We start from the raw sequence: 1,153,433 nt of genomic DNA, 5'->3' as shown, positions 1-1,153,433 counted from the left end.
AAAAGTAAACGGGAGAGGGAAGAGCCCTGTGGAACCGCTCAAGTAATGTAAGTACGGTCTGGGAGGAAACCCCCTCATTTTCACCTGCTGATACCGATTTGACAAGAAAGAGACAAACCATTTCAAAGCATGGTCTGAGACTGCCAATTTCTTTCAGGCCACTAAGTAATATGGAGTGATCAACAGTGTTGAAGGCCGTGTAGAGATCCAACATTATCAATAAGGAAAGGCCTCCATTATCCATAGCCTCCAAGCAGGTCATCCTGCACTGCCAGGAGCGCTATCTCAGTCCCAAACCTTGGTCTGAATCCCGACTGGAAAGGGTCCAACAAAAACTCCCTTTCAACAAAGCCCTGCAGTTGGTTGACAACCTTCTCATGTAGTTGGCCATGGAATACCAGCAATCGGGCGGTAGTGCAGATGTATATGGATTAGATTTTTTCAAAAGCAGCGTGATAATGATTTTCTTCAAATCCAAGGGCACACAACCTTGCTGTAATGATTTATTAATAACATGTGTCATAAGGGGGGGGATATCCAATGCTAAATATTTTGCTGCATAGGCTGGCAGTGGAAATAGAAGATCATTGGCGGGTTTAAGCTGAGCGATCAGTGCCAATAGTTTTGTTACTAGTTTAAAATCAAAAGGCACTGAGCACTCCGAAGTCGCAACACATCCCAAAGAATCCTTTCCACTGGATCTGGGCCCTTATCAGAAGGTTGAAGATTCGCAAGGATGTTACTTTTAATCTTTTCTATCTTCTACTTAAAGAATACATTTAATATATTAGCCTGCCTCCGCGATGGTTCCATAGAGGAGGAGCTGCACCTAGGGTGACAAAGATTTGAGATGGTTGAGAAGAGCTCTCTAGGATGGTTCTTCGCAGCATCACTTTTTGCATGAATGTGGGCAGATTTAGCTAGAAAGATTGCCTGCTTATACAACTTTAATGCAATTATCACCCTGGGATGGCTATCTCGCCATTTCCGCTCTGCAGCTCTGTGGCAGCACAGAGAGACAAAACTGAGCTCCAGGAGGTACAGTAATGCCGGGATACAGCATTCTCTAGTCTAGGCCACAAAGGAAAGCCAACGAGTGAACGCAGAGCCACAGGAAATGCTGGGGAGATGTCCGCAGCTTGTCAGAAGCCAACCCATGGAGGTAGCTTCACCGCAGAGGCACGCCATAAGTCAGAGAGGTTGTGAACAACCGGTGAGTCTGCCCAGAGCCATTGGGGACCATGAGGCATACCGACACCCATGTAATCAAGTGAATGACATATGTGAGATTGAAATTATGGACAATGCGCGAATGCAATTTAAACACAGACAAAACTTATTGTTAAATCGATGCTTGAAAGAGAAAAATTGTGAATACCAACAAGAGAAAGTGCAACAACAAACATTTAACAAATACCTATGCATGAGATGTCAATGTGAAGGAGAGCTGAAACAAGTGTTACCCTAAGTAAATACAGATCAAAGTAGATGCTGTTGTGATATATTGAAAAGGACTGTGAAATCAATGTGAAGCCCTGCTTAAAAGAAGACACCAGGCAGCTGACATTTTGGTGGGGAGATACCGAGCAGGGAAGTATACCAGAGGATCTGTAACACCCCAGAGCAGGCAGGGGAGTATACCAGGGAATCTGAAGAGCCCCATGAAAGGATTCCTGACAAAGGAATATATCAGGAATCCACCAAAGAAGAAGTTTATAAAGGAAGTCATGGCAGCTACATCTACTAGGGTGTTTTTGCAAACTGTGTAACGATACCTGGCACGGAAGTATACTAGGGGATTTGAAGAACACTGAGAGGATTCCTGGCAGGGAAGCATACCAGGCGATCCACCAGAGCTGTAAAAGAAAGTTTAACAGTGATTCAAAATACCTGACAGGGAAGTTCTGACATGTAAATGCACCAGGCTTTTGAAGTTGTATCAAGACTCTACATTTCGGAAGAATACCTGGCCTGGGAGTATATCAGGAAGTTGAAAAAGCCCATAAGAGTATCTCTGGTAGAGAAGTACAGCAGCCAATCCTTCAAGTTTACAGAACAAGAACCTTGTGAATCCAATATAAAGAAATTGCTGTTCAAGAGAAACACTTTGCTACGAAGACATTGTTTGATTTTATGGAATGTATTGGTTGTACAAGAACTTTCCGAATCCAGTGCAAAAACCTCAATGAATTGTTGGATAAAGAGACACTCTTGTGATACAGAGAAACTATTGTTTAAAAAAGACCCTTTGTTATCCTACCTAACAATCCAGAGGAAGGGAACCATCCTCTGGATCCAAGTGTTTCTCCTTGGAAAATACTTTTTGGATTTATCCTTATGTTTTGATTATGAACACTTTACACTGAACATGAGTCAGAGACATTTCCTTGTACCCTTAATTGTTTCCTTGTACCCTTAATTGTTTCTAGTTTGAGGATCAGTTTTGGATGTTTGGGACACAAAGACGGTTTCTAAGTTACTAACTACTTGTGTAGGTGGTGGGGATGAGGCTGCCAGAGCTGGTAAACTCAGGACTGACTGCGAAGCCGCCGACACCATTGAATGCTTAGCGGGTGTACCCGCTGCGGCGCCCCATGAACAGAAGCACTGGTGCCTGAGGGGAGTGGAGCATCTACGAGGGGGTGTTCGGGCAAACTCCCAACCAGCGAGATTTAGGGTCTCCAGTGGAGCTGGTGAAGTGAGGAAAGAGAAGAGGAGCCGGAGCAGGTTAGCAACAGCCTGGCCCCGCCTTCCTGCAGGAGGGTACCTCCAGTCCAAACCGGGAGGTAGAGGAACAATGCCAAAGGGCCTGGGCGGGTCACACAGCAGAGAGCGCATAGGCACTGCGGACGGCTACACACGGGAGATTGAGCGGCACGCCACTCCAGGAAGATAATAGGGCAAACGTGGGGGACAAAGTACGGCATGACAAGGTGAGGAAGGTGGCATGCCCCGCCAGGGAGAAGGGAGTCTGACGGGCAGCTGCTGGAGAGGGAGTAGGGCTGCATATTACAAGGAACTGCCTGGTGACAGTGGGAACGCTTTGAGAGCTAGAGGGTGGAGCAGAAGGCCCGGGCCACCCACTAGGGAAGACTGAAGCGATTGGTGCAGGAGCCAGCCCAACTCTGAGAAAAAACGAAAGGGGCCAAAACACATTTAAAAAAAAGACAATGTTCGAACCCAGTAGCAAGGGAAAGGAGAGGGAGCACAACAGATTGAAGCTATTTTAGGAAGGCTAGTGTTGGGGTTAACAAAGTGCCGGCTGGCCACATCCTCCCAAGGCGCCCACGCAGTGAATGAGATTGAGACTGAACTGAGCTTGCAGTGGGAGGTTGTGAACCCAGGAAGTGCCAAGGAAGCGGTGGAGGTCAGACAGAGCTGTGCTGCGAATAAAGAGCCCAAGGAGGGGGTAGTCGGGGCAAGGCGAAAAGATACGGCCTGCCCAGGAAGAGTCAGCTCCACAGGGGTGACACATAGTGATGGCCTCCCAGATGCCAGGACAGAAAGAAAAGTGCACACCGGCCCGCCATAAGCAGAACCCCCATCGCCATGGAGGGCAGTTGAACGACTACTGGAGCCAGCAGGAGGAGGCGGTAGCGACCACAGCCAAGGGGAGCCAAGGAATGAGGTCCAGGGAAGAAATCTCAAACAAGTGCCTAGGGGCCTTGGAGAATAGGATGCCGACAAACTTTCAGTACCAATTTACCTCTCTGAGAGAAGAGTTGTGCAGTTCCCTGAAGAAGATCTATCTGAGGCAAAGTTAAAGAACTGGGGGACAGGGTGGATACTGTGGAGCAAGGACTGACTGAGATGTTGGAGGAAACACGACAAAACAGCAAATTCCTGGAACAGATGGCAAGGGTGTCCCACAATCTGGAACTACAACATCTGAATAAAAGGACTCAGTGAGGCAATTGGTGACGCGGACTTGGGAGGGACAGTACAACAATGTTTTGGGGCCCTACTGATGGATGAGATACCTGAGGTGGTGGGGATAGACTGTATGCATAGAGTTGGTCCAAAATGAGTTGAAACGGGGGACAGACCAAGAGGTGTATCCTCTTTGTCCTCCCCTCACATGGCCAGAAGGAGAACATATTGCGAGCAGCAAGTGCCCAGGCGAGTGTTAAAATTAATGGGTACCAGGTTCAGCTGTATCAGGACCTGGCCCTATCAACTCTCCAGAAATGCAGAGAAATGGGTAAAGTTACAAGGGCACTTAAAGCCAGACAGATTGCCTACAAAATGACTTTCCCTTTTGGACTGCTGTTCACTCTAGATGGAACTCAGCATCGCATCACCACGAGCACAAGAGGGGCAGTCGCTGCTGAACTTGGAGGAGGAGGGAATTGAAGCGGAGCGGCAGCCTTGCCCCTCCCCGGCCCCCGTGGGGCGGGAGACAATGGGACTGGTATAAAGTCTAGGGGAAATCGGGGGTAGAGGGGCATGCCTTAGAGGGCCATTAGCACATGTGGCAGAGGGTCTGGTTAAGATTTGGTCTACCCGAGGGTTCCAGTGTGGAGTCTGGAAGGTGTGAATGTGGGCAAGTAGCTAGGGTGGAAGAAGTGGGGCTGAGAAGGGATAAGAACAACGAAGGCCCGGATGGAGACAGGGAGTGGGAGAGATCTTGGAACGTGAGGGGGGTAAGGTATACCCCAAGAAGGGCGATATCCCAGGTAGAAACTCGGATCGGGATGCAGGGTACGCCCCTGGGAGTGGCGTAGGAAGACTGAGGTGAGGTTTGGGGAGGGTGCGTTGAGGGGCAGTTCTGTTGGGGACGAGGGCCCAATTTTAGTTGGGGAAGAGAAGGGTGGGGTTGCCAGGGGGGGTGGGTGGGACTCAGTGATGGCCGAGGCAGACGGGTGATTCCCTGCAAAGAAAATTCAAGGTAATGACGCATAATTTACGGCGGCTAAATATCCTGATTAAACACAAAAAGGTTGAGGCACAAATAAGGCAAGAGAATGCGGATATTATCCTATTGAAAGAAACACACATTATAAGGGTGGATAAGCACAAGGTCAGGCTGAGACAGTTCTCTCGGATATACCAGGCCAATGCCGAGGGAAGACAGTGGAAGTGCTGATAGAGCTTAAAGACTTTTGCAATATGTAAGTGGCACAATTTCAAGCAGACGCGGAAGGGAGATATGTACTTGTTCAGGGGCAATGGGAGCATAAGAAGATCACTTTGGCGATGGTATGCGTGTCCACTACAGGGCAAGATGGGTTATATTGAGGGTTAGCGAATATACGTGAGTGATTTGCAGGAGAAATAATACTTGCTGGAGATTTTAACTTGGCATGGAATCCTATCACTGATAGGAGCCCGGGGGCGGGGCAGGGGAGCGCGGGTCTCTTTCGCTTCCTTAAGGATACATTAGACAATTTAACCCTACAAGATGTATGGCGGAAACTGAGGAAGGACGAGACTGGGAAATGCATGTTTCTTGCATGCGCATCAGTCCCTGTCCAGAATAGATTATCCATGAGTTGACGTAAGGATGATGGGGGATATGAGGGAGATATCGCTCAGGCCAATCATACTTTCTGAACACTCCCTGATGATGTTGTCGTTGATGGAGAGAGGAGAGCAGGGGAGACTATGGGGATAGAAGTTTCTTGGGAAGACAGCCATTACATTAAGGCCATTGGGGTATCTGGTCATTGCATCGGAAGCCATACCAGCGAATGCATTTGCGTTGAATTTTTTACATCTAAAAAATGTGCATCGAATGCATGTTTTTGGGGGGAGTAAAGGGTTAATTTTTGTTCTGGTGGATTTTTAAGGGTAAAAAACAGGAGTTTGGGAGTACGGGGGGTATGGGGGAGACACCCTCCCCCCCCAAAAAAATGATTTTGATGCTAATTATTTTGATGGAAAAAATTTGATGCAAGGGATTCGATGCAATGATCATAAAGCCGGCCATAGGGTATAAAATAGATTAATACTTTGCCATTAACGATATGCCAGAGGCCACCCGGGGGGGGATTTGGGATGCGTTTAAAGCAGTATTCAGGAGGTAGCTGATTGCGCTTAAAACACAAAAGGAAAAACAGTGGAGGGTAGTAGAGGAAGGACTTGAGACTCAAATGCGGGAGGTTATGGAAGCCCTTGCGGTAAAGCGGACAAAATCTTTGCTTTTGAAACATATTCGGGCCCAGCTGGAATTGATACGCCCACGCAAAGCAGAATGGGCACTGCTGAGAACCAAACAAAGATATTACATAAGTGCCAATAAGGTGGATAGACTTATGGCAAGGCAGCTAAAGGTGGCAGAGGTGGCCTGGACCATCCTAAAAATAGTACAACCAGGAGGGGGGTAAAGACAGAGATGAAGGACATAGTGGATACGTTTTCTAATTATTATGAGGCCCTCTATACTACAGAGAACCCCCGAACATGGCTCAGCAGAAGAATATATAACCGCGTTACCACTCCCACAGGTCACAACCCAACAGCGAGAAATCTTAGATAGAGATATAACGTAAGGAGAGTTGGAGGCAATAATTTAATCGCTCCCAACTAATAAAGTGCCAGTGCCGGACTGCTACCCGGCGGTATTCTACAAGAAATACAGCAAAAAATGAGTGCCCAGACTCACCAAATTGTATAATGCAATAGCAGCTGAGGGGAACATAACGCAGACAATGACAGAGGCAATCGAGTTTAAGAAGCCAAATAAGCAAGGGACGCAATGTGGGTCATACAGGCCCATAGCGCTAATGAACATAGATGCAAAGGTGTGTGCACAAATTTTGGTAGCTAGACTGTCCCCGTTATTGCCGGCACTGATTGACACAGACCAATCAGTGTTCATACGGGGTAGGCAAACATGGGACCGTACGAGACAAATTGTACACTTAATAGAGAGGTCACGAATGTTCGGGCTACGTTGGTACTAATACTAAATAAGTGCTAGAGAGGATGGGGTTGGGGGACAAATATATATGAATGGTGAGAGCAGACTATAGCCATCCTGTAATGAGGCTCTCGATCAACGACCATCTGTCCCATCAATTCGAATCACATGGGTCACGAGATAAGGATGCCCGCTATCACCGTTGTTGCACGCAATGTATCTTGAACCCCTACTCCTGAAGTTAAAACGGAATCCGGCAGTGAAGAGTATACCATTCGGAAAGGAAGAATACAAGGTAATTGCATTTGCTAATGACATGCTGGTGGCGCTAACAGAACCGGAGTCATCCATGGTGTGATGTTCGTGTTATGGCCTGGCCCCGACTGGTAGGCGCGGGCGGGCCGGTTCAGTGGCGCTGAGCGGGAACAGCCGCAGCGCAATTAAACACGACTCGTTGTTGCGATGCCTAAACCCGGACTGGCGTTGTCACGCCAGTTTCTGTGATTCCTTTAATCCTTCCGCGTCACGTGACCCTCTGCGTAAGGGCACGTGACACCACATTCCTCCCCAACTTGGAGATATGTATGCACAGCAATTAACAACAACAGCAATTAACAACAACTATTGTAAACTGATACGACCTACGAAGTAATACACAATCATAATGCACCTGCTTTCATTCGCTGCTTTCAGGGTTCATCTTGGCGTGGGTGTCTGACGATAGACTCCGTCTACTACATACCCCTGGAGGCGGCATGATGGTTTGGGTTTTTCTCTCAGACGGTAGCGGGTGCTTCTTTCCTTGGGCATGTCTTTCTTGGTGGCTTCCGCTTCGGTTTTCTCATCAGGCGGGTGCGGTCTGTCTAGATCTCCTGGTGTGGCCAGACTACCCAGTGATGTCGGTCCTTGAGGTGTCCACGGCGTTTCTCCTTCGTCTTCTCTCGGGGGCGTTGACGGTTCTTCCCACATTTCCGGAGGTACTTTCCTGAAGTGCGACACATTTCTTGTCACGGTTTCTCCCCCTCGGGTGGCGGTGACCATGCTATGGTTGGTCGTACTGACTGTCCATGGTCGCACTTCGAAGTTTAGGGACATCTTCTTGGGCGGTGCGCGGTTCTTGACGATGACGGTGTCTCCTGGGGTCAGTTCTCGGTGGCAGGCTCGCCTGGCGATGCTCTCTTGTTCGTTCCGCCTTAGCCGTCTGACGTCTATTGCTGGGATGTCAGGTTCTGGGGCTGTCCAGTGGGGGTGTACGGGGAGTTCCGCTTGTATGGGTACCCCGAACATGACGGCGGCGGGGCTGATCCCGGTGGCTGAGTGCGGGGTTTGTCTGTGTGTCCTCAAAAACCAATATACAGTCTTCAGCCACGGGTGCCCTTGTTCCTTGGCAATTCTGATGACTTTGTTGAGCGACCCCATGAATCGCTCAGCATCTCCATTTGCTTGGGGCCATCTCGGGGTGATCGCTGGTGTTTGACGTTCACTTCTTTAAAGTATTCGCGTAGTTCCTGACTGGTGAAGGAGGGCCTGTTGTCGCTTTTTACTTTCCTCGGAATTCCATGAGTAGCGAATATCTTCTCCAGTGCGAGGATGGTGGTTTCGGCGCTAGTAGAGACTACGTGCTCTACTTCCGGATATCTGCTAAACTCGTCGATTATCACGAACAGGTAGCCTTCTCTGGCAATGGTGCAGTGGTCCATGCTGACTGCGTCCCAGCGTGTGCAGCTCCTCGGGACACTGCTGATTGGTTCAGGGTTTTCGGGCCTCCTGGATGCTTGGCAGGCTGCGCAGGATTCTACTAACTCCACTACTCTTTGCTGCATGTTCGGCATCCACATCCTAGACTTGAGGTATGCTGTTGACTTTACGATCCCTTGGTGCCCGCTGTGGGCTAACTTGAGAGCTCTTTCCTCCAGGGACTCTGGTAGTATGATTCGGTGCCCCTTTAACAGCACCCCTTCTGGGGCTATTGAGAGTTCGTGTCTGATCCCGAACAGCGCTCTGAGTTTGGTCTGTGCCGATGTTGTGCGTTGGGCTATTGACATGAGATAGTTTTTCCAATTGCCGGAATGGATGGCTGCGGCTGTGTGCTGTAGGACGGTATCCTCCTCTGTCTCGCGCACCACTTCCTGCAGTGTCAGGGCTCTCGGTCTTGCCCAGGCAACTACGTGACAGACATGCTCATCGGTCTCCTTCGCATGGTGTTGTTCACTGTCGGTAGCTGGCCTCGGGTGACGGGACAGGTAATCTGCCGGGTTGTCCGATCCTGGGCGATACTCCACCTCGATGTTGTACGGTTGTAGCTGCAGCATCCATTTTTCTATGCGTGCAGGTGGGTGGGGGGCAGAGCCTCGGAATATCGGGATCAAGGGTTTATGATCTGTGAACACTTTCGCCTGCTTGCCTAGCAGGTACACTTTGAAATGGCAGCATCCCCACAAGATGGCTAGAGCTTCCTTCTCTATGTGTGCATAGTTCTGTTCGGGTTTTGTGAGTGCTCTGCTGGCAAATGCGACGGGGAACACTTTGCCTTCGTTATCCGTTTGGGTCAACACTGCCCCTAGGCCAACTGGGCTGGCATCAACGAGGAGTTCAGTCTGCCTTTCTATGTTGAAGAAGGCCATGGTGGTGGAGGCAGATAGAGTGTCCTTGATTTGTTGAAACGCTTGTTGATGAGCTGCGGTCCACTCCCACTTCTGGTCTTTCTTTGTTAGCTCTCTGAGCGGCTCGCAATGCTTGCGAGGTCGGGGATAAAGCATGCGCAGTAGGTTGCCATCCCCATGAAACTTCTCACTTCGGAGGCTGATTGTGGTGCTTTGGAGTCTTTTATATCTCGCACTTTCGACGGGTCGGGGGATACTCCTTCCGCGCTGAATATGTAGCCAAAGAAGCATAGTTCACTTCTGCAGAATTCGCACTTCTCTGCGTTGAGTGTCAGGCCTGCTTCTTCGAGCCTTTTCAGGACTGCCGCTAGGCGTCGACAGTGCTCACTTTTGTTTGGGGCGTATACAAGGATGTCATCGCTGATGTTGGTGGTTCCTTCTAATCCCGTGATGACTTTGCGGATTTCATGTTGGAACACTTCTGCGGCAGAAGATATTCCAAAATTGAGCCGTTTGTACCTCATCAGGCCGAGGTGAGACGAAAAGGTGGTAATATATCTTGACTCTTTGGATAGTCTTAGCTGGTGATAGCCTGATCTGAGGTCAAGTTTACTGAAGACTGTTGCTCCGGTGAGGTCTACGATGAGTTCATCGATCGTGGGGGTTACGTGGCGTTCCCTCCCAATCGCCACGTTGGGAAGCCTCATATCTATGCATATTCTTACTGCGTTCGGCTGTTTGGGTTTTTGTGCTACAACCATGGGTGAGACCCACGGAGTTGGTCCGTATGTTTTCTCAATGATCCCTTCTTCTTCGAGCTTGGCCAGTTCTTTTTCTACTGCGCCTCTCAGGTGGAATGGGATCCGTCTGTGTCGAACTGCTTTTGGTTCAATGGTGGGGTCTATGTGAAGCTTGATGGTTCTCCCCTTGAGGCACCCGATGCCCAGGAATAGCTTTCTGTGTCGTCTTAGTAGGTTGCTGAGTTCGACGTGTTGGAGGCTGAAGGCGAAATGTATTAGCTTCAGCTTCTCTGCCATTCTGCAGCTCAGTAGCGTCTCGCAGCCGGCGTCCACTACATATATGCGTGCACGGCAGTTGGTGTCCTCGTGGGCGAAGTTTGACTTGAACGACCCTCGCACGGGGAGGGGTTTCTTACATCAGTAGGCATATAGCCTGACTTTCTTATGTTGGAGGTTGGGTTTCGGGTGAAGTCTGTTGAATGCTGCCACTGGCATAACGTTCACTGTTGCGCCAGTGTCGATGACCACTTTCAGTGGTTCTCCATTGGAGAGAACGGTGCACAACAGTCTTTTCCTCTGTCGTGACCGATGTGGTTCTACTGCAGATATGAGGTGTATGCGGTGTACTCGTCTGCTTCCCTTTTTCCGTCTTCCATTGTCTCTCCTTTCAGGGGACGTGCTGCTGTCGCTGTTGTCGCTGTCGCTCGAGTCTGGGGACCTTTGCGATTCGTCGACGGCCCCGGCTTTTCCTTTGCGTGCTTGTTGGTGGGAGGATTCTCTGGGCGCAAACTTTTTCCGGCGTTCTTGCGTCTGGCGCGGTGCAGAGTCTTTGTCAGGCGGGTTCAGGCAGACCGCGGCAAAGTGGTTGAGGCGATTGCATTTCCTGCACGTGGACCCCCATGTGGGGCAGGAATCGCCTTTGTGCCACGGGCCTCCGCACCATTTGCAGCTCTTGTCCCGCCCCTGTGATGGGTGGGGCTTCAAATCTTGCCTGGTGCGAATGTTCTGGCGTCTGGAGATAGCTGCTACGTCCTCTGCGGGTCCAGGGCTGTCTAATGGTAGTTTCTGGATTGCTGCTTCCATTACCGCTACCTGGTCCTCCGTCTGCTCGCGGAGACGCGTCATTTCGAGGATACGCGACAGGCGTATGTTTCGTTCCGATAGTATGGCCCTTCTCAGTTTTTCAGAGGATATTCCGTTGATGATCTGGAGACGGATGGCGAATTCTTCGTCCAGGAACTCACAGCCTACTGCCATTTCGCGAAGGCGAGCGTGAAATTTGTCTACTGTCTCTTTCTCCCGCTGCCTCGCCATGCAAAAGTGGAAACATTCGTAGTCTGGGTTGAGATCGGGTTTGAACATGTTTGTGAGGGCAGATCTCGCTGCGTCATAGTTGTCTGCGTTGCCGCGGTTAGGTGTGGCATTGAAGAGGCGCAGGGCCGCTGCTCCGATGTTGAGTAGGAGGAAAGTGCGCATCTTCTTTGGCATGGTAATGTCTCTGGCTTCGAGGTGCACCTCAAATTGTTGGAGCCAGATTTCCCATCTAATGGCAGCGCCCGTGGTGAATGGGTCAAACGGCGGCATGAATGATGTCTGTGTTGGGTCGGGGTGTTCATTGGAGAGGCTCCTCCTGGAGGATGGACTCATGCTGGTCCTCCCGGGGCTGGTGCTTGGGCTGGACATGTCAGTCTTCTGCATGTTCTTCCTAGCGTTGGGGCGTAGGCCTTGGGTGGCGGTGCAGAGAGTGTCACTTTAATATCGCAGGGGCCAGCGCGGCTGGCCTGTATACAGCTACGCAGTACCTGCTTTGATCCGCCAGACTTCTCCAGGAGGTGCAGGCGGAGCGTTAAACGGCCTTATCGTTGCTGCGTGTGGGAGCCCCTGTCTTGAGCATTTGCGGGGCTTCAAACAACTTGTGCACAGCGTTATGTTCAGCTGCGTGACATCCGCAGCTCATGGCTGTGTCCGGGGTGTTGCGCCGGTGCGGGCGTTATGCGCGGCTCCGCGTGAGGAGGAGGCGCGGGTCCGCGTCGGGTTCGTGAATTACCTTCGTCGCCAGTGTGATGTTCGTGTTATGGCCTGGCCCCGACTGGTAGGCGCGGGCGGGCCGGTTCAGGGGCGCTGCGCGGGAACAGCCGCAGCGCAATAAAACATGACTCGTTGTTGCGATGCCTAAACCCGGACCGGCGTTGTCACACCAGTTCCGGTGATTCCTTTAATCCTTCCGCGTCACGTGACCCTCTGCGTAAGGGCACGTGACACCACACATGGGGGCATTAGTGACGGAGTTGGGTAACATAGCGCAGTTGGCGGGGCTCAAAGTCAACAAACCAAAATCAGAAGTGCTGGACTTGGCATCAAATGCAGAGCAACGCTCAGCTCTAAAACGATACTCCCCATTCATAGTGCGGAGGGTAATGTACGGTACTTGGGAGTGAAACTAGCAGAAACCCTAGAGAAAGTTTATGGCAAGAAATACCCGGCTCTACTGTGACAGGTGGGAAGGGATTAGGAGAGGCAGACCCCACGTAAACTGGCATGGTTGGGTCACGTAGCGACTGTAAACATGGTCATGCTACCCAGAGTCCTGTACTACTTTCAGACTTTACCAATAGCGGTGCCGCGGTCCTTTTTCGTAGCATTGAACAAATTAATCTCAACATTTGTTTGGCTGGTGATCCAAGATGGCTGCCGGTGAGTAGGGGTGTGTGATCCCTCGCTCCGACCCTGGCTGTTAATTAAGCAGGCCCATCTATAATTGTAGCCGACCCGACCAGACTGAAGGCAGTAAGCAGTGTTCTTTACAGTATGGGACGGGAACCACATTGCAGTCAAGTGGAGGCCGCATGTTAAGTGGTGCTCTAGGAGTGCTGCCGACCAGAGTGAGAGCGCAAGAAGAGTTTGTCACTGAGAGGTACGGGGACCGACATAACATGGGGAAATTCCGCACAGGCAACGTTGGAGGGAGGAGGATGGGAGTGAGTAACAGCGCGACTAGCTCAATGTGGGTTGGTAGAATAATATGGCAGCTTGATAGCCGGTGCCAACGCAGAGATTGTGAGTGAAGTGGGACCTGGATTGAAGGTTTTCCAGCGGCTGCTTGCGGGGGAATTACAGAGGGAGAGGAAAAGACGCTGTGGGATACAGCTGAAGGCTGGCTACTTTGAACATTCCACACAGGCTGGGTATCCAGGTGGAAGCACCAAGGGGAAGGTACCCCCCATTATGGACTAATAGGGCGCTTGGTGGCAGAGTGGTGAAGGGTGCCCCTCGGTCATATGGAGGGTGGCTACCCAGCTGAGTGTTAACAGGGTGAAAAGCAGATTGAAACGTGGGAAGGAGCACAGCCATCACATGAGGAAAGACTGACGTGCAGCAGAGAAGGCAGCACCGACAGCAATCTCTAACGTTGCTAGATAGTGACGGCACCATAATCAGCTGGTAATGTTTAAAGGATTGCACTTTAATAGAATTTGAATGCAGTGGGTGGACTTTTGTGGGCAAGAGGAAGATACTGCAAGGGGTTACTGCTGGTAGGTTGGAAGTGGGGTTGACTTTCCGTGCTTCCTTTTCTGACTAACGGGTCACTGGTACACAATAGGTGCCCTCCAGTGCATCTGGGATTTTTGGAATTGGTAAAGATGCTGGATTGGGGATAGCTGCATATGGATAAGTTGGTTAGCTGGACATCCAGCTGAATGAAGTATGGGATTGAGCTCATGGCAAGGATTGGCGACTCTAGATTACTGAAACGTCAGTATTTAGTCTGGACAGACAACGGTATAGACCTCTTGGGAAGGTGTTACATGAAACAGTGGCTGAAGCTTTACACTGAATATAAGGTATGAATTGTTAATGAAACGGCTTGATATTCTGCCACTGGAAGGGAAACAAGGGATGACAAGCTTGGCGATGGATCGGGGGCGGTGGAATCTCAGAACAATTATAAGTGGGAATTATTGATTGCGGATGGCTACCCAGGTGGAGTAGGAGTGAAATAGTAACTGAATAACAACAGTACCACTGTAAGTGAATTTATAAAGGCGCCTGGGCTCTAATTCCAAAACCAAAAGATAAGGGTGCCAATGCTAAACAGTGGCAGCCACAAGCAGAGCAGGAAGGATTGCTAGAGCGGTGTTGGAAACTGGGTGGAAAAACACAGCTAAGCTCCACCCAAGAACGAATTGGGAGAGAACAGAAAGGAGACGAAACAGAACTTGTTGAAATGGCGTTTAGTAAAGCAGACCTCAAAGGATGTTTGAAGGAGATGGAAGGGAGGCTTACTGATAATTTTCAACAGCAATTTACATCACTGCGGGAAGAACTGAGATCCTCCTTGGCGGACGTGAAAGAGCTGGGTGGGAGAATTGATACTACGGAACAAGGCCTGGCAGAGACTTCGGAAGAGGTCCGACAAAATAGTGAACTTTTGCAATACTTGGCAAGAGTTTCTCATAATCTAGAATTACAAGCTGAAGATTTAGAGAATCGATCGAGAATAACTAACATTTGCATCAAAGGTTTAAGTGAAACAATCACGGACATAGACTTGAAAACTACAATTCAACAAGGCTTTGGGGTTTGCTAACAGAAATGCAACCGAAAGACGTAGGGATTGATCGGATCCATAGTGTCACGACTCGCTCCCTTCGCTCCCGTTCCCGCCACTTGGGGGCATGTTTTGGGGTTTATTCCCTACTGGACATTTCCTCCGAACCTAATGCTTCAGTGCTGTAATGAATTGGGAGCGCTAAAACCTTATTTTCCAAGTTACTTCCCTTCCGGATCCATTCCAGGTTTTTGGCAGCCAGTATGCTACTTTAATCAAATGACTATGCTTCCCAGAATGCCTGGCTCACTGCTTCACCTCCTCCCTTGCAGGACAAGGTTGGGTGGAGGATAGGCAACACCTGTGGCTGCAGGTGCAGCAGGCGGCACACCTGAGGGGTGTGCTCGTTAAGCAGCTTTAAAAGCCTCAGTTTGCTTCAGTCCAGTGCTGGTCATTGTTGCAGTGTTCCTGTTGTGACTTGTTCCTTGTTCCTTGTTCCTTGTTCCTTGTTCCTTGTTCCTTGCTTTTGTGCCTAGTTCCTAGTTCCTGTTTCTTGTTCCTTCGCCCTGGATTTCAGATTCATGTGCTTAATTGATTTCTGCTTTCTGGATTTCCCCTTCTGTCTTCCTCTGTCTGCAGGCAGCCTTTCTCTGTGCTTTACCCTTTGATGCACCCCAATTTGCCTGTGTTTTCTGTTTCTTTGATGCTGTCCTTTTGCTACTGAAAAACTTGATGCATTAGTCTTTCCTTTTTTTAGATTTAGCATCCTGCCTTTTCTCCTTGGATGGGTGGGAAAGATTTCCTTTTGTGATATCATTTTCCCAGGTCCTGATCCTTACTTTCTATTGGGATCCATTCCATGTTTTCCATGTCACTTCTGCATTTATTTCCATTTGATTATTTAGGTGTGGGGTGCTGTTGTAACTAGTCCCTGTGTGAATGCCTATTGTTTCCTCACTATTTCTTTAATCACAATTCCTACTTGCTCCTTGACTTAGGTCTTAGGTATTTAGTTATCCTCCACCCATTGATGTTATAGCCTTCTGGGTCCCCGTTTTTTCAACTGGGTTCGTGGGTTTACTGACATTCAAGTGGTCTTTCCGGTTCTCGTGAGTACTGTTTCTAAGTTCCTTATTCAGTATCATCCAGAGTGTCAGCACACAGATCCTGTCCTTGCTTGCCCTCTACGTGGGCTTAGCGCTGTCAGTATCTGTAATAGCATAGTGGGTAAGGAGTTTGCCGACTTTCCTTTCAGTCATAAGGAGGTTCTAAGTGCTTACCCCACATCCCTTTTCATATATTGGTATTTTTGTTTCACTCTATCTGCACTCCTGGGTTTTAATATATATGAGTCGTGGTTCTTGTGTGCACGTTGTTTGATTCAAGGTTATTCACTGTGCGATTTTGTGCACATTTCCCTTGCCATATTCGCTGCCTTTGTACTCACCTGATTAATCCTGACAGAATGACCAGCCCTAAATTCCCATTGAATATGGCAAGTTTAAGAAAGAAAGGCAGCAAGGCCTCTAACAAGTTTGTACAGAAAGCTTCCCCTACATTTACCTGTGACAATCAAGTCACTAGTCCTGACTTAAATGAACTCCTTGTCAAGAATGGGCATTTACGTGCAGAGTATTTTTCCCACAGGATGGCACATCTTACATTGCCTGATCCTAGTTCTGTCTTTTATTCTGATCCAGATTCTATGTTAGCACAAGCCTTAGCAGCAGAAAACAACACACTGTTAGACTTATTATACAAGAGTACCACTGTTGTTGAACCCCATGATTCCAGTTGTGCTTCACCTCAGATTGAACAGTTTCATGGTACAAACATAAAGAATGGAGGGGTTCCTTGCATAACTTCTGTTTTCTACCCTCAGTCTAAAGCATGCTCCTTTGCACAAGTACATAGTGTAGTCCCTAATGCCAAGAGGTCTAATGTCAATAGTTTGCTTAAGGGAAACACAGACCAAGTTGGTAAGAGAAAGTATAAATCACAGAACCTGCAAGCAGTAGATGACAATGTACAATCGGTGCACATCCAGATTGCTAGTGCAGGATCCAGCCCTGATGCCACTATGCCTCCCCCTGTGCCTACTGATAGTGATGTACAGTTAATGCAGGGCATGCTAAGAGCTAAGCTTGAGGAGTTAAGACAAGAATTCATTTCTTTACAAGAGGAGAATAAGACCTTGCACTCTTTACTGAATACACCTCAGACTTTATCCGTTGATGTTGATGAAGTGAACACTGTTCAGCCCCTGAGTGCAGAGACTTTGGTAAACCATGATATCTGTCAATATGTTAGATCTATTGGGAGTGAAAGTCTTTCTTCTAGCCCAGCGCTTAATCTGGGCACAGTTTCTGACAATTGATCTGCTGTTTGTCAGGGATTGCAGTTAGCTGAAGATTTACAAGCCACTCCTTTACCTAAAATTTCCTGTGTAGCAGTTTGTCATAATTCTGAGCTTGAACACATACATGCTTCTGATTTCCAAACACAATCCACAATGGTGACATACACAGAATCAGTCACTACTGTAGGCTTAGGTTCTGCCCTTGATCTTGCTGCTGAGACTGAAGTAGACGTTCAAGTTGATGTTGAAAACGATGCTACCTCTGTGTTCGCTCTTCCTTCTGCCAATTTTGGTCTCAATGAACAGTCAGAGACAGTACAGATTTCAGATTTTGACTGACTCATTCCACAGTATACTGAACCAAAATCCTGGCAGACGATTCCTGAACTGTTGATTGTTAATCTGCTACTTTCAGAAGCTAAGACAGAGGAATGGACAATTGACGAAATCCTGATTAACAGAGACTTTACTATGGTGATTCCTCTGGTTGATATTGACTTCTACAAAGGGAGAGACTCTGTGCCATCCACTAAGGAGAGGGACTGCAGGGGTACATCTCAGTCTTTGGTTACTGGTGCCAAGGAGTCAACTGCCCTAAAGGTGTTTTCCATTCCTGAGCCACAAATGTGTCTGTCGACTTCTGGGACTTCAGTCTGTCCTCCTACAACCATTGACTCTTCTATTATCCAGTCCACAGCTCTGCAGTCATCTTTGACACACGTGTCTTCAATCAATGAACAAATGCCATGTCTGCCATTCACTCAAGAGCCTTCACCATGTACGTGGTCAGTGCCAAGGACCTTGACAAGTTTGTCTTCAGCTAACGAGATGGCTCCAGATTGCATGCCTTCAGCCTCAGAATTTCCTCTGGCATGCCTGTCTTCGGCTACAGTGACTCATCCAGCAGATTATCCTTCAGCCATGGAGCCTCCGGTAGTACATTCTAAGTGCATGTCTTCGGTCCCAGAGCCTACTGCTAGTTTGGCTCCAGTTCATGAGAGACCTGTATCCTGCTCAGCCTCGCGGCCAATATCGGAGGTGTACCTGTCTACACTGTCAGATCCTGCTGCATATTCTTCTGCTCCAGATATTCCTCCTGAATCCCAACCATTTATTACTGATGAAGGTCCAGCCTGCCCTTTGTATGCTTCAGGGGGATCACCAGATTTCCTGCCTTTTTCACAAGACCATTCTCCCAACTGCTTGACTGTAGCATCAGAGCCTCCCGAAGATGCAACATCTGAGTCTGAAACTTCTGCTAGCTCTCACTTCAGAAACATCAAGCTGGATCATGACTCGGGAGAGCCTTACATGCGAGGCCATTGGACTTGCCTGGAGTACTACGAGAGGGAGACGGATACCATCCGCCACGGCCCAGTCACCGAACAAGTAGCCGACCAGGAAAGCGGGCAGGGTGGTTTGCATCTGGGGTCCGGTTCGGATCAGCCGCTTGACAGCTTTTTTGTTGCCGGATCACGCATGAGCCCGAGGGAAGGGACGGGCACGGCCCCCCAGCAGCAGCACCAGTTGGGTGCTAGTAGCCAAAGGAAGGGAGTGGCTGCTGCAGTTCAAGATGTGCCTGTTATTGCTCCTGCTGCGAGTGTGCCTGATGTACTAAGTACTATGTCTATCACTCCTATCAGTATGCCAAACGTCCCTGCGGTTGTATCCCACGTGCAACAAGGTGGCTACACGTCTATCACCGGGAGTGCCAGCCTCGAACAACCCATAGGACTTCCAGGCCTCCAAGGCATGGAACATATGCAGTCAAACCTTAGTCACTTTCAACCACAAGCCTTTTCCCAGATGGATGACAGAAAAGGATCCGAACCTCTACCTCGGCCGCCACCTTCTTTTTCTGAACATAAACATTTCCTGAAACCTGCAGTTTCCTCACCTCCTGCGTGTCCACTCTCGGCAGAAAGGCTAACAGGGCGTCTACCATTGTCTAAGGCATGTTGCACCAGCCGGCCTCCCTCCTCAAAGACTTATAAGTGTCCACTCCCAGTGACTGAGCTTACTGGACCTTCCAACTCTGCTTCAGGTCCTGCAAGTCCTTCATGCCTTTCTTCGAACCATGAGTCTCTTCCTCACCAGAAGCCTGCCTATGGCTCTTCTAGACTGCAGCTTGATTCTATTCATTCCAGTCCATCCGCTTTTGCCCACAGGCCACCGTTTCCATCAGTGCCACCTCCAAAGACAAAGCGCTCCTATCATAGAAGGAAGATGTTTTGTGCGGGTGACGGTCGCTTGGAGACGGCCGTGGAAGGGGGTATACTGTCACGACTCGCTCCCTTCGCTCCCGTTCCCGCCACTTGGGGGCATGTTTTGGGGTTTATTCCCTACTGGACATTTCCTCCGAACCTAATGCTACAGTGCTGTGATGAATTGGGAGCGCTAAAACCTTATTTTCCAAGTTACTTCCCTTCCGGATCCATTCCAGGTTTTTGGCAGCCAGCATGCTACTTTAATCAAATGGCTATGCTTCCCAGAATGCCTGGCTCACTGCTTCACCTCCTCCCTTGCAGGACAAGGTTGGGTGCAGGATAGGCAACACCTGTGGCTGCAGGTGCAGCAGGCGGCACACCTGAGGGGTGTGCTCGTTAAGCAGCATTAAAAGCCTCAGTTTGCTTCAGTCCAGCGCTGGTCATCGTTGCAGTGTTCCTGTTGTGACTAGTCCCTTGTTCCTTGTTCCTAGCTTTTGTGCGTTCCTGTTTCTTGTTCCTCCGCCCTGGATTTCTGATTTATGTGCTTAATTGATTTCTGCTTTCTGGATTTCCCCTTCTGTCTTCCTCTGTCTGCAGGCAGCCTTTCTCTGTGCTTTACCCTTTGATGCAGCCCAATTTGCCTGTGTTTTCTGTTTCTTTGATGCTGTCCTTTTGCTACTGGAAAACTTGATGCATTAGTCTTTCCTTTTTTTAGATTTAGCTTCCTGCCTTTTCTCCTTGGATGGGTGGGAAAGGTTTCCTTTTGTGATATCATTTTCCCAGGTCCTGATCCTTACTTTCTATTGGGATCCATTCCATGTTTTCCATTTCACTTCTGCATTTATTTCCATTTGATTATTTAGGTGTGGGGTGCTGTTGTAACTAGTCCCTGTGTGAATGCCTATTGTTTTCCTCACTATTTCTTTAATCACAATTCCTACTCGCTCCTTGACTTACGTCTTAGGTATTTAGTTATCCTCCACCCATTGCTGTTATAGCCTTCTGGGTCCCTGTTTAATCAACTGGGTTCGTTGGTTTACTGACATTCAAGTGGTCTTTCCGGTTCTCGTGAGTACTGTTTCTAAGTTCCTTATTCAGTATCATCCAGAGTGTCAGCACACAGATCCTGTCCTTGCTTGCCCTCTACGTGGGCTTAGCGCTGTCAGTATCTGTAATAGCATAGTGGGTAAGGAGTTTGCCGACTTTCCTTTCAGTCATAAGGAGGTTCTAAGTGCTTACCCCACATCCCTTTTCATATATTGGTATTTTTGTTTCACTCTATCGGCACTCCTGGGTTTTAATATATATGAGTCGTGGTTCTTGTGTGCACGTTGTTTGATTCAAGGTTATTCACTGTGCGATTTTGTGCACATTTCCCTTGCCATATTTGCTGCCTTTGTACTCACCTGATTAATCCTGACACATAGGGTGGGCCTGAGAAGGAGAGAGGCCAGAGTTAGACCCACGGATGTTGTGGTTGCCATGTTGGTCTATGCTGTGAAGGAGAACATTTTACGGGCAGCAAGAGCAGCAGGAGAAGTAGCAATCAATTGCGTGCAGATTCAGCTATATGAGGACTTCGCGCTAGTGACACTCCAAAAGAGGAGGGATATAGGCGAAGTAACGAGGGCTTTGAAGGTGAAGCAAATTTTGTATAAATGGACTTTTCCATTTGGGCTGTTGTTTATTCTGGATGGGGTACAGCACCATATAACTACGTGCTCTGAAGGCATGGCGCTACTTAATATAGAGGAGGAGGGGGGCATGAGGACAGTCGGGAAGGGTTTTCAGCACAGCAAGGAATGCGATAATTGTATTGGGCATTGGTTAGAGGGAAGAAAATGGGCTGTGGTACCCATTTGAAAGGTCCCTGGGGTGTGGGCCCAGGGGGTGGGCAGGAAGGGAGGGGTGCAGGAGGTGTCTCACAGAGGTTGACAATCTCACTTCAAGAATGTTTTTTTTTTTTTAATAGCAATTGCAGATTTTATTATTAGCAGTTGAAAGTAGGTCAGGGTGGAGGGCTGGCGGGGGAAGTCTTGGAACTCAAGGGAGGTAGTAGAAAACTTCCCGCTGGGAATATCCCCAGGATCTATATCGGGCCTTAGCTTGGGGTATTATCCCGAGGATGTCATTGGCTCATGGGACTGGGCCTGGGAATGGGGGGTGAGGGAGGAAAGGAGGAGGGTCGAGGGGGGGCACTGGACAGAAGGTAAGGGTAGTGATATTTGTAGGGGACAAGTTCATAGCAGCAAAATTATTTGTGTAAGAGACGTTCAAGGTGTTATCATACAATTTTAGGGGACAGAACTCCCCGATTAAATGGAGAAAGGTAGAGATGATAATTAAAAGAGAAAATATGGACATTATTATGTTGCAAAAGATGCATATTAGAAAAAGGGATAAGGCGCTGGGGAGGTTTTGCATGTTTGATAGGGTGTACCAGTCCAATGCGGGGGGGAAGACTTTGGGTGTTCTGATAGGTGTCAAAAATTCATTGAAGGCAACGGTGATGTGGCAGAAAGTGGACCCTGAGGGCAGGTATTTGTTTGTATAACTACAGGTGGAACATAAATGGTTTACTCTAGCTACTGTATATGCGCCAAATACGGGGCAGGTAGCGTATGTGTGGGATCTTTTAAAGAAATTGGTAGAATCTGCTAGGGGTGATATCATATTTACGGGGGATTTTAATATGGCTTGGGATCCTACAGTAGATGGGATCGGAGAGGGGCGCAGGGGCACAATACAAACTTAGTGAGCATTGAAGAGAAGCTTTGAGAACCTGACATTGCGGGATGTGTGGAGGACGAGAAAGGGAAATGACAAGGGATACACGTGTTTTTCACATGTTTATCATTCTTTGTCAAGAATCGATTATGTGTGGGTAACCGCCGCTTTGCTAGGTGAGGTGAAAGAAAGTGAAGTGGGATCAATAGCATTATCGGATCATGCCCCCTTGATCGTTCAGTTTGGGGATATTGGCCCGCGCAGAGGGTTGTGGGCGTGGACGTTCCATAGAGATCTATTGTATGATGAGGTAATAGTCGAGTAAATGCGGACTAAAATTGAGGAATACTTTGCCATACATACCTCTCAGGAGGTGTCATTGGAGGCTACATGGGATGCTTTCAAAGCAGTTATCCGGGGAGATTTTATAGCACTCAAAGTATGGAGGGAGAATATGAGGGCCAAGATGGAAATAAATCTAGAATCTCAAGTGCTAGAGACCCAAATGGAAATTGCCAGTCGGAGAACGAGGACATTAACTAATAAACTGAAAATGTTGAACAGTCAGCTACATTTATTGAGAACTGGAAAGGCCGAGAGGTCTCTGCTGATAACAAAGTAGAGATACTATATCTGGGGCAATAAGGTGGACAAATTGCTAGCTCAGCAGATGAGGGGTGCAGAGGCTTCAAAACTGGTACAACAAATAGCTCTGCCTGATGGGACAGTGGTTTCGGGAACAGTGGAGATAACTGAAGCATTTGCTCAATTTTATGAAACATTATATGCCTCAGATTATCCAGGGAAATGGGAGATTCAAACATATTTGGGTGGGATAAACCTACCCAAAATAATTCCTAGTGAGCGGGAAGACCTGGATAAGGCAATAATGGAGGAAGAAGTGATGTCAGCCATAAAGGCTTTGCCAATGAATAAGGCTCTGCGACCAGATGGATTTCCGGCAATGTTCTATAAGACCTACGCTAAACAGTTGGACCTGGTGCTGAAAGAACTGTTTAATGTCATAGGGCTTAAAGGGGCAGTGACGCTGACGATGGCGGAAGCTAAGGTTGTGGTATTTGGTAAACCTGGAAAAAGATCTGACAAGGTGTGGGTCCTACAGACCTATTGCTTTATTGAACGTCGATGCAAAGTTGTATAAAAGTATCCTGCAAGATTAGCACTCTTTTTACCTACATTAATACACATGGACCAATTAGGATTTATAATGGGGAGACAAACATCGGATAACATTAGAAGAGTCGCTCATATACTGGAAAAGGTCAAAATTAAACAGATTCCTGCAGTTATAGTTTCCTTAGACACCGAAAAGTCGTTCAATCGTGTAGAATGGCCTTTTTTATTTAAAGTGATGGGACAAATGGGTATGGGTACTAAATGTTTTCAAATGGTACGTGCTAATTACCAGTCTCCCATATTACGATTGGCGATTAATAAACAGATTTCACGATACATCAGAATAAGTAGGGGTACCCGCCAATGGTGCCCACTATCACCTCTCTTAAATGCTATATATTCGGAACCATTTCTTAGCAAAGTTAGAGAGAGAGATGAAATACAGGGTAATGGGTTTGGGAATGTGATACATAAGATTGCGGCTTTCGCAGATGATATGTTGTTGATGCTACAGGATCCTAGACAATCTATTCTGGCGATTCTGGAGGAACTGGAGAGGATAGAACTGGTTGCAGGATTAAAGGTTAACATGGGGAAGTCAGAACTTTTGGAATTGGGTCTACCCCCAAGTCAGAAGGAGGTGCTATCTTCCTATTCACCATTTATGGAGGCGGGTACCCACATTAAATACCTGGGGGTTAATATCACAAGGACGGTTTCCCAATTGTATGACAGTAATTACCCCCCAATGTTACAACAGATACAAAAAGATCTTGGGAGATGGAACCCGCTGCAAATTTCGTGACTGGGTCGGATAGCTATGATTAAGATGGTGACTCTTCCAAGATTTCTATATAAATTTCAAACTCTTCCGGTAAAGAACCCAAGGTCCTATTTTAAAGAACTTAATAAAGAAATTAGGAGATATATTTGGCAAAATAAAGTTCTGAGAGTGGCCTTTCATATTTTAACGGCTTCTAAAGAAAATGGGGATTGGGCTTACTGCATTTTGGAAAATATTTAGAGGTTGCACAATTACGGGTACTCAGAGAATGGTTTAAGGGTGATACTAGGAAACTCACAGTGGTAGGATACTCGTTAGAAGGTGTATTATGGTTGGAACAACAAGATAGACCCCCAAATATAAGGGCTACTCGAGTATTATCTGTAGTGATAGAGTTGAACGCCTGATAGATAAAGGTGCCTTATCTACATGTCCATCACCATTTACTCCTTTATTTGAGAATCCACAATTCAGCCCAGGAATGGTGAAGGGATCACTACCTCCAAACTCAGGTCCGGGTTCCCTGAATGGGGAAATACCGGGCCATTCCGACCTTGGAGGGCCCGGTATTTCCACATTCAGGGAACCCAGACCATCCCCATTCCCATTCGAGCCCCCATAGGGCTGAATGGAGAGGGAGCTAACAACGGGCCCGTTAATAACGGGCCCGTTGTTAGCTCCCTGGTCTCCTCGTGGGACCCGCAAAGGACGTCTGGTCTGACCAGAAGTCCAGAGCGGGTCCCGCAAGGGAACCTCGTAACAGGGCGGAATGGGTTTAACGGCACCGCCGCTGTTAAACTCATTCCGCATGGGTCGTAATGAGGCCCATGGTGTCAATGCTGTATTTGATCCTTCTAGAAGAGAAGAAGGCACAGATCTGGGGATTCATGCTCAAATGGGCAAAAACCTGGAGGATAGTATTGTCGAAGGAATATTGGGAACTATTGTGGAAAAATATCCCTAAGCCAACGAGATCTATACAGATAAGGGAGGCATGGTATAGAGTTATGTACCAATGGCACTACACGCCGGAGAAACTCCAAATAATGTTTCCGGCCACTTTGGAGGAATGTTGGCGAGGTTATGGAAGACGGGGGCATTGCCCAAGACTGCAAAACTACTGGGGGGAGATTAGGGAACAGATAACCAAGTTGTTCCACAATGTAGATAAATGGCCTCCTGAAGTTTGTTATGTGGTTTATTCGATCCTGAGAATAATTTACTTTCTAAAGTGCAGAGTAAGGCTTTTATGTTGATGGTGGTAGCTGCATGGTTAGTTACAGCCACCGCCTGGAAGCAGAAGAAGCCACCGGGGGTTTGGGATTGGTTGATTAAGCTGTGGGGGTTTGTTGCCATGGAATGGATGACTTATAACGTGCAAGGGGACCAAAGGAAATTCCGGCAGGACTGGGCTGTAGTGTTGGATTATCTCAATGGAGACTTTGTACAACAATGGTGTCCACATAATTTGAGGATTTTGAACATTATGTAAATGAAGCTGATGATCATCTAATTATATGTGTAAATCTTATGAACTTCTGTCCGGAATGGGGAGGTGATATAGTAGGAGGAGGTGGGGGTTGGGGGATATTGTTGCTTGTTTGAAAAATGCCAATAAAAATATATTTTTTAAAAATGTGTTTGGCAGAACAAACGCCCGAGAATAGCTCTGCGCACACTAATGGCTCCCAGAGAGAGAGGGGGACTAGGCCTCCCAAACTTCACCAAGTATTATGAAGCGGCGCAGCTAAGGGTGGTGCGGCAGTTGTTCACGGGAGACAATTTGAATCCTTGGGTGAGGATGGATAGGGCGTGGGTGGGGGAACCTTTAGAGGCTGAATAGACAAGATAGACCCCAGAATACAAGAGCAAACCGGGTCATCTTGGTGGTATGCAACATATGGGATAGGCTGCTGGAGCAGGGAGCCCTCTCAACGAGTCCGTTCCCCTTTACACCACTCTTTGGCAACCCACAGTTTACACCTGGGATAGTGCAAGGGGAATTTCAATCATGGCGTGCAGTGGGCTGTAGGAAACTGGGAGATACGATGCTGGTCGGGTCAGTGTGCTCGTTCAAAGACTGTAAGCAGCACATAGGACTCACTGAAAAAGATAGGATGGGGTATTACAAGATGAGGCACTGCATTATGGGACCGGGAGTCAAATAGGCGATGGGAAGAGAATTGACTAAGTTCAAATAGTTCACAACCACACACTCGGACAGCAAGCAGATGGTCTAGATGCTGTATAAAATATTGCTGAAGGAGGAAAAATTGAGATACATGTCCAAATGGGAGGACGCTCTGGGCGAATATATCTTGATGGAGGCTTGGGGGGAACTTATGGAGAAACATTCCAAAATTCACTAGAGCAATACAGGTCAGAGAAACCTGGTACAAGATCATGATGCAATGGCACTATACCCCAGTGAAACTGCATACTATATATAAGGGTAGCTCACAGAAATGAAGGAGGGGATACTCGGTGAGGGGCGACTGGAAGCACATATGGTGGGAGTGTCCATGGTTAAAGGTATATTGGGCAGAAGTGACTACCCAGAGAGGTTCAATGGTGCACTATGTAATGCTCAGTCAAATGGGGAATGGATATGTGGGCTCATAGATTCTGGGGGTGGGGACCGCTGGGTAAGACCAAGAAGAAGGTGTACATGTTGATGGTGATAGCAGCATGGCAGACTATAGCTAGGCACGGGAAACAGAGACAACTACCACCAGGCAAAGACAGTCTACAGAGAGTGGGGGCTTCTGGCAATGGAATGGGTAACATACCGGGTACGAGGGAATGGGACAGAATTTCGCCAAGACTGGGAAATGGTAATGGATTACCTGCAAGGGGACTATGTGAAGCAATCATGCCCGCACAACTTCAGAATATCGGACTTGGTATGAACATTGGAAACACTAGAGCAGGCTGGAGAGGGAGGGAACAGAAGTGGGGATTAAGGCCATCACTGTGGATCAGGGGGTGGGGTGGAATGTTTTTTTTTCCTTTTTACGTTGTATTAATAACAAAAATGTCAATTTTCTTTTTTTTTAATGTTATGTTTGGTGGATACCGGAGCATCTCGCTCCACTTTAAGAGTGTGCAGATTTTCCTCAGACACCTCACTCAGAAGAGATAGATGCTGTAGACATCTGAGGTACGCTGATACCTTACTCTGTGCCCACCCCTATTATGGTCACGCTTGGCACCATTTCAGAACAGCATGCATCTTTACTAAGCCTATGGTCTCCCATGAATCTGTTTTGGTTAGATTTGTTGTGTAAACTCAGTTGCACCATTCACTGTTCCCCCGATGGTGTGTATTTGGATATCCCCACTCAAAGAGAGCATGAAGTACTAGCAGTGTTACAGGAAGTGGCCGCCTGAGGTCTGACCACCAGGCCGGCAACCACGGCCCATTGCAGAAGCTGCTGGTCCAGGCCCCAGCCTGCTTGTGGTCAACTCATACAAACGAAAACAGGGTATATGTTCAATGCTGAATCAGTCAAGATCACACTAAATCCCGCCAAACCCTTGCTATGTGTGCCCCAGTATCCTATTTCCTGACAGACTGAAGAAGGTTATCACCTTGTGATAGAATCCCTGCTTTACAAGGTATTATTGTGCTGATCCGCATTCCATGGAATATTCTAAAACTGCCTACAACAGAGCCATGGAAAGAAGTGTACCATTTTATTCAGGACCTGCACATAGTGAATGCCGCTGTACTGCCGTCTTTTCCTGTGGTACCCAATAGTGCCACGATTTGTCATGCATCCCAAACACTGCCAAGTATTTTGCTGTTGTAGATTTGTGTTCAGCATTTTTCTCTATGGCAATACACCAGAGAGTCGGTATCTCTTTGCATTCACGCACAAAAGATGCAATATACGTTCACTCGTCTCCCAATGGGGCATGTAGAAAGTCCCACAATGTTCTCCCAAATTTTGAAGAGAGACCTAGATTTGGTGCAATTGCAGGGAGGGTCGATGCTGGTGCACTACATAGACGATCTGCTCATAAGCCTCCCCCACCTTGGAAGTGTGCGAGGCAGGCACCCTGGTTCTTTTGAAGGCGATTGGTGAAAAAGATCACTAGGCATCTAGGGATAAGTTACAGTTATGTCTGCCCTGAGTGCGATATCTGGGCCATGAGATTTCTGCTGGGCAATGACACCTGTCCCAGGATCGAATTTCCATGATCCTGAAAGTCCCTAAACACTGGACCAAGAAAGGAGGTTAATTGGGATGATTAGTTACTGTAGGCAATGGGTCCCCGGGTTTGTATCTATCATGAAGCCCCTCCAGAAACTCACCCATGATTCGAACCCCTGTCATGGTCCCAGGTAGCCGATTATGCCTTTGTCACCATCAAGCAGGCTCTCACAACAGCTCCGGCTTTAAGGTCTGCCAGAGTATAGCAAGCCCTTTGTCATATTTTGCGATGATCGCAACGTGTTTGCTCAGGGTGTGTTCACCCAGTTGCATGGTAATAAACATCTACCTGTACACTATCACAGCATAGCCCTGCACCCAGTAGCATCAGAGCTCACAGCATGCCAGCGGGCTGTCGCCACTGCTGCCCTGTTGATTGAGAAAATCAACACCCTGGCCAAGGGCATCCCGTCACTATTTCTGTCCCCCACTCCATATTGTCACTATTATTGAGGTAAAACCTAGCATGCATATAATTCCCGCCCTACGAGGTATGAATAGCTGCTAATTTCAGATGCCAATGTGACCCTAAGTCTCTTTCCTGTCCTCAACCCTGCCTCATTGTACCAACCCCTGAAGATGGGGAGCAACATGACTGACAGTTGGTCGTAGAAACACTGCTGTGCCCGCACACCGATTTGGTTGATGTACCTCTGTTGAACACAAAGCTCATTCTCTTCACAGATGGTTCATGCACCCATATTCCAGAGTCCGGAGAATTGGGTTCTGGGCATGCTGTATGTACACCTCATTCAGTCTTAGAAGCCTGCAGATTGTCCACCGCTAAGTCGACCCAAGTAGCCAAGCTCATAGCCCTCACACGTGCGTGTGCATTGGCTCAGGGTAGAACAGTAATGATCTACACCGACTCCATGTATGCCCACAGTGTTGTCCACGACTTCTGTGTCCTCTGGAAACAGCATGGATACTTGACATCCACTGGCACCCCTATCCAGCATGGAAAATATGTGGCAGCTCTGTTAGATGCATTGCTCCTCCCTGCTGCAGTAGCAATAGTGAAATGCTGAGGGCATGATCCCTCGCAGTCCTTTACCGCTCTAGGAAATTATTTAGTGGACGGTGCAGCCTGTTCAGCATCCCTGAAAGAGCCCCTGCCTCCTAATGAGTGTCTTGTTTGTATTGCAGTTCCATAGTCAACCATCCCGTCTCTTGCCAGTCTGGCGATCCTCCAAGATCCATCTCCGGAAACTGACCTGGGCTCAGCATAGGTATATCCTGGGAGCAGACACCGTGTGGCGCTCCCCAGACTGCCACCTAGTGGCACCCAAGGTAATGCTGAAAGAGGAGAATAAGAGGTTCAAAATTGGGAGCCCTCCCGTCCCCTGCACACTATATTATGCTGTCAAAAAGACATTCAATAGTTCAAACAAGATTCAACATACACACACGTTCAATTATATTCAATGACAATCTCAATTAGAGAAATTAAAAGTGTTTTAGTCAAGCAAAACTTTTTTTTTCGATTGTGGGTATATTGTCGAAAATGCAAAAGAACACATCCATGGGTTCAATATACTTGGCTGACGCGTTTCGAAGTATTTTCCTCTTCTTCTTGAGCCTAATTGAACTGAGGAACAATAAAAGCTATTGTAGAATCAAGCAGGAAAATAAGAAAAAGAAGGGGGGAAAAAATAAATAGTTCCCATAAGTATGTTTTTCACAATTATAAAGTTCAGTATGAGAATAGTATAAAGCAGATGGTAGGATCTATTACATAGCGTTATAAGTGACTGCAGAGAATATAAGGTGCTCAAATCATCATAATTTTTCATACTGTACGTTTAAGGGGTATTTCCATTGTCCAGTGTCATACTGGATGAGACACTAAGTGTCTTAAGGGCACCCGGTGAGCAACAATTTACCAAGCATTAGTTTACTTGGTTTGAGATATAGTGAAATACTATCTCGTTATATGTTCAGGCCTGGATATGGCTTGTATCATTATGACAATAAGGACTGGGTAGTATTACGCCTGGTGAAGCCCGTAACTAATCGGGTAGCCTCTGGGTCTTCTTGACTGAAGGAAAGGTGACCTGTATGAAGAGGTAAGTATCGGATCTAAGTCCCCAATAAAATGCAACCAATTGTTACAAGATCACTCCTTAGTAATAAGATAAGTGAGAAAAAATGTCTTGCCGTGGAGACCGGATGATAACATAGAGAGTCTGTCTTTAGGGTCTACAGCCTGTGTGGTGTTGGAAGGAGAGGACCTACAGGTTGGACAAGGAGAGTGTCTCTTCTCCATGGGGATTAGGAGACGACACACATTGCGGGACTTAGATCTGATACCTCTTCATGCAGGTAACCTTTCCTTCAGTCAAGAAGACCCAGAGGCTACCCGATTCGTACCGGCTTCACCTCTAAAAGTTCTTCCCGAACACGTGCAGAATCCATTGTGGTCTAAGCACGGTAAAATAATCATTCATTGACATTGAAATCATTTATTTATGCTTTTCCAGTCCTGCACCGGAATGCCCCAGTACTGACACTGACCTATTTATGTTTTCCCTATAGGTAGAATACACATACAAAACAGTCTGTTTGTCCTCTCGTCCAGTCCTGATGAAGGCACGTTCCAGATTGGCTGTCACAACAGTCATTGAGGGCCAAAACATAATTGTGTAGACAAGTCTTTAACCACCATCACACTGTCCTACTGTTAACACAGTTCTTTTTTTAAGTCTCGTGCTATGTTTTTCTCAACTGAAATGTTCCAATCACTGCATTTACCCTTGTTGTGACTTCACGAAATAATAGGTTGTTTTCACCTCCATTGAATGACATTGAACTTCTGTTTTGAATTCATCCAAACTATTTGTTTTCAGATAATACCACTTATTTGTATGTATACAGATATGGTCTACTTCTGTTTTAATGTGTGAATAGACCATTGGTCTTCACGTGTAAATATATATACCTTGCATGTAACGCAACATGGTGAGTCTCAAACTTGATACAGAACCATTAATCTGGGCAAAGGTGTAAGATTGGTAGACCCATTCTTTTGTCTTATTTATATTTAGCCCTCTTGGGCGAATGGGCTGTTAACAAGGAGCCACCATATACTCCATATATAGCACAGCCCGCGGCTGTGGGCACACAACTGACCCTCAACAGGATCAGTCTCTTCTGAAAACTCAGAACAACGTATACAGGATACATAATGGATAAGGTTAATATTGTATCCTACACTGATGATTATTTCAAAAAGTTCCTGGGAACAACATCAACCCTGAGCAACGATGAAGGAATAATCAATAGAGGCATTTCCAAAGATGACTTGGAAATGCTCAAACAAAAAAAGAAAAAATTGATTCGAACCGAGATGCATGGAAAATTCATGCTCGAATATTTGAAGGCCGGTATCATCCATGAGGAGCTACAAGTTAGGAATATACCCAGGGTCTTCACAGGCAACCCCAAGTTTATCACCAACTTTCGCGGGCTCGGAAACAAATGTAGCAGAGACTGGCTCATCCTTGACACTGCGGATGAAGAGTGTAAGAAGCAAGGGACAGAGCTACAAGAACGAAAAAAGAAATTCCTAGAGGATGCAACAATACAGGAATCCAAGGAAAAACTCAACAAACTTGCGATTGAGATTGAGAAATTTAAAAATATCACCATAGACCGGAAAGTACAAAAATTCAGAACAGACCTTCAGAACTATGCAGAAGAACGAACCTATCCCTATCTGCGACCTACATACTACACCGATCTACAGCAAAATCAAGGCACCAACAGGAGAAATAGGGGCATGACTTTCTCAGGCTCCTCATCCAGCAGTGGGAGTGGGAATACTCCAAACCCACCCAGCACTTCAGGACCCCCACAAAAACACCCTTTTTTTCAACGGGGCGGCCAGCGAGTACGGCCGAGAAGGAGACCTACCCCTTCAGGCGCTCAGATGAGAACACGTCAATGGTAATAACAACAAAAACAGGGACAGATGAGCGGATACCAATCTTTAACCTTTCCCAACACCCAATTACCACCGCAGAACAGAAACTACTAGAGACAGGCCTCTCTTTTGTTCCAGCAACAAAAGCAAGACAATTTGACACAGAACTTGAGCTAATGAGGTTCTACAGGAAATTTCGACTAAAGTATTTTTTCAAAATACACCAGCCTGAATTACAAAAAATCGATCAAAGACAGAAAACACTACTGGCCTTAGAGTCAAATCCACATTCTATCCACCTCCTCACACAATACTGTGTGAAATAGAGGCCTTTGAAAAAGTAGTGACCAGGACTGTTTTGGCTGGATTCAAGACTAGTAATCACTACCAAGACAACCTAGAGTGAGAAGAAAGACACGCTCTTAAAACCTTACAAGACGATTTTACCATCATCATAAAACCCGCTGGTAAAGGTGGGGGAATCGTAGTGATGGACACCAACAAATATGACATTGAATGTCTACTTTACTCAGCGATCCTGGCGCAAAGCTCACCTACGATCCGACCAAAGTCATACAAGATGAGATTAAGAGCCTCACTGCACATGCCCTCTGTCAGGGCTGGATCTGCGAGGATGAATTGGCATTCTTGAATAGGACACATCCACGCACACCAGCATTTTACATTCTACCTAAGGTGCACAAGAACAGTACCAACCCGCATCGAAGACCCATTGTCTCGGCATGTGAATCCCTACTGGAACCTCTGTCGCTTTTCAGTGACATTTTTTTAAAACCATTTGTCAATCAGATGCCGTCGTACTTAAAGGACACAACTAGTACCATCCTACTATTGAACAACATTGTGATGGAAGATGACCAGATTCTGGTGACAATGGACGTCGAGGCCCTTTATACCTCTATACCACAGCAGGAAGGCCTCGAAGCGATGCAAATATTTCTCAACTTGAGAGACGACCCCCGATGTTGCCAATTTATACATGGCTAAATATGAGATAGACAACATCTATTCATCTGACAATCCCTTCTTGGAGATTCATATGGAAAAGCTACATAGACGATATCCTCCTCATCTGGAAAGGCACTTCAACACGACTCATGCAATTTCACGAATGTCCCAATCAACGCAATCAACACATCAACCTGACTATAAAATGGAATCAACATAATATCAATTTCCTCGACCTACACATCTACAGATCTGGCAACACTCTGGCAACTGAACTCTATAGAAAACCATCAGACCGAAACAGCCTGTTACATTTCCAGAGTTACCATCCAGAAGGTTTGAAATATAACCTACCCTACGGACAATTCTTGCGGCTGAGACGCAATTGCACAGAACTTGAGAAATTCCACAAACATGCTTCAGAACTAAGAAATAGGTTGGCTCACAGAGGCTACGCAAAAAAAGCCATCAAAGAAGCAAAGAAAAGAGCAGCTAACACCTCTCGTGAGATATATCTAGAAACCAGGAAGAAGGATGAGATGAATTGTCTGGTATGTGTGACCACCTAGAGTCATCTAGGTAGCTTGATACAGAAGACAATAAAGAAACACTGGCATCTGGTAAAACACCCTGGAACGCTAAACAAAATACCCTGTTTTGCCTTTAAGAAAAACAAGAACTTGAAACAATCTCTAGTTCACACCTTCCAAGAACCTTCAGTGTCCACCAACACACTCTGGGACCTCCCTCAAGTACAGGGACACTACAAATGTGGTCACTGTGTAGCCTGTTAGCTCACAGTGCAGACAAAAGTTTTTCAATACAGAAACATCAAATGGAAATTATTAGACCACACCAACTGCAATTCCAAACTGGTCATTTACTTGATTGAGTGCCCATGTGGCTTACTCCACGTGGGAAAAATCATCAGAGCTGTTAAGATGAGAATCTCTGAACATCGCTCCTGTATCCGCAACCATGTACCAGACAAACCCTTAGTCGAACACTAAACACAGAAAAAACACAATGGCACAGATCTCAAATGGCTCGTTTTGCAAAAATTAAAACCCACAGTCAGGGTGGTGATATCAACAAAACCCTCATAGAGCTTGAGCAGAGATGGGTCCATAGGCTCAACACTGTGAAAGAGGGCCTCAATGTGTCAGTTGAGTGGAAGAGTTTCATGTAATAGAGATATCAATGAGACACTACAACATGCAGGTTTTGTTGTTAGACCTTTCCGCTAACTATGTCTCGCAAGTGTTTCTGCCACAAAAGGTGCTTTGTGTTTTGCAATCTTGTTACAATGCTATGGACATAGGACCACACTATCCCGACCCGCTCCACCCACTCGCTATCCTTTTGATCAATCTGACTAGACAACCTCTAGACATGCGCCACGTTCCCCGGATGTGGACACATAGATACCCTCCAGGGACCCTTCCATAATACTGTTAAACACAATGGAACACATGTATAGGATCCAATTCAACACTCCATGGAGAAGAGACACTCTCCTTTGTCCAACCTGTAGGTCCTCTCCTTCCAACACCACACAGGCCGTAGACCCTAAAGACAGACTCTCTATGTTATCATCCGGTCCCCACGGCAGCCATGACAAGACATTTTTTCTCACTCATCTTATTACTAAGGAGTGATCTTGTAACAATTGGTTGCATTTTTTTGCCACCACATATGACATTTAACAATACAGGCCATAAACCTAGATGACAGACTCCAGTTGTTGTCATTCGGTCACCATGGTAACCGCAGCATTTCATGCCTTCTTACTCATCTTACTATTAAAGATCGAGCTCCAGTAACTGATTGCATATTTTTACAACAAAATATGACATTGACCTATGGGCCGCTACCATTGCACCATGCAGACCGGTAACCTATGTCGCCCTTTAAGCAAGATGGCCACCGTCTATATAAACAGACGTTCCCATGGTGACGCCTCGATGCCAAAGCACACCATGGCAGTCTTCCAGAATCCTGTGCAGGTAGGCGGCTGCTCCATGCAACCATCACTCACTTAAGCTTTGCCACATGTGGCGCCAGCCTTTCCTGTACTTTACAGCACTACACTTTGTCCTCTGCAGACACGTTAGGAGACACAGCGCAGACGCTTACAAGGTTACGAGTGAATTCATATTTCCTTTGGATTTCCGCGCACAACGGCACTAACGCCACGCCGCCTCCCTCGTTTCCTACAACATGCAGGTAACCAGCTGTTTGCCACATATATTGTTAATTCGAACGACATGGGGGTGATCTAACAGACTCCTCCTTTCTTGGCACTTACTAGGAAACTGGCACATAAGGTGACCACCCTACCACTGAATAATTCAGCCACTACAAGCGCTGTATCTGATGTCTGCGGCACCAACATCTTTTAAGAGACTGCCTCGATTTTGAACAAACCTGTATACGCTACAGGTAAGCCACCTTCTACAATAATTGTCTGGCCATATGTAGAAATTGAATGCCGCCCCCTATCTGTGATTAGGGGACCACACGCATTGCGGGACTTAGATCCGATACTTACCTCTTCTTACAGGTCACCTTTCCTTCAGTCAAGAAGACCCAGAGGCTACGCGATTCGTTACGGGCTTCACCTCTAAAAGTTCTTCCCAAACACGTGCAGAATCCATTGTGGTCTAAGCACGGTAAGATAATCAATCATTCATTGACTTTGAAGTCATTTATTTATGCTTTTCCAGTCCTACACCAGAATGCCCCAGTACTGACACCAACCTATTTATGTTTTCCCTATAGGTAGAATACACATACAAAACAGTCTGTTTGTCCTCTCGTCCAGTCCTGATGAAGGCACGTTCCAGATTGGCTGGCACAACAGTCATTGAGGGCCGAAACACAATTCTGTAGACAAGTCTTTAACCACCATCACAGTGTCCTACTGTTAACACTGTTTTTTCTTTAAGTCTCGTGCTATGTTTTCCTCACCTGAAATGTTCCAATCACTGCATTTACCCTTGTTGTGACTTCACAAAATAATAGGTTGTTTTCACCTCCATTGAATGACATTGAACTTCTGTTTTGAATTCATCCAAACTGTTTGTTTTCTGATAATACCACTTATTTGTATATATACAGATATGGACTACTTCTGTTTTTATGTGTGAACAGACCATTGATCTTTACGTGTAAAAATATATACCTGCATGTAACGCAACATGGTGTGTCTCAAACTTGATATAGAACCGATAATCTGGGCAAAGGTGTAAGATTGGTAGACCCGTTCTTTTGTCTTATTTATGCTCAATCATCCTGCCATATCACGTGCTGAAAACGTGGGGAAGGGAAACCAACTGCTCAACTATCCTGACATACCATGTCTTGAACACTTTTAATTTTGTATACATTGTTGTCCCACAGCATTTGCATTTAGAAGTAAGGATTAGCAATAGATTTATTAGTCTAGGCCATTTTATTTTGACAGAGACTCCACTAGGACTGCATTATTATTATTTGATGGTCGTAGCTTGCGCCCATCCTTAGATTTAGGGTTAGATAGGCATTCAACCAGCCCATTGAAATTCAATGAACACCCTTGAACTCTGATAACTTTTGTCTGTCTTCACTGTTTGATACCATGCCTTCCTTACATAACCATCTGTAAAAATAGAATAGCATATGATTAAATGGCTAGTGAAACACAGGTAAGTACTCGTATGCTTTAAAAATAGAAAGAACACTTCAGGATAATCGTAGAACAGCTTCCTTAGCTCTAAGATGGTGTGGGTCCTTGTACCCAAAGGTCACCAGTTCTAAAGTAGACACTTTTCAGGTAGGTTTATCAAAAGATTGGCAGTACCAGGGTTGTGATTAATAAGAGTCAAAAAGTTAAAGTTCAGAAAAGTAGAATCACTCAATCCCAGTTCTTCGGATAGTCCTAGGAAGGTATCCTAGACCAGGTCTCCACCGACCAAAGTCAGGAAAGAGTGATTTAGGGACAGGACTTTACACGCACGTAACCCTATGGAGAGCAGTGGTGGGGAGAAACAAATGTGTACATTTACCCTGCTGACTCAGATTTCTTCAGAGACCACCGCAGGTCTTCTGGAATCAGTTGGGGACACAATCTTCTGTGCTTGATCCTGTCGAGTAAGGCCCACGAGTTGCAGGTGGAAATGTCACTTTTGGACGTGGGATTTAGTTTTGGTCAGTTGCAGTGCTTAGAAATTGGTTGCAGGCAGCTTCCAGAAGAACACACAAATGAAGAAAGATGAAGACTTCTGCAGGGAAGACCACCCAGGACACCACCAGGGACTGATGAAGTGTTGCAACTGGAGTGTTCCGGAATCCGTTGGGGGTACAATTCTATACATGGTCCTGTGTGAGAGGAGCCTTTGTTATGGAGGAGAAAGAGAAAGGCTGTGGAGTGGTGAACTGGCAGCTCAAGATTGGTGCCATCCTGAGAAAAGTTGATTGTACAGATCAGTTTGTGGTGCAGGTCAGTGACAAGTGGATTAGAGGGGTACAAAGACTAAAAAGGAATTAATATTGATCAGAGAAAGAGCACAGGCAAACAGAAAGAGTTGTAGAAACACGGTGGGGAATGGGAGTTCCAGAGATGCCCACACCATTAACAATCCTGCAGAATTTAGGAGTGTCAACACAATCTGAGGCTTTGAGTGTATAACATGATGCATCAGTGTTAACAAGAGGTTCAACATTTTTCCTAGCAATACAACAGCATAAGGACCAGATGGGTCAAGAGGAATTAAACAAGTCCCTCTGGCTGCCCTATGTAAGGGATTGAGGAGGTACAGGTTGGATGGTAGAAGGCTGGTAAAATTGTTCTTGGTATCTTTGGGGATGGCAGGACATTCATTGATACACTGTCCAACTTGTTTGCGGTATCTGCCAGATGGGTCACCTTGGAGCCGTGGTACTGAAGAGGCTCTAACCCTATAAACTTTGAGAAGGGCAGCTCTGTGACTGGTTATGCGAAGATGCCCCTTCGTTTGCATTGTTTTTAACCTTGAGCACATAGTGTTGTATTTGAAAAGTCCTTAATTTGCCTTCAGTGTCCTCTTTTTACAATTCATGCTTGTCAAGACCTCACCCAGTGCATCCTATCAGCACAGTCATAATGTTGTCCTGAGTTGGTCCAGGAAGGCCCTGAACAAAAGTATTCACTAGAGCCTCTGGCGCAATAACATCAGAGTTGGAAATACCATAATGTATGTTAAAACACTCTTTAAAATGTTGACGTTAATCTGCGGGGATTCTCCTTTGTTTTGCTTGAATATGTTTCCTTGCTTGAATGTAGGGCAAATAGTTGGCCATGGGTAGGGCTTTGCATTTAGCAGTGGGCTTTTGTGGATTTGCAAACATATCCGGACAATTCACTGCATCAAGTCACTTGTAAATGTCCGCTGGTGCGAACCACAAAGATTAATTGCCTCAAGTTGGTAAGGATAGGGTTGTAACAGCTGATTATTATTTTTAAATGATCTCAAATTCTTCAGGATCTTCTCTAATTTTGGGAAATATCTGTGCCATAAGGTAGAGATCTTCAGACTTCCAAAATGAACTGTAGTAGTGTGGGCTTGGTCATTGGCCACAGGCAGTGGGCAAAATATGTGTCATAAACTGAGTTGAACATTCAGGTGCAAGGAGATCTTACGGTACTGGTGATGTCAAGGGTGCAGTGTAGCCCATGGCATGTTACACGGTGCATGCCAGTGATAGTGTGAGAGGGGCATCAGAGTAAGAAGGAGCATATGTTGGTGGTCTATTGTGCTGAAAGAATATTGAATGTTGGTAATGCATGTTGCTGGAACTGTTGGTGTAATGAGGTTCAGTAGGAAGGATGGGCCTTAATAAAGGGGGAAAGGCATTATTATAAAGGAACGGGGGTGCAGTGGCAACAAGGGAACGGTTGTCTACGATGTCCTCAAGGCCTTGCTGAGTCGACAGAAAATAGTTGTGGGGGCAGAGGAGTTGGGGATATGGTGTGTAATTTCCCCCTAGTGGCCTTCAGTTCTTCGTTGAGTTTTTCGTTGCCATCTGTAAAATACCACGTATGGGATTCCTGGTTGCATTTTTCTATCTCCTAATACCAATTGAAGGACTGTTCCCACTGATCCTGATACATTTTGGATTTTAAGTTTTCTAACGCACCGCTCAAATATACCAATTTGTTCAAATTGAACAAGCCCATCGAAGGGTAACTGCAGTTGTGGGTTATCACGCTTGTATTGGTACCTGCATGTCTCAGTGCTGTAATTCAGATACATATCAAATGTGGGGGGTACCCTTTTCATTAGGGGGCTGTCTGGAATTCCCTGAACCCATTATTCACAAAGGGAACAGACACACATGGGAAAAAGACAAGGAAGGGAGGACACTGCCCATGCCCCCTTGTGGAGGGACACAGAACTAGGAGGCTCAAGAATGAGAACTGAATGACATGGGCCCCTCTCCTAGGAAAGCTTAGGGACTGATGCACCATGATATCCCTCATTAACCCTCCTTAGCTCTTGATAGTCAGCTACATGCTCTGCAACATCAGGCTTTCTTCTGGCATTATATGATGATCCGTGGCAAGTGGAGGGCCTCTAGGGAATACCCTGTCCACCTCCTCCAAGCAGCAACACACTTGATGGGTGGTCCTCCCTGATCTCCATACCCCTCTGGTTGCAAAAAGAGGGTCAGACCATGTGACTTTATTATATCACCAACCTCGCCGGGTACGCAGAGGTGCCATCTACTGGGAAGACCGAGACCAAGGATTCCAAGTTTGGGTTTTTGAACTCATAATTTTTATAATGTAGTATGAGATTCTGGTCTTTCAGTCACTGGAGAACATCTCCTAGGAGGTGAGGAAGTCCTGCCTTGTGGTTATACATCAAGATATCATCACTGGCAATTGATGCTAAAAGACCATGTATCAGGGTTTGAAACACCTCTGCCGCAGAGATAACGACAAAATGGAGCTCTTTTTTGCAGTAAAACCCCACATGCTTTTAAACTATGGCGATTGTTCTTAATCAGGATGCAGTGGGATTTGATGATATCCTGCATTTGTCTACTTGGGTAAATATTTGCACACCCTCTGCAGATCAATAATGATGTAGGGAACAGTTGTCACGGAGTGACGTACGTTCTCCAGCAGGTGTAGGTCCACACAAATCTGAACTTCGTGGGGTTGCTTGGGCTTTTGGGCCATTGCCACAGGAAAGACCCACAGAGTGAGGTCCACAGCCCATTTGATGAAGTTAGAATGCCTCAAACATGTTCTGCTCCGCTTAAACCTTGGCTCTCAGGTGAAAGGGAATGCACCAGGGTGGCAACGCCACTGGCTGTCTCATCAGTATGAAAAGAAACATCTTTAATTTTCAGACAACCAACTCCTTGAGACAGGGCATGATACTCGGTGATGATATCCCTTAAGTCTTCGTTATATACTTTGAAAGCAACGTTTAAGAGCCTCAGGACTGCCAAAATGGCACAGCAGAGCAGGGTGTCTCTGCCTGCGAATAACACAAAGAATGTGGTTGTCTCTATGTAGTTGCCATGGTTAACTGTGCGTTGGTATACACTTTTCAATGGCAACAAGACTGAACCTCCAAAAGGAAACATCCTTACCTTCATCGGTGCCATCTGCCATCCTGTGGCTGGGCATAGGTGTCAGAATTGCTCCAGACAACGCATTCACTGCAACTGCAATGTCAATTAGGACTATGGCATCACGTCCCTGAATGGCAGCTCTGCATTTGGTAAATAAAACCCACTGTGGCTCTCAGTCTGGATCGTTGAGAAGCGAATTACTTCTTAGCCAAGTGGTGAGTCACCTTCTAAAGAGCAGGCATGTCATATGTTATGAACAGACAACCGACTAGGCTTGAGGAAAGCTGCATTCTATGTTGATTATTGGCCCACCACCATGCTTAGGGCATACCAGTGAAATGGTTCTTCGAGGACATTGTGAAACGAAGGAAGCATATGTATGTCCGGATGTACTGACAACCAGAGGCAAAGACACATGTTGCAAGGTACAACCCTGGAAGAGGTGGGTGAGAAGCAGAGTCAGATGCAGTGGAACAGAACCTTAAGCATCCAATGATCCTGTTAGAGGAATAGGCAGATGCTGCCAGACCTAATCTTCTGAGATCCTAGTACAAAGTTCAGAGGGACGACGATGTAAGGCAGATAAGAGTATGAGGCTGCAAGGTAGAAGTGACAATATGCCAGCGAAGTGCCGAGAGCCTGACATGCTGCTGGTATTATAGCGAGACACTTTGAGTCACATGCCCCTAACAGGCCAGGAAGAGGCCAGGAGCCTTCCAGCAAGCCAGAGCTGGAAGGAGATACTGAAAACTGCAAAGTAAGAAAGTGTGAAAAAAGGGTGAGAATTCAGTGAGGGCTACACATACATACCACTAGGAATCCTAGGGAGTTGAAATATTGACAGAGGTATACTATCAAATGTATTGAGAACCGATCAAACAAAGTAAGACACCACTGCTTTCTGGAAGGTGGAGGAAATGTCCCAATGTATCCTGGAAAGAAGAGACAATTGCAAACAATAAGACAACACTGCATTCTAGTATTTGGAGTCAAGTCCCAAAGTGTTCTGCTAAGGAGAGAAGATGGCATGCAACAAGCCAATGATGCATTCTGGGAAATAGAATTAAAAAATCCCAAAATGCAATAGGAATAATAATGACAATAAGGGGAGAATCTGACTTTAGGATTATTATTATATTTTTGTTGCATTTTTAGTTTATTAAAAACCTTTCGCAAAGACATCAATTTCAATCCATCAGTCAGTTAACAGAAAAACGGCATCAACCCTAAGTGCCGCTGATTCTTCTTGAGTCCAAAACTCCTAGGCAGTCTTTTACAAATGTGACTATTGCAATAGTCAGTGACGTTTTCTCCACTCTCAGTAGTAGAGACCACCTTTCGTCTCCTGATGATAAGGTGAGAAGTCCTTACAAGGAGTGAGAAAAGTATCTTGTGCTCTGCGAGGTTAAGGTCAGGCATAAAGTAAATATAAATGGCACAGGTTTTCCAATGAGCCTTCTTCCTTGCAAAATCTACATGACACGTATTTCGTGCCCGACCCGCCACTAGCCGATCGGAACTCCATTCTGTTAAAGAGGTTGACTCTAATCCTCATAAATTGAGACCTGTAATGAGGGTCTGGAAATCTCCTTAAGTACTCTGGGATACAACCCAGTGCTCTCGTCTGTATTACCCGAATTGACCTTTTACAATTGACCTTTTGTCCTAATTGACCTAATTATAGTGGTCCTAATTGACCTTCTGCACAATTGACCTTTATATTGTTTTAGTTATTTTATATATGTATTGGGTTGGTTTTGGATTATAAATGATATAAGGGGTTTGGGTGTTTTTTTTTGATTGGGTGGGGAGTTGCTGGGGTTTCCCCCCACATATATGTCCTAATTGATCTTTTAAATTAGGTCAATTCTCCCGAGGTCAGTTCTCCCGAGGTCAATTGTGAAAAGGTCAATTAGTATACATCCGCTCTCATCTCGTTCACTAAACTACGGAACAATTCATAATTATTTGCCTAATCACAAATTGCGATCCAATCTGTTTCCCACAGCTTCTTTATAAATTTACACGGGTTGGACAGCAATTCTTCAGGTGAGGAGCCCAAGTGTTCCAACAATTGCTTTAATTTGCCACTACACTTCCAGATCTACTTTTATGAGGGCTAAAATCGGAGCAGAAGTCTCTTTTGAGCATTTTCCCAAAAAAGTCAGTGATTTCCACATTACGGATGCTTTAAAAGAGGTTAGGCCCAATTACTTCTAATAATCTGAATCGAGGCAGCTTTTGGAAGGCCCAGCACCCTTTTCCAGAAGACACCCTCGAGGCTTGCACAATGTTTTTTTGGAAGCCCGAGCAAGGCATCCGCACCATATGTCAAAGTGGGTACCACCATGGCTCTATAAAAGACTCATATTGGCTGCATTGAATATCTACAAAACCTTTGTTTCAGGATTAAGGCTTGATTAGCTGTTGATTTCCCTTTTAAGGTTTGTAGGTTATGAGTGTCCACTGAGGGTTTCGGAGATTTGTACCCTGAGGTACTTAAAAGAGTCAACAGATTCGATTGCCAGAGGGCCCAAACGCCATTTAAATTCCTTTTTCGAGAGTTAGGATTTTCGTTTTTTATATATTCACTTTGAAGAGTATTCTCCTCGAAGTCTTTTCAGTTGTCTTTTGAGGCCTATAGCAGTATTGTTTAGTAATACTGGAATTATTTGTTCATGGGAATACAGACCCCGACGAATCGAAAGAACATATTTAAAAGAAATCGTTTTTTTCAATTCCATTTTTAGGTGTTTTTGTTGAATGTCACTCCACCACAGTCATCTTCCATGTTCTACTTTGCACCTTGCATGTCGACTTGGTACACTTACCCACCATTGGCTTTCTGAGACAATTTTGTATTGCTATGCCCATGATTAAACTTACACGACTCCACATATCGGATGCTGGACACCCTGGGAACTGGGAAATCCTGTGCAGTGCTTGCTGACACAGGCGTGGGGCAAATGCAGACATGTGGGCCTCCCCATGGGGGAACGGAGCGGGAAAGCTGGATCAGCCGTCCAGACGGGCTGGCAGAGAAAGGGGAGTGGGAAGAGAAGGTGGAGGCCCCACTCAATCTCCTCCCGTTGCTCATTACCTTCATAATGGAGGTCACCCTATCCAGTGAAAAGCTCTATGTGCAGTGGATGAGAAGACTGGGCCTGTCTAAATTCTAGGATATATTCTCAAATGGTCAATTTGTATCCATGGACAAGTTTAAGGAGCTGGGTGGTGTTTCAGCGCTGGATCCATTCCTATACTTTCTTTCCCAAAATATGGTAAAGGTGCTCTTTGACATGTTACTGTATCAGCCTGGTTGCACACAGTTGCTGCATCAGACCATAAGTGTAAAGGCAGAGGGCTGGTTAACGTCGCACTTGTATGCAAAAATATTGGACAGGACAGTGGGGTACTCGGAGGAGGCACACTTAGGTGGGAGGAGACACTACATCAGACGATACCAGACGAAGTGTCGAGTTTTGCTGCTTGCAGACCAGACAGGTCTCTTTCAATAGGCGTTTTAAGCTACTACAGTTTAAATATCTGCACCAGGCATACTATACACTGTGACCCTTCCTAAATTCTACCCTGACGTCTCAGACATATGCGCGCGATGTGCGCACGTGCCGGCCACCTTTCTTCATCCGACATGGGAGTGCGTCTCGATAGCAGCTTTCTGGTCAGGGGTCTTTCAGACAATCCAAGAAATAGTGGGTGAGCCCATGGAGGAACCTCCCCTGGTTGCACTCTTGGGTTACCCGAAAGAGGTCCCAAAGAATTCAAGATGTTTGACTGGAGTGTTGCTTGTGCTGGCCAAGCGCTGTGTCGCGATGGCGTGGGGAAGTCGGGATGGGAGGCCATGGGGTTTAAAGAAGCTGAAAGATCCTGACGCCTGACCCCAGTCTGCACGACCCAAGACACCAGGGATAATGGTGAACAGTAGTCTTCATGTCCTGGCGGACAAATGCGACATTCTGACCAGTCTCGAAGCTGTCAAGAAACAAACAAGGACGCTGTAAATCCCATATACTGTAAGTGACTGTGTGACATAATGTGGGTGAAATAGCATGAGCTTGTTTTATTTTTTCCTAAGCTATTTGTTTTATTTGATAATAACCATATGGACAATAAACGCATATAATGGTTCTTCCTCTGCTAACAAACCAAAACTACTACAAAGATTGGATAATGCCTTTAGCAGCTTAGGATAACTCAAGAGAGAGGGAGGAAAAGAAATAGATACAAATGGAAACAACCCATTGACTGGGGGTCCTGGCTTGCAGCTATGTGAACAAGACGTGCAGCGGCTGAGCTCCTACAAGATCCTTGAAAAATGATACAATTCCCATAAACAAAATACTGGATCTGCACCCCCAAGGATACAGCGGGGCATGCAGACCCTCATAGGCATACCCTAGACCAAAAGAAATGCGATAATCGGGTGACCGGAGGTCCGAAACACAGTGCAAGAAGCAGCACACTCCTGAAACAAAATGACCTCACCCGGGTTAGACCACCCCCCTTTTCATGAACTTTTACAAAAAATGATCTGTTAGATCCGGTTTGATGAAACATTTTTGATGTTAGTTCCAGTACAGAACAGGAGTTATAAGGCATTCTTTAGTGGCAGGGCTAATGCGTACCTAGCCCCCCTCAATCAAACAATTGAGCAAAATGTATGTAATTTGTTAGATCTTCATTAGATCCGGTACGATCAACCATTTTCAATGTTAGATCTGCTACAAAACAGGAATTATTAGCAATTATTTAGAGGTGGAGGCTAACCTGTAGTGAGCTAGTTGGCCTCCCTCAACCACAAAATGCCCCCCTCAACAAACTTTTGGGGAAAAAGTCATTAATTTCAATACATATTTGTTAGATCCGGTAAGATAAACCATTTTCTATGTTAGATCCGCTACAGAACAGGAGTTATAAGCAATTCTTTAGTGGCGGGCAAACCCGTAGCCAGCTCCCTTCAATCAAAAAATTGACCAAAATTTATGTAATTTGTTAGATATTCGTTAGATCCGGTAAGGTCATCCATTTTCAATGTTAGATCTGCTACAGAACAAGAGTTATAGGCAATCATTTAGAGGGGGGGCTAACCTGTAGTAAGCTAGCCTCAATCAAATATAGTACAAAAGCGTGTCATTTGTTAGATCTTCGTTAGATCCGGTACGATCAACCATTTTCAACGTTAGATCTGCTACAGAACAGGAGTTACAATCAATTATTTAGAGGTGGGGCCTAAGCCGTAATGAGCTAGTTAGCCCCCCCTCAACCACAAAATGCACAAAAATCAATGTCATTGGTTAGATATACATTAGATCTGGTATGATCAGGCATTTTTTCTGTTAGTTCACACGCAGGTGCTGAAATATTTGGCTGCAAAGGAGGGTGGGCTGGCCCCCCTCAACATAATTTTGGGGGAAAAGTCATTCATTTCAATACATATTCGTTAGATCTGGTAAAATAAAAAAAATGTAACGTTAGATCTGCTACAGAACAGGAGTTATAAGCAATTATTTAGATGGGGCTAACGAGTAGTAAGCCCCCCCAAGCAATAATTGCACAGACATCAATGTCATTGGTTAGATATACCTTAGATCTGGTATGATCAGGCATTTTGTTTGTTAGATTACACGCAGATGCTGAAATATTTGGCTGCAAAGGAGGGGGGCAATTATTTAGAGAGGGGGCTAACCCATAGTAAGCTAGTCACCTCACCTCAATCAGAAATAGTACAAAAACGTACGTAATTTGTTAGATCTTCGTTAGATCATGTATGATCTACCATTTTCACTGTTATATCAGCTACAGAACAGAAGTTATAAGCAATTATTTAAAGGGGGATAACCTGTAGTTAGCCCCCCCAACCAAAAAATGCACAGAAATTGATGTCATTGGTTAGATATACATTAGATCTGGTATGATCAGGCATTTTTTTGTTGGATCACACGCCGGTGCTGAAATATTTAGATGCAAAGGAGGGGGGCATGCTCCCCTCGACAAAATTCTGTGGGAAAGTAATTAATTTCAATACATATTCGTTAGATCTGGTAAGATCAACCATTTCTAACATTATATGCACTACAGAACAGGAGTTATAAGCAATTATTTAGCATGGGGGGCTAACCCATAGTAAGATAGTCACCCCCCAATCAGAAATAGTACAAAAACGTATGTCATTTGTTAGATCTTTGTTAGATCTGTATGATCAACCATTTTCAACGTTAGATCTGCTACAGAACAGGAGTTATAAGCAATTATTTACCCCCTAGTGAGCTACCTAGCCCCCTCAACCAAAACATTCACAAAAATCGATGTCATTGGTTAGATATATGTTAGATCTGGTATGATCAGGCATTTTTTTGTTAGATCACACACAGTGTCATGATGCCTACCCCCGGGCATCAGGACCAAGGCCCTCAGCTCCGGTAGCAGGCATCCAGACATTTGTTTAAACCTCAGCAGCCCTGGCTAGGGGCTGTTTGGGTTCAGTCCTGGCACCTTAGGTGCCAGGCTCTTCATAGAAATCAGTCCTGGCGCCATAGGCGCCAGGCTCATAGACTTTACTTACCTGATGCAGACCATGCTGCAAAAGAGTCCAAGCCTACATGAGGCCTGGATGGGACTATTTTGTTACAGGGACTATTTTTTACTCGGCCGTGGCTCTAGGGAACTTCTTACCTGGAACTACTTTGGAGGCTATTTAAACCACACCCGAACAGCAGCACATGCTTTGCGTTATTCTGCATCCAGCAGCGTGACGCTCACCGTGCCTGCAGCCAGCATCCAGTCTTCTGCCACGCCCGTGTGCCTGCAGCCAGCATCCAGTCTTCTGCCACGCCCGCCTCGAATCCGGAGCTCCTAGAATAAAGAAGAAGAAAAGGACAAGGTTAGAAAACGAACTTATTTCAAATTCCTCACCTAATTCCGGAACCATTTAATCTCAGGACCTGGAAAGTACATCAGTCCTGCACGCGTCGCTTCGCCAGCTCCAGCACGGCGCCATACTCACCAGTTCTCACAGCATCTTTCGATCTGGCACTGTCTCCATCATTTCTTCGCCGTAATCCGGCACCTAGGGGACACAAGAAAAAAACAAGGTGAGCCAAGGGAATCAACAAATACAACCTCTTACCACCATAGACTTACCACCGGCGGTATTATTCCATAACTCTCCACATTTTCATATGCCGCATCTGTAAAAAGGGAGAAAAACAACACGTTAACGCATGCAATAGTTACCGGACAGCGTTGGGTAACACAGACTCTTACCTGAACGCCAGCAGCAGCTACGAGACCTTCTTCTCACGAACTCAGTTGCAACTTAAGGAAGGAAGGGGACAAGAGTGAACATCGGGCACATTGAACTCTTTGAACTTGATACTTACCAATCCCGCCAGGGACTTCAGAGTCAATACTTACCGGAACTCTCCCAACGCCTTCAAACCAGTGAAGTAACTGGTATCTATGCGCCCCTGCAAGACACGCAGGATGGAGAGCTCATCTTTTACGAACATAAGGAAAATACTTCTTCGGGTCCAGCAGACATGACTAGGCGGGCCAGTCCAGACAGTCATCTCTGCACTATGCATCACGTTGAAGGAGACCGCAGCTGTCCGGGTCCGATCGACACCCCTGTGGGGTCCAGGTGAGCATAACAGAACGCAAAGCCTCTCTACAAATACCCACCCGGGTGTTATGGAAACCTCGGAAACCGACCAACTGGCCCAATTATTGGGGGAACTTAGTGTAGAAGTACATGCCGCTCGCCAAGAGACTAATGCCCTCAGGAGAGAACTGATTGTCTCAAAGGAGCGCACGGATGATCTGGCTAGGCAACTACTGCAAAACCAAGCTGGGCAAACGCCCCTACCTGGATATGGGGGAAACCCAACCCCCTTTCATCAAGCAATCCAGTGGAAGTTGTTTTACCAGGAAATATTCCGTTAGCTCCACCCGAACGCTTTTCTGGGGACCCCAAAAGGTTCGCCGTGTTTATGACCCAATGCCGCTTGCACTTTTTATGCAGACCGGGAGCATTTCCAAATGACCAAGCCAAAGTAGCCTTTGTATTGTCATATCTTAGTGGCAGCGCAGCGGATTGGTCCATTCCATTAGTCAACCAGGATGATCCTCTTCTCCGGGATTTTCAGGGTTTTCAAAGGAGCATGGAAAAACTATTCGCCAGACACTCACAGGGTCAAGCCCTGGACAACAAACTTTTATCCTTACAACAAGGTAACCAGGATCTGCTAACCTATATTGCAACCTTCAATAGATTGGTGGTGGAAACCGGGTGGCCGGATGAAAAACGAATTACATTGTTTCATCGTGGACTTCGGGGAGAACTCAAAGATGTCTTGGCTCAAGTTGTGAACCCACCTCAGGATTGCACAGAATTTATAGACTTAGTGGTCCAGCTAGATCACCGACATCAGAACCGAAAGACTGATCGAGCTAAGTTCGAGAAGCGGGTATTGGTTAAACCCAACGTTGCCCCCGAAGGAACAGATGCATCTGAACCTATGCAGATCGGGGGGGCTAAAGGACCCTTAACTCAAAAGGAAAGAGAAAGAAGACGACAGATGCAGTTGTGTCTGTACTGTGGAACCTCAGGACATTTTCTACGGGATTGCCCTACAAAACCTCCCAAGAAGGTGGTAGGAGTTGCTGATTAAAGCCACATAGAGCCTGATTCGGGAAACGACCACGCCCGACAAGCGTAGAGGTCTGCTTGGCGAGCTTAAAGAAGGACACTCAGACCTCGCATCTGATCATCCCAATGGTCCTACTTGATCCCAAGCAGCCATCATGTATGCACGCAGTAAGGGCATACATAGATAGCGGGGCCGTAGGAAACTATATGGACCACGAATTGGTGTCAAGGATGAATCTACCTCTTTGCAAAAAGACTGCTTCGGATGTCATCACCACAGTTGATGGAACTGAGATTGCCTCGGGCCTGTAACTCCACTACAGAGATTACACTGTTGAGTCAAGATGGGCATCGAGAGACTATTGTGTTTGATCTAATCAAAGCCCCACAGTTCCAGATAATACTGGGGATGCCATGGTTGGAAACACATAATCCTTCTATAGATTGGCGAGAGAAGAGAATAACCTTCCCGGATTGTGCACCTGTTACCCGGAGAAAACTTTGAACAAAGGCCTGGCTGCAGTCGTTAACCCAATCGTGCAGTTACCTCAGGAATACCAAGAATTTCAGGATGTTTTTCAAAAATAACAGGCCAATACACTACCTCCTCACAGATCATACGATTGTCAAATCGACCTCCTACCCGGTGCACAACCCCCTTGCAGTAGAATCTATGCCCTCAAGGAACCTGAAAATCGTCACCTACGGCAATACTTGGACCAATACCTTGCTAATGGCTTTATTTGTCCTTCCAAGTCTCCTGCATCCTCAGCTTTATTCTTCGTGCCAAAAAAGGAAGGTGACCTTAGAACGTGCATAGATTACCACGCATTAAATCAGATTACGGTAAAAAACCGATACCCATTGCCTCTGATCTCCGAATTACTATACCAAGTAAAGGATGCTTGTATCTACACTAAGTTAGATCTCCGAGGGGCATATCATCTGGTACGTTGGTACATGTCAAGAAAGGCGACGAATGGAAGACTGCCTTTCGCACCAAGTACGGATTATTCGAATAATAGGTGATGCCCTTCGGGTTGTTCAATGCACCAGCAGCCTTCCAGTATTTTATGAACGATGTCCTTCGTGAACTCATTGACGTCTGTGTCGTTGTATACATAGATGATATTCTATTGTACTCCTCCTCATAATCAGACCATGTTAAGCACGTGCGTGCAGTCCTTGAGAAACTACGCCAGCACAAGTTATATGCAAAATTGGAAAAATGGGTTTTTCATGCCACGGAAGTTGAATTTCTTGGATTTATCCTGACTCCAAAAGGAGTCTGAATGGACTCTCGAAAGGTGGACGCAATTCTCAAGTGGACATCACCCAGTTCAGTCAAAGGGGTACAAAGCATGCTCGGATTTGCTAATTTATACCGCAGATTCATTCTGGACTTCTCCCATGTTGTACACCCCATCACAGCACTTTTGCGAAAAAAAACTAACGCTTCTTGTGGACCGAAGAGGTTGAAAAGGCCTTCCAAGGGCTCAAAGCGAAATTCACATCAGCACCTGTCTTAAATCATCCACGCCCTGAGCTTCCATACATAGTAGAAACTGATGCATCCAGTTTAGCCATTGGAGCTGTCCTGTCCCAGAAGGATCCTGAAACCGGTCAACTTCACCCAGTAGCGTTTTGGTCCAGAGTTAAACTATGCGGTTACCAATAAAGAGCTATTAGCCATCAAATCCACCTTTAAGGCTTGGCGGCACTTTCTTCTTGGTGCCAGGCATACTATTACCGTAATCACCGATCACCGGAACCTGCAGTATTTAAAAACAGCCAAAGCCCAATCATCGCGATAACTTCGATGGGCATTGTTCTTTGCCGAATTCGATTTCGTGATCACTTATCGACCAGGCTGCAAAAATGGCAAAGCAGATGCCTTATCCCGAATAGGGATGGGAGAAGCATATGCAAACCCGGAACCGGTGCCAATAATTCCCGAGCAAAGAATTCTTGGCATAACTACTCTACAGACACTAGAAGATATTCATTCAAAAATCCAACAACTCTTCGATCCAGCAACCCTGCAGGACTGGGTAAAGAAAGGCCCGGACTACTCAGTCGTCAATGACCTACCTTACTATCAAGGACGACTATTTCTACCACACAAGGAAATACAAGAACTAGTCATCTCCAATTACCATGACACCCTGATGGAAGGGCACCCAGGTATTGCAAAACCTGAAGCGAAAATTAAGAGACAGTCCTGGTGGCCCACTTGGCGAAAAGATGTAAAGTCATTTGTGATGTCTTGTGGCATTTGCGCCCAAAACAAAAGCCAGAAGAAAAAACCTGCTGGCCTTTTACAACCTTTGGATATTCCACCTACACCATGGCACACCTTGTCTTTAGACTTTATTACAGATCTACCTCCATGCAATGGATTTAACACCATCCTAGTTATTGTGGATCTTTTTTCCAAGATGGCCCACTTTATTCCTTTAAAGGGGTTACCTTCTGCTTTGATTCTGGCCTGTACAAATGCTTTCATATTGCATATAAATGTATTTATATCTTGCCTAAATCAACTGGCGGACTTCTATAAAATGCACTTAGACTTTGTTTAAATTATAATTGTATGTCTTTGTTTAAAGCAATGAATTTTATGTACTTGTTAAACACACTCACTTTTTGTGAAATAAATAAGTCAGAAATAAAATATGTTTTTCTTTGTGTAAAATGATATTGTTCTATGCTTCTCATGGTGACCTTGGGTTGTTCTAAGTTAGAATAATCAGGATATCCTGTTGGATACCATTTGAATAGCACTTCATAAATTTTCAAATTTAGTTTTTACGGCTTTTGAAATCCTTGTTATGTGAAGGAGTTCCTCGAAAACATTGTTCGATTACACGGATTCCCTTCCGTATTGGTTTCTGACCGAGGTCGTCAATTTATCTCGCATTTTTGGAAGAAATGTTGTCAACTGGCACAAATCGACGTGAGGCTATAAACAAGTCACCATCCCCAGACCGATGGTCAGACGGAAAGGACCAACCAGACCCTTGAACAGTACCTACGCTGCATGCTACACCAGACCAAAAGCAATTGGAAAGATATTTTATGGATTTCCAAGTACGCATACAATAACTCTGTACATTCAGGAACTGGACAAAGCCCTTTTTATACCATATATGGACATCACCCTCGAACCTCAGAACTCGATTCGCCTCAGCACTTAGAAATGCCCACAGTTAGTCATTTGCACTCTACTATTACACAAGCCTTTAAGGAAGCCACAGAACATTTGAAACAAGCAAAAGAGAAATACAAGAAAAATGCTGATCAACATAGAAGTGAAACTCCACAATACCAGATTGAGGATCAGGTTTGGCTGGCTACAAAACATATACCTCTGAAGGGAACTCAGACTTTTAATCCTAGATATTTGGGACCTTACACCATTAAGGGCTCACGCAATACTCCTGTGGGAGTCTGCGATGTTCATACCTGTTGTTTCCTAATGTGAATGCTGTCAGGTACTGTGATCCTGGGTCAAGTGGTATAGAGAAGAAAGCATTCTTCAAATCAATCACAGTAAAACATGTTGATTCTTAGGGTATGCTGCATGGTATTGATGCCGGGTTAGGCACTAACGGGAACTCTTTTTAAATCACATAATTGAGTGGGCGGAGGACTTGGATCATCCTCCACGCCCCTCCTTTTGCTTTTTTGATCGGAAAGATAGCTATATTACACAGAGAGTTTGATGGCACTATGATACCTTGTTTTAGGAGTGCATTTATTGTTTCCCTAATCCCTTCCTCTGCTTCTCTGGATATGGGATATTGCTTCACTCGTGGTGGTATGGTAACTGGTTTGAGCTTTATCTTTATTGGTGTCACCTCATGCAGTAACCCTACATCGTGGGGGCCTGTAGTCCAAATTTCAGGCACCACCCTTGCCATGTCTTCCTCGAATATTGTTGGTGGGGCATTAACACTAGCCATTAGTGGGTTGTGTACCTCTCTGTACTGGATCATAATGTCACATGGTATACTTATTTCCATTATTATTTCTCCATCATCTTCGTTGTCAGTGAATAATTCTTCATCCATTATGTCTCTGAGCATTATGTTTGGGTCTATGCATAACACAGTTCTCCACTCGCACCCATGCGCGTCCAATCCTATGACCACAATACGTTTCCTTGATAGCTGAACTGCCTTAATGTCTATGGGCATTATCGTGCCTGGCACGACGTCTGTGTGTGCAATTGGGCGGAATATCAAATCTGGTGGTGTCTGGTGCTACTCGGGCTAATACTTGGATGCCATAAATAAATATATCTATGTCAATGGGTATTCCTCGCACTACAACTTCATTCATCATTGTGCTAATCATCAACATTGCGCATACTGGGCATACTCCTGGGGTGGAACACACTATTCCCCGTTCAGTAAATTAAATGGTCATGTTCAATTTACTCAGCAAATCTCTCCCCAACAAATTGATCGGCGCGTCCTCATGGTACAGTAAGGGTGCGCGCACGGTTTTCCCCCACCGTTATATCAAGATCTTTAGTGTAAGGAACTTTTAAAATAGCCCCAGAGAACCCCTGCGTTTCCAAATTCCTGCCTGAGAGCGGAAACCGCCCTTCCATAAGACATGATTTTTCTGCTCCTGAGTCTACCATAAAGATAAACTGCTTGTTTCCTATCCCTGCCCCCTCTAGTGGTTCCTCTTCTGCACATAGGGTGGTGGATAGGACTGGACACGCAAGTGTTCCCTGTGGGCTGTCCTAATCTGCATACATTTCTTGCCCTGGTACTGAAAAGACATTATCTCCAACCACTGTCGCGCCACGGAATGGTGCAGGTGCGCCATTTGCAGCCGTTGCGAAACAGTTATTGTTTGCGTTTCCTACAGCGTTTTGCCTTGCCATGGGTTGCGATGCACTGTGATGGGGTTGTGGGGGTGGCTGTCTTTGCTGCATTTGGGGTTCGTTATAGCACTGGTCTTGTTGTCTTCCCCCTCCCATTGGTAATCCATAGGGGCTACCTGGGTGTGGGCATCCCCATCCTTGTTCGTTTTCCATGGGCTGCTGTCCTTTGAAATACCCTGAAGGCCGCATTCTGCAATCTCTTGAATAGTGTCCCCATCTCCCACAGTTCCAACAAGACCCTTGCGGTCCTCCTCTCATCCCTTGCCCACCAAATCCTCTATTCCCCATACCTCCGAACCCCCCTCTCTGACCACAGTACCCACCTCTTCCTCTTGCCAGTCTTTCTTGCCACAGAGGTCCTCTGTATGGCTCCTCTCCGTTCCACGGTCCTTGTTCTCCTGCTGGTCGCAGCGCTGCTATTGTAACTGGTCGGTTTCCCGCTCCTTCATCCCCCTCGTTTTCTCTATCTACGGCTATGCTGGCGTTTATGGCGGCAACCTTCACTAATTTGTTCTGCACCAGCTTTGCCTCCTCTGCCAACCTTTTTTGTGCTATCTCCTTTTCCCTCTCTTTGATCCTCCTGCAGTGGTGCACAATTATACTCTGAATATCAGGCCAACCCTTGGCTTCTATCCCAGCTATTTTATCCAAGGCCTTCTGTACCTCCTTCGGGAGCCCTTTCTTGATGATAAAATAGAACAAGGCGGTGGATTGGTGCCACGCCGTACCAGTTTCGCTTCTTCACAAATCCTGCACCCGCAGTATGAATTGCGTAGGATCCTCGTTCTCCTCCATTGTACACTGCATCACTAAATGTAAATCTGGAATGTCTGGAAATGAGCGCCGCAATGCATCCCATACTTGTGCTCGAACGTTGTTAAACAGTGACCCATCGTGGCGGTCACAACTCATTGTTACTCTGGGAAATCCTGCCTTTTCCCACACTGCGTCTGCCTGGTCACCAATTACTGACACTAGCAAGCTTTTCACATCCCATATTGCTAGTGGCACTCCTGCCATGTTCTTTTCGAACGCATCTATCCATTTCCCAGCCCCTCCCGCTAGTGAGGGGAGCACTTTCAGCAGGTTGTTTTTGTCCATTTGGCCCACGGAATGTAGTGCGGCCTACCTGCTCCCTTATGTATCAACGGCATCTGTAACTTATGTCTCCTTCCTGTTTTACTTACCGTCCCCTTTTTTACCTTACTTACCAACATATTCCTTGCTCGCTGTCTTAACCTACCCTGCCATCGTGGGGGTGACTGTGGGTCTGAGTCATCGAAATTATGTGGCAATGGGGATCCTACAGCGGCCACTCCTTCCTCGTATTCGTCTAGATCACTCCACACCTCTTCTATCTCTGTTTCTTGCTCACCATTCTCCTCCTGTCCTTCTCCTTGCTGACTTTCTGGGGTGGCTGGACGTATAATCCGCACTGGCTTGTCATTCAGATGGAACAGGAACTCTCCTGATTGCCATTCTTTTTCTCGCCCTTTTGGTATGTGTGTCCCCTGTGATGATATGGATCGTGCTGGCTCTGAAATTGCTGGCGCCACCTCTCCTGCTGTACTTAGTGAGGGTGTGAGATCTGTCATGGACAATGGTGGTACCTCCCCTCCCCCTGCAGGATTTGGCCCGTATCGCACAGTGCTCTTAGCCGTGTTATCTCCATCTGTGCATGTGCTAGCTGGCGGTCTAACTCTCCTGTTAAGTGTGCTAAATTAACAAGGGTGCACTCGTTGGGCCATACAAACCTCCTTTGTCATAGGGTGGTGGTGCTGTGGCTACCGCTCCATTTGAGGGAGTGGGGGTGGGGCACGCCGGTACAAACAGAGGCTCGCTGTACCCCACTGCTGGTCTTGTAATTAAAGGATATATTTTGGTTGTATCACCCTCAGCTGGGGTTGTTGTGCACTCGCCCTTTGGCGTTCTGCTTACCTCTTCCTGTGGTTTCTGTTTTTCAGTTGTTCTTTTGTTCTTTCTTTACCTACCTCTGCTGTGGGGGTAACTTCCTCGAACATTCGCCATAGATCCAGCACTTCCCTTCTATTTTGTAACTGCTTCCCTTATATCTTGCTAGCAAGTGCGTAGACACTAAATCTAACACCCTCTTATCAAATGACCCTCCTTCTGGCCAAATCGGCGTTACACTGTCTCCTTTTATCTCCGTCAACCATTCATCATGGTACTTTCGTATCTTTTCACTGTATAATGGAAGGTGTTGACAAATATGAGCTAGTGGTGTTATTCCCCCCATTACGATGTTTCTCCCTTTACCTGTTTGTGTGCTTGGATCTCAATCTCCCTCTAATCACCTTTCCACCCACTCGTCCTTTCTTTTAGACCAACAATATCCCACGGGCTTCTCAATTACTGGTAGTATATATATATATATATATATATATATATATATATATATATATATATATATATATATATATATATATATATATATCAGATTCAGTGTTACTCTTGTGATTATTGCATCTTCAAATTCAACAGTTCACTTTTGCATGTATACCACTTTACCAACAAATCAATTACAATGCTTTGATATTCTTGACAAAAAATAGACATAACACGAAAAGACATGTAACACATAACATGCACATGCACTACCTGCGCGCTTTTATTTCCCCCTTTGTTTTCCATTACCAACCCTTCCCCGTTTCACCTACTCTACTCATTCACTCCCCACCTCTTACACCCTCTTACTCTTTCCCAAGACCTCTTACTTACACGGAAAAAGAATATTCTAAATAACTACTCCGAGTCTACTTAATATACGAGACTCCTACTATTTTCTCTTTATCTTCACTTATTTATCTGCACTGGGTGAGATAATGCTACGCGGCACCGCCTTCTACGCCGTTCGGGCTAGGATACCTCTTCTCTTCTTCTTCTCACTTTTCACAAAACCTAATGGCCATATAAAGGACGGATCAGAAAAGCCTCATCATCACTCACTCAAACCCTACTCTTCGCTATAACCCGCTGTAACTTGTTCCCCTCTTCCCTTATATTCCCCCTTACCTTTCCTTGGTGACCTTCGCAACCGGCACTCACATGTTCAGTCAGGTAATCCGGGGGTCACCGTTCGCGGTCCGACCTCAGTCAGGTCCGCACCCCAACCAAGCCGTGGCCCGCCTCGGCGAGCAGCTTTTCAGTCGGGTATTCGTCAACCGGGAACCCTTGACCCTTTCTCGTATTGCGTGCAGGCTGGTCAACCGCGGAGGCAATGGTTTTGTCTCGCCGCACGGTGCAGGCCTCGAGGCACCTCTCCAAATCACGTCGCAGGGGGTCACCAAATGTTTGTGCCCTCCCCGACTTATACGTGCAAGAAAATAAAACAGACACACCCCGGGTGGGAATAAGGCAAGGAGAGCAGGCTGCTAGAGTCCAAGGAAAAGTTTATCTAGGTCTCTGAGAGCGCTCTGCCAAAATTAATGTTACATTCCATTATATAGGTACAATGACACGTCTAACATATAATGCTACGTTGGACCCGGATTGGTCAGCCAGGGTGGTGTCTTAGGTGTGGGCATCATCTCGTCCTCCTTGGTTGGCGGGAGGATAGACGTCAGACATCTGTGCTCCGGATGGGTGAATGTCAGGTCGTTGTGAAACAGGGTGGTCACTATCTAAGCTAACATAACACATTCTCTACAATGCATGCACTAAATAATAGTTGTTTTAAAGACTCTCAGTAGTTTATCATGTCTCTATACAAATCACTCAGGTATCTATGTCATCAATAACATTTGGATTATACAAGTCATAGGTTAGGGGTCTTGACCACTATACTACAATGACCGGAGTGTAGGTTTATGCTTACAAGAATCTCAGGTATGTGACATTTGTTAGTACTGGGCACGATATACTGCAGCAGGGGTCTAGTGTTAGTTGGGAGTCTGCTGGGTGGGCATCATGGCGTGGTCAGTGGTCTGGCACATCAAAGGAATATCTTGCAGGGACACAGGGTCAGAATGGCAGTAAGTTTCCACTGGCGAGGGTGCGGCGGCAAGGACAAGTTTGTGGAGATGGACGAGCTATGGGCTTAGTTCATGCCGGTTCACATGCAGGACAGTGATCTCAGAGGAAGAGTGATGTGTTACATTTATTAGTTGTTGCCAATACCTCCGGCTTCAGCGTGAGAATTGAGCCACAGAGTTTTCCAGTCAGAGTGGGAACAAAGGTGGGGTCCATGTGCTCTGTGTGCCTGACCGCAGTGAGGAGAGGGAGAGAAGCGTTTCGTACTATCGCAGTGAGGTCTGGTCACCAAGATGGAGTCGAAAAGGGGTACAAAAAATGGATGTCCTGTGTCCTGCTCAGTGGTCCCATCTACACGAAAGTCAACGAAAGTTAACATTGCATAAGGGCAAGGGGCGAACCCACTACTGGAGGCACTGGGTCCAAGTTTTGTACTGAGAAGTGAAGGCAGAGAGGGGCCTGCTGGCCCCTCGCTCCCACACAGATTGTAGACGCTTGCAACCCTAGCAATGTGCCCAACTCCTCCACTATAGAAAGCAGTGTAATTACTTCTGTTGTTGCCCCAAGCACCCGCCTGTTCCAGATGTATGATATTGGTATGCTCCCAGCGCAGTGGTGTCATATAAGAGGGCAACAGATGCTGCTGGAACCATTTATGAAGGTCTGCCATGAGGGGGGCTGGGGGACATGCAACCTGAGAGAATCATGCATGAGAAGATCTTGACACATATGTCTTCTACCATGACCACCAGAGCCGCCGTTGCCACCGAACCAGCAATTACCACCACTACCACTGGCAAGTAATTGTCATGAAGGAACTTTAACCTTCTTCCTGGAATTTTCTGGATTAAGTTGCTGGTGTTATATTTAAAACCAATATGTTTCACTACTCTCACCCAACAGCCCATTCCTACCATCACCACTCAGTGCCAACCACGCCCCTCACCAGTAACATCATGGAAACTGCATCACAGCAACCTCACCCATGTCACCATACAAACCATCACCACTCCCTCATCCACCATTACACGAACATTGAAGCTCACCAGTGTTCACTAAGCAATCAGCCATGCTGCTGGCATCGCCGACCTCATCATCACTACACATGACTTGGATGCCATCTTCATTACTGAGACCTGGATGACATCCACTCCACCCACACCCTAGATGTCCTCACCCCCAGCAGCTACAGAATTCTACAAGACCATCAAAACAAAATTAGTGGAGGCCTCAACGTCATCCACAAGGCATTATGGCCATGCACCCAACTGGACTGTCGCCACCATTGGCTCTTTTGAAAACCTATCCTGCCCCTTCCTGCTCTCCCCAATGGACACAGTCACTTTTCATCTCATCTATAGACCAACCAACCCCATCACCTCCTTCATCGAAGACTTCATGGACTTGGTCACCACCATGTCACTCACACATGCCAACATCTTCCTCAGTGACTTCAACATCCCTGGCCACTCAGCAACCAAATTAATGAAGAAAGCTCTCCACTGTCGACTGAACACACTGAACCTCACACAGCATATGAAAGAACCAACTCACAGGAAATATAATATCCTCAACCTCATCATCACCACAGTGCCCACTCTTCGTCACAGCTCTTATATTCTGCTCGAATGGTCGGACCACCTGGCAATCCCCTTTGAGATTAGTCACACCACACCTCTCAAGCAAACCCATTTGTAACCAAGCAATCAAGCCTTCAGATCCTTCAAGAACTTCCCAGTGGAGGCCTCCACAGAAGACCTCACCAAACTGCACCTCACATGGGCTGGTGTACCTCGGATGAACCAGGACTGCAACTCGCTTCTCCAAGAACTAAACACCACCCTCGCAAACAACATCAACCACCAAGCACGAGTGAAATGGCGCACCCTCAAGCCTATTAGAAACAAACGGGTGGCGTCCTGCCACATATATTTGGCTATTCACAAGTATTTTCTGTGAATAGTGCCAATTTTTTCATGCTTTATTTTATCACAAAAAAGTTTGCTCTGGACTAACTTTAAACATAAGATAGAGGAGCAAGGACAGTCATTGAGTTCGCATAGCTTTTTATTATTTTAGCTATTGGGAAAATGCAGGTTTAAGCCCAAAACGTTTTCTATTTATAGGGCGTTTTTGTCCATTCAGTTCTGCATTCTTCTTATACTCTTTAATTTTTTTATAAATTATGAAACAAAAGATATTCAATACATAGCATAGTGTATAAACAATGTGGAAAGACATACATACACACAATTGTACATAAGTGATGTAACCAGTTTCAACGTGCCTTCTGTGCTTATGCACAAAGTTGTACATACATTGTTGCATACATTATGGCAAGCGAGAGTTCAGTGCAAAACATAGAGGAACTGTTTACAGAGATTTGCAATAGTGTATCGTGTTTACTCTTTTTCTTTCTTTCTCACCCTCAAGCCTAAACATTCAGCACCCTGGTACACTCAAGAACACGACTGTGATGCTGGAAATGCATCAGAGGGACAGGGCCTCCGTATCCTTGTCCTTTACTGGTTTTTATCATGTGTTCTGTCGTGTTTTCCACGCAGGAGTTCATGTGGAACTCCTGGCGGTGCAGCTCTCTTTTGGTTTGGTGTACAGACCCATGGGATACTCTTATGGCACCCATGGGTGGGGGTACAACTCTGTGCCCCTAGTGTTTGTTTTTGGGCACCTGTGTGTGGCCCGCAGAGCAGGGTATGGGCTGGTGGCAGCTCCATGCTGAATTTGACAGGTGCTCTGAGTATCCTCCATTTTGGGATACCCAGGCCCTTGCATTGGAATCAGCTGATTCCTGATAGGAAACAAGATGGCCCCTGTGGCCTCTTGCTTTCTATCACCTGTTACCTTGTTTTCCCAAAGTTCTGGGAAGCCCTGACTCTGTCCCTTCCCCCTGACTGGCTGTTGGGTGGAAGTTCCATATATGGTGTTGTTGTGAAGTCCAGGCCAGACTGGCTGGAGCCTTCCCAGTGACTGTATGTTGTGGGTATGCCCTGTGGGTGGGACCTGGGTGAATAGAGTGTGTGACGAATATGCACTTCTTGTTGTGGATGTCTAGTTTCTGGTGTTTGACACAATGACTGAGACAGCCCTGCCCCTTGGAGTTGGGGTTGATCTTGGATGGTCTCACCATGGCTGCTGCTGCAGTCACTAGGTCATATGTGACACAGGTTCTGGCTGTGAGTCAGGTACCTGAGCCAAAGGCAAGGCCTAAGGCAAGAAGACGGAAGAACAAGAAGGCCACCTCTGTGAAGGGGGCTCCTTCTCTTCCTGCTGTTCCTACAGCACCCATTCGGATCCATGCTCCAGATGTGCTTGGTCCAGTGGAAAACCCAAACTCAACTCCTGAGGGAGAAGAGGCAGAAGGCTCTCCTGCGGGAGAGGTTCTCAACCTGGAGGATCATCCTGACCTTCAATGCTTGTTAGATGAAGGGGGACCCTCCCAGGCGGACTTCTGTAAGGGACAGAGAGAGTGCCACTCTCTCGAGGGTCTGAGGAAGCAGGCCCTGTCCAAGCACAAGGAGAAGTGCTAAGGACCTTCCGAATCTTTTGCGAGGGTGAGCTCCTTGTTAGTGAGCCCAGTAAGTCTGGAGAGAAGTGAATGGCCTGAATGCACTATGCACCTGATTGGCTGCCTGCCTGCATGAATGCCCTTCTGACCGATTGGTTGCCTGAGTGTGACCCAGCAGAATGAATGGGAGATCAACTAGTATATCTGGGGGCCTCTCACTGCTAGAATTCGTGTTCCGAAGCTGAAGAGAAACTGGAGTTGAAACTGAAGCTTAACCTTGAAGCCCTACTGCAAGAGAAGTCTTGCTGCTGCTCTACTTCACCAATCTGAAAGCTGCTGTGTCTCCAAGGATGGACCCAGAGAGGACCTAGTTAGGCGCCCTCTTCCCGAGCTACGAGGGACCATCGTGCACCAGCTGATCTTTGCCAAAGCACCCTGGTAGACAGACCTACGACAGGCTGCCGACCGGAAATGGGGACTGCCTCGGAATCCCAAAGAGAAGCGCCCGGACTGTTGTTCATCACCGCCGATGACCGCTGTCACCGACCAGAGCCGCCGTGCTCCCTTGGCCTAAAAACATTTGATCCAAGGACGCTCTGGTCTGCACCGCCGCCTGCTTTATCTCACCGGAGAAGGCCAGGCCGTCGACACACCGAGGAGTATCCGCCTGGTGGGTTTCCCGCCCCCCAAAGACCACAGAGACGCCGACAACTCGACATCCTTGCTGGGCCACAGTTCTTCAAACTCTTTGCGGTCCAGAACTATCGTCATCGAGGTGCCCCACATGCCTCTTCCTTGCAGGATGTTTACGCTTCCCCGTCGACCAGCACCGCTGGGAAAGAAGCTGCCACTTCACCGCCATAGTTCACCCTGTTCTCTGTCGGACGTTCGACGACCCGTGACTCCTGCCTTAAAGGGAGGGCACTCAAGAAGGGCCGTTGATTCCCCGACGAGGAACGCTACAACGTCAGATACTTTGGGGTTGCAAAACTATTGGAAAGACTCGTGTGAACAATATATGGACTGGGCTTGTGATATATCTTTATTCTACAGGTTGCCCCGGTGGTGGGATCTCCACACAGAACTGTGTCTAGGTAACAGGGCCAGTATTCTGCCAATTATTCTAACCAACTGCTTTCCTCTTATATCTATTGTTGGTTTCCTTTACAAACTGATTTGTGTGACATTTAACCGAACAGTTGATGCACTTTAAAGAGATCTAATAGTAATTGTGGTACCACGTAGAACTGTATGTTTGCCATTATAGGTAGCCGAGTACAAAGTGAGTTATCGTGATCGTGTACATACCCTTGAATATTAATTATATAAAGTCTGTGTTTTAACTGATACAGTGTGCGGACATTCCTTTGTGGGTGCGTGGGGACTACACTGTACTTAAGAACCAGCCCACATCACCTCCTGAGAAGCTAGGCCTTGATTGCTTGTCCATTACTACCACAATAGAGAATCTTGGCTGGGGTCCTCTGTGCCTCTCCTCTACCATATAGAGAGCAGAACTACAGACCCCCCCTCCAGTCTTTACAATGACCACAACAAACAAATGATCGGAAAACAAGAAAAGAATTGGCAAAATGCTTGCAGCGCATCCGACCTCACCCTGGTCATGGGACTCTGTGTTATATGCAGGCGAATGATCAACACTGCCAAGGTCAACTACTATCAAAACACCATAGACAAGGCCAACAATTAAACCAGAGCCCTCTTCAAATCCAACAAGCATTGCGTCAACCCTCTGCCCAATCACCTGTAGCACCTTCCATCAAAAACTCCCACCCCGGTCTCGCGGCTTTACCCGAGGTCAGTCCCAGTATGGCCCTTATGACATCCTCATCCTCCATTGGAACATTTAAGAGATCAAGTTAGCTGGGGGGGTGTTGGGAGATGAATGTCGCTAAGGAACGCAGTGATTCGTCCTGTGTCTTTGTGCGGCGAGGCAGCGTAGAGATCTCTATAGTACTCGGCAAATTGTTTGTTAATGTCTCGGCCCCAGTGAGCAGCCCACTGTCGGCAACCCTGATGGATGTAATAAGCGGACTCTGCTGTTTCCCCTTAATGGCTAGAACGAGCATGAAAAGGGGCCTGCCCCCTGCCGCGTTCAGATCCACTGTCGATTTGGAGTCCTTCTGGGCCTTAGCCGTAGTGATGTCCGTGATTTCCGATTGGAATTTTACTTTCTTGCCGTATGTCTCGGTGTCCCTATTGGCTTTTTGCATGCGTTCGGCCACCGTAAGCTCCGCCATCAGTTGAAATTCCCTTGCGGCGCCCAACGCAAGATGAATTTCCCTCTAGTGCAAGCCTTAAAGGGTCCAAACACCTGAAATTATTGAATCCTTCTAGGTTACCCTGCCAAAACCTTGCCCAGGTCTTGTGCCAGCGACTCTACCAGATCAGGGTAATGCAGTGCCATTAGGTTCAGCCTCCAGGTGGGGGCTTTGAATGCAGCGTCCGGGATGGTAAAAAGCATAAGAACTGGGGTTGGATCACACAGTGTCATGGAAAAAATTTAGCAAGACTCTACCATGTATAGCATAGTGCTGGGGATTAGCCAATAATCCAGTCTAGAGTAGCTCTATTGGTGGTTACAGTAGAATTTGCAGTCCTTAGTGTGTGCATGCAGGTGTCTCCACACGTCCACCAGTTGTAGGTCTGACATCATGGTCCGGAGGGTCCGCTTTTTTTCAGGGTAGGTCCGTTACCTAAGTGCGAGGCGTTATGTCGGTCGATCTTGGGCTGTATCGCTATGTTCAAGTCACTACCCCATCGGTGTCAGGGGGCCCATTAGAGGTGCGCACGTAGCCAACACATGGACGAAAAACTCTGGTGTGTCGGTTGTGGGGCCGTAAATGTTTATGAGGGTGATAAGCTGACTATGGAGTAGACGGTGTAAAAGAACAATTCACACCTCCTTGTCAGTTTCTGCAGGGACCCTGTGGTGCACCAGGATCGATACACCACTCTTCCCGTGCAAGGGAGAATCGACCACCTCCCCCACCTAACCGCTGCACAGTTTTGCTGATTCATGAGCATCTAAGTGGGTTTCTTGCAGGAATATGATGTGCCCATGTAGATCGCGCAGCAGGTTTAGTTTAGCAGTCGTCACCGCTTGATGGGGTGTCCTAGACCCTGTACATTGAGCATGATACATGTGAGTGTGGTCATACAAAACCCCTAGATATTCAGCCATATCCCAGGCACCAGTAGGGGACACGCAATTCCAACATGTGTAATTCCCCACCCCAGGGCATTGTATATCATGTAGCACAGGCATATCCTGGCAAATGTTTTCCTCCCACTACCCAACCAAACAGTAAAACATTGGAATCCATAAGCATGACTCCAATACAACTCTGAAAGCAAAATAAAGCCAATGCAAGGTAGCAGAAAGGGCAACCTCATGGTAGCCGCCGTATCCCTGCATGCTTGCACTCCCAGGTCTAGAATGCCAGCCCTGGTGCCTGAGCAGTGTCATAGCCCCGTGACAGACAAGTAGGGACCAGAAGTTACCCCCGGGTGACAAGCCCCAATGTAGTGGCCCTTCCCAGCAGATCAGTTAAATTAATTTCAGTGATTCAGCCTGCAGATCGGTGTGAGATTGTCAATCACTAGCGGCCAAGGGGTGGTATTATGTGGTTTTTGTGTTTTTGCCGGGCCAAAGTGTTCAGCAGTCGCAGGAAGACAACATTTTCAAGTGAGGGGACACTTGGAATCCCAGTAAAGGAGCACGTACTGCTATCGAGCAGCCCACTAGCATTATCGCACCAAATCCTCTTGCCGTTGACACAATCCTCAGAGCTTCCTGGCTACCTTCTTCCATCCTTCCCAAGATCGTGTTTGCCGCTGTGCGCAGGGCTGTGTATGTGCCCTATCTGGTTGTGGTGGCTGCTCCAGCACAGGGTTATATTCTGTGGTGACCACATCTCTCCGTTTTAAGAAGCGACATGCTTCTGCTAGGTCTTAGAATGAGTACCATTTGCGGTTCAATTGAATGGGCCATACTGATGGGAATTTGAGATTGTGTTTATGTTCGGATCCTTTCAATGCCTCAAATAGCAGGTGGAAGGCCTTCCTTCCTGCGTTTGGACACTTCAAGGTATTAGTAATTGGATATTCGTATTGTGTTGATCACCACTGAAATGGTCCCAGCATCCCAGTAGGCCTTGAGTAGAAGAAGCTTATGCTGGAAGTTCAACAAGTGCATCGTTTTGGTATGTGGGCGATCGCAGGGTGGAGGGTTAAGGATGGGGGCCCTGTGAACTCTCGATGATGTAAGTTAGGGGGTTCTCCAGATGTCATTTTTCCTGTAGAAGACCGTAGATAAAGCTCTCCAGGTCACTCCCCTCAGCATTTTCCGGCAGGCTGACTAGACGAAGGTTGTTGCGTCTGGATCTGTTCTCCTGATCCTCCATCTTGGCCCCAGATGTTGCACCTCTCTGATAAGCCCATCCAGATGCGTATTTGCCATTTCATAGTTATCTTCCAGCGTGCTAATCCATTGTTCATTGTTCGCAATTCCATCGTCCTGGGCATTCATTTGTGTGTTAACGTCCTGAATCTCCCTCTTGATATCCTGGACTGTAGCGTTGGTCTGCAGCATCTGCGGGCAATTAGCTTAATTTCCCCCAGGATAGGTTGCAATTGCATCTGAATATCAATTTTTATGGGGCATCTGGCAGATCTACAAAGCAAAGTATTGATGGGGTTGCTGTCTTCTCCGCTATCAGAATCAGGGACCCCCGTGTGGGTTGCATGCCACTGCGTCCACAGTGCCAGTAGTGGATTAGAGCTCTGGTTTGTGACCCACTGGATCGGTGGTGCAATGGGCCAGTCCAACCCCTGACAGCATGCTCAGCGTATGTGTTGTCTTGCCTTCACTGCACCCTGTTAATATTGTGCTGTCAGCATAGTGTAGTTGGGGTGTTAGTGTGCAGCTAATGATGTCTCCAAGGAGGCGATAGAAGCGCCATATACTTGGCATCAGATATTGCGATATACTGACCAGATTCTAAGGATTATGCTGGAGTGGTATGCAGAAAGCACATGGTGCATAGTCCCCCTGGGTGCCTCCTCCAGGTCCAGACCATTTATGCACACTAATTACAGTCTCAGAGGCCGAATGCCGTCGCTACCGTGGCGGAAGCCCAATCTCTGTAATGCAATCTACTGCACCTCTATTTGGTGCCGTAGAAGTCATGGGGCTGCATATCAGGTGTGCATAGTATCGTCACAATCAGGCACTGGGCACACCTGGGCACAGAAGGCAGTGGATTTTTACAAGCATCTTGATTCCCTCCTAGGAAGCGTGTGCAGAGCATGTTGGGGGCTGGTGCGCACATACTGTGGCTCCTGCTCCAAAGTTGTCACTGCAGCACCACTCCGCCGATCTCACTGTGTGTTTTGTGGGATGTGCCCGGTATGTGACAGGAGCAGCAAGAGTAATTGTATAAAATGGGTAGCTTCAGCAAACTCTTACACTGCGCCTTGCCACATGCCACAGGTCCCCATCCATGCCGCCTTGGAGCCTCTAAAAGGGCCCGCACTTAGTCCCACGTCAAACTCTTCTCCACTGTTGATGTGCGTTCTCCCGCGGTCACTGGTCGTCCGGTGCTGGTCTCATTGGATTGGCCCCCGTTTGATGCAACGCTCGGTTTCCTCGCTATGTTGTGTGCTCACCCAGTTAAAAGCTCCCAGGCACTGGCTGCGACATGGAGTTCTCAACCCTGTGTTCAGCCTCCAGAAGCAACATTTGCTCCTGCATTTGCAGATTCTTGACACGCATGCAGGCGATGGCTGGGTCAAGCAGGCCCCCTCATGTCCCGCGCGGCTTCCCCGCTGAGGCGCGTCATCAAACTGTCAGTTGGCCAGTGGGTTAGAAGCAAAGGGACCTTACCGCCTCACTGGCAGTTTGTGTTACAGTTCATTCAATCGCTTTATTTTTCAGTCCGCTCCTTGGAGTCACGGTCACTCCTATCCACCTCCAGGAATCTGGTGCGGCTAACTGAGCAGCGACGAGAGGCGGCTCCAGTCATCCCCCATGGCTCTGCAGGCCAGCTCCAGCCACCATGCTGCCCAGGCATAGCGGGCTAGTCCCTCCACAGTGCCGCTGCCACAGCAAGATTCCCCCAACAGCGAGCTCTATGCCGCGTGTGGATAATCTGGCCTCTGGCAACTTCAGCACCAGAGCGCGGGAAGCCATCCAGCCTCCGTGCTCAGTGTAACGGCTACAGCAGCATCAGCTCGGCAATCAGGGGCAGGCAGTCAGTAGGAGCTGTAGGGGAGACATGGTATCACAAGTATGACACTGACACAATAGGTACAATTTGTAAAAACCTTTATTGACATTTCTCGAGTTGGAAAAACTCCTATGTTGCCCTGTAACTAAGATGGGAGTAGTCTCGACCATCAAATGATAAACAAAATAGTCCAAGTGGAGTCTGTCAAATGAAAATGGCCTATGCTAACAAAAACTTAATGACTGCCCTATCTCTTGTACAAAAAGTGTATAAAGGAGAAATGGATGTAAAGGAAAAATCAGTGTTCAAAAGAATAAATGTAGCTGAATCAGCTCTCCTCCCCACGTTAGATCACACAGAGTAAGGCGGTCCCTGTAGGCAGGATGACACTCTCTGGCTCGGGTTTTCAACACAATAAACACTTCCAAAACGTTAACTGAGGCCCTTTGGCCTTCCACGTTAAAGCCTCTCTTTACAGACTTGCAAATAATGTTTCAACAAAAAGTTCACGTAGGTCCCCCTCTGTCGGGCTCAGACCTCTTCTAAACACAGTTCACGTGGGTCCCCCTCAGTCGGGCTCAGACCTTTCACAACAAAGTCCACATAGGTCCCCCTCTGTCAAGCTTAGACCTCTTCAGAATAAAGTTCAACAAAACTTGCAAGGGTGCTCCCTTCGCCAAGCTTATTACACTTCGAGTCTCCCTCAGTCGGGTTCAGATGGATTTCGGATGTCAAAGACTTTCGAATGTGCATGGCTTTCTTTACAGACCTCCACAGGACCACATTTACTAAAAGTTTAAGGTTCAACTTTCACTCTCCTCCTCTCTAGGAGTTACTTTTGCTTACTTCACTTTTGCGTTCATTCGCTTTATCACTACAAACAATGCACATCTTACAGAGACTTTCGAGTGAGCTACTTTCTTTCGCCGGACCACTCTGTTACTCGGTATCGCTGATTTCACAGCTCTCCTTACTTCAAAGTTCATTCACAGGTCTGCCTTTCTTTGCATCTCATCCACACGCATGCAGCCTTCACTTGCGATATAATGTTGCCACTACAAACTTTCTTTAACACACACCGTTCTCTCAGGTCGCTGGCCAAATCACTGGCTGTGTGCGTTTCTTTCTTGGTTTTACAATTTCTAATTCACGAGTCAAGGTTAGTACCACAGGTTTGGCCTCAGCCCTCCAAATAAGGTGCATATTGTGGCTTTTTACGCATGTAATTATAGCCAATACGGATGATTTCATTTTCTACAGCGTACCCTGTACGCTGTATTTATTCATGAAAAAAACATACTTTCCACCACTATATGGCACTATAGCCAAGCAAGCTCCTGCCCAGAGGTGGATTTAATGTGTTGCCATCCCTCTCAGAGACAAGTATCCCGGGCCCCCTCAGCCCTGGGAGACATTTCCAGAAATGCACGTGTCCTTCACTCCACTGCTACTTTCGGTTTCCATTTAGCGCTTCTCTGAAGAGGAAGAGGAAGCTGAGAGAGGAGGCCACAAACGCCCCAGGAGTGGTGACACCAGGAGACACCAGCCAGGTGAGCATCCCGCCCTTCTTCTGCTGGCACTTTTAAATTGCGTTTTTGTTTTCTCTCGGACAGCCCAGACCATGCAAAATTAGATCAGATAGGAAGCATCTACGGTGATTCAGCTGGATTTCCCCTTATCAGAAAGGCGTTCTGAACGTCAGAGACATTGTGGGTTTCCTGTCATGGCCGAGCCTGGTACATCCTCCCCCACTCCTACCTGTGTGAATAAAGAAGAACCTATGCAGATTGGGACTAATCGAGGGCCACTTACCTCAGATGAAAGAAAACGACGCAGGGACAACAACCTGTGCATGTATTGCGGATCCAACCAACACATTTTGAGGGACTGTCCTGATGTGCCACCACGACGATCGTGAAACGCCACTCCTCGGAACTAATAGGGACGAGTTACCGAGGGGGATTTCCTAATCCCTTTGTGTCATTATCCGTTATTCCAATGAACTCCACCGAGGACAACTGTCTCACGGTAGTCGGAGTCCAATTGTGTCTTTCCCAGCAGACATTTGAGGTTCTGGCATTGCTGGACTGTGTGGCTGCAGGATGCTTTATGGATGTCATTTGGGCTGACAAGGCCGGCATTGGCCGTTTGGAGAAAGAGGAGGATCAAAAGGTGGAAGGTGTGGATGGCAAACCCCTTAGCTCGGGTCTCATCACACATACCACTGCTCCGATGATGATGAAGGTACTCCATCACATTGAGACCATCCAATTTGACCTGATCAGAGCCGCACAATTTCCTGTGATCTTGGGGGTCTCTTGGCTTCGGAAACACAATCCTACCATTGATTGGACAAAGAATCAACTCTCCTTCACTTCAAAATGTTGTCGTCAGTCCTGTTCTACACAGACACTGCATACCACTGTCCACACCCTTCTCGATCTATCCCTTGGGTCGGAGGTCTTGAAGGTTAACAGTATCCCCAAGGAATATCTTCACCATCAAGAGGTGTTTAAGGACGATGGTCCGCAAAAGTTGCCTCCCCATCAACCGGAAGACTGCGAAATCAATCTTCTGCCCAATGAAGTTGTTCCTTTTGGGCGTATGTTTTCTCTATCTCTCAAGGAGAAGGAAGCGCTCAAAGAGTATCTTGACTCGAACTTACAACACAGTCTGATACAACACCCACACTCTCCCGCTGGGGCTTCACTGTTCTTTGTCCCGAAGAAAGGATCTAGTGAACTTCGACCTTGCATCGATTATAGGGGTCTCAACCAAGTGACATTAAGGGATCGTTATCCCATGCCACTTATTAGAGACATTCTAGAGGCAGTCCAAGGAGCCAAGGTCTTCTCCAAGATCATTCATAGAAGAGCCTACCACCTTCTACGGATTCGCTCAAGTGATGAATGGAAGACTGCTTTCCGCACTCCTTTTGGGCATTATGAGTATTGCGTCATGCCATTTGGCCTGGTCAATGCCCCATCCGTTTTTCAGCGGTTCATGGACCGCACTTTTTCTGACCTTCTGTTTCATTGTGCCATTATCTACCTGTACGACATCCTGGTATTTTCTAAGGACACTCAGCTTCACAATAAGCATTTTCACCAGGTCCTCCAAAGGTTACAAGAAAACCGCCTCAAAGCCAATGCGGAGAAGTGCGTCTTCAGAGCGTCTGAGGTTAATTATCTTGGTTTCATTCTTTCCTCTGAGGGTATTCGGATGGATCCCGTAAAGATAGAAGCTATTCTGCATTGGCCCACGCCCAATTCCGTCAAGGAAATTCAAAGGTTCCTAGGGCTTGCTAATTTTTATCCTAGGTTTTTCCGACAGAGTACTCCCCATAACAAGGATGGTCAAGAAGTCCTCGATGCCTTTTGTTTGGACTCCAGAGGCCAACCAAGCCTTTCAACGATTGAAAGAGGATTTTTGCTCGGCTCCGGTCCTTCATCAACCAGATCAAGGGTTAAGGTTCATCGTTGAGACGGATGCCTGCGCGGCAGCCCTGGGTGCCGCTCTTCTACAGGAGCATAAGGGTCTGGAATATCCTGTTGCCTACATGTCTAAGACTTTGAACGACAGTCAGACACACTATTCTGTTATAGAGAAAGAACTCTTGGCCATGAAATCTGCCTGCAAAGAATGGCGGCATCTCTTGCAGGGGGCTAACCTGCCCTTCGAGATCAGAACGGACCATAAGAATCTCAAGATCTTACAGAAGATGGAATGTGTCAACTCACGCCAGGCTCGCTGGGCCCACTTCTTTACCCAATTTGACTTTACTTTGACCTACTTGCCAGGGTCCAAAAACATTCTGGCTGATGCTCTCTCAAGAAGGCCTTATCCGGGCTTTTCCCAGAAGGAATCCCCCAGTCTCATGCTCCCTGATGTCAAGATCATCTGTTCAGTTGAGTCTTTTTTAGAGGAAGTTCGCAAGGCCACGCAGTCTGCTGGCATTCCTCCTGCTAGTCCACCCGCCGAGGACATCCTCATTCAAGATGGTTTGTGCTTCAAGCAACAAGGTTTATTCTTGCCGGACATTCCGACCCGTCAGACGGCTTTAAGATGGTGCCATGATGACTCGGTGGCAGGCCACCGAGGAGTAAAGAACACTCTGGATCTGCTACGTCGCAGGTTTTGGTGGCCCTGCATGGCCAAAGAGGTTTCTTCCTATGTCTATCCTTGTCCGGTATGCTGTCGGTCAAAACACTACACCCAGAAGTCGATTGGTTTTCTTCAACAAAAAGAAGTACCTAAGAGACCTTGGAGCCTGATTTCGACTGATTTCATCGTTGATCTGCCACCCTCAGAAGGATGCTCGTGTATAATGGTTACAGTCGATTGTTTTACCAAGATGGCCCATTTCCTCTAGCTGGCCTACCTACCGCCGCCAAGATGGCGACAGTGTTTGCTAGAGAAGTTTTTCGTTTGCATGGCACTCCGGACAAGGTTATTTCTGACAGAGGCCCTCAATATACTTCACGATTCTGGAAAGAGCTGTGTGATAGATTGGGCATTGAACACGCCTTGTCGTCAGGTTTTCATCCGCACACCAATGGGCAGACGGAAAGGACCAACGCCACTCTTGAACAATATTTCTGGTGCTTCACTAATGCCCAACAGGACAATTGGGTTAGTCTGCTGTCCACCGCAGAATTTGCCTACAACAACTCCAGGCACAGTGCCACCGGCCTCAGTCCTTTTTTTTGTTCCTATGGTTTTCATCCCAGCTTTACTCCTTCTCTGTCATTCCCTCCATTATTACTCTGTCTGTGGATGTTCTACTTACCAGTATCTCGGAAGCTCACAAGTCTGCTACGGAGAGTTTACAGGCAAGCAGTCTTCGGTACCGTTCCCACAGCAATCTCAAGTGCTTACCCGGACCTACTTGGCAGAAAGGTACCAAGGTGTGGTTGTCCACGAAGTATCGACCTCGCTGGCTCCATCCCTCTAAGCTGTCACCCCGTTTCCTGGATCCCTTTCCCATCCTTCGCAGGATCAATCCGGTGGCCTTCTGCCTTTTACTGCCCAGGCACATGCACCGCCTTCACCCTGTTTTTCACTCTTCTCTTCTTAAAGAATGCAAGGCTGATCCTTATCATCGCCCTTTGCCCCGGGATCATGTGCATGCCCCGGCATTGGTTCAAAGGTTTCACCCTTTGTTCCTGGGTAAACCGGGGGGTCCCTTGGGAGGGGGCATACTGTCACGCCGTCGCCTTCGGGTGGTCGCTGGCGGCTATGGAACGCTTGGCGTTGGCGGCGCCATTAGGTGGTGCTGGGGGTTTCCTTCCCACTTCCTGGTTTGGCGATCTAGTCTTTTTGTTTTGGTTCCCCATTTCTGTATTTAGCCTCGCCCCTTCCTGGGTGGGCTCTGTGCGTTGCAACTTTGTTTATTACGCTCTGTTGCCGTGCTCCTTCGTACTTTCACTCCGCTGCCTTTAGTGTTGTTGCTTTTCGCTTCCCCCGTGCGCGTGTATCACTTTTCCCATGGCGGTTCTGCCCTGCCTTTTCTCCCCCTCTCTCTCTCCCTCCTCTCGCGGTTTACGTACCTGCTTGTGGCTTCCCTTCCTTGTCTGTTTTCTCTCTCTCGCTCTGGCATCTATCCCTTACCTTTTCTTCCCGATCCTGCCTGCTGCCATCCGGACTGCTTTCTTCATTTCTGCTCCTGGTACCCTTGCAATCCGGTACCCGGACCCGGTGTACTTACTACGTAGTGGAACTCGCTCTCCTGTCCTGAGCGCTGCCATCCGCTCCTTCTCCTATTATGCTTCGGATCCGGACCTTGTTTTCCTGCTGCATTGTGGAACTTGAGGCTGTCTTCCGCTCCTCTGCCTCGGAGCTATTGCCATCTAGTCCGGACTACCTTGACATCCATCATGATCTGGACGAGTCCATCTGCTGCCACATCCATCACGTTCTGGACGAGTTCAGTTGCTGCTACATCCATCACGTTCTGGACGAGTTCAGTTGCTGCTACATCCACAGAGAGGTTTTTTTAAGCGGCTGCTTTTTTCCTTTCCAATTGGTCCCTGTGGGAAGGGGGTTGGCTGCTTCCCTCTTTAGCAGGGAATCAGGGTGGCTTCTTACCGCGGATGACCATATCTCTTCTCAAAGAAGATAAAATCAAAGAAGAAGCTTTCCAGGCGAGAAGTTTCCTCAGAAGATACAGGTGAGGAGGAAGGGGAGGTGGACATTGATATTGCTGATAACCCACGTATCACGTCTGAGCCTAACATTTACTCTGGGAAACGCGTTTTGTTAGTCATCAGCAGCATAGCCTTTCTTATGCATGATGGTGACTTTCCAACTGAAAGACCACGAGTCCCCTTGCAAATCTGTGACAGTTAAAGTGAGCAACAAAATAAAGCACCCTTTCAAAATGTGTTCATATGCATAACGTCTAATAGCTTGATATGCTAAAAAGTAACGTTTGCTTTGATGTCCGTAGTTGAATGTTCTTTAACCATACATAGCAACACGCTGGAGGTTTGTGACAAATCTCCAAACCTAAGTGAGTTTATGGCACAACATATTTTTTTGTGTGTTTTTAAAGTGCTGAAAATAAAGTGGGTATATTAGGATGTTTTGCCTTTTGAATCTTATAGTTTTCCATTCAAGATGTGGAAAATAAAGGTAGATTGATATTGTTCTGACCCAACATACTGCTATAAGTATATACATGTTGTCATGATGCTTTACTATTCAATTTGTGTATTTTGCAAGTAAACTCTATAGGACAGTATTATTGCAGGTCTTGACACCCAAAACTTAAATGTTTGTTCCAAGTAAAGCATAGAAGAAGGTGGCCTGGCCCAGATTGAAAGAGTGGGTTAAAATTCCTGCTTTGCTGTTTTCGCGTAAGTTTGTGATCCTGGCCAAATAATGTAATCTCACCCTGACTTCAATTTCCATAATTGAAGTGCTTATAAATGATTACGTTTACACCCTTACAATAGGACAGTTTTAATAAGTGTAGGGACACATTGGTGTAACCTGGTGCTCCTCTACTTGTGGCTCCAATTCTGCCGCATAGAATTGCATTATTGGTGCAATGGCCATCCCCACAGTCTCGTAACACTGGATTTGACAGGCAGACACAGGCCCTCATTACGGGTCCGGCGGAAACTGTGCCAGTAAAACCGGCAGGTAGCCAGCAGACCTGTAATGATTTACCACCGCCTGACTTGCCGGAATCCCCAGGGGATTACAACCCTGGCGTTCTGGGAAGTCAGGCAGCGGTAAACGTTAATCCCCATTCCCATTGAGTCTGATAGGACTCAATGGGAATGGGGATAATGGAAGCACCGGCGACGTGTGCAACAGTGCCGCTGCTTCCGTGTATGTCTGCGGCCAGGTGCCTTTCTGCCCGCCAGGTCTGCCCTGGCACGCAGTACTGCACCCGGCTGCAGACTCGTAGTTTGTAGGTCCGGTAACAGCGGTGCCAGTAAGATTACCGGCACCGTTATTTCCAGACCGGCAAGCTTGTAATGAGGGATAGTCTCACCAGCCAGTCAGTGCACCAGAGATTCTAGTATAGCGAACTGTGGTAGAACCATTTTCTCTCCTGTTGCTCCCAGCCACTGAAGCTTCTTGGGCTGTCCAGAGTACTGCACCACACTCTGAAATGTCCTGTTATGCTATGATATTGAGTATTTCATTGCACACCATCTGCCATTTTCACAATTTCTAGGACCTTCAGGATCTGCAAGAAGTGGGTGTTTCAGACTTAAAGGAGGGAGCAGTTAACTGATTGTAACATTGAAGCTGCACTAGAATAGTCTTATTACAATTAGTAATGAAGTTAGATGCCCCTACACAATTAAGTTTGCCACTCCTCCACCGTCTCTGAAGTTAGTGCCTGTCCCAACATTTGAAGAGTTAGTCCCTGCCTACATTTTTGCCTAGGTGCACCCCTGGATGTGCGCACTTGCATTTTGTTAGGCAGAGAGGTGAGAGAAGCCTTTCCCCGAAACTGGCGGTGTTAAAGTTTTACTGTGTTCAGAAAAATTTACTTGAACAAACGCAGTACAACTTTAAAGCTGTTACTTTCAAGAAAGACTTCCATCACCTCTCTGCGTATTGCGCTTTAAAATATACTATTCGATAGTTGGTCCCCTCACCAGACCATGGGGTCGAGAGGGGTAGAACAGTGGGGGCAGAGCCTCCAAGTTTGCCCTGCCTATTTTCTGAAGTGGCCCCTCCCATCACAGCTTAGACCACCCCTCCTACCCACCGAAATGTAGGTTTTGTTGTGTCCCTGCATGGGAGGGAGGTACCTCACTCTCACAAGCCACCAGCCACCCCAGCTCTCCCCTCAGTGCTGAAAAAAAGAGGCAGGAGCCAACACATCTGTGATTATCCCTTTACTTGCTGAACCATGGCCCGTTGCAAACCTGCTCTGCAATGTATAATGTATAAAGTTATGCTGGCTGTAGTAAGAGGTGCACTTGCTGTTGGGCTATACCACGAGGGATGGCTTGTTACCCCATGCAGGGATGAACGGTTCCATTTGCCTGCACGAGAGATGCAGAGCAGCCCGGGAACTGAATATTTTTGCCATTAGCACATGCAGGGAGGCCATGTGCCACTGGCAGAGGCAGAAAAGAGATGCTCAGTTAGCATGTGCAGAGAGGAGATGTGCAGCTGCATGTGTATGGAGGCTATGCCAATAGCATGTGAAAAGGGATTATGTGTTCTTTTTTTTTAAATATATTTATTTTAAACCAAGGCAGAGTGACAACAGTATAGAAAAAACAAGACATTTAAGACAGGACCATAAATCCCCTCTACTCCTGCCATCACCTCCCCCCACAACCAACAGTCTGAGGGCGCTACGCCCTACTGTGTTTCCCCCTTTCAGGAAGCGTCTTGGTCTCTCAAGGCCCGCCGGATATTGGTGGGTTTGTAGGTCAGAGCGGGGAATCTTTGGTCATACTCCAACACGGGGGCCCAAATGTTCTGGAAGCAATGGAGTATTCCGGTCCTTGCCGCTGTGACCTTCTCCGCAATCAGTATGTACCATATCTTTCCCTACCACTGGGCTATAACGGGGCCCTCTGAGGCTTTCCAGAAGCGAGCAACCACTATTTTTCCAGCCAGAAGGCATTGAGTCAGCAGTTTAGCTCTGTTTCCAGAGCGTGGGTAAATCCTGGGGACCGGAGCCCCCAAGAGGACAGGCTCAGGCTCCAAGGGGAGAGCCGTCTGGGTGATTTCTTCAATAGTGGCTAAACATAGTTTCCAAAACTGTTGAATCTTTGGGCATGCCCACCACGTGTGGAAGAAGGAGCCCGGCTGGCCGCACCCTCTCTAGCAGGCATGGTCGAGGGAATGGTTCATGTGGTGGAGCCTGAGAGGGGAGTAGTACCACCGTAGCAACATTTTATACGCGCATTCTCTGTTAGTGGCACAGGCGGATGACGTGTGTGTTCGAGACCAGATGTCCACCCAGGTCTGGTCCTCAATCGGGTGTCCCAAGTCAGCCTCCCACTGAGCCATGCAGCGGGTTTTTGAAGCCAGAAAATCTCCCAGGAATCTCCTGTATAGGGTGGAAATCTTTCCTCGACCCGGGAGGTCTTTAAGGGTTAGTTCGAGGGCAATGGGAGGGTACATAGCTGCTTGAAGAGTTTGGGGGTGGGAGCACCAGTGGAGTAGTTGAATGTATGATATGATATGATGTGGCATTTATACCGCGCCTATGCACAAGTGTTTCAAAGCGCGACGAGGCAAGGGAGGGGGAACAGAGGGAAGACAGACAACGATCTTACTAGGCCAAGTGTCATTCAGATCGCGCAAGTGCAAAGGAAGGGACAGGGGGGAAAGTGCAGTGCATGGGATAATAGAATAACAAGATAAAGAAACGGCCAGCAGGTGGCAAGTGCAGGGTGAGTGCAGAAAATAAGTGCTAGTGGGGGGACTATCGGGATACAGAAAACAGTCCACAGGTGCAAGGGTTGCCAGGGTGGCAGTGCAGGCGTGCAACTGGCAAGGCTAGGGCCCAAGATAAGATGGGTGGCCAGGTAACCAGTGCAGTTTCAGTAACAGCCAGGACTTTAGCAGGGGAGAGGGGGACAGAAAGCAGAAGCAAAGAGGAGGGTTTTCAGGTGCTTCCGGAGCTGCAGGTGGTTCTCCTCAAGTTTCAGGGAGGCAGGGAGGCTGTTCCAGAGGGAGGCCCCAGCCGAAGAGAGAGATCTGCCACCAACTCGTTGCTTGGAGAAGCGACTGACCCTGAGGGAGTTGGAGGCGGATGAGCGAAGAGCTCGGGAGGGAAGGTATCTAGGAAGAGAGAGTTGAAGGTATCGAGGCCCCAGACCCCAGAAGGCCTTGTGGACGATGCAGAGGGTTTTGAACTTAATCCTCGCAGCCACCGGGAGCCAGTGCAGAGATTTCAGTCCTGTAGAGGTACGATCCCTTGGCTTGAGGCCAAGGACAAGTCTTGCAGTCCTGTTCTGGATGAGTTGCAGAGGGCGTAGAGTGGAAGCAGGCAGATCTAGAAAGAGGCTGTTGCAGTAGTCCAGCTTAGAGAGAACCAGTGCTCTAGAGACAGTGACCTTCTGGGGGAAGGAGAGGAAAGGAAGAATACCTCTGAGGAGGTGCAGCTGGTAGTGTGACTTCTTAGAGACGTCAGAGATATGAGGCGAGAAAGAGAGTGTGGAGTCGAAGATGACCCCAAGGTGTATGCAAATCTGTCTCTTTCTTGGAGTCGAAACCTTTCCTTACATTTTTCAAAGGTGCAGGGTTGGTCTCCCTCGTATAGCTGATCCAAAGTTTCGAGGCCTCCCGCTATCCAGTTCTGAAAGTTCTGGGGGTTTGCCCCAGGCAAGAAGGTCAGGTTGTGAAAGATAGAAGATAGGGGGCTCAGTCCTCTCGGGATTCCCTTCTGTTTCAGCGCCCAGTCCCAGGAGTTCATAGTGTGATTAGTTGCCAACAGGAGACCCTGCCACCCTTCTCTGAGAGAGGGCGGGATGTGTGGGAGAAACCGCAGGGGAAGGGGGAGCCGCGATTGTTCCAGTTCCACCCATCTGGGGCAGTCGGTGGTTATTTGCCACGCGCGGATGAGCGCTAGTTGCCCTGCCACCCTGTATGCTTGCAGGTCGGGGACCCCCAGACCACCTAATCTTGCGTCACCTAGCATTGTCTTCTGATGGATCCTGGCCTTCTTACCCCTCCAAATAAACGTAAGCATTCTTCTCTGCAGATCGCGAAGGGCAGGTGCCGGGATTGCCACTGGAAGGGACGAGGGATTATGTGTTCTTGCATAGCGCTTTTAGCCAAATTCCCTCAGCTTTTAAGCACTGTGGTAACAGTTATTATCCCATTTTGAATGGTACTTGATTTATCACAGCAAATCCGAGCAGCATGCCAGGGGAGCACTGTTGGGCGTTGTGGTGGGGGCTGGCAAGGACGTGTTCGAGTCAGGCTGAATAAGGAAAGGAGGAGGGGGAAAATTGGGTGCATTTGTCCACAGTACATTTTGTCAATTTCCAGGACTGATAGTAACTCGTGTGAACGGTCATTCTTCATTATTGCATTTCTTGTAAGAAAGAAGCGACTCCTGTGCGGTCTTCCCTCTGCGCCACACCCATCAAGGCTGAATCAGCCCCCCATGTAATTGGAACTTGGGAAGTGCAGGCCGCCCTCCTGCCCAGTAGCTTTCCACCCTTTCTTTGGATGCAATGTTAGCATGTGCTTTGCCAGCATTAGCCTGTGTAGAAGGGAGCCCTGCCGTTAAGACTGGCAGGGAGGAGATGTGCCATTATAGCATGGGCAGAGGAGAAGCTACGTTAGCAGTTGCAGAGAAGAAATGTCCCCATACGTACTTAGTAAAGATGTGTCATTTGCACATGCCAAGAAGAGATGTGCCGTTAGTATGGAACAGATGTGCAACTAGCACGCAGAGCCGAGATGGGACATTAGCATGTGCAGAGACAGGATGTGCAGTTTGCACATGCTAACTGCACATCCAGTCGCTGTACAGGATGTGCAGTCAGTACGTGCAGGGATGGGATGTGCAGTTAGCATGTGCAGAGAGTATGTCCCAGTAGCATGTGCGTAGAGAAGGCATGTTGTTAGCATGCACATCTCCTCTGTGCACATGCACACAGTTAGCACGCATGTACAGAGAGCTGTCCCACTAGTATGTGTGCAGAGAAGATGCACCATGAGCAGACAAGAAGAGATGTGCCAATAGCATGCACTGAGAAGAGATTTGAGGTCACTATAGATAGAGATATGTCCTGTCAAAGTGTGCAAATATCAGGTTTGCTAAACAGAACATGTCCTATCAACACATGAAAACAGAATGTCTGCCAGTAGCATATGCATAGAGATGTGCTGTTAGCATGCACATGGTGTAAAGGTGGAATTTTCACATGCAAATGACACAAATTTGCTCTGCAAATGCTTACAGCACATCTCTGAAAATGCTGAAAGATGTGCCTTTACCATGTGCACAGAGTATGTGTCGTACTCGCTAGTATGTGTCAAGAGGAGATGTGTAGCTAGCATGTTTAGGGACGATATATGCCATTATAAAGTGGAGTGGCGTGCTGTTAGTATGTGCTAAGACGGGATGTGCCATTTGCATGTGCAGAGTAGGGCTCCGCGCAAACCAGACAACTTTGATCTACAACTCTTTTGGTCTACTGGTGTGATTTTACGTATGCATTGGGTGTATTTGTTGGATATGTTTTACTCTCTTGCAGAGGAGAAAACTGATTTTTACTCTCTTGAAATTGCATTTACTCTCTAATTTGAAAAATCATGTGCAAAATACTCAAAATCTGATCTGGAGCACTGATTGGCTTCGCCTCCCCAACTCTGCTGTTGACCCAGGAGGGTTGCTGGTGTCCTTCAAACACAATGCCGCCTTCTGATGTGGGATCTGGCCTTCATCACGTGTCTTTCATTGCCTGTCAGAGGCAATGGCCTACAGTATGGAACTTTTGGGGTTTTGACCCGCTGCTCTCGTCCGTTGGTCCGTCGCTCTGCTCAGGTAGGTTTGCCGTCGCCCTGGAAGCTCTGCTCATACTCGTGTTCTGCCTTGCGCAGAGTGTGTCTTTAGGTTCTGCCTTTTGTCGTGTGAGTAGAGCCAATTGGTATCAGGTGTATGCACTTAAAGTCAAGTGCCTGACTTTGCCTGACCCGATTAACAGGACATGTCCAGTATGATGTATGAGAGTTAGTCTTGTTACTCTCAGTCTCCCTCTTCCTCGGCCCAGTGTTTGTATAAAAAGGGCGGGGGGAGTTGGGACCTCGGAGAATCCTAAAAAATAGGATGGGTTAGGTGAATAAAAAAGGGGGGAATTCCGCGTATCGTCATCGGCTGCCTCACCCCCACTCCCCAAAGACCCCTCACCCAGGAGACCCTCCCGCACTGTTCAACCCCAGGGTCTGGATTCATAGGCGATAGCCATGCCCTGGCCACAACCTCTGGTTTATCACAGAGCCCCCAATTTATTACCAGTGTTGCCCCACACACTTAGTCACACCCTGAGGCCACTCAAACAATACAGCAGCATGGAAATTATTCAAAGATTATCACTTGTCACATTCAGAGCTTGTTCACCCAGCAGCCAACTTGCTTGGGCTCTTGAGCGCCCCCCTCATGGTTCAGTTTTAAAAGTAGTCACCCTCTGTACACTTGCTGTCAACAAACATGCCCTTTTGTCTGTCACTATCCCCCAGCATCTGTTAAACACACTCATCTGATGCTTGCTGGGTAGCTGCTGAGAATTTCAACAACTTATGCTAGCTTGTGCCAGACAGCTATGTTTTCTGTCTGTGCTGGAGGGGTTCACTTAGGGTATTTATCCTGCATATGAGGTGCTACAGGCTATGAGACTGTAGACAGACCATACACGTCTTGAATATGAGACAACAGCAAAGAGTCCAAAACCTGAAAGATGGCAATCACACTAGAGATTGCTACATTTAGTCGTCTAGGGAGGCTTTCCATTCCCGTTGGGATGAATCGCTGTATTCTGTCATGTCTCCCCAAGGGGCAGCCTTTCCCTCTGAGGTTAGGGATGGAAGCCTGCTACGCAATACCCTTCCTAGCGGTAGAGGCAAGCAGGACCTCAGAGGGGGAGACTCTCCGTCTCGGAACAAGGACTCTGGTTCTTGTGAGGAACTTGCTGAGCTACATATCGCTAGCATTATCACTAACACATCTTTAAGGACATCACCTGAAGAAAGACATGAAAAAACAAATCAGAATTTGTTATTGTAGTCCAAATACTTTAAGGAAAACTTGTGATATACTGAAACAAAGAAAACCATGCAAAGAATACAGAATACAAGTCAAACAGACAGGACAGACTTTGATGCTCGTCTGGGGATGTTTTCACTCAGAACAAAGAAAGAGAAAGAGACAACGCCCCAGTGGGCAGGTGACTATTGTAAGGGTGCAGAAGTATAAGGGCCTCATTACACGGAAGGCGGTAATGGTTAACGGTCACCGTTAATGGTAACGGTGACCGTTAACCATTACCGCCTTACTACGAGGTCCCTTAGGCGGTTGGTGCTTTAACGCCTGCTTTTTGCATACGTTAAAAACCAACCCTCTAAGGGACCTTGGTGCTAATTACGGCACCGCAAAATTGCGGTGCCGTAATTAGCACCTTGCCCATTCCCATTATGCCCTATGGGGCAAAAATGGGAATGGGGAAGGGCAGTGGTGGAAGGGGGAATTACCGCCCCGCCAACCTTGGAATGGGGCGGTAATTCCCCTTTCCACCAAGGCGGTGCCGGTATTTTACCAGCATGGGCCAAGGTGCTAATAGCACCTTGGTCCTCCGCCTTCCGTGTAATGAGGCCATAAGTCTGACACAGTGGTGGCATGCTTGTTGGCAAAGACTTTTATTATAAAAGTAAAGAAAAGTATATACCTATCTTTCCCTATTTCTATGAGGCGTTGCCAAACCTCAACAAAAACACTAAGGAGTTGGTCAGGATGTCTTTTAACATAAAATGTCCACCATTCTGTGTCCAAACCTATTTCCGTCCCTTACACTAAACTAACTAAGGAAAACTGGGCGTCTTCTTGATCCAGAGGGAGGCTTCCCTCATTCTAGACATAGGACCAGTACATTTCAGTTTGTGGTGTGAAAACGCGAGTGTGACTCTAAGTTTAGTTCCTCAGTATCAAATGGAGGAGTCTCTTCACCTTGTCTTCAATTTAAAACTGCAGCGCCAAATCTGGTACACTATAATGCCGGACTTGACTATCGAATTCAGAATTCCAGCAAATGTCTCTTCCTTTAGAAGTGGCTCCTCATCCCCTTGTTTCAACTTCTTGTACTCTTTCACATGCATCCCAGATCCCTCTGAGTTGTCTCAGGTTCTCCCTGACTCTTTCTTTCTCTTCTTTGTTGGGTCCCCAACACCTTTATATTGTCTCTGGCTCCCCCCGACTTGCTCTGGGCATTAGCCCCTTGTATAAATCTCTTCCTCTTGTATGGTTCCCTGACCCATGTGCTTTGCTCTTGTGGGCCTTGCCCAACCTCATATAAGTTTCAGACCGTGGTGTGTTCCTCTCGTGGTTTCTTTACCCCTACTTCACTCTCATTTGATGTCCAACTGAAAAGACCTGGTGTACTCTCCGGCCAGGTACTGTTCCACATAGGATATTCTATAAAGTTCCTTTCTGCTTTTCTTTGCCCTTGTTATTTCTTTCAGGTCTTCGGCCTGTTTGTTTTGGGTTTGCCTCTGTGGTTCACTTGGGACCCAGACCCCTTTATAGGGGCCCTTAAGGACGCTTGGTTTACTCTCTTGCCAAGTGTCCACTGATGAGGCATATGACTGTGTACTTATATTTCTCTTAGGCTCCTTGACCCATGTATTATCGGCTTCAGATTGTATTGGGTCCTTGACCCTACTTAGGTTCCCCTTTTTCAGTTCCAAGCCCCTCTCATGCATTACGGTATAAGTAACATATCATATCATATTATATCACCCAGGTAGCACCCGTAGCTTGTTTTGGGGTTCCCGCTGCATGGCGTCATGCTCGGGGTCCTTCGACTCTCTGGACAACCTTGAGATCTTCCTCTCTCAGCTGCCGCTGTCTTCTGTGTCTCTTCTTTGCCTCCAGCAATACGGGTTGCGTGGCTTCCCTTCAGGAGATGTCCCAAGTCTTCCACGTACTTGGTCTTTTCTGCTTTCTTGTTGTCTGCTGGTTCTTGGCAGCACTTTAGAGACGGAGGCTCCCCTCCACCATCAGCCCGGTCTGCAGCTTCTTCCTGTGTTAACCAATAGGCAGTCTCCTGCAACTAGACTGCATATTCTGGCTCCTATAGTTATTCCACATTGCTCCACCGTTCCAACTCGGCACAGTACTAAACTGGTGATCATTATAGATTTCAGTATCACTCTTGTTTGTCCCAGTAGTCTCTTGGGACTTTGTTTCCTCATCCCAACATAGACAGAAAGAGGTGTGGGGCACCATAGGGTAATGAGTGGGGTGAAAGAAAGGAGTGGACAGAAATGAAGGAGTGAATACTGAGTTCTCCCAAGGTGATCGCCACTAGTCCCAGGGAGGGCTTCCCCCCATGAGATCCATCAGCTGAATACTACCCCCTGCAGGACTAACAGGTAGCAACCTCACCTCCCTGGCCTCATGGAAAGGGGCTTCCTCCATGGAAGCAGTGACAATACTCTGGGATTCATCACACTATATACTCTGGTGAAGAGTGTCACTGACCTGTGGTTCCAGTTTCAACATGTACACATGGCCATGGGTGACTGACCACCAACGCGCACTCCCCCGGTAACCATTCCAATATCTTGTAAGGGTCACCAGAGCAGAGACATGGGAAAGAGACCCCTGGTCCCAGTGCGACTGTCAACTGGGGTGGCCTGTCTTCAGTGTACATGGACCACATAGCATTGCTATGCGGGGAAGCCCACAAAGGGTGGCAGCAAAGGGTGGCAGGGTTCTGCAGTGATGTTGGTTACCCACACAACGCATCTTATGACACAGGCCAACGTGTACAGATTGGAGAGCCAAACCAAAAGCCTGGATGTGAGGGCTGGCATACACCAGCTGAAGTGTGATCCCATTGCACCGTGCATGCCACCAGCACCTCTCATCCACTCTATTGTGGAGGTGTTGCATGAGCGTGCGTGATAGGACTTGAGACATGGTGTGAAGACTTGGTAGTATGAGACTGACCTGTGATCTCATGGTTTATGTCACATTATTCCAATCCGTTGAGATGCTGTGACTAAGTCCAAAAAAAGTCCACTTGGCCCTAACTGTACAGGACGACAGTGTGTGCTTTATGGGCAGAGCCCAAGGGGAAAAAATCCTGATAGGGAAACCCCTGATTGCAGAATAAAGAGGCCACGGTGCAGGATTCCAATCCCTCTCCTAACGTGTTGGGAATTTCAAAAGGTGCTCTGGAGGTGGCAAAACCAGGTGGAGATAACACACAGGGTTGATCGAAGGACAGACTGCGATAGCGCTCTATAGAAGAACGAGAGGTAAGCGGGACAGGGAGCAGCAAGGGAATCAGGCTTGAAAAAAGGCATAGAAGGGGAAGCGAGAATAGGGCAACTGGCAGAGCGGAGAAGGCAAGCCTCAGGAAGAATGCGAGACAGCAGGAACTCGTAAGGAAGAGCAATGAGGGAAGAGCGAGACTCAAAGTGTGTTTTAGCTTGAAAAGGATTTGAAGCAACGTAAATCGCTTACCTTTTCATGGCCCTTTATGCTGCCTTCTGATGTGGTTAGCTTTGTTGCGTGACGAATTCCGGGGGCCATTTTGAAAAGAGTTGAAAGGCTGTTAAAGCTTCTACGAAGTGAACCAAGTCCCCGCCATCTAAGAGGGCTAAAAACATCATGAGGATGTTGCCTTCGCAAACGCTGCCAAAGAGACCATGAAGTACTGCCATTCCTAACAGTATGCCCCCTGCCCCCAGGGAGGCAATGGCCTAGGCTTCCAGGGATGTAATCTGTGGGATCTTCTCAGGAGTTCGGTCTGCAGGACTGTATCCTTTCCAGTCGAGTAGGTATTTCAGCTGTCCTCGATGCTATCTGGAATTGCATATAGCCTGTACCTCATATTCAGGTCCTGAATTGGCATCCACTGGGGCTAGAGGTCTGTGGTACCCTCTGTGAAAGCGGTCTGGTACATGCAGCTTCAGCTGGGATATGTGAAAAACACAATGTATTTGAGACCAAGAAACGGCTAGCTGAAGTTTGAAAGCCACTGGACCCCCAAGTTGGAGGATTTTACAAGGACCAAACAAATGTGGAGCCAGTATAGAGGGGACCAGATGTTTTCGTAGATAGCAAGAAGAAAGCCAAACAAGATCTCTGACTGTCAAGTTTGGTGTTTGTAAAAGTCTCTGATCTTCTTGTCTTTTGCTGGAGGATTTAGAATCAGTCAACATTTCTATGTTATTGATAAGTTCATTCAATGATGGTACTTTGGTTTGAGAAGGAGTTATAATGGGCACACATGAAGGGTGAAACCCATAGGTACAGAAGAAGAGACTGCGGCCGGTGGAGGTATGAACTGAATTGTTGTAGGCATATTCAGCAAATGGAAGCAGGCCTGCCCAGTTATCGTACGATGCGGAAGTGAAACAGGATAAATATACTGTGGATGGTAGCCAGAAGTTAATGCTCTTTGTATGCCAAGCTTATTGCATAGGAGTCTCCAGTACATGGAGCTATATTGGGGTCCCCTATCCGATGAGATGGTAGCTGGTTAGCCATGGAGATGAAAAATGGTTTGAATAAAGACTTCGGCCATGTATTGGGCAGTAGGAGCCCGAGGGAGAGCGATGAAATGAGCCATCTTAGTAAGGGAATGCACTGTTACCATAATCGTAATTTGATTGTTCGAGAGAGGCAGGTCGACAATAAAGTCTGTGCTAATGTGCTGCCAGGGACGGGATGGCAATGGAGGTTGTGCCAATTTTCCAAGAGGGAGTCTGCACAGGGTTTTGCTTTGTTGGCATATTACACAAGCCGTAACGTAGTCGCGGACTTCATCACGTAAATTAGGCCACCAGAAATGTCTGTTAATGTTCTCCAAGGTAACGCAGATTCCTAGATGCCCTTCAGTCTTGGTATCATGACACATGTGAAGGAGTTCTTTTTGTTAGGAAGAAGTGGATGTAGATAGTTTGTCCACGAAATATTAGACCTTGTTCTTCGCATAACCCATATTGATTTATGATAGCTACCATGGAAGTGTTTTGAGGTTTTGTGGCTTGTTTCACTCACTGTAGAAAGGTGGAGAACGCAAAGAGAAAAGATGCATTGGGAAGCAGTCTTTCTCTGGGTGGTTGGACTCCAGTGTCGGAATCAGTTTGGGACAACGCATCCGCCAGCTGATTGTCTACTGTAAGGAAGGTATGGTATCAAAGTAAGACTGACACAAGTGATCACAGTTCAAGGGTGTTTATTAAACTGTAACATGGGTGAGATAAACGCCTAATCTAAACCTAAATCTAAGATGAGAGCAAGCTACGACCATCAAATAATAAGAATACTGTCCAAGTGGAGTCTAGTCAAATAAAAAGGGCCTATACTAAGAAAACCTATTGCCAATCCTTACTGCTATGCTACAAAATAGTGTGGGATAATGGCAACAAGAAAAGAAAGAATGGTTCACAAAATGATAAGTCAGGATGTTATGGCCGGGGTCTCCCTGCCCCCGGTTTATAGAATGGGACAAGGTGGGACTCTTGAGCACAGCACACTCCTGGTCTTCTCCAGCATGAGGTTAGTTCCTTTTCTCAATATCAGGACCTTCTGTGTCCAAGTGTCTTTCATGCAAAGTCTCTTGCTTTAGAGGGCCTGATTTGCCATAACAAAACAAAAGTTCCTTCTATTAATCTTCACGTCAGACAATTACTCTTCACCCTTGGATCCCCCTCAGCCAGGCTCCGATCCTTCTCTCAATGTTAGCCTCCCTCAGTCTGGCTCAGACCAACAACTCACTGTGGACATCTCTCAGTAGGGTTCACGTTTGTCGTCAGAATGTTCATAGGTGCATTACTCTTCACCCTAATTCACAGGCATCCCTGAGCCGGGTTCACATTTGCCAAGATTCTGTGTACACTTAGTTTTCTCACAATGCGGGATTCACTTCCCTTAGATTTTTGCTTGACGACCCTCAGTCGGGTTTACTACTATCTTTCAATCACACTCTCTTCATTTGTAATATTCAAAAGTCTCCATGTCTTTTTAAACAACGATCTAGTTTGGTTAGATCTCCCTCATCCGGGCTCAGACCTTCCTTCATCGGCTTCCTAAAGCACTTGCTAGTTCAAACAAAGGGTGATCACATCTCACAGGGTCACTCGGTTATTCCCTGGAAAGTGAGTACTTCACAATATCACAGTTCACACAGCGTTCCCCTCATCCGGGCTCAAATGCCAGTTTCATCACTTCCCTTATTCGGGTTCACACTTTCATATTTCTCAAAGAATACTGCAACGTGTCAAGGACTTTCGATTGTACAAGGGTTTTGGCTTGACCCTTGTATGACCTCCTCAACACCTCATGCCGGCCTACCGTAGGGCCTCTTGATACTTGTAGTTTCAATAATCAGTTCAACACATTCTCCTTGTTCAAGAGCGGGCCATCAGCCAGAGTCCTTCAATTGAACACCCACGTGGCGCCGGACCACTGTAATTGATACCCATTCTGCTTATAAAAGACCTTTCTTGGTTAGTCTTCTTTCTTCATACAATGTTGCTCTTCACAACCTTGAGCCCAACACAGTCGGTCTATTATCAGCGCTTTCCGACTCACCAGCTGTGCCGGACTCTGTTGGTGTCTCCTGCTTCTGGAGTCAAGGACCGTACCACGATGGCAACCGCTTCTCCCCGTCCTGGCTATCAGTGCGGGATGGTTCCATGTACCGCTGACATCCCTTGCACCATTCGCCAGCTGCAATTCTCGGTCTCATGTTTCCCTTCTCGGAGGCTCTGCAGGTCTAGGTTGAAATGGGCAAGGGCAATTCCCTCCTCATCGTCCTTACTTCTCCTTATGAACTGCCGTCCTGGAATAGCTGGTTCCTCATGCGTTTGGCCTTGCTCAGAATGTGCTCTCGGCAATTGCCTGACTCTGCCTGACCCTTGTGTTGGGATATATCAGGTATACGGCTCTGGTGTTAGTCTGTCATCTTTCGTGGTAATCGGTCTGTAAGAAAGTGTTTGTGTCAAGAAAGGGCGGGGGTTGAGTTTCTAGATATCATGCGGGGTAAAGGTGTCATAAGGCATGGGGTACCACGTCTCACCCTTCAGCGTCCCACTTTCACTCCTCGAAGACCCCTCACTCAGGTGATCCTCCTGCACTGGTCCACCCCCAGGAACTGGATCCAATAGCAATGGCTGTGTCCTGGCCACATGGATGACAGATCCCCGGGGACTAGTAAGTGAGACACCTTCAGGTTTCTACACTACCCCGGGCTAAAAGGTGAAAAGAAGGTCATAGAGGGAAAGAAATATGCCCAACAGGCATTTCTGCTATTTTGATATTCATATTGGTGCAACACTTTCAGATTGCGATTGTCTGTCCTCACTGTGACTTGATGTTTGGCTCCCAAAAGTAAATGTAGCCACTCAGTGCAAGCCCTCTTTATAGACAGGGGCTCTTTTTTCCAGGACTGTATAATATTGCTCTGAAATGGACAAGGTCTTGGACAGATAGGCAATAGGATGTTCACAGTTGTCCTCAAATAGCTGTTTCAAACCCACTCTGTTAGCTGCATTTGATGCATCTGTTTCTAGGATGAATGGTCTGTCTTGATCAGAGAGACGTAAAATGGGAGCTCTTGTGAAGTAGGCTTTTAGTTCCTGGAAGGCTGTTCTTGCTGTGTCGTTCCACAGAAAACCTGCTCCCTTCTTCAAAAGAGCCATAAGAGGTAATATTAGCATTACAAAATAGGAAATAAACTTCATGTAGCAGTTTGCAAAGCATAGAAACCTCTGTATGTTCTTCAGTGATCCAGTTCCTTTCCATTATTATTGCTTGGACCTTTGAGGAATCCATCAATGCCCCCTCAGGGGAGAGAATAAAACCCAAATAGCTAATAGGTGACTGATGAAAGCGGCATTTCTCTTGTTGTTTAGCAGTCACGTGAGGATTTTGGATACATGGATCTGGTGTTCTTTTGGGTTGTTGGAAAAAATCATTGTGTCATCTAAGTACACAACTACAGAATGCAACATTAGATCTGCAAAGAGGTAATCCATAAACCTCTGAAAAACAGCAGGGGTGTTGGCCAATCCAAAAGGCATTACATGTTATTCGTAGTGGCCAAAAGGAGTGCGAAAAGCTGTTTTCCACTCTATGCCACCACAAATCCAGAGGAGATGGTAGGCGCCTATAAAGTCCAACTTTGTAAAAATGGATGCACCTCAGACACAGGCCACTGCCTGCCCTTCACACACTCAATGTCTGAGGTGGTCCCCAGACCACATCAGATACTTGGGGATCCTGGTATCTAGGGACAACCGTCACTATACATAGACAACTATGAATCCACACTGCAGACGATCCACCCTAAACTCCAAATCTGGACTAGACTTCCCATATCACTCGCTGGCTGTATAGCGGTACTCAAAATGGTTGTCCTTCCCAAGCTCCTATACATTTTCAACAACGTCCCCATCTGGCCAGGTAAGCCCTTCTTTGAAAACCTATGTTCCATGGCAACCACCTTCATATGGAACGGGGGGGCAACAGGCTTAAATGGGAAAAACTGGTGGAACCCTACAAAATGGGGGGCTTCCCTGCACCTGATTTTGAGCTATATTACCAAGTGTCACAGGCACAATACGCGAAATACTGGCAGAACCCCACAGAAGAAACACTGCATGTCCCCATAGAACGATACTCAGTCCGCCCAACGGAATTAAGATCCATAATTCTTACGAAATCTCATAAAGATGACTGCAAATATGACCCAGCATCCTGTACAATTGCAGCATGGGCGAAGTAAGCGACTCCACATCGAAACTCCCTATGACTCACAAACTGCACTGTGGAATTTCTCGGGCATCGCACCTACTTACGACACCGGTATGTAGAAAACCTGGATCCCGAGCTATGACATCACTATGAAGGCCATGTTCCCAAACGGCAGATTTGTCACCCCGGAAGACTTCGCAGACACAGTGGGGCGGGGCCAATGTATCACTTTACAATACCACCGCATGAAGGCAGCATTCAAGAAACGATGGCCATCATTCCCGACAGAACCGCCCGAACATCCCTGTTATCAAGCACTACACACACAAACAGATATAGGCGTCTCCACGTTATACAACATAGTCCAAACCCACACGAATCAACCAACAACATAAAGGCCTCTTGGGAAGAGGACATGGGCACAACAATAGAGGAGGGGAAATGGACCAGATACTGTGTTCTCACAAAGAAGGTTTCCTTGAATGCAGGGCTCAGACTCATACAGTTCAAAATACTGAATAAGCTCCATTACACTCCAGTTAAAATGGCAAAATTCCATGAGTCCATAACCACAAACTGTTCCAAATGTAATAACCCTCACGCGGACGCATACCATATGTATTGGGCCTGCCCTATGATAACTAGATTCTGCCATGATGTAGCGAATATTTTGGGAGACATTACACAAATTCCCGCACAACTCAACCCCCATAAATACCTATTTGGCGACATTGGAAAAGTCCAGGAAAAAACCAAGAGACTGTTCAATATAGCATGTATAGTGGCCAAGAAATGTCAACGAATTGGAAGAAAATTACATAGGGCTAGTTCCCTCACCATGCAGACCTAAAGACATCTGGGCACCATTTAGATCTTACCTTGAAACTACTTCATCAAACTCAGACGAGTTAGAGAACGATTGAACCACATGCTGAAACTCTTACCACGAATGCCCAATGTGTTAAAATTGCACTATTGTTAAAATTGCACTGCCATTTTACAAAATGGGAACGGATGGGAGAAAACCATTGTTTTTGCTATGTATAATTTGCACTAGTGGGAAGTTGAAGCGATTGTGATGTGACTTGCAAACCAAAAATAAAGTTTAAAAAAAAAAAAAAGAAATGGATGCACCTCAGACTGCCTCCAGAATGTGTGGGATCAAGGGTAGAGGACATTTATCCTTCACAGTTATCTTTTTGAGGTCCCTGTGATCGATACAGGGATGTAATTCCGAGGTATCCTTCTTGGGAATAAAGAACATGGAGGCGCGTGCTGGTGACTACGATTCAGTTATTAATCTGTTTTGTAGATTGGTCTGAAGGTAGGACTTTAAGGCCTCTTTTTCAGGCTCAGATAAGGTGTACATCCTTCCGAAAGGAACTTGAATGTTAGTTAGAAGCTCAATAGAACAGTCTTCTGGTCTATGAGGAGGTAATACCATGTACTCTTCTTTGGTGAAAACCTGCTGATAAGCCAGGTATTTTTTGTGTAGCATTTGCAAATGCGACATAGATCTATGCTCCTTTGACTCAAAAATCTGATGGCTCCGTTGTAGAGACAGTGTGAAATGCAGTATTCAGAGCATAGAAACATAGTTCCTGCAGTCAAGTTCACAAAGGGGTGATGTTGTCGCAGCCATGGAAGGCCTAAGGTAATCGAATATAGTGCTGCTTTTATCAAATCAAACCTGATATCGTAACATCCTGGGTATGGTGACATTCTGTTTGGCACAGGTGGAGAGGAATCCGGACCGTCTGCTTGCCTTCTTTCAATATGGCGCCTGCTGTGCTGTGTGCAGGTCTAGTTTCCTCTGCAGCTGACTTCCTGGTTTCTCCTTGTTCCAGCGTCAGAACAAGTAATGTGCAACCTTCTCCAGCTACCCGGCGCGTTGCTACTATTTTCTCGGGACGCTCCGTAAGTTCACCCTTCTTGTATCCTTGACTCTATACTTATCTGTTCTCTGCTGATCCTTACATCTACTGCTCCCTTCTTTTCCTTCATTCCAGGACGCGAACCGAGTCTTAGAGACCGCCTTCTTTATCACGCACAAAAGCTGACCGTATTGTTTCACCCTGTGTCTTCTGTCCCTCACTCTGTCCCTCACTTTAATGCTGTTTCTTCCTAGCGCAACACAGCTAGCCTTTGCCCAGGAACCCAAGCGATGCATGAAGAACAGGACACTTAGGCAGGATGATCCTACAGCCTTCCCACTTGAAATCTTCACTCTGCGGCTCCACAAGAGGCTGGTGCAATTCTGACGGCCTGAAGCTCCTGATACCAGGGTTTTCTAACCCAGAGGGTTTCCCTGAGGCCTGTGTATCTCCTACTTCATTCTTATACAGAGAAGTGTCCTACTTCATTCTTATACAGAGACGTGGGGTGCAGGGATTTTAGGGGATCCTTTACTACTCACCGTTCTGCACCTGATCAGGTTAGTTGCATGCTGTATAATTCTAACATATCTGGCTAAAGGGACTATCTGTGGATCCATACACAGTGAGCATAACAGTTAGCAACATCTATCCCCTGACTGCTGACAGATGTAGGAGACAGCTGTGCCAGGTGCGACTCAGGCTATCCGGTCTATCATGGGAGCTGGACAGGCTCCTACATGCTGGGATGTATCCCCAGAGCAGGGGGGGACCAACAGGTCGGGCCACAGAGGTAGAGGGTAAGGAAGCCCAGCAGCTGGAGACCCAGGTGGGTGCCACGGCCCAGGGAAGTGCTACTGGGTGAAGAGATCCTGCATTGGACAGGGGGACTTTACAGATATGGTCTACTCAGTGCCGCCCCCAGCTGACCGGTGCTCTGCCCTCAACAACTTGAAGATTGACCCTCCTGAGAGGGCCGGGGCTCCCGCCAGTTTCTCTGGGATAATTTGCGTTTCGGCACTGTACAGCACAAGGGCACCCATCTCTGCCACTCCTGGTTTGGAGATCCAAACCCAACTCCCTTTCAATTGGCTGAGATCAACGGAGGCCATCGCCCATCTCTTGGGACCGAATTACCCATGTTCAACTGCTGTTCACATGAAACCCTCCTCCACTTCAGCCTTTAAAGTTCTCTTTTGAAATTTTGCCACCAAGATTTGCACCTGTGGCAGCTCCACTCAGACCTTTGCACCAGGCATCATTGCGTACCACAGCAGCCCTCCTACTCCTCTGGGCTTTGCCACGTGGCTCTCACCACCGACAATGAGCACGGACGATGGCCTAGTATGTGACCAACATGCCAGTTCCATCCATTTCAGGGCCAGTTGCTTAAGCAGGTGAGTTGTTACTCACTCCTTAACAGATTCCATCTCCCATGGCCACCCTCCTACTTTCTGTATCAACCAACACCTTTTCTGGGGTCTAAGGAGCGTTGGGATGGGTCGCCTTAACCCAGCATTAGGTTCATCCCTCAGTGCCAGTTATGCTACCCAAAGAGCGGGCCACCGTGCACTCAACGCCTGGCTCCACACCAGTGAGCCGGGCTTCTTACCCATTTTAAGTTTGAGAATAGGTTGAGATACTATCGCCTCCAAGACCTCTGATCATTTGCTTTACTAGGTGAAAGTGGGGTTCACGAACACCAGCTCTTCTGAGGGTAACTTCAGAGGGAACCAGATACTAGATGGTTCAATTCGTTTTTTACCTATATGCAGGTTGGATGACCGATTTGCACGTCAGGAACACTATGGACCTACACCAGTGTTTCCTCTGGTTTTCCCCTGCCCAGGCATTGTTTACCATCTTTCAGGTCCTATCATACATGCTCATGCTTCACTTCCCGACAGAGCGGGGTAGAGGGGCCGGTGGTGCACCCGCCACAACGGGATTCCACCTCAGCCAGTGTGCGCCAGCCTTCGCCTTCATTGCACCAAGGGTTTGGTACTGGCCTCTGACTCACACATGTGTTTGACTCCTTGGTCTGTGTTTGAAGATGGGTTGGGTGGGTAACTGCTATTACTGCAGACCCTTGGCGTCCTTTGAGGCCCACCCTGCCCAGCGGGAACAAAATAGTCGTGGTGCACTAAGAAAGTCCACCACAGTCGACAGCCGCACTTGGATCAGGGGGTCCCATCCACCATCACTGACCAGGTGACCCCCGAGAGGGGCCGTGATGGTTGGTGGAGGAGGACGCGGTTTAGCCTCACTCTCTAAATAATTGCTTATAACTCCTGTTCTGTAGCAGATCTAACGTTTAAAATGGTTGATCATACCAGATCTAATAAAGATCTAACAAATGACATACTTTAAAAAAATATATTTTTATCGGGGGAAGACGGGATAAGGAATGCATGGTATCAAACCGTAAAACAGACACAAGTGACCACAGTTCAAGGGTGTTTATTGAACTTCAATTGGGTTTGAAAAATGCGTATCTAATCCTAAATCTAAAGATGGGAGCAAGCTACAACCATCAAATAATAATAACGCAGACATGGTGGTTTCTTGTCAAAATACAAGGGCCTATGCTAATAAACCTATTGCCAATCTTTACTTCTAAATACAAATGGTGTGGGAAACAATGTTATACAAAAGAAAAGTGTTCAAGAAATGATATGTCAGGATACTTGAGCCATTAGCTTCCCTTCCGTTTTCAGCACGGGACAAGGCGGCACACTCAAGCTTTTCTAGCACGAGGATGCAGCTCAAAATCTCAGTATCAGGAACTTCTGTGCCAAAGTCTCTTTTCCATTCAAAGTCTCTTATTTCAGAGGGCCTGATGCGACAAACAAACATTCAAAGTTAATTTCTCTTCAGGGTTCTTATATGCACAAATTCTCTGGCGATTCACTATTAACCGAGGGATTCCATCCGCTGGGTTCAGACCCGCTTTAACACAAAACTTTCAATTGGTCTCCCTCTATCGGGCTCAGACCAAATTTATCTCATTTTCCAAACTTTCTTTACTGTATTAAAATCAAAGACATTGACTGAGCGCAAGGTTTAGCTTGACCCGTCGCAGGACCACTTCGATTCACAATTCTTTGTTCTCTTCTTAATACAACTCTTTAACTTTCACTTCTGCCACTTCTCAGCTTGATACCTTACAGAGACCTTCAATTGAGCACCCACGGGGTGCCGGACCACTCTGTCAAAGCTATTGTATCTGGCTTTTCAAAGTAAAAAAACTCATCAGCGGTTTAACTTTACTCGCGTCTTTTATCACACGTGTTTGAACAATGTTCATTCCAGCACTCGCTATACAATGTTGGTGCTTGCAATCTTGGCTTCAACACAGACCTGTATAGGTCTCCCCAACTCACCAGCTGTGTTGATTTCACGGATGCTGCTTTGTTCTTGGAGCCAAGGATGGTACCACTGTCGCTGCTGCTTCTTCCTGTCTTGATTAGAGACATGGCAGGGGCTCGGGTAGTTCTGACACACAATACAGGATTCTTTAGCCTGGTTTCCTGGTCTTATGCTTTCTAACCTCGAAGGCTCTTGAAAGTAATGGTTTCTTGTTGGATAGGCCAAGGGAACTTCCCACCTTGCGATATCGTCCTGTTTTGCCACCTTTTTTCTCTCATTCAGCCGCTGTCTCGAAACTGCTGTTTCCTCGTGTGTTTTGCCTCTCTCCGAGTGTGCTTTTCTGGTGCACCTTTCATCTGTGTGGGGAGGCTATATGGAAGTCATGTGTGAGTGCTAGTCAGTAATTGCCTTACCTCGCCTGACCATTGTATTGGGATATGTCAGGTATACTGCTCGGTTGTGTAAGGAACTCATGGTGACAACAGTAAAGACAGACACAAGTGATCACAGTTCAAGGGTGTTTATTAAACTGTATAGGTAGGTTGGATAAGGTTACCATTCAATTGGTCGAAAACATTTTGTCGACGGGACAACTGGTCGACACCATTTGGTCGAATGCGAAATGGTCGACATCCCATTAAGACAATGTGGACGGGTCATTACGTCGATTCAAACTGATCGAAAGTCAAATGGTCGACACTCCCTTAAATAATGTACACGGGGCGAGAGTACGATTGACATAAAAGAAGGTCGCAGGAGATAACATAAAGTGAAGAGTAAAGCACCTTGTACGATACCTATGATTACATATGACAGTTATAAACAAACTGTCATTCCGTCAGAAAAGTGACAGACAGAGCAGCTGAACAAAACACACAAGTGAAAGAGATATACGTGACTAGAAATAAACGGTGAGTGAAAACCAGTAAATACGCAAATTACAGCGTGATTCTCACAATTGTGTACTTTCCATGTGAGGAGATAATCCGTGAACCGCCCATTTTTTTTTTTTTTAGAATATTTTTCTATATAGAAATGCGCACCGTCCCGCAAATAGAATTAGAAAACGATTATTTTTTAACGATTTATATATTCCATTGGGCATTTTTGAGAAACAGACATTGAATTACACGCTGATTTAAGCAACCATAATAACGAAACGGGTAGATTAATTTCATAAATTTGCCTTTTCAGATACGGCTTCATACAAAAAAATGGAATTCATAACATCACAAAGAGGCGCAGCACAATTGACGTATGAGGGATATATATACAATAAGGAGTGCACAAGACAGGAAAAAAGCTATTGGAAGTGTAAGGAGTACAAGGCAAATACGTGCAAAGGACGAGCAATAACGGAAGGCGAAAATATACGTTTGACTAGCGAACATAACCATATGCCGGACACTACGGCAGTCATCATAAAGAAAACGCTTAACGAATTGAAGGAAAATGTAGAGAAGAATATAAGTGAAGCATCAACTTCACAAGTAGCATAAACATATGGGAGTTTACCGCTTCATATAACGGCACAGATGCCAAATACGAAAACAGTAACACGGAATGTAAATAGACAGAAACAACAAAAGGAAAACTTTCCCATAGCACCACAAAATTATGACAATATGTATATACCCGATGTATTACAACTAACAGAAAAGGGAGATCAGTTTCTATGGAAAACTATAGACATAAAAAAGGAGAAAATGTTAATTTTCAGCACTTGTCAGAACATACAGCACTTGGGAAATTCAACCACTTGGCATGGGGACGCAACGTTTAAGACATGTCCAACACCTTTTCATCAATTTTATAGCATTCATGGAACAATAAATGACACTGTTATACCTCTGATTTTCGTGTTAATGCCTGGAAAAACAGAAGAACAATACAGCTGTATATACAAATTAATTCACGAATCACTGCCAGATAAAAACCCAGAAAGAATAATCATGGACTATGAACAGGGACAAATGAACGCTTTTTCAAAAATGTATCCGGACACTCGTATTCAAGGTTGTTTTTTTCATTTTACCCAATCATTGTGGCGACGAATTCAAAAATTAGGATTACGGACATTGTACATAGAAGATACGGAATTTCAGCACCAAATAAAGAGATTATACGCTTTGGCATTTATAAAAGAGGACATGGTTACTAAATATTATGATACTTTAATTGGATCCAATTACTATACTAATCATGAAGAACAATTGTGTAACTTACTTGACTACATGGAAAACACATGGATTGGCCAACTTACGAGACAAGGAACGAGACGAAAGGGAAAATATAGTATTAACATATGGAATTGCTATACATCTGTAATACAAAAAAACCCCAAAACAAACAACGTACAAGAAGGTTGGCACAGCAAGATAAATAAGGAATTTAATTCTAATAACCCGACACTATGGCACTTCCTCAAAAGTCTTAAAACTGAACAAAATAGACAAGAAATAAAACTATCCCAGACACTTTCATTAGAAAACCAACCAGTAATCAAAAAAAATACAGAGACCATGAGGATAGAATTGCAAGCATAGTACACAATTTTACAAATACAGAACCTTTACAGTTCCTGGAGGCAGTGGCGTACAATTTGAAATGTTAAAAATAAAAAAATAACACTCACCAGACTGCATAAAACCAGCTCCAGGCACGAAAACGATCCACAGACTACAGGAAACCGACTCCAAACATGGGCTCGCAACTAAATCCATCACTGGCAAAAAAACCCGAAGTGCACAAAAAAAAACACGAACCCGTGAAAAACCATAAAAAGCAGAACTCCTCACGTTGCAAAGTGTAAACATAAGCAAAATCCATGAAAAAAAAACACGTCTTGAACAGAATCCAGTGAAATAAAGGTCCAGACAATTAAAATCCATAAGAAAAACCGTCGATAAATCCAAGAAAGAATAATCCATAAGAAATTCCATTAAAATCCATGAGAAAGAGGAAGCTGGTCTTTGCGAAAAAAATACATCCGTTGCGGTGAACATCTCCGAATCCTTGAAAAACTCGTTCCAAAACACGATCCATGTGAAGAGAAACATCTGATGGCGATAAATCCAGTAACAAACGCATCCAAAAAAATCCCAAAAATAAAATCAATCCATCAGAAAATCCAGGAGCGCGCGCAACAGGTCTGGAACCACGAACACGGAACTTCCAAAATGGCATCTACGTCGTAAACGTAACACGTCACACGTGTTATTATTTACAAAGTATATTGTACATATGCTATGCACATCTAATACAATAGCGCCACCAAGTGTTAGAAAAGAAATAGACATTTACATGTAGTTTTTAAAAAAGCTGTTGGTATATTTAATTATTTATAGCATATATATATATATTTAAAAAGTTACATTAGACAGTTTAATACGTTTAAAATGCATTATAAAGAGTGTATTACAAATAAAATACAGTAAATATTTAATTATAAAGTGTGTATGTTTCATTTCATTTCGACCATTTCATTTCATTTCGACCAAAATTAAATAATTTCGACCAAATTGAATGTAGACCAAAATGAAATTCGACCAAATTCAGTCGACCAAATCACTGTCGACCATTTGACTCTCTCCGAGTGTGCTTTTCTGGTGCACCTTTCATCTGTGTGGGGAGGCTATATGGAAGTCATGTGTGAGTGCTAGTCAGTAATTGCCTTACCTCGCCTGACCATTGTATTGGGATATGTCAGGTATACTGCTCGGTTGTGTAAGGAACTCATGGTGACAACAGTAAAGACAGACACAAGTGATCACAGTTCAAGGGTGTTTATTAAACTGTATAGGTAGGTTGGATAAATGCCTAATCTAAACCTAAATCTAAGATGGGGGCAAGCTAAGTCCATCAAATAATAATAAGGCAGTCCTAGTGGAGTCTTGCCAAATAAAAGGGCCTATGCTAAAAAGAAACAATTGCCAATCCTTACAACTAAATACAAAAAGTGTGTGGGATAGGGTTCATAAGAAAGAAAGAAGTGTTCACAAAATGATAAGTCAGGATGTGGTAGCCGGGGTCTCCCTTCCCCACGTTTTGAGCACGGGATAAGGCGGGACACTCTCGAGCTTTCCCAGCACAAGACTACAGTTCCGTTCTTAGGTATCAGGTTCTTCGGTGGTTAAGTCTCTTTTATACAAAGAAAAAAAGTATCTTGCCTTCGAGGACCTGACGTGTTTAAAATAACCAAACAAAAAGTCTTAATGTCCTTTTAGACAATCTACTGTGGACAACCCTCTGTCAGGTTCACTCTCGTCAACACAATGTTAATTGGGGCACCATGCATCGCCCCGTTCTGCAGGCATCCCTCCGTCTGGTTCATGTTTGCCAGCCCCACAGTTCCTTCTACTTTCGCACTATGTGGGATTCACTTCTCTTAGTTTTCTAATTACTTGTCAGTCAAGGACTTTCGACTGTACAGGGGGTTTTGATAGATCCCTGCATGACCACTTTGACCTTTTCCTTGAGGCCCTCTCCTAAGGCCTTCTGGCATTGGTAGTTTCAACAATAGGTGAATCGACCAGAGTCTCTCGAGTGAGCACCCATGTGGTGCCGGACCCCTCTGCAGCTTGTTTACCCCTGAGGTGTTAACAGTTTTGTGATTTTCCCTTAATTTGCCATTTGCAACTTTCGTTTAACACAATTCGGTTTCTTATTGGTTATCCTTTTGACTCATCGGCTGTGATGAACCGCTTGGCTTTTCTTGCCTTTGGAGTGAAGGACCGTACCACGGTAGCAAGCGTCTCTCCCTAGCATGGTTATCAGTGTAGGAGAGCTCTGTGTAGCATTGACATCTGCTGCAACACAGGCTCGCTATTTTTCGCGGTCTTTTCATTCCTTTCTTGGAGGCTTTGTGGGTCTGGCTCGAAAAGCGCAAGGTTGCTTCTCTCCTTTTCACCCCTTCGATTCTCAACTTCTTTCTCCTCCTCTTGAATTGCTGCCCTTGGATAGCTATCTCGTCATGTGGTCTGCCTTGCTCGTAGTGTGCTCTCATGCTCCACCTTTTATGCCTGTGGGGAAGGGAAAAGGCCATCTGTGGTTCTGGTCAATTGCCCGACTTTAGTTCCATTAAACCTGTTGTTGTCAACAGGTAACCCAATTGCACTCTCTGTGGACTAACGTCCTACTGTGTTATTCACATACTCAGGTGTATGTTAAGACAGAACCAAATTCAATGATTATCAAATATGCATATCAACGACACTCAATATTTCTACATAAAGTAAACTGAAATGTATTGTTGGGTGGGTAAATCCATACCCACAACATGAATCTTAAATACAAAATTATAGTTGTGTGTTCACTTTGGAACTCTTTACACATCCAGAGAGTGGCAACTATTTCTCCACAACATGAAAAAATGATTAATTATATAGTCACAATGTTCTTTTTTCTATAACCAATCAACTCCAATTTGTTTAACATAATTGCTGACTTGTTTCGTAGAGCTGTTGCTCATCTCAGTTCAGTGAAACAACATTAGCAAGTTCATCTGTAAACCTATAATATATAACAGGTAAGAATTCTTAAACTTTATGGCTAGTCGTATTTAAAACTTTTACTACGTAGAGATTATCTTGAAAATAATGTACTCATTTGCAAAGAAATTCACTCAATATCAACCTCAAATGTGTATGGTGTGGATTTGCAATATTTATAACCTGTGTGATGAATAAATAACAATTGTTAGCCCCACAGGTTTATGTAATTTGGATCTCATTGTGTAACCTCGTCTATTATGCAGAACAGGGTGTCATACTCAACCATCATCAGCCATACTTCGCTTAGCCGGGAGGATATTTCAAATAGCCAGATTGTTGCTCAGAGAGATTTCTCATCACTCTGTGAAAAGGTAGACATGGAAAAGCCATGTTACAGGTGATGTAGCATGGAAAACTCATGCATCTGGGTAATATAGATGTCACGGCTCCCAACCTCCATAAAATCATCATGGTCTAAGGGGTGGGAGTTGCTGTGTCCTGGTAAGCAACGTGCCTCTTGGAGAGTTATGGGTGTTACATCAAATAGCGCCTGTCGTAGCAGGATGTTGAGCATAACGCGCATGTCATGGACCTTCAATCATAACCCCTATATGAAAGGAAGATAAAAGGAAAATAACTTTAATTGCACGTGCATCTCAGTGGCAAAGTACTATTCCTGCCTCTATCATACCCACTCAGACTTACTCTTCTTTGGAATGCATTGTCTGCAGGTTCTCGCTCTCTCCTAACCACTCTCTTACTGTTGCTACTCTCTACAAGCCCCCTGGTCAAATCGCCTCTTTTCTCTCTGAGGGGGCAGACCTCTCCTCCTCCCTCCTGGTCTCAACCACTCAACTCCTCCTCCTTGGTGACCTCAACATCCATCTTGATTCTCCCTGTTCTTCATCTGCCCTCTTTCGCGACCTCTGCGATTCACTCTCCCTATCTATCCTCCCCTCTGGGCTGACTCACTCTGCTGGTCACACACATGACATCTTGATCTCCTCTGGCCTCCCCTCTCTATTCCCCTTACCACTCCTCTCTCCTGGAGTGATCACTGCCTCCTCTCCTCTCATCTTTCCATCTCCTCCCCTCAAGCTAAGCCTACCTCAAGACTGCCACCCACCTTCTCGGACATCCGGCCCATTAAGTGCGTGGCAGTCGAGGCTTTCGCTGTGACCTTCTCCCCCCCCACCACCCCGGGCTGACTAACATCCTGACACAGCCCTGTCCCTGCTCTACTCCTCTATTTCTGCTACTCTCAATGCTCTTGCCCCTGTCATGAGAATCCGTTTGAAGTCCAAAGCCAAGTGCAATTCTTGGTATGACTCTCACCTAGCTACACTTAAACCTAAGTGTAGGGCGGCTGAGAAGAAATGGAGGGCTTCTTGTTCATCCTCTGACAAACTGGCCTGCCGCCTGCTCCAAAGGCAATACCGATTCTCTGTCCACACCAAGAATAGAGTCCACATTCAAGCCTGTGTCACTGCGGCATCTAACAACTCGGCCAAACTCTTTAAAATCTGTAACAAGCTGGCTATCCCTGTTGCAGTCTCCCCCCCTCCTCTCGCCTCCCAGGCACTTTGAAATGCCCTTGCTTCTCACTTTATCTCTAAAACCCATGACATCTTGTCCACCCTCTCCTCCGCTCCCTCTCCTCTCCTCCCTCCTTCTCTACTGGCTGACCCTCCTTCAGCTACCCCCACCCTCTTTCTCCTCCTTTCTTCTTTTCTCCCCTGATCAGGTTGCTAGACAAGTCTGATCTATGAAAGCCTCATCTAAACAGGTCCATCCCTGTTCCTCTAAAACCATTAAGGACCACATTGATACCCTTGCTGCGGCCCTTGCTGATTTCGGCAACCTCTCCTTTGCCTCTGAATTTTCCTCTCCCTTCTGAAGCACTCCCTTGTGCATCCTCTCCTTAAGAAACCCACAGCTGATCCTTCTTGTCTGGCTAAATATCGCCCAATTTCCATTACTCCCTTTTGGGGTAAGCTCCTGGAAAAGCTGGCCATCTCTCAGCTTAACCTTCCTTCCGATTCTGTTGGTTCTCTCCATGATCACCAGTCTTGCCTCAGAGCTGGCAGAAGCACGGAAACTGCTCTACTGAACATCCGGGAAGATCTGCTCTCCAACCTTGACTCTAACATTCCCTCGTTCCTCATCCTACTTGATCTCTCCTCTGCTATCGACATGGTCAACCATACCACCCTGCTCAACCATCTCCATGACAACCTTGGTATCACTGATCAGGCTCTTGCCTGGCTGACCTCGTTCCTCTCGGATCGACCCTGCCAGGTACAACTTGGATCCTTCCTATCTTCTATCACCCGCTATACCTCTGGTGTTCCCCAGGGGTCTAAGCTCTCGCCCTGGCTTTTCAACCAATACCTGGCAACTCTCACTTACTGCATTTCTATTTTCTGCTCTAATTTCCAGTGCTATGCTGATGACACCCAACTCATTTTCAGGCTTCTTTCAGCCACCTCCTCTCCTTCCCTCATCTCTGATTGCCTAATCGCCATTCAAAATTGGTGTGCTGCCAATGATCTTTGTCTAAATGCCAACAAGACTGAGATCCTCCTCATTGGTACACCTTCACCATCCTTTACCCTCACTCTCTGTATGGCCTCCCTTGGCCCTCCTCCTACCCCTACCTACAAGGCCAAGAACCTTGGGGTCATCTTTGACTCAACACTTTCCTTCTCCGCACACATCTCTGACATCTCTAAAAAGTCAAACTTCTTACTGCACCTCCTCAGAGGTACTCTGCCTTTCCTCTCCTTCCCTCAGAAGCTCACCGTCTCCCAAGCTCTGGTCCTCTCTAGGTTGGACTACTGTAACAGCCTCTTTCTAAATCTACCTGCCGCCACTCTCTGCCCTTTACAACTAATCCAGAACAGGACTGCGAGACTTGTCCTTGGACTCAAGCCATGGGATCATATCTCTCCAGCTCTGAAATCCCTTTGTTGGTTCCGAGTGGATGTAAGGATTACATTTAAAACCCTCTGCATTGTCCACAAGGCTTTCTGGGGCCTGGGTCCAAAATACCTTCAACTATCCCTCTGAAAATACCTCCCATCTCGAGACCTTCGCTCCTCTAATTCTAACTCCCTCAGGGTCAATCGTTTTTCAAAGAAACAAGCTGGGGTTAGATCTCTGTCTTCGGCTAGGGCCTCCCTTTGGAACAGCCTCCCTACCACCTTGAAACTTGAGGAGAACCATCTCCAGTACTGAAAGCACTTCAAGACCTTCCTCTTCGCTTCTGCCTTTGCCCCTCTTCTCCCCTGCTGATCTTTTTTCTCTCTCAGCACTTTGCACCTGGCCACCCTCTGTCCTTCGGGCCCAGGTACCTGCTCACCCTGCCATCCTCCTGCACTGCTTCCGGGCCACCCCTTGCACTTGTGTCTGTATCTGGACCCATACAGCCCCCCACCCTCTTCTCTTCTGCACTTATCAGATATACCCTATCTGCTTAACCCAGCACTTGCCACTTGCTGGCTGCACTACCACTGTTTTTTGCCTTTATTTATTTATTTATTTTACTTATTTATTTATTATGTTATCTCCTCGTTTCTCCACTTTCCACCTCTCCCCCTTCCATGCACTTAACCACTTGTTCCCTCTCCCATGCACTTGCGCGTTCTCAATGTCACTGGGCCTAGTAAGATCGCTGTTTTTGTTTTCCCCTGTTGCCCTCCCTTTGCCTGGTCGTGCTCGGAACCACTTGTGTACGAGCACGATATAAATAAAACATCATTTCATTTAATTTCATACGCAGTAGCTTGTGCACGTTTTTTCGAAATGCTGCGTGCCGGGTTCTATGTTCCCCTAATCCCACTGCTCTTATCTGCAGCCTGGCAGTGCATAATGACAGGGTCATCTGCCCTTCACGGACCACACAATCCCAAGTTCCTTATGTGATATATAACATCAGTGCCTACCTTAGAGAGTTCAGCGACCGACTTCGCAATGGCAGGTAGCTGATCTAAAAGACGATTGCTCGTCTTCCTCCTGTGTATACACTCATGGTTTTCCATAACGACCTTGTGCATGCATGAACCCATGCAGTTGGCGGCCATCTTGGTGTGGGTTGTGCTGGTAACCTTGAAGCTAATAGCTCAATTCTGCTTCACATTCCTATTTAGATAAGTACTCTTCATGCAGTTAAAGTGTGTGCAAGACTGCGTGGCAGAGAGAACAGCACTTTCATGTATGCATGCAGTCTGCGCCTGTAAAATTACATTTCCCAAGATCCTTTGAGTATTTATCCTTCGTTCAGGTGCTTCAGCGCCGGCGATCTGCATTGTGCCGGTCTTCGCCGGTCCCGCCGCTAAGCATATTTATTGACTGCTTCCATCCAGCAATTCATCTTTCCTTACAGGTACTTTGCTTGAATTGTTGTGATCGTCACATTTATTTTGCAAATTTGCCATTCCACGGCTTTCTGGTTTCACTTTCCTGCTACTTTCAATCCTAAGCAAGTGTTAGTGCCTTATATATATTTTGCATATCTTGTGTATTATTATATCTTGAACACGTGTGATTTGGTGCAACATTGTGTGTGCAAGGTTTGTTGAGGTTGTTGTGGTGCCAAATTTACTTATACACATGCGCCAAGTAGCTATTTGTGATTCAAAAAATTTGTCGCAGTTGTGTGGGGCATGAAGGGGCAAGACCCCAACCCCTTGGTAGAACAGTGAAAAAATATTTGCCACACACTTGAAAAAATGCGCTACATTTGTATTAGGTAATTGATTATTAAATTTATGTAGTTAGAGTCACTAGCATAAATTAACAAAAAGTGCCCTTTTAGGATGACACGTGTTTCGACACATCAGTGTCCTTTTCAAATCAGGGCTGATGGCTAAATCCTATTTCCATCATTCAATACAAAAGATGTGTACAGACAGTTAAATGCAGGTCATAATAAAATAGAATATCATGCAGGTTGTACATTGGTGAATTAAAGATTGAAAAATATTTGTATCACACACAGAATCAAAACAATCAAAAGGACGGGTTAAAGGAGAGGAGGTTTTAAGGATGTGAGAAAAGAAAATAATTCAAAAGAAAGGTAAGCAAAAGGTATCATAAATATTATAAATTATTATAGCACTCTAAGTCAGTGTATATTATTTGCTCTAGTCATCCCCATAGGGGCCTTACCTAAGTTCCAAATAGAAAGATGCCGTCTGAAAAGATCATAAAATTCATGGGATAAATCCCCCTAAGAAAATCGGTCGAAAATATTGTGTTTTTTTAGAACTAGACAACATTTACATAATGTCAATATAAAGTCTCAGTTTTTGTCCTATTTATGTGTACTTATGTGCTGAGATAAGGAGCATTGTGGTGTGACCCATTCAGAGAATAAATGCTCTTGAGTATCCGTTAATCAATAGGTTTTAAAGGTTTCTTATTAAAAAGGAAAAAAGAGAAAAATAATAATCCTGGGGCAGTATAATGGCACATGCATTAACGAGACAGTATAACAAATGTGGACTGTAGTACATCATATGATAATATGATTGAAAACAAACATATAGTTTCAAAAACACTCGAAACTAATTTTTAAAGCATGCGTCTGTTTAACGTTAATACTTCTGCATATAATTGTGCATGGCCATATGACCCCAAAATGGACTCAAATACTGGTTGTAGTCTGTGAATCCGACAGCTTAAAGTATTGTTGTGGCAAGTAATGAACAGAATCGTGCACTCATGAATTACGATTATACACGCGAATTGTTAAAGCAATTAGAAAACATGTTCACAACACGCGGTTATGCGTTATTAGCTCGGGGTATGGGAACCGCTCGATCATGCGGTCCCATCCCTAAGGGCTTACCTCGAAAGTTACATTGTGTCCTCAAGCCGTCCGTTACGGCGTCTTGGGAAGGCTGACTGTTATGAACAAAGGTTGCCATGGTACCCTTTGTCGTTTTTTAGTTTCTGTTCTCAAGGTTTGTTTCTCTGAGAACAGCCGCCATGTTTTGGGCTGGTGAAACACAGAATGCTAGGAAATGAATGGGAGAATACCAACAATGCTCTCGTGATAGAAATAAAAGTGAAAGAGAACGATGCAAAGATAATATTCCTCATAATTGTTATAACATGTAAGTTCATACCAATATTATAATTGTGAGAAGCATGACATAACCCACCTCTTGTAAAATATAATTAGGTGAAGAACAATGTAGATGAATACATTCTCATTACAGATAGCAGTCAGGCTATGTTCGAGTGTGGGTAACTGATTAGGTAGTACATATTGTGGGGAATAGCTAAATCGATGTCCAAGGGCATTTAGGCATTTTAATTGGTAAGTAAGTTGTGAAGTATGTGTGTTTGCAAATGCAATGTTGTTACATGTAGTCTTAGTGTTGACATTTATATTAGATGTGTATGTGCACAATGGTTTAAATAGCTTATGTATGAGATACCAACTGGGGTCCAAACCCGGTATGATATATAAACTGCATTTTGATTCCAAATGACTACTCTGAGACAAGTACATGATAAAGAGACCTGGTGAGATAAAATAGAAGGAAAAACAAAGTGAATCAAGTTTTTTGGAATTAGCTTGTTACAGGAATTGAGACATCTCGTGGTCTTGATTTAGGCCAAATTCTGTGGCCCGGAATTTACAAATGAGGCGAGCTTCAGTCTGGCGAAGGAAAACTTCTCGTTTTCCTCCTCTATCGCCCAGGGTCACCTGTTTAAGTCCAATAAACCTCAGGTTTGTCTTATTTTCCAATTGGTGATTCCTTTGCCAGTGGTGCGCCAATGGTAAGGATGCATCTGGTTCACTCATACCATAAATGTTTTCACGTATTCTAAAATGTAGTTCCCTTTTGGTACTCCAATGTAAATTCGACCACATATAGAGATAATAGCATATACAATGTACTTGCTGTGACAGTTGATAATGTCAGTAATTTTGAAGGACATTCCTCTTGAGTTAGTGAAGGTTTGTGTATTAGGGTGTACTAATTTACACATGCTGCAGGATCCACATTTCCTGAATCCTTTGGGTATGGTTGGTAACCATGATTCCAATCCTGAGGATGGTGTTTTTGGGAGTAGGGATGGGCTGAGACAGGTCCTCAGAGTTCTTGCCTTTTTTTAAATTAAATTTCGTTTTTCATCTATGAACTTGTTGAGTTGTTCATCCAGTCTTAGAAGGTGCCAGTTTTTATTGAGGATTTTCCTTATTTCAAAGTTGTTGTGACAAGAAGTTGTTATATATCTCACTTTATCCTGTTCATCCTTTGGTTTTAGCTGTTTGGGAGTCAGAGTAACATCCCTATTCATCATTTTGACTTTTTCATATGCTTGATTTATGCATTTTTTGTTGTAGCCTCTTCGGCGAAATATTTGTTTGAGCAAGTCACATTCCTCATTGAAGTCCGTATTGGTTGTGCAGTTCCTTCTTGCCCTCACAAATTCACCCTTTGGTATGTTATTAATCACTGATTTTTGATGGCAGCTTCTCGCAAATAGGGTTGAATTAGCTTCTGTAGGTTTTTGGAAGGTTTTGGTCATAAGGCGATTTTCCATCACATAAATTGTAAGGTCCAAAAAGTCTATACTAGTAGCACTTGATGGTCCTGTGAGGTGGATCCCTTGGTCATTGTTATTCAGATGTTCTTGAAATTCAGGGAGTTCTTGGTCGTTCCCATTCCAGATTAGTAGAATATCATCAATAAATCTGGTCCAAATCACAATCTTGTCTTGTGCAATCTTATCTGTGTACACAAGTTTGTCCTCAAACATACTCATAAAGAGATTTGCAAGAGCTGGCGCATACTTGACGCCCATGGCTACTCCCTTTTTTTGCCTGAAATATCTTTTGTCAAACAGAAAAATGTTGTTTTGTAGAGTTATCGTCAGCATTTCCTTTAGCATGTTTACATAATGGTAGTGCGACGCTGTATCCCCACGAAATATGTACTCTAAAGTTTCAATGGCTGATTCATGTTTAATTGATGTATACAAGGATCAGACATCCCAGGTGACAAGTTTATACGTGGACTTCCAAACTACATTTTGCATTTTTTTGATAACATCAGTAGAATCCCTAATATAAGCTCTATCTTAGGTACTCGTGGTCGTAATACATTGTCTATGAATTCACTGTTTTTTTCTGTGGCCAGCCTATGCCACTGACAATCAGTCTGCCTTCAGGTATTTTGTTGAATGATTCATGTATTTTAGGTAAAAAGTAAATGGTCGGAACCACAGGATGTTGGATGGACATGTATGCTCTTTCATCTTCAGTAATGAATGTAATGGATGGACATGTATGCTCTTTCATCTTCATTACTGAAGATGAAAGAGCATACATGTCCATCCAGCATCCTGTGGTTCGGACTATTTACTTTTTACCTAAAATACATAAATCATTCAACAAAATACCTGAAGACAGACCGATTGTCAGTGGCATAGGCTGGGCCACAGAAAAAAATCAGTGAATTCACGAGTGCACAATTCTGTTCATTACTTGCCACACCAATACTTTAAGCTGTCGGATTCACAGACTACAACCAGTATTTGAGTCCATTTTTCGGGTAATATTGCCATGCACAATTATATGCAGAAGTATTAACGTTAAACAGACGCATGCTTTAAAAATTAGTTTCGAGTGTTTTTGAAACTATATGTTTGTTTTCAATCATATTATCATATGATGTACTACAGTCCACATTTGTTATACTGTCTCGTTAATGCATGTGCCATTATACTGCCCCGGGATTATTATTTTTCTCTTTTTTCCTTTTTAATAAGAAACCATTAAAACCGATTGATTAACAGATACTCAAGAGCATTTATTCTCTGAATGGGTCACACCACAATGCTCCTTATCTCAGCACATAAGTACACATAAATAGGACAAAAACTGAGACTTTATATTGACATTATGGAAATGTTGTCTAGTTCTAAAAAACACAATATTTTCGACAAATTTTCTTAGGGGGATTTATCCCATGAATTTTATGATCTTTTCAGACGGCATCTTTCTATTTGGAACTTAGGTAAGGCCCCTTTGGGGATGACTAGAGCAAATAATATACACTGACTTAGAGTGCTATAATAATTTATAATATTTATGATACCTTTTGCTTACCTTTCTTTTGAATTATTTTCTTTTCTCGCACCCCTAAAACCTCCTCTCTTTTAACCCGTGCTTGCTGTCTGTGATGCAACAACTTTTGATTGTTTTGATTCTGTGTGTGATACAAATATTTTTCAATCTTTAATTCACCAATGTACAACCTGCATGATATTGTATTTTATTATGACCTGCATTTAACTGTCTGTACACATCTTTTCATACTGTATTGAATGATGGAAATATGATTTAGCCATCAGCCCTGATTTGAAAAGGACACTGATGTGTCGAAACACGTGTCATCCTAAAAGGGCACTTTTTGTTAATTTATCCTAGTGACTCTAACTACATAAATTCAATAATCAATTACCTAATACAAGTGTGGTGCATTTTTTCAAGTGTGTGGCGAATATTTTTTCATTGTGTGTGCAAGACTGCGTGGCAGAGAGAAAAGCACTCTCTTGTATGCGTGCTGTCGGCACCGGTAAAACTACATTTCCCAAGATCCTTTGGGTATTTATCCTTCGTTCTGGGGCTCCAGCGCCGGGGCTTCTGTGTCGTGCCGGTCTTTGCCGGTTCTCGCCGCAGCCCGCCGGATCACTGTCTCGCTAAGACTTTCTCCTGCTGCTTCTTATCTGAAAACTTGTGTTCTCTGTGCTTAGGGTTTCCCTGATTGCACCAGGTACGTTCTGTGGTGTTTGCGTGTCACCATCCTTACACCTTGGCTACCTAGTTTCATCAACCTTTCAGCCATTATGTGTTTTAAAAGTGAATTGCAGTTACAGAGCGCAAAGCTCAAAAACATTGCTCCCTTACTGGTTCTTTCTCTCTCCCTATTAAATAACACGCTCCCTGACTAAACATGGTGTGGAATTAGCTGACTATGTTGCTGAACACAACCCAGATGTATTGGGCCTTACAGAGACTTGGCTTAACCCGAATCTACCAACAAACGTCACGCTCTCCACTACTGAAAATTATGTGTTTTTTGAGCGGTCCGAACACTTGGTAAAGGAGGGGGGGGTGCCGCTGATGTGCAAGAAAAACCTGGATTGTCACATTATTCCCCACACTTCACCTGAAGAGTGTGAATCCCTTTGGGTCAAAATAAAAACCTTGCCCAACACCTCCTTTAACTTGCTTACCCTCTATAGACCCCCAAGACAATGCTCCTATTCGAAGAACAATTATTTGATCTCATTGCTCATATATCTAAATCTAAGAACCCACTGATTATACTGGGTGGACTTTAACTTTTGGCCAAATGACCCCCTTGACAAGCATGGTATTGCATTCATGGATTCTCTCACATCTACAGGACTCAAACAATGGATCGAAACACCAACTCAAAAAGTGGTCACATTATGGATTGACTCATTTCCCAGAATCTTGAAATCTCTCAATTGAATGCGGTCCTTTGTGTATAATTTGTGGGAGCAGGGGTCGCGGGGGTGTCCCCCGCAGGGTCCATGGCTCAATATCGCTGCAAAAATGTGGTGATATTTTTGTATCGCAAAATGTTTGCAGGGATATTAACACAAGGAACCTATCATCTCAGCCAAAGCTACCTATTACAATAAAAGAATTATAAATGCCCAGTCGAATGTAGGGGAATTCTTTAAAATCCTGGCTGAATTCCAGGATTCACCTTCCACAAACAGCGATCTTGTCAAAAACTCTGCTTGGTGTCAAGAGATTCACAATGGCTTTATGTCAAATATAGCATCCCGTAAAGAAACCATTAGGAACACTCAAAACTCCCTTGATCATGTCTCTTTGGAAAACACCCCCAATGTACCCACTAACAAGGCCAATAATATTCCATCTTTCTCCTTTTGTTATTACTCGGAAGAACAAGTGCGTAAGATCATTCAGGATCTTAAAGCTACTTCTTGCCCAGGAGACAATTGTCCTACCAACATCTTTAAAGATTCTCTTGACTTATTGGTTCCCTGGCTTACGAAACGTATCAACTTATCATTTGACGAGGGTGTTGTCCCATCTTCTCTCAAGATCGCTTGGGTAACACCTTTTCTGAAAAAAGCCAACTTAGATCCTTTGATTGCTGACAATTACAGGCCCATAACTAACGTGCCATTTATCATTAAAATCTTAGATAAACTAGTTTATCTTCAACTCCAAACACATATTAGGGAACATAACATCTTGGGTATGCGACAGTCCGGCTAGAGAGCACAGTACGGGACAGAAACCGCCATGCTGGACCTCAAGTTCACCCTCGGTGGCATGGCGGATAAAGGTCATCCGGCCCTGCCGATGCTCTTGGACCTCTCTGCAGCCTTCAATCTAGTTGATCATGCATTGCTAGTGACTAGGCTCAGAGAGGTCGCCCAATGTTCCACTTTAGCATCTAAATGGTTAACCTCCTTCTTGGCACCTCGGACTGTACGGGTTTGTGCACGGAATGATAACTCCTCTCCTGTCATTCAAACATGTGGTGTCTCCCAGGGTTCTTGTTTGTACCCGCTCTTGTTTAATATTTACATCCGGCCTTTGCTTGACCTGTTGAACACCCTTGGTGTCTGATATACCAACTACGCTGACGACACCCAGGTTGTTCTTCAGCTTAGCGGGCTATACAAACAGGACCTTTGCGCCCTTAATACCATCTACAAGGCCATCCAGGACTGGATGTCCTGTAACTCCCTGGCTCTCAATTGCAAAAAGACCAAACTTATGATTGTTGCCACCAAAGCAGGTCTGAGCAAGCTAACGCCTGAGTACTCTAGCTTTAAAATTGCGGGTCACACTATTCTCCTCTCCAAGAAGGTCAAAACCTTAGAAGTAGTTTTGGATGAAGAATTATCAATGAAGCCTCATGTGTCATATATCTGCTCCACATGCGGTCTTATTACTAAATGCATACACTACATTCGCCCTTTCATCACCACCGAAAATTGTGTCTTGCTGTCTACTGCTTTAATCAATTCCAGGCTCGATTATTGTAACAGACTGTTGGCTGGTACTACTACTCTTAACATTCGTGCTCTGCACGTTACTCAGAATAAGGCAGTACGAGCGACCTTTGGTCACTCTCGTTGTGCACATGTTTCTATGTCAAGAAAAGCTCTACATTGGCTTCGCATTAAACAAAGGATTTCACATAAAATCCTGACACTGGCCCACAAATGCCTGTCTCATTCATGACCAGCGTACCTATCTGATCGTGCCAAGCTTAATATCCATACCAGAAACCTTCGGTCATCCTTGACACCCACATTTGTTCAACCAAGATTCAAATTGGCTCCTTTTGGCAGAAACCATCTTTAACGCTCAGGCACCCCTCCTCTGGAATTCTCTTCCTGCCCTCATTCATGCATGATTTTCTGGCTTGCAGAGGTTGGAGTAGGAACTCCCTCTCCCACCCAGGTGCTGGAGCAGCCCCATGCAGCACAAGCACTGCCTGGCCAAAGGTAAGCCTGGAGGCTCCACCTTTGTTATTAGGCACTGCTCTAACATCATACTGAAAATCGCTATTTTTACTTCTTAATTAAGGCCCTGATTTAGTGCTGCCTTAGAATTTATTCTAGCCCTTTGCGCATCTTGGATTTAAAAAACTAAGTCTACTACACCTAAATTCGAAATGGTAAAACACAAGGTTTTTGCCATTCAAAGATTGCCACCGCCGCTTTTTGCTATTGAAATCACACTCTTCCAAAGCCCCAGAAGCCTGCATGCCCCGTGATTGGCTGCCTGTAGCCTCTTAGCCTATTGGGGAGCACCGGCAGGTGAAACCAAGCCCCCGACGAAGGAAACCGAAAAAGGCTCCTCCTGACTGAGCCTGACCGAGCTTGGATGTGCTTGAGTGCTCAGTGACTCTGTTGCTTGAAGTCACAAAGGTGAGACTCTTTGCCCCTTCAAGTTATATGTGGACCGCTACATCTGCCCCCTTGTCCCCAATTCGCAACCCATTGTGCGCCCCTATGGTCCGCCGGACACCCGCCACCCTCCATTCGCTGATTGCCGCCTGCGTCCGCTTAGTCCGCCTAGCCACCCGAAGCCTGGATACGGCTGCCTTGATCTTCCATTGAGCTGCACGCAAGACTTTATAACACGATACTGGCATCCTGGTCCTGTTACGGCTCCTCCTACCTTGCGGCGCCCTAACTACAAACTCTTGCAGAATATGTGACACAAGGGATCATTGAGCACTCTTTCAGTTATAATTACCTCTAACTCGGTAAGCGAGTGTATCCCCATGCCAATCCAATTCGAACTGCATCCAACAGCACCCGCTACACTGCATGTGTCAGTCTGCCTAATGTCTGCAGTGTAAGCACCTATGACTGCACTACCCTGCCTAATCAACGGTGAGCGACCGTGTGCGCATATAGCCAGTGTCTCTTTGGGTTCGCTTGCACGCAACTGCCTATGCTCGGTCCGCCGTGATGTTGAACTACTGATAGTGCATAGGTAATATGTGATTAGTGCTTTTGCCTTATTGACTTGCAACTGCTTGTATCCATCTAATCCGGGGCATTAACTTGTCCGCTCTACATTACTAGCGTAACGCCAATGCCCCTACTGGCAAGCCTGCTTGATTTCTCTTGCTCTTGCATGAAGCTAGCATCTTATATGATTTTGGGATTGTACCTTTACTCCATGCTCGACTTGGATGAGGTTACTGCTTCCTCTTGCTTGATCTTGCTTGATTGCCTCGCTTCCCCATATTGACTGCCTTGCAAATGCCCGTGTCCAAATTGCCTTGTTGTTTAATAGCTAGCACTGCATTTTAATACGTGGCCAGTGCCTCTTTGTGCCTTCTCTTCATTGGCCTGCAACTATTTGAGCCTACATTGTTCCGCTGTAATGACTCTGTATGTATTACATTGCTAGCACGAGGCCAGTGTCTCCTCATGTCTGCTCGCCCTATCTCATTTGCTCCTGTACAAGGCTTACACCTTTTATGATTTTGGGTCTGTATATTTACTCCTTGCACACTTGAACGAGGTTAGTGCCTCCCCATGCCTGATTGTCTTTAAACTGCCTGATGCTTAACTGCCAGCACTGTATACTAGTATGTGACTATTGCCTCTTTGCGCCTTCACCTCACCGCCTACTATTGCCCGAAACCATACTGATCTGCTGTACTTTATAGCTAGCCTGAGTCAACTGCCCCCATTGGCCTGCCTGTCCTAACCTGTCCTGCAATTGCCCCCCCTCCCAACCCTCCCCCCGGTACTAACTGTATGTCTTGGCATGAGACCCAGGACCTGAATGACTCGCTGGCCCGAACTGATCTTTGTTGACCTGTGCCCGCAGAAACGGCTCTCCCAGATACTAATTGACCGGATGTTTGAGCCTGTGGTTAGCCTCCACTAAGCTTGTTGCTTCTACTGACCTGCATCTGCTAGATGTCCTGTACTCCCTGCATGTCTCAACCCTCAGAGATTTGCTTGACCTAGTCTTCTCTGGGCAGCCCAGGCCTGTATCGATTGATCTCCTTCCTTAAGTGATAGGGCTAACCAATTAGCCACCCAACAAATATTTGCTACCAACTAACTAGCATGCTCCCCCTGGCCACCAGCCAAACTGCCTGTCTCTTGCTTTTTATAAGTAGTTTCATGCTCTACAGCATGCTACCTCACTCACCCACCCCTATGTACTCACACAATTCCCACAACACGTCATCCACCAGTTCACCGTCAAATATGAATGACACCCAACCTCTACTAATAAGTAATCCTTGCCCAACTTTATCTAGGAACTTAAGTCTCAGAGCCAGATTAGCCAAAATGTATGAGCCTCCCATCCGCTCAGTGCCCACCACATCCAGACTAAAGACCATGCCAGCTTGGCCCAGCCAAACAAACCTAAACTCAAACCCACCTCATAACTCTGACCCCGGACTTCCAAATAGTCCACCTAAGCATAGCAAACTTAAAATGATACAAGTCCACCACCCTAACACAACTACTGTGAGTCCTCAAATCAAAGGAGCATTAATTAACGTCAGATGTTTAGTAGCTCACGCAACGGAAATTGCAGACCTGATCCTCAGAGAATATTTTGACTTCCTCGCCATCACAGAGACCTGGCTACATCCGGCAGCAGACCCTATGCTCATGCTAGCTAGTCCCGGATAGTTACTCCGAGAGTACTACAAATACTGAATGTACCCGCTTCAACTTTACCAAAGTCTCCATACTCGAAGTAGAAAGAATCATCTTGTCACTGAAACCCTCCAACTGTCAGGGTGATCTATGCCCTGCACAGCTCATCAAGGATGCTGCCCGAGACCTTTCCCCTTTCATCACAAAACTAATCAACACATCCTTTTCCACTGGCACCATCCCCACCAATCACAAACAATCCTGGGTACTTACACTCCTAAAAAAAACCACCCTTGACCCATCCACGCCAACAAACTACAGACCTATTACGACTGTACCCTTTCTCCTAAAAATCTTGGACAAGGTTGCCTATGTACAAATACAGAAGCACCTGGAAGCACACCACCTATTAGGAGCTAGACAATCAGGCTTCCGTCCCCAACATGTGAATGAGGCTGCCCTCATTGACCTTAAAACCCTAGTCGATGAACTTAGAGATAACGGTAAAGCCACCCTACTCCTCCTCCTAGACCTCTTGGCTGCATTTGACCTGGTCGACCATACCATCCTATGTACCCACCTTAACACAGCTGCTCACTTCTCCAATGATGCTATAACCTGGATTAGATCATTCCTCAATGGCAGGACCATGAGGGTCTTCTCGCCCATAGCAGCGGCAGACCCCATACCCCTTTTCAATGATTTGGATCATCTCGGTATCACGTACACTAATTATGCAGATGATACCCAGATCCTCCTTCCGCTTTCTGGAGATTATGAAAAGGATTTGGCCTTGGTGAACAGAGTGTACATCATCATCCAGGCATGGATGGCCACACACAGACTATGTCTGAATGATGACAAAACTGAACTCATCATCCTGGGCACCTCCTCCAGCTTAAAGAAACTAGGCCATGTCTATTCATCATTAATAATCGATGGCAACAGTATCAAAGTAGGACAAGAGGTCAAAACGTTGGGTGTTTACTTAGACTCAAAGCTCTCATTTAATAAACAGGTGAACTCCTTAGCATCCTCTACTGCCTATACGTGTAAACTGATCCGTGCAGCCAAGCCATTTCTCTCCGATATCAGTTGCATGACCCTTGCCAGAGCCCTTATTTTGTCTCGCCTGGACTATTGCAACGCCCTTTATCTAGGGTCTACCAAAGCCATTACCAAAAAAATACAAACTTTACCAAATAACGCCCTTAGAGCGGCACTAGGCATCTCCAGAAGAGACCATATCTCTGCATATAGCCAACTGAATAACTGGCTCCCTATCATTGACAAAATTCTGCTAAAAACCCTGTCACTCACTCATAAATCTCTTAACAACGCTGCTCCCACCTACTTGGTCGACAGATTCCACAGACAGACCTCCTTGAGACCCACAAGAACAGCCTACAAAGATTGCTTCTCCATTCCTAACTTCAATCGCTCCACAATAGGGGGCAACAGCTTCCCAGTGAAAGCTGCTAAACTGTGGAATTCCCTTCCCCTGACTTTGAGAATGGACCTCCCCTACCATAACTTCCGAACTAACGTTGTCCTATGGTTGAAAACGTAGGATCATTAAACGCAACATGTTGCCAGGTTTCACCGCGAGGAGCACCGCCCCTCCACCCCACTATTTACTTGTATATACTTTATCTAACTTTCACTTGTTCATATTCCCTATGCCAGTAAGTGGTCCGCTTGCTCCAGTGGTCCATATCTACATATAGTGTACCTATATTTGTATCTATGTATATAACCTCGCTGTACCTGTATGTATGTATATATATATTCTCGCTGTTGTAACTAAGTTTTTCATATACATGTAACTGCTGCGCCCTGATACCTGAAGGTATGATCGTGCATTATAAATAATAAAACAAAACAACCAACAAACATGCGTCTAATTAACAATCTCACTTCTTTCAAAAAAGCCATTAAAACACACCTCTTCAACCATAGTCCGGACTTTGCTCTCCCATCTTTGCTTTCCAGTGACCTCTGGAATTACTTTTCTTTAATGTCTTTGTTGTTTCGTCTTGTTTTGTTTTTTGTGCGCCCTGAGGCCCACAGGCATGTGGCGCTTTATACAAATTAAAATAAATAAATAAAATAAATAAATAGTTATACGGAGTGAGAGGGAAAGTGAACCGAAAAACGGCTTGGTGCCCCACCTCTGTATTGAAGTGCTTGATGGCCTATATAGCCCTGCTGGAGCTGAGTAATGCCCCAGGCGGACAGCAGCCATCCCCTTAATGGGATTCTAATTTTCAAGTCAGGAAACCTAATTAATAGGGGATTCTGTAGAGTAATTAAGGCAATGTGGCCAACAAGTATGGCAAGGAACTAACGTAGAATAGACTAGGCAATTCCTATTGTGAATTGATTGTTGGATGCAACCTATCTGTCTGACAAAATGTCAAGTTCCCTTTCGTCTTCCCCTGATTCACTGAGCTCTCCCTCCTCACCTGAGTCTGATGAGTCGGTGTCAGGTTCCTTCTTTAAAAATCTCCTCCGACTGTGGAAGTCTCTTTTTTTATGAGGAGTAGTCTAACCCGGTAAGAAGCCACTGTTACCGTTGCCCTTACACAGCAGCAATGGGGACCCTTTTCCGGGATTGCCGCAATGGGGATAAAGCCTCCAAAGGCACAAAAAACCCCAGAGAGATGAAATGTAGAGAGGTTGCAATAGACGTAACAATAGATCCCAATCGAGTCTGTAGTCACATATAGGGACTGGTAAGAAGCTGAACACAGAGCGATGTGACAGCACAGCCCTTCTTGGAATAGGCAGTGAAGCAGTAATGCAGTAGAGGGAAAGGGAGGAACCCTCAGTAGGGAGTGACAGGAGCTCTCGGAATTTGGTAAGCGTAGACCCTAGAAAAGGGTAGGGCAACGCAGAGGGAATAATGAGCGCTGCACAGAAAGGAGGAATCAAGAAAAGGAACCAGGTAGAGAGAAATAAAGGAAGAGGAGAGCGCTAAAGCAAGACTACCGGCATGGCAGAGCTGGGCAGTTAAGAAAGGAGCCGCGGAGCGACCAAGAGAAAAACAGAGATGCGCAAGAGAGATAGAGGGCGCAGAGAAAAAAAATAGTGTTCTGGTGTGGAACAAAGCGTGGAAAAAACAAACAGCACTAGCATTGGTGTGGCAGTGAAAGAGAACAATACTGCAGTTGCAAAGTGCCGGACTGACGGGAGGAAAATGTTTGCAAAAACAACTAGACCGCAGAATGGGACACGCGAATTAACGCAGCAGCACCATTCAATGGTGGACCAGCTTCCACTGATGCCAAAGGCGCCAGGCACCAGGGTGCATGGCACGAAAGGCCAGCTCACATTCTTGCACAACTTCTCTGAGGACAAAAAAATATAACATGGGTATTGCTCCCTTGAGACCCCTACAACCCTGTTTGTAGAAATCATGATATACATTCGTCGAAGTAGGTATAAGCAAATTACGCTACTTAGAAGATAGACAATTTATTGGATTAGATCTTTAGACTCTAAAGGAAATCAGACTCCTGGTAGTGTGTGATATTCTAAATTCACCTCATTAACTACAAGCACTGCCGCTTTTCTCTTCACATTATGAATGCTATCAAGCATTCAGGTATCAACCCCGCTCACATTCTTAACACAACATAGTCTAGCAATGGTTAGCCTCTTTGTACGGTGTGTTTACAAAAAACACATTAGATCATAGTCACAATTCATCCCCCGTGGATTCAATGAGTCTAGCATGCCAATCCATGCAATCTCTCTTTCAAGGAGCTTCTTGTGTAGATCACTTCCCCTGCTGGCCACTGTCACTTGATCTAAAATAACACATTTAAGTTGGGCAACATTGGGCCTGGCTTCAACAAAATGTGTGGCTACCGGGGATTTCAAACTTTGTGTTCGAATGTTAGACTTATGTTCCGTCCATCTGATTTTTTCCTTACGCATCGCCATGCCTACATAGTAGAGGCCGCACTGGCATTTGAGGGCATACACCACATTAGTGGAATCACACATGCTTGAATGTTTTAGCTCTATGGCTTTTCTAGAATGTGGGTGCGTGATACTGCTGCCCTTAATAATATTACTACAATGTTGGCAGTTGTAACAAGGTAAAGTCCCTTTATATGGTACTTTCTGTATTTGTTTCGAGGGCAGTTCAGCTCTTACCAAGGTGTTACAGAGGGCTTAACTGTTTCTATATGCGAAGGTAGGTTGTTCTGGGAACAGTTTGTGTAGTATCTGGCCATTTGCATAATGGCCCAACTTCGCCTGATGATCTTCTTGATCCTGTTGCTCTGTGTAGAGTGAATCCCAACATATACCAGGGACTGAGCCTGTTTCGGGGGTTTGGGTTTCAGAAGACACTCCCATGAAATTCTCTCCACTTTCACAGCTATGTCATTAATAACCTTGGTGTTATATGTCCTCTCCAGGAATTTGTTTTGTGGTGACAGAGCTTGTTTTTTGTACTCGTCTTTTTTTTTAGATGTTCCTCCTGTATCTCAGAAACAGGCTTAATGGAACGCCGTCAATTGTGCGTTTAGGGTGAAAGCTGGTTGCGAGTAACAGGTTGTTGGTGTCTGTGGGTTTCTTAAATATTCTGGTGTTGAGACCATCACCTTCATGGTAAATATCTACATCCAAGAAATGGATTGTCGTATCACTCATTGTGAACTGTAACCGGGGGTGCATCCTGTTCATCATACCAGAAAATTCATGTAACTCCTCCACCGGTCCTGTCCATACCCCAAATACATCGTCAATGTATCTGACAAAGACAGAGAGATGTTGCATCCATCTCGTTGAGTTCAGAACATGCTCTGTTTCTAGCTATAACATGTAGGTATTGGCATAGCTAGGTGCCATGGCTGCCCCCTTGCTGGTTCCTGACAGTTATAGGTAGAATCTATTGTAGAACTTAAAACAATTGTTCATCAGCACTAGTTTAAGTAGTGTGACTACAAACACTCTATCACCCAAGCAGGTTTCTGATTGTAGTAGGAGCCATTCCATCGCCTCCAAACCAGCTTCATGCACTATGTTCATGTAAAGCGACTTCACATCCATTGTGAAGAGCATATCACGTCCCTTTACGGACTGAATCTCATTGAGCTTTGATAAAAAAGTGCATTGTATCCTTTATGCATGTAGGGCTACCTTGTATCAGTGGCTGTATTACCTTATCCAAATACTTAGCCAAGGGTTCCAACAGGCTGCCAGTGGCTACAATGATTGGTCGCCCTGGGGGCTTCTCCAACCTCTTGTGGATCTTAGGCAGAATATAGATAACTGGCATCACAGGGTGTGGAATTTCTAAGAACTTCCGGGTGCGCTCAGAAATAACTTCCCTACTTTCCGCTTCATCAAGAACCTCTTTGATCAATGCCTGTACTTTTTCCGTAGGATCAAATCGGATCTCCTTATAGGTTTCATGGCCCATCAGCTGTCTTTTGACTTCCTCCAAATAATCACATTTATTAATTAGGACCAGAGCCCCTTCTTTATTCGCTGGCTTGAAAATAATATCTTGATTGTCAAGTAACCCTTTAAGCGTCTGGTGCTCCCTGTTCGTAAAATTGCTGTGTTTCTTCGGATAGAAAGAGATTTGTTTGAACTTATGGAGTACCTTCCTCTCAAATACTGTCAAGATATGGTTTTGAACAGGTGGATAGAATGTGCTTTTGGGTGACAATTCTAGATATTCTGAAGATCCATCAGTATCTGGTTCTTCTTCTATTGAATCGAAGAAAACATTTAATTTTATTTCCTCATTAGTCAAGAATAAATCAATTTTTGATTTTATAAGAGTGCTGCTGTATTGTGGTACAAATGACAAACCTTTCTGTAAGACAGTTAATTCAGATTTAGAGAGCTGGTAGGATGAAATGTTGACCACTAGGTCTTTTTTTTACCACCGCCATCTTTCTCTGTGGGTTTTTTCTTCTGTCCCCTTCTAGTAGTTTTTTTCTAAAAAAATGAGTTGCTCCAGTGATGTTAGTATCAGATGTAGAAGCCTCTACCTCTAAACCCGTTTCCGGTGTTGTCTCTAACTCAGCGCTTGACGCATCAGAAGATGTTGTGTCAGTGCTCGGTGTTTAACTATTGCTAGACTGTGTTGTGTTAAGAATGTGAGCAGGGTTGATACGCGAGAGCTTGATAGCATTCATAATCTGAAGAGAAAAGCTGCAGTGCTTGTAGTTAATGAGCGAGATTTTGAATATCACACACTACCAGGAGTCTGATTTCCTTTAGAGTCTAACGATCAAATCCAATAAATTGTCTATCTTCTAATTAGCGTAATTTGCTTATACCTACGTCGACGAATGTATATCATGATTTCTGCAAACAGGTTTCTAGGGGTCTCAAGGGAGCAATACCCATGTTATATTTTTTTTATCCTGAGAGAATTTGTGCAAGAATGTAAGCTGGCTTTTTGTCAGACAGATAGGTTGCATCCAACAATCAATTCACAATAGGAATTGCCTAGTCTATTCTTTTATTTATTCTACGTTAGTTCCTTGCCATACTTGTTGGCCACATTGCCTTAATTACCCTACTGAATCCCCTATTAATTAGGTTTCCTGACTTGAAATTTAGAATCCCATTATGGGGATAGCCGCTGTCCACCTGGGGCATTACTCAACTCCAGCAGGGCTCTATAGGCCATCAAGCACTTCAATACGGAGGTGGGGCAACAAGCCGTTTTTCGGCTGTCTGCCCTGCACTCCATATAACTATAACTGCGTGAAGAGTACATACATAAATAGGAATGTGAAGCAGAATTGAGCTATTAGTTGCAAGGTTACCACCACATCCCACACCAAGATGGCCGCCAACCCCCGACTGCATGCGCTCATGCATGCGCTCATGCATGCGCTCATGCATGCGCTCATGCATGCGCAAGGTCGTTATGGCAACTATGAGTGTATACATGGGAGGAGGAGGAGCAATCGTCTTTTCAATCGCCTACCTGGCGTCGATAAGTCGCAGAACTCTCTAAGGTAGGCGCTGATGTTATATATCACTTAAGGAACTTGGAATCATGTGGTCCATGACGGGCAGAGGACCCTGTCATTATACACTGCCACGCTGCAGATAAGAGTGGTAGGATTAGGGGGAACATATACTCCGGACCGTGGCATTTCAGAAAATGTGCACACGGTACTGTGTATTGCACCTTGTCACTGAGATGCATGTGCAATTAAAGTTATTTTCCTTTAATCTTCCTTTCATAGAGGGGTTATGATTGAAGGTCCGTGACATGCATTTTATGCTCAACATCCTGCTACGGCAAGCTATATTTGATGCAACACCTATAACTCTCTAAGAGACACGTTGCTACCTTACAAGAACACAGCAACTCCCACCCTCTAGACCATGATGGTTTTATGGAGGATAGGAGCCGTGACATCTATATAACCCAGATCCGTGAGTTTTCCATGCTACATCACCTGCAACGTGGCTTTTCCATGTCTACCTTTTCATAGAGTGAGGAGAAATCTCTATGAGCAACAACCTGGCTATTTAAAATATCCTCCCGACTAAGCGAAGTATGGCTGATGCTGGCTGAGTATGACACACTGTTCTGCAGAATATACAAGGTTACATGATGAGATCCAAATGACATGAACCCGTGGGGCTAACAATTGTTATTTATTCCATCACACAGGTTATAAATATTGCAAAGCCACCCCATACAATTTTGAGGTTAGTTTGAGTGAAATTTGTTGCAAATCAGTACATTATTTTGAAGATAATCTCTTCGTGGTAAAAGTTTTACATACGACTAGGCATAAAGTTTAAGAATTCTTACCTGTTATGTATTATAGGTTTACAGATGAATCTGCTAATGTTGTTTCACTGAACTGAGATGTACAAACAGCTCTAAGCCTTAATGATGGATTTTATATCCGAAACGCGTCTGCAATTATGTTAAACAAACTGGAGTTGATTGGTTATTGGTTATAGAAAAAAGAACATTGTGAATATATAATTAATCATTGTTGTTTTATGTTGGGGCAAAATGGGTGCCACTCTTCTCTGGATGTGTAAAGCAGTTCCATGAGCAAAAATGAACACACAAATATAATTTTGTGTTTAAGATTCATATTGTTGGGTGTGGATTAACCCAACCAACAATACATTTCAGTTTACTTTATGTAGAAATATCTTGTGACTTTGATATGCATATTTGATAATCATTGATTTTGGTTCTATCTTAACATACACCTGAGTTCGTGAATAACACAGTAGGACGCTAGTCCACAGAGAGTGCAATTGGGTCACCTGTTGGCAACAACAGGTTTGGTGGAACTAGAGTTGTGTTGAGTCTCCATAGGCCCGGAGACTATACCCTCTTGCACCAGAAGTTACACTTACATTTTTTAATTGCCAACATTTCAAACACAACTTGAACTATAGTTATACCTGTAGTGCCCCTGCCCACATACCTTCAATTGTCTGACTTTGCCTGACCCTTGTGTTGGGACATGTCAGGTAAACGGCTCTGGTGTCAGTCCGTTGTCTTTCGTGTCGGGAAAGGTGGGTGGGTAGAGTTTCTGAGTATCCTGTCCCACTTCCACTCCCTGAGGACTCCCCATCCAGGTGATCCTCCCGCACTGGTCCACCCCCAGGAACTGGATCCAATAGCGATGGCCGTATCCTGGCCACCTGGATGACAGCTCTCTGGGGACTAGTCAGGGAGACACCTTCAGGTTTCTCACAGGTGTTAGTCTGTTTTCTAGCATAGCGTGCATGCTGTCTGTGTGAATGTGTTCGTGGAGGAAAAGGAGGGGATAGAGTTCCTATGTATCCTACCTGGTAGGATGGGGTAAAGCTGTTACAGGGAAGGGGACACCGCATCTCGCTATCTGGTGTCCCACTTCCACTCCCCGAAGACCCCTCACCCAGGTGATCCTCCCGCACTGGCCCACCCCCAGGAACTGGATCCAAAAGCGATGGCTGTGTCCTGGCCACCTGGATGACAGATCCCTGGGACTAGTGGGTGAGACACCTTCTGGTTTCTCACAGGGGGTGACTAGCTTACTACGGGTTAGCCCCATCTCCAAATAATTGCATAGAACTCCTGTTCTGTAGTGGATCTAACATTGACAACGGTTGATCCTACCGGATCTAACAAATATCTAACAAACGACATACATTTTGGTTAATTTTTGGATTGAGGGGGGCTAGCTACAGGTTAGCCCCGCCTGTCTAAAGAATTACTTAGCACTCCTGTTCTGTAGTGGATCTAATGTCAAAAATGGTTGATAAAACCGGATCTAACAGAGATCTAACCAAACAGATTATTTTTTGTAAAAGATCATGAAAAGGGGGGTTCTAACATGGGTGAGGTTGGCACAATTCGCTTATTATTCGTCACTCGCTTCCCAGCTGCACCTCGTCAAACCACTACTACTAATTGTGTACTTTTTAGCATTGCCGGCTCATGCATTTCATCACAGAATAAAACTTGGGGAAATGATGATACCAAAGAACTCCCTGTAGCGCCAAGAATACATCATCCTTTGGGAGCTATATATTTTTAATCTGGATGGGCCAGGCCCCTCCCTAAGCAATCTCTTTTCTTGGAAGCAGTACCTGCACCCCCTACACCCCTATTTTCCTACTGTCTCAGATCACTTTTATGCTTCTCTAAAAGGGCCCTAGAGAAGGAGAGGCTAAGCCATTCAGTAAATGGTCCAGACTTCTTGTTCCCCATTTTTAACAGGGGCTGAAACTAATAATACTTCATCATCTTTTGTCAGATTCTGAGAGAGGTCTGGGTTCTTTTGCTCCTCCAACCCCCGAAGACAAAACATAGGTATATTTTTCCAGCCTTTGCATCAGTCTGACAACCATATGGCATGTGTTCTGAGATTTGTGTATCATACAAACTTTATTAGAAGATACAGCTATATTACAATAAAACACATGTAAACATTTAGCCATTATTCCAGTAATAACAAGTTAGGTACAATGATTGCTTCCTATATAGGTAATTCATTAACCAACAAGAAAAATCCACTTTCACGGCTTGACTGTTTTTCACCAGAGTTTATCATCCCCATTTCATAGCTCTCAACCTTTCGCAACTGCTTGGAGGGTAGAAGCCTGGGTTGGACACCGGAAGTGGCGTCTGGCGTTAGAGGAAGTGACATCACAAGACATCACATCACAGGAAGGTGAGCGCAAAAAATCCCAATATTAACTAACCAGGGTTCTACAACACTATTCCCTTTTGCATGCAGCCATTCTACCAAGTAAATGCAGTTTAAAAAAAATACAAACACATGTTAATTCTGTACAGTTTATTTTTTTTTCACAAGAAGACAACTGTGCTCACATGATGTTTCAACTCGAAATAGTGGAACATAGGCAGTACGTCAATCAAGAGACTAAAGCCGCAATTTGAAAAATGATTCCTTGGTCATATTGCAGGTCAACTACCTTAGTTCTTATGCTTCAGGATGTATGCTTGTGAAGCCTTTTTGGCTAGCTCTATCAAATCATCGTTTGGCTTCAATCTGTGGCTAGATTGTGAGGCTTCATTGGTGTGTGATTTTACTCGTATAATTGACGATAGAGTTCTGGACATATCTAAGCTGCTTCTAAATTCTGTTTTGTTCTTTCTTATCATGGAGAACACCGTTTCTTCCTGAGCATTTGAATGAGGCAAAACTAAAATCAGAAGTGTCACTTAACAAAGATGAGGGAAAAGTTTTAATGTATTAAACCTTGCCCAGATTGTGCCCATCATTTCAAGTGGCTCATCAATGTCTTTATTTGACGAATTCCAGGGAATTTTGTCATCAGGCAAAGGCTGATACTCCACAAACTCATCGTGAATGAGATATCTGTCAGAATTCTTAAAAAGGTGGTTGTACCTCTCTAAAAAGTATCCAACAGACTCAAAGGAAACAATTTCCCTCCTTGTCACATCAACTAGCCTTGCATGCTTTAGGAGGGCTTCATTAAATGTCAGTTTTTGCAAAGCATAGGATGCTGCTACTTTGTAGAACTTCCGACACGCTGCTAAAAAAAAACACAGCTTGTCTTTGCGTGACATCACCACCTTCAAACAGTTTTGACAGAGAACATTATGTTGATGCATCAATGAATAAGCGGCCATAATTTTGCTAGTTGTTTGGGTCCTGATATGCAACGCTTAATGGGGAATTGGCTGCTTTAATTACAGAAATCAAAACAAAATGAGAAAAAATCCTGTTGACAAAAGAAAACATAGTGCCATAAAGTAGATGAACATAGGCTCTTCTCGCTGTAGAAATACATTGGTCTGCTCAGAAATTGGCAGTACGTGTGAAAAGAAATATAATAATATTTCAGTCATTTGATCACTGAATCGATCTTTCAAACGCTGAAACTTCCCATTGGCAAGATCCTTTGACATAAAATAGCTTTTTAGGGCTGGATACTACTGGTACATTTGTGACACTGCTTTACCTAAAGTAAGTCACCTTGTGCCAACATGCTTCACCAAGTCTCTATATGTTAAGTCCGTAAAATCACAAAACTCATATTCCCCTTTTTGCTGTGTGCTTTTATCGAAGTAGTAAAAAACATCAACTACAAAGTCTTCAACATCAAATTTGGTTTCTTTTCAGAAAGCACTTGATGGCAGGCTTTATTATATGCAATGTTTCAACCACACCCTTGGCATAAAAGACCAGGAGCCATAGCCTTTGCCATGGGCATTATCCCATTGAACTTCCCCATGTTCACAGATGTGTAATCTGTAACAAATCCCACACAATTGTACCAGGTTATATTGTTTGTAACTAAAACTTAATCTATCTTTGCGAATATGGCTTTGGCAGTGCCTGCCTCCTTCCCTTTTGGTTATCCCCATATCCAGAGACTGTGTTGTAACCCTTTCTTTATCTAGATCAAAAAGACGCACTGTTATGGGGTTAGGTTTCTGCAAACTGTTATGCCCAGAACCATCACTTGCTAAACAGTATGGATTTTCCTGCATGTGCTTTACCAGATCAGCCTTTACTGTGATGGATAATGCATCATTGAGCATGCATGTTGTTTTTGTGAAGCCACAACTGAAGTTCTGAGCAATTTGGGAATATGAAAATATAGTCCTCATTAAGGGTGTGATGTGCTCTGCTGCGGCTAGGGGGAGGTTATGGTGGACCAGAAAATTGGACATCTTCACCTCAGCAACAGTAACTGATTTGTCCCCGGAGGTTTTCAATTGAGACGATAAAGCGGGATGTTGTCCTTTTACTTTAGAAAGTTCAATGTGCAAAGCACGGTTCTTGTGCCTCACAAGATCCCTTTTGACTATATGACGGATGCCCACATCTTTTTACAAATACTAAAGTAGAAATAATAAGTTGATTTAGAGGGCTTAAAAAAATCAAAGATTCTACACCAGTCATGTTTGAACCTGCAGTTGTACTTATGCAACCCCTCTAATTTTGTAGTGGCAGCTTCCCTTGCCTTTTCTTGCGGAGTGCAGTCATGCAAGTCTGCAGTGCCTGGTTCCTCTACCGGCTGATTCCCTACAGCTGCGCCACATGATTGCTTTGCTTTTTTTTTCAAAGATAGTGCCATCAGAACCTCTCTTAATGCTGCACATTTTTGTACATGAGCCTTCAGTGATTCTTTCTGTTTTGCTTGCAGTGTCCAACTCACTCGCCATCAACTGTGGCAATAAATCTGTACTGGCCCTTACTACTTTTGCTGGATACATTTCTCCTACATTCCCAGTCTCAGAATCTGACATGATCACCTGAGTCAATATATCGGCCCTGGCATTTCCAGTCTTTCCTTGGTATAGTTCTCTATGACTGCCTTCTGTGATCCTTTCTCCTAAGTGTGGGTTCTCTGAATTACTCATCACAACCTGGGGCAATATATCTGCAACACCAAAAAGGTAAAACAAAAAAGAACAATGTCAATGTGTCATGTATCAGCAGGCCGATGTCGGTTGTTGACTAAGAAAACACACTCAGTGAAACCTTTTGTAAAATAAAAACATTTTACAAATTATTAGTAAAATCGTAAAATTGTAATTTAAAAACAAAAAAGAGGACAGCAGGCAAGTTTGATTCACAATAGGCATGGCTGTTTGTTTCTGTCTGAAGAAAACGTATTACTATTACATAGGGCAAAGCATAACTGTGCTTAGAGGTGGGAGGATCAAGATGATAGTGCAGCCTGGCATGAGATTAAAATGAAGCCACTATAATAAAACAAATTACGCTAAATAGAGCAGAACTGACTTTAGGAAAAGTACAAGGAAAAAAAATCAAAATGAACAAAGTGAAAAAGGCTACACTGAAACAAAAATAAATGTAAAAAATGCTAATACCAAAATGTTAGATGTTTTTAGTTGTAAATGCTGTAATCTAAAATAAAATGTTCAAAATGTTACAGAAAAAAACAAAGTTTCCTTCTAACTTGTTGATTTTGCAGAGTTCCTGGGCATTCGTGTAACAAATCTATCCATGTTAAGCTCACTAAGAAAAAAGCAGAGAGATGAAGCATTTATTCTCTAGTGTGGGCTATTAAAGTACAGATGATTTGACACCTGGGCTTCTAATCAGTCAAACGTGTCGAGTTTATATAGAACCAACAAATAGAGGTCCCACCTAAAGCACAATCTGGTCCCCAGTCCTTCCCAGAGCCCATCTCACAACTCAACCCAGCCTATAGCACTGCCCAGGCCTTAGTTCAGCCCCGCCTGGATCCCAACACACCCAAAGGCCAGTCATGCATGGGCATGTAACAGCAAAAGCTGGCTAATGTTGAAATCTTGATACAAATGGCTATAGGAATGGCATGGCTATTGGCTTTGACCACTAATATTCCATTGTAAGCTTTAAAAACACCTGCTAGTCAGGCAAACATTTCTATTTTTGGACGTCAAGTGTGCTATGAAATGTGCACAACCCGTAAACTGGTGATTCATTGAATCGTTCATAAACAGTATGGTGCCCTCCCTCTGATGCCACTCACCAGGCTATGTGGTTGTCCTGTTTAGAAGCTGAAGCAGCCCTGCGTTTAGTTGGTTATCAGCTCTGGTGCGCACTCCCTCTGCGTTCTCACCGGCCTCAGCCCTGCTTCCTCCACTGGTTGGGAACTAGAATCTGGTCTGTACAGTGCTATGCGCACCCCCAAAAAATCGATATTCTTGTTAACGTATGGCACTTAAACACATATTCAAGGCGGGAAGGGAACAAGGGAATACAGTCGTCATTCTTAGGACTTGAAGATTCTGAATGATCAAACAACAATAGCTAGCATACTAGGCCAGAGGCAAATCTACTAGTGAAGTGCTTAATAAAAAGTGAGGGGAGAAAAGGGGGGGTGGAGACGAACATACAGATCAATAAACTACAATCCTGGTCTGGCGACATTTCAGATTGCTTGGTGGTTGGTCATCCAATGCGCCTGTGCATGAGTATTTCAAGCACGACCAAGCTAGGGAGGCGAGACAATGGGAGCCCTAGACAGACAGAGTTGCAAGGCCTAAAACATTCAGGTCAAGGTCGTGCAAGTGCGCAGAACGGGAGCTGCAAGGAATGGGGAGGGGGACAAGTGCACCACGTTCAGCATGTGAAGCTAAAACAATATTATTTGTTTATTTCCACAACCTGAATTGAAAACTACAAGAACTACAAGCTGGGAATGCAAAACAATGCACATGTTTAACACAAACTAAAAGCAATTGTAGTAAGGTACCTTGGGCATAGAGTTTGTTTCTCACAACTTTGAAATTTGCTTTATCACTTCTCCAAAGAAAGGAATTCCCTGTGTAAGAGGGTGCTGAAGCCGTGGACATAGGGCATTTTTGCCACTAATAGCAATGGAGATGGAAATTGTAATGTTATGCAAGCAGCACTTGGGATCTATGAAATAATCAGGTTCTGTATGGCCAACAAGGAACAGGAGGCCTGTGGCAGGTGTTGCATAGTGCATTGTCACATGGTAAGCTTAAAGGAGAAAGACTGTCCTTAAAACATATACAAAAGAATATAAGTTACACTTTAAGCATGTGAAATGGTATCCCAAGGCTAGCACAAGGAAAACTATGGCAAGGTCCCAGAACACGCCCAATAGAGAAAATGTCCAGCAAAGTTCCTGCCAGAACTCTTACAGAGAGAAAGGCTTAAATGTTCACTGCCAAGCCACATGCTAGCTGACCTGAAATTTATTTTAAATTTGTAAAAGTGGCCAGACAGTCACTGTCTTTGGCCACTTTTTCAAATTTAAAATACATTTGCAAAATATATATACATTTGGTGATATGCGTAGTTCCAGGAGAGAAAAATACACACTTACCAGCTGTTGGGTCCTTGTCAGTTAACGGAACGCATCCAGCTTTCAAAGGGAGGTCGCAGAGAGTCACTGACTTTAGCACTGTCCTGGGTACAACAAGCCCAGAAGGGGAGCTCTTCAAAGGCAGCGCCAGCCAGCAGGTGTTCTTGACTGGAAAGCAACAGGCTGGGGAACAGTCCTTCAGTGTTTGGGCAGGCTGCAGTCACTTCAGTAGGGCCTATGGCACGACAAGCGCAGAAGGAGAATTATTCAAAGGCAGCATCAGCCAGCTCTTATGGTGCAGAGTCCTCCACAGCGTTTGTTCGGGCAGTAGCAGAGTGAAACTGAAGCAGGTCGGATCCGAGGCACTCACAGGCAGCACAAAGCCATAGCTCTCAACTCACACGCTTTTGGCGGGTGTCACCCGCCTTGTAAAGGGCTGACTCACCCGCCAAGCCTCCTGCACGCCCATACATTCCAATGGGCATCTCACCTGCCAAAAACTAAATCGGGTGATTTCACCCGCCTTTGCAACACAAATGGTTGAGAGCTATGCAAAGCCGAAGGTCAGAGAGGCAAAATGCTTGCAGGATGCAGCATGCTTGCCTGGAATGGCACCTTTAAGGCAGAAGACTGTCACTTTCCCGTGGAGCTAACTCATTTAGTGCGCCTGTGCAGTAATGCAAGTCTCGTGAGGTGGGAGAGGCGGGTGAAACAAAGGAGCTGTTGGGGGAGGTGGGTGTGTGGATGCTTTTGGCGGGTGACACCTGCCAAAAGCGGGTAAGTTGAGAGGTATGCCATTTACACAAACTCATTGAGATGAAAGTCTGGGTCAATTCAGGCACAAGTGAAACATCAGACAGCTACATCAGGCAGATTATCACACTGAGTAATTTAACTGTTAAATGACCTTCAGCTACGATAATTGAAAACAATCATCTAAAACCTTAGTCTCTCCTGCTGTTTTGCACTACAACTCCCATGTCCCTCGTCATTGACTATATAGGCTAGCGCTGATGGGAGTAGTAGTACAAGCAGTGGAGTAACTTTGCTGAAAAAGTTGGGGGGGGACATGCATACATGCCAACATTCCGAGGCACCTGGGAGGGAGATTTCGTCCGCGAAATCGGGAGACATAAAGTTTCCCATTGGAATGAATTGGGGCTGAAATAGCAACATTTTTCACATAAAAATCGGGAGTCTCCCGCCTAAATCGGGAGGGTTGGCATGTAGGGACATGACATCTGAAGAAAAGTTGCCCCAGCAAAATGAATGGGAACAAAATAGTGTGCCATAAAAGTTGGGGGGGACAAACACCCCCCTCTCCCCATAAATTACGCCCATGAGTACAAACCATCTGGAGAGTCAGAGGGTGCAGACCCCCGATTTAAAAACACAAAAAAACATGTGTACTGTATTTTACAGTAGGGCTGTTCATGGGAATCCGAAAGTTCCTGATCAAACTAGACCAGCATTGACAAAGCCCAGTGATTTGGCATGTGTGTTGGCATGGGATGTCACTTCTGGTGATGACACTTCTGGTGACCTCACTGCTGGTGACGTCACGTCCTGCTGGCTATGCTAATGAGTCGCCCTGTTGGGGTTCCGAATACGTTCGGAACTTCGGGCAATCCAAAACATTTAAATGAATCAAGGCAATATAATGAGACGCGGGAGCCGAGTTAGTAGGATGCTCTTCCTTTTATTATCTGCGCCAGAACTGGCGTCAGAGGCGGTAACCCCGCCTCTTCCCCTTTCTGTGGCCACGCCACAACTTCTACACAAACAGAAAGAACGGACACAAACAGTAACCATGAATAACGTGTCCATAGAAATAGGACACAACATCTAGGACGCAACATCTCCCCCCCACTTAAAAGAGGGGTGCCCCTTCTTACATTTCTTCTATCCACCGAGGGGGTCGACGAATAGTCCTTTTGGACGGGCTCCTCCGGGGTGTTCTCTCCCAGTGCACAGGGGTGTCGCTGTCGCTGTCGTCCGCATCTCGCACCTCCTCCTGATACTCTGACTCCACCTCTGAGGATTCCAGGTCAGACCTCGAGTGATCAGTGGTCGGTTCGGCGTGCCCCTCAAAGGTCTTGAAAAATGACAAATTTCTCGTAATGGTCCCTGTGGGGCTGGCTGCTGTTATCATGGAGCCATTGACGTGCGTCACTTCTAACGGTTCAGGTCTGAACGCCGGGGTGTCCTTGGTGTTTTGTTCTTGCCTTACCAACACCACGTCGCCCACTTGAATGTGACAAGGCTTGGCCTGTCTTTTTCGATCAGTGTATGCTTTTGTTAGTTCTTTGCTCCGCTTGTCTCTTTTGATGGCGTCACCTACGGCTGTTGGCGACGGACGAGCATGGGGGTTGTGGGGCAGTTGCGTTCGTATGATGCGCCCGAACATTAGCGTGGACGGACACACCCCTGTGGTGCTGTGTGGAGTGTTCCGGTACTCACGTAGGAGGGTGCAGATGGCCTGCATGAATGACCTGTTTGTTATGGAAAATATTTGGAGTGTTCTCTTGAGAGAGCTCATGAACTTCTCAGCCATTCCGTTCGCTTGTGGCCACAGCGGTGTGATTGTTCTATGCTGAAAACCAAGGTGTTCCGCGAACATTGCGAAGTCATGTCCACTGAATGGTGGGCCATTGTCTGACTTTACTATCGATGGTATGCCGTAATCAGCAAAAGTCTTGTCCAGGGCAGGTATAACCGCTTGGGCACTTGTAGAGTGAATGAGATGCACCTCCGGGAACCGTGACATTTCGTCCACAATTACCAACACGTATTTCCCATTTGCCAGGGGCCCAAACATGTCTACAGCCACTCGGTCCCACACTTGCGGAGGCATCTCTGATGGTTGTAGGGGTGCCGGGAATGTTCGGGGACTCACCGCTTGGCAGGTGAGGCACTTGCCTAGGATCTGTTCTAATTGTTCATCCAGTTTGGGGAACCAGACCTTTGTTCTCAGTTGTCTCTTGGTGGACACTATTCCGCGGTGGCCAGCATGAGCTATGTCCAGTATTTGCTTCTGCAAGCTGGAGGGGATTACAATTCGGTTCTCTTTGAGAAGCAAACCTTCTGGAGACACGGATAACGTGTGGCGTATCAGTCTGAAAATGCGAAGTTGAGCCTTTTCTGTTTCTGTTAGTTCTTTGACATGCCACCGGCCCGTTCGCAGACACTCTTTTATGATGGGCATCATCTTGTCTGTGGACGTGGCTTCCACGAGTTGGGCAACGGAGACATGCTTAGGGAGTGCATTGTTGACTAGGAAATTGAGGTATTGGTTCGCTTTTGTGGATTGTCGCTCCACTTGAGCTGGTAGTGGGTATCTGGAGAGAAAATCGGCGGGGTTGTTCTCTTTCCCTGGGCGATGTATGATCTTGAAGGAATACTCTTGTAAGCGTAGACCCCATCTGGCAATTCGGGGTGGCATTTTGGCAGTGGGTTTGCCATATATTGTGGTTAGCGCTTGGTGATCGGTCACGACGGTGAATGGGCGGCCATATAAGAAGAGATGGTAGTGCTCACACGCCCATACGACTGCGAGACTTTCCTTTTCGGGTTGCGAGAACGCGCATTCTGTCTTTGATAGACTCCGACTGGCATAGGCTACTATGCGCTTGGGTGCATTGGGTGGCGCTCCCGGTCTGGATTGAGCTAGAATGGCGCCCAGGCCTACGGGACTGGCATCTACGGTGAGGTCCGTGTCGTAGTCGGGGTCGTAATAAGCCATGCAGGACGCTGATGATATGCGTCGTTTAATTTCCTGGAATGCTTGTTCGCATTCTGTTGTCCAATCAAATTCCTGGTCCTTCCTGGTGAGGACTCTTAGCGGGGTGCTCACTGACGCAACGTCTTGAATGTACCTCGTGCAATAACTTGCCATGCACAGGAATGATCGTATGCCCGATGATGAAGTGGGAGTGGGGGCATCCACCAGGGCTTGTACCTTTTCAGGATCTGGACGCATGCCCTTGTTTGAAAATATGTGTCCAAAGAACTTGAGTGTGGTCTTGTTGATTTCACACTTTTCTGGGTTGAGCGTGAGGTTGGCATTTTCTAGCGCCATGCAGACTCTTCGTAGCGTGTCATCGTGGCTTTCTTGGGAAGTGCCGAAGATAAGAATGTCATCACTGTAATTCAAACAGTGCGGGATATGTTTAATTATTTGATGTATCTCATTCTGAAAAATCTCGGCTGCGGATGACACACCGAAGCTTAGTCTCTTGTATCTGAAGAGCCCTAGATGGGTTGAGAATGTGGTTATATATCGAGAAGACGGGTGAAGTTCGAGTTGGTGGTAACCCTTGTTCAGGTCGAGCTTCGAGAAGATGGTGGCCCCATGTAGAAGATGTATCATGTCTGTCATACGTGGAGCCAAATGACGCTCTCTTTCGATGGCCACATTTGGAGCACGCATGTCTACGCAGATGCGTATCTTGGAAGTGCCATCTTTCTTGGGTACCGGTACTATTGGCGAAACCCATGGAGTCGGGCCTGACGCTGGTTCGATTATGCCTTGTTGTAGTAGTGAATGGATCTCGTCTTCAACTTGCCGTTGTATATTGAGGGGAATGCCCCGATAGTGTTGAGCAATAGGTTTTACCTGCTGATTAATGTGCAGTTTGATTTGCTTGTCTTTTAAGCACCCTAGTCCTCTGAAGAGTGCCGGAAATACCTTTTGTATCATGTCTTTGGCGCTGGAGGTGTATGCAGACATGATCTGATACATGATGCTGATGAGGCCCATTTGTATCGCTGTGCGGAAGCTTAGGATGCTTCCTCCCGGGACTTCACCTCTGATTACATATATTTTTACTTTCCGGCTCTGCTCCTTGTAGTTGCAATGTGCGTTGAACATCCCAATACAGTCTAGCGGTCTGTTGGACCCGTAGGGGTATATTAGCGTGTCGGCCTTCTTTAAGTCTTTCTTGACTTCCAACGATTTATATATTATGTCATTGATGACATTCACAGTGGCGCCTGTGTCTATCAGAAATTCTAGATTTTGGCCATTCAGTTGGAGTAAGAGGGTCGGACTGTATTCAGTCGCTGTGGCATTTCCAATGGCATGCACGTATGCCCGCTTTCTTTCTCCACTGGATGAAGATGATCTGATTGTCCGTCTGTCCTGAGGCGAGTCATCCACATATCTGATCCTATGTCTTGTTCTGCGGTGCGGGGAGTGGCGTCTGCTCTCTCGGTGGTTAGACGTTTCCCTCTCTCTTCTCTCTTCTTGCCTCCTCGATGAGGGCGCTTGTTCTTTGGTTGAGCTGTGAGAGCGCCTCCTTCCATACATGGAGCCTTGATGTGAGTTTCTGCGCGGGCTCTCCCGCCTAGAGCGTCCACCTTCTTGACGTCCGGCTTCCCTGTTGCTTCCTGAGTTCTGGAGGAATTTGATGTTCTTGCAGACAGACTGGAAATGATTGTCCCCCCCCGCATTTATCACACTAATGTCCAATCGCAGGGCATGGACCAACATGAGGAAAGCGGAAACCACATCAATAGCACTTCTTTGGTTCTGACGGGCCGACAGGCGTGCGGATGGGGCAGAGAGAGGCTGATTTGGCATTTTGCGTGATGGAAATATTGCCTAGAGACTCTGTTTGTAGTGTTAGTGCAGCGTCTGCTCTTGCAATTTTAAGGATCTCTTCCAGCGTCCTGCTCTTCTGTAGCAATTTTCTGCGAAAGTCAGGGGACCCCCACCCTGCGATGGCTTGTGATTTTAGTGCCTCTTCAGTGGAATATTTGTCAAAATCGCAGTATTTTGCTCTTTTTCTTAGCCTCATAATGAAATTGTCCATGGTTTCATCATTGTCTTGCGTCGTTGTGTGGAACACATGTCTCTCGTAGTCGACGTTCCGTAAGGGTGCGAAATAAGCATTTAATGAGTCAATTATGCCTTGAAAAGAGTTAGTGTTGTCCTCGGGCATTTCGAACACGATGTCCCTCACCACGGGACCCAAAGAGTGAAGCAGGATGCCTCTTAACCGGCGCTCTTCTCGCACGCCCGAGGCATCAATGTAGATGTGGAGTTCTTTCAGCCATCGAGCCCATCTGGGTGCCAGGCTGTTGGTGTCCGTCATATCGAAATGCGGGACCGCTTGTAGCTGCAAAGATTCAGAGGAATTGTCCTCTCCAGTGCTGGCTGTTCTCGGAGTGGAGCTGGCTTGGGGGCTCTGTAAGCCACTGTCAATGTTGTCTGCTGACATGCTGGTGGACATGGCTGGGCTGCGCTGCTGTGACACTCTACTCACTGGGGTGGCGTGTGCTGAAGGTCCCGCACCACTTCTTTCACCAGCACGGCCTCGCCCGCTGAACGTGGGGGCTAGCGGCGACTTGGGCTGCATGGGGGCGTCATGAGTAGCAGGTGGCCCTTAGTCGCTGGGCTGCAGCGCTTCCCTCCTGGTGTGTGTGTGTGAGTGGCAGGAGCTTCCTTCCCTCGCCACTGCAGCACGCAAGCAAAACGAAAAGCGGCCGTGCCTGGGGCAGCAATGTTGATTAATACATTTTTTTTTTCTTTTTTTTTTTTTAGCGGCCCACACGCGACTCTGAAGACTGCCTGCTAGTGGGCGTGGGCAGGTCGACGATGCGCTGCAGGGCCGAAAGCAACGGCGTTGCTCCGCGGCCCACGCGCGACTCTGAAACTGCCTGCGGGTAGGCGTGGGCGGGCCAACAACGTGCAGCAGATCCAGAGGCAGCGGTGTCGCTCCGCGGCCCACACGCGACGCTGGAGCTGCCGGCAGGTGGGCGTGAGTAAGACGTCCTCGTCGCCAATGTTGGGGTTCCGAATACGTTCGGAACTTCGGGCAATCCAAAACATTTAAATGAATCAAGGCAATATAATGAGACGCGGGAGCCGAGTTAGTAGGATGCTCTTCCTTTTATTATCTGCGCCAGAACTGGCGTCGGAGGCGGTAACCCCGCCTCTTCCCCTTTCTGTGGCCACGCCACAACTTCTACACAAACAGAAAGAACGGACACAAACAGTTACCATGAATAACGTGTCCATAGAAATAGGAGTACAAGCAGTGGAGTAACTTTGCTGAAAAAGTTGGGGGGGGACATGCATACATGCCAACATTCCGAGGCACCTGGGAGGGAGATTTCGTCCGCGAAATCGGGAGACATAAAGTTTCCCATTGGAATGAATTGGGGCTGAAATAGCAACATTTTTCACATAAAAATCGGGAGTCTCCCGCCTAAATCGGGAGGGTTGGCATGTAGGGACATGTCATCTGAAGAAAAGTTGCCCCAGCAAAATGAATGGGAACAAAATAGTGTGCCATAAAAGTTGGGGGGGACAAACACCCCCCTCTCCCCATAAATTACGCCCATGAGTACAAACCATCTGGAGAGTCAGAGGGTGCAGACCCCCGATTTAAAAACACAAAAAAACATGTGTACTGTATTTTACAGTAGGGCTGTTCATGGGAATCCGAAAGTTCCTGATCAAACTAGACCAGCATTGACAAAGCCCAGTGATTTGGCATGTGTGTTGGCATGGGATGTCACTTCTGGTGATGACACTTCTGGTGACCTCACTGCTGGTGACGTCACGTCCTGCTGGCTATGCTAATGAGTCGCCCCACTTCTTTTTTTTTAAGACTTGGCCCTTGTTAAGTTCCGCCCTGCGTCCCGCTACGCGGTGACGCAGGGCGTCCTAAATAAAAGCCCCGCCCCCGCGTTCGGGAGGCAGTTCCGGGGCCGACCAGCAACCTGTGTGGGTGTGCCATTATTTCGGCTCCCGCCGGAGCTGCGCACCAGGCCGCGCGGCCTACTAGCATTCTGCCAGCCCCCGCGCGCGCAGGCCGAGGGCTGACAATCTAACAATGGCGACGAGGCGAGATGAACTCGACAGGCTCGGTGCTTTGAAGGCACCCTAACGCCACACAGCCATCGCGGCGAAATTTTTGGACACCCGGTGGGGGTGCAATCACACACGTGACCCCCACCCAAAAAAAAAAAAAAAAAAAATTTTTTTTTTCCTCTATTCATGCTCTCTGCCACCAAGACCAAAGCCTTTCCCTCTGGACACTGGAGAACCAGGTGGCATCTGACATCCAACACCAGAGGGCAGCAACACAGTGTGAAGGGAGCGCCAGGCCCTGATCTGTAACACGGCGCCTGGGTACGGCAGCACCTCCAAGGTAGGCCCAACGTTGCGGCGTTGGTGGCCGTCGGAAGAACTTACAACAACGCGGATCAGGTCCACGCCAACATGGCGGCCGGCACATCCACGCCTGGGCCCTCCACGCCGTCCAGAATTGCGGCAAACCTGTCCATGACGCCACCTCCACCTCGCACACAAGGTACTTCGTCGACACTGGTCCAGCCGTTCGACCCATTCACGGATCCATCATCATGCGGACCCAGATGGCAGCTGTGGATTCAGAAGTTCGAGATGGCGATGGAGTGCAAAGAGATCACGGCGCCCAGGAAACTGAAGGCCCACCTACTACTCAGCGTGGGTGACGAGGTACTGCGCATCTTCAATTCCCTGAACGTTGATGATGGCCAGGATGGATACCGAAGCGCGAAAGATGCCCTCACCGATCATTTTCTCCCTCAACTAAACCCAGACTATGAGACGTTTCTCTTCTGCACCACCTTACAGGCAGCGGAGGAAACCCTTGATGCGTACCACACCCGTCTGAGAAAGTTAGCCATGTCCTGCGAATTCACGAACGTGGAGAGGGAGATCAGGAGGCAAATCATCAACGGGATACATTCGGAAAAATTAAGGCGCCTGATACTTAGCGAAAAGGGTATTCCCCTACAGCGGATCCTTGAACTAGGACGTCAGAGGGAACTGGCACACACCAGAGCGGCCAACATGGAGGCCACGCTACACAGGCTGCAACCTGCTCTCAACACAGCTATGGTGGCCCGAATCACCAACAAACAATCCTCGAGAGACGACCACAGTGGCGGGTACGGCCAAAACAGGTGGCAACCGTGCATTCCGGGACCCACAGAGTGTGGCTGGTGCGGTGGCCCACGACATGGCAGTCGCAACTGTCCTGCTCAAGGCACCACATGTGGAGCATGTGGCCGGAAGGACCATTACGCGAAGGTATGCCGATCAGCGGACACCCCCATACAGCCCCTGCAAAACCAGCCGGAGAAGGTCGCGACCAAGAAAAAGAAGCAAGCCAGTGCCAGAAGGGTCGCAGTGGCCAGCTCTTCCACGGAGGATGAAGGGGATGATGTCTCGGCGATGCAGCAGGACCCCTCCAAGGACATCGAGAGAAAAGGAAGGAAGGTATACCTGGTGTCTGCACTGTGCCAAGGCCGAGGACCTCGAAGAAAAGCCGTCCGAAGGCGCAAATGCATTGTCACCATCCAAAACCAGTGCATTCTCATGACCATCGACACAGGCGCTTCGGTGAACGTCATGCCCGAAAGCATCTTCCTGACTCTAAGTCCTCCACCAGAGCTGAAAAGCACAGACACTCTGTTGTATGCATACGGCTGTCGAAAGCCCTTGCCGGTGATTGGCAGGTTCCGCACCACGCTGGAACACGGAAAAAACAGACTATGGTCCAAGGTCTATGTCGTGAAGGCAGGTGTTGAGAGCCTCCTGAGTGGGGACGCAGCGGAGGACCTGGGAGTGGTCCAATTCATCTGCCATGTCAACGAAGACAAGGAAGTGGAGCAGATGCTGAACCAATACCCTGACTTGCAAGAGGGAATAGGCTGTCTAAAAGGCAAAACCATCAAACTTCATATTGATGAAACAGTGCAGCCGAAAGCCGTCAGGCACCGGAGAACGCCATTCCACATGAGAGAACAAGTGGAGCAGGAACTCAAGGCGCTGGAAGAAGCGGGCATCATTGAGGAGGTCACAGGGCCCACACCGTGGGTCTCTCCAATGATGGTGACACGGAAGCCTAAGCAGCCTGGAAAGGTGCGGATCTGCATAGACATGCGTCTCCCCAACACTGCCATCAAAAGAGAACGCCACATAACCCCAACAATCGACGAGATCGTGGCTGACCTCACAGGGTCGAGTATATTCTCAAAGATTGATCTCAAGGCGGGATATCATCAACTCAAACTCCATAGAGACTCTCGCTACATTACAACGTTCTCAACGCATTTGGGGCTGCGGAGATACAAACGCCTAAGTTTCGGAATATCATCTGCTGCGGAGGTATTCCAGCAAACCATCCAGGAGGTCATCCGGGGCATCCCTGGTGTCCTCAACGTGAGCGATGATATTCTGATTCATGCCCCCGACAAAGAAACACACATCAAGAGGCTTCACGCTTTACTGGGTCGACTACAAGATGTTGGGCTCACAATACACCGGGAAAAGTGCGAGTTCCTCAAATCGGAGATCACTTTTTTCGGGTACAAGTTTGGCAGCACAGGCATCTCCCCTGACCCGCAGAAGGTCGCAGACATTCAGGTGGCAAGCCCACCGAGGACCCCCACAGAAGTGCGCAGTTTCTTAGGCATGGCCACCTACTGCGGGAGGTTCATCCGAAACCTGGCCACACTATCTGAGCCACTGCGGGAACTCACCAAGGCCAACGTCAAGTGGGAGTGGGGGCAGACATGCCAGGACTCGTTCGACAGCATCAAGGACTCCCTCTCCGCCGACACCAAGATGGCCTACTATAGCACCGAGCTGCCCACAGAACTGTTCGTGGATGCCAGCCCTGTGGGGCTCGGAGCCATCCTAATGCAAGTCACGCAGGAAGGGGAGAAGAGACCGATAGCATATGCATCGAGAGCCCTCACAGAGACCGAACAAAGGTACTCACACATCGAAAAGGAGGCCATCGCCGTGCTGTGGGGGTGCCGGCATTTTCACCTCTACTTATATGAGCGTCATTTCACGACGATCACGGACCACAAGCCCCTACTACCCATTTTCATGGGAACGTCAGCACACCCTCCGGCACGAATCACCAAGTGGTTATTGCACCTCCAGCAATATGACTTTGATCTCATCTACCAACCGGGCAGCGGAAACCCGGCGGACTTTCTCTCCAGGCATCCGCAAGAGGCCACTCAACAAGAGATCCAAGTAGCTGCAGAGACGGAGGAACACATATGCCAAGTGGTGCGCGCAATGAGGCCCAAGGCGGTGAGCATCGAGGAAATCGAGGCGGAAACGCACAAGGACCCGTGCTGTGACTTAGTGAAAGATGCCATCCTTTCCGGTGAATGGAAGACCTTCATGAGACACACGCACAACAGAACAGCGGAAGCAAAAGGGTTTTTGTCCGGCATATTCACAGTACGGCAAGACTTGTCAATCACGGAAGGTGGACTGATACTACGAGGAAACCGCATCGTAATCCCTCTCAAACTACAAGACAGGATAGTGGCCCTAGCGCATGAAGGACACCAAGGACTGGTAAGGACGAAAGCCCGCATTCGGCACCGAGTATGGTTTCCCCAGATCGAAGAGCGGGTCGAGACACTCGTTAGCACGTGCCTATCCTGTCAGATAACGGGGGCCCCGCCAGACCCGGAACCCATCATATCAGCAGAACGGGGCCGCTCTCGCTGGGAGGCCATCAGCATTGACTTTTGCAAGCTACGAGAGGGCCTCCATCTGTTGGTGGCCGTCGATGATCACTCCCGATACCAGGAAGTTGAGGTAGTTGAATCCACAGCAGCTGAAGTGGTCATTCCGGCCCTAGAGAAAATGTTCGCAACTCACGGGCTACCGATCTCAATCAAAAGCGACAATGGGCCACCGTTTACGGGAGAGGACTTCAAAAAGTATCTACAGGAACTCAATGTTAAATATCATCACATCACTCCAAGACACCCCCAGGCAAATGGGGACGTAGAACGGTTTATGAGAACTATCAACAAGGTGCTCAGGGTGTCCAAGGCTAACGCCAGCCCCTGGAAGGTTGACCTCTTCCGATTCCTCCGGAACTACCGGGTCACGCCCCACAGCACAACCGGCATACCGCCAGCGGACCTCATGTTCGGCACCGTCATTAGATCTTCGATCCCGCATCACCCAAGCAGAACCCTGGACGCGGTCAACGAGGAACACACAGAAAGAAGGAGAAGGGATGCTAATGCACACATGAGTGGCAAGCGGAGAGCGAGGCCGTCCCATCATCAAGTGGGTGACCAGGTCATCATGCTACGAAACCCCTCCAAGTCAAAATTTGACACCAGGTACGAAGAACTTCTATGGACCGTCAGCAACCGGCATGGAACCATGGTAACTGTGACACGAGGACGCCGCCAAGTGACGAGAAATGCGTCATGGTTCAAGGCCATACCCCGTACCCTGTGGACCGACAAGGAGGGCCATCGGGAAGGCGAGGACACTCCTCCCAGCGAAGAAGAGCCGGAGGCCATCCCTGAGGAGAAAGGAGCGGGGGATGGAACCTGGGAGCCGGTGCATGCACCCGGCCTCGAGGGCCCGAACAGCGAAGACGAACCAGAGCATGAAGCAAGGGGGAGTGGCCCCCGCGAAGGGCGATACAGGCTGAGAAGAACGACGAGACCGCCAGCCAAGCTAAGTGACTATGTGTGGTAACTGGTGCCCTGGTGCCATGAACCCCAATGGCAGGGTGGCTGAGTGTTGAAGACTGTAAGCTTATATTGGACTTCGCCGTTGTTTGGCAGTTAGTGTGATGTTTTGTTTGTTTTATAATAAAGGAGGAATGTTAAGTTCCGCCCTGCGTCCCGCTACGCGGTGACGCAGGGCGTCCTAAATAAAAGCCCCGCCCCCGCGTTCGGGAGGCAGTTCCGGGGCCGACCAGCAACCTGTGTGGGTGTGCCATTATTTCGGCTCCCGCCGGAGCTGCGCACCAGGCCGCGCGGCCTACTAGCATTCTGCCAGCCCCCGCGCGCGCAGGCCGAGGGCTGACAATCTAACAGCCCTAACACAGAGAAGCATAAACCTTGCCATAATTAAATGCATCAATGAAGTTTGTTTACATACCAATAGGTTTCTAAGCCAAATCGACAGTACTACCGATTTGTCGTTTCGGCTTTGCCCAATAAAAGTATGAACCCTAAAGTATCATCGGGCAAGGTGAAAAGCCTTTCCTAGCTTAAAGTGATGCACATGATGGGGCCACTTAACTGATTGATCGATGAGGCTGGACATGGATATCTTCCAAAAATTAGAAGAATAATTTCTTACCCAATACTAACACGTATACGGATTTAAATATTTTACAATTTTCTAAGTGAACTTTATAAAAGCCCTCTCAACTTACTCAGATAAAACGAACAAGTCCAACATGGCCGCCACGTTCCCTTTGCTATCACCGTAGCGCTTTATTTCAAGCCTATAATCGCCTTAGTCCATTTTTTGTTTTAACAGCCTCGACGATCCCTAGAAAGATATTCATATTTGATCAGCTGTTTTGAAAAATGTCCATTTATAATTTAAAAAGATAAGTGGATCAACAATAGTGAAGTACATATTTGAATCTATTCGTTTTACTATATACAGCAACCTACACATTTTTGGGCTTTAAAGTTTAACCATTTTGAGACGACTCACATTTAAGCAGCTATGTCCTTCTTCAATTACAATGGCAGCGTGAATGTGCTGAGCTTGCAGTCATGTGATCTTCAATCATATGACTAGTCCTGTCACTGTACTCTTACTTCAAGCGGAGTGCAGAAGCTAAGGCAACCGATCAGTACAGGTGAGACTGTTTTCGTAAAGAACCTTACGCTATTTTCTCTTGCAACCAAAGAAGGCATATCAGATACCAGGGGCGCCCCAGGGGCGATACGGGGGGGGGGCTGCGAGCACCGCCACCCCTCCACCTCTGGCAGAATGAAGTCGGGGCTGACCCACCCCCCCCCGCGCCGCCGCCGCCGGAGAGAAGAGACGCAGTATGGATGGCCCTTTGTTCCATCCATACTGTGTCTCTCTCTGGCGGCCCGGGGGAAAACGATGTTTAGAAATGGAGGCACAGATGAAAAACAAGTCTGTCTCTCAATTTCTAAAAATCGTTTTGGGTTTGGTGTATTTGTACATCTGTGCACCCCTGTTGGCAAGAGGGGTGAACAGATGTAGAGGTACACCCAACCCAGAAGGATTTTTAGAAATGGAGGTACAGATGCAAAGCGAGGGAGGGGGCAGGGAGCAGGGGCAGGGAGAGGGCAAATGAGACTGCATGTCTCTGAGTGTGCACGTGGTGAGGGTGAATGCTATGGGTGGGAGCGGAGGCGTATGAGCCAGCACTTTCTAGTAGAGCTGCCATATTTGAAATGGGGCAATGCTGGTACTCAGCTCGCTATACCCTTGAGGGGATAGTACTGCTGTAACAGGGCTTCTATAATTGTTGAATCTTCTCAGTGATAATACTATGCTTTTGTGGAGGCAATGCTAGTTCATCTTAGTGGGGCTGCTTTACTTTTGATGGGACAACATCAGCACTTCCCAGTGGAGCTGCTACACTCTTATTGACAAGGCCCCAGCACTTATCAACAGATGTATTTCTTTTTATTTTAATTGGTTATTTATAATGTGTGTACTACCCAGAGGTTTCTAAGCGCAGACTAAGGCAGCGAACCTGTGTTGTGCGGACCGAGGGAGCGAACCTGAGTTGTGTGGACCGAAGGTTGCTCTGTGTCGTCTTGCTTCCAAGGTGAGCACGTTGCCCCTGAGCTATCCTTCCGATACTCTAAATATCTGAAGTACATTTAATGATACACAACCAGAACTATTAAGCAAGTCTGTCATCATCAGAATAACTCTACACTGTCTTGGTTATACAAGAGCTCATATATTTAAAGGGATGGAATTACTCAGAATGTAGCAGCACTATTCAATAACCCAAAGTTCTTAAGCATAGTTAATGTGAAAATACTACAATTCTCACCGTTGGGACAGTACTGCCACTTTTCACAGAGACTTCTACACCTTTTATGGGGCAGCACGGATCCAGCCTACTGCTCACATGCTCAGAATTGTCATTTCTCAGCACGACTGCAACACTATACCTTTGTGTTCTGTATGTTGAGTGCTTCTTCACCACCAATGTGGATTCATGGCTCTCTCCCAGTGTCTACATAGTAGATCTGGCTACATTCAATTGGCAACCGGCATGTCCGGAGCTGCCTGCTGTCCATAAACTGCCGCTCAGGATGTTGGGAGCTGTGATGGGGCAAGGGATAGAAGGCTCGAGCCTGTCCGATAGCAGAATCAGCAGGGTCTTAAAACCTGCTCGCTCCTTCTGGAGTGGCGATGGGGCAAAATGAGCCTGATCCCACATACAGGGGGTTGTTACCCCTTTATCTCTCCTGAATGAAAGAATGAGCTCTCTCAGACACAAGTTATCGCCCCTGCACACACATTGAATGCATATGGTATGGACCTATAGATCGAGAAAACCGGAGTGACAATTAAGAGTGTTTTAACAGAAATATAATTGTCTTCCCAGAGGGGAGACTGACTCCATTAATATACATGGGGTCACTGAGATGTCCAAGAGTGAAACTGTACATTCAGTTGTGAGATTACCAGCAACGGTTGATACTATGCTCCAAGGATTGAGGTGCCCACTCAATATATCACACTGTTTATAGGTGTGAGACCCATCCTGAAGGCTTGCCCAAAGAGCCTTGGCCAGAGTTTCACACTGAAGAAGTGAGCATGTGATCCGGGGTCTGCAGCCCACAATACGCAGGGGATTCCCATGCTCCTACTTGCGAGATTTACACCAAATGAGTGAGATTGTGCTCCAAAGTAGGAAGCACACGCACAGTCTTTGCTCTGACGTTTGACACACTCACAGGATGGGACGGCATTTTGTTTTCCCATCCTAGTTGTGTTGCTCTGCCTTTTCAGGGCTACTACAACCTGGATGATTATAGAGGGGTGGAGTAGGGGCAGTGATGGCCTACTGGAATGCAACTTGAAGGCTTAAATCTCCTTCTTACTTGACTTTAGTTTATGCAGTACATGCTAGCCAATGTTTCCACTGTTCTGCGCTGCGCGCGCCTCCACCCCCCCGCACGCTGTTGCCCCAAGTTGGCGACTACATGCAAATTTGCGGTCATATAACTGCCAGTTATGTCACTTCCTGTATTTGCCCCCCTCCCCGGGAAATTCATAAGTTGGCTCCCCTGTCAGATACAGATTTCCCAGGCCGTGATTTTATCATAATTCAGGGCAGGTGGTCTACATTGTGTGGTTTACCAGATGGCCTCATAACACTACAAGCAATAGGATTTTATTCAACATACATACTGGAGTCATAATGTTGCTTCCGTACATTAAATGGGGATTGTGGGGGGAGAACTGCATCGGTTTGTTCTGAAAAACGCGTTCCTTTATGACCTGGTCCTATGGGCACCTGCTCGTAATATACTTGACAAAGTACATTTGCATAACTTTTGTGTGCGCATTGCGATATTTGCATTTTATGCTTTTATCTATATTAAGTTTTCATTTTTTGATTGAAAGTGATCTGTTTGATGTAACACTACAACCTAGATCATTTCTTCCAGGCATTTCCAGCCTGAAGTAAATGGTGCATCTTTTTTGTAACATCCTATTAGATCATGAGGTATTGGTAAAGTGTAATTAGCCTAATTACTTACTGGAGATTTTCATTACTTGGAGACCAGCTCTTCCTCGTCACTGTCCAAACTGAATTGAGTCATCCTCCTCCTCCAGACATACACTCGGAGCTCAAGTTTCCTCCTGTGGACATAAGTAACAAGGCCATCCTGTTTTTTCTGACACTTGCAGTTTTTCACCCATTTGAAATGTAGGAGAACTACATGTCCCAGAATTCCAAGCAAACAGGACTGGGCGGCCTGAAAATCATAGCCATGGAAAACCTGAGCTCTCTGGACTCTTCTACCATTTCCAAAATATGATAGAAGACAGACTAAAGACAATAGATTCCAGTTTCCCTTCTGTCTTTGTTAAAAATGTTGGGAGGGAGGTGTAGCTTGTTGTGCGGTTAGGCAGGGCTGCATACTTGTCCTGGGAGGGGAAATATAGAAATAAAGACGCTGACACCAGGGTGCAGGGTGAAATGCTGTATTTTATGTTTTATGTATTTACTTAAATAGCGCCGGGAACCCTCCGGCATCAGGGCGCACATAGACACGAACGACATTTATTAGACTGGACTGAACATTTTATGTGGTAGTTTCAGGAGAATGCTAGGTGGTGCTAGTTAACCCCTTTAAACAGTAACCTTTTCAATTCGGTGCGGAAGCTGTTGATATTTTTTTCATCCAGAGTTTGCTTGGAAGCCTATTCCAGATCTTTGCTGCCCTAGTCGTGAAAGCTCGACCAAATTCTCTGGCCTTTCTGAATCTGAGCAATTTTAATTATTCCCAAATTGGCCTATTTAAGCCCATGGTTAGGGACGTAAGGGAATGTGCGGGTCTTTAGATACTTTGGGGCCTGACCATAAAGACACTTACGGACGATATTATCTGCTATAAAGTGGATCCAGGCCAAAATAGCCACCAGTGTAGTGATTCTCTCCCTGTGGAGGTATGTTCCCTTCTGGGGATGCCCTTAATGATTCTAACTGCATCGTTTTGGAGAGTTTGCAACCGCTGGGTACACTTTTTCTTAGCCCCTATTGGCAGGGAATTGCAGTAGTTAATACGTGATAAAATGATGGCTCTGCAAATCGACACACAGTTCTCTTCTTAGAGTGGTTTAATATTCCTCATCAATTTTAAATAGTAGTTGCAGTATTTCACAGTGTAAGAGGTCTGCGTTAAATAATACCCCAAGGGTCTTAACTTTGTCTGCCACTGTAATGACTGAGTCTTTAATGCTAAACTGTCGGTATTCATGACCCAACTGAGCTCTCGCCCCAGTATTCCCGAACAGTAGCGATTCAATCATCGAGCATTGACTCTGCCTTAATGAAACTGCCATCCAATTCTCCTTTACTTTGAGAATGGTAGTCAAGTACTTGCTATCCTTCTCATAGTCTCCAACGCTTTCCAAAATCGGTTGTGCCGTCAGCGTAGTTGGTATACGTAACCCTGAGTGACTCAAGCAGGTCACACAGTGGTCTGATGTACAGATTCAATAGGGTTGGTTAGACATATGTCCCCTGCGGGACTCCACACCAAACCGGGGCCTACTGAGAGGAGACACTGTCCCTATTGATGAAGGATCCGAACCAATTTATGGCAAGGGACTCGCACTTCCCTACCTTCCACAGCGTATCTATGAAGAGGTTGTGATCTAACAAATCAAACGCAGCATATAGGTCGAGAAGGACCAATAGTCCATTCTTTCTCTCATCTGCTAGTTCTAACATGTTTGTCTGTAGGTCTAACAGGCCCGTTTCCGTGCTGTAATGTGCCCTGAAGCCTGATTGTTTATGATGGAGTATATGCTCTGTCTCCAGAAAACCCTGGCATTGTTCTGTGGCCATTTTGTCAAGGATTTTCAGCCAGAAGTTGGTATTAATGATGGGCCTTAAGTTCCTTGGGTCCAAGTCTGTTTTCCTCACTAAGGGTGAGATGGTAACAACCTTAATTTTGTTGGGAACTTGGGCATGGTCAAACGACAAGTTGGACGAGTCTGGTAAAAAAGGAGTGAAATTCCTTGTTATGTTCGAGGATACCTTCACAGGGATAATCTTTTCAGTGCATGAGGTGGGATGCATTGAGGACAGGGTGGACTCCATTTCATATATGGTCACATGTTTAAATGCAAAGCATAATTGATCCCGTGGCCTATACTGGTTGTCACCAGCTATGGGCTGTTTGTGTGGTTTATTAACCAAATATTTTTCATCCTGGGCAGCCTTGATTTTTTTCGCAAAGGCCATTTGCACGTCATTACAATCCCTCTGTCGGATGGAAGGGTTGGGATAAGGCCTTTTAGTTTCTCCAGCGATTATAAGATCTTAGAGTTTTTAGTGTTGTTTTTCGCTCCACCCGATTTTCCTTCTCAAAGAAGTCTTTTTTTGGTTGCAGTAATCTTCACTTTATACTCTGCTTCTAGCATCTTCCATCTTTCCTTATTCGATACTGACAGATGTTTTACCCATGCTTGTTCAGCGCTTATTTTCCGTTTTTTCAAACTGACAAGTTCATCCATAAACCATTTATTGTGATATTTGTTCTCTCTCACCATTTTCCTTGCCATGGGGGCTACTTGGCCTAGCATCGTGATGAGCGATTCATTGTATATTTCTACAATCTCACCTGGGTTAACAGTGCTGTTGGTGGAAGACATAATTCTCTGTAAGCAATTTTTGATATGGTGTGACTTAACTTTCTTGAAATTCCTGTTATAAACGGCAGAATGCGGGCTCGGGGAATTTTTAGGAATTTCTTTTAAGTAAAGTGAAGATTCTACAATGCAATGCTCTGCCCAAATGCATGGGGTCGTACTTGTCATTTTAACCGCAAGATTACTGGACTTCACCCTGTCTAGGATGTTTCCCGAGATATCGGTGGGTTCGTCATTTTCTATTTTACATCCTAGTTCCCGGAGCGATTCTTCCAATGATATCGCCTCTTTATCTTTTGGATTATGCAGCCATCAATTTAGATCGCCAACTACCAAAGCGGGGCAATTGGGGTCATTAATGTTATTAACCAAAAGTAATGGCTCCTCATGACATTTTTTTTACAGTGTTTGGTGTTTCTACTTTGCTGTGCTTACCCGGTCTGAACCATTGGGCTGGATGGGAGTCTAAAAAATAAAAGGGGCAGAAAAAACAAAGGACAGAGCTCCGTTGCCCGGGAGTGGGCTAGGCAGGGGAGATTGAACATTCTAAAAAAACTTTTGGAAAGGAAGAACTATTGGGGAGATGGAAAGAAAATGAGACGGGAGACACCTGTGGGAAGCCATGGGCCACCAGTGCCTAGAGACTTGTAATCCGGGCTCCTTGTGTGGGACGTCCTGGCATCTAATGCGGGTCAGGTTTGCATCCCCTGAACTGCCCGGGCACTGACTGGAATGGCCCATCCTAAAATGCTCTGGACCGCATGCATGGGGCGGTCTGGGTAAGCTAAGAGCCAGCTGATGGGTCTGCTGCGAACAGAGCAGGACATTTCAGCACCGCCAGTTGGGCGTGGGCCAATTTGGCATGGACGTGTGGCCGCAAGACCAGTTTTGGCGTGCCCAGTTTGGCATAACCAGTTGGGCGTGACAATGACACAATTTTTAAAAAAATAGCATTGCCGCCATCTTGAACCCAGGCCAGCTGAACTGCAACACCTAAGATATAAACACAAGGCGGCAGAGATCTTATGCCGAACTGGGCGTGCCAAAATGGGTCTTGCGGCCAAACATCTGCGCCAAACCGGCCCATGCCGAAATGGGGTGTACCGTGCCACGAAGAGCCAAGATGGGGCAGTGGGCGTGTGGCTGTGTGTAGGCGACCACGTGGATGCTCGGCCCACCTAAGAAGATGGCACAGGGAGATTAGGTGGTGGACCGACCATCCAGAAGACCTACCACGCGATATGGTGGGGTGATGCCACCAAAGAAAGATTCTGCATCTCATCGACCAGAACAGCACCCACAGTTACTGAGAAGGGGTGGCAGCAGCCACCCCTATGTAATATAATATGCAACACACAATGACACACAAACCTATCTGTATGTGCAAGTCTATAGTTATATTTAGTAATAAAGAGATGATCGGGAATGTTCGTAATTACGTAGGGGGTAGACTGGGCTAGTGGAGTCGATAGGAAGCTAGAAAAAAGTATGTTATTGTGTACCCTGGCGTGTGGCTGAGAAGGGAAGTGACGGCCTGCCAGTGGCCTCCTAAGGTGTGGGACCACCCACTGGGGGCATCATCTGGCTCCTTTATAGTGAGTGGTGACCGGTCAGAAGAAGGCGCTTGTTCTGTCAGTTTCACATTAAGGGCCTACCTTTTACTTCTCCAAGGGAGGGAGTTCTGACGGGGCAGATTCTTCAGAGGGACCTCGCGCAACGGGGACCGGAGAAGAGGGTTGTACGTATAAAGGAAATGTTTGAGGAGTTAGTTTATGTTTTCGTAAATAAAGAGTGGGGGTCTACTATGGGGTTACTAAAGAATTCACCTTGGTGTTTGTCCCATTTGAAGGAATCGGGTAATGATTCTCAGTGTAGGCCATCTCTTGTGTTAACATTGATTTTATTTGCAGGGTGCTCAGCATCATCTCCTTTCCAGCTGGTCTGGGGGGTGGGCTGAGGGGGTGGGAGTGTTTGGTTCCGTTGGGTCTGTCCCTGCCTGAGGTACGAATGTGCACCTCCTTGACCGGGCCAGATCCAATGAAAGCAGGGCTACAGAGGAAATGAGGACTGTGATGAGGAAGACCTTTTCGTGGAATAAAAAAGATAACCGATAAGTAATTGGGCCATTACCTCCTCGTCCATCTTCATCATAGTTCTTGCATACATGAAGAAGTAGCAAGATGTATCTTAAGTAAGCAGACATTAAAACTGCATTTAGAGGCCACATGGTGGGTTACTAGATCCCTCCATGTTAAATAAATCTGGGTGAGCCAAAAGGAGATCTAAGCCACAGAAATACCCTGTTAGTCGACTTCAAGGTGGGAAGAAGGAAACCGACTCTCAACTTTCTTAACAGACGTAGTGTCCATCAGCAGTGAGGTGGAGAGGAGGAGGCAATCGGTGAATGATCTTGCCTATCCGATGGATGGCTACGTCATGAAAAAGCATAAGCCCAAGATGCCACACATGGTATTGTAGGACTTTTTGCATCTGTTTCAATCGTGGCCAGGCACAAGAAAGGAATCTGATCTCCCACTTAACCGAGAAATTGGATAGTATACAATCACGGGGCAGAATGCCAGATGGAATCCTGGCGCCTCCTGCCAGGACCCAATTCCCAAATATTTGCAATGTCTAAGTGAAGGCTTTCACCTGACTAATACATTTTATTGCACTCCAAAGACACTAACCAGGGCCAACTGACTGTGCCTTTTTGACTGAGCATTCTGACTGCCGAAAGAAGCTTCTCAGCATTAAGTGACAACATCTGGAGAGTATGGGAAAAATTATTTGTGTCCCAAAGTTGATATTAGTCTGGTCACTGGCATCCGAGGTCCCCAAGAAACGGCCTTCCTCGTGGTTTCTAACCCTGTACCCCCCTCATGCACAAAGTGCCATCCAATGGGGGCCGAAAGAGTCCAAGAGGAGCTCCATGTATGAGAGTAACTGGGCCATGAAAGAGAGCCGTTTGTGCTTAAGGTACCACCCCGGAAGAGAGATTCAAATACATTCCAGAGGTCATACAGGGAAGTTGGTCTCCCTCCCCCATGTACTGGGGACTGGAGATATGTTTTTACGAAGTTAAGTTCAGAATGTGATACTAACTTATTAGACCAAGGCCTCCAAACCACAATCTCGGGTGAGGTGTCTTAGCCTAGGCCACATTTGGCATACAGAGAGAACGCCCTTTCTGGTACCAATGGACCGAGGATAGGGCTGATTCAGCCTGCCCACTTGCTCAAATCCCACCTCTGCAGTTACCTGATAAACAGTTGAACGGATCATTGCCCATACAGATGACAACTTGTCAGGATCTGATGCCGTGTGTCTCCTGACCATTATGAAGAATATGTGGCATTCCTATATAAAGACTCAGAAATGCAGTTTGAAACTACATCTTCTTAACACACATTTGTGGCGGCGAAGAGCCATCAGATGAAGAGGCTATATAGCTAGTCTATTAGGTATGGGAACCTATGACTATGCCAAAACTGGAACACCTTCCTGTTGGAACCCTGACGTCTGTGGAGAGGGAAGGAATGCTAATGGAATAAGCATAACCTGAAGAAAAAACCTTTGCCCAGTGGGGTGTAGTGAGCTCCTATGTTATTGGTATACTGGTAGTCCTCTGATGCTAGGAAGATGATGCTTGTATCGGAGCTTGATGGCTTTGCAAGGCTTCTGAAGAACACCGGTATGTTAATACAGCTCAGCATTGCCCAGCAGTTAAAGTAAAAGGAAGCAGTCTCCCCCAGTATGAAACCACACCATATGAGGGAGGACCAGAATGGACCCAACATAAGACAAAGATGTAGGCGTTCCCACACATCCGTGGACCTTTGGACACAACTGCAGAAGCTGGATCTCCACAAATGGTATATCTGAACTAACATAAGCTAGTACTTAGTCTAGGGTTAGGCAGAATCATGTGCAGTGCCCTTAGGGACCACTACACACCATTAAGACTACAGGTGGCAAATGAAGTTTTACCTTTGGTATAAGCCTGTACTCCTATGTTAAAGTGGTAGCAGTAGCTGAGCAGCCAGTCTTATCTCAAGAGTATATGAGCAGTAGCAGAGATTACACAAAGGGACCACAATTACTGTGACTCAAGCAAACGCTGACTCAAGGTTTCAGGTAAAAAAATATAAGTACAATTATTTTTAAACCATTTGTTATAAACGCAACACTTCTATTAATTCAAAACCACATGTAAAATACACTACAACCAACCAATTCACTTGGTACAGTATAACTCAAGGTAAGTACCCTATGTTTTAACAGACCGGTGTTGTGAAACAAGACGTGACCGGGAATACATATGCGATCACTTTTTGACAGTAATGACAGTTCGGTCTTACTAAAGATACACGTATCCACGGCAAGAAATGTTACCGGGGCAAGAACACACCTAGCATCTGAGTTAACCAGAGAGAGTTGGGGCAAAAATCATAGGCAATACTTTTGTCAGGGCAGACGGAATCAGAGAATACTATTTGACAGGAATTCAAGAGTCAATAGGCCGGAGCCAGTGTCAAGTGGAACCGGGTTCCTGTTGTCAAGGATCACACAGTCGGACATTCGAAGATTCAACGTTGCCAGGAGTACTTAGATATTGTCAACAGAGGAAGCAAAAGTTATAAGAAGCGGGGAAGATAAGGACAAGCCTTGGAGGAGGAGAAAATGGATTCACCCTAGCTCCCCGAAGCAGAACACAGTACCTTATTCAAGGAAGAAGCTGGTGCCACGGCAGTTGTTCCTGGTAGTTTCCTGCAGACCCATGGTTCCTGGAGCTTCGGCAAGAAGGAGGACGTCTGGAGGGGTCTGCACTATGCAGGGATGAAGCCAGCAGCAGCGACGGTGAATAAAAGGTGCGCTCCTTAAAAACAGGAAAGGCTCTTCGGATGGCTATCCGGACCACTACAGCAGTGTGCAGCGATTTCGACCAAGAAGAGGATCCAGGCTCAAGGGAAGAAGACTCCGGACTGGATCTTCTCTGGTCGTCGAAGGGTAGATAGCTCAGGACTGCAGCAGGGCTTCACCGTGACGGGATAGTTGAAGCAGCCGTCTTCTTCTCCGCTTCTCTTCGGTTCCTTGTAGTTCCAGTGGCGACTCTGACTTCCAGCCCAAGAGTCCTGCCTTTTATGCAAAAATCCCCCATTCACACAGCCTGGCTGTCAATCACGCAGCAGGGGGGTTCTCCAGCCCGGACAACCACCTCAGCCAATCATGGCAAAGTGCGACTTGGGTTTCCTAGGATGCCCTATGCAGGGGGTGACTACACCCGTCCCTCACATTCAGCCCACCTAGATACCCAGGCGCCTAGAGGAGGGCTTCTTGGCAGAAGCCCGCCAAAAGACAGTGAACAAAGAAGGCAAACCTGGTTTGCCGTGCAAAGTAAAACACAAGAAGGATTTTAACAAAAAGAAATGGTGAATAAACCCGACTGGAGTCAAAAGAAAAAGTATTTTGTCAAGCGGGTTTATGTTCGAGGCTAATATAATAGCCTAAAACAATACCACGTTTATATAGTATAAATGCGATCAAAAAGTTAGGGTAGATACCGTTGGCACAAGCCAAGTCTAAATGTTAAAAGAGCAAAACACGGCTCTAAGAGGTCCAGATAAAAAGGGCTAAGAAGTAACCCTTTCCAATACTCCATGTAAAATGGGGTGTACTGGATCTGTGGTTAAATGACTAGGTAAAGTTAATGGTGGACACTAGTCAGCCCCAGAAATGGAGTCGGTGGGAAGTCTAAAAGACAACCCTGTGTCACTGCACTGAAGGTGCTGTGTAACACACAAAAGAAGGGGGGTACTGAAGTGGTGTACTCCAGAGCCCACAATCACAAAAACAGATGAAATACACATGGAAAAACATGGGTAAGAGTGGGGGAAAAGCTCACACTCTTACCAAGTGAAAAAAAAATAACTCCAGAAATCCAGCAAAGCTGCTGAGGGACTCACTAGGTAAGGGAAATTAGCCATTGAATGAGAATTCTCCCTAACAAATGCTAATGGAATAAGCATAACCTGAAGAAAAAAACTTTGCCCAGTGGGTTGTAGTGAGTTCCTATGTTATTGGTATACTGGTAGTCCTCTGATGCCAGGAAGATGATGCTTGTATCGGAGCTTGATGGCTTTGCAAGGCTTCTGAAGAACACTGGTATGTTAATACAGCTCAGTATTGCCCAGTAGTTAAAGTAAAAATAAGCAGTCTCCCCCAGTATGAAACCACATCATATGAGGGAGGACCAGAACGGACCCAATATAAGACAAAGATGTTGGCGTTCCCACACATCCGTGGACCTTTGGACACAACTGCAGAAGCTGGATCACCACAAATGGTATATCTGAACTAACATAAACTAGTACTTAATCTGAGGTGGTACAAAATGGGACCATTGCATGGTATTTCTGTAACCTTGACGTTCTGTGCGAATGCCACATGAAGTTTGTTCACTGTAATAGCTCATCTATCGGGGTGGCAAAGTGCTGAGCGACTTTCGCAAAGCAGGGACTTGGAGGTGTCACACGGACCCTAGTAATAGTCAATATTTTTTTTTTCCAACAACATTTTATTGATTTTTACAAGGTAGGACATTACATGCAACAACGCAGTACAGGTCAATATGAGCGTTAATTAGAGCTTTTATAGTCTATTTCGAGTTGCAGGGTGGAGGGGAGATTGGGTGGATCCTGAATGCGGCGGTTGGGCGGGCGAGATCTAGGTGATTATACCCCTCTGCTCTGGAGTGTTCGAGGACCGGTCGGGGATCAGTAGAGAGGACTGCATTGGAGCCATCTGGTGAGAGGCGGTCTTCTAGTGAGGGTTGGGTATTTGGCCGCATAGTCAAGGAAGGGGTCCCATATGTTTAGGGTTCTAAGTAAGGAGTCAGAGCGTATTGCAGTGATTTTTTCCGCTACTGCGATCTCCCAGCATTTGGCCCACCATAGGGCAATTGAGGGGCCACCTTTGTCTTTCCATAGGCGAGCCATTGCGATCTTCGCGGCCAGTAGTAGATGGTTGCAGAGGCGGGCAATATGGCCTGAGATTGGGAATGTTCCATCGCCGGTTTCGCCCAGAAGGACGATGCCTGGGTCCCATGGAATTGAGAGGCCGGTTATTTCCTTTATGTATTTCAGCACCTCTTTCCAATAAATTTCTGCCTTTGGGCATGTCCATACTAAGTGGTAGAGGGAGCCGGGGGATTGGCAGCCTCGCCGGCATGAAGCGGGAAAATCCGGGTTGGCTTTATTGATTTGTGTGGGGGTGATGTAGTATCTGAAGCACAGCTTATAGCCTCCTTCTTTGTTTGTGACACATTGCGAGCTTTTATGTAGTCTGGTCCAAATTTGCTCCCAACTCTCTACTGCAATTTCCCGGCCAATATCCTTTTCCCACTCCGTCATATATCTTTCTTTCTTTGCTGCGTCCGATCTGTCGAGGAGTCGGTATATGGTGGAGATTCTCCCTTTGTTGGTCGGGGATGTTAGTGTGAGTTCCAGGGCTGTAGGCTCTCTCGAGCCTTTGTCTCGTGTCCCCCTGTGGGACATCCAATGTTTGATTTGCGAGTATCGGAATCTTTCCCATTCAGCCACTCCGAATTTCGTTTTACACCTTTCGAAGGTGATGGGGGAGCCCTCTTCCATGAAGTCGCTGGTTTTTGCCAGGCCTCCTGCTATCCATGCGTGGAAGTCTCGGGGCGGGTTACCAGGGGAGAAGTCTGGGTTGTTCCAAATGGGAGACATGGGTCCCAGGTAGCTGCGAAGTCCCCATTTCCGCGCTGCGGTTTTCCAGCACTGGGTTGTTGTGTTTGTGGCCGACAATGGTCCTGAGTTGGGTTGTGGTTTGAGTGATGGCAGATGTGGGAGATCTTGCAGTGGGACCGGGCACCAGGATTCTTCGATTTGACGCCATAATGGTGGGTCTGCTTCTTGCACCCAGCCAAAAGCGTGGGATAGTTGAGCCGCTAGCGAGTATCTGGCCAGGTCAGGGACTCCCATTCCACCTAGGGGTTTGCTTTTTGTCATGATTCGCTTGTTGATCCTGGGCCTCTTCCCTCCCCAGACAAATTCCATTAATTTCTTCTGTAGTGCTCGTGTGGCCGGGGGTGGGATTTGCAGAGGTAGGGAAGTACATTGGTATAACCATCTGGGTATTAGGTTCATTTTCACGGCTGAGATTCGACCGAACCATGAGATTTCTTGTTGTTTCCATCTTTTGAGGTCGTTGTGCAGCGCCCTGAGTAATTGTGGGATGTTTTTTGTGTATAGGCGTGCTGGATTTCCGGTGATCTGTACTCCGAGGTATTCTATGGCGTCTTTGGCCCAGGGAATCGGTGAGAGTGGGGCGAGCGCGGCCTCATCTAGTTGAGATAGATTGATGGGGAGGGCTGAAGATTTTGTTAGGTTGACTTTGAATCCTGACATGGTGCCAAATGACTTAATCTCTTTCCATAGGGTCCCCAGGGAGGTTGGGAGGTCCGTCATCGTTAGCATCACATCGTCAGCGTAGAGGGCAATTTTATACTCGCGGTTTCCCACCTGGATGCCTTTTATGGTTTTGCTTCGTCTGATTCTGGCAGCGAAGGGCTCCATGGATAGGGCGAAGACCAGGGGCGAGAGCGGGCATCCCTGTCTGGTGCCTCTAGTGATGCGGATGTGGTCGGATCTCGAGCCGTTAACTTGGAGTTGTGTGGTGGGGATTTGATAGTTGGACATGACCCATGCTGTGAAGTTGGGGCCGAAGCCAAAGCGTTGGAGGACTTCGTGCATGTATCCCCAGTCCACTTGATCAAAGGCTTTGTGGGCGTCTAGTGAAATTACAGCCATTTTTGTTTTGGATTTATGGGCCCCTTTAATTAGGTTTAGTACTCGCCGAATGTTGTCGTGGGTCCCTCTGCCAGGGATGAATCCTGTTTGGTCACGGTCGATTAGGCTTGGGAGAGTTGGGCCCAGTCTTCTGGCTAGCACTTTGGCAAAGATCTTCCCGTCATTGTTTAGTAGCGATATGGGCCGATAGGAATCTGGCAGTTCGGGGTCTTTTCCGGGTTTGTGCAGCAGGATCGTAATTGATTCGGCCATGGATTTAGTGACGGTTTTCGTAGATAGGAAGGAATTGAATAAGGAAGTAAGATGTGGGGCTAGGACTCTGACGAATCTTTTGTAAAAGGTTGCGGTTAGGCCGTCTGGGCCTGGTGCGGCGGGTTTGAGAGTTTTGATGGCTTCGATAATTTCTTCTATTTCAATGGGGGCCTCCAGGTGCTCCAGGAGGTCAGTGTTGCGGGGCGGTAGAGTGTTTAAGTATTCTGGAAGGTCTTTTAGATTTAACGGAGCGCTGGACATTATAGAGGTATGGTATCTCAGTAGTTCATTTATTTTCTCTGGTTGGGCGAAGAGCAGTTTTCCATTTTCCCCTCGTAGTTTGAGTATGTTGTTCCGACTCCGGAGCGCTCTTAGCTTCTGTACTAATATTCTATTTGCTTTGTTTCCTTTGGCGTAGTAAAATTGCTTTGTGTACGCTAGGGATTTGGCTGTTCGGTCGGCGCAGTGCATTTCCAAGGCTGTCTTTGCCTTCCTCAGGGCTCGCTCGGTTTTTCTTGAGTATTGTCTTTTTAGCTGTGACTCATGGAGGGCTACTTCCTTTTCTAATTTGGAGGAGGCTATGTTTGAAATTCTTCGCTGTTCCGCTCCGGCCCCTATTAATACGCCCCTGACTACCGCCTTCATGGCATCCCAGATTGTGCTGATGGGGGATGTTTGTGTGGTGTTCTCTTCAAAGTAGTTTATCAATGAGTCCTCGACTTCGGCCCTTATACTCATGTCTAGGAGGAGTGAGTCATTCAGTTTCCAGTACCTTTGTGGGGGGATTTCTGGCCTGAAATGGCTATATTTACAGATATCGGGGAGTGGTCAGAGATCATGCGTGTGTGGATATCTGTGTTGATGACACAGGGGACGAGGATGCCGGGGATTAAGATTAGGTCTATTCTTGAGTATCCCTTATGAACGTTGGAGAAATGTGTGTAATCTCTTGTGGTGTCGTTTTGAATTCTCCAAGCATCTACTGTCTCTGTTTCTCTGAACAGTTTTAGTAAGGCGAGGGCCTGGGTGTAGTCGTTGTTCGTGGCGGGAAGAGATTTGTCCAGCACTGGGTTGGGGATGGTATTGAAATCACTGCCGATGAATAGGTGTCCTTCACGGAAGGATAGGATTGTTGGTAAAATGTCGTTGAAGAACTTGCTTTGGGTGGAGTTGGGGCCGTAAATTTTTTTTTTTTAAACTTTGGTTTTATTGGCATTTTGTAAATTTAACAAACCGGGCTGAATAACCCATTAGGCACACCAGGTGATTAACTGTTCCATTCAACCCTTAACCCCCCCCTTCCCACCGCCCCCCTCCCAACAGTGCCCCTGCAATCCTGCAATAACTTCAAACGAAAGAGACAATGAGCGGCTTTATCCTTCCCTGTGTTCAGGAGACGCTGTGGTGGGTGACCATTCTTTCCGGCCGTGGTCGATGGTGCCGTTTCCCCGGTCGTGGGCATGCAAGGCAGGCCCAGCTGGGCTCCAGGCCCTCCTCCCCTCCCTCGGTGTGGGTCAGTGTCTCAAGTCAGTGGACATCCCATCCCCACGATTGTTGCACCCCATACCAATGTGCCATGAAAGACCCTGAGTCGTTGTTCACCAGAGCTGTGAGTTTGTCCATCAAGAACATGTTCTTTACTTTCCTCAGCCAATCCTCCTTGGAGGGGAGTTCCGGGCTCTTCCACTTCTGAGCCAGGGCCACCCTCCCCGCTCGCAGCATTGTTTCCATCATCCTTGGATATCTATATATTTCCAAGTCTTCCGGGGGTACTCCCAACAACATTGACAGAGGGTCCTGGGAGAGAGGCTCGTCCGATGCCTCCGCGATCCAGGACCGAACTCTTCCCCAGAAGACCTGAACTTTCGGGCAGAGCCACCACATGTGCTTCCTGGATCCCCTCTGGCCACAACCCCTCGGGCACATTGGAGTAACACCCGGGAACATTTTAGATAATTTTACTGGGTCCCTATGCCACCCCTGCAAAACCTTGAAATTATGTTCCATGTCTGCGGTGAACAAGTTCCCATGGAAAGCGATTTTGAAAATTCTCGACCAGGTGTCTTCCGAGATGACCTCTCCCACCAAATCGTCCCAGAATGAGCGGAAGCCCCTTCTCCCGGGGAGGTTAAAAGTGTTCAGGATTTTATACATGTTCGACACCGCACCCTTTCTCGTAGTCGCTGTATCTATGAACTTTTCAAAGGGGGTCAGCTGCCTCCTCAAGTTTTGGCCCCAAGATTGGTCGCACAATATGCCCTTGAGGCGGAGGTATTCAAAAATGGTGAGGGATCCCCCGCCGAGGGCCTCCCTCAGGTCCTCGTATGGGAGAAACTCCCCCTCCCTGAACATCTGCCCAGCCCATTCCATCCCCATGTCGGACCAGGTCTGGGAATTCCGAAATCCCCTCCCGCCCACATCAAGGGGGAGCCCCCAAAGGGAGGACATCGGGGACGGCCATGAAGTGAGGTAGGCTGTCTGTGGGCCCTCCCTCCAAATTTCCCATAGGACTCCCAGGGTCGGGTGTCTTCTTAACTTCCCCGGGATAGATTTGCGTGGTGCCCACAGGAGGTCTCTAACCTTCAGGGGGTGGGCGTCCATGTCCTCTAAGTAAGTCCAGTATGTCCCCATCCCCTCTCTCATGTGTTCCAAGAGAACCCTCAATTGTGCAGCCCGGAAGTACTGGCGGAAATCAGGGAGCCCAAATCCCCCCTCCTCCCTCGGCAGTGTCAGGGTCGCTCTCCCAGTCCTTGGGGTTTTCCCCTGCCATATAAATTCTTGGACTGCGTTTTGTAGGACCCTGAAGGTCTGCTCTGGGATGGTGGTGGGGAGCGCTGTGAACAGGTACAGAAGCCTGGGTAAGATATTCATCTTGACCGCTGTCATCCGGCCGTACCAGGACAGGATCATCTTGTCCCATCTCCTCAAGTCTGACCTGATCCCTGCAATTATAGGGTCATAGTTAGTGGAGGCTAGTTTGGATAGGTCCCTAGTTAGCAGGACTCCCAGGTATCGGATGGATGTCTTTCCCACCGTGATTCCCTCGAACCTGTCCAGGGGGTCCAGCTCGGGGTCTCGCACTTTCATTGGGAGCAGGACCGATTTGGTTGTGTTGATTCTCAGTCCGGAGAAGCGACCAAATGTGGACACCAGGGACAGAAAGGGGGGGAGCGAGGCGGCCGGTTCCACCACATAAGCAAGGATGTCGTCTGCAAAGAGGGAGAGTTTGAACTCTACGTCGCCTCTGCTAATCCCCCTGATGCCCGCATGCGCTCTGATCGCTATAGCTAATGGTTCTATCGTTAGGACATATATCAAGGGGGAGAGGGGACAACCTTGCCTGGTCCCTCGCGAAAGTGCGAAGGACTCGGTCAACCTCCCATTCACCTGGACCCTCGCTGTGGGGGCTCTATAGAGTGCCGATACCCAGCTCCTAATATGGGACCCGAAGCCCATTTTCTGGAGAAGAAGTTCCATGTACCTCCACTCCACCCTGTCAAAAGCTTTTTCGGAGTCTAGAGAGAGGACACATGCGTCCAGGTCAGATTCCTGTACGAAGTGGAGCAGATCTATCGTTTTTCGGATATTGTCCGACCCCTGTCTCCCTCTTATGAAGCCCACCTGGTCCCCATGAACCAACCTCGGCATTATCCCCTCCATCCGCCTCCCCACCACCTTGGCCAGGATCTTGACATCCGTGTTCAGTAACGATATCGGGCGGTATGAGGAGCATTCTGCCGGGTCTTTCCCCTCCTTGGGCAGTACTGCTATAATGGCGCCCATCATGGAGTCAGGGAGAGTGCCTCCCTCGAGGACAGAATTGAAGACCCTCGCCAGGTGTGGGGCCAAGCTGGAGCGGAACCTCTTGTAGAAGTACACTGTATAACCGTCCTCCCCCGGGGAGGTTCCCACCTTCATCCCACTTATCACTTTGTCTATCTCCTCCTCGGTTACCGGACCCTCTAACCCCTCCGACATCTCTTGTGTTAGGGCTGGGACTTGTATGGACTCCAGGAAGCCTTCTATCTGGGCATCGCCCTCGCCATATTCTGAGGTATATAGTTCCTCATAGTAGTGGCGAAAGGCCTCTCCTATGTGAGGAGCATCGTAGCCTATCGTCCCCTGGGCGTCCTTCACTGCCTTGACCATTCTGCTTCTTTGGACTTCCCTTAGTTTCCAGGCTAGGATACTATCTGCCTTATCCCCTTTGTCATAATATTTCTGCTTCACCATCTGGAGGCTCCTCTCCGTTTTGTGCAGGAGGAGGTTTTTGAGTTGGAGTCTGTAATCCTCCAGGGCCGTGACCTGGTCACGCTCGAGTGGCCGCTCCGGAAGCCCGCCAGGCCGGAGCTGGGCTATTTTATCCCTTAGGGTCTTTTCCAGGGTCTCCCTTTCTCTTTTCTTCTGGGCTCCTATTTTGATGAGCACACCTCGTAGGGTTGCCTTGAATGCATCCCACAGTGTGTGTGTGCCGACTTCCCCATTGTCGTTCAAGTCAAAGAACTCCGTGATGGCATCTAGCACTTCCTGCGCAATGGCCTCGTCTTTGAGAAGGGAATCATTGCATTTCCAGCGGCCTCTGCGATCCGCATGCCAACCCTCAGCTATAGTGACGCGGACCATGTCATGATCCGTCCAGGGGACGGGGTCTACACTGTAGCCCGAGACGTGTGGGCGAAGCGTCTCGTCCACCAGGATATAATCGATTCTGGAAAATGAGGTATGAATGGCAGAGTAGTATGTGAACGAGGAGACGTCGGACCTGGGGAGTGGAATCGTGTCGACCAGGCCCAGCTCAGTGTTGACCCTCCGGAAGCATCGTGCCATGCCCTCGTCCGCCGGTCTGACGTTCGGAGGGCCAAGTCGCTTCCTATCTAAGGCCGGGTCTAGGACCATGTTGAAATCTCCCCCTACCACTATTTTTCCTTGGACAAAGAGTTTGAGCCTGTCCCTCACCTCCTCCCAGAACTGGGCTTGGCCTTCATTAGGGCCGTATATAGCTACGAGGGTTAAGGGGGCCCCCTGTAAAGTGCCCCTCACCATTAGGTAACGACCCTCGGGGTCCTTCAGGGTCGCCTCCTGCTCAAAGCCTATGCTCCTTGCTAGCAGAATTGCCACTCCCCTCCTCTTTGACCCATGTGATGCACAAAAAACCTCGCCGATTCCTCCTCCCCTCATCTTGGGTTCCTTCCCCCGGGCCCAATGTGTCTCCTGCAGGAAAAGCAGGTCTAGCTTGGCTCTTCTGAACTCCCTGCAAACCAGGGACCTCTTTGTGGGGGTATTCAGACATCGCACATTCAAGGTGCCCACCCCCAGGGCCGGCAAACCATTAGCCATTCTCTATGTATCTCTCTCGGTTGGCCACCCGCGTCGTGTCTAAAACCCTGTGTCGCTTCATTTGTCTCGCTACTGGATTGCTTGGATTTTCCCTTCCCCCTTCCCCCAGGGCCCTAAAACTGACCCCAAACATCCCCTCCTCCCCCCTCCCTGAGAAAACATCCCCCGCCAACTTGAAAGAACCCCCCACCCCCCTACCCGACGTCCAGCCAATGAGTTCCGCCATCACTGGCTTGTGGCCGGACCACCAGCCTGGCCTCCCCAGGCCGGGCCCGCTGAACAATGCTCATCTCCTTGAGCCCCCTTTCCCCCCCCAGCCTCTTCCCCCTCGGTTGCCCACTGTGTACTTGCTGTTCCAGGGGACAGAGTCGTCACTGGGACCTCACGTGCCTCCACGCCTGTCCCGCAGATTGTCGGGGTTCCCCCGCCGTCAGCCTTCCGAGTCCATTTGTTCTCCTTCCCGGGCGGGAGGTGGAGTATTCAATTTTTTGTATTTTCTTGAGGCTGTTTTCCTTCTCCTGGGTCCCGACTGCCCCGGCCCACCCCCGGCCAGAGCCTCCGGGCCGATTGGACTTCTCCGGGGGGCTGGGTCCACCACGTAATCGTGTATGGCTCCTCTAATATCCTCTTCTGTGACCAGCGTGGTGCGTTGGCCCATGTATTCGAAGGATAAGGAGAAAGGATAGCCCCACCTGTAGCGCACCCCCTTCTCCTTAAGTAGCTGCGTCAGGGGACGGCACATTCTGCGCTTCGCCAAGGTGTAGGCAGAGAGATCCTGAAAAATAGTAATCTGGGCATTGTTGTAGGTGATCACCCCTGCCTTCCTCGCTTCTTCCAGAACCTTGGTTTTTTCCGTGTAGTAGTGGAATCGGGCTAGGACAGACCGGGGGTTCCCGGCCCTGCCCCCTGCTCTATGCACCCTGTCGAACGTGGGTTCCGTGGTCATCTCCTCCGCGAACAGGAGGGTGATAATGTCTTTCACGACTCGGGTTAGATCTCTCTCTGTCTCCCCCTCCGTTTCCGGGATCCCGAAAAATCTTAAGTTATTCCTCCTTTCCCTGTTTTCAAAGTCGTCAAACTGTCTGGCCTTTTCCTCGTCCCTATTCTCCAAGGCCGAGAGCCTCATGTCAAATTGGACCTCCTGTGCCGTTGACGAGGACTGATTGGTTTCTACCCGTTGCAGCCTCTCCTCCACTTTGTCCACCCTTTGTTCCATTTTTTCAAATTTCTGGGCGATATCTGATCGCATTTCCCTAATTTCCTGAAGGATGGAGGCAAAGCCCCTCTCCATCGCCGTTGCGGGTTCCGCCATGTTTCCCGGGTGGGTCGGGTCCCCGGAGCCCGTGTGGCTGCTGTTGCGGTCCTTATACCTGAACGCTTGCAGCGACTCTAGCCCGTTCATGCGATCCCCCTCTGTGCCCCCCTCGGGGTCTGCCGCTGACCCAGATCCCGCACGTCTTGGAGTGGTCCCGTGGGGAGGGGGAGGCTGCCAACGTCGTGTACCAGCCTCTGATTGCCGTCCAAGTTCTGCACCCAGGGGGGGAGTCAGGCGGGCACACGCCCCGGGGTCGTCACCGGGGGCCACCACCCGATTAGGCCTGGTCTCAGTACCTCCGGGCTCTCTGGGTTCCTTTATTGGGTTGGTGGGTGGTATCCCCACCCCCCAGCGTGTCTTGCGCTGTGCTGCCCGGCCCGGGCCCCAACAGGACTACGATAGCGGGGGTGGGGCGTGCTGCGGGGGTCGCCTTGGCCACCCCTGATCCCGGGTGGGCTCTCCTTTTCCTGCGTTTGTCTCCTGAGGGCTCGGGGGGCAACGCTTCCAGGCCCCGGATGCTGGGCCCGAGGCCGCCGACTGGGTCGTCCCGGCCTGGTGCGGGGGCCAAGGCTGGGAGTCCGGTTCTTGACAGTGGTGGGCCGGCGGGAGGGGCCCGTCCGGCTCTTCGTTTTTTTTTTTTTTTTTTTTTTTTTTTTTTTTTCCCCTTCCCGGGCCGCTTCCCGCCGCCGGGGCTCGGCAGGGGCGGGCCCGTGCCGATCCTCTGAGGCGATCCTTCGGCCGGGGGTGGTCTTTGCTACCGTGGCCCCCCTACCTTCTTCGCCCGATGTTCGGCTGCTCCTTCTGAGTCGGCAAGACACTGCGCTCCGGCTGGCGATCGGGCTGCACTGCTGGGCTCCGTACGTCCGCAGGCCTCTCCCCGTTCCCTCGGCCGCGACTCCAACGCGGCTCGAACTCTGGTTCCCGGGGGGCGGCGAGATCCGCTCCTTCGTGCCGGCGTCTCACGGGGGGGCCACCAGTCGATGGCCAGATAGCTGATCCGCCGGGGGGGTCCGGGGGGGGCTCAATCCCTCTGTAAGGCCCTGTCCTGGCGGGAGCTCGGCACTAGGCTACCATTGCCTCTGCGCCCCCTGGTGGTCTCCCTGGGGCCGTAAATTGATGCTAATGTGATGGGAAGTTCTTCGAAGATGCCTTTGAGAAGTAGGTAACGGCCTTCTGGGTCTCTCTTTATTGTGATGTTAAGGAGAGGAATTCTGTCGCTGAGCAGGATTGCCACCCCCCTTTTCTTTGAGCCAGAACTGGCGAAGAAGGATTGTTTGTATCTCTTGAATTTTATGCGGCGTTCATCCTCTGCGAGTAGATGTGTTTCCTGCAGTACGACAATGTCTCCGGCCAGTTGTCCCAGGCGGTGTTCCACCGATCTGCGTTTCCTTGGAGAGTTCATCCCCTGGATATTCCAGGAGAGAAATCTTAACTCACTTATGTTAGTCGTTATTAGCGGCGAGGCGTCGCGGATGCATCGTGGGATTTGTCCCTGGGCTGCTCTGTGGGATTTGAGTGCGACCTGTTGAGTGGAGCGAGTTGTGGGCTTGATTTCGAATGTTGTTGCATGTTGTGTTGCGGAGTCTTTGGATGGCTCTGGGGACGGTGTATAACCGTGCTGCGTGAAGCATTCTTGTGCATTTCCTAACTTTTCCTGTATCAGTTACTTCTTTCCCACCGTTGAACTGGTAGGTGAAACTTCTACCTATTGCCACTGGGGAACTTGTGGCACCAATGCGCTCGTTGTGGCCAACCGGGCCGTCGAGGTGAACCGGGTGCAAGCTCGTCGAAGGACCTGCCTCTGTGTGTGAGCGCCTGATTTGCTCGCGATGATATCAGATGGTCTCGGTGCTTTATTTGGTCTTATGGGATCGCTGCTTGAGGCAGCCATTGTTTTCTGGATTGGGGAGATGCCGCTGTGTGCTTAGCCCCCGTCGCCATCTTTTTTCCGGGGGCCTCTGAGTCTGCGCTGTCTGTTGGACTTGGACCATGCCCCTCCTGGGGAATTGTCTCGGGGAGGGTGAGCTGGTTCTTCCGGCACTGCGCTGGGGTCGTCCCTGCTTATGCCCATGAGTTTCTCCGCTTCTCTCAATGACTGTATTTGTCTCTGCGTTCCGTCCCCTTTGAATTTCACTGAGGTGGGAAAGCCCCAATGGTATGGGATTTTCTTCTCTTGTAGCCAGGTTGTCAGGGGTCGCATTGCTTTCAGTTTCAGGAGTGTTGCGTTCGCCAGGTCTTGATACAGGTAGATCGTGGACCCTCTGAAGGTGATCTGTCTCATTTGCCTTGCTTCACGCATAATGTCCTCTTTTACCTGGAAGAAGTGTATTCTAGCCAAAACATCCGGGGGGAGAGTGGAAGTTTTCGTTGGAGTGGTTCTGTGCACCCGGTCCAGTTCTAGGGGGGGAAGCGTCTGGGAGGGTGATAATGAATCGAAAGAGATCTGATATGTAGGCTTTCAGGTCTGGTTCCGGAATAGTGGTCGGAATGCCTCGGACTCTGATGTTGTTTCTCCTTGATCGATTTTCAAAATCCTCCTGTTTTGTCTCCAGGATGTTACATCTTGCTTCGAGGGCAGCTATCCGGTCCTTGTTATGTTCATCTTCGAATCTTTGGTCACAGACTTCTGCTTCGATGTTCCACTTCACCCATTCTTTTGTCAAGAGTATTTATTTTCTTGGTGATTTCCTCTGAACTTTTTTGGATTTCCCTGGTTAGGGCTGCCAATAGGTCCTGCAGGTCCGCTTTGGTAGCAGCTTGAGGCAAAGTGCGATCTGTTTCTGCGGCTGGTGCAGTGTTATTTTTCATAGTATCCTCCGGTGGGTCGGCTTTCTTAGATCTTTCGGTGGCGGCAGACGCCATGAGGGTAATAATGTCCGATTGTTTTGGTGTCTTCCCCCTTTTAGACATTGTCGTGGGGAATTGAGGAAAGTGAGGTGCTGCGAACTAGATGTTTTCGTGCGATTTTAGGGCCGGGTCACTGGGTTTGCGGCAGTGGGGAGGAACAGACGGGTTCAGAGGGATTCCGGAGACGCAAGGGCACAGCAAAGCGGAATGGGGGTTGCGAAGAGTAAGGCCAGCGGGTCCGGGGAGCTTCTTTTTGCCACCCCCCGGTGCGATTGGATTGTACTCCCTCACTCCCCCCGACTCCTCACCTCCTGGCTCCGGTGCTGGGATGCTCTGCGGCTATAGAAAATGCTTGCGGTCACGGGCCGCTTGCGGAGCTGCTGGGGGGGGAGAACAGCCCCAACAGGACTGTGTAATGCTGGTCCACGCGTGGGGCCGGTGCCGTGGGGAGCAGGAAGCAGATCACCTGGGTGTGGTTGCTGTGGTGGCTGGGGGGAGGCGAGTCCAGGCGTGTTCCGGTGAAGTTGTGGGGAGGGTTGGGGGGGGCAGGGGCCCCGTTGCTGCTGTGATCGGGCCCTGGCAGAGGACTTCCAGGTGGGCGCCAGGCTTGGAGGGGCTGGAGCTGCAGGAGCTGTGGAGCTAGACCAGGCAGGAGGCGCCGTGGCGAGTCGGGAGTCCCACCGAGGGCGCCAATGTCCGTGCAGAGATCCGGGAGTCAGGGCCTCGGTGGATCCGATGGGGGGACCGGGCAGCGACCCCCCCCTGGCAGGCCCCCGAGCTCCAGAGGCGAGGTGGAAAGCTGGTGGCCTCCTGTGGCGAGCTGGGTGTGCGGAGGCAGGCTGGCCGTGCGGTGAGCGGTGCTGTTAGGTTCCGGGCCCCGGAGGAAAGGGGCTGTCCAGAGATTGCGTCCCGGCCAACGGGCGAGATGGAAAAGCCCGGCGCAGGGCTCGATCACGTCGAGCTCCGATGGCGCCGCTGGGAGCTCGGAGGGAGCCCGCGGTTGGGCGTATGCAGGTCCTCGGCGCCGATCCGCTCCGCACCAGGGCTCGGGTGAGCGGATGGCGTCCTGGCAGGCGAAGGGGAGGATCAGATCAGTGCCGATGTCTTCGTGTCCTCGGGCGCAGCCCTGCTTTGGGTCGTGCTTAATAGGGGGTGGGATCGGGGGCAGAGTGGCACCACGGCAGGCGACTAGCAAGCGGGCACCGGCTCACCACGGACAGGAGCCGATCGGCAGGGCTTCTGTGTTCGTTCCGCCCCCTCCTGGGCAGGCTCCGGCCCTCACTGCTGCGGCGGCCATTTTACCGCCAAGTGGGACCCGGGACTGCTGGAAGGTCTCCCTCGGCCGTTTCGGTGCGAAACCGGGACCCACTCGGTCGGCGGGCGCCTGGGGGGGCCCCCCCACCAGTGGTTTCAATTCCGGGGAAAAACGGAGGCTGGAAACGGGACTTTTGTAGGTAGGCGCATTGGGCCAGACGGGAGAGCTCAGAAAGTCATTCCAGACGAGTCGGCTCCAGGCCACGCCCCCCCAATAGTCAATATTTTTAATGGTTGGTATAATCACACACACTCTTTAACCTTTCCCATCGCGGCTGGCAAGTGTAAACTGTACAGCCTCATCTGGCCATAACCCACTGCAGGATTACCCGGAATTGTATAATATGTTATGGGTGGGAAGCAAGGCAGGGGAGGAGAATGATGCTCTTACTTCCTGTTGTGACAATGGGCCTCATTACAACTTTGCCGGTCCGGAAACAACAGTGGCGGTAAGCTTACCACCACTGTTGTTTCCGGACTGGCAAAGTAAATGTCTGCGGCCGTGTGCCGGCCCGCCCGCCAGGTCCGCCCTGGCTGGCGGAACGGCACCCGGCTGCAGACTTCACTGAAACACTGACACCGTTATTACAAGGTGCCGGTGTTTCAGTGATCCCCATTCCCATTTGGGAATGGGGATTTACGAATGCCGCCGCCTGGTTTACCAGACCACCCGGGCTGTAATGCCCTGGTTATTCCGGCAAGTCAGGTGGCGGTAAATCATCACAAGTCCAGCAGCAGCCTGCCGGTTTTACCGGCACAGCTACCACCAGACTCGTAATAAGACCCTGAAATGTCTGAATGCACGTAACTATTACGTACCCTGTGATTTCTGATCGCGGCATTTGTACTTAAATAGCTTAGTGTAGAAATCTGCATTATAGATTAATTTTTAGCTAGAATCTTTGTCCGGCTGGCACGGCTACCACCAGACTACCGGCGCCGGACTTGCCGGATTAACCGGGGCATTACAGCCCCCGTGGTCCGGTAAATCCACCGCCGACATTCTATTAATCCCCAATCCTGTGAAGTAACATAGGACTCCACAGGAATGGGGAGGACGGAAGCAACAGCATTGTGCGCAACAGTGCCGGTGCTACCGTGAAACCCTACGGGCGTATGCCGTCCCGCCTGCAGAACTGGCAGTTTAACCAGTCCGGACCGGCAACCTTGTAATGAGGCCTATTGTCCTAAATGCTTACTGGGGGCACAGCAGCTACATGTATATGGCAATCGTGCATAGTAAGCTGAATATGTGTGCTACACAAGGACTACAAGCTGGAAATCTTGTGTCTTTGTCATTAAAGTACTGTTGCAATGCATTGATACTGGTCTTCCATTCAGGATTGGTAAAGCAAGGATGGTTGAATCAAGGATAAAATCCATATATTTTGCTAAACATGTCCCGGGTTAGCCGTGCCTAAAGTCCCGAGTCTGTCCATCCTGACTTAGAAGTGTCATGAAGCGTATGTACATAAAACATGGGCCTTCTGGTATACTTGAAGAGAGTACATGCATTTTTCGGGGGCTTGTTTGTAGGATGGCGTCTCCGTGTTTGTTGGTACTGTTAGCCGCCGGGACTCGAACCCGTGACGACGAGGACGACTTTGGCGCAGGCTCACCTTGCGCTAACCTCTTTTTTTGCTTTTATGTGCCTGCGCTTATTCGTGCGTTTCACAATATTATCTGGGACATAGTGGCTGCCAAAACTTGCCACGCTTTGACCTCATGAGGAGCACAAAGTATACACTGGCACTCCTTTGCCCTCCCCTTTTCTTTAAGCCTTCATGACAGTGCTTTAGTGCTTAGCAGAGGGGGACAATTGGAGTGATTAAGAGGCTGTGTGTCTGACCCTGAACTTGAGCCAGCCCAGCAGTACTCAAGTAAGAAAAAAATAGCAAAGCTCCAATTTCAGCAGGACTGGCAACATATGTCCCATGCTTCAAGCCTCGGAATTGTTTTGGAGCAGATAATACATTCTGTTTTGTTTGATGATGGTGTCCTGATGCTCTCTCCCCTACCTAGCAATCCTTTGACTTGTGTTGGGGCCCTGCCAAACAGGCAGAGGTTGCAATGTGAGCGCTAGCCGGATTCACCTGTCTCACAGTGATCCAAGTCCATGAGGGCTTGGGAGGTGCATCCGCTTCGCAGTATATACACCTCCCATGAAAGCCGCGCCATATTATCCTGGAGTGCGTGGACTGCCCAGCACTGTGAGGCTGAAATTGGATGCCACAGTGATCACATTCCTGGCCAATGGTGGCACTGATCTCAGAAAGGGGGGTTGATAAAAGCCTGAAGATGTCTGGATTATCTGCTGGATGTTTTTTGGTTCCGCTGGCTACCCTTCTTGATGAGGAGGAGCAATCTTTCTTTGAGAGGACAACTCTGAATATTGGGCAGTTACACCAATGGGTTAAGAGGGTGGGTGCTTGTCGTGTATATGTCACTGTATAGATGGAGGTTTGGAATATAGAATGTGTTTGTGGGAGTGGAAGAATGCTGTGAGCCAGGTATTCCACCACTGACCATCAGAGAAATGTAGCCTGTGTGATGGGAGCCAGTGGGTTCCTATCCCAAGGCATGCATTCGTTATTTAAAAATTGATTAGCAGATGCCCACAATTAGAATTCACTATTTCCAGGACCTGGAGGTGGGCCAGGAAGTGCACAGGTGAGTGGGCAGAGGGGCTGGCTGGGGGATTCTACCGAGCAGAGGGGTCGAGGAGAGATGCGACCTGGAGCACTGTCTCCAAGCACATAGGGAAGGCTGACAAGAGGTGCATTGTGCTGGCGTGAAATGCAGGCTGCTAGGTACGGATTCAGCTTCTGCTGCCGGCCTGATTGGCCAGCTCTCTTGCCCCAGGTGCTAATATATAATACAAACCTATCTTGGTGCAAAGAAACTGGATGGAACTATTGATTGCTACTTTGCGTAAACATCTAATTAACTTTGTGACTTCATTATGTAAGAGAAAAGCAAGTAGGAAACTAAGCAGAGTGAATGGCGAAGCTGGCAGAGAACTGGGTGGAATATAGTAGTTGCGGACATCTCACTTTCATGGTAGCTGGGATAAAGCAGCAGGGTAACTACGCTAAAATGTCAAGGAGTTTGGGATCAGCTCACGGGTCGACCACCTACTTATTGTGACTAAATGAACCTAATGGATAACTTGCCTGAAGTGTCCTGGAAGCATCTGCACAACATTTGACTTCTCGGTAATACAAGTGCCACATTTTCTGTGGAAAGAAGACTCTGGATTGGGGGGGGACTAGGGGGGAGTTGGTTCGGGAGGGTTGGATTGGGGACATTATGACCCTAGCAGTAGCCGTGCTGGTAAATACTGGCACGGCTGCTGCCGGAGTCATGAATTTACCGGCACCCGGCAATGGGAACTTACCGGGGCTTTACAGCCCCGGCGGACCCGGTAAATCCCCATTGCTGGGTGGCAGTAATTATTACTCCCCATTCCCATTGAGTCCCATTGGACTCAATGGGAATGGGCAGGCTGGATGCACCGGCACTATTCATGAATGGTGCCGGTGTATCCGTCGAGGTCTGCCCGCTGGTGCCGGTCCGCCCGCCAGGTCAGACCTGGCGGGCAGAAAGGCACCCGCGAGCAGAACTCATTGTTTGCTGGTCCGGTAACAACGATGCCGGTTACCGGCACCGTTGTTACCAGACTGGCAAACTTGTAATGTGTGCCTCAGTATTTTGCTGAAAATGGAACCTACGTTACGAGTGCTTTCTGTAAGTGAGTGGGGCTACAGCAAAGTTAAGTTTGTTTGGCGTGAAGTTTATTACGGATATGATAAGGTATACTGGTGCCTTTATAGGGATCCTGAAGGTGTAGATGGATATGGGGCAAGTATTTGCAGATGGAGTTTAGTCGGGCCTGGGAGAGTGCAAGGTCCGTTCCCCAGCCAGGACATGGTGATCAGTAGGGGATACTTCCAAAGAGCAACAAGACCTCAATGTCCGTATCAGTGGCCTGTGTTTCTGCCTGCATCAAAGGCATATGTATTGGGCGGGGAGGCTGGAGGACACGATTTGCGGTCTCTAGGCCACTTCCCCCAGCGGCCAGATATACATACTGACTCCGTTTTAAAGCAATCACCTATCCCAAGCCACTCATAGCAGTCTTTCAGTGGCACCGCCTCCCTACATTGAGGATCAGAAAATGGATGTTACAACTCATAGCATATGACTTTAAACTAGTTGTGCAAGAGGAACAAATAACCCTGCTGACTTCCTGTCTTGCCGCCCCTTTGGAGATGCAGGAAACAGCAGACATAGGTGAGCATGTCTGTGCCATTACTGAAATAGCTCTTTGCACAGCAAGGCCTTCAGTGGCCATTGTTTCAAATGAACAATTATTGCACATCGGAAGTGAAGCGCAGAGCATCCAGCATCGTCAGCACTTCATAAAGAACAGTTCGCATATGAAATGGCTCTACTACTCCACAGTGCTCAACACACCCCTCGGCCCCCACTTGCTTATGGGATTCTATGGGTCTGATTTCCAGCATTGTGCAGCTGGCAGGAAGTACTGAGCATCTGTCTTTCCCTAGCAGTGATTGCGCTGAATAACCAGTTTCCATCTGAAGATTGGAAACAGGACGCCGCCCTTCCGATTCTTGTGAAACTGCACAGACTCTGTACTCTTCTATTGGATGCATCCCCCCCACCGACAGGAAGAACTCTAATGTCCAGTTCTGGACCCTGATTATCACAGCTGGGAAAGAGATACCCTGACCAGCCTCAGATGACGAAGACACTCCTTTGCCCAGGATAGTGTGTACTGGTCAAATATTCCCAACCAAAGGGGAAGGACTGCACTCCTTTGAAACCCCCAGGCTGATTGTGACACACACAAAAAGCACCATGGTCCCGGTTAAAAGTAATAACGAGCAGTCAAAATGTACTGCTCATTTGTATATTAAAACCGCACCCTTGGGTAAAAGCACCACATCCTTCATGTGCCCAATCGTCAGATCCTGAGGGCGACATCCTCTTACAAATGGGAACTAACAGGTGCATCCTTCTTAGAATGCATATCTGCACACCCTAAAATGGACTAGACTTTCTCAAATGTCTCGGGTACTGACCATGGCTACATCGAGGAACGTGTTCCACATAAAATCTATGAAATGGTCCTGCTAACCTCCCCTCCCCCCTTTGAACTGGGTCTCTTTTCTTATAAGTGTGGTCATTGCAGTTTAATGTAAATGTTGAAGGAGATTTGATGATCCTAAGTCAGTACTTCTGTTTTGCTGAGATCCGTTTTATGAGGCTTAGGCCGCTGCCCATCGCCGGCTCTGGAACCTGACATCAGAGCTAAATACTAAATAGTCCAGACACCTTCTTCGTGGGAGCAGAACAGTCTAGTGGAAACTTGGCAGCATAAACCTGTCTCCATCCTTCTTCGTTCCATGTTGCTGTGTCTTATTGTCATCACAACAGCACCAATTGGAATTGGTGCAGGTGTTTGGGATCGTGTTTTGGCAGACTTAAGATTTTTTGGGAACTGAGCTTCTCTAGGAGCTGGCACCTGAGGGTCTACCCTCAACTTTCCCTAACATCTGTTTTGATGTTCGCTTTTCATAGGATCTGTTTGTTAGGTCCTAGTGCTCATACTTGTGCTGTGTGATCTTAGATTTAGCCAAAGCAGTAACTTGCGATCTTCAGTTAGGCCATGACTCTGAAGAATCGCTACAAATACTAGTTTAGCGAGTTCTCTTAAACCGACTGCTGCTTCTCGCAGGAGGATCTGGATTGCACTGAGCTGTTTCAAGTTCTAGAATGGCGTTTATCGCCCAAAGAGCATTCACAGCATCGGATATTTGTAGAAAGGCTTTTGGATGATCATAGAAGTGCAGTGTTAGTGCTACGTGGGTGGTGTAAAGCACGATGAAGAGTGAAAAGAAACCTCAAAAAATTCAAATGCCCTCTCAAATTGCACCTGAAATTGAAAACCCAATATGAAGCGGCCTGTGAGAGAGAATGCACAGATATGCTGCCACTGCCACAGAAGTGGCATGCTGGATTGCATTATTCAGGATTGTGATTCTGGGCCAAATTCCCATTCTGTAGGGAACCTGCTAAAATTTAAATGGATTAACTACATCCCCAACCTGAAGATTTGCTTCTGGAATAAGGGGCACAGCAAGTTGAGCCCACCTCTGGAACTTGAGCCGGCCAACTTCCTTCACTCAACAGCACTCCCTCCTGTTGTGCCAGAAAGAACTGGTGGCAGCCTTTTCTTTAAGCCGCCTGCGGTGTGTTGGAGCCGGACAAGCCTGCCTCGCTGTCTCTACTCCTCTTATACACCTGCTCCCTGGCTAAGTGGGAGGCTGGCCAGCGCAGTAGCCCCATGGTCCTTCCAGAACTCCCCATGTACTGTGGGCTGGAAGTCCAAATACAGCCATTTTTGTAGCCTGCTAGGTAAGCATCCTAGTTTAAAATTGTGCTCTTATGTTTCAATAGTTTCCACCCCCCACCCCCGCCATACTTTTGTGTGCAATGTTTATTATCAAGGGTGAATATACACATTTAAACACTACTAATATATTTACAGAACATTTCCCAAACATTTTACAGTTTCATCAAACACCTAAATGTTGGTGCGATTTAAATTAAACCAAATGGCTATAAGGTTGCAGGAGAGTGGGTGTTTAAAATAACTCTGTTGCTCAAAAGGCCAACATTGGGGGTTAGAGGGAGCTGCTCCAACTTGGGGTTGCGCTTGCTAACAGTTAAGAGGCCCCATACCTTCAGCCAGCTGTTGTGTTTGTTCCTTTGCAAACTGGGATCTGTAGTTTCGTTTTCCGCATTAGACGTATTAGCCTACAAGTACCAGCTTGCAAGGTAAAGAAGCAGGCTTAGCTCAAGGTGTCTCGTGTGACATGGGGCCCCTTGGCAGCAGTGGCTTGGTTGCTTGCTAAATTAAGACGCTTTAAAAGCTGTTAAGGAGTTGCATTGTTGCCATTTTAAAAGTGTAACCAAATGGAATAAATCTATGCTATTGCTATATTCTGTGGGCTCCCCACCATCTATTAATCTGATCTGCCTGATTAATGAGGTTTCTGACTGCTATGAAACAGCTGGCTCAAGAGTAAGCGGGCTTGGACGGCTGTATACATGTTCTACTGCTAGACTGTGTCATTGCACTATATTGCCAAACACCATACATCTGTACTGTTTTTAGGTTCATACATTAACAATTTGTTGGTATGTTTTAACAGTCTCCTTCGTGACGTAATACTGTTGCCTTACTGTGAAGTGGGGGGGGGGGCAATCCCTCTCTTTTACGGGTAACACAGGAACCAGATACTTGCATCAGAAGCCATCTCCTCAATCAATATATATATTTTTATTTTAACAAAAGGGACAATGAAACTGATTATTTTGGATGACTACAACCAGGCTAGCGAATGGGCTGCAAAATATATCCGGAATCGGATCGTCCATTTTAACCCTGGTCCTGATAAATACTTTACGTTGGGACTTCCTACAGGTAAGAGAAATGTTTACGTTGAATATCCTTCTTTGTCTAAAAAGTGAATACTAGCCATGCATCCCCTTCTTCTCTTAGTTCTGACTAAAGCGATACCTATACGAGAAGTGAATGCTATTGATGGGTAGAGAGGAAGGCTGGTATATAGGCAGGTCTAGATCCTGTGTGTTTGGCTGCACTGCCTTGTGCCTCGGGTATCAACCATTTTGGATCATTCATAGTGGGCATGCAGTATGGCCGCTCCGTCGTCAGAGAATGGCAGCTTCCGACTATAGCCACAGAGGTCTGGGACCTAGGAGAAGGCATGCACGACTGAAGCAGTTCCCTTTAGCAAAGCTAAAATCATGGGCTTAGCCAATGTTTATTGTTGGGCATAGTTTTAGCATTGGGGGAACAATGCTACCTTTGTGCTCTACAGGAATTTCAACAGGAAATGGAAGAAGACACAATATCTGAGAAGTTACAACATAGCAACCATGTAACTTACAATGTAATTTAAAGTATCCCATCTTTTCTGTATCCCAGATAATGTTAAACAAAAGTCTGAGATTCTAATTGAGCTACACGTTTTGCAATAAAGTTGAACGTTCTATCTGGTGTAGCTACGTTGCAGGGACAAGGTGGTCCCTTGCTAATAGAGCTGTAAATTGATTGACAAATAGACTACATAATAAAATTGGTCCATGTCTCATGCCAAGAATGATGGTTTGCTTACGCTTGTCCTGCTTGTTGCTCACCAGTAAGAAGGAACGCCTTCTGTAGGCTGAACACATTGACATTCGATACTGCTTGTCCTGTTCTTTCTGCTTGTACACAAGTCCTTGACGTGAGGGCTTTCTTCAGTAACAAATCTAATGACCTGCATGTACTACATTAACAAATACATTGAAATGAATGTATCGCATGCAGGCCATCCTATAGAACTCTCTGCAGCACACACTCCTCGTATTTACTACAGCTTCTGAAATTCACATAACATGACATCAGCCAATAACTGTACCAACTGCGCCATCTTTTGGACTCGATTCCAACAGGCAGCGCTTCCTCCACAAAACGAAGTGAAATTGCCCATCTCGTCATAATTTCTTGTGCATCTACAAGTATTGGCATTGGCAATTTAATTGCTTGGTCTATCTGGGTCTGCATCCTCGTGGGCCCATCCACCCTTCTAAGATGGTCGCCCGCAACACATGCACTGGATTGCATTGTGTATCGAGGCAGCAACCGCAGTGATTGACTGCACTACCTCCTTACTTACGGCCTATCAGGGAGTCGGCAGGTGAATGCCAGCCCCGTACCATAGGCCCTCACCTAAATCCCCTGTCGGACTGTGATCACCGGCCTGCACACTGCTTTGTCCCTGCTTGTTCTTCGCCAGAGCATATTGTGGCGCCCAGACTCGCTTGACAATAAGGTAGCCATTGCCCCCCCTATTGCATTCTATGTACCGTTTGCGCTCTTTGACGAACACCTCGCCACCAAGGGCCACTCTTGCCTCCTTCCTGGCCACACTATCTGGCACTAAATCGTTATGCTCTGGGCATTTTCTGTTGTAAATGATTTTTGATTTTGGGCATTTGCTCTGGGTACCTGTGACTGTCTTTTGTAATTCAAATCTGCTAGGCCGCCTGGTGAGTTCTGTCATGCAGTGCGCAGCTCTGTCCTTCTCCCTCCTCTCTACACCTTGATCCCCACCCCTAATGGTGCTCTCCATCCCTCCTATCTCTTCTAACTGCTTCTCCATCACCTATCCTACCTCTCTCTCGAAGCATGGAAGGCAAACATTTAAGAAGGCTCTCCTGGTCCCTAACCCTGGTCTGTCCATAGCTTACACATATGCCAATGCTTCCTCCAGGCACACTATCACTGACATTCTCTTTGTTGTTCCTTTTCCTGACCTATGGACTCAACATATGGTTTCAGTCCTCTCCACTTTCTCTTCCTCCCCCATTAATGGTGGTACCAGATGAGAAGTGCTCTTGGCCCACTTCTTATCCAGGTGCAGGATCACTGTCTATCGGAATGGCATTATCATAGCCCAGGGCTCTCAGCCCACCTTCTCCTTCTTGACTGGTGTTAAGCGTCTCTTTTCAACTCCCCTCTCCCTCTTCTGCTTCCACACTGCCTTCCATCCCCACTCCTTCCCCCTTCACCCACTCGGAAAACATTTAAAGGGGGCAATCAGCATCACTTAGCTACCCTCAATTCCTACTCCGCTGTCAAACACTCCTCTGACATCTGTCTCCTCTGCAAAGACCTTGACGTCTTTGCTCTCACTGAGATGTGGTTCAAGGCCAGCTCTATCACTGCTTTTGACACTCTTCTCCCCGAGGGCTACAAGATCCTGTCCAATCTTAGACCCTCCCGGTCTGGGGGCGCAGTGACCTGATTTTTCCCTGAGTTGTTCCAGCCACCATCATTCCCACTCCATTCTGCTCCTCCTTTGAATGCCTCATCTGTAGGCTGTCTGTCTCTTCTACCCTCTACCTCAGTCTCGCCACTATCTACAGGAGCCCTGGACCTACTTCCCTTTTCCTCTCGGGACGGGCGGACCTCTCCTCCTCTCTCCTGGCCTCTTCTTCCTTGGGGACTTCAACATCAACCTTGACTCCAGATTTGGCCACTGTACTCTTTGCGACCTCTGTGACACTTTCTCTCACAATTCTTCCCTCCGGCCAAACCCACTCTGCCGGACACACCCTGGATGCTCTCAGCTCAACAGACCGCCATCTCTCCAACCCTCTAACCACTCCTCTCTCCTGGTCTGACCACTCTCCCCTCACCTCCTCTCCCACCCTGGGCTCCCTGGACCCCAGACTATGCCTCTACCCTCACTGCCAGGCTCCTTCTCCATCATTTAACCGATGAAGTGTGTCAGTCGCTGCATTTGCTGCCACCTTCATCCCTCCTCCCACCCCTGCCTCGCCTACTGACTCTGCTCTGTCTAACCTCCATCTCTCCATCTCTAACACCCCGGACATCCTTGCCCCGGTCATGAGGATTCACATGAAGCCTGCCTCCAAATGCAACTCTTGGTATGACTCCGACCTGGTGGCTTTGAAACGCAAGTGCAAAGCCACTGAGTGGAAGTGGGAGGCCTCTGGTACATCCTCTGACAAACTGGCCTGCCGCCTGCTCAAAAGACAATATCGTCTCACCATCCACACCAAGGAGGGCTCAAGCCCAAGCCTGAATCACGTGTGCCACCAATAACACGGCTGAACTTTTCAAAATCTGCATGGAACTTGCCAATCCTACTGCACTTTCCTCTCTCCTCTTCCCATCCAGGCCCAATGCACTGGCCTCCCACTTCTCCACCAAAATTCAAGAACATCCTGTCTTCACTGGCATCTACTCCCCTTCCGACCCCGCTCTTCTCTTGCCTCCCTCGGCCCCCTGAAACCTCCATACTATCCTCCTTCTCTCCCATTACACCGGATGATCGTCTCTAGAGCAGTCCGCTCTATGAAAGTCTCCTCCAAACAGGTGCTCCCCTGCTCCTCCAGATCTATCAAGGACAACATCTCCTCTCTTGCCCCTTCTTTGGCTGACATCTGTAACCATTCCTTTTGCCACTGGCTCTTTTCCCACAACCCCTCAAGCACTCCCTTGTGCACCATCTGCTACAAAAAGATGTCTGCAGTCCATTCATGCCCGAAAAACTTAAGCCCAATCTCTATCGCCCCTTTCTTGGGCAAACTCGTAAAGAAGTTGGTCATCCCACCACACCGAAGTGGCTGGCTGCCTCCACGACCACCAGTTCGGCATTGAGCATCCAGTGGCACAAACCACTCTCCTGAACACCCGTGAAGATCTGCTCTCGGACCTGGATTCTAGCTCTCCCTGCTCTGATCCTTTTCGATCTTCTGCCTTTGACACAGTTAATCATGCCATCCTTATAAATCGTCTCTGTGATACCCTTGGCATCACGGACCGGGCACTGACGTGGTGGACCTCCTTCCTCTCAAACCGACCCTCCCAAGTGGAATTGCACCCTTTACTCTCCTCCACTTCACTCTACTTTTTTTTTAAAACTGTTTGAAATAAAATCAATAAAACTAACAACCAAACATCCAAACTTGCAGTACATATTACAATATTTTGAATTCTATGCAACTCAAACAATGTCTACTGCGTCCCCCCCCCCCCCACACCCGAGCCCACACCACTTCGCAATCTGAGTCTTTGTCTTGCAGAGGGGTTCTCTCTCCTGTATTCTCTGCTGGGTCCTGGTCGCTCGACCAGTCTTCAGTCGACCCAAACAGTGTGGCTATTAAATGTTTCCAAACTGTCAGGGTTTCTGCTTCTTCATCCCCCTCCAACGTTATTAGCTTCCTGCCATACTGCAGTTTCAGCTTCTGCCCATTTCTGGGGGTCTTTCCACCATATTTCTATTCTTGGCTTGTGGCATGCCTTCCATCCCATGGCAATTCAACGCTTCGCAAGTATATACGCCAAATCCTTTAGTTTACCTACATGTTTACGTGGTCTGGGAAAACCCCCTACCAAACATGCCCATGCTATCTCCACAGTTATTTTAATCCCTTTTCCTCTAATCTATGGGCTACTTCTCCCCAAAATTTCTACATTTCTGGGCATGCCCAGAACATATGCGTCATCCCAGCGTTTTCTTCGCCACATTTGGGGCATTTTTGTCCTTCTGTATTTTTAAATGTAGCTATCCCCTGGGGTGTCATGTAAGCCCTGTGGGTTATAGACAGTTGTATTTGTTGTAGCCTTGCGATCCTTGACACTTTCTTGTGGTACCTTTGGGCCTGCTCCCACGTCCCATCATTCATAGGAACACCCACTTCTTCCTCCCAGTCCTGTCTCAGTTTTACCACTTCCTTCCCCACTTTGGACATCACCAGCTCTTCTACCCTGGATATTTCGTGCCCTCCTTCTGCTATATCATATATTACTTTTATGACAGTGTCGGGTTGCTCCTCTAGTACTATTGCAGACCATGTCGCCGCACCATCCTATGGTATGTAATATATTGTCCCGAGTGCAACCCCGTTTCCTCCACCAACATCCCAAATTCCTTTATCCTCCCCTCTTGCCATGTCTCCCATTGTTGCTATCCCTACCGGTTCCCAGTGCTTCCTGACCATCTTCCTTAATTGGCCTTCTTTTCCCGTCAATGCAACCAGTGGCACTTGCAGGGAACACGGGGTCGGGTTCTCCATTATCTTACAGGCCCTATGCCATATTTTCCATCCCAATGTCATCATCTCTGGGCGCTCTTCCATATCCGATTTGGGCAACCATATCATTTCTTTCAGGAAGAATGGGCACAGTCCTGTCTAAACAACCTAGATTCTGAGGTTGGGTCTTCTGATAGCCATTTTGCCACGTATTGTAGTTGGCTCGCTAAATAGTAAATCTCGTAGTTTGACAGTTTTCTACCCCCCTCATCATAAAAATTTTGTAACTTCACAAGGGTGATTCTCCTTGTCCCGTGCCAGAGAAATTCCCTACATATGCTATGCATCCTAGCGAAAAATCGTCTTGGTATCAGATACGGTATGTTCCCAAAATAATGCAATAATCTCAGCAGAACTACCATTTTCAGCATTGCCCCTCTGCCCTTCTTCCCCTCATAGCCAAGGGGAGCCTTACCCAGAACTTCATACTATTTTCGATGCCCTTGACCGCTCTCTGTGTTATGTTGGTGCTCTGCCTCCACCGTATGGTAGATGTCTATCCCAAAATATCTTCGCGTGTTGACCTCCCACGGTATTTGTAAAACTGGTAATTGATCTCGCGGGATCCCAACATACCTACCCAGCGGAAATATACATGATGTTTTGAGGTTCACTGCTATGCCAGACAGCACCGCAAATCGCTCCATTACTTCCAAAACATAGTGGAGGTTTTCTTCAGGGTATCGTAAATACAACAGCATATCGTCAGCGTACAGGGAGACTAAGTGCGGTTCCCCATTTATGTTAATCCCTATTATGTCATGCTGTTGCCTTTAGATATATCGCATGGGGCTCTAATGCTAAGATATACAGCATAGGGGACAACCGGCATCCCTGTCTAGTACCCCTACTAAGTTGCCACCTCTCCGATATTATTGCTACCGTTTTAACCCTGGCCAGCGTTGCGCTATGTAGCAGTTTAACCCATTTAAGATACCCAGGACCTATCCCATAACTGGACAGGGCTGCAATCAGCCAAGGCCATTTAACTGAATCAAAGGCTTTTATTGCGTCCAGCGATACAATTGCAATTTCGCCCGCTTCCCTTTTTGTAGGTTCTATAACTCAGTGAAGTCGTCTAAGGTTATTGGATATATTCCTATGTGGGACATATCCAGTCTGATCGGGGGTGTATTAGTTTAATGATCCGTCTCGTTCTGTTTGCCAGAATCGCTGTGAGCATTTTGCTATCTTGATTGAGCATTGACAACGTTCTGTATGATCCGCAGTCTTTGCTAGGTTTATTGGGTTTAGGGAGCGGTATGATGATCGCCTCTCTCAGGAACTCTGGCAGCCTTCCTGTTTCGTATGCCTCATTGGGCATTGCTAAAAGCAGAGGGTCGGGGGGCGTACCTCATTTCTATACATTTTATAGAATTCACTACGGAGTCCATCGGCCCCCGGAGTCTTGCTAGTGGGTAGCTGCACTACGACCTCCTCTAATTCCTCCCGGGTAATCGGAGCATCTAGATCACCTCGCTCCTCCGCGCTAATTCGTGGCATACCTGTCTTCCAGTGTTTCCCTTATTTCCCTGCGGTCGCTTCCCCCTTCATGCCCATACAGTTGTTGATGGTATTTTAGGAATATCATAGGTTCACAACCTCTTGGGTATCCTCTACATGCCCATCCTCCTTCGTTATTGCTCCGATTGTCGTTCTGGGGGGGTCTCACTTTTATATAACCATGCCAGCATCCTCCCTGGTTTATCTCCTCCCGCATGTTGTCTCTCTACATACCTTCTATAGTTTAGATTGCACAGTCTCTCCCAGTGTCTTGCACATTTCTGTTGCAGCCTGAGTATGGTTTCAGTATCTTCTTTAGTATTGCCCTCTCTACTCATCACTTTTTCTAGCTCCTTTTCCGCTTCCTGTAGTTCTGTTAATATCCCCCCCTTGTAGTCCCTTAGTCTTGGCTATGGCTATCCCTCTCACTACCACTTTGAACGCTTCCCACAGCTCAAGTCCTCTCTTAACATTGTATCTTTTAGTGCCTCAGCTATGAGGCACCACGTTGGTATCCTTGCTCTTGCAGGTCGGTATTGCCATATTAGGACCAATGGCGAGTGGTCTGATATGACCCTTGCCTTGTATTCTATCTGTACTATTTCTGCCATCAGCTCCTGTGTGACAAACATATAATCTAGCCTAGTGTGTACATTTTGTGGGGCCGAGTAATGTGAATACTGTCTGTCCTGCGGGTGGCACATCCTCCATGCATCCTCCAAACTGAAGTCTGTCAACAATGAATGTAGTGCCCTGGCAGCCGGGGTGGGTCTGTCTATTTTGTTATCCGATCTGTCTACTTTCGTGTTTAGTGTGCAGTTAGTCTCCTGCCCAGATCACCAAACCCTCCCCCCCCCCCCAAGTACATGCTCAATTTGGTGTACAGGGTCTTGAAATATGCCACAGTGTCCTGGTTTAGGGCATAAGAACTTATGATGCATATTTCCGTATTTTCCACCAGCCCCCTTATTGCAACCATCCTCCCATCTGCTTCCATTGTGGACTGTAATAACTGGAATGGGACATGCGGTGCTACCCAGGTGATCACCCCTCTAGCGTGAACTGAATATGTTGCACTGACAACCGTCCCCTTCCACTTCTTCTGGATAACCTCTAATCTTTCTTTTGTGAGGTGGGTCTCTTGTATTAGGGCTATATCTATTTTCTGTCTGCGCAGATACATCATAACATTATTCCTTTTCAGGTAGCTATTGAGCCCCCTGACATTCCAAGTGATTACTTTGAGGTCCATCATTATCCAATACCATCCCGCTCCTCCTTCTGCAGATTTTCAGGTTTTGCTTGCAGGCCATCGCTCATGTCTGTAGGCTCGCTCTCCAACTTTAAACTGTCATTCCCCTTTACTCCAACTGCCCCAGCCTCCCCCACTAGCCCCTGCTTTCCCAGCCCCAACCTGCTTCCAACTCCCAACGTTCCCTCGTCCCTCCCTTTAACACCCCAACACATCCTTCAACTCCCTCCCCTCCCCCCACCCTCCCCATTCCCAACTGATTCCCAGCTCCATCCCTGGATCTCAGGCCTACCCGCATTTAGTACCTATTCGGCAATGCCGACACTAGGGACACAGCAGGGGGTTGCCACTCTACCGGCAACCCAACTATCCTATCTATTGGGGTATAAGAGTGAGTCCATCACGTCTCCCGTTATATGCCACATTATGTTATGCACAATCAATACTACATGCTCAACCTGTGTTCCATTATTCCCAACACCATCCTACCCTGTCTTATATTCAAGTCCCAAAGTCAGCTTATACAGCACCTCTGCTTCAGGACAGGCTTCACTTATCCGTACAGTCCTCTTTCCGGCTGTCTACTCCCCCGGGCAATTTTTGGCATCCAACCACTCCGTTGCGTCTTCCGGGGTCTCAAAGAACAGAGCCTTATTTTTATGAAACACTTTCAGTTTTGCCGGGCACATCAGTTTATACCTAATACCTGCTTCGCCCAGTCTCTTCTTCACAGTCCCACAATTCAGTCGCCGTCTCTGCACTAAAAGTGTATAGTCTGGGTACGCTGTGATGATCGCAGATGCTCTTTGTATAGTGCCGCCTTTCCGGAAGTGTTCCAGGATCTTCTCCCTGTCTCGGTAATTCAGTATCTTGGCGATTATTGGCCTGGGGGGGACTTTAGAGGGCGGTCTCCTTGTGAGCGCTCTGTGCTCTCTCCACCGCGAATCCCTGAGTGAGGGCCCCACCTCCTATTTCCTGAAGCAACATGGTTTCGACGTAGTCAGTTGGGTTAGGGCCTTCCTCCCCTTCCGGAAGGCCCACTATGCGCACATTGTTCCTCTGGGCGCGCCCTTCGGCATCCTCTGCTCTTTTTTCTAGATTGCTCACTTGCTGCCTCAGCATGTGGATCTCCGAGGCATGAGATGCGCGGGCCACTGTGTTTGTGGTCACTTCTTTCTGCAGCTCGTCTGTACATTCTGCTATTGTTCATACATCTTGTCTGAGAGGTTGACTTCCTCCTGTACTGCACCCACTTTGAGCTCCAGCGCTGCCTTGAGTTCGGCTGTGGCTGCCTCAAGCTTCCTTTCCCACGTCGCCTTTAGGTCTGAGATTGCATCCAGGATCTGCTGGTCATTGCGTGTAGGGGTTGTGTCCACCAGTGGGTTCTTATATTTATTCCTAGCCCCCTCTGTCGCCTGCGGGGTTTTCGTGAATTCCTCCAGTGTGCGTTGCTTCCCCTTGGACTTGGGAAGTTTAGATGATATCTTGGTACCTAGGCTTGTTCTGATTCTAAGTATCTGGAGTACGATATCCACTAAGTACCCAGAGAAGCTTTGCCCGTCCCCTACATCGTGGTCTTAGGCCGTGAGGGTTAGTGTGTACGTAGCCGAGTCGTGGATGTTATGATGAAGCCGGGCCTCTTCGTGTCTTGAGCTGTGGCACTTCTGGGCCTATTCCCGGGGGGCAGGGAATCACTTGTTTTCTGTAGTCCACTACCAGGGCGGCCCTGCACCCCTGCAGTAGTTTCTTGAGCTATGCTGGTCCAGTTTCTGCCTGCCGGATGAGTCCTTAGCAATAGCTGTGTTTCCCACCCGTTCAGCTTCCCTATAGATGCAAGCACAATCTGCCTCTTCTCGCTGCGTTACTGCGGCTTTCCCTTCTATCGGTTCGATATGCTTTGCCCTGTGTGGTGTCCAATTCACCCCTTTGGACAGATCTTGTTGCCTTTATTGTCCACTGCTTGTCTACTCTGCTATCTAGGCTCAGTGTATGCCACCAGGTCTCAGGGATATGCGTTTTGGTCTCACCGTGCGTCTGCCGGTTTCCTACTTCAGTGCTCTGATGTCCGTGCTTCCCGCCCTATGGCCGGCGGTCACTCGGCTTGCTTCCTTCACAGTCCACCTTGTTTGCCCTTTCTGCTTTTTCATACACAAGCTTCAGGGCGCACAGTTAGTTTAATCTGGCGCCAGTATTGTATTCGCTGCTCCAATGTCCACTACTCCGCTTAGCAAACTGCACCCCAAGGGAGGACCGTCCAGCTCCAGCCACGGGCCAGCGATGGCTGCACCTTTTACTTGGTTGGTTTTTCGTTTCAACGTTGGCCCTGTTTCACTATTCTTTGTTGTGTAGCAGTACTGTGATGTGTCACCACTTGCTTGGGGCTACAGGGTTAAACAGGCCAACCGCAGCAGTGGTCCTTGTCAACCCAGCACAGTTGCCCGGTCCGGGCATACAGCCGTTGTGCCTCAGGCCACCTGGTCTTTACATGCAACTGCATGCATCCCTACAGTCTTATAAAGTTTGTTATTTGGGCCTACAGGGCGCCTTTCTGCACTGTTTATAATTCGTTCAGGATGAGCTGTCTGCTCTCAGGCATAGGGCCAACATCTGGGCTCCCTGGTTAGCATTGGCGGCAGTTGTTAGGGATTGTGACTCGGTGCACGTTTCTTTAAGGACGCGCTATTGTAATATTTCATGCGGGCCCATGGGCGGAACAATTCGGCAACTGAACCCCCGTCCGCTGATGCCACACTCCCCTTCATGTGTCCGCCCCGGCGCTCTTCTACTCCTTCAAGGACGAACGTTGCTCATTTGTGTCCGACAACAATCCTCGCTGTATATTCGCACTTAACCGCAAGCGTTACGCTGGTGCGGCTACAATGTATCCCTGTGCGCTCCGGGCTCCTGCTTTACTGTCAATTCCGCTTTCGCTCACGCCAGCCTCCCGCTCCCACTGTTATGAGGCTCAGATGCTTTGCTTAAGCTGCACTGCCCCTGCCGAGCGTGGGGGCTGCCACAGTGGAGCTGCAAGCGCCGTGTGCCCAGCACATCTCGCCCAGCCACGCAGCCTCAACAGCACCCATTTTCAGTGGTGCGATCCGTCACAGTAGTGCCTCCTGTGTCTCCTTCAGCGTACAGCCCAGCTGGGGTCCTCGGCCCGGGCCACAGTCAATGTCAAACAGCCACGCACCGCACCCAGAGGGTCGGTCTGCCACCACACCGCGTCTGCCTCAGTAATGAGGAATCCTACTGTGCATTCTCTGACGGTAATTTGCATGGGCCACCGCGCCGGGCTTGGGTATCCTTATGTGGTGCAGCTATGAGTGCTTTCCAGTCATTTGCTGCAACAGGCTGGACCAGTCCCGTGTCGGTGTCGTTCCGTATCTCAGGCGTCCAACATTATCCTTTGTTCATGATGGGCGCCATCTTGGGAATTTGTCCTTGGGATTTGCGGGGAACGATTTCCATGCTAGCTACAGTTTCTCTTCACAAATCTTCATTGGGGTACCGTCCTTGGGTGCCTCACATGTTCCCACAGCAGTAGTTTGGTTTGTGGTCACAACACGTTCGTTTAGACGTCCATGTGCAACAGGATAGTGAAGGATCCTCAGGAGCCACACAGAGACACGGTTTATTCCATGGCTCTCTAGTCACGCCCCTACCTCACTCTACCTTTGATGTTACTCAGGACTCTATCCTATCGCAATGGCTCTTCAACATTTACCTTACCCTCTTGGCCCACCTGATCTCCACCTTCTCTCCTCACTTCCAGTGTTATGCTGACACACATCTCTCCTTAGAGCTCCCATCCTTTCCTTCCTCTCTCATACCTGACTGCTATTCAGGTGTGGTGCTGTAATGATCTCTGCCTTAATAGCCAGCAAACTGAGATCCTTCTCATTGGACGGCCTGCTTCCACCCCCCCCTGCTCTCTAGCCATCCTTCTTGGTCCCCCGCCCTTCACCCTCTTATGAGGCTAAAACCCCTGGGGTCATTGTTGACTCCTCTCTCCTTCTCTCACACATCACAGACCTTGCCAAGAAGCCCAACTTTCAGCTCCACCTCTTCGGAGGCATTCTTCCTCTCCTTACCTTTTCCCAGAAGCTCAATGTCTCCAGAGCTCTGGTTCCCTCTAGGCTTACCTACTGCAACAGCCTCTTCCTCCATCTGACTCTTTCCTCCCTTTGCCCTCTTCAACTAATCCAGAACAGGGCTGCAAGACTTATCCTTGGCCTCATGCCCAGGAACCACATCTCTCCAGTCCTGAAATCTCTCCCTGGCTCCCAGCGATCGCAAGGATTAAATTGAAGACCATTTGCACCATCCACAAGGCTATCTGGGACCTCGCTATATCCAGCCTTCTCTCCCTAAATACCTCCCTTTCTTTGGTCCTCTAGCTCCAACTCTTTGCCGGTCAGATGTTTCTTCAAGCAGAGAGTGGGAGGTAGATCTCTTTCCTCGGCAGGAGCCTCCCTCTGGAACGGCCACCCTGCCCCCCTCAGACTTGGGCCAGATCTTCTTAACTTCTGGAAACTTCTCAAGACCTTCCTTTTTCTCCTCCAGCCTCCCTACCCCTTGATAATGTCCCTCTGCGACTGGCCCCTCATGAGTTTTACTGGGGCCAGACCCTCCCTGACCAGTCTTCCCCAGCATCCGTTAAAACCTGCACTTGCCCCCGGGCACCTTTTCTGGACTAGCCTGAATCTGGTCCACCCCGTCCATCAAACTTCCCCCCCTCTCCACTTACCCTGGCACTTGCTTGTCATGGCTTCCCTCAGTACTTGCTCATTGCTTTGGGCCCCCTGGCACTTGCCCTCCGTGGCCCCCCTCAGCACTTGCTCATCCCCCACATTCCCCCACTCCTGCACTTCCCTCCTTACCCCTTCCCAGGCCCTCCCCCTAACTTCACTCCCCCCAGCCCCCGCACTTTGTCTCTGCACTTGCACAGTAAGAATGTCACAAGTTCTAGTACAACCGTTACTACTGTTTTTTTTCTTATGGCCTCCTTTTTATTGTTTTGTGGTGCCTGGAAACACTTGTGTATAGGTGCCATTCAAATGGCCAATAAATAATAAAATAAATACATCTAAAACACAGCGCCCAGATGTTTTGGTGGCATGTTAATATTATATCAATTCCTGTACATAACCTGTTCATCTGCTTGTTTATTTTTTTAATAATTTCACTGGTCTTTTGGACATCCAGACATTGGAGAGGTGATGGGGTGCTTCCTATTAGCAGATGCGACACTGACGGGTTTAGATCTATTTATTTTCTGGAACAGGGCAGGTCCTGATAGGTCTCAAGCAATTAACACCAAGTGAAAACCGGGAAACCTCTTTTATTTTGCATGAGATGCTAGTTTCTATCAAAAGGGGCACCATCCTGTACCCGTGAGGTTAATGCACGATTATCACTGTGATGACAAGTAGGAATTGTGCATGTTGCTTTTTGTACAGTTCTACTGTGCCAATAGATTAAGTGCAAACCTGAGGTTTTGGTACCAGACGGGCCCCTTCTTTAGCTGTTAACATCTGAAAAGGGTACATTTCCAGGGTTCAAAATTGCTGGGAGCTATTTAGCTTCTGCTTCTAGCCTAGGAGAGCCTGGTTACCTTGACACCAACAGCAACCAGGAGCTACTTTTAGTTGCCCAGGCCAATTGGTGCCATACAAACATAGTTATGAGACATTAACTTTTGTGTATTTGGGAATTTTTATAAAGAAGCATTTAGACACATCTAGAGCACATTTAATGCACAAACGATCACACATAAAGGACAACATGTTTACATGTGCATCTCATGGGACACTTAGATTTGCGGCTTGCTATAACTCGCTCCTGGTACTGGAGAAGTGGCTCATTCCTACCATGGTGCCCGATAACCAGGAGCTGGTTGTATCTTCTGCTTATCAAATCTCAATTTCAAACCTTTTGTCATGCAAGCCCCTACACAATACCCTCTTTTCAGTTCTTTGTTGTTCCGATCAAGAATAGCTACCAATCCTACAGTAAAAGCTACACTTCATGCAATGCTATGCATGAGGGTAACCAACAGGTGTTGTCCATCTAAATGAATCAGAATTATCCCAAGACCTCATATAGCAAAGAACTCTTGTATACATTTGGAACTTGAATGGCCTTAATTAACCAGTTAAGAGTACATTTTGCGGTGGATGGGCAAATATGCAAGGGATGCCTACAAAAAATGTCTGACCAAGCATTTGTGCAGCGGACCCTGCCTGATTTACTTTTCCAATCTTTCAGGAAGCACTCCGCTGGGATGCTACAAAAAACTGATCGAGTACCATAAGAATGGAGACCTTTCTTTCAAGTATGTGAAAACTTTCAACATGGATGAATATGTAGGTGGGTCATCTTTAAAAAAATGTGCTCTGCATACAGGTGATAAATATATAATATATATATTTTTTTTAGTATTCATTACTCCCAAAGTACATAACTCCCAACGCGCTGGGTTAACTAGCACACATTACACCTGATTGTTGAACTTCTTGGATATGTTATTGTGTGAACATCAAAGCTACATCTTAATCACCATACCTTCATGTTATTCCGAACATTTGCTTGGAATCACTAATGCTAAAAACTGGACGTTCCCTGACTATTTTAATACAGCTTCATTCTATACCCTGATACTAAGGTCAAATCTTTTGGTAGGTGGCTGCAGAGGGTTACGTGATATGAAGATAATCTACTACCTTGCCCGTTCTTTCATGCAATTTTCGGACTGATGTTCCAGTCCTGCAAACATCTGGATTTGAATCTGGTGTTTGCTTTAATGGTGTAACACAACTGGATCTGGTTATTTCGAAAGCTAAAACTCACCACTAACTGCAAATCTTTCAAATCATAAAACGATTATACAAAACCAGTGAGATGTTGGTTTCAAATCAGTTTGCAACGTTTCTAGTTCCTTATTTGTGGTTCAGCCACTTCTGTACATATATATATTTTGCTTCATTAGTTGGCAGGATTTGCCGTTACTGGTCTATATTCCACCTGGCATGCAGGTACCACCCCCATTGAATACTGTCTTGTTATCCCTTCTTGCCAAGTGTTTTCTAAGTGACTCTAAAAACAATTGAATAACGTGCTTGATGCCTGGTCCTCAGGTCTGCCGCGTGATCACCCGGAAAGCTATCACTCCTTCATGTGGAACAACTTTTTTAAGCACATTGACATCTCTGCTGAGAATGCACACATCCTAGATGGCAATGCTGTCGACCTGCAGACGGAGTGCGACGCATTCGAGGCAAAGATTGCAGCAGCTGGAGGAATTGAGCTTTTTGTTGGAGGTGAGATATCTGTGGAAGAAATATGTGCGAGTCGTAGGATTGTAATTTACTTTGCAGGTCAAGTGTTGAATTTTTGTAACCGGTCCTGTTTCTTGTACAGTGAATATTGCTGTCATTTGGCCTATTTCTAACAGACATTTGGCATCTCTGAGAGCGTTGGTGATCCTGCATTATGGTTAAGGGGCAAAACCTGGATTAGGACTCAGCTCTGCTGTATTCAAAGAGGGAAGACCATCTACTAGACCACAATTAAGTTTTGAAGTACCTATTGGTTCACCGGGCTGCAGGGCTGGCCGAAGATGCATGGCGGCTCATGGGGCACTATTTCAAAATGTAAGGGGGACCCTTGCCTACAGCTGGGACGTGCCCATCTGAGGCAGGTGTGTAGTAAATACATTACTAATGGAAACTCCAAAGAGGGGATTGCCCTGCTTTTATCATTGAGGGTGCCGAACATGAGCCCCACCTTTTAACTTCTTTAATATCTAAGCAAATTCACTTTCACTGCCCCGCACCAAAGAGCTAAATGTAGAGTACAATGTGTCTGAACAACTTTTTGAAAGGGGTCTGTCTTTGGCTGTTAAGTACAAGATGCACAACCTTTAGTTTGTGAGACTGATGCTTCCTGAGGGAATATATGCGTACGATCAGCTTTTGGCTTCGTCCTGTGTCAAACAATCCGATAATGGCTGCAGATTACACCAGGAAGGTGTTATTGGCGCCTGTATAGGAGAACAAAGAAAGTCAGCCATCGAGGAGCTAAAACCCTAAATGAATGCTTTAAAAAGCTATTGAGCTTTATAGCCACCCACCCTCCCAAGTTGTAGTGCCCCATTCCATTTGAAAAGATTGGCCCTGATCCTGCGGCTTCCAGTCTACGCGTTAATTTAAAATCGGAGGAAAGCCTTGCGTGCCACTGTTCAACGGAAGTAGGACATTGATTTGCTTATCCCTTGTGTTTCTTTTTATACTGCACAATGTATTCTGATCCAAATTTGAAATGTATCTTAGTTGTTCTATTAACCAGCCTTGAGAAAGACCCTGATGGGTTGCAATACGTGTAGGCGGTTCATGTGATCTCACTTATTTGGATGATATTAAAAACCTATCAACTTACAGAATTTGACTCTTGAGTTTACTAACTAGTCAATAATTAGAATTACTTTCGATTGACCCAAAATGCCACATGTAACTTAAGTACAGGAACGACGCACCAGGATTACCACCCATCTCCTGTGTGCACTCAGCTAATAATCTTATTTCAAAACACCAACAGAAGTTAGTGACACATAATTAAGGGCCCTCACCTCTGATTGATTATCTGTGTATAAAACAGCACTGCCCCATACGGTGAAGATAATTTCCTCATATGGAGTGAAAAGCTTCCTCATATGGAGTGAAAAGCAAGGTTTACAGCTAATTTGCATACCCATTGTACATTGTTTTATGCTCCTGATCTGGAGGTGAACTTCCATTGATGGCTACTACATGATGCTGTGCATGTGTGGTATATTAGCTGAAATTGCCTATTCTACTATCATTTTGCACACAGTTTTTTCCTGCTTTTTTCAAACCACCATAATATTGTCCGTGAATGGTAATGGCTGAAGTAAATCGCATTCACCCATATCTAAGTGTTTCCACTTTAAAATAGCTTGTTTTTTCTGTAGCGTATGCTACCGCACTTTGTCATTTCGTAGAGTCTGAAATGGTGCTATTGGGGGACAATTGGCTTCCTTTTTTTTTAAAGAGGAGAAATACATAGCATAAGTTGCAGACCAATTAGACTGAGAAAAGGGCAGACCAGATGGGTCTAAGAGGGCCTTTGCCATCCAAGTCTGTGCAACGTTGTCTATACATTTGTTTGCGATTGCGCCAGTCTACAACAACTTGCATTACCGATGACCTTTCAACAGACAGTTCTTAACCTATTGCATCCCTTGCTCCACCCACTGGCGGTGACGGAAATATGTAAATGGAGCATTCTGGAAGCGTCAGTAGTTTTAAAGGGAACTTTGTTGTTTGCTTTTTTAGACTGTTTAAATAAGTCATTTATTTCTGTGCGGTTGCCACCTCCCAGTGGATACTTTTGTGCACTTTTGAGGGAATAAGGAATCAAATCCTATTGGTGGTGCTCTTTTCTATGTTGAAATAATATATCAAAACAAGAAGATGGCCTAGTTGAATGAAAGATTCATTTTATTCACTAGTTGTTATATTTCAGCTAACTCTGGTTTTGTGAGTCAGGTCTGCACACTTCTTGGGGGACCTTTAGTTAAAGTTTGTTTGTTTGTTTATTAATTTATATAGCGCACCTGACCCATAGGTATCTGGGCCCTTTGCAATGATTACAGATAAGGCATAGTATACAGCTCTACAACGGTTAAGAATAGGGTATAGTATACAATGTTTACAGGTAGAGGATAGTATGCATCTAGAACAGGTACATGCGGTTATTTACAATATACATTATCATCGCAACGGCTAAGGTGTCTTATCATACAAGGCGGTTCTGTGAAGATGAAGTGAAGTGCAAGTTAGACATCCAGAGAAGTAAGGCAATGTTTGGAGGGAAGGGAAGGGAAGGGAAGGGAAGGGAAGGGAAGGGAAGGGAACATAGCAGAGGCTGTGGCATTGACTAGCTTCTTTAAATTCAAGGGTGCGCCAAGGTAAAAACCTAAAGTTTTTACTTCCTTAGCTATTATGATGTTCTTGCCATCGACAGTGAATGAATTGAAGAGGTTGCCAAGTTTATTTAGACGTGCTAAAGAGCCAATGAGCAGTAGCTCCGTCTTCTCATCATTGAGACAGAGGCCATGTGTGGCCATCCATGCCTGAATGATGAGGTAAATATTGTTGAGGGTATTAGTATCTGTCTTATAGTCACTGGTAATAGGAATCAGAATCTGGGTGTCATTGGCATAATTCCTGTAGGTAACACCCAGATTGTCCAGGTCATCAAATAGTGGCTTGGTGAAAATGTTGTACATCGTGGGGGATACGCACAATCCCTGTGGTACTCCACAAGTAATAGGTGTGGGTTCTGCTGATGCAGTAGGGGAGAAGACTCTAGTTGTACGATTATCCAGGAAAGATTGAATCCAGGCGGAGGCCTCATCAGAGAAGAATGCAGAAGATTTTGGTGGTCACATAGCACTTTATGATCTAATAGGTCAAATGCTGCCGAGAGGCCTATTAGGAGGAGGAGGGCACGTTTGCCTTTATCCCTAATTTTGTCCATTTGATTTTTTTGATCTATTAGTGCCGTTTCTGTTCCATGTTTAGGTCTAAACCTTGACTGACGCAAACCAAAGAGGTTGTTAGTTTCCAAGTAAGCCTAACTTTGTAAGTACGCCGCTTTGTCTAATATTTTCAACAAAAAAGGTACGGTAGTTATGGGATGGGTCTGTAGTTAGTTGGGATGGAAGGGTCCAGGTTGTTTTTTTTTTTTTTGTTTTTTAGTAGAGGGTGGACCCGGCCGTCTTTTAAGTTAGTAGGCACGGTGCACGTGTTGGAGGAATTTATTAAGGTTGTGTTAAATGGTGCTAGATCCCTAGCTGCTTCTTTTATTAAGGTTGCGGGACAGGTGTCCCCCTGACATCTGGAAGGTTTGAGGGAGGTTATGATGTGTTCCACTTCGAGACTCGTAAGAGGAGTGAATTTTAAATGGTGCTCGGGATTGGTAGTAGTTTGCAGTTTACCACTTGGAAGGTTCTTACAGAGACTGTTTTTTATTTGCAATTTTCTTTTGTAAAAGTGTTCAATTCTTTCTTTGGGCGTTGAGTAAATTGAGTAAAGCCTTTGTAAATGGAAAATGTATTTGAACCGTTTTTTTTTAAAGTTGCATGATGTGCAAAACAAGTCTCGGAACTCCGAGCAAACTGGAAACCTGATTATTGAATCGATTTATGTTGATAAATTGAATCTCATAACTCATGGTGAACTGTATCAGCATTTGCAAATTGTAATGCTGCAAGAGTTGGGTCTTCGCAGCTATACTTGATTGCCTAGTTCTCAAAGTGGAGGGAGAATTAGGCCAACTTGTGGCATTCCAATATGCACTGGGTTTGAATGCTGGGGTGGCCTAGGTGGTGGTGTGCCATGAGGGCAGTGGGGCATGCTGGGTGGGATAGGTGTTGTTTTGCCATGAGGACAGTGGGTAGACTTTTGGGAATACCTGACTAGCAAGTGTTTCTTCAACCAAGCACCAAGTGTAATTTTTAATGTTTTTCTAAAAATGAAATTGAGAGAGTTTGAGTGAAAAGCAATATTGAAGATTGTAGTGATTCAGTAACTCCAAGTCAAATGTTCAAGTATCAGGAAAGAAAACTTTGAATCATGAAATTCATGCTCTTTCTTACCTTTGTACCACATGACACACAAGTGGCGCATGCCGTGATTCTCCCAAAGAAAGCAGTTGGACTTGGTAATGAGGCCAGGAATGTAGGCGAGGCATATATGATGGTTGAGACGAGAGAATTCCTCCACTTTCATCATTGTAAAGGTTACTTAATGGTGTGTTCCATTCCAGGATCTCATGGCACTATGCCTTAAGTCCTCGATCAAGCATATCAAACATCCTAATGATATAGTCCTGACAGTTGGTGATGTTCTACCAGGAACTGGTCCTTTCTGTGGAGTTAATAAGGTTTCCTTTACTAGATCAGCCACATGTGGAAAACGTGGTTCCATGTGTTAAATTTGCAGCAAAAATGGCAGTTTACAAAATAAATCACGGCAAAAAGGGCGTGGTTTTTCCGTCGCAATCCATGTAACGGATGTGGGGGACACCCCCAGAACCCCTACTCCCCTTATATGGTATAATGGGTACACATTACTGGATATTTTTTTTACAGCAAACTTTTTTGCAGCAATTTTTATTACTACACACCGAAATTGCTTAATGACTTTCACAAATCCATTGTCATCCCAAACCTGAATAGTGTGGTCTCAAAATAAACCAAATTTAAATGGTGGAAACCAGTCCATGTGAATACTGCTCATCCTAAATACCCTTTTCATGCATGAAACTGATGATGTAGTATTTTTCTTTTCTATTTTTCTTTTCTCTTCTGCGTATATCTTCTTGTATCCAAGATGTTCCAGCCATTGGTTTAAAAGGTAGTCAAAGTACAACTGCAGCTACATGAGGTTGTTTCTCACCTGTTGACACAGAGCTACAACTTGTGGTATGCTTTTATTAATAAGGTTTATAATGTTGGACAAATTAAATGGTTTCTAGGCATCCAGTAATAGGTGGTGTTCTAGCTCAAAACAATATACATGTTGGTAATGAAGGAATTTTGAAATTGTGACTGTAGTTGTCTTGCCAGTGGTAACTCGCTGTGCCATCACGCCGTCAGTCCACCTGAATAAAAGGTATCTCCTTTTCTGCATCTTTTAAGGCTCCCCTATGCTGGTAGTATTTGCTTTCATGACCCTGTTGCTCTGACTTCCATTTCTGTATTTCTTGCAGGCATTGGTCCAGACGGTCACATTGCCTTCAATGAACCTGGGTCCAGTTTGGTATCGCGAACCCGTGTCAAGACGCTGGCCATGGATACCATACTGGCCAATGCCCGATTCTTTGATGGTAATCTTTCTAAAGTGCCTACAATGGCGTTGACAGTTGGCGTAGGCACAGTGATGGACTCAAAAGAGGTAAGATAATTGATGATGTAATGCAAATGATCTTGTCATTTTGAGGGAGGCTTTTTTTTTTTTTTTTTCTTGTTTTTTAAACATTTTTTGTAGTTGCCTGTTCCTTAATGACAGCATTGGTAATCGAATATCCGATGATGAAATGCTTTATTAACTTGCCTTGATCATGTTGACCAGCTGCCTTTTTGTCATGTGCTTTGGGAGTGGTGCAATATGAACAATTTATTTACCATTTAAAATGTGTATAAACTACTAGGGCCCCACACTATAATGGCATTTTAAACAGTGTGACCAATCACTAGATGTCACTTTTCCCCCAGGGGGAGCCCCTTCCAATGAGACCAGGGAGGTGAGGCCGCTACCTGATAGTCCCCCTGGGGGTGGTACACAGCTGGAAGATCTCATGGGGAGAGTCTCCCCCTCTGGGGACAGAGACAGACATCTAGAGAGAATGCGTTATGACCTCATCCCAATTAACCCTCTTAGACCTAAGCCTATGGTACACCCCAGTAACCAACCACCCCCTGTACCTGTGTAGGGCCAGTGACGTAATCTCCACTGAGACGAAGAAGATCCCAGACTTCCCAAGTAGGAGTTGCATCACAAAGACTGGGACGAGGAGGAGATTCGGAACTATGACGATCACTACCAGAAGTAGGTGTGAGCACTCTAGTTCTCCACGAAGGGCCACTACCCACACCAACATAAAAACAGAAGACAGACTAGGGAGTTTGTCAATCCCTCCCTTGAGGAGCCGCGAGCGAGGAAGTGGTCCGGCGTGGAAGCAAGAATGGGTTGCTAACTGGAACGCTGGCGAGAAGTTGGAGACGTGCCTGCATGGTCCTGTGTTAGACTGATTGAAGGACTGATTTGGAAGCTGGCGAAGCAGACGTGCGGACCCACAGAGAAGCTGGGCTATGCGGTCCGGTACAGACTCACCGTCTGCGAGAAACCAGAGACTGCAGAACCATCGCAGTACATCAGAAGGTGAAGGAAGCCACGAGATTAAGCAGGAAGAACCTGAGACTGTCAGGCGCATGCCATTCAGAAATCCTTAAGGTACTTGGGTTGCTGGGACGGTTTGTGAGGGCACAACTGAATCGGGGGAAGGCTCAGAAGAAGTTAATAGAGCCAAACCCATAGAGCAGGGGCAAGAAGGGAACCCCTGGGGTAAAGAAGAAACGTGTATATCTAATGAGAGAAACATGCGTCTGGGACGCGCACCCACAAGAGAGAGAAGTATAAACCCTCTACTTTGTGGCAGTACCCGGTAGGATAGTAAACCAGGTGTGCCAGAACAAAGTTGTAGAGAGGTATGGGTCTGGTACCCGCACTTGCAAGAGAAGCCTCTTCATGGCAGTGCTTGGCAGGAGAGTGAACTAAGTCTAGAGAAGAGGAAACCTGGCTCCGGGACCAGAAGTGTTGCTAGCTGGGGCTGTAGCACCTGGTCCTTTGGTTGTAGCCCCGGATAGAAGCTCAAGGGCTACAACCAAAACGCTAGCTAGCCCGGAGTCCCAACAATAACATAGCCATGGATCTTTTCCAGACCTAGCAACAACCCTGCTGGGACCCATGATCTGAAAAGGCCAGAGGGAGCCTCTCCATGGTGACAAGCCAGAAGACAAAGTAGGCTATAGTGGGGAACCCTGGGTCAAGAACTGTACTTTTGAGAAAGAAGGAAAACGGGATCACCCAGTGAAGCGAGTAATTCCCCCAGAGTATTGCTAAGGGTAAAGTGACTGTGAAATCAAGATACCAGCAGAAGGCAGTAATTCTCCTAGTAGTGCTACATTTACAGGAAAAGACAATCTGACCAAGAGGCAAGGTGGAGTCATTCCCCCTGGTTTTGTGTGAGAAACTGTGAAGGACCGAGACCAGGAGAAGGGAGTCATTCTCCTGGTAGTTGAATCTGCAAAAAGGATCAAACCACAGAATATTGTGATCCAGGGGAAGGGAGTCATTCCCCCTTGGGTGAATAAACTCAGAACCTTTCTGATACAGAGTGCTACAAGATTGACAATACTTTTTTTGTGAAGTATTGGGACCAGGAGAAGGGAGTCGTTCCACCTGGTTAGGAATTTGCAACCCGAACTGTGCTACCCAGTCCAGGAGAATGTATTCATTCTCCTCGACTGAGAACATTGACACAACCTTGTAGTTTAGTTATAAGTGTAAAGGACAGAGTTGGAGTTTTGACACAGAACAGGAATATGTGCTCCTGAGAAACGGTGTTGTGACCTGCATTACAAAAAACTTATTTTTCCACGGAGGGAGACGAGAGGCCTGATCTCTGCCATGTATAGAGCATTGGTGGATGCTGAGAAGGCGTCAACTGAGAATCTGAGGCTAGGGTGGGAGAGAGACTTTGGAACAGACATAGATCCTGACCTTTGGGGGAAGATATGTAAAGGGCCATTGCAGATTTTGATTGCTAGCCGGTACTAGCTGCATGCCATTAATCTTTTACACAGATGGCAATGTGACCCGCTTAGACTATCAACGATGTTCCAGTCAGCTAGTCCCATGTGCTGGCGTCTGTGTGGCGAGAGGGCTGACTACTGGCACATGTGATGGGAATGTCCCTGAATCAAGGTGTTTTGGGATGGATTAGGGAGCTGGATAGGATCCAGCGTACTAATGGAACGTTCCTAATACTATTTGAGATGGAGGGGTCTGATGGGGAACTCAAAAGGATGACGGGGTGGCTACACCCCTCTTGCTGGCGGCACAGTCCTGCCTTGAGATGCAATGGAAAGGGGCCAAGATACCAGGAATGAAAGAATGGATTCATGTCACCACAAACATATGTATAATGAAAAGGATAACTGCAGGGCTCAATGGGAAAGGGGCTCCGCATGAACTGCCATGGGGTGAAGGTTACATTTTTGGACATCCAGTAGAGGATTGCGTTGTATAATGTGCAGTTACTTCAGTATCTGGATGATTACACCAGGAGAGTGCTCACTTTATCTTGGGGTCCACCCCAGTTAGTCTATATTGCATACCGTAGTGTGCCTCTCTAGAGGCGACCAAAAGCACTGACTAATACCAGTTGAGCATACTGTCCACATAACACGACTGAAAGGTCTGGTGATGGTGATATCAGCGGGAGAAGACCTTGATTAAGGGGGGAGATGGCCTAAGTAGTATGTATAAGGAGGTTAGGGTGGGGGGAGGGAGGAGAAAGGAACGTTTATGTTGTTATCACATTCCAAGTTATGTTTCTGATAGCTTGATGATGTCCTTTAAAAACTCAATAAAAAAAACATTTTTAAAACTTATTTTTCCCCTGTATGGATCTGCTAGACGTAAACGAAAGTCCCATGTTTTCCCATTCCTGCAGTTGTTGTGATGTTTTTTAAGTGAAATATTCATGCTGGCGGCTTGCAAACCATTATCATAATACCTTTTTTCATAAAGACTTTGTTTCCCATTTTCACTTCTGTTTTAGCCTCCTGGTGGGGAACAGTCTGCTGATGGCAGAACTTTGTTTCCAATTAGTGTGCCATACTTTTGTGGTTGGTATGCTTGCATTTCAGGTTTGATTTGAGCAGCTCTGCAATTAGCACAGATGTTCATTTTTAGTGGTTCTGCCGTTCCATTTTAAATGACGCATGAACAGTTTGCTCTTTATCCCTGGTTTCTAGGATCTGCCTTATTTTTGTGGTTGAAGAGAACTGTACCAAGTCCCACTGCCATTGCAATCCTTTTTTTTAGTATGTTACTATGTTAGCTCATATGGCTCCTAGGAGAGGGGTGTTTTTTAAAAATCATCCTGTGGCTAAAATGGGATGCTCATCATCCTGCTTTGGTTTTTGTGAGTAGGCTGGCGGTAGCTGTAATTCAGTTTTGCTTTTACTTTACCAGGGGTGCAGCAGAATTTACCACATTGAGCTTCTAATGTAGCTTTTTGTTACCCATTGGGATACTAATGTAATTTTGTGTTTAAGTCTTACACGAAAGTGTTTTGTTTTTGCGCCTTTCCCTTATTTGGGGAAAGCCAAAGGCAGACCTAAAATTGTGCAAACGGGGACTCAGCCCTGCGACCTTTATGTTTTATGCTGATTTAGACTGATCCATGGCCCTAAAGGGGCCAATACACACATTGTGTTGGTGGACATGAGTGTTGAGCAGTGTTAGGAACCAGCCTTTTTGTCTGGCTGCCAAAACCTCTGTGTCAGTGCCCTTGTATGTAAGTAGGCTGGTTTAGATCAGCCCATGAGGGAGTGGGCATAACTAAGGGAGACCAAAACCCTTCCTTAGTTCTACCAGATCTGCAGGTTTTCTTATCTGCTGGAGGAGTTTGACACTGCATGTTTAGGACCAGGTTTGATTATACAGACTAGACTTCCTTACCCTTGACTCTAGTTTTCGTTTTGTGCTGATGAACAGCCTGGGCTGCCCTTGTCCTCAGTGGATGGGCTGAATGTTTTGTGCTGGGATTGTTTTGCTGGGGTCTTCTTGAATTACCTACCCTCTTGGTCGTACATCTTGGGGTAGGAAGTTGCCATCGTCCCAAAGGGCGGTGAGACTGCACTACACCGGCTCTGGTGTCTGTCCGGGCTGTCCTGGGTCGGCTATGCAATGGCTTCCTTTGTGGGGACTGTTTTCTACTGGCTGCACCTTTTTGCCCATTGAGCCACCCGGATCTGCTTGGTCTGGTTCTTCTGTGTTCCTGGGCTCTGCTATTGGTTTCATTCTTGTCTCCTTCCCTTTAGCCGCCCACACCACATTTTGGTATTGGCCTTTATTTCACTTTTAGCTTGTTAATATTAAACCTTTATCTGCAACATTCATAGCTGCTCTCTTGGAACTTATATTTTCCATGTATGCAGATAACCCTCCCTTAAGCCTCCACCTGATTAATGTGGGGGGCTGAGTGATTGACTGCAGCCTGCTGGTGGATTAATTAATTACATTTTTTTGGAACGCTCTTTATACCGGTGACGAGTCTCTGATTGAAACCTGTGTTGCTGTGTTGTCCCAAGACCAAAGAGTTCCCCCTGCGCTATCCTCCCGCCACTCCCGGATCCCTGAGTCATCTGTGGTAAGGTCCTAGAGCACCCTCTCTTGGACCCGGAGTTTTGACTTGCATTCCAGGCAACAGCCTCCCTCCGAATCGCCTTGTTGTAATATCCCTGAGTAATAGTCTTTCGAGGCTCAGATAAGCTGTTAACAGCTTTGCATTTTTCAGTTACAATGTTTAACAAGAGCTCTAGCTAACCCCTCCTCCTTTCTGGATTAGCTTGCCATAGGTAAGGCATTTGTTTGTGCAAGGGAACATTTGTCACGCTGTCGGAATGTTCCTGCCAGTATTTTACTTTAACTGTGTAGGTGAAACTGTCTTTGCATACCATGCTACTGCCTCCTGTTTCCAGGTGCATCCAATGTTTAACTCATTGGGCCTCATTACGAGTTTGGCAGTAATTCAGCAGTAAATCTGTTCCTGCCAAAAAAGGGGGCGCTAACGGAATTACTGCTTTTTTCTGCACCGCTGAACTCCATTGCTCAGGCTTTTCAGCATTGTCCGTGTGACCCTGGGAGGACGGGGTCTCTTCCAGAGCCCTAAAGGGAAAAGTTGTTAGGTGTTAGCTCATTTTGGGACTTGAGAGGAAACTGCAGGGAATAGATAAAATGTGCTAGATATTAAAAGTAGAATTCCACGTGCATGGGCACACGTTTTTTTGTCAAATGTGGCTCCTACAATTAGCACCCTGGCAACATGTCCCTGTCACTCGGGATGCCCGTTGGCTGCGTTTTTCACGGGTATAACGCCCACAAGCAGATGGCGGTGTGTGCTAGCCTGCTACTAGTAACTTTTGATCCCTTCCTCCCCTAACTCCATGGATTGCCCTTTCCCACTAAACTGCCTGTTATTTACCATTTCTTCCCTTGCTGCTGGTCTCCGCTTCACCTGAATGGCCTCCATGGAAAGAGAGGGAGCTAGTTTCTGAGCACCCTCTCCTTTTCGTTTTTTTTCCTGTCCTTAACTGTTAGATGCCAATAGCGATAATGGCCAGTGGGCCGCCCTTTACCAGTTTGTAATAGCCTGTCATAGACAGTGTCTCCCTGGGTTGGTGCAAGCTAGTACCGCTTGGCTCACCAACCATTCTAAAACGCTCAATTAAAAATGGAAACACTTTTCTGGAACAAAACCAGGAGTAGATTTGCATAATTTGTGTTTTAGGGTTTTATGGGAATGGTACCAAAAATACCCCAGCTGCCTTGATCACCCTTCGTCTCGTGGTGTATTCCCAGAGATGTTGTTGGCTTGTCAAACTGTTTAATTGAAATTAATTGCCCCTCTGTGCTGACAGTATGTTCTATGAAAACCTAGTTGATGCTGATTTCCTTCATAAGAGAAGGTATGAGGTTTTCTGCTGTGTGCACCATTAGGTGGTTGAAATGTGAGTAATGTCTCTTCTGATTAAAGAGAGGGGGGCGTTGTTGCGCACGAGAGAAGATGTCTGCTCCTGTGTGAGCTCCGGCGTGCATCAGGGCCTCGATGCCAACATAATCATTTATAGTGACCGGTTCTTCATCTATGAAACATGGCATGAAAGGTAAGTACGGCTGGTCAGAACCACGAACTTTGGGAGCCGTCGGTGAACGAATCTGCAAGAAACAGCAGCATACGGATCCCGCGGGTGCCGGGTAGCTGAACCTGAGGCCAGGCCGGAATCCGGGGGAGGAGCACAGCAGAAGATAGCGCGAGTGATGGCGGGCCGCCAGCCTCCAGGCCAACACTGGGTTTAACCGCTGGCGCTCCGCTTCGCGTAGAGCGCCAGTGGAACCCCCATTTTACACCGCCTCCCCCCCCTTGCAGGCGCCCTTGAGAAGCGGAGCGCACCGCCAACGTACTGCGCCGGGTGCGTTTCAGCTTCAGTGGAAGTGCGGCAGAGACCGCACTGATTGGAAGTCACAGGAGCAGCACTGCCGGGCCCTCGGCGGGGGCACTGAGATAAGTGGGACGGCAGGGGGAAGGAGGGAACACTCTGCTGAGCGTGGACCTCCAGGTCCATATATATCATCTGGACTCAACCCCCCCCCCCCACCACCGGGGGGAATAAATAAATAATAAATAAATGTAAAAAAAAAAATTTAAAAAAAGATCCGCGGTGCGCTCTTACCCCTCCCTACCCAACGGACATAATCTGGCCTGAGGCACGAGCACACATCTGCTTCGGTTGATTTGCTGCAAGGAATACGCGACCAACGCCCCACTTATTGCAACGTTGCTTACCAGTGGTGGATGTATAGAGCCAAGCAGGAAGATCGGGATGGGAGGTGGGTCTCCGCTGGAAGGCGACCAGAACTCCATATATGTGATCAAGACCTCCTTGCCTTGCACCACATATTAAGAGATCCCTCATCACGTTCCTCCTCTCCGTCCCCTTCATGTGACATACTCTGGTGTGGGATACGGAACGGGTGCCCCCCGAACCCCCCTGTGTGGCACCGTGTTCCACAGTGCAGCCCTCCATAGAACGACAGAGGTAGTGCTGGGGCAGTGTAGCGAAGCAACAGATGGCTGTGTAGGGGGGACAACTTAGGACAACTGAACCTGCATCGCAGCAACTTGCCCAATAGAGACATACTGCAAGTCGTACAAATTCTGGATCAGGTGGCTGGTTGGTGTGGTCATTGTGGTGCTCTGAATGGTAGACCAAGCGATGAGGACAGACTCCCTCTGATGGGGGTGGGGATTACGACGAGAGCAATACATCTGGATCAAGCTGCAAACAGGCATGGCATCAAAACTACATGAAGGAAGGAATTGAAGGTAGACAGGGACACTTGTGGGATATCTTTACACAAGCCTGCGATCAATAGGTATACATTATAGTCCGTACTAAGTTCACACGGCAAAGGCAGTAGCTCCGCATCAGAACTGTAATATCAACAACAACTACACAGAAGTTGACCACCCACCTCTGATAGGAAATGTTTTAGAATGGAGCAGAGGGGCTGAACACGTTAATATCTGCAGGAGTGTGAACCTGAACTGGCTTGCGGTGCACCACACACAAAGTTAGGCTTAACCACACCTTGCATTCACCTGACTAAGAAAGGACTGAGAAAAGAATAGCTCATCCAGCACAGGGGACCATTGACCAAAAAAGGAAATAATGCCCAAGAGCTTTGGCCACAGGAAGGGCAAGGGGGCCATCGACAAATTTACGACACCTATCCAAAAGGAAATGGCAACTGAGATGGAGGGAGAAACGCTCCCGCACGACCAACAGGCCCCTTCAGCTGCGTTGATGGACCCTCAGGCGGTTTTCCAAGCAATGCAACAAGGCTTTTCAGCCCTCAATGATAAATTGGATGAGATTAATGCAAATGTGGCGTCCATCAGAGCAAAATTGGACAAAACAACAACACGCATAAGAGAGGCAAAGACAAGCATATCAGGCACAGAAGACGCCCTTGAAGCCTTGAAAAGCACGGTCTCCACAATGGCAATTGAACTGGGGACGGTGAAGTCCAAATGCGAGGATTTAGAAGCTAGGTCAAGACGCAACAATATTCGCATAGTGGGAGCGCCGGAAGAAGCAATGAAAGGCTCCATGGACAAGTAGAGGTCCTCCTATGCACATTCTTGGGTGACCCGGGATGGTCACCAATGTTTATTATTGAACGGGATCATAGGTCACTGGCCACAAAACCGAAACCAGGAGCATACCCTAGACCAATCATAGCCCGAGTGATGAACTATAGAGACAGAGACTTAATACTGTAGGCGGCAAGGGAGAAACAGGAACTGAGATGGGAAGCCAACACCATACGGATCTTTCCAGACTTCACACTGGCGGTTCAGCAAGAGAGGAAACTCTTCAATGGAGTTAAGAAACTACTGCAGGAACAGCAGGTCCAGTATGCTATGCTCTACCCGGCGAGACTTAAAATTCAATATCAGAATAAGATGCACTTTTTACCTTCCCTGAGGAGGCCGCCAACTTCATAGAGACGCACATCCCTGTCCCGTCTGGGCTGTCTGACACGAATGAAACGAAGTAATCTTTACAGCCGCGCAACAGCAGTATGTTCCAACTATAAAATGTGGGTCCAGAATTGGTGTCTCCCCCCCCCGCGGAGGGGTAACTCTCTGCGGGGGAAGAAATGTTTCAAATATGCAAGGTATGCTACATTGTGATGTCCCCCGCAGATAGCATTATTAGTGAGAGCAACTAATAGAACCGGTCAATTTTATATATGGTCCAGAAGGGCATTGGCACTGGGAATCACCGCAGCCCCCCCCCCCTGTAGCAGGTGCACATATATATGGAGGGAGGGAAAGGTTGGGATCCAAAAAGCACAGTTAAAGTTATGGGGACTGTGAGGGAGGGCGGAGGGGAGGAGTTTGGAATGTTGGGTGGGGTTATGTTAAGGAGGAGACGAAAACAAAAAGCACACAGGTAATGAACACTGGGAACACCAATAGTACTGTAGTACAGCATCTGCAGACAACACGTATATGATCGCTTCATAGGTAATGGCTGAAACAGGTATTGATGGTATTAAATTACTGAGTTGGAATGTTCGAGGTCTGGGCTCCAGAGTCAAAAAAAGAAAAATGATAGCATATATTAACAGGCAGACCCCCAAGATTATTTTCCTGCAGGAGACACACATAGGGCCACAACAGGGAGGACAGCTGGTCCCAAATTGGGGAGCACACCAATACTTCACAACGTACTCTAAAAGGGCCAGAGGAACAGCAATCTTGATACATAAGAATTTGCAGTTCGCATGCACGGATGTTGAATGCGACTCCGAAGGGAGATATGTGTTATTACATGGCATACTACAAGACCAAGAAATAGTCCTCAATTTATATGGGTCGAACATAGACGACCCAGAATTCTACTCTACAATTTTTGGGAAATTGGCAAGCTTCCCCACGGCCTATTTAATATGTGGGGGAGATTTTAATACCATTCTAGATGCACACGCTGACCGCACATCAACAAAATCAAGAACATTAACCAAAGCTACGCAGACAATCATCACACACATGGCAGACATGAACTTGAGGGACGCTTGGAGGACTCTAAATCCCTCCAAGAGAGATTACACGTATTATTCTTCGGTGCACAACATGCACTCGAGAATAGATATATGGTTGATAGATAACACAGCACTATCATGGGTCACGGACACCTATATCCTCCCCATTTCGTACTCAGACCACTCCCCCATACTGCTGACACTGCGAATCCCTGGCGCCATAGTGAATAGACCGCCATGGAGATTCAAACCTGCAGCATTGCGAGATCTGGTCTATAAAAACGCAATGGACAATCACATACAAGAATACTTCGACCTCAATGAGAATTCAGTGTCTAGTCTAGCGATATTGTGGCAGGCTTTCAAGGTATATAGAAGGGGCAGCTCCATATCAACAGAATGCGGAATCTTCAAAGACATCTGAAATAGACTGCAGCAATTAGAGGCGCAAATAGCGTTGCTGCAAGGCCAGTATGCGCTTGGCCCGACACCACAGCTCAGTTTGGATATTAAGAATAAGCTAGACGAATATACTGTGGCAGCGGACCAAGAAATCCAGTATTTTGATAGACCAGCAGCAGCATGCCGCTACGTAGAGAGCGAGCGCCCGGAGAGGTTGCTAGCGAGGGCAGTGAGGGGAGAAAGGGGAACAATGACTATATCTTGTATACAAACTGTAGATGGCTTGCTTACCACCGACCGAGGTAAGATGCAAGACACATTCCATGCATTTTATGAGGAACTTTATTCACCTCAATCTGATGCCACAGACGCGGAGATTGAACATTATCTCTCCCAAATTCCAACAACGCTCCTAGCAGGTGATACAAGGGAGTCATTAGAGCTGCCGATAACTGAAGCAGAAATAGAAGAGGCGATAAAGGCACTACCAAACGGAAAAGCCCCCGGCACTGACTGCCTCAGTGCAGAGTTCTACAAGGAGTTTAAGCATCTGTTGGCACCCAGATTACTTGCGGTGTGGGCTGAAGCCTTCAGGAAGGGGGAACTCCCTGAAACTAGAAGAGAAGCAGTTATTACATTGTTGCTCAAGCCAGGGAAACCCCCGAGGACTGCGGGTCGTATAGACCGCTGCCATTAATCAACACTGATGCAAGAATCTTAGCTAAGATAGACAAACACCATTGATGCCATACATGGTCCATGGAGACCAGGCAGGGTTTATCCAGGGTAGATCAACGGCCACTAATATTGGAAGATGCCACAAAATCCTGACTACAATACCCCCTGAAGAGCAGGCTATAGGCATCTCACTGGATATGCATAAAGCATTTGATAAGGTTTCCTGGCCCTTTCTCTTTGGGGTACTCCGGAACTATGGGTTCGGCCCAAATTTTTTGAAATGGATACAATTATTGTATACATGCCCCCAGGCCACAATTAGAATCAATGGAACTCTAACAGATAAGTTTGTATTACGAGGGGGCACAAGACAGGGATGCCTACTGTCACCACTACTGTTCGCCCTAATAATAGAACCCTTGGCGGATATATTGAGGGCACGCTACAGCGCAAATGGGCTGAGGCTAGAGGGCAAGCTGCATATTATAAATCTGTACGCAGATGGCATCTTGCTATACCTAAAAGATCCAGACCAAACACTGGGGAGGATCCTCGCATAAATTGAACGGTTTGGTAGATTCTCGGGCCTACGCCTAAACCCCAGCAAATCCAAAATATTCCCCATTACAGAAAACACAGCTAAACCCCGAGACCTACATGGCTTAATATGGAGCCCTACACATATTATGTACTTGGGCGCACACATTGCTAGGACGGCCCAATTATCGCGAGCTCTAAATTATAACTTGCTGGCCGATATGTTGTGTATTAAGATGAAACGCTGGAGTTCCCTCCCTATCTCAATGATGGGAAGGATTGCACTAATGAAAATGATAATTCTCCCAAAGCTCTTTTCCTTATTCAGCACTGTACCGGTCTGGCCGGGTCGTGCCCTGTTCACCAAAATGACTAGTGCATGTGTCTCATACGTATGGGGGGGACACCCGAGGCTGAATTGGAAGATGTTAACCGAGGCTTACTCAAAGGGCGGTCTGCTGGCGCCAGACCTGGAATTATATTACCTGACAGCACAGGCACAATATGCGGCCCAATGGGCTACATTATTCCTGAATCCAGCAGGCCCATTGCCGACTCAGCCTGAGAAGGAAGCTACTATGGCGCTCCATAAAATGATACAACCGACCCCCAAATACTACAACACCATAAAGCCTTCGAAGGTGGTGATTACGGCATGGGCCAAGATAGTCGACATATTTGCCTCTAATAGACTGTACCATCCGAGTATGCCACTCTGGCGCGACCCCCAAACGCCCTTCAGTATAGATGGGGGAAAGGGTGCGGCACTGGTCCTCCAAGGGCATTACCCAGTGGGGTCAACTATTTCAGGGCGGGCACTTCATTCAATGGGAGGACATATAGGTACAGACAACAATGTAGCCGTATACAATCAGGCATACAGAATATATACCCTACCTTCCCTGATGAGCCACTGTTACACATGGGACTTTGATACATGTTCACAGGGGGATTCCAAAAGGTCTCGGCATCAGCACTGTATAAGATTATACTCCAGACGCGCCCAATAGAAAAATGTATGACTAAGACCAAGTGGGAGCTAGACCTGGGACAACAAATTGGCGACGAGGAATGGTCCCAAATTTGTGCACTTACCAAAGTAATGTCTTGGAATTCCAGATACAGACTAATTCATTATAAGATAATACAAAGGACGCACTACACCCCCGAAAAGCTCAGACGTATATACCCGAACGTGTCCGGGAATTGCCCAAGATGCAATGCGGAAGATGCAAACATTTATCACATGTTGTGGGCATGCGTAAAACTGAGGGGTTATTTGGAGGAGGTATGTGGGGCCCTAGATGGGATGGCAGATCAGCCAGTGGAATGGTCCCCCCGGATGTGCTTGCTGGGGGTAGTCGAAAAAATTAACCCGATATGGCGCAAACTTTTAAACCTGCGTCTGCTCATCGCCTAAAGGGCGATCTTGATGAGATGGAAAAGTGCAAACCCCCCAACCAAGGCAGACTGGGATAGGGACATGTTATGGACAAATGATATGGAAGAATTGTACATAGGCTCGGTGCTACCTGTATCCAGACCAAAGAATATATGGGAAAGATATAAACTGTACCTGCAGGAAAAGGCCGAGCAAGAATACTCAGACTCAGAAATAAATTGATTATGTACAATGTATGAACCAATGAATGTTACCGCAATGTACTTGTATTACCTGTGTGCAAGAAAAAGAAAGTTGTAAAAAAAAAAAATGTGTTATCTCTTGTTTGTATTCAAATCAAGCATATCAAGCTTCATTCATACCTGCGTCAAACAATGACTAACATGTAGCTTTTTATTATTATGGTATTTATTGAGCTCAAGAAGTAACGGAGCACTTTTCAAAGGTGTACAATACAGATACACAACGGAGTGCTTTACAGAGGGAACAGAACAGATATACAGCGGGCGGTAGGATTCGGAGGGGCACAGAGGAGAGGTACATCTGTGCAGGGTGGAGAGGTGCGCACAGCGTCTAGAGAGGCAGGTGGCACGGAGGGCAACGTGATGGCCTAGGTGTTGATAAGGAGAGACTCCTTGAAGAGGTGGCTCTTGAGTTCTTTACTAAATTGTAGGAGCGTGGGGGTGAGTCTGATGCTGCCTGGGAGAAGGCTCTGTGGTCTTGGGGCGTAGGCAGAGAGGGTTTGTTTTCGGGTCCTTTCCTTTTTGCAGTAGTGGATTTCAAGTCTGCACGTGTGCTGGCTTCTGGTGGTGCACTCTCCACCTGAGATGCAGTTTCTCTGCGAGGTAGCTTGGTGACTTGAGGGTGACTTCCTTATAGATGATGCAGCAAGATTTGAAGGTGATTTGTGCGTGCAGTTGGAGCCAGTGAAGGAGACCCTTTATGAGGCATACAACCACGTGTAGGATGCTTCTCAGGGGCAAAAGGGAGGACGACAGGGGGCCTTTGACGCGGGCATGGCCCTCATCTAGGTGGCACAGGACCAGTGCTTGAACGGTGGGTCTAAAGCTGTCTGGAGGAAGGGGTTGACTTTCCGCAGAAGGGAGAGCTGATATCAAGCTGTCCGAGTTTTCTTATATATGTGTCTCTTCAAGGAGAGAAGTTTGTCGATGTGGAACCCGAGGGACTTGACACATGAGGTGAGCTCAGGTGTGAAGGCCTTTGGATTCATATTTGATAGCCAGGTCTGTATGTCTGGGTGTTCTGTGTTGTTGCTCAGGAGTAGGAATTCGGTCTTGGAGGGGTTGAGCTTCAAGTATGCGCTGGACATCAGGACTGGATCAGCGAGAGGCTGATTCTGAGCCAGTGAATGTCCTTGATGGAGTTGATCTTGAGGTATAGCTGTGTGTTGTGGGCGTATTGGTGGATGTTGTGTTTGACTAAAAGGTCTCCCAGAGCCTCCGTGTATAGATTGAAGATCGCTGGTGAGAAGATGGAACCATGCAGGACTTCTGTACTTTATCACACGTGTACAACCCAGAGAGCAAACTGGACAACTCTGGTTTTCCCCAAGCCAATTGAGGTGTTCAATAAGTCTTCACTATCACTTTGCATTCTGGTATTTGCAATCCTGGTTTTATAGTCTGTTAAACTGCATGCAGCTGTACTAGAATATAGTATGACATGTGGTAAAAGTGAGGGCATGAATATATTAACTCTTACATGGGGCAAAAGACTTGCAGGGCAAGCTCTACTCACTCACACACTCCTCACTTACATTTACTTCTCAAGTGTTTATGCCTGAAGGTTGGTTGCAGCAGTAGATACAATAGGTATTTGTTGCTTTGAGCCCAGCATGCCGGGTGAGTCGAAAACAATTTTCTTTTGCTGCATTGGGGTTGTCAGAGTAGTAATTGGGTCTGATTTTTCTTTTCTTTTTTTCCCTTAAAGCCACCGATATCTAGCTGCACGATTTTGAACTAAATGCATGCTTGCCTCTGATGCAGACGCAGATTCGAATTCTAGTTGGGACGCCTCAGCCCATCATCCATCCCAGGTTAAAGTACCATCTCACTTTTTCGGGCGCTTTTAAGCAGTAGCAATCTGCAGAGAGGTTCTATATAACAATGTGACATTATCATTACTATTATCCTTGGCAGGGCCGTTGTGCGTGCAGATTGGACATTCTGCAGGCTATACGAGCTGTTATAGACCACAGATTGTCCAACACACTCTGGCGGAAACCAGGAGTGTACCTGAAGCCAATTCCCCAAACAAACTGCCCAGGTGGATTCATATTCTGCACATGCCTAGGCATACCCATGTTCAGTGCTCCAGATAAGATTTTGAAGTGGGAGTATTTTACCCCCAATCGTTTTTTAAATTGGGGAATTAAAGGATTTCGTAGACAGTAAAAATGTAAGTCCAGTGGGAGTATTTTTTGTATAAGTGTGTAAAAATACTTTAAACGGAAAACGTACATGGTTTTTGTAATAATTATTTATTTGCACCTAGTTATTCAATGAAAATTAAAAGATACACGTTTACTTCTTTTGATCAGGCAGTTATAATAGTAGTTTCTTCCTGTGGCAGTAAGTGCACTTCTGGTCCAGACATATCCATGGAGTTGTGTGAGTGAAAACAGATGCCCATGGTTCTATGTGTCTGTTTCCTATTTTTTGGGCAGTATTTTTACTCCCTATTTTTATTTGATGGGGAGTATTTGCCTATTTTTAGGGAGTAAACGTGGCCGATACTCTCCTTATCTGTAGGGCTGCCTATGTTCTTTTCGATAACAAAGGCATGTTTTAATGGCTTTATAGAGCTGCAGCTTAGTGAAGGCCGACTCCGTATTTAGGGCCTGTAACGCTTGTCTGGCCCTCGTTGAGTGTCTGTAAAGCTTTACTATTGTAACATTTGGAATAACCGAGAAGAGTTTGATGGGACACTTACCAGCAAGGGTACAAAGGAAGCCAGCTGAACTGTCACATGCCATGTTGGAGTTGTGGCATATTGGTGGGGCTGAGGGTCACTTTGGGATGCTTTGTTAGGTGAACTTAAAGACAGCTCATTAGGAGAGTGCAGACATTTTCTTGAATTTCTTTTTTCATTAGTGGATTTAAAGCTACAGCACACCAATATTGGCAAGATGTGTTCAATAAAAAAATATGAAAACACTACTTGTATTTTGAAATGGGTAGTAGAAGAAGAATTGGATCTAGATCCCAAATTGTGTGTGCTGGGGTACTGGGGATATGGGGTGACAGAGCGTTAACTCGGTACGAGAAGTGCCTGCTGGTGCAGGGACTGGCTTTGGTGAAGAGGTGTATTGCAATCCGGTGGGGGAGGAGAGGAAGGTCCCCCTTGGAGGATGTGGGAAGGTTGGATGCAAAGGAGTATGCGACTGGAGAAGCTGGTGTACAAGAGCTGGGGATGTCTTCAAAAGCACGATAAGGTGTGGGGAAAATGGATGCATAGATCAAGAAGGGTGACTGGGGGAGTAAGGTGGCAGCAGCAAGGGAGGGCGAAAGCCTGAGTGGAAGGGGGGAAAAGTGGGGTGGGATTAGGGAAGGGTAAGGAGTGCAGGGGATGGTGAAGTTTGCGGGTGGGGGTTGGTTTGGGAGTAAAGATTGTGGGAGGGTAAGGAGGTGTGGGTTGTGCAGTTGATTAGAATGATGTCTGAGATGCACTGCTAGATACTATTCTGGATTGTTTTGTTATTTGCTTTGCTAAAGATGAGATATAAATAGAAAACTACTTATATGACAAAATGTCTGACAGTTTTTTTTTTATTGGCCTTGACGATCACTTTCCTTGGCATACTGCATATTTATTTTGCTTTTTTTAATTGCCATTTCGTATATTAACAAACATTAATTTACCCCCTCTTTCCCTCCACCCTTCCCAACTAACGCTCCTCCCAGTCCCATCCCCCTCCCTATCCCGGTGCATGGTACATGTTGCTATGTTCTTTATATTATTGAATGCCAAGCATTCAAAGGTGTTGAGGGCAGTATCAAATATTAGTCATTCTGCAAAAAGTTCAGCATCACAGACCAATCTTGTGCCAATTTCGATTGATCTCCCTGTATAGAGTATGTAATCCATTCAAGAGCAACAAAGTTCCAAGTCTGGAGAACCATTTGCTGATTTGCAACGGATCTTTAGTTTTCCACTTTTAGCCATCCCCAAAAGAGCTGCAAGTTGTAATATAACAAAAGCTTTACATTTTTGTTAAGAGCTGCGTCTCAAATTTGCCTCCGGCATTAACGATAAGCTTGACCTAATATTGCTAGGCTTTACCAAACCAAACATTTGCGCCATATGTCGATCCATCTCGGCCTAGTAACCCGTCCAGGTCGTGCAGCCCTGCCATATAATCCCCCAAGCACACCACACTTTCTCGAATATTGATCCGAAATAGCTGATCTCATTTTATGCAAACAGACTGGAGTATAATGCCTTTGGGTTAACAACCTATACCAGAATTCTCTGATTTGGATTGATCGGGTACATCTGGGGATATCTTTCCAGAGCTCCACTCATTGTATTTCCGATATCTGTTCTCCCAGCATTAACTGCCAGCGTTGTAACAGTTAAATGCTGGGAGTAGCCTCCGACATGATTCTGTATAAGTTTGAAACAAGAGCCCTGTTCCCGGGGTTGGAAATAGCGAATTTCTCAAATGGTGTCAACTCTCTAGTAGCCGCTTGTTTATTCGGGGTGCCAGTATCCAGTGCCGAACCTGGAAATATTGGAAACAAGCAGATTCATTCAACCCGAGTTCTAGTTTTTACATTGGATAAAGGATTTAGGGTTTTCACCTTGAAAAATATCTCGTAATTGTCTGCAGCATGCGGCTTCCTTCTAAAACAAGCCTGTGGGTCGAGGCCCGGAGTAAACTGCGGATTAAAAAACAACGGTGTATCGGCCACCAGGGGGCGGACGGATGAGGTCTGACTCTGTCTGAGCGCCGTACTCTGGGTCCCTGAAGAAGGATTGAGCACCCACCTTCACTGCCCCCCCCGATATCCAAAACCGGCGGGCCGCCAGCTGAGGACCCCCCCGCGAGTAGACCGAAAATCCGATCAAAATCTGTCCCTGCAAACCTGGGAAACTCGTCTCTTAGGAGGACGCCGCGCACAGCGGTTCCGCGGCCCGCTCGCAGGGACTTGCGCAACGGTTAAAAGCTGATCCTGGACTTGCGGAACGAGGGAGGCTTGAAAGGACTTTATCTCCTGTGTGAACACTCATATTCCTTGCAACGTTCCTCGCCCAAGAGTTACGAGACAGCCGGCGGCGAGTCAGTGGAGCTTTGAGGAAGCAGTGTCGGACTGGACCTTGAGAAGGTGCCCGAAACTTGGAGACGGTAGGCCTCCACTCCTCTCCCCTCCCGCCCATTGAATAGTGCACGGTGTGCCACCACAACGCACACGCATCAAATAACCAGCGCTCAATACCGCGGAACACGCAGCAGCAGTCCGGGACCCTCCCTGTCACCTCCCCCCCCCAGGAACAGAGGTGCGGACAAACTTCACGGCATAAGGCCGCGCAAACGGTGCACCTACCCTGCATTCCCCAACCGAGCCGCGGGCCTCTGTCCTGTCAGCCGTGTGGGGGTTTTCCTCTCTCCTTCTCCCCCCCCCCCCCCTCTTGTGGAGCGGAGATCTGCTTCCTCTGGGAGCCTGCAGGCGCAGGACGTCGGCTCGGAAAAAAATATGTGCGCTGGACCCCGCGGAAGGCCATACAATCGATCAAGACACGCTTCCTAGAAGCATTCACAGCGGTGCCCTTCCGCAGCCTACCAGCTTGAACAGGGGAACAAATTGAAAGATAGACAATACTGAAGGAGAGGGTGTTTTATGACGCCACCACCAACGCACTCTACAACTGACAAGCGACACGGCCTGCTCAGTCCGGAATAAGAGGTTGGAAAACTATGAACTCTTCCCCTGAACCTTGCATACCAGGAAAACATTCTCAGAGTGCCGGCAGACCTGAAGTCTAATTAAAAGAATCCTGGGTAACCCGTACAAGTTTGCGTACCACCCACACCCTGGGCACACCGGCAAACACACCAGTGTCACTTATACCAACGGCTAACGAACTAACTAAGATCACTGATACCGGAGCGCAGAGGGTTGGGCCCCGGAATCAGGGGCATGTGCCTCATCTGCCCCCGACCAGACCTCCCTGACAAACAGCATCGGCGACATCACCGGAATCCCAGAGAACCCATGGACATAAGAGAGAAACTAGCACCGTTCTCCTACGTCACGACTCCTTCCGAGAACTGTGATCCCAGCATGGCAAACCAAAACACTCCAGTGAGTGAATCAGCGGCTACCAAAGGGGACATTGCCGCCTTGCTTGGCGAAATAAAAAATATGGGGGCCAATATCGGCTCCAAAATAGACAAGATCACCCAACGCCTAGACACCATTGAAGAGAGGCTGGAAGGGGTCGAAAACAGCGTCCATAGACACCCTAGAAGTACAGCGCAATCAACGGATGACTAACCTGGAACAGCGTGAAGAGAACTTCAAACTTAAGCTTGATGACTTAGAAAACCGGGAGAGACGAAACAACCTTAGAATTTTTGGGATTTTCAGAACGGGACGGGGAGACAGAGAGTGATCTGAAGAACACCCTCCACAATATCATTAAACTCCTAGTCGCTGATGATGCGGTTGACGAAGACAGAGAGGATACATAGAGCTGGAGGGCCCCCAGGCGGACCAAGATCTGTTCTTGCCCGATTCCATCGCTTTCAAGACAAAACCAGGATCCTCGAGAAGGCGAGAGGCATTGGTTCAATTACCTTTCAAGGCTCTCAAATCTCGATTATATCAGGATCTATCATCCATGACCTTCGGACTTCGCATGTGCGGACCCCTCACCAAACATCTGAAGGAAAAGAACAAAAGATATAGGCGGGGATACCCCTTCTCCCTCTCCTTCGAATACAACGGGACCAAAATCAAGCTAAGCACGGAGTGGGAGATCAAGGCGTGCAACTCCGATCTTCTTGGACCGCGCACAAAGGAACACGATCGGGTAGACCCACGGCGAGAAGATAGAGGATGGCGTATGCAAGGCCCCAGAAGGAAACGAGTTAAGGGATCGAGGAAATTCCGGAGAGGTAACACCCCTCCAGGGAGAGAGAACTGTTGAACTGAAGCACTGGTAAGATCACATATATTCCATTACACATGTTAATGACCCGAACTGGGAGAAGATATATAGGCTCAAAAGAGATCCGGGCCATGCACACGAAGGAGGGAGGCGGAAAGGGGGCTCAATCCAGACTATGATGCTACAATAAATTAGGGGACGTAACGGTCCCCAAAGGTAGTTTGATGCAGGACCTGTGTTTCTACGCGGGTTCGATCGGACGCCGTCAACTTGGGAAGGGTGGGTCAGACAGGAAATGGACGAGACGCAGCAATATTGGCAATAACGAAGGTCACTCAAGACGAGGTGGGTCCTTGTGTACACTTTAACTACTCGACATGGGTCATAATCTTGCAATCACAAAGCTCTGCTAATGGCACCAATTGCGGAGCAGAAGGTTAAGGAGTCCCTTCGGATAGGAACACTTAACGTGAAAGGACTGAACTCACCGACCAAGAGATCACTAATGGCAAGGGAATTCCATAGATCTCAAATTGACATTCTCCTCCTACCAGAGACAAAGTATGCCAAGGGGGAAGAACGATGTGTACTCAGGGAAACAAGGGGGAAAGGAATTCTGGGGTTCTGGCCCACTTAGGAAGGGAGGGTTTGGAATCTTGATTAAGAAAGGAATCAATTTAGAAGTAGACAAGACCTGGTCTGACATAAGCGGGCGTGCCCTACTGATATTTGGGGAAATCGCAAAGGTGAAGGTAACAATTGCGGTAATATACTCCCCCCAACAAGGGACAAGCCAAGTTAATAGAGAAGACAATACCCAAAATAATGTTGGAAGCATCTGGCCACATTGTCCTCGGAGGGGACTTTAACCAGTGGGCAGACCCGACCAAAGACTGGGAACCAGGCAACCCCGAAACAAGGAACCAGACAGGAAGTGATTGCACTGAACTTTCCGACATAATGGAGATATATGACCTACAAGACGTGTGGAGAATCAAACATCCTAATGAAAGAGGCTACACATTCTACTCCAATCCGCATAAAACATTCACCCGAATCGATTATCTGTTCCTTACCAGGGACCTCCTCGATACTACAACACTATCGGAAATAATCCTGATAACATGGTCAGATCTGGATATGGTCCTGTTAGATTTAAAATGAGCAGACTTGCCTATCCCGGGAGGGAAGTGGCAATGTAACGAAACCCTATGGAAATATGCAGTCTTTAGAATTGAAATGGCAGCTGAAATTGAGGAATACTTCAAACTAAATAACAATGGTGAGGTCTCCAAGCAAACGATATGGGAAGCGGGTAAGGCCACCTGGAGAGGTATCCTGATATGTGAGGGATCAGCCAAAAAGAGAGAGAGAAAGATCATAGAGCACAGACTTAGATCTGAAATATGCCAACTGGAAAGCGACAATAGGGAACACCCAGGGATGAATCGCGACAACATAAATACAGCGCAACACAAGTGGGAAGAACTAAGACTATTGGAACACGAACAAATTGTGCGCAAACTCTGATTCCTCAAACAGAAATTTTCTGAAAAAGGGGACAAGGCTGACGCACTATTAGCAGCCAGACTTGGAGAGCAAAGGGCAGAGCGAAAAGTAAAAGAAATAATTGAAGAAAACCCTACGACCCTCCCCCCACTCCCCATTCCATCCCAGAGAGTTTTGCCAACTTCTTCGAGAGGTTATATTCCTCATTATCTCTCTCTAATAGATATGCCCAAAATATCGCACTCAGAAACCGAACTTCTAGAATCCCCAATATCTGAACCTGAGGTCCAAGAGGCAATTAAAAGACTAACCATGGGCAAATCCCCCAGAGAGGATGGTTATACTGCCGGGTTTTATAAAACCTTCAGTGCACAGCTAACACCATTCTTGACGGAATTGTCTAAGGAGATACTAGAAACAGGGACAGCTCCCGACTCCTTTACGAAGGCACTCATAACAGTGATCCCAAAGGAAGGAAGAAATCCCAAACATTGTGGATCATACCCCCAATCTCCCTACTCAATCTAGATGCCAACATCTATACCAGGGTATTAGCCGCTCGACTGGAGGTACTGATCCCACACCTCATACACAATGACCAAGTCGGATTTATATTGGGTAGGCAAGGGGCAGACACCATGCGCAAAACCCTCCACCTTGTCCATTCATCACTAGCACTACCAGGTGACCCGGCCCTATTGTCAATAGACGCAGAAAAGGCCTTCAACAGGGTAGAGTGGGGATTCCTGAGGGCAATCCTCCATAAGGTGGGGATAGGAACAAGATTTAGGAAAGGAATACAAACAGTATACACATCCCCAAAGGCGTCTATATCTGTTAATGGAGAATACTCCAGATGGTTTGAAATGGGACGTGGAACTAGACAGGGATGCCCCCTCTCTGCAATTCTTTTCGCACTCTCCCTGGAACCTCTAGCCCAAAACATACGATCTGATTCCAGAATAGAAGACATAAGATTGGGAACGAAAGAATATAAGATAGCGCTCTATGCTGATGAGATACTTTTACACAAAACCAACCCCTCGGTATCTGTCCCTCATGCTCTCCAACTATTAGAGGAATATGGTCAACTCTCTGGGTTTAAAGTGAACAAGACTAAATCGATACTGTTTCCATTACAGGGAACAAAAGAGGAAAATGAAACCAATTATTTGCCCCTAGGCCTCAAACTAGAACACTCTGCGCTGAAATACTTAGGCATCCAGATCACTAAAACTCTAACGGAGGTATATGAAGCTAACTTTCCTCCCCTCCTTCAGAGTTTCTCGGCGGATCTAAAAAGGTGGGACAAGCTCACAATTAGTGGCCACCTGATACGGAGTACTATTTGGAACATCTGGCAACCAAGCAAAGCAATGACTAAGATCACAAATTGGCCATCCCCACTTAGCCACCTATGGTCCCCTGGCATAAACGATCACATACCTGAAGTAGGAAGATTCCAATCCTGGTACGAGGCAGGCCTGGAAAGGGCAGGACAGTTGCAGAAAAAAGACACGTTCATCTCTCTCCCAGAACTAACTGAAGCCCTCGGGATAGGCTCATTATCCACCTTCCAATACATCCAGATAAAAGGAGTCCTGACGAAACCAGAATGGAAGGTCAAGTTGAAAAGAGATCTCGCCCCATTCGAACAACTCCTGGACTCTAAATGTGAAATGAAGGGTCTGATATCCCTAATGTACAAGGAGCTTATCGAAGCGGGAGGTGGGTCCACGCAATATCTGAGAAGCAGATGGGAAAGAGACTTAGGAGAAGAGATAAACCCCGACCAGTGTGAAACGTTGTGCAAAACTGCAGCCAAAACATCCATATCCAGTCAATATAAATTACATGCCATCAAGCTCCTACATAGATGGCAATATGACCCACTTAAAATGTTTCAGACACTGAGCCCGAGATGTTGGAGAGACTGTGGACACGTTGCCGACTATTGGCATATGTGGTGGAGCTGCCCACATATAAAGGTATTCTGGGAGGAGGTCCTGGCATGGATTAAGGAAATAGACGGCATACAGAGAGACACTAATCCACTCTTGATTCTGTTCGGACTGGAAAAAGACGAGGATGAATGCACTAGACTGAAAGGTCTAGCCCCACAGCTACTACTTGCAGCCTGTGCACTGCTGGTAATGAAATGGAAATACAAAATGGTCCCAAAGAAAATGGAATGGATCAATTTATCAACTAGCATCTACACAATGGAAATGATCACAGCTTCCCTACATAATAAAGGATCGCAATGCGAGATCCTATGGTCAGACTTTCGAAATAAGCACCTTTCAGAGATCACGGACTCCCAACCCGAGGACACTACAAGGCCCTAATGCAAATCGCAAATACCAAAACTCACTTTAAGAGACAATTATGATCCAGGAATCAAGAAAATCCCACAGCGGTGGGCTTAACCTCTGCAAACAAGACAAGAAAGACCGACGCCGGAATGATGTCTGCCCAACCAACGGGGGGGAGGTGGGCGGGTGTGGGTTGTTTTATTGACTGTTACAGCTTAAAAGAACAGAAATTAATACAACGACGACTTAATGTATGAGTCTATAACTTTGTTCTTTTGATGTAACCATAAGCTAATAGAGTTGTACTAAGTGAAATGTAAAATGTCTTTTTTTCTTTTTCTTCTCTCTTTCCGTTACTATTTTGATTAAAACAAATAAAACCAAATAAAATTAAAAAAACGGTGTGAAAGGTGAAGGAAACGTCGTGAATTGATATTGTTTAACCGCTAAATCCCAAACTACTTCTACCATATTTGTGATCGTACTCTTGTAAATCTTGGGAGAGCAATCACACTTGGAGGTATCCCTGAGCTGTCGACCTCCTAATGCACGTTTTATCTGGACCCACCGTTTTCTAGCGTCTGATCCCCACCAATCTTTCACTATTCAAATTTGTGCCACTTGAATGAATTATCGAAAATTTGGGAGACCCAAGCCTCCCTTATTTGTAGGGGTCATTAAAACATATATCGTGCCTTGAATCACTTGTGTATAGGCGCGTTATAAATGCCATATCATATCATCATAGCGTGGAGGATTGTTGTTCCAAACAAATGTAGATCTCGCTTTATGTAGCTTTTTAAAGAAGGGCGCGGGTACCCGGATTGGCAATCCCTGAAAGAAAGTGTTTTGGGAAGCATAACCATTTTTATAGATTCGACCTAACCAGGAGACGGTCAACGGATTCTATTTGATTAGTTGCCACATAATTTCTTTTAGTAAGGGGGGATAATTAGCCTCATACATCTTGGAAATCGTAGGGGTTATAGTGACACCCAACAGTTTAATTCTATCCTGCGCCCAATCAAATTGTGTATGTGATCGCAGAATGCGCACCTCCATAGAGGGAAGGGAGAGGTTTAAAATTGGCAATTTAGAATGGTTCATTTTTAGACCTGCTACCGAACCTCAACTCCCTAACTCTAGTTCCACTACTTGTACGGTGTTTACCGGATCGGATGCAAGGAGCAGCATGTTTGCATAAACTATGATTTTGTGTGATACCCCTACAAAATTAATCCCTTGAATAGCCTCTGTCTGTCTGACCCTGGCAAGAAACGGCTCAAGACAAATGGCATATAACGATGGTGACATGGGGCAGCCGTGTTTGGTTCCGCGTTGAAGAGCGCTAGGGGCAGAAAGCTGGCAATTAATCAACAATCTAGCAGATGGTTGCCTAAAATTTGCCCTGATTTTGTCTATAAACTGAAGATTGAGCGTTGAGAGAGAGCAAGTCCACTGTAAATCCTTTTTTTTTTTGTTGGTATTTTTATTTTAATTTTTTTTTTTTTACACCTTCTCTAGAATATGACCGGATCGCCTGATATTGTTGTGTGTTTGACGATGTTTTATAAACCCTGATTGATCTGGGTATATGATTGTAAGGGGTAAATCCTCGATCCTATTGGCTAATATTTTAGTATATATTTTATCGTCCAAATTTATAAGCGCTATGGGGCGATATGATCCACATCTACTAGGTTTGGAGACAACACAATCTTTGCCTCATTCATCGCAGATGACATGCAACTTGATTTTATAAAAAAAATTATACAAGTCAGTATGCTTAGGAGTTAACACTTTCCAATAGATCTTATAAAATGAGGCCGGAAATCTGTCTACACCTGGTAATTTTTATTCAGGGGAACAGCGTTTATGACCCCAAGTACTTCTTCTTGGGAGATATCCAGCTCAAGGTGATCCTGATCCTCTGGGGCTATCCGGGGAAGAGTAACTGCGTCTAAGTACTCTACCTGAGCTTCCGAGTCGGGAGATTCTGATCGGTAAAGATCCAAATAAAATAAATAAATCTGTGAGACAATTTGCAGGGTTTCCCTAACCTTTACACCTGAGGGTAAATGGATCGAATTTTTGATGCTTTTCTTTGGCGTAATTGTCTGGCTAATAGGCGGCCGGCCCTATTGGCTTTTACATAATGCCTTCGCTTGACATATAACAGGGATTTTTCTGCCCTTTTTTGCCTGAAGTAAGTTTAGCTTGCCCACCACAGATCCACAGATCTATATGCTCTTTGGAAAAAAGGACCCGCTTTCGTTCCATTTTCCCCATTATCCGTCTTAGCTTTTCCTCTAACTCTAATGCAATTTTTTGTTTGTGTCTAAGAGCTGCTTCTGCTATTAAAACTCTGTGAAGAGAGGCTTTAAATGCATTTCATGTCACATTTACTGAGGTCTCCTGCATTGAATTAAGAACTCCCCAATTTCCCCTTCAATTTTGTCTCTCAGCACTGGATCCGCCATGACTTCAGATGGGAATCACCAAAACCATAACCTTTGATTTGCCCGCCCCCCCCCCCCCCAACTACATTCACGTCTATTATAAGAGGTGCATGATCAAAGAGTGTAATTGCCTGACAAGTAATTTGTGTGACGTATCCTAAAAGGAACTTCGAGAACCAGAAATAATGAACCTGTGAATAGAACGTATATTCTCGCTCCGACCCCTTAAAGGCCAGACATCTATCGATGTCAACATTGCACAGTTTTGTATTAGCAATCTAGATGGCAGGGGTTGCGTGAAACGGGAAATGGTGCTCCGATCCCAGGCAGTGTCCCAAGCAAAATTGAAATCTCCTAGAAGAATTATTTCGGTCTCAATAAAAGATTCCAATACCAGTTTCAAAAAGCCCTCTTGGTCAATGTTAGGGGCGTAAATCGAAGCCAACGTTAATTTCTTTAGGCCGAGCGTGAAGATGGGAAAAATATAGTGGCCTACTTTATGGATTTGTGTTCGAAGCACTTTGATTTAGGGACCAGACCCTATTGCTATCTACAACCCGGATACGTTACCCACTGCATTTGCCTGTATTACAACCAGATCGCAGTGTAACCGGAGTTTGTATCCGTCAGCCTGACAAATATGTGTCTCATGGAACGCCACCAAATCCAGTTGGTAACGTCCCAGGAGAGATTCTAGCTTCCTGCGCTTTGCTGGGGCATTAAGACCCCTAATATTCAACGTTAGGTTACTTTTATCAGGATAATTTAAATGCCAATCATAAAGATCTTACAGCGTTCAAACACTGCATTCTTTGACATGTAACTTAAAAACCATGCATCGTGAACCCCACCCCCACTTTGTTCGCCCCATCCATCTCCCAAAAAGTTGTCCCCTGGTGTGAGCCACGGTACCTAACATAACCCAGGGACCGAAACCCCAGCGCTGAGTCAACTTTAACCCCGGGGCAATGTTCACAGTATCCTAGTACCCCCATCTGTTACCTGAACAGATGCGTTTGAAGGTGGTGTATTTATCTGTACTTAATCCATGCCCTTACTTGTGATTGCCTCCATCTGAGCTTCTTTATCCTGGTGTTTTTGGGTTAGGCCCGCTGAGTCGTGCCTTCCAGTCCTCTTGATTTTGAACCTTTTCTTTCCTCCCACCTCGGGTTGAAGTCTTCCACTCCCAAGGTTTAGACTGCTGAGCCAAGCGACCATCCGCAGCCTTCCGGGCCCGCAATGATGTCTTCAAATTGTAATAGGCCCATACCTGCTTCTCGGGAAGTGATGCAATGTTGTCTCCCTTCCAAAGAAAAAACGAATCCAAAAGGTAAAGTCTATCTATATTTGATTTCTCTAGACTATAGAGTCCTTGCCACTGGCTGCATCTCACATCATTTCTAAAGGGTTATCTGCAACAAATCTTGATAGAGTTGGATCTCGCTTCCATTATAAGTCATTGGTGAAGAAGCCCCAGCCTCCCTGAGAATATGTTCCTTTTGTGGGAATGATGTGCAAGCTGCCAGAACATTGCGTGGGCGAACACTGTGATAGTTTCTTTTCTGGCCTGTTCTATGTAGCCTGTCAAGCGGACAATGATGGTTTCTTCGCCTGTAATTGGGTCTGAAATAATATGGCTTACAATGTCTTTCAGATCAGCGTCTAAAATCATTTCCGGAAGATTTTGTATCCATATGTTAGAACATCTAAAGATTCTCACACTGTATTTCACGGTTGTGTGTAAGCCTGGCCAGCTCTTCTAAGGCGATATCAGGTTGTTTGATCTCCTGGATCGCCCGTTCATTGGTGTCTACGCGCTCTCCCAGGGAAGAAATGTCCTTGCTGAAATCCGCTAGTGACTGCCTGATTTCTGTTGCGAAAGAGGTGAACTTCACTTGAAATGAAGCCAGAAACTTGTCCTGGAATTCTTGGAAACTAGTTGCAAAGTCCTCCTTAGAGGCAGCCATTTCTGGATTAAGGAGGTTGGATTCTTCTACTGGGTTAACTGCTAGTGTGTTTCCGGCTAAAGGTGTTACTTGGGTCAGTGCCCACAGTCTTTGTAGGGAATTTGGCACAATTTGAGAAGCTTGGGCACACCCCGTCTGGATAATCTTCTTTCTTACCATTGGCATGCGCTTTGGAGGTTACTGTGTCTTTTTCCCCCTATCTGTTTTATAATGATTCTGTGGCAGCTGGCACCCCACCAGTTGAAGGGAAATCCTCTGTTAGTTGTCCTGGTGGCGAAAAGACACCTGAAGACTTTCCCCCTTAGGTTTTACCAAGAGCTATGCCGAGAGCATGCAAGGTGCTTTATTTACTTGATCACTGGCCCTTCCCTTGTCCCTCATGATGTTGAAGCTGAGATTGATGGCTCTGATTATAATTGTGCTGCCCCTGCGCCATGCTTGCTGTCTTTAGGAGGGTTCCCCAGAGTGGCAAAGGTCTGTGCTTGAGGACTGGAACGGTCACTGCTATTGAAGTCGCTTGATAGCAGTGGGTGGGCGACGCCCTGCTAACCTACCAGTATCTGAACGGCAGGTCTCCAGTCTGGCCAACGGAACACCGGCATGCATGTCTTCACGGTGCAGTGGATCTGGAATCTCGAAATACAGGCAGGCTGCATATTAACTGAATGTAGACTTATTTTTTTAGACCTATTCTGGACTTGTATGGTGTCCTATTTATAATGAAAACAAACCTATGCATACTTAAACCAATGTGACCATTGGGCCCTTATTGGTTTGTGGCCGCCCCATTATTTCTATTTCTGCAGTCGCTGCCTCCTGTAGGGGAGGCTTGGTATCGCAAGTATGACACTGACACAATGGGTACAATTTGTAAAACCTTTATTGAAATGGTTGGGGTTGGAGAAACTCCTAGTCTGCCCTACAGCTAAGAAAGGAGCAGTCTCGACCATCTAATAATAAATAACGCATTCCTAGTGGAGTCTGTCAAATCAAAATGGCGTATGCTAACAAAACCTAATACATGTCCTATTTCTTGTGCAAAAAAGTGTAAAAAATGAATAATGTATGCAAAAGGAAAGATCAGTGTTCAAATGAATAAATGTGGTTGATTCAGCTCTCCTCCCCACGTTAGACCTCCTGGAACAAGGATGTCCCTGTAGGCTGGATGACACGCTCTGGCTCGGCTTCCAACACAATGCACAGTTCCAGACCGTGGATCAAGGCCTGTCTGGCCTTCCATGTTTAAGTCCCTTATCTTGATTTCCAAAAATAGTGTTTCTACCACACAGTTCTCGTAGGTCCCCCTCTGCCGGGCTCAGACCTCTTACGATAAAGTTCAACACAAACGTGCAAGGGAGGGCTCCCTTCCCCAAGCTCACTCCACTTCGGATCTCCCTCTGTCGGGCTCGGACTACTTTCAGATGTCAAAGGCTTTCGAATGTGCGTTGCTTACTTTTCAGACCATTGCAGGACAACTTCAACTCAAAATGTATAGTTTAACTTTTACTTTCCCATTGTCTAGGAGTTAAACTTCTTTATATCACTTTTGCTGTGTATTCGCTTTCTCGCTTTGAACAATTTACCTTTCACCAGAGACTTTTGAGTAGGCTACTTCCTTTCGCCTAACCACTCAGTTACTTGTCGCTGAACTCGCAGCCGTCTTTTACTTCAAAGTTCATTCACAGGTCTGCCTTTCTTCACGTCTCCTTCACACGCGTGCAGCCTTCACTTGTGATAAAATGTTGCTATTTCCAACTTTAACACACTGGTCTTTCGGGTTGCTTGCCAACTCACCGGCTGTGTGCGCTTCTTCTTTGCTTTATGATTTCCAATTCACACGTCAAGGTTAGTACCACAGGCTTGGCCTCGCCTTCCCAACTCTGCCGTACACCCGGGAGGGTCACTGAAGTCCTTGAAACACAATGCAGTTTTCACTTGCAGGATCTGGCTTTCTCCATGTGTCTCTCGCGGCCTGTCTCAGGTAACGACCTCCAGTAGGGAACTCTGGGGTTTTCCAACCTTCATCCCGGAAGCCCCACTCCTTCTCGTGTTATGCCTTGCTCAGAGTGTCTCTTTGAGTGCCGCCTTTTATTCGTGTGAGGAGAGCTAATTGGTTATTCATGTGAGGAGAGGTAGTTGGTATCAAGTGCATGCACTTAGAATTAAGTGCCTGACTTTGCCTGACCCAATTAACGGGACATGGTCAGTTACGATATGTGAAAGTTAATGTTGGTACTCTGTCACCCTCTTTCTCGGCCCAATGTTTGTGTAAAAGGGTGTGGGGGGGGGGGGTAGTTGGGGCCTCGGAGTATCCTAAAACAAAGGTTGGGTTGATTAAACAAAATAAGGGGGAATACTGCGCCTCACCATCGGCTGTCTCAAACCAACTCCACAAAGACCCCCTCACCCATTTTATCCTATGCCGCTGGTCAACCCCCAGGGACTGGATCCAAAGGTGATGGCCATGCCCTGCCACCTGAGAGATCGATCCCCGGGGACTAGCGGGTGAGACACCCTCTGGTTTCTCACACGCCCCTCCACCCGTACTGATTTCTAGGCTGCCCAGGAGGCCCATGTGCTACTTTATTCTACTGTTTATCCCGTGACATCAGGCAGATTGTTCAAATAGGAGAGCACTGAACAGGGGCTTTCTAGCAGTTTTGGACGTTTTCTCTACAATACAAATTTCCCTCATTTTCAAAAAATAGATTGGTGATTTTTATTTGCCTAAATTTCACTGTGTGACGTGTGTGTATATAAAGACGAATTACCTTAACTTTGGAGGGGCAGGGAGATACTTTAGTCCTTGTCATGCCTATTCACCAGATCAGTAGGTGTTTACAGGGATACAGCTGAGAAGCATATCAATAAGCTCTAAATGTCCAATTTAAACACATACCTAGTGTTTCATGCTTCTGTCCACTGGTAGTTCAGAATCTGAAGTTGAAGTGTAATGTGTGACACATTTTATTTGCATAAGGATCCATATTTTTGCTTGGACACATATTATTGTGATGATTTCAAAGTGTCCCCCTACAATACTTGCGATTGACTAATTTATTCAGGAGTTTGATGATTTATTAAGTGGAAGCATATGTTATAGTCTGGTTCAAAATGGGTGTCAATGAATTTAGTCTCTCTTGCTTCCATAACTCTAATGCGGGCAGGTCTAGACTTGAGTGCCAGTCTACAAGATTTTTAGATCCTCTTTTGAGGACAATCGTGACTTGTATCCCTGATGCCTTGTTGTGTTTCTTTGTCTAGGTTATGATTCTCATCACGGGAGCACATAAAGCTTTTGCTCTGTACAAAGCCATCGAGGACGGTGTCAACCACATGTGGACTGTGTCTGCTTTTCAGCAGCATCCTTCCACAGTTTTTGTCTGTGACGAGGACGCGACTCTGGAGCTAAGGGTGAAAACTGTCAAATATTTCAAAGGTAAATGTGAGCGATATTCTGCTGATCCATTTCTTAAACCAGAAATAAATGTATGCACTGTTCAGAAGTATTACAGATGGATTATTAGGGTTTACAATACATTATAATTTGATTATCATAAATGTTTATTTCTTGATGACTGCAGGTGTTGTAGTAAAAACTGAGCCTACGATCTGAAACATGCTAGCATCAAGTCCTAACTAGTTTAATGAACACATTCAGACTATAGATTACACCCTCATTGCAGCCTTAGCTCCGTTTTTAAAAAGTGTGATCGGTAACATTTAGAAGGTTCTCGTGTTATTGACACATTGCTCATGCAGCACTTACTATGTTATTTCTTTGATCTGAGTTTTCAACTGGGCAACTGCCCACAGATGCCTCAGGGTTGGGTGCACTCTACAAATGGCTAAATAAAATAAATAAACTGGGTTAGCCGACAGTCCACCTGCCTCTCCTTATTGTAAATGTTATTTAATATTTATTTATTGCCAACCGCCATTGGTATGGCTTCGAAGCGATGTGGGGTGGAAGACCCTTCGGAATACTGTAGTCTGTGCAAGTATGGAAATAAAATGCATTACCTTGCATGCAAATAGTCATTCGACTTAGGCAACGTTCCAATTGCTAGCAGAGATGTCTAGTTTAAAACCTTATTTTTAAAAAAACATGCAGAGTATTGCATTCAGTTGCAGAGATGGCTGCTATGCTTGTGGGACTCGGCTGTATTCTATGGTTTGCAGCTCAAGAGGGGGAATGGGTATTATTTACCGTTGAGGGCTCTGCTATATTTTAAATGCAGAACACATAAAACAAATGCACACTATATAACATGCAAATTACATGCACAATTGTCAGATATGTACAAATACGTTCAACACATTTCCTCTTGTCTGTTGCATCAGGTTATTGCATTACAATTGTTTTATATTGGATGCAAACGTGATGGTGGTAATACATAACCATCTGCTACATAACCATCTGTAGAGAAAAATACAATCTCGACCTCCATGACCTAACCAATCTCCAAAACTCCTGGTGCTCTAGGGAAATACCTCTGCCTTCCCAGTCCCCGATTGTCCATTTTCAGTTCTTGTGTGCCTGACCTTGGGCTAGTGGGAGTTCTAGTGAAGTATTGTGTTCCTGAGAGGGCCCTAGAACCCCACTTGTTCCCCTACAAGCCTATCCCTAAACCACAAGCACAATAAAGCAACATGCACACTTGGCAATCAAATTCACGACACATTGCAATGCATGCCCACCATTCGAGAGGACCTTCTGGTATACTCTGTAAGAAGCCTGAAGGTGTCTCACCCACTAGTCCCCGGAGATCTGTCATCCAGGTGGCCAGGACAGGGCCACTGCTATTGGATCCAGTTCCTGTGGGTGGACCAGTGGGGGAGGCTCACCTGGATGGGAAGTCTTCGGGGAGTGGAAGTGGGACACTGAAGGGTGAGACGCAGTACCCCCTTACCAATAACATATTTCCCCCATCGGATATTTAGAAGCTCTATCCCCACCCCCTTTTCTGACACAAACACCTTCTGTAACCATGACAAACAACGGACTAACACCAGAGCCGTTTACCGGACATGTCCCAACACAAGGGTCCGGCAGAATCAGGCAATGGGTGACCACTAGAAACACCCCATGACTGCCTTTTACCTTCCCCACAGGGATAAAAGGAAGAGCACACTACAAGCAAGGCCAACTGCATGAGGCAGCAGCTATTCTGAACCGGCAATTCAAACAGAGAAGAAAGGCGGCGAGACCCAAACGGACGACAAAGAGGGAAGTGCCCTTGCCCTTTTCAACCCAGACCTGCAAAGCCTCCATGAAAATAATCATAATAACGGGGTATACAGCTTGTGTGCGGCCTAGTGGATGTCAACGATGCACAGGGGCCTACCGCACTGATAGCCCAGGCGGGGAGGCATGTTGGCTACCATGGTACCCTCCTTGACTCCAGAGAAAAATGCCAGGGAGTTCAACACAGCCAGTGAGTCGCAGAAAGCTGATAGAAAGCTGATAGTAAGCTGGTCTGTGTTGAGCTGAAGGTTGAAATCTGCAACATATTGTGAAGGCAAGGACTTGTGAACAAATAACTTGTGTGAGTTGAACTTGAAAGAAAGCCTAGTTGAGGTCCAGATGAGTTGAACTTGAAAGAAACCCTAGTTGAGGTCCAGATGCAGTGTGGTCCGACGCCACGTGGGCGTTAATTCGAAAGACTCTGATCAGGACCTGTTTGTTGAAACAGGCTGGTGTGAGTAAAGGGGGGTCATATGAGGGTCAAGCAGAACCCCTCGTACAATTGAAAGTCTTTGACACGTTGAGAAGCAGAGTGAATTGTGTGAACAAGAACTGTGTCTAGCCGGACTAGGGCTGAGACCTGGATTTAGGAAAAGGAAAGAGACTTTCCTGTGAACTGTGGCAATTTGAACCTAACAGAGGGATGCTGAGACAAAGCTAGGGGAAGGGAACGTCCCCCCACCACCCTGCTTTCTGATAAGATTGTGAATATTGTGAAATAAGGCAAGTTTGAACCCGACAGAGGGATGCCGGAAGAAAGCTAAGAGAAGGGAAACCCCACTTTCTGATGCGAGGAGCAAATCATGAACTGTTAGCCATTTTGAAAACAGTTCCTGATTTTCTTTGTGAACCCGACGGAGGGATGCCAAGGGGAAAGCTTGGAGTGAATCCTGTATTGTGATAAGCCAAGAGAAAGCTAGGGGAAGGGAGACCCCCGCTTTCTGATGAGATTGTGAACATTATGTTAGAATGGCTATGTGAACCTGACGGAGGGATACCAAGGAGAAAGCAAGAGTGAATCCCGTACTGCTATAAAGCAAGTTGAACATTGTGATAACAAGAGTGAACCCGGCCATACCATCCTGACTTATTTTGTGAACGCTCCTTTCTTTTCTGGTGAACATTACCCCACACTATTTTGTAACTATAGGTTATATAGGTTATAGCAATAGGTTTTTTAGTATAGGGCCTTTTTATTTGACAAGACTCCACTAGGACTGCCTTATTATTTGATGGTCGTAGCTTGCTCCCATCTTAGATTTAGGTTTGGATTAGGTGTTTTTCTAACCCATTCATACAGTTTAAACACCCCTGAACTGTGATCACTCGTCTGTCTTTACTGTTGCCACCATGAGTTCCTTACAACTCGGACAAATCACAGTTTAACGAGAGGATATATATGAATGACAAGGTAATGGTAAGAAGACAATCCCTTACTTACAAATCAAAATCTAACACATACATTCGGATATATGGGTAAAGAGCTTCACGGTGTAAAGCAAAGCGTATCATGTATCGCTTGGCTCTGTAAGAAGAAAAGGGGGGGGGCAGGGTTCATTAGTGGGACAGTGGGAAAGGCAGATTCAAAACCTGTCGCGTGGATGGGTGGGGGTTGGAAGCGTATTGTCTTGAGTGCCAATCTGCTTTCAATGAGCTTGCTGTACTATGGGAGTATGTTATTCATAGGGAAGACCCCAAGATCTGATACTACAGCTACTTTGGGTCTGGTTAACTGCTGATGTGGGAGAGTGTGACAGTGCTAAAGAGGAGAGCTTAGTCTTGGCTTGGTTGGTGTTGCTGTGCTCATGGCTAGGCCTGTGGTGGCCTGGGGAGTAAAGGCAGCACTCTTTAAAAGTGCATTGAACTCTAAGGCATTCAATAATGGACTGCCCGTGGTAGTGGGCCGACAAAACCTGTGAATCAAGAAGTCAAGGTTCAAACTTAGTAGGAAGTGTCGGAAGCGGCCGCTCCTTGGTATTGTTGCTGTGTGTTGTTCCAAGCGGTGTGGTTTGCTGCTGTCGGTGCTATCCTCTAACCTACTGTCTGGCTGCCGAAGACTCTGAAGGGACTCTGTTGCTCTGTCAGCTTGTAACGTTCTTTATTTCACGACGGCGCCTAGCCTAACCTGCTCCCATGACTTGGTGGGGTGTTGGGTGCCCCTGCAGCGTCCACGTGGTATTTGCAGGGAGTGGGACTAGTTCTGGCACTGGGGCACAGAGCTCTGAGCCGTGATAAAAGCCCGTCCCTGCTGGTGTCGGATTGAGCTCAGCGTTCCTTCAGTTGCTCCTCTGGCTGTCCCTTTGGTTGAGTTGGACCTGGTCTGGTGTATGGTTTACCAGTGGTGCACTTGTGGTGACCTGTGGGTGGTCGTGTCGATCCATGCCATGATTTTGAGACTGAGGCCGATATTAAAGCTTGGAGCACAGTGCTGTTTTGGAAAGCTCGCCTAGCTGGTTTGGCAAGTTGGTGAGGTTATGATGCAACTGCTTCAATCTGTATTTTTTTACTGCTTTTACTCCTCTCACCTATTTTTAATCCTTAATCACCCTTCTTACCCCTTATGCCCCCCATCTCCCATTTTGTTTTTTTTACATTGGAGCATCAATAGAGGGACTTTGGGTGGGGGTTTGAGGAGGAGGGGGCTAGATCTGTGAGCCTGGTGTGCCTATGCCCCTGCTGCTAACATCTTGGCTGGGCTTAGCTTCATTTGTGCCAGTGTCAAAAATAATCTCCCAGAAGTCCCGCTTTGCCACGGGAGACTCGTCTGTTGTGCTCTCTTTCTGCTGTATCTCCCGGACTCGGACGCCCAGAAGGCTCTGCTCCTCATTTTCAGAGGCGGGACTTACATAAGGGCTGCTGCGCGCGCACCCAGCAACTCCCAGAAGTCCCGCTTTGCCGCGGAAGACTCGCCTGTTGTGCTCTCTTTCTGCTGTATCTCCCGGACTCCGACGCCCAGAAGGCTCTGCTCCTCAATTTCAGAGGCGGGACTTACATAAGGGCTGCTGCGCGCGCACCCAGCAAGTCCAAGAAGTCCCGCTTTGCCGCTTCGCTGCGTTTGTCGCGGGTGGCGTTCTTATCCTTTCTTTTACTTTTCTTTGTATTAATTTGCCACAATTACGTTTTTTACTCTATCGTGTTGTGGGTGATTGAAGAGGGAAAAAAAAAAAATGAAGCGAGCCATTTCTACCTTAAAAACAGGGATGCCTCCTATTACAGTATCTCACTACTCTAATGGTAAAAAGTCACCTGTGGCTAAAAGAAAACCTTGCTTGAGTTCCACACCTTGTGCAGGCAATTTAAATATAAAAGGGAAAACAAGAGCCGAAATTCTCCTTGGCATGGATATTCGACCCTTTTGTAGTAATCAAAGTGCGGCTTCATCCGTGGATACTGAAAATGAAAACATCAAACTAGCAGCATGCGGTCAAGAAGTCCAAAGTTCCTTTGTCCGCAAAAACACTCACAAAATGGACTTTCTTCCAGGAATCTTTTGGTGAATGACAAAAAAGAAGACTTGGTAAAATCCGGCTTTATGACCCCAGAAATTGTTTCCTTTGCAAATGAAAATGTATCTTTGTCTGATAGTATTTTGCTAAAAAATATACTAACCAGAATTGCTGTTCCTTCTACTGCAATGCCAGATAAGCACGCTATTTACATTAGAAATTCAAATTCAAAAAGTGCAATCTCCAGTGATATGCCGGTTATAGATCTTAATTTAAATGCCACTGCTTTCTCTACGCATACACTTTCTGACAATCTGTCTAAATCCCCCATTCTATTCACTAACATCAGTGCTGCGAATTCCGTAGCAAATTTGTCTTTCAGTGCCCCTACCCCGCGCAAAGTAAATTTTCATGGTAATCCTGATTTGGGCCCAACAGAATCACAGAGTGTTCAAGCTGGAATAGCCTTGACATCGATGAACACAGCAATTTTGGCTTTAGCCAAACTGTTTGAGGTCCTAGCCACAAAGGCTGATCTACACTCCAACCAACTGAATCAAGTTTTGGCAGACCATCTTACATTTGCCAACAAACTAGAAAGTTTGAGATCACCTTATGACCTTTCTAAAATCAGGAGGTCCATAGCTTCTCAGACCTCTCCTTTGTCGACCACCCCATTAAAAGAATACCATACCATTCCGTGCTTTCCTAACCCCATTATAGATCTTATGAGTGTGGGACATAACTCTTCCCCGGTTCAGCAAATAAAATCAATGAAACCAATTTATCCCTTATTCGATGGCAAACTAAATTCGGGTGACATCACTAAAGGGGTTTTTAAAAAGACCCCGCCAGTTAAAAAATCCAAAAATATCAAATCTGTGGTCAAACACGGTAGGCAAACCAAGGTATTTGTTAAAAATCTATCTATACCTGCCGCTACTACGATCGCTGCTGCAAAACTAGTTGCAAAAAAATATGCTATGCAGTCTCTGAACCGGAAAGAGAGGGTTTTGTCAGTGCCAGTGGAGCATAGCCCGCTAAATGATTTAATAAGAGTGGCGACTGACATGTCCAAAAACACACTCTTGAATCAGACAACAAATGATTTGGCACATAAAGCAGATTTGTCTAAGGGCCTTGCAGATAATGATATACGACTAAAACATCTAAGAAAAGCTATTGATGATTACATGACATCCAACTCCACTACCAAAAAGTTGATCTTTGCGCCGCCTCAGTCTCTGCCCTTAAAAGATTCTCCTGTTCCGCAGCATGTGCAAAAATTTCCACTTTTCGCAAATGCTGTTGCTCCTCAAACTACTGTACAGACTTGTCCAGCGCAACACTTTCAAACTGCGCCTCTAAATGTTAACCTTTATCTCGAGGCACTTCTCAAGTGTCTGTACAGTCCATGGCTATTGGCACTGTGGCTGAAAATAATACTACCAAAGACATAGAAAAATGGATTCACACATCCTTGAACACGTTTTTTGAAAATGCTGGCTTTGTGAAACCCAATTTTGCTAGTGTACCCTTGCACATGCCTAAAGCTGTGCCTGCGCCAAAAAAATCTAAACCTCTGAGTGGCGGCCCTAAACGACCAGCGATTCGTGCTCTAACACTTACTTGTATGCCTGCTCCAGCCAAACAGTATAAGCTAAATCGTGCCTCCGTTCTCGCAATCTTTAGTGAAATTCCTGCATTAGATGACATCGGCTCGATAAGACATCGAGCTGGTAGAATTTATCAACAAGGGCAATTGCTCATCTGTAAATATATGGATAAACTCGCGACTTGTGGTAAACTCTATCTGGGCCGTTAAACAACAACTCTCTAATCTGGGTTTTTTGCTTCATTCTATGTCAGAGACATCGAACTCGTCTTCAATTCATCCTGAGGTTTCTCCTTGTATTCAATCATTAAACAAATCACAGGCTGTGACCCCACATAATTGTTTGTGTGACTCCAAGAGTAACCAATGCTAGCTTCACAATCTCACAATTTGCTCTTTGGTCTTTGTTGGAATTCAAGAGGATATGCGCATCTGCTAAACCATAATAATGCTCAGCTTTTGGGGCGTGATGTCATCATGTTGCAAGAAACTTGGTTTACTTCTGTACCATCTTGGAACAACTATGATGTGCTTTTGAATCCAGCTGAAAAGGGTGGCCGGGGGCGTCCCACTTCGGGACTACTAACTGCGGTGAAGCAATCCTCTTTGCTAAAAATTGAAGCATGGTTCTATCCTAACGCCTTTTTACAAATGTCAAAAATCATGGGTAATAATTTCTCATGTGCTGTGATAAATGTTTATTGGAACCCCCTGGGAATTGATGATAATACTTTTCTAAATTCTGTGACCAATGCCCTAGACATAGTTGTGCTCGAGGGTGTCACTGATTTTATTTTAGTGGCTGGTGATTTAAACTTGCATTGCCTGAGTCCTCCATGTAATTCTGAAAAACTTTGCTTACAAAAGTGGACGAGTTTGGTTCAATCTCGTAATCTGTTTATGCTAAATGGAACTTTTCCGCCGGATATACCACCCAGAGCCACTTGGCACCGTGGTCGAAGTCAAGGTACTATTGATTTTATGTATGTAAATGCATGTTTCTTGAATAATATCACAGCATTTGAAATAACTGATACAGAAGCTAGCGATCATAATCTTTTAAATATGATGTGCTCCTCAAAATCTGTTGCATCAAATTTGGAATCTTCAATTATATTAGATCCCATTAAAGTTAACCCTGTGAGGAACAGATTGAATGGTCGGAAAAATCACTCACAGCCTTTAGAGATCACTATCAAGCAAAATTGATTAAACGAAAAGGGAGCTCTTCTCCGGGTGATGTTGTTTACCATGATTTAATGCAAATGTTTCAATCAAACTCTTTTCTTCATAAACAGAAACAGACACCTTATCTACATCTGCCTGACCAGGAAATTAGAGTAAAAAAAGCCTCCATGCGAGCAGATAGGAGAGCTGCCCTTAAGCTACCATCAGACATGCGTGCCCTTGTTCTATCCCAAATTAGAACAAAGTACAGGAATTGGATTAGGGGCATGAGGGCAAAACTATATCAATCCGATGGTTATTCTATGTTAAAGGTTTTAGCTGCAAAGAATTCGGCTCAATCTTGGTCTATTATTAACCAATCTACAGCGGGGCATCAGGTGGCTGTCCAAGCAAATGATGTGACGGAGTCTATGTGGATCCAGCACTTTTCAGCTCTATTTGCCGAGCCTCCTCCTATTGGGGATTTAGCCAATTTAGTGGTCCTACCACTGTTTCACTTGGTCTTTGACAGAGATGATATACTGTATTTTATAAAACAGGCAAGCAATTCTAGAGCCCCTGGCCCTGATGGCTTGGCTAATATCCATCTCAAACAATTCCCGGACATTTGGGCAGATATTTTGTATCTCCTGTTTGAGTCTATCAATGCCTCACAGAGCATTCCTACATCATGGAAGCAGGCTATTGTTATCCCAATTTACAAGAAGGGGGATCGAGCCAATCCTGCCAGCTATCGGCCCATCTCTCTTCTTGATGTCCCAGGTAAAATTTATTCACGTTTAATTCTTAGAGAATTGAAAAATTGGTCGAAGAAATGTTCAAAAATGGATCCCTTACAATCAGGCTTTGTTTCCGGCCTTGGCACCTTACCTAACATGATTTCATTAAATATGCTCAAATCCCAATATGCAGATCGAAAACAATCCTTATATTTTGCCTTCATTGATATTCGTTCTGCTTTTGACTCTATTAATCGGAATTTGTTATTTCATAAATTACACTCACTTGGTTGTCCATCTACTTTGTTATCCTTAATTATTCAACTACATTCCGAAACTACTATGCGAGTTAGACTTTCCTTTGAAGGTGCTGTATCAGCATCTTTCACTACATTCTTGGGACTCAAACAAGGGTGCATTCTGGCTTCATTCTTATTTAATTTGTTTATTTTTGACATAGGCAACGTTTTTCAGCGCATCATATCAGATGCGCCTCAATTGGGTCATCCGCGTATACCATGGTTACTCTACGCTGATGATCTGGTTTTAATTTCGCAAACGCCTAGGGGCCTCCAGAAGATGTTAACTGCACTTGCAGAGTATGCTGCGAAAAATCATTTAATCATAAATTTGGAAAAATCACAAATAATATGTAGGCCTAAGGGGAAATTCATGGCTCAAAATGTTGCTTGGAATCTCCAATTGGTACCCTTGTACATAGTATCTGAATATAAATATTTAGGTCTGTTTGTTCAGAATACTATTGGCGACCCCAAACACTTGACCATGTTGCAGTCTAAACTACTATCCTTAGTGTCACAAGCTAAAATACTGGTTTTCAGATATGGCAAATTCACCTTAAAGCACCTTTTTATGTTTTATGAACAAAAAGTGATTGCCAGCCTACTATATGGCATTGAATCAAAACTCTATTCAAACGATCAACCATGGGACAAGCTAGAAGCTGCTTTTTGGAAAAAGATGCTACATTTACCAAATTGTGTGCCCATGCCCATTTTACGTTTTGAAATGGGTATAAATTCACTAGCTAGTAGAATAAAATGGAGAATGTGCCTTTTCTTTCGCAAATGTTTATTGGGTGTACAATATTTTGAGCACAGTTCCTTGTTATTTGATCTCTTCTGATTTAACTTTTCCGACGACATGGCGAACTTTTGTTCTTAAAATTCTTGTGGAAGCCAATATTTCTCTACAGTTCTTACTTGATAGCCCAATAAGTGCCAAAAAACGTTTTTATCAATGGGCCTGGATTCAAAATTATGAACTCTGCACTAATTATAAAGACTTTGACATCCGAATCTTTGGTAATAAGAAATTGGGTCAAGTGGCGAATTACCTTTTTTAAAGTGCCCTTCAGCAAAAATTAGACAGCAATTTTTGCGTATAAGGCTAAACTTATGGCCTACGAGAGAGCAGTTAGTGAGGCGTCAAATTCTTTCCCCAAACCTAAACTATTGTCGATTTTGTGAGCTTCATTTTGTAAGTGAAACTTTGCAACACGTGGTAGTATCATGTCCTAAATTGAAGAACATCAGAAATAAATATTTTTCTAATTTGTTAAATTCTCATATGGAAAGGAACAAAATTGAGACGTGGAGCTTTTTATTAAACAGCCCCAGGTTTGCTGTTATAAAATCCCTGGTACAATTTTTGGAAAAAATCTTACCGACTGAAATAACATGATTACCAAGTAGAAATGAGACAGTAAAAATGATAAATGTGAAGTCAGTTCTAAAATGCTTTTTAGCTGTTTACATTTGTTTTGATCCCCTGGCTGAGTTCCTGTTTTTTTATCTATAATTTTTATCCTTTTTACTTATTCTATATTATCTTCTTTTAACATTGCTCCTTTTCCTGTCTCCAAGTATCCTATGTGAAATGTAACTGATTGTGAAATGAAAGTGTAATTTAAATTGTTTTCTTATTTGATGGTTATGTATATGTCATTTGAAAAGTTGATTGATTTCAGCTGTACCAAAATAAAAATAATAATAATCTTGAGGAAAAACCCAAAGGTGCATCAAGTGAAGTTCAGATAAGCAGGCGGTGTTAGACGGCGATGGTGCTTTTATCTAGCCTTGTGAACTGTGGATCTGCATCTGACCTAGTGCGGGAATGGCAGTTGCGGCAGGGAAGCATATGGAGTAGGGTTTCTTGTATTTCTTGTCCTCGCTGAAAAAACTATTGGACTACCAATTTTGAATTAAGAGACATTCGGTCTATGAATTATCTTTAAAAATGAATTTTATTGAAGAATATATTGTGGCACTAAACCAGCAAGAGAATGTAGGTCACTCTTCTCAAATGAGAACCTCTGAGAATAGAATTCTCCACGTGGCCGCCCATTAGCCGTGAGTGAAGAAAGTGTCATTTTTGTGGCGAACGCAGAGCAGAACAGTTTATTGGTTGCATGTGTGTATAACAAATAACACTTTTTTCCTCCTTTTATTTATTTTTATTTTGGAGGTTGTGAGGTCCTTCCCAAGCCCCCTGTTTCTATAGCTTTTTTACCCAACCCAACCCCCTACCCTTTTTAATCCCTTACCTCACCCTCTTATATACTTTCCAAAAAAAGCGATATATTTTTTTTAATTTTTCTTCATTTATTTTGTTATAAAAGCTATTCGTTATTTAATTTTTGTTATAATCACTGTATACCCAATTTACCAAATCATGTTGATGCCTATGGTTCAGTGGGTCTGGTGCTGACAATTTGAAAGGGGAGGACTTAAGATGACTCAATCGGTGCAATTGGGGCTACTACTGGCCTGGTTCTAACATTCTCAAGGCAGAGGTTAAGAAGAAATTGAAAAGTCTTATTTCCCTGTAAAAAGAATGGTTTGAGGAAATGTCTTTGTAATTTAAAGCTCCATTTAATTCTTGCACAGGAAAGTGTACCAGTTAGAAAAAAAAATCACTTCATCTGAACGTAAACTCAAGAAGTAAAACAAACAAAAAATGTGCATCTGCTGCAAGTTCCATTGGAAGTTGATGGACGTGCTCCTGGTTTGGCTACTCATCTATCTTTTCTTCACAGAACAACCTTGCAGGCTTCAGTGACATAGTTAGTTATTAATAGTTATTAAATCTGTCTACACATGAGGCAGTCAAGGTGAATTTTAAAGCCCCTTCCATGGATACCAAGGTGTGGGAGAGGATCTCTGCCTTATCGTAGGGTCTTACTCTGGTATCAATGCTCTCTAAGCCATTGACCATGCGGAAGGTGTTCTCCCCCTGTAACTCATAAACAACTACCCTCCTGTGTGGGCAAAAAAGGCTGAAGTCATTAAACTGAATGATGGGGAAGGTTTCTTTGTTTAGTAGGATAATGTGTGCGATATTCTGGTCTTGGAGCACATTCTTTTGTTCCAAGTCTGAAGTGTGCCTGAATAGGTCGAATGTTAGATCTGTTCTGTAATATCCCTGTTTTAAGCTCAATGTACTCGAGCAAACTTGTCCTGGTTCACTTTCCAGATTTTACTAGCACTGACTTGGTCTTTTTACATGTTAAAACTAAAGAAGTGCTTGATATCTTGCTTAGAGAAGCAGAAGCTCTTCTTCCTATGTGTTATTTAAGTGGTCAAGATTAAGAAAGGGGCCGGAAATCAGGATGATCTGTTGGGCGATGTACGTGTTACCTCATGTGAGTTGTGGCATGACGTAAGCACCATTGAGGGTAAGCGCTCAAGAGAAGTAGATTGGGGTGGCTTCTGAGCTGCCTTGCAGGGGATCGCATTTCCATTGGAATGCAATTACAGGCGTAGGAATCTCTTATATAGGTTGCCTCTTGGAGTACCCGGGATACAACCACCTCCTGAATACAGGGCAGGATATGGATCGCTTAAGAGGTTTTGATTGGATTATTCTCCAGGAGGTGTGATTGTTGGATCCCCCTCTCCTGGATGGTTACAAGTTACATCTACAACCTGCTGTTAAAGGCCCGAAAGGGTGACCATCGGGTGGCCTTATGAAGGCAGTCAAAAATGATCTGGTTGGGAGAGCTCTGACCTCCAATTAAATCACCCCAGCTTACTTGGAATCAGTCTGTCTCGTCCTGTTGTGGGGGGGGGGGGAGTGGGAGTCTCTGTTTAGGAAAGAGTTGCTCTTAGTTAATGTGTATTGGCACCATAATTTGGTGTGTGAAAATGATTCAGGTGATTGTCTGTGTGTTTTGTTACAGGACTAGGTGACTTCTGGGCGTTAGCAGGAGTTCATTATTGTGGGTGATTTGAACTGTTATTGTGGCACTAGTAATACGCTCATGGGTCAACAATGCTAGCTGAATAGGTGTCAAAGGGAAGGAATGTTGCTTGATGGTTGCAATTCATGGAATTATGGGATTTACAGTGTGTGAGTGTAATCTACTCGGGAGATACTGAGCTGGATCTCACTTGGAAATCAAATAACGCTGCCTCCACTCTGAATTACTTTTTGGTTTCCTTGCCTCCGGTCGAGCTCTGTAATGTGTTCAGGGTATTTAATACTTTGACTAGCGATCACTTGGGTCGGCAGATGAGATCTTATCTTATGCAGCGGCCTCATATGTCTTAGTCAACAATGCAGGCAATCTGCTGATATGGAAGCAGGGAGCTGATAAATTGTTGAACAAGGCCTTCCAGACTGTTGTGATGGGCGTGTCTGGTGAGGAACTAAAGATCTTCACCTCGGAACCAAATTTCTGTTTCCTAAAGTTGGAACTTTTAAATACAGCTCAGTCTTCCAAGTATTGTTGGGAACTCTAGGCCTAAAATGATTGATGTGGCCATTCAGGAAAAGAAAATATTATTTGGAAGAGATCTGCGTTTACAAAAAAAGCGAAACTACCAGAGGGTGAGTTATCTGTTGAGGTAAAGAGATTAAAACAGATCTAAAAGAATTGGCTAAAAGATCATAAAATGAGTCTCAGACTAAAGGAGAATTGATGAAGTCCTTTTAATGACAAAGGAGTCTAGAGCTTTCTCAAAATTATTAAATGATGATTCTGGTTTACATGAATCTGCCCAAGAAAACCCAATCTCTGAAAATTAATGGATTGGCTATTTGATTAGTATGCATCTACCTGCGGTGCCTACAGTAATGATGGTCAGGCGGGGTTCAGCTCCATGGATACTGGAATTTGATAGAGATGATTTGGAGCAGTTCATTCAGAAAGCTAAGCCTTCAAGATCTGCAAGCCCTGATGGGTGTCGAAACTGTTTTTCAAGACTGACCCTTCCCTGTGGGCCAACGTCTTGAACTTGCTCTTTAAGAACATAATTGTTAGGAAGAAAATTCCAGCATCTTGGAGGACTTCCATTCTGGTCCCCATTTACAAGAAAGGCGATCGGCTTCAACCAATTAATTATCGGCCGATAGCCCTTCCTGATTTGTAGTAGTACATTATTTGCCTCTGTTGTGTTAACAGCTTTGAGTGAGTGGATTGCTGAGGCCATGAAATACGATCAGTGACAATCTGGTTTTAGTGGAGGTCTGGGGACCCAAGTGAATGGCTTCAATGTTATGATGCTTATAAAGTAAATTAAGTAAAAATGGAAGCTGGTGTACTTGGTGTTCGTAGACCTGTCCTCCGCCTTTGATGAGAGTAAAGAGATATTCTCTGGGGCAATTTAAAAAGTTGGGGACTACCAAATTCTGTATTGGACTTCCTGATTGCTCTGCATACTGATTCAACGGTTAGGCTAGATGGTGAAGGCACCCTATCGGGTCCAGTTAATATTGAGTGTGGGGTTCCACAGGGGTGCACCTCCTCTATTGAATCTTTATCTTGCAGATCTAGGGGTCTGGCTATAATCTGCAAATGCCCTTCCTCCAGAATTAGGCTCTATGAAGTTTGTGGTCAACCTGATCATATGCGATCAAACTACTGTGGTTCTCCAGCGGTCACTGAATGGTTATATTGTCCAGCATGATTTGAACATCAACATTTCGAAAACTAAGGTTATGATCTGTGGGCCAAAAAAGATGAGATGTTTTTTTATATGGGAAATTACCAAGAAGAAGCTAGATGTTGTAACCCAGTACATATATTTGGGCTATAGGTTTATAGCAACCAAAACCGCCTGGATCTCTGGCAGTGTTTATTGGAGAGAAGTGTGCAATATAGCTCTCAAATTAGATTCTCAATAGGTATGGAACATTTTCCATAGCCCCTATCGTATGAAGGTACTACCTGCCCTACTCTATGATAGGAATAGAATATCGAAGGTAGAGGAACCTCTGACTAATCATCCTGAGGGGAGAATCTGGCGGAATGTTTCAGGTTTACCTAATTGTGTTCCTATACAGTGATTCAGGGGAAATTTGTCTACCCTCAATTACTTTTTGGCTGAAGTGGAACTCTGTCTCCTTTCTGAGATGTATTCGACTTCCAGTGGCAAATTCCTGTCTGAGCAAACTCAATAAGATAATGGTGTTGAACAACTGTACTTCTTTGTCTGACTGGGTACAGGGTAATATGCTGCTGCTGTCTGAATTGGGTAGAACTGAGGATGTCCTGGAACAAGATCCTCTGGGAGTCAAGAGAGCACTGTATGGAAATGACTGGATTACAGCTGTAGAATTAACTAGGAGGTATCATTTATTCAGAAGCTTAGGGATGGTGGAGAAACCTCGATGTGTGAATCATATTTAATGAAATTTCTGTGTACCATTTGAAGGAAAAAATGTATGAGATTCTGGCTGAACCTCCTACCAACGTTAGAAGTTGTGGGGGCTCGAATTGGTATGGAAAGAGTTAAGAGAACATGTACATTCTGTGGTGATGGGATATCTGAGATATTAGAACATCTTTTAACAGTGTGTCCCCATACTCTTGCCCAGCGATGTAAATATTTTTGTATGAAAGAAGGTTTTATAATTTGTCAGATTTTTAGAACGAAATAATGCTTGGGGGAAAAAATATCCCTGATTGCAGAAATTAGATGTGTTTGACATTTTAGACTGGTCTTAACTAATTGGTGTTAGTTTTTATACTTGTGATTGAGGCTGGTTGTATTCTCAATTAATTGATGGTATTTGATTAATTGTTGAATTGATGGTTATTTGAGTTAATGTTTTGTATTCTTTGTATAAGGCGCACTTCTTAGCCATGTTCACAGTTTAAAAAAGAAAGAGGGAAAAAAGTTTTTTTTTTTTTTTTGCAAACAGAAAGTAGTTGGGATAAACACGTAAAAGAACTTGGGGTTTATATCTACAACAGAACAGATTCCCTCCTTGAGGCTAGATGAAGTCAACCATAACTGATTGGGGAAAATCGTTTTTGTGGTCATTCTTATGATGGCATTGGTCTCCTCGAGGTTCACTAAATGCAGCAGTCTTGTGTCCGGTTTGGAATAAAACCTTATTGAGACTATGGCTTTATCTGCAACAAATTAAGAACTCCCTCTTTTTGGACTGTCTGAATTAAGTGTCTGAATGGGCAAATAGTTGGTGTCATGTCATATTTTTTTCTTCTCACAGGAATACTGGTCTTCCCGAAACTAAAATTGTCTCTGATATAGTGTCCAGACACTTCTTGTTTCAGACTCAATCTCAGGAATATGGTGCTCAGTTGCTCCTTTTTGCCTTTTGGTCCTCTTCAGTCGTATAGCACTCAGTTTACTATTTGTAATCTACACCAGGGGAGTAGTGCTGGCTCGATTCTTCCTGATCAAGGTTGTAGTGCCTGCTTCACTTTAAGGGATATATTGAACCTCCCACTACTAATGGATTTGATCACCTTCTCAACAGTAAGGGATATAGTGGCCTTCACCTTACCAGCAAGCGAGCCACCTCTTTATCACAGTAAGTCTTGAAGCCAGAAGCTGCTGGTGAACTGGGGCTTACATGCATATCGCTGGATTGATGCATGGAAGTGAGTCTGAAAACACCTATAGGTCTTGGGGTTCTCCCAGCGCAAAGATTCTCAAAATTAGGAGTTTAAAGGATGCATTGTATTGCCTACCTTTCTGGGGAATTGGCGCATGCAGAGAGAATTTGACGTCGTGTTAGTGCAGTTTTTTCAAATAAACCAAAATCCAAGTTTTTTTTTACCTTTAAGTCCAACTAACTTCTTCATCAGATGGTGGTTATACAATAAAAGAGGAACGAATAAAATAGCACACAGTTGGACACATGTTTTACATAGAAAAAGAAAAGGCCAGGGATTATCCCACTATACCTCTATTGGCTGCAGGAAGAAGTATGCAAAGAATTCAGTCCTGTCTTGTCCCTTTATCTACAGGGCAATGTAATTGGAGAGACAGGCCTATACTCCAACATTTGGGATGTTGGTTCTCATCACCAGTATAGAGAAATTACATTTGAAGCAGAGCCACGTTATTTGCCCCCTGTTTTGCATGTTATATGCCCAAACACTAAAGCACAAGTATAGAATCCAATATGAAAAGTGATGCTATTGTAGAGAAATTCTAAAACGTTATTCAAAGGCACACAGTTTGAGAAATAAGTGAGTTGCCCTTTCACACCTTCCCTGTGTAGTATAAGGTTTTTCAAATGTATGTTGCTTACATTTATTGTGTTTCCGCCAACCTCCTGTTTTTCCAACTACGGTGTGTATTGGCTATTCCTGGCAGCCGCAGCCAAATAATTGATTGTGATGCCCAACTGGACAGCACCCTGCACCAGTGTGTTGGTATTTAAGCAATGTCCTAGGTTAGTGCATGTTTTTGCAGCCTCAATGCTGTGCTAGGGTCGTACAGTAGGGCACCCAAAGATGGCAAAGATCGCATGGCTATAGCATCTGGAAGTCTGCTCTGTGTATGTCCAGGCTCTGACGGGCAGTATGATGTGGGGAACAATACATATTTTTTTTATTGCCATTTTAGTAGCCAAAACCAGATCCTCAACCAACCGAGCAAAGTACATCTGAATAGACCAATAACCCAGCTTAACTCGCCAAACCAACATACCTCCAACTGCTAGTCCTCCCGCCTGCCACCCATCTGCCCACCCCCTCTCATCCGGGTCCGTAGCATTTCCATCATCCTACCCTGCTTCTCTGCCATTGGCCAAGAGACAGTGTCCAATTGTGAGGCCCGGGCAACCAGCATGATTCATGGAGTCCAACAATCCATGACACTGGGGATCATACAATGCCTCCACAAGGGCGAGGGGCGCATCAGTTGTTTAATGCCTATTCCCTAGACCACAACACTCCCGACCCTTTATTAAAAAACAGATCTTATTCCGCCTGTATGTCACCACGGCACTGTGACCGCATCCAACCAAAGTTCCAGTCAATGTGCATAATGGCAATTGTGAGCCTGCAAGGGATATGCATCAGATGGGGGGCGGGGGGAGAGCATTAGCGGGGGGGGCACATGGACTGCACCAGTGCGTCCCAGGCAACCACATCCATACTTCCCTCTCCAACCCACAATGCGCTGCCCTATGCCAGGCAGCAGATTCAGCCAGAGCCCATCTTTGGAAGTCTGCCCTACAGGCTTCAATGCTGGGTCCCTCAGATGACCTCCAGGCCATAGCGATCCTCTGCTTGGCTAATACACAAAAAAGATCTTTCATGCGGGTGAGATCTCTCACATGTTTTCCACCCTTAGGGTACAAACCTAACAAACGGGCCTCTGCAGGCCAGGCTTACATCAATATTCTCCCAATGGTGACTTGGTTCATCACCTCCTGCCAAAACCTACCGATAAATGGGCAGGGCAGGACCAGAACATATGGAAAAAGTTAGCAACTTCATGCGTGCATCTAGGAAAATTCCGAGCTCCCACACACTTAAACTTCAAGAGGCCACCAGGGGGCGCACAGGCAATGGCTGCCTGAGTGAGGCACACAGACCTGAGGCCGGCACCCGGGAGACTGGGGCGGAGGCGCCGGAGCCCAACGCCCCCCAGAGCCTGGCGAGACGGTGCGCGAAGACAGAGCGGGTCCGGTCGCAGTGGTAACCCGCAAGATTCCTCGGCACAGGCCAAAGGGCCCAACGAAGGTCACGCAGGTAGGCGGGAGCCTCCCGCAACGCAGCAGGGTCTACATTACGACACATCCCAGGGAAGGAATGCGCCCCCCCCACGGGGGGCCCTGGAGAACACAGGAGCCGCATTAGCCAGGAGAACAGGCGGAGGTGAGGGGGCCCGCTGCACGAGACAGGCGGGTGGGGATCCCTGGATCCACTCCCGGGGAGTGAGCCCGCCTGCCATTACCCAGAAGGGGGCAGAAGGCACCAAGCAGTGGCGGCGAGTTGGCACCGCCGGGCCCTTCGCCCAGAGTGAGTGCCCTGAGGGGCTTATTCCTACGGCCTCCGCTGGACAATCCATCCCCCCCAGGGGCACACAGAACACCTTGTCAATCTCTGGGGGAATCTGGGTGCGAGGCCCCCGCCCGGTGCTGGTTGGGCGTTTGCCCGCCCGGAAACGACCCCTCGCCCCCCCCCCCTCCCCAGAGTGGAAGTGCAGATGAGTGACATTAAGTGGGGGGCAAGGGTCACAGTGCTTTGCCCCCTACCCTGAGGGAGAGGCTTCACAGGCCCAGCCAAGCGGACCCAGCCGACCACACCAACCTCCACAGGGAGGGCAAAGGAAGTCCCTGACTGCCAAGGCGAAGCCGGACTGGGTGACGGTGGGGCCTGTGCCCGCCCAACAGCCCCCCAGCAACAGCAAAGACAAATGTAGACAAGTGGGGGAAGGCCTTATCCCGACGACCCCCCCCCCCCCCCCCCCGCCTCCCCCGAGTCCCCTCTGGCTATCCCAGGAAGGAAAACAACGGCCGATCCGGGAGGGGTCCCCTCGTCCCCATCGGGGTCGCAGAGGTCTCGGCGGCGGGGCCCAGGGGGTGACCAGATGAACTGCCAGGAAACCCCTGCAAGAATATCGCTATCAGGAGGCAGGAAGTAGCAACAAAGGTGCAAGCCTCAATAGAGAAATGGCCCAGTCGGAGGCCCCGGCACCTTCCACAGCGGCAATGGAGAGGGGCTTTGCCTCAATCTTGCAAGAAATCAGGGACATGCGCTCCGACATAGCCCAGAAATTGGAAAAAATGGACCAAAGGGTGGATAAGGTCGAGGACAGATTACTACAGGTGGAAACCAACCAATCAACATCAGCGTCCCAAGAAGTACAAATAGGCATGAGGCTAGCTGCCCTGGAGAAGAGGGACGAGGAACGGGCCAGGCAGATGGATGACTTCGAAAACAGGGAAAGGAGGAACAACCTCAGAATCTTCGGGGTCCCCGAAATGGAAGGAGAAACGGAGAGAGACATTACCCGAGCGGTGAGAGACATCATCACCCTCCTGTTTGCAGAAGAGATGATAACGGAACTCACATTTGATAGGGTGCACAGGGCAGGGGGTAGAGCAGGGGGCCCTCAGTCAATTTTGGTCCAGTTTCACTACTATTCGGAAAAGACAAGTGCTGGAGGAGCCAGAAAGGCCCGGGAGATCACCTACAATAATGCCCAGATTTCAATCTATCAGGACCTCTCCGCCTATACACTGGGCAAACGCAGAATGGGCCGCCCCCTAACGCAGCTGCTCAAGGAGAAGGGAGTGCGCTACAGATGGGGCTACCCTTCTCTCTGGCCTTCGAATATATGGGTCAACGGTCGATTCTGATCACAGAGGATGACATAAGGGGAGCCATCCAAGACTATGTAGCAGAGTCGAACCCCCGGAGGGGCCCGACGGGGCTGGGGATGGGCAGATCAAGTGGTCCTGGCCCGTCGGGAGACAGGAGAAGGAAAACTGGTGCTAGGAAATTCAGAAAAATGAACACTCCGTCACCGGCGAAGGTTGGAGAGCGGAACGACTCTGAGGACGGGGCGGCCGGTCAAGTTCTGGAATGCGGTGTAAAGACTCAGAGGTTCTACCACTAGCATCATCCCCGTGAAGAGCAAGTATAAGGGGTCCATAGAGGGGACGATGCAGCAGGGAGGGGGGGCTCAAAGCGATGAGCACTACATGGAGTGCCTGGCCGAGGTGGGCAGGCTGGTGGTTCGGTCAAAAGCCAGTGATGGCAGAATAACTGGCTGGACGCCTGGGAGGGGGAGCTGGGGGGCACATGAAAGTTGGGGTTGTTCAGTTAGGGGTTGGGGATGGGGGCAGTTGGGGGAACGTTTCAGGGGAGAGGGGAGAGGGGGTGCATAAAGCAAAACTAAGGGAGTGTGTAGGAAAGGGCAATGTGATGATGTTGAAGGAGGGAGAAGAAAACCTAGATTATGGCTGAAAGTCTACTGGCCCTGGGAGTGGGTTCCCTCAACGTACGGGGCCTGAACACCCCACAAAGAGGTCCCTGGTCTGTAGGGAATTTAGAAGGGCGAACCTTGACCTTCTCTTCTTGCAAGAGACTCACTGGGCATGGGGGAAGGAGCCCAAAATGCGGGGGCGGGGAGGAAATTGAGGAGGTTTTTTGTGCCTCTCACAAGGCCAAAAAAAGAGGGGTGGCTATTTTATTAGCGAGGAATGTTGGCTTCGACAAAGAGGCCGTATTGAAAGACCCCGGGGGCCGCTACTTGCTGGCACGGGGGTCGCTGCAAGGTGCCCCACTTACTCTCGCCGTAGTATACTGTCCAAACGAAGGCCAAACCCAATTCTGGGAAGAGGTGAGGGATAGACTTAAGATATTTGTCCAAGGCACGGTGGTTGTGGGGGGGGGGGACTTCAACATGGTCCTGGACCCAACCCGGGATAGGAAACGCGTTGGTTCCCTAATCTCCAGGGCAGCAGACGAGACCATGGCACAGAACTTCCAAAGGGTTAACACGGAATTAACACGGCACCCCCCTCCTTCACATATTATTCAGCTATCCACACATCTTTTTCCAGAGTAGACTACATCCTAGTGGATGAGACCCTGCGCCCATACATCACTGGCCACAGGGTCGACCTCGTCCCCTGGTCGGACCATGACCTGGTCCGAGTCACCATAGCAAGGGGATGGCTAAGTGACCGCAGGGGACAATGGAAGTGTAACGACTCCTTGTTGAATGATGAGGTCCATGTACAGGAGGTGCTAGATGCCATAACTGAATTCTTCGAACTCAATGATAATGGGGAGGCAGGCTTGCACACCCTGTGGGACGCCTTTAAGGCAACCTTGAGGGGAGTCCTCATCAAAAAGGGAGCCCAGAACAAAAGAGAAAGGGAAGCACAGGAGAGGTCTCTGAGATGGAAAATAGCCCAACTCCAGCCAGGGGCCCCCCAGTGCAATCCGTAGATCGCGAACAGATAGCTGCCCTGGACGACTATAGGCTCCAGTTAAAAGACCTCCTCCTACACAAAACAGAAAGTCTTCAACTGGTTAAGCAAAAGTATTATGAAAAGGGGGACAGGGCGGATAGGATTCTAGCCTGGAAACTGAGGGAGGTACAGAGAAGCAGAATGGTGAAAGCAGAGAAGAACGAGCAGGGTTCGATAGGCCATGAGACGCCCAACATAGGAGAGGCCTTCCGCCGATATTAGGAAATATTATATTAATCAGAATATGACGGGGGTGAGGCAGAGATTGAAGGGTTCTTGAACTACAGACAAATCTCGGCCCTGACTAGGGAGATGGCGGAGAGGTTGGAGGGTCCGGTGACGGAGGATGAGGTTGAACACGTGATTAGCGGGATGAAGGTGGGCACTTCCCCGGGCGAGGACGGCATCACAGTGTACTTCTATAAAAGGTTCCGCTCGACCCTAGCCCCGTACTTAGTAAAGGTGTTTAATGCAATGCTGGAGGGGGGGACCCTCCCAGATTCCATGATGGAGGCCATAATAGTTATATTGCCCAAGGACTGCAAGGACCCCACAGAATGCTGCTCCTACCGCCCAATATCTCTGTTGAACATTGACGTAAAGATCCTAGCTAAGGTAGTAGGGAGGCGGATGGAGGAGATACTGCCGAAACTGGTCCATGGGGACCAGGTGGAGTTTATAAGTGGTAGACTGCTCCGACAACATCCGCAAAATAATAGATTTGTTCCATTACGCCCAGGGATTGGACCTCAACGCAAGTGTCCTCTCCCTGGACTCGGAAAAAGCATTCGACAGGGTTGAGTGGGGATACATGGAACTCCTCCAAAAAATGGACTTTGGGGTACACATTAGGGAATGGGTGGCCGCACTATACAGAGCCCCAATGGCAAGGGTACAAGTGAATGGCAGACTGTCAGAACCATTCCCCCTGATGCCCACTTTCTCCCCTGATTTATGTCCTCACAATGGAGCCCCTAGCCATAGCAGTTAGAGCACACCCAGACATCAAGGGGGTTAGGAGAGGCGAAGTAGAAATCAAGCTTTCCCTGTTCGCGGATGACATTCTGTCTGACCTGGTGGAACCTGGCTCCTCGCTCCCTCCTCCTGTCCCTGATGGCCACATTTGGGCGTTTCTCAGGGTTAAAGATCAACGCAACTAAGTCAGTACTACTCCCCATGAGAACACGGGACCTGGGGGTTGGACTCCCTGGACAGGCTCAACGGGATAACAGTGGGGAAGGTCTCTATCTGGTACCTGGGCGTCCTCCACACCAGGGATCTATCAAAACTTGCCCCTACCAACTATGACCCTGTCATGGCAGGGATTACCGCAGACCTAAGGAGATGGGGCACAATGATCCTGTCCTGGTACGGCCACATGACGGCGGTAAAGATGAATATACTACTGTGTCTAATGTATCTCTTCACTGCTCTCCCAACCAACGTCCCCGACCAAACCTTTAGGGCTCTACAGATCGCGTTGCGAGAGTTTATATGGCAGGGTAGGACCCCGAGGACCAGGAGGGCCGTCCTGACCTTACCGAGAGAGGAGGGAGGGTTTGGGTTGCCAGATTTTCAACTTTATTTCCGTGCCGCCCAGCTGCGCGTCCTCCTAGTACACATGAAAGAGGAGATGAGAACATATTGGTCCTACTTGGAAGACATGGACGCCCACCCTCTTAAAGTTCGAGACCTCCTGTGGGACCCACGCATGTTCATCCCGAACAGACTTAAATCTCACCCAACACTGGGAGTTCTCTGGGCAATCTGGAAGGAAGGCCCCCAGACTGCATACCTAATGTCATGGCCGTCCCCGATGCCCTCACTCTGGGGACACCCCCTCAAACTGGGAATTAGGGGGTTCCGTAACGCACAGGCCTGGTCTGACTCGGGAATGGAGTGGGCGGGGCAGATGTTCAGGGAAGGGGAATTCTAGCATATGAGGAACTGAGAGACGCCTTCGGGCAGGGATCCCTCTCCATATTCGAATACCTCCGCCTGAAGGGTATCCTTTGCGACCAGTCATGGGGCCAAAATTTGAAGACAGCTGACCCCCTTTGAGAAACTACTTGACACTGTGACTTCAAGGAAGGGGGCGGTATCCGGGATGTACAAAATCCTGAACACTATCAACCTAGTGGAGAGGAGGGGTTTCCGCTCATTCTGGGACGATTTGGCAGGAGAGGCCATCTCGGAGGACGCCTGGTCAACGATATTTAAAATAGCATTCCATGGTAATTTATTTACAGCAGATATGGAACACAATTTTAAGCTTCTGCAGGGGTGGCACAGGGACCCCGTGAAGTTGTCAAAGATGTTCTCTGGGGTGTCCCCTGAGTGCCCGATGGGCTGTGACCATGCCGGAGCGAAGGGCCACATGTGGTGGCACTGTCCAAAAGTACAGGCGTATTGGGAGAAGGTAAGGGGTTGGATCGCTGAAGACTCAGAGGAATTACTCCCCCCGAAACCTCTGACGATGTTGCTGGGTCTCCCTCCGGAGGACACGGAAATACACAGGTACCATAGAATGTGGGAAACCATGCTGAGGGCGGGCAGGGTGGCCCTGGCGCAGAAATGGAAGAGCCCGGAGACCCCCTCAAAGGAGGACTGGTTGGAAAAAGTGAATAATATGTTCTTAATGGACAAAATAACAGCAATGATGAACAAGGACTCTGGCTCATTCCAAGCAAACTGGTATGGGGTGCAGCAGACCTGGGGATGGGACGTTCATTGATGTCTGGTCGGGGCCCCGGCAGGGGCGGACAGGTACGGGGTCAGGGATGGCCTAAGGAATTAACCGTTCAACCAACGGCCCGGGGGATGGTGGACGAAACACAGCCATAGAAGAAGTCAACAACCACATTCACTCCCAAGCTCTGGACACAGAGGTTTCAAGGAGACTCCCAAGGTTATGGTTCAAGTTTGACTAGGTTATAAGATGGGTGGGTTTGTATTGGTGTGGGGGGAGAAGAGGGGGCAGGGGCTATTGGGCCAGTGGAATGTACATCCTTTGAACATGCATTGAGCCCGTTTGTTATATTAAAAAAATGTTAATAAAACCAAAGTTAAAAAAAACTTCAAAATCCTGTGTGTGTGTCAAATAAGCCTGATGTAGAACGAACAGCTGAATAAGCTTAAATCTAGGATCCCTTGACACCTTTTTGGTGTATACCAGTGCTTGCGCCCATTCCACATCTGTGAACGATCTACCAACATCCGCCTCACTTCCAGCACACCCTGACAGCCGGCGCACAATATGTGGTCAATAGCAATACATACAGCCTGGAAACTGCATGCACACCCTCTGCCACATAGTACAGAGTCTCCAGCATCTGATACCCCTCAATGTCTGTCCACCTGACTCAAATGTTCCACACTAGACTCTGATACATCAGAAATTGCCCCCCATGTATGCCGGTGGTCCACATCAATGATTCTTGCAGTACTTCCTGATCTGTGACGTCGGGTCCCCCCCCTTCCCAGCCAGCGCCACCAAAAGGATGTTTGAGGAGTATGGGTCGCGAATACCCACCAACTTCCATAAATCCTACCCAACTGCAGAAGCCAAGGCTCGGGCGATGCGCTAGTGTCAGTAACGCAAAGTACCTCCTTAAAAAAAAATATCGCCCGCCCGACGGCCACAGAAGTGTAACTTTATCCGTTAGCCAGCTCGTCACGAACTGTAACTGGCCTACCAGATAATAAAACTCAAGTGAGGCAGCCGTATTCCACCCCCACCAAAAGCCCAAAACAATCCTGCTCCTTCCTCACAAAATGTTCTCACTTCTGAATCCAAGTTGAGGAAAAACCGCTTGGGGATGACGCAGGGAATATTAATGAAGTGATAAAAAAAGATTGGGGCCGCAACACCATCTTGAGCAGGGCAACTATTCCCATCATTGACCGGGGAAGGCACCGCCAGAACGACATTGACCGGAGGACACCCTCCTGGAACAGGACCCTTTGCATATTGCGCTTGTGGGAAGCTGCCACATCATGCATGACATTACCTCCTATATATACTGCAAAGTCTCTGTATGCCATGTCAGCCCCAAATCAGGCAACTGGTCTCTGCTCAAACCAACAAATTTTGCTAGTGGGAACAAATATCTTCATTTATACAGATACGAGAGAGCTCACTGAACCGATCTATTACATCCACGATGTGCAGTGAATTCTCAACTGGCAAGTGTACATAGAGTAGCATATCATCCGCGCACATCAAGAACAAGTGCCTGGTCCGATCCACCGTTCTCCCAGCCACTGCATAATCCTTCCTCAAGAAACCAGCTAGCGGTTTGAGGGCCAGAATAAATAGCATTGAAGGGAGCCTTGTTTAGTACCCTTGTGCAGCTCCCATGCTCTGGATATCTGCCTCCCCGTCTGCACTGTAGCGTGGGGTTGCGTATACAGTAGCTCTAACCATCTACGGTGTCCGGTCCTCAATCCAAATTACAGCAAAGTCTCATGCAGCCAATCCCATCTAACAGAATCGAACCCTTTAATCGCGTCGAGGGAAGCCACTGCGTAGTCCGGCCCGTGACGTCTGCCGCCGTCCATTACATGATGGAGTCGCAACAGGTTCCAAGCAGTGGTCCTATTCGGTACATAGCCCGGCTGATCTGTATGTATCCATTCACCAATCACCCCCTTTTGGAGATTTGCCAATAGGGCAGTGAGGTTCTTATAATGCTGATTAATCATGGAAAGAGGCCTATCGCAGCAAAATCCAAAGGGGGCTAGCCATTGGACTCCCTCAAACTCTGGCCAAGACTGCCTGTCTCTCACGCCCCCTCATACATTTCAAGGAGCTTCGGCACGAGCGCCGTTGCATATGTCTTGTAGAATTCCCCTGTAAGACCATCTGGCCCTGTGGACTTGCCAGTCGGTAGAGACCATATAACCGACACAATCTCATCCACCGTGACTGGAGTGTCCAGTATGCTCGCCCTTATCTTATCTAATTTAGGCAACCCTATTGTGGCTAGGGCCTCCACAATCTCACCCTTGTTTCCTTCTGGTTCCACAAACTACAGGCTTTCGTACTATTTGGAAAATACTTAATTTATCTTGCTGTGTTTTCGCAAATTCCCCCTCCCCTTTCCGTAGTGCGCAAATCATTTCCATTGGTTCCTCTCTCTGACACAGCCATACCAGAAATCTACCAGGCCTGTCACCCTCCACATGTGCCCTCTGGCTGTTTTTGGCATAATCAAAATTGCCTAAAATGCTCCCATTCATTGATGCACCTTTGGTGCAAGGCCAGTAAGTGCCCCTCAGCCTCAAGCGTCCCCTTTCGATCTCGCTCCTCCAGTTCGATTTCCGCCTCCGTGCAAGCAAGGGCCTCCAACAACTCCCTCCTATGCTCGTCCATCTTGCCAATAGCTGCTCCCCTCATTACTGTGTTAAAAGCATCCACAGAGTGCTGCTCTCGATGACACTAACAGTGTTCATTTCAAAATATTCCTCTATTCTGTCACCAAGGTAGTGCCTAAAAACATCATCATGTAGAGCCTCGACTCTAAGCCGCCAGATCGGGATTGGTGGCCTGGGCGAGGACCTTTGCCAGGTGACAATCAACAGGGATGATCAGAGAGGACCCTGGCCTTGTATTCAGGCATTAGACTACTGCACCCTTCTCTTTTGCTGTGCTTCACTGCCTGTATAACCTGTGAACCACCTATGCAAACCTGCTATTTGGCCTTCGGCTCGATTACTCTGTGATTGTCTTTGTGTATATATGCTTCTCATGTACATATGTCATTTTATTATGCTGTATTTTTTGATTGTAACTAAGTCATGCGCCCAGATGCCCTCGGGCCAGGCGCGCTATACAAATAAAATAAATACAAATATAAATATAAATACAAATTCAACTGCCCTGAACTCCCCAGTGGCGTCCTGCCTGGTGAAAATGTAGTTTTAAATGAGTGTGCGCCCCAGATGGTGACTTAGTTATTTGTTTGCTTGTTAGGCGCTTGTACAATAAGGACATACTGTTTCAAAGTGCCCACAGGGCATAGAGAGAAATACATTAAGCATTACAATATAATATTTAAGAGCAGCGGGCGAGAGGGCGGGGGAAGAACCTACTATGCCTAGTGAGTAATTCAGAACGTGCAGTGCAGAAAGGAAGAGGGTACAGGGGGTAAGTGCTGGGGAGTCCGAGCCTATGGCTGGACGAAGTGCTAGAATGTTGATTGCTAAAAGGTCTGCGCCTAAGAAGGAGTTAGTGCGAGTCTCCAGACTGGCGGGTATGCAGATGCACAGTGCTATGGAAAGACAGGAGATGGGAGGAATTGATGTGGGATGTCAGACCCCGACGATGCATAAGGGCCAATTACACCTATTCAGCAACTGTGAGTTTAGCAGAGGAGAAAAGTTGTGAAGGAGGAAGAAAAGAGGAAAGTCTTGAGGAGCTTCCGGAATTTGTGAAGCGCCTGCTCAAGGCAGAGGGGGAGGCTATTCCAGAGGAGGGAGCCTGCAGAGGGAAGTGAACGACCCCCCCCTTCGCCCTCCGCTTAGCAAAAAGCTCTACACACAAAGAGTTGATGCCAGAGGAGCGAAGTGGTCTAGGGGGAGAGTATTTAGAGAGATAAAGTTGAATATAGTGAGGTCCCCGGCCCCAGACAGCCTTGTGGATGATGCAGAGGATTTGAATTTAATCGTGCAGCAACCGGGAGCCAGTGAAGACTTTTTTAGTGCAGGAGAGATGCATTACCTGGGCTTGCGGCCAAGGATAAGTCTTGCTGCCCTATTCTGGATAAGCTGGAGGGGTTGCAGAGTGGAAGAAGGAAGGTTCAGGAGGCGGCTGTTAAAGTAGTCAAGTCTAGAGAGACCAAGGGCGTGTGTAACAATGAGCCTCTGATAGTTGATTTCTTGGCAATGTGCTGCGTGTGAGGGAGGGAGGAAGGAAAGGGAGAAGTCGAAGGTTTCTGGCTTCAGTTGAAGGCGCAGGGGGAGAGCCCAAAGAGCAAGGCCAGAGTGAAGGGGAGAAGGCGGGAGCAGGGGTCCCAATGGGAAGGATCTCAGTTTTGCAGGTATTGAGGCAAAGATCGTTGGAGGCGCATCAGGACTGGATTGCAGCAGGGCAGTCGGGGATGATGGAGGGTCAGCAGAGAGTCTGAAGAAGAGCTGTGTGACATTTGCATAACACTATGTTGGAGGAGAAAGAAGAGATGAGTCGTACAAGGAGAGCAAGGTAGATGTTAAAAAGCCAGGTGGACAGTATGGAGCCCCGAGGGACACCGGTGGAGATGGAGGTAGGCTAGGAGAAGGGGCCCAGGAGGACTTGGAACGAGTGGTTTGTGAGGAAAGAGGACAGCCAATCCAGTGCCCGTTCCGAAATACCAAGTGTATTGTGGAGCCTTTTGTATGAGGGTGGTTAACTGTGGCAAATGCAGAGGAAGCATCGAGAAGGATAAGGACAGCTGGGTAGCTGGAGTCAACCGATGTAAGCAGTCTTCACAGGTGTTCAGAAGAGCAGTTTCCGTGCCTCTGGATGCTTGGAATCCAGTTGAATGGTTGTGGAGGCTGCCAACAAGTTCAGTGTGAGAGTAAAGTTGGGGCAAAGCCCGCTTCTCAAGTAGCTTCCTCAGGAAGGGGGTCATGGGGCGATAGCTGGCAGGGCAGATAGGGTCAGAGGATGTTTTTTCAGGAGTGGCCTCACCAGGGAGTGCTTAAGGGAGGAGGGGAAAGATCAGTGATTAAGGAATGATTGCAGAAATCAGCCTGAGCAGGGGCAAGAGAGCCAATGTTATCCTTGATGGTCCTGAATGAGCAGGGGGAGAACTGTTTTTAGAAGAGGCCTTCATGGAACGGACAACTCTGGTGACTTCTTCAGGTGTGACCGGAGAGACGGAGGAAAAGGAGGAAGGTGCATTATGCAAGTATTCTCTCTCATCCCATGATAACCCCTCCAGACATCCACTAATCCGAGGTTCCGCAGCAGAGCGCCTACAGTTCTTGCCCGAGGAGAGGGTTTCCGTTATTTGTCATCTGACCTATCAACCAGGGGATTGAGTGTGCAATTGAAGTCCGCCCCTCCCTCCATATTCCCCCCCCCCATATCCACATGGTACCCCTGAACACTGCAGCCCAGGAATAAAGTAGCATCACTGTTGGGTGTGTAGGTATTGATAATACATACTTCCCTGTTTTTAATTAAATGAACCCATGTATCAACACCATCCTGCCCTCGTCTCGTTTAAACTCCAGCAACTGAAAGGGAACAGTCGGTGCAACCCATGTCAGGACGCCTCTTGCATAAGTTAAGTCGAGAATGGGGAGCCATACAGCTTCCCCCACCCTGAACCAATCACACCCTGTCGGTCGGCAGTTGGGTGTGTTTCCTGCAGTAGTGCACTGTGTACTCCCTTTTCAAGTAAGTGTTTAGCCGAAGCCTCTTAACAAAACTATTGAGGCCCCTGACGTTCCATGTGACAATTTTCAAATCACTAGCCATCCTCCCACTCTACGCCAGGTCTCATTAGTTCCCAGCGACTTTCCCCTGCCCCCAGTGCAACTCCCTCGGCCACTTACGCTGCCTGTGAAACAAGTGCCGACCGCCCCAGTCGGCCTCTGCAGCCCCATTAAACAGTCCTTTGCCTGTACATTTTGCCTCGCCATGCCTTTCAAACAACTTCCAAACACACAAACAACCAAACAATCCCAGCCTCCGAGAGTGGTGAAAACAAGACATTAGCAGATCCCCCCCCCCACCCCAACCATCTCACAAACAACAAACCAGCAGTCCATTAGGGTAACACGCACTCTGGCCCCACTGCCTTTCCCGCTCCCATCCTGCCCCTCCAGAGGAGCGCACAGCAGCGTGATGCCATAAACTGGCATCAAAAACATGATGTCCACTGGGGTATCCAAGCAGCCAGCGCATGCAGCCATCAATGCTCATAGAGTTCTGCAGTCTACAAGTGTTCAACTCCCGCATATATGTTCCCAGCTGTTGCCTTCGATTATCATGGGGTAAGTATCTTGCCACCCCCGTGACTGTCTGTTACGGGGCATTGTTTCTCCTCTCATGGAACTGTGCAATTCCCTGTGTGTCCATCCAGGAATGCGCTGCCGCTGTGGCTTTGAAAAATTGAGAAATTCCATTGTGAATCACTTTAAGCTTCGCAGAGTAGATTAGCATATTGATATGATTAGGGAAACCACCAGAAACCTTGTAGTGTGCCGCAAAGAAGTAGTTTATTTAAGTATTACAGCACGACCCCCGGGGGGGACTCGACAACCGTCCACAGCAGCCTGTCTTCTCTGCTTTCTCTCCCTTGGAACCTGGAACCTCTGGAAGTTGAGGATCCACGTTCCAGACACACAGGCAAATGATGGCATGGGAACATTCTGATTATACAGTGAACGTGGACAACATGTCTCAATATCATAAAACATTACAAATTACTTTTCATTTAACATATCTTATACATATCCTAACACCTCCTTCCTTTCCTTGAACTAACAATTTAAAACAATGCCTGAAGTTGGCCTGAAATACATACACAGGACATGACGTGAACTAAAATAGAATTTTGAAAAGTAACTTGTCATGACTGTTTTCTCAAGATGATACCTATAGAGAAACAGTATACTAATAGCAGTATACATAACCCTCTTCCGCAGATCCATCACTCCCTTCCATTGACAAACTTAACAATTGCTACTCTCTCCTTGTTCCAGATACCTCCTCCTCTGACCAATACTGAGGAGCCTAAATCTTTCACCACTTGTTTAGGTTCAGAATACAAAGATGTTCCTTTGCGAACCTTAGTAGGCAATTTGATCTTGATCCAATCACCCTCATTAATCTTAAATTCCCTACAGCAATTTCTCTGATCATATCGTTCTTTAGATTTAACTCCCGATTCAAACATTCTACTTCTCACTGTTTCCAAATCCACACCAACCATCTTCGATTTTCCCATCCACCCTGGGCATAAATGTGAATTCGGTTTCCTACCTCTCAAAATCTCAAAGGGGGTTAATCCCGTTACACTATGAGGCGTTATTCTATACTGGAATGTCCTTTCCATCGCTGTCCTAAACCAATCTCCACCAGTTGCTACAGCAATTCTAATGGCTTCCATCAAAGTCCTATTGAAGCGTTCTACGCAACCATTACTTTGGGGGTGATAGAGAGAAGTATTTACCTGTTCAATCCCATTCCTCTCCAAAAATTCTCTAAATTCCTCAGACACTAGTTGAGAGCCGTTATCAGACAAGCATTTCCTGGGAAAACCCTCTCTCCAAAATAGTTGCTCTAAAAATTTCATAACACTACTGCTGGAAATATCTCTAAGTAGACATATCTCAGGCCATTTGGATAATAAATCTATGACCACCAGCAAATAGCTATCTCTGGTCCCTCCAATGTTGAATGGCCCCAAAAGATCCAATGCAATCTCATCCCTTGGTACACGTGGACTTTCCCTAATAACCATGGGTACTTTTTGTACACACAAACCCTTGTTTCCCTCAACACACTCTGGACATTCCTTAACTTGCTCTTCAATATCTTTATCAATACCAGGCCACCAGAATTCGGATCTTATTAAACCTTTAGTTCTGGCTAGACCTAAATGCCCATCATGGGCCAATTCAATAACCTGTTTCCTCATACCCTGAGGAACAATCATCTGATGCCCTCTATGTAGATATTTGTCATGGATCCATAAATCCCCTTTCACTCTGGCAAATCCACCCATGTCACCTTTTGTAGTCCATTATTTTGTTCTCTTTAACCAATGTTAGTGTTTTCTGATAAATTAAATCTTCACTACTAGCTCTGTCCCAATCATCCTTCTTCAAGGAATCAAGTACCTGGAAAATCTCAATGGTTTCTTCCTGGTCTGATTGGTCCATACTGATATGACCTTCTCTATGAACAGACCTTGATAAGGCATCCGCCACTACATTGACTTCACCACTAATGTGAATCATGGTAAATTGCAGACCTTGAAGAGCTGTGACCCACTTCATAATACGTCTCGATACTCCTTCCAGCCCACCTTTGGTAAAAATACCAACCAATGGTTTACGATCAGTACAGATCGCAAATTCCCTCCCCCACAGGAACCTTTTGAACTTTTCAACTCCCCAGATGCAAGCAAGAGCTTCTTTCTCAACCACAGAGTATCTACTTTCAGGATCTTTAAGTGACCTTGAGGCAAATGCTACAGTGTGCAGACCCTCTGAATCTTCTTGCATAAGAACCGCACCTATGCCATAATCACTAGCATCTACAAAAAGTAATGTGCGTTTCCCTTCTTCAAATGTCTTTAGAATAGGAGCATTGATTATGGACTTTTTTATCATTTCAAACTCCTTCTTACAGTCATCACTCCACTTAAACATCACACCTTTGCGAGTGAGCCTTCTCATATGTCTTGACATGTCTGACAAACCCTTAATGAATTTGCCATAGAATTCAACTAGCCCCAAAAACGACAACACATCTGCTTTTGATTTGGGATCTTCCATCTTCCTTATGGCTTCAATAGCCTCCTCTTTGGGTTTGACTCCCTCAGCAGTGATCTCATGACCTAAATAAACAACTTTACTTGCTCTAAATGTACACTTTTCTGATGCTATCGTGAGACCAGCTTCTCCTAATATATCTAACACCCTTTTTAATCGTCTATCATGCTCCACCTCATCACTGCCACACACAAGAACATCGTCTTGGTAGTACATCACCCCTTTTTCTCCACCAAGTAACCTGTACATGATGCTCTGAAATACACTCGCAGCAGACACTAAGCCAAACGGCATGCGTACACATCTAAATAGACCGCTGGGAGTGATAAATGCTGTAAGATCTCTAGAATCAGGATGCAACTCAATCTGGTGATAAGCAGATTTGAGATCTAAAATTGAAAATATTTTGGATCCAGAGACACCTACAAGCAAGTCATCTATTCTGGGTAATGGAAATCTATCTGCCACCACCATACTATTGAGATGTCTTAAGTCAATGCATATCCTCAAAGATCCAGAGGGTTTCCTGACTACCACGATGGGACTCGCCCATTCCGAGGAATCAATTCTCTCAATAACTCCCTCATTCTCCATTCTCTTTAATTCATTTTCTACACCCTCCTTGAGTGCCAGAGGAATAGTGCGCAACTTTGCGATCTTAGGAACTGCCCCTTTTTTTAATCGCATTTTATGAACAAACCCTTTCAAACATCCAAGCTTATGTTCCTCTTCATTCAATTTCTCACCACTTACTGTTAAAACCTGTTCAGGATCACTTGCTTCAAGTCTAATTTTTAGCTCAGCTTGATCACTCCACGACAGTAACTCTCCCCCTTTGCTGGCAACATAAATAGTGGTAGTGGCTTTCCTATCCTTAAACTGCAGATCAGCGTCAAAACATCCTATAATTTCTATGGGCATATCACCATATGCATTCGCCTTGATTTTATTTTCCCATAAGGTACAGCAATTGAATCTCTCTTTCCACACCTGCACCCCTAATAATGTATAATCCGCCCCACTATCCATAAGCATCGATATTTGTATCCCATTAACCAATACTATGGCGTAAGGCTTTTTCTTCTTCACTTTCCCATCAATGGCATTCACCATAAACACCACTTCTCTACCACTTTCGATACAATCATCATCCTCATTATTCACACTAACGTCAAAAACTTGACCTGAATTGGAATTAAAGTTTTTACAACATTTGGCAATGTGGCCCCTCATGCCACAATTATTGCATATAATGTGCACTGCGAAACAATCCTTGTCAGATGCCACATGTGAGAAACTCCCACACCGGAAGCATCTCCTTGTCGTGGAGTCTCTGTTTGTCATAGCTTCTCTAAAGCCTCTGGAGGAATTAGACTCTCTGGTAAAATTTCTGTTGTCTTTAGCAGACCATTGACGATTCCAACCTTTCCCAACTGGTGGTTTACTCTCTTGTCGATCCTCGCCTCTTTTCCCAAACTGCATCTGTCGCTTTGGGAGTCCTGAACTCATCCTCTGAGCAACCTTTGATACTTTCTGAACTGCACCCTCACTTTCCTCCAACTTGGGTTTCTCATTGTTTGAATGATTGTCTGCTTGGAGTAACTTTATACATTTATCGGTGTGTTCCACCATCTTTGCAATCTCTATAGCTCTATCCAAAGTGGGGTCTTTCTCCTTCCATAGCTCTTTTCTAATGTTATCATTGTTGCATTTGATCATTAATTGATCACGTATATGTTCTTCCTGACAGTGATTGAATCTACATTTCACCGCCAATCCCCTCAGAGCCGTAATAAAATCTTCTATACTCTCTCCATTCTTCTGGCCCCTGGTGGCAAATTTGTACCTCTCGAGAATAATGTTTTCCTCTACTTTATAATGTTTGTCCAATTTGGCTAATGCCTTCTCATATGGGCCTGCATCTGGCATATCTATGGGTTCTGGTAATTTTCTCAGAACTTCCTGACCTGCTGTCCCAAGACAATGAAACAACAAAGCTTCTTTACGCTCATTAGAATAGTTGGGACCAAAAACTGCTAACGCATACTTGTGGAAGCCTTCTTTCCAGTCTACCCATCGTACTCTGGGTTCCCCAGGTAGTGGTAGGAAAAACACTGGAGCCGGTACATTTGCCATGACCCTGCGTGATGTCAGTGGCTGCAGTCACTAAGTTGTGGTACGATTGATTTAATCGACATACATCCCTCAAACACACCTGTATATTAAATTTATATCATTTGCAAACTCACCAGAGATGTTAGAGTATGTGAAATCGTCTGCCGTTTGGCCGTTTTGCGAGGCTCGCAAAGTCCGTTAGAGCGTGCAAGATCGCCCGACGTCCGGCTGGTTACCAACCACTGCTAGCCGGCTCACAATGCGGCGATGAACATTCCGCTGTGCCGAAAGTAATCTTGATTTGCATACATCAAATATGGCCAACACGCCGTGTGTGCACTCTCCTATTGCTGCGTGTTGACGTGTCAAACACGGCGCTCGTCACGCCGTAAGGTCCGCTTTTCAATCGCTGGCTTAGGGCTGGTAGAAGTAATTCCGCTGAAGTCGCGTCACTGGGTCCTGCCTCGGAACGTCAGCAGTGCGCGTAGAATCGAGCAACAGCGCCGCGTTGGGATACACACGCAGGTGTTCCAGCTTCAAACATAAACACTGTGCGCGCTGGCCACTTTTCCACCGCTCCGCAGAAAATGTTAAATGAATGTAAACATTGCCGGTACCTGTATTCAAAACAGTTCTCCTCATGTGGCTCTCGAGAAAATGTCAATGCGTGGCCGCTCACAGTTAATTTATGATCCGTAGCCTTGCTCGCTAGGATCGTGCCAGGGGTCGTCTGAAAAATCCATTATCCTCGTCGCCAGCTGTTATGATTAGGGAAACCACCAGAAACCTTGTAGTGTGCCGCAAAGAAGTCGTTTATTTAAGTATTACAGCACGACCCCCGGGAGGGACTCGACAACCGTCCACAGCAGCCTGTCTTCTCTGCTTTCTCTCCCTTGGAACCTCTGGAAGTTGAGGATCCACATTCCAGACACACAGGCAAATGATGGCATGGGAACATTCTGATTATACAGTGAACGTGGACAACATGTCTCAATATCATAAAACATTACAAATTACTTTTCATTTAACATATCTTATACATATCCTAACACATAAATCTTATGTTGGCCCTGCGCAGACGTTCCTTCGTGGGGCCAAACGTAGCCCTCCGCTTCTGCACCAGCATCGTGTAGTCAGAATAAATGGCAAACTTCACTGACACCTGCACAATGCCCCCCCCCCCCCGCCCAATTCCCTGGAAAAGGCTCAAATCTGTTCTGTTTTTATAATTCATAATTATTGCTATCAAGGTTCTCGGTGGGGCTCCCGGGGGAGGTTTCCAAGCCAGCGCTCTGAGCTCCCCCTCCACCGTGAAGCCCTGGGTTAACATCACTGGACCCACTTCCTGCAGGAGTACATTTTCCACATTGGTGGTCGGATCACTTCCTTCTCCCTCTGGAAGCCCAAGGATATTAATATTTTTTCTCCTGGCCCTCCTTGCCGATTCCTCAATTCGATGCTCCAAAATGTGACCTTGGCAGCCAGCTCAGACAGCTGTGGTAGCCACATTGCTTGTGTTTTCACACACCTGTGTTTCCACTGTCCCTGTACCGATCAGAAAGGGTCCGCACATCTGGCCTTAATAGCCCAATATCCACAATTAGGGCATCCACCGGTTCTAAAGAATGTCTTTAGTGATGCAATAGCTGCAAGGATGCAGTTCTCTCCCCGTGGATCTGATTGCGAGTTGACGACATCACCCTCAGTAGCACATTGCCCGCTCCATCTCTGACAAGGTTCTCCATATGTGTTTGTTTAGTTTTACCGCAGTGATATTTGTCTGGCATTTGTGTGCACAAGATCAACCGGAGTCCCAAACAAGACGTCTGCTATCACTTCGCAGCAGCAGTGCTCCGCAGGCACAGTTACAATCTCTGTTGCAGGCCAAGTCCCCTCAGGAACCAGTCGCAGTCACCCACCAGACCGAGGAGCACGATTTTCCCTCATTAACCACAAGAAGAAAGAAAATGTTCTGACGAAACTGTGCGAGGCCTCCTCACAGTGGCAGTTCGTCCAGTGCCAATCCTATGAACTAGTTGGTGGGTCAGGCACCTAGCCAGGCCCATGACAAAGTTCTGCATCAGTCACCCACTGCTACTGGAAACCCACCGTCAACAAGGGTGGGTAAACTAGCAAGGCTCACCAATCCAGGGACCGTACCGCCTCTCCAGGTATGCATCCACGACCTATGTTTCCAAATGGTGTGCCCGGGGCACTTCAGAGCATATGGCAAGCCCCTTATGTCCCAGCATGTGCATCATTTTCCAGTTCAAGCCTGCACAGACCTCATGTTCCGGGGATATGCGATCCTTCCCTGAGGCGCACTCTGAGCAAGAAGTATGGCAATGTCAAATAGGGCACCCACTCAGGCGCAGCCCCTGCAGCAATTCCGCCGCCAGGTTCAGGACCTCCAACGACATCAGGTCAGCCACTCACCCCAGTCGAGGTGTCTCGTGGTGAAGAATCTGCACAGCCAGGTGGTCAGTGCTGCGCACTATCCATGTTTCTACTTAGCATCGCAACGCCACTGCCGTTCGACAGGGGAGTCCTCTCCCACTGCGTGAATGTTCCTCTGCAGTCACGGTGGAGCAAGTCAGCCAATGTTTCTCCCCGCAAGTGGGGCTGTAATCCAGCGTGCAGGCGTGCCTCGTCCATGACCTGGCCCTCTGCTTTCCGCTGCGCACTATGTCTATGCCATCCCTATGACTTCATCAAAGTTGCTGGCTCTGCAGGCTGCGCCTATCCCCGCGGGGTGCCCGGCAAGTGGATGCCCCTTCATGCAATTCTTTCCGGCAGCACTCCGCTGGTGTTCACAGCCCCACCGGGCCTCATGGGGGTCTCCTGGGACTAGCAGCCGCCATCTTGAGGACCGTGCCCTCCGCTCCACCAGACCGCTGTATGCTGTCGGCAGCCATGTGCCTTCGACCGCACTGCAATGGTTTGGTTCTAGATGGGTTCTGCACTGCGGTTTCAGGGCTATGCGTGCAGTGTTTTGGCTACCCCTGGAGTCTTAGCTCTGTCACTATTCTGGAACCAAGAGGACCCTTTCTGCTAATAACTGGCTCTTTTGCCCACTGCTCTGCTATTTTATCTGCTTGCTGTAGGGTCCTTATTACTGCTTTCCTAGAAGCACCAGGACTTTTCAGGAGGGCTTGCTGATGTTCCCAATACACTAGCAGATTTCCCACACTCTGACTCACTCAGATAGCACCCTATTGAACTGATGCTGAGCCTGTTTCCAGGTCAGCTCATCTTCCTGCCGGCCACTCCCGTGGCTGATCACCTTTCCAGTTCTCCCAAGGCCTCTGGAGAGGTTTGTATGGTGTCCACTGGTATATACACTTGTTTTTCCCTCTGCGGCTGGGCAGATTTCAGGCACTGCCGTACAACACTGTTTCCCTTCTCAAATTAGAAACACCTGTGAAAGTGTCACCTGCCTGACCGCAGGTGATACGGAAAGCGGGTTCATGGGGGCCAGGTGCCACCATCCAGTCTGTGATGCCGGGCCCAGGGATGGTGTGGGTTGGATCCCTTGGTCACCCAACCCCCCTCGCCGCACCACTTAGGTCAGGGGCTTGTCACATTTCCACATGATGGGGATATTGGACCCACTAAGAAATGATGCCTTTAAGAATTAATTCAAGCCCTGCTGTTCTTGCACCCTTTTCAGAGACTGTAAAAAATAGATACAGAAAGTAAAACAACTAGGAAGCTTCCCGATCCAGCCTGGATGGAGTTAGACTACTGGGAAGCTCCTCAGCGAGTTGCAGGGTCCTCTGAAGTGCTCGCACCACTACAGGCATGCGCCTGCTGACCCCATTCCAAGATGGCGGACCAGGTCTTGAAAGCCTCTGTCCGCACAATGTGGGAAGCAGAAATCTTTCCATTAACACTGGAGATCAATAGGCAATATAGAGTAAGCCAATCCCACAACAGAAACCAGAACGAGACCAACCTGCAGACCTTTGATACCCAACAGAAGGGGTGGCAACAGGAGATATCAATCCTGACCCATAGAAAATCATAGGTTTAAGAGTTTAGAAAAGGGGAGAGTTTGGTAAGCTTTGGAGAAAAGAAGCTGATGGAGCAATGGAGGCTGGAGGTGACAGGAAGAATAGAAGAGCAAGAGGTGTTGGTGAAAGGAGTAGCAGCGGAAGGAGATGGTTAAAAATAGGAGGAGGAGGAGGAGGAGGAGGAGGTTGGAGTAAGATCTGAGGAGAATGTATGCGCGGGAAAGAGTAAGAGGGTAGTTTAGAGAGCGATTCAGTTGTGTGTGTGTGAGATTTGTATGTTTGCTTATATTGTGACCAAGAGCCAAATTCTACTGGCTTCCATCAGGTGCAAACAGTTTTATATTAGCACTCTTAACAATATCTAAGCAGCAACCTGTCCAGGTCGTTTACTTACCTGTGGTATGGCTACGGTTTGTATTGGATTATTTTTTATTTATTTTTTTGTAGTGTGCTCATTTCTTCTTGCATAGCGCTATTTTAAAATTGTACTGTGCTTGCGAATACTTTAAAGGCAAGGCAATGCTCCGAACTGGCTATACATTGTTACAAATCCCAGGATGTCGTCACTGCTTCTTGAGGGAGCCCCTTTCCATGAGGCCATGGTGGTGAGGCTGTTACCCGATAGTCCCCCTGGGGGTGGTACTTGGTGGGTGGATCTAATGGGAGGGGAAACCCCCTTTGGGACCAGTGACGATCATATCCGGAGAATGCGGTATACCGCCAATCACCTGACCCTAGACCCTCTTCTTACAACAACCCCTCCTCTCCTTCACCCCTACCCTCACACCATGTATTCTGTAGTCCCAACAATAGTACAGAGAAGAGGAAAATCTCTAGTGAGTTGCATCATACCTCACTCAGTACTGGGAGTAGGCGCAGAGCAGTAGAGTACTTCCCAGAACCACTTTGCTCATTCTAGTGGTTCTCGAAAGCCGATTGGAAGAAGCCACGTGAAAAGCAGCGACCGACTTGAAGTGTCAAGCCCTTCCTGGAGGAGCCGCAAGAGCAAGCATGGACCAGGAATGAAGCCAGAAGCTAACTGGGACACAGAACGGCGGGAGAGTCCGAGGCTGGTCCAGGACGTGAGGACCATATGAACAGAAGGCGGACTTAAACTCTGGGCGGGCATCCCTGACACCCATGGAGTGCGCAGGAAAGAAACCATGGTGCGGGGAATGCCAAAACAACTGCAGAGCCGCACAGAGTGAGAGCCGAGACCCGGAGAGAGCGCAGTGAAGGAAGCTCACTGCCAGGAAGGAGAAGAATGTGGAGCTGCCGCAGTGCATGAGGGCCCAGAATGCAACCGTAGCCCGACCAAGCCCAGCTGCCCCAGAGGAGCCAGCACCTGCGCAGTAACGTATGCGGTTGGCCGGAGAGCTGCTGGAGGACCAATTAGGTGGTAACACGAGCTGAGAGGCTGGGAAAAGAGGGTCTGGACCATTAAACCGTGGGAGAAATGGTTGATTGGACATGGCCTATGCTAAGGCTTGGCAGCAGAGTGAACCGAGCCTACAAAGTGGGAAACTAATGTCAGAATTTCAACTCTGTGACCCACACCCATATAAAGAGAACTGTGAAACTGATAGACAGTGCATACAGTACTTGGCAGGTGAGTAAACCAAATCTGTATGTGACACTACAGCTTGGGGAGTGTATCCAGGTTGTTTTTCTTCATCGCAGTGCCTGGTGGGAGGAAACCAGGTCCTCCAACCATGGTCAAGGACCCACTCCAGTTTGGAAACACATCCAAACTTCTTTTGTGTTAGGAACTGTGCCTAGTGAAAAGGAACCAGGCCTGCCAATCAGGGTCGGAGACCTAGGGGCAGAAAAGCAGCCTCAGAAGGGCCACCAAGGGGACAATTTCCCCCCACGGTTTGTTGAACTTTACGAGAAGCTTGAACAAGGCCAGGGAAGGGACATATTCACGAATTATTCAAAGTATGAGAATCCCAAAACTGTCTTTGGTCCAGCTGAAGGGTATCACTCCCTTGGGGGTGGAAAGACCGTATTTTCATTTTAGTGTAAACTTGGATGCGAGGGGCAGAGTTATGATTCTGACATTGTAAATTGGGACTTTTGCTTTGGACATTCTGACACTAGTTATTTCATTTGAGGTATGGGAAACCGCTCTTACAGTTAGGACGAGAGGGGTTATCTTTTCCTTTTTGCACTTGAATTAAAGTTTCTAATAATCACCACGATCCCTCTGTGTCAGAGTCTTACTTCTGCACCCTTAAAGAATTGAAAGGCAATGTTCCACTTTGACCCCATTTGGCCAGACCCTGAGGTATGTAATGAATATCTCCTAACATGCATGCACCAAAACGCACAGAGCAGTAAATGGCTTAGTAGCATGGAATGCTGAGAAGTCGGGTGGTAGAAAAGTACATTGGTTCCCAGTTGCAATTTATTCTAACAGCCAAGATGGCGGATGCACTTCAGTCTCTCCCAGGCTCTCATACAAAAGGACACCATTATTGAGTGTCTGGAAACCAGAGTGCTCAGATTTGTATACTCTTGGACATTTTCCTTGAGGCCTTTCTTTGTTCAGCAGTCTTACTCTGCTTACGACATTGCTCCTGGCCGAAATGAGTTATTCTTTGGCACTACAACGCCAGTTTTCTTCTTTATTACCCAGTCAGGTGCTCAAAACTGCAACTATGCAAACTTCAAGGCAGTGGAGCCAGCTGAGAGAAGTAAGGTGCGACCGCGGGGGTGGGTGGTCAGAGTTCAGTGGCGTGCACCTGCAGAATGTGGCCATGCTGCACTGTTATCTTGCTCTGGGTGTGTAAGGGTTGTGAAGGTCGATCACTGATGCTTATTCACCATTTCAGGAAACTGAGTTGTCGGATAAGCAGCTTTGAAAAACGAAAATAACTTAAGCACAGAAGACAATTCCTGTAAAGTGTGAACATCCTGCCAGCTACTTCTTGCAACAAAGTGGGACATGATTTGAAGTCCCAGGCACTATTTTAATGGTTCTTTAAGAATCCCCACAAAGCAACATATTAAATAGAGAGCTTAATGAAAATGACCTAGAATTGACTATATCATATAATAAAAATTATTTGATTCTATGAATAAGATTCCGCACACAAAGGAGTATAAATGCAATCAACACCCTATCTTCTAAGATAAAATCAATTTGCATTGACTTTTACCAACATTCTATTGCTAATAACTTTTGACCGGCTAGACAGTTTTCGCTGCAATTGTCCAAATAAGATCCCTGGGAAATTGTTGAACCGTTCCAAAGTTTTAAACAAAAAAGCTATTTTCGGCTTACACCCATTCATTCTCCCTTAGAGAAATGGGGCTTACATTGATGACCTGTAGTTGGCCACAAAGTGTTGCGGACATTTCTTTGTTACTTTGTTGTAAATCCATCAGTAGTTTTAACAACAAAAAACGGATGGGGTCTCCGTTTTAACAAACGTTACATCTTCCATGGTTCATTACTGCTGTGAGGCTTTTCAGAAATGAAAAATGCACTTTTTTTCTGCTCGATGTGAGCAATTACCACAGTCATCCCTTAGACGCTGAAAAAGAATAGGGCTCAAAACGAGATTTGCTGTTTGAAAGCAGTGGTTTCAAATTAAGTTGGTGGTGGGGAAGGGGAAAAAGGAGCACATAGAGTTGGAGAGGTTGGGGTGGGCTGGGAGAGCCAATTTGTTGGCAGAAGGTTTTCATCTCCCCACAGGCATCCTGCTGGGAGGAGAAATGGTATTTGTCAACTGGGGACTGAAAGGGCATAATAGGAGATTGTCGAAGAGGATTTACACAAAGTGGGTGACATGTGGGGCCTAGAAAGGAGGAGTGGTGCACATGGGGCGTGGCAATGCGGAGAAGACCTTTAAGTTGTCATGCGTTTTCCCATTAACTCTTCTTTTTTAAACAAAATCTTATCTGTAATGTGCATGTTGTCATCTATGAGCCTCAGCCTGCTAGTAAACCTGCCCCAACCCCCGAGGGTCTTGGAGGACACCAGGCTTTCAAGGTTGGGAAATATTAAACCCCTTACTTGATAACCAGGAACAACTGGCGTCCGAACAAATGTTGAAGATTTTGTCAGCCAAGGACTGTAAGAGTCTTTGGTGTCTGTTGAATGAGGTGGGTGGTTCGCGATGACGCTTCAGTGTAACGCTGCGAAGGAAGAAACTGGAGTATCTTTCTTTGGTGCACTATTTTGTAAAGTTCAGGCGAAGGAGTCTTGTGTCAGGATTGCATCGGAAGGGGCTGGGCCCTGATGGCCTTTCGACCTCCATGCTCAACGGAGCCCCGGAGGAGAGGGCGGCCTTCTGTGTGACTCAATTTAATGAGATCACGACCAGGAAGGAGGTTACCGATTCCTGGAGAAAGACGGTGGTTGCCCGATCTTCAAGAGAGGCAATATGGTGGATCCAAAGAATTGCTGCCCATTTGCCCATCTCAGCATTTCGGGGAAGATCTTTGCATCTCTTGTTTTGGTCAGACTGAAACGCTGGGTTGCTGATTCAAGGCACTGTGATGTGAGACCAACCGGATTTGATTTGTAAAGGAAGTGGGATGCCTCCTGAACCTGTTTTTGTTGAATTCTTTCACGGTCGGGGCAATAAAGGCGAAGGGTAAAGTCTATACTGCATTTGTCGACTTCGCTCAAGCGTTCAACAATGTAGATAGCAAGTTATTATGGGCTAAAATGGCTGTGTGGGCATGCACCAGTGACCTCCTTTCGCCAATTATGGCTCTGTACTCTAACACTTCTGGGTCATTCTGACCTGCATATTAGGGCCTATTGTCTATAGAAATTCCCACATCAAGGGGCCTGAAACAGGGTTGTCCATTTGCCACAGAATTGTTTAACCTATTTGTATCAGACCTAAAGGCGGTAATGGGGGTGTGTGGTGCATTCCCACCTAGGACCAATGGGGAGACGGCTGGTTTGATGCTATACACAGACAACTTGGTCGTATCGGACCAAACCCTAATCTGCCTGCAACTAATATTAGACGCCCTGCAGCCTTATGTGAATCAAATGATCTGAAAGTGAACGCATCGAAATCAGCGATTTTGGTGCAAGAAAGTCTAAAAGGGGCACAAACGTAATTCTTTAATTTGGCGATTGGGAAACGAACAAGTGAATCTAGTGCAAAGTGTTAGATACTTGGGAATTCAGATAAATCCCAGCTTAAATGACAACCCTCGCAAACTGGAATTGAAAACCAAGATGAGGAATTCGGCCACCCAACGTCTTATAATTCACAAACAGTTTAGTACGTTTTCCCTCCACCCGTGCTGACATTTTATAAGCAAAAGGTCATACCGATTGTAGCAGATGGAGCTGATGCCTCGTTATGACTATCATGGAAGATTTGGCCTTCTTTAGGTTTGTTTTGGAGAGAATTCTTCATTTACCCCGATGTGTACAAATCTTAGTCATAAATCACGAATTGGGCCTCCTCTCAATATATGCTGTAGGTGCCTGGAAGTCCCTATTATTCTATCATAAACTCATTATAGAGCAGTCACCCCCTCAATTTGATGTACTAAAACCAAAAAATAAAAATTTAGTTGGATGGGGTCCTGGAAATGTGGTTTAAACACTGTGTTGCACTACTGCGTAGTGGTGATGTTACGGATGAGATGCTGAACGCCAACCTGGATGCTGCTAAAAAAACAAATATGGGACTTGGATTTGATCTCCACTGAAACACTAAAGTTGCAACACAGGTTATTTGAGCATCTGAGTAAAGAAAGAAAAGTGTTGAATACACTGCCTAAATACCTGGTAAAATGTCCAAGCTCCCAACACTGCATCCTCTGAGAATCAGGATGAACCTGATTCATACCAGAGAGGTTCTTAACACTCGGAACCAAGTCTTGGGTAGGCGGGGTGAATGTAGGTTATGTCATTTCCATAAGGAAACGTTGAAGCACTTGACTCTTTATTGTCCAGCCCTGGCAAATCGGGGGGAATTTGTGCATGAAACACCCTCCAGGAGTGCATCTGAATGGTGGGATTGCTTGTGTTGGGGAGAACATTTTAAATTGATCTTCACGTTGACAACATTTGTAGATTAAATATTTAAATCAGTTTTAGCATGATAAACGGGTTAGAGGGAGAGCAGAATTTTTATATTTTGAAGATTTAGCTTTTAAGTAATGAAATGTTTAAACGGTGTTTTGGATCATTTAAATTTGTATGCACTATGTAATTTCTATTGTGAATTTTATTTTGTCTGTCTTGTTGGATTTGTTTTTCTTTTATGTTCTATTGAGTGGTTTGCATTTTTTTTCTCTTGTTGTTTGTTTGTTCTACGACCTGGCGAAAATGGCATAATACATTTTTTTTTAAAATGAAGATGTGGGTGTAGCTGGCCCAATAAGGCCATGGAAGCATTTCTGTGAGAGGTTCATGCCTGCCCTTCTTCTCCTCCCTGTTGGAAGAGCCCTGTAGTTGTCTGAGACAGAGACCGAATAGTCAGAGTGCCGAATGAACATGCAATGAGAGGCTGAAGTGGCGACCCTCGTCCCTCAGTGGGGGGCCCAGCTCAGATTCAAAATGGCCGTCTTCCGCTTAGATGCGTGCTGCTCCATTGATCAAGGGTTAGCAGATGCTGACAGGCTTGTAATTGTCTGTATGCAATGTTGTCATTGTGGTGGTGGCTTCTACCAATCATTCGAATGCCAACCTGTTTGTTGTCCGCGTCAACTCTTATAATGTTCCGATATGCAACCACATGCCTTTGACAGGGCTAATGCTACACATCCTCATTGTACTCCACCTGCCAGTCTGTTGAATGTACATTTGTAATCAGTCGTTCACACACAGTAGGTTCTCATGAACTGAACAGTTAACAGTAGATTCTGTCCTTTAAATATTTACCGTATCAACAGTTGCAGAAACATTTTTAAGTTCCTCATCAAGAAATATTGGTACACAAAGAAAAACTAGATAGCCAGAAATACTCTTTCGTTATCGCACAGTTTTTATTTTTTTAACGTTTGTTATAATTAAAAATGCAAGTTCAGGAAGAAGGTCGCAGGCAGGACATACAGCATGTGTAATTTCCCTACAACCCCCAGCTCCTGACTTCATTCACACATCGTTTATGAAGGACATACATTCCAAATATCCAGTTGTCTTTGGTCTAAACATAATCCAAGCCAACAAAGTGGGGCAGGGGGGCACAGCAGGGCTGCAGGAGGGGGAAGCAAGGAGCGAGAGAAATGCGTTGTCTCGCAGAACCTCACGTGGGGTGACATTTTGACTGATGACTGTCTAAAATGGAACTGACATCCTAGTGTGGGCGCATTTGGCGAACCCCTTTCATTTCTGTGAATCGGCGACTCTGCGGGGGTTACGCATAGAGGCAGTAGCTTTCAGTTGATGCATGTTTCATTGACTACTTTTAAATGAGGTCACGAGATGGCATGTTTCGATGATGAGCCCGATGAGTTCTTTTAGTGGCTCGAAAATCCAAAGGTTTAGTTCTGCATGGCACAGGTTTTAATCCGAGTGAGGCTCACCAACTTTTTTTGTCTTTCCGAGGCTGATACAAATAATACCTTTTGAGCGTGGACATATTGAGCAGAAAGGGACCATTTAACTTGCAGTGTGTGCTGTAATGTGGTCTTTCATGGCATTCTAATTGGGAATATTATTTTTGCTGCTTACATTGCCTTAGTCCCCTGCCCCTTGTTCTCTTCCTTGTCATCTTTTGCCACGTTATTTATTTGCCATTTTCAATTTTCTGTAGTAATCGAAACTTAGCAATACAAGAGCCCGTTTTTTCTTTAAAAACAAAGTTTTGGGACAAATGAGTTGACCGTGGACAAATGAGTTGTGTTAACACTACATAAAGCATTTTAGCTCGTTTTCTACTTCCAGAAAACTGGTTGTGAAGTTAGCCTTCTTTTAGAGTGCATTTAAATCTGCAACGGAACCGTGGCTGGACTCTGGAAAGTAGGGAATAATCAAGCCATCTCTGAAAACATGGGTGATCAAAGGCTTCTAAGCACTTTCTGTGGCCTGAAGCCACTCTCTAATGGGGTGCGGAGGGGCGGGGTAGAAGTTGTCACAAATTAAGATGGTTTATTTGTGTTTTGTCTATCCTGTCCTAAACTTCATGGCCATGTCATTCTTCCAATATTGGCTTTAGGAATGTGGAAGAGAAGTTTGAAGTTTTGTAGGACTAATTCCGGGGGGTTGTTAAAATGAACTACCTCTCACATGCTGCTGATGTTGCTGTAATATATTGTATGGGCATGAAGTGACATATGATCTGATATTATATTTTGTAACAGGCCTATACACAAGTGTTTCAAGGCGCGACTACGCAAGGGAGGTGTACAAGGGAGGACAAGGCAACAATCTTACTTGGCCATTGAGATTGTGCAAGTACAGGGGAGAGGGAAGGGGTGGGGGTGCAAGGAGTAGGGAGGGGGATCACATGATCACAGTATGCCTAGGGTAATCTATTTAAAAGTGCTTCATTGGAGCACAGGACACTTTTTGTATTGATGAAACCAAGGCATTTTGTGCTTTGTCATTTGTGCCACATGCCCCCAGCCAAATTGATCAGTATGTCAAGCAGAACAAATCTCCATCTACATGTGTGCAAGTAAATAACCACCATGCTACTTTCGCTTTTCTGTTTGTTTGTTTGTTTTTATTATTTGTAATGCGCACCTTACCCAGAGGTAGCAGGCCGCAGGAGCAACAAGAGGATTGTATAGCTAAGGTTACATGTGGTACTGTGGAGTCCAGCTGTGGTTACAGTGCTAGACACAACAGCAGAATTGAGAATAAGTACAATGGGTAGATAATTACATGAAGAATATAATATACATAATTTACAAATTTATAGCTAAAAGGTCAGTAGGTACCAATACATTAGATATCATGCTCCTAATCTAATGAATAAGATTCGATCTGAATTGTAAGTAAGCCAGATCTTCCCTTAGGGATGGCAGTAGAGAATTCCACTGTTGTGCTGCTTTGACAGAGAAGCTACTTCCCCCAGTGGTAGTGCGTTTAAATCTGGGCACCAGTAGGAGGTTAGAATTCGCCTTTCTGGAGGGGCGGCAGGATACTTGTCTGGTGAATCTTTTTATGAGGTATTGAGGGGCAGAGTGGTGGAGACGTGTGGGTCAGAGAGGCAGATTTGAGGTGGATCTTGTCTTTCGTGGAAAGCCAATTGACGGATCTTCTGGTCTCAGAAATATGGGCTTTCTTCAGGAGGCATAGGGCTGCTCTTAATGCATTGTTTTCCAAGATTTGACTCTTATTAGTGATGTACTTATTGCTACCTACATATAGAGAATTGCAATAGCCCAGTTTGGATAGGATCAAGGCTCTTGCTAAGGAGATGCAGTTGTTGGAGGAAAGGAAGGGTTTGGCTGCTCTGGTAAGTTTGCAGGTGTATGAAGTGGCGGAAGCCATAGCATTTACCTGTTTTTTAAATGTTAGTGGGGAATCTAGATAAAAACCAAAGGTTTTGACCTTCTTAGCTACAGCAATAATTTTATTGTTGTTTACAAACGAAGAGTAGGTATGGCCAAATTTGTTGAGATTAGCTGTAGTGCCCAGGATGAGGAGTTCCGTTTTGTCATCATTCAGGCAAAGACCGTGGGAGGCCATCCATGCCTGGATGATGAGGTGCACTCTGTTCTCAAAGGCCAAATCCTTGTCATAATCCCCCGTCAGCGGGATGAGGATCTGAGTATCATCGGCATAATTTGTGTAGGTGATAGCCAGACCATCAAGATCATCGAAAAGGGGGTTTGTGAAAATGTTGTACAGAGTGGGAGAGACACACGAGCCCTGTGGCACACCACAGGTACTGGGCATTGGGTCAGCAGCTGCTAATGGGGAAAAGACTTGCATTGTTCTGTTATTGAGAAAGGACTGAATCCAGTCATAGCCTCTTGGGAGAAGTGGGCTGCCGATTTTAGATGGTTGCAGAGGATCTCATGGTCAACCAGATCAAATGCAGCTGAGAGATCGAGGAGCAGCAGTAATGTTGTCTTGCCCTCGTCTCTCAACTCATCTATTTGAACCTTAAGGTCTACAAGTGCAGTCCCGGTGCCATGTTGGGGTCTGAAGCCTGACTGTCAGACTCTTAAGAGGTGGTTGTATTCGAGAAAGTGTTGGATTTGTAGATATGCTACTTTATCGAGGATTTTAAGTAGGCAATGGACTGTGGTAGTGGGGCGGTAATTAGTTGGGATGGATGGGTCAAGGTTCTGTTTTTGAAGAGGGAGGACCCAGGATTGTTTTAAGTTATTGGGTATGGTGCCAGTCAAAGGATGCATTTGAGTTTTGTAATAAAAAGGGGAGAGTTCATAAGCTGCATCTTTTGAGTTGTGCAGGGCATAGGTCACCATGGCAATTTGAGGGTTTGAGAGTAAGGATGACTTTTTCAACCTCTTTAGTGGATACTTTGCGAAACTTTAAAGTGGGCAGTGGCTACATGAGGTAGTGTAAGACTAGATCGTGGCGCTGTCACGTTAGGAATGCTAGGTTTAGAGGAAGTAAGAAGAGTATTTTTTTTGTTGATAATCTTAGTCTGCAAGGTTGTAATTTTGTTAGCCAGAGCATTTTGTATGCCGGAGCACCAGTTTTCATCCTTGAGGCAGGACTCTGGAGTTTGGATAGGGGATTCTATCTCTTTAAGTATAGCGAAAAGCTCTTTGATATTAGATTTATCTTGGGAGATTCGGAGGTTGTAGGAAGTTTGTTTAGCAAGGATGATTTCTTTTTTATAGAGGAATGCTTGTTTATTCAGGTTGCTCTTAATCTCTGAAGGGTCTAGTCGCCATATTTTTTCACATCGGTGTTTCTCTTGTCTGATTGCTTTCAGGTGAGGAGAGAACCAGGTATTCACATGTTTGCAGGGTTTGCTCTTTCGCATTTTCAATGGGGCTATAACGTCAAGGGATGAAAGCTTCACTTTGTTATATATTTCTACCATATTGAAGGTGTCTGTATGGCCTGGGATGGAGTTGATGGTAGGTAGTATCAAGGGCATGAGGTTTTCGGGAGTAATGTTTCTTTTGTTCTTAGTAGGGGCAGCTGAGGCTATACTGTCAGTATGCACAGGAGGTGGGGTCTCTAATGAGAGCATGATCAGATGGTGGTCCGACCAAGACTGAGGTATTATGGACATGACTTTAATTGGGCAGTTATACTCGGCAATCCAGTCAAGGGTTCTACCTTTAGTGTGGGTGGGACCTGAGATCTTTTGGGTAAAGCCTAGTTCTTCTAAGGAATTGTTGATTTGAGTGGTGTTAGTGTCTAAGGGTTCACTGAAGCCAAGGTTGAAGTCTCCGAGTATGATACTCTGAGAAGAGTTTTTAAGATTGTTGGACAAAATGTTTGTCTTCTTCAAAGGAGTCTAGAGGGCCTGGCGGTTGGTATATCAGGTGGATAGAAATGAACTGCGTCTTAGATGTAGTTAACTTGGCCGTTAAGGATTCACATGACTTTGAGTTGTGAGGTGATGAGAGTCTCAGTGTAAGGTTATTTTTTGCGATTATGGCAAGAGCTCCACCTCGGGAGGAGCTGCGATCTAGTCTTAGGAGAGTATAATCGTCTGGGATGGCTAGCATAATTGCTGGTCCAGCTGCAGAGTGGAGCCAGGATTCAGTAATCGCTAAGAAACCTGTTTTCATGTAGTAGAAGGTCTGGAATATCGGTTGCGTGGACAACCATAGATCGGGCATTTATAAGGGCACCCTTTATCCCAGACTGAGCTGGTTGGGGCGGCGATGGCAGTGCCTTAACGTTGCATTTCAAGGTAAGGGTAGGCTCACGGAAGAGTCTGCTATTCAGTTGGAGAGGGTGCTGATGGTTGCTAGTTTTGCAAGGACCAGAGGTGGCGTAACTTGACATTTTTTTAGTTAGTGTCGTGCAGTCTTGAAAGTATTGCTCGTAATTTGAGGTTCCTCTGTGCTAAGGGGCAAGGTCTGGCTGGTGATCATGTCACCCTGCTTAGGGAGAGGTGGCATATGGGAGGTACATATTGTAGGCGTAGAACTAGTTATAGGGCGGACCGTAGATGGGGAGAGAGTAGAGGTTGCTATCAGGCTCAAGTCATAGAGCGGACCATAAGTCTATAATTTGGTAGCGAAACATATGGCACCCATTAGGTGTAATGGAGAATGAGGCTGCTATCGAATTGCAAGCAGGCAGAGTGAGTCTAACAATCTAGCATTGTAAATGACTAACAATTTAGCATGGCAAATGACTAACAAACTAGTATGGCAAGTGGCTCTGTCAATCTAGCATGGCACATGACTAACAAACTAGTATGGCAAATGGCTCTGTCAATCTAGCATGGCAGATCAAACTAATAGTCCAGCATGACAAAGATAGTTTTTTTAAACACATGTGGAGCAAATACGTGAGTGCTGAGGCAATACAGTAAAGGAGATGCGAACGTATACAGTGATCATTTAGTTCAGGCTAGGTTGGGTGCAACGAACTGCATCAGCGCCAGGGGGTCCTCACAGTCGCGTGGGCATGAGGACTGGTGCGCAGCAGAGCAAGGGCTAATGTTACCTTAGGATCACGTCACAAATTATACAACATAGTGTGGTATTATGGTGCAAGGTACTATGCAAAATGCCTAGGTATAAGGCAGGAAATTGCTAAACAACAGGCAATACAAGCGACAAATTATACAAGTCTGTGGGCAGTTCAGCTACTGACAAAGTGAAAGGCCATATACATATTCATACTGCAGTTTGCTAGGCAGGTCGTAAGACAATAGATGGGGCAATGTCTGATGTTTAAAGTTGACAACATTATAAGATTAAAGAGTATGAGCAGTGAACGTGATGATTACACAGAAGACAGCTTTGTATAGGTATACCCACGTGAGGCGCTGGGTGTTCCAGTGAATGAACACAGTGAAGGTAGTGAAAATTAAATCTGGCACAAGTAGTTATCCATGGACGGCTTGGCGCATAGCCTGTCATGGAGGGATAGTTGTATATGGTGTGATAGTACTGGAGGTCAACATTACAGACTTCAGAATCTGGTAGGAACAGGGTTGTGTGCAATAGTTAGTTGGCCACTAAGGGTGATGTACTTACTCGATGCTACGTTCAGAGCGGCCAGAACGGCCCGCCACGGACAGCCACAGACAGGCCCTTAGTCGCAGCCCTTCGTAGGATTGTACGAAGTGATGGGCGGATAAATGGAGCAGCAGCCAATCACAGCTGCGCCGAGAAAGTCACGTTATGCATCAGGGAAACAAGATAAGGTTTGTGCGGCCATTGAGCACGTTGAAGGCAATGGCGACCGAATTAGCCGGAGTGAATAAAGACATCTGGGGGCACCGAAAATGCAGAATAGAGGAATGCTTTCGCACTATGAGCGTTACCAAGTATTGCAGTGAAATTAGGGGGCCATAATTTCCGAAGTAGTCAGGCTCATGTCAGGTCGAGTCATCTCACCCGTTTCTGATGTGGATGTAGCTGCACTTCTTCAGAGGTGTGCCGGGGTGAAGGACGGTGAGAGAAAGCTTCTGCCCTCTCCTATCGGCTTCTCCTTGCTAGCTTCTGTCCTCGCTAGATTGGACTTTTGCTTTGCCTGAGAGACCTAAAGTAATGAACCAAACCCGAGCAGCCAGGCGTGTCTTGGACAACTACGGTTCTATTGCAGACTTACCTGCTCTACAGTTTTATCTTCCTCCAGATGGAGTGCAGTATGTATGATTTGCTGATCCGACTGGTCACGTACCCCAAATGCCTGGGCAAGACTGTTGAACAGTATAGACCATCCTGTAATCTAAGACAGACTGAAGAATGTGCCCATCCTCCTTCAAGCAAAGGTTCTATGGGGGCAGTAACAAATTGCCAAGCATTTTGGTGCTGGACTGCCCTTGGGCAGGACAAAGACTGATATGTAGTGGAAATGTCTCTTCTGTGAAAGGATGGTTAGCTAAAGACTTTGTTTGAGACTCTAACTCGGGATATAGGCCGGTAGTAGAGAAACTCCCAGAACCTCCCTTGTTTTGGCAGTAACAAATTGGCCACATGAAATTAGCTAAGCTCTACTTTAATGCTACAAGTGGACTGTCTGGAATCTGAGGCCCAGAGTGTGGGAAGTGGCCCTGCAGCAGGGTTGACAATTGCTTGCTAACTGGGGGATGGGGAGTGTGGACTGCACAGATTGTCCGCTATGCCGAGTTTCAAGCATTATTTGGGTCTTCTTTCTGGTTAGTTCGAGCCCTTTTTTTGACACTCGTACAACTGATGAGCACTGGAACGAGGCCTTACGTTTAACTGTGAGATCTCCTGCCTCATAGTCCTTTGTCGCCTAGTACAAACCCAAGGTATAGAATGAGCACTCTGAGAGGAGGGTCTGGATTTCAGCAAATGGTCAAGAGGGCTCATCTCATGAATAACATTAGAAAAGTGTTTTGCGCTAAACCAGGCGTATGCAAAGGAGCCACATTTTTTATTTTTTTTAGATTAAATGGAGTATAGGGTTGACCCAAAGTGATTCTGTTACTAAAATTGCATATGCCTTTGAGTGACGTTTAGCATAGAATGGAATCACTCTTCTGTTCTCGAGGGTTCAGCAATTTAAACCGCTTACTTTATTTTTTCTAGGTTTGATGCACGTGCACAATAAGCTGGTGGACCCCTTGTACAGCATGAAGGAGAGCGCCGGCGAGATCGGTCAGAGCGCGAAGAAGCCCTACAGTGACTAACCAGTGCCGCAGAGCCAGGACTAGTGCTGCACCTGCGTTTGGAAACCTGCCTGGGTGCAAATGTGTCGATTCGATTACCTTTAGGCGTACATTTGCTTTAGTTGATGTACACGTCAGTGCTGGGCTGGGTCCTTTCTCATTTTCTTCGACGGAGGAGGAGTGCATCCTGCTCTATGGGATCCACCAGTGACTTTTTGGGCATTCCATGTAGTGTGCATCCAACATGAATCCTCAATGAAGCGGGCTAATGCATTGTGCTCTCGCTTCCAAATAGCATATTTTAATAACATTTCACGAGAATGCAAGTTATCCTCCATTTCACAACCTTGTTTTTGTAGTAACTTGATCTGGTGACTGGCGAGAAATGCAATGCCCGGGGTCCAAATGTTTGCAGCTGTACCTGAAAGCACTTTATTAATGCAGACTGTGAAGGCACACCTCCAAGTGGCGAACCTATGACGATGTGACTTGAATTAAAAGCAGGACCCAGGTAGCTACCCTGGCGCAAGCTTACCATTACGCCTTACAAAGAGAACTTAGATTTTGGTTAAAACAAGGGAAGCAAAGGCTCTAATCTGATTGTTGTCATGGTTCTTGCAATCACAAGACACATGCTATGTAACCAATCAATTGAATGTAATGTTTTTATACATTTTATAATGGTAGCCTGAAGAACTTGTTTCTGGATGATTCTTGAACATTTGATAATGGCATGCCTATGTTTGCGTGGGTATAGGTTTAATTCTAATGCGGATTTCCAAGATCAGTACTGTTTACTGTATATTATGCTCAGTATTTGTAGCTAACAAAACTGTCTTTATATAAATGACCTACTGCATTCTGCATATAGGCTATAGTAACTTTCTACTAGTCTCATTTAGGAGTGGGGGTGAAGATGCCGGTTGTTTGGATGTAGAGATGGCCGAAGTCTTGCCACAAATAGGGGTTTTCTTCCCTTACCTCTGTCACTGCTCACTTTGCCCCAGTCACCATTGCTGAACACTCCTTTTCCCTCGCTTTGCCGCTTTCGCCTCTCATGCGGCACTTCTCTCTGTCACTACCATGCTTTTGTGGCCTTACCTCTGTGGATACCCTCTCCTGGATTTTTTTTCTTTTATTTTTTTTTCCGACCCCCCCCTCACCCCCTCCTTTTTCCTATCGTTGCCCTCCCCTTGTCTCGTTCGCCTCGCTCCCCTTGACACTTGATTGCCACTCTCTTTCCATCTCGCTGATCTCCTCTTGCCTGCACTTACCTCTTGCTAGCCTCTTGCCTCGGTTGCTCCGTGCACTTACCCTCTTGCTAGCCTCTTGCCTCGGTTGCTCCTCGCCTTTCCTTTGGGCCAACTGTTTCCACCCTGCCTCTGTGGCAGCCCCTGCCTTGTCTCTGGATACCCCAGTATCTAGCCACTCGCCCTTTCGCCACCCTCGCCTTGCCCTTTTCACGAATATCTGCATGTCTGTCGCTCCCATTTTCTAGCACTTCCCTTTTGTTCCTTGCTCTCATCCACCAGTTGTGTCTATGGGGCCCTTCCCTTGTCCTTTGCCTTCACATTCACTTTTCTCTCATATTATCAACTTATAAGAAAATTGCGCATTCGATCTCTTCCTGCATTATCCCTTATGTACGTTTTTTTTGCCTTGTTGATTTATATATTTTCTTTTGCTGTAACGTTTATTTTGCTTTAAACCCATTCTGTATAAAAACGTTGTGGTTTGTACTCTTCCAACCCTAATGTGATTAGTATTAACAAATATCCCAAAATCACAATAAAATAAAGTGTGTTCCTTCATTTTTGTAATGCATTTTGTATTCAATAAAATAAGTGTACAAGGAGACTAGGACTATATTCTTTATCTACATTTTGTCAGCCAAAGTTTATTTGGAATATAACATTCTTTCAAACTTACAATGCATAAAATCATTTCCAATTCAACATGAATGCTCACAATTTCATAAATTATAAAAAGAATGAATACGCATGTTTACATTCAACAGGTAGAAATCGTCTCATGGTACATTGAACGCCTTACATTATTTCATATTCAACATAAGTACTCACAATTTCATCGATTATTTAAAAATACAGACAGGCATATATACAGGTAATACAGATAACAAAGGTACCATGTTATATACATGTAAAAACATACATCAATCCTGATCATTGTCCAAAATATCTTGTTCTATCAGACCTTACTCATTCCAAAAAACGGTAAATCAAAGGCAAGTACCAAAAAAAATAAAAATAACAACTTGATCTATTGATTTCAACATTTTGGCTCTCCTGTTCAAGGATGATTTGAGATGCATTGAAAGTCACCAAGATATTAATGGTGTGCTTGCTTTTGAAAGAAATAATAAGGCTGGTCTACTTTGTTTGAAAGCCGAAGGCCTACGGAGTGGGAGCAGGAAGTGATGGAGGGCTATGGTATATGCAGGGCAGAAAAGAATCAAGTGGCATTAATCCTCAATGTCTGCCCTACAGATTGGGCATATTGCATCATTTAAAGTATTTCCCATCCACTTAGCAGTTTCCCAATTTAAGCAAATAAGATTGAGCCTAGCACGAGTAATTAAAGACTCTTATCTATTTTTTTTTTAACCTTGGACAAATTAACCTAAGGGGGCAAGTGCTTCAAACGGAGGAGCACCAATAAAATATACAAATTTACATTATTAAGAGTCACTGGAGGCAGTGATGGGGTCAGATGGGGAGAATGGGGGAGAGGCATGGGGTGCTTCCTCGTTAGCAAGTACATGACGTTTAAGCTGAGCTTTGAAGAGATCCACAGGTGGGCTGGGTTTTGTTTGTTATGGGCAGCTGGCTCCAATGGAGTGGAGCAAGTAGGGAGAAAGAACACAAGCGAGGGAGGGTAAGTGACATTGAGGTTGAGAGCAGAGGAGGATTGGAGGGAACGAGATGGTAAGGAAACTTGCGATACAATGACAGGTAGTGAGGAGCAAGACCGGGGGATGGAACCTGACGACAGTGGTTGTGCATGGAGAGCCAACCAGCATGTTTTTGGTAGGTAGAAGTGGGTTAGGATCTGGAAAGGTGGCAGTGAGAGCGCAGAGCGAAGTTGAGGACATTGTCTAGAGAGAGGAAGGAGTAAAGAGGAAGCCCAATGAGTAGGATTGGGCAGTATTCTAGTTTGCTGAACACGAGTGAAGATTAGAGTTTTTGTAGTGTGGTTATTGAGAAAAGGAGGGATTTTCCAAATGTTGAGGAGGTTAATACGATCAGCAGAGGCTGTGGTAGTGATTAATATTTGCAGTCGTAGGTTGCTGTTCAAGGGGACCCCAAGTTTGCAAGTTTTATGTGAGGGGGGCAATACGTACAGGTGGGAAGGAGATAGAAGCGGGGAGTGATGGCCCTGGAAGTTGGAGAAAGAGGTCTTCCATTTTTGACTAGTTCAGCACGAGAGAGGGAGAGCCATCCAGTGAAGAATTTCAGTGAGAAAGTTTGTAATCTGTTCTGAGTTTGCTTGGGTGAAGGAGGGAAAGGAGAGTGCCATCAGCAAGAAAATTATAATGAAAGCCAAAGGATGAAGTAAGTCCTCCGAGGGCAGAGGTTTAGAGGTTGAAGAGCAGAGGTCCAAGGATGCCCACAGAGAGGGTGGGGTCAAAGGTTTGTGAACTCCAAGAGATTTTGAAGTTTCGACCTTCCAGGTAAGATGCGACCCAGGCAAGAGCAGTTTTGCAAAACCCAAGGTTCTGGAGAGGGAGGAGTGGGGAGAAGTGGTAGACAGTTGCAAAAGCGGCAGAAAGGACCAAAAAGATGTGTATAGATGAATTTGGAGCGGTGTGTATTGGATAGAAAGCTGGAGACATGCATGAGTGCAGTCTAAGTGGAGTGTGTACAGTCGAAGTCAGATTGGAAGTGGATCTCCAAGGCCATTATTCTTTTGGCACGACTCTTGCTCTCCTTGACTCTCACCCACCGGCCACCAAGTTTCATCTGGAAATTGTTTGACGTGCTGCCTCCATGCACGATGCCTACTCCCTTTTCAGTTTATGCTATCTCCATGGCCAACAACCCATCAGCCTGAAAGATGTATTTGTGCATTCCATAGAGCCACACCCTCCACGTCTCTAGCTTGAGCTTCTTGAGCCTGCCTCTGGGCTTTCTCTTGCCTTCAAGCTGGTTCTTGATTTCTTCCTACGCCGCAACTATTCTCTCTGTATCGTGTTCTCTGTTTGGGTCTGGTACTCTCTCTAGTACTCTCCTCTGTACTCTCTCTGGTACTCTCCCTGGTACGTTCCTCGGTAAACTTCTGCTTTTGTTTGTTTCTGATGTCCTGATATAGTAGGGCTCATCTGACATAATGTCCATTCCATTGATTAGAGCTGTTACTGTACTTTTTCTGGTCGCTTGCATTGTTCTCGAGTGCTTCTTCGTTTTAGTACCTAAAACAGCAGGATGATTCGATGTGTCACAATAACACATGGTTTGGGACATTAGTTTAGGCCCATAGGGTTCAGGTATTCTCGTCAGCCTACCGGGTTGGGGTGTAATGGGGCTGTGCTTCCCTATTGTGTCCTTGTCCCCAGGAGAGAGTCTCTCTCCATAAGATTCTCCTGCATGTTACCACCCCTAGGGGGGTTTCTACAATAGGGGTAAGACCGTTACCCAGATCAGTTGCAGATTTGAAGGAGCCAGGGAAGAGTCCAGTAGAGAGAGAGAGAGAGAGAGATATAGAGGTTAAAGAGCACTGAGAGATACGGGCAATTGATTGAGAACAAGGGCCTCATTATGGGTGAGCGGGTCAGGTAAAAATGCTGCAAACAATACCAGTATTACCAGCTTTGGCATTTTTCTGGACTGGTTCACTCCGAGTGCAGTAGTTCCCATCCCGAGGAGTCCTGTGGGACTCCATGGAATCGGAACTTAATGCTGTTGCCGGCACCCGTAATATCCCAGTAACACCCGGATATGGGGCTCCGGTAACAGTAAGGCGAGTTTGCCAGTAACCACCAGTAGTACAGGCAGGGTTATCGGCAAACTCATAATGAGGGCCTAAGTCTTTGAACATTTAGGGAGTAAAAGGCTTGATTGGAGCGCAAGAGGGATTGGCACTCTGAAGTATGGGTGCTAATTCAATAGGAGGGTTAGGGGTGAAGTAGTTGACTGTAGAGGAGGCAGTGAGAGGTGGTGGACAGAAGGAGGGTTGGGACGGCAGTCAGAGTAGGGCTATGAGAGTATACGAATTGTAGAGATTTTAGAAGTAGTGAGCAAAATAATGAGCAGAAAGGGAGGAGGCAATAGATATTGGCTTGGGAGTTGGGCGGTGTGAGCAAAGATGGGAGGGTAGATGAAAGTTTGCGTGGGTGATTGTGAAGGGAGGAGATAAGGTTTGTGAAGTAGGAGGATTTGGCAGAGTCCAGTGCAGAGGTTAGGGATGAAAACAAATGTTTGTAGCTAGGACTAGGGAGGGTGTCTGTAATTTGCGCCAGTGTCCTAGTTCGCAGTGCATTTTTGTTTTAAGGGTCTGAATTTGAGAGGTGATCCAAGGCAGAGGCTGGGGACAGGAAGGTGTGACTGTGCAAGCAGGATAGTGTTGGTCAAATGGAGTCATAGGTGCATAGTGAAAGTAAGCGAATGCTCGGTCAATGGAAGAGGCATGAATAGAGGGAAGACAGGAGAGAGGTCCTCACATTATCCAGGTTAGGCACGTGAGGGTCCTGCCTGAATTGGAAAGATGAGGAGTAGAAGGTGGAGGGACCAAAATGTTAAAGTGAAAAATTGAGTGATCAGATGGAGAGGGGTCAAGGAAGAGCTCAAAGGAGGATAGTGAATTATAGATTGACTATGTAAAGCGAGTTCCCACCAGAGCGGGGAGGCCAGTCATGAAGGGCGTAGAGAGAATGGTGAGATGGGAGGGATTTAAGTTCAAGGCAGGTGGGTGCAGGGGGCTTGGGAAGGATAAAGTCCCCCAGCTTGACGATGGGAATATTGTTAGAAAGTGACTTGAGGAGAAGGGTCAGATCGAGAAAGGAGTTCAGGCGACCCTGGGGTCGATAGATATCCAGAACACAGAGTAGTAGGAGGGAGGAGTTGAATAGTGGCATATTCAAAAGAGGAAGAGTTGTCAAAGAGAAGGAGAGGCTAGGGGCAGTGTTGAGGGTCCTATTGATAAGGAACCCCACACTGCTGCCCTTCCCATCAGGTCTGGGAGAGCGGGTGAAGATAGCATAGTCAGTGTGGAAAGCTGCTAGTGTAGCAGAAGCATTAGGGGAGATCCAGGTTTCTGTGATGGCAAGAAGTGAAAGTTGAGGGTGGTAAGGGTTGACCTGGTCAGTGAAGTAGGCCGGCTTGTTGCAGAGGGATTGTGCATTCCAGAGGCCAAGTGAAAGAGTGATGGGAGGTGTGGGAGAGGAGCAGGTGTTGTGCAGTAGACCAGGGGGATAGATTAGGATGGAGACCCTGGAAGCACGGGAGCATCTTATTTTGAGGCATGGCGCTGCAGCAATTAAGGAGGAAGATGAAGCTGCAGACTGATGTAAAAGTTACACCAAGCTGATGCTGTAGGCTATGAGAGAAGGTAAGGAAAAGAATGAACAGGAGGAAGCAGAAAAATTAAGATGCATGGTGGGTAGAAGAAATGGACAAGTTAAGTCAATGAATAACTGTGCAGCCTAAGTGAGAGAGATGGTAGGTGGGTGAGTGGAAAGGGAAGGGGTGGATGGCTGGCTGAGATGAAGCAGGTGTAAGTTCTGAGTTGGGCTAGAATGGGGAAATCGGTAACTAAATGACAGTTAACAGACCCATAACAGCAATGTTCCTTGGTCCTGTGAGATAATAGAAGCTCTGCGATGAATGCATACTCAATGGGTGGAAAGATCCCGAAGCGTGAAAGCAGAAGTCAGCGAAAGGGTGAGCTTAGTGAAGTCCTGGCTTGAGCAGGGGGTCTGGCCCTACGCCCTTTCCGGCCCAACGGGCCCAAACAGGAAGCTGCCCCTTTCTGCTTTTGGCCCTTGGCTACAGATGACTGGACTGGACACCTGGGGGAGACTGAATAAGGGAAACACTGTTGCATGTCCCTCTGGAAGCCAGTCGCAATGCTCCAGATGGCGTTCACACTTTCAGGCAGCGTCCTGGGTGTTGTAGGCCCAGGGAGCTTTGTTATTAAAGGCAGGATCCCTCCGATGGTGCACAGCGTCGTCTAGCAAAGCAGAGTGTGGCAAAGGAAAAAAAACTTTGTGGGAAAAATGAAACAGTTCGGACAGTCACATGTCCCTCTGGGAGCCAGTCAGTGTTCCAAATGGCTTCCTGGGAGGAGAAAAGCAACATTGGTGCTGAAGAGAGGGAAGACGATGAAAGTGAAGGAAGACAAGGAAACCGGAGGGTCAGAACCCCTCCTCTCATTCTCCGAACCTCACTTACGCCATTTAGTTTCTAGCCCGTCCTGGGCTGTTCATGTTTTCACTCCAGCTTGTGTTATCTGGGGCCTTGGCCTGGCTTGGTTAATCTGATGCTTCAGCCTCTCTTGAGCCATTCGTCTTCTCACTACAGCTTGGGTTATGTGGGGCCTCGCCCCATTTGGCTTATCGGACGCTTCAACCTCTCGTGGGCTTTTTATCTTTTCACCCCAGCTTGGAGTATCGGAGGTTCTGTCCTTCGCGTTGCTTCTCAGGCTTTGGTGCTTCCTTTCGGTTTGTGACAGGATTCCGACAGTGGCTACAGCCTGCAATGGTTGACCAAGGTTTGTGCAGTCGGGCCTCTTCTCTCTTGGGCAGGCCCGAGTTTCTGCAGATCCAGGCCTGGCTCCAGAGAGCAGCTTTTGGCTCCTCTGTGCTCCACACTGCCTGCGTGGGACTGCTTCCTGACTTGGCCTCAAAGATGACAGGCCCTGCTTTGCGTCTTGGCTCCACAGGCTTGCGTTCCTCCATCCTGCTCTCCCTTCTGTGGTCGGTCTCAAAGGCCCTTTATCTTTCTCCCTGGGTAGAGATGGAAGAGTCCTTTTGGTCCAACATTTCACATAATGAAGGCAACATGAAAGGGTCAGAAACCAAACCAGCTACCTCTTTAGGAACATTTCCATAGTATGTAGTTCCCGTGTAGCCACATACAAACAGCTACCTAGGACATGGGAGGATAACGCAAATCCCTCATAAGGGAAGGTATGTCCACTAAATGGGGGTCCTTCCCCAGTGGGATCCTGCTTGCCCTGTCCCTTATGGGGTGTGCAGTTTTGAAGGCTCACCACCCTAAGCCCTAGTCCCTAGTCCCCCTTGGGGAGAGGGGACACATTCCCTGAATTTGTCACAAAAGGCAATGCACATGATGACACATTGACTTTCCAACTGAAAGGAGACAATGTACATGCCTCTTTCCAAATCATCACACCTCAGCATTATCACCCGGGGAGTACCACACCTTTCCATCTTGTCAACCCTGCTCTTCAACATCTACATGACCCCACTCTCAGAAATCACCAGCAACTCCAATCTCTCATGCCACAAGTATGTTGATGATACACAAACTGTTTGCAAACTAATATAAACCTCAACTGAAAATCAGCCAAATCTTGGCATTCTCTCATAAATCAATAAATGGATTACAGTCAATCAACTCAAACCTTTTTTTGTTTTGTTAATGTGTTGGTCAATAATTAGACTTTTCACATAATACAGAAGAAAATAAAGTCACAACTGCATCAATAATACGTAATTGCAAGTCGACAAAATAACACAGAAAAGCAAAATCACTCCTTAAAAATAAACTCTATGGAGCAAAAGAGAAAAATCACTGCTTCCAACCAGTTCTCCAGGGTAGTCATTACACAAACCAAGCTCCTTTAGTGCTTTTATGATTTCAATTGTCAAGAATGTGTAATCTTCAACTCTACCCTCTCCTTCTCTCCTCACATCTCTGACGTCTCTAAGAAGTCAAACTATGAGCTGCACCTTCTCAGGGGTATTCTACCTTTTCTCACTTTCCCCCAGAAGCTCACTGTCTCCAGAGCTCTGGTCCTCTCTAGGCTGGACTATTGCAAAAGCCTCTTTCTAAATCTTCCTGCCTCTACTCTTTGACCTTTACAACTTATCCAGAACAGGACTGCGAGACTTGTCTTTGGCCTCAAACCCAGGGATCGTATCTATCCAGCTCTGAAATCTCTTCACTGGCTCCCTGTGGCTGCAAGGATCAAGTGCAAGACCCTTTGCATCGTCCACAAGGCTTTCTGGGGCCTGGGACCATTCTGCCTCCAACTTTCTCTTCCAAAACATCTTCCTTCTCGAGCTCTCCGCTCATCCACCTTCACCTCTCTGAGGGTTCCGACGCTTCGCCAAGCAGAGAGTTGGGGGCAGATCTATCTCCTCGGCTGGGGCCTCCCCCTGGAACAGCCTCCATGCCTCTCAAACTTGAGCAGAACCACCTCTGGTAGCAACTGAATACCTTCCTTTTTGCTTGCGCTTTCTCTCTTCCTCTTCCCTGCTGATGCACCTGACTGCTCCGTGCACTGGTCACTTGATCAATCACTGAACCCGGGCCCAGGCTCCTGCATGTCCAGTTGCCCTCGCACTGCCTCTGGGCTCCCTAGCACTTAAGGGTCTATATCTGCAATCCTACAGTCCCTTCGGTCTGCACTTATGAGCCACCCGCTGGTTGCACTTGTGAGTTTCCCTCTTCCCGTCCCCCTGGCACTTCTCCCCTTCCTTCTTCCCTGCACGTGCGAGATCTGAATGACACATGGCCAAGTAAGATCATTATTTTGTCCTCCCTTTGTTTCCCCCTCCTTGTCTTGTCGCACCTAGAAACACTTGTGTACAGATGAGTTATAAATGTCATATCATATCTTTCCCTGAGGACACTTAATAGCAAAAGTCCATAGTCTGTAACCATCTTTGATCGCTTACAAACCGACCAAACAACCGTACTGCCAATTGTCTTGCCCCTTGGCAGTGGATCAAAGTATGGAGCAGAGACTGTTGTGTCTCAAGTTTACATAATGAGCACACATCATTACATGATATATCTCTCAGCTTGCTTGACACTACTTCCCCAGTTGGTAGCAAGTTTAACCGTAATCTTAACATACCATCTCGCCCTCTGCCATCCGGAAACCTGCTCAAGTAACTAGGTAGGAACCTCATTGGTTTGTCAACAACAGAGAAGGATCCGTGGAGCCTCAACAGTCTCATTGCATTAAATGTACTGATCCAATATTGCTTGTGTATAGCTTTCTTTACTTTGATCGGATTCAGTACTAAATCCTCCACTGGTCTTGAAATATTTCACAGAATAGTATTCACACTTCTGGTCAAACTTTTCATAAAGACATCCAACTGCTGTAGGTCTTCCTGATGTATGTCCATAAACAGTGAGTTCACTCTTGGCAGTTTGGTAAGTCTATACAATTGCAAAAGCCTCCATTCCATGCTAGCCCGCAAGGACAACAAACCCAGCTCCGAATGGAGCGCAACCATGGAAAGGGACAGGGGCACGCCCAGAGCTTTCTTCCATATCCTTCCCTCCAAGCGGTTCAAATCCTGAGATTCGATGTCCATGCTGTACAGCAAGGAAGGAATGGGCTACCCTTTTTAAAATGTTATTCAGGGAACCTGTGAAAATCGGCAATAATTAGCATTAAGGTTCTTCATTTGTGCAACTAGTTGGTCTATTGTGGGTCCAATGCTATCCTCCAGGTTCACATTTGGATGTGCTGTGAGTCTAAAGCCCAGATATGTTGTTTCCACCACTGGCTCAATAGTCTTAGACTTCATGGACCACCAATACATTATGCGTTTCTTTTTACCATTGCAAAGTCTCATTATATAGGAGTTTTCAGGATTAATCACTGGATCATTCACCGAAGCATATTTGCTCATGGGCCCCATCAATTGCTGTATTCCCCTAGAAGCTAAATCAATGAGCAGAACGTCATTGTGAGCTATCCAGCTGATCTTCAGCCCACCAATTTTTGGACTTGGCAAAGGCTAGTATGTCCAAAGTATCCTTTAAATATGCCAGGTACATGTTGAAGAGGCAGGAAGCAAAAATTAAACCCTGCCTTACACCCCTTTCTGTGGGTATTGTCCCTGGGGGTCCAGTCTGACCTGGATTGTAGTGTTTTGATGTAGATAAACCAGGATTGCCAATAATGCCAAGGGAATTCCCCATGCCTTCAGTTTTTGCCACAGTCGGTTCTTATTAACTGTGTCGAAGGCCTTACTGAGATTTATTAAGGCCACATATAACAGTGGATTACCTGCTTGCCATGCACAATCCTTCAACATGTTCACTACTAACCCATTAAGGGTTGTGGACATGCCTCACCTAAAGCCTATTTGTGCTCTGTCCGGAATACCCTTACCCTCTGCCAAGTTATCCATTTCCAGCAGCACTACACCCGCAAATATTTTACTATGTACGTCAAGAAGGGCGATCTGGTGGTAGTTCGGATACGCTCAGTCGCCCTTCTTGTGAATTGGAACTATCACTGCAGTCTTCCAGCTCTCCGGACACTGCCTCTTTTCAGTTGAGTTCTTAAACAAAAGATAAAGTGTCAAAGACCAAGAGTCCAATTCAGCTTATAGGATGGAGATTGTTAGCCCATTTGGGCCTGCCACTCTCTAACTAGAAGATTTTACAATTAAGTTTCGAACTACCTCAGGCGATACACGCTGAGACCAAGAGACATTCAAATTAATGGTTTCTACATCTCAAGAGATTTGGCCAAACAGGGATCCAAAGTGAGAACACCATAGGTCTTCCAACAGTTAGCTTGTAAAGTGAACTGTGAGATCTTTCCACTGTTCACTCGGGACCAGTAATTTTGTGTGTTCTTTGTAATGAGAGATTCTAACCTAAGTTACCCCGGGCGTTGGAATTTTAAATACCAATTGGCCCTGTGCCAATTATGATATTCTGTGGTCAGGACTACTCCCTTAGAAATGTGCCCATTTCGGTGATTTCTTTTCTTAAGTCTTGTAACTTTTTTTTCAGTTCTTTTTTCTTTGTGCAAACTGTTTTATCTAACTGATATTTATGATTGGGCACTATTTTGATCCCTCCCATTTGTGGTTTATCTAACTCCCAAAGAAAGTGTCTAAACCTACCTGGCTGGCATACTGCTCTTAATAGCTCTGCTGATTTAGCAAATAATTCGGTTTTCAAGTTTTTATTTAACCCATGTCCATTACGAGGAAGCTTTAACAGTCGATGTCCTCCCTTATTCACCACCAGCTCAGTCTGTTGTCCTTTTATGTCAATATAACCTCCCTCCAACATCGTAAGAGTCAGCATATTCTGATCACTTCTCTGGGTGAGTCTTATACACATCCCAGAGCAGTCATCAAATAGGTCTCTGGACAGGATTATATAATCAATGACTGATCTTGCCTGGTTTCCCACCTACGTATAGGCCAGGGACTGGTCTCCTTTCAAGTTTCCGTTACAAACAGGTGGTCCCATTCTTCAAAGAGTTTTTGCCACTTCTTGCCCTTTTCCCCTGCTTTACCAATCCCATTCACTTGGTGTCTTGAGTCTAGGCAGCATGAATTGAGGTCTCCCACTATTTGAATACTCGTGCCCTCTTCCACAAAATCTGACAATTTCAGTAATTATATTCCAGGAACTCATTCAGCATGGAATAGGCAGGGTTATAATAAAGATTGAGCACTACCATAGACTTTTTACAATGCTTAAAATTATGCTCCAATCTAGTAGCCAAGATTCCATAGTAAGAATGTACTATTTTAACCACTTTTGTTAGTTTGGAATTCCGAGAGGCAGTAATTGGTCTGCCTGAGTGGTGACCACCATTGGTCTTAGTCGCAAGTTGGCTCATTATGGTAAAGCCATCAAGCCTAAGTTCCGCAAACAGCCACGTTTCTTGTAACAAGATTGAATCAAAAGAGCCAAAAGAACCATCTCACTCAGGCCGCACATTTCTCCAAACAAGCCACAAATTGGATCACCTCCTTCCTTGAAGGTAGAGTGATGAAAGTGTTTTCCAACACAGCCAACGCAGAGCCTTCCACCATCAGGTATGGAGTCCCGCAGGGCTCATGTACGGCTCCCACCCTCTATAATCTTTTTACCAAACCTCTCTTTGATAAACTGGACGCACTTGGCATCACATACACCAACTACGCAGACGATACCCAAGTACTCCTTCCGCTCACAGGACTCTACCACCAGGACGCAGCCACCCTCCAGAACATGTATGCCACCATCCAAGCATGGATGGCCACAAACGGTCTATGTCTTAACGGAGACAAGACCGAAATTCTCATCCTTGGCCAAAAATCCACTCTCACGAACCTTGACCCACTCTTCACCAACTTCTGCAGAGACAATTGTGTCATCCCAGTTCTACCGTCTGTTAAAACACTAGGAGTCCACATTGACGCATCACTCTCCATGGACAAGCAAGTCAACTCCATTGTCACTGCCTCCGCCCTGAGCACTAAGCTCATTAATGCAATCAAACCTTTCCTAACGAAAGATAATTGCCTATCCATTGCTAGAGCTACCATTGGAGCCAAACTAGATTATTGTAATGCGCTATTGGCTGGCACCTCCAACTCCAATTTCAATAAACTCCAAACAACACAAAATAATGCACTAAGAGCAGCCCTCAATATACCTAAAAGGGACCAAATCGCGCAAGCCAGAAGGGAAACACACTGGCTACCTGTTAAAGAGCGCATTACATTCAAAATACTCACCACCGCACACAAATGTATTAACCTGTCTGCACCTTCATACCTGTCTGACACGCTAGTCATATCTCACTCCACTAGACCAACGAGACAATGCCACGCCAACCAACTTAGGGTTCCACGCATCAAACGAGCTAGAGCAGGTGGAATAAGCTTCCCCTACATCGCCCCTAAGCTATGGAACGCACTACCTTGCACGCTCAGAGCAGAAATCTCTCTCACTGCCTTCCGAAAAAAACTGAAAACTACCTTGTTCAACTAACTCCTCCAACGTCATGCCTTCTGACCCTCTCCTCCTCCTCTCCTCTCCTCCCCTCCTGTAGCTACTACTTTTCTCTTGCAACTAAGTAATGACTTTTTCTGTATGTATAACAAGTCATGTTCATTTCTGTAATAAGCGCCACGATGCCCTCCTGTGCGCTTAACAAATGTGAATAAATAAATAAATAAATATCTTTAAACACTCCAACCCATAAAACATTTGCCCCTTGTGTTCCAGCACAAAACATTAAGATCTCCATTCACTAAAGCAACGCATTGTTTTCTTTTGAGTTCTGAAACACTTGGGTCAGAATCTCCGGCAGCAAAGTCCATGCCTTACTCCTACTTTTCCCTGAATCATCATTCACTTTAATCTGCTGGAGCACTGTGTGAGAAACCTAAAGGTTTATAACCTGCTAGTCCCCTGGGATCTGTCATCCAGGTGGCCAGGACACAGACATTGCTTTTGGATCTTTTGGGGCCTTTGGGAAGTGGAAGTGGGACAATGGACAGCCAGACCCGGTATCCCCTTCCCTTTAACACCATTACCCCATCCTACCAGATATGATACTTAGGAAATCAACCCCACACCCCCTTTTCCGACACAAACACTTTCTCACTGACAGCTCACTGTGAGAGAAAACAGACCAACACTGAGCCGCATACCTGACATGTCCCAATGCCAGGGTCAGGCTATTAACGATCATTGCACACACCTGACTTCCATCACACTTCCCCACATGGATAAAAGGTGGAGCACGAAAGCACACTCTGAGCAAGGCAAAGCACACGAGGAAGCAGCAGTTCCAAGATGGCAGTTAAATATGAGGAGAAAGACGGCAAGAGCAAAGAGGGTTGCAAGAAGGGAAGTGGACTTGACCTTTTCAGAGAACGAGTGTTACTTTCATGAGCCTTCGATAACAAGAAACATTTTCCGTTGTGGTACTGTCCTTGCCTCCTACAACATAGCAACACCAGTAAAGTCAGCATGGCCGGTGAGTTGGGGAGACTGATACCAGACCAGTCTGTGTTGAAGCTAAGATTGCAAGCAGCAACATTGTATAGAGAAAACTGGAAGAGAACAGTGTAAGATGCGTATGTGACGAGCAACGCAAATATAATTAAACGGCAGATAACTGACTGAACTTTGAAGTCAAGAGATGATACCAGAGACAAAGTGGTCTGGCGCCATGTGGGTCCTCATTCGAAGGTCTCAGTTAGGTATCCAATCTGAAAGGTAACAATTGTAAGGAGAAAGGAATTGTGAAATCGAAGTGGTCCTGCAACGGGTCAACCCTAAACCCTGTGCACGTTCGAAAGTCTTCTATAGTTGATGCTAATTGAAATTGGTCCAAACCCGGTTTAGGGAGACGAACTGTATTGCAAAACGGATCCGAGCCCGGCTAAGGGGCATCCGTAGTGAACCGTGAGTCACCCACGAAAGAATATCCTACAAACATTGGGAAAGAGGATCTGAGCCCAGAAGAGGGGGATGTAAAGTGTCGATCATTGTATTCAAGGGATCTGAACCCGGCTAAGGGTGATCCATGGTGAATAGTGAATGACCTGAATTGCGTATTTGAGAAAATCTGAAAGAGGAAAATAACATATTGTTTCGTTTTGTCGTATCGGGCCCTCTGCATGAAGAGACTTTGAGAGTCAAAGAGACATGGGCACAGAAAGCCATGATGCTAATGATTGAACTGTATCCTCGTACTAAAGAAGCCAGAGATTGTGCTATGCTCAAGTGAACCTCCTTGTCCCATACTGAAAACATGGGGAAGGGAGGCCAACGGCCTAAATACCCTGACATATCATTTTGTGAACACTTCTTTTATTTTGCTAACACTGTTTCCCTCACTATTTGTATTTAGAGGTAAGGACATGGCAATAGGTTTATTAGTATATGCCCTTTTATTTTGTCAAGACACCACTAGGACTGCATAATTATTATTTGATGGTCATGAAGCTTGCTCCCATATTTAGATTTAGGTTTAGCTAGGCGTTTTTCAACCCTTCTTGAAGTTCAATAAACTCCCTTTAACTGTGGTCACTTGTGTCTGTCTTACTGTTGATACCATGCCTTCCTTACAACTGGCTCTTGGTTTCTTTTACTCCCTTCTGCCAAGTTCTGACCCGAAGCCCCAATCTATGTCTGCATCCTTAACATTGGTGTAATAGTGGAAATTTGGAACACCCTTTGTAATAATGCTCCTCCTTTTGACAAGGGATTTGCCTCTAAACATGATTGGAGCCTAATTTTCACTATGTTTAGTAATATTGTCATACAGAAAGTGGATGTAATCTTATATCCTAAGTAGAAAATAGATGCAATTCGGGAACCTATTTGGCTAGCTTCAAAATAGATTGTAATTTAAGATGGATTGCTCTCCAGTGTTAGACCAATGCTCCAGCCACTCGTGAGGGCACATGAAAAAGGAATTCGAAAAGTCTTCTTTACTAACTACCTCTTCTCCAGTGTTTGACTCTTCCGTTTCACATGTGGTTGACCGAACGCTTATAGGAGGGCTTTGGTGCGAAATCCTCACCTCCTGGGCATTTGTGATTTGTGTCAAGCTTTCTTGGGCTGGTACTTGCACAGCGGTGGGTTTAAGGCTCTGAGATGTTTGTGGTTCTATATCCAAACTCCTCTTTGATTTATTTTTTCCTATTAGTAAAACCGAAGCCCAACGTTCCACCGAGAGATTAGATGTATTCAATGAGCTGCTTTTTTCTTGGACTTGCTGTGATTCCTGTTGCCTCCAGTCCACCTGAGTCTGTGCATTGGCACAATACCTCGTTTCCTGGTATTGATGGATATCCTTTTTCCTATTTCCAATAGTTAAATTACACCCAGTGTCGCTTCTTACGGTTATTTTTACCTTGTTTCCGTCTTGCTTGATTGAATCATTCGTCTTTTATATTTTGAGTCACTTCCTTCCTGGGTCTTATTTCCTCAGAGAAATCCAAATTTCTCATATTTTTTCTTGAGCCCTTGAAATTTCTGCCTGTTTTCTTAACTTTCTTTTTATTTTTCCTCTTTTTGCCCATTTCCACTTAAGGAAACCTTGTGATTTGTACTATCTACTTCGGCCAGTGCCAGGACAGCTCCAGTCGTTTCAAAACCGTCACTTGCTGAGAAAGCTTTAGGAACACCAGTATACACTTGGTTTTCTGGCATAGTCACAACAGCCCCAATCGGTTCTATCCCGGCTTCCAAGTCTGTAGGATTCCCAAGTGAGTTCTCTTTGGTATCCCCAAGGAGTTTTTCACCTATTTCATCAGGCGGCTCGTCTCAAATTATGATAGTTGTAAATTTGTTTGTTATTAAACGGTGGTGCAGTTCCATCATATTTGAAAGTCTTTCTACTTTCTGATTTAAGACCTCCATAAAAGATGTTATTTTTGTTTGATGTAAGACATTCTTGTTACAGTGGTTTCCCAGCATGTCAGCTAATGCATTGATCGTCGGGTTTAGTTCACCTGATTGAGTGGTATTTACAATAAGAGTGTCCTTGATATTTTGATAGAGATTAACAAAAGAACTCAGCACCACATTCGATGCTGATATCGTTGGAGGTGTTAACTTTATTCTTTCGTCCATATCTCTTAATGCTTCACATAACCCTCCACCACCTAAGTTTACCTGCCCATCCATTGATTCAAAAGTTAGGTGTTCTGTTAATATCGAGGCCGGATCACCCACAAGGTCTATTCCCACCTCACCGATGGGCTTAATTTCACTTAAATCAATATTGGTGGAATTCCAAACTTCACAGATCTCCAGTTCTCTCTCCACAGAAGGTAGTGCTTCTAGGATACTTCTTTCCGAGACTCCTATTACTGGTTCTCAGTTGTTCTGTCTCCCCAAGTTCTTATCCGTTATGGATCTTGATCCCATCTTTAGGAAGAGGCTTTCATCTTTTTCTGTGATTTACTCCAGCTGTGTTGGCCCCTGTGTGTGCACAGAACAGAAAGGGGGGCCGAGAGTCGGGCTTGTCTTGCACTTGAGCTTTTGTTTCAATCAAATATGTCGTCTTTGAAGAGTTTATGGTCGGCAAGTCGGAAGGGTCTTTGCCTCCTCCAAAATTAAAGCCGGCGCTACAGTGGAAGTTGATAAATTGGTACTGGTTGCCATTACCACTATTTCTTTTGGTGTCGCTGCTGAACTGGGTAACAGTTTTAATCAAGTCAAACTTAATTCAAGTAAAACAGAGCTCAAAATCAGCTATGCCAAGAGGACACACCCTAGCATTGCTTCTTAACCAGAAAAAATGGGAACATTCTTCCCGACCTCAAAAGACAAAAACTTCAGATTTCTCATGCAAACCTTACACACCGTCGAACCACACGTTAAAGCAACAGTTAAAGCTTCTTCTTTGATCAAAGATCTATTCTTTGCATCATTCCTTATGGGAACTTCCCAGAAACAAGCCGTGCGTGCGTTCATCCCTCGTGTACTCTCAAGAACCACATCCTTTACCTAGGCCTCCCAGACTATTGGCTGTACAAGGAACGCAAAAATCAGCTCCAAGGCTTCTTCTGAGTCTGGAAAGATGGGAGCACATCTTCCTTGCACATAGGACCTTCTACTGGCTTCCAGCCAAATGCAGGATCCACTTCAAACCCCTCTGCATCACCAACCCTGCCTTCCATAGGAGGGTCGGAAAACACATAACACATGTTCATCCATATGCTACTGCTCTGATATCTCGATCCAGCAGTACAGCTCTAGTCAGAGTTCCACTTTCCCCCAGGAAATGGCAAGGAAGGGCGTCATTCACATTTCTAACAACCAACACATGGGGCTCCATTCCCAGGTGACTATGCACTTGACCACATGACCTTCAGGAATCCCAGAAAACCAGACCCATTTGTGTCAGTCTCACCCGCAACCCATTCAGAAACGACATGGGAGACCAAGACCTTTCCTTCAGCATAGGCCCTAGCTGATAAATAGCCTTAGTCTTCGATGGTTGCATTATCCCCGCCTCTCTGACCTACACATCATTACTTCTTTAAATGTTTTTCTATGCACACCACTCGCCACACACACACTGCACCTGAATGGCTGCTTGTACTCCCCACAAGCTTAAAACTAATCCCAACTGAGCTGTACAGAGTTACCTCTGCATAACTCTGAACCACTTCTACCATTCCACCACACCAGACGCACCAATTCTCCTGGCGGTCCTCACTCATAGCGAGTTCAGGAGGATACTATTACCTGGTTTCCCCCTCTTGGTAAACCCCCTAAGTTTTTTATTTTTATTTAAGTAACCAGCGAGAAAGAGGAGAAACATATTCCCTGAGCCTGGTGCTAGTGGTTTGGAATATTCCCTCCCTTCCTCACCATCTACCGCTGCTCTGTGCTGCTGGGATTGCTGCCACCGGCAGGTCAAGATAAAACTTGAGTAAGGCACACCCAAACTGGGACTGATTCAAACCCAGCCCTACCAGAGCCTCACAGGTACATTTCTATTCTTAAATCTTACCATTCAATATTACCCACCTCAATTATTGTCAATTTACCACCATTAGAAATGTCAATGGCTAAACCAGGCACACCTGACACGCAGAGGTGTCTTCATGGTAGGGCAAACTAGGCACAAGTCATGGTATTGTATTCTTCACTGCAGGCGATCTGACCCTCCTGCCTGGATGTTGCTGAGAAAATTGGTCCGATCTGATGGATTAGCCTCTATATTCATTGTACTACATACAGTTCGTGCAATAAACAAAGTTGAAATGGATAGTATGTTTAAGTGCCATGGTGGTTGAGAAGATAGCTCAGTGTGTTCAGCACTTGTTGTTAGGACTCTGTGTTCATACGCCAGATCAGAGAAACGAATCCTGGCAAGGCCATCTCAGCCTTTGCTCTCTCTGCAATGGATAAACTTTGTATTTAAACTTTGATTATAGAAACACTGTGCTACAAAACAATGTACCTGCACTTGAAAGTGCAAGTTATAAAAACGAACATAACATTAGTAGGGTGGAGGGAGGGGCGTGGCTAACTGGCCATGGAATAGGACGTGCTGCGTGAGGAGCTCCTGATGATCCGACTCTATTTTTGCCAAATTTACCTGCTGAAACTGCAACGAGCGCCTAGAACTTTGAGGATCAGGTGTCGGAAGCCGCACGCTAAGTGAAGTTCACTGGAGAAGCTTATAGTCCCCGAGAATCGTGAGATATACATGGTTTTGTCGGTGCGATTGTGTGGCTGCTTCGACACCAAGATGGCGGCTAACAAAGGAAAGGCCTCTGAGGAGAAACAAAACTGATTCCCCGGACCAGCGGGACACAGCTGCGGTAAATTGCCTGGAGAAGTAACACAATTGGGTGATATGGCAGAGTGGTCGAATCCATGAGAGCGCCTGGCCTGACATACGCGAATGGAGCCTCGGCGATCTGACCGCAAGAGGAGATGACATTGGATGCTTGGGTGACAAGGCCTACGGAAGTTGCATGGGGAGTGTGAGGCCATAGCCCATCCGCAAGACAATTCGAAGTGCCATCTCGAATGTGCGTTAGGTGACCTGGAAGCCGGACCATTGTCGGACCGAGGACGGTGCAACAGCAGCACTAAAGCGGAGGCGCACAGGAGCAGCGGGAAGCGCCATGTCGGCGAAAGGGTTGAGAGTCAAGACCAAGCAACCCACGATGGAGACTTTCACGAGAACGCAACGGACCCCCTCAACATCAGTACAGAGCGCGATCGGGACCCCAGCGGAGGATGCCCCCGAAGGGGATAAGCACCAGATCCTAGAAGCTATAACGGGGCTAAGCGCTAAATGGGACTTGGCAATGGTGGATCTACGCACAGCTCTGGAGAATAAGAATAAGATCGATGCTGTGGGTACAGAACTCACCCTGCTATGTCAAGATGTTAGGGCACTTGCAGAAAGGACCAGCGGTTTGGAAAGTGGGGTGAAGATTAATACCGATGTTAGCACGAGCAATGCGAAGGAGATTCATGTCTTAAAACAACACGTCGCTAACTTGGAAAATCGTGTGGAAGAGGCAGAAGGAAGGGCGAGGAGAAACAACATTCGCGTGGTTGGCCTTCCGGAGGGAGAAGAAGGCCAAGATCCCACAAACTATGTTGAAAACATGATCCTGCAAGGGATCGGAGCTGGTAATCTTTCGCAGGGATTTACGGTGGAGAGGGCACACCGTGCCCTGATGAGGAAACCCCGGCCGGGGGCCCCGCCAAGACCGATCATCGCGAGGATCCTGAATTACAGAGATAGAGAAAAGATCCTCGAATACTTTCGTAAGGGCAGCACGATAGAGAGAGCATCCACCAACATCACAGTATATCCGGACTACACGATGCTGGTACAGAGTACGAGGTACAGCTACGTAGCCGTCAAAAGGAGGCTGAGGGCAGCAGGAATCAGATATATGCTTCTGTACCCGGCACGATTGAAAGTGCTACATAAGAACAAAGCGCTATTTTTCGATACCCCTGAGGATGTTGTCGCATGGCTGGACCTGCAGGGCTGCCCGGAACAAGAAGCGGATCGGGATCGGCAGGATCATACCAAATGAAGATTCAGTAAGGAGAAGGACCCTGAATGTATGGAGAAGCTGCGACTAACTGAACTTTGTACACAATCTGAGCCTGGTGCTCGATTCGGACTGGAATATAGTGAGTGTAACTGTAATCGGTAACGGTTTGGCAATTGAATGTGTTATGTTTTTTGAAAGGAGCAACAGAACACGGACGACCTACCCCAATAGACTATTAGTTTCAGCGGCCATTAGGGCGGCTTTATCCTACTGAGCCCTGAGTAGAAGCTTGCGCTCGGCAGGGCTAGATGTGGGGGTGCCTGAGATCCAGGAATGGAGCTGGGCAACGGTTGGGGAGGGTATTGTTGGGGGAGGGGTGGGTGGGCAGAATGTTGGGGGATGGGGAGTTGAGTGTGTGTGTGGTTATGGGGAGTTTAAGTTTTGTTTCGAGCCTATTAGGGAGAATCAGTTTGTGGTACTTGCGGTGCATGAAGGGACATAATCGATGGAGGATCGGGTGGGTGCCTATTAACGACATATGGGGGACCTCAGGATAATAACGTGGAACGTCAGGGGCCTTAACAGCTACCTGAAAAGAAACAAGATCATGATGTATCTGAAAAGGCAGAAAATAGACATCGCGTTACTACAAGAAACGTACTTGACGCGGGAGAAGTTGGACCTAGTTAAGAGAAAGTGGAAAGGGACCGTAGTGGGCTCGCCATACTCTGCATATGCCCGGGGGGTGCTAATCTGGGTGCCACCGCAGGTGGTTGAAATGGATGGAAGGATGGCTGTACTGCGGGGGCTGGTGGAGAGCAGGGAGGTATGCATAGTAAACACGTATGCCCCCAACCAAAACACAGCAGCATATTTCAGAGCCCTGTGTACCAATCTTAGTGTGTGTATGGGGAGCGCGGTGATCTGGGGCGGGGACTTCAATTGTGTGTTGGATCCGGTGGTGGACAGGTCAGATGACAGGGTGGGTAAGCCTAGCCCAGCGGCGAGAGCGTTGCGGACGCTGCTAACTGATTTTGGTTTTACAGATGCGTGGAGGATCAAACATCCCACTGAGAGGCAATACTCACACTATTCAGCCCCGCACCAACTGCACACTAGGCTCGATTACGTCTTTGTCACAGCAGATGTGATGTCCGAGATTACTCAAACCGAATACAAGGCCAGGGTGCTCTCGGATCATTCGCCTCTGATCCTCGGATGGCAATATTGCCCCCCGAGGGCAAAAATCCCTACATGGCGCCTCCGAGCGGAGGCGCTCAAAGATCCAATCTTTAGAGAAGGTATAAGAGAGGAGATTACTAACTTTTTTGTGGAAAATACTGGGAGTGTTGACTCTGCGGGCACACTATGGGAAGCTTTTAAGGTGGTGATGCGGGGGGCGGCCATTGCTAAGTCAAGAGGGTTACAGGGTGGGGTCTTGGCTGACCTACAGAGGGCGGAAACTGAGCTAGAAACAACGTTAAAGAGCGAAGATGTAGACACAGAGCTGGTACTCCAACTACAGCAACAATGTGCAGGGCACTGGGAAAGACTCTGCAATCTTAATTATAAGAAATATGTTGAGAGGCAGCACGCGGGGGGAGACAAGACAGGCCGCCTTTTGGCCTGGCTATACAAAAGCGAGACCCCTAAGCCTCCGATTAGGACTATTATTAGGGAGGACGGAGAAGAGGTGGCCACGCAAGAAGGGGTTAACAAAAAATTTGTGAAATATTACAGAGTGCTGTATGGAGATGATGAGATAGGCGACCAGCACACGATAACCGAAACATTAGAAGGCATAGGGCTGCCCAAGATAAGCGACGACGAGAGGGAGGTGTTAGATGAGCCAATCACGCTGGAGAAATTAGAAGAGGTAGTAAAGCAGCTGCCCACTTGTAAGGCCCCAGGGGCAGATGAGTTCCCCAGCGAATTTTATAAAGTACACAAGGAGGAAATTCTCCCTCCAATGCTTGACATGTTGAATGAAGCGTTTGAGATAGGACGGTTGCCTGAGTCACTTAGAGAGGCGATTATAATACCGCTGCCCAAGCCCAATAAACCGGAGCACAGATGTGGTTCCTACAGGCCCCTGTCAATGCTCAATCAAGACAGCAAGATTCTCACAGCTGTCCTTGCAAATCGATTGCGGAAAGCGATTGGCAGACTCATACATCCTGATCAGAGGGGTTATGTCCCGAGCAGGAACATTACACACAACCATAGGCGACTTCATCGGGTGGTCGAATGGGGTGTTAAGAACGAGGGTGAGATGGCCTGTCCAAAAGTGTCTCCAGATGCAGTCAAGGCTTTTGATTCGGTCAAGTGGTCATGGCTATTGGCTGCTTTGGAAGGGTACGAATGGGGCCGTGCTATATCAGGTGGGCCAAGATGTTGTATAGTGAGCTGCTTGCCAGGGTCCGAACTGGAGCAGTGATATCCGAAAGATGGCAACTTGGCAGAGGCACCAGACAAGGGTGCCCCTGGTCCCCGATGTGTTACATCTTGGCCCTGGAGCCGTTGGCAATATGCCTTAGGGCACAGTATGAGACGATTGGCATTGAGGTGGGACGGGAACGACACTTGATATCCTTGTATGCGGACGATCTGTTGCTGTACTTGCAATACCCAGAAGAAAATCTCTTATACATACTTGAAGTGATGGAAAGGTATGCAGAGTTGTCGGGCATCTCGGTGAACCCCCAAAAGTCTGTCAAATTCCCATTAGGTAGCTATAAGGGGATCCCTGCAGAAGCACTACCGGTGCTACAGGTACCGTGGGCAACAAGCTCTTTTCGCTATTTGGGCATAGACATATTTCACACGGCGCAAGATGAACACAGACACAATACGGAAGTAGCCGTCGAGAAAATCAAAAACAGCATGCAGTTCTGGGCAAGATTGCCCTTGGCGATGATGGGGCGGGGGGCTATGCTCAAGATGGTAGTTCTGCCCAGGCTTTTGCATTACTTTAGTAATATCCCATACATAATACCCAAGAAGTTTTTTAGTAAATTGAACAGCATGTGTAGGGATTTCTTGTGGCACGGTACCCGAAATAGGGTGGCGTTCTGGAAACTGCAGAACTTTTATGAAAAAGGAGGTATTAGACTGCCCCATTTTGAGGTTTATTATTTGCCAGGACAGTTGCAATATGTGGCTAAGTAGCTTTCCGATGAAGTGACCCCCGAGCACAGGGTGCTTGGGCAGGACTGTGCCCCGTTTTATTTGAAAGAAATGATCTGGCTGTCCGAAACTGAAATGAGGGGGCGCCCCGCGATGTTGAAGCTTGGGCGGAAAATTTGGCGTAGGGCTTGTCGCCTTATGGAGGTCCCATACCCGTGCCTCCCGCAGATACCGTTGGTTGCTTTGACAGGAGGGGATGATCAGCTAAGGGCGATAGTTAGGACCTACTGTGAATCGGTGGGGCTGGCAACGCTAGGCGATGTTTGGCAGGAGGAATCCATTAAGGAGTTTACAGAACTCAACAAAGAGGCGGGGCTACACATGGGGCAATATGTCACATACATTAGATTAGTGCGAATGATTAAGAGCACCTGGCCAGAAACAGTTTTGATAGAAGAACCAGATGCAGTTTTGGAAGCAATGTATGATATGTCTGAAGGGGGTCATGAGATCTCGAGACTGTATGAGATGGTGATGGCTAAGGTGAGTAAAGATTTGACGCATCTGAGACTGGACTGGGAGATGGAAGTGGGGGCCCCGATGGAGGACGGGATGTGGGAGCGTGCCCTGGGTTACCACAAAAAAGTATCTAGAAATGCCAGATTAAAACAAATTCAGCTGTATGTAACGCATAGGGCATACATGACCCCTTGAGGATATCTAAGTTCCGAAACGGTGGCATACAAGTGTGTCCTAAATGTAACCTGGAAAACGCTGACATGACACATATGTTTTGGTCGTGCCCGATTATTAGGTGCTACTGGAGTGATGTGGCGCAGAAACTGGCCGATAAAGGGTTTACTCTTGTCATAGACACGGCTTGGGCCTGCTTACTGGGCGGGTTCCCTAGGCCACGGAAGCTCAAACATATTGAGAAACTAAGAAATCTGGCGTATGTGCTTGCAAAACGTAGGATCGCCATGGGGTGGAAGAAATGCCACAAACCCAAGGTGGATGTATGGTGGAAGGGCTTACAGAAATGGGCAGAGGCTGAAACGGTGGCATGGCAAGATGCGAGTAGCCGGGCTGATGAGGGGGAGGTGGGCACCCTATTGGCCTGGAAAACGCTAATAACAGAATTGTTTGGAGTAATATCAAACCCAAAAGACTCCGAAGAGGACGAAACTCGGCCGCATGTGCCAAACACTGAAAGAGATGGACAAATAGGTTCACGGGGGGAGGGAGGGATAATGGGAGCAGTGACTACGATAAATTGATGTGTAATTGAACCATTATGATTATGCTGCTTGTTTGGTTTTCATTGTTTTGTTTGTATAAAATCAATAAAAGAAATTTAAAAAAAAAAAAAACATTAGTAGGGTGCAGGTCTAGGGCTCGGTCCCTCTGAGTCTGTGTTGCCAAGAGAAAGGAGCTGCGGGAGGATAAAGGCATTCAGAGGGTGAGGGGCGTCCTGGAACATGATGGATTGGCATCCTTTCAAAGTTTGCAGGAGGGGTTTGGGCTACAAGACCGGGATGGATATACTATGTTAGGTTGCATCATGCTATGGATCAAGAAGGGCAGGAAACTTGGGATATACCTGAGCGGTCCCCGATGGAGGCTAATCTGCTGGAAGAGGAGATTAAGGGGCAGACAATTTCGCAACTGTATCAGGTGATTAATAATGCCACGTCTAAACCCCTTATGACTCTGAGGGAGAGGTGGGAAGGGACCTGGGGCGTTGGAGGAGGAGGACTGGGTAGAAGCTGTGATATCACCAAGAGAAGCCAGCATAACCATGCGCTTGCGACTGATACAGTACAAGGTGCTGCATAGGGTCTACTATTGTAGGGTTCGCCTCCACCGAATGGGCAGGGCGGTGGATCCTCAATGCCTGAAATGCGGGGTAGGGGTGGCCTCCCTCCTCCATATGTTATCGGACTGTCCTAGGGTGCAAGTATTCTGAGAGCGGATAAGGGTCTGCATTTTGAAGGTGGTTAGTGAACAAGTACCAGCTTGGCCCAAGTGGACCCTTCTACATATCTGGGGTGACACAGGGTTCAATAACAGGGAAAAATGCCTGATCAAGACGGCTATGATGGTGGGGGAAGAGGACTCTGGCCGTAGATTGGGGAAATGCGACTCTACCCAGTATACATAAGCAGGCGAAGGGGATGGATCAATGTGCAGAACTGGAGAGAAGGGTGTATAGAGATAGAGTATGTCCCTAGACATTCGACAATGTTTGGGGTCCATGGTTGGAAGAGAGCTAAGAAGTAAATTGGGGGGATGCCCTGTTGGGGAAGCGTGGGACAGGGGCCGACGGATCGTGGATTCATTGGAAGGCAGAGGGGTGTGTAATGGGGGGGTCAGCAGGGGCTGGTGTTCTGGCCGGGGTGGATGCGCTGAGGTTTGCTTTGTTATTGTTGAGAATGTTATTGGCCAACGAGTACACAATGAAAACAATAAAACACGGGTTTATTAAAAAAAAGAAAAAGGACTGCAGTGACCGGCAAGGCAATATATTGACTATCCCAATTAAGAGCATAATGCATTAGGCGGGAAAGAGATAGATGGTCAAATCGGAGACCGTGGAACCAAAGTGTTGAGGCTCAGATCCCAGGTTTGCCACGGAATCACACTGTGATCCTGGACAGATCTTCTAACCTCAATGTATATTACTATGCTGTCTTCAGTGGAAAGGTTTGCCTCTCATGAACAAGGGAGAGAACAGTAGAAAAGGAGAGCAACTGGGAGACGAAGTGTGGGTTGTAGGGGTGAGGTTGTAGGCATGGAGGCCGACTGAGAGACCAGGAGGAGGACAGATGGTGGAGCGGAGTGCTGAAGAGTTGGTGTAGAGTGCAGGTGAGATATTGGTTGTGAGAGAGAGTGGCACCAGTTGAGTGTAGTCTGTGAAAAGCGAGCGATAAGAAAGATAGAGAGAGTGGTGGGAGAAGTGTGGAAAATTAAAGGGAGAGTGTGAGCATCATAAGGAGAGTGTATGGTAGGAGGATGTGAAGAGAGTTCAAGGCAGTAGTGGTGAGGGCTGGGTGAAGCATGAGGGGTGTTTGGAAGAGATAGGTGGAGAGAGTGTGGTAAGATTAGCGCTCAGAGGCGTAGATAGGGATTGTGTATAGTAGAGGGATAAGGAGAGAGGTGAGGAGAGACATAAGGGTAGTGAGACGAGAGGAGGGGGAAAAGGAGAAGAGAAAGTGTAGACACCGGAGGGACAGAAGGGGAGAGTATAGTAGAGGGTGTGACAGAAGGAGTAGTGAAATCAGGGAAATGAGAGAGAGGGAGAGGCGTGTGAGGGAGAGAATGGACCAGAGTGTCTGCTACTGGCGTAAGAAAAATTGTCACTTCCTATTGAGAAAACCTGCGGACCCAAGTGCATTGTGGTTCTTGCAGTCAGATTTTCTTTACTTTTTACCACATAGAAAAGGAGACCTGTCTGGGACAGAGGTTGATGGCCATTGAGTCAAAAGAAAAGGGCACCACGGTGCATACACGGCTCCAGGCATACAGAGGAGCTGGGTTTACAGAGTCCCCTCATGTACCTCCTCTCCCTTAACAGTCACACCCATGACCCTGTCTGGATTAGTGACTCACCCCTGCCAACGTCCCAAAATGCAGAACAGCTGCCAGGCAGCCCAACTCTGTGATTTGTCCACCTAATGTGCCCATGATATGGAAGACTGCGCTTCTCTCGACTGCCTGTCACCCAGCAAAACATTTCAAAGTACTTAGAATATTGCCACCAAGTCTTGCATCAACGTGTTGAGATCTTCAGCACCATCCCCCAAAGTTCTTGCGGAAATTGGGTCATCCCCTGTTCCGCATAGAGGGCCTGCTCTATGAACCTCTTCCACTGAAAAAGAGAGACCGCGTCAGCCACATTATTCTCGACCCACGGAATGTGCCTTGCCCTTACCTCACCATTCACCCTCAGTAGCACCAATGTCAATTCTCTCACTATGGGCAAGACCTGGCGACAGCTGGCCATCTGACCATCCTGTTGCTTAGCAATTGTGCTATTACCAGGTTGTCAGACAATACCTTAATCTTGTCATTATGCAAGTGATCTGACCACAAACAGAAGGGGCCACTACAGTTGAGACCAACTCCGGTAATTCTATGTTCCTTTTCAAACCCGCTTCTCGCCACTTCGGTTGCCATGGCATAAAGCACTGAACTTGACCCAACAATTCCCCAAAACCTTTTTTGCATGATTCATCAACATGTTGCTTCATTTCTGAACTTGACAACCACGGGTCTTCCCACAACATTACCCCATTTAACTCTTTAAGAAATATTCCCCATACTTCCAGGTCTACCTGAATGACTGCAGCCAAAAGCAGGTGAAGCTGTATCGCAACTACTCCCGCCATTTTTAAAGCCAGGCACCTTGTGAATACCCTTCTGTCTTGGATTACCCAGGCTGCCAAGTTAAGCTTGCCTTCTAATGCCTGTTCTTCATTAAAGGTGCCTTCCTTGCTTGCTAAACTTGCGATAGCCTCCAACAAAGTCAATGTTGTTAATGATCCAACTGTCTTTTCTTTGGCCAGTGGAATACCTAACTCTTTAGACATTTGGATACATGCGCTCAAAGTCTCTTGGCTTTCTTCCGTGTTTGCCTTTCTAACAAAGAGGAAATCATCTAAATAATGCATGGAAACGACAACGCCTTTCTTTTGCAGAAACACACAATTCACAAAGGAACTGTTTCGACATGAGCGCATGGAATTGTACCAGCCATTGGCATGCATTTGTTATAATCTAATTCTTCCTCAAATTGAAAAACGAGCCGGTGACAGCTTTTAGGTTGCACCGGAAGCAGTTGAAATGCGGACTACTCAGCGACTTCAACCACGACATCCTCATCGGAGATTGGGAGAAATAGGAATCACCGACCTAGCCTTAGTATGGGTTAAATCCTTCCTAACAAACACAACAGAAACCATATGGATCAAACCTTTCAAATCCACCTCAAGAGAATCCACATGTGGAGTACCACAAGGATCATCTTCCCACTATTTTTCAACATATGCCTAGCTCCACTAATCACGCTCATTAAAAGACACAGCCTCACATGCTACAACTACACTGTCGACACACAAATAGTCTATAAAATACACGACACACAGGAAGAAAACACAACACTGGAAGGCTGCCTACAAGAACTCTACAGCTGGATGAACTCAAAGAACCTCAACCCGAGCAAAACAGAAATAATGATCCTATCCAAAAGCAGAGAAAACAATCACTCATACCATGGCCGACGGAACTTGGTACAGTGCCAGCTCGATCAAGGATAGTAAAGAACCTGGGAGTTTTGATGGACAACGAACTAACGCTAGAGCCACAAGTAAATGCTATAATCAGGAAATCCCTCTTAGTCCTACACAGAGTAAAAAGGATCCTACCATTCCTCTCTTTCACTCACAAAACGCTCACCATCATCGCTCTCATCGTGTCCACAGTTGACTACGCCAACAGCTAATACCTAGGAATGCCACAACGACTGTTAAAAAACTCATGCACATCCAAAATGCTGTGGCCAGTCTCCTGCTCAAACTACCACGAAGAGAACACATTACACCAGCACTAAAAATGCTACACTGGCTACCAATAAAACAGCAGATAAAGTTTGAATCAATGTGCATAACACACAGAGTAATCCACGGCCAAGGAGAAGAGTTTCTAAAAGAGAAAATAAACATATACAGCCCAACAAGACCACTCGCCTAGAACCAAAACCATACAACAAAAGAAAATTCGGAGGATCATCTTGCTCTCACCTGGCACCAATAACCTGGAATGAGCTACCAAAAACATATGTAACACAAGGGATCATCTTCAATTCAGAAAACTACTCAAAACTTGTCTCTTTGCCCCAGAACCAGATGGAAATGACTAGGAAGCATACACGTAGCGTAGCGGGAAACAAGAATCCCAGAGAGGGTACCCATCCTCCCTAACTTCCCAACTTATCTTCCCCAACCAGAGGGCGGGGGGAGGATACCATTACCGCATACCGCTGTACCAAAGTGGAAACGTAGGTAGGTTAGGCTCCCACTTGGGAATGGGCAAGGAGGGACCAGGAGAGCAGGGGGAGGACGCCATGGCCAGATACCGCTAGTCCACAAAGGAAACCTAGCCAGGTAAGGACCATCAACACAGGAATGGGCAGGATGGGACCAGAATACTCTAAACTAAACACTGCCAACGCCAGGTTGGGTGAACACGCCTGCTTCAACCAGGTACACAAACCACTAAAGTAGCACAGAAGAAAACTGCCACCCCATCATACATGCCAACTAGATGGACAAACTACAATACCAAACCCACAGGATAACCATAGATGTGGAGTGAAAAAAACACAAAAACTAAGGGGTAAGAAAAAAACCCATAACCCAACTAGAAAACCTCAACTTTCCCCATACACTTCTCACACAGAAACCCACACAACCACCTCTCCGCACAGCAATTTGCTTGTAATTCACCACACTGCAACAACAGACAAACACATAACCCCTATCAATAGCACATGGGAACTCTCACCGACCCGATAAGGCACTCAAGCTCAGCGAATGGTGAAAACCGAACTGAAGCTATCAACAGGACATCACAGCTCTGACTCTCCTAGTCCCACTACACCCTACTAACACCCCACCCCTCCTTTTCAGATCCGCCAGAGCGCCTGGGGACCACTCCGGTGGTGACAGTGCCAGGTACTAATACCTTTAACATTACGTTCTTACCAGCTCAACTGCATCTTCCCATGATGTTAATGTTAAAGTGTATTTGTACCACGCACAATCGCCACCCGAGTGGTCCCCTGGTGCTCTGGCGGAGCTGAAAACCAATTTGCCTTCCAGAAGTGCAAGCAGTCTGTACATCTGAACTTGCTATTTTCTTTCTTGGGAATCCACACAAACGGTGAACAAATGAATTCTGCCAGTGGTGGCTCTTCAAATGGGCCTGCCATCCTGCCCAATGCCAGTTCTCTCACTGTCTTTACTTTGTCCCTCTCTGCCATCACTGATTTCAAGTCCTTTGCCTTTCTAATCACGCGTTGGGCATTATCTGGGATCCTCAAACCTACAGAAAAATGGTAGACAATTCTCTAAGGCGCTTCTGAGTTATTGTACTTGTGGAACCCGGGTGCAAGGACTCCACATTTTATAGGGGTGGGCAGACAAGCGTAAGCCAAATAACTCCTGAACCGCTCCAGCCTCTGCTTTATGAACCATCCTACGGCTTCCCCTCACCTTGGTGTATCAGGTGTTCTCTCTCGCACTTATAACCTGTGAGGGAACGAAATGCGGCCTTGCATCGTACTGGCACATACTGGCGGATGTGCTGCATTTTGATTTTTAATAGAGGGTCAGAGGGCATCCTGTGCAAGGCAGCTTAAGCCCTAGCGTTCTTTGGGGCATTTTGCATCAGTAAATTGGTGGAGGTGAACAAAGCAGGCATTGGAAGTATGGGTCTATTTTCACCAAAATGCCAGGTGTAGCGGAAGTTACATCACATGACCTCTGATGACATCACAGGAAGTGATGTCAGTTGACCCCACCCCGAAGTGACTTCACGCAAAGCGATGGAACACGACCTCATGGCTAGATTTAAATAAGGGATGTCATCAGATCAAGATCCGCAAAGAATCCCAGTATATAATGATCTTCACTACACACCTGGGACTGTTTCATTATAAAAGACTCAACTTACAGTATAGGGATATCCTCAACCACCGAAAATTTCAAACAAGAGATAAGGAAAGTAATATGTCACATTCCGAACTGCATAAACTATAGTCACTGTAGCGTTGCACATTACAGCCTGATCCCAGGGGACGCACTGAGGCGCGCCGGGTCTGTTCACATGACCAGTACTAATGTGAGCGTGCAAAGTGCACAGTTCATGTTTGCCAACCTGTAAGTGTGGTCCTGTCCTCTGTCTCGCTGGCACGTAACTGTGCGCCCTGATCCATGGCCGTAGGACATGGGGGGGATGGGGGAAACAAATCCCCCCCACAATTTTAAGTGGGGGGATATAATAGCTTTTATCCCCCCCAGAATTTGTACCTTTAAAATAAACACATTCTAGTGTGTTTTGTGGCTAGTTTCCATGTTCAGGATCGAACCCTGGTTGTTACAACTGTGGGCGGGAAGCTTGGCTGCAGTGCCATGTGGAGCTGCTTGTAAATATGCTGACAGATGTCAGTATCAGTTGCAGGCCGCCTGTAGTACCACAGTTGGCCTTGTGCGCCCCCACGACACTGTCTTGCTTAACAAGCTGCTCTTGTTTGCCAGAGATGTCAGAAGGGCTGGGGCAGGATCAGAATAATTGTGGCCACGCAATGAAAATATCACAGTAGCACTGCCGCTCGCCTGGAAATGTTCAAAATAATATTTACAAAATGGTGCAATTTCTTTCATGTGGCTTCTTTCCAAACTCCACACTGTACATTTCCACTTTAAATCATTTCCATGACCAGGTACACCCACTTTTAGTACATTAAGCGATCCACAGACACGCTGTACAGTAGAAGCCTGCCAGGGTAGCTCAGCAGGTTGACAGACCGATGCTGAGATGTTATATATTCAAAACTACAGGTTGTTAATCGTATGACTTTTTGCAATGCCCCATGAAAAAAAAGTGTTAATGTGTTTGGCCAGGGTATGGGTTGGGCTGGTTGCTTGCTTATATTCAGGGCGAAGGTGGGGATATTTCTGCCCCTGTAGTGAAAATTTAAAGTTGCCACCCATGAACCCACTGTTTAATTTCCTAAAAACTGCTGTCAGCACAACAGAAGCATTTATTTGTGATTAACCAGTTTGACAAGCATATACCATCTTTATAAATATAACCTCTGCTAAAACAGAGGGGCACACAAAATAACAGTATATGTGTTGTGTCTGACAAAAAAAAATTTCAAAGAAAACTAGTGAACACAAGCGCCATTTTTCAATTTGGAAATTACTTTTTTTTATGGAAGTGTGAAATGCACATTTAGAAAACAATAGTGTGCCTAGCATGTAGAAATCCTGCATAAAACGCAAAGGAAGGAGCACACAAATTACAGGATATTTGTGTGGTAGTCCAACAAATATCTGTCTTTTTGAGACAGCTACTAATAAATAATAATGCAACAAAGAAGTTTTTGAAGTTTTTAATATAATCGTGAAGGCATATGTTATTCCATCTTTTTATAGAGGGGAAATAACCGGGCCAAAAAAATATGGGTAAAAATTCGGAGGTTTATAAATATCTCCAACCCGATATCACCCATTAGTAGCTCTCCACTGTTGGCCATTAGTAGCTCTCCACTGTTGGCCTCCACTACAAGTAGCTCTAGCTAACGTAAAGGTTGAAGACGCCTGCTCTAGCACCTTCACCTCAATGTCACGTTTGTGTGTCTCATTCCTGTGGTGCCATAAAACACCTCACTGGGTCCAGGACCAGAACGCCCTCGCCCTTTTCCCGCAGTAACAGAGCACGCCAGGTGTTCTCCCTTCTGCCCAGTACACACAGTGCCAGAACACACAGAACTTTTCATCTGGTGTCTTTGTCGCTGTAGACCTGGGTCAAGGGCTGTAGCGAGCAGGGGGCGCATTGCTGACTGCCCCCCATTCACATTCGCTCTATCGTCCTTGCTCGCATGCATTGGCAGACAACACCATATTTTTACCACCGCATTCAGTGCCCCAGCAAAGCCCATCTTTCTTTCCACAATGCATACAGTGCCAGCACACACACCATATAACTTCTTCCCCCAATGCATGCAGTGTTAGATCACCCACACTCCCCAACATAATGCATGCAACGCCTAAAGAAAGCACCCCCAGAACCCACACCCCCTAGCTCACTTTAACACCTGTATGCAGTGACGAAACAAAGCCCATCTATTTCACTGCACCCCACTACACACACTGTATGAAGACACACCCTTTCTCTCCCCCCCATCAAGCGCACGTAATGCCAGAACATACACCCCTCTGACTCCTTTCACCCGAATGCCCCATTTCAGGCCCTACCTCCTCCCTTCAGCCCTTGGCCATAATGTATGCACTGCCACACAAGGTGACTCGCCCCTGCTCCCGCTGCATGCAGTGCCACAGGGGCACTCGTGGGCCCTCCACCCCCCTTCCACTGCAGTGGTGCCAGCCTTGGCCCCTTCCCGGGTCTCCATTGCCTCTGCATGGAGAGCTGCATGTGCCATTGCCACAGATGTCCCCACTCCCTCGGCCGAACAAGGCCAGGGTACGCTCTTTGTTGCCAGTCCGCTGTGTCAGTGTTGCTGTCCCTCCTTGGCCACATCAGTCGCCATTGCCGACACTCTGTGTCGCCTCCTGTGAGATATTTTTGGAAGCTTTCTGATAACAAATTATTCACCTTGAAAGATGAGCCTAGTCCCAAAAGAAAAAATCTTCCCCTCGTGGCGATATTTTAGCGCTTTTGTATATTCCTGGCACTATACGATACTCAGTCCAATATTTGGAGAACCAGCATGCGCTGCCTCGTACAAACTGGGGGCAATATATGGCCGGGAGAGAGAAGGGGCGAGGGGATAATGGAACTACAGCACAGCGCTGGTAGGTGGAGGGGGAGTCACATATTATTGAAATGCGTGCATTTCTTATGCTGTCGTTGAAAGGCGCAGCTGGGGAAGTAGAGGCAGTCACGTGTCAGGTGGGTCGGGTGCGTCCATGTATCTTTCTGCGGGCAGTAAAAGAAAAACTGATTTATAATATTCCAGAAGTATTATAGATGCTGGTACTTCAGAGACTGTGCTAGGGCTGGGGCAGTTACATGTTGGGTGTGCCTACATAACCTTCTGTTCCTCTGACGGCGTTCAAATGTCTGCCACGGAATTGTGTAATGTATGAATGCGTGGGTTTTATAAAGCTTAAACCTATGTGGAAAGAAGCCCCTGTACATAGGCGATGCACCCAGGTGGCCATTATTAAGCACTGGTCCCTTTTAAAGACCAGTAGAAAAGAGGAGTCAATCACATGTCACATGGGCCCAACGGAGCCCTTTATCTTGCTTAGAACAGTAAAATGAGAGACATTGAAATGGGGAAGATTAACATCTGCAGGCTTCCTACAAGGTAGTACTTAAGGCCATTCTCAAATGGTGCCGACTAGTATGGCTTCATTGAGCCCCTGACAAACTGGTCAAAATATAATAAAGATTTCTCCAAAATGTGTTTACGCAAAGTGCCAAAAGTAAGCCCCACACCTCTCACATCAACCTCGTTTGAGGGGTGCCACCCACCTTGGGATCAGCTTCACCCTCACGAAAAACCAAAGGTTTTTCATAATCTAGAATAGGGTGGGCGGACTAGTAATCCCTCATTACCACGAGAATATATGTGATCTAATTTGCTTTTAATGGGATCACCACTACCAACATCTGAATTAGGCCATCTTGAAGGGTCAGGTGGTTTAGCTGTCCCTGGAACACCAGCCAAGTATTTGCAGCGTATAAAATACGATGTCAGCTTGCAAAAGTTAAAGTAGACTGTCTGCACACTTCTGCTGCGGTGCCCCGTACCTGCGCATAATGAACGTGCCCAGGCCGGGGGACAAACTGCCTGTGCCCTGCCTGCGCAGTGCACTGCTGCGCAGCCTCAGCCTTTGTTTTTCCTGAATGAAGGAGAAGCCAGGCAGAGACACATGCTCCAGTGACTCTGTAAGAGCGTGTGTTATTGAATTAGACAGAGTGAGACAGACTCCTAGTCCGACTGCGACTCGACCTCCACCTGAGTCCTCAGCTACCATAAGGTAAGTCAAGTGGCGTGGCCCCCCTCTCCCAGGTGCAGGGTGGCATGGGGAGGATTTATTAGAGGGAATGTGCCATTGCCAATGTCAGGTATACAGTTTCTAAGCACGTGTGGTGCATTGCAAAACTGAGCAGGAATCCTGGCCTCTTAATGTTTCATTATGAAACATTAAGATGCCAGGATGCCCTGATCAGTTTGCTACGCGCCGTGCTTGTTTAGAAACTGTACATCTGACGTTTTGGCACACTTTCATGAATTGAAAAACCTGAGGCCATGCCGCCCTCAGGTTTTTCAATTCATGAAAGTGTGCTCCTGCCAAAGAGGAACATCACATTGGAATGGCTCTTCCTTACTGATGGGCAGCCAGGGCTCACATTTAAGCTCCAAGCATTGGCCAACACGGACTTGCAAGGCTGCACAAACAAAACACGGAGGCCATTCACTGACACAGCGGAGGATCAAGGGTGCACAATGCGAGCCGGTATTGACATGTACATGCAGTTTCTATACAAATGCCAGGCACAACACTGTTTAATATATTATGTAATGCCTTTTTTAAGGAGAAGGGCATGATGATTATTATTGCTGCTTACACTAGTGCCCCTAAACCGTTAGGTTACTTTGAGATTGTTTCTAGTTTATTTCCTTAGAGTTGGATCAAGCTGATCGCACCTGACACGTTTCTCTGAAAAAAAAATTACTAATTCTATGAATGTATCTATAACTGCTTCCAAAAATGAGACCCAGTCCCCCAGCTGGAGGTGACATCTATTGCTGTGACACTTTGTCCCTCTTCGCACTCACTCAACATGCTTAGCATACATGGAGCAACAAGAAACTCTGTTAGAACATTTACGATTGAGGCATTCCGTTATAGTGTACACTGCCAACTGAGTCACTTCTAGGTGATGCCAAGTAAACCAATAGAGAAAATAATGCACAGTGGGAGGGTCACACGATTCCCCCAGGATGACACAATCTGGGAAAGACTGGATTTTCTCCAAGATGTCCCTGTACCCCAGGCCTGGCTTGCAAAGTGCAGACACTGCCTGAGATATCAGCCTGACATAGCATACGAAATCCTCATGAAACCATATAAAGTAAAATGAGGATGAGCCAATCTCAAGAAGGGCCGCTACATGGGATGTGTCCTCTTTTCCATAGTAATGTCTAAGGTAGGCAAGGGAAAACACTTGATGTATGCATTAATATCAGTAGGCCCCGCTTAAGGCACACCCCTTCACCTCTTTCTACCAACTCACACCTGCTTGAAGTTTGGATGGTACCACACCTAAAGCTTGGTCTCTGACATGAGGGCTGCCTGCATTTCTCTAGTTCAAACCCAGCAGCAGCTGGGTCCACTTAACCTTTCATAAATTCAGTACCGTTCAAATGAGGGTAATAATACATGCTATTGCATTGCCTAGAAGCTGAAAGCATCTAGCATGAAGCACTATGACCAAAGTGTTATTATATTCCATAATACAAACTATTACCAGCACAGGCCTGAACGCTGTCCCTGCCCAAAAAAAAACATTTCTTGGTGCCCATCCTGCACGTCTCTCAAAAGAAATCAACCGCAAATCTTCTGTAGGTCTTGGCTAAGCTTCACTGTTTTATTCAGCCTGGCTGTTTCTGTCAGCGTACTTGAATGGTCGCAGTGCAATCAGATTTTGGGGGTAGAGCCTCGGCAGTACGGGGATTTAGTGACTTCTCTGTCTGTGCCCCCTTTCAAATATCCATGCTCCTGACTATTTCTTAAGAGTGAATGCTTGCAGGTATCAATGGGCCCTTTAAAGGTCATGGATCTGGCATGCCTGTTCCAGCTTATTCTGAGAAGCTATATGGAGTGGTTGGTCATGCAAGGCGTGCAAGAGAAAACCTGTGAAATGTAAGCCAGGATAGTGAGGGTGCTCTGAAGACTGAGGAGAAAGTGCTGAGTAAGTGTACAGATAAGAGTTGTGGGGTGCTGGCCATGGGGGAATGGGAAGGGAGGGACTGGGCTGCATTAGAGTGTGGGACTGCAAAGTGAAAAAGGGTAGAAAGAGTGCAGAGGACAGAAAAAGAGAGGCGCAAGGGAGGGGAGAGTTGGGAACAAGAACGGAGTGCAGATGAAAGATAGGGATGTAATGAAAACTCCAGGACTCAGCGCCATTAACTATATGTATGCTCGATTTTAAAGGTCAATCAAACAAAAAAGTTTATTAGCCCTCTTTAGGTTGATTACACATGTTTTGGCTCGCCTGAGCCTTTTTCAAATCAGGGCCGTGGATAACGTGAAAGATCCATACGATTGTTGTAAGGTAAGTAATAGCGGGGTCAAATCCCCAAGTCCAAAAATCCTTTTGTTCTAAAATTGCACGTGTCGGCTGGTGTCCATGCTCACGAGGCCTGCACGAGGACGATTAGAAGTCATTTGTTGAAATAATTGCAGATATATGCACTACACAATACCTGTCTGTGCATTGATTGGGCCTGATAATACACACAGTGACCCCCCTCTCCCAGGTGCAGGCCGGCATGGGGAGGATTTATTAGAAGGAACGTGGGAGCACAGGCTCGACGCTCTCCCACTGCCCCATTGTCATCTGCGCTCCTGTCTTGTTCCTCTCCGGGAAGATATAGTCACAGCAGGCTGTTCCTGAATCAACTCCCTTTTCACTCAATCCTACCTGCAGCCTAGGTCTGAAGTCAGGACTAACCTTAAATGAGGTATATATTCACCTCTGACCTGTCCTGTAGTGGGAGCTGGTGCCAGGGTGCGTGGCATCTTGCCTTGCGAAACGACATCATGGTTTTTGGGCTATCTTAGCAACGCCAGTTCTGGTTTAGATAAAGCCACTGACTCAGGGATGTTAACTACAAAGCGCTGTGTAGTTAATAACTTAATTGGAGCTGGGAACATACTACTAGTGTAATACAAATGTCTTAGCCAGGGATGCCTTCATCCACTCTATTAGCGCTATGCTTGTCCGTCACTGAAGTCCTGCTAAAAACCAGCAATGGCAAGTGTTGGCTTGTCTATACGTATTGGGCATTTGCCAGGCACTGCTATTAAATGTCCAGGTACTTGCACCATTTTGCAGCTGCTACCATGATCAGTGGGTACCTAATACCACTATGGCAGTGCTTAGCAAGTGCCTTGTCCATGCCTACATTAAAGCCCAAATGGTTGGCGTTTCCAATGCTTGTTTTAAAACTGCATGTTTGTTACCCACCACCAGCTGACTAATGCATTGTAGACAAGTTTTAATAGTGGCAACCATAAGCCATCTTGGTGACCCAGAAAAAAATAAAGCATAGCCTCGAGATTCAAACAGCGCTTGTTCCGCTATCCATGTAAATCCAGTAAATACCCTGGTGCCGAGGTATGATTGCAGCCCATAGACTGCTGTAAAGGGGCTCAAGTGGAATAGGATAGGATGGGTTGGGGAAACTCCACCAAGCATCTGCATTTAAAGCGCAGGTGAGAGTATTATAAAAGATCTCTCTAAATGTCCATTGCTGGGAGGATTTTATACTCTGACCTGCTTTTCTTTTTCTTAATTTTCTTCAGTGTTGTTTTCTTCTTTTCTCTTGTTTTATACAGTGATGATATATGTAATTTAATACATACTGCTATTTTAATTTTGTGAAAAGTTGAGTTCTTTAAAAAGCAAAGTCCCCAAGGTGTCCCTTGTCCCCCCCCAGATTTTATGGGTCTCCTACGCCCCTGCGCATGGCGAGGCTTGGCACACTGCCTCTGGGGGAAGGGGATAGAAGAAAAAGCTTGAGCTGCAAATAATTGGCTAATGAAAAGACTGGCCACTGCCAGGGTGCCAGCTGTTGGCTTACCACTGTCTGACAAATGCTAAGCAATTGATCTATTGTTGACAGTGTGACTCTATAAGAGGGTCGTGGTTGCCTAGCCAAATATGCATCTGCACAGGCGTTGACACCTGTGTGGCTACATCTCCCTTAGTTTTGCGGGCTTCTTCTCGCCAATGAACCTGAGACGCCCAGTCCAGTCATCTGGCCTGCTTGACAACTGGTCACCACTCACCACCACTTCACGCTGCAGCCGCCCAGGCGCACAACCCTTATAGCCTCAAACCGCGCAATTGGTGGGCGGCTGGTAAGGCATTTTGAACTCTGTTCCCATTTATGAGCATGCCTCCGCGTTTATTCGTGCGCACTTGAATGAGAAAAGCCGTATTCTAGATATCTCTTTTGTTTTCCATTGGGGCAAAACAAATGTCAAATGGAAAAGTTTCTCTTTAAAAAAAAATGTTTTTAAAGCACAGGAGGTCTGCTCAGGACAAAGGAGACTTCACACTGCTGAAACGAAGCATTGCGCACTGCTCTGAAAGATTGTCAAGGCTACACATGTCTCTGTTTTATGGGATTAGATCATTGTACAACTGTCTTAAAAGTAAAAAAAAAACATGCGATCCCGTGACCGGAAATGTCCGCCCCATCCCCCCACGGTAAGTGACTAAAGTACTGCATCAGCAGCCACGATTGCTTGGGTCAGCACGGCGCTCTGAGTATTCCGCCAGCCAAGCAAAGGCTCGCGCCGCGTGCTGGCCTTGAGAGAATCCTGTGGAAACTCGTACACTTTTCGCATTGTTCAGCTGTAGCAACGAGAGCCGATGCGTGCTTCGCCCCTTCATAAACTCGGATTCAAACCATGAAAAGAAGTTCTCAATACTGAAAATCCATCCCACGCGCACACGGAAAAAAACAGTTTCGTTTCCTTTCGTTCTCCCCGCCCCCTTCCTCTATGTTGACCAATACAGTAAAAATAAGTTAAGTGATTTAGGTAATTCTGAGTGTGTGTTTAAGTGGTGCAGCTGTGCGTTCTGACGAATCTGGGCAACGTGTCCCTTCTCCCCAGGTGGGAGCCACCCCATTTGACGCTATACCATGGAGGGGAGCCTGCTAAGCAAGACCCTCATTAGGGGTCTGGAAAAGTGGGACCCCACTGGAAGTGACTCTCCTCTGGGGACAAGGACCCCCATTCCTACAAGGATCTCCCTACGCCAATGTGGAAATAGAAAAGACTGATAATTTTGCTTTAAATTGGCATTCTCAACATACTAAACTTTCCCCCATTTCTTTGGTTGAAGGCAATGCTGGATTCCTGTGTAAGGCAACAGCTGATGGAGATCAACATGCCCTCTGTTGGTGCAGTGGCAAAAATTACTGGACGCAGAAGCTGGAATGGAGTAGAAGGAATCCTACTCAGAGGCTAGCCTCTGATATCCGAACATCCTGCAGGGGCAGAGCCGCGCTTCATCACGGAGCCAGCGGTAGCATGGAGAGAGCAGAGTGAGAGAGAGATGCTGGAAGATCGGCGGACCAAAAGGCGAAAAAGCTGCAGCGGATATGGAGACGGTAGCAAGTCCATCTCACCTCGTAGTGCAACCATGCAGCAGCAGTGGTAGGCCGGGAGCCCGTTAACTGACACCAAGACTAAGCCGGAAGAAGGAAGCCAAATACCACGCCCTTGGTACAAGCGCTGCCAACCCGGACACAAAACGGGAAGCATACGCTCCCTAGAAGGTAAAGCTAGGGAGAGGGACGGACGGCTACGTCCCTCAAGTAAGAAGCTTGAGAACCCAAAAGGCTTATGGGAGCCAGAAAAATCCAATAACTGAGTATGGGCAAACGCCCAAGAGAGACCCTGCTGATTTGAGTAAATCAAAGGGCACGGAGGCTTTGGGAGCCCCAATAACATTATTTTTACACTTGGAAAACCGGGAACCTGGAGGGTTCCATTGCACAATCATAAATTAAGCTAGAGGACCCAAAATCGTTACGGGAGCCAGGGAAACCCAATTGCTGTACACGGGCCAATGCCCAAGATAAATCCTGCTGAGTTCAGCCAAACAGAGGGCCAGAAGGCTTTGGAGAGTCCTAAGAGAATAAGAGAATGTTCTCAACATCTGGAAGGTAGGGAACCTTGCGGGTTCCATCACTCGCTCATAAAACAAGGACCAGTTGAAAGAAAACAACCAAGGGGATGGGATTGAAATACAAGAATGCTTGCTCCGTTTAAGGAACTGGAACTACTGAATTTTTGGAAAGACTTAAAAATTGCTATATAGAACGTCAAAAGAGGATTGAACACTTTGCTTTTAGGATCGAAATCCACATTAGACTAGTGAGTCTCTCATCTTCTCCCCGCAACTCTCATTTCTCGACCTCTGCTTCCATGACAGCAGTGATTGTTGGTAATTGTCGGAAGTGGGCAGAATGGTTTGGCGTGGCTTGACGATCAGAAACAGCATGCAGCGAGGTTCTTTCCTCTGGACTTTCGAATCAGCTAGGTGGTAGTGAGGACAACAGACACAGTTAACATCAAGCAGTATGGGTAGCTGGCTGTGTGACTGAATGGTGGATGGGTGCATTGTAAATGAGTATGTGAATAGTGTGCTTGTGTTCAATACCTAGATTACTTACCGTAATCTTCATTACTCCTAGTCCTACTCTTCCTCATCCCCGTGCTTGCCCATGAAGCACCTTGCCTCATACGTACTGGGACGAGGAAGAGGGATGTGGAGGTAACGCTAGGCCAAGGTGCTGATTTTGAGGTTGGAGGAGGAGAGTGGGAGCGGCACGGGACGTGTCAGTAGAGTGGGGCAGGAGATGGGTGTACTATCACGTAATGGGCATCCATGATGAAGCAGGCATAATATGTGTTATTAGTGGCTAGACTCGCATTTTGGTGTTGCAGGTCTAATCATTTCTTAATGTGCATGACATTTCTACAGGGCATCTATAATAAAGTAAGCATGATATGTGTTATTAGCTAAACTGGCAATTGTTGGCAGCCAGTCCAGTAATTACTAACAGTGACAAGACGTTTTTACAGGGCATCTATAATGAAGTAAGCATGATAAGTGTTATTACCCGTCTAGACTGACATTTGATGCAGCTAGTCTAAACATTTCTTGCTGCATCATGGCATATTTTCCTGGGTATTATTAATGAAGTAAGCAACGTAAGTGTTATTACGTGTCTTGACTAGCATTTTGCTGCAGCTAGACTAGTCATTTCTTACTGTGGCTTGACATTTTATACTGGGCATCTTTGATAATGCAATCAGATAAATGTAATTACATGGCTAGACTGGCATTTGGGTGCAGCCCGTCCTTACTGTGGTATTGCATATTTTTCTGGACAGATATGAAAAAGTAAGCATGATAAGTGTTATTACGTGGTAAGATTGGTATTTTGGTGCTGCTAGTCTAGGTATGTTACTGTGGGAAGGCATTTTTTTTATTGTACATCATCAAGGCTACAGCAATCATGATAAGTGTTATTACACGTCTGGCCTACATTGAGCAGCATGTTTTGATATACGTTCTTATGGTGGCATTGCATTTTTAATAGCAAAGCAGTGAGAAAACTCAAGCGGGTTGAGAACTTGCTACTGCGATCTGTGTTTGATCTGCAGGTCTTAGGTTTAAATCCTGGCATGGCCAAGTCAACATTTGACTCTTCTGAGGTTGATACATAAGTACCAACTTTGGTCGTGGTGATAATTGTATGTAAATATGTGCTATGTAAAGCGCTATTTAAATAATGAATCATTATCATTAATTAAAGCATTAATGCTCCTGTGCACTGAAAGTGACTTGTATCTATTGGATTTTTGGATACTGTATTATCCCAGCAACTGGCAATGTAGGGGATCTATTTTTCATTTGATGACAATACCCGACATGCAGCTAAAATTGTCCTAATCTGGCAGTATCTGGCCATAGAATGCTGAAGTGGTATACTTATGGCAGTACATCAGACTATTTTTGTGTGTGTGTGTTTATAGTTTATTAAAAGCATTATACTTAACAACCCTTAGGTCATTACAAATGGCAATACATTACTTCAGACACAACATTCTAAAACAAACATTACAGACATTAATTCATTTAACACAATATAATATAACACCATATAGTATATACCTATCAAGGCCTCCCTTTCTAAACCCCAAGATTACATTTACCACCTGTCCCACAAATTACTCCCTTCCCAATTTCATTATGGTGGACGAATTGGGAAAAACATCCCCCCCCAACTTTCTATGTATCACTATTAAAATTCTCACTAAAGCAGTGGTCATTGAGAGTATTGTGAGACAGGCACGGTATCAAGAGAGACACAAACACAAGTGTAATAGTTCCAAGATCTTTATTTACTACAATGCTGGGGTTGGTGTAATACCTAACTGGCCCTAAATCTAAAGGGATGGTTCCCTCAACTGATGTTTCTTAGGGCCGTCGATGTCTGAAAGTCCAAAACCAAAATCTGCCTGTGTCTAAACCTATGCCTGCCCTCACTCTCTGATCAAATTTGGTTGGAAGTCTCTTTAAAGGAAAAATAGTGATTTAAAAAGAAATATATACCGAGGCTGGTTTCAGGTGGTCTTCTCACCAGGTGTGGCTTGGTTAGTGTCATCAGTGTTTAGCACAATCAAAAAGAAGTTGTTTATCAGCTCTTCTCCACAAAGTTCTTATAGTCTGTTCAACAATTCCCAATCTTTAGTTCCTGGGGATTCCCTTCCTCAAGCTTCACTTCTTCCAAGTTTCAAATCAAACAAAAATATAACACAGTTTCTTCTAGACTTCTCAGGGTTCCCTTCCCCAAGCATATGCATTCTTGTTTCACTTAATACAAGTTCACCATTGTTAGGCCTCTTATGGTTCCCTTCCCCAAGTTCAGACCCTTTCAGCTTCAAACACAAGTTCAGTTTAACAACACATTGGGCCTCATTCCAACTTTGGAGGTAACCACGCCGCTATTTGCGGCATGGCTACCTCCAAAATCGTTCCGACTCCGGCCTGGTGAATGGAGTAATTACCGGTCCATTCCGAGGTCGGAGCAACCGTTAATTCCCCATTCACCAAGGCCATTCCCCATGTCCATTTGAGCCCCTATAGGGCTCAATGGGAAGCGGAAAGGCGGCAATAACGGTACGTAAATTACGGTACCGTTATTGACCCCGGTACCCCTTTGCGGGTTCCGTCCTTAACCCCTGCTAAAAGCAGGCGTTAAGGAAGGACCCGCAAAGGGAACTCGTAGTAGGGCGCAAAGGGATTACCGGCACCGGCGTCATTACCGGTGCCTGGTATCCCTTTGCGCCCTTCTTGTAATGAGGCCAAGTTTCTCTTAGAACTCTCAGGGTTCCATTCCCCAAGCTTAGGCCAGTTCAGTTTTAAACAAAAAGTTCTACTTGTCAAGATGTGCCTTTCTCTTGTTTACAGTTCCTTTCACATACAACCTTCTCATGTGGTAATATCAGAGACTTTCTAAAACGTGAGGTTCTTGGCTCATCCTAAGCACAGCCACTCTGATCTTTGGCCTCTCCCTGTATTTCTTTTACATGCTTCTCTTCTATCCTTTCCTCTTCCAGGTGCTTCCTGCACCGCTTGGCTATCTTCCACTTGGCTGTGCACACTTGCATCTTCTTGGTCCTGTTATTTCCTCCTCCAGGTACTTCCTGCACCCCTTTGTTATCTTCCACCTTGTTGTGCCCACTTGCACCTTCTTGGTCTGGCTTTCTCTCGGCTTGCCATGCACCTGGCTCCTTCCCTTTGGGTTCACTTTCTCCTCACTATGCCTCTTGCACATTCGTTCCTTTGCTATCATGCACCCTTGCACTTGTCCTTTTCCATTTCTTGCCTCTTGCACACTTGTTTCGTTCACCAGTGCTCACTTGCACCTTCACTTCACTTTCGGTTCACTTGCACCCTACTTTCCACTATCTTCCTTGCTTTCCACTTCATGCTGCTTGCAAATTCTGTCTTTTCTCCCTTCCCGCCCCAGCTAGCCACACACTCTTGAGTTTCTCACACTTTCCCCATTGAAACTAACCGGGCAGTGTTGTGATGGCGAGTGGTCGTCCCAGGGCATATGGGATCGAGGTCAGGGTCTCACCACCAGCCCCTGAGACCCCCTTGGGATAGGCATATATCCAAAGGGAACAAGCACTACTCCACACGCCGTCAGCAGGGCACAGGCTGCTTCAATCTGGCTCCCTTGAGACACGGCTCCCTAAACACACTGCAGCCCCTCGCAGGCAATGGGCCAGCGTTGCGGCACGCTGCTCTCCTCCGGATCGTCCATGCTCCTCTCCCATTAGCTCCCTGCTCCTTGGCTTCTCAGCTTCCTTCAGGATTCACAGCTCGCCCTCTTGATTGTGCAAAACCACACCTTTTATACTTCACATAAGAGTGAAGTGGAGTCAGGTGTGAGTAGTCAGTGTGAAATGCCTGGCCCTATTAATGAGACAACCTAATGGCGTGTGGAGTGGTCATCAGACATTTGATGGGTTTCCTCTGCGAAAATATTTAGTTTAAAAAATAGCCGTCAATGAAAGAACATAGAACCCTTTTTTCTGCATTCAGGTTGTAAGCAGGATATTGTAAATGAGAACTATTTATCTTTAGTGATTGTGAATGACGAAAATAATGTTCAGGTGAATGATTATGTTTGGGTCCCAGTGGCACGATCTCCAATCTCTGGCCCCAACCCTCAGGAGACGGCGATAAGTCAGTCCTCTATTCTAGAAAATATAAAGGCTGTAAATCACATTTACCGCAGTGCGCTGAGTCTGAAGTGGATCGCAGAGGATGCAGGAGAGGGGAGCTCCAAGTTAATGTCTAATACCAACTACCCCTTCAAGAAGTCTAAAAATCAGACATCTACATAAAGGAAAAACTGTGGCTCAAGGAAATTCCTTAGGAAGTTCAGATCAAAACTTGTGACTATCTAGGATGGTGAAGCTGGGAAAGACCAAATACAACAATTCAAGTAATGCTAGTTGTAAAAAGGATAAGGGGACTTTGGCTTGCCCGGGTTAGCAAGAGTAATGGTCTATTCTCCACTATTTACAGAAGGTAGTGGTTTTTGAAACCTCACTTGATCTGTACATTTTGTCAGCCTACTCAAAAGTTGAGGGAGACAGGCTCCTGCAGAGCCTCAATCACCTGTGGAGCTGGGTGCCTCGGTGTTACTGACCAATGATTTTTATTTTTATTTTTCAAAAAATGCTTATTTAACACACTGTGGCAAATTACATGAACACACTAATCACATTTCAGAGAGGCATGTTGACAAAGCTTACAAGAAGAGGTCATGCTCTGTTGTGCCTGAGGGCTTTCTCACTTATGGACCCCGGGGATTCTTTGTTGAGGTGGCCAGGGCATGGCCATCGCCTTTGGGACCAGACCCTGGGGGTAGACCAGTACGGGAGGATCACCCGAGCAGGAGGTCCTTAGGGACAGTTGGAGGAATGCCCCCGGCAGAGAAGTGGTACTCCCCACTTTATGATTAACCCCTACCCAACACTTCCTCCACATTTAAAGGTTGTTATGAATCCTGTCACGTTGCCCTCTCCCTAATTCCAACAGGTAATAATATTAAAGGAAAGAGATTGAAAGAGGGAGACTGGGCCCGGTTGATGTGGCCTACAGAGACTTAATTTACCTTTTCCTTTGGAATGTTTGTGTTTGTGCTGAAGAGCTTGAAACTTTTGTGTTGGTGCTGCAAAATGCAGGGGATTAACCTGGACTTGGGGAAAAGGGAGACCCGAAAGGTCAAAACCCTGAAGCTTTGAAACAGAGTACATGAATGCCAAGTAGCGTATGGATGGCCGAGCCAGTTACCCCAGGTGTACTCGCATAATAGTGTGTCCATACGTCAAGTGCTCCACCCCACCCACTTGTTATACAATGTGGGCAAGATTCTTTTGATGCCATTCTGTCATCCTTTTGTTTCCCACTGATGTTCTGTTTGTGTTACCCTTCCCTATTTCACTTGTATGGTATTAGTGTGAGGGCAGGCTATAGGTTTTCAGTTTAATTGTTATTGTTTTGGCCTTACGATGGACTAGGACTGTTTCCTTTTTTAGTTAGGTGGCAGAGCGGTGGCGGACAACATGAGACGCCTGTTATTGACCATTGAGAAAGGACGCAATCAGCTTGTTGCCAATGCGGTCATTTCGTTAGACGCTGAGAAAGCATTTGATCGTGTGGAGTGGGATTTTTTGTTCGCATGCCTGTAAAAAATGAACTTTGGGCAAGATTTCCAACTCTGGGTTAAGCTTTTATACAACAGCTCTTCTGCAAGTGTGCTAACGAATGATCTTATTTCAGATACCTTTGTACTTCATCGGGGTACAAGACAGGGCTGCCCGCTTTCGCCTCTCCTGTTCATTTTGTCTATGGAACCACTTACGGTATGCTTATGAGCAGATGTGAACCTTCAACCCATTATCGGAAATGACTGAAATAACCTAATTTGGCTATACTCAGATGATTTATTGATTGCCCTTCAGGACCCTGTTGTTGGTGTTCCTTACCTGATGCGAGATATTCAATATTTCTCCTCTATATCAGGCTATAGGATTAATTGGAGTAAATGCAAAATCCTCCCGATTAATTATCTTTGTCAATGACATGCATGTGCTCAATTTCAATTTAGGTGGTTTGCAAAAAAGATGATATATCTGGGCATCTGGATTGGAGCAGATATAATGAAGCTACCATCAATACATTTTTTTTGCGTAATCTGCGTAAAACCCTTACCATGTAGTAGTGCATGTTTTTGGTCGTGGTCAATAGCGGGAATCAAGAGGTTCGCACCAGAACCCTACTCTCCATATATGGGAGCTGTGCCAGCACTGCAGCTGAGTGTGCCTGCTCAATAGCTTTCCATTTCGGTTGCATTTCAGTGTCCCCAGAGGGAAACACATTTTTTTTGCGTGGATCCTCCCGAAACACACATCAGATTTGGAGAGGTGGGTCTTTTGAAACTATCAACCTGGGGCAAAATAAATTGTATAAAGATGATTTTGGCTCCTCAGAGAAATTATATCTTATCCATGCTCCCTATCAAGGTACCAGAAAACATTTTCAAGGAGATCAATAGAATTATGCAAAGCTTTATTTGGAATGGGAAACCTCCAAGGCTCGCAATTTGGAAACTTCAACTCCCATTAAAACTTGGGGGAATGAACTTGCCTAATCTCTTAGACTACCATTTGTCATTCTCCACTCGCCACTTGTGTAGGGTTGCTGACTCAGTGAATGAACAATCTCAACAATCTGAATTCTTGTCATGGGAGTGTGGTGTGGTTTCCCAACTGGACCCTAAAGCCCTGTTGACTACTAGGAGATGTAGATCAAAAAAGGCCAGTGCACTCACTTTGTTCTTGCAAGACTACCGGTGTGAACTCTCAAGTCGTTTGAGTGCTGATCCCTACTTTCACCCTGATGCATCCATATGGAATAGCCCAGCATTACTGTACCAGGGAAAGACTCTCTTTTGGTCGGAATGTTTTGTGGCTGGTATAAAGTACTTGAAAGGTTTGTTTGAGGGTGGCAATTGGATACCATTCGCCCAACTTGGTCAGATATATGAGATGGCAGTATGTTCGTTTGCTGAATACAGAAAACTGAAAATTATTATTTCTGCTTGTGTTGAAGTACCACAGTTGAATAATCAGGGTGCTGCCTGGACAGCTTTAGAGGTGTGCTCAAGTGCATCACACCGTGCATCTACCATGTACGGAATCATAAAAGTGAATAGAAAAGGAGATCCGAGAATACCGGCAATTTGGGTGGAGGAGTTAGGTGTCAGGATTAGTCAGGCGAGTACAAAGGCAGTGAATATGGCAAGGGAAATGTGCACCCAGGAACAACGACTCAGGTATGCTAGAACCCAGGAGTGCAAATAGAGTGTGACATCAAAACCAATATATGAAAAGGGATGTGGGGTAAGCACCTGACCGCGAGGAAAGTCGGCAAGCGCCTTACCCCCAATTGCTGTTACAGGTGCTGACAGCGCTAAACCCACGTGGAGGGCAAGCAATGACAGGATCTGTGTACTAACACTCTTGATGGTATTACATAAGGGAACTTAAGAACTGTACTCACGAGGACGAGATACACCTCTTGAATGTCAGCTAGCCCACGAATCCTGTTGGTGAATCTGGGACCCAGAAAGGCTATAACAGCAATGGGAGAAGTAGGGAGGTCCAGAGGACAAGGGCTGAAGGCAGCCGGAGTGAGGCAGGCTGCCGGGCAGGGCAAGGGCGTAGACTGGAAGGCAGCAGAGCTAGATCCGCTGCTATGTGGAGAGCCCGCTGGGCAAGGGCGGAGACTGGAAGGCAGCGGAGCGTGATCCGCTGCAGAAAACTAAATACCTAAGTTGGAATAGGGATTACAACTTAGTGGGGAAAACATAAGCATTCACACAGGAGCTAGCTACCACCACACACCACACCTAATGATCAAATGGGAAATGGATGCAGAAGTGCAATGGAAAACATGGAATGGATCCTCTAGAAAGTAAGGATCAGGAGCAGGGAAAAACGAAATAACCTATGCAAACTTTCCCTACCCCTCCAAGGAAAAGACAGGAAACTAAACTAAGAGGAAGGCTAAGGCAAATGGGTAACAGCAGCAAAGGACAGAGTCAAAGAAATATAGAACACAGACAAACTGGGCTGCAGCTAAAAGGGGAAAGCACTGAGAATTGCTGCCTGCAAACAGGGGAAGACAAAAAGGGAAATCAAGGGAGCAGAAATCAATTAGTGCATGAATCCGAAATTCAGGGCGGAGGAAACAAGAAAAACAGGAACAAGGAAGTAGGTACAAAGGCAAGGAACCAGGAACCAGGGACTAGTCAAAAACAGGAACACTGCAATCGATGACCAGCGCTGGACTGAAGTGAGACTGAGGCTTTTAAAGCTGTTTAACGAGCACACGCCCTGGTGTGCTGACTGCTGCACCTGCAGCCACAGGTGTTGCCTATCCTCCACCCAACCTTGTCCTGCAAGGGTGGAGGTGGAGCAGTGGGCCAGGCATTCTGGGAAGCACAGTCATTTGGTTAAAGAAGCATGCTGGCTGCCAAAAACCTGGAATGGATCCGGAAGGGAAGTAGTTTGGAAAATAGGGATTTAGCGCTCCCAATTCATTACAGCACTGTGGCATTAGGTTCGGAGGAAATGTCCAGCAAGGAATAAGCCCCAAAACATGCCCCCAAGTGGCGGGAACGGGAGCGAAGGGAGCGAGTCGTGACAGTATACCCCCTCCTACGGCCCTCTTCGGGTGCCCGCCACCCGTACGAGACTTCTTCTTTCCATGATGGGAGTGCTTTTTCTTTGGAGGAGGCACTGATGGAAATGGTGGCTTGTGGGCAAAGGCAGATGGGCTTCCATGATAGGAGTGTGTTGTCTTTGGAGGTGATACTGATGGAAACGGTGACTTCTGGTGAGGAAGAGACTCATGGTTCGAAGAAAGGCATAAAGAACTTGCAGGACCTGGAGCAGAGTTGGAAGGTCCAGGAAGCTCAGTCACTGGGAGTGGACCCTTGTAAGTCTTTGAGGAGGGAGGCAGGCTGGTGCAACTTGCCTTAGACGATGGTAGAAGTTCTGTTAGCCTTTCTGCCGAGAGCGGACATGCGGGAGGTGAGGAAGTTGCTGGCTTCAGGGAATGTTCATGTTCAGCCATTAGAGAAGGTGGCGGCTGAGGTAGAGGTTCAGATCTTTTTCTGTCATCCATCTGGGAAAAGGCTTGTGGTTGAAAATGATTAAGGTTTGACTGCACATATTCTACGCCTTGGATGCCTGGAAGTCCCATGGGTTGTACGAGGCTGGTACTCCTGGTGACAGTCGTGTAGCCACTTTGTTGCACGTTGGATACAACAGCAGGGACGTTTGGCATACTGATAGGAGTGATAGACACAGTACTTGGTATTTCAGGCACACTCGCAGAAGGAGCAATAACAGACACATCTTGAACTGCAGCAGTCATTCCCTTCCTTTGGCTACCAGCACCCAACTGGTGCTTCTTGGCGGAATTCTGTTGCACAAGTTCTGTAGGTAATACGCCGGTCTGCACCACCCCCTGTGCACATCCAGGTGAGTGGTTCTGACTCACCACTTGGTCCAGCTTGATGACTCTGAAGCGGGAGCTGGCAAAAGTCTCAAACTCTGATGCTGCATTTTTAGGAGGCTCTGATGCTAAAGTGAAGCAGTTGGGAGAATCGTCTTGTGGAAAAGGCAGGCATTCTGGTGCTCCTCCTGAAGCAAAAGAAAGGCAATCTAAACGTTCATCGACAGTAAATGTTTGGGATTCAGGAGGACTGTCTGGAGCAGTAGAAAATATAGCAGGATCTGATGGTGTAGACAGGTATACCTCTGATGTTGGAAGCGAAGTTAAGCAGGATACCGGTGTATCATGAACTGAAGGCAAACAAGCAATAAACTCTGGAACTGAAGACATGCATATATGATGGACTACCGGAGGCTCTCTGGCTGAAGGATGATCTTCTGGATGAGTCACTGTAGCTGAAGACAGGCAGGCCAGAGGAAACTTTGAAGCTGAAGGCATGCGAGTTGGAGCCATCTCGGTAGCTGAATCCAAACATGTCAGGGTCTTTGGGACTAACCCCGTGCATGGTGGAGGCTCTTGATTAAATGGCAGACATGGCAGCAGTTCATTGATTGAAGACACGTGTACCAAAGATGACTGCAGGGCTGTGGATTGGATCATAGAAGAGTCAATGGTTGTAGGAGGACACACAGAAGTCTCAGAAGTTGATAGACACATTAGTGGCTCAGGAATGGAGGGCACCTTTAGGGCATTAGACTCCTTGGCTCCAGTAACCAAGGACTGAACTGTACCCTTGCAGTCCTTTTCTTTAGTGGGTGACACAGAGTCTCTTTCTTTGTGGAAGTCAAAATCAACCAGTGGAATCACCATAGTAAAGTCTCTGTTAATCAGGATTTCGTCAATTGTCCATTCCTCTGTCTTAGCTTCTGAAAGAGGCAGATTAACAATCAACAGTTCAGGAATCGCTTGCTGGTCTTTTGGTTCTGTATACTGTGGAATGAGTTCACCAGAACATGAAATCTGTACTGTCTCTGACTGTTCGTATTGATCAGAATTGGCAGAAGGAAGAGTGAACCCAGAGGTAAGATCGTCTTCCACATCAGCTTTAACATCTACTTCAGTCTCAGCAGCTGTATCAAGAGCAGGACCTAAGCCTACTGTAGTGACTGAATCTGTGTATGCCACCTTTGTGTATTGTGTTTGGAGATCAGAAGCTTGTATGTGTGCTAGCTCAGAATTATGACAGACTGCTACACAGGAAACTTTAGATAAAGGAGTGGCTTGTAAATCTTCAGCTAACTGCAATCCCTGACAATCAGCAGAACAATTGTTAGAAACTGTGCCCAGATTGAGCGCTGTGCTAGAAGAAAGACTTTCACTTCCAATAGATCTAACATATTGGCAATTATCATGGTTTACCAAAGTCTCTGCTCTCAGGGGCTGAACTGTGTTCACTTCATCAACATCAATGGATAAAGTCTGAGGTGTATTCAGGAATGCGTGCAAGATCTTGTTCTCCTCTTGTAAAGAAATGAATTCTTGTGTTAACTCCTCAAGCTTAGCTCTTAGCATGCCCTGCATTAACTGTACATCACTATCAGTATGCACAGGGGGAGGCATAGTGGCATCAGGGCTGGATCCTGCACTAGCAATCTGGATGTGCACCGATTGTGTATTGTCCTCAACTGCTTCCAGGTTCTGAGATCTATACTTTCTCATACTAACTTGGTCTGTGTTACCCTTAAGCAATCTATTGACCTTAGACCTCTTGACATTAGGGACTACCGTATGTACTTGTGCAAAGAAGTATTTGGACTGAGGGTAGAAAACTGAAGTTATGCAAGGAACCCCTCCATTCGTTATGTTTGTACCATGAAACTGTTCTATCTGAGGTGAAGCACAACTGGAATCATGGCGTTCAACAACAGAGGTACTCTTGTATAATAAGTCTAACAGTGTGTTGTTTTCTGCGGCTAAGACTTGCGCTGACATAGAATCGGGATCAGAACAAAAGATCGAACTAGGATCAGGCAATGTAGGATGTGCCATCCTATGGGAAAAATACTTTGCTCGTAAATGCCCATTCGTGACAAGGAGTTCATTTAATCCAAGACTAGTGATTTGATTGTCACAGGTAAATGTAAGGGAAGACTTCTGTACTAACTTGTTAGAGGCCTTGCTGCCTTTCTTTCTTAAACTTGCCATATTCAATGGAAATTTTGGGCTGGTCATTCTGTCAGGATTAGTCAGGCGAGTACAAAGGCAGCGAATATGGCAAGGGAAATGTGCACCCAGGAACAACGACTCAGGTATGCTAGAACCCAGGAGTGCAAATAGAGTGTGACATCAAAACCAATATATGAAAAGGGATGTGGGGTAAGCACCTGACCGCGAGGAAAGTCGGCAAGCGCCTTACCCCCAATTGCTGTTACAGGTACTGACAGCGCTAAACCCACGTGGAGGGCAAGCAATGACAGGATCTGTGTACTAACACTCTTGATGGTATTACATAAGGGAACTTAAGAACTGTACTCACGAGGACGAGATACACCTCTTGAATGTCAGCTAGCCCACGAATCCTGTTGGTGAATCTGGGACCCAGAAAGGCTATAACAGCAATGGGAGAAGTAGGGAGGTCCAGAGGACAAGGGCTGAAGGCAGCCGGAGTGAGGCAGGCTGCCGGGCAGGGCAAGGGCGTAGACTGGAAGGCAGCAGAGCTAGATCCGCTGCTATGTGGAGAGCCCGCTGGGCAAGGGCGGAGACTGGAAGGCAGCGGAGCGTGATCCGCTGCAGAAAACTAAATACCTAAGTTGGAATAGGGATTACAACTTAGTGGGGAAAACATAAGCATTCACACAGGAGCTAGCTACCACCACACACCACACCTAATGATCAAATGGGAAATGGATGCAGAAGTGCAATGGAAAACATGGAATGGATCCTCTAGAAAGTAAGGATCAGGAGCAGGGAAAAACGAAATAACCTATGCAAACTTTCCCTACCCCTCCAAGGAAAAGACAGGAAACTAAACTAAGAGGAAGGCTAAGGCAAATGGGTAACAGCAGCAAAGGACAGAGTCAAAGAAATATAGAACACAGACAAACTGGGCTGCAGCTAAAAGGGGAAAGCACTGAGAATTGCTGCCTGCAAACAGGGGAAGACAAAAAGGGAAATCAAGGGAGCAGAAATCAATTAGTGCATGAATCCGAAATTCAGGGCGGAGGAAACAAGAAAAACAGGAACAAGGAAGTAGGTACAAAGGCAAGGAACCAGGAACCAGGGACTAGTCAAAAACAGGAACACTGCAATCGATGACCAGCGCTGGACTGAAGTGAGACTGAGGCTTTTAAAGCTGTTTAACGAGCACACGCCCTGGTGTGCTGACTGCTGCACCTGCAGCCACAGGTGTTGCCTATCCTCCACCCAACCTTGTCCTGCAAGGGTGGAGGTGGAGCAGTGGGCCAGGCATTCTGGGAAGCACAGTCATTTGGTTAAAGAAGCATGCTGGCTGCCAAAAACCTGGAATGGATCCGGAAGGGAAGTAGTTTGGAAAATAGGGATTTAGCGCTCCCAATTCATTACAGCACTGTGGCATTAGGTTCGGAGGAAATGTCCAGCAAGGAATAAGCCCCAAAACATGCCCCCAAGTGGCGGGAACGGGAGCGAAGGGAGCGAGTCGTGACATTAGGAGAAAACATTGACTTGAGGTGTTGGCGTAGATGCTGTGATAACACTCGATTGATGAGTTTGGATTGGGGCCTTAGAGCCTCTCAAACGAAATTACTATTTAGAGCCTATTGGACACCTGAAAAATTGTTCAAGAGACAACTTTTGGACAGCGATCTTTGCTGGAAGTGTAAGTACTCAAGAGGTTCCCTCAGTCACTTGATTTGGTCATGTCCCAAAACGATGCAGTTTTGGGAAAGGGTTTGTGAAAGGTTAAGTTTAGTCCTAAACACGGCGATTGCCATGAATGCTTCTTTATTAGTTTTGGGCGATATCTCTTTGCTGGATGAAACTGACTTTGGCAGGAAAGTATGGTTACTGCGCGTATGCATGGTTGCTTAAAAAATAAAATTGAGGTCCTGGAAATCAAGTATTTCTTTTAATATTGATGACTGGGTGGAGGAGCTTTTTACAGTTTCAACGTATGAAAAAGCCATCTACAAAAACACAGATGAAATTGATACATTTTGGGACATTTGGAGCGGTTTTCTTGACGTCTATGGATGAAACTGAACTTTAATTTGAGGACTTTACGCCTCTAGCTTTATTTACTATTGATTAATATAACTATTTATTCGTTTATGTAATGGGTTTGTAATATTGTTGTGCTTGCTGCAAGGTTTATTTCAAATGCAATTTTCAGTCATGGACTTCCATGTTCTCTTTCTTTTTCCTTTCTTCTTTTTCTTTTTCTTCCCCCCCTCTATTCTTTCTCTTCTATTTTTTATTCAGGATTAGTTTATGATGAATTACTTAATGTGTTCTGACTTTGGTTGATTGTGTGCATATTAGTAGATTAATGCTATGATATGTTCTTATTTGTTCTTATGAAAATAAAACATTTTGAACTCAAAAATAGATTGTAGAGTGTGTTACCATCTTTAGGGGTAGGACAAACAGGAGTTCTTCCACCCCCCTTTTGAAATAAATAAAACTAGTGATTTCTATCTTTTGTGTCCTCGTCCTCCTTGTGATACCATGCCTTCCTTACACTGTGTACAACATAGGAAGTTCCTTCGCTCGAGACACCATCACAGCATAGGACCAAACATCAACCCCACTTCCTCCAGCAGACAAACACAATAGCTGGGTATTGGGCTGCAAATTCAATAAAGGGTGTGCAGGTGGTAACATATTTGGCTTTTCTCCCCTCATATAGAGCAGTAATGTTATCAGCTACCAAGCTACCAAGCTATCAAGATATCCCATATATTTACCCACCAAATCTGGGTCACTGGACCCTCTACAGATTTCCAGTTTCAGGCAATAGTCAGTTTAGCCGCTAGAAGGAAGTGTCCAATTAATGCAGTTATGGACCCTGATAGACAAAATGCCCCATTGCCCAGTAATACCACCTGGGGATCCATAGGTAATGACATCCCGTGATATCCTTAATTTTGGACAGTACCTCTTTCCAGAAGAGAACCACCTTCCCACACGTCCACATGTGTGATAAAGAGAGCCCATCTCAGAACATCCATGCCAACAATTTGCCGAGTGATCTGCTGACATGTGGTGGAGTCTATCCAGGGTTAAATACCATCAATAACAAAGTTTATACATGCCTTCCCTTTCCGTAACACATCTAGAGGATTTATGCATCTGTGCCCATATTCTCAGCCAAGCATCATCATCTATGACTCCACCAAGATCTTTTTCCAATTTGTTCATATATGGTAGGCGCACATTTGGGTCCCCTGTATCAAGTAGTTAATATAGCTAAGAGACCTGGCTCCTGAAGAACCCCCCCACTCCCCTGGATATTTAGTTCAAGTGTGTTGAACTACCTATTGGCACACCACTTTGTATGATGGTGAGAAGCCCAATTATAGTTGAGTGTAATGAAACCTCTCATTTACAGGTATATTGAAAACTACCTTACACTCATTAAAGGTCAGCAGACCTCAATCTCTAAATAGTTGTTGCAAATGAATGAGCCACCCAGACCGCCAAGCCTCAAACCTCCATCCATCGCATCCTGGCTGGAAGTCCAGAATGCTCCAGACCAGTGTAAGTGGGCCCATATGTAGCGTAGTGCCCCATCTGCGTAAAACCCTTACCATGTAGTAGTGCATGTTTTTGGTCGTGGTCAATAGCGGGAATCAAGAGGTTCGCACCAGAACCCTACTCTCCATATATGGAAGCTGTGCCAGCACTGCAGCCGAGTGTGCCTGCTCAATAGTTTTCCATTTCGGTTGCATTTCAGTGTCCCCAGAGGGAAACACATGCTACGGTTGTGCAGCCAGATTGTAGCAGAACCCACAAGGGACCCCCAAATCCCCCAACCACAGCTGTTTCAACAGTCCCCGCAGGTGGGAAACTCTAAGAACACGGCCTGTACTCAATATCCTTTTTTTTTCTTTCTCCAATACATTTTTATTAACCATTTTTCAGTGAAACCAGTATAAAGGAAAAAGAAAAAAAAGGATCAACCCCTTCCCTCACCAACCCCCTCACTCCCATCCTTTCCTCCCCCCAGATCCAAGAGGTCCGCTGATAGCATAACATCGACATAAGAACTGTACACATAATGCATATCACTATTTCTGAGGCTTGTGGAATCTGCTTAGATCACATGCTGTGCATAGGCCGACATCTAGTGGAAGTTGCAGAGTATTACAGTTTGTTTTTCGAAACTCGAAAATGGGCCTCGACACAGGGCGTGCCAGTAATACTATCCCTAGTGTGACGTCCACTGTACCCATGATCCCTCACGCGTCTAGGACCCTCAGATTGTTTTTTTCTGCCATACTGGTCGGAAGCATTCAGCAGAGTTCCCTGGCATTAGCCATACTTTGAAAATGATTGTTATATTTCCCCTTTTTCTCCACCCTAACGTCGAGTCACTGAAATTCGACACTCGACGCCGAACCGGAGAAGAAAGCGACCGTCGAGAGCTTCTCGACGGAGTGGGCCTAGGAAGGCCTCTGGCTCGGCCCGGGCCTTGGAAGGCCTCTGGCCTCACCCCTACAAGTAGGGAGAGTGGGGGTTGGACATACTCTACACTCTTATATACTTTCTTATATATTCCTACACTTACCAGCCCGCTGCCTCAAGGTGCGTATGGAGGGTACCCCTTTCCAATTTTGCCCAAAGTGCAACCGCAAGTATCCTTGGGTTGAGAGACATGCCACATGCAATCTCTGCTTGCCAAGGGATCACCCCGAGGCAAATTGCAGAGCGTGTAGTAGGTTCAAACCTAAAACACTAAAAGACCGTTTCACCAAGCGTTGGGCCCACCACGCCAGCCGTCAAGAGGCCATGGCCGCGGAGGGTGCCTTCAGCGACGGCAGCGACGCCGTACTTTCGGACCGCGAGGGCAACACAGCATCGAAAGACAGCCAGGCGCAGGTCCCCGACCTCGGAACGCCATCCGGCAGGGCGGCTATGGGGAAGACCCCCGGCGACGTAAGCGCAACCCACAGCACTTCCAAACACACAAAGTCCCACGAGACTCAACACGCACGTCGAGCTCTCGGAAAGAGGCACATAGGGAACGGTCCGAATCGGCGTCCTCTGGGCATTCTCGATCTAGATCTCCGCATGCCTCCAGGCAATCATCCACTATTGCCAAGAGTGCCTCGCTCCCCTAGGTAACCGAGGTTCTATCGTCGGAAGACGAAGCCGACCTCTATCCCCAGACCGCACTCCAGGAGTTGGTGTCTACAGCCCAAGTAACGCCTATTCCCGAATCCCAACCTACAGGGTCGAAGGATAGTACCACCACTACCGAAGCTCGACGCCAGGCGTCGAAAAGCTCTGAAGGCCCAAAGAAGCAGGGTTAACACTCTTCCAGCCATGGTGAGGGGGGAAAACAACAGAGGAAGCAGTCCCAGCCTACTTCCACACCACAGCAACATTCCACTCCACTCAAACAGACAGACAGGTCTCACATCTCGATTATAGATGAGACAGGGAAACTCCCGCCAGGCAGAGCCATTCCCAGTTCAAGAGAGTGGTCTAGTGAGGACATAGATAGAGACATGTCAAGAATGTCATCATTGGCAGATTTCTATTCCAAAAACCCTGAACATTTTCTCACTTATAACCCTGATGGGTCAGCACCCTCAGGCTCCAAAGATCCAATCCCCCAAGTAAAAAATCCCGGTTCGAAACAACACGGTCTTCAGATCCCTTCCACATTCACCCTTATTCTCAAGAAGAAGATCCTTCCCTTTGTGAGGATACAGATTTGGGCATGTTGGAAGAACAGACTGGGACAGGCTACTTTGGATACGATGAGGAACAAGAGGAGGAAGAGGATGACCCAGAAACATACAGGGTAGATTCCCCGGTAGATAAGGAACCACCGGTTACTGACTCCCCTGTCGACAACCAGCCCCTCCTAAATGAAGTCCTATCTCGAGCAGCAAACTACTTCCACATTGACACTCAGGGTGCTCAAGAGGAAAGAGATTTTGCCGAAGAGTTGGTGGGAGAAAGGAGACCTGTTGCGCAGGCCATCCCTATCCTTAGGTCGATCCAAAGAAGAATAGACCCTTCACTGGTAAACCCCAACCTCACCAGGGCAGTCGACCCCAGGATTGAGAAGCTTTTCAGGGCAGCCCAATCAGACCCACTGTATATAAGAGGGCATCTGAAACCGGACTCCCTAGTCGTTACAAACACCCACAAGAGGGCAGGAACACCCTTGTCATCATCAGAAGCTCCTCCCGACAAGGAGAGCAAGAAAATGTATGGGTTCGGCAGAAAGGTTGCCTCCACTTCCGCCTACCAAGCAAGAATCGCCAACTCCACCACCCTGCTGGCGAGTTATAACTGCCACCAATGGGAGGAAGTCGCGGCACTCATAGATTCCGCTCCAGAACCCCTAAAAAGCCAATTGGCACGAGTCTCAGTGGAAGGTAGAGCCGTATCCGGTTGCATTTTAAAGGCAACCTTTGATGCGGCAGATAACGCCGGGAGATTGATAGCAGAGGGTACTGTTATCAAGAGACATGCTTGGTTACGGCTGTCTGGATTCAAGGCCGAAACCCAAGCATCATTGTTAGACAAACCAGTGGAGCCAGAGCTATTGTTCGGTAAGGCGGTCGAGGACGCGCTGAAAAATGCCAAGGACGAGTATGAAACACTCAAGTCCCTAAGTCAACTAACCACTAAGCCCCCAAATCAAAGGGGTAATGGCAATTTTCGCCGCACACGCGGACAAAATTCCCAAAGAGGGTCAAGCTATTCCCAGGGCCAGGGTACGCAGTGGAACAATAACCAAAAGTCTACCCAAGGTTATAGCAGGGGGAATAAAAGAGGACGAGGTAAAGGTAGAGGCAGCCCCAGTAGAGGCGGCGGCACGCCTCCACCAAAACAGTGACGCTCCGCTCAGGGTCCTTTCTCACGCATCCCCAGTAGGAGGACGCATTTCCAAATTCACCCAGGCTTGGGAAGGGATCACATCAGACAGATGGGTGCTGTCCACAGTGTCTGCAGGATACTGCATAGAACTGTTAGAGCGTTCCCAAAACCTCCCTGCACGACAAAGAACACATTATTTGGACCACCAAAAAATCCTCCTCGAGGAAATCGTCAATCTACTAGCAAAGGACGCGATCGCGCTCGTCACGGGACACCTGGTAAACAAGGGTATTTAGTCAACCTACTTCCTTGTACCAAAGAAAGATTTAACAATGCGCCCAGTATTAGACTTACGGCCTGCAAACAAATATGTCAAGCCCCAAAGGTTTTGCATGACAACTCTCCAAGAAGTAATCCCACCCCTAAAAAAGGGGGACTACATGACAACACTGGACATGAAAGATGCCTATTTTCATATTTCCATGTTCCCAGCGATCAGAAAGTACTTGCGCTTCAATGTGGACAGTCGGCACTACCAGTTCAAAGTACTGCCCTTCGGGATAGCTTCAGCTCCAAGGGTATTCACCAATGTACTGGCGGTGGCAGCAGCACACCTACGCAGAGAGGCAATCCCGGTGTACCCTTACCTAGACGACTGGCTCATCACGGGGGAAACCCCAGCGATTTGCAGAACAAACATTCAAAGAACAATCGACCTCCTCTTCGAATTGGGTTTCTCAATAAACGAGAAAAAGTCAAGTCTGGTGCCAAGCACCTCCAAACAGTTCCTAGGAGCTATCCTAGACACACAAGAGGGGTTGACCTTTCCATCAGAGGAGAGAATTCGGAATATACTACTGCAAATTCCTCAATATTAGGCCCGTCGTCAGATAACGGTATGCAAAGCAATGCGTTCGCTAGGCACGATGGTGTCATGTATTTACCTGGTCCCCCATGCGCACCTGCGCATGCGTCCCATGCAGGAATGGTTGGCGAAACAGTGGTCTCAGGCAAGTGGTCAGTGGGACGATCTAGTGGTCGTTTCGCCAACACTGGTACAAAGCCTTCACTGGTGGACAAGAGAAAACATGTATGGACATCCTCAAAGAATCTAGGAAGCCTAACACGAGACATGGCTACTTTGACAAGTGGAAGAGATTCGTTATCTTTGGCCAAAATAGACAAATCAACCCAGTTGATTGCACTCCTTCAACTATTGTTACATACATGCTCCACCTGCTGGATGCAGGACTGGTTTTTAACTCACTGAAGGTGCATCTGGCAGCTCTGTCAGCATACACCACCTCCCATAACAAGGTGTCGTGGTGGAAAGTTCCAGTGGTTAAAGCCTTCATGGAAGGAGTAAAGCGACTTCACCCTCCTATTTCAAACCCACCACCAGGGTGGGACCTTAATGTGGTGCTAGCTAAACTCATGGGCCCCCCCATTCGAACCCATGCATAAAAGCAGTCTCAAACACCTGACTTATACGACAGCCTTCTTAGTAGCTATTACATCCATAAGAAGGGTTAGTGAAATTCAGGCTATGTCAGTGCAGGATCCTTTCTTTACAGTCCACAAGGATAAACTGGTTTTGCGTACACACCCTAGGTTCTCACCTAAGTTTATTTCCAAATTCCACGTGAACCAGTCCATAGAGCTTCCGGCTTTCTTCCAAAACCCACAAAGCTCGGCCGAGGTGAAACTACACACCCTAGATGTGCGTAGGGCGGTCCTCTACTATGTAAACAAGACCAGACCGCTAAGGAAAACAGACCAGCTGTTTGTCTCCGTAGCTACAGGCAGAGAGGGGGTTCGCATCTCTAAAGGTGCCATCTCTAAGTGGATTGTTAGCTGTCTCCAGCTGTGTTACTCCCTTTCTGAGAAAACTCTGCCTTTCACGCGAAGAGCCCACTCTACAAGAGGCTTTGGGGTCTCTCTGGCTTTCATTGCAAATGTAACCCTAGACACCATTTGCAAAGCAACTACTTGGAGCTCTATTCACACTTTTACTCAGCACTACTGCATTGACACCCATTCCAAGACAGATACTCAAGTGGGACAAGCGGTTCTAAGACATTTATTTGCTCATGAGCCTCCTCGTATCCCACCTCCTTATTCTAACACTGCTCGCTAATCTATGCACAGCATGTGATCTAAGCAGATTCCACAAGCCTCAGAAGAGATACATTACTCGCCGTAATCGTATTTCTGATGCTTGTATCTGCTTAGATTCACATGTGACCCACCCTTCCTCCCCTCTGAGAGAAGGCGCATGGATGCTTGTAGTCTTATCTTCTATCTATCTGCTTGGATTATCTGTACTCACGCTACTCCTCATGCTACCTCATGTCACAAAGAAAAAACACAATCTGAGGGGCCTAGACGCGTGAGGGATCATGGGTACAGTGGACGTCACACTAGGGATAGTATTACTGGCACGCCCTGTGTCAACGCCCATTTTCGAGTTTCAAAAAACAAACTGTAATACCCCGCAACTTCCACTAGATGTCGGCCTATGCACAGCATGTGAATCTAAGCAGATACAAGCATCAGAAATACGATTACAGTAAGTAATGTATCTTATATTCTTTCGGCCAGGGTGAATCTTGGCGACCCATTCGTGTTCCTGTGGGGGGACCCTCGACTTCCACCTCCGAGCAAGTATCAGCACAGCCGCCATTATCATTATTACATAAAGTTTGCGGTCCGCTCTAGTGGCAAGAGTTGTCAGCAAGCCGTTCAGGCCTAATAAGTCTAATCCTCTGTTTTGGCCCAGGTGAACTCCCAGCTCCTGCACGAACGCATGTTGGACCTGTCTCCAAAATGGGTCTATTTTGGGACATTCCCACCAGACATGAGCCCAGGAGCCCTCTACGCCGCATTCCCTCCAACACAACCTCGACACATTGGGGTAAAATTAATTTAACCTGGATGGGGTTAGGTGCCACCTCAGCATCAGTTTCAGCCACATCTCCCGAATTTGAATGGATCTAGCGAGTTTCGGGATCTGAGACCACAGCTTTACCCAATCCGGTTCCTCTATGGCCGCCCCTACATCCTGCTCCCATTTGATCATATACTTCCTCGATTGCAGATTTTCCTGCCTTTTAATGAGTTTATAAATGGACAATACCACCCCCTTGTCCCCCGTGTCAGTATCCAAGTACTTTTCGAACTGGGTGAGAGAGCGTGAGCCCACCTGCTTGAGCGTCTGCTGAGAGACCCAGTGCCTGATCTGAAGATAAGAAAATCTCTGCTTTTCCCCTATGCCAAAGTCCTTCTTACACTGCTCAAATTGTTTCACCTCGCCCCCCTCCAATATATCCCGTACCATCCGGCAGCCGCCCTGGAACCAAGGATAAAAGGTCAGCGGGTTGGTAACTGCTGGAGTGAATTGTGGGTTCCCATGTAAGGGCATATACGGGGATGGGAAACTGGTAATGTGTGCTCTGCTAATGGCTTGATCCCAAGCCTCGCCTGTAGTTGATGTTATATCACTGCAATACATTTGTGAAGGCCTATCATTCTTCGACACCCAGAGAACTCCCTCCAAGTCCTTCCCCACCACCGCTCTATTCATCTGCCACCACACCTTCCCTCTGTCACTTCTTTGCCAATCTCTGATGACTCTAATCTGAGCCGCAAGATAGTAAACCTTAAAGTCTGGCTCCCCCACCCCACCCCTGTCAGACAAAGCTTTCATGAGGGAAGCTGCCAGTCTCGGACGCTTTCGATTCCAGACAAAGCGAATGGTTACTCTTTGTAGGGACTTAAAGAAAGTCGCCGGGATTCGCACAGGGAGTGCTGAGAAATGATAGAGGAGCAGGGGCAAGATTGTCATCTTTACGACGTTGATTCTCCCCAGCCACGAGATTTCTAGCGGTCCCCAATCCACCAGTTTCGATTTCACCTTCTGAAGGAGCGGAGGGAAGTTTGCCTTGTACAAATCCCCCGTGGTCTTTGTCAGGTGAATTCCCAGATACTTTAGTGAGGAGTCAACCCACCTGTAGTTATAAGCCTTCCTGAGGTCCTGGACCTCACTAGGTGACAAGGTGATGGGGAGCGCTTCAGATTTGTGGGTGTTGATTCTTAGGCCTGCAACTTGGCCGAACCTATTCAACTCCCTTGCCACTGCTAGCAGGGAGGTGATCGGCTTGGTCAGTGAAAATATCATGTCGTCGGCAAAGGCCGCGATCTTGTGATCCTCTCCTCCAAACGGGAGCCCCTCTATATCCTCGGCCGCTCTTACCGTCTCCAGGAATGGTTCTAGGTGAAGGGCGTAGAGGAGTGGTGTCATCGGGCAGCCTTGCTTAGTGCCCCTTCCCACCCGAGCCGGGGCTGATATTTGGCCATTTATTGCTAGCCGGATTTCTGGGTTACGGTAATTTGCCCTTACTCGTGCGATGAAGCCCGGGCCAAACCCCATTTTGCCCATAGCCGCAAACAGGAATCCCCATTCAACCCATTCAAATGCTTTCTCGGCGTCGATCGTCAGAAGAAGGGCCGGGATGTTCTTTTTCTGTGCCTTTTCGACCAAGTGGGCCAAACATTATCCGAAGTTTGCCTTCCTTTAAGAAAACCCAACTGGTCACTGTGTATTAGTTTGGGGAGGACTGATTCTAGACGGTTGGCCTGGACCTTGGTGTGAATTTTGGCATCCACGTTTATCAAAGCTATTGGCGGTAGGAAGCACAGTCGGTCGGCTCTTTACCCTTCTTGTGTGTTAAAATGACTTTGGCTTCATTCATCGAGTTGGGGAGAGTTCCTGTAGACCCTATGCAGTTGAACAGTTTGGTGAGAATAGGAATCAAGACTTCTTTATGTGTCTTGTAGAATTCCGATACAAACCCATCTGCGCCTGGGGCTTTGCTAGGCGGTAGGTTATTAATCACCCTCCTAACCTCATCCCTTGTGATCTCCAGCTCCAGCGCTTCCCTATCCACCTGAGAGATACGACTGCACCCCGCTTGACTAAGATAGGCCTCCTGATCTGCACTTGTAGGTTCTCCTGATCTATACAGGTCAGAGTAAAATGTGCAAAATTCCCCCTCAATATCGGGATTCTTAGTAAGGAGGACCCCTGTCTGCCCCTTTATTTTCAGGATTCTTTTGTCACCTGCCTCCTTCCTTAGCTTTCTGGCCAGCAAGCGGTCCGCCTTATTGCCTCTAATGTAGAACCTTTGACGCAGCGCAAGGAGGTTCCGCTTTGCCGCCCTTGTCTGTATAAGGTTCAACTGACCTCTCACTGCCCTATATTCCCTTTAAGTGGCTTCTGACATCCTACCACCCATATGAGTCATGACCTCCTTGAGTCTGGCTTCTAGTTGTTGCTCCTCCAATCTCAGTTCCCGTTCCCTTCTCGCCTTGGTTGCTATGACCCTACCACTTATAGTGGCTTTGAGGGCGTTCCACCAATGTTGGGGGGGTCGTGTCCTCCCAGTTATTGTGGTTGGTGAACTCTAGTACTCCCTCCTCTATTTCCTTGACCAGGACTGGATCCCTGAACAGCGAAACTGGGTATCTCGACTTCCATATCCCTGGGGGACCCTTTGGTCTGGCTATTGAGAGGGTAAGTGGAGCGTGGTCACCCAGGGTAATTGCCCCTACTTCCAAAGCTATGGCTCTTCCCAACAATGGTTTTGAAATCCAGGCATAGTCTATCCGTGAGTGTGACCTATGTGCATGTGAATAGAAAGTGTATCCCACAGCATCACTGTAAAGTTCTCGCCAAGCATCAACCAGGGCCAGGTCTTCCATTTTCTTCACCAAGTCCCCTGATGGTCCCCCCTGTGTGCCCCATGAGGTAGAACTCCTGTCTTTGGCGGGGTCCCAGGCTAAATTAAAGTCGCCTAGCAAGAGGATATTCGCCTTCGCGAATTTCCCTAGGCGGGTGACAGTGTTTTGTATATAGGATCCAACCCATCTCTCAAGGCTATTAGGACTCCCCCCTTCTTGCTGGCCTGTGTAGCCTGTACCATTCGTGAGTATCCCCGAAATCTTATCCTATGGGTGTCCCTAGTGTGCACCTGGGTCTCCTGCATAGCCACTACTTGGGGATGTTCCCGCCTGAGGAACCTCTCCACTTTCTTCCTCTTAACCAGGGAATTGAGGCCATTCACATTTAATGAAAGCACGTTCAGTGCCTCCGAGTTAGCCATATGAAAAGGTTATGTGAGACCTGGTTAGCCCAGTTTTGCCCCCTGAGCCCCTCGCCGTGTACTCCTCGATGTGTGCACTCCATTCGCGGGCCGCTGGGTGACCCCTCCAGACCTGGACCTTGGATCTTCTCACCCCCCGCTGCCACCCCTCTGCCCCCGTCTAGGCGAATCTGACTGGTAATTAGCCCCCTCGTGACAACACTACGTGAGCCGGACTCAATAACAAACCTAGAAACTCCCCACGCGGGATTTGCGGGAACTCCCCTTCCCATTCCAAGATGTCGGGTCCCTCCCTCCTACCCGTTGTATCCCGCTCTTTTGTAGGCGATCGCCTCTGATACTTTTATACGCATGTTAATTTCAACTGTGTGTGCCCTCCCCAGGGTTGGTACAGAGATATGGCGTGTGCGCCTTAATTACCTTGTAGGCCCCTCTTCCCGGGTTGGTCCCCCTGTTCTGGGACCTGGACCTGGGCGAGAGTACTGCTCTGGGGTTGCTTATGCTCCCTCCTTGATTTCTTTGGGCCCGCTTCTGACCATTCCCAAGGCTTCCGTGGTACTGCCCGCCCAGTCGGGGACGCTCTTGGCGAAGGCGTGTCATCCTCAAGGCCTAATAAAGCTCGTCCTTGGTCGCAGGTCGTAATTTTCTGGTTCTTCCCCTGCCACAGAAAGTTGAGGGCAAATGGAGGGCAAATGGATGGAGCCACCTCTAATGCACTTGCAAAATCAATCTCTGACGAATAGGAAACAAGGGCTTCTTTTGCAGCTCTTTTTTGGGCGCTGGAATATTGTCTTACTCCCCTTTCTTGTAAAAGAGAATGCCTATACATGGTCTCGAAATAACAGAAAATCATGCATCATTGCAGTATCTGAGGAACTAGCTCCAAGCTGTACGGGAGTCCAAGCTATCATGATTGAATTGAGTGATCATTGTATTTTGTATTTAGAAATTCAATTAATCATCCCAACTTTAGTACATGATCCACTTAGCATTTTTCTCTTAGAAGATCGACCAGGTGCATCATTAAGGTGGAATGTGAAAATGTGCAGAAAGTTAAATTCGATCAATAAAGGGATTGCATTGAACTTTATGAATTCCAACGAGTCAACCAACAAAGGCACATTAACAACATTACAAAATACAACCATTATTAAAACAGCACTCATATATTTGGTACTACTTAAATCAAAAGAAAAAGAACAGCCACAAGTTGTTGATTTACTTGCCGCTAGAATTAAAAATTTAAAAAAACAAAAGAACCAGGAGATTGTGCAGTTAGCCAAATTGGGATTATCTAACTCTGAATATCAATTTACAAAAAGAAAAGTAAATACATATCAAAATAATATAAAAAATTACAGAATCTACCTTCTCCACTCAATAAATCAAATAATGATCGTATCACTATGCTCCAATGATAGGCGATCTACATGGGCTCTTTTAAGGGGTAATGAAGGTTTACGAAGACGCATTTCTACAAAGATAAATTTGCATTACCTGAAAGATTCTTTGAACTATCGATCAAGCTAAAGCAGTACTCAGTAGAGGAATTTAAGGGCTGGTCCGTAGAAGATATCATATCATATGGGCCCTTGGAAAGTTAAACAATTCGAGGGCTCCCGGCCCTGATTGTATCCCTCCATGTGTACTTAAAGAAAATGTTCAAGTATGGGCCCCGCTACTTAAACTTCAATTTGATGAGATCTTCTTCACGGTTACAATCTGTTATAGTGCCGATTATAAGAAAGGCATTAAATGAAATCCTGGCAATTTTCGACCTATTGCCTTGATTGATACGAGTGCTAAGACCTTTGCTGTTTTGTTACTACAGCAACTAAAAGATGTTATAAACCGTCTTGCGATTCTTTCACCATTTCAGATCGGCTTTCGTGCCAGAATCGGAACTGCGCTGAAAGCAACTGTCTTGGCGCATTTAATCGCCCAAACGAAAATTCCAAATACGGGTGCCCTATACAGGGCATCCGTTCATTTATCCGCAGCATTTAACTGCGTGGTTAGGAATCTTCTTTGGGAAAAGCTTGACGCAAAGGGGATACCACATTCCCTAATTGCGATGCTAGCCAAGTTGCACCAAGGGACTTCATATTTGGTTCGCATCAACAGCTCTGGTGCAACAACAACTCCAATTCCAACTGAGGTGGGGGCTAAGCAGGGTTGTAATCTGGCAGCTACCCTGTTTAACCTCTACCTCTCTGACATCGAACAAATTTGGAAATCGGAGATTACCTATCCAGCAATATTGGGGCACTTGCGGATTCAGTGGATTGCATTTGCGGATGATGTGCTAATTTTCGATCGCTCACCATATAGCCTGCAAAGAAAGCTTGTAATATTTGCTGAATACCTATATAAACACAACCTAACATGTAATGTGGAAAAATAAAGTATCTTTATTTTAAAAAACATGAAGAAAAAAATATCCACAATGAAATGGTCCATACATTCTATATCCATCCCCATTAACTTAAATACGAGATATTTGGGATATGATGTGATAGACACCTCCTCAAGAAAAACTTGGTTACTAAACTTGAATGCTAAAAAAGCGGTCCTGGCAACTCAGATGCGGATTGTATTAATGAAATATTGCAAATATTCATTAGCACCACTCTTGCAATTTTATATGCTGAAAGTCTAAGCTGTTTTACTATATGGACTTGATCTATGCTTGTGTAATATTGATGCAATTCTTGATCAAATTCAAGGTTTATTATGGAAATCCACACTGAGATTGTCAAACTCATTACCGAACTGTATATTGCGACAGGAGCTAGGCATTTCCGCTTTATCAGTGAGATTTCACTGGCAACAGTTAACAAACTATGGAAAAATGTTGTTTCCACCTCACCAATCGCTCTACGGGGAATTCTTAATTATGATTAAGAATCGAGCTCCCATATCGGTGGTCACTTTCTCCAATCTGATGATCAAAAAACTGGATGAATGTGGCTTAAAACAAATAGATCTGGAATATTGCTCTGCTTATGTAAAGAAACGAATATATGAGCATGATTGGCTAATAACATTGAATGATATGCACTCAAAAAAAATATACTCTGAAGCAGCCAAATTTGCCACCCTTAGAATGCCTCGTAGAGCTTATTTATAAAAATTTCTGGCTAATACCTATCATGATCTATATTTAAGATTTAAGCTCAACACAATTCCACACCTTTGAAAAAACAGTGAACTGGAATGAGCATTATTCTACGATGCAGATTCCATGGTGTAGATTCTGTGATGGGAAAATCTCCATTGAAAGCTTAAAACATCTGACCATGTATTGTGTACATTTTGAAGCCTTGAGATATTCTCTCATTGGCCCTAATATGTTAGGTATGACTCAAGAAGCAAGAGAATGGTGCTGGAAGAAATTCATGTGGGGATATTTGTTTAAAGCAATCACTTTATTGTGTACATTTCTTGAGAGTTTGGTATTGGAATTAGATAAGAAACAAAGAATTCTACCTTAGATTAATGAATTATAATCTGATAAGCAAAAAATGCATTATCTCTCTAAAGCACTTTTTTAAAATGTTATTCTTGATTGAAACTATGAACATTAACTATTCTGTGTTATGGAATTAGTAATGAATGTGATTTTTGTACTTTTATGTTGTAAAAGTTTGTTAATCAAACTAATAAAAACAACTTTAAAAAAAAATAAAAAAAATAAAATGCACTTGCTTTTCTCTTAGATGAGCTAGGATCGGGGCCATGCGACGTCTACTATTCAGGGTAATTTGAGATAGATCCTGATAGAACTGAATTTCTGTTACACCTTTTCGATGTTGGTCTTGGTTGCAAAGAAGGAAATTCTGTGGTTCTATATTTTACTTTTCTTCTTCAAAGACGGCAGATTCTGACGATAACATGGTCTAGCTGTTCCACGATTACAACGACCGTCAGAGGCGAACCACGTGATCACATCACGCGGTCAACTGACGCCAACGGCAAGTCACTTGATATCATTTAAGGACCGAAGACTTGCTTCTCATTGCGTCTCTACTGTTGTGCAGGACGCTCCGTAAGTTCGAACTCTAGGACGTACTTTTTCCAAGTATTGAGATTCTTGTCTGTACTCACCCTTTCGCTCTTTGCCTTCTATTCAGTATTCCTTTGCAGTGCTTCCTTCCCGTGACTCTTCCGATCCAGACCTCTCTTCCAGGTTATTCTACTTACCTGATTCATTGCCCTCATCCTCACGAGCAGCAAATATTAGGATCCCAGTTCCTATTGATTCAGTGAGTTTCTCTTTTCGGTAATTTTCCCTTTCCCTTCTCTTGTTCTGCTATTCACTACTTTTCTCACTGCAGAACACCCTGGAGGATTCAGATTACCAGTCACCATTCCTTAACGACACTGAGTGTTCGTTAATCTATGCCCGCATCTAACCAGGTTAGGATCTTCCCGTTAGATCTATTCAACACTTGTTTCTGCTGTCCTGTCCCTCCACCTTCCTTGTAACTTATCTGTCTTTTCTTTACTGAGAAGAACCCGAGTTATAGTCTTCCAGAGACTCTTCGTCTAGGATAATCGTCCACCCGCAAGACCATCTGTCTACACATCCAGGGTTTTATTCCCCAGAGGGTTTCCCTGGGGATCGTGCTCCTCCCCCCGCGGGAGTTACTTTCCCGGGAGGGGGTTCAGGATCCTCAGGGAGGCTATTCTTTTCTGCAGTTGCTGTTACCTTCCCGGCATTCTGACCAGGTTAGTGAATACCTCATTATATATACTCATTGAGGTGGTGGCTTGTTCTCATCCTCTTGGCAAGATTGTTACAGTTAGCGACGCCATACAAAAGGCTGACCTGGTCGGAGGGCTCTTGGAATGGAGCAACAAATGCAGCAGCTAATGGCTGCAATGCAGTCGTTCTGCCCCATCACGACTTGGGTGGTAACCCTTAAAATCGGCGGTTATGCTCTTAGCGCCTATTTTAAGGGTCCGTCGGATCACGACTCCAAATACCGCCGGCGCCATTACAGCCGGCGCAAGGACAGCCGGCTGTACAAGCGCCGGCCATAACAGCGCCAGGAACCATTAGCGCTAAAACATCAGCAATCACGAGTCCTGCGTAAGCGCTATTAGCGCCAGAAAAGCGGCGGATAATCCGCCGAAAATACCTCCTGCAAAAAGCTGGAGGTAACAGAACACAGGCCACAGCAATAAGGGCCCAGGTGGAACCAATGCAAAGCAGAGGCCTACAAAGGACCCATCCATGCACAACACAACCTCCCCAACACCATTACACCAGCAGGAGCAGGGAGGAGACAGCAATGAGGGCCCAGGTGCAACCAATGCAAATCAGAGGCCTACAAGGGACCCACCCATGCATAACATACCCTCCCCAACACCATTACACCAGCAGGAGCAGGGAGGAGACAGCAATGAGGGCCCAGATGGAACCAATGCAAATCAGAGGCCTACAAAGGACCCACCCATGCACAACACACCCACCCCAACACCATGCTGCCATTTGGAGCCGGGAGCCTTGATGTCGACTTCTACCTGCTGCGCCTGGAGCTACAGAGGCCAGTCAACCAGGCCAGGGCCCTGGGAGTGCAGGGGGCAGTGGGGATGAGGGGAAAGAGGAGGAGAGCAGCACCAGCAAGGCGGCCAGCCATCCCCAGGGTCAGGCCAACACCCTGGGCCCTGACTGATGGTCAGTTGGTGACAGAATATCGGCTGGACAGGGAAACCATCACCCAATTGCTGGACACAATCCAGGGTGACATATGCAGCCGCATAGCCACCAGCACAGCAGTACCTCCCCTAGTGAAGCTCGTGTCTGTGCTTCAATTTCTTGGGACTGGCAGCTACCAACATACCGTTGCCATGATGCATGGAATGGCCCAGTCCACATTCAGTGCCATGCTGGGACAGGAGCTTGATGCACTGTTGAATCATGTGAACTAACACATTGCATTGCCAGCCACACAGGCACAGGTGCACCAGCTTAAGGGTCAATTCTAGGCCGTTGCCCAAGTCCCGAATGTAATAGCAGCCCTCGACTGCACACATGTGGCACTTGTACCACCCCAGGCACATGAGGCTGCCTACAGAAACCGTAAACAGTACCATTCCCTCAACGTGCAGATGACATGTGGTCCTGACCTCACCTTCAGTCACTGCTGTGCCCGCTACCCAGGATCCACCCACGACTCCATGGTCCTATGCAACAGTACCCTGCAAGCGTACATGGAAAGGCACCGAGGCCAAAACACATGGCTACTGGGTGAGTACAAATGTATACCACAAAGCATGTCAATCCACAACTGATGGTGCCTGTCACAGAATCCATCATTCCCAATAGGCAGCAGCATCACTGCAGCATACACATTCAAGCACCTTGCACAATGAACCTTGGACATGTCCAATACAGCAGAACACACCCATGCAGGATGTAAGACATGTGGCGGCACAGTGACAAATGGAAGCCCCACCACAACAAAGCCTCCTGTGTGAGTAACACCATGGCTCCCAACACTGACACAGTACAGAAATCCCACCCTGCCCATCCGACAGTAATGAAATTCCAAACCATGAGCTGGCACATCCACAAATGCTCCACACATAGGTAGGCCGAGTAATGACAATGCACATCCCACAAACACTGTTCCCAAAATGGCCATGGAAATGCATGGAGAACAGTACAGAATAGTGAAGAGCAGCAAATGCAACTGTAGCCAAATGGATTTGCAATGACACATGAGGCAGCCACTTCTGTCAAGCAGAAGTAGATGGAAGGGCCCCCTTATCCTGCAACAAGTGGATGAGTACTGTTACATACAGAAACATAGGCGTACCAAGTGGAGGGTACCCCATTGATTCAATCGTGTCCGTAGGACAGCACACTCCACAATGTTATAGGCCAAATGACAAATATGACAAAATCACACTGATGACAGTTCTCTGTACACCCACTGGACTTACCTTGTTCCCATACTGGCTTTGTCTCCCCTGCAGGTGATTCTGGATATCCCCAGTACACGTGGCTCATGACCCCTGTGTGTCAACCACATACGGTGGCGGAGCGGGCATACATCCTTGCCCATGCCCGTACACGCATCTGCGTGGAGAGGGCATTTCGACTGCTGAAGGCACGCTTCCGGTGCCTCGACCGTACGGGAGGACCCACCTCACCCCAACGCAGCCCCGCCAGACAGCAGCAGCCACATGGCCGCAGGGAGGCGACCGGCAGCTCACCCATCCACAGCCCCGATGCCAAGAGAGCGAGGTCTGAATTGGAGCCCGACGTGGGAGCAACACCTCCACGTGGGCATCATGCCGCAGCTCATGGTTTGGAATTTCATTACTGACCCCTGGGTTGTCCCCCTTGGGTGCGGCATCTCTGTGGGGTGCTGGTGCTGGTGGAAGTACGGTGCTGTGGGCGCATTGTTGGTGTGGCCTCATCCCCATCATCACCGGGCTGTTGGGATCGACATGTGCCTGTGGGGTACATAGGGGGTGGTTTGAGTACAATACTACATACATTTGTATGATGCAGGTCATGCCAACAAGTGTGATTGAAAACAGTACCAATGACGCACTCAACTTGCATTCTGTTCAGTCACCATGTGGTGCTTGTTGTGGATGTGCATGGAGGTAAACTGCATGGTTGGTGTGGACTGCGCTCAGGCTTTTGTGGTTGTGTTGATGCAGAGTACCACTCTGCGTAGCTGTCCTATGGCTATGGGAGTCTATCCCCTGCCCCTGTCATTCATGCACTGCACGTACGGGGTCGTCTAGGCAGCACTACCGTTCTAGGGATGTGGGCCTCGCTTACGGGTGTATGCAGTGCCTCAGACACATGTCTTCACTCTCATTCAGATGCATGTATTTGGGGATGGGACTCACCTGCCGTTGGGTCGATGCCAGTCCCTGCCTCCGCTCCACCAATGCCCTCGATGGTTCCGACATCGATCAGGCACGTCATTTTCTCATCCCATGGTGTGAGGTTGGGTGGGGGTGGTGGTGGCCCTCCTCCTGTGGCCCTGCTTGCACTCCTGTGCTGGGACAGGATGCTTTGCACTCGCACGCGCAGGTCATTCAGCCGCTTGCGGCAGTCCTCCCCATCCCGGGGCACGTGCTGACGGATTGTGATTTCCAAGATGGCCACCGCTTTATTTCCCGTTCCGGCGGTGACGTGTTTCCTGCGTGCTATAAGCGCGATGTGGCGGTAGCGCACGGTGCGCTGGATTTAAGGCTTCGCGCTAATCGCGCTAACGCCAGGGACCGGGGCGCGTGCAGGATGACTCGTGATCTGGCGGATTATCTGCCAGGTGCCTTGGCGTTAGCGCTATTTAGGTCCGGCGGATAATCCGCCACATTTACCGCCCAAGTCGTGATGAGGCCCTATGTCTTTAGAGATGCAGACCCTTAAACAGGACAACGCCCAGTTGAGGCAACAGGTTGCCCGAGCGTTTTCTGAGACCCCTCCAGTAACATTACCCTCGGGCAAATATGATGGGGATCCTCATAAATTAAAAGAATTCCTTGATAGCTGTACAGTACAGTTTACGTTCAAACCTCGTTTCTTTCCTACCGATAAAGACGAGGTGGGTTTTCTCATCTCTCATCTAACGGGTCCTGCCCTTGCATGGGCTACTCCGTTAGTCACATCTGGAAACGCCATATTAGATTCTTACCCAGCATTTTCAAACAGTTTTAGGACTATGTTTAGTCGACAAGAAATTTCTGTAGCCACGCAGGAAAGACTCCTGGATCTCAGACAAGGTCACAAGGATCTTATGACATACATCACCCAATTCAAACAGTTGTCTTCTGAGACCGGTTGGCCTGATGATGGATTGCTTACCCTCTTCCGTCGGGGACTCGCTGAGGACCTGAAGGATGAGGTTTCTAAGGTTCCACGGCCAGCTAATTTGGCAGAAATGATAACCCTGACTATGCAAATAGACTGTCGTCTTCAAGAACATTCACTGGAGAGGAAAAAAGGGAAGGGTCGTCGCCCGAGTTCCAATCTTTTGGTTACCCCGCATAAGTCTACCCCTTCAGAAGAACCCATGCAGATAGGATCCGTTAGGGGTCCTGTTGTTATGACTTGATGGTCGTGAAGATTATGGGGCCTCTGTCCACAAGTTCCACTCAGAAAGATACAAATAATTTCCTGAGCGATCCTTGAGGCCACAGGTTTTTTGAGTGCCGAAGAACGCCAGGAACCAGGAACACCGGTGACCCCTCGACCGCTGTAAAGCAAGCAATGGGTCAGTACAATGGCAAACAATACACTGAATAGCGAGGTAACAAATATCAAGGGGCTTACCAAGGGTCTAGGGATGGGAAGAGCACAGATGAGAATGGAGGTGTTCCGTGTGGCTGCAGAGTGTAGCAAGCGGCAGCGGGTAGGTGTAGATTGTTGTAGAAAAAGGCACTGCAAGACCTGTATGGAAAGGGTACTCCAAAAGGTAACAGAAGAGGAAATCCGAAAACAGTCCGTTAAGAGTTCCAAGGTCAAAAGCCAGCCCAGTTCATCGAAACCAGGGGTAATCCAAAGGAATCCAAAAGCACACTTTAAAGGTCCTGAAACAGCAGAGCAAAACAGTATCCAAGGGCTTGACAGAGGAATCCAAGAAGAACAGTCCGTAGTCCAGATTCAAGATGTGGAGACAGGAAGACGCCGAACAGTGCCTGATTGGGTCAGCTGTGAAGCACTGAATGAGCGTTCCCTCTCTGGTTTTGAAGGGGCCTAGGAGTGTCACATGACCCATCACGTGACAGATGATGTAGCACGTTTCCTTGTCACATGACCCAAGTTTTGAAAACGCTGTTGGGTCTTCCTGAGGGCGTGACGAAGCAAAGGAAAAAGCCGGCATCTCCGTCGACTGTCTCTAAGATGCCAGGGCAGCTGCCAACGTTGCAATAGGTGAATATGACCATATCGCGTTAGATGCCCTCGTGTGCGCCGCTGCCGTGCTGCTTGAGGGAGTGAGGACATGAGGTCAGAAGGGGAAGGCAGATCAGGACCTGAGATGGAGGGCTTAGTGGCTGCACGGGTATTCGTGTGCGTAAGGTGACCAGTGGATGGTGTAACAGAGTCCCCCCAAAGGCCCACGACCCCGTGGGCAAGCAGGAAAATCCAGATGAAACTGGGCCACCAAACGAGGGGCATGCACATCCCGGGCAGGAACCCAAGAGCGCTCCTCAGGACCGTAACCCAACCAATCGATGAGATACTGGAGCTGCCCCCTGAAGAGACGAGAGCCCAGAATACCCCCAACCTCATACACATCAGGGTCATCCAGTGACACAGGGGCAGGGCGAGAGACCAGGCACGTAGGACCAGGGCATGTTTTCAGGAGGGAAGTATGAAAAACTGGATGGACCTTCCAGGTCAAAGGAAGGATAGGCGATAAGCCACAGTACTCAGGACACCAGACACCCGAAAAGGACCAACAAACTTGGGAAGCAATTTGCGACAGCCAGGCAAGTGTAGATAGCGGGACGACAGCCAAACTCGGTCCCCCACACGGTAAACAGGAGCAGCAAACCTGTTTCTTATCGGCTGAAGCTTTCATGGCCAACTGAGCTTCCTGCAGATGGGCAAGAGTCTAGGCATGAACCATGGCCAAGTCGCGAACACAAGATGAGGCAGCAGGAGCACAAGAGGATGCATAATCGGGAATGGGCAATGTACGGGGTGTTGGCCATAAAGGGAGTAGAACGGAGAAAAGCCAGTAGAAGAGTGCAAGGAGTTGTTATGGGCGAATTCAGCGAGATGTAGCAGGTGTACCCATGATTTCTGATGTTGTATTGAAAGACAGCGTAAATATTGTTCCATGGCCTGATTTACCCTTGCTGTCTGGCCGTCGGTTTCCGGATGGTAAGCAGAGGAAAATCGTGCATCAATACCCAATAATTTAGTGAGCGCACGCCAGAAACGGGACATGAATTGTGAACCTCTGTCAGAAACAAAGACCGTAGGGAGCCCAAACAAACAAAAAATGGACTTGAAAAACAGGTTTGCCAATGTAGGTGCAGAGGGTATGCCAGAACAAGGAATAAAGCGAGCCATCTTTGTGTAGGCCTCCACTACAACCCACACTGTATCATAACCCTGTGAACGAGGGAGATCGGTCACAAAATCCATTGTAAAGGTATGCCAGGGTCTGGGGGGAATCGGCAAGGGCTGTAAAAGACCCAAGGGGCGGTCCCTATGAGACTTACACTGGGCACAAACTGAGCAGGTGTTGACATAATTCTCAACGTCACGCCGCATCGAAGGCCACCAGCACCAGCGTTTAAGTAGATCCAGAGTACGCTGTTGTCCTCGGTGGCCATGGATGGCAGCATCATGAGACCATTCCATAGCTAGATTTTGAGTGTCATTAGAGGGTATGAACAACCTGTTGTGAACAAAAGGTAGACCATTGTGATAAACGGGATCCCATTCTGCTAACTTTTGTGGATGTTGGGAAACCCATGTGCGTATGGCTGACAACAGAGGAGGCAAAGGAGTGCATAAGCATACTACATACCCATGGTCAAGCACCATTTCTGGGAAGACCGGAAGTGACACCCCTCCAGGAGAGCAGGATAGAGCGTCTGCTTTACCATGAGACAGACCAGGACGGTGTTTCACAACAAAGTCATAGGCTGCAAAGAATAAGTGTCAACGCACCTGATGACTGTTGACGCATTTGAGGGACGCGAGATCCTGCAAATTCCTATGATCAGTGAAAACTGTGACTTGGTGTTCGGCCCCCATAAAATGGTGTCTCCATACCTGAAATGCGTCTTTAATCGCCACAAGTTCCTTTTCGGTAACTGTATAATGGGACTCAGTAGATGTAAACTTGCGTGAATGGTAAGCTATAGGGTGTAAATGACCAGAAGTTGGGCAGGGTTGTGACAATACCGCTCCCAAAGCAAAGGACAATGCGACTGCGTCTGCCTCGACCACGAATGGCAACTCCGGATCCGGGTGTTGTAGGACCGGAGCTGAGGTAAACGCAGATTTCAAGGACTCAAAAGAGGCTTGATGTTCGGGGGTCCAGATAAATGGGGCACGTAACCATAGGCCATACACATTTTATAGCCCGTGTTTTTTTTTATAAGGGATGGTCTAAAAAAAAACATAAAATTAACAAACAGTTTCAAAATATACAACATCACAGCCGCACAACCTGCTGAGCTACCCCAGCTGCATTCTGCTGTAGAGCGTGTCTATGAACCCCTTAATATACCCCTTCATGTTTTATTACAGGTTATATTTATAAAGATGTTTGATGCATGTCAATCTGTTTAATAATAAATAAATGTCTGGCAGTATTGGTAGCCTTGAAAACACACGAGCGCAACATCCTGATGGCTGTACATGCGGTGGACTTGGATGATTCATTCATTTTCAGCCCTCAGGATGTTGCGTGCGTGCGTTTTGAAGACTGCGAGCATAAACACAACGTGTGAAACTGATGAAAGGGCTTGGAGGGTTGGATTTGTATGAATTACTGAGTCCCCATCCTACCGGGATCCATGTATTTTAAAGGATACAAAAAGGCTTTCGGTTTTACAGAAGCCTTTTCAAACTCTGGGCCCAAAATGTATATTAATTACTACTGGCCATGCACTGTGAAAATGTCACTTTATTGGATGCATTCGGCCTTGTGCTTTACATTAGGCTTCCAGAGTCTTGAAAAGACTTCACAGTTTGCATGTATCCAGCCCCTGAGGCTGTATTTGGAAACAACTGCCCTTGTTAATTAATACCAACAAGGGATTCTATCTTGCATTACAGCCCTGCAGCAAAAGACAGGGAGAGCAGAGGTGGCAATCAGATTTTTCCACTCAGCAGCGCTGATCAGCATTTTATTTATTTATTGATTGATTAAAATGTACATAGCCAACATATAGAAACAGCAATAAAATATTCCAAATGAAACAGACATACCAAATTTTAAAACCTTCATAAGAATAACTTACTTCTAAAGCAGGGTGGCAGTCGACAGAAGTTTTAGAATAGTTAAGATTAGCTCATAATATTTCATCATGTGGAAGATCAAATTCATATCATTTCCATATATCAGGGCTTACCATATTTAATTTATATTTACATTGCTACTTGAGTTGTCATATGTCAGCAAATATTTTCTTCTGAGAGAAACAAGACTTTCGCAGTTACATATAATATATTTTGCAGATTCTATAACTGCTGTCCCACAAAGTCTACATAGTCTTTGCTGCTTATCAATGTTAAGTTTAACACCTAATATTTCCAAGGGATCACACATATTGTACTTGAAAAGCCAATAACGTCTAATGGTCTTACAATCGGGGAATGCAGATTGATACTTTGGTGTCATCAAATCTTTCACCCAAAATTCTAGAAATAACCCACTATTGCTTTTGGTAGCAAGATTCACCATATTATGTTCTTTGCTATGCGTGTGTGTCACTGTATGTTTTATCTTAATCAAAGAATTTTCAAACCATTGATTCAAATTTTCTTTTGCCCATTTGAGGTAGACGTTACGCATAGAATCAAGTACTTTTAGATCCATTTGTTTCTCCATTCTAGTAAAAGCTTTCATTAGATCTACAATAAAAGTATCATTATCCAACATGATTAATTTCAAATATATCATAGCCATTTTATACTCTAAAATGTCATCAACTGCCAATAAATTACACTCTAATTAAATATATTCACAAGATAAAAATGTTGGCATTCCGAATAGGATCCTTACATTTTTGCTTCAAACTTATCTAATTCATATTTAAAATGCTTGCCCCTGATTTCACCACCATACAATCTTAGGTGAATATAACATTAGTACAGTACTTATGGAAAACCCACTGTGTTGTCCAATAAAAGAGCTCAAAGCTATGGCAGCTTTCATACATTTCATTTTAGTTTCCTGCCATTGTAATTTCCAACACAGTTTATGATCTATTATCACACCAAGGTACTTATAATATTCAACGGTTTCTATCCGCTGGTTAATAGACCACTTACCATTTCTAAAGGTAGAGGATTTTGTTTTACCACAAAACATAATTGTTTTGCTTTTACCTACATTCATTTTGTAATGGTTCTCAGTTGCAAACCTTTCAAGAACATCTAATTTAATCTGTAATTCTTTGATGGTATAATCTAACAACAAGAGGTCATCAGCATAATCCAACCAGCCTAACCTTGCGGCTCCAATCTTGATGTCATTAGAGGAAATATCTTCATGGTTAACCGCAAAATCGGCTAGGTATAGCTTAAAAAGAGTGGCAGCTAATGTACACCCTTGCTTGACTCCTCACAGTGTTGTGATAGCATTGGATAGTTTGCCTTCATTATCTAGCCGTACTCTCACTGATGTGTCACTATACAACAGTTGGATCATACATAGCAGTTTAGCTGGTATTCCCCACACTTTAAGTTTTACCCATAGTCGTTCTTGCACTATGGTGTTAAAAGCTGCGGAAAAATCTATAAAAGCATCATACACTGGCAACTTACGATTAAACCAGGAATATTCAATGGCTGCTACTAAATTGCCAATATTATGCACAGTAGATGAACCTGCTCTGAAACCTGACTGATGTGGTTATCCATTGATTTAATTAATCAAGTAACATTTTTGCAAATATTTTTGCGGGGATATCCAGCATTGCCAACATTCTATAATTAGCTGGATCTTTCCATTCACCTTTTTTATATATTGGTAAAATTATACTTTCGTGCTAAGATTTAGGAATTTGGTCATGCTTTCTTATCCATTGAAACAAGGAGCACTTGCGCCCACTTTATCGGATTTTCCCTTTATCCCACTGCCGGATCAAGGAATTACATGTGCCATCAGGGCCTACTGCTCGGGAGCTGTGTAGGCGCTTTACTAATTTAATAAGGCTATCTTGAGTAAAACTGCTCTGCCAGACGGTCGCGTTGAGAGGAGCCTTTTCCTCTTCTGACACATGAGCTCCAAGTGTCTTCTTTGCATGAGCTATCCAGTCCTGTTCCGGGACGCTATTTATAGGTAGCGTTTTATTCTTAGTCCCGTTTATAACTGCCCAAATACCTTGATTATTATTGCTCTTTGCAGGTAAGGCTACAGCACGCCAAGACTCATTGGCCTTATATGTTTGATGGTGCCACATGTAACCTCTGCAACACTAACTCCTTTGATTTGTAAGAGGTTTGCAATAAACAGAATAAAACAGGACCTCCAAGAGTATTAAAGTGACACAAACAGTCCTCAACCCGCAAACAATAGAAATGCAGTCCACTGACCTGTTCTTCTGGTAAGATTGAAGAATGGAGTAATTCACCTGATGTTCTCTCAACTCGCCAACGTAAACATTGGTTCGGAGAGAAAACGCCAGGGAAACCCTCTGGGGGAAAAAAAACCTGCGGCGCGGGACACACTTGCTTCAAATATTTAGGGAGCGTTGACCGGAAGAAGAGGGAGGTCTCTCTGTGGATCAGGTAAGCTTCCGGAATTAACTGCAGAATGATAAACAGCAGGATTAGAAAAAGCAAGAGAGTGCAAGGTGTAAATTGCTCATATGATGCGATGTACCTGTCTTGGAAATCGTGTAGGTTCAATATAGATTGTTGGCTTTCATGGAATGAACAGGAATGCAACCTTAAGAGACAAGACCTTTTTAGTAGCTAGTTCGGCAGGGATAACGGGTGTTATGTTGAAAGTGAAAGTGTTACCTACCAGCTCTTGAACAGGACGTCACGTTGTCAAAGGAGAAATGTTCCTCAGGAGAGGTGAGGTGTATGCTGGTTAGGGAGGTCTGAACGTGGAATCGAGTGTCGGGGAACTGATGAGAGGGAACATAAAAGATATTGAATTCAGTGGGAATCCCCAGATAAAGGAAGAGACTCAATGAGGGAATCGCTTACTTGAATGCCGAATCTCGGAAGTGTTTCGTTCGGGGGTGGACCGGAGACAAAGTGAGCGGGTTCGCGTATGTCAGAGAGAAGGCTAAATGAGCAGAGACGGGAAAGAAAGTTAGTGAATGAAAGTATTTCAGCCTAATAATAGACGAGGAATAACTCTAACTCACTGAGCGCAGTGTCTGTAAGCAGTAGCAACGCAACGCCGCTCTGGATTCCTGTTCAATAATACTTGTTCCCATAGAAGGGGGGGGGTCACCCCTTTCGGCTCCATCCTAAGCACTAGACTGTTGACTCGCGCTTTTGCCGCCATCTTGGTAGAAGGGAAAGATGTGTTGTGAATGTGACGCCATCGGCGCCATAACGACCACGTCCGTGATCTGCTCATGACAGTATGCCCCCTCCGAAAGCAAGCAAAACCGGGTTTACCCGGATGACTACGGTAAAACAAACGAATCAAACGGGGGGCATGTACGGCTGAAGCAGGTTCCCATGAACGTTCTGCCACATAGTAACCTTTCCAATCCACCAAGTATTGAAGGACCCCTCTCATATAACTGGAATCGCAAATACCCGATACTTCATATTCTGGTCCCGTATCAGTCATGACAGGAGGAGGTAACCCTGTTGGGGACCGATGAAAGTGATTCCGAATATCAAGCTTTAGTTGAGAGACTTGAAAAGTAGGATGTATACGTCTCCAAGAATAAGGAAGTTGTAGTCTGAATGCTGCAATTCCATGTCGGGCGAGAACTGGAAATGGGCCAAAATATTTCGTAGATAACTTCGAAGGGACAAGTCGTCAGGGTAGAAACTTACCCGCCAACCATACTTTATCACCGACCTGGATCGGTGGAGCCGGGGTCCAATGTTTGTCTGCCTGGATCTTTCTTTGTGTCTGGGCCTGCTGCAACGCTTCAATGGCTCGTTGACCCTGTTGAATAACATCCACCAACTGGTCAATACCCGGAAACGTAGATGATTGAGGCAATTGGGTTGGAAATACTGAAGGGTGAAACCCATAAGTACAGTAAAAGGGACTGACATGTATCGTGGATTGTGCTGCATTGTTATATGCAAATTCTGCCAATGGTAGATGACTTTTCCAATTATCTTGAGTTGCTGATATATAACATCGCAAATAGCCTTCCAATGTTTCGTTTAGACGCTCTGTCTGTCCATTAGTTTGCGGATGATAACCAGAACTTAATGCACAAGAGATACCTAGAGAATTATACAGCTGTTTCCAGTATCTAGATGTCTACTGTGGACCTCGGTCAGATATGATGGTGTCTGGCAATCCATGCAAGGAAAATATTCTGTCCAGAAATATACGAGCCATGTGGGCCACCGACGGGACTGATGGAAGAGGAATGAAATGCGCCATTTTAGTCAATGAATGGATTGTTACCATTATGGTGGTACATCCTTCGGATTCTGGAAGATCCACAATAAAATCTGCGGAAATTATTTGCCATGGTCTTGTTGGAATGGGCATCCTTACCACTTCTCCGATAGGGGGATTCCTGGGCGTCTTATTTTGAATACATGTGGGACAGGAAATAATGTATTCCCGGACATCTTGGGAAAGTGTAGGCCACCAAAAATGTCTTTGAATCAGCTTTAACATGCCGGCTACTCCTCGATGGCCCGCTGCTCGGGAATCATGACATAGTCTCAGTACCTCCTTTTGCTGATATCCTTCTGGAATTAATACTCTTTCTTCTTTAAATAGGAGACCTTTACTCTTGATCAATTTGTGTCTTGAAATCAACTCTGGTTGTAAAGCCACCACTTCCTTGCTCGAGGTCTCAACTTTCTGGAGAAAATTATGAATTACTTGCACAATAATCGCCGAAGGAAACATGGGTTCATTTTGAAAGGAGGTTCTCGATACTGGATAAAGGCATCAGCTTTCTGATTAGTCGTGCCCGGAATAAATGAAAATAGAATACGGAAAGGGGAAAAGAAGTGCACCCAACGTGCTTGTCGACTGTTAACAGTCTGGGCATATTGAAGAGTACGAAGATTATGATGATCCGTCCTAACTTCAATCAGATGTAAAGCCCCTAGCAAAAGATGACGCCATTCTTCAAATGCCCTCTTGATAGCGAGCAGTTCTTTCTCTAAAACTGTGTAGTTAATCTCTGCAGGAGACAAGGTCTTGGATAAATAAGCAATAGGTCTTTCAAGGTTTCGTTCATCCGGTTGAAGTAGAACTGCTCCTAATGCGTGTTGTGAAGCATCCGTCTCCACGATAAATCTTCGTCGTTGCTCAGGCATGGCTAAAATTGGAGCTTTAACAAAAAGAGCTTTCAACTTCTCAAAGGCTTCTTGTGTTTCCTTCGACCAACAGAAAGGGATCCCCTTCTTCAAGAGGTGAGTTAATGGTAGAGAGAGGGCTGAAGAGTGTGGTGTAAATCGCCTATAAAAATTAGCGAAGCCCAAAAATCTCTGGATGTCTTTGACAGATTTTAACAGTGGCCACTCCGTAATGGCCGACACCTTGGCTGGATCCATCGAAATTCCTTGTTTAGAGAGAATATACCCTAAGTAGATTACTTCACTCTTGTGGAACTCACACTTTTCGATTTTGCAGAAAAGATGGTTATGTTGGAGATGACGCAATACCTCTTGGACATGTCCCACATGTTGAGATAAGTTGTGAGAAAATACCAGAACGTCGTCTAAGTATACAACGACGTAATGTAAGGCTATGTCGGCAAATAGATGGTCCATTAAACCTTTGGAAGACGGCGGGCGCGTTTGCCAGCCCAAAAGGCATCACTCTGTATTGAAAATTCCCAAAAGGTGTCCTAAATGCAGTCTTCCATTCGCCCCCTGCTTTGATCCATATTAAATGACAAGCGCCTCTTAAATCAAGTTTGGTGACGACCTGGGTGCCCCGAACTGCCTCTAATATATCAGGAATGAGAGGCATGGGATACTTGTCAGGAATCGTGATTTTATTTAACCCTCTGAAATCCATGCATGGGCGAAGTTCTGAAGTGTTCTTTGTCGGAATAAAGAATAAAGAGGCCGCCGCCGGAGAGGTGGATTCCGTGATAAGACCATTCTTTAAATTCGTGTGAAGGTATTCCTTCAAGACTTCCTTTTCCCTTGCTGACAGAATGTACATTCTACCAAAAAGGAGGGGACTATCCGGAATCAGGTCAATGGCACAGTCGTCTCTGCGGTGCGGTGGTAACTCTGAATATTCGAACTGCAAAAAGACCGAATGAAAAGGTTGATACTCAGGAGGCAAAGAAGTAATCTCATTCACTTGGGTGTTGGCATTTGACCTGGTGTTTGGAGCGGATTCCTGACTAGATGGAATAGTATGTGGTTTACAACACTGGCGTACACAGTATTCTGATCCCAAAAAAACTGTACCGGCAGTCCAGTTGATATACGGATTATGTGTCCTTAACCATGGGAGCCCAAGAATGACCGGATAATGAGCTGTTCTGATAATATCTAACTGGAGGGATTCTTGGTGAGTGCTTATGGTTATGACCAATGGAAATGTGTGATTTTTGATGGGCCCAGAAGTGAGAGGACTACCATCAACACTTTCCACGGGGATGGCTAAAGATTTGGCAGAGCGGGGAATCCCATGATTTTCTGCCCAGTGGTCATCAATAAAATTTCCAGCTGCCCCACTATCTATCAAAGCTAGGACATTTTCTAATCGAATGTTATTCCAGGCAAGAGTAATCCCCAGAATTATCATGGATGATTCTCCGACAGGGAGCTGAGAGGTTGAGAAGGCATTATGTAGAGAACTGGAAGTTTTGGAATAACCCTGAACCGTCGTTCCCTTTACGGTCGGGCTCTGGCGTTTCCCGCCTTCCGGGGAGGAATAATCGGACATTCTTCAATAGTATGAGTACTTGCCCCACAATACATACATAATCCCAGAGTCTTCCGTCTGCTGCGTTCTTCAGCAGATAGAGGACCTCGGGTAGTTCCCAATTGCATAGGTTCATCCGAAGGTTCGGACTTGGAGGGGGTCAAGAAACCTTCATAACTGGATTTACTAGACCCAGTCTTCTTTCTCTCCCTGTTTCGTTCTTGGAGCCTGTAATCTAGCTGCATCACTAAGGCTATCTATTCGGCCAAATTATGAGGACGAGGAACTCTGACCACTTTATCTTTCAAGTCATCAGAAAGACCTCTTCTAAAAATGTTCTTCAGGGCGTCATCGGCCCATGCTGTGTCGGCAGCCATCTGTTTGAATTTAGTGATATATGAGAGTATGTCTTGACCGCCTTGTCTTATGTCCATTAGTTGTTCTTGTGAAGCGATTGTAGCTTCTTGTCTACAAAACATACTCTTTACACTATTACAAAATGCAGGATATGAGTCAAGAATAGGGTTATTATTTGTGACAAGGGGAGTTGCCCAGGCAAGGGCTGCTCCAGTCATTTGGGCTATCATGTGACCGACTTTATCACTATCGGTGGGAAAGAATGCTGCTTTAAAGGCAAACTGTACAGTGCAAGACTCCAGGAACTCTTTTAACCTATGCGGATTTCCGTCAAAACGACCGGATGGAAGAGGACCTGGGGGGACTTCTGAACTTTGGGCAGTTCTGCTAGCTTGATGCCTTAATGCCGCATTTTCTTGTCTTAGCTGCTGTACCTCTGCAGATAGTGCCTGTACAGCTGTCACCAACTGCTGAACCTGTTGCTCCATAGTCCTGCTCTTCTATTCTAAACAGGCAATGTCTGTCTGGTCACTTTCTCTTGTGCCTACTTCAGGCGTTGCTAACTGTAACCTCTGTAACAATAACTCCTTTGATTTGTAAGAGGTTTGCAATAAACAGAATAAAACAGGACTGGTAAGATTGAAGAATGGAGTAATTCACCTGATGTTCTCTCAACTCGCCAATGTAAAAATTGGCTCGGAGAGAAAACGCCAGGGAAACCTTCCGGGGAAAAAAACCCTGCGGCGCGGGACACACTTGCTTCAAATATTTAGGGAGCGTTGACCGGAAGAAGAGGGAGGACTCTCTGTGGATCAGGTAAGCTTCCGGAATTCACTGCAGAATGATAAACAGCAGGATTAGAAAAAGCAAGAGAGTGCAAGGTGTAAATTGCTCATATGATGCGATGTACCTGTCTTGGAAATCGTGGAGGTTCAATACAGATTGTTGGCTTTCATGGAATGAACGGGAATGCAACCTTAAGAGACAAGACCTTTTTAGTAGCTAGTTCGGCAGGGATAACGGGTGTTATGTCGAAAGTGAAAGTGTAACCTACCAGCCCTTGAACAGGACGTCACGTTATCAAAGGAGAAATGTTCCTCGGGAGAGTTGAGGTGTATGCTGGTTAGGGAGGTCCGAACATGGAATCAAGTGTCGGGGAACTGATGAGAGGGAACGTAAAAGATATTGAATTCAGTGGGAATCCCCAGATAAAGGAAGAGACTCAATGAGGGAATCGCTTACTTGAATGCCGAATCTCGGAGGTGTTTCGTTCGGGGGTGGACTGGAGACAAAGTGAGCGGGTTCGCGTATGTCAGAGAGAAGGCTAAATGAGCAGAGACGGGAAAGAAAGTTAGTGAATGAAAGTATTTCAGCCTAATAATAGACGAGGAATAACTCTAACTCACTGAGCGCAGCGTCTGTAAGCAGTAGCAACGCAACGCCGCTCTGGATTCCTGTTCAGAAATACTCGTTCCCATAGAAGGGGCGGAGTCACCCCTTTCGGCTCCATCCTAAGCACTAGACTGTTGACTCGTGCTTTTGCTGCCATCTTGGTAGAAGGGAAAGATGTGTTGTGAATGTGACGCCAACGGCGCCATAACGACCACGTCCGTGATCTGCTCATGACACCACAGCCATTTCTTATGCTGTTTTTTAGATAATTTTATTTTCGCACTTGCATCTATACATTTCGTATTCTTAATGTCTCTAATAGCAGATCTAAGTTATTTTTTGGCTTTATCTATGTCATCGTCAAAGGCATTCTTTTTATTATGTCACAGATTCCATCTCTCGCTATTAGTTACATAATTACGCTTTTGTGTTGTAACTGCTTTAATATTATTCACCATCTGTTAAAACAGAATAATTTAATTTGTACTATCAACAGATCTAAAGTGTATGTCTTCCATAAATTTAGTAAGTTCAGACTCTGCAACCATTTTCCCTTTTTTCAACTTGGAAGGATTCCAGATAATTCGATTTCCGGCATTATTCACCCTATATTCCCATCCAATTGATATACAGAATTATTTCTCTCTGTGGTAGTAGATAGTAGGAGGTATAACGGAAGATGATCGCTCGCCTCTCGACATCCTACTGTCTTATCTATCATCAGGGAGTTTGCACTTTTATTAGTGATTAAATAATCAATAGGGCTCAAACTGGATCCACTTACTCGGGTTGCACCATAGTTGTAGTCTCCAGCAGTATCTCCATTTAGTACTGTAGATTGATATCTAGAAAATAGATTAACCCAAGGTTGCCCAATTCTATTAGAGAAACCGTGCTCCACAGCTGCAGAGCTTTGCTCCTCTAGTGTCTGTTCATTTATATAAACTATTTTGGCATTCAGATCTCCTAAGATAATTATGGGACTATTAGGATCATTTTCTTCCAATATTTCTGTGACTGTCGCAATATTTAGCTTATTAAAACTCCCATTCGGGGGATTATAAATATTCACTATCAACAATGTTGGGATTAATGGCATTGTGCTGGTAACAGAAACAGCTGATACCATGGATGTCGACCAACTTGTATTAACACCTATCCAAGGATGTTTAATAGAAGTCATTAGGCCACCTTTAGGTCGGCCTCTAGGTCCTTTTATGGCTAAGCTTTGTATAGTACATCGACCATCAATCTCACATGGTTCAGATAACCACATTTCTTGTAGTGTCACTATACAAAACAAATGCATATTTGCTAGTAATCCATTATTGCCTACATAATATGAATTTCCCCGCATATTCCATGACATCACCACATCGATGTCATCGAGAGCGGTTTTCAAAATAAGTTTTGAATGCCATTGGTAGCCATTGCCAGTAGCCTTGTGGGGTTGCTCTGCCTTGCTCTTATTCTTTCGTACTTTGGCATTGATTGATGTCTATAGTGACCGGCCCTTTTATTGGCACATACTTATTTTTTTCAAAGTTAGCCCTCACTGGTGTATTTTTATTTCTATCATCAACAGTTGGTAAAGAGGTGATCCCATTTGTTATTTTGCACATGGATACTTCCTTACATGTGTAGCCTAATTTTTAAACAGACTACTGTGGTTTAGAATATACTAATGCGTTAAAGTTTCAACACGCCAAATATTAGTGGTCACCTGCATAGGTGTCACTAACTGGTCAACTAGTCCTTTGAAGATATCATACGTAGGGGCACAATAGAAGCACATAAACCAAGAACATACTGGGCCTCATTATAAGTTTGCCGGTCTGGGAACTACAGTACCAGTAAGCATGCCGGTACCATTGTTCCTGGACCAGCAAACTACGAGTTGTGCTCGCGGGTGCTTTTGTGCCGCCAGGTGGGACCTGGCAGGCAGAAAGGCACCCGCGAGCACAGCATGTCGGATGCACCGGCACAGTTATAAACGGTGCCGGTGCATCCGACCTTCCCATCCCCATTCAGCCCTATGGGGCCGAATGGGAATGGGGAGCATCTTTTTTCCGGCGCCCGCAAATGGGCAATTACTGGGTCCGGCAGGGCCGTAATGACCCAGTAATTGCCCATTTGCGGGCACCGGAAATGAAAATGACACCGGCGGCAGCCATGCCTATAATACAGGCATGGATGCCACCGATGTCATAATGAGGCCCACTGTCTATTTAATATAACCAATTTTTTGGAAGAGTCTATAGCCTGTTTTTGTAGAGCGCGTACATAGTTAGAAGAGTCCGTGGTTCAGGAGTTTCTTCAAACCTGACTGATTTGGATGCAGATTTCACAGAGTTATCAATCAGCTTTGCAGATGCAAATCCAGCATTACCTTCACATCCATCTTTATTTTCGCCCTCAAATATATTAGGCATGTCTAATAGAACAATCTCAGCAATCCCTTTATCCTTTTTTGCTTTCTTTTTTCTCTTACTCATTATTGATGGTGTTCCTAGCCATCCCTCAGATGATTTTGACACTGGCTTTTGTGCGGAGCTCAAACCGGGAACTCACGTCCCCTGCACACTATCTAATATCTGGAATACCAGACCAACAAGTAGATATATTTAACAATTGATTTTTCTTAATAAATTCAGGAAAGTCTGTAAATGGTAATGCATAAAAAGCGATAATATGTTCAAAACAATGACTTTGACTCAGGTAAGGTTACAAGAAACATTCTTGATTGTTTATTCTTGATGTTGAAGCTGTGGAAGGCCCAACGCGTTTCGAGTGCTACAACACTCTTCATCAGGGGCAATAACAAGGGTTTCTAGGAAAAAATATATATATAATATGTACATTAGGAATATATTTACACTAACAACATTTGTTCAACAACATTTCCAAATAACTCATTTTAGATCAGGATATGTATCACAATAACACATGGCATTCAAGGATTACCTATGTAACAGGACGTGTATCACAATAACACATGGCATTCAGGGATTATCTATGTAACAGGACGTATGACATTTTTGAATATACTGACTATATATTAACCCTCAAGGGGACAACCTATCCTCCATTAATACCTGTAGAAACTAATGGACAATTCACTAGGTAAGTAGTATCTTCACTGCTATGATCGAATATAGAAAAAATATATAGAGAATAACTTATGAAAGTCAATGCATTAAAGTTTAAATAAGATAGAGTGAGCAACTGTGTAATTATATAAAGAGTCTATCCTTGTGTTTTTTATAAAAATGAGAGAGGTACTTCAAGAGAACAGAGGTGGTCTGGGGCGGGAAAACCAGGCCTTCGTCCAAACAAGACAGCGGATCTTAGATGGTAAATCCTTAACTGTAGAGATGAACATCAAAAACGTCTATTTAGACCATTGTATGTGACATAGTTGCAATAGAATAAGTTAAGCCAGTAATGAGTCACTTACACCGGTAACGCGGTTGACCAATATCAACGAAAGCTGAGGGGAAGTGGTACGCAATAACCGCAAAAGGTATGGAAGTTGTTCAGGGCCGGAGCGCTGCGAAAAAGTAAGTAGGGTCTCAGTAATGGACACAAGAAGTGAACAGGGTGTTCAAATGCTTTGTTGTGAAAGAAAGGGGTGAGCCAGTATTGGAAGCTTAAAATTCTTACCTAGTGTAAACCAGTGTGGCACACATGGAGACCAGCTGCCGAAGGGTTGCTCGACTCCATGGGAAGTGCCGCCACTGTTTATCAAATAGTTAGATAGTGTGCAGGGGACGTGAGTTCCCGGTTTGGGAACTTAAATTCTCTTCATTGTATTGTGCAACCAAGGTGTCATGGTTGCCCCTCTCTCCTCTGCACCTCATACTTGATAAGCATTCTGTCTAAACACCTAGTATCTAAGCTGACTATTAATATTTAAAACATTTTTCGTCACTAGGGTGTGCCATAGTTGTCCTATCCTTCCTTTCTTGCAATTGTTACCCCGTAAGGGGTTGACACCTTACCCTGGACCTGAGCACCCCAATATCTTTGAGATGTAATTTTCTAAAATCAATAGCTTAACAGACAAAGCAGCAACTACCTTAGCGTTTTCGGATGAAGAGGCCGTTAGGATCTTAGGCCTAATCAGAGATACTAGTACGGAGGCAATCAATAGAGAAAATCCAGAAATACTCATTCAACGACTTGAACGACTTATTAGGAGAGAAATCTCACAGAAACTTCACGCTACTACTTTAACCCAGTACTATAAGGCCAAGAGAATTCCGAGAGGACTAAGGGTATACCTGCGCCCAACACTTTGTAAGGACAATAAGGAGTTTGTAAAACGTTGGGAGCACATCCTAAACAAATGTTCCCTTGATCTGATATTACTTACCATAGAGGAACTCGCAAAAACACTTAATATCATCAACCAAGAGATTGAAGAAGTCTCTACACAACTTTTGAAACTCAAAACTGCATCTGAACTCCAAACAATTTTGGAAGATACCAACAATAAGCTCGATAGTTATAAACGGGATATTGAGCAACGAAAGATTCGTAAATTCCGGAGAGACACATTAGACTACGCCAGAGAAATAGTATACACTTGGCAAGACTACTATAGTAACCACAAACCAAAACCTGGTCCATCCGGAGTTCCCAAGAAATCATCTCCTGACAACAATACAGATAGCAGTGACATTACAAGTGGGGAACTAGAAGAACAACCTAGTGTAAGTTCAGCAACCCCAATCAACACCCTCATAGTGACAGACAGCAGTGACCCTACCCCAAGGAAAATAGATACATCCATTCCAATAATCCCGGCGCAGCCTTTTTTAGGAGACGCCCGACCAGAAGAGGGCAAAAGAAAACCACGCCAAAAAAACAAATAGAGTCACCCCTGATTATTAATATCTCTTCAAGACAGTTGTCTAAAACTCAGATTGATACGCTTAATCTTGGGATATCATTTATCCCCACGAACTCAACTAACCTCTTTGAAGAAGAAATTAATCTTTTCAAGTTGTTACGCAAAATGGAACTAAAAATCTTTTTTGACAATCTGGGAGAAATAACCCCAGCCAAACAACATGATTTTCTAGAGATGAAGAACCAGAGTAATTTCCATCCGCAAATTAACAATCCACTCCTTAATCTCTTTAAAACCAAAACCACTCGTGACCTGAGAAGAATCAAATATGAGACCTCTACTCAGCAGAATATTCGGCGTCATCAACTCAAACTAATTAAAGAACTTGCCAATGACACTTCTATCACAATTAAACAAGCCGACAAAGGAGGAGCCCTTGTACTCATGGACACTAATCTATACAACACGGGCTGTCTTAAACTACTGGATGATAGACAAACTTACTTACTGCTTGACAACGATCCTACAAATGACATCAGCACCATCATTAAACAGACAATTGAAAAGGCTAGTACGATGGATTGGATTTCAGACAAAACAGAAGAATTTTTAATTAAAACTAACCCAATTATCCCAGTTTTCTATGGGCTACCTAAAATTCATAAAGATCCCAAAGACCCGCCCTTTAGACCAATCGTCGCTGGAACTGACAGTATATTTCAACCTTTGGCGGTCTACCTTGATACAGCGCTGCAACCCCTGGTACAGAAAATACCGACATACCTAAAAGATACCACACATTTTCTCCAGAAAATCAACAACTTACAGATCAGTTTTCCGGATCCTCTAATATTCTCTATGGACGTCACAAGTCTATACACTTCAATTCCCCACGATGAAGGCATAGCGGCCCTAGAATGGTTTCTTTTACAACATGATGAAATTCAGATTCAAAAAACCTTTGCTATTGAACTTATCAATCTGATACTCTACAACAATTACTTCAGATTTAATGATAAGTACTATTTACAGATTTCGGGTACCTCTATGGGTTCGGCTGTGGCTCCATCCTACGCAAATATCTTCATGTTCTACTTTGAGAAAACCTTTGTTTTGGATCAACCTCATTGGAAACACAGAATACATTGCTGGTTAAGATATATTGACGATGTATTTGGCATTTGGAACGGCACACAGCAGGAACTGACAGATTTTTGGCAATATATTAACCAATGTAACCCACGAATCAAATTCACTATGGAAATTGGCACACCACAGGTGAACTTTCTGGACGTAACAGTAGAATGGAAAAACATGGAATTAACAACACTAATGTACAGAAAACCAACTGATGTTAACAGTTCCCTTCATTTCAACAGTTTTCATCCGAGACATTTAAAAGAAAACCTACCATATAGCCAACTATTGCGGGCTAAACGGATAACCTCCAACATTGAAAAACTTCAGACAGAATTTGATACAATACGATCAAGATTTGTAGAAAGAGGTTTCCCGGAAGAAGTAGTAGCTCAAGCCATTTCCAGGACAGAAGCACACCCCCGTCACTTATTACTTAACAAACAACCGAAACTAACTCAGTCAAATCTCATTTACACATTGAAGTACTCTGCCCAGAGCTTTCAAGTCAAAAAAATCATCACGAAGAATTGGGATCTTATAAAATCGGATCCTAACCTCAACCGTCTCTTTCCAGTCCCCCCAATGCTAGCATACAAAAGAGGACGGAATTTCAGAGACATGCTAATCAAAGCTGAAAGACCTAAAAAATCTACCCAAAGGACTTTGAAGCCATCAAGTAATGGTACTTTTCCTTGCCTTAATTGTCAACACTGCTCGAACATCATCAAAGGTAATTACATCAGACATCCGAACAATGGTAAAAAGATTTTCCTAAAAAACTTCGCTACCTGTGATTCCAAAAATGTCATCTACACCATTAGATGCCCCTGTGGGAAATACTATGTTGGGAAAACCAGTAGAAAAGCTAAAGAAAGATGGACTGAACATAAGTCTCAGATTCGCACAAAAAATGTGAAGTCACCTGTATTCCGGCATTTTAGAGACAATAAGCATAATATCTCGCAAATGAGATTTGCCATACTAGAGGTATTACACCCCCTCCAACGAGGAGGTGACCTACCCAAACTCTTGGCACAAAAAGAATTGTACTGGATTCATAGACTAGATGCAATGACCCCACTTGGTCTAAATGAAGAGTACTATTTAGGACCATTCATTTAAACAAATGCTCTCTTCCCATGCATCTCCAACAACGTCTCTTTAAAACACTTGCTATGATTGTTGGTTAGAATTTTCATAACCACATTATAAGACTGTGAACCAACCAACTTGGACAGCTAAATAGAAATGTTATAATGTTTTCAAAGTTTATTCATATCCAGACATATTGTTGACTCCATCCCGGTATTATACAATCTGTACAATTGATATTCCCCTTACTAGACTGTGAACCAAAAGGGTGGGCAGGATGGCATTGGTTGGTAGCATTATGATAATGTACCTAACCATTAGTACCAACTATTTTTTACTATAATTACAACTACAACTCCAGTTTTCTAATTGTATTTTATTCATGATACTTTAAATGCGTGGATGATGATCCATATGATTTTTATAAGCTTAGCCATTTAGAGTCCAGATTCTCGCACGAATTATATTAATTTCAACCATCAAGGATTATGCACATTTTGGGCATTGTCATTAACTTTAAGAACACATGATATCATTTCCTTCACCCCGTCACTAGGTTTGTTTACATGTTGCATCATGGACGCCTTTGCGTAATGACGTCACATGGTAAACACGCCGCGGTCTGTCTTTTTCTTTTTTCTCTTCTCACTCAACTGATTAAGCTCTTAGAGCCATACTTGCCCCTGTAAAGCATCCTTCCAGAGGAGACTAATTAGATTTAATTGTGGCTAACTTTCATCGATCCAAGCCTAGAGCTCAGCGCACAGTATGACGCATTACACGCAAGCACGTGATTACGTCACACTACTAACTATTTGATAAACAGTGGCGGCACTTCCCATGGAGTCGAGCAACCCTTCGGCAGCTGGTCTCCATGTGTGCCACACTGGTTTACACTAGGTAAGAATTTTAAGCTTCCAATACTGGCTCACCCCTTTCTTTCACAACAAAGCATTTGAACACCCTGTTCACTTCTTGTGTCCATTACTGAGACCCTACTTACTTTTTCGCAGCGCTCCGGCCCTGAACAACTTCCATACCTTTTGCGGTTATTGCGTACTACTTCCCCTCAGCTTTCGTTGATATTGGTCAACCGCGTTACCGGTGTAAGTGACTCATTACTGGCTTAACTTATTCTATTGCAACTATGTCACATACAATGGTCTAAATAGACGTTTTTGATGTTCATCTCTACAGTTAAGGATTTACCATCTAAGATCCGCTGTCTTGTTTGGACGAAGGCCTGGTTTTCCCGCCCCAGACCACCTCCGTTCTCTTGAAGTACCTCTCTCATTTTTATAAAAAACACAAGGTTAGACTCTTTATATAATTACACAGTTGCTCACTCTATCTTATTTAAACTTTAATGCATTGACTTTCATAAGTTATTCTCTATATATTTTTTCTATATTCGATCATAGCAGTGAAGATACTACTTACCTAGTGAATTGTCCATTAGTTTCTACAGGTATTAATGGAGGATAGGTTGTCCCCTTGAGGGTTAATATATAGTCAGTATATTCAAAAATGTCATACGTCCTGTTACATAGATAATCCCTGAATGCCATGTGTTATTGTGATACACGTCCTGTTACATAGGTAATCCTTGAATGCCATGTGTTATTGTGATACATATCCTGATCTAAAATGAGTTATTTGGAAATGTTGTTGAACAAATGTTGTTAGTGTAAATATATTCCTAATGTACATATTATATATATATTTTTTCCTAGAAACCCTTGTTATTGCCCCTGATGAAGAGTGTTGTAGCACTCGAAACGCGTTGGGCCTTCCACAGCTTCAACATCAAGAATAAACAATCAAGAATGTTTCTTGTAACCTTACCTGAGTCAAAGTCATTGTTTTGAACATATTATCGCTTTTTATGCATTACCATTTACAGACTTTCCTGAATTTATTAAGAAAAATCAATTGTTAAATATATCTACTTGTTGGTCTGGTATTCCAGATATTAGATAGTGTGCAGGGGACGTGAGTTCCCGGTTTGGGAACTTAAATTCTCTTCATTGTATTGTGCAACCAAGGTGTCATGGTTGCCCCTCTCTCCTCTGCACCTCATACTTGATAAGCATTCTGTCTAAACACCTAGTATCTAAGCTGACTATTAATATTTCAAACATTTTTCGTCACTAGGGTGTGCCATAGTTGTCCTATCCTTCCTTTCTTGCTTTTTGTGCGGAGCTCGCCATGAAAGATCTAATATTTGGCATGTGTAGTGCATTTTTTAGTCGTTTAGGTATACCTTTCTCACAATTAGCATGTATCACCACCTTAGGTTCACCCACACAATTCGGCTCTAAAGAGAGTGGTATAGGCTTACCTTTTTTCTTCTTAAGGTCAGCTAATTGCGAATTTATATTATCTCTATCAATATTAGAGGTAATAGTTTCACTTATAATGCATCCATTATTAGACGGTTGAATTGGCCTACTGCCGTACATCACAGCTAGAGAGCATCTTTTCTTCTTTATAAGAAGTGATCTTTTCTTATTATATTTTTTGCTCAATTTTTTATTGGCATTGTTGGAATTGGTGCTACTCTCAGCTATGTTGTATTCATCATTAGTTTCAGTGGAGGGGTTCAGCATACTCAGTGTGTATCTCATTCTCACAATTCTCTGGTGTCGTGTTAGTACTGTTGTCTCTAAGAGTTTTCCTACCTCTGTTGATACATTTATGTAGCAGCAACGAGTGGACCTCTAATTTCTGCTCAATGTTGTCAAACTTATCCACAAGGATAGTTAACAGATTTTCTAGGGCTTCAAACAATTCCCCACAATTCATGCTGGCAAAACTTAAATCATTAGAGGCGTCAGAGATACTAACTTGGGGCACACTGTGTTCAAGAGTACCCAGCTTCATTCCAGGTGGAGCCGCATCTGGAGCAGCTCGTATCTCTTTATGAATTATCAGCCCTGTGCACGGTTCAACCTCGTCGTATCTGTCCATGAGTTTATTTTTCTCAGCCACTTCGACAACAGAGGTAACAGTATATTTGATGGTTGTGTCTCTAAAATACCTTGTGAATCCTGCACATCAAATCTATCCTCTGCAAGCATAGCTGCAGACATGCCTTGTTCTGCTAGGGTTTGCAAAGTCCGTACTTGACAGTTTGCCGCAGGTAGATGAGGAGGACAAGAACCTGCTGCAGCTGGCAGTACTGACTCAGCATTGGTTTGGTTGGATACAATTGTCTCATTACTTTCATGGCCTTCAAAGGGTTCTTTACTACCAAAAGAAGCATGTTTTAAATAATTAAGTTTGTTTGCATTTGGCCTCTGCAGTACCTGGGCGAACAGTTTAGAGCCAATACACGGAAGAGATTGGCACATTTCTTCAGCTATCTCAAATAAACTGTTTTCTTCTTCTATTTCAGTTAGTTGAATCGGGGCCACAGACATAGTGTGTTCTATTTTACTGAAGGATGTTGTCATCTTTGCTAGCTTTCCATTGGATAATAAACCAGGCTGAGTTATAATTTTTCGTTTACATGCTCGGCTAGCGCAGGCTGGATAGACAGAGAGGTTTATATTTGCATCATGTCTTAGGGGGAAAGGACTGCCTTCTGTCATGTTAACCGATTTACAACTACTGGCAGACCTTAATTCCATATATTAAATGCACTAAAACTCTAATTAAGCCAAATCACAAAGTACAGTGTATTAGTGTAGCCGTTACCTAAAACAGCCACCTAAGGCAGCTCTAAACAGACACACATGTGTACAAATCAAAACAGTAGAATTTTGAGTACTCCGACCGCTGTACGCCGTACTCGTAGTTAATCTCCTTATGTGCCCAGTAGTTAATGGCTAAGTCTGTTGCACTCATAAGCTTTCAAACAGACATTGGTTCCTCACACGCCCTTGTGCTAGTCATAAATCACTAACATTAGACTCGCCGAGAGATCTTTGCTCGTATCAAAGCAGCGAACAAGAAACGGCGCTACTTAAGAAAGTATTTACACTGGCTATCAATGCTGTGTCTATCAATTTCTGTGACAGGGATCAGCACTAAATCGGTGAACCTTTTCAACGCTCGGAGCAGAAAAAGACGGTTTGTTACATTCAGATAAAAGCATATACTCCTGGTGATATGCTGTTGAGGCCAGCATACCATAATTCCCCTCTAAACAACATACTACCAGGAGCATGTGCTTTAAACATAAACATGGTCAGCTCTCAAATGCAGTTAAAAATTATTGCACAAAGGCATACATGGGTTGGTTAGAGGGTTGAAATCTATTGGATCATAGAAACTGGGTGCTGCATAAATCTGTAAAATTAAATAAAAAATACATATTCAGTACATATTTTAACATTCTATCTGTTACATCTTTTCAAAATAGAATCTGCAAATACTTACTTCATGCTCTTTAGTAGTATCCTGCATACTCTCTTTCACCCCAGGGGCTCACAAGCGCCTGCAAAAATGTAAAATATGCAAAAGACTAGACCGGGATCCAACCCCCTATATATAGTTTTTTGAACTAGCAGGATTCTAGCTATCTCTGAGACAAAGGCCTTGGAGGGTCACCCTACACCATTCCATATGTCCCTTTTCAGTAATTACCCAGCAGGCCCTGGGCCCTAATACGTAGATCCTGCGCAATGGGTAATGAAGTGCAGTTTCGCTTTCAAATGCTTGGAATGTAGTCACGTATATTACAAGGGACGCATTTGTTGGTCACAGCTGTTTTTTTTAAAACTGAAACCACCCTGTAACCTGAACACATTATATCATGGGTTTGTTTCACAACCCAGACAAGCACTGGCTATAAATACAGCCAGCCCATGGTTTACACTGTTTGCACACGCTCGCGACATGCATTAGCTGTTCTGCGGAGAGACCCCTTGCCGTCCGAAGTCATGCTATACCCTCAGGGGGCTACCACAGAGCCTTTTCAAAGAACAGCCACAATGATTCACAAAATCTTGTGTGCTCAGAAATAGCACACCCCTTTACCCCATTATTATTTCTAATGAATGATCTGATTAATGGTATATAAAACATTTCTGATTATTATAACATACATATTCATATCCTATATAAATATTAATATCCATTTGTATTATTATATTACTTATGAAATAGAACATTCATATTTTTATATAACAATATTAAAAATCATATTTATATATTTTTTATAGGGAATATCAAAATTCATTTTTATTTTTTATTTTTTCCTTTTGACAAAATCCTTGTATGCATGCTATGTTTTTTATTTTCAACGTTGTTACCACAGAGAAACACACCTCTGCTCAATACTAAACACCGCTCTTTAGCAAATTGACCATCAAGATACCCTGGTATTCAACAATGTGCATACCTTTCTAGACCTTGGGGTATCGTGGGCACTGCACAAGCAGGTTTTCCCAGGGCTTTAGGAGAGGCGTGTACCTCCCTCCCAAACACCCGCTGTATATATACACCCTTCACGCCACACCCCTAAAGATGGCCTGCGCAGACATCATCCCCTAGCGCCCCCAGAGCAAAAACTGCCATAACTTCCGGGTCTTTGGGGGACATCCGACATACCAACATGGACATGGACAACAGACATACCCATAACCTCAAAGAGGTGAGTATTTCAGGTGGGCCCTAGGCCACTTCCGGAATAGCGAGAAACTGAAGAGATATCCAGAGAGCAAAACACTATTACTTACAAAAGTATCAAATTGTTTTATTTATCATGATACAAAAATTTGAACAAGTCAATTAATGGCATTCTACTTTGTAGAGCATCAATAAATCACGTAACACACCAGCATAGATGAACAAATAACTGTGACTAAAATACACCCATCTCAACAAACATTCATAGTGCAGCATCCAAACCATACATCATACATAGTGACATTCAACCAACCAATAATGGCTAAAAAGATAACTAAATTAATTAACATTATTTGCCAATTGGGAGTGGGACAAACATTCATCACATCCCATTTGATTATTTTAATGTTTACAAATATATTAAACAGCAGGATAAGTCTGTATAAGACTTGGAACAAACAGTAGGGCATTTGGAGAGTGGATTATACGAATTTGGATTTAAGTGTCTGGATGTAGATGAGCTTGGAGGCTCTCTGCTAAACATTGAACAGTATCCCAGCCCCTAAACAGCACCTACACGTCTGCCTGTTATCACAGTACACTAGGCGCACATCTGCTGACACGATTTGCTTCGTTGCATCACCCTCCAGAAAGCCATCGTACCATAATCTTTGAAGGGGGCTACTGAGAGCAGTGTCATGTTAACTACAGTCACAACTCCATTGGCGATACGATTCCAGCATACGATCCATCTTTGGCATTTTGCATACTAATGGCTACTAAATAAGCTTCTCGCTTTGTATCGCCTGATGAAGACGTTGTTTACTACACACTCTACGTCGAAACCGGTTGAGTTCATTCTTTTAGGGATGTGATCTACATAACACTTCTCCTCACAGATCCGCCCTTGTGATAGATTGTTTTTAATGAATTCTATTGCTGTTTGTTTAATATATTTGTAAACATTAAAATATTCAAATGTTTAAATTTTTGTATCATGATAAATAAAACAATTTGATACTTTTGTAAGTAATAGTGTTTTGCTCTCTGGATATCTCTTCAGTTTCTCGTTTTACGATAATCTTGCATCTTTCCGCTTTTGCACTTCCGGAATAGGTCATCCCTCATGTTTGGACTTCCGGGAGAACCCAAGTGGGGGCCCTAGGGACTACAGGCTTTGTGGGGGCCTCACAGCTAGCACCTATGATGTCACAGCCGGCATAACACAGCCGCTAGGGCCTAGATTCCGGTTAAACACCACTACTTCACTTCTGGGATAGGCTTTCCGCTAGGGCGGGCCTTCCGGGTCACCCGAATGATGTCACTTCCGGACCGGGACTTCCACTAGGGAGGGACTTCTGGGGTCACGGGCGTGCCCACCTGTCAAGCATTTAATTAATTGCTGATGAAAGGTATCATCTTATTCTACTGATCCCATTCTTTTTCTACGACTGTTGCCTACAAATGCTACAGTTTATTGCCGCTGCAGCATTCAAATGTAATGATTTACGTCTTAGATAATGTTATCACAAGATGGTCATGGCAAACACTTGTGAGTCACAGTGATACGTTCTTTGAAATGTTAAGTGATGCTCCACAATATTTTTTATAATACATCGCTATGTGGAGTCGAACGGGTGAAATTATGGTTGGTGGAGAAACATCTTGGGGGTGAACATTCCTTTAATGGTCCCCTTTGTCTCTTTTGAAACTTGCTGGTGTAGGTAGAAAAGTTGTGTTGGATATCTCCTACTGCAGTTTGTCTTCTAGGAGAGACTCTACTGAACTTTGAAAACTCTTCAATTATTTTAATTACTTGCTACGTTCTGGCATCTATTATTTTATAAAGTTTCATTAACTGTAAGTGAAGGGATTTTATTCTCTTGACTTTTCTTATGTAATGATATTTTAAAAATATACACATACATAGTGTCTGGACATGTTCTCATTTAGTGTAAATGAAAAGTGTCACCTGTACCTGTTAACCATCCCACTCCAACTCCTGAGAGTAAGCCCTGGATTACGCAGTTGTATTACCTCTTAGAGATCCCGCTGAGCTTGAGGCAGGATTCGAAATTGCCAGGAACTGGGAGCTATTTAGCTCTTGGTTCTAACAAAGGGGTGCCTAGTTACCTTCAAACTAGCAGCTAGCAGGAGCTAATTTTGACTCCCCAGGCAAGTGCTGCCATACAAAAATAACAATGTATGTTTCGGAATGTGTACAAAAGAGAATTAAGGGCCTACCTAAGGGACATTTAAAGCATATTGGAGAATATAATAGTTTGCATCTTGCGCCAAGTTGGATTTACTACGCACTATGTACTTGTTTTCTAGAAGTTGCTCCTGGCTAATGGCTGATGACCTATACCCAGGAGCTGCTTTTTGCTCCTGGTCAACAAATCCTAATTTCAATCCCTGTTGAGGTAATCACTAATGGCACCTAAACCAGGAAGATACACCTGAATACCATGACTCTGATCTGCCTAATACCCCCATAGCTAGGCCTACTCCTATGCCACCTGGTGAGTTAAGGAAATTCGTAGGAATTATTTGTTAGAAATTGATTGTAAATGAACTTTCAGTTCATATAATCTAACACGGGTTATTTCACACGTTTTATGATGTATGGTTGACTGTGATGGCAGAACTCTCAAATACCCCAAGGCCATGTGTGAAAAGGCAATCCAGACCTGTTGATTCTGGTATTGATAGTTTTTTCTTTCTCAATTTAAATGTAGGAAAACTACAAGTGCCAGAAATCAAAGCAAAACAGGACTGGGTGGCCGTCTCACGCAAGGCCAGGGAAACTTGACATCTCTGTGATGGCTAAACTTATAATAAAGATAATCTAGTTTTATGATACGGTATTCTTATGGATTTTACGCAGGAACGTGTGCGTAAAGGTCCATGCAGCCATTGATAATCAGGTCAATGTAGTGGATTTGCTGGTTGATAGAGCTTTATAAAACTCCAAAAAATAAATAAAAAACATTAGAACTTGATTAAAAAAAGAGTTCCATACTATCGCGAAGATACTTTAAGTTTGATGGAATAACATTTTGTTCAAATGGCATTTTCTATCGACGATTCGATGATGAAATTTGTTTTACCGAGCAATTTAAATAAAATGTACCTGTAAATGAATGCATGTTTTGATGCTGTAAAACAATCTTGGTTATAAAACCCATAACGTACTTGCCACATGGATATTGTTCGATAGAAAAATTAAAAACCCTCCTCTATCTTCACTGGCAGTTAAAACGGTGCACGAAGGCTGAAACAAGTAATAATGGAAAAACAATATATATTTTACAAAAAAAATGGCCTCAGCACTCCACATTGGGATTGTACACATACTGTATTCGCTAAATACAAAGTGGCATGTATTAAGGTTGTGGGCAGAACAGTCTTAAGCACTTGGCGCTGGCCTCTGACAGCTTTGCTGAGACCGGCAGTGAAGTTGCCTGGGAGAAGGGGAGGGTGGTAACATTTCGCTTCATTGAGCAGCAGGAAAGAGGAAGGAGAAGGAAGGTCGGGTTTGTAGTGTACCAGTGAGTGCGCACTAAAGCCCCCAGAGTCGGTGCTCACCCACCGAGACCGTGCGCCCTCCCTAGGGAAGGAGATCCCCTGCGCCCGGAGCGCTGCCCCGCCCCATTACCCCTCCATCTACGGCCACCGCCGAGTCTTCTCAGCATCGCCACCGTCATGGCGGATGCCAGCAGCAGCGGCAGATATCAGCAGGTGAGCGCCAAAGGCTCTGAGTCCGGGCCGTGCTTGGCGTCCCAGACGTCGGATGCGCATTCACGCGAGTGCGGGGATTTTACGGGGCATGGTAGGCCGCGGTGTTTCACGAGCATGGAATCAGACACCCGGCTCCCTGGCTGTACATTCGAATGTGTTTTGGATGAATCAAGAGAGCAGTCGATGCCGTGGGGAACAATTTTCTTTTTATTTCAAAATCCTATTTTTTAAAAAAATGTAATCCAAAAAAAATTGAAATATTGTATCTATTTGTTCGCACCCTATTTTTGCCAACATCTTTTACCATGCCATATGCTATTATTATTATTTTTTTTTACGTGTGTTGCAATTTGCATGTTTTCTAAATGTGCATTCGAAAAACAGTTTTAATCTGGCATGGCTCTTCGTTATCTGCACGAGACCTGCATATTTTAGCTCGTATTTAAGTATTATTCACTACAGTAAAGTTAGTTGTTCGTGTATGTTTACGGTCTTTATTTATTTATGTTTCCATTTTGTTTGTGTGACTATAAGCCAGTTTGCTCACCCCCTCAAGACGTTTTGAACACGTTCTAAACTGTGTTTTGTACATTTCAATGCATTCTTTTCCGGAGTTCCGTTTCCCTGTAAACGTACGTTTTTAGTGCATACTCTCAACTGATTGCCCCATCTCCCAGCGAGTAAGTGCTATACCGAGGCAGCGTAAATTAAAATGCTGGTCATGCTCTACCTTGCATTGAAATGCAACAGAATAGAGGAATGTGTTAGAGGGTAACATCAAGGTTGACTGCCTATTGGTTCAGGGCAGCTACGGACAATGTTCTTATTTTTAAAGCACGAGTTTTGTAAACCCAGCTTTCAATTGACATTTTTGTACACAGCCTTTCTGCACAAGCCCTTTTAATTCAAATTCTAGACATCCCACTGATCATCTCAGTTATATAAATTATGGGAATGCCGTTTTAGCAAAAGAGAGGAAAAAATGACTAGCTCTTTTTCTACTGCGGGGCATTTTAAGGATATTTTAGAGCGCCACAGCAAGGTGACTCACTTTCTCAATGTATGTTTCTGGAAAGTTGCTGTTAGCGCACTGGATTTTTGCTGTACTCGTTTTTTTGTAGCAATCTACAAATGTATTTTAAAAAATATATATTCGTCAACATCTACCATTGTCTGCCTTTCCTGACTGTGTGCCTCCTTGCATACACCTCTCTCGGTTAACGCCCTGTCCCATGGCTTTCTAGTGAGGAAGGTGCAAGTGTTGTTTCAGAAACCAATAAGAAGTGCAGGCGTGCAATTACCTGCCCATACACCATGTGCACCCCCAAAACTCCATAACCTCTGCACTTTAAGCCATGGCGCTTAGACCTTCCTCTGCCTCCCCAAGACTTAACCAGTGTGTGCCCTGCAGCTTACTAATGCCAAACAGAATTTGCACATGCGGGCAGATGTATGTAGGTGGTAAGTGCAAACCTAGGAAGAAAGCAACAGAATGTATTCCAAGTAGAAGAGGTTTGCTTGGGCTGGAGGGAGTAGGTCAAGTGATGGGAGCATTGGTGTTTCATGTTTTTCTCGCACAGTAGTGTTCCCACTAGAGCAGTGTATTAGTTGTTTACTGAAGTGCAGGAGTTTGGGAGCCAACCTGATGTTTGTGGGTATGTTGTGTGTGAGCATAGCAGGAGAACGTGTGTCTTCTAGTTATCATCTTGCACTTTTAGGATTCTAGTCTGCAGATGCTTTTGTTCCTGTTTTTGCGTTGGCCTCCTGAGATAGCAACTTGTCATGACAGTCTCTTGGTCATTAGTGCTTTATGTAAGATGCAGGAGGGCTTGACAAGTGAAGTTGCTTGCATGTTGTGGTTTATATAGTTGCGTTTATTCAAACCTATGATGAAGTGAGGTGGGCTGGGGTGTGCTGGACAGCTTTCACCTGCGGCATGGTTGTGTCACGGAGACCGACAAAAAAAGGCACTGCACCATACACGTGGATGCACATGTAGGCATGGATGACGGTTTTGTAGTCTGAGATAAGGTTGAAGGGCTTGATTCTGTTGCTTAGGTGCGTGTGCAGGTTCCATTTTGTTCATGTAATCATCATGATGTGTGTTTTGATAGAAAGTATCCAGTCACAGGTGAAGCGGAGCAAGCGTCTGATAGGGCGGGTTGTGTAAAGAAGCAATTGCGTTACATCTCTGTCAGAAAGTTCTGGGCTAGATCCCATTAATGGCACCTCCTGAGGAAGAATAACTTTTGTTTCCATTCAAGTTTTAAGTAGGAACTTTACATCCACACTTGAATGAGGGAGAGGCAGTAATCCATTTGGCGAATGTCATGATGATAGTTGCTCTTCAGGTAGATATGTAACATAACCATATTGTTGGTTTTTGATATTGAGGTTGCCAAGGAGTTCCCCCAATGGATCCCTGCAGAGGTTAAATATGACAGGGGCACACCACAAGTTTTTGGGCATTGCTGAAATCTGAATGGGCCCATCTAGATGAGCTTGTGTTAATTAGTGAGGTAGGATGGACTAAGGCATTGAATGGAGCTGGTGTTGCTAAGTGCTTAATGGTAGCTTGTGACCGTTCAGAGTTAGCGGCCACAGCAATCAGATCTTGAGAAGAACACTCTTCTCTGGGTCTTTGTGCCAACATGCAAAAAAAGGCAGTAACAGTCTGATAAACAGAGATGCAGACACAGGTTCTGTGTTCGTCGGTAATCGTGCACTGCCTTACGAGACGAGGACGTATTTATTAACTAGGCGTAATGACGGAACACATCATCACGCTTTAAAGGGGCCATGTTACACTCCTCCCTTTCCATGACAAACAAATGCAAAAAAAGAATCCTAACCATAGCATGTACATAAATGCATTTTGAACCAACGGACAGAAACATTAAATCAAATTGAATCCCAGAGATATCGTCCCCTACCGTTGGCCATGTACTACATCATCTTCCAGGAATGCCGACGGGCATCTGGACTCGCAATCAGGGTACCTCCTCTGGCTATCCTGCTCTTGGGCTGCTCTTTAGTTATTGTTCTCACTTTTCTCTCTCTGTCAGACACCAGTCATCTTTCCTCTTTGCTCTCTCTCCTCTCCTTGCTCTCTCTCAACTCCAACCTCGACATCTGTCCGTCCTTACCTTCCATGGATACTTCCTCCCACAGGGGCGGGAGCCCCGGAACATTTCAGTAAGAAACATCGTCCGTTGTCCATCTGATGCTGTCACCATGGACCCCTTGACATCAACCACATGGAGGGGCCTAGGTTCGTGTGTAAGAGACATCTTCCTGGTGGGATACCGTGATCAGACGGTAGTGTCTGATCCGGCAGCGCACCCCACGGTCCTGTAGGATCTCTGAGAAATCTGCACTTTGAAATGGAGACACATTATCCAAGCACAACTCTCGATGGGCTGGGGGTGGCAAACATCTCTCCATTACCGGTACTAGATCATGGAATGCAGTCGATGCAACAAACTCCACTTCCTGATATCGAGACCACTGGTCGCCTATTACCATGAAATGAGAATTCCCATTGGTGGACCCAAAATCCATATGCACACATTCCCATGCTGTTTTCTGGCCATGCACTCAATGAGAGGTTCTTTGTGGTTCGGGGTGGCCGCCTGGCACCATACACCTGCTTTGACAAAATGTTCCACTTCCTCCAATGCCGGAAACCAAACCTTCAGGTGCAACCGAACCTTCAGCTTGGGCAGCACGTTGATGGCTTTGTTGTGCCAGTTCGATGACCTTCTGCACCAGGGAGGCATGGACCACCATTCTTCATCCTCTCAGCAGGAGACCACCTTCGCCGAATGTGAGCTCACCTTTTACACGCCATAGCTGTTCCAGCGTTGTCCTCGTATTCTTTGTTCGTCTTTGAGGTCAGTCAGCACCTGCCTCCACTCACACTGAGTCACCGCCTCACGCAGAATCTTGGAACACTCATCCTTATCTGACTCGACCCTCAACTCTTCCACTGATATTGAGTTAAGCACAACCCTCTCTGTGACCAGGCTGATGAAATCCTCTGCCTTTTCTTCTTTACTGATCGTCTCCCTTGTGCTTCTCAGCAGGTACCTGGGAAGATAATTGGCAGCCTTATCGTTTCTGGGTCGATACATCAGAGTTAAATTATATACCTGAAGGGCTAAAAGCTACTTTCCAATCCGGGCAAGGGGTTTTGATGATGGTCTGTCACCACCCATACTCGTTTCTCGAAATATCTGCAGGTGATGGTGGCGACGCCCCCAAAGCACTGCCAGTGCCTTGCGCTCAATTTGAGAGTAGTGCTGTTCTGCCATTGACGATGCTCTACCGGCATATGCAACTGGCCACACTTCCCCTTTCTGGTTGAATTGGGAGAGGACTGCCCCCAAACCAAAAGGGCTGGCATCCACAATTATTTTGGTGCTCAAACTGGGGTTGAAAAATGCCAGAGAACACTTGGCCGACAGGGACGCCTTGATGTCCTCAATAGCTCTCTGCTCCAGAGGTGTCCACTGTCACAGAGACTCATTTCTTGTGAGATTCCTGAAAGGCTCTGTGATGGTCACAAGGTCTTTTAAAAAATCGGCCACAATACATGACCCTACCCAGAAAACTTTGGATTTCGGACACCGTTTCCTGTACCTTGGATGAAGCCAGAAAAACCAAAAACTCGCATTTTTCTTCATGGAGCGTCGGACTGAGTGGACAAATCTTCTCCAGGACCTTCTTGATTAAGTGCTCCGTTTCAGAACAGGCAAACGCCAAGATATCCCTGCTGATGTTCAGCGTGCCATGAAGGCCGGCCAGTGTCTCAGGGATTGCATTTTTTTAACACCTCTGCAGCCGAAGATATCCCAAAATGTAGTCTCTTACACCTGCAGAGGCCTTTGTGTTCTAAAAGTTGTTGTAATGTATCGAATCTTGTTGCTGACTGTAGCCGGGCCTTGGATCCAGTTTTTAAAAACCTTAGTAGCCTGAAGGTCGGGCACAGTGTCATCAATGGTGGGTGTGATATGGTGCTCCCCCTTTTTTTTTTTTTTGCTTTGTTAGGTAGGCAACGCAGATCCTGACTGACTCGGCCTGTTGTGGTTTGCGAGCAGTGACAGTTGGAGAGACCCCTATAGTGGGCTCATCCACGGGTTAAATCATGTCCAATTGGACACGTTTTTGAAGTTCTTGTTCCACCTTGTCCATCAGATGAAATGGCACCCGTCTGTGTTTGAGCATCGCTGGTTGTACAGTCTCGTCGATGTGGACTTGTATAGGCTCCCCTTTCCTTTTTCCAATTCCGGCGAAGACCTCTTTGAACCTTCCTACTAACGACTGCACATCCTCGACGCATACTTCAAACGTGAACTGGACAAGTTCCAGCGCTTCTGCACATCCCAGCAAGTCTGTTTGCTGACTTTAGACACAAAAAAGTGCGTAAATTGTCTCCTCATCATGCTGATCTGATGCCACAAATACACCTTCCAGGGTTAGCAGGAAATTTTCCCCCAAACGTGTAAATACGCATGTGGATTTTATGTAGTGGTGGAGGTTGATGCAATGCCTTGTAGTGCGTCTCTGCCATCACCTTTACTGACACTCCAATGTCAATGAGCACTGGAGTATTTGTGTATAGAATTTTCACCACACACCTTGGTTGGCACTTTGTTTTACCACTAATGTTCAGCACAGTTGAGGTAAAAAACACATCTTTACTTGTGCTTTTCACGTGGTGGGCGTTCCACTTCACTCTTCCCCTGGCCCGATGTTTTGCACCTGTGAACTCCGCTTCTGGAACTGCAGCTTGGTGTGTTCTTTCCCCCTTGAGTGAGTAGCCGGTCCCAAAGCTCTGCATGCATGTGCAAAATGATTTGGGATGCCACACTGCCCAGATGTGTCCATTGACTGGGCAATCTCCCCTATGTGGCAAGTCATAACCACAATGTGGGCATGCAGAACTGGGTCCAGGCCGAGTCTTTCTTTTGCCAGCCTGTATGCCACCAGGCTGCTTGCCCACCACACACTTCTAGATTCATTGACTTGAGAGTTGCGTCAATTTCTGACGCCCTCACATCCGCCAGTTTATGCGAACGGCCAAGCTACAAAATGGGGGTCCAAGTAATACCCAGGCATTTTGACTGACAGAATACCCTGAATAAGTTGTTCTCAAACCTCGTCCTCTTCATTGGCCCATGCATATGTGGACGCTAGTTGGCACCTGTGGAAAGCGGCATGCTCTCACTGGCCTTCTGCGTTGCAACCTCGTTACAAATCTCTCATAATCAGTGTTCACCATTGGGGCGAAGAATTCATTCAATGCTGTGATAGCGGCCGCATACGAGCTGTCAGTGGGTCTTAGTGTTTTAAACATCTTGTGACCTGCTGGGCCAGCCAAATCTACGAGAGTGGAATTCTTGGCTCGATCCTCTAACACCCCTGTGGCGTCAAAATACATTTTGAGCCTCTGGCCAGAGATATCACCTTGGGCCCAAACCTGCAGGGGAGCCCACAACGTCAAACTCAGTAAGGGGGGGGCAAGGAACCTTGTTGGCGAGGCATTCTTCCTGCAGCGGGTGCTCTTGCCTCATTGCTTGATACGATAAAAAACATCAGCGCAGCCCCAGTCATATCCTGGGGAGTCCATAGTACTAATGGCCCAAATGTGGTGTCCCTCACTGCCATGACGCAGGCTCTGCAGCAGAAAGTCACATCAAGCTTCAGGGCGCACAAGCACTCTGAGGGGAGCCGCAACCCCATTCAGGCACAAATGCCCACTCTGGCGTTGCTGGAAAAAAAAAATCCCCTTCCTCCAGGGCGTACAAGCACTCTCCTGGGAGAGCTTCAATCTAAATCATGCCACAGATTGTAGGAAGGCATCATCTGCTGCACACCACCTGTGGAAACACCTTCCTCACAGCCAACACTGATAAGAGAGCAGAGAAAAATCCACAGGGGAGATGCCAAAAATTGGGTGCTGCACGCCATTATCAGCAGGAAAGACCTATAGCTACGTGCCAGCAGGGGAGCCACTTTGCTCACCTCGTTTCGGAGTGATACGCAGCAGATTCAAATGGCTGCTGCAGCAACTAGGCGGTTGATGGATCTAGCATGTCGCACACGGGCGGCGTGCACAGCCAATGGCAGGACTGCAGATACTCTGCCTCGCCCAGGCTGCCCTGGACGATTGATCGATCGATCGTCCTGTGGTTCCACAGTTCAGATCGCTGAACTAAAAAGACCCCTTCATCGCCATTTGTTGTGTGGCCTGAAAAAAACAGACACGGACACAGGTTCTGTGTTGGTCGGTCACCACTCGTGCACTGCCTTAGATGGGGCCGTATTTATTAACTAGGCGTGAAGGCCTTAAAGGGGCCATGCTACAGACACCATGGATTCCCCATGGAATCTTATTGCCCGGTGCTCCTCCCCAGGGTGCTAATATCCAGTGTTCCATCTGATATCAGCAGTGCTCTAATACCTGATTCAATGTAGCTACCAGCTGGCCCAATGTCTTGTAAGAAACCTTCGTCTGTATTGGCTACTTTGGCAAAGACACTTTGCATTCTTTCATTTGTGTTTTTATTTCCAACTATGAACAGTGCTCCAAATAAGCTTTTGAGGCCAGAGTAGTTTACTTTTGGCAGTTAGGAGTAGCTCGACTGGAGTCTTTTTTAAAACACAGTGTATTTGCTATTTTAAAACCGTTTTGTAATCTATACTTGCTTTTAAATGAGAACATTAAATATATATATCCCCCAGTGCCAGGGACTTTTTTGGTGATTTCGGTATGTGGCCATTCAATGTCTTGTAACTTTTTTGTTACATGAGATATCTTCCCCCCCCCCCCCCACATGTAGGCGGTCGTAACGCCACCCAGGAATCCTAGGTTGCTGTGGGGGGGGTCAGAGAAAATAAGCAAAGAGGGCGACTATTTTGGTTTTTTTTCAAAAAATGCCAATAAAATGATGTACAAAGAAGCCTGTGTTTTTTTCCTTGTAAGAGCTAGAAATAAATGGTTTGCTGTGCTGATTCCCCAATTTCCTGGCTTTCAAGAACAGGTTGAGTGGAAACGAAAAAAAAAATTTGTTGTTATCAACTGTTTTGTGAGAGGTAGGCAATTTTTGGCCATTTTTGCCAATTGGACATGCATGGACGGAATGGAAGAAAAGGGTAGGAAAGCCGAATTGGAGGACACAAAGGCATATATTTCTGAAAAGTAGACAAAATTCCAAGTTTAGGAAGGGATGATTTGCGTAGGTCAGGCAACAACTAGGTAGGGGAAAATGCCATAGATCGGGGGGAAAAGCGAGAAAATGACCGAAAAAAAGGTATGCGTTGGACATGGTTGGCTTGGTACGGCAATGGCTTCTATGAATTTTGAGAAAAGCAATGCTCTGCTACATTCCCCGACTCTTGCAGTTAGGAAAGCACACATTTTTTGTAGTTTTACAAAACAAGCAATACCACAAGCCAAACACTGAGCCATGGTACACATGTGTTTTATGCTCACGGCCTGAACAGACGCACTTAGCATGTGTAAGTCGGGAAAACCATTGTGGTGAGGAACGGCAAACATACATTTTTTGAAAGAGCACAGGCAGACCTTTTCAAGGGTAGGTGACTTGTGCAGGTTACAGAAGTGTATGGTGGCTAAAACAACAACTAAATGTAGGTCACATTGGGGAAATGAAAGGGTTGTGCAACAAAGGGCACCAGCAAATGGGTAAAACGTTATGAAAACCACACAAACACAACAAATGTTATACCTTCCCGTGTTCCCACAGGTGTCCCGATGAAAACGGTACCTCACATGTGTGGGTGCACCTACCGGGGGCGCAAAAGGAAAAGGGTAACCCCAAGCCTTTCGCCACTGACCATTTTGTTCGTGTGGGCAACCTACAGATTTGGCCCTAGGGTGTCAAAGCCAGCAAAGAAAACCGGGAACCCCATGCATTTCCCAAAAGAGGACACCCGTGGGAATCCACAGAGGTCTGACTTAAGCAAATCGGGCCAGAATTTATTACCCAGAACCCCTGGCAAAGACCCACATGGAGAAGGGTGCCCAAGTCCAGGGATGTTACAGCCGACTTTGCTGGAGTCCTGGCTGCCCTGTGTTAAGCTTCTCCCCACCAAGGAGTCTCGGCAGTGTGCCAATATCTCCCCGAAGGGAAAAGCTGTCATGCAAACCAGCCGCAACTCCCGGACGGTTGGAGGTGATCTGCCTAGACGGGCCATTCCCACCCACACCACCAACAATCCAGCCCCAGTCTCACCCACCCCACTGACAGTGGGCCATAGAATAATAAAAAATAGTACTCACATAAAGTTGCAGCTGCTCGGATAGAAAAAGCTGTAAACAAAACAAAAAACATGTTACCTACGGTCACACCAGCAAAATGTAGCCCTCCCTGGGGGCAGAAAAGGGGGGGGGGCTGTCCTGCACTCCTCTGTCCTCCGGCATCCCTTCCTAGGAGCAGATATCTGGTCCCAGGGAGGGCTGCATGACATGGCACCCACTTCATTGCGGGTGGGGGGCGAGGGGGTCAATGCCCCATCCCATTAGAAAATTCCCTGACCCTTTGGGTTGCCCCACAACCACCCCCATAAAAGTGTTCCACCATTTTCACTTTTTTCCTTTGGTAACCCAACTCCCCTTGGTGCAGAGAGGCACATTGGCATATCAATCTGGCGCTGGGGTGAACAAACCTTACTGCCCCACCCACTGTGCGGCCTGTCCCACCATTTTTGGGGGCCCTCTCCCCGTTACCCAAAATGGGTGGCCGGGGCACCTCATGCAGGCCTCCCTGGCTCTCCTACAAACGGCTACGTGAGGTTCACCCCCTCTCCGTTTGGGGTGGGGGAGAGACCCCCCAAAAATGGTGGGACAGGCCCCACAGTGGGTGGGGCAGTAAGGTTTGGGCACCCCGGCGCCAGATTGGCACACCAATGTGCCCCTCTGCACCAAGGCAAGTTTTGTAAACAAAGAAAAAAAATGGAAAAGGTACACTACACTTTAGGACGGGCAGAGGGGCACCCTAAACCACCAGGTAATTTTCTAATGTACTGGGGGGTGACCCTCTACCCCCCCCACACCAAATGTAGGGGGGGCATCTCATGCAGCCCTCCCTGGGGTCAGATGCCCCTTCCTAGGAGCTGATATCTGCCCCCAGGGAGGGCTATAAGGGGTTCCCCCATTTCCCCTTGGGGAGGGCCACCCCCCGTTTCTGTCAAATATATCCCTGGTGGCTAGTGGCCCCCCAATCCCACCCAAAATTCCCTTTTGTAATTTTTTTTTTTGCCCCCTTCCCTGGGGGCAGGTGATCAGCCATCTGCCCCCAGTGTTGTACACATGTGCCCCCATGGTTTGGGGTCTGGGGGGGTGAGGGCTGCTTAATGTAACCAGCCCCCACCCCCCCCGTATTCAAAGACATCCCTGTGTCTAGTGGGCATTGCTGCCCGCGCATCGAGCGCCCTGTGTCCAATCCGCAGGCAGCAATGCTGTCACAAAGGGTGTCATTGGAAAGGAGAGAGTCTCCCCTTTCCAATGACCCCATTTCCGACAAAATCCGTGGTGGCTAGGGCCCCCAAACCCTCTCCCCCTTCCCTTCACGGTTTTCTTTATTTTTCTTTTTTTTTTTTGTTTATGCCCCCCATTCCTGGGGGGACTGGGGGGAGATGGTCACCTGTCTGCCCCCAGGGGTCATTATATATGTGCCCCCATGCTTTGGGGACCGGGGGGGGGGGGGGTGGGGGCTGCTTACTTAAGCATACCCCCCCACGTCACAAACGTTTCCCTCGTGTCTAGTGGCCATTGCTGTCCGCGCATCGAGCAACCTGTGCCCGATCCGGGGGCAGGAATGCTGTCACACAGGGTGTCGTTGGAAAGGGCATAATCTTCCCCCGATCTACGGCTTGAAGTACAGCCGGAGATCGAGGAGGAGAAAGGTGAACACTCGCCTTCTATTTTCACCGTGAAAATTACTTTGTTTCATGCCGACGTGCATTACGCACGCCGGCGTGAAACTGAAGGTAATCCAGCCCCTTGGCAGTGAGGGAGGACCTCCCCCTCACATAGCCCGGGGGTTGGATTACTGTTTTGTGTGATTCCCTACAGGGATCACACAAAACAAGGTGCCAAAAAGGACGAGAAATCTCGTCCTTGGCACTTAAGGGGTTAAAGATGAAGACAAATTTGCAGGGCTCGTCACTTTTTAGACTAGTCGAAGCACTGCAGCTAGCCTCACGAAGCAAACGCTTGCATACGTCATAAATGTAGCCTAATTTTAGGGAGTAAAATGGACCACTATGCCACATATCGAGATCATCTCACACATGAGACAAGGCACTAACTCTGGTTCATTGCTGATAGAAACCCAGCAGTAAAGTAAAAAAACCTAATTTATTCAAAGTACTCGCAAAAATATATTTTATAAATGGCAGCCACAAACAAAACAGACCGGGAATGGTTAACTTGACAGGGATGTGAACCATGCAAGGGTTCGAAATTGCTGGGAGCTAGCCTAGAAGAGCCTAGTTAGCTTGGAACCAACAGCTGCCAGGAGCTACGTCTGTCTCCCCAGGCCATTTGGTGCCTTACAAACATATACATATGTTACATAAACGTGACTCGGGCCCACTGGGTAATGCTGGACACCCAGGTGCTTGTTTTAGCTCCTGCTCATCAAATCTTAATTTTGAACTCTTCAGAGCACTTACTGTTTTACTGTGCATCTGCCAGAGTGCTGAGAAGTCTTTTTTTATTATTTTTTTTTAAAGAAACTTCAAAAGTACATGATGAGTAAGGAAAATGTGTCCCACAAGGAAGTCTGGTCATCTAGACTACTCGGATCTAAGAGTCATCAAAAGTTGTCTGTGGGCGGATTTGTAGCTAAGACCAGACTGTGTGGAGCTGTACCATATAAACATAACTGGGAGTTTCACATTTTTGATATTATATCTGATTTTTGAATACTTAAAAATCTTGATCAGTGTGTTTTTTTTTTTTTAATTTGAAGTAATTGTATTTTTCTTCAAACGGGCTTGATTTCTGAGCATCCACCATTCAATTTTCATTATGATGGCATGATTTGCTCAATTCAGTCCAGCAACTAAGAAATTGAGAACTGGTATTTTTTAAATTTTTATTCATTGATATATATTTTTTTATTTCATTCGATGAGTGAGTTTTTCCAAAACATGGTGTGCACTGTAAACTCCAGGCATTGCCATTTTACGGGTAGGCAATGCTTTTTTGGCAGCATCTGGAAAATGCCTGTTCCTTACCTATGCAAAAACGTGTAACTTTGTTAATACTTGTTATACACTGAATATTTGGGCTAAATTAGCTATTGCACGTTTTCTCGCCCCTCTTTCGTTCTAAGGAAGGGAGGAAATAGTTTATCATCTTCGCAGGCAAACTATGAAACGCCCTCCCTGAGTTCTTTGGCCTTTCATTGCAACACATTAAAATTGGCCAGCTCTTTATTCCACTCATAGTCAACCAATTTTTCTTCCGCTCCCTTAACTCTACCACTGGAGAAAGTAAAGAGAATGCCTGTAACCTACAAGGTTGCATGAAAGATGCACATCCAAACTCTTGAACACCCTCGCCCTAAAGCTACAGTAATGCCCAGTCTGCCATATTAACCTTCTGCGAAGCATTTTTGTTTAAAGCACTAGGTTTATGTCTCAATGACCAGCACTAGGTTCCTTCTGTTTCGATGGCGTCACCTTTGTGGACGCTAAGTTGCCCTCTTGCACACTGCTTTTACCGTGCGCAAAAAAGGAAATTGCATATTGCCTTTTCCCCCGCCACACGTTTTACATGTCCCTAAATGACGTTTATATCCCTTTGATTAATAACTAACTCCGCCCACACACATTATGCTTTCATTTGATATCTTCGTTTTTGGTGGTTTAATTTACATGGTCCCTGAGTAAGTTTAGCTTGTTGGAATGAAAGATTCATACTTCCTCCTACTTCCCCCTACTTCTTCATACCTGCCCAAGCACGAGTCGGTTGTTAAAACGGCATGCTGCTGCAATCCTTGACCTCTGTGCAGGCTGTTGACCATTGCAATTAAACATTTTGAAACCTAATCAGCAAATAAATAGTTAACAGCAAAAATCAATTATGATGAAAAGCAAAACCTGGCTCCTTATAAGTGCTAAGAGGGATTAAAACCGGAAGGGACAGACTCCCGTTTCTTATTGCTCCATCTGCTTTAGGAGTTCTGTGGCCACATTATGAAGTGAGTCCAGGGAGACGGGTAGAGCACCAGCAACATCCCAGTTCTGAGAGTGCCTGTGCAAGGCTTGCTTCCCACTGTTGTCTCATTTGGCCACATTTGTTGAGTGCGATAGCAGTCCTAAGCAGCATTTCGGGTCACTCAGAGAAGCAGTCAGTTGCCCTAAAACCTGCACGTTTGCATGATTAGTGACAGTAAGAATGGAAAAGTCAAATGTTTTTAGAGGGTCTTAGAAAATAGTAAATACAATTTTGTGAGGGTATATCCATTGTGGTATAAAACAAAATAGAAGACCACAGCAGAAAAGCCATGAGATAAAAATAGTAGGGAATCCAGTTTAGGCAGGTAGCTGGCCAGTCCACTACCTCCTGGACCATACAGACTATTAGCTGCTCTATTATATCCAAAAAGCACATTTATCTACAAGTGTCCCATCTATGCAACTCTTGCCTGCTTTATGCACACACAGACCTATGTTCTCGCAAGCTTTACATCTTTACCATTACTTTCTTAGCCTGGTCTTCATGACAGCCGACAGCCTACATTTCTATTGTTTTTTTTTTTTTTTTGCTGCACATTTTATTGTCCATCATTTCCAGGAAACCTCCTTTCCTTGGGATACTCGGAGTCTCCTCAAGCCTTGTGAGATTGCTGTTCGTTTAACATTCTGAACCGATCTCTTTTTTTTTTTTTTCTTTTCTACCTTACAGTTAACTCGTTTAAATCCTTGCAGGGCCTGGTCGGCGTTTCATCCAATGTTGTTGAACTGGCCAACAATAGAACCTATTGTTTAATCCCTAAATGACCATCCAGTTTTCTTGGTCTGTTAAACAAATGGTCATGTTCTCTTATAGCAATACATATATTTAAGTTTTCTGTCTTCTTCTATGGTTTATGCCTTTTACACAGTCTGAATGTTTCTGAAATTAACCCTCCATTCCCCATCTCCCTCGGTTTGCTTTTTACGTTCTTAAGTGATTTCTCATATTGTATTATAGTTTTAGACCTTCAGCACCTTGATAGCTTGTCTTTGAATTGTCTGTCTTTTTTTTTGTTCTGCTAGAAACGTGGCCCCATGACCTTCTCCTGTAAATCTGAAATGTCTTCCTCCCTCGGTGGCCTTTGCAACGTGATTACTCATTTAGAGGAAATCTGATAAATCACTCTGTTTGGTTGCCTTAAACCTGCAACTCCCATATTGTACTATTTGTCGTGGGTTCTCTCCCCAGCTTGCATCACATTGCTCTTAGCTTAATTGATCCTATGTTGCTATTCCTAGACAACTCTTATAATTTCACTAAATCGTGCCCCCTTTCATTCACTTCCTTACAGCACTGCATCGTTGTTTGAAGCAGTAGTGCCCAAGACCATATAGGTCCGCTTGTGTGACTGAACAGGGTTAACATTAACCACTGATCGATGGCAGCCTGCATGGGTGACTCAGGTTTCTGGCCCGTCCGTGAAAATAATGCTCTGTCAGAACCTAGGCAACACTTGTTAGGAGTGGACTCGGAACCAAGAGTGCCCCTGTACACTGCCCCATATTGCAAAGTGTGAGTGAACCAACCTCCCGTATAGGCTTTCAGGGTATGGGGCGTTCTCCCTATAGACATTTTGGAAACATGGGTCCAAAATGTTTATTGTGAAGCTCCTTTTTAAATGTGTAGGGATTTAAAAGAAGTATACCACAACAACCTAACATATAACCTATATTAGTTAAGAATGAGGAAAACCATACTGCCTGCTTTATAAGTCTGCAGGCGATGAACATAGTATGAAGAAAGTGAGTGGGTGACTGGTGACTAGGGTAGAGGGTAAAAGGAGCAGAAAAGCTGGTAGCATCTGCCTTTCTTTGTTGATGTAGCATCTAAATACTGTCCACAGGCCTCTTCAAATTTAATGCTTGTAAATGGGAGTGGAAGGCAGATTTTGAGTGTCTGGTAATCCTTGGCGACCTCAGAAAGGCCTATATGTAGAAAATTCTTCTCAAAGTTGTAATAGCTGACCACAAATAATTATGTTTTTAGTCCATTTAGTAACCATGACATCATTGGGAAGTAGTTAACCTCTTAGAGAAGGTGAACAGTCACTGACATTAACGCAGAGGTGTCTCTGTCCTTAATCCTCCCTAAAGTAGTGCCCTTGGTGCCCCCAAGGGTACCCTCCATTAGGGTATTGGTAGTGGGCCCTCTGATGAGTGCAGTTTACAGCCTAACAGAGTGGTTGGAGAACAAACTCTCATAATATTGTAGTGGCAAATCCTACAGAAATGAAACTTCTGTAAAACATGTGCTCTAATCTTGTATGCATATTATATAACAGTGCGAAGGAGGAACTAATCTGATTCAAGAGGTGTTGAGTTCCCACAGGTCTACTAATTTCAGCTGCTTTACAACCCTTCATAGCAGCGTTCATTTATGGAGCCGCCGATCCGATTTATCGCATTCAGCATTCGCTCTGACCACCTTCTTTCTGATTTTGGAGCTCTTTCATGAACTTGCTCCGTTGCCTAAGCTTAACAACGAGGTTAAATAAATTTAAGATAGCTGCCAATGTTTAATACCATAGTTCCTGGCCTTGTTTGGCCTCCTGCTAGCCCACTGGCTTACACCTTTCCTTATTGTCCAATCGAGACGTGCCGGTAGGCGTAGCCGGCTCTCACCCAAGGCACCTGACTGAGCCAGACCGAGATGGTTGAGCAGAGAGCTCTACTATGTGAGTAACTCGGTGTGCCCCCTGCCAAATACCCCCTCCCCCAACCTTCTGCCTCCCGCATTCTAACCCGGCAGGGCAACCCCCTTCCCGCCCTCTCCCCCAGCGAGTGTAAACTAACTTGAGCGACGCCTCAACGTTCAACTTGTCTCAAAATGCCTTTCCTCGACACCCCGCTTACCTCACCTATGTGAACTGTATTTGGAATGGTGTGATGTTCTTCAGCATTTGCCGTATTTTATCCAGAACCCTATTTGTGCCATTCAATTACCCCACTATTTCAATTGTTTGCACGTCCCTAGTACGCGGTCGACGTTAGCATTAACCGGTACTTTAGCGATCGTATATAAATTGTACTTGTATAAATGTCATAGCCGTATAGTAGCTTATTCTTGTCACTGTTAAGCTATTCTCTGCTTTTATGCTTTGCTCAGATCAATATTCTACAAGTTGCATTAACCAATCGTTAGCATGCCGTATACGTCAGCACTTCTGCTAATGTTAGTATTAATTAGTCAGCTTAACCTTCACTTACAGGTCCACGTGGTATTTGCTATGTACTGTAATGAACAAGCCGCATGCCGTTTTTGTTAACCTGCGCACAGTAAGCTCTGTCTAATTACATTGTGGTGCTTACACCCGTATTACAACAGCTTTTCAGTACATTGCTTGTGTTCACCTGTCTTGAGCATTCCTAGATAAGCTGCACCTTGTTGCTTCTAGCGTGATCTATGTACCCTTTTGCATGTTGCTCGCTCGCAACCTCAATCTGCTAAAGATATCTTGAATCAACCGCTATATTACTTTGAGTATTGCCTTATACCCCTTACTGTACTACCGATAGTGCAAGCTGGTCCATAGTGGGTGCATGTAAGCTGCTTGTGCCCCCGCCAGTCATGTACTCCTCTCTGATCACTAGATCACCCAGCCTTTGTATTATCAGGACCCTACTGACTCTAGTATTAACAACTACACTAACCGCCTATTTACTTAACACCTTGCCACAGAACATAATCATTGTTAGCAGGATGTGTCTCACTCATAAGCCTAGGCTCTCGCTCTCTATGAGCTAAGTACTACATCTGGCAGAGTCCATCAAACATACAACATTCCTGCCGGTTACAGGTCATTTGGTCGAAAATAAATGGTCGACAGGACAAATGGTCGACGCAATTTGGTCGAAAGACAAATTATCTTTTTTTTTATTTTTTTTTTTTGGGGGTGGGGTGGGGTTTGCTAAAAAACCCTTTTTTCCCAAACGAAAACCTGAAAAATAATATATATATAAAAATTCGACCAAATTGCGTCGACCATTTGTCTGTTGACCAAATGACTGGACAGCTTCCTGCCACCATGCCTACCGGCTTCTACCAAGCCCTCACTGAACCAACACTTGAACTGTCCATCACCATTGTCCACTCTCCCCATCTTGATGTATCCAGTTGTATTCTACTAGACCTTCTCCTAACCAACTTTTCTCCACAGGCGTTAGAAACTTGAGGCTTGGATCAAGACTTAACACTGCCTCCATCACCTACCCACGTTATATACCTATACCTGCAGCCAGACCCCATAAAGAAAACCAAGCTAAACTCAGCCCCAACTCCAACAACGTTAGCCCTCTTTCTTTCTCACGGTTGCCTAACCAACCTGACCTACCATGCATCAAAGGGGCACTTGTAAATGCTAGATTATAACTGCCCACGCTCTAGCCATTCCAGATCTTTTTGTCGCTAACCAATTAGACTTCCTTGCCATAACAGAAACCTGGCTACATGCCGCCTTAGGCCCGTCCTTGTCACTATCCCTACCTGACAATTGCACCATAATCAGGTTAGACAGATAATCCTCCCAAAGTGGAGGTTTAGCCTTTATTACCAGAGCTATTCTGGGTCTTAGAGTTTGCCCACATTCTCACTTCCCTTCTGGAGAAATCCTCAGTCAAACTACATCCTCTCGTACCATAACCTTGCACCTCATCTATCGGCCCCCTGACTCTATCTCGTCCTTTTAGGAAGACCCCACCTCCCTACTCTCGTCTAACACCGAGCCTAATTCACAGATCATCATACTAGGAGATTTCAACTTGGGCCTCCATGACATTAATGACAACAACGCCTTAACCCTGGCCAACACCATCACAGAACTGGGCTTCACACACTGTATAATCCAACCCACACACAGTAAAGGACGGACATTAGACTGGCTTGCTGATCTTAACTGTGATACTAAAATCCTCTTCAACGAACAGTGTGCATGGACGGACCATCACGTAATCTCCTTCACCCTTCCAGTCAAGCCTCAAGCTACCATCCACGCAATTGCCCCCCTCCTTCGTTGACCAGAAACAAGCGTAATATAACTGTTGATGGTCTTCTACCACTACTCCAACCCATTACCAACCTCACACTCTCTTGCAGAGACCCCGGAGTACTCGTTGATCTTTTATAACAATACTATCAATGCAGCAATCGATCAAGTTGCACCGTTAAAAATGCGTAAAGAGAAACCTATTACTCGCCTGAACCCCTGGTTTCCTCCCCATCTCGAAGCTCTACGAAAGGAGAAAAGAAGAGCAGAATCCCTTTGCAAGACTGACCCCTCTGATGGTAATAAGGACAAACTGTCTCTAATATCTAAAAAAATTTAAGAAGGAGATACTCCAAACCAAAAAATACTCCTTCAATGACAGGGTTCACAAAGCAAGATCCAATACCGAGAACTGTTCACTATTCTAAAAGAACTAGTCTCCGGCTCCCCAATCAGAAACTTGTTTCAAGGACAAGACTTGGTGCACCAGTATCCAAACTGCCTTGGCTAATAAAATCTCACTTCTCCAAAAGAAAATTGAAAACAAAAAACTTAGCCAAGGACTTGCCCGCACCAACTCTCACCATATCCCAAAAAAAATCCTGCAACAGATTCAGTTCGCCCCTGTTTCCATCAAGGAAGTAACAGAAATAATATCCTCTCTTAAACCCTGTAGATGTCGGGGTGACCCCTGTCCGGCACCTACTATCAAAGAGGCAGCCACAGATTTAGCGCCATTAATCACTTCCTCATAAATGCCTCTTTTGATTGATTCCTGTTCCTGCCCCACTACATAAAAGATGCATCGGTCCTCCGGCTTCTATAAAAAAAAATAACCTAGACCCCAACACAACTACTGTCCCCTTCCTTCTTAAAATACGAGATAGAGCTGCCTATCTCCAGATTCAATCTTATTTAGAAACCTATAATCTCCGTGGTCTGCATCATTTGGGTTTTAGACCTAAACATGGAACAGAATCTGCTTTAATCTCAAAAATCAAGTGGACAAGTGGAAACTGGCTCTCCTCCTCCGTTTAGATCTCTTACTTGCATTTGACCTAGTTGATCACAAGGTCCTTTGCAACCATCTAACTTCAGCTGTGCACTTCTCCAATGAAGCCACATCCTGGATTCAGTAATTCCTGGATAAGCGTACCATCAGAGTCTCCTCACCTAATGCGGCAGCTGATCCCATACCTACCACTTGTGGAGTCCCTCAAGGCTCCTGCGTCTCTTCAACCTTACATAACATATTCACTAAGCCCCTCTTCGACGATCTTGACAGTCTGGGTGTCATCTAGACTAATTATGCAGATGACACTCAGATTCTCATACCCATCACTGGCGAATATGAAACGGACTCTACCCTCCTTTTAATAAAATATATATGATCATCCATGCATGGATGGCCACTCAATGGCCTCGAGAAGACGGAACTTCTCCTTGTGGGATCCTCAGCCAGACTTAACAACCTAAGCAATCATTTCAAATCGACGGTAACAATATTAAAGTATCCAGTGAGGTGACAACTTTGGGTTTCTACCTCAACTCTGCACTCAATAAAGAGACGGGTCAATGCCACTTCCTCAGCCACAGCTTACAATTGTAAGCTAATTAATGCCTGCAAGCCCTTCCTGTCTACAGAGAGTTGCAGCACACTGGCCAGAGCATTAATTTTTTATCAAAATGAGACTACTGCAACGCCTTATATCTGGGCTCCATCAACTACAACATTCTCAAACTTCAAACCCTACAAAATAATGCGTTAAGCTCAGTGTTGAATATTCCCAGAACGCATCACATCTCAGCTGTCGGACACAATACTAACTGGCTTGCAGTCAAAGACCGAATTAACCTCAAATCTCTTACCCTCACACATAAATGTCTAGCCAACTCTGTACCTAAATATCTAGTCAATAAATGTACCAAATAAACATCAGAACGTCCTATGAGAACTATACACTCACACTGCCTGAATGTACCTAGATATATACTGCAGAAATCTGGTGGTAGCAGCTTTCCAGTAATCGCTGCCAAACTATGGAACTCACTACCTGTTAACCATGATAATAAAAACGACCTAAAGTCCATAAAATAAAATACAGTAAGGCTTAAAAGATGTACTGTGAATTTCACAATGCATGTGATATAACTACACAATTGGAGACCTCCCATTGTAGCCGCTTTACATTTTAGATAAGACTATTTCTCTTATTTTAAAACAACCATATTAAGTGTTATGTGGAAGAAATGACAGACCTAACGGCACTTGCATTCGTTGAGCCTGATTTCTTTTTTTGTTTTGTTCATGCCATTACTAAATACGAGGCATCTGCTATGATTGCATCTGCTTTTGTGGATTCTCTGAAAGCTCATGCGCACCACATTCCGTGACATTTTTTCTGAACAGTAGGGTGAGCTATTGTTGTCTTATACCCACGTGCAGCTTCAGATAAAATGTGTATCTGAGCAAAAGATTCCAATGAAGTTGGATAACGCTCAATAAAAAATTCGTTTTTTACTCTGATGAATTCATCAAACAGTGTTTGGCCACATCCTTTGATGAACATAACACCCATTGCCCATTAATGGAAATATTCCTTAACCCAATATGCGTGCATTTTATTTTCTCAGCGTTATCCCAGATGGACTGGCAAGTTATAGAGCATTAAAATTGAGTTAACGTGTCTGGCCCAAAGCCATACTGAGCCGTTCGCAGAATGTAGCACCCCTAGCATAGCTCTTTTATATGCGACTAGCTCAGGTGGCGCCTCATTGCAAAGCAATGGCAACACTGGTTTCATCTTCGCCATGTACTGTACACCTGTGCGGCCAAGCTCCATAAACTGGGATAGATTTGGGGTACTGTTCAGTAATAAAGTACTTCTTTTTCCCGCTTATAAAAGGTTTGATCGTTGACAGTCCCCAGATATCTGCTCCATAGAGCACTGCTGAGGTTGCCTGGGCAGTGAAGAACTTTTGTATCTGAAGTGGGGACCCCCCCTCCTCGCAACCCAAATTAGGACACCCTTCTCAAAAGAATATTAACATGAACCATAAACCTGTTCCCTCTATTTCTTGGCCACTTTCTTGTTCATCAGAGACAAGACGGCCTTCTTGAGTATTCTATATGTACCCAATGCCTGTCCAAATATGAACCAACCCTATATCTTTTCAGGTAGTTCTCTAGGGCATGGACGTTTTGTGTGCACCACACAAGCAAAAAAGACTTCAAAACAACTTCCTCTGTGACGCCCCCAAAAATAAATGAGCCCACTCTGATCTCCCATGTGTAAAGAATGGTATTTCCACCCTGGACACTTCATGTACAGTATATTTCACAACCCCCCTCCACCCACCCCAATACCCATGGTACCCCAGCAAATATGAAAAAGGGATCAACTTGATTCACAGTACTCCTTGGCGGACTGATTGGTCTCTGCCAATCACCCCTGGTCCTGGGAAAGCTCTGAAGGGAGAGGTCCACTGATCACCACCTACATGCGTGCCAAACCTTGGTCTCCCTTTTAGGACCAATAAACATGTGGATATATAGATATTTTTTGAGGAGTAGGGTGGAGTTAAAAACTAAATAATACAAGTATGTATGTGGGGACAAATGCCACCCGCTATTATGGGGAATGAACCATAGGAAAGGTTATTCTGTCAACTGAGCCGTCGGAGGGAAGCTTCCTCATTTAGTCATTATCTGTGACTGGTGGTTGTGATTAACATTGTGACGACTCCCATTATGCCCACCTCAGGCTCTTGGTGTCCTGAGTATTTGGCATCTGTGGTAGTGTAAGGCTACGACTGACTGCCTCAACTCTTCTGCAGTGGACTAGTGGTGATGTGGGTTCCTGCGTATGTTCTACTGTGTAGCTGTGATGTTGGCATCAAGAAGATTCTGGTTCTCTATCGATTCTTGCATCACCTCTAGTGACTCATGTGCATCCATTATGCCTGGCTATTAATTTAGTAGAATCCAACAGCATGTATCTGATGTCATGGTGTTGGAGCATTTACATTTTTGCAGAAGTTGTTTGTAGATTTCTGGACAGCTTAAATAGTATTGGTAAATATGAAAAGCTGTGCATTGTGCGACTTGATCTTCCAGGTGGTTTTCCAGTATTTCATGATGCCTTCTTGTTACAGAAGTTGAAGATTTTCACATTAAAGGCATGGCTTTACATGTCCATCCGACTGAAGGAAACGTGGTGAAAGTCTGGAGGCACCCATTTAATTCAGTAGCAACTTTTAAAGAAAACCTGCAGCATCTTACCCCTTGGGCAGCTCCACCACCATAACATTGCATCTACTGGACCACAACCTTTGCTCGTTTCCTGATCTCGTAACTGCTCCTATAAAACGGAACACTTGTATTCTTAGAATCAAGACTGTGCCTTCCAGTCCTAGCACACTGGTTACAATGCCTGTGACCTTCTCTGTGATTTTGTGCAATAAGTGTCTTATAAGCAACCAACGCTGCCTATCTCGCCAGTCTAGTTTCTCTTGGGATTCCTTGATTGCCACTAGGATTTCCTGTTCCTGCATTGATGGCAGAGAGCTGAGGGATTTTTGTTGTGATAAGGGTGTGGGGTAATTTCTTGTGTCCTCCGACTGAGGTTTTACTTTGATCCTGACCTGTTTGCACTCTTAACCTTCTGCCAGCCATTATATAAGGCCAACAGGCAGATTGAGAGAAGGACCAGCTGCAACTTTCAATGAGATCGGGGAACGTTGATGCTTGCTAAAGGACCAGGACTTCAGCGAACTCCTGACAAACCCCTGGCCCTGCCCTCAACATACACACATCCAGCTGGCTCCTGAGCATAGCAGCTGAGCATGTTAGTAAGGTTTTGGGGCATCTCTTAACCTGCCAACCAACATACTAAGCATGGTGAAATCAGTGACTGTGGTCCTCAAATTTCAAGCAGCCCTTCCTCTGAACCAAAAGTTCTTGCATCCCATAATCCTTAGCAGGTAGCTCATGCTAATGTCTTACTTCCTAGACTGTGCATTGCCAGCAAACTCACTGATACTTGTTTAGTTCCTCCTGGGATACAATGTATCTATTTGATAAAGAGAGATAGGCGGATAGTGGATTGGCATGTGGCAGCGTAACCTAGAGAAATGTAACCTGTCTGAAAATGGCCAGGGGTAGGAGTGCAGGGTTGCATGGTGCCTTCACCTGTAAGGAAGGCCTACAAACTCCTTCCTAAACACACATCCCGTCCACCCCCCAGGCGTTATTACATCAACTGAAACCAAGCCACGGCTAAGCTCTCCTCTTTGGCCCTTTCACGCTCCCTCTCATCAGCCGCTAACCACAGCATAAATGTTGTAGTCTTATCAGATATTGGGCTCTTCCAGATGGATAACATACTCGCAAGTTTCTCTGCCCAACCTGTAGAAGGCAGATTGGCACCCAGGAACCTGGTACTTCTAATGTGCACCTATCCACAACAAAGGTTCCGCATCTGCCTCTCCCACTGTCCCACTAATGAACTCCACCAACCTTTTTTTTTTTCTTACAGAGCCGCACAGCGAGGTCATTAGTAGTAGCAAAAGGGCACTATACAAGACCACTTATATTACATATCAGTGGGTCCACAGCTCAGGAGAAGACTATTACTGGAGGGTGGGTTCAGATCTGTTATCAGTGCTGGTCTGCAAGCACCACAAAAGGGCATTTTAATTGTAGAACCCACTTAATTTTATTGGCAAACTGTCTCTTTTAGGAGATGTCAATCAAAATTTTCTGTGCCCCTACAACTTCAGTGCCGCCGCAACTAGTGAAAGAGACGAGAGCATTTGGGAGTGTGGGGGTATGGTGTTGGTAGAGGGTAGCAGCCCTGAAGGTAATACTCCTGCGGACTGTCACTTCACTGGCAGGCTCTTTATCTTCACTAATGCACTACCCTCGTACTGTTCTGCGTGGGTGATATCTCCCGCCATGTCAGTTGTTCAAGGAAGTTCACTTGCAATTGGAATGCACCATCCCCTTCTTCAGGCAACTGATCTGGATTCCATCGGTGTACGTTCTTGAGGATTGGAAGGATGCACAGCTGATGGTTGGTAGTTGTTCGAATAAAAGGACTCGGGAGGCGTCTCTTTTACTGCATTATTGGCAACAAAGCATCCGCTCCACACATGGGCCAGCTCAACCTGCAGCAGAGACTGACATTATATCGCCTTAATTGCCATCACTATAGAGCTGTGCTGCTGCCCTCGTGTGCTCCAGACTAAGTGCTTGCTCCATCAGTGGTCATTCCAGTGGTGTGCATAACAAGGCAGATGTTTACAGCATCTTCCCCAACAGCATGATGGCACAGCAGAGGGCTAGAGACACAGATCATGTATGGTGCGACAAGATCTAGTAAAGTAGACCACGTTTATAGCAGTAATCTGTGCTTGCCACCACCATTCACCTCAGAGCTCTGCATCCTTCTTCAATATGTAGCTCTCTCCGAGGAGGCGCCAGAAACCCTACAGCAGCTGCTATTAGTGAAGTCTGCAGAGCACCGTGAGTGGCATAAAACATCTGCTGCCCCACACTTACCATGATGGATTAGTGGTTCCTTGGCAACGCAAAGCGCTTAACAATTAGCATTCAATTTCCAATCAGTGGGGATGCTGCACTAGCTCTCCCTCAGGGCACTGAAGTGCCAGAGCACAAGACAGAGAGCAATAAAGGCAACTGTAAAGTAACAAGGTAACATTGTAGCAAGTGCAGATAGTAGTAAATGAATGACGGCACATGTACATGGCAAGAAGAGCTCAACGTTGGCATTGTCCACACCAGAGCACAATGGATTCCTATTAAGACCAACTGGCCAATACAATTAAGGAGCAAGGAAAGACCTTCCTCCCCAACATGCAATTTTTGTGCAGCGAATACTAGTTATATTTGATGGGATGAGCGCAGGGATGTGTTTGCATAATATCCTATGATTTAAAATTTTAAAGCAGTCTACCATTGATGGCTTTATCTGCTTGAAGTTTTTAAACACATGGGCTAAATTCCATCTGACTCCAGTGAAGTTACATGAAATCTTAAATGACATGTGCTTATGCTTCCCTTTTCTCAGAAGGATTCTGGGAGGCCCACTCATGCTACATCACAATAGTCGAGCCTTGCTGAGACAAAGGTATTGATCAGCACATGTCTGTGTGGAAACGATGAAGAAAGAAGAGCATGCTATGCCAAAGTAAAATATTCTAGATCTTTACAACTATTGGTTTGGGTTTTCAAGGTCAGCTGTAAATGTAGATTTACACCCAAATGTCTTGTCTAATTTTACATTGACTGGCCTTAGCCTCAGTGCAGACCAGAAGAAGGCAGCCCAAAATAGTAAGCTGATGGAGTGTATTGTCGGCCAGAATAGATGTTAAAAGATAAGGGTAGACTGGGAGGAGTTGGGAGAGGAGGTGGGGAGCTTGCCAAATGTTAATGGCGTGAGGACTATTGGGCTCTGAGCTCCGGACCAAAACCCCAGTAATCTGAGCATAATGCTTGCTCTGCAACAAATACCAATGACGGATATTAGACATGTAAGGTCCAGGGAGACTGGTGAACTCATCTTAAACCCAGAGGAGACAGCAAAACACCCTGATGGGGAATAAGCTGCTGGGAGCAGCTCAGGATGGCGCTAGGTTTACTTTAAGAAAGATTGGAGCAGACGGAACGGAATAGCCCGAGCACAATAGCTTGATCAATACCATTGCCAGGACCTAGCGCTACTGAGACGGTAGGAGCTGGAAAGATCAACGAATCGCATGCCTCGTTCTGCAGTGTGATCAACAAGCTGGGTACTGCTACCTTTAGCAAGCAGCATATATCCGAGACACACACCCCTAGGGCGACACAAAAGAAATTGAGCGGATAACGACTATGGGAAGTGCAAGCAGAAGCACTCGAAAACCAGCTGGTGGTACGAGGTTGGTTGCAGTAAGTGGTGGTACGAGGTTGGTTGGAGTAAGTGGTGGTACGAGGTTGGTTGCAGTAAGAGGTCGGTTAAGGTATGTGTAATTCCTGAGGCAGAAAGCATTTTTTTTAAAAAAAGGGCTGGGAGCTAAATAAAAACCTGGCCGAAGTGAATCCCTACACTTTTTTTTTTTTTTGGACCCCAATAAATTTATCCCAGGGTTTCACAATTGGGAGAGCACACAGGACCCTGGCCAAAAGAATTGCCCCCGGGAGCACAGTCGAGACCAATAATAGCGAAGAAACACAACTACAAGGACACAGCAGTGATATTGATATTTCCCAAGGAAGGCAGGCAGATCAGAAGGACTGGGGTATGTATGGCTATATACCCCACAGCCCAGGTACGACAACGCCATAGCATTTTCGCATCAATAAAAGAAAGACTGTATCGGCAACAGATTAAAAACATGCTAATATGCCAGGCAAAATTGAAGATACTGTACACAGGTAAATCGATATTCTTTGACAGCTCAGAAATAACACACCAGTGGATGGACAGCAATAACCCAGAAGTCCTCAAGATGACAGATGATAAACTCAAATATAGGTACAATAAAGGGGGGGGGTGCATCGAGAGAACAAAGAAAAAGAGATATACAAATACACAGACCTCTAGGGCCCCACAAATATTCTCAGAGGCGAGCAAAAGGGGCCTAGCACACCTTTTTCCTTAAGCGGGGAAAACACTGTTAAAGTACAAACCTAATAGGTTGAAATGATTCAAGAATTTGTTGTAGATAGAGTGGGAATGGGGAAAATTCAAGCTTGCCTAGATGGTTTCATTAATATAAAGGAAACTTGAAAACTCCCATAAGGCGCTAATGAAACCATGGGGCAAGGCTGTTGAAGATTGAGACCCAAAGTAAGGAAATTACTCTGTACAGTGAAGAGAGAAGACTAACACAGTGGGTGACCAGGTACTGTAAGGGTGCAGCAGTAAGGAGATAAACACAGGTGGTATGCTTCTTGCCAAAGACTTTTATTTAAGGACACTGGGGTTGGGAAATCACCTATCTTTCCCTAAGCCTAAAGGGGGGGGGGATTTCCCTACCTCGAAGTAATAAACTAATGTGTCTGTCAGGATGTCAAATGAACAGAAGTACACTGTCTAGTCAGAAACCTATTTCCAGCCCTTGCACTCAAATAAAAGTGAGAAGCAAATGAATCAAAGTTTAGTTCTTTCTCAACGTTCCAAATGGTGCAGAAAATAAACATCCACTTGATTTTCACTTGCCTTCGAAGTGTAGTCTTCTTCGCATTAGTTCGAGTATATCCATATACTTCAAAAGTTTTGATATTGGGGGGGGGTGACTCCCTTTCCAGGTCCAAAATGTTAAGGGGGACATTCCCCTTCCCCTAGTCTTTTGACAGATGTTCACAATCTGTCAGGGTCCTAGACCTTTTTCTTTATTAACAGGTTTGGTGTACTTTCTTGCCAAACACTGTTATTGCAATAACCCTGGTTTCTTTCACAACATGTAGAGGTCCTAGACCCTTATTTCCACTTTTAACAGGCGTGGTTCACTAACCTGCCACACACCATTTACATATTTGACTCTCGCAGTTCTCTTCCTATTGCCGTCACCCTGCCCTTGGTCTGTCCCTTCACTTCCCTGCCTTTATGGAATGTGTATGCAGGCTTCTCTGACCCCCAGGACCTCTTGGCTGGGCTTCCAGGCTGCACCTGCGTCCTCATGCCATCACTCTGCTCCTTGCACCTTGTTCTGTTTCTTTTCCTTCCCTGTCTTCAGGGAACGTTTTTGCAGGCTTCTCTGTGAACAGGACCTCTCAGCGGGCTCCGGGCTTCCTCCGTGCACCTTTCTCTCGGCCCTGCGGCTCTGCAGCATGTGGCATCTCTCAGCTCCTCTACTTGCAGCGGACCATGCGGTCCTCAACTCTTACTCACTCTGGACTTCCTTCTGCCAAGTCCTGGTGCACACTGAGCCTTCTTGGCTCTGTGTGGGTCCCAGACCTTTATTTCCCTTCCCTGGGAATCTTTCAGACCTGGTGCTCTAACCTTCCAGGTACTGCCACGAGGAAGAATGCTCTGGATACACCTCAATTTCACAGGTGGGTCCCAGACCCTCACTTTCTTATATTTCTGCCTCTCTGGGTCCCCAACAGCCTTTCCGGTCCTCCGACCCTCCTCTGGGTGCTCACTGGTCTCTCGTGGCTGTCCCTGGGCTCTTCTCCTGTTCTCAGCGTCTCTTGCATTTTACAGGGTCTGCGGCGGTACCCTGTCTTTCTGGAAGGCAAACTGGTCGGCAACCCCTTCTCGCACAGCACAGCTTCCCTGTTGCTTGTTACTTGAGGGAGGGTTTGGACTTGGTTCCATCAGTAAGGAACTGTCCAGTTCTCTGTACTTCGCCAGCTTGCAAAGGTTCCTCCCTCTCTCTGGTAGGCAAACCGGCCCACAGCTCCTCATCAGAACAGTTTTCCTGCTCCTTACTCCTCCAGCGAGGGCTTGACAACAGTTCTGGTTTCCCTCAACTATAGTTGGACCAATTGGAAGCTGGGAACAACTGGAATGCTCAATGTGGTTCTCCGGAGTATTCCTCATGCCTCCGCTCCTCATCTTCGTCCCAGTACTTGTTCCCAGTTGTCTGGATTGCTCAGGTTAGTTCCCTGGGGTACTCTGTATTGCCCCATGCATCTTCTTCATCCCAATAGTGAGGTTTTCAATCCTCACTAAGTTGTTGGTGTTCTTCCTCGTCTCAGTCTCCAGAAGTAATCTACCTCTGTGACCCTTACTTGTTCCTTGTCTCAGCAGCTCCTAAAAAACTGGGTGTTCTCTACCTTACAGATGTGTATGGAAGTGTCTGGGGAAGATGCATTTTGAGCGGGTTAAGTGGGTTTTAGAGGGGCTGACGTATGGGGGACATACTGCATTCCCTCAAATGGTTGTTCTTACTCTAGTAAGAAGTTGCACCTTCCTTTGGAGCAGTGACGATTCCTTGCACTTCATCACAGTACCAACTTCATAAAGTACAAATCTAAATACACAAGTGTCACTAACCAGCCTAGTCAGGGCAATGGAGTATAATATATTGTGCCCCTTTACTTGAAGGCATAAGCTAGGGGGAACATAAGGGATAACTTGAATAGACCATGACTGTTGAACACTTGTTCAAAAGGTTGATTAAGTTGAAAGGTTACTGTTTTTTTCTTTTTTCTGTTTATTTCATGAAACTGTTTTCATACCAGTGCCAAAAAATTAGATAAGCCACGTATTTGTGAGAAAAGAAGTAGGAAAGTGCTAACGGGTACACCATAATATCCCAGAAAGAGATTGAATGGCAGGGCTGGGTTAATGAAGAGGTTGAAGTTCTGGGCAGAGAGATGTGCTGGTTCTTAGAAATAGCTGCTATCTGGGAATATGAGACAACCCCATGCAACACGGCCTGATGCCAATAGAGGAAAACGAAAGTGGACTGTTACAACATTCATAATTGTCTTGAAATATTAATGTGCTAACTTGGAATGTTAGGACACTGTGAAGGCCTCATGAAGTAAGACACAGATGGCATATTCAACTTTCTAATCAAAAGCTTTATTTTTCTTAAATGCCAGGATAGCGTATGTTTCTAACTCGCTCTATGCTAAGGTTGGGATTTCCCTACCTAAACAAGACTAAGGATAGTCTGTGTCAGTAAGTTCAAATCAAGTCTGTGTGTGTCAAAAACCTATACTTGCCCTCACAACTAACTGTAAACAATGTGTAGGGATGTCGGCAGCAAAAGGAATAGTGTTAAAAAATAAAGTTCAGAGCTTCTACCAGCTCTTGAACTAGACTCCGCTTCCCCAAGTTCAGAACAGCTTCAAAAAGACCTACGGTTCCCTTACCCAAGAGTTCACAAACTCTCGGGTTCTCTTCTCCAAGTTCAATCCAGTTTACGACGACTCTGGGTTCCCTTCCCCAAGAGTACACATCTTTCAGCTTGGGAGGGGATCTGGAGGGGGGTAACAGCTAATGCCAATCCAAGCCTTCTTGGTCATCCACTCTTTTCTCTAGTTAAAGTGTCAGGGTGCCCTTCCCCAAGAGTTCAACTCTTTCGGCTTTCAAAACAATATCCGTTCAAGTCTCCTAGTTTTCAAACAATACCAGTTCAAATCTTTGGTCATCCAGGCTTTTCAATATTTCACATAGATTGATCTATTTCTTCATTTACAGTTCCCTTCAACATCTGTTGCCAAACACAAACGTGTTTACATTTGCTTTCCTTGGCTTTTTCCAAGTAGGTGTCACTCGGTCTAGGCGCAGTTGTCGGACCACGCAGTCCACCCATTACAGGCCACGCAACCAGTACCCCTATGCACTTAATTATGCTTTCTGTATTCCTCTGGCTTTTGCCAACATAGGTTTTCTCTTTCTTTCTTAACCTGTAGTTCCTTGGGTCCCTTTATATTTGGTCAATGCTCAGTTTTCTGTCTCATAGCTTTCTTGGCACTGTTTTGACTTGGCCACCACTTACTTGTGGCTTACACAGCTCATTCCGTGGTAATACCCATTAGTACTGCCTTGCTTTTATTTCCTTCATTAGTGCTCATTTGCTTTTGTTGTATACGGTACCCCAAATCTGTGCCCAATCCCTTTCAGTCACTTCATTATTCAGTGTTACTTTCAAATCCACTTGTAATAGCTTGCAGCCTGTTTGGTATTCAAATATTCTTGCTTTGGCCTTCCATAGTACTTATACCAATTCTCAGCTTGTCCTGCATTCCTACACGCTCGTCTGCAGTCCACGGAATGCCCTGGTCTAGTGTTCCCTTCTTTTCACTCAAAGGTGGTATGCGGCAGCGCCTTTGGGTCTTTCGGCCTTGCTTCCCAGCTCTAATTCGCCCCGCCTTCTTGTTGCGGGACCACAGCTAGTAGCACTTGCCATCTTGAAATTCTGCAGCACGTAGCTCTGGTCATCCCCTGCGGGAGTGTATTGCTCGCCAAGAGTGCACGGTCAGTTATTTATCACCAGTACATTTACAGAGCAAATACTTTGAACGCAGGTAGACGAAGCAATGACTTACAACCAAAAGCGCAATTAGAGGATAATTGGCACTTATACGGCTATTTATTCATAGTTAAGCCTACATAAGCAATAAGTTATAACACAGAAATAAATCACAGAAAAGATAGTAAGTTAGCAAGAATACATCACCATGGGTGTAACTGAATTCCTCATCTCGCCAGAAGCGGCTGGAAGACCCCGGTAACAGCCAGGCCGAAAGCACAACAGCCCACAGGTATGTCGGAACAACTGTCCGCCCCGCCCCCACCCTCCGACTGAGGGCTTTGTGCTTTTCCCGCCTGACCTTTCCAGAGCTCCGCGTATGTATGCCCTCCTCAAAAGGGGTGGTAATTTCTCGAACCTTCTGGCATTAGCGCTTGCGCATTGAGTGACCGTTGGTTGCCGGCCGGGTCAACCGACAGTAACCCCAAGGAGCAAAGCGCTTCCCTCTCCTAAAGAACCACGGAAAACAATTCCATAACTCATCTTCAACCTTGGCACGGGAATAACATACCTTCTTATCGGCTACCAGCCGGCACCTGTTGATCCTAGCTTTCCCAGCGCTGTGTCCTTGGCTGAGGCATGCATACCAGTCTCAGCAACGAATAACATTGAAAACATGTTTTTCAGCAAGTGCAGCTTCCACTGAGGCATGCAATAAATATCCATTCTGGCTCTGTGTGCCCCCAGAATGCACTTCGCACCAGCGCCATGTTTTAGCTCGAGCATCACAATTCACCCTTGGATATTTACCTTCCATAGCCCAGTGGCAGAGGAGGCGGTCTCTGAAACCGACGCAACATCAGAACTATTGTAACGCCCTTTACCTGGGAACCTCCAAGGCTACCACCAACAAGTTAAAAACCCGCCAGAACGCCCTGAGAGCAGCCCTAGGCATCCCTAGAAGAGAGCACATTTCAGGACTTAGCCAACAGAATAACTGGCTCTCCACTCAAGACAAAATCCTCCTAAAAACGGCATCTCTAACTCATAAATCTCTCAACAATGCCGCACTGATCTATTTGATCAACAGGTTCCACAGACAAGCTTCCGCTAGACCCCTTAGAACTGCATACAAAAACTGCCTCCCTGTCCCAAACTTCAAACTTGGCACTATAGGAGGTAATAGTTTTCCGGTAAAAGCAGCCAAATTGTGGAACTCTTTGCCTCCCAACTTGAGAGCAGATATGCCCTACTTGAAATTCCGATCCATGGTAGTTTTATGGTTGAAAACGAGGAACCACCAAGACAGCTAGGTGCCAAGGCTATCAATTTCCTGCTACACGCACACTGTGTAACCTCGTGCGCCCACCCGTACTTGCGCCTATACTGTTTATATTGCTTGTTCTCCTTACTAAGATCTGTATATACTTCCATTGCCTACATGTATATTCTATATTTGTAACTAAGCTTCGCATATTCTTGTAAATGCTGCGCCTTGATGCCCCTGGGTATATCTGCACATTATAAAAAATAAAACAAACAAACTAAGTCGGGAATACATTGAATACAACAACCAGCTATTATGATAGCTAATATAATAAAAATGCAAGCAAAGGCGTAACGCAGTGTACCCCCAATATCCGGAATCCATGAAAATAACCAATCCTACCAATTCCCAGTATGATCTTGAGACACTTGGGGAAATTAAGTCCCTCAAACCTCGAATATGACTTTCAATGGATCGTGAATGGTCACTTAGATTAAAACAACACATACCTTCAACTGCGTTACAACACAAATTCTGTTTCAGCAATAGATAATCAACGGCAGCCCTATTCTGCAAAGCTGCTTTTCTAGTAACTTTGCTATCAAGGAGCAACTCTTTTAATGCTTAACGGTGCCATAAAGCCCCTACTGCCATACTCGGAATGACCCCCAATGTGATGTTGCCACATGAAAAGTCATCCTGTTTGAAGTTTCACATGATTTAGATGACTGGCAGCTATCACTGTATGATTGCAAGACATAGTGTTGTTCACACTGGTACATGTTCTTGGAACTCATGAACACAACCTTTTCTTTGTTAAATTCAGCTGTTGGCATTTGCCAATTTCACTTGGTCGGCAGGTCATAAAATATCACACATCGCCTTGAGTTATATTGTAGGTTATAATTCGTGTCAAGTTTCTCCACTTGCGATCTGTTTCTTGGCAAAATCTGCAGTACTCGTAGACGGAAAAGGATTGTCTGATATTGGAATCTTGTACCAAAGAATCATTATGCATGATGCCGATCACGCTTATGAATCGGTAACACTTGGTCCCCACTAGTCATTAAGATGACTTTGATCTCGCCTTGGTAATCGTCAATGACCCCTCCCAGCACTTGAACTCCCTTCAATGCTAATCCAGAATCCAGATCTAGGGGCAATCCATCCCATATGCTGTGGAGGAATTTGTACTCCAATCCCTGTTTCAATCACAACAATCCCTCTCGGCTCTAATCTGATTTCTTCATGAGAATGCAAATCTACCCCTGCTAACTCTGGAGTCGCCCAATGGGGAGCTAAAGAACCCAGTATAATAGAGTCTCTCTAACTGAGTTGGGTTAAATCTATAAAGCAGGAGTCATTAGTCGCAACAATGGATTCTCATGTTTATTCACAGGCCTATTGTTTAACACTTGCACCGCATCAAACACACGATCACGTCAGCCTGCTAAACTGCCATCTCCAGATCTGCGCAGTTGTTCTTTCAACATCCCATTGATCCTTTGAATTAATCCTGACGCTTCGGGGTGATGGGGCATGTGGTAGAGCCACTCAATACTCCTGAGAATATTCCTGAATTAATTTGTTTTTGAAGTGTGACCGATGGTTACTTTGAATTTGCAAAGGCACTCCGTAATGCAACGTGATCTGATCTAACAACTTCCTGGTGTTCAGTTGTGTAGCACGTTTGCATGGCAACACCATCATATATCCAGAGCATGTATCCACAATGGTGCATGCATACTGACCGCCTTTGCTGATTGGCAGAGGACCGATGTAATCAATCTGCCAAATTTGACCTGGTAACTTTCCTCTCTGCAAAGTGCCCTGGACAATCTGAGGGATAGGCCTATGCTGTTGGTGCTGGCACATCGGACATTGCAAAATTATTGTTTTCACTACCTCTAAAGGAATACCGATTCCTCGAGCTTGTGCCCACCTGATAGTAGCCTTTTCTCCAAGTTGCCCACATTTCTGGTGAGCCCACTTGGCCAAACCCTTCATCGTCTTCCTGAGCCTCTGCATCCACAGATGAAATCTTGGTGTGTTCATCTGCAACAGAATTAAACCAACGTTCTAATGAATCTGTAGCACAATGCGCATCCACATGATACACAGTGACTTCACTTTGTGATGGCATTTCCGCAATATCTTGCCACAGTTTTTCCCCACAACTCTTTTGAATGAATCTTCCACCCATTCTTTTGCCAGGTTGGCAGCCACACCGCCAACCCATTCGCCACTGACCAGGAATCTGTGTACAAGTGACATCGACCAGGGGTCTCTTGTTTCAATGCTTGGTAAACTGCGTAGAAGTTCTGCAAACTGACTGCTCTTCCCTTTCCCTGACGTTGTCAAAATCTTTTTAGTCTTGGGATTGTATGACACCACTTTCCAGTATCGCTTGGTTCCCACATATCGGGCCGAGCCATCTGTAAACCAGGCATGCTCTGTCTGCTCTACGGTCAGATCACCATAAGGTACTCCCCCATTTCACAGGAGACTCACGTTTTTCAGACACTTCTGGTGGTATGTAATCTGAGGGTGGTATGTTGGCTACTTGCTCATGTAATTTTGCAACCCCATCTTTCCCTGATTCGGCTCTGTCTTGAATGTACCATTTCATTATGCTGGCTTCTTGAGCGTGTCCTATTCTGTGTGTTTTAGGAGTGCTCAGCACCCATTGCATAATCGGGATTTCAGGCCTCATCAACACATCATGCCCCACTGTCATTTGCTCAGTATCGACCAGGGCCCAATAACATGGCAGCAACTGCTTCTCGAACGGAGTGTAGGAGTTACCAGCATCGGGCAACTTAAGACTCCAGAACCCCAATGGCACACGTTTCCTGTCCTGTTTCTGCCACACACTCCAGTTAGCGTAATTGTCGTGCACAGACACATTCAATTCCACTCCGCCTTCCTTCAATGGCCATAAATCGAGCACCTGCTGCACGGTGTCTTTCGCCAAATCAAATGCTTTTTGCTGCTCCGCCCCCCACTGAAACTCATATTTCTTTCGTGTCACTTGAGGGGGGCCAGTATCTGCCCTAAATGGTGAAGGTGCTGTCTCCAAAACCCAAACAGCCCTATGAACTGCTGAGCTTGCTTTTTGTTCATTGGAGTGGAAAACTCAAGTATTTTCTTTTGGGCCTTCAGCACCATCTCTCGATGCCCATTATGCCACTGAATCCCTAGGAATATCACTGTCTCAGCTGGCCCTTGAATTTTGTTCGGGTTAATCTCCCACCCTTCCTTCTTCAATCCTTCCATAATAACTTCTAAATGGTTTTGCACACTTTGATATTTTGATTCAGGGCAAGGATGAGCAATCTAGTGCTAGATTTGTATGTCAGGTTTACACGGAAGTGCTCTGCCGACCAGCCGGTGACAGATAGTCGGGCTATGTATGTACCCCATAGGTAACCTTGTGAAAGTGTACTGACGCCCGCTCCAAGAAAATGCGAACTGCTTTTGGCACTCTTCAGCAATTGGCACAGAGAAAAATGCATTGGCTAAATCTACCACTGCATACCAGGTCCCCTCAAACTTTTGGACATTCCCAATCAAAGTAATGGCATCTGGGACTGTGGGCACTAAGGGAGGAGTGTTTATTTAACTTGCGGTAATCCACGGTCATTCTCCAAGACCCGTCCCCTTTTTTGACAGACCAGAGCGGGTTGTTCCACGCGGTAGTAATAGGGCGTAACCCACCCGCCTCTACGTACCCTTTGATGGTGCCTGAAATTTCCTTGTGCCCCCTGGGAATGTGGTATTGTTTCATCGCTACCCGCTTGGTTGCCACAGGCACCTGCACTGGGGGCATCTTCAATTTGCCTACGGTAAAGGGTGTGCAGGTCAATGCACTCACCCCAAACTGAAGTTTTACCTACAAGTCCCAAAGTCAATCCTAGAATGTCAAAGCCAATTATGTACTCTGGTATCGGTACAATCAACACTTGGTATTTCTGCCTAGTCAAATTGCCTATTTTCATCTCCACCTCAGTTTGTACTGCGGGGGTCTCCCCCCCCCCTCGACGTGTAATGGTAAAGTGTCTGCCTTTTGAATCGTGTCTGATTTCCATGAATCCGAGAGGCCTCCTCCTCAGTGTCTATCAATGCTCGCACCCCTTGCGTATTTCCCGGCCCCCAAAAAATCTTAACATTAACATGGGGCCGCCTATCGACTTTTATGCAAGCGGACTCTGCCGGAGCTTGGCCGTAACCCTAGTCAAATTTTGAATGAGTGTAACCTGACTCTGCCTCTAACATTGCACTCACCACCTTCCTTAAATCCGCATATGTTGGCTGGTACGGGAAGGAATCCCCATAGACCCTTCTTCCTGTTCTTCCTCAGGAGGGGCGGAAGGTGAGGTGTCCCTCTGTGGCTTAGTCAACACCTGTTTCTTGATCTGTTTGGCTGCAAGCCCTCTCTTTTTATATAGTTCATACATTACCCTGGTTTCAATGCCATCAATTTCTTCTCGCAGCACTTTTAACAAGGCCAAACACATGTTCCTTCTGGACACACTGCAGTCTCTACTATCTTGCCTCCTGCCTTCAACTCTTCTCTCACTACGCCCCTCTCTTACATGGCTTGTCATCACTCTTATCCCACTCCCCGAAGTCTGCCAGTTGCCGGATGGCATCCACCACTTCATCAGTGGGTTTACCCGTCATACCTACGAGCAAAGTCATGATGACACTTTTGTATGCGGGTTGGGCAGTTCTGATCACCATATTCCTGGTTGAAACTGAAAGCGGTACGGCCCCCATGTGTCCTGGTGCATCTATGTGAATTGCCTCCTTCATAGCATGCTTTCTGACCTTTTTGAATCACTTCTTTCAAAGTGTACCACTCCTTTTCCTCACTGGGCCAGTCTGTGGTAATAGGATACTTGCGGTTACATGCCTGGGCTGCTAGGTGCAACAAAGACACCTGTGAAACCTGCCCGTCATCCTCGAGGGGGTGGCCCTGCTCTCAAGACCTCCTGTACACTGGTGTCAGTTGACAAAGGCAAAAAGCGCGGCGAGTCTGTGGCATCTACCAACAACCCTGTTGCGCCCCCATCTAGCAATCTCACCATCCATGTCAGTAAAGGTTCCCCTGAATTTTGCCTCGAGTAATGATTTCCCCAACCTCCTGCTGAGTGTAATCTTACAGCGTGGTTAAATCCACAACCCCGCCTGCAGGATTCTGCGGGTGGGGTCCGGCACGCCGTCTTCTTACTGGCTTAGCCACCACTGTCTTTTGATTTAAGTTCTGCTTTGGAATCGGACTCATTTGCCGAGCTGCTCTCTGAGCTTGTTGAATGAAAAATGTCTCCATCCCACTTATCAGGGTCCCAATCCACACCAGCGGTAGCAATAACGCTGTCACTTTCCTTTGGTTGTCCCCCCCCCCCCTCGTCTTTTCCTATACTTGTACAAGGCCACTCTAACTGCTGCCCTCTCCGCCACAGCCTGATATTTATCAGCCTTGTCTTTAAAAAGCTTCATTTGTAATTCCTGTATTAATGCCAACTTTTTTTCTAATTGCAAAATATGCTCTTTCATTTCCACATTTTTCTGATGTATTTTCCTGTAGGCATGCAAGAGAACCCAACCCTGCCTGCCTAGCGCGGCGCCTTCCTTTCCTCTCTCTACTGAAATCTGTTGTAAACAAAACATTACTTCTGACCGAGTTGCTTCTCCTAAGCCATCGTCCCATGTTTCACTCAACCCCGTGCCACATGCCCACACCTTTAGCCCACCCTGGGATCATAACATCGGGACATTCACCGCCAGCGGGAACTCCCTTTTTCCTGAACAAACTATTCATTATTACAGTAATTTGCAAAACCTCATTTTTTTTTTCTTTCACTCTGCAGTCACTTGCGCAAGCATGCACAAAAAAACAGATTAATACAGTCTGACACTCACTGCCAAATGAAAACAAACTTTCGCTTCCAATGTATTTGCTTTCAAACAGATTCTTTTAATATTTGGAGCAATTCATCACAAATATCCCATCCTCGTCGCCAAAATGTATTGCTCGCCAAGAGTGCACAGACCGTTATTTATCACCAGTACATTTACAGAGCAAATACTTTGAACGCAGGTAGACCAAGCAATGACTTACAACCACATGCGCAATTAGAGGATAATTAGCACTTATACGTCTATTTATTCATAGTTAAACATACATAAGCAATAAGTGATAACACAGAAATAAATCACAGAAAAGATAGTAAGTTAGCAAGAATACATCACCATGGGCGTAACTGAATTCCTCATCTCGCCTGAAGCGGCTGGAAGACCCCGGTAACAGCCAGGCCGAGAGCACAACAGCCCACGGGTATGTCGGAATAAGGCGTCTCCCCCTGCCCCTCCCCCCCTCCGACTGAGGTCTTTGTGCTTTTCCTGCCTGACCTTTCCAGAGCTCTGCATATATGCCCTCCTCAAAAGGGGTGGTAATTTCTTGAACCTTCTGGCATTGGCGCTTGCGCATTGAGTGACCGTTGGTTGCCGGCCGGGTCAACCGACAGTAACCCCAAGGAGCAAAGCGCTTCCCTCTCCTAAAGCACCACAGAAAACAATTCCATAACTCATCTTCAACCTTGGCACGGGAATAACATACCTTCTTATCAAGTACCAGCCGGCACCTGTGGATCCTAGCTTTCCCAGCGCCGTGTCCTTGGCTGAGGCATGCATACCAGTCTCAGCAACGAATAACGTTGAAAACATGTTTTTCAACAAGTGCAGCTTCCACTGAGGCATGGAATAAATATCCATTATGGCTCGGAGTGCCCCCAGAATGCACTCCGCACCAGATTTTAGCTCAAGCATCACAGGGAGCTACTGAGAGCACCGCTCCCTGTCTCAGAGACTTGGGGCGACCGAGAGGCACCGTTGTTTCCGGAACGGCACACTACAACTCTGCGGGCGGGTGCCGTCCCGCCCACCAGGGTCAGACTAGCCAGGTGGGACGGCACCCGCTCGCAGAGTTCTCACGGGAGCATGCCACAGTTATCAGTGTCCCCATTCCCTTGGAGTCCTAATGGATTCCATGGGAATGGGGACTAACACAATTACCGGCGCCTGACTTTGCGGCCACCGGACTTATGAAAGCCTGGTGGCAACGGGAAGTCAGGCACCGGTAATTGTTTACGGGTCTGGCAGCAACCCGCCGGTATCACCAGCATGGTTCCCGCAGGACCTTTAATGAGGCCCATTGACATTATTTGAACTATGGAGAGGGTCCTATGAACAGTCCATTTTGATGCTACTCATCCTTTTGAAGCTGACCAACCTACATCTGGTAAGAAGACCACTTGAAACCCATGTTTCCTATTTTTGTTGAACCACCACTTTTTTGCTTTTGAAAGATTTCCTAATGCATTTTTGTCAAAGGGTGAGGGCAAGTTTAGGTTTACACAGATTTTTATTTTGGCCTGCTAGACTTCGACGGCCCTTAGAAACATCATTTAAGGTAATCATCCCTTTAGTGTGGGGCCAGTTAGGCATTGCACCAACCCAGGAAATTTAAGAAATAAAGGTTCTGAAAACTTACCTTTAGTGTGTGTCTCTCTTGATACCATGCCTGTCTCACAATAATCATCCAGCAGATCCAAGTTCAGACTTGCTTAAAATGAAGCAGCAACATATTTGGTAGACTGGCACGACTGCTGACTGCACATATTGGGACCGGCTTTATCACAGGATCCGGTCGTAAATCTAGTCTGCTTCCCCAGTTAATGGTTGGAAGGTTACCATAAAGACACCCAGATGCAAGGAAATAAATAACCAAATAAAAGTAGCCAGGCAGCAACTGGTGGAATAAAAGAAAGATAATCAATTGCCAGTACTCCAAAGTACTCGGTCTGATCGATCAGTGACTTCTTCGCATCCTCTACTTCTTTCATCTTCATGATGTTGTATTGTCGATCCGTGGACACCTCGTCTTCCAAAGGTATTGGCACTAGTTCAGTTGTTGCATTTCAATGTTAGCATGCCCAACTCTCCCATGTCTCCTAATTGACCCTGCAGCCAATTTCATTGCCCTGCTCGCTCACTAACTTGGCTGTGGATATTGTCACAGCTTCAGCCATCAGCACAAGTCATATGCCCCAGTATCCATAAGCATATAGCAGGACTCCTTTGTTCCCCCTCTTGGTTAGCTTCAAATCTAAAACCTAGGTACTCCTCTGAATCTCCTGCTGTTTCATCAAACCAAAGGTGATCTGGGGCCATTGAGGCCAACAGTATTCCCCCCCCAAGTGGAAAATGCATAGTCCCATAGTCCCCTTTGAGGTTGAAGCCACCTCGCAGAAACACATTTTTTCCCCTTTAAGTAAATGCATCACATACACGTGCAAAAAAATATTATTTAAAAAAGGCACTATTTTAAGATATCTACTAACAAGACAGTCAATTTCCTGAGTCCAAATACTAGGGGAGTTTAATGAAAAATACCATTGACAAACAGACTTCTAAAAGTGGAATTGCATGGTGCTGAGAGTTTTTAAGAGCAGCCAAAGCTAATCCATCTGAGGTGTTTACACTACTTAGACATCTTTTCCCAGAACTATCTTTGTCGTTCCAGTCAATAGAGAACCATTTTTTTAAAATACGCTCTCTTTGTGCATCCAGATCCCGGGACTCCAATACCAAGTGCCCTGTGGTTTCCATGATGTCCTCAACCGAACAGAATAATCTACATATTCCACCCTCCTTGGGGATCTCCCCCTCTCCCCCCCCCCCCTTACCCCACCCCTCGCCATCATTTCCTTTGTTAATACATTTCCAGTGAAATTGCATGGAAGCAGTCTGTTGTATTAATCCAATCCTTATCATACAGAGCATTTTTTACTTTATCAGGGTTATCAATCTGTGACTCCGTATCTAAGTTGCATTCACTTAGCAGATTTTCACAATATTCTCTTATGTACTACATAATCGGGACGGCTGCCCAAAATTACCCTTCAATCCCATACATGTTTTTATTTCTGCATACAGTGAACCTTTAATTGGGCCGATTATTTTCTGATACAGAGAGAAGAGCTGCTATTGAGCTCGAAGCCTCATTGATGATATTGCTAATTTGAAACAGATAGCTGCTAGCAATAGCGTTTGGTACATTTAAAATGTCTCCACATTACAGCCTCCTATAGTGTCCAACCAATTAAAGGCGTCCCTGTGCCACAATTCCATTCCGTATGTCAATTTGAGGACAATTTTTCCTTGGCAGAAATTAATAGTCGATTTTGATTGAAAAGCTGCCAACTTTCGATTAAACTTCAACAGTTGATTGGGCAAGGAACTTGCCTTTTTGTAATAGACTGAGGCGAACATTCAATTGTGATGGCTGCCCGAGATATGGAAGCCCAAATGGACTACACACAACTCTAGTGTTTTTAAAAGAACACCCCACAGATGCACCCCTCCTGCCCTTCGACAACACAAGCATTCTAGTTTTTTTGGGGGATTTATAAGGAGCCTGTTATCTTTGGTGTACTATCTTATCTTAACACCAGAGTCCTCTTGCAGGCCCACAAGTAGGCTTAAAATGCCTCTCGGCAGCCCCGAAGAGTCCAATTTTGACCACAATTGACCTCAATTGACTGTTGAAAGCTGCAGAGGGGTCCCTAGAGGCGACATAGGTGTATCTACATTTATCTCCCCATGCATGCTCCTGGGTTGCCCTGAGAACATGGCAATCTAGGTTTGTAGAATGGCCCCTTCGGGAACAGTCGGAGCGTATTTAACCTTCCCACCGAATGTACTTGGGCCTCCAGATGTTTCAACAAGAGGGGGTGCAAGACCTTTCCATCTGCATCTATCAGGGTGATAGGTCGATCATTCTTATACCTCTTGTAAACAGGGACCACAAAGGAAGTCTGTGGAGCAAAAAACTTTACCAGGCTATGCAGTCACTCTCTGTGTGCCCCAAAACTGGGCTATGTAAATGCAAAAAGATTCAAAAAAATTCTCAAAGGTTTCTTACAAAAAAATTAATACATTTTCAGAGTACACTTCTATAATAAAACTCTTAAACCAGAGTCCTACTTTATCTTCTATCTTCATAGTATATATACTGCATTCAATTCATTAATTGTTTCTTAGTAAGGCGACAATCAACACATCACATCTTTCACATAATGGTTCATTAGCCAATGCATTTCGGAAAAAATTTCCTTCGTCAGGGCGAACCAAAATAGTTTAAAACGCATTCAATGTGTGAATACAAAAATAAATAATGGCAATCTGTCTCGTGTTGACAAAGTCGTGTAAGCGGATCTGTAAAAAGCCGAAATCTCCGCTTTCATTTCGCTATGTGAGCCGGAATATCCATGCACTATTTATTTTCAAATGTGTCGGTCGCCGTACTATTGTTACACATAGTTCCTCTCCAAAATCAACCATTACCGTGCGATGATCACTCCATGAGGTTTTCACTATTTGTTAACCCAAACCGATTTTAAACATAAGGTGATCTACAAAACTACAATCCAAAGTAGAGTGGCTGGTGACACGATGCCATGTCAGCTGCAGGTTCTCATCCTTCACCCTACCATTCAATAGATGAAGACCCACAGACGCTAAAGCTATAGGCCACTTGCTACCAGCCTGTACTTTAAAATCTGAAGACACCATATCTGAGGTAATATCCTAGGCCTCCTCCTCAAGTGCCATTCAAGTCACCTGCTGAAAGACTGTGGCCTGACACTGCCAAGTCACTATACTATTCACTATGTTTTTTAAAAAATGAATCCCAATCACACACAGATCAACTGACGTTACTCATAGGGAAGATTAGGGATCTCCTCAACTTTTATACCCTGACCAGAACTTATGGCAATTAGTAAGCCAATGGCAGCACGCCCGCTTCGGCTAGGTTTGGCAGGCTGGAAGATGCTTGGTAACCATCCTTCACTGGAGGAGTGGTTAACCAAGTCTCCTGTAGCAGCACAGGATCTCCTGCTCAATTAATAGGTCATGGGTCAAGTTTCCTCCACAATGTTTCCTCCACAATGTGGCTGGAACTCCCGACCAGTCTACTTGCATAACACTTTGGTTAGCTGAATAATGTAATGCTTCACAAAGTCGTTCGCTGTCAAAGTAATTTTCAGGCACCTTGTTCAAATGGAACCGTTAGTTTGGTGCTGTTGGGCATCACAATCTTTGATAGTAGATCCTAGATTGCTCAATTTGAGATGTTCTGAGAAAACCAACTGCCTAACCAAAAGAGATCCAAAATGCAGAATACAACTAGTTTTTGTTTCAGCCGGTAATTCGACTCCATGTCTAAGGGGAAAGAGGTTTCAGATTTAAAATCTCAGAAAATATCATTAAGACATTACTTCTATTCAAACACACTGGGGTATTCACTTCTTAGTACCAGTTCATTTCCAGCATTAATTTCCAAGCTACCAGTCCCTTATGGGTGTTTTGCCAGTTTTGTGTTAACTGACTGGTAAGTTTTCTCGACAACTTCCTTCCTTGCATCCGTGCTCCTAGCAAACCTCAGAATACTGAAAGGTTTACTTTGCCCTATATCATTAATCTTACTGTTGGGGCCTTGTTGAGCATTCAAGCAACTATGTTTTATCCGGAATTGATGTAGCTAGCCCCTTCCACTAGTTGGAGTGGGGTCAATCCTGTCACTAATTTCCTTAAACCCTCTCCCACAACAGGGTTGGTATAGTTTCCTCAAACGCCTTTCTGTATCAGAACCTAGGGGAACTGCTCCATAACTTTATTTGCCTTCTCATAGGGAGTACCTGTCAATAGAGTTTGTAAATATTTATAATGTGCAGGTACTATTTAGGTGTGTATAGATATGTATAACATATACTCCAACCTAGTAATATGTGATTAATTATCTCAAAGAGCCGTCATCTGGATCCTAGCTGCTTTGGCGTGGGGTTGGGTCGACGGCGTTGTAGGCTATATTATTGTAACTTGAGCTCTAGTTTAGAGAAAGGTAAAGCTACTGAACCAGTTTTGTGTTCTTTGATCCTCCTTTTTATTTATTTATTTTTTCTTGCTCTCGGTAGTGCGTTCATCCTCTTTCCCTTATGTAATGAAATGACTTCAGCCCTGACACCTCAAAACCAACTGTGATCCCAATCATAAAGGTAAAACGGGCAATAGCTCTACCTCCTTCATCTTTTGTGGTAAAATCAGCAGAGGAAAGGCTATAATTTAGGAGTGTGAATGTGAAGATAATAGCAACCTAAAAGGCAATAGTACAACAGTCCAAAATAAAGGAATGTCCAGTCAAGGTTCTATAAAAATATATATACTTTCAACACACCATATTCAGTATAACTATAGTAGATGAACACTAACCCAAAGCCCACCACTGTGAAAAGCACAACTATGCAGTATGTAAATGGTAAAAATACTGTTTAAAGTAGCAGGAGTGAAAGGCAAGAAATCGCCAATGTTACCAAAAGTGTATTCTCTTCAGGGAAAAAGTGCAACAAGGGCTTTAAACAGTCGCCAATGCTCCAAAAATTCAGCCAGATGACTGAATCTCTTGTAGTAGCTAGTTCTAGTTCTAAGGCCATTCGATTGGTCGAACCGGCATCTAGATGTTGTAGAAGCTCGTCAAACCAGGTTCGGATGTGGCAAGTCATACTGGCGAGACAGGCAGCAAGTCAGTTGGAAGCTCGTGTCTGTGCGGTTCAAAGACCGCATTCGACAATGCAGTTCGGAGGGCTCACCAGAGTCTGATATTACGCTTTTCACATATCATGCAGCCTATAGCCAGTGAAACAGTGACAAATGTAGATGGCAGCTGTTTTCACATCATGCAGGCCTGCAGCCATTGATAGCCGAAGAATGGTTGTCAAACATATAGCACACGTTTTAGACAGAAAGCTAGTGTGCATGCTTTCTGGACAAATACATCTTGGCCTAACCAAAGTCCAGGAAGTGGTGCTTTCATTTTCTAGCAGATGAGCAAACCACAAACGGTAGCTGCCTGTTTTAACTGCTCACCAGTAGGTGCAAGCGTTGACTTCACACCATTGAGTTATATCACACCATTGAGTTATATCTGATAAGGAGTGAAGGACGGGTAATAGGCAGATACAAATAGAAGCGTGGTGCATGTTTGCAAGGCTGTGAAGTAACAAGTAACAGAATTATCCCTTCGCTATGCCAAGGCCCATTGAATACAGTGGAAGCAGTCACTGAACAAGTACAAAACTCACTGAGAGGTACTAAAACCCACTTGATGGAGTTGTACGTAGGAGACCGTACTCGACAAGCACAGTGACACGCTGAGCTCTAGGCCTTGCTCTTCTAGATAGCTGATATGACGCACGCACACGGGTAGGAGAACAATGTTCATTCATACATATAAGGCCCAAGCAAAAAGAGGAACAGGAGATCAGCAGACTTGCCTGTCCATTGAGGCCAGCGGGACTGAGGAAGAGCAGAGAGTCCTGAGCAAAGCATCAGCAGGAAGGAGACAGCCGGGCCCAGCTAAGCAGAATTCGTAAACCCCAGAAGGCGCTGTTTCATTTGAAGCACATTCTGCTCTAAACGCAAGTGAAGGGTGGGGTCTTGCTGAGTGCATTGGACTGATGGCGTGTACTATATTGTAGCATAGCTCCAAGGTTACACATGCTGTTATTAAAACAACCACTTGTTCTATTATTTATCTGTTCAAACATGCTCTTTGCCCACATGGCAATCTTGTACATTGGTCTGTCATATTATATTTGCTTTAGCTTGTGTAATGAGAATAAGAGCCCCCAGAAGATAGGGTATCATATTAAATACATTAACATGATGACTCCTGTGTCAAGTGTATAAGTAATGTGCCAGAGTGGTATCTCTTTGAGTCCAAGAACTTTACAATTCCTGGCTGTATGTTTAATCATGTTGGTAAGCACACCAACCTAGCCAAGCCTGTCTTTTAGTGCTGAGACACAGCCTCGGGTGAATATCGGCATGAAACGATTGAGGATCGCGTGTCTATTTTCACAGCCTCAAATGAGGTGGAGATAAGAGGCTCATGGCGACGCCTAAATCATAAGCAATTAGTCGGGTGGCACCCTGCACAGATGGAACGTCTTAGAGATGACCGTAGCATTGCTAATAGTAAATCACCTCATGCCCCAGTCATGATAAACGGACCGAGCAAAAATATTTTTTCTAAGCAGCTTTTTAATCAAGAGGTTAGGTGGGTACAGAAGATGGCCCATCAGGAAATCAATATTTCCATCCATTGTAGGGCGCAGTGTTCGAGTGGCTTAGAGCATCTCACTGTCGGAGTTAATACCAACTTCGCAGTAGCGATGGGCCAACTGGGGGTGCTACCTGCCAAATCGCTCTTCAGTTACTTAAAAACCCCAGCTAACAAAGTAAATAACATCTGTGCAACTCTCCTGATAAGGGGAGATTTAAACACCATCCAATATCGCGCCTATCAGTTTCCTGAATTGGCTTTAACACATACAAATCATGTCAACTGGTTTGGAGGCAATCTAGTTTATCCACAAACAAATGCTAGACATGGATCGTGTGCCACACCCAACCTGTCACTAGAAGTTTTAGCCCGGTTTCATCCAACCCACAGTGGTCCCTTTTTACAATTACTGGTTACACATTTCGATACCATGCGTAACCTTGCATTGCAATATGCTGCGCAGATGGACGCAGGAGGTTTGCAGCTACAGACAATGAGAATTCTATTAGGGTCTTGCACTTCCAGAAATGAGGACACACCCAAGTGGTATTCAGAAAAGGTAGGACAGGTGCAAGCCTCCTAGCCCCTGGTTGCACCACAGCATAGGCATATAGGGCACCAGCCATGTTCCTTCCCCTCTGGCTGCACACCGTCTTTAGCGAGCTGTTATAGCTGGATCTCAATTTATAGCTGGCTTTATTTACAGCTGATGGGAACACAGGGTGCTGCCCCCGCCATTAACTTAGGCTTGTCCATAGCATCCAATAATTATCAAATGGTTGAGCACAATTCTACCTTTATTGAAAGGAGAGCCTGCAAGGTTAGAATTTCATAGAAAATTGTCCCTGTTAAATGAGAAAGAAAAAAGGGAGCAATTTGGGGACATAGTGACATTCACAAGACCGGGATCACCTGGGCAGGAGACCTGCAGAGGCACAGAAAAAGGCTAACAAAGATAGTAAGCCAGACAAGGAGACGCAACCCAAAGGGAAACCCTCGAAAGGACTGCGATCATTTCAGGGTAAAAAGGGTGGTAAACCACATAGACAAAAACTTTCGCCAATAGAGGAAGAAAATACCCAGAGCATGAGGCAAAGAATGGGAAAGTACATGAAATGGGAATACCCTGCAGTGGCAAGTCACTCACATGGGTAGACGATCTTGGGGTAAGCCTAGGGGGCAGTCCCATTTTAGACCAACAGACTATGATTTCAGAGAGAGAAAACGCATGAAAAGCCCACATTTATGGAACTGATGAGGGTGCCTCTCCTTCCTCACAGGCAAGGAAGCCAGACCGTTATGAAACTGAGGGGGTAAGGATGTGAAAGTTGAGAATCACAAGGCAGCCCTACAAGTTTGACAGAATGCACAGTCCACACACTCCTCAAATCATTCCCAAGATTAAGCCAAACACTGATTGGATAGTGGTCCTGTTAGACTCTGGGTCTGATAGTTCCATATTTGAATGCAGCCACAAGGCACTGTTGGAGCACACAAAGGCACACAGAAATGCACAAATAACTACACCCACTGGGCAGACATTAGCAAATAATGAAGTATATTTTGTAACCCTTCAGCTGGAAGGTGAACATCCCAAAGAGATTGACAACTGTTTTGGCTACAGTTACATATCCAATATAATGGACTTGTAGCATTTCAAGATTGGCCACCATTGTATGTGAGACAAGTACCAAGAGGTAGTGATGCCTGCCTTTTCAAAAGAAGTGAGTGGGGAACTAGTGCAAAAAATATGCACGAGACTGGGTAGCGCCGGTAGCAGTGCATCGGTTTAAAAATCATGTAGGGCATGATCTGGAATGTCCAGCGCATGCGATTCCAGTACTGAAACCACCCCTACCACAGAGGCAGTATCCAGTCAAGCCACACGCAGTTGCCCACATGCAAACCATAGTGGACCAACTAATGGACCAGGGGGTAACTATAAAGCAAGCCCCCATAAGTCTGGTGCTCCCCAACCTGATGGTACTTATCGTTTTATGGTGCATTTTAGAATTTTGAATGCACATTGTAAGACTGAGGCAGTCCAAAACCAACACAGTTCTGGACTTCTAGCCAATTTACACAGATGCAAATATAAAACGAACCTTGATCTAGGCAATGGGTATTTCACACAATATTTAAGTGTAGAAAGCCAGAAATACACTGCATTCGCTTTTAAGGGAATGCATTTCCAATCCACTCGAATAATGCAGGGGTATAAGCGGTCACCCAGCACATTCTCAAATAGAATACAGAGTTTTCTTGCAGACATTCCTAACTGTTGGCAATAAGTAGATGATATTTACATCACCCATGAGAATCTCAATGAACACTTGCAACAAGTAGACGTAGTCATTCACACAGTGGCTGTAAAAGAGTACTTGATTAACTTAAAAAAATCAAGAATAGCTCATTGTGAGGTTACCTTCTTAGGATTCACTCTTTCAGATGTGGGCAGAGGCTTGTCAGCAGATTTACTTGAAGTGTGCCAGGATGCATCCATCTTACACACTTGGGCAATTGCAGGCAATTTTAGGGCTTTTGAATTTTGGCAGATCTTGTGTGTCTAATTTCACAGAGCGAGCGAACATTGTATGCTTTGATAAAACAGAATTTCAGAGCAGCCCATTGGTTGCCAGAGCACACTGGCATTATGCACCATGTGTAGTCATTAATGTCTCTGCCCTTTGCAAGACCGAAATACAGACAAACACTTAAATAAAACTGTTGTGGGAGATGATGCTTTCACATATAGTTTGCAATCTAGGGGAGACTAAACCAATTGCATAGAAGTCGCATGTATATTCCACACCTCAATTAGGATTTACACCTGAGGAAAAAATTCTGTCTTAGTTCAGATGATCATTCAGAAGGAACGGCCATTGGCGGCAAATGGAACTATACAGATAAATACACCTTTAGCTTAACTTGAGGCTGCCACGAAAGCTAGCGTGCCCCATGCAAAGGCATTGCATACTAGATGGATTCAATGGTCCGCATCTCAACATGCCCCAGATGTAAAGTATCATTATGAAGCAGAATTGCAAAGAATGAGTGGATTGACTTGGACAATGGCTACAGAGCCACAGACTTCATTGCCTGACATGCCATTGTTTGATTTCTTTTCCAAATAATTCACTGTGATGGCTCCGCCGTACCAGCTGTTGGGACACGTTCCAAATATGCTGCTGCAACAGTGGTAGGACATTTTACACATGGAGAAGCATTTATATGCACCAATATTGCAACAAAGCATCTGGGAGACATCTGCCCAGACTGCTGAATTTCATGCATTGCTGCTTGCGATGCGCCAGGCAGACTCAGGGAAGCCCAAACTAGTCTTGCATTTAGATTACATTGTCAGGGCTTATAATACTGATTTGCATTGGTGGATTCAAAATGACTTCAGAGACATTTGGCATAAAACTATTGCAACTCTGGAAACAAGTTTGGGACCTTAAACAGACTTACCCTTTGCTATGGGTGATGCACACAAGAGCACATACTAAAGGGCGCATTCATAGCATTGGCAATGCATTGGCAGATAAATATGCCAAAGAGCACACAGTGGGAAAACCAATAGCAGTCATAACTCGCTCGGCAACTGCAATGGATGAGGAAATAAAAGAAGCTTGTTTGGGCATTATACCTAAGCCGAATGTTTTCACAAGTAATTACATTTATGACATTGAGAACAATAAAGCAATAGTCACAATTCCTATGGAATAAAAGGGGATACTATTCAAAGATTAATCCCTAATAGAGCAGACGGGGGGGGAAAGCCGATTGCAGTCACACATGCTGGACTTGCATCTGCACCTTCTTGGGTAGTGCAACTGCACAGCTGCTCCTTGATCGGTATTGGTGGCCAGGAAGGCAACAGGTTAAAGTATACATGGCGAACTGTGATGCATGTCTGAAGACAACTGGAAACCACAGCAAAAAACCTAAAGAGGCTCCTTTAAGAAAGGCAACCTCGCCTTTTGACATTCAATATCTGGATCATATAGGCCCACTAACAGCAATATATAAGTACACATATTCTAGTAATAGTGGATTCTTGCACTAGGTTCACCTAAATGATTCCTCAAAAGAGAGCAGACTGCAAATCAGTCATACAGGCACAGCACTCTGGTGAAGTAGCCATGACAGCCACTCAAACGCTCCATACTGATAATGGTCCAGCTTTCACAGGGTGGGCTCTGAGAAAGGCATTGGAGGCTTGGGTATCAGAGATGCACTTTTCTAAACCCGTATTATCCATAGATGAAATGGGCTGATGGGAAGGGGAAACCACTCAATGTTTTGCCTGACTAAATGCACCCTTTCAGTGGGGCGGGGTAGACCATGTGCATCTAGTTAGCAGAAGTTTAAATAATTTACCACGCCAGTCTTTATGCAACAGTAAGTCTTCGCTTGAACTCTTGTTTGGGAGAAACATGTTTATGCCTGCTCTGCACACTCTCCCCAGCCTCCTCTCTAGGCAAGAGCAACTGCTGGCAACAACGCTGCTGTGGGAATCCCTCCAGGTGGAAGCTGTTGAGGTCAGTCCTGAGACCACTCTCAAAGCAGGAGATTGGGTCCTGGAGAAGATCCATAAGACTCAGTTTGGCCCGTTTTACAGACCAGCAGTTCAAGCAATTGGAGTGAAAGGTTCCAGAACTGCTGTCCGGCCCACGATACCACCCCAGAGAGGTACCGGGCAGGTTTCTGTGGATCACCTGAAACCCGCTCAAGATGGGTACCGCAATGTTTCTATGCAATCCTCTTCTAGTTGAGGAGCCTGCAGAAGAAAAGATGCAGGAGCCTGCAGAAGAAGACAAGATGCAGATCCGACAAATTATGATGATTGGCGTTCAAAATAAGTAAGAATATGCCAAGTACTGCACATCTTGCAATTTGGACATAGAAAGCCTTTCTAGTTGCTAAAGTAATGAAAGAATTCTTTTGAACCGACTTTCTGAAACAGTGTTGCGTAATGCTGGCAATATAGTTCCTGCTACTGTGGCTAAGCCTTAATGTGTTTCTCATCTCACTGACTTCGGGGTATTTTTTTAGCAAGGTTTCCACTACACCTGCAAGCAAAGTTGTTCTAAAGCCTTTAAGTTCTTCACGCATGTTAGAGAGCAGGTTTGAGGCATTGTTATTAGTGTTGCAATAGTTATTCAAAGCAGTGATCCTGATGGTCACTTGCATCCGATTCCAAGTCGTCGTAGTGGCGAACTGGTGTGTGCACTGAAAACGTGATGAGCTCTGCAGTTACAATGCCGTGGTTGAGGCAGTTTGATGATGCAGCAACAGTGGTTTGAATTGGTGCCAACGGAAGAACCATGGGTCCTGGTGGTTCGAAGACAGCCTAACCTGGCCGTACCACAATTTGATGGCGGAGCGACACTAGAGTTGTGGAATCCTATCCCATCATTGGCCCTTCAGAGAACAGGAGTGCTAGAGAGCGCATCTGATTGGAGGTCGTAGTGCATATCCTCAAGAGACAAAGGGCGGGTCCAACCAAGCATGTTTGATGCTCTGCCCCGGATGAGGGAGTTCATGGCATCATTTCCTAGGCAGGTCAGGTAAATCTGATTTGATCAGAGACTGCCTTGAGTACCCGGTGGATGAAATGATCTGTCCCAGTTTGTAATGTTTGAACCATACGTGCTATTAGGCTCTGCAATTGTGTTCTTGTGCATTAATTCCCAGATCGGTAAAGATTGACACAGCTTAACAAGAACAGGCCCCGTATTGGCTAAACAAAGGTGCTATTACGCACTGTGCATTAATTGCAGATAAGTAGGATTGACATAGGTTAACACCTCCTGGACTGATAACGCAGTGCATACTTGGAGGAAGATGATGATGATGATGATTATGCTCCGTCCTGGAGGAGAACATTAGTGCTGTTAGGGCTCTAGTTTGGAGTCAGTTTATTGTTAGGCAAAGTTTGTATGCAGTACCCTCTGGGACCACCACACACCACTCTGACAACAGGTATAGGAAACCCAATCTTTGGTAAAAGCCTGCAATCGCAGTTTTGGTAGCGTATTGAGCAGCAAGGCTCATCTCAAGAGGGGTCAATGTAAGCTGTCGTGGAGTTAGAAATTTGCAGGTATTCAATTGAACTCTTACACCCAAGGTTTCTTGCATAAAAAATTATTAATTTATCAGTCAGAATACGCCTTCTTCAGAAGGGAGCAGTATAATAGTAACACACAAATACATTTCAATAGTGTACACTCTTAGTTCCTAAATCAGTAAAGACCCTTTTGGGATGGCCCACAGACACAACCTACACCCACAGGTGACTTCAATAACTAGGGTGCTGGGGACATTAATATCTTACTGTTGCCATTTAGAATACTCTTAGAAGTTGGCAAAAGGAAAACGTTATTAAAACAACAAGAGACAACAAATATTCTTAAGCAGGCAAATACTTTTGGATCCTCCATGAAGAGTCATACAATTCAATAGGCTAAGCCAAAGTCAATGGGCAAAATTCTTGTATAGGATGAAGCACTTCTGTTAAGTAAATGGAAAAGTATTTGCACAAGTTCTTAGGAGTCTTTGATGAAAAGAACAATCAAATGTAGGACCACAAGCTAATCAGAATTGTGAGTTGTAGAAGTTGCAAGCACTCTACAGTAAGAGGTAAGTTCTGTGACTTTTTACAGTACCTTACAGATGAAGGAAAAGATGCAGATGATGACTTCTGTTTCTGTGCAGCTCTACAGATCTCACTGTTCCTGGGCCTCAGTCGTGGGGACAAGAGGGAGGAGGTCGGGGGACTCCTGCAATGCCCTGGACGGTCAAAACTCACAACCGGCAAACTTCCTTTTCTGTGTCTGTTAGTGTTTCAGCTCCTCGCGTCTACCGCAAATAGCAACACTGTGTTTCCTGGCTGCCGAGATGGACTTTCCTTACTTCTGGGGTCCTGCACTCTGTTGAGGGGGCTCAGGCTCGGTCATTCCTGCTTCTTGGTAGTCCGGATGATCTTCCAAAAGCTCTAGGCCAGCTTAAAAGCAACGCACACAATCTGGTGTTCCTCTCCCTGGCTATATGGTTTCCATCAGCAACTCTGTGGAAATTCAACCAGCTCCGAAATGGACGTCCAGGTGGCTTACTTTGGAGTTCACTGGTCCCACCAACTCGAGGGGAGAAGTTGTCCACGCAGGGGCTTCTCTGCCGATGCGAACTTGGCATTTCGGCACTGCAGCAGGGCTTCACCGGGCAAACCAACGGTCCAGGAGTTACAGCAGGCGTCCTCTTCAAGTTCTTCTTCGGTTTCTTCGTCCAGTGGTCTACTCTGCCTTCCAAGCCAAAATACTTGCCTTTTATTCAGTTCTCTCCCATTCATTACAGCCTAGCTGTCAGTCAGCCAGCAGAGTGGCTGTCTTTGCCAGACAGTCAGCCGACCAATTACCACAGAGTTCATTTGGTTCTCCTAGGAGACTAAGCACAGGGAGTTTCGGGCACCTCCCTCACTTCCTGCCTACCCCAGACACTCTAGAGCCAGAGGCAGGCTTCACTCATGAATCCTGCCAAAGGCAAAATTAACAGAGACCAAACCTGGTTTGGCACGCAGAGTAAATCTGAAGGACCTTTCCACAAAGAAATGGCGAAAAAAGAAGACTGGGGGCCATTTTGACAAAGATGCCTCCCGTGGGTGCTTTACTGTAGCTGCAAACATAGCCTGCGGTAAATGTACACCATGGTAGTTCAAACTAAACCACTGCCACCAGCCATTCGGTGAGAAAAGGGTAACATAAAAAAAGTTACATGAGAAGCTAGACAAAGGGGATTCTAGGAAACCCCTCCAGCACTGTAGTGTACGATAGTGTGTGCTGGGTCTAGAAAGTTACAATGGTAAGTAAAGTCAATTTCACTTTACTGCTCTGGGAAACAGTAGTTTATCCCAAAGGAGGTAGTTAAACCTTTGGGAAATCTGGAAGATTTCCCTGTGTCACTGCACTGAAGATGCTGTGTGACACAATGCAAAAGATGAGGCCTATGGAGTTTGTCAGACTCCACAACCAAGAAACAGTGTACACAATCACATTAAAATACTTGAGAGAGTGGGGAAAAAAGGGTCACTCTCTCTCCAGGTAAAAAAAAAAAAATTCAAGTCCTCAAAATCCAGCAAAGTTGCTCAGGGTATCTAAGGTGGAGGGAATTAGCACATTTCTGAGAATTCTCCCTAGCAGTTATTAGTTGTCGAGGATACAGATAAACATTGCCTGGTCTTAGAGTGTAGTGCGTGTCTGGTCGGAGACACTCAGCGGGCCCGATCATAGCATGCATACGTGTTGTGTCTCTGGTTTGAAGTTGTGGGCATTAAGATTGTAGGGGTGTTAGTGGTGGCAGCTAGGGCTATGCAAATCCGGCCTGGCAACTTGCATAGCCGTCAACACTGAAACACCGAAGTACCTTGGCACCTCTGCCATTCGTTCACATCGACAACCTACGTAAACGATTCGATCTAGCTAGGCACACATTGAATCTCCTGCACTAGCACTCTATCCTAATCCACCAACAGCAGCCACCCACGTGCTTGACCTTGTTGCTGCTTACTAGGGCTCAGCGAACCCTCCTAAGTACTAACCTAGCAGAATGCACACACTCCTCTTAAAAGGTAAGTCTTAGAATCTCCCATACATGGACTGCGGTCCCCGTGGGCGTTCCAACCACAAAGGGTATCAAGAAATAAAATAGGCAGTGTTGCATAGCAATTTGCTATGCAATTCTGTAGGTTTGCTACTTAAATTGACACTTTTGTAGCACGGCTAGCTATTTATATTGTCCTGCTCAATGAAGGCACCCCTCACTGTGCATTCCTCTCTTGGCCTGTGGGATTTCTGCACTCTCCTTTCTCTGTTCTTTAAAAGTTCAAAGGGTACAATGGATAGGGAGAGTACAGCAGTAATCGTCTCCTCCAGTCTCGAAAGTGCCAAAGGCCTTGTGAGAGTGCTAAGCAAGAAGAGAAAAGGTTGTGCTTTTTTAAATAATTGCGAACCAGAAGTAATCCGGATGATAATTTTATCATTTTATAATGCGCCTTTTTAAGCAAACTATATCCTTTTTTGGCAAGGACTAGTGTGGGTTAACTTAATTTTATTTTACAAGACAGTAGTGCAATTCCATTCTTAACAATGCAAGTTGTTGCATAATGCATGATTAAACAACTGCTACTGTAAAACACTGTTTTCTCCATGTTGCTTTATACCAACTAACCTCAAGGCGAGATGGCCACAAATTACAATATTCCATCTGGTTTTACTAGTTCTCTGCCTGCTATGCCATCTACTCTGCTTAGTCTCTTCCTTTCTTCTTACATAATGAATGCATAAAGCGAACTAGATGTTTACACAAAGTAGTGATCAATACTTTCATCCAGTCTGTACATCTTAGATCTACTGCAATATCATACACTGTAGTTAGCCTCAAGAACTTGCTTTGTTCTACGATTGATTGCATTATATGTTGGCACCTGCGGGAGAGAGCTGGCCAGTCTAGAATCTGCACGTAGCCGCCAGCTTTTCATGCCGGACGGCCTGCTTCACCTCTTCCCCAGCCTTTACCCAGTCCCTGGAGGCATTTGATTGCCACACCACGACTGTCCCTGTCCACTCACCTGTGCACCTCCTGGCTCACTTTCAAGTCCTGGAAATTGTTATTTTCAAACGCAAACATATGTGCAATTTCTTTTTACGGGAGCCATGAATTGCGCAAATCCTAGTACCCTTAAAACAAACAAAAAAAGTATCTGCATCACAAATGGTGGCTCCTAGTCCTCATAGCAATAAATACTGCTTTCATGGCCATGCAGGGCTGAAATGCTGTACTTGAGCCTACCTGACTCGGGCTTGGGGGGCGTTAGAGGCCCTGCCCTCCACCGAGGTGGTATTAACTCTATAGACAAAACAGTTAATATCAATGACGTGCATTGTCATTTTTTCCACCTGAACAATTACCATGCCTGCTGCAACACCGTACTACGTACCTATTCTTAGGCTATGATTGTTCCTTTTTAACATTTTTGTTTTGAATTTATAAAATTCTGTACTACTTATTACAGAGCAAATGATGGGTCAATCACACAATATGAGGCACTGCCATGTGCAACACCTACTGCATAGAGCCTTGCACGGAAAACTGTTTTCAGAGAGTTTTATCATATCTAATTATTTGTGTCCATTCATGCAGTTAACAGTTTCATTTTACAGACCTTCCTCTCATTAATGTCTTACTTCAGCGGTACACAAAAATGCTGTATTGCTGCTCGTATTATGTCTTTGGTACAAATAACTTCTGGTGACATTAAAAATATTATTACAACATTGCTAATAAAATAGGTTTGTTTCTTAATCAATAACATTTTAATTAACAAACTATGCTTATCAATTTTTGAAACCTAATTTATGCCTTGTGCATTGAGACCATATAAATGGGGGAAAGGACGCTATATAAATGACGATTTCAATTACAATAGCTGGTACCGGGACAGTATGGTTTTAGCCTTCCGTGTCCTTAATTACACTGTTGGTACCTGTAAATGTGTGGTCTCAGCAAAGGGCATGGCTGACTAGATAGTCAATCCTTTTTAGGTCTGTCCAGGTTTCTTCATGGAGATACAAGGAGTGTCAGGTTCTCCGGTGGCTTCTACAATGTATTGCTGATGCACATGCCTGTGAAAGACCAGCATGATCTGAGTGGTAGATGAGTCTCACTCATGGCAGGCGGGTTGCCCATCAGGAGGCCCTCACTATACACCTACTTTGTGGATTTCATGCTGGAGCAGCATTAAAACGAACTACTTTCGTCATTCCCGATTTGATAAGCGTCTGAAACAGTAACATAATGTGGATCAGATGGTGGGACAAGCCTAGTCACCTTACTGCTCATACTGAGATCTGACTTATTTGCACGCCAGCTCTGTTGGGTGCAGAATGCAACGTAACTACTTTGCTCTGACAATTTTAAGTTTACTAATGGAGATTCTCGAAAAGGACAAACACAAAACCAGTGTGGTTCAAAGGTAGGTCCCAGAGCAGCAATGTTCAACATGATTTCGTTTTAAAGGAGACCAACATTGGGCATAATGTATTGTTTGTTTCTAAACCTTAAGATCTAAAGTCTGTGTGCACCTGTAGAGTGCCATCCCGGGATGCATGTTCCCACTCTCTGTTCAGAATTAGTCCAATCTGGATGTGCAGATAGTTCAAGAAATGCCTACAGAAAAATACTCCTTCCTGAGCAGAAAGTAAAACAGGGTAACGGATTACACACTACATCCAAAAGGCATCTACGGGCACAATTTAACACAAATGTAGCTCAGGTGTGAAGTGAAGTCTACATCAGGATGCAAGGAGTAATTGGTTTTCAATATTTTGACAATCATTCCAGACCTAATGCTTCCGGTGTACCCAACTATCGCGTAAGCAGTGGACAGCTTCAATCTAGCTTCAAAGATTAAAATAAGGATGTGATGACCAGGCTACCTTTGGGGGATGAGGAGCAAGTGCCTAGCATGCAGCAAATATAATTTGCGCATGAGATGTGACCCATATCTGTTAATTGACTCCTTATGCACATACCCAAACCGAGTTAAAATAGGGAGACATGATATATTCACAGTTGAATCCTACTTCGCAAGGTATAAACCAACGGCAATTGCACACTAACATTACGAGTTCGGCAGAGCCATGCTCCACTAACTCAGCACAGGAGTGTGGTACAGAATATGGGCAATATTTTCAAGTATACATGTTTTTGTTTTAAGACCATATATGGTTATGATAGGTTATTTATAACGCACTTAATACCCAGAGGTTTCTAAGCGCGGACCCAGCGATAGAACCTGTGTTGCTCTGTGTTGTCTTGCTTCGAAGGCGAGCGCGTTGCCCCCGAGTTATCCTCCCGAGATGGGTTTAAATTGGCCAAACATTAATTAATGAAAATTGGGTTGGAAACTGGCAATTATGACCAGAAATAAATTGAGTAAAAACAAAATAAAGGTGGACCGCAATACAGTTTGCAGAATGCCTTAAGAGCCAGGTTTCCTGTAACCTCAACACAACCTCTGTATCTGCTAAGAGTTGGCTAGGTAAAACTAGGGACATAGGCTGAAAATAAGGACTCCAAACCATGCTAGGAAGTATTGAAAATGGCCATCTCGTGGCAAACTGATACGTGCATCATTGAGCCCATTTAAGATTGCTCAATAGTGAATGACCACTCGCTACAATGCTTTCGGTAAAATGAAAATTTGGAGAAAGTAAACAAGACTCGTCGCGTTTGAAAGCAAGCTAAGACTATTTTGAAAAGGGTACCTTAAGTGCAGTTAAAACATTGCTACTTTTAGAAACTTGGATGGCGGGGGCAGCAGAAAAAGTGAGGTTACAAAACAATAAGAAAAAGGTCAGAAGTTAAGAGCTGTCTGATCGAGAAAACAGACAACCAGAGTACAGCATATATTTTTGTACTGTTCCAAATTACAACCAGGGTAGGTTCAGGGTTCCTAAACTTGTACACACGAGAGTTGGTGCGTTGTGCTCTCCAGGGAAAGCCAGAATTTAGATGGGGAAGGAAAAAGGAGCTTGGTAAAGATCGCATGGATGCATTTCAGTCCCGTTATAATACATTTAAAAAAAGGGAAAGGTTCTTGCAATGGATGCTTTAAGTAGCAGGCAAGGAACACTACCATAACAAAAAAGGCACAGCTTCTGTGCTTGTCCCTACTATTTGACCCCCCACATCCCAAGATTATGAAATCCATAACCAGTTCCGATTTATGCTCAATTCCAGACAAAAGATTTTCAAACATTACGTTGTTGACATGCAATTAGGACGAGCTTTGTTGCGTTTGCCAAAGGAGGCATTTTAAAAAATCTCAGTCTAAGACATTGAGTAGCTAAACAAGGAGTAGAGTATAGGTCTTGGTGGAAAGGAACAGTTCTGAGATTTTACGGTGCAAGGAGTCAAACCCAGTTGTCACATATTTGCATCAGAGTGGTACAGTGCAGAGTACTGGGAGAGCACAAATGCAAGTACTGGCAAAAAATGTGCTCATTATAAGGGGACAATATACATGCTGTTGAAAGCAGGCACAATTTAGGCAGACCGATGTAGGCATATTTGCCGAGCTCAGGACAGGCACTGAGCGATCCAGCTATCGGAATGTCACACTTGCACAAACCCACAGAGTATCAAACATGTATCCACCTACCCAAGACAACTGCAGAACAATGAATTTACGAAGCCAAGCATTACTATTAATCATGATCTTGATTAGTCTGTTTGGGTTGTGGAATAGGGCAAGATTTGTATGCCTTGGCCAAGGGTGTGAAACAGTACACACATAACTTGCCATTACCTACACACCGAGAAGACTGGTTGCAAGGTTGCATGCCAGGAACATGGTCATAAGGGAGCTCCACCCTTGGCGGTGCTTGTAATTAAGAATTAACAGGACTACGCTTGGTTGGTGAAGGATTGTGTATGGTTAAATGCACTCCATGTGAGTTGCGGTGAACACAGCAAACGGCTCTGTTGGCAACCCGCATGCTTTGAGCATGGTTTGGTTCCCCATGCGCCCCAGAGGAAGCACATACGTCCAAGATTGTGTACGCGAGCTGTAAAACAGTACCTGCAATCGGCAAGACAACTAAAGCCTCTGGACTAGCGAGCTGCATCAGATAAGTGCCTCTAGTAATTACTGTTTTTAACAGAACGTGTGATGTAACACGCTGAAGAGGGAGACGCTGACCTTAATGCTTTTGTTTCCTTTCTAGATTAAAGGCTGCTCATGAACTATATGAATCCATTGGCAAGTGTTATATGTTGTGAGCAGAGCGTAGGACTTGTATCTATGTTTGATTGAGGAGCATGCAGGATGTACAAGACCAAACAACATATATGTTAGTCGGGTAAATTATGATGCAGAGTACAATGTGTCGATGGGCGAGGAGGCAGTCTAAAATAGTGTGGGTGGTCCTTACCAAGAAATTCCCACCTCATTAAAGTGTGCCTTCCCTAACCCTCTTTCCTGTGTTCCTACCTACAACCTCTGCCCAACCTTTTCCCCATTGGTTGCTTCGAGGTAGCCTGTGTTTTAGAGTAGACCTCTTGTGCCAACCAAGGTGGAAGGGCCGTGTACACGCAGCTTCTGTGTTTACGTTGAGTGTGTGGGCAGCAGTTATTGACAGTCAGCCATAAAGTGCACAATTCTGCAGCACAAGTGTATTATACAATTTTATATCGGTACTGTAGTTCAGAGGCAAATATATCAAATTTTAACTAAACAAGTAATGCATTTTGGACTGGTCCTTTTCTTAAAGCAATTCCAAGGCAAAAGAACAGCTTTCAAATATTATTTGAGAGCTTATGAAGCGTTTTCGCCAGACCGATGCACTATTGTTAACAGTAAACATTTTGAAAAACAATTTGTGAGAGGAGATGCAGGAAGAATAACATTTTGTTCACGAGTAAAGAGGAGATGGCCTTTAAGGCAGGTGTGCAATAGATCCAAATGTGAAGAGCAAATTCTGAGAGGGAGAGTTCAAAATTTTAAATGCGAGAGAGAGCAGAAATGGAGACACAAGAAGGAATCGAGACTGCGACCGCAGTGTGCGAGGAGGAGTGTAATGAGAAAGATGGGGAGGAGGAGCAAGACGTGAACCCACAAAGACGATGACTAGAAAGTGGAACAAGAGGACAGTCAAAAGGAAGAAAAGAGACACGAGTAAGTGATGGAGGTGCAAGGGTGAATAAGGAAGAGATGAATAGCAGCACAAATAGAACAAAGTGTTTTAAGATGAGCACTAGGAAGACCAACTGAAAGGCCAGAGTAGTCCATATGGAGAAAAAAAGTGAGACAACAAGGAGTTGGGTGTCAGAAAAGGATATAAAAGGGAAAGCTCACACAAGATTATAGAGATGGAAACAGCAGATCTGAGCCATGTCAGAAACGTGAGCAGAAAATGGTAAGTATTCAAAACGGACAAGATTTTAGCAGATACGAAAAGAGTAGGAGGTAAGAGTGGTGGGTGGAGGAAAAGGAAGAGGTCGAGTATTAGCTGGAAGGGGGGAAAAAAAGCTCTGTTTTGGTAGAGTAAGTGGGGTCATCCAGGATTGGATTCCGGAAAGACAGTGACATAAAGAATCGGAAAAAGAGAACAAGACGATTTGGGCGTCATCAGCATAGAAGTGACAAGATCGATTGTAAGAGGAAATGTCAGAGGAATAGTGTATAGGAAAAGAGACCAAGGGCGGGGGCTTTGGGGACTCGTTAGTGTGGGGCTTGGGGAGAGGCGTGGAACTGGACCAGGAAACAGTAGGTGCTGTTTGAAAATTAAGAAGCAAACGGTTTATATCCAAGCCTGAAAACCCAAGGGAGGAATGAAGATGGAAGAGATCTAAAAATATAAAGTATTGAAGATTGCTTGGGAGAACTGTGCGGAGAGAAGGGAATTTGTGCCAAAGAACAGTCTTAGAGTGAGCAGGAAAGAATCCAGATTGAAGAAAGGGTAGAGGAGAGTTTAGATGCGAGGATACCTGTGAGTAGACCGTGTGCTGTTGGAGTTGAAAAGAGTAGGTTTAGATTGGGTTTTGTAAGGATGGGATGATATTTCTGAATGAGGAAGGGGAAAGAGGCAATCGAAATAGACAGGTAAGATGGGAGATAAGGGGTAGAAGGGAATAAGAGGAAGGGAGATGGCCATAGGTGTCCCAAATGAATTCTTAATGCTTCAAGGTATTCAAAATCTATCAAATGGCTTACGCCACCTCGTTCCATTTTCATTTTGTGGCAAAGGCCAATACGGCCCAGCTTTAGTACTACATGGCAACAAAATAAAAGTAACATTTGAAATTTGGAGTAAATGTTTTCCAACAAGAGAAAAAGCATCTAGAAGTAAAACTGCATTTTAATAAAATCTAAATACATTTGTACAACATACTAAAAATGGCAAAATAATAAGAGCTAGGACTTAAGAACGAAAACAAAACTGAACAAACTGAAGTGAATCAAAAGCAACAAAAAAGTTAAGGTGGGATCTTACAATTACCTAAACTACTTTGAAGGGGTTTCATGGGAGCATAAAATTAAATTAGGCAGGTTGTGATAAACACTGAAAAGGGTTTTTCGTTTCTGAGAAAATGTAGTACTCGCAAACCCAAATGAATGGCGTTATAGCAATCGCCTCCATGTAAACCTTTTTCTTGCCATATTTCCAGGAAACCAATGCAGAGAATCATGGAAGGATAGGTGTAAACAAATGATATATATATTTTTAAAACCCCAACTCACCTCTGTTTTAATACCCAAGTGAGCATTTATGCTGGTGTGCTGGGCTGTGCCAGTGAGATTTTTGTCTTCTCTGTAAGGTATGCGCTGTCTCGTTCGGTTATCTGTCTTTTTTGGCCAGTCCAAAGTTGATAAGGAATAACTTATTACATTGACTAACTTTCTTTCGATATACTCTGATGGCTTTCTCAATAAAAGCTATTTATTAAACTCCAGATGTCGCGGCCATTGGGTAATGTAACGGTATCTGGTCATTGCATCGAATGCAACAGTATGGAATGCCATACCAGAGAAGAAAAAAAGCATTGAATGCTTTTTTTAAAAGGTAAAGGGTTTAGTTTAATTAAAATGGGTTTTAAAGATTTTAAAAAAGGGGGTTAGGGGCGACCCCCATTTAAAAAAAAAAGAAAATGCATTCAGTGCTTTTTTTTTAATTTATTTTTTTTAATACTTTTTTCTTCTCTGGTATGACATTCAATGCTATTGCATTCGATGCAATGACTATAAACCATATAATTGCCTCAGGCTATTCAGGATGGATGATCTGTTGCCGATACCCAGCTAGGCTCTTATGATGCTGTCTCCAGATGGAATAACAGTAGATTGTGTTCCTGTGTGCTTTGATCACGTGCTAATTTTTGAGTGTTCTCATAGTGTTGATGGTCTGGAGGTATGAACCTCGGTTTTCTAACTATGGTGAATATGCTGTACAGATTCCTTCGTGTATTGTTGTGCTGACTCGGCTCTGGCAGTGATGTGTGCTTCTTTCTATTTTAACGGTCTTTCAGACAATTTTCAGAGTTATGCCCACAACTATTCCTACCTAATGCTGTTTTAAATTAACCTTTAATTGGTTTAGAGTGCACGTTCAGATCTTCTGTCCTTGGCAGAGTAAATCAGAGTATTAAAGAGGGAAAACTGGTCATGTTTCAACACAAAAAAACTAATTTTCATTGGTATTGTTATTCAGTCCTTTGCAAACATCTTTCAGAATGTATTATTGGTCATTTTTGAAGAGGCATGTTCAGCAGTAGTCCCCATTGAATTTGAAATACGCCTGCTTCTTTCGGCACTAGGGGCACAAAAATCACCAGGTTACTATAGCAACAGATAATGACTTAATATTCTAGTACAACCTTCTGTGCTTACTAGGATTTTAAAAGATGTTGTGCTTATTCAACAGTTAAACCGTCTCCTGCTTCATTGCCTCCAAGTCCACATGAAATAGCTGGCCCTGTATTGTATGATTATTAGATAAAAACCAGTTTGTCTGTCATGGTTGACTCTTTCTAAGGCATGCACTTCACCCCTCTTTTCCCTAATAGACCTGCAATTTCCTTTCATAACTAAATACGCATTTGCAAGTCTTTTATGTTTTGGCTTGTTCTGTTGTATTGTTTTGTGATACAGGTGTTGGGTAGCGAGCTATGGTGTTCCACAGTAGCTGCTCTTTCCCTCGTGTCCCCCCCGAATAGTTTGCCACCGCAGGCTTAAGCTACTTTAGCCTGCACACTACTTAAAGGGAAAAGGGGGGTGGGGACAAAATAATAAATGCAGTAGCCCCCTCATCTTTTAGTTTACTGGCCCTAGAAAGCCTAAGCATCCCACATTATTAACCCGTCAACATTGTCTTCAGGCGTTTACACTGTGTCAACAGCCCTATTTTAAGATTACCTGGAAACCTCTACAACAGGCTCAGAGGTTAAGTAGTTTTTATTTTTCAAGCCACTGTGAGTGAGCTGCATTCTCTAGGTTCTGACTTGCTTCCTCCTGGATTACAAATTGCCATCACCTTTTGCCCAACTGGCGATGACGTATTTCACACTGAACATTTTACTTCGCGCTAGGGAAGGCTCAGATGCCTTTTAAGAGACCATTACTGTATATGCCTACTATGCTAATCCTAACGACTCCATGAAGCATAAACTTGACGAATAGTGAGCACGTTACGTCTCAATCTGTTCAGGCATCCACGCTCACCTCCTGCTAATCTTTATTCTGGTTTGTGGACAAATTGAAGGAAATCGGCTTGCTTGGAAAAGACTCTGCTCTGACCGACCTTGTTTATTCTGTGGATCATACTTGATTGCTTTTTTAAATAACTCTAAACCTCCCTTTTGACAGCTAGCCTCTTGTGCCATCCTGAGGCAGACCTCCCCCTTGACCCCTAGCTTCTTGTGCCAACCTGAAGTAGACCTCCCTCTTGACCCCTAGCCTCTTGTGCCATCCTGTAGTTCGGAGGGCACAGGAAGTTTGGTTAAATGCTCTATTCTGATTTGATGCAGGAGTCACTGATATAGGTGTTGATACTATCCAAAGAGTTGTGTAAACGGGAGTCCTTCTTGGCAGTTTGCATATAACATGATTTCTCTTTGGTACAAGTGTGCTGCATGCACGCGTGTTGCTGCCACACTTCTTTGAGGTTTTTACTTGCTTCAAGAATGGGTCTTCTCTCTCTTCTGATAGCCTGCACTTTCACTCGGGCTATACTTTGAGTTTCTTTTGTGATGGTTAAAGCGCAGCGACAGTGAGCATCAGCCCAGGCCGGATGTTTAGTTGAAAGGTGCTTATTCCTGCTTGCACCCTCAGCCATTCGAGCACCACCTGGCTTGTGATGTTCAACAAAGGGTGCTGGTACCTTGGTGCAGACTCGCTTCCTGAACTGAAGTTGTGGTATACTCTTCCAAAAACAAAAAGAGCAACCAAAAAGTTCCAATTGAACACCTTTAACTGAACACCCCTCACAATATAATTTGAATACTAAAGATTAGGCTGGCCAGAACGTCTATTCCACGCATCCTTCTAAACTAATTTGGGCTCTGAGATTCCTCCCCAGGTTTATGCTCTGAGGGAACACAAACTCTCTCCGCTCGCCTACTCCTCAGACCTAGACCTATACCTATGCATCTTGCTCTGGGAAGCTGAGATGCTGAAAGCTTTACCCCCTTCACCAGCAGCTCCCCACCCGAACCCTCGTTGGGTCTGTGAAGTCATGTCTATACCCCATACTGAATGCTCCATCCCAAGCTAGATTTTGAGTCCTGCTTTAAGGAATTGTGTGAGTAAAATGTTTTTGCAATCTTCAGATGTTAACCATCCTAGCTGATAACAATGATGGCTTCTCTGGGCCTTAACACTTTCACTCTACCAAGTACAGAAATAGTGCGCTCAAAAATATTAGTGTCCTGAGTGTTCGGGCATGTGTTGTTAAGCATACGTTGATCAATCGTACAAACTTTCCTGTGCACCTTATCGTAGTTTTCCTCGCTTTTACACATGAAAAATCAGGCAGCAGGGCGTGGCCATCTTGTGCTAATCTTATCCATTGCCGCATCGCCCTAAGGTGAACTGCCCTGGCGGCACTAAATCATATCCCCCGCCCCTGAAGCTGACATCGCCATTCCTAGTGATATTCTCCGCCTATCTCCATGGCGTTACTGGACAGCATAGCCAAACGCGCCCAGACATCACTTGCATGAACCCGGCATATCAACACACATCCTCTCACAACACAGAGCGTCCCAATTTTTTATACAAAATATTCTTTTTAAAGGAAACCGCAATACTCTGCAATTTATAATGTGCTTTTATTGCACAATAAACGCTCCGAGAACATCTGCCGATTTCCATATTCAACCACATTGGTAATTTCTTTTTGTCCTCGATCCACAAGTTTATCGTGAGTCATACAGTGTTCCTTTGGGTATAAGAAGCGCATTGGACGCACTGTGAATCGCAAGGCTTCGGCATCAGCTTGGCACTATGCCAACGTAAAAGATGTCAGGTTGCTGCTTATTGCTGGTACCGCGAAAGGGCATATCGGCCCGGGGCGATCGTCCCACAACAGCGTCATTGTAATCCAGCCATTTAAGTGTTTCTGCAGCTGGCGGCTAAAGAAGCCATCAATTGCTATCTGGAATTGATGACATTCGCAGAAAGGTAGGATGTAGCTGTGTAGAAAACATAACAGAAATGTGTTTCAGTAGCTGTTCTTTATTCTAATTTATCAAATTACCCATTAATTCTGCACCGTGTGAAAACTAATGATGAACACAAATGTGAAACGATGCAAACGCAGAGAAAACATTGTGGAAAGTAGAGTCTACGATGTGCTTGAGAGGTTAGTTCTATGGAGTATGTTTAGCTCCAATGGGATGCGGAAGCTGATGGAAGAATTCAAAGAACACATAGATGACATTTTAACAGAATATTAGCATAGAATATGGCATTGGTGGAACCTGGGGAAACCCAGATGTGGACTACATGCATTTCGGTGCTGGACTGCCCATGTGCCCGGGACAAAGACAAGTACACAAGGTTGTTTTTGCGTGTCGTTGCAATATGCCACAAACAACCATTACAATGTAAGCCAGCAATAACTAGAAAATGAAACCTTGACTTGTTCGTTTATAAAATCGTCTACAGTAAAACTTGCATAACATTCAGCATTTCCATTCTCTCGGCGTAGCGCAGTCTCCGTTCAGATTAACGAATTTTCATAAAATGAAATTAAATGTGCCTTTGTTCAGTTTTGGAATGGTGAACCTTATCATATTTAACGGTATTACACACCTCCCTTCATTCCATTACGAATCCTCCCTTTCTTCCAAGGATGAAAAACAATTGAACCTTATACTGTGTAGGATGTGTGGGTTTGCGCAGCCCACAAACGCAATTCAAACGCGTTGACCTTCACTCCCATGGGAGCGAATAGCCCTGTAGACCATTGTGGCATTTGAAATATTTTCAATGCCGCGTGAAAGTTCTATTGATTTACCTTTTTTATGAAAACTGTTAGTTGGTTTACTTCCAAATGACTTATGTTTGGAGTCCCTCTGTTGAACTGCTCACTCTCCCAGCGCCTCGCACGGCCAGCCCCCACCACCTGTCAGCTCAGCCCGTCTCCTGTTCTCAGGGCAATGCATGTAATCATTTTTGCAAGTAGCGAGTCTCGAGCTCTGACAAAATGTCAGAGCAAGCCCTGCTTCAACCTTGGTGCACAATCTGTCTGTGCTCACTGACTCATGCCCTCTCCAACCCCCTCCTGCCAGGCTGCGGTTCCCTGAACCCATCACCCCTGTTCCCTTTGAACGCATCTAGTTCCCAGCACCACCTCATTCACCTCCCATATACCTAATCAGGAGTGGTCATATATTTTGGTAACACTGACACATATCCCCACTGCGTTTGAAATCGTAAGACTCCAAAGGCCGCAAATCAAAGATCGGCCCCTCTGAAAAGGCATCCGATGGCAACGACGCTCTAACACATGCCCCTATTTAAAAATATAGGTCAGAATGCACCTATTTCTCACCACGAACCCCCTTTCATGTGGTGTTTTGCCTAAAGTCAGTAGTTCTTGCGTGCCAAGTTTCTTGTATACGCTGGGGTCTCATTCCTTTGTGGGCCACGTATTTATTCAGCTATTAGTTTCTTTCATGCCGATATCCATTTGACCCTCACCCGATCAGTGAAGGACCCACAAGAGCTTGACGAAAGCGGGAAGTGTGAAAGCGCAGCGTTAAACTGTAGGGCATCCTCCAAAAGGCACTTCTTGCAAAAAAAATTGACAGAGGATGCATTTCAAAAGACAATTTGGATGCTTTATTTGGACAATTTATATAAGCATTGTTGAACAAATAAATAGCTGCTAATCATTTGAACCGGGAAGTGAACTGTTCCACGAGGTCTGCTTTGGGTGGACAGAGCACTTTGCAATTTTTTTGTGGCAATGTATGTGTCCTAGGAACAAAATTGCATGATTGCATGAGTATGTATGTCCAACACAGTCAAAGTGAGGTCTTTCACAAAATCGATTTCCGTTTCCTGGTATATTGGCTTGACTACCCATTTTTTTGCTTCTTTCATAAAGGCCATTGTGTAACTAAGCATCCCAAAGTTTCTGTCAGTCCTTGATTATTCTCTCCCTACATTCTCGTTATGCGCTAATACTGCTAGTAGTGTTCGATATTGCATCCCATCTATGCCGAAATGCAATCTCTTGGGCCTGTACTTCAGGCACATATTGTGGAACCCCTACAAATCGCCTGTGTAACAGAATTCTGTGAGTCCCTTCAGATCTCTTGATAGAGTTTTATAAACATGATCTTCTCAAGAGCTTTGTTTGGAGGGGAAGATGGAACCAACCACTTCTTGCGTTCCTGCTCCTCCGATAAAGGTCCATGTGCACATTGGTGAAAAATGTAGGTTTTCTGTCCAAGAGTGAACGTTGGAACAATGGTGCAAACATGAGCCCCATTTTTCAAGTAGAATTTCCACAGGCCCACCAAGTTTTGGCGCTCCACCAAAGATGGTTGCTCAAAGACTGGGACCACTGTAAAATACTTTCAGAACCCCTTTTTTTATTTTTTATTTTCTTTTTACCAGCAGCTGTGATAATTTTGTTTGGATTGATTTGGCAACGTGCCATGCATCAAATTGATGACGAATGTTTGGAAACTGCTCTCGCATGGCCTTGGCTATTGAAACATGTCTGTCGATGGCTAGGAGGTCTATTTGCATTCCCCTCAATTGGAGATCTTCCAGGGATTGTATAAAACCATGTTCCTCCATTGCCACTGAGGATTTACGTTGGGACACCTGCACGACCACAGAAGGCCAAACATTTTTTAGTTTCCATGTCCTGAAAGTGGTATGTGCAGTACTTTGCTGAACATCCGGGGCTGTCACACTGTCCTTCACCAGCTAGCCTGTACCGTTTGTCACAGAATGTCCTTTCAATTGACATTTGTTCAATTTTCCAAGCTTCACTGTAGTCCCACAAATTGACAGAAACTGGACAATTTATTAAAATTAGAGCCACTGAAAAGTAAAGCTGCTGTACACAGTAGAGTTCCAGCTGGCACTTTGCCCAGCATCGGTTGAGCAGACCATGAAAATGTAGCATGGAGTGGCCGCAGGTGGCTTGGATTTTCAGGTTAGTGCCTTGTGATACATGAGTCACATTCACAATGTCTGCCCGCATACCCCTCCACGTCCCCCTCACTGGATGGACACATTTCAGCATCAAGATAATCTCTACCAGGCAGCTGTCGAATACAATGTATTTGTGCTCCTTTATTAGACTATCGCCCTGCATGTCATACATATCGGCCGAACAGGGCACACTGAAGTTGAGATCTTTGGCAATTTCCTCGGTCGACTCCGTTGAGGCTTCAGTCGCTGTCATTTCAGCTCGTGTTATTTGCGCGCGAATTGGAGAAACCATCAATGTCGATTGTTTATTGGGTGGCCCTTTTTTGCGAGTTTAGATTGTGTGAAGTGGTCACGGACTAATTCAAAAGCATCTTCCTTATATTCAGTTTCTTCATCTTGTTGAGTTCTCACACTGTAGCAATGGTTCAAAGACACTTTGCTTGCTTCGCCGGTCACATTCAATTCATTTTCTGACCATTGGGCATAAGCATCTCGAGTCTGCTTATTGACTGGACCACGCTGCGCCTCAAATAATAGTTGCTCCATGGTGCAATCTGTTTGGCAAGCAGCATCTTTGGTTTCATTTGTTGTCTGTCTTCATACTCCTTTTTCTTCTGAGCCTCTAGGAGATGGGTTGTAAAAACATGTTCAATGTAAATCCAACATACAGTATATAGCACTTCAGATAAAAATAACATGTTCTGAAGACACCAGCCCAAAACACTTTTAGTAAACAAAATTGTTTGTAAGTTACCCCTGTTTTCTTGATATTCTGTGAAATTGTGCTCTTCACTGTAACGATCGCACCAGCAAGCTGGTTCACCGCCTCTGATCCATGTGCCTCCTCTTCTAAATTCCGACCTTGTATACTTTGCTTGAATAGAATATTCATTAAAAAAAACAAGTCAATCATATTTGAACTCCTCTTTCATCGCACACATTGCTTACATACATACCCTCGTAAACGTGTATGTCATTTATTCAAAATGGACATTTCAAATTTTACCAGATTGGTGGCAAGTGCACTCGATCAGAGATCACCGTGCAAAACCTACTGATTGTAATGTTGCACTCAAGCATTTTGCATTGTATTCTGCATTAGGGTAGAAATTGTAACGTTACAACTGAAATGATAAGAGTTTGAAACACTGCACGTTTATATGAATGTCACTGTCTAATAGTATCCAATGTTGGATTTACTTTCTTTCATTCAAGGGAACTGTCAGTATGCATACCTCTTACTCTGGACCAACTCCAAAGGATGATGTAATTGTAGTCGAAGTACCAGCATCCCCCTGTAACACAGTACTTGTTTTAGTATGGATGAAAACGGTGAAATTGAACAGACAATAGGATGCAGACAATGTTACATATAAATAGAAACCCATAAATGAAACATTATGTAAACAAAGGACAGGATATGTAAGCTATTTGATATCATTTAAAATTCCATACATAATACATTTGCGTAATCGAAAAGTGTAATAAAAACTATCTGCTAGGCGCTCAAAGTTGTTGTTGACTCCGGAAAAGAAATGGATGCAGAATCTTGCTCCTAATCTTGCTCCTTCATTTTCAGTGCATTGTCATGAAGTAGTAAAGGGAAAATTTGATTTGCATTAGCTATGTGGGAAGATCCAGCTCTCAAGAATATGAACTTCAGCAAGTCTGTGTGGCTCACCATTGGCATACTGGACGTGTCAGTGATGTCTCTCCCGATAGTCTGTACTTCAGTCAATATGCTCACCTTAAAGAATTGACATGTGAAGCAACCGATTATGAAAAGATTATGCTTATTTCGAAGGGCATTATAGCATAGTTTTCAGTGTTCATAAATCATTTTCTATGATGCTCCTAAAACCGGCGACAGATGTCTAGCAAAATGGGGTATAGTTATAAAGCAATACAATCTGGTAAATATACAAAGTTTAGTAAGAAACATTTACACAGAAAGCACCAATCCGTTCATGTAGTTACCTGCTCAGTACCCCAAGGCCTGCAGCTAGATCATGAACCGTGACTCACCTGAGGCAGCGTGTGCATGAATAGAGTTGATTTGCATTTGGAAGCAATTTACGAGACGTTCTGAGTCGATGCTTCTTTGTGTACTGCGATTGGTCGTACATATTCTGGGTAAAGTGCAGGCTGCAGATGCGAAATCGATCGCCCCTCAAGTCCCAAAAGACATTCTGGGCTATACTTTCAAGCTTGTCTGGCGCAAATCTGCAATATCTGACCCATTCTTGTATTAGATCTATATTCCTCGGGAATATATGCATTATTGTGCCCTTGGATTTGGTATGTGTCTTAGAATGGCAACCGTAAACCATATAAGCAGGCATTGTTGAAAAATCTGTAAAAGTCCACTTGGTTAAAATATTTTGCGTGAATGCATGAGAAAGATGGAATGATATCATACATTTTTCTATGCAATGTTTGTTTTTGTCACAGAAGCAAATCCTGTGTAGCGTTGTCGACTATACACTAGTATAACTTTCATACAGAATGGATATATGTGACGCAAATCGTAATGTGTTACTTGTCCGTTGAATGTACTTACATGCATGAAAAGGAAACCTCCTTATAGACACGGTCTGCGAAGGATGCAATTCTATCCCAATTGACACTGATGACAACTGCTATAGATCGAAAACCGAACAAATTAAACACAAGTCAATGGCAATGAGAGGAACGAACATTACACCACTGGGTACATTCGTTCGAAATAGATAGAATTTTAGAGATCAAGAAGAGATGATTAGGTGACCTGCTCTTACCTTGACCAACAAACAGTTGGATTCAGCAAGCAGGGTAGTTAGTAGTACGAGAACACGAGTTGTCTTTCAGTGATCACCGATGTTCTCGGGTACCACGATCATGAGTTGACTTGTAGTGCTCAAATATGTTCTCATGATAAATATCAAGGGGTTTATAAAGAATTAGAAAAGTGGGTGTGTATGTGAATGAGTGACGTGTATATGGCGTGGTCTTATGTGGATAGCAAGGGCGTGGCCTGCTTCAGGGGAGCCTGCCTGGAGACACTGGGGAGGTCATGTGAACAATGGCCCCTGCGCGGAAGATACCTTTTATGAAGTGTACATGGTGTTTGGCACCTTGGCCATTCCCATCCCTGCCAGCCCCCTTTGGCAGCGCACATCCACAGGTGCGAACTGCCGTTGATAATGGAGGGGGGGATGGGTGGGCATGAGGCGTGCAGACGAGGCCCGGAACAGCGCTGAAGGGAGGGACACACTTATGTGGATTGCGGGGGCACGGTCTGCTTCAGGGGAGCCTGCCTGGTGACACGGGGTCTGGGGAGGCCATGTGAACAATGGCCCCTGCACGGAAGATACCTTTTGAAGTGTACATGGTGTTTGGCACCTCGGCCGTTCCCACCCAGTCAGCCCACAGGACAAGCGAGAGTGTCCTTGATTCACTGAAAAATTGAAACAACAATTCATAAAAGTTCAGTTGTGAACTTCAGGCACAAGTGTACTACACATTATATACTTCGGGTTGCAGCACAGTGTGGGGAAAAACCCCTGTACTGACTGCTGTCACTGGGGAATATGTCTCTAATGGCACCAACGACACAGGTGGGTATTACTCATCAAACGCGGTATCCAAACCTCCCATAAAGCCACCATGTAAACGAACGATAGGCAACCAGCCTGTACCACCTGTTGAAGAGAAAGCTACAAACCGTATTTAAATGAAGAAAAGTGTATCAAACCTTAGTTGAAAATGCAATCTTGAATCCTATGGCTTTGTTGCCAGTACAAATGTTACTTCAGGGATCAATCAACTTGGGCTTTAAAGTGTAGACACATTACAAAAGTGAACAACTATGCATTCCCTTACATTTGGGACACAGAGAAATATTGTTTCTTGGTTGTACGTGAAAGACACACAAGATAACCACTATGATTTCCCCAAATTGTGAGTGATGTATAGAATTGCAAGACTACATTCATTTGGCAGTGATGGATCAAAGTTATGACAATATAGGAGACAAACATTTACATCACATCTAGAGTACACTTACTCGTTACTTGGATTTCTAGGGGGGGACTGTTGCGCGAAGTAAGCACCATCCTAATCCTCTACACGGACCATGTGAGACAGGCTGCCCTGAAGTCATGCAGCTCGGTAACGCATTGCTGCCGTGTCTCGTTTCACGATATGTAGGGGAAGCATCCAGAGTTTTCTTGGCAGCAGCAGTTCTCCTCCTTGGTTGGCATGACCTCGCACTGATTGCAGGTACACCAGGTGGAGACGTCATCCATGCGACTAAGCTCAGGCTTTTGATCTGTTGATTCATCCTCCCAACTGTCGTCCGAAGCCCCATCGTTTCCGTATCTTTCTCTTTCGAGTAATTCCGCCTCGGAATACTCCGGCTCATACTGGTAGGGCTGTATTGTTGCCATTATGCGACAAAACTTAAAATGGATAGTAATGATAGTAGTAATATCTGTTTGCATGGGCTATGAGCAATGAAGATAGCTGAACAGAGCAGAAACGAGGAACCGGATACACAAAAAAAAGACAGTGAAACGATTGAAAAAGCAACTCTGATGTTGTCTGATGAGAAGCGGTCTGTTTATACTTATTGAGGAAAGGGGCGTCCTGTCACTTCCATGGAGACCCGTCATTAGCTGGAGCGCAGAGAATGTTGACACGAGACGTGCACGCCGTACACGTCTAGTGATGTCCGCTTCAGGGGTGAGGATATGATTTAGTGCCAGAAGGGCAGTTCACCTTAGGGCGATGCAGCAACGGATAAGATTAGCACAAGATGGCCACGCCCTGCTGCCTTATTTCGCATGTGTAAAAGTGAGGAACTATGGTAAGGTGCATAGGAAATGTTTGAACGATCGATCAACGTATGCTTAAAAACACATGCCCGAGAAAAATATTTTTGAGCGCACTATTCCTTTAAGCACCCTGTGGTGTAATAGTCAATCCAAGATAGACCTCCCCTCATCATGGGGGACAACTTGCATATACAAATGCCAGCATACATTGTTTTGCTTGCAGCTGATTACTCTGTTTTCATGATGTCAAGTTGTTGCTAGTTCCAAAAAAAGTTGCCAAAGAACTATCGCTTGTGGGGTTCATCGTTGTCTGTGTTGTTATATAGTCTATGTGGTTAACTTTGGGACCAGGAGACACAATTTATGGTCCCAGTTTCTGACAGTTGAGCTAATTATTTGCCACTATCTACGTTTGAAACAGTTAAAGGGGTTAACCTCCATTGTTTGTGTATGTGTGTTTATTTTATATTTGTATTTATTGAGCAAGAGGTTCAGTGTTTGGACCAGAAATTCTTTACAAAAGAAGAATACCAGTGATTGGAGCAATCCTATGCAGGGTGCTTTACAACTGGTATACTGGAAGGTAAGAGGGATGATGGGTTAACTTACATTATGGGAACGTTTGAATTTGGACAAATGAGCAATGTCAAATATGTACATATTTAAGCTGTTTATTAAAAACAGACCATCCATTCACACTGGGAGATGATTCTGTGTATGGCTCCTGGTGTTTTTGTGGGTGTGGCACTGTTTGTGTGTCTGCATATCTATCCTATTCCTTTAGTTTTGGTTTCTGATACTAGCGTTGTTTGTCACTCCTGTTTAAGGGTGATGTCACTCTTTGGGCCTGTGTGTGCTAGCAATAGTCATGTGAATATGGGGTGGCAGGTGCTGCCTTCTGTTGGCGGTTCATACTTGCTAAGTTAGTAAAGTTCCTACGGAGCATAGTAGTATGTATGCTGTTTCTTTTTATAGCTGAGCTCCTGTTCTGGATAGCAGAGCTCTGGCGAGGCTGATTAGCAATATTATGGCAGGACTGGCAGCAGGAGTATAAGCAGCAAAGTTAGCCCCTCTCTAGCCCAAAGAGAGGTTGCAGTGTCCCCTGTTGTGCTTCTTGACATCTGAAACGTTCATGATGTGGGCAGTGCAATGGTTCCTTCTTCACACATCATGGGATCGATATGCACCTAGTGGGACCTTTATTTTTTTCTCCTCCGATGCCCTGCCTGTATGTACTTTGCACCCATCGCAGATTCTATACTTTCATTGGGTAGTTCCTGGTGGCTCCTTGAGGCTTTTTTCTTTCTGTTGATATTCCTATATTTTGGTTCTTGAAGCCTTGTGCCAGTACCATCATGATCATTTCCAAATTGGGAGATTGGATTTGGAGTGTCTGCTCAGCATTCTGGGTTGCTTCTATCCATTAACGTCAATGACACCTGTGTTTGAATGTTTAGGTGGCCAACATTATTGGAAATGCCATCTTTTGGTTGGATTTGGTCTCCCTTAACTAAATTGGTTCCTTGAAGCTTTTCACAATGGCATAGATGCTTGTGTTTTTCTGCCTCGTCTTGTCCTGTGCTTTAACTACATAACCATACAGTTACTTTCATTCTCTTGCTCGGGTTAACATTTATAAATCGGTTTTTAACAGCATGTCTTGCAATCCTTCCCAATGTTGTCAACTAAAGCAGATCATGTTATCGTCCTTTCATGGCTGTGCTTTTACACAAATAGTTCATAATACACAAATTTTCTGTGCATGGCGACTCCTTGTTCATCTGTCCATGATAGTGCTTCTATTTCTTTATTGGAGCGCCTTTTCATGCTAGCCATACAGGTTATTCATTTGTCTTTGTGCTGAGCGCACTTATGACTTATTTATCTTGAGATTAAGACTAGTTGGTTTCCAGAACATAACTTGATTAGGTGGCTATCGCAGAAATGCGGCAGTTGGATATACAATTAAGACTATGGCGGCCCCCATTTGAGGTCTTTTGTGAGCCGTTTGGTCTCTCACCATTGCTCTTGCCATGTAACTTTAGTTTTTATCTATCTTGTTTAATTGCTGCACACCTTAGGAAAATGTTTGCTTCCTGAAGTTGGATGTACTGGCATGAGGTCAGTTATATCAATTTACCTGCTACTCACCAGACAAGGTGTTGCAGTGCCCTGCTGCTCAGTTTCTATGGCAAACATTGTGCAAAAGGAAAAAATCCCATGGCCTAAGGGTGTTTTGGTATAAGGTGATGCAGAACAGCGGATGCGGAATGTGAGAAACCTGAAGGTATCTCGCCTGCTAGTCCCCGGGGATCTAGGTGTCTCACCCGCTAGTCCCCGGGATCGGTCATCCTGGTTGCCAGGACATGGCCATCGCTTTGCCTCCAGTTCCAGGTGAACCTCCAGCAGTGGTCCACCCTCAGGATGAGGGGTCTTCGGGGAGTGTAAGTGGGACACCGAAAGGTGAGATTTGGTATCCCCTTCCTTGTAACACCTTTTCCCCATCCTACCAGGTAGGATACCTAGAAGCTCCAATCCTCCCCTCCCCACCCCCCGCCCATAACCCCCCCACCCATAATACAACCTCCCCACCCCCTTTCCTAACACAAACACTTTGTCACGGACAGTTCACGTGAGTGACAACGGACTAACACCAGGGCTGTATACCTGACATGTCTCAACACCATGGGTCAGGCAAGATCAGGCAGTTACGGATCATTACACACAACTGACTTCCATCACACTTCCCCACACGGATAAAAGGCGGAGCACGATAGCACACAGAGTGAGGCAAACACACGAGGAAACTGCAGTTCCAAGACACCAGTTTAATACAAGGAGAAAGAGGGCAAGACGACCGGAGACGGTGGCAAGGAGGGAAGTACCCTTGACCTATAAAGACTGTTACTTTCATGAACCTTGAAAAGTAAGAAACTGAAGACCGGGAATTAAGGCGAATGAAACCTGCAGTGTGTTGGAGGTACCATGGGCTCTCCCGTGTCGATAACCAAAGCGGGAAGGAGCAATTGCCGCTGTGGTACTGTCTTTGGCTCCTACAAAAAAACCGCGTCTGAAAAAAAAGCACAGCCGGTGAATCAGAGACTGGTACCAAACCAGATTGTGTTTTGAAACAAGATTGCAGGTGGCAACGTTGTAGAAAGAGAACAGTGTGTGAAGCATTTGGGATAAGCGATGCAAATACAGTTGAAGGACAAAAATAAATAGTTGAACTTTGTAACTAAACTTTGGGAAAGCAAGAAAAGATAGCATACACGGAGTGGTCCCACACCACTTGGGTGCTCATCCGAAAGTCTCTGTTAGGTATCCAACTGATACTGAGTGTGAGAGAAATATTGAGATTGAAGTGGTCATGCAACGGGTCAAGCTAAACCCTGTGCACATGTCTTCGATAGTTTAAAGTAAATCCCAATTGGTCCGAGCCCAGCTTAGGGAGACTAATTGAACCTTGTTTATGAAAAGGATCTGAGGCTGGCAGAGGGTGGGGCGGGGGGGGAGTCCAGGGTGAACACCCAAGTTGGATATAGAAAAGAACATTTGTGTTGTTTCTGGTACAGCAGGTACTCTACGTCAAGAGACTTACCAGAAGTAAAGAGACTTGTACACAGAAGGTCCTCAGCTGGGAAAATGGAACTGTAGCCTCGTGCCACAGAAGCCACGGTGTGTGCTTTGTTCTAGTAACCCACCTTGCCCTGTGCTGAAAGCGTGGGGAAGGGAGGCGAACGACCCGCGCACCCTGACCTATTATTTAGTGAATACTTCTTTCTTTTCCATGAACATTACCCCACATTATTTTGTAACTTTGTAGTATGGATTGCAATATTTAATTTTTATTATTTTTTTAGTATGTTCCTTTTAAATTTGACAAGACACAACTAGGACTGCATTATTATTTGATGGTCGCAGCTTGCTCCCATCTGTAGATTTAGATTTAGATGTAGATAGGCGTTTAACGCACCCTTGCAAAAGTTCAATAAACATCCTTGAACTGTGGTCACTTGTCTGTTTTACTATTGCCACCATGCGTTCCTTACAGGAAGGATGTACAGCACTCATCCTTCTTGACATATCAGCCACTTTCTATACAAGACGGGCTACACTCCTTAGCGGTCAAGGCCACCGCTCTCACATGGATCTTCATCACAAATCATGCTCCACCTCCCCCACTCCCCTCCTTTCACCTTCATTTCTCACCCAGTTCCGAAAGGGGTTCCTGCATGGAGCATCCCAGTCTCCCCCCCGCCCCTCTCCTTCAATATCTACATTAGCCCTCTCCCTGTACTCGTCCAATCTCATAACCTCATCTGTTACAACTGCACAGACTCGCAGATCCGCCTCAAAATCCTCCAATCACCAGGTGCCAGCTGCCCTGACATCTCATCCTACCTTTCAGATACTGACCACTGGATGATGACCAACCACCTCCTCCTCAACCATGGCAAAACAGAAATCCTTGTATGCAACCAATCCCCTGGCCTCACTCTCTCTTGCCCCCCAGCCCCCCCACTTCTGTGAAAACCTTGGAAGCACGTTGGAATTGAATCTATCCCTCTCACAGCACATCAACTCCGGGTCCAGAACCTGCCTCTTCCACCTGCGCATCCTCGGGCAAATCTTCCCGTACCTCAGCTATCCACAGCAAATCTTTGCCGTCCTTGCCATCATTCTCTCCCGCTTAGACTACGCAAACTGCCTTTATCTAGGAGCACCGGCTTTCCAGCTCCGGAATCTCCAAAGAATCCAAAATGCCACTGCCCGTATCATCTCCTTCAGACCTAGAGAACATATTAGCCTTGCACTCAAGAGTCCTACACGGGCTCTCTATTCAAAGGTCTACCTTTTTAAAGCCATGTACTCCAGCGCCAAATTACTCCAGTATAAACTTGTATGCTGTCAACCCACCAGGAACCTCGGATCTGACGCTGCTCTTTTCCTTGTTAATCCCCATTGAAATTTCTCTAGATTGGGAGGATCCTCTTTTTCCATCCACGCTTCTACCATCTGGAACTCTCTCCATAGCCTCCGCATTGATAACCACCTCGCAATTAGAGAGGCCTCACAAACGTGACTTTTCCCTACCACAACCTGAAGCCTCCTCCCTCCTGATTCCCATGATATATCTTCACACACAAGCACCAACCCAAAACTCATCGAAACATGAACAAGACTTGTTGGAGCGAAGGCCGGCTGCTTTCGCAGCGGCACGCCCTGCTAAACTCAACCCCCAGTTCATTCCTTCCACACAATCGCGCATCACCACCCGACTGGTGCGTTCTGCTTACTTGTATACAACACCTGATTATTTGATGTTAGCATGTGAGTTACCACTGGAAAAATTTGGGACATGCGGTCAGGTCATGAAATATGCACTGGGGTCATGTCCAAACTCAAGCCATGGGTTAACACCTAGAAGACCTGTAATGGTAGCTGCCTTATCTAATGTCAATGGGGCCTGCCGAAGCACACTGAAAAGCTTTATTAGATGTATTACTGGAGATGGCAAATGAGGTGCGCTTACTTGGATTTTGAGGATAGGAAATGTAATGCACTTAGATGTATGTTTAGGGGTAAGAATGGTGACGCAATAAGATGGATTTGGGGATATGAAACATGACTCACTTAAATGTACGTTTTGAGGGGCAATAATTGGTTAGAAGTGAGACCCAGACTTGTGCGCTTAAAACCTTTTAGGACAGACTGCTGCTGCTGGCTGCACCAAGATGTGTTTTAGAGCACAGTTGGGGCACTCCAAACAGCAGTATGGCTTGCCACTGCTCCTGGGCCTCGGTGCTGGACCTGTCAATTTGATCTTTGCCCATCTAAAATACCTGCAGGGACAAGCCATGGGGTTGGTGCCTTGATATGCGAGTGGCCTGGCACGGCAGCTGGAGGAAAGCACATGCATGTTAACACATGTGGTTCACTTAGAGCATTACGTCTACAAGGGTCAGCTCACCCATGACGCTACAAGATATTTGCTAGTAACCCCCATTGCACTTAAAACTGTTTAAGGTTAGCCATTGGAACGCACAGTAGTTACATGCAGGTATCCTTGATAGCGCTGTTATTAGACTACCTTGGTTAGCGTCTGGAGAACATGGAAGACCTGTAGTAGCTATACCTATTTCATTTTTTTCTGTTGTCTAGGGCACCTAGTGTATTGCGCACAGAGAATCCCACTAGCCTGTGTGAGAAACCTACCGCTAGTCCCCGGGGATCTGTTATCCAGGTGACCAGGAAACGGCTATCGCTTTTGGATCCAGTTCCTGGGGGTGGACCAGTGTGGGAGGATCACCTGGATGAGGGGTCTTTCGGGGAGTGGGACACCGGATGTTGAGATGCAGTATTCCCTTCTCTGTAGCACCTTTTCCCCATCCTACCAGGTAGGATACTTGGGAACTCAACCCCCTCCCCCTTTCCCGACAAACACTTCCTTACGGACAGCTCACTGTGAGCGATAACGGGCTAATACCAGAGCTGTATACACGACATGTCCCAATACAATGGTCGGGCAATTACTGATCATTACACACACACACACCTGACTTCCATCACACTTCCGCACATGGATAAAAGGCAGAGCACAAAATCACGCTCTGAGCAAGGCAAAGCACATGAGGAAACAGCAGTTACAAGATGGCATTTTAATACGAGGAGAAAGACGAGACCGTACAGGGATGCAGGGAGGCAAGTGCACTTGACCTTTTCAGACTGTTACTTTCGTGAACCTTGGAAAGTAAGAAACCTAAGACCGGGAACTAAAGCTGAACAGACCTGCATTGTGTTTCGGAGGGACCCGGGACTCTCCAGTGTCGATAACCAAGGCAGTGTCAAGGCGAAGTCCGATCCAGCGCAGAAGCAGCACAAACTCCTACCTCCCCCTGGCGGTCTTGGCGCCTGGATTGAGTAAACGCAGGCCGCTGCGACCCCATGGGGCAAGAGGGTTAGGGTCCACGGATCGGATAGGTTGGGGGGGGTTGTGGGAAGACCGGGTTGAGGGTTAGGGAGAGGTAGTGGTAAGGTAGGGGGTTTAGAGGGAAAGAATGCTCCTTGGCTCTTGTTCTATAAACATGTTCTGCTGCTGACAGTACTGGTATGCAACTCGAGTCAACTCCAGCAACTCTGCGTGCTCACATATGCATTTGTTCACACCCCATTCATACATCCACATCTGTGAGGCGTTGCACTGAGTTTAAACCTTCACTGAGTTATGCCCACTTCAATTGGTGATGGTGAGCCCCCGAGAACATTAGCAGTGCAGTTCTCCCTACTACACCTCAATGAATACACAAGGAAATGCTGCACCCTGAGGTAACAAAACGAGCGCTTCGATGCTACGAGCAAAACATATGTATCAAACCCCAAATGCGTAACGAAGAGAAAAGCACTTAGCTCTGGATTCCCACTTTGCCCATCCTGTGGGCTGTCTTGCAGTCAGGAGCCCTGTGATCACTCTGGTTCATAGGCTGCGTGCGCCTAACAAAAGGGGGAAAAACAGTTAGTATGCACCCTTTACGTTCCTCAGAGTACAATTGTTTCTATTGGAATCAATATGCATGTTGGCTGGGCGAGCGAAACGCTGCATGCCGTTAGTATTACAAGCAGTTTCCGTAATCACGTTCTACCATCCCCCCACCCCCAATGCGCCTCCGCTGCTACGATGGCAGCCAGAGCCCCTCCCGTGTGAGTTGAGCACTCAGGCGGATATTAGCAGCATGCTCCGTTTTGAGGTAAATATGTAAGGCACTTATTTCTTAGGCTTGCGGGGCCCGAAGGTCTGAAGGTGCAGCTTCGGGCGAGGGCTGGCCCCGCAATGGGCTTCCGCTCTGGAGCTCTGCAATATGCGTCTGCTCGGAGGAAAAGTCGAGCGCGAACAAGCGGGTGTCCTCTGTGCATGCGCGTATGTTCTTTTGCGCACGCGCACTGACTAGGGCGTTGGCCTGGTCGTTGCCCAGCCCGTTTGCAGGCTCTGTGTGCCTGTCTGTTCACTCCGGGCTGTCACGGCTGTAGTTCCTGGGGTCGATGTCCCCCGAAGGCCTCTGTCGAGGGCGACGTCACCGGATGTTATAAATAGGACGCACGGTGCCCGTAGCCTCAGTTCTGTTTTTTCTGCGAACGTGTTGCTTCGTGAAACTCGGCACGCCTCGTGTGTTTCATCGTTGAGATGTCTTTTACTTTGACCCCTCTGACTCCGCGGTCTGGCTTCAAGACTTGCCGGGACTGCAAGTCGAAAATGTTGTCATGATCTCTGCTTCCAAAAGGTCAGGGTTTTCCCAACTCCCTTGGAAGCAGATCCATAACCCAGGTTCCGAGTGCCAACCAGTCCCAATTGGGACCTTTTGGACCCAGTCCTGGCGCCAGTGGCACCAGGCTCATAAATATGCCCAGTCCCAGCGCTGGAAGCGCCGGGCTCATAATGCTTGGGTGGACTTACCTGCAGCAGACCATGCTGCTTACTTGCCTGCCAGTTGAGCCTCTGATCCTCTTCTGTTTGGAAATACTTTTCCTGTTGGGTGGGGCAGGAGCCACTCCCTAGATTCAGAACACTGGAACTCTTCTGGAAAGCAGGAACTCTTTTCTTACCTAGGCGTGGCTGTGGAAGGAGACACCTAAGCACTACAGGAGGCTATTTAAACCACACCCGATGGATGAATCTTGCTTTGCGTTATTCTGCATCCTCTGCAGCAGAACGCTCATCGTGTCTTCTGCATCTGATCCTGGGCCTAAGGAAAAAGGCTTACCATCCTGAATCGAGTCTTCAGCAACACCTATAAAGACAAGAAAGAACAGGTTAGCATTACGGTCTTCAGTGACAGCTCTTCACTTACCTGGTCCATCGGCTGTCACCAACGCCTCGCGCTGCATTCCGGCATCTGAAAGACAAAGGCTTACCTACTCTTCGTGCGCTCCGGAGGTCTTCACACTGCATTCCGGCATCTGAAAGACAAAAGCTTACCATCTCTTCGCACGCTCCGGAGGCCTTCGGCGCTGCATCCCGCATCTGAAAGACAAACCAAGGTGCGTTTAAAGACATTGGGGAACTTTAATACTCACGTGCCATTACTCCTTTCCACATCTAACCCAGTGGGTATTCCGGCACCCTGCAGCCGCTCCGAACTTGTACCTGCAAAATAAAAAGACAGAGCGCATCGTGAAGCAGGCAACAAGCGCTTACTTACGTGCTTCCAGGCGCTTCTATTCATCACACGGGCTCCATCTTCAACTCACTTCAGCCCGTCATCCGCCATCGCCGGAACCCTGCAAAACAAGAAAACATCATTACTAAAGACTTTAAAGACATTTGAATTACTCAAAACTTACCGTTCGTGCAGTAAACGACGGACAGCAGTCCTCTGAAGTCAAGAGGCCTGCTCCCCTTATCCAGTGAAGAAACTGGTTACAGCACCCTGCCCCGAGGCAGATGGAGAGCCCGTTGTTCACTTACCTAAGGTGAGAGCGTTAACCTTTGGGGTTCTACAGGAGAAGAGAAAGGGAAGAAGAGAGAGACATTCAATAACCCAGTTCATTAATTCCATATTTTCATTCTGCAGACATCTTACCCTTCGAGTCAGACATACAGTGCACAGAGGTCCAGCCCAAAGAGCCAGCCGTGTGTTACACATCACCTTTGAAGATACGGTATACGCCCAGTCAAGACCGGCGCCTGTACGGGAATCAGGTGAGCGTTACAGAACGCAAAGCCTACCGCAAAACTCCCGTCCAGGCGCTATGGAAACCTCGGATACCGACCAGCTAGCCCAGTTACTTGGGGAACTAAGGGCAGAAGTGCATGCAGCCCGTCAGGAAACGAACGCTCTAAGAAGGGAACTGATTATTCCCAAGGAGCGAACAGATGATCTCGCTAGACAATTGCTACAGTCACAAGCCGGACAGACCCCGTTACCCGCATCTGGGGGAAATCTTCCTTCTTCATCCTCTATGAATCCAGTGCAGATCAACCTACCTGGGAATGTACCTCTGGCTCCGCCCGAACGATTTTCTGGTGACCCAAAGAGGTTTGCAGTATTTATCAATCAGTGCAGGTTGCATTTCTTATGCCGGCCAGCAGCCTTTCCAACTGATCAAGCTAAAGTCGCTTTCGTGCTTTCGTACCTTAGTGGCAATGCGGCAGACTGGTCGATCCCTCTAGTAAATCAAGATGATCCGGTCCTCCATGATTTTCAAGCTTTTCAGCTCCGTATGGAAAAACTGTTTGCAAGACATTCACAGGGGCAGGCCTTGGACAATGAGCTTCTTTCGTTGTGACAAGGTAATCAAGACCTTTTGGCTTATATTGCGTCTTTCAACAGACTGATAGTGGAAACTCAATGGCCTGAGGACAAAAGGATTACGCTTTTTTATAGAGGTCTACGTGGAGAGCTCAAAGATGTGTTAGCCCAAGTAGTGAATCCCCCACAAGATTGTTCGGACTATATAGACTTAGTCGTTCAAATAGATCACAGACTGCAGAACAGGAAGGCCGATCGTTCCAAGTTTGATGCTCGAGTATTTTCCAAACCGCCAACTCCTTCCAAAGGAGTAGACTCCGGGGAACCCATGCAAATAGGGGGCCTGAAAGGTCCTCTAACACAAAAGGAGCGGGAAAGGAGAAAACAGTTGCAATTATGCCTCTATTGCGGAAACTCAGGGCACTTTCTTCGAGACTGTCCGGTGAAACCTGCCAAGAAGGCAGTAGGAGCTGCAGTTACCAAAGTTACAAACTCTGAGCAGGGAAACGACCTCGCCCGACAAGAATAGAGGTCCTCTTGCCGAGCGTGAAAACCAGTTCTGTGACCTCGCATTTCGTGATACCTATGGTCCTCATTAGCCCTGATAATCCGGATCGATTACATGCAATTGAAGCTTACGTCGACAGCGGTGCCATCGGCAATTATGTGGATCATGAAATGGTTTTGAGGATGAATCTAACTCTTTGTCCCAAGGCTGTAAAGGACGTCATTACTACGGTGGATGGAACGGAGATAGCCTCCGGACCAGTAACGCATACCACTCGAGAAGTGACGCTAGTAAGTCAAGATGGACACCATGAGAAGATCGTGTTCGATGTGATCAAGGCTCCTCAGTTTCAGATTATTCTAGGAATACCTTGGTTAGAGAAACACAATCCTCTGATCGATTGGCGAGCAAGAACGGTCCAGTTTCCAGAATGTGTCTCTACTTGTCACCCTCCACCTGGTGTTGCACTGGCAGCAATTTCTTCAGAGACTCCCCAGTTACCTCCCGAATACCTAGAATACCAAGATGTTTTCCGGAAGGACCAGGCTAACTCTCTACCTCCTCATAGGTCTTATGACTGCCAGATAGACCTGATACCTGGATCTACTCCTCCTTGTAGTATTTATGCCCTCACCGAGCCTGAGAACCTTCACCTTCGACAATACCTGGATCAATACCTGGCAAATGGGTTTATTCGTCCTTCCAAGTCCCCTGCTTCTTCAGCTTTGTTCTTCGTTCCAAAAAAGGAAGGAGACATTAGAACTTGTATAGATTATCGCTCCCTGAACCAGATCACCGTCAAGAATAGATATCCGTTACCTTTGATCCCTGAACTCCTGGACCAAGTCAGAAAAGCATGCATATATACAAAGCTGGATCTTAGAGGAGCCTACCACTTGGTACGAGTAAAAGAGGGCGATGAATGGAAGACGGCCTTCCGCACCAAATATGGGCTATTTGAATATCGGGTCATGCCCTTCGGACTTTGCAATGCCCCGGCCGCCTTTCAATATTTTATGAACGATGTCCTCAGAGAGCTCATAGATGTGTGTTGTTGTTTACATTGACGACATCCTCGTTTATTCTTCATCGGAATCTGAACATCGGAAACACGTGAAAATGGTCCTCGAAAGATTGCGTCAACACAAACTTTTCGCTAAGTTGGAAAAATGTGTTTTCAACGTGACTGAAGTTGAATTCTTGGGATTCATATTATCACCTGGCGGAGTGCGTATGGATTCAAAGAAGGTCGATGCAGTTCTCAAATGGCCATCACCATCCTCCGTAAAAGGTGTGCAAAGCATGTTAGGCTTCGCTAACTTTTACCGCAGGTTTATCCCCGAATTTTCTCGAATAGTCCAGCCCATCACTGCCTTGTTAAAGAAAAACAAACGTTTTAAATGGTCTACCGAGGCGGAACAAGCTTTCCAGGATTTGAAGACTACATTTATCTCTGCACCAATCTTAAAACACCCTCGCCCCGAACTCCCCTACATCGTGGAAACTGATGCTTCAAGCCTTGCCATGGGGGCAGTTCTATCACAAAAGGACCCGGTAACCAATCAGTTGCATCCCGTGGCATTTTGGTCCCGCAAATTCTCGCCTCCTGAAATCAATTACACGATTACTGACAAGGAACTTCTGGCTATCAAGTCTGCCTTTAAGGCTTGGCGGCATTATCTGCTGGGGGCCCGACACACCGTTACTGTGATTACGGATCACCGAAACCTGCAATATTTGAAAACCGCAAAAGCCCAATCCTCTAGACAACTCCGTTGGGCATTATTCTTTGCCGAGTTTGACTTCATAATTACCTATCGACCTGGTACAAAAACCGGTAAAGCTGATGCCCTTTCTCGGATGGGAGTGGAAGAACACTTGATCAACCCTAAACCTGTACCAATCATTCCCGAACAAAGAATTCTGGGTGTAATCGCCACACAATCCATAGAGGTAGTTAAGGATAAAGCCAGGCAACTTGTAACTCCAGCAGACATACAGAATTGGCATCTGCAGGGAAAGGACTTTGCAGTAAAGGACAACTTATTGTATTACCAAGAACGATTATACCTGCCCAGCACAGATTTACAGAAAAAAGTAATCTCTTGTTATCACGATTCTTTAATGGAAGGACATCCCGGTATGGCCAAGACCTCAGAAAATATCAAGCGCTACTTCTGGTGGCCGTCTTGGAAAAAAGATATCAGAGACTTTATAATGTCCTGTGGAGTATGCGCCCAAAACAAGAGTCAAAGGAAAGACCAGTAGGCCTCTTACGCCCTATTGACATCCCACCTCGCCCTTGGCATACGCTTTCTATGGACTTCATCACCGATCTACCTCCATGCTCCGGATATAATACGATTCTAGTAATCGTGGACTTATTCTCCAAGATGGCGCATTTCATTCCGCTCAAAGGCTTGCCAACAGCAGCAACTCTGGCCCGAGAATTTCTCGAAAACACCGTCCGACTGCACGGTTTTCCTTCGGTTCTAATTTCGGATCGAGGTAGTCAATTTATTTCTCATTTTTGGCGAAGTTGCTGTCGGTCGGCTCAAATTGATGTGAGACTATCGACCAGTCACCACCCTCAGACCGACGGACAAACCGAGAGGACCAATCAAACTCTGGAACAGTATTTACGCTGCATGCTGCAACAAACTGAAAAAACTTGGAAAGACATCCTTTGGATAGCCGAATATGCCTACAATAACTCTGTCCATTCGGGAACTGGGAAAACCCCGTTTTTTCTTTTATACGGCAGTCACCCTCGAACCTCGGAGTTGGATCCCCTCCAAGATCTTGAAACACCAGCAGTAGACTACCTGCATTCTACAATCACCCAAGCCTTTAAGGAAGCTGTTTCTCACCTTCAAAGGGCTAAAGAACAATACAAGAAAGGAGCAGATCAACATCGGAAGGAAGCCCCTCAATATCAAGTAGGGGATCAAGTCTGGTTATCCACCAAATATCTACCTCTAAAAGGGCCACGCACATTCAACCCAAGATACCTTGGTCCCTTTTCCATCACTACCATAGTAAACCCAGTAGCGGTCAAGTTGGACTTGCCCCCGCACATGAAGATACATCCGGTCTTCCACGTCTCTCTATTAAAACCCGTGGAACCTCAAACCCGACTAACTAAATCTCCAAAACCCATCCTAGTTGATGGAGAACTCGAGTTTGAAGTCAAAAGCATTCTGGACTCCCAAGATCTCCAAATCTAAACTATTTTACCTAATTGACTGGAAAGGCTACGGCCCCCAAGAGAGATCCTGGGAACCTGCTGAATATGTCCACGCTCCTCGCCTAATCAAAAGATTTCACCAAACATTTCCTGACAAGCCAAAACCCCTGGAGAAGCCCGGTTTGGGAGGGGCCTTGAGGGGGGGGGGGGTACTGTCATGATCTCTGCTTCCAAAAGGTCAGGGTTTTCCCAACTCCCTTGGAAGCAGATCCATAACCCAGGTTCCGTGTGCCAACCAGTCCCAATTGGGACCTTTTGGACCCAGTCCTGGCGCCAGTGGCACCAGGCTCATAAATATGCCCAGTCCCAGCGCTGGAAGCGCCGGGCTCATAATGCTTGGGTGGACTTACCTGCAGCAGACCATGCTGCTTACTTGCCTGCCAGTTGAGCCTCTGATCCTCTTCTGTTTGGAACTACTTTTCCTGTTGGGTGGGGCAGGAGCCACTCCCTAGATTCAGAACACTGGAACTCTTCTGGAAAGCAGGAACTCTTTTCTTACGTAGGCGTGGCTGTGGAAGGAGACACCTAAGCACTACAGGAGGCTATTTAAACCACACCCGATGGATGAATCTTGCTTTGCGTTATTCTGCATCCTCTGCAGCAGAACGCTCATTGTGTCTTCTGCATCTGATCCTGGGCCTAAGGAAAAAGGCTTACCATCCTGAATCCAGTCTTCAGCAACACCTATAAAGACAAGAAAGAACAGGTTAGCATTACGGTCTTCAGTGACGGCGCTTCACTTACCTGGTCCATCGGCTGTCACCAACGCCTCGCGCTGCATTCCGGCATCTGAAAGACAAAGGCTTACCTACTATTCGTGCGCTCCGGAGGTCTTCGCACTGCATTCCGGCATCTGAAAGACAAAAGCTTACCAGCTCTTCGCACGCTCCGGAGGCCTTCGGCGCTGCATCCCGCATCTGAAAGACAAAACAAGGTGCGTTTAAAGAGATTGGAGAACTTTAATACTCACGTACCATTACTCCTTTCCACATCTAACCCAGTGGGTATTCCGGCACCCTGCAGCCGCTCCGAACTTGTACCTGCAAAATAAAAAGACAGTTAGAGCGCATCGTGAAGCAGGCAACAAGCGCTTACTTACGTGCTTCCAGGCGCTTCCATTCATCACATGGGCTCCATCTTCAACTCACTTCAGCCCGTCATCCGCCATCGCCGGAACCCTGCAAAAACAAGAGACATCATTACTAAAGACTTTTAAAGACATTAGAATTACTCGAAACTTTCCGTTCGTGCAGTAAACGACGGACAGCAGTCCTCTGAAGTCAAGAGGCCTGCTCCCCTTATCCAGTGAAGAAACTGGTTACAGCACCCTGCCCCGAGGCAGATGGAGAGCACAGCGTTCACTTACTTAAGGTGAGAGCGTTAACCTTTAGGGTTCTACAGGAGAAGAGAAAGGGAAGAAGAGAGAGACATTCAATAACCCAGTTCATTAATTCCATATTTTCATTCTGCAGACATCTTACCCTTCGAGTCAGACATACAGTGCACAGAGGTCCAGCCCAAAGAGCCAGCTGTGTGTTACACATCACCTTTGAAGATACGGTATACGCCCAGTCAAGACCGGCGCCTCTACGGGAATCAGGTGAGCGTTACAAATGTCGATCACTGACCCACGTCGCATTTGTTTGTGGTGCTTGGGCGAGAGCCAGGACACTGACGCCTGTTCAAAATGTCAGTCGCTAACTGCCAAGGCCTAGCGGGAGCATAAGGGGAAGCTCCAGGTAGGTAGGAGTTCCAAGCCCAGTAAGTCCGGTAAATCCACGTCGAAATCCAAAGGGTTGTCCACCGACGACTCGGGGGGCGAGTCTGTGTCGGGAGGAGGCCCGGGGTTCTCGGTCCCGGAGTGGATTCCCGCCATTCTTCTTCCTCGTCATGGCATTCTTGGAGGATGGAGCCGTGAGGGAAGTGGCATGCCCGACGAAGTCCTCGACTCCGGGGGAGTGGGCAGCCTTTAAGGAGCAAATGTTGGCGATATTTCAATCGCAGGGCACAGGTCCGTTCGCGCCTTCTACTGGAGCCGGCCAGGATCGGTCTCGTACTGTGGCTCGCACGCTTTCGGGCTCGGACCTGCGATTCGCATCAAGAACCTTCGAGGTCACATTCGGACAAGTCTTCGGATAGTCGCAAGAGACGTGCTTCTAGGTCTGTAATCGTCCCCAGTGAGACCGCTGCAACCTACTCGGGGCTCGAAGCCGGCGTCGCCTCAGTTGGCGCTGTGTCCGCCCGACTCATACGTCGATGCTGTGCCATCTTATCAGCCCACAGCGCCGTCGGCACCAGTGTAGAAGCCGAAGCCTTTGCCGCTCACGACGCTGAGGTTGTCGACGCTATCGGGGTCGGCGCCCTCGACACCTTGGGGGATTTTTGGGAGAAATTTGCAGTTGGAGTACCCGGATCTCGTGGATCCTCCAAGGAAGGCTACTGGGATGTCTGTGAGGCCAGTATTGGACTCCAGACCCTCTTCTGTCCCTGGGCCAGGGTTTCAACTCCCTCTGGACGACACTTTTGAAGAGGAAGAAAGGTCTGATTTTTTTGGACCCTGGTGAACTTGGTGTGGCTCCAATTTTTTCTGGAGGCAGTCGCGGCAAACCCTTCATGACTCCAGTGGGTTGGACACTTCTCCGGAAGTCGAATTTGGTAGGCCTGAACCTGGGGCTCATGCTGAGTCTTCATATAGTTGGATCATGGTTAGGGTCTCAGAGTATCTGGGCTGGTCCAGTCCTCCTGAAGACTTTGTACAGGATGATCTAACGGATATCTTAGATAAAGGTCCGTCCTCTGACCCAGTATAATCATTTCATCTCACCTTACAGAAAAGGGTGACAGCTGCTTGGCAGTCCCCGGAATCTCTTCCGACTGTTAAGAACTCTTTGACAAAAAACAACCGCCCTTCCGTTAGCGACACCAGCTATTTATCCACTCGCCCCACTCCCGAGAGTTTGGTGGTTCAGGCGGCTACGTCCACCTCGAGGCAGGCGGCATAGCCTACCATCCCTCCTGATGGGGACGACAAGCGCTTCGACGGTTGGGCTCGGAAGGTATTTTCTGCGGGAAGCATGGCATTGAAATCTGCCAACTCCACTTGTGCCTTAGCAAGGTTCTCGCACTCTGTGCAACTGTTTCTTTAGCGGCTGAGCATATTCCTGAGCAGAAAGAAAGGGAGGGGTTTCCTGGCTCTCGTGCAGGACGGCAAGGATGCCATGTGCGAATCCCTTCAGTCGGGTTTAGATACGGCAGATAGTGTTAGCCGGTCCATGGCTGTGAGCACCGTTATACGCATGCTCCGGATGTGCAAAGCAGTCTTCTGAACATGCCCTTTGATGGCGCACATTTGTTTGGCAACAAGGCTACGAGAGCCTTGAGAGGTTGCAGACCTCGAAAGCTGCGGCAAAATCTTTAAGCGCAGCTGTGCGTCAACCTCCCCCTTTTCTTCCTAGGGGACAGCAGTGGTGGGGAAGTTCTTTTCGTTACTATTACTCATTTGGTAGAACGAGAGGGGCCGCCAGTCAAAGGGGCCTGCGAAAAAGTACCCGTGGTGGTTGGGGAAATGGAGGTGCCAAAGCTGCTCAGGCAGCTGCCTCTTTGCCTGCAGGCACTGCCGCAGTGCTTCTAAACAGTCATGAGGTCATGTCCCCTGGTGCGCCGGTTGGGGGAAGACTGTCTCAGCATCTCGAAGAGTCGGGAGCCATTACTTCAGATGCTTGGCTTCTGGATACCATAGCCCACGGCTACTGCTTTCCCTTCCTACAGCGGCCTCACGACAATCCACCGGGGAAACTCTTTGAAGCTTCCAGATCTGCTCCTTGTGCAGGAAATCTTAACCCTTGCTGGAGAAAGGCACTATAGGACTGGTGCCTGTAGCGGAGAGGAACAAGGGATGGTATTCTCCTTATTTTTTGATCCCAAAGAAAGACAGAGATTGAGACCGATCCTGGACTTGTGTTGGTTGAACAAGCTTCTCAGGAAGGACAAGTTCAAGATGGTTAATCTTGTCCTCCAGGCCCTTCAACTTCAGGATTGGTTGGTGTCTCTGGACCTACATGATGCTTACTTTCATGTGCCGATTTCATCCAAAGCACCGGAAGTACCTGAGGTTTGCAGCTGGTGACTCGCACTTTAAGTTTTGGGTCCAGCGCTATGATTGACCTCCCCCCGAGGGTCTTCACCAAGCTAATGGTGGTGCTGGCAGCGTACCTCGGGCGAAGGGGGGGGGGGATTCACGTCTACCCCTACCTGGACGACTGGCTTATCCGGGCAGGTACTCCCAAGAAAGCATTGGATCACCTGGGTCACATCTGCCGCTCACTCCACAGGCTGGGCTTCTCCCTCAATTTTAAGAAGTCCCGTCTGACACCTTCCCAACAGCTCCAGTACACCAGGGCTGTGTTAGACACGTCCTTGGGGGACTGCTCGCCTCCCAAGGTGAGGGCTCATCACATTGTGCAGATGGTGGACAAGTTTCAACAGTCCCACGGTATCCCGGCTTTCGAATTCTTAAGGTTGCTCGGCCTCAGGGCATCCTGCATTTTTCTGGTGCCAGAGGCCAGGCTGACAATGAGATCCCTTCAATGGGTCCTCAAGATGCAGTGGTCACAGATCTCAAACAAGATGTCGGATCCAGTTCAGATTCCACTCTGTCTCCCAGGGTCTTCTGTGGTGGGCCAATGAAGGGAACCTGATGAAGGGGGAGCCGTTTTGGCAACCATGGCGGGAGGTGACTGTAGTGACGGATGCTTCTCTCACAGGATGGGTCGCTCATGCCAACGACTTGACCACCAGCAGTTGTTGGTCTCTGTCGGAGTCCAAACTCCAAATCAACCTGTTAGAGCTGAGGGCCATCAGGCTTACCCTAAAGGATTTTCTGCCGGAAAAGTGTCCTGATCATGACGGACAACACAGTAGCCAAGAATTACCTCAACAAAAATGTGGGGGGTAGGGTCACTCCCGTTGTGCAGAGAGGCAATGCAGCTCTGGTTCTGGGCCATCCAGCAGGGGATTTCAATCTCTGCAGTTCATCTGGCCGGAGAAGAAAATGCGGCGGCAGACGCTCTGAGGAGGCAGAGTACGATCTCTCACGAGTGGCAGTTGGCTCAGGAGATCTTCGCCCTTTGGGGTACCCCACAAGTGGATCTCTTTGCCACCACTGTCAACTGGTAGTGCGAGAGATTCTGCTCAAGGGAATTTACTCCAAGAGGAGCCTTAGGAGACGTGTTCGTAGTGGAGTGGTCATTCCCACTGCTGTATGTGTTTCCTCCCGTCCCCGTCATTCCTCAAGTGTTGCAGAGGTTATGGAGGTTCGGTTCCCACATGATCCTCATTGCTCCGGATTGGGCCAGCAGAGAGTGGTACCCGGACCTTCTAGAGGGGTGGGGAGGGTCAAGACTCTCATCCTTCACGCTTGGTATCTGAAGGGCTAAATTATAAGGATTGGGTCCTGGATGACGTGATGGAGGTGTTGCTTTCGGCCAGGCGGCGAGCAACAAAATCCCTGTACCGTTGGCGTAAGTTCTGCGACTGGTTCAGAGGTCACAATGTGGATCCTTTTCAGTGCTCCATTCCTATGATTTTGTCTTTTTTGCTTTCTTTGGTTCACAGGGGCCTTCAAGTTGGTACCATTTAAGGGTTACCTGGCGGCGCTGTCTATATTTAAGCGCTCGTCTGAAGAATGTTCTTCATTTAAGATTCCTTTTGAGCTCTCAATTTCTTAAAGGACTGACTAATGTGTTACCGCCATCTCCTTCCAGGGGCCGGTTTAGGATCTTCAAATCAGTGTTCTTGGCTGCGGTTACTTCCGCTCGCAGAGTGACTGAATTGCAGGCACTTTCCTCTAAGCCACCCTTTACTGTGTTCCACAAAGACAGGGTAGTACTTGGGTACGTCTGTCCTGTCTACCTAAGGTAGTTTCTGAATTTCAGTTTCATTTGAGTCAGAAGGTGGTTCTTCCTTCTTTCTATCCTCTTCCTCATCTTAGTAAGGATGAGGAGCGCGACTCCATAGGTTGGATCCTAGGAGAGCTCTCAGCTTTTACATTTCTAGCATGTCCTGGGTCAGAGTGGACGATCAACTCTTTGTAGGATATGCTGGACACCGATTGAGTTACCAAATGGACCTTGTCCAGGTGGATTATCCTCACCATTACGGAGTGTTACCGTTTGGCGGGTAAAAACCCTCCTGAAGGGTTCAGAGCTCATTCCACTAGGGGCGTGTCTACTTCCACCGCCCTTCAGCGGGGTGTTCGTATTCGGAATATTTGTGATGCCGCTACATGGTCTTCGCTCCACACCTTTTGTTAAGCATTACTCCCTGGATACAGTCCAGGGTCAGGATATGGCCTTTGGTAAGGCCATCTGATTGGGTACTCTAAATTCTTTTCCCTCCTCCATTTACTGGTACTGCTTTGGGAGTCTGTCAAAGATGTGGAATACGTTGAAGGACACAATCCCTTCGAAGAACAAGTTACTTACCAACTGGTAACGTTCTTTTGACTGGATGTTCCTTCAACGTATTCCACATCGCCCTTCCAGCCTGCCCCTCTGGAGAATTTCTTGTGCGATTGCAGCTTACGTTTCCGCAAGGCTATGTGCAGTCAAGCAGGCTTGAGACTGGTGCCACACGTTCTGAGGGAAAAAACTTAAACTGAGGCTACTGGCTTTGTGCGTCCTATTTATAACATACAGTGATGTTGCCCTCGACGGAGGCCTTCGAGGGACATCGACCCGACGTCATTGACGCAGGATGCCCTCTGCTGAAAAAGTTTCCAAAGTGCACAGCTGTGGACATTACATGTCAAAGATGTGGAATACGTTGGAGGAACATCCAGTCGAAAGAATGTTACCAGTTGGTAAGTAACTTGTTCTTCCTTGCATTCAATTCCTGTTGGAAATGAGCATTGGCAAAGCCAACAGTTTTGCATCTTGACAGGACATTGAATAGTCATTTACCGGGCACTGGAATAATATTCCCAGGTACTAACACAATTTGCCAACTGTTGCCATCTCTGGACCAGGTACTGACATTATGATGACTAAACAATTTAATATAATGCATTATTCTTAGTTGGATATGATTTAGTGTCACACCTTGCAACCATTAATTATTGCAAATTACAGTGGTCTAAACTCAGATTGACTTTGTTCAATAATGATTGGTGACACAAAATAGCTCAAAACAGAATGAATAGCAAACAGAATAAATTACTCAGAATATTTAGTAAATGTGTGTTAATCAGAAATGCAGAAAACGCCATGTGTGAATTCATCAAAAGTACAGAAAAAACTCAGTTAATCAATCACATCTATACAAATTTCATTTTTATATGCAAGCTTAATAGAAAATACACACATTGTAAAAATTAAGAATCACAAGCTTCACAAGATAAAAAGTACAATAAAAATCAGTTAACAGACAAAAAGTTGGTTGATTATGTTAAATAGATGATTTGAGATGTCAATGTATCCTTATAAAGCAAATATGCGATTTTAATCTTGTGTTGCCTGCTTCTTCTTGTCTAACAGACAAGAGGAGAAAGACAAAATAGAAGATTGAGTTTACTTCCCCAACTAATACTTGATGAACAAATGTCAATTTACAGTAATTTTCAATTTTTCCTGGTTGAACATCTCAGGACACCTAATCATATCTAACTTAGTTAAATTCATTATATTAAACTGTTTTATAATTATATTCTAAAAGGGAACATTTCGGTTTTTTGGGTTTACTCCCAAGTCCCTATTGCAGTGCGGGTCTCCATATGTGTACAGGTAGTACCATAACAGCAGTGGCTTGAAAATGCTGAGCCCAATCCTAAACAAAACCCAAAACGGGTTCCTTTGCCAAACCTTGTTTATCGTGACTTTTGTTTGCCGCAATACAAATATGAACTGCTTGGCTACTTCAAGGGGATCATTCCATTGCCCTTTTTATGTTCTTATGCCATAAAATGTGGGAAATGATCAAGCATGATGGCCCCAGTAGAACCCTAACCCCAAAATCAAATTCTTCACAGTAGTTCGCCATTCCCTGTCGGATGCTGATATGATATGGCATTTATAACGCGCCTGTATACAAGTGTGTCTATGCGCGACAAGACAAGGAGGGGGAAACTAGGGAGGACAAAATAACGATATTATTAGCCCATGTCATTCAAATCGTGCAAGTGCGAGGGACAGCGAGAAGTGCCAGGGGAAGGGGGAAGTTAACTCACAAGTGTAGCCAGCGGGTGGCTCATACGTGCTGAGAGAAGGGACTGTAGGGTTGCTAATACAGACCCTTAAATACTGGGGGAGCCTGGAGGCAGTGCAAGGGCAACTAGCCATGCAGGAGCCCTGGGCCTGAGTTCAGAGGGTGACCAGGTGACCGGGTGACCAGAGCAGAAATGTGCATCAGCAGGGGAGAGGAAGAGGGAAAGCAGAAGCGAAAAGGAAGGTCTTGAGGAGGTGGTTCTGCTCAAGTTTGAGAAAGGCGGGGAAGCTGTTTCAGAGCGAGGCCCCTGCAGAGGAGATGATCTGCCCCAAACTCTCTGCTTGTAGAAGCGTCTGACTCTCAGGGAGTGGAGGTGGATGAGCGGAGAGCTCGAGAAGGAAGTTGTTTTAAGGTTGGAGGCAGAGCGGTCCCAGGCCCCAGAAAGCTTTGTGAACAATGCAGAGAGTCTTGAAGTTGATCCTTCCAGCCACAGGGAGCCAGTGAAGAGATTTCAGATTTGGAGAGATACGATCCCTGGGCTTGAGGCCGAGGACAAGTCTCGCAGTCCTGTTCTGGATAAGTTGTAAAGGTCGAAGAGTAGAGGCAGAAAGATTTAGAAAGAGGATGTTGCAATAGTCCATCCTAGAGAGGACCAGAGCTCTGGAGACATGAGCCTCTGGGTAAAGTGAGAAAAGGAAGAATACCTCTGAGGAGGTGCAGCTGATAGTTTGACTTCTTGGGGACGTCAGAGGTGGGAGGAGAGAAGGAGAGGGTGGAGTTGAAGATGACACCAAGTTTCACAGGAAGTGGGCTCAGTGAGAGGGTGTGGGGAGGGAGAAGAGGGAGAAGAGAGAATGAATATGAACATAAATATATATGAGAATATCTCAGTCTTACTGGCATGAAGGCAGAGATCATTGCCGGCACACCATTCCTGAATTGCGGCCAGACATGAGAGAAGAAGCAAAGGTGGCTGAGGGGATCCTGAATGAGAGCCGAGTGTCATCCGCATAACATTGAAAATTGGAGCAGAAAGTAGCGATGCTGTGGGCCAGGTAATGGTTGAAGAGCCAGGGAGAGAGGTTAGACTCCCGGGGAACACCTCACGTAGAGGGAGAGAGATAGAAGAGCGGAAAGACCAAAGTTGAACCTGAGAGGCTGGGTTGGTAAGAAAGGTCAACCAGGCCAGGGCCTGATCAGTAATACCAAGGTTGTCCCGGAGATGATTGAGCAGGATGGCATGCTTGCCCATGTCAAGAGCAGAGGATGGATCAAGGAGAATGAGAATGCTGTGGTTTAAAAACAATTTGGAAGGTTAGTGTTGACCGAACCGTTCCATCTCAGATGCTCCATGCAAGGTTCGACATCCTTGAAGGGGTCATATTTTTGTTTGAGAAAGGTAACATATCTGGCAGTGTGTAGTGATTAGGCAGACTTTCTGTTGTGAAGGCCAGGAGTTTGTCCAACGCAGTTTGGTAGGTCGATGAAAGTCAACCAAACTGCAAATCTTCACAAAGAGGTTTATGTAATCTATAGAAACATATTGGTTCATTTTAGAAGGAAAACAAAATCCGATCTTACTGTAGACACAGATAAATGCATTGCCCAAATCACTGGGGTTTTTGTGAAGTGCTACATCGTTTTCTGCGGTGCTAGTGCAAAGTGCTTGAAGGTGAAGAATTACATCTACATTTCATGTGCCATATGATTTTATTTTGAAAAATGTAATTGCACTGTAAACCGTGGAGTTTAAAGGGGACCAAGAACCCGTACACACACACAATGTAAATTCATTTCCAGCACTTTCTCCCCATTTTCACAAAGGAATTCCTTTTTAGCATTTATAATGTGGTACAGGATATTTGGTGGAACTAGAGCATATGAACAGTATAATAACACTTTGCTCCGGTTGGGATACTGGGATTAGAATCACACTATTTTGTTTCCAAAGCTAGATTGGAAGGACAAGAGAATACGGACATATGCAGCATGGAAGCATCGAAATGAACGAAGGGTTACAGGATAACTCTGTAGGCAGAGAAGCAGAACTAGGTGGGCAGATTTGATGTACAGATGGGTAGGTAGGGCATATTTTTGTAGGCCTGATACAAGGATAGCTGTGTAGGCAAGGCAAGCGGCTAGCCTGATGGGACGGGTGTAAGACTAAATTGGTGGTTAAAACACTCTCCTTCGATATCAGTGTGCAAAGCCCACCCAAAATCTGTAAATGCCCACTCAGCAGCAGTGGGCAGGCATTTACAGATGTTGATGTCACTGCGGTGGTCCCAAAACTTCTGGCACCTCTTATTAGACAAGCCTGGCTACGCCTCTGGCAGGCCAACTTTATAGCATAGACGGTGTACAGAGATGTATTACCCTAACTTTAGAAGTCCAGCCATACGATGTATGGAGCCCTGTGCTCAATGTTCGATGCACGTGTAAAATCACAAAGTACAATTTCTAAGGCGCTGGCAAAGTTAAGATTCTGAAGGGTGAAAACAGGTTCCAATAGTCTGGAGAGGATCTGCTGCGATGGACAAAGCTATACCCAACCGTCGGAGGACTTTAGGAAGCAGAGGCTAACCAAGTCAAGGGGGAGAGGGGAGGAACCTAAAGGGATCCTCCATGCGTAAAATGCAATGGATGAACAAGGGGCCACCCGTAAGCGGTTTCAGAACTCTCTGCCCTGAACCCAGTTCGGGTCTATACTTTGCAGGTGTGGAGGGGGTCGCAAGAGGTACAATTTACCGCTCTTAATTTGGCTTCAGTGTGCACAGGCACTGCAGGTCCGGTTTACACCAGGAGCTGTATCTCATCTCGGGTGAAGAACAAAGAAAACACTGATGCAGCTGGTCTCGGGGCACAAGGAGGGACATGAGAAAACCGCCTTCAGCGACTGTCATTGTGACACGGGGCGCCCATCTGATGCACACTTCTCTCTCGCGGCCCGAAGCAGCGGGTACAACGAAATTCAGTGAAAAGGTGCTTTGCAGTGCAAGCTAGGATTCCCCAAAGTTTCGAAGCAAAACTTGATGCGATGACGCTCCTGCACGGGTGCCAAGGTTCAAACTTGACAGTCCACTGCATGGCCCAGAAACATTTATTAACAGGCTCTTTTGCAGGGCAACCAGGAGGCGTTGAGTGATTGGACCAACCACTAAGCACCTTCACAGGTCTTCTGAGATTGAGCTCAAAGCAGGGCTCTCCCAGGACACCAGCAGGCTCGGTATGCCCAACTGCCTTGGTTCTGGCTAGTCTTTGGGTCTGCTCGGCTCTTCTGGATACTTGGCTTCGTCTACTGGTCGATTCAGACCTGTTGCTGATCTGCGAGCTGGCATTCAGGACCCCTCCTCATATCCACAAGTCTGGTGAGTGCTTGCACCCAGCCGACCAATGAGATCTGCCCTACTCCTGCACGCCAACAGTGGCCCAATTGGGAACCACTGCAGCCCCCATGCCCTCGTGGACACCAGACATGCTGCCACCAGTATTGTGGATTGGGACCAGACTGTCCCAGCCCATTTCCTGGGTACCGCCCTCCATGACTTGCAGTACCCCACGAAAGATGCAGCTTTTGCAGGCAGCTGCATGCCAAAAAAGGATTTCTTAAGTCACAAAGAACAGGGGGGAAGGCCAGCGGACAAAATGGCCAAACGAGTAGACAAGACCGCATGGCACGCCCATGACAGACACTAGCCACAGTTGTGAGCCAAGCGTGGTATGGCTCAGTAAAACGTTATGAAATTACATGAAAAGGCTTCTGCTGCCATCAGTCTACTCCTAGTCACATTGTCCCGTCACCACAAAATCCTTGGTGGATGACTAGGGCCAGAAAACATAAGGACCCCATTGCACGGACAGTAATACACTTTGCACAATGATAAACTGTTACCAAAAGTGGCAACAAAGTCGAAAGACTAAGAGAAACCACATTTTTCAGTGCTGACAGCCTGAAGGGCGTGGCATTTTTACTGTAACGTTGAGTGAAAGCCCAGTGGACCAGTGGAGTGCAGCTGAGGGCTGTGCTCTATTGGCAAAAATCAGGTCAGGATGCTGAAACAATGTATGGAGGGGTCCACAAATATAAAGGTAAATTAGTCATAAAAGAAATGTACCTAACGGCTGTTGAGAGGGGCAAACAGTGATATTCGAGGCTGGGAAAACCACAAAGGTTACGGGAGCCTAATAAACCTCGGAGATTTGACGCCCTACTTAAATCGAGCTGGCACAAGCCTATCTGAGGAACAGAGGGCTTTGGGGACCCCGGAAAACATTAATATTCGAGACTGGGAAAGCCAAAAGGGTTACCGGAGCCAGATAAACAAGAGGGGGCCGACGCCCTACCACAGTCGAGCTAAAGACAATCTGTCAGAGGGCTAGTGGGCTTTGGGAAGCTCAAGAACTATTAAACATATAACAAACGGAACAAGAAAGAGAGGGAGAGAACCTGGAGGGTTCCAATCCTTAAGTATGAAAGAAGAACGTTGTCAAGTACCAAGTCGGAAATTGTCGAATTGTATTAAACCTCTTCCTGGAAAGAGGGACCCATATGTGTGATGAATCCACTGGCGTCATCACCGATTCCCCTTCGAGGACCTCCTCTCATGTGGCTACAGGATGGCAGCTTCTACCTGACCATGGGGTGGGCTTTGAGGGGGGGGGGGGGATCACATGGGATGACGACATTACTGGGGGGAGGTGGTGACGCAGTATTTCCCCCTATCCCCTGAAGAAGAACCTGTAACACCCAAGCTGCTTTTAATGGCTTGTTGTCACGTTCCACCCTATAGTAAGTCAGAAAACCTTTCCTCTAAATCATGCTAGTCAAACCCCCATTTATGACTCGACCATTCACAGCTCCTGCATAACATCTTCTCATTTTGATGTTCCTTTATGTGAGACTTTTGAACCAAGAAATCCAATGCCCTCTAAAAATGGTAGAGGCAGTGAGAAGGTAGTCTGTGCAGGAGAAGAGCAGCAAGCAAGAGGACGTCCAAATCCTTGCGACTCAAGAACGCCAGGCAGACATACCAGCGTGGCAAGAAAGGAGAGGTGCAGCAGGTACACATGAAGGACAGTGAAAGCACTGGGAGCTGCAGCAGAGCTCCTGGTCGCACGTACGTGCCGAGAAGCAGCATTCTCCGATCCAGGCCACAGAGGAGAACCGGCGTTTGACTAAGGAGCTGCAGGAAACACTGGGGGAACGTCTGCACCATGTAAGAAGCCGACTCGATGAGGAAGCTTCAGCACAAAGGCACGCTAAGAGTGAAGTGCCGTGAGCGACCAGTGAGTCTGGCCAGAATTGTTTGGTACCCCGGGGCGTACCGACGCGCGTGTAACCAAATAACTGAATGGTGTCAGATTGCAAATATGGACAATGCGAAAAAGTGGTTGAATGCTGACAAAATCCAATACTGTTTGAAATATCCAAAAAGCAGATTATTTGAATACCGACGAGAAAAAGTGGAAGTGCAAACCACAAACAATTACAGGTGCATGAGATGCCAATGTAGGGGAAAACTAATATAAGTGAAAATACTAGAGTTACTTCTACTCTTAATATAATAGAAGTAGAACATTCTACATGTCCCAGAATCCCTTAGGGACTGTGACGAAAAAGAGGGCTGAAGAGGTATGTAGGAGCAAAGGGCAGGGAAGTAGGCCTAACAGCCTTTGTCAGGGTCAGCCAATTAACATTAAGAGCTTGCACCTGAAATCAACTACCCCACCTAAGAGACATAAAAGGCTGCAGCAGAAGGGGGAAGATATATGGAGCTGGAGCAGGCGAGAAAGGCTTGCGTAGTAGCAGAAGAGCATGAGGCTGGCAGCAAGTGTGATCACTTAAGGGACGCCGGGACACGAGGAAAACAGATTTCATCTGCAAGGTCTGAGAGAGTTCTGTGTTCAAAAACACTGCCTTTCCGTGGCTGAACTGAGAACGATGTGCCGAGACTGAAGGTCTTCCCAGGTACGCCTAGTGGCTCTAATTGCAGAGCCGAGATCATGCTGCAGCACAAGGCCTGTGCACAGAAGCAAGCCAAGGGACAGAGGAGTGAAGGAGACTCTCCCTGTGGTTAAGGCCGGACCAGAGACTCCTGTGCTGGAGAGGGTTGTTGGTCCCAAGAGTGCATAACGAGGTAGCAGGAGAAGTCAGGACGTGGAAGCAGCCTACAGCCAGTGTGTTCTTGGAGCCAGTGAGTCAATCTGTGTTCAGGTTCGCTTTAACAACCTTGCCGGCAACTGTTACCAGCTCTAAACCAACTTGCGAAAGAGTGGGAGCAAGTAGAAGCGGTTTGTCTTTGTGAAGAGTCCTGCTGACAATGGAAATGTATTGCGCGTGGTTGTAAAACAAGCCGGAGTGCTCACGTATAAAGAGAAGCTATTCCTTTTTCATTGTACACTATTTGTTACCGGAGTGGTCACTTTTCTCCAATTAGGAAGGGGAGCAATTTGTAAACTACTCGAACCGTCAAGCTGACTTTCACAAACTGTTAAGACTTTTTTAACTAATGAGAGGTTGTGTGTGAACAATTGTAGTTCCTGACTGTTTTATATGGGGAATACAATTTCATACAGTTCTTTAAAGTGCAAGATCTTCCTTAAAGAGTGGTTGCATGTACTTAAGTTTGATTTTTCTTTTAAAGCTTGAACCTTGTAAGATCCAGAACAGGTGCTCTATAAATGTAGAAGTTGTTGAATTGAAGAAAAGAACAAACATTACCCAAGCCAGTAGGCAAATCCTTTGTATGTTGAAGAATGCCTTGTTAAAATCTGTCCACCTGATTTCTGAGGTTGTTAAAGTTTTTAAAGGTCCATTGTTCTCTGATACAAGTGTGGCATTGTTATCCAAAGCTGGACGAGTGGCAATACAGCTTTAGGGTAGCTACTGGAGCCAAGAATGTGTGAAGGAAGCTGGGATAGGGAGCTGTGTGCGTGCAAGAAGATTAAGTCAACAATCTGTACTGCTGAAACTGTTAAAGTTGAGAGAAAGCCAATCTGGGAGCAGAGTCCGATTATACTGGTGGCAGTAAGACTGACAGACGAGGCAACGAGGCTGCTCTTTTTTTGTAGTATAGGAAAGAAGTGCCTTGCCTACCTGTGGAGGTGGAAGAGTCTTGTCTTTTGCCTAACAATTATAAAGTGCCAAATTGAAGCAGAATTAGCAGAACGGTGGTTGTGTATAATACGGTCAGTAAATATTACTCTAAAGGTGGCTGAGGTAGTGGCATACTGTGGAACAAAGGAGCCTGTTCCCACAGTATTGGTAGTAGGGTGGTTGTCAAGAGGAAAGCAACTCCCTAAGAAGCATCCTGACAATGAGACCAAACACATGACAGAGGTCGAAAATACATGGATAGTTGTTTGTATTTGTATTTGTTTTATTTATAACGAGCAAACCATCAGGCCCGGAGGCATCAGGGTGCAATTTGTACATAGTTACAGAAATGCATATATACAGACATAAAAATTACATTATATTAACAGACATATTAATAGGGTTTCTATCTACATATATTGCAGTGGTTTCAGTGCCGCTAAGGCTTAACAGTGGATATACCCATAGGGTGTACAGTAAAAATAGTAGCGGAGGTCATCGGGTCAGGGTGTGTAAGACAAGGGTGCTGCGCATGTCTTAAAGCTGGTCGAAAAGCCAGGATTTGGTTTTGGCCTTGAATGTGTTGAATGAGTCTTCAGCTCTGATTGTAGCGGGGAGGGAGTTCCATAGCTTGGAGGCTAAGACAGCGAAGCTCGAGCCCCCCGCTTTTTGCAGTTTAAATCTAGGGATCGATAGACAGTGGGACTGGGCAGTTCTGAGTGGTCGGGAGGTCGAGTGGCGCGACAGCCGATTGCAAAGGTAGATGGGGGAGGGGGGGGCCTTGTTAGCCAGGCATTTGTGTGTAAGGGCGAGTGTTTTTAGTGAAATTATCTGCTTGACAGGTAACCATTTTAGGTTCGTTCTAGATTCTGAAATGTGGTGATTGCGGGGAATGTTTAGGGCAGCACAAATGGCATTGTTCTGGGTTGTTTGGAGTTTATTCAAGTTCTCTTGGCTGGTGCCTAAGTAAAGCGCACTACAATAATCAATTTTAGCCCTGATGAGGGTTCTAGCTAGTGGGACACTGTTCGGGGTGGTAAGAAACGGTTTGCGAGCTGCAATGAGTTTGCAAGTGTATGCAGAAGCAGATCTGACAGCATTTATTTGTCGGGATAATGATAGGGTGGCGTCAAGGTAAAAACCTAACGTTTTAGTGTCTTTTGAGACTCGTATGGTGTTACCGTCTATGGTAAATGACTGATAGGAGAGCTCTAGTTTGCTCATGCGTTGAGTGGTGCCCAGGATCAGGAGCTCCGTCTTGTCATTTAGCCATAACTGGTGTTGGGCCATCCAAGCTTGGATGACCAGGTAGACGTCGTTGAGGGCCTTGGTGTCAGCTAGATAATCACCTGTGATGGGAATGAGTATCTGGGTGTCGTCCACATAGTTAGTGTAGGAGACACCCAGATAGTCAAGCACATCAAAGAGTGGTTTTGTGAAAATATTATAGAGTGTATGTGACACGCAAGATCCCTGAGGTACGCCACAGTGAATTGGGGAAGGGTCCGCGGCTGCGGATGGGGCAAAGACCCTCCTGGATCTATTGCTTCAAAAGGATTTGATCCAAGCCGCAGCAGAGGATGAGAAGTCGGCAGCAGAGTGGAGGTGCCTGCTGAGGATCTGGTGGATGACCAAATCAAATGCGGCTGAAAGGTCAAAGTAGTAGCATAGCTAGTTTACCCTGATCCTTCAAAACCTCAATTTGGGTTTTTAGGTCTATTAACGCAGTTTCTGTCCCGTGTCTGGGGCGGAATCAGGATTGTCGTAGACCTAGCAAGTTGTTAGATTCCAAGTAATCTTGGATCTGAAGGTATGCTGCGCGGCCTAAAATATTAAGCAAAAACGGAACTGTGGTGATAGGTCGAAAGTTAGTAGGTATGCTTGGGTCTAGGGATGGTTTTTTGAGCAGTGGGATCACCCAAGCGTCCTTAAGGTTGTCTGGGACAATACCTGTTTTAAAGGAGGAGTTGATGAAGGCCGTAATGAATAGGGCCAGATCATGTGCAGAATCTTTAATGATGGGAGCTGGGCAAGGGTCACCTTGGCAGTTGGAAGGTTTAATTCTCAGGATGATATTTTCTACCTCGGTACCGGTGAGCGGTGAGAAGGCAAATGGTTTGGTGTTAGCAGTGTCTAGAGGGAGGGCCCTAGCAGGGGAATGTGAGCGGTTGTCGAGCTTCAGGCTGTCCTGCTTGTCTTTAATTTTAGATTGTAGCGTAGAGATTTTATTTTGTAGGGCGGCTTGAATGTTAGCACACCATTTACTATCTTGCGTGCAGGTGTCTGGGGGAGACTGGGGTTTCTAGCTCTTTTAGGATTCTGAAGAGTTCCTTTGTATTCGAATCAGCTTGCAGAATGCGGTTGTTGAGAGATTCTTTTTTTGCAGTGATGATGGCATCTTTGTAAGTGAGAGAGGCAAGAAGGAAACCATCTTTGTGCTCATTAGAGGGGTGGCTTTTCCAGTGATTTTCAGCACAGCGTTTAGCCTTGCGGAGCATTCTTAACTGTGGGGTGAACCATGAATTAAGATGTGCTTGTGGTTTGGCCTTCCTGAGTTTGATAGGTGCTATAGAATCTATGGCCGTAAGCATAGTTTGGTTATAGGTGTCTGCTAGGGAGGTGCGATCAGAGCAGGTGTTGGTGGCCGCATTAAGGGAAGGGAGTAACAGTGGGAGGAGTTTTTCCTTAGTTATGTCCTTTTTGCTTCTAGTCGGTAGTGCTCGGCTATCGGTGTCGGAGTTCGCGGGGTTGCTTCAATATTAAAAGTTATGATGTGATGGTCAGACCATAAGCAAGGGGTGTTGTTGAGAACCTTGATATTGCAATTCGAACCGGCTAGCCAGTTAAGGGTTCTGCCTTTGATATGGGTAGGTTCTTGAATGTACAGGGTGAGGCTGAGGTCAGTTAGAACATTCTCCAGATTTATTGCCACGGGATCTTTTGGGTCACCAAGACCTAAGTTAAGGTCGCCTAGGATGATCGTTTGTGAATAATTTTTAGTTTTGTGAAGGAGGAGAGTGGAAATTTCACCGACAAAGGTCGGTGCCGGACCTGGGGGCCTATAGATAAGGTGGAGGGTGGCCGTTTGGTTGGGCGTTGGTGATAGTTTGACTGACAGCGACTCGGCTGATTCGAGTTTGGAGTCGGGTACCACTCTTAGGTCAAGAGCGTTTTTATGGATGAAGGCCACACCACCGCCTCTGGAATGGGCAGTGGTAGGGTCACATCGCGTGATGCCGTAGTCAGGCGGTAGAGCCAAGGATAGTGAGGGGCCAGGTGCAGCATGTAGCCATGTTTCGGATATAGCGATGAAGTCAAGGTCAGAAGTGGTGATAAGGTCAGCGATGTCTAATGCGTGTGTTGTGAGAGATCTAGCGTTGATAAGGGCCCTCTTGAACACGGACAGTTTAGCCCCTGTGGTAGTGGAGTTGCATTTGGCGGTGGGTGAGGGTGAACCATGTTGTGTGTGTGTGTGTGTGAGGTTTGCTTGGTGGCGTTGTTGCGGGAGTGTCGTATGCGGAATCTGGTGCCTAGTCTCTTGTTTCTAAGAAAGAGGGGGCATGGTTGATTAGGTGTGGGTTTCCTGGCGAAGTGTTCCAACCACAGCGCTGGGTCATTAAGGTATTGGTTAATATAGTTGCTAGAGTAGTGTGGGCCTGCTGTGGTTGCTGCAGGGCTCATTCTAGGAGTCAGTCAGCTGTGCCTGGTGGTGTAGGTTCGGGCAGGCCAGACTATTGAGTGGCTGATCGGGTTTAACCCAAAAGGGGAGGGTTGTTGCAGTGGGTAGCTGAGTGAGTTGGGAAAGCCGTAGAGCTAGAGTGTAATATAGTAGAATGAGCACACTGATGTGCATGATGGTAGTACTAGTTACCCGAGTAGGGTACCTACGACGCAGCAGAGGCATGGCATGGGCAAACACGGAGACGTAAATGCAATTTTAGCAGAGCGAGCCTAAAGGCACTACATTCCAATGCATAGAACAGGCCACCTAAATGAATTTTAGCAGAGCGAGCCAAAAGGCACTACATTCAAATGCATAAAACAGGACACCTAAATGCAATATTAGCAGAGAGAGCCAAAAGGCACTACATTCAAATGCATAGCACAGGACACCTAAATGCAGTTTTAGGCACTACATTTCAATGCATAAAACAGGACACCTAAATGCAATATTAGCAGAGAGAGCCAAAAGGCACTACATTCAAATGCATAGCGCAGGACACCTAAATGCAATTTTAGCCGCGAGAGCCACCTAAATGCAATTTTAGCAGTGAGAGCCAAAAGGCACTACATTCCAATGCATAGAACAGGACACCTAAATGCAGTTTTAGCAGTGAGAGCCAAAAGGCACTACATTCCAATGCATAGAACAGTACACCTAAATGCAATTTTAGCAAACAGAGCCAAAAAGGCAGTTGTAGCAGAAGTTGTTCATTTATTCTTTGAACTGTGGCAAAACAATCTTGGAAAGGGAATATCCAAGATAACCATTGGTGCTGTTTTCTGTGCTGAAAGTGGAAGGGGAACTTTTCAGAAGAAAGCTGAATAACTTCTACCAGTGAATTTCTGTTTGAACTTTTATTTCATTTGGAACTTACACGATCTCGTTCAAGACTTTACTTTTCTTTTTAAACATTTGGAGCAATTTACAGTTGAAGGTCATCCACATCACTGGTTGTTGGTTATTTACATATTTGTTGTTTTTATTTACTTTTGAATGGTTTGTCATTTAGTGTGGGGGGCCAGTTTTGTTTATGCTACGAGTAATCCCTTTTGACCTTGCACTAGGTTGGGATCTCCCTGATGGAGTCGGTTTAGTGAGGATTTATTTGCACTTTTTGTTAGTGAATTATCTAATACTGAGAAAAAACACAAGTCGTTGTCTGCCTCTCCCTCTCACAATAGGCCTGGATACTGTTGCCGGAAGGAGATTGAGTGTGGTATGTGTGTGTTATTGATGAGTGTTGTGGTCAGAAGGCTTTAGAGGTTGCATAATGTAGGTGTGCAGAGTGCGATAGATGGCCTGGTGCAAGGGTGAAAATTGCAAGCTATGAGCCAGGCATAAGAAGTGCCCCCCCACTCCTCCACCACTCAGTTATCAGAGTAGACAAACAGCACACCATTTCTTGATGGGAGCATTTTTGTGTCTGGTTGGGTAGGCAGGAGCCCTTCCTGGTCTATAATAATGGAAGGGAATAGTGGCTGGAGCACTATTAACTTGAGATGCAAGCGTTCATTGCAGTATGGCATTAGATCAGTGGTTCTGTGTTTTGTAGAGCGGGTTCTGAAAGTCCTGGCAGAGTGGGTGCTTTGGAGAAGAGTTGGCTGAGAGTCATTAGAAGGCTATTTTTCTGGTGTGGGAGTCTGTTTTTTGTGTTTGTATTTGAGGGAGTCTGTGCACTGATGTGCAAGGTGTTACCCATATTTAATCAAAGGTTGACTCAATTGGAGTGCTGGTCCAGCCCATTGCTCTGCAGAAAAGTGTGAATGGCTTATAAACAGCACAACCTAGTGTGCAAAGGCACGTGGCATAACACAACAAGATAGTGGGCCTCATTACACGGAAGGCGGTAAGGGTTTACTGGTACCGGTAAGGGCACCGGTACCGGTAAACCCTTACCGCCTTACTACGAGGTCCCTTTGCGGGTCCTCCCTTAACGCCTGGTTTTACAGGCGTTAAGTACGGGACCCGCAAAGGGACCTTGGTGCTAATTACGGTACCGCAATTTGCGGTACCGTAATTGGCACCTTCACCATTAACATGGAGCCCTATGGGGCTGACTGGCAATGGTGAAGGGGCAATGGTGGATGGCGGAATTAGCGCCCCCACACACCTTGGAATATGGCGCTAATTCCGCCATCCACCAAGGCGGACCCGGTAAGGTACCGGCGGCAGCCATGGCGCTAATAGCACCATGGCTTACCGCCTTCCATGTAATGAGGCCCATAGTCTTGGTGCATAATGTAGCAAAATGCATCATAGAACAAACTAGTATAGCATACAGTGGCACGCAGCATATGGTGAGCTTATCAAAGGTAGTGGTTTATCTAGATGTTATCTGTACTGATCATTGGCTGACGAGCTGACTTGGGTGCGATTTGTTAAGCTCCTGGCCATGAATTTGCCCGGATTCCAAAGAGAGATGGTAACCTACATGCAGGTGCATTAACCCCTTGACAATTACATCTCCACCTTAAATGGGGATCATGCTGTGTTGGCTCTGCAGGCTACAATGGGCAATGACAGATTGCTACCTTGCTGGCACGTGCAGAGCAGGCGCACCAGGACACCCACTGCTGCATACAACACCCTTGTACAACAGGTGGAAGGAGCCCAAAGGGAGCATCAAGCGAGCTGAGGCACATGTACTTGACCCAGCAAAAATCAAATGTTAGCAGCTGCTATTGCTAGCGCATAGGGATTCAATCCTAATAAAACATTTTGGACTTTCCGTGAGCGTTTAAGGAAACCTCCTGATATTGGATCCTTGTAAATGGTTTGGTGCAGTTTACATTTATATTCGTTTGTTTTCTTGGCAATCAAGTGCTATTAAGTAAAGGTCTGTTTCATTCATTAACGAGTTGTTTGGCATATGTGTTTACGAGAATGAACAGTGTGCTCTGGGATATAGTTGGAGGCACTAAACCACTCTTCTGCAATCTTTGGCCTTCAAGATATTTTGGTCCAAAATCCCCATCAGCCCTATGCAACATCAACGTTAAGGCATCATGGATGTCCACCACTGCAGTAAACGATTTGGTTCATGTTGAAATGGTGATTTCTGCACATTGTATCACCTTTATACATTTTACACATTTTCCCTGGTGGGTGTCCAGTCGTAAGGGCTCCGGTAACCAGGGTGTCTTCTCATTAGGAGTGCTTGGCAGGAGTTGAGTAAGACAAAGTAGTACCAGGATAGGAGGTGGACAAAAGAATGCAGGGCCATCCTGCTGAGGTCAGGTTGGAATAATAAGGGAGCATGGCACATCCATACTTAACACTGAGCGGATCATTATAGCAAAACATTGGTTGTGGTTATTTGTTCCCTATCTTGCCAACAAGTCTTGCTTAGTGGTAGTTGTTCAGAAGAACTGAAAAGATCTTAGTTTATAGAAGCCTTTGACTGTCTTCCTATTGAAGCTGGAACAGCCCCCTCATTGGAGGGCCCTGCCCCGATGAACAACACAAACGACCGTAAAGATCAGAACTGAGATTAAGTGGGGCAGTCGACCAAAGTCTGGGTAGACCTAGAGAGACATCTACTACCTATATCAAACTCTGTAAACTACTCCCAACTAGGGATTCAATCTCCGTCTTTACTCTGTACCAGATGAACAGCCTCACCCAAACCCTCTAAGCCACACAAGATGTTGAGATGCTTAACTAGTGCAATTGATCCCTTGTGCCTTTTGTATTCCTTCTGCAAAGGAATTCACTGTGTACTGCCACAAAGACTACGCTTCTTGTACAGCCAGATCGGCATGCTTTCCACATCACCAAGCCCTTCCCTAAAATGATCCGTCCTCCAAAAGAACGCCACCTCGAATCATGGCACAGTTCATCTTTCCCTTGAAGATTTGAATATCGCTTCCGGTGTCAAAAAATGTGCTGACTCTCTCTTCTTTGGCAAGACATCCTACACTAAAAGACCGGAAGCAACTGTTCATTTCACAAAGGAAAGCATGCATTTGGTCAAAACCCCAGAATTCTTGTGAGTTAAGTCACTAAGGGGTGTCCTAATTGGAGTAAAGACCAGGTAAACAAGCATTATGAAGAAACGTCACTTGATAATGACACCAGTTTAGAACGACTTCATGTCAGTTCCTCAAGTGCGATTTTAGTTAAACTATGGAATAAACCTTTGAATACAACAATATATTTTAAAAGGTTAACCAAGAGTTGCAGGCATATTACAGACCATTGGCGAAAAAAATCCTTGGCATTTATTGAGAGAAGTTTGTTGTGGCAAGTTGTCCTCTTGTATTGTGCCTGCCCAATAATCATGAATTTAGTTGATGCAAGCGTGAGGTCAACAGTCTGCACCAATGCCCTTAGTTTAAATGTCCCAATGGGTGTATAGAAGGCAGTAATGCAAATATGATTCTACTAGTGGTACAGTTTTGAAAAGTTACTTTTTATTGCTTCATACTGTTCAAATTCATTCTTCTTTATAATCAATTCTAAGATATTCAGATTTTGCTTCATTAATTCTTGGTGGGTTTTCTAATATATTTTAAGCTCTTGGGTGTTTCTTGTACTCTTCAAAGGTCAATGTGTTGCTGCTTTTTAAAGCGCGAGTTCAGTTTTTACTTTTCTCTACACGTGTTTCACCATCCTGTATGGAGGGCTCTTCAGGAGGAAAACATTTTTTTTGTGCTACTTCAAATGCAATACATTCGGTATTGGTTTTGACTTTGTTGTCCATAGGTGTTTGAAGCTTTGTAACGCCTATAGGAGTTGAAGGGATTCCCCGGTCAGGTGAAAATGCCCCTTCTTAGCTTGTGCAAACGCTGGATTCTTTGTTGCCAACTAGCTGTCTGCTTGCATCGAATTCTGAATACCTAAGAATTGATTATTAAGAAGAATGAATTTGAACAGTAAAAAGTGACTTTTCAAAACTGTACCACTAGTAGAATCTTATTTGGATTACTGCCTTCTATACACCAATTGGGACATTTAAACTAAGGGCATTGACACAGACTGTTGACCTCACTCTTGCATCAACTACAATCAGATTTTAGCCGATTAACTTGTGCTTGGATTTCTGAAGCCAAAGGAAACATTTACAAATATTTTATTAAAGCTAGGCAAACAGCCTGCTCGCTATTTCAAAAATGGAAAGAAAATATATAGATGTGTAGCCCTGGGAGAAGAGAAACCACCTTCTTAAAAATGATACTCCGTTCACAACATGCTCCAAAATTCTCGTAACTACCTAAACATCTCTGCTCGAAAATTGAATTCAGAACTAATGGCTAAACTAAACTCCCCAATAGAAACTTATGAAATTAGAGAAGTTTGTTAATCCCTCACACTGCGGAAAACACCTGGCCCAGGTGGTTGGAATTTTTCAAAGAAATATTTTTATTCCCTTTTCATTCATCGACAACCGGGGGCGTGGTTCTCTGGCTCTGGTCACAAACTGTGATAATTGTACTCCCCAGACAATGACAACCCTCCCACCCAAGCTGCTGTCTAACACCACACATGGTTTTTAAATGCAATACTGTACTAATGTCCTAGTGACGAGGCTGCAAATTAAACCATACTGGATTAGATTTCTTAAAAATCACCAACTAGAGAGAGGTTTTTGACCAATATCTTAGATCTTTATAAATGCAAACGGGTCCCTGCAACTGCAGTCCCCCTTGATATAGGAAAAGCTTTTGACAGGGTGTTGTGGGCAATCCTATAGGAAACCCTCAAATGGTTTTACTTTGGTGATAACTTAATCAATAAGGCAATGGCCTGTTTTATAAGAACCAACCACTTTCCTCTACGTCAAGAACTCCTATACCATTATCCCAAGGCATGCATCAAGGATGTCCCCTCTCCCGTCTAATTTTCTCAGAGCCCTAGAACCCCTAGTGATCCATTAGGCACTCTGCCATAGTAGGCATGGTTATTCATAATTGAGAAAGAAATATTGAAGTTAGTGTAGATGATTATGCTCTTCTTGACTAAGCCCCACTCCTTATTCAATCTGTATCCACTCCTAATTGGAAGTTTCTAGCTATACCCTGAATAAATCCAACTCTGAAGTTATGCCCCTCAATTAACTATTTATATTAGATATCAAAAATCTAGGCTTGTTTAGTTTAGCAATTACATTCCTACCAGACCTGAAATAATCCAGAGACCTTAATAGCTCAAGCCTGCAAAATAAGAGTGAGACTTGCGTTATGAAAGGGCACTTAAGAACTTCATATGGTGGGGTAGGAAGAAAACTGTTGGAATGGCCATTGCCCTTCCTCCGCCAACCACACTCTTGGCATGTTTCCCATTATCTTTCCAAAACTGATTTTCAGAACACCTAACAGTAGCATTTTAAAATGCCTTTAGGATGGAGAAAAGACCAATACTCCTACGTACCATCCCCTTTCCTCCATACTTGTGGGACATTCCTTTGGGACGGGACCTGAGCACTTCATAAGCATCAAAAATAAAATGTTTGTCCTTTTTATTTTATGCAGGGCCACTGCACATGACTGTAGCCCCGCCCTCCTGAGCGCCGGCCGATGCATCGCCCTTCAGTCCTTTTCTCTGCACGGTCGTGGTCGAATGCACTTGCATCACAGGGAATATTTTTCTTTTTGTTCCCTTGTCCTTCTTTCATTTCCCACCGTCATTTTGTCGTACGGCTATGCCAGAGCGCCTGGGATTCTTGTTCTGTTCTCGTGCGAATGTCTTGTTTCGCGATGGCGGATCCCCATTCTTTTTGCCTGGAGTGCTTAGGCCCGGAACACCATTGGGACTCATGCTTCTACTGCAACTCCCTCTCCATCTGGGCACTCAAGCGTTGGCTTGTCAGGTGGGAGGAGGTGTTTCAATGCGTTCCTCCACCACATTTACAGCAGTTCATCGAAGAAAAAAGGAAATGGCCGGTAAGTTCGTTCCTTTTCAGGGCACCCCAGCCAGGGGACTCCTTCCCGGGGTCTTCTGGGTCCAGGAGGGGCTCAAGTGGATCTATTACCAGGAATTTCCCTCAGGTGTCCTGAAAGGGATCTAACGGGCGCTTCAGAGTTTCCTCCGAGGACCCCTGCAAAGGGGCTTCCAAAACCAGATCATCTTCTGGCGTTCCACTTTTAGGGGCTAAAGCTAGGCCCAGTAATTCTGCGGCTGTTATCACCGGAGGTCAGCCCCGAGGTTTCCACATCTGGAACTAAGTATACTGAATCTCGGCTCGAGGTCCCTCTCAAGGTGACTAAACGTACCGGATTTACTCCGGAGGTTCACCACCATGGGGCTATATCGAAGACCAGCAAGATTGAGGGTTTCCCCCTTTGATGGTCCTGGCTTCAGGAGGTGACTCGGAGCCTTCCCATATCTGTGGTGAAACCAATCCTGCTGAGGGGGCAAAGAAGCCAGTCAAGCACCATAAGTCTTCTAGTACCGCTCTGCCGAGGGTCCCCTCTTGGGCTAATTTATCAGCAGTCCCTAAGATGTCTCAGAAACACGCTAGATCTGCTAGAACCGGCTCTGCCGAGGTCCCTTGTTAAAAGGCTAAAAGGGCCCATAAGACACCTGACTCCCCTGTGGTGACCACGGCCTCACTTGCACGTGATGCAGTTTTCCTCAGTTGTTGACAAAATGGCAGTCCAACCCCTGCTGTCCACGGTGGCCATTTTGACTAACTCGCTTACATCAACGTTCACCACGGCTGGTGCTAAGGGACCTGTTTTTGGGGCAGAGCAGCCTTTTCCATGTTTTGTGGATAATGAAAAGCTGTTCTGCCCTCCAATGGAATGGCGGGCTCCGACTCCGCTGCCGCATACAGTCTTGCTCCCTCCTTTGTCTGCGCCTTTCATCTACGTGCATCTGGTTGGTGGAGGACCATCCTGGCAACCATCCTCTTTGTGATCCTCGGGGTATGCCCCTTCCAATTAGCCTCTATCCACTCCAGCGCCTAGACCCTGATCTGAGGATGCGTTTTTTGGCAAGTTTCAGACGCTTATGGATTCCGATTCCATGAAGGCCCACTTTAAGGATTTATTTAAGGAAATGTATCCAAAAGCCGCCTGAATTGGCCCCTGCTCTGACAAACCCTATGCAGGTTCTGGTAGTGCCACCTCCTCCGCTCTCTGTGGGGCCTCCTCCGCCTCCACTTTCCCCTGTATAAAAGACTCTGGTTGCTCTTCCAACACACCTTCGCGGCCTGAGGCGCCACATGCGGCGGACCAGTCTTCTGCTCCCGCCTCACTGGATGAGGACGAGGCAGACCAGGTCGGCGATGCTCTGTTCTATTAGAGCCTTTCACGACTGGTTGCTGGATATGATGGCACTGGTAGATATCCGAATACCCGAGCCCATAGCACCACAAGAGGGGTTACTTTCTGGAGCCTTTGCTCTGTCGACACAGGAGCGCACTGGCCTGTTCCTTCAGAAGGATGTGGATGAGGCCCGAAAGGTCTGGGGAAAAACATAATTGGAGGCAGCATCTAAACAAAAAAATTGACACTCGCTATAAGCTTCACACGTCTGAGAACATTTCATTTGTCTGCATGCCCGCTCCCCTGGTCGACGGTGGCGGGAGCAGCTATGCTGCAGTCCAGACCGACCTCTAAATCCTCCACTGCAGCGTCTCTGATCCTTTCCAAGGAGGACCAGCTTCAGTTGTGAAAAAAGTTGTTTCCAATTCAGCTCTTCAGCTGCGTGTCAGGCTAATACTGCGCTTATTCTGGGGGCGGCTGCCAATGTCAAACTGTGGAAAGAGCTAGCTGAGTTTCAGGAATGTATTCCTCCTGTTGGACTCAAAGACTTCAAGGGCGGCTTATCTGACGCCAGGGTTCTTGCGCAGGATCTACTTGAGGCTGTGCCCCTTCAGGTAGACACTTCTGCTCGAAACCTTATGGTCTGGGTAGACCTCTCCCGCTAAGCGTGGCTGCATGCCACTACGTTTTTGAAGGAAGTTCAGGATAATGTTCTTGATCTCCCCTTCAACGGTAAAGAACTGTTTCACTCTGCACGGATGAGGAACTCCCGAAGATCAAGGCAAGTACTCAAACTGCCATTTCAATGTCGGTCCTTGCAAAAACTCCAGCAAAGGCACCTTATACTCACAGGTCAGGATCTCAAAAGAGGTCCTTCTCTGGTTTCAGAGGCTTTCAGGACCACTGTGCGCACCGAGCAGATGCTCCAGCTGGTGGGGCCCCTCCGTAAACGGCAATGGCAAGGTGGCCAGTTTTTCGCTCGGCCAACAGCCTCCTCTTCAGCAACGGGCAGTCTCTCTGCCGATAAAACATCTAAATGATGTTTTCAGTTGTCGCACGAGGCTCCGGTAGGCGGACGAATTTCATCTCATTTGGAGGCGTGGCAGGCCATCACAGAAGACCGATGGGTTTTGTCGGTCGCTCGGGTGGGCTTCTGCTTGCCCCTCACACCCTACCCCACCCTCTCACCCTCATTTCCAGCAGACTGGGTCACCCTGCCTCAGAGCTGAGGTACAGAAACTTCTAGACCTCAGAGCAGTGGAACCTGTTCACTTGGAGGAGCAAGGGGAGGACTTTTACTAGTCTGTTTACAGTGCCCAAACCCAACCAGTCTGCCCTGCGCACTATCCTAGACCTATCCATGTTCAAGCTCTTTCTACCCCAAGAGAAATTCAAGATGATTACGCCCTGCCAGATAAAGTCCTCTCTCCGGAGGGGCGATTGGCTCAGCGTGGTAGACCTTCAGGATGCATACATGCGCATTCTGATCTGGAACCTGCATCAAAAATATCTGCGGTTCTCCTTGGGGACGGACCACTTGCAGTATTGTGTGCTTCCACTTGGTCTCAGCTCGGCACTGTGTGTTTTTACAAGGATGTTCGTCATTGCAGAATTCCTCAGACTGCAGGGTGTAAATGTATATCCATACCTGGACAATTGGCACCTGCGCGGTCCTTGCCCACAGGCCCATACGACCTTTCTCCAGTCACTCCTTCAGCTCCTGTTCCATCTTGGGCTGTCGGTGAACTGGCGGAAATCACCAATGACCGCCCCTCAAGACCGGAACTTTCTGAGTTTCTGTTGGGATACTGTCGGTACTAGAGTGTTCCTGACAGAGGACAGGATTGCAGACCTTTCAACCACGTGCCGGCTCTTCCTGCAGTCCTCTCACATGTCGGCCTGCCTCATAGCCTCTTGCATGTTGGCACTACCTCTTGCATGCCTGAAGATGAGGCGCACTCAGCTCGTCCTTTGGAGCTGCTGGTCCCAGGCTACGGAACCGGATTCCAAGACGATTTCGGTCCCATCCTGCATGACGGCAGATCTTCAATGGTGGTCATCCGCCAGCAACCTTTCAGTGGGGACCTTCCAAGAGCCGTGCCCACACGTAACGGTTACTACAGACTCCTCCCTTCTGGGGTGGGGAGCGATGCTGCGTCACCTCGAGGTGTACGATTTGTGGACGCCTCAAGACAGGCGGTTCCATATCAATTATCTGGAGCTCCTAGAAGTCTTTCTGGTGCTCAAGTCTTCTCAACACCATCACCAACAGTGTGTTTCGAATTTGCACAGACAATTCTGTAGCGATGTTCTACATCAACAATGAGGGGGGGCACCAAATCTCCCCTCCTGGTGGACCTTGTTATCGAAATTTGGATTTGGGCTATCCAACACAATGTCTGGATCCAAGCTGTGCACATTCCGGGTCACATCAATGTGGCTGCAGACTCCCTCAACCAACAATCTGCGGCGAGTTACCAGTGGGAGATGAACACTGATGTTCTTACCAAGATCTTTCAGCAATGGGGCACTCCAGAGGTGGACCTCTTTGTGACATCTTTGAACAGGAAACTTCCTCTTAATGCTTCCATGGACGGGCTCATTGTGTCTTACTTGGGGGATGCCATCGAGATCCCGTGGGACAACATGAAAGTTTATGCCTTCCCTCCTTTACCACAGATTCATCAATCACTTTGCAAACTCAGTAATGCATTGAACTGCACTCTCCTCTTCATTGCTCCTTGGTGGCCAGCCAGGTTCTGCTTTTCGGAACTGCAGCACCCATCGGTGTCCTCCCTGATCAGGTTGCCACAGATTCCTGACCTTCATCACCAGAGCAATCGCCAGTTGTGGCAACCCTCTCCACAACCGTTCAGCTTGGCGGCCTGGTGCTGGAGTTCTGATTGTTAGCGAAGTTCAACCTCTCAGAGGACAACGTGTATTATTCAAGCGGCAAGAAAGCCCACTGCAAGAGCTCAATACAGGGGCAAGTGGCTCCGTTTTTGCCATTGGTGTCTAGCCAAAGAGCTTCATCCCAGGCAGGCTTCTATTGACAATGTTTTGTCCTTTGTATCCGATCTTGCATCCTCTGCCATACATGTCTTATCATGCAGGACATATTTGTCTGCAATTGTGGCTTACCTGTCTACCGACAGCTGCTCCTTTTCACTGGCTAATCATCGTCTAGATTCTTTGCGGGTCTTCATCTTTTCCCGCCGGTTCGGAGCACTCACCCCAAATGAGATCTGAATGTGATCCTCACCACGTTATGTCTTTAGCCTTTTTTTTTAAACCCATGGCCAATACCGAACTAGAGTACCTGTCTTGGAAGGTGGCATTTTTGGTTGCAGTAGCATCTGCATGACATATAAGTGAGCTTCTGTTGAACATCCATTCCTAACTTTCCATAAGGATAAGGTTGTGCTTCGCACTCGCCCTTCCTGCTTAAAGTGGTGTCTGAATTTCATCTGAACCAGTCAATATATTTACTGGTTTTCTTCCCAAACCCGGTCTCTGATGCAGAGAGGATGCTGCACAACTTAGACGTCAGATGGGCTCTGAAGTTCTACCTTGATGGGACGAGCGAACTCAGAAGTTCGTCAAAACTTTGTTACATTTGCTGACCCAGAAGGGAAACCAGCCTCAAAAGCATCCATCTCGCGCTGGGTAACTTCATGTGTTTCTGAGGCCTACAAGGTTCAAGGCCTTCAACCACCACAGGGCATTCATGCACATCTGGTCTGGGGCAAAGCGGCTGATGTTGCCTTCCAAAAGTACGTCCCTTGGGAGTAGATTGCCAAGGCGGCTACGTGGGCCTCCCCATCGGCTTTTTGAAAACATTACTGTCTCGACCTGAGCTCCCGGGCTGATGCCCAATTTGGCTAGACTTTTCTTAAGAATTTGTTCCAATAAGGGAAATGTTCATCCACCCGTAATACCTATGGTCAGTGCTTGGGGATCTCCCACAAGTATAGAGGGAAGGGTACATGACGTAGGAGTATGACCAGTTACTCGCCTTACTCCTAGTCCATAGTGCCCTCTCCTCCATACGCCCGCCCGCTGGCTGAACCCTCTAATCAGTATCCCCTATTGTGGCTAAATGGTCCTGGACTTGGCTACAGAAAAGGACTGAAGGGCGATGTGGAGCTCAGGAGGGTGGGGTTACAGTAACTTGAGGGGCCCCGTGTAAAATATAAGGACGACAAAACATATTTATTTTTTATGCTTAAAAAGTGCTCCGGTCTCGTCCCGAAGGACGGAATGTCCCGCAAATATGGAGGAATGGACTATGGACTAGACTAGTAACTTTGTCAGAATCCACTTGAAAATACCTGGTGCCCAAAAACCATGGCGGTATTCATCTCCTGACCCTTCAACATCTACCAAACCTTACTCTGTAAGAAGCCTGGTGGTTGCTCGTATGAATCACCATAGCAACCATCACTCCCAATTTGGCTACAAATTGAAAAAAACACCTTTCACCCATGGAATACAGATGGTATTACAAGATAATTACCTCCTTCATGACTCATGGGTTTCACTTAAAGATCTAGAGCGAAAACTCCTGATCACATCAAAGAGCAGAAGGTAGGGCAAAAGATAAATAATACAAACTGCACCTATAGGAATATGTCTATTGTATTGGTGTAGGGACTGCTGGGTGATTTCAGGAATTTGGTGGCTTTGCTCTATGCCACTGCAAAAGTATGCAATTGGAGAGTGCCTCGTCGCACAAGTTCCCTGTCTGGTGCTTTCAGATCTAATTGGCGAGCTTGGTTTAGATTCAGTTAATCATTTTGGCATATCCATTTTCGGAACATAGAACGTTTGTCACACACAGGTTTATTGACTTCAGAAGCCGAAATGTGTTTTGACCCTCGGGGTCTTTTTTAAAGGCCAAAATGATTGTCCTGTTAGTAGTTGTATTAGCCTGTGTGAAAATTCCAAGTAATGGAATGGAAAGAGCACTAACAACCACCAAACCACAACACGCAGGACCCTCAATTATTGCCTTCCTCTTTACCCTGGAAATACGGCCTCTGATTAATGAACAGACCGATTGCATTCTCTAAATGGCCAAATTTTCAAAATTAGTGTTGAAAATTACCTCCAAATATCTATTAACAAAAACGCAGTGGGGAAGGATATGGTTGGCTTCCACTAGACAATGCTTGGTAATACTTGCACCAATCTATGACGTGATTACTCTTTAGACACCAGAATGGCTCTCTAATAGAAATATAAACCAATACTCCAAATGTTGGTACTATAATTCTCCTGCTGGGTCTCTGGTACATATACAAATGAATATATAACCGGTCCATAAACATCTTAAATTAGTGCAAGATTTCAGGTCAAGCTTTCTCAGACTTTGGCCACCTTCAGAGCAGACTCAATCACATTCAGAAAGAAATGTTAAATATCCCCTCTATTTTAATTGTTATATGGTTAAATATTTAACCTTTAACAAGTATGAAAAGGAAATATGCATTTAATACATCCAAAATATTTCAAAACAATACAAGGTCACTCAATGCATGGTTCATCAGTTTTCGAGATGACACTTGGCTGTAAAACCTCCTTCATAAAGTGCAAAGCAGCAAAACTCCGGCCATTCCACCCATTTAAATCCATAATGCCTTGTCCTACTATACCACTATCTAGTATTCTGTGACCTTCTAGGTGTTTAAAATAAGAGTTCAGTATTATGTGGCCGAGAATTTCGATCTGGCCCCCAAAATGCTCCTGGTCGGCAAAAGATTTAGCCTCAGCCTCGGTAATTGGGAACTCTAAAACGTAGTTGGGAATCTAATCCGGTAATCTGGAATAGTTTCCACTGGTCTAAAATAGAGTAGGATTCCTGCGTAAAGCCGATATTTCCGAACTTCTTCTATAGTATGGATCCAGTCCGCTTCCCAGAGTCTTTTCTCCCCTCTATTATTGTGTGGATGGAAAGGGAAAAACAATAACCGCTATATACCTGAACTGTTTTTTAAGAAAATCCAAATCTGAGCATCCGAGTAATCTCACTTGGTCTGGCAACTGGTGCTCTGGGGTGCTGAATGTTAAATCTTTAAAGGTAAAGTTCATTATTACTTCTACAATGTTGTCACTGCAAAAGCCTCATCCCAGCGTCCTCGTGTTGTCTTTCCCTTCAAGATCTCAAAAGCCCACCTCATGTTATCCCCTTCTGCTGCGAGTTACCAGATACACTAGGAATTCTCTTGCACACACTTCGGGGTCTATGAAACTACATCAATCTGAATGCTTCCCCTTTGCATAAACACGTGATCCTTATTGCATTGTGATGGGGCATCCCATCCATCAGTTCCTATGACATCTTTAATTGGTGCTACGAAATGACTGCCAAGGAACATGTTTGCACTGAAGAAATAAATTAAATGCGACTATGCAAAGGATATTGCACAGTGAGTCTCATCACTGGTGTGATGCCTTATTATTCAAAGTGCTGAAAAGTCAGAACCGGATTTCCATTGCAGCCGAGTTAATGGCAGTTAAGTGCATTTAGAATACTATTTATAAAGCACTGAAATGAGTGTAAACCTCTTTGGACAGTATTAATGAAAAGGTAATAATGATGACGCACATAATGGCATTGCTCACATGACAGACACTCCTGTTAGCAGTCATGTCGAATAACCTGAACCAATCGGGTGAAGCACTCCTGCCTACATCTCCAATAACAGGACACGATAGAAAAGTTGCACTGTTTACATAGTGCGTGCGCAGCTGCAGTGAGCACATCTGACAGTGTACTTGTAACAAAACAAATGGAGAGCTTACCTAATGGCTTTAATGCTTGCTCAAATTTGATTTGGTTGATCTAATTTTGGCATGAGTTGGAGCACCTGCTGTTCTTTGTTTCTAGTTCACGGACTGCCCACAGAGCTTTTGTTTGACATGATAGTTTGCAAAAACACAAAAGGAAACCTAATATTTTCGTTGTTGCTTTTCCAAGAGCTTGTTTTTTGTACTTTTTTTTTTTTCTTTTTTTTTTTCTGATGAGCGTAATTTATCTTCTACACATCAAATGCATCTTATTCTGGTGCTTATCGTATCCGCTTTGTTAGAGGTACTGTGTGCGGACTGACGCGCCGCTGGGCTAGTGTCTGCACACGCTTGCAGTGACGCAGGGAATGTGTCACTGAATGAATAAATACCAAGGAGTTTGCGCGCACAGCAGGTATTCTTGAAGCCGAGATGGGGCCAAGACAGAGCAGGGATCACTAGTTCTATACGCGATAGCTGTACAGCTCACCAAGGAATGCATAGCAGTCCTCCCTGCAGCACAAACGAAGCATTAAAAAAACTGGCAGACTAGGTTGAAGGCGAATGATGGCGCTAATACTCCACTTATGCCTCCACCTGCCTCACATGCTCCTAGAGGCACCCACTCCATGGCGGTTCTCACTACCACAGCTGCTCCAATTCAGGAATTTGAAGTACTAGGAATTGCCTCCTTTCCGAGGCGCAAATTGATCGTTCTGTGTGGAAATTATTACTCCACCATCAAGGAGACAGATGATGCAAAGAAGTCCTTGTTCTTTTCTGTCCTGGCATCAGAGTGCATAACTCTTTAAAAACTCTTATTCCTCCCAATAAAACAAATGACGCAGCAAAGAGAATACAATACAATTGCAGATTTAGAAAGCTTTCAACTGCTACATGCATGTCAGTCCACCCATGAAGCCATGAACTCCTTTCGTACCAGACCGTCAGTTTCACCCACCAAGGTACATGTGGATGCTAGATGACAAAGTGGGGGCCCAGGTGATCCATGGTTGCCACTCAGACAAGCTTAGACTGCATATTCTTCACTAATCCTGGCATATCACTGCAAAAAATCGTTGTGCTAGTCTACTTACACAAGCTCACGGAAGTGGGCGATGAAAAGATGGAAGCCACGTTTCAACCCCTATAGGCGGCAGAGATGCATGCAGTCACCAAGAAGCAACCTTGGAAGAAACAGGAAGAGCATGGTGGCAGCAGGACGCCCCAAGACACTTACATTTGCCCTGTATCAAAACAGTCACAGTGATGCGACTTATGTAGCGAGTCCTCCCACGCAATGAATAGTGTCATGCTAGAGGGGCTGAATGCTTAAGATGTGATTCCCCTAAACCATTTTACCTGGCTATGCTGTTCTGGCACCAGCGGACCAGAGCCAAGGGATGCTCCACCTGACTGCCAGAAAGTACGACAAGTGTTGTTGCGGCTCCCAGAAGAATCAAAAGATTCACAAGAGGAACACCAAGTTTTCCTGATCTCTGCCCTGGGTAGCAGGACCAAAAGCCATTGCCGACCACGTTCCCCTATCGTTCTCTTCTTGCGACCCCACTCAAGCTCTTATTCATACAGGTCATCAGTCAATGTGGTTGACCACACTCCTTTTACTACCCTGAAGCATTCACTGCAGTTGGGGCATATGAAGGTGAGATTATATGCCTAAAGGGGTGACGCAAATACCTCAGATTTGGATATTTCACACAGAGATGAGATAGAGGAGAGGAGGAGCACTACATACAAAATCTGTGGTCATCAGCAGACGTGGCCTACAAATTCGACCTCATCCACTGTCTGCATTGTCTAGTTCAAGAATTAGATTACCTCCTCCAAAGGCATATAGGCTACCAGAGGAGTGAAGTATGCTTGCACATTGACAAGATTGCACAGCTAGTCTCTCTGAAACACTGAAGGATCCTATTCCACCTCTGCATCAAATTGGAGGAAGAACTCCTGAAGTTGGAAAAGGCAAACATTATAGAAAAAGTTCAACGGCCAACTCCATTGACGCCTCCGCCCCATTTCCTCCCCTGTCTTCTCACTCTAGAATACTGATACCTATAGACTGAAAAATGAGCACTTGCTGTAGTATGGGGGTGCAAGCATTTGAATGGGACTGGTCTAGTTCCTTAGCTGTGAACCAGCATCTGTTCACAGCTAAGTAACTAGATCTCACATTCCCTTTTCAGAGGACACCGGCAATCACAGGACTGCCGTGGTGTTATAAAGGTATAACAATAGGGCGAACATTCATGTGATTTAACATTTCACAGCTAAGAAACTAGACCACATGAGTCCCTTTAAAGGACACTGGCAATCACAGGGCTGTTTTTGCCCTTTGCAAGGAGTGTACTGTGTTTATTTCATTCAATGCTCTGGAAACAATAATCAAACACATGACCCCCTACAGCAGGAACTCCTATTTGAATTCAGTGCCCTGATAAGAGTAAACAAGCATGTGCACAATGATGTACTTTAAAAGGGACTCGTGTGGTTAAAGGTTCACCTTCACAGCCATGTGGCCTCAGTTTGAGTCCCAGCCTTTATTTCTCTGGTGCATCAAATTTACCCCTCGGGTAAGCATAGTCTCTGGAGCGGGTCTGGCCCCTCTCTCATGACCCTGGTGGTCTAGGATTAAACACAAGTCTCTGGTGGAGCACCCGCTTGGGTGCCAAAGGTAGCTGTTAATTGGCATGTGCTACTATCGGTCCTGCAGTGTCACTTTCGCTTTCCCAGGCTCTCTCCACTACCACTGCAGGACACTGATTCATGGCGTCCTGGAGGGTTGCTTCCACTCACTTGCATCTCCAGCCCTACAGATAAGGAGTGTGTCGGCCACTTTGCTCCCTAAAAATTGGCAAACCCTCCCAAACAATATAACCAGGGAGTTGAAATACACCCAACAAAAACAGGAAACGAACAGAGACGAGTCCATCATTCTGTTTTACCTGCTCAGCCTCATGGTTAATTAGTGCACATAGTGCCACAGGAAGATTACTGCCTGATCTGAAATTGTCCAACTGCACATTTTAACGTGCATGAATAACTTGGTGCAAATATTTATTACAAAACAGTATTTGTTTTACAGCGAAAGCATATTTTTAGTTACTTTAACACTCCCATTGCAAATGGGACTTTCCCTAAAAAATCATTTTACACTCAATTAAAAGAAATGGGGAGCACAATATACTCCCACTCGAGAATCTTATCTGGAGGGCTGGGCATCTTGCTCTCTTTGGTTCTGTCGCAGACATGGGGCATTGGTTGGGGTTCAGTGCTGTGCTACTGGTTTGCTTTACAGGCTCTACAAAAGATAGACTGGCAAGCATCCTGGGGTAGAGGCACAGTGTGAGACAAATATGTCCTTTTAGCATATGGCCTGGCACAAGGTAAAGGATTGGGCATCCCGCTCAGGGCCAGGACTGGCTCTGGACTGTTTTTATGATGAGCCCCCCCAACCACTTGACAAGGACAGGATGCTGGCCTTTTCACACACCTCCACGAAGAAGTCAACCACCAAAAACTCCTGTGGACTGACTTGTCTTTTCCCCAGATGCAATTTGGGCACTTCTCTTCTCCCAGATTTCTCGGTTCCCAGTTGATTAATGGAACCTCTCCAGTATTTCTTTTTATGCACTGATTGGCAATGTGTCCCAGGTCCCAACAGGCATAGTACTTGGTTGCTAGTTTCATCCAGAGTTTCTGGGGCATTGGTATTGTCCTATCTGGCCTCTGCTGACATAGGGTTGCCATCAATTTGGGAATTTACAGGCCAGTATCAAATCCTCGGGGGGGGGGGGGGATTTGGATTTTTCCATGACCTTGGTTTTGCGGATTGTCTCACCGATTTGAATCGTTGCTCTTATTGGTGGGTAGGACGCCCACCCCCATGGTTGCAATAGGTGGAGGTCCGAGGGTTTCTGTTTCGAGGTCTAGCTGGTTGTAGAAATTCCAGACGGATGCTATTATCGATTCTGTCAGAATCTAGCAGGTCCAAATATTCTTCTCTTGGACTTGCATCCGGGAAGTTTCTTCCAAAAGGACACCCTTGGTGCATAGCTGTTGGTGGTGGAATCGACCTTTGTCAGTTCTTCCCTTTTTCTGGGGTAGTGCTTTCCCTGTGGGCGTGAGGTCCATTGCCTGAGGTCTGGGACAAGGGCATAGCTCTTCATCGGGGTTCCCTCTTTCCACTGACAGGACTCCCCACATCCTCTGTCTGGTCCTCACTTGTCTACAAGGGGTGGTCCTGGTCATTGTCTTCTGCCAATGCTGTAATAAGATGGCTCACAGTTCTATGTACTCCTTCGAGGGACCTTCCTCTTCCTCAGAGAAAAGCTTGTACGGCAGGGACAGTGACCTGGGTTCTGTCTCTGATTTTCCGTCTGAATGGGCTTTCGCTCGAGATGAGGGGTCTCTCTTGGTCTTGAAAGGGTGCTCTGGTTTTGAAGTCTCTGCTTCTCATTGGGCTTTCCCCTTCTCCAGCATGGGGTCTTACATAGATTCATGTGGTATGAATATTCCCCATTGTCAGGCTGGGAATACACAGTAAAATAAATCAGTTTAGCTCTAAGCTAAAAACTTCATTGTCGCTTGTATGGCCTATTGCTGCCACTTTGGGGCATACTGCCCCAACCAATGACACTCGTCCTCCTTAGCTCCACCCCTGGTGGCCTTCTTCAGATATTTACTGCATATGTTCGTGCTAGGAGTCTTCAGTTTTGTTCTTCCACTTTCTCGAGTATTTTGCCCATTTTTGATAGTTTGTTTCTTCAAAATGTCTTCAATCTGTCACTGTTGTGATTTATCGGCAGCAGGGATCCACTGCCGGTCCCTGCCCCACCGTCTGTCGGATTGTTACGTCGTGTGAGGCCACAGACTGAGTTTTGTGCCTAGTTAACGCACCATGTCGGAAGGCTGAGAATAAGAGCATTTTCAAGGCCTATTCCAGATGCGGTCAGAAGAAAGTCTTCATCGAGGACGGCCTCCACCAGAAGTGAATTTACTGCCTGCACCCGGACCACGATGTAGAAGGATTCACCATCTGCCAGTCTTTCTCTACTGAGACAAGGAAAGATCGCCATCAGAGATTGGTCTCATGGCTGGAGGAAGGTAAGTACTCTGACTTGTTGTCTGTGTCCAGTCATGCCTCTGCCAGGCCTTGGAAGCCCAAAGATTGTACTCCGTCTGGCAAGAGGTTGAGATGCTTTGAGGACGCTACCAGGGGGAAGGTACCTAAAAAGGTGAAGAAGTCAAATGCTCTGACTTCTCCATCGCTGAGCACTGCGGCTTTGGTGTCTGTCTGGATCGGCAATGGGCACGAAGGGAACCCTGTCTTCGTAGGGCCGGAGATTGTCCGCTCCGTCGCCGTCAACCCTGACGACGAAACATGATTCATCGTCGTCGGCAGCATCCTAGTCTATGGACACAGAGACCTTTGTGAAAGTCCTCATCGTCAATGAAGACTTTGATGACCCCGTCCACCAGGCCGGTGGTGCCGGGTTTTGTGACGCCCGGCTTGTCGACAACTGCAGGCAACACCTCAACAGTCACAACGGCTATTTCAAGGTTAGCATTGCCTCCAAGGCCTCTGTCGGTCCCGGCTGGGTCTGTTCCACCCACACTGCCTTCTCCAGGCGTGTCTGTGTGCTAGGCACCATTCCGAGAGGCTCCGGCAATGGGAGGGAGCAACCTTCAGATCTCTTTTTTTAACCAAATCCCACAAAGGCCCATGAGCTACCTGCCACTCCTGTGGGGCCTCCCAGGGTTGTGGCCCCAGGCCCGGTCTCTGCTCCTGCCATCCTGTTGGAGGAGGAAGGGGAGGAAGATCTCTTTGAAGATGTCGGCTCAAACCCTATTGAGGGTGGTGTTGGCCTGTTTTCACAGCAGGCCCCTGGGCCTGCACAACCGCTTCAGCCTGCTCCCCATACGAGCCCCTGACCTGAGGCACCAATATTGATGTCTCAGGCTCAGGGATCCATTGCCACGAGATGTTTGTTTGGACATTTTGTCGACTCTCCACACTCGGGTCTCAGAGATTCAGCAGCGACTTTAGACTGTGGCTTTAGGTCCCCCTGGGGTTCCGTGCCCAGCCCCCCCCAGACTGTCTGGCCACCACCTTCTCCAGTGGCTGCGATCCAGCAGCCACCTTCTGTTCCACGGCCCTCTATTGTAGAGGAATTGGTCCTGACAGGAACGGACACCAATAAGGACACCAACCTGAATACAGATGGTACCCAGGGTGCGGATGGCTTTTTGATGACTATGTTCCTGCAGACGGTAATCCTCCAGATGTAGACTTATATCTTACATCTAGGGACTCTTCCCCTCGGGTGAAGTGGGATCTTTCCAGGCTATGATCTCCTGGGTGGCCAAGCTTTTCAACCTGGTTCTGGAGGAAAAGGAGCGATTCCTTTTCCACCGCTGTGAATCCTCCAGAAAGACTGTGTCTCAGTCCCGCTTCTGGATTACGTCTCAGGACGGGCTGGTGGTTATGCAGAAACCCTTTTCTGCGCCGACTTAAAAGGAGTGGCTGGAGAAATATAGGTCCCTGGATACGGCTCCTAAATGCCTCAAGGGGCCATCTGGTGCCAGACTCAATAGTCTCGGCTGCTGCGAGGAAGAGGTCATCTAATCAATCACCCTCTTGCTCAGTTCCTCCTGACCTGGATGGGAGGAAGCTGGATGCGAGTGAAAAGCGCATAACTACCGCCCCAGCGCCTACAGTCAAGGCCGGCAATGCCCTAGCAATCCTCACACACTACAACAGAAAACTCTGGTACAAGTTGGGGCCCATCCTCTATTTCCTTCTGGACAACAAGAAAGCAGAGGCCATGGGGGAAGTGGCATCCGACCATGCAATCATGGTTGCCCTTGACATTGCAGACTCTGGTTTCTGGCAGATGGGCAACAGAGTAGACCTACGCTGTCAAGGTTGGGTCAAGGCCACAAACTTCAGGCAGGACGTCCAAGCCAAGGTGGTTGGCATGCCATTTGACTGGCATAATCTTTTCGGCAAGGCAGTGGATGAATCTCTTCTTGCCATCAAGACTGACACAGAGACGGCACGCTCTGTGAGCACGCTGCAACAGAGGAGGCAGATCTTTCGCTCCCAGAAAGGGAAGGTCTCCCGAACTTCTAAGGTGCTCAGCCCTTCTTACTGTCAGCCCTCCTGCTCCACTGCTCAGAAGTCTTATAGAGGCTGCTCCCAGGCCTGTCAGGGAGGCACCCAGCATTGTCCGTAAACCACCAGGGTGCAGATGCAGAAGGAAGCCTGACCAGACCCAGAACCCTCACTTCAGCACCACAATTGGTGGCCAGCTGTCTGTCGAAATGTGGCGCAACATCTCCCAGGACAAATTGGTGCTCAATGTCATTGAGCAGGGACACTCCCTTAGAGCTTCAGGACAAGTGCCCCGGAATGACCCCCCGGGGCTACAGCTAGAACAGCATGGAGAACCACTTATCAAATCTGTTCTGGCCAAGCTGCGAAAAGGGGCAATAGAACCTGTCCCTCTGCACCTCTGGGCCTCAGGAGTGTACTCCAGATACTTTCTGGTTTGCAACAAGTCAAGTGCGTGGAGACGCATCCTGGACCTGCGTCATCTCAACAAATTCCTGAATTCCCAGAAATTCAGGATAGTCGCGCTGCAGCATGTGCTCGGCCAACTGGAGGAGAGATATGTCCTGGCGACGCTGGACTGGAGGATGCATACTTCCACATCCCATTCACGCAAAACATCAGAAGTTCCTAAGGTTAGTTGTACAAGGAAGACCTTGCCAGTTCAAGGTGTTAACCTTCTGTCTCAAATCAGCCCTGAATGTGTTCACCAAATGCCTAGCCCCAGTGGCGGCATTACTTCGTCAGAGGGTAGTGTATGTCTACCCCTACCTGGACGATTGGTCTTGTCTCATTCTCACTCTCTCTGGGATTCTCCAAAAACTATCCCAAATCCTTCATGGTGCTGTCCTAAGGCGCCCTGTTCCTGGGGGCTCGACTCAAGTCTCGTGCCTGGCGGCCCACTCAGAGGAAAGAATAAAAACCATTCAAGTGAAGGTCCAACAGCTGTCATGAACCAGCGTTGCTACTGTCTGGTCCCTCTACCCTGTTGGGGATGATGTCCTCGTGCATCAGTCTGGTCTTTCATTGCAGGCTGCCAGGTGAAAGCCTATCTCCGGCTCATGGAATGACAAGATAGCCCTCAATCAAGTTGGTGGTCCATTTGCCTTGGCTCTTGGCCAGGCTCTTTATGGACAAGACCACTATGTATTTCATCAAGAAGCAGGGCGGGATGAGGTTGCCCATCCTGTCTAGTGGCACAGGTCCTATGGCGCTGGGCCATTACTCACCAGATGTTCCTGGCCCTGTTTCCCTGGCGGGCCTTCACAACACTATTGCAGACGCTCGGACTCTGTCAACCGGGAGCTGTGTTCCGTCCACGAGTGATGGCTGCAGCAAGCTCCAGGCTCCTGGATTTTCAGCAAATGGGGCAAGCCTCAGATTGACTTGTTCTCTACAGCGGCCAACACCAAGTGCCATCGGTTTCCTCGAGCAGGGATTCTGGGGGACGCCTTCTCTATACCATGGGAAGGCTGGTTCCTGTACACATTCCCGCCAATACATTGTTGCTTTGTGTGATAAATACACTCACTGTCCTGCTGCAAGATGATCATCATTGCATCAGCGTGGCCCAGGCAGATCTGATACACAGATCTCCTCAACCTTCCCTTGGCACCAGCATTCAGACTTCTCCCTCTCCCAAACTTGCTGTCCAGGGAAGGAGGATCCATCCTGCACCACATTCTTTGAAATGCAAGAACATTTTGTATAAGGCCAGTGCTCCATCTACACTTTCGTGTTACAAGCACAAGTGGACACTTTTTACAATATGGTGGCGTTCAAAGAAGATCTCTCCATGGCGTATTATGCTTCTTCCTTGCACTCGCTTGCCAAAGCTGGTCTTGCACATGCATCCATCAAGGTACACCTGGCCGCCATCTCCAGGTACACCTTGGCAAGCTCTCGCTGGTGTCGCATTGACTCGTCAAAGAGTTCCTCAAGGGCCTTTCCAGGACTTTTCTGCAAGTGAAGACTCCTGCTCCTGCGTGGGAGCTTAATGTCATACTCTCCAAGCTCATGGGGCTGCCGTTTGATCGGGCCCCCTTGAAGTTTCTCTCTAGGAAGGCCACTTTTCTCATGGCTGTCTTGCAAGTCTCTGTATTTGTCATTCCAGTCCGCAAAGTGTTTCTAAGAGGCTCATCCTTCCTTTATGTCCACGGTCCCGTCACTTTCATTTAAACAAGCCTTTGCTGCTGCCAGTTTTCTTTGTGAACTCTTTGCCTGTTGAAAGGTCTTTGGATTCGCTGGATGTGGCGCATGCCTTGAAATTCTATGGTGCACGCACAAAGGACTTTTGAAGGACTTCTCAACTGTTTGTGATCTTTGGACCTGTGGGTCATGGGAAGGCCCCATCTAAAGGGTCCATCTCCAGATGGCTCTCTGGCTGCATCATGTATTGCCATCACCTGGCCAACATGCCGTTGCCAGGCAGACTGAGGGCCCTTTCCAGCACGGCAGTTGCATCTACTACAGTGTTACACTCGGGTGTTCCCTTGCTTTATATCTGCAGGGCTACTACGTGGATGCCTACTCGCACCTTCACGAAATTCTACTGTATCGATAGGGATTCTAGGGCGGAGGCTCGTGTCGGGCAAGGGATGCTTCAAACTCTTTTCTTGAGGCGAGTGTGTTCCAGGGGTACGTTTTTATTGCTTCTGTAGAGCCTTGCCACCTCTCATGGTTGTGTACATGTACTGCTGTGTAATCGTATTCATAGCATGTGAATCCATGTAAGACCCCATGCTGGAGAAGGAACAAGTTACCTTTATCTCTTGTTCTCCAGCATGGGTCTTGCATGGATTCACATGTGGACCCTCCCGCCTTCCCCCTCTGCAGCACTTCTTGGTCCTTACTGCCACTTTACGTGCACAACCAAATCTGAAGATGACAGCCTTAATAACTCAGAGTCTCCAACAAACGTTGAGTGTTTTATTACAAAGCAATGGTTTGCTTGTTCAGGACAGAGGCGGGTCAGTGGTATAATGAAGGCAGTGGCTGGAGAAGAGTTTTGGGGAGTGGCGCTAGGGCTGTCCCTCTATTTACCATCTCCCATGGGTTCCCCCCTAACCTCAACGTTAACCTGAAGTGGTGGCTGTCTAACTCCTTCTAACTTTGCCTATTCTTGCAGATGTTGTTGTTCTAATGGGAAAGTTAGGGAATGTGCCTTACAGTTACTCTAAGGTTCATCTGGTTCCACTCATGTCCACGGTTACCTTGTCCTTCTACTCTACCTGCCGCCTCTTCTCAACAATAACTCACCAACCCTCTGTTCCCCTGATGTTTCACTTCACCTTCCCCCTGCCTCCACCCTTTGAAAACCTTTCTCCGACTCTGCTACTACCATTCCTCCTCCCCTTCTCACACTACTACTACATCTTCTACATTATTAATTCCCCCCACACAACTACTACTACTCCCCCGCCCCCACACCCCCCACACACACACACGACTACTTCCCCTCCCACAATACTACTGTTCCCCCCCACACTATTACCCCTCCCACACTACTACTCCACCTACCACTGCTAGTTCCTACCCACTCCACAAACACCCTCCTTTCACCCAGTACCATTAAATTCCCATTCACTCCTTATACTAACTTCTATTTATCTGCTGCACACATGCACACTTGCACTGCAGTACCCTTGCACCTCACCTTTCTCCAATAAACCCCTCCAAACTCTGCTGCTCCCTCCTCCCTCCTGCTGGTCTCTTGGTCCACCAGCTTCTCCTCCTCTGACCTCACCGGAACAACCACCACTTTTTTTTCCCTGTCTCCTCCTTTACACTTCTCGTCTTCCCGCTGTCGGCCGACTTCTGCTGTTCTGCTAGCAAAGCCTCTTTTGCTTCCAGGGTGTGTTTGTGCAGGTAAAAGCTTTAAAATGTCATTAAGTCCATCCACCTTTTCTGCATGGAGCCACCGCAGGTAGACCATGGCGGGATCTCCCACCTCAGTGTCCCAGTCTATCTGGGTTTCCATGTCAATCATTCTCCCCAGTATTTCTAGCCTCTGCACGGGGTCTGCCCACTCTTGACATGTCCTTGGGGTTCTAGGATTGAACACAGGTCTCTGGTGGAACTCCTGCCTGGGTTCCGAAGCAAGCCACTAATTGGTGCGTGCTCGCATGGATCCTGTGTAGCTGCTTTATTTCACAGGCTCTCCCCGCAGGACACTGGAGTCCTAGCGTTCTGGAGTGGTGGCTTCCGCTCATGTTAGTCTTGGTCTCTCTGGCTCTGTCGCAGCATGGGGCATTGGTTTGGCGCTCTGCTGCCAGTCTACTTCACAGACTCTGCAAAAGATAGACTGTTTAGCATCTTGTGGCAGAGACACAGTGGGACACTATGTACTGCCAACATATAATTTGGCACAAGGAGGAAGGGATAAGCGTTGTGGTTGAGCAGGCAAGGACTGGCTCTGAACTGCTTTGTAATGATCTCTTTATTGACAAGTCCAGAAAACTGGCCTTGTCTCACTCCTCACACCAACGTTTAGAGGGTATGGCTAATGAATGTAGACTTGCAGGTTTACTTAGCTGGGTAAGAATCTGAAACAGGATTTTAATTGAGTTTTCCTAATGTGCATACTGGCTCACTGTAATGATTTTCTCTTTGCCCTCCATAACCTGTGGTATTCCTGAAGCCCAGGTATGCTTTTAGCTCTGGTATACCTTAGGGTTGTCTCAACATTATAGTAGTATTATATGAAGAGAAGTCCATATATGAGAGTTAGGATATCTAATCCAAGTCCATGAGATTTGGTAAAAAATGATTCGAATAGAGATAAATCGGGCTATCCATTTAGCAAATTACCATGTAGTTGCCTTGGAGTTATGTTATATTGCTGCTTGACTAGGTTAACATTTAATTACTCTAGCTTTGCTACAACTAGAGGCTTCTTTCCACTCAATTTGGTTGTGCTTAATGGTGGCATTGTGTGGGGTTGGTTTGGCCCTGAAGTTATTCTCTATGGAGGCCACATTGTTGAGACTGTTGCTAGGGGTTAGGGTGAGCAATGATCGGGTTGGTGTATCACGTTGTTTACTTTTTCTTAATGTTTTGGAGAGAGGTGGTTCAAGCAAAAGCTTGAAGTCTAATATCTTTTGCTTGGAGAGGTTCATATGCATGCTGGCGTGTACCTGTTATTTTTAAAGTGTTGCACTATTCGAATGGATTGTGTCCTCCCACGTATTCTTCATCTTAGATATATCCTTACCTTCAGCTTTGCTGCTTCGGAAATGTTTCTCTCTCTCTCTCCACCAGAGGGCGCTCCACTCGAGGCGACAGCATCGATGTCCCTCGGCGGCATCCGTCGAGCACCGACGTCATCTGCTGTATAAATGCCTCGAGCGCACCCGTTGGCCTCAGTTCCGTTTTTCCGTTCGCTTCGATCGAGATAAACAGCGTTTCAGTTGTAACAAATTATGTCGTCTTCTTCGAACCCGTGCACACCGAAAACTGGTTTTAAGAAATGCCAAAGGTGTGGGAGAAAAAATGTTGCTGATCGACCCTTATCGTTATTGCCTCTGGTGCCTCGGCTCCGACAATCGAATTGACGACTGCGGTTCCTGTCAATGACCCATAAGGCCTTAAAAGAAAGAAGAGGTAAACTGGCGATGGGGGAGGAATTCTTGATGTTTTCTTCGAGAGGGAAGAAAGACTCGGCTGAGTCTTCGGCAAAACGCCATAAAAAAATCCAGGTCGAGGAGTAGATCCGAGTCCTCGTCTTCTTCGTCCAAAAAAGCGAAGAAAAGACAACACCGGACTCCCTCTTCCTCGACTACATCGGAGGAAGTTATTACATGTCCAACAAGGCGTGCAGTCATAATGTCGAAAATAAAAAGCCGAATGACAAAAATGTAGAAAAAGAACTGTCGAAAAAGTTGAATCTATTATTTTTTTATTTATATGTATTTTTTGGGTTTGGTATAAAAAATGGGTAAAATAAAAAAAGGGGTATTGGGGGAACCCCCCATTTCGAAAAATAACGTATTGAAAAAAAAAATTAAACTTTTTTTTCGACTTTTTTTTTTTGCGACATTATGACTTACGACATTTTTGTTTTCGACCAAATTACTATAAACCGCCCAACAAAGCATGACTCCCCTAAAAAGTGGGAAGCGTTTAAAGCATCTATGATGAACATTTTTGAGAATGTGGCCCAGACCCCCTCAAAAATGTCTGATGAAGACCATGCCTCTACGCACAAAAAAAGTGACAGGGGAAGGTCTAAGACTAGGAAATCTGACAAATTGAGTGTCTTCCAGGGATTCTTCCCAAACACCTAAAAAGAAAAGCATTCCAGTACATAAACAGGAGACAGACCTTAAGAAAAGGACCTTAGACTTCGATATGTCATCAATGGCCTCGACGAAAACATCATCGAAGGCTGTCGAGTATAAAGCGTCGACGACCCAACCGAAAAAAGTTACGTCAAGTAAACTATCAACGGCTTTGAAGACGCCTTCGATGGCGTCGATGGTCTCGAAGACTCCTTCGACATTCATAACTCCTTCGAAATCATCGAAGAATACCTCGACAAGATCTAAGGTAATAGCCACAACATCGATGCTTATGTCGACGTCGACACCAGTTAGTGGTGAAATCAACACCAATGTTAAAACCTATACCTGAAAAGGTGTTTCACCCAGAAAGCAGACATGATTTTTTCCAAACCATGTCATCTATATATGGAGAAATGTCGTCAGGAAATGAGGAGGATGGAGGAGGTTTCATCTGCAGGGGTAAAATATGGTACAAGAGAAGTCCCTGAGGAATTAATTAATCAATCTAAAATGCAAGACCTTTATGAATGTTTACAATCTGCAAGTGGACTAGATACGTCCCCTGAATACGAGTTTGAAAAACCTGATCCAGCAGAGCATGCTGATTTGTGTTATAGAAAACTAATGAATATAGTTAAAGAATTTATGGGGTGGGGTAGTAACTCACCTGTATACCAGGATGATGACATAACGGATATCCTATCAGGAGGGCCTCCACCAGACCCCATACTTCCCTTTCATATTGCCTTACAAAGGAGAGTAAATACTGCTTGGGGAAAAACCTGAAACCATTCCAGCAGTAAATAAAAAAAAAAATGTGGCAAAATATGGACCCTGTAATTCTGATCCAGAATACTTAAGTAAGCACTCATCTTCAGAAATCCTGATAGTTCAAGCAGCCACATCAACTAAAAATGCTGCATACCCTACAATTCCCCCTGATGGGGATGACAAAAAGATTGATGCATGGTCTAAAAAGGTTTTTACATCCGGGAGCATGGCTCTAAAGAAATGTGTCTTGCACTCTGGTGAGATTCACATATACCCTGTGGGACTGCATGTCAGCGGCAGCTCAACACATCCCAGAAGGAGAGGAACGTGATGGTTTCCTATCCATAGTAAAGGATGGCAAAGAGGCTTCGGGGGAATGCCTTCAAGCAGGTTTGGACACAGCTGACAATATAAGCAGGTCCATGGCATCTAGCGCAGTGCTACGCAGATTTGCATGGCAAAGGAAGTCATGTTTTGCACCAGATGTTCAATCTAGACTTCTTAATATGCCATTTGACGGCTAGAGGTTGTTTGGCAGCAAAGCAGATGAAAGCTTAGGAAAGCGGCAAAATCACTCCGTGCCGCTATAAGACAACCTCAACAAAGCCCCCACACAGGCTCATCTTCCTGGAGGGGTCGTCCCTTTCATTTTTACTCCTCATTTGGGAGAGGAAGGGGACAGGCCAGTCAAAGAGGACAATGGAGATTTCCTCGGGGGCGAGGAACAGGTGCTAGATCTGCTCCAGCAGTGGCATCTGTCTCTTCAGCTACTGCTGCAGCTGCCGCAAAACCACTCTGAGGTTTTGATCCACAAGACCCCAGTGGGAGGCAGAATCTCACAACATCTGCAGGAATGGCGGGGCATTACCTCAGATGCTTGGCCTCTGGAAACAGTATCCCAAGGTTACTGCCTTCCTTTTCAAAAGAAACCTCAGAATCACCCACCGGGATACATCTCTACCATAAATCCAGACCCGCTCCTGTTGCAGGAAGTTTTAACCCTGCTACAGAAAGGTGCAATAGAACATGTACCTGTAGCGGAGAGGAACAAGGGTTGGTATTCCCCATATTTCCTCATACAAAAGAAAGACTGAGGATTGAGACCCATCTTAGACTTGAGAAACTTGAACAAGTTCCTCAGGAAGGACAAGTTCAAGATGGTCACTCTTTCTCAGATCCTTCAGGCTCTCCAACTTCAAGACTGGTTGATATCATTGGACTTTCAGGATGCTTACTTTCATGTGCCAATCCATCTCCAGCACAGAAAGTACCTGAGGTTTGCGATTGGCAATTCTCACTATCCGCTTCGAGTTCTGCCATTCAGGTTGACCTCCGCCCCAAGAGTTTTCACCAAGTTGATGGCGGTAGTGGCAGCAAGTCTTAGAAGAGAGGGGGATTCACGTCTACCCCTATTTGGACGATTGGATGATCAGGGCACGTTCTCCAGAACAAGGCCAGGATCATCTATCCAAGACTTGCCACTTCCTACACAAACTAGGGTTTTTTCTGAATTTAAGAAAGTCAAACATTATACCATCACAGAAGCTCCAGTTTATAGGAGCAGTCTTGGATACTTGTTCAGGCAAAGCCCCGCCTCCCGAAGAGGGAGCTCAACACATTCTGCAGATGGTAACCAAATTCCAGAATGCCCAGTATCTACCGGCCTTCAATTTTCTCAGGTTGCTCGTTCTCATGGCATCCTGCATTTTTCTGGTGCCAGAAGCCAGGTTGAGCATGAGATCCCTTCAATGGGCCCTCAGGACTTAATGGTCCCAATTTTCAGGGGAAATCGCAGATCTTTTACAACCAGACTAGCACTGAAGGCCTTCCTGCCATCTGTATGGGGAAAGAATGTCCTGATAATGACGGACAATACAGTGGCCATGTACTACCTCAATAAGAGAGGAGGAGTAGGGTCACTACCACTGTGCAGAGAGGCAATGCAGCTCTGGTTCTGGGCAATACAAGAAGGGATCTCTGTCTGCCATTCACCTAGCAGGAGAGCAAAACACAGCGGCAGATGCTCTGAGCAGGCAGAGCAGTCTCCCACGAGTGGGAACTAGCTCAGGAAGTTCTTCAAGAGATCTTCACCATTTGGGGAACCCCTCAAGTGGATCTGTTCGCGACCATTGTCAACAGGAAGTACGAACTGTACTGCTCAAAGGAATTTCCCCCGAGAGGAGCTCTAGGAGATGCATTCGTAGTGGAGTGGGAGTTTCCCCTTCTGTATGCGTTCCCTCCAGTCCCTGTGATCCCTCAAGTAACCAGGAGGTTGAGAAAGTTCAGGAAAAGCATGATCCTAATTGCCCCGGATTGGGCCAGGAGAACGTGGTACCCGGACCTTTTCGACATGTCCATCTGTCCTCCAATAAGTCTTACAAAAAGAGTATCTTCTCTCGCAAGAGGGAGGTCACGTTCTCCATCCAGAGGTCAACATACTCATCCTTCACGCATGGCTTCTGAGAGCTTGAGATACAAGAATTGGGACCTTCCGGATGATATGGAGATTTTGCTTTCGGCCGGAAGGCCAGCAAGTAAATCTCTGTACCGGTGTCGTTGGAACAAGTTCAGTAACTGGTGCAGGGATAAGAATGTGGACCCTTTTCAATGTAATATTCCAACAGTATTATCTTTTCTGTTACATTTGGCTAATCTGGGGCTCCAGCTTAGTACGATAAAAGGATACTTAGCAGCGCTATCTATCTTCAAGCGCTAGTCGGAAGAAGAATTTTTCTTTAAGACCCTTAATAACACAATTTCTAAAAGGTTTAAACTATGTATTTCCACCAATACCTTCAAGTTCCTGTGTGGGATTTAAACTTGGTACTAAAGTTTCTGACGTGCACCATTTGAGCCTTTACATTCCTGCCCATTAAGGCTTCTTACTCTGAAAACAATACTTCTAATTGCATTGACATCAGCCTGCAGGGTAAGTGAGTTGCAGGCACTTTCTAGTGGTCCTCATCACACCACCTTTTATAAAGATAAAGTTGTCCTTAGAGTCAAACCTTCTTTTTTGTCAAAAATTGTCTGACTTTCACCTGTCACAGAAAATACTACCTACTTTCTACCCTCCTCCTCACACAAGTAAGGAAGAGGAAAGACTACATAGAATAGATCCTAGAAGGGCTCTTAGCTTTTACATTTCAAGATTGTCAAAAATACGTCGGTGTGACCAACTGTTTGTGGGATACACTGGCCGTAAATTAGGACTAGCTGTAACCAAACAAACATTATCAAGATGGATAATCTTAGCCATAACTGAGTGTTATAGGCTAGCTGGAAAAGATCCCCCTGAGGGATTAAGAGTTCATTCAACTTCAACAGCACTTAAAAGGGGTGTTCCTGTACAAGATATTTGTGCAGCAGCCACATGGTCATCCATGCATACTTTAATAAAACATTATGCTCTGGACCCGACTACCTCTCAAGGAGGTCTATTTGCTAAATCTGCACTCCATTTGGTACATGACTAAAAAATGTCTGTACTCCCACCTCCAATACAAAACTGCTTTGGGAGTCTTATCTAAGATGAGGAATACGTGGGAGAACACAATCCATTCGAAGAACAAGTTACTTACCAACTGTAACGTTCTTTCGATTGGATGTTCCTCCCACGTATTCCTCATCGACCCTCCCATCCTACCCCACAGTACAGTTTGTGCTTTACACTCTTAATTTCTTTTAAGGCTTGGGTCAAAAGAGGCACGCCTTGAACTATAATCCATGAGCTCTGATACACAAAAAAACAGAACTGAGGTCAACTGGCGCGCTCGAGGCATTTATACAACGGACGATGTTGATGCTCGACGGATGCCGCCAAGGGACATCGTCGCCTCGAGTGGAGCGCCCTCTAGTGGAGAGAGAGAGAACAATTTCCAAAGCGACAAAGCTGGAGGTAAGGTTATATCTAAAATGAGGAATACGTGGGAGGAACAGCCAATTGAAAGAACGTTACAGTTGGTAAGCAACTTGTTCATCTGGACAAAGTTACTTTCCCCCCAAGGGTATTATGTTGCCTTAAAAGTAGAGTTGCTCTAAAAATCTAAATAAATCTGTTAAATGGCAACTTGGACCGTTTAGCTATTTATCTAGTTTAACTAAGTGGACAGGAAGGATACTTAAGGAAGGATACGTAATATGATCTAGGTTCTCAGCAGACAGACTTGCTTTTAATTGCGAAAGCAATGAAACAATGTTATGCTTTTCCCGTTCAACCAACTTCAGTGCGTGAGGTTGAAGGGGCTTAGGTAGGTGAACCACTTAAACACTAATTTACCGTTTGCCGTTTTTGTTCTGCTGTGATTGAATCTTTGCAACATACATATTTAGTTTAATAATAAAATAAAACAACATAAACCTTACCTGAAAAAACTGGATTGTGTAGTAGTCCTTCAAAATTACAGTACTGGGATGAGAATTGTTTTCAAGGGGTAAACGATTGTACTTTAGCTTTTTTACTCACGTTTTTATATTGGCAATGAAGGAATTTAACGCCTTACAGTTTGAAGATATTTAGTTATCCTCTAGAAGATATGCAGTCTATAAGAAAGGCATCAAGGCCCAATTGCTTTTTTGTAGGCATGGGATCTTCACTCTAAATCAGATTTGTGGGATCTTATGATAGGATTTTGCTGTGTTCATTGTTGAATGAATGTTTTACATGGATTCTCTCCAGAATTTGTATAACCTGTGGGGGTGTGTTTTGGTTTTTTTTAATCTTTTTTTTTTTAATCTTTTTTTTGTAGAGCTGCTTTAAATTCAGATGACTGGTTACATTTTTTAAACATTTGATGGTTCTTTTAAACATTATTGCTTTTTGGTAAAGGCCCTAGTATATTCTTGTCAAACAATGGAAAACACAGAATTAGTAACTAAATGGTAGACTAAATAGATGTAGGATAATTTTACTGGAGTAGCTTAATGTAGTCTTTGGTGCGAATTGCTGGCACAGTGTAAAGACACCCACAGTTACATGGTCGCAGCAGTAGAAGTGTGATTCAACAAGGCACTGGCAAGCTTTTTCTGCAGTACACCGGGCGCTCAAAGGCTGATGAATCTGGAACTCATAATGTTTAGGTGCTTTTTCTCTTTGATTCTTTATTGCTCGCGCCAGTTTATCAGAAGTGGCCAACATCTTTTAATACAGCCTATTCCTTTGGAAATTCCTCTCATTATTTAACACCAGAAGCAATTTGTAGTTCAATACTCTGAGCATTGGCATCAGCTCCTTTTTATATACCTACTATCATTTTAACCAATTTCATCCTAAAATGCTGTATAACCTGCAATGGGCTAAAGAGCCTTCAAACAAAAGAATTACCTGCGCATGAGCCTAGTGCTTTAGTCGGGGCCTTGGGTATAGAATGTGCTTTCTTGCAGAAATCATCGAAAACATTATGAATTATTAAAGCTTATTCTGGCCCAGTTAGATCTTGTTTTGCCGGTGTAGGTGAGTTATCTGCTCCCCTAGCCACACATGTTGAGCGATAACCGCATTGTTCCTATGGACGATAAATCCTTGTTCCATTTGTGTTGATCTATAGCCAGAGTCCAACAATTCAGACCCTAAAAACAAAGATATTCATGCTGATCACTTACAGCTGGCACAGGGAAGTTCTGTACAAAAGTCCAGCACCCGATCCAAAAGGTATTTTATACTCTAGCTTGATTGCCTCCCTGAACCTCGAACAAATTATGGAGGCTACGTTCAGCACTTTTGAGTCAACCTCTGATGACTTGGACGTTGAAACTACTCCATGCCTTACCAGTTCTCTCAAGGTAGTCCTGGAAATGTGCATTGATTTTTCAACTACAATTCAAAAAACAATCACAGACCAGGAGGATCTCGAGCTAGTAATGCCAAAACATGATTTTCCTCATGCTCCTACGCCCCGTCCCCTTTCCTCCATACTTATGGGACATTCCTCCATCCTGTGGGACGGGACCGGAGCACTTTGTAAAAGCATCAAAATTTTGCGAAATGTTTAGTCCTTCCTCTTTCTACGCGGGGTACTGCACGTGGCCATAACACCGCCCATTTTAGCTATGCCCCGCGCATCACCCATCAATCCTGTCTTCCGCTCGTTCAAGACTGGATGCACTTAGCATCTGCAGAAGGTTTTTTTCTTCCAGCTTCCTCCTCTCTGGATCTCGCTTGCAATCGTGTGATAGTCCCTCTATGCCTTTTCAGCTAGACTTCCCGAATTGTTCTTCCTGTCAGCGACGCTTCGCTAAGGACGGATCCCCATCCTCTCAGTTTAGAGTGTCTGGGTCCCGATCACCATTGGGACTCGTGTTTTTATTGCGATTCCCTTTCAGTCCAGGCACTTCAACGTCGGTTAGAATGGTGGGAGGAGGTGTTTCAGCGCACTCCTCCTACGCATTTCCAATTTTTCATCGACGAAAAGAAGAAACGCCCGGTAAGTTCTTGCTTTTTAGGGCACCCCGGCCGGGGGACTCCTTCCCGGGGTCTTCCCGGTCTTGGAGGAGTGTCAACAGCTCTGTCACCGGGGCTTGCTCTGAGGTGCCCTCTGGGCCTAAAGTGTACCAGAGTTTTCTCCGAGGTACTCCGTAAGGGGCCTGTGAACACCGGATCACAATCGGAGGCCCCTCCTGTGGGGGCTATTTGTAGACCTATTTCTACCGAGCCATGGCGTACCAGAGCTCGCTCCGAGGCCTCCTTAATTGGAGCTTCCCTCAAAAGTAGTGGGGTGAGCCCCGAGGCCTCGGCTGGGCTTGCTGATACCGAACAGAAGTTCGAGGCCCGCCGTGAAGAGGCTTCCACCGAGTTTGGGACCGAACTCCCTCGTTTAGAGGCTAAGGTAACCAACAGTTCTGAGAGGCCTATTAAGGCCTTGTCGGTGAAGGGTATTCCTCACCGTTCCCGCTCTTGCAGTGATCCCAGAACCGTTGAGGGGGCATGGAGTGAGGTTTTGAACCGTAGATCCTCCTTTACTGACAGTACTGAGGTCCTTCCTGAGAGGCTAGTTTGGCTATTGGCATGTCCAGAAACATCCCAGGCCGCACAGTATCGGCTCGGCTGAGGTTCCTTGTGTTAAGGCTAAAATGAAGACCCCTGATCCACCTGTGGGGACCCCTGCCTCATTTCCTTCACGTGTCACAGTTCTCCTCAGGTGCCGACAAAATGGCGGCCGTTCCCGCCAAGACCACAGCGGCCATTTTGGATGCATCCCTTACAACTACGCCATCGGCTTCAGGTGTAGGGATCGGTTCCATAGGTGAGCATCGGGTCCCTTGGGCACCTTCGTTTCATCCAGTTCATGACTGGAACGCCAGGATGCCCTTTCCGCATAATGTATTGCTGCCTGCGGGTTTGGCACCCTTGATTTTTATGGACACTTCTGGGGATGGGCCTTCTTGGCAACCCTCTCCCTTGCGTCCCTGGAATTATCCTCCCCATGAGAGACCTCCTCCGGCCGCTCCAAATCCTTCACCGGAGGATGCCTTCATCGGCAAGTTTCAAGTAATTATGCGTTCCGACCCCATGAGAGAGTATTTCAAGGATCTGTTTAGGGAGATATGCCCACCGGTGCCAGTGGTTCCACCTGCATCTCCAGCGGTTCCACCGGCTCCTCCTGTGCCTGTGGGGCCTCCCCCTACCCTTCCGCCCTTGTCCCCAGTGGACATGGTGGTTGTGCCTGATGCGGTTCAGCAAGACCCTGGCCTGTCGGATGACGTGCAGGGCGATCAGAACAGCGAAGACCAGCCCCGCTCGAATTCAAACCCTTCTTGACTGGGTACTGGACATGATGTGTCTGTTGGATGTTCCAGTACCCGAGGCACCCGCTCCGCAGGAGGGTGTGCTTTCGGGGGCGCTCACCCTGTCTTCTTCGGAGCGTACCAGTCTGTTCTTGCAGAAGGACGTCTTGGCCGAGGTCTGTAGAGTCTGGGAGAAGCCACACTCAGGACTGTTTGTCAATAAGAAAATTGATGTGCGCTACAGGCTGCATTCTTCGAAAGAGGTGGCCTTAGCTTCTTGTCTGCCCCCCTCTTCCACAGTGGTCCAGGCCTGCAGCATCCTCTTCAACGTCGGCTACTCAGGTCCTGGGGAAGGAGGACAAGCTCCTCGACTCCCTTGGGAGAAAGCTTTTCGCTAACTCAGCCCTGCAGCTGTGGCAGGCTAACGCAGAGCTGGTGTTAGCGGGGCGAATATGAAGATGTGGAAAGGTTTGTCAGAATTTGAGGAGTTCATTCCTGTCGAGAAACTGGAGGACTTGAAGGCGGGGCTGGCGGATGCCAGAGTCCTGGCCCAGGATCTGCTGGAGGCTGCGGCCCATCACGTTAACACTTCGGCCCGGGGCTGATGCTTGGGGATGATACCTCTCGGCTGGCTTGGCTACACGCCACGTTCTCTAAGGAGGTGCAGGACAAGGTTTTGGTGAAACCGCCTTTTAGGACGCAGAGCCCGTTGTCACAAGCCTGGCCCTCCTCTGGTTTCAGGGGGTTTCTGAATCAAAAATCCCGCAGAGTGGACAACCCTTTGGGAAATTCCCGCCGGAGGCAGCAACAGACTCTGTTTTTCTCCTGTTCCTCAGCCGCCGCCTCAGGTTCAGGTGGTAATGCCACCGAAAAACCTGCCAAATGAGGGTTCTCCGCACTCGCACGAGACCCTGGTGGGAGGATGCATTGCGTCTCATTGGGAGGCATGGCAGACCATCACCGAGGACCGTTGGGTCTCTTCAGTCGCTCGGGCGGGCTTACGCTTACCCTTACCCCCTACCCCACCTGTCTACCCTCCTTTCCAGCTGTCTGGGTCGCCTTCCCTCCGAGCCGAAATCCAGAAGTTGCTAGATCTCAGAGCAGTGAAACCTGTTCCCCTATGGGAGCGAGGGGGAGGGGTTCTACTCCCGGCTGTTTACGGTGCCCAAACTTTACCAGTTCAATCTCTTCCTACCCCAAGAGAAATTCAAGATGATCATGCCTGGCCAGATAAAGTCCTCTTCACAGATGGGCGATTGGCTCAGCGTGGTGGACCTTCAGGATGCGTACATGCATATACTGATTTGGAATCCACACAGGAGGCACCTCTGTGTCTCTGTGGGAGAGGAGCATTTCCAGTTCCGAGTGCTTCCTTTTGGCCTCAGCTCGGCACCACGAGTCTTTACGAAGAGGATGTCAGTGATTGCAGCTTATCTTCGTCTGCAGGGTATCCATGTGTATCCGTACTTAGACGATTGGCTACTACGCACCCCTTGCCCGCTGAAAGCCGCGTGCAATCTTCAGTCTCTCCTCCAGCTCTTGTTCCATCTCAGGCTGTCGGTGAACTGGTGGAAATCTTCCATGATGGCCTCTCAGGACTTGATATTCCTGTGTTTTCGCTGGAACACGATCGACTGCAGCGTTTACCTGACCGGGGACAGAATGTCGGATCTGTTGGCCAAGTATCAGATGTTTGTGCAGTCAGAGAGCATGTCGGCCTGGTGGTTCTGGGCCTAATGGCCTTGTGCGTTTTGGCTCTACCTATCGCGCATCTCACGATGAGACACTCAGATCGCTCTTCGGAGTTCTTGGCGTCAGGCTGTGGATCCGGACTCCAAGTTGGTTTTAATTCTGGATTCCAGGAGGACGTACCTGGAGTGGTGGTCGTCTCGCAGCAACCTGTCGTTGGGGGTGGGTTTTCAGGACCCAGCCCCAATGATAACTGGCACGACGGACTCCTCCCTTCTGCGATGGGGTGCGATGTTGGATCTTCTTCAGGTCTCGGACCTTTGGTCGCCTCAGGACAAGTTCCTTCACATAAATCATTTGGAGCTTCTGGTGATTTTCCTAGCACTCGAGGCGTTCACTCCGTCATAGCCAACAAGGTGGACCGGGTCTGCACGGACAATGTGGTGTCAATGTATCACATCAACAAGCAAGAGGGCACCAAGTCTCCCCCTCTTGTGGACCTGTCCATCCAGATTTGGTAGTGGGCGGTCTGTCATGGTGTCTGGCTGGTGGCAGTACACATCCCGGGCCAGCTGAACTTTACAGCAGATGCCCTCAGTCGGCGGACAATGGTCAGCTTCGAATGGGAATTGAAGGCGGAGATCCTCTCATGGATTTTCTTGCTTTGGGGCACTCTGGAGGTGGACCTCTTTGCGACGTCAGCAAACAAGAAACTACCTCTCTATGCCTCCAGAAATGGTCTAGGAGCCTCCTCTCTGGGGAATGCTCTTGAGATCCCTTGGCACAACATGAGGGCCTATGCTTTCCCGCCTCTGCCTCTGATTCATCGGATGATTTGCAAGCTGAAGAACACGGTGAACTGTTCGCTCCTGCTCATAGCCCATGGTGGCCGGCCAGGTTCTGGTTCTCAGAACTTCAACACCTGTCGGTGTGTGCACCGATCAGGCTACCGGTGAGTCCCGATCTGCTTCACCAGAGGGATCAACAGCTGTGGCACCCCTCCCCACAATCCTTCAGCTTGGCAGCATGGTGCCTGAGTTCAGGGCCTTAGAACATCTCAACCTGTCTGCTGATAACATGTGCATTATCCAGGCAGCTAGGAAACCCTTGACGAGGTCTCCGCATAGAAGCAAATGGCTTAGGTTCTGTCATTGGTGCTTAAACATGCAGCTGGATCCAAGGGAGGCTACGATTGACAATGTGCTGTCCTTCGTATCCCATCTGGCAGAGTCGGTCATTCACGTTCTGTCATGCAGAACTTATCTTTCGGCGGCAGCCGCCTAATTATCCACGGACCAATGCTCTTAATCTCTGTCTAATCCAGTGATTAAGAGACATTTCGCGGGTTTGACGTGCCTTTATCCTCCGGTTCGCGAACCGCACTCGACGTGGGATCTGAACGTGGTCCTTACGGCGTTGTGCCATGAACCGTTTGAACCAATGGCTACGGTGGACCTTAAACACCTTTCATTGAAGGTGTGTTTTTTTTCTGGTTGCCACCACTTCAGTAAGGTGTGCGAGTGAGCTCCAGGCTTTGTCGGTGGAGCATCCCTTCTTGGTTTTCCACAAGGATAAGGTGGTCCTACGGACAAATCCTTCTTTAATGCCAAAGGTGGTCTCTGATTTCCATCTGAATCAGTCAGTCTCCCTGCCGGTCTTCTTCCCGAACCCTGCTTCAGAGGCTGAAAGGGTTCTGCATTGTTTGGATGTTAGAAGGGCTCTTAAGTTTTATCTTGACAGAACGTCTGAATTTAGGAGCTCTTAACTATTGGTGACCTTTGGTAACCCACGAGGTAGACAGGCCTCTAAGGCGACTATCTCCAGATGGATCGCGACCTGTATTAAGGAGTCTTACACCGTTCAAGGTTCAAGGAAAAGTAAAAAGTACCCCTCAGTTAATTGAATAGATACCAGTCTGCTTTGCTTAAAATAAACACTCAAAAAGCCATAACATTATAAACACAAATAATTTAAAACAGAAAAAGCAAAAGGAGAAAGCTAAACGCAAATCTGCGAATTAAATCCCCTTTAGACAATTGGCTTAGTAAAGAGTCACGGTATGAGGTATTATCATAACCTTCAGACTTTGAGTCTTACTAATTCCATTAATGAAATTACTCTTTAGCCTTCGAGAACATAGACCTGGAGTAGTGGCAAATCCAGTTTTGGTGATCCTAACAAAAGAACATATAATGAATTTTAGGCTTAAAAAAAAAAAAGTTAATCATGGAAATACAGCAGACTGACAGTTTTTCTTTCATTATAGTGGGTCTCTTTGGTGTAGATGCCCTCTCGATCGATCCAAAATCCATTAATGGACCTATTCCCCTCTGAGGGTGATATACAGCAAAGACATTGAAGCAATTGATATATCTCTCACTGACATATATACTACATGTGTACAATAAGTGTCTTCATATATTGTTTGATTAATATTTGACCATTCTGTTCATGTTATGCTTATGGACATTCTTAGCAACTCCCCAAATTGTGTTTCACGAGACAATGGACATAGTATGTATTACGATAATTTTAAGATGACCAGTCCAGACTCTGGTAGCGAGATCTTGCCTCCAAAAACAGTAGAAGCAAATGTCCATGGTAGTGAATCAATACAGGAATGGGGATGGCTCTCTTCTGTGTTACCAACCACTTCCCAACAGAGGTCCTAGACTTGTGCGACTGAAACTACTTTCATGATACACTAGAGGGCACACACACTTTCTAAACAGTAATGCAAAACAGCGCACCGGACTCATTAAGTGTGTTATTTGAAATCAATTATGGCGCATGTCCGTTTAAAGCAATTTTGCATTACTTCAATTAAACGGAGGGGAGGAACCTATTGTGTCCACTTCTCGCTTCATTTACATGTGGCAAGGAATTGGAATTTACAAAAGAAAAAAGGTTGCTAGGGTCCAATTGTTTGTACCGACCAAAGGGTTCCTTGTATACTTTGTTGCACTTTATAAACAGGACAGAAGGTTATGACAATCTTTGTATCTTATGTGGGATGTATTTACCCATGCATCCGAGCGATACCTCAAAACTGTGCAGTACTGACATGGAAAACATCATGATGGCCAGAGCTTCCCAGAAAATGCACAGGGAAATGCATGAAGAATAGGCTGCCACCCATTTTTGCCGATGTTATGGGCACAGAAGGACACTGCCTAAAACCACCATTGGACTACCCACACAGTAGTCTGAAACCATTGGGAATTGCAATGCTGATTGCCAAAAGCAAACCCATAACTGTTGGGAATTCATTTTCTTAAATCCCAAAAAGGGGTGCAGTACCAGTACTCACCACTATCCAAAAGCTGGCGTTTTAAAACAACACCAGATTTTACTTTTTTGTGTAAAACTGAATAAGTGAACCCAAGGCAAGCCAAAGAAAGACTTACTGAGAGGTGGATACAATGTAAAGTTATATTCTGAAGTGACTTGAAGGTTTATAACAAGACTGGCTTAGCTGTGGATTTCAGCAGTTTAAGTAAATTTGGACTGAAAGACACTACAAATCTAAATGTTTAAAAGAAATGAGTGACCTACTTTGAGTGTTACATAGGTTGCAATTGTTTAAATGTCATAGTTTTGAACTTAGAATCAGCATTCTAGCTGCATATGTAAAAAAATGTCTTGACTTAAACTGGGGAACAAAAAGTGACATTTTATCTGAAACTTGGCTTAAGGAACTGAATTCTGCCTGGCAACTACCCCCATCAGGAGTGAAACTTGAGTCTCAGCTGTGTTCCCAGGCCTAGCTGCCCTTTTGCTGCTCACACCAAAAGGGATATGACACTTCCCTGATTGAATTACCTGGGCTCTGCAGGAAATTGAACAAAGCCCACTCCTGACTCAGGCAAATGTTTTATTGGCGGGAGTCGTAAATGGAGCTTCCTCTTGGCAGAAGCTGGGAGGGGCAGGGTCTCTGAGCTTGCCAGAAACTGGAAAGACTGGTTTCTGTACCATGTGACATGAAAAGACACACCTCTATAGCCAGAATATGGTTTTAGAAAAAGATGAATAACTCATAGAGCGGACATGTGAAAATTGTATAAATGACACCATAATTCTTGTGATTTTTCTGCCCACATTTTAAGAGGTTTTTAGAACCGGTGGCATGTTCAGGGGGGTTTTAGCGGAAAAGAGGATATTACTCAAAATGTGTGCATGTGAAAAATCTGACACTTCATCAATTAATGTCCATACTCCTTGCGCACATGTGTGTAAATTTGGGGTAATGTCCGGAATTGCAAAATCAGTTAAAAAGTGCAAAATATTGCCATTTCTGAATGCAAGCTCCCAGGAAGAGCAGAGTTTGAACAGGGTATACCTCCTGTAATGCATGATGGGTGCATATGATTTTAAAACAATATGTACCTCTGCAAATATGTATTTGTTTCAAATCTAGATTTGTGTGTAAGTTGACAGGAGGAGTGGACTCTCTGCAAGCCATAAAATGACATCACGCTGACACACACTTCCTTCCCCAATCAAATGAGAAATGGAAGTTTGACCAATTAGAAGCTGAGAGAGAGGTAGGGTCTAGTGATGCTAGAACACACCCACATTCTAAACACATAAAAGCAGACAGACAGGACAGATAGGGACCTTCATTTCCATCTGCCGCTGGAAGCTCTGCCGGAAAAATCCATACTTACCTCCATCAACCTTCAAAGAGCCAACACTTGGACTCCAAGATAAACAGAGACTTCAAATCCCTCAATCTCCAGAATCCAGAAGCAGTGCTGTACCCAGAGAGAGAGCAGAGCTGACCCAGACCCATGTTAGCAGTTCCAGAGACCAGACGCTGTGCCCAGAGACCGTCCGAAGTCCAGACCTGTTGACCAGATCGTGACAAAGCCGCCTTCCTTTTTAAAATCTCTTGTGAGTACTCAGCAAAACTCAGCACACATCTCTTAGTTAAAATCATATAATTCAATCCATTTTTAATCTAAGTAGAACTGCAGCTTAGCAATTGTGTTATCCTGCCATCATTTTTAAAACTGAAAAAGTGCTGCGTTTAAAATTTGCAAAACCAAAAACGACCTTTACTAAATCGTTCATATCTCTGCAACCGTTTGTCTTAGAGACTTGCAGTAACTTTCATCTCGAAGCTGAGATCCTAGGCTTTCTTAGGACCCCAAAACGATAGTGATAGTCCTTGTAGTTCCTCTGTAATAGCACTCGGCGCATTCGCGAATTTTACCGCGATTTGCAAATTTCTTCACGTGTAAAGATAGCTGCTTTTGCTTCCATTTGCCAGAAAATCGTTTGCCTCATAAAAACTATCCCTGAATCATTGCAAGAGTGAGCCTGGACTAATATTAACTTGATTTCACTCACCCTGAACCTCTACAGGGAATTAAAAGCATTTTAGCATATTTTTCACTCCATTGCCAGCACATATAGAAGCATTTTGGGTTGTGTTTTAAACTTCTGTTGTCTAAGCTTGCTGGGGTGAACTGAATCACATTTGATTGCATTTCTGAGAACTGTGTGCTTTTCCTTCCATTTCCTTGCATTGCATAAAAGGGGGGGTTGAATTGTACAAGAAAGTGATTACATTGTTTTGCTGAAATCCTATCAAGTTATTTTCTGTACTGCATTTCATTCCACATTGCATTCATTTGAAACCATAAAAGTATTGTAGCTATCTTATCCATTTCATGTCAACTCCTTAGTGATTATAAAGAAGTGTGCTAGTGCCAGATTCTCCGTTGTTAATCTTTCATATCAGATTAAGTGTGATATTCAATTATTAATTTATTATAAAGCGTGATATAATATATATTGTTTAAGTTATCAAATAAACCTTTTAATTTGCAAAACAGAACTACTTCTTGGCTCAGTGGGGTCAGGAGGATTCCAAGAGAGGGGTGTTATATAGGGGTAGTCATCCAGAACGCATGAACTGGACATAAAGGTATATCAATAAGGGTTTTCATTCAGTATTCTAGACTAGGCGTTGACTTAGCTGTAGTGTTGAATTGAATCCTCTTACAAATTGGGGGCTCGGGCCGGACGTTTGGGTTAGATCTATCGCTTGTGCAGATTAATACAGTGTGCCAGCTGACCAGATACACATATCCAGTCGGATCACCACGCTGCATTACGCTGTGAAGCATTCCTCAAAAGGGACACTCCAAGAAAAGTTCTGTTCTGCAAAAATAAAATACTAACCTCTGTAAGTCAGGACAGAGACCAATCTCTAGAATGACGACCTTGGTAGATATGAAAATAGCCAGAGAGCACTTCTTACATAAACTATTTGTGAGAGGTGAATGGGCTGAGCAGGGCCAGGATGCCTGGTTGCAGGCCATCACGCGACAGGCCACTGAAACAGGGTCAGACTTATGGAGAGATCAGGGTCCATTACATGTGGCCCTGAGTGAACTATATATGGCTCCTAAGGCCAAAGATGAACACGACAAGATTGTTAGGATAGCGGCATATTTATATTTATATATGGGAGCAATACAGAATAAATGTGCTGAAGGCCATGATTTGGCAAAAAGGCAACAGATGGCGTTAGAGAAGGCCCAATCTGATCTGGACTCTTCTGAGCAAAGGCTGCACAGAAGCCAGGAGTCAGAAAATGAGACCAGACAGTACATCACTAAAATAAAGGAGGATATGGATGTGCTGCAAAAGGAAAAGTCAGAACAGGATACCAGATTTCTGGCCTTGCAGAAGGAACACCAAGAAGGTTTGGACTCCCTACTGCAAAGCCAGAAAAAGCTGGAGCAACAACTGGACTTTAACAGGGCATGTGCTGAGCAGGTAGTCACCCTGCAAGGCCACCTAGATAGGGAAAAGGCAGAAAGCAATAAACTGATTCTGAAAGACCTGGATACCCAGGCAGAGTTTGATGAAGAGCGCCGGAAAGCTGGTGACCTTCAAAGGCAGAGGGATGACCTGGCGGCACAGATGCAGGCTCTTACTCAGGAAAGGGACACCTTGGGCCAGGAAGTCTGCCAGTTAAAAAGAAAAACAGAAGAAAATCACTTGGCCCTCCAGGGGCTGGGTGATCTCCAAAAAGAGCATGCAAACTTGTTAGAGCACACCAGAAGGGTGGAAGATGCTCTGGCAAGAAAGGAGCAGGCCAGTAGGGATGGGAATCAGGAGGTAACCCTCCTGCAGCAAAGACTGGCCCAGTGCTCCAGGACCAATCAGGAAGCACAGAGGGAAAATGAGGCTCTCTGCCAGCACAATGAGAGGCTCCAGCAACAGGTAGCGATGCAGGAGAGACTGATAGTCGAGTAAGGCCTTAACAGAGGAACTGAAAGCACAAATGCAGGCTCTTGCATTGCAACAGGGAGCAGGGGTGGATAGAGATGAGGTCCGCTGGGAAAGAGAGATTCCTGACCATAACCGCAGGAGCCCCAACACCAGGGGCCTTCATCTCCCCCAGTCCCTGGACTCTACCACCCCCATGTCCCCTGGCGCACATGAGCACAGGGCCACAGGGATGGCAGATTACTATCCAGCTAAGAGTATGGGGCTCATAGGCCAGTACCACTCAGGAATGGAGGGGTGGGCATCCGGGTATGGGCACCCAAGTACAGTACAGTTCAATGGGGAACCCCAGGAGAGTAGGCCCATTAAGGGCATCCTGAAAACCTCTGCCCAGTTAGGTCAGTGGAGGGGGTACCCATCAAATCCTGGCAGCAAGGAGGAATCTGAAGACTCCTCTGAACTGCGCAGGACACAGGAGACCAGGTGCCCACATTCTGCCAGCCATTCCCAGGCTCGCAGAATCCGGGAAAACCTGGAAGAACAGACGGGAACCTCTGGGAGCAGTGCCTCTGAGTCCGAGGACGAATGGACAAGGGTTACCCGAACCAAAAAGGCCAATAAGGCAAAAAGGGCCTTGCTTAAGGACCCCTTAAAGCAGATTAAGGCGATCAGGAGCGTCATCCCGCCTTACCATAAGAACGCTAAGTATTCTGTTTGGGAGCACTTAGAGTTGTTTGAACAAATGATGGAGACTTTCCATTTGAAGGACAGCCAAAGCTGTATTCAATATGTAAAGTGGACCTTCTCCCCGGAATACTCCAGTTTCTTTGCGGGGTTGGAGGACCAAAATCATTTAAGATGGTCCACCTATAAGGCGGCCATCTTGAAACATTTTTCTGTTCACAGAAATCCTCAAGAGGCTCGCAAGGCAGCCTACAATTTGCAATGTGGGGAGGATCAGGCCCCACAAGAATTTGTGCAGGAGTTAAAGCGTGCTTTTGCGCAGACCACCAGAAGGGTGCGCACAGATAGCAGAGAATTTATAAATACGTTTTTCCATGCCTTGCCCAAATATATCATGACCCAGCTCGTGAGGGATTTTCACGAGAAAAGATCTTTAGACTGGGTCATTGAACAGGCTACTCGGATCTATGAGGTGCAGAAACCGATAGATAGCAAAAGTAATGCCCAGAAAAACCCCAAAGCCAACAGCACCCCTGCTGCTGCCAAGGTGGCAGAGGTAAAGGTCACCCCCGTTTTGGATTTGGAGATGGGGGGGCCTAAAAACCTACCTGCACCTAATAATGCTAGGCCCAGGAGGTCCTCGGGTCAGTCACAGACAGGGAGCCAAGGAGGCAGCCCCACAAATGGGGTCCCTCGCTCTCCTGATTATGTAAGTCCCCGTTACAAGGGAAATCGACCCATCCTGGGTTATGTGTGGACTCCTCCAGCCCAAGGGGGGGATCCAGCCAAGCACCTAACCCAGGGAACTTCCCTCCAAACTTCCCACAGGAGGGCAGAAATTTACCAAACCCTGGGCAGAACTTTTTCCCCAGGTATCCACCCGACTTTCAGCCCCAAAACCATCCATCCTTCTTTCCCCAATTCCCTGAGCCCAGACCACTGAATCCGGGAGAGGGGAGGCCAAGGGTGGAGGGGCACCCAAATCTTCCCAACCCGGGGTATTACCAGAGGAGGGACAGCTACCCTTCCCGGGATCAGCCCAGGGGAGTAAACAGGGCCCCGTATCAGCCTGAGCGGGTTTCCCAGTTAGAGCGCCAGGTTCAAAACATGGCGCGGGATCTGGGTCACATACTGAGGGCTCAGCAGAACCCTCAGATGGGCGTGCCGGCGCAGAACGCACCCAACTCTGGACCTGGTGCTCCAGAACAATGACTGGGGCAGCACCCCGATAACTCACCGGTTCCCAGGGAGGAGGCACAAAGGGAAGGGGGGTGTAAAGCCTTGGAGGAAGCTTCCTTCCTCACTTGTAAACAGCCCCTGGAAACCCAGGAACCGGAAACAAAATCTCTTGCCCCTGAAAGTCTGCCTCCTAAGGAGCAGAGGGGGGGTAGGAGAAACAAAAGACCCAAACAGACTCAGTTTGAGGAGGAGGTACAGATCTTCTAATTTGAGGGAGAGGGATCCTCTGAGGATCCTGGGAAAAGGATCTTCTCCTTCAGAGAAGGGGGAACTCCTCCCAAAGAAAAATGGGTCCCTAGGGATGCAAATCCAGACTGGGGAGATGTGGAGACTGAGCTACCGCCGCCCACCATCTCATCCCAGAACCAACAGCAAGAAAATCCCCTGGTTCAAACCCATCCTGGTGACTGCCTCCAAAAAGGGGGGGGCGGCCCAGAACCGGAGCCAGGGGAACCCACAGTGGCTCTGATCTCCAGTTGCCAAATGTTTCTTTCAGATTCCCAAGGCTCTCCACAGAATTCTGCCCAAATCTCTTCGCTAGCGATGTCCAAAACCAGAAAATTAGCCCACCAGTTGTCCAAAAATGTGCATTATCTGTGCCCCCTTGAGGAGAAGGAGGGAAGATACTATGCCCCGGTACAAGTACAGGGACAGGGTACGATTTTGGCACTGGTGGACACTGGATCTCAAGCTACCCTTCTGTCCAGAAGGGCCTTTGACGAACTGAATGCAGGAAGGGGAGAGAATTACCAAATTCCTCTCACCTCCCTTCCTGGACAACTCCAGAACTTTGACGGGAAGGAAATTCCTGTCGAGGGGACGGCAGATTTGGACATTAAAATCGGGCGACACAAGTTGAAACACCCGGTCATAATTGTGACTCCAGAGGGCACCCCTTGTTTACTAGGGAATGACCTCCTGAGAAGGTTGTCACCCCTAATAGATTGTGTAAACAAGGTCCTCTGGACCCAGACTAGCCGACCCATAAAATTAAAACAGAGTGTCAACCATGTTAGTTTAAACGGCACATGCCACATGGTTGAACAAAAATCTGACCAAGTAGAATTTCACTTCCAGAACAACCAAATTCCAGACGTGACAGTAATAGCAGCAGGACAACAGACTGATGATGGGGGGGTCCTCTCTATTTCTGAAAATCAACCTTCCTCCCAGTTTAAAGTGGTATTCCACACTGGAAGGAAACACTCTGAAATTCTATACTAATCCACAATCAGAAACCCCCACTCCTATAGTCCAGAAAGATGTGAAATCAGCTCAAAGCCTGGCTGATATTCAGCAAATTGGAGAGCAGTTGTTCATCCCTGTTCAGTTAAATGATGGGAAGGACTCTGTTCTCGCTCGAGTGTGCGTGAACAATGGGAAGAGCTTCATCAGCGAAGCCATGTTCCGCCAACTCCCAAAAGATCCAGCCATTCCCACATTCAAACTGATAGACAAATGGGAAATGGACCTGGAAGCACCTAATTCCAAACATCTCCTGCCAAGCAGGTGTATGCTCAAAATCTCCATTGGCAACAAGAGCATAGTCCACAATTGTTGGGTCGTGCGAGACGTCCCTGCCGCCTTTTACTTAGGCAGTGACATTCTCAATCGCTTTGCCAATAGTTTGGACCTAATAAACTTCAAAGCTTGGTCCCGATTAGCGGATAATCCCATGGGCTTTGATGATCCAAAAAAAGCATTTAGGTCAGCTCAATTGCTACCTTATGCAGTTGAAATTCAGATTAAAGAGGAAGTCACCATCCCAGAAAGGACCCGACAATTCTCCCTGGAAGTGAAAGTTAAAAGGGGACAAGAGTTGAAAAACCCTGATGCTTACATACATCTAAATGCTTCTCTCCAACAGCAAGGGTTAGGGGTAAACCCAACTCCATTAGTCAACATAGAACATGACACCATTCCAATAGAGGTGGATAACAGCGACTTAAAGAGTATTACTCTAGCCGCAGGCACCATTATTGGAATGGCGGTTGATGACCGACATTTCTCCATTGATCTTGGAAATGAACTGTTAGGGCCAATCCCCAAGGACTGCGTTGACAGTGACAGTGATGACAATACGACATCAGACAGGATTTTTACCCGGCATGGGGGGAACTTCCTGGTGTACACTTCTTGCCCTTATGGTAAGTAAGATGTGACTTGTGACTTCAGGAGGGATGAGGTGATTTTCCAGGTCCATGAGGGATGCCTTTCCCACCTGAAGCCTCTGGTCCAAATCAGCACTCTGACCAGGGACTTCTCCACCCAGCTGGAGGAGGCCGCTGAAATAGCCAAACCAGAAGTCTTTCCAGGCTTCAGGCAGATGGTGGAAGAGAGAGTCAACCTAGCTGATGCCTGTGTGACTCTGGAACAAGAGCAAAAGTTGAAACAAGTTTTCTTGGATTTCCAAGATCTCTTTGCGGTAGACTCATATGACTGTGGTCGCACTGACATCCACACAACAACAATCCCCACGGACCCTGGCATGACTCCTGTGTTTGTGAAGCAATATCGCTTGCCTCTCGCATCCATGGAGTCCCTTACTGAGATAATTAAGAACCTTGAGTCCCGGGGAATAATCCGTCCAGTCCACAGCACCTTCAATAATCCGGTGCTGGGAATATTGAAGCCGAACGGCCAGTGGAGACTCTGCGCTGACCTTAGGGAGCTCAACAAACGGGTCCATACTTCCCGATGGCCTCTGCCCTACATTGACCAAGGGCTGGCCCAGATCCAGGGGTCACAGGTATTCACTGCAATAGACCTGACCAATGGATACTGGACCGTGCCTGTCAGTAGGGAGGACCAATACAAGCTGGCTTTTACCTTTGGGGGCCAGCAGTACACATGGACCCGGACTCCCTTCGGATACCTTAACTCCGGTAATGAATTCAACATTTTCCTACATAAGGCCATGCCCGACCTGGGTGCGAGGGGTAACTTGGCTTATGTAGATGATGTCCTCATCAAAAGTTCATCTGTGGAGGAACACATAGCGGAGATCCGTTATGTTCTGACACAGTTGAGGGCCGCCGGAGCAAAACTTTCCTTTCAGAAAGCACAGTGGTGTAGAACCCGTGTTAATTTCTTGGGGCATGAGATTACTCCTCAGGGTCTCTGTCCCCAGGAAAAGAAAGTGGAAGCACTTCAGAAAATGAAAGACCCCACAACTCTGCGGGAACTAAGGAGCCTCCTTGGACTGACTAATTACAGCAGAAAGTTCATTGAGGGCTACGCAGAGATCACCAGACCCCTGATTCATCTCTTGAAGGGGGGGGTCAAGTGGGAATGGGGTCCAGAACAATCCGAGGCAGTAAAACAACTCAAAAGAAGCCTCTCACAAGCGCCTTGCCTAGCCTACCCTGTCAGAAACAAGGAGTTCTTCCTGGAGACGGGGTTCTCTAATACGTGCTTGACGGCAGTATTATACCAAAAGCATGACAAGGTCAATAAAGTAATCTCCTATGCGAGCAAAACTTTATCCTCTGTGGAGGAAAAATTCAACGATTGTGAGAAGGCACTCCTGGCAACGGTGTGGGCATTGAAGAATTACCGCCCGTTTATCCAGGGGGAACACATCATAGTGGAGACTCCACACCAGCCTCTGCAATATCTCCAAAGTGACAGAATCCGGGCCGGAAATGTGAGTAATTCCCGAATTACTTCCTGGATTCTGTCAATGCAAGGCTTTCCTGTGGAAGTCAGATATGGCCAAAACAAGAAGAGTCCCCTCGCGCAAGGTCTGGCTGACTTGCATGATTGTGCCAGAGAAAACTGTCTCGAGGACGAAAGTCTAAAAATCAAGGACAACACGGAGGCATACCTTAATTCCCCACACAAAGTCTTTGAAGAGGACAAGTGTGAGGGAATGCCCACTGTCTATGTGGATGGATGCTCTTACCATGTTGACAACGACGGGGAGAAAGAACTGGTGGCTGGCGTAGGGAATGCATGGGTGAATGAGTCCCCAGAACCCTCCGCTGGATACAAAATTGGTCCCCGAAGTAGTCAGGTGGCAGAATTGATGGCTGTGCATCAGGCCATCCTCACTGCTGTCCAGCATCAACTCCACGAACTGGTCATAATCACAGATTCGGATTATGTACGGAACGGGTTCGTGGAGCACCTGGTTAATTGGAAAACCAGAGGCATGTTATGTGCTAACAACAAACCCTTGAAACATGGGAAGTTGATCCAAAACATTGATGATCTGGTCACCTCGAATGAGATGACCATCTATTGGAAAAAGATCAAGGGTCATTCCAAAGTAGAGGGACCAGACAAAACTGGAAATGACTTAGCTGATCAGCTGGCCAAAACCGGGGCCATCCAAGGGGATCTAATTGAGATTGAGTCTCTGTTGGGGGAAATCCAGGTCACTGCTATCACTAGGTCCCAGACAAATGCTCACAACGACCTTTCGATTGCACAATGGAGTAAGGAGACCCCTGATGCTGATTTGATTACCGCTCAGAAGGGGGATCCAATTATTGGTAAATTTTACCAGCACCTTGAGGACCCTGAGAACTTTCCCCTGACGGATACCGATTACATTGGGAAAGAGGACCTAAGAGTGTTGATGAAATGTCCAAAAATGTTCCGGATCCAAGACGGTTTGTTGGTAAGGAAATCCAAAGCTGGCCACGATCAGTGGGTGGTTCCTACCTCATTCCGAAGCCTGATGTTAAGTCACGCCCATGATGCGGCCACTGCCGGTCACAGGGGGTTTCACACAACATTGGAAATCTTAAGAGAGGTTGCATACTGGCCACACATGGGGCAGGACCTCGACCAATACTTGAAGGGGTGTCTTGTGTGTGCACAATTTCAGCCATCGTCCCTCACACACCGCGCGCCTCTCCAAAAGAGGGGGATGACACTGCCATGGTCAGATTTACAAATCGACTTCGTAGGCCCCGTGATTCGCTCGGCTAGGGGGAATAAGTACATGTTGACTGTGACATGCTTGTTTACCAAGTGGGTGGAATGTCTCCCAGCCCCAAATTGCAAGGCAGAAACTGCAGCTGCCTTGATGATTAACCACATCTTTTCCCGTTTTGGTCTACCTCAAAGGATTGAGTCAGACAGGGGTAGCCACTTCACCAGTGAAGTAATGACAAAGATGTGGGAGATACTGGGGGTCAAGAGAAAGCTACATATTGCTTATAGACCAGCTTCTTCTGGGGCAGTAGAGAGATATAACCGAACCATTGTGAGCATCTTAAAAAAGTTTGTGGCAGATTCTGGGCCAAGTTGGGATATCCGATTACCTCTGGTCCTAATGGCCATCAGATCTACCCCTTCATCTGCAACCAAAATGTCACCATTTGAGTTGATGACTGGGCGCAAGATGGTGCTTCCTCAGCATTTGCTATACAGGACCCAAGAGCAGACACTGATAAATGCCTCCACTACTCATGAGTATGTGGAGAATTTAAGGAAACGCCTCCAACATGCTTTTGCTTATGCTCAGCGGAATCTAGAAAGATCAGCTGATAGCATGAAGACCCATTATGACCTGAAAACTTCCTGGAAGGAATATCAGGTGGGAGACCGGGTCTATCTATACAACTTCCAAAGGAACCAGGCCAAGCAGCGCAAATTTTTGCCTACATGGAAAGGACCCTTTGAGATCGACAAGATCTCCCCTGTGGCCTACAAGATCCGCATCCCCAAAGGCGGTTCGGCAGAGGGGGAAGACAAGTGGGTCCACATAAACCAGTTGAAATGTTGCCATCCTAGGCACACTCTGCAACAACTGGAGGAATCCTCTGGAATCCTAGCGGGCACTGTCTCCGACTAATTCAGTTCCAATCATAAAACATACCACATCTAGTCTCTAAAATATTGTGATTTGCATGAAACTGTCTCTTAGTTATACTGTTTTTTTTTCAAAATAAGAATGTAATGTTTTGTTATGATGAAATGCATATGCTGCCCCACTATCTCAACAGTGGTGGAAAAACGTCTATGAGTAGGTATTGCCGCTTTTGCTTTATCATCCTAGGAGAGATGAAACCATGGAGAATGACCAAGGAGGACGATCCGGAGACCGCGAGCAGAGACGCAACGGGCCCGGGGTACCGCCCAATCTTCCCATCAGGACCGGCGAGGAGAACCGATTGATCAGTACCGGATGGAGGAAAAGATGCTGAACTGTGCCATCTATTGGTAGAAGAGGAGGAAATATCCCAGGTCTTGCGAGTCCCATTCGTGAAATAGAATGGCCATCGCAAGAGGGGGGCTTGTGGGATGTATTTACCCATGCATCCGAGCGATACCTCAAAACTGTGCAGTACTGACATGGAAAACATCATGATGGCCAGAGCTTCCCAGAAAATGCACAGGGAAATGTATGAAGAATAGGCTGCCACCCATTTTTGCCGATGTTATGGGCACAGAAGGACACTGCCTAAAACCACCATTGGACTACCCACACAGTAGTCTGAAACCATTGGGAATTGCAATGCTGATTGCCAAAAGCAAACCCATAACTGTTGGGAATTCATTTTCTTAAATCCCAAAAAGGGGTGCAGTACCAGTACTCACCACTATCCAAAAGCCGGCGTTTTAAAACACCAGATTTTACTTTTTTGTGTAAAACTGAATAAGTGAACCCAAGGCAAGCCAAAGAAAGACTTACTGAGAGGTGGATACAATGTAAAGTTATATTCTGAAATGACTTGAAGGTTTATAACAAGACTGGCTTAGCTGTGGATTTCAGCAGTTTAAGTAAATTTGGACTGAAAGACACTACAAATCTAAATGTTTAAAAGAAATGAGTGACCTACTTTGAGTGTTACATAGGTTGCAATTGTTTAAATGTCATAGTTTTGAACTTTGAATCAGCATTCTAGCTGCATATGTAAAAAAATGTCTTGACTTAAACTGGGGAACAAAAAGTGACATTTTATCTGAAACTTGGCTTAAGGAACTGAATTCTGCCTGGCAACTACCCCCATCAGGAGTGAAACTTGAGTCACAGCTGTGTTCCCAGGCCTAGCTGCCCTTTTGCTGCTCACACCAAAAGGGATATGACACTTCCCTGATTGAATTACCTGGGCTCTGCAGGAAATTGAACAAAGCCCTGTCCTGACTCAGGCAAATGTTTTATTGGCGGGAGTCTTAAATGGAGCTTCCTCTTGGCAGAAGCTGGGAGGGGCAGGGTCTCTGAGCTTGCCAGAAACTGGAAAGACTGGTTTCTGTACCATGTGACATGAAAAGACACACCTCTATAGCTAGAATATGGTTTTAGAAAAAGATGAATAACTCATAGAGCGGACATGTGAAAATTCTATAAATGACACCATAATTCTTGTGATTTTTCTGCCCACATTTTAAGAGGTTTTTAGAACCGGTGGCATGTTCAGGGGGGTTTTAGCGGAAAAGAGGATATTACTCAAAATGTGTGCATGTGAAAAATCTGACACTTCATCAATTAATGTCCATACTCTTTGCGCACATGTGTGTAAATTTGGGGTAATGTCCGGAATTGCAAAATCAGTTAAAAAGTGCAAAATATTGCCATTTCTGAATGCAAGCTCCCAGGAAGAGCAGAGTTTGAACAGGGTATACCTCCTGTAATGCATGATAGGTGCATATGATTTTAAAACAATATGTACCTCTGCAAATATGTATTTGTTTCAAATCTAGATTTGTGTGTAAGTTGACAGGAGGAGTGGACTCTCTGCAAGCCATGAAATGACATCACGCTGACACACACTTCCTTCCCCAATCAAATGAGAAATGGAAGTTTGACCAATTAGAAGCTGAGAGAGAGGTAGGGTCTAGTGATGCTAGAACACACCCACATTCTAAACACATAAAAGCAGACAGACAGGACAGATAGGGACCTTCATTTCCATCTGCCGCTGGAAGCTCTGCCGGAAAAATCCATACTTACCTCCATCAACCTTCAAAGAGCCAACACTTGGACTCCAAGATAAACAGAGACTTCAAATCCCTCAATCTCCAGAATCCAGAAGCAGTGCTGTACCCAGAGAGAGAGCAGAGCTGACCCAGACCCATGTTAGCAGTTCCAGAGACCAGACGCTGTGCCCAGAGACCGTCCGAAGTCCAGACCTGTTGACCAGATCGTGACAAAGCCGCCTTCCTTTTTAAAATCTCTTGTGAGTACTCAGCAAAACTCAGCACACATCTCTTAGTTAAAATCATATAATTCAATCCATTTTTAATCTAAGTAGAACTGCAGCTTAGCAATTGTGTTATCCTGCCATCATTTTTAAAACTGAAAAAGTGCTGCGTTTAAAATTTGCAAAACCAAAAACGACCTTTACTAAATCGTTCATATCTCTGCGACCGTTTGTCTTAGAGACTTGCAGTAACTTTCATCTGGAAGCTGAGATCCTAGGCTTTCTTAGGACCCCAAAACGATAGTGATAGTCCTTGTAGTTCCTCTGTAATAGCACTCGGCGCATTCGCGAATTTTACCGCGATTTGCAAATTTCTTCACGTGTAAAGATAGCTGCTTTTGCTTCCATTTGCCAGAAAATCGTTTGCCTCATAAAAACTATCCCTGAATCATTGCAAGAGTGAGCCTGGACTAATATTAACTTGATTTCACTCACCCTGAACCTCTACAGGGAATTAAAAGCATTTTAGCATATTTTTCACTCCATTGCCAGCACATATAGAAGCATTTTGGGTTGTGTTTTAAACTTCTGTTGTCTAAGCTTGCTGGGGTGAACTGAATCACATTTGATTGCATTTCTGAGAACTGTGTGCTTTTCCTTCCATTTCCTTGCATTGCATAAAAGGGGGGGTTGAATTGTACAAGAAAGTGATTACATTGTTTTGCTGAAATCCTATCAAGTTATTTTCTGTACTGCATTTCATTCCACATTGCATTCATTTGAAACCATAAAAGTATTGTTGCTATCTTATCCATTTCATGTCAACTCCTTAGTGATTATAAAGAAGTGTGCTAGTGCCAGATTCTCCGTTGTTAATCTTTATCATATCAGATTAAGTGTGATATTCAATTATTAATTTATTATAAAGCGTGATATAATATATATTGTTTAAGTTATCAAATAAACCTTTTAATTTGCAAAACAGAACTACTTCTTGGCTCAGTGGGGTCAGGAGGATTCCAAGAGAGGGGTGTTATATAGGGGTAATCATCCAGAACGCATGAACTGGACATAAAGGTATATCAATAAGGGTTTTCATTCAGTATTCTAGACTAGGCGTTGACTTAGCTGTAGTGTTGAATTGAATCCTCTTACACTTACAACATTATATTATTTGAAGAGACCTAGCTATTCACACATAGAGATTTATGGCTGCATAATATTGACAAAGAACTACAGGTGAAAGGTGAAGAAATCCGATTTGACGGGAAGCAGTGAGCTTCTTAGAATGGGGCGAGTTGGAGTGATATTCTGACCCGGATGTGGCGGCAGGGATGTGGGGGTGGGAGGTTAGGAGGGCAAATAACTGGAACAGTCTCCAGGGACAATACATGGGTGGACATGCATAAATTAAGGACAACCAACATTACATTAGATGCAGGTAGGCGGTACAGGCAGCTGCGATAGGGATGTGACCATGATGGATGAAGTGCTAGCGTGGAGGCAGTAGAAAGTGAGGGACAGAAGCAGGGTAGAAGCGAGGGAAACATTTTAGCTAGAAGGCAGATGAGAGGTAGGCTAAGAGGATAAATCGAGGCAAGGAGCTAGTTTTGTTTCGAACAAACGGGTGTCCAGTAATGTGCCAAAGAACTAAAAATAAACTCAATGCAGAAAATTGGTCCAATTTCTTGAAGACCATAGCCCCGTAATGCTTAACAGCAGAAGTCCAGGGGAGACTCTCGGTCAGCCAAGAACATCAGTACAATGTATTACAGGCCCCACTTCAAATTGGCAACAGTTCTTAGCATTGTTAATACTGCAGAAAGTGATCATGCTATTCTTTCTCTAATCCTGAGCATAGAAACCTCATTAAACAAATGCTTCAACAATTGTCTCTATGCTGCCAATAATGCCACAAATAACATTATTTGGCTCGAATCTAATATATGTACTCTAAATAGGTCAGTAAAGCAGGGCTATTGTGACAGCTCGCACCCAGTCATTTACTCCAACTGAGACATCTGAATGGATAGCCAGTTTAAACCAAAAAAGTGGCAAACCTGCTTCCAAATGGATAAATGCACAATTTAATGCATCTGCATCCATTTACGATGCTGTCGTGGCAGGACAAAAATGCGACTTGTGCTGTTCCATTTGCCTTGTTTTGAAAAATAAAGCTCTTGATCTTTTAGAAAGCAATTGTTTAATTCACCAATTTAAAAGGAGATTTAAAAATGTTCATCGTGGTTACAAATACGATGCGAAAACATTACGTAGCAGTTAGTGCTAAAACCCTCAAGACTAAAGATACAAAGTCGTTTTGGAATCTAGTCAAAAAATGTTATGTCAAAAAATTCAAGTATGAGGTTAGTCCTTTATCGGAGTCCAAGTGGAACTCCCATATAAAAGCAGTATTTTCAACACGAGTTTGTCAACACATGCGAATATGACCACGAGAGGGAGTATTTTATGATGATTTTAAGTACGCTTAGATTTTCTTGTGCTTCAGGACAAGATGGAATGGCCAATATACTCTTAAAATAAAATCTTGGTGGGAATTACCTCTCGTTCCAGTTCACAAAAGGGGAGATGGATCCGACCCTGGAAATGATCCTTTATTAGAAATGCCTGATGCTAGCACTAAGATCTGTGGCTCTATATTACACATTGAGTTAACCAAATGGGTAAACAAAAAATAGTTCTTCCAAGATTTCAAACTGGTTTTCGAGCAGGCATTTCTGCACTTGATAACCTAATCACACTACCATGTCTTATGCAGCTAGCAAGTAAGCAGGATGCTCCACCTTTTTATATTTTGCTTTCATAGACTTCAAAGCTGCCTTATACAGTCAGTCGAAATCTACTTAGGAGTCAATTAGAAAATTGTGACACTCCCCTTGGTCTCTTAAATATAATCCAATTGTATTCTGAAACATCTGTGACAATTCAATAAAACCATTTAGGTGAATATTCTAATCCTATTTCCACCAACCAGGGGTTAACGCAGTGCTGCATTCTGGCTCCCGCTCTTTAATCTCTATTTGGTGAACATGATCGAAACCTTTGAATTGCCTAGGCTACACTGCCTATGTTATATAAGTGGACTAGACTCAGGCCGGCCTTAAATGCCCTATGAAAGTTTGATTAAATAGGCCAGTCGCAATGAGCCTCTTATTAAATTGGACAAATCCAAGGTTTTGGACTTTGAGACAAAGAAACGCAATACTCTACACTCTAACATCCAATCTCGTGTAACATCAAAAGCGCTTGTGGGATTTAGCATTTGGTAAGAGCTTCGGGACATATTCCATGGGTTTTTCTATTGAAGGCATCAGAAAATTGTATGTTGGCAGCATAATCCCAGCTGAAAGATATAGCCTTGGCATTTGTCTCCAAACCTAGAATGGTTAAACGTCACGGGAAGGCAAATTATGGAGAAGCATTTTAGGCTTTCAACAGTGCATTCCTATCCAGGCTATTTGTTTAGAATTGGGCCTCACCTCATTCGGAAACTGAAGTTGAAATTAGGCATAGTTTATTTTATATTGGGGCGATGCTGGCTAGTGTTGACTCTGTATTGGGGATTTTTGGCGATCTTGTTCATTTGGGCAAGGAACATTTGCTTATGTCCTTCAAAAAATCAATGAACGATTTTCATGAAAGCACAGGTTGGGTCCAGACTAGTAGCTTGATTTATATCTCTCTAGCGCAGCAACTTAAAGATAAAGCCCATCCTTCGGACTGGAGCATGATTGCCCAATTTCTGGAAACAAAAAATAAATTATGGAAGTTGTTAATTCTATAACTCTTTACTTGAAACATGCTCCCTACTTACTCTTACTCGTTAATGATAAAATATGTAGCTTCCTAATGCTCCTACGATTCAGTCTCCTTCCTTCACTCATGATAAAGGCTGCTTGTAATAACACACCCAAAGAAAACCGAATCTGTAGAGGCTGTTGTGGTATATCCATGCTAGAAACCATGCAATACTTCGCGCAGTTCGCATTATTCCATCTAAAACTATTGGATAGGCCCCTACCCTTATGTAACTAATGCGGGAAATGCAGCTTGACGACTCTCCCAATAAAAGGGGCCAGTAGTTTCCGGTTAGTTAAGTGAGCAGGAAAATCTCCCTAAATCGTAGGCATACCTGCCAACCTTACCCATTTCATTCCGGAGAGACACTAGTCCAGTCCTGCTTTTAACTTTGCATTCTGGCACGTGTAGTCCTGAGTTGATAGTGGGGGAAAAATGGGTATTGCCTAATGTGATCGATTTTAATTGATCGAATGGCACATCTGGCCAATTCAGCCAGTACCATTCGATTGATTTCAAATTAGGTAATCACTGCGGAAAATGGGGAACAGGGGTTGTCCTCCACTCCCCATGTTTGCTATTGATGGCCTTGTGGGGTGTGGGGGACTTGAAGTGTACCGTGCATCGGCGAGCTGCAAGGGACGTCGGAGTTGAAAACTACGTAATTGCAGCTAATAAAGTGTAATGTTTTCAGTAAATTATATGTTCCCACAAGTGAGAGAACAGAACACAGTTGAGCCTGGAAGAAGACCTTTTGGTCGAACACGTGTCAGCTGTTTTAACTTTTAAAATATTCTATTAATCTAAACTTAACCTGTGTGCGTAGTGTGGTTGTAAATCCGTTATACTTAAATGCCTTCGTTTTTATACTCGTTCTAACAGAAATGTACTTGCCCCATAATTAGTGGTTACAAAAAATGTACAAGTGCTTTCTGTGAAATAGTACGTCACAATGCTCCCTCCTTTGGCAAACCTTTCAGGTGCGGGTCTTTTGAGTGGTGCACTGTGGCTGCAGATCCCGCTTTTACACACCCATAGTAGCTCGAAAGCCAACTCTGGCGCAAAGGTGATTTGGGCACAGCTGCGGACATTGTGGCCAGTTTTTTTTTCAACCATCCTTGCACCTAATGATCAACAGCGATTTGCTGCACCGTTGCTGGTTTCAATCGGAGTGGATAGTGTGTCTGCCATGTCGCTGGTTCGCGTTGCACATTTTGTAATCTTAGTAACACTATAGTGATGAGTACTCCCATCCCACTGGGAATGTTCCCTTCTGCGCTGTCCTTCCTCACGCTAAACTGGTATTCCAAGGAATTTCGTTACGTGGTACAGCACCTCCACTTCAGAGTAGGGCTACTTTTATGTTAGTAGTTTATTACTGCCTTTTTGCTGACAGGCCGCTGTAGTAGTAACGGGACAGAACCAGAACTCCTCAAAGGGACTGCTAATGCTTAATGAGTCAGTGCTAACCCTATTGATGAGCAATATGTGGCTCCTTGCATCTGATTATTGCATTGCACGGTCATTTTAAAAAAAAAATACACATTTGCTATGCCAATAGTTTTGGCTTCCCAATAGGCATTTGCCAGGCACTGGCATAATATAGCCAGATACTCACATAATTTGCTAGTTGTTGCTATTTTATGCCTTGGTAGTACGATTATGGCAGTACCTGCAAAATGTCTATCACGTGACTACACAAAAACAACTGTTGGCTTTTCCAATACTGGAATAGTACTGTTGCCCTGCGACAAAGTAAAACACCACAGCGAATCAGAAGAATTAACAGAGAGAATGCTTTGTATGTCGACATGTGACAACAGCCTAGGTAAACTAACAATTTGGGAAAAAACGATATTGCATCTCTTGAAGAAAAAAACCTCTATTAAATATTAAATTGTTTACTATGCACAGTTAAGAAATGTAACAATTGAATAACACTCGGGTTTCAATGTGCGAAGTACCTGCAAATTATTGTACAAAAACGCATATTCAGCATCAAATATGTGGAAGAGCACATAAACTTTGATTTGATATCTCGTATCGTACTTCCAACTATTCAAGTGCTGTGTATGCAATGCAACGCAACATGTACGTCTACTACTGCATCACCGAAATCGAGATACATTGAGTTAGTAAACGTTAAAATGCAAAACATGGTTTGGAGCAGAGTGGCTTGCTTCTGCCAACCTGTTGGCAGATGAGGAAACCTTCATGGGTTTTAAAAAAAATGCTGAAAACTTGGCTAGTCAACTAATATCAATAAATACAGCCAGCACAACACCCTGTAAAAAATAAACAAAAAAAAAATAAACAAAAACCAAATTCTCCTATTTATATACAACTGTTACTCCATGTCCTCTGCTTCAATATCATGTATGTATTGCCAATATAACTGCGCCACACAGGCCTCCCTAATGTATGTATTTTTAAGCTGTGTGTAACCTTGCCATGATACCTGAGGGTCTGGGCGACTAACAAATGTAATAAATAAATTGTTCAATGAGATTAAACATCATTGATTAGACCTTGACATGGCTACCTCTGTCACAGAATGCGGCCAGAAAATGCTTACCTATGCTGATTTGTATCCTTCTCGGGACGATGATCCTGAGAGCTGGAGGGGCCTTATACGTGCAACAAGCATGCACCAGTGATGGGCGAGACATGAATGCTCCCCCATCCAAGTTATTAAACAATCAAACAAGCAATAGGGCCAGCATTTTTTTCCGTGCACGTTTGCTAGCTGTGCAATTTGCTTCGCTTCTTACATTGAGCCTGAAGAGTCAGCTTTACAATTGACAGTTGTCTATTCCTCTGCGTGCCACCTGGAAGCAGCCGTGTCGCCAGTAGAGATGCATGGCAGCTGTCGCTCTAAATAGCCACCGGGTAGTTGATCGGAGGGATCAAATGGGGCGACCCCACCTGCTGCAGTCTGGCACTGAATGGGAGCATTTGGGTGGAGTCTTGGCCTGCTCGTCTGGGAGTTGCAGTCTGCTACCCTTTTGACCCGTGGTGGATCCCCATAAACTGCAGATGCGACTATATTCTCTACCCAAACGCCTAGGGAAATCTCTACCAAATTACCCCTCCCAGAGGACCAACACCATAGCTATCCTGCAATGAGCCAAATGCCATAATTTACTATAAATGCAGGCCAACGTAAGATTACAATAAAACTGTATTGTACTGGGTGGGAGCATAACCCCAGCCCGAAAAAGAAAATTACAGTATCCTAATAAAAAATGTTCTAGGTGCCATACATGATGTCCCCTGACCTTTTCTTAGTACAGTAATTTTAATGTCGCCTGATCCCTGCGCTGTGACGGTGGATCTGCTGCAAGTGAACCTCGCACAAACTTTGATTGCTTAATTTCTGGCGCAGTGTTACCAGCCACGTACGTTTACCATTGAATGCAAAGAAATTGTTTGCATTTAAACGTCAAGTATCCCCTTACGCGCCAGCAAGGACGAGTACCATGGAAATGTTACTCCTTAATATCTCCTTGCCTATGTGAGTGGCTGAGGAGATTTTGCTACCCCTATCAGGGAAAGTTAAGCAGAGGAGTATCATAGTTTTCCTGACGTGTTCGCCACCCCCAGGGTAGGGATCAGGAAGCGTCTACCCTTCCCTGCTCACCTGAGAAGGGTCCCAGGCCAGGTTTTTGGTAGGGATCATTGCGGATTCATCACAGAATCTGCAATTTCAGTTTTTCTGTTACAGGTAGCTTCATTCTTATGGCAGAAATGTTGTGCAACAGTGATTGTATTATATGAAAGTGCAGGGTGTGTGGAATGAGCTTGTGCCTTCCACTAAGTTACAAAGGTGGGTGTGCCAGAGGAGAAAATAGGTTTTTTTTTTTTCAAATACAAAGCCTACATCCTGGGTTCCATCTGTGAACCTTGCACATTTGTGCGAAATGCAGGCAATTGCTACCATAAACACTTGGGCTAAATGCGAGATATGGATGACACAAATGGGCTAAAAGCAAGGTAAGGCTACCTTACACAAATAAGCTATTTATCAATTTGTATAGCGCCGCAGCCAGCAGGGCGCATAGAGAAAAAACGAGGATGGGAAGACATCGATCAGATCACGAGAGGTCCTTAACTATCCAAAAAGGAACATTTTCAAACGCTTCTAGGAGATTGGGTCCGGCACGCAATTCCTTCAGGAATTTGTTGGCAGTGGCTGCCTGCAGTGGGAAGGATCTACCATATCCTCTGACCCACTTACTGCTCGGAATAATCATGCGTGTTTGATCACTAGATCTAGTGGCTCTTTTGGGGATATGCACCTTCATGCGCTTTTTAAAATATCCTGGGGCTTGTCTGTAACAACATTTATGTACAGTGGTGGGTGCCTTAAAGCAGGTCCTGGCTTCCACCGAGAGCCATTGAAGATTTCTTCTGTGTCCAGAGATTGGCTCATAGCTGTGCACATTTTTCACAATGCTTACAGCGTCGTTTTGCAGAACCTGCAAACATCCAGGGCTGCCCTTGTGGAGGGCACTAATAGTCAATCCTGGGCATAATTAATGCTTGAACCAAGGTTGTGAAATTGGTTTCCGCCACGTAGTATTTAACCAGTCGCAGTAGCCTAAGGTGATACTGGGTTTTATTAATAACATTCTGAATATGAGCATCCGAGCTAAGAGATGCTTCAAAAATAACTCCCAAAGTCTTCACTTTGGTGACTATGGGGATGAAATGTTTGTCAATGGTAAATCCGGCGTATGAGTCCTTAAGTTTCCCTCTGGCCTGGGATGAGTCAAAGAGCAACAGCAGCATTCAAACACATTGCATTACATGTCATCCAGTTCTGGATGGAGTTGTAAATCAAAGACGGTCTTTGTCATATACTCCATACAGCTCAATGACTAGCTGTGTCGTCTGCATAATTAGTGAAGCAGGCTCTAGATTATCCAAGAGAAAACATAGTGGTTGGCAGTAAATGTTAAACAGAGATGGCGAGAGACATGTGCCCTGCGGCACACCAGATTTCAGCACTTCGGGCGGTGAACAAGCATTACTCCATACAACTCTGGATGTTCTGTTTTCTAAAAATGAGGCGATCCAGGCAGCTTCTGTGTCCGAACATCCTCCTACCTCTTTCAACCTCCGTTCAAGCTTCTCATGGTCCACCAAGTCGAAGGCTGCTGATAAATCTAATAGCATCAGCAGCCCGACCTTGCTTTTATCCATGAGAAGAAGCATTTCTGTCTGCTGGTCCACCACTTAAAACCGGATTGCCTCCATTGCGAGGCCTCCTGCATCTTCTAGGTATTCCTGTAGTTGGAACGTTGCCATCTTGTCTGTTATCTTCACTAGGAAGGGTACATTCCACATAGGTCGAGGGTTCAAATAGTCCTTGGTGTATAGACTTTTTTTTAATCGAGGGAGTCACTGCTACCTTTTTGAGGGGAATCAGGCACTTTGCCGTCTCTAAAAGTCGCATTGATGAGACGTGTCAAAGGTATAAAGGTTTGCTATTTGCGAGGATAATTTTAGAGGGAAGGGTCTCTCTAGCACAGGTAGATTTCATAGTTTTTAGGACCTTTTACAGTTCTTCCTCATGGATAGATTTATAGGAGAACTTCCGTTTTTCTGATTGGTCCAGTTCTTCCTTATTCTCTGTGCATACCTCCTCATTTAACCGTTTCCATTATTAGCAATATTTGTATGGCCTTTGGCTATCTTTTGTGAGACTGCCTTCTGAGTGTTTATACAGTCAGTGTTAGATGGCATAATTGCATGCAGCGTGGCTTTGGGTTTTTCTAGGTCTCGAAGGATCTCAAACAATTTCTTTGAATCATTCTTGGAGCTAGTAATTTGACACTAACCATAGTTTTCTTTTTTTTTTTTTTTTAGCAAGGAGGATCTCTGCACGATTAGCTTTTTCTAAAGACTTGCAATTATTCCTATTAACCTGTGATTGCATTAAATCCCCGCCCCCCAACATTCTTTCCGTCCTTCGTTTTTCTTTTTTTCGATTCTTCATTGCTGCTGTGTACCATTTATGGCTGTTGTTTTTTTTTTTCTCCGAGGATCTTGGTTTTAATAGGTGCTACCTGGTACAAAAGGTCAGTTATCACCTTGTCATATTCAGCTACCAGCAGCCCAGGATGGCTAGGTTTGATGTGGACTTCATAGAACTGGTAAGGCTGCCCGCTAAGTTTCATAGCTGATTTTATTGTAGTTCCTACTAGTCACTTCAATAGTTTTATAAAATCTATTGTAAGAACTGGGATACTCATTGAATGAAATGAAAAAATGGTCGGGCCAAATACAAGGAGTAATGACCAAAGGGGTTAGTGCCAGGTTTTTGTTGTCAACCCAGTCCAAAATATTACCTAGTTCATGGGTGGGGTCTTTGTTATGGACCTCAAAACTGCATGTTTGAAGTAGTTGTGCTAGACAGGTGGCTTTGGTATCTTGAGGGTGGTTATACCATCTGTTAAGATCTCCCAACACCAATGTTGCATTATCCGGTTTTTTGAAGGACGACCATATTTAAAATAAATGTCATCAAAGAGTACCAAGTCATTTGGTGGACGATAAACCAGGACAATATTCATAGTTATTGGGGGTAATCTTAATGAGCACGATTTCACAATTTGTACAATGAATAGGTGTCTGAATTAAGCACAAGTCCTCACAAACCATGATAGCTGCTACTCCTCCCTTTCCAGCGTCTCTATTGTGTCCAAAAAATGTGTAGCCTGGGGGTGTTGCAAGATGTACTGGGGCAGCTGGAATCTTGCATCCAAGTTTCTGTTAAACACATTATGTCAATCTGATTGTCCGCTATATACTCATCCACATTCAGGGAATGCTAATCTAAGGATCTAGTGTTAAGTAGGCAACCCTTAATGGGCGCAGTATAACTCGCGTTTTGAGTTTTTCTCTCTGACTGCCAAATCAGCAAAGTCCTCTATAAAAAAAAAAGCCTCAAGAGTGACAGGTGTAGCCACAGGTGTAGGCCCGGTAACACTCCTGCTAAATGCGAGATATGGCTGACTAACACACATGGGCTAAAAGCAAGCTAAGGCTACCTTACCCAATTGGGCTAAATGCAGGATATCGCTGACTTAAAACATAAAAAGTTCCCTGGGCTGCTTCCCAGGGAAAACACGTGGTATGTTGTTTTAGAGTGAATCCAGGCACCCGTTTGTGCATCTGGTCTTGCCTCCCAGAGCTCCCAACCATTCTTTTCATGAAGGTAATGATCACATGTGGCTCACAATGCTTCAATGCTTACCAACGCATTGTGTGGAGTCTATGCCAAGAGATTTCGTTCCTTCTCCCCAAAGGGGAGGCTCCCCCTTTTTAGGCCTCTGAGATGAGCCTGCTCCGCAAGAGCCTCTTCAGGGCTCTGGGCTAGTGGGACATCACTGAGAGATTCCCCCTCGGGGGACAAGATTCCCATTCCCTAAGGAACTCCCTAATCCAGTCACCATCATGGCATACCTGGGATTATCAGACATTTCTAACAATTAAAAGCAAAATTGGGCTGAGGAGACTTACCATGCACCATGAGTATAACAGAAAAGAAGCTGCTCTTTAAGGACAAACCTAGACTTCACTGGGATGAGGACGTTTAAAGAAGTGGACATGCTGAGATTGGAGAGAGAAAACCGTACGGTAGCCGGAGAGGTTCTTGGGCTGCGTAGCGCAAGCTGGAGGCGGAGCCGCAGAGCCAGCGAAGTTCAGAAAAGCTCTGAACTAGAGTACCAGACGCTGGAGAGGCAGTATCGAATCAGGGAGAAACCGAAGGTGTGAGAAGCCGAGACCTGTTGGTGGCATGAACATGACGAATAGGTCATGGTGGGCCGGTGGGCCAACCAACTACGCCCACACCAACACGCAGAGGCATCCGCAGCAACACCGATTGCCAGGAGAAACACCAGACCGTCGCACAAAAAGAAAGTGAGAAGACAGCGAGGAGACTGACGGAGAAACCAAGCGAGAAAGGGAAACGAAGCAAGCAAGAAGGAAGGTCCCGAGTGATCGCAGGTCCCGGAGACGCCCTTCCCCTGACCCCCATCACAAATCACAAGAAGCGAGGTAACAGGCGAACCAGAAGGCCAGACGGGGTTCATTATTGTGAAAGATGTGTTCCAGCATTGAGGGTCTGGAGAGAAGGCCAAACAATCCTTGATCTGGTCGTGCCATTTGTGCTCCAGTGGCGGGTTCAGAAAAACGTATTGAATGAAAATAGAATGGAATCAATCTGTTTGTTAAAATTTATAAAGTGCACAGCGACCATGGGGCATCGTGGCGCAGTTACAGGTTACTCACTTGGTCATACATGTAGAAATGTTACATACATATACACCTACATATAGCACATTGTTACATGATTGTATGGCATATAACGGAGTTACACGTATGAAATATTGGAGGAGCAGTGAAATACTATGTGAATAGGTTGGTTTTCAGCAGTTTGTGAAAGACCGTGTAGGATTTTTCAGTTAGTGCAGTGGGCAGGGCATTCCAATTTTTGGTAGCCAGGTGTTGAAAGCTGGAGCCTCCGGCTTTCATTCTTTTGAAGGTGGGTACATAGAATTGGTTGGCCAGGTGGGCTCTGGTAGGGCGGATGGATGTGTTTGGCGGGATGTTTTCTGAGAGGTACGGCGGGGCGTCCGAGGAGAGGCATGGAGCATCAAAGATTTCCACCTTCGTAAATATTCTTCGGTGAACCTAAATGTTTACTTGCTACAAGTGAAATTGCCTTTTATGGTGTCCAGCCAGCTGGTGTAATGGTTTTTATTGGTTGCTTTAGTCTGATTTGTAAAGTTGACTCACTAAGGCTTTAACGAAATGTGCTAAACAAGAATTTAAAATGGTGTAATCGCAAGGGTTATGCCTCTAACGACCTGTTCTGAGTTTTGAATTTGGAATCGTTGAAGCTGAATAGTGGGAGTTTCTTCTTGGTGAATAAACTGTAAAGCCACTGCTTCTGAATGTAGCTTGACTGTTGGGTGAAATTACTTGCAAAGGGGGTTACAGTTCTGTGAGGACGGGAGTCTGGATTATTTCGTAGACTGTACTGTAGATGTCATGTCGAAGTGGAAGTATTTAACTCCTCGTTTTTTTAAGTTATGTGTAAAATTACGTTGTAGGGCAGGAGTCTGGGACCTTTGGCTCTCCGGACCTTTTGGACTCAAACTCCCATGATCCCTTACCGTCTACTATACTAGCTGAGGCTGGTGGGAGTTGTGGGAGAAATTATCTGGAGAGCTAAAGGTTCCAGATCTATCCCGGTTCTAGGGTGTAAACGCAAAGCAATTTCTACTCTGAAATTGGCTTATTTCTCAGTGAGGATGAGCGTTTCAACAACACCAATATCGTTGTGTAGTGTGTGCTTCTTTTCACCTGCATTAATGTTTCAAGTAAAGATTCTCTTAAGCTTGGGCAGTAATGTGTGGCTGAGCAGGTGGAAGGGTCATGTGTGTTTTATTTTACTGTTTTGTCGTGCCAGCTTTACTTCCCATTTCTTTGTGTTGGGATTATTTGCCTTTGTTATGGATTACACATGGCTGACTTGTCTTTTGGGCTGGGTTCTGCTGCTCATCCCGTACCACCCCTCATTTCTGGTTACACATCGGGTCATTGAAGAATTATGAAGCAAATGTACCCATAACCTCTTGAGACCTCATTGCAGACTGTGAACAAAGTCCTCCAGACTCCTCACCATTTGGGCTTCCGGTTCTTATTTGGTGGTTTATTCTTGCAAACTTCTTTCATTCACCTTCCTGTTAAGGAAATGTACTGATACTTGGTTGCAAAACCGCAAACGCCATTTCTGAAAGCTTTTATGGGGTTTGATGCTGAGTGATGCATTTAGCGAGCTTGTTAAACTCTGTGGAAAAGTCATCCGCTGAATTCCTCAAAAAGCTCTACTCGAGGTTGAGTAATGAAGCTTCATAAGCGATGATTCTTAGGCACTCTGTTTGTCATTGATGATTATCTCCACGTAAATGCTCACTGCATGTACTTGCAAGAGGCAGTTTTTTTTTTATTGCCACACCCGGATGTCCAAGTAGCAGTTGAATGGAGAAGCCCTTTGTGGAATGCATTTAGGAATTATGCACAAGAGTATTTCCGCTGAACGAAGCTTTTGAGTCCTTTCTCCCTCTATTCATCTTTTATTAGGCGCTTAATATCGGAGACCAGTCTCTAAGAGCGGGAACAGCATCGGGACCTTAACGCTACCTGATAAATAACCTAAAAGAGAGGTGCTTCCTATAATGTTGCAAAGTATAAATGGTGCACAAAAGATGGCAGAGCACTAGAATGTGTAGATCACAGCGCTTGATCATTAGACCATATGAGAGACCCTTTCTGCCGATGACTAGGTTCTTGTAAGATGGTGCCCTTCCATCTAGAATAAGGATTAAACAGGGCGGGGTGAGAACCTTTGTCAAACAGGCCATAGGTCAGTGAGCATTTTTCACTCCGTATTGTAAAAGATTTCGTAATAATTTCAGACGCATGTTATTGTTTTGTATCTTGGTGATTTTTAATTTCACAGTGCAGCCGATGCGTGTTTTTTTTTTTTAAGGCTGTGGTATGTATACAAATTGTGCAGATTTGAGCATAGTGGGTTGGAAACAACCAGATGGTGTTAACACGAGTGAGTTGTGAGAAGACCAGTGAGCTGAGTGTCAGGTTGGGTGGTTTAGTGACATTTGAATCCTGGTATATCGAAGTGGTTTGGTATTAATTATTAGCACAACATACATGATGAGTGTATTGCAATGTTATATGTGATGACCATTGTAGGTGACTTGCACAGATGTTACAAGTGAGATATCGCATATGGTATTACAGGTTCAGTTGGTAACGGCAAAGCGAAACTCAAGTTCTATCATAACATAATTGACTCATTTCAATGATCAGATGCACAAAGGAAAAAGGTGAGGAAAGCGGAAGGAAGGCCAAGTATAGTTGGAAATTGATGGTATGGTTTCCAGCCCAAGTGTAGCCAAGGAAGTTTGTGTAGCATGAGGATACATATCCTTACCGTGTGTTATTAGCAGAAACAGAGTAGTAAGTGTTATGGTGTGCTTGATTAGAGCCTCTTGTTGGATAATAACCTGTAGAGTAAGCATAGATCGTGTTGGGTTAGTTACCTGTAATGCTAGATTAGTACTTGCAATTCTGAGGCGAAGGCCTTATAATAACAGGTTGGGTTGTCATGCATGCTGGTGGTCAATTGGAAGAAGGGATTGAGTGCATAATGCATGCAGGCACGAAGTCGAATGCCCCGTGTGACACTTGGCCGCTACTATACACTTTGTTGAGTGAAAGGAAAGTCCATGTGTGGGCGAAATGTTTGAGTGGCCTAAAGGGGTGTGGCAGTGCAGCAAGTGTGGCCTCTAGGATGGAGGAGATAGTAATTGAGGTGTTTTGGGCCAAGGTAAGAGACGTGTTGTCCCATGCTGATTTGGTGTGCTGGCCTCAAAGCAGTGTGCCAAGGTTCGGTATTGCCGAAACAGAGGTCGTGAATGCTCACGCCCAACCAAAGTTCCCTCCTATAGTAACACCCAGACCCTCATCAACACGGCCCTGCAGCCACACGCTAAAAATTGCCAACCTTTGGCATATGGAACATTGATTTGTTCAACCAGGCAATTGCATCAGCCTCCCCCGGTCATAAGGCTGGGTCTGCTGGACTAAGCATTGTATACATTTGTACAACATTATTTCCACTTGCCCCATGGTTATCAATAAATTCAACAAATATTTCTAAAATATTTTTGGAGACCAGGTCATAGTATTGCTTCACGACGTAAGGAAATTAACTCTTGTTCACGCATAGTCGGCTTGGGGCACTGCTTATTTGCTCATTTCGAATCGCGAGTACCATCCATGATCTTAGCACTCCCATTAATAAACGAGGCATTACTTCAGATAATCTAATAACAATTTTTCACTGATGCATAAATATTAGACCGCCACTTTACCTTAGATTGGATCAGCATGCAAACCCCTTAGCCAATCAGATCAGCGCCTGCCACCGGCCAATCGAGAGAACTATTTGAATATTTAAATCACATTCCAAGATGGCGGCCGGCATCGAAAGTTGATGCGACCGCTCATTACAGGTAAGTCTGCAGGACACATATGCTTTTGTTGGATCCCCAGCCCCCCTTCTGCTTACGAACCAGCAGACACACAACCCTTATTGCTCGGAATGCTGTTCCTTATCACCATCTATCAGTCACAACTTGGGAAAATATGACTGGCTCCTCCACGCCCATAGATCAGACCTCCCATTGGGCCGTGTCGTTGCACTAGTTTTAAACTCCATAATTCTTAGCTTCGGTATTGATGCCACCTATAGCATAAACTTAGTTATGATAAACACTATTTGACCCACTGCTTACTCCCTGACCTGATTAGGAATACTCCTCGCCTTACTGCACCATGCTTAGCTGTCGTCGCAGGGCACACAGGGGAACTCCAACTCCATGCTCGCAGACTAAGCACAGACATGGACACTAACATTGGACGCAGCTCTCAGCGGTTATAGCATCAACAATGCAACTATGTTGGTCACATTCACATCCTCTACTGTTTTGGCAATGCCGAACCTTGGTACACCGCTTCCCGATCAGCAAACCAAATCCGCATGGGACAACACGTCTCTCTTAATTTTTATTTGACGCTTGGCTCAAACACCCCAATTACAATATCTACATCCTAGAGGCCGCACTCACTGTGCTGGCACACCCCTTTTGGCCGCTCAAACATTTCCCCCACACCTGGACTTTCCGCTCACTCAACTAAGTGTATAGTAGCCTCCAGTGTCATACAGGGCACCCGCTTCGTGCCTGCACGCCCTATGCACTTGATCCCTCCTTCCAATTGACAAATGGCCTGCTACACTCACACCAGGACCGCCTGCACACTTTTTAGCAATTCATTTCAGATACCGCGCTTTTATAATCTATTAATTAGCCCCACCAAGCTCCTACATTGCTTTTAAATCTTGCTCACTTGCCACACCTGCATGCGTGACAACCCAACCTGTCATTATCAGACCTTCGCCTCAGTATCGCAAGTACTAAACTAGCATTACAGGTAACTAACCCAACACAACCTATGCTTATCCTACGGGTTGTTATTCAACAAGAGGCTCTAATCAAGAGCACCATACCAACACTTATTACTCTGTTTTCGCTTTACCATCGGTAAGGATATGTATCCTCATTCTACACAACTATCATGAATACACTTGGCCTGGGAACCATACCATCAATATCGAACTATACTTTGCCTTCCTTCCTCTCTTCTCATCTTTTCCTTGGTGCATCTGATCATTGAAATGAATTACGTTACGATTCATCTTGTGTCTAACTATGCCACTACCAACTAAACGGGTAAAACCATATGTGATATCTTACTTGTTACATCTGTGCACTTTGTCACCTACAATCGTCATCTCATAAAACACTGCAATACACATGTCTGTTGTGCTCCTAATAATAGATACTGTACCACTTTGGTATACCATTATTCAAATGTCACTAAACCACCCCACATGACACTCTGCTCACTGGTCTTCTCACAACTCACTCACCGGTGTTAACAGTATCTGGCTGCTTGTTTAAAACCCACTATGCACAATTCAGCATAATTTGAATACCTACCACAGCCTTGAAAAAGACCCCTGTCGGGTCAAAACACATGTCGGCTGAATTGTGCAATTAATAATTACCAAGATGCAGAACGACAAGTGTCTGAAATTATTACAAAAATCTTTTACAAGAATACAGCGCAAAAACTGCTCACCGACCTATGGCCAGTTTGACAAAGGTTCTCACCCCACCCTGTATAAACGGTGCACACCTTTTTAAAATGACAAAGCTTGCATAAATATTTTCTGGAGAGTACAATACTAAAGGCATATTCACATGCATCCCAACCAGACGTTGAAGAGGTCTATTGGGTAAGTCTTTTGACCTTAGTCCTGGCCACGTGTTTGAATCCTGGCTTCAGCAACACATGCAAATTGGAAACAAGAAAACCCTAGAAAAGCAAATGGATTACCTGGATCTGAGATCGATTTTGCACAATGACCAGCACTGCTAGCTAATGAATGGGGACTCTGCTATTCCTGGTGCATGGATCCGCAAAAAAGACCTTGGAAGCAGGACCGCTTTTCCCCAGAATTCTTCCAAAGGTTTATATACCAACAAATGCCCAAATGTAGGCCTCTATATCCCTACCTTCTCTGTCAACTTCTGGGTCCTCAAGGATTTCGCTTCCACACCCGCTACTTTATCTTCCCTCTAAATATTGAATCTAGGGGTCGTTGGTTGAGGGTGTGGGCAGCCCTACTGTTTCTGAACCTGCAAAATGTGAGCAACATGGGGAAGGAAAGGCACAGAGGCGAATGCACTACCGATATTCCCCCAAAGGCTGCAAAATAAAACCACCACAAGCAGTTGCACTCCAAATAACGTGTGAAAAGGTTAGGCAGAGATGCGTAACCATGTTTACAGCAGACCGCGCTCTCCTAGAAAATAAGCATTGAGGTTACAAATTAAAAGCCTAGGACACCAGCTGTTCTCATTTTACTGCTTTCCTCCCATATGCTTGTATGGGACACCCTATATGTTTGCTTCCTGACCTGACTTTTTGGGGGTAAGTAAAGTCCTCTGCTTTACTTCCCTTGCTCTGTGCTCACTTTTATGGGAACAGTGATCAGTTCCTAACACCATCACTACTGGGAGGCTGTTTATCTTTGTGAATTTCTTGTATTTTGAAAGCTGCACACATCCCCTTTTTAAGTGAAGCGTGGTTGGGGTACTTTCTATCCATTTAACCCTTTCTTTTGTAACTTTGTGGTTAAAAATACAATGGGGTGGGTTGGTGGCAACAGATGTTTGTCTACAGTGTTTTTGTACTTTTTACCGGTGCACTTTTGCCTTTTACTGCATAATGTCATAAAGAGTACCATATATGCTAAAATGGCCATGACGTGAGATTTTTTGCCTTTCATTTGGCCATTTTGTACTTTGGCCAATTTGTATTTTGGCCTCCTACCTGCCATCTCGGGGTCTGCAATTGCCATATGTGGAAAGCCCTTTCCCAGGCAAGGCTTCTACATTCCCTGGCAAAGTGGTGGTCTTAGTGTGTGGCTGGATGTGGGTGCTGGGACTGTCTGGGCCCAGTCCAAATGCATTGCCTTTAAGCGATGGGGAAGGAATTGATGGTGGACTGGGTTATTTCTCTAAAGCCTCAAATAACTTAACATTGGGGCTACTTCCTGTCCCAGAAATAGTGGGCTCCAAGAACTCCCCCTTGGGCACTCTCAACTTACATTTTGAAAGTTTCGTGGTCAAAACACTCTGAGCACCTGCTCCAACATAAAATCACCCTCTTTTCGAATGGATTGTCCTCCCACGTATTCCTTATCTTTTGTATTTCCAATTTCCAGCTTTGCTGCTTTGGAAAATATTTTTCAGCAGGGGGCGCTGTGCGCCGATGCTTGTCGACTCGATGTCCCTCGGAGGCCGCCGTCTCGATGTCAAAGTCGCCGACGATATATGAGTCATGCGCAGTGCCTGTTGGCTTCAGTTCTGTTATTCAGTTTTTCTGCGCTTACGCTTAGAATATGTTACGCTTTGTTCCTTGACATGGATATCTTTTATAGTTTCTTCAATAAATTCTTAATTCTTTGAGTGGATCCGTGAAGAATGGCTTAGTCTTCGGCTTTCGACTCCCACGTCGGGTTCAAGATATGCCGTGACTGTGGTGCGATGATTTCTGTTATGGACCCCCATAGGATCTGTCTATGGTGTCTGGGGTCGACTCATCTGTCATCGGAGTGTGAGGACTGCCTATCCATGATGGCCAAATTCCTGAGGGAAGCTTGCAGCAGGTAGGACCCAAAAATCCCCTTCGACTCTGCCAAAAAAACGAGTCGAACAGTTTCTCCTCGTCACAAAAAGAATAAACGTTCCCGGTCACGAAGTTGTTCACACCACTCGTCCTCTAGACACGGAAAGAAACAGCGCTATAGATCGGCATCTTCTTGTCTACAATTTCCTCACCGTAACGGGTCATTTGCCCCACTAAGTCTAGCTCACCGGCCCAGTGGGAAGAGTTTAGTTTACGAATGTTAAAGGTTTCAGAGAACGTAGCCTTGCCCCCCTCGACTACAACTAAAAGCCATGCTCCAGTCGAAAGACCTAGTAAGCACAAAAGCTGTGTGTCTTTGGACGCGACGCGACAAGTAAGACTCCTGAAGAGTGATCGAAAAATCACCCAGGCGAGAAAAGGTCACCTCGACTGAGCCATCGACACCGAAAGATTCGACTCCATCGGGGTCGAACGTTGCGTCATCAGCGCCAATCACTTTGGAGAAGCCATGTACGATTCGAGCGTCCACCTCTGACGCCACATGTGTCGAAGCTGTGGATGCAACTGTGGAAGCCATCGACACAACCGTCGAAGCCGTCTCAATGATTTCGGCTCCTTTTGACCGCAAATATAATGACAACTACATTGGAAAAGACGTACTCCTTTGCCCAGGTCTGATTATTTTAAGTCCCCCTCTATTAATGAGGATGCAGAAGAATCTTCTGATAAATCCATACCTTTTGGTTTGCAGTATGGAACACCATCAGTGACTGAGGCATTCATTTCATAAGATTCAAGAATGAAAAACCTACAACAATGCCTACATGAGGCTAGTGGGTTAGACACCTCACCAGAGGTTGAGTTTGGTAGGGCAGACCCCGGTGACCACGCAGAAGTGACTTGCAGGCAATTGATGTCAAGAGTTATGGAGTAAATGGGTTGGTCGCGACTCACACCAATCTTTGAGCAAGACGATTTAACTGACATCTTGGACAGGGGACCACAAGAGGACCCAATTTTGCCTTTCCATCAAGCCTTACAAAGGCGTGTGGCAACCAACTGGGAGACACCAGAGGTCATTCCGACTCTGAATAAAAAGTTTTACATGTCCAAGCACCCAACACCAGAGACTGGTGGTTCAGGCGGCCACCTCCACTAGTAGGCAGAATGCCTATGCTACAATCCCTCCGGATAGGGATGACGAGCATTATGACGCCATGGCCCAAAACGATTTTTCGCCTGGGAGTATGGCCTTCAAATCGGCTAATGCTACGTGCACGTTAGCAAGGTTTACACAGACCCTTTGGGAGTGCATTGCCATGGCTGCTGACCATATCCTGGAAGGGGAGGAGCCAGACTGGTTTCTAAACATTGTCCACTCATTTATTCAGAAACAAAACTGATGAGTTTGGAGAAGCTGCAAACTTCCAAGGCAACAGCCAAACCTGTTGATCTTGCAATCAGACAGCCTCCATAAAAGACCCCACAAGCACACCCTGGAAGGGAGGGTCCTTTCATCACTACTCCACATTTGGAAGGGGCAGAGGACATCCAGCTCAAATAGGACAAAAGATTTCCCTGCGGTTGACGTGGAAGAAGTACTCAGACCGCAGCAGCTACCTTACCTTAAGCCACTGCGTCAGCCGCTCCAAAACCTCTCTGAGGACTTGATTCACAAGACTGCAGTGGGAGGCAGATTGTCACAGCATCTGACAGTGGCAGGTTATTACTTCTGATTCATGGGCATTGGAAACAGTTGCCCAAGGTTACTGCCTCCCTTTTCTGCAAAAACCTCAGTCATCCACCGGGAAACAACTCTTTGAACGTTCCAGATCCGCTCCTTATGCAGGCGATTTTACCCTGCTAGAGAAAGGTGCTATAAAACAAGTACCTGTAGCGGAGAGGAACAAGGGTAGGTACTCCCCGTATTTTCTAATCCACAAGAAGGATGGAGGATTGAGACCAATCTTGGACTTAGACTTGAACAAGTTCTTCGGGAAGGACAAGTTCAAGATCGTAACCCTTTCTCGTATCCTTCCAATCCTCCAGCTTCAGGTTTGTATTGTATCTTTGGACCTCCAGGATGCTTACTTTCATGTGCCGATCCATCACAAGCACAGACAGTACCTGAGGTACGCCATTGGCGGTTCTCTTTATCAGTTTCGAGTTCTGCCATTTGGGCTGACCTCTGCCCTGAGATCACCAAACTCATGGCGGTTGTGGCAGCGAATCTCCAAGGTGGAATTCACATTTACCCCTACCTAGACGATGGCTGATCAGGGCCAGTTCCTTGGGACAACTCTGCTATACCTGCCACTCCCTTCAGAGTGGGATTCTCCCTCAACTTCAAGAAGTCCCACATGATACCATCACAAAGACTCAAATTCATTGTGGCAGTCCTGGATGCAGGCCTGGTAAAAGCCTTGCCGCCAGTGGTAAGGGCTAAAGACATTTTGCAGATGGTGACCAAATTCCAGAAGGCCCAGTGTCTACTGGCCTTCGATTTTCTGAGGTTGCTCGGCCTCATGGCATCCTGCATCATTCTGGTGCCAGAGGCTCGCCCGAGAAGGAGATCTCTTCAATGGGCTCTCAGGACTCCGTGGTCACAATTATCAGGAAGGATATCGGACCTCCTACAAATCCCAAGCAGAGGCTCACTGGATCTTCAGTGGTGGGCCTGTCAGGAGAACATCTTGGAAGGAGAAACTTTTTGGCACCTATGGCCGGAAATAACAGTGGTGACGGACGCCTCCCTCACGGGGTGGGGAGCCCATACCAACGATCTGACAATCAGCGGTCGTTGGTCTCCATCGGAGACTAGCGCTGAAGGATTTTCTGCCATCTGTACAGGGAAGCAATGTCTTGATAATGACAGACAACACAGTAGCCATGTACTACCTCAACAAGAGAGGTGTAGGGTCACTACCACTGTGCATAAAGGCAATGCAGTTCTGGATCTGGGCAATACAAGAAGGAATCTCTGTCAGCAGTTAATCTAGCTGGAGAGAAGACCATAACACCGGACGCTTTAAGCAGGCAGAGCACAGTCTCCCACGAGTGGGAACTAGCTCAGGAAGTGCTTCAAGAGATCTCCAATCTTTGGGTAACGCCTCAATTGGATCTGTTTGTGACGGGTGCCAACCGGAAGTGCGTGCTGTACTGCTCAAGGGAATTCCCCCCCCCCACACAAGAGGAGCTCTAGGAGACACGTTCTTGGTGGACTGGGAATTTCCATTCCTGTACACGTTTCCTCCAGTCCCTGTCATTCCTCACGTAATCTGGAGGTTGAGAAAGTTCAGGAAATCCATGATCCTAGTTGCCCAGGATTGGGCCAGGAGAACGTGGTACCCGGACCTTCTGGACATGTCCATCTGCCCTCCGATACATGTTCCACAAAGAGAGGACCTTCTCTCGCGAGAGAAGGGTCATGTTCTCCATCCGGATAGCGGGACGCTCAGTCTTCACGCATGGACGCTTTGTACTGCTGCTGCTGGATAAGTTCTGCAGCTGGTGTACAGATAAGAATATTGACTCTATTACATGTAATACACCGATGGTGTTATCCTATTTGTTACACCTGGCTATTCTGGGGCTCCAGATTGGTACCATCAATGGATACTTGGCAGCACTTTCTATTTTTAAGTGCACTTCAAAAGAAGTTTCTTCCTTTTAAGATACTTTTTTTTTTAATAGTACCATTTTTAAAGGGCATGACAAATGTTTTCCCTCAATCCCTTTTCAAGTCCCAGTTTGGGATCTCATGGGGGGCTCCTTTCGAGCCATTATACTCCTGTCCTTTGAGGCTACTAACTCTTTTTAGTAGCAATTATATCTGCCCGAAGGGTGAGTGAGCTACAGGCTTTATCCTGCAAGCCTCCGTACACTATCTTTTATAAAGATATAGCGGTACTGAAAGTGAAGCCCACTTTTCTCCCCAAAATGGTCTGATGTTCATCTCACTCAAAATATAATGTTACCATCTTTATATCCTCTGCCACATCCTGGGAAGGAAGATGAAAGGCTTCACAGGCTTCACCCTAGACATGCACTCTCCAGAATGAAAAGGTTAAGACAGGGTGACAATTTATTCGTGGGCTATTCAGGTCACAAATTGGGTATGGCTATTACCCAACAAACTCTATCCAGATGGATTATATTGGCAATATCGGAATGCTACAAAAACACGCGGAAAGATCCTATACCTTCGGTGATGTCGACATTGAGACGGAGGCCTCCGAGGGATATCGGCCCACAGCGGCCACTGCTGAAATTGTTTTGCCGAAGCAGCTACATTTTGATATAGGAAATATCAAAGATCAGGAATACGTGGGAGGAACATCCAGTCGCAAGAACGTTACCATGGGGAAGTAACTTGTTCTTTCCGTTCACAAGAATGTCATCTTGGAATGCAAAGGAACCACTAATATTGTTAAGCAAGTTGAACAGAACTCTCGAACACTGATGCCACCCTCGACAATAGGTCACCTGGTGTGATAAATGCTGTTGTCAAGTACAGCTCCATAAGTCGTCAAAAGATATAAGCGCTAGTCCAGTCTAATGTGCTAAAAACACTGGCTTTTGCCCAGACGGTGGGTTAATTCTTGTAGGCCTGACAAAGGATGACAATCTGCTAAAATGTTTTTGTTGACGCCGTGGAGAGCCATTTACAACCCATTTTACCATCACTCTTAGTAATAGTAAGTACAGCAGGCAATGTAAATTACACAATCCTAATTAGTTCAGTTACCTAATTCTGCACCATGTCTGCTAAAAAATCTAAAAGCGCCCACTGTACCATAATTGGTACTCTGCGTATCTGCCCATTGAGGGAACAGCCCCCTTCTTAAGAACGATCTTGTGTACAAACACTTAGTACCCCCAGTTCTTTTCTGAATACTCTTGGAAACTTTGCCTTGATAACTTGGATAGAATGCTCCCCTACACGCAGAACTTGGACACGTTCCCTCGGGATGAAGTTTAATTCCTAGCTCTCCCTGATCGATCCACCCCAAAACTAGCACACTGTTGACAGCTGCACACAGACATTAGCCTCTGTGTGATTTTTGTATAATCCAGAATACAAGGGCACGGGTAGTATAGCTCGGTGGCAACACGCTCATCTTGGAAAAACCGGTTCGAATCCTGGGTTCGCGCTTAGAAACCTATTTGGTATTAAGCATGTTACAAAAAAAAACTATTATTATATCACATACCCTACAATCTCACCTCTTCTTCCCCATATCCTGCCGGAGCAATGTCAGGCGCACACCTTGCACATCTCCAAATATCCACCTAAAATCCTCTAACCCTGGTATAGTGCATTTTGAGCACGAGTCTGCTTTGAAATCCTTTGGCAAATCATTGACGAAAATAGCATACCAGGGTTTTCCCCCCTCATCTCTCCCGTATCCTGTAACATTTGTAGATGGTTATCCATTACACTTGCCCATTGCACAATATCACTGCTTACCCAATTCACCTTACTATGGTCATGAATTTGTTGCATCCTGGCAAAATTCCCCCACCGCTTACAAATTGAACGCACTTTGTCGACAGCTGGACACAACTTATAATTAGCTAAATGGTCTACACTGCCACATCTAAAATGTTTTCCTCTCTCCCAAGATTGTTTTCACATCCCAACCTCCTTGCCTGTTCGTAAGTGTTAGAGCAAGGTCATGTGACACCGAATACATGCATTTGATTCACTTTCCATTGCTTGATTTTTATGTTCACTTCCAATGCTTCCATTCCACAAGCTATTTCAATGGTGGCAGACAAGTAAGTATTAGTTCCCATCCAAGCGGTGCTCTTGTTTTTATTGTAGGTATACATTGGGGATCTTATATCTCAGCATTTGCTCTGGTGTTATGTTTTTAAGCCAACACTCTCCACTATCCCACATAGTCATAGATTACTTGGCTGCTGTTTGCCTGACTAAAAGCCGAACCTGTCCACCACTACATTCACCTTGTCTGAAAACCTTACCTGTAATCGCTACATCGCCTTACTCGTTGTTGCCTATTGGTAAATGCTTTCTTACACGTATATTGCCTCTGCCCCAATAAAGTTCTTTAAAGCAGACAACGTGACTAAATAAATCTCCATCTTGGATATAAATATAAGCATTGAACAGCTCCTTCGGGCCTGCTGCAGGTCCCACTTCATGCTTGATAATCTACGGTTCACCAAAAAGGTAAGCAGTGGCCCTGAAGGTATTGTTGCCACTCGTTAGTGTATCACTCTCTCTCCTTTTCTAATGCCCAAATGTTTTGTACGATTGATAACACTGCAATAGTGGAAAATATGGGAACAGAGGATCCTGGAGTAAGAATGTGGAATAGCAGTCTCCTAGAACCACAAAGTTACGTCCCAAACTAGCCGCTGACCGTGCTAGTGTTATTTTTTTTAAACCGTTTCTATTATTTTATATAAACATAGTAACTTACAGACTTGCATAAACATGTACATCATATTTTGCATCATAACTGTCTGTCCCCCCGCCCCTAACCCTTCCCTGACTTACGTCACACCAAGTAGTCCCACCACCTTGCAACTCTATTCTTTAGTGACCACTCTGGCATCAGTATTCTTCTATGAGTTTATTCCTCCAAGTCTATAGCCCCCAGCTCAGAGGTGGCCAAATTCACTATCCACTGCCTCCAAGCATCCACCCCCCCCCCCACCATCGCCTTGTTCCGTGTTTCGACCAACTGCTTCTTGCCACACCACGGTCTCTGCTTTTGCCCATTTTAGCAGGAACACCCACCCACCACACCCGCACTGCTGGACTCGTATGTGCTTTCCATCGCTATCCTACGTTTTGCAGGTATATATGCCAAATCCTTAAGCTTACTCACATGTCAGCAGACGTGCGTAGGGGGGGTGGTGGATGGGGGGGTTTGGGGGGGTGGTAGAGATCCGATTTCCAGGGTGATATCTGCCCGTGCTAATGCTTGGACTACCTCTTCCCAGAATCATCTAATCTCTGTGCGGGCCCAGAACAAATGAACCAGATCTGCGTTAATCTCTCCACACTTCGGGCAGGATTGTGCTGCTGCCTGGCTAAACTTAGCTATTCTGTTCGGGGTTAGATATGCCCTATGGGTCACATATAATTGAATCAATTGTAATCATGCATTTCTAGACACCTTTTTGTGGTACACCATGGCTCTAATCCATATTGCCTCTGACATTGGTTCCTGCAAGTCTGCCTCCCAACTTTGCCTGGTCTGCACCAGCGCATCCCCACCCTAGACATCAGTAGCTCATATATCCTCGAGACTGTATACCCCTTCTGATACATCATAAAATGACTCTATCGTCTCGTCTAACTGTAAGTGCGCCTCAGTCTCCGGCCATCTGTGTCTAAGATTCCTCAGAATGCAGGAATACATGAGGTGTTGCCCCCTGTGCACCCCAGTGTCTTCTGTCAGTTCCACAAAATCTCTGGTAACCCTTCCTTTAGCACATTTCCCGCCGTCGCTACTCCCTTAGGTTCCCAGTACTTTCTCACATTTAACCTCAATTGCCTATCCTCCCCTACCAGTGCAACAAGCTGGATCTGGGGGGAATAAGATGTAGTGTTCCCCAGCAACTGGCAGACCCTGCGCCACATTACGCACCCCAGCCTCAACAGCAAAGGCGGACAAGCTGCGTGAGGGTCAGTTATCCATAGCACTTCTTTCAGAAAGAACGGGGCACTTACTGTCTGTAGTAACCGTGATTCTGGTGTTTGCTTATCAGACAGCCATTTGGCCAAAAATTGCAACTGGCTTGCAACAAAATATACTTCGAAATTGGGCACCTTTATTCCCCCAGTTCATACGAGATCTGAAGCTTCCGCACTGCCAATCTGCACTTCGAATTATGCCATAGGAAGCTCCTACATTTTGAAAAATGTTTTCGGTATCGCAAACGGGACATTGGCAAAATAATGGAGTCTCGGTAGCACCACCATCTTCAACAATGCTGCTCGCCCCGTCATTGACAACGGCAATTTGGCCCAGAAAGACATGGAATTTTCAGCTTTATCTAATGCCATCACCGTGTGCTGCGTGTTCTGTTTTAGGATCATGATAAATGTCTACACCCAGGTACCTAAATGTGTCTACCTCCAATTTGATTGGTAGCACCGGCAAGACGTGCACGGGCCTCCCACCATATCCCCCTAAAGTGAACAGACTGATTTCTGTGGGTTGATTGTTATGCCCGATAAGGCCGCATAGCGCCTCATCACATCCAGGATGTATTGCAAATTTGTCTCTGGATGCTGCAAGTACAAATCAGATGTCGCCCTCCCAGTGTGACTATTCAAGCCTCCTCATATTTTTCCCGTAAATAGACCGCTAATGGCTCTAACGCTAAGATGAAAAGCATCGGGGTCCACATACATCCTTGCCTCGTGCCCTTGCTTAGCTGCCAATGTTCTCAGATGATTGTGCCCGTTTTTTGACTCTCGCTATCGGTTCATTATATAGCAACTGCACCCATTTGATGTACGTACCGAACCTCTCGAACACCGCTATCAGCCAAGGCCATCTGACTGAGTCGAACGCCTTGACTGTATAGAGTGACGCCACTGCCAATTGTTGCGTACCTTCCTGGGTACAATCTATTATGTGGTGTAATCTTCTCGGATTATTTTGTAATATTTCTGTGTGGGACATAACCCGTTTGGTCCGAATGTATGAGGTTTGCAATGGCCGGCTTAAGCCTATTTGCCATTAAAGCTGGAAGAATCTTCCCATCTTGATTGAGTAATAAAAGGGGGCTATGTGAGCCACAGTCCGTAACCGGCTTGATCGGTTTAAGAAGGGGAGCAATTATCAACTCCCTCAAAGACCCAGGCAGCTGGCCTGTGGTCAGCGCCTCATTCAGCATTGCTAACAGTGGAGCTAGGACTTCCACTCTATATTGTTTATAGATTTCACTGGGAAGCCCATCCGCTCTTGGGACTTTGCCCATCGGTAGTTCCTTTATCAAATACTCTAGTTCTTCCATAGTGATGGGGACTTCCCGCCATCTTTCTCATCTGTGTTTAACTTGGGGCGACTAATCTCTGATAATGCTTCTTCTATCTCTGACATATGGCACTCTAAGGTTTCCTCCATACAGCTGCTTGTAGTAATAATGAAAATATTTGTTCTCCCCCTCCTGCGTCTTGCACAATTCTGTCACTTCCCGCAATCGCTCCAATTGTCTCTCGTTTACTCTCATTCCTGTAAAGCTAGGCTAGCAGGGGCCAGGCTTGTCCCCTTCTGCATGCTGTGTCTCCACATATTTCCTGTAACTCTGTTTGCTTAGTCTGTTCCAGTGTTCTCTGCATTCTTGCTGTAGGCGGGACACCTCCTTAGCCTCTCCTAGGGACCTATCCCCTGACTGGTCTATGGTTTCTAGTCTGTCTTCTGCTTTTTGTTGATCCTGTATAATGACATCTTGCATCCCTTTCGACTTTGCTATAGCCGCCCCTCTCACCATTACTTTAAAGGCCTCCTACAGTGTACCTGCAGATTTCACACTTCCTCAGGTGTTCCCGAAACCCTGCATCCTTAAGTGCCTCGACCCTGAGTCTCTGTCAGGATCCTAGCTCGGGGGGCGGGTGTGGAAAGGAACTGCCACGTAACCAACAAAGGGGCATGGTCTGAGAGGACTCTTGCTTTATATTCAGCCCTTGTGAACTCTCCCAGAGCTGATTCTCCCTCAAACACACAATCTAACCTTGTGTAGAGGTTCTTGGGAGCTGTATAATTGGAGTATACTCTGCCCTGCGGGTACATTGTCCTCCATACGTCAGCCAACTTTAATGCGTGTAACAGCGTGTTTTATTGATATTTTTATTTCCATCTCCTACACAAGTGTTTCATAGCGCAAGAACGTGTTTAAAGCTTTAGCTGAAGGGGCCTAGTTATATCAAAATACCCCAGCTCCATTCAGCAATGTTGACACCATCCGGGATACAAGATAATCAACAAAAATATTGTATTACCCAACATCCCTTCACTTTTATTTACTGGCTCTGGGATACTCAACCATGAACTGAAAGTTATGGGCACAGTCCCATGCAACAACCAGATAGCCCGCTCACCTCTGGCACTCTTCTTGCAGCCGGCTGCAGCAAAACGATGCCTCTATGAAAGGCTTCTTGAACTAATGCAAAATTCTGAATAGGGCCAGTTTAGCCAGAACCTGCAGGTTAGACCCTTATACTCGCTGTCAACTGGCAGAACAAACCTGTACTGAATAAAACTTCAAAGCCCCGACCAGGCCCGGAAGAAACTTTACTGAGGGGGGCAGTTTTCAAATGCTGCCCAATAAAGAGCTGGGTAAAGAGCAAAGGCAACACACATCCGGTCCTGGGGGCAGTGCAATGAATTCAACAGAAATCTGCACCAGTACACCAATGCTCTGTGGGTGACCTAACCTTCGCCGCCACTTCATGTGAAGACGACAGGTGGCAATTCAGCCGTAGGCAATTTTTTTATTAACAAAACAAGGTGAGTGTTTTTGGGGCATCCCACAACGACCTTTTGCAGAAGCAGTGTGTGAAATGAAGAAAAAGCTCGTTTTTTTTATTATTGTCAAGTCATACTTAAACATATAAAAAAAAACACTGAGAAAAAGAGATGAAAGTAGAGTAACTCATGCAATGTTACGATAAAATATGCTAAAAAGACCCCAACCTCAATGCATGAATTAAGACAACCATACACATTCTAAAAATCCATACATTTCTAAAAAATTCCATTAATTTCCAAACTTTAAAGCGTACTCAAATAGAATAATGGAGAGCTCACTGTCGTCATTAATTTGGATAGGCAGCAAGTTAAATGCTGAATTTAAGAATCTATAAAGTGCCAAGATCAGAGCAATACTATTGCCTTCCGTCAATCTTTTACATAAAGAATCCCGCTCAATGAAACTATAAATAAACCGGTTAAAATGTAATTTTCTCAGTTTTACAGTTGTCTCACAATGCAGAGTCAAATGTTTCGGTGGTTCCAAACACTCCCCCCTACTCTCCCTTTCTCCCCCTATTACATGATCTGCAGGACTTTCAGACTTCTCAAGACCATTTCTAGGCCTGGTAGTCTCAAGTGTGGGTAGTTGGTGCAATTTGAATCGAATGTAGGTCAAACACACTTGCAAGGTAATAATAAATGTATCTAAACAATTTATATCTGTTCCTTTTTATAAAGCAGGCGTATTCTTTATACATCCCATATTGAGTCAACTGGTCAATTGTTTCCCTCCAGTCTGTATCATGCAGGTTTTTCTTGGTCCTGGTTTCGTCAGTCGTTCTTCTACGTCAGAGTTAATTTTAGTTAAGATTGAACACATATTCCTATTAAAAAATGTGAAGAACTGACTGACCCTAACATTGACAGAACGTTTAAATATTTGTACAGGGAATTATTTGAGGGAGTAAGAATTTTGGCATAAATGCAGATTTGTTTCCAGTGGACAACTTCATCCTTAATGGAGGTGGCAGCTAAATTCACATTGAAATGTTAATAACTGGCAGTGTTGCAGAGCAAGGTTGTCAGTTTTGTTTGCCAAGTAGTTTTGCGTGACCTTTTTTTTTAGGTAAAAGCCACCCATGCAGCGCTTAACATTTTGAAAATGCTGGCGAGAGCCGCCACTGTGACTCCCGTTTGTTCGCAATGTTTTATTTATAAACGCAAAGTGCATCCTCATATCTGGAGGTGCACCGTACATTTGGAATGCTCGGAGTGGTGTGTGCTTGTGAAACTTCAGACTGGAAGCAGCATCTTTTTATTTTATCACACAAGTGATCCGTAATGATGTAATATGGCATTTGCATAGCGCCTATTCCCATTGATATGGCCTCAAAGCACTGTAGGTGAACGCCCTCGACAGACCGAAATTCGTGATATGGGATGTTCGGTGGAGTTTATAATGCGTGTGTGGGAGGTAGGGGTTGCCAAGTCCCTGCTACTGACACAATCGAGCTGGCTTGTGGATGGGTGCTGTGTGAGGTTATAGGGAAAGTATGAGAGTCCAGGAGAATGATTGTGTCCTGCTAAACCGAATTTCTGTCATGAGATTTAACTACATTTTAATGGAAGAGGTGTGCGATTTTTGTCTTCAAGTAGCTTGTGATTGCAGAAGAAAGAGTGTGGGTGGGGGGGCCATCCCTATGGCTATCTTTCATTGGCATGGAGTGTGATAAGTACCCGAGTGTCCTGGAAGGTTGCTTGCTTCTTTGTTTCACTGACGTTTCGTCGTTCCTGTCCTTCGGCGATAAATGACACTGCATTATGTTACATTACCTTCGGTCTAATGGTAACTGCTGCAGGTCTTGAGAATCCAGGTTAGTTGTTGAAAATATAAACGCTTGTATTGTTCAATACTCTATTGCACTTACTGATGGGATCTTGTTGCTCTCTGAGATTACGTTGTGTACGATTTATGGACATGAACAATGCAAACGCCTAAATTAGTTGGTATATATTCTGAGCATCTGTTTGTAGTGGTATTGACGTGGCGCGACTGTTCCATCGCATAGCAACTAAGTGTTTTATTCTAATTGTGCTAATATGTACATGAATATTTTATAGGCTTCTTTAGCGTTGTTAAAATGGAGATTTGTGGTTTTGGGATTTTATAACTGGTTTAGTCTAATCACAGTACTTTGAGGGCAAAGCTTTGCAAATCTTTCCTGTCCCAAAACTGTTGAGGAGTTTCTGGAGGACAATCTGACATTTCCTTTTGTTGCCATTGTGCACTTTCATCTGACATTTCAGGTCTATTACTTTGTCCCAAATGCTCTCTTATCTGGATAACAAAGTTAATTAAATATAAATTACGAGCTTGCTCATTAGTGCCAAAGCCCTCCTGGTATATCAACTGAATAGGTGATCAGATATTGTCATGATCAGCCCATGATTTTAAGCACATCAGACTAGCTCTGACAAAAATCTTGAATAAGGAGTCAAGCAGAGATATTGGCCTATAAGCAGCTGGGGAACACCTCTGGCCTTTCTTAAAGATCAAAAGAATTCTAGCAAGCACAACTCCATGAATCCGAGAATTGTGCCATTTCAAGCATACACTAAAGGCATGAGTCAAGAGCGTAGCCCACAGCTCTTCAAGACTCCTAAACAGATCTACAGGAATGCAGCCGGGGCCTGGGCTCCTGTTAGGAGCTTGCTTTCATATTGATAACATTATTTTGCTAATATTAAATCAGATATATGATATGGCATTTATAACACGCCTATACACAAGTGTTTCGAGGCGTGACAAGGCAAGGGAGGGGGAAAGAGTGAGGACAGACACCGATCTTACTAGGCCAGGTGACATTGAGATCGCGCAAGTGCAGGGGGGATGGGAAAATTATGGGGGGGGAGTGGATGGGGCAGTGCAGTACATAAGATAACAATAAATAAAGGTGCGGCCAGCTGGTGGCAAGTGCAAGTGCAAGTGCAAGGGTAAGTGTAGACATCGGGTGTCAAGTGCTGGTAGGGGGCTGTAGGGATACAGAAACGGTCCCCAAGTGCAAGGGTTGCCTTGGGCAAGGCAAGAGTGTAACCGGCAGGGGTGGAGGGAACATGGGCCCGAGATCAGAGGGTAGCCAGGTAACCAGTGCAGTTTCAGCGAGGAGATCAGCAGGGGAGATGAGAGAAAGCAGAAGCAGAGAGGAAGGTCTTGCGGTGCTTCCAGAACCGGAGATGGTTTTCTTCAAATTTCAGAGAGGCAGGGAGGCTGTTCCTTAGGGAGACCCCAGCAGAAGAAAGATATCTACCACCAACTCGTTGCTTGGAGAAGCGACTGACCCTGAGGGAGTTGGAGGTGGATGAGCGAAGAGCTCAAGAAGGAAGCTACTTAGGAAAAGACGGTTGAAGGTATTGAGGACCCAAGCCCCAGAAGGCCTTGTGTTCAATGCTGAGGGTTTTGAACTTGATCCTTGCCGCTACTCGGAGCCAGTGCAGAGATTTAATTCCTGGAGAGATACGATCCCTGGGGCTTGAGGCCAAGGACAAGTCTTGCAGTCCTGTTTTGGATGAGTTGCAGAGGGCGGGCAGTAGAGGCAGGCAGATTTAGAAAGAGGCTGCTACAGTAGTCCAGCCTAGAGAGAACCAGTGTTTTGGAGACAGTGAGCTGCTGGGATAAGGAGAGGAAAGGAAGAATACCTCTGAGGAGGTGCAGCTGGTAGTGTGACTTCTTAGAGACGTCGGAGATAGGAGGAGAGAAGAAAAGTGTGGAGTCGAAGATGACCCCGAGGTTTTTAGCATCGAGCAGGAGGAGGGTCCAGAGAGGCCGGCCAGAGAGTGACTGGAAAGTAGGGAGCAGGTGTGCCAATGAGGAGAATCTCGGTCTTACTGGCATTAAGGCAGAGATCATTGGTGGCACATCATTCCTGGATAGCAGTCAGAGATGAGAAGAGGTGGCGGAAGGGAGCCTGAAAATGAGTTTAGTGTCATCCGATCCGCATAGCACTGAAAGTTGGGGCAGAGAGCGGCAATGCAGCGGGCAAGAAGTGCCAGGTATTGGTTGAAAAGCCAGGGAGAGAGGTTAGACCCCTGGGTAACACCACAGGTAGAGATGGAGGAGAGGAAGGACCCAAGTTGGACCTAGGAGGGTCGATCGGAGAGGAAAGAAGTCAGTCAAGCCAGGGCCTGATCATTGATGCCCAGGTTTTTACAGAGACTGTTCTAGCAGGATGGCATGTTTGACTGTGTCAAAGGTAGGAGAGAGAGATCAAGTAAGATGTGGACACAGGGGGTGTTGAAGAGCAGGTCTTCACCGATGTTCAGGAGAGCAGTTTCCGTGCTTCTGGCAGCTCTGAAGCCAGACTGATGGTCATGGAGACAACCAACAGATTCAGTGTGAAGGTTAAGCTGGAAGATGGCCAGCTTTTCCAGTAGTTTGCCCAGAAAAGGAGAGATGGAGATTGGGCAATAGTTAGCCGGTCAGGAAGGGTCGGCAAAGGGTTTCTTAAGAAGATGGTGCACAAGGGAGGGCTTCAGGTGGGGGAGGGAAGACTCCAGTGGCGAAGGAGTGGTTGCAGAAGTCAGCCAGAGCGGGAGCCAGGGTGTCAATGTGGTCCTTGATGGGTCTGGGGGAACAATGGTGAACCCGTTTTGACAAGACTTTCATAGATCTGACTTGTCTAGAGACCTCGTCTGGGGAGAACTGGGGAAAGGCAGAGAAGGAGGGAGGAGAAGTGGCCGAAGAAGGGCCAGCGGAGGAGCAGGGAGTAGAGGGAGCAGGGAGTAGAGGGAGGACAGGATGTCCTGAGTTTTAGAGATGCAATGAGAAGCCAGGGCCATGCAGAGGGCTTGGGAGGGAACAGGAGATGTAGAGACTGCAGCAGGATTGGCCAGCTCCTTGCAGATTTGAAAGAGTTCGGCCGAGTTGTTAGATGCTGTAGAGACGCGGGCTTGGATGTGGGCTCTCTTCTTGGTGCGGACAGAGAGCCGGTATTGCCTTTGGCGCAGGCGGCAGGCCAGTTTGTCAGAGGATGTACCTGGAGCACGCCATTTTCTCAGCCACCCTGCACTTGCGTTTAAGGGTGACAAGGTCTGAGTCGTGCCAAGAGTTGCACTTGGCTTTTGGCTTCAAGCGGATCCTCATGACAGGGGCAAGAACATCGAGAGTAGCAGAGTGGAGCATGGAAAGGGCTGTGTCAGGGTGTGAGTCAGCCAAGGGGGAGGTGGGGTGAGAAAGTGGTGCTGAAAGCCTCAACTGACACACTTCATGGGTTGGATAACCGAGAAGGTAGAAGGCAGTGCTGGAGTTGGCTTGGCCTGGGGAGTGGGAGGGGGTTAGAGAGGGTGAGCTGGGAGGAAAGAAGAAAGCGATTACTCCAGGAGAGAGGAGTGGTGAGAGCAGTGCCTTAAGTGGCACTACAAATCGAGCCGGGGCCCATCGAGGGGGCGTGGCCTAACAGGGTCTTGATGGGCCGTTAGGCCACGCCCCCTTGACGAGCCCCAGCTCAATGGGCTACTGGCACCCCTGCCAGGCAGCCTTTCGTAGAGAGTAGCACCCTCTCCCCTATGGGGGAGAGGGTGCTGATCTCTGCATTTATTTTGTATAGGCTTGCCTGGCAGGGGACAGCGCCTCGCCTATTCAGCCTTAATGGTGGTGCTGCCCCTCGCCAGCTGGGGAGGGGCAGTGTCACCATTAAGGCTGAAAGGGTGAGGCCACTGGAAGCAGAGGCCTTTTTCCTAAAGACTGAAACTCCGCGGGAGCTGCAGTATTTAGAAAGCAAGGCCTCTGCTTCCAGCGGCCTCACGTTTCTCCATAATGGTGGCGCCGGCCCACGTGCATCCCTTGATTAAATGGATGCCTCGCAGGTGCGGCGCTACCATTATAGCTGAAAGGCATTTTTTTCTGAAGCCTGAAGCTCTCGCAGACGAGCGAGAGCTTCAGGCTGTAGAAAAAAATGCCTTTTCGTGTAGTGGCAGGGGCTGCCCGGGGAGATTAGTGGGCCCCGGCAGGGCCCCGCCTCAAAACGAAATTTCGGAGCCTGCCCACTTAAAGCCCTGGGTGAGAGGGATAGAACGGGGAAGGTCTGAAGAGATCAGAACATCCAGAGTGTGCCCTGCAGTGAGTTGGGCCAGAAGGGAGGATAGAGAGTGAGAGATGGCAAATCCATTTGTTGTAAAACCATTGTTCAGTTCATGAGACCTCCTAAGAGTGTCTATGCACATTGTTATACAGGTTAGAAACATGCGCCACACACAGGGATTCCTGTACATTTCAACCCGGTCACAAATGTCATTGATCTGTTGGTATCTGGTCTTTTCAGTGCTTCTGAACGATGTCTTTTGGCACTTTTACAATTTATCATTGAAGAAGCCTTTTTTGGGGATTCCTTTTCGGGCTTCCTTTTTCGATGCTGTGCCAGACTATCCCAGGGCTATACATTTCTTGTACTACCCACCAAAATGATAAATGCATCCAGTAAAGGTGAAAAAAAGTCTTCATGCCTTCCAGAACATATTTTTCTCATTCCTGAGAGCGTCCCAAATCTTTCCATGGCATTGAACTCTCGGCATAGTTAAAGGAAGGGCACATGCTGTAAACAGAATAGGCTCAAGGGAACCCTCAGGGTTACACTAATAACAAAAGCTAGAAATTATAACATACAGAAGTGCCAAAAGATCCTCAGCCCAGACACAACACCACACCCAAAGCTTCAAGATCAGCCGTCTTTGAAAAGCGATATAGGGTTTGACAATATTAACATCGAGATGTGTATGTATAGGTCTGTCGCCCATTAAATTAAGATGACAAAATGTCAATGCCTACTTTCGTGCATATAGGGATGGGCAGACTACTTGCATTTATTTTGTTAGGAATTCCATTGTTGTTGAGATTTCCTTTTGACAAATAGCAATTTTAGGATGAGGTTAACCGACCATGTTAGTTGTGTTTTGCATTAACTGTTCAGTATTCGTACTGTTGGCATCTCACATGTAGTTGGTTTACAACTGAGCATTTAACCTACATAAACAATATCGATGGATATCGCCATACAGCCCAAAAATATTGAGAACTTTTGGTCCATATCGTCCAGCCCTAGTCTCAGACTACTTCTGGGATGCAATACTCGCACATCGGAGCCTCTTGTCTCCGCTGGCCTCATAAGGAAGACTAGGTTCACGCTCGGGCACTGCTCCTCGAATGTGCACCTGCCAGGTTCCATAGCACTTTGCCTGCGGTTTGTAGCCACACTACCATCTGCGGACAGAAAAACCGTCTTCATATTTATGTGCACTGTTTTGGGTCTTTATTAGTTAAGACAATTGACTTTCTGTCAGACTTTCAGTTGGACCATTATCATTGTGCCAGAGCCGCCCCCCCCTTCGCCCATGTACATGGCCTGCTCTGTCGATAAGCCTGTAACAACGGAGTATAATCTGCTGCAGTGTGTCCATCTTCAGCACCCTGCAGAAAGCCAAGTCATCTCACTTTTCGCACACACTGGGTTTCTAGCCTGGGCCCAGAACTCCTTTTTCTCACAGACCACAAAGTGGGTGAGCAGCCGCCATTCCTTCTCTTCCACCGACCAGATTTGCAGCGTGATTTTTGTATGTTCTGCCTGGTCTACATGACCCTCTAGTTTCAACATGGTTTGTGGAGGAACAGGAAGAGTCAGCAATACAGTGCCAATTCTATGGTGTGCTTCTTGGGCAAAGACGTCAGACTTCATATGCCGTGGATTCTCACTTGGGGAGCCCAGAGTATCCCTGTATGGCCTGTCTGTGATCTTCAACCGTCTCTCCAATGGCCATCTCGCTTATGCAAGAACACCATTCCACAGTCCCCATCGCTTGTTCCTGCCCTCTGAATACCCCCCAGCTCACATTCTCATGGCCGTTGTGCCAGGGCCATCACTCTACTGCAGATGGCATTGTAGCGCTGAGCCCACAATTGCTCGCTGACTGCTTCTCACCACGGATTCACCAGCGTACTTCCACACAGACTGCACTGGTGCACTCCGAGTGTGTGGATCAGCCCACGAATCAAATTAGCGTGAGATGGCTGAGTGTTCACAATGACCAGGGCAACCCAAGACAGGGGTGGGATAAGGCAGGCCATTCTGCATTACTGCAACCCACATGGAATCCCCATGTTTGAAGTGCTGAGTCCACTGCACCAGTGCCTCAGATCCACAATACTGCTATCCCGAGTCTCTGAGCCCCTTGGGGAGTATCACAACGGTTGGTTCAATCCGCTCTCTGTGACAGTGTACCTGATAAAGAATGTCTGTCTTGCAATTTTAACAAATGAGAACCCTGCTAGGCATCCTGCAGATTTACCATGCTGAATGCCACTATTCAGTAGATATGATATATTTTGCCACCAGCTATGGAAGCGCACCGCTGCCTATAACCATTGCTCATTCTGACCAAAACGAGTATGCTAGTTCTCCAATGTATGAAAATGTTAAGTTGAATAATTATTGTGGATATTTTGTTTTTCAGGCCAAAAACTCAGGAAAAACACTCAGCGAAAATAAAATGAGGATGAATGAACATCGAACCTTGTTTGTGTGGATCATCTCCAAACGCTAACATTGATAAAAGGCTCATGCCCCACAGTTAGCTGTTTGATGGAAAGAGCATATTGGTATACGTTTGAGAGGCTTCTAATGAATCCCATTCTCCCACCATTGGCCTTTTGGCCTCACAGTGGAATTTATTTATTTTATTGAGCAGTTGCAAGGTACTTCTACAACTGAATAGTGTTTCAAAGTGCCACAACGCTAAATGGGAAGGGATCAGGGGAAAATAACAATGGCAAAAACAGTAAAACAGTCATGGTCCTACTAGGCCTTGTGGCGTTCGGGCATGCAAGTACAGTGAGGAGCGGTGCAGGAGATAAGCGGGGGGAGGAGGGGCATAGGAGTAGGCAGTGCTGGTTGAGGGCCTGGGGGGAATTGCTAAGGGGAGCCACGGAGGAGAACCTCCAGTTAAGTGCTAGTGCAGGTGACTCCCGTGGGTGGGGTGTAGAGCCACAAAGCAGGGGCTCGCACAGGCAGTACAGTGTGTGGGGGGCGGGGCGTTGGGGGATGCTGGTATCGACTAAGAAGGACCTGGAATCCTGTGAGATTCATGAGGATCAGGCTGCTGGTCACAGCAGCAGTTTCTGGAACTTGAGGAGTTATGGCTCCAGTCTGAGAAGGGCATGGAGGCTGTTCCAAAGGGAGGCGTCAGCCGAGGAGAGAGACCTGCACCCCCAAGGGGTCAAGAAGGGGCATAGGGCTCTAGCAGAGGAGTATTTGGGAAGGGAAAATTGGAGATAGCGTGGTGCCAGACCCCAGAAGGCCTTGTGCATGATGCAGAGGGTCTTGCATTTGATTCTTGCAACCACCAGGAGCCAGTCGAGAGATTTTAGGGCTGTAGAGCTACGGTCCCTCGGCTTGAGGCCAAGGATAAATCTTGCAGCCCTATTCTGGATTAGCTGGAGGGGGCGTAGTGAGGAAAGGGGAAGATTGAGAAAGAGGCAGTTTCAGTAGTCCAGAGGGCCAGAGCTCTGGAGACATTGAGCTTTTGGGGGACGGTGAAAGGAAGAATGCCTCTGAGGAGGTGGAGCAGGAAGTGGGACTTCTTGGTAAGGTCCATGATGTGGGGGATGAAGGAGGGAGCGGAATCGGCAATGACCCTGAGGATTTTGGCCTTGCAAGATGTTGGGGGTAGAGGACCCAAAGAGGGCGCAGGTGATCCTAGTCGAAGGATCTCTGTCTTACTGGCATTCAGTCAGTGATCATTAGCTGAGCACCATGCCTGAATGGCGGACAGACAGTTGGGGGGATCAGAGAGGAGTAAGAGGATGTAGTAGAGGGAAATTTGAAGGAAAGCTGTGTCATCTGCATAACACTGGAAATGAGGAGAGAAGGAGGAAATCGGGTGAGCAAAAGGGGCAAGAAAGATATTGAAGAGCCAAGGTGATCTCACTCTCTACTTGTGCGTGCCCCAGGGCTTTATCCTATCAACGATAGAATAAAGCCCTGGGGGACGCACAAGTAGAGAGTGAGATAGCGTAGGAGAAAGGGCCCAATTGCAATTGGGAAGAGTGGTTGGTGAGAGAAGACATCGGCCAATTCAGTGCCCGGTCAATGATGCTGAGTGTGTGTCAGTCGTTTCAGGATGGAATGGTTGATGTGTCAAAAGCAGAGGAGAGATCAAGGATAATCAGAACAGCGGGAGAGTTGAGTAGAGCTTTGCGAGCATGGTTTCACAGGTGTTCAGGAGAGCAGTTTCCGGGCCTCTGGATGCTCGGAATCCAGATTGATGGTCATGGAGGCAACCAACAAGATCAGTGTGGCGGGTCAGTTGGGGGAGGACCAGCTTCTCCAAAAGTTTACCCAGTAAGGGGTAGTGGAAATAGGGCGGTAGTTAGCTGGGCAGGAGGGTTCAGCAGATGGCTTTTTTAAGATGGTGCACAAGGGACTGCTTGAGGGATATAGGGAAAGAGCCAGTGGAGGAAGAGTGGTTACATAAGTCAGCAAGAGCCGAGGCGAGAGAGATGTTGTCCTTAATGGTTCTGGAGGAGCAGGGGAGCACCTGTTTCGAGGAGACCTTCATAGAGCGCACCAATTTAGAGACCTCACCCGGCACTATGGACAGGAGGGAGGAGAGTAAAGGGGTTGGAAGGAGAGAAGCCAAGGGAGGCAGGCAGGGGAGTGGAGGAGAGTGAGGACAAGATGTCCAGAGTTTTTGATGTGAAATGGGAGGCCAAAGTTGTGCAGAGAGCCTGCAAAGGGAGGTCAAGACTGCGGCTGGTTTGGCGAGTTCCTTGCAGATTTTGGAAAGTTTGGCTGTGGTGTTAGTGGCTCCGGAGATGCGCCTTGGGTGTGGGCCCGCTTCTTGAAGCGGATACAGATGCGATATTGCCTTTTGGTGCAGGTGGCATGCCAGTTTCTCACTCCACACTCTCCTTCTCTCCTCATATTTCTGACGTCGCCAAGAGGTCACACTACCAGCTGCACCTCCTCAGAGGTATTCTTCCCTTCCTCTCCTTCTCCCAGAAGCTCACTGTCTCCCGAGCCCTGGTTCTCTCGAAGCTGGACTACTGTAACAGCCTCTATCTTAATCTGCCTGCCTCCACTCTCCGCCCTCTGCAACTCATCCAGAACAGAACTGCGAGACTTGTCCTTGGCCTCAAGCCCAGGGACCGTATCTCTCCAGGACTGAAATCTCTACACTGGCTCCCAGTGGCTGCGAGGATAAAGTTCAAAACCCTCTGCATTGTCCACAAGGCCTTCTGGGGCCTGGGTCCTAAATACCTTCAACTCTCTCTTCCCAAATATCTTCCTTACCGAGCCCTTCGCTCATCCGCCGCCAACTCCCTCAGAGTTAGCCGCTTCTCGAAGCAACGAGCTGGGGTAGATCTCTCTCCGCGGCAGGGGCCTCCCTCTGGAACAGCCTTCCTGCCTCCCTGAAACTTGAGGAGAACCATCTCCGGTTCCGGAAGCACCTCAAAACCTTCCTCTTTGCTTCTGCTTTCCCGCTCCCTCTCCCCTGCTGAGCGGCTAATTAATTTTCACTGAAGCTGCACTGATCCTGCAATTGGACCACTCTAAACGGCCTCGGTCCTGGGCCCTGCCACTCTCCACTTGCACTGATGCCCTGGAACCCCTTTGCACTGCGGGTCTGTCTCTGTATCCCTACAGCCCCCCCTCCCCCAGCACTTGTTCTGCACTTACCTCACACTTGCCACCAGCTGGCCCTATTTATTTATTTATTACGTACGCCTCTTACCTTGTCCTGCACTTCCCCCCCCTCCCCTTGCACTTTTCCCCTCCCCTACCCCTGCACTTGCGCGATCTGAATGACACCTGGCCTAGTAGGATCGTTTTCTGTCTCCCCTTGTACCCCCCTCCCTGCCTCGTCGCGCCTTGAAACACTTGTGTATAGGCGCGTTACAAATACCATATCATATATCATATCATATATCGAGGTCTGCTACTTTTTTCCAGCAAACTGCACTTACTTTTCAGAGACACTAGATCAGTGTCATACCAGTATTTGGAGGCAGGTTTTAGGCAGATCTTCATGACAGGCGCAAGGATGTCAATGGTGTTCGAGATGGAGAGGTGCAGGTTAGCAAGGACTGAGTCGGAGGGGGGAGTCAAAGGTGGGGTTGGGGGGGGGATGAAGGTTGAGGCGAATGCACTTTGAGGCGAATGCAGTGACTGACACTCCCTTCATAGGTTGGATGACGGCAAAGAAGGCTGACGGTGCTGGGGGTGGCTCGCCGATGGGGGGAAAATCTGTTGCTCAAGTCCATACATATTCTAGTTGTTGGTGACGAACTAGAACCTATCTTGATGTACAAAGGACAGGCCTTTCTATCAGGCAAATTACCTTGTCCTAAATTATGATACAGTTCCATAAACTCTATTGAGTTTAGATTTTCTCCTAAATATTTCTTTCTTTGTCAGATGATGCAGTAGTGCAACAGCATGTTAATCCAGAATTGACGACTGTGTTAAAATGTTGCCCCACGTTTCTTTTCACTATAACCAACTACCCTAGTTTTCTTCTGTTTTACTTGTTGGGGAACGGCCACATCTGTTGTCATTGTGCAGGCATTCATCTTGGTATCATACCTGTGAAAATGAACGTTCTTATGGCCCACCCTTGAGGGAAGTGATGGAAAGTACCACACACCAAGAAGTAGTACATATTGTTTAAAGAGGTGGTATTCTAATATGCAACACAAATCCTGTTTTCCGTGGTGTCCCTCAATCATGTCTGCTACTTGTAGTCCCTCTCTCCCTTTTATCTAATTAATCCTTCTGAATGAAACACTTTCTCTACAGTGATGACCACTAAGGAATGTGGTAACGTTTGTAATCCAAATTGTAGTATTACATATACTCTTCCTGTAATCTTTTAGTCCCCTTGGGATGAGGATCAGTCATTGTAGGAGGTTTTCTAACTCACCCTCCGTGTGTTTTGCAGGCAGATTAGATGTCACGTGCTGCTGACTTCTCCCACTTTAAGGCAGGGGAATAACAAAAGGCCCATCTACTGGCTCCCAGTGTTATCTGGATCATGTAAAGTTAAGCGATAAACTCATTCTGTCTGACATACTTGAGGGTTAGACAGGACTCCAAAGTGTAATGTAGTCCATTATTGGTAACTATACTTCCTCAATTTAGTCAAATGGTCACATTGACTCATAGCTAAAGCCATCACAAAGGATGAGTTTGTCACTAGGCAAAGAGTGGGGCAAATAAAGTTGCTCTCAGCCACTGGTAGCTCAAATGCTTAATTATGTGCTTCCTGTTAAATTACCTTCCGAGGTTGGACTGAGCAGCACTTTCCATGTTTTTCCATCTCAACTAGATTTTCCATTGGCTGTACTAGTCCATTCCTTACCTCACTGTGGATGAAATCCTTGGTTTGTACCTCCTTGGGGACCATTATGCTGCTCGAAGGGGGTTCACTGCCTAGAGTAGTCCCCCTTGGCCCTAATCCAGAAATGGCACTGGGCTCCATGTGGTGGAGCCCACCCCAAAGAATAAACCAGGGGGCTGCCCGGGGCCGTGGCAGGTGTCTGCGTGTCTGGGGACCAAACCGGATGGGCCCAGCAGTTTCAATGGCCCAGTCAGCATCCAGGGTACTTCCTGGGCCGAATAAAAAGAACAGCCCAGTGGGGGCTGCTTGAGGAGGGTGGCCCAGGCCAGGCTGCCCGGCTGTGCCCCAGACTACCCGTCTCGTGACCAGTGAGACGCCCCTTCAAATTCTCCCAGGTTGCATATGCCAGTCGCAGCCCAGGAGGCAAAGAGCAGAGAAGTCTGCTCCAACCAGAAGGATGGAGTGGTGAAGAAAATTCCTGGGTTGGCAGGTATTGGGGCGCCACCTAAAACCAGATGGCTGCGCTGGGCGTCCCCCATGCTAACAAGGCTGCCCTGAAGATTTTCTCAATGCAGCGGGTGGGAGTCCCCCCGCCAACGGGACCCACCCTTAAGACAGAAAAATGCAGCGCCACGCAGTGCTGATGTCGGGCCGCCCCAAAGCTAAAGGCGTCGCTCGATTTTCACAATGCCTTGGTTGGTATCCCCTACACCCCCCCGCCAACAGGGCCCACCCTGAAGACCGAAAATGCCACGGCGGGCGGTGGTGATGTGGTGTGTCCCCCACGCTAACTGGGTCACCATGAACAGTTTCAAAAACCTCTGAGGGTGGCGGTGAGTGCAGGTGCCCCCACCGCCCGGCAAAAGGCTGTGGGGCTGACCCCTCCACCCCCCCAATACACCTTGCAAAAGGCTGTGAGGCCGCAGCAGCGAAGGGTAGATCCCCACTCGCACAGGGGGCTGCACTGGAGCAATGAAGAGGGTGGGTTGCACGTGGTGATCAGGGGTGGGCCCATGTGGTGAACGGGCACACCTAGAAGAATGAACAGTGGGGCCAGGCTCCAGGCACATCATTGCCAGTAGGCCTCAGCCATCACCAGCCACCCTGCACTAAATCCAACATCCTGCTCTTTCATCAGCTTCCCAGACATTCATAAGTGTGCTAGCGATACCAAGGAAAGACCCATGGAAGGTACTATGAAGGATGCGATTTACTGCAGCAGTCTCCCATTGTGACAGTGTTTTGTGTGTTACATGTTGTTTGTAAATATATATGTATATATAGTTCTATTTGTATATTTAATTACTGTTATGTAGGTTAATTGGGTAGTTGGACGTGTAGAGTTGGGACATTAGAGGATATGTTATGTAGGTTTAAAAGTTGTAAGACATTAAATATATTTATGCATGTTAAGTAGATGAAGGGGTAGAGGGGAGGTACACTGGCGGGAGTTGGCAGGACAGCGTGACGGCCTTGCTGAGGTTGCCTAGTGAGATGGGACCATCCACATAGGCCATCCTTTGGCCTCACACTCCATGTGGGTGGTACCTGAGTTTAGGTTAGGGGTCTGTTGCGTCAGACACACCCAAAGGCTCCCCAAGACCCCTCCAAGGAAGGGTGAGCTGACATAGCAGGTCCCCAGTCAGATGGTGCGCAAGCCAGAGGAATCCTAGGGAAAATAAAAGGTAAAAGGTTTAAAAGATAAGTGTGTTAATAAATAAGAGGGGTCCCTGTTGGGATCCCTATACAATTCACTCTTGTGTCTGTGTCCATTAGTGATTTAAGAACTCGGGTGTAGCACATCTCCGGTTGTCAGCAATTTTATTTGGTGGTGCAGCGCCCCTCCCTACTGGCTGGCCTGGGCGGTGGGGGTGTGTCCGGAAAGCGGGGGCTACAGTATGGTGCCATTAACCATGTTCGCTCTGGTCCGGATCTCTGTTTTTGCGGGTGCATGCCTTGGGTAGACGATTTCTGTGATTCTCCTGGAATTTACATGCCCTGAGTTTGCCTGGAAAAGGCCTGCAAATGTTTGTATGTGGTGCCCAGTACTGATGGACTGGCCTCCAAAAGTTTGTATGTTGCATGAAGTTATGAATTGAGGTTGGGATCCGCCAGAAGCCTTCATTTTAGGAATAAAATTGACATTTTGCATCAATACTTAATCAAATGCTGGGATTCCATCCAAAGGCCTAAGTAGAACATGCCATACGACGGCGACTGAAGCACTGTGCCAGCATCTCCTGACCCTCAGAAAACACAGCAGCAAAGCTCTGCCTCTCCTGTGATTAGAAGGGTCCCTGTGCAGCGCTTCTTCCCATTGATCAGGTGGAGCCATTCAGATGCATTCCCATGCAAACCATTTTTTTGTACTCATGACGAACTCCAGGACATACTTGTGTTGCCTCTCCCAAAAGGGAGAGCACTCCTATCCTTTTAAACAACCGGCATGACTTTTGCCCTTTGTTCGATACATTGACCATCAAGCAAGAAACCTGGTACTGTTTCTCCAGTGGGATGGGGCAACCAGTGGCTGGGAAGCTATTTTTTTTCTTCTTCCCCAAAGCGCCTCCTCAAATGATACTGCAGCCTGCTTTGGCTAAAGTTCTGTGTTCCAGTCTTCTGCATCGGGATTGCATGTGTAGAAGTGGTTTATCACATAGTATAGGTTGTGGGGATTACTGTGACTGTTCTTTTCTGGCATTTGTGGGACCCGATTATAACTGTGTAGATGAATTTTATTTTTGTATGGTTTCCATTTTCTCCCTACCCTCAGCCTTCCTTTTATCTAGTATACCACAGGCCATGCATAGTATTGGAAAGGTTTTGTCTAGGCCCTGTTACTGTTTTGCTACATATTTGATACACTGTGTTAAAAAGTGCTTATTTGAACTGATATTTGCTACATGTGTAATTCTAAATAAATAGTGTATATCTTTCAGTGTGGTGTATTCTGTTGGGAGGTTGGAAGGGGGGGGGGTTCTATTTGGATCTAACTTTGTCCACTAGCTTTTCCTCAACCCTTGAGTGAAGCCTGGTTGCTCCGCCATAGCTACCAATAATTGAGTTTGGTCTATCTTTTGGTAGGAGCATTGTGTAACGTTAGGTCATTTGATTTCTCACCCCTCAGTAGAGGGCCTTGGAAAAATCTCCTTAACGTCTTCTTTCTTAGATGGATCACTTGGGGGCCCACAAACTCACCTTAGGGTTGTAGTTCTGTTGAACTGGCATTGGGAGTGGCCCCATCGCAGGCCTCTGCCCATCCAGTCCTGAACTCTAATTCCTCTAGCTGCTGACGTAAGAGCTCATCTCTATCCTCTCCAGATCGGCATAAAACGGTTACCATTGGTGAGATAAATGATTACCACTGTGTTCTACCACAAGTAAGATGATTGATTTACACCTAGCATATTTAACCAAACCCCAAATAGTCAAACAACGATTAAATGACAATTTGTTGTCTTTCCTTGATAGGTTAGTGTTTGGTTAGATTTTTCTCTTACCACCTTTGTGTTGTCCCATTTCACAATATATATACTCAATTGGAGATGCCTTAATTGACTTGTAAAATGTTATTACTCCATTTCAGACTGGTTACATTTTGTGCTTTGCCTTATTCCCCGCCTGAAACATTTTGCTACATGAACCCATATTTGTGTGTGCAAAATGCTGCAGTGTTTCTCATTTCGTTGTTTCTTATGTTGATTATGTATGCTTTTTCCTAGGCATTTAACTGTTTTGAGTGTATGTGACAATAACTGAGGAGAAATGCTCCATTTATGTAATGGAGTGCTACAAAATGTTCCCACCTGTTCACAAGATAATACGCCTGTAGAAAAAATATATTATCCAGCTACTAAACTGTTTTAAGGTGTTTAATTGCAATGTTGACCATAATGGAGAACATGGAAACAAATAATTTGCCACTTTGCATGTTTGCGCTCTTATACGCATATTCATACTTCTTAGTTATTGCAGCCATTTATAATTTATTGTGGTGTTGTGTTTAGTTGCAGAATGAAGAGGAGCCAGGAGAGACTTCACAGGCAGGAACGGATGCCCCACCGCCCTACAGTAGTCTCACTGGTGAGAATGCAGGTATGGCAACTGGAGTGGGATTGTTGTGCTCATTTTTTGCTTTATTGATATTTGACTGTGAAACGCCATGAACATTATTGTGGATTAAAAAAGCCTAAAAAAAAACCCTTTATCTGAAATGTTATAGTAGAATATTCTATCTCGGCTAAGAAGCCACACATACCACAGTGCCATCCAGAAGCCATTCCTGCAAGATCACCTAATTTCTAACTATGGAGCAATGCTTTGTGGGTAAGCACATTATCTCAAAAGCATACGTTTTGCTTCATAAAATTGCTTTGGTGTTATGGGGCAGCACTATTTTGTACATGGCTTTATCAACTCAAGGCTTTCTGCAACAGTTTTAAGCAATGCGTGGCCATGATTTGTAGTTCTTGGTGGCTGACCCACTGGGAGATCATCGCCCTGTGAATTCCTGCCAGCAGTGCTCCAGGTAAGATTTTGAAGTGTGTTTTACTCCCTATTTTCTAAAGTTGCGAGTAAAATGATTTTTTAGGGAGTAAAAAAAGTAAGTCCCATTCCCTGTGGGAGTATAATAAGTGAGTACAAATGTTTTACACTTAGAAGAAAATGTTTTTGTAAGAAATGCTTCTATGCACCAAGATACTGAATGGTACATGTTTACCTCTTTCGATCAGATAGTATAGCTTTGTCCAGTGATCCAAACATATCCTTTGAGCTGTGTCTGTTTCCCATTTTTGTTGGGAGTATTTCTACTGCCCAGTTTTATTTTTTGGGAGTAGCTGACTAGTTTTTAGGGAGTGAAAGTATCCGTTAGACTACCTTATTTGAAGGGCTTCCGGTCAGCCTTGTGATGGGATTCATCTGATGTTTCTGAGCACTCCTCTCTTCTCCCTGCTCAAGACGGGTCCCGTACTTGGGGCCATCTTAGTTTGTGGGTAAAAGGAGTGCATCGCACCTTTTGGGTAAGAGTGATTCGCAAACTGACACAGTACAGGTTTTGTAAAAGGTTCTCGGTACCAATGAGGTTTCCTAGACCTAATGCTACCTGTTCAAAGGTAGGTCGCACACATTTTCCAGTCCCTCTTAATGGGAATATATTGAGCCGAAAGGCTTAGCCTGAAGTTATGGACACCTTTTCACACCAGGTAATGCAATCAGACTGTATCACAGAGCATGTCACCACCTCTGTACCGACTGGAAAAGATGTAGAATTGTAGTCGATTATCCAGGCAAAATCCCCCAATAAGGTTGATGGTGCTCAGTCCGAGTTCCTACAGCGATAGTGTCATTCCCTCAAGGGTTATCTTAAGAAGCATTTACTATGCTTATTCAACTGTGATTGAGTCTTAGTGAGCAAGAAATGTGGTGGTGTGTCCATGTGGAGAATTGAGGGACAATCGACTTTGGATTCCTGCTAGTAGCTTGCACCTTGAAATTTTGACCTCTGTGCACAGCATTTCAAGAGGTTTTGTATATGCCATAAGTGAGTGGTGATGGGCAGAGTATAAATACTTAATAAGATAACGGAAAAGATCCTAAAGAGCTGTCTTAGTTTCCCTGCTGTATCATATTACTTCGTCTCTTGTCTATGCAGAAATGGATTCTCATTATTTTCTCAACACTTTCTGGTCATGCACTTGCAAGTATTGTCAACATTTCATTAGTAAATATTACATCTCAAGTACACTAAATTAAGCTATTTGTGTTATAAATTTATATATTAACTTTCAGCCACTTGCATAGGCAGATGAACTCTGTATCTTGTCACTATGTCTTATAACGTGTATATCTCCACAAGGTTTGATCTTTTATGATTTAGTAATGATCAAGGAAAAATATTGGGATATATTGACCCAGGCCCCTCTTTACTGCATTATCTGGCATTGTATAGGAGCCTCCTAAATTTTTGTCTTTCCCATTCCTCTGCCTGGGGTTAACAACATTTCCCTATGTTCACATCCTACTATTGGACTATTCCACTCACAGAGCTCTGACTTGCAGGGATTGAAATTAAGATTCGATAAGCAGTAGCTAAAAACAGCTCCTTGGTATCCAGCAGGGGATTGACAGCCGCTGAACTAGTGAACACACTGGCTGGTAAGGGTGCAGTGTAGCATATGCCCTAGAATGTGCAATGTATATTAATAAATGGAGACACTGCGCCAGTGCCAACTGAGAGACATTCTGCAATGACTGTGCGATTTACATGCCAAATTCATGCACCCACGCTTTGCATGCCCAGCAATACAATGTGGCTACTTTCTGAAAGTACGCTACAAAAAGTACCAATTCCCATAGGTATGTATTGACTCTCTTGGCATTCAATTATTCAAGAAGAACTATTAAGATACAATCCCTTCAAAAAATATTTATTGATAATTTAATTATTTTTTCTTTCATGTACACATTATCACAAAAAACAGCAATATAAAGATACAGAGGATACCAAAATCCGCAATTCCTAATCACCCATGTCGATATGCCTGGGAAAAATCAGGATGAAGAACAATTGGACCTAAAAAAAAAACGAATATAATACCATTTCACATTCATAAAAACTCCACAAAACATTCATAATCTCATGCAGTACTCATCCCTTTCACTCATAACCTCATTCACCAAAAACATTCATATGTGTGCAAAACTGACACAATTTTTCGCTTTTTGATTAAAATGAAGCCATAGCCCTAACCATTAGACCCTAGATGTCGGACACAATTTTCTTGTCAAAGAAAATACATCACTTTTGTTTTATATTACTGGCTAACATTTTGATCATTTCAATGTGCTGAATTGCCACATAGTTGAACACAGAAGCACTGTCAATTTCTCTTCACAAGATTTTGGTGTCGACTCGGTTTTTGGGCTAAGCTTGACACATTCTCATGCCATAACCCTCATCAGGACAGAAAGAAGACCATACATGTTCAATTTCCGATCGCACTGATATTGGTTGTCGTGGTTTTAATCGCTAGAGGCTTTGTTCTTTTCTCCACAGATTCCTATTTCCCATCACTGAACGAATACAGACATATCACAATGGAAGGGAAAGAATGAGAAAAGGGAGAAAAACATACTTATCTTAGTAAATCTCTCTACACTTTGATCAGCAGTACATTGTTAGTTGGCCAAACCTATTCATTTTAACAATTCCAAGTTACCCGTTACATGGTATAAGTAATCACATTCTCTACTTTCTGAAAGTAGACCTGGGTAAAAGTGAATGCCTATCAAAGGCAAATGTTGGTTACATGTTGAAAGAAGTGATTCAAAAAGGTTGTTTTCATGTCTAAGAAAAAAACATGACCATATTTATCGGAAGACTGACGGTGTGTCTGGCAAGGTGTAAAAATGCTGCATGCCTAACCCAGGGGAATGCGCTTGGTAGCTCAAAATGAATTGATGAGCAAAAAAGAGTAGCCTCTGGGTACTAAACGCGTTATAAATAACCTATCATATCATCTTACTTGGCATAATCTTATTTCTGGTGCTTTTATCTGCTTAGATTCACCTGCGCCCACCCTTCCTCCCCTCTTGGAGTTGAAGGAACATGGATAGCTTACACCTTCTCTCCTTCTGTACTGACTCAGGCATACTATCATGGCTGAACAAAAACCACCAGGGGGACCTTGGCGTGTGAAGGATTTTGGGTACACTACACGTCATGTTAGGGATAGTGTTACAGTGATACCCATGTCAATGTCCCTTTTCGACCTTCGAAAAAAGATGCAATACTCTGCGATTATCACTAGATGTCTGACTATATGCACAGCATGTGAATCTCAGCAGATACAAGCACCAGAAATAAGATTACGTGGAGTAATGCATGTCATTTTGACCATACCTAATCTGTAAGTCTACATTAGCCACGCTGTATTATGGCAGCACCTGCAAATGTGGGGCTTTACTTGTCATACGATTACTTAGATATGACATGTGCAGCAATAATTGGTATAAGTTGTCTGTAAATGGCTATATGAGACTATAGTGCTATATGCATGACAGTGCCCCTGGACTATGTTGCTTCTACTTGGTCTACCTCTTGCATAACATGCCCACCTCCATGGCATGTCAGGCAGCACCCTAGTGAAAATGTGCCTTGTATCTAAAAAGTCGTATGTCTGCTTTAGTGCCGGTTTGGTGTATTAGGAAATGTAAGCTTTCTTATGTTTCCACACCTGTCTCACTTAAGGTGATGGCATCCGATTAGAATTGCCTTATGTGTGATGTCACCATGGTCAAAGGTTTAGTTTATATATTTGTAATGCGCCATAGCCCGTAGGTATAGGGGCGCACACAAACACATAAGAAAAAAACAAAACATCCAAAGACAAGCCAAAGTAAGAAGTCGTCCAGAGGGTTACTAAGTTAAAGAGTGATGTTTTTAAATGTTTTCGAAAGGACAGAAAGTTGGTTTCCTGTTGTAGATTCAATGATAGTGTTCCACGTGGAAGCTGACAGCACTGGGAAGCATCTGCTTTTTCCGTTGGACCATCTGATTCTAGGGCAACCAAGAAGACTACAGATACTAGATTGAAGAATTCCTTTAGGCTCAAATCTATTCAACCTATCCTGAAGGTAGGCTGGGGCCTTGCCGTACAAACATTTGTGTACTAAGGTTGAAACCTTAAACTGTACCTGGGCGGCTACTGGTAACCAGTGCAAGTTCTTTCTGATGGTAGAAATATGAGTTATACGGGGAAGAGATATGCTGATAGCCTAATTTTGTGTGGCTTTAAGCCTGTGAAGGTAGCCTTTACTTTGCACCCACTAAGAGTGCATTACGGTATTCAATTCTGGGTAGAATCACAGCTCTAGCTAAGGTTATACAGTTTTTCTCAGTAATGAAGGGTTTCACCTGCTTAAGAAGTCTAAAGTATTGACAAATTCTAGCCACATAGTTGGTATGAGCATCAGCACCAAGTGAAGATTCTAAGTTAGATTGACTGGTACATACTCCTTCTCTTGCAACATCCCTAATGACTAAACAGGGGTGTAAGCCTCTCCAAGCTTTGGCCATATCCATTTGGATTATTCTTCGTAGTTTGACTTACAGCTGATGTAAGGAGGTTTACTGTTGAAAATGGGTGCTAGAGATTGTCATTATTTTAAATGTTTTGGTAATCCCACCCATTTAATCCAAACAGTTTATCCTGATTGGTGGCACTTTGTTGCTAAATGCTTAATTCATCTAAAGCCAAAGTGTACTACCTTTTGTGCTTCAACTGCCACAAACCTCCTTTCAGCCCGATATCCTAGCCCCTCTGAACTCATTACACCATCCCTCATGGTTTGCAATCTTGCTGTTGTATTTTTGCATCTACCGCATGCTCCATTAATTCATCACCTCCACTACTGCTATGATTTACCCCCTACATATGGCCAATCCAGTCCCATCTCATCTACCATTTCCATATAACCCTGATTTCTATCCTTGCTCTCATTTGCCTGGACTGTTGTTTAGCCTCCTCCTCTGACTCCACTGCTCTTTATTTGCTCCTCTTAACATAGAATGTTGCTTCTCCTACCCTTTACATCCTATCACTGTCCTCTCCCACCAATGTCTTCCCATCTGTACTCAGTGGTTGTCCATCAACAATTGATTCCTTTTAAAATGTCTGCTCAATAGCAGACCAATGTCTATAAATCAGTGCATGGCTTGCTTCTCCCCTGCTGTTTGACTAGCTCCGTCTTCAGCTACTCCCGTTCATGTGCACTGTGCTCCCAAGTAAAACGTAATACATCTGCCACTGCCCGCTCTGTGCTCAAAAGTATCTGTTCAGTACAGGGATTAAAAGTTGCTCCCAAGAAATGCAACCTCTTATCCTTCCAAAAGGCAGATCACTGGAAATACTGCAGAGACATGTGAATCATGTGAACAATGGATCGGTTCTGTGCTGTCCCAATTTAATGTGCCTTCTCGCTCACCGGGTCCTCTCCCCATAGTGGCATATGCCATATCACTGTGGAGCACCAAAATATTTTGGTGTTTTTTTCTATACATTTGACATTTTTGCGTAGGTACACTATTCCCCATCTTACTGAAATACAAGTAGTTCAGAACTTTAAACTGAGACGCTGTGGAGAAAGAGCCCCATGATCAAATGTTGAGCTGTTTATAGTGCAGTGAAAGACTTAGGGGGACTGTTCTGAGATGTGAGCACACACCCTGCTGTAATTTGAAACAAATGCTTACTGTATCATATGTTTCCATGCTATATTCTCCTTCTCTGTTTGCCAATAAGGTTCCTGATTTTTCCATAGATCCAGATTTGTTTGGTAAGGAAGATGCCGTTCACTGCGCAGAAGCCCACCTCTTCTCATTGTCAGCATGTGATTGAAAGGTCTAACAGCTATGTCTCAGTCTGGTTCCTCTGACCCCCAAGCCTCGATGGAGGACCTCATCTGGGAGAATTGTGGGTTTTCCATTCCAAGACCATACCGTTCGGGCGATTTAGCCCCCTCTGCAACCAGGGTTGAACGCACTCCATTCGCCACCTACAGGTTTAACCCTTGTGGACCTCCTTCCCCACTGGTCTACACAGACCCCTTTAAACAAGGGAGCATCACTTGGCATGCCCTCTGCTACAGAGATGTATGTTTCGGCTACGACCACTGAGAATCTTTTCCAAATTACATAAATTATCTTGGAGACAATTGAGGACTACTTGGCGGGCCTAATTGAGGATTTTCCAGCTCCATGACTACACCTTTGACTCCAGTGCCTATTGCAGAGCCACTATTGCTGAAAGAACATCCCCTTTGAATGGATTGTGTTCTCCCACGTATTCCTCATCTTGTGATATATCTCGTCAGCTTTGCTGCTTCGGAAAAAAATGTTCTCGGCAGAGGGCGCTGTATGCGATGCTGTCACGTCGATGTCCCACGAAGGCCTCTGTCGAGCGTAGACGCAATAGTCCGTATAAATAGCGCATGCAGCACCCGTTGGCTTCAGTTCTGTTTTTCCGAAAGCTTTTGCTTTGAGTTGTTAACGGCGCGCTTCAGCTTTCTTCATAGAAAATGACTTAATCGACTCCTTCAAAGATGTCTACTACTGATCCTCACCGCATCTGCCTGTGATGTCTGGGCACCGTACAGATGTTGGGCCATGACCGAGAAAGCTCTCGAGGAGAACTGAGAGGTAAACTGCTGGAGGGGAGGGTGGCTTCAAAGTCTTCGTCGAAGAAAGAAAAAAAAGTCCAGAGTCTAGGGACTCCTCCCGGCATAAGAAATCAGACGTCCCGATCGAGGCAGTCTTCGTCTTCAAAGAAGGCGAAGAAGAGACGCCATAGGTCTCCCTCTTCATCTGATTTCTCTACTGAGGTAATCAAATGTTCGACAAAATAGATTGCTTTTAGATCTGAAATGATGCAGATTGAGAATGCAGCCTCGACCCTCTCCCCCCCCTCGAAAGAATCGCGCAAAAGCCATGTCCCGGTTGCTCCTTCGGGCAACTCGGGGAAGTCGAAGGCCACTACTTCGAAGCCGGCAATACATCGAGAGTGCTCGACCAGACGAGCTCGTCGAGAGTACCGACTCGGGAATAGAGTCCTTCTTCAATACCATCGAAGAAACGCAAATCGTCAAAGAACTTGACGACTTTGTCGACTCCATCGTAATCCAACATCTCAATGCCGAAGTCAAAGGCAATAGCGAGTAAACCGACGCCATTGTCGAAGCCGTCTTCGACACCATCGACGGCCACTTCGACTTTGTCGAGGCCTTTGCCCATTCAGGATAAGGTTTACAAACCTGTTCTGAAACAATACTCTAGTCTGTATCCTCAATATATGAGGAGGAACAGCCCTCTGAAGTGGATTCCCCTCCTTTTTGGTTACAAGTTGGCACCCACAATGTGCCTGAAGAGCTAATGAATAAAGAGTCCATAATGAGACCTTTATGATTCTCTGCAGTCGGCTGATGGTCTTGACACATCGCCAGAACTGAAATTTGGCATGCCTGACCCTTCTGAACATGCAGATTCCACCTATAGAAATCTCATGAATAGGGTCACAGAATATATGGGTTGGAGCAGAGCTTCCCCCTATGTATGAACAGGATGATATGACTGACAGCCTAGACCAAGGCCTTCGAAAGGACCCAATTTTGCCCTTCAGTGTAAGGTTACTGCAAATTGGTAAGCCCCGGAATCTGGATCTGCAGTTAAACTTCGCAAGGAAGTACAGGCCTTCCAGCAGCGATCCAGAATACCTGACCAAGCACCCCACACTTGAGAGCTTGGTAGTTCAGGCTTCCACATCAACCAGGCAATCTGCTTACCCCTCTATTCCCCCAGATAGAGATGACAAGAAGGTAGATGCTTGGGCACGTAAGGTTTTCACGTCGGGCGGCATGGCCTTAAAAATACCAATGTCCCTGTACTCTTACAAGATTCTCTTATACCCTGTGGGTCTGTGTTGCCTTGGGGGCTGATCACATCCCAGAAGGCGAAGAAATAGACGGCTTCCTGGCTATAGTTAAGGATGGAAAAGAGGCAATGGGTGAATGGCTCCAGTCAGGATTGGATACTGCTGACAGCATCAGCAGATCCATGGCTGCTAGCACCGTACTACGCAGGTTTGCATGGTTGAGGAAGTCTGGGTTTGCACCGAATGTGCAGGCCAGACTGCTCAACATGCCCTTTGACGGCTCGAGGTTGTTCGACAGCAAAGGCGGATGAGAGTCTGGAAAAGCTGGAGACCTCCAAGGCGGCGGCTAAATCCCTTAGTGCCTCCATTCGACAATCTCAACAACCCCATTAAGGCTGCTCTTCCTGGAGGGTTTGTTCTTTCGTTTCTATTCCTCAATTGGTAAAGGAAGAGGACAGGCCGGTCAAAGGGGACAAAGGCGATTCCCTCATGGTGAATGAGGAAGGAGTGCTAAATCAGCCCCAGCAGTGGCAACTTTACCCTCAGCCGCTACTGTAGCCACATCTAAGCCACTCTGAGGCCTTGACTCGCAAGACCCCGGTGGGAGGCAGAATTTCTCAGCATCTGAACGAATGGCGGGGCATTACTTCAGATGCTTTGGCACTGGAAACGGTAGCCCAAGGTTACTGACTTCTGTTTCAAAAAAGGCCTCAAGATCATCCACTGGGATATAACTCTGTCAAAATTCCGGATCTGCTTCTTGTGTAGGAAATGTGAATCCTGCTAGAGAAAGGTGCAATAGAATATGTACCTGTAGCGGAGAGGAACAAGGGTTGATATTCCCCCTAATTTCTCATTCCCAAGTAGGACGGAGGACTGAGACCCATCTTGGACTTAAGAAACTTGAAAAAGTTCCTCAGGAAGGACAAGTTCAAGATGGTTACCCTTTCTCTGATCCTCCAGGCTCTCCTACTCCAAAACTGGTCGGTATCATTGGACCTTCAGGATGCTTACTTTCATTTGCCAATCCATCACAAGCACAGAGTACCTGAGGTTCCCGGTTGACGGTTCTCACTATCCGTTTCAAGTTCGGCCATTCGGGCTGACCTCTGCACCGAGGGTTTCCACCAAGTTGATGGCAATGGTGGCAGCAAGTCTCAGGATAGGGGGAGTTCACGGCTACCCCTACCTGTATGATTGGCTGATCAGGGCTCGTTCACGCAAACAAGCCCAAGAAAATCTCTGTATTGCCTGCTACTCCCTTCACAGACTGGGATTCTCCCTCAAGTCCCATATGATACCATTCCAAAGACTCCAATTCATTGGGTCCTGGATACTTCCTCAGGGAACCCCGAGGTGAGAGCTCGATGCACTCGTAACAAAATTCCAGAATGCCCAGCATTTTCCGGCCTTAGATTTTCTGAGTTTGCTCGGTCTCATGGCATCCTGCATTTTTCTGGTGCCAGAGGCCCGATTGAGAATGAGATCTCTTCAATGGGCTCTCGGGGCTCAGTGGTCCCAATTCTCAGAGAATATGTCAGACCAACTGCAAGTTCCGAGCAGAGTTGCTCAGGACCGTCTATGGTGGGCTTTCAAAGACCACATTCTCAAGGGAGAATCTTTTTGGAACCATGGCCGAAGATGACGGTAGTGACGGACATTGGGTGGGGAGCGCACACCAACAGACTGACAATCAGCAGTCGTTGGTATCCATTGGGAGTCCAAGCTACATATCAACCTGTTGGTGCGGAGGGCAATCAGGCTAGCACTGACAGTTTTTCTGCCATCTGTACGGGGAAAGAACATCCTGATAATGACGGACAACACAGTGGCCATGTACCTACCCCAACAAGAGGTGGTGTAGGGTCACTACCACTGTGCAGAAAGGCAATGCAGCTCTGGTTCTGGGCAACACAAGAAGGAATCTCTCTATCGGCAGTTCACCTAGCTGGAGACCAGAACACGGCGGCAGAAGCTCGGAGCTGGCAGAGTACAGGTTCCAAGAAGTAGCTCAGGAAGTCCTTCAAGAGGTCTTCACCCTTTGGGGAACCCCTCAAGTGGATCTGTTTGCGACCAGTACCAACTGGAAGTGCGAACTGTATTTGCTCCAGGGAGGTTCCCCCAAGAGCAGCTCTAGGGGACATGTTCGTAGTAGACTGTGAATTTCCACTCCTGTACGTGTTTCCTCGAGTCCCCATCATTCCCCACGTGATCAGGCGGTTGAGAAAGTTCCTGAAATCATTATCCTAATTGCTTGGGTTTGGGCCAGGAGGATGTGGTACCTGGACCTTCTTGACATGTCCATCTGCCCTCCAATAAGTCTTCCACAAGGAGAGGATCTTCTCTTGCAGGAGGAAGGTTGGGTTCTCCATCCAGAGGTCAAAACACTCAGCCTTCACGCATGGTTTCTGAGAGGCTGAGATACAAGCACCTCATCTATGGGCCCCCAGGACCTGTCGCCACCTTCGCAGATGACATCACCTCCCTCCTAGCAGCTAACACCAAGCCTAATTCACAAATGATCAATCTTGGTTTCCAAGACCCCAACGACCATAAAGCTCAGAACATTGCTTGAACACTAACTAATCTGGTTTTTTCCTATTGCATTCAGGAACCCACTCACAACAAGGGGAGAACCCTTGATTGGCTGGCGGATATGAATTGCAGCATCAACATAGTGTCAAACACACCATGTGCCTGGTCAGAATGATAACCTTCAGCATCAAAGCCAATAAACAATGTTCTAAACGGAACATCGCTCCCTCGATTAGCACTAGAAATAAAAGGGACATAACAAGAGAAACTGCTCCCTCTTATACTACCTATATTAAACAATGTCACACAGTTGTGTACGGACCCCAAAGTCCTAGTCGATACTTTCAAAAACCATACTGAAAGCCATGAACTCCATTGCCCCAATTAAATTGCGGGTTTCTAAACCTCGTGCACCCCTCAACTCGTGGTTCACGCCACACAGAGTGCTACGCAAAGATAAGAGAAACTCTGTGGCCCGATGGAAAAGCCATCCCTCTCATGCAAACAAGGACAGCCTCATCTTAGCTTCACTCAATTACAAAGAGGCAATATTCTAAGCCAAAAAAGATTCTTATAACAAGTGTATTCTCCTAGCGAAATCCAGCGCCAAAGAGCTCTTTAAGATCCTTCAAGAACTAGAATCGCCTTCAGCCCCACCTCACACCTCTACCAATGAGTACTTGGTGGTCTAATATACAAAAAGCGTTCCTTGCTAAAATCTCTACTCTTCAAACCAAAATAAATGCCAAGAAAAGCAGCTTACTGACTCGCATTTCAGCATTCCTACCGGAAAAACCATCCCTCTGCCTCACACCTTCAAACCTTTTAGCTTCTCACCACTATCTATTAAAGAGGTAGAAAACATCATCAGTAAACTCAAACCATCCAATTGCCAGGGCAACGCATATCCTGCCCCATCGTTAAGGAGGCTACCCATGAACTAGCACCTTTTTATCACTGCCCTTATAAATTCCTCATTCAACAAAGGCATCGTCCCGGATAACCTTAAGGACGCACGGGTCATCCCCTTACTTAAAAAAACATCCTTAGACCAGAGCACCCCTACTTATTACAGGCCCATCACCACCGTCCCCTTTTTACTTAAAATCCTGGACAGAGCTGCTCATCTGCAGATCTAGGATTATCTTGAATGCAACAAACTCCTTGGTCTCAGACAATCTAACTTCGACCAAGGCACGGAACGGAAACTGCCCTTATCGATTTAAAAACACAAATCGAGGACCCCAAAGATAACGGTAAGTTGGCCCTCTTACTATTACTAGATCTATCAGCAGCTTTTGAATTAGTTAACCATCAAATTCTCTGTCATAATCTCAAATCTGCAGCCCACTTCTCTGACAAGGCCACCACTTGGATTGGCTCCTTCCTTACAAATAGATGCATGAGGGTCTTCTCCCCGTCTGCCTGTGCTGAACCTTCAGGGGTCTGTCAAGGATCCTGTGTTTCACTCACACACTAACGTGTTCATGAAACCGCTTTTCGATATTCTTGACTATTTGGGTGTCACCTACACTAATTATGCTGACGACACCCAAATGCTCATCCCCATCACCGGCGACCACACAATGGACACGAAAGCCTTAAATTATGTGTATCGGATCATCCAGGCATGGATTGCACAACACAGGCTCTGTCTTAACGATGATAAGACAGAGGTACTCATTCTGGGTTCCCACCACAGACTTAACAGATTAGATCCAGCCTTCAAATCTTTTATTATCAAGGTATCCAATGATACTAAAACCCTAGGCATCTATCTTAATTCAACACTGTCGCTTACTAGACAAACCAATGCTGTAATCTCAGCGTCTGCCTACACATGCAAACACATTATAGCATGTCGAACATTCCTTACCACGGCTAATTGCACCATCCTTGCCAGAACCCTTATCTTGTCGGAACTCAACTATTGTAATGCGCTCTATCTCTGGGCCAGTCAACAGAACCTAAGCAAGCTACAGGTAACCCAAAACAACGCTTTCGGAGCAGCACTAAATATTCAGAGGAACCAGCACATCTGACACCAGACGTGGCCTACACTGGCTTTTGGTTTCCCAAAGAATCTCACTCAAAACCCTCGCACTCAAATGTCTGGCTAAGCAGGCTCCAAAATACCTGGCAAACCGCTTCATATCCCACAAATGTAGCCGCCCACATAGAGCAGCCCAAGCCCACTGTCTTTCTCTACCAAGTTTTAAGCTTCAGAAAGCGGCGGGAGGGTGGGGCTAGTTTCCCTGTCCTTACCACCAAATTGTGGATCTCGCTACCAAACCCACTCGGATCTGAACCCTCCTTCCATTCCTTCAAGAATAAAGCTACATTGTGGCTCATAGCACAGGACTCCCAAAGCCTCCACCGGTCCCACTAGCCCTAATAACCTACACTGCGTTTCTCTTGCATGGCGTGGCCAGGCCTCGACACTGTGTCTAAATCGCCCTGTAATTTTTGTGTAATTATTCTGTAATTATTATTCTGTAAATATCTTGTAAGTATTTTGAAAGAATATGCGCTTTGGATTAAGGCGCTATATAAATAACACATCATTATTATCATTATATGTTGTCTTTGCTTTCCTGTTTGCTGCATAGTATGTCCTTGCACCCAGATGCCTTTGGGCCAGGCACGCTATATAAATAAATAAAATACAAATACAAGGATTGGGACCTCCCGGATTTCGTAATGGGATTTTGCTTTCGACTAGAAGGCCAGCAACCAAATCCTTGTACCGGTGTAGTTTGAATAAATTCAGTAACTGGTGCAAGGATAAGAATGTGGATCCATTTCAATGTGGCACACCTATGGTGCTTTCTTTCCTGTTGCATTTAGCCAATATGGGGTACATTTAAATGGGACTGGAGGGTATACATTACTAAGTCCCTTTTAGAAATTGTACAATCAAGGAGATTTTGAAATGGGAATACTCTTCTGAGGAGCGCTTAAAAAGGGAAAGAGCTGCCAGGTGTCCTTTCATGGTGAAAATTGAAGAATTGATTTTTAGCTCCTAAAGAAGAGATTTGTTATCTCGAAATGCGTAGAGCTCATTTCTTATATATATTCATTTGTATTTTTGTTTTTCTTTTCACCATGATGTTCTAAGATGGATATGTTATATTGATGACTGTAGGACTGGACTACCACATGGTACAACTTGATTATCAAACCTAGATCTCTAGGTAATAAAACACTGACCATATTCAGTATCCTTATAAAAAAAAGTTGTCCAAGTACTATTTATCATACCACTTACCATATAACACAAAAAAGTTTTACTAATTCATTTTGACTGAATTTACTTCAGTACAATAGTTGTGCATGGGACGGGAGTGTCCACAAGTCCTGGACACTTACTGTTAATTGAGAGGGCCAGTTTGGCGTGTGATCGTGTCTGCAACTGGCAGGCGTTGTGGAAAAGGGCCCTTTGCTGGCAGTTCGGCCCGTCCTGTATTGGCAGGGCATCAAGAGGTGGCTTTGATGGCCTGGTAGAGATGCAATGAGGTGGCTTTGACAGCCTGGGAGAGATACGGCAAGTAGCATGTCTGACCGCCTGGGAGAAATGTTTGCACAGGCTTGCAGGGGGGCTAAGTCAAAGGAGACTGTGTGTCTGCAGGCACAGACACCGGAGAGTGGCTTGTCTTGTGTGGACATCCCAGCGTAGGAAGGCAACTATCTAACTGCTGCAATGTGTTTGGAGTGTGGTGGAAGTGAGGGGCGATTACTTGAGCCATTGTCTATGAGCCAGCAGTTGAAGAGTGGAGTTGTCCACGGTGTCCGGTGTGCCGAAGTGGTGGTGAGCGGGCACACTTTTGCAGGGCTTGGACCTGTTGCGAGCAGTGTCGGCGCTCTGAGGAGGGTTTTGGTCGGTTTGACCGAATCTAATGGTTCGCATGAACCATTAGATCTAAAAATGCTACCACCAAATGTTTGAAAACCAAAAGTTCGAGCCTTTGGTGGTAGCATTGTGTAAAAAATGTTTTAAAAAAAGCGGGGTGTTGCCCGCATCGCCCCGCTCACTATACTTTATGGTATAGTGAGCAGGGGTTCCGGGGGATACCCCGCAGCCTTCCGTTAAAAAAAAAAAAAAAAGAGAAAAGAAAAGGACCCTGCGGCACTGGTTCCCAATCACAGAAGTGAAGGAACTGGCGCTGCAGGAACCCAGCGTGAAGGTAAGTGGGGTTTGCTTATGTTGGCAGTGTGGGTGGGGGTGTGCTGAGGGTGTGGGTGGGGGAGGTGTTATGGGTGTGTTGTGGGTGTGAGTATGTAAGTGTGTTTGCATGAGAAAGTTGCGAACTTTTGGTAGTTCGCACCTTTCTCATGCAAACGTTCCAACCGCGGCTGAATTTGCCATGGCCGGATCACGTAGAATCATGAGGACATTAAGATTATGATGACGATCATAAATGTTCTGACGTGTTAGCTCTCTGGGAGTGATGGGCTGCGTGCAGCATTGCAGGCAGCAGGGTCTTCTTTTCCTTGTATTTGCCAGCATCGGGTGCATTGTTTGTTGTCCCGGCAGGTCACCCACTAGGAGGAACACCGTGGTTGACACCAGGGTTGATGCCTGGAATGCGGGTCAGCTGGTTTGGGCGCTGCTGGATTCGAAGAGTGAAACAAAACGAAATGATGAAGGAAAGGAACATTTGTTAGTGCAACCCAAACGAAACGCTGGCAGTATGTGAGGCATCAACAATTGAGGTACTGTGGCATCCGTTTTGGGAATCTGTTTTGTGAACAGCAGAAGTTGCCTGTCCCCACTGTTCGGGGCTATGGTGACTATGTTCCATGTCGGCGGGCAATTCAAGCAGAGGATGACTGGAAATGTTATTTATTTAGTCTTAATGGTTCTGGGCAATGTTATTTATCTTGGTAAATGAGCCCTTGGCAACTTTTATTCCCAGCACTGATTGTCACGTGAGGCCTGTGGACAGTATTTTGGAGATTTGTGCATTCCAGTTGGTTAGCTTTGCCCTGTGTGGTGTTGGAAGTGACCTTTATTATGGCAATGGGATAAGACTGTAAAGTGGGTGTTGCTGTGGTGAGTTTAGAAATCTCATTGTGTGAGTTCACTCTGGAATGTGAGTTAGAAGTATATATGATGTGGCCTATGTTTGGTTAGCCAATGCCGAACTAAAGCAATGTTAAAATGTATATTTAAATGTTTTGGTGTTTAGCCTACTTTTACCTTCACGAGACCACCAATCATGCAGACTTTGTAGGTCGGGACACGGATTTGATAAGGTGTGTGTGGCTGCGCCTGCACCAAATCGGACCAGGGACCGCCCATGGTGTTGGACACCCAGTGGTTTGCAACTTTGATAGACGTCTTAATGGGGGAAATGGGTTCCTGCCCTTGCATTTGGTATCCTGGGGTTGGACACCCGTTAACCTCGTTGGGGTGGTTCTCTCCTTTTTTCGTTGGTGGTGGATACCCGATATCAGGTTTTCTGGCGTGTTTGGTTGTTTGTGCTTTTGCCATTGTGGTTTGTTGAGGGGTGTGCTGATCTTACAGTGCACCAGGGTTGTCGTTCGTGATGCTGGGGCTGGCTTTAGTGTCCCGCTCTTGGGCCCACACGGGTAGACTGTGTTGTTTTTGGCTGGGTTGTCCAGTATATTTGAAGGTTCAGGTTCAGTGGGAGCATTGCTCCTTGTCCATAGGCGGAATGGAGCGAGAGGGTTGATTGAGTTTTATTTTTCTTCTCGTCTGAGTTGGAATGAGTGTTGGTTGAAGACTTAAGACTTCTGATAGCTTTTCCAGATGGAGCTCCATGTGTGCTCTGTTACCTTTTCCCTTATCTAGGTTAAGGAGGGAGATGTGTCTTGGTTCTCCCCTACCCATGGTGCTGTGAGAATGCAAGCTATATGGAATGCCTGTGGAATGTTCATGAGTGGAATGTTTGTGTGTGAGCTCCTGAGTGTTTCCTGGTTGTCAGCTGAGTTCCTGTGAGAGAGGGTGCTGGTAGCTATCGCCTATGTCTTCCTTGTAACTTACCTAAGGACGTACCTGCATTTGTAACCCTGTAAACTGTACTTCAGTAAGGAAGTTGCACTTCCCTAACTTGGTGTCTCAGAGTCTTCTTCATCAAAGACGCATCCTTTCAGAGACACTCATTGGTCTAGGAGGTCAAAGGCTGCTGATAAATCTATTAATACCAGCACCGGGTTTTGCCTTTACCCAGAATGTCGAGCATGTGTGTCTGTATATCTAGTAGAGCACTTTCAGGACTTTGGTCCGAGCGAAAGCCTGATTGTCTTTCATGCAGTTAAAAGTGGAGTCTTAAGTAATCTTGGAGTTGAGCTGTGGCAATTTTGTCGACTAGGTTTAGTAAGAAATTGGTGTTGCTAAGATTTGTTACTTCTCTAGGATTTAATTCCACTTTCTTAGCTAGTGGAGTGACTGTGACTACAGTTATGAGTGAAAGATGCATTTGCAAACCCTCAAGAAAAAGTGAAAACATTCTCTATTTTCTAGAATTATTTTGGTTGTGATGACCTCTCTAAAACGAGGTGGGATGCATTTCACCCAAAGCTCTTTACATTTCAGCCAATGCAATGATCTTTAAATGTAAATTTGAAAGAATTTAGTTTTAGTTTATAATCATAATCTTATGTTGCAGATCAACAAGATTCCCACTCGCTTATATGTGTCAGTCACCAGATGTTTTCCCGTGTGGCTGCGATTTTATCTGCAAATTCATGCTGAGTCCTAGCACAATCTAAATTTGTTGGATCAAAAAGCTGTATTTTTGCTTTGGGCTTTTCCAACATTTTTTATATTTTAAAAAGCTTTTTGGTGGTGTTCCCAGCATTATCTATTTGTTCATTCAAATAGTTCCTCTTTGCTTAATAGATGGCTAATTTGTATGACTTTCTGTAGTTTTTCTGTATAGTCTTGAGTGCCTTTGTGTTGGCTTTCTGACAATTTTGTTCTGCGTGCATTTTGAGTATCAAGGTCTGGTGTAAACCAAACGTTGTGGCGGGTGCCACCTCTTATGTGGCCAAACAACATTGAGTATGCAGTGGGATCCCTGTGCATTGTGCTCCTGTTCCCCGTATTGTTCCCATTTATCTGTATCGCCTTATATATGTTATATATCTGCATCGACCCCTGTCGCAATGTATCCTTATGTCGCTGTGTATGTCCCCACCCTCCGGTTCACGTGCCTAGTCTCAGGCGCTTTACAGATAACCACCATATCACACCACTACGCTTACACTCTACTATACACGATCATTCAACTAGAACACAGCTATACCCCTGATAATTCGCCCATGAACACCTCATCACCCTAATAAAATGCATCTTGCTGAGCGCATTCCAGCCTGCTGTTCACATAGGAGTTCCTCAGGCGTAACGCAGCCAGAAATCATTCTGGGTGTCCACCCACCAGATTGAACACATCCAACTGATATCCTCAGCACCACACCTATCGCTAGGAAGCAGCTATCATCCAACAACTACACCAGCTGCACACATGTCCGGTTCACCCACGCACCATGCAACACTCTCTCTCTACTGACCTGAACTACGGTTCCCGAGGGCGTTCAGCCTACCAGCGATTTGAGGTCATACCAATGATATATAAGGCGATATATAAATGCCAAGTAACATAACATAACATTGTTATTTTCTTTATAGGGGGAATGCGATATAACATACCACATTCCTGTACCCCGCCTTGGAAGACCTTCAAAAGTGCCAACAAGCGTTACTTTGCTACCATCAACTCTCGCTCTACCGCCAAACACTCCTGACATCTGCCACCTCATTGAAGATCTCAACCTCGACATCCTCGCTCTCAACGGTTCATGGCCAGCTCTGTCACAAGTTTTGACACTCTCCTCCCAGAGGGCTACAAGATCCTCCCGTAACCCAGACCTAACCGTTCTGGAGGTGGAGTGGCCCTGATCTTCCCTGAATGGGTCCCTGCTACTATCATACCCACTCAATCCTACTCCTCCTTTGAATGCCTCGTCTGCGGGCTTGATGTCTCTCCTATCCTCTGGATGACTGGGCACAATCTACAGGCTGCCTGTCCCAGTCTCCCTCTTCCACGGAGTGGTCTGACCTCATCTCTTCTCTCCTGGCCTCCACCTGCAAAGCTGCTGCTACTCCGAGATTTCAATATTCACCTTTACTCCACTGATGCGGCCTCTGGACTCCTCCACAACCTCTGGGAAATACTTTCCCTTTCCATTCTCCCATCTGGTCCAAAGCACCTTGGATGCTCTCATCTCTGCTGACATCCCCATCTCCAACCCTCTCACTACTCCTCTCTCCTGGTCTGATCGTACTCTCATGTCCTCGCAACCTGGACCTCTTGGGTAACCCGGCTATGCCTCTGCCTGCACTGCCAGTCTCCTCCTTAGTCCGACCTGTCGAACGAGTGTCAGTTGCTGCTTTTACTGCCACCTTCATTCCCTCTCCCACCCCCACCACTGACTCAGTCAGTGAAACAGCCCTTAAGAACCTTAAACTCTCCATCTCCAACACTCTCGACATCCTTGCCCCGGTTATGAGGATCCGCATGAAGCCTGCCTCCTAGCGCAACACCTGGTATGACTCTGACCTGGCCTCTGAAACGCAAGTGCAGAGCTGCTGAGCGGAAGTGGCAGGCTTAGAGCACATCCTTTGACAAACTGGCCTGCTGCCTACTCCAAAGGCAGTATAGACTCCATCTGCTCAAAGAGGGCCTATGTCCAGGCATGCATCTCTGGGGCCACTAACACAGCTGAACTTTTCAAAATTCTGCAAGGAATTCGACAATCCTACTGCAGTCTCCATTTCTCCTCTGCCTTCCTTGGCCCTCTGCACTGGCCTTGCACTTCATCACTAAAACGCTCCACTACAGCACTCCCTTCTCCCTCATCAACTCTCAGGCCTGCCTTGCCCCCCTTGCCTCCTACTCTCCTCTTTCTCCTCCATATCACCTGCTGAGATTTCTAGACAGGTCCGCTCTATGAAAGTCTCATCCAGACAGGTGCTCCCCTGCTCCTCTAGAACTATCAAGGACTGCATTGTCTCCCTTGCTCCAGCCTTGGCTGATTTCTGCAATCACTCCTTTGCCATTGGATCCTTCCCCTCACTCCTTGTGCACCCTCTCCTCAAAAAGCCTTCTGTCGACCCTTCCTGTCCGGCTAACTACTGCCCTATCTCCATTAACCCCTTTCTGGGAGAAAACTCTTGGAGAAGCTGTCCATCTCCCATCTTATCCACCGCACTTAAACTGTTGGTTGTCTCCACGACCACCAGTCTGGCTTCGGAGCTGCGAAAGGCACGGAAACTGCACTCCTGAATACCCGTGAAGACTTGCTCTCCAGTCTCGATTCCAACTCTCCTTCCATTCTCATCCTTCTTGACCTTTCCCTTCATACGGTCAATCGTGCCACCCATATAAGTCGTCTGTGATACCCTTGGCATCACAGACCTGGCTCACTGGTTGACCTCCTTCCTCTGATCGACCCTCCCATGATCAACTCGGCCCTTTTCTGTCCTCCAACTCACTTTACCTGCAGTGTCCCTCAGGGCTCTATCCTCTCACCTTGGATTTTCAAAATCTACCTGGCCCCTCTAGCCCATTTGATCTCCACTTTCTCGCCTAATTTTGTGTAATGCAATTGACCCGCAACTCTCCTTCAAACTTCCCTCCTCCTCTTCCTCTCGCATTCCGGACTGCCTGTCTGCTATTAAAGCATGGTGCACTGCTAACGATCTCTGCCTCAATGTCAGTGAGAGAGAGACCCTTCTCATTGGGACCCCTGGGCCCTCCTTGCCTTCCACACTCTGACCACCCTCCATGGGACCCCTCCCCTAACCCTCCTGTGAGGCAAAATACATTGGTGTCATCTTGGACTCCTCTCTCTCTCTCTCTCTCTTTCTCTCCTCACATCACGGACCTTGCCAAGAAGGCCAACTTTCAGCTGCACTTCCTCGGAGGCGGTCTCCCTCTCCTCACCATCACCCAGAAACTAAGAGCCTGATTCACAGAACGTTTTCCTATGGGATTGTGCCATTTATAAAACGTTTCTGTGAATCTGGCACTAAATGTCTTCAGAGCTCTGGTCCTCTGCAGGCTGGACTACTGCAACAGCTTCTGCCGAACGTCTACCTTTGCCCCCTTCAATTAATCCAGAATAGAACTGCAAGACTTATCCTTGGCCACACGCCCAAGGAACGCATCTCTCCAGCCCTAAAATCTCTACACTGGATCCCGGTGGCTGCGAGGATCAAGTGCAAGACCCTCTGCATCATCCACCCAGCTTTCTGGGGCCTGGGACCCCGCTCCATCCAACGCTCTCTCCCTAAATACCTTCCTGCTAGAGCCCTTCTGGTCTTCTAGCTCCAACTCTCAGCAGATCAGAAGCTCTTCAAAACCGAGTGTGGGGGGTAGATCCCTCTCCTCCGCAGGTGTCTCTCTCTGGAATGGCCTCACTGCCACTCTAAAACTTGGGTGGATCTCCTTAAGTTCCAGAAGCTTCTAAAGGCCTTCCTTTTCTCTTCCTCATTCCCTCTCCCCTGCTAATGTCCCAGTCTGCCGCTTGACTGACTGCCTGGTTCATTCAGATTCTTACAGGACACCAGGCCCTCCTTTTCCAGTCTACCCCGGCACTTGATCTCCCCCCGATTTTCTCTGCCCCCTCCACCCCTTCAACCTGCACTTGCCCTTCCGGGCCCCCTCCCCCTGTACTAGCCTGGTTGGGCCTGCACCCTTTGAGCTCTTCCAGCCTCGCTCTTAGCACGTGGACCTTCCTTCCCCTGCGATCTCTGCATTCCCCTTGCTGTCCATCTGGCCTCTACTGGCACTCGCTTATTCCACAGGCCCTCCCGTCCTGACCTGCGCCTCCCCTCTCCTTTTTTATTAATGCCCTTTTGCAATCCTAATGTCACAAGGCCCAATGAGGCCGTTTTTGTCATCCCTGTCTGACACCACCCACCCACCCTTGTTGCACCTTGAAACAGTGTGTGTATAGGCGCATTATCAACATCCAATAAATAACATCTGTCATGTGAGTTCTAAATGCAGTTGCTAAGGTGCATGGTGATTCCGAGCCAGTGGTGAAATCTAAAAGATTATTAATACATTCCCAGATATCCAAAGTTTTAACTTTCTTCTAATTCTGACTGAAGACATTCTTTGGTATTCATCGTTTTTCTTAAGTTGTCCTGAAGCAACATGTTAAACTCAACAAAGGCATGATCAGACCATATCCATGGCTTTGTATTGTTGATGTTAATGTTAAGATTTCACGATGTGACCCAGTCCAAAATATTCACTTTGTTGTATGTGGACTCATTATTGTGAACTTGGATCTCGATAGTATTGAGATCTTGTTCCAAAGTTATGGTATCCTTATCTGCAGCATTACCACACCAGCTGTTCAGATCTCCCAAAAGTAAAGTTGCGTAGTTGGGTCTACTGAAGTGTCCAACAACTGCACAATTTCATTGTTCACGTTAGGCATGTCCTCTGGGGGACAGTAAAGAAGGATATGATATGATAGTTTATTTATATGGCGCCTATACACAATGTGTTTCAAAGCGCTTCAAGGCAACGAAGGGAACAAAGGAAAATACAATGACCACCTTACAGGCCATGAACAGGAAGGATGTGAAATGAACTATCGTATTCTGCCTTACGACCTTTCAGATAGTACAAGAGCTATGACATAGATAAGGAAGGGAGTGGGAGAGTGGGAAGGAAATGGAAATAGACAGGCGACTACCGTACTAGGCCTGACAACATTTGTGGTAGAGCCGGAGAAAACAAAAGGTGAGGGAGAGAGGGGTGAACAAAACAAGCTACTATCATGCTAGGCCTGACGATATTTCAGATAGTGCTGGAGGGGGGAGGTGGGGAGGAAAAAAACAGTAACGGGAGGGTGGAGGAAACGGACGAGGTTGCTATCATATTGGGTCCAGGGACAATTCTGATAGAGTAAGTGCATAGAAGAAAGTAAGGGGAGGGGATAGGAAAAGGGAGAAGGGAAAGGAGGAGAGAACAGAGAGTAAGCAGTCAAAAAGAGTGGAGAGCGAATACAATTGCAGAAGTCAGTAGTAACACATAATGTTGCAAGCCAGGATACAAGATTAATATGGGAACAGCATGATTCAGAGCCACCATGAGTACAAGATGCAAAGGAAGTCCAGCATGAGAGTTGAGAAAGGGTGACACACCGTGAAAGAATGAAGTCCATAAAAGTCAAATCCAGCATTGGCCACAAGGCGGTGTTGGTAAAACCAGAATGTATCAGACTCCTGCAGAAGTAGGCTGGAGGAGTTTGAGGGGGAGCAGGGTAGAAGAATCGAGCAAAACAGGCAACACCTGTGTGCGAGAAGGGGGGGCACAAGGCAACATCAGAGGGGGTGGGGATGGCCTGTGGGGACAGAGTGGGTAACCCATGTTGGTGCATGCTTACCTGCTGTCTGAGCAGGGAGTCGGGCCCTGGATCCTCCTGGTCTGAACAGGTCCAAACAGGAATGGCCCTTTTCTTCGTCTGCCCTTCACTGCAGACGCCCGGACGAGAGACGCCCTTGATCTAATAGTTAAGAGCAGGAAGGAAGAGGCAGGGCCAAGAAGGTGGGTGGTGCTTAGGCCAGGTGACCTAGATCCACTTGCACCTGCTCCCCATCTGCAAAGAAAAAAAGGCTGGAGGGCTCCTTATGTAGGAAAAGAGCGGCAAGCAGGAAGGCTCTAGGTGGGCAGGGCTTGATAAGTGGTGAAAAGAGCGGCAGGCAGGAAGGCACCAGGTGGGCGAGGCTTGCTAAGTGGTGAAAGAACGGCAGGCAGGTACTAGGTGGGCGGGGCTTAGGCCAGGTGACCTAGATTCACTTGCACCTGCTCCCCATATGATATTAATACAGCTGTTAAAAGTAGGATTTAATTTGAGATGCAGAATTTCACAATCGTTGCAAGCACATGGGAGCTTCAAAAAGGTGGTATTCTTTCCTTGCCAGAATAGTGACCCCTCCCCCGTTGCCATGTTCTCTGTTTCGGGAAAAGAAGTGGTAACCCTCGGGTGTCGCCAGATCATTTTTTGGCCCACCAGAGTTTGAGCCAGGTCACTGTCAAACTAATGTCAATACCATTTTCTGTTATGCAATCATGAACCTCATTTGCATGTTTGTTCAGAGACCTGGTGTCTAAAAGTGTGGCCTTAATGATCTTACTATGGGTAGCATCAAGAGATAAAAATATTTTAGCTGTCAGTTAGCTTGGTTTGCCCTAGGCCCAATAAAAACAGAATTTTCCATGCTAGTTATTTCAGACTTCGTAACCTCCAAGGATAAGGGTTCACTGCTTGATCCACTAATTTGTTGACCTCTTAATTTGAGGTACTCTCTGTAATTTGCTTGGCGGATACTTTTATGTCATCAGCCAACAAAGATCTATTTAATTTGTCGTTGGTACTCATGGAATATTGAGGATCGCGGACAGTCGTGCATTGGAGAAGCTATCTGATTGTGACAGTCGCAAACGGAATGGAAAACAAACTCTAAGTTAGCAGGTCTGTAACAATACTCATGGGTAATTTATTTGCTAGTACAGTGGGTGTAAACTGTTAGGCGGCTGCAATGCTGAAACAGGGCTTATCTAAGGTGGATGAAACGGGATTCAATTTAGTGGCAAGATGTTTGTTCTTAATGGCCAACCGGGCGGATCTCTGTGCTGCGAAGAGAAGTTAAAGTTCCGGATTTTGTCCCATAGTTATGTAATACTGAAAAAAGAAGTAGAAAGCTATCAGAAGTGGAGCTTAATATAAACAAATAGAATAAGAAATCTACTGCGTTACATTTGCAGTCCCGTAACAATTGTCTAAAGTAACAGTTCTTACCGTGGATGAAACATTTTGGCTTATGCTACACGTCGCAGCACGAACTGGCTAAGACGCACTGACGCGAGCCACGGAGCTGCTGGGCATTGAAGTCCCGAACAGGTATTATTTAAATTAGATATACATAGTTCACAAGTTGCACACTTCTAATCTTTACTAAACAATATCTTAATATGGCTAAAATTCCCCCAAATTACAACCAGAGAGTAATCTAAAAAAGAAACCTTCTATCCACACAAAACACTTGCTCAAATCTAATATGACATTATTTCCTGTGATGTCATTGGGTATATGTCACTTCCGATACCCCAGGCATTTTGGTAAAATGATGTCCCTTCTAGAGGCCAGTCGCTTTTGGCAGTTCAAGGGAATTACAGCATTGCGGTATCACTGATTACTGGCATGATGTTGCATGCATGTCCTTAAGGGCTAGTTAAGATAAAGGCTCCCCTCTTCGTAGCTACATCCATAATGGTGGAGAAAGATCTATGGGCAGAAGGAAATCCCATGAATTTAATTTAGTAAGCACTTTTCGAGGGGATTGTGTCCTCCGACGTATTCCACATCTCTGACAGTAATGTCCACATCTGTGTGCTTCGAAAAAAGATTTGGCGTCAGTGTCCTACGTCGATGACATCGATACTGTCCCTCAAGGGCCTCCTTCGAGAGCCGACGTCACGATGTTATATGTAGGATGCCTGTAGCCTCGGTTCCGCTTTTTCCGCGAACGTGTTCACTTCGGAATCTCGGCACGCCTTGGTTCTTCTCCTTTGAATCGGTTCTTCTAACTTTGTATTGAGAATATGTCTTCGTCTTCTTCTACCCTGAAGTCGGGCTTCAAGAAGTGTCGGGACTGCGGTTCCAAAATGTCCCTTACAGACCCGCATGACGTCTGCCTCTGGTGCCTTGGCGAGAGCCACGCCACCGACGACTGCGATGTATGCCAGTCCTTGACGTCGAAGGCCTTGCGGGAGCGAAATAAGTTGTCTGTAGGTAGGGTTTCCAAACCCTGTAAGTCAAAATCCGTTGTGCTATCGACCGACGATTCGAGGGGCGACTCCGCGTCGGCTTAAGTCCATGGGGGGGTCCCGTTCTCGGAGTGGGTCTTGCCATTCCTCTGCCTCTTCTAGGCACTCTCGGAAGCTCTGTCACCGGTCGCCTTCCCCGTCCTCGTCAGAGGACTCCGCCAGACGGCGGGTAACTTGCCCCAACAAGCATTCATCGCCGGCGGAATGGGATGCATTCTGCAAGGAGATGATGGCGATTTTCGAATCGCAGGGCACCGTTCCGTCCGCGCCTTCGAGAGAAGCCGGCAAGGAACGAGCTAGGGCCACCGCCCGCATACCTTTGGGCTTGTTGGTCCGTGCGATCATCGGGAGCCGTCGAGGTCCCGATCGGACAAGGTTGATCGCCATAGCCGTTCCAGGTCCCGGTCCTCGACGCCCTCGAGACTGTCGGAGCCTGTGAGGCCTTCGAAGAAGGCATCGTCGGTGCCATGTCCGTCGAGGAATCTCTCGAGGCTCCGGCTCCGAGGAAGTAGTCGGCGCCGAGGCCGTCGAAGGACATGCTCGGGGCTCTGGCCTCGAAGCCGTTGGCGCCTCGCTCGACGTCGACACCTATTCCATCGACGCCTTTTGAGGAGAATTTGCCAGAGGTGTCCCAGAGGACGGTGGAAACTCAGAGGAAGGCTCTCTGTAAGTCGGTGAGGCCTGTATTTGAGCATTTTTCTGTACCCTCATCCAGAGATTTTTTCCAGCCTTTGTATTACATTTTAGAGGTGGAAGAAGGGTCAGATGAGGAGGGGTTTGTACCTCCTGAGGATCCCGATGACCTGTTGCCAGGTCACAGCCAGATGGAAGACCTGCGTCAGTCCTTGCATGACGCAAGTGGTCTGGACACCTCTCTGGAGGTTGAGTTTGGCAGGCCTGAGCCTGGTACACATGCCGAGTCCTCGTACAGGCGTCTCATGTCGAGGGTGATTGAGTACTTGGGGGTGGTCTGCTCCACCTGTGGATTTTCTGCAGGATGACCTGACAGATATATTGGACCAAGGTCCACCCACTGAACCCTCCCCCAAAGTTCCCCCTCCACACCCCCCCCCCCCCCCACACCCGGTGCTGCCATTTCATATGGCTTTACAAATAAGGGTGGCGGCGGCGGCTTGGACTGCTCCGGAGAGTCTCCCGGCAGTGAATAAGTCGCTACTGCAAAAATATCGTCCAGCCCGTGGCGACCCCTGCTGCTTGTCTACGCACCCCACTCTGGAGAGTTTGGTGGTGCAGACTGCTACGGCTCTAGCGAAGCAGGCTGCGTACCCTACCATCCCTCCAGAGAGGCACAACAAGCACTTTGATGGTTGGGCGAAGAAAGTATTTTCATCTGGGGGTATGGCTTTAAAGGCAGCCAACTCCGTTTGTGCCTTGGCAAGATTCACTCGCATGCTATGGAATTGTCTTTGGCGGCTGAACATATTCCCGGAGGGGAGGTACGGGATGGTTTTCTTGCCCTTGTTCAGGATGGCAAGGATGCCATGTGTGAATCCGTTCAGTCGGGTCTGGACGTGGCAGACTGTGTCAGCCGGTCCATGGCGGCGAGCACCGTGATGTGCAGGTTTGAGTGGTTGCGGAAGTCGGGATTTGCTCCTGATGTACAGTCCCGGCTTCTCAACATGCCCTTTGATGGTGTCCATCTTTTTGGCAGCAAGGCTGACGAGAGCCTTGAGAGGATGCAGACCTCCAAAGCTGCAGCGAAGTTGAGCGCTGCAGTACGTCAACCTCTGCCTTTTCGTCCTAGGGGACAGCAATGGAGGGGAGGTTCCTATCGATACTACTCTTCCTTTGGTAGATCGAGGGTAGCTGTCAGTCAAAGGGGCCAACGTAGGAGTACCAGAGGTGGAAAACAAGGTACTTGAGGTGCCAAAGCTGCTCGGAAAGTTGCCTCTTTGCCCTCAGGCACTGCCGCAGTCGCTTCTGCTCAGTCATGAGGCCATGTCCCATTGTTCGCTAGTTGGGGAAATGCTGGCGCAGCATCTGATAGAATGGCGTGCCATTACTTCAGATGTGTGGGTTCTGGAGCTCATAGCCCATGGTTACTGTCTTCCTTTCCGGCAGAGGCCTTACGACAATCCACCGGGGAAGCTCTCTTTGAAGAGTCTGGATCCGCTCCTTGTGCAGAAAATCCTATCCCTGCTGGAGAAAGGCTCCATAGAACTGGTGCCTGTAGCGGAGAGGAACAAGGGATGGTATTCCCCATATTTTTTGATCCCGAAAAAAAGACAGGGATTGAGACCCATTATGGACTTGCGTGATTTGAACAAGCTCCTCAGGAAGGACAAGTTCAAGATGGTTACTCTTTCTCAAGTCCTCCAGGCCCTTCAACTTCAGGATTGGTTGGTGTCTCTCGACCTCAAGGATGCTTACTTTCATGTGCCGATTCATCCCAAGCACAGGAAGTACCTGAGGTTTGCGATTGGCGACTCGCATTTTCAGTGACGGGTCCTGCCGTTCGGATTGACCTCCGCCCCAAGGGTCTTCACCAAGCTAATGGTGGTGGTAGCGTATATCAGGAAAGGGGGATTCTAGTCTACCCGTACTTGGACGATTGGTTGATCAGGGCGCGCTCTCCCAAGCAAGCCCTGGATCATCTGTCTGTCACCTGCCACTCCCTTCACAAGCTGGGCTTTTCCCTCAACTTAAATAACTCTGATTTGACACCTACCCAGCGGCTCCAGTACATTGGAGCAGTGCTCGACACATCCCCGGGGCAGTGTTCGCCTCCCCAGGTGAGGGCTCATCACATTCTGCAGATGGTGGACAAGTTTCAAAGTGCCCAGAGTCTCCTGGCGTTTGAGTTCTTGAGGTTGCTCATGGCATCCTGCATTCTACTGGTGCAGTGGGCTCTCAAGATGCAGTGGTTGCAGTCCTCTGGCAGGATGTCGGATCCCGTTCAGGTGCCGCCATCGGTTGCCAAGGATTTTCTGTGGTGGGCCGACGAAGGCAATCTGATGAAGGGAGTGCCATTTTGGCTACCCTGGCCGGAGGTGACAATCGTGATGGACGCATCCCTCCCGGGATGGGGAGCTCATGCCAACGAGTTGACAGAGGTCGTTGGTCTCCGTCGGAGTCCAGACTCCACATCAATCTGTTAGAGCTGTGGGCTGTCAGGATAGCCCTGAAGGCTTTTCTGCCGTCTGTGCGGGGGAAAAATGTCCTGATTATGACGGACAATACAGTGGCAATGCACTACCTCAACAAAAAGGGCGGGCAGGGTCACTCCCACTGTGCAGAGAGGCGATGCAGCTCTGGTTCTGGGCCATCCAGCAGGAAATTTCGATCTCGCCAGTTCATCTGGCCAGAGACGAAAACGCGGCGGCGGACGCTCTGAGCAGGCAGAACACGGTCTCTCACGAGTGGGAGCTGGCTCAGGAAGTTCTTTCAAAGATCTTCGGCCTTTGGGGGGCCCCACAAGTGGCCCTCTTCGCCACCATTGTCAACCGGAAGTGCGAAGGATTCTGCTCATGGGAATTTCCACCAACAGGAGCCTTGGGGGTTGCGTTCGTAGTGGAGTGGTCCTTCCCACTACTGTATGCGTTTCCTCCAGTCCCCGTCATTCCGCAAGTGTTGGGAGGTTCAGTTCCTGAAGGATCCTCATTGTTCCGGCATGGGCGAGGAGAGCGTGGTACCTAGACCTTCTAGACATGTCCATCTGCCCTCCACGCCGTCTTCCCTACCGAGACGATCTGCTCTCACGGGAGGGGGTCTGGTTCTCCATCCTGAGGTCAAGTCCTTCAGCCTTCATGCTTGGTATCTGAAAGGTTGAGGTATAAGGATTGGGACCTCCCCGAAGACGTGATGGAGGTGTTGCTTTCGGCCATAAGGCCTGCAACAAAATCCATGTGCCGTTGGAGAAAGTTCTGCGACTGGTGCAGGGTACAGAATGTGGATCCTTTTCAATGTTTAATCCCTGTGGTTCTGTCATTTTTGCTTTCATTAGCCCACAAGGGCCTGCAAGTGGGTACCATTAAGGGTTACCTGGCGGCGCTGTCCATATTTAAGCGCTCGTCTGAGGAGTGTTCTTATTTTAAGATTCTTGTGATTCTCAATTTCTAAAAGGGCTATCTAATGTGTTTCCACCCTTACTTTTCCAGGTGCCGGGATGGGATTTGAACTTGGTTCTAAAATTCCTAATGGGAGCTCGGTTTGAGCGCTTACATTCTTGTCCTTTGAGACTGTTGACCTTTAAGACTGTATTTTTAGTTGCATTTACTTCCGCTCAGAGTGAGTGAGTTGCAGGCACTGTCCGCCAAGTCACCTTTCACGGTTTTCCATAAGGACAGGGTTGTCCTTGGGGTTTGTCCTTCTTTTCTTCAGAAGGTTGTGTCGGAATTTCATTTGAGCCAGAAGGTATTTCTTCTGGCGTTCTATCCTCCTCTGCATCCTGGTAAGGAAGAGGAGAGGCTCCATAGGTTGGATCCGAGGAGAGCTTTGAGCTTCTATCTCTCACGGATGTCCCGGGTCAGAGTGGACGATCAACTATTTGTAGGATACGCTGGAAGGCGTTTAGGTCAAGCAGTTACCAAGCAAACCTTGTCCAGATGGATCATTTTGACGATCTCTGAATGTTACCCTTTGGTGGGTAAGGACCCTCCGGTAGGCTTACGGGCCCATTCTACTAGGGGTGTGGCTGCCTCTACTGCTCTGCAGAGGGACGTTCCCATTCGTAATATTTGTGAAGCAGCCACATGGGCCTCTGTCCATACTTTTGTAAAACACTATTCCCTGGACTCTATCCATGGGCAAGATTTGGCGTTTGGTAAGGAGGTCCTCTATTCTGCAATTTGATTGGGAATTCTAAAATTCTAAATTCTTTTCCCACCTCCATACGTTGGTACTGCTTTGGGAGTCTGTCAGAGATGTGCAATACGTCGGAGGACACAATACCCTCGAAGAACAAGTTACTTTCTTACCTGTTAATGTTCTTTCGATGGGATGGTCCTCCGACATATTCCACATCGAACCCTCCCAGCCTGCCCCTCTACAGAATGTCTTATGTGACTGCAGCTTAAGTTTTTGCAAAGCTTTCTGTAGTCATACTGGCAGAAGATTGGTGCCACACGTTCTGGGGGAAAAAACTACAACTGAGGCTACGGCGTCGTGCGTCTTACATATAACATTGGCTCTCGACAGAGGCCATCGAAGGACAGCGTATTGACGTCATCGACGTAGGACACCAACACTGAAACAATTTCCGAAGCAGCACAGCTGTGGACATTACTGTCAGTGATTTGGAATACGTCGGAGGAACATCCCATTGAAAGAACGTTACCAGGTAAGAAAGTAACTTGTTCATCTCGGGCCCGAGGAAAGATTTGGGTGAGGTGACGGAGGTCACCTCGGGAGATCCAGTACTGTGGCAGTTAATGGACATCGGAGCTCCCTACCTTAGGTGGGCCTGTCCGAGGAGAAGTTGGGCTTCAGGAAACGAGCCTAAACAAGCATTTTGCCTAGTGGTGTTCTTGGGAGAGGTGCAATGAAGTTAGCTTGCAGATGGGAAGGATGACGGCCAAAGACAAAGTGGAGGAAACGCATGCAGGTTGAGGTAAGTGAGGCAGACTATAGAGGCCAGCAAGAAATGTAGAATGCCCCCCTGGGAGTAGTACAGGAAGTTGGGGAGGAGAAAGAAAGAGATGAGATGGACGACCGATTGGGACAAAAGAGGGAAGAGGAAGAAAAGAGATGGAAGGACAGATGGGACGGGAAAGGGAGAGATGAAGTGTGAGGGGTGTGCGATTGTGGGAGGGTAAGGTGTAGGGGCTTGGGTGTGTGCATGTGTGAGGGGGTTGTGCAGCATTTGTATGCGTTTGTGGGAGTGGGAAAGGAAAGAGAAGAGGCAAAAGACCAGAAAGCAAGGGTGAAGCTAGTAAGTAGGTAGACTTTGGCTAGATTACCAAAGGTTGAAAAGGAATGCAGAAACTGCCAGAAGGGAGAACAGGGTAGAGTTTATTCTCGAACTCTCAGAAGGGTTGGAGAAAAGGGGGAGATGCAAAACTGAGAACAAAACAAGAAAAGGAAACCAGTGGAACAAAAGAGCTGATCCTACAAAAGGGCAATACGGTTGTCTTGAGAATGCTGTGGTTCTCGAAACATAACCAGGACATACATTCCCAAAATTCCATGTCAGCCGCTCTTAGAACCCTGCAAGCATGGAGGAGGCCAGTGGTGAGCGAGAGGCTGACTGAAGTATTAGTAGCACTGGAAACGTTCTAATACTTTGGACTGACTTGTGGCAGTGTTTTGCTACTGTAGACCGGTTGAGCACTGGGTGGCTTCATAGCGCGAAGGTTGAGCTGCCCAGGCTTTGAGATCTGGTTCTCGTGGGGTTTTGTCCTGGTGGTGGCAGTACCCCATGGTTTGCTCTTCAACCGCTAGTCTGGGCATGCGCCAGCCACATTGAAGCAGTGTAATCCCCACTCCCCCTTGCATGCACTGCTCACCGAACATCGCCTACAAGTTCCCTGTTGGAGCGTCAGCACTTGCCCCAGCGTGCCAGAATCTCCCATGCATAGGAGTGAACGTTTTGCTTTTATCCCCAGCGTTTGCAGCTCTGTGTAGAGTGCAGCACAGGAAGCAATTTCTCTGCGCTGGATCAGAAAGTTACACAAGTCTGTCAAAAGTGCCCATACTGTTATTGATTGGGAAAGTGGTGCAGACAGCCAAGGAGGCCTGTGGGAGAGCAAGACACTCATCCTGTGCAGCTCCATCTGCTGGCCCTGACCAGATTTTCATGTCCATGTCCATGTCCATGTCCAGAAGCATGGATATTCTGGTTATTGCAATCATTGTTCAGTAATGGAGGCAGAAGGTATTGGTGCGATGCCACATTTTGGGTATACTCTGGATCATGCTGGCACAGGTAAACAAGCATAGCAAACTCGTTATGCACCTGTAACAGCAATCACTGTCACAATGGAAACTGTGGTAGAATATACTGATGTAAGGCACCAACCAGTTACAGTTGAGCACTTTCTCGCACTTGTGACGTACCTGCTCACTTTGGAGAAGGTTGTACACAGAGAGGGATCTTCCATGGTAATGAATGGGGACAGCAGCCATGCAGGATTTAGGAGGGGCTAATCTCCCCCGAGTTTCGTAACCACTTCAGGGGAGTGGGTGGGTGGGTGGTTGCGTTTGAGGTTTATCGCCATGTGAATGGCCATAACCCAATAACCAGTTGCGTTGCTGAAATGTTTGGTCACAAGGGCCTCCTCATCTTCAGACATTTTACGGAGGAACCGATGGGTCAGCCAGCTAGCGAGGGGAAAAGACCGGGACAGTTTATACAAAAAACTGGAATTATATTGTGGCAAGAAAACCAATATTGTTCTGCAACATGATTTTATACCCCATGGTGCAACGAAAATGGAGGCGTGTATAACTGTGGTAACATCACACATCCACACATGGGAGGGTATAACTTTAGTCACGTGGGTGTTTATTATATTCAAACAAAGGTACTGCATTGCGCTACTATACAAACCGTGCTGTCACCACCCGGGAGCAAGACCGGTTCACCAGGAACATCGAAAGGTTCTGCAGGAAGAGATCCTAGCACTCATCTTGAAAGAACCAACTCTATTTATTTCCTTGTTCCCTCAAAAAGGCAAAACTAAGAGACCAGTACTCTCACTATAGCCTTGGGCTCCCTCATGGCAGAAAATATAATCGGAGGGACCTCAGCGCGTGAGGGATTTTGGGTAGACTACACGTCACGATAGGGATAGTGTTACAGACACGCCTATGCCGACGTCCCCTTTCAGTCCCCGAAAGACAAGACGCAATACTCTGCGGTTACCACTGGATGTCGGACTATATGCACAGCATGTGAATCTAAGCAGATACAATCATCAGAAATTCTATTACGGTAAATGATGCATGTCATATAAAGCCACAGAAATTCAGAATGACAACCTTACAATAGCTTATTCCACTTCTAAAAAGAGGAAGCTACATGACGACACTGAATGACATATGAAAGTCTGCATCTTTCAATGTTCCACGGTCATTGTTGGTATCTCAGATTCAAGATACAAAACAAACATTACCAATTCAAAGTTCTCCCTTTTCGGATTGCATCCAGCACCTTCTGTGTTCACCAAGGTAGTTGCAGTTGTTGCAGCACATATACGCCGCAAGGCAATTCCTGTGTATAGGTACCTGGATGACTGCTTAATAAAAGGAAAATATGCACTGCAGTGTATTAAGCACCCACAGACAGTAAATCTAATTCACAGCCTAGGTTTCTCAATGAATGAAAAAATTTACAGTTTGGTGTCAAGCCAAAAGAAAGTTTTTCAAGGGGAAATTCTAGACACGCAATCAGTGATAGCTTATCCAACATCATAGGGGGAGGTGGGTCCAGGCTTTACAAGCATCTATTGCACAGTTAAAGCCGGGCCAAATGATAATGGTCAGGAAAGTAATGAGGCTTCTAGGCTTCATGGCAATGCAGTGGGTGGCAGAGCCGTAGTTTTAAAAAAACATGTCGGAGGGATGCTCTAGTGGTACTCTCGCAAACAGAACACAAAGGTCTTAGATGGTGGTCAGTACTCAATATAATAAAAGAACCTTTGCTACTCCACCAGCACAAATAACAATAACAGACTCATTCCTTTCAGTCTGGGGGGCACATTGTCAACACGTCACTGCAAAAGTGAAGTGGTCAAAAAGCCAGATGAACTACCCCATACATTGGTTGGAATTGCTAGCAATCAAAATGGCACTCGAATCTTTCCATACAAAATTTTAGGGGGGAAAGCATTCTCCTGCAAACACACAATGCTATGTTTTACATCAACAAATAAGACGGAACACACTCAAAACAACTGTCCATTCTAGCACAGAACATCTGGCACTGGTGCATACAAATAAACATATTCATCCAAGCGCAACATGTGCCAGGGCAACACAATTGTTTGGCAGACATTTGGCACAGTCCTAATAACAGAACGTGATTGGGAACTCAAAACCAATAGACTCGCACAGATTTTTGCAACATAGGACCAACCAACAGTCAACCTGTTTGCAACAAACTAAAACTAAAAATTCCATAACTTCCCATTCAGGTTCCCTCAAACAGGCTCCCTAGGCAATGCATTATGAATGAATTAATTGGTTGGGGATATGTGCATACGCTCAACTCCACTAATTTACAATATGGTTCACGATTTACATTGAGTCTAATCGCCCACACCACTGTAGGCAAGACAACTGATACTCGCCTGAAGCACTTGTACACTGAACCACAAGCAGATAACTCATCCAAGCCCACAAATGACCAACTTGGCAGCCTGGCTCCTGAGGCCAGAGAATTTGGGCATTTAGCAAGACAACCAAACACTGTTATTGCGACAAGTGGAAAAGGTCTGAGATCTGGTGCAAGAAAAAATAAATCGAACCCATAAATTGCTCAGCTACAGATGTGGTGATGCATTTATTGGACTTGGGTCTAGTTTACCATTGACTTAAGGTTCATTTAGCAGCTTTAGCTGCTTACACAACAAACTATCATGGTGGAAGATACTGGTAGTTAAAGTCTTAATGGAAGGAAGCAAAACCTATCTATCCTCCAGTGTCTCACCCCCCACCATGGTGGGATTTAAACACGATGCTCTTGCGACTAAAGCGCCCCCTCTCAACCTCCTTTTGAGCCTATGTATAATGCCCTGTTAAAAGAACATACTTATAAAGTAGCTTTCCTTACAGCAATCGCTTCAATGAGAAGGATTAGTGAGCTACAAACTCTGAGTAACTAAGCCATTTGTGACCATACATAAAGTAGCGCTAAGAACACACACTAGATTTTCACCAAAATGAATCTTCAAGTACCATGTCCATCAGTCAAACTACCAGCCTACGAGAAAGGGCCTTACACACTCTTGACATTCATAGGGCAGTAGTGTACTATCTAGGCAAAACTAAAGACAAGACGAAGGACATGCAGTTACTAAAGCAACCATTGCAAGATGGTTTGTCAGAGGTATTCAAAAGTGCTTCTCTCTAGCAAATAAAACTCTTCCATTTACTCCTAGAGGGTATGCCCACAGTCCACTTCTGTTTATGACTGGAGGTTGATTTCCTTTCAGGTGGAGCTTTGGCATACCCTTTCCTCTCGGGGTACAAGGTCGAATCACCCTCGAAATCACAGCCTTCAGACACGTTCTTGTTTCTTACTGGTTAGACACCCTAGATTGGTCATTAGATTCTCCTAATCAAGGTGAGCATCCAGTGTGGGCATCCCTCTATGCACCGAAGCACTGCCACCACCTGTGCCTAACCAACTGTCACTTCCCAGTTGCTGTTTTTTCATCCTATTGGTAAAATACAATTTAAGTTTTCTTCTCCAGACATCCCAAACATCCATGCTTTTTTGAGCTGCGCACTCTTTTTAATTTGATCTCACCATTCTTGAAAGGGTGCTTGTCTACTTATTGGCTATTTCTTACTACATTACATCCCTCTGTCGCGCATGATACTGACCACCGGGTTCAAGCTATGTATTCAACAGGTGCAGTTTTATAAGATGAACCTAACCAAGTATGTGTGGTTCCTGTCATTTCTGTGCAGAAATTCAACCTGAGATGCTGTCTACCAGCCCTCCCTGCCCAGGTGCACCTGGAGCTCTCCAGAAACATTTGTAAGTTGAGCAAAGCTGGCACGCAGAATAGACCTGCCATACCAGTAGGGCTAATGGGGCTGCCTTGGTACCGTGGTTGACTTCCAAATGGCGAACAGACCAGCAGAACTCTTCACCCACTATCATAACGGGTGTAAGCCGTATCGGCTGCTCCTTTCTGCACAGTGCCCACTCCCTGCAAAGAACCTCATGCCCACTGCCTCTTCCTCACAGGACACAACTCTCTCCTTTCAGCAGGGTCCCATACTGCTAATCTATCAGCCCAGACTTTCCTAGCTGCTGCCATGCCAAAGCTCTGCACGGTGACCGCACATGAATTGCCACCTAACCCACTTGTTGCTACGGCCACTACTCCAGCTGGCTACCACCCTAAGGTTAGGATGTCTTATTTTGGGGGATGGTAGATCATTGTTCTCTTTTTGTCTTACACCTCCCCTTCACTGCACAGGTTTCTTTTGACTCGTCAGCAGTGTTTTATAATGAATAATGAAGGATACAGTCTAAGGTAAGTTCTCACTTATCATCTTTAATCACGTTTCTTTGTTAAATATAAGTAAACCTCTTAACAGATAAGGTATATCTTTAGACCCATCTGTACATCCATCTGCCGGCAGCGCACTTCTACCTGGGGTTGTAGTGCCCCTGCTATCTACAAAGGGCGATATTGTGCTCTTAGAAATATTGTCCCCTCCTCACCAAGAAGTATTTTCTGTTCCTTAAGGTCTCCCAGGGTATCCAACCCCTGGCACCTTTCTTTCCTCCGCATCACTAGCTTGATTAGCCAGCCTAGTTGCCTAGGAATCTTGGCACTTCTGACCTCCTCAGTCTGTAATCCCTGGTCAGGCTTTTCTTCTGCACTCCTGGCATCCCTTGTCTCGTTTCCCTACTCATCTGGCTTCTGGAGAACTGCTTCATCTATGCCTTGCCCAGCTCTGGCTTTATTTTGGCCAGGGCTTCATAATCTCTCTCTAATCTGTTCACCCTTGATTCTGGTCTGGGTGGTGTTGTCTGCTGCTTTTGTGTTGATGCACAGGCCTAATGCCCTGGATTGCCCCCACAATTTACGGTCGGCGGAATCCTGAAGTTACAAAAGGCCCTGCTGGCCTTTGTACGTCAGGAAGCAATTCTGTCTCTGCTTTCTGCCCTTGTGTTGATCTCCTTCTCTCTAGAGGCTCTCCGTCCCCTGCATTACTGTCTGCTTAGGAGAGCTCACTGCCAGTAGGCACTTATATGCCCCCTGGTATACCTGTTCATGAACGAGGGCCTACAGCGGCACACTGCAGCTTGCCTCGCTCTTCGGCCGGTGTTTGTTCGCTGCACCAGTCCCACCAGTCACCACATGGATCCCTCTTGCATTTGCGAATCCTGTGAGGGGGTTTGCTCCTTGTGTGCTACATGGTCCCTTAGTGGTTGCTCCTACACACTAGGCAGTCTTTTTGCAGGTCTTTCAAAATGCATAGGGCTTTGCACATAAGGAGCGCCTTGTTCTCAGGTTGCCTGGGAGCTAAAACACGACGGGTACTGCCTAGGCTCTTGCTATGATTATAGTTAGGATCATCTTTCATGTAAGAATTGGTTATATGGGATTGGCATGAGGGCCATGGTTTAACCTTGCCATCTTAGTCTTTAAGTACAGCACTAAGATCACAGCAAGGCTGGGCACTCTGCAGTTCCCTTCCTGAACCTCCTCTCGGCAGCACAAGGATATAGCTATTCCACCTTGGCAGGCAGGCAGGCAGGCAGGTTATCCTGGGCCAAATTCCCCTTAAGTCCCTGGGAGGAAGTTGGGGATCTGGCTTCATCACACCTCCTTGCAGCAGTAAAACCTGTGCCAAACAATGCAAGATACTGCTGTTACTTGATTGTCCCACTAAAGTTTGTGTGGCTTCATGCCTGTACTGGACTTTAAAAACTTTAATGGTTCCCCTCGGTGGAGACTTGGGAAGGTGGTTGTTCCCCAAAACGCAGATCCCAAACTCGGAATAAATGGACACACCCCAGCAGGGAATGAGACCAGGAGAAAGATTCCAAGTTGAACAAAGTTTGTCAGGTAAATGATGCACGCAGAGGACTCTGCTGTTCTGATAGCGCTCTGCCAAATGATACATGAACAGTACATTATAAAGTGAAAATATGTCAAGACATATAGTGTGAAACAAACAATTGTTCATTGTTGGGCCACTATGGCCCATTATGTAACAATATACAGTGCCAGACTCCAATTGGTTGCTGTGGCAGTCTGCAGGCACGTGGGTCAGCTGGGCTCATCTCCTCGGGGTGAAGGTCAGGCTGGGTCCACAAAATGTAACTGTTCTAGCTAATCTAAACTACACAATAATTATTGGCATGCAAAGAGTAATTTTGGGCATAAACCTTATACCTGAATGAGAGGTTGCCTATAAATCGTGTGCAAACATATACACATTCTTAACCGAGGCCTGTGTGGGGACAGGGGTGCAGTGGTCTTTACACATTCTTAACCTGGGTGTCTGTCTGGGAGGTTTTGATCCGAGATTTATTCTCCCTGGTGCCTCATGGTTCAAACGAATGGCTTGATGGGTGTTGGTCCATTGAGAATATATGATCACACAGGATTAGGTATATGGGGGGCAATTTAGGGTGGTCGGTGCCGCAGGGTCTCACAAATGGCTACATGAAAGCAGAGTAGAGGTGCAAAAGGTTGTGCAGGCAAGAATTTCTAAAGGTGGAGGTCAAAGGAGCAGGATTAGGTTTGTGGAGCCGGATAAGTACACAAGTCAAGACTGGCCCCGGTCACACACAGGGAAATGAGCTCAGAGGAAGAGCAAGAATACTGTTTGTTTGCAACAATTCACACCTGGGCTTCCATGAGAAAAGGGCTAGTGCAGCGCAGACAGGGGAGGTGGTGTTGGGAGTGTGGGGGGGGTCAGAGCTGGCTGCGCGCGGTGCTGGATGGTGGGAGAGAAGGCTGTTTAGAGATCATTTGCGGCCTAATAAAGATGAAGTCTTGGGTGACACAAAATGGAGTCTGAGTGTATCATGCAATGGCTTCCTTCCACTGTTATTGGAGGAAAGACAAGGGGGACGTCTCACCGCGATGGGATGAGTAATAGTCCTCTTTCATGCAGAATGTACTGGGGGGCAAAAAGACCCTTCCTCCCTTACATTCCCCCGTTCGTATATGCACCCACCATCCCCAGCGAGATCCACCCACACCTCCTTACACCATTCTAATTCATGGTGTTCTTTGATAGTTGTATGATACAAATTATCCACTCTGTCCCCTGTGTTGTACACTGCTGTCATGCGGTATTTGGGCTCTTGGGTATCCTCTGTTTGAACTTGTGCATCTTTTACATCATGAGGCACCTTTGTTGGGTTGCCCACTGTCACCATCATCATTGCACTACTAGGCAGAGATTTTGCACAACATCGAACCCATACCTGGCACACACAAAAAAATCGGCAGCAAAAATACTATGCTGGTGACCAGTAGCTTCATTGCAGTCCCGGACCAGGAAGGAAGCCAGTCAGAAATTGTCGAACCAGTCACTTGGCTGCACACCACCTTCCTTCCTTCATCCTCTCACTGAGGTAGTGTACCGCAGCAATCACATTTGATAATGTCCCGTTGTCAGCATCTGCAGAAGGCACGAATGTGCAACATGCACTCCCGATTTTTCGGCAAACACTGCCTTCCATTGCTGTGAGGAGGTCCAAGACATAACTGTTTTGCATTGTATCAACCGCAGGGCTCAGAGTTCTACCTTGATGACGTTTTACCCTTCTTCAATGTCGTTTGCAAGTTGGATCAGCTCCCACCTCACGATCTGTAACCATTTGGCATTTGCTTGTGCCTGGATACTTGGTATGAGTGATGCAAAAAATGTCTCTGCCGAGTTGAACAGCTTAAACTAGTGTGTGCCAAGAGTTCTTTTTGCGTGACACTGTGTCTTGTAGCTTATCCTCCAACAGCACATTGTATGTGGGGGGTTCTTCGGTTGTTGACTGGGGTGCTGGGGACATTCTGGCGGGCACCCTCTTCCCCCTGGACATGGCTCTCCGGAATCACCATCAGGGCTGAGTGCAGCATAGCCAGGGCACATGTGGGTAGGTGCAAGTACGCCTGTTTGTCGCACACCAAATAATTGTCCATCAATGCAGCTGTTCCTTTCTTCATGTCGGGGAGGATAAGTGTTGTGTTTGCATTGCTTGTTTGAACCCATGGGCACCTTCCCTTCTCCATGTTGGATCTTGATTGTTTTTTTAGGGCTGTCACCCATGTCAGTTTGGCAATGTGTTGAGACCATACTGCAGTGCATGTTTTTGACCCATTGAATTTTTTCTTCTGATAATCCTTGTAGTGCTTCTGCTTTGCACATCACTGTTTCCTTCATATGTTTTCTGCGGACATTGTCCCTTTTATGTCAACAAATTTTTCTTTTACGCAAAGTACTCCTTGAGGCTTGCTTTGGCAGGTTTTCTCGTTCTTGGTCAGTTGTAACATTACGGTGTGTGCCTGGAAGGTACTTCGAATCCTACAAAGTGCGAGATGAAAGACACTGGGCATCCGCTATGGGGGTTTCCTGGGGAATTAGAACCTTAGGTGTTCCTGATACATGAGGTATCAGGGAACACACATGGCAGCTTTCATTAGTTGCTTGTTAACCCATGTTGCTCATGTCAGAGTACCACTTGTTAGACTGATCTGGGTGACGGTGGTCTTCTACTGCATCCAACCCTAGGCCATGGTATGCATCATACCTTTTCCGCTCTGCTTCCCTTTTCCTTCTGTTACTCCCCCTGGACCATTGCCAATAGTGTGTGGTAGGATGGGTACGTGGGGTGGGTGTTTGGGACATTTAGTGCATTTAATCGTCTTTTGAGGTAGGTTCAACGGTTGTTTATGGGTGAGCAAATGACAACATTAATACATAAGAAATTGAATGGTCTTCATTGTATGCATCTATTGCATTTTCATCGCTATCCACTGTTGAGTACTTAAAGTGGGGCTTTCATTGTATGATTTTTGTGCAGAGGTAAGATTCATGGAGACATTGTGGGCCCATATCAATTTCAACCCATCCCATACTAAGTGTGTTCCCTTCTGTACCAGTTTAGCCCCATCTCCCTCCTTCTTTTATACCCTCTAAAATAAGATACCCTCCAGTAAAGCCCTAAACACAATAATATTGTTGAAAAATACAATGGCCGTAAAATAGAGGCCACACTCATATGCATACGCTCTAGTAGCGCTAACATTGCCCCTACTGCTAACTACATTAGTCGCGTTGTCGTTGAGGGCCCTAGTTTCTGCCATGTTTGTACCTACAGAATGGAATACAATGGGTTAAGTGCACTTTCAGTTATGCAAACAATCTTATTCGGAGAGAGAGAGAGATATTCAATCATTGTTCAATTTTATCTACTCATTAATCACTTAGCTGTACTTATATTTACATTTCTACATCTTATCTTCAAGTATTTAATTTCACCTCCATTAACCTCATCAGGGTACAGCCACTTCTTGCTCATTTGGCTGTCCCCCCCCCTCTGGCATTATACTGCCATGTGCTTTTCTTACATTGGAGAGGTGTATCTGATATTTCAGTTCCTTAACTATCACTGCGGAATGGTGCAATATATCACCTTGTAGGGGCCGTGAAATCTTGGAGAATTCCATCTCCTCGCAAAACTTTGCACATACACCAGTTCTCCGGGCATTAACTGTGTAATGGGATGGTCTGTTGCTGCAGTGCTTGTGTCAGTTTCGCTTGCTTTCTGGAAGGGTGGGGCCACTTGCTTAGCTATGCCCCTCGCTGCTCGTGTAAGCTGTGTCCGATACTCCTTGAATTCCTCCCCCAGAATTGTGGCAGTCCTATGATCATCCGAAGCTCTTCCCATTGGGGATAATGGTGTTTGTATACATCTTCCTGTCACTATTTTGTGCGGGGACAAGTGGTGGTCTTTGAATGGTTGTGTTCGTTATTGGAATAATTCCATGGGCAGGCAATATAACCGAATTCTTTGAGGGGGTGGCATAACTTTGACAGTCTACTTTTGAGGAGGCTGTTGATTTTCTCGGCCATTCTGTTCGCTTGCAGATGATAAATGGAACATAGCTTGTGTTTAATTCCTAAAAGGGATGTTACTTCTTTAAAGAGGTCGTTAACAAAGTGTGTTCCGTTGTCGGAGCGTATGACATCCCAACTGCCCCAACATGGGAACACTTCTCGTACCATAAATGTTGCCGCGCATTTCGCATCAGGGTGTGCACAGGGTCCTGCTTCTACCCAGCGTGAAAAGGGGAAGACCACCACTATTAGGTATTTTGCTCCATTGCACCTTTCTCCCATGTCTGCATAGTCAATGTGTAGTTCACAGAAAGGCCTGATGGGGCGGGCAGTGTCCCTCGCAGTGTTGTGAGGGTCATCCCAGAGTTGTATATTTGACAAGTTACATATTCAATAGTCATTTTTGTAAGATGCTCTTGGAGACTTGGGACAAACCACTCTTCCTTGATGTAGGCAGCTATGTGTTGTTGTGTTTCGGAAAATGTATTTGTTGGAAGGCAAGCTGTAATAGTAACACAGGCATGACTACCTTCCCTGTTACCTCTCGCTGCCAGAGATCAGTGGGCGACTGTGCAACCCCTCTTTGACAACATCTCTTGTCCTTCGATTGGGGCTCTTTTGTAGGTCTATTATTTGTGTGATGGGCAGTGAAGTATATCCAAATTCTTTTTCCTCTTGCGCGATACCCTTTAGCAAATATTCTGTTGCTTGGGGCTTTTGGAAATATGCTGCCTGCTTTGCTGCAGTGTCTGCTGCCGCGTTTCCTAGTGAGATTATGTCACTGTTATTGGTATGGGCTTGGCATTTTACCAAAGCCACTATGGATGGTTCTGCGAGAGCTTCAATCGGTTCATTTAAAAGTTCTGCATGTTGTACTGGGGACCGTCTGCCCTTCTAACCCCTCTCCTCCTCTACCTGGACAATCCAGCATGTACAGTTGTTACGTAACATGTCAAATCTGAATAAATAGTTACTGCACATCCTCTTGCTCTGTGCAACGCTTCAATTAAAGTGCTGAGCGCTGCTGCTTGTGCTGAGTAATGCATTGGTAGGCGTTTTTGTACAATTATTTCATACTCCCCCTCTTCCAACCTTACTACTGCCACGCTGACATGTTTTTTACCTGTCTCTGGGCAAATAGATGCTAACCGATCTACAAAATACACTTCACCTTCTTCTAGGGCATTTTCATTTGCTTTGGGAATGTCGTCTCCTTCCCCCTCGTATGTGGCACAATCCTGATTTAGCATGTCTTCTACCGTGCATGGCTCAGTGATAAATGTAGCTGGATTTACTGTTTTGCAGCGCACTATGTGAATGTTAGAACTAGAGTATTATTTTATAGGATGTGTTGTAAGTGTAGATTTGGGCGGTTCTGGTATTGCAAACAAGGAATGTTCGACAAATAGTCACTGAGCACCCCATTAATATGGTGGCGCTTGTTTCAATTGTTTCAGCGGCTGCAAGAGCTTGTTCGCTTGCAAAGTGCCCTTGCATCACTGAGTCAAGAGTGCCACTGTAATAGGCCAATGGCTTGTGCCCTAGGGATGCCTTCTGTGTTAGGACAGCTGTCATGAGTGTTCCATTGCAGTGTGAAAATGGGTAGAATTCCCATTCATAATCTGGGGTAGCTAGAACGGGGGCTGTCGAAATAAGTTCCTTTAGTGTCGTAAAGGCAGTGTGCATCTCTTGTGTCCATCTGATAACTGTCCTTTCTTTTTGTGCTTATAGTAGGGGCCTCATGTATGCTGCATAGTAAAGTATCCATGCTCGGCAGTAATTACGAATGGCAAGCAACTTTTGCATGTCCTTCACTGTGTGGCGTCTGGCTGCAGCGCGTACTGCTGCTGCCCTATCTGGGATTATTCTTTTGCCATCTCTGGATATTAGCTGTCCCAGATATAGTACTTCTTCCAGGCAGTATTGCAACTTCCCTCTGCCCACCTTGTATCCTTTGTGTGCCAGCAAGTTCAGTAATGTTAGTCTGCTCTGCACTGGTTCTCTATTTCACCACAAATCAGGTGGTCTACATATTGTATCACTGTGCTTTTTACATCAATATTACCAAGATCTTCATGCAATATTCTGTTAAAAATACTTGGGCTTTCACAGTATCCCTGTGGTAATCTGCAGTGTTTCTATCTTTTCCCTCCTAGGGTAAATGCAGTCGGGTATTGTGAGCTTGGATCGATTGGCACTGACCAAAGCATTTTTCAAGTCTACCACTGCGAAGCATGTGGCTGATTTTGGAATGCTGCACACAATGGATGTGGGATTCGGGACAAGGAGAAACTCCTTCTGTTTGTCATTAAGTGGGTGTAAATCCTGTATCATCCTCCAAGCCCCTCCCTTCACTTGGGGAATTTCATGGCACAATGATACCCTGCTGTAATAGTGCATGCATGGTTTCTTTTAGTCCCTCCTCTGCTTTCCTTGACAGGGGATATTGTTTTACCCGGGGTAGCACCGCACCAGGCTTGAGTTTAATCTTAACTGGGGTTACTTCTTGCTGGAGCCCCACATCGTGGGGGTTGGAGGTCCATAATTTTGTGAGTACCTGTTGCATGTCCTCATCAAAAAAGGATGGTGGTGCACTCACAATGGCCATGAGGTGGTTCGTTACTACTCTTATTTGGACCATTAGGTCACAGGGCATGCATATTTCCATTATTATCTCCCCGTCATTGTCATTGTCACTGGACCGCTCCTGGTCGGTCAGATCACGCAGCACTGTTTGGGTCTATGCATAACACTGTCCTCCACTCGCATCAGTGCGTGTCCAGACCTATTGCCACAATAATTCCAGCTGATACTTATACTCCCTGCAGATCGAGGGAGAAGATGGTACCTGATAATATTTCTGGGGCAGCTATGGGGTAGAAAACAATGTCAGAGGGCATTCTCCATTCTTTTCATGTTGTTTCGGGTACCACTCTTGTTAATACTTGGTATCCCAAAAAAAAACACAATTTGCATAAAATTGTTGGAAAGAACTGTTTTATTTGGCATTTTCATTGTGCTGCCATTTTATGAGCTTTTTAATACCTGGAGCTGCCTTGCTATTTTGAAAGCACAAGTTTTCCCCACTATTGCCTGCTTATTTGACTGTTTTTTGGGCCTTCTAAGATGGCCGCCATGGTTTTCTTTGTTGTGTAGGCAGGCTGCGCTGAACCACCTCTGCCTGTGCAGCACTCCCATTGGTTGCTGAGTGTTTTCTTCCATCCAATCATAGATCCAATCCAACCTCTCCTCATAGCTCACTGATGGGTACCCTCATGATAGTAACCACAACTCTCACATACGTATGTAATATTTGTATGTATTTGTGCCTCGTCTCTATCTGTAAATATATGTACAATACCATGTCTGTATACATTACTTTGTACAAAGGTACCTCTTTACCTGACAAATTCCTGTAACTAAGCTTCACATATTCATTTACTGCTGCGCCCTGATACCCCTGGGTCTGACACGCATTATAAATAATAAAACAAACAAGGCCCCTGTATGCTCCCTGTCCGCTTATTGGGGTCCTCCCTGCACCTTAACCACAATGATGCTGCCACCTCACTCCCCTAAGAAATCCAGAATGCCTTGACTTTGCCTCCTCCAGAACTATGGGTTAGTTCCCTCCTTATGGACTCACTCCTACCACCTTTGACTATCACTGTTCTTTCTGCTTGTTACTCCCATGTTGTCATCCTGATGCGCAGTGCTTCCTAAAACCCTTTGCTATCATCTGAATCCAAGATTGAAAAGTCAAATCTTGCTGTTTTGGCTCTGTGATAAAAAGTCAAATCTTGCTGTTTTTGCTTTGTGCTAAAAAGTCAAATTTTCCTGCCCATTGTGAAATTCTCTTTTGCTTGTATACTGATGCTTGTCTGTAACTTGCCAGCCCAGTGACCTCAGCATTCTTTTGTCCCACACCTACTGCCTTAGCCCCCACAGTTTCTCCATCCTCTCCTCACTTCCACCCCCATGGCGCTTCTGTTTCTCCTATCTTTTCCAATTGATTCTCCATTGACTATCCTTCCCTTCTCACTAAGTCTGGTAGGAAGAAGTTCAAAAAGAATATCTTGGCCTCTAAGCCTGGTCAACCTATCGCCGACACCTACTCCAATGCTTCCCCCCAGACAGACCCTCACCGGCATCCTCTTTGTCATTCCTTCGCCAGATCTGTGGACTCCTCATATGATCTCTGTGCTCTGTCCGATCTCCTCCTCTCCCATTAATGGTGGCACTCGCTGTGAAGTTCTCAGGGCTTCCTTCGACTTCTCTAAAGTCATCATTAATGTGTACCTAAATGGCACTGTCATGGTAAAAGGCCCTCAGGCTAATCTCCTCCTCTTTGATAGGCGCTTCCCTCACATCATCAATTTCCTTTCATCTCCTGCTGTCCCCTCCTCTCCCCCCTTGGCTACCTTGCCCTCTCTCTCCTCCTCTGCCCCTTGCAGGGCTCTTTCTCCTCCGCAGGGCATACCTCTGATCTGTACCCCTCCCTGGAAGGTCTTTAAGGCTGGCAACCTTCTTCATATTGCCACTCTCAACTCCCGCTCTGCTGTCAAACACTCCTCTGACATCTGCCACCTCCTTGAAGAGCTAGACATTGATGTCCTTGGTTTTACTGAGACATGGTTCACTGCTGTGTCACAAGCTTTGACACTCTCCTCCCTGATGGCTACAAGATCCTCTCTGCACCCATATCCTCCCGGTCCGGTGGGGGGGTAGCCCTGATCTTTACTGAGTGGAGGCCTGCCTCTATCATTCCCACTCAGACCTACTCCACTTTTGAATGCCTCGTCTGTAGGCTTTCTCTCTCGCCTACCCTCTCCTACTGTGGCTACCATCTACCAGCCTCCTGGTCAAATCACCTCATTTCTCTGAGTGGGCGGACCTCTCCTCCCTCCTGGCCTCTACCATTCAACTCCTCCTCGGTGACCTCAATATTAATTTAGACTCTCCTTGTTCCTTCATTACTCTTCCGCGACCTCTGCGACTCCTTTTGCCTGTCCACCCTACCCTCTGGCCCGACTCGCTCTGCAGGGCACACACTCAATGTCTTGATCTCCTCTGACCTCCCTCTCTCCATACCTCTGACCACTCCTCACTCCTGGAGCGATCACTACCTCCTTCCTCTCTCCCTCTCTTCCCTGCCAAGCCAAGCCTACCCCAACACTGCCACCTACCTTCTTGGACATCCGGCCCATGAAGTGTGTGTGTGTGTCAGTTGAGCCTTTTGCCGCCACTTTCTCTACCCATCCCCCCAACCCCTCACCTCTGGCTGTCTCACATCCTGACACAGACATGTATCTGCTCTACTCTTCAATTTCTGATACTCTTGATGCACTTGCCCCTGTCATGCGGATCCGTTTGAAGACCAAAGCCAAGTGCAATTCCTGGTATGCTCTGACCTAGCTACACTTAAAAGTAAATGTAGGGCAGCTGAGTGGAAATGGAAGGCTTCCTGTTCATCCTCTGACAAACGTGCCTGTCGCCTGCGACAAGGGCAATACCGACTCTGTCCTCACCAAGAAGAGAGCCCACATTCAAGCTCATGTCTGTCGCATCTAACAACTCGGCCAAACTCTTGAAAATCTGCAAGGAGCTGGCCAACCCTGCTGCAATCTCTACCCCTCCTGTTGCCTCCCAGGCTCTTTGCAATGCCCTTGCCTCTCACTACATTTCCAAAACCCAGGACATCCTGTCCACCCTCTCCACCCCACCCCTTCTCTCCCCTCTCCATCTGTGCTTGCTGACCCTCCTTTAGCCATCCCTCCCACCATCCTTCTCGACCTTTCCTCTTTTTTCCCCTGACGAGGTCGCTAGACAAGTCTGATCTATGAAAGCCTCGTCAAAACAAGTTCAGCCCTGTTCCTCTAAAACCATCAAGGACCACATTGACCACGCCTTACACTCCACACCTCTTCTCGACCTACTAGATCAGCCCAAACTCACAGCCTCACCTTGCCTAGATTCAAACTACAAAAAGCGGGTGGTGTGAGTTTCCCTGTCTTAGCTTCCGAACTTTGGAACACTTTGCCTACTCCCATCAGAACTGAACCATCGTTCCTAACCTTCAAGAATGCCAAATCTTGGCTGTTCTCCCACGATTTATGAGGCTCCTCACTCAGTCCTGCCCTCCACGTGAAATATAGGTTATGTATATATGCGCCTCTCATTGTACCTGCATTATACTCTGCCAAGGGTATTTTCTCTGTATATTATGTATATTTGTGTAAACTCACTGTGTATCCACTGATTATTGTAACCTGTTTCAAGAGTATGCGCCCTGTTGCCCCTGGGCCTGGCTTGCGCTTTATAAATAAACTAAACTTCAAACTTCATTGACACCCTCGCTCTAGCCCTTGCTGATTTTTGCAACCACTCCTTTGCCTCAGGATCCTTCCCCTCGCCTCTGAATCACTCCCTTGTGCATTCTCTTCTCAAGAAACCCACAGCTGATCCTTCTTTTTCAGCTAACTATCGCCCAACTTCCATTACTCCCTTTCTGGGCAAACTCCTGGAAAAGTTGCCCATCTCTCAGCTTAACCTTCATTCCAATTCTGTTGGCTGTCTCCATGACCACCAGTCTGGCTACAGAGCTGTCTGAAGCACGGAAACGGCTGTCCTGAATATCTGTGAAGATCTGCTCTCCAACCTTGTCTCTAACATTGCCTCTGTCCTCATCCTCCTCGATCTCTCTTCTGCCTTCGACACAGTCAACCATACCATCCTGCTCAGCCGTCTCCGTGAAAACCTGGGTATCACTGATCAGGCTCTGGCCTGGCTGACCTCTTTCCTCTCTGATCGACCCTCCCAGGTCCAACTTGGGTCCTTCCTATCATCTATCTTACTCTCTACCTGTGGTGTTCCCAAGGGGTCTAACCTCTCGCCCTGGCTTTTCAACCAATACCTGGCAACTCTCGCCCACTGCATTGCCATTTTCTGCTAAAATTTCCAGTGGTACGCTGATGACACTCAACTCATTTTCAGTCTGCCCTCGGCCACCTCCTCTCCCTCTCCGATTGCCTAACTGCCATTCAAGGTTGGTGTGCCGCCAATGATCTTTGTCGGAATTCCAGCAAGACTGAGATCCTCCTCATCGGCACACCTTCACCATCCTTTACCCTAAAACTCTGGCCGGCTTCCCTTGGCCCTCCTCCTACTCCCACATACGAGGCTAAGAACCTCGGGGTCATCTTTGACTCCACCCTTTCCTTCTCAGCCCACATCTCTGAGGTCTCTAAAAAGTCAAACTTCCTACTGCAACTCCTCAGAGGTACTCTGCCTTTCCTCAACTTTCCCCAGAAGCTCATGGTATCCCAAGCTCTGGTTCTCTATAGATTGGACTATTCTAACAGCCTCTTTCTAAATCTGCCTGCCTCTACCCTCCTCCCTCTGCAACTAATCCAGAACAGGACGGCAGGACTTGTCTTTGGCCTCAAGCCCTAGGATCCTATCTCTCCAGCTCTGAAATCTCTCCAGTGGATCCAAGTGAATGCAAAGATTAAATTCAAAACCCTCTGCATTGTCCACAAGGCTTTCTGGGGCCGGGGTCCAAAAATACCTTCAGCTATCCCTCTGCAAATACCTCCCCTCTCGAGCTCTTCGCTCCTCTACCTCTAACTCCCTCAGGGTCTGTCGTTTTTCAAAGAAATAACCTGGAGGTAGATCTGTCTTCATCTGGGGCCCCCCTCTGGAACAGCCTCCCTGCCATTCTAAAACTTGAGGAGAACCATCTGCGGTTCTGGAAGTACCTCAAGACCTTCCTCTTTCCTTCTGACTTCGCTCCCCCTCTCCCCTGCTGATCTGTTCCCTCTTGGCACCATGCACCTGGCCACCCTCTGTCCTCCGGGCCCAGGTACCTGCTCACTCTGCCACCCTCTCGCACTGCCTCCGGCCCACCCCTTGCACTGGGGTCTGTATCTTTACCCATAAAGCCCCCCCCCTTTTTCTTCCTGCACTTATCAGACCTACCCTGTCTGCTGCCTTAAACCTAGCACTTGCAAATTGCTGGCTGCACTACCACTGTTTGTTGCCTTTATTGTTTATTTATTATTTATCTCCTCTGCTTCGTACTTACCACTTCTCCCCCTTCCATGCACCCCCCCACCTCTGATGCGCTTGCGCGTTCTCAATGTCACTGGGCCTAGTAAGATTGCTGTTTTGTTCTCCCCTGTTCCCCTCCCTTGCCTTGTCGCGCTCTGAAACACTTGTGTACGAGCGCGATAGAAATAAAATATCACTATCAATACACAAACATGTCTGCATTCGTGGGCACCCCTCGGACGGCTATTTCATTTGCTATTGTATATATCAACCGCATTGCTCGGCGGTGGGCATATATCCGAAGTTGAGCATACTATGCCCCTTTCAGTAAAGGAAATGGTTGAGCTTACTAAGGAGGTCCCTCCCTAGCAGGTTTATAGGGGAGTCTTCATGGTATAATATGGGTGCTCGCACTGTTTCCCCCCCTACTGTTATATCCAAACCCTTAGTGTATGGAACCGTAACCACAGCCCCAGAAAATCCCTGCGTTTCCACATTTTTGCCCAACAGCGGAAACCTGCCTTCCATTAAGCGTGATTTTTCCTCTCCTGAGTCTACCATGAAGATGAACTGTCTGTCTCCCATCTCTGTCCCCACCTGTGGTTCCATGTCTGGACGTAGGGTAGTTGATGGGACTGGACACGCAGTGCTCTCTGTGGTCTGTCCTAGTCTGGGTGTGTGTTTGTCCCTGGGAAAGAAAATGCGTTTTCTCCAACAATGGCTGTCCCCCGAAATGGTGCTGGTGCGCCATTGGCGTTGGTGGTGAAAGGATTTCTGTGGCCTTCCCTCCCCCTTATGAATGAGGGGCATCTGTAGATGTGTTCTCCCTTTGCCTTTACTTACCTTCGTATTTTTCTTCTTGGCCAGTGCCATTCTCCCATTCCTATTTCTGAGTCTTCCCTGCCAGCCGCCTTCTTCACCCTCCCACCTGTGGTGTCAGATACTGTACTTGTAGACCCCTTCCTGTCGCTCGCTCCCTCGTATTCGTCAATATTGCTCCAACATTCTTCTTCGCTGTCAGATGTCTCGTTACCTTGCCCCGTACTCACCTGCTCACCTTCCCACTCTACTCTCACTACCTTAAACGGGGTGCTATTCATGTGGAAGAGAAAGTCCCCGGAATTCCATTCATCCTCTGCTATGATGGTGGCGGTGGTGGTGTCTGCCCTCCCCCGGGCAGTGGTAGTCTATCTTCACACAGGGCTCTTAGTCGGGACAGTTCCTCTTGAGTATTGGTGATGTGAGCTTCTAAATATCGAGTGATGCGTCCTATGTGGGCTGGGGGTGTGCTTGTTGGACCATATAGACCCTTGGGGTCATAAGGAGGAGAGGGGTATTGCTGGTGTAGTTGGTGCACTTGGTTGGGGTAGATGCAACGGGTCACAATATCCCTCAGCAGGTTTCGTCCGAAATGGATGCAGCTTTTTGGGTTACTCTCCTTCCTGCTTTTCCCCCTCCTCCCTCCTGGTTTGTGGCCACTACAAATTGTGACTCCCTTTCCTTGTTATTCGCAGGAGGTGTTTCTTCAAACATCCTCCAAAGATCCAACATTTCCCTTCTATTTTGAAGCTGCTTCCCTTCATATTTGGCCATTAAGTATGTTGCCACAAGGTCCCACAGTCTTATCAAAAGATCCTCCTTCTGGCCATATTTGAGTGGACCCTTCCCACTTAATCTCTGTTAGCCATTGCCATGGTACTTTTTTATTTTCTCACTTTACAAGTGGAGGTGTTGGCAGATGTGCAATAGTGGTGTATCTGCTCCCATAATTTCTTCCCACTGTTTGGGTCCGTGCGTGTATGTGTCAGTTACCACTGTCAATCCTTCAATACTTTTATATCTTCTTGCATAAACTTTTCAAATTGCATTTCAAAACATTTTGCTTACACCTTGTTTTACTTTGACCACTTCGTAGAAAGAACAAAAAACATAGAAACATAAACCAATTAACAGGTTGACCTGACAAACTGACGCACCTTACTGACAAAAAAGAACATCAAACATATATTTCTGATAGCCCTTTATATTCTCTACCCTCTTTCAAGACTGCTGAGTTTTCCCCTTTATTCAGCCCTCCCATTCAACTCTCCATGGGCCCTTCTGGGCCGACCTCTAAAAAGTGTTTATCAGTATCAATATCAAAAAAGAAAAAAACACTACTATTTTTTTGAGTCTACTCCATTTGCAAGACTCCTACTTATTCGTCACTTCTAGTCTTGCACTGGTCGAGACAGTACTATACGGCACCGCCTTCAACAACCCCCCCCCCCCTTTCGGAGCTAGGTTCCCGTACCTCCTCTTATTTTATCACCTTATATAAAAGCCTAATGGCCATATGAAGAAGAAAAAAACACCTTAGTCAGCAATCACTCAATCTCACTCACACCCAATCCAACCCGCAGGCCGTTCCCCCGCTAATTGATCTGACCCGTTTCCCATTCATTGTCTCTCCTTTAATTCTTCTTGCAATCAATATTCACGTGTCCGTGGTGATCCGAGAGCCTCCATTCGCGGTCTATCCACAATTGGGGTGCCTCTCCCAAGCAAGCCGTCATCCGCTCCGGCGAGCAGTTGGGTATTCGCAAAGCCCGGACCAGCAGAACCTGCTCAGGAGCATACCCTTTTTAACTACTGGTCGGCCGTAGGGGGTAGTGGGCTTGATGGGGGTGCCCTGGATCTCACCGTGGAGTATGGGGTCTTCCCGGATCAATCGGGTCTAAGGGGTCACCAAGTGAAGGTGGTCATTCCCCAAAATGCAGATCCCAAACACAGAATAAATGGATACACCCCAGTGGGCAATGAGACGAGGAGAAAGATTGCAGGTTGAACAAAGTTTATATCGGGTAAAAGATGCACGTAGAGGACTCTGCTGCTCTGAGAGCGCTCTGCCGAAGGATACATGAACAGTACATTATAAAGTGAAAATACGTCATGACATACCGTGTGAAACTAACAATCGTTCATTGGTGGGCAACTATGGCCCTTTATATAACAATATACAGTGCTAGACTCCAATTGGTTGCTGTGGCTGGGGCGGTCTGCGGGCACTTGAGTCAGCTGGGCTCATCTCCACGTGGTGAAGGTCAGGCTGGATCCACAAAATCTAACTGTTCTGGCTAATCTAAACTACACAATTATTGGCATGCAAAGAGTAATGTTGGGCATAAACCTTATACCTGTGTGAGGGGTTGCCTATAAATTGTGGGCAAACATGTACACATTCTTTACCCAGGCCTGTGTGGGGACAGGGGTGCAGTGGTCTTTACACATTCTTAACCTGGGTGTCTCTCAGGGAAGTTTTGATCTGAGATGTATTCACCCTGGTGCCTCATGGTTCAAACGAATGGATTGATGGGTGTTAGTCCATGGAGAATATATGATCACACAGGATTAGATATATGGGGAGCAATTTAGGGTGGTCGGTGGGGGAATCGTCTCACAAATGGCTACATGAAAAGAGAGTAGAGGGGCAAAAGGTTGTGTAGCCAATAATTTCTAAAGGTGGAGGTCAAAGGAGCAGGAGCAGGTTTGTGGAGACGGATGAGTACACAAGTCAAGACTCGCCCCGGTCACACACCGGGCAATGGCTCGGAGGACGAGAAAGAGAAAGAATACTGTTTGTTTACAACAATTTGCGCCTGCGTTTCCGTGAGAAAAGGGATGGTGCAGCGCAGACAGGTGAGGAGGTGGTGGGCGTGTCGGGGCTGGTTGTGCGCCACACTGGATGGTGGGAGAGAAGGCTGTTTAGAGATCATTGTGCGGCCTAAGAAAAATATGGAGTCTGGGGTGACACAAAATGGAGTCTGAGTGTATCGTCCAATGGCTTCCTTCCACTGTTGTCAGAGGAAGGACAAGGGGTGACGTCTCCCTGCGATGGGATGAGCAATAGACTTCTTTCATGCAGCATGTACAGGAGGAGGGGGCAAAAAGACCCTTCCTCCTTTACATTTGCCTTATGACAACTTTGCACAATTTTTGTAGATCTTGCAGGACAATGACTGACTACGTTGAGTGGACTTTCAGCTTACAAGCGACTCCCTCACGAAGCAGCATCACCAATTTTTGAAGTCCATACTGGAAGGTCCACATTAGCGCAATGGTGTTTTCCCTTCTGGTTAAATTCGGCTGAAAGAGTGTCAAGTAAAAATCTCTTTGGTATCCACCCATCTGCCACTACAGCAATCATGACCAACTGGCCCAGAAAGGCTCTGTCTTCATGCCTCAATTTGTCTGGTCTCCTCCTGGCAGGGTAACTGGCATATAAAATAAGGGGGTGGACCAGTGAATAAAGGATGACCGGTCCCACTAACTCAATACATCACATATACATTTCATTTCATCAGTACAAAAATGTGATATGAATGATACTAGTGCGTATCCATAGCATAAAATCAATATTTTAGACAAAACTACAAATAATCAGGCTCATACCCAAATAATCTCCAACGTTCATTCACATAAACTCTCACAAATCAGCAGTGGCTTTCCTTCTTTTTTTGTAAACAGAACTTCATATTACACATATCTTATAAAGGTACTTTTGCAACATATTCCGACCCTATCTTTATTACTGGTGTTAGATAGTTTGTTATAATTGCAAACAAATTGTATAGTCGAAACGTGTTTCAGTCTCTTGGAACTGATAATGGTGTCCCTTCCTTTTGTAGACCTTCCTCAAGATGTAAAGTCAAGATCAGTTGTCTTGCCTTTCATGGACTGGAGTAAGCCTCATCTATACAAAAAACACATATAATAAAATTAGTAAAACACATCACGGTCTCTTGTCATCCTTATTTCTTTATAACTGTTATTAATGTCTCAAACACAATCCACAACTTGGATGCACACATCTTACTCACCTCTGTATAGTTAATTCGGAGATGTAGCAGATGTGATGGAATGAATCCCTCACTGGTTCAAAGGATACTTTTGGTCCTTTGAGAAGAAAATCGGTACAAAACCAGTTTTATTCACCAGAGTACCAGCCCACATTGACTATACTTTTTCCTTACAATTATAGTAAAGTTAATTCATGTTTGCTTACAATTCACAATCAGGAGCCAAACCGATATCCTGCAATAACTTCTATACAGGCTGTTAAAGCAGTTTAATCCATTAAGGTATCTTTGAGTTTTATCTTGTCTCTCCTACTTTTGAAACACAGGTATTGTAATGGACTCTTTTAATACTACCTTGCAGTTCTCTCAACTCCCCTGAGCTCATCTAAAGGAATGTGTTTCCTTATACAGGCGTTTTGAAGTCACTTTACCCCATTATACTCTAGTTAAGCTTCCAGTACCTCAATGGGACTTAATGTGGTTCTTGCCTCTGTTGTACATGAAGCCTTTGACTTGGAAGATGACTTTGCTAGTCACTACCAAGTTGCCAAGATAGGTTGGTGAGCTTCAGACTTTGCCTTCTGAAGATCCTACCTAATTCTTCAGAGACAGTGTTCCTCAAAGTGTTCCTTGGGATGGCTCTTTCTTTCATTCTGAAAGTATTGACTTGGTTTCATTGGAATCAAGAAATGATCTTCTGGTTTTCCATTATTGACCACAGCCTTTTTTGGTAGACTATCTTGACTATCTAGATTTCTAAATGCTTGAAATTCTAGCAGAGCATCATCTTTCAGGAAATCTGGTCAGCTTTTTGAGGTCTATGGTGGATCTTTCCTCTGGCAACAAACTGCAAAGGCAGTGGCTTGCCATTTGTATTTCTAAAGGTAATGAAGTTCGAGGCATTCAGATTCCTCAGCAGTTTATCACTGTCCACCATAGGTGAGATGGCATCAGTGGCCATTCAAAGGCAAGGCATGCACCTATTACAAACCTCTGTTGTACACCTAAATGGGCAATCACTCATGCTTTCTCTAAGCATTATTGCAGGGATTTCCTCCAGGAGGGATGGGTCATGGCATTTAATGCGTCCCTCCTTCTTACGACATTTTGGTCTCTGCACTCAGATTCCCATCCAGTTGATATGGAGGGCAAGTAGTATGATCAAGCAAGAAAAAATGTCCTTCATGGTTACTACTTTGTGCTTAAACTCTAGCCTTTGCTCCTTTTGTAGCACCCTCCTGGACATCCCCTGCTTACATTAGAAAATGGGAGGCGCAGGAGGGGGGCGAACCTAGATGTTTGGAGGGACACCCGTGCTGGGAGCTTGGTACCAATAATATATTGCGACAGCGTCTTTGGGCAAGCTTTCTGATTTTGCATACCATGCAGGCGTTCCCAAAAAGTTGTGAAGTGGCGGGGCAAGTGCTAGGGGGTCTGCAACCTGCAACTCTCTGTGCTTGTGCAGATTAAGTTCTTAGGTGCTACCGCATTAGGTCACTATTATTACAAACTTTTAGGGCCTGATTCACAGAAGCGTTTTATAATGGCACAATCCTATAGGGAAACACTCTGTGAATCAGGTCCTTAGTGTTCACTTTTAACTCTGGTTTTGCATATCTGTAATGCGCTGCCCCTCCTGGCGCATATGGGATCGTTGGCGTGTCCACCACCATTGATTGTTCCATCACGTTCCTTGCAGTGCTGTTTGCGCGGACTAGTCTTTCTTAAAATGGCCACCGCCGGAAGGTACTACTCCACAGACCTCCCGGTGGCCGGCGCGTTTCAACCTGTGAGTTTTCGTGCTCGCTTTGGGTCAAAACGCTCTGTTCTTCCCTTGGCTCTGCTGAGCCCAGCCACTTGCCCTGCTTTGCTGTGCTGCTGCGGCTTGTTCTCTCTCTCTCTTTCTATGTACTCTGTTGGGCTCTCGCTCTTTTTCTTTCCGCGCCCTGACCAGTCTCTCTCCTTTCTTCCCTTCTCCTGTCTTCTCTCTTTCTCTCCCCTTCCGGACTTTCCCGTGTTCTGTTTCACTTGTCGGGGGCTCCTCTTACCCAGCTGGTATCTCTTACGGCTAGCAGATCCTCCCTGTTCACTGCTCTCCCCCGTTCACCAGATCAGTTACTCCTCCTCATTGCTGGATTCCCACTGTGATTGACTCTTACTGGATCCTGCGTTTCTGGCCTATGGTACTGAACATGGATTGCATTCCTGGGGATTCTTCAGAGACATTCTGTTACCTGTCACCTACCATCTTTCAAGGACTCCACGTCTTTGTCTCAGGCTTTTTGTGCCTTACCAGGCCACCCCCCTCCCATTCTGGTTATCGCAGGAGCGGTGTCACTGGCCTGCTTGTCTCTAAAGCAACCATTGTGGCGTCTTCCCGAGGTAGGCCAAAACTCCATTTAAAAAAAAAAAAAAAAAAAAAGAATAAGACGCCAGCAATCTGCTCCAGCAGCTCAGGTGAGGAGTTGGGGGGAGTGCTCTGAGTCAGACTGTGATATCGACTATCTCAAAATCCCTTTTTTATTTTTTTGTAAATCTGATTTTTATTAAAGATGTTCAACATAATAACAAGTCTTACTCCACCACTAAAGCTTAAGGGAAGAAAACAAAAAATTGACGCAATATAAGGGATTTTAGACTAGTAACCAGGGTTATATAACGGAACTCCTATTTGTTTCACTGTGATGGAGTGACCCCTAGAGCTTCCCTAAAGCCCATCCTGGGGGGAAAAAATAAGAGTGACAGCACACAATAGGAATTAAACCCAGGAAAATAGCCTGGCACCTCCCAGAGTGACCTTGCGGTCACCCACTCTCAAAGAACCTAATTTGGAAATCACTCCATTCAACCCCCCTCAATCCACTGCACGTCCACAAACTCCAGTCACTCTACTCCTCTCCCTCAGCTACTGCTTCATTCCCTGTTCCCTGAGCTCCCTCTCGGTTCTTACCTAGTCATCCGGTTCCTCCCCCATCCATACTTGGCTTTAAACAAACAACCCCCACTCCTCGTTGAATGTGGTGACATTGCGTGCCATGTACGTGAGCTTCTCCATCAAAAATACCTCCCAAACATTCTACAATGATTCCTTCTTGTCGGGGACGCCAGGCGACTTGCATTTGTGCGCCACCGCTAATCTTTGTGAACTCAGAAGCCTATTTCAGTCATGATCCTTTGGCAGTATACCGCAAATCACTGCGATACCTTTCAACAAACTCAACAACTCCTTCCAGAAAACCCTGAATCTGGGAACACCCCCACCAGATATGTGTTGATGTGCCCCTCTCCCCACATCGGGGAACTCCCTGACAAGATTTTCGAGATCTTCACTGGGTCTCTATGCCACCCGTGGAGTATCTTGAAGCTGTAGTTTATGGCATGCTTGGAGATGTTACCATGGAAAGTGACTTTGAATATCTTTTCCCCCCATAAACTTTCAGGCACCACATTCCCCAGGACCCCATTGCAATATGATATAAATTTCCTATTCCCTACTGCAGCGGCCTGCATCATGACCTTATATATTTGTGAGACAATGCCCTTTCTGGTTTGTGCTTTTGCAAGGATACCTTCAAAAGGCATGAGATCCTGCATCAACTTATGTTTCCATTTTGGCGACAGGAGAATACCCTTCAACCTAATATTGTAAATGCTGATTTCGTCCCTCCCCACATCTCTCTAACCTCCTCACACTCCTCTGTCTTGCTCTCTTGGAGAAGGTGTGCGCCCCCTCCCAGTCTTGTAAGACCATTTTTTTGCGTTTCAAAACCCCAGGTTCACCAGGGATAAGGGGGAACCACACGGTGAACTAAGTGGCAAGGGCCAAGTTGAGTGTTTTCCTGTTCCATAAATTTTACAAGACCCACCAGTGTGGGGTACTCCCTCACCTCCTTAAATATCCCTTTTAATGCTAGAAGTTTAATTCTGTTGTACTTTTATCCCCCCTTCCACCGCCGCTCTGACTCTGCCCTAGTTAACTTGCACCTTTCCATCTCTTACATCCTTGACATCATTGCCCCTGTCATGAGGATCCACCTGAAACCTGCTTTCAAGCACAACGGCTGGTATGAGACTGATCTAGCATCTCTGAAACGTAAGTCCAGAGTTGCTGAGCGGACGTGGCAGACCTCAGGCTCACCTTCTGACAAACTGGCCTGTCGCCTGATCCAAAAGCAATATTGTATCCCTCTCTGCTACTAGAAGAAGGCCCACATCCAAGCCTGCATCTCTGGAGCCACTAACATGGCTGAACTTTTCAAAATCTGCAAGGAACTCGCCAATCAAACTGCAGTCTCCACCTTCCTTCCCAGGCCCTCTGCACTGCTTCAGTCTCCCATTTCGCATCAAAAACCCAGGACACCCTGTCTTCACACTCCACCTTCCCCACCTCTACTCCTCCCCCTGCTGCCCTGCCCTCTCCCTCCACCCCGGGCACTGTCCTCCCTCCTGCCCATAGTACCTGATGAGGTTGCTAAAGTTGTCTGCTCTATGAAGGTCTCATCCAAACAGGTACTCCCCTGCTCTTCCAGAACCATTAAGGACATCTCCTCTCTTGACCCGTTCTTGACGATTTCTAGAACCACTCCTTCACTGCTGGCTCCTTCCCTCTCTCCCTTAAGCACTCCCTTGTGCACCCTTCCTAAAAAAAAAAGCCATCTGCTGACCCTTCCTGCCCGGCTAACTATCGCCCTAGCTCCATCAACCCCTTCTTAGGTAAACTCTTGGAGAAGCTGGTCCCCCCTGCCCCCTTCAAAACTGATCCTTTATACTGAACTCACTGGTTGCTTCCATGACCACCGATCGGGATTCCTCGACCTTTCCTCTGCCTTTGACATAGTCAACCATTCCATCCTCCTAAAACTGCTTTGTGATACCCTGAGCATCACGGATCGGGCACTGGATTGGCTAACCTTTTATCCTCACTAACTGCCCCTCCTAGCTGCAGCTGGGCCCTTTCTCCTCCACCCCACTCTCTACCTGTGGCGTCCGCAGGTGTCTATCCTATCGCCATGGCTGTTCAATATCTATCTCGCCCCTCTTGCACACCTGATCTCCTCCTCCTCTCCTAATTTCTAGTGTTAAGCTGGTGACACACAGCTTTCCTTAAAACTCCCCTCTACTACGTCTTTTTCCTCCTCTCATCCCTGATTGCCTTTCCGCTATCCAGGCATGTTGTGTGAACAATGACCTCTGACTTAATGCCAGTAAGACGGAGATCCTTATTATTGGGACACTTGCACCCTCTGGCTGTCTTCCTTGGGCTCTACCCTCACCATCGCGTGTGGCCAAACACCTTGGGGGTCCATCTTGGACTCTTTTCTCTCCTTCAACTCTCACATCTTGGACCTTTCCAAGAAGGTCCACTTCCAGCTTTTACCTCCTTAGAGGCATTCTCCCTTTCCTCACCTTCCCCCAGTAGCTCAATTTTTCCAGAGCTCTGGTCCTTTCTAGGCTGGATACTGCAACAGCCTCTTTCTGAATCTCCCCCTTTCCTCCCTACGCCCCTTTCAGCTAATCCAGAGTAGGGCTGCAAGACTTAACTGTGGCCTCATGCCCAGGCACCGTATCACTCCAGCTCTAAGATCTCTCTACTGGCTCCCGGTGGCTGCGAGTATCAAATTTAAAGACCTTCTGCATCTACAAGGCTTTCTGGTGCCTGGTGCCTGGGACCACACTATCTCCTACTTTCTCTCCCTGGATACCTCCCTGCTAGAGCCCTCTGCTCCTCTAACTCCAACTCTCTGCTTGTCAAATGCTTCTGCGAGCAGAGAGCGGGTGGCAGGTCTCTCTTCGGCTGGTGCCTCTTAGGAACAGCCTCCCTGACTGTAACCGGACCTCTTTAAGTTCCGGAAACTTCTCAAAACTCTTTTTGCTACCGCTTTCTCTCTTCACCTTCTCTGCTAATCACCCCACTACCGCTGAGACTAGTGGCGTGGACCTTCATGAACCTCACAGGTACCAGGCCCCTGCCCAGTCAACAGCACCACCTCCCCCAGCAATGCCCCTGTGGGCCTCCTAACTGGAGGTCATGCATCCCTCCCTTGGGATCCCTCTGCCCCAGCACTTGGCCAGCAACCTCCTCCCTTGGCTCCCCGCAGCATCTTTTAACACAGAAAAGGTGAGCGAGACCGCATACCCTAACAATTAATTCACCAGAGCATATATAATGCCCCTGAATGTTTCGCACTACGCTTATCGAAGAGGAGCAAAGCAGATTCCACGTCTATGCAGACATGGGAAATACAGAGCGTGAACCTTCTGCGGCATCATTTGGAGCCAGCACCATATTCAAGCTAGACAATTGACCTGGGTAGGTCCTATGTCTCCATAAGCAAACGAAAGGTGAGATTGTTCCAATTGACTATAGACTGTTGGATTTGGCTAAGTGTGACCCATATATAGAGTCATAACCGAATGCAGACAATGGTTATACTCCTTTCATGAAGACAGTCCTGAGGAAGGTGGCAAGAATTAGACAATCCACCGGAACTGGTCGACAAACACAGGAAGACAGCAGGAAAATCCCTATTGGAATTCCCAGATAGAGTTAGGGGCAATTCTAGTGATTGGACCATATAGACCCTGACACCAACCTTCACAGTAGCTCCTCCGCTATCCCCGCAAGGTTTTTCTTTTTTAAACTGGAAACTGTTCACATACAGTATTGGCCAATAAAATAATAATTGCCACAATATTGTCTGAGCATTACCCCTTAGTCTTTTTACTGTTTAAATGATTTTACATTAGCAAGGCCCTAAACTGGTGGTTCTGTCCTGCTTGAAGAAATTACTTTTGCGAACAATTGAATCAATAATTGGATTGATGCTAGCAGACAAAAATACAAACAAAACCAGAATATCTAGGTTTCCGATTTCTTACTCTAACCAGTTTTAGATAGGCGGCACATCAGCGCTGGCTAGGGTGTAGGTCCCCAGATATGTAGGCATAGATTGAAACTTCTCTATCCTCTTTCTCTTACTGTCCTAAAAGTCACTCAAGATCTTCCTAGCACACAGCATCCAATCCATTCATCTAGTTCGCCCTCAAGAGAGAGGACAGAACCTAACCAGCATAGTCTGCCCCCTGCACCCCTCTTTATTTTAGGAGACAGTTCTAAATATTCTGGGGCATTATATATGCTCCACTGAATTAAGTACTTGTTGGGGTATTCTGCCCCACTCCCCTTTTTCGTGTTAAAAAATATTGCCTGGGCACAACCCTTTCTGAAACAACTGTTCATCAACTTTAGCCCTGTGTTTATTTTAGTCCCCCTCAGCACTTCCCTCCCGGGCTCTCACCAGCACTTGCCTACACCTTGCTCCTTCCCCATCCCCCTCTCCCTCCTCCATCTCCTGCACTTCCATAGGAGCACTTGCATGTCTGAATGTCACAAGGCCTAGTAGGATCACATGAATTGTATTGGCTGCTATTATTTTTTACTCCCCTGTTCCCTTCTCACTTGCCTTGTGGCGCCTGGAAACACTGTCTTGTTGAATAGGCGCCTAACAAATGCTCAAAAAACTAATCAAATCTTACTTGTCACTTCACATCATATTGTTCAGTGAGTATTGGCTTTTGTTCTTTCGGTCATTAGGCACATTATATTGCAATTTACATCACTTTCAAAATATTCTAAAATTGACACTAAATATTTAGTTTTGCGCTGCATTCAGTTACAAGCCCTTGAATTGCTTGTAATTGCCATAAAAGCCCATAATTGTTATCATGACACATAAGTATGTCATGCTTACCTAATGTCACCTTGGTACTTACATCACAATTGTTGGAATGGGAATTATGAATGATCTATCCAAAAAGTTGGAAAGCCGTCACTACTATACTTTTGTGAAATATGTGATGTTGATGTCATGATTTACAATCTGAAGTACCTCAAGACAACGCGGATATCTTTTTGTGTTTTAGCTAGACCGTTGACACACCTGGCTTTCAGATGCTCGTTTTAATTATGTGGATATTAATAAAAAAAATGTTTTTTCTGATACCTATGTTTATGGGATCAGCTAAGTGAAATGAATAATCACTTATAGGAATACCCACCCCTCTGACGGTGTGTAGGGAAGTTGGGTAGCTAGTGGTGTTTTTGTACTCTTCAATGCAACAACAAAAAATATGACCTGCCTAGCTAGTCAGACTCTCCAAATTGCACCTTCTTTCCTCATTTTTGGCCAGTTTCCTTAGGACCTTGTTATTCACCTTCAAAATTGGTATGCAATCTTGGCATCTGGTTGGACAGAGATTTGGGTCCGAGTACCCAAATATATAAAGTTAACAGCATTTGCTTTTGCTATCAAGGGTCTGTTTTCTTTTTCGTTCATTCCCAGATAGGGTTCAACTCATGAATTGAGTGAGAAAAGATGGCATAAGAAGCCTGCGAGGTTCAGCGCAAGGACAAAAGATTTTGCTGGTTTGTGGATGGGCTGCGGGTGGGAGCAATAGTGGGAACCTGCCAGATTACCCACTTATTGAACACACAGCTACTATACAACCAACGTCCTTTTTAGAACAGATACGCAGGTACAAAAAAGGCAATCGTCAAGCGACCCTAGCAGCGATGGAAAAGGTCAGATTTCAAACACCTTTAGTCACGAATACTGCAATCCCAGACCCAATCCTCTGGGCACAAGGGGTGGCCAGTCAACCAGGCGCAAACGCCCCACCTGTTCAATGCAGAGTTACACGTGCAACGTATCAACAAACTCTGAGGAATCGGACAAGATAGATTTAATTCACAATTTGAGTAGTTACCCACTCTCTTCTGACAATTGCACTGTCCTCAACACAGGACTCTCCTTTGCGCCTACTGGACTTGGTGAATATGTCCAAATTCAAATTGACTTATTTAAATTCATACACGAATTAAAATGTTTTTTTTCGACTCAAGTTAAGTACTTTCAAAGTAAGCCCCAAGTACTCCTACTTTCAGATATCACATTGCAAACCATGTTCAGTACACATGTATTAATGTCCCTTGATGAATGTGAACGAGATCCTAGTTCAAATGTGATGGACTTATTGCATGACTTAAACATCCAGCAACAGGGCTTGAAAATAAAAGAATTATCAACCAAATCAAAATGTATTCCTGTATTTCCTAAAGACAACCTGATCGACACATTCCATGAAGAAGTGATTAATGATATCCATAAATTACAAGATTCTTCCATGCGTAAGACCATGCAGCAAAGAACAAAAAGCCCTTCGCAATCTGACATCCATTGACATCATAATTATTAAGGAGGCAGACAAAGGGGGAATGTAGTTATCATGGACAAAGTAGACTACATCGCAATGGGACTTGCCCATTTAAATTCCCCTGGATGTTATGAAACTCTGCCATGTAACCCCATTTCACAACTACACGAAACAATTCAGTGGTGTCAAAATGATACACATGTGGTTTGATAACTGATGTGGAAAAACAATTCCTAACAGTTGATGGCCCAGCAATGCCCACTTTCTGCCAAAGATACATAAATCATTTCATAAAATACCAGAGGGGAGACCAATCTTGAGTGTTGGCGGTGGCATCCTTGAGCCTATCTCACTGTACATCGATGAATGTCTTGCACCATTGGTAAATACTATACCAACATTTATTTGTGACACTATGCATATTCTCCAGATAATTGACCAACTTCCAGTACTACCAAACTTGGTGTTAGTCACACTTGACGTGAAAGCCCTTTATATGTCTATTAATCATCAGCAGGCAATAGCCAGTATTGATTACTACATTTTTCGAGAACACTTGGCCTCATTCTTTGAACACATTGAAATGATCAAAGATTTGTTATTATGTGCTCTTTCGAATAATGTGTTTCTTTTTAAAAATACTTATTACAGACAGCTTATCGGTATTGCAATAGGGGCAAGCTATGCCCCTGCTCTTGCAAACATTTTCATGCATAATTACGAGCAACTGATTGTCTTATCCAACGAGTTATTTCAACCGCATATCTATATGTGGAAAAGGTATATAGATGATGTGATTATGGTCTGGCAGGGGTCCATTGAATGTCTAAAAGATTTTGTACCTTATCTAAACATGAACTATTGGGGCATCCAATTCACACATAACGTTCAGTGCCAAAAGTATCAATTTCTTAGATCTAACAATTAGTATCTCTGAAAACCAGTTTGTTACTAAAACATTTCGGAAGTCAACATCTGTAAATGCAGTCTTACATGCGACAAGTTGCCATAGGAAATCTGTGACTTCAAACATACCGAAAGGTGAATTTGTCCGTGCGAGACGTAATTGCTCGAAACAACAAGACTTCAACTTGGAATGCTCTGTGATACGCCAAAGATTCCTGGCAAGAGGCTATGATCAAAAATTAGTGGACAAGGCTGAACAGGACGTGAGAGTTTTGAAGAGAAAGAACTTACTCACACCTAAACTTCACATTGATACTGCACACAGTTAGAAACTAAAATTCATTACCAGATTCAACGCAGATAGTTCTGTTTTTTACAATATAATCAAAAGGCATTGGCATATTTTGCAACTAGACCGAGACATTACTTCATGGGTGGATACCACACCCAGCTTTATTTACACTAAGGCAGGCAATCTCAAGAATTTCCTCTCACCCTCCTTCATGTCAATCCCGTTACACAAACAAACATGGCTGCACCAACCTCAACACCAAGGCTTTCGAAAATGCGGGGTGTTGCTCGATGTGTGCCTATGCATATGAAACATCTGTCATTCATTTTTGACAACTGGGCACGCACAAGATCAATTCCTTTATCAATTGTAACTCTACATTTTGCATATATTGTATCAAATTAATTTGTGGTCTATACTACATTGGGAGTACCATCCGTCCGCTAAAAATTAGGATAAGGAAACACTTATCATCCATTGCCCAACCTGATCTAAAAATACCCCTTAGCAACATACTGGCAACAAGCCCATTAAATGGACAACAAATCATTGATTACATTTGCTGGGATGATGAAAGTTTCCCTACCTTAGCGTGGAGGTAACTTGGTTCTTAAACTCAGGCTCTTAGAAGCCCGCCTTATTTGTCAATACCGAACTGTTGAATATGGCCTCAACACAGACCATGAACTATCTGTTTTCTTGTGATTCATATGTGTAATATGATTGTGTACTTACACATATAGACCAGGGTCTATATTATTAATTGATATATTGCTGTAATCCTACTTGCACAGTATTATAATTTACCTACCTGATCCAGTGGTGGCCATCCAGCGAGTCCACGTGTTTGCATTACATGTGTTTTCCTCACCGCATAATTTTTCAAAATTGAATGGAGTAAGAGGATCCGAAAGTATGACCAACTAGCATGCACATGTCCTTGTGCATATATTAATTCTTCACGCTTAGCGCTACTTGTGCTCCTCTAGAGTCCTAATATACTGGTTTTAAAACAATGAATGTATGCATCTATCTTTCTACCCCCCTCGCGCCCACCCCCCGCCCCCATTATTGGGTAGTGTTTTTGTAGAATTGATTTTCCATTACGGACTTCGGAAACTTCTAATATATGTTTGTACAATATGTACGTATAATTACGCTTTGCGTTACTTGTGCTCTTTTAGAGTCCTAATATACTGGTTTTAAGATGTACGCATCTATCCCCCGTAATTGGGTAGTGTTTTTTGTAGAATTGACTCTCTACTACGGACTTCGTAATTTTCTAATATATATTAAGGTGTACAACATGCACGTACAATCACGTTGTCCCAACCCCTCTCTTCATTTTTAACTCAAATTCTCCCCCGGTCCCATGCTACGAGCTTTGGATTTGGCAATTAACCCACATTTTTTGCCCAATTATATAGAATCTCCTAGCCACCTATACGCGCAACATGGCGGCTCGGTTGATGCACCTTGCCGTCTTCGCCTTACGTTGCCACGCTTTTCGTTTGGAATTATACACGGCATGAGCATTAGCACGCCCGGATCCTGTTCGTCACTCTGCAGCGAACGCGCTGGTGAGTAACAGACTTTTTGCTGACCCCTTACACAATTGAAGGGTCTCTACTATCTCAGCTGCGCGTCTAGATGATCTCCGGTTTGAGTATGCTAATTTGGTCCTCCTTGCTCTTCCTCGTCTCTCCGTACATGTTGGACCTGGATATTTTCCCTCGACTCGTTAACCAATAATTTACAAATCAAGCTGTATCTGCAACTGCAAAGTAATTGGTACATGCCTTTTTCAATGTTCTATATCATATCGCAAATATGCTTGCTTTTTATTAGTCACACAATTGGACAACTTTGCGTTTCTTAAATTTTCTTTTGCAGTGGAGCCCACGTCTAATTTGAATCTTTTACCCTAGTTACACTAACTTATGGGTAAGTGATAAATTCTCTTTAAGCATGGCTGCTTAACTCTAGCTTTTAGTTCAAATTTTTGAACTTAGGTCATTGCTAATAGAGCTTCCGAATTCGCCTCAGTCCTTTTCAAAATTCGAACATTTTAAGAAAAAGATTTTTTGCCAATTACTGCAACTAATCAGTAATGATGTCAATTTCAATCTTCTAGTATTCAGTCACAAAGAAGCCAGGATTAAGGTACAATTCCTATGACAATATTTCAACACATGTAGTGAGTGGATGATCACCATTGGTACCATTTATCCTATTTAGGTGTTGCTAAATAACATGTTTTCTGTTTTTCCCTTTCAATTATCTTTTTTCACAAATTGGTGTGCGCTGCCTTATATATCCTTTTTGAATTACTTATGAACTGCCCTATTTGAATATTTTGTACATATTTGCTCAATGTTTATTTAATTTTGGTTTGCTTGTACCACCACAACTGCCCTGTTTCTCTGGGTTTGGACGTTTATGTTATGTCGTGTTGTAATTGTTAATTTATTGATATTTATCAATTATACTTATCATTATGCAGCCTCAGTGGAAGAGCTTGATGCTCGAAACACGTCTCGGGCTGCAACTGTGTTGATTAAATCTACAAGAAAAGCAATTGTTTTTGAAATCTTGTTTGTGTGCGCAGTGTGAGAGCAAAACCACCCTTTTTAGTTCAACTCATGAATGCCTTTATATCATGTTGTGTCTATTACTGAAAATACATCTAAATTGGATTGCCTAAGGAAAAACATTTTAATCGTCACCTTATTCAAAATGCAGCCACATGATTGCTCTTGCATCTACACAGGCGTGATCATATTCCTTCTGCCCTGCATGAATTGTATTGGCTGCCAGTAGTTAAACTGGTTGAGTTTACGACTCTTTGCCTGGTCCATAAAGCTTTCTATCATAAGGGACCCTCTTTTCTGTGAAACCACTTCATATGAGCTATGACGGGCAGACCGCTTGGATCTGCATCTGATAAACATTTTGTAGTGCCAAAGTTTAAATGCCGACGGTGGGTGTGATTGCTCTCACTGTGCCTGCAATTAAGCTGCAGCATGACCTTCTCCTGCACCTAAAGTCTCTAGAGAACCATCTTGAGTTGAAACAGCTGAAGTCTTCTTTTTTATTACCGAGGTTATTACCTTTATATCTGTGGGTTTTGATCTGATTATACTTTAAGGTGTTTTTGCACGTTATACATTAATTTCCAGTTCAATGTTTTCGATGACTTACTTCCATGATCCCCACCATTGACTACGAAAGCTGTGGTCTGAAGGGACATCTGCAGACCCAAAGGTTGAAGTTCCCTATGATGTACAGGAATCCCCATGATGGTAACCTTCCCTAATCTTTCCACACAGTTGCTACACCATAGAATTGATGTTCATTAGGAGGGCATAAAAATCTCCATCTCCAGCCTGAAGTCTTGCTGCTTTTTATTTGAACTTTCCCATCTGATATGTTCTGTTAGTGCTTCTGCTGGAGCGTTGCTGTGCCACTTGGGATCATTTGAACAAACTGTTCTCCTGAACTACTTCCGCTTGTATCCAAAACCCCCACTTCCATCTTTGCCCCACTCTCATAGTGCTCTGAGGCATTAGACGATGCTATTAAGTGCTTCACAACCTTCCATCACTAAATATACTCATTTTCTGTGTACTTTTATACTTATTAGGTGCATCCTTATATAGCCTCACTACTGGAAGAATTGTTTTATGGACTTGCACTCACCTGTGCCTGTTGGCAATTAAGCAACTTTGGGCTTAAAGCAGAAAATACTCTTTAATTGCAGATGTCTGCGTTGACTCGGTCAGATGTGGTGAATCTTCTGATTTCACATTCTTTATTGGTTTATGTGAAAGCTTTGAAGATTTGTTTTACCCCTGCCATTTAAGACCTATAATGAATAACTTGCCAGAGTGGAAGCCAGTGAGTGCCAGATTATTCAGAGCTGATCATGAGCCTTGTCCCGCCATTCCTCATTAATTGTTTTTGGCCATTTGAATTATCGCATAGGTGGCACTTAAGCACCACCTAATGAAGCACTGATTTTGCTTAGTGTTTAGGCAGAAATACATTGTGGACATATGATATATTTTATTTATATTGCGCTCATATACACGTGTTTCAGAGCGCGACCAAGCAAAGGGAGGGGAACATGGGAGAACAAAATAACACTCTTACTAGGCCCAGTGATATTAAGAACGCGCAAGTGCATGGAAAAGGGAAAGGGGGAGGTGTGTGGAAGGGGGAGAAGTGGAAAGTTGGACAGAGGAGAGAAAAGAATAAGTGAAATAAATAGATAATGCAATGAAAAGGTAGGGCAGCCAGCAAGTGGCAAGTGCATAATTAGTCAGATGGGGTATAACTAAGTGCCGAAGAAGAGTGGGGGACTGTATGTGTACAGATTCAGATCCCAGTGCCAGGGGAGGCTCAGAGGCCGTGCAGGAGGGTGGCAGGGTGAGCAGGTACCTGGGCCCGAGGGAACAGAGGGTGGCCAGGTGCACGATGCCGTGAGAGAAGCAGATCAGCAGAGGAGAAGAGGGGCAAAGGCAGAAGTGAAGAGAAAGGTCTTGAGGTGCTTCCAGAACCGGAGATGGTTCTCCCCAAGTTTCAAGGTGGCTGTGAGACTGTTCCAAAGGGAGGCCCCAGCCGAAGACGGAGATCTGCCCCCAGCTCGTTTCTTAGAAAAATGACTGACCCTGAGGGAGTTAGAAGTAGAGGAGTGAAGGGCTCAAGAGGGAAGGTATTTACGGAGGGATAGTGGAGGGTATTTTGGACCCAGTCGCCAGAAAGCCTTGTGGACAATGCAGACGGTTTTAAATGTTATCCTTGCAACCACTGGGAGACAATGAAAGGATTTCAAAGCTGGAGAGATACAATCCCAGGGCTTGAGGCCAAGGACAAGTCTCGCAGTTTTGTTCTGGATTAGTTGTAAAGGGCGGAGAGTGGAGGCAGGTAGATTTATAAAGAGGCTGTTACAGTAGTCCAACCTAGAGAGAACCAGAGCTTGGAAGACCGTGAGCTTCTGGGGGAAGGAGAGGAAAGGCAGAGTACCTCAGAGGAGGTGCAGTAGGAAGTTTGACTTTATAGATACATCAGAGATGTGTGCAGAGACGGAAAATGTGGAGTCAAAGATGACCCCGAGATTCTTAGCCTCGCAGGTAGGGGTAGGAGGAGGGCCAAGGGAGGCCGGCCAGAGAGTGGTACACCTTCACCATCCTTTCCCCTCAATCAGGAGGATCTCAGTCTTGTTGGCATTTAGACAAAGATCATTGGCGGCACACCAATTCTGAATGGTGACTAGCCAGGCGGAGATGAGGGAAGGAGAGGAGGTGCCCGAGGGAGCCTGAAAAGGAATTGGGTGTCATCAGCATAACACTGGAATTTTGAGCAGAAAATGGAAATGCAGTATGCGAGAGTGGCCAAGTATTCGTTGAAAAGACAGGGCAAGAGGTTAGACCCCTGGGGAACACCACAGGTAGAGAGGGAGATAGAGGATAGGAAGGACCCAAGTGACAGCAGAGAGGGTCGATCAGAAAGGAAAAAGGTCAGCCAGCCCAGAGGCTGATCGGTGATACCCAGGTTGTTAACAGAGACGGTTGAGCAGGATGGTATGGTTGACTGTGTCGAAAGCATAGGAGAAATCAAGTAGAATGAGGACTGAGGGAATGTTGGAGTCAAGGTTAAAGAGCAGATCTTCACGGAGAGCAGTTTCTGTGCTTCTGGGAGCTCTGAATACAGATTGGTGGTCATGTAGAGAACCAACAGCATCAGAAGGTTTAGCTGGGAAATGGCCAGCTTTTCCAGGCGCTTCCCCAAAAAGGGAGTAATGGAAATTGGGCGGTAGTTACCCAGACAGGAAGGATCAGCTGTGGGTTTCTTGAGGAGAGGATGCACAAGGGAGTGCTTAAGGGGGTGTTGGGAGGGGGGAGATCCAGAGGCAAACAATTTGTTAGAGAAATCCGCAAGGGCCGGAGCGAGGGTATGATGTGATGTATGATAGTTTATTTATATAGAGCCTATACACAATGTGTTTCAAAGCGCTTCAAGGCAAGGGAGGGAACAAGGGAAAATACGACGACCTTCTTACAGGCCATGAACAGTAAGGATGTGAAATTAACTATCGTACTCGGCCTGACAACATTTCAGATAGTGCAAGTGCTAAGACATAGATAAGGAAGGGAGCGGGAGAGTGGGAAGGAAATGGAAACAGACAGGCGATTAACGTACTAGGCCTGATGATATTTCTGGTAGAGCCGGAGGAAAACAAAAGGTGAGGGAGAGGGGTGCAGAAAGGGAGGAGAGGAACAAAACAAGTGACTATCGTACTAGGCCTGACATTGTTTTAGATAGTGCTGGAGGGGGGGGGGGACAGTAAGGGGATGGGGGAGCGACAGACGAGGTTGCTATCATACTAGGTCCAGGGACAATTCTGATAAAGTGCATAGAAGAAAGTAAGGGGGGGGAGGGGAGGGGAGGACAGAACAGAGAGTAAGCAGTCAAAAAGAGTGGAGAAGCAAGAGGGGAGAGCGAATACGATTGCAGAGGTTAGTAGTAACACATAATGTTGCAAGTCTGGATACAAGATGAAGATGGGAACAGCATGATTCAGGGCCACCATGAGTACAAGATGCAAAGGAAGTCCAGCATGAGAGTTGAGAAAGGGTGATGCACCATGCACCATGAATCAATGAAGTCCATAAAAGAAAAATAAAGCAATGGCCACAAGACGGTGATGGTGAAACCAGAATGGATCAGGACAGGCTCCTGTCCTGTATCAATGTGGTCCTTAATGGTTCTATAGGAACAAGGGTAGACGTGTTTTGATGAGGCTTTCATAAATCGGACTTGAGGAGAGGAAAGGAGAAGAAAGAGGGAAGCAGGGGGGCTGAAGTAGGGTGAGCAAGCTGGGACAGAGAGGGGAAGAGGAGGGGGTAGTGGAGAGGGTGGACAAGATGTCATGGGTTTTAGAATTAAAGTGAGAGGCAAAGGCATTGCAAAGAGCCTGAGATGCTAGAGGAGGGGTGGAGACTGCAGCAGGATTGGCCAGTTCCTTGCAGATTTAAGAGTTCGGCCGAGTTGTTAGATGCCGCAGAGATGCAGGCTTGATTGTGGGCTCTTTTTGGTGCAGACAGCAAGACGGTAATGCCTTTGGAGCAGGCGGCAGACCAGTTTGTCAGAGGATGAGCAGGAAGCCCTCCATTTCCTTTCTGCCGGCCTGCACTTGCATTTAAGTGTAGCTAGGTCCGAGTCATACCAGGAGTTACACTTGGCTTTGGACTCAAACGGATCCTCGTGACAGGGCAAGAACATCAAGAGTAGTGGAAATAGAGGAGAAGAGAAGGGACAGGGCTGTGTCAGGGTGCGAGTCGGCCTGTGGTGGGGGAGGTGGGGGGAAAGGGTGGCAGCGAAAGCCTCAAGTGACACACGCTTCATGGGCCGGCTGTCCGAGAAGGTGGGTGGCGATGTAGAGGAAGGCTTGGATTGCGGGGAGGAGATGGAGAGATGGGAGGAGCAGAGGCGGGAGGAGCAGAGGCAGTGATCACTCCAGGAGAGAGTGGTAGGGGGAGTGGAGAGGGGGAGGCCAGAGGAGATCAAGAGGTCAAGTGTGTGACCAGCAGTGAGAGTCTGGCCACAGTGGAGGATAGAGGGGGAGAGCGAATCACAGAGGTCCCGAAAGACGGAAGATGAGGAACAGGGAGATTTGAGATGGATGTTGAGATCACCAAGAAGGAGGAGTTGAGTGGTTGAGGCCTAGGAGGGAGGAGGAGAGGTCTGCCCACTCGGAGAGAAAATAAGTAATTTGACAAGGGGGCCGGTAAACTGTCACCCAGTTTCCTTAACCTGTGTAATTTTGACTCTGGTGCTATAAGCATTTGTCAGGCAATGTCATATGCCCTGGGACTAGCACCTTTTAGAAGGCGTAGGCAGAATATATACAAGTACTTGCATCATCACCAGTGATTGCCATCAGATGGCGAGGTAGACGCACAATTGCTAGATACTACCATTAACTGCTCAGATACATGTGCCACTGGCATGAATTGCTCACTACTTGCTATCTATTGTCATTAACTGCGTTGGCACTAATACCATTGATATCAAATGTCCACTTAGGCACACCATTGAATATATATATATCCATCAGTTGTCCACATGCTTAACCTGTTGGTGGGGATTGTCATGAAAAAAGTTATGCCTCCTACAAACAGCTGGTATTGTGCCAGAGCCTTCTCCAGGACACTGGTGATATAGAGGAGTAGCTGAAATGAACTTTTAAAGTAACACACCTTGCTTCAAGATGTTAAAACTTCAGTTATCACTTAAAAAAACTTTGCTAATATGGCACCGGTATGAACGGCATGTATATACTTGACCTCTCGGCAGCATTCGACGCAGTCAACCATAACCACCTCATCAAGAGACTGGAAGAAATGGGGATCACTGACACGGCACAGCTCTGTATGAAATCTTTCTTTTCTGAAAGAACAAACCGTGTGCATAAAACCATTCAAATCCGCACTGCGGGACACTACCTGTGGAGTAGCACAAGGATCCTTGTTATCCCTGCTCCTCGTCAATATCTGACTTCACAAATTGACCTCCTGAAAAGACGCGGCTTCACTTGCTATAACTATGTAGATGATACCCAAATCATTTACAAAATAGGCGATAAACAAGAGGAGAACACGCTAGTAGACTGTCTCCAAGAACTCTACCAATGGATGAACATTAACAACCTCAAAATCAACCCGGACAAGGCGTAAATCATGATTATATCCAACAACAAAGAAGCAACTACAACAACCCATGGCCCACAGAACTGAGAACACCACCCACACCATCTGAAGTTGCCAACCTTGCAATACTAATGGACAACGAGTAACTCTAGAACTGCATGTTAACACGATAATTAGGAAATGCTTCTTTCATCTACACAAAACCAAAAAGATTCCACAATTCCTCTTTCAGGCACAAACCACTGTACATCATCTCCCTCATGTCCAGGATAGACTACGTCAACAGCTTATACCTCGGAATTCTGAACTATTTACTGAGCAAACTGCAATGAATGCAGATGCCAGACTTCTCCTCAAACTCTCATGAAGGGAACCACATCGCTCCAGTGGCTCTGTCAAAAAGCAAATCGCCTTCGAAACAATGTGCATAACGCACAGATCAATCCACAGCCTAGGAGCAGAATTCATTCAAAAGAAAATCACCATCTACCAGCCGACTAGAACACTTGGATATAGCAACGACATTCGCTTAGAACCTAAACCATACACAAGGAAGAAATTTGGTGGATCCGCATTTTCTTCCTTGGGCATAAGACTGTGGAACTCCTCCACAGAGAAATGCGAACTATGAAGGATTATCTAAAATTTAGGAAACTTTGAAAAACCCTGCTCTTCAGCACTGAACGGGATGAAAACGATTGACCAACACCCAAGCACTATGAAATGCACACACAACTGAGAAGGAGCGGGGAGTAGGCCATGCCGGAGTGGAGTGCAGGGAAGAAGCGAGGCAGCTGAATGGGAAACGGATGGACCACAGGGCAAAAGGAACACTTATCCCCCCCGCCCCCTCGAGGACCCCGTATGGGTGGTAACTGCTGCACACCAAAATGTACTAAAGGGGAAGGGATTTGGGCGGCACCAGCGCCCAGTTACCTCTGGGTTAGGTGCGCTTTATAAATGATAACCTAAACTCGGGTACTGCCACTAAATAACCCTGATAAAAACCTACACTTTTGCGTACACCGTAGGGGTGGTAATTGCAGCACACCTAAATGTACGACAGGGGAAGGGATATGGTCTACAGTTAGAACAGCAGGGGTAGGAAAGGGTACTGCCACTAACCAACCCAACTAAAAACTCACCCTTGTGCATACACTTCTCAAACTCTGAACTAAACCCAACCATAACTATACAGCACAAAAAACCGCACACACTTTTCTACACCACAACGACTAACCACACATGGCCTCGGCCAACAGCGCATGGCGGCTACCAACCAAAAAACACACCTACGCTCAGTGAACGATCTCAACCAAAATGACACTGCCAACAGCACATCACAGCTCTCGTGCTCTCTTCTCTCGCTCAGTCCGACTAACTTACCCTCTACCCCCTTGCTTCACGTACCTGCCAGAGTGCCAAGAAACCACGCAGGTGGCAACAGTGCGCGGTTTAAGAACCTTTAACATTACATATGTGCTGGGAAGGTCAATGAGAAAAGGTTTACTTTCCATAGTCCTAGCTGGGGAAAGGATACCCTAACAAAGCAGAGAGTAGTGGAGAGGATACGATTCTACATGTGTTTTATTAACTTTTATTTTTCCGCAACATTTTTTTTTGTCCTGCAGCAATATGTTTGTATGACGCATGTGTTACTTTGTAACACTTTGGAAACTAATGGAAAAGGACAGGCTTGCCGCTTGCTCAACCCTTCCCTTTTAGTAATTTGTTTTCAGTGAGAAGTAACTCTTCGGCTCTTTTTAATATTTTATTTCTCTTTTCTTTCTTGATATTTATTGAACATGCATTGTATGGAAATATGTGCCTTGTGGACATATGCCCAGTGCAAGCGTGTTTACTTTGTATGCAGGTGCACGCACAGTGTGTGTATTGTGTGGGCGAATGCATATTATGTAGATGTATTTTTTTTGTTGAGTATGTCTACTTACATTTTAGTATGTGCAGTGTGTGGGCATAGGTACAGTGTTTGTGTGGGTTTGCGCTTTACATGTTTGTATGTGCCATGTGTTTGTGTATGAAACATGTATCCTGAGAGCGCCCTCGTCCTCTTAGGTGTATACGTTTGCAGGAGGTAGTGTGGGCTGGGCTGAGCAGTGGGATAGGACTTCCCTGCATTAAAAACTCCTGGGCGTTGCCTCTGCCTGATTTCTTGTCCTCTGATCTTTAACTTGTCTAAGTGTACACATGACCTTAGAAGTCAGCAAAATAACTGTTCCATGACCTGAAATTGACCCGGATCTGACGTTGCCCGCTGTGAGGAACCCATGGTGCTCAGACGGACACAGGCACAAATTATTAACAAAAAAGGGATGGGATGGTTACTGCCTAACTGACCATATTGCTATAATGGGAGTGATCTCAACCATTAAAGTCAATCAAAAAAATGTCTGTCAAAAACTAAGCTTGCTCTCACTTTTCTATAACAATGTGTACGGAATTGGACTAAATAAAAAAAAAAAAGTGAATCAAAATAAATCCTCAAGGTGGCTCTGGAGCTCTCCTTTCTTTGTCTCTCCGCTGGTCGTGGAGCTGTCCCACAGCTCCTTTTCCCCCAAGCTTTAGGATACTCTGGATTTAACAAAGTTCTGTAGTCTGAAACAGGTTACAAACCGTTTCTCAGAGGTTCTTCAAATTCAATAGTTCCAGAAGAAGTTCCTTCAGGTTACTAAGAGCTTTCTTCCTCCTAAAGCCCTCGTTGTTACCTTCTTTCAGGAAATTCACAGTTGATAACTTAAAGGGGTCACAAGAGTCTCTCTTGCTCTGGTTTCCTCTGGGGTTTCCTTCCCCTTCAATCTTTCCACTTAGCAGATCAATAATACTTCACAACGGGGTTCTATTACCTATCAATTCTCTAACTCGCCCTACTTCTTGGGACTGGAGACTTTCTTCGGTGCACAGTTTTATTTTAGCCCTTTGCAGGACCACTCCAGCACACTCTTTCAGTTCACAAACTGTACATATCTTACACTTCGCCCTTTCCTTAAACTTTTCACCATTCCTTTTCCCCTTTCGGGGAATGTTTCTGCTCTTGTAGGGCCTTTCACAACATGTCAATGTGCACACACTTTTCTTGGGGTATTAGCTTGCTTTTCCACTGTTGCGCAGCTCCCCTTCACTTGCTCTCCCGCAATTTCAAAGAGCTGGTGTCAGTTTTCAGTTCGTTTGTTTTTGTTTTTAAACAACTTGCAAATGTTCCTTCTTTCTCTCTCTCGTGCCGCTTGCACATTTATTTTCATGACATTCTGAATCCGTCATTCACACCGCAGGTCACAGAATGCTGGTCATCTTGGGCATTTCAATTTTCTGGCTCTTTACTCTTGCTGTTTCCCAAATTGCAAGCCCCAGAAGGCCTTTCACCTTCATTAACCTTTATGCTTTCTTCTGCTGTTACAGCCATACAAAAACATGCTTACTGGGTTCCTTAGTCTGGTCACGAGACTCACCCGGTTAATGCAGCGCTGGTGGGGCAGTACTTTGGGAATTTGGGTCGAGGTCAGGGTCTCCATCTGCCCCTCAAGACACCTGAGCTTCCTTTCACATGCACAGGGGAAACGAGCATTGCAGTGGACACAGGCAGCAGGCTGCTTTCTCTGGCCCTTGTGAGACACGGCTCCTGAGCTGCGCTGCACCCCATTTACAGGCATTGGACCAACGCGCCCCCCTCCCCCATTCCCTTCTACTCCAGAATTTCTCTCCGCAGCCCTTCTGCTTCCTCCTGCTTCTGGGCTCTCCAGGTTCTCTCTGCAGTTCCAGCTCGCTCAAAATTCTGTTTCTGGCTGTTGCTGTTATACTCCCAGCTAGAGTTAAGTGAAGTCAGATGTCTGGTTGTGTTTGTCTGACCCTGCCTGACTTTTAGTGGGACAACCTAGTGGTGTGTGTTAGTAGTCTTTCCTCTGCTTCTTAAAGTGTTTCTCAGAGGTAATCTCTACTGCTTTCAGTTGCCTCTTCTCAGTGGGCCAGGGGGAAGAGATGGAGCAGGACATAACATATCCCATGAAAATTTGGGGCACATCGGTTTCATGGGAAAAGGGAAATGGGGGATACTGCGTCTCTCCTAAGGGGGTTCTCACCCATCAGTCACCTCCTCCCAGGTGATCCTCCCTTGTATATCTGCCCCCAGAGTCAGGATCCGAAAGTGTTGGCCTTTCCCTGGCCACCTCAGGGGAGGATTGTGGGGGAAAACAAGTGAGAACACACTTGGGGTTTCTCACACCGCATAAGTAAATAGTCTGCATATGTAAATAGTCTGAAGAGCATATGACAAGTCTGGCACAATGACCCTCAAACTATGTGTCCGCTTCAATGCATTAAATTGGAAGCATAGCAGAATGAATAGTTTCATAGTGAACGGACACAAACTATAGTTGCTCGAACAGGTGTGGTATGTGAAGTTTAGTTCTCTCTTCCTGGGGAGTGGCTGGAACATGTGTTTGACAAGGCCCACCTTTGGGCAACTTGGAAGTGGACAGCTGTCGGTTCCACCTCCAGCTGATGTTTTTTACAGACTGATTGTGTTGGGTAGAGGTAACTCCAAGCACATCTGTTTTATCCCATTGCACTTCAGAAGCCAACTGAATGCTGGTGCTGCAAGAAATTCAGTTTCCCTTGAAAATCATCTCCCACTTGGAAACTGTGCATGCACTGCTCATCTCTCTCTCTCGCCCCCTCTCTCTCGCCCCCTCTCTCTCGCCCCCTCTCTCTCGCCCCCTCTCTCTCGCCCCCTCTCTCTCGCCCCCTCTCTCTCTCGCCCCCTTTCTCTCGCCCCCTTTCTCTCGCCCCCTTTCTCTCGCCCCCTTTCTCTCGCCCCCTTTCTCTCGCCCCCTTTCTCTCGCCCCCTCTCTCTCGCCCCCTCTCTCTCGCCCCCTCTCTCTCGCCCCCTCTCTCTCGCCCCCTCTCTCTCGCCCCCTCTCTCTCGCCCCCTCTCTCTCACCCTCCCTCCTCTGCTTTCTCTCGCCCTCCCTCCTCTGCTTTCTCTTGCCCTCCCTCCTCTGTTTTCTCTCGCCCTCCCTCCTCTGCTTTCTCTCGCCCTCCCTCCTCTGCTTTCTCTCGCCCTCCCTCCTCTGCTTTCTCTCGCCCTCCCTCCTCTGCTTTCTCTCGCCCTCCCTCCTCTGCTTTCTCTCGCCCTCCCTCCTCTGCTTTCTCTCGCCCTCCCTCCTCTGCTTTCTCTCGCCCTCCCTCCTCTGCTTTCTCTCGCCCTCCCTCCTCTCCTTTGTCTCGCCCTCCCTCCTCTCCTTTGTCTCGCCCTCCCTCCTCTCCTTTGTCTCGCCCTTCCTCCTCTCCTTTGTCTCGCCCTCCCTCCTCTCCTTTGTCTCGCCCTCCCTCCTCTCCTTTGTCTCGCCCTCCCTCCTCTCCTTTGTCTCGCCCTCCCTCCTCTCCTTTGTCTCGCCCTCCCTCCTCTCCTTTGTCTCGCTCTCGCCCTTTCTCTTGCTCTCGCGCTCTCGCCCTTTCTCTTGCTCTCGCGCTCTCGCCCTTTCTCTTGCTCTCGCGCTCTCGCCCTTTCTCTTGCTCTCGCGCTCTCGCCCTTTCTCTTGCTCTCGCGCTCTCGCCCTTTCTCTTGCTCTCGCGCTCTCGCCCTTTCTCTTGCTCTCGCGCTCTCGCCCTTTCTCTTGCTCTCGCGCTCTCGCCCTTTCTCTTGCTCTCGCGCTCTCGCCCTTTCTCTTGCTCTCGCGCTCTCGCCCTTTCTCTTGCTCTCGCGCTCTCGCCCTTTCTCTTGCTCTCGCGCTCTCGCCCTTTCTCTTGCTCTCGCGCTCTCGCCCTTTCTCTTGCTCTCGCGCTCTCGCCCTTTCTCTTGCTCTCGCGCTCTCGCCCTTTCTCTTGCTCTCGCGCTCTCGCCCTTTCTCTTGCTCTCGCGCTCTCGCCCTTTCTCTTGCTCTCGCGCTCTCGCCCTTTCTCTTGCTCTCGCGCTCTCGCCCTTTCTCTTGCTCTCGCGCTCTCGCCCTTTCTCTTGCTCTCGCGCTCTCGCCCTTTCTCTTGCTCTCGCGCTCTCGCCCTTTCTCTTGCTCTCGCGCTCTCGCCCTTTCTCTTGCTCTCGCGCTCTCGCCCTTTCTCTTGCTCTCGCGCTCTCGCCCTTTCTCTTGCTCTCGCGCTCTCGCCCTTTCTCTTGCTCTCGCGCTCTCGCCCTTTCTCTTGCTCTCGCGCTCTCGCCCTTTCTCTTGCTCTCGCGCTCTCGCCCTTTCTCTTGCTCTCGCGCTCTCGCCCTTTCTCTTGCTCTCGCGCTCTCGCCCTTTCTCTTGCTCTCGCGCTCTCGCCCTTTCTCTTGCTCTCTCCCCTTGCCCCTATCTTGCACACTTGTGCCCAACCTGACATGGAATTTAAAAAAAGAGGAAAATGATGAATTGGCTTTGTTTCAAAGAGGTGGAAAGGTGTCGGCTGCCTGGGAATGTGTTTAGCCAAATCCATGGCCATTGGTTTACATTGAGTGGCCACAGAGCCAAAGTACACCTTGAGATTGTGTCCCACTTTGTATTCTACGCCTTCCTATCTATACTCGTGGGTTAACAGTTTGGCTTGTATATCGTGCTAAAGCACCACTGATGAGGCAATAGAAAAACGAAATGCTTTGAGGTGTTTGTATTTGGTTTTTGTGTAATTTTTGCTTCGTCTGGGTGTGCTAGTCCTAGTGTGATAGTTATGGTGTGGGCAGATATAAGATTCCTTCTAATTTGTGCCTTGAAGCTCGCCAAAAGATGTATCCTTGAATTGGACAAGGTATGGTTCTGATAGTGACTTTGGATCTTGGGGGTATGATAATGCCATACCATGGCGGATGGGGTTTGAAAAAAGAATCTGCATGCCCTGTTTTTCCTTCTTGTCTATTTATGACTGTGCAGGGAGTTGAGAGGCTTGATCATTTAGTAAGTTCACATTTAGGTTTTGTTGAGTGGGATGGCTGGTTTGTACTTGACATGTGCTTGATTTGCAGCAGAGGTCATGGCTTCCTTAGGATTGGGTTAATGTGAAAGAATTGTGATTGCCTGTAATCACTTTGGCTTCAGATTTTTGCTATTCCAGCTCAGGGATCGGTTTTGGCCAATCTTAAATAGAGGATGTAACCATAACTGGTTACCATGTCTTTTGCCTGCTATTTACACCAGCCTGTTTTAAGAGTTGAAACCAGCCCAGAATTATTTTCCTCCACATGAGGCCTAAATTAATGCTCCATGCAAAACGTTTCTTGGTCCTCCCAAGGCATGAACCAGCATGTGTTGGGTTTAAATCTTTCATTTTGGTTGGATGCCACATCTGCAATGGAATCTGATCCTTTTAGCCTTGTTTGCCTACCCTTCCTTACAAGCCAATTACAGTCAAGTTCTTGACTTGAACAGCTTTTCTAGTCAGCATATTAAGTTAAGAATGTGAATGTCCATTACACTAAGGAACCATGCATAATGTTGCATGAATTGTCCTTCGTTTCAATATTTCAGTACCAGTCAATCTTTTTTCCACCTAGCTAAGTCAATCTTACATTATGCCATTATAAATCTTCTGATCGGTGTAGGGAATAATGCAGAGATATCTGGCAGACCGTATACCTATTTTCATGCAGTATTTTCTTTTTATTTTGCCATGATATTTTAAACCTCTCATTGTTGGATTGCTTCACTACTTCTTTAGCTCTGGATCTACAAAGCTTCTGCCTGTATCATGGTTGATTTTTGCTTTGACATGTCTTGAGTAATGCGTTGTGGAATTCAATGTAAAATAAAATATCCTAGGTAATACTATTATGTATTTATTCCTTTTTAGCATTTCTTGATTATAAAGATGAGTCTGGCTTTCCAAAACCACCATCGTATAATGTTGCCACATCCCTTCCAAGTTATGATGAAGCTGAGCGAACTAAGATAGAAGCTACTGTGCCACTGGTTCCTGGAAGGGTAAGTATGTCTACATTTCCATAGTGATCCGAAAGGCATTCAACTTGTTGAAGAGCCTGCGCAGCAATTTCAGATAGCATATTTATCAGTTTATAGAACGATTTGATATTTGAGTAAAAGTCTGGGGACAGTACAGGAACACGCTTTGTAACCGACTGAATCAACTCATGAAGATCATCCATTTAGAAATCTAGCACTTTCCGAGAATTTATAATGTATGATCAATGTGATAATTTATTTCAAGATAACCGTTAATGCTATCGAACTTTGGCATCAAGTCACCTTAGGGGGATGTATCTTCACATTTCAAGAATCATTACCCTTGTCTAGGTAAAAACAACTATTAACAAATGCCCACACCATTGTCCATTTGAGTAAAGGATAGAACTGCCCACTCTTCCTTGATCCTCTGCTCTGTCTTTTTCTTCTAGCTCAGATGTATCCGGTCGTGTCTTGCAGAACACACTTTTCTCTTATGTTTATTTTGGATGACTAGGACATTACGCCAAACTCATAACCCACTTTAAAGTGCATATGTAAAAGTATATGTTGCGTTTCCAGAATAAATTATGATATTCATTTTGTATGGATTTCACTTATTTTAAAGGTGCAGATTGTTTTCCTATTCATTTTAATTTTAGATGATAAATGGATTTAGCATAAAACTGGAAATTGAATGTGTAGCCGTATTTCTATGTAGAAACAAGTTTACAAAACTGTTGAAGTGGGGAACATACTTGTCCCGCTTTGCAAACCGAAGCAGAGTGAATTTCAAAGTAACCAAATTAGTTAAGCTTACAGTCGAAGAACGCTTTGCTGAATTCCTCCATGTAGAGGTACAGCCAATCCAGAAAAATTAAATACTTATCTAGCCTCTATATTCTTAGGTTCTGCTGATCCAATTACTCTGCCGATTTCGTGCTATGTACAAAACATTGGTATTAAACCTATTGCAGAATTAAATATTAATAGTTTTAGTCAAGGCATACAACTGAAAGTAAATGTGTAAAATGAACTTGTGGAACAATTGCAGTGTTGCTTCTACTGCTTAATGGGATTACTCATTGTGGACTCCTCATTTCTGACAACTACTACATTTTGGCTCCATTCCTCCATACTAGCAGATTGCCATTCCTTGGAAGGAACTGCAACCATAAGACTGTGCAGTAGACTATTAAAGAAAATTGCTGAGGTGAATGTGTTGACATGCCCAGCAACACTCATTTACACATCCTTGGCTCTGATTGCGAGTTCTTTTCTCTACTTGGATAACTTGCAGCAGTGGGCAGCGGCACTACACTTTTTGCTGTGAAGCTCTTACTTCAGGCTTCCCTTCCTCTCAGTTCCATGCTATCTTTAGTCACACAGTAGATGCTTGAAGTGTTGCCTTTTCTGTGAGCACACCTTCTCAGACATGGACCCAGAAGGTCTCTGTCCTGAGTGCCGAAGGCCTGATCATGCCTGCCTCCTTCCATGAACAGATGGGAAGACCTCTTCATGCCTTCCCTTTCAAAATCCTTCAGCAATTTTCTGTCACAAAGGAACTCCATATGTACAGTAGGTACTTTATTATTCACACAGACTCAAAAGACCTGCAACTTGCTCCATACATGTCATGACTCTCTAAAAAGTGCTATCTCTTCACTCGTACTCTACTGGGAATGCCCCCAGATTGCTGCCAAAAATGTTTCTCTGGTGTAAGCACTGAGGTGCCCATTGAGCCCAACACTGGGAATTTTCCCTAGTGCTCTTTTTCATGGTCTAACCTCCTGGCGTTGGGCTGAGATACCGATGTATCCTAAACAGCTGACTTTCTTCTGCTTTGCTTTACTTAGAGATCCTTGTGGATTTCATAGTACTTTCTTGAAGCCTAGCTTTCTTAGGGGACAAAGTGTTTTGGCCCAAATCAGGACCTGCAACCTTTTGGCTCTCCAGATGATTTGGACTCAACACCCATCAGCCCTGACCAGCATGCTGAGGCATCATTGGAGTGGTAGTCCAAAACTTTGAGAGCTTGCAGACCCCTGGCCTAAATGAACGCAAAAGCAGTCTAAAAACTGATGTATCAACAGTTTCATGGCAAACCCATCTGAGGTGACCATATTTTTCCACACCTCATGCATCCTTCCCATATACCTAGTTCAACATATGGCAGACTAAAGGAGCACACAGTTCTTTGGTTCACATTTTTAACCATTCAAATTCAAATTTGGCCCCTGACATCTTGGCTGTGGATCCTTTAGGCTCAATGCTGCAGGCTTCTAGCCCCTACAATTTGGCATCTGCCCACATCGTCTTCTGCCTGTTCATCGTTGGGCCTTTTGGGAACTTGAGCAGTGCTTCAAAACTCGATCTGCCAGCCTCTGATTAGTAAATATTGCTGGCAGAAGCATCCAAGCTGCCTCAAAGATTGGGCTTTTAGTGTAGGGTGGAGTGAACTGTGTAGATCAGTTTGTTCACAATTTACCTCTAAATCATGCTGTACTAGTCCTGAGGTACATTAGGCACTTTGGAGGCCTTTGGCCTCTAATGCACTACCGGCTGGACAGCCCCCAACCCCCCCCCCACACACCCTTAACCTTCATCATAGCTTTTCCTCCAGAACCACAAAAGTCACTTTTTGAGACCTTTCATAATTTTACAACCACTTCCCTCTACGAGCCATATCACAGCCCTATGCTTTTGTATATGGGGATCTTTTCTGAACCAAGGAAAACACAGGACATCCTTAAGCTTTTCTAGGCTCGCCTGATGCTGACCGTGATCAAGCAAATTGGGCTTCTATCTGGTGGGGCACAAGGTAGACCAGAAACAAATTTGCTAAGGTATTACTTTGGATAAAGGAGTGTCCACACAGAGGTATGATGGAACTATACTTATTATCTTGTTAAAGGTGGGTGAGGTGCTAACTATGCGAATGCTTAAGTCTTGATACCATTGGGTAGGGCCACCCCAAGTCCGGGTCAGCCAGCACCTTAGTGTCAAGTTGATTTGGTTGTACCTGTAGTCAGGGGTCCACCAATAAAAACCACATGCTCAAAAAAGGGAGCCCACACCAGGCAAGAAGCAACGCTGTTTATCACAGCTGAGCACAAATGAAACGGAAGAGTGATTAGCTGCGATTAAGAGACTGACATCTGAATGAACTATGAACAGCAGTTTTATAGCAAGGAATACAATAGTACGAAATCAGTAGAAACACTTGCAAGTTGGAGAATTCGTTTTTTCATTGCTTCCCAAGGATTTGATTGGCTTGCAATCTCCTCCTCATCGATAGTTAACTTAACTAGTAAAAGCGTCATTGGAGCAAACCGTTCAATAGTTACCCATCACCTTACTTCCCCCATGTGGTACCACATTTTATTCACAACCCACTTTGGAACATCTTGTTATTAATGAAGCAACATTTGTGTTGACCGCAGGAACTTTAATACACTGCCATTTGTCAGCACCATTGAGAATGGGACACGACACCCTGCAGCTGGTGAGAAAGGGGACATTCACACAATACATTTTAGATAATGACCCTCGCAGACTCTGTTGTAGATACTTTGAGGGCTGGCCACCTCGTCAGAGCTGAGGAACTTTCCATCTGATTGGTCCTCCCAGGAACGCCACTCTTTCCAACGTTCCCTTCCCATCAATCCCTGACGATGGGCGTTGGCAGTCATGTGACCGGCACATTGGAACAGAGCCTCCCTCCCCACTACCGTGTGAGGCGGCTTGTTTAGCTGACTGCCCTGCTGTTACTTCACCCAGTTGTGTTCATTCCCATATGACAAGTAAATTCGGCATCCTCCCCCCTTTGCACAATCCTGTTATTGTGTCCACGTGTTTTAAATTGAAAGTTCCTAGATCCAGCCCACCAGAGGTATTTCTTACTATGCGTATTTGTGATTGTGCTTTTTCCGTCCCTCCCTTCCTTAAGCTAATCATAGAGCAGTGTTATGGACCTAGTTTACATCCAATGTATCACTACCCCCTAATGTTCAGGGTGAAGTCCTTTATACAGTGTCTGTGTCTCAGAATATCTGTTATTCCCCATGTGGCCACCCCCTCCTTGCATCTTCTTTACTGCCGCAGTTGGTGGGTGCGTCCCCCTAACTGGCACTGAAATAGTAACTTTAACATATTACTTCATATCTCGTATTGGCTCGACCAGAGTTGGGTCCAACAGGTCATAGTGGAAGAGGCAGGAAGACTTCTTATTGGTTGAGAGAGATGCTAATACTCTTGTTGTGTGGTCCAAAATGGTATGTATAGGACCCAATGATGTTAATAATAGGGCTTTGCATCAGGCTCACCCTAGTGTCTGTCCAAAGGCAAGCTGAGTGCTCATAATTCGGGGGTTGCTTGTAGTGATCAATATCAGATCGCTGGAAATGGGCTAGAGTTCTTGCAAGGTGAATATTGAGTAGCAATGGTACCTATTTTCCAGTTTTCCCGGCTGGACTGGTGGTGCAGAAAAGAATCTTGAAGCAACATGTACTGCTGTAAAGCCACTGCGGGTGCTATGTTGGAGAGGAAAACCACAGAAGTTGAAGATGGTCTACAATTGTATGTATAGGACCCAGCGGTAAGGATAGGAATTTACAAAGGATCACTATGGTGCCTTTCCAAAGGCAAGCTGAGGATTCGTAAACCCTGTCGGTGCTTTGCCGATATTATAATTAGAATAATTGGTTATTTATAACCCTCTTAGTAACAAAGACGTTTCTAAGCACGGACCCGGGATACAAACCTGTGTTGCTCAGCGTTGTCTTGCTTCCAAGACGTGTGCCTTGCCACTGAGCTATACTACCCGTTACACTCACTGACTTGTAGCACACAGATTCTTGCAATTTGAGAGGTCTATATTCCTGTGCGGCTGGCTTGGTGGTGAAGAAGGGGATGTTGAAGCATGAAGTGCTGTGAAGCTACTGCAGGTGCTGCTGTGTTGAAGACAAATGTAAGTGTTGGAGTTTGGTGGAGTTGTCTTGTTTGTGGATGATGCAGATGCAGTGTCCAGCGGCGACTTTGCAAGTAGGAGATTAACGCTTCCGAATTCCAATGGCACATTGGGCAACCGCAGGTCTTATTCAGTTGCTGGTGTGTGCAGGGTTCGGTGCATGCACCTCTTCGTGCCAGGTCTTTGCAGGAATGAGCCATGAAGTCTTACTGGGAGTGGTGGGATCCTTGAGGGGCTGTGACTTTGGTTTGCCCACCGGATCAAGGGAAGGTGTAGATTATTCTCAATTCCCTCTGATCCGTACAAGTGCAGTGTCTGAAGATACCACGCAGAAGAGGTAAATCTGCTCCGAATAACTGTTACATTCTTTCAAACTTTTTGCAGCTTGCTAGTTGCTGCAGGCTGATACATTCAACTTTAACAAGCAATCTTCCAGGATTCCTCTCAAGTGTAGTTTTAGGTTTAAATCCCAGAGACCATTAACTGGCCAAAACTGAGTACTGCAGCCCTCACTCTCATAAGCCGTAAATAGCCTTGACCATATACAGAAACATCTATATATACTAACTCTTATAAGGACACTATCTGGCCTTTGAACCCTGTATCGGGTTGGATGTAACCCACAGGTATTGCCTGTGTAAACTACAATCAAACAAAGGCTACCACCAAGCGGTGGAGCCCCTCATCTTCGCTATTGGCAAAGATGACATAGAAATTGAGGTTCAGGCTCTCCTGTGCATCTCATTGTGGTCATTGCAATTGGGCTAAACAGGTTTTGATGCTGTTGCGCACTTCACTTGGCCGTGCTCTTCTTTGCATCTTATGGTCTGGTCAGACTGGAGTAGAACATGCCACAAAGGGCTGCTGTTCGTCCACCCTCTTCTGCAGGCCTGGCACATCTTGACCACATCGACTAGGCCTTAATTGCCATTCTCCATCTTTGACTTTTGAGAGATAGTTGTCACTTGACTCTACGGCCTTCTCTGCCCCCACATACTTTTTCTAAGCTGGAACTTCAAGCTGCACACTGAATGCAGGCTACTTGGTGCCCCCCACACACACCTTCTTGGATCTCTGTGCCTTATCAAGCGGCTTATTGGGTCTTCACCTTTACCAGTTGTGCAAAGTAAGGGAAATGAGATCTGCGTGATTCCTGTTGTGCCTCTTTTCACTTGAGGGTGCACTCTTTGTTTACAGAAACACTTGGATGAAGAGAAAATGACCCCTCTTTCTGGCGGTCACTTAGCAGCACATCAACATCAATATCTTCATTATTCTTCCCAGTCTACACTGCACAATGGATTGATGTCTTGGGTCTCCTTGCAGTACTCCCCGTGTGCATCCCTCAACAAAGCTACAGGTGATCCGGAACAGTGATGTGAGCACATCTCTGCTGCCAGTAAAAATGCCCACTGGCTCCCCATCAAAGAGCGCATTATCATCAAGACACTATCCATCACGCATGACTCTGACATTTGTCAGAGATCTATACAACAGACCCTCAGAGTGGCCCAGAATAACAAACTACTGCAATCAAGATACAAGTTAGTTAAAGCCAGCCAGCTTTCCAACATTTGCAGCAAAGCGGTGAACTTGCTCCCCCTTCCATGAGCCCTCTCACTCTTAGTGGGCCTTCAGGAAAGCACTAAAAATGTGGCTCTTTTCATAACCACACATGGTGGCCGCATAACTGTCCCTTGAACTTTTTTGTCCTGTTGATTGCTCTTCCTGTATGAGTAACTGGTTTTGTAACAGTACCTTGATGCCGTTGGGTTAAGTGTTCTTTATAAGTGAATAAATAAACTCGTAAATGTGATATCAACTTCTGCTAAGCAGTTCCTAATGTCTCACCCTGAACCTTCATATTTATGTGCTACTTACCGATCTCAATCTTCAAGCATTGGCACTCACTGAAACTTTCATGAGGCCTCTGTCCTCTTCCCACTATTCTAGTTATGAATAATAGGGATAAGCGTAGTGGTGAAGGCATCCTCAAGTGTCAACAGCTCATTGAATATTTCAGAAGTGACCCTCTCCGAGAGCATCCCAGGTTACTACTACTTGGTTGTAAAAATTAGACCAAACGCCCACACTTACATCACCTACCTCATTTGTATATATATTTCTGATGCTTGTGAAATCTGCTTAGATCACATGCTGTAGGCCGACGTATAGTGGAAGCTGCAGAGCATCACAGTTGTTGTTTTCGAAGTTCGACAAGGGACGTCGGCAATTCGTGCCAGTAATGCCATCCCTAGTGTGACGTCCACTGTACCCATGGTCCTTCATGCGTCGAGGTCCCTCGGATTGTTTCCGCCATCATAGACGGACGCTAAATCGTGCAGTTCTGATTTGAGCAGAACACCATTGATTAATCAAACAGTTTGCTTACTCTTCCTATCCTTTATCTTTTGCTCACTGACTATTGATGACATCTCCGACAGCGGTGAAGAAAACGACCGTCAAATAAGACTCCCATCGACAGATCCTTTCGGCCTTGGAGGGCTTATTCGGGCTTTGGCCCAAAGAGGGGGTGGGGGGGACATTGGAGAATGTATTTACCCCTTTTCATCCATTATCTTCCCCTAGCTGCCGTTTCCTTTAATTATCAATAGAACCCCTTCCAAATTCTGCCCAAGTTGCAACAAAAAATTCCCCATGGTCGAGAAGCACCTGGTGTGCAATCCGGCCCTCCCACAAGATCACGTTGAGGAGAACTGTCGAGCCTGTAGGCTCTTTAAACCTAAGACGTTAAAGGACTGTAAAACTAAGCACAGGGCCCACCACGCCTTGCGGCCGAGGCCACCATGGACGTGGAGGGATCCTACAGCAATGGCAGCAACATCGCATTTTCGGACGGCAAAGCTGACGGGTTGTTGGTTGCACAAGCCCCGACCCCGACAGACAGGCCGGTGGCTCTGTTACAGGGACAAGCCTGGTGGCGTCAGCGCTCACACTGCCCTGACCACTAAACACACAGCACTGGGCCGTGGCTCAACGCATTAGTTGACCAAGAGCCCACACACGACGTCTAGGGAGAGGTCCACAGAATCCCCGTCCTCTGGGCACTCGAGGTCCCGATCGCTGCATGATAGCCCCTGAAGGTCGAAAGACAGCACAGACGTGCCTAAATCCGTTCCTGAACGTCGCACATTGGCAGACGAGACGTCTGGTCACTCCACAGCCGAAGTTCAACATCCCTTGTCGAAGACACCGAAAAGCTCAAACGTCAGGAATAGACCACCTGGTTAAAAAACACGTTCCTAAGAGCCTACTGAAGGGGAAGGAGTCAAAGAAGCACTCTTCTAAGACCCCTCCTGAGGAAAGATCCCATACAACACCCAGGGAGAGGGATTCCCATCCACACAAAGAAAATAATTCACATCCCCAGGAAGAGGAATCCTTATCAGCAGCACTAAAAAAACAAGGGATAGCCCTCACCTCAGGTCCCAGTCGGACCTCAAGGTCAGGCTTTTCCACCAGGCCCTATATCCATTCCAAGCTCGGCCCAATGGACATGTGAGGACATTGATAGTCATGAGAAGGATGATCTTTATGCCACATTTTATCAAAGAATCCAGATTCTTTCCAAAGCTTTCAAATCACCCCTCCCGCCACAAGACGGAGACTTTGTTGAGGACATTTTAGGGGACAAGAAAGCCGTCACGCAGTTCATTCCCATCCTGCAATCTATCCAGCGAAGGATCCAGCCTAATCTCGAGACACCTAACCAGATGAGGGCAGTTAATCCACGAATCGGGAAGCTCTTCTGCTCTGCTCCCACAGATCCTCTCTAGATCAGGGGACAGCTCAAACCAGACTCTCTTGTAGTAACAAGGAGAGCAGGAACACCCTTGGCCTCTTCAGAGGCACCACCGGACAAAGAAAGTAACTATACACTATGGGGCGGAAAGTAGCCTCTTGGCACACTTCTGGCGAGTTATAACTGCCATAAGTGGGATGATGAGTCCGCATTATTGTTATCCGCTCCTGAACCCCTTAAAACACAATTGGCCCTGGTAGCAGCAGAAGGCAGAGCAGTTTCTAGCTGCATTCTGAAGAGTGCTCTAGACGCCGCTGACAACGCGGACAGAATTATTGCAGAAGGAACAATTAAGCGCCATGTGTGGCTACGCCAGTCCCGTCTTCAAGCAAGAGACTCAAGCTACACTTCTTAATATGCGTATTGAGCCCAACGTCCTCTTTGGAAAGGCCGTTGAAGTCGCCCTAAAATCCGCCACAGATGAATATGACACCTTAAAGTCTTCAGGCCAGCTTACAAATAAACCCACAGGCCAAAAAGGTGGTAATAATAATTTTCGTCACTTTCGTGGACAAAATTCACAGAGCAGTTCAGGCTACAGTAAGAATCGGGGATCGTCCTGGGGTAACAATGAAGGCCCAGGCCTCACAAGTTTACCAAAGGGGACAGCGCAGATCTCGCGGCCGGGGGAGGCTCCTCCAGTTCTGCGGTGGAGCCTTACCTCCAAAACAGTAACTACCCGCTTCAAGTGCCATTTCAAACTTCACCCAAGCATGGGAGGGAATCCCCTCAGACCAAAGGGTGCTATCCACTGTGACGGGTGGTTATTGTGTGGGGCTAATCCAGCTACCCCAGAACCATCCCCCACGTCAAAAGACCCACTCAAATTAAGAGCAATACATCCTTCTGGAGGAAATCGCAATGCTGCTCCAAAAGGACGCCATAGAAGTCGTCCTGGCGAACCAGGTAAACACGGGTATTTATTCAACCTACTTTGTTGTGCCAAACAAAATCTAACAATGCTCCCAGTATTAGACCTACGCCCTGCAAACACCTATGTCAAGCCACGAAAGTTTTGCATGACTACGCTACAAGAAGTAATCCCTCTGCTAAAGCGGGGGCAGGGAGGGGGAACTACATGGCAACATTGGATATGAAAGATGCTTATTTTCATATTTCAATGTTCCCAGCGCACAGAAGATTATGGCGGTTCAAAATAGCAAACCAGGACTACCAATTCAAGCTGCTACCCTTCGGAATAGCATCCACACCAAGGGTATTCACAAAGGTACTGGCAATGGTGGCAGCGCACCTGCGCAGGGAGACAATCCAGTGTACCCTTACCTGGACGACTGGCTGATTACAGGGGAGACTCCCCAAATTTGCAGGCAAAACATTCAAATAACTATCAACCTTCTCTTTCAGTTGGCCTTCTCAATAAACGAGAAGAAATTGAGCCCAGTGCCAAGCACAACCAAACAGTTCCCAGGAGCTGTAATAGACTCAAAGGAGGAGTTAGTCTTCCCGTCAGAGTAAAGAGTCCTAAATGTGTTGCTGCAAATACCTCATTATCAGGCTGGCCGCCAGATAAGCATACGCAAAGCTATGCGTTTTCTAGACATGATGGCATCTTGCATTTACCTGGTACCGCACGCCTGCGAATGCGCCCCATGCAGGAATAGTTGGTGAAACGGCGCTCTCAGGCAAGCGGTCATTGGGACGATCTAGTGGTTGTTTTATCAACACTGCTACAAAACCTTCGCTGGTGGACAAGGGAAAATCTGGTGAAGGGGAAACCCTTCCACGATCCAGAAATACAGGCGATCGTTAAGACAGACGCGTCACTCGCCAGGTGGATGGCTCATCACCCAGCACAAGGTCTGTGGACTCGTGCAACGGCGCAGATCCATATCAATCTGCTGGAACTACTGGCGATATTCAAGGCACTTCAAGCATTTGAGATACACCTAGCGAACCAGTCGGTGCAAGTCCTCACCGACGGCACTACAGCAATGTTTTACATCAACAAACAGGAGCCACACGTTCTCTAAATCTGTCCAAACTAGCACAAAAAAATGTGGAAGTGGGCACTCAAACGGAAGATATTCCTATCCTCACAACACGTTCCAGGGGAGCGCCACTCTCTAGCCGATTCACTAAGCAGAGATCCCCTACCAGAGGAACGCAAGTGGCAACTAGACACAGGGGTCGTAAACCACCTCTTCTCTGTGGAGTTTCCCCACGCTAGACTTGTTCGCTACAAGCGAAAACAAACCATGCCCAAACTTCGCGTCCAGCTTCCTCCAACCAGGTTCCAAGGGGTAAGCCCTATGGATGAACTGGTCAGGGAGATTTGCTTACTAATCCCCTCCCCCAACCCCCCGCTGCCCCCCCTCAACGACTCCTCTTATGATCAAGGTGGTGAACAAGATTCACAAGGAACAAGTGACGCTCATCCTAGTTGCTCCTAATTGGGCAAGACCGCCATGGTATCCCCATCTGTGCAAACTGGCGATGTGTGATCGCATCAAACGCCTGTGCCAGACCAACTACTCACTCAACATGGGGGATTAACATTGCACCCTCAACCTCACTCAAACTTGGCAGCGTGGCTCCTGACATCTTATCCTCGGAGGCACGAAAGCCAAACACTAGACACTGTTATTTCGACTAGTGGAGGAGATTTGTAATTTGGTGCCAGTCTAAACAAATAAACCCCATAGAATGTACCCAATCCCACATTCTAAATTTTATATGCTCCACTTGCTAGACTCAGGGTTAGTATTCAATTCTATAAAGGTCCATCTGGCAGGCCTTATCGGCTTACACCACCTCCCACAATAAAGTATCATGGAGGGAGTAAAGGGACTCCACCCTCCAATTTCAAACCCACCCTCAGGATGGGATCTCAATGTAGTACTCGCAAAGCTCATGGGGTGGGGGGTATTTGAGCTGATGCACAAGTAAAGTCTGAAACACCTGACTTACAAGACTGCCTTCTTAGTGGCGATTACTTCCATAAGAAGAGTTAGTGAATTGCAAGCATTGTCAGTGCAGGATCCTTTCTTTGTCATACACAGAAACTGTTTTTTTTACGTACACATCCTAGGTTCTCTCCTAAATTCATCTCTAAATTTCATGTGAACCAGTCGATTGAGCTACCGGCTTTCTTCTAGAAGCTAAAGAGCTCAACTGAGGTAAAACTCCCTACACTAGATATAAGGAGGGCGGCCCTTTACTATGTAAACAAGCCCAGACCGCTAAGAAAAATAGACCAACTGTTTGTCTGCGTAACCCCAGGCAGAGAAGGGGACCGCATTTTCAAAAATGCCATCTCCAGATGGATAGTCGGATGCATTCAATTGTGCTAATCTGTCAAACAAAACACTGCCTTTCACGCCAAGAGCTCACTCCACAAGGATCACAGGAGCTGCTCTGGCTTTTATTGCAAATGTCCCCTTAGACAGCACTTGCAAAGCAGCTACATGGAGCTCAATACACATTTTCACTCGGCACTACTGCATTGACACACATTCCAAAGTAGATACACAGGTGGGACGTGCGGTACTAAAACATCTGTTTGCCAATTAACCTTCTCACAACCCACCACCTTCTCCTAACACTGCTCGGTAATCTATGCACAGCATGTGATCTAGGCAGATTTCACAAGCCTCAGAAGGGATACATTACTCACCGTAATCGTATTACTCCTACGTCCTGTCCCCTTTCCTCCACACTTATGGGACATCTCTCCGTCCTGTGGGACGGGACCTGAGAACTTTGTAAAAAGCATCCACATTTTTTCCAAAAATGTATCCTTCCTCTTTGTTTCTTGATTAAACGATTATTTAACAGTCAGTTCAAAATCCTTCTTCAGAAGGGAGCAATATATAAGCAACACACAAATGCACTTCAAAGTACACTGTTTCTCTAAATCAGCAAGTACACATTTGGGATGGCACACGGATGGTTCCTACACCCTGAGGTGACTTAAATAATTAGGACATTTATATATCACTGGTACATTTAGAGCAATACTGAGTTGGTGTCAAAAGGGGTTGGGAATCAAACAAGAGTTAGACAAATATTCTGAAGGAGGTAAGCACATTTAAACCCCCAATGCAAAGTAAATTGACCCTTTCCTAGAGGAGAGGTAAAACACAAATACTGAGGTAAGAAGTCTTTCAGGGAGCCAGGCCAGCCAATGCCCATTGAACAAATGTGTAGGTGAACTGAAGCACTTCTTGTAGGTAGGTAAGTAAGTCTTGCACAATGTTTTAGAAGTCTTTGTAGAAATAAAGAATCACGGAAGGGCCACAAGCTTGGAGGCCTGTGGAAGGCAAAGCTGCAAGCAACTCTGCAAAAGCAACCCAGACAAGTCTCAACTGAGAACAAGCAAGGTTACACAACAACAGTCCCCTTAGTGTTACAGTACCTTTGGTTTGGTTAGAAGAAATAGTTCCAGCAGGCTTCTGTTCCTGTACAGCTCTGCAGATCCTGTTGTTCCTGGGCCTCAGTCGTGGGGACAAGAGAGAGGACGTCTGGGGACTCGAGCACTGCAATGAGAAGGTCGGCGGCAGCAATGGACAAACTTAAATTCAGCTGCACTTTGCGGTTTCAGCTCCTCGTGTCTATAGCAAATAGCAACACCATGGTTCTCGGATACAACTTCAGACTTTTCTCGCATCTGGGGTCCAGCACTCTGTTGAGGTGGCTCAGGCTTGGTCAGTCCTGCTCCCTGGGAGTCCGGCGGATCTTCCTGGAGCTCCTGTCTGACTTAAAGACACTCTATTCTGTGTTCCTCTCCCTGGCACTTTGGTTCCTGTAGCAGCAATGGAAGTACAGCCAGCTCAGAGGATTTCCAGTTGAGCTCGTCTTGGGGTCGATTGGTCCCACCAATCCAAGTGGAGAAGTAGTCCTTTGCAGGTCTTCGCTAGTTGAGGCAAATTCGGAGCTTCTGCACAGCAGCAGGGCTTCAACGGGAAAACCAACGGTCCAGGAGTTGCAGCAGGCATCTCTTCCAAGTTCTTCTTTGGATGCCTACATCCAGTCATCGACTCTGCCTTCCAAGCCAAAAAGCCTTGCCTTTTATGGAGGTTTCTCCCATTCATTCCAGTCTAGCTGTCAATCACACAGCAGGGTGGCTGTTCTCCAAGGACAGCCAGCCGGCCAATCACCTTTTGGTGCATTCCTGTAACCAAGGGGATTAAGCACAGGGAGTTTCAGGCACCTACCTCACTTCCTGCCAGATATACTGGAGCCTGAGGCGGGCTTCACTCGTGAATCCCGCCAAAGACAAAACGAACAAAGGTACCAAACCTGGTTTGGCATGCAGGGTAAATCTCAAGAATAACCTTTCCAACAAGAAATGGCGAAAAAAGAATACCAGGGCCATTTTGACAAAATGGGCACCCATGGGTGTCTTACTGCAGCTGCAATTGCAGCCCACGGTAAAAACACACAATGGTAGTAAAAAGTAAACCACTGCCACCAGCCATTAATTGTAGAAAGGGTAACATAAAAATGTTACCTGGGAAACTAGACAAAGGGGATACTACGTCACCCCTCCAGCAACGTATTGCAAGATTGTGTGTGCTGGGTCTAGAAAGTTACAAAATGTAAGTAAAGTCAATTTCACTTCACTGCTCTTGGAAACAGTAGTTTCACCAAGAGAAGGTATTTAAACTTTGGGGAAATCTAAGACTTCCCTGCGCCACTGCTCTGGAAGGTCCTGTGTGTCACAATGTAAAGTTGATGCCTATCTAGTTTGTCAGATTACAAATTCAAAAGAAACGGAGTCCAAATCACAGAATAATACATCACAGTGGGGGAAAAAGGTCTCTATCCAGGTTAGAAATTAAGTCCTGAAGTCCAGCAAAAGGAGCTGGCGGTCTCTAAGGTAGAAGGGAATTAGCACATTTCTGAGAATTCCCCCTAACAATCATAAACTTGGTCTTGGATAAAAAGGTGTTTTCTTGGATAGAATTCTTGCCTATGTATTAAAGGCGCTAATTTGGCGCCAGGCAGGGGAACACACCTACCAACTGTGAGATTAAAAAATGGAGGACAGTGGGGGCAGCTACATGGAAAATGACAGATATTCTAAGCCCCAGATGCCCTGTGCAAAGGGCTTCCTGGGAACGGTAGGGGGTAATGATGCATTGGGTATATACACAGTCCAAGATACTGTCCTATGATTAGCTAAAGAAGGGGAAGGTTCAAAATAGCGCCATAATAAACGCACACAGTGGAAATCTCTTGGGCGGGCTGGACCTGGGAAACCTCAATCTGAAACACGTGACCAATATGACAGGGATCTGCATAGGGGGTGGGGCTTAAGCTACTCCTCACGAGAAAAAACATAACTAGAACAGGGTGATGTAATTACAGGTCAGTCAGCCAAACTAGCTGCCCTACACGTCAGCGTGGAGGGGTGGCTCTGTACCAGTGTGCCAGTCACATGACCACCGAAGCCCATCGGCAGGCGGCTGTGGGAGAGGAAAACTGGACAGAGTGGTGTTCCTGGGAGAACCAATCAGATGGTAAGTTCATGAGTTCTGGGAAGGTGGCTAGCATCCAAAGTATCTACCACAGAGTTTGCATAGGTTATCATCTAACGGGTATCGTGTGAATGTCCACTTTCCCACCAGTTGCAGAGTGTCTCGTGTTCAGTTATCGACGGTGCTGACCAATGGAGGTGTATTGTTCAGGCGGTCAGCACAAATGTTACTACAGTAATAACAAGTTGTTCCGTGGTGGGATGTGAATAAATGTGGTACCGCATGGGGAGGCATTGCAATGGGAAACTGATGAACTGTTTGCTTCAATTATGCTTCACTAATCAACGTAACCTTCGAGGAGGTGATGTCTACAAACCAATGAAATCCCTGGGAAATATTGAAAAAGTGAATCCTCCAACTTGCAAGTTTTCAATTAATTTCCAACCATTGTATTTTGTGGTAAACAACGCGTTCCGTTCAGATGTCAGCCTTTTGATCAGAGCATACCCACTTTTCTGTTTGATTTGTGCTCACCCAGTTAAAATAAATAGCGTTGCTTCTTGCCCAGTGTTTGCTCTACTTTTTGAGTACTTGGTTTTTATTATGCACTAATTGGTGGACCCCTGACTACACCTACACTGATAATAATGAAGTGCTTTTAAGAGTCTTGCTGGAGGGGAGTGCTACCAGGTCCTTTACCACGCCCCCGCCCCGAGCCAGATAATACCCCAGCCAAGATTTCATACAACGACATTGTCAACTTCTACATCACCGATTCCCATCCTAAAGCCTTATTTCATGTACCCAGGGGAATGCAGTCGTGACCTGATCCTGACCCTGGGGATGGTAGTCTGAGTGTGAATCACAAGGGAGGAGATGGCTGTCAAGGGGGAGTGGTGACTCCCGCAGGAGAGAAGCAGTATTCTTCCCTTTCTTGTGAAGATCCCTTTATTCCAGAGTTTATGGCATGTTGTCATTATTCAGAGCCATTTAATTATAAAGATCTGAAACCTACTGTTGTCATATATGTCAAACTTAACTCTATTCACTATTCATATGTGCATAATAACTCTTAAACCTATTTAACATCTAATGTTCATGATTATTTAAATAAAACTGTCCAACAATGTAACTTAAAACAATCTGAAATTTCCTTGCACTCCTTGGACTCCCATGTCCCAGAAAACTTCAAGTGCTGATGCGAGGAAGAGTAGCAAGGAGTTAATATTGAGTGACTGTGACACCGAGTGCAACTCTAGTTGTCAGGATTAAAGTTAGCTGCACTGGACATTTAACTTTGGAAATCACCTGCATGGCTTGCAGATTCATGCACCTCTTCCCTTTTCTAATCGGCTATCAATTGCACTTGCTGGACGACAATGGCCACAATACACATTGCCATTTATTTTTGTTATTGATAGTTCAGCCCTTGTTGGGACACAGATGCAACCCCTCCTCTCACCATGCACACAGATGCTGACTGTTTGCTTTTCAGGAAGAGGAGTGGACAGGGGTAGAGGGCTAGGGACTTCAGACAGGAAAATAAACACACACTTTTCATTTGGGTGTCTGCTGCAAAGAGCTACTAGGAAGCCTCAGGCAAGCTACCAGCCGTTCACGATCTACTGGTTGGAGACCCTGGCTCTATAGCATACCCTATTGCTTTTTCTATTTTGGGAGCCTTCTCCCTTACTAATAAAGCATTTATAAACACACATGTCATTATAGTAGTGTTCCTCTCATTCCACAAGTCTCCTGCTGAAGAAAACGTTTCTTATACGCTCTAGTGCAAGGGAATTAGACTGATCGCCATTCTACCCAGGCCTCCATGTTGCTTCAAAAACTCTGTCCAGTAGTTTATCATTTATCTCCTGGTGCCATTCTTTGCTCACCAAGTTTCAATCAGGTTCAGCCTAGGACATGGAGTTGAGGTAGCCCTGCTCGTTCTATGCTATGGCATGTTCAGAGCCATGAACAAGGGGAAGGCAACATCGATATGCTTGATGGACCTGTTCTCGAATGTCGCTACAGTGGTCTAACAAGTGTTTTTGGGCAACATTGTATTGGTGACCTACGTTGCCCTTTTTGCTATTAGTTGGTTTTGGTCATTCTTTTCAGATGGATCTCATCAAATTCTGCTGGGGCTCTCGCATCCTCCTTTCTTCAACCGTCCATGTCCTTCCCCTTTAAATGCTCTGTTGTTCAATATGTATCTTTCGGCTCTTTTAGGGAGATGCATCAGTTTTATGCTTAATCCCCGATCCTAGGAAAACCCCAAGCACTTTGTGCTGGACTTCTGGTCCTTTTTCTTGCTCTCCTGAATAAACGGAGCGTTTTTAAAAAAAGATTTTTATTTTTTTTAGTTTATTTACAAAACCTTTACAAATCTTGTGATCTTAGTAAAATCAGTTAACATGTAATTTACAGTGATTGTTTGAGAAAAGATTAAAATGTATACAATCCAATAAAAAGTAGCAAAACGTTAGTATTAGAAAAATAAATTTAGAAAGAATAGCCAAATCAGGATACAGACAAAAAAAACAGTACACCGCCTATTATAATGTTTTCAAGTAAAAATCAGAAAATATTTTTCCTGAATAATAACACTCCCCCTAAGGTTAATATTATAGAAGAATCTAACAAGATACAACACAAGAACATCGAAATGAATTCCTGAATTAAGGGCGCGTCCCCCCCCCCTCATTCATTCTTTGTTTTACCTATTTTTATGGAGTTTTGCTTTCCTCCATATCTCTTAAAGGCATCAGTGTTGCACGTTTGCAGCACACAGCGCCCTATATGCAGTGTTGCTGGGGACCCTTAGGGGTTTCCTTTTTATATTCTATCATTTTCCCGAGAACTAAAGAAAGCGGAGTACTTTTTATCCTTCCTAAAACGTTAACTTGAGAGATGTGCACACCCTAACTTATTTGGAGCGCTAGGGGTATACCTAGTTATCACCCTTCTCTCTGATCCTGTGACTTTTTGGTCAGTGACAACTTTATAGTTATGGCTGGTGGCAGTGGACCTGTTTTACCAACCTTTCGCCGGCCTTTTGTGCATCCCCAACCCTGGTCATGCACAAAAGGAAAACCTATGTTCTAACATGGTGGCTCTTTTCCTTTTTCACCATTTCTTGTATGGTTGTGCTTTGTTAGCCCTTCTTCTACATTCTGGTAGGGGAAGGTCTGAATGTGTATTTTGCCTTTGGCAGGAACCCTTTGTGTAGCCCACGAAGGCTCCAGTGTGACTGAGGACAGGAAGTATGGGAGCAGCCCGAACCTTTTTTTTTTTTTTTTTGTCTGCTGATGTGCCTGATTGGAACCAGTTCCCACTGGGGGGCTAGCTGTCCCGATTGGACCGTCTGAGAAACCTGAGGGCATCCTCACTCCGCCCCCCATCCCCCCTGCATCCTCTTCTCATGTGGCCAGGGAAAAGGCATCGCTCTTGGAGCCTCACCCTGGGGGTGGAGCAACGAGGGAGGATCACTTGGGTGTAGGTTCCTTGGGGATTGGGAGTGGGGTGCCCGCAGGCGAGACATGATACCCTCCTTTCCCTGTTGAAGACCAACCTAACCCTCCCCCAGCCTTTATAGACTACTGTAAAACCTCTCCCCTTATTTCCCCACATTTTACCCCTGACGGCACTGGGACGAGGCGACTAGGAGTGATGAACACTAAAACCTCATTTCACCACTCTAGTACTGTGACGAAGAAGATGCCTGCCTGTAGAGTGCTTTAAAGGTCAGGCATGTCCCTTTAGCTATAGTCTGGCAAGCCCAATTGAGAATCCAGACCTGCAACCTATGAAGTGGTTGCAGGTGTATAAAGAGAGCCAAAGAGCAGCAAAGGGAGCAACAGGGAGGCATGTGTGGGGGAGACCAGCTGTGGACCTGTATCATTGGGAGGCAGCTGTGGTGGGACCTGAGAGGAAGCCAGGACGCCGGCCGAATGTCCTAAAAGACCTGTGTAGCCTAAGGCCGTTAGGCTGCAACAGGTGAGGGCACTTCTGTTGTCCAGAGAAAGCAGCTGGAGATGCAGGCAAGGAAAATGGAGAGGACGCTGTCCATGTCCATGGAGAGCAGAGTTGCCGGCATGTGCTAGGAGGCACCCGGAGTGCGAGTGGGGCTCGCAGGGACCGACCCGCTCATGTAAAGCACAATAGAAGCCGCGTAGCCACTGGAGGAACGCTGAGGACCGGTGAGTGGAAGCAGATGTCATGCAAAGCGGAGGGGTTCCTAAGGGCTACGCATGAATACTAGGGGCTATGCATGAAAACTGAAGGGCCATGTGATGCATATTGAATCTCGAACTGAATGGAAACTTAAAACAAAGCAAAATGACACATGTGGAATATCGAATTGAAGGAAACTTTATGGACAAAGCTATTAGCTGATGAAAGGCAAAAGGGAAAGTCCCCATTTGAAAACAACCTATGGAACAGAGTGCAAGTGTGAAAGAGTGAAACATAAAGATGGAGCATGAACAAGACCACTTTATGAATGGACACAGTGTGGTTAGACTAAGTGTGCTACATGTTCTGTCAAAGCAAAGAGGCTAACCAGAAGAGTGTAAAGCTGCACTTGGAGCCAAGAGGCCAACAATGAGAAACTAAGTGAATGTGAATCTGTGCACAGGGGCAAGTACAGAACCTGTGTCAGCTGGAGAGCATAGGGTCCCTGGTAGCGCATCCTGTGTTGGGTGGGCCGTGTGTTTTTACAACTGCGCGTAGAAAAGTGAGCCTTAAACTGTGGAAGTCAGACATTGTGAAATAAATCGAGAAGGAGCATTCGGAGTGACCTGTTAGGATGAGCCAGAAGGAGAGTCAAGTGGACCTAGATGTGTGTTGAACCTTTGAAAGATTGAAGCCAGTACAAGTTCTTACGCTGAAACCATGGGGAAGGGAACCCTGAGATTTGATGAACTGCAAATACTGTCTTGAGAACGAAGCCTGAAGACCCAGTTTTCATTTGAAATGTGTTGCATTGAACTTGGGGGAAGGGAATCCCGAGAATTGTGTGGAACTATATTGCCTTGAACTTGGAAAAGGTAATCTTGAGACTTTTGCTGAACTTTCTTGAACTTGGGGAAGGGGAGCTGAAAAGGAAGCTAAGAGCTGGAAGAAGCTCTGAACTTTGTGTTGCTCACAATATCTTTCATTATTGACATCCCTAGACATTGTTTAGCTTTAGTTGTGAGGACTTTTAAGATGAACTCTTTGACTCAGACTTTCCTTAGTTTCCTTCAGGCAGGGAAATCCCACCTTAGCATAGGGCAAGTTAGGCCTTCTACCATCCTGACATTTGATTTAATAAACCATTTTATTTTGAACTTTGAATCTGTTGTCTGTGTCTTGCTTCTTGATGCCTTCACAACAGCCACCTGCCACCTTCTGTGAAATGTTGAGAGAATTTTCAGAGGAGTGAATGGGAAAACTGAATAAAAGGTGAGGTTCCTGAGGCAGAAGGCCAGTTGATCAGTGGAACAGAAGATCCAAAGCTGAAGATGACCAGAGATGCTGGCAGACCCTTCCAGTAACTGAAACGGCCACTGCTGCCCTGACCCGGTTTTCTTGTTGACAGAGGAGCTCCGAATGGGAAGACGACTTTCCAATTGGCTGGTGGGACCACCCAACACTAAAATGAACTACAGATTGAGCCATCCCCTGACGTGCACTGACCCTCCAGGGCTGCAAACCGTGAATACCAGGGGACCTCCTACCCATATGCAGTGCAAAGTCTTTGTGTGAATGAATCCTACCAGAACTTTGGTGAGCTCCAGTTTGACCTCCAGAGGCACGATCCCACTCATCCAAGTCCCCTCACCACAGTGCAGGACTGTAGAACCAAGGTGGATGGACCACCCAGTACCAAACTGTTCACTGTTGGAGCTGATAAAAGGCGCCACAACCGCAGACCGACGTGGGAAGAAATCCTTGCTGAGGGTCCTTTCTCGCGACTGCTGCTGTTGCATCCCATTTAGAGTCCTTCCGTTCGTCACGAGACTGAGGAATTGGGAGACTGGGTCCATCCAGCTGCATTTTCGTCAACCGCCCTAAGGTACTGTGGGGCTCAAGGTAGAACCTACCTCAAGGTGAATAGCCACCCCAGTGTGACTGGGGTGCGATACCAGGTGTATGGGTGTCCACCCATACCTCCTGCCCAGGCTTAATTAACAGCTTGTGCTTTTTGAGGGAGTAATTTGCGGGGTACTTACTGTGCTATCCTACTAAAGCATTTTATTTAAAGTAACTAGGAGCTTTGCCTTTTCTGCTGCTTCACAAGACTTTTGCTCCCATCCTACACTGACTTTGATGAACTCTTGACTAGTTGGGGATTGCACTGCTAAAGCATTAGAAGCCTTGGAAAGTGTTGGAGAAGTATATCAGTGCTGCTAGTTCTGACTAACCTTTTTCCTTACTACAGGCTTTGTCTGATTGACGTTGCAAACAAATGTCATTTCACTATAAAAAAATTTTCTGTAACAATTGTGGCCGTAAACCATTACTATTGAAGCAGCCACCTACAAAAAGTATTTCTTATGTTTCCTATGTGTATTGTTTAGTCTAAAATAGTAATTACCTACCTTACCTTGTGTATATAAAATGTATATTTTATTATAACTTTAAGTGTGTAAGTTTCTTTGGGCTAATGTATTGACTGGGTTAATTGTACTTATCCACAGCTCACATCCTCCTCAAAAGATAAGCCTGGCTGCTCTGCCATTCTACCAATCCTTTGGGGGTAGTACAGACTTATACTAAGAGTTGGGGACCTGTATACCAAGGTATAGTTTTATAGTCGTACCTCCGGGTGGACTTTAGGAAAACACCCCCCAACAGGCTACTTTTCTCACTTTTTTTTTTTTACACTCGTTTTCCTTTTGTTGTTGTTGAAAATAAAAAAAGTAAACCAGCCCCAACTCCCCCTCACCCCCCGCAAACGGCATTAACCGGTCCTCGAACCCTAACACCCTAAATCAATCAAATGAGTTCGTAATTTTGAAACCACCCCAAGCTTGACCCCCCCGATTCTCCCCCGCCCCCTTCCCCCCCTCATTTGCCCCTAGACCATCACCTCCACGAATAACACACAAAAGTCTACTGCAAGTCCAGGAGCCGCAAACGCTGAGGGCGCCACCCAATTCGGAAATTGTCCTTGAGAAACACCATAATTTCCTCCCAATCCGTTGCAAAGGAGGGGAGTTTGTCGTCCATTGCATACATTGCCCATTCAAGAGCTATAATTTCCAAGAGCTTCCGCAGCAAGTCACTCATGAGGGGTACCTCGACACTCCTCCATCGCTGCGCTATAACCTCATAGCCGCGAGAACGAGTATCACCCTTGCCCTCTCCCTAGATCTGGACTCTGTCATGCCTACCCCCGGGGAACCAGACCAGGTCCAGCAACCCCGGAAGCGGGCATCAAGTTATTTTGAGCAAGCCCAAAAACCCCTGCTAGGGGCTGTTTGGTTGCGGTCCTGGCGCCTATGGCGCCAGGCTCATATGGAGAGTCAGTCCTGGCGCCATAGGCGCCAGGCTCATAGAGTAGAACGTACCTGATGCAGACCATGCAGCTTACCTGATGCAGACCATGCTACAGAGCTCCAAGCCAAATGAGGCTTGGAAGGGACTATTTTACCTAGGGACTATTTTTTTACTCGGGTGGGGCTGGGGAGGAATACTTACCTGGGACTACTTTGGAGGCTATTTAAACCACGCCTGAAGAGCAGCACATGCTTCGCGTTATTCTGCATCCAGCAGCGTAACGCTCACCGTGTCTGCAAGACTGCATCCAGTCTTCTGCATCGCCCGCCTCGAGTCTGCAGCTCCTAGAACAAGGGAGGAACAGAAGGAGAAGAGGTTAGAATAAGAGCAAAACCTTTGATCCTTACCTGAATTCCGGATCCACCGCGCCTTCGAGCTGTAAGAAGCATTTTACACGCGCCGCATCGCCTGCTGCAGCGCTGCGCTGAACTGACCGGCCTTTGCAGCATCCTCACGATCCACCGCATCCTTCTGCACGTTCCCGCCGCACTCTGGCACCTAAGGGGAACACAAGAACAGCAAAGGTGAGCCAAGGGAATAAACAGAGGCAATAGTATCTACCCCCATAGACTTACCCGATTACCGCCGGGGGTACTATTACTCTTCACAGGTCGGCGCAGTCTCCATTGCATCCTCGCCGTACCCCGGCCCCTAAGAGGAGCAAAGGGACAACAAGATGAGACGAAGGGACAAACAAGGGGAACTATTCTCACCACAATAGACTTACCTAATTTTACCGCCGGAGGCATTATTCCCCGAACTTCATATTTTCTCTCCACACCTGAATAAGGGAGCAAGCCACAGGTTACATTCTGGCCTTATTTTATTGAACTGTGTAGGATAAGTCAAATCCTTACCTGAACTTCGTCAGCTACCACGAGGAACTCTTTGCTGGGGTCAAGCTGCAAACTGCAAGGAATCGGACAAGAGTGAAAGTCAGACATGTGAACTCTTACGAACTACATACTTTTCGGAGTCAATATTGTTCTGGAACTCTCCAATTCCTTGGAGCCAGTGAAGCAACTGGTTATCAATGCGCCCCTGCGCTCAATGCAGGATGGAGAGCTCATCTTTTCAAACCATCAGGTGAGACTATAAGAGGGGACATCAAAGGTGATCTGTGGGGAGAACAGCGGGGGTGGGGGGGGGATTTACGCTCAACCCCACGGCTGGTTAATTCCCTTTCTCCATTTACAGAAGAATATTATTATGGGCCAAGCAAACAATGCTAGGTGGGCCAGTCCAGTCCGTCATCTCGGCTCTACGCGTCACACTGGTGGAGACCGCAGCTGTCCAGTTCAGATCGACGCCTCTGTGGGAGCCAGGGGAGTGTAACAGACTCCCCTGGGATAGTTCCCCTCCCAACCCCAAGAGGGATAGCGCTGGTGGTCTGCTGCCCCCACCCCAAAAGCCTGCTCCTGAGCCTCCGCAACTTCCTGCCAAAAGGGTCTGATTGCAGGACAATCCCACAAAATATGCTGCGCCGTGCCCTCCAGACCACAACCCCTGCAGCACCTCCCCGAAGTGTCAGGATAAAGCTCCCGAAGACAAGCAGGGGTATAATGCCATCCAAACAAAATCTTGTACCACGTTTCCTGGATTAGGGACGCCCTCGCCAACTTGGGGAGTTTCCGCCATAGCCTCTCCCAGTCCATACGTTCGATTTCCCTTCCTATGATTTGCTCCCACCTACCCATGTAACGCCATTGGCCTCTAATGGTGGCATCGTCCAGGATTTTGTATCAATTAGATATCGGCCCCTGGACCCATCATTAGAAGAAACCTCTCAAAACTCGTCTTTTCTCTTGTTGCCACCTGCTTGTTCTCTGGGTTCAATGCCCAGTGCCGTAGCTGCGCGTGTCTGAGCCTGTCCCCTTCCGTTACGCCATATTCCCTCTTGCACTCCTCAAATGAAAGGATTCTTTCCCCACAGAATAACTTGCCCAGTCGCGTACATCCCCCCCTCCTGCAACTGCGTAAACGTGGCCCGCTCCAGCCCTGGGGTGAAATCCCCATTACCAAACAAAGGCGTGAAAGGAGATAGGAAGGTCGTGATCCCCTTTGTTCTCACTAGCTTGTCCCAATTCTCTGCCATCAATTTCGTTATGGAGCTTTCATAAAGATGTCGAGGCCTTAGCTGCTTAGGGAGCCACAAAACCTCCGCCAAAGTATGGTGCGCCACCGCTCTGTCCATTTTCACCCACTGTTTGTCCCGTGTCGCCTCCCCTTCCCGAAGCCACTCTCTAATTAATCGCAGCTCTGCAGCTTCATAATATTGTTGAAAATTCGGCAAAGTAAGGCCCCCCTCCCGTCCGGGTGCCATCATCAGCTGCCTGCTAACTCGTGCTTTGCTCCCTACCCATAAAAATTCACTAGTCCGGGTTCCCAGCACCTTAAAGAAGCCCGCGGGTACTGCCTGCAGTATTGCCTGGAAACTGTAGAGGAGACGCAGCAAGGTCACCATTTTAACTGCAGCTACCCTACCCAGCCACGACACACGGAGAGCCCTCCACCGACGATAATCCCCCCTTGATCTCCCTCAACAATGGTGGATAGTTAGGTTGGTACCAGCCAGCTAACGTCGGCGTGATGCTCACTCCCAAGTATTTAATGCCGCCCGGGCTCCATAGGAAAGGGGTAGCCGCTCTAAGTGCCTCACGATCCCCTGGGTTTAGAGTCAAGTCCAAGAGCTCTGATTTGCCAAGATTAATCTTCAAGCCGGAGGCTTCTCCAAATTCCTCCAATAAATCCCCGCTTGCCTGGATCGACTCCCGGGGAGCTTTCAGCATTAGTAACATGTCGTCAGCAAATGCTGCTACTTTCTGTTCCCTCCCTCCAAATGGAATGCCCCTTATCATCCGGGTTTCCCTAATTGCCTTTAATAGAGGCTCAAGATAAATTGCGTAGAGCATTGGAGACAAGGGGCAGCCCTGCTTAGTACCCCTGCTATGTGTAAAAGACTGCGACATGACCCCATTCACCGCTATTCTCATGGTTGGTACTTGGTAGTTAGCCTGGACCATACGCAGGAAGTCTCCAACAATGCCCATTTTTTTGCATCGTCCTGAACAGAAAGGACCACTCCACGCGGTCAAACGCTTTTTCTGCGTCCAATGATAAGAGTACCGCGGGAGTTCCTGTCTTGGGCCTTTTCAACTAGGTGGGCCACCCTCCTGATGTTGTCCCCGGTTTGCCGGGCCTTAATAAACCCCGCTTGGTCCTGATGGATCAACCCCGGGAGAAGGCCCTCCATCCTATTGCCCAAGATCTTCGTGAGATTTTGGCATTGATGTTAATTAGCGCTATTGGCCTATAGGACACCCTCTCTTCAGGGTCTTTGTGCAGTTTCAGAATGAGGGTCAGCCTCGCCTCCTCCATAGACGGAGATAGTCTCCCCGTTGATCTGAACGTATTAAAAAGATTGGTCAAATGTGGGACAAGGATGGGTGCGAAGGTTTTGTAGAAGGCCGCAGTATATCCATCTGGGCCCGGTGCCTTGTTCGGGTGAAGGGCACAGATCACTTTTCTCACTTCCTCCTTTGAGATTTAGCAGGTCAATCTCCTCCTTCCCGACCTTCCCCAGCTCCATTCTATCCAAGAACTCCACCTGTGTGTTGGCCCGAGGCCCCTGCAACGCATAGAGGGACTCGTAAAATTGTACCAACCCTTCCTGCATCTCCCCCAACCACGTCACCCGTTCCCCTGCACCCGTCTTCAGGGCCGTAATTCTTTTCTCACTTTTAAATAACTTGATATTTGTTGTCAGTCCTATTTGAATAGATCAAAACTAAGCACCCAAGAGGAGCATTACATCAAGCAATTATAATTTAAGTTGTATGGGGTTTCGAACACACACTGTTCTCTATAGAATTATTTTGATCTAATACAAAAACATAAATCAAGAAAAGGCATAAAGGTTACACAACACGCTTACATTCATCAAGGATTTGTATTGTGGGGGTTAGTAAGTGCACACTCTAACACAAAACCTCTATCCAAATGTGGTTGCGTACAAAGGACATTTTTAACATTCACCATCTAGAGATGGATATCCCAATTCCTTTCAACAATTATTGAACACACAAAACACTGACACCAGCTGGTGAGCAGCACAGTCAGCTAAGCAGTGGTACCTTATCATGGAAAAGACTAACAAGTATCTTTGGTGTACCCTCTCCTGGGAGTCTTAGCGGCTCCCGGCAAATCACAATACACAGATTGACAACACAAGTGAGGCCTTGGATGAGGACTTGCAGAGGAAAAGAGTTTGGTGAATCATAGCAATCAGAAAGGTTAGAGCAATCGCATAATTTCACACTAGGACTTTGTTGTAATATGACAGAAGTGACGTGGTACCTCGTCTAGTAGCTCAAACACAGTCCACCTGTGGAGTCAGCAAGAGGTTTCCAGGATATCTTTATTGATATATTTATACAGATATATACAGGCTCCAGTTACGCTTATGGGTATTTACAGTAGGACAGGATTGGGATAGAGCATACACGGGACCACCCACCGGCCATCCTCACACCAAGCTTGGACCCAATGGACATTCATAGAACACTCATCCACAATCACAGGTCAACATTCTGCCAAGTCGTCACTCGCAGCATTCCATCATACATACAGATGGCCAGCAGATATACTAGACAGGAAGATCTCATCATAACAGACTTTCAACCTAACACTATTGGCTCATCTTTCTGATCACTCACCATTGCACTTTGTTTGGTTGATCACTCATCCCTCTCTCCTCCCCTACTCAACTTTAAATAAACATAAGTGCAAATCTGATGCTCTCGTCTCCTACCCTCCAGTCACTCATCAATGCCATAGAAATGAAACTACCTTTACCTAAGCACCTTGTGTCCCTGCTATCCCTCGCCTCCAGATCTCCCCATAGAGCTGCAGTCTCAAAACTAGCAAGCATGTTGATGTAAGACAATGACATAACAATTGCTCTCCTTCAGGCGTGTCCTCCTACAAGGCCACCCTCCATGTGTTGTCTACTGCCTTAGGTGAAATCCTTCACCAAATGTATCTCTTTACTCCAATTCTACACCAGCAACTCTCTGATACCCTTCAGGGCTTCACGCTGTGCTGGCCAACTGACCTTGCTTGGTTTCCTTCTGCCTGTTTTCTAACAACTTTGCCTGCTACTTCTCGTTGTAGACACATTTACCCTCCTCATGCCACCTCCTTTGCACTGCCCCCCACTACCTGCGCACTCTTTGGCTCCCTTTCCCCCACCTCTTCAGCTGTACTTGCGTCTTTTCTGCTGAAGGCAAATTTATTTCCACCTTTAAACCCCTTTGCACTGCAAACTACCAAAGCCTGGCACCCATTACTTCTTCCTATTTCTCTGTTCTTTTCAACCCCTCCATCGAAAACCTGATTGTTACCTGTCTAATTCAGATGTGCTACTTGTACTTGTCCTCCAGAAGCTCTCAGCAAACCCAGACAACGATCACCCAGTCTCCCTTCACTTTCACTACTCCAAAATCCTTGAACAAGTGATCCTTAATAAGGTTACCGCTTAACTTGAAGCTAATAATGTCTGTACCCCCTACAGGTGGTTTGTGTAGCTGTCAATCCTTACATGCCATTGACTTGTGTCGTGGACAGCCACTGTCCTCTCAGCAGCCATTAATACCGTTGGCCATTCTTCTCTCCTTATCCTGTCTAACATTGGCCTCCAAGGCACTGCACATGCCAGGATTGCTTCCTATCTTTCATAATCTCTAGAACACCATCACTTAATTCCCACCCACCTCACTGACGTAATTACCAATGGTTCATCTACAAACTCTTTCTCCAGCATGGGGTCTGGCATGGATTCACATGCTCATGAATATTCCCCGTCGTCAGGCTGGGAATCCTCGGTAAAGAAAAAACCAGTATCAGTTTCGTTTCTGATCTGTCTTTCGTAGTAATAACCAATCACTGGTCTCTGCGTCATACTGACCACAGCCAATGACTGCCCTCTACCTAAGCACCGCCTCTGGCAGCCATCTTCAGATTTTTACCGCACGTTCATGTGTTGGGATCCTCGTGCTATTGCTCTCGAGCGTTAGTGCTATTTTTTCGCGCTTTTTCACAAAAACTTCGATTCTTTCGGTCAAAAGAGCCTCAAGCTCCACCGATCCTACATCCGATCAACGGGGACCCGTGTCGGATTCATCTGTGCCCCTCAAGGGTGAAGATTTCGTCGAGCTACACTTCGGAGGACTCCAGAAGCTTCTCAGGCCCGGCCTCGGAGATGGCCCAGGAGAAGGGAAGCTCGACGCCCGGAAAGCTGTTCAGGGCCTGCCCTGGATGCCAGCTGCAGAACGTCTTCAAGGAGGACGAACACTCTTTCTGCCTTTACTGCCTTCATGGGGACAAGACGCACGTGGAGAAGGACTGTGCGTTTTGCGGCAACATGTCGGAACGGACCATGAAGGACCGCCATCAACGTCTCGCCAGCTGGCTGGAGGGTAAGAGCCCGTCTGGCGAGAAGAAGAAGAAATCGGAGCGGTCTTCTAAGACCTTTGAGGGCGCCCCGGCGACGGGGGCCCAACATAAGGCCAAGCACCGCGAGTCCGCTGGCACCGGGAGCGCCGAACGGTCGGGCTCTACGGGCGCCAGGCAGGGCGCACCCTCCCCGGCACCATCAACCACGAGCCAACGCTCTGGGTCGGGTAAGAGGAAGGCCGAGCACCCGGCGAAGCTCCTGGAGAGACCCCGGTCGAGCTCTAAGGCAGAGGAGGAGCGTGGCAGTGCCCCCTCCCTCAAGGATAAGGCGGTGAGCGCACCTAAGGTGGTGAAGGCCTTGATCCATTCGACCAAGCCCTCTATCGAAACGGTCGCGGCGGCCCTGGCCCAGCCTGTGGAGGCTGCACCGGTGGTGGCGGCCTCGGGGCCCAGAATCTCCCTGCCTCCTCGGAGGGAGTCTTCTTTCGTGCCCATCGATAGGACCCCCGTGAAACCCTCCGTGGGGAAGAAGGGGGGGCAGGGCGTCGTCGTAGATTCGGCCTCAACCTCAGAAGAGGAACTGATCGAGGTCTTAAGCCACGGCCTAGGCGTGGAACAAGACCAGCCCGTCGGAATGGGCCCCGACGCAGGTGACGACGACGACATCGTCGAGGATACCGACGGGGCCCCTGCTCGCCCGTCGGATTCCCCTCTGCCAGCGCCGCAAGACAACTCAGCGGCCATTTTGTTGGCTATACAGTCCTTATGCTCCGAGATAAGGACGAGACTACCGTTACCGACGGAGGAACCTCTCCCGTCGGGGGATCCAGAACCGGGACCTTCTGGTGTTCCCCCTACCAAGAAAAGAAGGATCCATCCACCGCCTCCTTTTCAACCGTCGCGCCCCGTCCAGCCCTCCTCCCCGTCCACCCGAGGGGATGATACGGGGACTGACACGGCAGCGACGGGTACGGACGACGAGGCATACGACGAGGATTTTCCGTCGTCGCCTCCCACCAGGGCTTCTCCGCCCGACGAGATTGGATCGTTCCACTCAATGATCGCCAGGGCATCCGAGCTTTTCCAACTCTGCCCTGAGGAGAAGAAAAAGGAAGGCTTCCTTTACCAACGGCGCGAGACCAAGAGGAAGACGGTCCTCGCAGTGCCTCTGTTGGACGACATTTGGGATGAGGGCCTTTCCCTCCTCAAGAACCCTTCCACGACGCCAGCGAAAAGAGACCGGTACGAGAAAAAGTACCGGGTCCCGGACTCGGCCCCCTATGCCTCCGGGCGCAGCCTACCCCGGACTCCGTCGTCTCCGCGGCAGCCAGGAAGAAAGCGGGGGGGGGGTGCGGCCTCCACGTCGACTTCCCCGCCGGACGGCGAGGGAAAGAAATTGGATGCCATGGGGCGCAGAGTCATCTCGTCGTCGGCGGCGACGACGATTAAAGCGGCCAACGCCTTGGCTATCGTGGCCCGCTACGACAGGGAACTCTGGTACAAGATAGCTCCCCTGCTGGATTTTCTGCCGGACGACAAGAGGGCGGAGGCCCTTGAGATCCTGCAGGAAGGTGAGGTGGCCTCGGACCACGCCATCACCGTGGCGACGGACATCGCCGACACTGGGTTCCGCCAGATGGGCAACGGCGTTTGCCTTCGACGTCGCGGATGGCTCAAGGCTACGGACTTTCGGCAGGACGTCCAGACCAGGGTCCTGGACATGCCCTTCGACGGGAACAACCTGTTTGGGAAGACAGTGGACGATTCCCTTCAGGCCATCAAGGCGGATACTGAGACGGCCCGGGCCCTTGGAGTACTGCAGCAACGGCGGACGCCCTTTCGGAGCGGCGGAGGCAAGGGCGCCTCCAAAGGTTCCGGCGGCGGTTTCGCTTCCTACCGTCAAGCGGCCCGCTCGTCGTCGCAAGAGGCCTACAGAGGACGAGGCAAGTCTGGCGGACCCCGCCGTCGTCGCCAAGGAGGCCAAGGCGGCAAGGCCGCGTCCAAGCAGGATTGAACCGGCCGTGGGGTCGGGCCCCCACCGAAGCACCCCGGTGGGAGGCCGGCTGGCGGGCTTCGTCAGCGTGTGGGAGTCCATCTCCACCGACCGTTGGGTGCTGGACGCCCTGGCCCGGGGCCACGCGCTCGAGTTTCAAAGAAGGTGCCCGCGCAACCCCCCCGTGGCCAGGAAAGAACTTCACGTCCCTCAACTTCTCCTGGAGGTAAAGGCGATGCTCAGAAAGGGCGCCATCGAACTCGTCCCAAAGAGGCTTCGGGGCTCCGGAGTCTACTCGCGTTACTTCCTCGTGAAGAAGAAGACGGGAGGATGGCGCCCCATCCTGGACCTGCGACGCCTGAACAAGTTCATCAAGGCGCAGAAGTTCCGGATGGTCACCCTCCGGCACGTCTTGGGTCAGCTGGAGGAAGGAGACTTCCTATCGTCGTTGGATTTGGAGGATGCCTACTTCCACATTCCCATCCTAAAGGGGCACCGAAAATTCCTCAGATTCGTGGTCCAAGGGCGTCATTACCAGTTCAAAGCCCTTCCCTTCGGACTGCGGTCGGCACCCAGGGTTTTCACCAAGTGCCTCGCACCGGTGGCGGCGCAGCTGCGCCGCGAGGGGATTCACGTCTACCCCTACCTGGACGACTGGCTCATCCGCGTCAAGACGAGGGAGCTCGCCGTGGTCCACACGGCAAGGACCGTCCAACTCCTCACGGACCTGGGATTCTCCGTGAACTACGCCAAATCCCACCTGGTGCCCGCGCAAGTCGCACTGTTTCTGGGAGCGAGGCTCAACAGTGTCCCTTCTGGCCTCCCCGTCGGAGGAGAGGACCAGGACCATCTTGGGCAAGGTGCAACGGATGTTGGTGGCCGACGCGGCCAAGGTGAGGTCCATCAAGTCCCTCCTCGGGATGATGTCTTCCTGCATCTACCTCATTCCCATGTGCAGGCTCCGGATGCGCCCGTTGCAAGAGTTCCTGGATGCGCGCTGGATCCAGACGACGGGCAGCTTCGAGGAAAGGATCAAGCTCGACGAGAGTTTCCGACGAGCGATACGGTGGTGGGGCACCCGCGCGCATCTGACGGCGGGCATGGACTTCCAGACCCCAGCCCACCAGGTGACTGTGACCACGGATGCCTCCCTAGAAGGGTGGGGAGCGCACACCGAAAGTCTGCACGCAAGGGGACTCTGGCTCCCGACGGAGAAGTCCCTGCATATCAACGTCCTGGAGCTCCGTGCAGTGTTTTGGGCCCTCAGGTCCTTCCTTCCGTCCCTCAAGGGCAAGGTGGTGAGGATCTTCACCGACAACACCACCACCATGTTTTACATCAGGAAACAGGGCGGAACCAGGTCCCCAGCGCTGTCCAAGGAGGCGCAGGACCTGTGGCATTGGGCCGTCGCCCAAGGGATTCTTCTGGTGCCGTTTCATCTGGCAGGGATAAAAAACACCATCGCCGACTCACTCAGCAGGGAGCTGCGCTCGTGCCACGAGTGGGAACTACGGCAGGATCTGGTGGATCGCCTCTTCCGACGGTGGGGCACACCCCAGATCGACCTGTTCGCGACGGCGACGAACACCAAGTGCCGGAGGTTCGCCAGCAGGTTTCCCCAGACGAGGAGCATGGGCGATGCTTTCTCGTTCCCCTGGGAGGGCCTGTTCCTCTACGCGTTCCCTCCCTTGCCTCTGCTAATCCGGCTCGTCAACCAGCTCAAGAGGTCACGGTGCAGGATGATCCTCGTCGCACCTGCGTGGCCGAGGCAGATATGGTTCCCGGACCTTCTGGACTTGTCGGCGTCCCCGCCAATCAAGCTGCCGGCGGACGCGGATCTACTCTCCAGGGAAGGAGGCGCCATCCTCCACCACGACCCGAAGTCGCTGAATTTGCAGGCCTGGCTCCTGCAGCGCTAGAGTTTGGAGGATACGACATACCGGCCGATTGCAGAGAGGTTCTTGCAAAGGCCAGGGCGTCCTCGACTCTTAAATGCTACGGACACAAATGGAAGAGGTTCTCTGTCTGGTGCCACGCACAGAAGATTAACCCTCTACGGATTACGGCTCCCCAAGTGCTGCCGTACCTGCTGACGCTGGCCAAAGCTGGTCTGGCACACGCGTCCATCAAGATTCATCTTGCTGCGATCTCCCGATACACCAGAACCACGGGCCGGACGTCCTTGTGGTCTCATTGTCTGGTGAAAGAGTTTATGAAGGGACTGTTCAGATCGTTCCCGCCGGTGAAGGCTCCGGCCCCGGCGTGGGAGCTCAACGTGGTGCTGACCAAACTCATGGGACCTCCGTTCGAGCCTCTGCACTCGGCCCCGTTGAAGTTTCTATCGTGGAAAACAGCTTTTCTCGTGGCCATCACCTCCGCACGACGAGTGGGAGAGATCCAGGCCCTTTCCTGCAAGGCCCCGTACTTGACTTTCCACGACACGAGGGTAGTGCTCAGGACGCACCCCTCCTTCATGCCCAAGGTACCGTCGGACTTTCATCTCAACGAACCCTTGGTGTTACCTGTGTTCTTCCCGTCGCCTTCGTCGCCGGCTGAGAGGACTTTGCACTCGCTGGATGTAGCTAGAGCGCTGAAGTTCTACGTGGACCGCACGAAAGGTTTTCGGAAGACGTCACAACTCTTTGTGAACTTTGGACCTGTCAATCAGGGGAAGGCTCTCTCGAAGGCTTCCATCTCCAGATGGCTCTCCGGCTGTATCATGTACTGTCACCGGTTGGCAAACCGACCGCTGCCTGGCCGTCCGAGAGCCCATTCCACCAGAGCGATCGCAGCTACCACGGCGTTCCTATCTGGTGTGCCCCTGCTGGACATATGCAGGGCTGCTACGTGGAGGTCGACGCACACCTTCACGAAATTCTACTGCGTCGACCGGGATTCCAGGGAGGAGTCCAGGGTCGGCCAAGCAGTGCTGCGCAACCTGTTCGCCTGAGGTGAGCCTGGTGAGGAGGTAAGATGCTTAATGTTGAGTTGATGTGATGCTTAATGTTGAGCCTTTGCCACCTCCCGTGGTTGTGCATGTGTGTACTGCTATGTATTCTTTATTCATGAGCATGTGAATCCATGCCAGACCCCATGCTGGAGAAGGAACAAGTTACTTACCTGTAACTGTTGTTCTCCAGCATGGGTCTGGCATGGATTCACATGCGAACCCTCCCGCCTACCCCTCTGCGGCTCTTCACTTGGTCATACTGCCACTTCACGTGCTTCCAAATCTGAAGATGGCTGCCAGAGGCGGTGCTTAGGTAGAGGGCAGTCATTGGCTGTGGTCAGTATGACGCAGAGACCAGTGATTGGTTATTACTACGAAAGACAGATCAGAAACGAAACTGATACTGGTTTTTTCTTTACCGAGGATTCCCAGCCTGACGACGGGGAATATTCATGAGCATGTGAATCCATGCCAGACCCATGCTGGAGAACAACAGTTACAGGTAAGTAACTTGTTCCTTACTCTACACCACCCCCATTTGCAAACGCACTGACTGATTTTCTTAGATCATATGTGTAGGGTTCAGGAAGTCCATGCAACACACTTCCCATTTGCAAGGTTTTTCTGCATTTATGTTATGGCTATACCCTAAAGAGGGGAATAGGGTCAAGAAACGGTACAGGATAGTATTCACCACACAACCAGGGAATGGCCACACAGTATATCATATACACTCATATAGATTTCACAGAAACTGTAATGCATCGTGCTATAGGTGAGTAGCTCTTTTTTATGGCCTTAAAAGGCAGAGGCTTCCATAGAAGTCACTAAAAGGTCTGAAAAGTACATTAGAATTCAGTGTGCGGTGTTATTGGTAGAGTTTTCTGGTTTTGGTAAAAAGCCAATGTTGTTCCATTACCACCACTTTTTTTTGGACAAATGGAATTTTCTCCCACATTTACCATACTGCCAAATTACGAGTTTGGCTTTAAAGAGGACGATTTACATTCAGCATGATGCTGGAGGCAAATCCTCCACTTTAACGCAATAAATCTGAGGATTTACAGCGGCGGCATTACCGCTCACGGTAAATCAAGCAAACTCATGGATTTCTATCGACCCCAAAAATGGGGACTAACACTGCCATGCCACCACTCTCAATCCTGTGGTAATTCTGCAAGGTAACGGTAACCTATTTTGGAGGTAATTCAGCAGATTTATCACTAATCTACTGCTAAACTCGAAATGAGGCTCATAGTCTCATAAGAAGCTCAAAAGAACTAAAGCATTTGTGTCTCTTACCAAGAGTACTTGGGTGGGTTGTGTGGACACATTCAGCACCAGGACAAGCCTTCCGCAACTGTCATTGATCTCTTCTCTAGCAGATAAGGCTGCAGAGCCTTGAAAGTGTTACTTTCACTCACTGAGAAGACAGCACAGGATGCAAAGGTGTGTGTGTGTGTGTGTGTGTGTGTGTGTGTGTGTGTGTGTGTGTGTGTGTGTGTGTGTGTGTGTGTGTGTGTGTGTGTGTGTGTGTGTGTGTGTGTGTGTGTGTGTGTGTGTGTGTGTGTGTGTGTGTGTGTGTGTGTGTGTGTGTGTGTGTGTGTGTGTGTGTGTGTGTGTGACTGCAGCACTGAAGGGACAAGGGTGGGTAGAATATTTTGTGGTAGACCATATGTCGCATTGTATTTTTTGAGGGGGTCATGAGCCTGTCAACCACCTGGTAGCCCATGGATACCGTTGCACATAGGCTTCTTTTAGATGAATAAGCACTTAACGACAAAACACACAGTACACATACCTGCTGTTATTGTTATAAATGTTAATTTCATAAAGACACCTCTAATATATTGTAGGTCCACTACCTGGTGTTGAGAACATTATATATCCAAACAAGTGGTTGGAAGAGAATGGAAACCGATATTACAATGTAAACGTGACTCCCAGTTCAATCCCACAAGTGCAGATCTGGTGGCAAACAACCCCAGAAAGGACCAGATGAGACCAGACAGTTTGAGAATGAGTATCTCCAGGAGAAGCCCCTATGGAAACTGATGGATAAATGCAGCTTGGATCAGCCTGCAAATAGTCCTGAACCTGGCTCACAAGGACCCCTGAAGGTGAGTATCTTGAAGAACACACCACCCCATAACGCAGCGGTAAGTACTCACTGGGTTTCCCCTCCCAAAATTCAGTTCCAGAAAGTCTAAACCTGAGAAGTAAGAGACTACCTTTTTAGGTACGGTTAACAGGATGTGACGCTCCAGGGAACTGAACCGAGGGCCATTGCTGACTCAAGTAAAAGAAAAAACAGCCTTCCTAGAAGAGAGCCTCTCAAGGCAGAAGCAAAAGCAGTAGCAAGGAAGACTCCTGGATGGTAAGGGAACCCAGCAATGCACGTTTGTGCCGCTTGAAGGACAAAGGAAGAGGACCTACCAGCAGATGGTCGCAAGAAGACGACTTCAGAGGGGAGACCCAGGATGGTCCTAAAGAGTACATGAGGCAGCTGTTGGTGTCCCGGCACTCTTCCAGTTCACATCAGTGACCAGCACTGAGGCGAACACCCTTGGCAGTAAATGGTGGGAAGCAGCAGTAAAACAGCTTGGAGATGATCCCAGAACGCAAGGGGAGCCAGCAGGAGGCCTACGATGGATGCTCAGAAGCCAAGTATCCAAACTGGAGATCAGCCCAGCAATCTGGGGCTGAAATTGCAGCATTGACCGGAAATGGCTGAAAAGCCTCCAGCAGGTAAGTAAACCTGATGTTCCAAAATATCCTGTGGCAGAACTGAGTTTAGGTATAGGTTTTCCCATTACGTACTGCAACTCGCAGCATCTGGCCAAAGCAAGACCATCAATCACAATAGGAGACGAGGGACAAAGGGTCAGGAGGCCAAACCATATGGGTAGCCTCTGAATCTGCTACTGAAACCACACCACTCCCACAGGATGCGAGTCGGACAACCCAGAGACAGAGTACAGTCTAAACCAGTAGAAGCCAGTATGGAGGCTGCCTCACTGGGCTCACAAAGAGCCCACTTGGGTAGAATAGAAGCCTGCCTCATGGGCCCGTGAACAAAAGAAGCACCCTAAAATAAAACAGCCAAGGGTAGGACTTAAAAAATACATTGGTACCTGGGAAGGCGGCATGAAGCAAGACACGGACAACAGATTCACTTTTCTTAATAAAAATCGTTATTGGTCTTTGACAGGATGGAGTAATGCCTAATTTGCCGAAAGATAAGTTGTGATCTCCCTACCTAAAGAAACAAAGGTCCGTCTGTGTCATAAAGTTCATCTCAAAAACCTGTCTGTGCCCAAAACCTATTCTTGCCCTCACAACTAATGTGAAGGGTTGTCGGCACTAAAAGAAACGGTATTCTAAGTAAAGTTCTGATCTTCTCCAGCTCTGTCTTGGTTTCAGCTTCACTTTTCCCAGGGTTCAAAATAGTTCAAAAAGGTCTCAGGGTTCCCTTCCCCAACACAGTACCAAATGTTCAACACAGATCCTGCATATCTCAGGGGTCCCTTCCCCAAGTTAAACACAGTTCACACAAACCTATGGGTTCACTTCCTCAAGTAGGCAGCTCCCTCAACAGAATTGCTACGAGCCTCTTGACTTGTAAGAATGCTTTCAAGTTTAACTTTGTAATCCTCTTGGCTCTTTTGATAGTTCAAACAACTGCTTTCTTTACCTTCAGCAATTATCGTGCAGCACAACCTTTGTATCGTGGCTTTCCTGGGTTCTTTCTCTAGGGGGGACTACTCTATCTAGCTGCAGCTGTCGGACCACACAGTCCACCCATTACAGGTCACGCAACCGATAACCCTTGGCACTTGGTGATGCTCTTGATTTTCCTTGCCCAACACAGGCTTTCCTCTCTGGACCTGTTTCAGTAATTCATTTGCTGTAGCTTTCACAGTGACAGTCTCTTGGCTTTGCCACAACTTGTATTACTGTCACTCTGTGATGTAAATCCTTTTCACAGTTCATCAACTTGTCTTTTACACTTGATTTTCTGCTTGATTCAGTAATGCTTAGAAGCGCTCGCTTTGTTCATCAAATGCTCCTGAATGGGTTTTCACTGCGTTCACAAGTGTACCTCATTCGCTTTTCACACGTAGGGTATTTTCACCTTATTTCCTTATCTTTTCTTCAATTTGGTATTCATTAAATGTTGGTGCATTTCCAAAGGTACTTTGCAGTTTGTTCTGTATTCAATATATCTTGTGGCATTTCAAAAAGTACTTTTCAGTTTGTTCGGTATTCAATAGTCTTTCCCTAGGGTTCCAAACCCAACTCTTAGGCGTTTTAGCTGAATCACTACTTGCAAACATACAATTCCTGCTCCTGGAGTGCCTCAGTATGAGTGTGCGCTCTCTCACATTCACCGGTACTCAGCAGCTCCTCCGGGTGTCACTGCAGTCCTCTTTGACTTCCACTTTTTTCTCCGTTAGCGCGCGCTGCTGAAGGAGCTCCCGGCGCTTATCTGGAAACCATGCTGCATTGGCCCACGGCAGTTGGGAGTTTTCTGTGTTCCCCCAGCTCCAACTGTAATCATCACGCGGATCATTCAATTGCAAGGCCTCTGCCCCCTCGCGGCCTGCTCGGTTTGCGGCGCCTCTCTCTCCCCTTGGCAACACAAATTGAACTCTCTGCCAGTCCTGCTCTAGCCTGCTTCTCACCTTGCAGCTTCCTCCTTCTCACCATGAAGGATCTTCCTTCCCCTCTCTTGGTCTTCCATTTTATGCACCTGCAGTCTTTCAATTGGTTGCAGGTGCAAGTCCTTTGCCTGACCACAATTCTAGTAATTAACGGGACATACCTGACCTTCCATAGCCCGTGTAATAAAGATGATCCTTTGGACACATCAGGTAAGTTCCATTAGTTAGCTTTATTCCTGTTAATTAGGTTGCTATAAGTTTTCAGAGTCTGAAACATTGGCTCCATCACCAGACAGGAGCTCTGTGGAACCTTCGCTACAAGCATTCCTTCACTCACAACTAAACATTCCTTCAGACACACCAACATTCTCTAATGTATTACAAAGCACCTGTGTTCTCACCAAGCACAATACAACACATCTCCCTTCTTCACACACACAGATTTGCAAGAGGAAAACATAGAGGGAAACACTCGCACAGCATGCCTTTTTAGTGAGAGCTGCAACTGAAGGATAAAGGTGGAGGGTGTCCCCCTCCTCACCCCTTCCCCCCTGACTCTGGCTGTCTCTCACACAACAGCCACTCACACTTGGTGGAAGGCACCCCCCCCTATCTGCCCATACTCTGCTCAACACACACATATATCACTGCTCTCACATGAATAGGAAGGCACCCCCCTTGACCCAACAGCATCACCATCAATTAAACTCTTCCATGTCCAAAAGTTCCAATGACCTCGCCTAGCACCGGAGAAGAGGTCCCACTCCATCCCTCACACACACATGGGATGGCACGGTGTAGCCAGAACCCAATAACCACCCTTCTAACGGAGCAGTCCCACACCATAACATACGTACCTCACTCCAACTACTCTCAATGGGTAGATAACGCCCACTCTTGAACCACTCACACAATGACATTTAAATATTTCCCAATGTCCTAAATATCCATAGCTTTGTACCAGCTCTATACCTAAAATTCCCCAATAGGATTAAGCTAGCACAGTTTCACCCAAACACCACGCAAGGCTAAAAAACGACTTTGAACCTGAACTTTCTCTAACCATGCTAACCTTACCTATACTCTGAACACGGCTCTAATCCTGCATTTCCTCCCAAAAAAAACACTGCACCTCCAATTCCTAAACATCTTTGTTGCTCCAGTAATATCCCTAGTCTGACGTCCCCTGTACCCATGATCCCTCACGCGTGTAGGACCCTCAGATTGTTTTTTTCTGCCATACTAGTCAGACGCATGTTGCAGAATTCCCTTGGCTCTTAGCCGTTTATAGTTACAATTACCGTTAAATACTTCCCCCTTTCACTTCCACCGTACGCCGAAGATCGATGCCGATGATCGAGGAAGCCAGCCGTCGAGAACTGCCACGATGGTCTTTGGGCCTTGGAAGGCCTCTGGCCTCAGCCCTGTACAGTAGGGAGGGTGGGGGGTGGTTATACACCCTTCTTTTCCACCTTTTCGTACATATACCCGCCCGCTGCCATTTTGTAACATATGGAGAGCACTCCATTCAAATTCTGCCCTAAGTGTAATAGGATGTTTCCCTGGGTAGATCAGGACAATACGTGCAATCTGTGTCTCCCACGAGACCATCCCGAGGCTACCTGTCGAGCTTGCAAACTCTTGAAGCCGAAAACCCTTAAGGACCGCTCAACTAAATGCTGGGCCCACTATGCCAGGCAGCTATAGGCCGTGGAAGTGGAGGGGACATTCAGTGATGGCAGCAACGCCACCGAATCGGACAGCGAGGGCAGAGGGGTGACTTCGGACACCCACGTGCAGGCCCCTGACCCCGAAGGACTGGCCGGTGGCCACGTTGTGGGGGACAACACCCGGCAGCAAAAGCGCTACACATACTACCTCCACTAAGCACATCAACCCCGGCTGTGACTCGACACGCGTGTCAATCGATCGGCAACAGAAGACCCCAAGAGAGCGGTCCAACGAATCTGTGTCCTCTGGGCGTTCCCGTTCGCCGCATGACAAGGGGCAACCGTCTTCGGTTGATAAAGGTGTCCCACTATCAATAGTCCCTGAGGCCCGATCGTCAGATGGCGATTCCGCCCTCTATCCTCCACAGTTTAGACGCATAGCGTCTACACCCGGGATTCGATGTCCTTCCTCGAATATCACCTCCGAAACTAGATGCGAGGCGTCAAATCCCTCTGAGGCCCCTAAAAACACTGGAAAACACTCCTCTAGTCATGGGAAGGGGGATAAACAACACAAAATGTCATCCTCAGAACACCATGTTCATAAGGAGAAGCAGAAAGCCCATAAATCAATAGGGAAGTCAAAGGCAGATCCTACCACTAAAAGTAAACTCAATCCTCCCACTGCTCACGATATGGGCACCGATGAGGAACCGGAACATGTTGTTATTCCTAGCTCTAAAGAATGGAACTCAGCAGACATTGATAGGGTCATGAGAAGGATGTCATTCATGGCTGACTTCTATGAAAAGGACCCTAATTATTTTCATAGTTACTCCCAACAACCCTGCTACCTCTGCCCCTTCGGGGTCTAAGGCAATACCAAAGTCCTCTCAGCCCCCTGCTAAGAAACTCCGCTCTGACGCCCTGGGTCAGGACTTGGTCACAGACTCCTTTGTGGTTGAACCTTACCACCCTAGTTCATATCGTGATGAAACAGAACCTCAATTGGTGGATGACCAGATAGGGGTCTCTTAGGAGGAGGAGGAGGAAGAGGAAGAGGAAGAAGAGGATGATTACGAGGAGGATTACTTAGGCTATCCCTCTGTTAAAATCCATCGAGTGTAGGATTGGTCCCTCGCTGGTAACCCCAATCTCACTCGATTGTTTAATCTGCGAGTCGAGAAATTGTTCTGTGCCGCACCCTCCGATCCCCTGTACGTTAGGGGCCAATTAAAACTGAATTCCCTGCTTGTAACAACCACCAGAAAGAGGGCAGGTACACTGCTTGCTTCTTCGGGAGCACCTCCTGATAAGGAAAGTAAAAGACTATATGCTCTGGGTAGAAATGTTGCCTCTACTTCTGCCTATCAGGCGTGAATTGCCAACAGTGTCGCCCTTTTGGCAAGCTACAATTGCCATCAGTGGGAGGAAGTGTCTGCTTTGGCATCCTCCGCACCCCAACCCTTAAAGAGCCAGTTGGCTCAACTGTCAGCAGATGGAAGGTCTGTTATCAGGCTGCATGCTAAAAACAATCTTTGATGCAGTAGATCATGCGGAGGGGTTAATCGCCGAAGGCACTGTTACAAAGCGACACACTTGGCTAGGGCAGTCGGAGTTCAAACCTGAAACCCAAGCAACCCTTATCGATATTCCTGTGGAGTCAAACGTACTATTAGGCAAGGCAGTGTAGGAAGCTTTAAAGATGGCAAAGGATGAGTACAAGCCCCTAAAATCTCTTGGCCAACTCGCCAATAAACTCTCTGGACAGAGGGGAAACCATTTTCGCGGCTTTCAGGGCCAAAGTTCGCAAAGGGGTTCAAATTATTACCAGAATCGGGGAACCTCATGGGTTAACAATCAATCCCAATCCTCACAAGGCTTCCCCAGAGGGCAGCACAGGGGCTGCACTAGGGGTAGAGGCAGCCCCGCCTGAGGTGGTACACTACCCAACAAGCAGTGACGTTCCACCTCAGGTCCCCTCCCATGCATCCCCAGTAGGGGGGCGCATTTCCACCTTCACCCACGCATGGGAGGGGATCACTTCGGACAGATGGGTGCTGTCCAGAGTGTCTGGAGGATACTGCATAGAGTTGCTAGGGCGCCCCCACGACCATCCTCCGTGACAGAAGGTACACTCGCTGGAACATCAGAAGATCCTCCTCGAGGAGATTGCAGTTATGCTAGCAAAGGACGCCATAGAAGTCGTCCTGGTCAACCAGGTAAACAGGGGTATTTATTCAACCCACTTCCTTGTGCCAAAAAAAAAATCTGACAATGCGCCCAGTATTAGATTTGCGACCTGCAAATAAGTATGTCAAGCCACAAAAATGCTGCACGACTACACTACAAGAGGTAATCCCTCTACTAAAAAAGGGGGATTACGTGGCAACATTGGATATGAAAGATGCCTATTTTCATATTTCAATGTTCCCAGCGCACAGAAGATTCTTGCGTTTCAAGTTGGACAACCAGCACTACCAATTTAAGGTGCTGCCATTCAGAATAGCCTTGGCTCCGAGGGTATTCACCAAGGTACTGGCGGTGGTGGCGGCGCACCTACGCAGTGAGGCAATCCCAGTATACACTTATCTGGACGACTGGCTCATTACAGGGGAGTCCCCCCTAATTTGCAGTCTAAACATCCAAACAACAATCAACCTCCTCTTCCAATTGGGCTTCCCAATGAACGAGAAAAAATCAAGCCCGGTGCCAAGCGTATCAAAACAGTTCCTAGGAGCTATCCTTGACACCCAAGAGGGGTTGGCCTTTCCATCAGAAGAAAGAATTAGGAATCTGTTGCTGCAAATTCCTCAATATCAGTCCGGTCGCCAGATAAGGGTGCACAAAGCGATGTGTTTGCTAGGCATGATGGCATCGTGCATTTACCTGGATCCCCACGTGTGCCTGCGCGTGCGACCCATGCAGGAATGGTTGGGGAAACTGGGCTTAGGCTAGTGGTCGTTTCGCCAACAATAGTACAGAGTCTTCGCTGGTGGACAAAAGAGAATCTTACGAAGGGGAAACCCTTCTACGATCCAGAAATACAGGCCGTTGTCACAATAGACGCTTCCCTGGCAGGGTGGGGAGCTCACTACCTTCACCATACAGCTCAGGGTCTCTGGTCTCACACAGTGGCTCAGAATCACATCAATCTGCTAGAACTTCTGGCAGTCTTCAGAGCGCTTCGGGCATTCGAACCCATCTTATCCAACTTGTCAGTGCAGATCCTAACAGACAGCACGACTGCAATGTTTTACTTAAACAAGGGGGCACTTGTTCGACAAATCTGACCAAGCTTGCACAGAAATATTGGAAATGCGCACTCAAACGGAAGATTTACCGGTCATCCCAACATATTCCAGGGGATCTCAACTCGTTAGTAGATGCTCTGAGCAGGGATCCCCTCCCAAAAGAACACGAGTGGATACTACACAAATAAGTCGTAGGAGACCTCTTCGCTCAGTGGGGCTTCCCCACTATAGACCTTTTCGCCACAAGCGAAAACAGGCAATGCCCAGACTTCGCATCCAGGTTTCCCCAGCCAGGCTCCAAAGGGAACGCCCTAGGGATGAATTGGTCAGGGATGTTTGCCTACGCTCTTCCACCAACCCCTCTGATGAGGAAGGGGGGGTGAACAAGATCCGCATGGAACAAATGACGCTCATCTTGGTTGCTCCTATGGTATTACCCAAATTGTTTGTTTACAATTGTTCGAATTAACAATTGACCAAATTTAAAGGGTCACAATTGACCGAATATATATATTTCTGAGGCTTGTGGAATCTGCTTAGATCACATGCTGTGCATAGGCCGACATCTAGTGGAAGCTGCGGAGTATTAGTTTGTTTTTCGAAACTCGAAAATGGGCGTCGACACAGGGCGTGCCAGTAATACTAACCCTAGTGTGACGTCCACTGTACCCAAGATCCCTCACGCGTCTAGGATCCTCAGATTGTTTTTTTCCGCCATACTGGTCGGAAGCATTTTGCGGAGTCCCCTGGCCTTAGCCATACTTTTGCTAAAAATTTAAAATAATAATCTATTGCCATCCTTCCCCACCCCAACGTCGAACTTCAACACTCGACGCCGGCTGGAGAAGAAATCGACCGTCGGCTGCTGCACGACGGATTTGGGCCTCGGAAGGCCGCTGGCCTCTGCCCGGGCCTTGGAAGGCCTCTGGCCTCGGCCCTGCAAGTAGGGAGAGTGGGGGGTGGTACATACTCTACACTCTTGGTAAATAGGTACACCTTATACATTTCCTACACTTAACTGCCCGCTGCCTCAAGGTGCGTATGGAGGGTACCCCTTTTCAGTTCTGCCCCAAGTGCAATCGCAAATACCCTTGGGTCGACACAGGCACGCCACGTGCAATCTCTGCTTGCCGAGGGACCACCGCGAAGCGAACTGCAGAGCGTGTAGTAGGTTTAAACCCAAGACACTTAAGGACCGTTCGACGAAGCGTTGGGCCTACCACGCCAGGCAGGCGGCCATGGCAGCGGAGGGCGCCTTCAGCGACGGCAGCAATGCTGTACTTTCGGACAGCGAGGGCATTACGGCGTCGAAAGACAGCCGAGCGCAGGTCCCCGACCTCGGAAGGTCGTCCGGCAGGGCGGCTATGGGGAAGACCCCCGGCGACACAAGCGCTTCACATACTACACACACTAAACACACTGATAAGTCCAACCGAGACTCGACGTCGAGTTCTCGGAAAGAGGCACAAACAGAACGGTCCGATTCGGTGTCCTCTGGGCGCTCTCGATCAAGATCGCCGCATGACTCCAGGCAATCATCCACTCTTGCCAAGAGTGCCTCGCTCCCTAGGCTAACAGAAGTTCGATCGTCGGGAGACGAAGACGACTTCCACCCCCAGGCCGCGCTCCAGGAGTCGGAGCCCAAAGTTAAAACCAGCGAGGCCCCACGCTCGAAGGATAGGGACACCACCCCGATCCTCGATGCCAGGCGTCGAAAACCTCCGGAGCCACTAAAGGACAGGGAAAACATTTTTCCACTCACGGGGAGGGGGAAAACAGCAGAAGAAACAACCTTTGCACTCTTCCACACCTGTGAAACACACCACTCCCCCTAAACAGACAGACAAAACCAGGTCTGCTGATATGTCTAAAACCAGCAAAGCTACTTGAGATAAATCCCATAGACTTGCTGAGAGGGTCATCCCCAGTTCCAAAAAATGGTCCAGTGAAGACATAGATAGGGTCCTGTCAAGAATGTCTTCTTTGGCAGATTTTTATGATAAAAATCCAGATGATTTCCTCTCGTATGATCCACAGGGGGCGACACCCTCAGGCTCTACTGATCCTATCCCCCGAGTAAGAAGCCCCGGTTTGAAATTCCGATGAGGTCAGAACCCTTCGAGGTGCAACCTTACGCAAGACCATACTCACTGTATCAAGGAGAGGCTTCCTTTTGTGAGGACCAAGAATTTGGTATGTTAGAAGAGCAAACTGGGACGGGCTACTATGGGGATGATGAGGACCAGGAAGAGGAGGACCCGGAAACCTACAGAGTAGATTCCCTGGTAGAGAACGAAGCCCCGGTTACCGACTCCCCGGTCGATAACCAACCCCTCCTAAACGAGGTTCTCGCACGCGCAGCAGAACATTTCCACATTGACACCCACGGTGTCCAGGAGGAAAGGGACTTCGCAGAAGAGTTAGTGGGAGAAAGGAGGCCTGTTGCACAGACCATCCCTATCCTTAAGTCCATTCAGCGGAGAATAGATCCGTCCCTGGTGAACCCGAACCTCACCAGAGCAGTCAATCCAGGGTTGAAAAACTTTTCAGGGCGGCCCAGTCTGACCTTCTCTATATAAGAGGACTTCTGAAGCCAGACTCCCTAGTTGTCACCAACACTCGTAAGAGGGCTGGAACACCCTGGTCATCGTCCGAAGCTCCTCCCGACAAGGAGAGCAAAAAACTATACGGTTTCGGCAGGAAATTAGCCTCAACGTCCGCCTATCAAGCAAGGATTGCAAACTCCACCACCCTGTTGGCCAGCTACAACTGCCATCAGTGGGAAGAAGTCGCGGCACTCATAGCCTCTGCTCCTGAACCTTTAAAGGGCCAGTTAGCTCGGATTTCCGCAGAGGGTAGAGCCGTGTCTGGTTGCATTTTGAAAGCAACCTTCGACACCGCGGACAACGCAGGCAGATTGATAGCGGAAGGCACTGTTATCAAAAGACATGCGTGGTTACGGCAGTCTGGTTTTAAGGCAGAAACCCAGGCATCATTGTTGGACAAACCGGTGGAAACCGATCTGTTTGGTAAGGCGGTCGAAGACGCACTGAAGAATGCCAAGGACGAATACGAAACACTCAAGTCCCTTGGCCAGTTAACCAATAAACCCCCAAACCAGAGAGGGAATAGTAATTTTCGTCGCCCCCGCGGCCAAAATTCCCAGAGGAGATCTACCTATCCCCAGGGGCAGGGTACACAGTGGAACAACCAACAGTCTACCCAGGGTTACGGCAGGGGTAATAGGAGAGGTCGTGGTAAAGGCAGAGGCAGCCCCAACAAGGGAGGCAGCACGCCTCCACCAAAGCAGTGACGCTCAGTTCAGGGTCCCTTCTCACGCAACCCCAGTAGGGGGATGCATTTCCAACTCCACCCACGCTTGGGAAGGGATCACATCAGACAGATGGGTGCTGTCAACAGTATCCACAGGATATTGTATAGAACTACTGCAGCGTCCCCGGAACCATCCTCCAGGACAAAGAGTACACTCTTTAGAACATCAGAAGATTCTCCTCGAGGAGATTGCCATTCTGCTAGAAAAGGACGCGATAGAACTCGTCCCGGGACACCAGGTAAACAAGGTTATTTATTCAACTTACTTCCTTGTGCCAAAGAAAGATTTGACAATGCGCCCAGTATTGGACTTACGGCCTGCCAACAAGTATGTCAAGCCCCAAAAATTTCATATGACCACGCTACAAGAGGTAATCCCCCTCCTAAAAAAAGGGGGATTACATGGCAACCTTGGATATGAAAGATGCTTATTTTCATATTTCCATGTTCCCACCGCACAGAAAGTATTTGCACTTCAAGGTGGACAGTCGACACTACCAATTCAAGGTACTGCCCTTCGGGATAGCTTCAGCACCAAGGGTAATTCACCAAGGTACTGGCGGTGGCGGCTGCACACCTACGCAGGGAGGCAATCCCAGTGTACCCTTATCTGGACGACTGGCTCATAACGGGGGAAACCCCAGGAATTTGCAGGACAAACATTCAAAGGACTATCGACCTCCTTCACGAGTTAGGCTTCTCAATCAACGAGAAAAAGTCGAGCCCAGTGCCAAGCACCTCAAAACAATTCCTAGGAGCAATGCTAGATACCCAAGAGGGGTTGACCTTTCCTTCAGAAGAAAGAATTCGGAATATACTACTGCAAATTCCGCATTATCAGTCCGGTCAACAAATAACGGTACGCAAAGCAATGCGTTTACTGGGCATGATGGCGTCATGTATTTACCTGGTCCCCCACGCGCGCCTGCGCATGCGTCCCATGCAGGAATGGTTGGCGAAACAGTGGTCTCAGCCAAGTGGTCAGTGGGACCATCTAGTGGTTGTTTCACCAACACTGGTACAAAGCCTTCACTGGTGGACAAGAGAGAATCTCGCACAGGGGAAACCCTTTTACAATCCCGAGGTACAGGCAATAGTCACTACAGATGCATGCCTGACGGGGTGGGGAGCTCACCATCTCCACCACCCAGCTCAGGGTCTCTGGTCTCACTCAGTGGCCAAGAACCACATCAACCTGCTAGAGCTTCTGGCAGTATTCAGAGCGCTTCAGGCGTTCGAGCCCCACCTACTAAACCTGTCGGTGCAAATCTGGACGGACAGCACAACAGCCATGTTCTACCTGAACAAGCAAGGAGGGACTCGCTCGCCAAATCTGTCTAAGCTTGCCCAGAAAATCTGGATATGGGCACTCAGACGGAACATCTTCCTGTCATCACAACATGTTCCAGGGGAGCTCAATTCCCTAGCGGATGCTCTGAGCAGAGACTCCCTCTCAGAGGAACACGAATGGGTTCTACACAGAGAGGTCGTAGAAGATATCTTCTCTCAGTGGGGTTTCCCCACTATATACCTATTCGCCACAAGCGAAAACAGACAATGGCCAGGATTTGCATCCAGGTTCCCCCAACCAGACTCCCAGGGGAAACGCCCTGTGGATGAACTGGTCAGGGATGTTTGCGTACGCTTTTCCACCAACTCCTCATCAGGAAAGTGGTGAACCAGATGAACAGAGAGTCGATGACGCTCGTCCTAGTTGCTCCCATGTGGGCAAGACAACCGTGGTTCCCACACCTACGCAGGATGGCGGTGTGCGAGCCCATCAAACTTCCAGCCTGGTACAACCTATTGTCCCAGCACCAAGGTCAAACAGTGCACCAACAACCCAACTCAATGAACCTGGCAGCATGGCTCCTGAGGTCATAGAGTTTGGACATCTCAATTTGCCACAGAGGTGTATGGACATCCTAAAGGAATCTAGGAAACCAAACACAAGGCACTGTTACTTTGACAAGTGGAAGAGGTTCGTTATCTGGTGCCAGAGTAGATCAATCAACCCCGTTGATTGCACTCCTTCCACTATTGTTACATGCATGCTCCACCTGCTGGATGCAGTATTGGTTTTTAATTCACTGAAAGTACACCTGGCAGCCCTGTCGGCTTACACCACTTCCCATAGCAAGGTTTCGTGGTGGAAAGTACTCCTTCCATGAAGGCTTTAACTACTGTTAAAGAGACTTCACCCTCCTATTTCAAACCCACCACCAGGGTGGGACCTTAATGTGGTGCTAGCCAAGCTCATGGGCTCCCCTTTCGCGCCCATGCATAAAAGCAGTCTCAAACACCTGATTTATAAAACGGCCTTCTTAGTAGCTATTACTTCTATAAGAAGGGTCAGTGAAATTCAGGCTCTGTCAGTGCAGGATCCCTTCTTTACTGTCCATAAAGACAAACTGGTTTTACGCACACACCCTAGGTTCTCACCTAAATTTATATCTAAATTCCATGTAAACCAGTCCATCGAGCTTTCGGCTTTCTTCCAGGACCCGCAAAGCTCGGCTGAGGTGAAACTACACACCCTAGATGTGCGTAGGGCGGTCCTCTACTATATAAATAAGACCAGACCGCTAAGAAAAACAGATCAACTTTTTGTCTCCGTAGCTACAGGCAGAGAGGGGGTTCGAGTCTCTAAAGGTGCCATCTCGAAGTGGATTATTAACTGTATCCAGCCGTGTTACTCACTTTCTGAAAGAACTCTGCCTTTCACGCCAAGAGCCCACTCTACTAGAGGCATTGGGGCCACTCTGGCTTTCATTGCAAATGTACCCCTTGACACCATTTCCAAAGCAGCTACTTGGAGCTCTATTCACACTTTTACTCAGCATTACTGCATTGACACCCATTCCAAGGCAGATACACAAGTGGGACAAGCGGTTCTAAGACACTTATTTGCTCATGACCCTTCTCACATCCCACCTCCTTCAGGTACTGCTCGCTAATCTATGCACAGCATGTGATCTAAGCAGATTCCACAAGCCTCAGAAGGGATACATTACTCACCGTAATCGTATTTCTGATGCTTGTATCTGCTTGGATTCAAATGCGACCCACCCTTCCTCCCCTCTGAGAGAAGGCGCATGATGGCTTGTAGTCTTACCTTTCTGTCTATCTGCTTGGATTATCTGTACTCACGCTACTCCTCATGCTACCTCATGTCAGAAAAAATACAATCTGAGGATCCTAGACGCGTGAGGGATCTTGGGTACAGTGGGCGTCACACTAGGGATAGTATTACTGGCACGCCCTGTGTCGACGCCCATTTTCGAGTTTCGAAAAACAAACTGTAATACTCTGCAGCTTCCACTAGATGTCGGCCTATGCACAGCATGTGATCTAAGCAGATACAAGCATCAAAAATACGATTATGGTGAGTAATGTATCCTCTATCTATAGCTCAGGCTTGTGGAATCTGCTTAGATCACATGCTGTGCATAGGCCGACATCTAGTGGAAGCTGCGGAGTATTACAGTTTGTTTTTCGAAACTCGAAAATGGACGTCGACACAGGGTGTGCCAGTAATACTATCGCTAGTGTGAAGTCCACTGTACCCATGATCCCTCACGCGTGTAGGACCGTCAGATTGTTTTTTTCCGCCATACTGGTCGGAAGCATTTCGCAGAGTTCCCTGGCCTTAGCCGTACTTTTGCTAAAAATTGTTATATTTACCCATTTCTCCACCCCAACGTCGAGTCACCGAACTTCCACACTCGACGCCGGCCCGGAGAAGAATTAGACCGTCGCCAGCTGCATGACGGATTTTAGCCTCGGAAGGCCTCCGGCCTCGGCCCGGGCCTTGGAAGGCCTCTGGCCTCGGCCCTGCAAGCGGGGAGAATGGGGGTGGACATACTCTACACTCGTTTGGTATATAGGTACATTCTTATATATTCCTACACTTACTAGCCCGCTGCCACAAGGTGCGTATGGAGGGTACCCCTTTCCAATTCTGCCCCAAGTGCAACTGCAAGTACCCTTGGGTCGACGGGCACGCCACATGCAATCTCTGCTTGCCGAGGGACCACCCCAAGGCGAACTGCAGAGCGTGTAGCAGGTTTAAACCGAAAACACTTAAGGACCATTCGATCAAGCGCTGGGCCCACCACGCCAGGCGTCAGGAGGTCATGGCAGCGGAGGGCGCCTTCAGCGATGGCAGCGACGCCGTGCTTTCAGACGGCGAGGGCAACGTGGTGTTAGGAGACAGCCGAGCGCAAGTCCCTGACCTTGGAAGGTCATCCGGCAGGGCGGCTATGGGGAAGACCCCCGGCGACACAAGCGCTACCCACAACACTTCCACAAAGCACATGAAGTCCAACCGAGACTCGACGCGCACGTAGAGTTCTCGGAAAGAGGCATATAGAGAACGGTCCGAATCGGTGTCCTCTGGGCGTTCTCGATCTAGATCGCCGCATGACTCCAGGCAATCATCCACTGTTGCCACGAGTGCCTCGCTCCCCAAGGTAACGGAAGTTCGATCGTCTGAAGACGAAGCCGACTTCCGTCCCCAGACCGCACTCCAGGAGTCGGTGCCCGCAGACCGCGTAACGGCGGCTCCCGAGTGCCTACCTCCACGTTCTAAAGATAGGGACACTACCCCCGAACCTCGACGCCAGGCGTCGGAAGGCTACGGAGGGCCGAAGAAACAGGGAAAACACTCTTCCGCCCACGGGGAGGGGGGAAAACAGAGGAAGCAGTCTCAGCCTCCTCACACACCTCAAAAACTTCCCATTCCTCATAAACAGACAAGTCCTAGTCCTCTGTTATCTCAAGGACACCTGCTAAAACCAGTAAGTCTAGTCAGGATAAGGCGGAGAAAGCCCAAGAAAGGATAATTCCCAGTTCTAGAGAATGGTCTAGTTATGACATAGACAGGGTTATGTCAAGGATGTCTTCATTGGCAGATTTTACACAAAGAACCCTGAACACTTTCTCTCCTATACTCCTGACGGGTCAGCACCCTCAGGCTCTAAGGATCCAATACCTCCAAGTAAGAAGTCCCGGTTTGAAGCTCCAACACGGTCTTCGGACCCCTTCTATATACAGCCCTACTCCCAATATCAAGGGGATACATCCTTTCGTTAGGATCCAGATTTGGCCTGTTGGAAGAGCAAACTGGTACGGGCTACTATGGGGATAATGAGGACCTAGAAGAGGAAGAGGAAGAGGAAGACCTACAGAGTAGATTCCCCGGCAGAGAAAGAACCCCCGATTACCGACTCCCCTGTCGACCATCAACCTCTCCTGAATGAAGTTCTGTCCCGAGCGGCAGAACCTTTCCACATTGACACCCAGGGTGCTCAAGAGGAGAGGGACTTCGCAGAAGAGTTAGTGGGAGAAAGAAGGCCTGTTGCTCAGGCCTTCCCTATCCTTAAGTCTATTCAGAGAGAATAGACCCTTCACTTTTAAATCATAACCTCACCAGGGCGGTGAACCCCAGGATTGAGAAACTTTTCAGGGCAGCCCAATCAGACCCACTGTATATAAGGGGGCATCTGAAACCGGACTCCCTGGTTGTTACTAACACCCGTAAGAGGGCTGGAACACCCTTGTCATCGTCCGAAGCTCCTCCTGACAAGGAGAGCAAGAAACTGTATGGTTTGGGCAGGAAAGTAGCCTCCACTTCCGTCTACCAGGCAAGGATTGCCAACTCCACCACCCTGTTGGCCAGCTACAACTGCCATCAGTGGGAAGAAGTTGCAGGACTCATAGACTCCGCCCCAGAACCCTCAAAGAGCCAGTTGGCACGAGTTGCAGCGGAGGGAAGAGCCGTGTCCGGTTGCATTTTAAAAGCAACCTTTCATGCCGCGGATAACGCCGGCAGATTGAAAGCAGAAGGAACTGTTATCAAGAGAAACGCTTGGTTATTCAAAGCTGAAACCCAAGCATCTTTGTTAGATAAACCGGTGGAGCCGGATCTGTTTGGTAAGGTGGTCGAGGACGCGCTGAAGAATGCCAAGGACGAATGAGACACCCAAATCCCTAGGCCAACTAACCAACAAACCCCCTAATCAGAGAGGGAATGGCAATTGTCGTCGCCCACGCGGCCAAACTCCCAGAGAGGATCTAACTATTCCCAGGGGCAGGGTACACCGTGGAACAATAATAATCAATAGTCTACCCAGAGTTATGGCAGGGGTAATAAAAGGGGACGTGGTAAGGGTAGAGGCAGCCCCAGTAAAGGAGGTCGCACGACTCCACCAAAACAATGACGCTCTGTTCAGGGTCCCTTCTCACGCAACCCCAGTAGGGGGATGCATTTCCAACTTCACCCACGTTTGGGAAGGGTTCGCATCAGACAGATGGGTGCTGTCCACAGTATCCGCTGGGTACTGCATAGAACTGTTAGATCGTCCCCGGAACCATCCTCCACGACAAAGAATACATTCTTTGGAACACCAGAAGATCCTCCTCGAGGAGATCGTCAATCTGCTAGCAAAGGACGCGATAGAACTCGTCCCGGGACACCAGGTAAACAAGGGTATTTATTCAACTTACTTCCTTGTGCCAAAAAAAGATTTGACAATGCACCCAGTATTAGACTTACGGCCTGCAAACAAGTATGTCAAGCCCCAAAAATGTTGCAGGACTACTCTCCAAGAGGGTAATCCCCCTCCTAAAAAAGGGGGATTACATGGCAACATTGGACATGAAAGATGCCCATTTTCATATTTCCATGTTCCCAGCGCACAGAAAGTACTTGCGCTTCAAGGTGGACAGTCGGCACTACCAGTTCAAGGTACTGCCCTTCGGGATAGCTTCGGCTCCAAGGGTATTCACCAAGGTACTGGCGGTGGCGGCAGCACACCTACGCAGGGAGGCAATCCCGGTGTACCCTTACCTGGACGACTGGCTCATCACGGGGGAGACCCCAGTAATTTGCAGAACTAACATTCAAAGGACAATCGACCTCCTCTTCGAATTGGGCTTCTCAATAAACGAGAAAAAGTCAAGTCTGGTGCCAAGCCAAGGGGTTGACTTTTCCTTCCGAGGAAAGAATTCGGAATATACTGCTGCAAATTCCGCAATATCAGTCCGGTCGCCAGATAACGGTACGCAAAGCAATGCGGTTGCTGGGCATGATGGCGTCATGTATTTACCTGGTCCCCCACGCGCGCCTGCGCATGCGTCCCATGCAGGAATGGTTGGTGAAACAGTGGTCTCAGACAAGTGGTCAGTGGGACGATCTAGTGGTCATTTCGCCAACACTTGTACAAAGCCTAAACTGGTGGACAAGAGAAAATCTGTCCGAGGGGAAACCCTTTTACGATCCCGAGATACAGGCGATAGTCACAACCGATGCATGCCTGACAGGGTGGGGAGCTCACCATCTCCACCACACAGCTCAGGGTCTCTGGTCTCACTCAGTGGCCCAGAATAACATCAACCTGCTAGAGCTTCCGGCAGTATTCAGAGCGCTTCAAGCGTTCGAGCCCTACCTGCTAAACCTGTCAGTTCAAATCTGAACAGACAGCACTACAGCCATGTTTTACCTGAACAAGCAAGGAGGGACTCGTTCGCCAAATCTGTCCAAGCTTGCCCAGAAAATTTGGAAATGGGCACTCAGACGGAACATCTTTCTGTCATCGCAACATGTTCCAGGGGATCTCAATTCTCTAGCGGATGCTCTAAGCAGAGACCCTCTCCCAGAAGAACACGAATGGTGTCTACACAGAGAAGTCGTAGAAGATATCCTCTCTCAGTGGGGCTTCCCCCTGAAAACCTATTGACAATGCCCAGGATTTGCATCCAGGTTCCCCCAACCAGACTCCCAGGGGAACGCCCTGTGGATGAACTGATCAGGAATGTTTGTGTACGCTTTTCCACCAACTCCTCATCAGGAACGTGGTCAACAAGATGAACAGAGAGTTGATGATGCTCGTCCTGGTTGCTCCCATGTGGGCGAGACAACCGTGGTTCCCACACTTACGCAGATTAGCCGTGTGCGAACCGATCAAACTCATGGCCTGATACAACCGACTGTCCCAGCACAAAGGTCGAACAGTGCATCCTCTACCCAACTCAATGAACCTGGCAGCATGGCTCATGTGGTCATAGAGTTCGGACATCTCAATTTACCACAGAGGTGTATGGACATCCTAAAAGAATCTAGGAAACCAAACACAAGGCACGGCTACTTTGACAAATGGAAGAGATTCGTTATCTGGTGTCAGAATAAACAAATCAACCCACTATTGTTACATACATGCTCCACCTGCTGGATGCAGGACTGGTTTTTAACTCACTGACGGTACACCTGGCAGCTCTGTCGGCATACACCACTTCCCATAACAAGGTGCCGTGGTGGAAAGTACCAGTAGTTAAAGCCTTCATGGAAGGAGTAAAGAGACTTCACCGTCCTATTTCAAACCAACCACCAGGATGGGACCTTAACGTGGTGCTAGCTAAGCTCATGGGCCCCCCATTCGAACCCATGCATAAAAGCAGTCTCAAACACCTGACTTATACGACAGCCTTCTTAGTAGCTATTACATCCATAAGAAGGGTTAGTGAAATTCAGGCTCTGTCCGTGCAGGATCCTTTCTTTACAGTCCACGACGATAAACTGGTTTTGCGTACGCACCCTAGGTTCTCACCTAAGTTTATTTCCAATTCCACGTGAACCAGTCCATCGAGCTTCCGGCTTTCTTCCAAAACCCACAAAGCTCGGCTGAGGTGAAACTACACACCCTAGATGTGCGTAGGGCGGTCCTCTACTAAGTAAACAAGACCAGACCGCTAAGGAAAACAGACCAGCTGTTTGTCTCCGTAGCTACAGGCAGAGAGGGGGATCGCGTCTCTAAAGGTGCCATCTCTAAGTGGATTGTTAGCTGTATCAAGCTGTGTTACTCCCTTTCTGAGAAAACTCTGCCTTTCACACCAAGAGCCCACTCTACAAGAGGCATCGGGGTCTCTCTGGCTTTCATTGCAAATGTACCCCTAGACACCATTTGCAAAGCAGCTACTTGGAGCTCTATGCACACTTTTACTCAGCACTAATGCATTGACACCCATTCCAAGACAGAAACTCAAGTGGGACAAGCGGTTCTAAGACATTTATTTGCTCATGAGCCTCCTCATATCCCACCTCCTTATTCTAACACTGCTTGCTAATCTATGCACAGCATGTGATCTAAGCAGATTCCACAAGCCTCAGAAGAGATACATTACTCACTGTAATCGTATTTCTGATGCTTGTCCCCTCTGAGAGAAGGCGCATGGATGCTTGTAGTCTTACCTTTCTTTATATCTGCTTGGATCATCTGTACTCTCGCTTCTCCTCATGCTACCTCATGTCAGGAAAAAATACAATCTGAGGCTCCTACACGCGTGAGGGATCATGGGTACAGTGGACGTCACACTAGGGATAGTATTACTGGCACGCCCTGTGTCGACGCCCATTTTCGAGTTTCGAAAAACAAACTGTAATACTCCGCAGCTTCCACTAGATGTCGGCCTATGCACCAGTCCATTGAGCTACCGGCCTTCTTCCAAGAACCCAAAAGCTCTGCTGAGGTGAAACTACACAACTAGATGTGCGAAGAGCGGTCCTCTACTACGTAGACAAGACCAGACGCTAACAAACACAGATCAACTGTTTGTGTCCGTAGCTACAGGAAGAGAAGATCGCGTCTCTAAAGGTGCCATCTCTAAATGGATAGTCAAATGTATCCAGCTGTGTTTCATGCCAAGGGCCCACTCTACATGAGGGACTGGGGCCACTCTGGCTTTCATTAAAAATGTACCCCTTGACACCATTTGCAAAGCAGCTACATGGAGCTCTATTCACACCTTTACTCAGCAGTACTGCATTGACACTCATTCCAAGACAGATACCCAAGTGGGACAAGCGGTTCTAAGACATTTGTTTGCTCATGACTCTTCTCACATCCCATCTCCTTCTAACACTGCTCGCTAATCCATGCACAGCATGTTATCTAAGCAGATTCCACAAGCCTCAGAAGGGATACAATTCTCACCGTAATCGTATTTCTGATGCTTGTATCTGCTTAGATTCACATGCGCCCACCCTTCCTCCACGGAGAGAAGGTGCATAGATGTTATGAGCTTTCTGCCTGTATCTGCTTTGATACAACTGTACTCACACTACTCTTCATGCAACCTCATGTCAGAACAAAACCATCTGAGGGACCTCGACTTGTGAAGGACCATGGGTACAGTGGACGTCACACTAGGGATAGTATTACTGGCACGCCCCCCTTCTTGCTCAATATCACATCATAGTCTGCTTTGCTGGTTGAAGTCAACACGCGTTCCCCAAAGCTACGCTTACATCGATGGTATTTACAGCATCTTCACACAGTACTTTAAAACTCCATGCCGGTCCTTATCTCTTGATGTCCCACTGACAGTAAAATGATCCTCCGATTATTTCTGTGAATTCCGCTGCTTCCAAAATCCCACATGACGGAGAACAGAGACTCAATTCATACAGTCACTGACACAATTCAAGAATACGCACAGAAAATGAAATGCTGACAAGCGTAGTTTAGTTTAGTTGACAAGCGTAGTACATTCTATCGATGCACTTGTGCATTCCTAGCAGCTTCCTGAAGACGCACAACCTTAAGCTCACTATCCCGTCCGGTTGCGGCCACATTATTACTCTCTGGGGTGTGAAAACATTTTCAAAATGCTTGGAGAGAACCCATTGCCAGTGCACCTGAAAATTTGCGACCCGGCTGGCTGTGTTACTCTGCCACTCCTTCTTGGAAATGGCATCGAGCACCTCCCGCCACTCGCACTCCGAGGGTTCTTTATTCTAACTTGCATTAGACTCGATCTCAGCATTTTCATGTCCGCGTGCCTGCTGCGGAATGTCGTGTGAGTCGCGTTCCACACAATTGCCATCTCCCCCATCCATACGGGCTACGTCATCATTTTATGACAATGTGGCAGGCCCAACAGAGCTCACCGCTCCCAACGACTTTCCTGGAAAGGACAGTGTCAGGAAGCAGTAAGCACCCTTTTTACTGTATAGTTTCTCCTTTGACCCATGTTGCCCATGCGCAGGCACCCTAAACTCCTTCCAAATCAGCACTGGGCAGCACTCCTCAAACCACTGGGGACAATCACCAATGCTTTCTTTACTTTCCTCTGAGACTTCTTCTGGAGCGAGGTGTCCTTTTTACTCTTTCCTCACCATGGGTCATCTGGCTGTGCCCTTTTTACTGTGCGGTATAGCACCCATTCACCTTCGTCCCGGGCCTTAAGGGATATAGAGCACACCCATGCTTAGCCCTAGGGCTCAGTGGTGTGGGCCCCTTAACTTGTGTCCTTGGTGAAGGCTCTCTTCCCTTATTAATCTTTCTTTGCCCTGGGTCTCTTGTGGGGCACAGCACCCCCTATTCCTTGCTCAGGGGTTGTTAAATGGGCGGCATCTCCGTCTTTCTTCACCCTGGGTTATCGGATGGGCTGCAGTGCCCCCTCTTCTTGGCCCTAGGTAATGGGACTTGTGGGGGCAGTGGTTCCTCTCCTTATCTGCACCCCTCACAGGAGACTGGGCACCTTCTTTCTTTTGCCACGTAGGTTTGTTTCTTGTCTTCATGAGGATCACCTGGTCGCCAGTGTAATAATGTAAGTTCCTTGGCCACATCGGTTATGTTCCATCAGCCGGCTTTATTCCTGTTATATTAAGATGAGAGTATGAACCACTGGCTCGCATCACCCAGGCAGGAGCTCTCCAACTCTCTCTGTGAAACCTTCACTACAAGCTTTCCTTCACTCACACTAAACATTCCCTCAGACACACCAACATTCTCTCATGCATTACCAAGCACCTGCATTCACACAAACACAACAGCCCTCTTTCCAGTACTATAGTGGTGAATCTGACGAAGTAATTATCACTCCTAGTTGCCTCTTCCTTGTCCCAATTGTAATGGCATGTGAAAGTGGGACAATGGATGTGTAGGGAAGAGAAAAGGACTTTCAATACCCTGCGACGATCTGGGGAGGGTAGTTCTACTTTTCAAAAGGTAAAGGGGATACAATGTCTCACCTGCAGACCTCCTCTTCCTCGCTCTTCCTCCGCCCAGGTAATCCCCCCCCCTCGCATCTCCACCCGCAGGATCGGGATTCCAAGAGTGATGGCCTTTCCCTGGACACCTAAGAGGAGGATCCAAGGGGAGTAGGTGGGAGGATGCCCTCAGGTTCCTCATATACCCCGATGGTTACCAAAAGGTTATATTGCGCTACCTATGTGGTAAATTGGCTTGCAACCCCAGTGAAGCCAAATCTAAATTACAGCTGCCGCCAGCCTACCCCTTAAAACCAATGCAGGCTGATCTAACCCTGTTAGGGCACAAGTGGGGCACCTAAGAAGCTCCTGTGGGACAGAGATTCTTAAGGGCTTGCCAAGGCTAATTACTCAAAGTGAGTGAAAAAAGATTTATAACGCCAGTAGGAGTCCCCCACCACCCCCCTCCTGACCACCAAAAAAGTTCAGTGAGCTAAAAATGGGGGGAAATAGGAAAAGTTAAAGCGACCCTAGAAATCCCCAAATGAAAATTGTCTTAACAGCCCCCATACCTCACTTAATTCCCTAGGCACCACAAAGGCTAAAATGGATTGGTGGAACTACCATAAAAGCCATGCACTTGGGGCATTTCATTGTAATGTCCCCTCCAAATAACCCTATGCATAAAAATTGCTGAAAAATTGCCGTTTTGTGCGGGGACATTATTAGATGGAACATGTAGGGGACACCCCTGAAAACCACGCTCCACCTGTCCCTATATATATGGTCACCGATATGTCGCCACTATTTTTTCCCGGCTGCATTATATACAGCGACCATATATATAGGGATATTGTTACCTGATACCTTAATTACAGTATTCCAATCAATAAAGAGGTGGAAGGAGGGCAATGAGGAATCTGTGCGAGGAACATCACTGAAGGTACTAAATTTGTTACTTTCGTCCCGCAGGCCATTTCTGGTTCTTCTAAATGTAGCCCAGGCTTGCCTAGGCAGGCAGTAGCCATGACTATATATGGCAACATCCATATCCCACCCTGAGTATATGTTGTCTCTTAAGGGTGCACACTGCTATTTGCATCTCTGATGCCTATGGGAAAATTCAGGTATGTTATCCTTTTTAAATACCCGCAATGGAGGGGCCACACAAAAAATGCACAGCTTGTTTCCACAGCATGCAAATTTCATAGCCATTAGGAAAACTGTTTTTTTTTTTTATCATGAGCAGCTGCAGAAAATAAGAATGCGTAGGCTCTAAAGGAGACACTACCCAAAACCTCAAGACCAATTTCAAGACGCTAGATACACAACTAGACTGCTCTGGAGAGAGACAATTTATCAAACCCTTCAGAAACGAAAATGTAAAGTGGTGTATGTGTAATGGGGTCTGGCACTGAGCCAAGGTGCCCCGAAGGCTTAGTTTGCCAAAACAGCATCTGTGTTTTTCAATGAGCAGTAGCTGTAAAGCAGTTGAATGGTCCACTCTCCATGATTTTTACAGCTCCAGAGCAGATTATTATTCTGGAAGAATGCTTATGGGCGATCTTGCTTTCATCTCCCACTCGCTAATTGTTGCTTGGTAGTCTCCTTCTAGCATGGCGGAAAGATTTCTGAAGTAGGAATAAGTATGCGTTACTCAGTAGTAACCATTGTAATTCTAGCCAATCGTTTCCTTTCCTTGATAAAATGCCCCTGCTCCCCCCCTTAACAACCCTGTGCCATTGCGGCCGTGGGTGGACATTGCCTAAGCACATTACCAATCAAGCGTCTTAACGTTACCACCAACCCAGTTTATTCACTGTAAAATTTTTAAGGTAATTAATCTTTAACATCTGTTTTTCTCGTTTTTGCGCTCCATATTTGAAATGCATACCCCATTGCGACTCTTCACTATCTAGGATAGCTCAGCGGCAAAGTGCTCGCCTTCGAAGCAAGACGACATGAAGCAACACATGTTCGATCCCCGGGTCCGCGCTTAGAAACCTCTGGGTATTTAAGCACGTTATAAATGCGCAAGACAAACGACTATGCAACTAAAAACAATCCCTGTAACAGCGCCTTGCTGCCCGTGGGCTGTGGGAGTGCTTTAAAAATGCGAAATAAATAATTCAAAGTGCACATATAGATTAACCTACTTGATAAATTACTTCTCCCAAACTGAATGTTGCAATGCCCTGAGTTTCAGTTCATGCAGAAAATGGTTCCTAAGCGTTTTAGAGTATAACTTTTTTAATGTTTGAGTTGTCTGTGTCAACTCTCATATTTTTACAATTTTATAGGAAATTGTATTCAGATTAACTGATTTTCCTCATCTCTAAATAAGAAAACTGCTAATATACAATTTTTCTCTTTGCTTTAGGAGGAGGATTTTGTGGCACGGGATGACTTTGATGATGCTGATCAGCTGAGGATAGGGAACGATGGTATTTTCATGCTGACCTTTTTCAGTAAGTATAGACACAACAGCTACAGACATGGTTCAAGTACACATGATTAGAATTTCTAGGCCAGCTAAAATGCTCTTACCTGTTTTCTTGGACTTTGGTTGTCCCAGGAAATGGGTTTATTTGCAAAAGGCTTGCTGGCATCACTTTTATTTTATTTGGACCTTTACACAGTCTATTTATTCAGCAATCTCTAGAGTACTTTGAGCAGTTGAGGATGTTTCATCTGTATATACTGTATTCAAATGTGTTCCTATTTCTTTCATTTATTTACAATTTCTTGTCTTTAAGATTTGAAATTCTTTTTTTTCCTTTTTTTTTCTCAGCGAACAATTAGTGGGTTTCAATGTACTTTGGCTGTAAAAACTATAAAACATTGCATGTCCTCCTAAAGTGACCTGATATGCTGTCCTAATATAGTATTTGTTCAATTTAAACCAAAAGCATAAGAAGCTAACCATGTCCAATTCATGATTTTGAAAAATCGTGCTTTTTAGTTCGCTTAGAACAGCATTGCAACATTTCAAAGTATCTATATCTCCTGCTGGAGGAACCTTTTCACAATATGACTCAAAGCTCCTGCTGTTCCAAAGTCACACTCCAGCAATACGAGCTGACTCAAGTGGAATGCGCAAGTGAGGGAACAAACAAATCTTATTCTCCCAGTGTCGAGGAGGATACGTTCTTAGTTCCTTTCAACAAAAGTTGGATACACATAAAAATCACAGAATTCAGCGTCTAACCCTGCTTTTCTTGCACTCTGTCATTAATGCTTTGTTACTTGGAGTACCTTTACCAACATACACTGTCGGGCCCAGCTTGTGTACCTGTACCTTCAGAGTCTGTCTTGCATTTGACCTTTTCATTGTACTACTCGCCATTCCTTCTTGGGCTTTCCCTTGGGCTTGCAAAGTCAGTGACTTCCTGTAGCACATCGCGTTGCTCTCCAGAGGTCTGTCCAGTATTCCCAGCACTCACAGGACTACTCATGGCTCTTCTGGCTGTTTCTTCAGAGCCCCTTCCTCCTTGAGTGACACACTCACCTGGATTCTCTGGCATCTTCTTGCCATACGCTCCAGGCCTCCAAACCAAGATGAGTATGAACCACTGGCTCACATCACCAAGGCAGGAGCTCTCCAACTCACTCTGTGAAAACTTCACTACAAGCATTCCTTCACTCACACCTAAACATTCCCTCAGACACACCAACATTCTCTCATGCATTACCAAGCACCTGCATTCACACCAAGCACAGTACAGCTTTTCTCTGTGAATCTAGCTTCCTAATCATGGTCTTGTCCTAGCAATTTCTTGTTTATAAGCAGGGCAAATAGGATTTTTGAAAGAATATTAAAAAGCCAGATGGTTATTTAGAAACATATCAAATTGAGTATTCCTCATTTACCCTGGCAGACTTAACATGCATATCCTGCAGGGCAAAGCCCCCATGCACTCTCCTGACTAAGCCTGGGTTGTTGGAACTTTATATGACTTTGTGGTTGATGCTTTATGGAATAATATCTACATCAGTATGGACATGCAGCCCATTCATTGGGCCCACGGGTTACACAATGATGTTAGGAAATCCCCTTTTCAAAGATTTTCCATATTTCAAAGGATTTAGGGGCGAGTATGCCTGATCACATCTGAATTTCTAAATTATGCTCAGCTAAATGCTTACTCAATATTGGCTTGCGTAAAGATGTTCATTATTCACAGCCCAATCTAGTTCTACTCTGAACCAAACTGACCATCTGTCCTCCAAAATGATTACTACACATCTTTCCAAAGGATCTGCAGTATGTAAAGAGTTCTTACACAATGTTTTCTCAGTAGATTGGGAGAAGGTATGGAAATACGACCTATCTGTTGGCCCAGTTACTGTACTGCATATTGCTTATTTAACAATTCGCAGAGCCTTGTGGACTCCTGTGAAACATCAAGTTTAGCCCATACCATACTCTAATTGATTGCATGGTCTTAAATCAAATGGTTCTCTAACATACATGACCAGTGCTACCGATAAGCAACTACCAACCATGTATACTCTCTAAAACAGTCACATAATCTGAACACAAACAAAAAAAGGGCATACAAAAACTAACAGAATGCAAAATTCTAGTGGGGAGGTGAGCAAGTTATTACAAGTTTTCCTTGGGATCTTCCCTCTGGCCCTTTTTTGTACAGGGATTAAAGTACTTTTCTTCCACAATATCGGGATCTCTCCCCCTTCACTTATCTTTAGATAAAGCAAAAATGCCCGCTTTATTAGAGATTGTTAGGCAAGATTGTATGCAGAACCCTTTGGGAGACTACACCAACCTTGTCCTCCTGGCAATAGGCAACCCAACTTTTGGTATAAGTCTGTACTACACAGGTTGGTTGTGTGGCTGAGGAGCCAGGCTTATCTCAAGAGGGGTCAATGTGAGCAGTAGGGTTTTTACAGAGATTCACTGTGACGAGTATTCAAATAAATTTACACGCAAGTTTTCTTGATTAAAAATTAATTTGTCAGTTGAATAAGCCTTCTTCAGAAGGGAGCAATATATAAGTAACACCAAAAATACACACTTAGTTTCTCTAAATCAGCAAGTACCCATTTGGCTTGGTACACAGATAGTTCCTACACCCTGAGGTGACTTAAATAACTAGGATACCTTGGCCATTAATATATCACTAGTACATTCTGAGCAATACTGAATTTGCTGTCAAAGAAAAGGGTTTGGGAATAAAACAAAGGTTACACAAATATTCTGAAGCAGGAAAGTACTTTTGAACCCCCCAATGCAAAGTAAATTAACCCTTTCCTGGAGGGAAGGTAAAGCACAAAGTCAGAGGTGAGAAGAGTCCTTCAGGGAGCCAGACCAGCCAATGTTAATTGAGCAAAAGTCTAGGTGAGCTCAAGCACTTCTTGCAGGTAAGTAAAAGTCTTTCACAATGTTTTAGAAGTCTTTGTAGAAAAAATAGAATCACTGTAGGGCCACAAGATGGGAGGCTTGTGAGGGACAAAGCTGCAAGCAACTCTGCAAAATCATCCAAGACTGGGACTCCTCATAGCAGCTTGGTCAACCATCGCCCAGAATTGGAAAAATAAAGACGCCCCACTGACTTTCACTTGGTTACAAAAGGTGTAGGCCCAAATAATGATGGAAAAAGTCACCCACACAATCCAGGGCACGAGAGACAAGTTAGCTAAGGAATGGGAAGGGATCCTTGAATATCTTCAGTCGGACTTTATGGAACAATGGTGTCCCCATAACATTAAAGTATCGGATATCTTCAAGGCATGAAAGATCCCCGGAAAGTTGGACATAAGTGCCCCTAGGGGAGGATAGAGGGAGGGGGGGTTGCAGTTGTTGTTTTCTTTTTCTTGTTGATGTATTAGCATGAAAACCAATAAACACAAGTTTTAAAAAAAATCAACCAAGACAAGTCTCAACTGAGAACTAGCAAGGCTACACAACAAGAGGTAAGCCCCCTTAGTTTTAAAGTACCTTTGGTTCGAAGAAATTGGTTCCAGCTGGCTTCTGTTCTTGGGTAGGTCTGCAGATCCTGTTTCTGGGCCTCAGTCGTGGGGACAAGAGGGAGGACATCTAGGGACTCCTGCACTACAAATTGAAGGTCGGCGGCAGCAATGGGCAAACTTCAGATCAGCGTCACTTTAAGGTTTCAGCGCCTCGCGACTCTCGCAAATAGCACCACCGCGGTTCTTGGATACCACTCTGGACATACCTCGCATTTGGTGTCCAGCTCTGTGTTGAGGTGGCTCATTCATGGTCAGGGAGTCCGGAGGATCTTCCTGGAGCTCGGCTCCGACTTAAAGATGCGCACTAAATTCTAGTGTTCCTCTCCCTGGCACTTCGGTTCCTGCAGCAGCAATGGAAGTACAGCCGGCTCCGAGAGGATTTCCAGATGAGCTCGTCTTGGGGTAGATTGGTCCCAGGTTGCAGGTCTTCTCCAGTTGAGGTGAATTTGGAGCTTCAGACCTGCAGCAGGGCTTCACCGGGCGAACCAACGGTACAGGAGTTGCAGCAAGCATCTCTTCCAAGTTCTTCTTTGAATTCCTTCGTCCAGTGGTCGGCTCTGCCTTCCAAGCAAAAACCCTCTCCTTTTTATGCAGGTTTCATCCATTCATTCGCAGCCTAGCTGTCAATCACACAGCAGGGTGGCTGTCTTACAATGGCAGCCCTCCAGCCAATCACCCTTGGGTGCATTCCTGCAACCAATAAGACTAAGCACAGGGAGTTTCAGGCACTTCCCTTGTTTCCTGTCCTGTTAGACACGCTGGAGCCAGAGGCGGTCTTCACTCGTGAATCTTGCCAAAGACAAAACTAACAAAGGGACCAAACCTGGTTTTGCACGCTGAGCAAATCTCAAGAAGGACCTTAACAGCAAGAAATAGTGAAAAAAGAAAACCAGGGTTATTTTGATGACAAAGTGGGCACCCATGGGTGTCTTACTGCAGCTTCAATTGCAGACCGCGGTAAAAACACACAATGGTAGTAAAAAGTAAACCACTGCCACCAGCCATTAATTTTAGAAAGGGTAACATAAAAATGTTACATGAGCAACTATAAAGAGGAAGCTAAGTAACCCCTACAGCACCTATTGTAAGATGGTGTGTGCTGGGTCTAGAAAGTTACACTCTTGGGAACAGTAGTTTAACAAAGAGAAGGTATTTAAACCTTTGGGAAATCTAAGAGACTTCCCTGCGTCATTTCACTGGAGGTGTTGTATAGAGGATGCCTATGGAGTTTGTCAGACTCCAAAGTGAAAAGAAATGGAGCCCAAATCACACAAAAATACATGAGTGGGAAAAGGGTCTCACTCTCTCCAGGTTAGAAATTAAGTCCTGCAAAAGGAGCCTGGGGTTTCTAAGGTAGACGGGGAATTAGGACATTTCTGAGAATTCTCTCTAACACTCCCCAAACCCCCCCCCCTCACTGCCCTCAGACTACGGGACAGGAGGATTTAATTCACTCCTGGACGAATCTCCTTACTCTAGTCGATAATACTTTCTGGAGAGACCATCAGCATTTTGGTGATTATACCCTGACCTGTGTTCTATGGTGACATCAAACCCCTGAAGGCTGATTGACCATCTTAACAATTTAGGATTCTCCCCCTTCATCTGCATTAACCATCTCAAGGTTTGGTGGGCTGTTTGAATTACAAAAGTCGATCCATACAAGTATAGTCTAAACTTCTTGAAAGATCACAATGGCAAAACATACATGCTCTATGGTTGCCCACCTTGTTTCTCGGTCCTTCAGTTTCCTAGTGATGGAGCAGATAGGGTGTTCCCTGCCTTTCTCAGCCAGCTGACTCAGAACTGCATCTATTACTGTATTTGAAGCATTGTACAATAATGGAATGGTTGTAGTCAGGAGCTCTCAAGACTGGAGCTTGACAAAGGGCTTGAAGTCCTTCAAATGCCTTAGTTCACTCCTCATTCCACCTGACCTTCTTGGGGAATTTGGGTGAGATCATCACATTCAAGGGAGAAGCTGTGGTCCCATAGTTCTCAATGAAGTTCCTATAGTAACCAGTGGGACCTAGAAAGGCTCTCACCTGGGTTTCAGTAGTAGCAGTGGACCAGTCATGTACAGCTTGTACTTTGCTAGGCAATGGCCTTATTTCTCCTCCTCGTGCCCAAGGTAGACCACTTTACTCTGACCCATTTGAAACTTGCTTGCCTTTATGGTCAGATGGGCCTACTCAAGAGCCTGCAATACCATATGCCAGGTGGTTAATATGCTCTTCACAAGTGGGGCTGAACACTGCAATGTCAACCAAGTATGCCATGCAGAAGTCCTCCATCCCATTCAGAACATGATTTATCAACCTTGGGAATGTAGCAGGTGCATTTATTAGTCCAAAAGGCATAACCTTTTTTTTTAGAGGCCTCCTGGGGTGGAAAATGCAGTTTTCTTCTTGAAATGGCCTGTCAGAGCTATTTGTCAATAGCCTGATGTTAGGTCAAATGTACTGAGATGCTTGCCTGAACCAAGTTTATCCACCAGTTCATCTCTCCTAGGTAAAGGATGGGCATCACTTGTGGTGACTGCATTAATAACTCTATAGTCCACACAGAATCCTAACTCCGTGGATCCTGCCTTTGGCACAAGCACAACTGGACTAGCCCATGGACTTGTAGATGGCTCTGTTACCCCAAGATCAAGCATCTTCTTGACCTCTTCCTTTATGTGGATTCTTACATGGTCTGACTATCTGTAACCCCTGCTTTTGACAGGGACACCGTCACCAGTGAGAATATCATGCTGGCCCCAAGGGGGTCTAGCCTGGTGTCAGTGAAAACAGGGAGGTAAACTGATTTCACAGAACTTTGCACCCCTCCTGAGTCAGATCAGAAGAGAGATTAACACCTTCTATGTTTCCATCTAAAGACTGTCCCCTGAGAAGGTCCGGTAGAGGCTCACTCTCCTCCTCCTCTTGATCAGATGCCAAGAGCAAAGCTCCCAGTTCTGGTCTGGATACATGTGCCTTTATGTGGTTGGTGTTAAAGACTCTGGTGGCCTCCTTGGGATTGCCCAAGTCCACCAAATAATTGACCTCTCCAAGTTTGCCCACAACCTTGACGGGTCCAATCCATTTGTCCTGTAAGGCCCTTTGCCTTGTATGTACCATAACTAGAACTAGCTGGTCTTGAGTAAACGTCTACCATGTTGGCCTTCTGGCCATGCCAGTGTTTAACCAGAGCCTGACCTGCTTTCAAGTTATCATAAGCTTCTATCATCATGTGTGTCATTCTCCTTCGGAGACCTAACACATAGTCAGTGAATCTCACTGGCTTGAGCGGGAAGGAGCACTCTCCAACCCTTCCTTGATTAGGGCTAATGGACCTCTACCCAGATGACCATAGAGACGTTCAAAGGGGCTTAAACCAACCCCTTCCTGAGGGACTTCTCTATAAGATAAGGCATGGCAGTGGAAGGTCCCACTTTCTTGCAAGGGGTTCTTCTAAAGCACCTCTCATGCTCTTCATAGTTCTATTAAACCTCTCCACCAATCCATTGGTTTGGGGATGGTAGGCTGTTGAGAAGTTGTAGGTCACTCCACAGTTTTTCCACATAGCTTGTTTGTAGTGTGACATAAAATTGGTCCTCCTGTATGAGCTAACCTCCTTAGGAAAACCAACCCTGGTAAAAATACCAAGGAGGGACTTCACCACTGCCTGGGCAGTGAGAGTCCTTATAGGTATGGCTTTAGGATACCTGGTAGCATGGTCTACCACATCCAAATATAAATTGGTTGCTTGAAGATGTGGGATGGTCTTGGGGATCAACAATGTGAATCCCTACCCTCCCAAAAGGATTTCCCACCACTGGGATAGGCACCAAGGGTGCCACGTTCATGGCTCCACACTTGACAAGTGTGACAGCTTCTACAGAATTTATCTACATCCGACCCCATCTTGTGCCAGCTCTGTTTCACCATCCTCTGGTTGATCCTCCCACTCAGCCTCAGCTGGAGGAGGGGTCACAAGTATGACCTTGGATGGTCATCTCTGGGATGTTCTTGTCCTATGTACAGGTGTGATACTTTTCTTCTTTCCTGAGACCTGGGGTTTCCCCTTTTTCTCTTTCCTTGTCTTGGAATTAAAAGGGTGTCCTTCCTGTGGACTGGGAGTTATAAGTACTTCTGTAAATACCCACTGAGAGTCATCTAAAGTTGCCTCTCTGGCCAGTCTAGTCTGCTCCTTCTTCCTTTTACTTTTACTGGGAGGCCTGGGGGTGCTTGATACAACTCCTAGACCTTTTAAGTCATTCCCCAACAGGACTCTCCCAGGCACCTCATTTGTACACTGAAAGGTATTCTTAGTCATGTTGTTGCACTGGATGAGAACTGGTACTATTGGAACCATCTGGACAGGCCCTCCAGCATGTTTAGTGGGGCCTTTGGGTGCCTTAGCAACATTTTCAGGTTTGGAAAAGGTTTCATCCACCACTGTAATGCTGGCCCCGGTGTCTCTAATGGCAAAGTGTTAGGCGAGACTGTATGCAGTACCCTTTGGGTACACTACAACAACCCTGACCTTGGCGTCTCTTCCAAGTTCTTCTCCAGTGGTCGACTCTGCCTTCCAAGCCAAAAAGCCTTGCCTTTTATGCAGGTTTCTCCCATTCATTCCAGCCTAGCTGTCAGTCATCCAGCAGCTTGGCTGACGTTGCCGGACAGCCAGCCTGCCAATCAACTAAGAGTGCATTCCTGTCTCCTAAGAGACTAAGCACAGGGAGTTTCGGGCACCTCCCTCACTTCCTGCCCCCACCAGCACCCTGGAGCCAGAGGCGGGCTTGACTCGTGAATCCTTCCCAAGGTAATGCGAACAAAGGGACCAAAAATGGTTTGGCGCGAAGGGTAAATCTTGAGGGACCTTTCCACAAACAAATGGCGTAAAAAGAAGACTGGGCCATTTTGACAAAAATTGCACCCTTTGCTTTACTGCAGCTGCGAACGCAGCACGCAGTAAATGCACACCACGGTAGTTAAGAGTAAACCACTGCCACCAGCCATTCATTGAGGAAAGGGCAACATAAAAATGTTACATGAGAATCTAGACAAAGGGGATACTAAGTAACCCCTACAACACTGTATAGTAAGATAGGGTGTGCTGGGTCTAGAAAGTTACAAGTGTAAGTCGATTTCACTTCACTGCTCTTGGAAAACAGTAGTTTATCCAAGAGAAGGTATTTAAACCTTTTGGAAATCTGAAAGACTTCTCTATGTCACTGCACTGAAGGTGTTGTGTGACACAATGTAAAAGATGATGCTTATGGAGTTTGTCAGACTCCACAACGAAAAGAAACGGAGTTCAAAATCACACTAAAATATATGAGAGAGTGGCAGAAAAGGGTCTCACTCTCTCCAGGCAAAACATTGAAGTCCTAGAGTCCAGCAAAAGAGCTAGGGGTCTCTAATGTAGAGAGGAATTAGCACATTTCTGAGAATTCTCCCCTAACACTGGGGTTTCCTGACCATTTACAAGTACACTGTCCTTTGATGTTATCTGGATCAGAGTTATACACATCTACATACTCTTCTGTCCCGTCCCCTCCATACTTCATGGGCGTCCCTTCCTAGGGATGGGAGACAGAACCTTTTTCACCAGAAAAACCTTCTTTCCCTTGAAATTTAGAGGCGCACAGGAGTACGCCCTCGGAGAATGTGCTACCCTGACTTTGCCCACTGGCGCCACTCCTCAGTCCCCTTTTCTGCGCCGACAGGAACAGGCTGATTTCACCAATGCTCCTGGGTTTGGCCCTGTCATGTAATTCCATATGCTCTTCCCCGGATGCTTCAATCTTTTTGTCTTTCAGGTACTTGGTCCTCAGGCATCAATCTCCTCCCTGGCGCATGTTGACTTCAGCGGGCTTCAGCAGGTGTCCAGCCTGCAAGGGGCTCGTTCCTACATCCGACCCCCATGGTTTTTGCCTCCGCTGCCTTGGCCCTGACCACGGCTGGGAAGGTTGTACCGCGTGCGACAGACTGACTCCACACATGCTGAAGAACAGGCTAGCTAGGTGGAGGAGCTCTTCGAAGGGTCGCTTCCAGAGGACTTGAAGAAATTTGTCAAACAGATCGAGGCCCAAAGGAGGGCTGCTATTTTCCATCAAACCCTGTTAGGGCGACTACTTCCTGAGGAAACACCCAAGTGGGAGGAACCTCTCATATTCGTGTACAAGCACACGCACCAAGGCTAGTCCAGCTACCGGCCTCATGGCCGAGGGGTCATCGGATCCTACCGGAATCAGTGCTGAGGGACCGCAAGGTTCTTTTACAGAGAGTACACCCGAGGAGCAACGCCCTAGTACCAGCTCTGTCCAAGGGGGCGACTGCACGCAGCACTACCGGCGACAATGCTGAGGGCAATACACTTTCCAGGCCTAGACCTGAGGTGCCAGGTATGCCACATGCTCCACCACCAAGAGTCTGGGAGGAGGCTGGACCCAGGGAGCCATGCACGACGACTTTGGCACGTGGCACTTAGCTCAACAAAATGGCTGCTGTGCCAGACATGGCTGCTCGTCCGATGCCACTCCTAGGAACAGAGCAGGCGGGTGAACGAGTTTCAAAGTGGGACTGGTGTCAAGCAGGTACGTGGCCTACAGTTTATCCTTCAGCAGGGCAGGTACCCCCTGCAACCTAGACAGAATGCGCTCCGGCCCCAGCAGCCCCCAGTCACTCCGTCAAGATCTCCTGCCCCCTCTTCTGCCTCTGACTACAGGTACTTCGAAGGGTTCTTGGCGCTGATGCGAACCCCCAGATGGTCCTTTTATGGCATGCTGTCGGGGACTTGCTCCCTCCAGTCACTCCACCAGCGCCCATAGTCATTCCTCCTATGGCTCCGGCGCCACAGGCCCCAGCGCTGCCCCTGCAGGCTCTTTTGATTCCGGCTCCCCTGCCTACCACAGTACAGATGGTCCCACACCAGCCTCCGGCTCCAATCTCTACGCCGCATCCCACGATGCCCAGCACCCCTCCACCCTCTACTGAACCGCCGGACTCTCTGGTGGACGCGTACGAGGAGGAGGAACCTGACCCGACGTCAGCAAAGGCCTTCCACGACATGCTTACAGGTTTGGCAGAATACTTGTGCCTTCCTCAACCCGAGGTAGAGCAGCCCAAGGAGGAGGTCTTGGCAGAAGTCCTCATCCTAAGATACCCCACCAAGACGGGTATCCCAATGCAGAAGGACATTGTGGCACTGGCCAAGAAGGGGTGGCTCAAGTCACACTCAGCCCAACCTGTCAATTGCTGCCTCGATGCCAAGTATAGACAGATGGAGGGGGATACACTCTTGTCGGCGCACCCTCAACCGCACTCTTTGGTGATTGCTGCAGCGTCGCTCTACTCTAAGCCTCAGTCGTCCTCAGCCACCTCGTCCTCGATGCTGTTAGGCAAGGAGAAGATCTTGGAGGTGTACGAGAAGAAGCTGTACTCAACGCCTCGCTGCACCTGCGTCAGGCCAACGCGGATGCCATGCTAGCAGCTGCTAACCAGAAGCTTTGGCGGGAAATAGCACATTTCCTCCTGGAACTTTCAGTGCAGAGCCAGGCACGCTTCAAGGCGGGTCTAGGAGAAGTCAGGCTGGTAGCGCAGGACATCATGGAGTCCACTGTGGCACACATCGATACCTCTGGCCGTGCCATAGGCATCGCCACGGACATGAGAAGGACGGCCTGGCTTTGGGCTACTAAGTTTAACCCCAAAGTCCAGGATCATATATTGTATGTTCCGTTCGAGGGTAGTGACCTCTTTCACTCTACCACTGACAAGGAATTAGATAAAAAGAACAACTCACAGACTGCAAAATCTTTATCCTGATGAAGGCCACGCCCAAGGTGTACAACCAGCCGCATAACGCTCCGACAAGGGGCAGTCGTTTGGGGGGTTCCGGGGATTTCAGAAAAGGTGGTCTAGACAACCTGACCGCTTGCAGAGTCAGCACCGGCACAAGCAACCAAAGGGGGGGGGGCGGGCAAGGGCTTCTTCCAGTCCCCCTCCTCAGCGGCAGCCCCGGAAGGAAAAAAGGCATGACGCGTTCCTGCAGGCCCACGTGTCTCCAGTGGGTGGCAGCCTTGCCTCTCACGTGCATTTCTGGCGCCAGGACTTTGCAGACCCCTGGATCCTATTTGTAGTATCCACGGGGTACCGCCTACCAATACCTGACTCTCCTGCCTCCTACTCTCCACTCCCACAGATTGGGATGGCAACTCTGTTGGTGGAGATCCAGTCGCTTGTCGAGAGCCAGGCAGTGGAAGAAGTACCAGCCTCCCAGAGAGGATTAGGCTTCTATTACAGGTTTTTTGCCATACAGAAGAACGACGAGGCTGGCCTGAGAGTTGTGTTGGACCTATCCACCCTCAACCTCTCCCTCCCTCTTCAGAAATTCAAGATGGTTACGCCAGCACTTATTGCAGACACTCTAGACAGAGGGTGTGCTGCCTGGATTTGAGGGACGCCTACCTGCACGTCCCGATTTGGCAGCCACACCGTTCCTTCCTGCGCTTCAGGATCATGGCCTGTTATTTCCAGTACAAGGTGCTACCCTTTGGCCTCAACTCAGCCCCCATGGTATTCACCAGACTCATGCATGCAGTGGCAGTCCTCCTCCGGGCCCAACGCCTCCATGTCGGCCCATACCTGGACCACTGGCTCGTCAGGGCAAGATCCCCGGAGGGAGTTACCCGCACTTCCTCCGCGCTTATCAACACGCGCCACGACCTGGGGTTTACTATGACCCTCAAGAGGTCAAAGCTGCAGCCCATGCAGAGCCTAACCTTCCTCGGCCTCATCTGGGACGTATGCTTAGAGAAGGTATTTCCCTCGGAGGACAAGATTACAGCCCTCAAGAGGGCCACAACGCACTTCCTTACCAGGGCAGTGACCTCGGCTTGGTGGTACCAACACTGAATGGGTATCATGGCAGCGGTCCTTCTGGCCGTGCCACACACGAGACTCCGGAAGAGGAGATTACAACTGCACTTCACAACCTCATGGAATCAGAACGGCTCCCAAGCGGAGCTGGTCAGCATTCCGCCTTCTCTCCACACGGAGCTCACGTCGTTGTCCAGGGACTGCAACCTGCAGTCGTGCAAGTCCTTCCGGGAAATGGCCCAACAGGTCACCATCACTAAAGACTCCTCCCTAGAGGGTTGGGAATCCACTCTGGACAGCCACAGCGTCCACAGAGTCTGGACCCGGCATGAGTCGCATATCAACTGGCTGGCACTCAAGGCCATCTGGCTAGCCCTCAGAGCATTCCTTCTGCTCATTGGGGGCAGAACCGTCCTGATCCAGACCGACAACTCCACCAGCATGTACAGGGGCGTACCAGGTCCCCTCCGCCGTGCAACCTAGCGTTCAGCATGTGAGAATGGGCCCTGGAAAGCATCTACTTCATGGCCGTCCACTTCCTGGGGAGGCCAACTTGGAAGCGGAAAGGCTCAGCAGACTGGGAGCAGACAACTACGAGTGGCAATTGAACGACCAGGTGCTGCAAGTGTTCAACACAGGGGGCCATCCTCAGGTGGATCTATTTGCCTCCTGGAAGATCAGGAAGTGCCATCAGTTTGCGACTTGGCAGGGACGGGGCCCCAGCTCTTTGGGCGACGCTTTGCAAATTCAATGGGAATGCTGACAGCCTATGCCTTTCATCTCACACCCCTGATCCCCAGGGTACTCCGCAAGATAAAGGAAGCTTGTTACCTCAGCATCATCCTGATAGCTCCTTCGTGGCCGGCGAGCCCGTGGTTCTCCAACTGCTCAGACCACCCATTCACCTTCCGCTGGGTCCAGCACACCACATGTCGCAGCAGGGAGGCATGGTTCTCCACCCCGCTCCTCAGAAGTTAGCTCTTGCAGTGTGGTTACCGAGCAGATCACCCTCGAGCACCTGAGCCTACAACAGGCTAACCTGGAGATCATCCAGGGTCCTAGGAGAAAGGCCACCAGGAGCCAATAGAAGTGTAAATGGAGCAGGTTCTGTCACTGGGCGGACTCTAAGGAGATAGGCCCCCTGACGTGCACGCTGGACGATGTGCTCTCCTTCTCGGCACACTTCACGCACTCGGGTGTACAGGTGGACACATGTAGCACCTATCTGGCAGCCATAGAACCTACAGAAATTCAGTGGAGGAGGTCTTCTCCTCTTCCAACCCAATGGGCAAGCCCGCCAGATGTTTAAGAAGCCACACCCCGTGTGGGACCTCAATGCGGTGTTGGGCACCTTGGCACACAAACCATTTGAGCCACTGGCGTCCACGGACATCAGGCTGGTCACCATTAAGACAGCTCTGGTAGTCGGACTCATTCCACTCGCAGAGTCGGGAAGATCCAGGCTCTGGTGGCATCAGAACCCTATACCACTTTCCACAGGGATAAGGTGTTCCTGTGGACTCACGCGGCGTTCCTACCCAAGGTACCTTCCGCTTTCCATCTAAACGAGGAAATAATCTCATCTACATTCTTCGCTGACCCCCAAGGACGAGGCTCAGAGAGTCTTGCACTGTCTGGATGTCAGACGCGCTCTGAAATTCTATCTGGACAGGACCTGGGCTTCCGCAAGTCGGATGCATTTTTTGTCACCTTTAGGGGCTCCAGAACTGGTTATCGGGCATCCAAGGCTTCTATTGCACGGTGGATGGTTGTGGCCATCAAAGAGGCCTATGAGGGGCAGCACAAGCTGCTGCCAGCCAACATGTATGCTCACGCGCACCGAGCCAAGGCAACGGCCATCGCATTCCAGCGGCAGGTTCCGTGGCAAGTCATAAGCAGGGCGGCCACCCCTTCAGCTTTCTGTAAACATTACTGTTTGGACGCCGTTTATAAGTCGGATGCGTCCTTCGGATAGGCGGTTCCAAGGAACTTGTTTGCTTAAGGTGGATCTCCTCTCCACCCTGGGGCTACATTCAATTGTAATCGCCCATGCAGTATGGAGGAAAGGGTACGGGACGTAAGGGAAATTACAATTTACTCACCGTAGTGACGAACGTACTTAGTCCCCTTTCCTCCATACGTTCCACCATCCTCCCCCCTAATATTGGTGTCATTGGACAATGTTAAATATTGTCAACGGGGGACTGAGGAGTGGCGCCGGTTGGCGGAGTCAGGGTAGCGCATGCTCCCAGGGCCGCACTGCCGTGCACCTCTAAATTTAAAGGGGAATAAGGTTTTTCTAGTGAAAGAGCTTCCGTCTCACGTCCCTAGGAAGGGACACTCATGCAGTATGGAGGAAAGGGGACTAGTCACTACGGTGAGTAACTTGTCTGCTGTTCCCACAGACCCAGGGACACTAAAGAAACACTGGCTGAGACTCCAATGGGGTCTTCAGCCAATAGGTGAAAGTTTCCACTTGCCATATGCACTTCTCCCTCAGGGATGAAGGCTAAATAGGCAGTGTGGACCCCTGAAGGTTTACCCTTGCATCTGGTATCCCCTTTCACATGGTCAGTTGACCCACAAGCATAACATTAACAAATGATTTCTGGAATGGGGGGTTTCTGCTGACCTCCCTCTGGTTTAGCACCAGAGGTTTCACTAGACTGACCTGGTTTCCCATATGGCTTACCCGTCTTATGTTTGTGACCCTCTTTTGGGTGGTTGGATTTAGAATTCTCCATCTTTCTTGTGCTGCTCCACCTCATCCTTTTTGTGAGTGGCCCCCAAATCCTTGAGTGGCCCTGTTGTCAACCCACAAGTCAGCAGCTTTTGCTAGCTTCTTGGGATCAATCTGTTGAGTCAGCGAGGTGCTGTCTCTGCTCGGGAGAGCAGGCATCAAAAACGGACTCTAACAAAAATAGATTTCTCCAGCATTGGATCTTTCATGGATTCACATGCTTAGAATATTCCCCGTCGTCAGACTGAGACCCCTCGGTACACATATATAGCCTTTTTCAAAGGAAACTTTCGACACTTTTGTGTCCTATCTACGTCCTTCTAGGACCCGCCTATGCATGCTCCGCAGGCCGTGCTAGTATACGAGGCCCGCCCCTGCGGCTCCCCTTCAGATTTCAACCGTCTCCAAAGTAGTGGGATCTCCTCGTGTTGTCCTACTGTTTTGTACTAGGTTGCGTCATTGGATTTCGAGTAATAATGTCCTCTGTGTCAGGTAAAGCGCTGTTCCGTCCATGCGCGACATGCGGCTTAAAAAAGGTTTACGAGGGGGACGGCCATATGGACTGCATATATTTCCTCCACCCTCACCATTCGGCGGATACCTGCGACATATGCAAGGGGTTTTCTCAAAAAACCCTCAAAGACCGGAACCGACGCTTGGTGGCATGGCTGAATGATGGAGCGGGGGCATACTCCCCCTCGGAGGTGGGCTCCACATAGTCGGCGAAAACATCGCGCCGAGCGGCCTCGTCGGAACCGCCGGCGAAGAAATCTAGACCGTCGGAAAAAGAGTCGTCTGGAAGTCACTCCACTAGAGATTCCTCGGCAAAGAAATCATCCTCATCAAAAAAGCATGAGAATGAAAGGAAATCCTCCTCTGGCGATCATCACAGATCGACCACAAGTCGAGAGTCGAGTAAAAGCGGGCACAGTGTGGAGAAGGCGGGACCGCCAAAACCACCTGCGAAGTCTTTGTCGTCGACGACGGTCCAGTCATCGACCGCCTCCCTACCCCTTGCACAGGGGGCATCCACCGTCCCGTCGACGAGGGCCTCGTCGACGGGGATCCTACTGGAGGCCTGAAGTCTTTGACCCGACCCCCCCGGAGCCTTTGCTACAAGAACAAGCTATGTTGCTGTCCTCGGAGGACGAGAACGAGAGAGTTGCTGGCCCAGCAGACCTAGGGCTACGAGCGGCTGACAAGTCGTCCACGAGGGCCTCCGTTACACCGGTATCTGCCCCTCTCCTCAATCCTCAATCGGTTTTGTCGTTGGATATTCTGTCCACGCTTCAGTCCTTGTTGCAGTCGTTGGACCAGCGACTACCCCAGGCAAGCCTGCCACAGTCACTCGTCGACGAGCCGGGCCCGTCCCGTCAACCGGCGCACCCACGCACGCCAATCTCAACACTGGCACAGGAGGAAGGTGAGCTGCCAGATTCGGAGTCCGACAGGGGGGCCATGTTGGATATCTCATTATCCCCCTCCAGGGATCCTACCTGGGAGTCAGAGGCGGAGTTGGAAAACCCCAGAAGCCCAGTTCACCCGTCCCCTCCGGACGACATCGTGTCATTCCATTCTATGATGGAGAAGGCATGCAAAGAATTTGGTCTGTCCCAAGAAGAACAGAAAAAGGATTGTTTTTTGTTCGACCACATGGGCAAGAGAAGGAGGTCGGTGTTCTCGATACCAATACTGGACCATGTATGGAAAGAGGGGTTGCAGACAATGAGACACCCATTCTCAGAACCAGCAGTGAAAGGACGCCTAGAAAAAAAGTTTAAGGGTCCAGAGTCTACCCCCAAGTGTTTATCCTCCCAACCAACACCGGACTCGGTGGTGTCGGCGGCAGCAGCAGCGAGGAAGGCAAAGGCACAGCACAAGTGCACGACTCCTCCTGAGAACGAGGCGAGACGCCAAGATGCCTTTGGCAAGAAAGTGCTCTCCGTGGGAGCGACCACAGTAAAGGCTGCAAACTCTCTGGCAATTGTGGCCAGATATGATGGGGAGATGTGGCACAGATTAGCTCCGCTGCTTGATCATCTTCCAGAAGAACAGAGGAAGGCGGCGATGCTACTGGTCCGAGAGGGTGAGGAAGCCTCAAATCACGCAATAAACATCGCGGTGGATCTCGCTGAGTCAGGCTTCAAGCAAGTCAACAATGGGGGTGGTATTGCGTCGACAGTCATGGCTTAAGTGTACCTACTTCAGGCCAGAGGTGCAATACAAGGTCTTAGATATGCCCTTTGAGGGAGACCTTCTTTTCGGCGAGAAGGTGGACGAGGCCCTAAAAGGGATGAAAGAAGATTCGGACACGGCACGTTCATTGGGTGCCCTCCAGAGTGGCAGAAGTTACAAGTCTTTTCGTCCCTTTAGAGGGGCTTCAGGTAATTCGAGATTCTCTTCTGGAGACAGATCCTTTGCCAGACCGGCTTACCCCTCCCAGGGATACCGACGTGCCTCACAATCGGCTAACCGTCGACGAAACTTCCAGTCTTCCAGAAAACGCCATCATACCCATCATCGTCGAGAGACAAGCAAAATAAAGATCAGCAGTGACATACCACGCACCGTTCTGGGGGGAAGAGTCTCAGCATATGTCGACGAATGGGAAAGGATAACGACGGACCAATGGGTGTTAGACACCATAAGAAACGGACACTCTCTGCAATTCAAACACAACCCTCCGCAAATTCCACCTGCGTTCACCGCTCAGTCCCATATGAAGGTACTGCAACAAGAGGTTACACTCATGTTAGCGAAGGGCGTGATAGAATTAGTTCCAACATCACAGAGAGGTCAAGGAGTCTACTCAAGATACTTCGTCGTAAAAAAGCCGAACGGCAAATGGCGTCCCATTCTAGACTTACACGATCTCAACAAGTCCTTAAAGAGCCTAAAATTCAAGATGCTCACTCTGCAGGAAGTGATCCGCACAGTTCAAAAGGGAGATTTCCTGGCGTCCCTGGATTTACAGGACGCGTATTTCCATATTCCAATGTGTCGGAAACACAGGAAATTCCTACGTTTTGTAATAGGGCAAACTCACTACCAATTCACGGTTCTTCCTTTCGGGCTCAAGACCTCCCCCAGAACGTTCACAAAATGCCTGGCTCCAGTGGCTGCCTGGCTAAGGAAGCAAAGCCACCATGTATACCCATACCTCGACGACTGGCTGGTAAGGGGATCCTCCCCAGCGTCAACCAACACAAGTCTGCAAGCCACCAGGCAGCTTCTACAACGACTAGGATTCGCCATAAACTTCGAGAAATCCTCTCTGCGGCCATCGAGAATGCTGGTATTCTTGGGGGCACAGTTCGAGACTCAGTTAGGGCTGGTGAAACCTTCCCTCGACAGGACCTCAAGACTCATTCAACAAGCGGCCCGGCTACGGCGGAACACCAGGATCTCAGTGAGAAAGTATGTTTCGGTCCTGGGGGCCATGGCATCCTGCATCCATCTGGTGAGAAACTGTCGACTATTCATGAGGCCAGTCCAAGAATTCCTCGCGGACCGATGGACACAGGCTCAGGGATCGTGGTCGGACAGGATAACGGTCGACGACGACAAGCTACGTCAGACCCTCCAGTGGTGGCAGAGTTCCCACAATCTGAGCAACGGTGTGCCCCTACAGGAGCCGGAGTTTCAGAGCACCATAGTTACGGATGCGTCCCTAACCGGATGGGGAGCGCACATGGGTGCTCTCCAAACGCAAGGTCGCTGGTCTCCAACGGAGTCACTCCTACACATAAACGTACTGGAACTCAGAGCGGTACGATGGGCTTTGAAGGCGTTCCTACCACACATCAAGAGTTCGCGAGTGCGAATACTGACCGACAATACAACAGCCATGTTTTATCTGAGGAAACAAGTAGGGACACGATCGAAGACTCTTTCCATAGAAGCCCAGAAAACATGGCATTGGGCATCGAAACACGAAATTTCCCTCGTGGCTCATCACCTTCCAGGAGTGAGGAACGGCCAAGCCGACTCCCTCAGCAGAAGCATGGCCCAGATACACGAGTGGGAAGTGGACACGGGTCACTTGAGGAAAGTGTTCGAGAAATGGGGTCACCCCCCTCTGGACGCCTTCGCGACCAAAGACAACAAGAAATGCGAGCAATTTGCAAGCAGATGGCCCCAAGAGGGATCGGTGGGGGAGGCGTTCTCCTTCCCATGGACGGACATGTTCCTCTATGCTTTTCCCCCCGTTTCCCCTCATACGGAAAACAATGCAGTGGATACGCAGATACAACTGCCGGGTGATTCTAGTGACACCATACTGGCCGAGGCAACCGTGGTTCTCAGACCTCCTCCATCTATCGCTGGAACATCCCATAGCGTTTCCGAAAGTCCCGTACCTTCTATCCCGGGACAGAGGCACGGTGTGGCATCACAACCCGGACAGTCTCAACCTTACGTCCTGGCTCCTGACTTCTCGGAGTTCGGCGCCTTAGACATTTCAGAGGATTGGCAAAAAATTCTACAGGCGGCTAGAGCCCCTTCTACTAACAAATCTTACTCCTATAAGTGGCGGAGATTCTGTGAATGGTGTAGAGGACAACGGGGCCTACAACCATTGTTGGTGACGCCGGAACAAGTTCTACCTTACCTGCTCCTCTTGGCAGAAAAGGGATTGTCCCCCTCGTCGATAAAGGTACACCTGGCAGCCATCTCGAGGTTCACAAGGAAGAGGCAGTCGTCTCCTCTATTCAGTGACAGAATGGTGAAACACTTCATGCGGGGTTTATTTCGAGCCTTTCCCCCGGTGAAACGTTTTCCCCCGACGTGGAGCCTCAACACAGTGTTGGCAGGCTTGATGAAACCACCTTTCGAGCCTATGGCCACGTCCGACATAAAATTCATTTCGTGGAAGTTGGCATTCCTGATAACTATCACATCAGCCAGACGTATCTCGGAACTACAAGCACTGGTCGTGGACCCGCCCTACCTAAGATTCTTTAAGGACTAGGTAGTCCTGGCAACTAACCCTATGTTCGTCCCGAAGGTTCCGACGGTATACCACAAACACTCATCCGTGGTTCTGCCTACTTTCTTCGCCACTCCATCATCGGCAGCAGAAAAAACTCTTCATACCCTGGACGTTAAGAGGGCCCTGAAATTTTACCTACATCGTACGCAAGACATCAGGGCTACTCGGCAACTGTTCGTCGCATATGGTCCGTCGACGAGAGGACAAGCAATCTCTAAACAGGGACTGGCTAGATGGGTCTCGTCGACGATTGCTTTTTGTCACTCTAAGGCCGGAAGGCCACTGCAAGGACATCCTAGAGCTCATTCTACAAGGTCGATGTCCTCCTCAACAGCGTTATGGGCTGGGATTCCGCTGACTGACATATGCCAAGCGGCGGCATGGTCAGTGCCCCACACGTTTACCCGCCACTAGCATTCCCTTTAGCAGACAAATACTGACAAATCAATACATTTTTGTTAACAAATTCAATCTGATCCAACAAGAAACTGCCAATAAGAATAAGAATACAGTCATTTCAGTTCCTTTGTATGTGCCTAGCAATATTGCTTTGTGGTACATCTTCCTCAGGTTCTAAAAATTACTTTTCTGGAATCTGGTCTTCTTTGAGCCCTACCTCTTAGGCTCCTGGTAGTATCCCTTCTTGTTTCTTAAAACCTCTTTCTTCAGAGGCCTTCAGACTTCCTTTTCAACTTAAAAATGATTCTCTTATCCAGGGTATATTTCCAGAGATTCAGAAGTTGAGCCTCACGATGCCATCTTTCGATCACTTTACCCATTGCTAGTTTACCTTTTTGGGTAAAGTGCTGAAAAAAGCAGTATCCATATCCGTCTGGCTATAGGGCACAGCAAAACACAAACTGCCACCTGACACATTCTGGATGACATCACCAAGGCCAATGATAAGAGGTGGAACTTAAATGTTGGTTCTTCTCGATCTATCAATGACCTTGAGGCCCTTCTGTTGATTCTATCAGAGCACATGGACATTGGGGTTGTGTTCTTAACTGGTTCCGTCCTTGCCTATACGGAAGTTCAGTTGTCCGACAACAGCAGGGTTCCTCATGGACCAGACCGTCTATGACCATTCTTACTAAACTGTTAGGGAGAATTCTCAGAACTATGCTAATTCCCTTCTACCTTAGAGACCCCCAGCTCTTTTTGCTGGACTTTAGGACTTTTAATTTCTAACCTGGAGAGAGAGAGACCTTTTTCCCCACTCTCTCGTATTTTTCTGTGATTTGACTCTGGGGTTCTTTTGACTTTGGAGTCTGACAAACTCCATAGGCATCATCTTGTGACACACAGCACCTTCAGTGCAGTAACACAGGGAAGTCTTCGATTTCCAAAAGGTTTAAATACCTTCTCTTGGTGACACTACTGGTTCGAAGAGCAGTGAAGTGAAAATGACTTTCATTTCATTTTATTTAGTTGATTTAATCGAATTTAATCAAATTAATGATTTTTACAAAACATAGTAGAAAACAAAACAAAGTGAAGAAAAGGAGAAAGTGAAAATGTAGAACAAGAAGCTATATCGTGAAAGAAAACCGAAAAGAAGAAGAAGAAAATGGAAGAGGAGATCATTACATTTCAGAAGAGGAATTGTGGTTATGACGATAATCTAAGTTTCATAAGGATAAGATGAATTTAAGAGTCTGTGTAGTGGCAATTGTCCAGGTATTTCTTTCTCCACTCATTAGGCGAGTCCACCACAGTTCTTCCCTGGTATAGGATGCTGAAAGACGTGGTAACAAGAATTTCTCGGCTATAGCCCTAGTTCCTGGGCATTTTAGGAGCAAGTGACGTATTGTTTCTACGTTAGTGTCATTTTCACAAAAACGGCATGTGTTACTCTGTCCTCTGATTTTGTCGGCAGTAAATTTAAACGTGCTATCAAAAACAAGGTTCTTGCAGCTTTGTTGGGAAACTTGGTCAAATAGTTCGGAGCAATGTTCAGTTTGCTTTGATAGGGTGGAAGATGGCGGACTGATTTTGCTTTCATTGCATTGTTCAAGATTTGAATCCAGTCCAGCTCATGATTTTCGTTTTTATTTTAGTCGGGTTGCGGATGAGATCTTGCTCTGAAGAGTGAATTTCCAAAAGTTTCGCTTTACGCGCCATTTGCCAAGATTTTAAAACAACAACGTGCTGTCAGAATTTCAGCACGTACGATGGCTAGCACATGTGAGCAATCTGGAAGCAGCATTTTCCTGTAGAGCATCATGGATTTTATCTCTGTGGTCCCTTCCAATGAGAGGAGACCTAGCTCTCTTCTGACAAGGGGAGCCGATGTTGACTTTGGGAGACCTAGGACCATGCGCCAGAAGTAACCCTCTAACTTCAGCCACAGATTGACAGGCGTGTGGGGAAGGGCTTCCGCTGCTTAGGTGAGTGATGGAACAACCTTCATCCTAATGACTTTCTAGAGCCAGCACACAACATCTTACAATAGGGTGCTGGAGGGGTTAGTGTCCCCTTTGTCTAGTTTCTCATGTAACAATTAATGGCTGGTGGCAGTAGTTTACTTTTTCCTACCATTGTGCGTTTTTACAGCGGGCTGCAATTACAGCTATAGTAAGACACCCATAAGTGCCCACTTTGTCAAAATGCCTTGGTCTTTTTTTCCCCCATTTCTTGTTGGAAAGGTCCTTCTTGAGATTTACTCTGCGTGCCAAACCAGGTGTTACAGGAATGCACCCAAGGGTGATTGGCTGGAGGGCTGTCCTTGGAGAACCGCCACCCTGCTGTGTGATTGACAGCTAGGCTGCGAATGAATGGGAGAAACCTGCATAAAAGACTAGGCTTTTTGCTTGGAAGGCAGAGTCGCCCACTGGACGAAGGAATCCAAAGAAGAACTTGGAAGAGACGCATGCTGCAACTTCTGGACCGTTGGTTTGCCCGGTGAAGCCCTGATGCAGTGCTGAAGTTCCAAATTCGCCTCAACTATAGAAGACCTGCAAAGGACCAGTTTTCCCCTTGGGTTGGTGGGACCAATCGACCTTAAGACGAGCACATCTGGAAATCCTCTCGGAGCTGGCTATACTTTCATTGCTGCTGCAGGAACCGAAGTGCCAGGGAGTGAACACCAGAATCGAATGAGTGTCCAAGTCGGACCCGAGCTCCAGGAAGATCTTCCGGACTCCTAGAAAGCAGGACTGATCAGCATGAGCCACCTCAACAAGCGTGCTGAACCCCAGATGCAAGGAAAGTCCATAGTGGTATCTGAGAACCGCGGTGGTGCTATTTGCGAGAGCCGCAAGGAGCTGAAACCGCGAAGTGCCGCTGATCTGAAGTTTGCCCATTGCTGCAGCCGACCATCAATTTGTAGTGCAGGAGTCCCCAGAAGCCCTCCCTCTTGTCCCCACGACTGAGGACCAGGAACAACAGGATCCCAGACCTACTCAACAGAAGCCAGCTGGAACCAATTTCTTCTAACCAAAGGTACTGTAAAACTAAGGGGACTTACCTCTTATGTAGCCTTGCTAGTTCTCAGTTGAGACTTGTCTTGGTTGCTTTTGCAGAGTTGCTTGCAGCTTTGCCCCTAACCGGCCTCCCAGCTTGTGGCCCTACAGTGATTCTATTTTTTCTACAAAGACTTCTAAAACATTGTGCAAGACTTTTACTTAACTGCAAGAAGTGCTTCAGCTCATCTAGACTTTTGCTCAATTAACATTGGCTGGCCTGGCTCCCTGAAAGGCACTTCTTACCTTTGATTTTCTGGTTTACCTTCCCTCCAAGAAATGGTTAATTTACTTTGCACTGCGGGCGAGGGGTTCAAAAGTACTTAACTGCTTCAGAATATTTGTGTAACCTTTGTTTTATTCCAAAACCCTTTTCTTTGACACCAAACCCAGCATTGCTCAAAATGTACAAGTGATATGTTAATGGCCAAAGTGTCCTAATTATTTAAGTCACCCCAGGGTGTAGGAACCATCTGTCTACCATCCCAAATGGGTACTTACTGATGAGAAACTAAGAGTGTGTATTTTGAAGTGTTACTTATATATTGTACACTTCTGAAGGCTTATTCAAACGACTGTTAAATTAATAATTGTTTAATCAAGAAACCTTGCGTGTAAGAGTTTATTTGAATACTTGTCACTGTGAATCTCTGTGTAAAAACCCTACTGCTCACATTGACCCCTCTTGAGATAAGCCTGGCTGCTCAGCCACACTACCAGCATGTGTAGTATAGACTTATACCAAAGGTTGGGTTACCTATTGCCAGGGGGACAAGGTTGGTGTAGACTCCCAAAGGGTGCTGCATACAATCTTGTTCAACACTGGTGGCAGGCAGTGAGGATCTATTGTAAAGTTGTTACATTGTGTATTTGCTTTACTTTTGTTCAACTAAAACCTTCACCAGGCTAAGCTCCACTAGAACAGCAATTGTAACATGCCAAATATGGATAGCCTGATTCACAAAGCCCCAATCATTTTAACAGTAGATCAACTGAAAAAAATGTGTAAGATCAGGAATCTCCCTGTTAAAGGAAAGAAAAATGATTTGGTTACAAGGCTGTTTAATCACCAAAGTTTTAGTAGGCCTGCCACACCTACTAACCAAGGAAATGTGGAAATGTATACTGAGGATGATAATTCAGAGTCTAATGTCTTAGAAGAGTCAGAGGAGGGAGAGGAGTCCCAGGACAGGAACCCCTCTTTGCCTCAGCAGGCCCTTTTGCCTCAACCTAAATCCGCTCGGACCCCACAAGATCCATTACTGAGTCTAGAATATTTGTCTCTTGAGAAAACGAGACTTGAACTGGATTTTAATAGGTTGCTAGCTCAAGTTCAAGCCAAACATTAGGACAACAAACTCAGGGAATTGGAAATGCAACATGCTCTTGAAATGAAAAGATTCTCTCTTGAAAATGTTTCCCTCGCTGAGTCCTCTAGATCTTCCAATCCCAAAAGGCCTTGCCTGCCTTAGGAAGCAGTGGGTATGTATGATGTGAAACTTGATATTTTTGATTGGTTGGGTGCCTTCGAATACAATCATGGAATTTAGGGTCTCCCAGGTAATCGGTTGATTCCTCGGCTTTTGTCTAAGCCCCTCAGGTTGCAAGTGATGCTGTAATGGAGGTGGGGGAACTTGAAAGATTGGAGTAGGAGAATGTGAAGCTGGCTTTGAAGGAATGAGAAGGGAATAGTTTCTTACCTGTAACTCCATTTCTCCAGCATTGGTATCTTTCATGGATTCACATGCTTAGAATATTCCCCTTCGTCAGACTGGGACCCCTCGGTACACATATATAGCCTTTTTCAAAGGAAACTGTCGACACTTTAGTGTCCTATCTACGTCCTTCTAGGACCCGCCTACGCATGCTCCGCAGGCCGTGCTAGTATAAGAGGCCCGCCCCCGCGGCTCCCCTTCAGATTTCGGCCCCTCCAAAGTAGGAAGGGTTAAATTTATCACATACATTACATACGGGGAGGTTGGCGGGAGCATGTGAATCCATGAAAGATACCAATGCTGGAGAAATGGAGTTACAGGTAAGAAACTATTCCCTTCTCCAGCATTGGATCTTTCATGGATTCACATGCTTAGAATAGATTGTATAGCAGTAACGCTTGAGACGGCGGTGAGAATGTAATGTAACAATATATATCCTCACCCTACTACACAATGCATATCTCCCGTAGGGATAAGTTAAGTCATATAACATTGCCCACATAAAGTATATCGCCCTTAAGAGGGTAGATAACCGAATCCCCACAGGGAAGAGCTTACCTTACTGAAACAAATGGCTCAGGACAGCTCTTCCCATCTGCACCTCGTCTGCATGCTGCCTGGCAAGGTAGTAGTGGCGGGTAAACTGTGGGGCACTGACCATGCCATGCCATACCAAAGAAGGACAGAGGACCGAGACACATCCTGGACTTACGAGAATTGAACAAGTTCCTCAGGAAGGACAAGTTCAAGATGGTAACTCTCTCAGATCCTTCAGGCCCTCCAGCTCCAGGACTGGCTGGTTTCTCTGGACCTTCAGGATGCTTATTTCCATGTGCCAATCCATCTCAAACACAGGAAATACCTGAGGTTCGCAATTGGCGACTATCATCATCAATTTCGAGTTCTGCCATTTGGGCTGACCTCCGCCCCGAGGGTCTTCACCAAGCTAATGTCAGTAGTGGCGGCGAGTCTAAGGAGGGAAGGGATTCATGCCTACCCCTACCTGGACGATCGGCTGATCAGGGCTGTATCTTCGAAACAGGCCCAGGTCCAGCTAGATTATGTCTGCCACTTTCTTCACAAACTGGGCTTCTCCCTCAATTTAAAGAAGTCACAGATGATACCATCACAGAGACTCCAGTTCATTGGAGCGGTCCTGGACACTTCCCTGGGAAAAGCCTCGCCACCAGAGGTGAGGGCTCAAGATATTCTACAGATGGTCAACAAGTTTCAAAATGCCAGTCTCCCAGCCTTCGACTTTTTGAGGTTGCTAGGCCTCATGGCATCCTGCATCTTCCTTGTGCCAGAGGCTCGCCTGAGAATGAGATCTCTTCAGTGGGCACTGAGAACTCAGTGGTCACAATTCTCAGGGAGAATGACAGATCGCCTAAGGATTCCGGACAAAGTAGCCCGCAACCTTCTATGGTGGGCCTATCCAGAGAACATCTTGAAAGGAGAACTGTTTTGGCAACCATGGCCGGAGATAACAGTAGTCACAGACGCCCCACTTACGGGGTGGGGAGCCCATGCCAACGACTTGATCATCAGCGGTCGTTGGTCTCCATCGGAGTCCAGACTACACATCAACCTATTGGAGCTGAGAGCGATCAGACTAGCGCTGAAAGCTTTCTTGCCATCAGTACAGGGGAGAAATGTCCTGATAATGACGGACAACACGGTGGCCATGCACTGCCTCAACAAAAGAGGAGGCGTAGGATCACTGCCACTGTGCAGAGAGGCAATGCAGCTCTGGTTTTGGGCAATTCGGGAAGGAATCTCTCTATCGGCAGTCCACCTAGCCGGAGAGAAGAACTTGACAGAGGACGCTCTGAGCAGGCAGAGCGCAGACTCCCACGAGTGGGAGCTAGCTCAGAAAGTCCTTCAAGAGATCTTCGCCCTTTGGGGAACCCCTCAGGTGGATCTGTTCGCCACAAGCACCAACAGGAAGTGCGATCTGTTCTGTTCAAGCGAATTTCCCCCGAGAGGAGCTCTAGGAGACGTTCGTAGTGGACTGGGAGTTTCCACTCCTTTACGCGTTCCCACCGGTCCCTGTTATTCCTCAAATGATCAGGAGGTTGAGAAGATTCTGGAAAACCATGATCCTAATTGCCCCAAACTGGGCCAGGAGAACGTGGTACCCGGACCTTCTAGATATGTCCATCTGCCCTCCAATCCGTCTTCCACTCAAAGAGAATCTTCTCTCGCAGAAGGGAGGTCAGGTTCTCCATCCAGACACCAGAACCCTCAACCTTCACGCTTGGCTTCTGAAAGGGTGAGGTACAAGGATTGGGATCTCCCTGATGACGTTATGGAGGTGTGTTGCTTTAGGCCAGAAGGCCAGCAACAAAGTCTTTATACTGCTGCCTTTGGAACAAATTTTGCAGCTGGTGTAGGGAAGAGAATATCGACCCTTTTCCATGTGGTACACCAACGGTGTTATCGTTTCTACTCTACTTGGCAAACTCAGGCCTTCACGTTGGCACTGTAAAAGGCTATCTCGCAGCACTTTCTATCTTCAAGCGCACTGCGGAGGAACCATCGTATTTCAAACTACCTCTAGTGATACAATTTCTCAAGGGATTAACTAATGTTTATCCTCCAAAACCATTCCAGGTTCCCTTATGGGACTTAAATTTAGTCTTAAACTTCGTAATGGGCACTCCATTCAAACCACTTCACTCTTGTTCGCTGAGATTTCTCATGCTTAAAACTGTCCTATTGGTAGCACTAACATCTGCTAGGAGGGTGAGCGAGCTACAAGCTCTCTCCTGTAAACCCCCACATACGATTTTCCACAAGGACAAAGTTGTCGTACAGGTGAAGCCCAATTTCCTCCCAATGGTGGTTTCTGAATTTCATATTACTCAGAAAATTACCTTACCTTCGTTCTACCCTCCTCCCCATCCGGGGAAAGAGGAAGAAAGGCTACATAGGCTGGACCCAAGGCGAGCTCTTAGCTTTTACATCAGCAGAATGGCTAGGATCAGGCAAGCAGACCAACTGTTTGTAGGATACTCGGGTCACAAGTTGGGACTACCCATAACAAAACAAACCATTTCCAGGTGGATTATTTTGGCCATTCTGGAATGTTACAAACTGGCAGGGAAAGAGCCACCCCAAAATCTTAGGGCTCATTCAACCAGGGGTATCGCAGCCTCTTCGGCTCTCCAAAGAGGGGTACCGGTCCGAGACATATGTGCGGCTGCCACATGGTTGTCCGCACAGACAGTGTCACAATTTTACAACCTGGATTCCTCCACTAGTCAAGAGACCAGATTTGTCAAGGCCGTATTACATTCGGTCCATCCCTAAAGGGATACATAACATTCTTACTCCCACCTTCAATTACATGCCGCTGCTATGGGAGTCTATCAAAGATAAGGAATATGTCGGAGGACACAATCCCTTCGAAGAACAAGTTACTTCTTACCTTGTAACGTTCTTTCGACGGGACGTTCCTCCGACGTATTCCTTATCGCCCCTCCCATCCATCCCCGCAGTAATACTTCCCTTGTGGTTGCAGCTTACGCTCCTTCAAGGTCAATATCCAATTCAGGCATGACTTTTCTTATGCTACAAAACGGAACTGAGCAACGGACGCAGTGCGTGGCTATTTATGGGCATGGTGACATTGGCGCCGATACGGTGGCCGTCGAGGGTCATCGACTCGGCGGACGTCGACGCGCAGCACCCTCTACAGAAAAAATTTCCGAGGCCAGCAAGTTGGAAACGTATTATCAAAGATAAGGAATACGTCAGAGGAACATCCCGTCGAAAGAACGTTACAAGGTAAGAAGTAACTTGTTCAACTCACTGAACTTTGCTGAAACGCCTAGGTTATATACGCCCACATATATTACCCTGTCGTTTTTACAGGAGAGCAGGGACAAAGTTATTTCCATGTGATCTGCTCTCCTCCATTTGGGCCTGATTGTTAGCCAAGGCAGGGGCGACGCAATGTGGGAAGCAGCACTGGCCCAGCAAAAGGATGAGGAGTCCAGGAGAACACTGAGGGGACGCTGCAGTGAGCAGCGACAAGGCGATGCATAGTCGGTTGGCCTGTGTGTTTGTCTTAACTCATCCATATCTTTTTTTTCTCTTGTGAGCTCTGCAGAGGACCATCTGGAGGCATTACCATTTTTGCTAACCTGCAATCCCTGCAGAGGAAAAGCTTTGTTGCTAAAGCAGAAATCTACTGCCCAACTGTTCTTCAGGGCATGTGTCATTTGTATATTTATTTCGCAAACTGAGATTGATTAGAGATATTCAGAAATATTTCAGTTATCTTTCTTCTAGGTGATTTTGTTGAGGGCACTTGGGTACCTGTTTCTAATGGATTGTGTCCTCCCACATATTCCTCATCTATGATATTCGTATCTTGCCAGCTTTGCTGCTTCGGAAAAAATAATTCTCGGCCGAGGGCGCTGTGTACGAGGTCATGGCATCAACATCACCAGCAGTATAAGTAGCGTGTACTGCGCCCGTTGGCTTCAGTTCTGTTCTTCCAATAGCTTTGCAATCGAGTTAACAGCATACTTTGTATTTTCCTCAGGAAAATGTCATCTTCGACCCCTTGCACTCCTAACACGGGTTTAGAAAGTGTATCGACTGTGGTTCTAAAATGTCGATCACAGACCCTCACCATGTCTGCCTTTGGTTTTTAGGTTCGGACCATCGAACCGGCGACTGTAGCTCCTCTCAGTCGATGACTGAGAAAGCTCTTCGTGAACAATAAGGTAATTTGGCGGTGGATCAGGAAGTTTCGAAGGCCTCTTTGAAGGCCTTCTAAGAAGCATAGGAAGTCCGGTGAGTTGAAAGACTCTGATCGGCACAAGCACTCAAAGAGTAGATTGAGACGTTCTTCGTCTTCTTCCAAGAAGGCGAAGAGGAGACATAGGTCTCCCTCTTCTTCGTCAGATACCTCTACCGAAGTGATACAATGTCCGACTAGGTCGGAATCCCCTAGAAAATGGGAAGAATTTAGAGTGCACATGATGAAGGTCTTTGAGAATGCAGCTCGACCCCCTCAAAGAAGCCTCGTAAGAGCCAGACCCCGGTGGCTGCTTTGGATGACGCAGGAAGGTCAAACTACTTTGGTTAAGACCAGTAGTAAGGCAGAGACTCGACATTCTAGACCGACGTTAAAATGTTGAAGGTTCCTCGACAGTCGAGTGATTCTCCAACACCGGCTAAGAAGCAGAAACCATCGAAACATTTGACTAGTTCATCAATGCCATCAGCGCCGATTGCTTCGCAGACGTCTAAGGAGACATTGACTCCGTTATCGAAGATTCCGTCGATTCCCTTGAGGCAAATTCAAGAGGAAGAAAAAAGGTACACACCTTTACCGAGATCAGAGTTTTCAAAGTCTATGTCCTCTATTTTTGAGGCGGAAAGCTCCTCGAAGGATATTTCTCCATTGGGAGTAAAATTTGGTACTTGAGATGTACCAGAGGAATTGATTGACCCCGAGTCAAGAATGAGAGATCTTTGTGACACCCTTCACTCTGCCAGTGGCATTGATATGTCACCAGAGTTAGAATTTCCAAAACCATATCCTGTAGAACATGCAGACTCTGGATACAGGAACCTGATGAGCAGGGTTGCTGACTACATGGGTTGGGTAGGTCATCGTCAACCAGGATGATGTGACATCATGGATAAGGGCCCCCAAAATGACCCATATCTTCCTTTTCATAGGGCCTTCAAAGAACAGTGGCAGCAAACTGGGAGGCTCCTGAATCTGGGCCAGCAGTCAACAAGAACGTCCCCAAAAAATATAGACCAGAAAACTGTGACCCTGATTATCTTAGTAAGCACCCTACGCCTGAGAGTCTAGTGGTCCAAGCTGCAACTTCTATAAGACAATCAGCCTATCCATTTATAGCTCCCCCCCACCTCCCCCCCGGATAGAGATGATAAAAAAAAAGTGGACGCGTGGGCTCGCAAGGTGTTTACCTCGGGCTGTATGGCCCTTAAGTCTGCTAATGTTACCTGTACCCTGGCCAGGTTCACCCATACCCTGTGGGATTGTGTTACGGCAGCGGCTGAGCATATTCCAGAAGGCGAAGAAAGGGAAGGCTTTCTGAATATTGTTAAAGATGGCAAGGAGGCAATTGGAGAGTGTCTCCAATCAGGACTGTATACTGCTGACAGCATCAGCAGATCCATGGCTGTAAGCACAGTACTGCGCAGATTTGCGTGGTCGAGGAAGTTGGGGGTTTGACATGCAGGCCAGACTACTCAACATGGCTTTCAACTACTCAAGGCTGTTCGGCAGTAAAGCTGATGAGAGCTTCGAGAAACTGCAGATGTCCAAGGCGGCAGCTAAGTCCCTTAGCGCCTCTATGCAACAGCCTCAAAAACCTTTTTCGGGGCTCATCTTCCTGGAGAAATCGTTCAATACTACTCCTCATTTGGTAGAGGAAGAGGACAGGCCGCACAGAAAGGTAAAAGAAATGTTCCTTTTGGTGAACTATGAAGAAGTGTGAAATCAGCCTCAGCAGTGGCATCTTTACCCTCAGCCGCTCCTGCAGCCGCCTCAAAATCACTCAGACCTTGTCACACAAGACCCCGGTGGGAGGCAGAATCTCTCTGCATCTGAACGAATGGCGGGGCATTACTTCAGATGCTTGGGGACTGGAAACAGTAGCTCAAGGTTACTGCCTTCCCTTCCTAAGAAGGCCTCAGAACCATCCACCAGGAACCAACTCTTTCAAAATTCCAGATCCGCTCCTGTTGCAGGAAATCTTAACCCTGATAGAGAAAGTTGCAATAGAACATGTACCTGTAGCGGAGAGGAACAATGGTTGGTACTCCCCTTACTTTCTCATCCCAAAGAAGGACGCAGGATTGAGACCCATCTTAGACTTAAGAAACCTGAACAAGTTTCTCAGGAAGGACAAGTTCAAGATGGTAACCCATTCTAGAATCCTTAAGGCTCTCCAGCTCCAAGACTGGTTGGTGTCATTGGACCTTCAGGATGCTTACTTTCACGTGCCAAACCATCTCAAGCACAGAAAGTACCTGAGGTTTGCGGTTGGCGGATCTCACCATCAGATCTGCCATTCAGGCTGACCTCTGCCCTGAGGGTTTTCACCAAACGGTTGTGGCAGCGAGTCTTAGGAGAGGAGGAATTCACGTCTACCCCTATCTGGACGATTGGTTGATCCGGGTGCGTTCCACCGAACAAGCTCAGGAACAGCGCTCAATCACCTGCCACTCCCTACACAGACTGGGTTTCTCCCTCAATTACAAGAAGTCCCATATGGTACCATTCCAAAGACTCCAGTTTATCGGAGCAGTCCTGGATACTTCCTCGGGGAAAGTCTTGCCTCCCGAGGTGAGAACTCCTCACATTCTGCAGATGGTAACAAAGTTCCAGAGTGCCCAGCATCTGACGGCCTTCAATTTTGAGGTTGCTCGGTCTCATGGCATCCTCTATTTGTTTGGTGCAAGAGGCCTGACTGAGGATGAGATCCCTTCAATGGGCCCTCAGATTTAGTGGTCCCAATTCTCTGGGAATATGTTGGATCCTCTGTTCCGAGGCACAGTTGCTCAGGACCTTCTATAGTGGGCTTGCAACAACAATATCCTGAAAGGGGAATCTTTTTGGCAGCCATGGCCGGAGATAACAGTAGTGACGGACGCCTCACTCACAGGGTGGGGATTCCACACCAACGATCTGCCATTAAGCAGTCGTTTGTCTCCATTGCACTCCAAACTACAAGTCAACCTTTTGGAGCTGAGGGCAATGAGACTAGTGCTGAAGGCCTTCCTGCCCTCTGTACGGGGAAAGAATGTCCTGATAATGACGGACAACTCAGTCGCCATGTACTATCTCAACAAGAGAGTAGGAGTAGGGTCACTACCACTGTGCAGAGAAGCAATGCAGCTCTGGGTCTGGGCAATACAAGAAGGAATCTCTCTGTCAGCAGTTCACCTAGCCGGAGAACAGAACACGGCGGCAGACACTCTGATCAGGCAGAGCAGAGTCTCCCACGAGTGGCAACTAGCTCAGGAAGTCCTTCAAGAGATCTTCACGTTTTGGGGAACCCCGCAAGTGGATCTGTTCGTGATCGGTGCCAACCGGAAGTGCAAACTGTACTGCTCAAGGGAATTTCCTCCCAAGAGGAGCTCTAGGATGCGTTCATGGTGGACTGGGAGTTTCCACTTCTGTACACGTTTCCTCCAGTCCCTGTGATTCCTCAAGTAATCAGAAGGTTGAGAAAGTTCAGGAAAACCATGATCCTAATTGGGTCAGGAGGACATGGTACCCGGACCTTCTAGACATGTCCATCCACAAAGAGAGGATCTTGTCTCGCAAGAGGAGGGTCGGGTTCTCCATCCAGAGGTCAAGACACTCAACCTTCACACATGGTTTCTGAGAGGTTGAGATATAAGGATTGGGACCTCCTGGGCGACGTAATGGAGATTTTGCTTTCGGCCAGAAGGCCAGCAACTAAATCCTTGTACTGGTGTTGGAATAAATTCAGTAACTGGTGCAGGGATTAAGAATGTGGACTCTTTTCAATGTGGTACTCCTACGATGCTTTCTTTTCTGCTACATTTGGCCAATCTGGGGCTCCAGGTTGGAACAATAAAGAGATACCTGGCAGCGCTTTCGATTTTTAAGTGCTCCTCAGAAGAGGTTTCCTATTTCAAGATTCCATTGATTATCCAATTTTTGAAAGGGCTCTCCAACGTGTACCCTCCGTACGACCTCATGTCCCTGCTTGGGATTTGAATCTTGTGTTGCAATTCTTGACTTGTATACCTTTTTGAGCCTCTACATTCCTGTCCTTTAAGTCTCGGGAGGATAGCTCAGCGGCAATGTGCTCGCCTTGGAAGCAAGACGCCACAGAGCAACACGGGTTCGATCCCTGTGTCCGCGCTTAGAAACCTCTGGGTATTAAGCACGTTATAAATAACCAATAATGATAATAATAATAATAATAATAATGAGGATCTTAACACTTAAAACTGCCCTTCTTGTGGCTTTAACATCAGCCCGCAGGATTAGTGAGTTACAGGCTCTCATGTAAACCCCTGTATACTAACTTTCACAAAGACAAGGTGGTACTTGGAGTTAAACCTTCTTTCTTGCCGAAAGTAGTTTGACTTTCACTTGTCACAAAACATAACACTCCCAACATTCTACCCTCCTCCTCATTTGGGCAAAGAGGAGAGATTACACAGACTGGACCCAAAAATGGCTGAGTTGAGATATCTCAAGAATGTCAAAATTGCAGCAGGATAACCAACTTTTCGTGGGTTATACTGGTCATAAATTGGGATTAGCGGCGACAAAACAAACTATATCCCGCTGGATTACTTTGACTATTGTGGAGTGTTACAGGTTAGCCAGGAAAGACCCTCCGGAAGGGCTTTGTGCCCATTCCACAAGGTGTATGGCAACTTCCGTGGCTCTTCAGAGGGGAGTCCCTGTAGTTGATGTTAAGCTGCAACATGGGCATCAATCCATACTTTTGGTAAGCATTACTGCTTAGATGTCCCTTTTTCCCATGAGGGATTGTTTTGCAAAAGCTGTACTCCATTCTATCCATGATAAAAACGAAATAGTACTCCCACCTCCTAAATTACCTCTGCTATGGGAGTCTATCATAGATGAGGAATACATGGGAGGACACAATCCATTCGAAGAACAGGTTACTTACCAACTGTAACATTCTTTCGACTGGATGTTCCTCCCACGTATTCCTCATCGCCCCTCCCATCCTTCCCTGCTGTACAATTTACGTGATTTATACTTTACGTTCACGAAGAGCTTAGAATCTGGGGCACGACTGAATGATTAATAGTTTATATGAAAAAACAGTACTGAAGCCAAAGGGCGCGGCACAAGCTATTTATACTGCTGGTGATGTCGACACGCTACAGAGGCCATCGAGGGACATCGACGCCACGACCTCTTGTACAGCGCCCTCTGCCGAGAATTTGTTTTTTCCAAAGCAGAGCTGGCAAGATATGAATATCATAGATGAGGAATACGTGGGAGGAACATCCAGTCGAAAGAACGTTACAGTTGGTAAGTGACTTCATCTAATGACGTGTAATTGGTGCAAGGATGTGTGGTCTACAGTGTTATACAAGGTGGTATGAGTGGAGAGACTTTATGCATGTTTTTTGCTGGAAAGAAGGAATTTTTGCTACTTTGGTGAACATACAGTCAAGACCTCGATGGGCACTCTAAGCACCCAGGTCAATGCCGCAATCGCTTCAGAATATTTCAAGGCCCTCGTCCTCCCACACGTTAAGCCTCATCGCTCATAATTTGGTTTCCAGTGTGAGAACCCCTTCACTGTTTGTCTCCTCTTCGATACCATTGCAGGTATGGGAGTAAATGTTGGTGTATTTCCATCATGTACCGCCTGCCAAAGCCATCTACTCACATTTCAGTTTTTCTCAATTCGAAATCATAGATCATTCCCTTTCTAAAAGATATGATATTATATGATATATGGCATTTATAATGCGGCTATACACATGTGTTTCAAGGCACAACAAGGCAAGGGAGGGGAAACGGAGGGAGGACAAAAAATAACTATCTTACTAGACCTAGTGACATTCAGAATGGGCAAGTGCAGGGGACCGGGGAGGGGAAAGTGCTGGGGGACAGGGAGGATGGACAAGTGAAGCACAAGAACAGGAACACAACTAGTGCAGCCAACAGGTGGCAAGTGCGAGTGTTAGGCATGCACACAACAGGTGTCTGATAAGTGCAGGAAAGGGGACTGTAGGGTTACAGATAGACCACAAGTGCAGGGGGTGCCAGGAGGCAGTGGGTATGCAGCTGGACAGCCAGGGTCCTGGTCTCGAGTTCAGAGGGTTGCCAGGTGACCAGTGCATGTAACAGGCAGGAGATCAGCAGGGGAGAGGAAGGTCTTGAGGTGCTTCCAGAACCGGAGATGCTTCTTCTCAAGTTTGAGAGGCAGGGAGGCTGTTCCAGAGGGAGGCACCAGCCGAAGAAAGGGAATCTACCCCCAACTCGTTGCTTGGAGAAGCGACTGACCATCAAGGAGTTGGAGGTAGAGGAGCGAAGAGCTCCACTGGGAAGATATTTCGGTAGAGCGAGTTGGAGGTATTGCGGTCCCAAGCCCCAGAAAGCCTTGTGTACAATGCAGAGGATCTTGAACTTGATCCTTGCCACCACTGGGAGCCAATGAACAGATTTCAGTGCTGGAGAGATACGATCCCTGGGCTTGAGGCCAAGGACAAGTCTTGCAGTCCTGTTCTGGATGAGTTGTAGAGGAATGAGAGAAGAGGCAGGTAGATTTAGAAAGAGGCTGTTGCAGTAGTTCAGACTAGACTGGCCCAGAGCTCTGTAGACTGAGAGCTTCTGGGGCAAGGTGAGGAAGGGAAGAATACCTCTGAGGTGCAGTTGGTAGTTTGACTTCTTAGAGACATGAGGAGAGAAGGTAAGTGTGGAGTCGAAGAGGACTCTGAGGTTCTTAGCCTCACTGGTAGGAGTAGGAAAAGAGCCCCTTAGTGGGTGGCCACAGAGAGTGAGAGAAAAGGAAGGTGCAGGTGAGCCGATCAGGAGGATCTCTGTCTTACTGGCATTAAGGCAGAGATCATTGGCAGTACCCCACTCCTAGATTGCGGATAGACAATCTGGGATATGAGAGGGAGAAGAGGTGGCTGAGGGGAGCCTGAAAGTGAGCAAAGTGTCATCCGCATAGCACTGAAAGTTGGAGCAGGGAGCAGAGCGTAGCTATGCGTTGGGCGAGAGGTGCCAGGTATTGGTTGAATGGCCAAGGAGAAAGATTAGACCCCTGGGGAACACCACAGGTAGAGTGCGAGATAGAGGAGAGGAAGGACCAAAGTTGGACCTGGGAGGGTCGGTCAGAGAGAAAGGAGGTCAGCCAAGCCAGGGCCTGTTCAGTGATCCCATACCAAGGTTATCATGGAGCCGGTTGAACAGGATGGTGTCAAAAGCAGAAGAGATCGAGGAGAATGAGTACCGAAGGATGGTTGGTGTCAAGGTTTGAGAGCAGGTCATCGCGGATGTTCAGGAGAGTAGTGTCTGCGCTTCTGGCCACTCCGAAGCCAGACTGATACTCATGGAGACAACCAACAGATTCAGTGTGAAGGTTAAGCTGGGAGATGGCCAGCTTTTCCAAGAGCTTGTCCAGAAAAGGAGTAATGGAGATTGGGCGATAGTTAGCCGGACAGGAGGGGTCGGCTGAGGGTTTCTTAAGAAGAGGGTGCACAAAAGAGTGCTTCAGGGGGGAAGGTAAGGTTCCAGTGGCGAAAGAGTGGTTGCAGAAGTCAGCCAAGGCTGGCATGCCCTTACTGACTGTCTTCAAAGACAGTCAGTACTGGGAGATTTTGTTTCCCTTAGTCCTTTCCAATGTTGTAACTTTTCTGCAACATGTTACAAGTGCACAATGTACCTTACAGTGCACTTGGGTCTTCCTTTCCTTTCCAAAGGCCCTCAAAGGATTTTTTAGGAGAAGTGCAGATGTGCCTTGGGCAGGGCTGGTGGCAGCTTATCTTTTTGCATATTTTTAACCCTTTCCTGCCATGCAAACCGCACTTACTGCATTTGGCATAGGAAGGTGGCCTGGCTCCAAAATGGCCATGACACAAGGTTCTTTGTCCTGTCCTTTGCCCATCTTGCCCCTTTGCCTTCCCCAGGTTGAGCCGACCCAGGTCAGTCCTTATTTGGGCACGCATTCTCCCACGAAATGCCAAGCTTTGGCAGGTTTCTGCATGTCTTGTCTGTGCTTCCAGGATGTGGGTTGGACTGTCTAGTTCAAATACACATCCTCTGTGCCAGAGAGTCTGGTGTGCTGTGAATAACTGGGGCCACCATGGTCTGTGATTGGTCCACACCTGGTGTGCCTGTATGTGAGCAGATCTCCCATTGGGTCATCTTTGTTTAGGCGCAAAGGAGATTCTGGATAAGAGAAGGCCCAAACCACCACAAAAGGTCTGTCTCTTGATTTTTCACGGAACCTAGGATAGGATTCAAGCAGCCTGAAACTAAGAAGCCGAGGAACCGCTGGTGACCTGCTGGAAGGTTTGGCCTGCTGTCGTCCCGCTGGACCGCTCTGCATCTGATCGAACTAGAAGGTCTGCAAAGACACTTCGACCCATTAGAATAGTGGGACCAACTATTCTCCACCTTCATCAAACCCTGCAAGTAACCCTTCTCGGAAGTATCCCTGGACCAACCATTGGGCTGACCAGCTTCCGCAGGACCTTTGCTCTGACACTGCTGTCGTTGCGAGGAGACCCTTGAAACTTGGTACATCGCAAGCTCTGTGTTCACGGCACTCTCACACCGAATTTCGTACACTTGGCATTCCCAGGTCTGGAATAAAGAGAGAGCACCCGAACCGGAGTACACGCGTTTACAGTGTCGCCCAGACATGGTGACTAACTTTGCAGGTCCTTTGCTGCTATGCCCCTCTGAGCCTTGAAGCTTGCTACAGTGAAACTGGCCTGATCCATCCACCAGGAGCGGAGAAATCACAACTGTACTGCCAGGGAATCATCACTGTAACTTAGCCGCAGAGACGCACAACTGCCGTATTTCAACCTGCAACCGAAGTGGACTCGACTGCCAAAGTTTGGTCCGGAGTGTGCCGGGGTTGGTGAGTACCTGCAACCCTTACCGGTGGCCCATAGTGCATCCATCCACTTTTACGCACGAGTGTCCCCTGAGGGCCACTCTCCTTTCCACAGATAGTCTGTGCTAACAAACCTTTCCCAACTCCTGGAACCTGTTCTGCCCTTTTGGGGAGACCCTCCGCGAATAGTGGGAACTTGTTCGTCATTGCCTTATTCACCTTCCTGAGCCGCTACAGCCCCTGCAAGAGACCCTGTTTTTGCCCTTCTGCCTGATCGTGTGCACCAGCATTCAAAAGTACATTGAGCGCTAGGCTCCTCTCTTCGTAGGGACTGGACTGCCTCTCAGTTAGGGTTTACTTTATGAAGAACTGCCTAAAGACTATTCGCACTGCTTGCTTCCTCCCCTTTTAGGTTGTGGACCCATTCTCTGCTTTTATCCCTTTTAGGCCACTTGGTGTTGTACATATGCATTATAGTAGTGTTGTGTTGGTTTGATGTATTACTATTGATAAAAACTGTGTTGAATTTCAGAGGCCTTGAATAAATGTACTTGTATTTTTAATATAGATGCACCTATCTGGGAGTGATTTGTCATGTCCTTTACTCTGTGTACTCATTGAGGTCTTTCAGTCACCCTCACCCCTCCTGAGGCCTAGTCTTGACCGCTGCCAATGCTACCTTGATTGTTCTGGCTTGTCCAGATGGTTACCCTGTTCCAAGAAACTAGGCTGGCCTTCTGAACCTCTGCCCACCAGGTCAGAGCTCAGAAATCCATCTTAATACGTAGCGCATGCAATCAAGTATTGTCCTGTCTCACACGTTTACTCTTGTCCAGCCTGAATTCACCTTAGCTGAGCTCTTGCTGAGAGGCTTGTGGACTGCTGTAATTTTCCTAAGCCATAATGTGGGTGCCACATGTTCATGCTAACATATGTTAGTCACAGTTGGCTCTGTCAGGTCCCATAGGTGCTCCTGCAGTTATGAGGTTAATTGCCCATAAGCATCTGCAAGCTTGTTCGGGATCTCTGGCTTCTTGCGGTTTCTGCGTTAAGCTAATGACAAAATAATAAAAGCAATGACTGTATATGTATCTGTCCTCTATAGAACTGTTCACTCCTGTTCTTCGTGTATTCAAGTGTTAGTGTCCCGATCGCACATGTGCTTCCTGTCTGTCGTGGTGTCTCTAACGACATTAGTGACGTGTCTTCTTTGCGCTTTAGTCAACACTGTCAATTGAGCTCTCTTTAGTTGCAGCCTGAGGCTTTGTCCACTCTTGGTAAGGTCTGTAGGGCTGGCTGAGTGGGTACCTCTTGATATACTTATCAATCATTGGCGCACTAGGAATTGGTCCAAAATTGTAAGGGTGTTCTCCTGTTCTTCTTTCGTGTCATGTATTTTATGGGAGGGGAAGAAGGGGGTGAATTTGCCCATCCCTCTTCAGGGAGCAAGGGGCACAGGGAGAGGGACAAGTCTCGGAGGGAGGGGGGGACGCAAGTCGGGGCACAAGTCAGAAGGGCTAAGAAGCGCAGAGCAGGCTATACTCCCTACAACATCTTACCTGGCAGCCGCAGACAGGTGGGTGAGTCGTCTGCACTCACTGTCTCAACCGCAGACCCCTTTGCCACCAAACACCTGCGCCGCTCAACACGGCGGACTTGTCCTGCGAGGGCTTTGCCGCAGAGCGTCTGAACCTCGGATTATATAAGCTCGGAAGCCTGGACGTAGCAAACGTGCTACGTTTAGTCCAGCAGCGTCTCCTGCACACCTGCGTCACTCAACACCTCGGACATGTCCTGCAAGGGCTTTTGAATAAATGTCTGCAGACAGTTGCGTAGCGCAGTGGAATTTTGGGTTTTCAGACCTCTTGAGTCCTCCTTGCCATACTGAATTGTGTATTGTTTTTATGGAAATTGCTGGTATTTTACCAAGCTACAGAAATGTTCTAAGGCTGCGCTCTTCCTATATTCTCAGTATTTGCCATTTGGATGTCCCACTATATCTGAAGGATGTGGAGTAAGCGTATAGTACCCATCATGGTTTGTGGTTAATTCATCCAGTTTTAATTAGCATTAAACATCTCTTCATAGCTAGGTCTATTGTAGGTTAGATTAGTTATTGACTCAGCTCTTTGAAAAAAAAAAAGTCTACTTATGAATTGTCAGGGGGAATCATAGTAGGACAGCGTCTCTTGCTTATTGGAACATGAAAAAGATGGACTTTTAACAGTTGACTCGGTCGACTGTGCAATTACTCTGGGACGGATATTCCTGGGATTGTGAGGTTTATTAGGACTTGGTTCACATATATGGATGTTTAACTTCCCTAACCCTATGGAAAATGGAGCTTGTGAGTAACTGGATCTCACCTCCATTTCAATAAGTGTTCGATCACTAGGGCGGACAGTACTTTGGATAACGGACATCCCTGGTGTGTTCCTCCTCTTCAACAGAAATTCTCTCGACAGGCCCCTGCCGACACTTGTTTTGGATGTAGTTTTACATTATAAGTGGTGCTTGTTAAGATTGATTTCTAAAATCAACCCTGGTGGGCAGATTTGTAGGAGGCTGCCCTAGTTATGGTGAACAGTCGAGACTGAGAGTTTAGCCAAAACCCAATCAAGGTGGATTGGAGGGCAGCTAATGCTTAGTCTCTGCCTATTATTGTGGTAAATAAGTCCTCGTAGAACACAGAATAATTCAGCTTAGACAGTCAGTTATAAAAACTGTCATTTTGGCCTTTAGAACACATTGAAAAATGAAACTAGGGGGTTTTAATATAACACAATACCATGTAAAACAAATAGATACCTTGTCTTCACCAGTAGGCTCACTTACACCACTAAATAACTAACGCGGTGAGACAGGGAAGTATTGCAGATGTAGGTAAAATGATCAGAACCAGTCCCGTTCAGTTCCCTATACTTTAGAACTGCAACCCTCGGATGTATGAGGCATAGTGCCCAAATGTTACAGGTTCCAACACAATGTTTCTCACAGGAATGTGTTCGCAAAAGGGATGCAATTGACTTCTGGTGGTCATTCAGTATAATCTAAACTATTAAGTTCAACAATTTGCCAGAAGGCAGGCAAGTTCCATTCTCTTACAGACCCAAGGCTAACGCTGGGGCAGGATACTTGACCCAGGTTCGACTAGAGTTAAGAGGGAGATGGGAAACAAGGGGCTTTGCACCCAATGTTATGCTATGGAGGAGATGGTGGGACAGCCACAGGCATGCTTACTTAGCCCATGACTGATTTTCCCAGGGGTCTTGATGTATCAAGTGAGGGTCGCTGGGAGCGTGGACTTCCCTCCTTTGTTCGGGTTTGAAGTGGCATGGGTTTGCAGGTTCGACTAGTATTCAGTTCAAGTGCAAATGCAAGATGCAAGCTCAGTCAATGAAGAAATGCAGACCTCTTTAGGAGACTTTACGGGACAGAGGAAGGTGAGTTCCAGCAATGATCACTGTTTGCAGGTCACAACAGGCGTCCTTCCAGTTGCGGTCAAAGAAGCAGCTGCGGGAGAGGTTCCCTTGATAGGAATCTGGTGGTCACAAGCTTGTGCAATAAGTTGCCTTCTCCTGAATTTTCAAAGTTCTGGGCTGAAACGCAGAATGGAGATGATTCTGGCAATGTAGCCCACAACGGAGTTGGTCAGTCCACCGAGCAGTCCAGGGAAACTTCAGAAGGCTCTTGGGGGCATGCAACTTGAAGACATTGAGATTAGTTGGTCCCACTAGTCCAAGGGCTGAAGTACTAATGAGGGTCATCGGAGATCAGGCAAAGGAGTAGGGCTTCACTGGGCTAGTCACTGGAGGGGGGATGCTGGTCCACTGCAGAAGTTGTCCACGGATCGTCAACGGACTGCTCTTCTTCAAAGGATTATTTGCTACAATATAGATCTGAGGAATGGCTGCAGGAGCAGTCTTATCCAAAACTGGAACTGAAATCAAGTCCAATCCCACTAATGGAAAGGTTATGCACCATTCAAACAGCCAGTAGTTGTCCAATCTGGGTTCACATCTGCCACAGCAGCAGATTTTCTGGCACCAGTGATGTGCACTGGGCCTAGACGGACCCATCTCCCTTCCTCGCCACACACAAACGTTCAGTAGCCTGTGAAAGTGCATGACCCTTGTAAGGGATGTACTGACCTGGGGAGGCAGGAAGAAGGCAAAACTACAATATGGCCAGAGAACAATCGAAAATCTCATGGCACGGCCATTTTAGGGGACTATGCTTGTTTTGTAGCCATACGCGGTAAACACAAAGGTGTTAGATTGGGAGTAGGCCAGAAGTCTCTTTAGCTGTCTAGCTCTAAATGTGTTCTGTTGGAACACGCGGGGTCCAAATACATTCACCTCCAAGAATATGAAGTAACACCTTTTTGGAAAAGGTGATGTCTTGATGTTACAAGAAACCTGGCTAGTTCACCCAATTGTTGTGGAAGGGTATACAGTATTCACCCAGCAAGCTTATCAAAAAGCCAAAGGCAGACCCAGTGGAGGCCTGCTTTTGGCACTCAAAAACTGTTTAAAGTCATCACTTTGATTGCAAATAACACTATGGGTATTCAAGTCTGCAAAGCCCATTTAAGACAACAAGGTGGCTTCTTGGAGAGGATATTTATTAACCTATATTGGAATCCCGCGTGTTCTACTGTGCACATTTTTCTTGATGACTTAGCAATTTTGCTTGAAAAAACTAGATTGATGTTTGGGGGTGCCTTAACGATCTTGGCCGGTGATCTAAACTCACAATGTGTCCAACTCCCAAAAGAAATAACAAAACTACTACTTTGCTGGGTTTTGAGGACTTTTTTTTTTTTTTTTTACCTGGAGAGAGTGTGAGCCTTTCTTCCCATTCATGTATTTTGATGTTTTACTCTTGTGTTCTTTGATTATGGAGTTTTTAATAACTCCATATGCATCATCTTTTCATGTGCGTTACACGGCACCCTCAGTTCAGTGACTCAGAGAATCATTTTTAAGCTGTCTCAAGGTTTAAATACATTCTCTGGGATAAACTACTTCCAGCTTGGCATCAGATGAGGGGACACACTCTTGACCCCCATGCCCCCCTCGGAACCATCATGGTGGTGGCAGGCCCTGTGGAGCCCTCGCAGGGTTCCGGGCCGCACTGGAGCCTGCTCTCCCCTAATCCCGTCTCTCTGTGCCTCCCCCTGTCCTGATTGGCCAGCTCCCATCCATTGGGTTAATGTGGATGACGCTGCACGCCCGCTCCCTGTGCCATTTTCCAGCTTGGCATCAGGTGAGCGGGTGCACTCTTGACCCCCAGATCCCCCTCTGAACCATCATGGCGGTGGCAGGCCCGGTGGAGCCCTTGCAGGCTTCCGGCCCGTACCGGAGCCTTCTCTCCCCTAATCCCGCCTCTTTGCCTCCATCTGCCCTGATTAGCCAGCTCCTCCCGTTTCTGAGCCAAACCTGGGCAGCCCCTGTGGCTAAGGGCCCCAAGGCAAAGGGCGACTCCAACAGAGGCGGCCCCAAGATGTGTCTGCAGGTGTCCGCAGGGGAAGAAAAGGAAGCCAGCAGCCAACAGACACCAACAAATCTAAGTGTGGCATGGGTGGGGGTAGAGCAATCACTCTACTCCAGAAAGCCCTCGCCACTCTACCTTGCCTCTCCATGATGTTGACAGTCATAGAATTACAACATGCATACTAAAGTGATTAGTGACTACCAACTGAAATACATTCTAGGCTGGACTATAAATGTTGCACTGCACTATGCACTAACATACTGTTATGTTATGCTACTTGCCATTTGTATAGCGCATTATATATCATTGGTAGGTCCGCAAAGCCAATGTTAACTAGTGCCATTGTTAACTAACCTATAGAAAGAACGGTCAAGATTAGCCTATGTCACCTTAGACATTAGCAATAATCATTGGCATGCGTCACATCTAGATAGAATTGTGAATGTTAGCATATGCCGCACTTAGATGGACTCCTCAACCTATCCTGCATCGCATCTAGACAGACCTATAATTTAATGTGTTATACGACTCTCCTGCAAAGCCTGGACCAAGCGTGCAATCATGAATCAATAACCAATCCACTAACAATTTCACTCCTCTGCATACACCACTCAAACCAAACACATCCTCAAGCCTTAAACGCAGCAAGCCGCACAAACTTCACTACACTGCAACAGCAAAACAAACCGCAAATAGACTCGCACAACAGCACACAACGACTAAAGACCGTTAAACACCCCCAAGCTCAGCCGACGGACCCAGCGGGCTGAGGCTGCCAACAGCACATCACTGCTGTCTTGCACTTTTCCAGCTCATTCCCACTAACTCACCCCCCCACCCTTTTTTTCAGAGCGCCAGGGGACCCCTCTGGTGGTGATGGTGCACTGTACAAATATCCTTTAACATTAACATTAACAGAATGTAAAGTTAAAATGACTTAACTAGTCTTTTTAAATTCCTAGAGCCAGCACACATTATCTTACAATAAAGTGCTGGAGGGGTTACCTAGTATCCCCTATGTCTAGAAACTCATGTAGCAGTCAAATGCTACCCTTTCCTATCGGAATGGCTGGTGGCAGTGATTTTACAACGAACTACCATGATTTTTCCCGACCGCGAACACCGGTAGCTAAAAATCACGGGAGCCATGTTTTTCAACATGGTGCCTAAGCCCCCTTTGTTTAAACAGGTCCCGGTCTTCTTTTTGTGCCATTTCTTTTTGGAAAGGTCCTTCTAGAGTTTGTCTGTGCGCGCCAAACCAGGTTTGGCCCCTTTGTTTCAATGCCATTGACGGGCTTCAGGACTGAAGACCGCCTCTGGCGCCAGTGTCTGGGGTGGGCAGGAAGTGAGGGAGGTGCCCGAAACTCACTGTGCTTAGTCTCCTAGGAGACCCAAATGCACTCTGGCGTGATTGACTGGCTGTCCGGCAAGGACAGCCACCCTGCTGGGTGAGTGGCAGCTAGCTGCAACGAATGGGGAAAATACTGTTTGAAAGGCGAGTCTCTTGGACTGAAAGGCAGAGTCGACCACTGGAACGAAAGAACCGAAGATGAGCTGGAAGAGGACGGCTGCTGCAACTACTGGACCGTTGGTTTGCCCGGTGGAGCTGTGCTGCAGTTCCGAATCGCCAAGTTCATCTCAACAGAGAAGCCCCTTCATGGACGACTTTTTCCTTTGAGTTGGTGGGACCAATCAACTCGTAAGCCACCTGGATACCATTCTCGGAGCTGGTTAGGATTAACCATGGGGAAGGACACCAACTTGTGTGCTTGAAGACCAGAATCAAAGATTTGCCACTTTGTGACCCGTCCCCATGCAGAGCAGGAGTTCCCCGACGTCCTTCCTTTTGTCCCCACTACTGAGGCTCAGGAACAGCGAGATCTGCAGGAACAGAAGTCTTCAGCTGCATCTTTTTATTCAATATAAGGTATTGTGTAAACCAGACGGAGAGAACTTACCTTTCAACGTGAACGTTCGTGGAACTTTGGCAACTTGCAGGCCTAATCAGCTTGTGACCCAACATACAAACCTTTCTTCCGTGAACTACTTCTAAGAACCGTAGCAAAGACTTTCCCGTTTTAAATAGCAGAACCGTTTTTACTTATACAAGACATTAGCCCATTGACTTTGGCCTATCTATTGCATTGAATCGACTCCTTTGGTGAACTCAAACTATTTGCACTGTTTTAGAGATACTGTAATTTTTTTTTGTTAACTTATGCCTTTTTGCCTCTCTCGGTAAGTGGAGGGCGGAAAAACGGATACACTGTTCCTCATTTGATGAGGAAACTATGTTGCGAAAGAAAGATTTGAATAAAATGCTTAGAAGGGTAAAACAAAACAAGCATGAGTGAAGAGACCAAAAATAAAAAGAATCTAGTATCTCTTGCAGAATTATAAAACCTGGTCAGTGGCTAGAAAGATGGGGAGTCTCCCGAAGGATGGAGAACACATGCTGAAACTACTTGGGTGTGGGGTTGGGGGAACTCAAGAGTTTTGGTCAGTGATACATCAACTAGAGGGGAATCTGAAATCAGGCAGTGTAATCTGGTCTCTGAAAAAGACTGGATTAAACACTTCACAGAGGTATTTGGAAAACCACCAAAAGCCATCATGCAACAACAAAAAAATGTGGCTTGGAACCTGATCTTTGACGAGCAATATATTATTGATCTGATTGGGAATAGTTCAACCTCAAAGGCATCAGGCCCAAATGGCCTGACGTAGCAAGTGCTGAAAAATAACCACCTTCTATGGACTAGACTGCTGTACTGGCTCTTCAAGGAGATATTGGCAAGACAGGAATTTCCCCCATCATGGAAATCTGCAATTATAATACCTTTGTTTAAAGGTGGTGATCGGTTGGTGGTGTCTAACTACCAGCCGATTGCCCTCCTGGACATAGAAAGCAAACTCATGAGGATCCTGCTAGGAGAGTTGGATTGCTGGGAAAGGGAAGTGAGGATGTTATTGAAACGTCAAACAAGCTTTACAAGGGGTCTATCCACAGCTCTAAATGGTGTAGTAGTAAACCTTATGCGCGAAAACACGAGTATTAAAGGGGAGCAACAGCTATTTGGAGCTTGGGTAGACTTCTCCCAAGCCTTCGACCTAGTGGATAGAGGCAAGCTCTGGTCAAAACCTAGAGCAAGGGGTATCCCAAAAGTAATTCTGGGTATGCTAATCGAACTCCATAAGAACACCAGTCAGAGTGCGTCTCAATGAGGAGGGCCATCTATCGGAACCGGTGGGGGTGGAATGGGGGTTCGTCAGGGTTGCCTGGGGGCACCCCTCTTCTTTAATCTCTAGCTGTGCTGGCTGATGTAGAGGAGTACCTGGCTCTGTCGGCCTTGGCAAGTTCAGTACTAAATGGTGTTGAGATCCACTGGCTTGCCTATCCCGATGATCTTGTTCTTCTCGACAAGACGGCTATTGGGCTGCAGCACCTCCTGAACAAATTACATAGTTATGCGGAGGAAAACGGATTGGCTCTGAACCCTAATTAATCGAAGATAATGGTCTTCAGACATAAGAACAAAAAAGTAACTTTCTCACAGTGGGTGATGGAAGGCCATCAAATCCCAACCGTAGAAGAATTGCTATACTTGGGGTATAAAATCTATGCCTCGCCGGCTGCTTGCAAAGCAGAGCAAGATGTTCTTTTATAAAATAAAACAACTGTCTGCTCCGATAAAAAAATATCAATGAGATAGTGTAGATTCTCCTTCTTACCATTAATAAAATTTCATCATGCCAAAGTAATTACAATCATATTATACGGCGTGGAAGCAAAACCCTATGTATGGAATGGTATTGGATTGCTTTGGAAAAATGTTCTTGGTCTGCCAATGTGTCTTCCCCTCGCAAATATTGGGTTCGTATTGGGCTTAAGATCATTAAAGGCCTAAGCAGGGTGGAAACTGGTCTCACTTTTTCCGACTCCTACAAGTAGCTAAAGAAGGAACATTCTATCTAGATATAAAGGCTCACCTGGAAAACAATAGATCAAAGATGCTAACAAACCTATGTACACAGGTAGAAGATTGGTTGGAAAAGGCGGACATTGATAACCAAACCCTGATTGAGAACCTGATGAAAGCAAAAGGACTATGGGATGGGATGAGATGGACTGGATTAACACTATTGAGGAAGTGCGATCCGTGGCCAACCCCAATCCCTGCTGAAAGCTGGCAAAAAACTGGGGCATTTAAACAAATACTTGGTGAAATTCCCTGACTGGAGGATCAGGAAAACATTCATAAGATTATGGTTAAATGATATACATACGGGGGAGATCCTCGCGAAAAGGAGTTGGTAATTCAGCTATTCACTTGTGTAAGGGTTGCAACAATACAGAAGATCTATCTATTATACAACTACTAATAGATTGTGAAGGTACATGGCATGCAAGGTCTCTTCTTTTTGAAAGATTTGGTCTGGGATCCACACATTATATACAAGAAATGTTCTGGGAACGGATGATTTCTGGCCAATCTCAGGGAATGACAATAGCTGTGATCCAGGTGTTAGAAAGATGAAACATTATATTCTGAACCACCAAGGGCATAATTCTCTGGGGAGATATAATGTGGTTGATTCTCATGTCCATGATTCAGCCAAGTGGGATGTGACGTACATAGAGGAACCGAAAGTTCTACTTGGGCTGAAAGGGATATTTTAGTATGAAAAGTTTTAACACCGATTCGAAATGAAATCTGGATATTGATTTCTGATCTTTATGTATTGATATGTATGTGCTGTTCTTTTGTAAAAGTTTTTTTTTTTAAACCAAATACAATAAAAAATAAAAGTAAACACAAAGGTGCACAAGGAAAATAAAGAAATATCTGTAAAATGCATATTCTGCCACCAGCTTGTCTTTAGGCACATATTAAAGTAACCAAAACTCCCAAGTGTAAAAAGTTAGGGTGATTTAATAGTATCCCCATTGCACTACACTGGAAGGTTCTGTGTGCAATGCAAAAATACAAGAATTCAAAAGGGAAACAAAGTTTCCCAGTACTGCAAGCAAAAGGCAGGGGGAAGTGAAGCTGAAGGCTTTAGTTCTATTTCGAAAAGTCAGGTCAGGATCAAAAACAAAGCAAAAAGAATGGAGGGATCCTCCTCTTAGGTGGCCAGGGAAAGGCCAACGCTCTTGGATCCTGACCCTGGGGGTGAAGATGTGGGGGGAGGATCACCTGAGTGGAGGGACCCTGGGAAGTATGGAGAGGATGTCTGCAGGTGAGACATGGTATCCCCGTTTCCCTTTTGAAAATGAGTTCTACCCTCCCCCAATCATCTCTTCCTCGTGCCTGTTGTAAAGGCATGTGAATGTGGGACAGTGGATGCGTAGGGAAGGGAAAAGGACTTACCTTCGCCCAACCATCGGAGGGTATCGTAAGACTCATTTTCAAAAGGGAAAGGGGGATGGGCTCTGACAGAGGGGTTGCTTTAGAGTGTGGTAACAGATCTCATCTTCATCCCACCTGATCTTTTGGGGCTCTACATTTTTCGTTTTGTCAGTAAGTAATGAGGTCTTGCTAAAAGAGTTTGGGATAAAATGGCAGTAATAGCCAATCAAACCCCAAAGGATCTCAGATCCTTCTTTGTTTTTGGGTGTGGGGTGGGGGGTATCCAGGACAGCTGTAACTTTTGTGCTGGGGTTGAACAGTACCATTACCCACAAAGAAACCTAGGTATTTGTCTGCAGATTGAGCCAGCTTGCATTTTCTAGGGTTTGCCGTTAAGCTGGCTTTAAGTACACTTGTGACAGTATAAAGGTGGTCCAAATGATATTCCCATGTTTTGCTATGTATCACAATATTGTCTATATAGGATATGCAAATATTGAAATAGGGTTGTAGAATTCTGTCCATTAATCTTTGAAATGGTGTGGGAGCCTCACCTAGACCGAATGGTAATACTTCAAACTGAAACAGATCTATAGGGGTAGCAAAGGCAGATTTCTGTTGGTCAGGTCCATATAATGGAATCTGCCATTAACCTTTTGTAAGATCTATAGTGGAAAGATGGACCGCATTACCCAGCCGGTCGATAAAATAGTCAAAACGTGGCATTGGATAAGCGTAAAAGCAGAGATTCTAAAGTCAATGCAGAATCTCCAACCCCATTGGGCTTTGCCACCAACATGATAGGGGACAACCAGTGGCTAGTAGATGGTTTCGATGTTAGCCTCCAACATCTGCTTTACTTATTGAATAATGGTTTCTTTTTTGAGACTCAGGGAGCCTATAGGGTTTTAAATGTACCACTTTGCTTTCTGGAGTGCGGATATGGCGATACATACCCTTCACCCTTCCTGGCTCTTCTTTTAATATGTCTGCTCCAATTTTCAATGTTATGCAGATGACATCCCTCCGCTCCTTCTATCATACCAGACTGTCTGGCCGCAATCCAAGAATGGTGTGCCGCCAATGATCTCTGCCTTATGATATGGCATTTATAACACGCCTGTAAACAAGTGTTTCTAGGCATGACGAGTCAAGGAGGGGGAAACGGGGATGACCAAAAAACGATCTTACTAGGCTTTGTCTCGTGCAGTGCAAGCGCGGGGAAGGGAATGAGAAGTGCCGGGGGTAAGACAGTAAGACAGAGATCCTCATTGGGACACCTGCTCCCTCCTTTCCGCTCTGTCTCTCTCTGGCCCCCCCTCCCCAATATGGGCCCTCTTCCTGCTCCTTCCTGTGAGGCTAAGAACCTTGGGATCATCTTCGATTCCACCCTCTCCTTCACTCGTCACATTTCTGATATCTCCAAGAAGTCAAACTATCAGCTGCACCTCCTCAGAGGTATTCTTCCTTTTCTCAGTTTCCCCCAGAAGCTCAGTGTCTCCAGAGCTCTGGTCCTCTCTAGGCTGGACTGCTGCAGCAGCCTTTCTAAATCTTCCTGCCTCTACTCATCGACATTTACAACTTATCCAGAACAGGACTGCAAGACTTGTTCTTGGCCTCAAGCCCAGGGATCGTATCTCTCCAGCTCTGAAATCTCATCACTGGTTCCCCGTGGCTCCCCGTGGCTGCAAGTATCAACTTCAATACCCTCTGCATGGTCCACAAGGCTTTCTGGGGTCTGGGACTTCTCTACCTCCAACTTTATCTTCCAAAACATTTTCCTTCGTGAGCTCTCTGCTCATTCACCTCCAACTCTCGGAGGGTCAGACGCTTCTCCAAGCAGAGAGTTGGGAGCAGATATCTCCCCTTGGCTGGGGCCTCCCCCTGGAACAGCCTCCCTGCCTCTCTCAAACGTGAGCAGAACCACCTCTGGTTCCGGAAGCACCTCAAGACCCTCTTTCTCGCCCCTGCTGGTGTACCCAACTGCTCAGTGCACTGGTCACCTGGATACCCTCTGAACTCGGGCCCAGGCTCCTGCATGTCCTGTTGCCCTCGCACTGCCTCTAGGCTCCCTCAGCACTTCTGTACCTGCAACCCTGCAGTCCCTTCTCTCCGCACTTATGAGCCACCTGCTGGCTGCACTTATTAAGCTACCTGCACTTCCCCTTTCCCCTCCCCTCCTGGCACTTCTCCCCTTCCCTCTTGCCCGCTTTGAATGGCACAAGGGCTAGTAAAATCGTTGTTTTGTCCTCCGTTTGTTTCCCCCCTTCTTGTTTTGTGGAGCCTAGAAACACTTGTAACAGCTATGTTATAAATGCCATATCACATATAGGTCTTGCTTCTGGTTGTTAGTGAGTTCAGGAGGAATCAAGCTGGTACTATCCGAATCATCCGGTAACAAGCAGAAGCAGGACAAAATGGTGGTTGTAGACTATGAAGGATGTTCCTTCCACTCCTTTTGTAGATTTGTGGTAGGCATGTGTTTTTAAGTGGCAATCAGGTTGGGAGATCTTACAGTTACACGGCCCCATTTGTTCTAGCACCTCATATGGTCCCTGCCATTTAGATATTGGCATGTTCTCTAAAGTGGGTAACAAGACTAATACCATTTGCCCTATGAAGAATGATCTTAAACCTTTTTATCATGGGAAGCTTTCTGGTCTTGCGCCTTAGCCATATGGTTTTGCAGCAAAAATCTAACTGCAGTAATTTGTTCTTTAAGCCTAGTGGCAGTTTGGGTGATATTGGGGCTACTTCTCTTTCCTCCCAGGTTTCCCTCAGCATATCCAGGACGTCCCAGTGTTCTCGCCCATAAAGTAATTCAAAATGGGAGAATCCCATAGAGGCCTGAACTGTTTTCCTAACTGCAAACAAAGCCCATGGAATAATTTGATCCCAATTTCTGCCATCTGCTTCCACTAACCTCCATGGGATGGTTTTCAGGGTCTTAATATTAAATCTTTCTATTAGGCCATCTGTCTGTGGGTGGTATACTCGGGTCCTCACGGTGGTGATGTGCAATAACTGATTCACTTCCCCATGAGCTTGCTCATGAATGTAGAGCTTTGATCTATTAATATTTCCTTTGGAAACCCTATGTAGATGGGAATTCGACATTTGCAAGTAGCGATTCAGCTAAAACTCCTAAGAGTGGCGTTTGGAACCCTAAAGGAAGACTATTGAATACCGAACAAACTGCGAAGTAACTTTTGAAATGTACCAAGATTTATTAAATACCGAATTGAATAAAAGGTAAGGAAATAAGGTGAAAACACTGCATTACAATCGAATGATGTACAGTTGTGAACGCAGTGAAAACCCCATCAGAAGCATTTGATGAACAAAGTGAGAGTTCATAATAAGCATTATTGAATCCAGCAGAAAAGCAAGTGTGAAAGACAAGTTGATAAACTTGAATGGACATTGAGAAAGTGTGAAAAGGATTTACACCACAGAGTGACTTGAATACAAGTTGTGGCAAAGCCAAGAGACTGCTGGGGATGCGAGCGGGCCACTGCTTGTTATTCTTTGTTGCGCGTGGGTTTATCCAAAAATAATGCTGCTTGGGGTGGAGCCCAGTAACTTGTGCTACCGTGTGCCAGCACAGAAGAAGTGAACTGAAAAATTACCTCGACAATCTTGTCTGCGGTGTGGGGCGCACACCCTTTAATCCCAACAGGATTTATCAAATATTTCAATTTTCCATTAATCCAAGTTGAACAAATATTTAATTCTTCCATAGTGTGTTTTATTCTCAAAATGTAGCGTGCTGACGTTGTTTATAAGTCACCATCATCAAATGGCCAATGCATTTCAGACTATGTAGTCCTTCATCAGGGCCTTTCCTAATCAAAGTAAATAGCCACAAAGTAAACAACAAAGTGCAGTGGTGTGGAATTACCAGGAGTATATCATTGTTCCAGTTCAGAAATACAACCAAGTAAAAAGTACCATATTCAAGCAAATGAAACCTGTACAAAGAGAATTACAATAAAATCAACAGGGTACCCACGTACAACGAACATACATGTACACAAAAAGAAAGAGAGGGAGGGAAAAAAGGGAGGGAAAAAAGGGAGAGATACTTAAATATTCTTCATTGACCATGACAATAGTCATCATGTTTACATGTGTTTACATATGTTCACCCAATATTGTTACGGTGAATGTGTCTACTAATGTAACTGTACACCTTCAGTGTGACCGTGCATGTCGCCAGAGTGTTAGTCTGACAAATGTATTGTTGTGCCTGAATTGTGGGTACCAACGTCCCAGTCATGCGAAATTTGCTAACATGCATGCTTCTGACCTTACCAAGTACGCTCTGTATATATTGTAATGTGTATCCTTGTAGCGTTCGTTCAAGTACGCCCATGTACCTAAGTAAACATAACAAAAATGTCCATTCATTACAACCACAACTCTGCGAAAACTCAGTTAACACTGTATAATACAGTAAACCTGCTGCCGGTGCAATGTGCACTACTGTGGCCATAGCGGACACGTACATATCTAATGTACCTCTGTGTAACAGAACACTGTATCAAGAAGCTGTCTGGTGCTGACTCATAGTGAGCTGCCGTCTGTCGCTGGACTGAAAAATGCTGAGTATTGCATTGAAAGTGAGGCTAGCAGTTACTCCGGTAACCGCCACGCGCAACATGGCGGATTAGTCCATGTGCGCGCCGCCATGTTGGTAGGGGCTGAGGCGTGTATATTTCGATCAGCTGAAAAGATAGGTGTAAGCCGTGCCTTTCAGATAAGTTAAGATGTGTGTCGCGCATGTTAAATGCGGACAAGATTAGGACGTCTCTTGTAACTGTTGTTGCAATGGAAATTGAGATTCCGGTTAAACAATATGTGATCCTGATCTATAAGGAACAAGGTAATGTATGCAGAATGTCTACCGAACATGACCAAGAAGGTCGAACAAGTAAAAAACTATTGACAAACAAAGAAGAAAATCAACAAATCAAAGAAATCCTTAATACTAGTACTGTTGGTCCTGGTTAAATCATAATCACAAAATCTAATTGAAATATTGAGCTAAATAAAGGAATGAGATAAAAACGGAGTGAAATGAATTGAAAGAGGAGAAAAGGATATCGAAAGATCAAACAAAGAGATTGTCATTCGTAGAATCCAATAAAGCTTGTGCTTATATATGCAACATCAGGTGGTCCATATTAGAGAATTGTCTGTCAAGAGTATTTCAGTGAGTCAACACGATTTACAAGAAACAGTTCAGATCAAGTTCCTCGTTCATTCCTCTAGGTGACAGTGTGTCCAATCGGTCTATCCAAAAAGCTTCTCTTTGCTGGCGTCTTCTTCTTGGGGTCAATGTCTTGCCGATTGTCTAACACTTCTAATATCAGAAATCTCAGTTGAGCTACAGTATGGTGCTTCTCATCAAAATGTCTGGCTACTGCTGAATTAAGATTCTTGGTACGTATGCACGATTTATGCTCATTCATCCGGATCTTCAGCTTCCTTCCAGTTTCCCCTACATAACAAAGCCCACATGGGCAATGTATACTGTAGATGCAGTTCTCAGTATTGCATGTCCAACAACATCTGAGTTGGATCTTTTCGCCTGTATGTGGATGTGAAATTGTGCTACCTTTAATAACGCTGTTATAGTTGTTGCAGTTCAGACATGGATAAGTACCCTGTTTGGGCTTCTGTTGACTGGCATTGTGACCTTTGGTATTGACCAAAAGGTCACGTACATTACTCTATCTCTGATACGCAAACACTGGCTTGCTTTGAAATAGAGATGTTGTGCGCTCATCGCTGGTGAATATTGGCCAATGTTTATTAATACACCTCTTAATTTGTGCACTTTGAGTAGAGAATTTTGATACATACACCATTTGTGGGGTGTCTTTCTTGGTGCTTTGCTGTAATGTGCTGGCTCTTGTTTTAGCTGACACTTTAGATAATGCGGTGTCTAATTCATCTTGACCATAACCTCATGCTTGTAATTTGCCCTGTATTTTATGCAATTCTTGATTGAGTTCATTCTGTTCACTTATGATTCTTTTGAGGCGCAGCATTTGTCCATACGGTAAGTTCCGCAATGTATCTTGTGGATGAAAACCCATGCGATGTAATGGTTGTTTCTGTCTGTGGCTTTAGTGTACAATGAAGTTGTAATTTGCTGTTGGTTAACTTTGACCTCCACATCCAGATAATGAATATTGGGATTCCCTATTTCTGCAGTGAATTGTATGCGTGGGTCAATTTGGTTGATATATCTGAAAAATTCTTTTAATGATTCACTGGTACCTTTCCATATTCCGAAAATGTCATCTATGTATCTCAGCCAAATCTTCAGTTGGTTCTTCCATTCATCTTTGTCTAGGATGTGCTCGGTCTCAAATAGATGCATGAAGGCATTGGCATATTCGGGTGCCATAGTGGCACCCAGGGCTGTTCCCGACGTCTGAAGATAGAATTCATTCTCGTAAGTGAAGTAGGAATTCATGGAAATAAAGGTGAGTAGAGTTGGGATGAATTCTTTGTTAGCTTCTATATTCACTTCTCGTAGTAGAAGCCATCCCACTGCTGTTTGTCCCAAGTCATGTGGTAATAATCGATGTAGGTACCCAAAGGTTGTAGTACCCCTCCTGTTGCTGCCACTATTGGTCTTCCGGGCGGATTGGTCAGATCTTTATGTATCTTCGGAAGTAGGTAAAAGTGTGGTGTTTTAGGTCGAAGATTCTGCAAAAACTGTTAGTTTTGTCAGTGATCATCCCTAGGTCTTCTGCCTTTGTGAGAATTGACTCTAGGTCTTTTTGTATTCTGTTGATTGGATCCTGATCTACCTACATCGATTATATTCTGCAACCGATTATCCAGAAAACAACCACATATGTCAAAGACAGTAATCATTTTCTGAACATTCTAGAACAGATCCAACTAGAAGAGGATGACATTCTATTCACAATAGATGTAAACAGCATTTACACCAGCATACCACATGACTTGGGACAAACAGCAGTGGAGTGGCTTCTACTACGAGAAGCGAATATAGGTGCTAACAAAGAATTCATCCTAACTCTACTCATCTTTATTTCCATGAATTCCTACTTCACTTAAGAGAATGAATTCTATCTTCAGACGTCGGGAACAGCCATGGGTGCCACTATGGCACCCGCATATGCCAATGCCTTCATGCATCTATTTCAGACAGAGCACATCCTAGACAAAGATGAATGGAAGAACCAACTGAAGATTTGGCTGAGATACATAGATGACATTTTCGGAATATGGAAAGGTACCAGTGAATCATTAAAAATTGTTTTCAGATATATCAACCAAATTGACCCACGCATGCAATTCACTGCAGAAATGGGGAATCCCAATATTCATTATCTGGATGTGGAGGTCAAAGTTAACCAACAGCAAATTACAACTTCATTGTACATTAAAGCCACCGACAGAAACAACCTATTACATTGCATGAGTTTTCATCCACAAAATACATTGCAGAACTTACCGTATGGACAAATGCTGCGCCTCAAAAGAATCATAAGTGAACATAACTACAGGGCAAATTACGAGCAGGAGGTTATGGTCAAGATGAATTAGACACCGCATTATCTAAAGTGTCAGCTAAAACAAGAGCCAGCACATTACAGCAAAGCACCAAGAACGACGCACCACAAATGGTGTATTTATCAAAATTCTCTACTCAAAGTGCACAAATTAAGAGGTGTATTAAACATTGGCCAATACTCACCAGCGATGAGCGCACAACATCTCTATTTCAAAGCAAGCCAGTGTTTGCATATCAGAGATTGAGTAATTTACGTGACCTTTTGGTCAATTCCAAAGGTCACAATGCCAGTCAACAGAAGCCCAAACAACAGGGTACTTATCCATGTCTGAACTGCAATAACTGTAACAGCGTTATTAAAGGTAGCACAATTTCACATCCACATACAGGCGAAAAGATCCAACTCAGATGTTATGGGACATGCAATACTGAGAACTGCATCTGCAGTATACGTTGCCCATGTGGGTTTTGTTAAGTAGGGGAAACTGGAAAGAAGCTGAAGATGCGGATGAATGAGCATAAATTGTGCATACGTACCAAGAATCTTAATTCAGTAGTAGCCAGACATTTTGAGGAGAAGCACCATACTGTAGCTCAACTGAGATTTCAGATATTAGAAGTGTTAGACAATCGGCAAGACATTGACCCAAGAAGAAGACGCCAGCAAAGAGAAGCTTTTTGGATAGACCGATTGGACACTCTGTCACCTAGAGGAATGAACAAGGAACTTGATCTGAACTGTTTCTTATAAATCGTGTTGACTTACTGAAATACTCTTGACAGACAATTCTCTAATATTGACCACCTGATGTGGCATATATAAGAACAATCTTTATTGGATTCTACGAATGACAATCTTTGTTTGATCTTTCGATAAGCTTTTCTCCTCTTTCAATTCATTTCACTCTGTTTTGATCTCATTCTTTTATTTAGCTCAATATTTCAATTAGATTTTGTGATTATGATTTAACCAGGACCAAGAGTACTAGTATTAAGGATTTGTTTGATTTGTTGATTTTCTTCTTTGTTTGTCAATAGTTTACTTGTTTGACCTTCTTGGTCATGTTCGGTAGACATTCTGCATACATTACCTTGGTCCTTATAGATCAGGATCACATATATCGTGTAACCTGAATCTCAGTTTCCATTGCAACAACAGTTACAAGAGACGTCCTAATCTTGTCCGCGTTTAACATGGGCGACACACATCTTAACTTATCTGAAAGGCACGGCTTACACCTATCTTTTCAGCTGATCGAACTATACACGCATCAGCCCCTACCAACATGGCGGCGCGCACATGGACTAATCCGCCATGTTGCGCGTGGCGGTTACCGGAGTAACCGCTAGCCTCACTTTCAATGCAATACTTAGCATTTTTCAGTCCAGCGACAGACGGCAGCTCACTGAGTCAGCGCCAGACAGATTCTTGATACAGTGTTCTGTTACACAGAGGTATGTTTGTCCGCTATGGCCACGGAAGTGCACATTGCACCGGCAGCAGGTTTACTGTATTATACAGTGTTAACAGTGTTTTCGCAGAGTTGTGGTTGTACTGAATACTGAAAGTAATTTTTTGTTATGTTTACTTGGGTACATGGGCGTACTTGAACGAACGCTACAAGGATACACATTACAGTATATACAGAGCGTACTTGGTAAGGTCAGAAGCTAGCATGTTAGCAAATTTCACATGACTGGGACGTTGGTACCCACAATTCAGGCACAACAATACATTTGTCAGACTAACACTCTGGCGACATGCACGGTCACACTGAAGGTGTACAGTTACATTAGTAGACACATGCACCGTAACAGTATTGGGTGAACATATGTAAACACATGTAAACATGATGACTATTGTCATGGTCAATGAAGAATATTTAAGTATCTCTCCCTTTTTCCCCTCCCTCTCTTTCTTTTTGTGTACATGTATGTTCGTTGTACGTGGGTACCCTGTTGATTTTATTGTAATTCTCTTTGTACATGTTTCATTTGCTTGAATATGGTACTTTTTACTTGGTTGTATTTCTGAACTGGAACAATGATATACTCCTTGTAATTCCACACCACTGCACTTTGTTGTTTACTTTGTGGCTATTTACTTTGATTAGGAAAGGCCCTGATGAAGGACTACATAGTCCAAAATGCATTGGCCATTTGATGATGTTGACTTATGAACAACGTCGGCACGTTACATTTTGAGAATAAAATACACTATGGAAGAATTAAATATTTGTTCAACTTGGATTAATGGAAAATTGAAATATTTGATAAATCCCGTTGGGATTAAAGGGTGTGCGGCCCACACTGCAGACAAGATTGTCGAGGTCATTTTTTCAGTTCAAAGCCAAGAGACTGTCATTGTGAAACCGACAATGAATGTGAATTACTGACACTGGTCAAGGGAGAAAACCTTTGTTGGCCAAGGAAAATCAAGAGCATCACAAAGTGCCAAGGGTTATCGTTTGTATGACCTGTAATGGGTGGCCCGTGTGCTCCGACAACTGCGCCTAGACCACTCGGTCTAGGCGCAGTTGTCGGAGCACTTACCATTGAGCCCTTATCTTTGTGCTGCATGATAATTGCTGAAGATAAAGAAAGCAGTTGTTTGAACTATCAACAGAGCCAAGTGGATTGCAAAGTTAAACCTTGAGGCATTCTTACAAGTCAAGAGGCTCAAAGCAGTTCTGTTGGAGGAGCTGCCTGTTTGGGGAAGTGAACACTGAGACTTTAAACTGTTACACTTGGGTAAGGGAACCCTGAGGTTTCTGTGAACTGCGTTGAACTTTGGGAAGGGAGACCTGAGGTATTTTGGAACTGTGTTGAACTTGGGAAGGGAACCCCGAGATTGTTTTGGAACTATTCCGAACTTGGGAAAGGAAAAGCTGAAACCAACCCAGAGCTGGAAGAAGCTCAGAACTTTACCTTGAACACTGTGGTGACCTCCCTACTCATCAGAGCAGGATATTTTGGCACGGGCCAGTTTAGCGCGGCCAGTTCACCTCAGACGGTTTAGCGCGATGTCTCTCTGAAAAAAGGTCTGTAATCGGCCCGCACCGAACTGGCCACATTGAAAAGTCCTGCTCCGCGAGGAACTACTGTGAAGGCCTTGCTCCATGGCCTTGTTTTGTAGTGTATGTATATGGCTGTGTGCATTTCAACACCAGAAGTGAAACAGCAGCCAGAAAGGAAGCCTTTGGAGGCAAATTGCACCCTGCATTTTTGAGGCAACATGCTCCCACTTAGGTGAGTGCATGACATATTTTGGTGTGCATGTGTGCACTACACTGAGGGGGTGGGGGTACTATGGGAGAACTATGGTTGGCTATGCACAAAATATGCACATTTGAATCCATTAGTTAAGCCTTGAATACAAAAAATGCATTTGTAGCTAGTGGAACAATTGTGTAATAGTGACTTTGTTCCATGAGAGGTACTTTGCCATTGATTAAAACAATAGGTCAACTCTACAACACAAGCTGCGTGAACAATATTAAAGCAGACAATGTATTGCTTCGCTGAAAAATGCTTGTGCCGACAAATCCCTTAACCGGACTGTTCGCGCCAAACTGGCTATGTCAAATCACCCCTCGCCGAACTGGTTGCGACGAAATGGGGTGTACCGCTACTCATTGTATAGCTTTAGTTGTGATGGCAAGTAGAGGATTTGGACAAACAGGTTTTTGAGTTGAATTTAATGACACAGACTGGCTTTCATTTCTTTAGGGAGATCCCACCTTAGCTTAGGACAAGTTAGGCATTTCTCCATCCGGACATAAAGACCAATACAGTCTTTTATTAAGAAAAGTGATTCTGTTTTCTGTGTCTTGCTTCATGAGGCCTACACACACAGTGCACCCACTTCGTGAAACCTGATAAGACTACCTTCCTGTCAAGAACTGCCATAGGAAGGACTTTTCTTTTAATACCAAGGCTTTTCTGGGAATCATGTGACCTAACTGAAAGCCAGACTTTGACATGTGGCTCTATAGTCGTAGCACGTAGCTGTAGCGGATTACATTAAATCTTGAGGCAAGGGGGGTTTGATATCTCTATATTTGTCCCTAAATTTACTGAAAGTATTTTACCAAAATTGCTATTGCCTCAAAATCTTCAGAACTTCTATCCTGATTCAGTCTCGCCTTTACAGATTAAGTGCTTCGGAGGGGAAAACACAAAAGAACAGATTACCACTACGGTTATGGGGGCCCGAGGGTGGACGAAAATTAAAGTTGAAGCTGGCTGGCATCAGCCTTGGAGCAGAGGCATAGCTCAGTCCAATAGCCATCCAATCACAGAGATTCAATTAGTGTGAAACTATTAGTGTGGATGTTTTCTGTCTGCAGGAGACATGGCTTCAAACTGTTCCCATTGTGGATGGTTTCACTTTGTTTTTATCCCCAGCGTATAAAGGTGATGCGGGGCGGCCAGATTCTTGTTTAATTATAGGGATAAACAATACTTTTTGTCCAAGCATCAATATTTGCACAGCTTAATGCATATGTCCAGGCTATAGAGCTAAAATGTGAGCCATGGGTTTTTTCCTTATTAAGGCCCACGTTCTTAATGAATCCCTCTGAATATTGAGCAGGATGAATTTTTAGATTCAATGGAAAATATTCTTTCTATGGCAATCCCAATGGAGTTTGAATTTAATTGTTATACTTGGGGATGTAAATGCTCTCTGTGATGCATGGCCTGGTGGTAAAAATGTGTCAAACTTGGGTGCTGTTTATGGAGGATGTGTATCCTGAATGGGATTGTTATTGGTGATTAAAGGGCGCACTACAAATGGGTTAGAGGTCTCAAGCAAATGCCCTAGACTATGGTTTCACATCTGACCAGTTCTTTTTGGATATCAAATATATGCCGATCGTTCATACAGAGGCTAGTGATCACCTCCCTCTGTGGGTTAAGTGGAGTATGAGTTTGTAGAATCCTGGCTCTAAATCCTATTGTAATGAGCCGTATGTAAACCAAGGTGGTAACAGGGTGACATTGAACTGGCATAACATACAAACATTCAATAATATTTTGTCAGCCATGCACCTGGAAAATAACCTTTTTTGACTGAGTAAAACATTTCTTATACCAGAAGCTACCTGAAGAGGTGTATGAGGCAATGCTAAGATCTAATCAGCCTAGAATCAAGCATAAACCTTTTTATGATTCAGAAGTATGTTAGAGCAGTTTTTCTGAAGTTCTACCCAACTTCATCAAAACCATTTAACTGAGATAGTACAAGACTCCACTCTTAGTATAGTACCTGAGTTCAAGGTAGCGTAGACAGAGCAGCCAGGCTTATTTTGGGAGGAAGAGAGGGCTGTAGACGGGTACAAAGAATCTATAACACAAATTAATCAATAGAAACACTGATAACAGAAGTATTATACAAAATAAAGGTTTATTTTAAATACAGTTAGGCCAGGTTAAGTCTTGGGGTAAGTATTGGTCAAAGACATAAGCAGATTTTTAGAAAAAACACAATGTTTGAAGGTACACAGACCAAAGCATAGGGAAGTCAAACCTTTTTAAACACATTTAGTATAGGACACACCTATTCTTGGGGAGTAAAAACCAATGGTTACTTTCAGACTACATTCAGTAATACCAGGGTAGTAGACCTCAACAGTTGTACTGTGCTGCTCAGCAAGAAATCACATAATACGTCAACTGGACTATGTGTTGTGAATAGTGGAACACTTATTCTAGGTACAGTAAAAACTTATAACTACTTTTGTGATAAAAACACAGGTATACTAGGTGAGTAAAACCTAAGGATGTAATATTCAATTACAGGTGCTTTTGTGATCAGTTAAGCACAGATTGAGATAAGCAGTATTTCTTGCAACTTAATTTAGGATGGCACACAGCTAACTCAAGGCAAGTAAAACTCATATACTTGTTGAAGGAGCTAACCGCAACTTGGGGCAGGTATAAACCTAAGACTGTTTTTGTGCCTGTCTAAAACGGAAAAGGGAAAGCTTAACCCAGTGTTACTCATTATATGTGACTCGAGGTTATTCTAGGTAGGTAAATCCTAATGCAGACTTATTCTGGACAGGCTAACAACACGTCAGAGGAAGCAAGACCCCGTTTGAGAGGGGTAGGAGGGACACTCATACAAATATCCTAACAGGAATAATAAAGTGAAACCAACAGCATTACTTTTGGGAAGAGGCACCTCCAAATCACAGGTGAGTAATCTACCCCTACATCTACTTTGTTAGAATGGCAAAACAGTTTCTAAGGGAAAGAAAGATGCTGCATATACTTTTTTTTAGACTCTCACAGCATTTCTAAGGTAAGTAAAACAACCTTGTATCTGTTTTTCAGAATGGCAGAACATTTCTAAGGTAAGTAATAACTTTTGTAACTGTTCACTCTGAGTTCGTTACCAACCAACTTCTTTTTCAAGTAAATCACTTTTAAACACCTTAAGTCCTTGTCCTTGGTACGGGAAGACCTTTATTGCAGAGGTACAGCGCTTCCCTATTTAGACAGATTCCCTTCTCCTAAAGAAAGGTACCAATTCTTGAGATTTCGCCTGAACCTCTACCCGACAAGAGAAGTTATGGGAAGAAGGACTAAAAACAGGGGTGTTCGGTGTCATGATGCCTACCCCCGGGCATCAGGACCAAGGCCCTCAGCTCCGGGAGCAGGCATCCAGACATTTGGTTAAACCTCAGCAGCCCCGGCTAGGGGCTGTCTGGGTTCAGTCCTGGCGCCTTAGGCGCCAGGCTCATCATAGAAATCAGTCCTGGCGCCATAGGCGCCAGGCTCATAGACTCTACTTACCTGATGCAGACCATGCTGCAAAAGAGTCGAAGCCTACATGAGGCCTGGATGGGACTATTTTGTTACAGGGACTATTTTTTACTCGGGCGTGGCTCTAGGGAACTTCTTACCTGGAACTACTTTGGAGGCTATTTAAACCACACCCGAACAGCAGCACATGCTTTGCGTTATTCTGCATCCAGAAGCGTGACGCTCACTGTGCCTGCAGCCAGCATCCAGACTTCAGCCACGCCCGCGTGCCTGCATCCAGTCTTCTGCCACGCCAGCCTCGAATCCGGAGCTCCTAGAATAAAGAAGAAAAGGACAAGGTTAGAAAACGATCTTATTTCAAATTCCTCACCTAATTCGGGAACCATTTCATCTCCAGACCTGGAAAGTACATCAGTCCTGCACGCGTCGCTTCGCCAGCTCCAGCATGGCGCCATACTCGCCAGTTCTCACAGCATCTTTCGATCCGGCACTGTCTCCATCATTTCTTCGCCGTAATCCGGCACCTAGGGGACACAAGAAAAAACAAGGTGAGCCAAGGGAATCAACAAATACAACCTCTTACCACCATAGACTTACCTGATTTACCACCGGCGGTATTATTCCATAGCTCTCCACATTTTCATATGCCGCATCTATAAAGAGGGAGAAAAACAACATGTTAACGCATGCTATAGTTACCCGTCAGCGTTGGGTAACACAGACCCTTACCTGAACGCCAGCAGCAGCTACGAGACCATCTTCTCACAAACTCAGTTGCAATTTAAGGAAGGGGCAAGAGTGAACATCGGGCACATTGAACTCTTTGAACTTGATACTTACCAATCCCGCCAGGGACGTCAGAGTCAATACTTACTGGATCTCTCCCAACGCCTTCAAACCAGTGAAGTAACTGGTATCTACGCGCCCCTGCAAGACACGCAGGATGTAGAGCTCATCTTTTACGAACATAAGGTGAGGTTACTAAGGGGATATCGGAGGAAATTAGTGGGGGAGAGCGATAACCGTTGGGAGGCCATCACTAAAACCCACAGGTGGTTATTCCCAGTCTCCACTTGCAGGAAAATACTTCTTCGGGTCCAGCATCCAAGACTAGGTGGCCCAGTCCAGGCAGTCATCTCTGCACTACGCAGCACGTTGAAGGAGACCACAGCTGTCCGGGTCTGATCGACACCCCTGTGGGGGTCCAGGTGAGCGTAACAATCGGACCCTGTTATGTCGTTGTTGTGGTCAGGAGACTGAAACGCTATACCATTTGATAATGAATTGCACCTCTTAGAGACAAATGGTTGGCAAAACATTTTGAGAATTTTAAACTTACTCCGCCTCTAGAGAGGTGGTTTATTTTAAGATGGGGAGGAAAAGTTTCCTTGACTTTGGCACTTTTGAACTTAGTGAGAATTTTTTTTAACTTTGAACACTTAGTTTTTTGATGATCTGTGAAAGTAATTTTGCATATAGTGGCGCCTTTGTCTTTCTCTACTGCTTTGTCTGAATATCGGGAATTGTTATTCTTTTTTCACTTTTTCTCCCCTCCCAGAGTTGGTGTCTTTTTTTCTTTTTTGTTTCCCGTACTATTGACTTTTTTTTTCTTTTTACATGTTTGCATTTAAAGTTTTACTTTAGAAACTAATTGATGCAATAAAAAATAAATAACTTTTAAACACTTATTCTCTTTTCTAGGCAAAAGACCCAATCCTTTGTTGGTCAGGAATTTATGTAGTAACCCTGGGGGAGACTACACAACACGTATCTGCTTGGTATTAGGTAACCCACCTTTTGGTATAGGCCTGTACTACACACGTTGGTAGTGTGACTGAGCAGCCATGCGCCTCTCAAGAGGGGTAAATATGAGCTGTAGCAATGAAATACAAAAATACAAGGAGCCAAGTAACACTTATACTCAAGGTTTTTGTTACAAATAATTATTTATATAACAGTAGTTTTTAAATTATCATTCTTTAAACAGGGCAATATATGCAGCAATCAAATACACTTTAAAATACTTTTCCAGAATCAACACAAAGCTAGTAGATAGTATTTAGAGATGCTTCTTACACACTTCCTTCACCCTGAGGTGACGTCACTAACTAGGACAGTAATGGCATTTATAAATCACTGGTACACGTTGTAGATTCTGAGGTTTGTGGAAAGCTTAAGGGAAGGAAAAAGGTTAAACAGGTTCTCAGAGCATGTGAGCACTTTTAAATTTTCCAATGAAGGCTAGATAAAAACCTTTCCCAGGAATAATGGTTAAAAACCAGGTTATGCAGTCTGGAGGGAGCCAGGACAGCCAGTCAATTGGAGCACAGTCTATGGAGCTGAGGCACTTCTTGGATAGTAAAGTATTGCACAAAGTTAGAGAGTTTGTTGAAGAAAAATCACTGTAGGGTCACAAGCTGTTACATGTGTGAGAGGCAGAGCTGAAATCAGCTCTAGCAAAGCAGCTACTGCCAGTCTCAACTGAAAAGAGCAAAGCTACAGACAATGGGGTAAGTACCCAAAGTCAGAACCATACCTTTCGTTAGAAGAAGACTGGTCCAGCTGGTTTCTGTCTGGTTGTAGTGATGCAGATCCTGTGTTCCTGGGCCTCAGTCATGGGGACAAGAGGGAGGACGTCTGGAGGACTCATGCACAGCAATCCGGAGGTCGGCGGCAGCTTCAGGCTCTTTTCGGATCAGCAGCACTTTGCAGTTTCAGTGCTCGGTAAACCGTACCACCGCGGATCTTGGATTGGGCTTCCTTCACTTCTTGAGACCTGCACTCTGGTATGGGGACTCGAGCTCTGGTCGACCTGCTTCTGGAGGGTCCTGGGGAGACCCCTGGTGCTTTTGGTCAGATCCCAGATTTTGCACTAGACTACAGATTTCTCGACCCCTGGCACTTGGTTCCTGCAGCAGCAAAGAAGTGCAGCCAGTCGAGAAAGATGGCCCAGTGGAGTTTGTCTCGGAGTTAGTTGGTCCTACTAACCCAAGGGAAGAAGCTATCCTTTCCGGAGCTTCTCTTGTCAATAGAGTTTCAGTACAGCAGCAGGGCTTCATCGGGCAGTTCAACGGTCCAGGAGGATGCAGCAAGCTTTGTTCCCAGTTGTTCTTCTCAGTGGTCGACTCGGTCTTTAGACCCGAAACCTTTGCCTTTCTCCCATTCATGCACAGCCTAGCTGTCACTCAAACAGCAGGGTGGCTGTCCTGAAAGGACAGACAGCCAATCAGGACTGGGTGCATTCAGGCATTCCTAAAGACAAAGGACCAGTGATTTTCGGGAACCTACCTCACTTCCTGCCCTTGCAGACACACTGGAGCCGGAAGTGGGTTTCAGTACTGAAGTCCGCCAAAGGCAAAACGAACAAAGGACTCAAACCTGGCTTGACGCTCAGAGTAAAATCCCAGAAAAACCTCACAAACAGAAAAGGCAGACCGGGCCATTTAGACTAAGTGGTCAGCCATGGGTGCTAAACTGCAGCTGAGGACTCGGCTTGCAGTAGAAAACCACAATGGTAGGACAATTAAACCACTTCCACCAGCCATTTAAAGTAGTGAGGGTAACAATGAAAATGTTACTTGAGTAGGTAGGAAAAGGGGCTACTAAGTAACCTCCCAGCGCTCCACATAAGATGGTGTGTGCTGGACCTACAAAGAGAAAAGGTTAGTTAGGTCAATTTCACTTTACTATTCTTGGGAACAGTAGTTTAAAAGGTATTTAAAGCTTATGAGAAATCTAAAGGATTTCTCTGCGACACTGCACTGAAGGTGCTGTGTGTCACCATACTAAAAGCAGATGCCTAAAGAGAGGTGGTCAGACTCCAAAAACAAAGGAAACACATAATACAATTCTGGTCAAAACACATGAGAGTGAGAAAAAGGGCTCACTCACTCCAGGGTTAAAATGAAAAGGTCCTAAAGTCCAGCGGAAGAGCTGGGGGTCTATAAGGTGGAAGGGAATTAGCACAGAAATGAGAATTCTACCTAACACCTTTTTAAAAGTCTTTCCCTTATTCTTGGAGCATGAGTGTTCTCTGTGGAAGAAGGGGGGGGGGCACTAGGGTCTAGTGTTCAACAGGCAGTGTCGGAATAGGTTCTTAAGTACTTAAGTAGCAAAAGCCAGAGTTCCAAAGGAAGACTGTTCAAACAGGTGAGTATTTTACTTTAGAGTTAGTTGAAGGTCCAGGGGGCTTCACAGAAGATTTCAGCAGTGGGCTTGTGTGAACTGGACAAGAGGCCTCCCAATCACAGTAAACACCCCAAAACTACACCGGAATCACAAGAGACTTAAGGTAAGTAAATACACAAGTCAGCACAGTACCTCCGCACAGAAGATTTTGCAGCAGGAGGTCTTCGGGATCTGCAGCCAAAAACCCAGTTCGTGGATTCCTTGTTGTGGTGACTGAAAACTGGACCTTGGAAGGGACTTTGCAGCAGGGATCAACAGGGAAGGCTCAAGGCAAGCTTTTCCTCGTGGCTGGGTGCGGCTCTGTGTATTCGGCACCTTTTCAGGAGCACAGATGACAGAATATCGCTGGTCGGATTCTCGTCGTTACAAAGGTCCAGCACTCTGGTGAGGGGACTTTTCGGACTAGAATCGTGCCTCTGGAGAACCAGCAGGATGCCCACGAAGTCTCAACAAGATTCGGAATTCGGAAGACTTTGCACTGCACAATTGCTCGAGGTCCGAGGGTATTGGGGATTTGCAGCCTGCAAGGTTGCAGCATGACGTGGGATAGCTCAAAATGCAGGTCTTCGAAAGCCTAGTGTGTTTCACCAAGCTCTGGGTCGCGGTCGTCATTTCGGAGTACACAGGCGACTGAAAGGAAGGGCTACGGCAGGCTCCGGTTACACAGCAGGCTCTCCGGTCGCTGGAAATCGTCTCAACCACTTTTCCTTAATCATCCGCTTTGGTTTTGGTTCCATTGGTCGACTTGTCTTCAGCTTCCAGGTTGGGGTATTTAACAGGAACTACAGCACAACTTCTGCATTCTACAACAAGGGGCGGTCTGGTTGTCCAATCAGGGCAGACAGCCCCCACTGGCATTTTTCCTCATTCAGGCAAGAAGGAACACAAAGGGCTGTGGAGCTTTGGACTCCTTCCTCGCTTCCTGTCTTTACAGACAGACTGGAGTCTGGGTGGGGAGTTCATGGGACTCCTGCTGAAGAGAAAAATCACACAACGGAATTTCCCGCCCTGGATGTCAGGGGAAGGAGGAAGGAAGGACAAGGAACACTAGAATGTCAAAAAAACAAGACTGGGCCATTCTGGTAAAATGAGCACCCTTGGGTGCCTTTACTGCAGCTGTGAACAAAGGTGCACCGAATTAGTAAAAGGTATCCTTGCCACCAGCCATTCAAGATACGCTTGTCCCTGTAACAGTTGTTACAATGTATCCGCTTTCACAGTAAAACTGTATCTCCTCAGCACTACACATAGGGTGGGGTGTGCTGGTTTCACAAAATAAACTGTAAAAGGGATTCATCAATCCGTTCTACCCTTTGGAACTGTAGTTCGCATAAGGTTTGCCAGAGAAAGTTAAAAGGGGAGCCCCTGGGCAACCCAGCAACAATAGGCAGTATGTGCCAAAAGTTGTCAGAGGATAGAATTAAAAAGACACTATGGCGAGTCTAAAAAATGACACCCATAAAAAGAGAGAGACTGTGAGTGTGGAAAAAGGTTCCTACTCTGGGAGGTATAAGGAAAAAAAAATCAAGTAAAGCAAAAATTTCTGGGGTTGACACAGGTCAGGAAGATTTATTACTATGAAAATCTTACCTAACAAAGTACAGCTCAGAGTTGCGGAGGGAGTTGAAATGTTCATGCCTGGAAGATCGTATGCGGAAGCATCACTTAAAGAACCGTTATAACATTTTTTGCATAAATAACAGCAACTGCTAGCTGACACCTAAAACATGCTTGGAACATTGGCACAAACAAATACTTGAGAGTTTTGGTCTGCAATCAAATCGGATGTAGGTTATCAAACTAGTATCCCTATAAATCCAATTTCCGAAGAGCAATGGGCCGTGCATTTTGAGAACATTATATTTGTATAATGATGGTACTTTGAACCAGGTCATTCAGTACAACAATATACCTTGGACTTTGGAAAGGGACCTGGATGTTCTGGCTAATATAATTTCCCATAATAATAACTCCAGGGTCCGAGGCCCAGATTGTCCTGCAACTGTGGTCCTTAAGGGAAACTTAAACTTCTAAGCCAACATTTTGCTGGCTATTTTTGAGGAAATGATTAGATCGAAAACAATTCAAAAAAATTCTGGTTGTGCTCGATCATTGTGCCTATATATTAAAAAAGTGCCCTGAGTCGATCCGGCAAATTATAGGTCTTTTTCTCAGTTAGCCGTCCCTTCGAAGATGTTTGCCGGCCTACTGGTTTGAGAACTGCAGGAATGGGCCAGGGCGACTCAGAGAATGGATGTCTTTCAGGCAGGCTTTTGCAGGGGAGTAGAGAACACTGCAAATGGGTTCATTCTTGTTTTGCTCAAAAAGGAGGCCATGGAGTTGTCATAACCGCTAAATATTGCATTTATTGACTTCTCCATGGCCTTTGATAGTGTGAATAGGAGCTAACTGTGGGCAAAAATATAACTTTGGGACTGCCCAGCACCCTTAATAGAAATGCTTACTGTCCTACACACAAACACCTGTGTCAGTGTGAGGCTGAACAGATGGGGGCGGCTGTCGGCCCCAATTAGGAGTGAACGTGGCCTGAAACAAGGCTGTCTCTTGGTCCTCCTTTTGTTTAATCTTATTTCAGATATTGCCACAGCCTTTCACTGACACCCGCTGGTTCCCACCCTCTATTGATAGAATCCCAGTGAATTACTTGCCAAGTGTATATAACACAGTATGACTTGAGCCTTGAGTTGCTGCAGATGGCGCTGGCTAGAGTAAAACAAAAAATGGGAGAGACTGATTGGATAAACACCGTTAAGGAGGTTTGTGGCTACAGTCTATACTCTGGAATATTATAAGATGGTAGGCCTCTTGGTGTTCTCCCTCATTACTTGCAAAAGTTTCCAGGACAGTATTGGCGATCACAATTACTACGTTTGTGTTTGAATCTATTTTCCGCTGAAGAGATCAAGGGAGGAAGTGAGGGGTTTGACCGCATACTGAGGACCTGAGGGCACTGCAAAGAAGAGGGAATTATTGAAACAATACAGCACCTCTTCTCGTTGTGCATTATATTTTAACCATCTAATTTAGGACATTGTTTTATCATCTGGCCTAGTTTGGCAATATATTTTTACTCCTATGTCCCGTCCCCTTTCCTCCAAACTTGTGGGACATCTCTCCGTCCTATGGGATGGGACCGGAGCACTTTGTAAAAAGCATCCACATTTTTTTTCAAAAAGTTGTCAATTTCTTTCCTGTGCGGGGCCCGCCACGCGGCTGTAACCCTGCCCACTTTGGCTCCGCCCCACACATCGCTCATCAGTCCTTTTCTCCGCTCGATCGGGGCCGGACGCACTTGCATCCCCGGAAGATTTTCTTCCCTTTTTTTCCTCTCTGGCTCTCGCTAGCGTTCATTTACTAGTCTGTCTGTCTTTCAAATTAGACTTTCCAGATTGTTCGTGTCAATCGCTTCGCGAGGGCGGATCCCCAACCTCTTTGTTTAGAGTGTTTGGGTCCGGAACACTGTTGGGACTCCTGTTTTTACTGTGACTCCCTTTCAGTCCGGGCACTTCAACGTCGGTTGGAGCGGTGGGAGGAGGTATTCCGATGAACTCCTCCTTCCCATTTTCAGGCGTTCATCAACGAGAAGAAGAAACGCCCGGTAAGTTCTTTACTTTTCGGAGCACCCCGGCAGGGGGATACCTTTCCGGGTTCCTCTCGGTCCGGGAGGGGCGTTGATCGCTCTGTCACTGGGGTTCGCCCTGAGGTGCCCGTTGGGCCTAATAATTCTACTGGAGTTTTCTCCAAGGGTTTCCATAAGGGGCCTGTGAACACCGGAGTGCGCTTCGAGGCCCCTCCTGTGGGGGCTGTTTGTAGACCCAGTTCTACTGAATCGTGGGGTACCGGTGCTCGCTCTGAAGCCTGTCGGCTTCCCTCAAAAACAAGATCGGGTTGCGCCCCGAGGCCTTGGCTGGGCTGGTTGTTACCGAACGGATTTTCGAGGCCCGTGCAGATGAGGCTGTTACCGGGCCTGGGTCCGAGGTCCCTCGTTTAGAGGCTAAAGCTACCAACAGTTCTGAGAGGCCGGACAAGGCTTTGTCGGTGAAAGCGGTTGCTCGCCGTTCCCGCTCTTGTAGTGAGACCAGATCTGTTGAGGGTGCAAAGAAGCAAAGTTCTTCTTTTACTGGCAGTGCCGAGGTCTTTCCTTCGAAGGCTCAGTTGGCGGTTGGTATGTCACAAAAACATTCCAGGCCTCATAGTACCGGCTCGGCCGAGGTTCCTTATGTTAAGGCTAAGATTAAGACCCCTGTTCCATCGACGGGGACCCCTGCCTCACTTCCTCACGTGCCGCAGTTCCCCTCAGATGAGGACAAAATGGTGCCCGCTCCTGCCACGATCACGGCGGCCATTTTAGGTGCTACCCCTACAACTACGCCATCGGCCTCTGGTGTAGGGCTCGGTCCCTTGGGTGAACCTAAGGTCCCTTGTGCGCATCCTTACCGGTGGAACGCACGGATGCCTCTTCCGCACAATGTTTCGTTGCCCGCGGGGGCGGTTTCTTTAATTAATGTGGATACGTTGGTGGAGGGGCCGGTGTGGCACCCTTCCCTGTTACGTCCCTTGATTTGTCCACCTCATGAGAGGCCTCCTCAGGTTCTGAAGCAATCTCCTGAGGATGCCTTTTGTGGTACATTTCAAGCGCTTATGCGCACCGACCCCATGAGGGAATATTTCAAAGGGCTTTTCAAGGAGATATGTCCAACTGCGCCTCCGGCTCCACCCGTTCCTCCGGTGGTTCCGCCAGCACCTCCCTTGCCTGTGGTGCCTCCCCTGGCTCTTCCGCCTGTGCCTCCGTTGTCCCCAGTGGACAAGGCAGTGCCTGACACGGCTCAGCAGGACCCTGACCTGGAAAATCTTTGCCAACTCAGCTTTGCAGCTCAGGCAGGCCAACGCTGAGTTGATATTGGCAGGATCTAACATGCGGATGTGGAAAGGTCTGTCGGAGTTTGAGGAGCAGATCCCGGTCGAGAAGTTGGAAGACTTCAAAGGAGGGCTTTCCGATGCCAGGGTCTTGGCCCTGGATCTCCGGGAGGCTGCGGCTCATCAAGTAGACACCTCGGCTCGGGGCCTGATGCTTGGGGTTGATACCTCATGGCAGGTGTGGCTACATGCCACTAAATTTTCTAAGGAAGTGCAAGACAAGGCGTTGGACCTTCCATTCGATGGTAAGGAGCTTTTTCATTCTACTACTGATGTAGAGCTCACCAAGACCAAGGATAGAACTCAGACGGCTAAATCATTGTCTGTTCTGGTCAAAGCTCCTTTCAAATCCCACAGACCGTTGTTGTAAAGTTGACCCTCCTCTGGTTTTAGGGGCTTCCTCGACCGCAAATCTCACAGAGTGGATACTCCTGCGGGGAATAACCGCAGTAGACAACAACACACGTGGTTTTTCTCCCGCTCCTCAGCCACCTCATCAGGTTCAGGTGGCACCGCCTACTGATAAACCTGCCTAATGAGGGTTCTCCAGCATGGGGTCTGGCATGGATTCACATGCTCATGAATATTCCCCGTCGTCAGGCTGGGAATCCTCGGTAAAGAAAAAACCAGTATCAGTTTCGTTTCTGATCTGTCTTTCGTAGTAGTAACCAATCACTGGTCTCTGCGTCATACTGACCACAGCCAATGACTGCCCTCTACCTAAGCCCCGCCTCTGGCAGCCATCTTCAGATTTTTACCGCACGTTCATGTGTTGGGATCCTCGTGCTATTGCTCTCGAGCGTTAGTGCTATTTTTTCGCGCTTTTTCACAAAAACTTCGATAATTTCGGTCAAAAGAGCCTCAAGCTCCACCGATCCTACATCCGATCAACGGGGACCCGTGTCGGATTCGCCTGCGCCCCTCAAGGGTGAAGATTTCGTCGAGCTACACTTCGGAGGACTCCAGAAGCTTCTCAGGCCCGGTCTCGGAGATGGCCCAGGAGAAGGGAAGCTCGACGCCCGGAAAGCTGTTCAGGGTCTGCCCTGGATGCCAGCTGCAGAACGTCTTTAAGGAGGACGAACACTCTTTCTGCCTTTACTGCCTTCATGAGGACAAGACGCACGTGGAGAAGGACTGTGCGTTTTGCGGCAACATGTCGGAACGGACCATGAAGGACCGCCATCAACGTCTCGCCAACTGGCTGGAGGGTAAGAGCCCGTCCGGCGAGAAGAAGAAGAAACCCGAGCGGTCTTCTAAGACCTTTGAGGGCGCCCCGGCGACGGGGGCCCAACATAAGGCTAAGCACCGCGAGTCCGCTGGCACCGGGAGCGCCGAACGGTCGGGCTCTACGGGCGTCAGGCAGGGCGCACCCTCCCCGGCACCATCAACCACGAGCCAACGCTCTGGGTCGGGTAAGAGGAAGGCCGAGCACCCGGCGAAGCTCCTGGAGAGGCCCCGGTCGAGCTCTAAGGCAGAGGAGGAGCGTGGCAGTGCCCCCTCCCTCAAGGATAAGGCGGTGAGCGCACCTAAGGTGGTGAAGGCCTTGATCCATCCGACCAAGCCCTCTATCGAAACGGTCGCGGCGGCCCTGGCTCAGCCTGTGGAGGCTACACCAGTGGTGGCGACCTCAGGGCCCAGAATCTCCCTGCCTCCTCGGAGGGAGTCTTCTTTTGTGCCCATCGCGAGGACCCCCGTGAAACCCCCCGTGGGGAAGAAGGGGGGGCAGGGCGTCGTCGTAGATTCGGCCTCAACCTCAGAAGAGGAGCTGATCGAGGTCTTAAGCCACGGCCTAGGTGTGGAAGAAAGCCAGCCCGTCGGAATGGACCCCGACGCAGGTGACGACGACGACATCGTCGAGGATGCCGACGGGGCCCCTGCTCGCCCGTCGGATTCCCCTCTACCAGCGCCGCAAGACAACTCGGCGGCCATTTTGTTGGCCATACAGTCCTTATGCACCGAGATAAGGACGAGGCTACCGTTACCGACGGAGGAACCTCTCCCGTCGGGGGATCCAGAACCGGGGCCTTCTGGTGTTCCCCCTACCAAGAAAAGAAGGATCCATCCACCACCTCCTTTTCAACCGTCGCGCCCCGTTCAGCCCTCCTCCCCGTCCACCCGAGGGGATGATACGGGGACTGACACGGCAGCGACGGGTACGGACGACGAGGCATACGACGAGGATATTCCGTCGTCGCCTCCCGCCAGGGCTTCTCCGCCCGACGAGATCGGATCTTTCCACTCCATGATCTCCAGGGCTTCCGAGCTTTTCCAACTCTGCCCTGAGGAGAAGAAAAAGGAAGGCTTCCTTTATCAGAGGCGCGAGGCCAAGAGGAAGACGGTCCTCGCGGTGCCTCTGCTGGACGACATTTGGGATGAGGGCCTTTCCCTCCTCAAGAACCCTTCCACGACGCCAGCTAGAAGAGACCGGTACGAGAAAAAGTACCGGGTCCCGGACACGGCCCCCCTGTGCCTCCGGGCGCAGCCTACCCCGGATTCCGTCGTCTCCGCGGCGGCCAGGAAGAAAGCGGGGGGGGGTGCGGCCTCCACATCGACTTCCCCGCCGGATGGCGAGGGAAAGAAATTGGATGCGATGGGACGTAGAGTCATCTCGTCGGCAGCGACGACGATTAAAGCGGCCAACGCCTTGGCTATCGTGGCTCGCTACGACAGGGAGCTCTGGTACAAGATAGCTCCCCTGCTGGATTTTCTGCCGGACGACAAGAGGGCGGAGGCCCTGGAGATCCTGCAGGAAGGTGAGGTGGCCTCCGACCACGCTATCACCGTGGCGACGGACATCGCCGACACTGGGTTCCGCCAGTTGGGCAACGGCGTTTGCCTTCGACGTCGTGGATGGCTCAAAGCTACGGACTTCCGGCAGGACGTCCAGACCAGAGTCCTGGACATGCCCTTCGACGGGAGCAACCTGTTTGGGAAGACTGTGGACGATTCCCTTCAGGCCATTAAGGCGGATACTGAGACGGCCCGGGCCCTTGGAGTTCTGCAGCAACGACGGACGCCCTTTCGGAGCAGCGGAGGCAAGAGCGCCTCCAAAGGTTCCGGCGGCGGTTTCGCTTCCTACCGTCAAGCGGCCCGCTCGTCGTCGCAAGAGGCCTACAGAGGACGAGGCAAGTCTAGCGGACCCCGCCGTCGTCGCCAAGGAGGTCAAGGCGGCAAGGCCGCGTCCAAGCAGGATTGAACCGGCCGTGGGGTCGGGCCCCCACCGAAGCACCCCGGTGGGAGGCCGGCTGGCGAGCTTCGTCAGCGTGTGGGAGTCCATCTCCACCGACCGTTGGGTGCTGGACGCCCTGGCCCGGGGCCACGCGCTCGAGTTTCAGAGAAGGTGCCCGCGCGTCCCCCCCGTGGCCGGGAAAGAACTTCACGTCCCTCAACTTCTTCTGGAGGTAAAAGCAATGCTCAGGAAGGGCGCCATCGAACTCGTCCCAAAGAGGCTTCGGGGCTCCGGAGTCTACTCGAGATACTTCCTCGTGAAGAAGAAGACGGGAGGATGGCGCCCCATCCTAGACCTGCGACGTCTGAACAAGTTCATCAAGGCGCAGAAGTTCCGGATGGTCACCCTCCAGCACGTCCTGGGTCAGCTGGAGGAAGGGGACTTCCTATCGTCGTTGGATTTGGAGGATGCCTACTTCCACATTCCCATCCTAAAGGGGCACCGGAAATTCCTCAGGTTCGTGGTCCAAGGGCGTCATTACCAGTTCAAAGCCCTCCCCTTCGGACTACGGTCGGCACCCAGGGTATTCACCAAGTGCCTCGCACCGGTGGCGGCGCAGCTGCGCCGCGAGGGGACCCACGTCTACCCCTACCTGGACGACTGGCTCATCCGCGCCAAGACGAGGGAGCTCGCCGTGGTCCACACGGCAAGGACCGTCCAACTCCTCACGGACCTGGGATTCTCCGTGAACTACGCCAAATCCCACCTGGTGCCCGCGCAAGACGCACTGTTCCTGGGAGCGAGGCTCGACACAGTGTCCCTTCTGGCCTCCCCGTCCGAGGAGAGGACCAGGACCATCTTGGGCAAGGTGCAACGGATGTTGGTGGCCGACGCGGCCAAAGTGAGGTCCATCAAGTCCCTCCTCGGGATGATGTCTTCTTGCATCTACCTCATTCCCATGTGCAGGCTCCGGATGCGCCCGTTGCAAGAATTCCTGGATGCGCGCTGGATCCAGACGACGGGCAGCTTCGAGGAAAGGATCAAGCTCGACGAGAGCTTCCGACGAGCGATACGTTGGTGGGGCACCCGCGCGCATCTGACGGCGGGCATGGACTTCCAGACCCCAGCCCACCGAGAGACTGTGACCACGGATGCCTCCCTGGAAGGGTGGGGAGCGCACACCGAAAATCTGCACGCAAGGGGACTCTGGCTCCCGACGGAGAAGTCCCTGCATATCAACGTCCTGGAGCTCCGTGCAGTGTTTTGGGCCCTCAGGTCCTTCCTTCCGTCCCTCAAGGGCAAGGTGGTGAGGATCTTCACCGACAACACCACCACCATGTTTTACATCAGGAAACAGGGCGGAACCAGGTCCCCAGCGCTGTCCAAGGAGGCGCAGGACCTGTGGCATTGGGCCGTCGCCCAAGGGATTTTTCTGGTACCGTTTCATCTGGCAGGGATAAAAAACACCATCGCCGACTCACTCAGCAGGGAGCTGCGCTCGTGCCACGAGTGGGAACTTCGGCAGGATCTGGTGGATCGCCTCTTCCGACGGTGGGGCACACCCCAGATCGACCTGTTCGCGACGGCGACGAACACCAAGTGCCGGAGGTTCGCCAGCAGGTTTCCCCAGGCGAGGAGCATGGGCGATGCTTTCTCGTTCCCCTGGGAGGGCCTGTTCCTCTACGCATTCCCTCCCTTGCCTCTGCTAATCCGGCTCGTCAACCAGCTCAAGAGGTCACGGTGCAGGATCATCCTCGTCGCACCTGCGTGGCCGAGGCAGATATGGTTCCCGGACCTTCTGGACTTGTCAGCATCCCCGCCAATCAAGCTGCCGGCGGACGCGGATCTACTCTCCAGGGAAGGAGGCGCCATCCTCCACCACGACCCGAAGTCGCTGAACTTGCAGGCCTGGCTCCTGCAGCGCTAGAGTTTGGAGGATACGACATACCGGCCGACTGCAGAGAGGTTCTTGCAAAGGCCAGGGCGTCCTCGACTCTTAAATGCTACGGACACAAATGGAAGAGGTTCTCTGTCTGGTGCCACGCTCAGAAGATTAACCCTCTACGGATTACGGCTCCCCAAGTACTGCCGTACCTGCTGACGCTGGCCAAGGCTGGTCTGGCACACGCGTCCATCAAGATTCATCTTGCTGCGATCTCCCGATACACCAGAACCACGGGGCGGACGTCCTTGTGGTCTCATCGTCTGGTGAAAGAGTTCATGAAGGGACTGTTCAGATCGTTCCCGCCGGTGAAGGCTCCGGCCCCGGCGTGGGAGCTCAACGTGGTGCTGACCAAGCTCATGGGACCTCCGTTCGAGCCTCTGCACTCGGCCCCGTTGAAGTTTCTATCGTGGAAAACAGCTTTTCTTGTGGCCATCACCTCCGCACGACGAGTGGGAGAGATCCAGGCCCTTTCCTGCAAGGCCCCGTACTTGACTTTCCACGACACGAGGGTGGTGCTCAGGACGCACCCCTCCTTCATGCCCAAGGTACCGTCGGACTTCCATCTCAACGAACCCTTGGTGTTACCTGTGTTCTTCCCGTCGCCTTCGTCGCCGGCTGAGAGGACTTTGCACTCGCTGGATGTAGCTAGAGCGCTGAAGTTCTACGTGGACCGCACGAAGGGTTTTCGGAAGACGTCACAACTCTTTGTTAACTTTGGACCTGTCAATCAGGGGAAGGCTCTCTCGAAGGCTTCCATCTCCAGATGGCTCTCCGGCTGCATCATGTACTGTCACCGGTTGGCAAACCGACCGCTGCCTGGCCGTCCGAGAGCCCATTCCACCAGAGCGATCGCAGCTACCACGGCGTTCCTATCTGGTGTGCCCCTGCTGGACATATGCAGGGCTGCTACGTGGAGGTCGACGCACACCTTCACGAAATTCTACTGCGTCGACCGGGATTCCAGGGAGGAGTCCAGGGTCGGCCAAGCAGTGCTGCGCAACCTGTTCGCCTGAGGTGAGCCTGGTGAGGAGGTAAGATGCTTAATGTTAAGTTTGATGTGATGCTTAATGTTGAGCCTTTGCCACCTCCCGTGGTTGTGCATGTGTGTACTGCTATGTATTCTTTATTCATGAGCATGTGAATCCATGCCAGACCCCATGCTGGAGAAGGAACAAGTTACTTACCTGTAACTGTTGTTCTCCAGCATGGGTCTGGCATGGATTCACATGCGAACCCTCCCGCCTACCCCTCTGCGGCTCTTCACTTGGTCATACTGCCACTTCACGTGCTTCCAAATCTGAAGATGGCTGCCAGAGGCGGGGCTTAGGTAGAGGGCAGTCATTGGCTGTGGTCAGTATGACGCAGAGACCAGTGATTGGTTACTACTACGAAAGACAGATCAGAAACGAAACTGATACTGGTTTTTTCTTTACCGAGGATTCCCAGCCTGACGACGGGGAATATTCATGAGCATGTGAATCCATGCCAGACCCATGCTGGAGAACAACAGTTACAGGTAAGTAACTTGTTCCTTTTCCACGCTCGCACGAGACCCCAGTGGGAGGACACATTGCGTCTCATTGGGATGCGTGGCAGACCATCACAGAAGACAGATGGGTCTTGTCAGTCGCTCGAGCGGGCTTCCGCTTACCTTTACCCCCTACCCCACCCCTCAGCCCTCCTTTTCAGCTGTTGGGCCCACCCTCCCTACCCCCTCCCTACCCCTCAACCCTCCTTTTCAGCTGTTGGGCCCACCCTCCCTCAACCCTCCTTTTCAGCTCAGAGCTGTGGAACTCATTCCCCTTGGGGAGCGAGGGGAGGCTTCTACTCCCGGCTGTTTACGCTGCCCAAACCCAACCAGGCTGGCCTGCGCACCATCCTAGACCTTTCCCAGTTCAATCTTTTCCTATCCCAAGAGAAATTCAAGATGATCACGCCCAGCCAGATACGCTCCACCTTACAGATGGGCGATTGGCTCAGCGTTGTGGATCTTCAGGATGCGTATATGCATATCCTAATTTGGAATCCACACAGGAGATATCTCCGCTTCTCTTTGGGAGAGGAGCACTTCCAGTTTCGGGTGCTTCCTTTTGGCCTCAAAGATGTCGGTGATTGCGGCCTATCTTTGCTCCAGGGTATCCATGTGTATCCTTATTTGGACGACTGGCTCTTACGCAGCCCATGTCCGCTGGCAGCAGCGGGCAACCTCCAGTCTCTCCTGCCGCTCCTGTTCCATCTTGGGCTGTCGGTGAACTGGCGGAAATCCTCCATGACGGTCTCACAGGACCTGATCTTCCTGGGTTTTCGTTGGAACACGATCGACTGCAGAGTGTATCTGACCGAGGACAGAATGGCTTATCTGTTAGCCATGTGTCAGATGTTTGCGCAGTCGGAGAGCATGTCGGCCTGGTGGTTCCAGAGGCTTCTGGGTCTCATGGCCTCGTGTGTACTGGATCTTCCTCTTGCTCGCCTCAAAATGAGACGGACCAAGATGGCTCTTCGGAGTTCATGGCGTCGGGCAGTGGATCCGGATTCCATGCGGATGATGATTCCGGATTCCATGAGTGGACCTGGATTGGTGGTCATCTCTCAGCAATCTGTCTGCGGGCGCGGGGTTTCAGGTCCCGGTCCCCACGGTGATGATCACGACGGACTCCTCCCTTCTAGGGTGGGGTGCGACGTTAGATCTTCAGTTCACGGACCTCTGGTCGCCTCAGGACAAGCTCCTGCACATAAATCATTTGGAGCTTCTGGCGATCTTCCTAGTGCTCGGGGCATTCAGACCACTCATTGTCAACAAGGTGGTCCGCATAAGAACGGACAATGTGGTGTCAATGTATTACATAAACAAGCAAGGGGGAACAAAGTATCCCCCCTCGTGGACCTGTCCATCCAGATTTGGGACTGGGCCGTGCTTCATGGTGTCTGGCTGCTTGCAGTGCACATCCCGGGCCAGATGAATGTCGCAGCGGATGCCCTCAGCCGGCAGACAGTGGTCTGCTACGAGTGGGAATTGAAGGCGCAGGTCCTCTCATGGATTTTCTCGCATTGGGGCACACCGGAGGTGGACCTCTTTGCTACGGCTGTGAACTAGAAGCTTCCTCAGTATGCCTCCAGTGGGGGGCTGGGAGCCTCCTCTCTAGGGGATGCTCTCGAGATTCCATGGCACAACATGAGAGCTTACGCCTTCCCGCCTCTGCCTCTAGTTCACCGTGCAATTTGGAAGTTGAAGAACTCGGCGAACTGTTCCCTTCTACTCATAGCCCCGTGGTGGCCGGCCAGGTTTTGAATCTCAGAACTTCAACACCTGTCAGTGTATCCGCCGATCAGGTTACCAGTAACCTCCGATCTTCTTTACCAAGGGGAACAGATGTGGCACCCCTCCCCACAATCGCTCAGCTTGGCGGCATGGTGCCTGAGTTCAAGTCTTTAGAGCATCTGAGTTTGTCTGCGGATAACGTGCGCATTATCCAGAGAGCCAGGAAACCCTCGACCAGATCTCAATACAAGAGTAAATGGCTCAGGTTCTGTCATTGGTGTTTGGAGAAGTTGGATCCGAGGGTGGTCACGATTGACACGGTGCTGTCCTTCGTGTCCTCCCTAGCAGAGTCAGGGGTTCATGTTCTATCATGCAGGACTTATCTCTCAGCGGTTTCCGCTTACCTTTCTACAGACCTGTGTTCTTATTCTCTAACCCAGTGGTGAAGAGGCATTTTGCTGGCTTGACACGCCTCTACCCTCCGGTTCATAATCCGCACCCGCCATGGGACCTAAATGTAGTTCTGATGGCGCTGTGCCATAAACCCTTTGAACCAATGGCTACGGTGGACCTCAAGTACTTGTCTTGGAAAGTGTTCTTTCTGGTCGCCGTTACATCAGCAAGGAGAGTGAGTGAGCTCTGGTCATTGTCGGTGGAGCATCCTTTCTTGGTCTTTCACAAGGACAAAGAAGTTGTTAGGGAGAATTCTCTGTTGAGGCTAATTTCTCAAACCTAGTGAGTCCCCCAGCAGCTTTGCTGGATTTTTGGAGTTTATTTTTTCTCCTGCTAAGAGTGAGACTCTTTTACTCCCACTCTTAGACATGATTTGAGGTGTTCCTTTGACTTACTATGTGTTTTATGGGCTATGGGGTCCTTTACCCCATAGGGCTTCATGTGTTTTTGGTATTTGGGTTACGCAGCACCCTCTGTGCCGTAACCCAGGGGTGTCGTAGCGACCCCCAAACATAGACTCCATACCCTGGGACTGACTACTCTCTCCCAGGGCATGTAAAGTCACCATTGGCTTTACTAGTCTCAAATTGTGAACAGAACCAGTACAAACCATCATATTGTGGACGTACTGGTCGGGGCAATTCGATTGCCCCAGGGTCTGTTATTCGAGGGGGCACTGTCCAGTCCCCCCCCGACTGAGTTTTGGCTGGTGGCAGTGGATACTACTTTTTACATTCGACCGCGAATATATTCCTATGGGATTTTCCCATTGTTCGAGGCTACCACTTTTTAAAATGGCCTCGAACATACCGCCGGTTTATTAAATTAATATAAAATCACTGGTTGGTATTTTTTGCTGAAACTCGGTTCCAAAATGGCGTTTGTGTTCGCTTCTGTGACTCCAACCCAAGTCGGGCCCTTTGTTCTGCTTTTTGGCGGGCTTCTCCCCAAAGCCTCCAAAAGTGGTGCCACTCTGTCTGGGTACCACAGGGGGTGTGGGAGGGGGTTTACGCATCCTGGACTGAGTTGCCTCGGCAACTTAAGTCGCACTCTTGTGTGATTGGCCCAAGTGGCTCACCACTTGGCATGTTTGAGTGACAGCTAGGCTCAATGAATGGGGGTTTTCTGCATAAAAGCAGGGCTTTGGGGACTGGAACTTCAGAAGTCGCCACAGGACCTAAAGAATCCGAGGAGGGAGAAGCTGAGCCGACCTGCAACGACGACACCACCGGTGGAGCCCTGCTGAACCATCTCACCACTTTTCCCGACGACAGAGGAGATCTCCAGTCCAGAGAGTCTTCTTCCTTTGACTGGTGGGGATAACCAGTATGCCCGTCTTTTCGCCTTCCTGCAACATCTCGTGGATGCCTTGCCTGTGCCAAGCACCCCGGCAACCGGAATACCACGGTTTACCACTACCGCGAAGAAAAGGGTAGTACCTTGTAACCGGAAAACTCTGCGGCTGGTTTCTTCCCTGGCAGTGCAATGATCTTCAGCTTTCCTCCACGTCGAGATCTTCTCTTCCTCTGTACAACGCCGCGACTTGCACCCGCTGCCAGGAACAACTGCCCCCGCTGGAGGATCCTCTCCACTTTCCACGGTACTGTGTCCGCCTGGCCTCCCTCGCAACAGTCTGTGTGGGGTGACTCTTAAAGCCTCCACTTACCGCTTGGGTTGGCCCTAGGCTGGCTAACTGAACTTTTCTGAGCTGAACTAATTCTTTTCTGAACTCCCTGCAAGACTTTTCAAGACTCTTAAACTGTGTGATCTTGGGCACATTGGTGCTCTGTTCTCTCTAAGAGGGAGCCTGGCCTCTGAACTTTTTGCTCACAAGTAGACTTTGACTTTCCTGCCTTGCTGGGTGCTTCTAAAGTATTGTGTTGTGTGCTTTTCCTAATTTCTGCCTTTTCCCTCCCTTTTTCTTAACTTATTGGAGTGCCATCCTTAGTTAAGCGCTCACCTCTGTCTGGAAATAAGTGGTGTTAACTAAGACTTGTCTAATAAGGAACAAGGGATGTACATCTAGTAATAGTGACTGTGTGTTGAATTTACTTACCTCTTTTTGTGCTAGTGTAATTTACAAGTGTGTCTTTAAATAAACAATTATATACGTTTACACCAAAGCTCTGGTCAGTGTTTGCTTGTGCTACTGTGTCTCTGTACCTATTGTGTATACTCTGCATACTGCCTAACTCATCTTGAGAGAAGTCTGACTGCTCAGCCACAGCTACCAGGTAAATCTGAGTGTTACAGACTGCTACCAATTGGGTTTACTGCCAACCACCTGTAGTCCTAAATCTTTTGCAGTGGTCCCTAAGGGAACTGCACAGGTTTCTGCCTAACAGTAGTCCTTCGGACAAACCCGGCTTTCCTACCAAAGGTGGTGACCGAATTCCATCTGAATCAGTCGATCTCCCTTCCGGTCTTTTTTCCGAACCCTGCCTCAGAGTTCTACACTGATGTCCGAAGAGCTCTTAAGCTCTACCTGGACAGGACTTCCGAGCTTAGGAGTTCCTCTCAACTTTTTGTGACCTTCGGTAACCCTCAGGGCAAGCTGGCGTCTAAGGCAACTATTTCTAGGTGGATCGCCGCCTGCATCACGGAGTCTTTCACCGTCCAAGGGCTGAAACCTCCTAAGGGTATCCATGCACACCTGGTGCGGGGCAAGGCAGCCGCGGTTGCTTTTCAGAAATGTCCCCTGAGAGTCCATCGCTGGGGCAGCTACTTGGGCCTCCACATCTGCTTTCTGTAAGCATTACTGTCTCGACATGAGCTCAAGAGCTGATGCTCAGTTTGATCAGGCTGTGCTGAAGAACCTGTTTCAGTAAGGGGTATTTCCATCCACCCGTAGTTCCTGTAAGCAGTGCTTGGGAATCTCCCACAAGTATGGAGGAAAGGGGACAGGACGTAGGAGTATTACCAGGTTACTCACCGTAGTGACCACCTTACTCCTAGTCCATAGACCCCTTTCCTTCATACGCCCACCCGCCGTCCCCTCTAATAAGGTTCCTAAATCAAATAGCTGGAGATTTGCTGCGCTTTCTAAAAGTTTATTTCCATGGTGGTGCTAAGGGTGATTGCTGAAAGGGGGTATAATTTGTTTTTGTATGAAGTTTTATACTGGATTTTATTTGTTTGTACTATGAAAGAATATTGATGAAATGGGGTGTTATTAATTTGCTACTATGATATTTTATTGTATGTATAGATCTGATGTTCACATTTTGACAATGGCTTGATAATGAAATATTGATTCTTTTTGTTTTCTGTCTATTTGCAAGTGTTTACAGTTTGTTTCTTGTCTAGTAAAAAGTTCCTTGTTGAACTGATGCACTCAATAATACAAAATCAAGTATTCTTAGCCTTTTGCAACCTATCTGAGGTTTAGTCTAGTTGTGGCATGAACCTGCTTTACATTTACGTTGTAATTTTTAAAACCATTATTTCATCGGTTAGTCTCAACAGCTCTTAAGTCTCCACAAACTAGAGTTCAGCTAAGGTTTTATCGCTGAACACATGGTGTGTTTTGGTGATTTTTTTATTTTTGCCACAGGACAGCTCATTTCCTCTCATTTGACACCAAACAGTCACGGTAGACTAGGTTTTCCTGTAACCGGCAGAAATGTAGACTGCTAATCAGACTAGTTATTTGTTATTCACCTCCTTCACTCTTCCTGGCATCTTGTCTCCTATATTGTCACACCCCTGATGGATCTATAAATATAATTATTCTCTTCCTTCTCCTTTCTAATCTATACTAGCCCTTCGTTTCATTTGTACACACGCTTTCACTCCTACAGCTATTTAGGTATTAAAGCTTGAACTTTATTTTGATTATTATAGATGCCAGCACCTTATGCCAATAAGCATTCATGTTCAACATCGAAGGATGTCTGTTTGACCTCATTGAAATACCTCTCTGGTTTTTATCATTCTTTTTGATGAATTGCTATCCGTCATGAGTTGTATTGATACTTGTTCAATGATTGTTCAATTGATTATTTCTACTATCTTGAATTTGTAAGAAACTACAAAGAAACCCCCTGTTTTCTATTCCTCAGTGGCTTTCCTATTCAACTGGATTGGGTTTTTTCTCTCCTTCTGCCTGACCACCTCGGCTGCTGGACGATATGGAGCTATTTCTGGATTTGGACTCTCACTCATCAAGTGGATCCTGATTGTGAGAGTAAGTTCTACAGAAGAATCATTCAAAGACTGGTTTTGTCAGTGGGATCTGGTTGTGAATGATTTTAATTTGAGGCTAGAAATAAATCCTAACTAATTGGCTTAGATTATCACAAACTTTCACATCTTTAATTTACATTATTGCATCACTACAGAGCTATGAGAGAGGGTAGTTCTTTGACAAGAGGTGTTGTGATATTTTCTCCCTTATGCCGTGTAATGGAGTAGAGATCTCACCATTCTTCAGTCAAAGAGTTAACGTCCCATGCACTGAAGTGCAGCAAAACAATGCGTCTGATTTCTTGGAGGCTGATGTATATGTCAGGTGTTAGCAGTATGTTGTTCATTAGATTTCCCTTTATAAAAAATACGTATTGTATTTGTTTTTGCGTAATTCATAATTGATTTTTAGCCTTTTAGTTCTGTATCATTCGTTTTTTTCTGTCACTGGCAGTGGCTTTTGTGACTGTCAGGATGAGCATTAAACCAGTGGGGGTGGTTTCTGAACCTCATACTGCTAAATGTAAAAATGCAAATTCAGCCCCTAACTTTGTTTCTGATGCTTGTGGAGCTGCTTAGAATTGTATGCATTGCATAGGCGACATTTAGTGGTTGGTGCAGACTATTAAGCAACTTGTTTTTTAAATGATATGGCATTTATAACGTGCCTGTACACGGGTGTTCCTAGGTGCCAGAAAAAGGGACGTTGATCAGGCCTATTTGTAATACTATCCCTACTTTGACGTGTATTGTACCCATGGTCCTTCACGCGTCCAGGTTCTCAGATTGTTTTTTTCCGCCACTGTGTTGGTTGCATTTCAGAGTTCCAGTTTTGGAATTATTCCTAGTCATTGAGCCTCTAATGTTTATCGATTTAAAATAACTGGTCATATCTCGCCTTCGTCAACTTTGCCCGACGCATCCTGTGACTTTTGACAACGTCTTTCCACCTTCTAGAGACACAAGAGTCTCGCTGGCTGCCTACCATCCTTCAGGCTTCGTCCTTCAGAGTATGGGAGTATGGGAGTATGGGAGAGTGGGGGAGTGGGGGAAGACATTTCTAACATCTTTTAGATAATGCCTCCATTTATAGTCCCCATTCATTGTTGGGTCTCGCTGTCCTCCAGCACTTACAATGGAGAATACTCCTTTTAGATTTTGCCCGTTTTGTAATTGAAAGTTCCCCTGGAAGGATACACACAGCGTGTGTAACCGTTGTCTCCCTCGACAACCAGGAAACTAGATGTCAAGCATGTACGTTCTTCAGGCCTAAAACCCTGAAAGATCACTGGTTGAAGCATTGGGCATCCTACATGATGCAAGCTGAAGGATGTGGAAATTGGTCATGAGGGTGATAGCTCAGAGTCTAACTCTAATGTCTTAGAAGAGTCAGAGGAGGGAGATGAGTCCCAGGATAGGAGCCCCTCTTTGCCTCAGCAGGCCCTTCTGCTTCCAACCATGCCCACTGGGACCCCACAAGGTCCATCACTGAGTCCAGAATATGTCTCCCGAGAACATGAGACTTGAATTGGAATTCAAAAGGTTACAAGCTCAAGTTGAAGCCAAACACCAAGACATCAAGTTTATGGAATTGGAAATACAACATGCTCTTGAAATGAAGAAAATGGCTCTTGAAACTGTTTCCTTCCAAGAGTCCTCTAGGTCTTCCAGTCCCAAGAGGCTTTGCCTGCCTAAAGAAGCAGTGAGTATGTATGATGTGAAACTTGATGTTTTGAATTGGTTGGGTGCTTTTGAATACAATTATCATATTCAGAGTTTCACAGGGAATCGGTTGATTCCTTGGCTTTTGTCTAGGCTCCCCCAGGTTGCAACTGATGCTGTAATGGAGGTGGGGGAACTTGAAAGATTTGAGTATGAAAATGTGAAGCTAGCTTTGATAGCTAGATTTGGGAAAACTCCTTCCCAGTACCTTAAGAGGTTTAGGGCCCTCATAAAGACTGATGGTAGCTCTTGGGCTACCTGGGTGTGTGAATGTTGGGTTAAGGGTTACATAGTGAACTTCTTTGAAGGATTGAGAAATCTATTTTTGTTAGTCTATTTTCGATGCCAGCACTTGGCTGACTCAAGAGAATGATCCCAAGAAGTTAGCAAATGCTGCTGACTTGTGGGTTGCCAACAGGGCCACTCACAAGGATTCTGGGGCCACTCATAAAAAGGATGAAGGGAAGCAGCACAAGAAAGATGGAAAAGAGAATTACTTTTCCAACCACACAAAAGAGGGCCACAAACAGAAAAAGGGTAAGCCTCCCAGACAATTCTCAGCAGAGAACAAGTAAGGTTACAACAATAGGTAAGTTGTCTAAGACTGTACAGTACCTTTGGTTAGAAGAAAAGGGCTTTGGCTGACTTCTGTTCCTGTGCAGCTCTGCAAATCCTGTGTTCCTGGGCCTCAGTCATGGGGACAAGAGGGAGGACGTCTGGAGGACTCCTGCACTGCAACGGGACGTCAGTGACAGAAAAGGACCAACTTCTATTTAGTGACACTTCGCGGTTTCAGTGCCTCTCGTCTATGCTAATAGCAACACCGGAGACTCTTGGCTGTCGAGATGTGCTTTCCTTGCATCTGGGTTCCAGCACTCTGTTGAGGTGGCTCAGGCTCGGTCAGTCCTACTACCTGGGAGTCTGGAGGATCTGCCTGGAGCTCTTGGCCAACTTAAAAGCAACACACACGATCTGATGTTCCTTTCCCTGGCTAGTCGGTTCCAGCAGCAACTGCAGTGGAATTTCAACCAGCTCCAAGAGGATGTCCAGGTTGCTTACTTTGGAGTTGATTGGTCCCACCAACTCAAGGGGAGAAGTTGTCCTTACAGGGCTTCTCAAGTCGAAACAAAATTGGAGTTTCAGCACAGCAGGGCTTCAACAGGCAAATCAACGGTACATGAGTTGCAGCAGGTGTCCTCTTCAAGTTGTTCTTCGGATTCTTTCGTCCAATGGTCGACTCTGCCTTCCAAGCCAAAAAGCCTCGCCTTTTTATGCAGTTTTCTCCCATTCATTCCAGCCTAGCTGTCAGTCACCCAGCCGGGTGGTTGTCCTTGCCGGACAGCCAGCCGGACGATCACCTAAGAGTGCATTCCTGTCTTCTAGGAGACTAAACACAGGGTGTTTCAGGCACCTCCCTTGCTTCCTGCCCCCACCAGACACCCTTGAGCCAGATGCAGGTGTCACTCGTGAATACCGTCAGACAAAACGAACAAAGGAACCAAACCTGATTTTGCACGCAGAGTAAATCTCAAGAAGGACCTTTCCAAAAATGAAATGGTGAAAAAAGACTGGACCATTTTGACAAAAATGGCACCCTTGGGTGCTTTACTGCAGCTGCAAAGGCCAGCCTGCGGTAAATGCACACCACGGTAGTTTAAAGTAAACCACTGCCACCAGCCATTCATCGAGGAAAGGGTAACACAAAATGTTACATGAGAAGCTAGACAAAGGGGATATTAAGCAACCCCTTCAGCACCCTATTGTGAAATGTTTGTGCTGGGTCTAGAAAGTTACAATGTAAGCAAAGTCAATTTCACTACACTGCTCTTGGAAACAGTAGTTTATCCAAGTGAAGGTATTTGAACCTTGGGGAAATCTGAAAGGTTTCCCGCTGTCACTGCACTGAAGGTGCTATGATATGGCATTTGTAACGCGCCTATACACAAGTGTTTCAAGGCGTGACGAGGCAGGTGGGGGGGAACAAGGGGAGACCGACAACGATCCTACTAGGCCAGGTGTCATTCAGATCGTGCAAGTGCAATGGTAGAGGGAAAGGGAAAAGTGCAGGGGGAAAGTGCAGTACAGGGTTTGTAGAATACAAGATCAATAATAAGGGTCAGCTGGTGGCAAGTGAAAGTTAAGTGCAGACAAGTGCTGGGAGGAGAGGCTGTAGGGATACAGAGACAGTACCGCAGTGCAGGGGTTGCCAGGGAGGCAGTGCAGGGAAGAGTGGCTGGGCCAAGGACCGAAATCGGTGAGTGGCCCTGTTGCAGATTCAGTGCAGTTTGTGATTTCAGCAGGGGAGAGGGGGATAGAAAGCGGAGGCAAAGAGGAAGGTTTTGAGGTGCTTCCGGAACCGGAGATGGTTCTCCTCAAGTTTCAGGGAGGCAGGAAGGCTGTTCCAGAGGGAGGACCCTGCTGCGGAGAAAGATCTACCCCCAACTCGTTGCTTGGAGAAGCGGCTGACCCTGAGGGAGTTGGAGGCAGATGAGCGAAGAGCTTGAGAAGGAAGATATTTAGGAAGAGAGAGTTGAAGGTATTTTGGCCCAAGGCCCCAGAAGGCCTTGTGGACAATGCAGAGGGTTTTGAACTTGATCCTCGCAGTCACTGGGAGCCAGTGTAGTGATTTCAGTCCTGGAGAGATACGGTCCCTGGGCTTGAGGCCAAGGACAAGTCTCACAGTCCTGTTCTGGATGAGTTGCAAAGCGCGGAGATTAGAGGCAGGCAGATTTAGATAGAGGCTGTTACAGTAGTCCAGCTTCGAGAGAACCAGGGCTCTAGAGACAGTGAGCTTCTGGGGGAAGGAGAGGAAATTGGCTGTGCGACACAATGTAAAAGATTATGCCTATGGAGTTTGTCAGACTTCACAACCAAAAGAAACACAGAAAACACATAGAATTAAAAGTACAAAGTCCCAAACCCCAGCAAAAGAACTGGGTGTTGTAAGGTTGGAGGAATTAAGCACCAAACTGAAAATTCTCCCTAACATAAGTATTGGCTGAAGACCCCATTGGTGCCTCTGCCAGCATTTCTTTCATGTCCCTGGGTCTGTGGGAACAGCAGAATGTAGATGTGTATAACTCTATTCCAGCCAACACCAGAGAATACTACAAGGACAGTGTACTTGTGAATGGACAGAAGACCCCTGTCATTAGACACTGGGACCAGCATTACAGTAGTGGATGAAACCCTTTTCAAGCCAGAGGATGTTGCTAAGGCACGTAGGCTACACTTGATTGAGGCCCTCTCCAGATGATTCCTAGACTGCCACCTCTCATCCAGTGCAACAATGACTGTAAGAACTGTAAGAATATCTGTCAGTTTATAAAGTGAGGTGCCTGGGAGAACCCTGTTGGGGAATGACTTAGACTCTTGGAATTGTATCAAGCACCCCCAGGCCTCCCAGTAAAAGTAAGCCCGGAGCAGACCAGATTGGCCAGAGAGGCAACTTTAGGTGACCCTCAAGAGGAAGTTACAGAGGAACCTATAACTTCCAGTCCACAGGAAGGACACCCTTTTACTTCTAGGACAAAGGAGAAACCCAAGGTCTCTGGAAGGAAGAACAGTGTTGCACCTATCCAAAGGACAAGGACATCCCCACGAGGACAGTCCAAGGTCACACTTGTGACCCCTCCACCAGCTGAGGCTGAGTGTGAGGAACAACCAAAGAATGGTGAATCAGCTACTGGTGAATCAGAGCTGGAAGAAGCACTTCCCTATTTTGGAGATCAGGATGGTCTTCACGATCCAGAACTGCAGACTTTGCTTGCCGAAGGTGGATCCTCTAGGGCAGACTTCAGCAGTGGTCAAATGGTGTCCTATTCTTGAAGGACTTCGCCAACAGGCAGCTTCCTAGCTGGATGGGCAAGAGTCGGGGAATCACAGGCTGTATTGGGAGGATGGCCTCCTTTACAGTGAGCCTATTAAGTCTACCCCAGTGGACTACAGAAGACTTGTAGTTCCTCAGGTGGCGAGACCTCAGTTTCTACAGTTAGCCCATGAGTTTCCTTTAGCTGGTCACTTATGTTTTAAGAAGACCAAAGAAAGGATTTCTCTATTTTTACTGGCCCAAGATGGGGTCTGATGTAGATAAATTATGTAGAGGCTGTCACACTTGTCAGACTTCTGGCAAGAGTGGAGCCAAGAATGTGGCACCCTTGGTGCCCCTCCCAGTGGTGTGCGTTCCTTTTGAGAGGGCAGGGATTGACATTTTTGGTCCCCTTGACCGTCCCACATTTTCAGGCAACTGATTTGATATTGTTTCTGGTAGACCATGCTACCAGGTATCCTGAAGCCATACCTATGAGGACTGTTACTGCCCAAGCAGTGGCTAAGGCCCTCCTTGGTGTCTTTACAAGGGAAGGTTTTTCTAAAGAGTTTATCACAGACGGCGGACCAATTTTATGACCCACTACATGCAAGCCATTTGGAAAAACTGTGGAGTGACATAAAAGTTCTCAACAGCCTACCACCCCCAAACCAATGGGTTGATCGAGATGTTTAATAGAACTATGAAGAGCATGATTGGTGCTTTACAGGAGCCCCTTAGAAGAAAGTTGGACCTTCTACTGCCATGGTCTTGCTTATAGAGAAGTCCCTCAAGAAGGGGTTGGTTTCAAACCCTTTGAGCTCCTCTATGGTCCATTGACCCTAATCAAGGAAGGGTTGGAGAGTTCTCCTTCCCTCAAAGCCAGTGAGAGTCACTGACTATGTGTTCAGTCTCCAAAGGAGAATGACACAAATGATGACAGAAGCTTCTGATAACTTGAAAGCAGGTCAGGCTCTGGTTAAACATTGGTGGTGTTAGGCAAAGTTTGTATGCAGTACCCTCTGGGAACACTACAAACAACTCTGACTTTAGGTATAGGAAACCCAACCTTTGGTATAAGCCTGTACTACAGAGTTTTGGTAGCGTGTTGAGCAGCCAGTCTTATCTCAAGAGGGTCCAATGAGAGCTGTAGTGGAGTTACACAGAGATTTACAGTTACAAGTATTCAAATAAACTCTTACACTCAAGGTTTCTTGAATAAACAATTATTAATTTATCAGTCAGTTAGAATATGCCTTCTTCAGAAGGGAGCAATACAATAAAACTCAACTACCCTTCATGAAATACTCTTAATATCTCTAAATCAATATACACTTTTGGGATGGCCCACAGACGCTACCTACACCCTCTTGACTTGAATTGCTAGGGTGCTATGGACATTAATATATAACTGTTGCATTTAGGATCATATGGTAATAAATCAAAGGAAAAGTTTAGTGAGAACAAACAAGATACCACAAATATTCTTAAGAAGGCAAATACTCTCAGAATCCCCCAATAAGTCATTCAGTAGGAGAGGCTAAGCCAAAGTCAATAATCAAAAGTCTATGTAAGCTGAAGCACTTCTTTGTAGGCACGTAGAAAGTCTTTGCACAATGTCTTAGAAGTCTTTGAAGAAAAGAAGAATCAATGTAGGGCCACAAGCTGTTAGGTATGTGAGTGGTAGAAGATGCAAGCAACTCTACAGCAAGAGGTAAGTGTTCTTAGACTTTGTACAGTACCTTAAAAAGTGAAGAAAAGATGCAGCAGATGACTCCTGATCTTGTGCAGCTCTGCAGATCTCACTGTTCCTGGGCCTCATTCGTGGGGGCAAGAGGAAGGACGTCGGGGGGGACTCCTGCAATGCACTGGGAGGATCAAAACTCGCAACCAGCAAACATCACTTTCAGTGGCTGTTCAGTGTTTCAGCTCCTCGCGTCTACCGCAAATAGCAAGACTGCGGTTCCTGGCTGTCGAGATGGACTTTTCTTGCTTCCTGGGAGTCCAGAGGATCTTCCTGGAGCTCTTGGCCAACTTAAAAGCAACACACACACACACACTGGTGTTCCTCTCCCTGTCTCTACGGTTTCCAGCAGCAACTCTGTGGAAATTCAACCAGCTCTCAGATGGATGTCCAGGTGGCTTACTTTGGAGCTGATTGGTCCCGCCAACTCAAGGGGGGGGGGGAGGGGGATTGCTCCTTGCAGGGGCTTCTCTGTCGATGCGAACTTGGCGTTTCGGCACTGCAGCAGGGCTTCACCGGGCAAACCAACGGTCCAGGAGTTGCAGCAGGCTTCCTCTTCAAGTTCTTCGGTTCCTTCGTCCAGTGGTGGACTCTGCCTTCCAAGCCAAAAGACCTAACTTTTATTCAGTTCTCTCCCATTAATTCTAGCATAGCTGTCAGTCACCCAGCAGGTTGGCTGTCCTTGCTGGACAGTCAGCCAGCCAATCACTACAGAGTGCATTTGGGTCTCCTAGGAGACTAAGCACAGGGAGTTTCGGGCACCTCCCTTACTTCTTGCCTACCCCAGACACCCTGGAGCCAGAGGCAGGCTTCACTTGTGGATCCCGCCAAAGGCAAAATGAACAATGGCACCAAACCTGGTTTGGCGCACAGGGTAAATCTCAAGAAAGACCGTTCCACAATGAAATGGCGAAAAAAGAAGACACTGCCCATTTTGACAAAAATGGCACCCTTGGGTGCTTTACTTCAGCAGCGAACACAGCCCGCGGTAAATGCACACCACGGTAGTTAAAACTAAACCACTGCCACCAGCCATTCAGTGAGGAAAGTGTAACAAAAAAAATGTTACATGAGAAGCTGGACAAAGGGGATACTAATTAACCCCTCCAGCACCCTATTCTAAGATAGTGTGTGCTGGGTCTAGAAATTTACAAATATAAGTAAAGTCAATTTCACTTCACTGCTCTTGGAAACAGTTTATCCCAGAGAAGTTATTTGAACCTTTGGGAAATCTGAAAGACTTCCCCGTGTCACTGCACTGAAGGTGCTGTGTGACACAATGTAAAAGCTATGCCTATGGAGTTTGTCAGACTCCACAACCACAAGAAACAGTGTTAAAAAAAAAAAATCACAGTAAAATGAGTGGGGAAAAAGGGCCTCAATCTCTCCAGGTTAAAAAAAAAAATCAAGTCCTCAAAATCCAGCAAAGTTGCTGGTGGTCTCTAAGGTGGAAGGAATTGGCACATTTCAGATAATTCTCCCTAACAGGCATGACCAGAAGGCCAACATGGTGATGTTTACTCCGGACCAGCTAGTTGTAGTTATGGTGCCTACAAGGCAGAGGGCCTTACAGGACAAATGGATTGGACCCTTCATGGTTGTGGGCAAACTTGGAGAGGTCAATTACTTAGTGCACTTGGGCAAACCCAAGGAGGCCCCTAGGGTCTTTCACACTAACTGCCTTACGGCATATGTATCCATACCAGAACTAGGAGCTTTGCTCTTAGCAACTGATAAGAGGAGGAGGAGGAGGAGGCGACTGAGCCTCTACCTGACCTTCTCAGGGGACAGCCTTTAGATGGAAAAATAGGAGTTAATCTCTCTTCTGATCCGACTCTGAAACAGCTTGGGGGGGGGGGTCAAAAGTTCTGTTGAATCAGATTGCCTCCCTGTTTTTACTGACCCCAGGCTTGACCCCTTGGGGCCAGCATGATATACTCACTGGTGACTGTCTCCCTGTCAACAGCAGGGGTTACAGACTGTCATACAATGTAAGAACTCGCATAAAGGAAGAGGTCAAGAAGATGCTATGCTTGATCTTGGGGTAATAGAGCAATCTACAAGTCCATGGGCTAGTCCAGTTGGACTAGTGCCAAAGGCAGGACCCAAGGAGTTGATTCTGTGTGGACTATAGGGCTCTTAATGCAGTCACCACAACTTATGCCCATCCTTGACCTAGGGCAGATGAGCTGGTGGATAAACCTGGTTCAGCCAAGTGCCTCAGTACATTCACCTAACATCAGGCTATTTGCAAATATCTCTGACAGGCCATGCCAAGGAGACAGCTGCATTTTCCACCCCAGGAGGCCTCTACCAGTTTAAGGTTATGCCTTTTGGACTAAAGCAATGCACCCCCTACATTCCAAAGGATGTTGCATTATGTTCTGATTGGGATGGTGGACTTCTGCATGGCATACTTGTATGACATCGCAGTGTTCAGCGCCACTTGGAAAGAGGATCTTGGCCACCTTGGATATGTTTTGCAGGCTCTTGAGCAGACCTATCTGACCATAAAGGCAAGCAAATGTCAAATTGGTCAGAGTATAGTGCTCTACCTTGGACATGAGGTAGGAGGAGGTGTAATAAGGCCATTGCCTAGCAAGGTACAAACTGTACAAGACTGGGCCACCCCTACTACTCAAACCCAAGTCAGAGCCTTTCTAGGCCTAACAGGTTACTATAGGAACTTCATTGAGAACTATGTGACCATAGTTTCTCCCTTGGATCTGATCTCCTCACCCAAATTCCCCAAGAAGGTCAGGTGGAATGAGGAGTTCACTAAGGCATTTGAAGGACTTCAAGCCCTTTGTCAAGCTCGAGTCTTGAAAGCTCCTGACTACAATCAATCCTTTGTTGTACAAACAGATGCTTCAAATACAGGAATAGGTGCAGTTCTGCGTCAGCTGGATGAGAAAGGCTGGGAACACCCTATCTGCTTAATCAGTAGTGAAGGACCGTGAAACAAGTTGGGCAACAATTTAAAGAGAATGTTTTGCAATTGTGTGGTCTTTGAAGGAGTTTTGACCGTACTTGTATGGATCTACTTTTGAAACAGACCATCAACCCTTGAAATGGTTAATGCAGATGAAAGCAGAGAATCCTAAATTGTTAAGATGGTCAATCAGCCTTCAAGGGTTTGATTTCACCATTGAACACAGGTCAGGGTGTAATCGCCAAAATGCTGATGGTCTCTCCAGAAAGTATGACCGACTGGAGTTAGAGATTCATCCAGGAGTGGGTTAAATCCTCCTGTCTCTTAATCTGGGGGGGAGGGGGGTTGAGTGTTAGGGAGAATTTTCATAAGTGTGCTAATACCCTTCTACCTTAGAGACCCCCAGCTCTTTTGCTGGACTTTTAATTTTTATCCTGGAGAGAGGGAGACCTTTTTCCAACTCTCGTATTTTTCTTTGATTTGAACACCGTTTCTTTTGGTTTTGGAGTATGACAAAAACTCCATAAGCATAGTCTTTTTACATTGTCATACAGCATCTTCAGTGCATTGACACATGGAAGTCTTCCAGATTTCCCAAAGGTTTAAAAAGCTTCTCTTGGTTAAAGTACTGTTTCCAAGAGCAGCAAAGTGAAATTGACTTTACTTACATTTGTAACTTTCTAGAGCCAGCAGGTACTAACTTACAATATAGTGCTGGGGGGGAATTACTTGGTATCCCCTTTGTCTAATTTCTCATGTAACATTTGTGTTACTCTTTCTACAAATAATGGCTGGTGGCAGTGATTTACTTTTTATTACCATTTGAGTGTTTCTACCGCGGGCTGCAATTGCAACTGTAGTAAAGGACCCATGGGTGCCAATTTTGTCAAAATGGCCCTGGTCTTCTTTTTTCACCATTTTCTGTTGGAAAGGTCCTCCTTGAGATTTACCCTGCATGCCAAACCAGGTTTGGTCCCTATGTTAGTTTTGTCTTTGGCGGGTTTCACTGCTGAAGCCTGCCTCAGGCGTGTCTGGCAGGGCAGGAGGTGAGGGAGGTGGCCGAAACACCCTGTGCTTAATCCCCTAGGTTACAGCAATGTGTGACTTCATCTGGATATCCTCTCGGAGCTGGCTGTACTTCCGCTGCTGCAGGAACCATTTGCCAGGGAGAGAAACACCCAGATCGAGTGCGTCATTTTTAAGTCGGACCCAAGCTCAAGGAAGATTCTCCGGACTCCCATGAAGCAGGACTGACCAACCCTGAGCCACCTCAACACAGTGCTGGACCCCAGTTGTGAGGAAAGTCCATAAGGTATCCGAGAACTGCAGTGGTGCTATTTGTGAGAAGCTGAAACTGCGAAGTGCCGCTGATCTGAAGTTTGACCATTGCTGCCGCTGACCTTCAAACCGTAGTGCAGGAGTCCCCAGATGTCCTCCCTCTTGTTCCCACGACTGAGGCCCAGGAACAACAGGATCTACCATACTACAAAGTGCTTCAGCTCATCTAGACTTTTGCTCAATTAACATCGGCTGTCCTGGCTCCCTGAAATACTCTTCTAACCTCTGACTTTGTGCTTTAACTATCCCTCAACATCATTCGCACGTTCTATAACTTGTGTAGCTGGGAAAGGTTTAATTTACTAACTTTGCATTGTGGGGTTTCAAAAGTACTTTGCTGCTTCAGAATATTTGTTAACCATTGTTTTATTATCTCATCGTTTCCTTTTGACACTAACCTCAGTATTGCTCTAAATGTGCCAGTGATATATCAGTGTTCAGTGTCCTGGTTATTTAAGTCACCCCAGAGTGTATGTAGTGTCTTGTGCCATCCCAAATGGGTATCTATTGATTTTAAAGAACTGAGTGTGTATATTTTGGAGTATATTTTTGTTAAATATTTGCTCACTTCTAAAGAAGGCTTATTCAACTGACTGTTAAATTAATAAATAATTGTGTAATCAAGAAACCTTGAGTGTAAGTGTTTGTTTGAATCTGTGTCACAACCCTATAGCTCACATTGACCCCTCTTGAGATAAGCCTGGCTGCTCAGTCACTCTACCAACTTGTGTTGTACATGCGTATACCAAAGGTTGGTTTAACTATTGCCAAGAGGACAAGGCTTGTACAGTCTCCCACAGGATACTGCTTAAAATCTTGCCTACCAAACTGTTTGCCACAGAGGAAAAAACTAAATGCCACACTTATGCCTCCAGATTCCCCCAGAAGTGATCCAGGGCGAACGCACCGTGGATTAGTTGGTCAGGGATATTTGCATACACTTTTCCTCCGACTCCACTCTTGAACACAAAATGCATATGGAACACCTAACAATAACCCTAGTTTCTCCAGCATGGGGTCTGGCATGGATTCATATGCTCATGAATATTCCCGTCAGGCTGGGAATCCTTGGTAAAGAAAAAATCAGTATCCGTTTTGTTTCTAATCTCTTTCTTAGTAGTAACCAATCACTGATCTCTGGGTCATACTGCCCTCAGCCAATGACTGCCCTCTCCCTAAGCCCCGCCTCTGGCAGCCATCCTCAGATTTTTACCGCACGCTCAAGTGTTGGGAGTCCTTGTATTTAGCTCTCGAGTTTTTTACTGCGTTTTCACGCTTTTTCAGGAGATTTTCAAATTTTTTCAGTTTAATCGAGCCTCAAGCTCCACCGTTTCTACTTCTGATAACGGGGACCCGTTTCGGAATTCTTCTACGCTCCTCAAGGGTGAAGTTTTTGTCGAGTTTATACTTCTTGGAGGATTCCGGAAGATCTGCGGCGTACCTCAACGGACATGGCCCAGGACAAGGGAAGCTCGACGCCCGGATCCAAGCTGTTCAGGTGCTGCCCTGGATGTGGATTACAGAACGTTTTCAAGGAGGACAAGCATTCGCAAAGTCTCTACTGCCTCCATGAGTACAAGATGCACGTGGAGAAAGACTGTGCGTTCTGCAAGAACCTTTCGGAACGGACCAAACAAGATCGTCGTTCCCGCCCTGCCGCCTGGCTGGAGAAGGGCACAGCAGGTGAGAAGGCGAGGGAGAAGTCTGAGCGGGTTTCTAAGTCCTGTGAGGGCCCCCCGGCGACAGGGGCCCAACAGAAGGCCAAGCACTGTGAGTCCGCGGGCACCGGGAGCGCCGAAAGGTTGGGCTCTTCGGTTGCCAAGCAGGGCGCTACTTCCCTGGCATGTTCGACCACGAGCCAGCGCTCTGTTTCGGGGAAGAGGAAGTCCGAGAACCCGGCTAGGCTGCTGGAGCGGACCCGGTCGATCTCGAAGGGGGAGCGAGGCGCTGACCCCCCCCCCCCCCCCCCCCCCAAGGCGAAGGCTCAGGACGCACCTAAGGTGGTGAGGGCTTTGATCCATCTGGCAAAGGCCTCTACCAAAGTGGTCGCTGCGACCCTGGCGAAGCTGGCTGAGACTACGCCTGTGGAAACGCCCGCCGGGCCCAGAGTATCCCTGCCACCGCAGAAGGATTCCTCTTTCCAGCCCATCGCTAAGACCCCCATGAAGCCCCCGGCTGAAAAAGAGGGGGCGGGGCGGTGGACATTACAGACTCGGAATTGGCCTCTGAGGAGGAACTGGTGGAAACCGAGAAGGGCCTCAACGAGAGGTCCTTAGGCCTCAACGAGAGGTTCGAGAAGGTTCGATCCCAGGTGGCGGTCCCTGCTGACGTGATCGAAGATGGCGACGACTAACAGGGCCCAGTGGAACGGCCACCCCGTCCGTCGCAGCCATTGCCCGAGCCCCAGGATAGCTCGGCGGCCATTTTGTTGGCAATCCAATCCTTATGCACCGAGATAAGGACGAGATTACCACGGACCCCGACGGAGGATCCAGAACCAGGCCCGTCGGGAAGCCCTCCGAACAAGCAGAGGCAAGTCCACCCCGCTCCGCCCTTTGTGCCTGCGAGACCGGTGGACCCCTCATCCCCCTCGCCGGACCCTAGAGAGGATACGACGGACGATGACGGCGGCGATGACACAGCAGACATCCCGTAGTCAGGCCCCCCCCCCGGGCGTCTCCAGCTGACGAAATTGGCTCTTTCCACACCATGATAACCAGGGCATCCGAGCTCTTCCAGCTCTGCCCTGAAGAACATAAAAAGGAGGGGTTTCTGTACCAACAACGAGAGGCCAAGAGGAAGACAGTCCTCGTGGTGCCTTTACTCGACGACATCTGGGAGGAAGGGCTTGCTGTCCTCGAGAACCCTTCCACGACACCAGCCAAGAGGGACAGGTACGAGAAGTACCGAGTCCCCGATGCCGCCCCCTTGTGCCAGGAGTGATCTCCTCAGTACATGCAAGTAGCTATGTGGGCCATCCCTCCTCAATTCCTTTTTTCCCCAGGGACACATGCTGTTTTTGAATAATCACTTGTTTTTTTTTGTTATATTTTGTCAGTATTCATGCCTTCTTCTTCAAAGTTGAACTGTCTGAGACGGATATCGGTCACCTTCTCGCTCTTACGCATTGCTCCAGATCAAATTTTGAAGTGGGAGTGTTTTACTCCTTTTTTTTTAAATTGGGAGTAAAATTGCCAATTGGAGTATTTAGTAAGCAGTAAAAATATGTTGCAACTGTACATCTGAAACGTTTTGTGATAAATATTTCCTTGTGCCTATTTATTCATACATATTACAACAGATACTTCAGATATCTTTTCATTTCAGATCAGGCAGTAAGAGTAGTTTAGTTTCTACCTGTGCCACCATGTTTACCACTGGACTAAATGGATTAATGGAGCCTTGTGGATCAGAGCAGGGAGACAGGCTCCTATATACCATTTCCTACTTTAGGAGTCCTTTTACTGTTACACCCCTTATCTGTCGGGTTGCTCTTATGCTATGTATGGTGTTTGACGACGGGCCACAAAACTGAAGACAACCAATGCAGCTTAAGGCCACGAGTGAGCTGTGGCCAATGTTTTTTTGGCTTCCGACAATCTGAGCAATCCGCTCTGTAGAAGCCTACTTCCAAGATTCTTTCTGAGTCCACAGTTTGGGCTCACGCTTCCAGGTTGGCGGTGAATAAACACATCTGCCTGTTCTAACGTATTCTTACTCTTCTCAGAAAGATGCGACCGGTTCAAGTATTGGAGGTAAAGTTATGAAGAAGATTGTGCACTGCAGTTTGTCAAGATTCCCAAGAGGGCACGTATTCTCACTTTATCCTCTCGAGGAATGGAAGGCTTTTCTATCGGCAATGCTCAAGGACCTTTAGCAGGCATCTGCCTTCAGAAAATGCCAGCATCATAGCCTGCTGCTCCCTCTAGGGACTCCATGGCAAAGTCAACACTTTCGCCTGCATACTGGAGATGGCACTAGCTTTGTCTCTGGCCTTGGCCTCTGTTAGCATCTTCTTGGTGCGGGTGCTGATCCTGGTGCTTGTCTCCCATTCAAAGCTTGGACTGTGCTGGGTTCCTGCAAATCGGTGCACCTTCATGTCCCAGAGTTGATTTTTGGCCGGGAATCTTCGACCAGCCTCCCAGAGCAGTTTATGGGTGACAGCCCTTTGATCTGATATTGGTAAACCTATAGGGACTTATGGCTAATAGCTGGTTGGATACCTCACCAGACTCTGAAATAGTAGTTATGGTTGCGTTAGCCATGGATCCAGATTTTGTGGCTTTTTCACAATAGGTTGGCCAGAGTTGCATAGTTCAGTGGTCCCTATGCCTGTATTGTGGATCAGAAAGTACATGCACTAATGGATGTTAAAATGGATTTCTAAAGTCAGCCCTGGAGGGGGAAGTCTTTACAAGGCCACCCTAGTTATGGTAAACAGGGAACACTCAGAGGTTAGCCAAAATCCAATCAAGATGTGTGGAAGAGCAGTCCAGGCTTAGTCTCAGGAATGGTGTGAGAGATGGTCTAGGGCTTCAGAATCCACAATGGGCAACACTCAATAATTTGTTAGTCAATGTATAAAAATGCAGTCATTTATTAGGCCTTTAAGAACACACTAGAAGATTAAAATCACAGACAAGTATTTCAGTCAAGAACCATATATCCCATATTTATATACATTCAATTTTCCAACCCCAGTTCCCTCTTTCTTAAGAGGTCCATCCCGTAGATGTAGGGGGCCTAGTGCTCAAACATCACAGGTTCTGGGTTACAGGAGGGAATTTCATGAAAGTTGCAGTGGGCTGTGGTGATGATTCAAAAGAGTGCAGAAAGTTTCCAAAGTATTTCAAAGTGAAATAAGTATTTTCCCCAAACTCAAGTAAGTATTCCTTTCTATCCTAGGTGCTAGCTTAGCCCTAGGGTAGGATCCTTGCCCAGAATCGACGACCAAAGGTTGGGCAAGAGGGAGATGGGAGACAAGGGACTTTGCACCGAATGTTACACTATGAAAAACAGGAGGGGACAGGAACAGCTATGTTTCTCCAGCATGGGGTCTGGCATGGATTCACATGCTCATGAATATTCCCCGTCGTCAGGCTGGGAATCCTTGGTAAAGAAAAAACCAGTATCAGTTTCGTTTCTGATCTGTCTTTCGTAGTAGTAACCAATCACTGATCTCTGCGTCATACTGACCACAGCCAATGACTGCCCTCTACCTAAGCCCCGGCCCTGGCAGCCATCTTCAGATTTTTACCGCACGTTCAAGTGTTGGGATCCTCGTGCTATTGCTCTCGAGCGTTAGTGCTATTTTTTCACGTTTTTTTCTCAAAAACTTCGATTTTTCGGTCGAAAGAGCCTCAAGCTCCACCGTTTCTTCATCCGATCATCGGGGACCCGTGTCGGATTCGTCTACGCCCCTCAAGGGTCAAGATTTCATCGAGCCACGCTTTTGGAGGACTCCAGAAGTTTCTCAGACCCATCTCGGACATGGCCCAGGAGAAGGGAAGCTCGATGCCCGGAAAGCTGTTCAGGGTCTGCCCTGGATGCCAGCTTCAGAATGTCTTTAAGGAGGACGAACACTCCTTTTGTCTGTACTGCCTACATGAGGACAAGACTAACGTGGAGAAGGACTGTGTGTTTTGCGGCAATATGTCGGAGCGGACCATGAAGGACTGCCATCAACGTCTCGCCAACTGGCTGGAAGGGAAGACCCCGTCAGGCGAGAAGAAGAAGAAATCCGAGCGGTCTTCTAAGACCTTTGAGGACGCCCCGGCGATGGGGGTCCAACACAAGGCCAAGCACCGCGAGTCCGCTGGCACGGGGAGCGACGAACGGTCGGGCTCTACGGGCGCCAGGCAGGGCACATCCTCCCCGGCACCATCAACCACGAGCCAACGCTCTGGTTCGGGTAAGAGGAAGGCCGAGCACCCGGCGAAGCTCCTGGAGAGGCCCCGGTCGAGCTCGAAGGCCCCATCGGAGGGAGAACGAGGCAGTGACCCCCCTCCCCCCCAAGGAGAAGGCGGTGAGCGCACCTAAGGTGGTGAAAGCCTTAATCCATCCGGCCAAGGCCTCTATCGAGACAGTCGCGGCGGCCCTGGCTCAGCCTTTGGAGGCTACACCAGTGGTGGCGACCTCGGGGCTCAGAGTCTCCCTGCCACCGCGGAGGGAGTCCTCTTTTATGCCCATCGACAGGACCCCCGTGAAACCTCCGACGGAGAAGAAAAAGGGGGGGCAGGAGGTCGTCGTGGATTCGGCCTCAACCTCTGAGGAAGAGATGATCGAAGTCTTAAGCCACGGCGTTGGCGTGGAAGAAGACCAGCCCGTCGGGAGGGACCCCGACGTGGGAGACGATGATAACGTCGAGGGTGCCGACGGGGCCCCTGACCGCCCGTCGGAATCCCCTCAACCAGTGCCGCAAGACAACTCGGCGGCCATTTTGTTGGCTATACAGTCCTTATGCTCGGAGGTAAGGACGAGACTGCCGTTACCACCAGCGGAGCAACCGTTCCCGATGGGGGACCCGGAGCCAGGCCCTTCTGGGAGCCCTCCCCCTAAGAGAAGAAGGATTCACCCTCCACCTCCTTTTCAGCCATCGTGCCCTGTTCAGCCCTCCTCCCCGTCCACGACTCGTGGGGATGATACGGGGACTGACACGGCCGCGACGGGTACGGACGACGAGGTTTACGACGAGGATCTGCCGTCGTCACCTCCCACCCGGGCTTCCCCGCCCGACGAGATTGGATCGTTTCACTCCATGATCGCCAGGGCATCCGAGCTTTTCCAGCTCTGCCCGGAAGGGAAGAAGAAGGAAGGTTTCCTTTATCAACGGCGCGAGGCCAAGAGGAAGACGGTCCTCTCCGTACCTCTACTGGATGATATTTGGGATGAGGGCCTCGCCCTCCTCAAGAACCCATCCACGACGCTGGCTAGAAGGGATCGGTACGAGAAGAAGTACCGGGTCCCGGACGCGGCCCCCTAATGCCTTCGGGCACAGCCGACCCCGGACTCGGTCGTCTCCGCGGCGGCCAGGAAGAAAGCGGGGGGGGGGGGCGCGGCCTCTACGTCGACCTTCCCGCCGGACGGCGAGGGAAAGAAATTTGATACGATGGGACTCGGGGTCATCTCGTCTGCAGCGACGACGATTAAGGCGGCCAACGCCTTGGCTATCGTAGCCCGCTACAACAGGGAGTTGTGGTACAAACTGGCCCCCCTGCTGGACTTCCTACCGGACGACAAGAGGGCGGATGCCCTAGAGATCTTGCAGGAAAGAGAGGTGGCATCGGACCACGCCATTACGATTGCGGCGGACATCGCTGACACTGGATTTCGCCAGTTGGGCAACGGCGTGTGCCTTAGGCGGCGTGGATGGCTCAAGGCTACTGACTTCCGTCAGGACGTGCAGCCCAGAGTCTTGGACATGCCGTTCGACGGATGCAACCTGTTTGGGAAAACAGTGGATGATTCCCATCAAGCCATCAAGGCAGACACGGAGACGGCTCGGGCTCTTGGGGTTCTCCAGCAGCGGCGGCCGCCCTTTCGGAGCGGCAGAGGCAAACAGGGTGCTTCCAAAGATTCCGGCGGCAGATTTTCCACCTACCGTCAAGCGGCCCGTTCGTCGTCGCAGGAAGCTTACAGGGGACGAGGCAAGTCAGGCGGTCCCCGCCGTCGTCGCCAAGGAGGTCAAGGCGGCAAAGCCTCGTCGAAGCAGGACTGAACCGGCCGGGGGTCGGGCCCCCACCAAAGCACCCCGGTGGGAGGCCGGCTGGTGAGCTTCGTCAGCGTGTGGGAGTCCATCTCCACCGACCGTTGGGTGCTGGACGCCCTAGCCCAGGGTCACGCGCTCGAGTTTCTAAAGAGGTGCCCGCGCGCCCCCCCTGTGGCCAGGAAAGAACATCACGTCCCTCAACTTCTCTTGGAGGTAAAGGCGATGCTCAGGAAGGGCGCCATCGAGCTCGTCCCAAAGAGGCTTCGGGGCTCCGGAGTTTACTCAAGATACTTCCTAATGAAGAAGGAGACGGGAGAATGGCGTCCCATCCTGGACCTACGACGACTGACCAAATTCATCAAGGCACAGAAGTTCCGGATGGTCACCCTCCAACACGTCCTGGGTCAGCTGGAGGAGGGCGATTTCCTGTCGTTGGATTTGGAGGATGCCTACTTCCATATTCCCATCCTAAAGGGACACCGAAAGTTTCTCAGGTTCGTGGTCAAAGGGCGTCACTATCAGTTCAGAGCCCTTCCCTTCGGACTGAGGTCGGCACCCAGGGTGTTCAGGTGCCTCGCACCGGTGGCGGCGCAGCTGCGCCAAGAGGGGATCCACGTCTACCCCTACCTGGACGACTGGCTCATCTGAGCGAAGACGAAGGAGCTCCCCGTGGAACACACGGCAAGGACCGTCCAACTTCTCACGGATCTGGGATTCTCCATAAACTATGCCAAGTCCCACCTGGTGCCCGCGCAAGACGCAATGTTTCTGGGAGCGAAGCTCGACACAGTGTCGCTTCTGGCCTATCCGTCGGAGGAAAGGACGGGGGCCATTTTGGGCAAGGTGCAGCAGATGCTGGTTGCGGATGCGGCCAGAGTGAGGTCCATCAAGTCCCTCCTCGGAATGATGTCTTCTTGCATTTACCTCATCCCCCTGTGCAGGCTCCGGATGCGCCCGTTGCAGGAGTTCCTGGACGCGTGCTGGATCCAGACGACTGGCAGCTTCGAGGAGAGGATCACACTCGACAAGAGTTTCCGACGAGCGATCCGGTGGTGGGGCATCCGCGCGCATCTGACGGCGGGCATGGACTTCCAGACCCCCGGCCACCAGGAGACCGTGACCACGGATGCCTCCCTGGAAGGGTGGGGAGCGCACACCGAAAATCTGCACGCGAGAGGCCTTTGGCTCCCGACAGAGAAGTCCCTCCATATCAACGTCCTGGAGCTCCGTGCAGTGTTTTGGGCCCTCAGGTCCTTCCTTCCGTCCCTCAAGGGCAAGGTGGTGAGGATCTTCACCGACAACACCACCACCATGTTCTACATCAGGAAACAGGGCGGAACCAGGTCCCCAGCCCTGTCCAGGGAGGCGCAGGATCTGTGGCATTGGGCCGTCGCCCAAGGGATGTTTCTGGTGCCGTTTCATCTGGCAGGGATAAAAGACACCATCGCCGACTCACTCAGCAGGGAGTTGCGCTCGTGCCACGAGTGGGAACTACGACAGGATCTAGTGGACCGCCTCTTCCGACGGTGGGGCACACCCCAGATCGATCTGTTCGCGACGGCGACGAACTCCAAGTGCCGGAGGTTCGCCAGCAGGTTTCCCCAGCCGAGGAGCATGGGCGATGCTTTCTCGTTCCCCTGGGAGGACCTGTTTCTATAGCCGTTCCCTCCATTGCCATTGCTGATCCGGCTCATCAACCAGCTCAAGAGGTCACGGTGCAGGATGATCCTCGTCGCACCTGCGTGGCCGAGGCAGACATGGTTCCTGGACCTTCTGGAGTTGTCAGCGTCCCCGTCAATCAAGCTGCCAGGGGCCGCGGATCTTCTCTCCAGGGAAGGAGGCGCCATCCTCCATCACGACCCGAAGTCGCTTAACTTGCAGGCCTGGCTCCTGCAGCGTTAGTTTGGAGGATACGACATACCAGCCGACTGCAGAGAGGTTCTTGCAAAGGCCAGGGCGTCCTCAACTCTTAAATGCTACGGACACAAATGGAAGAGGTTCTCTGTCTGGTGCCACGCACAGAAGATTAACCCTCTACGGATTACGGCTCCCCAAGTACTGCCGTACCTACTGACGCTGGCCAAGGCTGGACTGGCGCACACGTCCATCAAGATTCATCTTGCTGCGATCTCCCGATACACCAGAACCACGGGGCGGACGTCTTTGTGGTCTCATCGTCTGGTGAAAGAGTTCATGAAGGGACTGTTCAGATCGTTCCCGCCGGTGAAGGCTCCGGCCCTGGCGTGGGAGCACAACGTGGTGCTGACCAAGCTCATGGGACCTCCGTTCGAGCCTCTGCACTCGGCTCCGTTGAAGTTCTTGTCGTGGAAAACAGCGTTTCTTGTGGCCATCACCTCCGCACGACGGGTGGGAGAGATCCAGGCCCTTTCCTGCAAGGCCCCGTACTTGACTTTTCACGACACAAGGGTAATGCTCAGGACGCACCCCTCCTTCATGCCCAAGGTGCCGTCGGACTTCCACCTCAACGAACCCTTGGTGTTGCCTGTTTTCTTCCCGTCGCCTTCGTCGCCGGCTGAAAGGACTTTGCACTCGCTGGATGTGGCTAGAGCGCTGAAGTTCTACGTGGACCGCACAAAGTGTTTTCGGAAGACGTCACAACTCTTTGTGAACTTTGGACCTGTCAATCAGGGGAAGGCTCTCTCGAAGGCTTCCATTTCCAGATGGCTCTCCGGCTGTATCATGTACTGTCATCGGTTGGCAAACCGACCGCTGCCTGGCCGTCCGAGAGCCCATTCCACCAGAGCGATCGCAGTTACCACGGCGTTCCTATCTGGTGTGCCCTTGCTGGACATCTGCAGGGCTGCTACGTGGAGGTCGACGCACACCTTCACGAAATTCTACTGCGTCGATCGGGATTCCAGGGAGGAGTCCAGGGTCGGCCAAGCAGTGCTGTGCAACCTGTTCGCCTAAGTTGAGCCTGGTGAGGAGGTAAGATTTGCTTAATGTTGAGTTTGATTTAATGCTTAATGTTGAGCCTTTGCCACCTCCCGTGGTTGTGCATGTGTGTACTGCTATGTATTCTTTATTCATGAGCATGTGAATCCATGCCAGACCCCATGCTGGAGAAGGAACAAGTTACTTACCTGTAACTGTTGTTCTCCAGCATGGGTCTGGCATGGATTCACATGCAAACCCTCCCGCCTACCCCTCTGCGGCTCTTCACTTGGTCATACTGCCACTTCACGTGCTACCAAATCTGAAGATGGCTGCCAGGGGTGGGGCTTAGGTAGAGGGCAGTCATTAGCTGTGGTCAGTATGACACAGAGATCAGTGATTAAGACAGATCAGAAACGAAACTGATACTGGTTTTTTCTTTACCGAGGATTCCCAGCCTGACGACGGGGAATATTCATGAGCATGTGAATCCATGCCAGACCCATGCTGGAGAACAACAGTTACAGGTAAGTAACTTGTTCCTTACTTATCCCCCCCCCCGACTGATTCTTCCAGGTGATACTGTGGGTCATCTGGAATTCGATGGGGACACAATCTGCTGTCCTTTGTTCGGTTGAGGGAGGTCCATGGGTCGCGGGTGCTAGGGATTCTTCCGGTGTCTGACCAGCTTCCTGGTGGCGCTCAAACTATGAAAAATTAACACTTTTGAAGGACAGACCAGACCCTCTTAGGACACCTCACAGGACGGATGCAGGCTCCTTCCAGCGATGGTGACAGGCGACTAGTACAAAAGCAGCTCCAGTGCAATCTACCTTGAAGATTGGACACAACAATGTTGGGAGCAGGCAACCTATGGTACAAGCTGAGGAGCCACCGAGATCCAAGGCTCAACGGTGACGGCTGCAGTAAGGTACCGCAGGAGAGCTGGTCAGTCCACTGGGCAATCCAAGGGCACTGTCTAAGGCTCTGTGTTCATGGATCCTCAAGCAGGGGTTGAGACTAGTTGGTCCCACTAGTCCAAGGATCAACGCTCTGATGAGGGTCTTCTGAGATCGGGGAGAGGAGCAGGGCTTCACTGGGCCAATCACGAGTGGAAGCTGGTCAGCTGCAAGAGTGATTCGAGGTTCGGCAGCAGGCTGTTCTTATTCGTGGGAATCTTGGCTGCAACGTGCAGTCCAAGTCCACCAATGGTAAGGATCTGCCACATTCAAACAGGCAGTGGTTGTCCAATCCTGGACAACCACAGGTTTCTAAATTTGCCCACCACCATACCTTGTGGAGCCAGGTGATGTGGACTGGGACCAAACAGTCCCAGCCCCCTCCCCTGGCACACGTGCACGCACACGCGCGCACACGCACACCTAGGAAAGCAGAAGTGCAATAACACCTATGGGATTTCCTGCCCATGCAGGAAGAGGGCCAAACTAGTATAAGGCCTAAGAACAATCGATAAATCGTGTCACGGCCATTTTTGGGTGCTAGCCACCTTAAGTATCCATTAGTGGTAAACCCGAAAGTACACAAGTAAAATGTTTTAAAAAATTGGTAAAAATATCGCTGCTGCCATCATCTTGTTTTAGGCAGACACAAAACATACCCAAAAGGTAAAATGTTACTAGGATATAAAGTATCTTAGTTGCACTCCACTGTAGGGTGCTGTGTGCAATTGTAAAAATACAAGAATTTCAAACAGTCCTGACTGTGTTAGTGACAAGTCAGTTTCCACATGACTTTTGCTCATGTTCATTGTTAAGTGAAGCCGAGGGCTTTATTCCCCTTCAAACAGTCCGGACAGGTTAAAAAACAGATCAAAAAGAAGTGTGTCCAATGGGAGGGAAAGATGCAAAAAGAAATGTCCTAACAATGGATGATGGGGAACCCACAAATTCAAAGGTCTTCCGTTGCCGCTCTGTAAGGCCTTTGCAGAGCCCACGATGGGCATCGGTGCCCTCTATCTGTAAGGATATCGCCCAAATAAATTGACTTGCTGCTATGGATCCCCTTTTCCTGTTCTCCCACCCAACCCTTGACTGATGCAGTTAGATGCTACAGGCATGTGATCTATGACATTCTCAATGGTTCCTCCCAAGATTTCTTCTCCATCAGCCTTGTGCTGCATTCTGTTAACATTATTTGTACACTGGCACCTTCTCCTTGATATGCATGGCCATTACCATCAGATTCGGGTAAAAAAGGAAACAGTAAAGCGTCTCCTACAGACGGGATTTGACTCCACTGACACTTGCTGAGTTGAAGCTGCCCACTTTCATCAACATTTTTTCCCAGCATGCTGCTTTCCCCCAAAATGCAGCCTTTTGAGATGAAAGTGGGCTGAATGTGCACCGGCAGCAGAGGTGGCGGAGTGAGGAGGCAAGGAATGGCCGGTGCAGAGGGTGAGGTTGGGTTAATAGTCGGGACAGAGGTAGTGGGAGTTAGGGGTGCAGTGGGCAGAGTGAGTAGGCCCTGTGATAGAGAAGTTGTTGACGGGGGTGTCTGTCACATTTGTGCAGTGAGCTGGCTGGGGCGAGGCAGGTGGTGAGACACAGGGATCTATGGGGGAAAAGGGGCCCGCAAGAGAGAGAAGGGGCAGGGGGAGAGCAAGGACAGATATGTGCTTTCTCTGGTGTGTTGAAGCCGGCCCCTGTAAACAGGGTTTTGGAAAAAAGTGTCTGGTGTGACGTACGCATGGATCCGCTGAATAACGGGGAAGTGTGATTCAACGCCACTCCTGAATGAGCACTTCCAACTTCTTCCAGGATGTGCTGGGCAACGATTGAATCTGCAGTTGTCAAGATCTTTGGCAGCAAAGTCGAAGATAGCCTGGAAATATTCATGGAATCTGTGGCTACTGTAAAATCTTAATTGACACCCTGCAACTCCTCTTTCTCTTCAGACATGGTCCTTTTTATCATCCCAATTCCCTCTCCCAGCAATGCAGTTGCTTGGGCTAGGGCCTTCATATGTTGCAACAAAAATTCAACTTTTGCGACTTCAGGGGAAGTGGTGCCGGCAAAGGCAAATCTTCCACTTCAGTGCCCTCGTGCACTGGCAGAAAAACCTCTTTGCAGGTTTCCTTTCTCATGTTTCTCCTGTGGGGTCCGTGATCAGGCTTTTTTTGCACAGAACGGGTTGGGTGTTGGCGAGTGCTTAGGCCGTGTAAAATGTGCCTACAAATATTTGCCCATATCAATTGTTTTCAGATTGATTCCTGCTGGACAAAGGATTACGTTGCTGTGTCCTTACAGCTAGTACAGCATGCAAGTCTTAAGAAGAGGGATTCAAAACTAGTGCAAGGGTCACAAACCTGTAATAAACTACTTAGTAGTTAGCAGTCGATCAGTTGCATGTTATATTTCTACTCAAAGGAAGTTGCTTTGTTGTACTTTGATATGGGCTCCTTGAAGGCCCAGAAAAGAAGAGAAATAGTGTGCCAACAAAATCATTTGAATGTATTAAGTGAGACTAATAATCAAATGCAGTATTAAAGAATTTTTATGTATGTGGAATTTACAATCCTCATTTTCTTTACATGTAAACCTAAACCTTCAGTCTTGCTCAGCTGTCAGCTATTTTGCTGAGTGTTAGGAAAGATTTTATTTTTGCTGCTTTCATCCATAGACTTCTATGGGACATTGTATCCTTTTGCTTTGACTCCTGACCTGAGGTGAATAAAGCCACATGCTTTACTTCCCTTGCTTTCTGCACATTCATATGGGGAAACTGATCAATCCGTAAAACTATAATTGCTGAATGATACTCTCTTTTTATGGATTTATTGTGCTTTTTAAGCTGAATACTTAACCTTCCATTGAAGTGCGGTTAGGACATTTTGTAGTCTTATAATCTTTTCTGTGATAACATTGTCGTTAAAAGTACGATGGAGTCCAGAATGGGCTGCTGGCAGAGGATATTTTTGTACTGTGTTTTGACCACCTTACTCATGCACTTTGGCAATTACATCAAATGGTTACTAAGGGTGTCCTTTGGCCATACTGTGTTTTTTCACCTTCTTCCTCTACTCTGTGCTCTGGAATTGCCATATAAGGAAAGCCCTTTCATGGGCAGAGCGTCTGCTTTCCCGGACAAAGTGGTGGTGTATATGTAGAAGTCTGGATGCAGGGTCTAATCCCATCCTCATCCAGGTCCCTGAATGTCTATTTCTGGGCATATCGTGTGGCCAGTGGCTATCCATGGTTGGATAGTCACTGCCAGCTTGATGGTGCAGATCCTTACCATTGGTGGACCTGGATGAGCTTCCAGTCCAGATCTTGGATAAAATGACTTCTGCAGCCATTCAACAGATGCTCAGAAACCCCTACAAAGAATTGCTGCCCGCTGATGACCCAAGACAGACAGTTGCAGCAAACGGGCTTTGCCTCTAGCCAAGTCCTGGCCAAGCATTGCTCATTTGTCTTGATCTCAAAAAGACCCTTATGGTTGCTTCGACCCCCATGACTGGTGGGAGCAACCAGTCTCGACCTTTGCTTGTGGATCTGTGCCTGCTGAACCGTTGGAGGTGTCCCTGGACCTACCAGTGGACTAACTCTCTCTCCTGGGCTACCTCGCTACAGTTGTGGCTGTTCCGAGTGTATCCATGTAACTTGGAGGATTGTCAACTTGTGCTGCAAGATGCCTTCTTCTGGCGTTTCAACCCTCTAGTCCCAACAGAAGCCTTGCTGGGCCTACCTCTTTGCTTGCCCATTGAAGATGGCCGGTCCGCCCCCCCCCTGACTACGGTGACTCCCGTTGCAATGTCTTTTTCGCTCCCTGGATATCTTGTGTGGTTGCGTGGCATGCAAAGGTAGTATTCATTTCATTGTGAGGGTTTTCAGCTGGTTGGTGTCTGGAGCCGTAATGCAGTTTCTTTGAATGAACGAAAATAAATCCTGAAACTGACGTTTGCACCTGCAACCCCTGTCTTCCCTCGACTGGGCCAAGCGCAGATGGAGGTGTCCTCAAAGGAATCTGGAACCTCTCTGGTGGCCTTGAAGAAATTGGCGTAAGGGGTAAGTTAACACAGTGGTTCCCGTCTCCCCCTCTCCTCCATGGGGTTACATGGGTGTTAAGTCCTAGCCATAACTCTTTCTGGACTTAGATCGATGGTGGCCTAGTTAAGGATCTTCTCCTGGGCCTTCCCTACTGTAGTGGGATTGAGAGAGCTACTTACCTGAACCTTTCCTATCTTTTGAAAAACTTAAACTATAATCATTGGCATCGTCCAGTCACATAGTAAAGCTACCTGAAAAGTATATTTTCTGAGACTATTGACTTTAGGGCACTGTGCCCCAATCCAGCTCAGCGTTCTACTGACAAAGGATTAGGGTACTAATCTAGCGTTGCTCCTCAGTATTTCTTCTGCACTGTATCGATCTGCAAGGCATAAAATGTACAGTGTCGCATAGCAATTTGCTATGCAATTCTGTAGATTTGCTAATTAAATTGACACTTGTGTAGCACAACTTGCTGTTTAAATTACCCTGTTTAATGAACGCATGGCTCACTCTGCTACCTCTCTTGCCATCAGAGCTCTCTCCACCCTCTTGTCTGTTCACTGCAAGTTCAAAGGGGCTAATGGAGAGAGAGAGAGAGAGAGAGAGAGAGAGAGAGAGCACATCAGTAATCCTCTCCTCCACTCTTAAAAGTGCCATAGGCCTGTGAGGGAGTACTAGGCAAGAAAATTAGTGTTTTTCCAAATAATTGAAAACCAAAAGTAATTATGATGATACTTTTATTAAGACAAATATATATATATATATATATATATCCTGTTTGGTAAGACAGTCCTGCTATTCCATTCCTAAAACAATAAATGATATAATGCAGAATTACAGTATTGCTACTGTAAAACACTGCATTCTGTTTTTCAGTAAAGCTTAGGTTAATGTATCTAAATCTCATAGTTTCAACTATATTTCATTTTCATCAGATTGATGAGTGAACACTTTTGAAAATGTACATGATCACACAGCCAAATGCTTTTGAAGGCAAATATAGTTCTGTGACCGGCTTGTTGAATTCATCTGTGCAACTGGTGCTCAATCCAGGAGCTGATCTCAAACTCCCTGGACATTCTATCTTATTACCCTGTTTTAAACCAGCTACCCTGCAATTGAGATGGTTGCAATCTACAAAATTAACCTAATTTGCAATGGCAAACACAATCTTGTCCACCTGAAGCTGACAATTACCCTCCCTGTCTTAACACCATACTATGTACTTGGTCTCAGACTATTGCTTTCTTTTAACATTCAGAACTTGTTGATTTATGAAAATTCTAGGCAACCTCTTGCACAGAAAATTATTTCAAGTATGCTATATACGTGGCACTGCCCTGTGTAACAGACTTCCCAGACCTTTGCACTGAAAACTGTTTTCAGACTTTTTTAATCAGATCTATATATTTGTGTCCCTTCATGAAGCTAACCGTTATATTTTACCATCACTCATTTCACTGATGGCTTCAGCGGTACACAAAAATGCTGTATTGTTGGTTGTTGTATGTCATGGGTACAAATAACAAAAAATTAAAAATGAGTTTAAAATTGCAAATCAAATAAGTTTGTTTGCTAATCAAGGACATTTTATTTAGCAAATTCTGCTTATCAGTTTTTGAGAACTAATGTATGCCTTGATGTGATTACTTACCTGTCTTCCAGTGGTTTTGAAACAAATGATTTTCTCTTTTCACAAGAGTGAATGTGCATATGTATTTTGTAGAAGTGTGACAATACCAAACTAGTGGGTTCATTGCTTATTCTGTATTTGAAAGGCCTAATAAATCCTAGTATAGTTGTGTATTCCTCTGTCTAACTGGAATTTTGGAGTATTCTGTGTGTCTCATTGAAGCCCTAGAACACTCGAATAACCCTCCTGAATCTAAGCCATGCCGCTCTGCTACCTACCTTGATTGGGTTTGGCTGAACTTCAGTGGCTTTCCCGTTCACCATAATAGGTTGGCCTCCCAAAGTCCATCTTAACACTGAGTCAGCCAACTATGCTCTATTATGGAGAATGGGTTTAATGTTAATACCAGTTGAATCATCACATCTCCCAAATTCAATAAATTGATTTTCCCAAAAATATTTTGTAGACCTGTTTTTGACTAACATTGATCAAGTCCATGACTTCCCTCTGTAAACACCTCAAAGGGTCCACACTGTACACTGATGCCCCAAACCCCTTGTTCCATCACTGTATGAAAATGTATATCCCAGATTGGCTGAAATATTTTGGCCCTTCTAACCTTCTTTTGTATATTTCTTTCAGTTTTCCACCTATTTCCCTGGTTATTTTGATGGCCAGTATTGGCTCTGGTGGGTTTTCCTTGTGTTAGGTAAGTAATTGTTTAAAAATGTTTCATAAACGGTGCTTTAAAAGTTAGATTGTGCAGAACCACTTGATATTTATTTTTACTTTTTACATTCCAAAGTTTTAATAAAGACTTAGTAAGTTTAACACAGCCTTGACTTGATATTACAAAGAGTTAAAAACGTTCATGAATCAAATCAGATATGACTGTTGTATTGTTGCATGAAAAGCAGTTTTGGATATTGAGCCCAAAAGAGCCATGTCGCACCTTTCAGTCTTCATATCAGGACCCAAACCCCTCGAACTTCCTGATTTCACTCTTCTACTTACGTTTAGCGTGTGCCAACACACGGGTGGTGCACACCTCTACTTCCCAGTCTTCAAACAATGTGTAGATAGTAGACCACATACCCATAAAATCTACTTTAATGGCAGCATAGTCTGCCCCCTAAAACCTATGTTCTCATCTGTGAAACACATGGTCTCCCCATTCCCAAGACATCTCCCCAAACATCTGCTTTTTGAGGAGTGAGCCCAGAGCAGAATTGATCTCAGACCCCACACTGTTGCAGAAGTTGTGCACACTCAGAGCTTCACAACGTGCAGCAATGTGGCAGCGGCGCATTGCTTCACAAAGTGCAGCAATGTACCAGGGGCACATATCTGTAAGCCAAGCAGCTGTCCGAATCAAACATTCTGAATGAACAGCTTCACTGGTGACCAGTACGCTTGGTGCATGATATTGGCTTAATGCCCCCGTATACAACTTCCATGAATGTTGGTGTTCCTGTTTAACTGGCTAGTTGATGGGAACATGCTGCCTGTGATTTAGGGGCTAAAGCTTTAGATAAATAGTTCCTGATGTGATGCCATGCGAACTGTACAATTGTTTGGTGGCACTGCGCTGTGGTGGCAGGGATGTGACAGGTGGCAGCATGAATCTCCTGGAAGGTAGTAGATGTAGCACAGTGACTACATGACTGACAGGGAGGTAGCGGGACCTCACCAATGACTGTAAGGACTTGCAACGGGACAGAAGTGCAGGGACTGCCTGAAAAGGTGAAGGTGTTTAGGCAGTGTAAGTGAGCACGCCCGTTTCAGGTGTGTGTGATGCTGTGAGAGGCTCCTTGTAGGATTTCCTCAGAATCTTATTTAGCAGGGAGGAGTGTCTCATAACACTTAAGTGGCTCAGGCCATAATGTCAGAGGTCCCTGATGGAGGCAGGCCTATTGGCTTAGGGCGGCATAGGTGATGCACTCGGGAAAGGTATTGGACATAGTTATGGATTGAGGAATGGCGGACTGATAAGGAGGGGCATGGGTTTCACTGAATTCAAAGAGGGAAACCAAAAAAAAAGCAGTTTCGGACTATGCAGGGATAAAGGGAAGTTGGAACAACAGAAACCTTGTGATCAGGGGGATTCTCTTGCCTTCTTCAAATAAGGAAGCAAAGAGACAATGTTATGACCAGGATGGAGGTGTAGTACAGGATACGAGAAGTTGATGGCAGCTAACCTCTTATATTCAAGGTGAATCCATACAGGTGTATGAACAGTAGGAGGGTGGCCACTCAGTCAGCTACAAACTCAATTATACATAAATATCCTTAAGGCGGTCTCCCCATCCAGGTGATTCTCTGTGAACATAGAATACAAGGTAAAAGAACCTCCCAAGTAGCTTCATCAAGTATTGTTTTTTTTTTACTAGGAAGCCTTGCTACTTTATCGGACTCCAAGTTGATCAACTGGGAGGAGAATTGCAGAAGGGGCATTTTGTGTGCAAAGAAAGGTCTTGCCTTTAATAGGGTGGAGACTGCACTGTTAAAGTACAGCACTATGAATATGACTTAACTTGATAAATGTACTGGATCCATTGAGCTATACCTGATTTGCCACAAACTGTTTAATACTTTGTGTCATTGAGCCTAGTTTGTCACTAATAAAGAACACCATGCCTCGTTAGTGTGGTATGTGGTTGTGGATTATGTGATTGACTGCATTTTCCTTAAACTAAGTTCCAGGATCATATTCATTTTTGAATTGTCGCAGAGGCACATAATAAATGTCAAATGAGCCTAGAAGTTTTTGTATTCATTTGCTGTTATATTGTGCCAAATCACCACTGTGGTATAATTAGAGTTCCTAGGTTTGCCCATGGGGTGGCGTACTGTGCCCACACCAGGTGTGTTCAGACCTTAGAAGCGAGGGGGACGATAAAGCGATGGGAAATTGTGAAATAGATGCTATGAACAAAGGGTTGGGGTGAGGGGGGGGCCGTAGCAGGGAAATAATTATTTATGGTAGCATGGGTGCGAGTCAGTCCTGTTAGGTGGACTATGATTCTGCAAAAAGCAGAAGGCACATATGCCATCAAGTGTTTCCAAGGCAGATTGGGAGAATTGTAAGTTAGTACATAGTGTAATGTTGGATGTGTGACAGGCTCAGTGTGTGCTTGTGCAGTTATGGACTATTCTGTTCTAATAGGTTAGTGTCCGTTTGCCCGGTAAGAAAGGGATTTGCACTTGCATCCCGGTCATGGGGAATTTCTTAATGCTAGAGCACCATAACAACCATTTGCCATGAATCACTTCCTTTCTTAAGTCCTTCATTTGTTTCTCAAACAGACTTTACTTATCGACCTGCCGTATGCATTCCATAGATCAGACTCCGCGTATGGTTTTCAGGAAAGCAACTGCTGGTCATCTAAGACTGTATGCTTTAATTTCGCCACCAGCAGCCTCCTCTGCATTTGGAAATCTCTAGAAGCTGCATTCCACCAAACCTTGTCTATCCTTTAGCTCAGCCTACAACAGCCAGCTGGCCTCAAAACCGAAATCGCCAATACGCGTAACACAGCTAATGCCCCCGGTTTTTGCCTTCTGAGTGAAGGGCATGTAAAGTCAGTTTGAACCATCCGGGGACCAAGCAAGGAACCACACCAGGGTGTCTGCACATCTGCACCCAGCATGTATTTAGAGATCTCATTAGAACATTGCTCTGCTGTGCGCTTGCACAGGATGGTCTGTAACGTCACTAAGGGAAGAAAGGTGCTGGCCTCACAAGTTTCTGCACTGATTCAGGAATCCAAATAGGATTTGCCGTCTTGCAGGTATATTCCCAGATGTCATGGAGAAAACGCCAGATGGTAAGTCAACCTCCTACAGCCCTGGAACATCTGTATTTTTCTCAGGGCAATTTTCACTGGTTCATTGTCCGATATCAACTTCCACATCAGGGCATTAAGAACTACTTGGCTAATACATGCGGAACACAGAGTGTATAATTTATCTTGGGTGAGAGCACAATCTTGCTTGATTGCAGCCCATCTGTCCCCCTCAGTCTTCAACAATTTAAGCCACTTAAATCCAGACACATTAGTCTATAGTGCTAGCCCCAGATACTTCAGTCTCTTGGGGAATCACTGGAACCTCAGCACATCAAGATTGCTCGACAGTGTGAGAACCTCTGATTTTCCTTAGTTGATCCCTAACAAGATAATTTCCTGCCGTTACCAATAATCTCCACCATCACTCTGAAGGAGAATGAAACTATCTTCTCTGCCAGGGGAAGATTGTTGAAAAGCCACAGCTTCTGTAAAGTAATTCCAACGGCTGATAATTGGTACTTATCAAGTGGTGCCATGCATGTTGTTTTGAAATTGTCCATAGGTTAACGCGTGTTTCGATGTCGGGGAGAGTTCTCAGAAATGTGCTAATTCCCCTTCTACCTTAGAGACCCTCAGCTCTTTTTGCTGGACTTTAGGACTTTTAATTTCTAACTGGTGAGAGTGAGACCTTTTTCCCAAATCTCTCATGTATTTCTTCTGTGGTTTGGACTCTGTTTCTTTTGACTTTGGAGTCTAACAAACTCCATAGGCATCCTCTTTACATTGTGACACACAGCACCTTCAGTGCAGTGGCACAGGGAAGTCTTAGATTTCCCAAAGGTTTAAATACCTTCTCTTGGTGAAACTGTTTCCCAGAGCAGTCAAGTGAAATTGATTTTTCTTGCATTGTGTAACATTCTAAACATTCCAAAGCCAGCTCACACTATCTTACAATAGGGTGCTGGAGGGATTACTTAGTATCCCCTTTGTCTAGTTTCTCATGTAACATTTTGTTGTTACCCTTTCTACAATTAATGGCTGGGGGCAGTGGTTTACTCTTTCCTACCATTGTGTGCTTCTACCGTGGGCTGCAATTGCATCTGCGGTAAAGCACCCATCGTCAAAATGGCCCTGGTCTTTTTTCGCCATTTCTTGTGGGAAAGGTCCTTCTTGAGGTTTACTCTGCAAGCCAAACCAGGTTTGGTCCCTTTGTTCATTTTCTTTGGTTGGGATTCACTGGTGGAGACTGCCGCAGGGTCAATCGTGTCTGGCAGGGCAGGAAGCGAGGGAGGTGCCGGAAACTCACTGTGCTTAGTCTCCTTGGCTACAGGAAAGCACCCAAAGGTGATTGGCTGGAGGGCTGTCCTCTAGCTGTGTGATTGACAGCTAGAATGCGAATGAATCAGAGAAATCTGCATAAAAGGCGAGGCTTTTTGCTTGGAAGGCAGAGTTGACCGCTGGACGAAGGAATCCGAAGAAGAACTTGGAAGAGATGCTTGCTGAAACTCCTGGACCTTTGGTTTGCACGGTGAAGCCCTGCTGGATTGCTGAAACTCCGAATTCACCTCGACTAGAGAAGCACTGCAACGGACGACTTCTTCCCTTAGGTTGGTGGGACCAATCAAACCCAAAGCGTTCGTGTGGACATCCTCTCTGAGCGGGCTGTACTTCCATTGCTGCTGCAGGAACCGATTGCCAGGGAGAGGAACACCAGATCGAGTGCATCATTTTGAAGTCTGACCCGAGCTCCAGACAGATCCTCCGGACTGCCATGAAGCAGGACTGACCAAGCCTGAGCCACCTCAATGGAGTGCTGGACCCCAGATGTGAGGAAAGTCCATAGTGGTATCCGAGAACCGTGGAGGTGCTGTTTGCGAGAGCTGCTAGGAGCTGAAACCGCGAAGTGCCGCTGATCTGAAGTTTACCCATTGCTGCTGCCGACCTTCCATTCATAGTGCAGGAGTCCCCAGACGTCCTCCCTCTTGTCCCCACGACTGAGGCCCAGGAACAGGATCTGCAGGCCTACACAGGAACAGAAACCAGCTGGAAGCAGTTTTCTTCTAACCAAAGGTACTGTACAACTAAGAGGACTTGCCTCTTGTTGTGTAGCCTTGCTAGTTCTCAGTTGAGACTTGTCTTGGTTGCTTTTGCAGAGTTGCTTGCAGCTTTGCCACTCACAAGGCTCCCAGCTTGTGGCCCTACAGTGATTTTGTTTTATACAAAAACTTGTAAAACATTGTGCAAGACTTTTTTTACATACCTGCAAGAAGTGCTTCGGGTCACCTAGACTTTTGCTCAACTAACATTGGCTGCCCAGGCTTCCCTGCAAGACTCTTCCTACCTCTGACTTTGTGCTTTGCCTTCCCCCGGCCCCAGGAAACGGTTAATCTGCTTTGCATTGGAGGGTTCAAAAAGTAGTTACCTGCTTAAGAATATTGTTAACTATTGTTTTTATTCCCTTATCTTCTCCTTTTTTACACTAATCTCAGTATTGCTCTAAATGTACCAGATATATTCATGTCCACAGTGTCCTAGTTATTTAAGTCACCTCAGGGTGTAGGTAGAATCTGTGTGCCATCCCAAATGAGTATTTACTTATTTAAAGAAACGGAGTGTAATTTTGAAGTATATTTTTGTTTTATGTCAATCTGTGTAACAACCTTATTGCTTGCATTGACCCCTCTTTAGATGAGCCTGACTGCTCAGTCATTCTACCAACTTGTGTAGTACATGCTTATACCAAAGGTTGAGTTAATTATTGCCAAGAGGGCAAGGCTGGTGCAGTCTGCCACAGGGTACTGCATACAATGTTGCCTTACAATCTGCATACAATCTTGCTCTTTTCGGTTCAGCGGTACTTTGTGGTTTCAGCACTCGGTAAACAGCACCAGCGTGGATCTCGGATACCAGTTAGGCTTCCTTCACTCCTTTGGTCCTGCACTCTGGTGAGGGTACTCAAACCTGGGTCGTCCTGCTTCTCAAGGGTCCTTAGGAGATTCCTGGAGCTTCTGGGCGGATTTCAGACATTGCACTCAACTACAGATTTCACAACCCCAGGCAATCGGTTCTTGCAGCAGCGAAGAAGTACAGCGAGTCAGGAAAGATGGTCCAGTGGTGTTTGTCTTGGGGTTAGTCGGTCCCACTAACCCAAGGGAAGATGTCGTCCCATCCAGAGCTTCTCTATCGAATTGACAAAGGAGTTTCAGCACAGCAGTAGGGCCTCACTGGTCAATTCAAAGGTCCAAGAGGATGCAGTAAGCTTGGTCCATGGTTTCTTCGCCTGGTGTTTCTCCCAGTGGTCGACTGTCTCTATTCCCAAAACCCTCACCTTTTTAAGCAGGTTCCTCTCATTCAAGGAGGGCCATCCAGCCAATCAGGTCTGGTTGCATTCAGGCATTCCTAGAGACAAAGGACAGGGGAGTTTCTGAAACCTCCCTCACATCCTGTCCTTCCAGATACAATGGAGCCAGAGGTGGGCTCCAGGGCTGAAGCCAGCCAAAGGCAAAATGAACAAAGGGTGGAAACCTGGCTCAACGCACAGAGTAAAACCCAAGAAAAACCACACAAACGGAAAATGGCGAAAAAAGACGACCAGGCCATTTTGAGAAAAATTGGCATCCATGGGTGCTATACTATAGCTGAGGGTTCAGCCTGTGGTAGAAAAGCACAATGTTAGGAAAATTAAACCACTACGAACAGCCATTAAAGGTAGTGAGGGTAAGATAAAGAATGTTGCATGAGAATGTAGGATAAGAGGGCTACGAAGTAATCCCCCAGTACTCCACGTAAGATGGTGTGTGCTGGACCTATAAAAAGAAAAGGGAAGTAAAGTCAATTTCACTTTACTATTCTTTGTAATGGTAGTTCACTCAAGAAAAGGTATTTAAACCTTGTGAGAAAATGTGATTTCTCTGTGACTCTGCACTGAGACTGCTGTCCCCATACAAAAAGTAGATGCCTATGGAGTTTGTCAGACTCCAAAAACAGTGGAAATCCATCCAAATCGCGTCAAAACACATGAGTGTCAAAAAGGTCTCGCTCACTCCAAAAAATTCCCAAAGTCCAGCAAAAGAGCTGGGGGTCTCCAAGGTTGAACGGAATTAGCACAGAAATGAGAATCCTCCCTAACAATTCTACAATGACATTGTATGTTTAGATTATAGTCACCCTGATTTATTTTTTTATTACATCTCACAACAATTTGATGAATTTTTAAGAACCTTTCCAATCTCGGGTTAATTCCTGGTTTCGAAAATAAAAACATTCATTATAGTTTCATTCAGGTTCCCTGCCGACTAATCATAATCTCCCTTTTAATTTAGGGTTCTTGTCTTCCCCCAGTTGATGGGTTCAATTCATTCTGTAATTGTATGTTGTAATTGTATGTAATTGTATGTTGATTCAATCTAATTAGCCCTATAGGTACATGAACCACACCCCCACCCGTTCATATAGGTTGCAAGGTAGATTGCCCCACAATATCAGGCTAGTTGCTGTACATATTAAATTATTTCCTCCAACTACTTTTAGAATCCGCGCAAAACACATTGCTTATAATAATACATTGACTGAAGCCTCACTAAGTTCAGCGTTTCACCAATATGTGCATCGCATGTCGATAGTCTATCAAAATCACATTGTGACTAGGAGTTCGATCCCTGCGCAACCGCGTTCTGTGTTGAGAAGCACGGTCGCCATTTTGAAGATGCTTAAATACATGTGTGTGCCAAAAGCCACGCCCACCGCATTACTTTTTTATCTATATTGTAGTCAGTATTTCCTTTCTACAACAACCTGGTGCCTATATTTCCCCCGGCATTTGTCATATACCAAAGGCCTACATATGCCTCATGTCTATTTGCTTAATTTTGATCATGGTGTAAACTTCATATTTCATGCACAGGTATTTAAACATTTAAATTAAATATAAAAATAAGTGTTGACTAGTTATACGTCATGGAATCCTTTGCTATCTTATTTATATAAGGTTCACTTTTACAATTCTTGCGCATCATACCTTTTATTAATCTGGCTCAATTAGTGTTTCTGATAGGGTAGTCAGTGTATCCTGTTTACATGATGGCAAGTTTATTTTAGTGACAGTTACTATTAGATAAGTCCACTTTATAGGAATGAGCTCATCTCATTGTCTACATTTAAACCAATTTCCAATGCACAAAATTTACAAAATTCTTCCCTCAGTAGGCGTTCCTCGTTTCCCCTTCTCTTGCTCAATGTTACATTCTTAAAGCCTAGATATTTTATGTCAAGCTTATCATGCATCTGATGGCTCCTCTGCCAATGCCGGGCCAGGGGTAGTCGAGGGTCTTGGCTATTAATGGAGGACACATGTTCTCTTATTCTACTTTTAAGTGGTCTAATCTTGCTGCCAATATATACTTTTTTGCAGACACATACTAATGCATACACAGCATAGGACATTTTGCAGTTGATATAGTCCCTAATGTATATTGATATTACACTCAAATCTAAAACTGCTATGTATTTTCATTGGCGAATCTGCACATCGTGCATGTACCACATCTGTGAAAGACATGTCTCAAGGGTTGCAGGCCAGGTCATTGTTCTTTCAGTAACAGCGCTTGGTATGAAAGACAGACTTAGTTTATTTTTTAGCATCTCTGAAAATGAGGATACTTTACGTCTATTTGCACCTAGAGGAAGCATGGAGCATGCTTTCAGACCATCCAAGACGAATCGTGAAGACTTGCGTTATAAATTCATCAAATTGGAAAGGACCTCGATTAAATAAATATTGGGAAATGGCATCGCTTAAGAATTATATGCAAATGGAACAAATTCTGAGAGGCATTAGAATTTTTCCTGATTTTTCAAATGAGGAAGACATGGATCTGGCCAACAAATCGGAAGAGATTCTGAACAAAAGCTCTAGGATGATTCTGGAACTGAGCATGCAACAAGGGGGCACTCTAGAACAATTGAGTTAATAGAAAATATTAGAGATTGCTGAAATGAAATGACCTGACACTACAAAGGAAAATCATTTTCAGAAGATGTACGACATACTTGGTATCAAGACAAAGTGAAACTATGTAAAATGAGCATTTTCTTTTGTGGCGAACGCGATTACAGGGAAGATTGAGTTTATACTTTTCAGACGAAGTACGACCAAAAAACACTTCCAAGTTCCAGGGTCAGTAACCCAAATGCGTCGGCTGGAAGTTCGGATATTGAATCTGACCAAGAGGGGCCAAGCATTGGTGAAGGAAGCATTACTGTTGTGAATAAAGACTACATGAACCAAATCAGGAGATTTAAGCGGCAACTTGAGTAATGGGACCAAACCGGTCCGTTTTCAACTAATACCTACTGTGACTGCGATGACTCTGACTGTAGGAGGAGAGGATGGGTGGGGTAGGACAATCCAACAGACCAACACACCATACAAGATCGAAGCAAAAAAATAACCAGGGCCAGCGTGAAAGTGATGACCAACAGAGGCACATGAACAATCTTTTGGTGAATCTTTCGAGGAGAAACGTGACTATGGAGGAGCTAGCTGTTTTAAATAAAGGATTCTGTTTCGCACATACTACAACATTTGATCCTATAGATCTTCAAATTGATTTGTTAGTTCATCCGGAAACTTAAATTAAAGAAGTTCTTTCAAACGCAAGCAGATAAATTCAAAGAGCTACCGCCTCAGCCAGATAAGTGTGCTTACAATAACCAATATTGAAAACGCCTTTCTTTTGAGGCCCTTGAATGAGACTTAAGATTTTGAAATGAGAAACCTATTCCAAGAACTACGGATCAGACCAAACCCCAATCCAGATTTGTACCACAATGCCACAGTGGTAAAGTGATAACAAATGAATCAATAAAATATGATATAGATCCAAAAGGAATCGGGATAGTCAAGAGTTTGGGAAATTTATCATGCCAAGAAATGACGGGACTACACAACTTAAAAAATAATTCAATCATTATCAAGGAAGTAGACAAGGGAGGGAATATTGTTATAATGGACCGGAATGACTACATTACCATGCAACATCTGAATACTCCCAGCTGCTATATAACACTTCAAGAGAACCCTAGGAAGGATGTTGAATAAATAGGGGAATTATTCTCAAGTGGTACAGACAAGGGTTAATAACTGATGGAGAGAAGGCATTCCTCAGTATAAAGGAACCAGTGCTACCAACCATGTACTTCCTCCCGAAGATGAATAAGACTTTTTAACTAATACCAGAGGCAAGGCCAATCTTAGGTGGAATAGGGTGGGCAACGGAATCTCAGAATATATTGATCCCATGATCGGACCTATGTGAGTTAACTAACATTTTACCTTAAAGACACAACCAGCGTACTAAACATTCTTGAGATCTTGAATTGGGATCATAACTGTCTATTGGTCACACTGGCCGTTCGGGCCTTTTTATACCTCAATCTGACATGATATAGCTCTCAGCACAATAGAATACACTTTCAAGGATGGCTCTCAGCACACTACCATCGCAGAAATGTGCTCATGGAAATGCTAGAAGCAACGCTGCAACCTAACAAATTTATCTTTGAAACATTCTACCAACAAACACATGGGGTGGCAATGGGCATCAAATATGCACCGGCTTTGGCGAACATTTTCATGGGATTGTTTAAAGGTACCGTTGTCTATACAAACCATAAGTATGGAACATGTATCAATGTGGGCTAGGTATATAGTTGACATCTTATTAATTTGAAAGGGAAGTTCATCGCAACTCAAGGAGTTTATAGAAGAACTCAATACTAACACTTTTGGATTATCATTCACTGGAACACATGATGAGAAAGATCAATTTCTTAGACTTCAAGATCTACGTATCTGGGAACAAACTACTAACCTGTACCTACAGGAAACCAACAGTAAATTCAACTTTATATACGACAAGCTGTCATCATAAACGTTATACGCAGTATACCTGTTGGTGAATTCATAAGAGCGAGAAGGAACTGTGAGGACCACATTATTTTTGAGGGGAGAGTGTGATCTACTATTGAAAAGATTTTGTCAGAGGGATTATCCCCAAATAGAGTATACAGGCAGCACTAACAAAGGCAAAACAGAAAAACACTGATACAGAAAGATAAGAACCTGGATATATTGACAACAAAAGTTAAATTAATCACTAAATATTGCCAGAACCACTAAGATTTGTGACATCCTTAAACATTGGCACCTCTTATTACTGGACAAAGATCTAGTGAAGCACTTGGAAGAGAGGCCTACGGTTGTCTTCAAACAAGCAGAGACACTGAAAAATAAACTAAGTCCCTCTTTCCTACCAACCGGTGTTACTGAAAGAACAATGACCTGGTTTCAACCCTTGAGACATGACTTGCTCAGATGTGGTACATGCACAATGTGCAGAGTCACACGAAAATACAGAGCAATTCGTAGACGCTAGTGGAATATCAATATACATTAAGGACTATATCAACTGCAAAATGTATGTTATGTATGCATCAGTATGTGTTTGTAAAATAGTATATATTGGCAGCACGATGAGACTGCTTAAAACTAGAATAAGGGAACATATGTCTTCTATTAATAGCCAACACCCTAGACTACCCCTGGCCCAATATTGGCAGAGGAACCATCAGATGTATGATAAGCATGCAAGGCATAAAATAAGTAGTGTTGCATAGCAATTTGCTGTGAAATTCTGTAGGTTTGCTACTTTAATTTACACTTTTGCAGCACGGCTAGCTATTCATATTGTCCTGTTCAATGAAGGCACCCCTCACTAGACATTCCTCTCTAGACCTGTGGACTTTCTCCACCCTCCTTTCTCTGTTCATTGAAAGTTCAAAGGGTACTAATGGAGAAGGAGAGTGCAGCAGTAATCATCTCCTCCAATCTCAAAAATGCCAAAGGCCTTGTGCGAACCAGAAGTAATCGGATGATGATTTTATTAATATATGATATATATATCATTTATAACGCGCCTGTATACAAGTGTTTAAGCAAACCATATCCTTTTTGGCAAAGGCCAGTGTGGGTTAGCTTAATTTTATTTTACAAGACAGTAGTGCAATTCCATTCTTAACAATGCAAGTTTGCTTTATACCAGCTAACCTGAAAGCGAGATGGCCACAAATTACAATATTCCATCTGGTTTAACTAGTTCTCTGCCTGCTATGCCATCTACTCTGCTTGGTCTCTTCCTTTCTTTCCTTTTACATAATGAATGCACAAAGCTAACTAGATGTTTACACAATGTAGTGATCAATACTGTACATCTTAGATCTACTGCAATATCATACACTGTAGTTAGCCTCAAGAACTTGTGGTAGGGCAAAGAAAGTCTTTTCAGACCAAGTCTGCGCACAACCACATCTGATTAAGTGTGGGGTCCTGCATCTCACCCACCCCTTACAACCTATTCACAAGGTCTCTATTCAAATACCTCGATTTGATGGGCATCACATACACCAATTACGCGGATGATACGCAGGTCCTCATCCCCCTAACCAGCGACTGAGGCCAAACAAAAAACTCTCAATTCCATCTACACCACCATCCAGACATGGATGGCTGAAAACTGGCTCTACCTGAACAGTGAAAAGACTGAGCTCCTTATCGTTCTCCGGCCACAATCCATAAAATGGGATCCCGATATGACTCCTTTCTCATTGACAACTCCCGCATCTCGGATCCCAGTCAGTCAAAACTTTGGGAGTATACCTGGACTCAAACCTCACTATGACAAGACAGGTGAATGCAATTTCATCAGTTGCAGCCTACCACCTGAAACTTATCACTGCTGCCAAGCCCTTCCTAACGCAACAAAACTCCCTCACCATCGCCAGAGCAATTATAGGATTGCACCTAGACTACTGCAACGCACTCCTACTAGGCATCAGCAAGGAACATCAAGAAACTTCAAATGGTGCATAAAAATTCCCTTAGAGCAGCCACCAGGGTCTCTAAAAGAGACCATATCTCGGCCACCAGGAAATCCGTCCACTGGCTACCTGTCAAAGAACGTATCCGCTTTAAGTCCCTGGCACTTACCCACAAATGTCGCTATGGTGCACCTCCTTGCTCACCTTCAAGTCCTGGAAATAGTTCTTGCCAAACACAAACATATGTTCAATATCTTTTTAAGGGAAACGTGAATTATGCAAATCCTAGTACTTTGTTTTAAGGGTATCTGCATCACAGATGGTGGCTCCTAGTGCTCATAGCAATACAAACTGCTTCCGTGGCCATGCAGTGCTGAAATGCTGTACTTGAGCCTACCTGACTCGGGCTTGAGGGGCGTTAGAGGCCCTGCCCTCCACCAAAAGTGGTATTTAACTCTATAACGAACAGTTGATATCAATGACAGGCATTGACATTTTGTCCTTAGTAAACAAAATGTGTGTATCCCTGTTATAAATTCAAATAAGTGTATCAAGAATAACTTACCAACACAGCTCCATAGTTTATCAGAGTCTATGATACGTTAGTCTGATGTAGATCGCCCACTTCATTAATGGTACAAAAAGTGTTTTTAATTCTTAAAATGTAAACATTGGACTAATAAGCACAATACAAATTTCACAAAACAACAAATATAGTGATCAATTTCTCAAGTAATCATGCTGAGGTCCTTGAGCATTAATTAAATCATAAGTACTGGTGTAACAAGCATAAAAAACATTTCAGATTTTGACATTAAATGAAAATAAAAAGATATGACAAACGGGCATGATACATTTTTAGTTCAGTATAAGGCGTACTGACAAATAACTGGCCCAAACATAACTATTCTTGTGGTAATGGTGCCATATGCCCTTGTGTACAAAATACATCACTGGATATTAGAGGCTTGACACGCGCAAGTTCCTAACTAATGGGGACTACGAGATGTAGGGACCCTTGTTCCACAAATGGTCCCTCAACTAATCACGTTTCAGCGGTCACCAGGATGGTTTTCAGCCGCCTTCTTCAAGGCATCAATTTGGGGACCCTGTATGGAAAAAAGGGGGAAAAGGGAAATTAAATGGAAGTGGGATCTGTCAGACGGTGCCTATCTATGTTTGGCACTTGATTGACATATTGTTTTCTCAAACCATGATATCTATTTTACCTTCCAGGGTTGTAATCGCTAGTGTCGGATCCGGACACAGTGTGACGCAGATCAGATGAACAGGGTGATCCACAGATGAGTGGGTTCTGTGGGGGTTCTATTTGAAGAACCGTTGTAAGAAAGTGTTCAAGAGTGAAACTGTAAAGAGAGGTTGTAGAAAACGTGGGATCAGGGCATTGGGAATGTTGCTTATCTACTTTTAAGAGAGTGGTACGGTGAAACAAACAAATGAATTGTACCTGGAACAGTAATGGCTTGTAGGCAATCTAAAGCGTCCGCTTCTCAAAGGGATTCATCTGTAGGATGTCACACGTGAACCTCGGGCAGTGAATCTGGCCGCTTTGAACCCTACGGCCAGAACATAAATCGTGTGAATAATATTGTCATTCCTCTAGGTCTCCAGCCAGTGTGTAGCGGCATATTATAAAGCCTGTAGTGTAGTTCAAAAAGTGTTAGGCTCGTGACTACAGGTACCTTTTGCTGTAGCTGTAGTACTCAGTCCATCTGACTTAATAAGGAGTCCAGTTCAGATTTTCACATGTCTTCACTTGTTCAGACGTGCTGCCAGGTGCGTGTATCTGGCCAGAAATTGACAAAGAACATGTTTCAAGGTCTTAAAGTGTAGCTAATTCTGGTGCTACTATTTTTTTATCTGAAATATATGTGTAGATCTTGTGACGTTTTATAAATATGACAATCTTTGTCACCACGTTGCCATGGCTCAAAGGGCGATGGAATAATCTCTGTTGAACATGGCGTCTCTGTTGCCATGTGTGCCAGCGATATTTGTGGCGGCCATTGGGTACTGGCGTGCCAACAGTTTTGACCAGTGGCAGCCTAAAGTTTATGCTACTTGGAGGTCATGCTTTCTTGACCTTTGTTGCCCTGTAGTTTATGAAAAGATCCTTACCTGAGCAGTGTCCGTCGCGATGTGCAGGCTTAAAGAGCAGACGTCTGCAGCCCAGTACTCGAGGCGCGTTCAAGTTCACAGGCAATAATTGTAACGTTGTCATCGATACGGCGCATGCGTCTGGAGCTCCGCGAGTGTGTATCCTTGGGCTGCAGAGTGTTGAGTCACGTAGACCTGCATGCCTAGCATTGCTGGTTGCTATAGCGACACGAGTGAAATGAAAGAATCGTTTTCACCAGTCCCCCTGAAAGCCAAGTGATAGTCTGGTAGGACTGGGGTAATTGAACTGCAAGATGCAACATGCTGTTATGTTCGTACCTGGCCCCAACATGCTCCTGCAGGGAAGCCACGTGTGGAGCCTCTCGGCAGCAATTACCTGTGTGGCGGGGGTACGCCAACCACTGTAAGTTTGGGGCTGGGTTCAACAGTTCTTTCAAAGCTGCAGGCTGCAAATGTAACAGGCTTTCCCCTGTTGGTAGAAGTTCTTAAATGTAAGTGTTGCTACGTTATTCTGAAATTTTTTTCACCTGAACAATTACCATGCATGCTGCAACACCATACTACATACCTAGTCTTAGGCTATGACTTTTCCTTTAACATTTTTGTTTTGAATTTATAAAACTTCTGTACTACTATGAGCAAATGATGGGTCAATCACACAATATACAAGACAGTGCCCTGTGCAAGACCTACAGCGAGACGGAATTGAAGGTAAGGGGGTGAGGTGTGTGGTGGTGGGGGGGTTTTAGGGGTGTGAGGGGTTTGGGTGCTTCGGGAATGTTCAGGGGAGAAACGACCGAAGATTATTTTGAACAAATAATCTTCGGTCTTTCTCCCTCAAACATTTCATCCGCGGTAAAACAACCCCAAATCTTATTTATTATGGCAAACATTTTTAAGCATAACATTTGAGAGAACTACTTCCCCTTTGATATAGGACATTTATTACTGTTAGCTCTGTGGCATGAACTTCTATGGTGGCCCTGGAACTGGAGGATTTATTTGCTTACTGCCTAAATTGTTATAGAAGTGCAAAGTGAAGCGTGGTGACACATTATGATTGTGTCTGGAGTGGATTTACATATTGGAAGCATAATATGAACACTATGGCAATTATTTTACCATCTCTGGAGCCCTCAAGATGATGGGTTTTTAGCCAAAGCGTACACCCCTTTGAGCTCTTCAGAAAATACATTAGGTCTGCAAATGTGTTTATCTTATATGCTATGGCCTCTCACACGGGTACATCAGACGGCACTGGAAACTGAGGCTTCTGCATTGGCTACCTGGAAACCTTAAGAGGCTAGAAAGTAACTCTCCTCCTGCCTAGCTGCTATCAGAGGCCAACATGGAAGACCTCTTACTAGAAATAAGATTTCTGTACCTGCTCCCAGACCTTCTCCCACTCCTTACTCGATCGTGCGCCCCATATTTGCTTCCCATTTTTCTTTCACTTTTAACCCCCTTTCCGTCTCCTTCACCCCAAGGGCCCCATATAGCAGCAGGTCTAATTTAACTTATTTTAGAGTGTTTTCCGGTAACAATTAACTTTATCCAAAGAATGAGTGGGATTAGGAAACATAGGTGTCTGCTTTTCAGTCCCGTATCGTGGGTGCGCCCAACTTCCACATAAATGTGTTGCATACTTGTTTATGCATATTTGTTGATAATGTACTCTTATCTCATTGCCATTGAATGGGTGGTGTTTGTTAACCCTTTACATAGACATTAGTAGAAGTTCACCCCATGGCATCAACTTTTTCAACTTTCTCCCCCTGAATTTTCCTCTTGTCACCTCTGTTTTGTCTTAGATATACTGTTAAAATGTCATTGCTTTCTCTAAAGAGAATGGGATATTTGCATAAAAGGTATGGGTCAGTTGGGTACTACGGGATGTAGTTCTAATGATTAATCAAATTTGTGTAAGTTGTTTGGTCCGCACTTGACATGTCAAAGGCTTGATAATTTTGGTGAAGATGCAAAAGGTGCTTGCACGTTTGAACAGATTCAAACCGTCTGTAGCCTGTATTCAAGAAACATATTTGTCCTTGAAGGAATCCTTGAAATTGAAGTTCTGTGTTGGTGACATGATGGTGAGCCAAGCCGAAAGGAAACCTAACCTGGTTGCAATATTAGGAAAGGAATGAAATATAACATTTTACACAAAGATTCTGATACAAAAGTAAGCGGTATTACCCAGATTGATCGAATACCAAATTGACACACTCCGAGTTGACCAAATATTTTTGGACCAATTTGTTAGGCATTTTGGTTAATTTTCATGAAATCTAGATGTGGGGTGGGGTAAGGTAAAGGCAATAGGTTAAGGTAGGGGGGGGAGTTGAGGGTCCACCCTCCCCCAGTAGGTCAATTTTTTTCGTTTAGTTCACAGTAATCCAAAGGAAGATAGGCGTTAGTTAAATTGCAATTTAAGTCGCACATTTTCTTAATATTTCTGGTTTGATATTAAAAAGTAAATGCTAGTACAATCTGACTTACCTAACGTGTTTGTGTGTGGAGATTTTAACATCCTCATTAATCAATTTTTAGATAGAGCTTCCTGTCTGTTTAAAAGTAGTAAAACATATAAGGAGTGACTCTTTGAGACTGGTTCACCATTCCGTTTTTCATTTCACATTCCACTCTATTCCCCATAATACTATGTCTCGTATTGACTACACATGTATTACTAAATCTTTATCTGCTACAATCATCTAGAATTGAAATTGTCGTTATTTCTGCCCATGCCTCTGGAATCACAATTTCGAATGGATTGTGTCCTCCAGCGTATTCAACATCGTTGACATGTAATGTCCACAACTGTGCACTTCGGAAACTTTTTTGGCAGAGGGCATCCTGCGTTGATTAAGAGGGAGCCATTTTGGCAACCGTGGCCAGAAGTGACAATAGTGACGGATGCTTCGCTCACAGGAAGGGGAGAGCATTCCAAGGATCTGACCACCAGCGGTCGTTGGTCTCCGTCTGAGTCCAAACACCACATCAACCTGTTAGGGCTGCGGGCCATCAGGCTGGCCCTGAAGGCTTTTCTGCCGTCTGTGCGGGGGAAGTGTGTCCTGATCATGATGGACAATACAGTGGCCATGCATTGCATTACCTCAACAAAAAAGCAGCTGGTGTAGAGAAGAGAATATCGACCCCTTTTCATGTGGTACACCAACGGGGTTATCCTTTCTACTTTGCAAATTCAGGCCTTCAAGTTGGCAGTATCAAGGGCTATCTCGCAGCGCTATCGATCTTCATGCGCACTGCAAAGGAGCCTTCGTATTTCAAATTACCCTTAGTAGTACAATTTCTAAAGGGATTAACTAATGTCTACTCCCCCAAGACCTTTTCAGGTTCCTTTATGGGACTTAAATTTAGTCTTAAATGTCCTAATCGGTACTCCTTTCGAACCACTCCATTCTCCCAGCTTGCTGGCCTCGGAAATAAATTCTCAGTAGAGGGCGCTGCACGTCGACGTCCCTCGAGCCGATGTCCCTCGACGGCCTCTGTATCGGCACCGACGTCACCACGCGTATAAAGACTCGCACAGCGTCCGTTGCTCAGTTCCGTTTTGACGTTAACAGTTGTTTTACATGAATTGGTTATTGACCTTGAAGGAGCGTAAGCTGCAACAACAAGGGAAGTATTACTGCGGGGATGGATGGGAGGGGCAATAAGGAATACGTCGGAGGAACATCCCATCGAAAGAATGTTACAAGGTACGAAGTAACTTGTTCTTCGAAGGGATTCGTATTCCTTATCTTTCATAGGCTCCCATAGCAGTGGTGTGCAATTGAAGGTGGGCAATCCAGCGGGAATATCCCTCTCTGAAGTTCATCTGGTCGGAGAGGAGAATGCGGCGGCGGACACTCTGAGCAGGTAGAGCACAGGGTCTCACGTGGGAGTTGGCTCAGGAAGTCCTTCTGGAGATCTTGGCCCTTTGGGGAACCCCACTAGTGGATCTCTTTGCGACCAGTGCCAACCGGAAGTGCAAGAGATTCTGCTCAAGGGAATTTCCTCCGTGAGGAGCCTTGGGAGACGCCTTCGTAGTAGATTGGTCATTCCCAGTTCTGTACGAGTTTCCTCCGGTCCCCGTCATTCCTCTAGTGTTAAGGAGGTTGCGGAGGTTCGGATCCTACATGATCCTCATTGCTCCGGATTGGGCCAGGAGAGCATGGTACCCGGACCTTCTAGAAATGTCCATCTGCCCTCCACGCCGTCTTCCCTACCGAGAGGATCTGCTCTTGCGCAATGTGGAGTCTGGTTCTCCATCCAGAGGTCAAGACTCTCAACCTTCATCTTGGGTATCTGAAAGGTTGAGGTGTAAGGATTGGGACCTCCCGGATGACGTGATGGAGGTGTTGCTTTCGGCCTGGCGGCCAGCAACAAAATCCCTGTACCGTTGCCATAGGTTTTGCGACTGGTGCAGAGGATAAAATGTTGATCCTTTTCAGTGTTCCATTCCCATGGTTCTATCTTTCTTGCTTTCCTTGGCCCACAGGGGTCTTCAAGTAGGTACCATTAAAGGTTACCTGGCGGCGCTGTCTATCTTCAAGCACTCGTCTGAAGAATGTTCTTATTTTAAGTTTCCTTTGATTTCTCAATTTCTTAAAGGGCTCACTAATGTGTCCCTGTTCCAGGTGCCGGTTTGGGATCCAAATTTAGTCTTGCAATTCCTGATGGGTGCTCCATTTGAACCTGTGCACTCTTGTCCTTTGAGACTGTTGTCTTTCAAGACAGTGTCCTTGGTTGCGGTTACATGTGCTCGCAGAGTGAGTGAATTGTAGGCACTTTCATCTAAGCTGCCCTTTACTGTGTTTCAGAAGGATAAGGGTTGTGCTGAGGGTACGTCCTTCCTTTCTACCTAAGGTAGTATCTGAATTTAATTTAAGCCAGAAAGTGGTTCTTCCGTCTTTCTATCCTCCTCCTCATACTGGTAAGGAAGAGGAGCGATTCCATACGTTGGACCCTAGGAGAGCTCTGAGCTTTTATATTTCTAGGATGTCCGTGGTCAGAGTGGACGATCAACTCTTTGTGGGGTATGCTGGACACCGATTGGGCCAGGCTGTTACTAAACAGACCTTGTCCAGGTGGATTATCCTCACCATTACTGAATGTTACCTGCTGGCGAGCAAGGTCCCTCCTGAAGTGTTGCAAACTCATTCCACTAGGGGCGTGGCTACTTCCGCAGCCCTGCAGCAGGGAGTTCCTATTAGGAATATTTGTGACACAGCCACATGGGCTTCTATCCACACCTTTGTCAAACATTACTCCTTGGATACGATCCATGGTCAAGATATGGCCTTTGGTAAGGCGGTACTTTATTCTGCCTTCTTTTTGGGTATTCTAATTTCTTTTCCCTCCTCCATTTTCTGGTACTGCTTTGGGAGTCTGTCAAAGATGTGGAATACGTTGGAGGACACAATCCATTCGAAGAACAAGTTACCAACTGGTAACGTTCTTTCGACTGGATGTTTCGCCAACGTATTCCACATCGCCCTCCCAGCCTGCCCCTCTGGAGAATTTCCTTTGCTATTGCAGCTTACGGTCCCTCAAGGCTATGTGCAGTCAAGCAGGCATTGGATATTTGCATGTCACACGTTATGGAGGAAAAAACATAAACTGAGGCTACAGGTGCCGTGCGTCCCATTTATAACATCTGGTGACGTCGCCCTCGACAGAGGCCTTCGAGGGACATCGACCTGACGACATTGACCAGGACGCCCTCTGCTGAAAAAGTTTCCGAAGTGCACAGCTGTGGACATTACATGTCAAAGATGTGTAATACGTTGGAGGAACATCCAGTCGAAAGAACGTTACAAGTTGGTAATTAACTTGTTATTTGGAATTGAATCATTTGGTTAAAGGCTCTAATAGGTATAAATGTAATGGCTCTTTATTGAATGATTATAATGTTGAAGTAATTTCATAGGTTTGATATGGATATTGATTCCTCACCAGTCAATAATTGGGATGCTTACAAAGCAGCCTTATGTGGTCATATCTCATATGTTGCTAGAAAAATGTGAAAAATGATTTAGGTATTCTTTTCAATCAACAACTTGAAAAAAGGTAGATATTATTCCATGGCAGCAGATACTTTTTTTGCGAGATTTTATCCCTTTGATTTATTATTGACAAAAAACTCTCAGAAACAAGCGGATTCGGGAGTGGGGATATCTTCAGAGAAAGTTATCTTAGATGTATTTAACAAGTTCTGCAATCATTTATATTTTTCAGATCATACACCAAATATAGATTTTGACAATTGTTTTTGCCAACTTCAAGGATCCCCATCTGGATATTGATGTAAGTTCTCTAGATACCTTCTATTCAGTCATAACATTTTAAAGCCACATAAAACCTCAATAAGGGTAAAGCACCAGGTCCAGATAATATTTCTATTGATTTTCTCACACATTTTTCTCCAGTTTTGGCACCCCAACTAGACTCCCTATATACATTTTTCTCTGCAACAGGTAGACCATCTGGCACGTTCACAGCAGCCCTTCTGATTCTTTTCCCCAAGCAAGATGAGGATAATGAGCTCCCTATACATTATCAGCCTATATCTCTAATCATTTTTGACTATAAGATTTTCGCTCAAGTATTGGCCAATAGAATTGAACTCTTTCATGCAAAACCAAATCAAAACTTACCAGGTCGGGTTTGTCATGGGAAGGAATATATCTTCTAATGCCAGATTGTTTATGAACGCACTTCATATTATTAATTACAAAAATTAACTGATAGTCCTATGGACATTGCTTTGAACGCTGAAAAAGCATTCGATAGAGTGGGATTATCTTTTTGACGCGTTGAAGTGGCACAGCATTGGGAAATGGTTTCCTTTCCATGGTTAGACTTTTATATTCATATCACAAATCTTCTATTTTTATGAATGGCCATTTCTTTTTTTCTTTTCCATGCAAAACGGTAATATAGACTGTGGTACATCTGAAATTAAAGTAGCAGCCTATGCGGATTACGCATTCGCTTTTTTTTTTTTAGAATCCCAGGACACGCTTGTGAATTTAATGGATTCTATTAAAACATTTTTGATATTCTCTTGAATAAATTAGTGGAGATGCTTCCACTGAATACTTTATGCCTCAAGCAAGTTGTGGCCAAACCTGGGCTAAAATGTATTTATTTTTTGCATTTTTAAAGCGCTCACATAGCCCGGGGGGCATCATGACGCTGTTACCGGAATATGTCTTAGTTGCGTATTTATAATGTGCTTAATACCTAGAGGTTTCTAAGCGCGGACCCTGGGATCGAACCTGTGTTGCTTTGTGTAGTCTTGTTTCCAAGCCAAGCACATTGGCGCTGAGCTATCCTCCCAGGACAGAGATCAGAAAATGATGTAAAATTTCTATTAAATACTTAGGAATTTCCATTGCTCCTTCGAATGAAGAAATAATTAAATTTACAAGCCCTATTAGCAGGATTCCACAAATTAGTGGTGATTTGGTCCCTGTTATATCTTGCATGTTGGGTAGAATGGAAACCATTCAAATTATGCTCTCTCCAGTGATTCTATGCTATATGCAAATGCTACATATTTCCTTGCCGGACTCTGTGAATCCATCAACACGATTCTTCTAGTTGTGGGGTCACAAGAAAGAATAAATATATCTCTATGTAAATTAAAGAACTCGTGATCAAAGTGGTGTCAGATTCCCGGATTTTAAATATCATCATGAAGCCTTTATCCTTAAACCAGCTCAAAATCTGTTCTTACCAAATTAACCTGATATTGTGGTACAGGTTAATAGACGTGTTTAATAAAAACTATTTAGAAATACGACTGTGATCGCACAGAGCTGTCTTTCTAGTTATTTATTTTATTTATTTATTACATTTGTTACTCGCCCAGACCCGAAGGTATCACGGAGAAATTGCAGGAGAATTATCACATTTTTATACAGTGTTAGTTACAGTCAAATAAAACAGATTTTATGATAAGTTACAATTAGAGTCATATAATTAGATTTCTTGTACTAAGTTACAATCGGTCAAGGTAGCAAATCGCAGTTCGTTTAAAACACTAGTTGCAGGTCTAAAGGTGACCACTGGAGATACATGTGGGTCAAGGGAACTGCATTTAATGTTTTGGTTCGAAGAAAGGAGGTAAGCCAGGTGCGTTCTAGTACTGAGATGGAATGGGGCTAGTTGAGGTTAATATTTGTTGATTAACCAAGTTTTCAGCGCTTTTTTGAATCTTTGTAGGGAGCCCTCATTTTTCATGCTAAGGGGTAGTGTGTTCCAGTGCGACAGGGCTAGGACTTTGAAGCTACTTCCTCCTGCTCTACTACAATTATATTGAACTTCCAAGAGGGCCAGTTTATTCGATCTAAGTGTCCTACAGGAGATTTTTTTCTTGATGGCGTTGTTGAGGTAGCTAGGCGCTTTGTTAGTGATGCATTTATGGACGATGTTGAGTGTTTTAAAGATGATTCTCGTTTCAATTGGCAGCCAGTGGTTTTCTCTCCTGGTGCTGGGTATGTGTTCGGATTCTGTAGTAATTGAATTTTATTTGAGTTGGTTTTAGAGGTTCCTAGAAATATGTTACAATAATCCAGTTTCGTTAAGATCAGCGCTCTGGCTAAAGTAATACAATTTGTGGGAGTAAGAAATTGGCGGCTGAGTGCAATAAGTTTAGCTGTGTAAGCTGTCGACAAGGAGAGGGCTGCTATTTGTTTGTGCATTGTGAGGTTGGCATCTAGATATACACCAAGAATTTTGACTTGTTTGAGTACTGGGATCTGTACAGTCAATGTTGATATGAGAGTATTCAGGATGGAGGGTGCTTATTCTTTTTTTGGGAGCCCACGATGAGAACCTCAGTGTTCTCGTTAAGGCAAAGGCTGTTTAGGGCCATCCAGTTTTGAATTACAGCGTATACTCCATTGATAGTGTAGGTGTCTTGGGTGTAGTCACCTGTATTAGGGATGAGGATCTGGGTGTCATCTGCGAAGTTAGTGTAGGTGACACCCATATCGTCAAGGCCTGAGAATAGGAGTTTAGTGTATGCATTGTATAGGGTAGGGGAGAGGCAGGATCCCTGGGGGACTCCTATGGGTACTACTATAGGGTCAGCTGCAAAGTTTCCGATGGCAACTCTGGATGTACGGTCTGTTAGAAAGGATTTGATCCACTGAGTGACGTTGTTTGAGAAATAATAATTTTTTTTTTTTTTTAAAAAGAGTGTCACATAGTTTGTCATCGTCTACCAGGTCGAATGCTGCTGATAGGTCTAGCAACAGTAGGGTGGCTAATTTGCCTGTGTCTCTGATAGTGTCCAGTTGGATTTTCAGATCAGTACTGTGGTTGGGTCTAAAGCCCGATTGTCTAGCTCCTAGGAGGTTATTTTGTTCGAAGTGAGTTTGTATTTGGTTATAGGCTATTTTGTCGATGATTTTAAGTAAGAAGGGGACAGTCGTTATGGGCAGGTAGTTCGTAGGCACTAATGGATCTAGAGTGGGCTTTTTTAGTAGAGGGGTGACCCATGCCACTTTAATGCTGACTGGGACCTGATTGGTGTGGAATGAGGCTTTCACGAAATTGGTAATTATAGGTGTGAGGGTGGGTGCACATACTTTAATTATGTGAGCTGGAAAGTTGTCTCCTTTGCAATTTGAAGCTTTGAGTTTGATTATAGTACTAAGTACTACATCATGGGAGACTGGGGTGAAGTTAAAGAGAGGGGTGGTATCTTCTATGTTCATGGTGATTTGGTTAGACATGGAGGGCTTATCAGATAGGAGATTTCTTTTGGAGATAATTTTATTTTGTAATAGCTTAATTTTTGAGGCCAGGGCATCTTGGATGGTGGTACACCATTCTTTACTTGGTTGGACTGTGTTGATTATGGGGATCTGATTCTCCAACTCCTTCAGTATGGTGAATAATTCTGTACTATGAGAGGATGCATTACTGATTCTGGTATTGAAGGCATCTGCTTTATGGGCAATGATGGCGGATTTGTAAATTTTGTTAGCAGTGTTGAATGCTTCCATGGCTTCTAAAGTATGGGTTTTATTTACCCGATGTTCGAGCGATCTTTTAATCCGTCTAAGAGAGACTAATGCCTCATTAAACCAAAAAGAAGATTTTTTTTGTCCTTGCGTTTGGTTTTGTTAACACAAGGTGCTAGGGTGTCAATTGTGCTGGTGAGACCGTTATGGTAAATGTCAGCCAGGTCACAGGGGTTTTCGGTATTGATCTTTTTATTATTAAGGGTGTTAGCTCGTAATGAGTTGAGGTTTTCTGCTGAAAGTTTGCAGATGTTTCTAGCTATGTAGGATTCCACAATGACAGTTTTAGGTAGGTCTGGTTCATTGCACAAAATAGAGAAGTTTATACTGTGATGGTCTGACCAGGGTACGAAGTTAATAGTGTATGGATACTATGGTGTTGAGTGGTAGTATCCAGTCTAATATTCTCCCTTTTGTATGGGTAGGGGCATTCACGAGTTGTGTGAAGGCCATGCCTTTGAGTGCACTGTGTAGTGCTTCTGCTTTCTGATCTTGGGTGTCATTAAATCCTAGATTCAAGTCCCCTAGGACTAGACATTTTGTGTTCGGTTTAATAACTGGCGTTAGCAATAGTGGTATGTCTAATTCTGGCTGAGATTTGGTATTGGGTGCTCTATTTGTTCCCGCAGCACGATGAGTGTTTGGGCCTGCTAAGACCCCCTTGGGCCCAATTCCTGGTGCCCCCAGACCCTTCTGGTTGTATCCCCAGCCCGCTTCCAGCCCGTTCAGCCCGCCCTCCCTCCCTCCCTCCAGACCATCTCCCTTCCGTGTTTCTTTCCTTCCGCCTCCCTCCTCCCGTGATTGGCCAGACTGCTTCCTCCTTGGTCCCGATTGGTGCAGACGGGAAGCTCCCTGTTTCTTTGCTGGTCCTCCCAAGGCAGCCCTCTGCCTGGCAGCCCCTGCGGCTAAGGACCCGAGGCAAAGGACGGCTCCTACAGTGACGGCTCCACTTCGTATCTGCAGGTATCCGCAGGAGAAGCAAGTAGCAAACAAGTAAGTGTGGGAAGGGTGGGGCCAGAAACAATTACTTCACGCCATACTACCCAACCACTGTGCCCAATTGCCTCTCTGTGAAAGCTGCATTTAGAAGCTGTGCCCAATAGCCTCTCTGAGAAAAGTTGCATTTAGAAGTGTACTCAATTGCATTTAGAAGCTGTGCTCAATAGCCTCTCTGAGAAAAGTTGCATTTAGAAGTGTGCTCAATTGCATTTAGAAGTGTACCCAATCGCATTCAGAAGTTCTGCCCAATAGACTCTGAGAAAAGTTGCATTTAGAAGTGTACCCAATTGCATTTATAAGCTGTGACCAAAAGCCTCTCTGAGAAAGTTGCATTTAGAAGCTCTGCCCATTAGCCTCTCTGCGAAAAGTTGCATTTAGAAGTTGTGCCCAATAGCCTCTCTGAGAAAAGTTGCATTTAGAAGTGTGCTCAATTGCATTTAGAAGTGTACCCAATTGCATTTAGAAGCTGTGCCCTAGCCTCTCTGAGAAAAGTTGCATTTAGAAGTGTGCCCAATTGCATTTAGAAGTTGTGACCAATAGTCTCTGAGAAAAGTTGCATTTAGAAGTGTGCCCAATTGCATTTAGAAGTGTGCCCAATTGCATTTAGAAGTTGTGACCAATAGTCTCTGAGAAAAGTTGCATTTAGAAGTGTACCCAATTGCATTTAGAAGTTGTGACCAATAGCCTCTCTGAGAAAAGTTGCATTTAGAAGTGTGCCCAATAGCCTCTCTATGAAAGTTGCATTTAGAAGTGTGCCCAATAGCCTCTCTGTGAAAGTTGCATTTAGAAGCATGCCCAATAACCTGTCAGTAGAAAGTTGCACTTTGAAGTGTGCCCAATAGCCTGTTTGTGGAAAGTTAGGTCTACAAATTTATCAGTGCGTGTAGATTGGACGAGTGTGTAGATTGGACGAGGGTATGCAGAGAGGACGAGTATACAGAGCGGATGAGTGCATATGCAGACAGGAGTATATGCGCGGGGTAGACAGGAGCGTGTATGCGTATGGAATGGAGCACACTGGAGAATGAGGGATAGACTAGAGCACGCAAGGTGGACTAGACTTCGTGAGTGTGTCGAGCAGACAGGAGTGTGTAGGGCAATCTCGAACGCCTGAAATGAATAAAAATGCATAGAACGGACCTGATCGCATAGAATTGCGTGACGTACATAATATGCTTTGGAATGCAGGGAACATTTGAAAGAACAAATATCATACCACACCCCACGCTTACTCTCTTCTTTACACCACCACTCAACTAGAACACAGAGATACTATGACACCATTCGGTATAACTGTTCTCATATCAACATCTCCCGCTCACTCCCCATCACTCTAAGTAAACACTGCTGGTTTCACACCCCCAGCCAGGCGTTCTCCTCGGGCCTAACGCAGCCACACTCAGTCTGGATAAATCCTGCCAGAGCGAACACATACTCCTGATCTCTCAACCACCACACCTACCGCTAAGAAGCAGCTACCACACGAATTCCGCACCAGCTGCACACATCTGGTGCGCACACGCACCTTTGGACTCTCTCTACTCTCTATACTGACCCGAACTTCGGTTCCCGAGGGCGTTCAACCTACCAGCGCCTTCAGACCATACCAATGGCATATAAGGCGTGATATAAATGCAAAATAACATAACAAAGTTATTATGTTTATAGTAGTCTTATGGTTCGTAGCTAGTTTAGCTAATAGGACTTCGTAGCCGTCTTGGTTCTCAATAGGGCAGGTTCTTATTTTAAGATGGGTTTTAGCAATAATAGCTACTTCCCCACCTACTGACTTCATTCTGTCCGTCCTGAGGATGGTGTAGTCTGGAGGAATGGCTATAGAGTGAAGGTCCGGAAGCTTGGTGGAGCCAGGTTTCAGTCACTATAAGTAGGTCAAGCTGTTGCTCAGTGATGTAGTCGTGTATTTCTGTGGCATGAGCAGGTATGGATCGTGCATTAATGAGGGCTGCTTTGAGGTGTATAGGAGGGGATGGCTTTTGGACTGGGGGAGATTGGTGTGTGTTAGTGGTCCCTATGATAATAGATTGTTTGGTTGTGGTGATCCTTTTAGGGGGTTTAGATTGGGTCGCTAGTGGAGGTGTGCTACCTATGGTGGCAGAGGCACTTATGCTAGGATGGTTTGAGTCGGGATCTGAGTCTTTGGGTTCTTATGAGCCCTTGTAAAGGAATCTGTTTTGTTTGATTAACTTTGGAGAGGTCCCTGCTTGGAGAATAGAAAGTGGTGAGGGTCCGTGATCTAAGTCTGGTGCGTCTGAGAGCACTGAGGACCGGGGTAGTCATTTTAGGTAATTTATTAATAATGGATGAATAAGGTGTACTGGCTCTTTGTGGCTTTTGGATCCCTATATAGTCTGTTTGGCCGTTAATCAGTTGGTGATGTTGGGGAAACGGGTTGGTGAGTGGCAAGAAGGGCGTGGGGCAGGGATGGGGTGTTGACGGGGTCATGCTGCTCTAGAGAGGCCATTATCATGGATAATAAAGTGGGAGCCTGTGCAGGGTATGTCATGTGGTACAATACAAAAGGGACAGAGAAAAAACTGAGTTTAGCGGGCACTGCTGGTTATCTTTATCTTGAAGCAGGTCTTTTAGTACTCTGGTACTGTTTCTAGGTTGCAGCCCACTAACTTGTGCTACCGTGTGTCAGCACAGAGAAAATAGACTACGTGATAAAAGACCTAGTCAATGTTGCCTGCTTTGTGGGCCGCACACCCTAATATCCTGTTGGGATTCTTCAAAAATGATAATATCTTAATGATCCAATACAGGTCCACGTTTGTATTTGAAGTACAGCAGCCACGCTGCGCATGGAAACGCAAGGCATTACGTCCATGAACGGCATAGTTAAAGGTTAGATGCTCGAGAACCATTATAGTTTGCATGATAGTGCTACCTGTCCGCATGCGCTCACTCACGACCATAATTATCTGGTATCCCAACACTGACCCTTCAACACTAACACTTCCCACGACCGTTGGTTTAGTCTTTGATTTTCTTCTTCGACAGCTACTGTGGCCCCCTACGCCGGAGACACCTACAACTTTTGCCGACTGATGCTTTGGCTGACTGTCGACTGCATGGCCTTGGCCCCTCTGGCAAGGCCTATACAGTAGGGAGAGTGGAGCCCCCGGGGTTTGATTCTTTAAGAATGCATTTCCTTTTACCTTCTTGTCTGGCTACCGCCATTTATCTCTAATATGGAGAGGACTCCCTTTAAGTTCTGTCCGTCCTGTAACGGAAATTACCTGTGGAAGGACACTCACCGAAAGTGTAACAAGTGCCTGCCTCTTGATCACGACGCGCGATCCTGCAAGTCTTGCCAACCTTTTCGTCTGAAGATGCTAAAAGATCGGCAGACGAAGCGGTGGATGGTCTACGCCATGCAGCAGGCTAAGAGTTGTTCCCCTGTTGGCACAGGCGCCTCGAGTGACGAGGATTCAAGTGTCAGCCATGGCTGCGATGTGGAGGCCATAGATTTACCCACAGAACCGGCAGGCCACCGGTACTGCCATGGGGAGACTACATCCCAGCGATAGGGGCACACCCGCACCACAGAAGGATAAACCAAACCCCACACGCCCCTTCAACGGATATGTTGAGGAAGCAACAGACACCAACGGGCCTGCCGAAAGCTTCGGCAGCGTCTTCTGATCCTCTGGATCAGCTGCCCTCCCTGCATCAGACGTCTCAGCATGCGTCTGGGCATTCAACCCATAAGGGCATCTCTACTAAAAAACACAAGAACACCAATGCACCGTCTAAGAGTGCGTCCGCCACAGAGGTTTCGGTGGTGCCGAAGACCTCGCCGACACCTACATGCATGTCAAAATGTCCCCCAAACCCACCGGAGAGTCTTGCTAACATTATTTCAGCGGCGAATAAGCCAAAAAGTCCCAGCCCTTCTCCAAAACTGTCTGACAAGGCCACTCCCTCTAGAGACCCATTTTCTCTTGGAGAGCCTTTCCCTCCTCCTGACTCCTCTGGTTCATCTCCATGGACCAACATAGGGTTTGAGAACTGTATGGCCAAGCTAAGTTTGTAGAATTCTCTGACGAATATTTTATCCCTAAGAGACCTAGGGAGGAAGATTCCTGCCCCAGTTTTCCAAAGGTAAAAAAACTCACAAGCCAGACTCCGCAGGAAGAGGTTTTTGAATACTCAGAACGTGAAGAGGACGGAGGATCCCTATGACCAACAAGTCAATCCTTTTGGGCAGGATTCACCTGACCCATGTCAAGATTGGGGCCGAGAGCAACATGTAGAGGGAAACGCCTTGGATTTCCCCCTCCAACACCTGATTCAGACACCATTTGTCTTGATGCTCCCTCATCGCATTTACTGAGGCAAGCTTCACCCATTGATGATCGAATGGCATTTATGCAACCCTGAAAAGGGCTGCAGAACATTGCCAGATTGCCACTCTGTACAAGATACTGACTTTGTGGAGGACATCCTAAATGAAAAGCCACACGCAAGTCAGGCAATCCCCCTGCTGAACTCCATCAAGAAGCGCATTGCACTTTATTTGCTGTCCCCTTCACTTACAAGAGCCGTCAACCCCCTTGTCGAACTGTTTCGCCCCTCCCCTTCTGACCCGTTGTACTCCGATTACTGGTTACTACTACCAGAAAAAAGGCTGGGCTGCCATGGTCTACTTCAGAACAGCCCCCCGACAAGGGCTGTAAAAAGCTGTACTCCTTCGGCAAGGGCATCACCACCCCAGCTGCATATTCCACCAGGATTGCTAATAACAGCACACTTCTTGCAAATTATAGTGATGCGCAGTGGAATTTACTTCAGGAGGGTCTCCATGAAGTCCCAGAACCGGTACGATCGTGCCTACTGTCGGTTGTCTCAGAAGGGAAACAGGTCACCATAACATCCTAAAAAAAACACATTGGCTGCAGCTGAGATGACCAGGCAGACCCTGGCCCAGGGTACCATTCTTAAGTCATGCCTGGCTCAAGAACTAAGGGTTCAAATCGGAAACCCAGGCCTCACTTAAAAACAAACCAGTGGAAGACTCAAATAGTGTTTGCGGAAAGCTGTGGACGATGCCCTAGAAACAGCGAAAAAAGAGCACAAGACTCTCGTCCCTTGATCAAATTACTGCTCACCCTTACCAACGGTGGAGAGGTAATTCTCGCCGCTCCTTTCGGTGGGCAATCTTTTGCCTGTTCCCCACATAACCAATGTGGAACAGGGGGCATGCCATGGCCCTCCGGTCTGGGCGCAGCTGGCACCGGTCAATACCAACAGAGGGGTCAGCGAAGAGGCAAAGGCATGGGTAGGAACTCCACCCCTAGAGGCTCCCTGGCCTCTGCTAAAAAAATGACTCGTCAGTCTGGGTCCCCTCCCATGCCTCCTCGTTCAGGGGACGTTTAACATGTTTTCTTCACGCATGGGAGAGGGTCACTTCAGACCAGTGGATGCTCAAGATCATAGCCCACAGTCACTGTATCGAGTTCCATCGGCCAACTCGATACCATCCGCCAACATCCAGGCGCCGATCGCCAGCACACAGCAGATTCTGCTGGAACAGGCGCAGATCCTTCAAGAAAAGGGCGCCATAGAAGTCCCGATTCATCAGGTAAACAAGGGTATTTATTCAGTTTACTTCCGTGTACCCAAAAAGGATCTCACCATGCACCCTGTGCTAGACTTGCGGCCAGCGAACAGATTTGTCAAACCACAAGTTCAGAATGACAACGTTGCAGGAAGTAATCCCCCTGTTAATACAGGGGATCACATGGCCACATTGGATATGAAAGATGCATGCTTTCATATTTCAATGTTGCCGGCGCACAGAAAGTACCTAAGGTTTATGATAGAGGACAAGCACTATCAGTTCAAGGTCCTTCCCTTCGGCATTGCTTCTGCCCCAAGGGTGTTAACGAAGGTACTGGCGGTAGTAGCGGCTCACCTACGAAGGCAGTCCATTCCAGTCTATCCCTACCTCGACTACTGGTTAATAACAGGGGGTTGGTACGGAACATGCCTATCAAATACCCAGAAGATGATTGATCTCCTCTTCAGTCTGGGATTCTCGATCAATAAGAAAAAGTCCAGCCCAGATCCCAGCCAACTCAAACCATTTCTGGGGGCTCTAATTTAGACCAAAGACGGGCTTGTCTTACCCTCCAACGGGAGGGTTCAAAACATGCTGTTCCAGATCCCTCACTATGTAGCCAATCGCGAGGTGACCGTAAGTAAAGCCATGCGACTGTTAGGGATGATGGCCTCCCTCATTTATCTATTCCCACTGTCAAGTTTGCGCATGCGCCCTATGCAAGAGTGGCTCTTGAGCCAGTGGTGTCACGCCAGCGGACAATGAGACGATCTAGTGGTTGTCTCGGCAGCCTTCGTTCTCTGCAGTGCTGGTCAAGGGAGAATCTCTTAAAGGGGAATTCCTTCACCCCCGCAGTAGAAGCCACTCTCACCACGGATGCATCTCTGACAGGGTGGCGGGAGCTCACTTCCTTCATCAGAGGGTGCACAGCGTTTAGTCCTCAGCTGTAGCATCAACCACATAAACCTGTTGGAATTGCTGGCAGTGTTCAAAGCCCTGAAGGCCTTTCAAACACACCTACAGGGAAATACAGTCGTCGTCCTCACGGACAGCACCATGACCTGAACAAACAAGGGGGCACTCACTCTCCAGGGCTATCCAAACTGTTTCAGAACGTATTGGCTCTCAAACATAAGATGTCCCTACTGTCATGACACATTCCAGGGGAACTCAATCTTTTGGCAGACATGCTCAGTAGAGACTTCCCACTACCCGTAGAGTACGAGTGGTGATTGCACAAAGACATTGTTCTCAACGTCTTCGCAGACTGGGGCTTCCCAGAGATTGACTTGTTCGCAACTCTGGAGAACGCACAATGCCTCCAGGTACTGAAAGTGGCCCCTAGGGGACCCTGACGTCTATGGAAACAAGGCGGGTCACCACACACGATAGAGACGCCAGACACAAGGTTGTATTCCCAAAGCTAGGGTTTTATTGCAAAGCAAAAGTCTCAGTTGGCCAACTCGGTCTCATGCCCCGCGACGTGTATCTCTAGACCTCGAGGGACGCAAGAGAGCGAATTACGTACATCAGTTACATATATACAAAATGCATATCAAACCATCAGCTATGACATGTTTAACACCCCCCTTTATTGGGTTTCCTTGAACTTGGTGTGATGATGGACATCTCCGACCACTATGACACTTTCAAACATCTATTCTAGTAACAATTTGTAATTTGTGAGTGCGAAGGCATCTTTCAGTTATTGAATAGAACACAGCGCTTCTGTTCTTGGAAGCGAACTACATACGGGGGGGAGTTGCATTCCGGACCTTGCTATCTATCAGGTGCTATTCGTGTCCTGGTAGCCGACATGCTCTAGCGGGCTCAGCAAAGGGGGGCCGTAAGAAAAGCATAATTCAAGCCTTTAGTGGTATTATTCTAACATATTCTACCATATAACGAGACTGGCTGGCAGCTGTGAAATGATTAAATGCCATGCAGCTCTGCTTCAAGGCTACATTCGGGAGGGAGCCGGACATTCTTCCTGGCGCTGCCTATGTTTGTGTTTCAGCGAACTCTTGTTATCCTCATGGCCCTGCGGCCTTGTCCTTTTCACATACAGACAACAATGTTTCACAGTCGAGCAGTGTAAGCTGAAAATATACTGCGAAGCAATAGGAACAGAAAGCAATGAGCAATGGTTGGAAAACAAAATGGCGATTCTTGTTACATCAAAATGGCCGTTCATTGGCAAACTCGAAAACCTATATTTTGTCATATCGTGCATGAGACGGTTGGCCCACGGCCACCAAAATGCGTTTGCGGTCTCAGAGTAGAGGTATCCGTATTTCTAGACTGACAAACCCTCCTTTGGCCGTATGTCAAACGTCTAATCTATTTATTGAAATCTCCTCTAGCGATGATGAATCTGAAGTACTTATGTCTGAGTCTTACATGCTATCGTGGACATCATTGTCTTCATCAATATCTATTGCCATCAACTCTTTTACTGCTTTCATCTCATTTGGGTCTGGGCTAGTTCGATCATGAGATTGTTTTTTCTTTATCATATGCATGCATCCTTCCGTACATCCCTCAGTTACCTCAGCGCAAACTATGGGTAAACAATGTATACAACAACAGCACGTTAGGAATATTCCGAACACCACTACTAATATTGAGATCAACTTCCATCCCCAAGATCGTAACATTCCCCAAAACCAAGATCCTATTCCCCAGCTCCCTTCTCCAGTAGGGAGTTCAGAGCTTAGAATGTGCATTTTCTTTATTGCTTCAAAGATCGTGGGGGAATAGTTATCGACATAAACGCAACCTGCTGATCCCACTATTTTGCAGATTCCCCCACGATCAACCAGGATCACATCGAGAGCCATTCTATTTTGCAGCATCATTAGCCTGATTCCTCTTTCTTCCAAAGTCATGTTAAATAATATATCTGTTGTTGTGTTTATTGTATTCTTTAGGATTCTGGACAGTTGCCTTTTATTCTAGGAGTTCACTATCTGTCCTAAGAATGGAATGAATGATTTTGCTACATTAGTTGCTATTAAAACACCTTTGTCAGTCCTTTTGACTCTAGTTTTGGATAATCTGGCCATGGCTGCTGTTTCTAAGAGGAATACTCCTGGGAACAGTAGCCCCAGGTAACATGTACCTCCCCAGTTTCTGGGCAACCAAGGGTATGCTTTCTCTCCACATTTAAAATAAACTGGATCACCTACGTATACTGGTTCTATTTCCCATCTTAGTACCACTGTATTCATGCAACCAGTATATGTTCCGACTGAAAAAGAGCCTTTCTTTTTTAGACAAAAAGGGGACAGTTCTTGGGCTATAATTCACCGTGTAAGATGGGGGAATTGCATCTTTGTCCCCTTCTGTTCTCACACGAAACGTCATTACAGATGTTTTTTCTGGCGGGGACAATCTATCTCGTCTATTTTGTCGTGTTATCTTCCGTGTAATTCTCCTCGTGGGCTCTGGGGCTATTACTTGTGCTTTATGGAAAATGGAACAACCCACAGGCTTCATTATTTTCTCCTCAAACTCATTCATGTTGGTTCTGTCTAAATGACCCCTATTACACTCATTCCATTTCCCATAGAACATTGCACCTAAAGATGCACTACATACAGAACTTAATGGTAATGGCTGCACATACCACCCTATTCCTTTTCCGGCATGCTGTGGTAAATGGGCACATACTCAGCAGTTTGTTTTCTTCAGGATTGCATGTGTCGTGTTCATTATCAATCAGCATTAAGGTGTTATTTCCAAAACCTTCCCTGTTTTTCTTCCATTGGGGGTAAGGTATAAGTGATCACCTGAACCGGGCTTTCAGTAGTGGATGTATTAATTATTGGTAAAAAAATTTCTAATGGGTGTATTGTTTTTACCCACCATAATATTAGGGCTGTCGGTATTGGTGCTACCACGCTCATAAAGCACATTATTATCGTTAGTACCAGCATACAATTTGTTTTACCATGCGTTTTTCTTAAACTTATAGTCTTTATAACTGACTCATTCTCAGCGGTGGTGGTGCAGGAGGAGGCTGGAACCGGTCCAGGCATGTTTCTCGTCGTCCTCCTTCCTTATCACGGTTCGTTGTGGATATCTCTCTTCGTCGCGCTTGCTCTGATGTTTATAAGTTCAATGGAATTGTCACAGTTCAGTTCTGCCTGTCCTTTTTAGCCTGGATTCGATTATTCGTTTTTAGGCGAGATCACTTGTCCCCTCTTTCACTGCTCAGAGGACCTTTGATTAGTTATCTTATCACCTTAGTATCATGTGCGCCCAGCTTGTCCGCTCTGGTTCCGGACACACGTACTTTTTATAATCGCACCGAGGAGCCGCGAGTCTTCAATTTACGACTTGCACAATTCTCACGCTTCTCTCCTCTACACCTGTGGTTCCTTCTCCGTCCATGAACTGAACCAGAGGTTGACATAAACACCAAAAAGACTGCGGATCACTTTGTCTTTGAGGCCGCAGGTTGTATCGCCTTGCTCCTGGTATCGTATGATCCGTGAACAGTGCCGGTGCACTTTCAGATTCAGTCTTGAAGTCAGCCTGTGGCGCTACTGCAGGTGCTGGTGTGCGCCGCGCCAATGATGCAGATCCGTTTTTTGGCGTGCTGGTGGGCGCCAAAGGGGTACACGATTTGGTTTTGCTGGTATCTGCAAGGCAGATTTTGCGTCGGTCAGCAGTGATGTTGATTCTGCTGGGCAACGTTGGGGCACTCTTTGCCCTTCCCCCTCTTTGGCAATCGTCTCGGGCTTTGTTTCGAGTTTCACTTCTCGTTTTGGCAGATTAGGTGGCTGCTCACTGGCAAGTTTCTTTCGTTTCTGGGACTGCTCTCTCTTTCCGGTCATCAGTGTCAGGCAAGACTTTCAGTGCAGTTGGAATCTTCTTGGCATGGGTGGCATGGATCCACGACTTCCTTCCATCCACCCGTATTGCCGTCTGCGTCGCCAAAAGTACTTGATGGGGCCCGTGCCACCTGGGTGCTAATAATGACTTTCTTTCAAAGTTTTTTAGCAGCACCCAGTCTCCTGGCTCCAGTGCGTGCCCCGGACCGGTGTATCTCACTGGTAATGCCTCCTGCACCTGCTGATGAATCAAACGCAATTTCTGCATTAAAAGGCCACAATAAGTACTAAGCACAGGATGTTCTATCTCACTAAGTCATTTTGGCTGAGGTGCGCACCAAACATTTGCCGACCTCCCCATTACGATTTTGTACGGGGAGAGCCCAGTTTTAGCCTGTACAGACGTACGCATGCATAATAGTGCTATTGGTAATGCATCCACCCAACTCAACTTGCTTCCCGCACAAATATTGCTAATCTTTGATTTAAGAATCCAGTTGTGCCACTCCACAAGACCAGCAGAACTCGGATGCCTTGAACTATGGAATCTCTTATCAATCTGGAGACCAGCACATATCTGTAATACCACTGCACCCACAAAATGCGGTCCATTATCAGACCATAGGACCCGGGGCAAGCCAAATCTGGAAAAGTACTCCTTCAACATTACTTTTGCCGTACGCATTGCAGAACAGCTCTAAGGGGAACGGTCTATGGATAACATGGTCAGAGAAATTTGTCTACGATCCCCCAACTCCCCTACTCAACAAGATAGTACACAAGATGCACCAGGAACCAGTCACGATGATTGTGATGACCCCGATGTGGGCCCGCCAACCCTGGTTATCTCAACTGATGGCAATGTCAGTCTCCCCATTGAGGAATCTGCCATGCCTGTACAACGTGCTGTCACAGGACAAGCGGGAAACACTCCATCCATGCTCGCAATCCCGCAATTTAGCAGCCTGGCTCCTGACATCATAGAGTTCAGACACCTCCAACTCCCTCAAAGATGCATGGACATACTTAGAGAAGCACGAAAGCCTAACACCAGACATTGCAACTCCAGCAAATGGAAACGCTTCATCATCTGGTGCAATTCCTAGAGCGTCAATCCCATCGACTGCTCAACAACACAAAGTCTTGTACCTGACTCTCCTACTAGATTCAGGTCTGGGTTTCAGTTCCCTAAAGGTCCACTTAGATGCACTCAGCTTACACCATGCCCCAGAAAAAGGTTTTGTGGTGGAAAATTCCAATGATCAACGCTTTTATGGAAGGGGTTAAGACTTCGGGCCTCATTACACGGTAGGCGCTAAGGGATTACCGGCACCGGTAAGGTCACCGCTGCCGGTAATCCCTTAGCGCCTTACTACGAGGTCCATCAGTGGGCCCGTCCTTAACGCCTGTCGTTAAGGACGGTACCCGCTGAGGGACTTCAGAGCTAATAACGGTACCGCAAATTGCGTTATTAGCTCCTTCCCCATTCCCATTGAGTCCTATGGGGGCTCAAATGGGAATGGTATTTGGAATGGGGACTTACCCGGGTCCTCCAGGGTTGGAATGACCCGGTAAGTCCCCATACCGCCTACCCGGACCCGGTATGCGGTAAGGGAGTAGCCATGACGCTAATAGCGGCATGGTTACCCCCTACTGTGTAATGATGCCCTTCATCCCCCTATTTCAAACCTAGCTCCCGGGTGGGACCTAAATGTGGTACTGACGAGACTTATGGTGCCTCCCTTTGAACCTATGCATAAGCCTAGCCTTGAAGCACTCACTTACAAGACACCTTCCTGGTGGCAGTCACATCTATAAGGAGAGTTGGTGAACTGCAGGCCCTTTCAGTTCAAGACCCATTCGTCACGCTTCACAAGGACAAGGTGGTCCTGCGCACTCACCCATGGTTTGCGCCTTAATTCATTTAGAAGTTCCATGTGAACCAATCAATAGAACTGAAGAAAATGGAAGTGGATCACCAAACATGCCCTGACAGCTTAGGGTAATAAACCGAAATTAGAATGCTTTGTCGGATGCAAGAAGTGATTTAATACTTTTTTGGATTGTACAGTGGTACCCACACGTGTCTCGACCAAGTCGGTCTTCCTCAACGCACAAAACAAAAATTATGCACCTCACGAATAAACTCCTGGCTGTTTAGCCTGAATGAATTGGTATGTGAGAAAGAGTGATCCTGAAGCAATAAGAAATGCATGCTGTTACTTATAGCTTGAGAAACGCCGGATTGATGCGTACCGTTGGGTTCCTAACACACTCAAAGGATTTATTGCTGTGGCAACACGCCATTTATAATTCATGAACATCATGTTTGTTGATGTTCGGACCGATTTAAGGATAGTAATGAGGAGTCCTGGCAAACTGCCACCCATATTGAAGAACACTTCTCCAACAGTTGATCAGCATCACTCTTTCTCACATACCAATTCGTTCAGGCTAAACAGCCAGAAGTTTATTCATGAGGTTTGGAATTTATGTTTTGTGCCTTGAGAACGTCTGACTTGGTTGAAACACGTGTTGGCACCACTGTACAATCCAAGAAAGTATTATTAAATCACTTCTTGCATCTGACGTTGCATTCTAATTTTGGTTTATTACCCTAAACTGTCAACGCATGTTTGGTGATCAACTGCCATTTTCTCTATTTTGTTGTGCTAGGTAAGGGTAATCTAGGGATCTACCATCTGCAGCAGACCCCAACATATAAAAAAAACAAATTCAGACACCACGCCCACATACCTGGTCATCCCAAACTATCTAAATGTTTCGAGGGGATTGGGTCCTCCGACGTATTCCATTTCTATGACATGTAATCACCACAGCTGTGCTGCTTCGGAAACTTTTTCCTGCGTCGATGCGCCGTCGTCGAGGGCGTCATCCGATGTGATAAGTAGGACGCACGACGCCCGTAGCCTCAGTTCCGTTTTTTCCGCGAACGTGTTGCTTCGTGATTCTCGGTTAACGCCTTGACTCTTTGGAGTTCTGTTCTTCTCGGTTCTTCGAACCTGTTCGTTTTGTGAAAATCCTTCGTGTGAAGATGTCTTCTACTTCGTCTTCGACCCCGCGTCCGGGTTTCAAGAAGTGCGGGGAGTGTGGGTCCAAGATGTCAGTGACGGACTCGCACGACGCCTGCCTCTGGTGCCTCGGGGAGGCCCACGACACGGATGACTGTATCGACTGCCAGTCGCTCACGTCCAAAGCCTTACGCGAACGTAAGAAGTTGTTGTCGGTAGGTCGGGTGTCCAAGCCCAGGAAGTCGAAGTCTGTGGGGCTTTCGATGGATGATTCGAGGGGTGACTCTCCGCGTCGTCGTCGGAAGTCTCGTGGGTCTCCTTCTAGGAGTCGGTCTCGCCACTCCTCAGACTCTTCGAGGCATTCTCGGAAGCGCCGACATCGGTCGTCTTCCAGGTCCTCTTCGGAGGACTCTGCCTGGCACGTCGCTTACCCCACCAGCCGTGCGACGCCGGAGGAATGGGCTTCCTTCGGGAAGAAAATGCTAGCGATTCTTGAGTCGCAGGGTACTAAGCCATCCGCGCCCCCGAGTGGGGTCGGTCGTGAGAGGTCGAGAGACACCGCTCGCAAGAGTGGTCGGCACGAGTCACGGGAGAGGTCCCGTTCGGATAAGGAGACTCGTTCTCGCCGTACCCGTTCCAGGTCCCGGTCCTCGACGCGTTCGAGACCGTATGCACCTGTGAGGTCTTCGAGGAAGACATCGACGTCTGAGGCGTCGAGGGCGTCGACAGGCTGTCTCGAGGCTCCGCTCGGGTCTGACGTCGACGCCAATTTCCTCGACGCCGATCCTCTCGGGGCCGATGCCGGTTCTCTCGACGCCGGCGCCGATTCGCTCGCCGCCATCGGCGCCTTTCGTGTCGGAGGTACCCCGTGGCACGGGAGACCCCCCCCTAGGAAGGCTCTGGTTAAGAGCAAGCACTCTCGGGTGCCTTCTTTTCACCACCTGGACTATATTTCAGAGGCGGATGAGGATTCTGATGGCCTGGTTCCTAGTCAGGTTCCAGATGAAATTGTCTCGGGCCATAGTCAGTTTAACGATTTGAGACAGTCACTGCATGATGCCAGTGGACTGGACACCTCTCCGGAGGTGGAGTTTTGTAGGCCTGAGCCTGGCTCTCATGCCGATTCCTCGTACCGGCGCCTTATGGCTAGGGTTTCTGAGTACTTGGGATGGTCTGCTCCCCCAGGGGAGTTTGTGCAGGATGATCTGACGGACATCCTTGATGTTGGTCCCCCAACTGATCCGGTACTGCCGTTCCATATGGCTTTACAGAGACGGGTGGCGGCGGCTTGGACTGCTCCGGAGAGTCTCCCGGCGGTGGGCAGATCCTTGTCGCGAAAATACCGTCCAGCCAGTAGCGACCCCTGCTACTTGACCAGGCACCCCACTCCGGAGAGTTTGGTGGTGCAGGCGGCCACGACCCCGGCAAAGCAGGCGTCGTACCCTACCATCCCTCCTGATGGGGACGGCAAACGTTTTGATGGCTGGGCGAAGAAAGTGTTTTCTTCTGGTGGTATGGCGCTTCAGGCGGCCAACTCCATTTGTGCCTTGTCTCGTTTCACACACACTCTGTGGAACTGTGTTGCATTAGCGGCTGAACATATTCCCGAAGGGGACGAACGGAATGGTTTCCTTGCTATGGTCCAGGATGGTAAGGATGCCATGTGTGAGTCCATTCAGTCGGGTTTGGACTTAGCTGAATGCGTCAGTAGGTCCATGGCGGCGAGCACCGTAATACGCAGGTTTGCCTGGTTGCGGAAGTCGGGGTTTGCTCCTGATGTGCAGTCCCGGCTCCTCAACATGCCCTTTGACGGTGAACACCTTTTTGGCAGCAAGGCTGACGAGAGCCTTGAGAGGTTGCAGACCTCAAAAGCTGCAGCGAAGTCGTTGGGCGCTGCAGTTCGCCAACCTCCGTTCGTCCTAGGGGACAGCAGTGGAGGGGTGGTTCCTTTCGCTATTACTCCTTCATTAAAGCGAGAGGAGCTGGCAGTCAAAGAGGCCAACGCAGGGGTACCAGAGGTGGACGACAGGGTACCCGTGGTGCCAAGGCCGCTCGGGCAGTTGCCTCTTTGCCCTCAGGTAACGCCGCAGCCGCTCCCATTCAGTCATGAGGCCATGTCCCATGGTTCGCCAGTTGGGGGAAGGCTGGCGCAGCATCTTGTAGAGTGGCAAGCCATTACTTCAGATGTGTGGGTTCTTTAGATCATAACCCACGGCTACTGTCTTCCCTTTCGGCACAGACCTCGCGACAATCCACCGGGGAACCTCTCTTTGCAGAGTCCGGATCCGCTCCTTGCGCAGGAAATTCAAGCCCTGCTGGAGAAAGGCGCCATAGAACTGGTGCCTGTAGCGGAGAGGAACAAGGGATGGTCTTCCCCTTATTTTTTGATTTCAAAGAAAGACGGGGGATTGAGACCCATCATGGACTTGCGCGGTTTGAACAAACTCCTCAGGAAGGACAAGTTCAAGATGGTTACTCTCTCTCAAGTCCTCCAGGCCCTTCAGCTTCAGGACTGGTTGGTGTCACTCGACCTCAAGGATGCTTACTTCCATGTGCCGATCCATCCCAAGCACAAGAAGTACCTGAGGTTCGCGGTTGGCGACTCGCACTTTCAGTTTCGGGTCCTGCCGTTCGGATTGACCTCCGCCCCGAGGGTTTTCACCAAGCTCATGGTGGTGGTGGCAGCGCATCTCAGGCAAGGGGGGATTCACTTCTACCCCTACCTGGATGATTAGTTGATCAGGGGGAGCTCTCCCGAGCAAGTCCTGGATCATCTGTCCGTCACCTGCCACTCCCTTCACAGGCTGGGCTTCTCCCTCAATTTAAAGAAGTCCCATTTGACGCCAACACAGCGGCTCCAGTACATCGGAGCAGTGCTCGACACTTCCCTGGGGCAGTGTTTTCCTCCCCAGGTGAGGGCTCTTCACATTCAGCAGATGGTGCACAAGTTTCAGCATGCCCAGACGCTCCCAGCGTTCGAGTTCTTGAGGTTGCTCGGCCTCATGGCATCCTGCATTCTTCTGGTGCCAGAGGCTCGCCTGCGGATGAGATCTTTGCAGTGGGCGCTCAAGACGCAATGGTCTCAGTCCTCCGGCAGGATGTCGGACCCGGTTCAGGTGCCGCCCTCGGTCGCCCGGGACCTTCTGTGGTGGGCCGTCGAAGGCAACTTGATGAAGGGGGCTCCATTTTGGCTTCCCTGGCCGGAGGTGACGATCGTGACGGATGCATCCCTCACGGGTTGGGGAGCTCATGCCAACGGGCTGACAGTCAACGGTCGTTGGTCTCCGTCGGAGTCCAGACTCCATATCAATCTGTTGGAGCTGAGGGCCGTCAGGCTAGCCCTGAAGGCTTTTCTGCCGACTGTGCGAGGAAAGAGTGTCCTGATCCTGACGGACAACACAGTGGCCATGCACTTCCTCAACAAAAAGGGGGGGGGGGCAGGGTCACTTCCTCTGTGCAGGGAGGCGATGCAGCTCGAGTTCTGGGCCATCCAGCAGGAATTTTCGATCTCGGCAGTTCATCTGGCCGGAGACGAAAACGTGACGGCGGACGCTCTGAGCAGGCAGAGCACGATCTCTCACGAGTGGGAGTTGGCTCAGGAGATTCTCCTGGAGATCTTCGCCCCTTTGGGGGACCCCTCAAGTGGATCTCTTCGCCTCCAGTGTCAACCGGAAGTGTGAAAGGTTTTGCTCGCGGGAATTTCCTCCAAAAGGAGCCTTAGGAGACGCGTTCGTGGTGGAGTGGTCATTCCCGCTGCTGTACGCGTTTCCTCCAGTCCCCGTCATCCCGCAAGTGCTGCGGAGGTTACGGAAGTTCGGTTCCCGGATGATCCTCATTGCTCCGGCGTGGGCTCGGAGGACGTGGTACCCGGACCTTCTCGACTTGTCCATCTGCCCTCCGCGTTGTCTTCCCTACCGAGACGATCTGCTCTCACGGGAGGGGGGGGGTCAGGTTCTCCATCCAGAGGTCAGATCCCTCAACCTTCACGCTTGGCTTCTGAAAGGTTGAGGTATAGGGATTGGGACCTCCCTGAAGACGTGATGGAAGTGTTGCTTTCGGCCCGAAGGCCAGCAACAAAGTCTCTGTACCGTTGCCATTGGCGTAAGTTCTGCGACTGGTGCAGAGTTCAGAATGTGGATCCTTTTGCATGTGACATCCCCATGGTTCTGTCCTTTTTACTTTCTTTGGCCCACAGGGGCTTGCAAGTGGGTACCATTAAAGGTTACCTGGCGGCGCTGTCCATCTTTAAGCGCTCGTCTGAAGAGTGTTCTTACTTTAAAATCCCTTTAATTTCACAGTTTCTGAAAGGGCTCACTAATGTGTTCCCTCCGTCACCTTTCCTGGTGCCTGGTTGGGATTTAAACCTTGTTCTTAAGTTTCTTATGGGTGCTCCGTTTGAGCCTTTACATTCTTGCCCTTCGAGGCTGTTAACTCTGAAAACTGTGTTTTTAGTTGCAGTTACTTCCGCTCGCAGAGTGAGTGAGTTACAGGCACTTTCAGTTAAGCCGCCCTTCACTGTATTTCACAAGGACAGGGTTGTCCTTAGAGTTCGTCCTTCTTTTCTTCCGAAGGTAGTGACGGAATTTCATTTGGCCCAGAAGGTTGTTCTTCCGGCATTCTATCCTCCTCCGCATCCTGGTAAGGAAGAGGAGAGGCTCCATAGGCTTGATCCTAGGAGAGCTTTAAGCTTTTATGTTTCACGCATGTCCCGGGTCAGAGTGGACGATCAACTCTTTATTGGTTACGCTGGAAAGCGTTTGGGGCAAGCTGTGACGAAACAGACTGTCTCGCTGGATTATTTTGGCCATCTCGGAGTGCTACCGCTTGGCGGGTAAGGACCCACCGGCTGGCTTGCGGGCCCATTTTACCAGGGGTATGGCTGCGTCTACTGCCCTGCAGAGGGGTGTTCCTATTTGCAACATCTGTGATGCAGCCACCTGGGCTTTAGTACATACATTTGTACGTCACTATTCCCTCGATTCCATCCGAGCACAGGATCTGGCCTTTGGCAAGGTGGTCCTTTGTTCTGCTATTTGATTGGCTATTCTAAATTTTGATTCTAAATTCTTTCCCTCCTCCTTGCTCTGGTACTGCTTTGGGAGTCTGTCATAGATATGGAATACGTCGGAGGACCCAATCCCCTCGAAGAACAAGTTACTTTCTTACCTGGTAACGCTCTTTCGATGGGATGGTCCGACGACTTATTCCATATCGATCCCGCCCTGCCTTCCCCGCTGCAGAATTTCTTTTGCGATTGCAGCTTACGTTCCGCAAGGCTTTGTGTCTGACTGGCAGTTGACTAGTGTCACACGTTCTGGGGGAAAAAACTACAACTGAGGCTACGGGCGTCGTGCGTCCTACTTATCACATCGGATGACGTCGGACGTCGGAGGAGGCCCTCGACGACGGCGCATCGACGTCATCGACGCAGGACGCAGACGCCGAAAAAAGTTTCTGAAGCAGGACAGCTGTGGTGATTACATGTCATAGATATGGAATACGTCGTCTGACCATCCCATCGAAAGAACGTTACCAGGTAAGAAAGTAACTTGTTCTTTTCAATCATTAGAACTATCCACCTTTATCCACCTTTTTTTCCAGAACCCCACTAGCGTGGCAGAAAGAAGCCTACACACACTTGATGTGAGGAGAGCAGTGATATATTATCTGGAGAAGACTAAACCACTAAGAAAAACAAACCAGTTTTTCGTTTCAGTGGCAGCTGGTAGAGAAGGGGCTGTGTCTCTAAATCAGCCATCTCAAAGTGGATTGTAAACTGCATCACACGGTGCTACACTCTTGCCAAGAGAGATCTGCCATTCAAGCCTAGAGCACACTCTACTCGGGGCAATGGGGCTTCCCTAGCATTCATTGCAAATGTTCCTCTTGAGTCCATTTGTAAAGCAGCAACCTGGAGTTCTGTACACACCTTTAAACAACAGTGTCTAGATACACATTCTAGATCAGACTCCCAGGTGGGACAAGCAGAGCCAAGACATCTCTTTGCTACTGTTCCTTCACACATCCCACCACCATCTCTGGGTACTGCTTGCTAGTCTATGGACAGCATGTGATTCTAAGCTGATTAACAAGCATCAGAAGACTTACCTTACTCACTGTATCAGCATCTCTGATGATTGTATCTGCTTAGTTTTGCATGCGCTCACCCTTTGTCCCCACAAGGAGTAGAAGGAACATAGACAGCTTACACCATTCTCTCTCTGTAATCACTCACGATAGTCAAAGGCTCCCTCACGGCAGAATAAACCCAATCGGAGGGTCCTCGACGTGTGAGGTATTTTGGGTAAACTACACGTCACGTTAGGGATGGTGTTACAAGCATGCCCATCTCGACGTCCCCCTTTCGATCCTCGAAAGAAAGATGCAATACTCTGTGATTACCACTAGATGTCAGACTATATTCACAGCATGTGAATCTAAGCAGATAAAATCATCAGAAATGCTATTGCGGTGAATAATGCATGTCTTGCACTGCTCTCGCCCTTGATCCTTTCTACAGCGATGGCCTTAATCCTTCAATTTCTGATTTTCTTTTTATACAATCTCTTGACTGTTAGCAATCTAGGTTATAATATCCCTTTGTTGGCTATCTCTCTGTAGGCAGGTGATATCCCCTTTGTTCTTTTGTGTCATTTTGGTTTTGATAATGTGAGTTAGTTTTCTTTTATTCAACCTCTCCCTTTTAAGAGTTTACATTTTCTTTGCTTAGTTATTGCCCCCTTTGGCTTTGGCTATATGGGTTATAGTATTCTCCTGTTCGACATCTCTTTTGGAAGATTACATTTGCTTTGCTTAATTATTGCCACCTCTTGACTCTTGGAATACTGGTTATAATAATCACTTGCTCGGTTATTTTAAATGTTTGGTATTTAAAATGTACTTTGGAGTGCCCTGGGGTGACCTCTAGCAGTCCATCCCACTGGTATGTTAAGGCTTCTGTCCCGGACTCGCTGCTTCTGCTTCTTCACATGTCAAGTCCTCACAGGCGTTTGACAGCTTTGCATCGCTTTCCTCTGCTCGAGCTGACTGTCAATGGAGCACCCGTTGCTCCACACTCGCTTAGGTGAAAACTTCTCACCAGAGCTAGATGCAAGACATGAGAGCCTCACTCTCCTTTGGGACAGCCGGTCTACACACCACTTCCTGCTGCGCGTCCCCTGCATCTGCCTGGGTCTCCGACCTCCACTTCCTCAGCACTGCAAACTGTTAATGGAAATGTGCCGGTCCTAGCCTCTACTTCCTTCTGCTGCTTCTGCAGCTCAAGCTGCTCACACTGCTCCCAATGCTCTTTACCAACCTGCACCTGAAGGGCATTTAAATGTTTTAAAGGCCAGCGCGGGTGTGGGTTGTCCCATAGAAGGAATCTAAGGGAAATGCACTGTGGATCAGTTTGTAAGGGATATTTGCATACATTTTTCCTCTAACCCCACTCTTGAACAGAATAATCCACAAGCTGCACCAATAACACTTAACAATTATCCTAATAGCTCTAACGTGGGTATGTCAGACATGGTGCTCCCACCTCCTCAAAATGAACATTTGTCCACCAACCAAACTATCATGCACTTACGTGTTGTCGCAGAACCAGTGACAAACCCTACATCCTTAACTTCAGACAATCCGCTTAGCACCTTTGCTCCTGAGGTTATAGGGTTTGGACACCTTAATATAGGTGACCAATGCATGCAAATATTAAAAGAAGCCTGTAAACCAAACGCACAACACTGCTACTTTAACAAATGGAAATTATTTGTGGTGTAGGTCAAACACCAACTCTAATGAATGTACACCATCACATATAGTGCACTACCTATTATACCTGTTGGACTCAGGTTTGGCCTTTAATTCATTAAAAGGCCATCCAGCTGCAATTTCTGCTTAAACATCACAAAGCAAGGTTTCATGGTGGAACGTTCCAGTCAGTAAAGCTTTTATGAAAAGTCTAAAACTACTTTATCCTCCTATTGCAAACCTGCCTCCAGGTTTGAATTTAAATGTTGTCTTAAGCAAACTCCTGGGATCACCCTTTGAGCCAATGCATAAAGCAAGCCTCAAAGATCTCGCTTACAGAGCTGCTTTGCTTGTAGCGTTTACGTTTATTTGGAGGGTAAGTGAGCTTCAAGCTGTAGCTGTGTTGAAGCCTTTTGTCACAATACATAACTTGGGTTGTGATGTCGACGCTGGCATAAGTTGCTCGCACAGCGACCGTTGCCTATTGTGGTGTTCTGCATGCTCGGCACGCTTAGGAGGGTTCTTGGCTCAGCAAATTTATCCTGAGTATTTACTTCGAAGTTCAGTATGTCTACTCAGAAGACTGGCTCCAAGCGGTGTTTCAATTGTGGGACCATAATGCCCACTACGGACCCGCATCGGATCTGTTTGCGGTGTCTCGGTGTGAACCACAAAGTCGACTGTGGCTCCTGTCAGTCTGACAGTGAAGGCTTTGAGGGAGAGGAAGGGTACCTTTCAAAGTCACTTCTGTCACCACTTCAAAAAGGAGATCTTTGGATGACCCAGGGACGTTTCCCTGGAGCGAAGTGCTTAAAACACCTGCAGTGCTTGAGATCTAGTTCTCGGCACTCCTCTTCCCATAAAAAAAGCAACACCACCATAGATCAGCTGTCTTCGTTGGGCTCCTCTCCGAACAGACGAGTCAGTTTTCCAAGCAAGTCTGCATGCTCTGCTGACTTGAAAAATGTCTGTCTACAAATGGAGGTTTTTCAGAAGTCTGCTCCGAGCGCCCCTCTGAAAGAGCCCAAGAAGTCTTCCGAGCCCACCGCGTCTGGTAAGACCGGCAGGGTGTCTACAGAGACCACTTCTTGCACGCTAAAGAGCCCGGCCCTTCGTCTCAACACAGACAAAAATCAAAGCCTTCCTCCTAGACTTCTGTAAGGGATCAGGTACTGAAGCCAGTTCCTCAGTCGAAGCATTCAAAGCCTTCGCTTTCAAGCCCTTACCAAAGACTGATTTCTTTAGGACCATGGGGTCCCTTTTTGAAGGAGGAAGAGCAGGATGTACCCTTTTGGTTATGAATATAGTACTCCAAATGTGCCTGAAGAATTGGTGTCAGAATTTAGAATGAGAAATTTAGTTGAAACCTTAAGAGTCCAGTGGCTTGGGCACCTCACCAGAGACGGGCTTTGCTACTCCTGATGTTTCAGGTCATTCTGATCCCTCATACAGGGCAGTGATGTGGAAAGTCCCAGACTACCTGGGATGGGGAAAACCAGTGACTATATTAAAGGATGATCTGATTGACATCCTCGACAGTGGACCCCTAAGAGAGCCAGTGTACCATTCCACATCGCCTTAAGGACTAGGGTTTTGGAAAACTGGCTAAAACCCTGGCAAGGCACCGGCTGTCAACGAGAACTTATTAAAGCAATTCGGAGCTGCCTCTATCAAACTTGAGCTTTTGACTAGACACCCCACTCCTGTGAGTTTGGTGCTTTAGGCAGCAATGTACACTTTCAAGACGGCAGCCTATTCAACAGTAAATGCTAAAATTCACCAGGTGGAGGTCTCTGAAAAATAAACGCACTCTTAAGTGAGTTTAACAATCATTTATTGCAGTAAAGACAAAGCTTCCGCGGAAGGGCTGACACGTAACATCATCAGAGGGATGCTGCAAGTGTGTGCTGCTAACATTACGGTGAGCATGCTTTTTATAGGGAAATGATTACATTGAGTCTTATGCCTGGCTCGGAAGCAGACATTTCCAAACATACAGTTTCCTGCCGGAACTCTTTTGGCTGTATTCCCAGACATTGCGGTGAGGTTTACAAAGGCCGGACATCGCAAACGGTCATTACTCTTATAACTTATCTAAGCAAATCATAAAACACTTCAGGATGCAGATGTAACCTTTTACATGTTTGGTCGTACAACGAGCTAATTCATCACACTTGGCACAGTGGGGAATTGTGCAAGCTACCCATATCCTGCTGCTGTAGTGATAATGATGTCCATTTATGAGCTGTTGAACAAAAGCAGGACATATATTTTACAGAGTGACGCACGAGCGCCTGGAACAATCCCCTTTCACACACATTCCAGAGAATAACAAGGTCAGTACAGATGGGTTCATGCTTATGTTCCCAGGAAAGTGTGCGGATTTCGGACAATCATTAATTATAAAAAGAGACCCTAGGGTCGGCGAACACATGCTGGCTTGCAAGGCTGCATACCGTGGGAGGGGAGTGCAAGAGTGCGCTGTTTATTTAGCTGTTACGGGAAAGGAGAACAGGGGGGCATTCAAGGATTTATGGGGAATGTGTGCTTAAGGCGAAACCCTGAGCCTTGGGGGCGAACACAAAAGCTGCTCGTCTGACGTGGACATGATGCTAGAGCGCAAGCAATGGGGTAGACTTGCTGAGGCAAAGTTTAACATGGCAGCTTTCAGGGAAAATGATTTCTGTATTTAACGACCCTTTTGCGGCAGCAAGACTACATCAGTAATACACCTGGGGTGATTTGTATTTATTTATTTATTCTTTCATTTTCATTATCTGATACGTCAATCTTGTGTAACCCCTCGATCGCCTCTTCCAATTTTATCATCTCATTGGTGACCATGGCATTTGTGGGCTTGGGAGTGAGTGCTCCTATCATGTTCCTGCAGCAGTCCCCTATGACAGATATGCATAAGGGAAAGCACTGGATGCAACAGCAGCAAGCAGCTTTTAATCCTCTTACGACGAGAAGAGAGGTGAGGAGCTTCCATCCCCAGCTTCGTAATAAATCCCAGAATCAGGATGTCCCATCCCCAGGCCCAAATTCAGAATGGATTTGAGCTGCCATTTTATGCATTTCATCGATCCCTTTAAAGATATTGGTGCTATATTCAGGTGTAAAAGTGCAGTAGGAAGTGCCAATTATTTTACAAGCCCCTCCTACCTCTGCCAGCATTGTGTCTAATACTAGTCGATTTTGTAATGCGACCATCCGGACTGCCTGTACTTCTTTAGTAAGGTTAGCCAGTATGTCACCGGTCACATTTAATTCCTTCTCCACTAACCTAGCCAGGTGTCTAATGCTCCTGGAATTCATAACTATTCCCATTGGCATCACTATGCCCTTTAGAAAATCAAAGAATTCATCCCAAGTGGTGTCTTCCTTAGTGATAACACCTCTTTTCCTTCGGCCATAATTCCCCATACTCAATTTTGTTCTCCTAGTTTCTTTCTTTAAGTTAGCTGCTTCTAATGGTTTGTAATGTAGGCCTAACATTATATAGCCAACAGTACATCTGCCTTTCCAATAGCTAGGCAACCAGAGGTAAGCGTTTTTCCCACAAATAAACAAAGCCCCTTCTGGGGGAAGGAGGGGTGCTGACATACTATTTAAATCCACTGTAATCTGGCAGGTGTGTTGGCCCATAAAGACACCCTTATGAGGCGGTTGAGTTCGTTGGTAACAAAAGGGTGCTTGTCGAATTATATTTTGCACGGGTATCGGGGAGGGTAGTTTTTCTTCCCTCCCATCTCCTGTATAAAGAACGACCGGATCTAAGAACCTTGTATCTGGCGGACAGGGAACGGATCTATTTAGATACCGGGTTGCGTTTGACGTCAGGGGAATGTGGGCCAATTGAACTTTAACTGTGCATGACCTCCGGTCCTCCCTTTTCCCACTATCGTAGTTTGTCGAGTTAAGCATGTCGAGTATTTGTTCTCTATTCTCATCAGTTACTGAGCGGAGTAGTTCTTTATGTTCTTTATATTTACGGTCCATTTCTGCTAACCACCTTTTTGTATTTTCACCGAAATGGTAATCGGTTACAATATAAGTGGAGGTATCGTTCCTGGAGGCACTCAAGAGAAAATTTCCCAGGGACACGCAAGTATCATTTGTGGCGGGAGTCGCGTAGCATTCGGGTCCGCTTTCATGGCTATGGGGAACATACGTGCATATGTAACAATTGGTCTTATTTAGTATCTGGTTCGTATCATTCATCCATGTAAGGATGCTATTCCTGGGTTGTTTCTTCCGATACTCCTGGTCTACATGGGGAATAGTCATTGGTTCTGGTGTAGGGGGCTGCGATGTGGTGGGTAGCAGGTTACGGGCAGCATAAATATCATGATGCTCAAGGTACCAGAGTAATATGGCGAACCCTACTGTTATAAAAATACAGACAAGGGATAAGATGAGCTTTTCCTTTGGGGTGCATGCATATCTATTTACTCGAGGACGCCTCTGTCCTGCATCCTCATTATCCATTTCAACAACCTACTTTGTTCCCTCGCACAGGGCTGATCCCAGGTGGCTGAGTTCCGGAACTTGTCTGCCAAATGTCACTATAATATATATATATATATATATATATATATATATATATAATTTTTTTTTACACAAAAAGTTCATTGTCCCTAACGGTGCCGTCCGTTTATGCGCTAGATCGCAAGGGTTGCACAGTATAACCCATTCTGCTGTCACCACTTCTGGCTCCTTCCTTGACTCGTCTCGTTGAGGCTACTCCCTACCCTTGGGGGGGATGCTGAGGCCATTTCATCTGTGTCTCGGTGGGGCTACTTCCTACCCAGGGGGGGGTGCTGAGGCCACTTGATCTGTATTTTCAATTGTCCTCGCTTGTTCCGACCCTTTACCAAGTCCTTTCTCAGCCAGATGTCAGAGTTCAAACATAGGCAATCAATATTGCTTCCTGGGGCGCAAGTTATACCTTGGAGTGTCCTTCGTTAGTTCGGCTGCAAAATGATCTGTGTCTTTGGTTGGGGGGTGGACTATCTGAGGTGGTGCCTTTTTGAGATGATTGGCGTGCATCCACGTCTTGTGTCCAGCTACCTTGACAGCGGTTTGTGTTGCTAAGAGGACCAAGAATGGCCCCTTCCAGCGGGCTTGCAAGCAATTGGTGCGATCAAAACTCTTAACCAGGACATAGTCCCCTGGTTTGATGGCGTGGCCCTCTCCTTCTGGGGCCGGCGGTGCTGCTTCTTTCACCGTTTGATGGATAATAGACAGTTTATGCGTGAGTTCAGCACAGTAATCCCTCAACAATGGCTGTTCAATGTTACCAATAACCCTTGGTTTAGGGACAGACCAGGCACTTGGGGGGGCGGCCCATCACGATCTCAAAGGGGGACAATTTGTGCGTCCCCTTTGGAGTGGTCCGCATACTCAAGAATGCCAAAGGAAGGGCATCTGGCCACTTCAGGTTTGTGGAGGCACAGATTTTTGCCAGTTTGTTTTTGACACCGGCATTCGATCGTTCAATAATCCCGGCACTCTTGGGATGATAAATGGAATGGAATCGCTGATCGATACCTAAGGCAGTACATACATACTTCACAACTTGACCAGTAAAGTGTACTACGTTGTCGGAATACAGAAGGCTGGGCACCGTGTACTGGGGCAACCAGTATTTCAGGATACATTTAGCAGTGGAAATAGCAGTGTTTTCTCTTGGGGGGGGGGGGGTAAGCATCCATCCAACCAGAGAACCCACACCTCATTACAAGACAATATTTTAGTTTAGCAACTGGTTCCATTTGTATGAAGTCCATGTATACTACTTCAAATGGCTGCGTAGGGAGTCTGCTATGACCTGCTGGTACCTTAACAGATTTGCCCACATTGTGCTGGAGGCAGATGGCACACTATGCTGCCCACCTCCTGCAATATGATCCAATTTTCCGGTTCTTCCATACCTTGCTCAGAATGTCCTCCATTGCACCTGCATTAACATGGGCATTCCCGTGTGCCATATCAACTATCATGGGTAAATAACTGTCAGGGAGCAACCACCTCATTTTGATTTTGTCCAGCCACACCCCTTTAGAAGTTTGCTCATTATTGCTGTCCTTAATCCATGCTTTGATTTCGTTATCTGCTGCTTCCTTTTGAATGCTCTTTACTACTTCCTCAGGGTCCTTTCCCAGTTCACCATCATCCCTCTTCCCATCCACATCTCTTTGCAGCATGTTACACTCTAGAAGGGGCAGTTTACAGTGTTCTGCTGCATATTTAGCCACCTGGTCTGCAAAATCGTTTCCCTGCCCCACAAAATCTATCACCTTTTTATGGTCGGAGCACTTCACTATAGCCACCTGAGTGGGTTCAGCCAATGCCGCCAATAATTTATCAATTCACCATGTTTTATTTTGGTACCATGTGAGGTGAGAAACCCTCTTTCTTTCCATAGCAGACAAAAATTAAAGGCCACACCATGTGCATAGGCTGAATCCGTATAGATGGTTACAGCTAAACCTTTGCTCAGTTATAGAGTCTTTGTCAATGCCCTTAATTCTACAGCTTACGCTGATAACTCGGGTATGCGTTCCATATGGACAATTTTGCTTTCAGTTGTTATCGCATACCCAGCCACTGTGTCCCCACTTTCCAGCTTGTAACATGAGCCATCACAAAATAGAACCCCATCACCTCCCTCCAGGGGAAGGTCACTCAGGTCGAACCTACCTCGGGTCTGTTCATCAGTGCGTATAAGGCAATCATGCATGTCTTGATCTCCCTCACCACTCGGCAAGGGCAAAAGGGAAGCTGGGTTTAAAGTATTACATCTCATTTGGTGCAAACAATGTCAATTCATATTGTGTCAAACGGGCTGCTGTGAGATGCTGAGTCTGAGTTCTATTGAGCAACACATCTACGGCATGGGGAACTCTCACAATTATAGCAGTTCCCAACACTAGACCAGCACTCTTGTTTAAGCGCTACCGCTGCTGCGGCAACTGATCGCATGCAAGGGAGAAGTGCTGCAGCCACACTATCCAATGTGCCAGAAAAATAAACACAAGGCCTTTGCTTTCCATTTTGTTCCTGGGTCAATACAGATAGGGCATAACCTTTTTGTTCATGTACGAAAAGAGTAAATGGCTTGTCATAATTGGGTGTCCCAAGCCCGGGGGCACTACACAAGGCGCTTTTCAAAGCGTTGCAGGCCTCTCATTTCTTGCGTGCAGGTGAAGGGTATCTGATCCTTTTCTGTCTTCAAACATTGTAACAGGGGTTTTGCTAGCAGGGAGAACTCAGGGACCCAATGGCGGCAATATGAAGTGATGCCTAACAGTCGTCTTAATTCTTTAAAGGTACTGGGATAGGGCATTTCATGGATTAATCGCACCTTTTCAGGTGACAGTGATCGACCCTCTGCAGTGAGGACCTATCCCAAATAATCAACCTTAGGCATTACATATTGCATTTTCTTAAGGGACACTTTGTGACCATGATATGCCAAATGCCGTAACACAATCAAGGTACCTTCTTTACAACTCAATTCAGTGTCTCCACAAATAAGAATATCATCCACATATTGGATGAGCATTACACCGGGCGGGTAACAAAATTTCATCCAATTGTTGTTTTAGCGCTTGGCTAAAAATAGCTGGGCTCTCGGTGTAACCTTGGGGCGCTCGACAAAACCTATATTGCCGTTGTGCTAACACAAAGGAGAAAAGGTATCTGGATTCTTCAGCTATGGGTATAGAGAAAAAGGCACTTTTCAAATCCACGACGCTACAATAAGTAGCCGTGGGGGGACCATAGTAAGAATACTAGTCACACTGGGGACAACTGGATACCTAGGATCCACAACTTTATTAATTCTTCTGAGATCAATAATAAATCTGTACGGGGTCACTTCATCTCCTTTCTTATGGACTGGAAGAACCGGAGAGTTACAGGGACTGTCCTCACATTCTTCAACAACCCCAAGCTGTATCGGGTTCTGTACAATCCTAACCAATGCTCCTTCCCCTTCTGGGGATATTCTGTACTGCGGCGTTCGGGGCAAAGGAACACCATGTTTTACCTTGATCACAACAGGGGTAATGTTCTAAACCCCTACATCATTACTGCCAGTAGCCCAGAGCTCTGCGAGCAGTGCCTGTAATTCTGGCGGTAATGGTTCAGCCAGATAACAACCACCAACTTTAGATTTGCATAAGGTCATGTGAACACCTGTCGGGGAACAATAAATGGTTGCATTCAAGGCTTTTAAAAGATCCAATCCAAGGAGATTCTCAGGACACCTGTTAGTAAGTAGCCATTTGTTAGTCATTTTCACTCGACATATAGATGTCTCAACTCTCTGGGACACTGGAGTACATATGGGTTCCCCACCAAACCCTACGGAAACCTTATTTTCACCCGATAGTGGAACTGAGGGGACGGCCTTGGCGTCAACCGAGCTGCTACCTGCCCCGGTGTCAACCAAGCATTTAATAGAGGGGTGCTGTCCTACTTGTAATTTAACATATGGTCCCTTCTGGTCTATAGGAACAGACACTGCCTCCCCAGGTTCACTAGGTGCGTTTCAACTCATTGCTGCTGTATTATCAAAGAACATCATTCCACTCAATTCGTCCTCCGCAAATCCATTGCCATTCACTCCAACCATTTGTCGCTGCGCCGCGACAGACGAGAATATATTATTTTCAGGGTTTACAAACCTTCCCTGTCCTTGGGGTGGTCCCGTATGAGATCCACCTCCTCTCCCACCCGCCGGCTGGCCGCCCCGTGCCATCAATATGGGACACTTGTTTTTCCAATGTCCCGTCTGTTTGCAAAATAAACACTGGTCTATTTGCGGGGGTGTCCATTGCGCAACATTACATGCAGGGCTTTTTACCTGGGGTTTCTGCCCCTTTTGTTTACTATAAGATGGCTGTACCAGCTGTTGCATTAGCACCTTATTTTTTAAGTTCCTGTCTGCCTGTCTCTTACCTTCCATTTCTTCCTCCTCCTGCCGTTCGTAATATTTAGCCATCTCTAGAATCTGGGACGGAGTGCTTGCCTGCCAAGTGCTCTCGCCCAATTCGAGTGGTTTCTTAATTCCTTTACGCAAACCCTTCACAAAATCCATGGCGAAATACCTCTGAACCGTAGGGTTGCTTACAGACTGACCACTGTGTGCCTTAAATGCACTTTCAAATTTCAGGAAATAGTCCCCAACTGTTTCTACAGGGCTCTGTATAACAGCATCCATTTTCTCAACATTCACATCTACCTCTGGCAACACGTCACTTAATGCTTTTAATATTCTCGTCCCTAGTGTTTTCAGGCCCTCTGGAATGGGGTCTGTTGGTTTCCGGTCTGTATCCTTTTTCTAATGCTGTCCAATTGATGACATGCCCAGGAGGGTCCTGAGATCTAAAGGGTTCCCATACATCAGCCGGTGTTACGGCAGACATCACATGATCAATGTCCTGCAGAGTCAAGGTACACATTTTGAATAGCGCTCTTAGCTCCCTATAGAATCCCACGACATTAGTCCTAGGGTCCGGGTGCTTTTTATTATACTAAACAATTCTGCTCTAGTGAGGGGTACATAGACATATGTCTTGGTACAGTGGGGTCTTTGGCTGGTTCTACATTTGCTGTAACAATGGGCGCACATTCCCTCAGGGGTGCCATCATTGGGGTTCTTGGGAGAAATACTTCTAATAATTCTTTGAACAATCTGCACGTCCTAAGATCCTCTACTTCCCAATTAGGTTTATACGTTTTTAACTCGGCCTCACACTCTCTCACCTTTTTACAAACTTTCTCCTGCCCACCTGTTGCACATTCCGATCCTATTTTGTTCAAAAGTCCTTTCAGACATACCAGTCGGGTTGCCTCGCTATGGGTGGCAAATATGTCCGTCCAATATTCTAACTTCCCTTGCTCCTTTTCTTTAAGTATCCCTTTAATCAAAGCGTTAGCCGTTGGTTTGGCATCATGCAAGGACTGCATTCTTCTAAAATGTTCCTCTTCTTCCCACATCAGTTGGTCGTGGTAATCTTTAATTTCCTTAGTTACCCGGTCAATTACCTTTATCCCATAGAGCTGCCCAATCTTTTTCAGTGTCAAGGTCCTTATAAATGTTATACAAACCCGTGGGCCGCGGGCGCTCGGCATCATCTCTCAACCACTTATTAACAAGGTTGCGATGTATTCTCATTACCTGCCGAAATTCCTTCTTTTGGCAGGTGTTCAATTTCTGTTTTACCCCTGCGGCCGGGTTATCAAACAATTCCTTTGCTATGTATTCTAACCTGGCATATTCAACCGGAGTGAAGAAGGGCGGCTTTCTAGGCAAATGCCCTGCTTCCTCTTCCTCTGTACTATTTGGATCCATGGTGCCAATCTGGGTACCATATGGGGGTGGGGGTAGAGGAGGTGCAGAAGGCACTTGAGGCGCAATATTAGATGGGGATATGACAGGTACAGTTAGTCGCAAAAGATTCTCTGTTAATCTGATTGCATCCTGATCAGCTTCGGCGTTAAGACTGGCGATTTCCTTTTCTGTTTTAGGGAGAAGCGGGTATATACCTTTACTATATTTTATTAGGGCAGCCCGATCCTCTATATCTAGCTGGTGCTCAAATTCTTTGTTATCCAACTCACAGGCCTTCTCCTGCAAGGTTCGTTTTTGTTTCTTTCTATCCTTTTTATCTTGGGACATTTTCTGCTTTATTGCTTCTGTTCGCCACTGGCGAATAGCATCATGCTGGGCGGGGCGGACCTTTTTCCTAAGTAATACCAATTCCAAGTGCTCGATTGTCTTAACATCAAAAGTACCTACTTTAGGGGGCCATCTAAATTGAACGGACTTCTTTGTGTAGTCCTCACAGTTTTTGCAAAACTGTACCGCCCCCAGCCCATAGTTGGTTAGCATAGTATAACACGGAGTGCCTTCAGAAGGCACATGCATAGGTTCATCATTCTTATTTTGGTCACACAAGTTTCCCATTATTAATAAAATACCTTACCAAACCCAAATAATACGTACCATAAAACTGATACCAATTGTGGCTTACTGTCCACCAATGCAATTTCTGCAGATGCAATTCATTCACGGCACCAAGGAGACCTCCCCTCTGTCTGGTTCGTCTGGTCCTTGGCAGAGCAGTCGTCCCTCCTTCTTCCTGATCTCCGTCTCAAGATGAGGACTTGCGCTGTTTGCAACAACAGTGCGATAGAATTTGGGCCCAGTAAGTTGTCCGCCGGAGACAGGTGCTCAATGGAAGGCACGCATCAAAGCGATGGACTGCATCTGCAAGGCCACCAGCCAGGGACGCCAATTAGTAAATGCTAAAATTCACCAGGTGGAGGTCTCCGTCAAAAATAAACGCACTCGTGAGTTTAACAATCATTTATTGCAGTAAAGACAAAGCTTCCGCGGAAGGGCTGACACGTAACATCATCAGAGGGATGCTGCTAGTGTGTGCTGCTAACATTACGGTGAGCATGCTTTTTATAGGGAAATGATTACATTGAGTCTTATGCCTGGCTCGGAACCAGACATTTCCAAACATACAGTTTCCTGCCGGAACACTTTTGGCTGTATTCCCAGACATTGCGGTGAGGTTTACAAAGGCTGGACATCGCAAACGGTCATTACTCTTATAACTTATCTAAGCAAATCATAATACACTTCAGGATGCAGATGTAGCCTTTAACATGTATGGTCGTACAACGAGCTAATTCATCACACTTGACACAGTGGGGAATTTTGCAAGCTACACATATCCTGCTGCTGTAGTGATAATGATGTCCATTTATGGGCTGTTGAACAAAAGCAGGACATATCTTTTACAGAGTGAAGCACGAGCGCCTGGAACAATCCCCTTTCACACACATTCCAGAGAATAACAAGGTCAGTACGGATGGGTTCATGCTTATGTTCCCAGGAAAGAGCACGGATGTTGGACAATCATTATTTATAAAAAGAGACCCTGGGGTCGGCGAACACATGCTGGCTTGCAAGGCTGCATACTGTGGGAGGGGAGTGCAAGAGTGCGCTGTTTATTTAGCTGTTACGGGAAAGGAGAACAGGGGGGCATTCAAGGATTTATGGGGAATGTGTGCTTAAGGCGAAACCCTGGGCCTTGCGGGCGAACACAAAAGCCGCTCGTCTGACATGGACATGATGCTAGAGCGCGAGAAATGGGGTAGTCTTGCTGAGGCAAAGTTTAACATGGCAGCTTTCAGGGAAAATGATTTCTGTATTAACACAACTATTCCCCCGGATAGAGATGGCGAAAGGGTTGACACCCTAGGTAAAAAGGACTTTAGTGCTGGCAGCATGGCCCTCAAATCCATAAACACAACTTGTGCCCTAGCTAGCTACACTCACATCTTGTGGGATGTTATCATCTTAGTGGTGGACCATATCCCTCAGGGTGAAGAGGGAAGGTTTTCTAAACCTCATGCAGGATGGCAAAGATGCCATGTGCCAGTCTCTTCAATTTGGCCTGGATTCAGCAAAATCTGTGAACAGGGTTATGGCGGTGAGTGCTGTCGCCAGGAGATTGCATTATTCAGGAAGTCCGGGTTTGCACCAGACTTTCAGTCATGTTTGTTAGACATGCCATTCGATTGGCTTCCACCTTTTCTGCTCAAAGGCTGATGAGAGCCTAGAAAAGTTGCAAGCATCTAAGGCTGCAGCAAAGACACTGGGGGTGGGCTTTCGGCAGCCTAATCTATCCCAGGGGTCGATGGATGGATGGATGGCTGGAGGGGTCGCCCCTTTCCTTTTTACTCCTCTATTACAAGATGAAGGGGCCAATTTGCGCAGAGGCATCAAAGAAGAGCTACCCGTGGTTCACAGGACGAGAAGGAAAAGCATATTTTTCTGCCTCTGCTTCTTTACCCTCCGCCTCATCAGCAACTTCAAAAGCCATCGGAGTCCTTAGTTCACAGGACTGTGGTGGGGGAGCAGGTTGACTCAGCATCTGGAGAGTTGGCGAGGCCTAACCCCCGTTGCTTGGGCACTGCAGACAGTACTGCCTCCTCTTTTTAACAAGACCACCAGATTGTCCTCTGAGAGGCCAATACTTGAAGGATCCGGATCAGCTCCTCTTACAGGAGATCTTTACCCTGTTGGTGAAACGTGCGATAGTCTGTACCTGCGCAGAGAGGGATCAGAGTTGGTGTTGCTTCTTATTTTCAAATCCCCAAGCAGGATGGAGGACTGCGACCCAGCTTGGGCTTGAGAAGCTTGAACAAGTTCCGCAGGAAAGACAAGTTCAAGATGGTAACTCTTTTGCCGATACTTCAGGCCCTTCGACTCCAGGTTGGTTGGTATCATTGGACATTTAGGATGCTTTTATGTGCCAATTCATCTCAAACACAGAAATTACCCAAGGTTCGCTGTTGCCAGTTCTCTTGAACAGTTTTGAGTTCTCCATTTGGGCTCACCTTTGCCCAGATGGTCTTCACCAAGCATATGGCGGTGGTGGCAACAAGTCTGAGAGAAGGGATTCACATCTTGATGACTAGCTGATCAGGGTTTGTTCTCCCGAGCATGCGCAAAATAAACTCATTCAGACTTGCAGTTTCCTCCACAATGGGTTTTTCCCTGAATTTCAAGAAGTGCTACTTGACAGAATTACAGAAGCTTCAGTTTATTGGAGCAATCCTGGACTCGTCCTTGTAAAAAGCCTTGCCTCCCGATGTGAGGGCTCAACATCTTTAGCAGATGGTCAAAAGGTTTCAGGGGGCCCAGTATCTTCCAGCCTTAGACTTCCTAAAGTTGCTCGGCCTCATGCATCCTGCATTTTCCTGGTGTCAGAAGCCAGCCTGAGAATAAGGTTGCTTCAGTGGAGACTGAAATCTCGATGGTCTCGGTTCTCTGGCAGAATGACGGACCTTCTTCAGGTCCCGAACAAAGTAGCTCAGAACCTCCTGTGGTGAGCCTGCTGAGACAACGTGATGAAAGGAGAACCCTTTTGGCAAGCGTGGCCAGAGATAATTGTGACAGATGCCTGCCTTATAGGATAGCAAGCTCATATGAACGACCTTTCAATAAGCGGTCATTGGTCTCCATCAGAGTCCAGACTTCACACCAACCTTTTAGAGCTGATGGCTTTTCTGCTCTCGGTGCGGGGTAGGAATGTACTGATAATGATGGTCAATACTGTGGCCCTTTAGTACCTCAACAAACACTGTGGTGTAGGGTTACTTGCTCTGTGCGGCAAAGCAATGCAGCTCTGGTTTTGGGCACTAAGAGACAAAGTCTCTCTGCTGGCAGATAATCTAGCCTGAGAAGAAAACATAGCGGCAGACGCTCTGAACAGCCAGAGCACTATCTCCCACGAGTGGGAGTTGGCTCAGGTAGTCCTTCTTGAGATCTTCGCCCTTTGGGGAACCCCTCAGGTCAATCTGTTCGCGTCCAGTATTAACTGGAAGAGCAACCCATTCTGCCCTAGAGAATTTCCTCAGAGAGGAGTTCTAGGGAATGTGTTTGTAGTGGACTAGGAATTTGCACTTCTGTAGGCGTTTCCACTAGTCACCGTCATTCCACATGTCATCAGGATGTTGAGAAAGTTTGGAAAGTCCATGATCCTGATTGCTCCGGATTGGGCCAGGAGAACGTGGTACCCAGATCTTCTAGAGTTGCCCATCTGCACTCCAATGTGTCTTCTCCAAAGAGAAGACTTGTTCTCGCGAGAGGGGGTTCTCCCTCACCCAGAAATCAGGACCCTAAATTTTCACGCCTGGTTTCTGAAAGGGTAAGATACAAAGATTGGGACCTTCCAGAAGATGTAATGGAGGTGTTGCTTAAGGCCAGCAAATCTCTATGCCACTGTCGTTGGAACAAGTTTTGCAACTGGTGCAGGTATGAGTTTTGATCCTTTCACATGTAACACTACTACAGTATTGTCTTTTTTACTTCACCTTGCCTATTTAGGGCTTCAGGTCTCCACAGGGTTACTTGGCATCGCTTTCTATATTTAAGCGCTCGCCTGATGAAGGTTCTTATTTCAAGGTTCCTATTGTAATTCAATTCTTAAAAGAGTTAACAAACCTCTTTCCCCTGGTCCCTTTTTATTGTGCTGATCTGAGACCTAAACTTAGCGTTGACGTGTCTAATGGGGATACTTTTTGAACCCTTGCATTTGTGTCCTCTCAGAAGACCGACACTGAAGGCCATCTTTTTGACGGCAATAACTTCAGCCTGCAGAGTCAGTGAGCTTCAGGCTGTTTCTGCTAAACCACCTTTCACTACCTTTTTTCAGGACAAATTGGTTTTGAGGGTACGTCCCTCTTTCTTACCAAAAGTGGTATCTGAATTCCACTTAGCACGGAAAATAGTATTACCTGCCTTCTATCCACCGCCTCATCCTTCTAAGGAGGAGGAAAGATTACATTGCCTGGACTCTAGAAGGGCCCTAAGCTTTTACATGTCCTTAATGTCCAAGGTTATGCAAGCTGACCAGCTTTTTGCAGGCTACTCGGGTCATAAATTGGGGCCAGCTGTCACCAAGCAAAGCATCTCACGCTGGATAATCTTATGCATTTCAGAATGCCACTCATAAACTGGCAAAGAATTGCCCAACGGTTTATGGTCACGTTCCACTATAGTAGTGGCCACTTCTTCGGCTCTTCAAAGAGGGGTGCCCATACAAGACATCTGTAATATGGCAATTGGTCCTCTTTACATATCTTCAGCAAATACTGCTGTCTGGACTCTTGTCAGGTCAAGAGGCCAGATTTGGAAAGGCTGTACTTAACAGCATTAATCAATAAAAATTATCTTTGTCCACCTCTCATACTTACTGCTTTGGGAGTATGTAAAAAATGGGCAATACCAGGGAGGACACAATCCATTCAAATAACCAATTGCTCACTCCTGATTATGTTCTTTCGACTGGATGTTCCTCCCACTTATTCCTCATCGCCCTCCCATCCTTCCCCTCTTACTTACTGACCTTTCTGTATTTTTACACCATCCTCTTTCACCATCTGGTTCACCTATTAATACGGCTGAGCACTGGAAGGGAAAAAACTAGAACTGAGGCAACTGTCGCGACTCAATGATGCATGCACCTCATACTATGAAAATGTTCCGAAGCTGCTTGCAGAATTGCAGAAATATCAGATGAGGAATACGTGGAATGAACATCCAGTCGAAAGAACATTACCGCGGGTACATAGTTTTTTCTTGTAAGTTACATGTTAAGCAGTCCATTGAATTGCCTCCTTTCTTTCAAAAACCAAGGAACTCCGGTGAGAGAGCCCACCACACACTAGATGCACGGAGAACAGTCATGTTACTACCTCAACAAAACCACTCGGGAAAACGGACCAATTCTTTGTGTCTCAGGCAGCTGGAGGAGGAGGAGACCTTGTCTCAAAGGCGGCTATTGCAAAATGGATTGCAAAATGCATACAGCAGTTTTACACACATTAGCAAACAAAGATCTACCATTCACACCAAGGGCACACAACACGTGCCACAGGGGCCAAGTTGGTATTTATTGCAAATGTACCACTTGTGGCTATCTGCATTGCAGCAACTTGAGTTCAATGCACACTTTCACACAACTATTGAGTATACACTGTAAGAACGAGTCTGACACAATGATGGCATGGTTGTTGGCAAATACTTACATTAGATGAAAATAAAGGAGGAAAAACTCAAACTATACCTAATACTAAGAGGGGTTTCCCTCCTCAACTAAAATAGTATGGCATCTGTCAGGGTGTCCAAAGTAAGAGTCCATGTCAAAATCCTATTTCTTTCCCTTACACTTTGAACTAAACCAAACCACTGAGGTGTCTTCAGCTGCTCCACGTTGACTGTGGTCTGAGGGGGATGTCTCTTGTCTTCCCGTCATAGTGCAGTTTGTAAACAACATAAAGTTCACCAGGATTCTCCAAAACACAGTTCGCAAGAAATGGTACTGTAAGGGAGAATTCTCAGAAATGTGCTAATTCCCTTCTACCTTAGAGACCACCAGCTCTTTTGCTGGACTTTAGGACTTTTAATTTCTAACCTGGAGAGAGTGAACACTTTTTCATACCCTCTCGTATTTTTAATGTGATTTGGACTATGTGTTTCTTTTAACTTTGGAGTCTGGAAATATCCATAGGCATCTTCTTTACAGTGTGACACACAGCACCTTCATAGCAGTGGCACAGGGAAGTCTCTTTAGATTATTTCCAAAGATTTAGATACCTTCTCTTGGTGAAACTGTTTCCAAGAGCAGTGAAAATTGACTTTACTTACATTTTGTAACTTTCTAGACCCAGCACACACTACTTTACAATAGGGTGCTGGAGGGGTTGCTTGGTATCCACTTGGTCTAGTTTCTCGTGTAACATTTTATGTTACCCTGTCTACAATTAATTGCTGGAGGCAGTAGTTTACTTTTTTCTACTGTTGTGTGTTCTTACTGCAGGCTGTGGTCACAGCTGCAGTAAAGCACCCATGGGTGCCCATTTTGTCAAAATGGCCCTGCTCTTCTTTTTACGCCATTTCTTGTTTGAAATGTCCTCCTTGAGATTTACGCTGCGTGCCAAACCAGGTTTGGTTTCTTTGTTCGTTTTGTCTTTGGCTGGATTTACGAGTGAAGCCCTCCTCTGGCTCCAGTATGTCTGGTAGGGGCAGGAAGTGAGGGCGGTGCCCGAAACTCCCTGTGCTTAATCCCCTTGGTTACAGGAATGCACCCAAAGGTGATTGGCGGCTGGCTGTCCTGCAAGGACAGCCACCCTGCTGTGCGATTGACAGCTAGGCTGCAAATAAATTAGAGAAACCTGCATAAAAGGCAAGGCTTGGAAGGCAGTCCTCCACTGGAGGAGGGAATCTGAAGAAGAACTTGGAAGAGATGCCTGCTGCAACTCCTGGACTGTTGGTTTGCCCGGTGAAGCCCTGCTGCTGTGCTGAAGCTCCGAATTTCCCTCGACTAGAGAAGCCTTGCAAGGACGACTTGGTGGGACCAATCAACTCCAAAGTAAGCCCGTCTGGACATCCTCTCGGAGCTGGCTGTATTTCCACTGCTGCTGGAACCGAAGTGCCAGAGAGAGGCACATCCGATTGTGTGCGTTGCTTTTAAGTCAGACCTGAGCGCTAGGACTTCCCTGATGCCGGACTGACTGAGTCTGAGCCACTTCAACAGAGTGCTGGACCCCAGAAGCAAGGAAAGTCTGAAGTGGTATCCGAGAACCGCATTGTTTTATTTTCTGCTAGACGCAAGGAGCTGAAACACTGAAGGACCGCCCAATTGAAGTTTACCCATTGCTGCTGCTGACCTTCCCATTGCAGGGCAGGAGTCCCCAGACATCCTCCCTCTTGTCCCCACGACTGAGGCTTAGGAACAACAGGATCTGCAGAGCTGTATAGGTGCAGAAGCCAGCTGGAACCATTTCTACTAACCAGAGGTACTGTGAAGTCTAAGAGAACGTACCTCTTGTTGTGTAGCCTTACTTGCTCTCCTGTCTTGGTTAACTTGCAGAGTTGCTAAAGCTTTGCCTCTCACAAGCCTCCCAGCTTGTGGCCCTTCAAGTGTTCTATTTTTCTACACATATTTCTAAAAACATTGTGCAAGACTTTTTACCTACCTACAAAGATCTTCAGCCCCCCTAGACATTGTGCAATTAACATTGGCTGTCCTGGCTCCCTGAGTGACTCCTCCTTACCTCTGACTTTGTGCTTTGGCCTTTCCCACAGGAAAGGGTTAATTTTACTCTGCATTGGAAGGTTTTGAAAAGTACTTACCTGACTGTGAATTGTTAACCTTTGTTTTATTCCTCTCTTCTATCGTTTACACCAAACTCAGTATTGCTCTGAATGTACCAGTGATAAATCAATGTTCACAGTGTCCTAGCTATTTAAGTCACACGAGGGTGTAGGAAGTGTCTGTGTGCCCTCCCTAATGGGTCAAATCTGATTTGGAGTAACCAAGAGTGTGTTTCAAAGTGTATTTTAAGTGTTACAGATATTGCTCCCTTCTGAAGAAGGCTTATACAACTGACTGTGAAATAAATTGTTTCATCAAGAAACCTTGAGTGTAAGTGTTTATTTGAATAACTGCTACTGTGAAACTCTGTGTCAACATTACTGCTCACATTGACCTCTCTTGAGATGAGCCAAGCCTGGCTGCTCAGCCACACTACCAACCTGTGCAGTTCAGACTCATACAAAAGGTTGGGTCCCTATTGCCAGGAGGTCAAGGTTATTGTAGTGCACCCAAAGGGTACTGCATACAATCTTGCCTAACAGTTCCCTTTTTTATCATGGTTGTCTTCATTGTGATTTCTTTTGCAAATAAGCTTCTTCAGCTCTTTGGCCAGGGGGATGACTCCCTCCCCTCTGGTCCCAGTTTGTGGTGTTAGGGGGGGGGGTGTACCCTCCCCTTAGCCTTTCTCAGGTTTCTGGTTGCTTAAGTCTCGGTAGGGGGAATGTCTCCCTTCCCCTGGCTTTTCAAATTGTTCAATGCTTGATGAGGGACCATCTCCCTTCGCCTGGCCTCTTTCTCAGGCTTCTTGGCGGTTTGTGTTGTCGTGGGGAATGGCTTCTTCCCCTGGTTTCCTTTACCTTTCGTTATGCACAGCTCACCTGGCTTATCAATCTGCCAGGTAGTGTGGATCTTTTTTTTTTGCGTGCAGGTCTCAGACTTGCTTCTTTTGTTTGGCCCTCCTTTTGGATAGACTTGCTTCACTCTCCGGACAAGTACTATTGTGCGGCCCAAGGCACCCAAATGTCTCTCCCCCTTGGTTAGGGTCCCAAACCCTATGTGTCTGGCTTTCTTGTGGGTCCCAGACTCGGCTTGCTTGTGTGGCTTTCCCTTCTGATAGACTTGGTTCACTCGCCTGCCAAGTACTATTGTGCGACTCAAGGTAAGCCAGCGTCTCTTCCCCCTGGTTAGGGTCCCAGACCCTGTATTTTTGACTTGCTCTACCCTTTTGAACTCTCCACCACCTTCTCGAGGCACGACCGTTTTCCCAGCAACGTCTATACTTCCACCGGTCCGCAGCCATCCTTGGTCTTCCCTGGCGTCTGTGATCAGCTGTGGGGCTTCCCCGACCCTCATGGCTTCTCTCCCGGCCGCGACTGCTATGCAGCGGTACACTTCTTCGGGCGGCGCGGTTCTTCTTTCTTGTGCTTTCCTGCTGTAAGGAACACCTGGAGCTTCTCTTGGTGGGACTGTCCAGTGGTTCTCCCATTCCGGACCAGCACCGTAGCTTCCGCTTCATTCTCGGCGTCCTGGTCTGCTTTCTTCTCTCCTGGGCCGTACTGGCTCTCGCGCCTCCTCTAGGGAGGATCTGATGCTTTTTGCAGTCCTTCCTTCCTTTTTATATGTTTAAAGTGTCCACATTTAATGGAGCGTGCACTTTGGTTCCAGGCTATGCTCCTTATTGCTCTGCAGATCATCTTTGGCCCAGTGTTGTCAGGATTACTCTCCACTGGGTTCGGACAGTTCTTTGTTTCTTGATGTACTTCATCTAGGTAATCCCTACTCTTCCTCGTCTCAGTATGTGTTACGAGGATGGGATCCTCTACTTTTCAGCAATACATAGATATATTGGGAAGTGCAGAGGTGGGTGTAGGGTAGGAGTATAAGGGAGGGTAGGGATGGAGGATGGAAATACTGTGTTCTCCCATAATAGTCCTCACTGGTCCCATAGGGGTTGCCCTCCCCATGGGAGCCTCCTGCCGATTACCACCCCCAGGGGGAATATCTGGTAGTGGCCTCACCTCCCTGGCCTCATGGGAAGGGGGTCCCCCCACCCCCATGAGAGCAGTGACAGTACTCTGGGATATGTCACAACACACAGCCTATTAACCCACCACTAGTACTGCTTGCTAGTCTGTGCAAAGCATGTGATTCTAAGCAGATCCACAAGCCTCAGAAGACGGACATTTAGATACCTGTAATTGTCTTTCTGATGCTTGTATTTGCTTAGATTCCCATCCTCCCCTCAAAGGGAGTACAGGGAACATAGACAATAAATCTGTTTTCCAACACAGTTCATCTTTTTCACCTTTTCACTATACACGACAGTGTGACCTCCGGTCAGAAAAATAACAATCTGAGGACCTTGATGCGTGAGGGATCATGGGTACAGCACACGTCGTGATGGGGATATATTAGACACACCTCATAGACGTCCCTTTTCGAAATCGAAAACAAATCCTATAACTAGATGTTGGCCTATGCAAAGCATGTGAATGTAAGCAGATGCAAGCTTCAGAAAGAAGATGGGTCTGTAATGTTTCTTATTCTTACTTTGTTCTAGTACAGGTACGTAGGCGCACCCAATGTCAGTCCCACTCTTCCCCAATAGTCACTTCTCACACTCCAGCATCTACGTTCAGGATGGAGCGAGGTACCTAAAGGCAGGAGTAAACAAGTTTAGGGAGGAGCATGCATACTATAAATTATTTTCTTGTACCAGCTTGTTTGAGACCATAAATTCTCCAGCATGTGGTCTGGCATGGATTCACATGCTCATGAATATTGCCAGTCAGGCTGGAATCCTCTGTAAAAGAAAAAACTGTTTCACTTTAAAACTGTTTTTCTCCTCTAAACCAATCACTGTCCTCTGGGTCATACTGCCTCCATCCAATGACAGTCCTCTCCCTAGCTCTGTCTCTGGCAGCCATCTTCAGATTTTTACCACACGCTTCAGTGTTGGGAGACCTCGAGTTGCTCTCTGAGCTATTTTGTAAGTTTTTCCATGTTTTTTCATGGAAAGGTTAGATTTCTTTTCACCCAGAGCCTGTGTGCTCTTTCCTCATCAGCCGACAACAGGGATCCGTTGTCTGTGAAGTTTTCCACACCTCAAGGGCGAAGATTCGTTGAAGTTTCTGGAAGGCCAGCTTGGGCCTACTTAGCACCCTCCGACCACGACTGAGAGGGAAAAGGACGGAAGGACCCTCTTCAGGCCCTGCACCAAATGCCGGCTACGGAACGTCTTCGCATAGGACAAACATCTGCAATATTTGTACTGCCTGCACCCAGACCACAATGAGGATGGGGCAAGATATGCCTGGCTTCTCAAAGTCCAAGAAAGACGGGCATAGCAGGCTGGTGGCATGGCTTAATTCGAGAAAGGCCTCTGCCCCGTGCTCCGAGCAGGGTCATGCCTCGCCCAGGACCGGCCGATCCGAAGAGCGGTCTTGCTCTGGGAAGAGGTCAAAGTCCTTTTGAGTTCGCCCCATATTCTTTAAAAACCCATGTCTCATTTGTCTTGATTGTTGGGGGGGGGTCTCTGTGGGTGGCCGCCTCATGCTCCACCTTCGGTCACCTTATTGGGCATGCATGGTTGTGTCCTGTGAACTTTCGTTCCTGGCCTGTTGTCTGATTACTTAGTGGTGGCTCATTTCATTCGTTGACTCTCCTTTGCTTGCCGGTTGGCACTGGGAGTTCTCTCCTGTCTCGGCTGCTATACCGCGTTGGGTCTTTCTCGCCCTGGCCCGACTTCACGATGGTCCCTGTCTGCTTCTCCCGCCCAGCACAGTCTCCTTCCCTTCTAGGGCATCCTGTGGGTCCGCCTCACCCTTGGGTACACTTGTCTCCAGCAGTTCTGGGCCTGCCTTCTCCTGCGTCGGTGCCTCATCCGGCCCCCTCCTTAGCATTCTCCCATGGCCCCCTCCTTAGCATTCTCCCTTGGCCCCCCTCCTTATCCCCCCTCCTTAGCATTCTCCCTTGGCCCCCCTCCTTAGCATTCTCCCTTGGCCCCCCTCCTTAGCATTCTCCCTTGGCCCCCCCTCCTTAGCATTCTCCCTTGGCCCCCCTTCTTAGCATTCTCCCTTGGCCCCCCTCCTTAGCATTCTCCCTTGGCCCCCCTCCTTAGCATTCTCCCTTGGCCCCCCTCCTTAGCATTCTCCCTTGGCCCCCCTCCTTAGCATTCTCCCTTGGCCCCCCTCCTTAGCATTCTCCCTTGGCCCCCTCCTTAGCATTCTCCCTTGGCCCCCTCCTTAGCATTCTCCCTTGGCCCCCTCCTTAGCATTCTCCCTTGGCCCCCTCCTTAGCATTCTCCCTTGGCCCCCTCCTTGGGCAGTATTCTCCCTTGGCCCCCTCCTTGGGCAGTATTCTTCCTTGGCCTACCTCCTTGGGCATTATTCTTCCTTGGCCTACCTCCTTGGGCATTATTCTTCCTTGGCCTACCTCCTTGGGCATTATTCTTCCTTGGCCTACCTCCTTGGGCATTATTCTTCCTTGGCTCGTCTCGTTTTCCTTCTCCAGCGTTCTCATTTCCTCCGGGTCATCAAGATCTCCTACACATGCACCTCACATTTCTGCTTTTGTCTGTTGGCTTCACTGTCCATCGTTCGCCTCCTGCCATGTTGCTCTGTAACTTAGCTTCTTTTCTCCCCTTGTGTTCCCCCGGTGTCATGCTCCTGGTCCTCAGCAGGCCATTTAATGTCCTCATCCTTATGCTATATGCAAATATAGGTGTATCCCACCCGTGAAAACGAAATGAAGTAAAGCTTGTTCTAGAAAGCACCCTACTTATATTTAGCGGGTGTCACTTATAGATCTTCAATCATCCAGACTGGTTATTTAAAAGTGTATATGGACATTTGAAGTTATTGGAGCGAAAACACATGCTATGTACAAGATTAAAGCAATTGACATGTATCAAGATTGTGCAAATTAATAAACAAATGGACAGTGCAAAATCATATGGGGTTTTAATTCACATGTGCTAAGAAAAAAGAAAATTGTTCAGCAGAACAATACAATACTTCCAAGAAATGTCCCTAAAAGAAAAAACTCAAATGGCGCAATGGACAAATTAAATCATGATGCATGTCAATGTAATCATGAACACCATAAAGGAACAGAATAATAATAAAACCGAACACAAAGAATTAATCAATTAGTAAACTTGGTTCAATTCCCAATTGTGCACCTAAAATGAGGTGTCATTGGGTATCCCCTGTGTCATCGAGTATCTATTACTTGCTTGGTGAAAAACAGAGAATACTGATTTAGGATAGTGTCCGAGGGCTAAGTTAGTCCAATATTCGGGTCTTTGGGTAAAATAATGTTTTGCCTACGTGGAGCTTGATGGCAAACCAAACTCTGCATGGACTTTGATGGCAAACCAAACTCTTCACGTTTCGGCAGTCATTAAATACAATTGGCCCGCCTTCATCAGGGCGTCAGTTTGAGGACCCTGCATAAAAATATACAAAGAGCAATCGGTAAGTCTCCCTCTCAATAGGTGCCAAAATGTATTTGGCCAGAGCAACAAAACAAAAACAAAAAAAATTCAACCTCAAAGTAGCCAGCCATAACTTTACCTGCCGGTACTTGTATCCCAAGTCTCGAGTCATGTCTGGAATGGAGTACAAAGCAGTCCATGGACGTAATCGCTGTGTGATCTCTAATTCTGTGGTGCATAGGGTGCTTATGTGCACCAATAGGTGATGATGCTTCTGTTGGTAACCCCTTAAAGCTAAATGGAACTACCTGTTGGTATAATTGAATAAAGATTTTTTTTTTTTTTTTTGTATATAATCTTTGTTAGATTTTTACAAAAGAAGTTCTCGTGATCACATATAGCTGACAAAGAAAGAAAAACAAATGTAGAAGGTTATGTGCTAATAGGTGATTGGAGCAATATTATTGGTATTGTTTTCACCGTCCACAGTTTATCAAAGTTGAGGCGAATTTCTCGTTAAATATCAGAGAGATGGGAGATCTTTTCCATGCTGATATTTAGTAGTTTTGCCGTCGCAATTAGCCATCTAGTTTGAGCTCCTGTAATTAAGCGGTTCCACCACGTGTCTTCGTCATTGATGAAATAATTTATAAGCAAGGGACCAAAAAAGGCATTCCTTTCCTGTGCGATCGCCGGGCAAACCATCAGGAGGTGTCTTACAGATTCTGTAGTTTCAGAATTTTTACAGAGACGACATGTTTTCTCGTTAGTGGCAGCTCGGATGGCTAAAATTTCTTTTGTAGGAAGCAAATTGAGACGGGCTTTCAATAGGGTTTTCATTAACAGCTTGCAGGGATATCTTTTGCAGTACTCCATGGGCTCTTTGAGTTTGTTAAAAACGGGTGGTAGATGATTTAGCAACTTGTTTGATGATGCTTTTTCATTAGTATTTGTCCAATCTAACCACTCCATTTTTGATTTTATTCTTAGAGGATTCCCGAGTAGTTCATCTTCTGAGCAGGCTATCTCCTGCAGGTTTTGTTGCTGGATTTCAACCCAGTTTTTAAGTAGCTTATTGTTTCCCTTACTGATTTCTTCATTGATCATGCGATATATTTGAAGACTCTCTGGATGTCTTTTTTTTCTGAATAGTTGAATCGTACTTTGTGTCACCACTACAGCTATAGAAAGTAATCCTAGTTCACGTCTTATTGCTGCAGAAGATGTAGATTTAGGAAGTCCCAGTACTGTTCGCCAGATGTAGCCTTCTAGTTTGGTCCAGAGCGTCGACGGGATTGTAGGCATTGCATCCATGCCGTATGTTAAAGACGGGATTACTTTAGCTTTGTAAAACTGGATTGCAGGGAGGAGACTGAATTTGCCATATTTTCTGTGGACTGCTTGCAGCTGGGATGTTAGATGTTTCGCCTTTATCCATAGAGTTTGTTGCATTGTGGTAGCGTTCTTGGAGCTGCCAATTTCGACTCCCAAATATTTAAACGTTGTAACTACTTCAATTTTTACTTGGTTGAGGTACCACTGTAGATTTTCTTTCTTTTTGGTCCCCTGTTTTTGAAAAATCAGGACTTTAGTTTTTGATTTGTTTATCTCCAAGTTGTTATCCTTTATGTATTGGACAAGATTGTCGAGTTGCCGCTGAAGTCCGACCTGCGTATGATCCAAGATTATCAGGTCGTCGGCGTATAGAAGCCGCTTGACCCCTACATTGCCGACTTTAGGTGGAAATGACCTGATCATGTCTTGAGAGTCTTTAAAGTCGCCTAGGAAAGATATGAAGAGTGCGGGGGCCAGCGGACATCCCTGCTTCACTCCACGATAAGATGGAATTTGATCGGATAGGAGTCCTTGGTTATTCAGACGAACGGCCATCCTAGTGTTCGAATGAAGGGCGATTATGGGGTCCAGGATGTCATCAGGACACTTCCACGCTTTCAATTTGTTCCACAATATTGACCTGTCGACTCGGTCGAACGCCTGGGAAAGGTCAACAAATGCTAGGAAGACTCTTGGTGCTCCCAACAAGACTTTATCTTTGATGATATTCAGGACCATTATGTTAGCTGCCGTACTTGCGTTTTTTTGAAAACCCGTTTGCAGTGGGTCTGCAGAGGGGGAAAGCCTTGCCCAGCTCTGGAAATGGCTCAAAAGCATTGTAGCAAAGACCTTGCCTATAACATCTAACAAGGCTATCGGGCGATAGTTCGAAGGGTCCTCCCTAATGCCCTTTTTGAAAATCGGGACCACGACCGCCTGGGTCCAGGAGTCAGGTATTATCTTTTGGTCTTTACAATCTTTGAAGATTAGGCTCATTACTGCTGCCCAATCATCAGGGTTTCGCTTGAGGTCCGAGTTTGCTAGCCCGTCTGGACCAGGGGCTCGGGATAGTTTTAATCTTGTGATGGCTTTTTTTATCGCATCTTCATCAGAAAGGTCGACCCAGTTTCTCGCTAGCGATCGCTTCTGAGGAGTGGTAGTTATTGGGGGTGTCTCGAAAAGATCAGAAAAATGTTTAACCCAATTTCCTTCAGTGACCGAGTTGGTCATAGCAGCTTTCGGGTGATGGTTTGTTTGGTTAATCATAAACCAGAAATCCCGCGATTTTTTCGAGGCTAATACCTTAAGCATGTTTTCTGCATCACACTGATAGAGAGAGCTCCGTACATATCTCAGCCATTGTTTGTAATTTCTCTTTTCTGTGAAGTAAATTTCCCGTGAGATGGTTGTATTCAGGGCTACAGCTTCTTTCTTTGCTTTCCTTAGCGTCTTACGTTTAATTACCAAATTGGCATTGTAGGTGTGATTATGTTGAAGCATTGAATCGTTAGGAAGGTTCCGTGATTTTTTAAACGGAAGGAGTAGAGGAATGTAGCTGTCTCTAAAAGTTACATCTTTAGTGTCAATGGCGGAAGTTAGCATTTTATAGTTGGCAGTCAATGATTGTATGTCTTTGGTAGACATACAAAGGCGGGTTGCCTGGGAATTTGTCTCAATCGATTGTTTGTAAAATTGGCGATCATGAGCAGCAGTTTTACAAATGAGGTTCAAGAGGTTATGATCACTCTCCTTGGTTCTAATTATTTCAAAGGTGATTATGCGGTGGTAGATTTGTTCAGAAACAAAAATATAGTCAAGGGTGGCCGATGAGTTATCGCGTTCCCATGTTGGGATCAAGTTTTGATTCTTCATTGCGTTGACAGCGTTATGGAAGTTTCTAGACTTCATTAATGTAAGCCATGTTTTACCCCTTCTCTCAGCCATAGTTCTGGGTAGTGCGTTTGTTTTTGGCACGTTTGGAGCCACGCAGTTTGCGTTAGAGTCCCCACAGATAACAATGTTCGAAGTTTGATGTTTGATTCTAATTTCGTCAATGGTGTTAGAGGCAGCATCGCAAAAGGCTTCTGGTGATGTTTTTTGGGGATTCCAGTATATGTTGATGACGGCAAACGGTTCTGAGGAAATTTTGCCTTTTGGCGATGATTCCTCCGGCCATGTGGCCAGGATTGCCATCAGTCCGTAGGATGCTTCTATTTTCTTAGTGATGTGTATCCCTGAGCCTATACGGACGGCTATAAGTAGGCCCGATGATGGGCGGCCTAGAGGGCCTTTGTGGGCCGGAGAGATCTCTATGTTGTAACCGTCCAGAGCCGGTTTATCCAATAGCCAGGTTTCCTGAAGACAAACAATGTCGTGGATTCCTAGATTGTAGCTGTCACTTTTAGTTAAATGCATATGGCCTCTGGTATTCCATGATGCTATAGACATAAATGAATTTTGAGGATCCTTTTGACTCAGACGGGGGGGGGCTGAAAAGATGGAGTTGGGCCCCCTGTTTGCTGCTATTTTTTTTTTAGTCCTGATGTTAAGACCTCTCGTAACCAAGACCAGCGACCCTTTTTTGGGACACTATCCGTGATGGGTTTCGAAGGGTGTGGTGGATTTTTCCTGCTTTCAGTTACTTGTGGTGGAGAAGGTCGGCGATCTTGGTGGCGTACTCTTGGGGAATATCTACGGATTTGAGATCTCCCGTAATCATTTTGGCTTCTAGGCTCTCGTCTTGTTCGAGATCTTCCATTTTCCGATTTTCCGTATCTTGGTTTATCCCAGGTGCTAGGGCGGTCCCTAGTTGATCTAGTAGAATTGTAGTTGGATTCTCTCCAACGGCATGGGGTTTTTCTCTGTCCCGATGAGCCGTATAAGTCCTCCGTACGAGATTTAAATCTGTATTTTTTGCTGGGAGAGGTCTTAGAGTTTTCTTCACTCTTGTTGCTTGTATTTTGGACCGGGACCTCAGTGAGCATAAAGCCCGATTCTTCTAGTTCTGCATAGACGCCTTCTGAAATTTCGCAGATTGCCGATGACTTAATGTGAAGATATGCTTTTGCTTGCTTGGACCTATGGTACGGCTCGATTAAGATAAAGTCGTCTGATTTTAAGGACCGAAGGGTGTCAACTTGTTTTAGGATCTTGAGTACTGTTCTTCTATTCAGAATTATATAATGATCGTCCAAACTTTTTTGTTCTATTTTGAATAGCCGGATATCTGTTGTTTTGAAAGCATGAGAACTTTGAGGCGTCTCTTTCCATTTTGTAGTTGACAGTTTACGTTGTTTGACATGTCTTTGCTCAGGTAAGGTTGCCATGTGTTTTGAGGTCTCCTTTTGATGTAGATTCGGAGAATGTAGAGGCAAAATTGTTGTAGTTTTGGCCCTTCTCTCCGGATCAAGATTTGTTGATGTCGACATAAGTTTGTCGTTCTTAGATCCAGGGGGTTTGTTAGGTGTTTCGAGCTTTGAATTAGGTACACTTTCTGGTTGCAGTTCTGTGTTTTCTATAGTATCCCAATGTTGCGTTAGATCTATCAAAGGACTTCGAAACAAAAATTCCTGACAGGTCCTGGGGGAAGGCATAGAATCCGGTTCTATGTTGACGTTGCTTTCGCTCCGATGTAGTGTAGCCTGGTTTCCATCAAGCGTTTTTCGTTTGTTTTTTGGCGATTTTTTTGGCGCTAACACTAAATCGAGAGTGGATACTGTTTTCAACTGGGAATGATCTTGTTGGTCACCCAAAGCAAGCTTCAGCACCGGATGATGCTTCCCTACGGGCGCCGCTTTTTGGGGCCCCTCACTGGGTGAAGCAGGTTTGGGTGCTTTATTTGGTATGGGGGGGGAGTTTGTCAATTGATCTTGCAAACACCGGCGCAAGTTCTATGGATATAGGTGGTAGCGTTATCTGGGTTTCTTTATCAATCAAGAGATTTTTAGCTCTGGTAATGGATTTTAGGAAATTGATCTGTTCGTCTAGCGCGGCTAGTTTTAAGTCCCAGGTATCGCTATGTATCTTATTCCTTTGGTCCAAGGCAGTTATAAAGCCTTCAACAAAGCTCAGTTTAGTGTGCACCATTGCTGTAACTGTAATGTGATCTTTTAAGGCATCACTAATGTTCTCATACAGTTTTCCAAAGGGGGCCAATGCTATTGTTATAGCAGACATGACAGTTGTAAGGTCAGGTTTTTTCGGAGTGGCTTCCTTGGTACAAGGTGTAGATATTTCGCTAAGCCTCCTGTTTTTAGGTGGCGACCGATCTCTTGATCTGAGCGGCGATGATGGCATTAATAGTGCAAAGCTTTCATCTGTCTGGATTGTTCTTTTCAAGTTTGTTGGTTGTGGCAAAGAGTTATCGGGTTCCAGTTGGTCAACTGCTAAACGGCCTTGAGGTCGGTGTTTGGAGGTGGGTGGCATCAATCCCGAGATTGTTCTTAGGGGTGATTTGTCTTTTGGAGGGTTCTCCCCGGCTCGGGGTTGTGCAGTTCCGTTCTGAGCTTGGTCTGTAGTGGCTTTAATACTACTGAGTGTTTGTGTTTGCAATTCTGGTTGTATTGGGTTTGTTTCGGGCCGACCTTCTGGAATCATTTTTATTGGTGTACCATGATCCATGATCTCTTCAGGATGATTAACTATGGACGAGTTTTGAGCGTCCGTAGATCTTGAAACTCCTTCGAGCTCCTTCTTTTTTTCCAGTGAGATTTCGTCATTTGTAGATGGACCAAATGACTTTTGTTTCGTTGTTTCTATCACTTTCCTTACTTTGGACACTGGGGGGGAGATCTTGGATAGCTTCAAGGATTTCAGCATCCGAAAGTTCGTGTACTTGGTCCATTTTTCTCTTGCATTGTCTTTTAAAAAAAGTCTTTAAGTGCAGTTGATAGAAGCGGGTGTGGGAGGTTTTTTTTTGTTAAAAGATTTTTTAATACTGTGAGCGAGAGAATTGCATTGAAATATGTTGCAAGTCTAAATCCAAGGTCTCAAAATTTACCTGGGGGTCTTTTGGTGCTTTAAGGCTGAAGAGGTACAGAATTAGACTGGTGTGCTAGAGGAAACATCTGTTCCTGTTGTAAGAGCGTTGAACCCCTGCTGCAAAAAAGGTTGACAAAGTGCGGAATCTGATGAGTGCTGTATTTTAAAAAATACTATATTATGGGTGGCATCTATCGCCACATGTAGCATAGGTAAGTACCTGTGTTTACTGACACCGAAAGTTGGCTCTTAAAGGATTTTTGATCGGAGTTATGACGACTCAATTCAACTCTGTCCCTGAAATGTTAAACAGAGAAAATGTGTTGTCACTATAACTGTCCTAGTTGGCAGGGGACAGTATGTAGAGCATGCCACAGCAGAAGTATATATGCACAGTGATCGAAAAAGAGGGAAAAAGGGAAACTGGTTCACTGTGTAGTTGTTTTAGTGTGTCGGGTGGAGCGCAAGCTCTCCGTGCAAAGATGTCTGTGCTATACAAAAATTATTAACATTTGCTGTGGTTGTACTTGTTATAAAGGTGAATTGTGGGCTGTAAGCTGAACGTGCTTACCTCAAGACAAACAGTAGTGGAACTGCCGAGCCGTTTCTTCTGTGTGCTGCACGTCTGGGACTAGAAGCTAAAGAAGTGAGCGCGGCCGTGCAATGCTAAATAAAATTGGTCGTCATGGGAATGCTGCTCAGGGTGCCTTTCGCTATTGGTCAACGTAACCCAGAAGCGAGATATCTAAAGAGGCTGCGTTGTTCTGTTGTAGGCAGTTGTCCCGGTAACAAATGGAAACTCTTGATGTGCGAATTTCGAGGTAATCGCAGTGGCTAGTCCTCCATGTTACGGTGTGTGGCTAGTGCAGACATGAATCAAATGCTTACTGCTACGCACCCTTGGAGGCGTGTTATTTAAAGGGACCTGAAGAGTTCCATGTTGTCTGTTGCGCACCCCTCGGGACTTGATTGTTTAAAAGGACCTGAAGGCACAAATGGATCAAGTTACACTAAGGGATCCTGTCGGTATATTGTGCCGTCAGAATGTTACGTCCACTAAAGAGGTGTTACGCTGTTGTAGGGCTTGAGGGCGACTGTCCGGATATAAAGCTACGACTCTTTTTCATCTGGAAAATAGCTAGTCTTGAATTTCTAAGTTGCTAATTGAAAAAGGTCCTAACGGGTGCAAAGCTAGGTCATGTCCTCCAAATGTTGCCATTGATATTACTTTGCAAGAAAAGGGGGCGGGGGGAGGGAAGGGGTTGTAATGCCCATACCTGGTGCTCGTGCTTAGTGTACCACAGGTTGGAAGATTTCATTTAGCTATTGGTGGTAAGTGTCCAGACGATGGATCCATCTGGACTCCTTATGCAGCAGACTGTGTGTAAGGTCAGCCCCACCTTTTACTTTCTCCAATACCCACCAAATGAAATCATTGAGGGAGTCTCTAGCCTCTAAGAAGTGTGTTACTAGAGGCGCTGTAAGGGTCTTACACCGAATCTTGGATATATGTTCTGATATTAAGTTGATGGCTCTTGTAGTCTGTCCTACATATCTTAGCCTGCATGGGCATTCAATGCAGTAGATAACGTTTGAACTTTTACAATTAGTGAAGTCTTTAAGGGTCCATTCCCGTTGCCTGATCATGAAGGTTTTCATTTTTCAGGTAAATTGGCATGCCACACAGTTTCCACATGGGTGGAGCCATTGTATGGGGCGTAAAGTGCTTTGTCCCCTGTAGGATGAGTCTGCTTGGAAGAGAGAATGAACCAAGTATTCTTTAATATTCTTCGCTCTTTTATATGCAAACCTCGGCGGGGGAGCCTCTGGTAAGTTAAGTCTGGCAATGTGCCAGTACTTGTTGATGATTTTCTTAATCTTAGCTGTGTCTCTACCCTGTGTAACCACACAGGTTAGGCGATCTTCACTGGTGTCAATAGATGTATTAGATGGTTGTAGGAGCAATTCTCTGTTTGTGTTGAGGGCTCTTTTTGCTGACTGATCCAATAGTTTTTTTTGGGGTAGCCCCTGTTCCGTAGTCTGCTAGCCAGGAGTGCTGCATGTCTAGTGAAATCTTCCCATAAATTACAATTCCTGCAAAAGCGTAGGAATTGCCGTTATGGCAAATTTTGTTTTGTGTGTATAGGATGGTTACTAGTGTGGTGTAGTAACATATTTATGTCCATCGACTTGCAGTGAAGATCACATGCAAGTCTGCCGTTAAGGTGCCCGATCGTTAAATCCAGAAAGGGGACCTGTGTTGTGCTGTGTTCAATGGTGAACTGTATATCATGATTACACAAGTTCAGCCATTCACAGAAAAGTAGTAGTTGATTCAAGTGATCTGTCCAAATGAGTCACGTCATCTATGTACCCTGATCCTTGTGCTGACAGTGGTTTGCTTCTTGCTGTGCGCCATGTATCTCATGTGGCAATTGTCCCTATGTAGCCCCTGGTTTGATGCTTTATTGAGCTGTCCCTTCTCCCTTATCTTGTAAATCTGGGGTGCACTTGCTGCAGTGGGTTTGGCAGCTTGAGGCTGGAGTGCACGTGTAGCAATGTATTCAGTAGCGTTGTCATATCCTGGGGCATGTGGCAGTCTTGCCCTATTGTTGCCTTGTTAGGCCGGGTGTACGTGCTTCAGTGTGTTCCCACGTGGTCTGGTGGGTTGGCCTTTCAGTTTGGTTATTTTATTGGGGAGCTTTTGTAACCGTATTTCATGTGGCGGGTGTAGTGTCTGTTGCTTCGCTCCGCTCCGCTTCCTGGTCCTCGCGTTCTAGTGGGGTTGTGTCGTGGTACCATGTGGTGTGTTTGATACGCGGCTTGTTGCACAGCTACGCTTTCCGATTCTCTACGTGCGCCTGCCCCCCCCCTCCCCCCAACACCTCCGTGCTGCTTTCCGCCTTCTCGATCGCCTGTCCACCTCACCGGATATGCTTTGCCTTACGTTACTCTGTCCTTGCAGGCGATCTCCGTCGCTGACGCGGTCTGTTCTGCCACGAGGTACCTCCTCGCGTGGGTGCTAGCACATCAGCCTGACCCCTTCACTTGTGGGCCGCACTGCTTCCGGGTCAGTCCTCTCCGTCAGACTTCTTCGGTGGACGGCTGCACTTGTGGATTAGGCGGCGGTCCCCTCACTAGTCCGTGCTGCTTTCACGTCTCTGCTCTGGCTGGCAGTCTCTAGCTTGCGCACTGCGTGGAGTGTCTTGCTTCATCGCTAGTTGTATCTGGCTGTGTCCCATCTCCCTGGAGCCGCGGGGCCTAGGTCCAGTATTCCCAATACACAGGTACACCCAGTGCTGGTCATTGGGCCGGCTCTCGGTGGATCCGAGATCCGGCACCAGATGTGTAGCCGGATCTCGGGATCCGGCCAGAGTCGGCCACCCAAGCCCATGAACCACGCTGGAAAAAAAAAAAACGCGTCTGCGACGGCAACATTGCCGTTTACCGGCTTTGGCACTGATGTGTAATTCACAATGCTCACTAGATGTACAACTGAAAGGAGTCCGTTGTACATGTAGCGAGCATTGTGCTTTACACACCAGTGCCAGAGCAGTGTAAAAGGCATTGCTGCCCTCGCGGGCGTTTTTTTTTCCGTTTTTCTTTTTTTGGCCCAACACAATGAGCCAGGGCTCATCAAGGGGGCCTGGCCTAACTGCAGGGGTCCTGCTGGCCTGTTAGGCCACGCTCCCCCGAGGAGCCCCGGCTCAATGGGCCACTGGCACCCCTGCCAGGCAGCCTTTTGTAGTGATCAACACCCTCTCCTCCTTGGGAGAGGGTGTTGATCTCTGCATTTATTTTCTATAGGCTTGCCTGGCAGGGGACAGGGCCTCGCCTATTCAGCCTTAATGGTGGCGCTGCCCCTTGCCAGCTGGGTAGGGGCAGCATCACCATTAAGGCTGAAAAGGTGAGGCCCCTGGAAGCAGAGGCCCTGTTCCTTAAGACTGAAACTCCCGCGAATCCGCGGGAGCTTCAGTATTTAGAAAGCAAGGCCTCTGCTTCCAGCGGCCTCACGTTTTCTCCATAATGGTGGCGCCGACGCCACCATTATTGCTGAAAGGCATTTTTTTTCTGGAGCCTGAAGCTTTCACACACGAGCGAGAGCTTCAGGCTTAAGTGGCCGGGGCTGGCAGGGGAGATTAGTGGGCCCCACAGGGCCCCGCCTCAAATCGAAATTTCGGAGCCTGCTGGGGCTGAGCCCTGGCAGGCCCCGTCCCACTTAAAGCCCTGGCCGACGGTAAAAGGCAATGTTGCCTTTGTGGGCGCTTTTTTTTCTTTCTTTTTTGAAGTATTTATCTGACCGGATGGCCACTACCAACCCCGCCCCCTCTAGACCACGCTCCCTTTGCCCCCCCAACTCCTCCCCCACCCCAGCACTTGTGGGATCCCCCACCGCATTTTTTCCATTTCCACCACTGGGTACACTGAGACAGAGGGCTCGGCAACCTTCTTTATTGCCCACTACATCGTTCTGCCCCCCATGCTCTACTAGCCCCTCCTCTTTCTCCCCCGTGTCCTGTGGCCTTCGTCTTCTCCCTTAAGGTGGCTCTCCCCTTAAGGTGGGCTGGCCACGTTGAACGTCACAACAGACAGCATTCTTGGGTCGAAACATTTTCTCATCCTGTCTCCAGTGCCAGTTGTGAAGGAGGGAGATCGAGGACGAAGAGTATTGGATTAGTGTGACGATGATTATTCCCATTCCATTCCTTGATACTGGTATTCAGGATTTAGAACGTTCGATGGCAGCAATGTGAAAATATTGCTTTCCTTTCTATATTGACGGAGGGGCTGAAAGACAAAGGGCGGAGGCATTTCACTAAATTGCATGTTGCTGAAAAGAATGTATGCAGTATTTTTATTTTTACTGGAATGTATTCGTTTCATTAGAAAAATGTAACTTGTTTTATTTAGCGTTTGTTGAAATTGCATGAAACCTAGCTATTTTTGATGTGCCAATAAAGGAATTGAATGGATTTTAATAAGCCCGGAAGATCGTTACCGCTCAACTTTTAAACGCGGCACCTTTTGGTTAGGTTAAGCTAAGTATCCAAGAGAAAATTGTACATAATTAAAGAGCAGTTTAATTTTCTATGAAAACAATGTTTGCCTTTATTAATTGAAGGGCACCTTGTGGCCGTAACTTGATACACAAAAGCTTTTTTTTTTTTAAAGAGAGTGGTGGAATCCTGATTTACGACTAAGAATGCAAATTGTACTTGAGGCTGCTGCCATCTAGTGCTGTTTTCTATGAACATCATCATCCAGATGTACATTGTTTTCGTTTAAGTTTCATCAGTTAGTTGCATTTTGAAGCATTTATGACTAACCTCAACGCAGCTGTTTAACTGCATTTGGTAAGCAGACTTTTCGACACATTTTATGCTGCATGTTTTAGGTTGGGCCGCAGTAAGGGCATACACTTTTTTTTTAAGGTAGTGGAAATGTGGAGGGGACGTTGTAGGGGCTTAAACCCATTAAACAAAATTCGATTAAATGGCTACCATGGTGAAATGTCACATATCCCAATAGTGTCATAGTCTGGGCATATGAAGCAAGCTTTCATATTGCACTGCCAAATATTCCAAAAATGTAAATATGCCGTTCATACATCAGTTTGGCTGTGATGTATCTGAAAGTGAGGGTGGTGACATTACTTCTTCCTTCAATGGTAAGTTGGGAGACGTCGTTGCATTATCTGGATTTTCTCTTAACCAGAGACCCTTCAGAAGTTTTACTTGGCTACAGCGTTACCATCATCAAGCTGCAATAATGGTGAATGCTCTTTCTGGAGCGCAATCTGATGCTTGGTACCTGTGCCATTTGCGGTACTACTTTCAACCCTTGCAGCACAAAATGTTGAGAAGCTTGCATTTTCATTAGTGGCGTTCCATTTGCTTCGTTGGGGAAAGAGTTCAACATTGTATCTTCTTTACTCTGGAAACCTGCCAAATGAAGGCTTTTAATGAAACTGCTTCTCACTCAATAGACTCGCTCCAACATGAGTTCTATTCCCCATTAGCAGTGTTGTCGGGTCAGCTTTCATTGGAGTGATCCTCAGAGGCTGCTGTGTTTGTCTTTTTTGGTGCACTCCCGCCCCCTTTTTCCACCATCCATACCCACCTGAGCCTTGAGTAAGGAGGGGTTTACAGCCAGTACAGAGGTGGTCATGGACCGCAAACTAATTTATTAGGCACCGTTTCCTTTATACGAGATGCATATATCTTTGAGTAGTATTATAGGTTATAAAAGACACACAAATTATCCTCTGCTCGTACAACCATTGACCCAGGTAAGCCTTCTCTTTGTAATCCTGAGCTTTGACTAGTGCTAGATTCAGGCTAATCCCAGCATTTTATTCCCCGCTCCCTGCCCCCCCCCCCCCGCAAGTGGGAGCACAACATCTGCTGCATGGCCGTAGAAGTTTAGACCACCATCACCAAATGGATAGAAAGTGCATACAGCTGTGCTATTCTTTATCAAAGAAACACCTATCTTTCACACCAAGAGCTCACTCTACCAGAGGTACAGGAGCTACTTTAGCATTTATTGCAAACGTCCCTCTAGACGCTATTCGCAAAACAGCTACTTGGAGTTCCATACATACCTTTACAACATACCTTTACTCAGCATTACTGCATTGACACACCTTCTATAGCAGATTCAAAGGTGGGCAAAGGTGGGACAAGCAGTGCTAAAACATCTATTTGCCGCTGTACTTTCTCACAACCCACCTCCTTCTCCAGATACTGCTCTCTATTCTATGCATAACATGTGATCTAAGCATATCCACAAGCCTCAGAAGGGATACATTACTCATTTGTACTGATAAGGATCATTGTCCTTCCATATTCCCACCGGTAACAGGGAATCCGACGTTGATGAGCACAACAAGAGTGACCGAAATTGCCCCAACATTCACACAAGCCTTTGTTCTCTGCTTTGCCTGATGCCGTGATGGCGGGTGCAACGCAGCACCATAGCGAGGCTCCAGCCTCGTTACTAGGCAACTAGCATCCTTTTTGCCAGACGACATCTGCCGGTAGGTGGATACGCCGACAGCCGCCCACGAAGGCCCTGTTAACTCCCCTGTTAGCGCACCGGAGAACGAGGGATTGTCCTGTCTGCGTAAGACCAGCCGGGGTAAGTGATAAAGGCCCCATGATCACTTACTGAACCCAATAACGTATCTTGATGTAAAAACTTTGTGGTCCCTCCTCTCCTACATTGACCATCAATCCAACAAAAAGACGGCCTCCACTACCTTGATTGATATTGTTTGCCCTAAGTTTGTTGCTTGAATGTGTAATTTGACTTACATAGACACCAATATTAATGGTATTTTAACGTCACTAAACTGCTAACATATAAGCTGGCTAAGCTCCCCTACTGTTGCTACCAGGCTCACCTAACCGGCATATAGCACCTGTTCGCTTCCGCCCAGCCTACTCACCTTTAACAGGTGTGCAGACTCGATTGGTTTCACTTGTCTTTGTCAATAATAGACTAGTATACTCTGCCAATATCATTAGGCCGACTGTCTCCTCGCTCACCATTGATTGTACTACCTCCATACTCTTTCATGTTGGAACTAGCCTATCCTGATGATCTGCATATTCCACTGATTGTACATACCTATGTTTATATTGAACTTGCCTATTGTGCAAGAAGCTCTAGACCTGCCCATATTTATTAGGCCTGCACCCAACTTAACCGTACGTGTGCCAACCACCCTATTAGGGCCTGCCTACTCTACGATGCCAATGTTGGACTAGCACACAATGCTTATTGTATTAGCCCTGTACTGTATGCTTAGGCTTGCTTAGTCCATTGATTTCTCCCATCTATGCCAATGTTGGACTAGCCCACAACCCTAATTGTATTATCCCTGTACTGTATGCTTGCTTAGTCCATTGATTTTTCCTACCCATGCCAATATCGGATTAGCCTATTTTGCCAAAGGTATTGGCCGTTCACTGACATTTCAGGTTGGCGTATACCACCAACTGTACTGATTCATGCCAATACTGGACCAGCGTATTCTGGGAACCTCATTATATTGGCTCTGTTTAGACCACTGACCATACTTGCTGCCCCCATTGTAGCAACAACTGAAATACTTATCCCAGTGTCCACCACAGCTCACAACCCTACCGCCTTAGGCACACTACTTATACTCAACATCCTAGTGTGCTTTGCTAAACTCTCGCCCCCCCAAACCTCGATTCCCTCAAAGTTTTACCAATATGACGATTGAAGATCTATCCATTTCCGCTAAATCCAGAACCTCCACATCAAGCTTATTCCCAAGCAATCCGTGCAACACAGGCTCTAGGAACATTAGACTCCGATCTAGATTAAGTAAACTTTTGAACCCTTTGCCAGATCCCTGCCTGCGGCCAATATGAAAACTAACCTCCCCATTAGCCAATATACCACAAGTGCTAACCCCATTGGCAATGGGCCATGTCTCCATGGCAATGCAAAGCACCATACTGCCTGCCATCCAAAGAAAGTAGATTATATTACTACCCTTACCCCCGCCACAGCCTCCCCCCTTTCCCATCCTCTCAAAGAAGCTTTAATAAATGCCAGGTCCCTGGTCGCTCATGCCACAGAGATTGCTGACCTGGTTCTGGCAGAAAATCTTGACTTCCTTGCCATTACCGAGTCATGGTTGCACGAAGCAGCAGGACCTATGCTCTCGTTAGCAGTCCCGGACGGCTACACAATACTTAGACGGGACAGAGATAAGGCACTAGGCGGAGGCATTGCCATTATCTCCAAATCCAGCCTCTCTCCTTCCCAAGTTACCCAGTTTTGTTAAGTTCTCACAGCTAAACTTCCCTTAGTCAATTCCCAGACCCTTGCTATTCACCTAATCTATAGACCCCGCTCCATTGGGACTTTTGAGGAGGATATCTATACCATACTCTCCAATAATCTTAAAACCACCTCACAATTACTACTTTTAGGCGATTTCAACCTGGGCGACAACGACCCACTGGATAAGCATGCCACATCCACTCCCAACATCGTGTCTGAAACCCTAACCCAAAAAATCAGTGTACCTACTCACAACAAAGGGAGAACCCTTGACTGCGTGGTTGATTACAATTGCTCTGCCAATATCACCTCCATCTCCCCGCAACTTTGGACGGACCACTTCCTCCTGTCTTTTGCGCTTACGACTACTAGGCCACTTCCCCTAACTGCCTTCACTGCCCCACCTTGCCTAACAAGGAACGAAAAGAATATTACGGTGGACAAACTTATCCCTGCTATTCTCCCCAACCTCAACTCGCTTGCAGACAATTTAGATCCATGAACGCTTGTTAATGAGTATAATAAAAGGATCTATGTGATCACTGCGCCGCCCATAACTGCGATGTCCGAAATGCCGACGCCAGTCACGGCGCGGCGCAGTGATCATATAGATCACTGTGCCTGCATCCCCGGCCTTCAAGTCTCTTCACACCACCCACCCCCCCAATTTACCTTTTACGGCGGCACACTTCTGTGTGCGCCACCTGCACCCTGCTATCCCTGTGGCGTCCGCTCCTCCCACTAACGTGGATTAGAGCTGACGCCGCAGGGTGCTTTTCTTTTTTTTTCTTTCGTGTCCCCCGCTTTCCAAAATGGTAAGCGGGGGACACCCCCGCAACCCCTGACTCCCGTTACAGAACCCAAGCAGAGTGGGGGACATCCCTGCTGTTCTTGGGCGCAGTAAATGTCACCCTCATTGTGTGTACCCCAAAGTCACAGTAACTGCGAGGGTGCACAACTGACGGTGACATTTTTGTACGATTCCTGATAAAATCATGCTAACCTCGCTTGACATTATTGCCCCACTCAAACTTAGACCAAGCAAGCCCAAAATCCACCTGAACAAGTGGTTCACCCAACAGCTACAGAATTTACGGGGGAAAAAATAGGAACTGCGAAACCTCCTGGAGATCACTCCCTTCAGAAGCTAACCGAATCAAACGGACTGAAATTTCATCCCAATACAAAAAGGAAATCTGCCTGGCCAAACGTAATTTTTACAACAAACTTCTCTCTCACGCTAACTCCAGTATGAAGGAATTGTTCACAATCCAAAAGGAATTAGAGTCTCATAACCCCACACCTGATATTTGTACCAAATACAAAATTTGGTGCTCAGACATCCAACAGGCACTCTCCAATAAAGTAACTACCCTCCAAAATAAGATGGCAACAAAAAAAAAGCATCCCTAAACTCTCTATCACTGCCCAATAATACGGCCCCTGACCTCCCCCTAAGGAAACGATATCTGACACCTCCCCTGCCAGTTTTAACTTCACTAAAACCTCTACTCTTGAGGTAGAAAAAGTTATTCTCTCACTTAAGCCATCTAACTGCCAGGGCGACCTCTGCCCAGCGCAGCTTATAAAGTATGCAGCGAGAGAACTTGCCCCTTTTATCTCCAAACTTATTAATGCCTCATTTGCATCCGGCACCATCCCCACCAACCTCAAACAATCATGGGTGCTCCCACTGCTAAAAAAGCAAACCCTCGACCCACTAATACCAACCAATTACTGCCCTATTACGACAGTACCCTTTCTGTTAAAAATACTTGACAAGGTTGCTTTCCTTCAAATCCAAAAATATCTGGAACTTCACCTCTTAGGAGCTCGACAATCGGGCTTCCGCCCCCAAAACAGTATAGAGACTGCCCTTATCGACCTGAAGACCCAAGTCGATGAGCAAAACAGTCCTCCTTGACCTCTCAGCTGCATTTGACCTTGTGGACCACAAGGGCTTATGCAGCCACCTAGACTCAGCTGCCCACTTTTCAAGGGGCCATAGTCTGGATCGAGTCTTTCGAATGGATTGTGTCCTCCAACGTATTCCACATCTTTGACATGTAATGTCCATAGCTGTGCACTTCAGAAACTTTTTCAGCAGAGGGCGTCCTGTGTCGATGACGCCAGGTCGATGCCCCTCGAAGGCCTACGTCGAGGGCGACGTCACCGGATGTTATAAATAGGACACACGGTGCCCATAGCCTCAGTTCTGTTTTTTCCATGAACGTGTTGCTTCATTCATCGTTACAATGTCTTTATCTTCGGCGCCTCCGACTCCACTGTCTGGTTTCTTGACGTGCCGGGACTGCAAGTCGAAAATGTCGATCACCAACCCGCATCGCATTTGTTTGGGTGAGTCTCAACACCTACTGTCCGAAATTACAGTCGCTGACTGCCAAGGCCTTTAAGGAGAGGAAGGGCAAGCTCCAGGTAGGTGTAGGGGCTCTAAGCCTACTAAATCCCGAAAATCTAAATCGTCCAAGGGGGTTTCCACCGACGACTCGAGGGGCGACTCTCCGTGTCGGGAGGAGGCCCGGGGAGCTTGGTCCCGGAGTGGTTCCCGCCATTCGTCTTCCTCATCCCGGCACTCTAGGAAGCGCCGTCACCGGTCACCTTCCTCCTCGGAGGATGGTGCCTCGAGGAAAGTGACATGCCCGTTGAAGTCCTCGACTCCGGAGGAGTGGGCTGCTTTTAAGGAGCAGATGTTGGCGATATTTCAATCGCAGGGCACAGTTCCAGTCGCGGCTTCTAACGAAGCCGGCAAGGATCAGTCTCGTACCGTGGCTTGCACGCCTTCGGGCTCAGGTCCGCGACGCGCACAGGGAACCTTCGAGGTCCCGTTTGGACAAGGTTTCAGAAGGTCACAAGAGACCTGCTTCTAGGTCGCGGTCCTCGTCCCAAGCGAGACCGCAGCAACCTACTAAGGGCTCGAAGCCGGCGTCGACTCGGACGTCGACGCTTTGCCTTCTCATCAGCCCATGGCACCACCGGCACCAGTGTCGATGCCGAAGCCTTTGGCGCTCTCGGCACCGCGGTTGTCGACTCAGCGATCTTGACGCCTTCGGGTATTTTTGCCTGCAATTTGCCATTGGAGTACCCAGATCTCGTGGATCCTCCAAGGAAGGCTACTGGGAAGTCTGTGAGGCCAGTATTGGACTCCAGGCCCTCTTCTGTCCCCAGGCCAGGGTTTCAACTCCCTCTGGGTGACAATTATGGAGAGGAAGAAAGGTCTGAATGTGAGGACCCTGGTGAACTTGAGATGGCTCCAGTTTTTTCGGAAGACAGTCAATTGGAGGAGTTGAGGCAAACCCTCCATGATGCCAGTGGGTTGGACACTTCTCCGTAAGTGGAATTTGGTAGGCCTGAGTCTTCATACAGGAGGCTCATGGCTAGGGTCTCGGAGTATCTGGGCTGGTCCAGTCCTCCTGAAGACTTTGTACAGGATGATCTAGATCCAGGTTTGTCCTCATCTCATCTTACAGAAAAGGGTGGCAGCTGCTTGGCAGTCCTCGGAATCTTTTCCGGCTGTTAATAAATATTTGACAAAAAAGTACCGCCCTTCCGGTAGCGACCCCAGCTACCTTTTCATCTCACCCCACTCTCAAGAGTTTGGTAGTTCAGGCCCTACCATCCCTCCGAATAGGCACGACCAGCGCTTCGACGTTTGGGCTCGAAAGGTATTTTCTGCAGGGAGCATGGCATTGAAATCGGCCAACTCCACTTGTGCCTTGGCAAGGTTCTCCCACACTGTGGAACTGTTTCTTTAGCGGCTGAGTATATTCTCGAGGGGGAAGAAAGGGACGGCTTCCTTGCTCTCGTGCAAGACAGCAAAGATGCAATGTGCGAATCCCTTCAGTCGGGTTTGGATACGGCCGGCAGTGTTAGCCGGCCCATGGCTGCGAGCACCGTTACACGCAGATTTGCGTGTTTGCGGAAGTCCCGTTTTGCTCCGGATGTGCAAGCCTGTCTTCTGAACATGCCCTTTTGATGGCGCACATTTGTTCGGCAACAAGGCTGACGAGTGCCTTGAGAGGTTGCAGACCTCGAAAGCTGCAGCAAAATCTTTAAGCGCAGCTGTACGTCAACCTCTGCCTTTTCATCCTAGGGGACAACAGTGGAGGGGAGGTTCTTTTCGTTACTACTCCTCCTTTGGTAGAACTAGAGGGGCAGCCAGTCAAAGGGGCCAGCGAAAAAGTACCCATGGTGGTCGGGGAAATGGAGGTGCCAAAGCCGCTCAGGCAGCTGCCTCTTTGCCTTCAGGCACTGCCGCAGCTGCTTCCAAACAGTCATGAGGCCATGTCCCATGGTTCGCCGGTTGGGGGCAGACTGTCTCAGCATCTGAGTGGCGAGCCATTACTTCAGATGTGTGGGTTCTGGATACTGTAGCCCACAGCTACTTCTTTCCCTTCCTTCAGCGGCCTCACGACAATCCACCGGGGAAACTCTTTGAACCTTCCGGATACGCTCCTTGTGCAGGAAATCTTAACCCTGCTGGAGAAAGGCACTACAGAACTGGTGCGTTGATCCCAAATAAAGGCGGGGGATTGAGACCCATCATGGGCGTGCGTTGGTTGAACAAACTTCTCAGGAAGGACAAGTTCAAGATGGTTACTATTTCTCAGGTCCTCAAGGCTCTTCAACTTCAGGATTGGTTCTGGTCTCTGGACCTACAGGATGCTTACTTTCATGTGCTGATTCAACCCTAGCACAGAAAGTACCTGAGGTTTGCGGCTGGTGACTCGCACTTTCAGTTTTGGGTCCTGCTGTTCGGATTGACCTCCGCCCGAGGGTTTTCACCAAGCTAATGGTGGTGGTGGCAGCGTAGCTCAGGCGAGCGGGGGATTCACGTCTACTACCTGGATGACTGGCTGATCCGGGCACGCTCTCCCAAACAAGCGTTGGATCACCTCGGTCTCACCTGCCGCACCCTCCACAGGCTGGGCTTCTCCCTGAATTTCAAGAAGTCGCATCTGACACCTTCCCAACAACTCCAGTACATCAGGGCTGTGTTAGACACGTCCTTTGGGAAGTGCTCGCCCCCCAAGGTGAAGGCTCATCACATTGTGCAGATGTTGGACAAGTTTCAACAGGCCCAGAGTCTCCCAGCTTTCAAATTCTTAAGGTTGCTCGGCCTCATGGCATCCTGCATTTTTCTGGTGTCAGAGGCCAGGATGAGATCCCTGCAATGGGTCCTCAAGATGCAGTGGTCACAGTTCTCAGGCAAAATGTCGGATCCCGTTCAAATTCCACTCTCGGTCTCCAAGGAGGGGAACCTGATGAAAGGGGAGCCGTTTTGGCAACCATGGCCAGAGGTGACTGTAGTGACGGATGCTTCCCTCGCAGGATGGGGCGTTCATGCCAACGACTTGACCACCAGTGGTTGTTGGTCTCCGTCGGAGTCCAAACTCAACATCAATCTGTTGGAGCTGATGGCCATCAGGCTAGCCCTGAAGGCTTTCCTGCCATCTGTGCGGGGGAAAAGTGTCCTAATCATGACGGACAACACAATGGCCATGCATTACCTCAACAAAAAAGGAGGGGGTATAGTTGCTCCTGTTGTGCAGAGAGGCAATACAGCTGTGGTTCTGGACCATCCAGCAGGGAATTTCGATCTCAGCAGTTCATCTGGCTGGAGACGAAAATGCGGCGGGGGACGCTCTGAGCAGGCAGAGCACGATCTCTCATGAGTGGGAGTTGGCTCAGGAAGTCCTTCTGGAGATCTTTCCCCTTTGGGGAACCCCACTAGTGGATCTCTTCGCCAGCAGTGTCAACCGGAGGTGCGAGACATTCTGCTCAAGGGAGTTTCCTCAGAGAGGAGCCTTAGGAGACACGTTCGTAGTGGATTGGTCATTCCCGCTGCTGTACGGGAGGGCGAGGGGGGGGGGGGGGTCAGGTTCTCCATCCAGAGGTCAAGACTCTCAACCTTCACACTTGGTAATTGAACGGTTGAGGTATAAGGATTGAGACCTACCGGATGACATGATGGAGGTGTTGCTTTCGGCCAGGCGGCCTGCAACAAAATCCCTGTACCTTTTTGGGGTAAGTTCTGCGACTGGTGCAGAGGACACAATGTTGATCCTTTTCAGTGCTCCATTCCTATGGTTTTGTCTCTTACTTTCTTTGGCCCATAGGGGCCCTCAAGTGGGCACCATTAAGGGTTACCTGGCGGCGATGTCTATCTTTAAGCGCTTGTCTGAAGAATGTTCTTACTTTAAGATTCCTTTGATTTCACAATTCCTTAAAGGACTGACTGTGTTCCCGCCGTCCCTTTTCCAGGTGCCGGTTTGGGATTTAAATTTGGCTTTGAAATTTCTCATGGGTGCTCCGTTTGAACCTTTGCACTCATGTCCTTTGAAGTTATTGTCCTTCAAGACTGTGTTCTTGGTTGCAGTAACTTCCGCTCGCAGAGTGAATGAATTGCAGGCACCTTCATCTAAGCCACCCTTTACTGTGTTTCACAAGGACAGGGTTGTACTTCAGGTACGCCCTTCCATTCTACCTAAAGTAGTATCTGAATTTCATTTGAATCAGAAGGTGGTTCTTCCATCTTTCTACCCTCCTCCTCATCCTGGTAGACTCCATCGGTTGGATCCTAAGAGATCTCTGAGCTTTTACATTTCTAGGATGTCCAGGGTCAGAGTGGACCATCCACTCTTTGTAGGTTATGCTGGACACTGATTGGGCTAAGCTGTTACCAAACAGACCTTGTCCAGGTGGATTATCCTCACCATTACGGAGTGTTACCGATTGGCGGGTAAGGACCCTCCTGAACGGCTGCGAGCTCGTTCCATTATGGGCATAGCTACTTCCACCGCTCTACAGCGGGGTGTTCCTATTAGGAATATTTGTGATGCAGCTACATGGGCTTCGCTCCACACCTTTGTCAAACATTACTCCCTGGATACGATCCATGATCAGGATCAGGATATGGCCTTTGGGAAGGCGGTTCTCTATTCCACAATCTATTCCACAATCTGATTGGGTACTCAATTCTTTCCCCTCCTCCATTTACTGGTACTGCTTTGGGAGTCTGTCAAAGATGTGGAATACGTTGGAGGACACAATCCATTTGAAGAAGTTACTTACCTACTGGTAATGTTCTTTCGACTGGATGTTCCTCCAACGTATTCCACATCGCCCTCCCAGCCTGCCCCTCTAGAGAATTTCCTATGCGATTGCAGCTTTTGTTAAGGATTTGGCCTTGGTGAATAGAGTGTACCTCATCATCCAGGCATAGATGGCGACCACTGGACGAAGGAACCCAAAGAAGAACTTGGAAGAGAAGCTTGCTGCAAATCCTAGACCATTGTTTGCCCGCTGAAGGCCTGCTGCAGTACCGAAGCGCTGAATTTGCCTCTACTAGAGAAGCCCTGCAAAGGACGACTTCTCTCCTTGGGTTGATGGGACCAATCGACCCAAACACTAACTCGACTGGAAATTCTCTTGGCTGACTGTACTTCCATTGCTGCTGCAGGAACCAAGTGCCAGGGGACAGGAACGCCAGAATCAAGTTTGTTTTTAAGCCAGTCCCGACCTCAAGAAGATCCTCTACACTCCCTCGAAGCAGAGCTGACCAAGCCTGAGCCACCTCAGCAGAGTGCTGGACCCCAGAAGCAAGAAAAGCCTACAAGATGTCCAAAAACCGAGGTATTCGCCAGAAGCTGAAACAGCAAAGCGCAGCTGATCGAACTTTACAAATTGCTGCCGCCGACCTTCGACTCGTAGTGCAGGAGTCCCCAGACAGCCTCCCTCTTGTCCCCACGACTGAGGCCCAGGAACAACTGGATCTGCCAGACTACAAAAGGAACAGAAGCCAGCAAGAACCAATTTCTTCAGACCTAAGGTACTGTAAACTAAGGCGTACGTAACTCTTTCTGTGTAGCTTGCTAGCTCTCAATCGAGACTTGCATTTGCTGGCCCTTGCAGAGTTTCTTGCAACTTTGCCCATTACAAGCCTCCCAGGTTGTGGCCCAACAGTGATTTCATTTTCTACAAAACTCTAACATTGTGCAAGACTTTTTAATTGCCTTCATAAAGTACCTCAGCTTTCCTAGACTTTGCTCAAGTGACATTGGCTGTCCTGGTTCCCTGAAGACTCTTCTAACCTCTGACTTTGTGTTTTAACTGTCCCTCTAAAAAGTCATACATTCTTTACTTGTATAGCTGGGCAAGGGTTATTCTACATTGATTGGGGGGTTCAAAAGTGCTTACATGTTTGAGACACTTGTTAACCATTGTTTCCTTCCCTAACCTTTTCTTTTTTGTCACCAAACTCTGTATTGCTCTAAATGTACCAGTGATATATCAATGACCACAGTGTCCTAGTTATTGAAGTTACCTCAGGGTATAGGAAGTGTCTGTGTGCCACCCCAAAAGGTCATATACCGATTTATTTAAACTGAGAGTGTGTATTTTTGAAGTAGATTTAAGCTTTGCATATTTGCTCCCTTCTAAAGAAGGCTTATTCAAAGCGGCAGATAAATTAATAAATAATTGTTTAATCAAGAAACCTACAGTATGTGTTATTTGGATACTTGTCACTGTGAAGGTCTATGTTACAACCCTACAGCTCACATTGACCCCTCCTGAGATAAGAATGGCTGCTCAGTCACTCTAGCAACTTGTGTAGTACATGATTATACCAAAGGTTGGGTTAACTATTGCCAAGAGGACAAGGCTGGTGCAGTCCCACAGGGTACTGCATACAATCTTGCATAACACTAAGCAACAATAACTCGCGCCACCACCCCTCTGTACTGCGAAGACTAGCGCCCAGGACATCAAAGATGACAGCACAAATGAAATTATATTTTTATGAAAAGTCCCTACAAGGGGTTGTTTGTAATGTTGGTAACAAGATGTCAGGAGTGATCGGGAGACCTATCATGAACTACCTAATGTATTAAAGAATGTACTCATCCAAACAAAACATTATATTGGAGTGTTGTTGATACAGGAACCCAGAATGTACCTCATTCGTCCCTTTTTGTTCCAGTTGCATCCTTCTCTCTTCCATAGTCCAAAACCCAGGGACTCCCCTGTCCCCCGTACTTTGGGAAGTCCAGCTTGGCCTAGCTGGGTGCCACGACTCAATTGCGTGTACTTGAATTCTGTTTTGACATTTTTCATATTTTGTGGGGGCATCACTTGCTCAGTTTTCCCCCTAGTTTCCCCCTTATTTTCTTAGTTGCCTTTATTCTCTTAGTGTGACCTGTATTGCAAAAGTACCAGTCGTGCCTTGTACCAGGTCACCCGCTGAACCATTGACATACCACTGTCCCCCTCCCCTCAGCCATTCATTTCTCTGTAAGCAGCAAAATATCTGGCTCAACAGGTAATAAAGCCTCCACCATCACACCTTGCAAGTCTTCAAAAAAAACATACTGCTGTATCACATAAAGGCTGCCAACAGCAACAAACTCTACTTTCATATTTTCTGAAGTTAATGGGCTCCACAAGGGCCATCAGGTCCAGGGTTGTCCCCCCGTACAGTACTCCGTTCAGAAACCTCCTTTTGTGTTCAAGGTGTTTACAGAATATACCCTTGAGAAAACCCTCAACAAAAGAAATGTTTCCATTCAGGGCAGTCAGTAAATGAGCATTGGCCTGAGTTGCTACCAAGAACGTTTCTTGGTGATCATAGAGGGCCCTCAACTCTTTATTGGTACCCAAGCACATGTTGCAATAGCCCATTGACCCTTCCTCTCGGTGGACGCTGTCAGCGTCTTCTGTGTTAAGTGGCTTGTTCCTTTTGCTCTAAATTGACCTTTGGGGATGGTAGAACACCTGGTAGAAACTACTCAATTCAAGTTAGAAGAAAACCCAGACACCCTCACCTGAGCAGGCAAGCAACTGTCCTGCAAACACGGCCGGATAGAGTGCCTATTACTCGACTTGTTCCCACCTGCTCCGATGCCTTCAGGTGAGTCAGGCCAACTGAACTTTCTACAACTGGATGCTTCAAAAGAAGCGTTCAACTCTTCCCCCGGTCGTACTGAGTGGGAGGCAGATTTGCCAGGGCGAGATTGGGGTGAAGGGGTTGAGTATACCCTCCACCTTCGTTCACAACCAAAGGCGTAGCCGCCGCCATGACCAAAAGGTTCCCAGCTGGAATAGATTTCACCAGTGTAATTTGCTGCCAAACTCCTTCGTCAATGCAGTTCGAACCCAGCTCTAAGTCGGTAATTTTCTTGAGTATGTCCCTACTCTGTCAAGAGTCAAAGAATCATTGGCCTGCCCTTGCAATAGACTGTGTTCCCCCAAAGCCGGACCCTTGTTTGCAACTCCCACCACTGTGCACCCATGTTTGGAAGTAAATGGCAAGTCCATGCATTGCTCCTCACGAGAATTGTCTTGAAGAAAAAAGGACTGACAATGCAGCCTTCCGAAGTAAAAAATAAAAAAACTGTCCTCTGCCTGAACTGCAGAGATGCCCGGCGGGGCCGATTTGAGAGGCCCAGCCTTCTATGAAATCAGTTTAGGAGTAAAGGCATTAGAAAAAGTGGGAAATTGCTTCAAAGCGCGGGATAAAGGTGACAGCAAAGAATCAGACAACATTCTATAAAGTGTCTTTGGTAGAACTCCCAAGTACTTACCACATTAGTTTCTTTACTTTGGTGACGACTATCTGGGTGCTGCTCTGCAATACTTGTCCATCCTTCTCTTTGCGTTCAACACCGAAGATAAATCACACGCCCTTCACAGCAAGAGAAAAACTGTCAATTTCGGGGAGGCAGTCTGGGCCTTCGTTTAGACAGTGGTTTCCTCCAGTGGAAAGAAGATTGGAGAGGCAGGCAGAGGCGAATAGAGCGAGAACGGAGGTCATGTATGTTCATAAGCAGAAGATGGCCAGTGGGGGACAGAGGCAGAGCAAAGGAACTTGCAGCATAGACAAAATGACCCACATCAACAATTTTGTTCCAGTAACTTAGAGTCAAGAACTGCCACAAACGCCACTCCAGCCGCTAACTGCCAATAACTGCAGTGAGACTGTAGCTGACCTCGCAGTGGAAACTGGTCATCCGGATCCTCCTCTCCACGAATAACACAAAAAGCAGACTGCTTGCACCAACACAACGTTTCTGCCAATAACTGCAGTGCCTATGCAGCCGACTCCCTCATACCCTCCTAATGTGCCCAGTGCTTATGACTTCCAGCCATGGCCAGTCTCAACAATCCATGGGTCATGCGCTTCGGCCATGCCGCATTCCCCAATAGGCAAATCAGAGTAGACATTTTTCCTTACCGAGGGCCAGGCCTACTGCCCAGGTAGCAAAGTTATAGAACTTCTTTTCAACTTACTTTTTGATGCTTTCAAAAAGGTAAAACGCTGGACAGATTTGCAAATGCATGCTTTCAAGTCCTTAATGATGCTTCTCGCCCAAGTTTGCTGCAATCCGGTCCAGCACATGGGGCTGCAGCCACAAGCAGAATTATTTTTCGAAGGGATTGTGTCCTCCGACGTATTCCTTATCTTGATAGATCTGCAGCTTGCTGGCCTCTGAATTTTTTTTTCAGTAGAGGGGGCTGCGCGTCGATGTCCCTCGAGCCGATGTCCCTCGGCAGCCTCCGTATCGGCGCCGACGTCATCATGCGTATAAATAGATTTGCGCAGCGTCCGTTGCTCAGTTCCGTTTCTCCACGCTTCGTCGGCCTTGGAATCGCGCTGCTAAGGTCGTTAGGCAGAGAACATATTCTTCATTATTCCTCGAATACCAACTCTTACTCGATGGTTTCCTCATCCGAACCGACGACTCCACGGTCCGGCTTCAAAAAATGTCGAGACTGTAGAAAGAAAATGTTGTTGACAGATCCTCACAGGATCTGTTTGTGGTTCCTGGGATCGGAGCACTAATGTTCGGAGTGCGAGGACTGCATCTCCATGACGGCGAAAGCCTTGAAGGAGCGTAAGGGGAAGCTTGAGAGAGGTAAGACAGTTAAAACTCCTTCGAAAGTTTCCTCGGCAGAGTCGAGACATTAGTCTACTCGCCGACACAGGAAACATTCTCGGTCTAGGTCTCGAAGCAGTTCCCACCACTCTTCGAGATCCAAGCATTCAAGTAAGAGACGTCGAAGATCCCCTTCCTCGTCTTCTTCTGTTCCTCCGGAAAGAGTCACCTTCCCCACAAAACATAGCTCTCAGGCTGAGTGGGAGGAATTCCGTAAAAGGATGCTTAGCATCTTCGAGAAAGCGGCCTCGACCCCCCTCGAAGACAGCTGAGGGTGATACCCTGGGTGAAAGACCTGAAAAATCTAAACGCCACGAGTCGTTGCACCCAACGAAAGAAACTACTCGAGAGCATCACGAACCCTTGAGCAAAGGCACTGTGCCATCGACGCCATCGTTGAAGGTCCCTTCGACGCATAAATCTGTGTCATCGACGCCATTATCGAAGGGCTCATCGATGCATAGGTCGATCGAATCGATGCCGAAAAAGAGCAAACCCACGGCCTTCACTACCTCACAGCCAGTGGTCATACTCAGAGCCTCTAACATGACTTCGAGGTGATCGACAGCCTCGAGTAGGATCCCGATCCTCTCGAGTTTTTCGTGCCACTTCCAATCTTCTTGACACCTTTTTCTGTGTTTTCGAAGCCTTTAACGTCCACGTCGACGTTTTCCCAACCAATTATGACAAATTGAGCCCCTTCTGCTCTGGAAATGGGATTTAAGCCATTTCCAAGGTCTGATCATTTCAAACCTTTGTCTTCAATTTATGAGGAAGGGGAGGATTCGGATCAAGAAAGACCCTTTGGGTTGCAGAGATCTGCAACACCAGAACCAGAGGAATTTACCTCTGAGGAAAATAGGTTGAAGGACCTTCAAGAATCCTTACATGAGGCAAGTGGGTTAGATACTTCCCCAGAAATAGAATTTGCCCAACCAGACCCAGGGGAACATGCTGAGATCCCTTACAGAATTTTAATGGCAAGAATTATAGAATTCATGGGTTGGTCTACACCTTCACCTGCATTCCAACAGGATGACCTTACAGACATTTTAGTTAAAGGCCCACAGGAGGATCCTGTGGTTCCATTTCACGCTGCATTACAAAGAAAAGTATTGGCTAACTGGGAAACCCCTGAGGTTATCCCGGCGGTTAACAAAAAGTTATCAGCCAAATATAGGGTATCTACTACTGACCCTGAATTTTTGTCTAAACGTCCAACTCCAGAGAGTCTGGCTGTTCAAGCAGCAACTGCATCAGGCAGTAGATTGGCATACCCTACTGTTCCACAGGACAGGGACGACAAAAGATACAACTCCATGGCTAAGAAAGTTTTTTTCTGCATGTAGCATGGCGTTGAAATCTATTAACGCTACTTGTACGCTCGCAAGGTTCAGCCATACTCTTTCGTAGTGTGCTTCATCAACGGCTGACTGCCTCCCAGAGGGAGAAGAAAGGGAAGCGTTTCTAAACATCATTAAGGATGGTAAAGACGCAATGTGCGAATCCCTTCAAACTGACATGGATTCTGCTGACAGCATCAGTAGGGCCATGGCGGCAAGTACTACAACCCGCAGATTTGCGTGGTTGTGAAAGTCTGGGTTTGCTCCAGATGTACAAGCCAGACTTTTAAATATGCTCTTTGACGGCTCTTCTTTGTTTGGTAAGAAGGCAGATGGCAGCCTAGAAATGTTAGACATCCAAAGCAGCAGCAAAATCCCTGGGTGCTGCAATCCGTCAAACGCCATATCGCCCCTCAGGAACCTCTTGGAGAGGTAAGTCCTTTCGCTTTTATTCCGCATTCGGAAAAGGCAGAGGACAGTCGGTTCAAAGAGGTCAAAAAAGATTCACCCGAGTTGGACGGGGTAAAAATACAAAAGCCGCAGCAGCAGGTACCTCTTTATCCTCGGCACCTGCATCAGCCGCCTCTAAATCACTCTGAGGACTCTACTCACAAGACACCAGTAGGGGGCAGGCTAACTCAACATCTGACGGAATGGCAGGCTATTACGTCAGAGGCTTGGGCATTGGAGACAGTTGCCCAAGGTTACTGCCTGCCTTTTCTACGCATTCCCCAGTCATCCACCGGGGAACAGCTCTCGGAAAGTTGCAGATCTGCTCCTCTTGCAGGAAATTGTAGACCTGCTGGAGAAAGGTGCCATCGAACCGGTACCTGTAGCGGAGAGGAAAATACCTTCCTAATACCGAAGAAGGACGGAGGACTGAGACCTATCTTGGACTTACGAGAATTGAAAAAGTTCCTCAGGAAGGACAAGTTCAAGATGGTAACTCTTTCTCAGCTCCTTCAGGCCCTCCAGCTCCAGGACTGGCTGGTATCTCTGGACCTTCAGGATGCTTATTTCCATGTGGCAATCCATCTCAAACACAGGAAATACCTGAGGTTCGCAATTGGCGGCTCTCATTATCAGTTTTGAGTTCTGCCATTTGGGCTGACCTACGCCCGAGGGTCTTCACCAAGCTAATGTCGGTAGTGGCTGCAAGTCTAAGGAGGGAAGGGATTCATGTCTACCCCTACCTGGACGATTGGCTGATCAGAACTGTATCTCCGGAACATACTCAGATCCAGCTAGATTATGTCTGCCACTTCCTTCACAAACTGGGCTTCTCCCTCAATTTAAAGAAGTCACAGATGATACCATCAGAGACTCCAGTTCATTGGAGCGGTCCTGGACACTTCCCTGGGAAAAGCCTCGCCACCAGAGGTGAGGGCTCAAGATATTCTGCAGATGGTCACCAAGTTTCAAAATGCCCAATGTCTCCCAGCCTTCGACTTTTTGAAGTTGCTAGGCCTCATGGCATCCTGCATCTTCCTTGTGACAGAGGCTTGCCTGAGAATGAGATCTCTTCAGTGGGCACTAAGAACTCAGTGGTCGCAATTCTCAGGGAGAATGACAGATCTCCTTCAGGTTCCGGACAAGGTGGCTCGAGACCTTCAGTGGTGGGCCTGCCAGGAGAACATCTTGAAAGGAGAACTGTTTTGGCAACCATGGCCGGAGATAACAGTAGTCACAGATGCCTCACTCACGGGGTGGGGAGCCCATACCAATGACTTGACCATCAGCGGTCGTTGGTCTCCATCGGAGTCCCGACTACATATCAACTAGCGCTGAAGGCTTTTCTGCCATCTGTACAGGGGGAAAATGACCTGATAATGACGGACAACACAGTGGCCATGCACTACCTCAACAAAAGAGGAGGTGTAGGATCACTGCCTCTGTGCAGAGGGGCGATGCGGCTCTGGTTTTGGGCAATCCAAGAAGGAATCTCTCTATCGGCAGTTCACTTAGCCGGAGAGAAAAACTTGACAGCGGACGCTCTGAGCAGGCAGAGTACAGTCTCCCACGAGTGGGAACTAGCTCAGGAAGTCCTTCAACAGATCTTCACCCTTTGGGGAACCCCTCAAGTGGATCTGTTCGCCACCATCATCAACAGGAGTGCGATCAGTTTGGTTCAAGGGAATTTCCCCCGAGAGGAGCTGTAGGGGACGCGTTCGTAGTGGACTGGGAGTTTCCACTTCTGTATGTGTTTCCTCCAGTCCCCGTCATTCCTGAAATGATCAGGCGGTTGAGAAGGTTCCGGAAAGCCATGATCCTAATTGCCCCGGACTGGGCCAGGAGAACATGGTACCCGGACAATCTGCCCTCCAATTCGCCTTCCACTCGAGGAGAATCTTCTCTCGCAGAGAGGAGGTCAGGTTCTCCAGGCAGACATCAGAACCTTCAACCTTCACGCTTGGTATCTGAAAGGTTGATATACAAGTATTGGTACCTCCCAGATGATGTCATGGAGGTGTTGCTTTCGGCAAGAAGGCCAGCAACAAAGACCGCTGCCGTTGGAACAAATTTTGCAGCTGGTGCAGAGAAAAGAATATCGACCCCTTTTCATGTGGTACACCAACGGTGCTATCCTTTCTACTCTATTTGGCAAATTCGGGCCTTCAGGTTGGCACTAGCAAGGGCTATCTTGCAGCGCTATCGATCTTCAAGCGCACTGCAGAGGAACCATCATATTTCAAGTTACCCTTAGTTATACAATTTCCGAAGGGATTAACCAATGTCTATCCTCCAAGACCATTCCAAGTTCCCTTATGGGACTTAAATTGAGTCTTAAATTTCCTGATGGGTACTCCTTTTGAACCACTCCACTCTTCTTCACTAAGGTTTCTCACCCTTAAAACTGTCCTATTAGTGGCATTGACATCTGCTGGGAGGGTGAGCGAATTACAGGCTCTATCTTGTAAACCCCCTCATACAATTTTTCATAAAGACAAAGTTGTCCTACAAGTGAAGCCTGATTTTCTCCCAAAGGTGGTTTCTGAATTCCACATTACTGAGAAGATTACTTTGCCTTCATTTTATCCCCCTCCCCATCCGGGGAAAGAGGAAGAAAGGCTGCATAGGCTCGACCCAAGGCGTGCTTTGAGCTTTTACATCAGCAGACTTGCTAGGATTAGGCAAGCAGACCAACTGTTTGTAGGTTACTCAGGGCACAAATTGGGATTACCGATAACAAAACAGACCATTTCCAGATGGATTATTTTAGCCATTCTGGAATGTTACAAACTGGCAGGGAAAGAGCCTCCTCAAAATCTTAGGGCTCATTCAACCAGGGGTATCGCAGCCTCTTCGGCCCTCCAAAGAGGGGTACCGATTCGAGACATATGTGCGGCTGCCACATGGTCGTCTGCACATACCTTCACAAGATTTTACAACCTGGATTCCTCCTCTAGCCAAGAGACTAGATTTGGCAAAGCGGTGTTGCACTCTGTTCACTCTTGAAGGGAAACATGGCAATTTTACTCCCACCTCCAGTTACACACCACTGCTATGGGAGTCTATCAAGATAAGGAATATGTCGGAGGACACAATCCCTTCGAAGAACAAGTTGCTTCTTACCTGGTAACGTTCTTTCGATGGGATGTTCCTCCAACTTATTCCTTATCGCCCCTCCCATCCATCCCCTCGGTAAAACCTCCCTTGTGGTTACAGCTTACGCTCCTTCTGGGTCACTAACCAATTCATGTAAAACTGTTAACGTCAAAACGGAACTGAGCAACGGACGCTGCGCGAGTCTATTTATACGCATGATGACGTTGGCACTGATACAGAGGCTGTCGAGGGACATCGGCTCGAGGGACATCGACACGCAGCGCCCTCTACTGAAAAAAAAAATTGAGGCCAGCAAGCTGTAGATCTATCAAGATAAGGAATAAGTCGGAGGAACATCCCATCGAAAGAACGTTACCAGGTAAGAAGTAACTTGTTCTTCTCATTTAAACCTAGGGCTTCGGCAATGCTGCATGCCCCAATAAGTAAATCAAAGTAAGCGTTCGTTCTTACCGAGGGCCAGGCCCACTGTCCATGCACTAAAGGTATATCTTTATTTTTTGTGCTTACAGTTTGACACTTTGGAAAAATAAAACACAAGACATGTATGCAAAAGCATGCTTTCAGGTCCTTGCTGATTGATGACCCTCGCGCAGGTTTATTTTATCCTGATTTAGAAAAACTTTACCACATAGCCGGTCGCTGGTGCCAATGCCCACTTTAACCCAATTTCCAGTCCCACGTGGCCATAGTCATGAGCCAGATTGTCCAGGTCATGACCTGGGCAATCTGGCCACTGCCCATGACCACAGACTATACCTCAAGTCACCAAAGGTATATCACTATTTTGTTGTACCTACATTATGACACTTTTCAAAAACTAAAACACAGATACATTTGAAAAACCATGCTTTCGGGTCCTTGCCAATGCTCCTTGCATGAGTTTGCTGCAAATCTGTGCATGTTTTATTTTAGTGTCAAAATGTACATACAAAAAATAGTCTTATTCTCCAGCATGGGGTCTGGCCTGGATTCACATGCTCATGAATATTCCCCGTCAGGCCGGGAATCATCGGTTAAAGAAAAGTTTCACTTTCAAACTGTCTTTCTCCAGGCTCAACGCGATGTCCTGTCTGGCGGCTCCGTCAAAGGAGATGATAGCTGCCATTTTGGGCAAAGTGCAACAGCTGTTAGCACTAAAGATCACCACGGTTAGGACCATCAAGTTGCTGCTCGGCATGATGTCATGCATCTACCTGATCTGCCTTTGCAGGTTGCGGATGCGACCACTCCTGGAGTTCCTGGATGCCCATTGGATCCAGGTGTCTGGAGGTTTCAAAGATAAGCGATAAGGTGGTGGGGCGTGCGCACCAACATCACCAGGGACAGACTTCCATACCCGGTGATGGACACACCAGACGCTTCGCTGGAAGGGTGCCGAGCACACACTGGATGTCTCCACGCCAGAGGACACTGACTGCCGGAGGAGAAAGCACTACAGGCCGTCTTTTGGGCCCTCAAGTCATTTCTTCCGTCCCTCAAGGGCAAAGTGGTTTGGGCCTTCATGCACAATGCCAGTACAATGTTTTAAATCCAGAAGCAGGAGGGCTACAGATCCTCTGCGTTCTCCAGAGAGGCGCAGGAGTTGTGGCACTGGCCCGTCGCCCAGGGGATGTTCTGAATTCCTTTTCACCTGGCTGGAGTCAAAAACACTGTCACTGACTCTCTCAGCAGGGAGCTGCGCTCCTGCCACGGGTGGGAGCTTCGGCAGGATCAAGTGGACAAGCTCTTCCTCAGGTGGAGCAGTCCCCAGATTGATCCGATTGCGACGAACAGAGTGCCAGAGGTTCGCCAGCATGTTTCCCCAGTTGAGGGGAATGGGGGGGACGCATTTTCCTTCTCTTGGGAAGGCATGTTCCTGTACGCGTTCCCTCCGTTGCTACTATGAGTCCTCGGTCAACTTAGACGGTGCTGGTGCAGGATGATCCTTGTCGCCCCACCGTGGCCGAGGCAAATCTGGTACCCAGACCTTCTCAGCATGTCAGCGTCCCCTCCTTTCAAGCTACCAATGGTCGCGGAACTTCACGACAGGGAAGGAGGTGCAATCCTGCACCACGACCCAGGGTCGCCGAACCTGAAGGTCTGGCTCCTGCAGCATTAGTTAGGTGGTTACCAGCTGCCTACGGACTGCAGGGAGGTCCTCGCCAAGGCCAGCGTGTCGTCGACACTGAAGTGCTATGGACACAAATGGAAGTGTTTCACGACTAGGTGCCGGTCACAGATTAGCCCTCTGAGGGTCACGGCCCCCCACCCCCGGGTCCTACCGTACTTGTTGTCGTTGGCTAAGTCGGGGGCTGGCGCACGCCTCCATCAAGGTGCATCTAGTGGCTATCATCCACTAGATCAGGTCTCCAGGACGGTCTTCTCTTTGGTTGCACAGTCTAGTGAAGGAGTTCATCAAAGGACTGTTCTGATTGTTCCCGGCGGTGACGGCGCCTTCCCCGGCGTGAGAACTCAACGTGGTGCTGACTAGGCTCATGGGGGTGGGGGGAGGGCCCATTTGAGCCGATGCCTCAAGCTCCGCTCAAGTTCCTGTCTTGGAAGACTGCTTTCCTTGTGTTGCTATCACCTCTGCCAGGAGAGTAGGTGAAATCCAGGCCCTGTCCTGCAAGCATACAATTCCTGTCCTGCAAGCAGCCTTACGTGACTTTCCACAAAACAAGGGTGGTGCTGCGGACGCACCCCTCCTTCATGCCCAAGGTTCAGTCGGAATTTCATCTCATCAAGCCCTTCGTCGCGGGCTGAAAGGACTTTGCACTTGCTGGATGTGGCTCGAGCTCTGAAATTTTATGTGGCCCGCATGAAGAGTTTCCGACTTCTCAGCTTTTTGTGAACTTTGGTCCTGTGAACCATGGGAAGGCCTTGTCCAAGGCTTCCATCTGCAGGTGGCTCTGCAGCTGCATCACTCATTGCCACCGGTTGGCAAATTGACTGCTGCCTGGCTGTCCGAGAACCCACTCTACCAGAGCGATCACTGCTACGACGGTGTTTCTATCTGGTGTGCCCCACGCATAAAGCTGTAAATATGCAGGGCGGCTACGTGGAGGTCTACGCACACCTTCACGAAATTCTGCTGCATTGACAGGGATTCCAGGGAAGACTCCAGAGTCGGCCAAGCATGCTACGCAACCTGTTAGCTTGAGATGAGTCTGGTGAGGAGGTAAGAGTAATTGCTTCTGTTGAGCGTTGCCACCTCCCGTGGTTGTGTATGTATGTACTGCTATGTATTCTTTATTCGCGAGCATGTGAATCTGTGCCAGACCCCATGCTGGAGAAGGAACAAGTTACTTACCTGTAACCTTTGTTCTCCAGCATGGGTCTGGCATGGATTCACATCCGAAACCCTCTTTCCTGCCATTCTGTGGCGGCTCTTGGTCATACTGCCACTTTACGTGCTACCAAATCTGAAGATGGCTGCCAGAGGGGAGGGGCTTAGGGAGAGGGCAGTCATTGGCTGGGCTAGTATGACTCAGAGCTCAGTGATTGGTTTATAGGAAAAAGACAGTTTATAAACGAAAGTGAGACTTTTTTTTTTCTTTTACCGAGGATTCCCGGCCTGACGACGGGGAATATTCATGAGCATGTGAATCCATGCCAGATTCATGCTGGAGAACAGTTACAGGTGAGTAATGAAAATAACCCCAACCTCGGCCTCTCTCAAATTGGACAAACACTCAAACCAAAGAACCAACCACTCGACAGAGCATAAGATATCATGGAAAACAGCCACTAAAGGAAGGCTCCAGAGACTGATCACATACTTAGACCCAGACGAAAGCCCTCTAGTGACTCACCCACTCGTACGTACCAGACGGACCATATCTAGACAGGCAGACACATTTAGTTAGAATTGTGAATATCAGCATGGCCACACTTGGATGGAGTTGTGGATATTGGCCTGCGTCTCATGTGGATGGAACTTTGAATGTTGGCATGCCCGCACCTGGGTAGGATTGTGAATACTGGCCTGCGTCGCATCTAGATAGGACCTTGAATGTTGGCATGCCCGCACTTAGGTGAAACTTGAATGTCAACATGCCCACACTTAGAATTGTGGACAATTGGCCTGCGTCGCATCTAGATAGGATTGATTGAAGGATAACATGCCTGCGCGTAGATGAAACTTGAATGATAGCAGGTGCCACACTTAGAATCAAGAACACCAGCCTGCGCCGCATCCAGATTAAGTTAGGAATGTTGGCATGCCCACACCTAGACAGATTTCTAAACATTAGCCTGCGCCGCACCGAGAAAAGACTGCGAATGTAGGCATGCCCACATGTGAAGGCCAACAAGTGCCACACTTAGACAAAACTGTGAATGTTAGCATGCTAAAGGTCATGTAACCCACTAACCAATATAATCTCACTCTGCATACTTATCTCACTCAAAAGACTCACACAACCATCTCTCGCACAACAAGCCGCATGCACTTCACAACACTGCAACAACACATAAGCCGGAGCAACAGCACACTCGGACTGACACCGATCCAATACCCGCACCAAAGCTCAGCACCCGGTGTACACCGAGTTGAAGCTGCCAACAGAACACCACTCCTCTCGCTATCCTACTCCCTCTTCACCCTACTAACCAATCCCTCCACCCCCCTTATCATTTACAGATCTGCCAGAGCGCCTGGGGACCAATTCCGTTGGTGACGGTGCGCGGTACAAATACCTTTTAACATTTAACAGCCATCTTTTCCCAATCCTTTGCAACAAAAAAAAACGTTCACAATCCACTGCCCACACAACAATGGCGCTTGTCAAGCTTGCCTGCTGTAATTGCAAATTATCTCATGGCTCCTCTGCCATGGGCGCTCGAAAGGAAGAACAGGCTTTGTTGCGTGTAGCTTTGTCATTTGTCAGATCTTTTTCTGCCTTTGGGGGAACCTGTTCCTTGCTCTTTGTAGATGGGTCAAACAGACGGTTACCATTTAGTCCTGCCATGGATAAAACTCTGATGCAGAACATTATTTTCATGGAAGCCTGAGCCTGATCTATGGCGGCGTAAGTGTCCCACAAACATATCTCTTTAATGAAGGGCTCTGTATAGAGCATCTCCTTTGATAGATGGCTTAACTTGCAGTGGCTAGATCCACCAACTTGGAATCTTATCTAAATCAGCACACCCCTCCTTTTACTGAAAGCACACAATTTGTTACCCAGGAAATAAACGGCTCCTTGCGCCCAACCTGCAAGGATTTTCCAAGATCTTCATTAGCAGTTGTACCAGATTGAACAGCTTGTACTAGCAAGTGCTCCGGGATCTGTTGAACCCCCTTATTGGGGTCCTGATCACATTTACCCATAAAGGCGAGTATTTTTGGGTACAATTCTGGGGTATGCACAACTTTGTTGAAGGGCCTGTGGCATTCTGCTTTCATGCGCGCTCTCACATCTTTGTCGCTTCTGTGCCTCCTTCAGGTGAATTTGCATGTCCTCTGACTCTTTCCGACAGGGACCATTCCTAGGACGTGGATGCACAATGTCCTTAGGCTTTCAATTGTCTTCTCCCAAAACAGTACTCCACGTCCTGCTTGTCTGTACCGACTTGCTTATACGACTCGCCTTGTGCACCACTTTGGCCCTTATACTGGACAATCTTCTCTGCAATGTTGGCATTGTCCAATTTAAGAAAGGGTTCCATGTCTCTGAGATTCAGACTCATGTACTTTTCACTGCTTGGGGGGGGGGGGTGGAGGGATAGTCCCACCCCCTTGCTGCTCCTTGAGCAAGCCTGGCTTAGGGTTGGCAAGCCAGGCATCCGTTGATGCTGACCTCTTGTGCAGCCAATATGAAAAACCCTCCAGACGGTATCATCCATGGACATAGCCAGTACTCTTTATCCTGATCTTTGACCTTAAAACGGACTTTAGGCGAGTTACGCTTCTCGCTGGCCCCCAAGGTGGAAGCTTGATATAACATAATGAAAACGTTTGCAAGATTGGAGTGCTCTTCACAAAAGTACTTGCGTAATTAGGTGCTACCCTGTCCTCACCTCACCATGAGATCTGTAGAGCAAGATTCATGCATGTTCAAGGGTATAAATGAGTCCTGCAAGCTGGGTAAATGTAGGCTTGCAATTTGCTAGATTGATTTATCCTCTGTCGCCGGTCCTGCCCTGTTCAGGGGATTGCTTGAGTTGACCAAAAGTCTGCGGGGCACAGTCCCTGCGTCGTTCTTCACTCCGGCAAATGGAGTAGAGTCCGAGCCTACACAGTTAATAGTGCATTCGTAACACAGCCTTCACGCTTGGGAGAGAATCGCTCACGTGGAAGTGGATTGGCTGCATTTACTTTCAGAAGCGTGCTGACAGATCACCTTTGCGGCAAGTGCCATCGCCTGACACTCACAACTCAGCAGGATCTCCACCAGACCGTCAGATCGGTACTGGCCAGAGGCAGGGACTGCCTTAGCGGTGGGTTGCCCTGTCATTAGCCCCCCACCACGCATGCTTGGGGGAGTCTTTCAAGGTGTCCTCAAAGCTGGCATGGTGGTAGAATGCGTGGCAGGTGCCCTATACGCAGCATCAGCGCCTTTTGAAAAATGTGGCAACCCCCCCCCCCGACCAGTGCCGTAACTTGAGGGAGGGGCGCGACGGCCATGAAGGCAGGCCCTGCCCAGAACAACTTGTGGGAAACCATGCTGAGCTCTGCTGCAGAAGTGAAACAGAGGAAAATTTTGTTCTCTAAAGCTCACCAGAAAACATTTGCAGCATGATATTCCTACAGTAAAAGAAAATGCAATCGAATTCTTCCTTCATACACAGGACAAAAGCTGGCATGACTTACCTTGGCCCTGAGCATCCAAGAAATGTGGCTGCGCAGAGTCGAGATATGATTTAAGAAGGCTGCTGGGTGCTAATGGTTGAAACAAATATTGGTACTGTGTGCGTTTCGCCTGAAGTCTGCGGGGCACAGTCCCTTTGCCCCTAAAGTTTGATGGGAATTGTCGTTTTCTTGTGTTTTCTTGCTGCTCTGAGTTGTAAATGAAGAGAAGCATAATATGAGCCTTCATCTTGAGATGGAAACAGAGTACAAATGGGCATTGAAAAATACCAGGTCATACCTAGATGTATGAAGGCACAAATTATCCACAAGTGGATACCGTAACACGGGCAATTCTCCCTGAACAATGTAAGCTGCAGTGATGTATTATAATAAAATATGTAACAAATTATTAATACATTAGAAACTTCCAGCTCTTAGACCTCTGGGGAAGTGGGGGGAAGGGGAGGACTAGAATAAATGACACGGTTTAAATGGAAGTCCCTTTTGAAGGAGTTTTTAGTTTATACAAGTTTTCCCATTAGAAACTTTGGGGCTAAATCCCATAGGTATCCTGCAGTTGAGGGGAAATGTAAGGTCCGTTCAGCTTTCACCCTACAGGTGCAAAAGTCGGAGCAACCAGACAGAGGACACGAAAAAAAGAGCTCCAGCCCACGGTTTGAGAACTAGAAGGCTAGGAACAGCTGGGGGCCGAGAAAATAAGGTAATTTAAAGTCAATGGAGAGCGGCACCTCAATACCCCACCACTCCTGGACCAGGGGATCACTAAAGAAAACACTTAAGAATATCTCAAGACACAGGCACAAGTATTCATGGTGCAGGTCAAGGCCAATTCGCCCAAAAAATGTCAGGATCATATAGGCATGCGTGTACTTTTTACGTCTGACTAGTGGATGTGGAGCTCTCTGGGGGGGGGGGGGGAGGACTTGCACCCTCGCCCAGCATGGACCAAGAAGATTAAAAGGAGCCTCTCGATACCTGAAAGGGCGACCCACAAGGCAGTGGGACAGAACCTGTAGGACTGACTGAAGAACCTGATACAGGTTCAAGGGGTGGTGGGGAAAGGGAGGAGGGGCAGTCGACTAGCAAGAAAACAGCCCCACGGTGGTGGGCAAAGGCAGGAGGCGATCCTGGATATTCCAAAATAGAGCTGAAGTGAGGCAGCAACAAGCCACCCTAAGTCCAGTTCACAAGCATTCTTCACCACAAGGCTCTTGGTCAAAGAGCCTTTAGCGGAGCGGCAGCACAGCAAAGGCCAGCAACCGTTCCTAAAATGGAACAGGCAACCCAACCAGCAGGGAGGACTGGGAGGGGAAGAAGAGAAAATACGAGATTCCAGAAGCCGAGAAGAATACCAGTTACAAGGACAAAGGAACCACGGCCCAATCAGTATGGTTAAACCAGGCCTGCTGTAGTCTTCCAGGAATTCAGGTAAATATCTTAGAAATGCACAGGGTCGCCCACTGATAACACATTCCTATAATCCTAGCACAGGGCAGCACACAAAGGTTTTTGGTGGCCCGCCAATCACGCTGACACTAAAAATCCCCAAACGCGCTGCGCCACACATTGGCCCACACACAGGATGCGTGTCGGAGGTGTCTGGAGCAGTAAACTGGGCTAATCCCGTTTTTAGCCCTCTTGAGGGCGCAGGGCTGGTTACCTGATGAGTTTCATGGCACAATATTCGCCACTCTTTTTAGTGCAGAATAGTAATTGCCAAGAAATTCACCCATAATATATCACCGAAAACAAAATGGGTGGAGAACAAAATCGGAGCTAGCACGCAATGGGTTCACCCTAGGTGAAAGATGAAAAAGGAAATGGACTGTGTCCGCTTACCTTGCTGACCTCTCCAAATGCGTTGTTAAATTTCAGCTGCTGCAGAGGGATTCCTCAACCCACTTGCTTGCTGTTGAATGCAGGATCTCGGTTGGTGTTTCCACCTCTCCCAGATCTTCACTGTCGACGCAATGAGCCAACCTAGTGAGGGTGGCCCCTGCAGTGAAGCTCTACCACCACGCTCAGAAATCCAGACACCCAGGGAATATTAAAGGAAGCGAAGAGCGGAAGGGTGTGTTTTTTCCCCACTGGACTTGGGAGGCTTCCGGAGCAGATGTCAAAGGGGAATGACAGTACATCTAGTTGCTTTACTAAGCCAAGGAGCTCTGGGGTTCAGTTACCTATCTGGTGGCCTAGTTCGTGTTTACTTGTTGACCAGTTTATATGATGTGAGGAGTGCTGTTGTGTCCCAAGTGAAAGTATTTCTTAGCATGGGTGCTATACCCGTCGTATGACAGCATCGGCACTTCTCGGTAGGCGCCCTTCACCACAGTAGAGATGTTATAAATGAAATGCGACAGTATCAGCACTGTACAGAAGCGCCAGTACTTTTTTTTAAAACCAGGCTGCTATGTATATTTAGTGGGACACGGAAAGCAATTCTCACCAATGAAAGTATTTCTCAATGCCTCTGCTGCATGCAGTGAGACTATGCCAGCACTTCATTAGTGCTTGCATACATGTGGTGGAGCAGTGCCGCTCTTCTCACCAAGAGCTGTTATACATGTGACAGAGAGTGTGTCATGTTTCAGAAGAAAGCCTATACTATCTCACAATGGTCCTGAAGCTTAATTGTTTCTGTTAGCGTTGCGCCTGTCAGTCCTCACCCCTATACCATGGTTTACGGTGTTTGTATGTCGGAATTCAGCCGTGATTATAAACCTACGTTCCAGCCACCAAGGGGATGATGCTTCAAAATGTTGTACCGCTATGCTTGGGAAGATTTGATTGCTGACAATTTTTTATAGTGTTTTTTTGTATACTGAATAATTATAAAAAGGCCAGTCGCCCTCTTCACCCATACATTTGTCGGACAGTCCGGCACAAAGTACAAGAATGTACCTCCTGTTCTTTCGCAGAACATTGTTTTATAACACAAGTGAGCTGCACTCCTTAACTGATGCACTATTCGCACTTGCATATCAGATTTGGGTGCTAGGAACATCATTCTATGACGCTGCGCCAGGCCTACACTACTGTACACTTTACTTTGTTGCTAGTAATTCTTCTTGCAACTTTCCGTCATAGTAACTCCACAGGGCCAGAGGACCCAACAGCTGAGTTTAGTATCTACAGTACCAAGGCAGTGTCCTCGAAATGCTTACTGTGACTAATGAGAAGAAAACCTGCAGCCCAGCAGAGGCACAGTCACCATTTACAGCATTGACCAATTTGTTGGTACCAGGCAGGCTATCTATGATGCACCCGCAGGAGAAGCACCATTAAATCAGGAAGCCAACAATGTCGGATTTATTGTGCGATGAAAGCCGGAGAGTTCTATTCAGGCCATTGGCAACTCTCCAGCAGTTGTTTTCTTGCCCTTGCCAGACAGTCCGCCCTTCCCCACACACCCACGATCCCTTCACCCAGAACACCCGTCAACTCCGTTACCCGCTTCCCTGTACACATAGTAATATACTTCAACTTTTGTCTGGTCATGTTCTGCTTGCCTCCATTGACATAACAAAGGGTCTTTCTCCAGTATGGGGTCTGGCATCGATTCACATGCTCATGAATATTCCCCGTCGTCAGGCTGGGAATCCTCAGTACAGAAAAAAAATCAGTATCAGTTTCATTTCTGATCTGTCTTTCCTTCTAGTAACCAATCACTGATCTCTGGGTCATACTGCCGACAGCCAATGACTGCCCTCTCCCTAATCCCCGCCTCCGGCAGCCATCCTCAGATTTTTACCGCACGTTCAAGTGTTGGGAGTCCTCGTGCTGTAGCTCTCGAGCTTTACTGCGTTTTCACGCTTTTTCAAAGAGAATTTCTAATTTTTCGGTTAAATTGAGCCTCAAGCTCCACCGTCTTTACATCCGATCAACGGGGACCCGTTTTGGAGGTTTCTACGCCCCTCAAGGGTGAAGATTTCATCGAACAATGCTTTTGGAGGATTCCAGAAGTTTCTGAGGCCTACACCGGACATGGCCCAGGAGAAAGGGAGCTTGACGCCAGGTAAGCTGTTCAGGGCCTGCCCTGGATGCCAGCTGCAGAACGTGGTCAAGGAAGACGAGCATTCCTTATGGCTCTTTTGTCTTCACAAAACGCACGTGGAGGATGACTATGCGTTTTGCAGGAACAGGTCGGAGCAGACCAGGAGGGACCGCCATCTTCGTCTCGCCAACTGGCTGGAGGGAAAGAGCCGGGGGCCCACCAGAAGGCTAAGCACCGCGAGTCCGCGGGCACCGGGAGCGCCGAACGGTCGGGCTCCTCAGCTGCCAGGCAGTGCGCATCCTCCCCGGCGCCATCGACCACGAGCCAACGCTCTGGCTCGGGTAAGAGGAAATCCGAGAACCCGGCCAAGCTTCTGGAGAGGCCCCGGTCAATCTCGAAGATTTCGGCTGAGGGGGAGCGAGACGCGGAGCCCTCCCCCAAGGTGAAGGCCACAAGCACGAAGCCAAGGCCTCTATCGAGGAGGTTGCAGCAAACCTGGCGCAGCCTGCGGAGGTTACACCTGTGATAGCGGCCTCGGGGCCCAGAGTCCCCCTGCCACCTCGGAGGGAGGCATCTTTCAAGCCCATCGAAAGAACCCCCACGAAAGCCCCGGTGGAGAAAGAGGGGAGACCAGTGGCCGTTGTGGATTCAGATACAACCTCTGAGGAGGAACTTGTCGAAGCCCCTGAGAGCCACGACGTGGGCATGGAGGAGGACCAGCCCGTCGAGAGGCATCCCGACGAGGGGGACGACGGAAGCGATGGCGGCGCAGACGGGACCCCAGACCAACCGTCGCAGCCAGTGCCGCAGGACAACTCGGCAGCAATTTTGATGGCAATTCAATCCTTATGCTCTGAGATAAGGACTAGATTGCCTTTACCCCCGACGGGTGAGCCGGAACCAGGCCCAACTGAGGAGGAGCCAGGGGCAGGGCCGTCGGGGAAGGCCACCACCCAAGAGGAGAAGAACACATCCTTCTGCACCCTTCCAGCCCTCGAGGCCTGTTCAACCCTCCTCCCAGTCCACGGGGATGACACGGGCACAGACACGGCCACGACGGGCACGGACGACGAGGGTGGCCACGGCGGGGTGGACCTCCCGTCACCCCCTCCCTCCCCAGGCTTCCCTGCCTGATGAGAGGGGTAGACCTCCCGTCGCCCCCCCCCCCCCCTCCCCGGGCTTCCCCGCCCGATGAGATTGGATCCTTCCATGCGATGATCGCCAGGGCATCCCAGCTTTTCCAGCACTGCCCCGAAGAAAATGAGGAGGGGGTTCCTCTATCAACGTCGAGAGACCAAGAGGAAGACGGTCCTCGCGGTACCTCTACTGGATGACATCTGGGACGAGGGGCTCTCCCTCAAGAACCCGTCCACGACGCCGGCAAAAAGGGACCGATACGAAAAGAAGTACCAGGTCCCCGACGCGGCCCCTCTATGCCTTAGAGCACAGCCGACCCCGGATTCAGTCGTCTCGGCGGCGGCCAGGAAGAAGACCGGGGGGGGAGGGGGCATCGGCATCATCATCGACTTCACCGCCGGACGGCGAGGGAAAGAAGCTCGACGCGATGGGACAAATCATCACATCAGCGGCGACGACGATTAAGGCAGCCAACGCCCTGGCTATCGTTGCCCGTTACGACAGGGAACTTTGGTATAAAATCGCTCCCTTGTTGGACTTCCTGCCGGACGACAAGAGGGCAGAAGCCTTGGAAATCCTGCAAGAAGGCAAGGTGGCGTCGGACCACACCATGACTGTGGCGACGTACATCGCGGACACCTGTTTCCGCCAGTTGGGCAACGGTGTTTGCCTCAGACGGCGCAGATGGCTGAAGGCGACGGATTTCCGCCAGGATGTACAAGCCAAGGTGTTGGACATGCCCTTTGACGGGAACAACCTGTTTGGGAAGACAGTCAATGAGTCCCTGCAAGCCATCAAAACGGACACGGAGACAGCCCGAGCCCTGGGAGTTCTCCAGCAACAACGGCCATCCTTTCGGAACACCTGAGGCAAGCAAGGAGCCTCCAAAGGTTCTGGCAGCGGCTCCTCTACCTACCGTCAAGCGGCCCGTTCCTCATCGCAGGAGGCCTATAGAGGACGGGGAAAGTCTGGAGGTTCCCGCCGTCGTCGCCAGGGAGGTCAAGGCGGCCTCGAAACAGGACTGAATCGGCTGTGGCCTCGTGCCCCCACCGAAGCACCCCGGTGGGAGGCCAGCTGGCGAAGTTCATCAGCGTGTGGGAGCCCATCTCTACCGACTGTTGGGTGCTGGATACCCTGGCCCAGGGGCATGCCCTCGAGTTTCTAAAGAAGTGCCCTTGCTTGCCACCCGTGGCCAGGAAGGAAAACCATGTACCCCAGCTGCTGCTGGAGGTAAGGGCGATGCTCAAGAAAGGTGCCATCGAGCTAGTCCCAAAGAGACTCCGGGGATCCGGGGTCTACTCAAGATACTTTCTCGTAAATAAGAATTTTGTTTTGGGCCCTCGGGTCCTTTCTTCCGTCCCTCAAGGGCAAGGTGGTGAGGATCTTCACCGACAACACCACCACGATGTTCTACATCAGGAAGCAGGGTGGAACCAGATCCCCCAGCCCTGTCCAAGGAATCCCAGGAACTGTGGCACTGGGCCGTCGACCACGGGATGTTTCTGGTACCTTTTAATCTGGCAGGGATAAAGAACACCATCGCCGAATCACTCAGCAGGGAGCTGCGCTCGTGCCACGAGTGGGAGCTACGCCAGGATCAAGTGGATCAACTCTTCAGGCTGTGGGGCAGACCCCAGGTTGATCTCTTCACGACGGTGACGAACTCCAAGTGCCAGAGGTTCGCCAGCAGGTTCCCCCAACCGAGGAGCATGGGCGATACTTTCTCGTTCCCCTGTAACAACCTGTTCCTCTATGCTTTCCCGCCGTTGCCACTGCTACTCCGGCTCGTCAACCAGCTGAAGAGGTCCCGGTGCAGGATGATCCTCGTCGCACCGGCGTGGCAGAGACATATGTGGTTCCCGGACCTTCTGGACTTATCGGCATCCCCCCCAGTCAAACTGCCCGTGGACGCGGATCTTCTCTCCAGAGAAGGAGGCGCCATTCTTCATCACGACCCAAAGTCGCTGAACTTGCAGGCCTGGCTCCTGCAGCACTAGAGTTTGGGGGATATGATATACCGGCCGACTGCAGAGAGGTTCTTGAAAAGGCCAGGGCGTCCTCAACTCTCAAGTGTTACGGACACAAATGGAAGAGGTTCTCTGTCTGGTGCCGGGCACAGAAGATTAACCCTCTATGGATTACAGCCCCTCAAGTACTGCCGTACCTACTGTCGCTGGCCAAGGCTGGACTAGCTCACGCCTCCATCAAGATACATCTGGCTGCCATCTCCAGATACACCGGGACAACGGGACGGGTGTCCTTGTGGTCTCATCGCTTGGTGAAGGACTTTATGATGGGACTGGTCCACTTGTTCCCGCCGGTGAAGGCCCTAGCCCCGGCGAGGGAGCTCAACCTGGTGCTGACTAGGCTCATGGGGACTCCGTTCAAGCCTATGCATACGGCACCATTGAAGTTCCTATCATGGAAAACAGCTTTTCTTGTGGCCATCACCTCCGCACGGCGCATGGGAGAGATTCAGGCCCTATATTGCAAGCCTCCACACTTGACTTTTCACGACACGAGGGTGGTGCTCAGGACGCACCCCTCCTTTATGCCCAAGATGCCGTCAGACTTCCACCTCAACGAGCCCTTGTTGTTACCAGTGTTCTCCCGTCTCCTTTGTCGCCGGCCGAGAGGACTTTGCACTCTTTGGATGTAGCTAGAGCGCTGAAGTTCTATGTGGACCGCACAAAGAGTTTTCGGAAGACGTCACAGCTTTTTGTGAACTTTGGACCTGTGAATCAAGGGAAGGCTTTCTCGAAGGCTTCCATTTCCAGATGGCTCTCCGGCTGTATCATGCACTGTCACCGGTTGGCAAACCGACCGCTGCCCGGCCGTCCGAGAGCCCATTCGACCAGAGCGATGGCTGCTACCACGGCGTTCTTGTTTGGTGTGCCCCTGCTCGACATCTGCAGGGCTGCTACGTGGAGGTCGACGCACACCTTCGCGAAATTCTACTGCGTCAATCGGGGTTCCAGGGAGGAGTCCAGGGTCGGCCAAGCAGTGCTGCGCAACCTGTTCGCCTGAAGGGCCTGGTGAGGAGGTAAGAGTTGCTTAATGTTGAGTTTATGTATTGCTTAATGTTGAGCCTTTTGCCACCTCCCATGGTTGTGCATGTGTGTACTGCTATGTAATCTTGTATTCATGAGCATGTGAATCCATGCCAGACCCCATGCTGGAGAAGGAACAAGTTACTTACCTGTAACTGTTGTTCTCCAGCATGGGGCTGGCATGGATTCACATGCGAACCCTCCCGTCTACCCCTCTGCGGCTCTTCACTTGGTCTTCTGCCACTTTACATGCTACCAAATCTGAGGATGGCTGCCAGAGGCGGGCTTTAGGGAGAGGGCAGTCATTGGCTGTGGGCAGTATGACCCAGAGATCAGTGATTAGTTACTACGAGGAAAGACAGATCAGAAACAAAACTGATACTGATTTTTTTTCTGTACCAAGGATTCCCAGCCTGACGACGGGGAATATTCATGAGCATGTGAATCCATGCCAAACCCAAGCTGGAGAACAACAGTTACAGGTAAGTAACTTGTTACTTTTTCCTATGTTCCTGGCAGCAAAGTTTTCTTTTAAAGGAATTTGGCATGCATACACAACCATGCAAAACTGTTGTACATTCACAAAATATCCATTAGCACTACAGTTCGCATGCCTAGGGTGCCAACGTCTACAAAGCCCTTGACGATGGGCTTTTCTGGCTGGTAAACATTTCAGAAACCCCTTACTTCGTCTCCTTGACAGCCAGTAAAGCCCTTTGCATTTGGTTTCATTATTGCTGCTTCAAAATGGTATTATGGTTTTTATTGAGCGTCAATCTAGCTACGGTAAGCAACTGATCGCTTTTACAAGTCATAGAGGGAGTACACAGTGAGGTAAGTAAATTGCAAAGAATCAGTACTAGTAAGCAGTGCGTCTGTAGAGTACTCGTTTTGGAAAGTTGACCTATGTGGGCTGGGATGATTGTGGCTAGAATTCTCCAGGTCCCCACGATCATCAGATGGGAGCACCATGAAGACTGATCCTAACACCTAAACCCATTATCCTGCATAGTTTAATCTAATGAGGCTGTAAACTATTTTGTTGGAAAACCTTGTAAACCTCCTTGACAGCATGAATCAGCAGGTTGAACCTTTGTTCCTAGGAGTTCCAATCATTTTCGCAATGATCAAAGCATTGTCCTTTCACAAAATGGTATGCATTGGTGGAAGGAAAGGTGCAAAGTGCATTCCAAGGATTCTTTTATTTTGTCGCCTTGCTTTCGTCAAGGTAAAGCAGGGAAACTGGGGGGGCGTTACCGTTTAATGCCATCTACTGTTCCTGGGAACTTGAAAAAAACATGTGTTGTTTCCCACAACCTCAGAAAATTCTGTCCTGCCCCTAAGAGAAAATATAGAGCACAAAGGAAAACCTTTTTTCGGGAAGGGGCAGTCGGATCCGATGAAACTTCAACATTCTAGCAATTTGGCTGTAATAGGTTGTTTCATAACGACAATTTTGTTCTTTTTTGCCCAACTATTTTAAAAGTCCTGGAAATGTTTCTGTCACACACAATGAAATTGGGTTGGACTTTTGTTGTAACAATAGCGATCTAGGTGCTAGCGTTATCTTTATCTGATTAATTGTAGTTCTATAGAATGAACAAGCTTTATTTAACTAATATTCAAATATTCTTGAAGACACGCAAGCTCTTCTTGAAAAGCATTCATGCTCTTGTGCTATAAACATAATGCCATTTTTGAACTTTGAGATGACAAACTAGGTCCGTGTTGGAGAGCAAAACTATAAAAAAGGAGTATCTTTGCGATTTCTCATAATTCTGTAAAATATGAATTTGTAAGGTTTGGCGTTCTGTTATCATGAAAAATCAGACATTTAAAATTAGTTTGCAATGCATCATCTCTTTGACGAAATACAATATTTTGATTGACTGCAGAAAAGTGTTTTGTGAAATGGAATTTGTTAGGGAGAATTCTCAGAAATGTGCCAATTCCCTTCTAACTTGGAGACACCAACTCTTTTTGCTGGACTTTAGGCCTTTTAATTTTATCCTAGAGGGAGTGAGACCTTTTTCCCGCTCATGTATTTTTTTATTGATTTGAACACTGTGGTTCTTTTGACTTTGGAGTCTAACAAACTCCATAGGCATCATCTTTTTGCATTGTGTCACACAGCACCTTCAGTGCATTGTCACATAGAAATCCTTTGGATTTCTGCTACGGTTTAAATACCTTCTCTTGGATAACTACTGTTTCCAAGAGCAGTGAAGTGAAATTGACTTACATTTTTAACTTTCTAGACCCAGCACACATTATCTTTTAATAGGGTGCTGGAGGGGTTACTTAGTATCCCCTTTGTCTAGTTTGTCATGTAACATTTTTGTTACTTTTTCTACAATTAATGGCGGGGGCAGTGGTTTACTTTTCCCTACCATTGTGTGTTTCTACTGCAAGCTGCAATTGCAGCTGCAGGTAACAACCCATTGGTGCCCATTTTGTCAAAAATGGCCCCGGGCATATTTTTTCACCATTTCTTGTTGGAATGGTCCTTCCTGAGATTTACTCTAACCAAATCAGGTTTGGTCCTTTTGTTTTGACTTTGGTGGAATTCACTGGTGAAGCCCACCTCTGGCTCCAGCGTGTCTGGCAGGGCTGGAAGCCAGGGAGGTGCACAAAACCCCCCTCTGCTTAATCCCCTTGGCTACAGGAATGCACCCAAAGGTGATTGGCTGGCTGTCCTTGGAAGATGGCCACCCTGCTGTGTGATTGACATCTAGGCTGCGAATGAATGGGAGAAACCTATATAAAAGGCAAGGGCTTTGGCTTGGAAGGGAGAGTCGACCACTGGATGAAGAAATCAGAAGAACTTGGAAGAGACGCTTGCTGCAACTCCTGGACAGTTGGTTTGCCCGGTGAAGCCCTGCTGCATTGCTGAAGCTCTGAATTAATCTTGACTAGAGATGCCCTCCAAAGGACAGCGTCTTCCCTTGGGGTGGTGGGACCAATAGACTCCAAGACAAGCTCCTCTGGATATCCTCTCAGAGCTGGCTGTACTTCCATAGCTGCTGCAGGAACTGATTGCCAGGGAGAGGAACACCAGAATCAAGTGTTGTCTTTAAGCCAGACCCGAGCTCCAGGAAGATCCTCCGGACTCACATGAAATCTCTTCTAACCTCTGACTTTGTGCTTAAACTATACCTCCAAAGAGTCACACATTCTATAACTTGTGTAGTTGGGAAAGGGTTAAAGGGTTAATCTACATTGCATTTGGTGGTTTAAAAGTACTTACCTGCTTAAGAATTTTGTTGACCATTGTTTTATTCCCTAAACTTTTCCTTTTGACACCAAACTCAGTATTGCTCTACATATGCCAGTGATATATCAATGTCAAGTGTCCTAGGTAATTAAGTCAGCTCAGGGTGTAAGAAGTGTCTGTGTGCCATCCCAAATGGGTATCCACTGATTTATTGAAACTGTATTTATTGAAGTTTATTTTTGTGTTATATATTTGCTCCCTTCTAAGGAAGGCTCAATCAACTGACTGTTAAATTAATAAATAATTGTTTAATCAAGACACCTTAAGTGTAAGTGTTTATTTGGATACTTGTCACTGTGAAACTCTGTTGCAACCCTACAGCTCACATTGACACCTCTTGAGATAAACCTGGGTTCTCAGTCACTCTACCAACATGTGTAGTACATGCTTGTACCAAAGATTGGGTTAACTATTGCCACGAGGACAAGGCTGGTGCAGTCACCCCCAGGGTATTGCATACAATCTTTCCTAACAGAATTTAATGTTACATATTGCAGAATTGAAAGTCCCAGGTTGGTGCTTAACTTTAAGATTTGAGGGAGGATTGTGCTGTGCTGTTCACTTAAGAAAATGTTGTTGCTTCTTCTAGGATTCCTTCTGTTCCTGAGAGGATTTATCAACTATGCAAAAGTCCGCAAGATGCCAGATACATTCTCATCTCTTCCCAGGACCAGAGTCCTTTTTATCTACTAAAGGTATGAAAGATGTGCCATTGTTCTGCGAGTTATATTCAATGTTTTAGAAATGTCTATAAATATAGATCACCCTCAAAACTATTTATGCATTAGAACAACAATGAGTATCGATAATGGTTAGAAAACAATTCAGTTCAAGTTAAAATAAGCAGTACATTTTGACAATATCCAGTTATTTGAAGTACAATGTCAGTTAAATAATGGGAAAACTACCCCACCACCCACACAAGGAGAATACTCACCATTGTTGGTGGCTTCATCTCGTTGTCCTGTCCGGTTTTTCCAAGATGGGGGTAAAGTAAGGTGGTGTCATTTACATGTTTCACACCGAAGCAAGGTGAAATTGCTCAACTATCGGTGTCGCAGGCCATCTGAGTTGTGTTCTTGTTTAAAATGCAAAGGATAGCTACTCCCTGAATACCATTGGGTTAGTAGAAGTATGCACATCATGTGCTCTCCCCCGAGTGCAGAGTTTTCAGTCCCCTTCATTTCCCGCAGAGAGGCTCGGACTGTCTTGATCTCATTAAATCGAAAAACATGTTTGAGGCATTGAGCTCTTAGATTAGAGCTCCGCTCCAGGAAGTGGACTGTTGCCTCAAACACTCTACCACCACAGCCGCATCAGATCTCATCTGGTCTTTTCCTCATCCACACTTCTACCAGGCACCGCAAGGGCAGTTGACCTAGCCTAAACCACGTGAGCAACATTAGTCTTGTGGACTATCTGCAAGACTAATACTTCAATCCCTGGGTCACCCCTCCAGTCCACGTAGGCCTGAGTGGTCATGCTTAAATGCATTGCCTTCATGGAAAACTCCTTCACTTCAAGAATGCTACCTTCAACAAAGCACCAGATGGGACTCTGGGTTCTCTGAGGGCATGTTCATAAAGCTCTCTTCTGGGGTTTAACTAAACTCTAACCAAACATTTAGAGTGGCTTCAGACTAATTTCATTCTTGGCTACCTTGCTTCTTAATTCAGCCTTCACTGCCTTGATGGATTCACACCTTGGAATCCATAGGAGCATTATACATATGTTAGTAACAAAATGTTTGTAAGGAAAGTGAGAGATTCTGATCAGTGCTGAATGTGTTTTTGTGGTAACAAGTGTAGTACTTGGATGTTTTGTGCTCCGCTTGCCAACCTGCTAAATTGCCCTAAATAAAAATTTAGATCTCATTTAAAAAATTGCTTTGGAGGTTATCACCGCTATTGAATTCATATACTGTTGCATTAGTTGAACATAACTCTGAAAATGTATCACACTGATATTGGGCCTCATCACACGGACGGCGGTAAGGGTTAACGGTCACCGTTAATGGCAATGGTGACCGTTAACCCTTACCGCCGTACTACGAGGTCCCTTTGCGGGTTGGAGGATTTAACGCCTGCTTCTTGCAGGCGTTAAAATCCAACCCGCTAAGGGACCTCGAAGCTAATTACGGCACCGCAAAATTGCGGTGCCGTAATTAGCGCCTTCCCCAGTCCCATAGAACCCTATGGGGCAGAAATGGGAATGGGGAAGGGCAATGGCGGAAAGGGGATTTACCGCCCCTCCAACCTTGGAATGGGGCGGTAAATCCCCTTTCCGCCAAGGCGGTGCCGGTATTTTACCGGCATGAGCCATGGCGCTATAACAGCGCCATGGCTCACCGCCTACCGTGTAATGAGGCCCATTGTGTTTTATGTACTGTTACAGTAATTGACCATAACTTTGAATCATCACAATTGCGTGGCTTATTCTTCTGATGTTAGTAAGGTGAGCCTCTTATAAACCTAGTGCACTACTACTGTTCATCTAAATACATATGTGAACTATCAATTCCATGTTATCTAAACATTACTATTAATTGGTTATTTATAGCCCGCTTAATACCCAGAGGTTTCTAAGTGCGGACCCGGGGTTTGAACCTGTGTCGCTCCACGTCGTCTTGCTTCCAAGGTGAGCGTGTTGCTCCTCAGCTGTCCTCCTGAGACATAAGAGTTATCTCAAGTAAAGGATATAGCATTTTCACCACAATTTGTTTTCCTTTAACTAGCTGTTCCTGGCATAACATACTCAGTTCTAGCATATCTTGAAGGTCAATATCGGTTGGTAATACATAGGATCACAATACATAGGATCACTTCTGCCACTCTTCTTCAATATCGTAATTGCCACTGATCGCTTCCAGGAAGGGGGCGTAGGTCCCTGTGACTTTGGTCATTGAAAAGGCTGAATGTATCAGCTGGTATGAGGTATGCACGGTATAAAAACAGCATCTAAGTTCCATCGATCGCACGGGGCTCTATGATGTCTTTGTAGACACAGAATTGTCAACCTTGTTCCATTGCATAATCCCTGTGGTGGCATACAATTGTGTAATAGCATTATTACAGCACCTACTTTCAGTTTTAGCTCATGAGGAGGCATTCATCCTCCAGCGTTTTGCTCTTTAGAGACTGAAACGTTGAGCCTGTAATGAACTGTTCACTGACACTGGAACCGCCATGCCCTGTGTGAAGAGAAGTGGGGGTGGCAAGAAGTAACTTTTGAAGGTTTCCGATAGTGGAAGGTGAAGGTAAACACGTAGAACAGTGCTCATTCTGTTTGTTGAAATGGTAGCTGTTGTTGAAGTGGCTGATATTCACCGATTTCTAGACCATCCGACGCCGGTGAAGAGCAAGGAACAACTGTCGGAAGACTCCCGGCGACTGATCCGTTCCGGCCTTGGAAGGCAGCTACGGGCTTCGGCCGACTCAGTAGGGACAGGGGGGTGTGGGTAGGGAGAGGACATTTTAGAATGTTTTTACCCTTGTACATACACTACATTCTCCTAGCTGCCGGTACATTCCATTATGGAAGGCACCCCCTTTAAATTGTGCCCGAAGTGCAATAAGTTCCTGTTGGTCGATAAACACCTTGTGTGTAATCTGTGTCTCCCACGTCGAGGGGGTTCTTGTCGATAGTGTAGGCTTTTTAAGCACAAGACATTGAAGGATCACCTTACTAAACGTGGGGCTCACCACGCCAGGCAACTAGAGGCCATGGAAGTGGAGGGTGCCTTCAGCGACGACAGTAACGCCGCTGATCCGACGGCGAAGGCAACAAGGTTACTCCGGTTTCCCGAGCGCAGGCCCCTGAACCCCTGACACATGTTATGGGGACAGCACCCGGCGGCGAAGGCGCTATCACTACATCCTCCACTAAACACACAACCCACGGCAGAGACTCGACACACGTGTCGAGCAGACGGCAGCGCACAACGTCTAGGGAGAGGTTTGCTGAATCGCTGTCCTCTGGGCGCTCCAGATTGCCACACTACAGGCCCTGGCCGTCGAAGGACGGTACAGGCGTCGCACGCAAAACCACTACCGGTAGTGGATCATCCACTGACGATGCTCCGGTTCAGCCCGCATCCGAGGTTCAACGTCGAAACGGGTACAAGACCCTATGCAAGCAGAACTAGGCCACTTAGTCAAAAAACACACTCCCAAGGGCCTGGTTAAAGACAGGGAATCCAAGAAGTCCTCCAAGACCCTTTATAGGGATACAACCTCTCATAGGGATAAGTCACAAGAGGTTAGGCCCACTCATAAGAGAAGGGATCCTCAACCACAAGATTAATTATCTTCCACACTCAAAAAGAAGGCTCCTCCTTCTACTATGCTTCCTCCCACACCCGAAGATATGGGACTCCCTTCTCATCCATTGGTCATTCCTAGCTCTGCCCAATGGTCAGCTGAAGATAATGACAGGGTCATGAGGAGGATGTCCTTCATGGCCAACATTTATGAAAAAGACCCTGCTTATTGCACAAGCTTCCACTGCACTCCACCCACTACAGCACCATCTGGGTCCCAAACTCCTGATAAACCCCCTGCTAGAAGGCCTCACCAGGAGGAGCCAATGCAAGACAGTCATTGATCTCTATGACCCGGACTCTGATCATGAAGACCTCTCTATCCAAGAGGCGGCAGACCCTTATTACGGGGATAATGAAGATGAGGAGGGTGACCCTGATACAGATATGTATATCATGGACCCTCTGGTAACTGACTAACCCATAGACAATCAACCTCTGCTAAATGAAGTGCTCGTCAAGGCGGCGGAGCATTTTCAGAAGGTGATGCAGGAAGACCAGCAGGATCAGGATTCCATGGATGAAATTTTAGGAGAAAAGAAAGCTGTTACTCAGTTTATGCCCCTCCTAAAATCTGTTCAGCGAAAGATACAGCCCTCGCTGGAGACTTACGCGGGCAGTGAACCCCCGTATAGAGAAGCTGTTTAGACCCGCCCCGTCTCACTTGAGTTGAAGCCTGACTCACTAGTTGTCACTACATCAAGAAAGAGGGCTGGTAACCCCCTCCCCCCCCCTTGATTCCTCTGAGGCTCCACCTGACAAGGAAAGCAAGAGGCTATACACAATGGACAAGAAGGTGGCCTCTTCCGCAGCGTTGCAAACTAGAAAAGCTAACAATTCAACCTTGTTATCTAGCTACAACTGCCATAAATGGGAGGAGTTCACGGCTTTACTGTCATCGGCCCCCGAACCACTTGAGTCTCAACTAGCACAGGTGGCCGCAAAGGGGTGGGCAGTTTCGAACAGCTTATTAAAAACCATACTTGACGCTGCCGACAACGCTGGTAGAATAATAGCAGAGGGGACAATTATCAAGCGTCGCGCTTGGTTATGCCAATCATGGTTTAAACCAGAGACGCAAGCCACACTTATCAACATGCCCGTTGAGCTCTTTGGTAAACCCATCGAGGGCGCCTTAAAGACTGCCAAAGAGGAGTACGAAACTCTCGTCATTGGGCCAACTGACCAATAAACCTACTGGCCAAAGGGAAAACGGCAATTTTCGTCGCTCACATGGCCAAAATTCTCAAAGGGGTTCCAACTAGAACCAGAACACTTCTTGGCGAAACAATCGTGGCCAGTCCTCTCAAAATTACCCAAGAGGACCAGCCAGATCCCGTGGACGCGGTAGGGGCTCCTCTTCCCGAGGGGGTACCCCACCTCAGAAGCAGTGACTATCCGCTCCAGGTGCCCTCCCATGCCTCTCCAGTAGGAGGGCGCATTTCTGGCTTCACCCACGCATGGGAGGAAATCACCTCAGATGGGTGCTGTCCACCGTAGGTGGCGGTTATTGTATAGAGCTCCTCAAACAACCCCAGAACCATCCCCCACACCAGAAAACCCACTCCAAAGAAGACCAATGAATCCTCCTCGAGGACATTGCAACGCTGCTCCAAAAGGACGCCATAGAAGTCATCCTGGCCGATCAGGTAAACAAGGGTATTTATTTAACATGCTTCCTTGTTCCAACGAAAGATCTAACAATGCGCCCAGTATTAGATTTGCGCCCTGCAAACAAATATGTCGAGCCACAAAAGTTCTACATGACTACGCTCAAGAGGTAATCACTCTACTAAAAAGGGGGGATTACATGGCAACACTGGATATGAAGATGCCTATTTTTATATTTCAATGTTCCCAGCGCACAGAAGATTCTTGCGTTTCAAGATGGCGAACCAGCACTACCAATTCAAGGTGCTGCCCTTCGGAATAGCATCTGCTCCAAGGGTATTCACAAAGGTACTGGCAGTGGTGGCAGCACACCTGTGCAGGGAGGCAATCCCAGTGTACCTTTACTTGGACGACTGGCTGATTACAGGGGAGTCTTCCCCTTATTTGCAGGCAAAACATTCAAAGAACTATCAACCTTCTTTCAATTAGGCTTCTCCATCGAGAAAAAAAATCAAGGCTAGTGCCAAGCACAACCAAACAGTTCCTAGGAGCTGTTATAAACACACAAGAGGGGTTGGTCTTTCCATCAGAGGAAAGAGTCCAAAACATGTTACTGCAAATACCACATTATCAGGCCAGCCGCCAGATAAGGGTGCACAAAGCTGTGCGTTTGCTAGGCATGATGGCATCTTGTATTTACCTGGTAAGTCACGCGCGCCTGCAACCCATGCAGGAGTGGTTAGAGAAACAATGGTCCCGGGCAATTGTTCGGTGGGATGATCTAGTGGTAGTTTCGCCAACACTAGTACAAAATCTTCGCTGGTGGACAAGGGAAAATCTGTTGAAGGGGTAACGATTCATACGATCCGGAAGTACAGGCGATTGTCACAACAGACGCCGCACTCGTGGAGTGGGGGGCTCATTACCTTCACCACACAGCTCAGGGTCTGTGGTCTTGTGCGGCGGCACAGAACCACATCAATCTGCTAGAACTGCTGGCAGTGTTCAAAGCCCTTCAGGCATTCGAAGTTCACCTAGCGAACCAATCTGTCCAAGTCCTGACAGACAGCACTACAGCAATGTTTTGCATCAACAAACGGGGGCACACGTTCTCCAAATCTGTCCAGGCTTGCGCAAGAGATTTGGAAATGGGCACTCAAATAGAAGATATTCCTATTGTCACAGTTCGTTCCGGGGGAACTCAACTCTCTGAGCAGAGATCCCCTACCAGAGGAACACGAATGGCGACTACATGAAGGGGTCGTGGAACACCTCTTCTCTCAATGGGGTTACCCCACAATAGACTTGTTCACCACAATCAAAAACAGTCAATGCCCAGACTTCACGTACATGTTCCCCCAGCCAGGCTCCAAGGGGAACACCCTATGGATGAACTGGTCAGGGAAATGTGCTTACGCTCCCACCCTACCGACCCCTCCATCCCCCCCCCCCCGACACCTTTCATGAGGAAGGTGGTCAACAAAATGCACAAGTAACAAATGACGCTCATCCTAGTTGCTCCTATGTGGGCAAGACAACCCTGGTAGCCACATCTGTGCAAACTGGCGATGTGCGATCCCATCAAGCTCCCGTGCCCGTACAATCCGCTAACTCAGCATGGGGGACTAACAGTGCACCCTCAACCTCACTCAATGAACTTGGCAGCATGGCTCCTGAAGATTATTGTTTTGGTTTATTTATTTCTATAGCGCACCTGACCCTAAGGTATCTGGGCGCATTAGATCACAGGTAAAATTGTTAAAATAGGCAAGTAGTCAAATTACAGTTACAATTGTAGAAAAGACATAGTTCCCATTGGACAATAACACAGTTGTTACAGACCTAGGCATTAAGGAAGAAATACAATTAGACTTGTTGATTAGTTCTTACTGACTAGCCAAGAGAAGGTGTTTCTCCTGAAATTGGTAAAAAGCTGGGAGGTCATAGAGTTTGGACATCTTAACCTACCACAAAGATGTATGGATATATAGAGAGAAGCAAGAAAGCCTAACTAGGCACTGTTATTTTGACAAGTGGAGAAGATTTGTAATTTGGTGCCAGTCTAAACAAATTAACCCCATAGAATGTACTCCATCCCACATTCTAATTCATATGCTCCACTTGCTAGATTCGGGGTTAGTATTCAACTCCTTAAAGGTCCACATGGTGGCCTTGTCAGCATACACCACTTCTCACAATAAAGTCTCATGGTGGAAGATGCCCGTCATCAAAGCATTCACGCAGGGGGATAAAGAGACTTCACCCTCCAATTTCTAATCCACCGCCAGGATTGGATCTCAATGTTGTACTCACTAAGCTCATGGGACCTCCTTCCGAGCCGATGCATAACTGTAGTCTTAAACACCTAACTTAGAAAACTGCCTTCTTAGTGGCTATTACTTCCATAAGAAGAGTGAGTGAAATACAAGCATTGTCGGTGCAGGATCCCTTCTTTGTTGTAAACTGAGATAAACTGGTTTTACGTACACATCCTAGGTTCTCCCCGAAGTTCATCTCTAAATTTCTTGTAAACCAGTCTATTGAGCTACCGGCTTTCTTTCAGGAACCCACCAGCTTAGCTGAGGTCAAAAACTACACACTAGATGTGAGGAGGGCAGTCCTCTACTATGTAGACAAGACCAGACCGCTAAGAAAAACAGATCAACTGTTTGTCTCCATAGCACCAGGCAGAGAATGAATCCGCATTTCAAAGAATGCAATCTCCAAGTGGATAGTCCGATGGATACAATTGTGCTATTCCCCATCAAACAAGACACTGCCTTTTACACCCAGAGCTCACTCCACAAGCAGCACAGGAGCCACTCTGGCTTTCATTGCAAATGTCCCTCTAGACAACATTTGCAAAGCAGCTACATGGAGCGCAATACACAGTTTCACTCAGCATTGCTGCATTGACACTCATTCCAAAGGTGGGACAAGTGGTTAGAAGACATCTGTTCGCCCATGAACCTTCTCACATCCCACCACCTTCTTCTATCATTGCTCGCAAATCTATGCGCAGCATGTGATCTAAGCAGATTCCACAAGCCTCAGAAGGGATACATTACACACCGTAATTGTATTTCTGATTCTTGTATCTGCTTAGATTCACATGCGCCCACCCTTCCTCCCCTTGGAGAGAAGTCGCATGGATGCTTATGAGCTTGTCTGATATGTATCTGCTTGGATACAACTGTAGTCACGCTACACTTCATGCTACCTCATATTAGAAAAATAACAATCTGAGGGACATCGACGCGTGAAGGATCATGGGTACAGTGGACGTCACATTAGGGATAGTATTACTGGCCTGCCCTGTCGACGTCCCTCTTTGAGCTTCCACTAGATGTCGGCCTATGCACAGCATGTGAATCTAAGCAGATACAATCATCAGAAATACGATTACGGTGAGTAATGTATCCCATGTATATGTTCAGCGTTCCTGTTTTACCAGTATTGTATAACAGTTGACTATCACCTGCATCATATAACATACTTGCATTAGTTATGTCTGATTCTTGTTTAGCATATGGTCTTGATTTTTTCAAAGTAGTTATTGCCTTTATATTCGTGTCTACCAGTGTACAGGCAGGAGGTTAGTAACATGCTCACTGAGATTGAGGATGGGAATGGGCTCATTGATTGTAAGTTAGTCCATGCTTGCCATGGGACTGGAATATGTGCCCCAATTCCACCACATGTTCCCAACTCAATACGTACCCGGGGACAGCCTCATGTGCAACACTTACTGCCCTTGAGTAGATTCACCCCAGAAAGTACCATGGACATCCAGAAAGAAAGTGGAGGTTCAAACCACCCAAATGCCCTTGAACTATGCACTGTTAAACTTTTCTAGAGGGCAAGTTCGGTGGAGTTTTCGACAGCTTACGCAGCTAGGAAGGCAAAGCTTTCACCATGCTCATCATCCTCCTACAAGTTGGAGATCTGGGTCCTATCACAGGGGCCCGTTCGACTTCAGTTCTACACAACACTGCCATTTTCGTCAAACCTGTCTTGCCATATGATATTAAGGGGGTAAATAGCCTGGCCAGCATGTGCTCCCAATCTACTTTAGAAAGGTTGACCACAGTAAGCCTGAGTATTTACAAGTATTTAGTGCTGTATTCCGCAGCATGTTTCCTGCAGTAATAGCAGATTATGGCCCCGAACAAAGTCACACCAAGTGGAGTCTGTAAGATGATTACTTAGACCGGCTATATTCCAGGAGAGGAGTTACAGGTTGAACTGGGGAGGTGCTCCTTGTAATAGATACCAAGACTTTATCATGGAGTGAGCCATAGGGTACGGGACCCTGGACAGCCTATAGTCTGGGTCAAACTAGTGCCTGCAACACCAGGAGGGGGTGAGGTGACCGGTCTTGAATTCTTTGGGCTAGTAGATCGGCTTTTAAGGCCAGGAAGGCCACCATAGCTGTGTCCGCACGACACTGGACAGGAGGGAAGTTTCTGAGGGCAAGTAACCCAAACCCACTGAAAAGAGAACCATGTTGACCTTTTGCTTTTTTTGGGAAGATCCATTTAATTTTATTTCCCATCTTGTAACTGTCCGTGAATAGAAATAGTAACCACTGATGTGTGGTCTTAGCATTGTCCAATTCAGAGTGGCCCCTGTGACAATACACATACAGACTATCAAGTGGGTCAGGCGGTACAATTTAATTTTGTTTTTTATTGTGCCATCTAAATGCACACCACCAAAGTCACATGCTGCTTACTTGTGTATACATGTAAGTCTAAACCCATTCAAAAGCCCCCCAGAAGACCCCTTTTACTTACCCAATTACACTTTCTGGTGCTTGTATTTGTTTAGAATTGTATGCACCCACTCAGCCTCCCCAATATAAAGAAGAGAAGCAAACAAAGCATAAGCTACATTATAATTGGGAAGTATATATGTAAACATACTGCAGTATGTATCCGAGGGCACCCACTTCTCTCACGATTACATACAGCCAGATAAAAAAAATCTTATGACATGGCTCATAGGGTATTCTGGTTACAGGTAAATGTATAGGGATAATATGACAGGAACACCCCCATCCACACCTTTTTATTTTGGATGTAATCCACTTGCAATACTCTGCACCAACAACTAGATGGTGGAAAGTGTGACTTTGCATAATAATGTGTTCTAAACGGATGAGAGCACCAGAAAAACTTTGGACTAATCACCCAGTTATTTCCAGAACTAATGTTATGGAACCCTTGAGTAGTGTGACAATTCACAGGATCGCGTCACTTCTCCTGAGGTGGGAGCACTTCCCTGTGAGGCTAGGGAGTTGAGGCTACTAGCCAATAGTCCCCCTTGGGATGGTGGAAAACTGGACCTCGCAGGGAGACTGCCCTCGTGGAGACCCTAAGTCTACAGAGTGCAACTGAAAGTACTACTTTGTTTTACTGTTGCTTTCCCTCCCTTACTTCCTTGACACTTGACACCATTGAGACGACAAAGAAGACTGGTGACATACTTTTTTCTAAACATAGTGGGAAGAGGTGGCCACGAGGAAGCATGAAGGAAGCATGGTTCCTCATGGAACCAACCAAAAGACTATGCCACTGCGCTGGGGTTGGCCCAGCTAGGAGAGAGAAAAACTGAAAAAAGACTGAAAGAAGAGAGAAGCCGGCAAGGAGCCAGCAAAGCCCAGGAGATTCGAACCTGTCAGCTGTGCAGAGAAGATGGTCCTCGGAAGAGACGTGGAAGTCGCAGGGAAGTCCTGTGAGCCGACTTGCCTCGGTGTTGGTGAAGTCGAGGTGGTGGCATGACCTCTGGGAGGTGGACCGTCCGGTCCTACGATGACGGAGAGCGCAAGCCCCAGGCCTTTTCGGAGCCGCGCATGCAAACCACAAAAGGGTTGAGCCAACAGCAAAACGCCTGCGACGTACAGGACACGCTTTCAAAAAACAAACGAGGGAACTGCGGGAGACCCGGGTGGGATCCGGGGAAACCAAAGAACCAAGAAAGCCTTGGAAGTAAAATCCCTCCCTTGTAGTAATACCCAGAGAGTCAAGAGAATCTAATGCGTGATCTCCCTTGTTACAGTAGTGCTATCCAAAGTTCTGACAATCAACAGCGTATTGGGAGCAATCTCCCCTGTCGCAGTGACAATCCAAGTAAGACAAAAGGGGATTCTAGACAAAAGCTATCTGGAGATGATCTTTATAACATTCTGCAGCAGGGAAGAATTGCCAGAACTCTAAAGCAAGCTTTCAGAAGCCCTTGGGAAGAAGTGAAGAGACTTTTGAGGACTATTGTCAAAGAATATCCCAGGGCAGCCCTCAAGACTGTGCGAGGTGGGTCAGGTGAAGGGAGTAATTCTCCAGACAACACTTTGTTGAAATCAGAAATTAGAGCAAAACATTGATGAGAAAGTAATAAAGACTGAGCCAGTTGTCCAGGAAAAGGGACCATTCTTTTGGACGCTGAACCCTTTTCTAGACTAGTGGTTTGGTTAGGGTAGGTTTTTGGACAGAGGACAGACCTATTCATTTGGACAAACATCCCGATGACAAGCACACAAGTTGATATTTGTTTAGGCAGGTATAGCCCTTTAGAGCTAGGTAGCACCTTTTCTTTATATTGCAAATGAAACTTGTTGAATCATGCACCCTCTTTGTCGGATTCCTTACTCCACCACGCCACAGTAGTAGATTTCTAACAGTTCCACCTTTTGGGTTCTGGTGGCATTAGTAATCCATTTGCTCTTTGGTCTTGTGCTTTATATCACCAGAACTCTGCTTTTCCATAATGGGCATGTAATTTACAAAAAGTCATTATTGGTCTCGCTAGCTCTTATATTATTGCGCAATAGAATTTTTAAACACTTGACTAAAAAGCTGCATCACCTTTACTTTTACACACCAAGGGAAAAACAGACGACTTGAGGCCCGAAATAGGTTGTAACAAAATGCTTTATTTAGTTGAAAAACTGGGGTTGGAACAAGGATCTAACCGGAGGGTCTGAGAAAATATGTAATCTGTGTAAAAGTGCAGGGTCTATGGATAACTAAACAAGTAATAGGAATGTTTGACAGGAAAACTTATCTACAGTAACGTCCTTGGTCCTCTGTTCAATGGGTTTCGGTTATAACAGTTTGTGATCAAAGTTTGACATCCCTGACCGAACACAGTTGCACTGAGTTTTTTATGGGATCTTTGGATACCTTTTGTAGAAGTAGCTGGTGTATGTTGGCCCTCCTTGAACGTTGGTCACTTGGCTTCGCGGCAACTGTTGATTTCTTCCCAGTCTCTCCCAGGTAGATTTTCAGAGTGCAGGCATTTGGTTCTCCACAATCGGGGACGATTCTCCAGGTTTGATGCCTGCTGCCGTCTTGGGTTGTTATATTACAGCCACAGGCAAAAGCATTTTAAGAGTTCACCAAAGGCTCCTTCCTTGCTCACTTGAGTAGTGCATCCTCTCAGCCCAACTTCTCAGTAAGCTCACCTGGTTCAGCTTCTCAATGAGCTCTCCTGACTTTGGCCCTCAGTGAGACCTCCTCTAAGATTCTCCGCTAGCACTCTTGGTTCAAACTGAAAAACACCCCACCTTGTTAAGGATTTCAAAAGGCCCTTCTGGCTCAGATGCACTACATCGAGCCCCCCTGTTAAATGAGCCTACTTGACTCATCTTCTCACAAAACAAGGGCTAGTTATGTCCCTCGGTGGGGTTGTTGGTCCCAGCAGAATCCGTACTATGGCTAGCCAGCCTGTAACTAGCTTCCGCTCTCAACCTCTTTATCTCTGTAAGAAGGTATTATTCATTTTCCTTGATGTGCTTTCCAATACCACCAGAATGTTAATTATGCCTCCCGCCTAGCCTTTAATTTTTATTTCTTTCTTTGCTTCTCTTGGGGCATTTTAAGCTTGTGATCATACTAGTCTCTGGGCCAGGGTTAATCAGGCTTTCAACTACACGAACACTTGGATACTGGGCAGATCTCCGCTCGGGACTAACTAGTTTTGGTGTCTGCCTCTCCACGCCCTTTCTAGCCCTTTGCCGTCTGGGTCTAGACAGTGCTGTTTGTCAGCTTTGGAGCGGAGTCTGTAAATGGGGGGGGGGCAGGCGGGAGGGGCATACACCATCTTGGAATGAGGAGGCCCTGTTATGGCGGTCACCTGATTCTGCCATGGTCTCTTTGGGCCACCCTCTAACTCTGACCTTACCCTCCCCTCTGGGCCGCTCAACACTCCACCTCACTGTTAACCTGCCTGCATACACTCTGTAGCCACATTTTATACCTGGATTCTAACGGGGATTAGAACAATGAAGAACTTATATCGGACACCAGGGCCCAGTTAGTGGATCCAAACCTGGGTTTGGATTGGCCATTGATCCCTTGGTGCGTGTGCTCCTTTTGATGTACGCATTTCCTTTTGCCCTCCCTCTACTCTGTAGACTGAGACTTTTTAAAGGGGCTGGGGAGGGGGTAGGTGGGGCCTGGCATCTTGGACTTGTACAGTCCCTGTTATGGTGGGCATCTGATTCTGGCATGGATTATCTGGCATGAGCGTGGATGACTTGCTGTCCCCCAGACTACTGCCCGCATCTCCCTGCGTCTCCTCCTGGATGCTGTGTGGTGGAGAACACTGGCTAAGGTCGTGAACGTGTCTGTGGATTAACTTGTGCATACTGCTTGCGGGAATTTGCGTCTCTTCCGCTGCATCTACCTCGCTGCCTCTTCCTTGCTCCGTCCTGCTCTCTCGCGCTCTTCATGGTCACAGTCCAGGCTTGCTGGTTGTACATTTCACCATCGAATATCCTCGCTACGGACGTCTTGGGGAATTTGTGTGGCTCAACTGATGAGGTTGGGAATGGATGAGAGGCCCTGAAGGATCCTCCATATACACTTAAAGGGCCTCGCCGTAGTTTGCAGCCATTCTCGTTTCATTTGGTCACATTTCCCAAAAAATGCATTCTAAATTTGTAATAACCTTGTCCATAGATATTCATATTGCTGCCATATAAGGCGCACACATTTTCACGAGGCGTTTTCCTTATTATAGCATTCGTCTAGCACGACACGCTCATCGCAGCGCTTTTTGAATGGGAAGAGCACGCTCCTGTTAGCTGGGAAAGCTCAGGGTTCCAGAATATGTCGACAGTTGGAGTGGTTTACCGTAACGTGAACCAGCTCCGAGACCTCGTGGCGGCTACTCCCTTTCGGGAATGTAAGCTGCAAGAACATACTTGTCCTTTGTTATGAGATTTTAGATAAAACACTATTCATTTTGTAGTATGTAATGAAGGTATCCAAAACATCCTGTGACCTCTCGCTCTGGCATTTCTACACTTTTTGTGAGCCAAGAGTAGCTATTAGTTCAGCATTGTTGAGAATTTGGCATGCTTTAATTCTGTGTACTAACCTGACTGTTGATGCAACACTACTGGAAGTGCACCCTTTTTTTATATCCGGCAATAGGTGTTAGCGAACCCTAGTTTCATCTTAATGTGTGAGATTAATTAAAAGAACGCCTTAGAGAGTAAGACCATAATCGTGTGTATTTTAGTCTCAAGCGTAGTTTGTATCCTTTCTTTAGATTATTTTTTGTGAATTTTCCTTTAATGCATAGATATGTAGACTTTAACCTTTGACGTTATAACCTCCTTCACAAGTTATGAATCGGCCTTTTCATCGTTTACAGAAAAAAATCCTTTCCTTACCTGTTTTAAAGAAGGGGAGGTTTGACCCTGATCTCCTAGTGTTCGATGTGATGCAGTGGAAACGCCATCGAAGGAAGCTTTCCACCATCTGAAGGCAACCTTTGAGTGGTTCAAGAATCTAGAAAGTCGTAACTGCTGCTTTTTTTTATGCCTGCGAATATTATTTCTACAATCTTTTTTTTTTTCTTCTAAAGTATGCATTCAGGTGTGGACTCTTAATGGCGTTTGAGTGAGTTGGTTGGTATGCACACAGATCCCTTGGGAAGTTATTTCCCTTAGGAGTGAGGCTTAGCATTTCGTAAGGTAGACCCCTCCATGGTATTGACGTTTATTTTGCATGTTTCGCTAAGCTACCCTTTGAAAAGAGCCACTGCTGAGCTGCAGACCAGGACTGACTCTGAAGTCTGTTCTGTTTTTGTAAAGAAGAAATGTTCTTTTAGTAACTCAGCATAATTACAACAGTGTGTTTCTAACATTTACTTCAGCCAGTAAAGTGCCTTTCTGTGCATACTTAAATCTTAAGTGTAAACATTGTTCTCGACTTCCATGTCGACTATCCTAGGAGGCCTGTGGTTGTCCTTTGGTCTTTTTTGCCTTCTACGGTGGTGGTTCATGGTGCACTTAGTATCTCAATATTTCCTCTTTTCTCTTAATGTTACGATTTGTATCCGATTTTCTAGCCCAAGACCAATTTTTGGCCAGATGTGCATTGCATATCCTTCTTACACCTGATGGATACTGCGTCCTGCCTTCTTTCTGTGCTGGAAGTTCTCAGTAGGATGATAATAGAAAGGATTCCAGATGTAAGAAAAGTGCAAGATACTTTTTTCTGACATAAGGCCTTTTCATGCAGTAGCTGCCTTAAGGCTCTTTGCTTGGATAACGCTCTGTGCACAGTTCAGAACTGTCTTAAGCTTACCTATTTTTTTTCTATTCACCAATATTATAAAGGTTGCATTGGCACACGTATGATTTTCGACCTGAAACAGCAAGGGTTCGACTCTAATTGGCAGTTTTCTGATTGGTTTGCTCCAACAGGAAGGCTTCAATGCAACTTTTATATCCTCTTCTCAAATGGTCTGCACATGCATTACAGATTTGTTGTAACTAAATATTTTAGATAATTAAAGCCATGCAAGCCTTCTAGGCAATTGTGTTTTTACATTATAAATCTGAAATTCGGTTTGCTGGTAGTCTTCGGTCACCAGAAGGAAATGTCCCTATTCCTAATCTGAAGAGATCTTAAACATAAAAGTTAAAGTAGAAATCTCTAGTTATTTCACTTTATCGAATGTCATGTGTATGCTGTATACAGGGATTACTTTTTTAAGTAGTCAATGAATATAAAGAAGGTATTGTGGATTAACTTTAAACAGGCTGCACATTTACACTTGCCACTACTCATTGGCTAGTTATCAGTGACTTGGTCGAGGAAGAAATGGTGTGCTATGTGTTTGTAGAGAACTTAGGTGGGCTAGTTTATATGCCTGGCTATTATTTTACAACTTGACATTTGTACTCCTGCTTTAAAGGCCAACAGGGTCAGGCTTTTGACAGACTGGGTATGATGGTATGTCTACAGTACTTAAATTGCTTGTACGATACTGTGGAATATTGTGCACGCTACTGGTCTGTGATGGCTGCGTATCACTTTACAGTTCACTGAATAAAACTAGTCAAGTTAGGTATTGTTTTCTATAAACAGAGCCACCTCTAATTTAATATAGCCGTATAATACATTATGGCTTAATTTAAAAAGTAAGCATGCCTTTGATATATATGGGACAAAGTTCCGCCTACCGTACGTTATAAGGTTATTTATTGCAAGTGACCAAGGAATTCCACCTCGTGCTTGATCTAATATAAGTTATCTTTAATTTTCCAATCCATATCATCAATCTAAAATCGTTTTGGATAAGGCTCATATGCAACGCCTAATGTTTTGCAGAAAAATATTTTAAGCAATTAGATAAAATGCATCGAAAAAGTTTTAATTTTTGTGCTTTAGGATAAGTAATAACATGCAGATTCATGTTCACATGTGTTAAACACCAGCAGTACAGGCACCAAAAACTATTTGACAAGCAAGGAGTTTGAAAAGCTTGCCACTGCGTTTATTAAGTGCTGCAGTAACCGCTGGAATTCTGCTCTTTGCTGGCTCACGCAGCAGGTGTTGTGACGTCAAGACAAGAGCATCATAACCGATTACAGAGTATTTGGTATGTTATTTTTTTTTATAACCGATAGGTTGTGATGTTACAACTAGCCTGTAATAAGAATTATTTCCAGGCTTGTATAGGGATATAGCAGGCTGCCATGTATTATACACTTATAAACTATATTGCAAATCTAGGTGTTGGTCATGTCATGTCATGGGGAGGGAGGAACTGAACTCTTAGACATTACGAATGAGGTATAACAGCTTTTATTCCAGATTAAACAAAAGGGGTGAGGTAGGCAGGGAAAGGGATTAACAACCAAACATAAACATTTTATTTGGCAGAGCGTATGTACAAACCTAACAAGAAGGATCTCCTGCAACCTCAGGGTGGTCTGGGAGGTAGAGCTTTAAGTCCCGAGTTTGAAGGTGCAACCTCCAGTATCACACTTTTTGACGGTTCCTGTTCTTTGATAGTTTATGGGTAACTCTGACCTATTTATTTTCTTTTAAACGCTAATCTTCTTGTCAAGGTAGGGTGTGCCCAACTTCTACAATACCTAGTGGAAAATCTAGCCAACAGAATGAAGGGATATTTCTCAGAAAATGATGGGGCAAATCAAATGAAAGGCTTATTCTACGTGGAGCTAATCTCCTTAGTCCAATGTCGAATACCTGTTCTAATCTAATGTATACCAGAAGGCCGAAACCTGAAAACTGTCATTCAAAAGACTGCCAGAGCGAGTTTTTAGGTGTCCAGGTACTCATTTTATTTTCTTTGCAGATGTACCCATTGTTGCATAGTTTTCTGGGACTTTGTAGCCGTGATGCACTCCTTCTGGGGCAAGGTCTGTCCAGTTTTCCCCTCTTGCTCTAGAGGTTTCCTAGTGCTTCTTACCAGGGCAAACCCTTGTATTCTCCCGCTCTTGCCCAAGTAGTCGCCTGCATACCATTTTCTCCTCAACTGCCTGGATGTTTATCAGGCTGTAGTAATTCTAAGTCCACCGACTGGGCCTATTCTTCATTTGTGCCTGCCATAGGCTCAACTTAGGCTCTCCATGCTTGTTGCTCACGCCAGAATGTGGGCTATCTCTCCCAGCATGCTACTGTCTTGCTCCTTCTTTCCAGTACCTTGCTGCTGCCCTCCTTTTGGCAAAAGGCCACAAACAGGGCCCCATACTCTGGGATTTCCTACAAGCATTACCCCCTTTGTTGTGCTGTTTACTTGGCTTTGCCACCTCCTGTTCCTTAGATCTCCAGTGCTGTGACCTTTTTGGCTTTCCTCCTCTAGTCCTTTCTCAATCTCTACTACTACTCTGCTACACCACCAACTTTCCGGAGAACCATTCTAACATCTACACTACTAGCTTGTTGGACATGCTGTGTTCCCTTGAGCATTAGGAATCGTGGGATCAGTTCACCCTTAGCCCACGGGGCTGTGTGATTGGTTGGTCCTGAGGAGATCCACTTTCCGTCCATGTGCATGCCTCGGTTACTCCTACGCCCCGTCCTCGTTCCTCCATACTTCTGGGACATTCCGGTCTTCCAGCACTTTTTGAAGCATCAAAACTATTATTGACCTTTTATTTTTCCTGAGCCCCTCGCAGCCCATCACCCTTCAGTTCTTTTCTCTACCTGGTCGGATGCACTTGCATCATTGGGATTTCTGTTTTTCCCATCTTGTCCTTCAAAACTACGGTTCTGCGGTCATCTTCATCTCCGTCTATGCCAGAGCGACAGGGTTTTGTGTCCTGCTCTTCTTGCGAGCGTCGCTTTGTGAGAGTGGATCCTCATTCTATGTCTTGGATGCTTAGGCCCGGAACATCGGTGGGATTCCTGTTTTTACTGCGACTCTCTATCCGTTCGGGCACTTCAGCATAGTCTCGTCAGGTGGGAGGGCGTGTTTCGGCGGTTACCTCTGGCTCGCCTTCAACCATTCATTGACGACAAGAGGAATCCTCCAGTAAGCTCTTTACTTTTTAGGGCACCACGGCCGGGCGATTCCTTCCCGCGGTTTTCTGGTGCTGGAAGGGGCCTAAATGGCTCTAGCCTTACCAGGGTTCTCCCTCCGGTAGCCCGAAAGGTATCTAATCTGGATACCGGAGTAGCCTCCGAGGTTCCCCTTCAAGGGGCTAACTGTACCGGGGTCTTCCCATAAGTTACCTGTCCCAAGGATAAATCTACCGGGGTATTTCATGAGATTCCCCAGTCAGGGGCTAAACGTACCAGGATTTTTCCTGTGATTCCCTGGAAAGGGGCTAAAAGTACCAGGGTTATTCCCGAGGATCCCCAAATAGGGGCTAAAAAGAAAACAGGCAGGACTCTGGGTGCCCATTCTGGGGGTCTTGACACCAGGCGTCAGCTTGAGGTTCCCCTCAAAGGGGCTAAACTCAATACTGGTCCTGCTCAGGGAGCAAAAAAGGCTGGCCAAAAGTCCAAGGTCTTGCAGTACCAGCTGAGCCTAGGTTCCCTCGCAGAGGGCTAAAATCGATTCCAAGGCTGCTATAAATTCTGTTGTAACAGTGAATCATAGAGGCCTGTGAAGCAGGTTTCTTCAGAGTGTGACAAAATGGTGACCCAGCCTAAACTGTCAGAGGCACCCACTTTATCGGGCCTGTCCAAATCAACCAGTTTTGCGGGTTCCTCAGGAGGACTCTGGATGGTGGCTGAGCCGCTCTTTTTGTTGCGCAAGTTGGATAACAGAAATCCATTTTGGCCGGACATCAGCTGGCACTTGAGATTTCCTCTTCCACCAACCATTACGCTTCCTGCAACGTCAGCTCCTCTGCATTATGTTGATCCAGTTGGGGGTGGATCATCTTGTAAGCCTACCTCAACAGTCGTAGGTGTATGGTCCGTTTGGTCAGCCACTGCCCACTCCTCAGCCAGGCCTTCCTCAGAGGATGCTTTCTTTTGCAAATTCCAGGCCCTCGTACACTCGGACCCAATAAAGGCGTATTTTAGGGATCTCTTCAAGGATATGTACCCTAAGCCTCTTGAGCCTCAGCCCGCTCCTCCACTGCCTTAGAAGGCACCAGAATTGCCTCCTCGCCCTACAATAGGACCTTCTCCTGTGCCTCCTCGGACTGCAGCGTCTCCTCTGTCTCTGGTGCCATCAACTCCTGTTGTGCAGCCCACTGAGCTGAAAGTGCTTGATCCGCCACGCATTTCGGATTAGCCTTCAGTTCCTGCCAAAAAGGATGAGGGACAGATGGATGAAGATAATGAGGACTTGCCCCTTTCTATCAGAGCGTTTCATGACAGAGTTTTGGATTTGATGGTGTTAGAAATTCCAACTCTGGAACCCCCGGCTCTGCAGGAGGGAGCTCTCTCGGGGGCACCGATGTTAAAATCACAAGAGCGCTCAGGTCTTTTTCTTCAAAAGGACATGCTTGCAGAAGCCCCATACGGCCATCATATGGTCGGGAGAATTGACGCTTGTTACAAACTCCAGTCATCTGAAGGCATTCCTTTAGTTTCCTGTTCACTTCTTTCCACTACAGTAGTGGTGCCGGCTACACTTCTAAGCCTTCTTCCTCCTCTTCCACCACCGCTTTGCAGGTATTGTCAAAAGACAACATCCTCGATGGTATTGGGAAGAAAGCTTTTGGCAATGCAGGGCATCAGCTGCGTCAGACAAACACGGAGGTGATACTTGCGGCAGCTAACCTCAAGTCATGAAGGAACTGTCTGAATTTCAGGACTGTATCCCTCAGGACTAGCTAGAGGACTTCAAAGAAGGCCGTCTGATGCCAGGGTGTTGGCTCAGGACCTGCTAGAGGCAGCGGCCTGTTGGTATTGCTACGTCAGCTCGAGCCCTCATGATCAGGATTGTTGTTTCCCGACAGGCGTGGCTTCATGCTACCAAGTTTTCAAGGGAGGTCCAAGAAAAGGTGCTTGACCTGCCCTTCGAGGGCAAAGAACGTTTCCATTCCTCCACATATGAGGAACTAAATAAAACAAAAGCAAGTACACTAACGGCCAAGTCTTTGTCTGTTATGGCGAAACATGCTCCTTCCAAGCTGTCCGATCCTCAAAAATCGGACTCCCGATCAAGATCTTTTTAGGGTTCCAAAGGTTTTCAGGATCGAAAATCGGGGCAGTCAGATCGTTCCTCCAGTGGGACTTGGTGCAAGCAACAGAGACAAGGCGGCTGTTTTTTCCCCCCAGCCCTCAGCCCCCTCTTCTGCTACAGGTGCCCTTGCCACTGAGAAGTCTGCAAAATGTTTTTCACCGGGCCCATTGTTCATCGGTGGGAGGACCGATCTCTTCTCATCTGGTGGCGTGGAGGAGCATTACTGCTGACCGGTGGGTTTTGTCCATCGCCCGAACTGATTTTCGGCTACCCCTCCCAAACACCCCACCTTCTCATCCTCCTTTATAACAGATCGGGTCTCCCTCTCTCCAGGCTCAGGTGCAGAAGCTCCTAGACCTCAGAGCGGTGGAGCGTGTCCCTCCATCTCAACAGGGGGAGGGATTTTATTCCCGTCTATTGAATGCCCAAACCCAATAGGCTAGCCTGCGCAGTATCCTAGACCTATCCAACTGCAACCTTTCCCTTTTGCAGGAGAAATTCAAGATGATCACGTGCAAGCAGATCAGATGCTCTCTTCTGAACGGCGATCAGCGTGGTAGATCTCAAGGATGGTTACATGCATATTCTAATATGGCCTTAACACCGCAAATTCCTTCATTTCTCAGTAGGAACAGAACATTTACAATATCAAGTCCTCCCCTTTGGTCTCAGCTCAGCCCCACAGGTCTTTACAAAAATGATGGCAGTCATTTGAGCATTCCTGAGGCTCCAAGGAATCCACGTCTATCCATATTTGGACTGGTTACTTTTGAGTCACTCTCCTCAGGCAGCAGGAAACCATCTTCACTTCCTTCTCTAAATACTGTTCTGACTTGGACTGTCAGTAAACTGGGGAAATTCGTCTGATGGGTTTTCAAGACTTGATTTTCTTAGGGTTTCGCTGGGATGCCCTCCAAGTCAAGATCTTTATAACCGAGTACAGGATTACAGATTTATCAGTTACTTGTTTCTCAATTCATCCCACATTTCAAAGGTTTCGGGGCTGCATGTATTCTGGCTCTTCCTCTGGCAAGGCGCAAGATGAGACGCACACAACTAGCGCTATGGAGGAACTGGTCTCGGGCTTCAGATCCAGACTCTCAAATGATTGCAAATCCCCTCAACTATGGTTGTGGAAATCCAGTGGTGGTTGACCTCTGGCACCCCCCACCATCCCCTTTGTGGGAGCCTCCTTTTGGGAGCCATCGCCTCAAGTCACAATAACGATAGACGCCTCACTGCTGGGGTACTATGTTGAATCATCCGGAGGTTTTCAACCTATGGACCACCCTCCCCCTCAAGGACAGGATGTCTCATATCAATTACCTTGAGCTCTTGGCAGTTTTTCTAGCGTTGAAAGCTTTTCGGCCTTACTTTGTCAGCAAGGTAGTGAGAATACGCACAGACAATTTGGTGGCTATATTCAATGTGGGAGGTACCAGGAATCTGCCACTTGTGGGCCTAGCCATCCAGATTTGGGAATGGGCGGTGCAGAACAATATCTGGCTGCAGGCAGAGCACATTCCGGGGCAGAACAATACTGCGGTGGATTCTCTCAGCCGTCAGTCTGTGGCAAACCATGAGTGGGAGATGAACGAGAATGTTCTTCTCCACCTTTTCTCTCAGTGGGGCACTCTGACAGTGGACCTGTTTGCAACATTAGCCAACATAAAGCTTCCACACTGATTCCAGGGAGGGACTAGGTACAGCTTCCTTGGGGATGCTCTCGAGATTTCGTGGGACAACATGCAATCGTATGCCTTCCCTCCTCTGCCTTTGTATTCATCGGATGCTCTGGAAACTCAGGAGTGCCAACAATTGCATTCTATTCATAGCTCCTTGGTGGCCAGTCAGGTCCGGGTTCTTGGAACTTCAGCATCTGTCAACACACAATCTGATCAGGTTGCTGCAGATTCGCAATCTTCTGCACCAGAACAATCAGCAGGTGCGGCATCCCTCCCCACAATCCTTCAGCTTAGCAGCCTGGTTCTGGAGTTCAAATCCCTAGCGCAGTTTAGTCTCTCAGAAGACAATATGCGTATAATTCAGGCAGCTTGCAAGCCTTCAACACAAGCCCAGTACAGAAGCAAATGGTCCGTCACCGGTGCCTTGCCAAACAGCTTGACCCTCGTCTATCTTCTATTGACTGTGTCCTGTCATTCATATCACATCTAGGGGCCACAGGCATCCACATTTTGTCGTGCAGAACTTATTCGTCTGCCATTGGGGCTTACTTTAGCACAGATAATTGCTCTTTCACTGACAAATCCACTGATTAAGAGAGATTTTGCTGGGCTTCTTCATCTTTTCCCTCCGGTCAAGCCTCCTCATCTTAATTGGGATCACAATGCTGTCCTCACCGCTCTCTGTCCCAAACCCTTTGAGCCACTGGCCACTACAGAAATCAAGTACCTCACCTGGAAAGTGGCCTTCTTAACAGCTGTTACATCGGCCAGAAGAATAAGTGAATTACATGCCCTTTCGAATGGATTGTGTCCTCCCACGTATTCCTCATTTTGTGATAAATCGTTATCTCCAGCTTCGCTGCTCCGGAAAAAAAGGGCGCTGTGCTCGAGGTCGTGGCGTCGATTGTCCCTCGACGTACTCCGTACTCTGTCGATGTCACCGATGGTATAAGTAGCTCGAGCTGCGCCCGTTGCTTCAGTTCCGTTTTTTTCCGATCGCTTCGCTGTCGAGAACGCACGCTTCTATTTTCTGTGAAGAAAAAGTCATCTTCGACACCTTCGACACCCAGAACTGGGTTTAAAAAGTGTGCAGATTGTGGGTCTAAGATGTCTATTACCGATCCCCCACCGGATTTGTCTCTGGTGTCTCGGTTCCAGTCACCGAACTGACGACTGCGGCTCCTGCCAATCGATGACAGAAAAAGCTCTTCGTGAGAGGAGAGGTAAACTGTAGGTGGGGAGGGAGGCCTCAAAAAAGGTTTTGTCAAAAAAACATAAGAAAGCGACCGATTCTAAGGGATCGGATTCCCATAGGCACTCGAAGAGATCTCGATCTAGAAGTAGATCGAGACATTCTTCGTCGTCATCGAAAAAAATGAAGAGGAGACCTAGATCTCCCTCATCATCATCTTCTTCAGAGTCGACCGAAGAAATTCGTTGTCCGACTAAATCTGATTCTCCCAGTAAGTGGGAAGAATTCCGCAAAAAGATGGAGGTTTTCGAGAATGCGGCCTCGACCCCCTCGAAAGAACCTTGAAAAAGCAATACCCCTAAGGTCGCTCCATTGGACGACAAAGGGAAGTCCAAGGCTACTATGGCTAAGACCAGTAGCGTCGAGGAATACAAAAAACCTCGAGTCGAAGTAAAACCGTTGAAGAAACTTCGAGAGTCGAGCACCTCTCCAGTGCCGGCCAAGAAACACAAATCGTCGAAGACTTCGACAACTTGGTCGACGCCCTCGACGTCGATAATTTCGACACCAAAACCACATGCGTCATCGACGCCACTATCAAAGTCATCTTCGAAAACTTTGAAGACTTCGAAGACACCCTCAAACTTCGAGGGATTTGCCATTTCCTTCGAAGCAGATGGAAGAGGAAGAAAGGAGATTCACTCCTTTGCCCAGATCAGACTTTTTCAAATATATGTCTGCAATCTATGAAGAGTCTGCTTCAGAAGAAGAAGACGAAGTTACTCCTTTGGGAGTTGCTTATGGTACAAGACATGTTCCTGAAGAACTTATTGACCAGGAATCTAGAATGAGAGACCTGAGTGATACTCTACATTCTGCCAGTGGAGTTGACACATCCCCAGAATTAGAGTTCACCAAACCTGATCCTGCAGAACATGCAGATGCTGGGTACAGGGGTCTTATGACCAGGGTAGTTGAATACATGGGTGGGGGTAATACTTCACCCATTTTTGAACAAGATGACATGACGGATATTATCGTCAAGGGACCTCAGAAGGATCCTGTTCTCCCTTTTCACAGGGCCCTTCAAAGGACTTTGGAGAAAAACTGGGAGAAACCATTGCTGCTGCAGACAGCACTTTTCCAAGAAAATACAGACCAGCTGGATCGGATCCTGAATATTTGAATAAACATCCGACTCCAGAGAGTTTAGTCATTGAAGCCGCATCCACTTCAAAACAAACTGCTCATCCAACTATCCCTCCATATAGAGAGGATAAAAAAATTGATGCCTGGGCACGTAAAGTTTTCACGTCAGGCAGTATGGCACTTAAGTCGGCAAATGTCACCTGTACCCTAGCCAGGTTTACCCATACCCTGTGGGACTGTATTTTGGCAGCGGCTGATCATATTCTGGAAGGCGAGGAAAGGGAAGGCTTCCTGAATATAGTCAGACGGGAAGGAGGCAATGGGGGAATGCCTCCAGTCTGGACTGGATACTGCTGATAGTATCAGCAGATCCATGGCTGCAAGCGTTGTGCTACGCAGATTTGCGTGGTTGAGGAAGTCGGGATTTGCACCAGATGTGCAAGCTAAACTCCTCAACATGCCCTTTGATGGCTCGAGGCTCTTTTGCAGAAAGGCTGATGAAAGCCTTGAAAAACTTTAGACCTCGCAAGTGGCAGCTAAATCACTTAGTGCCTCTTTGCGCCAGCCTCTAAAACCCTATTCCGGCTCATCTTCCTGGAGGGGTCGTTCTTTTCGATACTACTCCTCTTTTGGTAGAGGAAGAGGACAGGCCTCTCAAAGGGGCAAAAGGAACTTCCCTCGTGGAACACGGGGAAGAGGTGCAAAATCAGCCTCAGGAGCGGCATCTGTACCCTCAGCCACTCCTGCAGCCGCCTCCAAATCCCTCTGAGACCTTGTTACACAAAACACCAGTGGGAGGCAGGATCTCTCAACATCTGAAGGAATGGCGGGGCATTACCTCAGATGCTTGGGCACTGGAAACAGTAGCCCAAGGTTACTGTCTCCCCTTTCTAAAAAGGCCTCAGAATCATCCACCGGGAGTCAATTCCGTCAAAATTCCGGATCCGCTCCTGTTGCAGGAAATTTTAACCCTGCTAGAGAAAGGTGCCATAGAACTGGTACCTGTAGCGGAGAGGAACAGGGGTTGGTACTCCCCATATTTTCTCATCCCAAAAAAGGACGGAGGACTGAGACCCATCTTGGACTTGAGAAATTTGAACAAGTTCCTCAGGAAGGACAAGTTCAAGATGGTGACTCTTTATCAAATCCTTCAAGATCTCCAACTCCAAGATTGGTTGGTATCATTGGACCTTCAGGATGCTTACTTTCATGTGCCAATCCATCCAAAGCACAGAAAGTACCTGAGGTTCGCGATTAGCAATTCTCATTATGAGTTTAGAGTTCTGCCATTCTGGTTGACCTCTGCCCCAAGGGTTTTCACCGAACTGTTGGCGGTTCTGGCAGCAAGTCTCAGGAAAGGAGGTATTCACATATATCCCTACCTGGACGACTGGTTGATCAGAGCAAGTTCTCCAGAACAAGCTCAGGAACATCTTTCGATCACCTGCCACTTCCTCCACAAACTGGGCTTCTCCCTCAATTTCAAGAAGTCCCACATGATACCATCCCAGAAACTCCAGTTTATCGGAGCAGTCTTGGACACTTCATCGGGAAAAGCCTCGCCTCCCGAAGTGAGAGCTCTCCACATCCAGCAGATGGTAACAAAATTCCAGAATGCCCAACGTCTACCGGCCTTCGATTTTCTCAGGTTGCTCGGCCTCATGGCATCCTGCATTTTTCTAGTACCAGAGGCCAGGTTGAGAATGAGATCCCTTCAATGGGCACTCAGAACTCAGTGGTCCCAGTTCTCAGGGAATATGTCGGATCTTCTGCAAGTCCCGAGCGCAGTTGCTCAGGATCTTCTATGGGTGGGCTTGCAACGACAACATTCTCAAGGGAGTCTTTTTGGCAACCATGGCCGGAGATAAAGGTAGTGACGGACGCCTCACTCACGGGGTGGGGAGCACACACCAACGATCCGACAATCATCGGTCGTTGGTCTCCATCGGAGTCCAAACTACACATCAACCTATTAGAGCTGAGGGCAATCAGACTAGCTCTGAAGGCCTTTCTGCCCTCTGTACAGGGAAAGAATGTTCTGATAATGACGGACAACACAGTGGCCATGTAGAGGCCTACACCTCCTCTCGACACGAGGAGGTGTAGGGTCACTGCCACTGTGCAGAGAGGCAATGCAGCTCTGGTTCTGGGCAATACGAGAAGGAATCTCTCTGTCGGCAATTCACCTAGCCGGAGAGAAGAACACGGTGGCAGACGCTCTGAGCAGGCAGAGCACGGTCTCTCACGAGTGGGAGCTGGCTCAGGAAGTCCTTCTGGAGATCTTCGCCCTTTGGGGAACCCCTCAAGTGGATCTGTTCGCCACCGCGATCAACCGGAAGTGCGATCAGTACTTCTCAAGGGAATTTCCTCAAAGAGGAGCTCTGGAAGACGCATTCGTAGTGGAGTGGATGTTTCCACTGCTGTATGCGTTTCCCCCAGTCCCCGTGACTCCTCAAGTAATCGGGAGGTTGAGAAAGTTCAGGAAAACCATGATCCTAATTGCCCCGGATTGGGCCAGGAGGACGTGGTACCCGGACCTTCTAGACATGTCCATCTGCCCTCCAATACGTCTTCCGCAAAGAGAGGATCTTCTCTCGCAAGAGGAAGGTCGGGTTCTCCATCCAGAGGTCAAGACACTCAACCTTCACACATGGTTTCTGAGAGGTTGAGATACAAGGATTGGGATCTTCTGGATGACGTAATGGAAATCTTGCTTTCGGCCAGAAGACCAGCAACAAAGTCTTTGTACCGATGTCGCTGGAATAGGTTTAGTAACTGGTGCAAAGACAAGGATGTGGACCCTTTTCAGTGTGGCTCCCCAATGGTGCTTTCATTTCTGCTACATCTAGCTAATCTGGGGCTCAAGATAGGAACAATAAAAGGATACCTTGCTGCGCTGTCCATTTTCAAGCGCTCCTCGGAAGAGGTTTCATATTTCAAAATACCGTTAATAATTCAATTCTTAAAGGGGCTCACTAATGTATACCCTCCAGTCCCTTTTCATGTACCAGCCTGGGACTTAAATTTAGTATTAAAATTCTTGACTTGCATACCTTTTGAGCCTCTGCACTCATGTCCATTGAGGCTTTTATCTCTAAAAACTGTCCTCCTTGTGGCCCCATCATCAGCCCGCAGGGTTGGCGAACTTCAGGCTCTCTCATGCAAACCACCATATACTGTTTTTTATAAAGATAAGGTAGTCCTTAAAGTTAAACCTTCATTTTTGCCAAAAGTAGTCTCAGAATTCCGTTTGTCACAAAAAATAGTACTTCCAACGTTTTATCCTCCTCCTCACCTGGGCAAAGAAGAGGAGAGATTACAAAGATTAGATCCCAAGAGGGCCCTTAGTTTTTACATCTCTAGGATGGCTAAATTGAGACAAGATGACCAACTGTTTGTGGGTTACATTGGTCAAAAATTAGGCTTATCTGTAACAAAACAGACCATTTCCCGCTGGATCATATTAGCCATAGTTGAATGTTACAGATTAGTGGGAAAAGAACCACCAGATGGGCTTCGTGCCCATTCTACAAGGGGAATGGCTACTTCTGCGGCTCTAAAGGGGGGAGTCCCGGCAGCAGACATTTGTGCAGCTGCAACGTGGAAAACAATACATAACTTTGTTAAACATTATTGTTTGGACACTGCCTCCTCTAACAAGGGTTTATTTGCAAAGGCAGTTCTGCATTCTGTCCACGAAAACTGAAATGGTACTCCCACCTCCAAAAATTGATACTGCTATGGGAGCCTATCACAAGATGAGGAATACGTGGGAGGACACAATCCATTCGAAGAACAAGTTACTTACCAACTGTAACGTTCTTTCGACTGGATGTTCTACCACATATTCCTCATCGACCCTCCCATCCAACCCCACAGTACAGTTTACGTGTTCTTACACTTTCCTCTTACGAAGAATGTATCGGTCATGGGACACGCCTGGGTGTTCCTCCTATATATATTTCATCGAAAAAACAGAACTGAAGCAACGGGCGCGGCTCAAGCTACTTATACCATCGGTGACGTCGACACAGTACGGCGTACGTCGAGGGACAATCGACGCCACGACCTCGAGCACAGCGCCCTCTGCCGAGAATTTTTTTCCGAAGCAGCAAAGCTGGAGATAACGATTTATCACAAGATCAGGAATATGTGGGAGGAACATCCAGTCGAAAGAACGTTCCAGTTGGTAAGTAACTTGTTCTTCTATTGAGTATCCTTTCTTGGTTTTTCACAAGGCTAAGAGGTGGTGTTCCACACACATCCTTCTTTCCTTCTAAAGATTGTTTCTGATTTTCAAATTAACCAATCTTAATTCTCCAAAACCTTAAAGGAAAGAATCCAAGTACACCAAAATATCAGTCAAGGAAGCTAGGAGATCAAACTGAAATGTCAGTCAAACGGAATACCTGGGCATGGTCATAAATAGTAACATCAATGACGCCCCATGGGTGTTAAAAACTAAGGCAAAGTGCAAGCAATTGGCTGCCCAAGGCGGCTTGCTAAATAAGAAATATGGTCAATTCTCCCTCAAACCGGTGGTAGAATTTTACAAAGCAAAAGCTGTGCCAGTGCTAACGTACAGAGCAGAAAGCGCCTTGGGATGTCCAGCTTCCTTCTGGCTGTCGTTAGAAAACAGCTTTTGGTGTAAAGTTTTGTGGCTGCCCAAAGGTACGCCAACTGCTTGTATAAGATACGAGTTGGGTCTCATCTCAATCAATGCGAAAGTCATATGGGGAACACTCTTGCTCTTTATCGCAAAATGACTTCTGTAGACCCACTCCCGCAGTTTGTGATATTATCTCAAACGAAGACGACTCTTAAAGAATCAATTTTGTCACGATGGTTTAAGCAATGTGAAAACATCTTAAAACAACTAAACATGGACAATGACACCCTACAAACAAACCTGAAGGTAGTGAAAAATAAATTGTGGACCCAAGATTGGAATGATACCATTGAACAACGCCGACTACACAGAATGATGCATAACGTCGCTGCAGAATGTAGAAAGTACAATGAGTTACTGACATACTTGGAAATGTTTCCATCAAAACATCACAGAAAGAAAGTTATGTATGCAATTTCAGTTATACCGGTTTAGCACGAAAGAGAGAACTTCAATGTGGAAGGCAAACATCCAGGATGACGAAACATGCAGATTTTGTAAAAGGAAGAATCCTTAAAACTTCTGACATTGCCCTTCCCTGCTCTGAGGACCTTGAGAACAACACACCTGGGCGAATTAATAACAAAGTCCCTCTTTGTGTGCGGATGACTGGTGGAGCCGTTTCATGGTGGGAAACGATAAAAAAACGATTTTTGCCTTAGCATTCTTTTTTTAGACAATGTGCAAAAAATGCTAGTGAACTGAAGGCCAAGATGATTGATTGTGATAAAAGACGATGAAATGATTAAAGCAATCACAAAGACCTTTGGGTCTAAATGCATTTTAAAAAGGTTTGTAACAAACTCATTTAAATTTTTTTTAAAATTAACCAATTCTTTTCCTTGCCAGTTTTCTTTCCAAACCCGGTGTCATAGGCTGAGAGTCCACCATAATTTGTATGTTAGAAGGGCACTACAGTTCTCCAGCATGGGGTCTGGCATGGATTCACATGCTCATGAATATTCCCCGTCGTCAGGCTGGGAATCCTCGGTAAAGAAAAAATCAGTATCAGTTTCGTTTCTGATCCGTCTTTCGTAGTAGTAACCAATCACTGATCTCTGCGTCATACTGACCACAGCCAATGACTGCCCTCTACCTAAGCCCCGCCTCTGGCAGCCATCTTCAGATTTTTTACCGCACGTTCAAGTGTTGGGATCCTCGTGCTATTGCTCTCGAGCGTTAGTGCTATTTTTCACGTTTTTTCTCAGAAAATGTTCTCTTTTTTCGGTCAAAAGAGCCTCAAGCTCCACCGTTTCTTCATCCGATCAACGGGGACCCGTGTCGGATTCGTCTACGCCCCTCAAGGGTGAAGATTTCGTCGAGCCGCGCTTTTGGAGGACTCCAGAAGTTTCTCAGGCCCATCTCGGACATGGCCCAGGAGAAGGGAAGCTCGACGCCCGGAAAGCTGTTCAGGGTCTGCCCTGGATGCCAGCTTCAGAATGTCTTTAAGGAGGACGAACACTCCCTTTGCCTTTACTGCCTACATGAGGACAAGACGCACGTGGAGAAGGACTGTGCGTTTTGCGGCAATATGTCGGAGAGGACCATGAAGGACCGCCATCAACGTCTCGCCAACTAGCTGGAAGGAAAGAGCCCGTCGGGCGAGAAGAAGAAGTCCGAGCGGTCTTCTAAGACCTTTGAGGGCGCCCCGGCGACGGGGGTCCAACAGAAGGCCAAGCACTGCGAGTCCCCTGACACCGGGAGCATCCTCCCTGGCGCCATCAACCACGAGCCAACGCTCTGGCTCGGGTAAGAGGAAGGCCGAGCACCCGGCGAAACTCCTGGAGAGACCCCGGTCATGCCCTAAGGCCCCATCGGAGGGGGAGCGAGGTGGTGACCCTCCCCCCAAGGAGAAGGCGGTGAGCGCACCTAAGGTGGTGAAAGCCTTGATCCATCCGGCCAAGGCCTCTATCGAGACAGTCGCGGCGGCCCTGGCTCAGCCTGTGGAGGCTACACCAGTGGTGGCGACCCCGGGGCCCAGAATCTCCCTGCCACCGCGGAGGGAGTCCTCTTTCATGCCCATCGACAGGACCCCCGTGAAACCTCTGATGGAGAAGAAAAAAGGGGGGGCAGGAGGTCGTTGTGGACTCTGCCTCAACCTCTGAGGAGGAGCTGATCGAAGTCTTAGGCCACGGCTCTGGCGTGGAAGAAGGCCATCCTGTCGGGAGGGACCCCGACGTGGAAGACGACGAGGGCGTCGAGGATGCCGACGGGGCTCCTGATCGCCCGTCGGATCTCCCTCAACCAGTGCCGCAAGACAACTTGGCGGCCATTTTGTTGGCTATACAGTCCTTATGCTCGGAGATAAGGACGAGACTGCCGTTACCACCAACGGAGGAACCGCTCCCGACGGGGGACCCGGAGCCAAGCCCTTCTGGGAGCCCTCCCCCTAAGAGAAGGATTCATCCTCCACCTCCTTTTCAGCCATCGCGCCCTGTTCTGCCCTCCTCCCCGTCCACGACACGTGGGGATGATATGGGGACTGACACGGCCGCGACGGGTACGGACGACGAGGTTTACTAGGATCTACCGTCGTCACCTCCCACCCGGGCTTCCCCGCCCGACGAGATTGGATCGTTTCACTCCATGATCGCCAGGGCATCCGAGCTTTTCCAGCTCTGCCCGGAAGAGAAGAAGAAGGAAGGGTTCCTTTATCAACGGCGCGAGACCAAGAGGAAGACGGTCCTCGCTGTAACTCTACTAGACGATATTTGGGATGAGGGCCTCGCCCTCCTCAAGAACCCATCCACGACGCCGGCTAGAAGGGATCGGTACGAGAAGAAGTACCGGGTCCCGGACGCGGCCCCCTTGTGCCTTCGGGCACAGCCGAACCCGGACTCGGTCGTCTCCGCTGCGGCCAGGAAGAAAGCGGGGGGGGCGCGGCCTCTACGTCAACCTCCCCGCCGGACGGCGAGGGAAAGAAATTAGACACGATGGGACACAGAGTCATCTCGTCGGCAGCGACGACGATTAAGGTGGCCAACGCCTTGGCTATCGTTAGCCGCTACGACAGGGAGTTGTGGTACAAACAGGCCCCCCTGCTGGACTTCCTATCAGACGACAAGAGGGCGGAAATCCTAGAGATCTTGCAGGAAGGAGAGGTGGCGTCGGACCACGCCATTACGATTGCGACGGACATCGCTGACACTGGATTTCGCCAGTTGGGCAACGGCATGTGCCTTAGGCGGCGTGGATGTCTCAAGGCTACTGACTTCCGTCAGGACGTGCAAACCAGAGTCTTGGACATGCCGTTCGACAGAAACAACCTGTTTGGGAAAACAGTGGACGATTCCCTTCAAGCCATCAAGGCAGACACGGAGACGGCCCGGGCTCTTGGGGTTCTCCAGCAACGGCGGCCGTCCTTTCGGAGCGGCGGAGGCAAACAGGGTGCCTCCAAAGGTTCCAGCGGCAGATTTTCCACCTACCGTCAAGCGGCCTGTTCGTCGTCACAGGAAGCTTACAGGGGACGAGGCAAGTCAGGCGGACCCCGCTGTCGTCGCCAAGGAGGACAAGGCGGCAAAGCCTTGTCGAAGCAGGACTGAACCGGCCGTGGGGTCGGGCCCCCACCGAAGCACCCCGGTGGGAGGCCGGCTGGCGCGCTTCGTCAGCGTGTGGGAGTCCATCTCCACCGACCATTGGGTGCTGGACGCCCTAGCTCAGGGTCACGCGCTCGAGTTTCTAAAGAGGTGCCCGCGCGTCCCCCCTGTGGCCAGGAAAGAACATCACGTCCCTCAACTTCTCTTGGAGGTAAAGGCGATGTTCAAGAAGGGCGCCATCGAGCTCATCCCAAAGAGGCTTCGGGGCTCCGGAGTTTACTCAAGATTCTTCCTCGTGAAGAAGAAGACGGGAGGATGGCGTCCCATCCTGGACCTACGACGACTGAACAAATAAATCAAGGCACAGAAGTTCCGGATAGTCACCCTCCAACACGTCCTGGGTCAACTGGAGGAGGGCGATTTCCTGTTGTCGTTGGATTTGGAGGATGCCTACTTCCATATTCCCATCCTAAAGGGACACTGAAAGTTTCTCAGGTTCGTGGTCCAAGGGCGTCACAACCATTTCAGAGCCCTTCCCTTCGGATTGAGGTCAGCACCCAGGGTGTTCACCAAGTGCCTCGCACCAGTGGCGGCGCAGCTGCGCCGAGAGGGGATCCACGTCTACCCCTACCTGGACGACTGGCTCTTCCGAGCAAAGACGAAGGAGCTCGCCGTGGAGCACACGGCAAGGACCGTCCAACTACTCACGGACCTGGGATTCTCCATAAACTACGCCAAGGCCCACCTGGTGCCCGCGCAAGACGCTCTGTTTCTGGGAGTGAAGCTCGACAGTGTCGCTTCTGCCCTCTCCGTCGGAGGAAAGGACGAGGGCCATCTTGGGCAAGGTGCAGCGGATGCTGGTTGCGGACGCGGCCAGGGTGAGGTCCATCAAGTCCCTCCTCTGAATGATGTCTTCTTGCATTTATCTCATCCGCCTGTGCAGGCTCCGGATGCGCCCGTTAAGGGAGTTCCAGGATGCGCGCTGCATCCAGACAGGCAGCTTCGAGGAGAGGATCACACTCGACGAGAGTTTCCGACGAGCGATCCGGTGGTGGGGCACCCGCGCGCATCTGACGGGCATGGACTTACAGACCCCCGGCAACCAGGAGACAGTGACCACGGATGCCTCCACGGAAGGGTGGGGAGCGCACACCGAAAATCTGCACGCGAGGCCTTTGGCTTCCGACGGAGCAGTGCCTCCATATCAACGTCCTGGAGCTCCATGCAGTGTTTTGGGCCCTCAGGTCCTTTCTTCCCTCCCTCAAGGGCAAGGTGGTGAGGATCTTCACCGACAACACCACCACCATGTTCTACATCAGGAAGCAGGGTGGTACCAGATCCCCAGCCCTGTCCAAGGAGGTGCAGGATCTGTGGCATTGGGCCATCGCCCAAGGGATGTTTCTGGTGCCGTTTCATCTGGCAGGGATAAAAAACACCATCGCCGACTCGCTCAGCAGAGAGCTGCGCTCGTGCCACGAGTGGGAACTATGACAGGATCTAGTGGACCGCCTCTTCCGACGGTGGGGCACACCCCAGATCGATCTGTTTGCGACGGCGACGAACTCCAAGTGCCGGAGGTTCGCCAGCAGGTTTCCCCAGCCGAGGAGCATGGGCGATGCTTTCTCATTCCCCTGGGAGGGCCTGTTTCTATACGCATTCCCTCCATTGCCATTGCTGATCCGGCTCATCAACCAGCTCAAGAGGTGCAGGATGATCCTCGTCGCACCTGTGTGGCCGAGGCAGATATGGTTCCCGGACCTTCTGGACTTGTCAGCGTCCCCGTCAATCAAGCTGCCAGTGGACGCGGATCTTCTCTCCAGGGAAGGAGGCGCCGTCCTCTATCACGACCCGAAGTCGCTGAACTTGCAGGCCTGGCTCCTGCAGCATTAGTTTGGAGGATACGACATACCGGCCGACTGCAGAGAGGTTCTTGCAAAGGCCAGGGCGTCCTCAACTCTTAAATGCTATGGACACAAATGGAAGAGGTTCTCTGTCTGGTGCCACGCACAGAAGATTAACCCTCTACGGATTACGGCTCCCCAGGTACTGCCGTACCTTCTGACGCTGGCCAAGGCTGGACTGGCGCACGCGTCCATCAAGATTCATCTTGCTGCGATCTCCTGATACACCAGAACCACGGGGCGGACGTCTTTGTGGTCTCATCGTCTGGTGAAAGAATTCATGAAGAGACTGTTCAGATCGTTCCCGTCGGTGAGGGCTCCGGCCCCGGCGTGGGAGCTCAACTTGGTGCTGACCAAGCTCATGGGACCTCCGTTCGAGCCTCTGCACTCGGCCCCGTTGAAGTTCTTGTCGTGGAAAACAGCGTTTCTTGTGGCTATCACCTCCGCACGAAGAGTGGGAGAGATCCAGGCCCTTTCCTGCAAACCCCCGTACTTGACTTTTCACGACACAAGGGTAGTGCTCAGGACACACCCCTCCTTCATGCCCAAGGTGCCGTCGGACTTCCACCTCAACAAACCCATGTTGTTGCTTGTTTTCTTCCCGTCGCCTTCGTCGCCGGCCGAAAGGACTTTGCACTCGCTGGATGTGGCTAGAGCGCTGAAGTTTTACGTGGACCACACAAAGTGTTTTCGGAAGACGTCACAACTTTTTGTGAACTTTGGACCTGTCAATCAGGGGAAGGCTCTCTTAAAGGCCTCCATTTCCAGATGGCTCTCCAGCTGGATCATGTACTGGATCATGTACTGTCATCGGTTGGCAAACCGACCGCTGCCTGGCCGTCCGAGAGCCCATTCCACCAGAGTGATCGCAGCTACCACGGCGTTCCTATCTGGTGTGCCCTTGCTGGACATCTACAGGGCTGCTACGTGGAGGTTGACGCACACCTTCACGAAATTCTACTGCGTCGATCGGGATTCCAGGGAGGAGTCCAGGGTCGGCCAAGCAGCGCTGAGCAATCTGTTCGCCTAAGGTGAGCCTGGTGAGGAGGTAAGAATTGCTTAATGTTGAGTTTGATGTAATGCTTAATGTTGAGCCTTTGCCACCTCCCGTGGTTGTGCATGTGTGTACTGCTATGTATGAATCCATGCCAGACCCCATGCTGGAGAAGGAACAAGTTACTTACCTGTAACTGTTGTTCTCCAGCATGGGTCTGGCATGGATTGACATGCGAACCCTCCCGCCTACCCCTCTGCGGCTCTTCACTTGGTCATACTGCCACTTCACGTGCTACCAAATCTGAAGATAGCTGCCAGAGGCGGGGCTTAGGTAGAGGGCAGTCATTGGCTGTGGTCAGTATGACGCAGAGATCAGTGATTGGTTACTACTACGAAAGACAGATCAGAAACGAAACTGATACTGATTTTTTCTTTACCGAGGATTCCCAGCCTGACGAAGGGGAATATTCATGAGCATGTGAATCCATGCCAGACCCATGCTGGAGAACAACAGTTACAGGTAAGTAACTTGTTCCTTTTAGCTACAAAGAACAAACCACTTTAGAGGCTCTGCTCAACTTTTCGTTACCTTTGGGAATCCGAAAGGAACCCCAGTCTCCAAGGCTTCCATCTCGCATTGGATTGCTTTGTGTATTTCGGAAGCTTATTCGGTACAAGGCCTTTAAGCTCCAAAGGGCATCCACGCACATCTGGTGCGAGAGAAAGTAGCAGCTGTTGCTTTTCATAAATATGTTCCATGGGAGACCATTGCCAAAGCAGCTACATGGGCCTCACCTTTAGCTTTCTGTAGGCACTATTGCCTTGATCTCAGTTCCCTGGCTGATTCCCAGTTTGGCCAGGCGGTGCTTACAAACCTTTACTGTAAGAATTTTTTTTTTTTTTAATCCAAACGTTTTTATAGATCAAAACTATGGAGGAATGGGGACAGGACGTAGGAGTGTAAAACAGTTATCGCTGTGTTGACTATTTTACTTCCTAGTCCGTATTTCCTTTTCCTCCATATGCCCGCCTGCCTTCCCCTCGAAAGGTTTCCTATATTTGTAAAATTGTTCAATAGAAAAGGACTGAGGGGAGATGCGCTGGGCGGGGCTCAGGAAGGCATGGGCTACAGCTGCGCGCGGTGGCCCCACGTAAAAATAAAAGGACAATAATATTTTTGATGCTTCAAAAATGCTGCAGTCCCGACCCGAAGGACGGAATGTCCCAAAAGTATGGAGGAAAAGGGACTATGGACTAAGAGTAAGATAGTCACTATGGTGAGTAACTTTATTTTTCTATGTTCCAGTGCTGATGCAGTTGTTCTAATGACTTATTTCAGCCTGTACCTCTGGCCTAAGGGATGAAACTGCTAATTTGCCATCTAGGGATAAGGTACCAGCGTGGTTGGTTGGTGGCCACCATGTAATTCTGTGTTCTGGCTGGTGGTTTTTTTCAGTAAGTTTGCTGGTGGGGCTCGGCTGGTTGCCAGTAAGGTGGACCTGTAGACTATACGTACTTTTTTTTTTGATGCACACAAGAAGTAGACATGAAATGAGGACGCTGTGAGTACTCACAATTGTACTTGTATTTGGAAAAAATCATTGTGAACTCGTGCACAAAGCGAACACTTTGTTTGTGAAAGCCTTCTTTCCCTGTTCATATGTTACCCAACACTGAATTAGTGGTGTGCTACAGACGCACTTGGTTAAGGGATCCATTGTTGAGCCTAGGCACGGAGCAGCTTTTGATTCCTCTTTTTAGCACCTAGTGTCGATGAACAACGTGTTAAGGTAGTAGTTGGAAGCATCAAGTGGCCTTCGCTGTATCTCTTCCTAAGGCGCAACATCACATTACGACCGTAGTAGAGAAAGAGAACAACTCGGTTGGGAAAGGGGCTTAGTACTGGCTCCTCCAAGGCTGACTGTGGGTAATAGACCTTTGAGCTCTTGGCTCCCAACCTGTCCCCCTCTCAAAGCAAATTAAAAGACACACTGACTGTCAGAATTGATTGAGACTCGAGGGGCAGACTTTTCAAGACAGAGGCTGCAGTTCCAGACTAAGGCACAGTAAGCACCGGAGGTGTGAACTTTATAGTGGTTAGTGAAGGAACAGAGACTTGCACAAAGCATAAGTAAGGTTGCTCAACTCAACATGGCGCGCATATACAATCAATGAAGTGTCACTTTAGGATCACCTCAAAGCCTTGGAGTTGGATGAAATAACACGGGCAACTAAATGTGGCAAGACTAATAATAGTCAATGGAAGAGTACACCCATCAACCATGAAACACAAGATGACTTTGAAGAACCCCAATTGACGCATATCATCAAAGACACACAAGTACTCTCCATCTCAGGGATAACTAACCGGGGTGGGGGTTAAAGCAATCTATGCCAAATTTCAAAAATACTAAGCACACACAGCTTAAGAATGCGCAATATACTTTGCCCGCAACAACCATGAAAAGAACAATGGAATTTTTTCCAAAATGCAGACTTTGCAGCTTAAGCGATGTGGACCAGCTAGTGGAGGTTAAAGGTTTAACGCCCACTCTATTAACATCAACAATCGATACAGGCCTCCTTGTTCAAACAGTAAATACCAAAAAATTGGGAGAGAACAATTCGGCTAACGCGCACATTTCGCTTGACTCATCTTACAAATTAAATGCAATTTCTCAGTCCGTTTTAGTCGCAACCAGTCTAACACAAAGAGAAGCCAGTTCAACCCACGACAAAACAAATAATTGATTCTCAAAAGAACATCACAAACATAAAGGAGGCAGAAGACTGAATTAATCCAAATGACAAACGAAATTGCGACAGTCCTCGGCTGTAAAAGAATTAAATGTAAAATGGACGCGATCCAATCAGCAACTGGAAGCTTTAAACAACAATGTTATGTCATTAGGAAAGGATATACAACAGCAGAATACATGAAACAATGCAAGAAAAAAAATCTGTTCTGGATAACATTATAATTATGACAAACCTTTATCTGAGTCCATGATGGAAGAAATGATATACCTAGCGCAAATTGATGAGGAAGGTTTCTTCCAAACGAAAATCCACATACCTGAAAAAGATAACGGACAAGTTGATCATGAAATAAAATCAAAACTAAGAGAATCGAAAAAGAAACGCATGAAATGGAAAAAATTCAAACGTGAATACATGAACAGAAAACTAAAAATCAGAACAAAAGGAAAATCTGCAACACTGATACAACAGAATGTATTGAAACACAGTACGGAAATGGGACAAAAAAGGAAGATCAGGCATAACCCTGTAATTGAGGTGATCGATGATCCTGGAAATAAGCAGTCTTTCTACCACGCATGAGGACAAGTCCAAAGGAAACCAGATTAAATCGTCCCTCACCGTAGGAATTGACAGATTTCAATCAAGTGCCACAAAAAGTAGCACCTAGATAAGTCTTCAGAGACAAAAGGTTCTACAGTAGGAGAACCAAGAAATAACAGGAAACGGCTACTCTAGTGCCAGTTTCGTGTGCTCAACCTGTAGTATTGGGAGTATCGGAACCAACAACAAAAAAAAGAAAAAACCTGCGTTTGCAGAGAACAGGAGGCGCAAGAAGAGACGTCTGTTGAACGGGATGAGAAGTTAATCAACTCCTTCCCGTTCGCATTGCCAAAAGTATGGATGAAGCAAACAAATAGGAAAGGGAGAGGTGGGAAACCCCTCAATAGAGGTACAATTCTCCAAATATTCAAAGATGTCACAGACCTATTTTTCTTCTTCGTACATAGAATGTCAAATTCCTATTCACAGTTGTACAGATGTTGTGGAGACAGGAGTGAAATCCAGAGTGGGAGCAAGTGCAATACTGGCAGCAAATGCTGAAGTAAAGAAGCGAGGATGCATTGTCTCGGCTCAGATGTCGAATGAACTGGAAATAACAGATAATAGATGTGCGAGTGACGAAAGGAGCTAAATAAAAAGCCCTGAGAGAAGTGATAAAGGTACAAAAGATGAAGAAAGGAGAACAACCAAATCTCAACCACCTAATGAGAGAACGAACGTATGGGCCTTGCTCCAAGAAATCCTTTCACAAATCTTCAAGAAGCTGGAACTAACAGAAGATACACTCTAGCAAACAAAGTGGAAATTATTGGATGGAACAGAAGGGGATCCGGCTTGTTCAAAATCAAATGTACCAAGGAGGCAATATTTAATCTGGATGACTTTCTGTTTGTTTTTCAGGAGACATGGTTAATGTCATGCTTTAAGGTTGATAGATACTCAATCTTGGAACAAGCTGCAAATAGGTAGGGAGAGGTCTCCTAATTGCATGTAGAAATTCAGCCTTCAAAAATGTCGATGTTGAGTAATGATATAAACTGAATATTAGTTGCAAAAACTGAGACAAGAAACAATAGACATACACAAATCATAAATTATGAACTTGTACTGGAACCCTGTGACGTTATCACCAAATGAGTTTCTACAAAATGTAACCAGTCTTCTCATAAAATTGGAAGCACATGTTGGGCTACGTCACATCGTGTACATTGAGAGTTTAGATCGCCCAATACCAACAACTGAGAAAGTAGGAGGTTGCATAAGAAAACCAACAACCAATAGGAAGAAATGGTGGTTGTTTCTAACAGCCTGGAATCTTGTTATGGGAAACGGTAACATTAATGGTGACATACCTGCAAGTCCCACATGGAGCTGTGGTAATCTGATTACAGCGATTGATTACCTATTTCTAGCAAAAGAATTGTTTGATAAATGTCAGCACTTCAAAATCAAGGAAGATGGAAATGGTGATCACAATATACTTAATGGCTCCATAGACTGTGGCATAGAAGAGCCCAAAAACTGCCACTATGAACAGACACAGATAAATAATGGGAAAAATAGATTGGCCATTTTCAGTAAAAAGGGGGGGGGCACATTAAACAAACTAAGAAACTGCATTGATATTCTGTGACGAGGAGATCACTAAACTATGCAATCCTCATCATTTTGTAGACTTTTTGTGTGACTTAGATATGCCACAGAATAAGCGAGAAAGCTACATTTTAAAAGAACACACAAACATGTCTTTGATTAAGTGACATGGGCAAGGATAAAAGAAATGAGAAAGGCGAGCCGTGAACTCACAAAAATTGAATCTAAACAGGATACAGCATGGCTGTGCTCTTCATAAATTGAAAAATGAATATAAAAATTGGTCGCAGGCGAGCAAACAAACGTATCTATAGAATGATGGGGAACGCATGTTGCAGGCAGTAAATAAAACCAATCCCAGACATTTCTGGTCTATAATCAACTCAATGTCAACTGAGCATAGTCATGTTCAGAGTAATGTGATCCGTGAAGAAGTATGGCAGACTTACCAGAGCAATCCTTTAAAAACAACTAGAAGTGTAGTTGAAGAGATCATATAAGGGAGAGTGGGAGGTAGCTATTTACAAAAACACAATAGCAGTACTAATTTTAAAAAATCATCAGCATCAAGGGCTGCTCGCCCAAATAGCCTGACCAACATGTAAGTATGTTCAGAAGCCCTCACAATCTTATTTGGTGAAGTAATAAAATCACAGCAAATTCCACATTTCTGGAGAAAATCACTTATAATTCCGATCTATACGAAGGGAGATCGGGAAGATCCAAATAATTATCGCTCGGTCTCCCTATTAGATGCAGACAGCAAATTCTTTACAGGGATGGTGTTGAAAGAATCTGGGCAGAAGACAAGGAATCTTGTTAAAGCAACAAATTGGTTTCCGCAGTGGTTTGGCAACAACTTTTAACAGTGTTTTAATGAGTCAATTAACTAGCAAGTCCTTCCGAAACGGAGGTAATACGTTATATGCGGCATGGATTAATTTTTTTCCCCAAGCTTTCGACAGTCAATCGAGATCTACTATGAAACAAGTTAAAAAAAAAATTGGGGAATACCAAGTGCTCTGTTAGTAATAGTGGTTGAACTCCATAAACACACTAAATTACAAATCGGACTGGACAAAGCTGGAAGATTAAGCAAAAACATAGAGACTGCAAGAGGAGTCAAGCAGGGATGCAGGTTGGCTTCCTGTCTCGTCAATTTTTATTTAGTGAGTCTGTTGAGAAGCTTGGATGGTATGGGACTGGCAAGTCCAAAAGTGGCAAAGTAGAGACTTTCATGGATCGCCTATGCAGACGCCATTGTCTTGCTAGACCATACACGGATAGGGCTACCACTACTATTAGGGGCTTTGGGGAAATATTCTAAACAAAATGATCTGCAGATCAACCACACTACATCTAACATCGTAAAATGTAAAGATCCAAGAAAAAACGCGAAGTACGTTTCAGATGGCACTTGGATCTACAGCCAATTCCAGTTGTAACAGATGTGATATACTTGGGCTTTAAACTAAGAAGCTTTCCCACAATGGGGCTCTTGATACCTGATCTAGAGTACAAACTACTGAATTTGGGGGCACAAATAAAAAAGATTCTCAGTTCCTATTGTACATTTTCTCTGACTCCATTGGTGAAATTCTATACAGGGACGATCATACCATCTATCGCCTATGGAATTTACATAAATCCAATGAGACCGAGTATTGACTGGAACTGATTAGAGGGTAAACTGTGGAAAGGAGTCCTTCATTTGCCCCAATCGCTACCAATTACAGTACTGCGCTACGAGCTGGGTTTAAAGTGGCTGAACTCAAAGATTGAGTAGAGAGTGTTGTCCATCTTCAGACAGATAGATCAGTCGAAAAACTCACTATTTGAGAACATCAATGAAGTGTTAACGCATTCGACAACACGTTTCTAAAAAAGCTCAAGCTGCAAGTTTCCCCCTCATTCTTCTAAAATGTGAACGAGATGTGATGGATTTGATACAGAACCTCTGAATGTGAAATAAGCTCTGAAAAGGTCTGACTGGATCAAAACAATTGACATGGTGAGGGGAATGAATCTATACTAGCCTCTATCCTCTCAAGATCAGCACAGATGTCGGCGTGCTAGGTACTTGAGACAGTTTCCCAATACACAATGGAGAACGGACTTACTAAGATTCCACCTTAACCTCTTACCAACACGAGAGATGCTACATAGAAGGCATAAGGTGGATTATCCAGATTGGTCGCTGACAACTCACTCCTTTTGGGAAAGACAAGTGTCAGGACAGGAGCCAAGTCTTACGATAGAAATTGTGAAGATTCTCATATAATTTATTTTCTTTCCAGAAAGAAAGAAAAGAGCCCCAAATGAACTTTCTTTGAAGTTAAATGTGATGGGATACTGCCCGATTACAATTTATGCAGATTGAAAACTCAAAATGTGATATGGCTAACAATGCTCTATTAAGCAAACAAGATTCAATTAACTACGAACAACAATGTTATGTTTTTACAATGAAATATGTATCAATCTTTTCACTTATGTTGTAATAGATGTGTACTAAATGTGTCATTTTATTGTAAAAAAGCTACTAGTGGATAGAATAAAAAATAATAAAAAATTAATTTAAAACATTTTTTTTAAAAAGGGGAAGCCCCTACCTATGGCAGATTTTCTCTGGGTTTCTTCCTCCGATATGATTTCCACGGTCGCTGCTAGTCATGGACCCTTTGCTACTACCTGGAGAGATGCATTTCCTTTTACGAAACGCTGCAGACAGTTCTTTTAAGTGGTATCTGACTGGCATGTAATGGGACAACCGAGGGATAACTGAGGGATTTCCAATATGCCACCTCCACGGGCTGCATCAAATAGGTGGTGGTTTGTCCTGGCTCTCGCAGTGCCTCGGTCCTCCGCAATGATAGCCCTAAGGTGACTGTCGCAGGGTTATGCAGTTGAGTGCTTAACATCTCTGCTTTGTGATGGGTGCGGCACATGCGCATGGTAAAGGGATATTGTTGCCAGGGTGCTTTACTGGTCCACATAAATGATTTGCACGAGTCCGAGTTAAATTGATAACGTTTGCGTATTAGCTGATGATAGTTAAGTAAGCAATTTTATTGCCATGCTTTGGTTTAAAATTAACAAATCGATTTTAGGAAGACTTTTGGTATAAGTGAAGTACATTCCACCATGAGCTAGTCTGCATTGTTTAAACAGACAACCACCGCAGCACACCGCGCTTTAGACAAGCAGCTTGACCCTTAGTTTCCATTGGACCGGCCGGATGACGGCAGCATGTCGCGATGCTACATCCCCGCCCCCCCTCTCCCTTTCCCCAAATAATTAGTTCTGCTCCATTTATTCGATCCGGCGTTGAAGCTTTCGGATGACGCGCCTCACACGAGAGGTCTTGTGTTTCGGTCACCTCTTGCCCTTAGGTTTCATTGTTCTCTATTCGCAGACTCGTGTAGTTTGATGCACTTCCCCTCCTTAATCTCAAGAAGTATGAGGCACATGTTCGTTCTTTGGCAGATTGCCTGAAATGGTACTACCGCACGAAACTATTCTTTTCTGAAAGCCCGCCATTGAGTCGGGTATTATAGTTGTTCAGCTGCCTCTTAAGGATGCAGTGATGATGTCGCTATGTGTATTTTGCCTTTGGCTTGCTTTTCCTATGTAAGCCCCTGTGTAGAGTTTGGAGCAGAGCGTAAAATGTAAACACGCTCCGATTTTAAAATACATCTTCTGACTGCATACAGCTAGCGTCAGCACATCATTGGGCGCTTCGCCTCATAACCTCTCTTAGCAACCAACCAAATGCACCAAACTTCACTTTTAATACTGAGCTTCTTTTCGCCAACAGATGTTTTCTGGGACTGCCTTCCTGGGTTTATGAATTCAACATCAAGAGACAGCCGGGCACCTGCAGGAAGTCTCTCGAAGCCAAGTCCACAAAAGGAAACGTCAGATCAACTGCTTTACGAAGAAAAGATTAAACTATCTGAAATAAAGTACTGTTGTAGAAGAAAAAAACATTTCTTTATATTCGTTTCTAGGTGTACAATAGTCAATGCAAAAATATGTATTCTTTGAATCGTTAGTGGCCACTGTCGCTATTGCAATCAAATATGTGATGTACTAATATTATAAATGCCTTACATTGTAGTCGATTCAGTAGCATGAAGTAAGCGCCCGCATCCAGTAGGGGTCAGTCTTGCTTTTAATTTGTCTTCATTCTAAATGACGGTGAAAAATCTAAATATTTTAGTGTAAGATGGTATATATGACGCTGACAGCTTTTCAAAGGGTGCAAGTCGCAGAAGTAGGAATTTGCTTGTTGTTGTATTTCTGCACACTAAACACACGTGCTGTGTAATTACACCCGAAAATAAATCAAGGGTGCTTAATACTTGTGCAATGGTTTTAGTTTGGATTACGTGCTTGGTATGAATATGAATTATTGTCTATTCACAATTGTGCAGTATAGCTATGCACATACATTGTGTATTTTTTGGACCATGACAATGGTAAGTATTGAGTTATTGGTATTTTTGCTGTTTTCAAACTAACTTTACCTCGCGACATGACCAACATCTCCCGTGCAGTGACGAGGTTGTGTCGAGTTCAAGCCATAAACCTGAACAGGAAACAAGCGCACAATATTTAAGGTGCATGGAAATCATGATATTTAAAATGTCATTCCTCCTGGCGCACCGTGTGAATGGCTTGGTTTGAGCTTGCATCGAAAAATAGAGGAATGAAGTAAGAAATTAGAACACTCGCAAAGGCAAATATTCAGATGAATTGGCTCAAGAGTTCTCCTTTAAAAGGCAAGGTCATAATGTGTTTTTTGGTGGGCTTCTGAAGCACAGCTCTACTATAACTGTACTTTTTTGCTTTTAAAACTTGTGCATGATAATTGTCGACTGGCCTGCAATTTTGTGCTTTCTGTTAACTTGCTATTAATTTCGAAGTTTTAAAATGTTCACTGTACACAGGACAAGGTTAATAAATGTCACTAATGTAGCAATTTACGCTGAAGATTAGTGGCTAATTAGGGATTCTGATTCGATCCTTTTTTTTTAAAGACTGATAGCTGTCAAGTGACCCTCGTTTGAAGGGTTTAATCAAAATATTGCCCTCTTTTTAGCATCATAAAATGCGACCATTTTGCAGCTGAGACTCCAAACGATGGCTCCTCTCCATGCTTTTCAGTGTAAAGTTCAAGCTGGACCCCAACACAACATTTAAACGTGGAGAACTGTGCGGCACTGTGAAATGGTTCTGGAATGTTTATAAGCAAAACTACAGGCCAGAAGTGTCTTCCATCGTTCCATTGATGAATTGCCGCTTTACCAAATGTATACCTAAGCCACTCGGGTGCAACGAAACCTACATTTCGGTGGGGGGTGTTGGGGTTGGGGAGGTGAAGCTAACAGGTGATGCGAGTGGCCACTTTAGAAAATGGGCGTGGAAAAATTGGTGGCCTCGCCTCCTCCGTTTTACCCCAAGGGTTGTCTGGCATGGGGCCCAAGCATCAAATGTTCGAAGCCCGGCATTGCCCATAGGCGCACACACAATTACACATTCACTCACTCATTTAAACATCCCATTTAACATACACTCGCTCATTTACATGCACACACCATACACTAATTCACACACACACATTACATACACACTCCTTGCACACATACATTCACAATGAGCTAATGTGCGCTGCTAGTTTCAGAAAAGGCTTTCCTCACGTCTCTGCCTAACAAAAAGGAAGTGTGCACATCCTCCCCTTCCCCTCAGATATGAAAGAACATATGTCGTATGACGTGTGTCCATTTGATTTTTGTTAGGCAGACAGGTGAGGGGAGCCTTTCTTGAAACTAGAAGTTACGTTTGCTGTGTTTGTGCAAATGCATTTTTCTGCACAAATACAGTAAAACATTAAAGTTGACTGTTTTAGGAAGGACTTCTTTCCCCTCTAACAGAAAGGTATGACAGACGCTATTGAGCCACAATGGCGTCAGCCCCGCAGTTCACATTTAGGGGTGGATGGGTGGGTTGAGGGCGGCTGGGGGTGAAGCCTGATTAGCTCAGTGGCGCTGCGCGCCCGAAGCCACTAGTCCCTTCTTTGTAGATATGGGAAATGTACTGCCTATACCGCTAAAGAGCCATGTTTGAAGAATGTGCTTCCTAATATACACTTAGTAACTATTTTAGTCCTCCACAGTTGACTTTGCCAACCGTTCAGTATGTCCTGCTTGTTTCTATAGCTCAGTGAGAGGGAGCTCATTGTTAGAAGCCCTTAGCAGAGAGCTGTCATGCTATTAGCACTTTACACCCCTTGAAGCCGGAACATTATAATTTTAATGTCGCGATGGGATAGAAACATAAGAATGTTAGGATACCGCCCACTGTTTGTCCTCTGCCACATAATTGTTTTTTAACGAAGCTACCAACATTTCGTTATTCAAATACATATAGTGTTGTCGGTGGGGACCCATGAACTACGGGGATTGAGCCCAACAAGCTGATATGTGATGGGTAATTCAACATTTCCCATTGGCTTTTGTCCCGCGATTCTCTGTCGTGGAATCCACCGGCATTTGTAAGGTACCATCTATAATTAAATGTATGCCCCCCTGTGTCCCTTTTCCACCCCGTACACTGTGCCCATTGGCCAGCATGCTGGATGAGGGAAGGCAATAGGGAAACTATGTGACATACAAAATACCAGACATCTTATCCCTCGAACCACTGCATCCCGTAGAACCAAATATCTGCCGGATAAAACGTTGTCTGCTGCTGTGATTTTTGGGCAGTTGAAAATAAAATCCATAACTCTCTGACGAGTCGCACACAGTTGGTGGATGCATCATTCAGACAGGGAAATAGTTACTAGTGACTTGCTATGGGAGCTGTTCCCGACAGCCTTTTAGCCTGAAGCTGCCAACATTACTCGCTGCCAGGTGCCTACAGCAGCCTGAAGCATGAGTCCCAGCCATGGTTTCAGTTACAATTGGGAGTACTGTACTGCTTCCATTTCTGAAGTTGCGACTAAAAAGATTTTTTTTGCCCAGTAAACCAGCCATTCCCATTGCCCTTGGGGGGTGCGGGGATATTTCAGGCAAGTTGAGATATATTTTACCTCTAAAATAAGTCTATTTTTGTAATCCATACTTGTTTTCATCTAGTACTGTTGCAATTCAAAACATACATTTTTACCTTTAAAATTCTGCCTCAGGTTGGCAGAAACAATTTGTTTCTGTGACAACACTTTGCTTGTACCACTTCTCTGAACATCCGTGGGGCAGTGTGGGTTGAACAGGGGCAGCATCCCATCGTTCAAATTTTTTGTGTTTGTAGAATAGTTGCCTGTTTTTAGTGAGTAAAACTGGCCTCTATGCCGATTAGCTGTAGGGCTGGCTCCAGGCCAGTGAGTGCTGGTATTAAGATGCAAGAGCATTTAACAGCCAACTGCTATGCTTAAAAGACTATGAACGCCTGGGGCGACGACCTCTGTGCCCTGTACGGACACTGCAAAACATTTAGTGCACCAAAAGTAATGCATTTTACGGCAGTAATTGTTCACATTCGCAGAAGAAAGTAAAGACGTCACTAAGAGATGGATCAGTCTCTGACTGGCCTATAGGCCCATGGCCGAACCAAAAACGAAAAATGTTGGTGTGGTCCCGTTTTTCTGGTCAAAGTGGGCCACTTTTTGTCCCACTGTGGGACAGTTTGAGGAGTTACTTCACTATGCAGCTAATAGTTTTCACCAGTGTTGCTCAATAAATATTATTTAAAATAAACAATTTGCATCACTCTATATAACAAAAAAAACTCCCCCTTGGGTACTATTCAGTCTGTCACAAAAACAATGAATACCCATTTAGAAAGGGTGGGCCACTTTTTCATAGGTGTCCGAGACAATTTTATGGCCCAGTTGAACCCCGAGATGGATGCCAAAATGATGCGAACATCTGCATTTTCTCCAGCTCTTCTGCCACTGCCAAGAAGTGACAAACCCACAGAGAGTAGTTGTGACATTGTTACACAGGGACATTTGGCACCCACTAGGACATACCTAAAATAGCTGTTTTTAGACTTTACAATTTGAAATCCATAAACATGCAGCTTGCAATCGAAGACACTAGAAGAAGGAAACAAGAAATGTAAAAAACAACTAAAAAGTAAGGCCACGTGGTTGGAGGTGTAAGGAAGGGGTGTGCGATGTTTGGTATAGCAGCAAAGCTATGGAGGGTTCGGTGGGTAGAAGGTGTTGAGCTCTCCTGGTGCGGTAGAGATGCTTGGAGGTTCCTAGGTGACAGAGCAGTCTGGATGGAAACAAGGTGGGTACATTCAACATTTTACCTGGAAACACGGAGAGTCTGCTGGGAGTTCTGGGGCACAATGTTTTGCTTTCCTGGTACAAGAGTGAGGTGGTGTGAGGGGGGAGGGGAATGTCAAGGGGGGGTAGTAGTGATACAAATAAGTTGAAGGTCAACTGCTTTCTTGGAAATGGATTACCCCCATACAGGCGATTATAGCGCAATAAAGCGACCAGCCCAGATTGACCAATGCACATCTAGAATTCATACCCTAATGTTTGTTAGGTAATAAGTTCTTGCGGATGAGCCGCGCTAGCTAGTAAGATCCTGCTAGCGTTGAGTAACTGCTTTTGCAAAGCGTGCAGAGGGCAGTGGTGTGTGGGGTAAAATATAGCCCCCGAGTGTCGGAAATAAAAAGGCCAGGCCAGTATTTGAGTGAAGCCGACTGGTGCTATCCATTGGAAAATGCAGGCCAGTCCATAACATTTTTCTGAATTAAGGAAAATGACATGAACAGAAATGGGCCTCTTTCAACTTTAGCAGAATGAACAGGTGCTCGAGTGATGGAAAATGTGCCTGGAAAATTAAAGGTGCTGGATGTGCCCAATGCATGGCAAAAGACGTATGTGGCTGAAAATGCTGTTTTCTTAAATGCATGGAAAGCTACACGTTCTACTTGGAGACAGATAGCAGTGTGTACATTATCTTCAATGCAGCACAATACTGTGATCTAGAAATCTAAAGTGAAGCCAAGCACTGCATTTGTTACGAATAAAAACACATACTTTTCGACTTTAAAATGACATTGAAAAGGTGTGGCCCACTGTTGGTAGAAGTGAACACTGGTGCTCTCTGTTAAGGGGCCTATTTGGTGAAATTCTGAATGTACCTCAGGGTTAATATTGTGGACGCAAAAACTTTGTTCTGAAAAACAGGTTTAAATGTCATTTGCTATACAAATGGTTAAACACAATGCTGTGCAAAATGTCAAAAAGAAAAACCTTTGGTTGATATAAAGCTGTACTTTGAGAAGCATGGATGCAGAGAGTATTTCCATTGAAACGAAACTGACCCATGACCTGTTGGTTGGGGCTCTCTAGGAGAAAGATGTTTGATTGTCAATTAGTTGCTGATAATAGGTACTGCAAAAGTAACCTAGGGCAAGGCTTTTTCATAAAATGTGCAGTAAGCCTGAAGCAGAGTCCTTTTGAAGCTCTTCAGGAGAGCTAAAATCAACATAAACTCAAAGCCGGATGCCCTGTAAGTGTCTTTGGGAATAGAAACCTAAGAAAAATGTGGGGGCTAGGAAAGTGAGGGGCTTCTGAGGCATGGGTTTAATTAATAGAAGAATACATTTTGTTGCATAAAGAGGGCAGCGTATATGCCACAAAGTTCGTTCAAGACTTTTATTAAAGGTGACAAATCTCCTTTTCAACCATGCTAAACCGATTTTTGTGTGATAAACATAACAGAAGTTATTAGGAAAAATTGGATTCAGGCCTTCCCGTGATTCTGAGAGATTTGAAAGTTGGTTTGAGGGTGAAAGACAAAATGAACGTTTGTATGATGAAGTGTCATATCTTTCGCTAGTACGGTCTGTGAAAAAATCAAGAAAAAAGGTTAATCTGCTCGGGAAGGGTGTGCCGAGGAATAATTAGTTTGGTCTGATTTTCTGAATTATATAGAACTCATTCATATCTATCATCATGGGGTTATTTGTAAGACCCAGGGAGTTATTGCAGTATGAGATTTTTCAGAACAAAAGATGCAGGAATCTTTGTCAATTTGAAATGATGCATCTATTCCCCACCCTCAGCCTACATCATACATCTCTCAACTCCTGGTCCCATCAGCAGGCAGGGGTGGGGGTGTGGGTGAGAGAGGTGAAAGGAACAAGGTAGCCAATCCGGAACGCAGGAACCATGACCAGGTTTGTTTCGCTAGCCATATAAAAGGACCAGTTTGCATCAGAACTGGGCTTTTTGTGAATGGAATTATTCTGGGAAGGAGCTGCTGCTGGACAATTGTGAGAAACACCTAGCACAGAGGCCTCAATCCTTGCATTGGAGACAGTGGCTGGGAAATAGAGAAGCTAGCTGGGAGCCAAACCAGAGGACCAGAAGGAGTCTTGGTGCAGGAGAACATCCCTGACTGAAGGCCCTTCACCAGACCTGTGCTGTCTTCAGAGGAGCCCAGCTGTTTTCCCTGACCAAAGCCTCCCATGTAAGTAGATATCCCAAAGCCATCAGTTGTGTGGGAGCCACCTGCCTTTATCTCTTTCCATTATTGGGTAGAGGGGGTGAAACTGGGTAGGCCCTTCACACAATTTATTAAATGTAAATCAAACTTATTTCCCCATTAGAAAACCACCCTCTCTGTTGAAATTGCACTGTTGGAAGCAGCCATCCTTAAACCTTTCCATTAAAGTGTGGGGTGGGGAAAACTGTGTAGATCCTTAGCACATTTCATTTAAGTAAATCAATTAATTCCCACATAGAAAATGGCTCATGCTCGGTGTTAGAACTAGTATACCCCATAAAGACCTGGTTGACTGTCTCTAAAATCCTTGACTCTGACATAGAAGGGGAGGGGTGCCAATCATCCCAAAAAGAAGTAAGCCCTAAAACACCAGCTTTCAAGTCAGTGTGGAGGATATAAAACGTAATTCCCATTCCTTTTAAACCAGAATTACAAAGTAGTGTATCCCATCTGCACGTGTGGTGCAAACAAAATTGTTCTTTTGTTTTCATTTTTCTCTGACCTCAAACTATCAAGTCCTGCCTTTTATTTTCAAGTGTGTTGAAAGAGGATTTTCATTTGAGTTCCCTTTTCCACCGACCTTGCCTTTATTTTTTTTTATTTTTTATTTTTTTAAATTGGCAGCAAAAACGATTTTTCCATTGCGTCCTCAATCCCTGCATCTTGCTTTTCAATCAAAAGGTTCATATTAAATTGAGGCCTGGAGGGTGGGGGTTTCTGGGTGAAAAGTATTGTTTCAAGGTAAGTCATTCCTATGGACCATGTATTAGATTGTGAATGTTTTCTGTTGGTTAAATAGAAATTATATCTGTGTAAGTTATTGCATGTTTAAAAAATTCACCTGTTTTATATAACCGTCATAGCTGTAATTCCAACTGTTGCCACAGCATTGGTGGGTGATGTAAATCTGGTTGTGAAATCTTGATTCAATAAATTAATATATATTCTTACTACACACCGGCCTGGTTCCTAGTCCATTGGTGACACTGGGTATCTGTCAGGCTTGGGTGCGAGACGGTTGGAGGCCTCACCAAACTGAACTTGAATAAACCATGCTTTGTGCGCCACCTTGCTTGGCGGGAATGGAACTCCCTGATTAGAGTGTGACCGCATAATAAACCGCAACAAAACTGGGGAATCGTGCCAGGATTGTTAGAGTTTTCACTCATGACAGTGCAGTAGCAGCAGACTTCATTTGGGTGTAATTGCATTGCAGTGGATGGAAAGTTGTGTTGCGTTGTGAAGGTGCCATTGAGACCTGTACCCTGGGTTCCAGGCTGGTGTATAGCTACAACTATGTTGACTAGAGTTGTCATTGTGAGTGCAAATTAAGCAGAAACGGGGTTGAGATATCTGCCCTTGCATAGTGTATATCAGGTGCAGAACACATTTCAGAATGAGCACCATAGAAATCAATATGGCCAGAAACCACCTCTTATCCAAATTGTTTATTAAAGGTGAATTGGTAGAACAGGAGCATGAAACATGGCAAGCTAGAATGATGCAGGAGCTTACCTCTCCAAATGTTGAGATGTGGTATGATAATGGGCTGTTACATCAGGCCCTGCCAAGCTTTTATATGACACAGACCAGCAGAGATGAGCAAATCAAGATGGCTCAGCTCACAGCAAATATGTATATATATATGCTGTGTGTATGTATATATATATATATATATATATATATGTGTGTGTGTGTATATATATGCTTCTTTCTTCCATATGATCATGGAAGAAAAAAAAACAGCATAGTGTAGCCTCTGTGTAAAACCAGTCTGAGCTTTTGGATCAAGCACAGAGAGTTGTAACAATTAGAAGAAAAAGTGCAACAGAGCTAGAATTCAGAGTTAAAATTAGGAAACATTATTCAGCAGCTAAAAGTTGAGTTAGTGACACAACAGCAAGTGAATTTAGAGCGAGGGGCTCAATTTTCTACACTGCAAGGGGAGTACCAAGAATGTGGTGAAAACCTGAGCGCAAGTCAACACAAATTAAGTGAGCAAGTTGTTCATAATAGAGCCTGCTTGGAGGATATTTTCACATTTCAAGCACAGATTAAACAACTGAAAGCTGAAGACAGCCAGTTAGTCATTAGGGATGTCAATTCTCAAGGTGAATTCGATCAGATGCACCAAGATCGGAACACTCAAACAACAGAGAGCAGTTGAGGGAAGAAAATAGCAAATTGTGTCAAGAGAAAAGTACCCTGGTTCAGGAAGTGCGTCAGTTAAGGATGTACATGGAGAAAAGTGAGTTATGTTCTCAGGAACTGACTGACATGAGGCTGGAAAATGAAAAATTAATGGAACATGTGAGGCAAGTGAAGCTTGACATGGAGCAGGCAAGGCAGGCTAAAATTGCACATGGGGAGATTAGTCTCCTGAAAAAGCAGTCTGAATATGCCCAGACAATACAAGCTTCACAGAAGGAAAATTAGTCCCTTTGTGAGGAGAACAAGGGACTCTGAGGCAGAGTATTGACGCAAAATAAAGTTCTAGAAGCTTCTCAAACACTGGTGTCCGAGTTGAAAACTCTGGCCTCTATATATCACCAATAGATAGGTACTGAGAAAAACAAAGGTGAGAGGTTGGAAAAGGAAAGAGCCAAATACAAACAGGATTTGAGGCACCCCAACCAGTCGTGTATGGAAAGGCACTGTCCGATCATGTGATGAGCTCTTTACCAAGGACCTCAAGCCAACGCCATCTCATATGTGCAGGGTGCAGCTAACTTGGTACTTAGCAGTTTTCAAGAACAGGGAAACATGAGGCAGCTGGACTCAACCAGGCCTAGTCCAACTGAGCTGGAAGGCTGGTCCTTATCAGATATTGACAAATATTCATCCCTACCCAGATTTAAAAATACCCTAGCATGTACTTCTTACTAGGAGGGCTCCTATGATGAAAAGATCAGGGGGTTGGACTGGCAGAAACTGAAGTTACAAAGGGACCACCTGGTCTGCTTTGCAGACAGAGAAGAACCAGAGTCCAGGCTTCAAAAGAGTATTTTAAAAACCTTCACACATTCGAGGAGGTGAGGGGGGAATTCTCCACCATACCTGCAAGAAGGGATGCGGAAAATAAGTACTTCCCTGTGCAAAAAAGGGGAGTACAGGGGAAGTGACCCTGAGAGCCCCCAGCACCACAGGAGAGAGGAGACCAGACACCATCATTAGTAGCAGCTGTGAGACAGTGGGTGAGTGGATTCTGGTGCAGCGGAAAAGAAAGGCTGCCAAACAGAAGAGAGGTCTTGTGAAAGACCCAATTTTGCAGATAAAGGCCATAAAGAACTTTGACGCCCTACCATAAGAATGCCAAATACTCAGTATGGGAGCATCTAGAGCTTTATGACCAAATGATGACTTCATTTGGTAAGAAGAATTATCAAAATTCCATGAAGATCGTCAAATGGACATTCTCCCTGGCATACTCCAGCTTCTTTGCAGAGCTGGATGACCAAGGTCGCCAAAGATAGTCCACCTCTATTTTAAAGCATTTCTCCATTCACCAGAAAAGGTGGCCTACAAGGTGGCCTACAACCTGCAGTGTGGGGAAGACCAAGCACCTAGAGAGTTTGTGCAAGAGCTGAAGCGGGCATTTGCACAGTACTTTAGGCAGGTGGACACCAATAGCCGGGAGTTCATCAACACTTAATTTCATGCGTTCTCGAAATACATTCGGCCTCATTATGAGGTTGGAGGTAACCAGGGCGCTATTGGCGCCATGGCTGCCTCCAAATCCTTACTGACTCCGCCCTGGTGAATGGAGCTATTACCGCCCCATTCCAAGGTTGGCGGGGGCGGTAATTCCCCATTCACCAGGGCCCTTCCCCATTCCCATTTGAGCCCCCATAGGGCTCAATGGGAATGGGGAAGGCGCTAACAACGGTACCGCAAATTGCGGTACCGTTATTAGCTCCAAAGTCCCTTTGCAGGTCCCGTCTTTAACGCCTGGTAAAACCAGGTGTTAAGGGAGGACCCGCAAAGGAAACTCATAGTAGGGTGGTAAGGGATTGCCGGCACCAGTGCCCTTACCGGTGCCGTTAATCCCTTACCACCCACCTCGTAATGAGGCCCATTGACCCCACTGGTAAGTGACTTCCATGAGTGTAGGACCCTGGATTGGGTGATTGAACAGGCCATCTGGATTTATGAAGTAGAAAAGCCCTATGAAAACAAAAACAACCCTAAAAACCGTCAAACACACCTGCTGCTGCAAAGGTGGCCGAGGTGAAAAATACTCCAATATTGGAAACGGGGTGGGGGGCCTAAAAATACTCCTACCGCTTTCAGCCCCTCCTGCTTTCAGGACACTAGATTCCCAAATCGGGGAGAAGGGAGACCTAGGATGGAGGGTTATCAGGGAAACTTCCAATAGCCGAGCAACTCTGGGACAGCTACCCTTTCCGGGAGCAGCAAAGGTATGAACCAGACCCCCCACCAACCAGAAAGGATGTCTCAACTGGAGCGACAAGTCCAACACTGGGTTGCATGTTGAGGGCTCAGCAGAGCCCTGAAGTGGAAATTACTGCCTAGAACAACTCAACACCCGCATCTGGTGGCCCGGAGCAATGACGGGAGAAACCTCCAACAACCAACAGGTTCCAGAGGATGGGGCCTTCGGGGAAGGGAGATGCAAAGCCCTAGAGGAAGCTTTCATTTTCACCTGAACAAAACCCCTGGAAACCTCTGAACCTGAACACACATCTTCTACCCCTGAAAAGCTGGAGCAGAGGGTAAGTAGGAGAAATCAAGAGCAAAAGAGAACCCACTTTGTGGAGGAAGTCTGCATCATCCCTTCTGAAGGGGAAGAATCCCTGGAGGATTCAGGGAAGAAAACCTTCTCTTTCAGAGATAGAGGGATCCCTCCCAAAAACAAAATTATCTCAAAATGGAGGGATCCCTCCCAAGGAAAAATGGATCCTAAAATACCTTAATTTAGACTGGGTAAGTATGGAGACTGACCCAGAGCAACACATTCTTAAACCCCAACAATGTCACCCAGATGACCCTGAAAGCACTGAGGTATCGCCCTCCCCCAACAGGTTTGGGTAACTGTCTCCAGGAAAAGGGGACAGCAAAGAATCGGAGGAAAAAGGGGACTTTCCTATCCCATTTGGTGCTGGGTGCAAAATCTTCTTTACATGTTCCCGCACTCCGACACAGAACACTGTCCAAGATCAGTGTCTGAGTTAAATATAAAAAATTATCTGCAAAGCTGGCACAAAATGCACATTTTCTTTGTCCCCTTGAAGAGAGAGAAGGGAGATTTTATGCCTCTGTCAAGGTACAGGGTCACTGTGCATTATCAGCGCTGGTGGATACTGGATCCCAAGCCAACCTCCTGCCCAAAAAGGCCTTTGACCAACTAAACTCAGGAAGGGGGAGAGTCACCAAATTACCCTCGCACCTCTTCCTGGACAACTCCAAAACTTCAATGGGAATGATATTTCCGTTGAAGGGACTGCAGACCTGGAGGTCCAAATTGGGCGTCATAGGGTGAAACACCCAGTGATAGTCATCACTCCAGAGGGCACACCTTGTCTACTGGAGAATGACCTCCTTCTGAGGTTATCACCCCTGATTGACTGTGTGAACGAGGTCCTCTGGACTAACCGGCTAATCAAATTAAAACAAAATTCAAATTATGTGAGTTTAAATGCTACATGCCACATGATTGAACAACGGTCCGACAAAATGGAATTCCACTTTAGGAACAATCAAGTCCCAGGCATCACTGTCATCTCTGTTTGAGAACAAACTGGTGATGTGAACCCTTTTCCATTTTTGAAAATTAACCTCTCACCCAGTTTTAAGTGGCATTGCACACTGGAAGGAAATACTCTGAAATGTTATACCAATCTACAATCTGAATAAAACCCAAATCCCATGAAAAAAAGATGATTAAAAACCAGCTCAAAGGTGGACCAACATCCAGATAGAGGGTGAACAGTGGTTTTTCCCGATTCAGGTAAATGATGGAGAGGAGCCTGTTCTCCCTGAGTATGCTTGAATAATGGAAGAAGCTTCATCAGTGAAGCATTATTCAGGAAACTCCCAAAAGATCAAACCATTCCCACGTTTAAGTTGATTGAGAAGTGGCAAATGGGCCTAGAAACTCAAAATTCCAAACATCTCCTGCCTAGCACGTGCATGCAAAAATGTTAATTGGCGACAAATGCATAGAACATAATTGTTGGGTTGTGAGAGATGTCCCCTCTGCCTTTTACTTAAGCTGTGACATTCTCAATCAATTAACAATTAATTTGGACCCAATTAATCACAATGCTTGATCCAGACTGCGCTGTGGGGGTTACCCCGATGGGCTTTGACAACACTGAGAAAGCATTTTGGTCAGCTCAATTGCTGCTGTATGCGGTTGAGGTTCAAGTGGGAGAAAGGGTTACCATCCCAGGACAGGTGTGACAATTTACAATTCCCCTAAAAAATTAAGCAAGGACAGAACTTCAAAAACAAGGACGCTTATGTAAATTTTAATTACCAACTCCAACAGCAAGGTTTGTATTTACATCGGACTCCCCTAGCTGACCTGGAACATGACACCATTCGAATATTGATGGAGAACAGCGACCCTAGAAGTATCACTTTGGGCGCATCACCTTTATTGGAATGGCGGTTGATGGCCAACATTCTATTGATTTAGGTAATGAGATCATTGGAACAATTCCAAATGACTGCTACAATTTTAATGACGATATCCCTCGGAAAAGATGTTCACCCGGCAAGGGGGGAATTTCTTGGTGTACTCTTCCTCCCTTTATGGTGGGGAAGAAGTGACCTGTGACATCAGGAAGGATGGGGTGGTATTTCGAATCAACAGTGACTACCTCCCATCCTTGAAACCTCATGTCCAGGCAAACACCATAACAAGAGATCTCTCCACCCAACTGGAGTATACCGCAGAGATTGCCAAACCCAAGGTCTTTCCAGGCTTTAAGCAGATGGTCGAAGAACAAATCAATCTCGCTGATGCCTGCGAGACCGAGGAGCAGAAGCTGAAACAGGTGTGTTTGGATTTTCAGGATATCTTTACAGTAGATTTGCGCGATTGTGGATGCAGAGAGAAACATTCAGCCTCCATACCTACGGACCCTGAGATGGCTCCAATATTTGTGAAGCAATAGTGGTTGCCTCTCATGTCTATGGAGTCACTCACATAGATTATTAAAAACTTAGAATCCCGTGGGTTATTTTGTCCAGTCCACAGTACCTTTAACAACCTGGTTCTGGGGATACTGAAACCTAATGGCCAATGGAGACTGCGCAGACCTTAGGGAGTTAAATAAACTGGTCCACATGTCAAGATGGCCCCTTCCCTGCATAGATCAGGGACTGGCCCAGATCCAAGGGTCAAAGGTGTATACTGCCATTGACCTGACCAACGGTTACTGGACAGTACCCGTGAGTAGGGAAGGCAGGTACAAACTTGCCTTTACCTTCGGGGGGGCAACAATACACGTGGACCCGAACCCCCTTTGGATACATAACCTCTGGTAGCAAATGTAATATTTTCCTACATGCCCGACTTGGGTGAAAGCAGAAACCTAGCCTATGTAGGTGATGTCTTAATTGAGAGCTCAACTGTGGAGGAACACATAGCTGAAATACTCCCTGACCCAGGTGCAGAAATCCAGAGCAAAACTGTCCTTTCAGAAGGCACAGAGGTGTAAGGCCCACGCAAACTTCTGAGGGCATGAAATCACCTCTGAGGGTCACAATCCTGAGGCAAAAAATGTTAAAGCATTGCTGAAATTGAAAGACCCTAGGACTATGCAAGAACTAAGAAGCCTTCTTGGACTCACTAATTATAGTAGAAAGTTCATTGAAGAATACGCAGAGGTCATGTGAGCCATGGTCCATTTATTGAAGGCCGGTGTTAAGTGGGAGTGGGGGTACTGAACAAACTAAGGAGGTAAAACAACTAGAGGGAAGCCTTTCCGAAGCTCCTTGTTTGGCTTGCCCCACAAAGAACAAGGAATTCTTCTTGGAGAAGAGTCCTCTAGTGCACAGATTGGCTGACTTGCATGACTGTGCTCAAGAAAACTGTCTGGAGGAAGAAAGTCTAAGGACAATGTGGAGGCACACCTTATTTCCCTTCACAAAGTTTATGAGGAAGACACATGTCGACGATCCCCACAGTTTATGTGGAAGGGTGCTCCTACCATGTTGACAATCACAGAGAAAAAGAACTAGTGGCTGGCATTGGGAATACCTGGGTGAATGATGGCCCGGAATAGGTTCCCAAAGTAGTCGGGTGGCAGAGTTGATGCCGGTACATCAAGCCATCCTCACTGCCGTGCAACATCAATACAAAGAACTGGTCATAATCATGGACTCAGATATGTCATGAATGGGTTTGTGGAGCACCGGATTAATTGGAAAAATCAAGGCATGCTGTGTGCGAATTATAAACCACTCAAGCATGGGAAATTAATACAAGCATTTGATGATCTGGTCACCTCTAATGAGATGACCATCTATTGCAATAAGATCAGAGGTCACTCCAAAATAGAGGGACCAGGCATACCTGGAAAGGACTTAGCTGACCAGTTGGCCAAAACAGGAGCCATTCATGGGGATCTCCTAGAAACTGAATGCCTGTTGGGGGGGGGGGGGGAATCCAGGCCGCTGCTGTCACCAGATCCCAAACGTATGCCCAAAATGAACTTTCAACTGCCCAGTGGAGTAAAGAAACCCCAGATAGAGATTTGATTACTGCACAAAAGAGGACCCAATTATTGGGACATTTTCTGACCATATTGTGTGCGTGTAGTTCCAGCCAAGTTCCCTCACACACAGAGCTCCCCTACAGAAAATGCTAATGACACTGCCTTGGTCAGATTTGCAAGTTGATTTCATCTGGCCAGTAATTCACTTCTCTAGGGGAAACAAGTACATGTTTGAATGTGACATGCTTGTTTGACTAAGTGGGTGGAATGTCTTCTGGACCCAAATTGCAAGGCAGAGACAGCTGCAGCACTAATGATCAATCAGATTTTCTCTTGTTTTGGTCTCCCTCCCCACCCCCAAAGGATTGCGTCAGACTGAGGAAGTCCTTTTTTTTTTACCAGCGAGGTGATGACAAATGTGGGAGATTCTAGGGTTAAAGAGAGATCTCCACATTGCCTACTGCCTAGCCTTGAATGGGGGAGTTGAGCGGTACAATAAAACAATTGTGGGCACCTTGAAGTTTGTGGCGGATTCTGAACTTAGTGGGGACATCCAATTACGGCTTGTCCTGATGGCCATTAGGTCTACACCATCTTCTGCAACAAAAATGTCTCCATTTCAGCTCATGACGGGATGTAAAATGGTGATGCCTCAGCGTCTGCTCTACTTAACTCAAAAGCAGACTGATCAATGCATCCACGACCCATGAGTACATTGCAAATTTACGAAAACACCTTTCAGCACGCTTTTGCTTACGCTCAACGGAAATGAGAAAGGTTGGCAGAGGGGATGAAAACCCACTAGGACTTAAAGACCACCAAGAAGGAGTATTAAGTAGGAGACTGGGTCTACCTGTAAAATATCCAAAGGAACCAGGCCAAAGATCAGAAGTTCCTCCTCTCTTGGCACTGTGCTTCTGAAATTGTTGATAAAATTTCACCTGTCGTCTATAAGATCTGCATCCCTAAAGGAGAGCAGAAAGGAGAGAAATGGGTCGATATCAATCATTTGAAAAGCTGTCATCCCAGACTGACTTTGCGACTGATTGAAGAACCCAGTGAGGGTAGAGCCCAAGAAACATCTGAAGAATAAAGGTAAAGAATGGCAACCCGGATGGAAAAAATCGCACATTTACAGGGAGTAAAACAACTTATACGGAATGCACCAAAAGTAATGATCATTTTCTGAATTGTATATACCAAGTGAAAAGTAATCTATAACTTGTTGTTTTGTTGTCAATTTGTGTGTCCATATTACCGGGGAAATTAGTATTGTATAAAATACTTAACCTCTTTTATTCTTGGCAGATTAAATAACACCTTGACAGGCCAGAGGTAGAGCTACCGGAAAGGGGAGGGGTAGGGGGTCCAGGGTCAAAACCTGAAAAGAGTGTAGTGCAGGAAATTCGTGGAATGAACCAAAGACAAAAGGAAACAGAAACCTCACTCTCGCTTTGCTTTTTTCTCTGAATCACTGCAATCAAAGACTAGGAGGGGGGACGTGTGGGGTAAAATATAGCCCCTGAGTGTCGGAAATAAAAAGACCAAGCCAGGCCAGTATTTAAGAGTGAAGCTGACTGGTGCTATTCATTGGAAAATGCAGGTCCCTCCAAAACATTTTTCTGACATAAGGACAAGTGACATGAACAGAAATGGGCCTCTTTCTACTTTACCAGTATGAACAGGAGCTCAAGTGAAGGAAAATGTACCTGGAGACGTAAAGGTGCTGCATGTGCCCAATGCATGGCAAAAGACCTATGTGGCTGAAAATGCGGTTTTCCTCAATGCATGGATAGCTACACTTTCCAATTACAGATAGCAGTGTGTACATAATCTTCAATGCAGCACAATACTGTGATCCAGCAATCTAAAGTTGAAGCCAAGCACAGTGCATTTGTCACAGATAAAACCACATACTTTTTTTTACATTAAAATGACTTAAATGAAAAGGAGATGCCTACCTGTGGTAGAAGTAAACACTGGTGCTCTCTGTTAACTGGCCTGTTTGGAAAAATTCTGAATGTACTTCGGGGTTAATATTGTGGAAGCAAAAATGATATATTATGAACATGTTTACATGTCATTTACTATACAAATGGTTAAACACAATGCTGTGCAACATTTCAAAAGGAAAACCCTTTGGTTGGTCTAAAGCTGTACCTTGAGAAGCATGGATGCAGAGGAGCATTTCCACTGAAATGAAACTGTGACCCATGACCTGTTGATTGGGGCTCTCTAGGAGAAAGATGTTGGGTTATCAATGAGTTGCTGATAACAGGTCCTGCAGAAGTGACCTAGGGCCAGGCCTTCTCACAAAATGTACATTAAACCTGAAGCAAAGTCCTTTAGAAGCTCTTGAGGAGAGCCAAAATCAACATAGGCTCCAAGCCAGATGCCCTGTAAGTCTATTTGGGAATCACAACCTAAGAAAAAGGTGGGGGCTAGGAAAGTGAGTGAGGTTTGTGAGGCAGGGGTTTAACTAATAGAATACATTGTGTTGTATGAAGAGGGCAGTGTATATACCACAAAGCTTGTTCCAGACTTTTATTCAAGGTGACAGAAATCTCCATTAAACAATGCTCAAATCATTTTTTGTGTGATGAACATAACAGGCGTTATTAAGAAAAATGTGATTCAGGCCTTCCCATGATTCTGAGAGATTTGAAAGTTGGTGTGAGGGTGAAGGACAAAATGAAAGTTGGTATGATGAAGTGTCATATTTTTCACTAGTACGGTCTGAGGAAATCAAGAAAAACTAACTCCGCTCAGGAAGGGCGTGACGAGGAAAAGTTAGTATGGTCTGATTCGGCGTAAAATATAGAACACGTACATATGCATCATCATGGGGTTATGTGAAAGACCCAGGGAGTTATTACAGTATGAGATTTTTCAGAACAAAAATGCAGGAATCAATTTCAGTTTGAAATGATGCATCTATTCCCCTCCCTCAGCCTACATCATACATATCTCTCAACTCCTGGTCCTATCAGCAGGCAGGGGGTGTGGTGGTGGATGTGAAGGGAACAAGGTACAATCTGGGCCGCAGGAATCATGACAAGGTTGCTGTGTCACTAGCCATATAAAAGGACAAGTTTTCATCAGGACTGGGGGTTTTGTGAATTATTCCGGGAGAGAGATGCTGCTGTACTCTCACGAGGAACAACTAGCAGAGAGGCCTCAATCCTTGCATTGGATACAGTGGCTGGAACATAGAGAAGCTAGCTGGGATGCAAACCAGAGGAGCAGGAGTCGTCTGGGTGCAGGAGAAAATCCCTGACTGAAAGCCTGTGACCCAGACCTCTGCTGTCCTCGGAGGAGCCCTGCTTGTTTCCCTGTCCAAAGCCTCCCATGTAAGTAGATATCGCAAAGCCATCGATTGTGTGGGGAGCCACCTGCCTTTATCTCTAGTCGGTAGATGGGGGTGAAACTGGGTAGGCCCTTTGCACAATGTATTAAATCTTAAACTTATTTCCCCCATTAGAAAGCCACCTCTCTGTTGAATTTACACTGTGTTGGGAGCAGCCATCCTTAAACCGTTCCATTAAAGTGTGGGGAGGGAGGTGGAAACTGTGTAGATCCTTAGCACATTTAAAGTAAATCAATTAATTCCCACATAGAAAATCACGGGATGAGGGTTGTTGGAATTCAAAATTGAGGGAACTAGAGAGACCAGCCAAGATGGCGACGAGCCTGTAAGCTCCTAAGCACCTCCTTTTAATCCAGTCATTATCCAGATGTTTCCTGACTGGCCCGATCCCTCAGACACGGCTCAAACTTGAGCGACTCCCTCGCCCACACTTGGGTGAACTCTGGAGCCTGGCAGTGCCTGATACAAGAAGATACGGAGCACCATGTCTGGGGTCCCTGGGTACAACGGCCTAGGCGCAGCAGAGGAGGAGCCAGCCCCGGCACGAAGCACTGCCCACAATCCACCCTAGGATAAACCGGACACTATGGGGGTGAGCAGCAAGTCAGCCGCAACAGCATAAGTAGCATGGGATTGCAGCAAGCCTCATCAACCTGGGCAAGAGATGACAAACCTCGTCCCCCAGGCAACACAGAAGCACCCCGACCACAATAGGTGACTAAGGGAGGCCCTGACATACAGTACGCAGGACATCCGGTCACAGGAATCCGGCACTGCCCAACTCTGCGCAGGCAAAGCGATCACTTATTTCAACAACACGCTGGGAGAAACCCAAGCTCTGGAACGCCCCGCACTGGAGCAGAATTGATACTATGGTGCTGCAGGTAACTTAAATGCCAGGCAGGGAGGTGATCCTGACCTTAATGAGGATGGATCTAGTGAAGAGCCGTGAGGAATATGTGATACATTCAGGTGTGGGTAAGCACAGAGCCCCAGGCGAAAGACCGTAGCCCCGGACAGAGACACTGCAATGAACAAGAGCGTATATAGTGTGGGGCACGCTGCAATTAACCCTCATAGAATGAGGGAATCGTGGTCTCCTACCCTCACATTAGGGATACCTGGGGAACGGAGAATGTAGCCTGGAGATCTTGGGTGCCTATTAATTAGGGTCCCTCTTTCTGTTTTATATTGATGTTTGTTTTGTGTCTGCACCCTAATGCTTAATGGTTCATGGCTGCACGTTATAAATGTCGTAAAGTAAAGGAGAAGGGAGAGTGACACCCCAGGCAAGAGACACCGTCACCTCAGGTAAGTGATTGAATAAGGGGGAGAATGCTGGGTGGAGCAAACTCATTGACTGGGTGTGAGGCAAACTGGTGCTGGATCGGCCAACTCACTGATGGGCACCTCTTGAATAATATAAGCCCTGGGGAGACACTCTCTCAGAGGGGGGAACCACGGGGGAAGGTCTTCATTTTCCCTCCCCCCTCCATTCTGAGCATCGGAAGTGGGGAATAACATAGGGAAGCAATACCGGTCAGGCATAACGGAGGAGAAAAACTGTGGTGACAAGCAGTGCACGGCCCACGGTTGGAGACCTTAAGAGCAGACCTGCCTTGCAGTAAACCCATATGCCCCTCCTGATCAAGCGTGGGGCAACTTGCAAGCATAAGAGAGTGGAAGGACCTTGAACGTGAAGGACCAATCCAGAGGGTAGGATTTCGGAGCCATCAAAAGCACCAATCCACAGGCTGGCAACTTAAGAGGCTGATTTTGAGAAGTGTGAGACCATAACATGGCCAGTGAGGGGGAAGAACGGCTACGAACACCGGACGTGGTACGGAGCACTCACATTGAACAAGACTTGGGCAATATTGAGATGTGGAAATCAGGCAAAGGAGGCAAACAGTCTAAACTACATTTTGACACCCCTTCTGAAGCTCAAAGCAACATGCTGATGGATGGATCCCCAGATGTAAGCCACAAACTCGCCCACCAAGATCCCACAGGGGAGTTCCAGGACATTAAAGAAATATTCAACCAGTTGCAGAACAGCATACAGTCCCTGGATGGGAAGATGGACACCCTCACTTGTAAAGTTGACCACATGCAGGTCTGCCTTGACAAACATGGGGAGAGACTTGATGAAGTGGAGGGGCGGGTGTCCAATGTGGAGGATGAATCTGCATCCACGGCCAGAGACATAACGCTAGTGAAACCGGCCCTGAAGGAGCTAGCTGATAAACAAGAGGATTTAGAGCCTAGGTCCAGGAGGAATAACCTGAGAATAGTAGGTGTACCTGAATCAGTGGCGCAGAGAAATATGGAACCCGTAGTAGAGGAGATAATGCGCTAAGCTTTGGAACTTGAGGATTTCTCAGCGGTATGTATACTGGAAAGGGCACATCGAGTGCTGAGTGAAAAGAAACCAATTCCCGGGGCCCACCACGCCCGATTATAGCCCGCATTCTGGACTATTGGGACAGAGCTCTTCCTCTCCGTAAAGCCAGAGAAAAGGGAACTGTGAACTATAAGGGAGACACAATCAGATTCTTCCTGGATTTTTCAGACGAGGTACAAGCTTTTAGGAGAATGTACATAGAAGTTATGAAACAAATGTGGGAGTGGGGCATCCGTTATGCTATGCTGTTCCCAGCCAAGCTGTGGATAGAACATGAGGGACAAACAATTTTCTTCCACACCCGGAGCAGGCAACGCTTTTCTTGAACTGCAACCTATGAACCCCAGACACCGTTGGACCAATGGGTGATGTCACAGCCGGACTAACACATACTTAGGCAATGAGTGATGTATGAGACAAAGTGGGCAACTTGATCCGAGGGCGGCAGGGTCACAAATGTTAATGTAGCAGAGGTGTGGTGGATGACTGGGCACCGAGCCACCCCTCATGTGGAAGCTTACGTTTGATGTACGGGATGAGAAAGGGATGATGTTGATAAGTTGAGTTGATCAGTGGGGGGAGCATGGGGATCGGTAAACTGACAAATTGGGGTTGTCATGGGGACAGGGGGAGGAAAGGGTGAAGGGGGTGGGTACGAATTTCAAGGTGCAGTTGACTTATGGGGCACTCAGTCACAGTAAACTCCTGGGGGTCATGAGAGTAGACTACTTGATGTCTAAGAAATTTAGAAGGGATCTGCTCTCCAAAGGAGACAATGTTAGCAGCGCTTAACTACATCACATGGAACGTAAGAGGGCTGAACTTCCCATCCAAGTGTCGTAAGGTCCTGCTGCGCCATCAGGTGTGAATTGCGTTTCTTCAAGAGACTCATTTAACATCAGAGAATCTAAATTTGGGAAAAGCTGGGGGTGTTGTAGATATTTCTCTTCCTACTCCTTGTATGCAAGAGGGGTGTGTATTCTCGTCCCTAGCTCTGTTGGGTTTCGCCAGACCACTATGGTTAAAGATTGGGAGAGCAAGGGACTCCATACAAGATAAATTATACACCCTAGTCAACTACTGTGTCCCGAACCAAAATAAAGTAGAGACACTAGACTGGATTAACCTTCAGCTGGTGAAACTCCCGCCTGGGGAGGTCATCTGGGCTGGGGACTTCAATGCGGTCATGAACCCGGTTTGTAATTGCACTGGAAATGGCCATCGCCTTGTACCCAAAGGGACAGGCAAAATACAAGGCATGTGCCTAACATGGGAGATTGGGGATGTATGGAGGATTAGGAATCCAGGAATGCAACAATACACGCACCACTCCTCACCCCATGACTCAGTGTCAAGGTTGGATTTCTTCTTGGTTTCACCCACACTGATGGAGAGGGTCATGGGGACGATGATCCTTGCTTTCCCTTCCTCAGACCACAACCCAGTGATAATGATTGTTGAATTAATCGGTTGAGAGGGAGGAAGGCCTCCCTGGATATTTAAGAGTAAAGGCCTTACTGATACATTGTTCCGGGACGGCCTGACCGACGCAATAGACACTTTTTTAAACTAATGTTGGGTCATGATACAGCTGGGATTTTATGGGAGAGCTTCAAATGCGTGATGAGGGGGGGAGTGCATATCAAGGGAATCTGGGGTACTACGACAAATCAGAAGGGAATTGGCTATCAAGGAAAACTGTATACAGGCACTACAATCTGCAACATCCACACCTAGAATAGGCAGAGATTGTGAAACACCTACAGCAGTTTAATGAATGAGTGCAAAGGAAGGCCACATTCATATGGAGGAAGGCAGCAATGAAGCAATATGGGGAAGGGCAGAAGCCAGGTAAGATATTGGCGACAGCAGTCAAACTGGATAACCTTAAGGGTCGCGTTTTGTCAATAGCGGTTGAACAAGGGGTGGACAAATTTGATACGGAGATAGTCCGAGAATTCTACTGGTTCTACAGCCAGTTTTACTCATCCCAGACCCAAGCCGCCCAACAGGAGATAGTCACCTGGATCAGGTGGGCCTACACTGGTGTACGGATGAACAGAGAGAGAGTGGCTGGGTCGTCAGATGACACTGGAGGAGGTGTAAGGCGTTAAGACCCTCTAGTCAGGGAAATCCGTGTGACCTGATTGGTTCACAGCAGTTTTATAAGCACTATGCTGCCAAACTCGGCCCTTACCTATTACAGATGTACCAACAGAGTCTAAGGGATGGCCAATTGCCCGAGTCCCTGAGAGAAGTGGTGGTAGTGGTATTACTTAAACTGGACAAGCCCCAAAATGACTGCTCCTCCTACCGGCCAATCTCTCATCAACCTAGACAAAAGAATTCTGGCCAAAATATTGGACTCTCGGCTAGCGCCCCTAATGCGGACAATGGTGAGAGAAGATCAGTCAGGTTTTATACCAGGGCGCTCCACCTGTTATGGGCTAAGGAGGATGCTCGGGCTGATCTCGGCAGTACAACAGGAGGACCCAATAGTAGCTGCGCTGCTGGACTCCAACAAGGCGTTCGACTCTGTGGAGTTGCCATTCCTGTTTACTATATTACGTTGGATGGGGCTGGGGGAACAATTTATAGCTATGGTGTCGCTGCTATACACAGGGCCTGTTGCCAGGATAGGTGGGGGGGGGAACGGTCAGCTCACACCAAATATATAGCTGTGGAGGGGCACCCGGCAATGGTGTCCTCTCTCGCCTATGCTGTTTGCTCTGCCAATAGAGCCACTAGCGGAGAAAATAAGGGAAACTCGGCTGCAGCGCGGGGTTCAACTGTACAACCAGAGTGGTGATCTCTCGATAAAAAGACTACATGGTGCTCTTCCTCAATGATCACAGAGGCAACCTCGACCCGATCATGCGAGATATCCATCGATTTTGGGGGACCTCTCGGGACTGAAAGTGAACGCCATAAAATTAGTCCTGTTCCCACTAACCAACAACGTGGAACAATATTTGGATGGATGGGGGTCCCAATGGCACATAGTTCAGACCTGTTATCTTGGGATCAACAAAGCAAGGGACACATATTTTGTATATAAAGATAACTATCAGAGGGCTTTAGAGCAGGCCAAGGCGGCAATGGATATATGGATGAACCTGCCTCTTAATCTCTATGGTAGAATCTCTGATTAAAGTGACACTGCTTTCCAGGTTCCTAAGCGTTTTCCTCAATGCTCCAATAGCAATACCTGGAGAATACATCCGAGAATTGAAATCTGCGCTTCTACGGGTAAACAAGCTGGGACAAGTTGGTAGTGCCCATACCTGAGGGGGGTCTTGCACTGCCGGAATTTGAAACATTACAATGTAGCACAAGCAGAGAGACAGAAGATGCGTAGAGGTGGAAAGAGCAATCGCGGCACCATCACTCTTGCGATCATCACCATGTCATCCTCACAGCACCCAACAGAATACCTTGCGTACACAACATGGTAGAAGTCACATGTAGGTCATGGACCCGTATAGAACATAAGTCCAAAGGGGAAGATCTATACTCTCCCAAATTACCAGTCATACACACACCTGGGATCTCCATTACCAAAGAGGTGAGTTTTGTCGTCCTAATGAAGTGACTAGGGGTGACCTGTTATAGTGACCTCTTCCCAAACGGGTCATTTGTAAGACTGGAGGAACTGAAAGACAAGGGGGAACTCTCAGCATCGGAAGCATTCCAATATTATAGACTGAGGGGCGGCTATGTGACAACTGTTCCTGACATTCCCCAGACAACCACAGGCAGCTCCCATATTAGATAAAATACTTCAGGATGATCTCGGCAATAGTGACCTCAGCAATGTATGCCATGAGCCTCACTTTAAAAGAGGAAACCAAAGCCTCCCCCCAGAAGAAATGGGATCTGTCCTTGGGACAGGAGATCTCAGAGGAAGTATGGAGGTACTGCTGTGAAGGGACGAGGAAAGGGGCTACCGATGCAAGATTTGAATTAATTCACTTCAAATACTTGTATCAATTTTACTACACACTGGCCCAGCTCAAAGGTGTCTTCCCAGACACTTCAAGCAGATGTGTAAAATGGGATAACACCTCGGCTGACTAATTACACGTGGCATGGGAATGCCCTCCCACGTGGATATTCTGGAAACGAGTGTTTGATACAATCAGTGGCCTAACGGGGGAAGGCATAGAACCAAACCCGCTGATGGCGTTACTAGGGTACACCAAAATGAGTCCAAAAGGCACATGTAAACTAATAGGATTGATCCTGATTCTTGCCAAATGGCGGGTTGCAATGTTGTGGGGATGGAAAGCAAAGTCCCAGGGTGGAACGATGGAGGGCTGATATTTTGTATTGCAATGACATGGAAATGGGATATGGCTCCCTAACCCGCACCCAACCTGCTATTAAAGATGTGTGGGGCCCCTACATACAATATTTGATGGGGCGTACCCAAGACACATGCGAAGATCTAGCACAATCCCCGAAAGACTGAGCGAGCAAAGGTGAAATAAAACATTGTGGTGTTGCCTGCAAGTTTGTGGATGAGCCCGATGTAGACCAGACACTAAAAAGAGAAATATAAAAACTAGACAGCAAAGTATGCACCTGATACCTGAGATCAAGAATGTATTCCCAGAGATGCAACGTACCTACCTAGGTGTGGGAGTTGCGGGATATGGTTATTGTTGGCACTGGGGTACCGGTTATGTTGATAAATGTCAATATAAAAAAATAATAAAAGGAATTTTAAACTAACAATAGCTCCTGCCCAGTGTATTCGAACTAGTACAGCCCATAAAGACCTGATGACTGTCTCTGAAATTCTCGACTCCCACATAGAAAGGGGGGGGGGGGATTGGCAATCATCCCAAAAATAAGTAATCCATAAAACACCTTTGAAGTCAGTGTTGAGGGTGTAAAACGAAATCCCCCATTCTTTTAAAACCAGAATGACAAAGTATTGTATCCCATCTGCATGCGTGGTGCAAAACGAAATTTTTAATTTGTGCCTGATCTCAAACTATGAAGCCCTGCCTTTTATTTTCAAGTGTGTTCCCAACCATGCCTTTTTAAATCGGCAGCAAAAATGATTTTTTCCATTGTGTCCTCACTCCCTGCAACTTACCTTTCAATGAAAGGGGTCATATTAAATTGAGCCCTGGAAGGTGGGGGTTGCTGGGAGAAAAGCATTGTTTCAGAGCAGGTAATTCCTGTGGACCCTGTATTAGATTGTGAATGTTTTGTTTCGGTTAATTTGAAATTAAATCTGGGGAAGTTGTTATTGCATGTTTCAAAATTTCACCAGTCTTGTTTTATATAACTTAGCTTTGGTGCCTGATGTTAGTCTGTTTGTCAAATCTTGATTCAATAAATTAATAAATATATAATTCTTACTACACACCGGCCTGGTTGCTAGTCCATTGGTGACACTGTGCACCTGTCGGGGTTGGGTGCGAGAGCGGTTGGAGGCCTCACCAAACTGCATTTGAATAAACCGTGTTTTTTTCTGCGCCACCTTTCTTGGGGGGTAAGGAACTCCGAGTTGAGTGTGACCGTATAATAAACGACAGGTGCCATCACCAACTATTACAGCTTGTATCCAAGGTCTTCATCGCAATTAGAATCCTATAACTATCCTGGGTCCCTTTTTAGGGAAGTAAAAATTATACCTTGTAATGCTCAAACCGCCCTCCCACTGCACGTGCCTTCGGGCACCACTTGACCTGTTCTGCCTCACAGGCCTGCACGTATTGTATGGACTGGTGAGCCCTCCCACATCTAGTGGTCACTGCCTGGCACTTAACTGTTACCTCCGTAACCAGCACTGCACTTACCGGCTGCCTGGCAACTGTCTTCCTTAGCACTTTACCTATCTGTAGATTCTCTAGCACTTACCGATTTCCCCTGCCCCTTCTCTCTGCGCTTGCACTATCCAAATGTTCACATGGGCTAGTAGGACCACTCTGTTTGTGTTTAGCATATCCCACTGTCTTACTGTTTTCCCGTTACTTTGCATGCAGCCCCTACATACCTTTCTGAGAGAATTAATAAACACTCCTCGACCCGCCCTACTAGGACCATCAATTCAGCATGCCTAGTGGTACCTAGATTCAAGCTAAAAAGAGCAGGGGGAATTAGCTTCCCGGTCATGGAAGCCCAGGCATGGAACGCCCTACCCGCTCCTCTGAGAGCAGACCAACCATTCTATATATTCAGGCGCAACATTATAAACGGGCTCATCACCAATGACACCCTTGGCCAGCCCTAGTCAGTGGTCTAAGTGTACGAAAAGAAGTAGTGGAACTATGTTCCCTGCTGGCCAGCCCCTGCTCCCCACAAACCCCATTGCCACAACCCCTTCCACACACAATCCACCCGCAGAACACTTGCACCTGCTGTTTAAGGGAGCTTTCAGTGCAGTGCACTGAAAGTGAAGGTTTCAACTTCTTCCTACACTTTTTTATTTTAAAACAAAACCATTCCGGAACGGTTTCTTTTTAAAATAAAAGTATACGAGTTGTACGAGGTAATTTTAAAAAGTATAGGAGCACCGCTCCCGACCACTCCCGTTCACTTCGACCACTGGCCCTAGTGTGTATAGATCAGTACTTACTTATATCTAGACTGTTCTGATCTGATTCCTAGGCTGACTATGAAGTTTCTCTTCTCATTCTGTATATTTGTATATATATATTCTTGCATATGTGTTTATTGTATCTCATCATCTGTACTCTTCACACTACTACTATCACTTCCATTCTATGCAATGTTGTAACTAAGTTGAAAGTATTATGTACTCTGTGCTCTATTACTGTCACTGCCATTCTATGTAATGATTTAACTAAGTTGATAGTTTTCCTGTAACCCATCATGTAAAGGCGCCCGGATACCCTCGGGTTGGGTGCGCCATACAAATAATAAACCTTCCCTTTGCCCTTTGGGTGCTTTGAAACACAATTCTCTTGATGTATAAGCGCCTTACAAATGCCCAATAAATAAACCAGTTTACCTCAAGAAAATCTGCAAAACAAAATGGCCTCAACGAACAAAGCAAAGGGGCTCAAGATTAAGATCCCCTTCTCTGTGGTGGTCACAGAACAAACGCGGTCGCACGGCCAAGGCGGCATGGCGACAGAAGACCGCTGTTGTATGTTTTGCATTTTTAATTTGAGCAGGGGGACATGCGGGCGGGGGAGTTGTCGGGAGTGTATTGGGAGAGGGTCAGAGTGAGGTGGGCATCTGATAGGCCAAAAAGCCGGCCTATTACCGGATAACACCCAGTGTTAAACATGTTCTGATAACGCGAGATGGCCGCCGCGGGGCTAATAACTTCTTAGATGGGTCATGATATAAGCTGCACAGCAAGCAGCGGTTCTTTACAGAGTTAGTAAGAACCAACCGTACAGCAACCCTATGTATACAGTGAAGTATACAGACGTCTTCTTATGTGGGGGAGGCGAGAGAAGGTAGTTCTAAACACCCACTACAGAACAAGACATTACGTTTATGTCTCGGAGAAGTCTCTTGCAGCGAGGAGGTCAAAAATGGCAAGGAAGGCATGTGTTTATTGCTTACGTTTTTATACCTTATTTGGTCTTGTATATTCAAAAAACTGGACTAGTTGGCATTCCTATATCTGGCCCTTTAGTTCGCTTAGAAGCTGTTAATCAACAAGGCTCCTGTCATGAAATCACACACGAATGTTCTCTGTGTACTACAGTGGGCAGGACTTGCCTCTGTGCCCGCCTATTTGCACGTCGGTGGTGAATGTTTCCTTTTTTTTGGTTAACGGGCTTAACAGTGTTTAATTCTGTTTAGACAGAAACCTGGACATAGTGCAGAGTCAGACTTTGCCTCCTGCTTGGTTCATATCCGGCCGTGAAGGATGCAGAATTCAGATTGCAGGACGAGATCCTCGCTTGGCAGGTGGGGGAGCGGGTGCTGACACCCTGATGGAGACAATATGACTGTCGTGCAGTAGACCTGAAATGGAGCCAATGTATTTAAACGGTTTTTCTTAGATGGGACCTGGAATAGTGTCACGTTAGCATTAAAAGCGACACCGCAGTGTGCTTGGTCTTGAATATCAAGTCATATGCCTCAGCCATAATCACTGTTTATCTGGTTGGAAGCTGTGTGCATGTTTTTTAATGTGAGTGTTTGCCTGTGGGGGTTTCCACATACTTTGATAGCCACCCACAAAGTTAAAGTACTGGAAAATGTATTTCTCCAATATGGGCATTGTTCTCGATTCAATACTTTGTACTATCCCCTTTGGTATGTCAAGGGTTTGGAGACTCCAACATTGCATTATATTCTAGATAGCTTGCAGTAATCTTCATTATTTGGGAACACTCGCTCATCAAAATACTTACCCTTTTAAGCTTAAGCTGAGCCCTCGCCAATTCTTTTTCTTCCCTCCTCTTAAAGTCACCACAAGCTCCTACCGCTCCACCTTGCCGCTGGTAAAAGGGGACACAGACGCACTGTCTTCTCATGTCATAACCAAGATGCCAAATGTACTGGTCGCTCGGCAACCTCTTGGGAGGGGTATGAGCATTGTGAAGAGGCAGGTCGTCCATCTTAGTAAGAATTACAGTGGGCAATCTGGAACATTACTCCTAGAGCCCTCTCTCGACACAATCCTAACTCTGAGGATATATTGCATACTAAATGTCAAGTGCAAAGTAAAAAAAACACACCAAGTCAAGTATTAAATGCTTGTAAATGTATTATGATGATGAATTCTTGTTCAATTTAAGCTTGTCATAACTGCTTGAAAAGCCATAACCCTTACTGAGGCAGCCTTTTAGACTCCCACCTGATTGCACCAGAAAAGTATGGGAGAACGATGGGTTGCAGCTCTACAAATGTCCACCAGGGGCACACCAAGAGCCTCTCCCCAAGATGTAGATCTTCCCCTGGTTGATCTCCCCTGACTGATGGTAGGCAGCACCACATTCGCTACCAAATATGCCAAACCTATCAGTCGTCACCCATCTACCTATGGACGTAGCTGACATTTTCAATCCCTTCCAGTCGCCACCAAAAACCACAAAGAAATCGTTGTACCTTCAACCCTCCTGAGCCTTACTGAAATATGTAAACCCAGCCATTGTCGCATCTAAATAATACAACCCTACGCCTTGGGGCACAAAGGACAGAGACAGCATTGGAGGCACCAATTCCTCTTCCATGTGGAAAGAACACATCTTAGGCAAATAATCACATCTTGTTCAAAGCAGCAGGGCTTCAGCAAGACATTAATTGCATGAACGAGGTGGCTGTCGGAAACAGTTTTATACAACCATAAATACAGAGGAAAAATAGTCATAGGCTCCCAAGTGGTGACCCTGCAAAAACCTTAACACCAGCAGCACATCCCATGGTGGAAAATACACTTTACATGGGGTGGGGGCGGGGGTTCAAGAGCTAAAATCCCTTAAACAGCCCAGGAATGTATCGATCCAACACTTTTAGTCACCGAAGGGGAAATCTGAAGGCTTTAATGTCTGCCCATTTGGCCTAAAATGTTGGCATTTCCAGCTGTTTCTGGAACCTATCCAGAAGAGAATCCAGTATAACTTTAGGGTGGACAGAAGCTGCAATAAGATGCCTTTCAGAGCACCATCTTTCAAAGGGCACCGACTGATGCAAAGCCATAGTGGACAACCTCCTAAAAACCTGAATGTCACATGCCACCATTTGATATCCCCAGGCCTATCAACCACTCTTTCCTAACAGTCATGAAGAGACATTGAGCAGAGCTATCTTCTGAGTCTGAGATGAAAATAGGAGAAAAACGATCGGTTAAATGGGCCAATATAGTCCACAATCCTGCCAGATTAACAAGGGATGGGAACCATGACTGACGATTCCAGCAAAAGATGGCAAGAATCAAAGAGGCTTTCTCCTGACTGAATTTCGACAATACCCTGAGGATTAGAGGAAAAGTTTGGAATGCATAACTAGGTCCTCTGGTCAGGTCACCAATCTGGTGCAAGTGAGTTCCATGCCACCGGATCCAGAGGGAAAATCAGAATTTATCCATGTTTCCCTTCTATCGTGAATCAAACCGGTCCATGAATGGTACCCCAAGTTTTGTGCAAATGTTAGTAACACTGTCCATGACAGAGAGAGGAAGGGAACACCCAGTTAAATCTGTCTGTTGGTATGTTCAAAGATCCATGAATGCGGACCGCTGAGATGTTCATGCAATTTTTACTTCTGACTGATACCATCCTCATCCTTGTTCCTCCTTTCCTGTTCAGGGAGGACTTAATTGAGTTGTTAGTGCATGCCTGGCACTCTTCCCATCTAGTAATCTCGAAAAGGATGTAATGGCTTTCAAGATTGTCTGACGCGCCTTACAATTTGATGTATTCCTCCTCTTAGAATGGACCAAAAACCCTGTATCTTTTCCTCTTCCCAGGTGCACCCCAAAATATTCCACTTGAATCGGTTGTGAAAATCTCCTGAAGGGGCAGATCTAACAAAATTCATCTTTGTAGATTGCCTGTGTTTAACCACCAGGATAGCTGAACTCTCAGGGAAGATGCTACTTTAGTGCAATCCTCGTGCATACACAAGGTGCTATTCCAATTTCTAAGAATGTTCACTAGACATTCATTGGATCGTGGCTCTGAGTACCAGGAACATGGTTGCTACCATGTCGCCCTCCCCAGAGCATAAATGAGTTCCTCGTTGGGGGAAGACTGTAGTTTAAGGACCTGAAGTCTGCGTGGGAGCTTTAGGATTTGGCACACCGGAAGGAAGCATTCTCCCAAGTCTGTGCAGAATCTAGCTTCTATATATTTGGTGTCCTTTGTGGCGACTTAAACTTGGTCAAACCTTTAGTTCCTTTAACAGCTGACATCCTGATTGTGTCCTTGCTGGTCTTCCCCAGAGAGGGTGCATGGATGAACAAGTCATCAAGGTAGGGTGGAACTGTATGACTTCCCAGAGAACCATACTCTTGATAAAGCTCCTCTGGGTAGTCTTAAGAACAAAAAGAAGGAATGCAGAACTGAAATTGCTGACCTACAATGGTTAACCAGAGAAACTTTTCCATTGTAATCTGTCCAGTGAGTCAGGTGTATTGGAATATGGTGGTTTGCGTTGCAGGGATCGATAAATGTCATGAGTTCCCGTTCCCCTTTCTTCACCAGTGGGATGAGTTGCTAAGTGTCCATCTTGAACTTGGCTACATCGATTCAACTCCTTTAGATTCGGTATCATCTGTAATCCCCCCCAAACCCAATGCATTTTTGAAGAGAAAGACTGTTGAATAGGAGAACTTTACCTGCACTCCCCTGGACTACGGAATGCTGGCCTTCCTTTCCAGTGGATTGTGGATGTTCTTCAACAAAGTCATGGCGCTTTCCTTGTTCCTACTGGTACTGAGTCCAAATGACTCCTGATGGAGGAGGAATCTCAAAGAAATCGACCTTGTAGCCCTTCTGAATAATGCTGCAGGCTCAAGGATCTCTCATTCCCTTTTTCAATTGAAGATCAAAGACTTGGAGACGACCTTTGACTGAGTGATGCAGCCTTGCCTGAGCTGCATGGTCATAAATTGATCTTCGCTGTGTTTGGGAATGGAGCGAGTTTGTGCTGGCCGCCACTGCTGAAAGGCTCTCCATGTCTTCCCTGTTGCTTTCCAGACCCTCTTTGTTTTCTAGTATTCTTAAATACCATGTTTGTGGGGAACTTATTCAGAGTAGCCTGCTTTCCTTGTAGGGGTTGGGAATACCTTGTTTCTCAGTCTTCACCATCACATCCAACTCTGGGCCAAACAACAATTCTCCTTGGAAAAGATATGCAAGAACCCTTTGAAAGAGCCTGTTTTTTCTAGGACCCGTCAGAATTTCAATCTCTGATATAGATATTGAGTAGAGACGCCACTGCCAGTTGTAGCCGCTGCCAGTATAGCATTAATGGCAGTGTCTGGCATAGGTTGGGCTGCCTTTCCGTGATTGCAATCGTATCTGCACAGCCTGCCTCTACATTCATCTGAGAATGCACCTTCTGAAAATCCTTCAGAGGCGACTGTGAGAGAGGTAACCCCATATACATGCTGGATCATAAGGAGAGATTATACTCCACAAACGCCTTGTTAAAAGCTGCATCATCCTTATGTACTGCACCGTAGGCTCCATATCATCTGCTGCAATGGATGCTTCACCTCTCGGTTAGTTGTCAAAACATCCAGATTGATGTTCTCAGATAGGCATGTGTCTTTGGAAGGATTGCCCTGCTTCTGAGCTGCTAACCTGTGCAGGGTAAAGAAGAGGGGACCTGCTGCATGAGCGCGTGTCACCTGCACAAGCAGTATTTCTATTCTACACTCTTTATGCCTTCAGCTGGAAATTCCAGGTTCTCCAACACATGCACCAGTAGCGCTGAACATTTTTCCTTGTTTAACGTCCCTTAGCATCAGGGTATTCGTTCTGTAAGGGCTAACCCTACTGCATTCTTTCTCCTCTCTGATAGCGGTACCAACTGATTCAGTAATCTGGAGGGTTCAGCTCCTTCGTTTTAGGCAGACCAGGAAAAGGAGACTGCTCCCTACGCTGACTCCCTTCTGGCTGCAGATCTCTTGGTGAGTCATGTGCCTCCTAGAAGGGTAGTGTCTGGATTGGGATTGCCCCTAAAACCTCTGCTGCCGCAGCTGGAGCCCGCTTCCCCCCAAATCTGGGCTTGCTGCTACTTCTGTTATGCATGTAGCAGAGTCAGCATGCAATGTGGTGAGACTCCTGGAGTCTGCTCCTGTCTAGAGACCGCGACAAAGATCTCCCTTCCGCACACTTTCCCGGATTTATACTCGCATAAACAGTGTTCCCTCAACTGCGCCTTTTAGAAATGTTGCTGGTTCAGATGCCACTGTACTTACCTCATTAGACGACCTGTCTACTTATTAATTATTCCCCCTGCTATGCTGGGTAATGCGTGTCCTTCAACGGTGACGTCTCCGCCGGCATCCGGCCTGAGGGAAAAGCGTGCACGCGCCAGACCCCAGTACTGATTGCATTCCCCCAAAATCTGAGCACATGCACTGTCCTCTGTAATGTTTAGCCACTCCAGACACCAGAGAGGGCATTGGCTCTGTGAGTTCCTGCTTCCAGGGAGCTGACATGACGACCTGGATGCAGGTTCTTCAGGTGGAACATGCTCCCTGTAGCAATTTGCAACTTTCGGCTTCACAGAATTAAGAGGAGGAAGGGCCAGGCCACCATGCCTGCTTATACCAGAGATAAGCAGTATTGGGAGAGTCTTGCAGTTAATGTGTCAGGAGAAATGGAATTGGATACAGGGTCCTGCAGCTGCACTGGGAAAGCCTTAAAAATTGGACTCTTCCATCCCGACCCCTTTCTCTGTACTCATGGATAGTCTGTCCTTCAGGGATGGGACCGGAAGATAAGGCCAAAAATTAAAACATAATGCACAGCACATGCTTAACGATGCCCCTGGGTGTCGCCTCCCTTGTGCATGCGTATGGCCCCAACCACCCCAGCATGGGTATAGGAGCATTAGGAGCATTGGTGCATCTTCATGCATCAAAATGTTATGTTTTATTTACTCATACGTCCCACCCCCTTTCCTCTATCCTTGTGGACAGCCCCCAACATGGGGATGGTACCAGAAACTTGGGCAGCGAAAAATTGAGCTTCCCCTTTAAATTTAGTATAGCACACAGGGGTACAGCCTCTGGCGCGGGCACTCCCTGCAGAGGCCCCACCCTCCGGTGCCTCACCTTTGTCCCTTTTTCCACACAGACTGTATCGGACCTAGCAGCCAGCACAGAGACTTTTTTAGCTGCCCGTTAGCTCACTGTTTGTTTTTCAATTCTTTTTTTCACTTCCCATCGGTGACTTGCCTCCCCGGCGCATGTCAGTCACAGGAGGATTCACAAGATGTGCCTCTTGCAACTTGTTCCCGGCTTTGGACCCCCATGAGCTCTGTCTTGAGTGGTTGGGGCCCGACCACTGCTGGGTCTCATGTGCGGCCTGCAGTGCTCTCGGTCACAGGGCATTGAAGAATCATTTGTCGCGATGGAGGGAGATTTTCCACACTTCTCCTCATCCCCACCTTAAAGACTTTGTCCCCGGGACCTCTCGTCAAGACAAGGTAGGCCCTCTGTTCAGCATGGCTCCTCAGTGTGGAGACTCCTTCCCGGAGGTTCCCACAGATCGGGGTTCCTCGCATTAATGTTCTGGCAGGCCCGAGACCTCCAAGGCTACTGGCTTCCAAGCAGAGGGGCCCGGGGGCCCTTCTGGGTGATTCGGGACAGACCTGAGACCTTCCAGGCTACCGGCTCCCAGGCTGAGGGGCTCAGGGGTCCTACCAGGTTTTCCTCAGAAGGACGATCAGGCTCGTCCTACTACCCTAGGGGGTAAGGTATCGTTGAGTGACACCTCCAAGAGTCATTCCTGGGCTAGATCCAGCACGGCTACCGGTACAGGTACTGAGGGATCCCAGCCTACCGGAGCTTGCTCTGAGGTAGTTACCCAGGGAGTTTCGATTACCGGCCGTCCGGCTCAGGGCTCAGCACCTACCAGAGAGATCTGAGGTCGACGCCTCTGCAAGACCAAAGCTGTATCCTCCCGTGACTGAGGCTTCTCCTGGCTCAGAGCCTCTGTCCTCCCTCCCAGTGCGTGGCGCAAGGTTTCAAAATTGTGGAGCAGCACGTGGCAGGGCACGCCAGTGCTTTTGCCCATCGAATGGGCTTTGCAGGATGATTCTAGCCCCTTCCCTCTGGAAGCGGCAGCAAATCCAACGGTGCAGGTTTTTGGTCCCCACAGGGGTACATCGACCCATCAGACATACAGCCACACGCACCATGTGCCTCAACGCTTTGACCAAGAGCGGAGGCCCCAGCGCCTCGGAAGGCAGGGCCCCTAGGCATCCGGCAGCCAGTGACGTCTGTTTCTACAAACGCTTCATCTTCCTCATGCGTTCTCCTCAAATGAAGGGGCTCCTGAAGGGCATTGTGAAGGAAGTCATCCCCCAGGTGGCGCCACCCTGGCCCCCTCCCCTGGGTGGTACTCCTGTACCCCGGCGCTCCTAGTCCCTCCTCCAGTTCAGGAACTACCTGTTGTACCGACCCCTCCACCTCCTCCTGTACCACCAATTCCTCCCCTTCAACAGCCGTTGGACTTGTCTGTGGCTCTGGACATGGGGGGAGCCTCCGGCTAGGGTGACCAGATTTCCAAACCGAAAAACCGGGACGACCAACAACATAAGAGGGACTACCCCAGTGCAGCTCACCAATTACCACCCCTGCCCCAACACGCCCCCACAACCACCACCCAACCATGTTTCCAGCACTTCTCCTTTCTATAAACTCTATATGATCTCTTTTGTGCAGCTTTGTCTGTGAATCTTGCCGTGTTAATTCAAAACAAGCGTTGGCTCTAATTGATATTACATGGCTTGCTGTACAACGACATCTAAGCCAGTCTCTGTGGCACAGTCAGTAAGTGTTGTGACTTATACCTGGAAAGGTGGGGGTTCGAGCCAAACCTCCAACTTCAAAATTCTGAAAAATAATTACGATTTTAATTACAGTAGCCACCCAACCATGCAAACCCCGGACGGGGTTTCTAAAATGAAAAAACTCCCAGGACCTCGGGACGGAGGGTGTTTTCCCCGGACTGTCCCGGGAAAACTGGGACGTCTGGTAACCCTACCTCTGGCACCTGTGTCCCAGGGCCTGGAATCCCCTTGGCCGGTGAAAAAGGGGTGGGGGGGGTGATGACAGGGATGATAACGTAGGATGATGAGTCCTCTGCATCCGTTAAGGACTTTCATGACATCCTACAGGGCCCGGCAGAGTTCTTGGGAGGGCCCTCTTCCTGAGGAAGCGCACCCCAGGAGTTGGGGGTGCTCACAGAGGTCTTGGAAAAACACACCACAATCCGGTCTGGCATTCCCCTTCAAAGGGATGTGCTGCAGGTGGCGCAGGGGGTCTGGGAGAAGCCCAGGACCAACAAGGAGATGAACAAGAAGTTCAACAGCACGGTTACATTGGTGGATGGGAGCCAATCCTCCTTTCCTCCCACCCACAGCCCCATTCCTCTGTGGTGGCCGGAGAATCTTTATATTCTAAACCATCGTCTTCGTCACCTTACTCCACGGGAGCTACCTCCAGTTGCCTCCTCCAAGGAGGACAAAGTCCTTGGGAAAGCGCTGTTACTCCATCACAGGGCTGCATCTGCGGCAAGCCAACCTGGATGCCATCTTGGCTGCGGCTAACCAGAAGCTGTGGCACGGGCTTGGAGAATTTCTGCTCGACCTCCCGTCAGACAAACGAGCCTCCTTCAAGGCCAGTCTGGGAGATGCCCAGGCCATTGCACAGGCCCTCATGGAGTCAGAAGGCTATACCTTGCTGTCGAGATGAAGACAGCCTGGATGCATGCCACAAAGTTTTCATCTGATGTGCAAGAGCAGATCCTAGATCTACCTCTCGATGGCATGGGCCTTTTTCATTCATCGACCGATGATGAATTGACAAACACATCCACTCAAACCGCCAAGTCCTTCGCCATCCTGACAAAGCCAGGTCAGAAATCTTTCCCTCAATCCCAGGATAGGACCGAGTTCAAACCCTGAGCATTCTCTTGATTCAAGGGGTTCAGAGATCGTGGTACCTGGAGGCCCGACAGGTTGCCCACAACAGCAGAAGGAAACAGGAGGATGTCGCACAGGTTTTTCTGCTCCCCCTCCTCTGCCCCCGCCTCTGATGCCAAGAAGCAGTGACATCAGGGTCGGGGAACACAGCTTGTCTGTCGGGGGCCATTTGGCTCTGTTCAAGGACACCGGGAAGTGCCTATCTGTAGTCTCCACTGGGTTCAGTCCTCCTCTCCCTTGGCCTCTACCATCCTCTCCTCCTCTTTGTCAGATCGGGTCTCCGGCTCTCTTACAAGAGATCCTGTCTCTCTTGGAGATGCAGGTGATTGATCCGGTTCCTCTTGCAGACAGGGACTTTGGTTAATAGATAGTTTGTTGTACCACTTTTAGTACAAAGTGCTGCCCTTGGGCCTGAACCTGGTCCCTCAAGTCTTTAAGGAGCTGATGAATGCAGAGGCGGGCCTTCCGCGCTTGGAGGGCCATCATCTGTACCCTTATCAGGGCGACTGGTTAGTGAGGGGTGGTCACCCAAAGCGGTGGAGCACTCATGTCAGAGATTGACGCATACCCTTCATCAGCTCGGGTTTTCCCTCAACCTGAGGAAATCGCAGTTATGCCCATCTCAGGATCTGCTCTTCCTTGGGGCGTGTTGGCACACTACCGTTCAGAGGGTGTTCCCCACGCACAAGAAGCTGATGTCCCTCCGCAAGGCGGTGGGGCACTTTCTGGTCAACTCTACCACCTCAGCATGGTGGTTCCAGCACATTCTGGGCCTGATGGCCTCCTGCGTGCTGACTGTTCAGCACACCCGTCTCAAGATGAGGCACCTCCAGCTCCACCTGGCAACCAATTGGGATCAGGAGACAGGGTTTCAGTCTGACAAGATCCCAATTCCACCGCCCCTTTTGCCCGATCTTCGCTGGTCGACGATGGATGGCAATGTTTCCGTGGATACCCCAGTCACCCAACCAGAGCCTCCCCTGGTGGTGATGATGGACTCCCATGTTTCAGGCTGGGGGGGCTACTCTGGAGGGCTATGCTATTCATGGAGCATGGTCCTGGACAGAAGCCCTCATACGGGTATCGGGTAATATTTTCGCCAGCAAAAATATTGCCGAACATATGGTCGTCGGGAACGGCCATAGGCGATATTTTTGGTGGCGAAAATATTAGGTGCGGGTGTTGCGGGGGTGTCCCCCGCACATAAAAAAATGATGCGGGGGTGTCCCCCGCAGGGTCCATGTGTTATTTTCACCGCAAAAATATGGCAATATTTTTGCATCGCGATATTTTTGCTGCGTAAATATCACATGGAACCCTCATACGTATCAGTCAGCTCGAGCTACGGGCAGTGGGCCTGGCCCTCAAGGCATATTTGCTGTCTGGGGCCAGGGACAACACCATCTACAGCTGGTTCTCACCAAATACTCTCCCTCTAGATCTTTACGCTCCTCCGGCACCAAATCTCTACGTGTCAAGCACTTCTCTAAACAGCGAGCTTGTGGCCGATTTCTTTCCTTTGCTGGCTCCCTACTCTGGAGCAGCCTCCGTCTTGAGCCGGATCTCCTAAAATTTCATAGGCTCCTCAAGACTTTCCTTTTCACCTCCCCCATTCCCCTCTCCCTCCCTTGCTAAAGCCCTCAGTCGCTGAGATTGGTGACCAGGCCCCTCATTTATCCTTCTGGGTCCTCCCACTCTTAGCACTTTTTGCCTTGGGCGCCAACTGGCCTGTACTGTCTCACAGGCCTGCACTCATTATTGGCAATTGGTGTTCTCCAGCATGGGGTCCGGCATGGATTCACATGCTCATGAATATTCCCCTTTGTCAGGCTGGGAATCCTTGGTTAAAGAAAAAACTTTCACTTAAAAACTGTATTTCTCCTGTAAACCAATCATTGTGCTTTGGGTCATACTGCCCCCATCCAATGATGGTCCTCTCCCCAATCCCCTCCTCTGGCAGCCATCTTCAGATTTTTACTGTACGCTTCAGTGTTGGGAGTCCTCGAGTTTTTCTCTGAGCTATTTGTACGTTTTTTTTGTGCTTTTGCCAGAAAAAGTTACATTTTTGTTTCAAAGAAGCCTGTGTGCTCTTTGCTTCTCCTGCCAACTAGGGTGGACCCGTTGTAGGTCAAGTTCCGCGCCCCTCAAGAGCGAAGATCGTCGAAGATTCGAGAAGGCCCTTGGGCCTACTTTGCACCTTCTGGGGGGGGGAGAGGAGGAGGACGAGGAGGAGGAAGAAGAGGAAGAGGAGGAGGCGTGGCTTAACGCTAAGGCCTTTGACCCGTACTCCTTGCAGGGTCATGCCTCACCCAGTACCCGATAGCCTGTGCCGTTTGAGTCCATTTCTCCCCCAGCAGACCCAGACAAAGGTATGGGGATGGGTACGGCCACAATGACGGATGGTGACAAGCATATCGTCGAAGCGTACAGTGAATTTCCACATTTGGATGCTCCACATATGGTGTCCCCACTGTATGAGGTGGGATCGTTCCACTCCATGATCTCCAGAACCTCTGATCTTTCAAGCTAGTGCCTGAGGAAACCAAGAAGGAGGGCTTCTTGTACCAGAGGCATAAGGCCAAGAGGAAGACTATCATGGCATTGCCCCTTCTGGATGGTGCTTGGAAAGAGGGCCTTTCCCTAATGAAGAACCCTTGCCCGGTTCCATCCAGACTGGATAGGCTGGAGAAGAAATATCGGCTGCCGGAATCCGTGCCTGAGGTTGCAGCCATTGCCAGATTCAGTGGGATCAGTGGCCGCGAGGAACCGGTTGGCTAGTCCGTCCATGTTGTCTTCGGTCCCTGGGAAGGAAGGTGATTTACACTGCGGCGTCCACTATCAAGGCGGCCAACGCACTAGAGATCCTAGCCAGGTATGACAGGGAGTTGTGGTACAAACTGGGCCTATTCTGGAGTTCTTCCCCAATGATAAGACGATGGAGGCAATTCATCTCTTCCAGGAAGGGGAGGTAGCGTCTGATCACGCCATCACAGTGGCATAGGACGTTGCTGACGCCGAGTACGTCAAATGGGGAACAGTGTCTGCCTTCGTCGCCAAGGCTGGATGAAGGCCACACATTTCTATCAGGAGGTCCAAGCAAAGGTGCTGGACATGCTCTTCGACTGAGAGAATCTATTTGGGAAAGTTGTCGACGAGTCTCTCCAGGCCATCAAATTGGATATGGAGACGGCCCATTCCCTGGACACTCTCCAGAAGCACTGTTCTTCTTTTCACTCCTCCAGGGGAAAGTCAAGCATGTCCTCAAAAGGTTTCTCCACGTCGTACCGTCAGCCTTCCAGATCCCCAGCTCAGGCCATTCTCAGGCATACGGTAGAGGAGGACAGCATTGCTGTCACCCGCAGGGCAGGACGCCAGCACCGAAGCAAGCCTGAACCGACCGGGACGTTGGGCCCCCACTCGTGCACCCCAGTGGGAGGCTGGCTGACGAAGTTCATCAGCGAGTGGAAAAAGATCACCACTGATAGATGGGTGCTGGACGCTCTCGCCCAAGGACAAACCCTGGAGTTTCACTGTAGGTGTCTGCGGATCCCTCCTGTTACCCGTCAGGAGCAGCACATCCCTCAGCTCCTGGAAGAGGTAAGGGCCATGCTGCGAAAAGGGTCGATAGAGCTAGTTCCCCAATGGCTCCGGGACTCCAGAGTCTATTCCAGATACTTTCTGGTCAGAAAGAAGACAGCAGGCTGGAGGCCCATCCTAGACCTACAACATCTGAAAAACGACCTAAAGTCTCAACAGTTCAGGATGGTCAAGTTGCAACACATGCTCGACCAACTGGAAAAAGGAGACTTGACGTTGTTGGGCCTGGAGGACGCCTACTTCCACGTTACCATTCACAGGAAACATCGGAAATGTCTGCATTTTGTAGTGCAGGGACAGCACTACCAGTTCAAGGCTCTACCTTTTGGCTTGAAGTCGGCCCCCAGATTGTTCACGAAATACCTGGCACCAGTGGTGGCCCATCTGCGTCTAAAGGACATACGTGTATACCCGTACCTGGATGACTGGCTGATTCGCGCCTGCACACACAGACGACCGTCCAGCTACGTCTGGTATTCTCCATCAACTATCGAATGTCCTACTTAACGCCATCACAGAACGTGCTGTTCATAGGCGCCAGACTCAATACAGTGTCTTGGTTGGGGTCACTCTCGGAGGAGAGGGTAGCAGCCATTCAAGGAACGGTGCAACGACTGTAGTCGAGGAAGACCGCCTCAGTGCAGGCCTGTAACTGGGCCTGATGTCCTGCATCTACCACACCTGGCTCTGCAGGTTGCAAATGCAACCCCTTCAGGAATTCCTGGATAACTGCTGGATAGAGGTGTCCGGAAGCTTCATGGATAAGCTCTCTCAACGACGAGTTCCGTTGGGTGATGGGATGGTGGGGCATCCGATCCAACATTGCCCAATGCACAGGATTTCAGAACCCCTCCATACCAGGAGACGATCCCCACAGACACCTACCTGGAGGGATGGGGAGCGCACACAGGACTTCTGCACGCCAGAGGCCTGTGGCAGCCGCAGAAGGATCATTTATATCAACATCCTCGAGCTATGGGTAGTGTTCTGTGCCCTACCATCTCTGAAAGGCAAGGTGGGGAGGATCTTCACAGACAACACCACCACCCCATGTATCAGGAGAAATGGGGGGCATTCGATCTCCAGCACTTTCCAAAGAAGCGCAGCACCTGTTGCACTGGGGTGTTGGACAGGGGATGTTCCTCGTCCCTCTCCACCTGGCGGGAGTCAAGAACACCATTGCAGACTCCCTCAACAGGGAACTGTGCTCCTGCCACGAGTGGGAGCTTCATTAGGATCAGGTGGACCGCCTATTTGTCAAATGGGGCAGGCCCCAGATAGATCTGTTTGCGACGGTGGTGAACTCCAAGGGCAAGATGTTTTCCAGCAGATTCCACCAGCTGAGGAGCCTGGAGGACACATTCTCTTTCCCTTGGGAAGGGCTGTTTCTGTACGGGTTTCCTCCATTCCTTCTCCTGCTAAGAGTCATCAACACACTCAGACAGTGTCCATGCAAGATGATACTCATCGCCCCGGTGTGGCCGAGGCAGATTTGGTATCCGGACTTTCTCAGCCTGTCAGCATCCCCTCCGGTCAAGCTGCCAGTGGTTCCGGATCTTCTCACCAGAGACAAAGACACAATCTTCATCATGATCCAGGATCGCTGAACCTAAGGGCTTGGCTCCTGCAACCCTAGAGTTTGGAGGATACGAGTTGCCTGCAGACTGCAGGGAGGTCCTCACCAAGGTCAGGGCATCATCGATTCTAAAGTGCTAGGGTCACAAGTAGAAGCGCTATGTGGTGCCAGTCTCAGAAGATTACCCCTAGGAGTCACGGCCCCGCAGAGCTTTCCATACTTGCTATCCTTGGCCAGGGCTGGACTGGCTGTCACTGGGGTTAGTAATATCCTCGTTTTCAAAAGAAGAGTCTGATTCACCAACCTCCCCAAGCTCCTCACCTTCGTCCTTCTTCTTGGTACCCCTCTTATCTTTTCTTCTGGGTCTCTCCTTTTTTGTGTGTAGATAGGGACGTTCACTGAAGGATGCCACTGTGCCACCTACAAGGGTGACAAAGGGCAATCCTCCGGGAACGTTGAGAAGGGGAAAAAGCCAACGGCACAAAAAACCCCTGAGAGACCTCTTTAGTTGACTGGAGTGGGCCGGTAGAAGAGATGGTATACAAAGCCGATTGCAGATTCCAGGCTGCGAGACAGTCCAAAAGGTGAGCTGAGGTCTGGTACACAGGCGGGCAGGAGAGTGCACAACGTGAGACAGAGGCAATCCAAAGACGGGCTGAGCTCTGGTACACTGGCGGGTTGGAGGGTACACAACGTGAGGCAGAGGCAATCCAAAGGCGCACTGAGGTCTGGTACACAGGCGGACAGGAGAGTACAGAGGAGTACAGAGGAGTACAAAGAAAGTGAGTAAGCTGAGGAGGGTGAGAATACACAGGAAACAGAGTAGAAAATAAGAAAGAAGGTGGGAGAGGGAGCAGGAGTAAATACACAAGAGAGCAAGGGTAGCTGGAGGAAGGAACGGACACGGTTCGCAAACAACAGGGAAGGAACGCAGGAGAAGCGTTAGGCAACAAACAGGTGGGTAACCAGGAAGCGTTGCAACGCATCCGTAAACCGGAAGTGGTTGTAGAAATACCTCCGGTCACATACACGCGCAACAACTAAACCAGTAATAAAACTCAAAGAACAAATGTGACGGAACTGACTATGGCGGACCATAGCGCCAGCGGTTCAAAATCCGCCAGTCGCCGAGGCACGACACTGGCGCACGCCTCTCAAGGTACATCTGGCGGCTATCTCCTGCTACACCAGGTCTCCAGGTAAATCGTCGCTTTGGTCGCACCGACTCGTCAAAGAATTTCTCAAAGGACTTTTTCAATCTTTATTGCTCACCTCAACCTGTTCGCTTGAGGTGAGTCTGTTCCAGATGTAAAAATGAATTGCTTCTGTTGATCCTTGCCACCTCCCATGGTTGTGTGATGTTGTACTGCTATGTATTTGCTATTCATGAGCATGTGAATACATGCCAGACCCCATGCTGGAGAAGTTTGTTTTAAGTTACTTACCAGTAACTATTGTTCTCCAGCATTGGTCTGGCATGGATTCACATGTGAACCCTCCCTCCATCCCCTCTGAGGCTCTTCTTGGTCATCCTGCCACTTTACGTGCTTGCCAAATCTGAAGATGACTGCCAGAGGAGGGGCTTGGGAAGAGGACTGTCACTGGATGGGGGCGGTATGACCCAGGGGACAGTGATTGGTTTATAGGAGAAATACAGTATTTAAGTGAAAGTGAAACTTTTTTTAAATGTATTTATTTATTTTTATTTTTACAGAGGATTCCCAGCCTGACGACAGGGAATATTCATGAGCATGAGAACAATAGTTACAGGTAAGTAACTTAAACCATCTCTGCCAGGCACTTAACAGCTGCTTGCAACTTACTCCCTAAAACTAACTCCTAGCACTTACCCCACGCCTCCTCCCTCGTCCCTTCTCTCTCTCTGCACTTGCAGGTTCTGAATGCTCACAAGGCCTAGTAGGACGTCTCCTTCTTTCTCTTCATTGTTTTTATATTTGCTATAAGCGCCTTACAAATGCACAATAAATAAAAAATAATCAGAGACAAGTTGGTTCTGGTCAGGACGGACAATTCTACTATGATGTTTTACCTGAACAAGCAGGGTGGCACCCGTTTCCCCCCCAAATTCCCCCACCCCATGCATGGAGGCAGTTATGATCTGGGAATGGGCCCTGATGGAGGGGATTTGGATTTCAGTTGTCCACCTGTCGGGGTGGGCGGGAACATATGACACCGGAGACCGTGCCAACAGATCTGAAAGGCGTCACCTAGTGGCCCCCGACCTGGCCATGAAAAAAAACTGGGCGCACTTGGAATTCTGGGGGGGATGCAAACATTCAGGTCCACGAACCCCCACCGCTGGAACAGAGGCAAAAAGGGGGAGTCGTGCAACTCCTATTCATAGATGTTGAAACCAAAGCGACTCAACTGATCCGCTTTTGATTTGCTGTCCCCTGACAGGATGCCTGCGAATCAGGGTGAAGCATAATACCCCGAGAACATTGGGTTGACAAGAAGTGAACCCGACCGAGGGAAGTCCACAGTGAATTATTATTGGAAAGGACATGAGACTCTTGACTGTTACTTGGTGATTGAAAGGCCATAGTGAACCCGACAGTGGGAGGCCAACACTATGAGAAGGATCAAAGCCCGACAGAGGGGGATCCTAAGGCGAAAGGTAATCGCCCAACGTGGAAGATTTATTCAAGGAACCTTTTGTTTGTTGTTTTTGTGACACATTAGGTCCTCTGAGGCAAGGGACTCTATGAAAGAGACTTGGCCACCGAAGGCCCTTATATATTGTAAACAAACTATAAGCTCGTGCTGGCGAAGGCCCAGGAGTGTGCTGTGCTCAGAAGACACGCATCATCCTGTGCTGAAAACATGGGGAAGGTGGACCACAGCCATACCATACCATCCTGACTTATCATTTTTTGAGAACACTTCTTTCTTTTCTGTTGAACATTGTCCCATACTCTCTTTGTAACTTAGAGGTAAGGATTGGCAGTAGTTTCTTTTTAGTATAGGCCCTTTTTATTTGACAAGACGCCACTAGGACTGCTTTATTAGTTGATGGTCGTAGCTTGCGCCCATCTTAGATTTAGATATGGCGTTTCTCTCACACATTTATACAGTTTAATAAACACCCTTGAACTGTGATCACTTGTGTCTGGCTTTACTGTTGCCACCATGAGTTCCTTACAACCCTGACTGGGAGATGGTCAGCTCCACTTACCTCTGCTGGAGTCCAGTATCACTCCAGTGGCCTAACACCGGTGCTTAGCACCCGGTGTCTGGGGGAACCATTGATGTACATGCACTTGGGCGTTCACAGGAAGACGCTTAAAGTGCCTATACATAGCACAGCTTTCCAGGTCCCACGATAGGCTCTGGCTAATGAACAAAGTGTAACACACATGGCAGAAACCCTGTCCACAATCTCTGGGCCAACAGCTCCCCGTAGATCTCTCTCGCATGAGTGTATGAAAAATGGTGGGCAGACAAGCGCGAACCTTTGCGGCTGGCAAAAAAAAACGTGGACAAGGCCAAACAAAAACCCAACCGCTGCTGCGTTTGGCAAGCCTCCCCGTGCACAAAACGATGGTAGAGGGCATAGAGCCAGCTCAGCAAGGAAAACCGGACAGGAAGCATGCTGCCTTTTGACTAGCTGTACCTGTCTCACTGCTCTGAGATAAACCCGATGGAGCCAGCTGTGTAGTGGTCTTTCCATACCCAGACTACGTTTTGGGTTACCCGCCACCCATTCCATGGCTTTAGGAACCACCACAAGGTTTACAGCATTTCATACAGTCTTCTACCAGGAGTGCATATTCCTTCAGTGAGTACTTGCTTCATCAAACAGGAAGAGTCCAGTTTTCAGAAATGTATTATCACATGAATAAATAAATCAATAAAAATAAAATCAATAAATCACAAAGACTATGAGAAACCTGTATTTTAAAAATGGTCTTTTAGGTCAAGCATCGTGCAACATCACAACCTTCACCATCACCTCCTTAGGCTTAAGTCACCACAAACTTTACAGTGTTTGGGGCAACTGACAATACAGCCTCTGCTACCGGTGGTTCCCTAGCCACCGCCTCTTTTGATGTGGAACCTCCATCTTTAGGAGATCTATCCCCATGTAGTAAGGCAACAGAGATGGAGACGATGACGGAAAACCCTACACAAAACTGGCATTCAACACTGAATAATGAAGTTCTTGGGCCTAGAGATAACAGAATCAGGTTCTGAAGTGACCCACATCTTGGCAGTGGTCCTCACTGAAAATCAGGATTTCCCTGCAATAAGAGGTTATTAAATTGGTAAACAAAATGTGTGGGTCCCATACCTGGCTGCCTCCACCAGTAAGCGGGTGGAGACCAAGTTACCCCTGATACAGGATAAAAAACTGTGCTTCGGCTCCACATTGTACATTTGTGTGGCTGCTCTGGTGCCCTCCAGAGGGTCATTACGGTTATCTTCTAGTTCTGTTTCATCAAATACTTAGGCGAGGAGGAAAAAGCCCAATATCTTCTTGGGGAAAAGGTGCTTTTAACGGTCCCTCCTTTTATTTCAGGCCATCCCTGATTCAGTCTTAGTGGCCTGTAATTAAAATTTCTGGAGAGAGCGATCATCGACTTTACAAATGACCAGTCTTCTGACAAATGGGACCCATTTTTGGCAGTTATGGGAGATCCCCAAAGTACTCCCCCTTTACATGCTGAAGGATGCAGCAGGAGATGTCAACCCAGCAGCTCTAGTCTTGTGTCTTAACCTCAACATTAGCAGAAGCTCATGGCTTAAGAGCACCATGCTTGCACCACAGGGGCAGGAAACCCAGTTGTTTTAACACCTTACGGATAAGGTCCTTATAAAAAGGAAAGTACCTTGACAGCCAAATCGCTCTGAGTGATTTCAAAACCTCAACTAAGTTGTCTTTGTTCTGTACATTTAAGGAAGGGGTAGGTCTATCCAATCATTTAGGAACTTTCATGGAAGGAAGCCACAGCATAGAGAATTGAGAAACTCCGTGCCCTCCAATTCAAAAAGGAAAGAAGCCAGTTTCATAAGATGCTGATCAGTGAATTCAGACCTTTCTACAGCAGAGCAGTATAGATCGAATAGAGAGGAGTTTTACTCCTACTTTTTTGTGCAAACCCAAAGACCATACAAGATTACACACCATATTCGACTTCTCAGAGTCAACCCTCTTCCTCAAAAAGTTCAATATTTTCATCCTGCCTCAGAGACTGAAGGCATTAGAAGAGGGATACCGCCTCTGTATCGTAGAACTCCAGGATGCTAACACAGATAGTCTTGTTTGGGCCTCTTATCATAGGTTGACAAGCTTTACACCAAAGTGGTTCTCCTTTCAGTTCAGAGTTCTTCCATTTGGCATCAGCTTGGCACTGGTGGTGTTCATTAAAATGATGTCTGCAGTAGCAGGCTTTCTTTGCCTAGAAGGTATTTGCATTTATCCCTACTAGGACAAAGGGGGCATCCTATAAAAGAAAAGCTGCTCACTCAGGAGGACAACAGACTTCATATAGTTCTTGGGGTATTGGGGTTATCTGTCATTTGGAAGAAGTCAACCCTTGATCACCACATCGACCTTGAAATGCAAGAGATTTTCCCTCAGTAAACCAAATTCAGGACATTCTATTGCTTGGCTCTAAGGAACCAGGAAGGGGCTGCTCATTATGTTCCAGAGATTTCTGGGGCCCATATATTTTGTGTTGATTTGAGAGACATTCAAACACACCACCTGACCAACTTGGACCAGGAAATACAGCCACAGTGGGCCTTGATATCTGTTCCAGAGGTGGTGCAGCAAGTGATACCAGTGGTTGCCGGTTTATCACTTACATGTCGGGACCCACCCTTTATGGAGGAGTATCTCATTAGTTCCTCCTTAAAGGGATAGTGGCCACCATGGGACACTGCATGCCTATGATGTCTGGTCATTCCAGGAACAGAAGCTTCCCGTAAACATCTTGGAACTGAAACAATCTCTTTGGCTCTGGAGGCTTTCCTTACTTCAATAAAAGGCACCAGAGTGTTAATATTGACAGATATCAAGACAAGCACATAGGGACGAAAGCCACTATGGTGTGCCGATAGGGTACAACTGTTGTGGACATGGGCCGTTCAGAATAGCATTTCTTCAGTGGCTACTCCTCTATTGCGAGCACTCAATTGCAGGGCAACGCCACAGGCTTTCACAACCGACTTTTGAATGAGCGATATCTAAATGCTTGGGATCTTTTTCACATGGAGGAGAATAGGCAATGTCTGAACACCTTAAGGGTGGGATAAGGAGCAGCCTCTCCAATGGTGGAATTCTTTTACTCCCTTGGGGGAGATCAATTGCTGTATTTATTTCTTCCTCTACCACTGATTCTGAAGGTAATCCAGAGCAGAAACGTATTAACTAGTGGCTGTTTCTGGTGGCTCCAATGAGGCACAAAAGATATGCTACTCTGATGAGCTCTCAGACTGTAACTGAAAACCTCTTCCCCCTTTATCAGGGATCTTCCTACTTAGTGGGGGAGGGGGCTTGTCCTTCATCCCTCCCCTCAGCGACCTGGTTCATAAGGACATGGCATTATACCGGCGTGTGCTTATCTGAATGCAACATGCCATTGTTGAATGTGGCTTGAAAGGCTTCTATGAGAAATCGGTACAGCAGCAAGCAAACAGGATATTACTTCTAGTCTGTTGATGGAGACATCAATCTTCTCAGGAGTTCTTCGAGCAATGTCCTCTCAGATCTGATTGGGCTGCTTCTGTCAACAAATTAAGACTTTCACACCTACATTTCGGCGTTCAGTGTTTATCTTTCGGTGGGCTCAGAATGTTCTCTTTGACTAACCCAATGATTGGAACACTTCAGTTGCTCTGTCTACCAATAAGTTACAAAGCATGGGGCCTCAGAGTTATTCTTTCAGTCCTAGTTTATAAGCCCTTCGAACTTTGTCTACTACACACATAAGTATGTTTGCTGGAGAAAGACTTTCTTGGATGGTCTGATGTCTGTATGCAAGGTCGATTAGCTTCGAAGCCTTTTGTTGTGAGGATTATTTAAAAAAATGTTCAAGGACGCAAAGCCGATATTCCTTACCAAGATGTTTTAATTCTTTTGTACAAATTTGGTTAACTACAATTTACCGTATTCTTATACATGCTGATGTCACTATTCACTTATTGATTAGCAATCCAGATAAGACAAAAGAAAAGATCTACCGTATGGACTGGATTGATAACCGAGCTTTGTGTCTACAATACAAATGCTCATCTAGCCAGCGATTTTCCCTAAATCACGGGGAATTTTGGAAAGCTACCTGTCTAAAACCCCATCAGTGTATTATAGATATTCTATTTTGTGTTTTCGTTTTTATCTGTGACCAAATAGAGACTTGTTATGTTCACGTAAAATTCTATCTAAAGCTCAAAATGTTTGTCGCTTTTGTAATTATCTTGATGCTACTGAAACCCTTGAACATTTAATTGCATATTGTTCGGCATTTATTGATCGAAGACTGCAATGTTTTAAGAAATATTGCTGTTACTTGGGACTAATGGATGAACATCACTGCTGGTCTTTTCTATTCAGCACCTCTTATATTCCTATTCAAATCGCTATTGTTAATTTCTTGAATGCTTGAAAACTTGTAGTGGAATAGGACTGAGGAATGCATGCAATTATATATTTGTGTTGATATCTATGGTGTACAAATGTTTGCATGAAATTATATAATTGTGTTGGTTTCTATGGTGTACAAATGTTTGCAGATTTTCGCCTTTGATTTCTCACTCTATGGAATGGAGGACCATTAGAAATGTAAATTCTTTGTTTCTTTTTAAGTTTAAATTGATTATCTGTCTATAGATGGAAATGTTTTAATTGTTATATATATATATTTTAGATAAATGGAATTGTGTAATATGTTTGTAAATTGAAAAGTTGATTGATTTCAGCTAATTCAATTAAAAAAATAAAAACATGTTTTCTTTAATTCAATCTCAAGAGATCAATATTCTATTCCTCTTTGAAAACCCTACCTCCAACTTTGAGATGTATCTTACATTTGTGGAGTATACAATAAATGTTACACCTTCTGACCAACCTTTTGTGACCTTGGGTAGTCCGACGCTGCTAACCAGGGTATTTAAGACATTTATCCTTGGTAGCAACATAATTACTGGAGTGCTAAGCTTTAAGGAAGATTAAACTGCATAAAGGGCCCCATGCTAACCTGATGAGTCATGACCCTGGTGGCAGCCTACCAAACACGCGCAGAACTTGAAGATATCTGGTGGCCAAGTGGGCAGACTGCATGCCTTTTTGTAATCTTTATTCCCTGGATTATAAATCTAGAGCGGATGTCAGATTTGGGCAGGGGGCTCGTTGAAGCATTTTCAGTTGAGATCTCAGTATTTCAGGTTAATAGTTTCTCTGCCTTTTGTGGGTTCTATAGAGCCTGCCATGAATATGCAGGAAGAGGGACAGACTGTGGAAGTAAACATTGCTTACTGTAGTGACTACTCTACTCCTAGTCCATAGTTCCCTTTTCTCCATACGAGCATCCCTGCCACCTCCACCTCCATTAGAACAATGCTTATAAAAGGACCAGCAGTTGGGGCTGGGAGCATATTTGAGGAATATGAGCTGGTCGTGTTTCTTTTTAAAAAACAAAACAAATCTGTGCTGCTCCGTTAGATGATCACGTTCCATTCCCCAAAGTACTGCATGTCCCATGAGCATGGAAAAAGTGGATTAGAGTACAGTAATCACTATAGTTTGTAATTTTAATGTGATGCATTTTGGTGCCAGAGTAAGGCTATTTTGCAACACTTTCCAGTACTGCTAAAAAATTGCAATGGACATTATTCAACATTTCTCAAAGTCTGTGTGCAGAGGTCCATTTTTGTGTAGTGTACACTTCAGCGCCATAACCAAGTTCAAGGCATGTTATTGTTGACCTTGCACCTTCCAGTAAATGGTGTCTTCCTCCTCCAAGATGCAGTCCAGCGCTGGCAGTGGCAGCAGGAGGCATTGATGCTAAAACAAAAATACACAAATACATGCAGTATGATTGTCATGGATATTCATAAAATAGAACGCAACACACATCACTGTATTTCCCAGATCAAGCTTTCAGAGGCCAATGGAAGATGAATCGTACTTTTGCACACCCCATTGCAACATCTTTAAATGCCAATGAAAAACGTACGGTCGTTTTAAAGTAGTGAAAGAAACAGGGAAGCGACACACCATACACCAAAGTAACTTAATATTTGTGATGAATAGTTCTTGCTCAATTGCACTGAAACGTTCCTGGGCTACGAGACGGATGTTCTCCTTCCTGAAATCTGCTCCTTTTCATGTTTGACACCTCACGTCAAGCTATTGGTCTATTGACAGCTGGGTCTTGGCAAATGCTGTGTTCAAATTAGAACCATCAGTAATCGTTGCACTTGGAATTTCTACCTGTGTTTAAAGCAATACAAGGACCATTGGCATGTCAGTTCAAGTCCTAAAATACAAACTTCCAATGTTTCTAGAGAACTGCCATGCCAATGGGAGATGCTCACCTTGAGGACAGTGATTCACACTCCGGGTATTGCTATCTACTTTTCATGCAACACAGTGCAAATAGCTCTTGAATACTGTAGTTCATTGACGGTTTGGCATTTTAGTCTGCAGAAGTCATGTATTATACAATTAAATATTTATGGTTGGGTTTAGGAATACATGGTAATCGTCTATAGACCAGCATACATATCAATAGTCTGTTTGAGCACAAGGTATCTGAAGTTAGACTTTTAGGTAATCTGGTTTGGGTACCATGCATTGTAGAAGTTTGCCTGGGGTGGGAGTTTATGTTGGTCAAAGTAGTCTTTGCTATGGGGGAAAGGAAGGTCTGAAAGATGCCCTATTACAGGGCTTCTTATGTGGTGCTGTCAACCAAGGAGCTGTCAGAGAAATAACACCACCTTCCACCGGTACATAGTTTGAATCATATAGTCTAATTTTCAAAGGGGCCCTTGAAGAGTGTCACCCACCGGCCGTCTATATAGTATCAATAGAGACAGATAATTACATTTCAACCATGTTTAATAATAACAAAGAATGTTTAAACAATGGTCGACAAATTGATCTTAAAAGAGATCATCTTAATGGTCTTAGAAGAAATAATTTACAAAAGAGACAACCTTCAAGGGATAGGAGACCCACAATGCATGATGGCCCTGAAGAGAGACAGGGTGAAGATAAGAAACCAATCAATTGTAGTGAGTGAGCAAAGAAGAGAAGAGGGGTGTTTTTAGTTCCGCTAGTTGATATTAAAACAGCTAGATTCCCAAACGAACACCAATTGCCTGGAAGCATTTATTTACATCTGGATCAAGGAGTGATTCCCTGCCTAGAGGGATTTAGTTGTTTGGATTCATTCACTACTATTCATTGGATTCTTAACTTCATTCACCCCGTGTCTCTTCAGGGTCATCATGCATGTTGGGTCTTCTATCCCTTGAATGGTGTCTCTTTTGTAAATCATTTCCTCGAAGACCATTAGTTGATGTCTTTTAAGATGAATTTCTTGTCTAGAATTATTAAACGTTCTTTTTTAAATTAATAAACATTGTCGAAATGTAATTATTTGTCTCTATTGATACTATGTGGATGGCTGGTGGGTGACACTATTTATGAGCCCCTTTAAAAATTAGAATGCATGATTCAAACTAAGCACTGGTTACCAGTGTAAGGTGTTGGTTTTTTCCCCTGTACTAATTACCCCAGCTCTTAACTGAGAGAGGGTCGCCCTATTTTGGTAGTTTTTAACCAAGGAGTTCTCTTCATGCTCGATGCACCTATAAATGGATGGGTGGTTAGAGAGGGTGAGGTAAATGGAATGGAGGGTTATTTTTTGAATGTCTGCCTTGGATGGGGGGAAGGGGGGTTATTCACGCAGACCCCAATGAGAGTGGGATGGGCAGGCAGAGCAGGGCCCCTTGAGGAATGGGTACATCAGGGCTAGGGCTGTTCAGTAGGCAGTTATATGTGAGGATAGTGTTTGGTTAATGATGGTTTTAATAGTTCCCCTGTTGGGGGGAAAAATCGCATCTGGCTTCTGAATGATTGAGAAAGCAAAAACTCAGGTTGTAGCCCATTGCCTGTTTAGTTATGTTAATCTACTCTCACAAGTTGCTTAATTAAGCCCTTTCGCTACAGCTAGTCTGGGGAGGGGGAAGATTGTGCAATGGTCCCAGCCAGGTCAGGGCAAAAACTACCAGAGGTATACTTATTTTTGCAGCAAGTATAAATGCAAAATGCTATACCTTCACGCCCTGGTACCCAAAGCAAGGGTCACTCGGGGAATGCCATGTGGATACCATGATCATGGATATTTGATTATGCTTTTCCCCTAACACGATCAATACACAAAGTGGTTCATGAGCTGTTGCTGGATCATGCCATTGCTTCTATTTGGGCACATCTGGCATGGCACCCTCTGTTGCTACAGACAGTGGTGAAGTCCCCATTCAACCTGATTCAGACATTCAATCTTCGACCTCAACAACAAATAACTCGCCAAAGTCTAATTATGAAATTGGCAGCATGGCTCATGAAGTCACAGAATTTGGACATTTGCAGCTACTTAGTAGATGAATGGACATGCTAAGCAAGGCCTGCAAACAAAATAGAGGAATGTGCTATTTCAATGAATGGAAACGCTTTTTGATGTGGTGTGCTATGTCAATCCCAATGCACTGCATAATTACTATTCCCCCTGGATTCTGACCTAGTATACATCTCCCTCAAGGTACACGTGCCTGTGCTAGAAGCATTCACCGCTTCACAGCAGGAAGTATCATGGTGAGGCTCTAGTGGTCAATGTACACCAGTAGTCAGATTAGCTCCTGCATGGGACCTAAACGCAGTGTTGCGTAGGCTTATGCTTCCACCATATGAACCCGTTCATAAATGCTCACTTAAACATTTTCCATACAGTGTAGCTTTTCTCATTGCTATCACATCAATAAGAATGGTTACGAAACTGCAAGTAATTGGGCAGAAAAAACCGTTTCTCACGACCCACAAAGCCACTCTTGTGTTTAGAACATATCCATGTGATATCTGAAAGTTATATCTGTATATCAAAAAGTTTCACGTTAAGCAATCCACTGAATTTCCCATTCCCCTCCAGCCCCCCAAAAAAGAGAAAATACCACACACACTTGGTGTGTAGAGCAGTAATGTTCTATATGGACAGAGCCAATGCGGTCACGTCGAAAGGGTCATCTTCTAATTTGGACTCTAGTGATATATATATGTATGTGAATTTTGTAATTATGCATGTGAGGATCTGTTGCATTTTCTTGCTCTTTTGCGAAACCTATTAAAGCACCTACAAATGTACGTTAATGCCTCTTTTACGGTACTATAATTTCACCCAGTGTAGACCTGCAATGTATTTTATTCTATTTGCCAATCCCCTGGATGTCGCATGGTCTTTGCTCTCGTATCTGAGGTCTGCAACGAATATTGGAAAATTATCTGCTGCAGAAGTTTGATATGACCTACGTAATATTGGTAAAATGTACATCGAATAATATGTTTACACTCAATTATCTTAAAGGTATGGCGTGGCTAAATAAACTTGAAGGGAGGCTATGGAGACTTGTTTTTAAGCTCCTGAGGGCAGTACCGGTAGAAGTCGTTAGACACGGCTGAGGAATTGTTTCTCTCTACTTTGAGGAAAATACGATATATCAAGGTATATAGCAACATCATGCGATCAACTAATCAAGAGAGTCTCTTTGGCATTTTAGCTAATGCCACTCTATCAGGTAATGATAATACACTTATGGACCTATTGCAATTGATTATGAATTCTTTTCTCTTGAATATTAATCTAAATTCTTCAACATATAGTAACGATGACCCCCACTTCAATATGGAAAATAAGATGAAAGCCACTGAATGGGATATGAATAAAGACATGCACTTTATACTATGCAATGTTTTAACATAGGTAAACCATCTGATTATTTATTGAAATATGAGAATATTGATTTTAAATGATTTGTATAGTTTCTCCTTTTTACCATGTAATGAGTTGCGGGTGATGGAAATGTATACTGTATGATAGTAGGAAATGTTGTTACTGTGAATATGAGGTTGAGACCATTTCACCCGAAAAGGTAGAATAAAGAAAGCTGAATGCGCATTTGGTCTGGTAAAAAAGTCTGGTCTGGTCTCCCCCGCTTCCCTAGTTGGGTATTATGGGCTGTGGGGTGTTCCCCCCCATACATTGAATGCACAGCGGGGGACAAACAACCAAATTCCCAAAAGCTTGAGTTAAAAAATGCAAACAAGTGAGCTTTGCAATTTTGTAACTCAAGCTTTTGCGATTTAGTTTTTCAACAGCAATCCAGTCGAAACAGCGAGATATTTACTTCCTATGTGCCCCAAACTGAGCAATTACTACTATACGGGCTATAAAGATTTAGTGTGTAATTTGGGCATGAACCTCTGATCAATTTTGGGCAGCTATTTATGCGGCACTACTGCAAGTAAATATTGGTGCTGCTCATTTTATAAGGAAAAAATTATATGTGATAGTGTCTTATGAATATGAATTAGAAGCACATGTGATGCTGTTGCATGACTATAGATTGATGAATTAAGGAATTGATAAACAGTAATGATGTTATAACAATGCTTTGGATTAATTGTACGGTATTCTATGTAATAAAACTGCGTATAAGGTTTTAATTAACCATAAGCACAATATAAAAAGTACATTGTGTGTTTTTAAGGAAGTTTCTTCCGAAATAATCAATTTTTGAATGACTGACAGAACCAAGGCCACACGAAAGACGAGTCGTTTTTGTTCGTGTCTTTGCAACAGGACCAGAGGGCAATACGTAAGGCCTGCATAGCCAGATGGATTGTGCACAGCATCCAGGAATGCAGCTAGCTAATAACATCCTAGGAGACCAGCGAAGTGCGCATTCTGACAGAGGGGAAAGGGCTGCATTTGCTTTAATGTCCAGTCCCTCCAACGCACCCCCGCAACCTCCCCTCATGGACACCATCTGGAAAGCAACAGCATGGACCTCTATTTACACAGCCACAAAATACTACTGTTTTGAGACTCAAGAGCGAATGAACAAGCGCGGCAGGAAGTACTTTGACATTTATTTTCAGTGGTGACGCCTGAACCTCCAGCACCTAGAACCCGTATTCCTGGCTAATCTGTGCATTATGAATCTAAAGTGATCTATAAGCCCCAGAAGACAAATGCTATTTACTGAGTAATAGTCTTTCTGGTTCTTCTATCTGGTTAAAACCACATCCACACACCTCACCTATGTTGGGTGGACAGACAACTGTAAAATAAAGCATACTTATCTGGGGAGACACTTTCACTACTCCTACAACATGCTCACTACACCTCACAGAAACAAAACGTTGCCTCTTGTATAGTAGTCTGGCCCAGGATGCTGAATGCTCTTTCCTAACTGTTCCTTTAAGAATGATAACTCTTGGTGGTGGTGGAGATGCCGGCCCCTCATTGCCTCTAGGGTTTTTGCAAGAGATTCTTCATACCCTTGGTAGTGTATGTGAGCTGCGGTTTGTGTTTTCCATCAGAGGATAGAATGGTGGGACCTTGTTGCCTGGCAACACGTACCGAGCAGCTGTCAGGATCTTCCTAAGTTCTTGCACAGAGGTAGCACAAACTCCTACCTTCCTCTAAGGTCTTGGCACTTGCGTCTCGAGAGGATAGCTCAGCGGCAACGTGCTCGCCTTGGAAGCAAGACGACGCGGAGCAACACAGATTCGATCCCCTGGTCCGCGCTTAGAAACCTCTGGGTATTAAGCACGTTATAAATAACCAATCACATCATATACCTCCATAGTATGCAGGCCACCAGGGAAAGATGTTTAGGGTCAGTTGGATTGGATGGATACAGGGAGTTAGGATAACCGGAAAGAGGATTAGGGAGAGGTTATGGATTTGTAAGGGAGTGTTAGGGTAAATGCTCCTCGACTCCTTCTGTCTTCCTTCCAGACTTCAACACTACCCTTTTGTACACTCATGCTTGAATAAGCACACACTTCTATTGATTTGCAAAAACCTTGCATAATCTTTGCACTACCCCATGCCTAGATACTTTGGTTTGAACATTTGCATTACCCAATGCACCTGGGACAGAACTGTGCCCTCACAAGCAGCACACCGCAAACTTAGGAATCGACCTTTGCATTACCATGTGCATAGCTTTACTGTATGCCAAGACACATTGTGCATAAGTGCCAGAACCTGGCATTACTTCATGCAAGCATACACTGTGTGAATCAAGTCTTACAAATCCTCATGCAAAAATATACTACACTTGTTGCATTAATTCATGCCTTATTGCAGTTACTTTGTGTGCGAGAAAACACATTCTTCTGTACTTTAGTAGGACACCAGTAAAACGAACATCAAGAACAGAGAAAGTTACTTAGCTTTGTTGTCGTTCTCATGTGGTAATCCACTCAGCGTTCTGAGCTTGTGCATATCAGTCTGGTTCCTGGTAACTAGCAGCTCTATCACCAGCAGTAGATGGTACTTTCCATGTGGTGGATCCAGCTGACAATCATGAGCGCATCAGCATCAATGTTCGCCCATCCCTAGGTCTGTACTGTAGCTTGAAATTGCATATGGAGACTGCAGCGGGCCACCGATCTTGAGTGCTCTGCAGATTCACTGACTTCAACACATATCTAAGGGCATTATTGTCTGTCCTCACTGTGAAGGTGGTGCAATAGAGGTAATCCTGGAACTGTTCTGCGATAGCCCACTTAAACACAAGAAACTCCAACTTGTGGGCAGGATAGTTCTGCCCTGCCACATGCAGACCTATACTTGCGTAGGTGATGGGCCTTATCTCAAAATAGGCATGTTTTTGCAGGACAGATTAGAATCCTTCCATAATCACACCAAGGCTGCAGGATGTATTGTTGCTGGAGATCATCAAAGGCCATGCCTGGGGCAGTGGTGAGAGTCAGCTTGAGCTCCTTGAAGGCCTGCTGACATGGATCCATCTATATCTCATCAAAGAGGTCTTGGAGGCAGTGAGGGCAAATATAATTGTTCCTTGGGACTGATGGTACTTCTCGTTCCCTTCTGGATAGAAATATATCTTTTGGTGAGGTCCACAAGTGGGTGGGGTAATGTAGGCCAATCCAGAAATTAAGCTCTGGTAGTAGTTGCAGAATATCCCGAAACTCTGCAACTACTTCAGGGCTGAGGTTGAGGCCAAGTCGGGTCCACGGCAATGCCATTCGCTGAGATGTGTCCAATATATGTGACGCTGTCTAGCAAAATTGGCACTTGTCCACTCTGACCTTGAGCCCTTGATCCCTATGCAATCTAGCACCATCACGAGCATCCAGTTGTGTTCCTCCAACATTCTCACAAACATAATGATAGCGTCGAGGTAGACCAGCACCTCCAGTAGCTTTATTTCACCCACCATCTTCTTAATAGGGCATTGCAATGTTGCTGCCACTCTGTACATCCTGTGGGGTCAAATATAGCCCTGAATGTAAGAAATAAAGAGGCCATGCCAGACCAGGATTTAAGAGTGAAGCTGGTTGGTGCAAGCCCTTGGAAAAAGCAGGCCAGTTTAAAAAACTTCTTTTTCTGACTTAAGGTCAAGTGACATGGAAAGAAATGGGCTAGTTAAATTCTACTAAAATAGACAAATGCGCAAGTGGAGAAAGACATTTACTTTTCACAAATGAACTGACATTTAAATGGAAAGACGTGCCAGGCTATTATGCAAGTCTATGCAAAAAGGACAAGCATACTCGTCCTTGGCACTTAAGGGGTCTTAAAGGGGACATCGGTTTACCACAGTAAATAATGGTCTATGCGTGGACGATACCGAAGGGATACTCATGTCGTTTCAACTGTTATATTAAAGAAATAAATGACACCTGGACAGATTTAAAAACTGCAGTAGTTCACATTGGATAAAAAGAAATAGTTGCGCATGTGAAGCTAAAAAGGAGGAATAATGCCTTTTCAATTCAGAAATAAAGTCGAATGGCAGACTGCTTTTATCCAGGAATAAGAGACTTCATTTCAGCGCAGCAAAATGACATTTGTATGACAGAGGCCTATTTCTTTTGGTGTAGATTTGAATACTGCACCATTATGTAACAGGCCTATCTGTGTGGATAGAGTGAACTCATTTCTGTTTATACAGTATGTTAAAAAAAAAGATTATATTGTGGGCAACAGGCCCTGGTGCAGCAATTAAAGTTACAGATACACAGTGGGGAAGTGTAATATGCTAGCATGCCTAATGGTTTACTGCAACTTGTTGTTGTCTCTCAGCTGAAATCCCCCACTGAACTGTGAACTGAATAGTGTATCTGGATCCTGACCACACAGCCCTTTTGTTTGATGCATACCAGGGATGCAGGGTTAGGTTCAAGTAAATCCTTAAATATACAGAGAAAGAGATGAAATTGTGGTGAATTGCTGATAAAATGACCAACAGAAATGACCTTTAAGGTCAGGTTTCACATACAAAAGTGCATTAGCTATGAACAAAGAAGCTTTGAAAATCTGACCTCAAGACCTTTGGCTTGGCCCACCAAGAAAACACGTCGGGCTGTCAATTTAAATGCTAAGATATACAAAGAAGTAGATTGAAATTATGGGAGTTGCTGATAACATGTCCTGCAGAAGTGACCTTAGGGTCAGGCCTTCCCATAAACAGGGCATTAAGCTCCAAGCAGGGACCCTTTGAAGCCAAGAAGGGAAAAGGTTGAGGTAAACATGGATTTAAACCAGATGGCTGGTCCCATGTTGTAAGGGAAATGGAAACTGCTTGGGTCTGATTTGATTGTGAAACTGGGTGCCATCTTATGCCCTAACATTGAATAATCATTGAAGACATTTTTCCCTAGATAAATAGAGCATGGTGTGTCCTATTGAGCCCACTCGGCTTCAAACTAAAGGGGGTGAAAAGCCAGTTGGAACCATGTAAAAACAATATTTATGTGATGTATATAGTTGAAATTCTGATCAAAATTTTGATTCTGCCATTTTCATACACCTGAGAAATGGGAAAGCTGGCAAAGCGAGAGATCATGAAAGTAAGGTTGAATTGAAAATGGTCCTATTTTCAGCTATTTCAGCACAGCAGCAAACCATGAAAAACAGTTGTTCCGCCCAGGAAGGGCGTGCCGAAATAAAATTTGTATTGTCTGACTCCCCATAAAATGTAGAGGTCAAATATACATATATTCTGGTTGTTATCTGAAAAATTAAGGTAGTTGATAGGTTCATAGAGTTTCAGAACACAAAATGTAAAACTACCTGTCATTTTGAAATGATGTATCTTTTCTCCTTCCTCAGCCTACATCATACACTCCTTTCAATTCCTGGTCCTATCAGCAGGCAGGGTGTGTGGTAGGGGGCGTGGAAGGGAGTGAGCTAGCCAATCCTGATAGTGGGAATTATGACCATGTTGGAGTGTCATCAGCGATATAAGAGGGCGGGTTTGCATCAGAACAGGGCTTTTTGACTTTATTTCGGAAGATAGCCTGCTGTTGGACTATAGCTAGTAACAACTAGCAGGGAGAGCTACCAAGACCATGATGGTAAACCTTGCCTGGAAACCTGGGAGCCCTATCTGAGAGAGGCCTATCTGGAGGGACCTTGCTGTGGGAAAGGCCTGGTGTGAACTGCCTACCAAAAGAGGGTCCTAAAAATCTGTCTGGCTTCCTGAGCAAAGAGCAGAGAGCTCCCATGTAAGTAGATATCCCAAAGCCATCAATTACGTGGGAAGCCACCTTCCATTGTCCCTTTCCACTAGTGGGTAAAATGGGGGAGTGGTGAAACTAGATGGGCCCTTTGCACAATTTATTAAATCTCATTCAAATTATTTCCCCGTAGAAAACCACCCTCTCTGTTGAAATTGAATTGTGTTGGGAACTGCCTGCCTTAATCCTTTCCATTACATTGTGGGGAAAGGTGAAGACACTGTGTAGACCCTTAGCACATTTGATTAAAGTGGTGGTGTTTTAATAACCGAGTTATTGTTGTGATATTGGGTGTTGCCACAGTATTGGTGGCTGATATTGACTGCTAGTCTTCGTTGTCAAACCTTTAATAAATAATATTCTTACAATTCACCAGCCTGGTTCCTAGTCCATTGGTTACACAGGGTATTTGTTGGGGTGGGTGCTAGACGGGTTGGAGGCCTCACCAAAGTAAATCTGAAAGAAACCGTGCTTTATTGTGCGCCGCTTTGCTTGGGGGTGAAAGGAACTCCCTGAGCTGAGTGTGACTGCCTAATAAACCGCAACAAAGCCCTTGGAATCCTGATAAACAGCTAGATTCACAGTTGGCAGATGAACAGTCTTCTCATGATCTGCCAGATGCATCAGGATTTAGTAGTAGACGCTCGTAAAGGCCCTGCACTCGAGAGCAACTTGCACCCCATCTGGCAATGTAGTGCCTCGTCCACCGTTGGCATGTTGTACTGGTCCAGAAAGTTCCTCAGTCACTGAAAGTTGTGTCCCTGGACTCATCTATGACCCTTGCCCGCCCAAGGTCATCAATATGCCATTACAGGTCTTCTGGGCCAGGTTGATGCATAACTCATCACGCTCCCTGACGGCATGGGCCTCAACAGTATCCCAGGGGCTGCTGGAGATGACTTTGGAGCGCTAAGCAAGCTGTTCCCTCAGCCAGTCCTTGTCCCTCTCCTAGAATGGTGAATCCCAAAAGTTGAGGGTTTTAGGGGCTCACTCTGTTCCAGCCTGGCAGGTGGCAACACTCGCTGAGTTTACGGAAGGAGTCAGGTGGAACCGTGGGAAGATGGTGCATCCTGGTATGCAGACAGCCCAGTTGGCCACCTTAATGATGGGCACCTTGATGGCCACAGTTCCTCAGCCACAGGAGTCTGCTGTACCGTCAATATCCACTGGAACTCCCCATACTCTGATGCCTCCATCACTAGACGTCTTAGGCTTTGCTCGCTTGCTGACTCACACTTTGCCTTGAACCTCATTGGTCTGTGCGAGATAGTGATCTGCCTTAACCGGGTGGTGCACACATTTGCCTCATGTCCATCTGGTGGTGCTTTGTGCTTGGTCTCACTTTGTAAGTACACCTGGTGGCACAGAGGGTGCATGGGCATTGTGTTGGCATATGTTTGGAGTTGGCATTTGGAGATATGAAAAGGATAAAAATGACTTATCACATCATTATCATATCATATCTCCAACTGCCCATCTCCACAGTGCTGCCAGTGCATTGGACATTGAAGAGTTGGCTCTGAGTCGACAGGTGTTGTAGGTTCTTCTCTCTGACTGCTGCAGATCACAGCCCTGTTGTCAATGGGATTGCTGACTCCAGCTACATCTTGTAGAAATCACAGTCTGACCCTGAATAACACCAGATAGTTGGCGTAGTTGTCTCCCATGCCGAGAAGGTTCAGACCTGTTAATTGCTCCAGTGGTACCTGTGCCAGGTGTTTGCTATAGCATGCCTAGTAAATGATGATCAACTGCAAACTGCTATTGAGTAGTGTCTGAGCCTGTCATCCAGTGATGGTAACTGTCACCATGGCTAGCCATCAAAGAAGCCATCAGAAGGGCTTCTACGATGGCTTGGGTGCTGCGTTGGGTTATAGTGAGACTCCATGTGGTCTTCATGTGGTGCTGATAAGATGGTCTAGTCAACGGTCTGATAAGATGGTCTAGTCAGCGGTCTACAAGGGCTGAAGGGGTGAAAGCCAGAACAACATGTCCAGGTCAGCCTGGGTGAATGCTAGCAGATTGTGAGACAGTGTGTGGACTGAAGTCCTGGGCTGTGTGTGTGTGGTGGCCTGGGGAAAATTCCGGGTGGCGCTGGTAGAGGTCAAGAACCGGCCTGTAGTGTTAGTGGCTCAGGTGAAGCTTGGAGTGGGTTGAGCTAGGAGAAGCAGCGGGCTTGCAGCAGAAAAATAGGGAGCATCGCAGGAGTTGATATCCTGAGTGGGATCAACCAGCTGAGTATAGTGTGACTGAAGGCTGCAGATGGAGCTATTCTATACCCACAGTCGAGCACAGACAACACGGCCCTCCACAAAGGAGTGCCATGCTGAACTGCTGTAAGGGTGCTCCTTTTCACCGTCTCATGTAAACATTGCATTGGTTTAATTTGGAAAGTGTCACGGGCAGCCCACGCACCACTGGGTTGATCCATTTGGTACAGTATAACATTTTCCTTTTGTTTTAAACCTGTAAATGCTTAAACACTATGTTGAAAGTTATACAAATGAGCATTACATTAGTAACCCCTGTTTATGGGGGGTGGATTATATATATGTACAAACAATTATGTTTTCATGCAAGCTAGAGTAAATCACCTGTAATGTTTCATTATATGGATATTTATAATGCATTCACTGTGTTAATCTTTATTCAGTTTGGGAAGCACTCGCTTAAACATGGATTAAAAAAAATGACAGCTCATTATGGGGTCCATTCGACCCTCCTTCTTCTGAGAGTAGGAAACTGAATTTCCATGGTGCCTTCCTTTGGCACATAGATCTATCTTTCACCCCAATTCAGAGGATGTTTTGCTTCACAGATGCGATAATCGTTGTGAGGTGTGAGCCACTAACAGCCGGTCAGTTAAATCTTTGTCTTAGTCTTTGGGGTGTATTGATATGCGCAGGGCAGTCTTCTGTCCTCTGCTACTGTATGCTTTCTTATTGCCGCTTGTTCATGATTTTTAAATGTAATCACTCTGCTCTCAAAGGTGAAAGATTTGAAAGACTCTTGCTGTAGCAAGCCTTTCCTACTCTTTGCCCTGGGGGTGAGAGGGCTGCTTTCTTCCTTCAACTTCCTCAATTTTGGAGTGGCTGGCTCCACCACTGACAGTCAGGGCTTAATCCTGGAGGGAAACGGGCAGAGGTATGCACCATGTGTCCTCCATGCGTCCCTAATGCTCCCAAACGTGACAGTCCTTATGGGCACAGCCCTATGTCGTATGCAGCCCCTCTGGTGCAGCCACCCACACAATTTAGGGTTAGGATCTGTGTTCTTCCACATAGGCCTGGCCGCCTAGGCCCCAGAAAGTGTCATAGCCTGCTTTGTAAACCTTAGTGATCGTAGCCTAGGTGAGGATGATCTTGTTGGAATACTGATGCCTTTTTCCTCCCAGAAGCCACCCAGGAGCATAGTACAATAAAGGGGTGTGCCTGCGCAGTGCCCTCTGTTTACCCTCTGCCTAAGTTACATTAGTTCGGGGCTCTCAAGGCAAATGTATGCATTCGGGAGAGAGCTAGGAATAGGACGTCTCTTTCTGCAGGCACAGTGGGGAAGACTCAGATAGCTGCATGCCTGAGACATCTCTCCTTGTCCCTCACTCATAGTTGTGTTCCCTAACATCTAACTCTCTGCCAGGCCAGGCCCTGTTTCTTTTACTGCCAACCCCCTGACACTTTGTCTTACACCTACTTCCTGCTCTATTCTGCCTTCTCCTTTTTTGCTTTCTTCTATGGCCCTTTGAAAAGGAATGCAGGCCTAGCTCAGCCTCATGAAGGAACTCTACCAACAAAAGATGCATTCCTCACTTATGGGAAGTGCTGTGAGATGGGTAAGAAGGGCTGAAGGGGTGATTGGGTTGTTGAGTTGGGAAGCACCAGAGGTATAGCCAGGATTGTCTAGCAAATGGGGTCTGAAGCTAATGTAGTTGGGCCCACTGCACTGACAAAAATATCTGTAAATGCCAACACAGTGCTGCTGACCGGGCATTTACAGATTTTGGGTGGGCCTTGCCCCTCAGTCCCTACCCTGTCTACACCTCTGGTACTTAGGCAAATCAATAGTTTAAGTTGAATTTGATTGTAGAGGCTTACTAGTTTCGGCAGCCCACTATTATAATGTCCACTAGCCCTGAAGATAGCTGTCCTGAGGGGGGCTGCTGTCTTCAGGTCCATTGGACTATATAAAATGAGTGGAAAGTCTTTTTTAGTAAATCTCTCGTTGACTAATGGATTATCCGCTCAATACAACAAAGGTCAGATAGATTGCTCATACATTTGGAGGAGTCATTATCAATCTAAAGCCACACACGAGCATGGCATGCTGGGAATCCGGATTAAGTCGGGGCGCCATTTTTCAAGGAAGACAGCGAAGGCAGCCTGAAAAATAGAGTGAAAACACAGCCCGAAAATGTCCTATAAACCCATAGGATGCATACACACAACATTAAAGTTATATTTAAGCAATAGGCCCTGAGCAGGGGGGCATTACCACTTCATGTAATGCCCCGGGGCCCATAGTTACAGGCCCGAGCAAAGTGAGGACCTTAATGAAGGCACATGGGCATTACCTGAAGTGGTAATGCCCCCCCCCCGTGAGGGGCCTATTGCTATAAGTACCCCGGCCCATAAGACCGGATACTAAGGGCTGTTTTTTCTGTTCCGAAACGCTCTGGCGTTTCGGAAAAGAAAAAAACAAATTTCAAAAAATGGCCACTGGAGAAGGGAAAACGGAGTCCATTTTCCCTTTCCATGGCGGCCTTCAGGGCACATTGCCCTCAGCTGCCAGCCTGACAGACATTCAACAACGGATGATGGAAAGTCGTCTGTGCCTGAAATCAGCTAAAACAGAATTCCTCCTTTGCAGCCATGCCCAAGCATCAGACTTCACAGAATTATGCCCACATGAAATGCCTCCCTCCCCGTATGTCCAAACCCTGAAAGATGGCCACCCTCGTTCATCAACACCTCCTTTTCCCAGCATGTAACATCAGTAACCAATGGCCGTCACTTCCAAATGTACATCTTGAGAATGCTCCTGCCAGCACTCAAGCAACACCATTCTAGATATGCACAAACTGGACACTGCAACCGTATTTTCACACTTCTACTGAAAAAAGAGCTTTCCAAACTAGACGACGTCCACAGCAGTGCAGTGCACATGAACTCTAGGCTTCAAAAGGGACCGGGAATGTCTCCTGAGACCTGAGGGACTAGGAAATGTCAGGGGTGGAACAGTGTCCCTATGTGGCCCCCCTGATTTATGAAGTGCGCTAGCCAAGGGTAGAACTTACAATTGTTCGCTCAGGTAAACAAGATGGGGGGAGGGGGTCCTCACATAGGTCTGCCCAAAGGGAGCTAACAACCTGCAATAGAAATGGCTGACTGTTCCACCCCAGTCGCTCACTATTCCCTCTGGGCATTCAGAAAAGGAGGCATAGGAATCTTTGCACCAATTAATAGATGCCGAGGCACTCCGCGGGGCGAAGGGGGGGCTGTGGATGTTAGGGGAGGGGAGCTCTGGGGAGCCTCTATCACAGGTAAGGAACATGACCAGTAGATGTGACATTTTAAGATCTAAATGGTAGAGTTTAATAATACTGAGACATGCCATGAATGTTTACATTTTACTAGATGCACGGATTTGATAAATAATTAGCAAAGAAAAACATGCCAACAAAATAAGACCATTGACAAATGTGAAAAACATTTGTGTTAAAGTGTCTGTGGAAATTAATTTAGGCAATTTACGAGGCAACACAAGAGTCTTATTGAAACTTGTGTCTTCTTTTTTTGTTGTTGCTTGAAGTATGCCCAAGGTTAGTGATTAAAGGAAAGCACTGTATATGCTGTAAATAACCAAACATGCTGTAAATAACCAAACACATCCGACATGTAAACAGACCTGAGTCCTGAAGAAGGTAAGTTAGCCACATCGCAGAAACTGGTCGACATATTTAGAAGGAATATTCCTTTATTGGTTATTATTTTACTTTCCAATTAGAAAATACTTTATTTTCTATTATCAACCTTTTTCTGAAATACAGGTAGGGACCACACTATTCAAGGAATACGAGTTGCGCTCCAAGGGTTCAATGACTTACAGAAGCCTTTAATGTGTTTCCATCATATTCCCCAATGCAAGCCACTGTGAGACCACGCTTTGGTGCTCAAGTAGCCCATAAACAGGAACCAAATTCATATTACACAGGCGATCACACTTTTTAATGAGAACCCAGTGAGCACACACACACAGAATGTTTTCATCGTATGCAACAAAGTAATTCACTTCGATAAAACAAAATAGAACCTGTTTTCATATCATTCAATGTAAAAGCTGGCCAGGACATTAATTGCTTGCAACAGTCCCTTTACTTAATCCTTATGTTGAATGTGTTCCCCTGCTTTGAAATGGCCAAGTCAAGCATGCTGTCTTTGGAGTAATGGGTTTAACAGGAAGGTCTTGAGGTTCCCCTTTCTTCAAGCACTAGGTGGTAGCTGTGGCGAGACAGGAAACTTGTCGCAAACCCGAGGAGAATTTTTGAAGGATATCTTTCCCTCCAGGCTCAGAGGCGTCATTATTTTTGTTCAATATTGCATAGGGTATGAGGGTTCCATTGCACAAATACTCTGTTTTTGAATTCTTCCCGATGTTCTCGCTTAAATGTATTGTGCAGACCGGGAACGGAAAAGTAGTCGTAAGATTGTTCTTGGTTTACTAGTGAACATGCCTTGGGCAACACATACATTAAGAATGTTAAGGATTTGTAAATTTTTGGCTCCTTTAAAAATCTTTTTTTCCGATAAAAATATATGCAAATAAAATGGAAAGCAACTGTTGGAAAGCAGTAAATAGCGAGTGCTTAGCTGCAGACAAACTAACCCCTCTTGATACTTGTGTTTACATGAGGTGCAAATGGAACATTCGGACTATGTAGCAAACCGGTTCAAACACGTAAGAAGGGAGTTAAGACGGTGCTCGTTTTCTGGCCATTATGCCAAGACTGCTATTAAGGGTGCTCATTTGTGCAGAGGCAAAACTGGGTTGAACCCATCAAGGAATTAATTGATCTCCGGTAAATTAAGGTAAAATAGTTCAGTGGGTTAATATGCCTACTACACAGAACTGTGTGCAGTTTGCAGGCTTGACTCCTGTTAAAACCCGCTCACAATGTCATCAATCTTAGTTTAATACAATGGGCCTCATTACAAGTTTGCTGGTCCGGAATTAAGGGTGCCGGTAAAACCGTACAGGTACCGTTTTCCAGACCGGCAAACTATGAGTTCTGCGGGTGGGTGCAGTCCCGCCCGGCAGGTCTGCCCTTGCGGGCGGAACGGCAGCGCCTGCAAACGGACGAGGAAATACCTGCACCATTACGACATATTTCCGCAACATTCTGTTAATCCCCACGTGAATGGGGATTAACAGAATGCTGGTGCCAGATTTATCGGACCACCGGGGTTGTAATGCCCCAGTAAATCTGGCAAGTCCCGCCAGACTCATAATGAGGCCCAATATGTACTTTGCGTTAGTTCATGTATGGATAAATTACCTCCAATCATCAATAGCGTAGTGAGAATGTTGACATTAAATGAGGAGTTTTGGCTGACTGCAATGAAACATCATGGATGCATGCCTCAACTTTCACAGAGTGCAAAATCTCTCTGCTTTACCATCCACTGTGACCTCTCCTTCAAAACATGCATCACCAAGAAGACCCGAGCAGCATTTTACTAGCTTGTGCTCCTCTGCAATGTCAAGCCTTTCCTCCCTGCCCCGAGTTTCAGAACATTTGTCCAAGCCATGGTCATCTTGCACCTGGACGGTGGTCACGCCCTACTTGTAGGTGTATCAGATGCCACTTTGGCTCCTCTGAAAGGCATCCAGTATGCTGCAGCGCACCTCATCACAGGACTAATCCTATTCAACTACATCACCCCCAACCTCAAGGAGCTGCATTGGCTATCCCTTCAAAGCATGAATCATGCTTGAGACAGCACACATTGGGCCTCATTACGAGTTATGCCGGTAAGGGAAAAATTATGCCGGTATGTAAATACCGGCATCATTTAACGTTCCGTAGCATTCTGACCCACAAATCCGGTATTAACGGCACCGTTATTTACGGTGCCGCTAATAGCGGCACAGGCGCGTACACGCGCCTCCTCAGGTAGTAAATACCGGCATGCCGGTAATAGGGGGCAATCACAACCCACGCAAACATGCAAATACCGGCATCGCGAACACGGTAATAACGGGCTGCATGATGCCGGAAAACAGGCATCGCGGACCACCCGCAAACAGCAACCAACATACAAGGCAGCTGCCACAGGTGCACACAATCCCCACAGGTGGAGTCAAAGGAGGCTGTGCCAGTATGAACTGAGCACACCCACACACCGCAACCCCCCCCCCCCGGCGTAGCCAATGCAGAGTTGGCCATCACAAAACGCGCACAATGAAACACCACACCCCTTCCCACACCAAAATGCCACTACTAGCACCATCAAACATGGCGCAGGAGGACCCGACCGTAGTGATACAACCACAGCAGCAACAACAGGCAGCACAGAGGAGACGCAGGAGGAGAAGGAGGGCGAGACATGGCCAGCAATCACCACCAGCGCAGCCACCAGTGCCACGTAGGCAGCCACCAATCCCTTGCACCAGACCCAGCCCATGTAAACCAACCCCTGAGCAGACGCACACCCTGGACCGGTTGGACCGTGACACCATCACCACCATAGTGGACATGACACAGAATGACATTGCCAGCCACATCGAGATACGCACTGCCATCCCCCCACCAATAAAGGTGGTTACTGTGCAACACTTCCTGGCCCCAGGCACCTACCAACACACAGTGGACCAGCTGCATGGCATTTCACAACCACTACTCTCACGCATGCTGGACCACGTGCCTGGCAGCCTGGTGAGTTGCACAACTGTCCCATGGCAGTGCTGTGGGGACCTGATCAGTGCAGATGCAGAAGGGGGGGCTACTGCACCTGGGTGGCAAGGGGGGGAATAGTGCACCTGGGTGGCAGTAGCCAGTGAGTGGAGAGTGCATGCCGAGCCAAACACTCCAGACCTGAACTAGCCAAACCGAACCCGACACATCACTGGGCCACAAATGCCAAACTATGCATATGGATGACGACAAGTAAGAGCCGCAACCAGGCCACCATGGCAATGTCAAGCAATGCAGGACTGAACAGGATGGTAACCCTGGCAATGTGGCCAGTGTGAGCATGCATAATTGTGAGCATGCATAGAATACACATCATGAATTGGAGGCCAAACATTGCCGCACTAACACAGCACATCTGCCTCAGCATGCATGTTTACACCCTGCATCATCTATCAAACCACATCCAGTGTCCCACACCTCATTACAGTATCTATAGCATCTATGTGACTATTGCGTATACGTACAGGGACATGTGCATGCCCACAGCAAATAGCTGCCGCCATGACTGAGTGCCCTGAAAGTTGGCAAGTCAGAGTGACACACACCTATTCCAATCTGCCTGCAGGTGATGGAGGATATACCTTCAGGCCGTGGCTACTTACCCCAATGCGTAACCGCTGAACTGGCATGGATAGGAGTACAATCGCGTGCACACTCGTACCCATGTTCTGCCTGAGCATACCTTTGGCCTGTGAAAGCGCGGTTACGATGCCAATGCAGTTCTGGTGGTGCACTCATATATAGGCCTGAGGGGGTGGCAAATATCACCATGGCCTGTGTCATGCTGCACAACATGTGCATCCGGAGGAATGTACCACTGCCAACTGACATAGACATGCATGGGCCGGGTGACCATGAAGGGGATAGAGACGGAGGCGAAGGAGCCCCCCTGCCAGTACATGATGCACGGGATGGCCATTCTGTACGCCAAGCACTAATCCACGTGTACATCTGAAACGCACGGACCGTGAAAGGAATGTTCCAGTGACACACTGGCTGCATGTGGGCATGCACACTTCTATACTTAGCAGTTTACAACCGTACGCTATCACACATTGAATGTACATGCACAAAATTAAGAATGTCCAGCCATTGAATTGCTTGAACTACGGGTGTATTATTCACATACACGTGATAATATTAACATTCCCCTCCAAACACCCCAGTGAACCCCCCCTCCCACCCCACAAACCCTCCAAACACCCCAGTGAAATCCCTCTCCCTCCACACAGATGCTAAGTGTCCCCATGTGTGCATCGGACAGTGCTCCCTTCCACAATGTGTCCTGCCACAATGTCATTGTCCGTGCATTAATTTCTTTTGCATCTTGGTGTTGGGTGGTGCCATGGCCGGCCGTCGTGCGCTCCTCCTCATGTGACGCACCGGACTGGATTGGGCCGAGGTGGCAGGGGTAGTTGTGGCGGAAGTGTCAATTCTCAATGGACTGCCTGTGTCAAGGTGTGGTCGCTGCATTGGAGCGTTACCTGCACGGATGGCCTCCGTGAGTGTCCCCATGCACTCCTGGAAGGCACGCGTGGATGCCTCCACTGCTGCAGTATTGGCTGCTATTGCCCTCACGATGGCACTCATGGCCTCTCTGCTTGCTTCTACCTGCTGCTGCATGATCTGGAGCATGGACTCCTGCCGGGCCTCGACCCTTGTCAGGCGGGTCTCGAATGATGTGACGTCCACAGGTCTGCAGGTTGCTAGCAGGGTGGAGGAGGGCAGAGTGGAGGAGGGCAGAGTGGAGGAGGGCAGAGTCGTGCCTTGCAGGGTGGTGGTAGGCGGCTGCGCGGAGCCATCCTCCGGGGCACTGTCCTCGAACAGCGCAGTGTCTGATTCACCAAGGTCTGAATCATGCAGGCACGGATTGTCGAGGCACTCAGACTCTGCTAGAGGTTGGGGGCTGGCAATTGGGCTTGGGGTGGGTGTGCCAGGCATCATGTCTGATTCCTCTTCCACCTCTGTGGACACAACGTCCTTGGTGGCTTGTGGTTTTTGGTTGTTGGTCAGTGCGTGCAGGTGTTCCCTGCAGGGTTGGTGCCTTGCGTGGCATGCTGGCTTTGGCAGATGACTTCTCCTTGGACGGTTGTGTTGGGGTGTCCCTGGACACCTTTTGTGCACTGGACGTGCTCGCACCCCTGTCCACTGGTCTACCTTCATCGTCAGTGCCTGGGGGATAGAAGAGATGCGGGTCATCAGTGATGTGGTCAATTGGCGGCTGTGATGTATTGTGGTGGGATGTGTCCATGCATTCAGCCATCATTTCATTTCTGGTTTGTTGCTTTGGGTGTACTGAGGGGGTATATGGGGGATCAATGCATGGCTGGTGGTGTAGCATTAGTTTGGTCTCTGTGTGGTGGGTGAATGGGCATGGTTGGGTCATGTGGCACCTCTGTTGGGATTGGGGTCGTCACTCTGCATCCATGTGGTGCGGGAAGTGACGATGATTGATCTATGGGTATGTTGATGCATCGCCTTGCCCACTCTAACTTCCCCATCAGTTGGGCCACATCATGTGTCGTGATACGTGGTTGTGATGGTGCACTCACCTTCCTCTGTGGTGATTGCCGCCCCGACCTCCTGATCTCCGATCCCCTCAATGCTTTCGGTGTTGATGAAGCGACTTGCCGTTTCCTCCTATGGCATCAATTGGACTGGGGAGTGTGGCCCACCGCCTGTCGCCCTTGCGGCTCTCCGATTTTCGGACAGGGTCCTCCGGACACGGAGGCGGAGGCCGTCCCACCGCTTCCGGCAGTCGCGCACACTCCTTGGGGCGCACCCCACTGCTGTCACCCTCTGCGCTAACTTGAGCCAGACCTCTTTTTTGCGGGTTTGGGCCGCATGCTTGAGGTCTGTGCAGCGTATTACGTCCGCATGCTCTTCCAGTGTGTTGGCGAGCATGGTGAGCTCAGCGTCCGAGAACCGCTGCTTCCTCTTCCTCTGGGTGGATTTCCTGCTGGCCTTGGACATGGTGATGCTCTCCTGACACACGACGACACGGGAGGAGTGTTGGTTGTGGAGGATTGCAATGGATTGTGTTTTTAAAGATGGCCGCCGGCCCATTTCCCGTTCCTGTACGATGACGTAATTTCCGGGTCCATTTTTTGCGAACACGGTAATACCATGCCGGTATTTACGGGTTAGTGTGAGGCGGTAGCGCAATGGGCGGGCCCCGCGATGCCGGTATAGGGGGCTTGGAGGCCCTTTACCGGCATGAAGGTATTGCCACTACCAGCATGGGGGAACGCGCATGCTCGCGCACTCATAGTCACCCGCTATTGGCGGGTTCATACGTGCACGGACCCGCTCATTCCGGCATGCCGGTAATGAACACGGTTTTACCGGCAAACTCGTAATGAGGCCCATTATCTGCAAAGCAGAGACAATCAAAACACCCCTCATCCAGGCTGTGAAACTCACTGCCTCGGGAGGTCAATGCACCACCAGGAGCCACAACATGTTCATAGTGTAAACAAAGAACCACAAAAGAGAAGAGAAACAGAAAACCGCCATATATTTCTATGCACCTCGTCTGTGAAACAAGCTACCAGCATAGATAAGGCTGTCCGCCTCCAATCTACACTTCAAGAAGGACCTACAGACCCTACTAGTTTAAGAACATCTTGCAGATCACTCCACTAAACCCTACTTCTCCCCCTGTCCACCTCTCTCTGCCCACACAAGCTCCTCTGCTACTCCCACACCATATGTGTAACCTACTCGGTGCATACTTTACGTACAGCGCTCTGTTGCTTCCCAGCTAAGTTCAAGCATCATAAATCCTACACATACAATCAAGCACAAGGCCTCAGAATGAGGAACTTTCTGAGGCTATGAAAGTCTGAGGTCAATAGCAATATACCTATTATTTATGTGGCTGTGGATACTTTATTCTTTTGATAGACAGCGACATTGCAAACATGGTGGCTGGCGATTGTTTTTAAGTTAAGTGGGTGGGTGTAAATATTTCACCAAATTTGCTCAAGCAAGCAAGCTCAAACCATTTACGGGGGATTGGTGAGGTGATCACCTGCCGAGACATTTGTTTACATAATGGGTTGAAATGGCACATTTTACAGCAGACGTTTCAAAAGAATTGGGTAAAAGGCAGTCTTGCAATGTACAATTGGTTTCGTAGTGGAACACATTAAAACACCAATAGACATTTTCATGCTTGCCCAGTCAAAAGAAAGACCATGAGTAGTCTCAACAATATGTATCCCCACTGCCCTGTAAAACAAATACATTTTCATGCTGCCAGTGGCCAACAATATATCCCAACATTGCCAAGTAAAATTTATATATAAGCTAGCAGTGTCATTCAATATACACCAGCATTACTCTTTTAAAACATTTTCATGCTGGCTGTGCCAAATATATGCTATTATTACCACTGTAAGAATACATGCTCATGCTGGCTTTGCTTTATATATTCCAAAATGCCACTGTAAGAGCATGTTTTCATGCTGCTGGTTCCCAATATATGCCACCCTGGCACTGTAACACAGATATTAAGGGTCTCTACTTGGGATCAACAGTGCATGCCAGCATTGCCATATTCTTATAGTTTCATGCTACCTCTAACCAACAAATGATGCCATAATTTCCTGTTTAGAAAGGCCTCCCCACTGAGCACAAACACACACACACACATGCTCTGCGCTGATGCACACACATACCCACACAGTTTTTTTTGTCTACTTACCTCTCCCTCACAAAGTCCTTGCTAGTTTATCACCCCTACCAGGTCTCCTCTGCAGGCAAGGAACAGAAAGAGCTTCCAGTCAATGCCACTCCCTGAGTTCTGTAACTGTAACCGGCACCTCCCACGGGGGGTTCATTGCCAGATCCCTGAAAGGCCTTGATGACCCACGGTGCTCTGCTATGCTCTTTACTCTGCAGTAAATCGGCCAGCATTCGTGGGCCATGCAACGCTGGAGAATCTGATGCCTCATGCCCCCACAGACCATTAGGCATGTGAAGCCAGGTCTCTTCAGGAGTGTAGGCTTGCCAAGAAGCACTAAGCTCAGCTGCTCACTGCAGCTGAGGGAGTGTTCAGCTTTTACTGAGCCCCACCACCTGGCTCCCTCTTAAGGGCACCACATTGTCACCCATTGTTAAGATAGATTTCTGAACTCTGACCTGGTGGGCAAAGGTTTAGAATGCCAGCCTAGTTTCTTGGAACAGGGTAACCTTCTGGACAAGCCAGACCAATCAAGGTAGCATTGGCGGCAGTCAAGATTAGGTTTCAGGAGGGGGGAGGGTGATCGAAAGACCACAATGAGCAAACACAGTGAAGGGCACTACAAATTACACTGTCAGGCGTATATCAAAAATACATATACATTTATTAAAGGCCTTTTGAATCCAACACAAGCCAAGATAAACAGTAAGAATTAAACTAAAGCCACATTACTATACAACATATATACAATTACAATGGCCTAAAGGAATGGCAAGCAGTAAGGGTCCACACCCTGTAAGGGAAAGGAGCAAACAGTGCGAATATACTTCAGGCAGTCCTCCACTTTATCAATCCTAACTGAGAGGCAGTCCAGTCCCTAGGAAGAGTGGAGCCTAATGCTCAAATGTACTTTCGGATGCAGATGCACACAATCGCACGGTTGGGCAAAAACAGGGTCTCTTGCAGGGGCTGTAGCAGCTCAGGAAGACAGCGGAGGCAGTGAAGAATAAGTTCCCACTATTCGAGGAGGGTCTCCCCAAGAGGGCAGAACAGACTCCAAGAATTGGGAATAGCTCGGTAGGACAGGCTACCTCGAAAAAGGTGAGTGACTCTCAGGGGACACTTGTGCGCACAAATGGATGGATGCACCAGGGGCCACCGGTAACGGTTGCAAGTACTCACTGATCCAAGGTGCACTCCAGACCAAAAATCGCCAGGCGAGTCCACGTCGGTTGTGGGTTCAACTGCTGCAAAAGTGCAGCTCTGTGGCTTTCAGCAGCTGAGTTCCAGGGATGATTCTGTGGCGGGTCAGTGATGATTTCTCCTCTCGTGGTGAAGGGGTCAATGCAATTCACTGCAGCTTGTCTCAGGGCAGAGGGGGCGCAGCAGCAGTGCACCCACGAAGTTTGTCAACATGGCTGGGTGACACGGTGACCGCGTGTACTCGGGTTCAGGTTTTCTCTTCTAATTCCAGACCTAGGGTGCCTAGGTGTATGAAACTCGGTGGGGGAGTGCCTTCAACCCAGTACTTACGATCTCCATAGTCTCAAGAATTAACTCAAGACGGCGGCGGTTCCAGGGCAAAGGTCCTGCGCAAGCTGGTCAGTTCACTGGTTGGCCCAGGAACACTTCTGAAAAGGCTCACTTGCAGGTTAATGTCGAAGTGCCGTGAATAGTTGTTCCCACTATTCAAATGGGGCGAAGCACCTTTGCAGACCTTCTAGTTCGATCAGATGCAGAGGGATCCTGCGGGACAACAGCAGGCTTAGGGGACCACACCTTCCAGCGGTTCCTCGACTCAGCTTCTTAGTTTCAGGATGCTTTGTTCCTATCTTAGGTTCAGTGAGAACTCAAGAGATTGACCTGGTATGGGTGTTTGGGCCAATTTCTTATCCAGAATCTCATTGGCACCAAAACGAAAAGGACTCAATGAGAGACCTGCTCACATACAGCCATGCCAGACGTGGACCAATCATGGACCACGGTGGTCCCAGTCATTCCCAGCACACCAGACTCTCTGGCATCCAGGATGTGTATTGGAACTAGACAGTCCAGCCCACATCCTGGAGGCACACACAGAAGCCACGCAGAAGCCTGCAAACATTTGGCATGACCAAATAAGGACAAGCCCGGGTCTGCTCGACCTGGGGAAGGCAAAGGAACAAGATGGCCAAAGGACAGGACAAAGAACCTTGTGGCATGGCCATTCTGGAGCTAAGTTAACAAAGGGGGTCCTGGGAGTCCCTCTGCCAGACATTAGTCCTGGTTATGAGAGACTTACCCAGAGTCTTTAGCTCACTATCTTTCACAGAGAAGAAATATCCCAAACATATCAGTCTTTGTCCTGCCCTGGGGCAGTCCAGCACCGAAATGCTAAGCAATTCTCCTCTGCACAAGAGTACCAACAGCATCCCCACACACGTGTTTCGGTCTGGTTGGACCTCATCAGTAGGGAGGAGCTGTGCCTCTCTAAGAATAGTGAGCAAGGGGTCCACGTCTGGATTCCCCTAGTAACTTAGGGGGAGACCCAAAGTTACTTATACATGTAAATTAACAAGGGGGGTCCTGGGAGTCCTTCTGCCAGACATTAGTCCTGGTTACGAGAGACTTACCCAGAGTCTTTAGCTCACTATCTTTCACAGAGAAGAAATATCCCAAACATATCAGTCTTTGTCCTGCCCTGGGGCAGTCCAGCACCGAAATGCTAAGCAATTCTCCTCTGCACAAGAGTACCAACAGCATCCCCAGACACGTGTTTCGGTCTGGTTGGACCTCATCAGTAGGGAGTAGCAATTGGCATATTAAATCGAAATGGAATTTTTTTTCTTTGCTCTCGATCCGCAAATCCTCTACAGGACGTCTTTCAGCCCGCGAGCAAAAAATCAAAGCCGCTGACCTTCACTCTGCATGAGCATAGATTCTTACTTTGCAACATCCCGTGTAAAGCCATCTGTGAGAACTTGAATTTTCGACTCCATCTTTCTACTAGGCCTCAATGTGCTAATGTCAACTGGCTTCTCTCCCATTTGCAATGCCTCACTTGGCGCGTTCTAAGGCCCCCAATTTTGTCCTTGTTGTCCGCGAGCTTTGCAGCCCTAGAGAACCATAACTATGGAGACATTGACTTTTTGGGGGAAGGTCAGGAAAAGTATAAAGTACCCGAGGAGTTGAGTTGAAAGTGAGATTTATTGTTTGTTTTATTATTTGCAATGCGCAAGCCTCCCCTCAGTTAACAGTGCGCAGCATTTACATGAGTTTGCGAAGCTTAGTTACAGCAACAAAAATATACACATACACATATTGGGCCTCATTACGACCCAGGCGGTAAGTTACCGCCTGGGCCGTGACTTTACCACCATGGCGTAAACTATGTTTACGCCATGGTGGTTGGCGGACTTACCGCCCCATTCCGACCTAGGCGGGGCGGTAAGTCCCCAATCCCCATTTACCCTTCCCCATTCCCATTTTTGCCCCATAGGGCATAATGGGAGTGGGGAAGGCGTTAATTACGCCACCGTAAATTACGGTGGCGTAATTAACTCCATGGTCCCTTAGCGCCATGGATTTTAACACCTGCTAAAAGCAGGTGTTAAAAGCACCATGGCGCTAGGGGACCTCGTAATCAGGCGGTAAGGGGCGGCGCTGTTAACGCTGGCGTTAACCCCTTACCGCCTGAGTCGTAATGAGGCCCATTGACAAGGTCAGCGATATGAGGTGAATAGAGAGAGAAGTCAAAGATGTCACCAAGGTTGTTTGCCACCCAGGATGGTGAAGGGAGGGGTTAGAGTTAGTATACTTTGTATGTACACTGTACAATAAAATCTTTTTCAAAAAGACAATCAGATTACAATGATTTAAACCGGGATTTGTACTTCTCAACAAGCTCTGCTTTGGCTGGACATGGCACAGTGGCAATGTTTGGTGGCAATGCATCAGAGCTCTGCACAGAATCGCTCAAAATTCCATGTCTGTGCTTCTCTAGTACATTAACAATAAGGCCTTTAACAAAGTCGAACTCCATTTCCTCATATACTGGTTTCACCACCCATTTCTTACTTCTTTTTGTTAAGGCCGTAGTGTAGTGAAGCATCCCTACATTTCCCATAGTCCTAGATTGTTCACGGCACACATTCTCGTTATGGGCCAAGACCGCTAGTAGAGTCCTATGTTTCATGCCCTGTATGCTGAAATGCAATCGCTTTGGCCTGTACTTTAGGCACATATTGTGGAACACCTCCAAACCTCCTGTGTGACAGAATTCTGTCAGTCCCCTCAAATCTCTTGATAGAGTTTTATCAAAAACAATCTCCTCACTCCTCAATGGCTTTGTGTGTAGGTGAAGATGGAATCAACCACTTCTTCTTCCATGCCTCCTCTGGAGACAAAGGGCCAAGTTCACATTGGTGGAAATGTTGGTTTGCTGTCCAGCAGTGAACGTTGGTACAGTGGTGCATCAGTGACCGTCATTTTCCAAGTAGGATTTCCACTGACCCTTCACAAGTTTTGGAGCTCCACCAAAGATGGTTGCTGATTGACTGGGACCACTGTGAAATACTTTCCAAACCTTTTTTTTTCCCTGCAGCCGAGATTTTCTTATTGATTGATTTAGCAAGATGACATACGTCAAATTGATGTTTAATATGTGGGAACTGCTCTCTCATTGTCTTGGCTATTGAAACGTGTCTGTCCGTGGCTATGTGGTCGATGTGCATTCCCCTCGATTGTAGATATTCCAATGATTTTATAAATCCTAGTTTCTCCATGGCCATTGAGGATGTACATTGTGTTACCTGCACGACCACCGAACTCACAATTTTCTTACTATCCATGTCCTGAAAGTGGTAGGTGCACTACTTGGCAGAAAATCCAGGGCTGTCACACTGTCCATCGCCGGCTAGCCTGAATCGTTTGCATTTGAATGTGCTTTCTAGAGACAATTGTTCAATTTTCCAAGCATCACTAATGGCCGGAAATAGATAATCATGTTGGAATTTGTAGTACTGCGTTTTAGAAATGAAATGGAGTCCCACAAACTGAAAGAAAGACTCTAACTTTCTAAAACTGGACCCACTAAAAAGTGAGGCAGCTGCACACAGTAGATTGCCTGCTGGCAGTTTCCCCAGCATCGGTTGTGCAGACCATGAGAATGTATGATGTAATGTACAGGCGGCATGTATTTTGACGTTACTGCCTTGTGTTTGACGAGTCACATGAATCAATGGCTTCCCACATACTTCCCCTCTAACAGAATGCCCACATTTCAGCATACTTATAATATCCATCAAACAACTGTCGAATACTATGTATTTGCCCTCTTTCATTAGACTGTCATCCTGCATCACAGTTGTTTCGGACTGCATAGTTGCAGACATATCACCAGATATCAGGTTCTGATGCTTCGGTGAATAGTGCTGCTGGTTCATTCTCTGTCATTTCAACATCAATTACTTGAACATTGATGGGAGAACACAACAATGTTGACAGCTTTTTGGGTGGCATTTTTTTTTGCTGGTGTAGATTGTGTGAATTGATCTGCGACTACTTCAGAGCTATCTTCAATACATCCAGTATCATCTCCTTGTGGTGGTGCAGTCACACTGTAGCAATGGTCCAATAAAACTTTACTGGATTCTCCAGACACATTCAATTCATGTTCTGGCAATTGGACATGAGCATCTCGAGTCTGAACACGCTGCACCTGAATGAATAGTTCCTCCATAGTGTAAATGGTCTGGCAAACAACATCTCTCATTTGCTTCACTGTCTGTGTATGTATAGTTCGCACACCCACGGGTAACTAGAGGACAGATTGGAAAAGGGATGTTCAGTAAAAACACAAGATAAAGTATAGTACGATTGACAGAAAAAAAACATAATATAGCCCCCAGCACAAAACTATTTCTAAAAATATGAACTGTTTGTAACTACCCTTATTTTTGTTTCTTTTCTTTGCAGCTTTCTTGACTCGAACGTCAACATCTGCACGCTGTTGCTCCGATTAGTTTCTGCATGTCTTCCCTTCCTCTTGCGCTGCAACGACTATATTTTCTGGATCCGCATAGACAGCACGGAATGACGCTCCATCGACTCCCTGAAACATAGTACTTTCATTACTATGTATCACAATATTGTAAACATAACACACACTTGGGGTCGACGGCACAGGTACATATAAATAGATAACCACAAATGATCCATTGTCTAAAAGAATCAATGGATATCCAAATATGATCTGATTATCTCGACTTATTTCTCCGATTTATTTACATCTGCATCAACTACAAGGGATGTTGTGATTGTAGAGGAAGCTCCGTCTCCCTGAAACACAGTACTTGCGTTAATAAGGAACAAAGTATAGCAAATGGAATCACGTTATATGATCTCGCTCGATGGAACTGTCAGTATCCTCACCTCGTGCTGATGAAGAATATCTAGGGATGTTGTCAATGTAGTGCACACTTCCGAAAGGTGCTGCACCAATTCGTATACGCATGGTCCCGCTTCCACTTCCCCTGGAATTACTTGAATGTCAGGCTCTGCATCAAGTGCAGGGGTTGACGCTCCATCTACCGCCTGAAGCATAGTACTTTCATTAGTAAGGATTACAATATTGAAAACATAACACACACTTGGGGTCGACTACACAGGTACATATCAATGGTTAACCACGAATGAAACATTGTGTAGAACACTCATGCTAAAAGTATACAAGATCCGATGATGGAACTATCAGTATCCATACCTCGTGCTGCTGAAGAACATCTAGGGATGTTGTCAATGTGGTAGACGCTTCAGCATCTCGTTTAAAGACAATAATTGGGTTAGTATGGATAAAACTAATTATAACTGAAAACAAACACTAGGGGACGACAACTAAGGTGTATATCAATTGGAAAGCACTAACCAAACATTCGGTAAAATAATTACACGATACATAAAAACGATTACTTGACATGCATAAAACAAGTCTGTAGCGGAATAGCTAAGTAAGATTACCTGATACGCGGTAGAAGTGGTTGATAACTGCAGGCACGTCACGGATGTATAATGTTCTTGCTTCAGATTCAGTGGATAGTCATGCAGTTGTAAAGGTAAATTATTGTTTGATAATGAAATGCCAATATTAAAAATTGCCATGTAAGGCAACAGAATACTTGAGAATTATGCTATTGAAAATGCGCAAAATAGCACAGTTCCCTGTTCCCATAAATAGATTTCATTTGAGGGTTATAAAATCAAAAAATAATTTGATAAATGTCATTATTCAAAAAGCTATACACTCATATCAATATCGAAAGTATTACAAGGGACAGAACACCTAAAATATCAATTAATCCATATGGCTACCTACACACTACCGCTAGGCCTAAAGCTAAATCCGGACACTTGACTCACCAGTGGCAGAATGTGGACGAATAGAGTGGGAATAGCGTTTGCAAGCAATTTTCGTGTTGTTCGCTGTTTATTCTTCTTTGTTACCCAAGATGTGGCGTACATGTTTGAGGGAAAGTGCCGGCTGCAATGCGGTATCGGTCACCCCTCTTGTCCTCAAAGACTTGTTGGACTCTAGCTCTTCCGGTGGATATCCACAATGTCTGACCCATTCTCTTATTCGATCAACAGTTTTAGTGAATACATGCATTGTAGTGCCTTCAGATTTAGCATGGGTCTTCAAAGGGCAACCGCAAATCGAACAGGCAGGCATTGTTGAAAATTCTGAAAAGTAAATATCAACATTATTTTAAATTCTTGATGAATAAAAATGTGATAAAAAAGTAAAAGAACCATACAATGTTCAATGCAAGGTTTGTTTTGGTCGCCAGAACTATACCAGTTCATCAAGTGCGGCTTGGTATTTGCATAACTTTCACAAATTAATAAATGATGTGACTAAACTCTGAACATGTGACTCGTCCCTTGGATGTACTGTCTTGCACGAAAAGGAAACATGCTTACATTATAGACAGGACCCGCGAAGGATGCAATTCGATGACAATTGACACAGATGAAAATAAATAGATCGATTGATAGCATAACAATTGAAACTCAAATCAATAGCAATGAGCCAAATGAACATAGCACTATTGAGTACTCTATTCGCAAATAGATAGAAATTTAAAAGTGACCGAAATATGACTGTGATACATGGCCTTACCTTGACCAACAAACAGTTAGATTCAGCAAGCCCAGTAGTTTTAGGCAGGAGAACAGGTAGATGGCCACAGGTAGAACACTGACGAGTTTGTTCGAAGCGGTCACAGAAGTTCACAGATGGCACGACGATGAGCTAATTAGCATCGATCTCAGTGGTTCTCAGGTAGCACGTTCAGGAGTTGACTTGCAAAGCACAAAGATGTTCTCATGAGACATATCAAGTGGTTTATAAAGTGTTAGAAACAGGGGTGTGTTTGTGAATGAATGACGTGTATATGTTGAGGCATTATTTGGATTGCAGGGGGGCGGCCAGCGTCAGGGGAGGCCTGCCTGGAGACACGGGGTCTGAGGAGGCCATGTGAGCGATGGCCCCTGGGCGTGGGATACCTTTTGAAGTGTACATGCTGTTTGGCACCTTGGCCGTTTGTGCCCCTGACAGCCCCCCATGGCAGCGCGCATCCACTGGCACGAACCGCCTTTGATAGAGGGAGGGTGGGATGGATGGGCCTGGGGCGTGCAGATAAGGCACAGGAAGACTGCTGAATGGAGACACAATTATGTGGATTGCAGGAGGGGGGCAGCGTCAGAGGAGGCCTGCCTGGAGACATGGGGTCTGAGGAGGCCATGTGAGCGATGGCCCCTGGGCGTGGGATACCTTTTGAAGTGTACATGGTGTTTGGCATCTTGGCTGTTATCGCCCCTGACAGCACACCATAGCAGCGCTCATCCCCGGTTGCGAACTGCCTTTGATAGGGGGGGGGTGGATGGGCTAGTGGGCGTGCAAGCAAGGCACCGGAAGACTCTTGAATGGAGACACACTTGATTCATTTAAAAAATCAAAACAACCGTTGTTAAAATATATGTGGTGTTTTATTTTGTTTCTTATTTTGATGGCACAAAAATACAAAACTTTACACATTGTAAAGGTCAGGTTGCAGCGCAGCGAGGAAAAATCCCCTGTAATGACCGATGTCACTGGGGAAAGTTTGTCTTATGGCAGCAACGGCACAGGCGGGTATTACTCTTCGAACGCGGTGTCCAAGCCACCCGTGAAGCCACCATGTAAAAGAACGATAGGCCACCAGCCTGTACCACCTGTGAAAAAGAATGATACAAACTGTTTTTAAATGACCAAGATAAGTTTATTAAACCTTTGTTGTCAATGACAATTCTTGTAACAAATGGCATTCTGCTCGGACAAATGCTATCCAAACACTGCACACTATTGAACGGCTTTCATGCGTTACAATTAAATGTAGATGTAATTTTGAATATAGGAGACGACCATGAAATAGTAGCGGCATGACAACCAGAGTTTTCTTATTCGTTACTCGTATTACGAGGACGAACAGTTGCGCGAAGTTAGTGCATAAGCACCATCATTATCCTCAACACAGACCGTGTAAGGCAGGCTGCCCTGAAGTCTGGCAGCTTGGTGATGCATTGCGGCCGTGGCTCGCCTTCCGAAATGTTGGCCACGCATCCAGAGTTTTCACAGCAGCAGCAGTTCTCGTCCTCGGTTGGCATTAGCTCGCACCGATTGCATGTGCATCAGGTGGAAACACCGTCCATGCGACTAGGTCCAGTGTCTTCATTCGTTGATTCGTCCTGCCAACTGCCGTCCGAAGCCCCATCGTTTTCGCATGTTTCCCTTTCCAGTAGTTCCTCCTCGATATGCTTGGGCTCGTACATGTAGGGCATTATTGTAGCCATTGTGTGGTAAACGAACTAAAATAATTTAAAGCGATGGTACAGGTGTTCACACAGGCTACAAGTGGCGAAGGTAGCTGACCAGAGCACAGACACGAATCACAGAATACTCAAAGTAACACAGAGAGAGGAATGGAATCGAAAATATGCTGCTGTGTGTTGTCAAACGGTCTGTTTATACTTATTGAGTAAAGAGGCGTCCTGCCATTTCCATGACGACACGTCATTAGCTGAAGCGCAGCGAATGTTGACACGAGATGTACTTTGGCGTTGTGAAATGGGCGGTACGCGTCTGCTGATGACCGGCTCAGGGGCGGGGATATGATTTAGTGCCGCAAAAGCAATTCACCCAGGGCGATGGAGCAAGTGATAGGATTATCACAAAATGGCTGCGCCCTGCTGCCTGTTTTCGCGTGCGTTTAATGGACGAAAACTCGGGTAAGGTCCATAGTAAATATTTCTAATATCGACCGACCTAGGCTTAAAAACTCATGGCCGACCCATAGGGACAATAAAAGTTTCCGACCGAACCATTCCTTTAACCTCATAGGAGGAAAAGAGATCTAACTTTCTTTGCAGACCAATAGGTGTCCAGTCAAAAAAGACCAGATCATCTGTGAATGCTATCCAGTTCAGTTCCAGATGCCCCATTCTGACAGGAAAGGTGATGGCCTCCATCCACAACATATCTATTTCAGAAATGTAGGCATTCAAGAGTAACAGGGCCAGTACACAACCCTGTTTAAGTCCCACATAGGGTGGGACTGTCCCTGTGTAGGCCCCATCCTTGGTGAGTCTCACCCTCAAAGATGTATTTTGGTGCAGCTGGTCCAGCAGCTGCACTAGTTGGATGGGAATTTGACAGTTCAGCGGTTCGACCACAGCACAGAGTGATTTACACCGTCAAACGCAGAATCCATATCCAGTGAGGCCATGTATGCTAGACCATGTCCGCCCCCCCTGATGAGGGCCCTGAGGTAAGCATTGATGGTACCCATTCCCGCTCTAAATCCCACTTGATAGCGGGAAATGACCCCCGCCTCACAAACGCAGCATTAAGTTCTCTCAATAGGAGTGTCTCAAAAGTTTTGCTTGAGGCATCGAGAAGTACTATGGTTCTGAAATAGTTTGAGTCACTAGCATCCTCCTTCTTATGAATGGGAATTAGCAGCGACTTCACCCAATAAGTGGGCACCCGATGACTCTCCCAAATGGACTTAAACAAGGGACATAACTCCCCGCCCATAAGGGGGGCTCCATTTAAAGCACCACAGGCGCCAGGCCACCTGGATCCGGTGCCCGAGATGCCTTGGCCTTGTTAATGGCCCATAGTTATCCTCCTATGTCCATGTGCAAGGGATACAAATTTCGTCTGCCGGGGTTTGAAGCTCCCATGCTAAGTACACAGCTGGACAAGCATATTTGCTAGTAAAGTGCTCAACCCACGTGTTTTCTGAAATCAGACAGACTCATTCCTAAGCACCTCAAGCATCTCTCAGTTGTCACTGTTCAGCCTACTTAGTTTTATGGTTTTAAGGAAATTCTTGTAACAGAGTATAATTACTCCCCTTGCCCTCAAATACGATTCTGGGGTAAGATATTCCTTCCTCAGAGCCATCAGTTGTTGTCTTTTTTGTTGTTTTACTTTGGCAATCCTATGGTCATAGGTATGCATAGCAATCCTGATTGGTAAAGCTTTGTTCTACCTCGTACCACTCTAAGACAATGCAACATCAACTCATTAAAGGTTTCTATCCGTGTTCCTCTCTCGATATTCCCCTAGTCTCTAGTTCCCTATGTAGCATCCTGGTGAAGTTTGCACAAGAGGAAGCATTCCATTTGATTGTCAAACCCCCAATCAACCACGAGAAATACAGAAGGGAGGTAGTGGGTGTTAAAGCATTAAAACTCGGGGGTGTGGCCAAGCGAGGAACAGAATGGCAGACTAAATCGGAGCTCCCACTCTCTTAACATTATATCGAGTGTAGAGGAGCTTTTATTTTAAATACATACCCTCCTCTTGGTCCGTCCTGATATACCAGTCTTCCGGACTACAAAGGGATAGTCTCTCGGCTCCCTTCATGTTTCCAAACGACGCAGCGACAAGGCCTGATGCACCGATGCCCAGCAGTGACTGATGCCGCATTTCCTGTCAGCCATGCCAGATTGTGCTATGATGCGTGGTGCTGTTCTTTCTCGAGGAAGCACAAGTCATCTACAACACAAGGAGCCACTACATTAACAGCTCTTCTGCAGCGAATTTTGCATCTAAGGTACTTTCGTTCGATTATTAGGGCTGCTATCTGGTCTTTATCAGAAAATATCTCCTAAAAATGGATATTAGACAGTAGGAAAACATCAATGAAGTTACTTTTGGCCTTTAATTAATGCAGCTATCAACAATATTCATGAAATCATTCTTTACAAACGACTATTTGAGCAAATAAACTCTTAATAAGAAAACTCTGCCAGTATGTTCACATAAAAGAGGTGATTAGGTAATTTGCCGGGACGATAACTGCATTCAGTGATTCTCTGCACCATACACCTTCACTATTATTTATTTATTTATTCACATTTGTTGAGCGCACAGCAGCCCAAGGGCATTGTGGCGCTTGTTACAGATAGCGATCATTACTTAGGTACATACAGATAATACAACTACTGAAGATGATTCAATGGCGGTCTCCCACAAATAACTTCTTTCCAACAGGCATATACGGATAATATGTGGTGACCTTATCATTTAGACCTAACAGAAGACGAAGAGACTCCAATGCTCCTGGTGCATTATTAAGACCCTCTTGCTGCCCGGACCCACCTCTTAATATGTCTTCACAAAGAAAATCAAGCAAAAGGCTCTGCTAACAAAGAGGCAGTGACGGTCACCTTAAAAAGGCCTAAAAGTGACTCCTCTCCTACTCCTGCCCAAACCACCTTGGAATCAAATATGGAGACTATTTTATCAGAAATAAGAGCACTTAAACCCTATATGGAAACCACTGACACCAAACTTCAGCAATTAGATGAACGATGCATAAGCCTTGAGAACAGAATTGATGAAGTAGAAAAGAAAATTAGCAGGGCTGAAGACGTTGCTAACAGAGTTGATCATATGGAGCAAACCATACAGAGTTGCTAACAGAGTTGATCATATGGAGCAAACCATACGGAGTTGCTAACAGAGTTGATCATATGGAGCAATCCATACTTACCCAACAGAAACAAAAGGAAGACCTGGAAAATCAAAATCGTAGAAATCTTCACAACTTGGGTTTTCCAGGAGGGGACAATGTCACACTCTTCCTTAAGAAAACTCTCCCAACCATCTTGAATCTACAGCCTTACATTGCTCTTAATATTCAAAGGGCCCATAGAATTGGACCTAAAGGGGCAGAGTCATATAAGAAAAACTCACCAAGAACAATAATTTGCTTGCTTCTTGAGTACACTCAACTCCCTTGACAGAAGATCCCCATGCTAATTCAAACTCAACAAACCACATACTGAATTTACAAAATGTTTAGTAGAAATTGGAGTTGTTAACACATGGAGGTTCTCACATCCCACAGATCTTGACCTTCCACTTCCTCCCACATAACTCGTTATCATGCATTGATTACATTTGTGTCACCAAATCTTTAGTTTGCGCAATAATTGACTCTACTATTGAATGCTCATTAATATCAGACCATTCTCCCGTAATTACTAACATAGAATTGGGATGCGTTAAAAACCACATTAGCAGATGGAGATTTAACAACTCGCTGCTTCAGGATGTCAGCTTTCAAAAATCCTTTCTCAAATTTCATGACTTTTTCTTTCATATTAGCAAAGATGATGACACCTCTCCAGCCAACAATTGGAATGCCCACAAGGCAGCCCTACGGGCACATATCTCATTTGTAGCTAAAAGAAAGAAAGACGCCTCTTTTATTCCTCAAGTGATTAAAAGTTACCTACAAAAAATACAATCAAAATGAAATGAATTCGTATCCATACAGTCCCCATTATACCTGTCCTGGTGGGGAAGATTATAGGCCATTAAAATGATGTTCACACCTGGGATATTATATTACTTACAAATGCTTCACATTCCTTTACCTTCCTCTTTTTTAAGTCTATTGGCAAGACACTTACTGATTTTCTATGCAGTCCCAGGCAAAATAAAATAATTGCTTCTAGCAAACTAAAATATCCAAATGCCAAAGGTGTTGTTCATTTTCCCAATTTTAAAAATTATCATAGAACCTCAGTTCTCAGACAAGCCAAAACGGGTTCCCTGTTAATGTTGACATTAACCCACCTACCTGGCTAACTGTTGAAACGTTTCTTGTTTCACCATTCGACATCAAAGACATAATTTATCTTTTAATGGATTCAAGATGGGCTTTTCTAAAACAATTTGTCTCACTAGCTCTTATTTGAAGAACTTTCTGTTTCATCAAATCAATAAGCCATCTGCGGCTTTCTCTCCCTTTATTTGGTAAAATATATGTATATCTATAAATGATAGACCTATATTCTGTAAAGTCTGCATTAATAAAGGTGTTAAGTTATTGATCAAATAATTGTGGGAGGTGATATCCTTTCTGCAGAAGAATTTAAAACCAAATTCTCATTGCCAACTTTTCCTCTTAGTCAATATCTTAATTTAATTAATGCATGTTTAGATGCTAGCAGTAGAAATGATTCCCAGAAACCACTTGTAGACCCGGTTACAATGCGTATCATAGAATCCCCTGACGCCATCAAAGCATCCAACTTTTAGAAAGTTATAATGTCAGAAAGAACCCTTAGTAATTTGTGGTCATCTGAACTACAATGGGAAGAAAACTGTGGAATACACTTTGGGGATGAGTTGTGGTCCATGATATGGTCCAAGAGTACATCCACATCTGCTAATCTAACCCAGACCCTTTACTTTTTCATCAATAGAGCATGTATTACTCAAGAAGCTCTTTTCATCAAATTGACAGCTAATGATTTATGCTGGTCCTGTCATTCAACATCTGCATCCTTTATACATATGTTTTTTGATTGGCCCTTGGTAAACACTTTCTGGGCCATGCCTGGACTTTCCATCGACAGATTTTTTAAATCTCCATTCCATTAAATGTAACCAATATCCTACTTGGTAGCCTGGCTATCAATGACGGTAAGATCAAATCGTCTTCTGTTATTTTCGACCTGTTTATACTTCTTGCAATAGGTTTAATTACATCTAACTGGAAAGATTTTACCAAAATCTCCATAAAAGGCCGCTGGAATAATATATGTGATGTTCATAGACTGGAGAAATGTATTGTTAATTCACTCACTCTCTCTCTCTCTCTCTCTCTCTCTCTCCCTCTCCCTCTCTCGCTCTCTCTCTAACGCGGCAACAGATGGCATCTTTTTTGTAAATCATTTAAATCATACAAATGCTTAACTCATCTAACTACTAAAATGTCTACACTATTTACAGTTATACTGGCATCTCTATTGTTTTTCGCTTTATTCTGTTACTAATATATATTTATTTATTGCCCGTCTCCTCCCCTCTTGACCCTTCGTATTATCCCTCCCCTCTATTCAACCCTCTATTCAATGCATCTGAGTTATTCACGTATGTGTAAATGAATTAATGCGTTTTTGTTATCATTTAGTACCCTATAGAAAGTATCTTAAAGGTCTTTTAAATGTTATGTTACACATTTGAGAACCCATAAACACTCAGATTGCTAAAACTAATCTATGGCCGATCCATGACCGTGCCTCACTGCTAAAGCCCCCCTTCCCCGTGAAAGATATAAGTTGTCTCCCGCTCCCGTTCAGCCTCTGGAATACAGATCACAAGCCCCCATTGGGTCACAAATGAATTCCCCCTGGAACCAGGGGTTGGAGTAAGTAGCCTCACTGACTTCTCCACAATAGGACATGTAACCATGATGGCCCCTAGGTTACAGTCCGAGTTGAGGCCCCCCCAGTATGATGTTATGCGAGTGCGCTCCCACCAACCATTCTGCTATCACAGTGCCCACCGCCTCCAGAAATACAGAAGGTTTAGTGTAAACAGGGTTCCAGTATACATTGATAAAGAGACACTCATTCCCACAAGGGACCTGTAGTGACTCCAACTGCAATCACATGTCGCATCAAGTTTTTGTTGAGACATTCGTTTACATACATCTCTGCATTGTTCCTCCACACCACTAAGTAAAGATTCCGAGCGGTATGCAAGGATGTGGGGGAAACAGTATTACTGCTAAGCTGCTCCCATATGGTCTTCTTAATCTCACTGAAATGTTGTTTTATTGATTTTATTGATGATTTGTTGTATGCCAAATCTACATCCTAAACTACTCACCTCGGGCAGCAACAGCAAATAAAAGGCGAAAAAGGGTAGGAATAGAGTAGGGACATTGGTGAACTGGCCTAGAGCGAACTCTTGAGATTTCTTTGCTGAGCCTCTGTACCATATGTACGGTCACTCTGGTTTTCTGCTCCTTCGACCCTCTCTCCCACCAGCACCACACCCTTCCTTCCTTCCACATCTCTTCCTCCCCTGTATCCTTTTGAAGTGAAGAATTTGTAATACAGCTTCCAGTATGTTCGTCCTAATTATTAGCACATTTTATATGGACTTTTTTGGTTACATCTAACTCCTTAATCTTTATAGGGAGAGAAATGTGCTTTAAAATTCACCACTTAGACCAATGTTGTCCAAATGTTGCTGGGGTGTGCGGGTCTCCCTGAGCCCGATTTAGAGGAGTTGGTCTTGCTCGCTATATTTTCACACACAGTATAATATGGGGCCACTTTGAAAAACATTTTCAGTGACACTGTTAGTTCCCTGGCCACGCCAGTGCAAGGGAGGGGGGAAAATGAGGTGGCAGTTAATCTGGAAGTGTGGTAGTTAGAGCATGGTATAGCAGGTAAGATCAGTCTAAACATTCTTGCTGGTTAAAGCACTAGCGGTGTTGTTGTGGACACATAAAGATCAGGTGCCAGAGTCCACGCCAATGGTTGGAGTCAGGGTGTTAGATGGGGGCAGCAAAAAGAGCATCACACATTTTCATGGGGTATTCCACGTGCAAATGAGCTATGGGTAGGCAACAGGTTAAGGTGTGGGGGTGACAGAATTGGGGAACATAACAAGTTTGGCGGTAGTTCAGCAGTAATTTCGCCAAATGGTAGTACCGTTATCGCCTTTGGGTCCGGTGGATTTACCAATGGATTACAAGTGATGGTAGGCAGTGTAAATCCCCAATGACTCCATGGGAATTTCAGCAGAATTCCCACCAGCGATAATTCTGCCTGCGCTAATTCCACTGATTTTTTTCTGATTTTTTGGCAGTAAAGTGGCAGATTTTTTGTCCAGTTTTTGCTGGAGGAAAGTCCTCCACCTCACCACCAAACCTGTAGTATGGTGGTGCGGCAATAACGGAATTCCCACCACGTGTTTTTTATCGTACTCGTAATGACCCTCATTGTGGCTACTGCTATTTTTTCTATTTGTGCAATTTGTGCCAAAATAATCCCAGTAGTAACACGATAAAAACCGAGATACTAATCCTAGGCTCTGAAACTAATATAAAAAAACTCAGCCCTAGCTATACCGCCTTTAATATCGACAAAAATCTCATCAAGGTGATGCCTCTGGTCAAGACACTAGGCTTCTATCTTGACACCACTCTCTCGCTCAAGAAACAAGTCGATTCACTCGCATCCTCAACAGCCTACACCTGCAAGCTCATCTGAGCATATAGACCATTCCTCTCGACCTCGAGTTGCATCACCTTGGCCAATGCCCTTGTAATGTCTAGACTAGACTATTGTAATGCCCTCTACTCGGGTGCCAATAAATATGTCACTGACAAAATTCAAAGAATGCAAAATAATGCCCTAAGGGCAGTTCTGAATAGAGAACACATCTCAGATGCTAGAAGAGAGGTTCATTGGTTAAAAATATCTGACAGGATTCTCCTGAAAACAGTCTCCCTTACCTCCAAATGTTTGAACAACCTAGCTCCACCCTACCTTGCCGAAAGGATAAACAGAAGATCTTCCACTCGACCAACGAGAGCAGCCAATGCCCAGACTCTTTAAATGCCTAGATTTAAACGTGTCACAGCTGGTGGATCTAGCTTCCCAGTTATTGCAGCACAAACTTGGAATGCACTACCGCATGGCCTCAGAAAGGAACAACCGTATCCTAAATTTAGACTTAATGTACTTAAATCGCTATGAACGAATGACTGTTAGCTTACCCTATCGGTACCTTGCACTGTTTTCTTTTCTTCATGTCTCTAACCTTACCTTTATGTACCATGCCACTGTAACCAACCTGGCAGCAACTATTTTCCATCTGTTTTGTATATATATATATATATATATATATATATATATATATATATGCTTCTTTGTACACATTCTGTAACTAAGCTTAAATTGTCTTGACCTACTGCGCCCGGCTACCCAAGGGTTTGGCGCGTAATACAAAATAAATAAACAAAGGTAAATATTGCTATTGCTCTGTCTGCGGCCATTTTCGAAGTTCAGGTGGGTGTAGCTGTTCTAGACAGAACTAATTCTCTCTATGGCTGTTCTCTTGGGGGCCTGTGCTGGAGGACTCGCGCAGCAGCCATTTCTTCCAAACAAACATGCGCACTCGGCCGCCCTCCGGCTAAGGCGAGGCATGTGCTACAGCATTGTGAAAAGTGGCAAAACAAAGCACAGGTGGATTAGATTACGCAAGGTAAAAAAGGTACAGATTGGGCACACCTGTGACATCCTGTCCTAAAAACCAGCTGTCAGGCACCTCCGCGCTGTGAATGCAGGCGATAGGGAGCCATGAGGCGCGCACAATGCACCCTGTTATTAACGACCTGTTTATATATAACAACGCAACACAATGTTTAAACAGGCGGAAGCAAGACTCTGCCGTTTACCAAACATTTCACAGGCAAATAAATGGAATGACTCACTCACAGCGAAGACATTCCAGGATCATTAAATTAGTTGACGTCACCCGAGTACGTTTGCAGGGAACTTTGTTTATATGTTAAGGTGTTTTATATATTGCTAATAAGGGTGGTCAAGCGCATAGTCAAACCAGTTCCAGTTTTCAGTCAATAGTACTTTGCAGCATGGGATTTTCAGTTTCGTGTTTTACTTTAAAAATGAGGCCGCAGGTCCATCCTACTGTGGACTATGAAGCAAGGACTGCCCTTCCAGCCAGGCGGACATGGGGCCTCTTGACAGGTTTGCAAAACACTCCCGTTTCACCAAGATTCACAGAAACCTGCCGTCTTTGCGCTTCATTAGGTCATCCTGTAATGCTTCTTTCTCTCTGTTTTTCATACTGTGGTTTATCTTTTCGAATACATGCAAGATTACAGGGAAAAATATAAATACTTGGATAACAAGCATTGGTAAAGCCAAAAGTTGTGGCTTCCGAAGAGGCACTGAATAGGCTTTGTCAGGCACTGCCACCATGGGTAGTCACACTATTTGCCATCCCTACTGCAGTACTGCTACTTTGCATCGCAATGACACAGCCGCAAGTTGTGCGGGTTTGGGGTGCCCATAAATCCTGGGACACTTAGGTAGTCACATGTTCCGGAAGCCTTAGCAAAGTCAGGGGTTTTTCATTCCTGTGACCTGGGCATTTTAGTTGTGGCGGTTCCTGCGTGTGTTTCACCCTGGGGCAGCCATTTTTCATGTTTCTGTTTTTGTGGGTTCTCTCCTGAACTCATAAAGATCCCTCTGTGTAAGTGACAACCCGTGGTGCGTGTCCACAAGTGAAGTTTGGCTAGCCAGCAAAACCTTGGGCGTTGATTGGGGGGCTGGGGTAACCACTAGCCTTCTGTGTGAATATCTGTAGGGGTCGCGAGCCATTCCTCAGAACCCGCGGTTAGAATCATGTCTGGAAAGCTGCAGAAGAAGATGGTGTCTTGAAGATCTTTGCCGCTTCCTCCAAATCTTCATACAGTGAAGCTCTGCTCCTTCCCTTGCAGGGGAATCCTGCTTCGGGCTTTTCCTCCCTCTGATCTGGTGGGAACAGTTGGGTACTTCTTCACTGCAGCCCTGTGTGTCTGTTACTAGGACAGAAGCCAGTGCCCTGGTGGCTTACTGGAAACCAAGTGCTGTTTCCCCTGCTACTCTGAAGTCCCTATTCCTTTGTGGAGAATCCTGACCTGGACCTCTGCAGGTGCCCTTCCTCAAAAGACCCACCTGCCTCCTATCCTGCTGTCATCACCAGAGCATCACTGACCTGACCCCGAAGTGCCAGTATTGTGGTATCTTGCTGCTGTGTAGCTGTCTGGTCATCCATCATCAAGAGGTAGACTCGGGTACTCTCCTGAGTTGCTGAAAACATCCCTCGGTTCCCAAAGGCCTTATGGGCAGTTCCTGTATCAGGAGTTGGTACAGAGACCTGCTAAACCAACGCCTCGTCTCACCACTCTAATCCCGAACTGTGGGAATGTTCTGCTGGATTTAGCAGCCTTATTATCCACATCCTTTTGGTCTTTCAGGCTCAGGCCTACCCCTGGCGGCCATCTCACAGCTTTGGAGGATTCCAGGGTATCTAACAGCTCCTGATCCTGTGGGGTCGACTCTGCAACCGTTCTCTTTGGGCCTCTGGTCATTGATCATGGGCCTGAAACTCATCTGGGGTGGGGGGGCTCCATCCATGCCAACCTGAAGGATGCCTCTTCTGCAACACCCTGGCACTATCATTATACAAATCTGTATTTTCCCTCTGACTGTGAGTTGACTATTAACATTTTCCCATTCCTTCCAAAGGACAAACATTTCCTAACCTCATAAATTCCTCATTCATGCTGAAAGAATGTACTTACTTGTAAACCTCTGACAATAATTGTTCATACTTCTGCTTTAAAGGTATTTTACGGCATATATATGTATATGTATCCCTCCCACCCCCTGCCGCACCACCTCACCACCACTCCCCCTCCTCCTCTGTCACGCCTGAAGAAGTTACCGGAGTTGTCCGCTCCATGAAGGTCTCTTCTAAACAGGTCTCCCCTTGCTCATACAGGACCACTAAGGATAACATCGGCTCTCTTGCCCCTGCTCTTGCTGATTTCTGCAATCACTACTTTGATCTTCCCCTCCCCCCTCAAGCACTCCCTTGTGCATCCACTCCTATAAAAACTTCCTCTGACCCCACTTGCTTTGTCAGCTACTGCCCTATATCCATCACCCCCTTCCTGGGGAAGCTGCTTGAGAAGCTGGCCTTGCCCCAACTCAACTCACACACTGAACTTGTTGTTGTGGTCTCTACGACCATCAATCTGTATTCTGAGCATCCAGAGGTACAGAAACTGCTCTTCTGAACACCCATGAAGAACTCCTCACAGCTTTGGATTCCAATTCCCCAGGTGTCCTTATCCTTCTTGATCTATCCTCTGCATTTGACACAGTCAACCACTACATCCTCATACAAAGGCTCCACGATACTCTTGGTATCTTGTATCGGGCACTGGACTGGCTGACCACTTTCCTCACTAACCACCTTCCCAATGCATCCTGGGCCCTTTCTCCTCTCCCACTTCCCTCTCCACCTGTGGTGTCCCCCCGGTCTCTATACGCTCCCTCTGGCTCTTTAACATCTACCTTGCTCTCTTTGCAAGTTTCATCTCCTCTTTCTCCTCCAACTTCCAGTGTAAAGCAGATGATGCACAGCTCTTTTTCAAGTTACCTGCTGACCCTCGTGCACCCTCCATCATCTCTGACTGCCTGTCCGCCATCCAATCCTGGTGTGCCTCCAATGCTCTCTGCCTCAACGCCTATAAAACTGAGATCCTTCTCGTGGGAACCCTGCTCCCTCCTTCTCACCCTCGCTCTGGCCTTCCTGCTTGGACTCCCTCCCTGCGCCTTCAACTGAAGCCAGAACCCTCAGAGTGATCTTTGACTCCTCTCTCCTTACTCCCTCACACTCAGGACATTGCCAAGAAGTCCCACGTTCAGCTCTTGCTTCTCAAAGGAATGTTACCTTTTATCACCTTCCCTCAGAGGATAAATGTGACCCAAGCCCTGGTTCTCTCTAGGCTTGATTACTGCAACAGCCTCCTCCTGAATCTACCATCTTCCACTATCTGACCCCTCCAGCTTATCCAGAATAGGGCAGTGAGACTTATCCTTGGCCTTAAGACCAGGGTCTGCATCTCTCCTGCACTAAAAAGTCTTCACTGGCTCCCTGTTGCTGCACAGATAAAATTCAAATCCATCTGCATCATCCACAAGGCTGTCTGGGCCCAGGGACCACAATCTTCAACTTGATCTCACTAAATACTCACCTGCTAGACCACTATGCTCTTCTGGCACTAACTCTTTGTGCGTAAAGCATTTTGCTAAACAGACGGCAGGGGGTTGTTCACTTTTCTCTGCAGGCTCCCTCCTATGGAACAGCCACCCCCCTCGCAACTTGAGCAGGATTTCCTCAAATTCCGAAAGCTCCTTAAGACTTTCCTCTTTTCCTCCTCCTTCCCTTCTTCTCTCCTCTGCTAATCCAACAGTTGCTGAATCGGTGTCTTGGGCCATTATGCATTCTCTTGGCCCAGACCTCCAAAACCAATTCTGCACAGCTCCTGTCTATCCACAGCACTTGCATCTGCACACCCTGCACTCTGGAAGTTTGCACTTACACCTCCCGCGGCCTCAGTCTGTGTAGCACTCAATCATTCCTAGCACTTCATCTGTGGCTCACACATGAGCTCGGACTCCTCAGCACTTACCCCCTTTCCCTCTTCCTTGCTGCACTTCCACGTTCTGAATACTAACAAGGTATAGTAGGTTCGTCCCTCTCCCTCTCCCACTTCCCCCTTCTGCTCTTAAATATTGTATTTTAATGTATTTCCCACCCTTGCTCCCTCCCTGCACTGTGGGCGCTTTGAAACATTATTTTTTTTATTGTATATGAGCCTAACAAGCAAGCAATAAATAAATAAATGTGTATGTTATCTTGTATCTGTATAGCACCTCCTGCCATAAGTAATGGAATTCAAGCACTGTACATATATTTGGGCTAATAACCATACCCACAATGCCTTGCAGATGTGGCTCGGAACTGGCGGTGTCTATCAGAGCCCTCACTCGAGGACACTTGAAAAACCTCATTATGTTTAAGTAGTGGCCCATCTGAATCCTCTCCATACATTGTAATATCTTTAACCCATGAATGTCTGGAGCGCTTGGAGCCTGATGTTGCTTCCGCCGTAAAACATAATTCCACAGCCACAAGTGGAGTGGAGGAACACATGAGAAGTATTCACAAGATCCTAAGAACACAACTGTCCTTAAAGTCAATGCCATCTTTATTTCCATTGCCAAAAGGAAAGCATATCCTGTAGGTCTATTGTCTTTACAGCTAAGATGCGCAAGTGCCGCTGAAGCAGATACTCCTTAGTACCTCCCATATCAGCAAGAATGTGAGCAATGCTACTTTCCAGGCCCTCATCCTCACTTTCTATCGTCTCCATTAACTCTGTAGCATCCAGTTTCTCGGTGTCCCACTGATTAAAGTATGTGGCACAGCACAGCCCAGCACAGCGTAGATAATACACTCTCACGTAGAGGATCGAAACGCCAATATTTTGTCTAAAACTGGGCTCTTCAGAGCAGTAGTGGGGGCAGCTTTTGGTGCCCGGGCCTGGGGTGGGGGATAATAGGGTGCCCTGGGCACCAGGCGAGAGCTTGGGTGGGGGGCTGCCACCCACTAGCCCCTCCCTGGCTCTGCCACTGCTTCAGATACATACTCTGAAGCTGGCATACGCTGCACCCGATCATTTAACTTCCAACATGCCCTTTGGGAAAGGTATGGGGAAACAGCATGTTTCCAGACCTTCCACAATACGCTTAGAGTTCCTTTCGCCTGTCTTGCTTTGATTGCAACACTGCTCACGTCACAGGAATGCAAAGGATGAATTAAATAGTGCGCCTTCTAATCATTTTATTCAGTACCATCAATACCCTCAAATTAATCCATAACCACAATTGAATGCGCTCTGCTGGCGGCACAGTGACATCTTCATCAATATCTACTCCGACATAATACTGGATCTCCTGCATAGTACTGGTTCTCCGGTATAGTACTGGTTCTCTTGCATAGTACTGCTTCTCCGGCATAGTACTGGTTCACGGCGTAGTACTGGTTCTCCTACATAGTACTGCTTCTCTGGCATAGTACTGCTTTTCCTGCATAGTACTGCTTCTCCGGCATAGTACTGGTTCACCAGCGTAGTACTGGTTCTCCTACATAGTACTGCTTCTCCTGCATAGTACTGCTTCTCTGGCATAGTACTGCTTTTCCTGCATAGTATTGGTTCTCCGGCATAGTACTGATTCTCTTGCGTAGTACTGCTTCCCCGGCATAGTACTGCTTTTCCTGCATAGTACTGCTTCTCCGGCATAGCACTGGTTCACCGGCGTAGTACTGGTTCTCCTACATAGTACTACTTCTCCGGCATAGTACTGCATCTCCGGCTTTAGGTACTCCGGTGCATGTTTTACCTTACAAAGTTCAACAAGCTTGTTGCCAAATAGTTTTCTTCTTTATAGGCACACAATTAACAAGAACTAACAATGTATCCTATATATTTTGATGAGTGTCCAAAGTTTCAACATTCCCTTTTATATGAAGTGGAACATATATAATTCTGCCTCTTAATCCTTTTGGCAATTCAGGTCCAGTCGGCGACCTTGTCTGCAAACATGCCGCAGGCTGATGTACAGCGTGCACTACGCTACTAGCGCGCGCATGATTTTGCAGCATAAGCAGCAAGCAAAGTGTAAGCCTCCATAACTTCTCAAGCGCTCCTGATCGGTATCCTCTCTTGAAACTGTAAAGACCAACATTTACAAACACGAAATAATTATATTTAGAAACACGACGCATAGCTATGATCTTATAAAACCCCAGTGCCATCAAATAGACTGCAACTTCCCACCACTGTCCTCATAAATCTTTGCCTTAACATTGAGCATGTAGCCTTGTGACAAATCACCGCTTCACCTGCGATATACGCGGCCTGTATCTGGAACTGCAAGAGAAGTTGCCTTAAGTGCCTCTGCAATGAAAGGAAGGGTTTCATTCAGAGGTGTACTACATGGGAATCACGAGAACAGACTTCATCTGGATCTTCTGCGTTGCAATGCTCTTCCAAGTCAATCGTCAATATTCTCTCCATTTCAACTGCCATGTTATTCCCAGCCCCTCAGAGTTCAGCTATTTGTTTATTTATTTATTTATGTGTTCATATCTTTAAAGCGCACGGCAGCCCGGGGGCATCGTGGCGCTGTCATGGGCCTGTAACTGTGAAGTGAAGAGAAGGAGCTTTTACACAACAGACTTTCTTCACCAAATTCTGCACCACTTTGTGGTGAACACACATGGTCCTAACATGACGGAAACGACTGAAAGGCTTTCAGTTGGGCTAACTGTGGTGCGAATTCAGGTGACCTCGAATAGCATTCCAAGTTATGTAATGGCTGCCAAACTTATGACATTACAAACTAGAGAACATCCTATGCCTGGCCCCAGGCACACCTGCTACTCAAGCGCAGACCTACTTTGGTGAAGGCACCTTCTGCCAAATTAAAGTCCCACCTCTACATTAGTGGACTGACCTGGATTTGATGGTGAAACTCTGATCCCTCTGTATATTCATATCCGGCTGTTCCTCTCAGCCCGTCCTTTGCCAAAGTCCGCTAGGTTCCTTACCTGGCATCCCACACCACAAACTATTATTAATACAGAGAGAGCCTCTCTGGACAGCCACAGTCCAACTTTGATGCCGCACCCTCCGTCCCTCGCATCCCAGCGCACCTTCAGGGGGAGATCCGTGAGGTTCTCACACGGAGGCACAGACAAGGGAGAGGGGGAGCTAGTGCTGCTTATGATATGCCAGGTACAACTAGCAGTTCTAACTATTTCTCTAACAACGATTCCAGTAGTGGACTAAACAGCAGAGCCAAATAATGTAACGATTTCTTTGCCTCCCAGAGACCCTCAAAGTTATGGAAACTAATAAAAGAAAAGGTGCCCAGACCAGCTACACTGCACTCAGCAACATACATCTGTCAAAGAATGCAATTGCATAGCTCTACACCTCCACCAGGAGCATGAAAAAGAACCACACCAGCTGCTCCCCTGCTCTTTTTTTAAAAAAACTTTATTTTTGGTGATTTTTTTCATAAAAGAACAGTTACAACACTGTCACCCCATTGTGGGGTGAAACCCCCAAGTGCCTTCCCGCCCTCCTCCTCCCCACCCTCCCAGTCCACACCCTCCTGCCCCCCGCACCAAAGTCAATGTTGAGGTGCTGTCCCTTTGATGTGCCGTCTGCTGCTGCCTAGATCCTATATTTTTATAAGGTTAAGAGTCACCGTTTTGGGGACTGTGTCTCTCTGATGCTGCTGATGAAGTGTTCTCGTCTGTTTCGTTGAGTGAGAAAGACACCAGTCGCCCCCAGATGTTGGGTGGGCGGGTGTGCTGGGGAAGTGTTCTGATAAATTCGGATTCAATGTCCTGACAGTATAGAATGTCTTTTTGCCAGTTTGCCACCAATGGAGTTGGACCTTTGCCCCAAGACATGGCCGCTCTCCTTCGAGCCAGTGTTAATAAAAGCCCTGCTAGTTTCCTTATACCAGGTGAGAGTTGTTTCGTCATCCCAAGCAATGCTGCCATTGGGGTGGGTTGTACCTCTTCTCCTATTATTGCTGCCGTGGTCTGAAGGACCTGGGACCAGAAAGGGGTGAGTTTGGGACAGTCCCAAGCGAGGTGGAAGAAGTCTGCTGGAGGATTTCCGCATCTTTTGCAGCTTGCTGGCTGGTCTGGGTGTTGTTTATTCTTTTTTGCAGGGGTAAAGTAAGTCTGATGTAAGTAATTGAAATGTATTTGCTTGAAGCGTGGGTTGAGGGCTATTTTTTGGGTTTGTTTCAGTATGTACCGCCATTCCTCTTCTGGGATTGTTAGCTGGAGGGACCTTTCCCATCTGGATTTCGTACGAGTATCGATGGATACCGTGTCTGATAAGAAGGATTTATAAAGTGATGAGATTAATCTGCTGGCACCCTGGGCTAGGATCACATTGTGTAGCACCTGCCAAGTTGGGGGTTGCTGCGGAAACGTAGGAAATAGGGCCTGTAGGGCATATCTGGTCCTAAAGTAAATAAACTTGTCTAGTGAGGTGTCACCTCCTCTTTCAGTGGCTTGTTGGGGTGTGATAAAGGAGCCTTCGTTGAACAAGTCTCCTATTGACTTTATCTGTAATTTATCCACCCATTGGTGGAAGACTCTTTCGGAGGTGAGGGGAATTCCTGGAATAAATTTGATTGGGAGAAGGGGGGAGTACCTCACTTGTACTTCATATTTTTGGGCTAGTTTTTTCCATATTGCGTATGTGGCGAAGACCACGTTCATCGTGTTGACAGGCACTGAGAGCTGGCTGATAATGACGGCCCTTAATAAATTGGTAGTCGCTAGTGCCCGTTCTATCTGCACGTGTGGTCTTATGGAATGCGTGGCATACCAAAAGCTAAGGAATTGGGTTTGGGCTGCCCAGAAGTATCTTTCTAGGTTGGGAAGGGCTAGTCCGCCGTTGGATACTGGCAGTATCAGCGTCGAATAAGTGACCCTAGCTGGCTTACCCGCCCATAGGAGGTCAAGAACAAGGCTTTTGATTTTCTTCGGAAAGGATTGTGGGACTGGAATTGGGATGTTGGTGAATAAATATAATTATTTAGGGAGTATGAACATTTTCACCAGTGAGGCTCTTCCCCAAAAGGTTAGTGGGAGAGATTTCCACCTAGTCACTGTTTTTGCTACTGTTTCGTAGTTGTCTTGAAATACATCGTGATACTTCAAGGACATTTGCATCCCCAGGTATCGTACCTTTGTGGTTTCCCATACAAAATTATAGTCGTCGGTTAACTGTGTGGTATTTGGCGTGAGTGGGAGGATAATAGATTTTCTGTGATTAATTTTTAATCCTGATATCGCCCCGAATTTATTTACTTCCCTCATAATTGGATTAAGGTTTTCTACAGGGTCATGTATGAATAACGCCACATCATCTGCGTATAATGAGATAATTAACCTGTGTGGTCCAATGGTGAGACCCCTGTGGAGTTGCTGAGCTCGAAGGTTCGACGCTAGAGGTTCCATTATTAATGTGAAAATTAGCGCAGAGAGAGGACACCCTTGCCTGGTGCCTCGCTGTAGTTTGATGGGAGAGGATCTTGCCGAACCTACCAGTATTGTGGCTTGGGGTTTCGCTGTATAGTAAGGAGACGAGTCTGATGAAGCGGGACCCCAAACCCATCTGTGTAAGTACAGCGAACAGGAAGGGCAATTCCACGGAGTCGAAGGCCTTCTCGGCATCGAGTAGAACCGCTACAGCCTGGCTAGTGGGGTCGAGGGCCTCAATAATGCTGAAAAGCCTTCTGATGCCGAACGTCATACAGCGTCCAGGCACAAATCCGGCCTGATCTGCGAGCATGAGGCCCGGCATCAGCGGCAGCAACCTGTTTGTGAGAATTTTTGCCAGTATTTTATTATCACGGTTGAGTAAAGAGATGGGTCTATATGATGCGCACTCTTCTGAGGGTTTGCCTGCCTTATGTAAAAGGATGATGTTGGCCTCGTGGAGCGACCGTGGGAGGGAACCTGTTTCTAATGCTTCGTAGTATACTTCTGCGAGTAAAGGGGCGAGAGTTTCAGCAAAGGCCTTATAGAATTCCCCGGTAAAACCATCGGTTCCCGGGGCTTTGGTATTAGGAAGGGTTTGAATGGCTTCCTTGATTTCCTCTGGGGTGATGAGTTCATTAAGGGGTTCGCGTAGTTCTCCTTCTACCCAGAAGAGTTCAGTGTCTTTGAGGTAATTGTTTAGGGCATCTGAGTTCGAATTAAATTTAGATGTATATAGGTCTTGGTAGTATGTTTGGAATTCTTCAGCTATTTCTTCATCAGTGTGCACCAGCGTGCTGTGTTTGGAGTGTATTCTCTCGACCATTGTCGGCTTCCGGTCGGCTCTGATCAATCTTGCCAGGAGGGCTCCGGGTCTTTGGCCTTCGCCATATTGACGAATTTGAGTGTTGCGGCCTAGGAATTTCAGCTCTCGTTCTGCCACGGTCCCGAACCTTTGTAGCTCCTCCTTAAGTGCTGCTTGGGTGCGTGGGTCATTCGCTGCGGATAGCTTGAGCTCAAGTTATTTCAGTCGTTCCTCACTGGCGGTGAGTTCTCGCCGGATCAGCTTAATGATTCCATTTTCTTTGGCATGGCAGACCCCTCTCACGAAGCATTTCAGAGTTTCCCAGATTGTGCCAGCGGACGTGACTGTGCCTAGGTTTATGTCTAGGAAGGTTGCTATTTCTTCTCGAAGTTCGGATGAAAACGCTTGAGCTTGTAAGTATCCGGATTTGAAGCGCCACTGAAGTAGGCGGGATTTCGGTGCAGATCGATTACATATGAGAGAAACCGATGAATGATCGGAAAAGGTTTTAGGTAAGATTTGAATTTGTTTCCAGCGGAGAGGGCCACTGGCGGATACCAATAGATAGTCCAATCTGGAGCTGGTGTTGTGGACTGCTGGGTGAGGCGGGGTGTGGCGGGTCGAAGGCACATTCCCAATCCCATTCTCTGGCTTCCTTCCTTACACGGGCAACCCCCAACTGGCCCGTTTGCTTATGCCATTGGAAACTGAACCGCAACAGTGCGTGTCCGTCTCTCGCTTTCCCTCCCATTAACATTGAACTTGTTTGAGAACTTTTTGCTGTGCAAGGGGTACCAGGGGGCCTCCCAAGTTGCACGGCCTTGGAGTGGTTAACTCCCATGTGTATTTCGGTGGGTCGGTGAGTTTCTTGTTTGCAAGTTATAGGACGTTGATCCTGTGCTGTTTAAGGCGGGTTTCTGTTTGCTCTCTCTCGTTGCGTTCTTGTTTGATTGGGGTTTGGCCCGGGGCAGCCTGCTCTATCGAGGAAGGTGTTGGCCTCATCTGGCGTCTGGAAGAAATGGACTTTGCCGTTGTGTTGAATTCTGAGTTGTGCTGGGAAGAGCATGGAGTAGGTGAGCTGATTGTCCTTGAACCTTTGTCTGATGGTGGTGAAGGATCTTCGTTGTGCCTGGACTGCCGGGGAGAAATCTGGGTAGAAGTGTATTCTGTCTCCATCATGATTTAGTTTGCCCTTTTCCCTGGCTAGGTGAAGGATATTGTCACGGTGTTTATAATTTAGTAGTCTGGTGATAATTGGTCTGGAGGGTGCCCCCGGAATGGGTTTGGAGGAGGGGGATCCTGTGAGCCCATTCTACCACGAACATGTGGGAGAGGGCTTCACGACCGAAGAGGGCAGTGCATAGCTCCTCGACAAAGTCTTCCATTTTTTGCTGCATCTGATGTTCCTTTACCCCAATGATCCGAATATTATTCCTCCTGGAACGACCCTCCAAATCTTTGCATTTGGTGTTAGCTGCTAGCATTTGGGCTTCCAGGCGGTTTACTTTGGCCGCCAGGGTCGCAGTGCCGTCATCTAGGTTCGAGACACGTTGTTCCAGCTCATTGAGGCGTTCTGTGTGGGTATCCATTCTATGTTGCAGGAGATCCACCTTTGATGCAAGCCCATCCATTTTGTTATTAAGGCTCCCAATGCTGACTTTAAGGTCCAATAAGAGGCTTTTGATATCTGTGGAGGAGGGATCCTCATCCATCTGGGGGGTGCTGCTTGCCATAGGTACTGGGTCCTCTTGGAGCCTCGGGGTTTTGGGGAGTGCACCGGATTCAAAAGTCAGTTTCCTTTGGGACCTGTCAGTTTTCCCCATTGGGCTGGGGTCGAGGGTTTCGGTTTGTAAAGAATTCTGATGGCAGGTAGTGGTTGCGCTGGCTGGGGGCTTTCAGAGGTGGCGGTAAGAATACGCTGGAGTGGTTCGTGGGGTAACTGCGCCTGCAGGATTAGAAGCAGCACTTTGGGCGATTGACTCCCGGGGAGGTTGCTCTTTTTTGTAGGTCTCTCGAGGATCCTAGTCGGGTGAGAAGGACTGGCGTGCTCTCCCCGGCGACCGCGCGTCCGCACTGGGAATCAGGCACCAAGGTTAGTGGCTGGCGTGCACTCCCCACCGGGGGGGAAGCTGCTCCAGCACGGTGGACTCAGCCGGGTGATGTGTTCTCGTAGGCTGCAGTCGCCAGGGGTGATTGGGGGATGGCGCTGGGGGGGAGGGAGGATTAGTGTCACGGATATAGGAGGACTGGGCTGGTCTGGTCTCCCTCAGCCCGCTCTGCGCCTCAAATGTCTGGTTTGGATCAGAGTATATTTGGCCAACCTGGGCTGCAGCCAGTCCATGTATGCTCCCCCCCAGTATGCTCCGTACCTGGTGCGGGTGTTCAGCTGCTAGGCAAACCACTGCCGCGACCTCTCGCCTCCTCCGCCCCTTGTGGGCACTCCACAGTCTGCGTGTAGGTTGAGAGCGGTAGGGGGGCGCCCCTCACCCCCGAGCCGCAGCCACAGCACCGGTGTCTTAGGTGCCTGGAGGGGGGACCTGGAGTTGGCGTGGACCCACTCTCCTCCCAGTGGCCGCCGTGCATGGATGGTGACTGCACTGCCCTAAAGCGGCCCTCCGTGGTCTTAGGCGCCTGCCCCAGCCCGGTCCGCGGGAGTCTTCGCGGGTGGGCTGACGTTGACGCGGAAGGGGGAGGCTCTCCCAAGCTGGCAGCCGTGATCCGCCGGCACGCACCCCACTCTCGTCTCTGGCAATCGCCGTGTGTGAAGCAAGTGGCTCCCCCTCTCTAGAGCCCAACCGCGACTCGGCTCGGTGCCCTGGGTCCTGGCTCCCAGCGGGCCTGGCTGTTGCTCAGAGGCACGCGCGCCGGGGCGAGCAGCGTTTTGGTTCTTTGCATGGCCGTTTTTCCCCCAGGTTTCTCAGGATGGCGGAGTAGTGTCTGGTAGACACGGGCAGTCGATGATCGGGCGGGGGTATACCGATTGAAGGATGATTTTACCGGATTAATATTCGGCCGTGCGGGAGCTCTCTGAGGCGGCCATCTTGGTTGGCCCTCTAGCTGCTCCCCTGCTCTTACAAAACAGCACTGTTGGGGAGATTTTCCTGAATTAATCTTTTATAACGTGCTTATTACCAGAGACCAGTCTCTAAACGCGGGTTGCTCTGCCTTGTCTTGCTTCCAAGACAAACGTGTTGCCCCTAAGCAATCCTCCTGGCCCTGTGATTGGGGTATTTACATGTATGTCCATGACTTGGATGCTGTTAGAGACGTCCTCAAGCTCACCAGGCTACCTAAGTGGCAGTGTAGCTGAGCAGCCCAGGCCTTACTCTCAGGAGGTGGAGCGGGGTGCTTAACAGGTACAGTACACACTTTTCATAAATACCAAATGAGAGAATGTCCACACACTAAATGTGTGTACAAATATAGGAAAAGGCAAGAGAAATATCACTAGACTTTCAGTTAAGTACAATGTGCCAAAAAGTTACAAGTAAGTAAAACAGTTTCAATGAGAGTTTACAGAGTTCAGCAAAGAGTCTTTCCTAGAAGAGAAAATGCAGTAGTAGGTAAGCAAAACACTCATTCTATCTCGGCCTAAGTGTTTCAAGACAGCAAGGAGACTAGCCGGGCAGATTTGAGTCAGTCTACCATTATTTATTTATTTAGTATTTATAAAGCGCCTATACAGCAAATGGTGTTTCAAGGTGCAACAAGACAAAGGGGGAGGGGGGGCAGGGATGAAGAAAAACAAAAATGGTCCTACTAGGCCTTGTGTCATTCGAATCGTGCAAGTACAGTAACAAGAAGTGCAGGGGGAAGGGAGGGGGAGGGAAGTCCTGCATCAGAGCGGAATGCGATAGTGCTAAGGTGGGAAGGAAAGTGCAGTCGGAGTGGAGCGTGCACAAGTGAGGGGGCAGGAGGGGGGAGGACCTCTGGGGTAGGCAAGTGCTAGGGGAGGCCAGGAGGACAAGTGCCAGGGGAATGCAGGGAGTGCAGGAAAAGAAGGTTCACATGCTAAGTAGAGGACAGGGCTGGACCGTGCTCAGTAGGGGTGCAGGCCTCGCCAGGCTAGTACAGGGGGAGGGAGCCCGGAAGGGCAATTGCAGGAAGGGGGATTGAGGGGGGTCAGGGGAGACCAAGCTGATGGGGTAGACTGTGTGAGGAGGGCCTGGTGCCCTGTATGACACAGAAGGAACCAGGCTGCCAGTCAAAGTGTGGCAGAGGGGCACATTAGCAGAGGAGTGGGAGACGGAAGGAAGAAAAGAAATGGTGGGTCTTGAGAAGCTTCTAGAATTTAAGGAGATCCAGCTCAGCCTGAGAGGGGCAGGGAAGCCATTCCAGATGGAGGCTCCTGCGGAAGAGAGAGAGATCTATCCCCCCACTCGCTGCTTGGAAAAGCGTCTGATGTGAAGAGAAAGTCTTGGCAGGAAAGAGTTACCTTCTGAAAAAGTGTTCCAAGGAGCAGTTTCTGATGTTGTGGAGCCCACAGAAAGACCTTGATGATGAAGGGGGGGCCCAGAGATGAAGAGGTAAACAAAGAAGAAGCTCACCAGCACTGCTGGAGATTTAGAAGAGCAGTAACCTGGGATTGGAAAAGTAGTTTCTGCAGGAGTGGTTTGGCAGTTTCCAGAAGTGCTTGCTGTGATTATTTTTTGGTGACCACATTACGTTCCAGGCCCCCAAGATGGAAAGATTTGCTATGATTGGTGTTCTCAGAGCACACACACACACAAGTCAAAAACACAGAGAAATCAACTCACCTGTATTAGGTATTGCTGAAGACACAGATGATATAGAACAAATAGGCAAGAAGATGTAGGATTACTGCCCGTACGGAACGAGGACGCAGATCAAATTAAACAAAAATGCAGGGTATTCCCGGGCAGCATGAGGGCGCAACTAAGATGGCTTGACAGAGGACAAGAACCAATTCCAGGTTCAGGAAAACCACAGTCATTACACTTAGTAGAGGGTAGGTTTCAGCTGTCCATTGGAATACATTGATAATCCCAAAACTGTTCTAAGAGAAGAGCAGACACAGGGCAAGGTACAGTAATTCAAGTAAGTTAAGCAAGAGTCGAGGGACAGGCCAGGTCAACACGTGTAATCGGAAAGATATGTCAAAACCCAGGGCAATCAAAAGTCTTGGTTGGAGCCAGGCAAAAACGGTATACAGGACAGAACAATTCATAATTAACCAAGAATCAGGGCTCTAGACTCACCAGAGGTTTGTTGAGCACCATTCCAACCGAATGCCAGTCTTTTGTTGGTCTTCTGGTTTTTCCCATGCCAGAACGTGATATGTTGCCATGGCCACCAGGACACTTCAAGCTGCGTTCAGGTGCCTTGCGTTTTACGCTAGGTGTTTTGGGATTTGTAGTCCCTGTTTCCATGACAACATCCAATCTCTGCCGTAGCGATCATGGAGGCAACGTATGGGGCAGTGATGGTGCCCAAGGCTCCTGACAATTATTCAGGATTCAGTGATTCCGAAGTCAATACCCTGGGGAAGAGGGGTGAAAAGGTTAAGATGCTGTGGTTGGCGGTAGTCTTCGATGCAGGCATCCCACGTCATCCCCACGCACAGGTTTCTGGCTTCTCAGGATGGGGTCAACTTGAGAGCCACTAAGGAAGAATGCATATTGAAGAAAAGCTTGCACAGTTACACCGAAGAGGAGCTTGGCATGGAAAAAGAACCAGGAAGTGAGTATAGCAGTGTGGTTGTAGGATTGGGGGCAGCACAGTCCTCTGGAGCTTCCCAGATAGAGGATGCAGAACCAGGGCACCTGCCTGCTGTCCTGGGATGAAGAGTTTCTGGTTGGTTCTGCACTGAGTGCCTTCAAAGTCTTGACAATAAACATTCTCCTGTTTCTGGATCTGGTTATACATGCACAGCCCTTGGCGTCAGCGAGAGGAGGCCTTCAAGCAGGAGCTCTGATCCAGTTGCCCCACCAGACAGGGGAAGGGTTCCTTCTGTTCTTTCTGAGAGGCAGAGCTTGGGTGTTGGATTATTAAAAGGCTCAAAGGATGCTGGTGCAGAGCTTAGGTCATTGCTCAAGCAGCAGGCCTCCAGGAATGCTATTACACAGATCTATCTGTAGATAAGGTAGGTAAGTAAGGTAGGTAGGTAAGGGGGTCTGCTTGCAACCCTATCGGGAGGCAGTGAGTAAACTCAGTACCCAATCACAAACCACAAATCATTCAAAAAGAGGGATGGACAGCCTATGGCACATAATCCCTCCAAACAAACCCATGCATTTTATAAGGCTGACACACTCAAAGGAAGTGCAGCCACATCATGCCTGCATATTCTGATAAGAACTAGTTTCTGTCAAATTACAGCTGCTGTCCTGGGTTAGAGGAATCCAGTGGCCAAATATGGTCACCTCTTCTCACATACACAAAGGGCACGATTCATGTAATTATTTGCATGGATCAGAGTGACTTTGCACTGCTGAAAAGTGACTTTGCACTGCCGACACAAACCTTGATTCATGGAACTGTGCAAAGTGTATTTTTGGAGTGCCAAGTCTGTGCAAAGTCATTTTGTACTTCAAAAATGACTATGTACTGACTTTGCACAGACCTTGCACTGCAAAAATACTTTGCACAGTTCCATCACAACAGTCACTAAGAGACAAGCCATAAAACAAGGGGCTTGTAGCACGCTGCTTAACCAAAGTGTGTGATCCTTGGCAAATAATTGAATCTTACTGCGCATTGACTAAAAACATTGTGAGTCAAAATCAGTTTGGGATTGATGAATGTCTTTGAGTGGTGGGTTGCAATTGTTTTAAAATATTAAGTGTAAACCTCCCCACCCCAATCAATTGGACGATCTGTCCACAGACACCATGGTAGTCCGTGGACGGCACGGTCACATCCGTGTCTTTTAAGATTGCCCGGAATGGAAAGGGGACTGTGGAGACCGCCAATCAGGTTTCCTGGGTGTCGTGTACAGGAAGAGAGGGTAGCAGGAGTTTTGTTAGTAGGCACTGTGAGAGGATTGAAATAGCCATGGAAATGTATTTCAGCAGGCAGAGTGTTTGGATTTTGGGGGACTTGTGGGTGAATTGGTTGAAGGTGTATGCTGAGAATTGTGGAATAGCCAAAACTTTTGGATTCCCTGAATTGGAAGTGTTTTGGTATGCAGTGCGAGACAAGAAGTGGGTGGACTTGCTCCCATTTTGTGCAAATATGGTTGAATTGAAACATCCGGACATGATCATCTTTGATTGTGCAGGGAACAGTTTGGGTAATGGGACTGGAATTTCTTTGCAGTTTGACTAATGACATTTGTGATGTCATCTTTGATGCCCTGGGTGTTAGTCTTAGCAGTGCACAGAGGCGGCGTGAGCTATGTTTGCTACCATAACTGACGAATTTCAAAGATTTTTCGGTTTTACTTGTAACCATAACGTCCCTTTAACAACGTTTCTTCAGGGAATTTCATGGGTTTTTGTTAGTGCAACTTAACCATAAGGTCACTTTAACAAGGTTTTTTCAGTGAATTTCATGGGTTTTTGTTAGTGAAACTTAACCATAACATCCCGTTTATCAAAGATTTTTCAGTGAAAAAAAAAAATATATATATATTGAGAAAAGAAGCTGAGCATGGTCAGTTGACGGTGGCACTCCATAATTTCCAAAGATTCACATCGACACCAAAGGTCTCTGTTTAACATCCTTTATTTGGTAAAGAGTGGACAGGATAAAGCTAAGAAAGAAATGACTACGTGTTTCACCCTAGCGGGCATCGTCAGATTATGTTACTGTACATTGTATAGGGCATTCTGCATTAAATGCCAATCACTGTCAATGCTTGTCTCTCGCAGCTTCACAGCTTCTCTCTTGCCCCCCCATTCTTCTATAACACTTCCCGCAATGTGTTTTGCTACAGTTGTATATCTTTATGTGCTCAAATATTGTATTGTATATAACAATTTAATGTTCCCAAGATGCTCTGCACTTTGAGAAGAAGGCAGAGAAGGAGGTGCTGGGCTGCACCATGGAGTGGGCGAGGAACCCACCAAAACTACTGAGGGGCCCGAACCTGTGACTTTCTCAATCATGTGACACTCCCAACTCACAGCAGCTGATAAGCAGCAGATTTTCTATGAGCTTAAGATGTACAGGAGGCTTTTGCAAAATATTGTCCACAAAGTACACCTCATCAATGACAATTTGGACTTGCTGGTGGAGGGAAAAGTGGGGCTGACTGCTCCTACCTTTGAAATGGAGATTGCAGAGGGGAGCCATATGGTCAATTTGGACCCCCTACCCTTTTGTCCCAGATCCTATCTTCACCCATCCCAACCCTCAGACCCCACATCTTCTGCTCCTCCATCCTACTCTTGCAGTCCATGCCTTCTCCCCACACACACACACACACTCGCAGTCCCTGCCTTCTCCTCATCCACACTCATGCAGGACCCACCAGTTCCTTTGGCACCACTGACATCCACCCCCTTTTCCATTTGATGGTCCGTGTACCTCACACCCCTGCTTCCAAGGTGGAAGAGTGCTTGTACCACATTGCCCGACTATGCACTGAAAACAATTTCAGCAGCAGACGAGCATGTTATAAGCAATACCCGTAGGCCCTTTTCGGGTGAAATGTTATCCATACTGTTCAAACATTTGGTAACTTTTCCGCACTGTGAGCAGTGGATCTGGAGAGAGTCAGGCCATCCTGTTTTTCTATGTACTACCTTCCTCATTTTATTGCAGGTTCGAGGGTCACCTCACCCAACTTGGTAAGAATAAAATTAACAAATTCTTGCTGGTTTATCAGCAGAATCCATGATTCTCCATTCACTTTCCTTTTCTCGACCCACCACACAAACACTTAGACCCTGTGAACTCCCCTCCAATCCTCATCCACTGCCCCTGCCCTTGTCCCCCGACACTAACAGTAGGCACCAACCATCCATCACTGTCCTTTGCTTTCCCTTTCTTCAGTTACACCAAGTAAATAACTTTGCTTTTACTGAACATTTAACCATACTGGGCTATATTTGTATTCTTGCTTGCAATAAATGTTCTTTCAAAAGCTGTAATATTTTATGTACTTCTTGATTGTACTGCATTTACTGGGTCACTGGGGCAGTTCAAAAGCTGAGGGACATAAACTAATGGCACACACATTCACAAGAGGACCTATCGCAGTGCTTTTACACATTGCTCACTGCCCCATTGCAGTCCACGACCATGGGGAGCACCTTCCTAATGTGGCTTACCATCCTTGCTTAGGTATGTGGGGTGAGGACCTTGCACCAATACTCGGAGATGTCCTCCAAGTGTTCTGCCTTGTTGGTGGGCATGCAGATGCACCGGAGGTACCACTTAAGTTGTGCCCAGATCAACTCAATATGATTTAGGTCATGAGATTCAGGTAGAATTCCAATACAAGGGAGACCTCTTTCACTATAAAGGCAGTTGCAGAGGGGTGCTTGGGGTCCTTTTTCTGCACAATGCATACTTTGTGGGTGTCCTGCTGGTACCCCTCCAACATATAAGGCAACACACCGTTCATAATTATGATCTCTTCAAAGAAAGCTGTGTCCATCATGCCCTCAAACTATATCAGGGGTCCTGTGCCCTCTTTGGAGATTCCACCCCAGACATGAAAGGATGCTTTGTGGTAGGCCTGTCTGAAAAGTGTCCTATGGTCATGAATGCCATCCTGTTGAATCTTTCTAGGGCAACTGTAGTCTCATTGGTAAATTGGACATTGTGAAAGTCTTCGTTGTTGCCATCCAGACCTTCAGTTGTGCTGTCTTTTCATTGTTGCCATTGTGGATCATGTGGCAGCATGAACAAGACATGGTTAATTAGTCAGTCAGTCAAACAACTTTAATCGGCTGAAAAAGGCCATTAAAGTACATCCTGCAAATACAGTTATAAACTAAAAATAGATACCAGTGCATGATAACAAAAACACAGCAAAGGAGGACAACAGCACATTGCAGAAAGACCGCCCCCATGACGAGGGCCCCCAAACGGATCAGTAGGCCAGTGGTCAGGTCCCGCCCACCCCTAACCCCTGGTAGTTCCTGGACTGCCTCTGATCTAAGGTGGTCAGGTTTGCCCCTGTTGGCAGGGGTATCCACAGTGTGCCACACGTGGGCGTGAATGGGAGATGGACCGGCTGTGATGCCACTTTTCCAGGACTGCCCGTGGCCATTGCACTTTTCCAACACAGCCCTTGCCATTTGGCTGTCCCCAAAGACTAATTTGACAGTATCCATCTTTCCTGAGGAGTTAGGCCATCTGATACACTCCAACAAAGAGCCCCTGGACACAAACCCACATTCCCCCACTGTCCGCAACCAATGGAGGCATTTGTTCCGAAGGGCATCCCTTGGTTCTCTTGAATCGATGGATAGTTTTGGAACACCATGAAGGAACACCCTAGAGCTACTACAACCTTTACGTGAATTGTACCCAGGCGGAGGCTTACACAAACCAGGGATTGGGGCACCAACCTCCCTCCCTACTGGGAAAGAAGTGCCCTGGGCTCTCCTAGCGGGATTCCGCAATGGTGAGAGCTCGGTCCCCGGGACTGTACATCTGGTGATCTCGCTGGTCTCCCTTCGTTCGGGAGATGCTGGGGGGGAAGGCCGCCTCTGTTCGGCTCCTCAAGGACGGGGGAGGCCCAGCCGCAGAGGCATGGAATAGTCCAGGATACATGGAATGTGTTCCTTTAACAAAACCAAGAGTCGGTCGCCCTGGACCAACCCCTAAAGAACCCATTCTTCCCCTCCCCATGCCTCCTTCCCCCTTGTCCCCCAACAACCCTTTAATCAGGACAAGAAGAAGGTTTTTGACCTCAGCCAGCTCAGGGAGCAAGAGTTGACAAGGACAACTTAGTGGGTTAGTGGGGTCAATGGAAGGTGGAGCTGGGGGGTAATGTTCTCCTTTATTGGGGGGTTTGGAAGTCCTGGGCATCTTCTGGCTCCCAAAGCAAGGTGGAAAGCTGGTCTTCACCCCCATACCTTCCCCAAACCATCTGCACCCACCCTCCGACATCCAGAGTCATGGGCACAGGAGGCGGACATGAGTGTACTTCGAGAAACACTAGTGCCTGGTGCGAAACTTGGGAATGGGGACCTGGGCCAGAAGTTGGATGAAGGGGGGCCTATTCCAGAAAGGGAGTACTGAATTAGGCCAAGGGTGGGACCTGCAGGTTCAGCTGCACCGGGGCAGGACCACCAGCAGGGCCACTGGTCAGCTTCGAAATGCCCCTTGAGATTCTCTCAAAGCCATTAGGCAGGTTGTTCAGAAGATCAGCGGAGGCCACACAGTCAAAGCCCCCACCGGGAGTAAGCAAGTTTGTATGAAGAGCAGATCCCTCCCGGGCGGGACAAGCTGCACTGATGGTTGAGGGAGGAGATAGCATGGTGCCGAAAGAGAGATAAAGGGCCTGGCAGCAGGCTGTAGATAGGGGCTCCCCAGAGGCTCCCTCTATGAAATTCTTTATCGCGCAGGCAGTGGCCAGAGGTGCTCCACTCCCACAAAGGCTCCCGTTACATGCTCCGTTTCCCTGTGCAACCCCCGGAGCCGAGCACAACAAGCCCCTCTTCAATCTTCTTCCCACAATGGGCTTGCGATCTGCCTGTGGGACCGGGGGACCTTGGAGTTTCGAAAGAAGGGTGGATTGTAACAGATGGTGGGGGGGAAAGGAGACGAGATTTCTCCATCATCCGTGGCTCCTAGGATGGGGTCCCTAGGAGAGCCAACCATCATGCAAAACAGATAGTGAGAAGCCCTGGGTTTCGCTCCAAGGAAACAGAAAAGTTCCAAAAGTTCCAGGGCACTCAGAGATTGTATGGTTGTTTCGCAACTCCCCCCAACACTGATGCCCACCACAATAGCTGACTCACCACGAGGTCCAGGTCCAATCCAGTCCAGCCAGGCCTTACTTTTTTATGGAACTTTTGCAAACTTCCAGCGAATCAGGGTCAGGCCAAGTCAAGTCCCCCGCGGGACCGCAAACACCCCCAGCGGGCCGCCAACACCCCGTGCCCTTAACCCCACTGGCTTCACCTGTTCGGGCCAGGGACAGCAGTAGAAGTAGGTGGGGGAGCGTGGCCAGTAGTACGGAGTCCCTTCAGGGACAAAAAGGCAAAGAGCGGGCTGCCAACACCCCGCTCCCTTACCCCCGTGGGCTTCACCTGTTCGGGCCGGGGACACCAGTAGAAGTAGGTGGGGGCGTGGCCAGTAGTACGGAGTTCCTCCAGGGACAAAAAGGCAAAGAGTGGGCTGCCAACACCCCGCGCCCTTAACTCTGCGGGCTTCACCCCTTGGGGCCAGGGACAGCAGTAGAAGTAGGTGGGGGGGCGTGGCCAGTAGTGCGGAGTCCCTCCAGGGACAAAAAGGCAAAGAGTGGGCCGCCAACACCCCGCGTCCTTAACCCCGCGGGTTAATTAGGTAGAGTGGGTGAGTGGGGTAAGGAAGAGTGGGTAAGTGGGGTGAGGTAGAATGAGGGGAAGTATTGTGGGTGAGGAAGAGTCGAGTGATGCAAAGTCGAGTGAGAAAGAGTGCGGAGAGGAGGGGTGTGTGCGTGGGGTGAGGTAGAGTGGGTGATTGGGGTGAGGAAGACAGGGCTGAGGTAGAATAGAATGAGGTAGTGTGGAGTATGGGGAGAGGTAGAGTGAGTGAGTAGGGTGAAGAAAAGTAGGGTGAGGTAGAGTGAGGTGAGGAAGAGTGGGGTACGGTAGGGCGACTGAGTATAGTGCAGAAAGGTGGGTTGAGGTAGAGTGGCTGAGTGGCTTGGGGTAGAGTGGTGAGCCAGAGTGTGTGAGGAGGGTGAGGTAAAGTGGATGAACAGAGTGAGGCAGAGTGGGTGAATGGGGTGAGGGAAAGTCAAGTGAGGAAGCGTGGGGTGAGTTAGGCTGTGTGAGTGGGGTGAGGTGTAGGGGGTGAGTGGTGTGATAAAGAGTGGGGTGAGGTCGAGGGAGAAACATATAGTGGATGAGTGAGTTGAGGAAAAGAGGGCTGAGGTAGAGGGGGTATGATGGAGTGATGGGAGGTACAGTGGATGAGTAGGGTAAAGAAGCGTGGGTGAGGAAGAAGGGGTTGAGGTTTGGGGTGTGAGTGGTGTAAGTGGAGTGGGCTGATGAAGAGTGGGGTGAAATAGAGTGGATGAGTGGCGTGAATACGGCACAGTAAGTGTACACTTCTAGCCATAGCCTGGCACGCATTGCAGATCACACCTATGATGCCATCGATGCCTTGATCATGCAGCAGGGCTACAAGATGCCAACCCGGCCTCTTGCGTCCTTGCTGCAACACCTCATCTATGATCTTGCACAGAAGCCTAATGCGAAGGAAAGAACAGGGGAATGAGAGATCAAAGAACATATACCAAATGAGTCCTAAGACACATTAAGGATGAGCGCAGGGGAGGAGAGCCCGTCCAGAACCTGTCAGCACCACAAGCCACATGGAAGTGCGAGGCAACGCAGCTCTCCCTGCACCCATAAAAGAGAGGACTACTGACAGGATCTAAGTATTTGCAAACTGTGGGGAGTTGCCACTCTATTCACCCTCCTAATCTACACACTGACAGAAAGTACAAGACTTCGGGGGTTGTCTACTAAGGTCCAGGTGGTATGCTTATTTTCGTTCTTTTGTACCTTTGAAGAGTTTGCTGATTGGAGATCACCTTCTATGCCCAGGACCACACCCTGCTCCAGGGCTCCCCTAGGAAGGTGATCAGCACTCCTTCTCCACTTACCAGGTGGGGCAGATCTTCCATTCTCAGGGAGGTGCACGATGAGGCTTACGTGTGAGGAACCACAGGGCCACATACCGAAGCCCAGCCCCTCCAGCTTCTGTTTCCCATGGGTTGATGCCTAACCCAATCCTGCTGGTCTGTCCTCCTGCCTCTGAGGTGGGTCCTCCCACTACCAGTAGCCACCAAGTCTGGGAGGAGGTTGGGAGATACCTGCGTGGGTTTCCATGGCAGCCTGTGCACATCGAGAATGTACTCGAGTCAGACACTAACCAATACTGTAGATAAGAAAAAGTACCTCAGAGAGCTGAGAACAGCCATACCCAGGGAAAGGGTAAATATTCAAATCAGACAAAACATAAAGGACATAGAAGAGAGACTGCACATGGATGGGAAAGGTGTCAATAGATGTCTGCTAGGATATCAGAGTTAAAGAGGCTTCTACTGAAAATGATGGAGAGACAGGGTCTGAAGTCAATGAATGCAACTTTTGGGAACCCTGGAGGAGAGAGTGACAGACACCTGCACTACCTACAAGGCACGTGCTGAGGAGGACCCAGTCCTGCTTTGGGCATTAAATAGCTCAGCTCAGACAGTAGCAATGCAATATCCTCAGTCCATGACCGTGGGGTACAACGATTGCCTGCAGTACCCACAGGGCATGTCTAGTTTGAGGGCATACGACCAGGAATATCATTTCACTATGGGTAGCGGAAGTGACATCACATGCCACTTGACCTCTGATGATTTCACAGGCATGGATGTCATTTGACCCCACCCCAAAGTGACATCACGGGAAGCAATGGGACACAACCTTTCACCCCTTGAAAAAACAGGATGTTGCATCACATAGCATTGTCCCGAAGTACACTACGAAAAATATGGTTATGATATCACTCTAATGTAATATACATATCATACAAGAATGGATCACCAAATGTATCTTTAATATCAGTGTGTATAGACCCATGTTACCAAATTACTGTGAATGCAAGCAGACGTCCAATTATGTGTTATTATATAACACATACGCTTGAGAGTTAAGTGCTTTTTTTTTAACAACTATACATACACTATACAACAACCTGTGTTGGTACTCATTTATCAACCTCAGAAGAAAAAAAGGCTGAGTTGGCCTTGCCGGGATTCGAACCTGCAATCTGCAGATCACACGCACATTGCAGCAGCAAGTGCTCAACCCACTGAGCTATTTTACCAGCTGTAGCTATTTCACTGGCTATGGTAAAATGAGCAATTACATGTCTGAATGTTCTCAAAGTCAGAAAGCAAAGTACACTCTAGTGGATACCATTAAACTGGTAACAGATTGAACAGCAGGTCAGTTAATCTGCAGGTCTGGTGCAACGTTGGCCACGTGTCAAGCCTGCATGGATCTACTTTACAGGCTTCAGAGGTTGGCTCATAACTGTGTATTAAAGAATTTAGAGTAGCGCAGGGAGAGCAGCGCAATCACACAACATCCCGTACTCTGGGCACTCATTACCTCATACATGCAAACAAATATCCTGAACATAGCATGCAATGGAGATAGGAAAGATAGACACATTTCAACAAAGCATTGATTGTGGCACAATGAAATCAAGGGTCACTTTATGTGCTATGGTCAAACATTTCTACACTGTACACAAAAGTGACCGAGGACACAGAGATGGAATGTCTTGTGATGATCCTAACAGAGATAATGGCAGAAACAAATGCTATAACTACAACTTGCGAAAAGCAAACTACGTAGTCCGAAATGGGTGCTTATTCTACTCTAAATGCTTTTTGGAGGATTTTGTCTGCATTGTGAATTTGAGGTGTTTAAGAACAGACTAAATCAGTGACTCACCCCCTGAAGTGTGCCTGAAATAAACCTTTAATGAGTCTAGCAATTTTCCTTTGGAGGTGTCGACAACGGGGAATCGGGTAAAAATTTCAGACAAAGGCCTGTGCCAAATAGACCTTCAATACTCCTATCCTCGACACGATGCAGCGACCCTTGGGAAAAGAAGCAGAGGTGACCTGAACTACACTCCATTGCTGACAAGGTTCCAGATGCCAACCGCAAAGTTTTCCAAACCTGTAGCAGGTCAGTCTCACTCATACAACAGAGACCTTGTCGAAAAAAGAAAGATTCATCGACGCTTAAAGAAAGTTTATCAAAAATCACCCTTCCAGAAAATTTTGAAACATGGGTATCGGCTGTCCACACCTACAAGAGCTGGCTCAGACACTACCGGCACAAATTGTATCACAGCTACGCCAAACACATGCTGTCAGCCATTTGTGGAAACAAACCGAAGGAATTTTGGAACCTGATCAAGGGGACTTCGAACAAGACGAATGGGGAAATTCAGAATAATGTAGGAGAGGCCAGATGGATATCCCACTTCTCTGTCCTGTTCGCCCCAATAGCAGACAACAACCCTCAGACTGCTCTAGCTGACAGATCATCAACGAACGATCACGAACCCTGGAACATCCCTGCTGACGACGAAACGATCTCACTCAAATAAAAAAAAATTAACACCTCGAGGGCCCCTGTGCCTGATGGCATTTGTAACGCAGAGCTCAAGAACCACCCGGAACTGTGGGCAACCATAATGAGTAAAATATTCGACAACTGCAATCATTTCCAGGACATTCCTTCCTCCTGGAAAAAAGCCATCATCGTAGCCATATTCAAGAGGGGTTCGACAGACGATCCCAGTCACTACAGACCAATCGCCCCCTTGGACGTTATGGGCAAGGTGTTCGCATCTTTGGCCTTGGACGCCTTGCGCCTGCCCTGTACAACGCCTACATTGCAGACTATGGGAAATCAACGGAACTGGTCAGGTGTTTTCCACCGTCGTTAGGAGGCTCCAAGATCGAGCGATTACTTTATGCTGATGACATCATCTTGATGGACTTTACCCCCATCGGCCTCCAGCGTCAATTTGACAACTTAGTACGCTATCTGGAAAAAAACAATCTGAGATTGAATAACGACAAAACCAAAATCTTAATATTGGGAAATGCGGCTAAAAGGAATCAACATTTTTCCTGGCATTGTGAAGGGAAGAATCTCGAAACAGTTAGTGCCTTTAAATATTTAGGCATTATGATCAGCAACGACAAGGAGGAAAAGGTCATGCAAGAGTCCCTTTGGTTGAAACTGAAAAACCTCACGGCTCAAGCTAAAGCAGTGGACAGGAAATACGGAAGATTCTCCACTATCCCTATCATAAGATTCTATAAATCCAAGGTTGTTACTGCCTTGATTTACGGTACTGATGCAATGCCTCTGATCCCGAATTCAATCTGGGCAAAATACAAAAGCTTCTTTTGGCGAGGCGTCTTGGGCCTGGCAAATTCCACGCCGATAGCTCTGATAAGAAGAGAACTGTGTTTATCTTCTCTTCTGGCTATAAAAATGAGAGCTACTCTTATGTTGTACCGTAAAGTCATCAACGCACCGGAAAACAAAGTTCTGGACCTTATCCGGATCGAAATCGAGAGTGGTAACAACACAATGCTTTCCAGATGGGAACAATTCAATCATTCCATCTTGCAAGAACTTGACATCACTATGGAAACATTGATCCAAAACCCTAATCACGTATCAAAGAAACTCTTTGAAGCGGACTGGATAAACACCCTGGAAGTCGCTAGCAACTACTCACTGATAGCGAACCTTCCAAGCACCCCGATGAAACTCCACGAGGTGCGTGGCTATCTTCTTAAATTCCCAGATAAGAGGTTAAGCAGAACCTTTTTAAGGTTCAGACTGAACCAGCTAAAAACAAATGAAATTCTGGCAATTCGTAATCAATCCCAATCAAATAATTGCCACTACTGTGGACTACCAGATACTATAGAAACCACTAAAAATTTGGTTCTTGAATGTACTGGCCTGGTCGTGATCAGGCACCGTTTCCTGGTCGAGCCACTGAAGAACTATCGCACCTTAGACTCAGAAAACGTATGGGCTTTGTTGCCCAGCGGTAACAACAAGCGATGTGTTATCGGAACACCTCTGTTTTTGAGGGCGCTGAATCTGTGAACCTCGATTTTCTGACGAGAGACACTCCTTTCAAACTTAGAAAGGACAAATGGAACTTAAATGGAAAAAAAAACGTTTTCTTACCTAGGCTTCTGGTTGGATTCATTTTGTAAAAATTGTTATACAATTAAACCAAACAATTAAAAAAATGTAAAAAATATTGCGTAGAATTCTAGAAAGACCAATTATTTGTTAATCCTATTCTTTCCTATTCAGGGCTTAAAGTGTTACACTTGTGGAACCCCCTGTTTTTTTCAAGCGTCCTGAACAAGAAAGCCAGCCCCTCCAGAAACCAGGAGATACTGTTTTACATTTTTTTTATTTAGGGGTAGCAAAGGAGACCACAGGGGTCGCAGCTGGCGACCCCCAAATTACGTCCCTGCATACTACCCGTGTTACTGCCACTGGTAAAGCACCTGCCTGCTTGAATTCTACATTATGTCTTCCTGGTCATATGCCAGCCCATTTGCAGGGCCTGCGTGTAATGCAGGCAATTGTAGTGCAGGAAGGGCACTTCCACTGCTTGCACAACTCATAGGGAATATCGTGCTGGCCTTATGCCCACCCACAAAGCATGCACTGCATGTATTGCAGGCAGTGTCAGTGCGCCCAGAACATCACCTCAGTGCACTTCCAATGCCTGCACTACACAAACCGTGCACTGCATGGAGTGCAGACATTGGTAGTGCGTCCGCCATCCCACAGCCTTCACTACACATGGTACGCCCTCCCACAAAAATCATATGTTATGTTTTTTTTAATTCAAATATGAAAAGTTCTCTTGCTCGGGATATAAAAAACACACATATTCTCATTAGTAGCCTTCATTTTTTTAAAGAACCACTGAATTAAAATGTGCCCAATCAGAAAAAAGGCCTTGAATGGTGATCATACAATCAGCAGGTTACCCTCTTTATCTCCACGTCCCTCTTCCTTGTTACAGTACTTACGTGTGAAGTGTCCCAATCCTTTCTTTATTTCTAAACTCCTTTGGTTCTGCCCCTTGCTGGGGGGTATCAGCAATGGCCACTCCACTGGCCACGGTAATCAATACCCAATCACTTCCCCATTCAGCCAAGTCGGGAGGGAGAGGTGGGACGGCAGCACTGTAACAAGGAAGAGTAGGAATAGGAGTAATGAAGATTACCGGTAAGTTGCCCCCAAAAAGCACGCTGAACATTCCATATGGAAGTTCCTGCAAAATGACACTTTGGTAGCACCAGCACTTTTAAGTGGGATAAGAAATTGAAGGGGGCCTGCAGGCTAGTTGGCGCTATACAAAAAATACACTAGAATAGAATAGAATTTGAGGGCGTGGCTTGCAGGATGGGTGAGGCCTGAAAAGTACACATACCATAGTAAATACGCACACAAATATTTGTGTGCGTATCTTACTATGTTTTGTGTACTTTTCAAGCCATCTTTTTTAAACATAGAAATATGTAACATATTTCTATGTTTATATAAAATGGCTTGAAAAGTACACAACTCAATCCATCTTTTATAAAGCTTAGACGACGGACAAAGTCTGAGACGTCTTTGTCCGTTGGCAAAGCTTTATAAAAGATGGTTTGAACTGTGTACTTTGCAAGCCATATTTTATAAACATAGAAATATGGCACGGATCCCCTGGGTTCACCGAGGGCCAAAGGCACCTCAGTGACCTGGGGAGGGAGATGGGGAAATAAAAGGATAGTAACTTCCTCTTGTGACCCCTCATATGAGGGGTCACAAGAGGAAGTTATTGTGACTGACAGAAGTGCCAGCCAGCCACAGCGTGCTGGCACATCTGTCAGCTTGCCGGACTTAAAAATAGTGTGCGCATCTCCCTTCGCGGCTGTGACAGGATAATGTGTCCCGCTGTAGTGTGGTGGGACTGGGGAGCCGCGCCTTAGCCCCACTTTTTGGAGACTGCCGGTAC

The 1,153,433-nt window shown here is 46.6% G+C and overlaps 2 protein-coding genes across 2 annotated transcripts; both read left to right on the top strand.

The window, feature by feature from the left end:
* The first annotated feature begins 145,699 nt into the window (after positions 1–145,699).
* GNPDA1 (glucosamine-6-phosphate deaminase 1) lies at positions 145,700–287,708 on the top strand. The gene is made up of 7 exons (XM_069652471.1): positions 145,700–145,819; positions 178,634–178,762; positions 192,992–193,093; positions 193,861–194,043; positions 199,520–199,704; positions 231,383–231,557; positions 285,772–287,708. The coding sequence occupies exons 2-7, from the start codon at positions 178,639–178,641 to the stop codon at positions 285,870–285,872; spliced, it is 870 nt and encodes a 289-aa protein (XP_069508572.1). The 5' UTR covers positions 145,700–145,819; positions 178,634–178,638; the 3' UTR covers positions 285,873–287,708.
* Positions 287,709–390,858: 103,150 nt separating this feature from the next.
* NDFIP1 (Nedd4 family interacting protein 1) lies at positions 390,859–1,030,646 on the top strand. Its single transcript, XM_069652470.1, has 8 exons — positions 390,859–391,199; positions 602,319–602,406; positions 684,646–684,776; positions 746,219–746,306; positions 832,399–832,523; positions 861,957–862,023; positions 984,337–984,442; positions 1,029,451–1,030,646. The coding sequence occupies exons 1-7, from the start codon at positions 391,164–391,166 to the stop codon at positions 984,438–984,440; spliced, it is 639 nt and encodes a 212-aa protein (XP_069508571.1). The 5' UTR covers positions 390,859–391,163; the 3' UTR covers positions 984,441–984,442; positions 1,029,451–1,030,646.
* Positions 1,030,647–1,153,433: the final 122,787 nt, after the last annotated feature.

This window comes from Ambystoma mexicanum, chromosome 3p (genome assembly GCF_040938575.1).
Source record: "Ambystoma mexicanum isolate Mex_15411 chromosome 3p, UKY_AmexF1_1, whole genome shotgun sequence".
NCBI classification, from domain to species: Eukaryota; Metazoa; Chordata; class Amphibia; order Caudata; family Ambystomatidae; genus Ambystoma; species Ambystoma mexicanum.
The sequence above is the reverse complement of the archived record's forward strand: the minus strand, read 5'-3'. Positions and strand labels throughout refer to the sequence as shown.

Bases quoted from the DNA above. Each gene is read 5' to 3' on its own strand.
- GNPDA1 (XM_069652471.1), top strand. From the start codon at position 178,639: ATGAAACTGATTATTTTGGATGACTACAACCAGGCTAGCGAATGGGCT. The intron at 193,094-193,860 runs GTGGGTCATCTT...CCTGGTCCTCAG, and splicing joins CAACATGGATGAATATGTAG to GTCTGCCGCGTGATCACCCG. The intron at 199,705-231,382 runs GTAAGATAATTG...TTCTTTGTCTAG, and splicing joins CAGTGATGGACTCAAAAGAG to GTTATGATTCTCATCACGGG.
- NDFIP1 (XM_069652470.1), top strand. From the start codon at position 391,164: ATGGCGGATGCCAGCAGCAGCGGCAGATATCAGCAG. The intron at 602,407-684,645 runs GTATGGCAACTG...ATTCCTTTTTAG, and splicing joins TCTCACTGGTGAGAATGCAG to CATTTCTTGATTATAAAGAT. The intron at 862,024-984,336 runs GTAAGTAATTGT...TGCTTCTTCTAG, and splicing joins GTGGGTTTTCCTTGTGTTAG to GATTCCTTCTGTTCCTGAGA.